The sequence below is a fragment of the Apus apus genome, chromosome 4 (genome assembly GCF_020740795.1).
Source record: "Apus apus isolate bApuApu2 chromosome 4, bApuApu2.pri.cur, whole genome shotgun sequence".
In the NCBI taxonomy this organism is placed as follows: domain Eukaryota; kingdom Metazoa; phylum Chordata; class Aves; order Apodiformes; family Apodidae; genus Apus; species Apus apus.
Window position 1 is genome coordinate 102,951,255 of NC_067285.1, and position 1,129,888 is coordinate 104,081,142.

Sequence of the window (1,129,888 nt, forward strand, 5' to 3'; positions counted from 1 at the left end):
GCTGATGCATCATGCTTTTGTTGCTGACAAATGGCAAGGAACACTGCTTCAGGCTTTAAATGTGGCTCTGTCTTCATTACAAATGGTAGTTCAGCTGTCCTGGACACCTGCCCAGTGCTGCTAAAATCTGATGTTAGTTCTATAAAGTTTTGTGGTTGACAGGTTCTTACCAAGTTTTTAATTTAACTGATTAGATAATCAGCATGTTCTGTTTGATTTATTATTTTTTTTTAACTTCTGTAGTTGCAATTTTTATCTTATCTAACTGAACATGTTTATGGAACAATTTTGTCTGGCCTAGTACCTTTGCATTTGAAACATCTGTCAAAGGAGTAAGACTAGGTAAGTTTAGAAAATGGAAGCAATGTTTTTACTTCCATTTCTCTGGCCAGGCAAGGTAAGTGATTCTAGGTTGGAGCCAAAATTCAGTACTGGAGAACATTAAGCAGCATACAGTTGCCTGTATTTGTAGGTATTGTTTTAAATAATCCAAGGCAAATAAGTTTCAACTGGCCCTTAACTTGATGTAAATGTAGATAATTTTGTCTAACCTATGCTTATAATCTTCCTGAAACAAGCTTAAGTTAATACACATGACACTGCTATTGCATTAATGCAACTGCACCCCTAGAGGTAACAGTGAGACACTTTGCATACACAGCACAGTGTCCTGGATTGATTGCTGCTGATCTTCGGGGACACTGGGGCCACCACGAATCCAGTCTTCAAACTCTGCCTTCCTCCATTTTTTCCACCAATGGAGCCATGCTAATTTTAAGGGAAAAGTATACTTTTCACAAGAGGGAAGAATTTAGGCAAGATTTCAGCAAGATGGCAAATGTATGATAAGGAAAGATAGGAGTAATACTTGACATCAGTGTAACCTACAATGATCTGGATGAGTGGATCAGGTGCCACATCAGTAAGTTTACAGACAACCCTATGTTGGGTGGGAGTGTTGATCTGCCTGAGGGTAGGGAGGCTCTACAGAGGGATCAGGCTCTACAGGCTGGATCAGTGAGCTGAGGCAAATTGCATGTGATTCAACAAGGCCAAGTGCCAGGTCCTGCACTTGGGTCACAACCATCCCATGCAACATTACAGGCTTCAGGAAGAGTAGCTGGAAAGATGGCCAGCAGAAAATGACCTGGGAGTGTTGGTCAAAAGCCAACAGAATATGAGCCAGCAGTTTGCACAGATGGCCAAGAAGGCCAACAGCATCCTGGCCTTCATCAGGAATAGTGTGGCCAACAGGACAAGGGGAGAGATTGTCTCCCTGTACTCTGCACTGGTGAGGCCACATCTTGAGTACAGTGTTCAGTTTTGGGACCCTCACTACAAGAACCTTGAGGTGCTGGAGTGTGTTCAGAGAAGAGCAGCGAAGCTGGAGAAGGTTCTGGAGAACAAGGCTTAAGAAGACATCTGAAGCAACTGGGGTTGTTTAGTCTGGAGGAAAGAAGGTTGAGGGGAGACCTTATCACGCTCTACAGCTACCTGAAAGGAGGTTGTAGCAAGGTGGGTGTTGGTTCTCTCAAGTAGCAAGCAATAGGAGAAGAGGAAATGGCCTCAAATTGTGCCAGGGGAGGTTTAGATTGGATATTAGGAAAAATTTCAGTAGGGCGAATGGTTGGACTTGATCTTGAAGGTCTTTTCTAACCTTGATGATTCTATGAATCTATGATCAGGCTGGCTGGAAGAGGCTGCTGACCAGTGTGTACACAGTAGCTAAATAAATATTATCTTCATAAAGTGCCTTTTTGTCCTCTGAAAGGATTGCAGAAGTGCAATGGCAAATGTTCACATGAGAGCACTGTAAGTATGGAGAAGTAGTTCTTTATGTGATATCAGAAGAGAGGTCAAACTAGTGTTGAAAGGTAGCCAGTTAGGACACAATTTAAAATTTAAAAAAACAAAACAAAACAAAAAACAACATGCTCTGATTTCAAAACAGGATAGTTGGGTCTTAAAACAGATACTTCTATGACAGCAATTTCAAAGAGTGTAGGGAAAATCTGGGTTGCATTTTCGTTTCTGTTTTCCTCCCCACATGGGGGAAGAGGAAGTTAAGCTATGAATCTGAAATGCTTTCATTTGTTGTTTTGCTGATCTTTGACAAAGACACTCTGATGCAAGTACTAATAATCCTGCGTGATGTTTTTAATTTCACTGAAATTTCTTTTAACAATGTCTTTTGGCTCCTTAGGTAAGTGCTGTCTGTTTTCTTTTTGTTTATAGTTAGTCATCTGTCATTCTTGAGCTGGATTGAAAAAAACTTCAAGTCAAATAGACTTGTGTGTAAGACAAGGAGAATCTTAGCTATGTTTTCATAATGCTGACATCAAAATGCGTTGGTAATCAAAAAGCATTTTCACAAAGAGATTGTTGTAGAAAAAGTGTAGAGGAACAAACCACACACTTCAACACGCAAAATTAAGTTAGGTTAATGCAAGCACCATTTTTGCTACATCTTCAGACTTGAATATTTCTTGTGACAAACACTGGATGTAGAATTTTAAGGTGGTTTTGCTCTATATCACGTAGGTACTAAAATACAAAGCTGATAACATTCCATGTTTCTTATTCAATGCAAATGACATTGGGTAATACTGAAGGTGTTCACTGTAAATTAAAAACTAGAGTGAAAGGGAGAGATTAAGAGATCAGGTAAGGGCAAAAGGATTTTTTTAGTGATATTTTTCAGAAAGACAGTAACAATACAAAATGGAAACAGCACAGGAGATAACACAAGTATATCTTAAAAAAACCAAACCAAATTAACAGAAAACCGGAAATTATCAAATAGTTCTTTGATGCTTGAACAGCTTCTAAATTGTCATTTACAGACTAAATAAATTATTTCCCTTATTTTTTCTGCTGTTTATATTACCCCTATGCTGTCCAGATTGTTCTCTGCAAGTTGTTGAGTGCTGCATTGTGGAAAAAAACAGAGTTGCCTAACTCCTTTACATATGTGGATTTTTCTAAGGGCAAAGGAAAAAATGTTATTTGCTTAATTGTGATAAAACTTATCAAATACCACTTTAAGACCAGACAGGGGAAAAATCATCCTATAATTTGTATGTTGGTGTGAAATGTGCCTGAGTTAGAGGATAACATTTGGAGGAAAGTAATGCATTTTACCTTCATAATGAGTAGTTCTTCACTTTAAATAGTATAAATGATGGAAAAAAGTGAAATTATAATTCTTGACACAGCATATAAAACAACTAGTCTCAGTAGTCATGGCAACAGATTTGTGGGGAGCATCATCAGAATTAAAAAAAAAAATAGAATTAAAAACCCAGTGGTTTCACTTCAGAAGCAAATATTTTATTAGTATTGCACAATATCTCATGCTGATCACTTTTCATGTAAAGAGAGAGTAAAAAAGAGGTTCAAAAAAGGAAAGAGTAAAAAGTTTGTTTTCTCTGGTACTATCCAAGTCAGGCTTAACTAAAAGCCAGGCAACAGACCTGATGAGCCAGCTGTGGTCTGCATGGCATGTTGTATACTTATTAAAATAAAGATGTGAATTTGATGCTGTAGACTACTTGTCAGCAAAAACTTAATGCAAGAAGTTTAAGCATTTATTTAAAGAATTTAAAGAACCCACCTCAAAAATGCTGTACATTCACTAATTAGAAACAGTGCAGGACAAGAACTCCTACACGGTGACAAAAATTGTAGTGGATTTTTCTTTTCACTTCAAGAGTCTTGCACTATTCACTGCTAAATCATTCTGAATTACTCATTTTGGTCATTCTTTACCTGGCAGATAAAGTGTTTCACGTGCTTCAGACTCAACCTCTATTACAGAAGCTTTTTGTTAAAAAAAAAAATAATATCAGCAAGTACACAAAATCTTCCTTTATTGCACACAAGCAATGATGGAGGGCTTTAATACACCAGATGAAGATTCCAAGTTACTGCCATTGTTCAAGGGAGATGTGGGTAGTAACTAATCTTAAAAAATCTTATAATGATTTTACAATATTTACATTATTTTAAACACTGTGATTATAGACATTACCACTTTAATGCCATCTCTTTGTTGCTTTAACTTTTAAATGTATGTGTATTTCTCCACTAGCTGAAGGTGCCAATAATTTAACAGTCATCCAAATGCCAACGAAAATACATCTATCAATTGGAGACTACACTGAAATCACCTGTATTTGGGAAAAATCTGTTATGAGGTATAGAGTAAGCTGGTATCTTGTTAATAAAGAGAACATCACCAAAACTGTATCATCAAAACTTTCCTATGTATCCAACGTTGCTTGTGAAAGGAAGGATGTGCTAGTGATAGAATCTGCCAACAAAAATGACACTGGATTTTACTACTGTGAAATAATTATTGAAATACCTTTCTGTAAGAAAATACGTGGAAATGGGACAACAGTGATTGTTGAAGAGAAAGGTAAGCTAGCAAGACCATGTGCATGCCATTTCACTTGTCATCATGAAGATTCTTCAGTTTGAGCTATTTTGTACACTTTCTCCGTCTCCCACATCCCTCCCTCAATGCTGTGAATCTCAAGATGAATGAGGCAAACAGAGAGGACCTTGAATGGCTCTTGGCAAAAATTGACTAAAGCTCTCTGCCATAATACCCCCACTGTAGTGTTTGTTTTCTTCTACAAGGGTTTGCTAATAGGAAATATTAGTTAATGTTTACAAAAAAGCTGTGCATCAGCTGTGTATTTCCCAAGTTCCTTCTCAGAAGGGATTTGGCAGGCTAAATGTGAGACAATGAATGACTCTGCCTTGTGGTAAGGAGCGGCTGAAACACTCACATGGTTCCTCTGTTCAGTACTATGTACCCTTCTTTTTATGACATTCTTAATAAAATGTGGGAGATTAATCAATAGGGGAAATCGAACAGTATAGGCTCAGTATTTATAAGGATTTGCATCCAATAAGTTTTTGTGACAAAATGTTTTATGTAGGCTGTGTCTCCTTATTTTATTATAGTCATATTCTAACCTTTGCAGGGGAGCAAATTAAGGTCCCAGTTCTGAATTAAGCTTTGAAAAACATGAATACAATGAGTATTCAAATGCAATTAAGTTTTTCAGCAATGAAAGTGAGGTATGTTTCACCCTGAACTATGAAAAAATGTGACATAGCTAGAAAACAATTTACCTCACTTCTTTTACGCAACTGTTGCGAGACACTGCATCATTTATTGAAGATGCTGATCTCTACCTGCCTCTTTCTACCTCTCTGACTAGACCTTTAATATTATCAAACATCACTCATGCATTGACCGGTCAAGTCACAGGAAGTAAGCTTTCCATTCATCCAGCACAGTCCAGTTTTTGAACCTGTTTTATACTATTGGCCAACTAGTAGTCCAAAGGGAGGCACAAAAAATATCAAAGATTTAGAAAACATAGGTGGCAGAGAATAAATGACGTTGCCTTCAAAATGGTGGGAAATTAATGTAAAAGTCTGATAAAGATCCTAATGAGAATGAGGTGATCTGGTTTCTTCCTTGATCGAGTAGTAACAGCTTTCGTGTACAAGCAGAAAAGACTAACAATGGGAAGGGGGCAATTGTCAAACTGCAGGAGCTATAGGAGGGCTTGGTGTTACTTTTCATCAGGCATGCATCCCTCAGCTATGGTGAAGTATAGATGAGCATGCACTTGGCTGGGGGGATGGACTGGTTCCCTCCTGAAGACACTTTTAATATTTTTTTTTTAGTATATTTTTTTTTTGTTACACTTATGTTCTTCTGTTGTATCTTTGAATAGTACATAAATTTATTTAATGTATAATTGCAGAAGTTCACTCATTGAAAAAGAGAGATTTGGAAATATTGGCCATCGTTCCTGTCTTAGTAGCAGTGGGAAGTTTGTGTCTTTGCTACAAAAAGAAACAGCGTTCAAAACTTTCTGGTGAGTGGCAGTATTTCCATGAACACAAAGTTAAATGCTTGTTTTGAGATGCTGGGCAGGTGCACTTAAGAGACATCATGAAGAGGAATTTCAGTGTATAACTTCTGCTCACCTTGTCCTGTTCTGCCAGGGACACCCCAAGCTGAGAGGAGGTATCGGAGGCACAGCTTGTAGTTCAAGTGAGTGTTCTTGCAGGCACTTCCCTCTGTTACCTTTCCAGGAAGAGTGATCACTTAGATTGAAGATCTTGACCTGGCTAGGGTATTGAAAGATATAAATTCTAATAATTTCTTAGCAGACTGAAAAAGTGAGAAGCCAGAACATAGCTCTGTGACATAGTTTTACTTTTGGTAGTAACACCTGGAAGTGACTCCTGGAAAGAAGCAGCCTTGGTGACTTTGTTCTGAGCTATGCTTTTTAAGCTGTGATTTTTTTTTCATTAATTATTATTTTTTGGTGGTTTTTTTGTGCAAAATCCTGAAGTGAAGGATGGCAGAAGTCACAAGAAAAAACAGCGAATGGCAAGGGTACAGGACAAGTATAAATGTAGGGCATCTGCAGGCAGTGGGTACAGGTCAGTGACATATACCCTAAGGCAGCTTCTTAAGTAACTGTAGCGTAAGTATTATGGCTTTCTCACCTTGTGGGCTGTCAGGGAAGTACATGGGTACCTGTGACTTGAGATGCAATTCACCTTGCAGATTAAAAAGCAGGGGGAGGGGATTTAAACAAGTGCAGTCCCTAAGCTGCTGTTTCGAGCCCTGGAGTTGACACAGGCAACTCTTTGAACTGACCTGCTATAGTTGTCTACTTAAGGATGAGCTGATCAGTTCCCTGGATCAGTTCTCATGGCACAAATTCTATTGACTAGCTCTCCCTCGCAAAAAGGCTGTTCAGAAATCTGAAGGTAGCTGGTTTCACCTGCCAGGTGAATACTGCCATAGCACTTGCCATCAAGATTTGTCATACAAGGGCTCTGCACTCTGCATTTCAGAACTTTATAGAATTCTGGTAGAGTACTGGTGTTACTCTGGAAATTGACAGTAAGCAAGTAATGACTGTAATTTGGTTTTTGCTAAGGTTCTGCACAGTGGAGGAGGCATCAGGAGGAGCAGATGCTTGAAGCTGCAGAAATTCATGGGCCAAATGAATCCACTAGCGAAGTAGCTGAGGAAAATTCATCATGTAATTCTGTTAAATGGGTAAGTGGTTTATAAAAAGACTCTTGCTATGAAAGGACTTTCGAAATGAGGCATTGGGTGTGCACTAAACAGAAAGCACACAACAAGCTGCTGTTTCTAGGACAGCATCTTACTACACATAAAAAAAGATTTAAAGCAAAAAAAAAAAGTTTTCTTGCAAGAGACAACACTCAGAAATAAGAAAGCTATATTTCATACAATGGTTTGGGTTGGAAGGAACCTTAAAGATCATCTAGATCCAAGTCCCCTGCATGGGCAGGGACACCTCCCACTAGACCAGGTTGCTCAAAGCCCCATCCAGCCTGGCCTTGAACACTTCCAGGGGTGGGGCTTCCACAACTTCCCTGGGCAACCTGTTCCAGTGTCTCGCCACCCTCACACTGAAGAATTTCCTCCTAATGCCTAACCTAAATCTCCCCTCTTCCAGTATTGATCGATTCCCCCTGGTCCTCTCACTACAAGCCCCTGTAAAAAGCCCCTCCCCAACTTTTCTGGGGAAAAGCCCCTTCAGGTACTGGGAGGCTGCTTTGTGGTGCCCCCGGAGCCTTCTCTTCTCCAGGCTGAACAGCCCAAACTCTCTCAGCCTGTCCTCATATGAGAGGTGTTTCAGTCCCTGGATCATCTTCATGGCCTTCCTCTGGACTTGCTCCAACTGCTCCATGTCCTCCTTATGTTACTGTCTCATGAGAGCAGACAGTGAGAATCACCCCCATTGACCTGCTGGCCATGCTTCTTTTGATGCAGCCTAGGGTATGGTTGGCTTTCTGAGCTGCAAGCACATATTGCTGGCTCATGTTCAAATTATTCAAGAGATCCAGTATATTAGTAAAGCCAGTACATTCAGTGTGTATGGACACTGTATTTCAAACAAATTACACCAGTAGTGTTGAGCAAATATTATGGTATCTCTGGTGCTGCACTTACTGTCTTTCAGAACATTATCAGTTTAATTTTTTTTTTCCTCTTTCTGGTAAAGAAATCTCTAAAAAGCTCACATTAGTTCTTTACATTGCTTACACTTTTTGAAGCTTGGAAATTTGCTGTATATTCTGGGTGGGTTTGCACACCATTTCTAGAGCAGCGAATGAGAAGGTTCTGTACGCCTCTGCAAGGCTATTTACAGTCTCCAATTTATGGCATGGGTTTTTTTCCAATTCCTGGGATTGTGAAGGCAGTCCTGTGTCACAGAACTTGAATCGAGATATGGATTTTATTTTTACCTGTATCATATGACATAGCAACGCTGAGCAGTTAGGTCAGATGACAACACATAGCTCCAAGTATCTAAGTTAGTTTAACCTGAGAGTGAACATCCCCATGGCAAAGCTGTCTGCTATAGTCGTGCTTGAGATGCTCAGGGAGTGTTTCCCAGTCAGTTCTGCCAGCTGCAGAGGACTTTAGCCCTTGAGGTAATTCTTGGAGCAGCTGATGTTTTTTTCATAATTAACTAAGAATTTAATCCAAACGTAGGAAGATTTTGCCATGTTAGTACTGAGACACTTTCCCTCTGAAGTAAAAACTCTGTGGCCAGTGTTTCTCTCTGTTCCTTGGAGTGTGCTAGATACAGTCCTGACTAAAAATTCATTTCAAATAAACTTTATGAGTAAAGATTATTTTGACTGGAGTTTTCTTGTCTTTTTAAGGCTGTATCTACACTTTATGAATCACTTGATTTTTTTGCTAATGAATCAAGAGGAAAAGGTGACAAACCCACTGCGACTATTGGATGCAATGCAGCAGATGAACAAACCAGGGAAGCTGAAAAAAATCTAGAACAAGACTGAGACAAGGATGTACCATCCACTTTGACATTCAGAACTAAAAGGACAATGTCACAGACAAAATATGACTAAATAACTATGAAACTGAAAACGACGATAATTTGCTGCTGAAGGATGGATTGCATATGTTTCCTGTCAGAAGCACATCAACAGGACAATATACGAGAAAAAAGCTTGGTTCCCAGCAGTCTCTGAGTGTTTTGGCACTAGCAAAACACTGTAAGGAGTGTGGATTTGGAGGGTATGTCATTTTAGAGGACTGTCTTCAGCACTTCCCCCCATGTCCAGATAATAAAGGATGTATTATCTTACTTTGAAAAGTCTTCTGGACTGAACACCATTCTCCAACAAAAGCATTACTTCAGGCAGCCCATGCATAAATAACGGAAGATACAGAAAAAAATGCACATGGTGGTAATCACTGGACCACAAAGACAGTAGTACACATAGGATGGAGTCTGATCTTTGCAATTACCATCAGTGCTGACCATACCATAGCGAGTGTAGTATGTCAGAAAGGATAGTATTCATGTGGAATGGGACTCTGTGTAAATTCACTCAGACACTATGAAAAGTCTTCCAAAGTAGTCACCTACACACAATTAAATACTAGGTTTAAATTAAGCTATATATAATATTATTATGTATAATTATTGTCTAGTTGGGAGTGCTGGGGGGAGATGGGAGTGTTAACACTTGTCCTATTTTTGCCAGCACTAAAACTTTAAATACATCACTGAAGAAATAAGTCAAAACTGAAAATGTAAGTAAACCCTGGTTTCCAAGTTCTGAACAGCAAAGCTAAAGGCAGTTGTCCAAGGACTGCTGGATACTAAAAGCAGATATCTGAAATGTGAATGTATTTATGTATCAGTGTTATTTAACTTCTTGATACAAATGGTGGACAAACCAACTAGGAGAGGAGAGCGGGGGAGAAACTTGATGAAATTCAACAAGGGCAAGTGTAGAGTCTTGCAGCTGGGGAAGAACAACCCCATGTACCAGTACAGGTTGGGGGCTGACCTGCTGGAGAGCAGTGTAGGAGAAAGGGACCTGGGGGTGCTGGTGGACAGGAGGATGACCATGAGCCAGCAGTGTGCCCTTGTGGCTAAGAAGGCCAATGGCATCCTGGGGTGTATCAGAAAGGGTGTGGTTAGTAGGTCAAGAGAGATTCTCCTCCCCCTCTATTCTGCCTTGGTGAGGCCACATCTGGAATATTGTGTCCAGTTCTGGGCCCCTCAATTCAAGAAGGACAGGGAACTGCTTGAAAGAGTCTCGTGCAGAGCCACAAAGATCATTAAGGGAGTGGAACATCTCCCTTATGGGGAAAGGCTGAGGGAGCTGGGTCTCTAGCTTGGAGAAGAGGAGACTGAGGGGTGACCTCACCAATATTTACAAATATGTTAAAGGCGAGTGGCAGAAGGACAGAGCCAGGCTTTTTTCAGTGATGTCTAGTGATGGGACAAGGGGCAATGGGTGCAAACTGGAACATAGGAGATTCCATGTAAGCATCAGGAAAAACTTCTTTATTGTGAGAGTGACAGAGCACTGGAACAGGCTGCCCAGAGAGGTTGTGGAGTCTCCTTCGCTGGAGACATTCAAAACCTTCCTGGACATGTTCCTGTGTGATGTGCTCTAGGTGACCCTGCTCTGGCAGGGGGGGTTGGACTAGATGATCTTTCAAGGTCCCTTCCAACCCCTAGGATTCTGTGATTCTGTAATTTCTGTTGAAGTTTTTTCAGAGCTTAGCTGCAGAGTAATTTTGCCAGCTAGACAGGGAGAAATGACTTCATTGGTCAGGAAGTGTGTTACAGCTTGTGCCTGGGCAAAGCAGTAGACACAGACTAGCATTCCCAGAGCTCTTAAGAATAATAAGAACAGTTTGCATAGTCTAAATGTGTGACTGCCTTGCTACTCAAAATTCTGTAATGAAATCTTTGTGACAATACAGCATGGCTCATGCCCTGGCTCTGTCTGTGCTACAGTGACTGCAGTTCACAAAGTTACCTCTCAAATTACTGTAGCTCAGCAGTGGTCACTGTTTGGTGTGGTTCCTCTTTCCTAGGCTGTTTTGTTACCTGCCCTGAATGTCATTCTGCAGTGACTGTCCTGCTGTCCAAAATGTGCTGTAATCACTGCACTATGAACACACACTGTATGAGAGACAGTGTTATATTACATCTCATGATATCTATATTGAACAAAACAAGAGGGTTCTCTCTTCTTTCTTTTCAAGTTCAGTTTCTTTAGAATTATGGTGTTTTCCATCCTGAAACTCATTGTTATAACTTTGTTTCTCTTACTGCATGGTGGAACACTGTTATGTGCCATATTCATTTGAGGCTCACAAATGGGACTATAGATTTCCACAAACCCTGTAGGCTTGTCAATCAGTAAAAAGAGTAGTGACCTTCAGGCCATGTCCCTGATCAAGGAAGCACAGTAAGTGGATGTGATGCAGTGAAATTTGGTTTTTCCATATATTACTGGTCAAATCTCTATTTTAGCACAATGAAGAGACATAGAGTATTCAGAGAACTGATAAAGGAAAACCACTAAATGAAGAGATTGCCACCAAACCACAGTTTAATAATCTCCAGATCATATTTTCATTAGAAAAGTATTAATAAATTGTTGATTAAATGTAGTTCCTACCAGCAAAGGATGCTACCATATTAACAGCTGCTCATGTTTTTTATGTTAAAAATGGTAATTTCCAATATCTGGAAGCTGAAGACTACACCAAATTTATCATGAACTACTTTTATCTATGGCTAGCAGTGGCTATCAGCCAGCAGAGTATTTTCAACCTGCTGGTTATCTTACTGAGTCATCAAGTTTGATACCTGTACATCATGTATATCATCTCTGTTTCTGTACCACTTGGAAAGCAACAAACCCTGATGAAGATTTTCCAGGGTAGCCAGACTTCTACTTTTTTTTTTCTTCATGGTTATTTTGATATATTTTTTAAAAAAACAACAGCTCTGTAATTAACCTCAGGACATATTCTAACATCCACTGTGATCTCTATATTAACTGTCACTTTAACTGTTCAGTATATAATTAAGCCCATCTGCCTAATAACAGAACTTGAAAAGAATTCTGGGCCTTTGCTTTTAATCAGTTTTGGTGGTTATTCCCTCTTCAACAGGCTGCTGCAAAATTACTGTTCCAGTCTGGTTTAATTTGAGGTTCAAAGTCCTTTGTTAAGCACAGGCTAAGACATGCTAATTTACAAGCAAGACTGGCACAATTTATTCTAAAGCCTTGTATGTGTTCTGCTGTGCTTTAATGTCTTGTCAATGTACTTGGCTGAGTCATAGTCCTATAAATGAGGCTCCCTCTCTGTTTTTGTCACATTCATGACCCTGGTTTGGAGAGCTAGTGTAGTCACCTTGAGACTAGAATCCTGAACTCTCTCCCTTCCTTGCTCCATTGCACAATCATCCAAGTAGTAACAGCTTAATTAATCTACCTAACACTTAGGCAGCAAGTTTTAGCAACTGTGTATGGATTATTTCACTCTGACTTGAACCACATTTTTTTTCCAAGCCCTGGGTTGGGATTCTTTCCTCTCAGAGTACCTGTGGAAGAAGAGTATGGTAGTCCTGGCTGCACGACACCAACCAGGCAGGATGAGGAGGCACCCCAACAAAGGGACTGGCAAAACAGTCATGTTTGTGATGCTATGAGTAATGTCCTTGTGGCTGATAGCAGTCCTGTCAGAACAGCAATGACGTTAACTTGGTTGGCTAAAATTTGTTTGAAACCTGATTTTATCTAAAGTGGCTTCTTTGTACTGCTGACATCAAGAACCACTGCAAAACTGCCACTTTTCTCAAAAACAAAACAGCTACTGCCCATGCTTAAATTGACTTCAGGATGTCTTCATTCAGCTGGTTAAGAACACTCCATTTAAAAACACTCCTCCATTAGCCAGGTGCAGTTCTGGATAGAGGCTAAATCTATAGAGAAAGTCTGATCTATGCCAACAGCGCGGGTTTTGTTTGACTTGTAGTTCTTGCCTGGTCCTAGCACTGCTTGAGAAATAGAAGTTGAAATCAGTGTTTTGTCTGAGCTAAAACGTTTTTACTTCCTTCTGTATTAAAGGCTACTTTCTTCAAATAGAACCTAAAATACCACCCAAGGGGAGATGGAAGTGTGCCATGGGGTCCATGATGTCCATGCTTCCAGTAACCTAAAGAGGTTGCTGTGCTGGTTTTATTCTGCCATGATGGACTTAAATGCAATTTTGTGAGCTGCATCTATTTCACTATCAGACTCCAAATCAAGATATAATGCCACATTCTCTGTAAATAACAGCAGAAACAGACTAGAGAGTAAATTTATAAGATTATCAGAATGTATTTTTTGCCATCAGATTTGTCTTGGGTAGTTATAATCAGGGCAGCTGTAAAGGGGTAATTATTATTATTACTAATGCTACTACTACTTTTAGTAAGTGGTCTTGTCTCAGTATTTTGTAAACAGGAAAATGGAAATACAAGCAACGGATGCGCAGATTAAAAGAGCATTAACCACTTTCTCTAAGAGAAAGGGCAGATGATAATCTATAAGTGCTTCTCATTTTCTATACAATATGACACAGCTAGTGAGATGGTGGGAAGGATTTTGATGGGTGACAGGATGTGATAGCAATTAATTCCTTGTCCCTTTTTTGAGAGCAGAGCCAGTTGGCAGGACTCAGCAACATCTTTTACAGCCAGAACTGCTCTTACCAAAGTTACATCTTTGTCTCAGGAAGTATTCAACTCCACACAGGTAGAAGAGCATAAAAAAGGACAAGGCAGACAGGGAGTCAGCACAGCACCTGTGTTAAGTATTGTTAGGAGACTAAAGACAGAAATTAGAGATATAACTAAACAGCCTAAGAGATGGGGGAAATTCCAACAAGGAATTGGTCTATCAGGTACATCTGCTCCTAAATGCTCGGAGTTCTGTCATCTGCTGGTGTGCTTAACTTGGCTTAAACTGGAATGACTGGCTCCATGAGCCAGGACTGCTGGCTCTGTACAGTGCCTGGCCCGAGGCAACTGCAGTCCGTGGTTAGGGCTCCTGATGCTGCTGTAGAAATAAAGCATGAAAGCAAGTAATAGGTATTGCTTCCTTTTTTACTTTATAGCTTTTAATTCTGGAGGGGGGAAGACACCCCATGAGCATTTTAATGAAGAGAGAAGAAAAAGGTCAGGTAGTAAGGTGACAGGCAATCCAAAAATACCACTGGGCTGACTGGGTTTGCTCAGGTAGAATAACTCTCCTCTCTCAGTTAAGCAGCTGTAAAATGTTATGACTTGTCCTTTTAAGTTTCTTTTTAAATACAGACAAACATAATTTGAACAGCAATTGCAATAGAACAAAACTGAAATGGAAAGAGTAGCTACCATTTCGTTCAAGCTCTGTGTGTGGAAAAATGAGGTGAAGGCTTCTTGGTAGAAGGAATAACCACTGGTTTCTCATCTCGCCTTCAGATCTGCCTTGTGGTTCCAGAGTTATATGAAGTGTGGGCCTGGACACTGAGCTTGAAGACCTCAGAAAGATGCAGGCTGTGTTCAAGACACCATAGCAAATAATTGTCACACCAATGCCTACACCCAGTAGGTAGTCCCTATAGATAGATTTGAACATATGTTAAAGCTAAATTTCAGCCAAAATAATGCAATCTTTTATTTATATCCATATCTTCAACACACTCAAGCATTGTCTGGCTTAGGTGGGAGTCTCTGTTCATGGCTGGGTCCCCCCCCCCTCAAGTCCAGGACTCTGCCAGTTCCATGCAGGTCATTTTTTTTATTTCCATGTTTTGTTGATGGCCACCTTTTTTTCTGATATGTGAAACCTGACATCAAACTTTCTGTTGCAAAAGCATGCTCCCACCCCACCCTGCAGTATTTCACAGCCCAGTGTTCTCATTTGCTTCCCAGTTAACAATGATGGAACGATGTCAGTGTTTGCCTTCTGAAAAAGCCCCGTTTGTTCATATCAGTTGTGCCACACCCTGTGGTTGCTTTCTGGAAACCCAGAGCAACCAGCTCTGTGAAATATGTGTGTCTGGGGAACTTCCACTCAATCAAATTGCCTTGTAAATCTTCCTGACAGTGTATCAGGTTATAACCTCACTTCATACACGGTTCTGTGATAGCAGGTGGGCCCTTCTCATTTCTTCAACATATGCAGAAATTAATGCTTTAAAATGAAGGGGGGAAAAATAAAAATTGGGGATGCAAAGTTTTTTCTTGATGTGTTGTCTGCACAGACACTCAATACAAAGCAACTTTCTCTTAGGGATTCCCTCCCCTCTGAGAAGATAAAGGAAAATAAAGGAAAAACAGTATTGCTTAGTTCACAAGAGCTTAACACAGCCAAAAGATTCCTCTTTTCATACAAAAGACTTGAAAGCTTCTTGGAATTGGCTCAGACATTCTTGCATGTTTTTACCTCTCTCTAGCAAATAGGAACTTTCTTTAAAATGTTCACTCAATATGTTTTAAAGTTTACAAAACAGCCATTCTCTCTCACAGCTCTTTTCCTTTTGTTTTCTCTCTTCTCCTCTGTTCTCTCTTCTGTCTTCTTCTTTCTCATCTCCTCTCTTCTCTCTTCTTGTTTTCTCTCTCTTCGCTCTTCTTCTGTTTTCTCTCTTCTCTCTTCTCCTCTCTTCTCTCTTCTCCTCTCTTCTCTCTTTTTTTTTTCCTACTCTTTCAGACCATGCCATAGGACAACTTTTTGCAATGCTCACAACAGCTCAGCATGATGGGCCTATATCTGAGTAGGATTTAATGTGTTATGGCAGAGCAAATGACACGCAGACTTCTGGTGTGAGACTGGCTGAGGAATCATGGTACTTAGAAATCATGACTACAGCACCATATTCAGTCACCTCAGGGTGTGACCTCTCTTTCTGTCATTACAGTTAAAAAAAAAAAGCTAGTCTTGGAAGCCTTAATATAATGAATCTTAAAATTGAAGTTTAAAAACCCTGTAAAGAATGGCATCCAGGAAATTATTCAATCAAGGACTGAAAACTAGACAGAAGTATTTACACAGCAAATATTTATTTGCAGTAATGTATTCATTGATTTTACAGTGTAATGTGGCTATGTCTGGTGCACTAATAAATATGTTTGAGTAGAGTCAATACACAATGATGAAAGTCTGTTTCCCATGGTATAGATTTGCCAGACAACCATGTTATTACCCCAATTCTCAACTCACACAGCTAGTTACCTGACCTTGATCATCTCCATTTTACCTGCCTTTAAACTTCGTTTAAACACTATGTGAAGTTATTAATTGCATTTGTGAAATTGATTTTAAGGATATTTGGATAAGTAAATGATAATAAAATAATCAAAACCTGTATGCATATAATTAACAGACCCGACACAGTGTGACCATCACTATGCTTGTATGAACTCCTCTTCTGCCTAGGCCTCCTCTGTGTCTGTTTACTCTAATCTTCCTAACTATGTTTTGGAAAACAATGTAGTAATTGCATCATTTAATCACTAGATGTAAATAAATTGACGATGTATTGCCAAAATGAACTGACCTTTAAAAAGTGTTACCCAGGCTTACAGCAAGTTTTCATAAGTGCAAAGGAAAACCTTGCTCTTTAGTAAATGAAATGTATTCATTCTCTATGTTCAGCAAACAATCCAGAACACTGAAAAATTTGAAAGCTTTGATAATTTTCTCTCAGTGTGGAACATGCAATGTTTATTTATGGTTCTGGTGTTATCCACTTGCTAAGAGAAAAATAAAGTGCTTTTCATGCTGCTGCTAAGATACAACTTAAGAAAATCAGTGAATTCTTCATTTCAGATTGTGTTTTCTTCCTCCTCTTCTTCCATTCAGATACAGAACAGATTTGTGGAAATTGTTAAAAAGTCCTTGTCACGTAACTTCCTGCACCTTTTGGAATAAATTTTAAGGGATTATAAACTCTAATAAAGTTTAATATTTCAGCTATTCAGCTGGCTGTGACAACACAAATGGCTCTATAAAGTAAAGCTGATAAATGTATTTATTCAGACTTTTCCAAAACAGACACTGCTGCGAAGAGCATAGGATAAAATTCATTCTCTAAGAGGAAATCAGCACAAGGTCACACAAATCTCATGTAAGCCTGGACATCTGGGCAAAAGCCATAAAATTTGAGTATATCTGAATAGCTTTTGAAAATTACGTGTGTGACAGCCCACACTGGTATCCCATAAATAATTTAAACTTTTTGGACCCAATTCTGTTTAAACCCTCAGAAAATACTAATCTAAGCTGTTGCCTATCCCATTCTTCAAAGAAAGAAACCTGAAAGAAGAAAATTATGGATATTGTTTACATAAAAATAATTATATAAAATGGAAACAAGCCTACAGAAAGTGGCTTATCTCACTGGGGAGCTGGACAGATGGGTTGGCATCAAGGCACTGCTTGCTCTCCTGTGTGTGCCTCCTATTTTTACTCTGCTTTGGTTTTGCAAACAGTGGTAATAGCTTGTGTCTCTTGCACAGAATTGCTATTTTTAATGAAAAACAAATACAAAAGGTGTGATTTGGCAAGTCTGAGCAGTACTGATGTGTGTGCACATGCACGAATACAAATATGACACATTAAAAAAAAAGGAAAAAAAAAAAGCCAACCCAGCAGGGCTACCATGGTAACCTCTCAGTTCAGAGAAATTCAAGCCCTGTGGTTTGTGTTTTAGCACTTTCAGAGCCATCTTGACAAAAATTATGTGTGACCCTTGTTCACAGAGGAAAATGGGTGAAGAATGAGGAGGTACTTTCTGCCAGGTTATGTGGCAAAGGTGTGGATGCACTGACACATCCTGTTGACTGAAACTGCTGATCTCTCCCTCCACTTTTCTGGTGCAATTTTTCCTTATTCTATATAACTAACACTGATGTTCATGATTCAAAGTAATGAGATGTGTGAATTAGATTATTTATTTTGTTAGGGTACCTTTTAGAGAGAGAAATTTCTTTTTCTTGAACAGCCATGTTTGATAATAATGTTACAGATACATGTCAGAAAAGGACAAATTAGAATTCCTGACACTTGACACACCAGCGAGTGCCAGTGTGTGTGCAGGCAAACACCAGATGATGTTCATAGCCAGCAAGGGCCACTGGTTTGTTCTCCTCTTGTTCCTTCTTCTGAAGGAACCCCACAGGTTTTCACATGTACTTTAATGAAAAACTTCCAACTCTACTTAAAACCCTTGCCCACTTAATGCAAATGAGTTGCAACTATGTCATGAGGTTGAACTGCCAGGAACAAAGAGTTCTATTGAAGTGTTTGAACAAAGCATACACGCCGAGATGTTGCTGTGATTTTCTGGGAAATGCAACATCCCTTCTTACAGAATGTAAGACAAAAAATCATGGGGGGGTTGTTACAGAAATGTACTTGTGATGTGTAGTCTTGCTCTGATATGTTGTAGATGTTACAGGACAGGTTTTGTCTGGGGAACAGGAGACTATATATGTCTGGGAGAAATGAGTTTATTTTTTAAAATTTTTCTCAAGTAAAACCCATTTTTTGCTAACTTGTCTGTAGCACGACATAGGTGGAAAGTTCATGCATGCCGAGGTATGTCCAAAGACAACTAAACTTGGGTTTAATGTTTGGAATCCATAGTGCCTGGAGCACTCAGCTGTTGCAGACCTCCCCTTCAAATCCAGTGAATCCAGTGAATCCCACCCTTGGTATGTGTTAGTGAACCATCTGGTCTGCAGCAAGGTCCTCTGCATGGCAGAGAGGACAGTCTCTGTCTGCTCTTGGCTCAGCACATGCAGCACCTGGCAGAGCCCCTAACTGTGGTAGTGTAGAAGAAGTTAGATGCTCCACTTCCTCTTGAGCAGGCCAGCACAGACCCTGCTGAAGCCGAGCTATTAGCCCTCTGCTCAGATGCGGATATCTAAAGGTACAATCTCCTTCTTGAGCAAACAGCCAGAGTCAAAATCTGATTTTCATTTCTTAGTCACACTGTGTATCTTGAAGGAGAGGCTGGTTTCTAGTGGTGAGCAACTGGTTGTACTAGCCACACTGGGGTGATAAAGCTCGAGTTTTGAATAGCTGTCAACACAGAGGTGTGTACTCCAAGCAGTGATTAGATATGAATGTTTGCTAAGGGGTAACTGTCCCTCTGGCACGCCAGCAATGATTGGATGGAACAGTTGCATAAAACACCTCAGGATAAGACCAGTCTCCATCCTCTGAGAGATCCTTGAGGCTGTTCCTGTTCAGAAGAAAGCCAGACTCCAGCAGCAACATGTCTCAGCTGGAAACTGCGATGGGAATGCTCATTGCTGTCTTTGACAAATACGCGAGGTCTGACGGCAACAGGCAGACCCTCAGCAAAGCAGAGCTAAAGACCCTCCTGGAAAAAGAGTTCCCAAACTTCATCTCGGTAAGAGAACAGTGTGGTGTCAGTTCTGTGCACTGGGTGCAAGGGCTGCCTACACACATCGGGTTTTGCTCATTAGAGGGGAAATTACATTTGGAAATATGCAACGGTTTGTAGAAAAAAAATTAAATAAAGTCTTTGCGTATTCTGTGCAAAACTGATTCCAGTATTGAGGGCCATTCCCTGTTTACTAAATTCATCACTTGAGTTATAATCACAGAATCATAGAATGGTTAAGATTGGAAGGGACCTTAAAGATCATCAGGTTGCAACCTCCCTGCTATGAGCAGGGACACCTCACACTAGACCAGGCTGCACAAGCCTCATCCAGCCTGGCCTTGAACACCTCCAGGGAGGGGCTTCCACAACCTCCCTGGGCAACCTGTTCCAGCGCCTTACTACCCTCAGGGTGAAGAATTTCTTCCTGATGTCTGACCTAAATTTCCCCTCTTTCAGTTTAAAATCATTATCCCTTGTCCCATCACTACCTTCTCTGGTGAAAAGCCCCTCCTCAGCTTTCCTGTAGCCCCTTTCAAGTACTGGAAGGCCACTCTGAGGCCTCCCTGGAGCCTTTTCTTCTCCAGGCTGAACAGCCCCAACTCCTTCAGCCTGTCTTTATAGCAGAGGTGCTCTGCTATGGACAATGGCTTTGAAATAGATTTGGTTTCATCTTCAGAATTCACCTTCTTCTTCTGTTTATCCCTGGATTTATAAGCTCATGTCATGTCACAACTGCTTTGAAAGTACTTAATGTTATCTGTAACTGAAGATCTTGATTGCAGATGGGGAATCTCTCTAGTTATACATTGACATATATGTATATATTATACATTTCTCTAGGTATTCATACTACATACTCAGTGTGCACCTCAAAACAATGTATAAACAACAGATTAACCCAGAGCAAACTGTTTTCCATTTGTCTTTAACAGTAAAAGAAGGACCTGAAAAAGTATTTTGTAACATAGATTTGTATGTAATCATCATGTGCATTTAAGCAGATTTTATATATAGACATATATATAAAATTATAGCAGAAGCTTTAAGTGCCTGGGAGACAAAATGCTTTTAATTTTCTACTTTTTTTAAATTTGCTTCCCTTCATTCAAAATCCCGAAAACACTTAAATATCTTGTTCTTTCTACACAGGAGTAATGTATCTGTACAGTTACTGTTCTTAATCACAAAAAACTAGAACCAAATGTTGCAAATGTGGCAACCACTTTTTGTATCCTCCATAATTCCATTTTTTTACAGCTCCATCAGGTCACTGCAGCCAGGATATTTGATATAATGTAGTATCTTTCTATGCAAGCTACATTAAATCACCATATGAAATCCATGCCTGCTGGATTTATGGCTCACAAATTAAACGCAGATGCAATATTCAGAATAAGAATCTGGATGACTCTTTGGGGATAGATGAAAATGTCTCTTAAAAATACTATGGAAAACAGATTACTGGTTGTGACTCAACAGTGTTGTATGAAGTGTCCTGCTCCTGGCCATGGAGCTGTATGTTTCCTATAGCACTTCCACATAAAGAAAAACAAAACCAACAAAAAAACAGAATTCTCAGGGGCCATCGAAATCCCCCAGAAACTTGACATTCGGTCTAAAATTAGCTGGGGAGCCACTGCACTAGAAAACTAACAAATGAGATGATGCTCAAAGGTCAGTCCTGACTACAGTTACTGGCCCGGCACCACCTTCTCCAGTTCCCTACAGCTGCTCTCACCAGCTCTACTGACAGACATCCTGAAACTGATGGAAAAATGAATTTTCCAGGGAGATAGTTAGATGAATGTCTTCTTATGTTCTAGTTTCCATTTTACCTATTCTAGAAACAAGAAAACCAACAAAATCCCACAAAATTACATTTTATGCCAATACTCAAAATAAATTTAAACAAAGTCTTGCAGACTAATAACTGCAAGAAAACAAAACAAGAAAAACAGTTGTACTTGCATTTTACTGGCATTTATATAAACACTTTACTATTTGCAAGAATGTTCTGGGAAACAGTCTTTTCAATATTCATATATATTTCTGATCTTAGAATTGCTTGTATCTGGTCTTAGAATTGTTTCTACCTGACACAGCTCACAACTACCTGGAAAGGTCCTTAATCAGTCAGAGGCAGAAATAAATCCATACCAGAACACTGAAGGACTGGAAGAGTATGCAAAAATTTAATTCCCACATGTGCACTTCAGAAGTAATTCAGAGGCTAAGACTAGTTCATATACTTCACTAAATAAACATTTGCTTATGAAATTAAAATTGATTGTAATTTGTAAAGTGAAAAGGAATAAAATCTTCCACGTTCATCAGTCAAATCTAGGGAACTGGTTAAATTTTTAGTAATTTTAAAAGTACATATATTTAAAGTGAAGCATGAAATTACAGAATGATGAATTTAGTTCATTAGACCATGATCAAGAAGAGCCATCAGATTTCAATTAAGGCAGTCATTAGTTTAAAGTTCTGGAAATTTTCCTAAAATTTATATAATGTCTTTCTAGTATAGTATCAGATTTGTTTTTTGTTTAGCTTGAGCAAAATCTGCATGGTTGTTTCCTGCATTAAACAGGTCTCTACTGCCATCCCTTGTTTATTTTTTAAAAATGCGTTTTCTAAAATCACTGGTGTTAATCAGTGCCAGAATTCAAGCCAAAAAGATCTCCTGCAAGCTACCTGAGGAAAAAACCCTTTTAAAAATGTATTTTGGCAAAATTAAAAAAAAAAAGAAAAAAGAAAAAAGAAAAACATCTCTTCTTACTTGGATGATGCTTTGTTTAACATCAGCCTTGTGCCAGACTGGTTCAGCCAGCCCACCGGAGTTATGGCAACTTCGAAAGAAAAAGGTTTTATGATACTTTTCCCTGCCCTAACTCAAGCTCAACATCACACTCACTTCAGGAGGTGCCTTCCCAGACCCCAGCTCCTGTGAGCAGGTTGGCCCAGGCACCAAGGCCAGAGGGAGCACTTATCAGAGACACACAGACTCATAGAATGGATTGGGTTGGAAGGGATCTAAAAGATCATTTAGTTCCAATCCCCCTGCATGTGCAGGGACACTTCTCACTAGACCACGTTGCTCAGAGCCATATCCAACCTGGCCTTGGAGGAACTGCTGAACTGCTTGGAGGCTGTTGGCCTCTTTGCTGGCGTGGCAGTGCTTAATGATGCTGAACTCTGACTTCTGCCCCAGGAATGTGTCCTAGTGCAGAACTGCCAGCTGCCCCAGCTCCAGCCAAGCCTTTCTGTGGGAGTGGATGGGGAATGGAATGGCATTTGGTTCTGCTGGGTGATATCCTCAGAGCTTTGCATTACACAGCTTGTCCATGATAAATGTTTGTGTAAAAGTAGAAAACATTTTTTCCATGCAAGCCCATGACCACAGGTGTAATAAACCCAGGAGTGTCCACTTTCGGGAGGGGGTGGGGATGTGGGTGATGTGCTCATTGCTGATGTTCAGAGGGTGGGAAGATGTAGGTCTGTGCCCACGCCATGAGGATGCTGGGACCCACAGTTGCCTCCACCATTGCCCAGAGCTCCCCTGACCTCTGCCTGTTCCCTACATGTCTGGGCCTGACCCAAATATTTCCCATTGGAAAGATGTGCTTTTCAGGCAGCTGGAGGAGATGTATGGCTCCTGCCAAGATGGGCAGGCAGAGGTACAGCTCCCTGGGGATGTGGCCCATGTCCCATGCTGGGCGCTGAGCAGTTGTCTCAGCCAAAGGAACTCCTGGCTTTATACTCAGAGAAACAAAGCACAAAAACGAACAAAGAGAATTTATTCAAAAAATAAAAAGAAAAAAGAAAAAGAAAAAAAAAAAAAAGAAGAAAGAAGAAGAAAATAAAAGAGGTCTCAGTAGCAGAAAATGTGACCACCTGGCAGGGCAGGTGGGCCTACAGGAAGGCTGCAGGCAGGAGCTGTTACACTTCCATCCCACACCCACAGAAAGGCACAATATGCCCAAGCTGGCATAAGCCTCATGCTCCCTGGATGCCCCCTGCACACCTCAGTGAGGGCCTGGAGCCCCACCAGGGCCCTTGTTTGGGGTACAGATAGTTATCATGCTGTGTTATAGTTTGTGCCACGTCTTGCCTCAACCTACTCCTTTTCTTTTGCAGTCTGGGAAGGATAAGGATGCCATTGATAAAGTCTTCAAGAGCCTGGATGAAAATGGCGATTCCCAAGTGGACTTCAAAGAGTTTATCATCTTTGTGGCAGCTCTGACTTGCTGCTGTCACAAATATTTTGAGCAGAAAGCACCCTAATAACTGTCAAACTGCTCACAAGAAGCCATCTTTGCCTGTGCTCCATATGCTAAGTGACACGGATCCCTTCACTTTTTCCATGTTCCTCCATGCATTTATAAGCATGCTGGGCTGTAAAAATAAATCTTACTTTGCTTAATTCCCTGTCTTGAATGTTAATTTCTGCTCCTTTGTACAAGAGCCTGAGTTTAATGGCTCCTACTGACTCTGACTGAGTAATTTCTCTGTTTCTCTGCTCTCTCCAATTTCGTTCTTAGCCAAAAGGCTCAATATTCATCCCAGTACAGAGGCCGCACAAGGGTAAATGCTGCTGGAGCCATGAGTCAGCTGGAGGCTGCTTTTGTGCAGCAGCAGCTCTGGGGTGCTCAGGCTTCAGCTGGTGGGGACTGCAGCCCAAACCTGTGCATGTGCCACTGTGGCTGCATGGGACAGGTCTCACTGTGACTGCCTTTCAACCTATTTGGTACCCTCAGCTCTGTGGGTGTTGCAGGGGTGCCATGCAGGCTCCTTCTTGGTTAAAAACAAAAGCAAAACAAGCCCAAACACTTGTTTTTCACAGCATGGAGGATTCTGTGCAATTTTCTGTGCTGGTGACCCATCTCACCCAGCTCAGATGGGTTTACTTCCTATAATATGATAAGGCTTTTGTACCAATATTACCATACCACTGTCAATGTAAGTAGGGTTGCACACTATAGCCATTTTATTTTAAATAAATTTAAATAGCATGTCATAACATTTCGCATGACTTGTGATTAATGACAGCAGTTCTTGCTTCTTTACCTGAAAAACATCTGTGGAGAAGTGGAAGAGCTGTTTTCAGTGGAGCAGGCAACAGACATCAGTTGTGACTCTGCAGCTGGAGCAAGACTGAACCAAGTGGTATTTTGGAGCACTTCTCAGGCAGGCACCCCTGTGCAAACGGCAAAAAAAAAAAAAAGAACAGGTTTAGCTCCTTTACCTTCAGAACAGTCCTGTTTGGTGCTATTCCCATCTTATGCTAAAAGTCATAAGATGCTGCATGTGCAAACATACTCTACAGGGAGACACTGCAACTCCCTGTGCAGCTGCACAATGTTTTTGTGCAGTGTCCCAGCTCCAGCTGGAGATTATGCTGCACAGCAAATGTAGGAAGAAGAGCTCTGTTGCTGCAGAGAGCTGCTTTATCTGCAGAAACATTTTCTTCTTCATCCTGAAGCCTAGTGCAATGAACTAGCTGCTCAAGTCACATACCTGTGAGCTGGCCCAAGAACTCAGTTGTGTTTCCTAAGTCTGAAGTTAGCCACAGACTCAACCCATTGATAACCATGTAAAAGCATACACACGTTTAACTGTATTCATATTTTTCAAGGTGAATTTTCATCTTTAGGGGCCTATTTAATTAATTCAGCCTGTTTTAAGCATTACAGCTATCTTTTCATCTAGCTGCATTTTGTTTGGTTGCACTGACTTAAAGAACTAAACACCAGTTAAAACTTTATTCCTAATACCAGGGGTGCAGTGTCCCAAACTCTTTTAATGGATATGACTGCCAGCTGTTTTGGGAAAGGCTCTGCTCTTCTCTGCCCCACCACTTCTGGTGCAGCTGCAAATGGTGCTGCAACGGGTACTGTTAACCTGTTGTCATGGTTAAATCAGACTGAGACCATACTTAATATGCAACCAAAAATTAGTGAGAGTTGCCCACATTCAGGCCTTGTCCCTGGCACCTTGCTGACAGCAGATTCCCAGGTTAGTGTAGACACAGATCTATAAGCTTCATAATACCCATCCTCGCTGAAATTATTTTTTTTTACCACTGGGTGGCACCAAAGGCAGCTTTTTTATTACCCACTCAGCTCAAAATTCGATGTATCATTATTGAGACAGAATGGAAATAATTTGTGTTAAGATTTTAAACAATCAGAAGTGGCAATTGTAGGTCTAAGCAAACACTGTCTTCCCCACTGAGAGCATTTCACTGACCGCAGTGGAAGCAGCAGGGGCTGAGAGCCTCTCGCAGAGGCTCCATCTCTGGGACTGGCAGTAAGGCTGAGCTGCAGCATCCCAGTTTCACCCCTGTTAAAAGTTGCTTCCCTTGGTTTGTAAACTGCAAATCGCTTGTGCGATTTATCGTAGTATCTTTCTACACCCTCGTGAGATCGCTTTTAAACCACATCTTTTAAAGAGCAAATTAGTGAAAAGCTCCTGTCTTGTCAGCCGAGATTCACCTTATTACTTCATTTTATCTATTGGATTTTTAGACAATGCTGTTCAGTGGTGAGAGCAGGATGTGAGCACGAGCAATACTGTCATTTACCCCATATTTCAGTCTTATTTCCTAAACTTTCTTCTCCCGGTGTCCGATAGCCACACAATTTCACTCCCTCTCCAATGTCATTTTCCCCGTTCTCCCAGTTCTGTGCAAGTTTTATCTGTGTTTGTAGGGCATTTCTAGACTGGGTTTACTCTGCTTATCTGCAGTTCTGCTCCCAGCAGCACAAAGCTGATTAGTAACTGCACCTCCCAAAATGGGTACCAACCAACTGTGGTGAGCTCCAGCACCCTCACCTCTGGGACGGAGCAACCGAGCTATGAAACAAGTGGGATATTATTTTTCTCACTGTTCCTGCAGACCCTGATCTTGCAAAGTCTTACATTTGTGTCTAGCTCTCATTAGATTCCCTGGTCCCACTGGTCCCTGTGGGGACACCTGGAGAGCCCAAAGATGATGCCCAGGGGCACAGGGATGCTGTGTGCTGCTTTGCTAACCAGGGGGAACCGTGCATGTTCAGAGATGAAGAAAGAGGAGGAAGAAAAGGGGTTTGTTTTTTTTTATTATTTATTTTTTTTCCCTGCAGATCTTTTGAAAGCTGTAACTTAGTGATGAATATTCATTTCAATGTAGTTCTGAAAATTCAACTGATGACACCTCAGAGAGAAAACGATCCAGGAATAAAAGAAATTAACATATAGCTCCCACCTTATCATAGAACAAAAGTGACTTTTCAGAATATATTATTTAACCTAAAAGCATTTCAGCAGTGTCACTTCACTATCTTTCAATCCACTAATTTTCTTCCCCACTATTATTAATTTTTGCTATGAACCCACAGCTTTCCCAGAACTTACTGTGCATTTCCTTCCCCAGGTAAAGTTTTGTCATTCAAGGTTCAAGTTGCAGAGATGTTAGACCTGTTTATATACTGTGGCTGTATATGGCTCATGACATTTACCTAACATTTAATCCCAGCTCTTAGGCTTATAAGTATTGCATAGAATGGGATCATTTGAGAACTAGGATAAGGCAGAGAGAGGTAAGAGAAAGGAAAACAGACCATAATGAGCAGCTCAGCAAGTATGCGCTAACAGTTGTGGGCAGGACACATTTGACTTCTGTTAACAGAAAATAAGATATGGGGGAAAAAATGACTTGCACATGACAGTAAGGGAAATCATTATCTCTTGATGAGTTCAAATTAGGCAAGGCTTAAAGGCAGAGGTCAGAAAGTCAACAAAGCAGCAAACCAGCCAAAAGGTACTTTTGTTACAGAAAATATATAAACTTGTATTAACAGTAGATGCCTTCTATAGATACTCCAGTACCTGTATTTGCCATTTTGAAATCTGGAGGGGTACTGTCAAGGCTCTTCACTTTTTAAAATTACAGATATATAGATGATCTTTAAGGTCCCTTCCAACCCAAACAATTCTATGATTCTATGATATTGAAATCTTTTTTCTGAGTGTATATACAAGAAAAAACAGGCATAGTATTACCTAACCCTGAAGTCATTTGTTACTTATGTTGTGGTTTTACCTGGGGAAATTCCTCATTATTTTATCTTCAAGTTCACTGGGGCTCATGGAAAAAAAATAATTTGCCCAGTCAAGCATAGTGTTTATCTTCCCAGTAAACCCAGTCTGGGACTGGAAAGAGGAGGACATGTCTCTTCCCCAGGCCCTCCAAGCATCCCACAGTAGCAACATGTACCTTCCACACTTGACCTACACTGCCAAGATCAAGCTCATTACAAAATAAATTTTAGCTGCTGGCTTCCTTACAAAAGGTGGGTGGTAGAGGGGGAGATGCTACCTATCTTATGCAACAGTCTTGCAGTGAAATGCTCCTGTAGGAGCTGGAAAATTGCATTCAAACTTTCCTCAGCTGAAACCCACCCACGCCAGCTGAGCGCACTGAAGAGCAGGAGCCAGGGTGGCATAAGCCACAGGCTCCCTCCACTGCACCAGAGACTGGTGAGGCTGAGGAGGCCTGAAAAAGAGCAGACGAGAAGTAGCACATCTCTGTAACCTGGTAGATGATGTATATAGTTGGCAGTGCAGGTGTCTGTGTCCCAGATAAGGTATAAGGGCAAATTCTGTGTTTTAATCACTACCTACTTCATGCAAAATACACAGCCAGCATAACTGAAAAGCTCCACTTTGCCAGGTAAGTTCCCAAACTTTTGAATGGTAGAGCTATGGTCACTGCTCCCATACCCTCTTTTGGATCCTGTTCTCTCCACAACAGCCTGAAAAGGTCACAGCAGAGGATGGTCAGGAGCATCTCCTCCTCCTTAGCCTCATCCTCCTCCTGCTCCGAGCAGCCAGTCAACACTGTAAAACAGTATAAACCAGTGGGTGATGCTCAGCCCACCACCAGCCAAGTCCTGCCAGCAGGTCCATCCCACCCTAACCACTCTGCAATGTTCTGAGCTCTTAAATGAAAGAAAAAAACAAAACAAACAAACAAACAAAAAAAACCCAAAAAAACCCTGACTCCTGCTCAGACACATGGAAAGAAGGATTTAGACATCTGTTTTGCTAAAGAGAGTTCATAGCTGCAACATTTAGAGACAAAGATTGGAGGTGAGGTTTGGAGTTTTCCCCACATCCTCTGGGACATTCCCTGCTGCAGCTCCCTAAAGGATGTACTCACACACTAGGATCCCCTTCTGAGATCCCTCTCCCATGTGCTGGGAGCAGAGCCTCAGGACTTAACACAGGTTTCTGATAGTCTGCTCAGATCCACCCACCTGGAAATTAGTCATTCCAGCAGCTAACTGACTATGCTTTTGTACAACTTTTTCAGGCCATATTCTTCCCCAGACTAATTCTTTTTTTTTCTCCCTTCTTAATAATTTTTAACTTCTGAACCAACCTGAAAACCTCTGGGTCACAGCTCCAATATGAAAGCTGCTCATTGTCTGAAGGAAGAGAAAAACCTTGATTTTTTTAAGGGCACAGCTCTGCCACTCTCCCACAGGTGATCAATAGGTGCACACACCATATTATGCTGCAGGACATGGTACCAGAATAGTCTATAAATATGTTTGATTTTGCCTAGTAAACCTTCCCATCGTATCCAAACAAATGCAATGATCTTTTTTTCCTTGTGATTGTATAGCTTCCTATTTAGATGTAATGGCCAATAACATTTTATTTTGTGTTATTACAGGCAGAAGTAGGTCTCTTAAGTATTGGGTGGCTATTGACTGTTGCATTCAGGAAGAACAAAAGGTTCCTGAAAATACATGGATAAGAAAGCTGAGCTGTGCTGCACTAGCCAGGAACTTCCTCTCCAGGATGTAAGTACAAGCACAGAGAGACTGAACCAATCTGCAGGTCACTGCCACAGCTTTAGCCTTGCTACCTGAAAGAGTTTCAGTCTAAAGTGCCAGACTCTGGATTTGCTTTGGAAGCATTTTAATGTTCAAATATTTAATTCCCCTTAGTGCCTCTAAATCCCTGTTTTATTGATTATAGCTCCCTTCTTCCTCCTCATTTCCAAACCTTGCTCTGTAATTTATGTCTGCAACACTCTGTCCAAGTAGTTTTGGATCAAGATATTCTGGAAGCCATTGATGCACCACAAAAGTCAATTTTGTGTTTCTGACTTAACTTTCTCACCTGTGCTGACCTCAGCTAGTTCAGTCTCCCCAAACTCTCCAAGAGATTTCACAGAATCACAGAATCACAGAATCACAGAATGTCTTTGTTTGGAAGAGACCTCCAAGATCATCGAGTCCAACCTTAGACCTAACACCACAAGCTCACCACTAAACCATGTCCATAAGCACCAGGTCCGCATTTCAGTTCCATCAGCATTAAATTAATAGGTTTAAAAGGCTGAACAGTAAAACCTGCAGAACAGGTAAAAAGCCCAAGGCCCTGTGCCCTCTTTTCTTTCTGCAGGTACTAAGAGGGCTGTCTGAAATTAATATTCAATCTCCCATGACAAAAAATATTTCATCTTCCCTATCATTGGCTTCCCAAATGAAACAGCTTGGAGAAAGCCCAGAGCTGCAGCTGAAGGGGACCTGGAAATAGAAAATCTCAAGTAAATCAGAGATGATGCTAGGTTTGTTCTCTGAGGTCTCCGTAGTTGGAGGCAAAGACACGTGCCTTGCCTGGGGCTCAGCCTGGGGCTAGGGCTGAAAAAAAGGGAAAGCACAGACCTGCAGCTTTAGGGTGCTGGAAAGTATCTTCCAGAGCTGACTCAGGGCTGCTGCTGGATTTCACTACTGCAGAATACATGGTGTGAAAACGGAGCTGAATGCCCGGCCCCGTCCCACCTCACTAAAGCCACACACCTTAGACTGGTGTCATTCCCAGCCATCATCTCAGAGGCAGAAGGATTTTAGTCCGGTTTTGGCAGGGACATGTGCAATCCTTCTGTGCTGGTTTGGTTTGGAGGGTTTTTCTGTAGTGGGGTAGGGGCCCCACGGGTGGTCCCTGTAAGAAGCTGAAGCGCTTTCCCCAGCTCAAAAAAAAAATCTGGCCAAGGAGCCATCAGAGAGACAATAGATGCGCCCCTGCGATTAACATACGAAAGAACTGATAGGAGACCTGAGCAGAGCGAGCAGTAAAGGAGGAAGAGCTGAGCTGGAGAGGCAGAGCGGTGCCGGTGGTTGGTGAGGAAGAAGGGGACGAAGGTGCCCAAGCAGAAGTTTCCCATAGCGAGAGCGCAGGCTGTCCCCCTGCACTCATGGAGGAACGTGGTGGAACATTCCCTGCAGGCGCCAGAAGGGGTGAACGTGCTGCCTGTGGACTCTGCGCAGCTTTGGAAGACCCCGGCGCCAGGGGAGTTTGTTCCCGAAGCAGCCCGTGACTCTGTGGGAAGCCCAGGCTGGAGCAGCTCCGGACCTCGTGGGAAGGACTCATGCAGGAGAGGTTCGGGGAGGACTCTCTCCCATGGGAGGGACCCTCTGGGGAAGCAGGGAAGGACTGTAAGGAATCCTTCTTCCTGAGGAGGAAGGAGCAGCAGGAACCCCCAGCCTGTGAACTTGACTCTAAACCCCATCCCCTGTCCCCCTGTGCCACTGGGGTAAGGAGGGAGAGAAACCGGGAACAAAGGGATTTGGGCCCGGCAAGAAGGGAGGGGTGGGGTAACATAAGCAAGCCCTGCTCTGTGTGTGTCCTGTGGGCATTTGATTAATGTGAAATTAAATTAGTATTTTTCCCCAAGTTGCCCGTGACCTTAATCGGTGAAGAACCCTCCTTGTCCTTGCTCTCGACCCACGAGCTTCCAGTTGGCCTTTGTCTTCCCCATCCCACAGTGTGTGAGGGGGAAGCTGAGTGAGCGGCCACCGGGCTGGTTCTTTGTTCATGTGTTGGGCCCAAGCCACGACACCTCCAAACCCAACGACTGCTCCACCGGTCTTTCGATGGGAAGACTGTTGGCTTCCTCATGTCAGGAGGCGGCAGCAGACCCGTGCTGAGAACCTGCCCTTGCTCACACGCTCTGCAGGCACATCACCTCAGCTCTGAAAGCTTGGGCGGCAGGGAAGGGAACAAAGGGCGGGACACAGCCAAGGCAGCACAGGGGGGTGAGGCAGACCTGCGGGAAGGGCACGTTCCCCTACCTGACATGCAGCCGAATCCTTGCTTTTCACTCCTCTCTACGTCTGTCTGCTTTTCCTTCCTGTTTTCTTCCTGCCCAAATATGAAGGAGTCTTTCAGCAGAAAGCCGCTTTGTGGTTTATTTTGTAACTAACAAACTGAAGCATTTCTCTCCTGCTCAGTCCCCAAAAATGAAGGAAAATAAGTGTCCTCTTGACAGAGGAGGCTGCTATTTTGGCTGACAGTTCAGCAGGCACAACGTAGCCCTTTCTAGCACTGCTCCATGGCAGCTCCTTCTTTCAGGCCTCAGAGAATGAGCACGTTAGGAGCTGAATATAAGCAATGTTTGCTTCCAATTTGCTCAGGCTATGCCCAATTACTTTATTAATGGACTGGTTTGCAGCAGGCTTCAGATAAAACAAAGCTGTGCTTTAGGTTTGATTTTGCAGAGCTCCCAATTCTAGAGCAGTAAAAACGAAGCAATGTTAACTTTCTGTGGGATATTGTCTACAGAAGCGTGAGCTAAAGATCTCTATGGGCAGCCTGTCCTCTGCAGAGCTTAGTGCTAGTGAAAGCAGGACAAAGAATTTTATTTTCCTGGTACCTTTGATTAGGACAGGATGGCTCTTCAAGAGACAGTTCAACAGCTTCAAATATCCATTTAATAATTATTTTGGCATAATGAGTGTGGTGCTTTCCTCCACCATGCAAGTCCAGGCTCCTCCTGCAATCCCATTTTAGGTTCTCATCCATAGGAGTGTTTTGTGCACTCAGGAAAGCTGGGGGAAGGCTTTTTAGAGAGCTCCAGGAGACCTTTGGATCCTCTTTCTGGGGTATAAGGAATGTGGTTGCTGACAGCAGCATGCTAATTCTGTGCTTCAGAAAACAGTGAGCAAAGCTGCTGACCCCTTAACAGGAAGGGGAGACAAATATCACTCCCATCATCCCCCTCACAGATGGGGCTTTGAGAACCTGGACAAGAGAATAGAGAGATAGTAGCTTTATATAGGTTTCTAATATTGCAAAGCATAATTTTGATTACTTCAATACTTTGCCTCTCTGAGATGAAAGCATCCAACATGTGTGCTTGGAAATGCTCTCTGCAGAAGGTATCTGTGCAGGTAGAGTCCTCTCCTGCAGGGCAGTACAAAACATGCTGGAAGGCTGCTGTCTTGTGAACTGATGTCCAGAGCCTGCTGTGCACTGGCACCATGCCTGGATGGAGATTCAGCAGTGCTGCATGCTGTCCCATCCACAGACTTCTCTGTAACTCGAGGAGGTCATCTTTAAACCAAAAAGGTTTAGCAGTGGCTACTTGCTGCTGGGCTTTTAACTGGTGGTGTGGCCTCTGCCACTTTTAAATCTCCCTGTTCTTTGAAAGAATCATCTTCAAATAAATGTAGATCAATTATTAGCATACTTACTGTTCAGTGGTGCCTATTGTATTTGTTTTACTTTTTTTTTAAACTTGCTTCATTGGCATTGTAAAAATAAACCAGAAAATTGTCTTTTGTACTGCCTTGGGAGGGCAAGATGTTTTGCAATAAATACCCACCTCCTCTTGAAATTTTTATTTTAATCTTTGAAAATGAACTTAGTACTGAAGCACAGCTGGAAAAAAATAGGAGAAAAGGAGAACCTATAGACCTGCTAGGTGTCACACTTTATAACTACACAATCTCTTCAAACAGCATCAAATGTCAGCTATATTTGGGGGCCAGAAGAAGTGGCTCTCCTTCTGCCAGGCTGCAAGAATGCTGATATATTGTCATCAAGTAAGACTTGGACCTTGACAAAAAGATGTGGGGATTAAGATTGTTGTTGGAAAATCCCCCAGTGTGCTGGGTCCCCAATTCCAGTCGATAGCAAGGAGTACGAAGTTTCACAACTGGTCACTGAGTTGGGGTGGTAGAAGAGGATTCATGGTAACACACAAAAGAGCCTTAGATGCTTTGTTATAGGATATCATTTGTTCTCTCTTTACATAGTGCCTTTGTTTCAAAGTACAAGTGAGGGATAACAGTACAAGTGAGGGATAATACTTGACAATGAAAGCAAACAAGCCATTGGCTCTGGGTCTCCAGTGAACAATAGATTGAGTTTACAGAGGAAAAGAAAAGATCAAGACAGTGGGAGAAGCATAATAAATGAAAGAAAATAGATTCCTATGGCTATATTTAGAGATGAAATTGTGAATGATAAGGAAGTATTTTTTGCTGCATAGCCTTGAAGTAAGATGCAGACACCACATTCAGCTTTTCTGATGTCCTTCTTAGCTGGTAATGGTGTCTCAGTCTATCATACCCCATTGCAATGAGTGCTGCAAGTTTTACAGCCTTTAGAGAGTATGTCTACATTCCACTGATGTGGCTGGCCTTCTTAGAAGCACTGTAGTATTTAGCAAATTGATTTCAGCTTTGGTTCTTTCCCTCATATATTTGAATCACCCTTCCCCTTTGCCCACATCCTTCTCCAAGAGATTCTGCCTCACCCTTGTCATCATCCACCCTCCACCAGAACTGGTATCCTTTTAATCTCCTACACACTCCTATATGTTGCTTAGGGTTTGTCTGCGTGTATCCCAGGAACAGTCTGCAGCTGGGTTAGGAATCACTGCAGCATCCAGGAGGACAGCAGAAGATGATGGGGGAAAAAAAAAAAGCAGCACTCTTCTAGAGGGCACGCCAGTGAGACAAGGATGGGAAAGATCACCTTTCAGGGCATTAAACCAAGACAGCAGTTGTACTTTCTGTGCAGGAAAGATCAAACCCATTTGTTGTTGGCCAAATAAACACAAATATGTTCTATTCCATAGGCCACAGGCAAAGAAATGCTGTGCACATCCAGTAACTGAAGGACTGAAGGTGATGGCCTTGTTCTGCAATCAGATCTAGCCTGACATTCCCAACAGGGATGGCCTCTGTCTTCCCAGTCCCCTGGAAAGTCCTGAAAGCAAATGCTTCAGGACATATAGAGAAGGGATGGGACCTTCAGATAAGTGATAGATTCTGCAAAAGACAAGCAATGTGAACAGACATATCTCTGACTTAGGCCTTTTAAAGGCCCAGGAATTAAAATTATAATTAATAGCTGTGTCAATAGGTTCTGGCTCCACTTAACAAGATCCCTCCAACAAAGTCTTAAATCTTCATACTTTTTCCAGACCAGCTTCTGCAAGATCATGGACTATTTCCTGCAACAGGCTGGCCATTGACCTACATAGAGCAGCAAAGCTCAATGCAATAAAAGGCAAAGCCAAACTTCCTTTTTAAAAATAATCTAAATTTAGAAACAATTTAGATGCTGGTGTAGCTGTGTGACTCCAGAAGCTGTGGACCCTAAAGCCAGTGGTTTAATCTGTACCTGGTTCTTGGCAGACCTTGTGCTGCTGATGATTTTGCATCTAAAAATCTCTTTTTGAGGTGGGTTTAGTTCGGAGTGGCAGAGGCACAGATGAGCACACAAAGAAACCGTATTTTTTTTTAATATGTAACAGTCTCTAAACACAGTATTTTGTATTCATTTAAAGAGGTCTGCTCTAATTCACACATACTGCCCAGACCAAAGGAGTTTCAAACTCCTGACCTAGACCTCCAGGCAGTATGGTAAGATAAGTACAAAATGTTAATAATATATCTCATTATATGTCTCTAGTTGTGTAAACATCTTTTAACAGTTTTCAGGGCTGGGATTTTCCAGACTGCTCGGTGCTGGTCTAACCCTGACCTTGTTGCTTCCAGTGATTGAGGCATTCATTCAAAACAGATCCCAATAAGAATATATAATTTGGGACATGGGTAATTTGTTTTTCTGCTCTTTTGAAGTAATATTTTGCTTGTTAAATCATGTTAACTCAGTCTTATGACAGCCCTAAAATAATTTATCCCAGTAGATGCTATCTTTATCTTACTGTTATTCAAAGTGGTTGATGTTTGATGACCCAAGCGCATAGTAAATCTTACCATTTCTTAATATCTATCAAGAGATTTTAAAAGTACAACTCATGTCACATCTGAGCAAAAACCCTTTACATGTGAGAAATTACTGGCCATCCATTTTGTGATCGAAGGCATGCAGCAATATTAGTGATCATCTGTAGCTCAGCTGTTATTTTTACTGGGTTATCAAAGCTCTGGGGAGGATTTTGTAAAGCTATTTAGCTTGAAGGAAGGGATTAAAAAGGTTTCCCCCATGAAACATCTGTTGTAAATGTACTTTCTTATATTCAGAGCAGAATGTTAATCAGAAAGGGGAAGAGTCTCTTCCCTGTTTAGCAGTCGTAGCCTCTGCTCAGTCATCCCAAAGTTCAACCCACTGTTTCTTTCCCACCTCAAACCAGAAGCTGCTGCCACCACTACAGAACAGAGGACTTCTTGGCTGCTCTGCCCCTTAAGGGGGTACTTCAACTTCTTTCTCAAGCTCTTCTCCCTTTTGTCAATTAGGGAGAAACTAGAACTTAAAGAAAGTGACTTACGGTCAGAAAGGCCAACCATCCATGATGTCCTTCTCTTCTTGCCCTAATTCCCAGACTCTAGACTCATGGTTTTGTGGTAATTGCACTTGAACACACACTTTTTTTTTTCTTTTTTCTTTTTTTTTTTTTCCCCAGACACCTGTTTGAAATAGTGCACAATCATGCCTACTTGGAGCAATAGCAGTTTTCCTAAACTGAGTCCATTATCTACAATCCTTCTATTTATGTGAATTTAAAAATATCTGTGTTCACTTAAAAATAAATAATAATATTAAATAAACTGGGGTGTCAGCTGTTCTGATACTGATACGACCCAAGAGCTGTTTTCTGTACCTTTCTTCTCTCACAGGGCTCTCTCAAACCTACTTATCCCAGTCCAGAATAAAGCTTGTACTCTAGGAGAAAGGATAACTTTTTTCTCCAGCAGCTGATAGGACTAGGTTGTGCTATATTTTTACTGCTTACAATGTTGCTTTCTATACTATCTGGGGAGAAAGGAGATATCCAGTAATAAGCAAGCACATTCAGTATGGAGCAGTATATATGCTGTGCAATCTTAAGTGCTAAAATAAGTTGGATAAAAAATTCTCAGTTTATTCTCCTGCTTCATGCATAAGAGATTTTCAGAGAAACTAAGGAGACTAAGACTTCATGTTCCTCATTCTTAGTGCTTTTTTATTATTGAGTTTAAGAAAACAGTCCGATTTCTCTTCTGCAAAGCAAAAGGAGAAGGAATTAAATTATTCTATATGTGAGGAGGAAGAATTATATACTCATGCTCATATATGCTGGTGTTAGTAAACTGAAGCTTCAGGGAGAGTGGGGGAAAGGCTGACTGGTAACATAACAGTAATATCCTAATAAGAGCCATAAGTGACACTAATTACACTGCATTTCTGTCCTCAGTTCAGCTATGGACAAGAGACAGACCCCTTAAAAACACATAATTCTTGCTGATGATATTCTGATTATGATATCACATCAAACACAAGAGGAGGAGCAGCACAATTACGGTGGCTGCTGGGTGCTTAGAAGGACTTACCTGTCTTTGTTACTCCATGCTCCCAGCTCAGAGGAAAGAGACTGAAACGTCTCATTCCTCTGGGCCAAGTTCACCAGCTCAAGGTGAGCTGCTGCCAGCAGACCCAGGAGTGCAGAAGCAATGGTGAAGCAACGATGCATCTACTGTGCACATGTTAAGAAATAACAAAGCAAGGCTACTAAGGTGAAAATCTAAAGGTGGATACCTGGGGAGCTCCCAGGAAGGCCTAGGACTTAAACCCTATTGTCATCCAGGACTGGAAAAGGTTTCCTCTTGCAGAGCCATGTTGTGGTAACAGAAAGTAGCACAGAAGCACAGAATTTTTAAAAGACTGTTTCAAGCTGATATATAGAAGAGTTAGAGATACGATTCCTATGAAGACAAGGTCATAAATAAGAAAGCAGACAGTAAAACAACAGCAAATGCCTGTGCCTACTGCTGTATATTGCATCTCAAAAGATTAAGTGGTAGAGGTGTACCAGGCAAGCTTTTCCTCTATGCCAGGGGCTTTTAAAAGTCCTTAAGTACTTCAGTTGGTTAAAATTGCATGGGAAATCCTGGCGAATACATACTGAAACCTGACAGTGGATACAGTGGCCAAATGACCAGGACTTCTCTACAAGGCAGTGAGGAAAGAGCGACCTGACTTATCCCATCATTGGTACTCACAGGCTATGCCATGGTAATCTGGGAGTCCACACTCAGTGCCTTTTCAGACCTTTTGGTTGAGAACAACAAAATAGTGAAACGTGAGCTCTTGTCTACTAAAAAATTGAGTAAATCCCTCGTCCCTGCCCAAGGGATGTCCATGGGCTATGCTGAAGATACTGTAAGGAGCAAGACATTATATGGCTTGCAGACTCAGCTGTCTAATGCAGCAGGGATGTTTGCCAAAGCCCTCCCTACCCTGGGAAAAGGACTGTCACTCAATCATGTCCAAAATTCCCTGCATGGACATAGTGCATGGGCTCCTACTCCAACACCCTTCTGAGCACAGCCCAAGGCAGGTGAGAGCATTTACTCACTCTAAAAGACCCCTACAGAATCTGTACAGACTATTGTGACCTGTTCTTCAAGCCATTTAGACTCAAGCTCTTCAGATAATCTTTTCTTTTGAGGGGTGGTTATATGAGAAAGAAGCTCAAAACAATTTCCAGGTACAACCTGCCTTAGGGGGCTGCTGCATGGCTTTAGAGGATGTGGAACTGTTCCCTGAAAGGAGTAACTGGAGCTGCAGCCTTAAATGACATCTGCAGCTAAGTCTCAAACACAGATGACAAATATCTGGCCTTGAATATAATCTTGGCTATTCTATTTAATGAAGGCATCTATTAATGAATTACCAGCTGGTGGTTACACAGCACGCCCAAGTACACCAGAATGAGGATTTATGGTGTGAATGGTAGCTGCATCTTTTTCCTACTTTTTTTTTTGCAAAATAACTCTAGGGAGGCATACAAAGAAGCAAAGCCTCTGAAACATATTTAATTAGATAAACTGAATCTGCAATGTAGAATCTGGAAACTGTCCAGGTTCGGATAGATAATTCAGTAATATGGCTGGGTGATAGCAGACTCTGCTGATTTCTGTAGGAATTGGCTGCTGCTCTTCTGGGTTTCCTTTTCCCCTCCACTCCAGTAACTCACTTGCCCACATCTTCTCCCAGGTAAAGCTTCTGGGGTTTTTCACATTGTTGTCTCTCTGCCCTGAAACACACAAATATGCTCACTTTTCCAGGACCAGTTTTGCAGGAGAAACAGAGGTGCACAGATTAGCAAAACCCTTGCAGATGATGGGTAATTCATGACTTCCCAGGTCCCCATCCCTATGAGATCACTGTATTATCTTCTTAACCAAGAAGCTCCCTTTGCAAGGGGAGGGAAGAAGGATATACATATATCTCCTACTGTGGCTCTCACTGATATTTTTTTTCCCTGGATGCAGCCTGTAGAAATAAAGAAATCAAGGGACAAGACCACAACTTACAAAAGGCGGCTCTGGAGCCAGTCACAGTCATTGAGATACTCTGAATTAGCAGCACTGTGTGTGTGTCAATTAAAGAACCCAGATTATCCTTCATATTGGCAAAGTAATATCTAGGACAAGCTTGCACAATGTTATAATCTAGAACTGAAGGTGTCTGTGGGCCTTACCCAGCTAGCTGCACCTGAACAGTTGAGTCCCTACAGGTTAAGGTTAATTCACCAGAGTTCTCATTACCGTCTTTTAATGTCATCTGAAAAGTGTGTGACATCCCCTGCAGGCTCATGTCTGGGAGCCACAGACAAAACCCAAGCTTTTCCATCTAGCTGAGGGCAGCAGGGAAGGGGCAGAGTGATGGCTTCTGCTGCTGGAGGGAAGAGGAAGATGGAAAGCTGTGGAGGAAACCCTTCAGTGGAGCACAGAAACCACAGTGTCTTCAATTCCTGATTAAAAAGAGGAGTTGCTGCCTGGCATTTTCACTCTCAACAGCAAACTGCTGGCCAGCCGCTGTGAAGGGAAACTCATCGGTCTGGTTAGAGTGTCGTCTGGTGCTCTGAAATTATTTTTCTGTAGCTAGAAAATATTTGGGCTTAACTGACACTGCAGCAACCCCAGGGAAAAATATGAGGGATGGGGAGGCAGGGCTGAAAAAGCAGGAGACGTGCCCTGTTTGCACAGCAGGCTGCCAGTCCCCAGGCAGCCTGTAATCACTCATGCCTGCCTCGCAGAGCAGGTACTCCATGTGTGTGCAGGCTGGGGCTGGGTGACACATCTGTGCTCCAGAGGACACTTCAGCTTCACCAGCCTGTGTGCAAAAATCAAGGCATGTCTTACAAGTAAATACTTTTTGAATGACAGGACCTGTGAAAGCTGATTTCAGAGACCTTTGTGTGCTGGGTTGGGTTATTACATGTGCAGGCAGCAACTGAAGCATTTGCTGCAGATCTCTCCTCCCTCATGTGAGTTCCCTGGTACTCAATCACACGTTTGCTTTCACAGTGCAATCTGGCTTTCTGCAAGGAGTGCTCATTTCTGTCTGTCCTTCTGCCTAAGTTTTGCAAAGCTGTGAAAGTAGACTGTCTTTGAGACATCTAACACTCAATTCATTTTGGTTGAAAATTTTTAGTTTTCATTTTGGAAAAACAGTTTTGGTGTAGTTCCATTTCTGCAGGACTTTCTAAAAGCCTGATGTCTGGTGTCCCTTAAATTAGTCATGTTTTCAAAAAAAAGTTTATTTACTATTTCAGAGCTAAACAAAAGTGCAAATATATCATGCACATGTAATACTAATTACCTGTTCGGCTCTAATAGTATTCAAACCTCATGAAATTCCTCTGCTGTTACCTGGAACTATAAGCTGAGAACATTATGCATAAATCTAGTCTCTGAATCAGAACTGAACACAATTTTTTTGGTGACAGGGCAGGGAAGAGAGCCTGTCCTTTACTGTTACAAATAATAACAGGATGAGAAGTAACAGAAGTTTGTTTTTCCAGGATTCTCCAGTGAGTATTTTTTACAACCAATATATTTTTTTTCTTTCAAAGTAAATACATTGCTCTTTGGCTGGTTGAAATAGGAAGCCAAAGAATCTTTATTACTCTCATCAGTTTAAGCTGAAAAAAACACTTGTACTCTAAGAGGCTAACAAGGATAGATAGCTGACCAAAATCAAGGTTTCCACTGTGCTGCGTGCCTGCTGTCCAGTCAATTCTTTGACTACAAAGGCCAGAGTGAAGGTGCTGCCTTTACACTATGTACATGCCCTTCAGCTCAAGCGAGTTTAGCTGTGGACATCTAATGACTCCATTTCTTCTAACAAACATCTCACCATTTGTTTCACCAACACATACCAGCGTATTTTCTGCATGCAATGTGCACAGGTATGCAACCCAAAGCAAGAAACTGATGAAGCAGTAAGCCAAACTAAATTTTTAGCATAAAAACCAGGTGCTGTAGGATTACAGTGAGATTGGAATAATCTAATTTACAATTAACAAACACATTCTAATTTCACTCAAATCTGAGAAACAGCTCCAGAAGTCACTGGTGGGACTGAAAGAGAGGTGAACAAGCAGACAGACGGATCCTTGCAAAACTAGAACAAAAATAAATTCAACCAGGGACTGTTTTGTCCTTTTAGGACTCAACTTGGCAAACATAGACCCATTACTATGCCAGTGTGGAAAAGGGCAGGCAAAACTTCCCTATCAGGTAGCAAGTCAGGCTGATATATTGCCCTACTTCCTATTGCATGCCCCAATGTTCTCTGAAACACACCCTCTACCTGTGCTCCCATTTCTAGGTGGGATAGAAGCGTAGTCAAAGCAATACCTGTTGCACAGAAGTCCTGTTTTCTCCCCACTGACCTTACCAAGGCTTAGAGTTTCCAAAATGTGTAGGGATATAGGCTGCCTAAAACTCTGCTATGGCCAATTTGCTCCTATGGGACTCCTTTGAAAACGGCCAACTATAGACAGGATGGTTAGAAATAGCAACTGCCTGGGATGTGCTACAGATATTTTTTACCATTTACTCAAAGAGTGTGAATTATAAAGCAAACATTTTTATGGGTCATAAAAGGTGAGCATTAAAGAAAAATGAAATATTATTGAATAGTTTTTAACATCTCTTTAATCCTTCCTGCAGTCTCTTGTGCACCTGCACTAGACCAGTCTAGCAGTGTAAGGTCCAAAATATATTTCCCATGAAGTCTAGAGGAAAATCCTTACATCACATCTAGTGCAAATACGTGAATCAGGGCAACACATCGTCCTAGATATTTTCAAGCACAAATGTCTCATTTGCACTAAGATACTGCTCAGTGTCTCAAGGCTGCAGCTCTACTTGCAGTGGTATATTCGCTGTATTTGAATTGTTTAGCATGATTGTAGAGAAACCACAAAGCTTTTCAGGAATATCCACAAATCCATACAATGGTAAAGGTTGTGTGGTACAAAGAAATAACAGTGGAATTCAGCCATCAGAAGATCACCCTGGTTATGGATGCAATCCATATTTAAAGGACAGCCTAGAAGAGACCCAAGACTCATCACAGTGAAGTTCAAAGAGAGGTGTACTTCAGAGGAGTGAAAATCTTAGTTAATATCAAAAAATAATGCAAATTCTGTCCCAATATCATGATTAAAAGGATATTAAGAAGTTCAAAACTTCTCTATCAAGAAGTATAGAGTTGCCTTAGTCTGAAGAGCCCCAAACTAATATATGTTAATAGTAGTTGGATGGTTACTATGTGCTTCCACAACAGGATAAAATTATGTTGAAAAATTTCCAACACTGTTCGCTGATGTATTAGGAGGTGGTTTAGAAGGAATAGTTCATTTTTAAAAGCAAGCAATGGAGAGGCAGAGCTGCAAGGCAAGGTGACAGTGAGCCTTCAACTGTATGACACTTTCCTTGAGTACCCCACCAGGATAGCCATAAGATTACAGCCTTTCCTCCCAGATTAAAGATAGACTGATGCACTGTCAGATTAGCTCTACCCCTGAGCAGATTTGCCTTTCCTTTTTATCTCCCAGCTTTCACTGGCTTCTGCCTTTCTCCATCTGATTAGATGAATTATCAAAGCATATTTTTGTGCTGAGCAGAAAACCCCATCCCAGTGCAGCACGGATGGATTTTCAAAAGATTGTAAACTGGCTGTTGATGAGGCTGTTGATGAACAGAGAAGATGAAGCCTGCTAGTCCCTGCAATTAGTCCACCAGGTACTCCTGGAGGTTAACCAATGGGTGTTGGTTGGCCTGAAAGACCTCCAAGCTTTTACTTTTCAACTCAGCTTCCATTGCTATCACCTCTGTCTTCACTCCCTCTCCTGCACCTTCGTGCTGCCTCCTTGCCCTGACCCTCTTCTCGACATCTGCCACCACTGCCTCACCCCACATCTCTCCTGCTCCTGGCTTCATCTCCTGCAGTCAGGGCTGGAACCAAGCCAAGCAGCCTTGCTGGAGTTTATCAGCCAGCTCAGGATCTGCCAGCAATAGGTCTTGTCTCTATCAGGACCAGTGTACCTGGCCACCAAGGTACACTTCTGCTGTTTGAGGCAATGTGGGCACTGAGGAGCCTCATTTCACCCAAAGCCAACTGTGACTCGTGACGCTGTTCCCTCCAGCCATGCCACACCACGATAGGAGCCTCTGCACAAATTGCTATGTCCACATATCACAGTGATCTGCCTGTCAAAAATAGCTGCTTCAGTCTTGAAGTCGGTATGAGGATGATGCTGCACCCAGATTAATGAGTATGCTCACTCTCAGCAGGGCCAATTAGCCAGGGTACGTTGGTGGGTTAATTCCATTCCAGAGCTGTCTTGTTTTCTAGTTGTGACCTTGTTTGCCTCTAATTTGGGTATCTTTGCATGCCACCACACTGCTTCTGGAGACCTGGCAGCATCTATGCCACTTCTGAAACACCCCTTAGTAATTTAGTCCATATAGACCCTGTCATGCTCAGCAGAGCTATACATAAATGTTTTAAATATCTAGGCACCAGCACACTTCTCAGGTGGTTCCAGGAATCCAGCCCACACAGCCATTTAATGCCAACCTGAGAGCAGCTGATTGCTGCTTCATGCAAAACTGGGACTGACGCATTGTTTAATATATCTATTACAAAAGTAAATCAAATTGCAGCATAAAAATACAAGAATCAAATTGGTGATCACTGTATTAGTTCACATGAAGAGGGGAACAGCTAGAAGGGGAACTTTGAAGACTGAAAATCCACTGGGAAATACAGGTTCAGTGACAAGCCCTGAGAACTGCTTACATTTATTTGAAGAATTAAATCCTGCCTCCCTCCCTCATTTGCTCACGAGGGAGGAACTAACACTTACAAGATGTACAGAAAGTCTTCAAGAAAACAGTTTAAGTGAGTTGACTGTCTTCAGATTCACTTCCAAAATAAATTTCTTACACTGGGCTCATAGTCACAAGACTCAAGGCAGTAGGAACAAACAATTTAGTGGGCCTTTACTGTAAAGACACCACCTTAGCAAAAAGGAGTTAAAATTTTAAGAAGTCAAGAGAAAACGGCTCATTATACCTACAATAATCAGAACTGCTGTACCGTATCTGTGTTTTAGTATTACCTAGTCATCAAGTTGAAATAGCTTGTTATTGCCAAAGTTCTCCAAGGAGCAATTGTATTACTAAAGATATTATGAAAAAATCAGAATTTTCCTGATTAGTAGGAACAATGTTTCAGGATTAAAAAAAATAAATAAATATAGTTTTATTGATTATCTTGGAGGGATAGACCAAATTTCTGAAAAATTGCCTCCTTCATCTCACAGAAAATTGAGCCTGTAATTATATTATACATCTTGGTAGAGACTCAGTTTTTATATCATTGCTTTGCACTTGTTCTTTAGATGTGTGTTAACGTGCCTTTTAAAAGTTTTCTTAATTTTTATGTATGGATGACTCATTTTGAGCAGCAGTAAAAGAATCTTAAAAATGTTCATCTTTTTTCCACACATTTTTGCAAATCCGGTCACAGCTTCCCATAGATGTGAGTTTGTAGCTGAGTGTTTTCTGTCTACACCTTTGACAGAAACAGTTCTGAGTTCATATGAAGCAACCATATGCAACAACCTTCGTCCCGGAGCAAAACTGTAAGGAGTTACTGAAAACGAGCTGCTGTTTAAGAATAACTCGGTTAAATTGCAAATACAGATGTCACGGTCGCACAGGGCGGGGTTTGCAGGAGGCTTTGGGAAGGCGGGAGGAGGCGGGCAGGGTGGGGAGGTGCGATTAGCCAGGGGGCCTGCCAGGGCCAGGGTTATCGCCTGCTGGGACTCCTGCCAGGTCACGGGGCAATATTTCTCTGAAGCGGACAATCTGCAGGAGTTTAGTCATAATAAAACAGGATAAAGTGTGTTTTGGTAAACAGAGCAAAAGGACGCAGGCTCACGCTGGGAAAACAGCTGCAAAAACTGTCGGTGTTTCAGAGTCTGACTTTCTCAGCTTCAACTTTTAATTCTTCATAGAATATTTAAGAAGGAAACAGTGACTATGAGTAGAATTTTAAGGTCTGTGAAAGGTGGGGAGAAAAGAGTGTTTCCAAGGGAATACAGTGTTCCGAGTTTTGCTTTTACAAGATCTGGTAAAAAACGAGGAAATTATGGGGGAAAAAAGGAAGTAAGCTCTTTAATCAGAGATCGTTTCTCACAGAATGACCAGTGAAGCAGAGAAGCTCATTTCAGTTTGTGGAGATACAGTTTAAGGTAGTACGTGAATATCACAGGGAAGTTCCAGAGTTAAATGCCTGGATCTCTCAGACCCAGATTCTGCAGAGAGAAACCAAAAGAAAAACCTCAGGCACTGCTGGCACTTCCAGCTTTACATCAATAACTGAGTTGCTTCACTCACCTTATACCCTTTCTTGGTTGGCTATTTTTGTCTGCAGTCACTCACTGTGAAAGGGCATGGGGCTTCTGGTGTCATTTCATCTGTGCTTGGCCTGATTGTGGAGCCTGAGCCCCACCAGCTGCCTTGGCAGGCCTCTGGGTACCAATGCGGCACATTCGCCTTCTGAGTTCTATTATTCATACTGTGTTGGGGCCTTCTTTTTGTTTATCAAAGGGTTCCCATTTTTAATGCCATAATTCCTGCTCAAATTTTAGAGATTTGTCAACAGATTAAAAAAATTGCACATGGGCACCTAATGCTTAATCCAGCTCCGTGTCTACAACTCGATGACTTAGATATTACTCATATGCTCTTGCAGGGATCAGAAATGTTGTGCTTGCAGATCCCTTGCAGGACTAGGACCATACTTCATGAGTTAAGAACAGCTCTCCATGCTCAGCCATGTTTGGCTTTGGCATGTTGCATATGACAAGGCCAGCTGTACTAGTAGGGGTCTGGATGTCTAATCAACCAGAAAGAGCAAGCAGCTATCTCTTGCGTCCTCCCCCGTCCCCCAGCAGAACACATTTTTCCAGAGCCACTGATATTCTTGCAGCACAGACTTGATTTATGACTAGTGCCTTCAGGAGCTACTGCAATGCACATACTCCATTTGATAGTAATAGTTACAGTAGCACAAACTGGTAACATTAACAGAGGATCTTTCTGTAAATGACTTGTATTTACAGACATAAATTCCGTTTGCGTTTCCTATTTTCAAACATCAAAATCTGTGAATATGAATGCTCCTTCATTTGTATGAAAATATCCTCAAGATGGTCATACTAAAACATTATTGAAAAATATATACATATAGATACATGAGAGACATACAGAATGAGAATTAAAAGAAATACACTAAATGTACTCTATCGGATAAATACTTTAAATAAATAACCTGTTTTAAAATCAGCCCATATAACAGTCCCACAACTATGTTGCTCAGGCAGATGGTCCCCTCTGCTACTTTCAGTTGAGGTACATAAAGCTGAACAAAAATTTGAGCTACTTTCTAATTGCTGCACTTTCAAGTACAGAAAGCAATTAGCAGAAACATTTTGTAGATCAGCTTTTGCAGGCCCTGCTAGCGAGACCTCCTGTCCCTGGTCGTGCTGGAACTGCTGGCTGATGAGCTAACACAGAGGTTCAGCCTGCACAGCCCTGAGCCATTTGCTGCACAGCACTTGGCAGGTGGCAGTAGGTTCTCTTCTATTAACTCCGAATGCTTTTAACATCTGTAAGTTATTTGTTTGATAGAGGGCAATAAAGAAAGGTGAAAAGGGCTGTCTCTTTGACCCATAGTGTAGTGCTCTGCAGCAGCACACAGCAACCTCGAGTGGTTTTTATGCCCAGGATTAAGAGGGATTGGGAACCATGCAGAAGCAGCATGCTGAATCAAGAGTTGGAAATTGCTTTGTGAGGCAATTTCTCCGGTAAGATTCAAAAAGGATGATGATTTTTGAGTACAAACAAACACCCTGATGTCCTATATTCAGAATTTGTTTATTTAATCTCCATTTTTGTACAGTAAATGGTGCAGCTCAGAGCTTGTTTGGATGAGCTGACAGTGCTGCATTTTGTGGCATAAATGTTTGGCTGCAAGTGACAAAGCTATCAGAAAATTTGGGAGAAGTGAATGCAACTAAGTTTGTTAAACTTTGACAGCAAAACAGAAAAAAGAGAACTTGTTTTCAGTCAGAGGCATGGTGTCATGCCCTTTTTCCCTTACTGGGGAAGGCAATGATGCATTTCTGTTTATGCTGAACTTACTCCTGGTAGTTGTAGATACAATTAGTTTCAAGTATGTATTCTTTCTTAAAACCTGTATTTTCCAAGTACATGTTGAACTTTGATGCAAAAAAAGATTCTCTTGGTTCCCTTCTCAGTTGGATGGATTTCTACCTTTGGGTTTGTTTTTTGCCTCCTTGGCGTTACCAAGTGTTAACAAGATTCAGTGTTAACATTTTTTTTCCTGCACAGTTCTCTCCTCAGAAAAGCAGCTTGCCTCTGTTTTACCTCATCCTTGATTCTCTGTCCCTTTGGTCCATTTCTTCTCTGCAGTGTTCAAGCATCATAAAAGTCACAACTCTCTTTTCCCTAGTTTTCTAATAATTCTCTCTTACTTGTTTTCTACACTTTCTCTTCTATTTCCTTTAAGAAAATTGAAAACACTCTATAAACTGCATAATGAATAATAATGAAGTCTTTTATTGCACACTTAACTGTGTGTACACTCATGAATTATCGAAGTTTGATGGTGAATGGATATTTATACTTAACCTTGCCTGAGATATATAGGTGCATTAAGAATATCAGTAATATATCTGACAGGCAGAAATGTCTACAAGTTTTCTGTAACAAGCCAGAAAATCCTGTTTTGATTTGCCCTTCAGCAGTCTCAAGAATATGTCTGTGGAATAAAAGTGTTTTTTTCCTCTTAGCTGAAGGACAGAGCTGCATAGTTCATCATGCCAAGCTAATGTATTTATGGTCCAGAGAGCCCTCCTCACCCCCAGACTTCAAGCTTACAGTGGAATCCAAGGTATGTAATGATGATATGAACATGATATACTTTACTGTAACCTGTGCTTTAGGCAGCTGTTAATGCCAGTCTGGCTTTCTGTAGTCTGTAGCCAAAGGAAAGTTGTCTGCAGCATATGTATAACTTCAGTCCTCAGCATACTTACTGTGAAGTCAATGGCATGCTGAAGTAGATGCCACAGGACCAAAGGGCCATTTGTTAAAATTCAAGTCTCAGATGTTAATGTATTTTTTGGGTAATTTATCTGCCTAAGAACAAAATTAATTTCCCCCCTGCTAAATTACTATTGCAGTGGTGTCTAAAGCCTTGCACAAAGATCCAGAGACTTGTTGCACTAAACTTTACTCAGACACTGGGAATGATGGTGCAGCTCCAAGAGACAAAAGTCAGAGGTAGAAAAAGGTCAAAACACATAAGGGAGAAACCAAGAAGTACAGTGGGAAGGGAAACAGAGAGAAAATGACCTTCCCACAAGTGCTGAGAAGATAAAAACAGAAGGATTTGAACTCAGTTTGTTGGCTTCTAGTCTAATCTTCAATTCTATGTTGCTGCTTCTGACAATCTTGGTCAGAAGGGAGATGCCTCAGTATGTCAGTATTGCCTCAGATAATCTCTTTTTAAGTTGCTCTTGTTATGCAGACCCTTAAATTTTCAGCCCTACTGTATGCAAGTCATACGCTGATTTGTCAGCTGGGAGACCATTACATTTTTTACTGAGTGTAAATGTTTTCAGTGGCATTCAGGTCAATAGTATCCTAATCCTTGCTTCATTTATGAACACGCAAGGCTTATACACATGATGTAGATCCAAAAATGTGCTCAGTGAGTTTTTCTGCAGTCTCTCAGTGGTTCTGGTCCTGAACAGTCAAGTAAAGGAACCAATCTTATTGCTTTGCCTTGGACTCCTGCTCTCACTGAGCTGCAAAAAAGAACATGAATAATTTTTAAGTTCAGACCTTTGTAAAGCCAAGTAGTGTGGAAGGATTATGGCTTGGTTTTATTTACATGCAAAACTCTTCCTAATACATCCTCATAGGATGTTTACTTTCATGCAGCAGTATGACATTGTTGATTCATGTGCTTTTTTTTTCTTCTATAATCTTCACATTTTGTTTACTGAACTGCTGCTAGTAAGCAGTTCCCATTTGAAAATTATTGCTGTTAATTTATTACATTAAATTACATTTATTGGTACCTAAATGTGTCTTAACTATGAGAATATCAAGTGAAGTATTCTCAAAGGCTTCATTAACCTCATCACGTACACTTACAGCTTCTCCCTATACTTTATTTATGTGCATACATTAGGGAAAGCAATAGCAACATGTATTGATTGGACTGTGGAGTAAATTTTAATTATTGCACATTGTAGAACAAAGACACAATTAAGTTCATGCCACATACAACTGCTGTTGGATAACTTTACCTTCTTGGCAACATTTTCTAGAAACCCAGTTCTCTACAAAGTGACTGTTTTTAATCACACTGCCAAAATACAGAATTGCATTCATTATTCAGGTGCTGTACACTAAGTACTTCTTCAGCATGGAGGTCTCAAGACCTTTTTGGAGTGCAGGGGCATCACCCATGCTTACAAAGAGGTGGAGCTCAGGTATGGATGCAGCTATCACCTACATCTGAATTTCTCATCTGCAAAGCCAGCTATCGGGTGCCAGACTGAATTTGCAAGTGCACAGTGGACGAGTGAAGATAAGAAGTAGATGCAAAATGTGCAGCAGATCAATGTGGACAGCACAGACATGCCATTTATCTTCGTGGAGCTCCTTGAAAGGGGCTCAAGACACCTTCAAGGGCATTTCCTCTTACACGAGAGAAAGTGAGCCCCTCCCTGGCTAAACTGCTTAAAGATCCATAAAGGATTAAGTGCTAAAGGGAAACAAGAAGAGACAAATTTTTATAATTGATTTTTGGCACAGTGGAGCACTCAAAAAACCTCACTGATTTAGTAGTAGCAGGTAAAACTGATTTATTTGATCTAGTGCTACACTGAAGTATGAAAAGGGTGCAGACAGGAAAAGATGACAGCAAGACTACAGGGCAAGCACAGAGAATAGGATCTGCCTGCAAAATAAGAGAAGGAGAGGGAAAAGAAAGTGAAAAATATATTAACGTCAAATTTATCTCCATAAAAGCTCTATTTTCTAGTCATTTTTTTCCCATTTTACCTTAGTCTTTGACATCAGTGAACGGTGTCTGTTCATTCTAGCAAGAAATCCGACCCACATTTTCTAGATCCCACTATTTAAGAAGATTCTAAAACTTTGTCATTTGCTTATTTGTACATTTCTGATTATTTGCACATTTCTACTGAAGTATTTGTCTGTGTGACATTCTCACCACTACATCAATCACAAAATACACCTTGGAGTAAGTTAACAGTGTGTTTTGCTTGCCTGAGCTTTTTAAAAAATGAAATGCAATTCCAAAAGAGAAGCTAACCTGCATGTGTAGAACCATGAGACTACTTTAGCATCCTGCGAACACATTTGGAGAGAGCAAAATCAAACAGTTCAGCATGCTGATTAATGCATTGATTCTGCAAATACTACCAGGCATAATCCCTTTGAAATCAGGGGGACTATTCACGGTCAGGAAAGCTGTGCCTGTGAGTAAACATTTGCCTCCCTCAGCCCTTGAAAGCAATTGCAGACAATATTTTTCTTCTAGATAGACAGTGCTAACTCGTTGGCAGTCCGCAGCTAGGAAATTACATATATTTTAATTGTGAAAATTATATAGGACTGCCCCTAATAACAGCCTGTAGTCAGTAATTGGCTCGGTGGTGAGACGAGAAGCACTTAGTCATTCCATGAGAGGCACACAGGAAATGCCGGGATGAACTGTCGTAATTAGACATATATTATTAGTATTTATTAACACACAACTAGTTACACTGGTTGTGCATATTCCATAGGCAGGCCTTTTGAAAAACTGAGTGATCTTGTTTTAGCTGTGCAATATAGGCCTTGTTTACAATAGAAAGTTGTGCTGACCTAACTATATTGCTGCAGTTAAAGCTGTACATCTCCTATTTAGGAGGAGTTGTATCAGAATTTTTCCTTAGCAGAAAGAAACCACCTGAGCAGTATAAACCACCTTCATGCCAGTAAAATCATGCATCAATTTAAATAGTGCAATTAAACCTACTGTAAAAATTCACAAAACTCAGATAATATAGTTAAATTGGTGCATGATGTATTTAGAGACCAGACCCTCTAGTTCACAGATTAATGGGAATCATTGAATCTTGCCCCTCTTGCATGCGAGAAAGAAGAGAGACGTGAAAATGCTCAGTGTTTAGGATAAAGCCTTTTATGCCTGAGCATCTTGTGACCTAACCAACATTTGCAACTCAGTGAAATGCAATGTATTCATTTGGCGCCTGCCTGTAAAAGTACTTGAATCAGTCTGAACTGATTCTTTGAATAGGAATGAAGAGGGAATCACTACAGCTGGAGGGAGAGAAGCTGCTCATTTAAGAAAACAGTAAAAGGTCACAGAGGGATAAATGTTTCTGCCAGAGCTAATTTTACTATAATGTTCCAGTTTCACATCCTGAAAATGGAAGAGACTTTTCCTTGTTCTTTCAGTCAGAGAAAGTAAGGGAAGATGCATATATATGGATAAGAAACATGCTGCATTATGGTGGAAATTGGTTAATACTGTCTGAAAAGACTTTTCTTTTCCAGTGATCCCTAATAGCATCACAGCGCTGGTGGACAGACAGCAGGACCTTCTGCATGGGGCTTTGCCTCTGGCTTGCTGTAAAATCCCTGGGAATTCACCTTCTCTCTCTGTGTTTCAATTTCTTCCTTTACAAAATGAGAGGTCGATTTGCAAAGCACTTTGAGAAATAAGAAACAAGCGCTGTATATTAGTTGGGTGGAATTAATTCTTTTTCTCTTGTATCATTAAAGGCAGAAATTGCAGGTTGGAATGCTTATTAGATAATTTACTAATTTCAGACTCAAATCTGAATTCAGATTTCAAATGAAGGTCAAAGCTTCAAACTGTTGAATGTGATTTTTCAGTTTGCGGTATTAATATCTTTAAAATCCATGTTGCAGAAAATGCCAGTTTTCATACAGAGTACTTCAATAAAACACATTTTGTTCCTATTTATTATCTCAAATACCCAAGTGGACACAATTGATCTGCTCAGCAATGTTACCTCTTTTTGAAGATTCCCCTCATTATGTATTTATAGAGAAATTGCTACCAGTAATTCTATTAGGCTGAATCATGGAGTAAACTTGTTTCTGACACTATAAGCAGATATCACATGAAGAAGTGAACTGAATGCATCATGCACTGGGAGGCTGCTGAGAAGGATATAATGAAAGTTATTAAATGAGCAAATAGTACACAGGTGTGGGATCTAACAAGCTAAGGCACAATTTGGAGCCCATTATTCATCGCTGTTCCTTACTAGTAAATTTACTACAATTAAACTGTAAGTAACAAGAATAAAAGCTTTTATTTGCATAACTACTTGACATGTGGCATATCTTTTATGCAAGGTCTCAAATACAGAAATAAAATTATTCCCATGTGAAAATACTTTTAGGTTCACAACTGATATTGTCAGATGCTCCCAAAAGTAATTTCCAGGCAGAGTTGTGTTACTGCAAGATCATATTTGGTCTCAGTTTTATTGTTTTAGTTCTGTAGAGGATCAAGTAATGTAAGTAGAATTAAACTGGAATAAAGGCAACAGAAGCTAGTCCCAGCTGGTTGTATACAAGGTGTGGGAGAGTAGCTATGCTTGCTTATTTTAAATTGTCTCTATTTCTGTTTTACAGTTGTCTCTATTTTGCATATGCTAGCTAAATGTGTGCATATCAATTACACGTTATATATGTGAAATGTTTATATTATGCTGTTTTTGTTGATACAGCACAGAAAATAATCTAAAGCATACATTTAAATAATATTATTTGTCAAATTATTTAATCTATTTCATAATGGACTACTACTTTACTTTTTAAAATGTCCTGTATTCTTGGGATACATAAGAAGTTCTCTTTATATGGCACTGAGTCTTTAAATTATAATAATACATTATTTTTTTTAAGATAGAAACTTCCTAGATATGAAAATGGCTCATTCTCAAGTCCTGGTAAATCTTTCCAACATTTAAAGGTGTGGTCTTGAATACCAGTGAGCCAGACCCTGCTGGCTTTATCAAGATCAAATTTACTGAGCTGTTTGCCAAGATGCATGTCATTAAATACATGAATAGCTTTTGTTTTATTAATTGTATTTTGGATATCATCCCAGCATCTTCTGGCCATTCCAAATTATTTTTGCTGTCAAGATGGGTTTGAATTAATTCTTACAATTCAATGACTTTTCAGTTCAAGGAAGTTCAGGTCAGCCTCTGATGTACTCCCTTCTCTTACAAATCTCCCACCTGTGTCCCTTAGTCTTGTCCTGTGCTGTTATCTGAAAATCCTATGCAAATTCTGAATGCTTTTTTAAAAGCTCTAATTTTGCTCAGACTTATTTGAAAATGATATTGTAAACATGCATAAATGAATTATGAGAGCAGACTAGGATCTTAACAGGCTGGGTTCTTCCTGTTCAATCAGTTGTAAATTGTGTATCTTTCTGGCCCTAACTTAGGAAATCACTTTAACCTGTGATTAAATCCTAATGAAATCGAGGAGTTTTAAGCACACATTTTGGCCTGCATTTCAGTGTTTGAAACAGCAGCTTAACAACATGCACTCCTGAAGGAATATTTCTCATGGTAAACCCGTATTTTCCTGTTACTGGGACACAGTCTCCAGGCAATCCCCCAAAAGAGGTGATCATGAGATGCTGAAAAACATATTAAACAACAATGAAACAACTTGAATATTCAACTTTTGAGAAGTCTGACGTAGTAAGTTTGGTGACTCCACCCATTTCATATCCTGCAGGTGACTCTTGGCATTATCTCAGTGCTCCACAACCCACAGTCCCTTATCATTCCTCTTCAAGAATTCAGTCAATCTCTGGAAACATACATGGAAATAATGTGCACTTATACTGAGAAATGCAGCGACATCTCATTCAGCACTCCCATCTGAAAAAAACAGTATAATTTATAGACAGGAATATTTATTAGCATATACATGTACACTTACGGATTGCTGCTTTTACTTTTATGGACCTGTGCAACAAATTTTGCAACCCCAGTATTTTATTTTTCCCAGGTAAGTAAAGGATTTGTTTATATTAACGAGTTAAACACATATTCATCCCTGTACAGGGTATTCTCTTATATTTTGCTAAACTGAAAAACCAGCTGCATTGTTGTTATTCTGTGCTTTCTAGAATTCCACAACAAAAATATTGGTATGCTGAAGCTGGAAAATTATTAGATTATATATATATGTATGTGTGTATGTATATATATATATATATATATATATGCTATATACTGTTAAAGTGTGGCAGAGTTCATATGATCCTTCACCAGAACCCTTCCAGGCATTGGGGCTTACAGGATTTGTTCCCTTTTGGAAAATGAAATAAGGTCCATATTTTTTGCCTAATTCTTTATCTTCAGAAGAAGGTTTTCCCATACAAATATAAATATTATGCTGTGACTTCTTGTGTACTTCCTTATATTGTAGTGTACAAAGGGCTTTTCTGACTATCTGATATCACATGGAAAAGGGACTAAAAGTGAAAGAAACAACCCTTACGCAAGATGACAGGAGTATTCATAGTTCTAAGTGGTAAAACTTTCCCCAAGAGATAAATTATGGAGCTTATTTCTTTCATTGGCATGACATTAATCTCTTACCAAGACATTTAGCCACTGCAAACAGGATCTGATACTGTCTGCAAATATGATATACTACTGTGGGTGTTGTGTGAGCCAAATACAGACAGTTCTTCTCATATTAGCATTACCCTCTTGTACGATCTTTGAGTGGAGATGAAGGGAAAGGACTCATTCAGTCTCAGCAGAAATTGCTGCTTTCACATGAAGAAGTGGTTTTCCATCACTTGGCAAGCAAAGACTGGCATAGTTGTTCAGCAGCCACTCAAGGGTTAAAAAAGTGGAGAATGCAGGTGCATGAACCTCTGATAAACCTACTCAGCTCCTTCTGAGTATGGGTTGCTGCTGTAATAATATTATCACAAGAGCCTGTTTGTAGAGAGTTCTGCCACTGTTGCATGAATGCAGAAATGTCTTGGTAGAACCTCTCTATTCCCTGGGAAGGCCGAGTGAGACCGGTGAAAAGACTGAGCTTCCACTCAATGGAGCAGCACCATACTGTCCACTATGCCTATGATAATGTGCTCTTGACAGGTGATTAATCATGTCAGCCTCCCTAGATGTTATAATATTTCCATTGCAATTATATCTATGTATCTATTTATTGTGATGTTTTATCTTGCAGGTTTAAAATATGATGTATTAAAACACGGTGCAGTGTAATCCAAATGCAATGAGGCAAATAACTCTAAAAGCCAAAATTAGGATACAGAGGACGATATATTTCAAATTAAGTGGGAAGATTACTTGTTAGCTGAAAATAATGAGCACCTTCTGTGTGTTATGTGAATGCAAATGATAGGTGTGCCAAAGGAATATAAAATCAGCTGGCATTACAAAACCTGCCACCATGGAAAATAAGAGAAGTGCACTGTAGAATCTAATGATTACAGAATTAAAAGAAAATTCCCCCCTGAATCAACACCACAACCAAAGATATATGCTGATTTAACCTGGCACTGTTTAAACTCAAAACCTGGCTGCCCTTGATGAGACATGCCTTAGATGAACCCATGAAATGGGATGATGAGCCAGAAAAAAAGTATGCAGTTCAAATGTTCTCTGCATCTATGGGGAAAAAAAAATTAAAAAAATCACAAATCATTGAAGCTTGTTATCATCTCTTGCAACAATAGAAAGCAGAATAGTTGATTAAAAAAATCACACACTCAAAATTTGAGGCCAGTCTCAGAAAAATCTTAAGTGCTTGTCACCAACTTTGGATGAGACCACTAACTGCAGTGAAACCAGGCAGTTATTAAATTTCAGCTGAGTTATTGCTGAGGTTTTCTTTGTAAAATAAATGGGGTAGTACTTTTAATGTACATTGGAAGTACTTCTTTTTACCACAAGCTCTTGTAACAGTTTTCAAAACTCCCATGTCACAAATAATGATGAGTAGTGACTGTCTAGAAAAGTCAGTTAATGAGTTTGCTGAAAAGAAACTGCAGCTGAATGCCTCACTTTCACTGCACGATTCATTACCACAGTTGGTGAGAAAACTCTGAAACAAGGAACATGAAGACTAGTATCATGTACACAGTTAACCTCATTCACAGAAGAAATACTGCACAGACACACAGAAAATGTATTAAATATCTTCAGGAGCTGAGCTCAAACTATGAGAATTTACCCCCTCATTCAAAAGCTGGGAGCCTGTAACCAGGGAAGCTGCCTTCTTTACTTTTCCAAATGTGCATATCTTGAAGATGAGAGAGCAAAATAACACATTTCAGTTATAAGAGCCCATCTCTGCTCATGGGTCTTCCTACCAGTTTTGTAATAGCTCCAGTCTGCATGGTGCCTAAAATCCTAGAGAGCTATTCAGGTCACATATTATTCATGGAAGAGCTTAAAATATACTAAGGTTTCCATGTCAGACTGCAACATTTTCTACAAAGACCCCCAAACATACTTTAAATTACCCCGAACTGAACTCTTCAAGCTGTAATTGAGAAAGAAGTGCCTAAACTCATCCCCAAAGAGCCCATTCCCACACCTAGAATCCATGAATAGCAGTGAATTGAGCTCAAAATCCATTCAGTACTCCCCGCTGACATTAGCGCTCTTATCCTGCCTGTAGAGAGAGCCCTTCCAGAAGACTACTCTAAACAGCACTCTAGAGAATACCCTAGGATAAGGTCCATATCTTCCTTCATCTTAACTTTTAGTAACTCACTCATGAGGTAGAGATAGCATTTACATTTTGCATTACATAGTTGGGTAAACTGCATGCATACAAGTGGATACAAAATTTGAACTCCAAGACTTAGAGACTTTTCATTTTACAGGAGTATCTTCAGCAACAAGATACAGGGTGTGTGGGTTGGGTTTTATATTCTTCTTAGTTTTGACTTTCTGAATAATAATCTAATTGAAAGAAGAGGGATGGAGAGTGGTCTACATCCTAGGGAATTCTACTATTTGCTCATTCCTTTGGAAAATAAGAATCAGTGGGTTCAGCTTACTCAAGACTGAAAATATCCTAGAAGAAATATTTCCATCTTCCAAGACAAACGCACAAACCAACAGATTACTATGCACAGTGCTGCCACTGCTGCATCCTCCACTCATACCTGCCTGCTCTGAAGACACAAAACAGTTATTTTGAACTGAAGTTATGTTACAGCATATAAGTTAAGTCCAGGGTGGACTTAACACACTGGACTTGAACACAGGACTACACAGTACCTAACTCTTAGCCCAGCAGGCCAATAACAACTGCCTAGCGTCATTTGGAGACAGCACATGCCAAGAATCATCCCCAACAGGAAACCTGGATGCAGCCACACTGGTTTTGGGGAGCAAGGAGAGAAGAAATTGCACTCATGTGGACGTGAACTGCAGGCTCCTCTCAGCCCCTGTGTCACGATCCGGTATTCGGATACGTGGCAATTTTTTATGATCTTGCCGGGACAAAACAAAGATAACACAACATCAGGTGCACAAAGAGGCACTGGGGCTGACGTGCGTTCTTACGAGAGATGGGGCAGAACCCCCTTGCTTTCTAACACTCCTCACCGCAGTGGGAGGCTGGTGTGGCTGGATTCTGCCTTCCCTCTCCTGGGATGAGCTGCACGGCAGCTGCACCCTTTGTTGCCCGACAGGACCTGAGAAGACATTTGAAGGTGATCCCAAATGGTGAAATTAAGACGTAAGCAAGGTCAGATGTCACGCGCACAACAACCTTTTATTAGAGTAACACAGCAAAGACCCTAGAGCGGATAGGACCGGGAGGAAAACAGAGACAGAAAAGAAAGGAGAAAGCAGAGATACAGAGGACAGCAAAGCAAGAGCATAGTTAGAACCACGGTCCAGCGATGTCGTCAGTGGGGAAGTGGTTCCTGGTGGGGAAGTGCTTCTCTGCACACATAGTGTTCCAGATTTTTATACAGTTCTTGCTCACTGCACCCCCACTTTTCTCCCTGAATAAGGGAGAAAATCCTTCTATCTTCTCCATGCTTGTCAGAGATAGCAGGGGGCAGGTATGATGCCAGGGGCTATGTAGTCTTTGTTTGGCTAATTGATGAGATCAGCCACTACAAAAGAGGAGGTTGAGACAACTGGCACCACAGGATTAGTTTGTTGCAGTGGAGTTTTGGTCCTAGGAAGTAGCTTGAGACCGGCACTCTGTCTTGTCCTGCTAAGTTGGTGGTTTTCATGAGGTATCAGGGCCTGGTTATCACTAGATATTCTGCTCCCAGTGCCAGCTTTAGAACTCCTTTGTCTCCGATCTCAGCATGTCCCACACTGAACTCCCCAGTTCTCAGGTACTTATCGCAGGAGAGGAAGCAAAATGGTTGGGTGGCTTGCTGAGACGTCTCTTTAGTCCATCAACAAATGTTGTTTAACTCTCAGATGCCACAAGACAACAGATATCCTGAGTGCCACAGTCCATTACTTATCTCTTGGATTGTTTGAGACAAGCACTATACATCCTGAATGCCACACCCTTCTTAATGTTAAAATGTCTTGGTGTCCAGAGTTATTTCTGGCAAAGCCAAACCCAATGCCTCTTCAGATGGTTTTCAATAGTGGTTTTGGCTGATGAGCTCTAAGTACTTCTGCATTTCAGCACACAGCAGTCCTGGATCAGCTGGCAGTCCTAGGCAGTGAGGGTAGAGAAGCCAGTGCCTCGTCCTCGTGTCCCAAATCCCTTTTCACAGGGACTTACAGTTTTTCACTCCCTGTGGAAGAAATATCGCCATAATATTTTTTGGCACAAAAATGCTTTAATTACAGATATGGAAATCAATTTCATGCTCAACAGTGAAGAACGGAGTTTTCAGCTCTTTTCCTAAGGATTTCATTACCTATATGAAAAACTTGGCAATGAAGTACTGCTCAATGTACAGAATCACACGTGTATATGAAAGAATGCTCCCAGTAATAAAAATCTAAAATCAAAATACTGCAATGAGCCAGGAAGCAATGCCCTTGTCTGCTAATTCTTTTTAGCTGCTGTGAATACTGACATTAGGTCCCTTCTAAGCTGGCATTCTATGATTCTATGATTTAGGAAGAAAACATTTGTTCTGAGAAATGAACTATTCTCTTATTTAATGAGACTGCATTCACTTTACTGCTCTAACAAATAAAGTCCAAGAGACCCATCTCACAGGACTATACTCTCATGTGTAGTTGTGGCCAAACCCGGCATCTAATACTCTCCTCTCACACTCCACTGCTGTTTTAGGTTGGTCTTCATTGCTTCCTCTTTGTGTTATCTGATCACGGTAGGTTCATGACTGAGCTCTGTCTGGGCCTACAATCAGCCTCAGAGAAAAAAATATAAAATGCTGCTTTCTTAGGGAAAATGACCTTCATCTTCCATACACCTGGAAAAGCTGGCTGAATCTAGGCACTTAACTTTTATTTCATGACCTCTTTGGCTGCTGAAATATGTGAGGTTTTTAACATCAAGACAGAGATTTTCATTCAGCCAGTAAATCTATGCCTGCCTTTTTGTCTCTTGGGAGTTTTAATGGTATCAAACTCAAAAGACATTACAATTTCAACACAAAATCCTGATGAAACTAGAAAACAAGTAGTTTTCATCTCAACAGAGATAGATTTCTTGATAGGAAGCACCTTTACAATTTATATACATAAACTGGCCTTGGAAAGTCAGATACTTTTGTTCCAGTGAGTAACTCTTCAAATGAGCATCTAAATATCATTCAGTTAGAATTACAAGCCAAAATACCGTGAGATATTTCAGATAGAGTATCAGTTTAGCTGCAAAGTATTGAAATATTAACTGCTTCTTGACAGAAAAATATCCTTTCCTTCTCTCATATTGCTCTTTTTTTTTTTTTTTCTCCTTCAGGCTGAAAGCCCTGTAGTAAATCATACAAGCTAGAAATCTCTCCTCTGTGTAGTTGAAGGTTTGGAAATGCAGGTACTAGATCTCAGCATGTATTTCAAAACAATTATTTTCAAAGATTAAAATGGTGGTATTTTTGTTGGGATTCAATACCCTTTTTCAAACGCTGCTTTTGTCAAACCTGAACTCTTTGCAATGGCTGTTGGTATTCAACTGCTTTGCAGTTTTTACCATGGGATCAGATAAGAAAGCTTTTTTGATCAGTCAAAACATAATGTCAAAGTGCCAGGACAGTAAGCCATTAATACACAGAGGATCTTTTCTTTTACTAGAATCTGCAACAGAATATCATGTTAAGAAAATGTTGATACATTGGATAAAAAGAATAATAACTTTGATGCAATTACTTTAAGAACTACATATATTTTCCTGTGTTTCTTTCAGTTTTCATCTCATGTACATAATTATTAAAAAGATGGAAGTACTTTTTCGGTATATTCATTCCAAAATCCATGGCTTGTGAGCGAGTATAATGCAATCTACTCACTCTCTTCTCAGCATTTTCACTGGCTGAGAATATGACCAATATATGAAAAAAATGTTTGCTGGAATTAGTGTGGAACAATAATTGTATTTCTGACAAGTAAGGCTATGATTGGATGCTGATGCTGCAGGCTACTCAAGGATGGTTAATTGTATTTGTGAACTATTTGTACGACAGCAAGCTGCCAAAACCTCAGACATTTCCAACATGGTAATTCTGGAATGCTGTAGTAAATAGGAAAAAAACCAGATGTCATAATGTGTTTCATCTAGTTTAAAACTTGACATGTGATTAACTTAATGGCTTGACAATAGCTGATGTAGCAACAAATATAATGCAATTAAATTAGTACCTCATTATTACATCAAATTATTCCACATTTGCATTACCAAAAAAAGGATCAGATTTTTATAAACTGGTATATTTTACAGTGACTAACTGTCCATAAAATGCAATCACATGTAATACTTGCTTTGTATTTCATCACTTGTGGTAATTATTTCATTTCTATAACACTGTATTTTCTCTAGTCTTTTCATTACACCACCAGTGAAAGCTGATGGTTCCAGATGCTAAATCTAGGAACTTGGGACTTTTGCATTTGTTACGTAGCATAAAGCTTTCATTTCCTTTATCTTTTGTACTGCTTGGCTGTTTGTCCCAAGTGGCATAGGCCAATTACCGTGGTTCTTCTACATCTTCTCTGAGTATTTCTTAAGTAGACTTCAGGTGGTCGGTTCCATGCACACAGCAGCACCTTGAGGCAGAGTCCTGTTCATGTATTATCATCATGTTTCTCAAGGTATTATTAGGGTTTCCCAATTGTTAGTCCTGCAGAACAAAAAGGGCAAGAGTATACTGAAGCAGAATTAATTAAAAAACAACAACAACAAAAAGTGGAGTTCCAAAGAAATACCAATACTAAGCCCAAAAATTCTTGTTTCAGACCAGCACTGCCTGACCTGCAGTTCCTGTGAGTTTCCTTTGTGCAAAGAAAGCAAAAATATATATTGAGGTTATAGTGATATAATTGTATTAAGCAGAAAATAATTATACTTCGAATTATGCAATTGATTTTTCAAGTGACTTAGATCTTCCAAACTCACCATGCTAGCACATTCCTATTAAAGATATTGAAACCAGTTAGAGAGAAGTCTGAAAGTAAAAAGGTTGAACAGGGGCTTAATGCAGATCCTACTAAAATTTAATATTACTTCCCATTTACCACGATGGATGAGGTCCTTGATGCTGACAACAAAGTGGCCCTCTGATGGTGGGGGCATCTACAGCTTGTTTTTTCACTGTGCAGGGATATTATTAGGAAAGAGGGATCAGTAAAAGGAATCTGAAACCTGATCTATTGCTGAAGAATGCCTCCTGAATGTGTCATTTGAACCTAGTTATTACTTCTGGGAGGTGTGAATGTTTTGCAGAAGTTTTTTGCTCAAAACCCGAAATGGACTGTGAAAACTAGTAAAGAGTTGGGCAAGCTTTATGCAATTAAGCAAAGTAGTTTCAAAGAGGTAACGATATGCTTCTGAAGCTGTTCATCAAGATACCAAATAAAACACATAATGTATCTGCTGGATGTTCCTTGCTTCATCTTACACTGAGGTTCATCCATTTACTGGATTTTAAAAATATCTATGAATGCATGTGTACATTTAGATTCCACACACTAAGATGATCTTTTTTGTTCTTAAATTACATTTATTCCCTCATGAATGTTGCTCTATCTCCACCTCTAAAATGCTGAATGGGTAGATTGCTTCTATCAAGTGAACAGTTTATGAAGTGTGAACAAGAGAGATCTCTCTAATGACAGGTTATCATGACTTTCAGAGTTAACTGATACAGAACCCCTGCTCAGGAAAAATCAGGGTTTTTTTTATCACACCTAGCGGTAAATTTTAGGGAATATTATAAACTGACAATTTGAAGGAAGTAAGATGTATGGCTGACAGTAAAAAGCTTACAAGCTGTGGCTATGTACCACTGAACTCTATGCAATTCCTCCTTCAGTATGTTCCTTAATAGGAATATATGTTGAAATCGATACATTTTTTAGAAATTTATTGGACACCCTTTCCAGCAGGGGTCAGAATGAAAAAGGGAAACACTGATACTTGCTGAGGCTGACAGCTAAAAATTACAAACCCATCAGTTACTCAGATGTGGTTTAGCATTCTTTTCAACACAAATAATTTAGCCTTTATTTTCCAAACAAGTACTGTCACCTACGATGCACACCCACGTAGCTGTTCTCACTGTGTGTAGGTTGTCACACAGGCAACAAACAGAGTTCCCATAAAGAACTTCCAACTTTGATAGCAGTCCGGAAAGGAACAACCTCTGATGGGAGTTAGCATGCTATATCCCGAGGGCTTTTTGGAGGAAAAGTTCATTAGCTGCTTCACATGCCAAGGGACCAGCTGTCCTTCAGCACATGGAGCAGCTCTGATTGACCAGGAGGACAAGTGGGAAATAAGCTCACAGCAGTGCCAGCACAGCATATGTTCAGGCACCAGCTGTTTCTGAAATGCTTGCCAAAAGGAGACCAGAATTGGGTTGGCTGTTAGTAAAATAAAGCCCAACAAAAACCAACAAGCCAACAAAAAAATTGCACTGTTGGGATTCTTGAGATCTGACCACAAAACCAGAACTGTCAATTTGAAATGTCACACAGCAACTACGTGAATATTCAGAATAATCTGTTATTGGCTTGCATGCTCTGACTTGCTCCATTAGAAAAACACACATGTTCTGAGCATCTGTCCCTTCTACAGAGCTTTTGGTGTAAAACAAATAATATATAGAAAGGGTGAAATAAGGTAACTGGGTTTTTATTAAGTGATATACGTTACTAATACATTGAGAATATGTTCAGGAGACTGTATAGAGATTGATTTAAATTGGTACCAATTGTTATTACAGACAAATCCCAGGTGTCCCACATTTTACTACACTCTATTTCTGCCTTGAAAAGGGCAATTCAGATTCTAAGCTCATGAACAAAAGGTGATTTGATTGCGATTGGCACGCGTCGCATTTCAGTGTTGGCGAAATGCTTCTGATAAACCGGTGGAATGACTCGGCAGAAAAGAGTCAGCAGGATTATTTTCCCCAACAGCTTTTCAGTTTCAGCTTTTCACAACAAGAAAATAACTTAAACAGTAATTAAATAGTTCCGATAATGATGCTGTCCTAACTCGGGTTTTAAAGCACCACGTTCTCTTTAGACCTTTCCCACAAAACTGCTTCAAGGTTTGATGCTCCACATGCTCAGTGATATGGTATTAGTGCCTCAGCAGCGTTTAACAGAGCATCGGTAGCTCATGTAGCTACATGAATATTTAATTTCAAAAACGTAGGCTTTTTGGCCAGTCTAAATCAAATTTATGACTGAATTAGGTGCTAAGGGTGCTCAAAAAGGGTAAACCCTAGCTAGAACAAAAGATTAATGCTTTGCCTGTATCAGGGAATGAGTGCAGAGGCTAGGAGGCAGCAGTTACTGTCTGGGCTTGTGTTCATCTATCTTATGAGGCCTATTTTTATATACAGGCTTAACTAGCCAAAAGGCCTGAATGGGACTACATCCGGGGCGGGGGATCATCTTTCCATAGATAAGCTTGGTTTCAATGACTGAAGATGCTGTTTGCACAAAAGAAACAGCATTAGCCAACTTAGATGACATACCACGTTTTGGAATTCCAGAAGCCACACATCTAGCTGTGAATAAAGGAAGAAAACCCTGAGGATGACACACGGACTTCGACATCTTACATAATACTTTCTTTAGGCCCGTAAGTGTTCATGTATTTGAGAAATGTGAGGTACACCTGAAAAAGGCATGATTATTTTCCCAGTTAAGAAGTTTAATTAGTACTTCGGTGCATCTTATTTTCAGTCTCACAGTGACCCATTTTCACCCGTCTACTATGCTAAAAATGTTGCTCTTTCATTACTTTACGGTTGTGTAAACAGTTCTGATTAAGCTCGCATCTGGAATAAAATTTTCCCAGCTCCTGAGGAGCTCACCTACTAGAACCAACTTCCAGTGGCATCAATCTTCTGAAAACAAACAAACAAACAAACACGATTTTCCTCCCAGACGGGCTTTCATTAAGCAGCAAACTAAACTTTTATTTTCTCACTTCGCCCTCAAGAGAGTCGCGAGGGATTTCAGAACGACCTCAGCGTGACCGACGCCGCCGCGCTCCATCATTATCCCCCATTTCCTTCTTCGCATTCCTGCCCCGGGTGTTTCCTTCCCCGTCGCTCCCAGGCAGGCAGGCAGGCAGGCAGGCAGACGGGCGGGCAGCCCGCCCCCCGCCCGGCTGACAGCTCCCCGAGACAAGAGGAACGGCGCGGCCGCCTGCCCCGCCAGCCCCGGTGACTTTCAAACGCCTCACCCGCCCCGCTCCTCGCGCGGCGCCCGGCGGGCAGCGCGGCGCTCCCCCGGCGGGCGGGGCCGGGCCGAGCCCTGTGCAACCAGGGCGCAGGGGCACTTCCCCTCCTCCCCGCCCTTCCTGCGCGGCAGCCCGCCATGAAGCCGGTGCGGTGGAGCCCAGACGCTACGGGACGGGCACCGCGCGGCCCCCCTCGGCCCGCCCCCCCCGGCCCGGCGCAAAGCTCAGGCTGCCCCGGGCCGCCCCGCCGCGCCCGGGCAGCCCGACCTGCCCCGCAGCCCGGCCCGCGCTGCCGGGCGGCGGGCTCCGGGGACGCCCTCTGGGCGGAAGGATACGGGGAGGAGCCTGCGGCGCGGTCCGCCGGGGCGCTGAGTCCTGTTGCCGGGTGACGGAGCGGCCGCCCCCTCCCCCCCCCCCCCCCCCCCCCCCGTGGCGCTGGGAGCCGCCGCTGCCGCCGCCGGTTTACGTAACGCCTCCCGGGGCAGGGCCCGGCTCCGTCCCGCCCGCCTCACTCGGGCACGGCAGCAGGGGGACGGAGTCCGCTGCCTCCTCCGGCTGCCAGAGGCCCCAGGGCCCCGCTCTGCGCCGCCACGGCAGGTAAATACCCGCCGCGGGCGCGGGGAGCAGGAGGAGGGGCAGGGCTGAAGGGAGGGCGGCAGCCCTCCCCGTGGCAACGGGAGGACGGAGCCGGGAGGCGGCGGGCTTCTCCCCCTCCCTTCGCACCGCTACGCTGGGGGACAGGCGGGCTCGGCCCCCGGGGAGCGGCAGGCCGGTGGCTCGGGGCCCGGCCGAGGAGGCCCGCGCCAGCCCGCTCTCCCTTCCCCTCTCCGCTAACAGCCCGGGAAGAGGAGGAGTTGGGCCGGGCCTGGCGCGGCGCTGGGAGGACGGTTTCCCGGGACGGCGTGTCCCGCTGTTCGGCGGCGGCTGCCGCAGCGCGGGAGGAGCGTGCCGGGGGACGAGGGGAGGAAGCGCGGCGACGGGAGGAGAGGGGCCGGGGAGGGGGTGACAGGGAGTGCGAGAGGCCGGGCGGGGAGGCTGGCTGCAGGCCGGCGGCGAGGCAGGGCTCGGGGGCGGGGCCGGGGGCCCGGCCGGGGTGCACCGGTCCGAGCGCCTGCCTGGGAGCTGAGCCCTCCCCGGCTCCCCCCGCCCCGCGCTCCTCCGCTCCGGCCTCCCTCCCTGCGCTCCTCCGTTCCGCCCGGCCCCTGAGGTCCCAGCGTCAGGTGAGCGGCTTGCGGAGGGTGGGAGGCGCCGGCCTGGAGCGGGAGCCGGGGCTGCCGTGCCCTCGGGCCGGGTCACGCCTGGGAGGAGAGAAGGAGGGAGACGAAAGCGGCCCCCAACACCCGCTCGTCCCGGGTGCCGGCCTGCGCCGGTGTCACCCAGCAGAGCGGACGGGGAAAGCGGCAGATGCGGCGCTTCGAGTCAGGGTAGCGAGAGCCTGAGCCGGGCAGCCCCTTCCCTGCCCTGTCTGACCGTGAGGTGGGAGTGACAGGGCTTCTCCCACCCCCGCGCCCCGCTGCTGCCAGGCCTGGCCGGTGTGCAGGCACGGCTCACGCTGTGACCTTTCATCCTGTGCGTAACTGTACAAAGCGCAGCCGGCGGCCGCTGACCGGCAATGAGGAGCTGGGAGACGGGTCTCAATGCCCCGGGTCTGGGGAGATGGAAACCAGCACTGCCTTAGCTGCGGCGGTACAGGGTTACCCCGGCGTCCACCTGATGAGACTCGCTCCCCTCCTTTTTTTGGTTTTTGGTTTTTTAATCCCCTCTCCTTTAGAACAGCATTGTCCTTTAGGGCCTATTGAAGGCAAAAGGCGGATAGAAAGGCTCGGGCTGCTGCTGCTTCAGGAGGAGGAGCTGGGCTGATAGGAGAGTGATGGGCGCCGCAGCCTATGGCCGCCCGCAGCTGGGCGGGCCCGGCGGGGCCGCAGCCGCTCGCAGGCAGTGGGCGGAGGGGGGGGGGGGGGAAGACGACAACGACAAGGTTTGGCGAAGGTTACAGCTGAATGCAGAAGTGACACAAACTGACACTTCATTCCAGCAAACTCGTTTCCATCTTCGCGTCGTGTCGTCTCGATTAAAAGTATACTTTTGTTGAGTCGTGTCGTGAAACTTTGAGAAAAGCAAAAGTGCGGTGCTTCTGTTCCGTCTTTTGTTTTAATTACTCATTACAGTAACTGATATTGATTTGAAGGGTAAATATAGTACGACTTGCTTGTCCTTTCAAAGAAGAGATGTTCCTGTATTCCAGTGTTTTCTGTATGTAAGCTGTTCGGGTTGTAATTTATAGTCTTAGGATCAGAGGGCACTGGTATGGATAGTTGATTTTCCTCATGCACACCCTGTTAAACGTTTAGATTTGTACTGTTCTGTTGCACATGATATATTACTTCTGTGTTCCTGGGATGAGGTGAAAATTGCAGATTAGATTTGGTTTCTTAGCTGTCAAAAGTGAGCTCGTGATGATTCAGTAGATAATTGTGTAAACCAAACTACTTCACTGCAGTACTTAAAACCCAAGTATTGTGGGCTTCTCATAATCCATGGGAATCTGCAATTGACATTTTTACTTATTATTTGAGACAAAAATATGCCTTATCACATAGAACTTGATTGTTATTTGACATCTAACTGTACAGATTTTATTTTGTACTAATCCTCCATCTGCTGTTTCTTGTCAGTATGGATATGCTAAAATGGTAGTGTACAACATCTCCCTTCCAATCAAGAAAGCATGTTCTATAGTTGTCAAAGTTTTCTATTTTGGCATTTGAGGTATGAGAGGGGAGGTAGGTAACTTAAGCGAAACAAGTGGCACACTATATATTTGTAATGTTCCTTGTTTTCAAAGACTAAGAATTACAGAGGAAATCCTGATTTGTACATGACATTGAAAGCTTCAGCAGTTTACATCCCTGCCATATTCTGCTTAGCAGATATTCCCACACATACATTCACATAACTTTATTAGTTCATTTGTTTTGTGCACTGTGAGGGTACTGATTCTTTGGCACCACAGATTCTGCAATCTGGATTGGATACATGACTCCAGATTTTCTGCTCATCAGCAGGTGAATGAGAAGGAAAGGAACAGGCAAACATACATATGTGACCTGCGTGGAAAAATTGGAGGCCTAGAACTTCTCATGTTATCTTAATATGCTGATTCCATAGTCTGCATTCACCACTGCTTTTGCTGTCGTTGTTTCTCTTCATTACTCTTCCAAGTAAGAGAAATTCCATAAGGGTAAAATGATGTCAGCATTTTCCTTTGCTTGTGTGCTGTGTATTCTAGTAGAAACAGGGACAGAGGAAGATCTAGATACTGCTCATAACTTGATTATTTGTCCTTTTTGAGCACTTTGTTTCTAGGTGAATGTGGAATGAAGCAAGCAATGAGACTGGTTTAATACTTAGTATGGTCAATTTTCTGTCGAATTTTACTGATTTTTAGGCATAATGCTTTAGAGTCAGACTAGACTATCTACTTAGCTAGAGTACTAGCAAAATCATCTGTCGGTTTGCTGCTTCTTCAAGCTTTGCATAAAGAAACATGCAGAATTCATAATGATGGGTGTTGAAAGTAGTATGTGTTAAAATACTTCCTTTAAAGCTGTCTAGATGTTAATGTGTTCAAAATACAAAATTTGAGCTTTTTTTGTAGTTTGTGAGAGTGAAATACCCTTATTCCTTGTTGCCATTGCAGCTTATTTTACTTATTTCTTAAGACATGCATTTATAGCATGGGTTTCATACCTGTCTGATGGACTGATAATGTGAAGCCCCTAAAGTTGTATAATGGTAAAAACAACTGATAGCTAATGCCAAAAAAATAATAACTTATTACTATAATAAGATGAGTAGCAATGTCTGGTAAAGCAGAATGCGTTGAAGACAGCAAGAGTTAGAATTTGTATCGGCCATGAGAGGTATCAGGAACTATTCCAGTTATCTGCAATGCTAGTTGAGCTTGGAATACAAAAGATCTTCTAGAAGCTATTTAATAGACTCGGTTTATTGGGATAGTTTATTCTGTGTTGTGGAACGGAGATGGGAATCCTTCATTTTAGTCCAAGAACAGTGACAGACTAGTAGGTAATTAATTTTAGAAACATGTTGTTACATTGTGTCTGTGCCTCCCATCCCAGCCAGAATACTTTTCTCTGAGTAAAGTCAATTTCATACTACAACATAAAAATGTTCAAATGAGTATTTGAATGCTCAGTTGCATTTCAGTTTACAGACAAAAAAAAAGAAAATTGGCTGATTGGAGGGAAATGCATGCTTTTCATAATTTGGAAACAATTTATCAGCTAGTTTTAGGCAGAAGTACCAGGTAACTGCAAGACTATCAAGAGTGTTTTAGTAGAAAAAGATCTAGATGAGCTAGTTATGGTATTTTTACTTTAGAAGTATTCTGCTTTCCTGAAAGTGGGCTGGGTGCATTTATAATGGATGCTGAGAGATGAATGTGTGCTTTATTGGGCCATGGTAGTGGCTGGAGTTAGGCTGAAAGGGTAAGTAGTTTGAACTTTCAGTACAAAGATTATTCTTTCACAGACCTCTTGCTACAAGTTATTTCTCTAGCTTTGTTGCAAGCTACTGTATATTTTAAATTTTTAATCTGCTCCTTCCTTTATGATTTCATATGCAAGTGTTTGGATTTACCTACATAAAATTATTAATTTATTATTTCTGCATCATCTAGATTCTGTTCATAATTTAGCTTCTGTATGTCCACTTTCGTGTCTGTATTTCCAAGAGGTTTATTTCTAAGGCAGTAGTGTGGAAATTTCAATGTTAATTAATTTTTCACTGTTGTGATATTCTGTGTAATAGATGAATTATATCCTGCTAAGTCTGTGTTCGGGCTTCCTATAACAATTTTTGCTTTTAATATAATTTGGAGAATATATAATTTGAACTTTCTTATTAAATTGTGGAGGAAGTTTCAAATATGTGGTCCATGCTAGTTTTACTTTTGCCTGTAACTTTTTAGGCCCAGTTCTAAAAAGGATTGCGTGTGAGAACTTACACTCTGTGCAAAAAAATTGTTATTAAATACAAGTAAATTGTAACTGGAAATCTGGATGGTTTTGTGATCTTGGAGCTTTCAAGAATCTTCCTGTACATACTATTAAATTTATAAGGAACAAGTACTGCTGGATAGAGCTCTGGACTAGGGTTGAAGAGACACACACTTCCCTCTCAGCTCTGCCACTGTGTGAATTAAAGCAAAGCATTTATCTTAAGATGCTGTATGGAAAGAAGGAGCTGGTATGCCCTTTGTATGTTATTAAATTGTATTAGGCTTGTGTTCTTGTGTTTATGATCTGATTAGATGAAATAGCTTGGTTATAGAATTCTGAAAGGAGCCACGGTTGCATTGCAGAAGAGGTTTTGCATATATAGACTGTGGATAAAATACAGAGGGACATAAAGGAATAACAGAGTCAGGGTAGCTAAAGGCCAGAAAAAAAATTAAGCCAGTTCCCATAAGATTGTATAGTTTTAACATCAGAACAGCAGAGCTGAGTTGCAAGATACACGCTGCAAGGTTATTCCAGGTAGTGTTAGATTACTCAGGACTAACATTGAAATAAACTTTGACAGTAAAGTAGGAAAACATACTAAAATGTACACAGAGTAGTTACGGATACTATTTTGGTCATTTGGCATGTGTCATGTGTGCTTTTTAAGAAAACAAAGGTTTGTATTAGCCTGGAGAAAAAGGTTGTTTTGAAGCATCACTAATGAAATTATTATGTGTATTGCTACCCTTGGATGAGTAATGAATTCTTACTAAATCCTTGTGACACTGTAGTCTGTTATTACAAACTTGAAACAAATTTGAAGACTGTGGCTAAGTGGGAGTGCAACATTAAAACACTGCATGTTTAGGACACTGGGTTATCTTGAAAGAAACAGAGCCAGCTTCCAGTGATTTGTCTGATTGATAACTTTACTTATGAAACTTCAGGAAAAACCTTTACTGATTCATGATATTTTAATTCTGCTGGCTGAAGATTTTGAACTAATGACACTTACTAATTAGCTAAAGGTTGCTGTTGAGTGACTCCCTATTCTCCTGGTTCAGTCTTCTGTGATAGAAGTTCACTCTGCTGCTTATTTAATATTGCACTTAACGGTGAAACTGAATTATCTACGGCAACTTTTGCTTATTGAGGTTTTTTCCATGTTGCTTTGCTGAAAGTCACATTGAATTATGTGGGGTGACATGAGAGCTTTCATTTTTTTTTTTTCCTGTAAGTCCAGATTAGTTTAATTTTCATATTTATATAGATAATTTTTATTGGATTCTTTTAACAGGATATCTTATCAGCTTGAGAGAAACCTCTAAGTTCCAGTTTTTAGTAGCTTAATTCTTGAGTTGTGAAAGAAATGCCTTGGCTAACAGTACAGTAACTTCTTTGAAGAGAAGTAATATAATGCTGACCTGCTGCTTTTATAAGAGGTTTTCTGGTGATGGTAGTTAAATATTTTGTATTTTAGTAAAATAAGATATCTAGCTGTAATTTGAAGTAGCAAACTGAAAATTTATCATTTTAAGAGCAATATGAATTGGTCTTACCTGTTCAGTTTGTAAACCTTTTTTAAAAATAAAGAGTACCATTTTAAATCAACATAATTCATCATGAAAGTGGAGATACGACATGGCAACAAAGATCACCACTGTTTTTATGGAACAACAAGAAGAAGTTGATTTCCTGTCAGTCTTAAAACATAGACTGAACAATGTCTATGCAAATGGACTTAAATGCTAATATATGTATTTGTTCATGTGAATTCTTACTCTGTTCAAAATCGCAGATTCTCCTACTTTTGATCTCAATTTTATAAATACATGGAATTTAGTTTACTAACATTTTGGATTAAAAGTTAGAGGTAGGAGAAGAATTTCCTTTGTAGGTCTGCTGTATTTTCTTTGCTGCAAAGTCAGTATCTTCCCTGCCAGTTAAGTCATAAAGCTTGCTAATTCAACTTTGCAATTACTGAGCCTCTTCTGGATGACACATATTGTACATTTTTTCACAGTTATTAATGAAAACATTGTCTGTGGGACTTCCAGCTGAATTTATGATAACATTTTCTAATGAAAGGAGCTCTTGTAAAGACTATATAGTTAAGCAATATTTATATTTGTTTTTTTAAACCCTTCATGAGGCTATTTTGAGCCTTTCAGAAAGGTAGTAATTAACTCCTTGAATTGCAGACCAAGGATAAAAAACTTCAATAGTGAGCATTCAGAGAAGGCCTTGATACAAATTAAAGAGGTTAATAAAATGAAGTAAAATGTATAGTGTGGTCATTAACTAGTTAGATGTTTATATATAGCTGAATTATTAACTTTGGAAGTATAAATAGCTGGAGAAATACCATACGCTTTAAAATGGGCAGTGGTTATTGGATCTTTGGAATTCAGAATTAATTCTTCTTTTCCCTTCCCAACTGAAAGATCCAACATATGCCTAAGAATACATTGTATATTAATAGAACTAAATCGTATATGGATGCACGAAAAGAGTGGCCACTGAGCTACTTCATGCTGCAGTAGTATTCCAGTTGATGCCAAGAGCACTGAACACTATACCAGAGTGGCCCCATGGTGGCCTGGAGGTGATTCCTTCTGGCGGCTGCCTGTGCCTCAGAGGAGGCTGGCAACACCTGATGGGGCACACTGTGACTGTGTCTATGCACTGAGGCTTTATGAAACTGGAAGCAAGTGTGTTTTAATGTACACACACCTAAGTTGCTGATCAGGCCTCCGAGCCATTACTGTCCTGCTTGACAAGTTGAAAAAGGCAAATAACTGTTAGTGATGGGTAGTCTGAATTGCTCAAAAAGTTGGTTAAATTGAAGACGTCAGGAAGGCAGGAGGAAGAGTAATTAGGATAGTCGAGAGTGTGTATTTAATCTTACTGGTACTGGACTGCATCCTTTGTTGTGTTAAGCCCTGCATATGTTCTAGGTAATAGAAAGGCCAGTAAATGTAGTGAGATACAAGTAGTAGAAAGCTTACAGATTTTACGTTTCCAAAGTCCTGAAGATAAATGCCTCAGTGAGCTGAAAATGTGTGTGTCCTTTGTGATCCTAGTTACATTTGGGTTTGGTTACTATCAATCTCCATTTATGTTTTCTTAAACCTGAGAGTTATCAAAGTATAACGATGGCAATCAACGATGTGCAGTCTGTTGCTTGTGTACATAGTAAAAGATACAGATTTTGATAAATAGTGTCCCTGTGGAGATTCTCACGGGACTGAACAAAAAAGACTGTCTCTTCTTGAAGTTACCAGCTAGATGGATATATCTCCCCAGGACCTCTCAGGCCCTGTAGCAGTCCATCCAGGCAGTTGCTCTGTATAACAGACTTGAGATAAACAGGAGAGAACAAGGTGGTTGTCACTGGCTTTGATTGGTAAGCATATCTGATAAGATCTGCAATTTTAAATTGAAAAACTTAAATCCTACCAGTATCTACAATGGTAAAAATAAATAGAACAGTCTGAAACCTGGTGTTAGTGATACTGAAAATACACTGATGGGGAATACTGTATAAGTAAACTGAGGCAACATCTGCATTTTTGAGATGTAGGTATGCTGTCTTCTGCTTTAGCACTCACTGTCTCTCTTACACTTTGGTAATCCACGATATTCTAGGCTAGTTACAATGCAAAACTTGCCTCTCTTTTACCAAGCTTGAAGCAACCAGTAATTTCTTTGGCATGTCCAGGCTGCTGTTGTGGTGGGATTCTGTTTGTTTTGAGGCTGAATCTGCTGAATGATAGAAGTACAAGGTACAGTTGCATGGGTCAGTTGGGAGTCTCTGTAAAAAACTTGTAAATACATGTCATATCTGTTGAAGTACCTGGATTGGCTCCCACACTTTATGTTCCAAAGAGTAATGGTGGTCTGCAAGACTTGCATCTGAATGATGTAAAATGTAATTCCTGAACTCTGCCTTTCTAATGTTTTCTTGTTATACGTAAGTGGATCTAACAGTGGGCTGCTGCTGAAAGGCAACCCCACTTCCTCTCTTATGCCAGATGTAGAAATTTGGTGGCAATAGAACGAGTTGATCACCTGTTTAAATTTTTGAAGACTAGCCCACCAAAAATTACTTCTTTCCATTTGGAACAAACTGATCCTGTTCATCCCTGCAATCACAGAGTGCATGGGTTGAGTACAAGGACATAAGGCTGAGAATGCCAGGAAGGGATCATGGGAGAAACAGTAGAACATCCTCTCTTGGTGACAGTGTCTAGTTGTGGTGCAGTTTGTGTTAGTCTAACTAGCCTCTGAGTCATCAGCCACACAAGTTTCTCTGTCAAGATGCTGCTGGTCATGTCATTTTCTTGGAAGTTAGTTACTGCTGGTATAAAACCATCACTTCTGTTTTTTACAAGCTGGTGCTTGTGCTGGCAGTAGTTATAATTAGTCAGTTACATGCATAATTGTTTAAAGTTCATTTTTAATGTGAAAAATATTTACTTAAAATCCTTGCTGGTTTGTATTTTAAACTTGTAAAAATTATCCTAAGTTACCTGATAGGTATGATCTTTTTTTTTTTTTCAGATAGAATTTTAAAACAATGTAGTCTCATTTGAAGAAAGGAGTAAAACTGAGTTAAAACACCAGTTTTAAGCAAGCTTGAAATTTGGTAAAGTTCCAGTCCAGGCAGTAAAAGAATAAACTGGAAAAATATTTTCTTATGGCTGTTTACATTCATAATTTTTTAAGAACAGAATGGAATTATTAGGACTCTACTGGTAGCTGGATAACCTTGTTTGGACAAGTTCTTACTAAAATAATATAAAAGTTGCCATAGTTAATGGCAGCTGGGCATTTGAAATTAGGGAAGCAGTATTTAATTCCTCTATATTCAGAAAGTCTGGAAATATCTTACAAGTTACTACATTTTATCGACATTTGAAGGCGTTTTTAACAATTATAAGCCTTTCTTAAAATTAATACTGAAATTTTTTGAGACACAATGCTTTTGGTTTGGGGAGGTGCAGGTTACAAGTATGCTGTACTTACATTTATCTGATACAACTGCACAACAGCCTGTGGTACCAGAAGTTGTTTCATTTGTCAGGTTTTATGTTGTCAGAATTTTTCTGTGGTTCCTCATGTTTATTGAGATGGAAGCAGTAGTTACATGCTGTGTAATTAAAGCAAAAATTGCTTTTGTGTTTTTTTTTAATGCATCTTTAACATTGAATCTTGACCTCCTGAAAGTTTCCTGAGTGATGCTAAGAAATAACAACACTTCTTCTGTCTTAAAGGTAAAATAGGTGTCCAAAATTATCAAGATGCCTATTGAACAGTGTTCTGCGAAACTTATCAACTATTTGGGCCTATTAATTAATTTTTAAATCCTATTACATGTTGTGAATAACTGCTTTCTTAGGTCTCCACTATACAGAGTTGCCTCTTTCAAGTCTGCTCTGTGTAATAGGAGCCCTTTCACAAGCATCTGCTTGTAGAAGCCACTTTCAAATCTTCTTCCAGTTCTGTAAAGCAATGAAGTTATGGTATGTGGTGGACATAGTAGGCTGTAGCATGCTGTGACTGTTGGTCGCAGTGTTAGTGGGTTTTGCTGCTAGGTCATGCTTTTTCCTCTTCCATCTTGCCTTTTTTTCCCTCCCCCCCCATAACTTACAAACAATAAATTTTCCAGTTTATGTGACATATTTCTTTTGAGAAAGTGGAGAATATCCAGATTACTGAATTTGGAGTCTTGGATATGTAGCTGAACCCCTACCACCTGCTAATTCTGCAGTCCATTAACAGATGTTTCCCATAGCTCATTTTTTTGCTCTCTGAGAGGACTGGTGTTCTAACATCTTAAAGTTCCTATGTGTTAGTCAGGTGCAGATAATGTGCAGCCCTGTGAGTGGATCAGCTAACAGCTCCTCCAGCTACTTTTTTTTTTTTTTTAAGCATTCTTGTATTATGGTGAACATGGAAGTTTTATAAGAACAGCTGTACTGGTTCATACAAAGGCTTTGTCAAATCCTGTACTTGTCTGCAACAGCATCTGTAGGTGGGCTGTTAGAGACAAAAAAGAACAGGGAAAGTATATGTGATACCTCTCCTGAATAGTCCCTCAGTCTCACACTATTTTCAGCCTAGGGGATTTCCTGAGGCTGATGTAGTTGGAAACTCTCAAGGGATCTCTTGTTCAATTTCCTTTGAAGCCCATCTAATTTATTTTTTTTTGAGTCCTCAGTACCTTTTGGGAAGGAATTCCTAATACCTGTTGTGTGAAGTTTTGTAGGTAGCTGTTATTAACTCATTGATACTTTCAATTAAAAAAAATAAATTGAACCACCAGTCTCCCTCTATGGTGAGGCATGTCTTTGGTATTACAGGACCAGGGTTGCATGTTATGTACCGTGTGTGCAAAACATTGAATCAGTGACACAAAGATGACTTCCGTTTTGTTCTGTGATTTGCTATTTTGACTGCTGCTGAGTTTGAGCTTATAGTTTCATGAAATATCTAACATACTACTTAGATACTAATTAGTAGCTCATGAATTGTACTCTTTATTAATAGCATGAGGTTATTATTCCTCCTCTGTCTCATTTCAAGTTTATCTATGCTGAATTTTGTTTGCCTTTTTAATGTCTGGTTCAGTTTCATAAGGTCCTTCTGCATTTTTTCAGTTATTTTGTATTTAATATCCCAAGCTTGCTGTTGCTTGGTAGCTTCTTAATTGCGTTGTCCATCCCGTCTTCCAGGTTACTTACAAATTTGTTAAGCAATGCAGGTCCCAGTGCAGAATCCTTCAGAACTGTGCTGGTGACTCCCCTAGTGTCATCTTGTTTCTACCTCAGTTCTTTTACTTTGCCGTTCAAAGTAAGTGAGGCTTATATAGTAGCTCTTGAATCCTTTGAGTAATTCCATTAAGCTTTTATACAGGATTAGCAGCTTCAGATTTTCATTTGGATAAGTGTTATGAAAATAAGCTTGCAGATTTACAAAAAAAAAAGAATCCTGCAATAACACTCACAGACTGGTTTCTGTCCCCTCACTGGGTTCTTGACTGAGTTACACTAGAACCATCTCATAAGCCCAGCCTTGTTACACATCCCTAAAACATATCCATTACAATTGAGATTATGTCACCCTCACATTTTCCAGTAACACTTCTTAAAAAGGGAATTTATGTGTGTTTCTAAAAGTTAAATCACAGAGCTCCTTTTATTCTTCCAATCACTTTCAGTGTTCCTTGCTTTAATTCCAGCCAGGTGTTTTTATCTGTGTTTGTCATGGCATGGCGATCCTTCTGAAGCTTTGTGGCAGAAATTGTCTGAACTGCGATGGAGGGAGGGTTTTGTTTATAGCATAGGCATTAGCAGTTTTTTTGTTTAGTATAGTATTTTAGTGCCTTGGTCATGAATCAACTCCCTATTCTGCTGTTTATTTTACAATAACATCGAACATCACCCATGCATAAAAAAAGGTGTCCTTGCTGTGAAGACTATACAGCGAAATTTCTTAGATTATTTTGAAATGTAATTAAAAAAAATAACAACAACTTCTGAATTCACATGTCTTTTAAATGCCATGTGAAATTTTTTAAGGACACAGATTCCATTGTTTGCTAGATTTTAAATAGGCTTTGTTTCTGGGCTTTTACAGTGCCTGCCCCAGTGTGTGGCTGTTTGGTTTGTATTTTAAGGATTTGTTTAGATTTTTTTACTGAAAGAAACAAAAGAAAATTATGGTAAAATTGCTGATTCCTCCATAAGATACAGGAACAATTTTGGACTTCTTTTACCATCATATGATGCAAACATGCTTATGATTATCAGTCTTCTAGAAGGGACTGAAATTTACTGAAATGAATGTGATTTTGGTATGTTATTAACCAAACTTGATAGAATTTTCATTATTATGTACACTAATTAGGATTTGCATATTTTTGCTACATGGAATTGTTAGGGAGAGGAAGGATTGTTTGCTTTTAATATTCTGGGGAAAAAAATACTACTTTTAAAAAACTTTGTCCTGGTAAAAAAAAAAAAGAAAAAGTAAGAATTCTATAGGTTTTTTTTTTTCTTCTGTGCATTGAAAAATTGTCATACATTGTCAAAGCAGGGAAAAGATTTTTGAAAATGAGAGCTGCTAATTGTAGACTGTGCACTGGCATATTGCACAGAATAATAAGAGGAAAATTTGTACAAAACAGCAGTTATGACTTACCTGTTAGGTGAGAAAGTGTTTGGCCTAATTGTTGACATATAGTAGTAGGCAGAAGGAAGCACTAGAAACAGATGTTATACCTCTTGGGAATGGAAGGAAGGAAAAAGGTAGCATCTGTAGCTTTATTTAAGAGATCGACTTCTCTGAGGTAGATGTATCAAAATCTGTAGGGAGTAATTTTGAGGCTTGAGAGAATTTATTTGCAGATTATACAAATAAATAATGTATTAGTTTTCAACTTCCTGCAAAATGTAGATCCTCTAATTTTTTTTTCCGCTGAGAGTGTAGACCCCAGTGTAGTGAATTTCAGCATGCAGACAATTTAGTTCCTTTTCAAGTCACCTTTCCATGATCTCCAAGAGTATTATGTTTACCTTAGTTTACCTGAAAGGGCAATAATAAAGGGTAAGGTTTTTACTCTCCTATTCCAATGTTTTCTGTTACTTTAAGAGTTGATAGTAGGTGTATCTGTAAGAAAGCTTGAAAGCTTCTTAAAGCATGAAATCTACTTGTTTTTTTCGTTGACAAAAAATGTTTGTTTGAAGCCTTGCTGTGTGGATACATAATTTTTAGATGCGTCTTGGTGCTGATAAAATACAGATGAGGTTACCTTAGATTAATTCAGTGGGTTTTGTGGTTTGACTTTGGTCACTGTTTCCAAGATTAGAAACAATTTTGAAAGAAAAGGCCTGCCTGTTAAGATCCTTAAAATAACTTGTTTTGTTATTGTATGAAAGGTAGTAATGGAGTAAAAAAAGCTATTGAAGACATGGAAATGTTTGCCTGGCTTGAGCTTTTAGCCAGTATACTCTCTGATAAGAAACAATATGTATGTTAGCACTTTCTTGGTGGGCTTATATCAAGCTTTACTGAAGAGTGATTTAATTACTTTTTTTTTTTTTACTGTAGTCTTTGGTAATCTAGTGTAATTTGACACTAGTTCCGTTTGACACAACTGTCAAGAAGGTGTTCAAGGATTACTCAGTGTCCTCATCAGTGATCTGGGTGAGGAGAATGAGTGCACCCTCAGCAAGTTTGCAGGCAACACCAAATTGGAGTCTGGACAGGCTGGATTGATGGGCCGAGGCCGATTGTATTAACATTCAATAAGAGTCAGGTCCTGCATTTTAGTCATGACAAACCCATGTAATGCTACAGGCTTGGAAAGAGTGGCTGGAAAGCTGCGCAGCAGAAAAGGATCTGGTGTTGGTGGCTGACAGTGGGCTGAACGTGAGCCAGCAGTGTGCCCAGGTGGTCAAGAAGGCCAACACCATCGTGGCCTGCATCAGGAATAGTGTGACCAGCAGGAGTAGGTAGATGATCGTGCCTCTGTACTCAGCACTGGTGAGGCTGCACCTCGCGTACTGTGTTCAGTTCTGGGCCCCTCACTACAGGAAGGACATAGGGGTGCTGGAGTGTGTCCAGGGCAGAGCAACCAAGATGGTGAAGGGTCTAGAGAACAAGTCATACAAGGAGCAGCTGAAGGAACTACGGATGTTTAGTCCAAAGAAAAGGAGGTTGAGGGGAGACCTCATTGCACTCTACAACTACTTGAAAGGAGGTTGTAGGGAGATGGGTGTTGGCCTCTTCTCCCATGTGAATAATGGCAAGACCAGAGGAAGTGGCCTGAAGTTGTGGGAGGGGAGGTTTAAATTGGGTATGAGGAAGAATTTCTATACTGAAAGAGTGGTGCCCAGGGAGGTGGTTGAGTCACTATCCTTAGTTATTCAAGAAACTTATAGGTGTGACACTTCAGGGCATCCTCTAGTGGCTGAGGTTGGGGTTTTTTGTGTGTGTTTTTTGGTGGAGTTTGTGTGTTTGTTTCTTGTTGTTTTGTTGTTTTTTGTTTTTTGTTTTAATTTTTTTGTGCTTTTATGGTTAGACTAGGTGATCTTGGAGGTCCTTTCCAACCACAATAATTGTGTTATTTGGTCTCTCATTATTGTAGTATGAAGACAGTCTTAAATGTATTTATTTTTTTGGTTACGTATTTGTTACGACAATACCTGTATTCCATCTAACTTAAGGGGAAGATGAGGATTACTTAGTATTAAAAAAAAATCATTTACTGTGCAGGAGCTGGAAATGGAGAATTCTTTCCAATGTGGTAGTTAAAAAAACTAGCCTTGCACTAATCACTTGGGCTGTATTGTAGCCTCCCTGTACAGATAAGCTGTGATCATTGTGAGGATGGAGAAGGTTATATTTTACAAGATAGTGTGAAAAAGATTAAAAAGAGATTAGAACTTATTTGTCAGAAAATGTGATCTCTAAAATTGAGCTTTACATCTATTAGTGGAAATGTTTGCTCCTTGCTTCTATTGATTTGATATGGAAAGCCTCTCTCTAGTACTGGGATGAAAAAATACTCTGCGTGAAATTTTATTAATTCTAAAACATAATGGAAATATGTTTTAGACTTTCTGTAAGACAAAGTACTTGAGACAGTTGTAAAATAAGAACTCACAAATATTATTTCAAATTTTTGTTCAGATTTCTGTTTTTTATATAATTTATATATTTTGAAACTTAAAGTAATGTTAAAATAGGTAATTGGATATGGTATTCAAAAAAAATAAGCTAAAATATTGGATCAATTTCTTAATTTCTCTGATAATCTGTTTCTTCCTGTCTCTCCTCTCCTTCCCATATTAAAAAGCAAGACACACTTTAACTGGTCACCTATAGTAAATCAGATTTTGTCAGATCTCAAGAACTGCATTTTTCAAATGCCTTGTGAAAATACGTTTTAAGATAGAAAAGAGACGTGACATTATCACCTTGCTCAGGGTAAAGCTGGGGAATAAACTCAGACCTTACTAGGTGCTAAGTATCTAAACCACATGTCTGAGTAAGTCTTAATTGAAGTGACTCAGTATCCAGAAGCCCTTTGTATTCCTAAATCATAGAATGGTTTGGAAGGAGCCTTTAAAGGTCATCTAGTCAAACTTCCCTGCACTGTGGGCAGAGACGTATTTCTTTATATCAGGTTGTTTAAAGCCCTGTCCAGCCTGACTCTGAACACTTCAAATAGGTCATCCACAACTTACTTCGCTGGACAAGCTGTTCCAGTGTCTTACCACCCTAATTTTAAAATTGCTTCCTTAGGTCCAATCTAAATCTACCCTCTTTCAGTTTAGAACCATTGCCCCTTCACCTGTTACTGCAGGCCCTCATAAAAAGCCTGTCCCAATCTTTCTTACGTGTTGAAAGGCAGCATTATACTGTCCTCAAAGCCTTCTCTTTTCCAGACTGAACAAGCCCAGTTCTCTTAACCTTTTCTCATAGGAGAGGTATTCTATCCTGATGATTTTTTCATGGCCATTCTCTGAATCTGCTCTAAAACGTCCATGTCTGTCTTGTACTGGGAACCCCAGAGCTGGATGTAGTACTCCTGGTAAGATCTCATGAGAGCAGAGGGACAGAATCTCCTCCCTTGACCTTCTGGCTATGCTTCTTTTTATGCAGCCCAGGATATGATGTGCTTTCTGGGCTGCAAGCTCTGGCTCATGTCCAATTTTTTATCCATCAGTACCCCCAAATCCTTCTCTGTCAGGCTGCTGTCAATCCCTTCATCCCCCAATCTGAACTGTTACTGGGCACCCAACCCAGGCACACGACCTTGTACTTGGCCTTATTGAATTTAATGAAGTTTTCATGGGGCCCACTACTCAGGCCTGTCAGAGTTGCTCTGAATGGCATCCCTTCCTTCAAGCAAATCAATTGCATCAGTCAGCTTGCTGTCATCTGCAAACCTGCTGAGGGTGCACTCGATCCCGCTATGTATGTCACTGATGAAGATATGAAATAGTGTTTGTCCCAGTATGAACTTTAGAGGGACAGCACTCATTACTGGTTTCCACTTGGACATTGAGCCATTGACTATAACTCTTTGGACACAGCCATCCAGCCAATTCCTTATCCATCTAATAGTCCATCCATTGAATCCAACTCTCTCCAATTCAGCAAAAAGGATATTGTGTGGAACCTTGTCAAAGGCCTTACAGAAGTCTAGATAGGTGACTTCTATGGTTCTTCTGTTATCCATTGATGAAGTTGCTTTTTTTTTTTGAAGTAACTCCATTTTCAGAAGCCCATTGCTTTGCCTGTATTGGATACTCAAAACCTTAAATTAAAAATATGATCACTTTAAGCAAGCCCTCTCCATCAAGCCTCTCTTGATTGTCTTTGGTGGTATCTTTGAAAACCAAAGACTACTTGGACCGTGTGTTTGCTGTCCCTTTCCGTCATCTGTACACTTTGTAAAATACAAGATTATGGATAGATAGGAGACTTGCTGAATTAGAATAAATGAAATTTTCATTTGGTCGCTTTCTCACTTTTCCTGATTTTCCTCCCCATCCACCCTTTCAGAATTCCCCTTTCCCCAGCTCTTTCAAAAAGTTGATTTCCTGAACATTTAGGTAGTTCTGCTCCATGTCTCAAAACAAGACAAGTGTAAGTTTTCCCAGATCTTTGAAACATGGGGTTTGGGAGGCTGACTGGGATCGGGACTGACATTGATTTAGGAAGAGTGTTCATTACATGCTGTGATGTGGAGTACCAACAGGGGAAGGATGAAATAGATGTTTGAGTGGAATGTTGTTCTTCAGCAATTAAGAGAACATGGACTGCTTAAGAGATTGGACTTATGGGTCCTGATTTGGAGTATCTTGGTGACAGTATTTTCTCATACTTTCGGTTCTCCAATTACATAATGAAGCAGTAACTTTTAGGCCCTTTGCAGGATGTTTCCACCAAAGTAATTTTTGCTTACTTAGAGATTCTAATATAAACATGTTACTGACAAAGACTGAATACTCTTGCATTACGTGCTTCTCAAAATAAGAATTGTCATCAGGTAAGGTGGCTTTAAGGTAGTGTAGTCTTTTGTCAGCTTTAGCAACTGATGAGAATGGATTTCTTTTTGATGATGTCACAGTTGACTCAGTAAAGATCTGGAATATACAGTTGTATTTGGTTGGTGATGCAAAGAAAGCTCCTAAAAACTATGGTCTTTTATTGTGTGGACATAAGGTGTCAACTGTAAGGTCAACTTTCAATTTTGTTTGGCCACGAAACACATGCTGCCCACATGAAATGCTGCACACAGTATATAGTTTAGATAGTTATACTAGGTGATACAACTATTTCCAGTGCCATACTAGGTGATATCTCTCTTTCCAATGTGTTGGTCATCTTGCTGGGGGTTTGAGATTAAACAGATTTTGCTTAGATCCTTTAGTCTTTGTTTCCTTTCAGTGAATGAGTATTTCCTCCTAGGATTTGAGCTTTGTTTTGTGTTGCTGAGAAGCTGGAGAGGAGAGAGAAGGCCTGTATAAATGACAGATTGGCATGTAGTGGATTGGCAGACAAATGCAAAAATTGTTTTTTGGACTGACTGAAAGGGCAGAATGCCTACATGTGTGGTGCTTGCACTTTCTGCCTCTTACTTAGTGAGATTGAATTGGGATTGTGGCTGATACAAGTCTTAGGATGGTTTATCTATTTTAGGATATGGTTTAGTGTGTAAGCTCTCAGGTAAGACTGATGTATGCTTTCTGTAAAAAGAGGGTTAAATGTTAATTCTGTCACTGATAAATTGTGTTCTGCTCAAATTTTTAAAGTTATTCTAGAGATTTATGTTTTTATGTGGACTGATTTTGGATAATAAAACGCTTTGCTGTCCTGAGGCAAGGTAAATATTGAAAGAAAAACAAACAAACAAAAAAGCCAACCCTGAAAATAGCAACTATTAGTGGTAGTATTTACAAAACTAGCCAGCTTAATTTCATAAATTCAGTGTTTTATAAATGAGACACTTTTTTCAATTCCAGAAATGGAAATCACTGCAAAACTGTAGGATTATATTTTCTTCCAGTGATGCAAGATAAATATATATATAGTTCTTATGCAAGCTAATGTAGATATTTTTTTTTTAAATCAAAGTAGTTTTGTTTTCAGCTGATAGTGAAATAAAATTTCAACTTTCCCATAAAGCTAGGTCAAACTTGTATTTCAATGAATGGATTAGTTTTGAAGTCTTTAATGAGTCTTTTCCTGCATTAAAAAATACATTTTCTAAAAGTCACCTTTAAAGTAAAGGAATAATTCCTGTTACAGATCAAAATGACACTGAATGGATGTATTATATATGTGGATTAAGCAGTATGTAAATTACTGCTTTCTGCATTGGGTGTCTTTTTCACTGTTTAATATTATTCATGTATGGATACATATTATCACAACTTATCATTTTTTCCTCTTTATAGGTCCTGCTGGGGACTTGCATCTGGCCTCAATGTGAAATTAAGGTAGAAAAACACATCTACATATGTGTTTGCTATTAGGATTAGTTTATTCATTGGTCATGCCTGAAGAGTGATGTTCATCTCTAGACGGCTAACTGCCAGGAAATATAAATGATTGTCCTAGAAGTCAAGCCTCTCTCCTATTTACTGGAGTGAAAATCACCTCCAGATATCGACGGAATATCAACTACAGAAAATGCTTCACGTTAGAAGGATGCCAACCACCTAGATTCATGCGCCCTATCTGTACAGTTGTTGTGGATGGTTTGCCATCTGAAAGCTCCTCAAGCTCTTATCCAGGCCCTGTATCTGTTTCTGAAATGTCTCTGCTACATGCTTTGGGTCCAGTGCAGACCTGGCTGGGACAAGAGCTAGAGAAGTGTGGCATTGATGCCATGATTTATACTCGGTATGTCCTCAGTCTTCTGCTGCATGATAGCTATGACTACGACCTGCAGGAACAGGTATTTACATATTTTAGATGTTGTCCAGTGAAAGTGAGTTTTTGTATCAGTTATGTTTTGTGTATTATACGTGGGTATGGCTCAGATGGGGGGTTGGTTGTCTTTCAGTGTGTGGGTGGAAGGAGGGTATAAGCCACATGGGGATCAAGTTTGATGGATGAAGTGAGATTAACATAGTTAATTTGCTGTACAAGCAATTACATTAAACAAAAATTTCACATTGCTACAATAGATATCAGAATTATTAACAGTGAAATATTCTGCATCATAAACGGAGGCCTTCAGTACTTGTGAATATAAGGTTAATTTAATGTTGGAACATTGGTAAACAAATGTAATTCTTGTAAACTGTGTCAAATTGGACTGCTTCACACTAGTTTGTAGACTCAGCACTTCTCAAGGATTTAATCTTGTGCTATTTTCAGTAAGAATAAAAAAAGAACAATATTTTTTTTAGTATTCAAGTATTTAAAATAAATTATTGCACATACATTATTCATCTCATCTGAAAGAATGTTAATGCTGAATCTTGATAAAAAATAAAATGCAGAAGAGTTGTGGAACAGTGAGCTGCTATGCTGTAATCAGGCAGGGCAGGGGAAGAAAAGTCAAGCTGTGGATCAGATAGGCACAACTCTATAACTGTTTCCATTTTGCAATATAAAGTCCATTGCTGTGGAATTTATATGTCCCTAGAATATACTTCTCAGTCTTAATTTCACCTCTTTTTTTGTTTTCTGTTTTTTTTTTTTCTTTTTTCCTTTTTTTTAATTTTAATTTTGAACATAATCAACCTATATAAAAGTGCTTTTAATAGCAGAATTTTTCTGAATAAATGATTCAGGGAAGTTCTGGTGTTTTCAAGAAGGAGAATGCTGTTGATCATAGACTTTTTTATAAGGTGGCTGTGATTACAAGGGGAAGGAAAGAAAGCAAGTACTTATTTGGTGGCTTAATTTGTCTTTTTTGTTGCTGTTGTTTTGGTTGTACTTCACACATTGTTACCTAGGTGCTTCAGAACTTTGTTTTCTAGTTTACCTTTTTAAAAATCCAGCAAGAGCAGAACAAGGTATTATAGAACAGATGTAAATGTACCTGATGCAGAAAAAAAATCATGTCAGATGCTTCCAGTTTCTGAACTGTTAGCGACCACTGCTGTGCATAAAAGTCTTTGTGCTTGCGTTGTGCAAAACAGAAAAGTTTATGTGCAAAAGTGATTTTTATTCAGAAGATAATTGTAAGTGACTAAAGTACCAAAATTAGTTTTTGTTTTATCAGCCTTTGCAAGAAGCAGGGTAACTATAATATGAAAACTTAATTCAGTTTATTTCTCATTTTGATACCTTAACTGGATGGTTTATAGGTTAATAGCAGAGCTTTAAGGAATGTGTCTGTTCTTTTTCCAAGTTGATTATCTGAATCTAATCAGCCAAAAATGGAGGAATACATGTGCTGGCAGGGTTGCCAAAAACTGTGTTGCTGAGCGGGTGTTGTAGTACAAACATACAGGATATCTTTTGAATGACGTTGAGATTTAGAGAAGCTGGAAATTTCTATCCCACCTCTTCCAAGTTCACCCTGCTTTAAAGTATTTTTATTGCATTTGTTCCCTCTACTACAAATAACAGGTTTTAAGTTTTCAGACCTAATATCAATTTAGTTTTGGGATGATACTCTGTAATAATGATTGCATGCCTATGTTGTGAAACCTACCTAACCCCTTTCTCAAATAGCTTAGTCTTTAAAGGCTACAAATACAGATTTCTTATAAAGAGAGTTGAGGAAACATGTTTGTTCTCTATTTTGTTATTTATTTTGAAATTTACTTGTATTTTACTTGTTGCCTACTGGTTATTTCCATGACCTGACATTTAAAAAATAATTTTCTTTTAGTTAAGTAATTCAGAAACAAGAACTTCTGTACTCTAAAGCAGATGCTTGCATATAAACAGTTTCAGTCCAGTTTTGGTGATGGGTACAACATCGAAGACAAAGTACAGGCAGGCGTCATGGGAGAGTGCAGCTATCAAACATCTGTATGAGAAATAATTTAGGAGTAAAATACTGAGAGTTGCTGAGCTCCTTTAATTTGTTAGATTAATTCCCATGCTAGAGTTGGTTCTTTGCATCTGGGGAATTTTTTCTTCTATACGATTCCTTTGGTTCTTGAGACAGATGATGGAATTTTCAGGGAAAGAACTGTTCTCAACAGTAGATTTATTGCAGTGATTTATCTCCCAACTCAGAGCTACAAAGAGGATAGGTAGAGGCGCTCTTTAGAAGGAGCCACACAAAGAAATCAAGAGACGTACCAGTTGCGCTGGGTGAAGTTTCATTTTGATATGAGAAAGAATTTTATTTTTTTTTAAATTTCTTTTTCCAGTAGTGTGAACAATTCATTCACTGGAACAGCCTCCTCAGGAATGTGATAGAGTCCCCATGGTTGGAGGTTTTGAAGATGTAGTAGGACAGGGTGCTAGACAATCTTACCTAAGCTTCCTTTCCCTGTAAAGGGAGGCCCAGATGATCTTTCCAGGGTGCTTCCAACCTGCACTGTTCTGTGATTCTGTGATTCTTTTCTTCTACAGCTCTGTTTCTGTGGGGAGTGATTAGCCATCACTTCTTCTGAAAAATCTGGCAATTACTTCTGTTTTTAACAGGTTGAAAGGATTGTGTGGACTCTGAACACCTTTGATGAGGTTACATATTTATGAACAACCTCTGCAATGTGCTTATTTTTTGGGGTGCTTAAGAGGACAAATGCAGGAAGTCTTCATCTAATGGATACTGTGTAAATCATCTTCCTGCTGCAAACTGAAGGTCATTTAAGATATTTCCACCTCAGAATGCTGATGACATCATTAGCACTGTTTTAGTTGCCTCAGGGAGCCTTCTTTCATGCTTGCTTTATAGTGTTTTGGCGTCACCAACGGTAGCAGGGAAGTGGAACTCTGAAATATTAGCCCAGGACTTCATCAGCACAGAAATAATTTAAAATAAAAAATGAATGAAAAAAACATCCCTACCCGTACTAGGCATACTGAGCTATTTAAGACATCAGTTTTACTGTATTATCAGTCAGGTTTACATTTAAAATAAGTATTAAAAAAGAATATGGGAGTCTTAATTGACTATGCTTAGAATAAGCAGAATAGCTCTTCTGGTTTGTTAGTAATATATAACATGTAGTTTCTGGTCTTGATTTTGCTGCACATTTCTGTGGGTTTGATCACTTGACTTCCTTCAGTATTGTCTGTCTCTCTATGGTGAGGCAGGTTGATATGTGGATAGAAGTTAAAGTGTGTTTAAGGGTTTTCTGTGTGCAGTTAAGCATTTTTTGTTTTGTTTGCTTTGGGTATTTTTGTGTGTGAGTCTGTTTTCTAGTTGTCTTTATGGTTTTTTTTGTGGTTTGTTTGTTTGTTTTTATTATTACTACTGTTAATTCCATACCTTAACCACTTAGAGTGGTCTCTGTTGGGAATGGTTATATGGACACAGGCTCAATATTGCAATATGATAGATCAATAAGTGCTGAGTTTTCAGAGAGTTGATAGGGGGTTTTTACAAGTACTTGTATGTGGGGCTGTGGTGGGAGGCAGAAGACAGAGGTGAAAGTAAAACCCTAATACACCGCAACCAGATTTTACTGGAATGTTCGTAGTTTTTATTCTGACTCATTGACTTGAACTGAAATATCTATTAAAATATTAGGAAAATTGATCAGCAGGTATGTTTTGCCCAGCTGTGTTTCAAAGTACTAGAGATCATTCAAGAAAGGAATCTTTTTTTATGGTAAATTAAACCATGGCACCAAGATCTTCCAGAGCTGCTATTGTTACACATACATTAAACATACCTATCAAAATTACTGTCATGCCTCCTAAATATACACACTTTAAATGTTTGGTGTTTTTTTTTTTTTGTCTTTTTTTTTTAATACTCAAGTACTGAAGTTAACACAGCAAGATGTTCATAGAAATGGTTTGGGTTTTTTGTGGCTAGTTAGTCTATGTCTGTCATGTCAGAAGATAAGTAAGGACTTCAGTAATAGATATGCCTTTTTTTTTTTTTTCCTCTAGAAATGAAGATGTTTCTTGCTTATGAACTTTCTAGAGAATATGAGTCACAAATTAATTTGCATATAAATTAGTTGTCTACATGGTCAAAATTACTGAAGGAATCTGTTTAACCATGTTATATTAATTATTTAGGTATGTTAGGGTTTTTTGTTTTGTGTTTTTAAGATTTGAGCCCTATCAATGGTCTCTGCTCAGGATGTTTGGAAACCACTGGTATTTTGTTCTGAGGTAGATGACCTTTTAGCTGCTTTTGATCTATTAAGGAAAAGCTCATAAAATTGGTATGGATTTAAAGACTGTGTGACGGTAACTAAAGTGTGGAATGTTTCTCTTCTATATGCTGTCATAATTTGCATTTTATTACTGATTTTTCATCTTTTGGATTAAAGGATAAATTAAGGAGAAAAACCCATGAAATTACTGCCAAATCTTTCACTTTTGGGGACCTAAAGAATTGCTTTCAGGGGAGATCTGAACATTGTGGGAGAGCCTTTTGAGTTCAGCCTGAAGTGATTTCTAATCAGAATGCCTTGCTCTTAGTTTCCTAATGTTAAACCAGCTAGGTGCTTTTAAGATTACTGATTGTCATTCAATTATAATTAAAAGTATATTTATAGATACACATATTCTCAATCCAGTTTTTGATACAGTAAATACTTCATTAAGACAGCGTATCTGTGTGAAGTGCAAGGCATTGCCTTAAAATATGTTTCATGTGAAACATGATTTCATTGATCTTTATTTGTACAGTATTAAAACCAGTGTTCTGTGTTGTATCTTTTATTTTATGCTTACTTTTTGTAAGCATAGCTGTCTCTGAATATAACAAGTTAATATTTGTATTGCCTGTAGACTGTTCTCCCTTCTGAAGGGATGCAGCCTTTATGTAAAAAAAACCCAACCAAACAAAAAACAAACCCAACAGCTAGACACTGTGAGAGAGAGGCTTTGTTTGTAAGCCTTTGGTCATGTAGCATGAAGGTCTAAATGCGTTTGTTATCCATACTTTCCATATCAAGGGTCTTCTTTTGCTTTTGATCTACTTTCAACTCATTTTTAGAAGCTGACATTGTTTTCTGACCTTAAGTAAGAATCCTAAAAAAATATAAAAAAATACTTTCCTGACTCTCAGAATTAAGTAGCTGTTGCACTGTAAACTGTGTTCTTCTTTGACCAGCATGAGATTTTTCCTTTTGATTTTTCAGTGTTGAAGAGGGAGGGTTTCACTCTGGAATACTCAATATTTGTAAGCGGATTTAAAGTAGTTCTGTTCAGTTAATCTATTACACAGAGCAACAGGAAAAGTCTTCAGAGTGATAGCTACACTTCTTCTGACTCTCTTATCATAGTTTTTATTCTTGCTTTTTCATCATTAGCACATACTTTTAAAGTCCAAAATGTAGATTAGTTTTTCATATTAAGAGAATAACAGTGGTGGGAAAAAGACCTCAGCCCACTCATGGTAGATTTTAGGTCTTTACTCAGTGTTTTTATCTCTGTAAATGCTTCTGGCCTAGCACTCTGAACTGGGATGGGTATATTACTGCCAGCTCTTCTGTGTTTGGCTGGTGTGTGCTAGTGACAAGGGACACTTCCTGCTGACAGCACTTGCGATGCATCTCTGAAATGCAATTGATCGAAAGGTGGTTGTTCTCCTGCCATCCCATGTTAACCCAGTAGAGGGACTGGATGTCTAGATTCATATTCTAGTAACGGATACTTAGTTTTTCACATGTTTCTTTCAGGGAGAAGATAATGTTTTTTTGTTGCTTGAAGTGAAAACCTCATCCATAACCTAAAGATAGGTGGGGAATGAAAATCTGGTCTTTTGTACTACAATAAACCTGAATTAAATGTTAATCTGGCTGGTCTGCCCATGTAATAAAAGATGACAGTGCAGGTTCTAGTATAATTGCAACTGCTCTTTTATCGTCCCTAAGAAATAACTGTGTCATTCAAATCCAGTTTTTTTTTTTTAGTGCATTGAAATTTGCAGAGTATAGTTCAGTTAAGAGTAATGCCGTGTAACTGCTGCACGTGTCATTGTTTCAAAGTCCAAGAGCAACATGTCCAAGTAAATTTCCTGAAGTTTAGTTTGTGTTACTGCTTATTAAGCTGTGCAATATTCCTGTAGGAACAATTTTAAAATGTCTTGACCTTAGTTTTTTAATCATTACCCAAATTAAGTATATAAAATTCAAGTTGTGAAAATTTGTGTATGTAGAAGAGAATAGGTAGGCAAGGGAACTATGAGGTCACGACTTTTGCTTGTACTCTTAATGTAATTTCAAGTCCTTAGAGTATTCAAATGTGTACAAGTTTGCAAGGTTGGCAATAAACCCCTCTTTTTCTCATACATAAACATGGAAACTGAGGAAAGAGCAGATTTATCATATTTAGGAAACGATACCATATCCTCAAGTTAATATGCCCATAAAGTTTATTTATTAATAAAAATAGTTTAAATTGTGTAAAAGTTCAGACAACTAATTTGAAAAGTTCATAGAAGAAAACTTGGCTGTTCCTCCCCTCCTTTCAGGAGTGACTAGCTGGGGACTGTATAACTCTGTCATATTTAAACTCTGGAAAATAAGTCTTTTGTTTACACTATTAAGTTGGTGAAACAAGTTGGGGGGATGTGGGTTCCTCTTCAGTTAAGCAGTGGAAGATGACTGAAATGGCTTTACTGTAGCAGCATGGGCCTCAGAAAACTCAGCTATCCTCTCTGAACTGCTGTGTGTGCAGCCGGGTAGGGACTCTTGCTTGGATCTCGGAGCAGACTTGTGATTGCCCCATCAAAGCATGATGGACTTTGTCCTTTGAAAACACCTGTAGTTGCATTTGTGAGGAACAGCTGCTCCTATAGTTGTTTTGCAGGTGCTGAAGTTGTTTCAGTTGGGTTCCTTTGCAAGTACTGTCTGTACAAGAGCTTCTAGGCAAAACTCATGTAACAGTTTTGACCAGTGCAACTCAAGTTCAAACTGGTGTAGCGTCTCTGTGGGACTTAATTACTTTTTTTTACATTTACTAGTTTGTAATTGGCATGTGATTTGCTAATTATGAGATAATCTTCTGTCCTGTCTTCCTGCCCTGGTGACTGTTAGATGTGGGTAAATTAGAGTATAATATTTTTTTATTCCATTTTAGGAATAGGAATTGTGAAGACCAGGATTGGAGTTCTATGGTAGGCTTTTGGGGCCGTTGTATCTGTGCAAACCGTACAGGCTTCAGGGTAGTCAGCTTCAGCTGCTGTGTTCATGCAAAAGAAAAGTATTTGTTCTCAAGGCCTGTGGTTATCTGAGAATTTTTTCTTTCAGACTGTCTTCTGCCTTTGTATCAGCGTGAGTGATCATGTTGAAATGCTGGTTCCTTTGCAAACATGACTCTTCCAATGTGTGAAGTGTCCGTTTCAGGAAATTGGACTTAGGTTTGTGGTGCCTATCTTACGTACTATCCTATTGAAGTGGGCACATTGGTGTAATAAAGTTAAAATGTTTTCATTAGCTTCTGCTTTGAGTAATCAGAACTATCTTTAAAAACAGTACTCTGTTACTTTTTTATTGCTTTCTAAATATCATTTAATGCTTAGTTATGATGTATCTCTCACAGTCATGTAAACAGAACAACAGAATCACTTCTGTATTGTTAAATTTTGACTAGTAATGTATTCTCACAAAGTCTTACATAATGCAAAGCAGAGATATAAGCTCAAGAACTAGTCTAGTTAGTCCTCCTAAGAGTGAGGATTTATTTGCAGCCATCTTTGTGTTGATTATACTGTTTCAGATTCTGGGGCTAGCTGAGATACTTCCTTAGTACGCTTTGTAGAGTAGAATCATAGAATCATTAAGGTTGGAAGGATTCTTAAAGATCATCAAGTTCCAACCCCCCTGCCCTGAGCAGGGAACCCTACCACTAGATCAGGTTGCACAAAACCTCCTCCAACCTGGCCTTAAAAACCTCCAGGGATGGGGCATCAGCAACCTCCCTGGGCAACCCATTCCAGTTCCTCACCACCCTTATAGTGAAGAATTTTTTCCTAATATCTAACCTAAATCTCCCCTCTCTCAGTTTAAAACCATTATTCCTTTTCCTATCACTATCTTCACTGATGGAAAGCCCTTCCCTAGCTTTCCTGTAGGGCCCTTTCAAGTACTGGAAGGTGCTATAAGGTCTCCCTGGAGCCTTCTCTTCTTTAGGCTGAACAGCCCCAGCTCTCTCAGGCTGTCTTCATAGCAGAGGTGCTCCAGCCCTTTGATCATCTTGGTGGCCCTTCTCTGAACCCTCTGCAACATCTCCATATCTTTCCTGTGTTGAGGGCACCAGAGCTGTACAGAGTACTCCACGTGGGGTCTCAACAGAGCAGAGCAGAGGGGCAGAATCATCTCCCTGGCCCTGCTGACCACACTTCTTTTGATGCAGCCCAGGATGCAGTTGTTCTCTGGGCTCCAGCACACACTGACAGCTCTTGTCAAGCATCTCACTTACTACCTGCCCGAAGTCCTTCTCCTCAGGACTGCTCTCCAGCCGTTCTTCCCCCAGCCTGTATTTGTGCCTGGGGTTGTGCCGATACACTCAATCTCACTGTCTGTCTCCAACAAAGATGTTAAATAGCACTGGTCCCAATACTGACCCCTCAGGGACACCACTTGTCACCTGTCTCCATTTGGACATTGAGCTATTGACCACAACTCTCTGGGTGTGGCCATCCAGCCAATCTCTTATCCACCGAGTGGTCCATCTGTCAAATCCATGCCTTGTCAGTTTGGAGACCAGGATGACGTGTGGGACAGTGTCAAATGACTTGCACAAATCCAGGTAGGTGACATCAGTTGCTCTGCCACCATCCACCATCTCTGTAGCCTTGTTGTAGAAGTCCACCAGATTGGTCAGGCATGACTTGCCCTTAGTGAAGCCATGTTGGCTGTCACCAATCACCTCGTTATTTTCCATGTGCCTTATCAGATTTTCCAGGATGATCTGTTCCATGATCTTGCTGGGCACAGAGAGACTGAACAGCCTGTAGTTCCCTGGGTCTTCCTTTCCACCCTTTTTAAAAATAGGGGCCGTGTTCCCTTATTTCCAGTCACTGGGAACCTCACCAGAGTGCCATGACCTTTCAAATCTGATGGACAGAGGCTTAGCAGTTGCATCTGCCAGCTCCTTCAGGACCTGTGGGTAAATCCCATCAGGTCCCATAGACTTATGCACCTTTAGGTTCTTTAGATAGTCACAAACCTGCTCTACTCCTACAGTGGGGGGTAATTAACTCTCCCAGTCCCTGCTTTCACCTGTTGTGGCCATTGTGTTGAGGCTGGAGCACTTACCAGAGAAGACTAAAGCAAAGAAGTCATTGAGGATCTCAGCCTTCTCAAAATCCTGTGTTGCTGCCTCGCCTGTTCCCTTCAGGAGAGGGCCTACACTCTCCTTGGTTGTCCTTTTCTCCCCACCATACCTAAAGGAGCTTTTCTTATTGTTCTTAACATCCCTGGCAAGATTTAATTCTAGCAGGGATTTGTCTCTCCTAACCTGATCCCTAGCTGCTCGGACAACCTCTCTGTAATCCTCCCAGGATACCTGCCCTAGCTTCCACCCCCTGTGTGCTTCCTTCTTCAGTTTAAGCTTTTCTAGGAGCTGCTTACTCATCCATGCCAGCCTCTTGGAGTTTCTACTTGTCTTCCTCTTAGTTGGGATGCAACTCTCTTGGATCTGGAGAAGGTGATCCTTAAATTTCAGCCAGCTTTCATGGGCCTCTCCGCCCTCCAGAATGTTATCCCAAGGCACTGTCTTGAGCAGATCCCTGAAGAGGCTGAAATCTGCCCTTCCGAAGTCTAGGATAGCAAGCTTGCTGTGAGCCTTCCTTGCTGCCCTAAGGATTTTGAACTCCACCATTTCATGGTCACTACAACCTAGGCTGCCCTTGAGCTTAACATCCCTCACCAGCCCTTCCTTGTTGGTGAGGGCAAGATCCAGCACAGCACCTCTCCTTGTTGGTTCCTTGATTACTTGGAAAAGGAAGTTATCATCCTTGCACTCTAGGAACCTCCTGGATTGTGTTTAGCAGGTTTTTTTGAGTTCTTAGCTTTTTTTATCTGCCATGTAGGTAAGACATGCAAGTAAAAGTATGTCTATAGCTATAGTTTTGCTAATTTTTCTTCTTTTCTGCTTTTACTTTAATGGGAAAAGTCTAAAGGCAGCCTGCTCAACCAACACAGGATTTCAACAGATGCAGCATTTACATGTTCTCTCACTCTTGGGAGTGGGTGTGATCATGTTTCTTCTGGCTGGTTTCAGCCTAGAGTGACTTCTAATTACTGAACAGCACATAGACTGCCCTTTCAAGTGGGTAGGATTATAAGCAAGATTTATAATAGACAGTAACTTCATTTACAGGATTTTATACTCAGATTGATTGGTTTTGATAGGTAAAGTTCTTCTCTGCCCACAAATAGCAGAGTTATCCATCCTTGAGGACCTTGAAGTTGTAGCAGTGCCTTGTGTGGTCTGATAAATTATCTGTTCTGTTACAGCCCAACTGCTTAGGATTGTAATGTTCCAGTTACAGCAGTTGAAAGAGACGACTGCAGTGGCTAGATGGTTCTCCGGCTTTTCAGAATAAATCTAAGAGTAACTTTTTGTCCAATATTACCTGGTTTTGTAGTAATTATTTAATGTTAAATAATGTTTTCTAGTCTTTATTCTGTGGTAGCATAATCTTTTGACAGAAAAAAGACTAGTGTAGCTCTCTTACACGCTGTTTGTCTGCCAAACCTCTTGTTGCATGTCTTCTGGAGAATATGAGCTGAGCTTGTGCCACTGTTCTCATGTTTTCTTCTGAATTGTATGGCATATGTATTATCTTAATATCTTTGCCTCTCAGGCAGCTTGTGGGAAATGTCTGAGTTTATACTGGCCCATTAGACCTTTCTTATTAATTATAATGGGGAATAAGTGTTTTGAAAAGCTTTTTTGCAGTATGCAATGGTTCATATCTGTCTACACAAACATTTGATTTAGTTAAACATCAGTGCTGTAAAAACTCTTGTCTCAAGAGATGAGGACTGTGGAGCCACCTGGGTTTCTATTATGTCAGATTATATAGTCTTTGTTTTTGTTTATTCACTACAAGCCTTGATAGCCATCACTAGCTTAAGATACCGAATCATCCTGGTTGGAAGTGACCTTGTAGACTTCAGCAGGGAAATTTGTGGACTCTACTGATAATCAGTAATTATGAGTGCCTTTGGAGAATGCTGCTGGTTTGAGTTAAGACTGTTCTGGCTCACAGGCAGAATAAAGATCTGCAAATTCTGTCAAGATATTTTGGGGTTTCTGATGGCTTGTACAACCCATGACCTTGGTATGACAGTTGTTTTAGGTGATCTTTCTTTTCCTGTTTTTAGCTTCTTTCTAAGGAACAGCAGTGTATGCATTTAACATTCACTCTGTCCATATGAGCATTCATTCTGTTTGTCCTTTTTGCCCGCCCAGTAATTTTGTTATCTATTTTAATTGTACTTGCACATCTTTAAATAAATTTTGTAAAAAAGGTTTCTCCTACAGCTTGGTAGAGGAGGCTGCAGGCTAATGCCCCAGTTTGGAACAAGCAGATGAAACTTAATCTTTGTGTACTGTGTTTGACAGGATCTGGCCAGCCATTCATTACACATACAAGTCCAAACTCTTCATGGCAAGATACTCATCAGCTGTTCTACTGAGTCTTTAGCAAATGTTTGCCCCTTTAAAAAATCTGTTAGTAATTTTTTCCCCTTCATTGGAGATACCTCTTAATCTATTAATTGAGAATTAGAAGAAGGAAAAATAGTTATATTATTCCACCTTGCAGGACTGCTTGCCATATGTTAAAAATTTTGGGAATTATTTTCACATTAGGTGATCTTGTCTGGATGTTCTGGTTACTTGTTTTGATGATATCCTTTGAGTTGGATTCTTAAAAGTGAGAGAATCTGTGTGTGTGATAATTTTATTTCTTAGAAATTAGGACATTGAATGCTTCTTGTTTTTTTTGTATGAACTTGTTACTATAACTTTCTTGCACATTTTGGCTGGCTGGCAATAACTCATATGAGATCAATTATTGCCAGGCTGGTAATACATGTGAATAGTAGCTGGTCTTTGCTGAAATTAAAATGCTCAAAGAAGAGGAGTTCTTCAAAATTCTGTGATTCTGAATTTTTCTAAACTCAGTATTTTCTTCTTTCCTCTAAGAGAACTGAATTACTTGTCCTAAAATCTCTCATATATAGTTCGAAATAGAAATGTTGACCATGTAAATAATTAGGGCTTTTCAATACATTATCTGAAAACTTGATATGCCTTATATATTTGTTCATCAACTTGGTGTGTCAAATTCAATCTGTAGTGCATTAATGCAAGGGGAAGCTTAGGGAATCAGTTTCCCTGAACTTACTTCAAGAAAAAAAAAAAAAATTAAAGCATGTTTTTCTGTTTATTTGATGTCCTGGTTTGGGGAGTTTGTGGATCAGGATATTAAATCCAATTACTTCCCAGTGTGTTCTGCTGATAAGGCAAAATTTAAGCCTGTTTACTTACCTAGATAGAAACTGGGACTTTGAGTCATCTAGTATTTCTGCATCAGTGAACTTGACTCCAGCTTTTATGAAATATGGGTAGTTCCTGCCAGATTGAATTATGTTTTAACACTGATTTTCTGTTTATGGAGACTGTGAACTTCAAAATATTTTTCAGTCTTATCACACCATGCTACATTTGTTCTCTTACTGGTAGCAACTGTTTTTCTAGTATCTTTCTATAACTAATGAAAATAAGAAGAATCACTTCCAAAGTTGCTTTTCTTTTGCTTCTCCAGTTTCTTGGTTGTGTGGAGGAAAATGGTGTAATTGCTGCTTTTGTGTAGTTGAGCAGGAGAAATAATTTAGAAATCCCTTCTTATAATTTGCACCTGTATGTTAATTTAGGATTGAATTAAGCACTCCAAATACTGGATTTTTTGAGGCAACATTAGCATAAAGAATAGAGATACTTCATCAGTATTTCTTTTTGCCACATTTATGGTTCATAAGTTATTCTCTTTATGAAACTTTGCACTTTCAGTGTCTTTGCATTTAAAAATCTCCATTATGAAATTAAGTATTTATATAGTAGGTAGGTACGATAGGACTCTGAAGAACAGTTGTTTAAATAGCAGTTTAGGTATCCAAATTTGAATTTTTCCAATATCCAGATGGCTTCAGCTTCCTGTTGATATTTATTTAATATTGGGTGGTTGTAACTTAAAAAATGTGTAGTGGTAGTCTGTTTTAAGTATTAGAATTTTATAAGCCAAATTTGTTTTTCTCCTGTATGTATGTAGACTTAAAATCTGTAAGTTTGGAGAGGCATTGCCATTATGAAACGTTCAGTGACTGCTGAGCAGAATTGTGAACATTCAAAGTTAGAGTAGAGCACTGGCATTAAAACAAGCATGTTATATGATCTCTATTTCTGTTAGGAAACAGGTAAATGAGGGCATCTCGTAGCTGAAGAGGACAGAAGCTCTTAGTGATTCTTTCCGTGTGAAGTAAATAGTTTACTTGCCCTCATGCATACAGAATGTTTTGTTGGACTGCTTTCTTTCCTGTTTGTCATGGACTTAATATTTTCCAGTCTAAGGAGTAAACCTGCTAACAGACTCCTGACCACTGGAGACAAAGAGACAGAAAAAGCAGGAAACGAGCAAGAAATTAATTAAAACCATTTGATACTACTGGACTGTTGTTAAGTAAATGTACTTATTCTGAAAGCAGGATTTCGCTCAGTTTGTGTGTCACACCTAGAGTTTTACAAACTCACTGTCTAGGGAATATGATATTTTCTTGTTTCTCAGCCACTCTAATGCTGTTTTCTTCTTTTTTTTTCTTTTTGGCCATTGTTTCAGATATAATCTATCAGAGCCATATTCTAACACAAGAATTATATTTAAGGATTTTTTTTTCCTCATTGTTTTTAGTGGTTTATGGTGGTGATGTTTGTGTTCAGAAGGTGCAAGGTCCTCAATAAATTTAGGCTGTATCAAATACATATATAGTGCTGATTAAGTATTGTAGTTTACAGGAGGATTTTAAACTTTTTTTTTTTAATGTGGAATAGCTGTAATCCATGGTGTTTGCTAATCCTGTAATATCTGAATTTAAAAAATTAGTGAGTTTGTCCATGAAAAAATAGACACAATCTTGAAGTTTTCAACAGTGTTTGTTTGTTTTTTTTTTTTTTCCCCTATAAAATTTAAAACTTGAGTTGAAGAACTGGCAGGCAGGTATGACTGAAAACTGGATGTTCAGAAACAATTTTTTTGTGTATTTTCTAAAAAGAGGTAGAAAGGAGGAAAGGATTCTACCAGAGTTCTGTCCTCAATTGCTGGAGCTTACTTGGCTCTCATGAGACCCCAGCTGGACAACTGTGTCCAGTTCTGGAGCCTCAACATAAGGAGAACATGGAGCTCCTGGAGAAAGTCCAGAGGAGGGCCACAAAGATGATCAGAGGACTGGAGCACCTCTCCTATGAGGACAGGCTGAGAGAGTTAGGGCTGTTCAGCCCAGAGAAGAGAAGGCTCTAGGGAGACCTTGTAGTGGCTTTCCAGTGCCTTGAAGGGGCTACAGGAAAGCTGGGGAGGGACTTTTTACAAGGGCTTGTAGTGAGAGGACAAGGGAGAATGGATCAAAACTGGAAGAGGTGAGATTAAGATTAAACATTAGGAGGAAATTCTTTAGTGAGCATGGTGAGACACTGGAACAAGTTGCCCAGGGAAGTTGTGGAAGCCCCGTCCCTGGAAGTGTTCAAGGCCAGGTTGAATGTAGCAGGAGGTGTCCCTGCCCATGCAGACGAGTTGGAACTAGATGGTCTTCCAACCCAAACGGTTCTATGATTCTGTGATGAGTTGTGTTGTTCCCAGAGTGCACCAACAATGTGCTTACTCAGGAAGGAGGGATGACACTATGATGCAGAGAGCTGTGTGGTGGGTGCCTGAGAGAGAATTCTGTTCAGCTTCCCTTACTCCATTTAAAATACTGGGTATTTGTTGCAAGGAATAAATTTTTTAAAATTGAAGTGTCAAAGTTTGCAGACAAAAGTGAGGTGTCTTTCGAATTATTTATATGGAGAACTGAATGAAGTGCTTTATCAGTTTCTGTAATTTCTGTAAGTTCTTACTGCTCTGATGACAGAATGCTAGTGTACATGGCTAGTAAAACTACTCTTGCAGAGGTTTGCTTTAACGTACGAGTACCAAGCAAAGCTTGGTTGGCATAGATAAAACAAGGTACTTTATTATATTGTGGTTTGGTAACTTTTCCTAGTGTAGATGTTGCCTTAGTGAACCTCCCACCTAAAAGCAGAATAAATGAAGTTAAGCCAGTGCACATTTGCTGGTGTGCTGGATTTTCATTTTGAGTAATCCATGGCAAGTAGGAATATACTTTTTTTTTAATTCATAATTGTGCTATGTGGGTGAGCAGGACAGACTTAAGAACCTGGTGAGGGGTAGGTAGATTTCATCAGTTTGTATATTTTCATGTGAATACTGGGAAGACTTAGAGTGCTCTACAGCCTCATTTTTTATACAGAAAAACACAAACCACTATTTTGGGAAATACTTACAACTTTATTTTTAAAAATAAGGTGTAGTTATGCACTGTCTATTGAACTTATTTTCTGAAAGTTATTTGTTCTATTATGTCTTTCTGTTAGTCCTTCGAAGAATAGTAGCCTGTTAAAATTTCTTGTTTTAAATGAACTACTGGCATCTTGCATAAGTATAGGGAAAACCAAGTAGTTTTTGGTCTCTCAGAACCTAGTCAATTTCTCCAGTTTTGCTGATCAAATAAGACTTAAATAAGAAATACATTCAGCAAATCTCTCCACTCTTTACTGAAACGCTCAATTAATGTAAAATCAAGCACGGCAGCCATTTCTGTGGCTGCTTCTGAAGGTGATTTCTTTTTTTCCCCATCTTATTTAGTTGTACAGAGAAAAACAGTTTCACGGCCAGCTTGTTTTTTACTTCATTTTGGAGTTGTGGGTAATTGGGGGAGTTGTTTTAAATTAAGATAGGCCTTAGCCTGGATTTCATTAGAAGCAGTGACAGAATTGTTGACAAGGTTGAAACATCTATGTTGAAAAGTATCACATTTGTGGATCTCTCTGATTAAGTTGATTTAGACCAGCATACATTCAAAATATTAAAGATTATTTTCCTGGTAGGCAAAATTTTCTTTGAGATGAATGTGAACATCATGTGTGTATATGTGAACAGACAGCAAAGAGTAAGCAAGTCTGATAATAAATTTTGTAAGTCCTGAAGAGGATTATAAAACAGATACATATCTTCAGATGATTATTAATAATACAATGGAATTCTTCTCTGATTTTATTACTCTTAATTAAATGTTCTTACATGTATGGGAACCCAACCCCTCCTACCCCCTCCAGTGTCTAATTTTCTTCTGAAATTAGTTCAGCTTCATTTCAGATAGGCACTGCTATCTCTAGTCATAATCATGTTCATGTGAGACTGAGTTGAAGGCTTTGGGATCTAACGATGCATTTTCTTCTTTTGGCTTATTTAAGTTTGATCCTAACTCTGAACTACTTGCTTTTTGCTCTCACTATTTCAGACATCAGTGAAACTCTCTAACATGTTTTGTGTAAATTATAGTTGTATGTTCAAGCATAAGTTGGCCATAAAATTATCTTCATGGATATGCTTTGCAATTGGAAAATACTTCAGTGACATGTGAGTAGCTTCCATGTCCTATGAAAAATATACGTACTTTTCTGAATAGCAAGTGCAAATTTTCTGTAATCAAATGAATCTTTAATTTCACAAAAAGTAGTTTTTAGTAGATAGAATTAGGTTGCTTTTATTTTGAACAGTGTATTATTTGTAGTCCTGTTCTGCTATAGTATTGAGATTTTAATGTGTTTTAAATAATGTAATTTATTTATTGTGATTTTAGGAGAATGACATCTTCCTGGGCTGGGAAAAGGGAGCTTACAAGAAATGGGGAAAGAGTAAGAAAAAGTGCTCTGATCTAACACTAGAGGAAATGAAAAAACAGGCTGCTGTCCAGTGTCTTCGCTCTGCTTCTGATGAAGTAAGTTTGGACTATTTAATAGATTCGTAAGACTTTATGCCCTTCTTTACGTTAGATATATTTAGCCTGTGATACTTCTCTTTTAATTTGTGGCTAAAAAAATAAAAATAAAAAAAATCAAGTTCCCCAAGAGTTCTCTCAGAGTTCTTTACTTTTCTTTAGGAAATTATGAAATCTGAGTGTGGCAGCAGGATTTCACAAAGTATTCTATACTATATGCAGTGTCATGCTTTCTGTAAGCCCTCACTTATTCTTGTAAGTTGCAATGCACCAGTTTGTGTTGAAATTACAGAAAAGTATTTCTTAAAATGGTACATTTACTTTGTGTTGTGTGTGAGCTGCAAGGAGTGGAATACTTGGGCAGAAAGCCATCTTGCTTTGTGTATGCTGTATGTGGAATGTGGAATTGTTAAATAAAATGCAATATGTTGTAGCAAATGTTCACTTTCCAGATTGTATCACTGAGTGGAAGTGAAGTGCACTGGCTGGTGAAGGTGAGGAGAGATGAAGGCAACAGGTTGAAGGGAGATACCAGAGGTAGCAGATATCATGTAGCTCAATGGAAAAGTGAAGAAAGGGAAAAACCACTGAAGGAAATGTTTAAAAAGAAAAAATAATTTGTAGCACAAGTCATGAAAGCTCTCCAGGGAGATTTTTCAGACAAAAGTGAATCTTCTAGTTTACAGAACTATAAATACTCTGGTCTGTAAATCTCTCCTGCCTATGCAGCCTGGTTGCATTATTGCTCCATACAGGGTCTTATTCACAGTTCATACTTGTGCAAGCATTTGTGTGGTTGTGTGGAGAACTGAATTGGGAAAGGGCATTAATTTATTCGTATTAACCTGGTTGGAGTGGAGAAAATGTAAACCCAGAGAGTTTTCCTGGTCAAATTTGCAGCACAGACATTTGTGCCCACAAGAGTGAGGAAGGTTATGTGGCTGAGAACAATGAAGTAGGCTTGATTTGTGTGATTGTTCCCACCACCACTTTCAGCAGTATTGCCACCATATACTAGCTTACTGTTTTTGAAGCTACTAGAGCATTTGTTCAGTTACTAAAGTGCTAATTGTCTAATCGGGAGCCTTCTGAGCTCTCATTTTCCCATTACTTAATATCCTAACAAAGTGATGCAAAATAAAATTTTATTGGTGATTTGCTCTCATAGTTGCAGAATATTGAGGTCAGCACTCTGACTACTGTGAAAGTTAATTTAAATATGAAGAAATAATTGCAAGAAGTCCTTCTTGAGGATATAGCTATCTCTGTATACTTATTTTATGAACAGCAAAAAGTACTAGTCTCATATCACAGGAATACTGATGATTGATGTTTAGCTTTAGAATTTGCTCTTGATGCATCTCACAGAGCTGAACATCAAGGAGAATCACTTAGAACTAAACCTGTATTAGATAGAGAAATCTACTTGAAAAGGAAGGAGGTAAATTTATTAATAAGCTCCAGTCTGCCTCCACTTGAAAGTTTGTATAATTTAAAACAGAAGAAGGATGGAAGAAACCATGCAACTAAAGTTTTGAAAGAATAAAAATGTATGATCTGAAAGGCTGAACAAGTAGCTTCCTCCTTTGAGGAATCCTTGTCAGATTTTTATTATTCGACATTAACCTATAATCTACAACCTGTAGACTTGTATTATTTCATGGCTATTTTGGTTTCTATTGCATACTCAAACAATTAAGCTTGCACACACACATTTGTTGTCTTTACAAAATTGTAGGTAATAATTTTTTAATGTGTTTTCACACAGGGTGGAACCTTTAAGCCTTTTTTAAAAAAGTTGTTACTTAAAGCTGTTCTGTAGGTATTTTAACGTGTATTGCACAAGAGAAATACAGATTTTTAAAAATTTATTATTTTTTTTACCCTGGAGTTGGGAGAAAAGGTGATCTTGCTTTGATGCTAGTGATATTTGTAAGGGATCTTTTCGTTCTACTTTTCTAATATATTTCCTGTGTAGGCTCATTTCTGTACTTCTGTTTGTGTGCTAATCTGTTGGGAATAATCAGTAGTTTTTGGACTGTGAAACATAATGTTAAGACACTATTTCTGCTGAGGCATTCAAGCTGCTCTGTGAAATGTTCATGTATATTTCATCTCTACAATATTTCATCTCTACAAAAAGATAAAAATACTCTGTTAACTGTAACCAAAATTGAGTGGTGTGTGAGCTGCATTGGTACAAACCATTGAATTATAAATACTTTTTTTTCCAGTGCCGCTTGAATTTTTTTTGCTTGTTGTCTGAAAAATCTGGAAATGTTTACCTGTAGAGAGATATTTTTTATTTTTGTCAAATAGGTAGAAGTTGGATGTGTTCATTAGGATCCTCATAAATATGTTCACTAGCAGCTTTGTTTTCAGAGGTTTTTCTTGCAAGGGGTCTGGCAGTAATCCACATGGGCAATTCTAGAGCTTGCTTATAGTGTTGCTGCTCCTCTGTGATCCTTCTTTCAAAGTAGGTGGGTATGGAAAATACCAATATCCTCATACGGAACGCTTGCTCCAGCCTCACCTCTTCTTGCAACCTTAGCACTGGAGTTAAACAAGCAAGGTTTCATGGTAGCTTGATTATTTAGAGTAATCAAAAAAAGTTGTAGTGTCTTTAAACCTAACTGTACTTTTAAAAAATGTATTTAAGTGAAATGGTTAGAATGTCTACCCTGTTTGTGTCTGTAAAGAGTAAATATACACACGTGTGTGTGCACGTGCACACAAAACCCACAAAAAACTCCCACCAAAATAGGGAGACAATTAAGTGAAGATTTTTGGGATTCTACAGCCTGATCTCTTTTAGGGGAAAAATATGCAGAGGATAAAAGGATATTGGAGGTTAATAATAACTTTTCTAACTCTGGTAGGATATGACAGAGATCCAGGTATCATAATTTTGATGTTTATTTTTAATTACTTAAACCAGTAACGTGCCGAGAGATTGCCATCTGCCTCCTCCCACCTACCAGTAATCAAAGACCCTAAAAACTTAAAAATATGCTTGATGGGGAGAGGAAGTCATGGAATAGATTAGATGAAAATTACCTTGATAACAGTAAACCCTGTTTTGTCAGTCTTCCATTTAATGGTTGAAATAAGAACTTTGAAATCTTGTCTCTTACGGATTTACATAGTATTAATTCTTAGGGAGTACTTTATTTGGTAACTTAGTTTGAATTCTGTTTTTTTTCTCTTCCTAAAAAGAGTAATGCTGTGAAACACCAGTCTGAGACAGAAATAAAATATTCTAGTTTTGATTTTATGGTGCAGAAAACAAACATTTGACCTGAAAAAGCCTAGTTTGGTGTTTATTTCGAAAACATTTCCCAAGTTAGGGAGTCTGCAAATCAGGGAAGCTGCAGTCTTTTTTGACCTCTCTGCATCACTGTGTCTTGCAGTGGCAAAGCATGTTGTGGGCTGAGTGTTTCTGTGAGCGGCCTGTTTCTGACAGATGCTACCTGATATATGTAACAATGCAAACTGTTTAAGTATGTATGTTCTGAGAACAATTTTTTTTGTGTGACAAGCATTTTGATGTCTCAAGTTGCCTATATTCGTATTAATATTTGGCTGCCGATGCTCTTGATAGTCAGAAGCAGGGAAAATGTAAGTATATTGCAGCTTACATGAAAATGAAGACAGAATTATGGGGAGAAGCTCTTTTAAGACAAGTACTTTAAATTGCTCTCCTTACTGTTGTTCTAAAGTGTATTTTTTCTAAAATACTTGAATGAAGGAGTGTAAATAGCAGTTCATAGATGTGAAGAATTGGTCAATTTTTAAAAAGCTCGTTAATATTGACAGCTTGAGTAGAGATTTTATCATAATTCTTACACTGCTGAATTGTAGAATAAATTTTTAAATGTTTGTGTGCAATTAATTAGCAAAGTAAGGGTATCCATGCTAGTGAAATGTTGGGGAAAAAACCCAGCTGTTTAGAACTGGGGAATATTTATGTAAAAGTCCATTGAGGAAAATAAAGGCATTTTATCCTGAAATTACTGCCTCAAATTTTAAGTAAATCCAGCTGTATCTGTCACCATTAAATGACTTTTTTTGGTTAATATGTTTATGGTGGTTTTTCTTGTTGCTTTTTCAGTTCCTGTCTGGTTAACACCTAAAACCTAAGTTCTGTTTGTTTGTGTATAGTTTGAGATTTTTTTAAAAAAATAATTTTAAGCATCCTAATTGTTAAAGTTTGTGAATTATTTTGGATCTGAATAATGAAGCTTGGCAGAAAGCAGTATCTTTGAGACTCGAAGTTTAATTAAAAAAAACAAAAACAAAGAGTTTAGAAAGTCACCAGTGTTGAATTTTTGCAAGGTGGATACTGTCTGGGCAAGATTGGACTTAGTGGTTGCTTGTGGAGACTTAATACATGTTAGACTTTTCAGTAGGTTTATTTCCTACTAATAATGTTGAAATTACTGATGTTGCCTGTCCATTGGTAATAAAGCCAAGATTAATTACCTTTTAATTGACTAGTTTTCTGTTAAAGGTTGCATTACTCAACAGAGCAAGCAGGTTTTCAGCTTTTGTTATTGCAGTTCCTATATAATATACTTAATTCAGTGAACACTTGTAGTATTGCATGTGAAATTCCACCCCGAGATGGTGCTAGAGTTTCAGTTAAAGCAATCGGTGTATCTTTATTCTGCTGAACTGTATGAGGATATTTTAAGAATGAGCAAAGGAATCTACTTCATACGGATCTTTCTTTCTGCACTGATGAAACCAGATCTCCCAGGTTCTTTCATTCTCTGCCTGTAGGTGGCCACCTCACCTAACCTGTTCCACAGCACATTCTGAGACATAGCTAGTGTCAGATGCTTCTGGTATCTCCAGGCATGTTGTCAAGGGATTCAGGCAATGTGGTGGATTTATGAACTAACCAGATTCTCGGAGTCTGCTAACTGCCACATGAAACAGCATACGACCTGTTAAAATAAGAATTGATCTTGGTTGGTATATTCCAATCAATTTTGAAATTGCAATCAATTTTGAAAGAGCACTGCTGTAATGTATTTGACTAAAGGAAGCAGTGCCTTCCATCTCACTGTTCTGAGAGATTGTTGCTTGGAGGTAACATTGCAACATAATTAGTGACACTTCATAACAGTAATTTCTTTGAGTTTTCGTCAGATGTGGGCATGCTGTTTCTTGGAGCATTGACTTTGCTTGTTTTGCATTATGAGAGGGGACTATGACCCTTCTGATATCTATGAGAGCACTTGCAGGAACAAATTTGGCTCTAGTGAAGCGTGTTGTTAAAAATTTGAAGTGGTAATCTTATTCTCAAATGCTCCTTGCTTCCAGCACAAATTTGAGCTGTGTCTAAAATAAGACAGTTGGCAATTCTCTTGCAAGCAGCCTCTCTGGTAAGTGTAGGAGAGAAAGAAAGTTTGCATAGGCACATCTGAGAGGGAGAAGGCACAACCTTTCAGATACATTGCCATGGCCATGAAAATGCCAGAGAAGTCAGTTACAGAGCTCTCCTTAACAGTGGCCTACATTTTGTCACAGAACAATGACATTAGATTATAATTTTCCTTAAGGTACAAAAACAGTTGTCATCAAAAAATTAAATTGAATTCTTACATCATCATCATGAATTGTTACAAAATGCACAAGCAGACTTCAATGACTATGGCACAGTACCTTCTGAAGACATTTCAGGTGACCCTCTCCATTTCACTTGACGCAGAAAAGAATTCTGCATAATTGGTGGGAGCAGACTGTGAGAAGTTTCTCCCATTTCATTGATGTTACAGATAACATCTCAGCATCCACAAGCTGAAGTACTGTGATTAAATGTAATCTCAGAGCAGCACTGCTTACAAGGATAGTAAGTCTTTTCTGGCTTTGAAGTCAGCATGTTTGTTTATAAGTGATAAATAATAATCAAGAAGTATAGTTTCCAGGGAGGAATTGTCCTTTCTTAGGGAGATAAGTTTTATCTCAATGTAGCCCACTATGGGAGAGAGCTATAAGAATTAAGTTTGAAATAACTGAAGTCAGATTAACTGCTCTAGTAACCTACATCTAGGGATAGTGTGTTTATTTTAAGTTAGTTTGTGCTGGTAGTTGACCTCTTTTGTTTAGTATAGTAAATAATGTGCTATTCTCTCTCAGAGAAGGTGTGAAGGGGTGAATTACAGCTCTGAAATCTGACCCTGATCCTAGATATGTGATTTATATTTCCTAATGCTGTTTTAGTACAGAGGACAGGACTAAGAGAGTTGCAAGAAAGTATTTTTATCTCCTTGTTGGAGAGCTGTTGCTCTTGCATTGCTTGAGATTTGATTGTCATGATATTGAATCAGTCTGTCTGCTTGGAAATTGTTATTTTAAGGTCATACATCTGTTGAAGATGACTTGGATCAACTATTGATGAGCACCAAAAGAGAAATTAATAAACAGAATTTGTTTTTCTGCCCCCACAGGCTACTGTTTTGCTGGATCTAGTTATTTATTAATTCATTCATTTATTTAATGATGATCCTGGGGTTAAGTTTTTGTTTGTTTTTAGGATTTTTTGGTCTTTTGATCTCTTGATCTCCTTTTGAGAGTACTTGTATACCAGATGAATTACACTGTATCTGGAAGTTAGAAAATGAAAATCTAGACTTTTATCTAGCTCTTATAATCCTATAAAATACAGAAATAGATGTGTGGTTGCAGTGAATCACATTTTGTGCCTTATTCAGTTCACATGGCATAACAGCTGATTGATATAGAACAGCTACCTAATCCAGCTTTGGTGACAGGCTACATGCCAAGAAAACAGTCCTGGTGCACCAGAGAGTATCATCTCTGTCTGCAGAGTTCTATGACCTGTTGAAAGAATGACTTGAAACTATGAATATATTTATTTAGTTTAATTTCTAAATTGTTTGAACTTGTGTTATGTGAAAGGGGAGTGTCTATACTCTGCTCTAGCTGATCCTGCTTCAGCAGAGGGGTTTGGACTAGATATTCTCCAGAGGTTCTTTCCAACCTAAACAATTCTGTTCATTTTGGAAAAGGAAAATTAGGGTTTTTTTAAAAGTGTAAGCTAGAGAGGTCTCAAAAACTTAGGAGCACACTACTGACTGTTTTAATTGTTAAAGCAGAATGAAGTGTAGTATTTCTGTCTTTTCAAAAAGCTTAAAGAGGAGCAAGGAATTTCTGTTGTGCTTTACGGGCCTGAAGCAACAAGCCATATTTAGTAAATATTTACACAATTCAAAACTTCAGGAGGAAAGCTATGAATTTGTTAGGATAGAAGCAAAAAAACTCCCACAACCCCCCAAGACCCAAAGCAAAACACCCAAAAGACAGCACTTCCCTTTGAGTTTTATAATCTGATGGAATTTTTCTGTTTCTGTGTATATATGTATGGTATGTCAGTTGTAGAAAGCTCATTCTAAATACTGGCTATCAGACTTTGTTTTCCTGTTTTTTTTCCTGAATTATTTGCTATTGCAGATGTGTAGATCTGTACAACAAAGTGTACATTTGCATGGCATTTTTTTTGGGTAGAAGTAAAAGAGCCGTAACTAGACATCATGAGTGGGTAACAGGAAGAAGTGAAAGCTCAGTGAAAATGAAAAATTTTGCTGACCAGTGCTCACTCAGTTTTGTAGAATAACTTTGTGAAACAATAGTGGTGTGTGAACATTTGTGATCAAATTCAGGAAAAAGTTACTAAATCTCCTGGATGGCAACTGAGCAGAGATGAATTTCAGCAAGAATTAAAGTTACTCATAATGAATCTGAGAGGAGGTAATGTTTCACAGCTTCTTACTAAAAACTCAGAATGTAGAAGCCAGTGTTCAGTGTTAGCATGGGCAACAGCTTTTAGTGGATAAAAAATTGTTGTCTATAATATTGCTTCATTCACAATTTATTATTTATTATTTTAAATTTATAAAAGTATTTCAGGAGTAACTAATTTTCTAGATTTAATTTCTCTGAGAACATTTTCTGCAGCTTATACAGGGGTGTTAATATATGTACAAGAACAACTGGATTGCTTTAAGCTAGTGAGTTACCCCTTGTCATCTCTGATTGCTCTACTTCCAAAGTAGACTATGTTAAAAAGATCTTTAATTTAGGATATGATATTACATCATATGATACGTGTGTGTGTGTAAAAGAAAGCAAAACAAAACCAACCAAAACCCTCCCATACAAGAACAAAACAAAACACTGAGAAATCCCAACAACATTTTTTGCAAGTATGAAAAATGTGTGTGAACTGGGTTTTTTTTTTTTTAGTTGCTCTCATGCCTTATTACACAGAATTACGGTCAGTAAGGAAGAAACTGGCTATTAGAGTCCTGTAACTCCAGCAGGCAGATTGACTGTTCTTGTTCATGCTGGGTGAGTTCAGAAGCTGAATTTATCTGCTAGCATGGTCACTCCAATGCCAGTAACATAACACCTATCCTTTATGTAATCCTTCCCTTGCTTCAGCCAGCTGATGAAAAGCCAAGAAGAGCAACTTTTGGTGAAACTGGATGTTAAGTTAAAGCAGGGGAAGAAAACAGAACAAATGAAATGTGTTTGGTATGGAGGAAGTTTTGTTGTGAAAAAGCAAACGTGTGAATTAAAAAAATGACATGCTGTCCTTTGTTGTTTGAATGAGAGAAAAGTGTTGGTAGAAATCTAGGTCGGTAGTTTAAATAACCTGGATAATCATGAGATTTGAGCCTTTTGTGTTGGAATTACGGAAGTGATCATAATTAGGCACTAAGACTTCCATGTTGAAAAATGTTTTTAAAGCTCTCCAATATTTGTACTATTTGGAGACTGTCTTTAAATTTTAATATAAACAAAGCATTTCAGGTAGATCACCTTATTTTGTTAACTGATCTTGTCCTATTGAACCAAACCAGCTCGTGGAATATCTTACTTTCTGGCAGCAGAGTTGCTGCAACTACAGTGCATTAATGTAAACAGTGAAAAAATGCAGTAACTAAATATCATATTCAGAGAACAACATTTGTCACATACGAAAGAATTGCAGAGGCACTTGTTACATTAAATCTGCAGGGTTTTTTTTAATATATATACTGCAGTAAGAGATTGAGCAAGTGGTCCCTAGAGACTTGGCATTCTGCACAGTGGCTTCCCCTCCTCTTTTTTTTTTTTTTTTTTAAAAAAAAAAAAGCTAGTGTTAGCTCCACCAGCGTGCTATGCAGGACAGCATGCAGCCTGTCAGCTGACTCAAGTATTAGTTTCATGCTACAGGAAGAAATGAAGTGTTCGATTCAAAAAGTTTTGACTTCTTCGCTGTAATGGTGAGCATATTGTTGCTAGTTCGGGGTATTTTTTTGATTGATATTCTAGTTAAGGAAATTAATCTATATTCCTTAAATTTTGGAGATTTGCTACGGATGTCCATTCAATTAAGCAAAAACAAGGCCAGCTCCTCCTCTGTTGCCCTTTTGGGGGGAGGAGGAGGGAGTCAGGAGTGATATAGGCATAAAGTGACAATTATTACAACTACATAGGTTTGTCCATATTACTGTGCTGATTGTTTCTTTCTAAACAATTTAATTTATGTTGATAAATTTACTAACATAGAAGATGCCTTCTGAAGTTTAACATTGCCAAGTCATCTGCTGTTAAGTATGTGGCATAAAGGTTTATATTTAGCACTTCAGTGCAGCAATGCAGTTAGGAATAGAAAATGGCTTTCTCACTTGACTGCAAGTAATGAAAATTTAGAATTTAGCATATACTTCATTACTTTAGTATGTAATTTTGCCAGTGTTTCTGACAGAGAATTAAACAAGCTAGTTTAACTGTATAAATTAGTGTTCTCTTTTCCATAATATTTTATTGTAGTTGAACAACGTATATTCACATTTCTCGGCAATTTCTAGCCAGTAATCAGGAAAGAAGAGAAACTCAGGTCTTGGAAAAAGGAAATCTTTATACCACCATGATGACACAGCAAATCAAACTCTTTTTTTAATGCATTTCTGTAACTTGATATTTGATCTGCGTTACTTTTGGAGAGAATGTATATTCCATTACTATATGCACACAAGATCATGTCAAATTCAGAAGGTGATAAAATTGTTTAGGAGGTTTATCTCCCAAGTTTGACAGGGATAAGAATCTGGAGTTGTTACTGAGCAAACTCTGCATAGGATATAAGAAGCTGTGCAGTTCTCCCTCGTTACCATTCCCAGTTGTAGGGTAAAATGCAGGGGTCTTCCTGCATCTTCCTCACTTGTTTTGGATTGCTTCATTTAGCTGTGGTGCCAGCCTTCTGTTTGCAGTGATGGAAAGTGCAAAGTGTGATCTCCAAGCGTGGTCTCTGAGCTTTGAAATAATAAGAACATGAGTATCTGTGCAGTATCCACCTCACCTAGTTTTCATTCAACAAGATTGGTCATTTAGGCTGTAGGTTGGTATTACTATTTCACTGACTGGAAATCAACTTTTATTCTATTAGAATAGATGGAATGGGATTTTCTCCTATGAGACACTAGGTAGTGTATTGTACTGTTTTGTGTGAGTGTTTATTTTTCAATACTTTGCTGCTCTGGTGCTGTTGCTTAATCTAGAACTGCTTGCAAGTCTAGTAGGACAGTAAAAGCAGAAGCATGCGAGAATAACACTGAAATAGGGTTCAAAAGGAAGCCTGAGTGTAGGGAAGTTTTATGTGGAGGAAAAAAAGAAGGAAAATAGAGGCTTATAGGGAAGATGAATAAGGTATTTAGTTTTCCCTCAGCTTTCCTGTGCAAATAGTGTTTAAAAAGAAAAAAACTGGGCACTGTAAACTAGCAGAACTGTGGGATAAGTTTTGTCTGAAGATACTGCCACCTCTGTGTTTGTCTTCATACTGTTTTCCTTTTCACTTGCGCTCTTTATTTTCTGTATCCTTTTAACAGACCCCTTCTTACAGGTATCAACTGTGCAACCAGAAGGGTCAGGGATAGCTTTCTAAGACTCATCTCAGTGATCAGTTGATTCTTGAACTTTTGCCCTGAGACTCTTGGCTAAAACCTAAGTGATACAGTGCAGTAAATGTGACAGTGCAGAGACTGCAAAACCTTGGATATAGAATAATGCAACAATGTGAATTGTAGTTTGAAACCTCTGTGAATGGATCTACGTGTTTCGTGAAATCATTTTGGCTTTTAAATAATATATTTCTAGGAATGGGTTTATACCTGGTAATAATTTTTTTTGCTTTTTAATGCATAGTTGCCATGCAAAAAGAAAAATGCATGTCTGTTAAGATGTGTCTACTGTATTGATGCATTTCTAGAAAATTAAATATTTTTTTTTTACTAAGTTAAGTTGATTTTTTTTTTCTTTTTTTTTCTTTTTTTTTCCTTGTGGTTTTGTTGTTGTGCAGAGCTCTGGGATTGAAACATTAGTGGAGGAGCTTTGCTCCAAACTGAAAGACCTTCAGAGTAAGCAAGGTGAGGAATCAATCTTTAAACTTCTGAGGTCATATACTGTGTTTATCAACTGTGCAGCATTCTGAGATATTGGGATGGGGATCAGGCTGTTAATTCAGAAGCTTTTAATGCAATTTTAAAATACATTTGAATCATTTCATTCAAATAGTGTAAGCAATTCTGTACTAGTATGCTTTGTTTACCTAAGAAATAGCCATTCAAAAATTGAGTTTTCCTCATGAAAAGCTATAGCTGTTCATACCCACCTGTACCTGCTTTATTAGTAAATATTGTATATTTGGCATCCCACTTCCCCATCAAAAGAAATTAAAATAAATTAAGTTTGTTTCTGTTCTGTGTATTCATACTTGCAAAGAGTAGATTTGTGTCAAAATTGTTACATACTGGCTGTTCCTGTGAAAAGCATCCAAGCAATCATCAGAGAGAGGTGTGATTAACATTTCTGGGCTTTAGGAGAATGATAATGGGAACTTCATGTTGTCAAGCTTAGAGCAGGGAGCATGATACAAAATCATGGTGTCTGCAGTGAAGGGTCATCACACATAAATGTTTGTTCAGATGCATAGAAGCAGCCTCTGACACATAGAGAAAAATTACTATGTTTATCGTGTAGTATAAATTGCAATGAATAAGGGATGAATATTTACCTGCTTAAAGCTTGATTTTAGCTGTTTTTTAAACAGTTAAGTACTAGACAGCTCTTAGTATTTCCTAGTGCAATGCTGTGATGCTTTCTTACTGACCCAAGGAGATGTTGCCCATTTATTTTGGGGAAAAAAAAAAAAAGTTAAATTATTGTGCATCTCACAGCATTTTTTGTTTTATTTTACAGATTTTAAAATAAAGAATTAAAAATCTTTAGAGTCACCTCTCACGCAGGAGATATGTGTTTACATCCGCCCAAAGCACAGCAACTACCGCAGCGGTGCTTTTAGTGAAATACATGAGAAGTTAGGTGCAATCATTCATAAAAAAAAAATTGGTTAAATAGTTGATTAAAAAAATGTTGTTATACGTAGCAATGCAAGAAGATGATTAGGATTTGGATATGAAATAAAAATATCCTGTAGGAAGTCTCCTAGTGGGAGCTCTGCTAACCATGAAGTTGCATGCAGCTGTTAGCCAGTCATGTGTGGTGAAACTTGCAGGGTTTAACAAGACAACTGTAGAATACTTGAGTTATGGGTGGTAACTTGTAATTTCTTTATGTATAACAAGCAGACTATCGGTTGTTCAGTTATTCACTGTTTTATGGAAATTTGCTACTGTTACAGATAATACATCCTGGGTTTTGTTGAATACTGTTATAAAATACACTGCCTCTTTGCATTTTTCTGTTAAGCATGTGGAATTTTTTTCCAAAACAGAGGAGAAGATTCACAAAAAGTTAGAAGGCTCTTTGTCTCCTGAGACTGATTTATCTCCCACAGCAAAGGATCAAGTAGAAATGTATGCCTTTATTATTATTACTATCTAAGATGCTTTTATCTTTTCTCCTTTTACATCCAACATTGTAACACAGTGAAGTTAACTTGGTGGGGAATCTGGACTTTTGTGGTTATTAAGAAATAATTTTTTTTTCTTCTATCTTCTTTTGTTTATATTTATTTATTTATTTAAATATAAGTATTTGGTAACATGGGCTAGTTTAATTTCTGGCCAAGTCCTGACTGCTTTCTTTTGACTATATGCAGAACTCAAACCAAACTGTATTTTGGTTTCCTTAAGACCAAGGCAACTAGACAAATTAAAAGCCTATAATACGGCATTAATTGACACATTAGACTTGCAGGTAGAGAATCAGTTTCCTCGGTTCATAGAATCATAGGATAGTTTGGGTTGGAATGGGCTTTCAAAGGTGATCTCGTCCAACCCCCCTGCAGTGAACAGGGACATCTTCAACTAGATTAGGTTGCTCAGAACTCTGTCCAGCCTGACCTAGAATGTTTCTTGGGATGGGGCATCTACCACCTCTGAACAACCTGTTCCAATGTTCTGCCACCCTCATTGTAAAAAATGTATTCCCTATATCTGATGTAAATCTACTTTATCTTAAAGTCGTAACCCCTTGTCCCTATTTTATTCAGAACTCTTTGTCATCTTTTGAAGAAATGGGAAACTGAAACTCTTACAACCTTTAAGCTCTTCTATCAAGTACCTGAGTCTAGCATTACTGAAGCACCCAGGAGTTTTATCATTGACTTGTCTTCGAAAGATGACTGCTCCTGTATCTCTTAATAATAACCACTGGTAGCAACAGTCTAGTAGAAGTGTTGCTACCTGCGTCATATGTCTTCAGGGAACGTAAATAAATCTGGAGTCAGGCTTCAGTGTTTTAAGCATCCACAATTTCTGTCTACAGTGAAGTTCAATACTCCCTAAAAATGGGATTGTTTTACTTGGCATGTATTTTCAAACATATATTAATAGAAGCACTTTTAAAGCTTATCGTAATCTCCCCTTTGTTATCATTCAAATAAACAGTGTGCAGTGAGTGGCATGTGCACCTGTAGAACAAGCTAGATTTTTTTTGGCCATTAGATTGGTAGTGTTTTGATGTGTTTTTAGTAATACTTTCTAATCCTAATGCCTGTCTGAAGTTCTACAATCTAAATGTCATCTTTTTGGATTTTTTTGTTTTGCTTTCAGGTACTATGAAGCATTTCCTCCTCTTTCTGAAAAGCCAGTTTGCCTGCAGGAAATTATGACTGTATGGAATAAATCCAAAGTATGCTCTTACCCTAGCTCCTCATCTTCATCCACTGCTCCACCAACTAGCACAGATACATCCTCTCCAAAGGACTGCAATAGTGAAAGTGAAGTAAATAAAGACAGAAGTAATAAAGTATCTGCCACTGTACAGGAAAGAACCCAGCAGAAGAAAAGTAAAAATGAGAAAGAAAACAAGTTTAGTAACAACACTGTTGAAGAGAAGCCTGTTCTGTACAAGAAGCAAGTCCGTCATAAGTCTGAGGGAAAGATGCGTCCTCGCTCCTGGTCATCTGGATCCAGTGAGGCTGGCTCAAGTTCTAGTGGTAATCAAGGTGAATACAAGGCATCAGTGAAATGTATCAAAGTAAGACACAAAACAAGAGAGATTCGAAATAAAAAAGGGCGTAACGGGCAAAGCAGGCTCCCGGTGAAAACTGGGGAGAAGGCTGATAGGCAAGTCCACAGCGGAAGCAGTAGCAGCAGCAGCAGCGGGTCCATCAAACAGCTGTGCAAAAGAGGTAAAAGGCCATTAAAAGAAATTGGAAGAAAAGAAGCTGGCGGTAGTGATGGAAAAGATTTGTATTTAGACAGCAGGAATGAAAAGGAATATAAAGAAGAACCCTTGTGGTATACTGAGCCGATCACAGAGTACTTTGTTCCTCTTAGCAGAAAAAGCAAGCTGGAGACTACGTACCGCAACAGAGAAGATATATGTGGTGTAACATCAGAGGCTGTAGAAGAGTTGTCTGAATCAGTGCATGGTCTTTGTATTAGCAACAATAATATTCATAAAACATACCTCGCAGCAGGTACTTTCATCGATGGTCACTTTGTAGAAATGCCTGCAGTTCTAAATGAGGATATTGACCTCGCTGGGACCTCAATATGTTCTCAACCAGAGGACGACAAATATTTAGATGATGTTCATCTGTCAGAACTAACACACTTCTATGAAGTGGATATTGATCAATCCATGTTGGATCCTGGTGCCTCAGATACGATGCAAGGGGAGAGTCGGATTTTAAATATGATTCGACAAAAGAGTAAAGAAAAAACTGATTTTGAGGCAGAATGTTGCATAGTGTTAGATGGAATGGAGTTGCAAGGGGAAAGTGCAATATGGACAGATTCGACCAGCTCTGTTGGTGCTGAAGGGTGGTTCTTGCAAGACCTTAGTAATTTAGCTCAATTTTGGGAGTGCTGTTCATCTTCTAGTTCTGGTGATGCAGATGGGGAAAGTTTTGGAGGAGATTCTCCGATCAGATTCTCCCCCATCTTAGACAGCACAATGCTTAATTCACACATGCTTGCTGGCAATCAAGAGCTCTTTTCAGATATTAATGAAGGGTCTGGTATAAACTCTTGTTTTTCAGTGTTTGAAGTGCAATGCAGTAACTCTGTTTTACCATTTTCTTTTGAAACACTCAACTTGGGAAATGAAAATGCAGATTCTAGTAGCACTGCTAATATTCTTGGGAAAACACAGTCTAGATTGCTAATATGGACCAAAAATAGTGCCTTTGATGAAAATGAACACTGTTCCAATCTTTCAACAAGAACCTGTAGTCCATGGTCACACTCAGAAGAAACACGTTCAGACAATGAGACTTTAAATATTCCGTATGAAGAATCCACACAATTTAATGCAGAAGATATTAATTATGTAGTTCCTAGAGTGTCTTCGAGTTATGTAGATGAAGAAATTCTAGATTTTTTGCCAGAAGAAACCTGCCAGCAACAAGCTAGAAGTTTAGGAGAAATGCCCACTTTGATTTTCAAAAAAAAATCTAAGCTAGAATCTGTCTGTGGTATTCAGCTAGAACAAAAAGCAGAAAGTAAAGACTATGAAACTACACAAGGGTGTAGTGAAAGCAGTCCACATGGAGATGGCTACAGCTCAGGGGTTATTAAAGATATTTGGACAAATATGACAGACAGAAATTCTGCAGCGATGGTAGAAATAGAAGGAATAGAAGATGAATTGTTTTCAACTGATGTAAATAACTATTGCTGCTGTTTGGATACAGAAGCAAAAGTTGAAACCCTCCAGGAGCCCAATAAAGCAGTGCAGAGATCAGAGTATCATCTTTGGGAAGGTCAAAAGGAGAATTTAGAGAAGAGAGCCTTTGTCTCAAATGATTTATCAAAAGTAGATGGTGGTGACTACACTACACCATCAAAACCTTGGGATGTTAACCAGGATAAAGAAAACTCATTTATACTTGGTGGTGTGTATGGGGAGCTCAAAACATTTAACAGTGATGGAGAATGGGCAGTTGTGCCACCTAGTCACTCAAAAGGGAGCTTATTACAATGTGCAGCTTCTGATGTAGTGACAATAGCTGGTACAGATGTTTTTATGACTCCAGGTAATAGCTTTGCCCCTGGTCATAGGCAATTATGGAGGCCATTTGTATCATTTGAACAGAATGAGCAGTCAAAGAGTGGAGATAACGGATTAAATAAGGGGTTTTCTTTTATCTTCCATGAAGACTTACTGGGAGCTTGTGGTAACTTTCAAGTTGAAGAACCAGGGCTTGAGTACTCATTCTCTTCCTTTGACCTGAACAACCCATTTTCACAAGTTCTTCATGTAGAGTGTTCGTTTGAGCCAGAAGGAATTGCATCTTTCAGCCCTAGTTTTAAACCTAAGTCAATTCTGTGCTCTGATTCAGACAGTGAGGTTTTACACCCCAGGATATGTGGTGTTGATCGAACGCAGTACAGGGCTATACGGATTTCTCCAAGGACTCACTTTCGCCCAATTTCTGCATCTGAACTTTCTCCAGGTGGTGGAAGTGAGTCAGAATTTGAGTCAGAAAAAGATGAGGGAGGTATTGCTGTCCCTTCTCAAGTAGATGTATTTGAGGATCCACAAGCAGATCTCAAACCTCTGGAAGAAGATGCAGAAACAGAAGGGCATTATTATGGAAAATCAGAGCTTGAATCTGGAAAATTCCTTCCCAGATTAAAAAAGTCTGGAATGGAGAAGAGTGCACAGACATCATTGGATTCCCAAGAAGAGTCGGCTGGGATGTTGGCAGTGGGAAACCAAGATCCCTGTTTAGAATGCAGTATGAAAGAATCTCTAGATGGGAGGGCGATGGAGAGCTCTAAAGTAAACTGCAGAATAGTGGAGCCACGTGAGGAGACTGGCAGGTTTTGCAGTTGTAAAGCAGGGTGCCATTTCCCCACGTACGAGGATAATCCTGTTTCTTCAGGAGAGCTTGAAGAGGTATGTGGATATATAAAATTATGGAATTTGCAACTGGCAGCTGATAACCAGCAATTTGTCATGTGACAGTTGAATTTAAATATTGGTTCATGTATAGTTCCTTAGAAAAATAGTTTTGTAGAAACACTGGAGGTTCCGCCTGAACATAAGGAAAAACTTTTTTACTGTAAGGGTGACCTAGAGCTGGCATAGATTGCCCAGGAGGGTTGTAGAGTCTTCACCCTTGGAGATATTCAAAAGACACCTGTATTTGGTCCTGGGCAATCTACCTGAGCAGGGGGAGTTGGACACGATGACCTCCAGAGTTCCCTTTGAACCTCAGTCATTCTGTGATCCTGTGAAAAATTAAACATCTTCAGGCATTATGGTGTCATCTTGCATACCTTTAGAAATATATGCATGCATGCACTCACGTGATTAAAATCTGTTTACCGTAGGCTTTTAGTGTATCTGATTTACATATAATACGTTAAAATGTGCGTAAAGTTTGAGTAATAAGATACTACTGATTTTCATTCAAACCTATTTTAAAATTTTGAAGGGGAAGATATGAAGTCAGTCTCTCAATTACGAATTATAGTTACTTCCAAGTAAGAGAATTCTGGGTTGAATTATTGGATGTAAACTTGAGGAAAAGAAGGGTTTGTAGAAAAGCTTAATTGTCTGGAAATTAAAATGTTCTCTTGTCAGCATAGACACAAAAATAAACAAGTCCTGGATGCAAAAGATCAGTCACTACCACAGTACTGTGGTAAGGAGGCCTAATTATAACTATGGGTTAAGCTCAGGGTTTTCTTTAAGGTAAATTAATGATCAAGAGCAAAAATTGCTTCCAGCCAAAAATATCCAAGTTCTTCTTGCTGTGAGCTCATTCTGCTCTTGAAAAGAAGTATTTTATGAGGAAAATGAACGCACTTGAATGCATCCAAGAGGGCAACAAAGCTGGTGAAAGGGCTGGAAGGAGTGTCCTGTGGAGGAGCAGCTGAGGACTTCAGGCAGGCTTGTCTAGTTTGGAGAAAAGGAGGCTGAGGGGTGACCTCATTGTGTTCTAGAGCTTCCTGAGAAAGGGAAGCTGAGAGGGAGTTGCTGATCTCTTCTCCCTGGGATCCATGACTGGATACATTTAAAGCTGTGCCAGGGGAGGTCTTGAGGGGACATTGGGAAGTATTTTAATAACACACTTCAAGTTTTGGTCAGCACTGAATTTGTCAGGCAGTTGCACTAGATTATTGTTGTAGATCCCTTACGATTGAAATAGTCTGTTCTGTTATATTAAAAAATAATATAGTTTTGTGGCCAGCCCAGAAGTACTGTCTGGATAGTCGTAAGTTGGATCTTACATTTTCTTTTCCTCTTCAGCCTCCTCTTCCACATCTGCAGCAGTTACAGCATCTACATCAGGAGGGAAATTTTTTTCACTTTCAACTGAAGAGTTGCAACCTTCTTGTACTGTGTGATTGAATACTACTCAATTACAAGTTTGGAATAGTAATTAATGTATGGGAAGGCTAAACTTTTTCTTGCTAAAACTAAAGCTAACCTTAAGAGTTCCTTATTTTCTTTCCTTATTTTCTTTCTTCCCCTTGTTTCCTCTCATCCTCCTTGAATTTAAATTTAAAACTTCTCTTCCTAGTGTCAATAAGTTGATGTGTGCTGCTTGCACAAGAGAAGCAAATGTGTGACTTTCGCAGGCCCTTTCTAAATGTCTTGGTTCCTGCTGCTCTGTTGACAACAATGAAGTGGGTCAAAATCTTTTCTCAAGTCTGGGAAGTTTCTGGGTTTGTGCCAGGCCTTGCAAAAACAGTTACCAAAAAAATTAATAAACTTTTGACTGTAAGTCAGAATAGATTGTGGAATTACCTTTACCAGGAGTAAGCAGAATCTGAATCATGCAGTAGGACATAATGAAGGAGTAAATTGTTTAATACAGTTATTTGTGACAGCAAGAATCTGAAGTTCCTTCCAGCCCTTTTCAGATCTCCTTTCTGGATGCTTAGTGCTCCATGAGGATGCTTATTCTCATCTTCACTTCAACCATTTACCCATTCAAGAAACTAGGAAGTGTCTGGTATAAGTTTACAGTGGTTCCATACAGTGGCTTATGGTAGCTTTGAGGCTTGAAAAAAACCTTTGGTACTAAATACTGCTCAAAAAGCTCCAGTGTTGTATTTTCTTAAAGTTCCTTAGTGCAAGAGGAAAACAAACTGCTTCCCATGCTCAGATTGTGTGATTTTGTAGGAATTTACATAGCTTCAAAAGATAAACCACTGGGAAGTACAAAGGACCAACAACCATCTCAGTGGTCTAGACTCCAATTTGGTTTGCAATTAACCTCTTCCTAGGGGGCTTGAGGAGCCTGATTACAACATAACTCAGTCAGAAAGACTGGGTTAACCAGCCCTCCTATATTAGCATGTCTCAAGAGGATGTGTGCACACTCTGGACTTTTCTAAGAGCCACTAGTGTGCATTTGAAGATAACAGGCTTTCTGGCTTGGGAACATTTATCTGAATTACTTATTATGGTTAAGTCTATTTGTAAAAGAGGAGGTCTTTGAAGTATTGTAACAATTTTAATATGTTGGTTAAGAAGTAAACTTCAATGAGCAAAGATGATGACTATATCTGGTGTGCAGGAAGAGTGCACGTCATGCAAGTGTGTCTTCTGTGTGCAAATTTTTTCTTCAAGAGTGGTATTACTTATTTTCATGAGCATTAAACAATATTGATATGAAATACCTAGAATTAGAATGGTTTAGGAGAAGCATTCTTCCTGGACACACTACACATACATGCATGGGAAAAAGAGCTTTACCTTGAGCAGAGGATATGGCATTGGCTGATTAGCGTAGTCCAATATTTGTAAAGATGTTTTTTTTAAATTAAACTTCTGTGCATCCTTTTACTGTCTTGCAATAAAAAGTAAAGTTATTGTTTAACTCACTGACACCTAACATCAAGTTTGAGTTGTGTTCTGAGGTACTTCCCATATTTTTGCAAAAATAATGGGTATGAAAATACTAATGTAGACCACAGTGTAATAGTAAAACATTCTGGTTTGCATCACAGAAACCTGAATTATATACATTCTGTGCAAACACATCTTTGAATACATCCTATTAGAAGACTGTGGGAGATTCTTGTTCTACTTTATATTAGAGCACTATTGCAATCCAGCCATTAGAAAAACTTAAAAAAAAAAAAAAAATCCTCTTCACAAACACAGTGTGAGGAATGACAAGCAAGAAAATGATGTGAAACATAGAAGTCTTCAAGTAGATCATAAACTGAATATAAATCAGCAGTGACACAGTGCAAAAGACAGGATGGCTATATATAAATAAGAAAGCCCTTCTCTAAGAGGGGAAATAATTGCTCCTCTGGAGCTGGAAAGCCTTCTGCTCCAACACCAGGCTGAGCTCCCTTTACCTTGTATCAAGAAAGATGTCCTGAGGAGAGCAACAAAAACACTCCTTTTGGAAACAGAGTGAAGGAAATGGGGTTGTTTTATCTCAAGAGGAACAAAAAAAAAAAAAAAAAGAAAAACTTGAAGAAGAACCAGCAGTTTTGCAGAAGCCACATTCATAGGAGAAAGCTGTGCTTGTTGTTTAGGCTCTGGTAAACACAAAGGAGGTGAATGTGATGACCTTAATCACAGCAAGAGAAAATGAAGAAAAAGAATTCTAACCAGAAAACAGGCTTACTGTAAAGCTCAGTTGTTTTTAGGGCAGCAGTGGAAATCGTGTCTTGAAGAGATTTAGGATGTAGGAGTAGTGCGCATATATATATATATATATATATATATAAACCAAAATATTTTTATTAATATTTTGGGGTTTGGGGTTTGTTAGGTTTTTTGGTTTTATTTGATTTTTTTAATGTATCAATATGAACTTCCCTTCTAATACATCTGTATACATAAGGAGAAGGAACCCTACCCCCCGCCCCTTCCAGATTTATTCTACCTTTTGTTCCTTGGCTTTCGTACTTCTAGGCCTGATCTTTCCCAACTTTGTTAGTCACTGTTTCCTCACCTTCCTAAGTGCCCCTGTCAATGATATTCCTAAAAGTTGGCATGGTATCCTGTCACACTGAAACTATAGTTAAATTTTTTCTCATGTCAGCAAACCAACAGTACTACTCAAATGTGCTGTTTATCAGGCTACCTGCTGATCACAGATGGAAACAGGTATTGGATACACCCCTTGCTGTAGTTAGTATGGAACAGTTTACAAAAGCAAAACAATTCCTCCTGGGTGTTCATTCTGGTAGGCCTAGCTCCACATTCTGAAGTGTGTTTACCTAAGCAGCTGGTCCTTTTCTCCAGATCAATATAATCTGGTATTCTGCTGCATTCTTGCAATACATCTTCATCGGCTAAAGAACTGCTGCTGTCCACAGCAGCCTTGTGAAGAAAGCAGCACTGCAATAAAACTTGTGTAGAACAGTAATCTTCCTTGGCTGCTTTACTTTAAATATGTGTGTGTGTGGAAGAGGTAAGGAAAAAAATCTCATGAGCTGTAGGAAATAGCATTCATGGTGCAGGAAATAATCTTTCACTTATCTGCTTGTTTTCCCTTTTTTTCAATTGTCTTTAACGAAACACTGAATAGCTATTCCAGAGTGATGCTGGAGATCAGATGCACTGTTTGAAATGGTCATTATCCACTTAATGCTCACAAAATCTTCCCTTCATGTTAGCTGCTTTACTCCAGCTAGATTACAGAGTCATTTCACCATAATTTGATCTTTAAAGCAGCACTAGACTTCCTAGTCAAAAAAACACTTGCTTTTATTAATAAAGTGTTCTACTCATGTTTGCAAAGAATGGTTGGGTTTTTGTATACTAGAGTTTTCAGTTGATATTTTTGGATAAAAGACCTGAGGGGACAGTCCTGCTCTTTTATGTAGTTCTTTCATAATATAAAATTATGTTAGAAAGAACATGTGAGTTTGATGTTAATGAAGAACATATAAATGCTATTTGAAGTTTTGAAACTATCTTACTATTTCAAATTCTTATACAAACAATAGCGAGCATTAAACCAATTTTTTTTTTTTCTGTTGGACAGGTCAGAGGGGGGCAGAAGCAGAATTTATGTTTTAGTTTTTGCATGTAACTGCACAATTCTGACTCTTACCTACTGAAAATTTGTAAGATAATTGTGACTGAAATCTGCCCAGATTCGGAGGGAGGAGAATCCTTCACAACTCTAACATTACTGTAGTGTTTATGCTAGTGAATGCTGAAGTCCTCAAGTGATTTTAAATATCCTCAACTGACATCTCTAAGAGATGCCTCAGTTACCCTATATATAGCTGTAAAACAAGAAGGGAAACCCATCAGTCTTTTCTCAGACCTGCAGCAAGACTGGGATTGAACAGCATTGCAATTGCAAAAGACAACAATTTGCCTTCTTGTTTTTGAGCTGTACTTTAGAGTAAAGTAAAATAAATATTAATGGTTTCAGAGGAAAAGATTTCTACTTAAAATTTCTAATACTGGTACAATTGAGAATAATAGCTACTTAGATGAAAAGGTAGAAAATATATTAAAACTTACCATAAACATGTGAGTATATGTGACAGGAGGAGGTGGCAAAAACTAAAAATGCAGTTTTACAAGGGGAAAAAAGGAAGGTAGATTCATGGGACTGTTCTGGAGTTGGAAATTCTTACTTGCTAATTAAGAGTATTTCTTTATAATATTTTTTTGTTATGACAAACCATACCATTGTAGTAGACATCTAAGCAACTGTAGGAGAGAATGGTTTGCTTCAGTGAATGTATGAAAAGCACATCAGCTCATGTCTCCCATCACCTCCCCTAAGACAGAACCCCTAAGTTTAGTCTTGACATCGGACCTTTTGCTCTACACATCAGGCTTTAATGTTGGTTTAGAAATAACACACGTCATTGCATGTAGATCAGTGTGGGGGGAGGAGGGCCAGATCTGATCTCAGGTCCTGCTGGGCTGCTTCTGCATGCAGCCCAAAGTCGTATCTGGCTTTCTCTATCTCTCCTACTATCAAGGCAGTGGTGGAAGGACACAGGAGCAGAGGCAGCCTGCAGCCAGCATCAGATCAGTCACTGAGTCACTGAAAGAGCTGGTAGATGGTATTGCTAGGCTACTTGGCATTGTTTTTGAGAGGTCATGAAGTACTAGAGAGGTGCCTGAGAGCTGGAGGAGGGCTAATGTCACTCCAGCCTTCAAAATGGGGCAAGAAGGAGGACCCAGGGAACTACAGGCTGGTTAGTCTCACCTCTGTCCCCTGTTAGGGGTTGGAAAAAATCATTCTGGATGTCATCACAAAGCAAGTGAAAGCAAAGATTCAGAGGGCTGTGCTGCCATCCAGCGTGACCTGGACAGGCTGGAGAGCTGGGCAGAGAGGAACTACTGAAGTTCAACAAGGGCATGTGTAGGGTCCCGCACCTGGGGAGGAAGAATGCCAGGCACCAGTTAGGGGTGGGCCTGCTGGAAAGCAGTTCTGAGGAGAAGAATCTGGGAGTCCTGGTAGATAGTACATTATCCATGAGCCAGCAATGTGCCCTTGCTGCCAAGAAGGCCAGTGGAATCCTGGGGTGCATAAGGAAGAATGTGGCCAGTAGGTTAAGAGAGGTCATCTTCCCCCTCTGCCCTGATGAGGCCACATCTGGAACACTGCATCCAGTTCTGGGCTCCCCAGTTTCAGAGAGACAGGGAACTACTAGAGAGAGTCCAGTGGAGGGCAACGAAGATGATTGAGGGATTGGAGCATCTCCCTTATGAGGAAAGGCTGGGAGATCTGGGACTCTAGCCTGGAGAAGAGAAGGCTGAGGGGAGACCTTACTAATGCCTACAAGTATCTAAAGGGTGGGTGCAAGAAGGATGGAACCAGACTCTGTTCTGTAGTTCCCAGTGACAGGATGAGGGGCAACGGGCACAAGTTGGAACATACGAAGTTCCATTTAAATATGAGGAAAAACTTTCTTACAGTGAGGGTGACAGAGCCCTGGAACAGGCTCCACAGGTTGTGGAGTCTCCTTCTCTGATTCAAGACCTGCCTGGATGCACTCCTGAGCAGGGGAGTTGGACTAGACGATCTCTAGAGGTCCCTTCCAACTCTGACAGTTCTGTGATTCGTGAGCCATCCTGAAGCACATACGTAGGCTCTGATGGTTACATGCTGCCAGAAGCCAGCTGGCTTTGCTTGTAGCCTGCTGTGATTGCTCAGGCTTGTCCCATGTGCTGATATGAGTGCAGGTGGGACACCAGCAACCTGGGAAACTTTGAAGTTGATAAAGCATTATGTCTGTGGAGTTCAGATGCCTCTGTCTGTAGTCAGCAGAAGAGTGAGACTTCAATGATTTATTTGTAAATGCACATATTTCTTATGAAGTCTTGAGCTTGCCCCCCCCCCTTTTTTTTAAAACAAAAACAAAAACAAACCTATTATTTTACTTTGTAAGAACTCCCTTTTCTGGAGCTGGGATTTGAGCTTTTGGAGGGTGTTTCCACAAGGGTTATTCCTTGGTGTTATACGAGGAAACCATACTCGTTACAGCAGAATTTCATGCAGAAAAAAGTTTAATCTGGCAGATGTTTGTGACTGAATACAGGGCTCTTGAGCTGCTTATTTGGTTTGAGAGGGACTTCTCTTGATTTAGTAACAAGCATTTCTAAGTTTAGGTTCTATAGGTTTGTAGCTCTACAAAAGAGGAACAAAAGGAGGCTTGTTAATTTTCCATGCTTAAATGTTCTCTGGGTTACAGAGAAGGAAGCTTGATAGAAACTTAGTGTTGAACCTGATCTGTTAATGTTTTTTTTAGTAGCTAGTTGAACTATAGTTTGGTTTTGAATTGTTCTGTCTCGTTTCTATAGGATATCTTACAAGCTGACATCCTCTTTTGAAGGTTAATGGTGTTGCCACAGATACAGTCGTAAAACAGGGACAGGTCTGCTGTGACAGGTCTTGGTTATTTTAGCCATGTCCATACATTTTACAAGGATAGAGCTCTTGTAAATTTAAATTAGCATAAAAATAAGGGAAGAGTTATTTAAATACTTTTAGTCAGTAGATTGAGATTATTTTTAGCATAAAGACAAATTATTAATCATTCTTACAACCAAATTTTCCTCATGCATATACATGAATTCTCTAGTTTAATTTTATGCTGTCCCATTGATGGTAATGGCACTGCTCATTCACCTTTCCAGACTGCATATATTCCATTTTCACACTTTTTGTTTGCTTTCTTTTCTGTTTTGTTCTACACAAACTACTCACCATGTTGACCTGATGCTGTTTTGTTGTATTTTCATCTCTTTCATCATCTTTCTGTCTGTTCTCTCTTACTGTGTACTTAGGTTATCCAGTGTAGGGTTGGAGTTCATCTTTTTGTTCTGGATTGGCAAAGTATGAGCCCCTGTGTGGCATTGATACCGAGTATCAGAGCTCAGATAATGGATGTTGTATTGTAGTTTGATGGTGCTTTCCCTTTAGTATTAGAAATGGAACAGTGTGACCTATAAGACCTAGCAAATTGGTTGTAATACCAGAGTTTCTTCCTTTACATGTAAGTATATTATTTATGGCATAATGAAGCGTGATTATTGTCTAAACACTTTCCTATATTGAATACTAATCTGCAGAGAATGAGTGGCAGCCAGGAAAAGCAATGCTGGTGGGAAAAGGCGCTCTATTCTCCCCTTTTTCCTGCATCACAGTGTGAAGGTAAGAAGCTCTGCCTGTTTGAACTCACTTGCTCTTGCACCTGTGTTAGAACAAAGTGCTCTTTCTTATAGATTTGAATTGTTGCAGGTGAATTGGAACTACCATCTGTATTTTACAAAAAAAACAGTAAACTTCCATAATAAAGCCTCTTATCTGATAGAGAACTGGGATGTTTCAGTTACATTTGTAATATATCTTTAGTTTGCTGCTAGTTTATAAATTAAAGTGCTTTTAAAAATGTCTAACATTTCTGGAAATTAATTTAATTACAGAGACTGGAATTCAGTGAATAGAATATTAATCTCTGACTCTGAAAATACTTTGTTATGTTTTTGAGTATGTTTCAATCTGCATAATACTTACTAGGTAGCTAGTTTTATAGGAATGTGAAAACATGAGAACTGCCTTTTATAGGTTTGCATAAACAACATGCCAGCTATTCAGTGAATGTGTGGAATTTCTGAGGTAGGAGAGGGATTTGCCTGTTGGCCACTCCTTTCTCAGTGACAATCCAGGAATTTTTCTGTCCCACACAGAGATTAAGTCCAGCCTTGGTAGGCAGGCTGCTCACAAGCGGAAGCAGCTGTGTTTCCAGCACTCTGTTGCCTCCCAGGAATGTGTAGCATTTGACAGCTGGCCCAAGCCTAGATTTTCAGTGGACAGGCAAGAATCCAGGCAGCTTTTTCTGCCTGCATATGAATTTACCTTTTCTGGGGAGAAGGCAAGAATCTAAACAAGAACATTCTGTATACTGAATTGACAGGCTGTTTGATTCTGTCTGTTGGTAGAGGATCAGTGCAAGAATCTTTTGATCAAGAGACCTGGTTCCTTCATAATCTGGAAGTAGATTAGCCAGTAATTATTACTGCAATATTTCTGGAGCGCATCTTAAAATGCAACCAACTAAATGGTGTTTTTAGTGCCTAAATGCCCTTAACTTCACTCCTCACTGTAGAAATGTGTTTGTACAGTGAAAGAGAATAGATTAATGCCTCCAGGAGTTTGATTTGCCTCCTGGACTGGTCACAAAAACTCCCACAGTAGAAAAAAAATACCAGTATTTAGTAAGCAGAGATAGTTAGTGTCTTCTTGAATAGTTTTTTTTCCCCTACAGTGATAAATGGAGAGGTATTATTGATGTACTAACACATGTAGTTGCTCACACTTTGAGGATATATTTTACACGGAGTAGTCCTTGGATTCCTGTGAGTGAGTTGCGGCATCTTTCTGCTGACATCTGCTGGGGAACCTGCATAACTGTCTCTGTGTCATCACTGTTTCATCAGAGGAAGACAGTATATACAATATAAAATACTGTGGGGCCCAGAACCTACTTGATACAGTGGCAGAACTTCTATGAAGTAGAACAGTTCCAGAATTTGCTCTTTTGGACTAAGATTAACAAAACTAGAGCTTTACCCTCAGAGCTAATGTTCTTATTGCACGAATCTTCAGCTGTATCCAGTTTTTTGAACGAGCATTTTTTATATATGGATATAGATGCATGTGATCCATATACATCTATATTATAATATTATTTGGACTTTTGCTGTGGTAAATAGAAATCACAGCCATTCACTTCAACTTTTTTTTCTTTTTGAGCTTCAGGCAGGATCAGGCTGCTGATTTATGTTTTGTGTGGGTATAGAAATAGAAATTATCTAAAACACCGTGCAGTATCAGAACTGAAAAATGTACTGATCCATTTATAGTAAAAATGTAATTCTTGCTCTCTGTACCTTACAATTTTAGATGTTTTCATTAGCTAAGTCATTTTGGTTTTTTTTTTATTAATTGGTTATCCAGGAATACCTTAAGATATTACGCTTCTCTCTTTAAAAATGTCAAACTATAAAATCCTCCACAGGCAAAGTTTACATGGCTTAGAGTGTGAATTTCAAGAATACTTCTCTAGATGCTTTCATTTTGGCTAAATGTAAATAACAGTGTTCCTCAATTCTGTTTTGTTTTTTTTTCCTTTTTCCTCTGAAACACCCCCACAAACACAATGTAAGAATGTTATACAAATGCCAAGGGCGAGAATGGTGTAGGAGAATTTGCAGATGTAAAGGAAATATCCAATGATGATGAACATCTTTTAGATTTTAATATGGTAAGTGTGTCATTGGTCTGGGGGAGGAGATTTTTTTTTTATTTTGTAAAGGTGTGCCACCACTTCTTCCCTTTAATCATAGTTTTCAGTCTGGCCTCAAATTCATTTCCTATGAAAATCTTCAAAAGCTTTTCTTTCTTTGTGTTTTAAACTCTCCTGTATCTTCAGCATTCTTACGAAAACTCCTCAGTGTTGTACTCTAGGGAGTACAGCCCTTTGTTCAACGAGTTGTACTTCTAGTAGTTAAGCAAACTCAGTTTCCTTTGGGAACACTTGGCTTTTGCTTGTCATGTGTGTTAAACATAAGTCTTTTTCCCTCAGCTTCTCATTTCAGTAAGGATAGAGTGGGCTGATGTGCACTGGGAAGCAGGAGGGTCCAGTAACTAAAGGCATAAACATGTGCTGAGTTCTCTCCTGCTTATGAACAAAGCCCTGCTTTTTTACTCTAAGGAAAAGCTTCGTGTACACATGCACTTACTGATACACTTTAAACTTTACAGTGATAACAGTACTTACACTGTGACATGCTTGCTACAGCTTTACTGATTCAGCCGAAAATGCGTTGGTTTTGCTTGAAGTTTAGTCAGATCTGTGCTATGTGTTCTTGATATTTATACTGTCAATTTTTTGACAGAACTTATACAATACTTTTCTAACATGACCTGTGATAATGATGCATTCTGAGTTCACTTTTGATTCTCTTGCTGTTTTGTGCAAATCCTAAAATGAAGGAATAGGAAAAAATAATAAAGGCCCCACCTTTGTTCCCTGCTGTTCTGCAGTCCTTTCTACATAGTGGACCAATTCAGGAAAACTGAGGACTTGTCCTGTAATCGTGACATCTCTCTTGAACAACTACAAAACCATATAATGTCCCAGCTCAGAAAAAAAGCAAGCATGTTTTTTATTGTTCCCCATCAACACTGTCAGTTTAAATCCTTAGGTTTCTTCTGTTTATGAAGCAAGATGTGCAGATGATATAAATGCTGAGGCAAAACCAAATGGCTTCAGGAAGAAGATCTACTCCAGTGATAACTCCAGCTCTGAAGACACAGCTTCAGAAGGTGGAAGTGAATGGGCTGATCCGTGTGAGGAGGAGCTTTTTTCTCGAACTCAACTATAAAAACTGCAGAGTAGAACAGATTATTTAATAGTAACATGAGATGGAAAACTATCCTTCCTGAGGGTCTGTAGCTCTAAAACAACAACTTGAGTTTCCTCTTCAGTTAATGGATTCAGATGTGTATTTATCTTTCTCTTCTTGCTTATTTTATAGATGAGGACACAGCCGTCCTGTTGAAGATTTTTTTTTTTTTTTAAAAAAAACCCTGTTAAATTCTTGGCTATTTGAACTAGACTAGATTGTGTTGTCAAATCAAGAATGGATGTGCATGTGCTTGTCTTAGTAGTACCACTGCTTTTTTGCATCTTAATTGCAGTTATTTTCATTCGTAACTGTAGCCCTACCACTATTACTATCTTCTTAGCATTGCAGTGTCTACAACTGCTTCTGCTATTCAGAGACTTCAGCTTTCTGCACATTAGGCTTTGTTCTGTAAGAACTGGGAGATAAATACTTAACACTGTAATCTTATCAGTGCCTTTCTGAACGCAGGAGAAAAGCATGAATGACTTGTCCAGTCTTCATTCAGTAAATCTCATAACTTTGAAGTAGGAACAACAGGGTTGTGCTTTAGAGACTTACAGAAACTGTGTTTTCTATCCTGTGATTCCCCCCTCCCGCAAACCAACACTGAGGATACCATGGTTTGTATTTTTGCTAACTGGAGAAGCCAAGGATTTTTTGTAGGTATGGAGGCAATGTGGTTTGTGTTTTGTTTTGGGGTTTTTTTGTCCTTTTTTTCTTTTTTTTTTTTTTTTTTGTCCTTTTTAGCAACTTGCCAATGTGAGGCAGAAGTTTAAAAAGTAACACCAAAAATAATAAACCACTGGGGTGATGTGTGGATTGTTGTGAATTTTGTAATGAGAATGTTGTCTTGTTGCAGATGATGGCATTTGTGTAACCTGCAAAAGCATTTGATACTGAAGTTGAGCCTGAATGACTGAAACTATCTAAAATGCTCAGAGTGTTCAATGTTTTAAATGCAAAGGGTCAGTGCTTCACTTGAAAGAAATCCTGTGGCTGCTGCAGTTAGCTGCTGTTGTGGCTGTAATTTAGTAAATCTTGTAGTTCATTTTGTGTTTCTGAGAGAATGTGTGGGGCAAGTTATGTGTGTGGTGGGTGGGGGTAGGGAAAGTGATGACTTTCAACATACATGTGTGATTGCAGTAGTGATTGTTGCTTTATGTGACTTGCTTTTGAGTTTTATTTTGTTAACTTAGAAAGTCAATACATTGTCAAGTTGCATCTGTGCAAGACTATCAACTCCTTGTGCTTTTAACACATTATGCAAAACATATAAGCCAGGAGGAGCAATATTTGCAAAACTAATCATTCTAAGTTTTTACCAACTCATAGTTTAAAAAGCTACAACAACTAACTAGTTGATACAATAGCAGCATGTCTGTAACATCAGGAAGTGCAGTAAGTCCAATGCTGACTTGAAAAGCTTAACCATTAATTTTGTCAGGCAATAAACCTCATGAGAACTTTATCTGTTTGAAATGTGAGCTGAACTGCTTTTGAAATATGTTCTGAGATAGAAGGGTTTTCTGAGTAACTAGTTTTGTTGCCTTTATTCAATTGATAGTGTAAGGATTGAAATACATGGTTGGAAAACCATGCCATTCTTTGTGCAATGCTTTTGTTGAGATCCTTGCTTAAAATGGGCTTGGTTTGTTCTCATCCAGGGACTTTCTTTTGATCCTCCTCATAGGCTATGTTTTAGGGTTTGCATTCATACAACAAATCTTTTGACACTTTACTGTTTCTTTTCTTAATTTATTTGCAGACTTTGGATAGATTTTTATATATTTTACTTTATTCTGGAGCTTCCTTGAGAGGTTGTTTAGCACCTGCACTGAGAACTAGTTAACTGTAACATGAAAGTAAAAAAAAAGAACTTTACACACAAATTCTTCAAATCACTACAGTGATGGAATAGAACTTCATTTGAGAACAAGAAATGACCAAATGGACATATTTCAAACACAAACTTCAGCTCAGTTAATTTTGGCTAGAGCTGCTTCTTTGGTAAGAAAGGGCTCGAAAAATAACAAAGGTGTTGCTTATAGTTACATTGTGGCATGGAATAATTCCAGCACCTTTGGGGAAAAGAAAATTGTATATTGAGCTTGGGCAATAACAAATTGTCTTTCCTTGTTTTCATAGTTTAATGGCTAAAGCTCTAAAGCTTTCAGTGAGAGTTGAAGTGTGGTTTTTAGTTTTTCTGTATGGATAGAAACACACACAACAACAACAACAACAACGAAGGCATCAAAGGTTGGCATACGCTGAACCGCACTGTGGTATGAAGCGCATTGCATATCCATAGCACTGAAGTATCAGTTTTCCATTCCTGGGCTGAAATTTGTTTCTACTTTTTGCTTCAAGTGGTTGTATTGTTCTGATTTCACGTACACCAGAGTAACTGATTTTGTTTTCTTGTGGAGTTACTTAACACCGAATAAAAATATAAAAGGACAGTTGGATGGTGTGTGTCTGTGTTCATTTTCTTTGCCCAACATAAATAACTTAGATACAACATGGCAGTTAAGCATTAAACATTCTAGAGAGAGAGCATGAGGTACCTAATTTGGGAGTTATTTTCATTGCTATAATTTTTTAATCTATATTTTCAATACGTAGAATAATTAAACACAAGGCATATTTTCTTAAAAAAAAAAAAAAGAGATAAGCAAACAAAGTAAGCGTAGTCCCCAGTTGAATTATTTCTGTAGAAAATGTCTCATTCCAAAAACACATTTGCAATGATAACTTCATGTTTAGAGAACATGAGATCTCTTTCAAAAAAAACCAAACCCAAGGAAACCCAGACACCCTCTGGGGTCAATTTTTATATAGTATGGGATCTGAACCAGCAGACTGTTTCTGCTTTCAACTTGTGCTCTGCCATCAAATGGTCAGTATCTCTGTGACAAAGAAATGCACACTCCTAACTCCATGGCCAGGCATCTTTTTTATGAAAAAGAGAAAAGACAGACTCAGTTTTTAACAGCTCACATTCAGCTTGGTGGAGGCATGTGCATTATGTTGCTGTAAGTTTACAGCCATAGTGACTTGGGTTTCTGTTTAGAATGACTGCAAATCCCCTGAATTAGGAATGCAAGGAAATCAACACATAATTACATGTCAATAGCAACCTGAATTTATTCTTTGTTCCCTTTTCCTGTGCCATAAAAGATGAATTAGTTCACCATGCATAGAAGTAAATCTGTAAAGCAAAGAGGAAAAAAGATTTATGTCTCATCTCTGTTCTAACACCTTCAGGAGTGAATTTTTCTGTCTCTTAGTGTGATGGACTATAACAGATTATCCATCACTTTGCTACCCTCAGTACACTTGCACTCTTGCTTGCATGAGCTAAAAATACCATAAATGAGAGTGATGGGGAATGGAGACAGAAGCTGTTGATCAGATAGTATTCAAGAGTGTACAATTGCATCTTGACAGTATGCAAGACTTTTGTTAACTAGAGAAATAAATAGTATATTAAAATGTCTTCTAGTTTATGGCAGAGTTACTGACCTCAAGGTGGACAGGGAGCTGTACAGCCAAATCAAATAAAGCTCGGCTTGCTTGTCTCTGAAACCTCCTTGCTTGGCTTCTGATGAATGAAAATTCAGTGTAGATGTTCCCATCTAGGCTTTAAACAAAAATAAATTAAAAGTTGTTGTAACTGCAAAATTGCTGAAGCTTCAAAACATAACTAAAAGTGTAAGCAGAGAATTATTTCCCACATCTACAGACATAAGAAGACATAGGAAGCTCCTGAACTGTACCTCATTCTAAAGGAACACAGGAAGGACTATTTCCGTACTTTTTTCATTTATAGTATATTTTGGAGAAAGCGGTGCAGATCAGAGCACAAACCCTTCAAGCTTTTTTTCTGAGCTTCGAACAAAACTTCGGGATTTTGTCCCAATAATTTTTACACGAAGTATTTTACAGGTTTGCCTGACTCTGAATCAGTGGCAGAGCGGTGATGATAATGAAGATGAGTAAGTGCCACAACGAACTTCTAAAGCTTTTGAGGATTTGCTTAGAACCCATCTGTTAAAACAGGAAGACTTGATTTCTTGGCATGCCCTTCTGAATGAGCTTTAATTGTTCACAGCTGAAAACCAAAGGTGCTGAAAGTCCCCTTTGCACTTACTTAAGCATTTGTACTTTTTCATACCTGGGAATACCTGTTCTGTTTCCTTTTAATAGTTAGAACATGTCACACTTTCCTGAGGGCTAATGATGTGATACTGCATTTAGTCACACAATATCAGCCCTTCAGCTTTTACCAATACAGAGGCATGATAATATACTATACTTCTGGGCAAAAACTATCTTATCTAGGATGGAGACTTCTTTTAACAGAACTGATGCAAATGCTAATTCGCTAATGCAAAAAGTAAACTTTTGCTAATGGCTCACAACGCCCAGAAAAGCTGTTTACCCTTTCCCTGGATTTATAGCTATTCACATGCACTAAGTATTTTTTTTTTTTTTAAATATTGACTAGTCTATGATTTTCTGTAAACATTTTGAGGCTGACCCTGGTATTTTTTCACTGCCTAGCACATTAGGATCCGTGTTTCAGTGTTTCTTTAGTGCAAAGAACAGTAAGAGCTTTGGTGTGAGTTGGTATAAAAAAATGTACCAACTAAATAGAGTCATCTGTGGGCTGGAAATGGAAAATATCCACTAAAATAAATCACTCAGAATGGGATCTCAAAAGGTATAATGATTCTCAGACAAAATTCTATCCTTAAGTAAGTGGGAGCTCAAAAAGTGCTAAACCACCTTAACTGCTTGTGTGATTTGAAACTTAGCTGTACTCTACGCTCTGCTACTGCTGAAAGATTTTCAGCAGCAGATTTTTCTAATACTTTCTTTCACCTAAATAATATTAAGAACATGGGAGTATAATTAATCCTTTGGAGACACTCTGCAGACTTAAAGAGTATTCACGACTCTGTATTTCCATTCTGTTATTTACCCTAGGAACCTAATGACTTTGACCCAAGCCTGATGATACCATGATGATAATACACTCTTCTGGTTACTCCAACAGAAGAATTCTTTCCACTCTAAAACTAGAAGGAAAATGTCGATACTGAAAAAGGAGTTAGTGACAGCACACACCAAAATAGTATGTCTCTTGCAGGTAAACAAAGTTTTTAGTGCTTCTAAACTGTTTTATTTACCTTCTTTTAATAGTAATATGCAAGCTGTCTTTTAGAGGTAGCAGTGATTTTCAAAGTATGTGGAGAATTCAGTGCCAATCTTGATTATGTTGTACCTGTCTTAGAAATCGAGTGGAGTAAGTGCTGAAATTTGTCTGACTGACTCAGTCGCACGAAGTGTCTGCAGAGGTGTAATTTTTTATGTGTTTTCAGTGCCTACTTCTCACCTTGACAGCATGAAACTGGTGTCAGTGGGGTCACAGAGTAGCAAGTACTTCCATACAAGCCATTTGCAGTTCATTCACCTGAAACTTGAACAATCATGGCTTTGCTCTTCTTGATACTGAACTAATTACATTAACTCAAGTTCAGATGTTTTTGCATTTGCTGCACTCACAATTCCAGCTTCAGGGTAGGCATAAGAGGGGTGAGGTGGCAAGAGTCAGGTTACATTCTCAGTTACAACTGGGGACAGCTTTATCTTACTACCATACTACATATGACCTTTGCAAAAAAAGCAAAACCAAGTTGATAAGGAAACATGACAACTCTGCTCCCGTAAGGTAGTGATTGGTGGCAACTCCTTTAATTGAAGTGTGGGGGTGGAAAGAAGGTGGTGTGTGCAGGATAGGTTAACTACGCAAACGCTGAAAGGGAGGACTTTGAGATGGAAGATAAGAGAATTGAAAGATAAACTAAACATGCTAAACCAGCAATTGTCATCCTAGAGCCTCCACTTTTGGCATTACAGGTCAGTTCCACACAGCTGTGGATGCACCTTCACTTGATATCCGACCTTCCACAGTCCAAACTCGAAAAAAACCCCACTGTGTTTCGTCTTCCTTGTAGATGCAATCAAGAACCCAAGAGCACTCCCGCCACGCAACTGCTTCCCCCAGAGGCCACCAGCGGGCAGGTCCGGGCGGCCCGCACCGCCCGGCTCCCGCGCTGCCACTGCCGGCAGGCGCCCGGTAACGCGGGAGAGGCTCCTTTCCAGCGCAGGGCCCGCAGTCAGCGCCCTGAAACCCTCTCTCCTTCTCGGGGCTACCCCGCAGTCCCCGCTGTGCCCGAGTCGGGCGCTGACAGCCCGTCCCCTGGGCCGCGCTGAGGCGATTCAAAATGGCGGCCGCCGGCTCCTCCCCCCCCCCCCCCCGCCGCGCAGGCGCCGCCTCCCCCGGCGGGCGGTGCTTCCCGCGGTGCGGGCAGGGGGAGCGGCGGGGGGTGAGGAGGCCGAGCCGCGGGTACCGGCGCGTCCCGGCAGCAGCCCCCCCGCTGTGCCCGCAGCCAGGTGTGCGCTGCGCCGCGCCGTGCCCGCCGCGGGGGCGGGCGCCATGGGAGGCTCGGCAGCGCGGGGAGCGGGCGCTCTGCGTGCGGGGGCTGCGCCGCCTCACCTCCCCTGAACCCGCCGCTCTTCCGCGGGGACCGGAGAGCGAGATGGACCGCCCGCCGCAGCCGCCAGCCGCCTCCTAACCCCGCAGCCGCAGCTGTGGGGCGGGTTGGGCATGGCCCAGCATGAGGAGAGCGACGGAGGGCAGCGCTACCCCGGTGAGACATCAAAGTTTCTCCGCGTCTCTTCCTCCTCCGGCAGACGCAGCCGGGGGGCGGCTGGAAGTCCTGCCGGGGCTGGTGCTGCGCCCGTGGCCGGGGGGGTGTTCGGTGGCACCTGTTGGGGCGAGGGGCAGAGCCCCGAGGGGCCGGGCGGGCGGGAGCGGCCCCCGCGGTGAGGGGCTCGCTGGGCCGGCCGGGCTGCGGCGGGGGGGCTGCCGGCCTGCCCTGCCCTGCCCTGCCCTGCCCGGCCCGGCCCGGCCCGGCCCGGCCGCCTGAGGAAGCGAGGGGAGCAGCTCGGCTTCGTTTCCAAGTTCAAAGTCTTCGTTTTAAAGTCCACAGAGGAGGGTGAGCGCTGCTTCCTCAAGCCTTTGGGGAAACCATTGGTTGGTTGTTTTTTTGTTGTTGTTGTGTTTGTTGTCGTTTGGTATTTTTTATTATTTTTTTTTTCCCCTTGGCTTGGGGTGTTTGTTTTGTCTTTCGTTCCTCTCGGCCTCTCTTTCCAATCAAATTTCCTAGGCGATTCCCAAAGACCGAACAAAACTCCAGCCAACATCAGCTGAAGTTCTTACGAGGCTGCTGTTCGTTTAACGTGGCCTCAGATTGTTCGGTAGTATTGGTGCGGGGGAGGGAGAGTCCTGTAAACTGCTTCTGGAGCACAGGCTTTACAACGCTGTGACTCATTTATATTGCCTGCCTGACGTAGCAAAAAAGTGGAGGAGCGGTGAAGGGGTTTACCTAGGAACTCTCTCCAAGCTCTCCTCTCGTGTAAAGCTCACACTCTGTGAAGGGTGCCAGCTGGGAGTTAGATAAAGACTTCTAAATAAATAAATTAAAAAAAAACCCAAAACACAAAACCAAACAAAAAATCCCGGCCAACTTCGAACTGTTTCTTTCTGCCATCAAAGTTTTGGTAGTGCTTACCTATGTATCCTCAGTCACTGGGTCTCATTCTCGTGCTTTGTGAAAAGTGGCTGTTAGAACATGAACGTTGTCAGTCCCAGCCAAGAAATGTTTAATAAGCAGAACTGGTTTTGATGCTCTTGTGCACTGAGGTCACCTGCAGTTGCACTCGGTAGCAGCTGCATGTTTCTTGGTACATTGAATAAAAACGCTGTGAAATGCATGGAGAGTTTAAACCCTTCACTTTCTAAAAAATGTTTTTCCTTTAAGAAGGAAAAAAACAAAAACAACAGAGTTGCAACTTTGTAATTGAGGCAATTCCTTACTCTTAAAACCTGTTTTTTAAAAATAAGCTGGCAGAGATAAATGTTGAAGAGACAAGGTGGTAAAAAAGTTGAGATGTTAACTCTTTTGAGAACTGAGTAAACCATTCTTTTCATTGCTATGAGGCAAGAAGATGTAAAGCCTTTCTGATCTTTGTTTTACTCTTAGCAGTTTGGCATTTCTATTAACTTTCTTTAAATTTTACATTAAAATGGGTTAGAAAGCTAAATTTATTCTAGATTTTAGAAATAATAAACAAGTATGACTTGTTCTGTCTGTGTGGTTGAGTGATACATAAAGTCTGAAACTGTTTTAAAGCATTTGGTTATTGTCAGAACCTTCTTGCACATCGTGGTCACAATCTAGGGACTGTGAGGCTGCGTGGACAGCCCTATTGGGACTGACCAAAACTCCACCTGCCAGACAGAAGAATTTACCTGGGAAAGGGCTTAAAAGCATGACTAGTGTACGTTGATCTTTCCCTGAAATTCTGACACTTTCAGTTCAGAGACTTAGAGAGTTTCTTTCTGTTTAGGAATCTTCAGTGATTTTTTTCTTCCCTGAGTTTACACTTAAACTTCTGGCATTCACAGTGTTACTTGGCAAGGAGTTACACAGTTCAACTACCTTTTGCTTGAATATCTAACCTCCTGATGTTAATTTTGAACATGGCTACAAAACTAGCTTTATTTGGTGGTGCTTAGCATTTATGTTAGAAGAGTTAATGAGTAAATATTAACTTCCTTCCTTTCCTCCCTCTCTTTGCCACTTGTGACCTTCTATCTCCCTTTCCCTTGTTACTTCTCTTCTGGGATATTCACACTTATGAGGTCATTATTCCTGCAAGACGTAGGATATTTACAAATATCAGTTTAATTTAAGTATGTTATCACTTAAGTAAATAATGGGGATTGCGAATGTTGTGCAGACAAAATTCCTTAGTCTTTTTCAATATTTTATTATACTGCTGTTACTTTAATAATGCTATGTTTTTACTGTTGATGTTACAATAATGATATGTTATGAAATGTTTTTATGGAAAGAAGTTCATATTTGATCACGTAACACTTAGTCTGTTTGACATAGTAGGATTTTGCATTTACCAGCGAGGCAGCTAAAATCACTTTAATTATCACTTTACTACATCCTTAAAAACAATCCTACAACAACCTAATGCAAAACGAATCAAGGAGTTCTCGTGTATGTTTCTGACAGCTAATTGTGTCTCAGGTTTTCATTTAAAGCCATTGATGTGTGTACTTCAAAGCTTCCCACTGTTTCGCTGAACTATATAAAACCTTGGTAGCTGCTTGTTGCATAATTTGCTCCAGCAGGCTTTAGCTGTTACATACTTCTGCATTTGCTGGTCACCCATTTAAAGGATCTCTTCCTGTTACAATTTTTTGCTTAAAAAAAATACAAAGCCAAGTTAAACTAGCTTCATTACCTCATGCAGAAATTTCTTTTCACTTCTCTTTGAACTCTCTTGTTTATAGAATTGTTTGGCCTCTTGAGCTGCCGTGTTTACTGCCTCTTCCAAGGCCGCCTGAGTGTTTACCACTTGCAGTCTTGGTTGAGAGAGTCATACAATTAAACTGAGGACTGGCTGCTACTTGAGAAAATCATTGGGCCGAAGTGAAGGCAATCACTGGAGGAATTCATTATAGGAACATGCTTGTGCTGTTTACCCAACCGTCATCAAAGTTGTTCCTAGCTATTTACATTCTGTACTTTGTTTTCTGGACTGCAGTTTCTGGATGTGTTACTAAGTATCAGATGTGATAAAGGAAACACCTACACCCTTGCTTATGCTGTTCCAGAATGTGTATCTGTATATGCCCTTGAGAACGTGGGACTGGGTGAGCTGTTGATTTGAAGAACAATATAACATATATAAAAGTGGGTGAGCATGGGGAAGAGAAAAGAGTCAGATTTATGTTAGAAAAATAGGTAGATCCAAGAAAGAGGGTCCAGGTGCAGGTGATCCAAGTATGCAGCAATAATTATATCTGATACTCAATGTTATGTCATATTTATACACTTCAATTATTACAATTGACTTAAAGTAGAATAGGTTGTTGTCTGTTTTCTAAGATTGTTGTTTAGGAGGTTTTGTTTGGAATTTTTACTGACCATTGCAATTTTAATTTAGCATATATAGTTGGTACACTAAGCTATCTAAAGACATTACTCTTTAAATTGTAGAGGATGTAAACTTTTCAAACCATGGTCATGTGAAAAAATAAAAGTTGCTATAGCAACTCTATTAGAAAAGTGTACATCTTCACAAGCTTTTTAGTCAAAACAATCAATTTGAAACCTTGCTTATCCAAAGGATTAGACAAGTGATGCATTGATTTATTTGGATGGGTAGTGCAAAGCTGGCTGTTAAAAACTTCTGAAAAGGTCTAAAAGATTGACTTTTCTGTACACTTAGGAGTGGGTTGAACTGGCATGTTCGATCAGCTAGTGAGTAGCATTTGTGTAGTAAACTAAAGAGTTGGTATAGCATATAAAGTAGGTTTGGATTAATTAACTTCTCATATGACTGAAAGCTTGTGGAAAAATTGTTAGGGTTTGGACCAGTGCAATATGTTTGAATTGTGCTTTCTGTCACTTCCTGCCTCTTGGCATCACAAGGCCAAAGTGTATGGATGGGCTCACATCTAAGAACAGACAGCGTGTCAAGCCTGGTGTTTGGCAGGTCTTAGCTGCCTCTAGACTTTATTTGGAACTGCTAGGAGGCACAAGTTTTCCCAAATGAGATTGTAGGTTTTTGTTTGAGGTGGGTTTTGTTTTGTTGTGGGTTTGTTTTTTTTTTTTTTGTTCATGGGTTTGTTTGGGGTTTTTTTTGTTTTGTTTGTTTGTTTTTTTGGGGGTGGGCATTGTTAGTGTTTTAAAAGTGGAATGCAGGGGAGACCTCGAAGAGGACAACAGGCACCTTTACTTAAGTGCTACACTTGAGGGAGGAGAACAAAAGCAGGAGACCAGCCTTCAGGAACTGGAGAGAAATTGGTCTAGAAAGCAAGCTGTTTTCAAGATGGGAGGTGTGTTCTGCACTCCTTCACCCTTAGCCCGGAGTGTTTCAGGGTGAAGAAACCGAAGCAATATGTGCATATTTGTTCTGCCAGGTGCTGCAGACTAATTGCATTGCAAACTTAAGCAGAGCTATAGATAATTCAACTATGCATATAGAAAAAGATGTGTGTAATGTCACAATACTAATCACGTAGAGTTTTAAAGGGTCCTGGTGGCGTTCCAGGATTATGAAAGGCTGCAATTGCCAGTGAGGACAGTGCATCTAACCTGCAGCTCATACTTGACTGCCCCTTCAAGAGGCGGTTGCTCAGATTTAGCCTGGAAGTAGGGCACTGGCTGGATTAACTGCCCTGCTGGCAGCCCATGGGGAGACAGTGTGACTATATTGCAGAAATCGAGGCTAGTGATCCCTGAATATAGTACATTTATTTTCAGGTGTCAATTTTACTGAATGTGCACTGATAAAATGCATTGTGTGTATTGGCAAGACACTGACTACATGAATAGCTTTATAGCTATCCAGATTTTGCATCTCTTCCTTAATGCAAGACTGATATATTGTGCATTCTATTTCAATGACAAATTTACTATCCATTTTATGGTTTCCTGAATAATGTGAAGAAATTGCATTTAAATGAACACTTCAGAATTTTGATCTAAGTGTATGGAAACAAGTTTTGTAGCCCTCCACAACACCATAAATTACATTTATGATGGCATAAAAATAAATTCCAAAAATTTGTCTTAATATTGACGTGGAACACTAAGTACTGCTGGTTTTATCGCATGTAATTTCACTCTCAGGAGGTGTATATGAAGCAGACGTTGGCACACAAAGTGCCTGTGAGAAGCTTGTCATGCTTGATGTTTGCTAGAAGCCTAATTTAAGTTGCCATTGTCCTGCTTATTCAAGCAGGGGGAAGGTACGGTACTAATGTCTAAGAGAAGATGAATAATTTTTAATTTAAAGCCTAGGTTATGACAGGACTTTTATTTAAAACAACCCAACTAACAGCCAAGAACAAAGCACAGCTTTCCTGCAAATGCATAACCTTGTCTCTTCTTTCTTTTTAACCAGTTACCGGTTGGGCCAAGACAACTGATGTAAATTTAGCCAGCTCCTTAAATGGTTTGAGCTTCATGGGAATTCTGGACACAAGAGTGAGCAGTGGTATCCAGAGCCTTCAAAACTTGAACTCCGGGACCCCGAGATCTCTGTCATTGCCTGAGTATGGGCCTGGCCAGCTGTCCAGTGTTTTAGAAGATTGTCATAGCCTTAAATCAGTGGATTCTGGTATTCCAACTCTAGAAATAGGAAATCCAGAGCCTGTTCACTGCAGTGTGTTAACTGTGAAGAGAAAGCAGTCAGAACCTGAAATTGTGCCTGACAGGGCTTTCCAGAGTGCATGCACACTGCCGCCTTACGTGCCTCCCCACTCTCTGACTGCTGAACATGACCACGCTGTGCGGAAATCCTCCACTTTCCCACGAACGGGGTATGACACTGTCAAACTTTATAGTCCAACCTCAAAAACTCTAAATCGAAGTGATGATATCTCTGTGTGTAGTGTTTCTAGTCTTAGCACGGACCTGTCAACAACTTTATCAGTTAGCAATGAAGACATTTTAGACTTTGTGGTCACAAGCAGTTCAAGTGCAATTGTGAATCTTGAGACTGATGAGGCACACTTCTCGGATGTTACCTTGAATTCCCCTAAAGAGACCAAGGATCAGAGCCAGCAGGAATCTTGTCAAGAGGCAGATGTGGACAGTAGACGGAGAAGATTGGGACCTTTTACTAACTTCTTTGCCAGGTAATGTTTCCATAAAATACATTTGTATTTTGACAGTGAGATTAAGTAAGATAATAGGAGAAAAGTCTTGTGTGATATTTTACTTTGAAAGACATAATAACTTGCTATTTTAATTTAAATTTGTATAAAGTGGGGTTTTTTCTGTTCTGAGTACATCAGCATACTAGTAGGGACTAAGGCTCTGAATCCCAGGCTGTATTATCTTTATGATATATGGAAGTACCTTAAATCTTCTTAAAAGAGCCCTCCTACGTTATAGTAAAAGGAGTTCTGAACAAGATTTTTTTCTCTGAACAAGAGCTTTCTTCCTGACTTCTCCAGTGAAGGCTTTTGTGATTTTGGCCAATGTCACTCATCTCATGTCCTATAAATAGGTAAATGTGGGTAGGATCCGCTCCTGTTTTGAAAAGCTTTGACATCTGAGGATTCAAAAGTAGCCTAGTAGTAATGGAGTATTTTATTTATCAAATTAAGTGAATGAAGTTTAAAATATGCATACTTGCCAAACACTTCTGTATTTTTTCCAAATCTCACTTACAGTTTTGTTAATACCTTTTTTTTCATTTTTGTATGGAGTAAGAACATCTGATGTTTCATCACTGAGTTCTTGAAATGAAAAGTAATGGCCACTCAAAGCAGTTATGTGACCTCATTGAAATAATAGTCCTTCTGTTAACAATTAAAGTACTCTAAATGCAGATATCCAGTCAAAGTGGTGAATGAGGAAAAGGACTACTTTTAGGTGTTTGGATTGTTTGTTGGAGGGTTTTTTTGTTTTTATTTATTTAAGGACTTAATAATATCTCTTATTTTTAGGCTATAATGTCTGAAGAATGATAAGAAGTGTGAAAAAATGGTTCTAGAAATAAACTTTGGCCATTTATAGGAGTTGGCTGTATCTAACTTGTTTCAAACATGCAATTGCTTCGGATAATCTCTTTTTCTTCTTGCAATTTTTTTTTTTGCAGGAAGTGAATAGGCTGATATGAGTAGGCTGATAAAATACTTGCAGAATTGGCAAACATCATTCTTTCAAAGGCTGCCTTATTTGCAAAGCTTAAGAGAATTTTTTTTTTTATCTACTGAACTGGCTGAAGTCTTTATTGATTTTTATTCTTAGGTTAAAGTAAAGTACTGTGCAGCAGAGCTCCAGTTATCAGTCATGTTTGAGGTGCTAAAGCTTTTGTGGACCTCTGTTTCCATGGAACCAGATGTAACTCTGAAGCAGGAGGTTTCTCAGCACTTCAAAGCATGAACTTTTGTTACTCATTCTGGTAGCACAGTTGCTAACTCAAACAAATGCCGTACTTCACCCTGGAGGGAGCACAGTGGAACAGGCACGTTTATATCCTGCTCAAAGTAGGATGCTTAACCACTTCTCAACTTTTCTTATCCAACAAAATGAAGCCATCTGTCAATTTATGTTCTAGTGTAGTCTCTAGTGGTTTTGCCAGTGTTACAGAAACAATGATACTCTGTAGACTGAGCTTTTTAATGTGAATCTTTTCAGGCAAATTGAATTCCAGAGAACAAAGGCTGTCCTTAGTGCTTTTAAATGGGGAACAGATAACCTTGGTCACCATGTGATGTCGTCGTGAGAACATGAGGATTAAGTCCGAACTAGGTGATTGGCTTTGACGTTTCAGGTGCTCTGTCTGTGACCTGGCCTTTATTATCCTTCCCTTTAACATCCACTCTCTGCTTTGTTTTGAAAACAAGAGTTGCTCACTTTTCGTCTGTACTTGTGCACCACTCCCCCATATTTTATCTATCCATTCTCTTAGATCGTGCAAGCTGGTTGTGACTTTGACAGGTATTGAACAAGCAGGGAGCTTCTGAGGGTCCTTCTGTGCCACAGGGAATACTGTCTATGCTGTTGACATTGTTAAGGATCAAAACATGCTGTTGTTAGTTTTTGTTGTTATTTGCAAACTGCTGTTCATGGGGTTGTAATCTCTTCCTGTAATGATCTTATACAGTCCCTGCTCCCTGGAGTTTCTGTGGGCTCCTTGGATTCCCAGTGCTTAAATGAGTAGTACTTCAGTGAATGGACTTGGGTCCTGCAGTGTTCTGTTTGGAAGTAACTGACCTCTAGGGGACTTCCTACCTAGATCACCCTGCACTGTGTGCCTGGGTTTGTATAGCGTGTTAGACAAGGAGAGGCATTTGGAATAGTGTCTTTGTAGACTAGCCAGCTGAGAAGGGAGCTTCTTAAAGGAGTTTGTAAAAAGTGCGGTGGTGGTGGGTACAGCAGTCCCAGAGAGAAGCATGTTCCTAGCACTTCATAGAATCATAGGGGTTGGAAGGGACCTCGAAAGATCATCTAGTCCAACCCCCCCGCCAGAGCAGGGTCACCTAGAGTACATCACACAGGAAGGCGTCCAGGCGGGTTTTGAATGTCTCCAGAGAAGGAGACTCCACAACCTCTCTGGGCAGCCTGTTCCAGTGCTCTGTCACTCTCACAGTAAAAAAATTTTTTCTGATATTCACCTTAAACCTCCTATGCTCCAATTTGTATCCATTCCTCCTTGTCCTATCACTGGTCATCACTGAAAAAAGCTTAACTCCATCTTCTTGACACTCACCCTTTACGTATTTGTAAACATTGATGAGGTCACCCCTCAGTCTCCTTTTCTCCAAACTAAAGAGACCCAGCTCCCTCAGCCTTTCCTCAGAAGGGAGATGTTCCACTCCCTTAATCATCTTTGTGGCTCTGCGCTGGACTCTTTCAAGCACTTCCCTGTCCTTCTTGAACTGAGGGGCCCAGAACTGGACACAATACTCCAGATGCAGCCTCACCAATGCAGAATAGAGGGGGAGGAGAACCTCTCTTGACCTACTAACCACAGCCTTTCTAATATACCCCAGGATGCCGTTGGCCTTCTTAGCCACAAGGGCACATTGCTGGCTCATGGTCATCCTCCTGTCTACCAGGACCCCCAGATCCCTTTCACCTACACTGCTCTCCAGCAGGTCAGCCCTCAACCTGTACTGGTGCATGACATTTTTCTTCCCCAAATGCAAGACTCTACGCTTGCCCTTGTTAAACTTCATCAGGTTTTTCCCCGCCCAAGTCTCCAGCCTGTCTAAGTCTCTCTGAATGGCAGCACAGCCTTCTGGTGTGTCAGCCACTCCTCCCAGCTTGGTGTCATCAGCAAACTTGCTGAGGGTACATTCTGTACCCTCATCCAGGTCGTTGATGAAGATGTTGAACAACACCGGTCCCAGTACCGACCCCTGAGGGACTCCACTAGTCACAGGCCTCCAACTAGATTTTGCCCCATTGACTACAACTCTCTGACTTCTTCCTTTCAACCAGTTCTTGATCCACCTCACTGCCTGATCATCAAACCCATACTTGATCAACTTATCTACAAGGATGCTGTGGGAGATGGTGTCAAATGCTTTACTGAAATCAAGATAGACCACATCAACCGCTCTACCATCATCTATCCACCTAGTAATTTCCTCATAGAAGGCTATGAGGTTAGTCAAACATGACTTACCCTTGGTAAAACCATGATGACTGCTCTTGATGACCCCCATCTCCTTGATATATCTAGAGATAGTGCCAAGGACAAGTTGTTCCATCACCTTTCCAGGGATGGAGGTGAGGCTGACCGGTCAATAGTTACCCGGGTCCTCCTTCTTGCCCTTCTTGTAGACTGGAGTGACATTTGCTATCCTCCAGTCCTCAGGCACCTCTCCTGTTACCCTGTCACTTGGTGCTGAAGGGAGTTTCACCTGAGATTCAGTCTTGCAGGTTGTGTGAGCCTTCCCTTTTGAAAACAAAGGGTAAACTACAGCAAGAGAAAGTCAAATTGCTTTGGTTGGTGGCTGGCACGCTTGTGTACAGTATGGGAGAACAAGGACCTGAGTGGTTCATATACAGCCTTTCTACTTTTCAGCAGCCTGATGGTCGTGGAGTGAGGCTGCAGTGTTCTCGGCCTCCATCTGCAGGCTTGGCTCTTTGAGGGCTCATCTGGGTGATGGAGAAAAAGTTTAAACTGCTGAGGGCAAAGATGAGTCAGCTTAGTTTTTGCTCAAGTTGTTGACATTTGGTAAAAGGTTATCCTTTTTCAGGAAGCCTTTTAGCAAGGTTTCTACCTTGCTTCTTGAAGTGGCAGTTGTGCTTGTTTTGAACCTCACCTGTCATGCCAGAACGTGTTAGTTTCTCTGAAGTTGTCAAGACTGAGTTTGTTCTGAATATGTCAGTTAAGATTAGTGGTTGCCTGTAGATGTAATACTGACAAATCGCATACACCTAATCTACTTATGTATCAGTTAAGGGTGAATGTTCTATAGTATCAAGAAGATGCTTATAGAACCACTTGATTTGGAATGTAAAATTAATTCTTAGCACTGTGTACATTTATTTTTCCTTGTGAGATGGTGTGCATGTGCACTACAGATAAGGTGGTGTGTTCCAAATCAGTTGTAGCAATATCTGTGAGGTGTACCAAGTGTTGGTGTTGGCTGAAGAAAGGAGAACCTTGTTGGCTGTCAATCCCAGCATCTTCAAGGGCACTTGGGAATTGAGTATTCCTGCCCTGTCGTCTTGAACATTATGCTGAAGAAAGTTTCCTGGACTGCTTCTCTGGCTCCATTGCAATCTCTTCAGCAGTTTTAAGACTCCAAAGCTCTGGTTGTTTCCTCAGGCTGTTACATGCTTATTTGGGTGTGACAGAAAGATTCGAAGTTAGAAAAAGACTGCTCTCCTGCTTATTTACACATAGCTTTCCTCTTGAAAGAGCTTAAGGCATCACAGGTGCAGTGCTGGGTGGACTACTAGTGCTGTCCTTAGGCTCTAGGTTAGCACATGAAAATGGGTTATTGCTTTTGAAAGCAGCTGTAATGCTGACTGCTGACAAAGAAGCCTAATAGGTTTGTTTGTTTTCAACTGTCAGCTCTGAAAGACAGGAGGTCTTTCACATAAAGTATGAGTTTGAATTAATTTCCTTAATTTGAATATATGCAGGAACTTGGCTTGAGAAATCATTAGAACAAATCACTGGCTGGGAGACTAAAGAGTCAGTGGCTTATTTGTCCTTTTGCCCTGGTGACCCAGAGTAGCTAGCACAGGTTAATGAGTTTTACCTTTGGACTTTGCTCCCATACAGTACTGCTAAAACACAGGCTACTTAAATGCTCAGAGTTTTAAACAGCTCTGCTGAATCAGGACTGTTGTGATCTTACTATAGAAGTTGTACTTTTCATTTATTATTTTCATTTATCTTTTGGAAAGTGAGGATGATGCTTTTTATGGTTATGTGCAGAGTTTATTTAAATAAGTTTCTGCAGTTCCCTTCCTTTTGAATGGGCTACAAGAATTCTAAACCTTCACTTAGTCCACTGCTGTGGATATTGTCTTTTTTTTTTTCAGGAATCTGGATCCTCTTTCTTTTCAGTGTGCTCCTAGAAGTTTTTGATATGATCTCAAGAAACCTCTACAGAGAACAGAGACTAAAAATAAATAAAAATAAAGGGCTTTAAGAAGAATATTATCTGTTACTGTTTGTTTCAAAAGAGTCTCTGTATTTCTGAGACAATGCTTCTGAAGCAGGATTGGCATCCTGTGCCTTATACAGCACAAACCTTGTCCAAACTGTGATCTTACTTGTAGTCTGAGAGGAAAAAGGGCTTAAGTTTCACAATAATAACTGCTGCTTTCAGCATTAAGTCAGAAATAACATAACTCATACATTTTTATCATGTGCACACGCATACATGGTTTGAGGTGCCTGGTCACACTTAATTGCGAGTTTTGAACTTAAGGAATTAAGTCCATTGATACCACAAATAAGTTATTGTATAACCTGTGTTAATGAATAGGATTCATTCATAATATCATTGTTGCTTTTAATGAGAGGACAGATTATTGTACTTTTGTAGTGTTGGTGTTGAAAGAAAGGTAGAATAACAAGAACATTATACTGCTTGTTTCCCACTTTGATCTCTACAGAAGGGGGATTCACTGACCACAGAAGGGAATAAGAAGGATGAAAATTATGGTTGCGTAATCTGAGATACTAAACTTTATATGTGATGGTGTCTCCACTTACATGCATATCTTATGTTAAATGAAGCTTTTTAGATAGAGTAGAGGCTGTTCAGGAAGAGATGGGCTGAGAACAGGAGTGAAGCGTGCAGAAGTAGGGACAGAAGGAGCTGATGCGCTCTGGGGAAGGGTGTGAGTACACTGCTTTTAACCATAAATGGACAAAAACTAGCTGAGCTGCAGGTAGAGTGGTTCAGAAGCTGCTGGGAAGGATTCCAGAAGCCCAGCCTCTGACGGAGGGAACCCACATGGACACCCCACACCGGCTGCTTCTATGCCCTGTGGGTGAGCTGTGGCTGGCTCCCCAATGCAGCAGGTGCCCGACCCCTGGGATTCACCCTCCTGTGGGAGGAAAGAGAGGAATGTGGTGGCAGTTTCACTGCTCACTACTATGTTATCTGTGTCCTTTTTGAGCTAATTGTTGTCAATAAAGGGCATTTAAAAGGGTTGGGGAGAGAGGAAGGGAAATAAGCTTATGTTTCAGTTATGAAGGAAGCAGCACGGACACTCAGGTTCTCTGCTAGCAGATGGTGCTGGAAGCTATTTCATCAGCCTGTGAGGCATTCGGGTATGCTCGTCTGATGGGTACCTTCATCTTCATAATATAGTTTTGCATATTACTTATTTGAAAGCCATTTTCTGCCTACTTGAAATGAAAGACCTAGTGGGCCTTGCCTTATCTGTTATTTACATGCCTCTGCATAGAACAAAATAAACGTTGCAGATTTTTTTCTGAAATAAACATTCTGTCAAAACAAATCTTCTCTAGGTGCAAAGTTGGAGTTCTACAAAAATAACAGCCTTTTCTTTGGATACAATTGTTGAAAAATGTATGATGCAGTTTTAAGAATTCCTAACCCCTGGTTCACTGTATGAAGTTTTGAACTTTATCGTGTGGTCTTTTCTCCACTAGGTGTTGAACTGAAACTGTCCACATTAATTTTAGTCCCTATTTTTCTCATTATGTGTGGAATAATATACCTTTTCTTCAGAGTTACTGTTCTGTTAGTTGAATTTTGCACAATGTCTTTATTTGAGACACAACTCTTCAGAATAATGGGAAATTGCTTTTGGAGATAAAAATCTGCTTTATTTAAACTACTGTTTGTGCTAAACTTTTTGAGTTACTCTGCGACAAAACTTAAGAGGCTTGTTGATGTTTCTTGTACATTACGGAAGTTGAACGTAAATGTGCTCAGCAGTACTTTGAGTTTTGGGATTTTTTTTCAATAATGGTACAAAGCTATGCAATAGCTAAGGACTTAATGTGATCCAGTTATTCTTTAAAATTAAGTCAAATGTGTATGTTTGTTTTTTAGTGGCTGGTGGGAGGCATTACAAAAGTCTCACACTGGCTAGTAAATGCGATTTGTAGGTGGGTGTTGTATGTTGCTTGCAGTGTTCAGCTATAATGTTTTTCCTCCTTGTTTCTTCTCTTTCTAGGGTGTGAGGCTGCCTTTTGGAAAGCTTGTAGTTGTTCAGTTATATGCATTCTACATGCTTAGTTTGGAATAGAAGGAGTATTAACCTCTGTTTTAAAATACTTTTACAAGACTTCAGCAACTAATCCAGATGAGTGAAATTAATGTCTGTGTTCATTCTAATTCATTGTCTATATGAAGGTTTAGTGAATGAGTGGGTTAGGTGGTCTTTGTATCTCTAGTTAATTCATGCAAGAACCTTCCTGATGTTTCCCGGTGTTAAAAGGAACCTTGAGAAAAAAGTGGGTGGGCACTGGGGAGGAGGGAGAATGTGGATGCAATTGCTGCCATCTAGCTAAACAAAATACCATTTAATCTTCAACTGACTTTTTGTTGCCTTATGAGCCATATCAACTGTTTTTAAGTTATTGCAAGTACAGAAATGATAAAAAAATTACAGACTGTAAATAATACTTACTTCAGCCTTGACACTGTGAAAAAATGCCTTTTTTTTTAATACGGTCTATTCTGGTGTTATGTAATCTGTGGGGAAGTTGTAGTCAACATTAACTTTTTAAAGATCTTTATAAAGGCCTAAAGAAGAAATGGTCTATTAATAAAATTCTAAGTATGAAAGAATACTTGTTTAACAGAGATAATATATGGAGGGCATGAGTTTCCTGGAGCAGGATTATAGGCTTTTATGCCTTGCTCAGGATAGTCAGAGTTCTGTTAAGTACATGTTGAATTGCTGGCAGGAAAAAAAATCCATGAATTCTGCTTTATGAACTATTCATCCCAATTTGGGCATTAGGGACATTGCTGTTGTAAGGAGCTATCCATATTAAGCCTTTCTTTGTAATAAAAATTATTTGTGGTAGTTACCTCTTTCATAGGTAGGACAACTTCTAGGCTGCTTGGTTCTACTTGTGTTGGATTTGTTTATCCAAAAACCAAGCATTGTTCTTCATTTACCTTGACCTTTGGCAATCTCTCAGAGATAAAATTCTGCAAGCCCTGCTTTTGTATGTCATTTTGGAGTCTTATTAAGGGCATAACTTTGTTGGTGAAGGTTCTTCGCCATAGTCAAAATACTTTGACTTTTTAATGTTTTGTACTGGGTTTTTTTGGGGATGTGGTTTGGTTTGGTTTTGTTGGTTCCCCTTCCCCCACTAAAAACTGTATGTTGACTGAGAGGTGACCCTGGGTTGGGAGTGAGGAATGCAAGAATTGACAATCACTGCATCTGGTGAATTATTTCTAGAAGCCAGTATTATCTGGTCGTGGGTACCAGCTGTTGACTTTCACCTGTGGCAAATGTAGATTTAAGGCTTTTCAGGAGCTTTTTGGGAGATCTTCTGACAACCGTTTTTTCTCAAGCCCGTCAGCTCCCTAGTCATTATGATTTATGTGCCAGAGTCTTGTTTTTCCACTAATCAGGTAACCAAACCAAAATTGCTGTGATAGAAGACATTGCTGATTTTTGAGGGCTTATTTTCTGTGCTTCTGGAAGTTAAGTGATCAGAGTGCAAATCTGGAACATCTAGAAGTGAGAATGTTTCTTCTTTTTATTGAGGATAAGTTGTAAAGATTATGGTTGGTGGAGAATACAAAAGGTCGTTGAAGAATGAGGAGAAAAAAAATATTTACTTTTTGCCTAAATTCCGTAATAGTGTGAGAATGCTTCCTAGATAACATCAATTGAATTTGTACCATGCCAGCTAAAGTAGCTGGTCACTTTACTCACAGTGCGACAAATATTTAATAACATTTCTCTTAATACATTATTTTGCCTAATAGGTGCCTTATGTTACTTACAATGTCCTGTTTCAATGCAGATTTCTGGATGCCTTGTGAAATAATGTCTGTGGAGATATCTTTTATACTGTGCTTATATGCATGACATGGCTTTACTTAGATCTTATGATTTATATTTGCTTACATTGAAACTCTTTAGATAAAGTCCATAATACACTCCAGCATGACTGCCTTTGCATAGGCTGAGGGGCTCAAGACCCGAGTTCTCTTTCCACATATACTTTAGAGCTACCAGGAAATTTTTTTTTTAAGTTATCAGGAACTTTTTCCAGAAGCAGCTGAAATCAGCTCTTACTTGCCTCAATTTCTTTCCTGCTTAATAATGCATGCAATTCTGATACTAATTAGAAATTGTTTTTCAAGATAATTTTGTTTTACAAAATCTGATTCTTATGAACTTTCTCCACTGTCCATATTTTTCATCTGCTCTACTCATGACAATGGTAAGTCCTAGTTAATTTACATGACTATTCAAATTGTTTTGTCTTCAGAAAATAATTTTAATTGAAAGAATAATTAAAATTTGAATGTGAGCATGCCATCTTGAGAGCAGGAAATGTATGTGTTTTTAATACTAGTAACAAAAATATACTTACAATTGGAAATTAGTTTTGGGTAAATGCAGATAAAAAGTGGCATCAGGCTGTGCATGAGTTGGGTCAGTTTCTAGTTAATTGTCATGCATGTTTCTTTAGACCAACTGTCTTTTTAAGAGTAAGGAGCCCATTTATTTGCAAATAAAATCTCTATGTTAGGTCAATGTTAAAGTAGTCTTACAGAGCAGCCTATGCCATCTCACTTGCTCACAACTATCATTCCATGCTGCATGTCAGTAGTTTGTGTGTGGTGGTCTTTGGAACTTTGTCTAAGGAAATATGTCAAAATAGTAACATCAGAACAATTAAGAAGAATCCAGATTTTCTGCAGAATTTTCTGGACATGCTTGAAAGCTTGTGGAGCAGCGCTGTGAACTCACCATGGAGCAGTAGTTGCTGACAGTTGTGTTACAGACTCCCTGTCTTTTTAGAAAGAGACTTGGACTGAAACTACAAACTTTCTGCTTCAGTGGTGATATGGATCTTTGTTTAAAAGCATAAGCTGGAAAAAGCTGTCATAGATGCTATATGGGTGGGTTTGGCTTGGTTACTTGTTGATGTGGGTCTAATATTTTAATTTAGTTGGGTTATTTTTATTATTTGAGTGAGGTTTCAGCCTGACCATGACAGCACACCAGGCTACATAACTACTGGCAATATATGAAGGTGCAGTTATGTATATATTTGTATTCAGTAATTTTACCTTAGCAGTCCTTATAGAATCAAAATGAAGTGGATCTTAAATTTTACTTAAAGGTTTTTGTGACACTTTTGAACTTAAAATCATAGAATGGTTTGGGTTAGAAGGGACTTCAAAGATCACCTAGTTCCAACCTCCCTGCATGGGCAGGGACACCTTCCACTAGACCAGGTTGCTCAGAGCCTGGCCTTGAACACTTCAAGGATTGGGGCATCCACAGCTTCCCTGGGGAGCCTGTTCCAGTGTCTGCCTCCCCCACACCAAAGAATTTCTTTCTAATCTCTAACCTAATCTCCCCTCTTCTAGCTTTAAACTATTCCCCCTCATCCTCTCACTACAAGCCTTTGTAAAAAGTCCCTCCCCAGCTTTCCTGTAGGCCCCCTTTCAGGTACTGGAAGGCTGCTATAAGGTTTCCCTGGAGCCTTCTCTTCTCCAGGCTGAACACCCTCTACTTTCTCAGCCTGTCTCTATAGGATAAGTGCTCCAGTCCTCTGATCGTCAAGCTCCAGGTCCTCCTCTGGAGTCACTCTAACAGCTTCATGTCCTCCTTATGTTAGGGACTCCAGAACTGGATACAGTACTCTAGCTGGGGTCTCAACTTATCCATTGAGTATGAACTCCCTCCTTTCCCCACAAAGAAAGGCAGCTGGGCAGATGAGTACACAATAATGGTGCAGTACATTTGTGTTCAAGCAAAAGATTGTTCAGTCTCTTTTCTGTGTCGCTGGATGCTATTTGTATGTGAACATAAATTTATCTTCAGGCAGGTAATTCCTCTCCACAGTTCAATTAAAATAATGAGGTTAAACAGCTGTGTGGTGCCAAGTACTGTTTAGGGAACTTTGCAAAAATAATTTGATCTTTAAAATGTGATCTCAATTGAACTTCTGTGCTTGGTTTTCCTAAAATAAGCAGCTGCAGACACTGTGTAAAAAAAGTTAACATGTTCAATAGGAATGCAAATATAACCCATGGCACTTTAATGGCTCCACGCTAATGATAGTGCAGACATGATATATCATGTGAGATATTCTTTTTAATATCCCTGTTGTAAATCAGCATGATGTGCTCTAATGGATGTGAAGAGGACAATGAGATCAACATGTGATTTTTTTTTTTCCAGGCACATTGGTCCTTTTTACATTCAAAATCTCAAATTATTTATTTTATCTTAAGGCACTTGTAATTAAACTTTGAGATCTTTTACCCTACAATTTTTAAGATCATCTTTAGAGTGATAATCTGTTGTTTTATTGTTTTTTTTTCTAAAAGAAAACTTTTGCGCCTTGTCAAACTGTGTTTTCCATTAGGTAAGATCTCCTGAAGTTACCTTTAGAGTGGGATTTTTTGGGTGAATTATATTTGCTCAGGAGTGAAGCTGCTGAATACGTTTCTTGAAAATCCTAGGAAGCTTTGTAAGCATGGGAGGAAGGGAATTCCTTTTTGTGCTGTGGCAGCAGAAAAATGAAATATTTTGCTATGAATTATTTGCTCTGATATATATATGGCTGAATTTATAACTTCCTTCTAAGGAAGTTGCATATTTTAAGGCTCTGCTTTCAGTCCAGAAGTCTCAAGTAGTGGCTTTATCAGAACCCTGTGTTGTTGTCCTAATTTATTCCAAAGCTTTCAAAAATTGGACCAGAGACTGTTCCATGGTGGTTTGTTTTTTTTTCCTTAAGTTTTCTAAAGTTAGGTGCAAAGGGAGCAGCATCTCTTCTGCTCCTCCCATGCTGCCTGGCTGTCACATCATTTACCTGTGGCAGATCAGGGTTTAACAAAGTTGTGTCCTCAGTTGAAGAAAGAACAGATTGTAGTTTGTGGTTCTACGTTTGATTGTGTCAATTTGTGGCTTCTGATAACATTATGCCACTTGGGAGTTCTGAGACTTTTTGGAGTGCATGAAGCGCGTGGGCACCAGCAAAACACCAGGACTTAAGCACAGACAGTGAGCAGGAAAAATGAAAATATGAGTAACTTGCTCTGTACAAAATGGGAGTTATGTTAACCATTCCTGGTGCTTTCAGTTCAGTACATATAAAAAAAAAAGTGAACTGGACATCCGTGACATAATGCAAAGAGAGAAAGAGATGCCTGGTGCCCTATAGTGTACAGTGGAAGTCATACAGTCAGAGTTTGCTGAACAAGTGCTGTGCCATCTGCTTGATAAACTGTGGAACAGATTACTTACTATGCTGCTTTCTCTAAAGAGAAAACAATTAGGATTGCAGAGTTGAATTTAAAGCAAATATGTGAGCTTGACTTTTCAGGTTTAGTTCATCTTACACAGAAACTTGCAGAAGAGAGTTATTATACTTTATAATTCCAATCAATCTTTATATTGCTCTGAGGATATAGACCTATTGCTGCTCTTAAAATCCTTCAGAGGAGACTGTGGGGAGTGTTGCTTCTCTATACCTGTGCTAGCAATCTCTAATGTGGATAGATAGGGAGAGAAAATTGCCTGCCAGTCCTTTAATTCTCATGTTATTGTAACATTAATGAGCTGTGGTGAAAGCCTTTTATTTGTGAAGGAGGTTCTGAATGTGCACAGACCTGTCACACAGATGTGCCAACTTTTGGGGCTCTTTCAGGTGTCCCTGATGCCAGAAGTTCTTGTTTTCTTTAAAGACAGTATGTAGTCTGAAACTGAGTTTGCTTGCTTCTGAAATAAAAGCATTTGCAAGAACAGCCAGCTTGTCTTGCATTGTGTATCCTGCTTACCTGCAGTGGTTTTGATGGTGTTAATCCTGTCATGTTTTCCTTTTTATTCTTAGATATATTTTAGAACTTGCTTGATATTTCTCCATTTTAAATTAACTAAGCATAGATACATATATAAGTAATCTCATACCTGCCTCTGTTTACATTTTCTTTCCCTGGTAGCTTTCTCAAATGATCCTGTAAATCCATCATCTTAGGCTGTCTTACACGCATACCATGAACTTGGTCAGGGTTAAGAAGATAATACAATGGAGAAGCTTTTCAGGGTACTGAATGCTCAAATGGAATGGATTCTTTATATTGCCAAGGTGGAGGAATTGATAGTGAAAAGAAAGCAAATTCAACTGAGTTCTTTATTGGAAGGTGTTTTTCTGATGGTCTCTTTTTCCCAACACTGACAATTGTAGTGGTACTAGTGTGGTCAAACTTGTTAATGCTCTAGTTAGTTTATAAATCTCCGAGAAGCGTTACAGCTGTCGTTTTGGGCTACAGCAGAGCTTTCTAACACTGAAATGGACTATGTCAGTTTTTGAGACAAACTACATCTTTTGATCCAGTAGTTTACCTGTAGAATTATAATTTCATGCTTCAAAAAAAGTAGGAAGAGCAAAAACATGGCAGCATGTTTCTGCATTTTCTGTGCTGCTGTTCTCTGGTGTTTTCCCTCCAATTGTTTCCCCTTCATCTTTATACTGTATTTTATTTTGTATGAGGTGATGTAGGGGAAAGCTGAAAAGGTTTTGTAGAAGTATAGTTACTGCTTAACTTGGACATCAGTTGTTGTTGACTTGTGTGATTTCTGTACCAAAACACTTTGTTCTTGTATTTTAATATGATAATCGGTTCCTGGTTTGGGTTTCAAGGTGAGTGTACCCTTGTGATATAGAAGCATGTGATCTTTTGTGTAAATATGCATATTCAAGGATGGCAGTGCACCCTATTAATCTTGTAATACATTCTAGTACACTCTGATGTTTGTGCCTCAGTTATTTTCATTGTATTAAACATTTCTCCTGTATTCCAAGCAATATTATCTCTGTTGGTGTATTTATGATGTTGTTCAAGTTAGCTGGTCCAAAGTGGCCAGGAAAAACAACTTTTTTGTGTTGAGGTTGTTTTATTGCAGATACATATTTAACCCTTTTAGAACAGGAAGCTCCATATATTTTTATTTCCCACACTGCCACGCTTAATGAATAAGAAACAATCTATTCTTGCTGGATCAGCCCACTTAGTCATGAAGGTAGTAACTGTGAGAAAAAGCAGTAGGTCCCAAACTGGAAGCATCTGTGAAGGTGCTATAGCTGCTTGCTCATTGAAGAAGCAAAAAAATATTTTGTCTTAGTGGAATTGTTTGTTGGTATTGAGTATTTCTTTTTTTTTCTTTAAATGAGAGAGTGAGAGGCTGTAGTCAAGTTCCCAGAAAAACCTATCAAAAGGTATGTTTTGCCCAAGGGAGTGGTGGAGGCACTGTCTCTGGAGATGTTCAAAAAAGGGGTAGACATGGTGTTTCATAAGATGGTTTAGTGGATATGGCTTGTAGGGTGGATGGTTGGACTTGATGATCTTGAAGGTCTTTTCCAACCTTGATGATTCTATGAAATAATTGAGCTAACCTGGGCATATTTGTGTATTTGCTGAACTAGACAGTAGGACAAAAGGAAACCTATTATTTTAATAATCAGACGTGTGGGTGTAGAATTTCTGTTGTGCTCTTGGAGGAGCTTAGAGCTACCGAAAGCATGAAGACTAGTCTGTACTGTAAGTCCAGTTTTGGAAAAACATAGGTGAGAAGATTCAAGTCTAGCACATGGCTTTATGATCAAAAACTAGCAGTGTTAATCAGTTAACTTTGGCTTGATGTCTAGCTGTGTGACTGTTAAACACTACAGTGTTTAAGCTGGTTAATTTGAGACATTTTAGAGAGACTTCAGACTTAATGTGTTTTGGTAGCTGCTTTTAAGGTTAGTCAGAAAAAAGCTTATATGAAAGCAGATCAATTTCAGTAAAAGGCACCTTTTTTGTGATTTTGTAGTGTGTTGTAGCAGGTGGGTGGATAATGTTTAGAGTCTTAGTCTTACTTTAAAAGAGGGAGGCTGAATAATCTAGAGGGAAGGCTAAAAACAAAGGCTACTTTTAGAAAGTTACAAACGAACTTGTTTTAACTACACAAAAGTTTTGTTTAATCCAAGTACATTGCTTAGTATGGTGTTAATACTGCATAATAGATATATTGAGGATGGGAAACAGTGCCTGAAAGCGCAACCACAAGAGGAGCTGGAATATGTGGCTGGAATACTTAGGGTTAACAAATTGTCTGTCCTTCTGTTTATTATAATTAATCAACCTTAATAAAACTTTTTTTTTTGTAGGAATTTGTTTACCAGAAAGCAAAATGCAAGATTTGAGAAACAGAATGATGTGGGATGGAAGTTGTTTGGAAAAGTACCTCTCAGAGAAAACTCACAGAAAGATTCAAAGAAAATAGAAAAGGTATTTGTTTCATTTTTGTTAAGAGTAGTGGTGAATGTAGAAGCCAGTGAAGTTTATGATCTGTGTATATGACTGTAAAGTCTGATGAATTGTATACAATTTCTTCATCAGTGTGAAAAGTTAATTCAAATCTTACTTCATTATAACAGTGCTGTTCAAAAGAGTGTTTTCTATGTGGCCATTACATTGAGTACTCCATGAAAACACATACCACTTGGGTATAAAGCATTTCATATGAAGATTCAAAATATATGAATGTGGTTTTGGTTTGGTTTGGTTTTTAGTATCAAGCTTAGTAGATGTTCTGAAAATCTTTGAATCTTCTGTAGCTTGCTCAGGCTTTCACTGGTTTGTGGCTTTTGTGGCTTTTGTGACATAGACCCATCTATAATAGGCTGTTTGATCTGCTGGGCCTTAACTCATTTTTGCTTAAATGGTATTTTAAGCATACATGAAGTCAAGATAGAGTGAATGTTAAGAGTGTCAGAAACATGTGTTGGAATACTGTTTTCACCCATTCCTTGTTTTCTGAAGTACTAGCTGGGTGGAGATTTTCCATGTGTGAGCCTCAATGAAAATTTGTTTAATGACTTGAAATGTTGCAGCAATGTAACATAGTTCAGGATAAGTATACGGAATACTTTTTTTCTGCTTTCTTTTTTGTTCTTGTACAATACAGTTCAAAAGGGAGTGTGTTTTGAAATTGTTCCATGAATAGAGAGAAACTTCAAAAGCATCAGAAACACCAAATAATTTAGTTTTATCCTGGTCTTCACTGCTACTTAACTAGTTTGGACATTGGGTTTTAGGTGTGTGTCTGTTGCTTATATTTGCCAGTAGTTAGATCTGTGATTTGTCAAATTGTAGCAGCTGTTTTTGGGGGCAGGAAAGGACAGTGAAGAGGTTATACAAAAATCTCGGCCTTCCTTAGTGTGTCAGAATAAAAAACACTGAAAACCCATTTTCTCCTTCTTTGCCTATCACTTCTGAAGCTGTAGCATTATAACATTGTTGAAAACATTTTTGAGGGCTGGTTCCAATGCAGATAAACCCAAGCATGTTGTTAGTGAATCAAATAATCTGCCTTCCCAAGGGGGAAAAAAATCTTGTTAAACTCAACTCTGTAATCAGTGGTTTATGAGCTCCTCTTTCAGTAAGAAGAAAAAATCCTGTTTCAATCTGTCTGTCTTGATCTGGGATTTTTGGATTGCACATAAGCATTTTATGTGTTTGGGACTTTGGCTAAATGGCATTTGGTTCTTACTTTCTTGTTCAAACCACTGTGGGAAGAGGAAGGTTTGTACAGAGGGAGACATGCAGTTAGAGCTTCAAAACCAGCTTCTCTGTGTCAAATGGGAGTGCTACTTGAAAGATTGTGCCCCTTAATTTAGGGATCAAGTGCTGTGGAAATCCAGGTGCTTCATGTGACTCCTCTTAGCTGTAGCTATGCTGTTAATCTAAGTGAAGTTCAAGCAGCTGTTTGAAATGTGTCACTGTGATCAACCATTTGGACTTTATCTACAGTTTGTCTTGATACAGTTAACAGTTCCAAAGTGTTCACCAAAGGCTTTTGATGACACAATTGCAGAGGCTTAATAATAGCAGCACTCTGGCTCTTAGCAGTGTATTTTGTTGTAGTAAGCTTGATAAATGGGTAAATAATTTATTAACTTTTTGGTTGCTGCTGGTACTGTGACTATTTTTTCCTTTAGATCCAAGCTGTCTTGTATCGTGAGTATTCAGTGTTCTTAGAACATTACAACCTTGAATGATTGTATTAAAGCTGTTAGAAAAAAGTAACTATTAAAGAATTATGTGGTATGGCATCCACATATTAGTGGGTTTCTGGCAAGATTACAAGTCTGAAACAATTGTCTGCAATGCCTCTGGAAAAACAGTAATCCTTCTGAATTTACTTGATGCTTTCCTGGAGTTTTTTTTAATACATGTAGAATTTCTGAGGTGTAGGTAATGCTGTAATTAACTAATCCAGCCTTGCCAGCATCTAAAAGCACATCCCAATTTAGGTTATCCCTCACAGGTTGCTTTGACAATGACAAAGTAGCACTTGCCTTGCAGAGGATATGTCTATTTAGAGGCAGGCTGTTAGCCCTTTGATTTGTGCCTAGAGAACTTATATACGTGTAAGTGGAGGAGGTGGCAGCATATGGCTGTTGGAATGGTGCCTGTTGACCAACACCAGTACCTTCTTTCTGGAAAAAAGGGTACTAGGTCAGAAGGACAAATGCTGTGGGTCTGTTTCTACCTTGAGGTACGGCTTTGATTTTCAAGGCCAGAACAATAGATGCTTGAAAGGTCGTTATCTCTTGTATTGAAAATTTGGAGGTATGCAATGAAATGTGGGCATTGGGGAAGAAAATGGCTGTGATCAAAGTAAATGGTTGGTATCCTAGTAAATTATTTCAGTGTCTGCACTTTTTCCTTTGGGGCATGAAACAAGGTGCCTGACCTATTTATTCTATAGGTGGCTGTTAACTGTCTGCAGTTTATGTATGCTTTACTTGAAATTGGGTCAGATTTTTAAATTTATTTTTCTTTTCAGAAATGCTAGGGCCTTCCTTTAAAGTTCAGTGCAATGGGAGTTACACTTGCATGATGTGCAATCCACTACAGACACTTGGTGCCTGAGAAGCCAATCTTGTGGGGATGCACAGTTTTAGAGCTTGAGACTCTGTATCCTGATCCACACAGAGATGTGAAAAGCTTTGTGGAATACTCTGATGTGAACTTGTCAGTATGGGAGCTGGGTCTTGAGAGCTGTGCAGGGAGCTGTGAGGCCCTGAGCAATGATGGTTACATTGCAGTGGTTAATTGAATGATGTCAGCTCTATGTATTGAGAGGAGTGTGTAGAGCACACAGTCTGAATGGAAACTGCCACCTAGACAGAAGGGACTAATTAAAAATATAAGTATTCTTTCAACATAATGTTGTGTGTAACTTCCTGTACACTTCAAGAAACTAAAAACTGGAGGGAGAAAAGGGAGACTCAGTTTTTCGTACATCATGAGAAGTCAGCAGGGTTTTGAACCCTGCTGTCTGTTGATCTCTTGAGCTAACTTAGATTTGTAGCAGCAGTCACCTGTCACTGCATGCCATGCATTTCTGATTTTATTACACAACTGGGCTTGTGCAGACTTGATGAGAAATAGCTAGACATGGCTCTTGTGCTGCTGGCTACGGTTATCATGGGAATTGCTTCATTCCTGTAGTAGTCTTTATTATTTAAAGTATAGACTTTATTCCTTCCATCTTCAGTATGTACAGGAGTATCTAACTTCAATCAATAGGATTCAGTACTCTGACAGACTTCTGATGTTTTTGGCTTCTGACATAATGAACAAAAGAATTGTGTTAGAGTGTCCTTTTAACTTTTCGTCACTGTGTCTCTTGGGTATTTGAATTTGTACTGAAGAGACTCAGTTAAGGATTTTATGCCTATTTGCTGGTAACAGCTTCTGAGAGTGTTACTTGTGAAAGGGTGGAGATGTAGACTGTGCCTTCCTCTTGAGCCTGACCCTGTCCCTCCTGTTCCAGTTCCTGCCTTTTGATGCTGGTACTTGAAACAGGGGCTGTTTATTGAGCAAGAGCCTTTCCATTATCTGGGTGCTCCAGCTTAACTTACTGATTCTTTTCAAGGAAAAAAAATCCGAAATGTTTTCACACCATGGAGTCCAGGTCTTCCTGCAAATTCTGTTCACAGTGATGTTATTGTCTGTGTTTGTCATGGTTTAACTCAGGATTGACAACAATGCTTGTGATCTATTCCCCCTCTCACCCAGGTAGGAGAGGAGAGCGAGAATGAGGAGGGAGACTCTCTAGATAGAAAACTAAATTGGACAGCTTTAATTAAACGCTAATGATAAAATATATAGCCAGGCTTCATCCTGGCTCAAACCAGGACAATGTTGTAAAATACTTATATATAGCCCATAGATGGTAGGAGATTGTGGCTGATTGCAGAGGCACTTGAGTGGTGTTTCTATTAGCAGAATTGTGGTCTAAGTTAATTCTGAAAGTCAGCTTAGAAGAAAGGTGATGAATTCTTAATTGTGATTTTTACTTGATTATGATTTCCCATCTTGGGGAAAAAAAAAATCAAGTTGCATGTAACTTGTTTAGACTATCAAAAGTCATTTGGACTGTCTAAGATGCCACAAAATAGCCAGTCTAGTAGTAGCCACGGCTATCAATTTCTGTTTGCATCTGTCCTCAAGTTTCACATACCTAGGGAAATCTGTATGGTTGTATCTGCTTGGTATGAAGCTCTTTATGGTCAGGAGCTAAAATGACTGACCCACCAAGTAATCTTTTCTGAAGTCAGCTTCTTTGGCTTCTGGACAGACATCTAAGAAGTCCTTTTTTTCAGGTCACTAATTAGAGCCCTGTGACTATCACATTAATTTGGCTGCAGACTCCTGTAGTGAGTTCATTGGTGTGTTCATGATTCCATCTTTTGATACTTTTATATTTTTTCCAGAAAATTTCCAGGGATGAATGAAGTTAACCACAAACTTAAGACTTCTAAAATATAAGAATCTTTATGTATACATTTAAAAAACTTTTATGAAGAAAATAATCTTTAAATACAGTCATATTTTACATTGTTCTGACACCTTCCCCATAATAGTCTTGTCTGAGATTGAAATAAATTTGCAAGAAAGAATACAATTGTCATTTGTGTGTTTACGTAAAGTGTGAAAGTGGGGAAGGGTGGAGTAATTGAACCATGAATTGGCTAAGGATTATTCTTAGGAATAGCAGTTCTTTTTTTCCTTTTAACGTGCTACTTAATAAACAAGGAAAACTCCAGACCCTCAAGCTGCATTTGTCATTCAAGTTAAATATTATACATACCACGGCTAAAGATGGCTGTACATACACAAATGAGGCCAGACTCAATTTCTAAGGAGCAGTCGCATTTTTTGGTTTGACCTATGACCAAAAGAATGGTCAGACAGGTTTTTGAGCACATACACTTTTTCCTCAGGCCCTGTAAGAACTTCTAAAAGCACTAGTATATGCAAGACACAGCATCATAGTCTTGTTTTAACAATGTGGGAATTAAAGCAGCTTCAGCTAAGCTGATACTTTGCCTACTTCTACTGCTGACAGTATACATGAATATTTCTCTTTTGCTAAAGAATTGGCATTGGCACAGGCTAAAGTTAGATTGCTTTGCATTGTCACCAACAGGTTTTATACATTTTTGATATAGTTAAATGTTTTAAAGCTTTAAAAGCCGACAGAACAAGTAATCTTGTCTGGGAGGCTGGAAGTACATTTACAATGGAGGTTTGCTTGATTAATTTTTTGTATCCATTATCTTCAGGAATCCTGCTTAAGTGGAACTGGTTATGCCAGTTCCTTTTGTAATTGTTGTGTGAAAATGCACTGAGTCAGATGCCAGTACTTGACAGAGAGTAATAACTGACGATGAATTCTCTTCCCTTCCAAAGGGCTGTAAAGCTGAGCTAGGCCTTGTGGCCACTGTTTCTTTCAGGGACTGTTCAGGATTGGTGAGAACAGCAGATGTAAATACTATGTTTGCAACCACTTCTTTTCACTCAGTTGTCTTGTTATGGAATGCTCTAGAAAAAGAAATCACTTTTAAAATTCAAGAATAAGTAACATTGTTATATCATCTGGTTTTCTCCTCTCATGTAATTGATATTCACAGAGCTTGTTTGCAACTGGCTGGTCAAGATCTTGTATGTTGAGAGATTAATGTGTATAAAGGATAGCCAGATTTTAGTTCTATCCTAGAAACATGTTACAGCTGTCTTCCCAAAGGAGCAGCTTAAATGAAATTACTTTTTTCTATATTCTCTTATTTTTCTGTAATATGGAAATCCATTTTTAGTTGGGGCCTATTTTTTGTATGTTCCAAATGTGCTGTGACCCTGTGGAGACTGTTCTAACTGTATGAATTCCAGAAGGAGTTCAATGGAATGTCTTAATTTTCTTTGAGTTTCAATCCCAGTAGAGTTCAGCACGTATAACACTACAGGCCTTTCAATAACAATCTTTACTCATAAATCCAGGTCTAAATATTTTATGATCTCATTTACTGGCATTCCATACCAGAATTTTTTGAATTTCTAATGGCAGTTCCTTAACAATAAAAAGTACCTAGGGATTGTCATCTTCCCAGATTTACAAGGGTTTCTCTTCTGAAAGTCACAGTGTGCTCTCGGTGTGGAGGGTGGGGGAGACTTCCTGCCCACCCCAAAGGACAAGTGTTAAAATAAATGACTTACTAGGAAGTTGGATTCCAGCCATGAACCCAGTAGTGATGAAAACAGTCTGCACACCTCAGATGCCATGGAAAACTACAGGGGTTTATGTGCAGGTGTGGACAACAAATTTGTCTGTGTGAGGCCCTGGGAGCAGGTTGCTGGTCTTCAGTCGGTGGAGTGACAGCATCAGAGCTCATAGCCAGGCTTTGCAGTACACCTTGCTTGTTCTGCACCTACCACTACAGCAAAGTCAGATTGTTCACACTTAATAATCACATCAATAAAATATTGCCTCTATCATACAAGCTGTCAGCAGTGTTCCCACCCTCTCCTACCAAACGGTTTTGATTTTTTTGTCTCAGTCATTCCTGTATTTGTTTCTTTTAAGGAGAGGGGGAGATGGAAAAGTGTCATTCCTTTTTGGTACCAATGATAAAATTTCTCAACTGCTCTGTCTTCAGCTGGAAACACAACATACTTGCTTGTAGGAGTGATACACTAACAGGAAATAAATCAACATGATTTACCAGTTATGTTTTTCTGTAATAATTAGACTATGACTGTATGTGTCATCAACATTGCAGTCAATTAAAATCAATTGTACTTCAGAGACTAACTCTAAAACATGATAAAGTGAAAATGAGCTCTTGAAACAGGCAAATATATTGCTTGGCTCCTTGATGGTGCTTTATCTGATGGGATGAATAGTTAAGCTGATCACAATACTCAGGAAAAACCTTTTTAAGTTGATTTAGGTTAGTCACTTGACCTTTTTTTTTTCTGTAATCCTAGTTGATAAATAAAATAATTTAGAGCCTGTTTTATTTGTTTGGTGTTTTTTTGTTGGGTGTTTGGGTTTTTTTTGGTTTTTTTTTGTTGGTTGGTTTGTTTGGACCTTTTAGGTGGAAAAGAATTGCAAAGCAACAATGTCGAGCAAGGAATCACAGAATCACAGAATCCTAGGGGTTGGAAGGGACCTCGAAAGATCATCTGGTCCAACCCCCCTGCCAGAGCAGGATCACCTAGAGCACATCACACAAGAACGCATCCAGGCGGGTTTTGAATGTCTCCAGAGAAGGAGACTCCACAACCTCTCTGGGCAGCCTGTTCCAGTCCTCTGTCACTCTCACAGTAAAGAAGTTCTTCCTGATATTCACATGGAATCTCCTGTGCTCCAGTTTGCATCCATTGCCCCTTGTCCTATCACTGGTCATCACTGAAAAAAAACTTGGCTCCATTGTCCTGACACTCACCCTTTACGTATTTGTAAATATGGATGAGGACACCCTTCAGTCTCCTTTTCTTCAAGCTAAAGAGACCCAGCTCCCTCAGCCTTTCCTCATAAGGGAGATGTTCCACTCCCTTAATCATCTTTGTGGCTCTGAAATGAAATACTGAATGAAATTGCTACAACCCATGCTGTAGGCAGACAGTGGTAAGAGCTCCTGTTAGGAGCAGTGTGTGTTATCCAGGGTAAAAAAAAAAAAAAGCATAACCTAGAGACAAGTCCCCTGACTGGTGATGTGTGGACGTTCTCATGCAGCTCCACGTGCAAGAGCACTCCAGGTGGAAGCTGTACAGTGTGGCTAGCTGCTGCCATGAGTTCTACTTCCCCTTGCCCTCTGCTGATGGGTGGCAGTTGTTTAAAAATACTGTGCTTTTCTAAGCGTTTGTCTTAACAATGCCTTACACTGTATTCAGATGGACGATTCAGGGCCTTTGAAGAGGAAGTGGTTTGTTCAAGCTGGCTGCTGACTGGCGGGAGCTAGAACTACAGTTCTGGATTAAGCCTTGTCTTTTGCTCATAGTGAGTTTGTCTTTGGCTAGGTCACTGGAGAAATAATTTTGACTAGTGGCTATAGCTGTTAACAGGGTGAGTGTTGGCATGTAAACTTAATTCACACATGAAAGCTTTCTAAGGTGATAAATTGCCTAGTGCATTTTTTCTGTTCCACAGTAGAAGTCTGAGGGTGTAAATGAGTCACTTCCTGTGTTCTGCCCCTCTGGGTTAATTTCTGCTTGTCAGCCTTCAAAAAAGCAGGATTTAGAGCTGTCATGGTGTGTCTGAGTTCCTTTTTTTAAGAACAAAGAAGCAAAAGTGGAGTTGCAGTACATGAAGGCATAGTTACTGTGGTTAGTCTAAAACTAACCAATGCTTATTCTTGTTGCAGTCTCTAGAAATGAAGGTGTAAGTCTAATTTTGCCACTTTAGAATTATCACCCAAAACTTGCAAGTTGCCTTCATGTCCTGGTGTTTCATGTCTTTCCTTCTGATCCAATTAAAAACTTTTTTCTTTTATTGTAATTGTATGGAAAAGAAATGTAATTTCTGTGAAAGTAAATTTAAAAAAGGAAACCTGTTTTGTCACTGATCAAGTCCTAAAATATATAACTTTAAGTCTCAACAAGAAGTGTACTGAATAGATTATTCAGCAATTCTGAGAGGCTACACTACTCTTCGAAGTGTGTTGAAACTTGTCCCAAGTTGAAAACTACCTGCCTCAAACAAATCTACTATCATATTTAAACAGATAAAAGCAAGAGTAATAGCTTCCATCCACAATAAATGAGAGAGTAATTCAATACTAGGACAGAAAGATTGTTCCTGAGTATTTTAATAATAAAATAATGTAACATGACTCACCTAGGTATCATAATCTAGCAAAGAGTCTACATGTGAGAAGACAGATTATATTACAAACTTTTGGATAATAGAAAGTAATAGGCTTTGAGTATCAGTTTAACAGTTATGACAAACTACAAAGTATTTTTTTGAAAGGCAGTGAGAGTGGTTTAAAAAGAAAAAGCTTTCATTTCATATTTATCACTCTCTAAATCTCCTAATAAATTACCTTGGTCAAAGGCCTTGGAAGCATGTAACATGTGGTATTTAAGGATAGATTATAAAATTTCTGGGAAAAAAAGATACTAAATAGATAGAGGTGTAAGCAGTGTTAGTTGTTATTGCAGTTAAAATGTCTAGTTTCTAATCCCTAGTCTCTAAAACTACTAGTCTCTACTGAAAGGTCTGTTTCAACACCAGTGGTGTGTTTTAGGGGAAATGCCCTATGTTTATGATGTCCAGTGATATAATGATATTTGTCTGAGTTGAAACAGTTACTTTGTAGCCCAGGTTGATGCCTCATGGCACAAGATCATTTTTAAGTGCAGGAAGCTGCTTATTAGTGGAAAAATGCTTGACTTTTGAGTATGAACTACACAGCTGCTCTTACCCCCAAAATTTCAAAGCTGGGGAAGTCAGCTTTTCAGAAGACCTGAGAAATCTGGTGGAAATTCCTTCTCTCTTACTGTTGAATGAGAGTCTAAGATGAAATGCCGTATTGCTCTAACTCCTTTCCTGTACTCCAGGGGTTAACCCAGTGCTTTGGCCATTTCAGAATGGTGTCAACATGAGGCTGATGTGGCACCAAGAGTCCTTTGATTTCTGGGTTTTGCACAGGATGAGGGGGACGGTTCTGAGACGCTCTTCAGCCAGACTGAAGAGCATGTTATTTGAGATCAGGTAGGAAAGAAGTTTTCTTCTGCAACATCAGCACTAATGTGGAATGTCTGAAGAAGAACTTGCTGAGAGGCTATTTGTAAGGATATGGTGCTGAGGGTATACAGAAAGTTGAGGTGGCTCAGTGGAGTGACAAAAATAATGTATGTAAAATTATGTTTTTACATTAAGTCCATATCTACTGTAATTCCAGCCCCTGGGAGAGACATTTAAGGGATATGCTGAAAGCAGGTTTTGGTTGTATTTTACTCTGGCATATATTAATTTTAATAAAGTAAAATAGCCATTTAGCTTGTACTTTCTTGCTTAAGCACTTACCAGGTGCTTGCCTTGCTGGAAGCCTTTCTGGTAGATGTTTCCAGTTGTTTGATTCTGTAGTGTATCAGATAGTATCAGTATATAGGGAACCTGTGCACATTTGTATGTACAGATTGAATTACATCCTTTTCAGTGTTCTTAGTAGGGTTGGTTTTTTTTGTTGTTGTTATTGTGACTCATATTGGAGTCACCTGTGAGAGTATGCTGCACCATTTGATGACAGATCCTGTATTTGTCAATAGAGAGCTATTCTTAAACCACACAGCTCATGGAGATGCTTTGTCTCTCAGAATACTTAAAATACAGGGAACTGCTCTGGTTTCCTTTTTTTTTTTTTAAATAAAGTGTGTCACTTTATATGAACCAAAAAGCACTTAAATTATTTACATACAGCACAAATGAAATGTGAACCCTGAGGGAGAGAACCATCTGATACTTAGCATGTTGCATGACTAGAGGTAACAGACTCTAAAACAGCAAACTGTTATTCTTTCTTGGAAGACATAACTTGGCCTTATCTAGGCTTAGGTTTTAAACGTTCCTTCATTTGATGCCTCTGCTGCTCAAAATATGTTATAAGAATATGTATATATAAAAATTGCTAAAATAGTCCAGTGACTGGAGCACAAGGCTGTAAAGCGGAGTATTTGGCTTCCAGTTCTCTTTTTACTTTTAACCTTTTGGAAGACGTGTTATTTTATTAATTAAGTGTGAATGTGTGAGACCACTGTTGCAAGCCTAAGTTCTGTTATCACCTGTAGTCTGAAGAGGGAAATAGATGCTCCTTAGGCAAAAGAAGGACATTTCAGAGCAATTGAAGTGATCCCTAAAAATAGGCAGTGTGAGGTTTTCCTTATGTGAACTGGCCATAGTCTTTTACCCTTTCATTGCTTAAGCATTCCTAATTCATTAAGTATGGAACAGGAGCATGCTGTTGTACTAAAGATGAGAAGGGTGTCCTGGTAGAAGATAAAGCTTCACTCAATGTTATTTCAGTCAAATTCTGTCATCACACTGTGATCTTCTGCTCTGGTATCCTTGCTATAATGGAAGAGGATTAAAATACATATAGATAAATGTATATAGAGATGGGTAAAGCAAGTAGGTGTGATGGTTCTTGAATAATTAATTGTAGAACTTGTCAGATCACTTTGGCAAAGTCACAGAATCCCAGGATGTTAGGGGTTGGAAGGGACCTCTGAAGATCATGAAGTCCAAACCCCCCTGCCAGAGCAGGACCAAAACCACACAAAGTGTGCGGGTTGAGTGTGCAACTTGGATTTCTAAGGTGGTTAGATCAGTAACTAACAAACTAATTGCATTTCAGAATACCTCTGTACTGGTTTTGGAGTTATATAAAAAGCCATCTTATATATCCCTTATGGAGTTTTTTGGAAGTCTAATATCTGAGCTCAGCAGTTTGTATTCTCTTTCTGTTAAGTTCTGAAGGATATTCTCATAATCTCATTTTTGCTGGAGATGTCAGCCTCTTTAAGTTGTCACTGATTACTGTAGGTGTACTGTATATATAAGAGCCTCTATTAAAATTGATTTTTTTTTTATTGCTTGGTGCTGTGTCAAGAATCGGATCTTAGTTCCCCAACCTGAAGATCATCACAAGTTTCAGGATCTGCTGGTTTCATTGAAGCATCTGAAACAGTCCTCCTGCTTGCTCCTTTCTTTTCCTTTTCCTTCCACATTTATATTGCCCTATAGCAAAAGTTACCAGAGTAACCAAACTAATCCAGCAAAACAAAAGGTATAATTTCCCCAATCTGTTGTACAGTCACACAGCTACTCATGGCGGCACAAAAAAAATCTTGTGAGGGGCTGGGAGGGCAGTGAAGTGCTGGGTGTGTACCAGCTTAACTGTATCTGGTAAACCACTTTATAAATAAAAGGCAAGAGATGGACATGCAGTAGGAAGCTCTGAAGGAGCAGAAGGGAACATTGAAGCAGTATTTAGGTAGCAGTCAGACTTAAAAGCCAGGAAAAAAGTATTTGTTTGCTTGTACAATTCTGGTCAGGTTCCTGTCTCATATGCTGAATGATGCAGGAATTCCAGTGGAAAAAGTACCATGTAATTAAAACTTGTGCATGACTTGCTTGAGTAGTCTCAGGTACTCATATAATTGTGGCAGCCTAAAAATAGTGACTGCTACCAAGTATCTGTGTAGTGTGTGTCTAGCTCTGGTTTGAGTTACAGGGTGTGCTTAGCTTTTCACCCTCAGAAGTACCCTTCCATGTCATCAGGCATGACTCTCCCCATGTGTTTTGCAGAACACATGGTTGATGGAGCTCTTCTTCCTGTGTTCACAAGAGCTGCAGTTTAATTATATTGTCAGCATGTGAAACCACAGATTAACTGCAGGAATGCTGTTGTCCACCTAAGGTTGCTCTTCCTCATAATGTGAAGTTTGTGGGGGTTTTTTTGGTTTTGTTTTTTTTTTTTGTGTTAATAGCTATAATTTTACATAAATGTCTTTTGATACGTGTAATAATTACTACCATAGATAGCTTATGAGAAAAAGCAGTAACACTGGAAGCTTTTCATGAGCTATGTTGACTTGCCATTGAGGTAATTACTAGTGCTTTGACACTAGATGCTTGTATGGCAGATGTCTGTAATTAATTGGTAGTGGGAATGAAGCTGAGAGCTGTTCCTCATTTGATATAACACCACTGCATCCATGAATTAGATGAGAAGTTGTAGGTTGAAAACATTAGCTGAAATAAGTTGGCAATTTGGAGAAAATAACTTCTCTCAGCTTTTGCAAAGACACTTCTTTGAAAGCAGAAGGCTTGTAAGTGTCAAGTCCGTCTTTGCTGCTCATTCTGTGGTTCGGGATCAGGCTTTGAGCAGTGCAACCTGGCAGCTGCAACAGGTAGTCAGTGAGATTAAGGAGCATGAAATCCTCAGTAGTGCTGAGCAAAGGACAGCGAACGGTTGCAGATGAATAGGTAGTAGGGTCTGCCAAAGATGGTGCCACAGCAGCTTGGCTGTTGCCCCCGAGGTAGAAAACAGAGCTTTTGGATAAGAGAAAAAAGGCAAACTGAATTAATCTGGACCGAGACAAAGTATTTAACAAGATGGGATGTGGAAGGTGTCTGAACGGGGGATGACATCAGTCTGTATCTTTTAGAGCTGTCTGAAGAGAAGAGAGATGGGTTGTACTGAAAAGATGCTTATGCTGTATTAGTGATTTCAGCATAATGCTGCTGGTGCTTCTTCGGGGCTGGTGAGTGTTGGCTTTTTGGCGCTCAGCGCCGTCCCAGAGGCACGAACACGCGCGTCGGGAGCCGGGACGGGGAGCGCCAGCGTGGGAAACCGATGGAGAGAGATGCCGGTGTAGCAGAATCGCGGCGGCCTCCTCAACCAGCCCTGAGCATTCTGGGCTGATCCAGCGACTGTAGCTAATGCTGATGAAATGGTGCGAGGTGTCTGGGACCTACATCTGAAGAAGGCTGGGAAGAGGCGCTGGGGCGGCACAAGAGGCGGGAAGCTTGTGCCCGGCGATCGCGGCCCCGGGCAGGGCGGGCCCCGGGCAGGGCGGGCCCTTGCTTCCCGGGGGCCGGGGGGCTGGGTCCCCCCTCGGGCGCGCCGTGCGTGCTCAGGCAGCGCTGGCTGAGACGGAGAGAACCGATCGGGTGCGCCGTCTCCGCGGGTGATTAGCGGGGCTGGAGGGGCGGGCGGAGGCGCTGCGCCCGGGGAGGGCGGCCCGGGCAGGGCTGGGTCGGGGCGGGCGGCCCGCCAGGCCGTGCGGGCCCGGGCGGCGGGAGCCAGGCCCGCGGTGCGGGGCGGGCATGGGGCTCCGGCGCCGCTGCCTGTGAGGGACCGCAGCTTTCATGGTGAGCGAGGCGGCGGTGGGCGGGGGGGTGCGGGCAGCCGTGCGGCGGGCGGGCAGGGCTGGGCAGGGCTGGGTGGGTGCTGCTGCTGGGCGCTGGGGTCGGGGGCAAGCGGGATGGGTGGGCGCGGACTTGAGCGCGTGTCGGTAAAACCAGCCTTGACCACCTTTTAAATCGCCTTGCTGGCCCGGTAGGGAGCCAGGTTCCCGGGAAGGAGATCTCCTTTGTGCGAGGTGGGGTGGGGCGGCGAGACCCCGCCGGGGGGAAGGCGGCGGCCGGGCCCAGCCGGGGGGCTGGGGAGTGCGGGGCTGGGGTGTGCGGGGCTGGGGTGTGCGTGCGGCCAGGCAGCCACCCCCCTGCCCTGGCAGCTGCTGCCTGTGGGGCCGGCGTCGGGCAGTCGGGGTCTGCCGCTCTGTCACCCAGCAGGAGTATATTTCGTACTCCACTTCCTCGGAGAGTGGTTACCTTTCAACAAGCAGGGCCAAAACAAGATGACCTTGATAGAGCAGGTTGTGTGGTGTAGGTTCAGTTCTGCCGTGCTGCCGGTCCCCGGGGAGGTTGGGTGCCAGTGGGGATTCAGGCAGCCCTCCCGGTTAGCGCGGTTGGATCTTTTCGCACTTGCCCTCTGTCCGGGTGGGTTATTTGTGTTTCTCCGTAGAGAGATGGGTTAGGATCCCTGTGCGCCTTAGCTTCTCTTTCTTCAAGAATCGCGGAGGATCACCACAGCTGGAGCTTCTTGCATCTCACTTGCAAAGCTGCCAGGTCCCACCCAGAATTAATCTTGGTTTCGGGGTGTGTGTGTTCCTGTGGGGGTTTTTTGTTTGGTTGGTTTGGGTTTTTTAAATCAGTGCTTTAATCTACAGCACACTCTCATAGAACATCTTCAAACCCTAGTTCAGCTATCGGGGCTGACTGCTGACTAGGTTAAGACAAAACCTGGAAGAAAGCCTAAGTGATCTCGGTGATAATATTCTCAATTGTGATGATCAGCTCATCCTAAATTGATCCTGAAATTAACTTGCAACCATATCAGGTTTGTAACCCCTAATTACAGCGTCGGATTTAAGTAGATGGTGTAGTATTTGTACCTGTGAGACATCTGAGTCTGTTGTGTGTGGGTTTTTTTTTAAAAAAGAAAAAGCTTAAAATGAGCTATTGTGTGGTTCAGCCTATTGCAGTATGCCTGTATGTGCAAATATTTCTGCTTGCTCAGTCAGCAGATACTCTTAGAATGAGTTTGTGGAGGCTTCAATCTGCTTCATTGCTATATGATACATTGTTCTCCGTTCAAAATTACATTCTCTTCTTACTGGAATAAAAGATAATTTTAATGAACTTTTGCCTTCTGTGAATTTCATTTGGTTTTGTTGGGGTTTTTTGGGGATGGAGTGGATTTTTGTTTTTTAATTAGGGAAAATGAAAAAAACAGTATTGTAGATAATGACTGTCACAACACACCTTTTTATTCTTTTTTGGGTTAGCACTGAAAAGGATGACATTACTACAAAGGAGTCTTACTTGTCGTCTGGTAAAATGTGCCACTCCCGTTTTTGTGCTGGTCTGGCTCCTTTGCTGTAGGGAAGTGCTGAGTAGAACACGTCAGTGAATACTTGCTGAAGTGCAAGGTGGGATTTTGCTCTTTAAGAGGTTCGAATAACTGTACTAATGTGCCAGTACTGCAGCTAACCACACATACTCCAAAATAAAACATGCCTTAACAAAGAAATTTTTGGAGGAGTGATATGCATAGTGCTGCTGTGGAAAACTTTGTGCTTAGCTGAGTGAGATTTCCAAATTAATTCTACTGTATGGAATAAAATCCTCATTGCAGCCCAGTGTGTACAGTTTTTCTCACCTTCCAAAAGCAATTTTGCTTTGCAGTTTGGCTTCTGATGAAAGAAGAACCTGAACATAATTTTCCTAAGCCAAAATTAAGCAGCTTTTCTGGAACTTCTACTATAATAAGCATTGAGTGCATGTGTTTTATTGTCAAGTTATGCGATGCTCTAGGGAGATCAATATATGGTGATTTCTGCATATCAGTTTATTGTGGATGCTGAAGAGTTTTTCTTTCACTAGGGGTGTATCAAAGGAGTAAAAATGCTAGATTTAGGAACAAGGTTCACTTTGGCCGTAAAAGCAGTAATAGAGGTTAATATTTGACTAGTTAATTTGTGAAAAATAGCTGATAAAGAAATCGGGTTATTTTAACAGAAACTGTGAAAAATAATAGCCATTTCCTTCTTGCCTGTCAGCACAGTTGATGTTTGAAGCATGTTATGATGCTGTACTCATACACTTGTCACTATCAGCTGCTTGCAAGGAGTTATTAATGGAAGAATCATGTCTTAGCTTTCTGAATATGCTGTTTTTCGCAATACCTTTTTACTATAGTTCTTTGCTTATTTTCTCACTCAAGGAGTATTCTTTTTAGTGAACAGCTTTGTCAGCATAAGTACTCTCCCTTTACTAAGCAAAGCTAGGTACTATTCAGCAGTCAAAATACATTTTTCTTGGTTCTTTTCCTTGTTTTCAAACTGATGTCATGCATAGCAGTATTAACTGGAATTAATGAGCCAGACATTCCAAATTCATGACAGTGTTTCCCGTCATAGCAATGCAGGGTTCACAGGATTGACTATTGAGACAGTGCTCAGTTAAAAAACAAGGACAAAAATAGAGTTTTTCTATGTCTTGAGAGCTTCACAGGCCTGTACCCATGAGTCTGATAGAACTAGCTTAAAGCAGAATTAAATTTTATGACACAGACTAGAAAAGCACAGCCATGTTTCTCTGCGTTCCATGTGAGGTTTTCATCCATCTTTTCATCCATCTTTTCTTTTAAGGTGGCATTGGAGGAGAAGTAGCAGGGATCTTGTTTTAGGTTCTGAATGATCCAGGCTGTTCTCGTTGTGTTGGAAAGGTTTGGTCTATTGTCCAAGGAAGTTTTGACATAATTGACAGATGAAGTTGAGAAAAATAAATTGGTACCATTTGAGGAGCTGTTTGTGCTAACAGGAAAAAAAATCCATGGCTGAAACACTGTTCATTTGTAATGATTATTTTTCACAGTATGATTTCTGGTCTTTTTTATTAGAAGGTATAAACAAGGTATACATGATAGCAGGTGCTTTTTGGAAGTGTAAAAACTAACTACAAAATTGAATGTAAAAGTATTTATAATATGGATTTTTTTTTTTCCTCTAGGACTCTTTGAACGTGTTTGTTGTTTGTATATCACTGATACTTTGAATACTTAATGTTTGCTGTAGTACTTCAAGCTTTGGAGTAGCTGGAAGATGTGAAAATGTTGGTTTACCCTGTTAGGTCATGTTTTTGGTACATTTTCTTCCAAAACAGTGTTAGTAGGAAAATTAAAATTGCATGTAATGCCAGGTCCTGTAATGTAGATCATGATGATTCAATAATTAAGCATGGAAGGACCTCAGAGGAGCTAATTCCCAACTCAGAACAGTCTACTTAGACCAAGTTTCTAGGACTAATCCACCTGAATTTTGAATGCCTTCAAGGTCAGAAGTTTTCACTGTATCTCAGGAAACTTGCCCCAGTGTTTGATTACCTTCCTAGTGAACTTTTTTTTCCACTTAGACCAGAATTCTCCTTGTAGCAGTTTGTGCCTGTTGTCTTCATGTTGTTGATACAAGTGCTTCAAAGACTTACACTCTGCCTTAACCATCCTGTTTGTCCTATTGCTGCCTACCAAAGACCCTTATGAAGACTTCTCCTCTAAAGGCTGAACAAGCCATTTCTCTCAGCCCCTCTTCTTGTGTCACTTGCTCCAGACCCCAGTCATTTTGGTGCCTGTTCTCTAGTCTTGCTCTGGTGTGTCCGTGCTTGTATTACAAGCAAGTTAATACATGATGCTGTGTTAGGATTTAGGATTGCTTTATGTCAAGGCATCATAACAAGTACGGGGTCTGTCTGACAATGATTTTAACCTGTTTTGTTTTATTTTTTTTGGTCATTATTGAATTATTGCATCTGAAAATAGCTTGGGTATGAGAAATCTTATGATGAGATTTTAAGACAAAGAGCCTGTGGTTGGTTTTGGCTTCAGTTTCAAAACCATGTATCAAATCAAACAAAAAATATTTTAAATGGGTCTTCTTTTATACTTCAGATAATATCTGCTGTTTGTAAGCTCATTCTTACCAGTACTTTGTAAAAGCAGGCTGCCAGTCAGAGGAACTTAAGATGTTTATACAAGTAGAAGGAATGGAAAAAAACACATCAAAACTCACTCCTGTACAGAAATTTTAACATTGTTTTCACTTCTGAGGTTGCTCTAGTTGGGAAACTTTAAAGGGACTGCAGTTGGGCAGACATTTCAAAGCATTATTGTGAAGACTTTTGTAGACCTTGTTAAAATTCTCATGTACATCATTTTGGTATTCTCCACTCTTTAAATTTGCCCTGTCTCTTGCTTCTCCAGGAATATGAAGAAAAAACTGGACGAGCTCACAGACCACTCTCTCCTAAACAGAATGTGAGGAAGAATCTTGATTTTGAGCCACTTTCCACTACAGCACTTATTTTAGAGGACAGACCAGCGTAAGTTTTGGGAAGTACCACAGTGAGAGGCTCTTTAAAATTAGCCTATCAAAGCTTTTCTTACTTTGTGTAATTGATTGCTCTAACTTTTAACAAATGATTTAAAACTGAAAGTAGATTTTTTTTTCCAAGGTAGTGAATGTGAAAGTAGTATGATTATAAGAAAAATTATTCAAACAAAAATAGTTATAATGAAATCAATGAGATTGTATGAAAGAAGATAAGTAGGAGAGCAGAGCTCTAGTTTTCTGCCTTATAAACATAAGAGGTTTTTATTTTCTTAGAGAACATAAGCATAAAAATGAAGCTGATACATGCTAAAGCAGTGGAGAACCAAGGATACAGTGTCCTGTTTACTCAGAGAAAGACCACACCTCCATAAATAATGAAACAATATAATGATTGTTCTGCAGTGGGTTCAGCATCACATTTTAAAGGTTGTCAAGTATTTGGTCAGTTATTTCATGCTTCTGTTACTGCAAGGAGATTCTTGCACATGCAGACCCAGTTCCATTATGATTTACTGGCAGCTGCTTTACCATGGTTTGCTCCTGAATTACGCAAATTCAGTCATGTTTAATCAATTTATGAATGGTACCCAGCTTAATAGGCATGACATCTGCATTTTTAATACAGCTGTGCATTTATGTAAAGAACTAGCATAACACAGGTCTGTGTTTGCATCAAGAAATCTGTATGAAAAGTGCTCATATCAGAGTTGTTATTTAAGACACTTTAGCTTGACTGGTAGGCTATGTGACAAGACTTCTTGGGACATTAGAACAATGTGGGAGTGATTTATTTCTAATAGTTGGTTTTATTATGTCCAGCTGGAAACTACATACTAGCTTATTTATAGCATTTTAAACCTGTATTAAAAATCATTCTTTATCTGAGATAATCTGAGAAGTACAGTGTTGGGATAGATTGAATTAGTGATACATTACAGGATAACATTCACATTTTGCTTTCTTTCCTACTGTTGATAGACTGAAAAACTAAGATTCTAAACAATTGAATTATCACTTCTTTTGTCTAGTAGGGAAGACTTCTCTAGACAGAACTGCTGTCCTCACAGTCTTTTTAAATAATATTTTTAAGTAGTCTTTTTTGTTTACTTACAGTTCACATACTATATTTTTTTACCTATAAGTAATTTACTTTTGATTTCCTATGACATGAAGATTTAAGACTTCTGGAAGAAAAATACAGTGAGATTTTTTCCAAAAAATAGGCATTTGTCACATGGCTATGTTTATTATACAGGTAATATGGTTATGTAAGTAGTAAAGCATACTACTGTTAAGGGTGACTTTTGATGGCCAGCAGCTGCCTTATGTGTGACACCATACGGGAATATGAGAATGAATTTTTGCATATCTTTTTTATGAACCCAGGATCTAAACTGTCCTAGAAATACAATACAGTGTTCTACTGTACAGAAAAACAAAATAATTTGTCATTTCCTGTTCTTGTGTTTTGGTGATCCTGTAGTTGTTTGAGATACATAGTGGTTATGTTACTTACACATATGATTCGCTTAAAGTTCATGTGGTCTGACATATGAGCATGTGTATTTGTATGGCAGAGATGCTACCAGTCCAGGCTTTAGTCACAAATCAAAGTGACTGTGTTGGTATTGATAACTGGAGAATACAAAGGATGCCTCTAGTGCCCCTTTTTGCTGTAGAAGTGAGGGAGAGGAGTTAAGCCTTTAAAGAATTAATGGAGTTACAGAGAGCAGAGGAGAAAAGGAAGCTGGTGTAGGGAGTCATGACTGCAAGGGTCAAGACAGTGGTGGATTTAATTCCTAAATGAGGTGCATGGCAAGAGACAGTATGGTCTTGTATCTTAATTGTATAGATCAGTTTAAATCAAAACTACCAACTTGGTATATACCACTATATTCCCTTTATTTATGAAGATCAGCCTGTGGGTTCAGTTGGTTTAATAGTAAAAATGCTGAAATTACCAAACATAAGGAAATTACTCAGCATATTTTGTGTATAAAAGTAGTCATAGCTGGTCAGTGTTCTTTCCTTCTCTTCTGCTGACTCTGGCAAAAAAAAAAAATCTTTCCAAGGATCTGTGCTTTGATCAAATGTTTTGACAAGAAGCAGTGTATGTTTTTCTTTTAGAAGTGTCTAGAATTTTCTTCAGAGAGGCTTGCCAACTTTGAATACTGATTATTATTATTTTTCAAATTTAAGGAACCTCCCTGCAAAACCAGCAGAAGAAGCTCAGAAACACAGGCAACAGTACGAAGAAATGGTGGTTCAAGCGAAAAAAAGAGGTGATGGAATTTCTTGTCTTCAGAGAAGTTAAGGGTATTTTTAAACCTGAAATGCATTCATGTCAGTCTGTTTTTCTGAAATGTGAGGGATCTGTACTTCCTCAGAAAGAAGAATCAATCCAGAGAAGAGAGAGGAATTAAGGTAGCTTCATTAAAAGGCCTCACCCTAAGCTGAAAAGTAAACCAGTCCTAGAATACAGCAGGAAAAAAAATAATAATTTGTAACTCTTAAATAATTGTGGCGTCTGTTTGTGCGTTTAAAAACATACTAATATATTGAATAGATTCAAATTAATGAAGGCTAGACTTACTTAGATAACTACAGGATATTTGATAGTTTCGTGTTAGGAACAATGTGTTGAGACTATAGTACATAAATGCATAATTTTCCACTTTGGAAAATGTGTGTGGTTATGTTTGTTTGTTAATTTGTCTCCCACTTAAAATTGACAGCTTTCCCAAGGTTTTGCTCAGAAGTTATTGTTGGCTGTTTTTTATAGAAGTGTCTCAGGAATACATTACAGTGCACATCAGGTAGAGCTAACAATTGTGGTTTCCTTCTGCTGATATTTTTGACCATCTGGGTTTTCTAATAAAAACAAGCATTGCAATAATAGGAAATCTGGATTCATAGAAATTGTGTCCAGTGACAGCTACTGGAAATATTTTTTTGTTCAGCTGGCCAGATCCCTGAGCCATATGAAACAGTGAAAAGGTGATAGGAACACAGAACTTGCTTGCTTTCTGCAGCTGGCATATTAATAAAACCTCATGTGGTTTTGAACATTGTGCACCTACCAGTAAACTTCTAACTGCATGACTCCCATGGTAGTATGTCCTCTTAATGTGTAGTAGTCCAAAGAAATTTCTCCATTCTTTCTTTGCACATAAGGTAGATAGTTTGAGAGAAATGAGATGATGCTCAGGTTAGACAATGGGCCAGGTCCTTGTGCTGTCTTCACTGGCCTGGAGTATGTCATTTTGTCCAGATAAATACCCTGACAAATCCATTTTCCCAAAAGCCACTCCAGATGAACAACTTTGTGAAGCAATGTATTGTGTAGAGGTCAGGAAATCAAAGAGTGTAAACACTATGTTTAGAGAAAAATTAAAAGCTTACATTTAGGCAGGCTTCCAGAGAGCTCATATCAAGGCTGAAAATATTAGGAGGCAGTTGGTGTGGTTCTGCTCAGGCACGTCTTGGACTTTAAAGTGGACCCATCAGGTTGTGTGTGTTCATTCCAAAGACCTTGATCATGGTCCTGTGTTTCTTCAGTTAGTTTTCCTTGCCAGGTCAGTACCTTCCTGTATTGTAGACAGTGTTCTGTGCATGCCAAGTCCTGTATTTCCACTGTGCTGCTATAAAGAGTGTTTGCCTGCATTTGTTAAATTGCATCTCTAACAAATTTGCCTGTGGAAAAGCTAGTAATTTATGATGCAAGAAGAAATACTGAATGATAATGCAAAACATGTAAAGTCTGTTTAACACAAAAAGTTGTTTTTTTTTTCGGTACATACATATTTGTGATGTATGACATTTAGATTAACTATCTGCTGAGTAGCATCCAACATGTGGCTTTTGGGATTTCCTGACAGTATATGTAAAGCATAATTTACAAAGACAAACACATAATAGTGAAAACAAAATACATAATTTGTATTATTTTAGCTTGTATTTTTTGAGTCTATAATAAAAAAGGGGTGGGGCTTTATTCAGAAATACTCTGATCTGTCCTACTAAGTGGTGCTGTTGGCTGTCAGAGATGCTAATTCAAAGTTAGTAATGTGGTTAGATTTCAAGGGTCAGAGTAGCCATGTATCTTTGTCCCATCCATCGAAAATGAGCCTTATGCATAGTTGCACTTTTTTTTTTTCACGTTTGCAGTTGCTGCTTAGCTTGCTCTATGTCTGGGAAATTTTTGGAATTGGAACAGCCCACTGTACATTTAGGTGAACATAGTGTGCTTTTTACATGACTATATAGCCATGAGTAGCTAACTCTGAATATTTGATTCCTGGTTTTATTAACTTAAAAAGGAAATTGCTTTTCTGCAGAGCTTAAAGAAGCCCAGAAGAGAAAGAAACAACTGGAAGAGCGCTGTAAACTGGAAGACAGCATCGGCAATGCTGTTTTAACTTGGAACAATGAAATCTTGCCCAACTGGGAAACGATGTAAGACAGTATGTTGTACTGAGTTTTAATTAAAATTGCTGAGTCTCCATCCTGAAGGGAAGTCATAAATTTAGCACATCTCATTTTAAATGGTCTTGGAAGCTTTTGTTTGAAAGTAGCTTTTGGAAAGCTACAACGAAGATCAGCAACGTGTTTTCGTTCTTCCTACAAGGTGGCTAGAAGTGAGGCCGTTCTTATTATTTGTCTTTAATGGAGGTTCTTAATACTCAGAAACTCTAAACCACTGAGAAGTTACCTGTGGTAGAGGATGTAAAAGCAGAAAGCATAATGGTTGAACACCATGCATTTATCAGAAGTAAGCTTTCCTTGACTGCTTGAGCTGTTGATGTTAAGAGTATCAGATGTAGATTGAACTACGTATATGGTATTATGAAACCTTGTTAATTACAGGGTGGTGTACCTGCTGGGATAATCAAGTGATGGAAAAGAGAAGTAGGGACAGAGTTATTTTAAAAAAATACTAAGTGCTAACTGATTTCCTGCAAAGGCACAGCACAGCAAAGCTCACTGGGAAACTGCATGTCTCAATTGCACAGCAGGGTGATGACAGAGGGGAGAGCGTAAACTTCCATAATATGTTTCTGTATTTATTTTTACATGGAGATTTAAGTCTGTCCAGTCTTTAGCACAGGCAGCAGCATAGATCTGGATTTCATTTTCATGCGTTGATTTCTGTCCCCTGTGACTCTTACTGGTCAAGTGCGTTTGCAGATTAAAGTTACTGTGGTTGCAGTGCTTCTGTCAAAATAAGCCATTAACTTGGAAGGAATTAAGCAAAATAGTACTAAAGAATGGGTATGTGCAAACCACATTTGACTTGGTGGTCTGTTGATATTAATTTTGGTTTGGATCCCTTCAGCAGTGGTAGGACACGTGATCAGTTCTTCTGGCAATGAAATACTTCTTAGAATAATCCATTTTATTTTAAACAGGTGTTGTTCCCGAAAAGTTCGAGAGCTGTGGTGGCAGGGAATCCCACCTAGTGTGAGAGGCAAAGTCTGGAGCTTGGCAATTGGCAATGAGTTGAACATCACCCATGGTGAGGCTGTTATTTTGTTTCGACATTGTCTTACAAAAAGAGATAGTAAAGGAACAGTCTTATATTTATTATGGTCTGTCAGAGCCTGAGGTGTGGGTGTGAGCCGTTACCTAGTTAAGCTGTTTTTGTGGTACTTTGATGTGTTTTGTTCGAAGGTACTGTGTCTTTTAATCTTGTAACTGCTCTAGGACTGCTACTGTGATTATTTCTGATTATTGCTGTCACTGTGTCTGGCTTTGATGTTAGATGGAGATGGTCAGAATTAATGACTCAAGCTTTTTTTTTTTTTTAAACTTAGAATTATTAATTTCGTAGTACCTGTGAGTGGGCATATTGCATGCTTCCTTTGATTTGGAGCAAGACATTTGGTTTGTGAGAGACTAAAAGACCTTGGGAAAATTTGTACTTCTGTTTATGTGTTTGTGAGAACAGAAATAGTGTGCTGCTTCAGGGTACAGAAAAACACAGGTCTGAAAGACTTAACATATATAATTAATTCTAACATGGGAACGTGATAGACTGCACTCCTGCTGTATTGTGCTGCTTTTCTGTGCTGGACTTAGATACCTTGGCTGTCATTCTTACATGGAATTTTCTAGACTTATCCCAATTGTTCATCAGACTATAATTTTGAACACCAGTGCTCTGGAAGAAAAGTAAATACTTGAATGTAAAGTGCAACTTGTGCCTAGATTGTCTTTTGTTTTTACTTAAGTTATAGGTCAGTGGAACAAGTCTTTCAGAACCATAACCTACCTAGAAATTCAACACCTGTGTTAGAGAAACTGTTGCTTGTAATGACCATGGCAGCACTGCTCATATGGTAGGTAGGTGGTACCTGGTAGTGGACGCATAAACAAATAATGAACTTGGTTTTATCTGTTTTTCTTTTTCCAGAACTGTATGATATTTGCTTGGCACGTGCCAAAGAGAAATGGCGATCACTTAGCACAGGAGGGGCGGAAGCAGAATGTGAAGGTGGGCTTTACCTGGAGGGTTTATGCTGTGTTACAAAATAAGCAATTTTGTAAAATTGTTCCTTGAAGTGAAATCACAGATTTTAGGAAAAAAAACAAAACAACGCAAACAAACTATAAAGATACCTCTGGTAAAAACAAAGCTGCTTTTTGTGTAAGAAAGAAATTTCTGAGTTCTTTATTTCTTCTTGATGAAACATAGTCTTTTATAAAACACACATGCTCTTTTTTCTTTATAAACCGTGTCTAGTACAGTTTTTCTTTGATGCTAATTTGTAGGAAACCTAGGAAAGTTTAGGGATTACAGTTTTAATTGCAAGACTAAAATAGTTCTCTGCATCTGTAGTTCTAGAATTGAAACTCTAATTATAGCACAAAGTGGCATTTTAGTCCCTTATGGCAGCTTTGAGCCCATCTCTTGGGTGTATTTCAGAGAGCAGCAATTTATTTTTGCAGATGAAGTATTTTGAGATTTACTAATTGATTGGAGGAATTGTCTAGTTTTGAGATGGTGTAAAACTACATGCAGATACTAGAAATTGCCTTTGGTAAATAATTATGAAAGGGGAACATACATACTAGTATTTATCAACAGAAAAATATTTATTGGAAATTCCCTTATTTGTTCCCTTAAGACTGTCTACATCTTAAGTAAAATGGCATGTAGTACATTTCCAGCTTCCTCTTGCAGTTTATTTTCTGGGGTATAAATGCTCATGTGATTGGTGCAAACACTGGCTAGCGACAACTGTTCTTTTTTGATTGCTCAATAAGTACCAGTAGGTAATTCCCAGCTGTACTTCCCAGAGTAGAAAATGCAAATAAAACTTTTTGATGAGAAAGAAAACTAGTATTTTAAAGATCTGTTTCAGTTACGGGGGGCATATTACAATGTCCATGATCTTTAACAACACATACAAAGAGCAAATAATCATGATTTTGCAAGGAGAACTGACGGTAGTAGCGATAGGTGGCATCCGTCGAAAGTGTCTGCTTTAGGACTTCTCCCTTCCACCAGAACCTTCAAAAAAGGCAGCTATTTTAGGAGCCACTGGGAAGCTTTGCTGAGGGCTTACAGGGTAACAGCCTTCTGCCTGTTGAATGTCTTGTCAGCAGACACCAGTAGAGTACCTGGCCTGCCTTGCCCTGCATCTTTCCCTCTACCACTTCAAAACGTGCTGAGGGTCAATATCCACTGTAGGGTTGCTTTGAGTCAGGGCATATCTACTTCTTACCCTTTGTGCTGTGTTCAGGGAATTGTCCTATCTATACCTTTATTCCCTAGCATTCACACTGAAGTAAGTGAGCTTTGCAAAAGCTAATCCTTGCCTGGGAGGGAAGAGCATACACTGATCCTTTTAACAAATGCAGTAACTTTGACTTTTGTAGATGCTGGATTTTCTGCAGCTGACAGAGAAGCAAGCTTGGAGTTAATAAAACTGGATATCTCAAGAACGTTTCCTAATCTATGTATATTCCAGCAGGTAAGCAATGTTAACTTTTGTCTTGACATCTCAGAGAAATTAAATTTACATAATCTTGCCGGTCCCATGGTGAAATAACCTGTGGAGTTAAAATCTGAAGGAGTAGATATCTCGAGAGGAAAAAGTTCCTAAAGTTTTTTGAAAACTAAATAATTCAGAAAAGAGTAACCTCAAGGTACTATCCATTTGAAAGAGGCAATAAACCCATTTGTTGGCTAATCTGTTGGTTTCTGTCTGATGCAGTGATAAAGGTGAGTGTCTCCAAGTCAGTGAACCAACACTGCTGGGTTGCAAATACATGCTAAGTGACAGAGAGCTCTGCTCAAACAAGCAGGATTTGGTGGCTATTCTTTGGTTCCGTGCAAGATGAGTTTACCTTGTATATTTTTGGTGTACTTTAACAACTCATTTTAATCAGGTATTTTGTCCTTCTATATGCAAATTTCAGCAGCCCTGTGTAAAGTTTAGATTGTGGTAAGTCAGCATTTTTGGATGAAAAACTTTTCCCTTCAGAAATTCTCAGCCAGTGACAGTATTTCATGTAAGATATGGCAGCTGTTAATAGTCACCAGTATGCTCTGTGTGTATTATGGCATATTGTTCTGGTTTTAACTCTTTTCCTCATAGCTGAATTCTGCATCTCGTCTAATAGGTGATTAAGCAGTTCTCGTTAGTGTTCTGCTTTCTTGGCACTATTATCAAAGTGCTGCGAAGCTATAAGGAATCTCTTGGACTTCCCTTCCTTTTATGTGAGGGTTTAATATGTAATTGATGTATTGAAAGAACTGTATGCATTTGTAATAAATGTGGTATAGAGGGCTGTTTGATGCTTTTACAGTCAAAATTATTTTGAAAAACCTGGGGCTGTTCAAAGATTCATAGGGAAATAATATCCTTCATCAGGAATAATGGAATACTGTCTGTAGAGCTGAAGGGTTTTTAATATGTTTGTTACATACTCAGATATATTGTCTTGTTTTTGTTTAATTATAGGGTGGTCCTTACCATGACACATTGCACAGTATTTTAGGAGCCTATACTTGTTACAGACCTGATGTAGGCTATGTAAGTGAAGAAAACTTTTTTCAGGGGTGGGGAGGGAGAGAGGATTGTGTTAATCAGTCCTTTGCAGACCAATACTGGCTGATTTTTATGAATACTTGTGGGGTTTCTGTGTGCTTACCTCTGTTCTAGTACATGTTTGAGAAGTGTTTATAATGGTTCTGTTGTTACATTTAAGCTTTTTAACAGGTTGAGTAATTGGCAAATTCAAAATTAAGTATTAGTAGTGCTTGAAAATTTGAAACAGAAGATGCAGTTAAAATGATCCTTTGGAGTACATACTGTTCTTATTAGCAGTCTTACTGACACTCTTCTCTTGAGTTGGTTATCTGAATCCTCTTCATACACATTTCTGTGCCATAGCACTGTAGGCTTCTGGAACAAGTCTTTAAAGCAGTGCCCATTGAGGCTATCTGAGCTCCCTCAAAGTATTTGAAGTAGTGATTATTAGAAGACTGAGTGGATTTCAGATACTTAATTTAGTCTTTTTTTTTTTCCCCCCAGAGCAGAGAGAGATACATACATACATATATATAAGCAAGCTTATTCTTTATTCAGGAGCAGTTGTTTTGTAGAAAGATAATGTTCCTATTCTGTGTGTAGCATGCAGTGTTTGGCCAAAACTGCTGAACATGACTGCCTGGAAACTAGAAAAAGGGCAAATCAGTTGGTGTGCTTCTTTTGGCATGGAACCTGTTACTGTGTTGGGAAGAAGCTTGTTCCTCAGGTTTTCAGGAAGGACTGTCACACCTTGGTCCATGTGACTGCAGTGGCAGCATTACACTCCCCGAGTGACGAAGCTTTGCCTAGATTTGGCACTGATTCCGTAGCATACTTCGTAGAATGATGCAGCCACATCACAAGCTTCTGGTAAATGAAACAAGAGCTTAATATTAAAATGTGACTTCCTGCTTGTCAAATGAGCCATTGCAGTTGTCTGTAGCTGCTGGTAATCTATTGAAAAAAGAAAAGAACAAGCTTTGTCTGTAGTGTCCTAACCTAGCTTTCCACAAATAAGCATGATATATGACTCATTCCTAGAAACAACTTATTCTTCAGAAAAATCTTTATTCTGCATATCAGAAAATGCTGTTGTCCTAGCCTGTCTTGGTAGTTTCACTTAGAGTCTTTGGAAGGAGGTGACATGGGGATCAGTAGCTTCCATTCTCTGAATATGCAATACCAGAGTGTCACACAGGTTAAAAACCCCTGCCTTTCCGAATGTTTAGCAAATTTCAGCTGCTCCGCATTTAAGTGCATTAAACACTAGTGATTACAAGGACAAAATGAGGCAATATTCTTGGCAGAATAGTTATTGCTGAATGGTAACACTTCTCATTTCTTCAGGTACAGGGCATGTCATTCATAGCAGCAGTGTTGATCTTGAACTTGGATACTGCAGATGCCTTCATTGCTTTTTCTAACCTTTTAAATAAACCCTGTCAGATGGCGTTTTTCCGTGTGGACCATGGCCTTGTAAGTATAAAGAAAACTGTCAACTACGTGTTGCAGATTTGTGGAGGGAAAAGTTTTGGTTTTTTTTTTAAATAATAGTTTTTTAAAAATAATACTAATTAAAAAGTAGTAGCTGGGAAAATGAGTCAGAATTTATTTTAAAGCAATAGGCTTGATAAAAGCAATCCAACACACACATACCCCCCTCAAAAAAACCAAACCAAAGCACCCCCCACTAACCTTTTGAACAGGTAGGTGAATAAAATTGTTCAGCTACTATTTTTATTCAGCTCAGAGAATAGTTACAAGAATATTATTTTAGGTGTTTTTCAAATTGAACACTGTGGTTGAAAGCTGAAAACACCTTTATATTAGAAGTGTCTTGAAGGTGCTTTTTATCCCAAACTAATAGATTGCTAAAAATAAACTGTTGCAGGGACAACCAGATTTCCCATCTCTTATTGTAGCTGTGTTTGAAAAGTAGCCTGAGGGACTCAGATGGGCAGACACCCCTCCAGTTTTCAGTGGGAGCTCATTGCATGATTTCTCTCTGTAGTCTCTAAAGTTCCTTGTTAGCCTTGTACACTGTGTTGTCTGTGTACCATTGCAGAATAAGACACATCTCTTAAAATGTGGTTTGAATTTACTTTAAATGTTGGGACTTTCTAAGAGGTAGCATTCTGTATTTCTTTCTCACTTATTTACCTTTTAACACTAGGAAAATAGGATCTGCTTCTTGAAAGTTCAAATAGGAGAAGTTAAGCAAGGAAATAGATGACATCAACAATGACTTTGATTGCTTGAACAGTAGGACAGTAGGGAACCTATCAGTATTTCCTGCTGGAAAAAAAATACGGAATTCCCTGTTGCATCTTCTGAATCTCATCAGTTGTAAATGCCCATGGGGAGATGTACCACAGCACAGAAAGCATTGGTCCATCATGTATTCAGTGTGTAAATGTGGTTCTTGTGAAGATTATTTTGAAATGAAATTTGCTAGAGTAAGAGACTTTTTTTAGCTAAGATAGTGTTTTTTGATACGCTCTGGTTTTGGTAGCCTGGCTAAATAGAGACTATGTGATCAATAAATGCTTACAGAAGAGTAGAGATGGTGATACCTGAAAGAGTATTAACATACCATTAAATTACAAAGCCATGATTCACACCACAAAGAAAGCTTTACACCTAGTATTTCAAACAGATTAGTGAGACATACAGTAGGACAGTTTGATTTCCTATGGTTAATATACTGATCTGCTGTCTACCCTCCTCTTTTTCTGTCAGTTTTACTATTTAATAACCAAATACTGATTTATCTTAACATACAATAAATTAAAAAAATAAAACCAGCATATGTCAGTTGTGGAAATTATAGTAATTTATACCAATTTATCTTTAATTTTTTTTGTTGGTTACAGTTTCATTAAACTTGAATTTACTTCTAAGTAAATGTCTTGTTGACTGTTGATCAAGATAAATACCTGAACAGCTACTGCGTTTCTAATAGAACTACTTGCACTGTTATCAATAAATGTGATTGTAGTGGTTGTGTGTTGCTTCTCTAATGTACTTATGAAGCATTTTGGCAGAACTCTCTTACTGTGGTGCCAACATGTAAACAGGTAATTTTGGAAGCAGAACTGTAGCTGATGGTTCAGAGATTTTACATAACTTTTCTGTAGAATACACCTGTCTCTGCCTGGTTTTTAAGCCTTATACTCTTACTGACTTCCAGGCTCAGTTTTTTGTTTGCTGCTGTTAATGAAGGTTATCCACCATCTGTCACTTCCTTCAGATGAAACAGGAAAAATTTCTGTAAGGACATTTTAAAAAGTAGGAAAGAAATCTGTCATTCTTTAAAAGAATTTCAGCCAAAAGGCTCCTCTTTTTCCTTTACTGCCATGCTGTTTTGGGGAGAAGCATGCTGATAGAACTCATACTTTGAAGAAATCACAGCCATTCTTGATTGCTTTTATTAGGATAATAAAATTAATAACATTTTAATTAGGATAAATAAAATTCCTGAACCATTCAAGAACTTTGCTTAACTTTTTTCCCCGTAGTATTAAGAGGAGAGGGGGGAGTGAAAAAGGCTTTTGTTTTTAACTCTTAGTTGCCTTGGAAGATTTTCAATGTCCTCCATTATGAAATTTGACCCAAATATTCAAATTTTGAAATAACAGGAAAGTACTTTTGTTAAGAGGAGCACAATTGAGAGGTTTTGGTATCAGATGGGAGTTGCAGTCTGTTCCTCTTGCATATGTGTTTTGTCTTGATCTTTGGCTTTTCTGTATGAACTTTGTGTCTCCCTTTTTGCAATAGAAATGCTATTCTCTCATTTAAAAATGCACGGTAGAAAAGAAGGTTTGATGTTACAATATAATTTACAATTGAAGCCAACTGGATATTTCACTCATGCTGTGGACTGTTAAATTATTTTAATTCCCTATTTCATTTTATAATTCATCGGGACTTGGATTTTATTCAGTGTAATATCGAATTACTGCCACAAGCATAAAGCACCATTCTGTTATCATAATTATTTTGAGAAATCAGCAAATAACTTCTCTCCCGCTGGTATTTTTTCTTTCTGAAGGAAGCTGGCCAGGACCCAAAACAATAATTAAATTTTTTAGTATGAGAACAGCATATAGGGTGGATCTGCTTGCAGATGCTATAGTTTATGTAAATGTTAAACTCTTTGTTGTATCATGTAATTCATAAAATCCTGTTCTTGAAGAGCATTAATCCAACAACAGATAATACATTTAAGCCTATTAATACAGCTAACTGCTTTTTTGTTCCCATTGTATTTTCCCAGATGTTGACTTACTTTGCTGCATTTGAGGTATTCTTTGAAGAAAATCTGCCAAAGTTATTTGCTCACTTCAAAAAAAACAACTTAACTCCAGACATCTATCTCATAGATTGGTAAGACGTTGAAAGTATAATTAATGTGCATACTGGTGGATAGATCCATGTCAGTATTCATGACAGAAGCTGGAATGCTCTTACCTGGTTTAGTGCTCTTGTAAGATTAAGACTTTATCTTTTGTTCAGTACTTGAGTTTTTCAATCCATGTAATTCCCACACACTTATGTGATGTTTAACTTTTGCCTAACCTTTATTATTCTGCTTCTTTTGAGTGTGAAGCTTACTTTGAAATGCTGCTCTTTTGCATTGTTTATCCATATTTTGTGCCTATTTGTGTTGATACTCTGAGAAAATCTGTTGGCTTTTCTACTTGATGTGCAGGAGTGTACCAGGAGTGTGTACCCAGACAGTATTGCTAGTCTTGCATTTGAAAGTTATAGTTTGTCCTAGAAGCTACAGAAAAGCAAACAATTAGGCTTTTGGCAGGATGAACTACAGCTCCTGGGCAGTATCTCACTCATATGTCCCAGATCCTGCTTAGAGGATCCCAGTGCAGGTTGTTTAAAAACTGATCTTGACATAGTCCAGTTGAATAGCTAAAGGGCATTAGCATGTTTTTAATTACTGCACCTATTCATTCCACTTAGGCAATTACAATATTTTTATTTGGTAAAACTGCCTTAGTTCTAGCATAATTAAAACCTTTTCTGTAGAGAGGGAAAAAAGACAAGGAAGTTATTTGCTCTCCTGTCAGTTGTCAGTGCACTATAAGGCACTCCAAATGGAATAGTTGCATTTGTGTCTACCAGGCATTGGTTTGGGGCAGCGAAAATGTCTCTTCTCAGCAAGACTTAGTTGTCACTTTCAGGATGATACTAAATCTTTTTGTGAATAATTGATTTGCCCTTAAATTGTTGACAATTTCTCCTGTTCTCAGGAGAATACCTTCAGTAAAAGGAGAATATCTGAATACCTTCAGTAAAAGATGGAATTCCAAGTAGTAACAGCGTTTTTTTCTGAGTTGAATAAGTTTTTATTTTTGAAAACATTTGTACTGTTAATGCAATTCTACCTGAACCAAACTCTTGATACCCTGGTGATCTTCAGGACGTAGTTGTCAGCACTGAATGTGTTCCTGATCCATTAGATAGAAATCCATTTAAAGTAATTCACTCCAGTCCAACAGCTAGAAGTTTGAATACATGAGTTTTCGTAAGATCATAGAGTTGCTGGTGCATTGGAAGGGACCTCTGGAGATCATCTGGTCTAAACCCACTGCTCAGAGCAGGATCAGCTAGAGCAGGTTGCTTGGGTGCTTGTCTGGTCAGGTTTTTAGTATCTCCAAGGATGAAGGAGACTCCACCACCTCTTCAGGCAACCTGTTCCAGTGGTCAACCACCCTCACAGTGAACAAGTTTTTGCTTTTCCTATGCTTAAAGCGAATTTTCTGTATTTCAATTTGTGCCCATTGGCTCTTGTCCTTTCACTGGATACAGCTGAGAAGAGTCTGGCTCTGACTGCTTTATGCCCTCCTATCAACTATTTTTACATATTTAGGTGCAAATCTATTCCACCGTCTATTCTCCTGCTTAAATAAAACAAGTTTTCCCAGCCTCTCTCTCTGTATATCAGATGCTCCAAGCCTTTAATTGTATTTATGACAAGCTGGGCTTGCTCCAGTATATCCGTGTCTCTAGTACTGGGAAGCTCAGAGCTGGCTCACCAGTGGTGAGTAGATGGATGACCTCTGCCTTAGTCTGCTGGCGGTGATGTTCCTAATGCAGCGCAGGAGTTTGTGGGTGTTCTTTGTGGCAAAGGGAAGTTGCTGACTTACATTCAACTTGTCCACCAGGACCAACGTGTCCTTTTCTTCAAAGCTGCTTTGCAGCCTGTTGGCTTCCTGTGTGTATTGGTGCCTGGGCTAATTTCCCTCCAGAGGTGCAGGACTTGGCATTTCGTTTTGTTGAACTTCATGAGACTCATGTTGGCTCATTTCTCCCGTATCCCCACCCTGTGGGGTGGTGTATCAAGCAGTCCTCCCTGTTTTGTATCACCTGCAAACTTGTTGAGGGTACAGTCTCACTCGTCACCTACATCCTTAATGAAGACATTTAAAAATACTGAGGAATACTGGATATTACTGAAGAAATTTACCAGTGTATTGGCTTGAAGCTTTATTTCATACCACTAATGACAACCTTCTGTTCTTGGCGGTTAGAGTCCTCCTCACTGTCTGTTTATCTAGTCCATACTTCATTGGCTCATTAACAAGGATTTTATGAGATACAGTGCTGAAAAACGTGCTAACATAAAGATGAACAACATCCATTGCTCTCCCCTCAACCACCAAGTTTGTCATCTCATTGTAGAAGACTATCAGGTTGGGTCAGGCAGGATTTCGCTTTCGTAATTCCATACTGACTTCTCACAATCACCTTTTTTGCCATCCTGTGTTTTGAAGTTATATTCAGGATCCTTTCTTCCGTGACTTTCCCAAGGATGATGGTGAGGCTAACAAGGCTGTCTGTAGTTCCCTGGATTGTACTTCTTCAACATAGGAGTGACATTTATTTTCTTCTAGTCCTCAAGAACCTCACCTGATCACTGGGACTTTGCAAAGATAGTTGAGAGTGGCCTCACAGTGACAACAGACAGTTTCCTCAACACTCACAAGTGTGTCTGACCAGGTCCCATGCACTTTTATATGCCTAATTTGTTTAAAAGTTCCCTAATGTGGTCCTCCTTGCACAAGGCGTTCCCACTGGTCTGGAGGACCTGGGATTCCTGAAGGCAAGGTTCCTCAGTGAAGGCTGAGATGAAGAATGCAGTGAGTACAGCAGTCTGCTGCATGTACTTTGTGACTGGGTTCCCTGCCTCACTCATCAATGGGTTCATGTTCTCCTAAGTCTTTTTTTCTGCTGATGTACCTGTGGAAAGCCCTTCTCATTGTCTTTAACATCCACTGTCAGATTCAATTCCAGATGGCCTTTGGCTTTCCTAGTCCCTTCCCTGCATACTCAGGCAATGTCTCTATTTCTCCAGGGTCATCTCCCTCTCCTTCAGTCCCTTTTGTGCTTCCTCTTTATATCTGAGTTGTGTCAGGAGGTTTTTGTTCATTCCCACAGACCTCCTGCTGCCTTTTCTTGAGTTCCTTGATTTTCATGTACCTCTTGCACAGAAGATAGTGTAACTTGGGCTTTGTTTGACTTGGCTTTTACACTGGGACTAAATTTTAATGCAACATGAGTAGGAGAGTGGAAGGATATGTAATGGATAGGCTAATTTCTCCCAGCATTTGATGGGAGAAATACCATTGGAAAGATTTTATAACTAAAGGCTGAGAGTATTAAACTGAACTAGATCTATGTACCGAACAGGGAGATGCCAGAAAGAGCAGTGGCTGGGATAGAAGGGAAGAGGGCAGAGGCTGCTCTGTTCAATGATAAGAGGAATGACGTTAAAATAATACTGCCTTAGACAATGCTGTGAAAAGCCTGTGTGTGGAGGAAGCAATAAAAGGGATATCAGAATAGGAAGACTATCAACACACTGGAGAATAGCTGTACTGACAACATTAAAATCACCAGGTTATCATCTTTTTAATGGATTAATATTTTAATATTGTTCTCTTGTAAATAAGGTGGGTTTTTTTAATGTAGGAGAGACTAAAAATGGGTGTCTTCATGGTGCAGGCATGTTAATAGCAGTCCTGTCTAGCTTTGAGCTTTACCTTCTAAAGAAGAAATCCTGAGGAACAACACTAGAAACTGGAGATTTAGAAAAAGTCTGTTTTGATGGATGGTTTCCATTCCCCTCAGTAGTTTTGCTTTGATAGACTACTCTTTATTGCATTTTCTTAAGTGATTTTCTTTTCATTTATGTGACTAGTTGTTCTCTCTGAGAATATATATAGGTTGAAAAAAGAAAAAAACAACAAAAAACCCACAATTGACTTACGAGTAAAGAACTGAAGTGTTGAAGTCTGAGTATGTGGGGCATATCAGACCCCTTTTGTACTTTCTGTGGATATTGTTGAAAGCACTTGGAAGCTACTTTTGTCAGGAGTGCTTGTGGATGGTGCTTCTCAAGATCTTTATACGAATGGACTGGCAACCTGTTGTATTTCTTGCTGACTACCTGCATCCAGATTGAAGTTGTTTAGTTTAATCCCAGGAACAATTTACTGTGTTCCTCCCTGTGCCTAGAGAGGCACAACACTGTGATCTTGCACACAGATGTAGACTACTTGATGCAGTCCTGCCCGATCCTATCTTAAACTTTTTTTCATACTTGTCTTAAGTTAGCTTGTCCCACTCTATCTAATTTTGTTAGACAATGGAGTTGGTATTTAACTGTGCAAGATTTAGGTGTAATACACATATACGTGTGTGTATGCAGAAGTATATTTATACATGTATGTGTGTGCTTACATAAATATACTTTCTATTTCAAAATACTTTGATCCTGTAGGAAGAAGATGTAGATTTTTTTCTTTAATGGCCACTAGAAACTTAGTAAATTACATTTTTTGTGTGCTGTCATTCTGTTACTTCCTTGAAGTAATATAGAAAAGATATAAGGACACATCGGGTGGGTCTGTGTTCTCACAAGTGAGTAACTATTCAAGCTCCAGACTTTGGAAGATGTTGTTTATACAGATGCTTGAGGCTCATGGCTGACAGTGAGTTTGCTGCAGAACAGATGCCTCTCCATTAAAAACAGAACTGTTTCCGGAAAGATAAGAATGTGGTTTCAGTGTGTTCGAAGTCAGGAAAGAATATGTTACAGTGTTGTTCTGAATAGACAGACCGTTGGGTTGTAGGCAAAAATCTGTATGAATCGCTTTGCTCTAACAGAGTGACTTTTATTTAAAAGCACATTTGTTCTGAGCTCCAAAGGGCTGCCTGCTGCTGTTCCGGTGGCTGGCATGGTTACTGTGCAGGCATGTGTGCAGTAAATCTCAGTGGGTGCCAGCTTTGGGAGGGCTCCAGAGGCCACTGCCACACAGGCCAGTTGCTGGGAAACCCTCCTGCTCCTGCCACAATTACAGTGGAATCAACTAGTCTCCTTTGTGCTGCTTCCTGTAACCAGTGCTGCAGGGAACGGCAGGAAAATTAGTATGCTTAAATAATTTGCTGAAGGGCTGTGTTCCAAGAAAAAGAAATGCTGTGCAGATAGATGGGCCCAGCTATGCAGGTGATGCAATGCTGCTTTGGGTTTCTTGGGGCTGGAAGAGGATTTAGGGAGAGGGGCCCCCCTGCCAGTTCAGTTCCACCACTGCCTTCTGCATGGGAAAATGCCAAGGACTTAAGAGTTTAATTAAAAAGTACGGCAGCATGATTATCAGGGGGTACCTGCCAGCAGTAGGGCGTCTCCTTTAAAAATGACCCATGTGCTTCAAGGTCAGACTCCAACTGATAACTCTCATGAGAAGAATTCAAGAGCTAGAGAGGCTTTTACTTTTTTTTTGAAGAATACAAAGGGAGTCAAGTATGACAGAGGTGTAAAGAGCCAACACACCGTCATGTTCACAGAGAACGGGAAATGGTGCATCTGAATAGCCCAGTTTTTGCCTCTCGGCCCTGACAGCTGATGTACCGCAGGCTCTTGTGAGCAGAATGTGGGTTTGCAAAGGACACGGAATCATAGAATTGTCGTGGTTGGAAATTACCTTAAAGAAGACTGAGTCCAACCATCAATGCAAAAAAAACCCCAAGCAAACAAAAACAACCACACACACTCCACCAGAAGATACAAACTAAAAGACCCCAAACCCCACCATCTTGGCCACTAGAGCATGCCCTGAAGTGCCACATCTTCACATTTATGGAATACCTCCAAGGATGACAACTCAACCACTTCCCTGGGCAGGCTGTTCCAGTGCCTGACCACTCTTTTAGTTCAGAAATTCTTCCTAATGTCCAATTTAAACCTCCCTTGCTAGAACTTCAGGCCATTTCTTCTGGTCCTATCATTATTTACCTCAGATAAGAGGCCAACACCCACCTCCTTACAACCTCCTTTCAGGTAGTTACAGGGGGTGATGAGGTCTCCCCTCAGCCTCCTTTCCTTCAGACTAAACATCCCCAGTTCCCTCAGCTGCTCCTCATATGACTTGTTCTCTAGACCCTTCACCAGCTGGGTAGCTCTCCTCTGGACACGCTCCAGCACCTCAAAGTCCTTCCGGTAATGAGGGGCCCAGAACTGAAGACAGTACTTGAGGTGCAGACACAGTACAGACACATGCTGTCTGTTTGTGGCCTGCTGCTGCCATACACACATCTCTTTACCCCTACTCAGAAAAATAATTTTGGCAATAATTAGAGTCGAGGGCTTTGTTTGTACTGATGGATTGATCAGTGGTTCTTTGGTATTGTATTGACTGTGATTGTGCTCTGTGAACACTAACTTTCTTCTGGCACCACTTGCTTGTTAAGATAAAGGTCCAAGGTACTTGATGTTTGTAGTGGTCACTTCCAGTGAAATATTTAGAAGTTTGCTCTCTGTTACATTAAGATAAACATAGTTGATGTCATCCCTGTAATTCTCCACCTCCCCAAAAAATGAAACGTAAGATGATGTTTAAAATGGATGCCTCCATTTCAAAGAAAAAGTGGACTGTAATTCTGCCCAAATATTTCTGGTGACATCCTGAGATTCTGAATGTAAGTTTTTACCAAACTCCTAAACATCACCATCTTCAACCCAGTGTACAGCATGCTCATCCTTAAGTCACTGAAGTTCGGGTGGAATCAAGTGAAATACTGTGTTTCCTTGTTGTACTTCCCAGGTGAGAGAACAGGGCTTTTTGGGTGCTTCTGACTGGTTGGAAATTGCTCAGGAAATTACACAATATTTGTATTATGTTGTGCATTTTAGAATGCAGTCAGATACTGAGTGCTAAGAAGTTGCTCTGTTGCAGTCAGTATTGTATAATACATAGTGCTTTTTATTTCCCTGATAAGGAAAAAAGTAAACACTTCTACTTTTTTTTTTTTAAACTGTAATGATTTTTAAGATTTTACTAAATAAACTTGTTACCAACAAGCTTATTGCAAGAACTTAGAAGGTGAAAATGAGAACAGTGATGTCAGTATAAAACAAAGTAATGCATAAACACTTACGTGCATTCTTTGTCTCAAAGCAGATGTAGTTGAAATTGATACAAAAATGTAACAACTAAATATTAGTACTGGGGTGAAGGAGGGAGGATCCAAGAACAAGTGTAGAAGCTGAATTTTCTTCAGTTTCCACTGCTGAACTCAGAAGTTGCAGGAATATTTTTGTGCTGTTACAGACATTGGAAAAGAATGTGTAGTGCAAGAATGTAGAAGCTATATATTTGCATCAGTATTGAAGTGCATCCAAAATGTAGCATATCTGTCTTGAGTGCTGTTGATAACATATTTATGAAGAGTTTCAAATTATTATTTAAAAAAACCACCAGCACCACCACAAAACCCACAAAAAACCACAAAGCCTGTGATTGATTATCATGGTAACGCTGCTTTGCTTCCTTGATAATATTATGGCCATATGCTTTCTCTGTGAGTAGCAAACCAGCCAGGATTTCATGTACCTGCCTCAAAGTACATTTTCATCATAAGCTGGGAGGAGCAGGAGCAGCTGGTATTTTGTCTCTTCTCTCTTCCAAACAGACAGCAGCCGGTAGCCTGTGTTCGTGTTCCTTTGACACAGACCATGTCTGTGCTAGTCAGCTGCCTTGTCTGTGCCTGGGACTTGCAGTGAGTTGAAAGAGAGCTGCAGATGGAAGATCATCCTGTTGTACAGCAAGAGCAGATCACGTGCAAGCAGTGTGCTAGTGCTGCTGAGAGCTGCTGCTGTAACTGTTCTAGTCAAGCAGCTGCTTTATTGTTGTAATAAATTTCAGCTGGGTTTCAGACCAATCAGATGTCTAATAGAAAATGTCTTTCAGTAGGAAGTGTTTGAAGGGAGCAAATGCTCTATCCATTCTTAGCAGTAATGATTCCTACTGTTGTTTCATTGCTTTTTCTCTGTTCTTGGGGCTTGATGTATTTAGTTCCATGCTAGTATTAATGAAAGCTAATTGCCTTGTGAATTTCCTGCAAATTGCATTTCCTTCCCAATTATGAACAGATCAATGTAAAATACTTTATTTGATGTGACAGCTTTTTTGATGCAAGTAAGTATTTTCCTACAAAAAACAGAGTTCTAATAAATAGTCCTGACTATTTCTTCTGACAGTTAATTTTCTGCATAGTTGCAGATTTAATACACATGGTTTATTCAGGTTAGGTCTGAGTCATGACAGGATAATAGCTTTTCTGAATAAAGGCAGATTTAAAAAAAAGCCAAAAGGCATTGTTACTTATCTTTAACCAAGACTAGTTTCTGGCTGAGTGTTTGCCTGCTACTTGGTGACCAGGAAAGGATGCAGTTGAATTGCTTCCTATTAGACTGTTCTTTTTAAATGGAAAAGCGGTTGCTGTTTCCTGTGCATGTGCATGTAGACAGAAAGTCTTAATTTGGCTGTGTAGGTATTCTGTAGCAAGATGTTTTTATGTGGCATGGGACTGGACAAGAATGTCAGTGTACAAAGTCTGCAACGTGTGATTAGCCAGTAACCCGAAGAGGGGGCTTCTGTTGTTCTATTCTTACACATTTGTGTATGCAAAATACCTATATGAACAGCAGTGGATTTTTTTCATACCAAACTCTTATCTCTTATTTGCTTATTTTTATATTTCTAATTTAGCCTTCTGGAGAACAGAATGTAAATGATTTCCACTTGTTATAAAAACATCGCAATGAGATGTAAAGATAGAAAAAAGTAAAATCCCAAGGATCTTAGACCTGCAATTTACTTGTCTCCTGACGTTATGCAAATAGTTTAGTGTTGTCTTGCTGCTTGTAAAATGAGTATGTTTTCCCATTTCCTTAAATTTTACTGATTCACAGAGAAGCCAATACATGATGACACATCTTTCAAATAATCCTATAAAGTAAAATGCAGATACTGCAGAAAACCTTCGATTATTAGAATTTTCTGTGAAAATAGATTAATTCATATTTATACCTGTATATGTGTGTGTATATCTGTCCTGTTGTATTTTTTTAATGTGAACCCGAATTTCCTAAATAAAAAATTGGAGAGGATAAGGGAGAGCCTTAAACACAAGAGAGCTACTGTTTGATTCAGCATACTTGAAAATAATTTGTTGAAACATATGTGAAGGTTTTATTTAAATTTGAGGCTTTGCTGACCTCTGCTGGAGAAAGAATTATTTACGGCTTTATGGAGATATTTTATGCAGCACATCTGCAGAGAAATGTTCTCTCTCTAAGTTTTGATGGGGAGAAAAAAAACAAAACACTTTAACTTTCCCTTATATGCTGTAACATGGTTCCAGGAAGCTCAGTTCTCTTTGCCTGCTGTTATGACATTGTTAGTGGCAATGGGAACTGCTTTGCCTTGTATCTTAAGTGTTGGATAGAAGAGGGAACATCTTCATGTCTCCGGCTGCAAGGCTCTCAGCATTTTGATATAGAAGGCAGCATGCTCTTGGCAGTTAATGAAAATGCAGTTTTAGCAACTGGGAGGAGGTTCTTGCTTCTGCTGTCACCTTTACTCTTTGGGGATCACATCTGCTCAAGTGTGCTGAGCCACCATCTTATCACAGCTATTTATGCATTCTCTCTGTACATCTTGCCTGTTTCTCTCAGCTCACTAGAGTTTTAATCTGATTTTTCCTCCAAAACTTGTGCTACTACTACTACTGTGCCAGTCGATCAAGCCTGGAACACTGTTAATTTTGCACATCTTCACCTGATCCATAAAATGCCCTTTGCAGTAGGTCCCAAGGTTCAGCTTTTTGTGTTCCCACAGCGAAAAGTGCATCAGTCCTCAGCTCTGAAGTGATTATTGAATTTGCCTTTGATTATATCTGTGGCCAGTGCATGTCCATCATAAAACCGTGTATATTGTTTCTTCTGGTGTCATCTGAGAAACTTGAACTTGGAGACCCAGACTGATACAAGATGCCTTAACGGGTGTACAGTTTTATGTGGTTTCATGTACTGCTATGCAGCAGTAAAAAAAAGTATTCAGATACAAGTATTTCAGAAGCTTCAAACTTAACTAGCAACGAGTGTGTGTACTTCTGTGAGTATCTAAGACCTTTTTCTTGCCCAGTAATTCTGAAAATTTTGCTCTGTTTTTCAGGATATTCACTTTATACAGCAAATCTTTGCCGCTGGACTTGGCATGTCGTGTCTGGGATGTGTTCTGCCGTGATGGAGAAGAGTTCTTATTCCGTACAGCCCTGGGAATATTAAAACTTTTTGAAGATATTTTGACCAAAATGGACTTCATTCATATAGCCCAGTTTTTAACAAAGCTACCAGAGGACTTGCCTTCAGAAGAATTCTTCACATCTATTGCTACCATTCAGATGCAAAGTAGAAACAAAAAGTGGGCTCAGGTAAAGAGGATGTTGATCTTTGATAATATGATCGTACTGTACTCATGAAAACAGGGTTTGGCAATATCTAGAATAATGTTCTAGTAGTGGCTTATATACACAGGGTAGGTAGCTCACTCCATGTTTTTAGTATATATTCAGGTGAGTGGATTCCCTGAGCTTCATCTCCTCTGGAGAGGGCGAGCTCAGTCGACATTTAAAATTGAAATGTTGGGGGGAGTTGATGAAGTGAAGTATTTTATTATATTTAATAGTTAAAATAGTATTGCTCAGAGATAATTAAATTGGAAACTTTTCAGACAATGATGTATTAAGTCACTTTTTAAATCTGAACTTTTTTCTTTCTCATTCCTTGAAACATCTAGATATTGGCAGCTCTGCAGAAGGATAATCGGGAGATGGAAAAAGGAAGTCCTTCGCTGAAACGTTAGCCCTCTGCCTCCAGTGACTCATGGGAAAAGAGCTAAAGTGGCAGAACTATCAAGTACTGTTTGACATGTATGAGCCTGCAAATCAAAGTGTTATTTCAGAGTTTTGTTTAGTAGTAGGATAACCTTAAAGGGGAGAGAGGAAGAAAGAGGTGGGGAGGAAAGGAAGAAAGGATGTAAGGAAATTGGGGAGTAAAACCCTTAAAAGTGAAGCCTAGGCTTAGTCTTAAACTTCTAGTGGAATGAGCATTTGTTGTGGACAGCGTTACACATTCTGTGCTTCTGATGAGGGCAGTGAGACTAAACAATACTAAGGGTAATTTTTCAAGTGGTTTTTTTTTTTTCTTTTATGATTCAAGAGACTGGGCATTCAACAGTGTTGGTTGCTTTGAAAGGTATTCCCCAGTTTTGTTCTTAGGCAAGATATATTCCCCATACCTGTAACAGTAGCTGGATCTGGATTTTAAATAACTGGTGCTGGAATTTATATAATGTAAGGACCATTTATTTAGCAATGCTTTGTGTTTTCTTGGCTGTGGGTCCCATTTACCAAAGAAATCATGTAGACATAGAACTACATTCCATTCTATAGTAAGAAAGTTAAGTAGAAGTAAACTTGGAAGAGAAGCCACACTGGCAGTTCAAAACCCGCTATTCTTTATGATGCCTTGGAAATCTGTGTTTCCAATCTGGATTCATTTGGAAGAAGTTCTCTTAATGAGACTAGATTCCAAACTTACCCCAGAGGTTTCTGGTGTTGAGCTGGCATCATTTCCCAATTGTATCATGTTCCCTCTGTTTAAAGCCAGGGTCACATACTGCTAAATGTATGTTTCCATGTCTTCCTCTTCTGAGCGGTGCTGTTTTGGGGTATTCTTGCATGCCAGCTACTTACTGCTGTGCTGTCTCTCCTGTCATGCTGATGAACCTGTGGGCTGAGCAGAGAAACTGGGAAAGGGTTAAAAGCAATTTTTATCATTGCTTGAAACCCAGCTCTGCTCACTGGCAAAACTAGAGGGTGTAGGGAAGAGGTGACACAAGCCAACATTGCTGCTGAAACAAAAAGGTTGTGTGAGATCTCCTGAAACTGCTGCTGCCGCAGAGGGTGTTAACGTGGAGCTGATCTGTTTGTAGTGTCATGTGAAGGAAGTTTATTGGGGAATGTGCCAGACCAGTACTCTCGGAGTAAGTACAAGTTGTCATTTCCTGTCAGTTTATCCAGCCTCTAATACATGGGAGCAAGTTACAGAGAGGGCAAACTGTGGCTGCGTGATTCTGCTATACAGCTTAGATCCCCTCTGCATTCAGATGAATGTTGAATTGTAAATCACGAGTGCCTCTGATTTACAAGAATGTTTATTGTGTAGTGCATAGTATAAGATCTATTTTATAAATAATGACGATCATTGAAAAGGGAAACTAACTGAAGCAATATCTGCATTAACTGTAAGCAGGCGTTACTAAATCCTCTAGCTATATGGTAAGCAGTTTCCCAGTGCTCTTCTATTTTAGGCTGATTATTTTGATACTGTCTGAATGAAAAAATGAGAATAGTAGATGCACGCTGCTCACCTCAACATGTAAAATAAAGGACTGTGGGTTGTAATCAAAATACTGTCCTTTAGTACAAATGTTATTTCTGTGAGGGGTAGTTTGACTGTAATATTAAAGAGTGAGAGCAGGATTCCCTGGTAAGTGAGGACTCATAAGCATTTTGGAAGATGTGAAGTGCAAATGCAGCTCTCAAGTCGGATACCTCATTGGCCTCTTTTCCTGTCCATTTTGTGTACCTGGCATAATGGATGTGTTTTTCTGTTGGCCATCTTAATTCCTCCATAAGACTTCTAGGTCATCACTTACTGAAAAGAGACATCAAGATGTTGATAGAAAATACATGCTAGTTCTCCCAGAATTTGGATAGCTTTGGTCCTTCACTGATGGGTACTTGTATGCTACATTGCTTTGAAGTGCAATAGAAAGCTGGAAGGTCAGTAAGTGTTTTTTAATATTACTTTTTCTATTACTACAACAAATATGCCTTTCCATGAAGGATACGAGAGGCCTACCTAACATCGGCAACATTTGCACTATGCTTTTAAGTGGTTTATTAAACACATAGACAACTTTTTCCTCAATACACATTTTTAGGTGGTACTGTAGCCGGCTTTGTGATTTAAGTCTTCACTGCGACTAGATTTTTATTTCCTTTTAAACCAAGTCTACAAGTGTGGCTCATTTGTCTGGTTAAAACATATCCTTTAGCCACTAGGTATTTTTGTAGCCATTGGCAGCCTGTTCTCCTTTTCTCAGTGTGATGTTGAATGTAACAGTGAAAATGGACATAGCTGTGGGAAAAAGGCCTGCTGCAACACTTGTGCACTGTTTGTTACTTGCAAATGTCATTATTTTGTTCTGTGATTTGATCTTTCTGTTCTTAGAAGATGTATATATTTTCTAAATGATTTCATTGTGTATATAAGGTATGTTCTTTAATGAAGAAAAGCAATGCAATAAGGAGCTTTGCACAGTTTGTTTTCAAACAAAATGCATTTGGAAAAAAAAATAATCTGCCTAAAGATGCAATTGTTTCAACTTCTCAGTAACTTGATTTGAAGATAATGCTTGAACTTGGATAAAAACAGAGATGAGCAGTAAGGGCATAGAGTTACTTGCCACTGAGCTTTTTAAGTTCTTGCAGCATACCAGATCTCTTAATTAGCAATTAAGGAAGATTTATGTAATAAATTCAGGGATTGCATAAAAAATGTTGACAATTTTACTGTTCAGGTGCTTGAGAGTATCTGTAACAAAATGCATGAGATTTTCTTTTATTGAGCAAGTGTCCCCATCAAGCAAACTTTTATTTTCTTCATGGGCTTAAGGAAAAATAAAAACACTGCAATGCATAAAAAATCTGCTACTACCACTGTTCATGCAGCAGATTAGAGAAACCAGAAAAAAATTCAACCAGGTCTGGAATTCTGTACAACCTGCACTTTATAATAAAGCCTTTTTGCAACTTAAATCAGCAATCAATCATGAACGTTATTTCATCTAGTAAAGAATTCCATTTGGGAAAAAACAAAAAAGGTACCTTATTTTTGAATGTTTTAAAAACTAGAATGACATATAGAGAACTGTTGATAGATCCCCTGTACATCATGTTTAAATGGATTTTATGTAGTTATTAAGTTTGTTTTGTTTAGATATGTGTATCAAACTGGAATTTTTTCAACTGTAAATACATGGTTTTGTTAAATAAAGTAATGCAAAGTTATCTTAATCATCTATTGTGAGTCTAATTAAGAAATTAAAAATTCAAATACCTGTCTGTTTCTTCACAGGCTTCTCTAGCGGATTTTTTCTTGGCCTGGGGGTGAACACTTGATTATTGCAGAAGGAGGATTTTTTAGTGATGCTTTCCAAGTTCTTATGTTAAAATACCTATTATATTACATGTGACATTCTAGAAGAAGTGATACTTATGCTACCCATGGTTTAATCCATTTCATACGCCTTTCTCTGGACTAGGTTTGACAACTGGTAAATTTATTATGAAAACCAGATGTTAATGCATCTATGTGAGATGCGCGGAACTCAAAAATGCTTGAATGCCTTATCCTATCTTTGGTGTAAAAAAAGAATAGTTTTAATTCTTACATAGGTATAACTGCAGAGATTAAAGTGGAGAAGCTTCCTGTTCCTTACTTAACTGAAAAGAGGCTAAAGCACCAAGATAGAAGCAGGGGTCATAAAGTGGTACCTGTGCACCATAGGGAATGCAGTTGAAGACATTTGTCTGCCACGGTTCTAGTTTCTCTGGTAAAAACCTGTCTCACTTCCTTGTACTGAAATATGTTACTGTTTGATTTGCTGGATTGGAATGTAAAATCAAACTTGCTTTATATAAGCATATAACAGCTGGATTCAATATAGCTTTATATTACATACATTACGGGAGTTGCATAGAATTGTTCAAAACTAGGTTTCCTTTTCCTTGGCTGTTTTCCCAGTACTAATTCCCATATGAATCAGTGAGCCTGGATGCCGTCCACCCAAGGGTGCTGAGAGATCTGCTGATGTTGTTGCAAAGCTGCTCTCCATAATCTTTGAGAAGTTGTGGAGACTGGAAGACATCCCAAGAAGGGTTCAAAGGAGGCCCTAGGTAATTACAGACCCATTAGTCTTATTTCAGTCTGGGAAGTCTCATTTCAGCCCTGGGAAAAGTCATGGAGCAAATCCTCCCAGGGACTGTCACAAGTTGATTGAAGCATGTGATTGGGAAAAGCCAACATGGATTTACCAGGCAAATTGTGCTTGACAAACCTGATCACCTTCTATGACAAAGTGACCCAGCTGGTTGATGCAAGGCGAGCAGTGGACATTGTCTGCCTGGACTTCTCCAAGGCTTTTGATATGATCCCCCACAGCCTCCTTCTGGAGAAACTGACTTCATTACAGCCTTGACAAGCGGTCTGTGCAGTGGGTGGGGAACTGGCTGACAGACCATACCCAGAGTGTGATAGTAAATAGTTCATCCTCAAACTGGCAACCAGTCACTAGTGGGGTCCCCCAGGGATCGATCCTGGGCCTAGTGCTGTTTAACATCTTCATAAGTGACCTGGACATTGGGATCAAGAGCACCTTGATGAAGTTTGCTGATGACACCAAGAAGAATGGAGAGACTGACACTCCAGTAAGGAGTGCTAACCTCCAGGATGACCAGGGCAGACTGGGAGAGTGAGCTAGCAGGAACCTCATGAAGTTCAATGGGGAGAAGTATCTTGCACATGGGAGCATGTAACCCTGGAGTGCAGTTCAGACTGGGATCCAGCTGGCTGGAGAGCAGCCCTGTGGAAAGGGACCTGGGAGTCTGGGTGGATAACAGGCTCAACATGAGTAAACAGTGTGCTGCAGCAGCAAAGAAAGCCAACAGGATGCTGGGCTGCAAAAACAAGGACATCACCAGCAGAGACAAGAAGTCATCATCCTGCTCTACTCTGCGCTTGTCAGACCACACCTGGAGTATGGCATTCAGTTTTGATCCCCGCTCTACACAAAGGATGTGGACAGGCTGGAGAGGGTCCAGAGAAGGGACACAAAGATGATCAGAGGACTGGAGGACCTGCCATGTGAGGAGAGGCTGAGAAAACTGGGTTTGTTCAGCCTGGAGAAGAGAAGGCTTCAGGGAGACCTCATTACCATGTTCCAGTACTTAAAGGGTGGCTACCAAGAAGATGGAGACTCCCTATTTACAAGGAGTCACATGGAAAAGACAAGGGGTAATGAGCACAAGTTGATCCTGGGGAGATTCCGATTGGACACAAGCGGTAAATTTTTCACCATGAGGACATTGGTGATGTCAAGCATTGGAATAATCTCCCAAGGGAAGTGGTGGATTCCCCCACATTGAACAGTTTTAAGTCTCAGCTTGACAGGGTGCTGAGCCATCTCCTATAAGCTATAGTAGTACCTAGAAAGGTTGGACCAGGTGATCCTTGAGATCACTTCCAACTTGGTATTCTATGATTGTATGAATATAACCAAATTTCTACTGCATTATTGCAGTATGAGTAAGAAGTTCCTGATCTTTTCTCTCACTATGATGAACAAGTTTTAAACCTTTAGTAGTAATTATGTTTTGTATTCAGGCAATTCAGAAAGCCTAGTTCAGAGGTGGTATAAAAGGAAGGTGTGAGCTGTTCTTTATAAATGTCCTTATGTCAGTTTATCTACTTTTTATCCCCATATAAAATCACTCGGCAACTTGAGTACTTCAGTTAACTGCAGGTACCACTCATTTTGGAACTGAACCAGCAGCTCAAATACAGCTCAGCAATATGGACCCACAGGATGCAGTTCTGACTGTGGTGGAAAACTAAAAGATTCCACTCCTACTCTTTACCTCTGGGACATGGCTTCTTTCCTGCAAAATTATAGTTGCTGAGCACTTAAGTCTGGTTGTTTAATACACAGCTTTGGCTACTAAAAACAGGACTAAAGATTGCTGGTCTGTCTAAGCAAAGTAGTGGTATCAGACATTAGAAGTAACAACTGGGTAAGATTAATGCAGTAACTGGGCACATCAACTAGTGATCGCCTATAAGGAGCCTACAAAAGTTGCAGTTCCTTCAATAATGAGAACATAAGATATCAGAGCTCCAGCATTTTACTGGCATTAAGTTGTTTTTACATTCTTCGCATGCATTGTGTGCCTTAAGTAAAAAAAATAATGCTACAATGGCAGCAGCAAGAGCTGCAAGGATATAGATCAGTCTCATAGCCACTGTTTGCCATGGGGGAACTGGAATTTAAAGAACGTACTATTTTGAAAGGGGAAGCTGCTTCCTTTTAACTAAAGCTCTGTGAGCAGTGCAGTTGTAATGTGTAAACACTTGTAGCTGCCTCCTTTTTTTCCTTTGGTCTTTTGTGGAATAATGATACACTATAGTTGAGCAGTACAGAGAGGACTGAAACAGTGATGGGCTTACACTGCTCTCTACTTCTGCACACACTGTGAACAAGGACAAGGCTGAGGACCTCCTAAAACAAAGATGAACCACCAAAACCATTAAAAATTCTGGTTTTGAATGGTAAGATTTATGACACTATGCAAATAGTTCTAAAAGTAATAAACTTTTCTTCTTGTGCACCAGCAAGGCAAACTTGGCAGACACATATATTTACAGAATGGGCAAGTATATTGGCTGTAGTGTATTGGCTATGTGGAAGTCCTGTTAGGTATTGACAATAAGCTTCTCTCCAGTTCTCAGCCACATCTATGAAAATGACCCCTTATGTTGTGCCCAGAGAGCAGGTGTATTTATTGTACAGGTTAAGTCAATACCAAATTATGAAATGCATACAGAGGGTGGCAGGAACAGGCCTGGAGGTGGGGTATGGTGAGTGCTCTGATTAACAGTATGGCCATGGCCTTCAAGGACTGAAATGTTAGGATAGTTTTCTAGAAGTGTGGGCTTTGTTTGTTTTTGTAAGACAGACATGCATATGTTGTTTCATTCAAACTGAGTAACTACTGTAATCACTGAACACAACACTGACATCACTTAAAAAAGGCTTTTTCAGGAGTACGTGTCTAATGTATTCCCCAGGGCTTAAAAAAAAAAAAAAGGGCATGTTAAAAATCAGAATTGCAGAAAATGGCTGTGTTTATTTCTTTTCTGTGCCTTCTTTAGTTATCTTCATCAAGTAAAGAGGAATTGGCTTCCCTTATTTTCTGCTGAATTCCCTTGCATGTAAGGATCAGACCAGCATGGTGATGTTTCAGTGTTTCCAACTGCTGACTTAGCAGCTCTGCAGTATCCATCGTTTCCTCAAAGTCCCGAAGCAGTATCTTATTGCCAAGCAACCCAGATTTCTGCTGCAATTTTAAATTGTTTCTCCACAATCGGTCTCTGGCCTGTTTGGTTTTGGCCAGAACGTCTCTCTTCTGTGACAAGACGGTCTCCATCTCCATGAGTTCAGCCTTTCTGCCTTGATTTTCAGCTTCCACAAACTGTAGTTTTTCCCTGAGCTGGCTGAGGATATGTACTGTGTTCGATACCTTCTTTTGGAGCTTCAGGATTTCATCGCTGAGGTCGCCGATCTTTTCACTGTATTTCTGATTCTCTTTCTTCGCGCGCTCCAAGTCCATAGCGTGTTGGCTCTCTACCTGTTCTTCCTGAGCTTTCCGGATGGTTTCAAGATTCTGGATTTCATTCTTCAGTTTGATGTTTTCCACACGGACCTAGAGGAGAAGAAATAAAAGAAACACTTTTTTTTTTTTTTTTTAATTCTTGCCTTGCCAGGGAAGAAGTGCTTCTGTCTGTGTCATGACCAAGTCTCAAGAGGAGAAGAGCACTGCACGTCTTCTCTTCTTTCATTCCAAGCAGTAGCTGTTAAGAGGAGGAAAGTACCCTACCTGTGAGGAGGGAGGAATGGTGGTCTGCTCAGAAAGCTCGCAAGAGGTCAGACTGAGGCCTGACCCTCACCTTGCGCACTCGCTGTTCCTTCTCCTCCTCCCTGGCCTGGACGCAATCCACCGCCAGCGCTGCCGCCGCCCCGCTGCCCAGCCGCCGGCCCAGGCTGTGCACGGTCACCGCCTTCTTGCGGGCCTGGAAGGCCACCCACTCGGCCCGGGCCCGGGCTTGCCGCTCGTCGGCTTTCCGCCGCCAGACCGCTTCCCGCTCCCGGCAGGCGGCGGCCTCCCGCGCCAGCTGCTCCCGCAGCTCCCACAGCCGCTGCAGGCTCTGGTTGTACAGCTGCTTCCCGTCCGCGCTGGCTGCCGCCCGCCGCGACCCCTCGCCCTTCCGCTGCCGCAGCAGCCCGCCCAGCCGCAGCTGCAGGCGGGTGCTGGCCTGCTGCAGCCGCTCCCGCTCGTCCTCCAGCTCATCGAGCTGCTTCAGCAGCGTCTCCCGCTCCCGCTGCTCCTCCTCGCTCTCCTCGGGCGCCTCGTCCGCCGCCTCGCTGCCCCTCGTCTCGGCTCCGCCTGGGTCGGCCTGCGCGGCAGCAGCCGAGCCCCGTTCAGCCCAGGCGGCGGGAGGCGCCGCGCCCGCCGCTCCGTCCCAGCCACTCGCCTCCTCCGCCCCGGCACCGGCGGCCGCGGTCTCCGGCTCTGACAGCTCCTCGGTCCCCTGCGGCCCCGGCAGCTCCAGCCCCGGCTCCTCGGGCCCCGGCTCCTCCATCTCGGGCCCCGGCTCCTCCATCTCGGGCCCCGGCTCCTCCATCTCCGCCGCCGCCGGCTCCTCCATCTCCTCGGGCCCCGGCGGCTTCCGAATCTCCTCGGGCCTCGGCTGCTCGGGCTCGCAGGGCTCCGGCCCCGGCGCCGCTTGAAGTCTCGGCCCCCCTTCCACCGCCGGCCCTGGTTCCACGGGCTCCTGGGACCCCGGCCCCCCCGGGCCGCCCGCCGCCTCCATGGCCGAGCCGCTCGCGCTTCCCCCGCTGCCGGGGCAACGGGACTCGGCGGCCCCAGCAGGGGTGGCCCCGCCCCCTCTCGCTGACGTCAGCTCGGCCACGCCCCCTGGCCTCGCGCTGCTACTCAGCGACGGGGTCGCTCCGAGTCGCTTCTCCTATTGGCCGCGGGACAGGAAGACGGATCCCGGCCAGCCAACCCTGGGCGTCCATTCCTTTTAAGAACCCCCGCGTCCAGGCGCATCGCTCCCATTGGCCAGCGGCCCGAGCGGGGGGCCAAGCCCTCGGCGGCCATTGGCTGTCCGGCGCCGGGCTCCGCCCCGCGGGCTCGCGGCCATTGGCGGTGCCCGGGGGAGGGCGTGCCGGCGCGTGCGCGCGGCCCGGCGGCGGGCGGGGTAAGATGGCGGAACTGGGGAAGAAGTACTGCGTGTACTGCCTGGCCGAGGTGAGCTCCCTGCGCTTCCGCTGCACCGAGTGCGCCGACATCGAGCTCTGCCCCGACTGCTTCTCGGCGGGCGCCGAGATCGGCCCGCACCGCCGATGGCACGGCTACCAGCTTGTCGACGGCGGCCGCTTTACCCTCTGGGGCGCCGAGGCCGAGGGCGGCTGGAGCAGCCGGGAGGAGCAGCTGCTGCTGGACGCCATCGAGCAGTTCGGCTTCGGCAACTGGGTAAGGGCGGCGGGGGCTGCGGGGGCCGCCTGGCAGCGGGGGAGCAGCCGCCGGCGGGGCCCTCCCCCGAGCTGAGGAGGGTCCGTCTCCCCGCCCGGGGCAGCGGATGCCGGGGGTAGCGGCCCGGCCGCAGGGGCAGCCCGCGGGCCTGGCACAGCCCTGGCACAGCCCCAGGGGAGGGGGCGTCGTGCCCGCTCTGCAGAGCCCCCGGCGAGCGGCGGGGGAGGCGGCTCCGCGCCGGCACCGGGCTGACCTTCCCTGGGCTGCCTGCGGGAGCTGCTGGCCCAAGGAGCGCTGCAGGCGGCTGGGACCTGCCGCTGCCTGAAGTTCCACCACACGCCTTCCCCCCAGCCTGTGTTGCAGATCCCACCTCACACCCTCTCCTACTCCCTGCTAGCTCTTTTCCTTTAGTATGTCAGACTTCCTTCTTGCTGAGCCAGGCACCATCAGGCTTGGGTTTTTTTCTATAAAGCAGTAAAAAGCATGACTAATTGTTGCTGGATTCTCTGTGCTTTGTTTCAGGTGGGTTTTTTTTTTCATTAAGCATAAAGATTTTTCCCTTTCAAAATCTTATAAGTTTACGATCACTGTAGCTTTAGTTCTTAAATAACTGGGAATGAGTAAATTCTGTCTTTCTTACTGTAAATACTGTCTTTCTTTATCTCTGTGTTGCTCTGAAAGACCTTCAGCAATGTAATACAAATTAGCAAAGTCCAAAAGACATAGTGATCTCAGTGCTAGCTTGGGACATGCAGACCTTTCTGGTGATGGTGAGCTGGCTTTCTGAGAAAGTGGTGGATGCTCAGGAATCTCCATGTGGATCCTGTGTCTTGATGGTATTCCTGTACCTAGTGGATGTGTTGCAGCTTGTCTTAGGGATGTTCCTGGTACTCTTTTCATGGCTTATGTGCCCCATTGCACTTAAAAATGCTTATATGGACTTAAAAATGCAGATCTGATGGAAACATGGCTCATTTCAGTGTTGCTAGAAAAGGTCAGATGTTGTGACTTGGCTTGTGAGGAGCAGGGGAGAAGGAGCCATGCTCTGACCTGAGTGCCTGGTGTGCAGGGATGTAATGGGAATCACATTATCGCTACTCCTTATTTTCTGTTTAGGAGGACATGGCTGCTCACGTGGGAGCATCCCGGACACCTCAGGAGGTGATGGAACACTATGTAAGCATGTACATCCATGGCAACCTGGGAAAAGCCTGCATACCTGACACTATTCCCAACAGAGTAACGGATCACACGTGTCCCAGCGGCGGCCCGCTCTCTCCAAGCTTGACCACGCCGCTCCCGCCGTTGGATATCTCGGTGGCTGAACAGCAGCAGCTGGGATACATGCCTCTGCGGGATGACTACGAGATTGAGTACGATCAAGACGCAGAGACTCTGATCAGTGGCCTTTCGGTGAACTATGACGACGACGATGTGGAAATAGAGTTAAAAAGAGCTCACGTCGACATGTACGTGAGGAAACTCAAAGAGAGGCAGCGGCGGAAGAACATCGCGCGAGACTACAACTTGGTACCGGCCTTTCTGGGGAAGGATAAAAAGGACAAGGAGAAGGCTCCTAAACGGAAGATCACAAAAGAAGAAAAGGAGTTGAGGCTGAAACTGAGACCTCTGTACCAGTTCATGTCTTGTAAGGAGTTTGAAGACTTCTTTGAGAACATGCACAAGGAAAGGATACTCCGAGCGAAGATTCGGGAGTTGCAGCGGTATCGTCGGAATGGGATCACCAAAATGGAGGAGTCAGCAGAATACGAGGCAGCCAGGCATAAGCGGGAAAAGAGGAAGGAGAACAAAAACATAGCTAGTTCCAAGAGAGGAAAGGAAGATGGTAAAGAAGGTGAATTTGCTGCCATTGAAAACCTGCCTGGCTTCGAACTGTTATCGGACAGGGAAAAGGTGCTCTGCAGCTCCCTAAATTTGAGTCCTGCACGTTATGTGACTGTAAAAACTATCATCATTAAAGACCATCTCCAAAAGAGACAAGGAATTCCTTCAAAGAGTCGCCTTCCCAGTTACTTAGATAAGGTACTGAAGAAAAGGATTTTAAACTTTCTAACAGAAAGTGGTTGGATATCCAGGGATGCTTCATGAAACTGCGCTGATCTGAATAAACACAGCAGAGGCCTATTACAGCCTCAAGGACTCCGTTATTTTTCCTTCCCTCCCCAAAGATACAGAAACAATGTCACTTAAACAACAAAAAAAGAGGAAATCTGTAAACCCCCCCAATATTCGTGATCCATGGTTCAAATAAGACTTTTGCTTTGGATCATGGAAAATAATTAATTGAGAAACTTCTCCTTTGGATTTCACTGCTTTTGGTACATTATTACAACGGATTTCTTTCATGTGAACTTACTCAAGTCCAGTAGTCCCAGAGTAGTTCCTTTACTCTTTACTACTGGACAAATGAGTATCAGCATAGTCCTTGCTTTTCTTTGAAGGTGGGAGATAGTTTCATTTGCTGGAAACTTTCTTCTCCCTTTGCTTTGTTTTTTGGTGTAATGCTGGCAGCAAAGTGAAGCTTACAGAAATCCTGAGCTCAGGAGACGGTGAGCAGGGATTTTTGTGACCCTTGTTAAGCTTTCAGAACATTTTCCTTAGTAACTACAGCCAAAGTGCTGGGACAGCGAGGCGAGTTCTGTCGAGAATACAGCAGGGATGAGCCATGGCAGGGAGCAGAAGGAAAGAAATGTGGTACATGAGATGCCTTCAGGTACTTGTGCTGTGGAAAGGGTTCTAGAAGAGCTGCCTTCACACCCAGCTGATCCAGACACAGCTTTGAGCTTTTGCTGAAACTGACCCACTGAAGCTTCAAGTGTTTAAGTAATTAGTATCAAAGTTGCAGGAGTCCACAACAGCTGTGATGCTCTGCTGCAGTGGAGGGGTCAGCACTACTGTGAAGTGGCTGATTTGGGCCAGAAATGGGGTTTGGGAAAACAGGCAGTGAGATACTTTGTAGAATCACCACTTCCTCTTGTGCAGGAAGCCTACTCCTCCTTTGGTACCTAACTTCTGAGCTTGTAGGGGCTGAAGAGCTGCCTCCTTCTGAATTTGATTGGGAGGGGCAGGGAAAGGGAGTGAGAGTTTCAAACTGAGAGTGATCACTGAGATTGGTTTTTAAAAACCATGAAAAACGATACAGATTAGGTTAAAAATGCACAGCTTGTACAGCTGTGCATCAAGCCTTTACCTGGTTCTAACTGCAGACACCTTGAAACGTACCAGACTAAACACACTGAAATTACTGACATGGTAGGACAACTGAGTGCAGCCAATACCATGAGAACAAGGTCCCTTGAGAGGTAACTTGTCACAGCTCATAACCACAGTCTGAACTGGGTGCTTGTGACAGGCACCAGCTTGTGCTGCAACACGGCAGGTATCAGAAACGCCTGACCCACAGCACTGTTTCAGCAGGATCTACCAGTTAAGGGAAAGATGTTGAAGAACTAGAAAAGATTTTTATACTAATGTTATCCTTAAATTCCTGTGCTGGTATTTAACCAAATTAGTAAAAAGTGGTGGTTGCATGTTGAAGATGGCACAGTGTTACTTGTGCCTAAGCAGCTTTACTAGTTTTGTCCAGAGCAGGAAGCTGTGACTGGAGGCCACTTGGGCAGGTTCTCTGGAGTGCAGGTGTTGCCAAAGTGTGGAACTGGACTGGCTTCAGAACAAGTGTAAGCTCTGGAAATGCCATCTTGGTTTGAAGCTTTGGGCTGTAGTCAGTGAGGATACCACTAAAATCTTAAAACAGTATTAATTCTGCAACTTGGCAGAAGTATACTGATCAGAACTGGGTTCTAGTTGATCTATCCAGCATTACCAAAATAGTGTTACCAGTGAGTCTAGAATAAGAGGTACCATTACAAAGCCAGCATTTCTAAGGAAGAAAGAACCAAAACTCTAGTGCCTTTTTCTTTCGAGCTTGTGATGTTATGTATGTCCCTTCAAAAAAGGTAAGGGCTATGTCCTCTTGGATGTAATACTTTGTTTGGCTTACCTTTAAGTGGCTTGTTGTGGAATACTTGAGACTAAACTGTCTCTCCTTGGCACCAGTGGAATTAACTGCACTTCCACCTTATATACATGTACAAACACCACACAAGTTCATAAGGTATAAAACCTTCGTTATTTTCTGTCCTACTCCTGAGGAAAGCAAGCTCAGCCTTTCTTTCTGGTATTGTAGTTATGCAATTTGATTCTTCCTGTAATTTGTTTCCTAACTGCCATAACATACCATTACTGATTCTGTTTTGGAGCCTCAACTCTGCATGTAGCTGGGAGTTTAAAATAATTGTTTGGGGTTTTTTTACCCCCCTCAAATCTGTGTTTTTTATATTTCTACAGTGTACTGGCAAATCTAACTGAAGCAATAGTCTTGAGCCCATCTGAACAATAACGTAAAAAAACTAGGCACCAATGAGTCACTTAAATGTTGAAGTGAATTCTGCATTTACACTTCGTAGTTCCTTAATTCCTCAGCCCCTCCAAAATGTTTCTTTGGTGCTAGATGTAACTTATTGAACATCAAAATGAATGTAAAATAAAGTATTTTTAATGTATGAAATATGGATATCAATATTTATTTTATACTTGCAAGCAAATTCAAGGTGGTAAATGTTTGCTTTAGCAAATACTAGTCCCTTGGAAAGGGCTTCCCTAGAAGCAATGTCTCATTGTCAGCTATGCTTTTAATTTTAAAGGTGACTTGCACTAGAGGATGCTGTTGTTCCTTATTTCACATGGAACTTGTTTAGTCTAAGCATTCCTTTGTTATGAGCTGCTGGTTTTTTTTGTTTGTTCTTAAGTTGAGATGCAGTTATCTTAATTAGCAACTTACTAGAACTGTGCTGCTTCTCTTCTGTGGTGAAAGGCTGAGAAAAAATATGGGAAATAGCTCTTCCAACTTGTATCTTGTGTTGATCTGGAAGTGTTTCCTTTACTGTACAAATAACCTAACCTTCATGTTGCTAATGAAAAGGTGTTTTATATGCTTAATGCTCTTGACTTTTCTCATTAAAGCTATTACTAATGATAGTATCTGTCCTAACAGCATTGATGTAAGCCTATGAAAAAGTGACACTCCATAAGCTGTCCAAAATACTGATCTTCTGCTACTCATACAGGCAGCAATGTCTATTTTAATGCTCTATGTTTACTTTGATCAGTCCAGTCCCAGTGATGTTTTACAGTAATGTTTGCTCACTAGATAACAAGGGAGCATTAATCTCCATTCTGTGTGTACTACCTGGTGCAGAAGGGTTTGTGACAGAATGTTCTGGATACAGATCCTCCTGCCCTAAGTTCAGTCACAGTCCCAGCCAAGCATTAAGAACAGCTTTAGAAGGTTTGCACGAGTCTTTTACCATCGACTGCCTTGTAAATGACACAAACTAAGCACTCTGCCATTATTCTCTTGTATGGTGGCTACAGCAAATTTCTTTGCGACTGTAACAGATTTCATTAGCCTTTTGATTTATCTCTTCTTGCAAAATGTTTTTGCATGTGGCCCAGTTGCTCTTAAGTGATGACACATTAAATACTGTGAAGGAAGGTACCTGGTGAGCATGTTCTGCTCATCAGCTTCTTCCTTAAAGGGAATGTTGCACTCATTTGAATAGTGTACTGGTGTAGCTGTGCCAGACACACAAATGCCTGTGCTGAAATAATGTAAAACCTAACTGATGTTGTGCACACTCAGCATTTTACTAGGTTTTTGCATTGTATATTGGTAAATAAACTTGTATTAAAAGTTTTCTTCCATTATTGATTTAATGGTAATGCAGTTTGTGCAATGGGAACAATGTCTGAAGTCTTTGCAGTAACAAATGGAGATGCGGTTTAGCTAAATGATGGGTAGAAATACTTTATGAAACAGCCAAACCATAAGTACTAATGGTAGCTTTGTTGACTGCTCTTATGCTTAAATTTCAGAAACACCTCCTTCTGTTCTTTGCTTGCTTCAGTGCTGCTTACTGTTGTATGGTAGAGTGCAGAGGTGGTTTGAGCTCTCAGTAAACTGAAGCTCTATGCTGAAAGCCTTGCTGAGCAAAAGAAACCACTTAAATGAGATAGTTATTCACTCAGTTTTAAAGAAGGGTACTAGTTTGAGTCTTGTGCTGAACACTTAATACCATGTGTTTAAGAACAACCTAAATGAAGTAATATAGTCCAAAAAAGACGGTTGGTGTGAGGCACAGGGACACTCATTAACAAAGTGCTAAGGATGAAGCTGTCCATTTGTTTAAATTGCCCTACTGGAAAAAATTCCTATACTAATGAAAGTATTATTTGATTTAGTTTAGATCCAGTGGGGCTGGGGTGGCAGGCAGGCCAGAACACATGACAGTTCTTCAAAGGTATATAAATTGACCCATGTCCCTTTATGTAAGTTGAGTGTGGGTTCAAATCAAAGTGCAACAGTTTCTGCAGTCCTGCTTTATGCAGCTACAGTGTGCCCTAACCCAGATGGGAGGAAGTTACTTCCAAATGCAATTTGAATATATGGAATCCCCCTTTTTTTTTTTTTAACCTGTAGTTTTACACTCAATCTTTGCACTTTGATCCCTGTATTTGATTAGTTTAAAAAAAAAACAACAACCCTGTAGTTGTCTTCTCACACATAGCAAAAATCATTCTCCCTCCCTGCCTAGTCAAAGCATTGATTTTCTTTCTTAGACTTGAGAAAGAATAAATGAATCCTTAAACATGACTGACCCCAAGCAGTGTGCATTTAGGTTGCTCCCGATTCCCATGAGGCAAATCAGCACTGGAAAAAGTCTTAACAAGGAATCAGGTCTCACCATTAGTAGGTCTAGTGCTCAATAAGCTGTTGGCAACTCTGCATCTGAACCAAGAAAAAAATTATCAATACTTGACCTTAAGGTAAGAAGCTTCTTAATCCAAGACAACCAAAAACAAGGGTGAAAAATTCAGAGTACTTACTGTTTACCAGGTCCTAATAACATGCATAAGTTTGAGCTTTCTGTCCTGTGTGTTAAATGTATGGGCTTTGAGAATGGAGGAGGACAGAGGCTCTGTCAGTTGTGTAATTTGCCAAGTTCTGTCAGCTATCCAGGTGACCAGACAAATGCAGGACAAAGCATTAAGTTAATCATGTATTGTATTTTAGAGCCTGATCTGCAGGACTGGGAGCAGCAGGTGTAGTTAAGACATGACAAGAGCTGCATATGGGAAAAGTTCGGTTGCAACTTAAGATCCAAGCTGAGTAAATGCAAGAAAACAGAGATTAAACTAAGTTTATGATTTTGTTTGAGCCACTTACATGCGGTTATTTATGTAATTCTAAAAGACAGTATATACTAAACTCTCAGCTACTCACTTCTTTGGGTATTCTGGCTTTCAGCAGGGCTGTAACTACAGTTTGCATAACAAACTGATTTTGTAAAGCTTGGAAGTTACAAGACTATCAAAATTGTTTAAACCAATTTATACAATATTAAATTAAAAATCCAGAGATAGGATAAATTCTATTGGTTCTTCAATGCCATACAAATATTGGATGGTTTTCTTGCATCAACATTACTATAGAACAAAAAGGGTTGAACAATTAAAAAATGTCTACTCTCCATTGCCTTTTATTTACAGATTGGAATTCACAAAGGTTTCAATTTCAGTTGAGAGAGACTGTTTCTGAATAGTGAAAAAAGGGCATTTATCACATCAGTGTGTAAAAGATGATGGACACTTGCAGAAATCAGGTTATTTGTACTACTTCACCCACTTCTAAAATGTTGCGATTCCACAAAAGAAAAGGAAGTGTTTGAACCACTATTTGGATTTTCAATCTACACATAGTGACAAACATTAAGATTGCAAAATTTTTGTGACCATTCCATTGCTTACAATTTAATGCACCTTTGGTAGCAATAGTTGTAAAAAAATGCTATCCAATCTAAAGCATTAGAGGGCTTAATGGCTCTTGAATGTCACAATTAAGAAGAGGGCTTATGGAACCGTGATGTTAAGGCCTCTAAGCAGGAGAATTTCATTGGTTGCTTCATGTTCAGTGGGAGACCTCAACGAGTTCCTTTAAACCTCTCAGGGGGCAGAGGAATGAGGAAAGCATGGTGTAAGAGACAAACCATCCAGCTGTTTAATAATTGTATGGCATTTTAAATTCTGGGCTCAAGCAGCTAAGCGTCTTTCACAACACCCACCAGGGCAGGCCGCAGTGTACGCCCGTGCAGCTTGTAGCCAATCTTGGATACTAACGCAATGGTGCCAGGCTCCTTCCCCTCCATGGGAGCGTGGAACAATGCCTCGTGTTCATAGGGATCGAACTTGGCTCCGACAGGATTCAGTCTGAGCAGGCCATGCTTTTTAAACACTTTTTGAATTTGTACTTCTGTCATAACAAGACCTTCATATAAGCTCTTCAGGTGAGGATTTTCATCCTTAATTTCTTCTTTTGGAACACTTTCTGTTGCTTTCTCCAAGATGTCTGCAACTTCTAGTAAGTCCTTACAGAAGCTCTGAATCCCTAAAAAGAAATAAAAGAGGGAGTAGGATGAGTCCACTGAGGGAAACAGATGCTGAAAAAACCCCGCAACCCATAACACCAAAACCTTTAGCAATGATCTGTACTCTTTCAAATTTTTAACTACATAAGTAATACTGTAAAAACCTTTTGGGGTATTAGGTCCTTCCCAATTTTACTTGATGATACAGAACTATTACAGATACCTTAAAATCCACACCACCTCCTCTAGTTCTATGGAAATAATAAAACTAAAGAACTAAAACTATGCTGATGACCTGGCAGGAACAGATACAATTCTAAGCAAAGTTACCAAACCCTTCAGATGGCTTATTGTAATTTCTTCATGTCTCTCATCCTGGGATTCACTCAAGTTCAAAGCCTTATGTTGCACTATGCCTGCCCTTAGATCTGATGTGCTAAAAACATTTGCAGTAGAAAGAGCACAAGTTCTTCATTAGTCCAACTAGAAATGAACAGGGATTCTTCCTTCCAAGGAAAAGAACTCACATCTACCTCTCCCTCCCATTGCAAACCACTTTCACAGGGTCAGAAGCTGTGCCTTGGGAAGACCAAGCAATACCCAATTACAATCTGTGTCCTGAAGCTGCCTCACTCTACAATAATTGGGACTAATCTCACTTTAGGCAAACTGCCTCTAGAAATCATGAAAAGCACAATGATGCAGTAGAATAACACATTTCTACATAGAGGTAGAGCCAATGACAAATTGCACTACATTCTGGTAGCCTTGCCCTTTTTTCTTTGTGGCTTTTTTTAGCTGTAGACAGCCATTCTAATTCTAGTTCACATTTTAGTAATTTAGCTTTTTCCTTACCAAGAAGTGATATGAGTGTTACCAGAGACAAGTCTTCGATGTAAACAAAAAGAACTACGGAGCACCTTGCAAGGTCTATAGGGATCAGCTAGTTATCAGGAATGAGTCACTTTAACAGCTCCAGGACCCTGTAGACTCAAACTCTTTATCAACAGGAAGTATCATAACCAAAGTAGCTCCAAAAATATGAGCAAAATATTGAAAGTTTTAAATTAAAACTAAAACCATTGTTATAGCTGAAGTGTCCCAAACAGAGATTAACAAGTTGTCTAGTGATCTGGGTCAAACCAAATAACCAAACTCTTCAGAAGGTGGTTTGATTTTGGGTTTTTTCACATAAATTATTTTTGCAGGTATCTGTGACTGCATCTCTCAATTTGTGCATGGCTCAGAAATTAATTTCTCTTCCTTCAACAGGAAAAGCAGTTATATCCAAATGACAAAACTTACAAAAATGCACATTATCTGTAACTTAGTTTTCACAAGAAATTCTACTTGAGTATTTATTCCTAGTGTAGCATCTGAGCTCAGACATGACCCCAAATCCTTTTGCAGTAAGTAGCACAAGTAATAAAACAATGCTTATTGAAAACAAACTTCAGGATGAAGCTTCCAGTATCCATGACAATGGTACCAGAATACTATGTAACTAAGAAATGCTTTTTCTTACAGTACACATCAACTGAAGACTGTATTTAGAAATTAAACCATTTGTATTCAGAATTAAAACTATACAGCTGTGTATAGTATGTGACCAAAAAAAAGGCTAACTCATTTTTCAAGCCAGAGGGAGAGTCAAACAGTAAGATGATGCAACATGCTTCTGCTGCAGTATCTACACACAATTCCTAGTTTACAGACTTCTGTTTGAACAGTTAAAAAGCTAAACTGGGGGTCAGTAGCCTGGCTCATTAAGAAAAATGTGTTTCTCGCACTCCTCATAGCCAGTGACTGTACATTCCTACCACTGAAAATAATCCACCCATCTAAATGTATTACTTCTGTTTGAAAGCCATGGCCTTCCACTGAACACTAAAGTTACCCAAATATAAAGGCTAAAACGCCCAACAACAAAACAACCACCCCGAGAAACCCAAACCAAACAACAAGTACAAAAACTCCTAAACCAGAAAGAAAGCTGGTATTCCATGCTCTTGGTTCAGTTCTTTGCATTCAGTTTTGAGACCAAAGTGTGTGAAAAAGGCAAACTTCAGGCTGCAAACCTTATTTAAATCTACTACTGCAGTACAAACTGTAGGAAAGGATACCAAGTTTAAATAAAATTTCAAGCTGTTGACTTTAGCAGTTTAAGTCTTGCCCTTATCTAGAGAGATTATTTCAGTTCTGATGCAAAATGAGGAACAGTTCAAACCTCTCTGCCTTAAATGCTTTTTTTTAACCAAGCAGTCAGAATCACTGGGAGGTACAACTACTCAAAACTGTGAGCCTGTGTGTCAGCTGAATTTCCAAGCTTTGCCCTTCATGCTCCTATTTCTGGGTCTTACAAGTATACACAGAATGAACCTCCACTGACCATATAACTTTGCCTCTTCTACCAGTTTCTGGCTCCTTTGCCTCACATTTTCTGCATCTGCCAAGGCACGCTTGTACTTGTCCTGAGGAAGAAAAACAACAGAAGAGACTTAATGCCCAGCAGCTGGGTAATTGACAATAATTCAAAACATCACATAAAGTATAAACCAGCATTTTTAAACACTTCCATAGCCTAGACCCACCATCTAAAGAGTAATCTGAAGACAACGTGCCAATTATCACAGCATCCTTCCTACCAAGGCAGATATTTGCTTGATTTCATGCAGAGAGAAGTGAGGGAAAGGAAATAAGATGCGTTTCCAGACTCTCAGTATTGTCAAGAGAGTAGCTGGAAGAAAACTTTACAGATAAATCAAGTTTTATGAATCAAAGATTTCTCTTTTTCTGACGTGTCTTCACATAAAGCCTTCATCAATCGTAAGGTATTCTGACACTATGGCAAACAAGATTCAACTCAGCCATGACTTTCTAATCACCTCTTCCCTCTCCATACATACCACAGAGTGTCCTTCAGTTTTTTAAAACTTTACAAACTATTAATCTAGCTGCTCTGTTGATTGGGTTAAGTTTTGGTCTATTCCTAGCAAGATGGCCATCTAGCAGAAGATGTACTAAGAATGAAATGCAATAGTCTGGCTTTTCAGGCTGAATGCTTTAACATCCAACCCAGAACTCCATGTTGGACTGGAATTCCACTCTTGGTATGCTTGACCATCACAGGCTAGTGAAGAATCTCAAAAGAGAATAAAAATAGTCAACAAGGTGACTGAAGAGCCACATAAGGTAGTCAACAGCAAATGCTGTCAACAGAGATGTTAAATGACATCTCAAGTTTTGTCTTTAAACGCTTTGGGAAGGGCAACAGAAACCAAACTCAATCCACTTATGATTCAAATATGCTGTTTCTATAGAAGGTTCTGGACTACCTCTCAAAAGCTCTAGAAAGACATTTCCACATAAAGGACTCATCCAGAAATGCAACACTTCCCACCTCTCAGGTCACTTTCTGCTGAAGTCAAGCACAGGGGACATTAGGTCAGACAGAGGGAACGTGACGCTTCAGCCTCATCTTTGAAGGACACTCCAACAGAGAAGGTTTGAAACTCCTACTTCCTAAGCATGTAATAAGTACACTATTACAGAAAAGCTAAGCATCATTAACCTCGACCTTTGGAAAAGTCAACAGCTGTTTTCAGAAAACCTTCTCTTTAGCACACAGAAATACACACATCAAACACATACACACCATTGAAAAAGCTTCCAATAATTTCTCCACTGAGCAAAACTTAAGTGAACTGAAGCCAGCAAAACTTAAGTAACACATTTTCAGACCAGAAGAGGTCCAATTGTATCCAGAAATAGGAATTAAAACCATCCAGAATCTTAATTTTCAACCAGGGATGCATCTCAGGTTTTGCAGTACATCTACTCTTAAGTTTAAATAAATTCTTGAAATACAGGTTTTTATTCAACAACAGGAACCACAAAAAACCCTGTCCAGATTGTGCAGTCCAGAAGCTGTAATGAACGCCCTTAGGTATGAAGATCACCAAAAGACACTTACAGTTACTTCTTTTAGTTGTTCTTCCAGTTTGGCCTTTTCTTCAGTTAACATTTTTTCAGGAGAGCTCAGTTCAACCTTCTGTTCATTTTGGCTCTGACTCTGGTCCTCTTCCAGGTTCTGGCCAGTATTTTTCTGTTGTGTTGCTACACAAAGCAGTCTTGGAGAAGTCCTAGGGCAAAAGCACATGGATGGTATTACTCAGTTGCTCACTTTGTAAGATACTGGCATCTTCAGGACATGCTGGACAGTTTATTTGACACATCAAGGTCTACAAAATTCTCACATTAAAGCACAGATTAATACAATTCTAGATCTGTGAAAACTGTTTGCAGAACCTTTCATCAGAAGTTAGCCTGTCTAAGCTGTTGCAAAAAACAACTTTGCTGCAAGATAACCACTGGGTTAAGCCAGTGGGTATAACCACTTGTATGCAACAGCTTACAAGTGTCCTTTACATTTAGTTTATAAAGTCACAGCACTTTTAAAGGGGATATGAACTCCGCTTTTAATAAAGACAGTTTACATGATGTAATCACCTGCAATAGTCTCCCAAAAAACACATCAACGAGAAGAATGTTTTGCCACTCTCTGCTACAGAGCAACGAAACAGCAACCTGACTCAGTGCTGCATTTCATTGCTGTATCACGATTACCACATAAAAAAGGGGCCAGTCTCCAGGAAGATGACTGTTTATCCCTTCCTAAAGCTTCTTCGGCTGAAATAGCTGAGCTACGTGAGCAAACCGGCTCACGGACGAGGCGGGTGTATCGGTGCCGCCACGACAAAGGGCCTCAAATCCTGCACATCACACCAAGGCTTCAGGTCGGGAGGTCTCCGAATTGGAGGCCGGGCCAGCAGGGCCCCGCCATGCCTGGGCCTGGCCGCTCTCTCGGGCGCGGGTAAGAGGCAGACTAGCCACGGGCGGCACGGGATAGGGGGCCGAAACCGGAGCGTCCCGGCTGCAGGAAGGGGCTCCCCGCTGCAGGGCCGGGGCTCGCAGCACCCAAGTGCGGCGGGCCCGGGCCCCGCTGTCCTCCTGGCCCGGCCTGGCCCGGCCGGACGATGGCGAGGCGGGGAGCGCAGCCCCGGCCGCGGACCCGTCCCGACGCGCCCGATCCAGGCCCAGCGGCCTCACACGACCCTCACCTCAGGGAGAAGCTCAGCAGCGGGTACCGCGGGCGCAGCGCGCCCCGCACGCACTGGGCCACGGCCGCCATGGCGCCTTCCTGCCCGCCCACCGCCTCGGCCCGCCCCTCCGCGCCCCCGCCAGCCCGTCGCCAATCAGCGAGCGGGATTGCTGGGAGTGACGGCACAGGTAGCCAATCAGCTGGGCGGGTGCCCGCCTGGGGGCCCGCCTGCAGCCCTTCCGGGGCGTGGGGCGGAAGGGACGCGCGATGGGCGCGGCCGCAGGCCGGGCGGGGGCGGGGCGCGCGCGGCCGCCATTTTGTCGTGTGAGGGCGGTTGGGGCTGTGTCTGTGTCTGTGTCTGCGCTGGGCGGGGCGGGGAGCGGCCCCGCCGCGTTCCCCTTCCGCGGGCTGGGGAGTTAGAGTGTCGGCACCGAGACCCTGTGGGAGTTAGCAGGGTACCGGCTGAGGTCGGGCGTCAGTGTTTTCCTTGTCAGAGCTGGTCAGCACGACCTGGAGGCGATTCGGTGGCTGCTGGTGGTTCAGTGTAATGGTCTGCGTCTTGCTTGTGCCAGTTGTGACTGAAAAAGTTTGAAATTGAAGATTGCAGCTCATTTTTATATATATATATATATATATATATATATATATATATAAACTACTGAATAACCCTGTTGACAGTAACGCCTGGTAGCATCTGCCAACAGTTTGTCTGCAAATCTCCACGTAGAGGTTTTCATCACGTCCACCTATAGACACTATCACGGCTATATACACTCTTGCTGGGTAATTGTCGTCTAAAATCTTGATCTTTCATCAAAAGGAACAACACTTCTAATCCACCGCTTCCAAATCTGGGCATCTGCTTGTGCAGCCTGTTTGTGCAAGTGTCCTGTTTAACTGGAGGCTACAGAAGCACTGCTTGTTGATACTTGGATGACATCTTAACTTCGACAGTGTTGCCAATTGATTTGTCATTATCCTGTTAAAAGGGGGAAAAAAAAAAATCAAGGTCGTGCATTTATCATACTGTCCCAAGGTGAATGCTTGATTATTCACAGATGCCTGCACATTAGCTGTTAACCTGATTTTTGCATGCATTTGTGCACTGTCCAAATGAAGCCTGAAGGACTGAGGAGATGTGGATTCTATAATGCAAATTCAGTAAATGTTACATTCAAATGTATAATTAAAGTATTACTAAACAGCTGCAGAAGAATTTTCTGGCTTGCCTCATGAGAATCCTGAAGAAGTTAGGACCTTGGTGAGTTCAACCAAACTTTGGCACCAGAGTGCACTAAGTATTCAGCATGGCCTTTGTGTAGCAGGTTTGCTTGCCTGTGATGTGTTGCTTCACGGCCAGAAAGCAGGGTAATGAGGACAGTGGCATGCTGTGACAGCTTTTAAATCCCAAGGCGTCTCACTGTCTCATACAGTTTGTTTGGATGTAGACTTCGCCCCCAGTGCAAAGATCTGAAAAAGCAAGAAGCATACCAATAACCACTCTTGGGTGACAACAGAAAACACCTCTAAGATAAGAACCAAGTGGTTTTGCAGTCCATGTTTTTATTTACGTTGATGATTGCTGTTTTGTGATGGTGGCACTATAGCACAGTCCAACAGCTTGCTGGTTCAGAACATAGCAAAGAAAAAGGGCCATGTACACCATGTGCTGTCCATGCACAGAGTGGCTGGAGTGCTGTCAGGATCTGCTTTCTGGAAAGTGGATAAGCCACAAATTCCAAGCTTTATTCTCAGAAGTACTGAAAAAGTATTTGAGGAAATCTGAGATAAATAGGAATAGCCATAAAGAGTGATACCCACAGAAAGCCATGAAGAAGTGAGACAGAGAATGTAAGTGGATGTATAGGTCTGATTTTTAAAAATGTTTTCTGGAAAGAATAATGGTTCTTTAAAAAATAGACAAGGAGTTTGCATGTCCTATCTTTCTTGTCTGTTGTTTTTCCATTATACCTTTAGCATGTAGCTTCCTATTTCAGCCTCTCTTCATTCTCTGCTGCCTACCATCTCTGGAAGTTGTGCTTGATTAATGATTTATTTCAAAATTACAGAATTGATTACAAGAGCCTGAGAAAAGCCCATTGTCAGCATGTCTCACTAATAACTGAGTAAAATTTATTGGTCTCAAGATTTCTGAAACAAGTGCCTCCTTGGATTAGGACCCACTTAACCAAAATGACAGTTCATAGGCCTTTTACAAGAAATTTTGCAAGATACTCCACAGTGAAAAAGGATTTTGTTGTGATTTTCTCAACTTGAACAGCTGTCAAGAAAAACTTAGCTAGCACAGATACTGATCAGTTAGGACTAAACTAAACTGCAGAGGGTAGATTTAGGTTAGGTTTTAGGAAGAAATTCTTTAATGTGAGGGTGATCAGACCCTGGCACAGGTTGCCCAGGGAAGTTGTGGCTGTCCCATCCCTGGAAATGTTCAAGGGCAGGTTGGATGGGGCTTTGAGCAACCTGGTCTACTGGGAGGTGTCCCTACCCTTTCAGGGGTGTTGGGACTAGAGGATCTTTGATGTTCCTTCCAACCCAAGACACTCTGTAATTCAATGGGTCCGAACAGCCTATGCAGCACAAAAGAAGAGCATGCAGGTTTACATGGAGCTTGTTTGCATCACGGCTAATGTTGGCTGTAAGTACTGTCCTGCTCTGACAAAAAACCCGTATTTTTCATGCTTTGTTCTGACTGACTTTCCTGTGGTCTGTTCTGGTGTAGCTGTAGTGCCATCTAGTGGGTTGGGTTGGTTGTTTTTTGAAACTCAACTAGGAAGTATTCAGCATCTGTTTCTTGAGCTGGTTGGCAGTCACAGATGCTCAGTAACAAGCACAATTTTGTTCTTGAGCAGTATTCTACGTATCAAGTAGTCTTTTGCTCTTCACATCAATACTGGGTTTGAATAGGGTTCGATGATAAGTAATTCTTATCCTGAATTCTAACACTTTAACTTGCTGCTACTTTTCAACTTGATGTTGTTAAAAGTTACTGTAATTTCTATGGACTAATGATACAATCAAGATAGTCTGGATATAATTCTCGGTTCCTCTAGTGATTCACTTTGTGGTCTTGTGCAGTTATTTAACCTCATTTCCACTTTTCTACAGCTATAAATTAAAGGTAGTAAACTTTCAGTACCTTACAAGAAAGTTGTTTAGAGAGCACGAGGGAATGTCTTTGATATTGTGAAAATTCAAAATGTCAACTGAACTATTAGTTTATTTTTTATTATTAACATTGAACTTGTAGTGAAGGGACTTCTAATCCTTTGAGATTAAAATGCCATAAATACAAGATTTGTGCTTGAAACATTAAGTGAAAAATTAAGGCATTTCTGTTTCTCTAAAGAAAAAAAGCTAGTTCTGTCTTGTAATGCTAACATGTAGCCTATTGATATTCAACAAGTGAACAGAATGCCATTACATTTCTGTTTCAAATATGAACTATATTATTCATGTTTTGAGGGTAAAAGCAAAAAAGATATCATATCTTCTCTGCTCAGATATGTTATATATCACCCTAATCAAAACCAGATATTGAGCTACGGTGGGAGCAAGTGGAAAAAAACCACCAAAAAACCAATCAAAAATATCAGTCTAAATATTCTAGCAGTGACCTTTCAGGCCAGTTACCAAGAAGTGCCTAAATCAAATTTAAACATGTTAATTTAGCTGTAAGGCTGTTGCAGCAGTGAAGACAAACTTGTTATTCGTATCTGTGCCCTTTAGAAAAAATTGCAGATAAGACCACTTAGCCATAGTATTCCACAGTCCATTGTGGGAAGATATTTAGTGTAAAATTAAGGAACTGATCCTTGTCTATAAAATATTAAAAAAAGTTTTCTCTTTAAGGATTATTGAGACTCGGGATCAGCTCCACCCTGGATCTATTTCAGACAGAGGACAATAAATGTTAAGTCATTACTTGAATCCAGAAACTTTAATACACTGAAAGGCCAGTAGGGGTGTGTGTGGGAGATAACTTTACTTGCTTTTATTTAGAGCAGTGCTAAGATGGTTAATTTGTATGTTTAGAATTTATAATTTTTAATGCAAACATTTTAAGAAATCTCTCCCAAGAGAGAATGTGTTATATCTACTTTCTGCCTCGTTTCTCCTTGGGCTGAAAATACAAAATCACACATCTTGCTCTGATTATAAAAAGTACTCTATGTGTTCCCATAGATTTTTGCTACCTGGTTTGAAAGGTACGTTTTGTAACTATCTTGTTGCCTGAATAATGTTGTCGCTGTGTTGGAAATCTAATAGCTATAGCCACAGGGCTCTGAAGATAGCTAATTAGGGCAATTTAGAATAACAAAAGTTCTGTTCCTGGGAGGACACCAAAGAGTTCCTTCCCCAGAGCAGCCTGCTACAATTTCAGAGACAATTTATTCTAATATTCCTGCATAAATCATTTGGTATCCCAAGGATTTACAAATCTGGCCATCTATTACCATTTGTTCTCTTAGCCTTCATGTTATCAGGGGCACTCATGTATGTCTTGTAACATTCCTGGAGATATAAAAATGGAAAAATTCTGTTAGTCAAGCATTGTCTATCTCACTTTAGCCTAGTTATCAGACAGAACCAAGCTGTTCAAATGCACAGGAACAATCTTCTGTCATGCTGAGGTGGCTTTTCACCTTGAAACAAATTCATTGAACTTCGAGAGAAGAGTTTTCCAATCAATTGTGATTTTCTAAGTGTGGTGTCATGGATTTTCTTAGTTTTTTTTCTTAAATGGTTGCCTTTCAACTTAGTAGAACAAGCTGATAGAGAAGGATGTCAGCTCTCTCTTGTCACATTCAGATTTGCCAAGGAGACAGCAGTTGTTGGTATCTGTTTCTGTACAAAGGCTAACAATCAAAGTGCTGTTATTGGAATGGTATTTTGGCATTCAGATCTAAATCTTTCTTTCTTTCTTTCTTTCTTTCTTTCTTTCTTTCTTTCTTTCTTTCTTTCTTTCTTTCTTTCTTTCTTTCTTTCTTTCTTTCTTTCTTTCTTTCTTTCTTTCTTTCTTTCTTTCTTTCTTTCTTTCTTTCTTTCTTTCTTTCTTTCTTTCTTTCTTTCTTTCTTTCTTTCTTTCTTTCTTTCTTTCTTTCTTTCTTTCTTTCTTTCTTAATTTTTCTGTAAGATTTAATAAATTAGTTGCTGTGGGCCTGTTTCTGCTTTCTGCAGCCCTTGTGTACAAGTGATTTGTGTTTATCAAAGGAATGTTGTATGGGGAAGGACTGCCAAGCCAGGTGCTCGGCATATAAACTGCCAGCAGCACTGTAAAACCCTGAGGCCTGGCTATTTATTGCCTAAGTGTGATTTATGCAAATGTTTCTGCCTTGCTTTTTACATATTTTTCTGATGACTGACAGGAAGTTGAATGACATAGTTGGTCAGGCCAGTGCATGGAGCTCTGTTAAGGCATGATGTTTTAGTGCTCAGATTCACAGCTCGGTCTTGTTGGCTGGCTGTTCTTCATGCACCCAGCTGGCTAACAGAGGAGGAATGCTCATTCTGATGATGTTGTGCAAGGGTATTGAAAACCTATGAATGCAAGAAACATAAAGCAAAATTCAAAAGGGTTATCTTCCACTTTTATTCAACTCCTCGAAAAAGCAGCAAGAGCTTTTAGTGGTGTTTCTATACATAATTAGTGAGTGGGTGAACACTTCTGTGGGATCATTGGTGCTCTCCATTCAATCCTAATCTGGCTAGGTGAGTCTGGCCAGAATGGAGACAAAGAGTTCAGCTAAAATAGCTGGAGTGGGAGCAAATAGAAAGCTTTCAAAAATCCAATAGCCACATAAATAACATTTACCTAACAACATTTTAGTGCTTTATTTGGAGGTCACAGTCTCTGGACCTAGATTTAAACCTGCCTTTAAAATGAGCAAGTTGCTCTATCTTGCACTCAGTATGCAGCTTTACATCACTGGGGTTTGTCTGCCTGTGCATCCCCTGTGTTTCTGTGTCTGCCTGGCTCTTGGCAAAATTACTGATGCCCTTTCTAGTCTGCCTTTGTTTGGATCAGTCTTCTGGCCTTCAGTCTTCTTTCCCTAGTTCTGCTCTTGTCTGCTTCACTCAGTACTTCTTAGGACCATGATTCTTGTCCGTGGTTTACCCAGCTATTTTAGTAGGTATCGTGTCTTTAGACTCTTGAATTTTGTGCTCTGTCTTCTGAGCTGGCCAGAAATGCAAGTGCATCCCTATGCCTTGTGTTGAATTCCTAACTATTTATTAGCATGTTCTTCTTGCTTTCAAACCTAAGACAGCCTTAAGACACAGGCTTTTAAACCAAACCATTGGCATAAGAAGGCTTGGGGTACTCCTTAAGGGCATCCTATGTAGCTTTAGATAACTAGTTCTTTCTAAGTGAATAGGAAGAAAGGTCAAATGTTTGGGATGAGTGAAAAAGTAGCTTAAACTCAGGAAGGGCTTAATAAACCTTAGCAAAAATTGAGTTTGCTCTTTCCATATTATATAATCGTTCTTCAGCAAGATTTGTGATGAGCCAAATGCTCATTGCTTATCCTTGATGTTTCATGGGCTCTCTAACATACATTGGTGTCAGAGAGGAAGTATGTATATAGTATTTATAGAAATATTTATAATGGTCAGTGTAACTTAGTATCAGGATACTACACTGTTTGTTTGATGAGCGTATTGATGTGTATCACAGGCTGAACTGAACAGTTAACTTTTATTTCCTTGTTAGGAAAGCAGATAGTCTTAGTAATGGCATTATAAAGATCTCTTCAGTCCTGTCAAAGTTGGTGCACTTGTTCCTACTTCTTAGAAAAGATAATGTTGATTTATATGATTTAGCCATCAATACTTGATGCTTGGACCATATTTAAAATTAAAGCCCATTGCATATAACAGGAAATGCTGCCCCTATGCCACACAGAAGTGGCATCCACCATACAGCAGATTGGAAAGATCTACTATTTTTCTGAAGTTCTGAAGTGAAAAGAACATGCCTGTGAAAATATTTAAGTAATACATTCTTTTTATACTGTATCTTGTGTTCTGTAAATGCCTCTGAAAATCAATAAAAATAAATTTTATCTAATGTATTCTGTGTTTTGCAGTAATGGCAATCCTGATTTATTAATATTTGGGAAAAAGTCATTGCACATAAAAATTCTGTATTAAAAATAGTAATTCATGATGTTTTAATATCTTTTCCCCCTACTTAAAGAAGAGTAGGAAGTCTAGAAATGATTGTTTTTTACTGCTATGAAAATATTTCTATTTTTTGACAGTAACTGGTGTCAAGAACAACAATAAAAAAATACAAGCCACATCGAGTATTCCTCCTCTGCTGTTTTGTGTCTTGTCAGAGGAGATAGGGTACAGACAATTGTTCAGCTGCAGTAACATTCTCATTTTTACTGCACAAAGCTAAATTTATCCTTGCTGTAATTTTTCTGAAATAAGCAGTTACTTCTGCTAGGCATGAGAGTGACCTGCTCTGATTGTATTGCTGTTCTAGGAAAGACTACACTAGAGCAGAGTTTTTTCCCTTCAGTTGAATCCGTGCATACATGTGAATTGTGTTTACCTCTGCAATGCTTTGTATGATTATAGTCAGCAGAGATAGAAGAGCCCAGTAACTTGTATCTGTGGCTTTCAGGTGGATGAGATAAGCTTTTGTTGTTTCAGAGGAAGGATGTTGTTCCATATCATGCACTTCACCTGAAATGTTTCACCATGTATCTGATTAGGCAAAAGCCTTCTTTAGAAGCAAATTTGGGTTAGTATTTGTGAGGTGTTCAGGCTTAGTATTTTCTACAGAGTATACAGATATCAAGGGGGAGGGAGGGGAGGAGCTTTGATTTTCTTATTATTTTTTAAAAATAAATGTTTCTAGTGCTGTATCAGAATATTCTGTGGTTATATAAAAAACAGAAACAAGCCAAAACAAACAAACAAACAAACAAAAACAACCAAAAAACCCTAACCAAACAGGTGGTGCAAAGAAAAATAGACTGCTGGGAGTGTTCCCAAAGCTTCTATTTTAATGAAATAAATATGTCAGAAAGGAATAGAGGCATATAAGATTTACACAGAAGTAGGACCAGACTGAGATTTGACATCCAGTTTCTATATTGGGATTATTAATTTTCTCCCTATTAGCCTGTACAGACTGAAGTTGAGCTGAGCAAATTCTCTGTAAACTGAAGATTCATAATTCACTCCCAACATTTCATGTTCCAGTCTCCCTTGTGCTGATGTGAAAATCTGGATTTTTAAAATAGCTGGTTATTTTTTTTTTCTTCCCTTGGAAGTATCATGTGTCCAGAAATGCATTTGGTTCATTTCTGTGCCTGCATATTTTTATTATTTTTAATTGATTCTCTCACTATCAGCGGTAACATATGTATGATACAGGTTGCCATAGTAAATATGAATTTTTTATTAACATTGTAAATATCAGTTTCTAATATGAGAAGCTGTTAACTGAGATGTTAACAGTGCTTTGCAGATTTTGCTGCTTCTGAGGTGATGGAAATTATGTGAGGGATTAAAATGTGAAAAGCAGTGTATCTTGGGAAGAAGGTCCTGTAGTGATAGTATAGCAGCCTGAGGGCACAGAAATGTAGACTACTTGGACTGTGAAGCAGAAGCAATAGAAGATCAGACATAAGTTGCTGGAAGTTAATGGATGGTGACATGGAACCAAGGTGCAAACTTCTTCCTTAATTTCTGGACCATTTGTAGTCACTCTTTGCATCAGAGTATGACCAACTGGCTCAGCTGAATCCAATATAAGAAAAAGGGTGTGAAGGGACATGTTCAACTTCGAGGCAGGGAGGAGCACAGGGCCTGCATCCTGAAATTTCGTTTATGACTTTACATCTAACTTGCTGAGCTAAACAATTAACTTAAGACAGATTTTTGAAAACTCCCAGTTACCCAAATTTAATTGAGCTCAATGGAAGTTACCTGTCAGGAAGTACTTGATAATTCACCTTTCTAGACATATCATATCTCTTAAAAACACGCCCTGAGGTTTTTGTTATATTGGTTGTTAAATGAGCCTGGTGCTGCTTTCTTTCTTGGGAGACGAAGAAACAAGTCTTTTTGGATGGGTGTTAGTTTTATCTGATGGATTATTTTTTTTTTTCTGCATAACCTGTGACTCCTCATGAATTTCGGTTCATCCATGAAGTCCCTGGTCTTAGCACAGTGTTAATTTTTCACTGTGGATTCAATTTTGGAGCAAAAAGTTATGAGGTTGTTTGTTGTCTTGGGACTTTGACTCGTATTTGATGTTGTCACCAAAGAGTGATTTTAGAAGAAGCTACTATGATGAGATGTACTATCAGCTGATATGTTAAATTGAGGTCACTTCTGTCAACGACCCTCTTAAAAATCACCTCTATGTCTTGTCAGACATTCCATTTCCCGGTGAAATTAATTCTAAAAATCAAGGACTGTGTCTAAGATATTACAAAACCCATAATAGTGGTTCTGTTTTCCCTGTCTTCATTGCACTCCTGCTATTTCACTTTCTATTTTTGTCAGGACTTACATTATAAAACGCAATTTTACTCCGTTCTGTGTCACAAAGCAGCATATGTCACGCTAACTTCACTGAGCAGAGTAAGATTACTACATGAAATCTTATATCATTTTTTGATATATGTACACACAAGATTACTCAGAAAATAACTTGTCACCACTGTAGACACTTCATGGTTTCTGTAAAAAACACTCCATACTGAAGGTCACATGTATATATACACTGATTTAACAGCTCTATTCAGCCTTTGCTTGAACAGTGCTGCTGGCAGAAAGACAAGGAGACTAGTGAGGCTTGATACTTTGAAGGAAAACTTTCTGATCCCTTCTGTTTAAAGGTCTGAAATTCTGTATATTAAAAGAAAACAGAACTTTTTAAACTTTATTATTTTTTAGAACAAAAGCATTCTCAACTCCACCTTGGACACTATCAAGGCTCCAAATGTGTCACAAATGTTGCCTTACAGCGCACCTTAGTGATTGCAGCATTAAATTTGACACTTTCAGATTGTTAATTCCTTGGTTTGAATCATATTGGGGATTTTTTTTTTTAATAAACAGTTCACATAGTTCAGTGTCTCTCGTTCTTTCAGCTGAGGTGTTAAAAAGCATAGTCCTCTCAGATTCTTTGTAGACTGAAATCTTATAACCCATTCACAAGAACAGGAGTTCGGAAAGCTGATATTGTGTGCATGTCTCTCCTCTTTACTCTGTTCACTCTACTGTATGCTTTTCTCCTTGATGCATTTCAGTAGTGATTTCAAAGAAAAGAAAGCTTCCTTTCTGCTACTATCATGAAAAGCTGCTTAGATTTTGCTGATTTGTAACTCATTGGAATATAACCTTTACTATTAGTGTCCTGTGCCTTTGAGGTGGCTCCCAAAAGCCCAGGTCTTAGTGTTGGTTCTGTGCATTCCCAACTGAGAGGGTTAGTTTTGTAGCCTCACCTTTCTGACTTACTCTGTATCTAGAACTAAAGTTTGCTTTGGCTATGTGAGGCTGGTTGATTTATTGTCCTAAAACATTTCACAAAACCGGTAGGTTTCTTTGGTTTCTGTGGGATGGATTTGATAAGAAGCAACGACATTGCACATTCTTGTTTCACCAGTACACAAAAGTTATGCCCTAAGTGACTTGACTTCTAGCAGACCCACATTCAGTTTTCCACAAAGTTCATATCTGGCTTTGTATTAATTGGTTTCTTTCATAGTTCTAGTGATATTTTATGACAGAAGAATGTTATATGTGACCCAGTAGTGATGTGTTCTTTGTAGCCCACAATCAATAAATGCACTTAAAAACTAAACTCAAAAAACATTAATTATAGATATAGGCAAAGGTCGCTCTCTCTATCAATTTCCTCTGCCAATCCTATTTCTAAATAAATAAATTATAAAGCAGCATGCAATTTTTGAGGTGTAGTGACAATGTTTATTTTTATATATAAATTAGACTGTAAGGGTTCAGTTTTGGAAATGGAACAGAAAACTTTCAGTGAGCAGAATTCCCTACCCACTTGATAAAAATAGAGGGCTCTCTTAGCATATTATGTAACATTAACAGCAAATCCAAAAACATTATGGCACTCACTGTCAGTTATCTCCATGGGGAATTACTTCTTGATGGTAAAATGGCAGTGGAGTCTCTCAGCACTTCTACAGTAACCAAGCTGGGACTTAAATTGGTATTCTACCACTTTCATTTAAATTCTAGCAATTATATAAAATAAATAGATAGACACCTTTTCATATTTTTTTCAAGACCTGAATATTGAATTCAAATGTGGAACTTCCTAATTATGTCAAATGCTGTCATGAAGAGTTCACTTGAAAGCAATCCAGACATTACAGAGAAGGGTACAGCTTACTCAGCTTATTATTTCTTTCACTTAACTTTAGTTCTAATGTGAAATTGCTTTCATAGCTTTGTTGCTGTTTAAAATGTTTTACAGGCTCTCCTCCACAGAAATTTTAATCACTACATTTAATTTAGGAATCTTTCTGTAATGAAATTAGTATTTATAAAAGTTGGCAACCTTGTAGGCAAAATGCTGTGTTTATTCTCAGGGGAGATGTACCATAGACAAGAAGAATGTAGTGCTATTGCTTCATAGGCATGGTCATCTGCATTAAGCTGCATCAATTGAAGCCCCTGGAAATGGCAGTGCTGTGCTGTGTCCTGTGCCCTTCATCATGCAGGTGCTCTCAAACTGTGTCATAGGAAAGACAGCTGAGACAGCCAGCTTTGCACTGAAGGAAAGGAGAAGCATTTACTTGTTTCTTCTGCTAGCAAAGTTTTGGGGGCAGCAGTCTATGGCAAGGGATAGTAACAGGCCACTGTAAATTATTGGTACCTGTCCTAGCATCTTTCCTTACAATATGAATGTGAATCATGACCTGAAATTCCATTTCACTTGTTAAATGATACTTCAGTCTTATTTTGGAACAGAACAACCTCTAGCATTACAAATATGCTTTTTTTTTTTTTTTTTTTTTTTTTTCTGTAAGGTTGCAGCATGAATCGTGATGCAGGTTGTCTATACCAGTGTAATGTGAATGCTAACCACTTTTATTGTGAGTTAATAACACAGAACACCTCAGTGTTATTTTGAATTGCTGAAAATTGCACCAAGCAATAGTCTTCCATGTTAGGTAAAGGGATTTGAGCTAACTATGTGATAACTAACATGTAAAAACCCTAATTGGTTATATGGTATGTACACAGCCTGTTCTTTTGTAGCAGACATAATTTTGTTTGTTTTCAAGGTAGCATTTACAAGTAATTATCATTGTGCTTTTTGAAGTGTTAGCTTCTGCACAAGAACTGGTCTACCCACACTGTCCATTTTGGTTTGACTTAAAAGGGCATTACTGAGCCATTGAAATCAGTCTTGTCTATAGATGTGTAGACATGTCATCCAGAATGTAGGTAAAGGGACAGATAGACTCTTTAGCTAGAGGTTAGCTGCAGAGCATCAGATTGGTAAGTGTGTCATGTGCTGCAAAATGAGCCAGTGTAGCTCCAGCCACAACAGGCATGGTTTAAGGTCAGCTTTTACCTTGTCCTGAAGAAATGATGAGAACTTACACATTCTAGCCTGTTGTCACTGATACAAGGGGAAAAACTTCCTGCCAAGAGATGGCAACATGCAGCTTTAGGGCAGTGAGTCTGCTTAAGGAAGCATTAGGGCATTAACTGCTGCAGACTGATGCTAAAAATCTAGTTAATATCTGCTAGTTTTGTACCATAAAAATGTAGATATAAACTCTTATAAACTCCAAGAAGCAGATGCAAACTACAAGGGTGTAAACCAGATTAGATCTAAAGCAAGGGTGTCATAATATTGATACATGGTATCATTCTGTAAGACCCTGCAAGTTACAGAGAGATTTTTTGGGGAAAAAGGGTACTACATTACAAAAATTACTAAGTCCCACTGTCTAAACCAACTCAGGCATTGGAAAGAATAAATGTCATGGAAAGTCAATAAGACTTGGCTCCTGGGTAACTCGTGTTATTTTAAATGTCATGCTCTATACTAAATAATGACTCATTTTGTACATGTTACTGAATCTTCTTAGGAAATTATTTAGATTAAACTAATGCCTGTGAAAACAGCAGTCATTCCCTGTCTACCATTTCTGTTTTTTTGATTCTTTAAAAAATTTAAATTTAAAATTGATCATAAACTAAAGGTGACTTGAATGCCTGGTAAAGATCTATGGTAAAGAAACCAAAGGTGTCAAATGCTATGTGAATTCAGAGACAGAAATGTTACAGAGGCAGACACACTTGCAGCACTTAAGTGCAGTCTTATTAGGTCTGAAAGAAGGTTTCATATGTACCTAAGTTTTTTCAGGAAATATTTCATTGAAGCTGTATTTATGATGAAATAAACATCTTTAATTTATTGAGCTGAATACGATAGTGTTTTCCACTTTTTTCCTCTCACTATACTTTGCTTCAGAGTCTCTGAAGAAACACAGATGGTTTTGATTGTCAAATACTTAGGTGTTAATTTTGAATTCCAGGTTGTTTTCTAGAGGAAAGCCATTTTCCTGGTTCTGTCAGAATAAACAACATCAGGTTGTAATGTTAATCTTATATGTGCTGGTCTGTATTCTTCCTTCATGTTACTCACGCACTCCGTGCAATCAATGGCTCAGTCTAAAACGTACTTAAAGCAGTAGGAGGTATTCCTTTGATTAGTAGGAGCTGGACTTCTCAAAGATAAAGAAAACCATCCTCTATGATTAGAATCAGGCATCCAGTTTCCTTTCTACAATTTTAAGTATCTTTCCTGACTTTTTAAATGGATTTGTGAGAGATTTTAGAGAACCATCTTTAAGTCTACAACAGGAGTTAAAGGACCAGAAACATTTTGGGTTGTTTCTAACCAAATACATACTTGATTGTAGCATTCTCCTGTATGACACCATAGAAAAGATCTAGCAGTTAATAACTCTGTTTTGAAAGCTGTGTATTTCGGCTGTAAATAGCATTTCATATGGAAAATTGGCACAGCAGGTGTCAGCTCAGGATACTCAGAATTCTTCCTCCCTGTGCTACTAGATGAAGCACAGGAAACATTGTGAGGATTTTGTTTCATGTTCCACTGTGCTGTTTTTCATTCTTGTTACTCCTATTTTACTTCCTGTTGAGCCTTCAACAAGTTTCTTAAATTAATGAGGTTCTACAAAAATACAGGAAGGGAGGACTGTGTGAATTGCAGGTTTGGTTGCATCATCTCAGTCCCAAAGAGGTGATGGAGCAAGTCATGTTGGAAGCCACTTCCCAGACATTTGAAGAGCAAGAAGATAATTGAGAACAGCACTGATTTTCTAGGACAAATTAAGCCTGACCAATTCATTACCTTCAGGAATGAAATGAGTGCTCTGTGGTTGAAGAAATAGCAGTGGATGTTGTTTACCTTGACAAGGCTTCTGACATGGACTCCCATGCCATCTTTGTAGCTAAATGAGTGAGACATGGATTGGTTACTGGATGAAAAATCAGACTGTTGGCTCAAAGAGGAGTGATCAATGATTTGGAATAAAACAGGCCAGCAGCTACAAGTGATCTTTCTCAGTGATCAGTAGTGGGGCTGATACTGTGGAAGGACTTAATCAGCATGAGGTCCAACATCCACCCTCAGTGAGTTAAAGAATTATGCCAAATCGTGTGTGTGTGAGGGGAGCAGCTGATAAGCTTGACTGGAGCAGAGCTTCCATACAGAGGGACCTCAACAAGTGGGAGGACTGGGCTGGTAGGAGCCTCATGATGTTCACAACGCGAACACACTGTTCTGCCAAGACATCTTAGAACAGGCTGGGGGCCGACTGGCTAGAAGGCAGCTTTGCAGAAAGACCTGGGAAGCCCTGGTGGTCAATGAAGTGATCATGAGTCAGCAGGAACACTGTCAGAGCAATGAAAGCCAGTTGCATACTGGGCTGCCTTATCAAGATTGTAGCCAGCAAGTCAAGTGGTTATTCATTACTTACAAGACCCTACATAGAGAAGTGTGTTCAGTTTTCACTTTCTGTGCAAGAGAGAGATGAATAAACTGGAGCAGATTCAGCACGGAGTGAACAGCACAGATTGTTAGGGAGCTGCAGCATAGGAAAACTACAGAAAGTTAAGGCACTGCAAATAAAAGTTGAGACCACTATGCTTGTTTACCTTGGACAAGTAAAGGCTAAGTGAGGATCTAACTGCCATCTTCCACTAGCTGAAGGAAGGATATAGAGATGGAACTGGAATTGCACAGCAAAAGAACAAAATGCAATAGATACAAGTTGCTACCTTGAAAATTCAAAAGCATTAGGAAAATATCCTAGATATAAGGGAGTTTTATTTCATGGGGAGGGTGCTTAAGTACTGGAACAGGTTGCCTAGAGATGTTGTGGAGTCTTCATCCTTGCAGATATTGTGACTTGTTAAGTCCCTGAGCAACTTGATTTCACTTTGGAACACACCATGTTTTGAGGAGGAGATCAGCGTTGATGATCTTCAGAGGTCTTTTCCAACCTAAACTATTCTGTAATTATGATCCCATTCTTATAATAAGTCTTTACTTTTGGATGTGACATTCTTCTGAAATGCATGGGATGTAGCAAGGAGATGGGAAGAAGTGTAAGGTTTGGAAATTATTCTTTGGGCTTTTGCAGATTTTGTACATCTTAGGTCAGTTCTTGAGTCAGCTCTCCTGATTTTCATATTGATCCTTAGAAGTATCACAGAGCTCACATTAATGACTGAACTGCAGCATGGTGTGGAACACGAGACTGAGCTGGCATCCAGGCTTGACCATGCTGCTGCCTAGATAATGCACAAGTCACTAGTTTGTTTTCCTCATCTATTCCTTCCCTATCAAGACTGCAAACTTTTTTGATCAGAAAGTAAATTTTTATTACTTGTTTAGCATATAGCATACCAGGACCTAATTGTGTAGGCCTGTAAGTGCTATTTTTATAAAACACCATCTGAGGTGAACAATGCTGTAAAAATGCAAAGTGTTATAGCTGGGATTTCTCTCAGCCTGTTTGTCCGGTAACACTGAGAGAAAATTAAAGTCCTCATTGCTGAACTGCTGTTAAGTGAGAAACTTAAATATACTCATCTTATAAATGGAAATTTTAGCAATGATGACTGGAGACATAGATTGAATTAGAGTAATCTGGGAGGAGAGAGGCTGGAGAGTCTTCTTACAGTTACTGGGGCAAGACAGGGGAGTAGGATCTGTATTTTCTCATAAGAATCTGCTTGTCCCTTGTCTCCCTTCTCTTCCCTCTTCTCAAAAGAAAAGAGAAACCATAGGACTTAATTTGGGGCTGAAATCCTTATGTGACTTGGTGGAAGACTTTCTCTTGATTCTGTAGTGTTAATTCCTGGAAGGCACTGTGAACCTTTGACTTCCAATTAATGTTGATATAAAGCACTCACAGGATTTAGGAGCTAGAATTACGAAACATAACTGATGTGGACTGCTGCTATAGGCTCTTGAGATTCTCTTGTAGCCGACTTTGCTGCCACTAGAATTGTTTCTGGCAAAGCTTCCTTTCTTTCCTTTTCCAAAATGGAAGGAAATGTCTCATCACGCCACATGCACATGTTCGCTGCAGCTTCTTACAAAGGCAGCTGGAACAACTGTTGAGATTAAGAGCTCAGAGACCCAGCAAATAGTTCTTGTTGTGTTGCCACCTGTGAGGGAAGAGGATAAAACCCGCTCCATGGCCAGGGGCACATTAACTCACTTGTGGAAGAATGCTATGTCATTACTTTCTCCTGGATCATGGAGCTGTGAGTACAACTGGAACATGATATGGCTGCTTCAGCAGTCTGAAATGCCTGAATAGCCCATCTGCCTCCCTGCCCGCCCTACTTTGCTCCCACACCCAACATCTGCTGAGCAAAGTTCTGGCCACTGGATAAGGGAACTGGGAACCATGCTACTGATTTCCTTACCTTTCCCAAACTATACTAAGCTTACACCTGAGGCAGCTGAGGACAAGGCTGAAACTTAAAACTCTTTTTTTCCTAGCAGTTATTTGTCACTCTTCTCTGTGGAGGGGGAAAAATAAAAAATAATAATAATTTTAAAAATGCCTATCTACTGAGAGTATAAAACTCTGATTTAAATTACTCAGGAGATGGTATTTCTAAAATAAATACTAGTCTTAGATGTATATTGACTTGTCCTTTGTTCACTTTTGCTCTGATATGGCTACTATCAACATATGGCAGGTGACTCAAAAGGCTTTGAATTCTATTTTGTTACTTCCCCAGCTTGTCTCATTATTCCTCATGAAGTTCTAGGATGTGATCTATGAGTAATTTGTAATTCTTCGCAACTAGAAATATAATACTGCAGAGAAATCACAGGACTTGATGGCAAGAGATGTATGTTCTTTCAGCTTCATTACCTTTGTGGCCTCCAGCAAGTCACTGGCTTTTGGCATCTCAGTACCTATCTGCTGAAGTGGGCTCAGAAGCCCTGTGAAGTACAGCAGAGACTCAATATTTACACAGATTTGGTGAACTTTTAATGAACTGTTGCGTGAAAGTTAATGATATATTTTATTCGAAGTCTCAAACCAAAGTTTAGAGCTCACCCAGGTAACATTTCTGGTGAAAACATCACTGCTTTCAGTTCTGTTGTTTGGAATGTGGATTATAGTACATGTAAGGGGGGAAAATAGCAACAATGCCTGAAGTCTATGAAGAGATACCGCATAGTGCAGGTTCTGCCTTTAAGCTCTAGCAACATTGCTCTTTAGTAACAATAACTGTTTTTATCATAGTCAGTATTACATTGTATCTTCAGAAGAGGAACTTAGATCCTTCTGAAATTAATAGGCTATAATTTCGGTACCTTGACTAAATACACAGTTGAGATCTCTTTCAACAGCAATTTTTCTGACAGAAAAGTTTTGACCTATGATAATCCTGGGAAGACAGATCAGCAAGTTAATCCTTCGTACAAAACAGATTAATAGATAGCCAGGAACAACCTGACATCTTTATCAAAGACAACATTTCTATTGATTAAGGATTGTTTTGGTTGGTTCATTCTGTTGTGGACTATGATAACTGCTGTGCATGGTGACACCAGCTAAGAGAGAAAAAGCATAATCTATAATTGGTTGTTGTTGTTGAAACACGTTTGTGATAATGTATGTAATTGTTATCTTGGCTGAAAAAGAAGTATCTGTGCACACACTTCTGTAAAATTTAGTTTGACTTTTATGAATAGTGTATTTTTATGTGATAAGAAGAGGAACATAAAGTGATAAAGACAGACAGAAAGATCGGTTTAACTATACTGATCTCAAACAGTATGCTGGAATCATAGGTCTATATAACTGCAGTACAGAGAATTCTTATTCCAGAATACATTTTCTTTGGCATGATGGGTTTTAAATAAGCCTTTAAAGTTTCTGTATTTTTAAGGATTTTGTAGGTTTCTTAAAAGTATATAGGGCTAATGGATTAGCTTGTAGCATAGGAAAGGTTGAGTAAAAATTTTTCCTTAAACCTGTGATTCTGGTACCTTTACATGCCCATCCTTCTAGTTAATTGAAATTTGTATTGATAAAAGTTGGATTTGAGAAAAGGTACTAACCTTAGTGTCCTTGACATACTAGCACTCTAAAAGGATAACTCTTTACTCCTTTTTTTTACAAGTGGTCTAATTAATTTCAGTAGAACTTGTCACAAGACTTAAGATTTTTGGTGGGTTTAGGGGCTTTTAGATTGATTCTAAAATAGTGCAATGCACTTAATTTCCCTGTAGTTTGACATTAATAGTGTTCTAAGCTTTGACATAGAATAGCATATTTGTGAGTTGTTATTCAGCTCCTGTGTCCCACTTCAAATGTTTGCTTTTGATTACTGCATTTCTATTTAATTGTTCAATTGACTAATGGGAGGTGGTGTTGGTGTTTGTCCAGTCCGTTGAAATCCAAGTATGAATGGTGTCATAAAAGTGAAAAGCTTTGGCAATGTCAGGAAAAACAAGCATTGCTTTGAATGTGGCTCATGAAGTTATCCTAGGTCACTCCCTTATCATTACTTGGCTTTATGAAAAACTACATAAGACAATGGGCTGTGACTAGACTCATTAAAACCATATTTTGTTATTATGCATCCTGTAAAGAACATACTGTTATATCAATTACTGCCTTCAGCAGTTGTGGGAAACGGGAGTGTCAAAGTACATGAAAGCAAATATGTACCAGTGGCATAGCCTTTGGTTTGCATAGGACTATGGGAGTAAAAAATGGAAACTGATATGCAGTGATGTCCCAGGTAATTGACCATTTAAGTGATTTGGCAGTAGTTCTGTAGGTAAGAGAGGAGGTGCCCTTCTTTGGTGCCTGTTCCATATTAATGAGTTTCGTACTTAGTCTTTTATGCTTATTTCATTTAGAGTAGAGCTCTAAGTACCTGATCTTGTCTGGAGAGTACTTAACATTTTGAAGGATCAGGAATTGTGCCTGCCGAAGCTTGCTGCATTTAATTTAATTGTATTATTTTATTCACTGTTACTCACTCCATCTATCCCAAGAGGAACATAGTGAAAGGAAAAGAGAAAGGAGAAAGTGCCAGTAAACTATAATAGCAGAAAGAAGGAACTAATTTTAAGCTGCTTTGAAACATGCTTTCTGTAAGCAATGCTGTTTTCCCGAGTGGCAAAGAGCTTAACTGTTGAGAAGAACTGCAATAAACTTAGGTTTTCTTCCAATGGCATAACATAGTGTATTGATAACATCTGCTTACAAGCACTGTCTAAAATGAATGTTCTAAGCTAGGGAAATTGTCAAGCAGATAGGACCCAGAAAACTAGAAATCCTTATTATGATCATAATTTGTAGTGAGGGTCATATATAGGGTTAATAAAAGCCTGAATAGATATTTGAATTAAAGACAAATCAGCAATTACAGTCTGATTACATGCTTACAATAATTGCCTTTAACTGTCCATTAAACCTCCTAATTATATTGTCAGCTGTAATATGTAAATCTTCTAACTCTGTCATCTTTATAACATGCTATAGTCATTTAACCTTTATAAAATATTTATAAATGGAACCTTATTATAAGTGTAGCAGGTATTTTGTGTCTGGTTTGCACTCTGCATCATGCTGCTTATTGTGCAGATCAATATTGGCTTATTGCTACCTTGTATTCCCCCATCCTACCTTGTATTCTACCATCCTGGTAGACAGGAGGATGACCATGAGCCAGCAATGTGCCCTTGTGGCTAAGAAGGCCAATGGCATCCTGGGGTGTATTAGAAAGGGTGTGGTTAGTAGGTCAAGAGAGGTTCTCCCCCTCCTCTATTCTGCATTGGTGAGGCCGCATCTGGAGTATTGTGTCCAGTTCTGGGCCCCTCAGTTCAAGAAGGACAGGGAACTGCTTGAAAGAGTCCAGCGCAGAGCCACAAAGATGATTAACGGAGTGGAACATCTCCCTTATGAGGAAAGGCTGAGGGAGCTGGGTCTCTTTAGTTTGGAGAAAAGGAGACTGAGGGGTGACCTCATCAATGTTTACAAATATGTAAAGGGTGAGTGTCAAGAAGATGGAGTTAAGCTTTTTTCAGTGATGACCAGTGATAGGACAAGGAGTAATGGATACAAATTGGAGCATAGGAGGTTTAAGGTGAATATCAGAAAAAATTTTTTTACTGTGAGAGTGACAGAGCACTGGAACAGGCTGCCCAGAGAGGTTGTGGAGTCTCCTTCTCTGGAGACATTCAAAACCCGCCTGGACGCCTTCCTGTGTGATGTACTCTAGGTGACCCTGCTCTGGCAGGGGGGTTGGACTAGATGATCTTTCGAGGTCCCTTCCAACCCCTATGATTCTATGATTCTATGATTCTATCTGCCTATATGTAAAAAAGAGGATTTTCTTTAGATTAGCATCCTCATGCTACTGTGCAATTGTGCAAACGTGCGTATTACACACAAATATTATTGAATGGCTTCCAAAAGATCAGTTCAAGAAATGCCAGAATGAATGTTACCTGTCCCAAAAGAGGCACATGCACCCCTGAGGTGAAGGGCTCCCATCTCACAATATATTAAATAGGGAGTGAAGCCTCTGTGTGATGTTGTACATGAAGCATTGTTCCTCCTCTTCATCCTGTGCCATGACATTCTACAATATGGCACGACCAGCATGGTGGTGTGGGTGGATGGAAGATGTAGGCTCAGTGACTTGTCATTTGGTGGATTCACTGTTAGCCTACTTCAAAGCAGGAGAGTATTTTTGAAGCAGATCTCCCAGTTGTTAACACTTGCTGTGCATTTATTTGTATCATGGAGCAGATGCAGTTTGGATGAGCTAGATTGGTTTCATAGGAAACTAAACCAGAAGATCTGCTGTGGATATGTACCACGTATGCCCCAATCCCTAAATATGAGGACTGAAACCATGAATCACCCTCAGCACCATGAAGTTCTCCAGCATGAATCAAATGCACACCAGGCCCAGTCAGCAGGGGTTTATGAAAGGCAGGTCCTGCTTAGCTAACCTGATTTCCTTCTACAACAAGGTGACCCACTGAGTAGATGAAGAAAAGGCTGCAGCTGTTTTCTACCTAGACTTTAGTAAAGCCTTTGAAACAGTTTCTCACAGCATTCTTTTAGAGACATGGCTGCTCATGGCTTGGACAGGTGTACATATTGGTGGCTAAAAATCTGGCTGGCTGGGCAGGCCCAAAGAGTTGTGATGAATGGAGTTTAAATCCAGTTGGTGGCTGGTCACAAGTTGTGTTGCCCACGACACAGTATTTGGTCCCATTCTGTTTAATCTCTTTATCAATGATCTGGATGAGGGGATTGAGTGCACCCTCAGTAAGTTTGCAGATGACCTCCAGTTGGGTGAGAGTGTTGATCTGCCTGAGGGTAGGAAGGATATACAGAGGAATATGGACAAGCTGAATCCATGGGCAGAGGCCAATCGCATGAGATTCAACAAGGCCAAGTGTCAGGTCCTGCCCTTGTGTCACGACAACCCCAAGGAATGCTACAGGCTTGGGAAAGAGTGGCTGGAAAGCTGCCTGGCAGAAAATGACCCGGGAGTGTTGGTCAACAGCTGGCTGAATATGAGCCAGCAGTGTGCCCGGGTGGCCAAGAAGGCCAACAGCATCCTGGCTTGGATCAGAAATAGTTTGGCCAGCAGGACTAGGGAAGTGATTGTGCCCCTGTACTCAGCACTGGTGAGGCCACATCTTGAGTACAGTGTTCAGTTTTGGGCCCCTCACTACAAGGACCTTGAGATGCTGGAGTGTGTTCAGAGAAGGGCAACAAAGCTTGAGAAGGGTCTGGAGAGCAAGGCTTAAGAGGAGCATCTGAGGGAACTGGGGTTGTTTAGTCTGGAGAAAAGGTTGAGGGGAGACCTTATCACTCTCTACAGCTATCTGAAAGGAGGTTGTAGCAAAGTGGGTGTTAGTTCTCTCAAGTAACAAGCAATAGGACAAAAGGAAATGACCTCAAGTTGTGCAAAGGGAGGTTTAGATTGGATACCAGGAAAAACTGTTTTGCCAAAAGGGTTGTCAGGCACTGGAACTGGCTGCTCAGGGAAGCAGTTGAGTCACCATCCCTGAAGGTATTCAAAAGAAGTCTAGATGTGGTGCTTAGGGACATGCTTTAGTGGTGGATTTGGCAGTGGTAGGTTAATGGTTGGACTCAATGATCTTAGTGGTCTTTTCCAACAAAAACAATTCTGTGATTCTAAGAAAAAGCTCTTGGACAGTGGTGTACAAAGCTCTGGAAGATGCAAATTCTCTTGATAACAATAACTACGCTTTTGGGGAAACACAGTGGATGTACCCCTGCTAAGGAGATCTGAACAGCTTTTCAGGTGGGACCACACCTTTGAGGCAGCTGTCCACTTTGATACTTGTGCCTTGGGTGCTGGTATCATCATGTGGGGGTCCTGGAGTTGAATTCAGCCTTTAATGCCACTCTAGGGAAAGCTGAATACCACAAACAGTTCCTGTGAAAAACTGACAACACTGAGGGCTTTTTCTTTTACCTGCTGCCTGCTGTTGCCACTATCAACAATCTCCTGTGTCAGACTTAGTGTTTGCATTGTAGGTAAATATATGTCTGCACAGCAATGCTAAGGATACCACCTCCTCTCTGCAAAACCAAGGACAAGTGTAGTCTGGGTTTGTTTCAGAAACCCAACCAAGGGTTTATCTTCATCTGCAGTTATATTAGAAAAGTACAAAGATTTCTCTCTCTGTTAATACTTTATCTTCAATTTCAACTTCATTCCAAGGAAGGCAAACCATGAGAGCAGTACCAGCCTTCATGTTAGCACATAAATGATGTGTGTTTTAGGTGACTAGCCATAATTAAGACTTGCCTTGTTTTCTTTCTTTTTCTTGACCTGAATGATAATGAGCAAACAATTCTGATTAGTCAAACTTACTTGTAATGATAAAATAGAATAAAAAATAGGTGATTTTAAATTATTTTAAAACTTGAAATTAAACATCCTTTCTTTTGCAAACACGTTTTAAAAATACATTGAAAACATGCGTATGTACTAAGCCCTGCTTTCAGTAAAAAACCCCCACAACTTTTAGTTGTTTTTCTGCATTAAAAGTTTATTATATTGTTGTCATATTCCAATAGTCCAAACCACTGCAGTCACTAAGTGTTTGAAACCATAGGTTACTGAGGCTACAAACCAGAATTAGATTTTTCTGCAGACGCAATAAAAATTATTCCTTATTTTAGTGTTTTCAAATACTTCAGCTCAATAATTATTTAACTCCAACCTGAGAAATTGATGTGTACTGAAAAAGCAGAAACACTTGTTTTTCTTTTCCAAACTCTTGGTAGTATAGGAGGATCAGATCTACTGATTAAACACTTGGAGACAACAGCTGTAAGAGACAGATTAGTTTGCTAATTTTAGATTAGTAAAGCCTTCTTTATCAATTAGAAAATTTTGAAAAGGAAATGCGAGTTGACAAACATTTTTCTTCAGGTATACAGCAGATTGGAGAGTTTTAGCTTACAAAATAGCTTCAGGTGCTGTGTTATGCATTTGGGGTGAATTAGAATTTTTATCCTAATTCAGTTTGACAGAAGTTGCACAAAAAGCAGACAGCTAATAAACAAGACAGATGCTGCTCACAAGAGTCCAAGTCAAAGACCCTGAAGAGTCAAAATAATTGTGTATTACTCAAATAAACCTGTAAACTAATTTATTTTTGTAAGCAAAGAGAAAGTAACAATGCGCGCAACCAGTGACAATTAACTAAGTAAAGAATACAATTGCAAAACAAAAAAAAATGATGATTTAAGGTTTTCTACTTACTAATTGAAATTATCATGGAAGTCTGTGGCTAGCAGCATAGCTACAAAGTGTCAGTAATTCAAAGGCAGCAGCAGAACTTTACCCTTCAGACAGCCTCAGTATTCAGTGATAGAAATTTCTGTGGCAAGATGGGAAAAAGAAGAAAGATTCTGTGGAAGGAGACTGGCGATTATGTTTTCAATACTTGCTCAGTGGTAAAATGCTTATTCAGCGGTTATAGCTGAATTGAAATGTTCTCACATGTATTGAAATGCTAACTTACTCTACAGGAAATCACTTTCATTTCAGCGTCTTGTTCAGTAATGTGGTGGTTAGTCAGTCTGGGACTACGGATGGTCTTTTGCTTTTTTAGTTTCGTCTTTCTTACTCCTGGTAATACTTTCTCTGTATTTTTAACTGTAAGTAGATAAAAATACACTGACCACCATAAGGTAACTGAGCCAACAAAAGCAGTTTACCTTTGGGTATGAAGTTAATGGAGAGACAACACCAAAAGCCCTCAGAAGATCATGAATTTGGACTGAAAAGGCTGAACTGTATTTTTAATTATGACACTTCTAAATTCTATGCTGTTAGTTGAGGTTGTTTCTCAATGGATTTAAATAGTATGTGATGAATAAAATATTGATTGGTGGTTTTGGATGACAGATGATTCTAAATCTGAACAAACATAACTAATATGAAGTTCAAATTCTGATCAAAGAAAAAAAATAATATGAATTTCATATGTTCTTGTTTTTACTAAGCACAGATGTCTTGCCAGGGGCTTATGCTCTGTCAAACATCTGCATCACTTTTTGTGGGCTCAGACATAAAGGTATAGAGTTCTTTCTATGTCTTCGCCTGGCATGCAGAATCAAACTGGTTGATATTCAGGCATAATTCATGTTGATTTTCTTGAATGACAGTCATGGTCCTAATGTAATAATACTGAAACTCCGCTTTTTCAGTGCAATATGCATTTAGTAGTTTAGGACCAGAAGGGTCCTTGCTCATCAGTCAATGTTCTCTGGTCTTGCAGACAATTTGATCATACAGTCCCTTTAATGGACAGATGCAGCTCCGTGTTTCTTACTGTTTGGCAGTGGGTAAAAAAGAGAAAATTGCTGATACTTCTTTTATCTTCTGCCAAGTTACTGAAGATAAATAAAGTCCTAGCCTAAATGAAATATCAGCCTAGTGAACAATTAAGTAGATGAGCACAAGAATTGCCTTGTAGGTCAAAATATAGTGTCTAGTCCAGTATCGTAGGTTTGATGATGTCGTATTTCAGAGTGAGTTTTAAGAAACTCTATCCTGAATCATCACACAGTGATCTTCTGGGAGAGGCATCATTATACTGGATGTCAGAGAGAAATCCACCTAAACATGAGGATAATTTTTTTTTTTTTTTACTCCTGCTACATAACTTACATGATCATCCTGTTTACGTTAATATTTAAGTTTTCCTTTAATGCCTTATATTTATGAGTTTCAGAGGTTAACCTGATAATTTTTATATTTTAAATATTTCTGCCTTTTACCTTCACTACAGTGAGTGAAAGTATACCAAACTGCCTGTGGCTATACCACTGATTATTTTATATATCTCCATCATGTCTTTTTGTTGGCATCTTGTTGAATCATTTAGTTTCCTCCATTATCTTTGAAAACAGGAGTCCAGAACAAAATGCACTATTTCAGCTGAAGGCATACTAATGACTAGAATAAAATGGCATGCTAACATTATTTTAATTCTTTTTTGTATCATTCCATTCAGAAAATAAGGCTGAGAATAGCAAGAAATAATTTTTCCTCCTCTTTCTCTCATAATCCTAGCACATTGTTTGCCTCTGTATTGACAATTGTGTGTCAATCAGAAGCTTTTTTATTCAATCTGTTTACGGTAGTGCTCCTGTCTCTTTCCTGAAAGGTTCTAATTAATTTAAAATTTATCAGTGTCAAAGTAATTTAGACAGGATCACCACTTAGTGAACTGTGTCTGGATTAAAATCCTCATGTGTTGGATTGCTGAGCACACTGGTGAAAGTATGTAATGCCTTTCAGTTCTAAGGCAGTCTGATATGGTACTGACCAAAATTTTCAACAATGTGAATGGAGTTTGTGGTATTATCATCTTGGAAATTTTTTAATAATTGGTATATTTTTAGGAAATCTTCACTAAGAGGCCAAGACTGGCATCAAGTAGAGCTGGTGCAGGTGTCTCTGAGAGGTGGGCCAGAGTGAAAAACCTGGTACTGCTGCTGGCTCTGCATTATTAGTTCTAAAAAGGCACTGGGAAAGGGCAGGGAAGCATATTTTTTTTTGGTCAGTCAGAGACTTAAATTATATTTCTGTCCTACCCAATGTGATGTCCTTGAGTGTATTTTGTTCCTTGGGTCAATGAGTCAGACAACTATGTTATATCAGTATTTTAATAACCTAACCAAACTCAACCTAAAGACGTTCTGGTGATTGTGACCATGGCCAAAGTATCCAGCAGTAATAATACATCCTGATTAGGAGGCTCCTATGCCTGAGGATGGTAGTTCCATTAGCTGCAATTAGTATGAATATGCAACAAGATAAAATATACTCAAGAGTGCAGGATGAGAAAAATCTGAAGAAAATTACCATTTACATCCCATTGCCTCAAAACACTTAAAATGGACAATAAATATGTCTGTACAGAAGCAACATTGTGTACAGCCTGAGGTTATCAGTGTCATTCCCTTGTCCCAATCTTATCTGGGTTTGAATCCAGAGAGGGAGCTGGCTATATTGGCAGTCCTCATAGAAATGGAGATTTGTTCTTTCATTGCTCTTGACTTCATATATTCTGTTCATCTTAATTATGCAAAGCATAGGTGCCTGAACTGGTCATTTTTCATGGAGCCGAAAGATGGATTTATCATACCAAATAAGCAAAATGCAGTTCTCTTTTTCCCTTTCTGCTGCTCCTTGCATTGTTTCTGTGGCTGGTGTAGCATCAGCCAGCTAGTACTGTTTTGTCTTGATTATTATGAGTTCATCTTTAGATTGGCTCACTCTGCAGTGAATGCTGTAGCTACAGTTTCTAGTGATATATTTAACAATTCTAATTCAGTCTGGCTACTGCTCAATATGTCTGCAAAGCGTCAAATTGATCATAGCATTCTTATCCCTCAGTGGTCTTCTGCATAAGGCCAATGTGCTGCAGCACTTGAGCCACTTTTAACTTTTCAAACTACTTGTTTCTGCTTGTATAATCCTTTATGAAACTTGGAGTACATCAGTGTTTTTATAAGAAAGAAATAAAATCTCAGGACAAATTTCTTTTTATTTCTGTTTTGTTTATTATGTCTTCTGTTGTGTTTATAAAATACACAATTTACTATTCCTTACATCAATGAACAGGAATTTTGAAATAATGTTCATCTGAAATTTAAAGCAAAAGTTTGTAATTTTTTTAGGTGGTTTGTTTTTTTTTTTAATTTTAAAATGCATTTTCAGTTTTTCTGTGTGATATGAGTTATTTATTACATTACTCTTTTCCTTACCATGGAGTGTAAGGTTCTCAAGGTGTTATGGAGCTGCTTTTCCACTTTGTTCCTACATGGACCTAGAGTACCCCCAATAAAGTTGCTTTTTATTTCAGTAGGTACCATTGTGATGAGAAGTGTCTCTCTGATTTTGAAATTGCTGAAAAAAAAATTGCTTTTATTCAGAGATTTGAAAGGACAACAGAATGCTCTAAATAGACCTTAGAAGAAAGCCAGTAGCAGGTGCAGCCATAATGTAAAAGAAAGGATGTTTCTGGAGGACTGTTTCTGTATCATCTGACTAATATCATGTGCTTCCCTTGGTCCTTTGCTTTCCTCATACCCACAGGAGTGTATCTACCTTTGGGAAATGTAGGGAGAGATAAAAGACAAGCCATGCCCTCACTTTCCTCCACAACCAGTCTCACCACAACAAGAATCTCCTTGCTTTAGGGTTAGATGAATTATTAGGAATATTCCCGCCCCAACCTCACACCCCCCCCCCCCTTTTTTTTTTTTTTTCTTCTTTTTTTCCCTGCATCTATGTCTCTTATATTTTTCTAGACAATTATGTGTACTTGTGGTTTAAGCTTCCTTTGTCCTCAGAACAGCATCAAGAAATTTCTGAGTCATTTAGTGACAATAAATAATAGCAGCCTGCTTTCCTAGGGAAATGGCACAGCCAAGTCTGGTTTCACCAACAGTAGTGTTTAGATCACCTGAATTTGAAAGGTATAAAGCTATCAGAATTATTACATTCCTGCGTGTTTTTGGTTGGTGAATGTGTAACCTGTTACTGTTGCATTACCTTTCATTCAAATGTGTTCAGGCAGCAATGTCAACCCATCTTGAGTATTAGGTTTTCTTAATTCTAGCAATTGTAGAAATAGATGTTTTAAAGCAGGGACGACTCACTAAATGGTGGTTTATTTTGATTGTAATGTATCATTGGAAGGCTGTGTCTAGGGATAACTTTTTTCTTTATTACTTCTTTCTAAACTGGATAACCTTTTGAAAACAGCTTCTAAATGTAGCACAAGAAATACTTGGTGAAATTGGAAAAGATCTTAATGGCCTTGAAACTATTAAAAATTATAATTCTAATTTGTTTATTTGTAAAGAAGTGTTTCTATTGCAGGAGCTCAAGGCAGGTATCTCAGGCTCCTTAGGAATCCTGTGCTTATCACCTCTTATGCACTGTAAGAGCAGATATAACACAGAGATCCTTATGTTTGATCCATTTTTCAAACTGATAGAAATCAGGTACATCATGATACTTTCAGAATGTAAATATTTAATACAGACTTCTTCCAGGAGATGGAACCATATTGATCTTGTGTTCTTAATCTTTACAACTTTATCATTTGTCTGACTGGAATTTGGAAGTTATCCTTTGTGGGGTTTTTTTGTTTGTTTGTTTGGTTGGTTTTTTTTTTAATTCTCTTTCCATTTATACTGCAAGACCTAACTCAACTCCATATCACTAGGACTGTAACTCAGCTTCCCAGCCTCTTTCTATCTACTCGTTGAAACACTGTGGGGTTTGTTTCATTATTGAAATTGACTGCAGTCCAGAAGTTACTCTTCAGTCTTTCAATAGGCAAGCTAAGGAAGGGTCTAAGTGTGAATGAAAGGAGAAAATCTGAATTCACACATAGAAGCTGTAATTCAAAAAACAAAGCAGATATTTTTCACAACATTTAATAAGGAGTAGTCATTAAATAGAATAAAAACAAAGCTTCCAACATGTTTTCTGTGTTGAAATAATAAGTTAGGATGATAAAAACTTCAGGATCAATGTCATATGCAGACTACAAGTAAGAGAACATTCACCAGCAATGTAATGAGAGGGCACTTGATTTTAGTAGAATGTGCTTTATTTCTATGAAATTAATTGTATGTGTTTTTCATGTTGTAAATCTAGGATTTTTTAAAAGTGTTAATTATATGGTAGAGACCATAATTTCTGGTATTATCAGTTGGTGACAAGACTTTGCCCAAATAGCTTTATTATAAAGCAAAGGAGCAAGTAGGGGCCATGTGATGTTTTAGAACAGTAGGCAATATAGAGAAGACTGATGTGTAGCAAAAACTCTAGAACTTAATTTGTCACCCTGCATGGTGCTAGAACTGGTTTTTCAGAACGTTAATAGTTTGCAAGTCCTTTTCTCTGGTGATTATTACTAGAAATTTATGATCATTATGAACTAGGAAGAGTTTGATATATTTTAACCAAATTCTTGAAAGTGTCCAGTAACTGATAGTAATATATCCAACAGTTATAGACTTTCTTTCTACAGTTCTGTTTCTGCTGTTGTCTTTAATCCTCTTTATCCAGAACACATATTCCAATCCACCCTCTCAATTTCTGAGGCACTGAATAATTTCATTTCCCTAAATCCCTCTGTGACTAGCTGATGATTTCTTGCAATTCAGTAATCTTGCACTATTTCCCCTAGTGATTTAACATATTTGATAAGAGGGAGACTTTAACTAAACTTGATGCTTTTGCACCAAGATTTCTGTGACCCAGATGTCACGTGGCTGACTTGCTTAATTGCAAAGTGAATTCTGTTTCATGAAATTAACGAGAATGGGACATAATTATGGTAGCTGCTTGGCTAGTTTGATAATGCTGTCTGAAAGCAGTGGAAAAACGACAAGTAAATAATTGAATTTCACATGCCTGTGTTGTTATTTTGTTGTTGTTGCTCCCTATCATAGAGATCAGAAAGATGTGCTTGCTGCTGCTCTCTCCTTTTATAGTTAAGTTACTTTGCATTTATAAAGTTAAAATGGTGATAAAAACAGAACAAAGAGATATAAATAGAGCACTGTCTCTCAATATCCAGTCACAGACGTTTGGGAAAAAGAAGAAACAGGGTGAATACTGAATGATCTTTCCCTGGTGCCATCCAGCCTTTCCATAAATGGCAACTTGGGGACTTTCAGGTCAGGATGTTTCATCTGTATCATGATGCTCAAAATCCTTGATGCCCCATTACCTGTAATGTCTCTTTATACTCTGGCTGCCACAATATCTCATGTAGAATTGTATGTTTTAGACCTGCTGCATGCTGAATTCTTGACCTACTTTCTCCCCACTGATGATCTCATACAGGTGTTGCTCATACTTCCAGTCACCATTGCTGCACGTTTTCTTCTGGTTATTACAGCCTTTCTGAGATAGGAAGATCAGCACTTCAAATGCTATTCAAAGTGTAGGCACACCATATGTATGTATCATAGAATCATCATAGGGGTTGGAAGGGACCTCGAAAGATCATCTAGTCCAACCCCCCTGCCAGAGCAGGGTCACCTAGAGTACATCACACAGGAAGCCGTCCAGGCGGGTTTTGAATGTCTCCAGCGAAGGAGACTCCACAACCTTTCTGGGCAGCCTGTTCCAGTGCTCTGTCACTCTTACAGTAAAAAAATTTTTCCTGATATTCATCTTAAACCTCCTATGCTCCAACTTGTATCCATTACTCCTTGTCCTATCACTCGTCTTCACTGAAAAAAGCTTAACTCCATCGTCTTGACACTCACCCTTTACATATTTGTAAACATTGATGAGGTCCCCCCTCAGTCTCCTTTTCTCCAAACTAAAGAGACCAAGCTCCCTCAGCCTTTCCTCATAAGGGAGATGTTCCACTCCCTTAATCATCCTTGTGGCTCTGCGCTGGACTCTTTCAAGCACTTCCCTGTCCTTCTTGAACTGAGGGGCCCAGAACTGGACACAATATTCCAGATGTGGCCTCACCAAGGCAGAATAGAGGGGGAGGAGAACCTCTCTTGACCTACTAACCACACCCTTTCTAATACACCCCAGGATGCCATTGGCCTTCTTAGCCACAAGGGCACACTGCTGACTCATGGTCATCCTCCTGTCTACCATGACCCCCAGGTCCCTTTCACCTACACTGCTCTCCAGCAGGTCAGCCCCCAACCTGTACTGGTGCATGGCATTTTTCTTCCCCAAATGCAAAACTCTACACTTGCTCTTGTTAAACTTCATCAGGTTTTTCCCCGCCCAAGTCTCCAGCCTGTCTAAGTCTCTCTGAATGGCAGCACAGCCTTCTGGTGTGTCAGCCACTCCTCCCAGCTTGGTGTCATCAGCAAACTTGCTGAGGGTACATTCTGTGCCCTCATCCAGGTCGTTGATGAAGATGTTGAACAACACCGGTCCCAGTACCGACCCCTGAGGGACTCCACTAGTCACAGGCCTCCAACTAGATTCTGCCCCATTGACTACAACTCTCTGACTTCTTCCTTTCAACCAGTTCTTGATCCACCTCACTGCCTGATCATCAAACCCATACTTGATCAACTTATCTACAAGGATGCTGTGGGAGACGGTGTCAAATGCTTTACTGAAATCAAGATAGACCACATCTACCGCTCTACCATCATCTATCCACCTAGTAATTTCCTCATAGAAGGCTATGAGGTTAGTCAAACATGACTTACCCTTGGTAAAACCATGTTGACTGCTCTTGATGACCCCCATCTCCTTGATATGCCTAGAGATAGTGCCAAGGACAAGTTGTTCCATCACCTTTCCAGGGATGGAGGTGAGGCTGACCGGTCTATAGTTACCCGGGTCCTCCTTCTTGCCCTTCTTGTAGACTGGAGTGACATTTGCTATCCTCCAGTCCTCAGGCACCTCTCCAGTTACCCATGACTTACCGAAGATGATGGAGAGTGGACTAGCAATGACCTCCGCCAGCTCCCTCAGCACCCTTGGATGCATTTCATCCGGACCCATCAATTTATGGATGTCCAGATTATGCAACTGATCCCTAACCCAATCCTCATCTACTATGTCCTCACCTATCTTGACTGCTTCTGGGGTTATATGAATCTGGGGCTTATGGGAAAAGCCTGCAGGAGTAAAGACAGAGGCAAAGAAGGCATTCAGCACCTCTGCCTTCTTCATATCCTCTGTCACCAGGGCACCTGGTGATATCATATGTATGATAATGAAAACTGTCTTTGCATCTGTTCTTAATTTCTTTTTTAAAAATGTAGCTATCCTAGTGGAAAAAAATGTTTGAGTACCTTGTCATACCATTTTCAAGCTCTTTAGAGGGCATTAACATTACAATCAGCTGTGCAGTTCTTCCAGGAAGAGACCTTACACCTTCAATCTCTTCTAATGCACTTGGTTTTAAAGAGTGTCAGAGCTCTCGAGTGGCCAGATTCACTTCACTGGATATGACTGGCTCTGCCACTTCTTTAACCAATGCTTCCTTCAGCCTTTCACTTTTGAGCCTCACAAACAGCTATTGCTGGCTGCTTGACTGGGGTAACTGCTACTTCCCATGTTAAGAGTGAAAAAGTGCTTCCCAGTTGATACATGCCAGTAGTCTCTCCTTCTGCTTGCTTTGTTTATATGGCTCCTCCTACTGTTTTGACATGCATGGAGTGCCATGTTCGTCTTTTACTACTTGCTCCTCTTTCAGGGTCTTCCACTTCTGTGTCACTTCACTTGTATTATTTTCCCCCTTCTCATCTTTTTTTTAGAAAACAATAGTGAATCATATAGGATGATGGGAGATTGGAGGTCTGTGGCCCATTCTGTCACACAGCATACAAACTTGATAGAAAGGTAATCTTAGTTCATAAGAGCTTACTATATAAGTCAAAGGAGTGACAAGGGAAATGGAGCAGAGCAGTGAACTGTAAAACTAGAGGTGGTCGCAATGGCACTAAAAGCAGACATAGGTCCGAGTATAACCTGGAGACCTATAGTACTGAAATGTGTGGAAGGAATAGTCCTTGTTTTTATAGTAGGCAGAATCAGATGTGTGATTCAGATACCACTAAGCACTAAGGTAAAGACAGTGTTAAAATTGAGACAATATTTTCTTATGCCTCAGACCCATGTTCAAGTGAAGCCTTAAAAAAAAGTCTCTGCAGCTACAGTAATAAAAATACTAAATAAAAACACTAATATACTGTAAGGTTAATAACAAGCACTCCCTATCACAGTGTTTTATTCATGGTTTTATGAACAGGAAATAATTTATTCCCATGACATGCTAAAAAGTTATTATTGATAGATGAATCATCTGCTTTAAAAAAGCTACAAAATATCCCACTACTAACAAACTTCTACCTAAGATAAAGTTTTCCCCTCATAATTTTTTATAGTGTCTTAACATTAGATGCTATCTTAGGCCTGTAGCTACAGTATGTAAGGGTTTTTGAGAATAATAAATGAAAGTTGCTATAGAAATAATACAAGAGTGCTTAAGAATGACTTTTAAATGGTTCGGTGAAGTAGATACTGGTACAGCAATCTAAATTCTATCAGACAAGGTAATGGAGGGTAAAGAAGCTGGCAAGCAGAGTGACTGGAAAACTAAATGATAATATAAGCCTAAAGCATGGAAGAGCTTTGAAAACTCTATGCAAATGGCCCAGGAAACTAATGTGTACATTAAGGACTGTAGCTTGAGAGGAGTAAAGGGAGTATCTGGTTGAAAAGAGGTCAAGGAAAAGCTGAGCCAAAGGTGTTAAGGTGTTACTGAATGCTTTTGCTCTGGATGCATGGCGTCATGCACCTCAGGGCTAAATTCCTATTTGTGGTGTTTTCATTTAGAATAAGGCCTGTAGATATACAAAATGTGGCTGGTAATGGTCATCTGGTGAACTTCTTGGCTCCAAACCAGGATCATCTGTACCTCAGCCATTCTTGAGGATTTGGAAGGAAGGATGTCCAGACAACAAGGCAGATGAATGCCTTTTCTGTACTCAGCAGTGCTTCAGCTGTACTTGGTCTATATAAAAAAGCCTAAACTTCTCCACACACGTGGTGTTTGGAACAATTAACTCTGTTGACTTCAAAAAGGATAAGAGTTTGATGTAATTTGCTCTGTTTTTAGCCAATCGGATAGTGCCACACATTATTTTTTTTTTTATTAGCTTAGTCAATGCACAGTGCTAGTAAATGTTAAACATTAATCATACAGCAGTACCACTTACAGGCTCTCAGCTTTCTGATCTTTAGCCAGAAGTGCAGGTGTGCAAATGAGGAATGTTTTGGCATTAAAAGCTGAACTTTTCTGCCTCTCACACCTGCATGTGTTTGGAAAATAAATATAGCCATCAAAAGCTCTTATAAAATGTTATTGTCCAGGGATTCCCTACTAAACACTCGTGAGATGTGCACACGTATATAAAAGAAGTAGATTCTATTCTGAGAAGTGTTAAGCATTCGTCTTGCACAGTTGATGTGATCAACTCATACTCATCAGAACAGCAGCTTGTAGGAGGTATTTGATTACCTGCAGAGTCTGGCCCTGCCTCAGTAGACTGGTATATGATTATCTAAAAAGTCTCATCTTGTTCACTCTGAAGTCAATGACAGTCCTGTCATCTTGTTGTTATTGGTGGGTCATCTCTTGGCAATATTTTATTAGTTTGTAGTTCACATACAAGAGCTTCCAATTAAAATATTTGCAAGTATCTCCTGTCTTATTTAAGGGAGACACTTGAGCATTTCCACCTGCCTTCTGCATTTTTTTGTTATCTTATTGTAGCTTCATCTTTTTTAAAACAGTCAAAATTACAAGGTCAAAATAACTAAAGGAGTAAGTGGTATGCTGCTCTTCTGATTTGCATGCATAAATTACAATTGGCATGGGAAAGTGCATACACTGGTATTATTTAAGTTTTTATAAGAAAGCCTCCTTTGAACACTGCTTGTTGCACTATATTTTTTAGGATGTTAGTTGAGAATGAAATAGGAAGTTGGTAAAGTGTATTTCTGAAAGGAATCAATCACACAGGGAATATATTCGCTGAACATTGCACAGACCTTCATGAAAGTTCTGCTGCTGAAGAGCAAGGTGCTCTTGTAGCAGAGGATATGAAGATGCCTACTGTGTATGTTCCAGAGGTCAAGAAGGAGATAAGAAGATCAAAAGTGGTATGGAACATTCATAATCAAGAAACCTTTTATGAAGAGATGTCAGATCCTGACTTGCCCTAATTTGGTGAGCTCCCAAAAGAAAAGCAAGCATGTGTGTGAATTTCTTCCTGGTGTTCAGTGAGACAAGTGATCCAGGAAGGAGTAAGTGCAGTTGCTGTTAGAGTTTCAGCTGTGTGAGTTAGTGTATGCACAGTGATCATGGTAACATAGCTTGGGAAGGCATGACTGACCTTGTTCAGAGATAGTTTGGTTATTTCTCTGAAAAGTAGATGTGAATCTGGCCTAATGTGTAAAACTTGGGGAAACCACCATTACAAGATGATGGTGGGGAATATTGGCAGAACTATTTGAAATGAATAATCATTCTGAAGGGAAAGAATTAAACTTTTCAGTGAGATTGAAAGGATATCTAACCAACTGGAAATAATGGAACTGAATCAAAGCAAAACTGATAGGAAACTTACTTCATTTGCATTATGGCTCTAATGGAGTTGCACTTTCTTACACTTGAGCTCATTTAAGGCATACATCCAACTAAAAGATCCCTGTAGGCTTGGTTTGCATGACAGTAAGTCTATCTAAGATTAAAACCCAATATTTATAGTAGGAGAAGAAATAAGTGAATGGCAGTGGCTATTAAGCTGTGATTAAATGTGATGTATATATCAGAGGTGGCTGACTTCTGAATGACTAGAGGCTACTTTTATTCTCTGGTAGGTGTTTGGTGACCAGCACTAGCAGCCATATTCTGTGGCATTGTGACCTGTCCTAGATTGGCATCCTCTGTATAGCTGTCATGTCCCACCTGTGATGGGGCAGGGAGTGACTCAGGTTCACAAATCCCATTGGTGTGAACTAAAGAGAGATAATACTTGTGGTCCCAACACAAACATCAGCTTTCAAAGGAATATATTGCATAAACATCAACACAGTGGGAAAATGGATGTCCTATGTTTGTTACCTAAGATTTCTATAGAAGACTCACTCTATAAATGTTGACACATTCACAATTCTACACACCTAAGCTATATGGCTTTATAGGAAATTAAAGTGGGCCCTGTGTTACTTAATAACTTTGAGGGGAAGGAGAGAGAAGTAAAGAGGAAATAGAGGGAGGGGGAGAGGGAAGGATGGAAAGATCACCAATCCTGGATCCAAAGTTGGACCTGCTGACAGGGGATGTTCGGTGCAGAGAGTCACCACCTGAGACTTGTACATGCCCCTATTTATAGGCTCCAGCTGCTGGGATTCTTGGAGTGGTTGGAATAACATAGTGCCAGGAGAAGTGCCACCAGGCCCCATCTCATATCAGTCATTGAAGCTTGTGTCTTACAATACCCCCTCCCCCAGAAATGTCCTTTAATTTGGCTGTTGGCCTGATGGCATTCCTGAAATTCAGGTATCTTTAAGGTTTCAGCTCTAAAAGACCTACCAACCTCAAATTACTAAGTGGCTAGTCTTTTCAGCTGTGCTGCAAATAGGTTTTCAAGGTAGGTTAGGGGTCACAGTATGAATAAGACTTTAGGGTAAGCTGGAAATAAAAAGTCCAGATGACAAATATGACAGCTTACATTTGGGCATCATTAGCATGGGAAATACTACTATGAAGTCAGTCCTTCTCCTTTGAAATGCTAATGCTTAGTGAATGCAATGCATGTGAATTTGGGATTTTCTTCATATTTAACACTTTTTTAAAATGCACAATTTGTTTTTAATTCAAGGGGTGCAAAGGAAGATTCATAGTGAAATCAGTGGGTCCACTTGTATGGCTTAAATGTGTGCTCAAGGTCTCTGCTGATTTGAGAGCCTTGGCATAGGACCTTCCTTTATTGCTCTTTTTTTGTCATTGCAAAGTCAATAATGTATTCAACATATTTTCCATAATTTAAAATCCAACAGTGACAAGCACTGTATCAAATACTGCTGTAGTGACTGCTTGAACTAATGAAGTCCATGGGCCATGAGCAATTTTCCAAAGCTTGACATAATTAGACTGTTTTTGAAGATGTGGGGAGACTCAGCCAATATAAAAAAAGATCAAGTATGCACTCGATTCATGGTAATACATGTAGGTATATGAATAACCACTAATGCAGCTAAGGTGGAAAACCTAGAAAATTAAAGTGCCTTGAAAGTAAAGTGGTACAAATAAACTGAGGATGAGAAAAATTCTGCATCAAGCCAGCTACAACAGAACTAGTATTTTTTTTTCTGCTGACAACAGAGTCCCCATGAAAAGCCCCCTTTTATTTTATTTTATTTTATTATTATTTTTTTTTCCTCTTCCCAAACCAGAAGATTTGTGTCATCTAATGCAGTTCTGTGCTGGCTAAGGCTACAAGAGCACTGCTGGAACAATGATTTATTCCTGGGTTGAAAGTTGAACAAGGAAAAAATACATAAATGCTGCACTACAGGCACAAAGGGTGATTATTTTTGCCACATGAAACAGTTTTAAAATTCATAGGAAAAAGGAATTTTTTACAATACAGTGTAGTGGTTTAGGTCTTATAAAAATAGCTATGGACAGTATGTTTGCTTTTCAGACTGCTGTCTTTACCATTCAGGTATTTTTAATGGATTTTCTTGAATGAGACTTAGAGTACTTATATTTATTGATGGATTAATTTATATGATTACAGCAGACTAAACTTGAAGAATCTTTACAGTAGCAGAAACAAATCTGCAGCCTTATTTTTCTTGAGCAAGTTGTCTTGGAAGAAAAGATCCGATAATTCTGTTTGATTTATTTTTTTTCCCAGTTGTATTTATCTTAAGCATTTTGGTGGATAAATGTACTACTTTTCTAGGTGCTACACTCTGAATCATACATGAAAGTAAAGTGAAGTATGGGAATTTAGCATTAGCTTTGTCTCTAACATAGATATAAAAGACATTCTTTGTTCATTTGTCAGTTTTAACAGTTTAGGTGTTGGAAATTTAGTTTTCATATGCTCTTTCATGGGCCTAAGAAGATTTGTTTTGTTAGGTGTTTCTAACATCCATCTTTCCCAGATTTCTGATTCCACCTTCTATAGATCAGGGATACAGAATTACTAATAGCAGATGGGGGAAAAAAAACCAACCTATTTAAGTTGCTTGTTTCTTAAAAATTATCTTCCATTTCAAAACCAGAAGAAATCAGTTCAAGTCCTGTAATGTGATAACCACTAAAAAGCTTTTGCAAGTTTAGTCAGGCAGAAGAAGATGGTGAGACAATCATTCTAGACCTTTCTGCCACAGCACTGCAAAAGGAAAACTAAAATGTGGGGTAATAATGAGAATGTGAGTTTAAAATATAATTCATGACTCCACTTTGTCTTCCAGTATCCTGAGTCTAGAGGTTTAGTTTATTCTGTGTTTTCAGTCTTTGAAAACATGAGGACTATCACACTTCCTAAATGTCAGCATTGAGATTTTTAAGGTCTCCTGATACCATGGAAAAGCTGGAGCTCTAAGAAAAATATTGTAAATCTATAAGCTGCTTTATAAGTTTTATAGATTGTTTCCTATGGATACACATTTGCTCTCATTTACCTCTCACAAAGTACTTATTCCTAGTTTCCAATTGAATAATGTAGTAGGTTTATGGAAAAACATACAAGTTTCAGAGACTTCCCTGCATTTTGATAATTCCAAAGAAAACTGAAACAGCTACTTATACTGGATGTCTAAAGGCAAATTCATTTTCTAAAGCATTTGGGCTTTTAGCTCCCATTGATCTTTGCAAATGATGCCAGAAGTAGATTGGCTAAAAGCACTGAAAATGCCTACCTGGATCTTTACTGATTTAGGCTCCTTCAAGACTCTGGATCAAAAGGAACTTGTTTGGGATTGAACAGAAAATATTACATAGGAAAGGAAAAAAGATAGATAAATGTGTTTCTTACAATTATTTTTTCATCCTGTGTGTTTATAAGAGAAACTGAGAATGGAATTTATAGAGGGCTGTTCAAAACGGTTTGATATTTATGCACAAGTTTGTTTGTTTTTCAGGTTAATTAGGGCATCCTACTAAATAATGCAAAAGGTACCTTTTGTTTGGGAAAAGGAGCATATTATCTTGATAAAAGCAACCTGACTTGGTGCAGAAAACAAAGCTTTAAGATGTTACAAATTATGGGAATGGTGGTTATTGTTTTACTAGCTCAACTGCAGAGCAAGAATGATTTAAAATAAATTAATGTTTAAATGTAGAAATAGAATTGATAAGAGAAGCCTTGGAAAGTATGAAGGCCTTCGAAGATCTCCTGCTTGTGATTCCAACTCCCTCCTGCATTTTACTTAAACAAAACATCTGCCTTCAGCTGTTCCATTTTTCAGGACCAATAGCTTGTAGGAGAGGATTTGGTGCCAGTTGTATTTTACGTTTCTATTACTTTAGTTTTCACTGTTACCCATCTTTTTTTTTATAAAATGGTCTTTTCCAAAATGCGTGCTAGTCAAGTTCCCTGGCATTTGATAGTAAGTCCTTGATAATAAGTCCTGTGCTACATTATTTTCTGTAACTTGCTTTTTTGGAGGAATGGGGAGGAAGACTTCTCTTTATCCTCTCATCTAGACCATGAAAATCTGTATTGCAAATAAACATGGGGTAAAAATAAAATAAAATAAAAAATTAAAATAATAAGTGAGCTCAGGAAAAAGCGCTACCTAAAGCAAATTCATGTACCATTCTGTTAATTATTTAAATAATCTGTTCCAGAAGGGTGTTACTTTAAGTAAATTTATTTCACAGATTGAAAATAGTGTGGTCTTCTATAATGTTTTAGTTGAATGTGTCTTCCGCACAAAACTCTCTCATCTTCATTGGTTTGGCTTTGAACTATCCATTGCTCTATCTGCAGACCTCAGCCATGAGACAAAATTTAGCAAACTCCCTGGAAATCTTTGAGCAAAATCCTTCCTCACCCCTTCAAATAGGCAGGTGAGACCACACAGTTAGTACCCAGTCCCACACCAACTTAAGGTTGTATGCTTGCAATAGAAAGGATTTGCTCTGTTGATCAAAACCTATTAACCCTAAATGGGAGCCTACCCATGCATTTGCGTTCCTCGCTAAGCTCTTTCCATGAAGACTTTGAGAGGATGGAGGTACCTGTAAACATGTCATACTGACTTCCCACTAAATGTTTACCAGATGGGAAGGTCTTCCACTAGAAAAATGGTGCCTTCAAGGATCCTTTGCAAAAGACTGATTTAGAATGGATTTGTTTTTTGTTGGGCTTAATATTTATTTTTCTGATACCATTTTCTCAGAAATGCAACCATATCAACAAACTGATTAATAAAATGACACTGGTAAAATACTGGTAAGATTAGATCAGAATGTAAGTGGTTGGTAAGATATTAACAGTGTTTTTAAAATAAAAGGAACTGCATATCCATACCTATATATAGGATGCTGAATGTAAAACTGAGAATTACATCCTTCACACCACATTTTACCAACCTAAATACCCAAATCTTTCCCAGCTTTCCATATTTTCTCAAATAAGCTTCATGAAGTTTTAGGACAGAAAAAAGCACAAGAGCAAAGCTATTCTGTGAAAAACAAACTCCCACAGTCTAGCTAGCCAGTTCTAGTTCTTGTTCTGTTGTGAGGTCTTAAGGTGTAGGTTATTAATCCAACTCTGTCATGTTTTCAGAACTCTCATCATTAATTGTTGGTAAGAAATTATGAAGGCTGAAGACAGATAGTCTTACAATAGCCACCACGAGCTGATGCTTCACCAGCCCCTGTTTCAGGTTCTGTGGCATAACAAATGTATACGTTAGCTGTATTTTTGTTTTTTTCTGATTGATGTAAGATAAAACTTTAGGGGCTTAAGGCATTTGTGTTCATTGTCATCCTGTTTTGTGACAGCAATTTTACAACTTTTTTTCTCTTTAATTTATTATCTAGAACTAGACAAAATTAAAATTTATGATTACCTACTTACTAGTAAGAAGAGCACAAGGTGCTGAGCTGTTCAGTTACTTGCACTGAATAAAATGAGAGCCAAAGATGCTCAAAGGGTGATGCCTCTAGATAACCTTGGTGACTTCTTGTTGATGAGTTACTGGCCAGTATAAAGGCAGGTGGTTGTGTCAGTTTTTTCTGCATACATGATGTTTGCTAGGTTGAGACTGATAAAAATAGAAGCTATTTAGCTTTCCCTCAAATCAGTTACAGCTTTTCCAAACTTTTTCTCACAGGTGTATGTCAGTTAGGACACTCAAGCCTGAATACAGCTCTTGGTAATAATCAGAGATAATACATGATACTGAAATCCTCTCTTTTTTATATTGTTCAAATTTGGCTAGGATAATTGAACATGTATTTTGTAGGTTAGTCAGTCCTTCATAGAAAAAGGCCACTTGCTCACTTTTTTGACTTTAGAACTGCCCACGGAAGAGTTTTGTTTTTCTAGGGACAAGTATTGCTCCCTGTTAATTAGGCTTTCTTCTGTGGGCATCTGGGCTAGCTGCTGCCAGCAACCTAACAATGAATTAATCCAAACAAAACAATCTGACATCTGCTTGTTTTCAGTCTCTCAAATGGAACAACTATTGACAAAAGTGTTAAGACACCTAGATTTGTTGGCTATAAAAAGATTTTATTTTTTTTTACATAATTGCAGGAATACAAATAGAAATTATTTTGGATCCCAAGAGACCTTGCTAAATAAAAACTGCTGTTTGGCATAAGGGAAATCAGGCTATGGCATTATGTATAATAATTTGCATTTAACACAGAAGAATGCATTTGTTTTGTGTTAATTGGGTAACACAGCAATAAAGCTTTGCTGTTTGTTAATTTGTTAGCTTAGAATGTGGTCAGAGTGAGTAATAAGGCTATTTTGGAGTCAGGCATTTTGAAAAGATGTGTGAGATTAAGTTGCTTTCATGCATGAGTGTTTTGTCTAAAACCCTGCAGGTCACTGTGCTCTTAATGATGTTGTTAACAAACACAATGTAAATGGAAATTGGTTTGTATCTAATGAACAGAATAAGGTGTCCTAAATGCATCTCGATACATTAATTTAAATAAAACTTTAAGAGATGTAAGCAATCTATAAGGATAATGCATCCGTGGTTAATTCTTTTGTGATTTTCTACCCTGTTCTGCATCTGTGGTCATCTTGCACTACTGAATGTCGTGAACTGACAACGTCACTATTTACTCTTATGTGGGGAGAAGACAGGCCCTTCTTCACACCAAACAAAGAAGGCTGTGAGAAAGAAACATATAACAAGCCGTTATCCATATTTTTATTTGCAAAAGTACTTAATATATCCAGTGGCAAAAGGAATATTAGTATTGCATCTTGGTTTCTGCTCAAGCAGAACTTGCAGCTTTCTGTAATAATTTCAGTGTTTGATCAGAAATTAACCTGGTAAAAATGAAGTGGGTTAATGGAAGCCTTTTTAATCTTAATCTAATCTGACAGTCCATAAAATTGTGAGTAGACATTATTACTATGGCACTAATAATTTTGCTGCTAACAGGAAGAAGCCTGCCTTGGATTTACAACAAACTAATTCTTTTAAAGCTTTTTTCTATTTCTATTCTGGGACTACAGGAGCTCAGAGGTGTCTGATACCAGGTTATTTGTCTTTTTGTTTGCCTGTGTGTATTTGCTGAGCCAGATTTTATAGGAGACATAAAAGGTGGCAGAAATTTAGGGAGGCCTTTTTGTTTTAGGAATCATTAAACTCACTCTAAACTAGCTTTTTGGCAACCCTTAGGAAGTTCCAGTTAAACAAGCTTTAAAACTGGGAAAGCACTTTGCCTCTCAGAATTGGTCTGTTACGTTGCTTAGCTTGGGCTTTCTAGAAAAAAATGATACTCACTGGTCTGTAAATTAGCTTTATTCCTTTATTAAAATACTTAATGTTAAAAAACCTAGAAAAACAAGTTACTATTCAGCTTGAATAGTAACAACAGAGTAAGAAGTAGTTAAATATTCTGGTCATGCTTTGGACTTTGAGTATGTTATTGTGATTGTCCTTTGCATAACCAAACATTTCTATGAACCTGGATCAACCTTTGTTTTCCATTTTAGTACAGTACCTACCTAACAGACCTAGATGTGTGATGTGTTCCCCTTACTTTAGACAAAACAAGTACATTATTTTACCTCTTAAGTGATTTAACTACAGGACTTTGAATTACATTAATGGGAATTACATTAATGGAAATTATGTAATTAAACTTAATTCCAGTTTTGCAAACTTGAGCCTTCTCATCCAATCTGCTCAATATTCATATTTTGAAACTATACTGTCATTAAGTGTACACAGTAGTGATATAATGCAATACAGGTATTGTTGCTACCATATTTAGGGTTGGACTCGATCTTCGGAGGTCCCTTCCACCCCCTAATATTCTGTGATTCTGTGATATCCCTAGTCTACAGTTACAACATGTTATTATTGTGAATACTTGATATATTAAATGTGCATTATTTATCAGATTGGAAGATTCAGTCAGTGTGTATTAGTCTGGTTGATGTAAAATCAACTTCCAACAGCCATTGAAAAAATGGCCAGGTAAAAGCCTTTCACTTAGTGGCAGAAGTTCTCAGTATCGATACTGAGAATGTCTATTGCAGAGACAAGAGATAGTGCAAATACTTTCATAGCTTTGCTCACACGTCTGTCTTTGTTATGATCATCTCTAAAGGAGGAAAACAAAGGGCTTATCTTTGTTTCCATTTAGTCCTTTACCTCTTCAGAGCCTGCTAGTAAGGACTTCAATGAGTGAGAAGGGCAGTGGTAGCTTGATTGATTCATCCCAATGTACTAAAATCTCACAGTTCATCAATTTCTCTCTGGTTTAGCATACATCAGGTGAGATTTTTAATTGCCTTGCCTAAGAATAAAAGACCTGTGCGATTGTTGTCGGTGAGTCATCAGTTGGGTGTGTTTGTCCATCCACCTTGGTGAATCTGAAAGGCAATTTCAACTAAATTGGCAAACAGAGGGAGGTGACAAAAATAAATGGCAAGGTTTGTGATTGGGCACACAAGGAGGAGTTTATTAGTGAATTTTTTAGGTTCCTGTGAAGACAAATGGGAAAGATATTCTGACAGTGGAAAAAGACTCAAGCAGACCTTGCAGTTTACTTCTAAGATGCAAGGCTGGAGGAAACCAGGCTTTATTAGTTCTAGAACTACTGCTTGTTTTTCAGCCTCATTGTGTGAAATGTCAGTTACTGACAGATATAAAGGACTTGACTTTTAGGGGTGTGGATGTTATAATCTCTTATCTGCTGCTCACTGGGAGCCCTACCTGTCAAATACAGTGGAGAATGTAAAAAGGGATAAGCATGGCAAAGTCCAACTGTATTAATTCAGATGAAGTGTTAATGTTTGTATGCCAGTTTTGATCTGTTAGGGACTCAGGCCCTTGCATCTACTCTAGGTATTTTCAGACTATTCTACAAACACTGAATAATCTCCACAATTTCACAGAGATAGGCCATGATGTCAGAATCAAAATTATTCACTTCCCAATAATGGACAAATCACCCTTAATGTTGGTCAGTGTAATTGTGGTTGATCAGTGTTTCCTTAAGAATTCAGCATTGCATTTTTTTGCTTCTTCCTTTTTGTGCAGAGGTGCAAAATATGGAAGGGGTTATGCTCAACATTCATGTGTTACCAGAGCAGGAATGACTTTCCACTCATGTGTTTTCTGTGAGTGGTTGAACCACTGCCTAATTTCTGTGTCCCTAAAGGACATGTCCCAACCTCAATGATTCAAACATGCATTTAACCACCACCTGTCACTGACACCAGTTTGCAAGACTGAGGGGTTTTGGTGAAGGGGGGTTTGTCTGCAAAACTAACTTTCTGCCCACTGAAAACCAGGTGTTTTTCCCTTTACAAGGGTTGTTTTTCAGAGGAATAAGCCTCTTTGAGGAAACTAACTGCATGCAAAGATCATTCTCATCTCATGCTCGTGTTTCATTTCCTTGAGACAGCTCCCTATAAGTTTTCCTAGGCCTTCTGAGGTTTCAGTATGGTCTCCAGTAATCAAGATTTGAAAAAAAAAAAAAAAAAATTAACTTGCTTTTTGCACGAGATGTAAAGTGCTTCAGGACTGAATGTGATACACAGCCATTGCAGGAGGCCCTGGGGCAGCTTCTGGTGACCTGAGCTGGGTGCTGGGTGACTGGGCTTCTGTTCACAGAGTGTTTGGGGCAGAATCCCCAAAACTGGCAGCTGGAGATTCTCAAGAGGAGAGGCAAATTCTTCTGTTGATTCAGACACCACACTGGAGGAACGAGGGGGGAAGGCCGTGCAGAGGCTCTTTTGAGGCTGTGGGGCTGTGCTTGGGACTCTGAAAGAGGACTTTATTTGGGGCTGTGAAAAAAAGCACATGGGATTATTTTTTTTTAATTATTTTTATTTTTAATCTTTATTAATTTTGAAAAGTGAGAGCCATCCTGAATTTGAAGTTGCCTTATAATTACAGCCATTGTGGTAAGTTACCATAGATCTCCTAGTACTGCAGGTGTACAGCTAATATGTAATCAGATAGCTTGCTGAAAGTCATTTTTACATGAACTTGGGATGACCAGGTTACTTTAGGTCTTTATGGTAGTCATCTCAGGCCTGTAAACAGTATAGTTAAACCAGTGGATGCTTTTTTTTCCTATTAATCTTCCTAGAAAAGCCTTTGTAATCCTAATTTTCTAGGCCATTAGGATATAGGCAGATTACAACTAAAGTGTTGATCTGCTCGAGGGTAGGGAGGCTCTGCAGAGAGAGCTGGACAGATTAGATTGATGGGTTGAGGTCAGTGGGATGAGGTTTAACAAGACCAAGTGCTAGGTCCTGCACTTTGGTCACAATAACCCCAAGCAACACTACAGGCTTGGGGAAGAGTAGCTGGAAAGCAGCCTGGTGAAAAAGGATCTGGGACTCCTGGTGGATGGCTGGCTGAACATGAGCCAGCAGTGTGCCCGGGTGGCCAAGAAGGCCAATGACATCCTGGCCTGTATCAAAAACAGTGAGTCCAGCAGGAGTAGGGAAGAGATCATGCCCCTGTGCTCAGCCCTGGTGAGGCCACAGCTTGAGCACTGTGTTCAGTTCTGGGCTCCACAGTATAAGAAAGACATTGAGGTCCTGCAGTGTGTGCAGAGAAGAGCAACAAGGCTGGTGAGGGGTTTGGAGGGCATGTCATACAAGGAGAGGCTGAGGGAACTGGGGTTGTTTAGTCTGAAGAAGAGAAGGCTCAGGGGATATGTTACTGCTCTCTACAACCTGAATGGAGGTTGTAGAGAGGCTGGTGTTGGTCTCTTCTCCCAATTAACTAGTGATAGGACAAGAGGAAATGGGTTTAAGTTGTGCCAGGGGAGGTTTAGGTTGGATATTAGGAAGAATGTCTTTGCTGAAGGAGTGGTGAGGCATTGGAACGGGCTGCCCAGGGAGGTGGTGGAGTTGCCATCCCTGGAGGTGTTCAAGAAGCGTTTAGATGTGGCACTTCAGGATATAGTGTAGTGGTTGTGGTAGCTGGATTACGGTTGGACTAGATGATTTTGAAGGTCTTTTCCAACCTTTATGATTCTGTGATTCTATAAAGCTGGTTTACTAACTACTCACCTTGGTTTTGCTGAGGATAGATTTCTTCTATTAGGTGTCATCTAGCATGTTTGCCTGTAGTTGGAGTCATTACTTCTCTTCGTGGTCTTTCAAGCATGTTTTCTGACATTTAAGCCTGAGAAATCTTATTTTACTGTGAAATTAGATTCAGCTTTAGAGTTGCTGCTGGATGGTGCAGCAGATTGGACCAGGAATCCTCCTGAGGTCCCAGTCAACCCCAGTTAACCTGGGATTCTAACCTGCTTTCTCTCATGGATTAAACCACTTCACAAGTGCTAATTTATTCACAGTTGCACAGCATGCTGCAGTGGAGCAGGAAGATCATCCCATCTGTGATGCTCAAATCTTCCACAGCTTCACTTGTCTCTTCTGAGTTATGCCACAGTGCACAGACCCAGTCATTGCTCCTCCTGGCCGTGACCACGCTGCCCTGAGCATTTCCTGGTGCTACCCTGGATCAGTCACAAGTCCCACGTCCCCAGGGTGGGCGATGTTGGATTAGAGATCGGCTGTGGGCAGTGCAGGTGACAGCCTGGTGTGTCCTAGGAGCTGAGAGGTAGAAGGAAGGACGAGCTCCTGTTCTCCACGGAAGCACTTCTCGTCTAATCACCAGAATGGTGTTGTCGCACCTGCTACATTTGCTCCTCAGCTTCCCGCAGCTGACAGACACTTCACTGCAGCTTCCTGAGACTCACGGCCAAACCAGGGCCATCCCCCTTGCCAGCAGTGACAGGGGCTGAGTGCTCGCCCGCAGCGACCCTCAGCCGGCCGGTAGCGCACCCGCCCCGAGGGGCTGCGTGAATTTTGCTCAGCGCGCTCTCGAAAAGCTTCTCCCAGGAGCTCTGCGGAAAACTTCAGAAGCAGCGGGCTCTGCTGATGCCGGGCTGCCCCCGCCTCTCCGGGAGAGCCTTGTCCCCGCCGCTGCCCACCCGTGACCCCGCGTGTGTCCGTGTATGCCAGAGCCCCCCCATCCCCTCCCGCCGCGCGGCGTTTCGGCGCGGGCCAGCAGATGGCGGCGCCGCCCCGGCTGGGCGCGCAGCCCCACGCACGCCGCTGCCGCCCGAGCCCCGCTCCGGTTACAACCCTCCCCCGCCCCCGCCCTCCTCGGCGGTGTCTCCCTCCTCGCCACCTCCCCGCCTGTCACTACCACGCCGGAGAGCCACCATGGCGCACGGCGGGCCACGCGTGTCCGCCGCTGCCGCTCCGCGCGGGGCCGCCCGCCTGCCGCTGCTGCTGCTGCTGCTGCCGCCGCTGCTGCTGCTGCTGGGCGCCGCTGCCGCGCTGCGCTGCGCGGAGCCCTGCGGCCGTCCGAGCCCCGGAGCCCTGACCCGCGGGGCGCGCAGCCCGCCGGAGCCCCGACGCGGCAGCGGGTCGGCTGCGGAGGGCAGCCGCTCCAGGAGAGCATCCTCGGCCGCGGGCCGGGAGCAGGTCTCCCTCATCAGCACCTCCTTCGTTCTCAAAGGGGACGCGTCTCACAACCAGGCGATGGTGCACTGGACGGGCGAGAACAGCAGCGTGAGTGCGAGGGGCATCGCGGGCGTGGAAGAGGGGTCCCTGCCCTTACCCCTGCCCTTATCATTCATTGCTTTGCTCCCCCGACTTACGGGGCGCAGCTTGCCGCTGCCGCCTGCGCTTCGCCGGGTTTGGTCCGGCCGGAGAGCGCTGCTCTCTCCCTCGCTGCCCGGCCGGGGATGCGGGGGGTCCCCGCGGGCTGCGCTCGGGGCAAGCAGCACCCGGTGAGGTGCCGCCGGGAGGCGAAGAGCCGCCGGGGTCCGACTGGCCCCGCGCACCCTCTGCCTCAGAAGTTTGGAAAGTTTGTGAGCGCGCATCTTGCAAAGGGCCCGGGGGCGCGGTGTGCGCCGCGCTGCCAAGAGGAGGAGGAGGGCTTGGCCCCGGAGCGCCGAGGAGGTGTGAGTGTGTGATCGGCGTGTCCTCGGGGCTGTGCGGCGGTCTCCGGGTAAAGGAGAGGCAGGTGGCGAGCTGCGGTGCGGGGCTGACCTCCTCCAGCCCCGCATAAAGTTCCAGGTTAAATTGTCGAGACTTAGTCGATTCATCCTGATTCACTCATCCCCCTGCAGTTGTATTCGCGTCACTCTCTGCCTCCTCAAGCGCCGGGGAAATAAAATCCGGGAACAACACAAAAATAAAATAGAAGCGCAGCCCCGGGCTTGAGGTGGATGTGAGCGGAAGGAGCGCTGAGCGGGGCGGCCTCGCGGCGGATCCGCCCGGCGGGCGCGGAGCCTCCGCCACGGCGCGGCCGGTGCGCGGGGAGGGCTGCGGCCGGTGGGCTTCCCCCTGGCACGGCCCGGGGCTTCACCCCGCCGCGGGTTTGAGGGGGCCATTCTCTTAAAAGTCCGGGAATAGCAGCTCTCCGAGGATTTTTACAACCTCATGGATGGATAAAAATCGCGCTCTGGGGCAAGTGTTACTGCACTGAGCATTAGTGTTCACAACTTTTCGCAGTTATAGCAATGCGCCTTGCCTTTATTATTTAATTATCTATTTTAGACAGCTGCTCTCATGGTGAACACACATCATCTATTTTTGACTCATTTTCAATTTCAGCTATTCTTCATTTCTTTAGGTATCGACCCATTAATGGCTGTGTATTTATTTGCACGAGTGGTTTCAGGGATTTGCTGCTTGTAATTTATCTTTCACTGAAACATTATATCATAACAGTGAGCGTCATAGGTAAATATTACCTAGCACCTTGCACTGTCTGTGTAACTTCATAGTCAGGAAAATATCATTATGAAGGCTCAAGATCAGCTTTCTCCTGGAGGATTTTAGTGTTTCTGGAAAGCTTTTTTGAGTGTTTTTATTACAGTTCAGCTAAGCTCCGACTCTGCTTGAACTTTGTGAATTTAGCATAAAGTTTACTTAAACTTGACTGAGTTCAGGGAGCTTGTGTTGTACTTCTTGTAAGTATGTGAATTATCACCCTTCCTCTAGGACCTCAGGTCCTGATTTTTGCCTGTTTTGCTAGGGAGTCACCCAGGATGTGGAGCTGCTAAAGCTCCAAGGGTACGGATGCAGTGATTCCCTTGAGCACACCGAGTGCTTGTGTTACTGCTCTTGTATAATCAGGTGTCAGAGTCGGAGTCAGTCAGCATCAAGAAGCTTGACGCTTTCAAAGGCAGTTTTTTATTTGCTGAGGAAGGAGCTGTAAGGTTGATGGCCATTTTCTGTGAAAAGAGAATGTTGCAAATCAGCAGCATCAGCTGTTCTGATTCTGACCTTCCTCCATTTCTCTGCATTTAGACTGCTGCTGTTTTTTGTGGACAGTGCTTGCAGGCTGTTAGGACTATTTCTTCAAAGAATTCAGTGTTGAAAAGTTGGCATAAATTCATTTTTTTACATAAAAGGCAAGTAACAGCTTTCATGCAAAGAACTCTGCACTCTAAACTGAATATAGTAGAACCTTGCCAATCTACATTTACGACTAGTGGTCTCTCCTTGCCTCTTTGCAAAGATTAAATAACAGATGCTGCAGTGAGGGCTTGTATTGCTAAAATGTTATTATTTTTTCACAGTTTGTTACAGTTCACTTCCTAGTATACTACCGAGTAGTCTCGTCAGAAGCAAAGAGAAGTAGCAACTGACCAAATAAATGAAAGTGGTTACAGTTTTTGCTACAACTTAGTTCTTTTTTTGTTTGCGTAGTTACTATTTACTAATTCAGTCTTGCAGGATGATACTCTCATCGTGAATGCCTGCAGACATTTTCTACAGCACTTAGGCATTCAATAAAAATATTTTTGCAGAGTTACTTAAAATTATGTTGCTTACTCTGCCTGCCATCAGGTGATTAGCAAGACAGTATTTGAAAAGTGAGCCTGTAATGAAAGACTCTTTGCTGTCTTAACCCAAATGAGAGCAGCCAGTCTTTTTGAACTGGATACTTTACATATGACCATCAGCATTTTTTTGCACCTTCTTTTCTTGTTAGTTTTGTTTTATTGCATGCTTCCAGTAGAAGAGCTGATTTTAACAAAGGCTTCCAGAGAAAAATGATTTGTGGAGACAGTTTATAGATTTATTTATTTTTTTATTTTTAAAAATTTTTTTAAAGAAATGGAAGAAATACATGAAGCCCAATGGAAGTGGAATGGACTTAAAGGATTTTGAGATAATTTTGCTCCCCGTATGTGTGCAAGATTAAAACAATTGAAAATATGTACCTAATCCAAACCATATTTAAGGTGGTCTTGAATGTTTATTTATATAGAAACATGTTTATTTATTTAATTCTGAGTTAAGTGATTGGAGGTAGGAACAAATCTAACAAATCTTCTCAAATCTAGCACCTTACCCTATGTTCTTAAAGCTATGGCAGATCTTGCCTTGCTTCAGAAGCACAGGCTTGAGCTGTTTTGTCCCAAGTGCACTGCAGTCAAGGGAAGGACTGTATCAGTGGGGTTTTGGATTAGACCCTTGGAACCTCCGGATGCACTAAGCAATCTTCAAGTGTCACCACACACATTTGGCACCTCATTGGAGGTACTCAGCACTTTGTAAACCAAGGAGCTAAACTAGTCCCTTTACCCTTTACAGCTGCGTGGCTGAAAATTTGACAGTGATGAGCTCCAGATGACCATATATATTCTCTTAAACACCTCACCTAGTAAAATAAATGAAGAAGAAATATGCAGCAGGATTATTCCTTTGAGGTCTGTGATGCAAAGACAAATAACCATAAAAGCAGAGGGGGCAGATGTTTCTCTGAGAAGTGTTTACCTGCATGAGTAGTTCACTGAGGATGCCACCAAAAGGTACTTTTACATGTAACAAGGACAAATAAATAAATACATTTTAAAGGGGCAAGGATTAGGTTGATGTGCACATGGAGCTTTAAAAAACTTATTTGCATCTTGTTAATCCTTGTGAGGAGTTTTGGTGGCATGAGATGCCTTGAAAGAAACTAAGGAAGCTATGCATTAAATTGGTCCTCTCTCTTCCCCCTCCTATTCTGTACTGTAGAAGTCTGACCTATACTTCATTATCCTCTTGTAACACTGTTATAGTTTTCGGAGTTAGAGAAATGGATGATTTGATAGCCCAGCAGAGTATGCATTTGCACTGATTGTGAAGTGCAGTTCAATAACTTGGAAGATCACGATACATTTCCTCATTTTTCCAAGAGGGAGAGATGTGCAGGGAGGTTTGTATATTATTTCCTGTTTTGTGTCCTCATTACTTTTGTTTTGTATTCTAATAATTATTTATAAAGTCCCTAAAAACTAATCCTGTCTGTGACCTTTCTTGACAGTGTGATGCATAGTTAAAACCATCACTAGTCAGTGATGCAAGTCTTGCAAAGCTAGTCCTTGTCACATTACTTGTGTATCTAGTTAGTGAATTCCTACAATTAGTATTTCCGCTCTCTGTCTCCTATGCCCAGAGAAATCTGTTGTGCACTATTACTTTCAAACAAAGGTTCATGCAAGTGGAACTAATTTCCTTTCCAGTCTTAAAATATCATAAACGGAAGGCATGACAGGTGGGTGGTGCAGCACACTGTTTACTCTGGTAAGGGCTAGTGATTGACATTTCCATAACTGATAAATAACATGGAGTTGTGTGCTGGAAAATGTATGTGTAGTGTGCTTATAGAAGTAGCCTCTTACTGTGTTAAGCTGAATGTGTATGTTCCCAGATTTACTAAAAATACACTACACTTCCTGATCTGGGGAAGAATAGTCAATTGATGACAGCTTTTAAAAACTCTACTCTTCCTTAGAAGAGACCTTATAGTCATCCCGGAAGTCTTTTTGTGCTAGATAAAAAGCTTTCTTTGCAAAACTATATGCTTTTTGACCCTCCTGGAGAATTCCAGTTGTGTATTAATACTAGCTGATTAAAAAAAAAAAAATCAAATCCAATGCAGAAATATGGGGACAATAAGACTTATATTCACAACTGGTTTTGTCAAATGTTGTGAGCAGGATGTGGGTCAACGAATTCTAAATGTGCAATTTTGTGCTGCTAATATTTCCTTTTTTCATTTTTTGAAAAAATTAGGTCCATGCAGGTACTGATTTGTTCAGTAAGTTGATGTCATGATACCTCACAAATATGTAGCTCTTTGTTATGGAAAATAAACATACATTTACACACAGTTTTTTCTAGACTTAATATTTAGAAGCACCTTAAGGGAAAGGAAGGTTTATTTCACATCTACAGAAATTGCTACACAAAGAAGTTTTAGCTGATCCAGACTTTTCTGTATTTGATATGCAGATACTTAATTTAATTTAAAAAATATTTCTCTTTTGTGATACAGTTTCACCATATATGATTTATAGAGCCCAATGATCACTAAATGTATTCTTCTGGCAGTTATTTTATTTAATTGGTTTTCTGTTTTGTTCAGTTGGCAATAAATTTTGCTGAGGGAATCTATAAAAAGCATTGACTTCAGTATTACTGTAGCAGTCTGTGTAAATGTCCAAATATCCAAACTGGGCAAAAGTCCATTTGTGGTAACATTTTGGTGCTGTTTCTCCAGAGTAGCCATACTACTTTTTGTGAAATTAAGGGAGCATGAGGTTAAAAATCCGGGTGGTTCAGACCTTTGATAAATGGCAGATATATTGCAAGGTGAAAGGCAGATTTCCCCTAGGGAGGTTTTTTTTTGTTTTGTTTTGTTTTTTTAAATTCCTTGAAATTATACTGTGATAAAAAAAAAAAAAAACAGAAACCAAACCCAGTAATGATACTTGAATGGAACAGCAGAATCCCATACAGAAAGCAGAATTACTTTAAGCCGATTCAAGTAACTCTAGAAGATAACTTCCCTTCCCCTCCATATGAAATTAATGGCTTACTTAATTTGTTTGCTTCTACCAGCCTTTGTTTTTCCTCTCTTCCAGCCCTACAGCTTTCTAGTTGTGTCTTCTGCTGAGCTCTTGCCACATTTTGCCAAATTTCAACTGCTTAAGATAAGACAGCTCCTCTTCTCATCCCCAACATAGACACTTAAAATTGATACGTACTTTAATTAGTACATGTGTGTTCCAAACACACTTGAAAGTCCTCCTCCATGCGCAGCCCTCCTGCAGTCATACCTGTTTTTACCTGGTTTGCTGGTTTAACTGGTGTTACCTGCTTTGCTTAGGAGCAAGCTAGTAGCAGCCTTAGTGTGAGTAGGCACTACTGGGCCAACATTGGGATGTGCTCATAGGATTTAAATCCAAGAAGGAAATTTAGCAATGAACACTAAAGACAGACACTGGATTGAAATAATATCTCTGATACTGCTCATATAACATGTGCAAGATAAACCAGATCTGGCTTAATAATAATAATTAGATATGTGTTTAGGCTGTTGATAGCAAGTTTACATATCACAGTGGGAACATAATGCTTTCTTCCCAAGCTTGACAGTGTTAGGAATCTACTGATACAGATCTTTGGAGAAATAAATGAGGGCATCCCTTTTGATTTTATTAAAATTAAATATACCAGCAGGTTCTTTTTGAAAGAGAAAAAGGGGGAAAATGATGAGACTTTCAGAAAAACAGTAGTTCTGCTAAAATGGGAAGTTCTGTGAGGTGTGTACTGATTTATGAATTTAAAACATGAAACTGCCCAGATTATGCAAGTTTTTATGCCAGGCTCTTTGCATATCCAAATGAAATATTTTATGCTTCTGTCAATTAAGACTAAAGGGTGTAAGCATAAGGAGAGAGAATCTGCAGTAGAGTGCAAGTGAGATTCTTTAGTTCCCGAAAGCACAAATTCATTTAAGCAAAAGCTGAAAGTGTAGGTTGAAAGTAGTCTGCAGTATACGACTGCTCACCGTAGCTCAGGGTGAAACCTGATGACCTGCAACATTCCTTCAGCTTTTTTATTCTCATAGTCTCACATTCTTTATGAAACGTTCCCATCCCCAGCCCCCTGCCCCAGTAATAATAATTTAAACCCTAACAAATCACCAATGGCAAAACCACTTTTGAAAGAAATAATGGATGGGATCCTTTGTTGTGTCTTAACTTCAGCCTCCAAGTTTTAGCTTGGACTTCTGCAGCTGGAAGGAAGTGGAGATGGTTCCTGGATTGATCCCTCCCCTGACAGGGTTAACATCTGCACTTGGTTGAGTTGACTTCTGAAAACTTCTATCTCTCTACACTTACTGTAGAGGGACCTCAATAACAAACTTCGATGAAACATGCAGTTTATTTAAAGCTGCAGTTATTTCCTTCCATACTGTAGTGTGGCTGTTGGACTTCCAGTTAGGGATTAAACTGAAGCTGAAGAGTACCACCAAAGAACTTTGCCAGTTACCTCACCACTATCCTCTGAGATAGCACATGCATTACATAGGGAATTTTGTGCCTCAGTTTCCTACTTGCAGTGTGGCTCTAGCGGTATTTCCCTATATCCTAGGATGGCTGTTGCTCTAAATAAGCTGTGCACTTCAATGTTAAAGTAATGACACCTAAAAAAGGCAGGACCATAGGAAAATCACATCTATCATTCCTTTGCCTTTTTCACAGTACAGTCTAGGAATTAGAGAAGAAAAGGCTCTCACAGGTCATACAAGCTCTTTGCTTGTTCTAATGTTTGTTTTGATCAGGCTTCCTTTTAATGTGTAGTCCAATTTAATTTAAATGCCTAGACTCTGGCACTTCAAGGTCATTGAATACAGTATTATGTGACTGAAAACACTTTCAGTGAAATTTAACCTGTATTTAACATTATTTTTTCTGTCCTTGTTTACCAGTATACTGAAATAACTGTGCTTCTTAGTATTTGTATCTTTTCCTCATCTTGTAGAATAATAATTATTTCTCTGGATAACACATATTTTGGCCTTTAAAATTATCTTTTATAACTCACTTTTGCTAGCTCTTTAACTGCGCCACCTGGTTGGGACAGCACCTACATATAATAGTACCTACCTACTGTGTATTTGACTGGCACATTTTTAGAAATGTATATAACCACAGAGATTATTGTTCATTTCTGGCTGCCCTCCAATCTCTAATGTCCTCGTGATTATCTGTGTTTTCTGAAAAGAAGACTACAGAATAGTAAATAGTTGGTGGTTATTTTTAAAAGGTAAATCATAAAAACACTGAAATAATTTGGTCATTAGCAAAAAAGCTAATTTTTGTGGTTTCCGTGCAGTAACACTGTTAAAAGTTGGCTCTTGTAGATGAAGTAGATGTATTTAGTGGTTCTTTTTACCCCACTCACTTTATGATATTTCTTTCTTTTATGGTCCTTGGAAGCTCACTGGAGGTGTGGTAAAACTGCATGAAGTGTTGTAGAAAGCGTATCTGCAAGCACCAACTACTGTGATGTGCCCTTATTCCTGCTGAGCAGTACGCCCATGTTTACTGGCCAGCATCTTTAATTTTAGCACATAGCAAGCTACACTCTGTCAAAACACATTTTTTATCACTGTTACTGACTCTTCTCTGCTCTCCAGACTGAAGTACTACAGGGAAAGAGCAGTCTTCCCCCGTCACGTGTATGAACAAGATGTGGTGTACTGGGGTCTTTAGGTGCTTCTCTAATATCACTGCATAATAATGATGATGAGTGAGGATTGAGCTGTTCTGCCTGTAAATTCTAGCAGTGTGTCACCTGGCCTTCCTAACTGAGCTACAGTAGAAAAAAGTTGCTTTTCTCAGGTATTGATCAACAACCTGTTTATGGTTAGTGCATTCCCATGCTTGCCTCTACCAGCAATTGTCACTGAGGTGCCCAATGGGATAGAGCTGGAGGATGAGAAGAATATGTTGGAATAACTCTTTGAGCTTTGGGCAGTGTTTCACAGTGTTAAATGTGACTGAGTCTAAATAAATAGTTGTTTCTTCATTGAAAACACAATTCTATCAGAGTATGGTAGGTTGCCATAAAATTCTCCTAGGTCTAAGGAGAAAAATACCTTGTAACTTGCTTTTTTCAGCATATTGGAACTACCTATGTGTCTGAGGCATCTTAAGCTTCTGCAGTACTCATTAAATCCTGCCCTTTATGGAAAACAGAATATTCTTTTCTTGGTTCTTCTTTTATATTCCTAGGTACTGTGTTGGTTGTTCAGCATCATTATACCCTGTAGGCATTAATGGATAGATACATAGATAAAGAGTATAACCTTGAGGGAATTTCATGAACCCTTTTGTATGGGCAGCTCTTTTTTATGCATAGTTTTTGAGAGGCTCCATAGATGAAGCATAAAACCAGAAAAAAAGCAACAAGTGCTAATGAGAGCTGGATTACTTTCTGGGTCCGTAAGAGATCCCTGCCAATCAGTTACTGCCACAAGGCAATGGGGACCTGTTGGGATGTAGTGCACATAAATAGTGCTCCATCATTCAGCCTGTTACAGAGCTCATGAGGGAAGCTCTGGGGAGACCTATAGCACCAAATGCCTGGGGATGCACAGAGACCTTGGCTGGTGATGCTGGAGATGGGTGACCACATGCAGCTGGATGGCACAAAACCACTCATGCTGTTTTGCTCAGCTCCTCTCAACCTGCAGTGATGTCCCCATTTTGAAAGGAAGTAAAAATCAAATGACAGGGGTATGCTGTGTGTTTGTGTGTTTGTACTTACAGGCTCTAATCTCCATGATTCTTAACTAAATAATTGCAGAATCCTATTCCACAACAGGTTGATATTAACATATTCTGTCTTTTAAGTTCCCAGGTCGTTTTTTGAGTGATCCCACTATGCTCTTTCTGAGCACTTTGCAGCTCCATTGAGACAAGTAAAGGTTCATGTTAGATTTGGCTGGTTTGTGGATACGCTATGTGAACATAATTCCTCCTGGTCTCTCTCATTTTAGTCCCATAAACCACAGAATTGTAACTGGTACGTATCAGACTTTGGAATCTTCAGTCTTCTCTCTTAGGGGAGAACTTTGTAGAGTAGGGATGATGGCTGGACTCGGTGATCCCAGGGGTCTTTTCCAACCTGAATAGTTCTATGATTCTATGATTCTGTGATTGTAGTATTTTATGTGGTTAGAGCACAGAAGCAAGCAGGCTTACGAACTAGAAAGATTTCCTCTCCCAGGCTCAGATGTCCCCACACAGGCACTAAGACTTAATCAGAATTGCAGCTTTTGATTTACAGGGCAATTTCTCAGTTTGCTAATTTGTTTGACTTTTAATCAGTGGTTTCCCATGTTTCCTGGCCTGTTACCTGATCACATAATGTCAAGCATGTCAAAAGGTCTCAGCTGCCTTGAGAGCAGTTTTGGAACATATTCTTTACCTTGAGTGAGAAGTACAAACTGAACAGGAACTATGCAAAACATCTGTGTTGGGAGTGTGGTGGCTTTGGAGTGGAAGCTGTGTCCTGACCACCAGTGACAGACTACACAGGACTGACAGTGAAACTTCCTGGTTGCCCTTGGTTGTGCTGGTGCTGTGGGTAAAGAATTGGGAAGCTGGTGATGTTGGTGCTTCTGAGCTTTTCTTGCCCCCTGAATGAGGGAGGCCAATACTGGTGGAGTCAGCTGAGATCTGTTCCTGTCACTTTTGAGGTTTTCCAGCCTGATAGGAGAAAAAAATACAAAAGAATCCAGAGTTATTTTCCCTCTCTTGTATGTGACACACTAAAGTGTTGCTGAGCACGTGTAGGAGGGAGGAGGATGTGTGTGGATGGAGAAAAAGTGCCAATATTTTTTTAGTAAGCAGTCTACTAGCAATGTTTTAAATTTCTCTTGGGTCACAGATATTATTCTTAAACTCTGACTAAAACCACTGTAAGCATGAGAAGCTAAAAAGTATGTTGCACATCAGCTGAACAGCATTTTTATAGCTCTGTGAAACTCACTTGGTGATTCCCTGATTAAGCTGTTGGTTCTCACCAGCTTCTGTGAAGGCAGATGCGGAATGAATACATTCCCCTGCATACAGACTGAGTCAGGCACTGCTTAAAAACTGTACGATGTATTTCAGTGAACAAGTTTTCAGTGCATAATGAAATACACATGTTCATCTTTGTGCAGCATCTCTCAAGGGCTACTGTGTGGAGCACTGAGGGCCACTAATAAGATCTCCTTTTCCTTCCTTCTTCCTCTTCCAACTGCTTTAAAACAGATGCTTCTTTATAAAGCGGGCTACATTTAGAAGGCTTTGAACCTTGGTATTCCTTTTCATAATTTCATTGCTTCTGGAGAACAGCATTTTAGAAACTCATTGTATAAGCATCATGTGCCCTGTTTTTAATTTCTTTATTTAAAAAACTCTTCGAGGAAGAGAGAGAGATGATTGGTATCAGGCTGCTTTATGTAAGGTGTGAGAGCTAGGTTGTTAGCTGGGAAATTATCAATACACTTTTTTTTTTTTTTTTTTTTTTTTAATTTAGCTAAAACTGCAGAAAAGCCACTTTTTAAACTGGCACAAACTGGCACAACTTAAGAACTGAATGAAAGGCAAGCTTCTTTGTCAGTGGGTGGACTTGGTTCGGCATGATCAGTCGGCAAGCACACAGGAATGTTTGAGCTGCTTTTGTGTGTGCTACTGAGGCAAGAGATGTTTTATGAACACTGGAGCTGCAGGAAAGAAGGACCCTCGACTTTCTGTTTCAATCAATGTCCGTATTATTGTGAGGGATTACATCTTGGCTCTCATGTTTGTGACTGCAAAGAGACTGTTCCTGAAGATGGGAATGTAAAGTTAGACAAGGCTGTAATCTTTATCTTGTTTGCAGAAACGGCCAGCAAGTCTGGTTATTGCGTTGCTACATTTTGTGAAGTGTATCAAGGCTCCCTGAGGGAGCAGGATTCAGTCCAGTGTGATGTTTCGCAGAGGTCGGTAGCTCAGAAGTCAAGCCCATTGAGATGAGAGCACTGAAATTCACATTTAAGCTTAGACTGTCTGCCAGGAAATAATATAAAGAATTCAAAGTCTTTGATCCACAGTCTGTTGTATGTAGATGGTTTGCACAAAATATGCAAGCTTTTTATTTTTTGAAACAACTAAATAGACTTGTATTTATTAACCTGATGTCACAGTTACAATCACTCAGTGAGAAACTCTGCTCCCCTTTAGGCAACTTCTGTGTCTGTCCTTTGTTTTATTACTTTTCTGTCTGCTTTTTTGTATGTCTCTCATTCCTCCTCCCTCCTTTCTTTTCTCTGTCTCTGTGTGTCTCCTTTGTTATGCTCCCTTCATTTCATTCTCTGTATTAAATCACCTTTCTCACCCCTGAGGGCTTAAATAGCATCACCTTCCCTGTTCCATCTGGAAAAAAAGTGATCTTCAAAGACATGGTTAATAATGACACAGACATGTCATCAGTTTGGGAGTTGCCATTCCAGTGAATATAGATGTTCACACTTGGTCACATGTTGCCTGCAGGTTTGGAGAGACAGCACAGCATTGCTTAAGGAAATCTTGAGTTCATGGCTGTATCTGTAGCTCTAGAGGGTAGCAACAGCAGATGTTTAAAAAAAACCATTGCCCCAAAAATACATCATCAATTGGAACTGGCCCAGAAGCAGTGCATTTCACCTCCTTCCCCCAGCATAAACTGTGATCTCTAAAACTCACCTAGGGGAAGTTTTGCACTGGGGACATTAAGTAAAATACACTGCTTCTGTGTCGAACTTCTGGGTGAGTTTAAATTCACATAATTAGAAACTAAGGATTCAAAATCCCATTTCCAGTTATCCAGTTCTGTAATCTGCACATGCCATCTAATAAGAATATGCATACTATCCATCACTGGAATTATGCTGCTGCTCATCCAGGTTCAATTGAAAAATAATCATAATTATTCAGTGTTAGATTTCATGCAAAAATGAGGTATTGTGAGAAAAACACAACTTCTGAATTAGACTGAAATGTCTATTACCATGGATTTTGTTGTCTGGATTATGTTCAGATATCAGTGCATGTCATTCTGATATTAGGATGATGTCATTCTGATAAGTGACTTTGCCAAGTATGCCTCACTGTTGCTTTTTGCAACCTATAGGTAATAAATTTTTTTCCTTTAAATTAAATGAAATATTTACAAGCTGTTGCTTATTGCAGGAATTTAAATGAATGAAGTTTTTTTTTGAAAACAAATGCAAACTGAGGGAAGTCAAGGCAGCAAATTACAGAATCATAGGATGGTTTGTGTTGGAACGGATATTAAAGATCCTCTAGTTGCAACCCCCTGCCATAGACCAGGTGAAGCTGTCATGGGGAAAACTGCAGAACTCTGCAAGCTCTCTGGCTTTAGCTGAGCCTTGAAAATATGGGAGTCAAAAGCAGAGAAGTGCTAAGGTCTTGATTTCTGGCATGGCTTTTTTCTCTGATACAAATGTACTTGCTGTGCAGTCATTACAGTTCATGGACTGAGAGAAGATGACCAGATTTACAGTGCTTTAATCTAACATGAAATTGATACTGTCTTATGGGAACGGCTTCTAAGAAGAACATAATGAAGTCGGTACTGGGCTACACCCATGGATATCTAGGGAAGAGCATCAGACTCAGATGAATATTTGTGCTCCTTCACCAGACAGCTTTTCTGGCCAGCAACAATTTGTGGCTCAGGAGTAACTGTAAAAGCTTTTCAGGTGCAAGAAACATTCCTTGTTTATAAACATGAAAATGGAAGGGAAGATGAGCGTGTGTACTTAAACGCAGCAGTTAGCCAAAATTGCTAGTATTGAGTTTCTATTGATTACATCATCCTTTCCTCAAACCTAAATGAGTTCAGATTGTTCAAATCAGTTCAAAATGTTCTCTGAGTGATTCAAATTTTGTGGGTCTGTAGCTAAATTTTAGAATCTCAACGCCATTTCCTACTATATTGATGTAAATTGTATTTACATTCCAACAAATTATATAAAACAACAAGTAGACCTCTCACCACATAAATGACAAAGTCCTTCTTTTCTCACCACTTTGGGAAGCTTAAAGGGTAATATTTCTCTTGGGTGAATGTTGTTTCTAGAAAGGAAGATGCACTGCAAAAGTAGTTTTCAGATGTCTTTTTGGATTTATGGGATTTATTAAAGCACCTTCTTAGAACTGCTGGATGATGATACTATCATACAGAAACAGTACTAAGTATCTTGAATGTTTCACTTTGTTATTTAAAATTGAACAAATGTATGTTAAACGAATAACCACATCTGGGCCAGGACTAATTTAAAATTGAAGCCATTATTCTCTCGGTACATAACCAATACAGTATATGCACTTATCAACAAGTGAGTCTTATTTTTAATTTATGAAAATTTACCTGAGAATATTCAAATGTTTCACCCTTTCCAAGTATTAAAAAATGCCTTTGATGTCCCAGCATTTGATTTTAAAACAGCTGATCTTCTGGTGTGCTGTATAATAAAGTTGTTTTGATACATACAAGAAATGCTGCTTGTTTATTCCAGGTTTGCATGGCATAAATAAGCTAGGTTTTTGTTCAGTAAAAATTGATGATTTTGTTAAAATGAAAATAAATCCTTTTCTCTTAAGTTACTTTAAGGCCAATTATTAAACAGGCATGATCAAGTTTCCTAGATTTCAATAAGTGCTGAAGGTGAATTTTGACCATCTTGCTCGTTTGTATTTACAAATAGTTCAAGATTTTAGAATAAAGTGCTCCATTTTAATTTTTAATATTGGATTGAAGGATATCAATAAAACATTCAATTACAGTGGACTGTTTGTATGCTCCATGGGAACCCAAGCTGTGATTAGATTTTCCAGCTAGAGTAGAGCAGCATAATTTCCTTGACTTAAATTTCACCCATTATGGAAGGATTCTTAGCTTTGATTTGCCTCACAGCTAGTGGAATGTTCACAATAATGAAGAGATGCAGGAGTCTATGAAATGGGGAAAAGTTAACAGAAAAGGTAATAGCACAAAAATTATATTTTAAATATTGGATTTCATGCTGTTCTTTCTTACTGTTTTTCCTCTTCATTTTTTTCCCCTCAACTTTTATGTATTACTGAGCTTATCTAGAAAAGCAAGCTTGTTAGTTTGAGCAGACGTTTGTTGGTTTTTGCCTCTCTTTGTCTTCTCACTGTTTTAGTCCTCTACCTTCCTTTCTATGGATTGCTTAATTTAATCTTTCTAGCTGCTGTATTGGTTTGTTCAGCATCACTCGGGTCAGCATGTTATATATGAAAGGCATAGCAGCTGAAGAAAACTAATATTCTGATCAACTTACCATCACTGCAGATAGAGGGAAATCAGCTGGCATGAGTGAATTGATTTCTGCATCAATCTCCTTGCTCGGGCAATCAGTTCAACCAAGAGTAACGAGATGTGAGTCCTCATCACTTTCCTGTTGTAGAAGGCTCCTTATATCTGAGTGAAATTTCTGAATTCAGGGATGCATTCTGCTAACACTTTGCCATGAGAGCAGTGGTGCTCCATACAATATTAGTGAACCCAAAGCCTGTAAAAGGCAACATCAGGCTTCAGTATGTTTTGGATCAGATTGTTGAGTTAGTGCTGCAACCATAGAGGTATTTAAGAGGTATTTAAGCCCCAAAAGTGTTAGGAGCATGAGGCTCATCCTGATAACAAAACAGGACCAATTTTAGTTGTAATTCTTTAGTGTACCCAGCTGCTTTTAGTTTCTGAACTACATGCATGGCCATAATTCTGAGGAATGACGCACAGTTTTAGTAGGCAGGATTATTACATCCACCTGCAGAAGAAGACATGGTACTTTCACGCTTCTCCATCACTCTTTCAGTGAAGGAACAGTAGTGCAGCAAAGCAGGTCTGTTCTATAATCAAAATTTTCAGGGCACTGTAATGTATAACTTAGATAATGGCTTATATAGTCAAGTTAAAGAGAAAATAATTAAAAGACTAATTTGGATTCGCCCTTCCCTATTACTGCATAAAGATGTTGACTGTAGAGTTCTGTTACTGCTTCATTCAGTTTGACTATTGCAATGGCCATACTCCTTGTGCATCAGACTGTTCTCATTCAGCTATGATGTAGGGCTTTTGTGTCACTGGATCAGAGCATGTATCACTTGTGGCTTTTCTGATATCACAGAATTAGGAGCAAATCAGCAGATACTGCCTTATACAAGGGAACAGACTTGCTCTGCTTTGGTCGCAGAGGTATCATTGATTCTATGGGCATTACACAGTCAAATATTTGTATATGGTATCACTGAGGCTAACAAAAGGTTGTCATAGGGCAGTATTTTTGTCACAAATTGTGACATTTTCTTGTTGATGGGATAGTATAATGTCAGCATGTCATGGTGCAAATGTCATCATTTTATGATGTGACAAATTTTCCCTGAGGATAGACTTTTAAAGACACCTTAATGGAAGTTGGAAAAATGAACTAGTTTAGACTTAATTTATTTGCATCATATTTAGGAACATTCAGATGTTTAGAAAGCAAAGCTTGCAGCAATTTGTATCACTTCTTAATCTTGGAGGGTCTTTGCTAATGTCACAAACTTTAGTCATTGTATACATGATTCTTCCTTAGCAGGCAAATTTGTTGGCTCATCATGCTTCAAGGCAGCTCCCAAAATGACAATTTTTCAGTAGCTAACATGTTTAATTGGACCATTCTCCTTTTGTAGCAGACTGGATTTTCCTATTTTAAACACAAAATAGTAGGAGCATTCGGAAGGTTTCCAGTCTGTCAAAACTTATGTGGAATAGGAAACAAGATAATTTTGTTTGTATTTGTTTTGTCCTTCATTCAAACCTTGTTAGAGGCAATTGTACAGCATACTAAGCAGTGCTGCTTATACCTTATCTACAAGGCAAATTCAGCTGGGATGGGTGTGCTGTGTTAACACAACTGAGCTGAACCAGAAGTATATTTGAGGTGGCAGTCTATTCCTGGGCAGCTCCCCATATATGCCTGAGACATACTGTAAGAACTTGAGGAAGAGAATTTTTAGAAGTTTCTAGAGTTTTAATTAAAATTAAGACATTGAACTTGCACTGAAATCAGAGCCTTTGAGAATGTTGATATGGTTTCTTGAATATGAAAGGTATGTTCTGTCAAGAACTGAAGCTGCAGCTTTTTCTGTGAAAATAGTAGATTTCTGCTTCTGTAGAAATATACTCCATAGAAAATTTGTCTAAGCACAGAATAATTAAACCATAAGTTTGCTCTTTCTGTGAGATATTTCTGGATTTAATGATGAAACTTGATCTTAGATAGGCCTAGTTATACTCCGGGGTGGTGGCAGCATGCAGGCTTATTCTGTCAAATGTAGATCAGAAAAGCAAAATGTAATAGCAGTATCCCGCCCTCTCTTCCTGAAGAGCTATGTGCTCATTCTAAACTGGACTTCAGATGAGTGGTTTTGTATGAAACTACTTTCTCCTGATTTGGAAAACTTCCGATGAAATTGCTGCTTTCCAAGTCCTTATGCTCTCATTGTTATTTTCACACAGAAGCTTGTTTTTTTGTATGTGCTGTATGTGAAACTAAATAAGCAGGTGGTTTCAGGTACTTACTCTGCCTGTAGAATTTTTATATTTAATGCAGGAGTCTGAGCTGCTGTTCTTTGAAAACACAGATAAATATAAATAAAATGTAGTGCATTCTCTTGTAAAATTTTCTAAGTGCAGCTCAGATGAACAGTCCCTGGATTACTTCTCTCCAAGAGCCGGGGGAGACTTGTCCACTTACGTCTGCTTAAACCATGCCACTGCTGTCAGAAAGCCTTGCTCATGCAGACTCTTCTTGCTCTACTTGGCCAATATTGAGCTAATTCTCCATGATTATACCAGGCTGTAACTTGCTGCTAAGGAAGGGAAGTTGAATAAAGAAAAAACATAGTGTTTTTTATGGAAATGAACAGTGTTGAACAAACTTTGAACAGCTTTCTAATCAAGATATTTTGACATTGGATACCTTTTACAAACCATGTAGTCTGGAACTGATCCAAAGCCAGCGTTTCTCCTGAACAAATGCCTAAAGGGACATTTTTACTCAGATTACCAACAGCATAAGCCTCTGTTTCTGCAGTTTCTATGTCAGTTCAAAGACAGACTCCAGGTGAGTTGTTATTTCGCTACAGAGGACTGTCAGTGGTTGCAACATGATGCAGTTTCTGCAGAAATGGCAAATGAGGAAGGTCCAGTTGTTTTTGCATCTCTTGGGCTTTAGGAGACCTGCTTCTGGATTGCAGAGCTGCCAGAAGCTTTTCATTCAACCTTGAGGAGGTAACTTGAATCTTCTGTATCTAAATGTCACATATGGAAGTCTTGTTCTGCCTCTTCAGTTATAAGGGCAACATCAAAGATCATGAAGTGTTTGGATACTTTAGAAATCTGTGTGATCATGTTACCATAGGTAAACAGAAGCCAAGGGAGAGGTGAGCTACACAGGAGAGTTATTTTTCTGATGTTAGTCTGATATAAAGGAATCTCATTTTACAGTCCCTTATCTAGAGCTTTCATGTGGCTTTATGTCCTACATGATACTGCTTTTTAAATGCTGTCCTGTAAAAACAGTGGAACCTTATGAATGATTTTTCATTTACATATATTTTTAATGCCAATACTTGCATTAATGAAATATGCATCTTGCTGAGCCACTTTTTATTTTGATACATATTTTCTTTCAGAATAACATCTACTTAAAAAGTCATTGGGAAATGTTACCTTCCTTAAAGAATGTGTGAGATCTCTTAAATTGTTTTTCTCAATGATATGTTTTTTAAATTTTAATTTAGTAAGAGTTATAAATTTCTTGGAATCATTGCATACATAATAATTTGAAATGTGTCTGGCAGTAGTTCTACAAAAACAATCTGGATGTTCTCTGATCTGGATCTACAGAGCCATAAAATATATATGGCACTGTATTAAGTTTTATAACTCTCATTACTTCAATGTTGTACCTGTTGGGTAGAAAATCACTGAAGCAGGTGAAGAGTATTGCTCTTTGAGCAGCAGAAATATTAGAAGTGCTTTTACATGGCCCCTTGTAGATACGAGTTTCACTGCAGAGTTCAGCAAAGAAATAATTAGTATTTAAACCTTTTGCGAAGGAGTATGACTATTCCTCCAGAGCTGAGGAATTACAAATCAGTGGAGCACTGCAGAATTGTTCTTTGGGCTAAAATAATTGCCATATGAAGTCTTCAAGATATAATGAGGGATATCTGTAGTCTAGCAATGTGTGCTTAAAACTCCGTATAGTAGGACCCTGTTTTAGTTCCTGAATCTTTCACATGACTGTCATTGTAACTAGGGCCAATGCTCTTTGTTCATGTTCCAGTTGTTAGACCTGTATTAGCAATGTAATCTGTGTGTCTTTAAAATTAACTATGCCTTCATATTTAGTTAATTTCAGGGTCAACTGTTAAGCTACTTAGACAACAGATTTAATCTACCAGCTTCATAATAACTGTAATCGGTACTCTGGAAGGCCTGGGATCCACATATGAGTTGCACAACATTGATCATTTTACTCTAGCAATGAATTCCAAAAGGCTAAATATTTGGATAGTCTTAGCTAACCTCCTGCTGACCTCAGTGTTTGTCTTGATATCTTTCTGGTTTTGAAAGGGATTTTTATTTATGTTCTGCAGAAAATGCATTTATTTAATGGGCTTTGCATTAGCATTTCTAATAGTCATACTGTGTTTAGTTTCAAAAGATACCTGCTTTGGAATTTACTGCGGAATAGTGGAAGTGCCACCATTCCCTTGTGAGTGTCTAGGACAAAGTTATGTTAATGTTTTAATTTTAGAAAATGTTATTGTAGTGTTCCACATCTATTACAGTAGTTTGGTCTCAGTGGAGATGTACAGAACATGAACAAGTCCTGTATGATACAAAGCCGTAAGAAAACATGGAAGTTTGTAGTGGGTGTGTAATCCCCAGCTCAGTTTTGCATGATGAGAGGTTGTTATCTAGAATTTGGATGTAAGCAACTTCTGAGTGTAACATGTGGTGTGCATGGCCCATTTATGTGAGCAGCCCACGTTCACCTCCTATTGTATGGATTTAGATGCTTTGCAATAAGCTAATTTTGCATTGTCCCAGATTATAGGTCTCTTAGAACACTCACTCCCAAACCTAGGGTTGTTCTTAAGTTGGCTCGTTTCACTGTACTTGGTGCATGGTGCAGCTTTGCAACCTTTGCTCTGACACAAATGAAAGGGCGTCAGGCACAGGCAGGGGCTGACAAGTGGCCAGAGCAGTAGGGAAATGGGAACTCTGGGAAGCAGCTTCACTGCTGAATCAGTGTGTGGTGAAACAGATTCCTTAACATGTAGTTTGCTACCTGTTTTTATCTGGGTAGTGGTGCTGTCTTAGGCAGGCACAGAGTTATTTCCAGGCCTTTACAAAACCTCTCAGCTGGTGTCAGTGTAGTTGTTTGTGGAGAACTGAACTGGAGAATTGATCATGATAAGAAGAACCTAGACAACTGGGTTAGTCTATTTTCTTTAATGTCTGATTTAAATCTACCTTGATTCAGTTTCCTTCTTTCCCTACCCACTAAGGATATGGAGAAAAGTTTATTCCCTGTCTCTTTTCATCAAGCTTTAATATATCTGAAAGCCTTTGTTATGCTTCAACTATGTCTTGTGTTCTTTAGATTTAATAACAGCTTCATCATACTTTCCTTGTTGCTCACTGGGTGCTGCTTTTCTAGACTTCTCATCATTTTTATTGCATTCTTCCAGGCTCTCTCCGATTAATCCACATTAGTCCTGTCACATGTGGAGAAGTCTGTATCCAGAAGCAACTAGCAGGAAATTTTGGGAGAGAGAGTGTCCTGCTGCATCCCTTTTCAATAATAAGTGTGGGTAGCTTTCTTCCCTTTGTTGGTAACCTCCATGAGATGAACTGTTTTTCTTGCTGATTAACGTAATTTACAAAGACAGGAATATTTTAGAAAAATATGAATTTCTATATTTCTTTTACTTCACATGGCAAACTCTACTTTGAATTAGTGCATCTACTTCAAGGCCTGGATAATGTCATTGGGTTTTCCATGCCATTGCCTGGTTGTTCTTCCATACTGGCATTTGGGCACACATCATATGTCCTCCCACCTCTGCTTCACTGCAGTTTTTCTGCTGGGCAGTCTCCTGGTCTTCCACAATTTGTTTTTTTCTTTATTTCTCCTGTATTCTCCTGACACTACTGGCACTTTGTTTCTCTCTCACTCTGCATCATTATTTCTTCAACCTGCATGAGCTTCAAAGTACATTTCTGGATTATAGACACTTACAGGTAAATTCTGTATGAGCAAAATACATAGCTGGTAAAAATAAATTATATTAAAATCAGGAAAGGATCAGAAGCTCTCTGAGCATGTATATATGCCTGTTTATGTTTCACTTGAAATACTTTGTAGGTTAACCTCTCATTTGTTTTCTTCCCAGAAAATAATGGAAATGCTAACAAATAATGATCTCTGTTGCCTTGGTTATATGTTTACTTTTCCTCTCATTTTGCCCATGTGGCCGGTGTGAAATCTGTCCTTCTGGAACGGTACCTTATATGTCCCTTATCATAATTTTGATTTTGATCATGGAGTAGGGCATATAGGTACTAAGGTAAAGCAGGCAATAACATTCAGCAGATGTTGATGCATTAAAGAATGGAGTTCAGAGGCAGGCTTCTCACTTTTATTATTATTACCACTCAGATTTTAAGTGTCCCTGTGTCTTTAGGCACATATCTGGAATTTATTGAGTGGAGTAAATTCCTTCTGGGTGTTTACAGGAAGAAGTGACAAATGTGATTTGATAACATTGGCAATTATATTATTCCCTTCCTGCTGGTGAATCCAAAAGAACTTCTGAGAGCAATATAAAACTAAGTTGTGACCAAGGACAGCCACTGACAGTTACAGTAAAACCAAGCGTTAAGTTAAACACTCAGAACTACAGAATTTCTTACAGAGACATTCAGAAAAGAGGAGAAAAATATCAGAATGTTAATGAGCTTCATGTCTACTGGGATTACAGGAATTTTCAGAGAAACAGAAGTTCAAAGCTTGTTGAACAGAACAAAGAAGAAACATCGGTGTTCATACCAAGCTGTAGCTACAGACAGCGTGATGAAGCTGTTGAGGACAGTCTTTAGAAGATTAACCAGTGGTACAGAGGACACCAGTGAGCAAAGTGTGTCTGCTGTGCAGACAGGAATGCTGTGGTAATTACACACAACATTAGATGACTGGTTTTGGTGCAGTTCACATGTAGCAAAATGCTTCCTTGTCTGACATGCTCTACATTATAAATTGAGTAGGTTTCATAGACTACTAATGGCATCTCTGTAGGTAGAAGGTGGCTGAAAATGGGCAGGGCTTGCCCCTAAGCATGAGGAAACTAAAATGCTGAAGGTTCAGAACTGTTTATTTCCTCCATATTTCTACAGAGGTCAGTGAAGCTTTATCAGCAGTTGTGTACGCTGTCCTGGGGGACCTGTGTTGCAAAGAAGCACTGAGAGCTGTAATATCAGAATTACTACTGGTAGGATTCAGAGACTTCACTAGCTGAGGGCTGTGCAAAGCCAGCACTCTTTAGGAGAGTATTGAAGGAAGACTTAGCATGCCAGAAAAGATGGGGCTTGGATATTCAAAAGACATCCTGAAATACTTGGTGTTAGGTGGTTCCACTGAATTTTATTAACAAAAGCTCTGAATATGACATTGTTACTGCTCGGACTATTTTTTAATAGGCTCAAGGAGTTTTTGGAGCTCATGGTGTTCTTGCTGTAGGAAGAAACAAAGGTGAAGTTTGTAACTAGGTAGCAAAGTGTCTGAAAATAATTGTGAGAACTTTGGAAACAAAGAACAGAAGAGACTGCCAGTGGGAGCTGCCATTGTGATTTTAAGTCTGCCACCTCTTTGAGAGCTCTAAGATAGTGCAGGGTCATGTTGAAGTTGTCAGTATATTTAGAGATGTGGGAGTTCTGTGACTGGGAAAAGCTATACTGTGTTATGGCCATCAGGCTCAGTATTTCACTATGGCTTTACTAGAGCCAGATTTGATTTTTGAACAAGACCTGTAATCAATCTCTTTCATGACCTTGATAAATCTGTCTTGTATTTTCTTTTTTATCCTTTTTTTTCTATTCAGATAAAACTCCAGGGAAAAGGCTGTTTATTTCCATACATTTCTGCAGCACAAAGTGAAGAGGAATCCCAAATTTAAGCAGAGTTTTGAAGTTCTACAATGTGGAGAGAGAAGCAAAGTTGATGCAAATTATTTTGCCTGCTGGGCTGTAGCAGATCTAGAAAAAGTTTACAGCAGGAACACTGGCTCCACTTGTCTAATAATCTGTGCATCAGTAGTTTGTGATCCCACATATGTTCTGCTTCAGGGTAGATAATTAGAGTTGCCAGTGGTTATCACTTGCTGGGTAATAATTCATATCTATCCTGGACTGGAGGGTGATAAGCTTTTGTTCCATCTAATGTTTGCTGTACATCCTCATGCCACTGTATATATACTATTTAAACAGTAATAATCTCTCTCTGGACTTTCTTGCTCTTGTTTTTCCATGCTAGTATCTTTCAGGGTTAGAAGGAGAGAGTGAGTGGGTGATATACTTCACTGGGGAATGAGGACTGTCAAGAGGAGGTCATGCCATATCATGCTACAGTATTTCTTTATCTTTAACTTGGAAAGACAAGACTTCCTGTCACCTAAGGAGCACATTTTAAACTTCTAGGGTGTGAAAAAATGCCCGTGCCTTTGCTTTCTGAATCCTAGACATGTCATACAGGGCAATACAGCATACAAGCTTATCAGGAGTATTTAGCCATTGGCTCATAGCAGTGCACAGCAGATCAGCCTGTAGAGTTTCTGGTAACTTGATGTTGGCTTGCAGAGAGCTTGTTTGAAGGTGGTATTCTGTGCGTCTGGACAGCACCAATGGCTTGGAGTGGGCACAGGTTTGGCTCCATTTCTTGGGATAAATGTTTACTGTCACGGCATCGAGTTGTGACTAACAAGTAGAGGGATCAAGTGGGGAGGAGGAGGCTGTTACAATAATTGAAAATACTTCAGTTTGTCTTTACCCTGTTTTGAATCAGAGTCAATAAGGAATAAGCAATGACAAATAGGCAGAAGTTCTGAGCAAGACATTCAGTGTAACTGAGCCCCAAAATGTTTACAAGATCACACTTTGATTTTTAAACAATTGCTTAAACAAATATTTTGTTGATGGACATTTCTTGAGTTTGAAAATGATTTATGATTTATACAGTAATTGAAGTGGCAGTTGCTTCATCACACTTAAGTTTATTGATTCCATTAGTGCATTAACCTTCTTTCTGCTGAACCACCAGTTTGAATGTCTGTGCTGTGGGATAAATTAAAAGGAAAAGTTTCCATTTTCCTAACTGTGCAGGATGCAGTTTTCTGTAACAAAGAAATGAAAGCAAATAAACTAGTGGAAAAAGAACAAATGCAGGATATATGATGCTTTGAATCTCTTTAGGTTTGACTGATTTCTCAAAACAACTTTATGTTTATCAGAAGATGCCTTTTCTGCAGGTCAGTGATGGATGCTGAGTTTGCTTGCTCTGTTAAGTGGCCAGCATCCATCTTCCAGCAGTTTGAATAAGCAGAAATCCAGAAGAATAAGAAAACTATCATACGAATTGGAGAACAAGGCCAGCTGGAAAGTGATTTCTGTATGATTCCACTTTTCACATTCCACATGTTAAAGAATAGTTTCCGCACTTTTATTTCCCCCCAGAAAGATTGCTCATAGTTGGGCGATACTCAAAGCTGCAAAATAAAAATATGGAGCATTGGCATGTGAACTCGATGGGAGCTGAAAGACAGAAATCACAGAAAAACAGAAATCTCTCTTTGCTTATGTTCTGCTAGGGAAGCAGCTCCCTCCTCCTCTGGCCTCTTTAGAGCAAGCTGCCTTCTGCTGCAGTCTGGCTCAGTCTTACCTCACCTTTGGGAAGATCGTGGATCTCTGCACCAAACAGTGCCTGTAAGTAGAGAAGCTGCTGCCTTGCCAGGAGCAAGACAACTTGCATCTCTGCCCTCCCTCAGTTCCTGGTGTCACTCAGGTTGCAGCAGTTCTCCTGGACAGTGTGGTATGAAAGCTGGTAGTCTGCCATGCTTTTCTAGTCCGAGCCTGGCACTAAGGAATGCACATTTTGGCTTTTGCTCTGTGTCCCTTATATTTGATAGGTTTTCTGCTTTCTCCCCTTAATCACTGATGAAAGTCAGCCAGACTGAAAGGCCATGTTTTGCTCTTCGTAGCTGGGAGACAGAACAAAACAAAGTAAAGATCTGGCCCTTGGGTAGTCGAAATGGGAATAACCCATCATTCTGTGTCTGGTGGAAGGATAGTTAATAATTTTACCATTGATAGTATATGCTGGGCTAATGGACATTAAAGCTTCAAAAGCACCTGTAGGATATTCTGACCATTTAATAATGCAATTCTGAAAAATAAAGGACTTTGATTACAACCAAGTGTCCAAATAATGGTATCAATATAACAGCCAAGGTCTCTTAGCAGTACTTAGATACTGGTAGAAGAGCTATTTAGCAAAGTCATTTTAGGAGCACCATATTTTTAACAGCATGAATTGTGCCTGGATTACCACAAAGTGAGTTTTGGCACCATTCCAGGAGCACCTTTTAATGGGATTCAGCCCAGGCATGCTGTGCTTTCACTGAAGTGAGCCTGGACAAGCTGAATAGGAGAAATAGAAACTGGGAAACATCACGCTCTTTCCAAAAGGTTTTTTAAACAGATTTGTTTTCATCCTATTGCAAGATGGGAACTTTTGGATGCAGAGCCTGATTCAGAAACCAAAGGGATCACGTAGTCTCACATTTATTAAATTGTGATGTGAGTTGGCCCATATGGCACAGAAACCAAACAGGGGGATTGTGAAAGGTTTTCTCCAGGGACCCAACTCTCTTTCTGTGACTACGGTGGAGTTATTACCATTTAATGGTGCAGACATGCTCAGATGCTGTACTGGGAAATGCAGTAGAGTAATCTGAACTGGACTGAATTAATTTATTCTGTATGACAACAAAGTCGCTGTCCATATTATGAAACTGACCTCTTGTCATCGTTTTTTTGATTGTGCTACTCTAAATCAGGACCATCTGTGTGGAGTTATATCAGTGTTGTTGCTCAGAAGTTTACAAGCTTTCTAGCAGCCAAGTGGAAAGGGCATTTCTCATTATTGTGCCTATGGCTGAGACATTAAATGCTTCTTGTTATGTTCACAAATGAGTGTACAGGTTTTTGGCAAAACCAAGGAGTCAGATTCATTCATGCAGATTAAGATCTTATTACAGTATGTCCAAGGGACTGTACATACCCAGGTTGAACCACTGGGTCTTTCATGTGAAATGAGGAATAGGTTTTAGATAAATGATGGAATTGGCATAATTTTTTAAATTTTTTTTTCCCCATCAGTTTGATCAAAGAAGAAAACAGGATCTAATTTGATTTCCCTTACTCCTCTCTGTAAAAATCTGTTTTACTGGCAAATTAGAGTGATGAGAATTTCTGAAAATTTTATCAAGCAAATACTTTCCATCTGACAAGGCTGAAACTCCAAAGTTGCCAGGAAGCCAGAAAGCTAGTATGATGTTAATTAGAGGAGATGGTCTGGCTCTTGCTCTTGCCATCTAGCTCCATTTTCCTATCCTTGCATCATTTCACAGAGAAAGCCCAATAATTATTCTAGGGTCAGTAGCCAGCTGATTGTCTTGTCTTTTATATTGCATAGCATGAATAAAAAAGTGTTTATTTGCAGAGTAATAGAAAGAAATATCTGTCTGTGCTACCTATGAAAATATAGTAAACTTTTTAGATTTTATGTGGCCTGAATTTAATTGGGAAAAGGGGGAATGGTGACAAAAAGAGTATCTGAGTAGATACGAAGTGCAAGAAATACCTTCCACAAGCTCACTGTTGTTATTTTATTAGAATGAAGATTAGGAACCAGTATGAATACTTTGAATGCAGAAAAGGTTATGCTTCCCACCTCCTGATTTAAGGAGATGCATAAGGATTAAATTAAAGTAAATATGCCTGTAATTTACTGTATTGAGTGCATTCAGCATACTTGCTCTTTGACAAGTATCCAGCTCCGTTCAGTGCCAGCTACTTCCTAATCAAGTAATAGATGAGGCTGGAAGGAGGCTGCTCAGCACCCTCTGGTTGAACTTTTGCTGCTGGGTAAAGAGTTTTAAGGGAGCCAGATGCAGAATAAGCAAGAGGAGGCAAGATGCTATAGGAGCATGGATGCTGGGAGACTGGAGGGTGGTTCAGCTGCTTATTGTGTTTCTTATTTGTATCTTTTTTACATTGGTTAAAGTGCATATATGGGGATTAAAGCTCTGGATTTAATGTCTACATTTGTGGTGTTGATATTTGTCTCAAATGAAGTGATCCACTATCTCTTTGGCTAAGGACTGTAGAACAGAATTTTTAGAGGTGGTGGTTTTGAATGCATCCATGTTGTCCTTGTTAATAGCCTGAATACTAATTACTTTTTTTTTTTTTTTTTGTTTAGCTGTTATTGCAGTGGCCTCCAATCTTGTGAGGTTTATAAGCACTTGCTGCCAAAAAAACCCCAAAGCAACAATTAAGAAATAAGTAGGAATTTAAGATGAAGCTTCTTTAGTCCTGGGATTAGAGGAGTGACTATATTCATTGATCCACAGTGTGGATATACTAGGACTGCATCTTCTACAAGGAGAATATTAGGGATGAGTTTAATGATCCTGTAAAACAACCACAGAATATTCTGAGTTTAGACTGTACCATAAAGTGCATTCATTTTTTCCTGAAGTATTTATATGGAATTTCTTGAGAATTTTGGTTAGAGGCAGAACCCCTTAAGCCACAGTAACAGTGGTTCTTTGTGTTTGATGATGGATATCATAGTTCTAGATCAACAGAAACCACATCAAAGTGGCCAGTCTCTGGGATCTTAAACTTCTGCTTTGAGTCCATAAAATTGGAAGAATGATGGTTCCTTATGTTTGTGTAGTTATCCTGAGAATGAGGTAATTAATATCCAGTTGCTGGTGATGGGTGGCCTACAAGTATGTGGTGGGAGTGTTGGTATCAGGTACGGTTACAAACATACTGTATACAATTAGATTCCATGGAATGCATAGTGATATTTTTTAGGATTTCTAAAGTCTGATACTGTAAACTCCAGTTTACAAAAGTTGAATCTGAAATTCTTGTTTTTCTTCAAGACTACCAGTTTATGTCTCTCTTCATTTGTAGCCTGAGACTTTGTTCTTTCCACCCACTGTCCAAATCAAAAGAAAAGTGAATAATGATTTCCATTGTCCGCGGTAGGCACTGGACATGCATTGGATGTGTGCCTGTGCCTTGATTGCCTTACAAAATGCATGTAATGGCAATAACTCTGGTTTGTGTTAGAGAGCTCACACCTGCAGTGTGCTGGATGCTCCTGCCAGCCTCAGTACCCTTGCTGTGGCTTGGAGTGTTCAACGTCACCCACAGCACTATATAACCAAACTGAAACACATTCTAGTGCTCAATATTGATATTTTCTTTATACTATTTTTTTTTTCCTTTCTCTCTTCTTTGTTAACTGTTGTTGTTGTCTGGCTTTGAGCTCTGAATATTCTCAGGTCCATAACTGATTGGTTGTTAATTAAGTTTTCCACTACCTGCCTACTTTGTATTCCCTAATGGGAAGTGTTCTATGTAGGAGTAGAAACTTTAAATCTGTGAAGATCTGGTGGGCCAAGAACACCTTCTGAAGCCAAATTAATTTTTAATGGTACATTGTTTCAGTGTTGAGCAGCTTACGTGTCAGAGTACACGAGAGTTACCTTTTGCCCCATCTCTAATGTATTTCGCTTTAGCATTCACTGTGCATATTTTTTAATTTTTTAAACTTAATATCTTGAAATGCACTGGTGCTGCTTCATTAAGCTTTATTTAGTAAGAGTGGATTGCATTGGTCATCAGTTAAGGTGGTGAATGCTGATGGCTCAGTGAAAATACACACATCCCTGGTGTGCCATCTTGTGCACAGTGGTGCTGTTCTGTCTGCTGACTTACTCCAAAGCAGAGGCAGTGCCATACCTAACTTTCACATTTAATGTGAAATAATGTAAAGCTCTCTGTCAGTTGGAACATGGAGCCAGAGCTGGCACTCTTGGGTTCCAGGCAGATTTGTAAGATGCTGGGAGGGCAGACTTTGGGATGCTGGTGCTGGCTATCCTGCTGATTTGTTGTTGCTGTTTCTTATTTCTGTTACCACAGCATCCAAACATCCCAGGCAGGGAGTTGAGCATCTTTGTTCTATGTACTTTGTACACCCAACACAAAATGTGGTTTGGGGAACAATTTACAATGTAATTTTCTAAGACTTATGCTTAAGTATTTAAATGAACTTGGGTGTTTTTTTCCCCAGAAGTGATACACTGCTTTTTCACCCTTACAAAGAAAAAGAGTCTAACTCTTACGGAAATAAATTAAGATAGCAAACCAAAGAGTTTTAAAAGTGATTAATTCTATTAATATATTTATGACTATTTAATAATTTCAAATATTTAAGATTTTTTGATACTTATTTTGAGGTTTTATTTTATAAAAGGATCGTTTGAAAGGACTGAAAACACCATACTTCCTGAAAATTAGTTCTAGTTAAAGTTGCCTGAAAGGGAGATGAGTGTGAGTCTGCTCACCAGTCACTTTTGAAAATCTATGACTATCTAATATTGGAGAGCCTAATTTGAGGTCTCCGTATGGAAACACTGATGCCATTTCTTTTTTTCTAACAACATTTAATCCCTCTGTACAGGGGTCTGAAAGAGATACTCCTCATCATGTTGCTGTCAGAGTTAATACTTTTGAAAGATTCCTGATACTTTACAAATAACACCTCTAAGGTATGCATTTATTATTGTGTCTGCTGGTGGAGACATACTTTGCCTTTCTTTATCTATATCTCTCTGAAATGAGCACAATGGACAATGGTATTATTTGGTAGTAATTTACATTTTTCCTGTGTGTAATGGAAACCAGTCAATGGAGGCAGGAAGTTTTGATGAGCTCCTCCTTTGTAGGTTTTGTGGCTTAAGAGTTTCCTCTATCACACTGCTGTCCCCTTAAGCTGGAATTTTAAACTGTTGCCCCTCTTCTCATTTTAATGCCTGCTTTGTAAAATATTCCCATTAACATCACATTTGTGTCCTGCATTATATCTGGTGCTGCTGTGCAGCTGAGAGGTGCAGGCATTTCAACCCAGTTCGAGTTTGTGGTTTGTATTCATATTCAAATTTTGGTATCATCTATCTATGAAATTATTCATCAGATTTCTGTGTGAATGCTTTTAATGGTTTAATGTGTTCAGATGGTAACAAACTGAATGCTGAAATGTAATGTTGCTCTTTTTAGACTTGATTAGACTCTATCCTTGATTGTGAGTTAATGGCTGTTCACAAGCTTGTTCGCTCTTGCTGTTGCATATTAAGTACCAAAGTATCCAGCCAGGTCTGCCAAAGTCTTTCAAGGGACCATGGTTTCTCAAGGGAGATGAAAAGGCCTAAGTAGGCTAGTGTTTTGATTCAGGACTTGGGGATTGTATTTGATTGTTCTTGATCACCAAAGATTTTGTCTGTAAATCCCTCTGGAAATGTTTAAGTGCTCAAAGACCTGTCTCAGTGCTGGATTTTACTCTCCTAAAATGCTATCTAAACAATCAAACAAAAACCTTTTTAAAGCAATTAGCACAAGCAATAGCAGTCAAAACAATTCCAAATATATGTTTTATTCACCTTGTCTTTTTCATTTCCCCAATGCCTATCTGAGCTATTGCACCAGAAAGCGCAGTATATGATTAGAAGTCAGCTGTTTCTCATATGCTTTGTGCATCACCTCTAACATTTCATATTTGTGTATTGTGGGTACTTGCATAGCCCCTGTTACTATAATCTCTGCTTTTTTTAGCATATGATATGTTTCCACTGTGCCCTTACAGAACTCACAAAGAACACCCAGCTCACAAAGAGGAAGATGCAGGGTTTTCCACAAGAAATCTGCAGAGCAAGGGCCTAAGCAGATGACATTACCAAAGACTCACTTTTCCCATAAGTATCTGGTCTTCAAACTAGGAGACGATTAATAAAATTGTGATAGTGATACACCAGTTGGGAGATTGCTTAAGCCAGGCTTGAACTTATACCATATGCTTGAACAATACAGGGAAAGATGAAAAGTCCTCAGTATTTTTCTGGACAAAGGGTCAGAGGGGGGAAGATGCCCACTGGGCAGTAAGAATGTGGGACCACGGAAGTATGATGATGTCTTCTGATGTCTTCTAGTGATGTGCTCCTCACCCATGGTTAATGTGTCTTTTTAAGGCCCTAATGAGCTCATGTTCTCTGAGGAAGTATCTGTAAGAATCCATTATCTTTTAAAGTGTAGGTTGATGACACCTGACCCTCAGGTGATGTTGAGAGTAGCTTGTCAGCAATGGCATGTTTTAAACCAGAGCTGATTTCCACAGCCTGCATTAACTGTTGCTTACCTAAAGACAGAAATACTCCTAAGGATATGCCAGTGCTTTTCTATACCAGCGAGCCTGTATTGACTTTGGTGGAATTATTTCTGGTTTACTCCTAGTTGAGAGTTTTGTTGCCAGTGCCTCTTCTTTCCTTTCTTAATGTATCTGCCAAAAGACAACTGCAAGATGATGGTTTCATTTTAGCTGAAATACGAACATGAATGGAGCACTTTTCAACTGCATTTTATTCATTTTATTAATCAAAATATGTTGATTTTTCAAAAAGGATAAAAAGAGCAAAAGAGACTTATCACCTAGAATAGACTAGAATAAAGACACTATTTCCGTTGAGAGAGGCCTACAACAAACCTCTAGTCCAACTGTCTGACCACTTCAGGGCTGACCAAAAGTTAAAGCAGGTTGTTAAGGGCATTACCCAAACGTCTCTTCAACACTGACAGGCTTGGGGCATTGATCACCTCCCCAGGAAGCCTCCTCCAGTGTTTGACCACTCTCTTGGTAAAGAAATGCTTCCTAATATCCAGTCTAAAACTACCCAGGTGCAGCTTTGAACCATTATCATGTGTCCTATTGCTGGATATCAGGGAGGTGGAGTCCAGCATGAGGATGGAGACAAAGTAACGTGGTGTCTAAAAAGTGGGGAGAAATTCAGGTATTCAACATACAGACCTAGTGCCACTTTGGCTGTCTGAACGTCCAATATCTTGTGATTATACATGAAACTGGCAGAATACTGGACTTCGGAAAAATACATGCCTTTTTAGATCAGTCAGGTGGGGTCCACTAAGGCATCTGAAATGGCACTAAATGTTTTTTAATTCCAGTCGTAATGCCTGGAACTCCACTGGCTCCATCTATGGGCAGTTAGTTCACATCTGGCCCCACACCTGTGCTTGGGAAAGATACCAAGCTCACTAGCTTTTTATTAAGCACATTTAGAAATTAAATGCAGAAAGTTATACATGAAGGAATGATTTTGCTGTAACACTTAATGTGGTAAATACCAGTTATCAAGGAAAAGCTATAGGAAATATGCGATTTCAACCCCCGGTAAGGAGGTGCAATTGGCTTGTTTTGCAAGTAATCTTAGAAGGAGGCAGGTTCTTGTACTCTGCTATAAAACACTTGTAATGATTAAAACCTTCAACATGCCTGTTCCCATCCAAGTGGGTCCTTTGTGCTTGTATTCAACCCAATGGCTTCATCACTGCCTGCTAAAAGTCCTTCATTTTTCCATGGGGAAATAATCACCAGCTGAAGTGGATCAAGAATTACTTTTATGTGGATCATACTCAGCAACAAGTTTAATTACAACTGAAGTGGCAGACATTCCCCTTGTGACGCATCCTCCCTTTATTGGCACCAAAAGAAACATTTTGCAGTGGAGGAACTCAAAACTTCTAGGACAATATCCTGCTTTTCTGCTGCTGTGACCAGGTGACTCTTATTTTAGCCCAGGCACCCCTTTTGTCTTCCTTTTCAGGAAAAAAAAAAAAAAAAAAAAATATATATATATATGTGTTGTGATTTAATGCATACCCAGCACAAGGACTGGGTATGGGATTTTAGAATCAGAAAAATATTCTCCAAGCTTGAATTGCATGATAGTATTTTATTAAGGCAACAACTCTGTATTTTGTTAAGATGTAAGGTAGACATTTTTAGTACTTATTAATCAAATCTCAGATATGTCAGGAAATTGATTTAATGCCTACTTAATAATCCTCTAAATGCAAATATTGGAACTCCTTAAAACAAGGTGAATATTTTTTCACTTGAGCTTGATGAAGCTGATTAAGAATTACCTGCAATAAGTTGTTTAGTTCCAGTGTACACTATCTGTTTAATAAAATAAATTAACAGCTCAGGGGAGTGTAAAGAGACACAATGGAACATACTAAGGGTGAGATTTTCGGAAGCACTTTGCAGTGACTGAACTTTGCTCTGTGAATTTTACCCTTTACTTCAAATAGTGGAAGGTGAGGGAAACACCCAGTGTCCATCTTGGATAAAGGGAGCACACAGAATGCAGAAACATTTTTTTTTTTCTCAGTGTTCTCTATAAAATGTTTGTTCAGCATTGCTGTGAAATCCTAGTTGTCCTGCTAAAATCAAAACTCCTCTGCCAAAGGCAAGGACAGTTTAAACTAAGTGAGCTAGAAACCAGCTGTTATACGCATTGGCAGTACTTTATTGTCTGCGTCTTGTTAGCTTTCTGTTGGATTTGGCTCAGTTCCTTGAGAAACAATCTCATCTCTCGAAGAAATAAACCTCATGTTACCACCTTAAAATAATATGAAAAGTACTTGATTCTTCTTAATACATTCCTCTCATCTTCTCTTTTTAAGCTGTGTTGTTTGGCTGTTCTTCTGTCAGTGCTTTTCTGTTCTGAACCTGATACCTGCAATATTTTTTATTGACTTACCCTCTGAAAACTCAAGCTTATCACAGTGCTTGCCACAAGCCATTCAAGCAAAACATTACCAGTTTATGAAATATCTTTAATTTATATGCATATACTTATGAGAAATAGGCAACGTTAAAGACTATTCAGCCAAACCAAGCATCCTGCTGTCATTTTTAATCCACAGATCTCTTCTCCTTCGTTTGCCTGAATTTCTGTTGAATCATAACATTAAGCTGTGGGTCCTTCAGAGGGTGGGGGATTTGGGTAGTTTGCCAGGGGGCTGGGCCCCACCCTACCTTCTGGAGCCTGGGAAATACAGACTGCGCTAGTGAAACAATGTGGATCTAATTTGAAGTCTGAGAAGTGAGGACATTCTCTGGCATATCAGAGATGCACGGTTTTTCACCCACTTTCTCATGCCAGGTTCTCCCTGATGTTCTTGAGAGCACAGAGATCAAATAGGACACGCAACACAGACTACCTCATCCAAGCCCGATGATGCTGGGGTGGGCAGAGTCATAGCCTTAAATTTGCACTTGCCGTGGTGTTGTGATAGAGAGTAACTCTGTGTTGGTGCTGATTTACAAGAGCATATTATGTGTGCTGAGAGGGAAGGCACCAGGGCTTCCCCAATGCTCCGTGTGGCTCCAGCTGCCTGCCAAGCAGGGCAGGATTCGCAAGCAGCCACACTTTGCAAGCTTATGTGCTAGCAGCTATTCATGACCACCTCTTCTGCAGAGCTCTCAGGTCACAGATTTATTAGTTGTTATTAAGTGTCTTTCTGGATGTTGATAAACTACAGGGTGAAAAATATGCTGAACAGTAACTGTGGTTTCTCTACTTATGGGTGCTGGAGTTGGGTGCATCTCCTAAAGTAAGTTGCACGTTGTGGGAACTTAAAGTGAATAAAGCATCCTCTGGAAGTTTATTGCTAGAGAAACTGAATGCAATTGCCTTTGAAAAGTGGATATACTAATTTCAGGACCCTGCTTATTAAGCATCCATACAGAAGAAAAGAGTTTTCCATGCATGATTATTTTAATGCAGATAGAAAACCTCTCTCCACAGCTGTCTGTCTTTTCTTGATTCTGTGCTAGAAGCTTACAGATAACTTTGCATTTACACATTGGGAAGGCTTTGGTTAGGCACCAAAAGTGAGGTCATCTGGTTTCATGTCCAGTCCTTAACCCTGACTGTCTTTGCAGCCTTAAGTAAATAACTTAGGCCAAGATTTTTTCAGTGTCGATGTCTGAAGACATCCACAATTGCAGTTAAGCATGTAAGTAGGACTGCTCTGATTTTTATAGACACTGACTCCCACGGTGTCTTCATGTGTTATATTGTGTGAGGGTTTGCAGCACTACTGAAAACTAAACGTTGATTTAGAAGCATAATGTAAGTCAGCCAAGTTTGAGAATGTCAGGCTTGATCTATAGCAGCTTATTTTTGTGCCCCATCTGTTAAGCGAACCTCATAAGGCTTACCTGGCTGAAGAGGATGCCGGAAGGACTGATGGACAGTGAATTTCTGATTATGAACGTGTTTTGATAACTAGTAGCTGATATTTTCTGGTTTATGAATAAATACTGTTTTTGTTACAATATAAGGAGGGAAGATTTCCCAAATATAGTGCAGTTGTCCTGTGCAAATGTAGCAATCTAATACATTGCTTATTACCAAGGCTGTGCTGTTAAAGACAGCCTAGTTTGATCCACCCTACACCAAAACACATGAATTGCAGTTTCTCAATGAGCAGTTAGATTGTGTCTTAGAGACATGCAGTATCATACTGATGAGATAAGGGCTCCTTTGTGGTACTCTGGATTCATAAGCATGCTGGCTCTATTGGCTGGAGCAGAATGTTTGAGCATTTTATTAAAAAAAAAAAAAAAAAGTAAAAAAAATTCCACTACTCTGGTAAAGTTTTAGGGCCATATTCTAGTCTCATTTTCACCACATATCTCTGGCATAGAGAACAGAAGACCTTACAGCTACACTGCAGGCTAACTTCCTTTTCATCATGACTGGACCAAAGCACAGAGCTCGCCTTTCAAATTCCTCTGCTCTAGGTTTACAGTGGCAAGGATATATTAATCTTGCTTTGGAATAAAAAAGGAGTTCTGTGACATACTTCAAAGCACTAGATTTGATGGTAGCAAATGCAATTGCAGCTTTCAGCCTGTGACAGAGTTAAATTCCAGAGCATGTGTGTTAAAAAAGAAGTTGCCAGTGAATGCAGTACTGTTTGCCAGCAGAAGCGTCCTCAAGTCTAGTATCCCTTCCGTTTCATGAGTGCTGTGACAACTCTGCCCCTTTTGGGGACAGACCAAAGTCTGCTGCAGCTTGTACGTGGAACGTGTATCAAAGCCTACTTTTGTCTTGCTGTATTCAATGGGAATTTTGTCTTTAAATATAGTGGCAGCCCTGCTGGATTCCTTCTGTTATAATTTATTCTTTAAGAAGTTTATGTCCAGAAGCACTGAGTGCCTCTTGCTTCCAGTGTCTTAAACATGAGCTGAATGCTTATCAACCTTGGAAGATGAGGTTGTTCACTGCAGAAGATTCCAGTTTAAGCAGACAGACATAATTGCTCAGAAACAATTTTTCCCTTGGCTCCTGATGAGACTGTCTTAAGTCAGGCTTGGTTTGGTTTGTTACACTTTATACAGAGGTGTGACCATGCTTTTCACGTAATTGGGTTAACACTGAAAGTGTTGTCTGTTTTCATTAACATGGTGCAGCTTTTCTTCAACAGGTAAAGAAGCAGTACAGGCACAGAATCATTTTGACCAGCAGAAAAATGTTCTTCAAGCAAATGAGATTATCAGATACTTGATCAATCTTCAAATTCCAGTTTTTTAACAGAATCAGCACAGGCAATTGTGTCTTCTGCGGTTTTAAATAATATATGCGAAAGGATCTTGACTTTTAAGAAATGCACCACCTGTGTTTTTTTCACTCTGGAGCCATGAGGTCGCTTTGAAGCTTCTTGTGCAGCACAGGGCTGTGTGCGGTACACAGCTGGTGGAATTGTTTCTTTTTTTAACTAAGAGATTGGCAGCCACTTGGATGAGTCACAATAATGAGCCTAATTTTAGCTGGTAGGTATGTATTGGGAGAATCTACCAGAGACAGTTGCATCTCAAGCGGTGAGAGAGAAGTGAATTTAGTTTCAGGGCTTCTTAGAAATCAGCTTTTGTGTCTGAATTCTGTTTCTTCTCTTGTGGTTTTGTAGTAATATTATTTGACCTTTCTGTTGGAATTCACCTAATTCCTTCACCTTCAAAGAGCTTATCAGAAGGAGACAATCTAGAGTGACAACATCAATACTTTGATTGATGCTTGTTTGGTATGTGTTTGACTTGTGTTTCTGTTTTGAACATAATCAAGTCCAGAGTTCAAGCTGTCTGTATTGTCCCAGCTAATTTGTTAATCTACCCATACGCAGCCTCTGCTAGTTTCCTGTACCTGCCATGGGAAATAGTATCCAGATAGGTGTGGTAGTTTGTAGTTTGAGAGGAGTTAAGTATATGCACTCAGAGCCTTCCAGTCATTCAGGCTGCTGTTTAGTGGCTGCTGCTGTTACTTTAAGGCAGTGAAGGTATTCTGTTGAATACTACATTTTGCTCTGTTGGTCCACCGGTATCAAAGTAACACAACCTCTGGCAGGAGCTGGTTCCTACTTCTGGCGGCCTGTTAGGAAAGCAATGTGAGCAGTGGTGCCTGCCTTTAAATGCTGTGTATGTGAGAAAGGCAAGTGCTTTTTATGGCATCTTGCTGTTCCCTAATGCATTGTTCTTGTTTCCTTTGAGGCAAAGGTGTCAGACTGGATTGTTCAAGGAGATGGAGGCCAAGTTGTCATTTAGTGCCCATGTTCAGAATGCAGTCATTAGTAGTACCCAAGTCCCTCTTTTGGCTTGTGTTCTGCTTAGCCTCTGTGCGCATCTAGGTAGTAAACTACCATATGTTGTTTGTAGAGAATGCAAAGGCAGTGTATCATTTTCCACTTAATCAGGATGTTCCTAATCGGAAAATTGCCCAGAGAACTAATTAAAGCCAAATGTACTCAATAACTACTGTTAAAGTGACACAGTAATTCTGCTTAGCAGGAGCATCCTCGGGTGATTTACAGGTACCTGGGCCATGTCCCATTTTTAAACAGAATGTGGCTCTCCTAGGAGAGCTCTTATTTTTGTCTGAGTTGTGATGCAGGGAATGTCTGTGCAAACAACTTCTCTCCCTGTCTTACCCTTACTGAAGCTCTTACCTTTTCCAGACCAGCTAGGCAGACTGCCCTGCTCCTGCTATGGGCAGAGCCACTGCTTCCATTACTCTGAGGAGTCTCAGGCTGTGGGCTGGTGGTGGTGATGCTGATGGTCCCACTTAAGCTTTGCTTATGCTGAGTATAAACACTTACTGGCCCTGGACCCATGTTCATGATTTGTGTTAGTTCTTGTGTTGTCCTGGCAAACTGTTTGTTCAGCTGTACAGCAGCTAAAGCTGGATACTGATCTGGCTGAAAAATAATCCAGAGAAAGGCTTGGGGGAAAGAAAAGAGGAGAGGTGTCTCATCCAAATTGGTTTTCTAGCCTGGTTCACTATGTGGCTACACAAACAGCTGTACAAGCACAAAGAAGGGAGTGGTGGGAGTAAGTGGGTGAGGTCAGAGAAGAGGGAGGCTATTTAAGCCAGCATTGCTGCCAAAACGTTACTTGCCAAATGACTTCTCAGCTCCTTTGTTTTCTTGAACATTTCCTCACATCTGCTCTGTCACAGTAAAATCTTATGGATGTTACCACTTCTGCATAATAATGTAACAGCTGTACTGGTTCAGACAAAGACATCATCTAGCCCAATATCCTGTCTCCAACAGTGGCCATAATAAGCAGACCCAGGGGGAAAGAAGGGGACAAGCATGTTTGATACTTCCATAAATGTTCTCTCAGCTTTATACAATATTTTTAGCTCAGGGGATTTCTTAAACTTGTTATGGTTTATTTACACAGTAACTCTCAATGGATCTTTTAAGTACTTGTCCAAGTCAAGTCCTCCCCTGAAGGCCGTGTAAAATCTTGGTGTTCCTAACATCTTTTGGCAAGGAGTCTGGCAGTTTTCCTATTTGGGATAATCAAGAAGTCCATAGGCAGGACAGACCTATAGTATCAACATGAACAGACTGGGAACCACAGTACCCTGGAGGGGACAGTTGTGGGAGCAGCCTGCACTTAGTGAGTGTGCCCTCCAAACCAGGGTAGCTCTAAGTACTCCTCCTGTTGGCTCTGGTCCCTGGTTCACCATGGCTCTCAAGCTGTGTCTAGGGATTGCTGGTCGTGCTGACAGGAGCCAAGTAAGTTTGAGGCCCCTCAATGGCTCCCAGAATGGGCAGGTGAGTTCCCATGTTCAGGAGTGTATCCGGGTGCTCTGTACTTTGCAGAAGAAGGTGCAGCCAAGATGTCTTCAGTGAAACTGCTGTGGACTAATACCATTAGAATAGTCCTAGATCAGAATTTTAATCTCTCTGGGTTCAGGAAGATGATAATTTCCTAGAAGAGATGACAGTGCTTATTTAATGTGCATAAATGGGTAACTGCATCGAGTCAGGTTTAATGCCTAGTCCAGTTGCCTTTGGCTGTTATTTTTTTTATTAGTATATTTTTTTAGAAGTATTGGAAGTATCATGAAGTTGGTGACACCTGCTAGCTGTTGGTCAGGGAAGATTAAATGTTTTGATTGTCTCAGTCCAATACGTAAAATAAAGATGTGAAAGGACCCTTTCCATAAGCCAGTGAAGGGTAATTAAGTTCTCAGTTGGTGTGCTCAGACGAAATTACCAGGAAGGAGAATCAAGGTGCACATCATGTGTTCTCTGAGGTGAATGGGTTGAGTTCACATCTGAAAGCACACCAGCAACTGGAAAAGCTTGCAGCCTGCATCAGTATTGTGGGCAATTAAAGTTTAAACACTCTAACACTTGTCTAATTCCACGGGGATTCATGCTAGATTATAAACTGGAGAACTCTGGATACCATAATTTTCTGTGCACATCTGTGTTTTGTGACCAAGTCAGCAAATTGCAGTGCTGCTCAAGATGAGTGAATCCTCTGAGACAAGGCCATGTTGACAAACTAGGGCATGTTTTAAATGTTTGTTTAGCGGTGTATTTGATGGAGATTATAATTGTTGCTGGAATGTGCATACTCTCCGTATCCTTTCACCTGATCTTAATCGTGTTTCTCACGGTAATCCATGCTTAGACTTCTGAAGCAGTCCTACGCACAGCGATGCTGCCTGAGCCACCCAAGTTGCTTAGTCAATGAGGAACACAAAGGCAGAGAATAAAATGACCTAGTATTTATTTGCACATTAAATCTTTTTATGAATAGGCTGTACATTCCTTTCTCCTGCCCCCTTTGGATGTGATTCCTTGTTTGTAAGATATTCACAATTTATGTAAATTATTTTGATTGCCAAACTAATCAAACCAAGGACAAAAGCAATCACAGATGTTCATCTAGCATCCAGCTTCCTGACTGTAGCCCCCACATTAGCTTCTACTTCATTAAAATATATATGACCCAATTCAAGAGCTAATTTGGACGAAACCATTAGGCTCCCATCCTCATCACTGGTTCTGAGGTTCATTTTCACACATGAGTGAGCAGTTGCAGCTTTAAGATGCATGAAGGTTATTGCTGTGTATGTGCATATGAGAGGGAAGGTGGCAGACAATGGATATACTCTTATTATTTCTGTAACAGCATAGTTTTATAAGGTCTTATTTGTGCTCCATGTATGGAATGCTAGGCAGGATATAAAAATATATGGATGAGTTAAACATAGGTGAGGAAAATTGAACCTCTGAGAAGGGAGAGTGGCAGGATGCTCATGTTGCATCGTAACTTTTGGGTGGCTAATAAAAAATTGGTGGTGGTTTCAGTGGAGTCCCTGGTGGAGGATGTCTGGTTGGATCTCCAGAAGTGTTTGGACCAAGCCCAGAGAATCTCTACACACTCTGCAAATTTTTTTTGTTTAGTTGTGTTTTTTTTGTTTTTTTGTTTGTTTGTTTGTTTTTCATATTGGATAGCTGGTTTAAAATGCCATTACTTCAAAAGACACCCTTAGCAGACAGAGTTTGCAAAGACAGAGGTCAGAAGACCTACAGGTTCAGAATCTCAAGATATTTTTAAATCTGGCAAATCCAAGCAGTTTATACCGTTAATTTCCCAGTCTTGGGAAGGATGCCATGACTAGATTGTGTGGCATGTGTGGCTGGCAGGGGTTTCTTCCTTGGAGCCATGATCTGGGGTATCAAGTTACTCTCTGGACTGATGGATGAGTCACTAGAATCTCTGTTTTGTTTGTGCATTTTATCAGAGATCATCAGGCAGCCGTCAGTGTGATTGACTAACTCCTCGCCAAGTGTCAAGCAAAAGTAGCTGAAGTGAAGTAACACAAGTGACAGCTAAAGAATAAGCAACAGTCTGTCTTTTCAAATGAGTTGTTCTGTTGGCGAGTTGACAAATTGTACGGTGTAACTGAAAGTTCTAGTTAATGTGTTACATTACCTTATTTCAAAATGTTCTGTTATGAATTGCTTACATTTAAATTCTGCCAGTTAGAATGCTTAATGATATTTGTATAAATACAAGAAAATTGACACAAAAATGCTGAAATGGTGCAAATCTTCTGAAATTTATTCCTAAATATACTTGCAAAGTCCTGTTTCAGCATTTTAAAAAATAATTTTACATTTTTATTCTCTACAAAACAGAATGTAATAGGAGGGTATTTGGTGTAAGTGGAAAAGAAGGAGAAAGGGTGGACTTGGAAACTATTTGTTTACTTGTAGAAAACCTCCTGCAAACTTTTGCTTAGCAGATTTATTTGGGTGCCATACCAAATGATTGATCTCATTTGTCTGCCTTGCACAGCTAATTAATCTTTTTTTTTTTTCCCATCTGAGAAAAACTGACTTCTTTTTTCTTTCAGTTTGGTAAAAATTATTCTGGTTCCATGATATAAAGATGATATTTTAATGGAACATGTAAATAAAGAGTATCCCCATGAACTCCAGTTTTTTTGCACAAATACATTCCAGGAACGTTGGAAGAATTTTCTTCTAAACTTTTGTTTTTCCTGGCTGGTTAATGTCTTGGGAGAGCTCACAGTTCTTGCCATCAGCAGTGTTTTCCCTCTTTTTAAAAAAATTACTCTAATTCTACAAGAAAATATGAATCAGAGTCAACTGAGCAGTGGCTGCATTAATTTATTATGACCATATTTTGAAGTCTTATACTAAGTTTCTCACAGTCTAGGCAGAGTCTTGTACATGACTAGATAATGATATAGCTTGTAAAAACCTTTACTGGAGAAATTAAAGGATTATTTTAAACAACTGCAGTTTTACTGGTATGTGTCCCTGTGGGGATATCCTTACTCTACAGTGATCTTTGTTTTTCAGTTTTTTTCCCCTGAAAAATAAAATTTGACAAATTTGAAGTATTGTCTCCTCTGATTCCAGAGAAAGTATCCCCACATAAAGAGGTATTTGCAAACAGTCAAGTGGCCATATTTTAAAAACTTGCTGTGAAGATGCTTTAAATGTCCTTGTTTTATTCTGCATTGCCCAGGACTAGGAGTGTGTATTGTCAGCTACCATGCTCAACTGAGGGTGCTAAGTTAACCACATGTGATCATAAAAAATGTTGACTGACCATGAAATCACTGATACTCTGTCTTGGGCTAAGATTGTTCAGATGCTTGCAGCAGTTTATAATATCTAGGTGCTTGAGTTTTCATGTCATGCTTGTTAGTCTGATACCGTGTGAAGACATACTGTTTCTATTGGCAGGTACAGATGGTAGATTAAGCACCAGTTATACAGCAGTATGTCTCCTGTTTGTCTTTGTCACTGCTACCTGCTCATGCTGTGGTGAAGATTTGTCCAGGAGTCTCTGTGAGAACCAGAGCAGACAGCAGGAACAGATTTTCTTAATTACCACTTCTTTTAGGAGACCTTGCAAACAGCAAAGGTATTTTTTTTTCACATGGCATTCCTCAAGTTTTAATCTCATCCCTCCTGATGATTAACTGTATGGTTGTTTGGAAGAAGTGCAGACTGCAGTTTCCATCATTATGTTGCATGTTGGGGCTAACAAAGAAGATGGGGAAAGATACTTGCTACTTGTTCTGACAAAAGCAAGGCAGCATCTTTAGTCACTCTGATGAAGCTGGCACTCTTACTGCTGATACAAAGGCTCTGCCTCATATTTTGGTCTCATTTAAGCACCGTTGGCATCAAGACGTGAGGCTGTCTTCTAGCGTAGCTGATGTGACCAAGTTTCTCCCTCAAAATGGGTTGATGGTGGAGTTTAGAGAGGGTCTAGGTGGTTATGGCCTAACATTGATGAGAAGGAGCAGAGACCATTTAAGTAGAAGATTACCAGCAAGTTACTGCAGAGAATGTAACCACTGCGTGCCCTGTAGATATTTATCTGTTCTCTAACAGCTGATTTTGCAGTGACATCTTAGTGCCTGTGGCAACTAGCACCATAACTTTTCTTTCAGATACAGGCTTTGTAGCTAAACCTTTAAAAGGCTGTGGTGTCCACAGGAGGTAGCAACTGCATGCTGGAACCAATGAGCCTGTGCTGACGGCAGCCTCGCTGCAGCTGCAGTAGGGCTGGTCAGTGCCTGTATGGCCCGTGGCCCCTCTCTGCATCGTCTGTCTCGGGACTACCTGCTCTGCAGCTGGGGAGGCAATGTTGGAGAGGAGAGGAAGGGAAGGGAGGGCTCTAAAACTCTTCCCTCTCCCATAGCCTCCAGCCAGCCCATTTGTGCAGGGCTCTCCCCCAAAGAGAAGGTGTTTGTTTTTTTGCAGGACACCTACCTGCTGGCAAAATTCCAGAAGGCGTTAGATATGCCAGTGCTTTTGAGATCTGTCATAGAGAGTTGTAGGTGGAATATCTTGGCAAGAGTGTAAAACAGAAAAAAAGACAATTGCACTAACCTTGCTTCTCCTCCACAATTTAAAACTACTTGGATTTGGCATTTTCTCCCCCATTGTCAGAGACATGAACACTAATCCAGACGTGGTGATTATAATGGTTGGTTTAATTTTATTATGTAGTAAGTGTTGTATTATCCTTTTGTTCTGTGATTTATAGTTAAAAATAAAACTGCAGACAGTTCTGAGAATGCAGGGAAGGCTTGGCTAATATACATATTGAAATAAAAAAATAAATAGGTGAAAAAAATTCTATTCTTTATTAGTGAGTTTGTTTCTTTCAGGCAGATAATAAAATGATTATATCTAATTTCAAACAACTATATTTAAAATATTTTATTACTTTGCTAGCTACTCCCTTTTTTACTATATGTTCCTGAACTTTAGAAACATGGAGGTCATCTTCTTAAAGAATCCCATCACTGTCTTTGTCTGGAAATCAGCTCTGTGAAATACCAGCTGTACATATTTTGCATTTAATAAATTAATTTATTAAGGAAGCAAGAAATTGATTATTTCTTTACTATGGATCAGGCACCAATCATCTTAGTGTGTTAGATGAAGCGTGAAGCTGATCAATAAAAATCTATTTCATCAGCATTTCTTAGCAGTGAACTAGCTGCTTGAGAAAAAATGAAAGCACACACATGCAGACTCCTCTCTCCTCTAAATGTTTTCAGATGATGTGACTGAAACACAAATGTCCTGTGCAGTAGACCTGTGTATAATTGGGGAATTTGTTATGTATGAAAGGCAGTTTGCATTTCATTCCCGGAAAAAAGTTATAAATATGTTTGTTTGTGTCATATGTGGCTGAGTGAGATACATGGATCCCATAAGTAAGAAACACATTATAAAATCTACATGCAGAAAAATGTGTGTCTTAATACTAGAGCTGTTCTGAATGCTAGCAACAGTCCACAAACAAAAGCTGTCATGGTTTGTATATGCCTGCCTGTTTCCTTCTTCCTTTAAATCTTTGCTTGGGAGCAGGCTTTTCCAGATAGTTTGTAAAGGGTGCTGCCAAGGTCTTCTAACAGATGTATTAGAGACCATGCAAAACAAAGCAAGTCTTTTCCTGGGGAATTTATGACTAGAGTCATTGCTGAACACTTTGACTACTTTTTTTGGGTGTGGACTGTCAAAGATATTCCTGTTGCAGTTGATGGAATGGATCATGCCTTACTATGTACTGCATAAGCATGACAACATGTATCTATGTTGGGGTTTGGGCAACAGAATATAATGACTCTGTCACCTTAACATCAACTTTCTTAATGTTGCTTCATTTGCATTCTAAATACGCAAACATCAGGCCATCACTTGCCATTGCAACTGTCCACAAAATAATGATTGTGCTGGGCAATAGAGTAATTACTGTACTTTTGTTTGCATATTTGTTTAATAATCCTTTTGGATAATATAATTTGGATTCTCCAGGCCAAGCTCTGCACTATTCTGTTTAAGTCTCTGATCAGGAGATAAGAATACTGTTATTCTAGTAGCCTCAGTGTAGTTCCTTTCCATTTACACCTGAATAAATAAGATCAGTCAGGTCATTGGTGTTTAGAGCCCTGTTTTTTAATTTTTCTTTACTGGAATTCATCTAATGATATTCAGCTGCTTGAAAAATTTTGAGAGAGCCAAAGTAAGTATTGCTTGATGGTTTGGCAGTATTTCCTATCTTTGAACAGTGTAATTTTGAAAATAAAATTGTATAAGCTAATTTTAATGCATTTTGCAAAACTCTGATTATGATCTATGGTTTGTGTCACTGGTGCACTCCATTCCAGTTGGTCCTGGAAGATGTTATAGCACTAGAAGAACCTTTATCCTTCTGCCTGTGAATCTGTAAAATCTACTACCACCACAAATCTACACAGATGAAGGAAGCAAAGCAATTTAAACTCAAGGCAGATTTATGTTCTTCTTCAGCCAAAAACTTCAACATGAATTTGACTACAGACATGAGTTCAGTCCATTTTTAGTCAACAAGTCACTTGAGCGTGTGACTAAGTCCCACTGCATTATAGTGAGAAGTAAACGTGGGCGTACGTGCTTTGCTGACTTGGAGTCTATTCCCCACAAAACTGTAGGAGTCTGATAGTGTTGTATGTGTGACGTTTGTGCCAATGGTAGCTAGGCATAAAGTCACAGACTAAGAGTGAATCATCAACATCACCACAGCAACAAATTTCTTAGTACTCTAAACCTTTGTCAGTTGTGAGACAGAATGTCTTGTTACACGACGACCATCTTGGTAGAGTGATAAGGAGTTTTTAATTGGAATGAACTGAGCAGGGAGGCTTGCATGTGTCGAAGTTCAACCAGCCACCCTGCTTTGCTTTGCACAGATAATCTCACTGTGGACTTCAAGTCCTTTAGTTGCCCCTGGACGCTGCCTTAGCACTCTTGTGCACCTGCTGAAAGCTGCGGCTGTACCCGCACTGATGGACATGTGAGGAGGGGCACTGGGTACCCTGCTGCTCCCTGGCACCTGCCTGCAATCCAGAAAGGAGCGGACTTTGTTAAACCCACAAACATTTGTGTATCAGGAGCAGCCACATCAAACTGGGCCATGTAGGGTAATCCATGAAATTAAATTATTCAATATACCAGATTCTCAACTGGTGAGATGCAGTACCTGAATTAATTACAAGGATGTAAACCAGCCAAGGGGAGGACCCATCTTCCTGTGTGTGTTTTCCACTCGGAGAGTTTGCTCACTGAAGCAGACATCTGAAATGCTTCCTTTCCCTTCCCTTCCCTTCCCTTCCCTTCCCTTCCCTTCCCTTCCCTTCCCTTCCCTTCCCTTCCCTTCCCTTCCCTTCCCTTCCCTTCCCTTCCCTTCCCTTCCCTTCCCTTCCCTTCCCTTCCCTTCCCTTCCTTTTCTTTCCTCTCCCTCCCTCTCCCTCTCTCTCCCTCCCTCTCCTCCCCTTTCCCTTCCCCTTTCCCTTCCCCTTTCCTTCTCTTCCCCTTCCCCTTCCCCTTCCCCTTCCCCTTCCCCTTCCCCTTTCCTTTTTAAATAGGGACATAAATTAATTATTTCAAGAGAATGCAAATGTACAGAATGAACGATTTTTTACCTATTTTGAGATTTTAATGATTGTACCAGAAACAGGCCTGTATCCCTTCTGTTCTCCAGTGGGGGAGTCAATTCTGTCCAGTTGTCCTCACTAGCATGTGTACAATTATTTCTATGAGGACTCTAAAAAGAAAAGATACTTTTTGTTCATTTACATAGTACTCTGTAGTTAGTCTCAGACTCCTTACTGGATATAGTTTGTCAAACACCTGTCAGTCATGTGATACTCTCTGCTTTGTTAAATTCTCAATAAAGGCATAGGATTCTGTTTTCAATTCGGTGCTTTAACGTCATTTAATAACCACTATGGGTAAAATGTTTTATGAGGCTTTTTGCCTTGTGTATGCTTTTCTTGATATGGATGAAGGCACTTGAAGGTGAACCGAGAGCAAGGGTCAGAAGAGGGGTTACAATGAGATGACCATCATGGGAGTCCTTTTTTCCCCCCTATAGTATTTATTTTGATAACAGAGCTCTTGATTGTGGCAAAGAAAAAATTTATGGCTGCTTGCAAGCACGAAGGCCTTGCAGGCATAGCAAGGTTGAGTGTCCATGTGAAGAATTGACTAATATTTTTTCGTTTGTTGTGATAATTATGGTTTGAGGTTTTTTCTGTTTCTGAAAAAAAGCAGGAGGAAGAGACGATTAAAAGCCATGAGAAGATACTGCAATGATGATATCTCAATTGCTGGCTCTTGGAATGGTATACTTTCTGTTGTTCTCTACCTCAAGAAATTTATTTGGAGGTAGCAGAGATACTTCTAAATTAAAACAAATGAAGAAACAAAAACCAAAACCCAACAAAACCCAAACAACCAAACAAACCAAAACCCAAAGAATTGGTTGTTGTATAGGAGAGAGAGAATACATATGTCTGGCCAGCTTATCTCTGTCTTTGTTTAATGACACTCTTTTTCCTGGCAGTTATCTTGTGGATCTGACTAGGCTCATTTCCCAAAATTTATATCCATCTATAATCGGAAGTTAATGTGGTAGAGTGATTCCAGTTCTGATTCTGTGCTCTCTTAATTAAATTACATGAGACAGTTTGAGGCAAATAGAGCCAGTGTTATACAGAAGTTGTGACCTTTGGTCCTTCTTACAGGAAGTAAGTGCTATTCCGTGGGTGTCCCCATCAAGAATAAGAAAAATGGATGAAAATTGTTCCGTTCAATGCTTTATGTTTACATCAGTCTCTGTTAATGTTACACCAAGTTTCATGCCAGAAGAGTACCACCTAGTGCTAAGAAGCCTTTCCAAATGCTCTGCCCCGCTCTTTTAAACATTCTCTGTTTTAAATACAATACACTCTTTGGGGTTTACTGACTTAACAGGCTTCAGCTGGCTTTGGCCTGACAGTACTTCTACAGTGTAAGTGTTAAGAACATGTCAGCTCTGAATTTAGTTCTGGGGACAGGATTTTATCCAACTTGCAAATTCTTAGGGTTTGCTTACTGACTGTATTCATAGTTGTTATTTTTCATTTTTAAGTGCTGGATGTGTTACACAATGTGATTGCCCTCCAGGACTAAATATTTGTGAAATCTGCTATCTATCATATCTATTTTTTCAACTGGTAAGAAAATGAACACTTTCATTCCTGAGAACACCCTCCTCTGTGTTAATGGATGTGAAATAAAGGGTGGAAAAATCTGTATGGTACAAATCTGCTAATACAAGAATGCACAGGAGGATTAGAGAGCATATAAAAGGACATTTTCCCTGGGTAATATAGCCTGTAGCTTGTTACTCTGCAAAGCAGATGATGTATTAACTCTACAGCTCAAGAGAAACACTTCTGTTGTAGTTTTTGATCATTTGAAGCAGTCAAGACCCTTATGACTTCTGGGTCTTGAAGAAATAGATGACTTTTTTGTCTAGCATTAGCCATTACGTTTGTAGTTCAGCAACATTTAAATACTGTATAAACTCTCAGCATTTTCATTCATCTTTTGATGTACACATTATAGTCATTTTTTGAAGCAGAGTAGTCCTTTCCAGTTACAAAGTTGCTGAATAGTTCCTGTTTAATTTCTGAAACTTACATTTCTAGGAATATTCCTGGAGATGAAGCAAATGTAATACAACATTATGGTTTTCTTTTCAGTCCACATGATTAATTTTTTCTCATGATATGGATACAACTCAAGATTTATCAGTTTCAATTTATCAGGTCAATAATGGCTTTCTCTCAGGATGTTATATATTGAGCTCAACCGACAGCAGCCTTTTAACATTTCTGTCTTCTTAATTGCAATTTATGTGAAGACAAGTCAGTAGAATCAGCTGGATTCAGTTTCCCAGGTCTTCAGAATGGGAAACACTAGAGGGAAATAAACTTCTGAGTTCCTTCTGGGTCTAATCGGTGGAGGTGGGTTATTCTCTGCATACACTAATATATCATAAGATATTCTTTGCTGTCCACAAGCTAATAAATTGTATCGTGTGCTATCAGGGGAGTGTAAAATATGACCTCAAGAATTTGATATCCTTTTATATTGAGGGCTAGATAAGACATGGATTCTTTATTTACCAGGAGGATTCAGAAATCGTTTCATATTTAATGGCAGCTATTGATTTACTAGGCTTTTTATTCTATCCCAAGGGTTGGAAAGAGGACTGCTATTGCCCATGCATAAAGTAACAGCAAACAAAATTTTCAAATCTCAGGCACATCTAAAGGTTCATCCCTAAATCAGTATAATCTGATTGGTAGTCCTCAGACTACTTCTACTGCTTTATTACTGTTTCCCTGAGAGGAATTGGAGACAATGGGAATTAGCCCCTCCTGTACATGGAAAGGCACTCAGATGTGTCACTCCATGCATCAGCCTGGCCTATAAGAAGACCCCCATATCTGCAATGTGTAGTCCCTGATATATGGCTTTGTCACTCCAATAAACCAAGTAGCCTGGTCTGTGTCAGTCCTAAGCACCCGTAGCCTCTGGTAACTTTTCTAAGATTCATATGTTCATTATTTGGAAACAATGTACTTAGATAAATGTTTTCTAGTTTAAGATGAAGATTTCAGTATTTTAGCCTTTATTTCAATGATTTGATCATAGTCTTCAGTGCAATTTTTTTTAAATACTCTTCTAGATGTGTCCTCTCTTTGGTCGCCCTTACCTTTGCTCCCTCCTCTCCTGTCCCTCTCATCTACAGTCTGCTGAGCAGTTACAGCTGCTGTTCCTCCACTCTTCTGAATCAGCTGTAGAGAATTAATACTGCCGAATGAATAGAGACCCATGCTCCCTTTCTGCCCTGATATTTAACTCTGTTATCCAGGGAAGCCTTGAAGAGAAGGGATGATCTGAGCATGCATATGTAAATGCAGTTAGCAGTGGGTATTGCTGTCTTTCAGAATTCCCACAGGTCCCCAGTTTTGTGCTTCTGCCTGTGTTTAGAGGTTGAGGCTGTTTTTTTGAAGTAATGTTCATTTTTAAGGTTCAGAATACAGTGATGTCTTTGTTGGATGTTTTTGGTCCTTACCCTGTGGATGGCTTGTAGGACTAACTGCTTTTCATATTCTGGGGATTTCTGGTTGCAAGGAGACCTTTCCACAAACAACCTAGCTAGTTCTGTCTTTTACAGTGGAGAGCATATGTTTTTTTATATGTAAATTTGCTAGCACAGCATTTTTGTTGTGCAAGTATTAGTGGAGGCCTGGCCTAATTCATTGAAGTAGCAGGTTTCTCGTGTCCTTTGTTTGTGCTAATGCAAAATATTGTCAGCTTCCTTATCTTTTTGTATGTTGATATGCAAGATGTCAAGGTAAGTTGAAAAAATTGCATTGATATAAAATGTTAATTGAACAAATAATTTAGATGATTAACTCTTTAATGCTTATTACAAAAAATAAAATGAAAAAAATATTAATCAAATTATGTGTGAACTTTGCAAAACAAGTTGAATTTCATTTGCTGAGTGTTGATGGTTTTCTGTAGCTTCACTTAATTCCTTGAAAAGATCTGCTTTGTGATGTACCTGAACTCCATAAGCCTCGCCAGAAATGTGGTCCATTCATGGAAAACTCTTTTAATTTATGAGGCAGCTTGGTGGATGCTTAGAAAGCAAGCTTCAAGTTGTCTGTGAAAGATTTGGTACATATTGAATAAGTACATGATTTGTGCACTGCAGAAAGAGAGGAAATTATTTATCTTGTGATCTCTTGCCTGTGCAAAAAACTTGCAACAAGGTTGGGATATTGCTGCTAGCACATACTGGGGGAAAGCCAAGCTCTGCTCATATTTGGCTTAAATTCTAATAAGTAATTTTTTATTATTTCAAGTAATGTATATTCGGCTTATATAATTCCATAATGCCTTGATAATGCAGAGGCGTGTGCTGCACACCTGCAATGTCAGCTTCACTTAATAGGTACTATTTGGGAGGAACATAATATAAAACAGTAGAATAAAAAAAAAGTAGAATGTAAACTCTGGTTTCACCTGGTGGTTACACCAGTTTTACAGTGTGCTTGTTCTCTAATAAATTCCTGTCTTATGCATTTTGCCGATATCCTCAAATAAACCCAATAACATTTTTGAAGAATAAATTATCAATTTCTACCAAAATACTTATTTGGGGCATCTCATATTGCATGGTCTCAGGGAGGGAGTGACTGTACTTGAGGCAAGCCTACAGCTGTTCCCCACACCATTTCAGGTCTCTGGTTTCTGACATTTCATATCTGGTACCAGCCAAATGCAAAGGGTGAAGCAGTTTTTAAAATCCCAGTTTTAGAGCTTGAGCATGAGTTCTCTTTTCAGTAACACTGAGGTCTTTCAGTGGTGCAAGTTTATTCAAAGGAACTGTTTTCTTCTTTAAGGAATGGAATTATGCAATTGCCATTATGCTGCTTCTGGGTTTGCTGATGGGGCATTGGTGTATTTGTAAGGGTTGTGATTGGAAATGCAGCTTCTGTTTTGGGTGGAGAAGAAAGAATCACAGTATCATGTTGTACTTCTTAGTGTAGATACTGCACAGCTGTCCGGAATGGAAATTCTTAAAGGGGGGGAATTTTCTAGTGAGTCATAGATATTAATGTAGATACTGCTTTTTTTTCTGGCTGCCTCTGCTAAGTATCTGATACGGAGCTACCCAACCAGAAGGCCAGGATTCTGCTTTCTAAGCTTGAGATGCTTTCATTGTTGGAATCTAAAGATAAAGCTGCAATCAATAGGATGATCAGTCTTCTGCAAGCAAAGGGAGCGTAGTGTATGTAATAATCACTTTCTGTATATGTAGCTTGTAGAAGTGATTAGAAAAATGATGGCATCAGCCTTTTTATTACAGCAGTTGGATTAGTTATTATCTGAGACAGAAGATAAAGCAGCTATTAGGGAAGCTTTTCTTGTTCCCCTTTTACACCTGTATTTGTATATTTTCCAGTGTATGGGGAAAAGGTTGAGAGTGCGTGATGGGCTGATGCTGGCTGGAAGCCAGCTGTCCACCAAAGCCACTCTACCATTCTCCTCCACATCTGGACAGGGGAAAGAAAAGACAAGCTTGTGGGTTGAGATAAGGGAGAGGTCACTCAGCAAGTACGATCACGTGCAAAACAGACTTGACTTGGGGAAATCAGTTTAATTTATTATCAATCCAATTGGAGTAGGATAATGAGAAATAAACCCAAATCTTAAAAACACCTTTCCTCCATCCTTCCCTTCTTTCTGGGCTTAACTTTATTCCTGGTTTTCACTATCTTCTCCTCAGTGGCACAGGGGGATGGGAAATGAGGGTTGTGATCAGTTCATGACACATAACTCTGCCACTCCTTCCTCCTCAAGGGAAGAACTTACTCTCTTCACTTGCTCCAGTGTGGGGCTCCTGCCATGGGATAAAGTCCTCCATGGACTTCTCTTCTCTCTCCTTCACTGACCTTGATGTCTGCAGAGTTGTTTCTCTTGCATATTCTCACTCTCTGGCTGCAGTTCCTGTTGCACAGCATCTTTTACCCCTTAAATATATTGTCACAGAGGCACTGCCACCATCACTGATGGGCTTGGCCTTGGCCAGCAGCAAGTCTGTCTTGGAGCTGCCTGGCATTGGCTGTATTGGACATGAGGGAAGCTTCCAGCAGTTTCTCACAAAAGCCACTCCTGTAGGTCCCCCCTCCCTACCAAAGCTTTGCCATGCAAATCCAATACTGAGCGTGAAGTCACTAAATGGCCAGAAATTATACCAGTCCATTACAGTTTTCAAGGTGTTTTTTTTTTTTTTTTCAGTGCTTTAAGTAGTCAATCCAAGCCACCCATGGAGATGCACATAAACCAGATGCCTCCTGTGCTATAGCAGATGCTACGGTTTGCCTTCATCTTTTCTAAGCGATATATTATTCCTGATCCCATAGCCTTCTCCTGTGCTGAACAGTCCTTCCTTGCACATAATCTTGATTCAGCAGGACATTATCTTGGAAGTACAACTTATTGTGGGGGAGAAACTGAAGAGTCCAGTTATGATTACTGTTTTAACTTCCCAGGTGCATGGATTTCTGGTGCTTATTGATTAATGGCAGTAGAAATAAATATACACGTGCGAGTGTTAAGACATAGAGACACTGTGCAACTCTTTCTTTCTTTGGGCACATATGCTTTGAAGGGTAGATTTTCAAGTTTGTTTGGATTTTGGGGTAAGTGTATTTTTTTTTTAACTACTTAAATTCCCTCTTGCCTTTGAAATACACAAAATTTCATTTTCAAAGGCACTGAATAGCGGATCTCCTGACATCAGGCAGTGAGTACTTCCAAATATTTGTAGGTGGAGATTTGGAAATCCCATTTAGCTTCCAACAAAGTTTGAAGATCAATATATTTATTAAGTTTTACTTTTTAAAAAAGTAAAACTTAACTTTTTTAAAAAAGTAAAAGCATCAGTATGTATTCCCATCAAGATCATTACTTCTTTTTATTCACATGAATGCAAAGTATATGAATGGAACATTCCTTTTTCTGCTTGTAGTGATGATTTTTATCGATGCTTCACCTAGAAGAAGTTTTAGCCCAAAATGTAGTTTGTGTTTGGAGTTAAACAGCAGGCTTTTGACAAAGACTTCAATATTTGGCATCCAGCCATTAAAAATACTCAATCCTTTCTGCTTACCTCAAAGCTCCATTGTTCCTTGAGAGTGCAGCTATCATGCAAGATCATGGAAAATGAGGGAATTGTAGAGGCACCTTAGTTAAAGGCTTTGCTAATTTAGGGCTTTAAAGTATTTCTGAAATTAAAAAGAAGCATTCATGTACTGGTGAGATATGTTTGTATAGACTTCTCTTTGCCATGTTCATCTTCGTAGTCATATACCTTGCAGTAAATGTAGACAGATAGGGTTGGATCAGATCTGTATGGGAATATTAGTCTGCTGTCAAATTTGCTTCAATAAAAAAGTTCCTTCTGTTTGCATTATTAATTAAAACTAGAAGGCTTCCCTTCACAATTACGGCACCCAGCAGAAGGGTGATCCTAAAAATAGCTTAGACCTAACCCATGTAAAGACTTGTATAGTTCAGCATCAACATTTGGAAGCATATTAGGGTTAAAAGGGGAGTCTTGTGGTCTGAAAATTTGTTGTGTTCCTTGTGGAGAGCTGCTTTCTCCATTGCTTCCAACATTTAAGTGATCCACTGCTGCTCTATGTAAAAATCAATACAGTAATCCAGTCCAGAGGTGCTAAGGTGTAGCAGCAGTGGCAATTATGCTTTGGCAATAGGTTTCTAAAGTGTGTGCTCTGGCTTCATTACTGGGAATAACTATACTGCCAGCTTTCTGAGGCTCCTCTGATCAGGGCTGAGCTGGAGTGGAGATCTTAAATCAGGACGGCTGCTCTACCTGAGTAGTCCAAGCAAATGGGTCTCACTGGTGGCAGCTAGTGTGGTAAGAAAAATCTGCTACACCTATTGCTTGTGTATCAGAGCTTTGATACCACAAAAAGTTGTCTCCAGGTGAGATAGGGGATTAGGACTAATTTAGAGTGGACAGAGCAGATGGGTAAAGAAAATTCGCCACTCTTTCAGGGGAACAGCAAAGATTTCAGATTATTTTGCACTGCCTTTGTTGCTTTTTTAATTGCAGACATTTGCAAAGATTACTTTGGACACCATGAAGGCAACTTGTAGTTTATGCAAACAAGGAATCTAGCTTGTGCGTTTATCTGAGGTGAAGAAGATATCTAAGCTGTTAAGGAAATTAAAACATAAGCATAGAAATAAGCCTGTATAGATATGGCATTATTGTATTTGGTCTTCTACCAAATACAGCCCTTGCATTTGCACTGCTTTGTTGTCTTTAAGATAGAGATATGATCACTGAGACAGTTGGTCAGAGTTGGTAAGTTAAATCAGGATGCATTACTGCCTGTTGAGGCTTGCAGTTGTAGGGGACTCTGCTTTCATTGATCAGATCAAGATGGATGGCTGTGAAATTGGGTCTCCAGCCTCCCTGAGCCACACTGGAGTGAGAAGGATGCAGGCAGAGGAAACTTGCTCTGGTTTGGCCATACGGCTCCAGCTGTAGCCCCAGGGCTGCTGCCACGATCCCAGCCATCTCTCTTTTGGCAGAATCCTAACTGCCTCACCCTTGAAGAATCTAAGATAAAGGAATGTGTGTTCTAGTCTGAAGAAAAATATGTGTTTCTGGCTGTCAGTGCAGCATGTGTAGCAGGTCTTTTCTGCTCTAAGTTAGCTTCGTTTCATATGGGAATTGAAAAGCTCAGTCTCTGGCAAAGTAACCGACAAGATGACGATAAGTTGCTCCAACAGAGATCCCTCTGTTTTCTGAAGCATAATTTATCAATCGTTTCTCAGCCTCCTTCTTTGCTGTCATGAGATGATAGCAAATTAACTGAAGGTCCATACATCAAACTTTTATATACGTGTGTGTGCTTCTCTGCAAAAATAGGTTTCAAATGGTTTGGAAACTAATTCTAGTGAGCACCCTTCTTCACCCATAACACTTTGTGTCTTTATAAAGTAATGAATAAAATTAAATTTAAAAAAATGTAATTGATAATAAAAATTTTTAATAAAAATGTTTTTAAAAAATGAATAAATGTTTTAAAAAATTAATGATTGTTAACAGAGAAGGATGATTCTCATGCAGACTTCTTTACAAAAAAAAGTGTTACCACCCCCCTAACATCCCAAATCCCTTTGTTGCTCGGGTTTCTTGGGCAAGCCGTCCTTGTCAATGTGAAGAAAATTTCTATGGAATTTATTTGCTTGACAGTGTAGCAAGTGACCAAAATGGGGCAAAATGCAGTATTGCTCACCATTTTCTGAAGGGCAACAGGCTCCTGTGAGTTTGTGTGTTTTACTGCAGCAAACTACAACCTAGACTGCCTGTGTACTTGCTTTAGGATTGACCTGCAGAGACACAAAAGTGCATGGTTGTAGTTTCACGGCAAAGTGAGCCTTAAAAATCCCACTATATTGCTTAAACTAATGAGAAAACCAGCACCTTTTGCAGAGCCTTTTGTAGATACATTTCTGTAATGGTATCTAGGTCAGAAGCTAGGAGTGCCATCATCTGTTTTTCAAAGCTACAGTATGTTTGGAAACTTTTTAATAAAGTTGGATTGCTATAAGGTTTCTAAAACACTCATTGAACTTAACCTGTAAAACTTGACTTGAAGCAGGTTAACTGAGGATTGTCAGCTGGTGTCTTCATCTCAACTTAGGCTGACATGAACACTTTCAGAAAAAGCAAAAAATTCTGTGTTCTCTGTATCCTGTTCACATGCCTTTTAAACTCGTTTACTTCACTTCCTTCATTACACTGCAAAATTGAGCTTAACTGTCTGTCATTTAGCAGAGCAGAGCACCTGGCTGTGTGGCCTCATTTTGCTGCTAATGAGGGTGTTGACCACCGTGCTGATGAGACTGTGGCTGCTGGTGCATTGCCTGCTGTGGGTGTGTCCAGCAGAACAGGAGCTGCCGGTAGCGAGGGAGAGACTGAAGTGGCAAAGCCAGAAGTTATCTTAATTCCATGGAGCTGAGCCGTGGATACAGGGCTTTGCATGGGTTGTGCAGAAACAAGACGCCAAATGCATGCTACTTAGGACAGAAAAACTGTCGCATATTTGCACAGAAGGACTCTGTGGGAGTATATATACTTTGCTGGAGATGGTACCTTTTTTGCTGGCTTAAAGTTTTGCGTGTTGCTCTGAAGTCAGTTAAATTAATCATCTGTCTGTAGGGCTCTTCAGAAGTACATCTTGCTGATATCAAAACATGAATTCTATATCTTGTTTAGATTATTTTTTTTCTCTGACTTGAAGAAAAGGTTTTTAAAGGGTGTGTAAATACTTAAATATTTAGGCAGAGACCATGTGAAATTTTAAAAAGCAAGCTTTTCGTTGCCTGCAGTTACTACAGGTGCTTAAGTGCCTTTAAAATCTGCCCTGTTGGTTCTCTAACTCTAGATATTCCTCCAGTAATGAAAAGATCTTCAGAACTAATTCACTAATGGAAAATGTGTGGTAGTTGGCCAGTGTGCTGAGGACAAAAAGTAACTTCCAAGAATCCTGGAAATCTTAAGACACGTGAAATTCTCCTAATGCTTTTATAGAACCAAAATGAAATACATAAGTCTGAGGTAGGAGGTAGTAATGAAGAAGAGGTTGTTCCACACATCCTCCAAAGAGCAACATCCCCTTAATGGCAGAACCGTGAGGTCTTTCTTTGCAGAAAGCAGACTGACAGCATTTGTAGGTTAAATGAAATGAATTAGCAAACAAGTAATTATATTTGCATGTAACCTTGTTAAGAAAATATCCTGTCCATCTTAAACCTGTCACATTAGACATATTTAATCTTTGTGACGCATGGAGGAGTATATTATGTTTGACAGCTTCTAAAGGAAGAAGGACGAGAGACTGTAATTGGAATGCTGCCATTGGATAATAGTGATGAGCACTTATCTTCAAAGGGTTTTCAGTCTCTCCAGCTAATACATACATCCGCTGAGTGAGGAAGGGAAGCTTTACAACTGCTTTACAAATGGGGAAACTGGGATGGAAGAAGAATCACCAGATTAGAACTTGAAAGTGCCTAGATGCTAGTAATGCTGTGCAAAAACAAAATCAGTTTAATTTGTGCACTCAAGATGAAGTAAATATATTGTCTAGATTACATACATTACATCAATCATCCTGATATTTGACCCTTCAAATATAAAGTCAGTCTCATGCACAACCAATATAACAAGTGTTCTCTAGTAATCATGTTACTATTGAGTTTAATAATCTTAACAAGTAAAACGTGCAGAGATTCTGAACGTTTGCACTTGGAACCAAAGATCTGATCCCAAAAGCCTTCCAGGTATAGAATCTGTTTTGCAATTAGTCAAACTTAAGACTCAGAAAACAGGCACTGGCAAAACTCTGACTGGAGTGTGCAGCTTCCTGAACAGTTTTACTTGCTGGATTGGCACATTAAGGCAATTTGAATTTACTGGTTAATAAAATGGTTAAACTAATTCAGTTGCTGAAGTGGACATCTTTCTCTCCTTATCCTCCCATTTTGTTAGAAGTGATTGCTTTTGGGGTTTAAACATATGCAAGGTAGTTTAATTAACATTTTATTTCAGTTTTAAGTCTGTAACTTATATGATTAAACTGGAAAATGTTTAAATTTTTTTAAAGAAATCTTTAATTAAAAATTAAGGACTAAAGTATGTTCTCTTCATTTTAAATTTAGTAATGCTTCCTCAATGTCACCAAATTTTAATGTACACATGAGCCATAAACTAAACCATACTATAGTGCCCCATTGGGTTCCAATGGATTAACTTCATGTAGCTGGTGAACAGACATGAAAATATTATCACTGCTGTCATTTCTAATTACTGTCAGGAGAATGCTTCATATATACTAAAAATGAAAGCAGAAATTTGAAACATTTAAAAACCTTATTAATTTTTTTTTTTAAATACTCCCTTAGTCTGCCCAATAATTTTGTGAGTACACACCTCTTTTGTTTTCTTTCCCGTTTGTATTTTCTGGGGAAATTCCTACATGCATTTTTTAGTTCCCCAATAAGAGACAACATTTTCACTTAGTCTTTACCTGGATTCTATTGGCCGAAATGACAACGTTGTTAAAAATCAATGTGCAGAAAGCCAGATCATTACTGAGGTTTTCCCTTGAACAGATCATAGAGACAGCAAGCTCAGGAAAACAGCCGGAATAAACTGCATCGTGATTGATTTCAAGTACATCTGATGAAGTATAATTGTCTACCCATTCATTTATTTTCATTTTACTCTCTGCACGCTTCATCTTTTTGGATCAAATAATCAGTAGTAATAATCACAAGAAGCAAGCTTAAAAAAATGAAAATACATAGAAATGATCCCCTGTCAGTTTTGGTTGTGAAACCATATAGCAGTAACTTCATATTTAATTTAGGAATTCCCATATCCCACTTACAATATCAGCAGAATCTTTGGGAAAGCCCTGACTCCACTTTATATTACCTTAACAAAAATCATAGAATCATAGAATCCTAGGGGTTGGAAGGGACCTCGAAAGATCATCTAGTCCAACCCCTCCTGCCAGAGCAGGGTCACCTAGAGTACATCACATAGGAACGCATCCAGGTGGGTTTTGAATGTCTCCAGAGAAGGAGACTCCACAACCTCCCTGGGCAGCCTGTTCCAGTGCTCTGTCACTCTTACAGTAAAAATTTTTTTTCGGATATTCACCTTGAACCTCCTATGCTCCAATTTACACCCATTACCCCTTGTCCTATCACTGGTCATCACTGAGAAGAGCCTAACTCCATCTCCCTGACACTCACCCCTTACATATTTGTAAACATTGATGAGGTCACCCCTCAGCCTCCTCTTCTCCAAGCTAAAGAGACCCAGCTCCCTCAACCTTTCCTCATAAGGGAGATGTTCCACTCCCTTAATCATCTTAGTAGCTCTGTGCTGGACTCTTTCCAGCAGTTGCCTGTCCTTCTTGAACTGAGGGGCCAATGCACACTTTGGTTTATATTGATGGTTTTGCTGTTAGTGACATTGAGACGAGATTTTCCAAGTGTGTCGACATCATCATCAATATCTTCTCTCTCTTAATTTCTTCTAAAATGTGGCAAGAGAATCAGTACTGTGCAGGGATACCATTTTGGGTGGTTGGTTCAGTTTGTTTGACTGGGATTTTTTTTTTTTTGTTTTTAAATTGACATTTATGAAACTTAAAATGGGGACTCTCCAATTGGAAACTGGACTCCTAACTGGGCTTTTTGAACAGAGCATTAGTAGTGGAATGTGGTCTGCTACCTACTTGATACAATTCCAGACTATTAAATTGATATTAATAAACTTCCTTCAGTAGGAATCCCATTTAAAATAAATTTAGGTTTTACTCATATATATAACCTTTTAAAAGTACATCAGCACAAACTCTGCTGCAGACTCTTAATATGAGAATCATCCAGGTTGGAAAAGACCTTTAAGATCATCAAGGCCAACCTTTAACCCTACTCTACAATGTTCACCCCTAAATCATATCCCCAGGTACCACATCTAGATGACTTTTTAAACATCCAAGGATGGTGACTCAACCACCTCTCTGGGCAGCATGTTCCAATGCCTGACAACCCTTTCAGTAAACTTTTTTTTCTAATGTTCAGTCTAAACCTCCCCTGGTGAAGCTTTACGCCGTTCCCTCTTGTCCTATCACTATTTACTTGTGAGAAGAGACCAGCACCTACCTCCATACAACGTCCTTTCAGGTAGTTGGAGGGAGCAATAAGGTCTCCTCTCAGCCTCCTTTTCTTTAGTCTAAGAAGCCCCAGTTCCTTCAGCCACTCTTCATGAGACTTGTTCTCTAGGCCTTTCACCAGCCTAGTTGTTTTTCTCTGCACCCACTCCATCACCTCAATGTCTTTCTTGTATTGAGGTGCCCAAAACTGGACACAGTACTTGAGATGTTGCCTCACCAGTGCCAAGTACAGGGGAAAGATCACTTCCTTAGTCCTCCTGGCCACACTATTTCTGATGCAGGCCATGATGCTGTTGGCATTCTTGGCCACCTGGGCACACTGCTGGCTCATATTCAGCTGCTTGTCAATCAGTGCCCCCCGGTCACTTTCTGCCAGGCAGCTTTCCAGTCACTCTTGCCCCAGGATGTAGTGCTGCATGGGGTTGATGTGGCCCTAGTGCAGGACCTGGCACTTGGCCTTGTTGAAGCTCATACAGTTTGTCTCAGCATTGATGTATTCAGTCTGTCAATGTTTCTCTGTAGAGCCTCCCTACCCTCAAGCAGATCAACAGTGCCCCCCAACTTGGCATCATCTACAAAATTACTGAGGGTGCCTTATATCTGCTCATCAAGGTCATTGTTAGAAATGTTAAACAGAAGTGGTCCCAGCACTGAGCCCTGAGAAACTCCACTTGTGACAAGCCGCCAGCTGGATTTAGCTGCATTCACCACCACTCTCTTGGCCTGGCCATCTAGCCTGTGTTTTATCCAACAGAGAGCATGCCCATCCCAGCTGTGAGCAGCCAGTTTTTTTCATGAGAATGTGGTGGGAGACATTGTAAAAGGCTTTATGAAAGTCCAGGTAGACAACATCCACAGCCTTTCCCTCATCCACCTGGCAAGTCATCTTGTCATAGAAGATCAGGTTTGTCAAGCAGGACATTTCTTTCATAAACCCATGCTGACTAGGCTTGATCATTTGGTTGTTCTGCATGTGGTGCGTGATGGCACTCCAGATGATCTGCTCCATGACCTTCCTTGGCACTGAGGTCAAACTGACGGGTCTATAGTTTCCTGGATCCTCCTTCCAGCCTTTCTTGTAGATGGGTGTCACATTTGCTACCCCCCAGTCCACTGGAGTTCCCCAGTTTGCCAAGATTTCTGGTAGATGATGGAAAGAGGCTTGATGAGCACATCTGCCAGCTCCTTCAGTACTCTTGGGTGCAACCCATCCGGCCCCATAGAACTGTGTATGTTTAAGTGTTGCAACAGGTCCCTGACCATTTCCTCTTTGATTGAGAAGACATCATTCTGTCCCCTCTCCCTGTCCTCTAGCTCAGGGGGCTGCGTGTCCTGGGAACAACCAGTTCTACTGGTAAAGACTGAGGCAAAGAAGGCATTAAGCACCTCAACCTTTTCCTCATCCTTTGTCACTAAGTTTTCTCCTGCATCCAATAAAGGATGAAGATTTTCCCTGGTCCTCCTTTTGTTGTTGATGTATTTATATAAACATTTTTGTCATCTTTAATAGCTGTAGCTAGCTTGAGTTCTAGTTGGGCTTTGGCTTTCCTAATTTTCTCCCTGCATAGCCTCAGTACATCTTGGTGGTCCTCATGAGAGGCCTGCCCCTGAAATAATTGTTCTTCTGTGATTACCTGCCACAGGCCATAAATCTGTTTTATTAAATTGCACTCTGTTTAAAATATTATTCTAAAAATGATTTAATACATTGGGTTGGTTTTTTTTTGTTTGTTTCAGGTACAAACAAGTATCCTAAGGCTACCTAAGCAAATGGGTTTAGAATGGTTTTTAAAAGGTTTATTTTATAATATTATCATCTATATATAGTTATAGCATGCCTGTGAATTGCTGTTAGCGTGCTGAAAGGAGCTGTTGTCACGGTTTATTATATGCTCCTTGTTGTAACTGCTTTCATACCACTGAGGGTATCATTTGAGCACTGTGATTTCTTGTGACTGTTCTAACATGGTATGTTTCTTTGAGGTTTGTCTAGTCCTATCAATTAATGCTTTTGTCAGTAGTTCCTGAGAGTCTACACTTGCAACTTCTCAGTGCTTTAAGTATCAAATTTACCAGTGAAAAGCTCTGGGGTTATTTTCTGCCAGACACATAAACTCAATTTGAAATGTGAGAATTAAGTTGTGTTCCTCCTTTTTCTCTGTGTGTATGTGCATAAATCTATTTCCAGTAAGAGATAAGCTTCTTCAGGCAGAGGGTTCCTTGACTGTCATCAGAAAAAAAAACAACTTTTTTCATCTGAAGCCTTTAGTGACCTCACGTGTTGAAGGTAGTGGGACTGTGCAGTCAGAACAAGCAAGGCTACGAGGAACAAAAGCAGTAATGTTCATTTTGTTCAGGTATATCTCTGCAAGGAGCAGACACCATGGAAAAGAAGGGGCCATTTTATTATGGAACTCTTCAGAACAGAACAATCCTTTGGGTATCTAAAAGGTCATGTCCACTGTCATTTGTAGAGTCATTACACACTTTCTAGCTATTCAGACAATTTCTGCTTTGGCACTCAATTTTAAGTGAACTAAATCCTTCCCTTCTTTCCTTTTTACTTCTCATGTAGTTAATCATCAACTACATTCATGTTGCCTTTTCTTTCCTTCAGCTCAACCCTCATAGGTTTAGCTTGCTTTTTGTTGTAAGAAAGTAACTGCAGCTCTGATCATGTTTTGTAGGCCTCTTTGAGGGCTCTCCAGTTTATCTACATCTTTCAAATAATTCTATGCATAGAAGTGCTGGTTAAACAAATAGGTCTGTGTTAATATTGCCCGTTGGTAAGTGATAGAAATGTTTTTAGTTTTGATACTATTTTAATACAGGAAAATTTTGCCAGTAGTATATTGGCAACTACATTTCTGTACTACACAAATGTTTGTATATTCTCTTCCTATTTCAGCTGTGACTTTAAGGACTATTTACCTCTGCCATTCTGGATGAATTCTTGTATCAGTTTCAAAGAAATGTAAAACTTTATGATCAAGAAGGCCCTGTCTACACTGAAAACTTCATAGATAGTGAAGTTTTATAGGAAACAGCAATGAACAGGTTTTTAAAGAGAATCATAATTGCATTAATTAATTACTTAGTTGTATTGATTTTTGAATACAAAGTGATATTTTGGGTCTTTTCATTATCTCAAAATGTGTTTTTATTAATTAAGCAAAATAGCATAAGACATAACTTATCCTGGTTTAAACTAATCACTTGAGTCTGATGTGTGGACCTGAGATTGATACATACATTCTTCTTGTATTCCCTCTCTTCTTATGTTTTGGGGAAGTTGAGATATTTTGGTGTAGTCCATGAAACTGTACAGCAAGGAAGAACTATGGAATTTGACACTGAATCAACAACAAAATTCCACACACAATTCTATCACTATACTTAGTGAGCCTGCCACCTATTTTTTCTTATATTTTATTCATTATTACTAAAGTATTTCTACAAGTAAGTCTTCTGGGATTGACTTTTATCTTTTTCTTTTTCTTTCTTTTTTTAAAGCTGTCAATATGTTGTTAAATAAACCTTCTGGCGTTGAAGAAGAGGAGACTTTGAGGTGTGGTTCTCAAAGTCAAGATAGGGCCATGATAAACCCCTTTTGTTTATATATCCAGAATCAAATAGCCAGTTAAGTTCCTGGGAGAAAAACTGGATAAGTGTAACAGCTGATACTGCACTGAGTGTGACTAGCTCACACGTCTGTTCCAATGGTACATTAAAGCACAGGGACACACTTCCGACTTCAACAGCTTCCAAGCACAAAATTACACATTGTTCCTCGTTAATAATATTATTTAAAAAATAGTACCAGGCTGCAAAGCCTGGTTTAGAGATACTACAGGCACTTTGGGTGAAAATAGTAAGCAAATGGAAACTGTCTGTGTATCAAGAAGGCAGTGAGGTCTTATGAAAACTCTCATGCACATTTTCTCTTTGCTTTGGTAGATTTGGGCTAAGCCAATGTGTTTTAATTCTTGTCAAACATAATACATTAGTTTCTGATTACACAGCTCTTTGAACCAATGTAGGTCTCCAGGCTATTTTTGGAGGTGATGGCTTAATGTATTAACACAGAATATCAATCACAACAGTTGTTTATTCTTGAAAATACAAAAGCAGAGGGCAGACTTTGGCCTGTTTAGGAGCCTGGTTGACAGAGTCCTGTGGGAGACAGTCCTAAAGGGTAAAGGGGTCCAGGAAAGGCTGGACGTTCTTCAAGAAGATCTTAAATGAGTAGGTGCAGGCTGTCCCTATGTGCTGAAAGAGGAGTCAGTGGGGAAGAAGCCCATCCTGTCTGAACATAGAGCTGTTACTGGAACTCAGGGAAAAAAGAGTTTATGAGTTTTGGAAGAAGGAGCAGGCAATTCAGGATGACTACAACGATGTAATGAGCTGATATGGAAAAATTTATTCACTGAAAGGGTTGTCAAGCACTGAACAAGCTGCTCAGGGAAGTGGTTGCGTCACCATCCCTGAAGGTATTTAAAAGACATGTAGGTGTGGTGCTTAGGGACATGGTGAAGACATGTAGGTGTGGTGCTTAGGGATGTGGTGTAGCAGTGGATGTGGAAGTGTTAGGTTAGTGGTTGGACTTGATGATGCTAAGGGTCTTTTCCAATCTCAGTGACTCTATGTTTCTAACCTGTACTGTTCTTAGAAAGGAAAGAGACCCTTGTGCCTATGAAACTTGAGTGACAGAATTTCTTTCTCTTCCACAGCTGTTCTTTGTAACTTTAGGCAAGTCTTTTAGGCCCATTAAAGGACTTGGGTCCTAGTACTTGGCTCTTGTGCCATTTATTTCCCTCTCCCATTTAATTTTTTTCTTTTTTTTCCCCCGAATTGTGAAATACCTTACATGGGCAGTGGAAGTGTTGGAGAATACCTCTGCTCCAGTCTTATTAATGACCTGGTGGTTAGAGGACCTTCTACCAAAGCAAGAAATGCAGGTTTGCCTGTAGGTTGAGTATCTACTGGGTAAATGCTTTCTCTCTTTTATCAATACACAGAATTGTGAATAATAAAAAACTGAGAATAATGAATATAAGTTCATAACTGAATGAAGAATTAACTCTTCTGCCAGGAAGCTTTGCATTTTCCTTGTTGCTTTCAGGGATTTAGATTTACCAAATAGAACTTGGTCTGTACAGCTTCTAGTGAAAAGAGGGAGAAACTGGTTTGAATGGGAGTCTTTACCGTTGGGATAGAGTGTGGTCCTTGGAGTCCTTAGGAAAACGCTTTTGGGAAATCTGCCTGTTGATAGAACCAAAAAGAAACCATGGAGAAACCATAATGGCAGCAGTCGGGAGCAAACAGAAAGACCTTTTTGGAAGGTAATGCAGGAAGTCTGAAGTGCAGGATACTGAGGCAACTTGTCAGAATTATTCTCTTGCTGCCATGGTGATCATGCATACTAGACAGACTGACGAAAGACTAAAACTGAGTCACCTGTGAAGAAGACAAAAAGGCACAAAACTGGCAGAGTTGTCATAGTTGGTATTTCTAAATTTAGATGCTAAGGCAATATTGTAGCATATGGCAATGGAGTTTCATTGCTTTGTAGTGGCAGAGTAGGGATGTGTCTGGGTGGCTTGGAAACACTCCTTTTACTCCTTCCACCCAGACTGTTGCTTGAGCCAGTCAAAAAAAGAGGCATTGCTACTACAAAGCCGCTATGCTTGTTGCAACCTTTAAAGACTCTTCTTTGTTTTTTCCCCTTCTATGCCAAGGTTGTTTACATTTCATTGCTGTGAATTGCTTGTAGGCTATTTAGTCTCTATAAAGGACCTGTAGCAGAAGAAGGTCTAATAATGTGAGATGCTCAGTTCTTGTTAGTTCAGCTGCCATTTATGAGAAGGGAATTCTGCATGCGTGGCTGTAGGTATGAATAGAAAAAATGGGGAGATGGTGAAGAAATCAAAGATGTTGTGAATGTGAATGGAGAAATTGGATTGTTGAACATTCCTTGTCATGCAGCATAAAATAATTATTGATGAAAGTTTTACTCTGCAGAAAATCTGTTTTGAGCTTGGTACACACAAGCTTTTCCATTTGAAAAGATGTAAAGAATGTGGAGCAATGCAGTCTCTGTTAGACAGCAGCCATTGATGATAATGGCACTACCCTGGAATTTATTTCTATTTCCCACGAGTTTGGCAGAACAGGCTAGAAAATTACTGAGCATCCTTTATTTTCATGATGAAGAGGACTGCTCTTTTGCACTGCACTTTGGGATCCTCCAACTCCACAGAATAGATTATCTGTTGCTTTTTCAGGAAGAAGTTACAATAATTGTATTGATTGTCTTTCATTTGACTCTTGACTGAGAGGAACAAAAAGCTTTAGGATTATTGATTTAGTTTTGCACTCAAGTATTTTACTTTTGTTTTCACTTCCCATAGGACCTAATCCCAAGGCCACTTAGGCTGTTGTGTACAGCCTTAATGCTGTAGAGATCAGGCAGTTTTGCTCTGCAGAAGCCTGAATCAGCAGACAACCCATGCATCTAGTTCCTTGCTCAGGCATTTATAATGATAGCATCTGATAATAATCCTAAAATTAATTGAGAGAAGTTTAAGCAAATGGATTTCTTTATCCTGCCTTTTTAAGAGCTATTTTTTTCTCTTATTCATCTGAATGACTTCTAGGTAGATCCTTGCTGTATCTACCCCTGTCAATGACCAGCACCATAGGTACAGGAATTTAGGGCTTGAGATGTTCAAATGTGCCAAGCATGGTCTGATCATCTTGCTAGTGAAATGCTGTATCTGTTGTAGTAGAAATGGTCAGTGCATTGTGCTTTGGAACATCCATGAGTAGGAGGCAGAAAGTGTTGTCATAGTCAGCACTTGAATTTCAGTATTTAATATTTTTTATACCTTATTCTGCATCTCCAAATAAAGTGGTGCTTACGTAATACCAGTCCCAGGAATTCTGTAGGAAAGACTGTTCAACTACAATATTGATGCCCAGCTCAGAGGTTGAAACTCCTTTTTTTAGTAGTCTCCCATTGGTTCAGTGTTTATAGAAAAAAATCGCCTGTATATGTGTTGGATTTTATGTTTAATACCGAGTTTTCCAAATCGGTATTAAAAACTCACAAAATTCAATTGGAGCTGAAATATTTAGGTATAAAGCACAGGAGAACAAACGTTATACAGGATAAGCAGAGAAGCATCCCATTAAATGCGAGTAAAACTTATTTCATGGATTTGGGTCTGTGGAGCTTAAAGGCCTTGTGGTTCAAAGACCTTACATAGAATCACCACAACTTCTATATCTGGCAGCTTATGTACTCTGTCTATATGTGGTGCTAGTGTTTGTAGGAGGAATGAAATTAGTCACAGGAATTGATTGTTTACATAACACAGTTCCCATGTTTGCTGAACCATTATTAAAATCACACAATACTGTAATAATGAAAGTTTGTCTTAGACTTCTTGGCCACATTTTTTCCATCACTTTTAAACATTTTCACAGGAGTTACACTGGTGCTATATCCCTCTGTCACCTCATTTTCTTGAAGCTGCAGGTAAGGCTTATTAAAAGCTAGGAAATGCTTTGAGACAAAAAGATGGTTTATTTAACATTATTTTGCTATATTAAATTCAGCTTCCACTCAACTCTGAAGTAGTGCTTTATGAACATCAGAATTTGAGGAAGGCAATTAAATATATTTAGCTCCAGGTTAAGGTTTGTTCTCTTGGACAAAGTTGTTTCCCTTAGGATGGCTGGTAGCTAATAACAGAGTCTTGTTCTCTAGTTTTAGTTTTGGCTTACTGGGTGACCTTGGCAAATATTTTGTGTGTCTTGTCCTCATTTGGAAGATAAAGATAAGGAGGAAGAGATCCATTGCACAGTGCTTTGACATCTCTTGATGAAAAATGCTTTGCTGTTTCCAAGTATTTGCTATCATCCAAGTGTGGTCATTAATACACTCTTTTCTTGAGAAGATTAAGCCCTTCTCCAACCTGTTTTCCTTTTTTTTTTCCTCCAAGAAAATTATATGTATACCTTTTGTCCAGGAACCTTCTAGCACTTTATAAAGATTGGGGGATAACATTATCTCTCTTTTACAGATGTAGCACTGGAGAATCTGTAAAGACTAAGATTCTTCTTGGAGATTATGCATCCTGCTCAGTGATTCAGGTTTCTGTCTCCCAGAAGCTTTAATCACTAGACAACTTTGCTACCCTTTGTAAGAGAGGGAGTGATGTAAAAGCCATCTGCTGCCAGTGGTTGCTAGGGTCTCACATGCTGCCCTCAGGTTAGGCTGATCCTCTTTCTCTCTCATTTATCCTTGTTTGGACCACTGTTATGTACCACGCTAAAGCTGATTTAGCTTCTGCTTTATTCCTCGCCATCTCAGTAGTATGGCAACTGGGCAATCCTAGCTGGGCTGCATGAATATAAATTGTATAACCATACAGACATGCAGAAAGGGAGCTTAAATGTAGATTTTGTAAAGTGTTGCACTTCTGCTTGCTTGTTGTCCAAGGCTTGCAGCACGGATGAGGAAGAATACTGCTTTTAGTGAAGAATATTAACACCCGAGACACTGGCAGAATACTGAGGTTTGTATAAAACTGTTCATTATGGCTCCATGGGGAATCTCCAAATGTATTAGCATTTTTTGGTCCTCTTATCAGCACTTCAAAGATAAAGTGGTGTGAGACAAACGCTTCATCCCCAGTGCTTTGGGTTTTACATACACTGTGCACCCAAAATAGGTAGGAAAGTCTAAAAGGGGATTTGTAAGCAGATATTAAAAAATGCGGTGAATGATTTTTTGTATGGTTTTTAATTATGGTTTGTCAGATTGCTTCTCATAGGAGCACAATCACAAAGCAGATAATCACTATTGGTTTATTCAAAGAAAAAAGGAAAGAACAGGCAGACTGGGTAGTGTTTTCATGAGGTACTGCTGATGGGGGCTCTGTGTGTCTCCATCATGTTTATCTCCCTGCTCGCTGTCGTCATGGAAGCTCAGAGCCAACTGGGAGATCCTGCTCTGCACGGGACTGGATTACTGACCCTAATGCATGGAAAATTGAATGTATTAAGTGGCAGCCACATTTTCAACCCTAAGGACTTCACAAGGAATTTGAAACAAAAGGCCAGAGCCCTCTGAGGAGATTTTCATCCCAGGGGGGAGTCTCATTTTAAAAAAACAAATTAACATCACCATAGAGAAACAGCTTCCAGTGACCAAAAATTTGAATACAAAATGAAAGATTTTTTTCCTTCTCCCTGGTGCTGCTTTCCATCTTTTTTTGCCAGTTGAAGAACTGCTCTTGTATCAGATGTAGCTGAGGTGAGCTAAGCTCTGACCTCAATGCAGTCGTTTGCACTCACATTGGAAATGGGAAAACCAGCGACATCAAAACATCTTGACAATCCATGGGTGAAAGATAAAAGAGGCTCATTCTTTTATAAGAGGGTTAACAACAGTGGTCTCTTGATTTATATGTATATAAATTTACTAAAGGTCCATGAAAGGAGAAATTTACAGGAGTCTAACCAGGACAGATAGCTTTGTGTGTGGGTTGTTTTTTTGTGTTTTGTTTTGTTTTGTTTTGTTTTGTTTTTCTCTTCTTTTCCTCCTGGTGGCAAATAAAGTATTTCACAGACTTCTAATAAAAGTCAGTCAGAATTCTGAAAAGACCTTGATTTTCATGTACTTAAATGTGGAACATGTGGATGTCATATCCCTCGGAAGACATCCAGGAGTTGTAGGGAGTGGGCTAAAAGGCTTGCATTTGGAAATGCAAAGGATGGATTTGCCAGAGATAAGGCATGGACTGCCTCTATGTGTTTCCATAACTCCAGTTTGTTTCCCTGTCCTACAGATGTGAGTTGCAGCAACTAGGCGTTGAGTTGCATGGTGAAGTTAATGACAGATGTGTGTCTGTGCATGAGAGATGGAGGGCACCGAGCAAGCCTGAGAGGTTTGTTTTGCCATTATGCCCCCAGGGACAACAGCAGAATCACTGCTGCCAGGGAAGTCTGAGGGGACTGTGTGCTGAAATACCATGAAATGTGTTTCACCTACCTTTTCCTATGGTAGATGCTGTCCTCTGAGTTCAGCTTACATCTTTTGAACTCCTCTAAGGAGCTGTTGTAGCCTTGTTGCAAACAGTAGCATATTTATAAACTAACAAACAAGCTTATACTGATGAGTGTTTTCTCCTTATGCCTGGTTATCCAAACATAATAATATTCTGCAGATTTTTCCCTGAAGGGTGCCTGTGTAGCCTGTCACTTCAGAGGATATGCTCTAAGACTGAATATAAATAATAAGCAGATTTTAGTGATAGCAGTTGTCATATGAGATTTTGCAAGTGAAGCATGCCATTTTGGTGCAACCAAACCAGGAGCAGACCCAGCAGTATTGTCACTGCTTTTTGACGTTTTGCTTTAGAAAAATACAAAAAATATCTGCAGTTAGTGTTTTTAAATGCAAAATGCTTTATAAATAATAAATATTTAGTTCTCACAAAAGGTATACTCAAAGCCAGACTTGTCCCAGGGCCTCTCCTCATCTCTCGGATTGTTTCCTAGATTCTGTCATCTCAAAGTAATTAATGCAGTGCTCTGTGTTGGTTTGGTTTTGATTGTATAGTACCTCATAAAATTGTAGTATGGGAGTGAATTCGGTAACTATCTAATTGATTTTAAGGAATTATATGCTTCAGCATCCTTCAGTATATTTGCGTATAAGACTACATGTGGGCTGGGTATGTGTCTCTTTGTCCAATTAACAATGCTGACACAGCAGTGTCACCACCAAAAGCTCTAGTTTTGGATACTCCGTAGAACATGATAGGAATCTTTTACTGTAAATGTGATGGCAATGCTTTTTGTGCTCTGTACACCAAAGAGTTGAAGGTCATACTTGTTGAGAACTGCAGCTTTATTTTTGCAGCACAAGTGAAGTGTTTTGTCCTGCTTTATGCATTTTACTCTGAGGAGTGAGTTGTGGCACTTGTGATGTGGCTGCACTCTTTCAATTTTATAAGGGTTGGGTGACATACACTTAGAGCCAGCAGGGGCTCAGGCAGAGAGGTGCAAAACACCCTGGCGTAATTTTGGTCAAGAAAGATGCTGAATCACTGTCTGCCCTGGAGAGATCTCCAGCAACTCGGTGAGATTAAATAACAGTAACTTCTCAACAGTTCCTTTTTTTTTTAGTGTCTAATAGTATAAACATTCAGTAATGGTGGAAAATATTATAGCCAAAACACTGCACAGGGTAAGGTAATAGTGGTAAATCATGATAGGAGAGAAAATGAAACAGAGATCTTTTCTCCAGTGCCAAAGCCAAAAGAGAACATGGGGGGAAAAAAGCAAAACCAAAAAAGGAAACAAAAATCCACACTGTGATTAACATGGCAGAAAAACAGAGATTCTGGCATTCCTGTATTCAAATCAGGAGCAGATAGTGGTGACAAATGGACACGCGACAGCCCCCCAGACATTTGCAACTGATTAGAAGCACCACAGACGAGCAGCTGCCATGCCAATGAAATATTATGGAATTGAAATGAACTTACAGCTGGTTGGGGTGCCACCCCTCGTATGTCACTTTTATCGCTGCTGCTCCAGGCTCCTAGTCTTTACCTAGTCAAAGAGCCTTTCTATCTCCCTGCATGCATCCCATTTAATTAGGTTCACTTGAAATCAAAATGGGGCTGTTTCTGGAAGCCTGTACTTTATAAGGTGTTCAAGTATGAAGCAGACTGAAACTGTTCTCCTTAAACACAACTGAGATTGGGTAGGCTATCACTGGTACCAGTGAAATGCTGATCAGCTAATGGTTACATAAGTCTGGAGGCCACTAGATTTCAAACAATTCTGGTATCCCTCTTTTGCTTTCTGCTCTTAATTTGTCTTGCCCTTCTTTTCCATGCTCTTTCTCCTTTAGTCCTGAACAGAAAGCTAGTTAATATTTTGTTCAGCTACCAGCTAACAGAATGAGGTTGCAAATAAGGGAAATACTTCTTCTGAAGTAGCTGTATCCTTAAAAATATATACCTATATACTTAAAATGCTGAGCCTTGGTATAATGTGTAAAATATATTTGCAGATCATTTAGCTCAAGCCATGGTGTGAAAGGTAATTCTAGTTGACTGCTGGGAAATAGGAAGTGTAGCCTCTCATTCTGCTTTCAGTGTTGAGTTATTCATGGAATCTGCAACTGTTTTATTTTTTTTACTTTTGTTTTCTTCTTTTTCTTTTTGGTCTCTATTATTTTCCATTATTCTCTAGATTCAGCTGCTTCTAAATCCAAGGCAATACTCTGGATTTAAAATATTGCCTCCAGGAGCAGAAAGACTGTTTTCCTGTAGGATGGATGTTTTGCTCTTGTGTCTATTAATTATGGCCTTTTCTTTCAACAGGAATAATTGTGTTATTAATAGTCTTTTCATGAACAGAAGAAAGGCCTCTTTGGAAGGAGAATGCTCTTGCTTCACAAAAGGTTTCTGATAGCCTTAAGGTGGATTTATCTGGTGGAGCCCTGGCTAACCTTCATATTAAACAGACAGAAGCAGTTTGGGGAATTTGGGGATCTGAAGCAAATTAGAAAATAAATTAAAAGCATTATAGCTCAATAGTATAAATTAATGCAGCTGCCATAAGCTTCGTCCTGAGAGAGTTGTCAATATCTGCAAAGCTCCTGCTATGGGGAAGAAAATCAATGTGTATTTTAACATTTATGTTTTGCCCCACCAGAAGCAATTTGAAAGAGTCCCCTGTAGTTTTAATGGCTTTCCTTATCTTACCTCCTTCCACACCAGTGCCCTGGATGTTCTCTGGGGACTGCAGCATGAAGGGGCTAACAGCCTATGCCAGGCAAAGCATGTTGTGACTAAAAGCTGTGCAAAACAGATGCTGATGACAAGACTGATGTCCAAGCTTCCCTCTGTAGCTGCTTCTGCAGGCTCCTGGCTGTGCAGGTTGTGACAGGCTTGGTCCAGAAATTTCTGTCTTGCAGAGGAATAGTTTAGGGATAGAGGTATCAGCTGAGTCTGTGTCTACAGAACAAAAGTCTTTTCTGTTTTGCTATGGTTTTGTTAGTGATGGTGTGAGAGGAGCACTAGCCTCCCTCCCCCTCCTGTATCCCAGCCCTCTGTGGTGCCATTCCCTCTGAAGCAGCTCTTTGCATCTGCTCTTGTCAACAGAGATTTTAGTATTGTGTCTTTCCTCCCTGACATCTCGGTGGAGGCTCTATCAAGAGATCAAAGAGGGCACTGGTGGATCTCCTTTTACTTATGGAACTGAGAGTGGAGTGCTGCTCATCCTAAAAAAAACGTGAGACAAACCTTCCAAAGCAGAGAAGAGTAAGATAGCAGGAATTCTGTCTTCAGCATGGACAGAGTAATTCAGAGTGGTTGCATGATAATTGAGGACAATAGAAAAAGCATGTTTATTTGCTGATTAACAAGAAGACTCTGTATGGCATTTTTGTTCTCTGGTATTCAAAACTGAATTGAAAACTGTTGTTGCTGTTTTTGTATTTATATTATAGATGCACTGAGCATTCTTAGTCAGATCTGGTCAATGGCATTCTAAGAACTGTGCAAAAACATAGCAAATGAGAAATTATGTTCCAGGAAATTTGTGATCTGGATCAAAATTAGATGTTTCAAAGCATATGAAGGGGTGGAAAGTGATGGCAATCATGATATGGCCTGTTGCTGGCTAAGTAAAAATCAGTCCCTACAAGAGTAAGCAGGAGGTAGTGTCTGGGCACCGTTAGCTGTTAACTTCTGAGATAATTAGCTTTTAGAGAGGAACCTTTTTGGCTGGTCCTGAGACAGCATTTCTAGGGCTAAGTGTGTCAGAGAGATTCTGAGGCGCCAGAGGACAAATGAATTTTTGAGGTTGCCATTATTGGTATGTCAGAACATACTGGAGTGAGACAAGTGTGGAAGCACAGGCTGTGCAAATGCTTACTGCAGGAGACAAGAAAGATGTCCTTGAACGAGATCCAATAGAGAGACTTCAATGATAAGAAGGATGTGTCAGGGCTTTATAATAGTCCTCATGGAGATGAGCTGTGTGTTATGAAAATTGCAACTGTGCATGCTGGGTGCACACTCCCCCATGAGGAGGAGGATGCAATCTGTGGCAGAATATGGCAGCAGAAGATCTAGAGAAAATTTATCAAGTTTAAATCCTTTGCTGAAATCTGTGAGGAGTTGTCCTAGAGACCTCGTTCCATGGTTATTGGTAAGATGGGAGATATCTCTAAATTTTAGGAGTTTCTGTGTCTTTTAATTTTTAATAAAAATAACTGCTCGCTGCCTTTAATACATGCCTCTACTCTTTAAACATGAATTCTAATAGATTAAGACATACTTCTGGCAGAACATGACTCTGTGACTCCAGAACAAACAAGGAAACTTATAATTTTGAAAATCTGACCTTTGCTTAATTTCATCTTACTTGTTCTCAGTATGTCTTTCTCCCAGAGTCATCTTTTTATTTGAAGCATGACAGAGTAAGAATGTTAGCTTTGTCTTTCTGCCTTCTTTAAGATACTCAGTGAACTTTGGATGCCTTGTAATTGTCTGCTGGAGAAGGGTTTGAGCAAGGAAGAGGAGGAATTGCAAGTATGCAGAGAGCGATGGAACAAAGTATCTGGAACAAAGTTGGATCGAACAATTCTTATAAAAAGAAACTGCACTTAGGTATAACTCTGCATCTGATATGTAGCCCAAACCTCTTGCAGCTTCTGCTACAGGACTGTAGAAGAATACTCTCTGGGCTCCAAACATTACAAATGGCGTAAGGAGGCCTAACATGTGACAGCAGGTGCTAATGTCTTTATTCTGCTGCACCTGAGACCCTTACATTCCCCTTCTACTGCTGCTGAAAATGCGGGTCAATTAATAGGACCAGAGTTTTCATTTTTGATCCTGTATTTAATTCCCTGAAGCTATTATTGCCTTGAGGGAATAGGGAGAAAGTGGAGAAGATAATTAGACTTGACCTTGTGCTATGGACTTCTGCAAACTGTTGGATTAGCAATGAACACTGTCAAAGCTTGGTTAGAAAGTGGAGGAGGGAACAGGACATGTCATAAAGCATGTTGCTGAATATGCAAGAGAGTAAAGACTGAAATGGAGGGAAGAGGGAAGCTGAAAACAAATACTGATGCCAACTTGTTAAGTGTGATGCTGTCAGGAGTTAATGTCTTTTTTGTTGTCAGAATATCAGTGATAATCCAAGAAAATGCTGCTTACTGCAGGGAAATAATTAAGTTGGGCCATCATAGCCTAAATGATTAAAAAAAATAAAGGAAAAAAAATAGGAATTTCACTAAGGGAATATGTGATAACAGAACTTGTGGCAGCTAAGTAGCGGCTGTACATCAAATAGATAAAGCAGAGCAACCGATTCTGATCAGCTTTGCTTTTTCTTTCCCTGCATTTTTCTCACTGCACATTCTCTCACATTATCCTACTATTAGCATTACCAACTTCCATTTTGGTGTGGATTACAATGGCTTGAATAAGTATTTTCTGGAAACCATCTGGCCTTAGACATCAAAGAACAGCTGTAGATAGAGATGGCTTTTAGTGTAGCTGCAGTTCACATCTCTGTGTAAAATATAATGGAGCAGTGCCCACATTGATGCTGACATGGTGACACTGAGCCTTGGGGAATTCAATTTGTCATTTTCAGTTTCTTTGCCTTCAGCCACTCCCCCCATTAGTAATTCTGGGCCAAATCTTATTCACCTTGATCATGTGAAAATAGTTTTTTATATCAATAGGATTCTTCACTGTCATCTTTATACCACGCAGCCTCTGTCCTTAAATGTAGGTATTGTTCAGCAAGGAGGGATGAAAGGAAAAGAAGGTGATATGTAACCCAAGGTAATGACACATTTCGCTAAATGCATTTTTTATTTGTTTGTCTGAAGCCTTTGTGGCACTGGAAATGCAAAGTTAAAAGCAGTTCAACAAAATGAAACATGCCAGAAAATGCTTACAAGGGTGAAACGGTGAGACTGGATTCTGCTCCCATTTCTAGTGGTGTAAATCTAGAGTGATGTAGACATCCAGGTTTATGTAGCTGGCACAAACAACCATGCCCAGCATAGGAAATGGAACTGATGTTTTCAAGACCAGGCTAAGTGCAGGAGGGAGAATTTGAAAACCTGACATGATTTTTGAAAATGTATTAATTTTCTGAATTCCTAGGACTTAGCAGTAGCATTACAGCTCAGCTGGAGCTGTAATGTGAAGTTAGAAAATTTCAAAGGCAGCATTAACAGGCAGACTGCTTCCAAGAGCAGGCCATGTGGTTGTTGCATTCCCTGTGAGAAGGTCCACAGAAAGGAGAGCAGTGCCATGACCCTTTCCTTTCCTTCCTGCCCCTGGGGCTTTGGCACAGTGGGCGATGCTGATCCAGCTCAGCCCCACTGTGCAGAGGAAGAAAGCAGTGCAGAAAAAGATTCATCATCTTTATACTCTCTTCTGGCTTTTAAGGATCCAAATAGAATCTGGGAATGACCTTACTGATCATCCCTTTCTATGTCAGTTTCTGTAAGTAAAAGTATCTGTGGCCCGTGTGTACTGTGAAACAAACAGAAAGTGTTTGTGTTGCTGCTTTAGTAATGGGCTGTCTGTCAAAACAGAGCAAATGGGGAGTGAGCAATGAGAAGGAAAACTAATCCCCTGTTTATACCAAATCATCTTCCATTGCTCTCTCTGAGGAACAAAGAGAAAGTGAAGGCAAAGGGAGAGGGTGCTGCAAAAACATGTTTCAATTACTTTATGAAGAAGTAACTGTAAATGTTCCCCTTTAAAATTTGCTAAGCTTCCTTGATTTAACGTTGCAGTCACCATGGGAATTTTCCTCCTGAGCAGCAAAGTTACCTTACACCTGACCTCTTTCCTGCTCTTTCTTTCAGTTTTCAAGAATGACTATTTAATAATGATTTGCAAAACAAAATGAGACTTGCTTTTGTAAGTGCTCTCTCAACTTGACTGTATTCTTTGGCCATAGAAGTAATTGCTTGTAGGAGACAAATACGTTAATGTCACGAATAAAACACCCTATAAGTACAGTATATCCAAAACCTCATGTCCTTATTCTGAGCAAACTTATTTTTAAGATAAAGTCCCCCTTCATATAGTCTCACATTTAACAAAATGCTGTGACCTATAAATATTCCGGTAAACATTAAGTGAATTAGGTGTTGGGCTGGACAAGTTCTAATATTTCGTGCTTTCTTCATGGAGTCTCTTATAGTTAATCCAAACCCTGCTTCCCTTGGGCTGCCAGGGTAATGAGGAGCAGAAAAAAAAGGACAAAAAGAAGAAAAAAACCCAACCAACCCAGCAAACTGCAGGGTACTACAGGAGGGGATGAAATGCTAAAATGAGAGGTTAAATTCACTGCTGAGCTACACTGTAGGTTTATATTTGAATTATCTAGTGATAGCGCATGAGAGTAGTATATATGATGTAAGTGTGATGTAGATGTAAATTATGTGACTGTCATCCTACATCTAAGGGTAACAGTGCTTTAGATACATTAGTTAGAGATTATATGCAAGATATATTTTGGTATTGCAAATAGGTGTTGAAGCTTGTCCTTTCTCCAAAGCATCTGTAACCAACATGGCTACTACAGAAGAGTGTATTAAATAGCATAGGAAGGTGTAGTTAAAGACAAAGACAGGCCTGAAGCAGTTCAGACTAGATACTTTTTTATGAATGCATAGGTGAATTATCTGAATTGCAGGAAAGTTAAATGATGTGCCATGGCTACTGGGCCAGTTGTGGACCTGGGATTAACTTTTAGTATTCTCAGACTGAGGGACTGCAGTGTCTGGCTGTGACGATAGCAGAGCTAGGAATACAGGGTCCCTGCACGCAACATTCAGCAGGATAAACTTACAGATCACATACAATGTTCTGTTTAATTAAGGTTGAAAATAACCTTCTGATTGCTGTAGATTTTTTCACTCTTTTCTGTTCCAGTTGTACAGGCATGTATCTGGAGTGTGGGTTGCCTGAGGGGAGGACTTTCTCTGGCCTCTTGACTGGGGTTGACACTGGTGCTGTGATGTGTCCCTGCATGTCTATGGCCCTGTGGTCACATAGCAGTCAGTGCATGGTATTAAAGAGTTATTAATGAGCTAACGTGATCCTGGGGAGCCAGATTTCGTACTTGTCTACCTCTGTAAAAAAGAAACAGGTTGTGATTCTTTATGACCTTCTGGAAGCTTTGTTTCTTGTTTCTCTCCTGGAGACTTTACCATCCGTGGATGTGTTCAATGTTGACTTGTCTCCCCAGGCCATAAATTGCTTTGTGAATGTATCCCTGGGAGTCTTGCTTCAAGATGGGGGAAGGATAGGTATCTGCTGTAGCTACTCCAGGCTCTTTTGCTCATCTTTAACCAGTCACTCCTAGATTTGGGCTTTTTGGAAATGACATCTCATTTTTCTTTGCACTGTATTTCTTCAGAGGACTCAAGTTCACCATTGTTATTGTTTCTTAACTAGTTGCTGTAGATCAGCTAATCCATGGTGACTTCCTGTGAGTGCTTGATCATGAGCGTTCGCCCTGAGATCTCCAGAGAGATCTCAGTGATATAACTGACTGCACTAGCTTGCTATGTGTGCTCCTTGCTTTTCAATGATATATTAGTACTCCAAATTCAAAAATATGCTTAAATATTAAGATCAGTTGCTAGTCCTGGAGAAAGCTTGTTTTTTGTTCATGCTAAGATGCAGTTTCTTTCTCTTTCTTTCTTTCTTTCTTTCTTTCTTTCTTTCTTTCTTTCTTTCTTTCTTTCTTTCTTTCTTTCTTTCTTTCTTTCTTTCTTTCTTTCTTTCTTTCTTTCTTTCTTTCTTTCTTTCTTTCTTTCTTTCTTTCTTTCTTTCTTTCTTTCTTTCTTTCTTTCTTTCTTTCTTTCTTTCTTTCTCTCTTCCCTTCCTTCCTTCCTTCCTTCCTTCCTTCCTTCCTTCCTTCCTTCCTTCCTTCCTTCCTTCCTTCCTTCCTTCCTTCCTTCCTTCCTTCCTTCCTTCCTTCCTTCCTTCCTTCCTTCCTTCCTTCCTTCCTTCCTTCCTTCCTTCCTTCCTTCCTTCCTTCCTTCCTTCCTTCCTTCCTTCCTTCCTTCCTTCCTTCCTTCCTTCCTTCCTTCCTTCCTTCCTTCCTTCCTTCCTTCCTTCCTTCCTTCCTTCCTTCCTTCCCTTTCTCTCCTTTCTCCCCTTTCTCTCCTTTCTCTCCTTTCTCTCCTTTCTCTCCTTTCTCTCCTTTCTCTCCTTTCTTTCTTTTTCTTTCATCAGAATGTATGTTACTTGATAATTTGATTAACACTGCAGCAACAAAGGCCAGCCAGTGCCTCGTTGCCTGTTGTGCCCTCTGGTTTGAATCGTAACAGCACATTTTCATGCTGAGTTTAGATGAATTGGCCCCTGCCTGTGTGTGCTGGGTAATGTCTTTTCATATTCTTGGCATTGGTAATGAATAGGATTTTGAACACAGCTTGCAGATGTTAAGGCTTATTGTAGGAAAAACCCTCACAAAAACTTTAAGCTTCTAATATGTGCCTGAAAGCCAAAGAAGGTATCAGAATTACAGTGCTAATTCAGTTGCTGTTGGTTGCTTGCTAGATCTCTAATTGCCTGTACAAGCATTTCAATGCATTTGGTGATACGTGACTTTATAGTTTCCAGATTTTTTTCCTGTCCATTTGTCCATCTGTAAGAGAAGTTTGTTAAACTGCTTGCTTTTAGACCTGTGTTAAGCTTTTAAAGCCTGCGTATCTTCTTTGTCATTAGTGGAGTTCTTGCATCTTAATTCAGATCAAAGTTTGACCTGTTTTGTTTTTTTTTCCTGAAGTAATAGGTCCTTACTGATACCATGGTTTGCTATAGGAAATCCTAAGAAAAAAACACATCTCATCAACAAACCGAAAACTCCCCCCGAAAAACAAACAAAAAACCACACCCAAGACCCTATTAAAATTTCTGTTGCCTGAAGACAGAGTATTTGCCACCTAGTGATATACTGTTTGGTTGCAAAACCAGAAACATAAAAAACAGCAGTGTCAAAACTGTCAACTTCTTCTTTTGACAGAATGTGTTTCTGAATAGTAAAGCAAATCATAAACAACTAACAACTAACAAATATCCTTTTTTGAGGAATTATTGCAGTTTGCAGATCCTATTTGATTTTACAGCAGAGAGCAATGCTGTTGAAAAGCTGGACTTAACACAGACAGTTAAGAGGGATTCTGTGTGTTGGGGTTTTTGGTTTTGTTTTGGTTTGTTTTTTCCTCAAGAGAGATGTTTTTTTCATCTGTGGATTTAATCCTTCCTTTAAAGAGAACTGGAGGATAAACTGAATGCCAGAGCAGCACTGTGGATTTCTACTGTACTCCTGCCCTTTGTTGCTACAGTGCTAAACAAGTTTCTGTTAATGTGGTGGTGCAGGTGAAAATGCTAGGACTTCATTAACACTCCTGCTGATGAAGTGTGAACCAGAAAAAAATTCAGTTCTTGCTCTGTTCACTGAGTTAGATTTGCAGGACGAGCAGCAGCAGAAAGCAGCACACCCTGCTTGTGTGACTCCACTAAACAGATTCCATCCACTGAAGAGATTTCACTCAGATTCTACATGAGCAGTAGAGTAAAAGAAAACTTGCAATAAAAATGTGAAATCTTTATGCAGTCACATTTCTGAGTAAAACCAAACCTCTGAGACCTTCAAAGTGAAACTTCGCAGGCAAATGACAATGGGTCATTTGTGCTGTAGTCAAAATATACTGAGAAAAATAACTCGAGAATGACACATTAACAAGGAAAAGGTAAGGAAATGAGCACATGGTTTTACCTTGCAGCCTGTGTAATTTAGCACAGTGTCAGAGAACAGGGTCAGACTCTGGGACGGGTGTGTGTAGTTGTACTGGTGCCTGGTTTGTACCTCCTTAACTCCAGTAGGCTTAAGATAGATCGCCTTGTGACCAAAGACCTTGTCTATGTCTTACTAGTAAATCTCAATGAATAATAATTATTTTTGCAATCTCCTTGCTGAAATTAGTTTAAAAAATTGGCTAAGTAACAAAATATTTTAAACCAGGTTAAAGCCATTAATTTTTTTTTCCTGCCCCTTGGTCTCTTCTCTCATGTAAATTCAGTGATGTGTGGGTACTGTTGCAGTGGGATGGTATGAAGAGACAGGCAGTGACAAGGTAGTCCTATTGGATTAAAAAGCAAACAGTTCACAGAAGAACAGTAGATGCTAAAGTCAGATGAAGATGGTAATAACAGAAGTTCTTTAAAAACTGATGTTTCTTGTCTCTTGATAGTGCAATCAATATATTCTCAAAAAGCTTTAAGGCAGTAAGGATTTCTTTAAATAGTGGTGTAGCTTAAACTTCCCTTTGATGCCTGGGTATAGAATCATAGAATCATAGAACCATTCAGGTTGGAAAAGATCCTTGCAATCACCGAGTCCAACCATCATCCCTGCTCTACAAAGTTCTCACCTAAACTATATCCACTAACACCACATCCAAACGACCCTAAAGCACATCCAGGGATGGTGACCCAACCATCTCCCTGGGTATCCTGTTCCAGTGTCTAACCACTCTCTCTGTGAAGAAATTTTTCCTAATGTCCAGTCTAAACCTGCCCTGTTGCAGCTTGAAGCCATTCCCTCTTGTTCTGTTGCTAATTACCTGTGAGAAGAGACGAGCACCAACCTCTCTACAATGGCCTTTCAGGTAGTTGTAGAGCCTGATGAGGTCTCCCCTCAGCCTCCTCTTTCTCAAACTAAACAGTCCCAGCTCCTTCAAGTGTTCTTAATAAGATTTATTCTCTAGGCCCTTCACCAGCTTCATTACCCTCCTCTGTACTCGCTCCAGCACCTCGATATCTCTCTTGAATTGAGGTGCCAAAACTGGACGCAATACTCCAGGTGTGGCCTCACCAGTGCTGAGTACAGGGGGACAATCACCTCTCTACTTCTGCTGGTCACATAATTTCTAATACAGGCCAGGATGCCATTGGCTTTCTTGGCCACCTGGGCACACTGCTGGCTCATATTCAGCCACTTGGCAATTAGAACCCCCAGGTCCTTTTCTGCCACTTTCCAGCCACACTTCCCCAAGTCTGGAGCCTTGCCTGGCATTGTTGTGGCCCAAGTGCAGGACCTGGCACTTGGCCTTGTTGAAGCCTAGACCATTAAAGTGAACCCAACAATCCAATCTCTCCAAGTCTCTCTGTAGAGCCTCCCTGTCCTGATGCAGATCAACAGTCCTGCCTAGCTTGGTGTCATCTGCAAACTTACTGATAATACACTCTATGTCCTTATCAAGATCATCAATAAAGATGTCAAACAGAAACGGTCCCAACACTGAGCCCTGAGAAACACCACTTGTGACTGGCCCCAGCTGGATTTGACTCCATTGACCACCCCTCTTTGGGCCTGACTGTCCAGCCAGTGCTTGATCCAACAGATCATGTGCTCATCCAGGCCATGAGCAGCCAGGAATTTTATGAGAGTTCTATGGGGAACCACGTCAAATGCTTTTTGGAGGTCCAGATAGACAATATCCTCAGCCTTTCCCTTGTCCAGTAGTCAGATCGTCATGTCATAGATGGAGATCAGGTTCATCAGGCAGAACCTGCCTTTCATAAACCCATGCTGACTGGGCAATATGAAATCAAGAGACAGCATCATCAGACTTGCTTTCACTGATGAAAGAAAAGGGGTGTTTGTCTGAGCCCAGGCCTTTTGCTCTCCAAGATAGCTTGCTAGCTGCAAGTCATTTGAGACAAAAATGAGATTCTACATCTATATTAACTTCCTAGAGAGATTTTTGCTGATCTGATCAGCACTTTCCCTTTTTTCCTAGAAGCCACCAGAACCTTTACTGTTCTTTATCATATATATTGGAGGCTTTGCTTATTTCCCCAGTCAGACTTCAGATGATGCATAAAACTTAGGTTGTGAACACTAGTAGTAATTAAAGATCCGTGGTATGTATGTTCTAGGTAGTTAACTTGGGTAACTGGGCAAAATTCCAGCTTGGGTAATTATGTGCTGTCTCACTGACTTCTGTCAGCAGCTTCTGCTGGATAAGGTATTGTATTCAGGTCTTATATGAGTGTGCAGTTATTAGATGCTCAGTCTCCTGGGCCTCTGATTCTAGGAACAGATTGGTTGTTTACCCTTTGAAAAATAACTAATGATTTTATATGTCTAGCTTGTCACCCCATAAAAACATTCAGTTGTGAGAGAGCACATTTACCAAAAATCAAGTACTTTCAGTATTTCTAAAATTAAATTAAGCATATGAAATCACAATTTCTTATGGAAAATGTAAGCTTTCAACAGAAATTCAGCGGTTTCTGGGTAGGTTTTTGTTACATGGTAAATTTTAATGCATTTGCCAAAATAATAATTAAAAAAGTCTCCCTTTTTGACAAACAGCCCCCTCTCTCCCCCACAGTAATTTGGTTGAGAATACATGTATCTTCCTGCCAAAGAAGAATATTTTGGAGAGCTGCAGTTCATGCTAATTTTTTACTGGAAAGGAGTAAATTAGAAAGAGAGCATTCTCATTGCTATTATCTTAATGTAGTCATATATTTATAAATACTGAGATTGTTTTCCACTGTGTTGCCTGAGAGTTAGTTGAAATCTTTTGAATAGCTAAATCATTAATACAGTAACAGATTCTAGTTTGAGGAAAATGTTGCTACTTTTTAGCCCATTAAATGCTGTGTCAGAACTGTATTTTGTCACGTGCATGGTCTGCTGTGTGTTACTGTTAAGCACCAAATTCCTGAAGACACTGGAGACGTGATCCTAACAGCATCTTAAACTGCTCAGTTAGAATGGAGGACTAAATACAGTTCTGGTCATTTTTATTTAAAAAATGGAATTTTATAGTAAGAAAGCACTCTAGTAGTGTAACCCAAGGGACTACCATGATGAAGTTAATATAGCAGAGATTTTACAGCTTATCACCTGCAGCAAACTGTGTTGTCACCAAAAACATGCTGCCATTGTGGAAGTAACCTCCTCAGGCATACTTTCTGTGGTTTCTTGAACAACAGGAGTGGGACTTCAGAATTAACATTTCCCAAAGCACAGGATAGATAATAATGGGATTAGATACATATATCGTGACTCAGAGAAGAGGATGCCTAGGGACAGCTTCACCATCTGTAAATCTGATGCTGGTATTGTTAACTGCTTACACAGATTTTGCATTGTGGTGTCAGGAAGAATCACAGCAGTGAATATAAGGAATTCTGAGATGCCAAATAAGCATTTTTTCCCCCTCTTTCAGCTGCATGTTTTCCTGTTAAAGAAGGAAAAAAAAGAGGAAAGGATACAGTATGTCAAAAGGTCTGCTCAGGACACCTCTGTGCTATTGAGGTGGGACAAACAACAGTTCAGAGACATTCTTGATCCTTTGTTGCTAACAAGAACAAAAATTTCATTAGATATTAGCAAAAATTTTCTCACCATGAAAACCATGGTGGTTAAGCATTAAAACAAGTGCCCAGACAAGTTCTGGGATCCCAACCATTTGGCCAGGTACAACCCTCAGCACCTTGCTCTAATTTGGAAACTGACTCTACTTTCAGAGATTCTTTCCCTTTTATTCCATCATTCTAAATGCAAATCCTGATATTTGGAGATGAAGTTATCACTTTATGCTAACTTGACTAAGTTCTGTCTGAAAGACCTGTCTGCATGCTATTAGAGCAGGTGGAGGTATTAATTTTTACTTCAGTTGGAATTAGTGCAAGTTCTGAGTCTCTGTAGTCCTGTTACAGTGCCCATTAAATCAGACCTTCTATGACTCTACTTAATTTCTCTAATTTCTCTAATCCATTTGTAAATGTGACATGTATAGCAGTGTGTGGGAGACAGTTCCGCAGTATCACTGTATGAAAAAACCCCATTATTCTCTAGCCTAGAAGTTTATCTACTTTTTAATTTGCATTCCTTGCCATTGCTTTCCCTCTGGAGTTTGGTAGGAGTTTGTCAGGCCATTTATATGAAGCAGAAACAGTAAAAAAAGCAGCCTTGAATAAGAGCTTAGTGTGTGACACTGGATTGGGAACTGTCAACCATGACAGAAGATGAAAGTGTTGAAATTTAAATAAGCATCCTGGACAGTGTATTTCTACCTCATTCCAAATGCTAATATGCCTCAGCTGTGATAGGAAAACAGTCTGTGCAGAAGTTACAGCAACTTCTAAGAGCAGGACTGGTGTGCAAGGGATTATTTCTCAAAACTTGCTGACTAGCAGCAGGCCCTCCGCTGGTTTAAGAGCATCCTTCTACACCAGCTGAGGAGCTTGCCTGGCTGTCTCATGACTCAGGAGACAAGCCAGATTTGAGGCAGTGACCTGGAGGTGAAAAGCTCTGTATCCCATTAGCTATTCCCTGAGAGTTGTTCAGTCTTTCAAATTTTAACTGTTTAAGGATTTCTGCATTTTCTGTGATGGCTGCATTTGGCAGAAGTGAACCATTGTTAAGAAATGAGATTGGGCTGTTCCCCTGAGGTTTCCTCTCTCACCCTCTCCACTTGTAGCTCAACAGTTTAGATAGTGAAGAAATCAGTTACTTACTAATATTTTACAGTAGTAGAGCAGAAGAATGTCTCTCCTTTGTGGTTCTAACAGTTTTGCAATCAGTAGTTTTGTAATTACTGGCAGGTGCTGCTGAAGTTTGTTAGTGCAGATTTGAGTGGAACTAACTTCTCAACTGGCTGAAACATTTAGAAATCTGATCAATTAAAATAAGTTACTATCTTTATCTTACTGTATTCTGCTCTGAGTCAGTGGTTATGGTTCCAGTGTATTGTTAAAGGCATCCCAGAAGCTGCCTTTCAAACCAAAATTGTAGGCAGTACCAACAGCAAGCTGGCAGGTGGAAGCACCAGTCTCATCAGAGTACATCTTCTTGAACCTGCTGGGCACTGAAGCCTGCTCTAACTTGCCTGCAAGGCAGTTTGCAGGTGGGAATGGGGGACATTGTGTTTTTAGCTACTTCACACACTGCTGGTTGCAGGACCTATACAATGACATGACCTGCCTGGGAGATGGGAGAATGTGGCATCTTTGAGTCTATGCAAGAGATTATTTGTTTCAAGAAAATCATGTTGGATGTAATAAGCAAATAGTAGACTTTTCCATGAACCTAATGATTTTTCCCTGGTGGGTCTATAGTATAGGAGATGACCTTTATTCCATGCATTTCTGCCTTGAATAAGGGGTGAGAATGGGTGATTCTACTCGAAAGAGCAGAAGATAATAAATGAACAGTGATACTGATACATATATATATGTACAAACCAAAAAAACTGAATTAATTCTGTTGAGGTGCTCCTGAGTATGGTCATATCCAGCAGCCTGTTAGAAGGAAACCAAGCAAGACATCTTTTAATATGTATGTTGAATCAATTTTAGCTGATAGCCTGGAATGTGGGAGTCTGCCACTACAGCCGTGATGCCACCAGGGGAGCCGGATGGCATTCCTTGTGGAGCCTGACAGGATGCCTCAGTGCAGTGCAGCTCTGCCAGCTGTCTCTCTTCCATGGAGTGCAGCACAGTCCGTTTAGATTCAATTTTGGTTTTATTCTTTGATGAGTGTTTAATAACCATTTCCAAAGCCCTGCACAGTTGGAAAGTGACATTGTCAAGAACAGGTGCAGCCAGCTGAAATCATGTGGGTAATCCTTGTTGTAACAGCACTCCGTAGAAGCAAAGAAGAAAAGTTTTATTTCCTTCAGGGCAGAGTTGGCTAAATGGAGTTGAGATATGCTGGGATAAAATAATTACCCTCTTAGTTTTGGTTCACTTTCCATCATGAGAGAAATAGGATGGCATTTTTGGCTAGGAAGAAAAAGTCATATGTTCTTATCTCAGCCTTGACATCAGCTTGCTGCATGACATTTGAAAAGTCACACAGGCAAAATTTTGAGTCTACTTGTTCTACAACCAGGGGAGTATATAAGCCACCTAGTTTCTTAAGGTAAAGCCACAGCTCTGCTTTTCATTCTTGACACCCAGTGTTCCCAGCATTTGGCTAATTAACTGTATATTATTACAGACATTCAGGACTGAATGTTTCAGCTTAATTTTTGCTGTAGGACCTGTCTGTGTTGCAAGGAAAATTAGTGGAACCTAGAGGTGTGCAGCATCTTCTGAAAGAATATATTTTATTTAGTTGTTTCGGACTGGTTAAATTGGAGGCAATAATTCATATCTCATTGTTTTGAGGCTTTTAATCAATTAGAGTTTGGTACATGGTTGGCTCTGATGGATGGGAACAGATGAGCATGCAGAGCACCTGGTGTAAGCAGGGATCTTAATATTTGTGATTGCTTTGTGATCTCTGCTTTGAGATGCCATTCAAATGCTAAGGCTTACTAAACTCTGTCTTAATGCTAGCAATCCACTACCCTGTCACTGGAGACTAGCTGTTTGTGGCAATGCTCCTTTATTCATATGTTTTACTGATTTTTCTCTGGTCTTTTCCACTGACTGCTTCATATAAATGTTTTTATGAACTCTGCGTGCTCACAAGCCTCCTTTCTTGCAACTCTCCTCTATCCACCGTTTTCTTTTTCTGATTCTCCACGTTTTTGCTTTGCTTCTTCAGTGTGGCAAAACAGCAATCTCTGTCCTTCAGATCAAAAGGATTACAGGAGTTAGATGTTGTAGAAATATACATTGAACAAATAATACACATTAGGAAATGTTTGTTGACTAAGTGAAAGTAGCTCGGGATGGAAGGAAGAGAAATAAAAAGGCATGCTTTAAATCGTTGTTTACTGTTGAATCCTTGTTAGTCTGAACAGCCCCTGTCTGGAGACTCTCGAACCTCCTGCCATAAGTATGAGCCTCGTCTTTGCTAATAGAGGGGTTAACTCAGTAGATGGCAGTCTCTTTCCTCTGCACGGAGAGGCACTGACTGAGCTGCAGGGCAGTTCTGCTGATGCCCTCTTTTGGAGAAGATACAAAGCCCACATCCTGATCAACAGGTCAGTCAGGATTGCTGTGAGGATTTAATGAAAGTACATGTGTTCTGCCCCAGTAGGCCATAATTCTCATAAATAAATAAATAAATAAATAAAGCACCTTTTTCCAAGTTAACAGGTGCTAATTTTATTACACCGTAAAGTTTGGAAACAATACCAACATGAGAACCAGGCCTTGTTGCACTCAAGGTAGAGTTAAATGACTGTGGAGCAGTGGAGCTGTTCTTCATTCACATATGGAAGTAGAAGGGGAGTCAAGCCCAACATATTGTCTTTAGCAAGGTGTTTGTCCAAAAATATGAGAAAAGGACCACGAAGGTAAGTAATATGGGCAAAATTCTAAAGACAAATAACAAACGAGTAGGTGTGATGCTCCTGAATGCAGCTTTTAAACACAAATGGCTTTATGGAATTGAAGCTTATTTTTTGTCTAATTCAGATTTTGTGGCAGCGAAAACCAGCACTGTTTTTAGTATAACACCAACATAATTTTACTTTGTATTTTGTTACTAATTTTTAATGTAATGGCTAATATTTTATTAAAATAAGTTAGGAAGAAATGAAATTTGACATGTGATGCTAGATTTCTTCTTAAGATATTGAAAACTTTCAGTCATAAATTCATGAATTAAACTAAAGAAGTCATTAATGAAACTTAATCCAGAATGTATTTTGAAATTTTTTTTTGGTTGGTTTTTTTTTCACTTCTGAGTGAGGTTCTGCGTGGTTTGACTTACTCTGAGAGAAAGCAAGGGTGCTTTTAAACACTGCTTTGGGTTGTCTGCACATTAGCCTGAGAAGGCAAGTCAACTTCCAGCCCCAAAAACCATCACACAATGGCAGAAACTCAGTGCTAGAGTTTGCAGTTGAGGGTCAAATAGTAAACTAGATTTGAAGATCAAAACTTTTTTTTAATTTTTTTTTATTTTTTTAGACTTTATTGTTATCAGCTCATACAGGGACCAGAACATCAATGTGTCTGTGAGACAGTGAATCCATTACTAATTGTGCAGCTGCCTGTTACGCCAGCTGGAGTTTGTTTAGACCTCAAGCTTTCAGTCCCATGCTCTGTGCACTGCAGTAGTCAGGCTTGGAGGTCATATATGTGTGGACGATCCTTGTCTCTCTTTCATTAGTACTGAAGAACATACAGGCTTGAATTGATTGGTTATTGAGTTCACTCTATAATGTCCTCGCTTATTATAATTTTTGCCCTCTGAGCTTAAAAAAAAAAATAAATTAGCTATCAATGCCTCCAATTTTGGGCTCTCTGAATACATTTTGGTTGAAGTGTTTTGCACCCTGGATTTGACATACTGTATGCTGCCACAGTATTACTACAACACCTGCTTCAAGTTCTTCTCTCTCTTACCTGTCAGTGCATCATTTCATGCTCCACTAAGTGGTGCGAATAGCAAAACCATCTGTTCATTACTCATGTAGCCATTGTGTAAAGTATGAATGAAACATCTTATGTCTGAAAGAGTCATTGTCAACTGAGCCCAGCTGGTATGGCTGTACTCTGCCCAGAATCCAGAGTCCAGTTGCTTCCTTCAGTCGTTGTGCTTTGTCTCAGGACGGTACGTGTTCAAGCAAATGTCTAATCTGGGATTTGAAATCTTCTGTTTATTGACTTTCTCCCCCTAAAGCATACTTTAGGGTTGAGATCCTTGCTGGGACATCAACGGTGGCATGAGGGCATGAGGTCATTCTTTGAGTTTATCTTTGTAGGCCCAGGTGAGTAAATAATATATGCCTGTGTATCTACAAATGAGGGAGAGAGATGAATTTGTTATGTATTACAGGAAGTTAATGAATATTTTAAAGAACTTTTTTTTTCCCCAAAAAACTATCTTTACTGAAATAACTTCCATCAGAAATTTTCTCCACCAGGTCTAGAGTTCCACCTCTGTCAAAGCTATTTGTACTGTTCTGTTGGCAGCAAGAAATGTTCCTTGGGAAGTCATCATTGTCAGTACTGCACAGATCAGATGGCAATGGCTTCTAAAATAGCGGGTTAATATCCCTGTCTGACAGGATTAAATGCTTAACAGTGATTCTTGCTTTTACAGCTATCAGGGTAAGTGATGCCATATGCAATGATAAAGATGTGACATTGTTCAGCTTGCCTTTTGGAGAATGATTAAATGACATGCTTAAATCCTTTGTGGCCTCGCAAGTTTGATGGTACTGAGTGATGCAGTGGAACAGAACAGCTATGCCTTAAGTAAGGAACAATGGCAAAGCTACATATCTAAAATTTAATTAATGCTTGAAAGTTGCAGGCAGAAGGAACAGCACACACTATTTTTATTTGTAACTAACAAACTGATATATTGTAAAATCTGTCTCTGGAGTTAAGTCTTCTCACATTCCTCATGAAAGCATTCATTCCTTCAGGATAGAAAAGACCAGATGACAAACATTCAATAAAATCTGAACCTGCATCATCTCGTTAGACTTTAGGGTAAGATTCTGTATGTGAATTTAAATATCTGAATAGAGTTATCTACATGGGGAGCTGGAGTCTAAGCTTCCATTATAAAGCCAGTAAAGATCTCTTTGTAAGCATCTTAAACTATTCAGCTTCTAAGGCAACACAGTCTAGGGCTGTTCAGCAAATATAAGTGCCTATTTTAGGAGGATCTGAGCACCTGACATGGACTCCATTTTAATGAGTGCTCAGGTGACATCTTCACGTGTCAACACCTGTGTGTGGCACTACATTCAGGCATCAACCTGTGACCTGGTATCAAGCCTCTTTTGCCAGTTTACAGCCAGATGACTATGTCTTCTCATAATCTGTGGAATGAACTGGAACATTACAGCACAATAGATGAGGAAGGTTTGGCTTGTTGAGGTAGAGCTGTAAGGGTCAGGCAAGCCCAGGGTCCAAGGTGGATTGTTTTCTACCTTCAGACTTGTGCAGGCTTTAGTGTCTGTACACCTGAGGCATTGAAGGAACAGCTGAGCTGCAGGAATTTGAGGCTGAAACAGGCTGATGTCTAAATATCTTTGAGGATTTGGGCCTTGGCATTGTGAGCTGGTAGCTGACATAATATTTAAAAACAGTGTATAGAGTGGTACTTTGGTCCACTTCCATATTTTTTATTGCTAGCATAGAATTACATAGTTGTGTTGTACGACATTGATAATCCATATGAGGATAGTGCAGGAGACAGTGCTGGGAGAGATCTCAAGTGCTAAAGTAGTCATCATATCTCCAAAGTCAGGATCAGCTCTACCAGTATTTCAGGATAAGACATCATAAGGGTGGACCTTGGCTAGTAGGAGCTTGGGTACCTCACTCACCAATGTCATAATGATATTCTTGTTACAGGTGTTCTGATAGTTCTGTTACAGGTGTTTCAGGAGTTTCTGTTCATGTTTAGGTTTTCCTTCATTATGAAGGTGGGAAAAGAATGCTTACTCTAATTTTGATGTTTCCAGTCTTTTGCTGTTAATCTGTACTCCCTTAGTATTATTTTTTCTATTATCATGTATTATTTCACACATGGAAGTGACATAATTAACCAAAAATGTTAGGAACATGAGAATTCTTAAACTAGATTTTAATGTAAGATTATGTGTTTCTGGTAAAATGAGAAGTTGTAGCTGTCTGGTGTAAACCATCAAAAGCAAAAAATATGATTCTTTAGTCTCTCTAAAAGGAGACTGTGTAGTTTGAAGAGATCCTCTAACAGGAAATTAACTCTTAGATAATCAGGCATCTAACACTTTACAGTAGTATAAAATATAATCCATAGGTTTATATTATGTGCAGTTTCCAGGATTGCAGGATGTGAGCAGGTTTGGGTCAGCACTAATGTGACAAAATGACTAAAAGTTCAGAAATCTGGAAAGCTGCTGATGTTTGCTTTGTTTAATAAGGCAAACTGTAAGTCAAACATTTAATCACAGCATTCTGGTAACAGGGGGGCTCTTTTAATACAGCTCTTTTATTGGCCTCTTTGTAGTTCAAAAATAATAAAGGTGATCCTGGTGGATAAGGTGTTTTCAATTCAAGTCTCATGTGGAACTTTTACTTTCAGACACAGGCCTTGTATAACAGTATGAATTACCAACATGAGAGCTGTTCTGATCTATGGTCGTTTTTCCAGTAGGGAAATAACCTGCTGTGTTTATTAATGTTTGTCTAATTTACATCATTAACATTGGTTTTTAAATAGCCCTGTCTGTTTGCTTTATTGCCTGCATGAGTATTGGGAGGAGGGATGCCCCAGTGCAAGCACTGTTTGTTTCTGAGTGGGCTGGAAAGCCAAGTCATCCACCCTCCCAGGTGCTCCCTGAGCAGAGAAATTCTTCTGGCCTTCGAGCTCTGGAGGTCTTCATGCCACCGCAGGCATAAGTGTGTCAGCGGGGTTTTTCTAGTTTCTTGAAAGACCTTTGTGCCAGCAGCAGAAGAGCAGGGGAGGAAGGAAAATGGGGCTTGTGTGCTCAGCAGAGAGACAATGCAACACCCATTTCAAGGTTTTAAAGGGAGTCTCTGCCATCCCTCTTCTTCTAGGTGTCACACATCCAGTCAGCAAAGGGGGATTTTTCAGCTCTCTGTGTGCTGATGGTTTGGCTGTGCCTGCAGAATTCACTGAGGTCAGCCTTGCACTGTTCATGGTGGAGAGGAAGCTCAGCCATGGTGCTGGGAATGCTGTGGTGTTTCTGAAAGGCTTGTCCAGCTCCACTAAAGCATGCTTCTCTGAGAGATGGAAGATGTTTTTCTATGAAATTGAAGAAGACAGTGTAGACACAGTTGAGACTGATAAAGTTGCAAAGACTGATCTGCAGGTCAGGCTAAAATTCTGTTGTTATTTTTTTCTCCTCATTTATTCTCAAAGAAATGAAAGGAAAAGGTAATACTGCAATGGAAATCTAGCAGACTGAGTTTTAACCTTTGTCTTCCAGTGAAAATCTGGAATCTCTCTTTGATCTGCTAGTTACTGTGGGAATTTGATCAAGCTGGTGTGAGCTGTTTTTAATTGTACCTACATGCCTGCCTGTCTATGTACACATACATAGGCCCTGTGTGGACAGTTGCCTGGACTATACTTGACTAAAGTTGTGCTTCATTGTAGTAGTGGCAGAATTAAATCAGTTCTGCAGTTTCCTTGACTAATTCCTTTTTACCTGAGTGGGAAAACTGTATCACAATTGGATTTGTCCAGTCTGAGCCAAGGCACCTATTGAGTTTGCCAGTGAGAAGCAGTGAGGTGCTCTGTGCCATAGTACATCCAGCCAGGCAGGTAAAGCAGAGGCAGAGACTTGGAAAACTCCTGATGGTTGCGGTTTCTCAGTTTCTAACATTTCTACTTAATTCTCTCATTACTAGATCATTACACATATTCCTTGGAGAAGAGTGATTGAATGAGCAATTGCCCTTGTGAAAATATATTGCAGAAAGTAAGAGTTTGAGATTATTTGGATTTTGTATAAAAAGAAACTCTGAAAGAGCCACTTAATCTGGTACACTGACTATTAGGACTGTATTAGACTATATTAGACTATACAGACTGTATTAGTCCTTAAGGAAGAAGTTACATGCAACATATTTTATTATTTTTCCTGGGTAGGAATTTTTTTTCTTTGTGTGGACAGCTGTTCAGCTTCAGGTAAAAAGTGTTGCAGTTTATGGGACTGCCAGCTGGAGCCAATTAAAATCTAATGGACCAGAGTTGGCACTAAAATATCTTTTTTTGTCCCAGCAATGTGGAGTTTTTGTTCTTCTGCTTATACATTATTTAAAGTGTTTACATGATTGTTAAGAAACAAATTTACTTACCATTTTGCAAAGCAAGATGCGTTTGAATTTAAAATGTGACACAGAAATATTGCACTTTGGGTCCTTTAATGAAGTTGTGGTTCCACTGAGTGTGAAGGGTTGCAATGCAGGGGCATTCCCTGGCTGATGTTCGCCCCTAAATATCTGAGACAGAAACAGACAGCTAAATGACTTGGGTCACACCAAGGATCTGCATTTTCCCTAGGAAAAAAATGTGGGTCTTAAAGCAGATGATCCATTTTTTAGTTCTGACTGCCTTGAGCAAGAGAAACCTTGGACAAGACTAGTAGCTTGAGTTATAGTATTGGAGAGTTAAAGTCATTATTGAGAATAACTTGGGCAAAGGGAGATCTGGAAGAGGTGTGCTAGGGGGACAGAACAGAGAGTCAGAGCTCAGCAAAAATAATTTATTTTTTTGAAAAATAATTGAGTTCATTTGAACTGGAAGGAGCTGTTTGTTTTGGGGAGATATGATTCAAGAATAAAGGCTTAAACGGCATTTTTGGCCCTTCCCAAATGATGTCTTTTCAGAGGCTGAGTTGAGACCTTTTGACTTAGTTTTGAAGGTTGGGAGAATTTTTTTTCCCTCAAACATACTGTATGTTTTCCAGCTATGAAACGTGGCTGGTCTAGGCAATCTTTCTATCTAGGAAACCTTTCTTTACTTTGTGGTAGTTGAAGCCTAGGGCCATACCACCCTGCGAACACCAGATCTCCTCTATAAGTGCATTTCACTTCAGATTTTCAGTGAGCAGGTTTGATCAGTTAGCAACCAAAGTTCCTCTGATAAACAGGAACTCAATTGCTTGTGATTGTTTCCCCACATTCTTAAAGATTGCTCAGGGCACAAAAGATAACCTGATAACAGGTACAAAAGTAATCCTGTAGATGCATGATAAAGGAAAGAGTTATTTCTTAAGGCATAAACCTGGAGTATATTATGCTGTGGTTTCCACAAACAGGCAGACTGCATTTGAAAGACTGAAAAATGTGAATGAACAGTGGGCATTTGAATGGGACAGATTATACAAAACCTGAAAAACTTGTATTTGGATGCAGTGCTTCAGAGTGTCAGAGGAGGGTCATAAAATCTAGGGTTCATCTAGCATAATGGAACCACAAGCAATTGATGTTTGTCCTGCTTTGACTTGTCACAGTGTTTTGTTGATTTCTAGGTGAACAGTCTTTTTATGGATGAAGTTTGTGTTGAGGAGCATTTGCTGTTAGACTGCTCAGAGGTGAAGATGGAGAGCTAAGAGACAACAGTCCTCAGACAAGTGAGGCTGGGCCAAAGCCTAATTTGGTCTTAATATTAATTTTTCCCTAATTTTCCTTTTCTAAAGCCTTTATGAACCATTTCTATCTGGTTTTGTGACAATAAGTTAAAGAAATGACAAGTCATTTCTTAGAACTTTATACAGTCAAAACTATGTAGTCTGCTTCCTTATGAAATCATAGAATCACAGAATGTATTGGATTAGAAGGGACAGCTCCTCTCAATACTTAAACCAGGGATTCAAATGAAACTGAAGATCATACAGCTGTAGGGTGATCCTGAGGCATAGGACTAAGTTATGCTCTCAGGAAGTCATAGGAAACATTGCATAGGTGGTGTTATTAAGCCTGTATCACAGCCAGAGCACTTGCCTCCCTGAACTTGTCAATGTGTCACTTATAGTGGGCATTAAATTTAATATTTGGAGAGACACACAACTTCATAATATTAAGAATGGCATCATAATGTTAAAGAGAAAAATATAACCTAATTGGAGAACAAATGTAGACTTCTTTTTGGCTGCTCTTCAGGCAGGAGATTTATTAGAAGCACTGTGGTACTGTAATTCCTAAATCCATCTGCTCTCCCCCAGCTGACATGAAGTTACTCCATTTGCCTCTCTCTCTTAGGAGTACTCTTGAAATGGCCTCATTTTAGGTAACTGTTTTTCAGATAACATTGTGGAGGAAAAGGAAAAAGAAACCAATCCAAATCAGAACATGGATGATTCATAGTAAGAACTATTAAGGTTGTAAAAAACCCTAGTAGGGATTCTGACAATTTGGCATATCTCCTTCCACATTGATAAATTTGTCACTGGTGAAAATGTTTATTCCTTCTCAGTTGTATGATTTATGCTGGACCTTTTTTACTTCACATGTGGACCTATAGTTCATCCTCTAACAGTAGAAGATGAGCTCTGACTAGTACATCTCAGTGACGATCCAGTAATTTATGCAGGATTAATACTTTAAAGGGTAGCGTGCATGATTTAAGTGGGTTTTGAGTATGTAGCAATGGTTTGCCCTTTGCTGTCAGCAAAGGCATCCTAAGTTCATTTCTTTAAAGAAGCTCCAGGCCAAATGTCAGGGAAAATTAAATCAAGTAGTGATGTAGTCCCATAGGGAAAATCTATTTCAATTGTGAGGTATTCATGGGTATAATATGTCATCCTGTAGTCTGTGACTGTTGGGTGTACGTAGAGGCAACATGGCTTGGTAATTGCTTCTTGTTAAGAAATTTGGCCACAATAAAAAATAACCTGTCAGGGAGGGAGACAGTTTTGTTAATTTTATTTGTAAGGCTTTCATCAAAATTGGAAGGATGTGTCTATGTGGCAGCAAATTCTCTCTGATACAGTGTCTTTAATAAAGAAACAGTGTTTTTGTCTTCCAGCAAGAAGTTACCATAATCTTTTAGCTTTTGCTTCTGCAGTCTGAGAAACAAGTTGGACACAAGCCCCTTATTTTGCTCATCCACCCATGTTCTGCTACTCAATTTGCCCTTCCTGAGGGCAAATTTCCCATCTTTTCAACAGATGTGGGACAAAGCTAGGCTTGTTGGATCAGCTTGGATCCAAACCTGGAAAGAATTAACTCCACCCTCTGTAGTTTTGTTTACATAAAGAGTTTTTTTTTTTTCCTTGTCATATTCTAAATAAAACAAACCAGCAGTTACAGTTAAGCTTGTTCTTTAGTGTGGATACTTGACCCAGGAGCAAGATCGTGTAGCTCATAGTTAGAGGTCTGGCAAGCTGAGATGGAGCCACAAATTGCCTTTCCCTGAGACTACCTCTCTGCCCATGCTGTTGTATTAACTTATTCTTCAAGCTTTTCTGGGGCCATAGAGGTTAGAAGTGTTTTTTTTTGTTTGTTTGTTTGGTTTTTTTGTTTGGTTTGGTTTGGTTTGGGGTTTTTTGTGTGTTTTTTTTGTTTGTTTGTTTTGTTTTTTTTTCTCTTTAATTACAGATGGGTTAACTTTGTGGTATCAGTAGCCATAAGCACTGATGTGTACCATTTAGACATCCATATCATTCGTAGCTATGTTATTTGATTACTGTGAAGCATTACATAGACTTTAGGAAGAGTATCTTTTCAGATGCAAATGAAGGTTTAAATCAGAAGAAGCCAATGAACGTTTGATAACAGGAACATTCCAGAATGAAAAGATTTATCACCTGTTAAGTTGTTAGGGAACAAGAGACCTACTTCCTCAGCTGGCCAAAGTCATTGTATTGCTTTGGGCTTTAGCGACCCTCTGACATTAATGATCTAACCCAGTATTGTTCCTGTATCAGAGGAAGAGAGTAATGAAGCCATGTTTCATGGATTTATTTTGAGGACGTGAGAAACAGTAGGGGCTAGATTCTGCTTCAGCTTGTGCCACGCTGAGTCTTGAAGAAATGAGTGAAATCTGAAGTAATTTTAAGCAGGACACTTGTGTTATTCCACACTAAAACTTCCCAAGCCAGGAGCTTAAAGCTAGCAACAGAAACATTAAATAATAAGAATTTCTGAATACTTTCATTGTGTCCTAGCACAATGCATGAGATGTTCTGGGTAAGGAAATAGGTTGCACAGAGCTTTGAATAGGAAAAAAAACCCCTCATGTAGTTAACACTTTAGAGTCTGCAGACATGAGAGTGTCACACCAGCTTGCAGGCAGGAAGATTAAGAATGGGCTGTCACCAGACAGGTTCATCTGGCCCTTGCATGTCTGGGAAACAAATCCTTTTGGGAAACACTTTATTTTTCATGGTCTATCTCCAAAATAGTTTTTTTCATGTCAGATTCAGCTTTATCACTTCTTTGTGTGGATTTATTGAATTAGAACACCCATTTAAAGGAAGACAAAGTTTTTGTTACATCCTTTAGTATTAATTCTTCTTCTGTGTCTTAGAAGAATTATTAATTATTCAGGGTCTGTTGCAACTAAAGTACTTTGAGACACAATTAAGCAATGCCTTTTCACTAGAAAGGAGGTTCAATGACAGATCAAAGTGCATCTTTCCCATAATAGTAAACAACAGATTTTTAATCAAGCCACCCATATTATCATAAAGAGGTGATCTCTTTTCCTGGGGAGTCAGGGCTGATTTTGAATTAATTTAATCTTTCCAAAGTGTGTTTCCTTACAGTTGCTTTCCTTTGTTGTACTGCTGGAACACTTTGCTTTGCTTGGTTTTAGTAGTTCTCCCCAGGGTCCAACCTAAATGATACTGTGTCACCCACAGTCATCTGTTTTAACTATTTTGATGTTAGAAGGTGTTACATAAACCCAGTTACTAAGAGCATGGAAGCAATTCTGTTGATTAATTCTTTATATAAATACTTTGTATATTCTTATATAAGTGCTTTTCTAAGCATTGGTACTGTCTATTAAAACCAATACCTAGTGTTCACAGCTCTTGGGTGAGTAAGCGTTCATTCTCATCCTTTCTTCCCCAGGTTCTCCTTTATCTTGTTTTCTACCAGTTTTCTTGTCTTCTTTGATATTACTGCCTGCAATATTTTCTCCTTTGGTTTGTGACCTTTCCAGTTATTTCCCCCTTCCTTCACTGGAACAAGTAATTACTCCGTTTTTCCTAGATAGTTAATTTCCTTAGTCCCCTCATTATTTTACTTTTTTTTTTCATGCTGTCCCTCTGTTTGTTTATTGAGAGGTTCTTTCCTCCATCTTGGTTCTGTTTATTCCGGTGGCTCATTCTACCTTGATTGTACTGGAAATGAGATGGTGCTTGTAGTAGCTGTGACCTCTTGGACAGTTGTTCAGCAATACCTGCAGGTATTTCCTTCCTTTTTAGACACTCATTCATTGCCTGTTGGCCCTGGCTGAGGTTCTGAGAGATGGGAGCTCTCACTGAAGCTGTTAAAAAAGGTTTGCCAAGAGGCAAAGAAGAGTATTTTGGTAAATGAAGCAATCTTTACTGAAGAAATTGTTGGCAGTTATGATTCCTACCCACTCTTGTTTGGCCAAGCAGTTTGTGTATGTGTTACCAAATGGCATTCTAGGTACACTGACCTTCTTGGGGTGAGGGAAACCTCCCGTGCTGCTACTGAGCTGCATTTGTTTGTGGGAGGTTGAGAGAGCACAGCCTGGAGCCAACCTGTGCTGCAGATGACAGCAGGAGCTGAAGCAGCTCCTCTCTGATCAGTGAGGTTTGGCTGTTCAGGCCTGCAGCTTCCTAGTTTTTTGTTTTGTTTTGTTTTGTTTTATTTTTTATTTTTTTATTTTTTTTTATTATTCTTTGAAAAGAACAGTTAAAATTTTCAATTTCATTTGTGTAGTTCAGTGCATAATGGTAAATGCTTTTTTAGAGAAGCCATTTGTTGCACAATGGTTATGTTGCACTTTTACTTCTGAAGACTTCAGGGATTCTTTCCAGGCCATATGACTCACAACTTTGAAGTCACTGAGCAAAGGGTCAAGCCCTTCCTTAGTCAATAGATGCTTTCAGCTCCAAATGCTACTAGTACATTCAGGGCTAAAAATCTTGTCTATTGAAACAGCCGTAGCTTCAGAATGTCGTGAAGCTGCATTAACGCTTCATTTCCTGCAGTGAATAATTTTGCTTATGAAAGTATAAGAGCTAGGGACATTTGGGAAAGGAAAAAAAAAAGAGAGAAATAGAAAGACAGAAACCCTCTGTGCTCTCGAATGGGTCTTTCTCCCCACACCACACCCCCCCCCCCCCATTGGATAACTTTATCCCATCACAACAGCAAAATGCAAAAAAACAGAATACTTATGTGTTCCTAAGCCTTTGCAATTGATCTACTGTAGTGAAAATATACTCAGTAAATTCACCTGAGTGGCTTTGGAAAGCAAAACACACAGACATTATGAATAAAGGGAATACTTGTTTGCGTGATATAATGTAGTGCTTTGGCCACAGGTACATCATTGTCAACCTCTATTCTAGGTTAGAGTAGGTTTGTTGTCAGAAAAATGGGTACGTAGCTCAGAAGGACACTGCAAAAGTGTCTTTTAGGGCTTCACATTTGTTCCCTCCCTCTACTTTGTGGTCTTAACATTTAATTTTGGATTGGAAAATTAAGCTAATTTCTTCCTGTTGCTGTCATCAGGAAGGCTTTTTTTTTTTTTTTTTTTTTTTTTTTTACCCCTCAGAGAAACCAAATGGCAGATTTGCTGGGTGAGGAAACAGGAAAAAACAAAGCCTAACTATCTCCTCTTGATTAGCTTTCTGGTGCTACTCATACTTAAAATACAATTCAGTTTAAAAAATATTCAGAATTAAGGGAGCAGATATTGGAAAAAAAAGAATGTGCCATTATTAATTTTTTGCTTCTATCAGTAGCTGCATTTTGAAGCAGAACTGTCTTCCCTGGTCAGTATTAGCATTGTGAACAATGAAAACAGAAAAATGCAATGTCATAGATAAAAAGTATACTCATTAGTATTCCCCTATTTTCCTCCAAGTGTTCATCTGCATTTGTCAGCCATACTTTAAAATATGAGGTAAAAATTATTTAAATGTTTGTCAAATGTGAGTGTAGGAGCTAGGAAATGTTGCAATGGGAAGTTATTTCAATACATGAGATAATGAAATATATGCTATGAAATACACAGTTTAATATTATTAATACATTATTGCAGAATTAACAAATTTCAAAAAGACACTGTGTAACAGCCAATGAATATGATACATTGCAAATAAGGTCTTCTTGTTATACAGCTAGAAGTAATAAATTTATATGTCACACGGTTGTTTTTCTTTATACATTTATCCTTCAGTGGCATTTGCATTTTTTCCTTTGTGTCTTAAAACAACAAAAGAACTTACTGTAAAAGCTCAGAAACTATGAAAGAAGTAAAATTAAAGGTGAGGGGTGATGAAGAGGAGAGAGGAGGCAACTAGGAAACTAGAGAGGAGGGAAAGAACATTGCAGAGGATAGGCAGCAGGGCAGAATTCTCCTTAAAAAATACATTTTTATGTATTTTAATTTGAGGAATATAGTTCTAATGGGAGACTGTAACCTGCCAAGATACAGAGTTCCCTAAACAAAAATAAAAGGAAGCTGTGCTTTCAGTGTTCACACTATTTTAAGTTTGAAAATTTAAGTTTTAAATTTTCTGCATTTATAATTAACTATTTGAATTTTAAATTCAGTTTCCGTCTGGTTGCCTCCTTTTTTATTTCACTGTTAAAAAATGAGAGAATATGGAAGGATTTGGGAAAAGGAGGAAAAACCCCCAAAGAACAACTGTGGAGGGACAAAAAGGAGACCTACACATTTTGTCAAAGTACTTATTATCTCCAAACTTCTCTTCCAAAATGTTTGGGTTTTTTACCTTCCATATTTTTAATTATGGAGGAGTACATTTTTGTCTACAAACACCTACTTTGAAAAAAAGTTGACTCGTTCTACTTGTTAAATCATTATGGTAAAAGTGAGCATGGAGCATGTTTCTGAATGATGTCACAACTATGATTACCCACACAGGGAATAACTTTTGAGAACGGAGGGATTTTCAGTCCATGTGTCAAAGACATAGCGAGATTGAGTGGCTGGGAGCTGAAGCTAAACAAATTCAAGCAGTAGGTAAAGGCACAGGTTTTTACCAGGGCAGGGGGTGTGTGTGTGGTGGTATCCATAGGAACCATTAGGGAATGCTGCTCTATCTCCATCGCTGGAAGTCTCGTATTGTTAGGATGGCTTTATAAAAGATGTAACTGGAAGAAATTGAAAGATTTCCAGGGTTTATATGCTCCATTCTGTCAGAGGGTAAGTCAGGTGATGTATCACAGTGGTCCTTCTGGTCTTAAAGTCAGAATTTATGAAACATATTTTAAGGAAGCTTTGTGAGTCTCTCCTCCGTGGCCATTCATTTCATCCTACATGCTGAGCCAGAGGAACCAGAAGCATTGCAGAGAAAGGCTTATCTGATTGTTTCAAGGGGACTGTCCAAAAGACCCACATAATCCAGTACAGCGTGTGGTACAGTCAGGGCTGCCATGTCATTTTCTGTGAACTGTTTGAGAGCAGTGTGTGTTGGCTTGTAAATGCCTACAGCTGGGACACTGCCATCACTCCTCTGCGTGTGCTGCTCTTCTTTCTATTCTAATCTCTACCTCATCCCCAACCGGCCGGTGAACATGCAGCAGTGTCTTGATGTCCCCTCTGTCACCTGATGAATGTATTGCTCATATTCCTGCAGCCCACTTCTTGAAGAAACCTTTACTTAGGAAAAGGAATTTTTGAGCCCAGCAATATCTATTCTCTTCTGTAGCTTTTACCAAAGATGCTAATTGCAAAGCCAGGAAGGTTTTACTTTAATCATATGAAGATGACTGATGAGTTGAAAAAAGTTACTAAAGGATAGACAGGGCTAATGTTCATAATAGCTGAAGGAGTGCACTGTGAGAAGAATTTTGCTGATTTTGTCTTGGTTCTCCACCATTTTGAATGCAGTGACAAGACCAAGGATAGTATGACATATTTGTGGGCTAGGATGTGAAGTTCCTATTCTTTAAATAACATGGCTTCACAGTTGTCCAAGGGATGAAGAAAAGTAATTTTAGGTTCACTTTGTAAAGGGGGAAGATTGAGACAACTGAAATTTATTTAAGGTTTTCTCAGTACAAAAATTGACCAAGAGAGTAGCCTTTCTTATGCTAGGGTCAGCTCCAGGCTCTGGTGCCTGGTTCTCTCAGACTTGTGCCTGCGTGATGGAGCAATGAGGTTACCATGAGGGTAACCCTTGCAGAACCCAGGAACCAAGTCTTCCAAGGACAGGGGAAGGGGAGTTGTGTAGAGCTGAGGTGGTGACTTTGTGTTCCCAGGTGCAAGACCTTACACTTCTCCCCGCTGAACTTCATGAGATTCCTGCTAGCCCACTCCCTTCAGCCTGTCTAGGTCATAATGAAGGATGGCTCTGCCTTCCAGAGTGTCAACCTCTCTACTCCTCTTGGTGTTGCCAGCAAACTTCATCAAGGTGCTCTTGATCCCAACATCCAGGTCACTTATGAGGATGTTATACAGCACTGGGCCCAGTATCAGTCCCTGGGGACCCCACTTGTTACCGATTGCCAGTTTGAGGAGGAACTATTTCCTGTTACCCTCTGGTTATGGTCTGTCAGGCAGTTCCCCACCCACCGCACAGACCACTTGTCAAGGCCATAACAAGTCAGTTTGTCCAGGAGGAGGCTGTGGGGGGCTGTAGGAGGCTTGTGCAGGGTTAGTCAGCATTAATACTGGGTTATTAGGAGTTAATTCATTTTCCCAGAGCCTCAAAAAGGAATGGAATCAAAGCCAGGATTTGAAGCCAGCATTTGAAGCCAGGTCCTGTGGATGGACAATGAGGCTAGACACTCTTTTCATGGGGTACAGAGCAGCTGGGTAGAAACATCTATTATTTGCTATATACATATTCAGAATTTCTGCATAATTAAATTGTAGCATTGATCCTCCAGCAGCTGAAAATGAGACCTCTGTGGACTAGAGGATTCAGACCTTAGTAAATTTTATGTTCCCTAAATTGATTTTGTAATTATGTTTTCCCTATTTTAGATTTTCCCCTTGAAATACTGACATTTTATATACTTTCTCCATCTGTCTCTGTCTGGATTACAATGGTTTGTGAGGTAAATTTAATCTCTCTGTTGCATCATTAGATTCAACAGCTTGTCAGTATTTCCATCCTGAGCTGTGTTTTGGAGGTCTTTGTACCTCATCTGTGTACTAGGGAAATTCGGGCTTAAATTACTGAAATGTGAGTGGTTTTCCCCCCAGTTGTGTTGCTCATGGGTAATTAAAATAAATTGGTATGGAATGCACTTTTAAGGTCTTTGAGGACAACCTTGTCAGGGAATAGCTTAGGAGGTTGTTTTTTTGCTGCTTACGCTTAGATAAAGCCTGCCTCATTAGCGCAGTTTGCAGTTATTGTTAATTAGTCCATGCAAAACAAAGCAATGAGATTGTTTGCCTAATTTTCTTCTAAATCTCACCTTTTTAAAACATATGTTATTTCAGGGTCTCTAACAAAATTCCTGTAGATTTACACTTAATGACTACCATGACATGCTGAATAATGGTCTCCAAATGCAATATGTTCCTTGCTTGGTAAAATCTGAGCTCTACTATCTTCAGTTGCGCTGAGAAACATCTCAGGTTAAGCAAGGGTATAGCTCATTCCCCATGTGTACTTTGGGCATCTATATTTTATTCCAGGTATTTACTGCTATAAGCACTCTATGCCCAGAGGCTGCAGATTTACACAGCTGTGTGTCCTCACTTGCAATTCATTGAAGCTATTTGCTGCATCAACGCATAGCAAGCCCAAGTGTTGACCCAGGGCTTGTGGCAGCGTGAGGTCTGAACTTCGCATTTGCACCTAACTCAAAATATTCTCACTTGGAATGATTCCAGACTTTTGCTATAATCAGCCTTATTTGTGCCATCTCATTCCTCTCGTCAAATCTAGGTGTGCGCAGTTAAGGAAATGAAATTGGCTGTTGAAGTCACAGTTGAGCTTCCCTGCCTTGTGTGTGTAGTTCCTCACATGCCCAGAGAACTGGTTTTTCAGTGTGAGATTAATTCACCAGGAATGAGTAGGACACAGGCAAAGGTTCTGAAGACAAACAAACATGGTCACTTAACATGTTTTAAAATATATAGCTGTTTGCATTAATTAGGTCTCAGAGAGATGTGTGGTGTGCTGAGATGGGCAGAGCCTTGGCATGTTGATGGACATTGCATGATATCTTTTTCTCAGACTGGCGTACAAATGGCAATGCAGGACCATTGGAAAGTAAAAATTTAAGTAAAACTTCTAATATGCTTCCATTCACCAAAAAAGTAGGAACTAGAGACCTAAAGGAAAATCTACTTTTGTTTCCCAGAAGGCATTTAAATGAGAATAGCATTTATGAGGATTAAAAACCCAAACACTTGCTGTATAGGAAGCAGGAGCCAGCTGGGAGTACTTCTGTTCTGCTGCTGCCAGTGTCTCTGTTTCACCACTGCCTGTGCACCATGAAACTGCTTATACCACTGTAGCTACTGGAAGGAAAGAGTAACAAAATATTCTGAATCTGTTAACAGTCTTAACTCTGTTGGCTAATGATGCCCAGCTTAGAATCGCTTTTTTGGTAGCTCTAACTGTTGGGTTTATAGCAATGTCTACTCTCATTAGTACTTCTGGCAATTTGCTGGGATGTTTATCACTGAGAAGTGACCTGTGTTACACTAGTGCTGTGTGTAGGACAGTCTGAGGCCCCTCTAGTTACTAGGTGCTGGATGACCAAAGCTAGTTAAACACCTCTGGAGAGTCCTGCAGTCTGGGGAGGTTAATTGTCAGAAGTCACATTCTGAAGCTTCATTTGTCTACTTGCTTTGTGCTTCCGTATGTTTGCTTAAAAAATAAATCTCCCATATTCAGTGTGGGATGAAAAGTTGACTCATCTGAAATAATTTGGGTCAGTATTTGACTCCAGGTCATTCCAGTCATCATGCTTTCCTCTGCTCTGGAAAGGATTTGGGATAGTTACTAGCCTTTCTACAAGAGCTGAAGACGAGCTCTCCCTTTCCACTCCAATTCCATTAGATGCTTATTCAGGAATAATCCTGATTTTGTCAGAAATGTTTGTTGTATACACTTTTGGTCTTACTCAAGCATAAATAATGCTTTTTATTTTAAGTTGTCAGGGTCAGTAGCATGCATGGAGCGTAATCCAATATTCAGAGGAGTAACAAAACTCTCCAAAGTGCTTCTGGATTTTAAAGAATTTTAAGCTTTGAAAATTAACTTAAATTTTGGCAGAAGTCTAGTATGATGGATCAGAGTAGAAAATAACAATTGTGTATCTACTGTCATTGTTTTTGATTTTTTTCAGTGTTTGGCAGTAAGTAATGTGCAGAGATATTTTATATGTTTATTTTATTACATCTTGGTACACAAGATTATTGTAAAAGTACACTTTTTTGTTTTAAATTTCAGGAGAGAAGTTCTTGCTTTATTGGTAAGGTAAGATATTTGTCAAAATAGGAAAAAATGGGTATAGGCTGGGACCATGGACCCAAGCCTCATCTTGTTTACAGTGGTTCAGCCATTGCCTCCTGTGTCCATCTCTTAAGATCATATACATCTACTGGATCGATGACATTGAACTTCTGTACAACACTTGTGAAGAAAAAGGGGTTCTGACTTCAGTGGTGGTCTTCCAGATTTGCTGAGGTATCTGTTGGTTTGATTGCAACAGTCCTTTTATTGACCTCCCTGAATTTACAGATTCTGCACCCAGCAGAATACAGGGTGCTACATAGTAGCTTTGTGCTTGACTTGTTCTGTTCTGTGAATGAGCAAAAACTAGTGGCTGTATTAGAACAACCAAACTTCTGAAGAGGTCTTCAGTTACTTAAGTTAAAATTAGTACATTTGTAGTGTAGGCCTGCCTTACACTGTGCATTTTTTGGTGAAATGAATGTAAGTAAGACATTGTTCAGCATTCTTTAGGCATCTTCTTTCTAGATGTATGCTTTCAGTTTGTGACAAACTCTGGGAGTCTGAAGCCTAAAGGGAGAGTTAGCAGGAGGTGGGGGAGTTTGTTAAAGAAAAGACAAGAATTTGCCTTCAGTGTGGAGAAAAAGACTAATAATACCTTGGATGATCGCATTTTTGTAAATTATTTGACACAGATCATTGATGACTGGAGCATCCTAAAGCCTTGTGGTCAATTCACATTGAAGAATCATAAATGCAGGGCAGATATATATAGGTGACTTCTAGGAATTGATGGATGAAGATAATTTTTGTGGGGGCTTAAGCTACAATGATTTGTTCTCATAATTTTTCTGCAGTGAAGGTCCAGCAAGGTTAGCTGTACTAGCATGTACCAGCCTCACCAGGGCTCACTTCTAGCTCATCTGTGGTGGGAGATAGGAGCATAGACTGAATTCACCATTTTCAATTCTTTTTTACCCTCCCAGTCAGATTTATTTTGTGTTTAATGGTTTGCAAGTGCCCTCCTTGCCGTTTTTTGGTATGGATATGTGACGCTGAGAGATGAAAATGAACTGTTCCTCCTCCCCCCCTACTTTATTCTCTCTCTTTTATTTCTCATCTGTTTTATTAAATAATCTAACTTTTCTGGTTTTTGCTTGTATTACTTCTCCTTTTACTGCCATATAACATGAAAGGATGGCATTTACATTGAAGACTTTTGGGAATTTGGCTGAAGAGGTAGACAGTCTGACATAGTGAGTATGCAGACAGAAGATGTGTGTGTGGCAGACATTTCTGCTGCTGCTGGTGAGCCCAGCTCCTAAGCTTTTGTATATGTCAGGAATCCAAGCTTAGATCTGGCTTGGCAAAGAGCCCCTAACTCTGGAGTAGGCTGCCTTAAAACCACAGGACAGAAATCTTTCTGGTTTCCTATCAGCTACAGCTTTGAAATGTAAGTTTAGTATTGATTTTGTGTGTGTGTGTATGTGTGCATATCTACAGACTCCCTTCCCCCAACAACTAAGTATTTTGGAATTCTCTTTTCTATAATTTTTCTTTCATCCTATTTTGTCCAAGATCTTTCTTCTATTTCCAACACGTACAAGATGCTATGGAATAAAGCTCCATGAAGAGGTAAGCATGTTAAACAAGCAGTCTGTTCTGTGCCTGCCATGTTGGGCAGATGCACAGACCACTTAAAGGCACTCTAGTTTGAGGAGAAAGTCAGCTTCAGAGGAGAGACAGTGTTTGAGAAATAAAACTCCTGCTATCAAGGACTGGGGCAGAAGTTGGATGCCAGTGGGATTTTTATTCAGCTTATCCTTTCAAAAATTTCAAATATTAGGTAAAAAACATGTTTCTCCCAGAACTCCAGCTACTTCAAAGTAATTCTGCCTGCAAAAGTTTTGTAGCTTGGGCTGAAGTTACTGATAGAATGGAATCTGCTGTGGGCTTTGAGATCTCATGGGGTGGTCTAGCCCCCCTCAAAAGGCTCTTTTTTATTAAAAATTGAAGGGGAGAGTTAAAAGCAAACCATGGGAATGTTTTTAAAAGTTTAGGCATTTCATGCTTCCTAAATTTTTAAAATTAGTGCATTTTATTGTATTTTCCCAGTGATAAACAATGCCATGCAGCATTCAGAAGAACACATTTTACTATTTTTGTAATTAGTTATTTTTATGCTGGTGGCATCTACCTCTTCCACCATAAATTTCTTCCTTGCCTGATACAGAAAAGAGATGAGAAACCATTGGGATTGAATAGGTTTGCAGCCTAAATATACAAATGTTAGCATTAGGCAAAGGAAATATTAAATCTCCCTTTTGCAAATATGTGGTATAGGCACACGGAAATTCAAATATTTGGACTTAAATATTCTGCATCTGCTCAAGGCCTGGATCCTCAGGAACAGAGCCCACATTTTACAAAATCTCTGCCATCAAACAGGTCAGGACTATTTAAAAATCATGCAGAAGGCAGTCTCCCCAAATACCCACAAGGTAAGTTATGGTCAGTATCCTAACCTCCATTTTACTGAAAGGAGAAATGATAGGAGAAGTGGAGGTAGCTTTCTGTGGCATTCCCAAGTGAAACATCCCAAAGAGGGATTATAAAGCTAATTTAGGAATTCTTTTGCTTTCACAGGAATTCCCTGCTCTGTTTTCACCATGCAGATGTGATCAGAATCACAGTCTTCAGTATTTAATGCCAGTGCTTACTTAGAAGTCAGGTATTTGAAAAACTGCAAGCGACTGTGTGCTTGTATGTGATCAAAGCAGCTATAAAATTCCACCTTTATGCTAAATAAAAAATGAAGTTTTATGTGTTAGTGTTGATTTTGTCCAGGTTCAGACTGTGAAAACAGTTTAGGTCCTATTTAGCCTTCAAACTAAACTGCACAGTATTGTAGTCTGATAAATAATATTATATTTTTTTGTTCTAATTTCTCTATGTAGCTGTTTGTATTTATTCCTCTCTGTATGCAAAAAATCAATCATTAACATATCATTAGCATTCTTAATACTTTAATTGATCTCAAAGTCAGATTTTAATACAGCAGCTTTATCTTGCTAGTGTTTCTGTGAGTTAATTTTAAGGTGAATGAAATCTACCTTTCTGAGAGTACTTTTCCTTTTTAGTTAATCATCTTTGACTGTATACCAGGAATTGTCTGAATGCTGCTTCTTACACTAAACATTTAGATAATTTCCTTCCTTATTATAAAACCATTTTCTGTAACAGGATTGCCATTTATTCCAACAGTACAAAAATGTTCTGTATCATTATGAAAGTAACCACCTGGAGTGCTATAAGTAATGCATGGAAATAATATATGCAAATACATGGAAAAAATGCTACTCTTTATTACAGATTTTTAAATGCAAAGTAGCTGCATGTCAATTTATAGTAACTATTGACTTCAGTAGAGCTGCTCAAGATTTATACTTGTGTAATTGAGAGCGAACTGTAGCTTCGTGTATACATCTTCTAATAATGCAGCAATATTGTGTGCAAAGTAAATCTAAACTTTATTGCTGTCTAATAAATTATCTGGTAAGCACTATAATTAGACTACAAACTAGTTCATTAGATACAGGCACTATCACTAGATTGGTTCTAGTATAAGCAAGTGTTTGCAGAATGTGAGTGGCTGATTGTGAATATTATTGTTGTGACAGCAACAGTTAATTCAGATAATGGTGGAACTTTAATAGATGAGGTTGTGTGACAGAATTAACAAAAGCAGGTTTGCTGAATAATTGGTTCTTTCTTGGTACAGTAAGTCATTGATTTCTGTTCTCTTCCTTCTCCTCCTTCCTCTCACAGTTGTAATCAATCTGATCATATGTGCATAACACCCTGGGACTGTAACCACAGCTATAGCAGAAGTTCAGTGCCTGTTGGAACACAGCAAGCCTGGCAGACAAAATGCCAAACTAAATCCATCACCAAGCCAGCAGGCACATGGTCCAGGATATGCAGGTTGTGAAATAAAGTGAGGGGAGACACTCAGCTGGGAGTAACAACCAACCCCACTGTGCTGCAGCCAGAGCTGGGACAACAGCAGGGTTCTGCCACAAGCCTGCTGAGCTGTCCTACCTGCTTCTAATATTTTATTTATTTTATTTTATTTTATTTTATTTTATTTTATTTTATTTTATTTTATTTTATTTTATTTTATTTTATTTTTAAATGAAGTTGCAGCCTAATGTACTTTCCAAGATGTAGATACAGATTCCAGGTAGTTGTTATTTTCTTCATTCACTTTTCCTTGACTTGATCTGTTGCTAAAAAAAGCAGAGTCAAACTATTTTACTCATAGACCAAACTCTGCTTCATGCTGTCCTATTCTTTTACAGTGTGATTACTTGTGCATTTTTGTATACATGAGTCATTGCAAAGTGTGTGCATGCTGATGAGCTCATGAATGTAAATGTCTGAGAATGCACATGCTACAGTGCTATAATGCCATAGTTCCTCAGCAAATGCTTTCAGGGTGTTTAGTGTGATCTAGTACAGAATCTTATTTAATATATTTCTTTTAATAGCACCAGAGTGAGGGTTGTACTGCCAGATTCGAGTTGATAGTTGCTGTAATAGCCATTTTAAGAACTGAAAGACATGAACTAAAACACTGGAGTCAATTGGCTAAAATGTGGGTTGATAGGCAGGTGTCCAAAGATCAGATGTAGCTCTAGACTCTGTATTCAGATGAACCAATTTTCTTATATATTTCTCAGAAAGTTTAGAGCTGAAACTATATTTAGTACCTCAAGGGCCCTGCTTTGATTTTGGTTTTGTATGCTGAGGGCCTTGATTGGGCCTGTGTGATAACTTGCCATCACTTCCAGGAAGTGTTACATAGATTTATCAATACTCATTTTCCTGTGCCTTGACTACCTGACATGTTGTCCAGCAGGCAGGAGGGATAACAGCTCCCTGCTGCTGATGCCACTGCAGTGTCTACACCCCTCTCACACAGAGATTCTGGTTTTTAATGCCATATAACTGGATTTAGGAGTTCAGTAATTTGGGACATCTACTTTGCAAACTGACAGTGTTGACACAAAGCTCTTGTGTAATTCTTAAAAATAACATTTTTCATAGGTCTCCCTGTAGTGGAGTGACAGGTATAGACTGTGCAGGTGCAAAGAAAATTGTTCCTTTGCTACATGCTCTGTGCCATATCCTCACCATTATTATATCTTCTGGATTCAAGCCTGATTCCTCCTGGATTCTAGAATTCCTCTGATTTTGGCTTAACATTTTGGTTTCTGATTTCATAGAACAATGAAGTAGTGACCCAAACTGGGGACTTTTATGTCCATACAGCTTGAGAAGAGATAGAAATGATTTAGATAAAACACATATTTTGGTTCCTTTTTTAATAGCATGCAATTTTTTATTGGTTTCTGGAGAGCTGAGAAAGTCAGGCTTTTTAATTTACAGTCTGTAGGATTTTTGCAGATGCTTTGCAAATAATTTTGCACTCCAAGAATTCTGGACTGATCTTCTGCCAAAATCCAGGAGATACTCTCTTGCTTTTTCTGATAAAACAGGCAGTCTTTGCTCTGTATCCTGTTAACTGGATCTAGGCTAGCATAATAAAATACCTGCCTCTCTGTTATAATCTTTAGTGATTGAATAACATTTAAAGTAATTTCCAAATGGTAAGATGAGTTGCAGGTCATAATTATGGTCGTTATCTTACAGTGAGACAAGGTTAGGTACAACAGATTAACAGCTCAAGACCTTAAATTTTAAGAAAATCTGAAGACTTTCTAAATCTCTAATTTTATCCCTTGATTCTGAAAACAATTAGGCATATGTTAGTTATATTGTGTGCAGACTTATGTCATGCTTACTTTTCACCCAAGAAAGGTTTTATATGAATTTTGTTTAATAATAGTTTGTAATATATCTAAGACAATCTGACATACACCCTTTTGCAACATTTGAGTGCAAATTAGATAAATTGACCTTTGACTTTGGACATTTGTGCTGGTAAAGTATCAGTTGCTGTTTGCACAGGTGCTAAATAAATAAGAAACATTTCATTTTCCAGCATCTACCTTATAGGCCTTTTCTTACTAGTGCTGACTGCAACATCCGGTTGAGAAGTGCTGTTGGGTACCACCAGCATAGTATTTTGATAGTTTATACATAGAAACATTAGAGAGTCCTTGCTTCCAAATTCTCTCCATGTTTCCAGTTCTGCAGCTGATAAAAGCTGTTCTAGAAAAGAACAGATGTTCATGTTTGTTGTGAAAGTCATGGATTTGCCTACACTTTCTCTAGGTTTAGCCTTTTCCTTCTGGAATGATAACAAATGCAGATTTATGGACAAGTAGCTCTGGCACCAGTCACCTTTTACTGTGTCAGTACTTGTCAAGCAGAAATCTACAGACTCTTGTAAAAATACATAGCTTTCCTGGTTTATTTGCAGATGTACTGATTTAAAATTGTAGATTTGCTGTTTGTACTGTTGAAATTGTGGAATGGCGTGTTATATACAAACCTTCCAGCAAATCACTAATAGGCAGTTCCTGAGGAATTTTTAATTTAATTGAATGTTTCCAGGCTCAATTAGCTTTCATCTTCTGTGTTAGTATAATGAAAGTTCCCCTATAAAGTTGTATAGAAAATAATATGATTTGAAGAATAGCGAGAATAGTTGCTGTTTGACTCTGATAATTATTATGGTTGTTAATCCTTAAAGATCCAAGAAGCTATTTGAGACTAATTGGGTATTTCAGAGTTCCACTATGTTTATCTAAGGTTTAAGTACTTCTAAATTTAGTTTGAAATTTACTTCAGAATGGGTAAATATAAGTGCATATATTTAAATGGATGCATAGTCTTCCATGCACAACTTTATATTGTTCTAAAACTAGTTATGTTAACTTAATATGCATTAGAATGTTTACTTATGGAAATTAAACCTACCTGAGTCAGATTTATTTCTAAGGGCAGCCACAGGTGGTTCAATAATGTAGTTTGAAATTACATTGTTTATGATGTGGACCTGAGTGAGCGTGGAATGACTGTAACTGGAAGGCAAATTGATTAAAGCCACCAGTAGTGATGCTTAATGTAAGTACCCACACAGAACGGTTGGCAAATGATAACTTCTTAAGTGATTGTAATTCCGTGACTCTCAGTTCAGTGCCCATGTCTTCAGGAGAAACTTAGGGCTCAGACTTCTAATCAGTTGGTTACATCTTAATTAATTACTATGCATCATCTGAAGCACAGCAGTGAAAGCCCAGCAACATAATCTACCTTAAATCTCAGTGTAAGAGATTTGAGCAACATGGGATTATCTGGCTGTGGGCTAAGAGTGTGCGTAAGGATAACAGAGTGGTGGTAACGAGAACTTGAAACAATAATGAATGGTACCTAGGGGGGCTTCTGTGTTTTTCATAGTGCATTAAAAACCTCATTGGATTTCAGCCACCCATTTGTCAATGAAGAATCTGTAGTAGAATTCTTCCTGTGGTACTTTCCAAATCCCATAAATTATTACATAGGTATTTATTTGAATTCTAGAATCATAGAATGGTTAAGGTTGGAAGCGACCTTAAAGATTGTCAGGTTCTAAACTCCCTGCTATAAGCAGGGATATCTCACACTAGACCAGGTTGCACAAAGCCGTGTCCTACCTGTCCTTAAACACCTCCAGGGAGGGGCTTCCACAACCTCCCTAGGCAACCTATTCCAGCACCTTATGACCCTAATGGTGAAGAATTTCTTCCTGATGTCTGACCTAAATCTCCCCTCTTTCACATGAAAAGCATTCCCCCTTGTCCTATCACTGCCCTCTCTGGTGAAAAGCCTCTCCCCAGCTTCCTGTAGCCCCTTCAGGCACTGGAAGGCTGCTACAAGGTCTCTCCAGAGCCTTCTCTTCTCTCAGCCTCCAACTTCTCCAGTTGTTGAAAGACAACTCTCTCAGTCTGTGTTTCTAACAGCGGTAACTTGCATTTTTCCTTGCAATTTTCTTTGCAAATTCCATTAAGCCTGTGTTTAGAAGCTTAAATTTTATACTTTGATGTTTTTTAAAAATGTTAAACTTTCTAGGGCTCCATTCATTGTAATCAAATCATTGGAAGCGCCTACAGGTTGAGCACTTTTTAAAAACAAGCTATGTGTTTAAGCTCTTAATAAAATGTGTGAGCCTAGTTTTAGCACCCTCAGGATGTGGTCCAAAGTCTATTACATTACTAAGATAACTTCAATTTATCTTCAAGATATTAATTCAATCTGAAATTGATTCTGAGCTATTACTGCTTATTTAAAAATAACATTTGTAAAGAATGCCTCCTACTGCAAATGGAAAGGCTTCTGGAGAAGTATTCATGTACAATGATCACCTCTGTTTAGCTGTACAAAACAAACCAGTGACTTGGGTTAGAAAGAATTGTTCAGGGACTGAAGTCTGTACAATACAGGTCAGAAGGTGGAAATGCAGACTCTGTGTAATGGATAGTGTTTCTGTTATATACAGATGTAGCATCTCCTCTGAATTCTTCTGAAAAAGTAAAGATGTTAAAACACAACATTTTGACTTAGGCTCCTCTCTTCAAGGTGAAACAGTGCTCCCAACTCACCTTCTGTTTCCCAGCAGTGTCAAAAAGTAGTCTAAAGTATGCTTGTTCATACAGTGCTTAATCTGAAAAATAAGTCAGGACAGCAGGCATCCTCCCATTGACTTGAATCTGGTCATTTTTGTTACATAAAGCCCAAGCTGGTGTAGTGTATTATTTTCCCAGTTGGCAAGGTGGTATGAAGTAGGGATTAGGCCTTGTTATAATTCTCCCTGCACATGCATTTTTCTTGCCTTGCAAAGCCATGGCAATCTGATGGTGCCATACCAGCTGTGGGAGCCAAACCCAGCTCTCCTCCATTGCAGACCCTTCAGGTGAACTCAGAGGCTTGTGGATGGGCACTTTGGACCCTCTCTGTTGATAGCCCAAGAAAGCCAGGCTTTATACTGCCACTCTGTCATCTCTGCCTCTCTGGGTCTCTGGTGTCCTGTCTGTCAGAGTGTATGGGGAAGCAAGTGAGTAGAAATCTAGAGCACTCTTTTGAGACTTCAACAATTTAGGGCAATGCTCAGGTTTTAGTTTCTTTAATTAAAATTCTTTCCAAATACAAGTACTACATGTTTAAAATTAAGATACATAAACCAAAGATGAAGTAGTAAGCTGGAATGATATTTTAAGGAAATTAACCAAGATAGCATCTTTAATGTCGTGTAATAGAATATTTTTTATTAATGCATTTAAATAGTCAAACTCAGATATGATCAGACAATTAATAAGATTACATTTGATGTAAATTTCAATTCATTATTACTGTCACTGTGTTCATAGACTGCAGTAATGAATGTGTGCTGCACTAGTTCAAAAGGACAGCTCTGCCATGGAACACATTGAGTGAGCGCACAGAGTTGGGATATGTGTTGGAATGAGTCAAATTTGGCTATTTAATATTAATATTTCTGTGATACTATAGTAATCTGTAACTATTAAGACTGAAAGAGCAGCTAATTAAGGCAAGCCTCTCTGTTTTATGAACAACAGTTTGGGTATCAACCCCCGCCAGGGTAAAGGAGCGGGTTCTTGTTTGTTTGGGTTTTTTTTGCCTTTCCAGGTTTCACTTCCATTAATTATTGAGCAGAAATCTCATACTAACCAAGCTTCATTGTAACTCTTCCAGAGGTGAATAGAACTTCAGGAAAAGAATATCCACATAAACAATATAAGACATTTCTTTTTCTGAGGTTAACAAATAAGACTTGACAGTGGAGTATAAAGAACTAATAGTTTCTAATAAATAATTTATTCAGATTTATTCTCTTCTAATTGATAAAAATAATTTTACTTGAGTAGCGTCCATATGTATTTCACTACCAGCTCAGGTCCTCTCTGGCCTTACTTTAGAAGACAGAAATGGGACTGCATTTTCTTTTTTGGTGTAATCTGTTTTCCTCCTCTTCCAAGGGATACTTTTTATTAGCATTACAATCTACAGGAGAAAGAGTCCAAGATATGACCTGAAATCACAGGTTTAAGAATATGTGCTGCTAATATCATCATGTGATCCTGTTTGTTGTTAGTGTTCTTTGTCATTTTTCCAAAAAGCTGATGGGCTTATTTTGTTATTATTTGAAGTTAAATCAAAGGAGGAGAATGGTTATCAAAAACCATCTTAGTGTTGGAGTTGGAAGTGTAGAGAAGCCTTTCAGACCAGCACCTGTGAATTATGGTGTCAGCAAAGTAAAGAGAAGAACTGCACCTGACTTCCTTCCTTTCACTGTTACTTGTCCTAGTTTTTCAGCAGCAAACTAGAGGCTGGAAGCTGCTCAGTGGCACTGTACAGTGCTGCTTCCCTCCTGACAAGCCTGTTCCAATGTTATCCAGGTACAAAAAAGCCTTTGAACCCTTTTATAGATGTGGTGGAGTATGACTTTTTCTGGTAATCCTTTTCCATGTTTTCTTATTCAGAAAAGATGACAACTGCCTCTTTCCTAGAAGCCGAGATCTGAAATCAAGAAGCTTTAGTAGCTGTCTTTCATCATTCTGCTAGGAGGAAGAGGTCAGGCCACTTAAAGATGATGAAAACTGATGTATCACAGACAGGGTCAGAAGCAGAATTCTCCTCATTCTCAAAATTACATTAACTCTTGAAGAGCTGGATTTTGCTTCAGCTTGTATTCCGAAGACAGTATTTTCAACTGAGTTTTGTGGAGCGGTTCACAGGAGGTGTCTACTGTCAAGCTGGATACATCATCTTAATCATTGATTATGTATCTGTTTTTTCCCACCTAACATCACTTCATAAACAGCTGTCTTACTTTTCCCTTCTTCAGACTTCTAATTTTTGTTTCTCTTTAGTTGCTGAGTTGCATAAAAAGGCTTTCCTGTAGCCAAAGTAGGAATTATCGCAAAATTCCAGCACATAAGCTTTGCTACAGTGCATCACATGTCCACTGATACTAGCAAATTCAGTTTTGTGAAATACATGGCATGGAGTCTGTTCTAAAGCCTTTACTGACAGGAGGTTTGTCAATGGGCCCTTCTCACATCCCTAGTATAGAGAGCAATTGGCAAGGTCAGGGTCAGGTAGTGACTATGAACCAGTGCTTGGCCAGACCCAGATGATAACTCAACAGTGCCCCATATTATTGCTTATTCTTTGCATGCCATGTCTTTTGAAGCCAGAGACATGAAAACGTGTGTCCTGTAATGTCCCTATGCAAGGCCTAATGTCCAAATGCAAGACCAGGTTGAAACATATTGATGCTCTGATACAGAAGGCTGATTTTGCTACAGTTTTCTCTACCAGTTCCATGCCTGGTTGTTCTCTAGCATCTTTAATGTACCATGTGTAATAAAAGTAACTATATCTGTTCTAGTTTAATACCCTGTCCCAGATCTGACTATCACAGAATCATCTGTCACACAGGAGCGTGACATCTCCTCCTCTTGGCAGGTTGTGCACGTCTGTTCCAGAGGGAGTTGTTCTCTCCTCTGATGCAAATATACTGCCACTTCTTGGATAGTATCTCAATCCCCAAAAAGATGCATTAATTCCCTTTCCAGATTCGATTAGTGACTCTCTTAACCAATTTGTACTGGCACCATCTTTTCTTACTCAGTTTTGTCTAAAAAGGTTCATAAACTAAGTGTTGTTAACAGTGAATTACTGGGGAATGCATGGAAGGATGAATCAATGCAGGTCCAAAGGTTTCAGTAGTGGCACAGTGTTCTTTTTACAAAGGTTTAGTTGTTGTTGAAATCCAGAAAAAAAAAAATGGAGTTCTCAAACTGAATATGGCTACTATCTAGAACTGTTTGATCCTTTGCTTCCTCTAATATGGCAAAGTATTAAAAAGAGTATAGAAAGCTCTTTTGTCACGTTCATATTCAGTGGTTCATAGTGAAGCATAGCACAACATATTTTGGGATTCCATCTGAGATGGTAATTTTAATGACTTCTGCTCATACTCATATCAGAGATTCTCAGGGATAGGGAAATTGTTGATAATTCCTATATATGTAGGATGGAGTTTTCAAAACTGTCTAGTATAGTGTGCTCTCATAGGGGTAGTTTTACCTCTTATTTCAGTGAGAACAGAATTATGTGCCAATTCTCCTTGCTTTTAGCAACCCAGTTCCAAATTTATTTTACATTTGGATAGACTTATCCCTGGCAAAGCTATTTTGCTTAATGAAGTTCTTTCTGGAATCGGTTCTTGACTGTATCCCATGACCAGTATAAGCTTCCTAATAAGGAATTATAAACTTGTGATTTCATCTGACCTAACTTTCCATGACAGTGCCTTTATACTCTCATTTTTACTATGTTGTAATGTTTTTGCCTTACTTGAGCAAAGACTCTTTTAAAACATTTAAATTCTTACATGAAATTCAGTGTAATGAGATTTGAAAAAGGTTGCTTCTTGAACATCCCATTATCCAAATGCCTAGATGGAATAGTTGTGGTACCATGAGTCTTTGTATCATAGAATCATATAATGCCAGGTTGGCAGGGACCTCAAGGATCATCTGGTCCAACCTTTCTAGGTACTATTATAGTTTATAGGAGATAGCTCAGTACCCTGTCAAGCCGAGACTTAAAATTGTCTAATGTGGGGGAATTTACGAATTCCTTTGGGAGACTATTCCAATGTTTGACTGTCCTCATGGTGAAAAATGTACCTCTTGTGTCCAGTCAGAATCTCCCCAGGATCAACTTGTGCCCATTACCCCATGTCTTTTCCATGTGACTCCTTGTAAAAAAGGGAGTATCCATCTTCTTGGTAGCCACCCTTTAAGTACTGGAACATGTCAATTATGTCTCCTCAAAGCCATTTCTTCTCAAAGCTGAACAAACCCAGTTCTCTCAGCTTCTCTCACATGGCAGGTCCTCCAGTCCTCTGACTGTCCTTGTGTCCCTTCTCTGGACCCCGCAGCCTGTCCACATCCTTTGTGTAGAGTGGGGATCACAACTGAATGCAGTGCTCCAGGTGTGGTCTGACAAGTGCCATGTAGAGCAGGATGATGACTTATTTGTCTCTGCTGGTTGATGCAGCCCGGCATCCTGTTGGCTTTCTTTGCTGCTGCAGCACACTGTTTGCTCATGTTGAGTGAGTGAACTTGTTATCCAGCAAGACCTCAAGGTCCCATTTCACAGGGCTGCTCTCAAGCCAGGTGGGATCCCAGTCTGAGCTGTGCTCCTGCAGGTATTGAGGACCTTTTCCTTTTCAGCATTGTTGGTGACTAGTTCACCTCTCCTGTTTAATAGTGGGCAAATATTATTCCTCTGCTTCTGCTTGTTGCTAATGTATCTGAAGAATCCTTTCTTGAAGTTTTTGACATCTTTGGCCAATGTCAGCTCAAGCTAAGCTTTTGCTTTCCTAACTGCATCTCTGCATACCCTGGCAATGCCCTTGTCATTTCCATCCAGTAATGTTCCACTTTTCTACCTCCGGTACATTTCCCTTTCAATTCTGAGCAGACCCAGAAGCTCACAGTTAAGCCAAGGGAGTCTCCTGCTCAGCCTACTTCCCTTGGCTTTAGAGGGGATGAACTGATTTTGCTTATCTAGAAGAGTGTTCTTGAAAAACTCGCAGCATTCACTAGCTTCTTTACCCTCAATGAAAGCTTCCCACAGGATCCCTTCCATCTGAGCCCTGAGTGAGCTGAAGTTTGCTCTTCTAAAATATAAACCTTTGTCTTGGAATTCACTTTCATTGTTTTCCTGGTTTGAATCATAGGTGTGAACCACAAACCAGAGAGCAGAATTGCTCCCTATTACCCCCCCTCCATCTTCCCAAGGGAAGACAGAAGGGGAATAAGGAAGAGAGACTTAAAGGTTGGAAATTGAAACTGGAACAAATTTACTATAACACAGAAAAAGGGAATAACATGTGGGGGAAAGAACAGGTATATAAACTAATATGTATTAGTGAGTATTAAGTCCAGCTGTGCCCCATTCCTGGTTGTCACATCCAACATTTGTGTGAGGAAGCAGTCTTCTACACATTCTAGGAACTTGATAGATGCCAGGTGAACTGCAGTGTTGTTCCTCCAGCAAATGTCTGGGTAGTTCAAGTCTTCCATAAGGACCAGGTTTTGTTGACCCGAAGCTTGCCTGAGTGACTTGAGTATCGCTTCATCAGTCTTGTTACCTTGGTTTGAGGATGGGTAACAGGTACCTACTGTAAGGTCTCCCTTGGAAAAAATCCCTCTGGTTTTGATCCAGAGGCATTCAATAGGGCTACCACAATTATCATAGCTGACTTGTATACATTCAAAGTTTTCCTTAACATAGAGCATGACTCCTCCACCTCTTCTCCCCTGCCTATCTTTACAAAACAGCCTATAGGCATCTGTCATGGTCCTCCAGTTGTGTGAATCATCCCAGAATGTTTCAGTTATTCCTATGATATCGTAACTGTCTGACTGGGCACAGAGCTCCAGTTCCTCCTGTTTACTTCCCAGACTTCGTGCATTTGTATACATACACTTCAGGAGGCTGATCTTTTGGTTCTCGTGTAAGGAGACAGTTGAGGCACATTTTTCACTACTCTGGTTGGTCTGGTTTATTCCCCAAACAGTTGTAGTGGTGATGGTGGTGTGATCCCTACCATTTTGGATCCCTCCCCCTGGTACTGGTGTGCCATTCCCAGGTTCCTCTCTAGTAAGCCCAGTTTTACCCCTGCCCTTCCCCCTCCTGCTTTGAGTCTAGTTTAAAGACCTTTCTATGAGTGCTCCTAGCTCCTGACCCAGGATCCTTTTCCCCCTTTGAGACAGGTGTACCCCATCTTTTGCCAGCAGCCCCAGAGTCTTATAAAGCAGCTCATGGTCATAGAACCCAAGTCCTGCTGATGACACCAGTCATATAACTGTATGAGAGTAATTGAACGGAAGGTAGTATTTTAAAGGCAAGATTTATACTGTATAAAGCATAAATCAAGCAGACTTGACTGAGTATTGCCTTGCACTGAATAAAGCGGTAGGTGAGATCATCATTTAGGTAGTCACAGAAATGACTGGACATATCTGTCTCACTCCCTGTTATTCTCTCCTTCATTCTCTGCCATTTTTTTTTTCCTCTAGGTCTTCCTATTCAAATTCACCATGCAGAGCAGCTGCCCTGGGCCAGCTCCTGCTGAGCCAGGCTGGTGGGAGAGTGCAGATTTTTGTTATTTTTATGTGATAGGTTGTGGGTGGACGTTGGACATAATTAACACAGACAATAAAAAAACCCAAACCAAAAAATATACTAAAACCAAAACAGAGCCTGAACACTTTTGGTGAAGGTAGAGTGGTGTTCTGGGAAAATGCATTTGCCATGTATTACGTCTGTGCCAACATCTGAGAGGAATGGTTATTAGAGCAGGACCCAGAGCATCACACCTGCAGTCCAGTCTCTCTGGGATCAGTAATTACGTGTTAATTAACAGCTCTGGAATGAGTGAGAGTTTGCATGTCAGCAGATAATCTGTATAGTGACTAATAAGCTGCAGAATGTTTTCAATTAGCAGGCTTGAAAAGGAAATCCCAGTGAGTGTTTTGCTTGGTTGGGAAAGGGCTGAATGAATGTGCTCTGTTGTTAGGACCCTCAAAATAGGAGAGTGGCAAGTCTAAAAGCTACATTGTAAAGATTAGGAACTGTGAAACATACATGCTTCAGTTACTTGCTGCTGTTGTGCATTGATGAAATCATAAGCAGTAAACTTCAGTGAAATAAATTTTTTCACTTGATTAAATAAGAGCAAACACAGAAAAATTCCACTTTTGCATAGATTCAATAAGGCATTTTAGTTGTCTAAAATGTATTTTTATTGCAAGTTTTTTAACGGACTGAAGTAGGTATAATTCAAGAATCTGTTCACTTGGGAGGGAAGCAAATGTTGCATTCTTTCTTTGGCACAGATTCTGGGAAGCATTGACTGTACTCCACCTCTGCTAGGCTTTTCACTGTGATCTCCAGGTGTTAGATTTCCTCCATTATATGTTTACATAGTAACGTAAGGAGAAAAGTTCTTTCCCAGTGACCTGACCTGTCTGTTTTGGCTTTGGCTTGACTTTATTTCTGTTCTGTCCATATTTGCACTCAGGGGCAATATTTGGAGAGGTAATTTCCAGTGTTTGAGCATTTTCATCCCTTTCTTTCCTTCCCCCATGGTATTACAAGGGCGGGCAATCTGGGACCCTATTTTTTTATTAGCTGCAAGTAAGGAGAGCTTACACAAGGGAATAACGTTTAAAATTTGTTTGGGATGTTACAGCTTACAAAAGTGGACTATAAAACTTTCCCATTAGATTGGACAATTGAAGAGCTTCAAAATACATAGTGTATAATTTTGAACAACTTTCAGGCACTGTGGATGGATCAAAAATGGTCAAATTAATCTAAAGGCATGGTTCTGAAGTTAATTCTTGAGAAGTGAGCTGTGTTCAAAATAAAGTCAGACAGAAGACACAGACTCTGATGGCCTTGGTGCACTGAGAATTCCTGTTATGGAGACAATTCAAATAATGAGTGAATTTCAGACTTGTGAATATCCCAAACTACCTGGCTTTGGCTCCTTGATGTGTAGCTGCCTTTGATTTTTCTCTTAGTAAGGAGGTTTTTTGGGAAAGAATGGCTGATAAAGAACATACTTTGTCCATTCCCCACCTGCTGTAGCTCATCTTCAGCTCCTCCTGAGCAGGACTGGAGCCATGTGGAGCCCACCCTACCAGGACTAAGCTACAGGAGCAGGAGTCCAAACTCTGCTCCTGTTTGGAGTGGAGGTGCTATTGCCACATCCTGTACCTCTGGTAATGAACATTGTGCAGTAAGTGAGAGTTTTAACGACCTTGGAACAAGTACAGCTTGGTTATGAATAGTGCCAACAGTTGTAGCTTTTCTTCTTAAAAACTGTTGTTCTTTAGGTTGACAGTGAGCTGTTGGCGTGTCTAAAGTGCAGAATACAGAATCCTTCCTTTTCATCCTGGGTGGTACCTCTTTACCTGATGGAAACAACTGAACTTGTAATGTTCAATACTTGAGTGGATCTTTATGGACCTTCTGCTATTTTCCACCACCCTGATCCCTCAGGTTGCTGCTGCTGCTGCCACACTTAGGGAGGTAAGGCAAAGGCACATGGAAAGGTGCTAGGTCATTTCCAGGAACATGTACTAAGATTTAGTGGAGTTGGGCTGGCCACTTTAAAACTCCAGATGATGCAAGAAGTTTTTTTCCAATTTCTTTTCTGTATTTTCCTGAAGATCCCTTACTGGCTACTACACTGATACTGAATGTAATAGATTGTGATACCATCTAAGGCATAATTTCTTTCATGGAGCTAAAATTTTTATTAACTTGTAATTAATTTGCAAAGTTCTCTCTAGTATCTATTAGGAAATTGAGTCAGATACACAGATTTGACCAAGCTCCTTCTAAAGCAGGGAGTCAGGTATTCTGCCATGTCAGACAAATTGTGATCCTTGACTTTAATTCCTGGATTATTAGTGCTTACCTCCATCAACTGCATACTACCAGATTATTTTTAATTAAGTTAACCTAGTTCAAGGTCTTTCCCTCCTCCCACCAATTTCTGAAGGATACCTGAGCTGGTATCTCACTCAGATCAGCTTGCAGATTTTTTAGCCTTCTTTTGTCATCTTAAAACCAGGATTGGTTGAAGCCTAAGAAATGGCATATGTTTTTCACTCTGAAGACAGCGTGCATGTAGAATTATGTCCTCACAGGTAATTGGATTTGTGGCTGTTGTACTAGCGACATCGTTCCACACTGTCAGGGAGAAGGCATTGTGGAAGCCTGCTAGCATCCCAAATCAAGTTGGTGTTTCTAACACATGCAGGCCATTATGTATATAAATGTGAACCGTCAAAGTGACTATAAATTGGCTGACATCAGAGGTTTCTTTGAATAGAAAATGTCATTGTGGTCATCTTATGTTAATCCGTCTGGTTTTCCATCAGTATGACAGCTGTCCTTAGCTTATTGTTGAGAATGTTTGTGAAGTAATTTTATTCCTCCCTTACATGGCTTGTTCCATATTGAATTAATTTAATATAATTATTATTTTAAAAGTAGTTTTCTCTCCTACTTACGGGTACTTGGAGAAATGATGTAAGTATTTACAATTCTTCTTATAAAGTACTGGATACATTCTTGCCTCCCTTGCAATTTGCCAGGTTATGCTGTACAAATGCTAAAAGAAAAATGCCAGTGAAACAATAGCAGCAGTTACCAGCACATCACATTTGACACTGTTGTACCACCAAATGGACTGACAGAACTTCTAAAATCCTATGAAATAAAAACTCGTTGAAGTGAAGTGTAAAGGACTTGATTTAGATTTTCAAATGTTCAGCCAACCTCACGGAAGTCACTTAACTTCTCTGTACCTGTTGGTGTCTCTTTGCCATCACCCGTATGATTTACAGTTTCTAGAAATTCCTCTCTTGAGTGCCTCTAAAATGCTGTGAGACACCTGGATGCCAAAGAACTATAAATATTAGCAAATGCTCTTCTAATTCTTTGAGCGTTTATGCTGCTGTCTGAACTGGGGTCACCACTGTAGCTTTAACAACAGGCTTTCAGACTGTGCAGTCTCAAAGGAGAAGCAGTTTTACAAAGCTGATGCTTTTCCCAAGGACTATAAAATCAGCTAATCCCAAACAAAACCTGATGTCCTTAATTCATCTCACTGTGATTTCTGCAACGTTGATGCATCTTGTCCTGGCTGTCAGCATGACAATGAGTCTGCCTGTGTGCTGTTTGCAGGGGCTGGTTGAAGTGGTGTGGGATTCCTGAGCTGAGGTGGTTGGCCAAAACCCCATTGGGCTGTCTGCTGCGTGGGAGTGCATTACCCCAGCCAGGCTGGGGTGGCATGCTGAACCTGCTGGGTTTTTATCTAGGCATCATGAGTCAGACACTTTACCGTTAATGGTGCAGAGTTTGGGCTATTTAATTATTTGTTAGCTGTAAGAATCTGAGGATTCATGAACTGTCTCTTTTGAGGAATGTAATGATTTCATCGGATAAATGTTTAAAGTGAGGCTAAGATAGTAGCCAATCACAGCAGAAAAATATTTAAAGCCATTCTCTCATTCTAAGCACCCCTTCTGTCAGCACCAGACAGAAATAAAAAGAAAAAATCCTCAGTGAATGCCTTTATTTTTTTTGTGACATGTGTGAGATGATAAGCAAAATGTAACTGGGTATTTATTTTACTTTTCATGAGCCCAGCAAACTGTGGAAGGCAGCAAGAGATAGATAGAGCAGGAATAGCCTGATAAGCATGGGTTTCCCCTTTTTGCTGGCTTTCTGTTTATACTGCCTTTAAGTGAACACTGGGCTGGAGACCAAAAGTCTTTACTCATCTGAGAGATTTCAGAGCTGCTAGGAATAAGATGGTGCAAAAAGCAACTCCTTGATTACAAGGTCTGTAGGTAAATGTTACTCCCTCACTAATCGCTATTTCCCCTCCATCTCCTCCACGGAACATTCTATTCTAGCAGTGCCTAACAAAAAATAATAGCAAAAATAAGGTATATTTTTTACACTGGTTATTTTCTGTCTCCTTACTGAAAAGGACATATAATGGAATAAATCTGGCTTCCCATCTGTTGCTAGGTGCAATTCAAAGTGGCAGTTTTGACCTATAAAGATTTGGCTGGTTTGCGTCATGCTTACCCTAGAGACAGCCTCTCCCCTTTAATTTCTCTGTGTCTCCATTTTCCATCTGTGAAAAATCAGGATAACACTACTTTTGTACTTCACAGGGATTTTACAAGGACACATTCATTAACAGGCACAAAGCAGAGGCTCTGTATTGGACATCACACAAATGTCTTTGTCTAAAATCTTGCTGCCACCCTCAGTTCCACAAGACCCAAGTTGGTTGACCTTCATTACGTGATAGAAGGTGTTTTGTTGTTCTAGGCTGTCTTATGGCTTGCTAGATCTGAATCTTACCATTTTAAAACACATGCAGAACATCATACTTGCAAGTCATCCAGCTGAATTTGGGGTTTCCCATTGAATGGACTGGGATAGCCTAGGAGTATAAAGTTAGAAGACTGTTTACATGTTTCAGTTTTGTGTTCTGAATAAAATAAGGGACAATGGGGCCCACAAACTGTTGGGCTGGAGGAGGTGTATGCCAGATATTTATTTGAGAACTATTTCCTTAGAGCAGATATATCTTAAGTTGTGGTTGCCTGTGTATTAGAGGCAAAGTAGTTCTTCAGTTTGGTTCATAAATCAGTAGTTCTCAGGTGCATTTTTGCAGTCACATTCCAGTCAGGTTTAAGCGGTTCAGCACGCCTATTTGAGAGAAGACATCTCCAGGGCATGTTGGCGGGTCATTGCAATATTTTAGATCTGTACTAAATTATGAACTCAGTCCTGCAAGAGTTCAGGAGATGGGCAGGGGAACTTTAAGGAGCCTTGGCTTTACAGCAGCTTTACCCTTCAGTCTGGACTTACAGCATTTAATACCTGTCCTTTTTCTGATGTGACTGTTGGAATGATGGAATTGAAGTTTAGCAGTGGTTGTAGTTCTGCAGCTGAATGGCAAACAGGGCAGCAGCTTTTCTTGTGGATGATTGCAGGATATGGTCCATGAGCTGGATGGATTAATATTCGCATTGGTGTGGCTCTTAACTTTGAAAAAGTGAGGTCTGTTCCTACCAGGCCTTTATAACCCTTGGTAAAATCTATGAGTCTTATTTCCCCCCTGTGCTAAGCAGGGAGAGCGCATATATTACTGTGATACTAGCCCTTGGTGGGGATTTTAGTGGCTATTTCCAAGCTCACAAAGACAGACAAGATGCTGACTGTGCTGAAGTCACATGGGGAAACTGTTACAAGGTTTGTTAAAGATCACTGGCATATCGTATGTTTTCCAGCATCTCACATCAAAATATTGTGGTTTTTCCATAATCTTATGCTCATAACAGTAATGAAAATGGATGTTGTTTGGATGATACTGTTCCCTTAAAACACCTTTGTGTTATTAATGTATGCATACAATGCTTTGCAGAAGATACTGTGGAGAGCTCCACCACCAATAAAATAAATCAGAGCTGCCCCTCTACCTGACTGAGTAACTCCACCTAATTCAATTCTTTGTGTTTTTGATAAATCTAGGATTTAACCCCATTCAAGTCTAGCTATGCCTTAGGAATCTTATTGTGAAAATTTTAAAGTAATAAAATAAAATTAAACGGCAGCAGAGTTTTTCAACCTGTGTTTAAGAATATGTCAACAAACTGCCAATAAGTGGAAATTAATTTTTTGCTTAAAGTGTGTTCATTTTTGTTAACTAAATAAAGCCCACAAGCCCCTTCATTTAAATGTCAGTGATGTGGAAGCTGCAGTTTTCAGGTTTGGCAGTGACACAGCTTTTGAGAATTGGAAATAAGAATACCAGGGAAAGACAGAGACAGGGCCTCGTCCTGCAAGGCTTTACTCATTTGAATAGCTGCTCTTACTTCCTCAGGGCATGTTTGCTGCAGCACTGCTTTCCAGTGGAAGGACTCTTAATTTTGCTCAAAGAACGGGGTCAGGAGGAGGTGACTTCTCCCTGCCTAGGAGGGAGCAGGCAGGTTGAGCTACACTGAACCTCCTCTTGCTCCCCTGCTCAGCTGGAGGAGCAGTGCTTCGCCTTGACCATGTGAACTGTCTCATGGCACCTCGTTAGGATGGGATGATGGCTTTATTGGGGGAACAAGTCATAAAAAAGCTTCCTTTGGTTAAAAATGAGCAGTTTCATTTTAGTGCGATGACAGCCCGATACTGACGATTGAATTGTTGAGTTAAAGCCAGTTTTGTGTGGGTGTGCAAGCAAGGGAAGGGAACTATGGACACACATGCCTAGAAAGCAGCCACTGCAGGGGGGGAATCAAAAGAAGGAAAACCTACTGTGATATTTTTATTTTTTAGACTTCTGAGGTTTTTATTCTTCTGTCAGCTCAATGGACATTCCTCTCAGTAGCAAAACCCTGGTGTGGAAGTTTTGTCCTTGAATCTCACTTATAAGTGTTATAATTTGCATTTATGGATGAACAAAGTACCAAGGATGAAGGTATCAGGTGTGTATTTTACTGCTAGTCTGAAAGCAAACATTGAATTAATGTATTTCACTGTCCTGTATCCTGTCATCATGGAAACAGTCTCTGAAAAGTTTCTGCCTTACCTGTTCCAGTGGAAAAAACTCAATGTGGGAAAATGTGTCAAAAACCCCCAAACCCAGGTAATGTAATAACAGTGTTTAAAAGTCCATGTTCACCTTTCATGTGAACATCCCAAAGTGCTTTTCAGATGGGAAAACTGGAGCACAGATTAATGTTATGGTAATTCTGGCTACCTATTAGGATATATTTGTTTAATCTTTCTTTCGTATCTCATTACCTAGGAAGGCCAAGCTTTTTTTTTTTGCTACAGTTTATAGAACAGTAGTGCCCCCACTCTGCCCTGGTCCTCAGGTCTCCAGATGCTACTGTAATGTAAATAATGCATATCAGCAGATCACCTGGTGAGGCAGGGGCAGAAGGAACAGAATCCAGGCTCCAGGGCATGTTTTCCTGTCCCTGGGACTGGACTGCCTCCCTAGTGTTGGGTTTCGTTATTGACTTTGTATTGACTTCCAAGGAAAATGCCACAAAGAAGCAGTAATGCATTTGCTGAAAACAGGGGCAGCTTAATAGTTACTGGATTTGGAAGCACGGTGTGTGCATAACTCACCCAAAAAAGTGCATGATGATCTACAGTCAATCACAGGCTAATATGTCATTCATATCATGTCTATCATTAGATAGCCACAAATATGCACCATGAAGAGCAATACCTAAGTTCTTCAATACTGAAATGATAGACTTCTGCCTGACAAGTCAGCATAAATTAATATCTATGAGAAGAGTCTGACTCAACCTCTTATTAATTGCTGTTTATTTTTTGTGATTACAGCCAGTAGAGGGCACTGGTAGATGTCTATATATTAGCGAGCTGTGCGTTCCCGTTCCTTAAGAGCCCAGATAAACCCACAGAACTTGATGTGACTTGTTGCCAAGAGTATGTTTCTCTCTTCAGTGCTTTATCCACCAATAGTATGTCTATTTGTTCTTCAGCACATACTGTAGACCTCGTGCTTTAGGTCAGGAGGTCTTCATCTAACTCCATTGACAGCCAGAGCAATAGTTCTTGTGACAGACTATTTTCTGCTGAAACAGCAAATAATATTTGCAGATAATCCATTGGGATATCCATGCATCCATAACTGAATATCCATATTTAGAGATTAATCAGAGAAGGGGAACAGTGTTACATACTTTAAATAGTTTAGCCACCTTGATTAGAGATGGACCTAAATTGAGATACTATGCTACTGTCAAAATTTATTAAATTTTTAGGCTCAGCTATTCTCTGTGATGTCCCTGCTTGCCAACATGGCAAGTCATGTACATCTAACATACAGACACACTATGTGGAAGGGAGGGACTAATTTAAAAGGGGCATTTGGTATCATGGGCAGGTCAGTAAATGGATTGATTGACTGTATGATCCCAGATTTTCATATGAGACCTATGGCTCTGAAGCCCTGGCCCACTTGCTGCTATCGATATATTTAATATCTTTTTCTCTGATGACTCTGTTTATGTCCCGATCTTTTTAAAATGGTACAGTGGTGCCCAGATTGTGATCAGACTCCTTGGGCATGTCGTGAATAACAATAATGTAATTCCCACCTTTGAAGCCTATGATGACCTCATCATGTTCTCCTATGAAATATATGGAACAGGCTGCCCAGGGAGGTGGTGGAGTCACCATCCCTGGAAGTGTTTAAAAGAAGTATAGATATAGTGCTTAACAACATGATTTAAGCACTGAACAGGTAAATTAGGTTATGGTAGGGGGATTTAGGTTATGATTGAACTTCATCTTCAAGGTTCCTTCCAACCAGGATGATTCTATGATTCTATATCTTTTAAATGGTATTCATTTTTACTCCTCCCAAGGACTGCAGGATGCACATTTTCTTGCCACTCACAGTACTGAATCTTAGAGCAAACAGATTGGTTATGGCTGTTTTGGGGTGTTTTAGTGCCTTTGTATTCTTCAGGTTAAAATGCTATTTATTCTTAGTGCTGTTGACCCGATTTTAATCCTAGCTAATACCTTGCAGCCATTGAACGGAATATATTGAGTAGAAAAATAAATTCAGTCTTACAGAATGATATTATAAGAGCAGTTTAAAAAGGTCAAAGATGGAATTTATTTTCTCTGTGTTGCTGGAACTCCTGTGTTTGAGTGTTTAGAAACTTGATATGCCTTTATAGAAAGTGAATAAATCAGGGAAAAGCTCGAGCCTTATATTGGCAGTTCCTGAATACCTCACTGAGTAGTTTCTCCTTGGAGGTAAATCAGTGAGAGGTAGAAGGTGTTGAATGTCTTCAGCTATTTGTGGATGTAGAACAGATTGGAGCAGCATGGAGTAGAATCCATCCACAAATTAAGTCACCACAAATGGTTTTCTATCAGTGCACATCTTCTGCACATACTAGAATAATAAAGAAAAGGGGTGGCCATTTCAGAGATCATAAGAAAAAAACCTAAGTGTGTTAAATGTTCACATCTGTCAATCCTGCTCTTTTTGGAGTGGATGGAAAATAGCTGAAGAAATCATGATGTATGTCCCAAATGATACTAGGAACAATCTTGAAAGTTTCCAGGGTTTATATTTTATTCTGAACATGCATTATTTTTTCTCATCAGTCATCAAATTGGCGTTGCAGTCTATTATTAAGCTATTACCTAGTTTTTGTGAAACACATGGAGTCATCACAACAAGATAAAGCTCTAAGGGAAAATCTCAGTGGCTCATAACAAACACTTGTTGAACAAAGTGAAGGTCATACTACTGTTGTCTTCTGATGTTTCTAGGGGCATGTACATTTAATACACTAATATATCAGCAGCTGTAATCAAAACAGGAGTAATAGAGGGTCTAAGGATACAAAAGTATTTCAGAAAACCTGCTAATGAAAGTTTGGATTTTTCTTTCTGGGACAGCAAGATCTGTTGAGCTCTTAGATGTGATTCCTGTAACTTGATCAGGGAATGTGGGCCACTCTTACAGGAGAGGAAGAAGGCTTCCTAGTTGATACAAGACAATTGGTTAAAAGGATAATTGGTGATTATATTAATTTCTTGACAAATGCTTTCAACTGTACCAAAGTGTCAGTTCACTTGTGGATTTAAACTAAGTGTTGATGACTGATGATAAGTATTTTTATTGTTTTGGAGACTTCAAAGACTGTAGGTATAGTATCATCTGACTGTGACTTCCATTAACTTTGGTGGAATTAGCCCAGAAAATGGTTCCCTGTTCTAGGGGAAAAACACTGTGCCTTTTTCTCTAGTGCTTGTGATGTTTAAGTTACTAGAAATGCTTCTTCTTTCCACGTTTTAAACATATATTGTTGTATCTTGTGCTGGTTTTTACTCAGACTAAATGGTGTTTTAGTGTTATCTGCTCTCCTCTTGAAGAGAAAGAGGAACTTTATTTTAAATATGGTATTTTTAATGGAATCTTAAAAATATATTACAAATACCTAATTTACACATTATTCTAGGAATTATTTTTTCATTTCTTAAGTGCAATGGTAGCATTTCAGCTTTATAGTACCCTTCCCTTTTGAAAACAGGAAATATAGACAAGCAAGACAAGAAAATAATTCCAAGTATTCATTTAGTTTTTACACTGAAAGACCTTGACGCACCAAGCCTGCCTGAGTTCAAGAAGCGTTTGGATGGTGCTCTCAAGCACATTGTGTGATTCTTGGGGTGCCCTACAAAGGGACAGGAGTTGGACTTGATGATGAAGCTGGTGGGTCCCTTCCAACTCAGTATATTCTATGATTCTATGGTTCTAGAATTTTTTTGGTGTTCATTTTCTACAGATGATTTAGAGCATCTATTGATCTGTGGTGGGTGCATGTGTATGTAAGCCCTCAACATTTGGAAACAAAATCAACCTTCTTATAATCTGTGCAGAGTTTTAAAAAGACCAAATTCTCTTCCATGTTAGGTGACAGAAAAGGCTGTGTTTGCAACAGGACACCAGCAAATCTAGAAGAATTTTGTCAGATATGTATGTTTCACTTTGGGATGGTGGCTGTTTAAAACGTTTTTTCTAATACAAAATATTTTGAACATTCAGTAAATAATTTAAGAGTCTGGATTAGAATGAATTCCTTTAATAAATGAATTTAAATTAAATAAGATTGAAATATTAATATTGTTTTCTGCCTCACTCCAAGTTGCCTATCATGTCCTATTTTTTGTTAGCTCCAAATTCTTCCCTGTGTAAAGTCACAGAGGTCTGCAGAGTTAATCCACGCAAACCTTTTTGCCCAGTGTAATTTTTGGTAGCTTAATTTATGCATATTTGTTCAACATAATTACAAAGAGTATTTTAGTGATAGTTTATGACAAATAGTCTCAATGAACCATTGTTAACACCATGGCCCACAAATGAAACATTGCATCATAGTCTGCTTGTTCTGGCATAGGTTTTTCTTGGTTAAGTAAATAAAAGGTCACGTGAGTAGGTTTGGTGCTGAGCTCAGCCTGCAAAAATGATAATTTGCCCCCATTCCACATAAAGATTTCTTGCTCCTTGTATCATTTCCCTGCACTGGGTGTAATGGCATTCTGCTTAAGCCATCTCTGCAATAGAAAGAGTAGCTGTTCAAATAGGCTGGTGTGTTCCTGCTTGGTATCTTTGGAGTATGGATGGGCTATAATGATGACAAAGCACTGGGCACTGCTATTATAAATGTATTGGAGAGTCTGCTGCTTAAGGGTAGCATTTTTGTAGTGCGTGTGTTGCAGGGGGGATATATGATGTAACTTGGGCACCAGCATCTCTTGCAAAAATCTAGACTGGCTTAAAAAGCCAGGCTTTTTACAGTGATGTCTAGTGATAGGAGTAGGGGCAATGGGTACAAACTGGTACATAGGAGGTTTCATGCAAACATCAGAAAAAAATGAACAGGCTGCCCAGAGAGGTTGTGGAGTCTTGTTTGCTGGAGACATTCAAAACCCGCCTGGACACGTTTCTGTGTGGTGTGCTCTAGGTGACCCTGCTCTGGCAGGGGCGGTTGGACTAGATGATCTTTTGAGGTCCCTTCCAACCCCTAAGATTCTGTGATTCTGTGAAATTGATGGTGTCTTTCTCCTAGTGTTCTGAGTTGTGCTACCAGCAGACGTGGAGCTTCATAAAAAGTGACCTTCATGCTGTTGTTAAAAATAACAAAACAAAAGCTCAGCCCTGAATCCCAATGAATGAGAACTTTGTGTTAATTTAGATAATGTAATATGATTTCATAGACCTTTTCAGGTGCCTAGAGTAACTCTATACTGCAGCTGTGTAGTCCAGTTACTGGTATAATATTCTTTTTCTGAAGTGCCTCAGAATCATTCAGTTCTTTGTTCAAGGCCATTGTTGGTCCTTTGCTGCTCAGTGAAAAAGATACAAAAATATTTAAAAATATTAAAAATATTTATATTTAAATAATAGTATCTAATCATAGATATAACAGGAATAATTCATACCTGCTCTGTAGGTTATCTGGAAATACAACCGTCTGCTAGGATGTAAACTTGCAGTAAATTTGTTTTCTCTTGTCAGCTGGTAACAATATTTTCCTTTACTTCTCTGTGGCACACAGATTTCTGAGGTTCCTTTCAAGCCATTTAATTATTTGATCTAGTTAGTCTTACGCAAGTACTAGCAATATAGGGCAAGCTTCTGGTCTGTTTTCATTTCCCAAGGTCTGGAGTAACTGCGCTCAGCTGAATCATTTTAGACTTGTGTGGTACAGGTGATCAAGTTCTGATCCCTAGCAGTAAACGTGAACTGCAGCCTCTCATTTGATTCATGCATATTGGTTTCATTATCCTTAATAGATGTTGCACACATATATCAGGAGAAAAGACCCTGTTAGGAACTGTCTAAGAAGTGAAATGAAAATGATAACCATTTTGTCTTAGATGAAGTATTGTATTTATTCTGTGGGATTCAAAAGGATATTTTAGTGTTTAAATTATCTGGTGCATTAGACGATGGCTTAGATAAGCTTTGGTTGATTGACAGCGGTGAGTATATTTTATAAAATTATTATACCCATTCTGATGTTAATTTTGCTGTGAATGATATTATTTTTGGAGGTGTAAATTGCCATCTCTCCTAGGAGATAGAAACTGCTCTGCTTATTTGATTTTTAGCAATAATTAAAATGATGTGTTAGATTACGCTCAGGTAGTGTTATGGAAGAGAACCTACCTCATTTTGTGGACTTCAGTCTTTGACAAGGCCATGACATTTTGTAATAAAATGAAGTGGGTAGTCTGTGGTTTGTATCTTAGAAATCACTCTTCTCCATGTGCATCTTTATGTAAGAAGGCCAAGTAGTCTGGCAGAAAGACAAAACAGCAGTGCCATTCACTAAGAGAGAAGGTGGGTGCTCTCCAAATGAGGATTAAACAGAGGAGTGGACTCAAGCTCTTAATAAGTGGTCTCAAAAACCTGTATGATCTCAGTAAGATATGGCATGGTTAAAATGCCTTGCTTTACACTTAGCTGACACAGGAGACTGTAATTTTCAATGCTGTTGATCCTTTAATTTTCATCTGTTGCCATTTGGCTCAGACAAGGCTGTGAGTGAAGCTGGAAGCACCAACACAAGGGCTTCAAGGGAGAATTCACTGCCGGCTGAAGAGATCTGCAGGTTACATTTCACTTTTCAAATTGCCAGGCTTTGTGGCTGGGCTGTAGGGGGGAATAAAGTTAAAAGAAAGATCACTGGGTCTCCTTGTTGTTTGGACTTCATGGCTTCCTACTAGCAGCCCCTATTTAGTTGAGGTTGTTATTTTCTCCCCTAGAGAAGAGAAATCACAAGAAAAGTAAAGTGATGTTTGTTACAGCTGATGAGGAGCAAATTGAGTGCAGTGGAGTGAGTGATCTTTATTGAGGACTAGGTGGCAATGTCACATATCACCCTCTGTGCAGAACCTGGCAAGTGTGAAGATCTTCTTTCCTTCCTACCCAGAGCAGGGGACAGTTGTCACATTAGATGATGGAGTGAATGTAAGAGGGCTTGGGGAGTTCTTCTATGCCTGTAAATGAAGAGAATCTGAGATAACTTGTTAATCTCCAAGGGATGGAAAAGAAAGTTTTTATCAGTCAGTGAGCTGACAGCTTCGTTCAGGGCAAGAATAAGACTTAAATTTGGTTACTATCAGAGCAGAGTAAGTTGTTTGTAAATAAGGGTGGATGTGTTTGTGTGTGTGCATCCTTAAATGCTCTAAGCACCAAGTGTTTATCTGAAGCACAGGGCTGGGATTTGGATCAGCAGTCAAATAATTTCCTAAATCCTAGCAAAGACAAATATAAGCTTACTATACCAGGAATCTACAGAATTAGGATTTAAATTAGATTCTGTTGTGCTACATTGTCTGCAGATGCTCAATGTATAATGTTGAGAAAATGGAAATTATCTGCAATTTAACAATGCCACATCTTACTGAGGTTGTCCAGTTTTTTGAGAACACTTATTATCCAAACACTGGAAGAAGCATCAAGAATGGATTCCTTGCGTTGAATTTATTTCCATCTTTGTCATGGGTGTTAAAGGCTGCCCAGAGAGATTGCGAAGTGTCCTTCTCTGGAAACTCTCAAGACTTGTCTGGATGCGTTCCTGTGTGATCTGCCCTGGCTGTTCTGCTGCAGCAGAGGGGTTGGATGTTCTTCAGAGGTCCCTTCCAGCCCCTAACATTCTATGATTTAATGATTCTTTGATTCTATGATTCTATGATCTTACCTTAGAAGACTTGTATTTAACTTAAATTACAAATTGCTTACCCATTCTTCAGTCAATATGTAGTCAGTCATACCTTAGGATGCTACGGTTCTGATGTGGTAGGAACTACAGTCTCTGGAGCCTCAGATTATATGTGTTTGGGGATTGTAAACAAAAGTTAGCAATCTGGTGTTCATATTCAAATTGATGACTCAGGGCAAAACTCTGAACATGACTGTAAAGAAAACACAGACAGGGAGAATGCAAAACTTACAACCCTGCATCAGAACTGTGTGATTCCTATGGTCTCTATTGCCAGATAGTACTTCATTTTTCCAAAGGCAGGGATAGAAGATGGCCAGCAACAGGTAAATGCCAAAAACCCATAAATTTCAACATTACTGAGGCTTACCATATGCAAACTGAAAACAGTAGAATAGTATTCTCTCTAAAACATTATTTATAACATCAGCTGGTGTATTGATTTGATATCCTCTCAACAGTGTTTTTATTGACTTTATATTCTTAGCTGTTCATCATAGTACTTAGTCCTTTCCTCATTCCTTTTCTTTTTCAAACTTTGAGGGAAAAACGTCCTTTCATCTCAATAACAATTGCAGTTGATGATTTTCACATCCATAAAAAATAAAAAAGCTTGAAACCCTACGTGTTCCTGATTTTTATTTTTCTGTATCACTTTCCTCAGTCTTCTGTGCTTGCATCTTGATGACTACTTCCTTGGCAAATCAAAAAGTCTTCCTGCTGTCAGAGAAAGTCCTTATTTCTGGCTTCTGCTATTTGGAACCGTTTCTTCACACCTCTATACCTCAACAACTCACTTCGTTGACTGTCCGTTGTGCTTCCCATTTCGTCTACGAATGTATCTTTTCCTCCCTTGTCCTTATCTATATTTTCATTTCTTTTTCATTCACAGTCATTAATTGTATAATTGATTTATTCTGTTTATTCCTCAGGCTGCTTCTCCCTGCAAAAGTGAAGCTTGGTTTCTGGAAATGTTCCCTATCAGCTCTTAGTTCTGTCATGCAAAATTACATCTTGAGGTTGGCTTATCTGTGTTGATTATGGTTATATAGAAAAGGAGGGCAATCAGCCTTATTTTCTACTTCTTCTGTTAGACCAAATGACAGTCATTCCTTCTCAAAACTGTAAGCAAGTATTATGGAGCTATTTGCTGCATAGCACATGTAAGGAAAAGCTATCACAAGCAAATATCTTGGTCAGGAATTTTTTTCTAGAGCTGAAACTTTAATAGGCAGTGTTACTGATATCTCTTGCACCAAAACAGTGCTGTTGAATCCTGTTTTGCTTTAGTTTGATTTAAGTCTGGAAATATTTTCAGAATTGAACGTGAGCATTTCTTGTGATTATTCCCTGTTTGCAAAGTACAAAATAATGTGTGTGGGCTTGAGTATCATCGGGTGCATGGTAGGTTTACATCCCTGTTGGACAGCTGTCCGTGGCCATCGACAGCATGTCCGCAGGCAAGGTCTCTGAAAAAGTAGCTGTGCCAGTAACAATCTGGGTAAAGAGCATAAAGTTTTCTTGTCAAGAAAGCCAATACAGAGCTGAAGGGAAATTTGAGCTGGAATAACCCCTGTTGACAAAAACGTCAGGTTTGTGTCTTTGGATCACATCTTCACCATGAGAGCTTTTTATTCTGTAATACAGCAGTAGAGCTGTAGTAGTAGAACTTCCCCTATACGGATATGGTCAAAGAAGCCAGGGTCTGCCCCAACCCTACCTGAGCTTGCTGTGTCTCTTAGCATCCTCACCTGTCATAGCTGCTCTGTAAATTAGAGCATTACTTTTCTGTCACGTGAAATGGCTTCGGCTTAAGGAATTGTGTTGTCCTGTGAGCAAGCTGCATTTCAGACAGCATCTTGGCACAGAGTAGCTGTCTGATCTCAGGGAGTGACCCTTTCCTCTGCTTTTGAGTGTCTCATATGTTTTTCACAAATGAATTTTGTGGTCTGAATGTGATGCCGTCGTGCATGGATCAATACTGTTCCTCTGTGGCAAGGTGCGCAGAATGCCAAATGTATTCAACAGTGTTATTTTAAGTCAACTTAGCAGAGCCAAGGAGCCTGAAACCACCACTTTAATTAAGGGTAATTATCCTTGAGCAGCTGGGATAGGAGCAGGAGCATGAATGGTAATTAGCTGCAGTTGTTAGGAAACGTGTTTTCAGGTTCCTGTACCATTTTTCTCTCTGTTTAAAGAACAGACTGGGGAAATCGTGATAAATCCTGGGTCCTTGGCGTTGGAGAGAAGCTAGCTGCCTACTGATCAGCTCAAATTAGGATGTTCTTTGCATGTCCATGTGGTCTTGCTGCAGTGAGAAATCATCCTGCACTTGGATGGTTTGGGTCTTTGCGGCAGCATTAACATTTTCCTGTCTGTTTTCTCAGCAGATGTATTGCTTTATTGTTGAGCTTTATGTTGTAATAAATTAAAGTGACAACTACTGCAGATCTGTTTAAATTCGGTTTTGTTATACAGGTAGAGATATATGTATGCGTGTCACCAGAATTACCTGTCTGATAGAAGTAGACATTTACAACCTCAGTCACAGAAAAGATTTATGTGTTTCTATCCATCAACATTTTCAAAATGTACATTTTCAGTAGACTTTTGTTGTTAGATTTAAATGGAAGAGTAACTTTTTATTTTTAAAACATTTTTTCCCCCACAACCTTCTTTGGTGTTATGTTTTGGTGTCAGTAAATAGCATTAGAAAAGCTTGACAAGTAATATGTCCTTGCTGGAACATCTTTTCATGGAGTAAGAGAATGTGTAGAGACGAAAAAGAATTAGTAACGCTTTTACCATGCAGCACAAAACTGTTAGACACTTGATCACACCTGCTCTGTCCTTGAATAACAATTGTCCTTATGTACTACTTTTTATCTTCAAAACCTCTTTACGTATTAGTTAATGAACTCTTGGAGTACTATTTAACCATGAAAAAAAGATGCATTATTGAAAAGTGAAGTAAAGATGCTGGGTGGTACATACTTTTCTTGTGTTGTATTTCTGTGTAGGACACACTTCTTGTTAGTTTGGAAGAAAATATAAAAGACCTTCAGGAATTGTGTCAGTGAGAACCAAGGGCATTCAGCATGTCTCTACTAGGTGCTGTGCTCTGGTAGGATGTGTCTAGGATGTACACTTATCTTTTCAGGTTGCCAATTGTATTTTCCATGACTGGCATTTGTAGTGTACTATGTGGAATAATTATTGACTTCTTTTCACATTGTGTGAGAGAATAAATGATAACAATCTCTTGTCTGTAAAGCAGGCATAAGTTTCATAATATTAGAGATTTGACTGTATATTCTTAGAAATGGCTTTTTTTCCCTGCTACTTCAGGCTTTTTTCTGTAAGTTAAAGATTTTCTGCTTTCTGTTGGAAATATAAAACAGTGGTTTCATCCCCTCCTCCAGCTCTAGCAGAATTTCAACATACGCTATTTATGACAGTGTTGAGAATCACTGATGCATTGCAGGGGTGGGAGTGGAGTCTAGCAGAGACTGAAGTGTTTGAAGAGCCAGGCACAGGCCTGATTTTTGCTGGATGCCTTAAGGTGAGTTTTTCAACTTTCTGAAAGACTTTTTGGAAGTCTCCACCAATCTCTGAAGGGGATGCCGTGCTGATCTATCCGTTAATCAGTAGCAGAAGTTTTCATTACCAGTTACATTTCTTTCTTTGACACTTTTTCTCTGAAAACCACAAAGTCCAACAGTTTGTTTTCTGTTGTGTTTTCTTGGTGCTGGAACTGTTTCTTCAGCTGCTTCTTTGTGTAGAAAAGAACATGGTATGAAGGCTTGGTTATAGTGAAACCTAACAGAGAAGAGCTCTGAGATTGGAGTAGGAATGTCCTGAGCTTAAAATAATGATCCATTCATAACTAACAGAATGCCTTCCTTTGCAGCAGCTCTTCTCTCTGTCCTCTTCCTATTTTTTTTTTTTTTGGCTAATCTTCCTGTCCCGCAGCTATTTGCTTGTAGGTTGTGTGAAGTTACAAATTAATAACTGAAATGCCCCCATTTGTTGGCTACATATATGCCCCCTGGTGCCTTGTTAAGTGTTCTGTTACCAGTGAATGTTCTTAATTATGTTCTGGAAGTTGTTGTTCAAGTCACAAGCCATTTACTCAAGGTTTGGGCCCAGCAGGTAAACATTTTCAAATTAATTTAGGTTGCGAAACAGAAACCACTTAGATCTCTTGAATGCTGATGACTTGCACTTCCTACTGAATTCAATGGGAGAAGAGATTATTTATTGCAGTTTGAAATCAGGCTGATTGCTGGTGAAATATCAGAATAGGCTTTTACTAGTTTCCCAGTTTGGAATATGTTGAATATGATTTGGATGTAGAGAGACGTGTGTATAAAGTGTTTGACTTGCATATTTAGAAGGGACGTTGGGCATGTGCTAATGAAAACAGTCACCTATAAATTACTACTTACAATATCTGGTCATAAATGACTAAACATAAAGATTTATTGTTCTCTATCCTACCAGTTTTACATAAAGTAAAACCATAAAACTGTCTTAAGAGTATTACTTCTTTGTGCATGCAGATATGTAGTATAGCAAATGTTCTAAATATTATAGATATTGAATATATTTATAGGTGAATGATTTTTCTTTTATCCTTTTATATAAGGGCATAACTTTGGTTAAGGACTTAACTTCACTTAATGTAAATATTTTTTTCCTTTCATTGAAAGCCATGGATTCTCCCTAATTTCTTTGCTGTCACCATCATCAGCAGCTTTGTCCATATGCCCTTACTAATGAATGACAGCCATTAGAAACCCAGAGTCAGCAAAATTCATACAGGACTTTGTGCAGCACAAAGGGCAGGACTCCCGGGCACTGCTGATGGACCCAGACCTTTACAACAGCGCTTGTATCTTGACCAAAACCCTGGGACACAAAATCAGACACTGACAAACAAAAGAGGAAAGTCTTCCCCTGCCCTCTGTCTCTAGTAGTAAATCAATCATTGAATAAGGGTAGCAAACAAGCAAACTAAAAGCCGTCTGAACAGACTTGAATCTCCTTTAGCCTGGCTTAAATAATTCCAATATTTTTTAGTGAGAAGAGCATGTCCATGTCCTGCTGACCAATAAAGGAGTTGAAAGTTGTGAGTTTGACATGAGTACAGCCTCAATTTCTGGTGCAAATGTGCATAAATTATGATGATACCTGAATTTCCAGAATCTTAATTTCAACGGGGTCTGTTGTTGGCAGAAACATAGCTTGTCTTAAAAGTGGTCATGGCGGTCTATGCGTAAAACTTCAACATGGGCATGTTTTTTTTGCAGCTGGAACTGGGGACTCATGTTATTTTATCTTGAAGTACAAGCAGTTTTGTTTTTTATTCACTCCCACCGTTGATAACCTGTCTACTTTTGGGAAAACATGTTAGCTGCTTTTATCTAAGTTAACAGTGATGAATATCAATACTTTTTAGTTATATACTTTGATTTTTGACTGTGACTTTTTTAGTATAGAACTTCTGACTTCATCGTAGCAATCTTGATAATAGAAAACACTGAGCTTGCAGAAAACCTCTCAACAACAGAATTATTTTTTATTAATAGCTGTAATGCTATTCTTGTTAAGATTTCTTTGGGAAAGTGTGACTTCAATACACATCCACCCACATTAAATTGATTTTTTTTTTTTAGCTAAGTAATGCAAAAAAATTACTGTCAAATGTCACACAGCTTGTTCTGTCAGGGTTTATAAAGTAAAATGTATCTAATTATAAGTTGAATTTACAAAAAAAAATCAAGAGTTTAATCAGTGAATCTAGCTGAAAATATCGCAGGTGTATAGGAGGGACCAAGTTATCAGACGCTGTGGTGTTGTACAAGAAATACAAATACAATCTCTGACTCAGGGGTGCCTGAGGCATCTGACAGGAAAGCTGCATATCGAAGGAGTACTTAACAGTCACCAGGAGCTGGGTGGCACTGAACATGGGTCTGTGACAATGTCATCAAATTCTTGCTGGGCTCAGCAAGACTTCAGCTGTGGGTTAGAATTGGTCTGGGGTGAGGAGTGGTGGAAGACCTGTCTTTTGACAAGTGAGCAGCCCACTGTGTTTACTGAGGTACCTACATCACAACGACAGGGGTCCTGCTTAGCTACTAGCGAGCTGTTGGGTACATGAATAAAATGAAAAAGATACCTTAGTGGAGCTGGCAGGAAAGACAAAAGCTGCAGACATGGTGATGTAGTGGTTGAAACTTACCGAAGTGGAAACAGATTGCTCTATCTTTGTAACAGAGGTTTCAGAGTCTTCATTTTTAACATCTGGGATGCTCTTTTTAGTTCCTTTTCTACTGAGAATAAAGAGATGACATGTTTCAGTCAGATTCTTCTGCCCTGCAGTCCTCCCAGGTCAATACAGATACACATTTTTTTTTGCTTTTCCAGTGGCTGATGAAATCTCTTTTATAACTATTTCTCAAATTCTTCCTCTGCATCTGAAGTTCCATATGCTTCTGAACAGCCAGCCATGATGTAGCTACCTCCCTGTGTACCAGATGACTTCTTCAGTTCTTTTTCTCCTAAAGAATTCTCACACTTTCCTCTTACTTGCTGGGGATGTGAGGATGTGCCTTTTTATTTCCTAAGTGACCTAGATCAAAAGGGACAGAGTTGACAAGAGTTATGGTAGCTTCCTCTTCAGCCTGCTAATTCTACTGGCCTGCTTATCTCCACATGCTTTCCTCTTTTGCCAGTCTTTTTAGTAATTTCAATGGGACGTTTCCTGTAACGTTCATACATTGATATCAAAGGGTTTATTGGAATTCAAGAAACAGCAATTGCTGCTCTGTATCAACAGTAATTAACATTCTTTAAATCCTTGATCCTCATCCATAACGATAAAACTTCAAAGACCCTGAAGATCAAGGAAGCAGTAGCATCTAATGGTGTAGAGACTGTTTTCAACAAATCAAATATCTATGTTTGTTACTATAAGAGTTTGAAAGCAAAACTAGAAGTTCTATTATTTTTATTAGTTAGAGGAATCCGACTACTTTAGCCTACCGTGTATACAGAAGGTGTGTTTTGCCTGCCCACTGGTATGAGGAAGAGCGAAGAGGTTGTGGTTAAGCAGCAAAAAGGCTTTTTGAAAACTTTGGATAACTGAAACTCTGGATTTATTCTGTCAGTTCTTTAGAACTGATACCCCACTGCTGGGTAGTGAAGCATGCTGGGCTGTTTACCATATTTTCGTCCTGTGTCCCTGTGGGATGATTAATCTTCTCCTTCCTTTCAGAGATGGCTTTTGATGAACTCTGACATGTTTTTAATCACCAAGAATAATGTAACTAGTTTTTTTAATGACTAGATTAAAACTTTCTTCCAAAAAGATAAAAAGGAGAGTATATTCCATTCCCCTCCCTCCGGGTACCTTATTTTTTTAGTTGCAGGGCCACCTCTTCTCCCTGGTAAGACATGCATGCGTTTGTTTTCCCAGCACTTCTGGGTTTTCATATTCAGGAGTGCTGTCCTTAAGCCACAAGTCACTGTCATTTGCCTGCAAGCAGAAAGGACCTTCCCCAGCCTTGTTGCCTGAATCATTAAATCACAAAAAAACATACATTTAGAAAAGCAAAAAATAATTTATGAGGTAGGGGAGCAGCCTGTCCTGTGTTGGCTGGTGTCTGGAAGAGATGGCAAAAGTCCCTCTGTTAATGGAGAGACCTTTACCAGTCTCTCTGATGGTGTCATTCAGACTCAAAGCCTGGAATAAATTATTTATCATCTGCCACACCAAGCTCCTTGCACAAAGGGCAGTTCTATCCCTGGCTATGGTTACTGGACAGGGACACTTCCATGTAGTAGTAAAAATTCCTCTTAATTTATGGTATGAAAGTTAGTGGACCAGTCTGAAGTGTCACATGTTTCACTGCTGTATCTCTAATTGTTTTAGCCCATTTGTTCTGCTGCAGCTCTTACACTGCATACTTGTGGAAGACTGCAGGCCTTTCAAACCAGCTTACATGTACTGATAGGACTTCATAAAAGACATTTTTCTTGGAAAAACAAAACAAATACCCCCAAAATCTTAAAACAGTATCAAGAAAAGAAATAACCCTCTTGGTAGCCATATTTGAATAGCTGCAGATGCTGAGCTCTGCACTGAATATCTGCATGGTACTTTACCCAACAAAAATCCCCTGCTGTATTATGAAAACTTCCCCACAACATTTTGGGTGACCTTACTGAGAATGCAGCCTTATAAAACCTGTGAAAAGAAGCAAATTCATAACTAGATCAGTAATCTGAACTGCTATTGAACTACTCCATGTTCAGCAGCTGTAGTTGGTAGATGTATAGATGAGCCAACACAAATTCCTCAAGCTGTGTATACTTCATGTTGTCAGAAGACCAATCTAACACTTTTTCACTCCCTTCAGATAGCTGAGATAATACTTAACTGCATTTTTCTTCCCAAGTTATTATTACACTGAAAACCATGTATTTAGCTAGTTTCTGCTGCTACCTGGTGTTTCAGTGCCCCTCAGCTGTACCCACTGATCACTTGCTCTAGTTTCCCTTGCCCAGCCTTTATCTTTGTCCACCTGGCAACAATAATTGGTAGAAACAGCATGCTCAGCTGCAGTTTTTTAGCTTAAAAACACTCTTCCAGGTTCATTGCAAGAATATCTTGAAAGACATAATTTTATTACAGGACATGGAGCTTGTCTGAGCTGCCAAAGAAAGAAACTGGGCATTTAGTAAGCATGCTAAAAAGTCTGAGAATTAAAGAGAACTTCTTGAGAGGGGCATCTGGTGGGACTATTTTAAACATCGCCCAAAAGTAAGTTTGTTCTGTTAATATGCTAAGAGTTCTTATGATGCTTTCATTAAGGGGTGAACTTTTTTTTAGTAGAGCAGTATTAAAAATACTGTTTTTTAAATGTGCGTGTGTACGTATACAGTGAGCAGAGCCTTACCATTCAATGGAAGATACTGTAGAGGCTGGTGAGGAGTTACGACTGATTTTTGTCTTTTGGTAAAGAACAATAAACTCATTTAATTCCTAGTTAGGCAGTTTTACTTCATGCACAGACTTGCTTTAGGGTCTCATATCAGACCCCATTGTGGATTTGCAGCTGTCATCATCTCCTTATATCTCACAAGAAGTATTTGGGCAACTCCTCATGTAGGCTGATCTATAAATTGCCACTGGTAGCTCTTCTGCATCAGCCACTTCTTGGTTCCCTGGCAGGACTTGACTTGGCAGTTCAATCTCTGGTGTTATTTGACTTCACATTATCTCTAAATGTCAGCGGGGATGCCTTGTAAATGATCTTTCTCATCTGATCCTCAGGATACCAGTGACTAGCTTGCACATGGACCTTCTCCAATTTTTGTATGCACTTCCCTAATAGTAATTTCTTGAATTGTTATGTCTGGTGTGAAGTAGTTGCCCCGAGGCTCAGAATTCGAGCTGATGTCTTTAAGAAAACCTCAGCTTCAGAGCCTGCTTTATAAGTCTGCTTACAAGCCAGTCTGTAGGTTTGTGCAGTGTGTTTGAGTTGCTTGGCAGTGCATTGGGAAGCTCCCTTGCTAATTGCTTGTAAACTGACTTTTCACAGGTGGTCTCTTTTGTATTGCATCTGGACACAGAACTGGGATGGCCTTGCCAGGTCTGGCACAGCTGGCTTTGCTTCACTTGAGCTCTCTTAGGGCAGCTGGCACAAGGAAAACTGCATGAAAGTGTTTGCAGTGCATGCAAATAGACATACAGAATTACTTCTTCTGTCTGCCTTCTGACTTGCTATCCCTTTTGCTGTTTCAGAAAACTGGTCTTTACTACCTTCTCCTTGGGGTGCTGTATGCTTGCATAGCTATCTCTAAGACCCACTGAGAAACTGCAAGCAAGAGGTTTTGGTATCACTTTTAAAAATTCTGATAGATACAATGCATCTTCTGCTTTATTATTTTCATATATGGAAAGTGATAACTCCAAAATTCAAGTACAGGGATGCTTCATTTGATAAACATGATCAGTAAATTTAAACTTATGGGAATGCTTTTGCCATCTGAATCAGCTTATTAGTTATATCAGTTATTAGTTATATCAGTTATTAGTTATATCAGTTATTAGTTATATCAGTTATTAGTTATATCAGTTATTAGTTATATCAGTTATTAGTTATATCAGTTATTAGTTATATCAGTTATTAGTTATATCAGTTATTAGTTATATCAGTTATTATTTTGAAAGATCAGAATTTTTAAAGATGAAATATTACAATTTCAGCAGACAGAGGTAGGATGCAACTATTTGTTATGCACTGTAATAGATAACCACTGTTTTGTTATCCAGCTTTAGCACTAAGATGCAGGTCCACTGTCTTTTTTGGATGTGTAGATATGGTTTTTCTTGACAAATGTAGCTGGTTTGTTCTTCTAGTTCACCCAGAAGTGACACAACAGATTATACTCGTAATCATAGCCAATGTGATATGGAAAAAGTGAAAAATTACAGAAAGTAAAAGGAAAGAATAATCTTTATGAAAGGCCACTGTTGCTCTTAAATGTGATATCTCTGTGCTTTGTATTGCAAAGGTGAAAAGTCAAAGGGCCAAGACAGTTTAAGGCTCATGTTAGTATAATGCCGTGGAAGAATATGAATATTTTCCTGTTAGATGGAGAGATTGCGATCAAGTTGCATCCTCATTATACTAGAAAGTATAACCATATAACACTGGAAAACCTGCACTTTAGCAAACTAGATTTAACAGATAAGTGAAATAAATAAGCCAGGAAAGGAGAGAACAGAAATCTGAGTGTTGGCGGTAATTGCATCATTAGCGATAATCTCAACTGCCTAGCTATTAGGACAGACTTCTTGTGTCAGGCAGATGAGACATGTGGAGCATGTTTGTAACAAGAGAGCACCTTTTATGTTCTTAAAAACAAACTAGCCAAGGATGGAGCATAGTCTGGGAGAACTGCACCATATGCTCGTGGGTTGTACTGAACCCCACTGCAGAAAAGCTGAAAGCTGGCTGGGTGTCTGTGCCTTAGCAAAGGCAGCGTAGGTGTTTTGAGAACAGGCTGGTGGAGGTAAGAAAATCACCAAGATGTTCTGCCAGGCACCATGCTAAGGTGGCTCAGGGCCAAGCCTGGACAAGCTTCTTGGCCCAATACACATAGATGTGGTTCCTGCTGCTTAAGGACCCAGAATAGCTGCACAGCCTGCCAGCATCTCCTTGCTGCCACAGTGGGCAGAGGCTGGCGGATGGACACTTCCCACCACTCTGGAGAGGAGCACAGGGCTGGAGTCAGCACTGTCTGCCACCACCTTGGCGAGTCGCATACCCCGGGCTGGGATGGCAGGGTGGGCACAGAGGCACTGACTATGAGGGTGGAAGTTCCTCTGTTGGTATGGCCAAATGTAGTTAAGCCTACACCTCCCAGAAGCTGAAATATGACCCAGCTTTTCTAGAACAACTTAGCTTTGAAAAGCAGCAGATCCTGTCTGTTGTCCTTCAGCTTTAGACAGCACATCACCTTGGTTCAGGATGCTTTGGTAGCGTGTGTAGCCTTAGACTTAGCTTAGTTTTCCTGTTAGTGAAAGAAATGCTGTGTGGAGCTTATAATATATTGAGAAAAATGCCCAAATGTGACCATGGCTTCAACACTGCATCTTGGCGAAATTCCTCTTCTAAGCTCAGAAGCTAGCTCCTGCCCATGGGGTTATCACTAGGGGAGGGATGAACTGCAGGGATCAGCAGAAAACAAATTGCTGTGACTTGGATATAAGAAGCTCTCTCTGGACATAGTTTACTAGTGTCTTCACAAAGGGATTTGGCTCATACATTGAAAAACAACCCCTTTTTTCCATACCCCCTTACACACCATTCATTTGAAGTGTCATTTTTAAACTGGTACATTTTAGTGCATGCAAAGGCTGTGACTTTGATTTGATGCACAGTACGGGAGCATGGGACAGTGCTCTGAAGAGCCTCCTTGCTTACAGACCTGAAGGAACTGTTCTGTTTGTTTGTTTTACTCATCACATGCTATAAGTCCTAATTATATTTTTATTTATTTAAACAACACACATAAAGACATTTCTTAATATTGTATTGCCTGGAGCTGTTAAATACTTTCACAGAGAAATTTGGTAGTTGAGATACTGTTAGAGCATGTGTAGATTTTGAAAGGTGTTTTTTTTACTTGTAAGGCTTCATATGTATTTATGTATATACACACACACACTGCTGAAGGAGAATAAAAAACCAACAGTAAAAAAAAAAGGAAATTCCATTAAGGAACATAAACAAACACATATGTAATACTGAAGAGCCTGGCTTAAGCTCAAAAATTCAAGGAAATTCAGAGTTAAGGCTGAAAATCCATGCTGATAATCAGCCCTGATTTATTTTATTACTTTCTTCATTTTTGCAGTAATGAGAATGGAGGCTGGAGTTGCCAGGCCTTCAGCTTTAGCTCAGAATTTAAGTCAGACAATATTGAAGAGAAAAAAAAAAAAAAAAGAAAAAAAAAAAGAAAAAGAAAAAGAGATTCTTGTAAATCAGTTGTAAAGCAGTTTTTCTTTCAGTAACACAGTGTACTGTTTCTATAGAGAGAAGAATGTCTTAAAGAAAGCTATCCTTCCAGGTAACAATATCTCCAGCCTGGCATGCTAAGATGCAAGCCTGAATGCTGTCTCTCAACAGCAGCAAATGTTCCTAAGGAACACAACAGGGTTGCCCTGTAGGTAGAGAAGTAATGGAAAACCAGAGAGGTTGCAATGTTCTGCAAACTGCAGGTGATAAAGTATCAGGAGATTCAAGTCATTCAGAAATAAGCAGCTTATATATGTGCAAATATATGTTTATATATTCTCTCTATATGATCAGTATATATATATATAGCCAGTGTGAACAGAAACATATGATTGGTGTATATGATATTTCTATCTGTGTTTACTTCCTGACCTCTAAACACTAGAGTTTACTTGCTAAAGTCTCCCGAGCTTTTGAGTTTAAATACTATAACACAACCAGTTAGAAATTAGAAAATAAATCCTTTTCTGTAATAAGTGTTTAATGGCAATAAAATCTTGAAAGTTAAAAATAGTAGTTATCAACTATTGATGCTGAATTCCTCTCTGTTTTCAAGTTTACTTAAAACTTATGTCTGATTGACATTTTACTCATGTGGAGCTTAAATATTTAGAAGAACTTAGGTGAAATGGGAGACAGAGATGAGAAAACTCTTTTTTCTTTCTTTAAATCTAAAAATAACTTGTTCTTCTGAGTTGCTGCTTGGCTGAACAGTGTTTCCCACAGATGCAAGGGGACCTCCTCCTCCTGTTTCTTGTTATTTGCCCTTGATGTCTACACAGGGGATGAAAATCTCTAAGCCTTTGAATGAGAAGTACTTCAAATCATACAAAACAGTTAGTGCACGTTGATCATCTCATCCCAGTTGGCCATCATCAAATCCTTTTCCACAGGAGTGATGTCTTTTCCTGACAGGCTCCAGTGCTTCCCATTTCTGCTGTGAAGTAGGATGCTCTGATGGGAACAACTTTAATGTAGGTTCCTCTCAAGTCCTCATTGACTGGAATCAAGGTTATTGGCATCCACTGCCTTTGAGATGGAAAATAAATCTTATCGTTTGGAAATCAAAGAAAATGTTTGTTGGATTTCCCTTGAGAGCACTAATCCCTTGTTTACTTGGGAGGGAAAGCTTTAAAAAGTCGATTTTATTAGGCCTTATGTTCTATGAAGTACAAGAGCAATCTATGCAACAGCAGCTATTTGGTCCAGTGGTAGTGAAAGAAATGCTTGAACTGGGCATAAAGGTTGAACAGAAATGCATTTCAAGTGAATTAAGCATCTTTTAGGAAAATGTTGCGGGCATGCTGTGTTGTGGGGTTTTTTATATTAAAAAAAATGTACATAACCCTCTAAACAGGGGAATGTGCTGGATTTACAAAAAGAAATCTAGGTGTATCTTTATGAGGGCTGCAACCTGTTGCTGGCTTCACTTTTTTCTTTCAAGCTGAGGAGCTTTCATATTCTGAACGTATCTGCAGAGCTTGTCATGCAGTTCAGAGCCATTTCAGGATGTTTGGAATTTAAATTTGCTCAACGCTCCAGCTTTTTTTCCCTGTGGCTTTGGGGTTTTTTGTGTGTTTAGTTTTGTTTTTTGGTGGTTGTCGTTAACGTGTTTCATTGGGAGAGAAATGTCAGAAGCATCACTGTTTCTATTGAAGCCAGCATCCCAGCGTGATGCTATAATCAGAGGGATACTTGCAGTTCTCTTGCAGTACTAAGTTGTCTTGGGTAATGTGCTTCCCATTGCCCTTAGCCGCTGCTTTATAGTCCCTGTAGATGTGTGTGGCTGCTGTGAGCTGGATGCAGGCGGGCTGTGCTGTGACCACAGGCATGCTCTGGTATTTTTGTATAGAAGACACATGCCTCTTGAGGATTTTGTAGGCAAGGAAGTTCAACTGCTGGAAAGTAAAGGATAATCATTCCAAGGACAAACCAAAGTAGCTTTGTCATCTCATAACATGCAGCTTTTTATTTGCAGAGGAAAATGTTATATTGTGGGTTGGGTTAGTCTGGATTTGTGGGTTGGAAGGTTAACTTGAACTTCTCAGAGTCCCTGCTGTCAATAAGGATCCTGCTAAGGCTGGCCTTTTTTCCTAGTTTCCATCTTAAATGCAGTTGTAGTGGCTTCTTAATGTTGGAGCTTGCAGTCTTTCTGCCAGATTTGTTGCATAGGTGGTGAACCTTCTGCTGTGAAATTCTCAATTAAAGGTGTTGCAGAGGCACAAAAACCTGAGCTATTTTCACATTGTCCTTCCTCTGAAAAAAAAGGAGGAAAAGTTTTTCTCATAGCATTTTGAATGAGTTGTTTGGATTCTACATTCCTTTCTGCACCCCACAACACAGAGTAAGCAGTCAAGACTGATTATACCTTAATAGGAATTATTGGTGTTGCCAGGGGAAAGGAGAATCTGGAATTTACTTAAATTCCTTAGTAGCTCTAAGTAATTCAAGACTTGGCATATTCCGTGTAGATCTGATAGCTGAACTGTGTATCAGAGAAACACAATTAAATGTAAAAAAGTGTAGATTTGAATCACAGTTTGGCCTAAATGTAACCCTGAAGTAAGTGTCTTAAATTAATATTTACAATTGATATCAATCATTGCAATTAGTAATAACACTAATGAGACAGAAGCAATCTCATTTCAACAATGTAATGTGACTCAGGCATTTTAACTTCAAATGCCTGCATGTTGATTACATTTGAAAAAAAATATTTTTTAGGTCTCAAAAAAATTCCTTGTCACTAAGGTTTGCAGTTACCTGTAGTGGAAATGCAGAGCTCCATTAAAATAAATGGATGCTATAAGATCTCCTTGGAGCCTTCTCTTCTCCAGGCTGCACAGCCCCAACTCTCTCAGCCTGTCTTCATAGGAGAAGTGCTCCAGCCCTCAGGTCATCTTTGTGGCCCTTCTCTGGACTCACTCCAAGGCTCTGTACCCTTCCTGTGTTGAGGGATCCAGAGCTGGACACAGTACTCCAGGTGGGGTCACATGAGAGCAGAGTAGAGGGGGAAAATCACCTCCCTTGAGCTACTGGCCACACTTGTTTTGATGCAGCCCAAGACACAGTTGGTTTTCTGGGCTGCAAGAGCACATTGCTGGCTGATGTTGAGCTTTTCATCGACCAGCATCCCCAGGTCCTTTTCCTCAAGGCTGTTCTCAATCCATTCTTTGCCCAACCTGTATTTGTTCTTGGGATTACTCAACCCAGGTGCAGGATCTTGCACTTAGCTCTTTTGACCTTCATGAGGTTGGTATGGGCCCACCTCTCAAGCCTGTCAAGGTCCCTCTGGATGGCATCCCTTCCCTCTAGCATGTCGACCTCACCACACACTTTGGTGATGTCAGCAAACTTGCTGAGACCGCACTTGCTCCAACTGTCCATGTTGCCAACAAAGCTGGTAAACAGCTCCAGTCTCGGCACCAGCCTGTGAGGAACACCACTTGTCACTGGTCTCTGCCTGGACGTTGAGCCATTGATCTGTACTCTGAGTGCAACCATCCAGCCAATTCCTTATCCACTGAGTGGTCCATCCATTGAATCTGTATCCTTTCAGTTTTGAGACCAGGATGTCACATGGAACACTGTCAAACACTTTGCACCAGTGCAGGTAGAATATGTCAGTTGCTCTTCCCTTGTCCACTGATGGTGTGACCCTGCTGTCAGATGTAGCATTCACAGCATTGGAAGTGGTTAATATGTAGTAATCAATATAGTGAGTTTTCAGGTACTTCCTCTGCTTTTCTAATCAAAACAATGCTAGAAAATAGAACCAATTAATTTCACATTGCTGTTATGATCTTGCTGTTAACTCAGCCAGTATAAGACTACAAATACTTCTCACCATATCTTAGCCAAGAAATGCACATTAGAAATAAGTAAGAACCTACTTTTTACAGCATTCTGTATTTTGTTCCCAAGAATCCTCTGTTCTGATCCTGATTATTTCAACTGAAATAATATAAGCCGTAATGATAATGAAAAATATTTATATATATCTAAGAAGATATAAACGGGAGAGAAGAAAATTATGTCAATGCTGTCCTGGGCTTTGCAGGCTTAATGATGTGACTTGTCTCATGACTGAAATATTTGCAAAAACACATTGTCTCACAGATTCTTTCCCAGCATTTAATCTTAGCCTCAGTCTTTTTTTTTTTTCTCTCTGTTTCAGAATTTCTTAATTGCTACAAGACCTAGTGCACAGAAGTCTCATCTGAATGCATCATGCAGAATCTTCCTGACTGTAACAGAAATGTCTGTCTTCCTGGTTTTTTTGGTTTTCATTTAAAACCCCTACTAGAGTAATCAAAGGCTCCCTTCTGTTTATATCATAGGGGTTGCATACAAGGAACTTAATCAGCTTCTCTCTGTCAGTTGCAAACTTTTTTTTTTACTAAAAAAACTTTATCTAGCAACAAATTCTGTAGTTGCTTGAGCCTGTTGGCTGCCTACATTTTGTAAGTCTTTTTGGTCCTTTGCTATCAAGGGATCTCAGTTACTGCTTGGCTTTGGAGAGATTCCCCTGCAGCTCTGCATTCTGGTGTTTACAGTGCTCAGTCTTAAAGGATTTTCTCCCCTGTAATTATGCACTCTCTTTGGCTAGTCAAACTTCTGAGAAGGTCTGGTGACTTCTGCTTTTCCATCTGACCACTGGGCACAATATTTGATCTTGAGGTTACGCTTCTAGAAGAATGTTGTGTTTTGCTCAAGCCTTTAGTGTACTGATATAATTGCTTATGGAATGAAAAAGAAATCTGTACTCAGTCTTTGGGAGTTTCTGACTCATTTTTCCAGTTGGATCCACGCAGGTAGACCTGTTTTTCTTCTAGAAAATTAATTGTGTCCCTTAACCTCCACATCAGTGTATAGGCTTGGTGGTTTCCCTGAGCCCATGAAGATGGTTATGACAGCAGCTGTTGTGTGTCTGTTTCATGGCCATTGTGGAAAGGCTGGCTTGCAGTTTCAGCTGGAGAGGGTGCAATGTCTGATAAAGAACATTTTTTTGACCAGCAGAAACAGAGCAATCCAAAGTTATTTCCATACATGTAAAATGAATTTCCTCTTCCCTCCCCTTCATGCCACCTCAATTCATGGGTTAAGCATACTGGCTTCAAGGTCCCACTATACACTTTGTATGGGATTATGTAGACTTCTAAGTTCTTTAGGGCAGGCATCTTTTGGCCTTGGTATTTGTGCAGCATCTAGCACGGTGTGTTTAACTTTAGACCTAATGTGCAGTATCAACATGAAAAGTAATGGTCTTTCAGAATCGAGGGGACAGCTTAATTAAAAAAATGTTATATTCCCCTTTACCTGTCTTGTAGAAAACCTCAAGTTCACTGTCTTCTCAGAAAATATTTGCATTTAAATAGTAACAGATAAATCAAAAGCAATACAGAGCAATTATAGAGGAGACCCAGGGCTCCATACTACTCACCAGACTAACCATCCTGACTGACTTCCCTGTCTTTCCTATTTATTTTAACATGCTTTTAAATTGCTTTGATCCTTCCCCATCAATTAAAAAAATAAGCTATTTATTTATTCGTTCATTTATTTTGGTCACAACACTTCTGAACTCCCAACCCATGGTTAGAGGCCCATCATGGTTTTCTTGGTTTTAGAGCAATTTTCATTCCCTTAATTGGGCTTTCATTGCTAACCAGGAATTTGACTGGCAGGGGAAGTAGTAATAGTTTTCTTTTATCTCTTGCCATTGCTTTGGAAGAGAGACTTCCAACCTATTGTGCAAAGCTAATACCTGCATGTACCTCATACTGGGGTTCCATATAAATTGGTTCCTATTCATGAAAGCTTTTATTTCCTGATAGCTCCTGCAAGTAATTCCTTCACAGGAAATGTTTTAGCATCTTAAGCTTTATGTACATCTGGATATTGTGCCTGCAGACTTAACAAAGTAAGATGCTGGCTGATTAAAAGTCTTTTTGTATTCCAGTTGAGTTCATGATCTGTAGTTAGACTTCTCAGTAGTTTGATTAACAAAGCTGCATAGTGCTAAGTTTGAGGAAAAGATTGTTAGAAATACAATGTAATATATGGCTGATTTGTTTTGTTGCTTAACTGTAAATACAATATTCCTCTTGGTCCTGGACATCCGTAGTTTCCTAGCCATGTAGGTTAGAAAAGTTATTTTCAGTAATTCATGACACACCTTTTGTTGCTATAGCGATACCAATTTCCTGTCTCAAATTATTGTACTTCAGAGGTACATGAGGCCTTTTAAAGTTTGGTGTTTTTGGTTGTTGTATTTTTTTTTCCTTCCCATTTCAGTCTTTGATTTTACACATGCTCTTGCTCAAGGATTAGAATTTCTATGTTGTTGGTCTATTTTTTTCTACTTTCTGAGAGAAACCAGAATTAAATATATACCTTTCTCCTGTAGGACTAATGAAGATTCCTGCTGCTTTATTGGTACCTTTGCTGAACGTTGTGCTATATAAAAGCCTTACAAGACTTATATTTAGTTTTGGGATGGGTCACTGAGCTAAAGAAGCACATGCTGTTCACCTTGACCAAATCAAGAGCTGCTGCACCCAGCCAAGTGGAATTTACACACTTGTGAAAAGCAGCTTGTCAGTCATGATAGATGTGAGGTTGGGTGAGATACTACTAAAATCAAGTTTGAGAAATCCACTTGGGCTAAGCCTCTGTAATGTGATTTATTGGGCATTGAAGCCCAACTGAGACAGTTTCTTCTTTCTGTGATATATAATAGAAAGGAACCAATAAGCAGTATTAGCTGATAAATATTCTTCTTTTTTTTTTTTTTTTTTTTTTCCCTCAACATACTACCAAATTAATGCGAATTTTCTGCCAGCATCAAGCTCTTTCTGTAAGGCTGGGCATCTCTGTATTTGTTCCTGCTCTTTCTCTACATCCCTTGGAGGGCTGCTCCGATCAGACCTGTGTGTGTGTTGAGCTTGTTCAGAGCCTTTTGATGGAATATTCCTGTTGACTCTGTGGTCTTATTCCTTCTGCATTTTTCTCCTTGTTGCAATACAGTGTTGTCACTGTAACCTTGATCATGACCATTTGTGGATTTGGCATGGTTTGTGAGACGTGTAGCCCTAAGAAGCCTCAGCTTGAAGGTCTGTGTTGCTAAAGGCCTTTCTGCTCAGGAGTCACTCGTACAGGTGAATTACGCTGTTTCTGATATAGATCACATCCTGAAAACTCTGTGGATTCAGACAGAGTACTAGAGTTTCTAAGCAGCAGGAAAAAAAAGTCATTACTGAATAAGGTTAAAAGAAAAGATTCCAAGTCGGATTACTGGATTTCCAAATGGGCAATAAACTGTGTGTGGGAAGGTGCATATAGAAAACATTCAGGAAAGACAGGAAAAGGAAGGAAACTGTGTGGCTGGAAGCAAATGATGTGTTTGTATTTTAGTGGGTAATGCATGCAAAAACTGAAGGAGAAATGGGAACTGAAGAAGGATGTGTGTAGATCCCAGGTTGCATTTCAATCCCATGAAATTATTACATGAATTAAGCAGAATGGCAACAGTGTTTGTTTAACTGAGAAGGAATGCAGAATGTGCTCCTCTTTATTAATATCTTTCTCATCTATACATGATAATCGGCCCTGGGTTTTTTTTGTGTTTGGTTTTTTGTTTTGTTTTGTTTTTTCCCTAATGTCGGCTTTCTTCTTATTTCAGTCTCTTGGCTGTCTAGCTTGGTGGATTTATGCTGTGTATTCAGAAACATTCCTACTGTTCTGAATTGTGTCCCACATGTGTCTAGCATAATCTTCATTTGCACTACCATTTGCTGTCTCCTCCCTTAGCTTTTTATCCCAGGCCACTGTTTCAGTTCTGTTTTCTTGTGGGGGGGAAAAAAACCAATCTTGTGGTAGAAGTAATGAAGTCTCCTATGAAAAAATCATCTTATCCAGGATACTCCAGATTTACTGTACTGTTGTTCCCTTGAAATCTGTATGTCATGCTATGGATTGTTGATGGAAAAAACCCTAGCTTCTCATTCTCCTTTTCCAGACAATGGTAGTTTCTGTGGCTGAACTGGTTGGCAGCAGGTGGATCTCAAAGCAGTACCTGTACCACACCATTCACAGCTATCGCCTTTGGCAGCCAGAAACTTACCCTATGGTGTCTTTTGTTTTTCAAGCTACTACTACTGTTCTTGGGTAGCAGCTGCTTGCTTCGCTGTTTTTAGTTGCCTGTGTGTAGGCATAAAACCCATGTGAAGATCACTCTGCTGTGGCTGAAATAGCAGAAAATAGATGTATTTTCATCTGTCAAAAGATCTTTAGATCTTTTCAAAGAGAAGTGAACTATGATTGTGCAGGGTGAAAAAGGTCTTGTGCTTTTTAACTTCCATATGATGACACAAGAGACAACTGCTTTTTTTGCTTCTTTTCCTGTTCCTTTTATTGGTGGTGGGAATTCAGGGCTTGTCTGGATTGGAGAAATCCACAAGATTTATATTTTCCCTTTTTTTGTGTGCTTATTTGACTTCATACCAATGATTGGTTTAAAAGTATTTCTATTAACTTTTTAACATTAATTGAATTATGGTGCTGTTTCTCCACCTCTGCTGCCAGTGTATGGTATAACCAGCTCTCAGAACCCAGAAGAATACCAGAACAAGCCAGGAAGACCAGGTCAATCAGTTTCTGAATACTTTTAAACTTTTAATTTTGTCTTGCTCTTAACAATTTATGTGGGAATAGCAAACCTAGATTAAAAATGATGTAAAATGAGTATTTCCCTAGTTGCAGGCAAGGTGTAACATGTCAGCTCCAAGGTCAAGCCAGGTGATCCAAGCAACAATTTGGGATCATTAGGGAATGGTTGTGGGACTAGGCACAGCTATGACATAGCTCAGGCCAGGACCCTGTGCTGGAGCTGAAATGGAGATCCTGAAACTGTGGACCAGAGGGTGCATGGCTTGGGCTCTAAGGCGAGCTTGTCCATGGCAAGTAAGTCCCACTCTTGTTCTCAGGCCTGTTACAAATTTAAGTATCTTAAAGCTTTTACTAGGAGAATCATAGAATAGTCATGCTTGGAGTGGACGTCTGAGATCTCCGAATCTTATGGCCAAAGTGACTGTGACAAGTTAGAAGTATCTGTCTGAAAGTGTGATGCTGATTGTTGAGAATGAGAGTGAGGAGCTCATGATGAGTGAATGCTGGCTTTCAAATGGTGCAATTATGAGTAAAAATGGAGATGAGATAATATTGCAACAGTGGGCTGGGTGAAGCTCACACTGGCCTATGATTCAAGCTCATGCCCTCTCTTAAAATTCTTGTACCCTAGAAGACACTAGTAAGGGAAGAAGACAAGTATATTTCTTAGAACAGTAAAAAAAGATAATTATAACTAAATTACTCTGAAAATAACCAATGGACTTAAATCACACTGGCTTTTCAGAATCTCTTCGTGCTTTTGATTTGTGAAAAGAACTGTAGGTGATACCAGGTCATACTTGTAGCAAAATACACGATTTCAGACACAGTTCACACAGTTCAAGTACTTAAAATAATAATTTAAATTGCTGGTATTGTAATTTCCAGAAAAGATACATACGCAAAAGGAGGTGACAGTGAAGAACCAGGGTCAAAAATCAGATTCTTAATGCTATCTGACTAATAGTAAAAATATTTGGTTTCTTGAGTTGTGTGTCTTTCAAGTAGAAGACTCTTTTGGTAGGGGTAATTATTGTTTTTATTTATTTTTTTACACAATGCACTTGGCCTTCTGCCAACATATGAGTGCTCCAGTTTGATACTAATGAAAGAAATATTAATGCACTGTAGCATGTAAATTATCTTGAAAAGGTCTCCAGCAACCATTTATCACTTAAATTTCACATCTAATAGCTGGGGACCAAATTGTGTTACATGTTAGAATAGTTCTGCCAGATTTGATCCATCATTAACTTTCATTTGTTGATAATTTGAACATGAATTTTTAATTTATGTATCTTTGTCAACTTGATGGAAATGTCCTGAATGGCCATATTGTCATAGATGAGTGATGTTGTTTCCCAGTTGAGACTCTACTGTATTTTGGAATTCCTTTAAGGATATATCCCCCAGGAAAAATCTGGAGACCAAGGACATTGTTTGTTGCATTTGAGGAGGTGGGGGAGGGGAAGGTAAAAAAAGGGAAAAAAAGGCTTTTATGACTCAAAATGGATTCTCAATTGTTGAGTTGTGCACAGAAATTCAGTTTTATTGTTTTGGTTTTGTTTTTCTTTAACCTCATCAGTATGATGGCTTTCATTGCTAGGGTTAGCAAGCTTAAAGCAAAGCAGGATAGTGATAAAGGGGAAAGGTTAACACCAGAGTATGTATTTTTTTAATCTGCAAGGTGGATTTCAGTGGATTGGGTGGCATATCTCAGGTGGAAGAAGGCAAACAAAGGCAACCTTACAGTGGCCACTAGCTGGTTGTCACTGTCTCTGAGCTGTTCTGACCACACTGCAGCAGCTCTGGGGCGTATAGTTTCTTGCTGCAGTATGTGAAGTCCTGGTGTCTGTCAGAGGCTGTTGTGCTGGGTGCAGAGTGAAGACACTTGGATTTCTCAAGTAACATGCTGAAAGAAGACCTGACTGGGTGGTTTTATGGTGTAACTCTTCAGGGAACCATGATACTTCACAGGGGAGTTCTTTTCTGCTTCCCTTAGCTTTTCAAACAGAAGGGCATGATATTCTGGCAGGATGTGTTTGAGGGAGAGCAGTGCTGAGGTGTGGGCTCAGTTATGGTGCTGTCAGAAATGCATAGATGTCACGTTGCCTACAGTATCTGATGATAACATCCCCGGACACCTAATGCATCTGCTCCTAATTTTACATTGCTTTAAGAGTACCATGATTCATTAGTGGTACGTGAAGAAAGTCACCACCAGTAGTATCTCAGTTTTGCTTATTTTGCAGCAAGTAGTGCTCTGACAATGGACACACAAGCATCTCTTTTCATCTAACAGTAGTATAAAGATTTCTGATACATGCATCTTTCTCTGTAAACAGTAAGAAAACTTTTCAAAGTATCTTAATAGTTTGTTTTCTGGGTTATGTTTAAATTACTCTAGGAAGCTTATCTTAGTTTTTGTATTTTATACAATTTTTTGGGTCTCTTGGTATTTACATTAAGAAGCATAACATTAAGAAGCAATAAACTACCTCATCTACTACGAGCATCCAGAGTAGTGCTTCATGTGTAGATTTGTCATCAAAACAAATATATGGGTCACTAAAAAAACAGAAACCAATCCTGATAAAAATACTTTCTCCCCCTGATTTTCAAGAGTTAAAAAAATATGTAAGCATCAGACAGTGTGTGTGTGTATTGGAAGACTCTGTAATAGTGTATAGCCTGAGGCACTGTTTTGGTGTTGAGTTGAGGATGCAGATGCTTCTTTTGGTCATATGTGTCTGAAATGTAGAGGATTTGAGTCTGGCAGTCACTGTTAAATGCCAGGGATCTTTGTTACCAGCTTATAACACTGTTAAATTGGATACAGTAATGGGGTCCTAGACTGACAGTGTGTTTCGATGTTTTCCACTGAACCTGGATGGCATCTGTAGTACACAGCAGGATTTGTAACACCATGTGGTCCAGACTCTCTGGGCAGAGTTACAGCTCTACAGCTCTGCTCAGTTGTGGATGGCTGGGGAGTGTGTTCACCCACACCGGTGGCTCTGCAGCACACAAGTATAACGCTGGGAGGCTGTTGCTCGGTCTTCCCTCTGCCCACCTTAGGTGAGAGAAAATTGCTGGAGCTGTGTAGCAGTGAACAGGCTCTCACTGCCATCAGGTGCTTGTGACCAGGGTTGCCTCGGTGCGTAGTCCTGGGAAAGATTTTTGTGCAGACTCTGGGCACAGCCCTGTGTGCTCTCTTTCCCTTCATCCCTGGGAAGTGTGATTCCACAGGACAGTAGCATGTTGGTTGGCCAGCATGCTGTTGCTCTCTCCTTTCTGGAAGCCTCTTGCTTCTCCCAGGTCAGCGTGAATCAGAAATGAGAGTCTGGCTCTAGGATCATTAATTCTGGACCAGGCACTTCATCATCATCCAGCAGTCCAAGTGTGATCTGGAGCAATGCTGTCAAATTACCCGGGCAGCACAGTGTGAAATCTGTGCTGGCTCTGTGCCTGATGCTGGAAGATGTTACCTGATCCATAGGGGTGATTGCAACAGTGCAGGCGCGTAATACCTGAGCCAACATGAAGCTTGACAATAGAAAATTAATTTTTTCAGCGTTTGCTCATCGGACTCAAACTGTCAGGGTGAGCTAATACCCAAGCAGTGCTTTGGTGTTGGTGTAGAAACCAGAGGAGTAGCTCTGCTGTAGTGTCAGACTAAGGTGGACACAGATTCAGAAGCTGTTTATGTAAAGCTGGTGGTGAGACTGAAAGAAGTTGAGTGGTTAAATGTCCTCGAGTGCTTTTGAAACCTTATTATGAGAGAGTTTTGCATGCAGTGAGTACTGCAGCTCTTTCAAAATGGCAATCGGACTCAGCTCAAATTTTAGATTAGATGTGAGATTTAGATTAGACTTAATTTTAGATTTAAAGTCAGCAGTCTGAGCCTGGCTGCTGATATGCTGCCTGCATGCAGTGCCATTAAATGAACCCAATTGTAGATGCAACTTTAACTTTTTTTAGGAAATTTTACTATTATTCTGAGCCTGTTCCTGTTTCTTTTTTTTACAGTGGGAAAAGGGCATTACAGTAATATCACAAATACAGCAACACAATTTGCCATTTTAAGGGCAATTCTGGTAATCTAGCAATGTGTTCAGTAAGTTCACAAAAGAAAGGAATGCTTGGAAAGATGGCTTTCCACCAAAAGAAAAAATTAGAAGTCCTTAGTATACTGATTTTGTCAAGAAAATCTGGTTGTAAATGGGTGTGAATTATATGTATGATTCTAAGAGTTGTTTAATAGTTTTCAGCTAGGTACTACTGTCTCTTCCAAATCTTGGTCAGCCACAATGGTGCATTGTTTCAACAGATGATAACTTTACAGTCTGGAGAAGAAGTTGCTAGAAAGTAATCCTTGTGAGATAGATGTCCATAACAAGGTCTCAGTGCTGCATCTTGTATTTGTAAGTGTTAAGGCTTTATTCTTTACAAAACTGGTTCATCTTCTGGGCAAAAACTATGGCTACTGTGGGAATACTGCATTAAAGATATAAATTGTTCTGAAAGGATGAGTTGAGGAAGGACTCTTTCCTGGTGCAGTGTACTAGTGCACAGTTAAGGGGAGACTTCTAGCCCTAACATATCTGGGATTTTTCTCTTAGGGATAATCTATTGTTAGCGTTCACTAGTGTGACTTAAAGTGCATCACAGTAACCAGGTATTATAGCAGTGGAATATATAATATTGAGATTCTTTTAAAGTATGATTTATAGGTATGCTAAATTACTTGTGGACAGATGACTTCAAGTTTTTTTTTTCAAGCTACCCATGTTTTCTATTTAAAATTAAAGGATCTGTTTCAGAAAAGGAGATGCAGCTTTAACAAAATATAAGTTTATATATATATATATATATATATATATATAAATGTAGAATCTAACGGGACTTACTCTGATGAATCACAATGGGCTGTATAAATGATCACATTAATGTAACAGGAGATGTTCATATAACACTGACTGAGTCTAGAAAAGGGAAAAAAAAAAAATAAATAATCCCAGCCAGTGTTTATTGTTGTGGGAAAAATTTTATCCTAACTGTAACTGTCAGTCTTATTCTTTCACACTGAGACATTTTAAAATGCAGATATTTGTCATTGTAATGAACACATAGTCATCCTTGTAGGTGCAAGAGTTAGATGCTGAAATGAAGTATCTTATTTTTATTTTTTTTCCAATAAAATTGCCCACAACACCTTTTGATATTTACAGAAGTATGACTCCAACAACCTCACAGCATATCCAATTACACCTTAATGCTATAAGTAGATTTGAAATATTGGGTGCTTCCAAGGTGCTACAGGCATGTAGGAGATAATTTACAAAACTCTTGCATTAAGTATCAATTAAATGACATGAAGAGTGCTTCGTTATTACATTAAAATTCAGCCACATTTGAAGAACTGAATTCTATAGTAGGAATATCAGAATTAAAAAATAGACTAATAAAAAAAAAAAACCAACCAAACAAAAAACACCTTGTTGCGATGCATTTTTTCTTTAGTTCTATATTGCAGCTGATCAATGACATTAGCTAGCCCATGGTATGAATGGAATAAAAGCTGGTTTGGAATTAATTGCTGCTGTCTAGGTAAGCAACATACTTATCCTTTAGAAAATGAGCTATAGGACTTGAGGCCAAATTCAATGAATATTTGGTATGTGCCTGGGTGTTTTGCTGAATCATGTTTTCTGTGCTGAAAGCACAGGGTTGGCTTCTCCTAATAGACCCCCCTTTGGGCTGTCGCAGGTTGTTTGCTGGATGGGATTTGGATTGTGTGAATCCTGCCAACTTACACTGAGCTTTTTCTGTCAAGGGAATGTCTTGTGCAGTAGGGAGCTATGTGACCTTGCCTGTCCCTTCTGTGGCATAACTAATATATTAAACTCCTTTTGTTGCATGGAAGCCAGTGTTTCCGTGTTTCCTAAAGGTCATTATTTCTGTCCCCTTTGAGCGCCCTGCAGAGGGTGGTAGGGAAGGCAAGGGTCATTTGAAGTTTATGATGAGTGACAAAGTCACCATTCAGGCTCAGAAAATGTTGCTCACATAGGTGAACAAGTCCATGCTTGTTGCAGTGAGCTGTGGCTGCTTGCTGCCGCTCTATTGATTTTCTTTAGGTTTGTGGGTTTTGGTTTTTTTTCTTGATCTGTGGCTCCTTTTGCTCTGAAAGGTTCTGAGGTCTTCTCTGTGTGTTTGTGTGCAGTTCAACAATAAAATTTCTTTGTCAATGGCTTTTTAAATTATTATTAGCAATGTTGATTAAGACAGCAATTCATGTCATTTTTGGCCATTTGCCTCCATTGTACTTTCAACAATACACCATTATTTTCTTACTTCTTCATAGTAGACTACTAGTCCAGAATCCTTCCACTTCTGCTGCAGTAGCAAGATGAATTTAACAGAAATCTCTCTAGGCTCAAAAAAGAAAAGTCACTCATCTCCCCATGCTCATCCACTCATGTACGCTTAATAAAAAGTTTTTTTAAATCATTTTATTATGAATGTGGGTATAAATTCAGTCTTGTCTTTGCAGTCTCTTAAATTTTCACTTAAGCAGGTGTGTTCAAAATAGTTAACAGTATGTCAGATCCCAGTGGGGGCTCAGGGCAGATCCCATGCATTCATTCTGCTGTAGCAGCCTGGTCTGGCTGCTCCACCTCATTGCAGTAGGAGATGTGAAAGATGCTTTGCAGCTCTAGCCCTGGTCGCTCTGGGAAACCAGGCACCCTAGCTAAAAATAGTCTTCTCTAAGTTAGCAGCTTTGCTTGTGAATACACAGGCATGAGAAGCTGATTTGATTCCCATGGTAGACTGGGAACCAGGGCAATCTGGGCAGAGACAGGAGAAAGACAGAGATGACAAAGATGTAGTGGTTTTAATCCTAGCATTTCTGGTCTATGGAGTGCTGGATGTTGCATCCTTTAATTTTTCTAACCACTGTGTATTTCCTTAAGATCTCAGTCATGGTCAGAATTTCATCCCACTAAATGCTTTACATGTGTGAGAGAAAGTGTTTGCTTTCCATAAAGTTTTAGCAAACCAAGGAAAATAAAGAGTAATTGCCTCTTTACTCTGTTCATGGAGAGTTAAGGGGAAGGAGGCTTCATAAAGGGGCTGAAAATTTGCCATCAGGGGAGCTCCTTCTGAGTTTTCTGTGTTCAGCACGTGAGCCTCCAGACCAGTTTTCGTCTTCTCCTTATTCCCTTTAGCCTGGTTCTGTCCCCCTCCCTCTGCAAAGCTTTCTGTAACCCCACTACTCTTCCCTTGTGCAGCTGAGCTGAACTCATCCTCCTGCCAGGGGGAATCCGTCTGCTATGGGGTGAAGCTGTAATCATGTTGAATTTGCTGGTGGAACCTGCTCATTTTGTCAGCTAGATGATCTGTGGTATAAGGAGAAAAATAAAGATAAAGGTTGGGAAATGCAATAAATAAAGGCTTAACTGGTTAGAATTTAAATCTTAAGTTGCCAATTGCATGGCTGGCTAGAAAAAGGAAATGTAGGGGGGAAAAAAGGAGGCAGTAAACATGATGATTAAATGGATCTTACTCAGAGTAAATCATAGCATTTCTGAATGAAAGTCTTTTCTTTAACAGAGAAATCATTAAATGTTAAATTCACACTATTTGCCTTTCATGGGGTAGACTCCCATGTGCAGAAATATCCATTCTAATTAATGTTGAAAAGAAGTCTCATGTACAGAGCACTGGTTGGTAGGTATTTTTATGCTCCCTCTCAGTGAACTCATTTTATATGATGATGATTTCCTCTAATTTTTAATTAATGTGTCTCTGTTAGAGTTGGGGAAAATGATCAGTGTTTCATTAACTGCCTTGCTCTTGGAGATCTATGCAAACATAATTGATATGGTCACTACAGGGTATGTTGTCAAAATGAGCCATCCTGCCAGTGCCTTTCTGCTCTTGCTTTTTCAGTGATGTGAATGTGAGTGAAAGGCATACTGCAGAATGCTATGGCCTCTAAAATGCTGGCATATCTTGTGGTGGTGTATTTCAGTGCAATATTTCATTTGGAAGGTTTCAAAACACTTTATAGACTGTGTATTGGAGGATCATTTTTTTTTTAATCACTGGTATATAGTGCCACCCCTTTGCAAAGAATGTATTTAATTGTGCTTAGGAAGATAAGTGAGACTATTTCTCGCTCTTTCTCTGGTGAAAATTATTGGCTGAACTCCAAGCATAACAATTAAATATAGTTGCTAGCCTATAACAAATGCCCCTAAATTAATAAGGTTTAATATCACACAAATTATTAAAGCCTATTGTTGATATTTATTTATTTTATTTAACCTCCATATACAAATGATTTATAGTATCTCTCTGGGAAGAGTGATTGAGATGTGTGAAGGCAGGATGGTCTAGTGGTAAAGGTGATGTACAGAAGACTGACACAAACCTGCTTACTGACTGGGACCAAATCACTGAATACAACTATTGATCTACTCAAGTCAGTTTTGGAGAGGAAGAGACTGTTATTAGTCATACTCATTAATAAGTAATTAATACTAAAACTATTATTTCTTCACTGAAAGGTTTGTGAGGCCCTGGAACAGGCTGCCCAGGCAAGCAGTTGACTCAGCAACCCTGGAGGCATTTAAAAGAAGTATCAATGTGGCATTTGCAGAAATGGTTTAGTGGTGGAATTGGCAGTGTGCTAGGTTAATGGTTGGACTTGATGATCTTAAAGGTCTTTTCCAACCTAAATGATTCTATGATTCTAAATATTTTCCAAGGGGTTAAGCTGTAGTTACTGTAGCTGTAGGGTTCCTGTTGCCAAATTGTGATAATGAGAAAGGCTATGGAAACAGCAAAGGTGAAAAAGAGCTGAAACCTAGCAATATACTCAGTGCTCTTCCCTTGAATTATGTCATGAAATGGAGTAAGCATTTGTAAAGTCTGAGAATAAATGCTATCTCTGAACTTGCTTTGTCTCAGGAAAAACAAGACTTTTTACTGCCTGCTTATCATAGTGAGAAGAGCTAACTGCAATAGCAGTAGTAGAGATGATACGTTGTAAGTTATTTAAATTTGCTTTTATGAAGCCATTCTTAAAATGAGAATAAAAACTTTGTTTTCTTTACAAAGTGGTGGAAGTGGTTATGGTAATAAAATATACTTGGTTTCCTCCACAGTTTTGGACTTAGAAATTTTATCAAGAAATCTGTTGTCCTACAATATGGTATTCACGTGAGATATTAAGGCACATGAGATGAATTTAAAAGCGGTTCATGTCGCATGGAGTTGCAGAGTACTTCAGGTGGGAACGGACATTGCGCGATCATCTGGTCCAGCTTCCTGCTCAAAGTAGGGCTTATATCAAAAGTGAGATGAAGGTAAGGGCCTGGGTTAGGCACTATCGTGAACGGCATGCTTTGGGATCTCCAAGGATAGAAATTCCTCAGCTGTCCTAAATGACCTGTCCTAGTACTTAACTACTCTCATGGTGAAAATAGATTTCCATTTATATCCCACTGGAATTTACTCTACAGCTTGTGGTTGTTCTTCTCTTCCTCTTGGACTCTGGGAAGAATCTGTGTCTTTAGGAGGTGCTTCAGTCTTCTCCACTAGATGGGTGGAGCTTCCTTGCTTTTCCTTACCTGTCTTATGCTTCAGCTCTCTAACCATGAATCCTCTACCGGACTCACTCCAGTCTGTCAATCTTTGTTGCAGCAGAATCCCAAAAATGGACACTGTATTCTAGATATTGTATGTAGTGATTGATAGGGAGTTGCTGAATAATAAATATAAATGGTAGGTTCCCCACAGCTACCTTGGATGTAAGTGGACTTAGTTTATGTGCCAAACTTGCCATGAGAAGCTGAATGCAATGTGGAAGGATGAGTTACATGAAGCTTTGCCTTTGCAACTTGTATTCCAGTTCTGAGAAAAAAGGAATAGGAGAGAAACCCAGTTTGGAAGAAGGGTGGAGGGTAGAGAGTGCTTGGTTATAATGGTGATAAGTACAAATTCTAAAGCTGCCTTTCCTTGGAGTGGTGATGAGGAGGCAAGTTGTGAAGAGTGAGGGCATGTTAGCTGATGTGAGTAAGCACTTGGCAAGCCCTTAAGCCAGCTGAAACACTGGAGCCACTTAAGTACTTAGCATGATGTAACGCAGTGAAGAGTTTTCCTTTTTAACTGTTTCCACTTCTGCAATTAGCAATGTAACCCACTACATTACGAGAATAAAATTTCTTTCTCCTGGTAGGTTTTTTAGTGTTGGGTAAATATGACAGTCAGAACACATGGTGTTTCCTTTAAAGCTGTGAAATCACATGATGGCTTAGTGTTGAAAAAGGAATCTTGGGTGTTTACAACCCAAGGCAGCTCTGTCAGCTACAGAAGTCAGAACGTGTTTTCCGCCAACTAGAATATTCTGTTTGGGGCAAGTGCCAGAAGGAAACAAACAAATAACAACAACAAAACCAAAATAAACAAAAAAAACGCATACAACTTAATTTTAATGAACAGTTTTTTGAAAACTCATTACCTTAGTTTTTAGGCCTTGGTTCTGAATCCAATGTTAGTCAGTATTTCTGTATTTTCAATTGCTGCTATGGACACACATAAATTTTGCTGTTAAGTTTGTAGAGGGCATGAAAACTACTAAAATAGTGAAGGATGTTGCAAAGATAATCTGAAATGGTTGATTAGAGGATGGAGTTCGAGCAAAATTTATTTTAATCCAGCCAGATGGAGAGCAGTACATCAGGAAATAAAAAAATAGATAGAATACTGTTAAGACAGAAGGCTGCCTTGGGAAGTAGCAGCCCAGAACTCAATGTAAGGTTATTGGGGGTGACTTGCTTGACATGTACTTAAACTGAATTGGTATGACAAAGAGGGCTCATGAGGTTTGTTCTTGATGCTGAAATTCCTATCTGTATTTGTGAACTGAACTTGGAAGATTGTTCTTTCATCTTTTAATTTTTATTTTTTTAAAATTATTTTTTTTCCTCTTTGTCTCTAGCTGCCTACTTCTGCTTTACAAACTTGCATTTTTATTTTTTTTTTTCTGCAGAAAATCAGTTGGATTCTACTGTCAATTCGCCTGGGGAAGCAGAGACTAGTTAGAATAATTATTGCTGGAGGTGTAGGTGTAGGTCTTTAGCCTAAGGCAAAACAAGAAGAGACAGATTAAAAACAGCTCCTTGGAGTCTGAGAGATGAATAATGTCTGGGCTTGAAAAGTTCTTGGATTCCTAGGGAGAACCTGGTGATGCGGATGAAAAAATGCTGATAATTTATGTATTTGCGTTCATTTAATTCCTCCTCTGCGTGCCCTAATTTTATTAGGTGTGCTTGCCAAGTGCTTTTTCCCTTTTAGGGAAAGCAGAACTAAATGTTTAATGTAGCTCTCCAACAGCAGCACTATGCTTATTTATCCCAGAATCACTGTTCATGGAAACCTGTGGTGCATCTCCTGTAAACTGTGGGCTGTCATAAAGGGTGTGATGAATACAAGTCTTCCTCTGGTAGCTGCTGCTGTTCAGATCTGGTGTCCTCACCTCAGAAATGTCTTCACTTCTAGAGGACACACTCTGAAGATAAGGGGTAAGGGGTGGAGAGAAGAGCTACAAAAAATGATCCAGATGCTGGAAAATAAGGTTCATGAGGTGAGTTGTAGGGAAGCCCATCATTAATTGTATCAAAGAGAAAAGGTCAAGAGATAATATGATTGCTGTACTTACATATGGAGAATACATTTGTCATCAGGGGCCTTTTAATCTCCTGAATGAGGACATGACAAGATCCTATAGCTAAAGACTGAAGGTAGACAACTTTAATCTAGAAGTGAGTCATCAAACCTGGTTATCTGCATAAATAAATACTGAGACTCTTTAGTAGAAGATGTAGGCGGTGCATGTTTTTTTTGTTTGTTTGTTTGTTTTTTTAAATGTAGATAGCTGTGTGCTTTAAACATGTTTCCAAGTTATATGTATCTGGACCTGGAGAAGGAGGTTAGGAAACTGGAAATAAAGGACCAGGTGATCTCTTATAGCTTTGCACTTTGCAGCTGAGGTGCCTTCAACTTATTCTTTTCATTTGCGGGCTACTTGGGTGTTGTTGTTTGGGTGTTCATAAAGACCACAAGTCTCAAGCGAGGTGATATTTACCTGACACCTCAGAACATGGATCTGCAGGTGGTTGGAAGAGATCACTTTTCCTCCTGGACACATGCTTGGATGTAGTTGTGGTCCTGTCTACCCCAACAAATGTGTGCTCCCTCAGGGAGCTGAGGAAAGCCACAGCCTGGCATGGGGCAGTGTCTGAGTTAATGGTTGCAGTGAACCTAGATCTTTTCCTTACCACCCCTTTATAAAGAGAGCCCTTAGGAAGTATGATTGTGTGTTTTGCTTCATGAAGGCCATTTTTGCTGCCCAGAATTGTTCCTGTCTCATTGCTCCATCAAGAGACCAGGCAAACATTATGACTATGGGAATTTCATCCCTGTCCCCGCTTCCCAATGTAAGAGTAAAATATCAAATTAATTATTTAGAAGAAATAATATTTTTGTGACTGTTTTTGGTGCATAAACCTTCAGGATCACAGGATCTTGCACAAAATACAAGTAATGTTAGGTAATGAGGTAAGTTAGGCTAAGATATATCTTAGGAACAAGAACCTACCTACATTTCAGTGAATGCCATACAAAATGCCCTGCAAGCTGTCTGAAATGCCAATGTACAGAAATAATTTGCTTTGCAGTGAAAAGGAATGACTATCAGGAAGTAAAGTATTTTATTTCTGTAAAAACATGTATTAAAGATATTTCTTCTCTACCTAGCCTCTATCTGAATGGGTTCATTATGAATTTAGGCAGAAAACATTTAGCTTTTGTGATCATTATCTGCTATTACCCGCTATGAGGACTGTTATATTTTACTGTAATGAACATTACTGAAATAGATGTTGTAGTTGCAATTTCTTCAAGAAATACCTATTTCTATGGATTTACAGTTCAGTTCTCAGTGTTCTGGGTAGGAAGCATTTAGCTACAGGCAGTTATTTAATTTTTTATTTTTGACTTTTTCCTTTGGTGTTGAAAATTTTTAAACAGCATCATCTTCTGAAACTATAAAATAAACAGATTGTCTTGGAGGCTTAGTGATTATTCCCCCCCCCCCCCGCTTTTAACTTTTGACCACCCTCCTACTGTCTTCTAGCTGAAGTGGGATGGAACCTTTTCTCTAGTCTGTCAGTGTGAAATAACCATGACAGTCACTGCAAAGCTGAACAGTAATTAAAAATTAAAGTCAGAGCAATGTATCTGTAATGCATTGATGTGTTGGGGGAGGAGTATCTAAGTTGCCTTTTTAATTTCCTTTTTTTTTTTTTTTTCCCCCCCCAAAGAGACTCAGCAGCCTGTCTTGATTTTTAGACACAAATCCATTTTACAAACTTCAGTCAAAGCTTTTTATTAGTCATAACGCTGCTCCTGGGTATGGGTCCGTTAGGTATTCAGTTTCCAGATCTCTGTCTTTGTTTGTATTAGCCAGTCACGCACAGCCACAGGCTGTTAATATTCTTTGCTCTGAGAAAATAATAATAAAAAAGGGAGGACAACTTCAGGTACCATGACATTAAAACCAAAACGAAGACTCACCTAAGCTGTGATTGGAGACCCTGCACATTTCCCTAAGCTATTTCCCTTGAGGTACTGAGGAGTGAATATTTCTTAGGGACTGACAGTTCTCTGAACAGCTTAACCCACTGAGAAAACGGACACTGCTTGATTTGGATAGGAACCAACTAACTGAACTGACATGTTTGAGCATCTGTTTTCCCCTTCCTGGTTGATGCATTTCTCTGGCAGCGTCTTTACTGCCCTTTTATTTTATTTATGGGGAATTCACATTATTTCCAAGTATATGATGATTCCTGTTACTTTCACTGTAGCCCTCTGTCTTTTACATCCATACTTTGGACCTCTTCTTTCCTTTGTTGAAAAATTTTTGATCATCGTCCTGTTGTGCCTTAGTTAATTAGTGCAACTGATTAAGAGTGGTATGTGTTATGTCTCTTCCCTGAGCAGCGCGCTTCAGGCTGTTTCTGTTGTGGTATGGGGATGGGACAGGGAAGCCATGAAAAATATCACTTCAGGTAAATTGGTGTCTATTTGTTGTCACAGAGATTAAAGAAAGCTTTCACCTTCTCTGGACCAGGGAATATGGAGGGGACATGATTTTTTTCCCTGCTGGTAAGGAATCAACATTGTTGAAATTGTGTAGGCTTCTGTGAGTATAGGAGAGAAATCTCTGGAGTGAGTTAATGTCTCTTAGTGTTGAATTTCAGCATCTATAATTTCTTTCTTCATATAGCAGTAATAATGGTGCTGTATTAATTAATACTGTAATGTGTTCTGCTTGCCCATTTTAAGTCTCTGAAAGAAAACCTGAGCCATTTTGGCCTTTATTTTCCCGATATCCTGTGCAAGAGTTTTCATTGAGATACCATTTGCACATTTGACTGTTGAAAGTCAAATTTTAGCAGAATAAACTTTTGTTTCCTTTTTTTTTTTTTTTGACACTGCTCTCCCTGAAGAAATGTTACTGTTCTCCCACTGGGAGAAGGAGTTCATTGAAGAATTGGCAGGGAAAATACAAGATTCCCCCTCTCCCTCCCCACAGTCCTGATCAGCTTTTGACATCCTTCTGTCTTCACATGGTGGCTGAATAATCTGGAGTTGATGTTTAATTCATTTTGTTGTGTCTACAAAATGAACTTCTACAAGCTATTTCTGGTACTGGATTGAAAACATCTTTTATTTGATGTTGAAAAATACAGGCCTACTGCCCTATCTGAGAAGATAATGGGATTGGAAGAAGTTGGAATATTGTTTCTGTGCTTATGAAAATTGTTGTGTTTTTGTTTGTTTGTTTGTTTGTTTTCCAAAGTGGTGAAATTAAAGGAATTTAATGTTATTTTAGGTGTGTGTGATTTTGTATTTTTCCTGTGGCCTTTAATCTTGTAAAAATCTTGCAATATGCAGTACTTTTTGTAAAAACAAATATATGTAGGTGATTGTGAATTGACTTAATAGGTCTGAGATAAATTCCAGTAGTCTACCTCTGCTCACTTTCTCTTCTAAATTGTGAATGAACTTTTACTTTAAGAAAGTTCTCTGTCTATTTAGAGACATCTTCAGATGTGTGCCCACTAGAGGATAAGAAAGCCTGCATCATTAAAATGTAACTCTAGCTGTTCTCTTTGAGTAGTCTCATGTCCCTTATAACTTGATATTTTAAGTCATGAATTTGTACAGCTATGTGCATTTTGTGGAAAATATTTTTCCTGTGCACTGAATGTATAAGACTTTTGGAAATACTGGTTTAATCAAAATTGGATATTTCCTTTCATGAAAGAAATTTCAAGATCTGATTTACTTTTAATTTTTAGAATGGGCTTAATCCACGTTTTCATTGGTTTAAACGGACTTTGGATCAGACTCCAAATAAATGCATGGCTATGGAAGGATGAGGAGGGAGCAAGAAGACATCAATTTGCTAACAACATTGTGTTGAAAATTTGCCATTGGCTTTGGGCTGTATCCTCTGCACTCTGGTTGTTAGTGCCTTTCTGTTTTAGCATCAGTTAAATCCCAAGCTCAAGAGAACCAATTTGCAAGAGTTAGAAGGCTCAGATTTTTTCTTTGTTTTGGGATAATGTAATTTCCATAAGAAAAAGACTATTGACTTGTAAACAGAGAAAGCTATGCTGTAAATTTCAGAAATAGAATATAAACAGAGACAGGCATTTACAATACAAATATAGAACAAACTCATTAGAAAAAAATTGGAAAATAAATAGCAGTTCCAGAGAGATGCTCAATATAATGAAAGACAATAATAAATGTTACGTACACTGTACAGAAGCTTTATCTGTTAAATAGTATTAAGTTCTGTAATAAAGTACCTTGGTGCCAAACAGATCATAGTTATAGATGCCATTTTGAGGAAATGAAATGTGGTTTTTTTACTACTTGCAAAAACTAGTCTGCTGCATCTTCCAAGATTATATATAGCTGCACAAGTTTCTTCTAACTCTTTCGTCACATTTCCATTTATTTCTTGGTGGAAAGGCAGGTAATGGGAAACAATTATTTATTTTTTTCCCATATTGAAAATGTTGACTTTTTGGCCCAGTTTGTATTACGTGTCATGTAGGAGATCCCTGGTATAGAAGCACATAATTATGCTTCATAATTCCTAGCTCTGCAAAGTGCTGGTGCTTTGCTCTAAGTCATTGGTACCAGTGTTAGGGGAGGTGATCTTGAACAGGTGCAAGACTTTGGGTCTGGGAGCATCATGTGCTAGAAAATATGATCCTTAAGGTTAGTGGCACACAATTCATGTCTGTTGACTGTGCTTCTCATTTTGTCCTCTTTTTGTGTTTTTTTTTCCTGCTCTGCCTAGACTTCTGCAACTAATTTAAGTGTGGATTCATCCAGATTTTCTGAGAGGGTCAAGCTGGAAGCGTATCCTCAGTGTAATAAATCAATAGGGAGAAAAAATACCTCCAAAGGACTAGTCAGATCTAGACAGTTAAAACTGACCTCCAGAGGTATCTGTCTGGCTGGTACATCCTAAAGTTAGATGGGATAAATTAGTGATACATCGCCTCCATTTCCCAGCTGTAAAATAGACAGACTACTACCTTATGTTGAAAGAATATGAAAAGCATGAAATTACTGCATTTTTACAGAAAAGAGCTATGTGAAGGTGTGTTAGAGAACTATTCAGAAGTGTTCTAGGCATGAACAAAAAATGTTTTTCTTCCAAGTATTGTGCTGCTTAACTGGTGTGCCTGTCTTTATAGACAGGAAAGAGTAGTACTCTTAACATGAAGAAAGAAGTTCTTAACTTATTTCTAAGACAATCTGGGATCACAGAGGAGAGACCAAGCATGAAAAACGTCGGTCTCTAAGGGGGAGAATTTCACATTGAGAGTTTGTTACTGAAACTGCTCTGCAGCCCTAATTACAGCCTGCTAAATGCTGACATACAAAAACTGTCTCCAAAGAATCTGTTGAATACCTAAGTCTTTGCTGGAGTAAAATAAAGAAATACAGACCTAATTTATCAGGACCTATATATTTTCCTGCTTGTATCTATTTGATCTGAAGGTCATTTAAAATGTATTAGTGGTTTAAGACTGGAATGCGAGGCTAATTTGAAACTGGGCTCTGAGGTGACTGATTGCGTTAATATTCTTCATGCTGGGTAAACTAAAGCATAATGTCCATGTGACAGGACAGCATTAGCTAGGGATTAAAAAAGGTGTGGCATTGCCTGAAGAAATAGCTGTTTCTTTTCACAGATAATGCTTTATAATTCCATTTAGCTTTGATGGCCCCATGGCTTTTTAAAGAAATGAACACCTAGGGCAGAGCTGGGTGGGGAAATACAAAAGCTGGCGAAAACTCGGGGCTCACAGATTGGAAACCTCCTGGTTTGGCTTTGGACTGAATGTGGAGAAGTCTCCAGCACTCCCCTGGCCTTTTCCAGTGTTTCCTCTGACATATTTGGCCCCTGACCAATTTTCCCAACTGCTCCCAAGCCCTTTCTAATAGTCTCCTAACCCAGTTGGTTGTTCCCTCAGCTCCTTTATGCCCTTTCCATTGGCACGGATCTGAACTTCTGCTGCTTCAGGGATAATGCTGAAGATAAATGTGCGTTCATCCTTGTTCCTCTCAAAGGGGGTAATTTCAAGTATTTTTACAGTAGCTGAATTCTGTTAATGTCATTTGAGGCATTCCAAATTTATTCTGAATGGGGCCACAAGGAGCAGACGGGCTTGGCATTTGAGTGGGAACGGTCTCCTTACTTACCATACTGTGGGCAGCATGTTGGCACTTCTGTTGAAATTAATTATTTTCACAAGATAAGTAGGAATTAAACAGTTAAAATGAAAGGCAGGTGTAGAGGGACCAACTTCCACCCAGTAAAAGGATGATGAGGGGGTGGTATTGGGCCTAGTCTGTCCAGGTGCAAAGCTTCAGAGCAAATGGTCCTTGCTTGGAGAGGCAACTGGGCCGACGCCACTAATCATGCTGAGGCACTAGAAGCCTTTTTCTAGACAGCATGCCCAGTTTCTATTCTGTGTTATTCCTGTTTTACTAGGCAAGCCTGTGACTTTTTTTTTTTTCATTTTTAATTATTTTTTTTTCCCTTACGCTGTGTTTTTGTGTCATTGTGCAAGCCTAATTTTACCTTTGGAATAAGGGGTGTTAAAATACCCCTAAGCACATTAATGCCGTTCTACTCCACTCACAGGCTCCATATCACAAACGGTGTGAATCAAGCTTTGCACCTGCCTCTGCCATGTCTCTGGTTTTATAAGTAAAATATTAGTCAGCATCACTCTCTCACTATAATATAAGTTGATCTTTAGCATGTTTGCATTTCAGGTAGGAGTGTGCTGTTGTCCCTTTCTGTAAATCATGTGGCCATGTTTATCCTTCTCATTTATGAAGAGCAAATTCAGGTACCTACAATATTGAGGAAAAGTTCAGTCCTTATTAATGATAAGAATGGTAATGAACATTGTGACTCTTCTCATTGGAGAAAACAGGGCTCCAGGGAGACTTTATAGCAGCCTTCCAGTTTTTTACTGTTGGGCAGTAACACTGCAGAAAGACCAGGAATATTTCACAAACAGCATTTCAGATTTTATCTTTCTTTTCTGATAGTGAATAACCAGTGATGATCAAGGTGAATTGCCTGTCCATAATACTGGATTTCTGAAGTGTCCAGTAGAGAGCAAAGATGTTTTACATATGTTGTCTTCGGATGTCAGCTCCGCTTCCTCTTGAATTTTCATGGGAATGGAAAAGAATATTCAGACAATAGGTTTGCTTCTGCAGGAAGGATCACTAATTCAGCTCAGAGTACATTATTAGAGTAGGAAGGTAAAGCTAGTCTATATATCAGAAAAATTGACAATTAGGAGACAAGCTGGACTATAAAAAATATTCTTGCTTCATGCTTTAGAAATTTATTTTCTTGGCACATTTGCAGATGTGGTTTTAAGAGCTTATCAAATGCTATGTTAAATATGTAAACCTAAAAAATACTCTGGTTGTGTATAAAAAAAGCCATTTCAGAGAAGTGGAGACTGTAGTGTCAGAGGTGACACTGTTTCAGGCTCTTTGAAAAAGAAGAAAAAGTTTAATTGAACAAGTAATTAAAACTTTAGACACTGTTTCCCAGCCTGCAGATTTTATGGAGAATTATGGGCCCTGTAATTCTGTGGCCTTCAAATTAAGTTCCCATTTGCTTGAGCAAGTTCTGCATCTGCAGCGTATGCAGAAATCTCAGAGCTGCATCTAACAATTACAGAAATGAGTAGCAACATGAGTATGTCGGGTAGCAGCAGTTCAGACTGGCTGACCAATTTTCATATGCTTTTTTTTTTTGAAGATATTAAAACATTAAAAGTTACATATTCTGTGTTGTGCTGATGGGTCGGTACTACCTAGAAGCCTGTGCTTATCCAAGCAGCCAACTACTGAAAACTGAAGTAACAGGTCAATTGCCTGAGTTGCAAATTGCTGAAGGCCAGAAAATACATTTGGGAAGCATCTTTATTTATATGTTTCCCCCATTAGACTTCTGCATTTTTTGTTTTCCAACAGATTTGCCTTTTTTTTTTGTTTGCAACTTTTGCATTTTTTGTTTGAACCTTTGGTATGGACCTGACAGCCACTTCAGCCATATGGCCATCTATCTCACAGCCAAAACCTGATATATGCAGTGTACATACAGTGCCATCACATGAATATGATTTTCTCTAGGAGCTTGCACTGAAAATCTGACATCAGTTGATGTGAAGACTTTTTCTAAACTTGGACTGTAGGCTCCTGGAGACAGTAGGTTGTCTTCTTTTTTCAGTGTTTGTACAGTGCTAACAGAATACAATCCTGTTCTGTGCTGGGTAGTGGATTAAATATATTGGTTACCTTAAGGTTACTCTTCTGTATAAATGTTGGCAGGGTCAGTGTGTAAAGTACTGTATTTAAAATGGTTTTGAATCCAGAAGCAATGACAGCCACCATTTTCAAGACTATGCACTTACTGGGCTCTTGTGGATAGTAATACCTTTTAAAGAACAGGAATTGAGCCATTATTGTGTCTTGCCTTGAATCATGAATAAATTCACTGTACAGAATTATTACTAATGCTTAAGATAAATGCACTGGTCCAGTCAGTGACTTCATACACAGTAAGTTCTCTCTTCTCCCAATACAATTTAGTTGGAAGAATTATAAATCTAAGTCTTTAAGTCTTTCATGTCAAGTCATGGGTTGCTTTTATGAACTTTATTACCAGAGAGGAGTAGAAGCTTATCCAGTGAATTGTTAATAGCTTTAGTAATGGCCTAAATGTCTCCTTTTTCACCTTTCATCATAACACCACAACAGAGTAAATGGAAATGATCTTTTTCTGTTTACAGTTTTCCCAGTATAATAAAATTTTTATGAAGTTGTTCATAGGATTATGGCAGTTGATCCATATAACAGACTTGTGGTAATATGCCTTCATATTAATAATCTCTTGCTTTTTACTCTTTTCATAAGAATCTTTGTTTTAAAGAATGTAGAAACAAATGTCTACCTTAGCTGCTGCAAAAGTGGAAATGACTTGAGAGACTGGAGCAGGAGGTGGTTATGTATAATTTATTAGGGAGGGGTTTTTTTTATTATTAGTTGTCAAGAAAGTTTTGGAAGTAATGGGGGTAGTGGTGGGGAATTAATAGGCTGTTCTTAGCACATCTTAATCTCCCTGAAATAATTTAATAGTTGAAAAGGTGAGTTAGACTGTGTTCTTGAACAAAACAGCAGCTTATGTTTCAGTCATACAGAGTATTGAAGTGCCTGTTCAAGTGACTCTCATAAACACTTTTCTTGATTTCAGTGGGTTCATTCACATGAATTAAATTAAGCAGATGCTAAAAAGTTTGCAGGAACTTGAGTCTGTCTAAGCAGTGTATTTTCCTTGTAGCTCTGGCTGCCCAGAAGTAATTACAGTATGCTTTTACCTTCTAATAAACTTGGGAAAACACAAAAACTTGCAATCATACTTTCAATTATGCATTTGAAAGTATGAGTCTTTTACTATTAAACTTCTGAATAGATGCCAAAAAATAATAATTGCTTCAAACCACGAATGGCAGGGGTCAACTACAGCTTAATCTGTAAGAATCTCCATGTAGATAGAAAGAGAGATATCTGTTAAGAATGGTCCATGAAAGAAAAATCATGGATGGAGCATGGAATGTTTATCATAAAGAGATGGATCTTAGCAAATCCATTGCAGAAAAGGAAAAAAAAAACCAAACCAAACAAAAAAAAAAACACCAGGGAAAGTGATTGATCTAGAACTTGTTCCTTTTTCCTTTCTCGCCCCTCTTAGTTGACATGGTGATGAAAAGAGAGGATTAAACCAGGCTTCTTTAAAGCTAAAATTTTGTTAGGAAATTATTAAAAGCACATTGTATATCTTAAAGTGAAAATTTGCTCCTTTTGGTTCAGCCTTGCTGCAAAGCATTTTCAGGAGAGCAAGAGAAAGGGAGTGGGGAAAAATGTAGATAATTCTAAGTTGAATTATTTTTGGATAATAGTATCTGTGGAATTTGCCATTTGTTTTCCCTTTCTGTCATTCACTGAAAACCCAGGGCACTGAAGGCCGGTCTACATCCAGAAAGTTTTTTTGGGGTCAGAAATGGCTGGGGGATGACCTGTTGGAGGGCAGTGTAAGGGAAAGGGACCTGGGGGTCCTGGTGGACACGAAGATGACCATGAGCCAGCAGTGTGCCCTTGTGGACCAATGGCATCCTGGGATGTATTGGAAAGGGTGTGGATAGTAGGTTGAGAGAAGTACTCCCCTCCTTTATTCTGCCCTGATGAGGCCACATCTGGAATATTTTGTGCAGTTCTGGGCCCCTCAGTTCAAGAAGGACAGGGAACTGCTTGAGAGAGCCCAGCACAGAGCCACAAAGATGATTAAGGGAGTGGGACATCTCCCTTATGAGGAAAGGCTGAGGGAGCTGGGTCTCTTTAGCTTGGAGTAGAGGAGACTGAGGGACGACCTCATTAACATTTACAAATATGTAAAGGGAGAGTATCAGGAGGACAGAGCCAGGCTCTTCTCAGTGATATCCAATGACAGGACAAGGGGCAACAGGTTCAAACTGGAGCATAGGAGGTTCCACGTAAACATAATGAAAAACTTTTTCACTGTGAGAGTGACGGAACACTGGAACAGGCTGACACCTGGACAAGTTACTCTGTGAGCTACTTTAGGTGATCCTGCTCTGGCAGGGAGTTTGGACTAGGTGATCTTTTGAGGTCCTTTCCAACCAATCAGATTCTGTGTTTGGAGAACCATTTTGAGCTGTAACTATGGCAACAGTGAGAATCCACCCAGGCAGTAACTAAGTTATGGAAAGAGGGGAATGTCATGGGAGAATCAAAATTCTCTTTCTACACCTCTCCAACCCCACAAAAAAAAAAAAAAAAAAGGTAGGGGAAGGATGAAAAAGCAGAAGTAGAGAAGTTTCTGAACTTGAAGGTCTCCTAGCATAGAGAGATTGACCAGTATTAATTAGTATTTCCACTGAAATCTTCCAATGCACATTGCCTATGACTTTTGGAATCCCAAGGTATTTTTCTTCTATACCTTGGCCCGTATGGAGAAGTACTGGCCACCGTTTCATAAAACAGGAAACTGAATGGACTAGGAGATCTCTAGGTAACCTTAAATCCATCTTTAAATAAAGAATATAGTGAATCTTTATTCTCCTCCATCATCTATGTTTATTTTAGCTATACAATAACAACACAAAAAAGGTAAATTTATTTCAGCTGTCCATGACTGATGGTAGTATGAGCTGGTTAAGAATCATACACTTGATTGTTGCTCAGTTGGTTGTGCTTCAGACCTCTCTCCATCTAACAGGCTAGCCAAGTGCTTTCACCAGGACAGTCATGTATATGAACCATTGGCTTCCATCCAGCCTGTAAAATGCTTGTAATTATGGAGTTCCATTGAAATGAAATCAGTGAAACAGGGCTTAGGTCTTACAAATGACACACAGGATCCAGAGTACTTGAAGACCTTTACAGTTTTAATTATGAAATTATTCCTCCTGTGCTTTGGATGTGTTTATTACTTGAGAAAAAACACCAGTCTGGTTAGCAGGATCACTGTTTGGCCTGAAAAGATGCTCACAATCCAGAGGACAATGCTGCAAAATCTGTTAAATAGCTGACCTACATTTTCCAGATATTGGGATGAAATCTACTGGCATAGTTGAAATAGTGGTCAGCCCCCTGGCAGCCTCATACTTAGGTTGTGACAGGAATCTTCTAACAGTTTTAGTAATTAAAAGATGTCTCACTATGGCTTTTTATTTCCCACTAAGTCATCCTCCCTAATTTTGAAATGCAAAATAAGGTATTTGAATGCTTAAATAACTTTACCAGTCAGACTGGGAAATACTGATGTCTGTTTCTCAGAGCTGTGACTCAGATCAAGGCACCAGAACTGTAGAGTAAAATAAGACATCTTGCTGTATAAGGCTGCTCCCCAGTGCAGTTTGCAATTACCTGAAAGCCATTTCTTTGACATGTGAGGAACAACAGCAGCTTTCTGTTTTGGTGTGTGCATTCCCTAGATGAACTACAGCTACCAAGCAGTACAGTGAGCCCACCCCTTTGTTCCTAAAAGTTCTTGATGCTTAGGACAGGTGCTGAGTTACTGATATGACTTACCTTGGAGGTGCTTTGTTGATGGTTCTAGAGAGGTTAAGTTAACGCAGGTAGATTGAGGGTAACCAAACATGATCTTCTGTATATGATAATAAACACTTTAATTTAGGAGTGAAATGTTGGTCATACCCTATGGCAGAGTGACTCCAACAGGCACTGCTAAAAATAACCTGAATTTAAAAAGTTATGATTACAGGGTGTACAGGGATGAAAAAAGCTGGCTTACCAAGTTCAGGATTCAGTCTTTGGTTCTGCATGGATGTAAGGAAACAAAGTGTAATCTCTTTTATATTTTCTGTTTTATTTTCATATGCCAAATACACATTCTTGTATCTCTTAGAAAAAGGTCCTAGGTCAGTTTTTGTGGCCTAAAAGGAATTTCAGTTGTTCAGAAAAGCAGAGTCTGAAACTTTTTCCTTAATAATTGAAGCAAATAGATGCTCCTAGTAGTGAAGTTTTTTTCTTTTTCTCATTAATTGCAAGCACCAGCAGAAAGCTGAAGTTAAAACCCTGACGAGAATAAGTAGTTAACCTGATGGACTGTGCTTGGGTTGTATCCAGGAATCTCATCTATAGATAGTCTCTCCTTTGGGAAATGGTTCTTTCTCTTGGCTTTGTAAGTCTTGTAGCAACCTGTTTTGTTTTGGGTTGTTTGGTTGTTGGTGGGTTTTGTTGTTGTTTTTCTTTTTCCTTGCTTGCTTTATTTTAAAACAAGCCTGTATTTTTACAAATCATTAAATTCCAACAAAGTAGTAGATTGTGACTCTTTAGAGAACTCTTCAGAGAGGAGTGATTAATACTATTTGTGAATTATGGATTGGTTCTACTTTTACTCACATCAATATACATCCAGCAATATGTCTTGTGAATTTATTAGGTTTAGATAACCCTGAGTGAGACTGGTGTTATAGTTCAGTTCTGCAAAATGTTGTGTTATTTCCAAAATGCCATGTACCTAACCCCAGTGGTCTGGAGTTCTGTTCTCTCACAAGCTCCAGCATACAGAGACTGTGGCATAAATGTATCATCAGCATATTCATTATGTGACTAATCAAAGTGAATGCCTACAGTTGCTATTTGCTGGAGATTTCATCTGGTGATCAGGAGCAGAGGAAGTGCCAGCTAAATAACAGCATGCTGCAAACTGTTGGAGACTGATGTTGACCCTGCATTAAAGAAAGCCAACAGCTGTGCAAGGAACCAGAGGTTTTTCCCATTCTCCCTCTATGGGGTTGCTATGGGAACCACTAATACGGACTGGCAGCAAGTGAAGGAAATCTGGTTGGAATGATCTGAATATAAAATATAGCGTTCCACCAATCATGGACTAGTGCTTTATGTTGTTTGACCAGTGAATTTGTCAGATGTTGAGTGAATGAAAGTGTTCCTTGCTGACTCTTCATAACTTGAAGACGTTTAGTGGGTGAAATTTGTGCATTTTGTTGGCTGTTGGTAAGTAATTTACGGAGCACAGAGATGATTTTTGAAGGAGAAATAGTGATACTTTTAGGAATAAAAGATGGCAGACATGAAAAGTGCTTATCTGATATTGCAGAGAGGACCCGAGCTCATTTGCTGCTTGAATTTGTTATCTGGTTAATCAGAGTCAATCACCATTGTTTAACACTTTGAATAAAAAAAAATAGTGTCTGTAGACGTCCAAGAGAGTTGTGGAGTTAAACTAGCATCAAATTGGTTCTTCCTGCTGAGAAAGTTGAACAAACTGCTTGTGGGCTGTCATGTGGTAGGGGGATTTATGCAACTATTCCAACTCCACTGCTATGTAAAATGGGCAGTTTTTCACCAAGTCACAGGTTTGCAGAAAACTTCAAATGGTGACATCACTTTTCCCAGAAAGAGAAAGGAAAAAGCCAAACAAGCCAGTACAAAAGCCAATCTGGTAAAAGTACGTTCAAATTGTCTGGAGCCTTAGCTTTGCATTCACCAGGGTAATGCTGCCCATAATCTACTTCTGTTTCTCATATCAGTTTACATATAACAATGTATTTATTCTTGTTTTCTTTTTAGGTGATCCTGATCCTTACCAAGTATTATCATACAGACATGGGTAAAGTGCTGGAGAGCTCTTTGTGGAGGTAAGTTCTCTGCTTTTCCTGTAACTTTTCCTGCCTTTCTCAGAATGTATCTGTCTCTTTTCCATTTCTGAACTGCTGCTGAGTTGTATTGGTAACTGACTTGTTATCCAGAGTCTCTTCAGCTTTTACTCTTCTCTCTGAAATGAGCTGCTGTTCAATAAGACAAACCTTGAAATGAATTTTAACAGTAGAAATTATTATGACAGTATGAGGTGCCTTCCTGATGCTACTTAATAAGGTGCCATTTATTTTCCTTTTTGTAGAAATTTTGTATCAAAGTTACTTAAACTTTGAAATACATATTTTGTTGGCATATGTCTGTTTGGAGCCCTTGCTGCTTTTGGGTACTCTATTGAGGTGAGGTTAGTCAATAATGCTGATTTGGCAGGAGTCATGATTGTCTGGATGAAATATAACCAGTGCAAGTTGTATTGTGTCTTATGAAAATGGGAACATGTAGTAATTAAAACAAGATTTCTAAATTGATTCTCCTTTCTGTATTATTTGTCAGTTAGGATATCAATACACTTGTTTGTGTGAGCACAAATTACATACTCAGTTGTGTATTGCCACAAAACCAAGGCTAGAGCAAGCCTATATTCAGTAGTTCAATGTCATAGATCAAGATTAATATTTTCCCATCACATTCTCTTTCTTCACAAGTGTATATGTTATAAGCTCGCCTAGAGGAAATGTATTACTATAATTTTTCTGTGCTGTTGGTGTGTTGAGATGTCTTGTTTTTTCAAGGTAAATGGTTAACAGTACCTAGTTTGCAGAAGTGTATGCACCTGAAAGAGTGTAGAATAACACGTGAACCTATTTGAAGTTATCTCATTTAAGTGCTTCATTATTGAATGAGAGCTCCTATCCAGATGCCTAAAATCTGGTTATCTGCTGATGTGTTAATTTTTTTTTGCTAGATAGGCTTTGTGTGCGCTAATTTTCTGTGTATCTGTATAAATCTCCCACCACAAATACTTTGCTAGACCCGTTATGTATACTTAATAAATTAAAGTATTTCATTGTCTTCAACAAATATATGATACCAATGCTTGTTATGCTATTTTTGCTGGGTTATCTGTAGCAGTAGAAATATTCTTGAAATGTACTGCTAGGATATCTAAGTAGTTGCTATAAATGTCTGGAGACTAACATGAGGAGTCCACGGGAATTTCTTGTCCAACCCATAAGTTTCAGGTGTAGAAACAAACGTGTTACCTAATACCTTGTGGCTTAGGAATTTGTTAACTTTATACTCTCCCAAGAGCTTATAAGGGAACCCAGCCTTCATCTATGTGAGTAAGAAACTTTACAGAGACAATCGAAGAAAAGGAGAGGGCAAGGGAATAGGGATCAGGACATGCTGCACACCAGCCTTGTCCCTTGTTTCGAGCCTTGTGGGATTTCTCCTAGTGATGGCATATCTTTGCAATACCTTGTTGTCATAAAAGTGGCTGAGTAGTACTGTCTGGCCAGAGGCAGTACTGGCCATGTGGCACAAGGGTGATTTAAATGAAAAAGAATCTTCTAGCCTTAAAAAAGGGGGTGTACAGGAAAGAGAGTAGATTAAATAGAGACTGGATAATACTGGCTGAGGATTGGCCTTTTTAGGGCTATGATGATTCATTTGTAATTATCCTTTAAACTTACAAGATAGGAAATTAACTGAACATTTGTTTCTGTTTTAATTTTTGTACATCTTGTGCAAAGATGACTACCAAATGGTGATTTGGATGCTCCCGTAACTGCGTAAGCACACATTGTTGCTTTCTTGTTATGTGCCTCTGGCCTAGAAAAAATGTGTGATGTGTTTCAAATTTTGCTATCCATACTTCAGTTTTATCTACCATAGAAGTCTTTTAAACTTACTCAGTTGGACTTTTCAAAATAAGCTCTCTGCTCTTTCAAATTAAACATAAAACAGGCTTCAGCTAATGTTGCTTTCTTTTGAGAACATAAACACTTTAAACAAGGTCACTCAGACCTTGCTGACAGCTGGTGTAAAGGAGAACTTGTGTGAGCTGCATTCAAATAAAATTGATGTTAGTGTGCATCATAGGGAAATCAGGCCCTTTTACTTACACCTAATAGATGTACCAGATGCTTTGGTTGTTTATAAAACCAGGATGGAAAAACTGAAAGAAGGTAAGTGCTTAAGATTCGCACTTGGGCCAGGGGTGGTAGCTGATCCATCCATAGATATGTTCTGCTCTGGACTCGCCTCCTTCCTCTGCCCACTGCAGCTTAAAAGCGGCACATGCGGTTGTCAGACTGGGGGAGTTACAAAGTGCGGGGATCTTGAAAAGCACAGATGAGACCAACTGATGCAAAAATAGCAAATAGTGCCTCTCTCTGTTGAAATGTGGCTCATTATTTGTACTAAATAAAATACAAATAAATACTGAATGAAGCTGTCCATGAAGTCAGGCAACTTCTGTTTTCCTCTGTGTAAAATGGTGGGATGAAAATTGTAGAAGCTCCATGTTTGCTGATGGAGCTGGGGTGTTGCACTCCCACTGGCAGTCTGCCCAGAATGCACAATGTATGTATTTTTAAACTTTTTAGTTTGATTCTCTTTTGAATTCCTCTCATTTGCATCAGAACAAATATACAGTAAAAAGAGGTGTGAAAAATGTTACAGAGGGTTTTTTTTCAGCAGACAAAACCCATTAATTTTTGTGAGGTTTTTGTGCCCTACTGGGAATCGCTCCTGTCCCATTATTTTCTGAATTAGTCCAATGTTTTTCTTCTTCCTATCTTGCCCAGCTAGATCCTATCAGGCACTTGATATTCTCTAAGTCTCTAGGTGAAAATAAACTTGTTTTGTAACCTGATCAATTCCCACCAGGTTAGTTTTTAATCTTGTTAGTCTTCCGCTCTTATCTTGCCAATCAGTAAATATTGTCCTAGCTTGGTATTTATTGGTTCTTCTGTTTTTTGAAACATCTTTCTTTTCTTCCTCTAAAACCCTTGTCATCTCTTTCTTTTTCTCCTGTCACTCAAAAGAATTGTTCTTTTTTCCTTGCTTAGTAGAACAGGGAATGAGAAGGGGAGGGTGACTCGATGGTCCAGAGGTAGTTATTTGTTCTTAGTGACCTTAGAGTTGCAATCACTTTTAAGAGTAATGCAAATGGTGGGGAAAACACCAGTTGGAGCTACATGCCTGTGGGAAGGGGCTTTATGCAAAGATTTATCTATCTATCTATCTATCTATCTATTGGAAGTGGATCTGGGTGATGGATTTCTGTGTCTCTGCAGAGCATGAGCGTTGTTAATTTGTGTAGGTAATTTATGCTTGTCCGCACAGGTCAGGTTACAGGCCTGACTTTTAGGTACTTTAGAATCTTTTCATTGTTGAATAAACTGAGAAAATGGTGCTAAATAATGAAAATCTTAAGTTGTTACAAGTAGCAGCCATGTCTGGTTACACTGAGGTGTAGCTAGAAAACAGCAGGGCATGCCCCTCTAGTCAGCTATTTATGATATTTTGCTTGTGAAATAATTGAGGGTGGAGTAAATTGTATACTTATTTGACGCAAAATAAAGTAGGCAAATAAAGAGATTATATTGGTTGCCTATTGAATATCAACTAAAACAACTTATTGAGAAGTTACAGAGGGTTGTTTTCAGGTTTATTTTTAGCGTTTCTAAACGGCAGTACGTCTTGGGAATACAGACTGATTGTTGTGTTAGGCCTCATTAGCATAAAGAAGAAACTCATACTGTGACTAAAACTTAAAATTCAGGTGCTAAAATTATCTTCCCAAGTTGTGCATGCATTGAAGAGTCTTTGCATACTGTTACTGTCAGAGTCCACACATATCTCTATCCAACATGTTTACAGTAGAAAGAACTGAATCAAACAAACCGTTTAGGATGCTAGATACTTGAGTATGTATTTTTGTATGCTTTATGGACCACTTTGTGCTTAAATATATGTGCACATATTTTACACCCCCAGGTACCTGCTTTGTATATGTTGCATGCCTTCAACTTTAGATGCATGTACTTGAATCTTAAAATGAAATATTTGAACTTTGACTTGGTAGCCATAATGCTAATACTGGAGTTAATGAATCCTAACAATGTCTCTTGGAAATGTTGTTATTGTTCTTATTATTCAATTTTATGCAAGTCAACTGAGATGGTAACTGATTTCAGAAAGTTATGCAATGATTCAGCACTATATGGCCAGGAAATTGGCTTCCAACCCTGTCCTTAGACTGGCTCAGAGTCCTTTTTCTGGTATGCATGCATCCTTCCTCTTATTCGCTTGATCTAAGCAGTGAATAATAGATGCTGATGATGATTGCTAATAAAGTTTTGATTGCATGTTATCAAGCTGTAATGATATGGTAGTGCTAAAGTGACTTGCTGTGTAATTGCCATTGTTCCCAGTGGCATCACCATGTTGTTATTGCTTCAGTACAGCACAATAAATGGCATTATTTGATGTTAACTGCACTGTTAACTCATCTCAGCATTGCATACTGAACCCCAAATAGGCCCATTTTTAGACATGTTAGGATATTTTGCCCCATGTTGTCAGTAATGAACTGCTAAATGAAGAAACAGACTGCCTGCTTGAAAATGGTTGGATATCCCAGCTGAACATACTGGGACTCCTTGCACCAAATGCTGTGATTTTAGAGGACTTTTCCAACCATGACAATTCTGTGATTCTGTGAAATGCAGCCCAAAGTGGGGGATAAGTAGCAGTGCTGTGTGAGGAGGCTGTGAGTCCAGGTCAGTGGCTGGGTAGCTGGAGTTGAGGCCAACTGGGTGAGCCTCACAGACAGCGTGATACTTGGCAAATCTCAGGGAGTCAGGAAAATTCTCTCTCTGGTGGCACAGCTGTTCTGTCTGCACCCACGAAAAGCCTCCCTTGTATGCAGATTAAGGCCCAGTTGTACAAGTCCACTGGCTATCAGTAGTGATCAATGCACAGGGACTGTGTGGTGCTTTGGGAATGTACAAGAAGGTGCATGCCTACACTAAGGTTAAAATCCAGACTACAAAGAGCAGGAGATTCTTTTATGGTAGATGCAGTGAAAAACATGCCACTCAGAAAAGTAAAATTTCCAGACCCTGTGTGGCTTACAGAGTGCAAGAAAATAAGTATGGACATTTGTTTCCAAAGTCTTGGAATTGTTTCCTGAAATTAATTAAAAAAGCAAACAAAAAACCCCCAATATAGATTCTGGTGCCCCAGTGAAATTATTTCTTGGTGTGAACTGCTGCTTAATAACTAAGCAACTGTATTCTGCAGCAACTTGCGCTTCCAGATGGTCTTATGTTGTGGTTCTCCTTTGAAAAGTGACTTTGTAGAAATGGCCCCAAGGGATGGAATTATGGAGGCTGTGATTTCCATATCAAATTTTCTCTCTTTCTGAGTAAAAACAAAAAAATAAATGGCTTTCTAATTATTAGCACAGTAAACTCAGCTTGGGATCTAATGTCTAGTTGTGCTTTCTCTGGCTAATGCATTATCCTGGGTAATGCGGGTTTTGCAATCAAAATAGTCTGCCCTCAATTATACCTGTGTAGTTCTTCTGTTCTCCTATTATATCCTGATTTACACCTGTTCGACTGTGAAAAGGTTTTGGGCAGTACTGTGGAAAAGGCAGTCCTGAAATTAAAGTTTTATTTCTCTTATTGAACAACAGATTTTTATGTTCTGTTTGATCATATTTCTATATTCACCTAATAGCATTACAAAGATTTTCATTATCTTTGCCACAATTTCTGTCTTGCTAATTCTCTACAATGCATCATTATGAGTTGAATTGTGCAGGAAAGCCTCTGTTTTAAATTTATTCTAGGCATTTAAAATTAGCTGTAAATCCATACTTAGAAAGTGAATGTAGTGGATTTCAGCCTATCAGCAATGGTTTATTATGGGTGTCAGGTAAGATAAATATGTAAAAGACAAAGGAAATGAACATGCCTTGACAAATCTTTGAATGTGCAAGACACTGAAGAGATGGCTGTTGATGTATTTAACAGGCAGTGGTATTGACGTAAGGATCTAAAGGGTGCCAGTGTTGCAGTGTGGTTCTGTAGTGTGTGCTCCGATGGACACATGACCCACCATAGTCTTTCCTAAGACTAAGACCCATCACATTGGCAATAACCTTGCTGTTACCATGGTGCTGCACTCATCCCATCATGTGTTTTGGCAGTAGCTTTTTGGCCACTCAATAAAGGAATGAGCTTTGGTTGTGGGTGCTGGGAACCATACTCTGAGTTGTTACCTGTAGTTGCCTCTGAAGGCGATGTCTTTTAAATGGCTTCAGGGCACAGGACTTAGCTTAAGGAAGTTCTTGTATGTCTGAGTTACCATAATACCATTTAAAAATATGTCTAGTATGTGTGAAGGTCTGAACTGAGAAAAAAATTATCCCATAAGCAAGTAAAAGCTAACAAAGTAGTCTATCCAAAATTCTTTACTGGATATCTGTTGCTCACAGATGAGAGTGCTGTGTCATAACTACACTTTCAAGTCTTCAACAGCTCAGACCTGTGATGATGATTTCAAATGGTTACATGTTTCTAAACTAGTTTGTAAATACACAAAGAATATGACTTATGGATTAAGATCCCACTGGAAAGCTGTGATTTATATAATTAGGCAAAGGGACACTTGTGTTTATTTGACCTGGTTGCAGCATGTCTGCTGGGCATGTTAAATACCTCTTGGAATGTGGGGATTTTACTACTTCACAGGTTGATGATTTGAATCACAGAATAGACAGGGTTGGAAGGGACCACTAGAGATCACCCAGTCCAACTGCCCTGCTAAAGCAGGGTCTCCTAGAGCACATTACTCAGGGCTGCATCCAGGTAGGTCTTGAATATCTCCAGAGGAGGAGACTCCACAACCTCTCTGGGCAGCCTGTTCCAGTGCCCTGGCACCCTCACCCTAAAGAAGTTTTTCCTCATATTTAAATGAAACTTCCTCTGTTCCAGCTTGTGCCCATTGCCCCTTGTCCTGTCACTGGGATCTACTGAAAAGAGTCTGGTTCTTCAAGAGTCTCCTTGCACCCACCATTTAGATGCTGATACGTATATGGAGGTCTCCCCTCAGCCTTCTCTTTTTCAGGCTAAAGAGTCCCAGCTCTCTCACCCTTTCCTCATAAATATTTTTCTTTAATCCTCTTCCTGAAAATGTAGTTAAATAACATGATGATCTTGAAGGTTTCTTCCAATCTTGATGATTCTATAATTGTGATATATAACTCATAATTTGTCAGTCACTTTACTAAGAAGGAACAACCATTTCTTTAAAATGGTATAAAAATCCTGTTTCATCTTTTGAGTAACTTGAACCTAAGTCATAGAATTTCTGATTGCTTTAACTGGAACTCGTGTAATAAACATTTTTTTTTGTAGGCACAGATTTTGCGGGAACTGTACCACAGGTTTATGTTTTAAGTGGTTTCCTTTTGGCTAAGAATGACCATAATTGAATAAGAAGTCCTTGCTACCCAAAACCCATCTGGGTCGGTAGCAGTAGGAAGTTCAGAAAAGCCACTTTGCTGGCATTTCCTCAGATCTTTCATGGTATCTTACTGTCTAAGCCTCCCTACAAGAAATAATCATCTTTCTTGCTAGCCTCAGCAGACAAGCTGAAAAGGAGGAGTAAAGAAACAATGTCCTTCTGTGCATTAGTCATCTGCGGGTTTTGTAATTTTTTGTGTGTGCTGGTTTTGCCTCCCCTCTCCCAGCATAAAATAGGGAAGCTTGCATTGGCACTGCCCATGATCCACTTTCTGTATGGTCAAACTGAGAATTGCAATCTCAGAGCTTTTATTATGGCATGATTCCTCTGTACTAAATTTGTACAAAAACGGTTGAGCCATCAGTTTTTAGCTAATCAGAAATACTTTGCTGCACTGTCATCCATTACCTCCCACTGTCAGCAGGCCAGCACAGCAGGGAGTTGCAGGGCCTGTAACCTAGGGGCAGATGGAATGTCACTGTCTATATATTAAGCAGTGTTTCTTTTGCCACTCTGCAAAGTGGAGTAAATAAGAAACCACAATCAAAGCAGTTTCATTGGTCATTGTGTTCTTATGATGATGAATGAGGTATAAAAACCTGAATAGGTTTTTTTTAAATTATTATTTATAAAAACTGGAAAGGCCAAAGTCATGGCTTAGCAGAGCATCTGGTAAAGTAGATATGACATTACACTTGGGAACTGGTGATGCTGCTGGTTCCACCACACCTACTGTGTGACCTTGTTTGTAGAACCTGCTGTTCCTGTGCTTTCCTCTGCTTAGTCTTTGCCCAGTTTGTTTCTTTGGAATATAAATAATTTGGAGAACTGATTGTAAAGGTGCACTGGGATTGCATCAGTGCTAGGGGTCTAATGCTGCATTAATACAAATAATATGAAAGAGCTGTAACATTTAGAGATGTTTGATGTTTGTTTCCTAAAGTTTTTGGCTTGAGCCTGAGAAGGACAGGAGACCATCAGAGAACACTGACATGCTATGAGACCCATCTGAAAACACTTGTGGTTTCCCTGCAAGGTGGTTAATGACAAAGTCCCTTTCCCAGCTGCTATTTTGAAAATGCTGGTTTGCAACCCCTGTTGCTTCTTTTGTTATCAGGCACCTTGTGTCACTGATGTGGTATGTGGCATGCCAGCAGCTTCACTTGCTTCTGTAGTATGTGATCTGCTCTGTTGCATCCCCTGTGAGCTGATTGCAAATTAATTTGGTTGTTCGGGCTGAATGAATGAACAGCTGCATATTTAATTATGCAGAATGGTATAGAAAAATGTAGTGTTAATGTTTTATACTCTCATTATCTCTGAAGTATGGAAGATAGTTTTCAGTGTGAATTTAACAAAGGCAGTATTTCCCACATAACTTATTAATTATGAACTTTGTATTGCTAGGCAGCTTTTTCTGCTTTACTCTGGTAGGGATTTGGACAATTGAGAACTCCATATAGGCCAGTTTTTGAAATGTAAATACAGTATTATGTGTTGAAGAATTTGGGAGTGTGGGTAGTTTACAAAAATTAAACCCAGCTTACAGTAAGATTTAAATGTCTTGACACGCTTTCTGTTCTGTAATATGGAAGGTTAGTTGAGACTTTCTCCTCTCTGCAACCTCTCACTGAACAGATAACTAGTCAGTCAACTGAAACTCTGTTTCAGCTACTTTTTCAGGGTTTGTTTTGTTTTCGTATGGCATTTGGTTTTGTCCCTTCCTACTTCTGCTTCTCCTCTTTCCCTTTTGGCATGATTTCTCTCCTAGTGGCCTCCTATTAAAACTCCTGCCCCCAGACACACTTCTTTCATAGCACTGGATTTCTGTCTCTTCCAGGCCTGGCTTCTCTGTATCAGACTGGCAAATCACAGAATCACAGAACATTAGGGGTTGGAAGGGACCTCTGAAGGTCATAGAGTCCAACCCCCCTGCCAGAGCAGGACCAAAAAACTAGGGCAGATCACTCAGAAAGACATCCAGACAGGTCTTGAAAGAAGCTGCTATTTGGATGAGGTGAATTTTTGCCTGACATGTCAGTTCCAAGGCTGGCTTTTGAAGCTGTTCCAAAGCTGATGTCCTTCTGACAGCACAGATATTCTCCCATAGTTGCTTTAACAAAATGTAGGTATTTCTATGACCTGTGAGTGCATTTGACCCCAATTTTGTGTCACAGGATCTGAAATTGTAATTTCAGTCTGAGAGAGGAGGAAATATCTATTATTGCCTGTTTGTTGAAAAGCACCTGTCTCTATTCGTATGTTTGTTTTGTTTGTTTGTTTGTTTGTTTTCAAATCTGATATGTACTTTCTTTGCCAAATGAATATATAGTTTTTCTTGAAAAGGGTGCATACAGTTTGAGTTATGCCCCTTGATAAAAAGACACTGCAGTATCACTCAAATACAGCTGCCTCTGGGCAAAAGCCAGGCAAACAAGTAAAGCACACACACAGTTAAGTGTGATTTCTTGATATCAAAAAGACTAGCAGTTCAGCTCCAAAGCATCAACGTAATTCGACCTTTTGATAGCCAGCCTCTCAAGCTTTCCTTTCTGGCTGGAAGAGGATATAAAGTTTTGCTTTCTGTTCAATTCAGATAGTTTTCTGTAATGCTGATCCGTTCTTAGGATTGCTGTTGTGAAGGCTTCAACATAAAATGTTAACACATAGGACAGAAAATTATTTTAAATTTTACTCTCTTCGAAGAATCTGGGGACTTATCACTGGTTTATCTTAATTTTTACTGTATGCTGTCCACTCCTTAATTTTGTAATGTCTCTTTGGAATAGAGTGTATATGGAAAAATGTGATTCATAAAGAAATTCTGAAGTAAACTGACTAGAGTTTGGTATTTCTCTCTTTACCCTAGGCAGTGTTTCTGCTCATACCGGTCTCTCAGGTTTCAGAAGTTTTTAATTTGCTTTTTCTTCAGCCTGACATGTAAAATTAGAAATACAGCAATATTTTACTTTTTAGCCTCAGTTAAAATTAACTGGAAGCAAAATATACACATGATGGAGTTTTATATGTATGATGATTTCAGGTGCATGATACTTAAACTCTTGGTGCTATTTTGGTGCAATTCTTATCTTAGTTCAGACTGCTCTGTGCTAAGAGGAAGGATGCATTAGGATAATATTATTCTTCTGTGCTGTGAGAGGGCTGCACTTTCTGGAAAAGTGTAGAAGCTCAGAGTGAAAACTCTCATGCTTCAACTTTCCATATGGCCTCAGGTGAATATATGAATCTATCGGTTTTCCAGAGTGGAACATGTCCAAGAAGCACATTTAAATAAAATTAAAGCACGACAGAAAGTTAATTATTTAACGATCAGAAAAGTGTGTTACAAATATGCTGCATAAAGCACCCTAACCTTGTGCCTATCTCAGCACTATCTTGATAGGAGAGCTTGAGTCCTTGCTTAAATATACATCAGGTATGCCTTTTAATGTAAGAGAAATGCAGAATTGTTTTCCAAAAATTTCACACTTACAGTTGGGTGTAGCTCCTTAAAAGGGCACGTTAACATTTGTGAAGTACTTCAATAAGTACATATGATGAGTACTTGTTTTTCTTCTGATTTCCACTTTAACTAGAAGTCTTGGTCTTTGTATTTCCAAGTGGTTGAGTTTTTATAAAACTTTTTGAGATTTCATCTTGGGAATTTATATACATTGGTATTAATACAATAAACATTATTATTTCTGTTTTCTTTAGCAGGTGTTGTAAGGCTGGGGATAGGACATGAGTTTTCCAATTCCCACTTGTCCACTTAGATGTCTGCTTTTCTGGGCCGTTTTTTCTGTGTTCCATACACTTAGATAATAATTTTGGTTGCGAGGCAGCTCTGGTGGTCATGAAGTACAATCCCTGGTCCAAGCAGAACTCACTTCAGATGTTAATCAGGTCACTCGTGGCCTCATCCTGTCCAGTTCTGAAAATCTCCCGATGGAAATCCCACAGCTTCGCTGGGAAATCTCTGCCCATGCTTTTTTGCTGTCACTGTGAAGGTTTGTGTCAAAAGGCGTTTCCCATCTTGGCGCTTGTGATTGCTATCTATCTTCTTTTCACCGTGTGCCTTGGTCCTGTTTAATTTATTACCTTCTTTTAGGTACTGGAAGACTGATATCAGATTCCCCATTAGCTTCCCAAACTAACCAAACCCAGCTCCCTCAGTCATTCCTTGTCTGTCATGTGCTCTGTTTCCCTCTCAGTTTTAGTAACCCTCCACTGGACTCTCTCCAGATTGCTGATCTGTCTCTTCTGTAAAGTGACACAAAATTATTTTATCCCATTTGTAGAAGTGGGATAATCTGCCTTCTGGGAGTCCCTCTCTGCTGCTCTCCTCACATAAATCACCCTGTGCTTAGGTGAATAGTTTAGAATACTTACCTTATTTACCTGAATATGAAAAAAAGTGTGACAATTCCTAAATGCCAAAATCATTAGAAGTGGAAATTCAGTTTTCTAAAAATTACTTAAGCACCCAAGTCACTTCATCACTTCTTGAAAAAGGTAACATTGGTTTTGTCTGCTTTGAATTTCTCAGTGTAAGAAGAGTGGGGATGCCAGCATTAACTTTTGTCCTCACTTTTCTTATGCGGCATGAATTTTTGATGGGTTTTGATTTAGTTGCTGGTACATAATTTATGTCATCTCTTGGCTGCAGCTGCTGTAATCTGTGAACCAAAGCCAAGCCTATTGTTTCTAGTTAGAGAATCGCAGTTTGTTGTGGAGCAACTCCCAGGTAATTAGGCAGGATGTGCTATAAATGGTTGTAACATGGGCTCTTCTAAATAAAGCATTAATCTCACTGAATGACAGGTAAAAGTTGTGGGTTTTTTTTTTTCCTTTTGAAGATTTGTCTACCACAGGTAAACAACACTGTGGCCATAAACATTAAGAAGATTAATTTTGTCGAGAGAAGGAGACTTATGTTCCTTTTTAAAATGATCCTTCACTTCGAAGAGTCTTTTAAGTGAGAATATTGAAATGTGCAAAGCAGGTTTTTTTGAGGGCAAGAATTCACGTACCAATCCTGGGAAGTGGGTAATGCTAAAGTCTTATTCAAAGAGTGGACCTCATACAACAGTTTTGCTGCTATTGGATTCACACAGTTTTAGACAATTTAGTCATTTTAGCTATACTTCTGTGCGTGTTTGTCCTTGATTGATGGGATTTCAAGGGTAAAATGTAGGCAATTGGAGTAAAAACTGCTGATTGCTTTAAAAATGGATCATGAACTTAGAAGAAGTTCTAAGAGGCACGGTTTCTTGTCTCTTGGTGTCTTCCCACCACAGCTGGATTATTTTGTGGAGTATGTGATGGATACAGGTTAACTGGAAACAATACAAAGGACATGGAGTCAAATTCAGCATTAGCTCTGAAAATCAGAATATACTGTAGCCACCCCAAAAATCTATGAGGAGCTAATGGATTTGCCTCAATTCACAGTCTCTGCCATGAGAACGTTGAAGACCAGGGATGAGAAACAAAAGGGAGTCAAATTGTAATCTCTATTTTAATTCTGACTCGTTAACTGGAAGTGTTTTTTGTGAAGAGGCTCTAGTCTGCTCTCTCGCAGGTGGTGAAGCCAAGTGAATTACTGTGTGTTGCACATTACAAAGCAAGTGGTGAGATGACACTGAAGCAGAGCCTAGACCAGACAGGGACTCTCCCATTTTTCATTTTGCTCCATGGAGTGCTGCATATCCATTATTTAATTTTCCTTTGCACCCTCTCTGTAAAATTCCCATGAGATGTAGCAGCTGTTGTTGCTTCCATGCTCACTGTGAGCTGGATTTCCCTGTCAGCAGTTAGAGAGTGATTTCACTACCAGAAAACAGTCACTCCAGAAGAAGCGACCTGTGCACTGTCACCTTTGGGAATGTGCTAATCTGCATGGCCCTCCACCTTCTCTCCCTGAAAACAAACTGTACTTTAAGGCCAAAATACATGTGCCCTACTGTGGGACAGGGCAATAAATTGGCTTAATTAGTGTAAAGAGTGCTAGTGGTTTTGGAAGAAATGGGGCTGCAATGATTTGCACAGATTACAAGTCAAGTCCTACAGCTAACAGTAAATTCCAGCTGCAGTTTGTACCAATTGTGGATTTTTTTAGAGCAAATGTGCAATGTTATCTATTATAGAAATAGTAACAATCTGTTACCATTCTTTTTCTGTTTGCTTGGTAGCATCTGAGGAGGCCTTACTTTCATCACTGGAGTATCTGTTCCACAGATGAAGTCCTGCAGCAGAGAAGGGGTTAGGCTTTTAAGAGCTCAGCAACAGGAATTTTCTGATCTCAACAGTTTGCACAGCATTTTTCTTTTTTTTTCATCACAAACCATTTCCATCTAGGCAGAAATTAGATGATCTTATCTTGGGGTGGAAGGCTGGGAGGAAGGCAGTGTTGATCATATACAGGTTAGAGTACTCTGAGTAAAAACGAGGTTTGAAAGGCTTCATCCGTGCTTCTGATGATGATTGTGTTGGTTTGGACAATAATGTGAACTGATATGTTAGAATGAAGTCACTTCAGCCATTTGTTCTCAGCTTCCTGACCTATTCTTTGCTCTGTCACAAGCAAGGACCTTTGAGCTACATCCCTTATCACTCATTTTGTCACTTAGTGTGATGGTGGAAGATTTTGGGGAGGCACACTGGAAACCAAGTGGCTCTGGAGTAGATTCTTGGCTTCTTGTTTCCTTCTGTGTTTGATAGCAAATGGCAAGAGTCCCAGTGTTGAATGGAGTCCTTCTCCCCCATTAAATTTAACTCTATCCTGCCTGTGCAGCTGAATGGCACTGAGACAGCTGGTTGCACAAAGGCAATAGTTTCTGCCTGTTACAGTTTGCTTACAACACCTGGCTTATCTCCATATCGCAAACAAGCACATGGATCAGTCCCACTTCTGCTTAAAGATATGAACATAAAAATATAAGCATGAGAGACCTGATTATCTTCAGCTCTTTGGGGCCACTGCTCAGAATTTGGTCAGTAGTAGGGTGCACACTTGGCCAGGGCATCTGCCACTCTCATACACTTTCAGAATCAGTCACCCAGACTAAGAAATTGCTGAAATTCGACTGTGCCGTTAAGGAGTCTTGTAAGGCTCACCAAGACCATTATCAGGGCTCCATTCAGTGCAAATAGGCATTAACTTGAGCACTGTGTTTCTTCACATGCTAAATAAATTTACTCAGTATTTCCATAAATGATAAGTAATCCCAGATAACCAACCTATTTTTCAGAGGATGGATGTTCAAAACTTTCTACTTGCATGCTGCTCCTTAAAGTTTTACAGCTGAATACTCAGAACAGGAGTTATCCAAAATTATGATAAACTTCGAAATTAAATGGTGAGATGTCCTTGAAAAAACACAGTTGATAAACAAAGAAAATATACTATTCACCATGTTTTGTGTTTTAGTTACTGAGCACTCAGCTTTCTTGGCATCTGGTGAGGATGGCAGCTGTTTTGTTTATGCAATAGAACAAGAAGTATAATGAAAAAGAAATGTAGAAGTTGAATTGGTTTGGTTTATTTCAACTTCATTTTTCCACGTATTTACCAAAATTCTGCTTAAGCCTTTTTCTTTGGAAATTAGTGTGGGATTTTTTGAACTGATATACTCTGCTTCAGTGATTCTTTCCTGTATCATATTCTGGAAGTTTACAGTATTTTAAAATTGAAATTTCCTAATATTTATTTTCTATTTGAGGGGAAAAAAGTTCTATGTAGTATCAATAAGGCACACATTAAATATGTTAAGAACTACTTAATACACACACAGGTCCTTAATATTTAATGAATTAACGTTGTGTGAGTGATCATAACTGCCCGGAGTTTAGTAATGGTCAATACCAACTTGCTTCTAGTCAACATTTTAACCACTTATTTGGCAAGTAAGTACAGACATTGCTGAATGTAGTTACTGGTGACAAAAAAAGAACTAACAGAGTTACAAGGACCGAAATTACAGAAAAGTTTTAGTTGGCTCATTAAAATCAAGTTCAGCTTAATAGAATGTTATTAGATGAGAGTGGTGACCTCCATGGTTGTGCTTTGAGTAGTTACAGACTTCGTGTAAACCACACTTGTGAGTAGGGAGAAGAACAATGTCTTGTTTTCTGCACATGTTACCGTGTGGGTGATGCTGAAGTACATCAGACTCCTGTCCATAGGTTCAAATGCACAAAGAGAAGTTGAAGAGAGTCACAGGGAGCTTTTGAAAGGTGGTGAAGATGGCGTGCTGTGAGATGTGCAGAGTTAATTTTTTTTCAGTTTAACAAAAAGAAGTAAAGGGCTCTTAAATCTAATGGTTAAGTTTACAAGAGGGTGTGATGTTTGTTCTCCTTAACCCCAGGTGACCCTGGCTGCAGCCAGTACACTGCTGGGAAATGATAGTCATGTCTATTAATTTGTTTTCTCTTTGATATCCCCCATCTTACCTGTTTTGACCAAAAGTACCTTTCTGCCTCTTTTCTCCTTGGCCAAACAGATTTCACTGTAAACGATTTTCTAGTAGTTTTCCTTAAGAAAGGAAGGCCGTAGCTGCTCTGTTGGATGGGCATGTTCAGTCTCTGTTTTTGCAGGGGTGGCATAGAGAGAAGGAAGGCCAAGGAGCAATAAGAGACAAGTAAGAAAATAACTATGTGGAAGGAGACATCACTGTCCTTTACAAAAAACTTGTCAACATTTTGACATGCTAAAAGTGCTTTTTAAACAATTTAGTTTATATATTTCATCCCACTTAAAAATTTACAGCACTCATCACCAACTGTGCGTTGAAAGAGTTGGTATCTGGGTCTGATTGCTCACAGTAAAGTTGTTAAAATGGTCAGAAGCCCCACCAGAGTCAATGCTGATTAGTGTTCCCGTAGGCAGCTGCAGCAGAGGGACTAGGGAACTGATAAAAATGTAGCTGGGACATATGCTCTTCTCCTTGGGTGTGGATGATTCAGATCAGAGCTTCAGCCATATGCACAATTAGAGTTTTATTTTCTAGTCTCAATATTAGGTTTCATCAATACTAGGTTTTGAACTGTGACACTTTGTTAGTTTGACCCTTTTAAAGACCACATGAAGTATCATCACCTCAATGCTACAGAGAAATGGGAAGGAATCCAGACTCAAGCACTGGTGATGATCACTGGGATGTTGTGTAACTGAGTGGTCTTAGCGAAGTACAATGTGTACAGACCATTCCCGTGTGCCTTCAGGTGCCTATGTCCTCTCAGGCTTTGGGAATTTCCTTCTGGGAGCAGAGGTAAGTATATTATTTCTGTTTTGTTTGCCTGTTATCCACATATTCTGTCATTTGAAGTGGGAATGTTTTCCCAGGAAAGCATTAATTAAAAGGAAACAAGATATTGAAAAGTTATCAGCAGATGTAGCATGAATGAAAACATTAAATGAGTTAAATCTCCCACCTCTTCTTTGTCACTGCTGATTATAGAAATAATCCCAAGAGAGGAAACACCAATGGCTTAGACTGGTAGTATTTGATAATTTGAAACACTCTAATTACCCACATACTTGTTAGGAGAAGGAGTAAAGGTTGCTACTTTAATGACGAACAGGTGACTTCCATGTTTCAGAAACACTATAAATTAGTAAATGTTTAGGTTTAAATAGAGATGTTATGAAATGATATAAGCTTGGTTATGGGACATTTCTCTGAGTGGAGATTGCATGTTTTTGATAGATTTTAGTGGTCAATTTGAGTAGCATCCGTGCTGGGTAAGCAGTCTTCTCTAATTTGAAACATTATTCAAGCTTTGTTCTGAATTGCACTGTTACATTTAGATGGATTGAAAATTCTTATAATTTAAAATAAATGGGCAGCTAGGGGAAACATAAACCAAGATGAATTCTCTGTTGGAGAATATGGTTTTGAAAATCCCTGCTATAAATACCCTCTAAAACACCTTGTACATGCAGAGAAAGCTTTTTAGGAGATTATTGTTTTAGGAAAATCTTCTTGTAGATTTTTCCCTTCCTTGCCATTCATTTTTCTTTTTTTTTTTTCTATCAGATGAGGAGTGAGGGAAGGTGAGAATAAACTCCTTGAGTACGGTGAGAGTCAGTGATCTAGTGCAAAGCAATATTATAGTCCCTCTCAGCTCCTTATTAATAATTTTCAGCCCTGTATCCTTTGAATTGGGATAAGGAGCCATTGGGTCCTTATGAGTCATCTCTGAGCACCTTCTCCTTTAGGAGAAAAAATAGATTATTCAAATAACATAAGCTCCATTTAAATCCTGTGGAACTTATGCTAAAAGGAGACTCACTCCTCAGAAAGCTTTTGCAATATGAGAATTGAATTTAACAAGCTAAACTTTCCGTGATAATAACTGCACAGCTAAGGATGATGCAGATTTAATGGCTCTAATCAGATGAGGTGAAAGAAAGCAAACATTAGGTTTATGCATTAATTTGTGATTTGGTCTACTCTTCCGTGCAAGAAGAAAGGTGTGGTGGTGTGTGTGCTGTGTTTTTTTTCCCTTTTTTAACAAAAAATTAGAAAGCTTTGGAAAATATTAATCAAATTGGGTGCTCTTCATCAACTTAAACTGCTTCCAGCTTAAAATGATACATTTTACAACATTTAAATTAAAATAGTTTACTGAAAATTGTAATCTAGAAAAAGAGAATGGGCATAGGTCACAACAGAGTACTAAGCTTGACAGTCCTATGTCTCTGCTGGTAGTCATACCAAATACTTATGAAGTATAAGAAAAGGACACAAGTCTGTAGTGGAATTCCACAGAATCACATAATGATTGGGGTTGGAAGGCACCTTTCAAGATCATCCAGTCCAAGCACCCTGCTCAAAGCCTGGTGATAGCAGGTTGCCCAGGACCATGCTTAGCTGGGTTTTAAATATCTCCAAGGATGGAAAATCCAAAGCCTCTCTGGGCAGCCTGTGCCAGTGTTGGACTCTCTCCATGTTAAAAGGAGTTTAAATGGAATTTCCTATGTTTCAGTATTTACCCATTGTTTCCTGGACATGACAGAGAAGTGTCTGGCTCAGTTTTCTTTGCAAGACCCCCCCATGAGGTGTTTATGCACATTAATAAAGATCCCCCTGAGTCTCTTCTTCACCAGGATAAACACTCCCAACTCTCTGTCTCTCCTCGTGTGTCTACCTTTTACCCCTTTGAATGATGTTGTGTTATCAGCTGACTTTTGTCATTGTCTGCCCCTGTTTCTGTAATTACTAATATATGAAATAGGTCTGACTGAAGTACCTTGTGGGACTCCTTTGAGTTTTCCCAATAGGAAAAATGAATCAAACCCTGTGTTTCCCATCTTTAGAATAATTATTCCTCCAAATGAAGACTTCTTCTCTCATCCTATTATCTTCTAGCAATATAGTTTCTTCAGCATGCTTTGTGGAGGATCTTTCTGGAAGATTTTTGAAGTAATTACATGGTTGATTTTCCTTTTAGTGTCTTCAATGATTGTGTCAAAAATTGAGGACATTGCGTCATGCGTTACCTCTCCAAAGTCATGTGAACACTCACTCAGTTCTACTTATTTCTCCATGTGTCAAATTACAGAATTGAAATAGTTTTTACTATTTGCTTAGTGCTGACATCCAGCTTTACTGCCCTGAAGTACCTCTCTGAATTGCTCTTGTACACTTTTAAGAAACAGGAATCCGTATTTGTAATGTCCACTTCTATACTGCAAGCATTATTTTAAGTGAGAAGGCACTCTCTACAATTAATGGCTTAGTGATTTCATCCCTGAGTTCCTTTAGAACATTTGGATTAATACCTTCTGGTTTGGGCAGATGAGTAGTTTGATTTGTGTAAAATGTCTTTTGCTGACACTTTAATATGAGACATATCTTAATACAGCGACAGCGAAGGAGAGTTCTGATGAGGGAACCTTTCAGAGCAGCTCGAGGGTGAACAAAGATGCAAAGGATTAGCTTGGTTTCTCTGTTGATGCCTCATCTCCGGGTGCTCTTTTCTCACCTTACTCATGTGTTGGTTCTGCAGATTGCTGTGGCAGGCTTTACATCTTTTGGTAGACTGACAGAAGATTTATCATTATAGTGTGAACTTTTTCATGTTGTGTTTCAAAGGTTTTTATTTTGGCCTATTACATTATAGTATTATCCTTCTGAGGAATTTTTTTCTCTCTTATCTTCAGATGGACAAAAATTCAGCTTGTTAAAGTTGTCTGTCATTCTTCAAGTAATATTTCTTTTTAATCATGCCTTTTTTCCTTTGGTCCATTTTAGGTTTCATGCACTGGCACTGAAATTCAATCTAATGCCTTTCAAAGGACATTTCTGATATATTACCTATATCATCGCTTCTTTTAGCTTTCCTTTTTTCAACCAAGCTTGCTTCTTTCTGTGCAAGAATCCTGTTGAATCCCCTCCCATTGGGATATTTTGGCTTCCTTGCTTATGCACAGATGTCGAATCCACGTCTGTGCTGATGGTGGCTGCAGAGTGACTCACTGACAGCCCTGCTGAGACGTGTGAAGAGTTGCTTCCCCTCGGAGTTTCCTGGCTAGTTGCTCATGAAGCAGGGTCTGAAAGTTTGCTCTTGGCATTGTGCCCTGACGTAACATTTAAGCAATCTACATGGGGTCATTGAAATCTCCCATTATTGCCGTGTTTCCTGATCTTGCAGTTGTTGAGTTCATAAAGCAAATTGGAGTCACTGCTCCCAGCCAGGCCAGCCTGACAGTGGGGGGCTAAATACTGAGCACTGCACTTTCAGCCCTCTGTGGGACTGAGCTTCCAGTCCGCAGGGACTGAGTGTTACTTCATGCAGTTAACTTATTTATTGGATTTCGCTTTAAGCTTTTCCTGATGAGTGGTATCCTTACTAGCTCTTCTGTTTATTCTGTTACCCTCCTTCCTGTCCTCCACCCGCCCAGTATTTAACCAATCTACTAATTTCTTAGATACCTAAGATTTATATAGAGAAACATCTTGTCGCGGGCTGGTATTGGGGGGCTACCGGCTGTCAGAATGTTTCCGTGACTTCCCCACACAATGTGGAGAGGTTTATGAATGAGACTGAGGGTCACACGTGGTGTTCGCCTCTCACAGAGGAACAGCCACTGCGGGACCGTATCTCAGAGGGTAGATTGGAATACCCTCCCACCACGCTCACAAATTGTTACTGAGACCAATGTTTAGTTTACGAGTTAATCGGTTTATTAAGGGTCAACACAAATTAAGGGATCAAGGTTCAGGAGAGGTTGTCTATAGGTGTATATTGGAAAAGGGATTCAAAGGTACTATGGTCTTATTAAATACACACTCCGAGGATGAGTGTAAAATCAATGGAGTGAAAGGGTAGGAGTTGAGCCCAGCAGGAAAGTTAGAGGGAGAGGGAGAGAGGGTGTGGGTGTGGCTCCCGGTAACCGGGGCGACCCCTCCCAGCAGCAGCAGCTGCGGCAAGCACGGCTTTAGTCCCGAAGTAGGTGGCGAATGCAAGCTGGGCAAGCTCCTACTTTGGTCCGGTTTGGTTTAGGCTGGGCAGGCAGGGTCCCCGGGGAGCGGGCATAGGCGCGCCCCACCCCCCCCCCTTTTCCGCTTCTCCGGGCAGCGGTCGCGGGGCAGCCCCCCCTTCCCTCTCGGCCCCTCCGGACAGCGAGGCTGGCGTTCCAGGCAGGTCCAGGTACTGCAGCGGGGTCTCGTCCCAGTCAGGCAGAGAGCACCGGCCTGCGGATCTTGCCCTCTTTTATAGATTAGAAGTCACAGTTCGAGAAAGTACCGCTGTTTAAATTAGCCAATTAGCACTGGCCAGGTACGTGCTCTGTCAGAGGCAGTCTTTAGCCTAGTGTCCATTTTTCTGCCAGTTATCGTAACCCTTATGCTGTTTTTCTTGCTGTGGAGTTATCTGGTAGAGCAAGGGGCCTGTTCCAGTCTGTCCTTGGCTAAATCAGTAAAAAGACACCACTCTGGCTTTGCTGCCTTGAAAGGCATTTTGTTTAGTCTTATGTGGGGGGAGAGAAGATGGACCGTTCCCCACACATCTATTACTTTTTTGTGTGTGTGTGTGTGTTTGCTTAAATGGGACTTTCTTTTATCTGACTGCTTTTAATCATCTGCTATTTGAGATTTATCTCTTCTCCTCTTTACTGAAGAACACAGCGTTTGATTCCTGTCTCAAAAAGATGCATTGTTCAATGCTGCATGTCCTTCTGTGCCTTTCAGTAATCTTTTTCTACATGTTGTTTCTTAATTTGCTTTCTCATCATGTGGGTACCAACATTATTGACTTAAAATCCACTAGTAAGTACAAAGATGAGAGGAAAGATAATTTTTTTTATGTTAGAAAAAAAGCACGTGATGCTAAATATTACCACATACTTGTTTTATTTCTTCTTCTTTTTTTTAAAAAATATCAATATATACTTTTTAGGGTTCTTTTATTTTTTCCTTTTCTGTGACTGTGAGTTTACATATTAGAGATGACAAAAATGAGGCAACACTGTGTTTCTTTTTAGGGAAGAGTGTCCTTAACTCAGAAGCATTCCTGCCTTTCTCCCTCACTCCAGAGGCTTCCCTGGGAAAATCCTCCCTAAGAGTGAGGAAACCTTTGTAAAATCTTTGGCCATGTGTTTTGTGTACATTTGTCATCTGGCCTTTTCCTCCCCCCCTTTTCTCCTCCCCCCTTTTCTTTTTTCTTTTAGTTATACATAATTGGTATAAAAGCAAGTTGAAGCTAACCAGAATTCAGATCCTTTGACTTTTCTGCTGAATAAAAAAAAGATAGCACACATGAATAAAACAGACTTTGCGTGTCTGCAGCAGCTTCCCACACTCCTTCCATCTAGCAGCCAACACTTTCCATTGGCTTTTCAATTAAAGCTCTACCCATAGGGACAGATTTGCATCATTTAAAATAAAACTGCTGTTTAATGCCTCATAGACATTACCCCCAGAACATTATTATTCATTAATTGTCATGGCTAGAAACAGCTTAGTCACCTGGATTGCAGTTTATCTCACTACCACTTGTGCATTTGATAGATCCTGTCGGTCTGTGATTTGAGCAGCAATGTTTGGTGGTCCTTTTCTCACCATCTGTGCCTCTTGATTCTGCCTTCTTCTTTACAGGGAGACATCTCTTACGTTCTTTTACCTGAGAAGAGATCTCTCCCCATCTTACCCCCTCCCCCCCCCTCCCCGCTGCCATTTTTTCAGGGGGTTTTAAAATATAAGCAGAGATATTAATAGCAGGAGATGAGTATTTCTAAGAAAAAATACAATTCTTGATTGTTTTTAAGAGGATCACTGTGAATCAAATTTCCTGGAAATTTCATAAGGTTTCCATGCATTTCCAAACATAGTTTAATATATTTTTAATAAAAGGCCTTTTGTTTGTTTTTGCAGCAGTAAAACTCTGTTCATGACCTTTTTGTACAGTGGAAGGTCCTTTTCTTGCTAAGGAGCCTGTTAGAAGAACAAGTCTTTGTATCAGACCTGTCAGGAAAAGAAAAGGAGGAAGCCTTGTCCCCTCATCCTTGCATACCTTTTGCCAGATGTATCCTATTCCTGAGGAAGAGGAGAGGATAGTAGGAGGTGAACTTGGCAAGGGATGCAAAGAATAACAAAAAGGGCTTCTACAGGTGTATCAGTCAAAAAAGGAAGGTTAAAGAAAGCATCTCCCTGATGAACAAGGATGGCAAACTAATAACAACAGACAAGCAGAAGGCTGGCATTGTCAACAACATTTTGCCTTGGGTCTTCACTGGCAACCTCTCTCCCCACGCCTGCCAAATTGAAAGACCTCAAGATGGTGACAAGGGGGAAGTCCCTCCTGCTCTAAGTGAAGATAAGGTTTGTGATCACATGAGGAGCCTGACCATATGTAAGCCTATGGGATCTGATGAGGTACATCCCAGAGTCCTGAGGGAGTTGACTGATGTAGTCGTCAAGCCACTCTCCATGATATTTGGAAAGTCATGGCAGGCAGGAGAAGTTCCTGACTGGAAAAAGGGGAAAATTACACACATTTTTAAAAAGAGTAAGAAGGAGGACCCTGTGAACTACTGACCTGTCAAACCTGACTTCTGTGCCTGGGAAGATCATGGAAGGGGTCCTCCTAGAAGATATGCTGAGGCACATAGTTGGACAGGGAGGTGATCTGAGATAGCCAGGGGGTAGGATCCTGCCTGACCAACCTAGTGGCTCTCTACAATGAAGTGACTGCATCAGTGGACAAAGGAAGACCTCTGGATGTAATCTATCTGGACTTCTGCAAGTCTTTTGACATGGTTCCCCACAACATCCTTCTCTCTAAGTTGAAGAGGTATGGGTTTGATGGGTGGACTGTTCAGTGGATAAGGAGCTGGCTGGTGGTCTCAGTCAGAGGGTAGTGATCAGTGGCTCAATGTCCAGATGGAAAACAGTGACAAGTGGTGTCCCTCAGGGGTCTGTACTGAGGCCAGTATTGTTTAATATCTACATCAATGATACAGAAAGTAGAATTGAGGGCAGCCTCAGCAAGTTTGCAGATGACACCAAGCAGACCGGTGCAGCTGAGATGCCTAGAGGGACAGGGTGTTATTCAGAAGGATCTGAACAAGCTAGAGAAGTAGTCCCAGGTGAACCTGATAAGGTTCAACTAGGCCAAGTGCAAGGTCCTGCACCTGGGGAGAGGCAATCCTCATTGCCAGTAGAGGCTGGGGGATGATGTGATAGAGAGCAGCCCTGCAGAAAGGGACTTGGGGCCACTTGTGGATGAAAAGTTGGACATGAGCCAACAATGAGCACCTGCAGCCCAGAGGGCCAATCACATCCTTGACTGCATGAAAAGAAGTGTGGCCAGCAGATCAGGGAAGGTGATTTTGCCCCTCTACTCTGCTCATGTGACACCCCACCTGGGGTACTGTGACAAGCTCTGGAGCCCTGAATACAAGAGGAACATGAACTTGCTGGAGTGAGTCCAGAGAAGGGCCACAAAAATGATCCAAGCGCTGGAGCACCTCTCCTATGAAGATAGGCTGAGGGAGTTGGGGTTGTTCAGCCCGAAGAAGAGAAGACTCTGGGGGGACCTCATAGCAACCTTCCCATCCCTGTGAAAGGAGCCTATAAGAAAGCTGAGGAGAGACTGTTTACAAGAGTATGTAGCAATAGGGTGAGGGACAGTGGTCTTAAACTAGAGCAGGGTAGATTTAGATTGGATTTTGGGAAGAAGTTATTTACAATGAGGGTGGTGAAGCACTGGTACAGGTTAGACACAGAGTTGGTGGAGGCCCCATCCCTGGAGGCATTCAAGGTCAGGCTTGAAGAGGCTCTGAGCAACTTCATCTAGTCAAAAAGGTCCCTGTGCAGTGCAGGGGGACTTAGACTAGATGATCTTTAAAGGTCCCTTCCAACCCCACACATTCTATGATTCTGTAATTCTATGAAAAACAAACAAACAAAAACACACAAAAAAAAGGGGTGGGAGGAATTCCTAGGAGACTATTTAATGCTTTTTTTTTTCTCTACAGAAAATGCTAATATATAAAATATAAATAAATGCTGCATTCCAGCTAAACCATGCATTAAGACTTAAACATCATTAGTTTGTCAGCTTGTGTGTGTCAGCTGTGTTATTCAGGGGTATATCGTTGCATGAAGAGGCTGTTTGGAAATCTGAAGTGCTTTCTAAGCAAGGACAAATTGTCCTTCCTTGGGATTTTGCACTGTTCTTCCTCAACAGGACCTAAACAAGGTCTCAGCACCCAGGAGTGCTTGTTAATTGGCTTTTACTGCCAGTGTCAGTGGCTTAGGATGGAACTTCAGGATGTGCCAGATATATACAGAAAATGAGCACGTCTGCCATGAGGTGGAGATCTCTTCTGTCTTTCAGCAGTGGAGCTGTAATCACTTCAAGCTGGGATCTTATAGAATCCCATCACCAGCAAGCAGAGTTAGGCCAGGCTTCCCTATTGCTGTATCAAACTCAGAGTTATGTGCTAAGTGTAGTAGGGAGAAAAAGTGGCCACTGAGTAACTGATACTGCCCCTCTGAGTGATGAAAATTGATGCCAGTGCTGTCTTTTTGTTAAGGTGCTAAATAAAATAATTACCTTTTGTTATTAGCAAGCCAGTCTTTAAAAAAGGTGAGGAACTACCTTACACACTTCAGTTGCTACATGCACATTTTTCTGGCTTTTTAGAGGTGTTGATCACAGGCAATAGTGATGTGATACTCTGTGTGTTTGTATGTGTGTGTTTCTGTGTTTCTGGACTCAGACATGCATGCCATGTAGAAGAAATTCATTGCACTCTCAAACAGAAGAAATACGAAGTACTGAAGAGCTCTACCCCTTAATTAAAAAAGGCATGAATAGAAAGCAATGGCTGGGAATTAAAGCGAGACCATTTAAAATTTTAAATCAGGGACAGTTTTTTAATTGGAAGCATAATTATATGGTAAAACAAACAAATGAGAGTTAGTGATAGATTCCTCTAGTCGAGACTGGTGGATTCTAGAAAGACATGCAGTGGTCAGACAAGAGTTACCATCCTCTTGTGTAGCTGTACTAAGGCTCTGACCAGTTTTATGCAGCATGAGGCTAGAGACACTAATGCTTCTTCCCAGCTTAAAACCAAGTGTATCTAAATACTAACAGTGCTGCTGTGAGACATATGTATATAAAACTGGAAAACAGCAACGTTGTTAAAATGTATAGGGGCAAGTGTTGAAGGAAGGTTCATGTTAAATTCCTACTTTAATTTCCTAACTTCTAGCTCTGTAATATGATCTGTTTGTTTGTTTTCCTTTCTGTGATCTTTTTCTTTACCTATTTTCGCAAATTATTTGACTGTAGAACAGCTTTACACGTTGGAACTTAGCTCCAGTTCTTAATGTTCTTTTTTTATTGGTTGGATTGGGGGAAGTAGGATGCTTTGGTTTTCTGTTGAAGGTGAAGGAGCAGCATTTTACAATAGAATTTATTTTCCTTCCTGCTTTTGACACATTTGACCCTTTTCATGTGTAGACATAACAATAGTTTTCTCTGTTCTTGTTTTGTGGTTTTTTTTTTTTTTTCCCCTGTTGCATTGTTCAGGCTATGTCCTTCTTTTTGACACTAATTTGTAGCTTCTGTATAATCCAGAAGCTTGAAGTAGAAAATTGGACAGTGTGTATGAGAAATGTCTAGTGGTCTTACTCTGGAGGAGGCAGTTGATCGGCTTCCTACGCTGGCTGCTCCATCAGCCTTAGTGTCAGAGGGAGGAGCAGTTTGCCAGCTGAGTGGGGACAGGGAGCGCTGGAAGAACTGAACTGTGCCAGCCTCTGGGGAAATTGTAATGATCGTCCTTGTATTCTAGCAAACTCTGACTCTGTTTGTGTGTCTTGTGGGAATGAAGGGAAATAAGGTTTGAATAGGCATTTTTAACTGTTTTTCTGTTCCATCTTGTAACACTCACTGTTCTGCCTGACAGTATGTTGGCAGCAAGGGACTACTGGCATCCCCTGGAGGGGGAAGAGGTACCCTGCCTTGAGATTACATGGAAAAGATCAACTTTCAGCAGTTGTGGGATCTCAGCCACCCGAAGATGCTGTTGCCATCTATCTTCCTAGTTTCAAAAATCTGCTTTTGAATGCATTTCCTTAAAGCTGCAGGAAGATATAATGTAGCTCTTGGTACAATAGTATGTAAGATTGTATGTGTGTTGTACTCTGGGAGACTATGAAATGTATAGGGTCTCCTGGGGGTGTGTGCATGTGTTTCTGTCTCTTATTTTCTCTCTTTTTTTTTTTTTTTTCCTGTCGTATACAGATTACACAGGAAGTAAAAACAAAACAAACCCACCAAAAGCCAAAATAAAACACCTTCCAGCTGTTTTCCCAAATTTAAAATAGGTTTAGAAGCTTCCTATGAAGTAATCAGTCAGCTAGTTACTGCACATAAATGTGTTCCTAAATGTAACATGTTTCACTTTTCTGGCTGAATTCCTCTTTGCCTGTGTCAGAAAAGCCCCACAAACTACAGACAGCTGGAGCTAAACAGAAATTGTTCTCTGAAAATGCCTTTACTGTGTATGGCAAATGGACCACAGTTAGTTAACTGCTTTTTAAGGTTGTCTGTGTATTTTTGTGTAGACTGTACACAATATCAAGGAAGTTAAAAATTTAAATTGCCCTTTTTGCTACTTTTCTTACAGCCAAAGAGTATTTTGGAATTTTGGGAACTTGTTAGTAGTTCTACCCAGCAAAAACTGTCTAAAATATTTAGCGGTGCTATTAGAAACAAAGAAGAAAGCAAGGAAAATAAAGTTATTTAAGTTTTAATGAGTAGAGTTGTGACTAAATCCTTTTCCCTTTTCTCCTCTCTATGTAGGTCTTATTTTTTAAAGGAAGAGTGCTCCTCTGAAAGTGACTGTGAGCCCCAGACATTCCTATTAAATATCTGAATTAGGTAGGTAGTTGTCTGAGGTCATATGTATAGTTAATGGAGATGAGTAGAGGCCTCCAGAGGAATTTAGGAGTGATGACCTGACCATGGCAGCTGCCCTTCTCTGTCCATTGGTTTCTGCAAGGTGAATAGTAAGTGGGGTGGATCTGGATCATGAGAGTCCCATTGGAAAAGGAGGACTCAGTAGGTACCAGCTTTCCAATTCTCTTGTTTTGGAATCAGAGATGACAATCTAAGGTACATCTAGGGGAAAGGAAAAGATGAAAATACCACATAAATAATTCAGGAAAGTGGGATGGGTGAAGTTCAGGTTGGTGCCTTGCTGAGCAAGAAATAGTAAAGAAGATGGGAGGGATACAATAGGAGAATGACTCGGTCAGGGAGTGAAAAAACAGCAGCAGAGCAATTTCATCTTGAATACCCTTCAGGTGATCCTCATGTCTGGTTCACTTCCATCACCTAATCCATGCAGGACATTTCTGGAGTAAGGCAAGATTTGCTGACTATGTATTGTATACTCAGAGGTCTTGCTAGGTAGTTGATGATCACCACAGGTGTAGTCTTTTAGATGCAGCAGGGATTTTGCTGCCATCGCTTTCTTCCTTCTTCAGTCAGTTACTAGATTTTTCCTCCCAAGGAGAAGTAGCATCCAAAATAAATGACACTGCAGTCCTCCCCAACAAATTTCTGGCTATCTGGGTATGGAGAATTCCTTTTCTATGGAAAGAAACAGCTTAGTGTGCCATCTCCATCTGCTGGTTGAGCAAATTGGCAACAGAAGTATCTGAACTGATTTCAGAAGAAAGAGAATTAACATTGGAAAAATATGAGTAGGAGAGTAGAAAACATACTTTAACCCTTACTGAAAAATGGAATTTAATCAACAAGATATTAAAAATTACAGCTGTCCCTTGCATGATTTAAGTAATCTTTTATATGTTCATGGCAGGGATGTAATTACATGTAATTTGATTAATTGCATAAGATATGACTGTGGAGTATAACTTGACTGATACAGGCATGGTAAAATAGGCATCTTTACTTGGAGAAAATATCATGGTTTGTTTTAAAATTCAACCATGTGTAAAACAATTATATAATTTGTATATTTTACAAACTCTGTGTGTTTAATTTCTGACAATGTGTTTAATAATTTAATTGTTATGCTTAGGGTGTAAAATTACTTAATTGCTAATGAAAATGTTCAGCCCACCTGACAAAACATATTACCTAAGTACTTCTATTAAATATTTTTCTGTTCTGTACAGAGGAAGTTACCATTTTTAAACTGGTTGTCATTGAAGTATTCACTTACTGTTGCTATACTTCATCATTCAAAATGTGCTTAGAGGAGGAACTTAGGAAATGTATTTTCCTTTTAGACTTTAGTACATAAAATAGTCTGAGTGGCATGCTGATAACCTTCAGGGCAAAGGGATTTCCTCTGTGCTCGAATAATGGAGGTGCCCGTTCATGGCTTTTCTGGAGCAAATCTTAAACAGAGTAGAGGCGAGCTCTATCAGCTGGCAAGCTTTGTTGACAGGTTGGTTTCACTAGTACAGTGTATGAATGGAGTAATGAACTGTAACTTTGGTGTTTAATCATTACAAAGTGTATATGTGTAAATGTATATGTGTATATTGCAGGTACGTTCCTGAAGTTTTGCATATGGATCTTCAGCATAACATTATATGGATGTATTTTCCATGCTGTTGTTTTATTCAGTACAAGAACAGCTTAAACTTCTATAAGCACCATCCTTCTACCATCCTTCTCTTATTTCCAGGGAATTTGGTTACCTTGGTTTTGAGCTATTCCTTTATTAAAAAGTGTGGGGGACTTGTAACTGTGCACATGTAATTACCTAGAGAGGTGTGAATTTCTCAGCTGCACGTTTCAATAAAAAGGAAACCATAGTGATACAAGAGCAGTCACTGTCATCATCTTCTGACATCTCTGTTTAGGGTGATGCTTTTGCATCTGGATATCCTAGTGACTTGTGATGGAAAAGTGCTGTGGCTTCATCTTTACTGGATCCATTGATCTGAAAACAGCGAGAGTCCAGCAGGGCTTTAGTTGTAGGCAACATATATTAACTACACAATTTCAGTGCAGAATTTATCTAATTAATAAAAAGAAAAGTATTACTAGAGGACTTAATTAAAAAAAAAGAAAAGCAACAAATCAACAAAAAAACCCCACACCAAAACAAAACGGAACCAGTACAATTATTGTAGTATTTTGGAAAATGGTTGGGCTAGAAGCCAAATTGTTGCTAACTGTAAGTAAGGAGCAAATTTAAAAGTTATTTTGGTAGGCAGAAATAGAAAATAAACCTTGTGCTTTACTTTACCTTCCTCCTTTTCCAGAGTGGCAGACAATGTGGTTAGTACTGTGTAATTGCACCATTAGTAGTTCGGTATAACTAGAATACGAAAAAATCATGCAGTAAGGAATTGTTGGGTGTTTGGACTTGAAATCACTGATACTTAATTTTCAGTGTTAACTATGAATTGTTCTTCCAAAATCAGCAGAATACAGGAAGGAATTTGTGTTAACCTGATTGGCTGTTAATTCCTTAAGAGCTCGTTATCCTTAGGTAAATTCCTCGGTCTGATATTTGCCAGTTTGTAAACTGTGACTGGCAAGAATTTAATCTCTTGCAGGTTGTTCTCTGTTATACATTCTTTTACTTCATTTGAGTTTCTCTCCAGTGAGAGAATGATAGTTATGCCTTTATGACAAATGTTTTCTCTCAGTAAGCTCACTTTTGATTAAGAGACCATTTCTGTCTTAAAAAAAAACCTGAGCCTAAATAGAGTGTGAGTAACCAGCAGCAGCTGGTCAAGATTTCCATTTCTTCCTGTTAGAATATGCAGTATGTTCTCTGGCACTACAAGCAAGAGAGTAGAATACATAAATGCACATTTTCAAGAATGATAACAGCCAACCTTTTCATCTAGCAGTTGGTTGTATATTCCCGGATAAAATGTCACTGTTGAGAACTTTGAAACCTGTTATTTGTTGCTGACTGGATTGGTAGAAAATATCTTAGTAATGATAAAGCCTGTGAATGTTGAGTCAATGGGCCTGTTAGTGGGGCTTTGTGCTAGCTTCCACTTCAGAGGCACTCACTGATATTCCTTCAATCTTGCCTACAGGATACATAATTAAAAAAAGAGAGCTTGTTTTATTCCTCCAACATTTCAAATCCAAAAAGGAGAAAATATACTCAAAGGGATCTGATAGGGTGTGCTGGTATGTTTGCCACAGAAATGTCTGGTTTTGATGTCTTTCCTGGAAAGTAAAATTCATTCCTGCAATACCCCCTCAGGCTTCTGAACTCTTAAGCCATTCTTCAAGCTGTAGAGTATTTGAACGAATGACCCATATCTCTCAAGCAGGTGCTTTCTATAGGGGTGATAGAACTGAATATTTCATCTTGGGTTTATTTCAAGTGAGGCTATAGAGTTCTGTTGGTGTCTAAAAGTGGCTAACCTTATTTCATATACCAAAGAACCCCTATATTTCTTGTAGCAACCATATTTCATGTACCAGGTGCTTTTCATCTGAAGGTGAGGATTGACCCCAAATCAGGGTTGAAGCTGAAGTTGCCCACTTGCATGATTTTTGGTGATGTCTTAACTGAGTAGGCCAGAGGCAGGATTCCCACCTTTTGGAAACAGTGACTAGAATGAAGCCTCTGCTCTGAGACAACATGTTACATAGCTGAGTTGTGGAGCTGATGTAAACAGACAGGTGACAGGGAAGGAAACCTTTCCCAAGTGTTCTTTGTGTTGCTGAATTTATTCCTCCATTTGGTGCCAGAACTGTGTACAATGCTGGAGTTTCTCTTGTTCCTGTCTTTCCTTGGAAGATGCATGTTTGAAAGTGTTGTTATTATATCTTTAGCCTAGGGATCTTGGGGTCCTGGACTTCCTACCAGATGAAAGACATTTTTATGTCCAAATGCTCCAGAGTGCAATGGAGGCAGCAGGTGTCAGGATGAAGCTGGGTTAAGGCATCTCCAAGGACATCTCCCAACTGCCCCTGGCAAAATAATGGTGGTTTAAAGGAGAGACGACATGGCACAGAGGTAGTGCAAGAAGTCTCTTGCTGCCAGATGAACACATTCCCTTTTTAGGGAACAGAAATGGATTTGTTTGTGTGTGGTCTTGTCTCTGAGACTTCATTAACCACAATTTAAAGCTCACAGGAAGGGGTAACTGAGATGTAGAAGCAAAATCACAGAATTACAGACATGTTGGCTGGAAGCAACTTTTGGAGACTGTGTAGTGCGGCCTCCTGAGATCTTTGCATTTGGCAATTTCACCATCAGCAGCTGTGCAAACTGAGGTGAGGTGATTCTCCCCCCTTTACTCATCTCTCTTGAGACCTCACCTGCAGCACTGTATCCAATTCTTGGAGTCCCCAACATAAGAAGGACATGGAGCTCATGGAGAAAGTCCAGAGGAGGGCCACGAAGATGATCAGAGGGCTGGAGCACCTCTCCTATGAAGACAGGCTGAGAGAGCTGAGGCTGTTCAGCCTGGAGAATAGAAGGTTCTGGGGAGACCTTATAGCGGCCTTCCGGTATCTGAAAGGGCTACAGAAAAGCTGGGGAGGGGCTTTTTACAAGGCTTGTAGTGAGAGGATGAGAGGGGATGCTTTTAAACTGGAAGAGGGAGATTTAGGTTAGACATCAAGAAGAAATGCTTTAGTGTGAGGATGGTAGACACTGGAAGCTGTGGGTGCCCCATCCCTGGAAATGTTCAAGGCCAGACTAGATGGGGCTCTGAGCAACCTGATCTAGTGGGAGGTATCCCTGCCCATGCAGGGGGGTTGGAACTAAATGATCTTTAAGGTCTCCTCCAACTCAAACCATTCTGTGATTATGATTGTATGATGATTATTGCTGAGCTCTCTGTGGGGCTGGGTATTTAACTTAGGCATATGTGTTAAGTTTTAGCACTTTCTTATTTTAGTACTGTTTCTTTTCCTTATATAAAGGTTCCTTATGAAGGGCTTATGAGAGGCATCAAGCCACTGAAGTATACTCATATAATTAACAACCCATGGATGCTTGCATCCTTCCACTATTCTTTCTTACAACACTGCTCTAAACAAGAATTGCAAGACTTGGCTCCAGACATTTGACTTTGAATGAAACCGGATTTTGGGAGGAGGTTTTTTTGGAAGAAACAATGGCAATATTTGACCAACATATGTCAGGTGAAGACAGGCTGGGTTTAGTCTCTCAATATGAGCAATAGAAGTGCATATATGAAGTGAGACGGGGAAATCAGGCTTGCATACTCACAAGGCACTCATGAGAACTCTTCTTGACCTGTTTCTGAAATATCTTAGAGTATCTGAAGGAGAAATATTTAAGAAATAACTAGTGGTTTTGAAACATGAGAGAACCGTAGTGTTGGGAAGTAAAGGCCACCTTTTATCTGCAGAACTGGTTCCATGAAGGTGATGGTATGAACTGTTTCCCAGCTCAACACGATTTAGAAGAACTATCTCTAGCAGAGGGAGGGTGCAGCCTCTGTTGCTGTTGCCTGTAGAACCACTAACACCTAATGGGTGACTGCCAACAAGGCTGTCAATTAGTACTAATTGTGTTGGTAGTTTTTGTGAGTCTAATCAAATTTTTCAAGACATTCATGCTGCTTTCCTTGGCCTTGTTGAATTATTTATTGTTACTTAGAGTCTATGAGAAGACATTTATGCTTTTGTTGCATTGGTGCCAAGTTAGATGGTTTAATGGCTACACCTTGTTGAAAACTGATGCTTGTGGCTTAAGAGCCTCTGGAAGGAAATAAGCACTGACAACATCTACAAGTTATAATTTGGTTTCCTCATTTTTAGCTGTGGGTTTTTGCATTCAGACAACACTTGCAGGTATTAATTAGCCCATCTGCTCTGCCAGCATTTGCCTACCAACCCAAATAAGCCAATATTGCTATAAACAACTAGAGACAGGTGATGGGCTATGTCTTTGAAGATGTGAGTTTGCCTCTGTCAGCTCTGAGTTTTACTTTAATTTCCATTATCTAAGGATTTGTCTGAGAGTGGTGTAAGGAGGTGTTTGTGTTTCTATATGAACTGAGAATTTCCAGGATATAAAAGTAAGACCTTGGGGCAGGGGGGGGGCGTGCAAGTTAGTCTTCTGCTTCTTAATGTAGGTTTAGATTTCTCTTGGTTATTGGAGGGATCCCCGTGTTGACAGGAGTGCTCAGCTGAGCGTTCTGGCACATTGCCATTTACTAACTTTCATTTGAGTCTAATCGGCAAAGTAATACTAATTTTTCAAATGAGTGTTTTAAAGCTGCAGGATGTTCCCACACTGAGATAGACCCCAGGGGGTCATCTGTTTCCTCTTTCCTGCTACAGCAGGAGAGATTATTTCTACCTCTTTCTTTCAATGCTGTTTTTTCCAACAGTACCGGTGGTCTCAAGTGATGCAGTAACACAGGTACACAGACACAAACAACCCTGGAACTCAGCATTGCAAGTCATAAGCAGAATGACTTATTTCCCACCATTTATTTGGGTGATGGGTGAAAAGAAAACTGTTATTTTGCTTTAGGAAATAGCGAATCTTTATGCTTAATGAATTAACTTTCTCTGTATTCAAAACTTGATATGTTTTGGTTTTATGTCCTTTGTAGGACCAAGTGTAACTTGTTTCACAGAAAGTTGCTGCAGTAAGAGGAAAAAAAAGCCTGTTTAGTTGATCTTTGAGGAAAGATATCACAGAAATACAAATATTCACTGGTATTTTGCTTATGCACAATTTAAAAATGAATAAAGGAGCTAGAAAGTTCATAAAGTTTCTTCTTTCAACGTTTTTTTTAAATGAATTAAAACTTCCTGTTACACTTGCTCTTTCTAAGTAGTGATCTCTCCAAAATGAAAAATTTAACTGTGAATCCAAATGCAGTTTGTGAACACCCTTTCTTACTGCTACAAGCTTTGGACCTGATTTTGAATCCTTAAGGAGGTAGCTTTTAATTAAGGACAGTGGGCACGTTCAGTATGTGCACTTGAGCCCAGAGATCTGTTTGCATTGTTAAATTGGAGACCCTTTAAAAATTCTGGGGTTTTTCCTTGTTCTCAGCAGTTCTTCTATTCCTTAGGCTTATTTTTTTTAAAATTTTTTTTTTTTTCTTTGGATGTCAGGACACAAGAGAGTTTCTTTAAGGAAATTTATTGCTGAAATAAGGAAAGAAAATTAAATTCTGCTGGCTGCTGCTTAAGACTTATGGATAAAGAACATATGGACAATAATTACTTTTAAAGCCTCTCTGGAAAATACAAAATCTCTTGCTATTAACTAAATTAGCCTTAAAACTAAAGAAGGCATGTGCAAGGCCTGCACAAGCTTTTTGTGTGTGTCTGTGTGTAATTCTCTGTAGATTTTTCATTTCAGCTCTACATTTGCAATATTCTCCATCTCTCTTCTCTTACCTTTTTAAAGAACTTCTAATGCCTGTTTAGTCACAGAGAACACATATGGTAAACCAGAATTCCACTACCAAGTTTATTTATTTTTAATTTGATTATTACGTTTTATTATAGTGCATGGACAACTTGGTTAGTGAAATATAGGTGTGTTGATCTGATTCATTTACAGCTGGAGCATGTGTCTACATATACAGAGCTCTTCCTCCTCAGTGGCTTTTCTGGTAGCTTGCAGTCTATTTGTATTTTCCTTGCTAATACTTCCCAGAGGTGGGTTTAAAGAAGGAAATAGAGCAAATCCAGATTCAGGCTTTCCTTTTGGATCTTCTCTCTCTGGAGGATCAGAACAAATCCCTGAATTTAATGATGCACTTGAATGTAATGAAAATTTGGATATTAATAATCACTGGGAACCTGTGTTCTGTGCTCATTATATAGCAAATTTTGGTGAGTGCTCTCCATTCCCTTAGGAGACACTGGAGCAGCAGGTAGACATCAAGTGACATCAGGTCACAATGCAAATGTTCTTTGAGGTAAAGTAGTGCATATTGCATTAGTTTTCAAAAAACTCAGATTCCACTTCTACTGATGCAACTTTAACATCATAAATATGCAAAAAGGCTTTATCATATACAATACAGAATTCTCATCACTTAACACCTGGACTATTTAGAAAGATCAGCCTTTTGAGTCAACATGTGAATTAGATTGAGAAACATGTTTCAAGATTGAAGAATAATTCAAGTGGCATTAGAAATAAGTGACTGCTGAAATCTTTCCTGACTTACTAGTTAAGTATATGTCTTTTCATTCATTATGTTTATATACAAGGATGCAACATGACCTAAATCTTTGGGATTATACAGGGCTCACAGCAGTGTTGTCAATCCAGTGCATTCAGAAGTCAGAAATAAGCTTGAGTTAATCCTTTTTTTTTTTTTTTTTTTTTTTTGCTTGTCTTCTAGCATTTTTGCTTTAGGACCTGTATTTTGAAGGGTTGGTTTGTTTTTTTTTTTACTTTCACAAATAACAGATTTTTTTTATTTTTTTTATTTTTTTTGCAATGCTTTAGAACAATAAAAAAAAGAAGAAGAAAAAAGTTTGGTGATTGGGAGGTCATTTAAAGGGAAGGGGGGGGAATCTTAGGATGGTCCTCAGATTTATCATAAGATTTCAGAGTATGAAGGAGAAGATAATTCCCACCGCTGGATCTGTGTCTTGCCTGTTCGCAGGACAGAGTTCCCTTTACTCTCCATAATGCCTCACGCTTTGTGCAGCCTAAGTGTGTTGGGTTATGGTGTGGGTATTTCATATTCCAGCGGGTTCTTGCACAGCAGGACTGTAGGAAGACATTTGGAATCCAGCTACAACTCATGCTCCAGGTCGCTTCACCTGCCGCCATCTTCCCTTCTAATCCCAAATAGCTCTGGCCTCATAATGTGTCCTGGTCTGGGACTTTCACAGGCACAGAGACAGTAAACACTTGCAAATTTTACACAGCAAGGGCCATGTATGGATCATGTCACAGAGCATTTCTGCAGAAATACTCTGTTGCTGTGATGGCTCCTCCATGATGCAGAAATCCAGCTCTTTATGTTCTGTGTAGTTGCCCCAGAGTTATTGTTTGGTTCACGCTAAAGGAAGCAAATTACGGATTGAAAAATTATTCAGGATACATGTCTTGCATCAGAAGGGAAAGGAAACCAAACCAAACACTGCGGGGTTTTTTTTGGTAATTAATACAGGGTACTTAGGAGCTAAGAAAATACCTCAGTGAGTTTAAATTGTCTCTTCTCAAACTGCTTTGAAGTTGGAAAAGTAATATTGGTGCTAACCTATAAGAATGCAATTGGAGCTGTGTAACATCTGAAATAATTCACAAATGCATACATTTTTCAACTTTTAAAAAAACCTCTAGATTAGGAGCAAGAAATTGGATTCATGTTAGTGGATTCCCTGTAAACTTTGTTAAGTATCAGATGGGCAGGGTTTTGCTCAAGTGGATCTGGGGTGAAATCTTGCTTTCCTTCACTCAGCTGGTAGGGGTCATGTTCTGGGTTCAGAACACTGCAGTTCTCTGCAGTGGCTGATGAGTTGGATGTATATAAATTGTGCAGCCCCAAATCCAGAGCTCCACAAGGATGTAATGGACAGTATTTTTAGATGCATTCCCATATACAGTATAATATGCTACATATTTAAGTCTGTGTTTGTAAAGATAGATTATCCCAAATATTTAAAAAATGCAAATCAGATTAGAATATATCACTTGAATTCATATTGTTTACCAGCTAATGTTATTTTAAAACAGACTTTATATCTATACATTATATATATGTTCTTTTCATAGAACAAAAATGAAGTTTAGAATTAATTAGTTCTTAACTCCAAATTACCATGTTTGCACTCAATTGTGTGTTAGAACATTATGTATTAATACATTGTATTTTACTTCTTAAAAATGAAGCCTGTCCAGAAGATTTTAACTAATCATTGTTTGTTACTGATCTTATAGAGTGGTACTTCAGTATTCTTACTTCTAGACACTGAATGGGAAGGGGTGGAATGGAATAGTGTTAATTCACCAGCAGCACTTTCTAATTGTTTGCATATTTTGGCTCTTCTGATTCAAAGAAGTAATACTTGTTGCAGAAATATTAGTGATGTTTTTGTTTGTCATGGGTGCTAAGCAGGTCTCCTGAGACTGCTGTGAGCTTGCTAAACTATTTTATACTCATGAACTTAGTTTTTATACAATCTGCTTAAAAAAACCCCAAATGGCAGTAGAATGTTGAAGATACCCTTCTATCTTTTCTTGAGCAGTTTTATACTGGTCTATATCATTTATACTAAATGAGTATCTGTAATTACTTGCTTAGTTTGTATTGTTTCCTAAATGTGATCTTGTTCACTTGGAGAGGACATGGAGAAACAATGGCTTTATTTATTCTGTTATAATAATATATTTTAGTTTACTTTCTTACATCAGCATATGTATGTTCAGTGCCATAAAAGGAAAAACCGAAACCTCCTTTTCTAGTATTTAGCATGAATTGCTTTAGTTGCGTCTCAGTTTTAAAAACTAAAATCTTCTGCTCTATAAACCCATTTGTCTGTAATTTACTGGCTACAAAAGCCTCTTATTTGCTTGTCCTTCCTATCCTGTGCTGACTGAGAGTTTGAATTTCAGGAGTAAATGAATTTGTGAGCAATGGTTTGTTCCATTCTGGCTTTAAGGCTTAAGGAAGCTGTGATGTATCCAGGCTTAGGCTTTTGTTTGATCTCATAATAGTAGGAAATGGGCAAGTAGTTTGCACTGATCATTAGCAATTGCTAATACATTTGTTTCTATTCTGACAGAACGACTGTTTAATGCATGTGTTGGAGTCAGGCATAAGATAAATCCAGAAGGGTTATGTTATCTCATGTAATGTCACTGGCAAAAAAAATATATATAGCTGGTTATGGAGAAGGCTGGCTGTTTTTTTCACGTAGGAGATGAAGGTGGAAGGGTCAGTGCTATTTAGAATAGTAGGATGTTGTTGTTGGGAACCTCCTGCTCCTTTGAGCTGCTCTGCATGTGTGACAGAACTGATCCAAATACCAGTAGAGGAAGCAGGATGCTTTAAGTCATGTCCCACGGGAATTAATAGTCCAGACCATTGTATTGGAGCTGGTGGCACATTAGTCCTGTTAAAGTAAGAGTTCACCTTTAATGCAGTGACCCTGGTGCTCTCTGAATTCATTCCTGAAACTCAATCTTTTTGTTCTCTCAAAGGTGTTGGAATGAATTATCTGTCCTGCCTGAACAGTCTGAAATGAATATACTTCCTGTAGGAAAACTGAAAAACTAAATTAAACTTTAAAGAAACCACAGAATCCCTTCTGAATATTTAACTTACACCTTGACTTTTTTAGGTTTTTTTTCCCTCCTCTTTCACTTGGCCTGACATGGGACAGAATCAAAACTGAGGAATGGAAACCAAGGGTAGGAGGGCAGCCCTGAGGTAGAAGTTGGGTTTTTGTATGGTGGCCATCATGGGATAAAGCCCAACTGGAAAACTTGCAGAGGTGCTAAAGGCTCTGAGCCCACAGACCTGTGGCTCACTGATCTAAGCTAAAAAAATCTGAAAAGGTAATACAAAATGCATCATAAAACAGGATGATGAAATAATACATGCAGTGACATGGGAAACAATCTTGAACTTTTCAAAAACATCTGTCTTTTCTGGGATGTTTTTTGGTGTTGGTTTGTTTTTTGTTTGTTGTTTTTTAAGTCAGATAGGACTTAAACAATTTGCAGCAGATGGGAGCTGCCAATTCCCACCATGTGTTGCTGCTAAGTGTAAGGATGTATGGTTTGTGCAGCAACTTTTATTGTTTTTAAAGTGTCTGTGTGATTTAGCTGCTTGTTTTGCTTTCCCCCCTACCTCAGTGAGTAAAGGCTCTCAGCTTGTGGCAGGGGAGAGCATTAGAGCCATAGCAGACGATGTCATGGTTATCTGGAGATGTATGTAATTCCTGACAGAAACAGATCCTGGGAGCCCAAGAATTTCCCGTTTAACTTGACTGCCCAGCTTGCTTTCCACAAACCCTCTCACCAACACTTAGCTGTAGTGCTGTTAAGTACTACAGAGTGTCATGAGTGCTGTTTAGAGCCAAATCCTGATGGTGTTGCATTAGATTTGATCGTAGGGATATGCATTCTCTTAAAAACACTTCTGATATAAAAAAGAATCTTTTCTTGCACCAGCATTTGGCTGGCAGATGTAATAGACACTTCCCAGTCACAGCACAGAAAGCTTTATTTGCTTTTGGAAGATTTTGCTGCCCATGTTCATGCTCCTTCGCTGCCTTTCTCTACCCCATATTATTTTTTCTAAAATAGAACTAAATCAAGGCACAGTGGGTTTTGCAAGAAACCTTACGCTTTTTGGTGTCTTGGTGGCAAAACAGATGAGGAAACCAAGTGTCTTTTCCTGGCATACAAACATTTACTGACTGAATGAAACAGTGTGTGGGGAGTATCCAAACATTTGCAGTGAGAAGAATGTCTGTGAGAGCTGTGCCACATTTTATAACTGTGATAAAGATAAAAGAATTCTGGTGCTTTTTTGGACCTAAGGAAATGATTGAGCTGAAGAAAAAAAAAAAAAAAAAAAAAAGACCTTTTCTAGTGTATATGAAGAAACCCACATGCATGCTACACTTTAATTCTACTGCAACAATTTATGCAAGTTTAAGAGCTGGGAGTGTTTTCCTTGCACACAACATTCCATGAGGACACACAGAGTAGGGCCTTGCAGCCCAGACAGGGTATAGAAGATTCTCAGGGATCCTTATGCCTTGCAGTGGCTTATTTTAAAGGGAGCTCAGGATGAGGTGATCTGGTTTTCAGGAATCAGTACTTAGCAGTAGGCGAGCTCCTTTTTTTTTAAACTTTGTCAGTGTTTGAAAGATTGGGATACATGCACAGGTTGGAATGTGTTATGTGTGGTGGAAATATGAGAAGTTGCCAGATGGGTGATACGATATTACCAGCACGTCACAGGGACTATCACTAAGACTTGTGGAGGTCCAACCATACTGGAGACATTCAATAACAGATGCTGTTTAAGTTTCTAATGCAAATGCAATAAAGAATATCTCCATGTAACTCAGAGCATTAGCATCCTGTTGAGTAGGCAGATGGTTCTGGAAACCAGCAAGTGAAGACATTAACTACCTATTGTATATGCTAGTGTTTGTTAGTAGTTTTCTTCGTTGTTTCTCTTGAAAGATTTTTTTGTATGTGATGAGTAGTGTTTTCCTTGCTTGAAGTTTTCATTGAGGATTCTGTTTACTGCTTTTATAGACACGAAAGGTTACTAAACAGCAGGCAAAACCAGTCTGCTAATTAAGAGATGTATCACAGGATTTTGCCTAGCCCTGAAAAATAGACTACTCAGAACAAAATGCAGTTTATTTTTTGCCTTGTATTCTGGGAAATAGAATAGGTGGATAATCTTCTAGTTCAGGCATAAGTCCTGGGTTTGACTTCACTATGATGTTCATAAGTTTTGCTTTCAGAGGCTGTTCAAGGAGCTTTCTCTAGGCATCTATGGAGGATCTCAATTGAGCAGACAGAGGTTTTGCAGCCTGTTCAGCTTTATAGCCATTATATTCCTGAAAGTCAAAACATGTTTTTTTCGTCCAGTCCAACAAAGCATGTTTTCTGTGGAGAATTTCTTCAAGAATCTGCAGGTAAAAAAAAGAAAAAGAGGAGTAGAAATATATTCTAGAAGGATACCACATTTTTCTTTTAAAGACTTCAAGAAATGCAAAATCCCCTTGTAGAAGCATTTCAATTGATTTTCCTAGCTGTGAAGGTAATCAAAATGTTCTTTCAAGGTTTAACTTGCTAATGAGATCCAGTGATTGGAAGTTAGTTATGCCATTATTTGCATGATTAACTATTTCCATTCTGTTATCACAGAGCTTTTATGTGTGAAAATACCTGTTTGTGGTGGTGAAGTCAGCGTATAACATTCTCTTTGATGACCTGATGCTTCTTAAGTCTCACATCATAAATCATGTTTTCTAGTCTGGAGTAATTTTTTTGGCCCTCCTCTGAATGTTTTCCAGTATTTCCACATGTTTCTTAAATTGTGCACACCATGCTGGTGTTCTGTCAGAGCTCTCACAAATAATACAAAAAAAAGGTAGATTATTTATATTTACCTAACCATTATTTGATTTTTTTTTTCCCCAATAATGTTGTAGGTGCTTTTCATGAAGAATGGTTTTCAAAAGTTTATCCTGAAGTTCTCATCCTTCTCTTTTCTCCAGCTTGTCTTTTTTTTTGTCTCAGTTTCTCTGAAGGTCTTCTCCAGGTATCCAAAGTAGGCGGCTGCCATGGCAGTGACCAACTGGTAGTCTCCAGGCATCCAACTCTGGAAGGATCTTTTTTCCATGATTCTGTAAAACTAAATTCTAAGCTAAATTCCTTAAGTTGGCAAGTCAAGTACAATCCTGAAGTTTCCATCAGACACATAAAACCTCCATTCTTAATTCCTCTTGTGTTTCTGTGCATTTCCTTCTATCAAAATGAATTTTGTTAGATTCTCCTTGTAGGCACCAACTGCTTTTCAAACGCCACGTTTTCTTTCCTTACCTTTGAGATGCTGTCTTGCCTACTGCTGTTACCACAAGAGATCTTATATTTTTGATAATAATAAATTCAGATAGAGAGTGAATCCCTTATGGCTCCCCTAAATGAGGAGTTGTTGGTATCAAGAACATTTTGAGACCTGTGAGTATACTACAATTGAATCCTACTGAAGTACACTCTGTTAATTCCACATAATAATTTTTTAATTGAGATGTCATGTTGTACTAAGTCAAATGCCATGGAGAAATCAAGTGCTCTATAGCATTCAATTGCCTTTGTCAACCAGACCTGTTATCTCTTCACAAAAAGACAATAAGTTTGTTTTACAAGACCAACCTTCCTTTAAACTAACTGATTGACATTAATTAGATTTTTAGCCTCTAATTCTTTGTTGATGAAATTCCAAATTAATCACTTCTTTTACTGAATGCTAAATAACTATTCTAGAGGTCTGTGGCCCATCTCCTTTGGCAGTCCTTTATTTCTTTGGAATTTCCTCAGTTTTTAAAGGTTTGTTTCAAAAGTAATGTTAGCAATTCAGGGAGGCTCCTCAGCATGTCTTTTCAACACTCAGGGGTATATGTCATCCAGGTTGCTGGTTTGAACATTGTTTGATTTTAGCAGAGGTTGCCTGACATCCTTCTTTATTGCATATGGCAAACTTTGCATGAAATTAATGCATCCTCCTGCTTTGTTTTGAATACAGAGCAGAAAAAAAACCAAACATATTTTAGCATCTCTGGGTACTTTACATTACCCTTTATCGTCTCACCACTCCCCTCTTGCAGATCTCCTGTATCTTTTCTTCCCACTAGTGCCTTTTATGCATTGTCATTCACTTGCCTTTCTTTAGCCCTTATACATCCACACACTCTTTTTTTCCTATTGTTTTTTTTATGCTCTATTTTTTTTTCTGTTTTCATTGCTCATTCTTTGTCTCACTTGAAGCAAGATACCTCTTAACCTTTTTTCTGTGCATCTGGGTAATTATGACATTTTGGGAATTTAGAATATTTATAAAGACACCCTCATATTTTTTTAAAACTTGCAACTTAAATTTTTGTTTGTTTGTTTGCTTTTTATGTCCACTGATGCTTTTCATTGTAGAAAAATTATCCTCCAGACTTTTTTAATTTCCTGTAAATTACGTGCTTGTGCTTTTAGACAGAATTTCATTTTTTTGTATGGAAGTGTTTTGCACAAGGTAATTGCAGTGAAGTCACGATCATGAGTATCACTGTCTGATGTTGAGCATAATTTTTTAGCAGTGTTTCAGGTTCATATATCTGAAAAAGATTGTGCATGATGTACTTGGAGTTTTTGGGGTTCTGACATGTTGCTTTTGTCAATGGATGAAGGCAAATATTAGTCTCTGCTGGAATATCCTGTACTTGTCTTGACAGAGTTGAGCAATTCAGCTGGTTCAGAGCCGCTGGAGAACTGTGCCTCTGTGCCAGCATGGAGGCTCTGTGCCGTTATTGAATTCCAGCAGCTGGTATCTGCAAATCTGACATCTCTTTGAATGATACTCAGTGCTCTTTGCACAATATTGCAGTGAAAATACTACAGTGAAAATCTTTCATTCAGATCCTCTTGTGCATTAGCCCTTAATGCAACATGCTAGATCTCCTGCTTGCTGTCCCTTCTGTGTTACAACTGCAATGGCATTAATATTACTTCCTACTATCCCACTTTTTGAGGAGATGTGGTTTGGAGTCATATTAAACTGTATTGGCTCCTTCTGGCCTCTCCAATGTGTTGCTCAGATGCCCACTCCAGCCCTCCTCAGGGTTTAGTCTGGCAGCAAGAAGCAATCTATATTTACATTTAGGAAATGTTACAGGGGGAAAACAAATACCCTGAAGAGGTTGTTGCCCCATTTGAACCCAAGACAGATGGCACAGCCACCCTGTGGCTGGCTGTGTTCATGATGAGGCTGCTATCTTCTTTCCATCTCCTCCATTGTTCAATGAGCCCAGGTGGACTCAGGATGCTGCCACGGTGAGAAAGGGCAGTGTGCAGGGAGGTTGTGTGGGGCTGATAGGAAATCTGCTCCTTGGAGAAAGGATGTCTGTTGAGATTTTTTTTTTAAGAAGCAGAGAGGGGCAGAAGAAGAGGGACTGATAGTTGAGGGTAGAGAGCACATCTGAACCAGGGAAGCTGTTGTGCACTTAACTCTGTAACTCCAACTGGTTTGCTTTCAATATCTGAGTTATGGGTACATATTTTTAATACCTATAGCATGTAGAAGCAGCTTACATAGCTGTGTGTTGCTCTTAGGCCCAGGAGAGTTGTTGGTGATACAGTCGAGTTTGAAGTGTGCACCAATTGCAAATTAAGAGACTTAAGGCAGTGTAGACCTCATCTCCAAAGTGTAATTAACCCTTTCAAAATCTGACACATTTAAAGCAATACTTTCTATACATCTCATCCACCCCTTCAAATTTTGACTCCAAGACCTGTGATTTCTTCCCTTGCTCATTAGTACTACTGCAGAGAGAGCAGTCAAGGATGAATTGATGAGTGTTGTGGTAAAGATGACTATTAGGAATATAATTACAAGTGTTATTTATTATTTGTTTGACCCTTTTAAATTACTTTAATAACTTTCCTTCCCTGAATTGCTGAGTGCTGACAGACTAACTTTGTTTTCTAGCTTTCACTGAATGTGTGAAGACTAAATAACCTTGTACTTCAACCACATCTTCAGTGCTTGTGTCTCTAAGAGAAATTTGATTGATCAACTAATTTATAATATCTGGCTAAGAATTCACTAAAGTGTTTCTGGGCACTAAAGAGCTGAGGAAAAAATGGAAAACCTATTTATTCTAAGTAACTCAGTAAAAAACAATGCCTATCTCGGTATTGTGGAAACCTATATAAAGTAAAATAGTTCTATACAACGTTTCTCATTGTATTAAGAGAGAATTTCTGATTTGCCAGAGGGCCTTACTTTGCAGTTTTTTCTATACAAGTAAGTTAGGAGAAGAAAATTAAAACTAGAATTCTGGCAGTTTGAATGTAAAGTGTACCCACCAGTGGTCTTTGTTCTTGCAGCCCCAAGTGCAGAAAATCTGTGCTGTTTATTCCTTGCCTCAATGCCTGTATTTGAAGTAAGGCTGAGAGTCAAAGTCTGTGATAAAATTCAGTGTGTGAAGCATGGGAGTGAAATGGAAAAGAGCTGCAAGACATTACACATGGTTCTAAATCTCCTGGATTTTATCTCCTTCTTCGTATGTTGGGGTTCAGCAGCAGCTTTTGCCCTTGCCTGCTGCTTCCTCCTCAGGAATGACAAAAAGGTTGTTTTGGTCTGTAAATGCTTTGGAATTGGAGTGTATGTGCATGCATGGATAATTCAGTCACTTTCTACAACTCTTTGTGCAACACATAATATGCTGGAGTTGATTCCTTGGGTGAAGTCTGATCCTGTAGCTAAGCTTTTATTTTTAAAAATAACCACCACCAAACAAAAAACCCCAAAGTAACAATGAAAAAAAAAACAAAGTCAATAAAATACCTCTTCCCTCAATGATTTATTTCAGTTGTTAGAAGTACAAACCAACAATTCTTTGCTTCTCTGATTTTAAAGCCTGTCTGTAAGAATAGTCCTTAAAGGGTGTAAATATTTATTTCACTGTGATGCCAAACTTTGAAAAAATCAAAATGTACCAGTGTGAATAGTAGCTGTTTCAAGTTCAGTTAATTATTTCATTTCCTAGATTAGGCAGTAGAATAATTAACTAAATAATATGCTTGATTTCCAAACACAGACAGCTTCCTCAGGTATCTGAAGCTTTCAGTGTTTCCTCTCCATCTGTCAAATTTTTTGCTTTCCTTATAGCCTCTCCTGACACTTGTAACATCCTTCTGCATTTTCAGTGCAAAACTCTCTTTGTGTCACTGTTTGGATCTTCAAAGCCACATAAGTTAATCAGTTGTAATATAAAATTAATTTTGGGTTTAAATGCAGACCAAATAATTTAATATTTAGTTCACTTAATTTTTTTTCAAAGTGCTACGAGATTTTCCCCTACATTCCAGTAAATGTTAGACTCTTCTCTTGGAGTGGAGGCGTTTCCCCCAGAGCGTGTGGTGCCTACATGCTGTGAGGTTATTCCATGTGTAGGGCAGTGCTGGGCAACAATAGACACTCACTAACTTGAGCTGTGATTATTTCCTAGCCCTCAATAGGGTTATTGTCTCGCTTTGTTATCTTTTCCAGATGTACTGTATAGATCAGCTATAAAAGGTGTTTTTTTTTTCTTTGAAGAGGGAAGTTTTCTTCATATAAATCTTTGATTCCTCCTCTCATTTATGCACAGCACCGGGCTACTGCTGTTATGCAAGTGCTGCATTGACTGGAAAAGAAGCTGGTTCAGTGCAGCCGCTTCCCATCTGAAAATGCCTGCGTGGCCTTCCTGGCTCCTTCAGATATGCCTGGCTATTGTAAAACCAGAAGCAGTGTTGTGATGCTTTGACTAATCCTAACTTTAAAAAGAGAGACATCTTTTTGAAATGAAAGAAAGAACATATTTCTAACAAACTGTGTTGGATTTTCTAAAAGAAGCATTACTATATTTTATACCTATATTACAAGTATGAAATAGGATTAGATTTAATACAGAGAGACTGTGATCTCTTCAAAGAGTTTGTCTCATTATGCTTCTGTGTACCATGAGCTATATATTGTCAAGTGTCATGGAAGTTACAAGTTCAGGATGACTTAGCTCAAATTGCTGCAAACAGAATAGTTCTGGTTCAAGGCTCTTATAAGCTCCTCAAGTCTGAATGTGCTAGCTCAAGGTATTTATTATCTCCTGCCTGTGAAGGCCAGGGTAGTTTGTTTGTTTTGCAAGAAAAACAGCTTGAGACTTCTTTTATCCTTTCCTATATATGTGTTTGCTTGATTTTTTTTCTTTGTCTAGGTTTTTCTCATTTCTGCAAACTCATGATACTGTTAAATAAGCAAGTTGCACACTCCTGACTTCAGTAGGAATGAAAAAGAATATACGCAAACATGAAGAAGCTGAAACGACAACTTGAATATTCAACTCTAATTTGACCTAAGTGGTATCTGTAGAAAGATAATGTGTCACTTTGTAGCACTGACTTCTTAGTATATGATAACATTGATTGTGCTCTAAGAAGATTGTCAGATCTATCGTATATAATTGCAGGCATTGAGGGCAATGTAAAATTTCACTCATAGACAGGAGAAAACTATTCAGTCCCTGAAATTTTACTATTCTTTACATTATGCAGACCTAGAGCCTTTAATTAACATTCACTTATTGCTATTAAAAATGTAACTGACGTGAATCTATAATATTGGAAATTGTATTTAATATTTGGAATGCTTTAGTAAATACTGATTATTTTAACATGCAAATTTGAAGCTATGTTCAGGTTAACCTCGGAGAATTGGTATGATGTGAGTTAGGGAGTCAGGTGAAAGCCAGTACACCAGGGGATGCAAGAGCCTCTGGGAGGCTGCATAGCAGCAGGAGACTGCAGATGGGCTCTACAGGCATCACGTATCCCCGATGTTACCCTCAGCTGGGACCTGGTGCCAGGTTGTATCAGAAACCCTGCATCAAGACCACAAGTTCCCCATGCTGAGGCAGGGCAGTCACAATCCCAAATTAATTTCAGGCAAACTGTTGTAGCTGACACATCTTATTTCCTGTTAGTTTTCTGATACTGCTTTCCCTTCTCCCTCCTTATTCTATTAATAAAATAAATTCATTTTCTTGGAATTCAGACCTTAAAGGATGAAGACAATATCATACCCTTGCTGTATTATATATATATATATATATATATATATCCATATGTGGATATTGATTTTTATTATGCGTAAATCTTTCTGCTGTTCCAGAATTGTCACTTGGAGCTTTTGGTTTAAAAGGAAATAATATTAAAGATGAAAATAGAAAAAGAAAAGTTGGGGTTTGTTCTTTGATATCTTAGAAAGAGAAGGTGTGTTTTTTGTGGCAATGACTGCCTTCTGAGGTCTCCCTCTGATTCAAATAATATTTTAAAATTGGTGCTGCTCCAATCTGGGAATAAAACCTGTTCTAACAGTGAATTGTGATCTGCTTCTGTTTTTCTCTGCTCTTTGCTCTACCTCCTCCTCTTCACATAAAGCCTGCTTGCAATGGAAAAATAAGTGTGCTCTACACAGCTAGTTTTGAAAATATCTGAGTAAAATTAATTCACTTTGAGCAAACTTATCCAGTTCCTCTGTTAACACCATGCCAACAACTTACATGCAAGCCCGTTATCTGAGGTTCATCCACTAATTTTTTTGACGTTGGGTTTGTGGGTTGGAAAGATATGAAACATCTAGTGAATGCACATGTAATCTCTGTAATTAAATGTGACTTGCATACAGATTGAGCAGAAATCTGTGTTTCTGAATTCTGGGAAGAATTCTGAAGTACACACACTTGTGTGCAAACATGCCTCGAAGTGGTAGTTCTCATTTATTTTTATTTCTTTGAGGCCTGGTTATGTGGTTTTGGAATACTTTAGGAGACAAAATTATTTGGTGTTTAACTCAGTTGATGAAGAGATCATCATTATTCTTTCAGTAAGTGTCCTAGTTATGGTAAATGGGCTATACAAGGGCTAAAAATACCCTCCAGTGTATTCCAGAGCGTGCATGTGAGTGCTGGGGAATAATTCCCTTTGACTGGATTAAGTCTACCCATGCTTATGCTGAAATAAGCCAACATTTATTGGAAAACTTTGGGTTTTAATGTATAGCAAAGACACAAATGATGTTTTATATTTCACAGTGTTTAACACCACCTATTGTCCAAATGTTCTGCTCAGTTGACTCTTAGTATGTCATTCCTTTTCCTGTTAGAGCAGGGAGGACTGAAGGAGGCCCACATGTAGTGGGAACATGGTGACCCACAAAGTTTATGTATTGAAGCTTGCAGAGTTTCTTTCCTTTCCAGCACTTACAGTTATCAATGCAGTGGCTGCTCTAACAAAGCAGGCAGTGTATATGTTCTGGTAAGATAACTTGCTGTCTGTGAAATAGCTTTTATCAAGCCAGAGCAGAAATGCTGAGGTAGTTGGGTATCAGTGGCTGGTTGCATCCCTAGAAGTGGACAGTGAAACACTTCTGTGTAATACATGCACTGGCATGGGCTGATGCTCAGTGTAGCCTTACACACACACACACACACTCAAATAAAAAAATACTTGTATTTTGGATAGCTTAGAAGTAGCAGCCTTTGCTAGCAGCTGTTGAATGAAGCAGAGCATGAGGAAGATGCAAGGATGGTACCACTCTGTCCCCAAATTCCATGGTGATATTGCCCATGAGTGGAGCTGGACATGTGAGAGCACAGGATCATCTGGCATGTGAACAGATGCTGTTCCCCCTCATAGAATTGCACAAATGGCTTTGTTTCAGTGGTAACCATGGTTGGCTGTCAGCTCTGCTGTGCTGCATTACCATCTGATAGAAGATTCAGCCAGGTGTTAAGCTGAACAGGAGTTCGATGGTGATCTTCAACAGTTCTGTTTAGATGGAGGTTTTAGACTGTTATTTAGTGTCTTCATACAGACCCATAGCCCTGAGCAGCATAACATTTGCATGCCCAACAGTTAACACTTTTTATGTGTCTCAGTCTTGTTGCAGATAATTCTATCCATGGAGCAAATGCTTTCTGTGCTCCAGCAGTCACTGTTACATCTCAAGATAACCTGTTCCCAGGAAAAAAAAATTCATAATCAGATGTGTCTTTCTAAGGGTTGGTTAGCTATGTATCTGGTTGTACTCTTGCTGAAGATAATATTCAATAGCTGCAGGTGTGATTACAGCCCTGTCAATTTTGATATGAAAAGGTGTCTTAAGTTTGTCTCAGCAGGTTTTCTGGATCATACTCTTACTCCTTATAACAGAATTGTCATCCTTTTGGTACTGTCCCGAAATGGCCTTGATCCCTAAATGGGATTATACAGCAGAAACTGAGAAGCACTTTTGTGTGAAAGAGAATTGCGATCTTTGAATCATGCCCAATGTCACAGGAAATTTGTTGTTACCAAACTAAGGCAAAGCAGTTCTAAGTGAGTTAAGAAACCTAAATCCTTGTAAAAAATGGAAAATGCTTAGCATGTGAGTTCTTGAAGCCGTGTCCTCTCGCTAACAATGACTGAGAGCCGATGTATGAGAACAAAAATAGGTTTTATATTCAGAGACACCTCCTGCATCTGCCAACAATCAACATTTTAGAGTCACTGAACCAGTGGTTGCATCAGGATTGCTGCAGCCCCTGCAGCCATTCGTGACTCCTGCTTTGGTGATACAATACAAAGGAAGAAGACCTACAAAAGAGTCAGTATGGTCAAAGCCTGTCCTGTGCGCTTCCAGGATTATGCATAGGCATCTGCTGTCTCTTCTATGAGCACATCTTTTGGAAAGCTGTCCATCTTTTCCTATTACCTACTTTGTTATCATCCCTATTTTATGCATCCAAATGTTGCTATACTGCCTCTGTGAAACCTCGTCTTCCAAATCACATACTCCAGGGAGATTTATGTTTTATTTAAAGACAAAGGTTTGGCTTGTGCAGTGTGTGTTCCAAGTCCTTCATTGCCAACTCTGCCAATGATTCACTTTGATTTTGGACAAGACTGTTTATCCACTTTGTGAAAGCAGTGGTAATAGTCGGTTTCTAGAGAGATGACTTTCAAGTTTTTTAATGTTTAAAGATACTGCTCTATTAGGTCCACACTGTATTGTAGTATTTTTTAATGAACCTAATAAAGCTTATAGTACAATGAGATCATGAGATATTACTTCAGAGCCAGCTTAAATTACCTTGTGGTGAAAATGCAGTACACTGCTGAATAGCTGTGAATGGCATTTCAGACATACACGTCTGAAGTACATCGAGCTTTATCCTTAAACAGCACTTCATTTTATTTTCATTAGTAGAAGTAAGTAGAAGTTCTTTACATCATAGCTGTACTTGCAAAGAACTTGACTCTTAGGGAATTATTGTTAAAAACGCTTTAAATTTTCTTGCAGGGTGTAAGCCCCTTTTCTTTCAGGCTTTGCTCTCATTCTTAAAAAGTGAAAGCTCTTTGGTTCCACCAGCTTGCAGTGTCCTGCTTACCCAAGCTGGTATGCCAAACTCAGCTTGCTGATTCCAGCTCTTCTAGAAACTGTTCCAAGAGCCAAGCTATATTTTTCCTTGTTAACATGTCAGAGAAATAGTGATTTATTACATTTATTTTCATCTTGAAGTACGGTGCAAGAGGCTGGTTCTCATCGTGTTTTCTTCCAAAGCACACACTAAAATGGGTGTGCTTGCAGTGCACAGAGAAAATTATTCCCATTAACTGGCATGAGTAGCTGCTTGCATGTGGGAGATGCTGAGCAAATGCTTCTAAAATTAACTACTGAAATGTAATAAGAAGAAAAACCTCTGTTGTGCTGTGAAGTTCTTGTAGGCATCCATTCTCCCTGATATGAAATGTGGAAAGGATGTTATCTCCTTACGGCCACTGCTTCTTCTACCTCCTGCCTCACAGGAGGATTCTTTTTTATGACAGTAATGTTTTTTAGAAAACTGGGAAAACATAGAACATCACATCAGAAAGAAGGATCACTTGCTTGTCTGGCTGTTTATAAACAGATGTTTATGTTGTGTTGTGGTGTAAATTAAAGAAAAGACATCTATACTAAAAATAAATGTATTGTGGTAAATTAGTCAAATTTGTATTTTTTCTCCTTGCATTGGTCTAAATTATACATTCTAGCCAATCCTATCCTATTTGTTTTTATTTTAAAATGATACTACATTCTTTACATGATAACACTGAGAAAATGTAGAAAACAGTGTAGTCAGGAATGCTGCAAAGCTGCTGCTGTGCCAGTTTCTTTGTGTCAGCTCAGGACTGAACTACACTCAACTGAACAGTCGCTGTTTTCAAGTTCTACATGAACAAAACAGAAGTGTTTTAATCGTTGACCTTCAGAGTGAAAAAGCTGGTCCATTAACTTACATTGTCCTCTGCTATACTATGCTTATTGATTCATGGGGCCAGAAGTGTAGCTAATAATGAACTGATGTGCTTTAACAGCAATTTATAATAATGAGGCAAGATTGTTTGATGGCACCTCCTCTCCTCCTTTTCCTTCCCTTCTGCAATGCTGTCTCAGTGTCTGTTTTTTTTGCTTCATCTCCCTAAGTCTGTTGGTTCATCTCACCTCTTTATTGGTGTCTGTTTAATGCCAGGTGCATGGATTTTTAATCCCTCATTATGCACCAGGACAAACCACAGATTTTCATAATAACATATTTGCAGTTTTTCTCTGGGTCAAGTTTAATAGAAAAGAAAATATTCACTGGATATCTCATTTTAAAAGTCGTTAGTTTCTTCAAAGTAGTGCAAATACTGTTTTACTAAGAAATTAAGAGCTGATTTAGACTGACTTGTATATGTGCTAAATTGCATGGGGGGTTTCTTGCATCCTTATTCCTGATTTTGGGCTCGGCAGGTTGAGTGCTCTGCAGGGAAAACTTCATAAATGCTTTACAAATCTTTAGTAAATGAGGCTGTAAGCTACATCAAAGTAACATTAAATCTCATTATCTAGAAAAAGCATGGCTTGCTGCAGAATTTAATGGTGATGAATTAGATGATGTTTTTTATACTGGCTACTGTAATCTCTGGTGAGGTAGATTAATAATATTCAATATTTTCATCAGCAACCTGGATGAGGGAACAGAGTGTGCCCTCAACAAGTTTGCTGATGACACTAAACTGGGAGGAGTGGCTGACACACCAGAAGGCTGTGCTGCCATTCAGAGAGACCTGGACAGGCGGGAGAGTTGGGCAGGGAGAAACTTGATGAAATTCAACAAGGGCAAGTGTAGAGTCTTGCATCTGGGGAAGAACAACCCCATGTACCAGTACAGGTTGGGGGCTGGCCTGCTGGAGAGCAGTGTAGGAGAAAGGGACCTAGGGGTCCTGGTGGACAGGAGGATTACCATGAGCCAGCAATCTGCCCTTGTAGCCAAGAAGGCCAATGGCATCCTGGGGTGCATTAGAAAGGCTGTGGTTAGTAGGTCAAGGGAGGTTCTCCTCCCCCTCTATTCTGCCTTGGTGAGGCCACATCTGGAATATTGTGTCCAGTTCTGGGCCCCTCAGTTCAAGAAGGACAGGGAACTGCTTGAAAGAGTCCAGCGCAGAGCCACAAAGATGATGAAGGGAGTGGAACATCTCCCTTATGAGGAAAAGCTGAGGGAACTGGGTCTCTTTAGCTTGGAGTAGAGGAGACTGAGGGGTGACCTCATCAATGTTTACAAATATGTTAAGGGCAAGTGTCAGGAGGATGGAGCCAGGCTTTTTTCAGTGATGTCCAGTGATAGGACAAGGGGCAATGGGTGCAAACTGGAACATAGGAGGTTCCATGTAAACATCAGAAAAAGCTTCTTTACTGTGAGAGTGACAGAGCACTGGGACAGGCTGCCCAGAGAGGTTGTGGAGTCTCCTTCACTGGAGACATTCAAAACCTGCTTGGATGTGTTCCTGTGTGATGTGCTCTGGGTGATCCTGCCCTGGCAGGGGGATTGGACTAGATGATCTTTTGAGGTCCCTTCCAGCCCCTAAGATTCTGTGAGTCTGTGATAAGCTATTATTCAAGAGGACATGCAGCTTAGGGAGCTGTAGAGTAAATAGCTCAGACTTGGACAGAAAAATGTTGAATTTATTTGGGGAAAAAGAAAAAAGCTATTGATCAGTGAAACGTTTTTTTAAATGTATTTAATAGTTCCCATAATGCACATAGAATTAGATGGATCTGGCAGGGTTTTTTTTGTAGATATAATGTTTTTAAAGAGGAGAATGCCTAATTCATTTAAGTGTGTGTGGCCTGATCTCCTACCAACTGGATGTACAGGTGCTTGTGTCTGCTAAGAACTAAAACCTAGAAATACAAGCACTGTGATAGGGAGTGACTGCAGCTGCTGTAAGTGACAAAGCCACAGCAGGGAGCTATGATAATTGCTTGGTTTTGTCATTTCTTTTAATTCTTGAGTCTGTCCAACTCACGATCAGACTAAATTTTAAAGTGTGGACAAATGTTTCCTTGTCTGGATCTGAAGGGAAGGCAGTGGAGTGTCCTCCTTACCAATAATATGAAAAAATACAAATTATTCTCTTCATTCCTTGTCCTCTATGGGAAAAGATAAGGCAAAAAGCTTCTATAGAAGTGAGAGGTTAGAGCAGACTTGTAAAGTAATTTAAAAGGTTAATGAATTACATGTAGTTTCCAAGAAAACATGTCTTTCTGTATGCCTGGCTTTTCGGTAACGTTTGACAGGTGATTTTGATTACTGAACAGAGTGTAGTAACAGGTCAAAGGAGAATTTAATCCAGATGCTAAAGAACATGTTTGACTGTGAATTATCAAATTGCTCTGTGTCTTTATGCCTGCATTAGAGACTAGGTGCAGTGCAGAGAATTAAAACTGTGTGTCTTGTTCAGGTCTGACTATTTGTCACTTGTGGTGCATGCAGTTGAGGTCAGGATCTGGAACCTGTAACGGCCATTGTGTGTCAGAGAAGATGAGTAATAAAGGTCTACAGAGGTGAAATATGTCCCATCACCTGCAAGGGCTCTTGTGACTTCTCACTCATACCATATGGATTATGTTTCTGGTGCTGCATGTAGTACAATTATGAATTGATTTATCATGGGCCTGTATCACTTCTTGGGTTTCACTGTATCACTCCAGATACAAAGATAGCCTGATAAGGCTTCTGCATCAGTTACTTTGCAGTCATTTTATTGGCTTTTGACTTGTTGGTTAAAGCACGTTCAGAAGATATTTGTTTTACATATATTGCTGCCAGTGAAGTGCAACTGCTGTGCCTGGTAGTTCCTTGATGGACAATGTAATGTAGTTATGCAGACAGTAAAGAAGAAAGTTCTACTAATGGTTGCAAAGTATTTATATTCTAGTTAGTTCTTCCTATATCTTACTCTCCAAAGGCTTCAATTGTCTGTGCTTGATTTCTGCACAAGAGCAAGGATTTCATGGGTGTGTGTGGGTAAATTGTCTGCTTTTGTTTTTAAACTCAAGCCAAAACAGTTAAGTTATTATACAGAAACATGAGAAAACTAGATAGAACAATTGTCTCAGCTGTCATACATTAGAATTTAGCAATGAGAATTAGAAAAATTTGAAAAGCCTAAATAAAAACTGAGTGAAAGCTAAAATTTGGAGTTGAAAAATCCTTCCCTTGGGACAATAGTGGGGTGTTTTGATTAGGTTCAGCAATGGTAAAATGTTCATTTTTCTGTTGACTAATACAGCTTTTCCCACTCATATGTCAATGTTCCTACCAAAATCTGGCTCAGGTACACATGTTTGAGTATTGTTCTCCATGAGTCATGAACTTTGCCTGTTTTGTGATGTATTTCCAGCCATATTGTATGCTATGAGTCTAGAGGGAGGTTTTCTCAGACAAAGGGAAAAAAAATAAATTTAAGACCTTTGCTTGATTGTTTCCCCGAGTACAGTCAGTCTACTCACTGCGTGTCCAGTTCTCCGACCATGTCTTCTGCTCTGGACCTAGGCATATTTCTCCTTAAGACATGTTCTCCTGAGTGGTCCATAGCAGTGGGGCCCTTTCCATGTGAGGGGGGTCCTTAAGAACTGGGGAAGGTGGAATCTAAAATGTCTCAGTTCCTATGAACCCTTAAAGGGGCTGGCCAGGGAGGTTTGAATAACCTCTATAGAACAGGGAGACATTAGGTCTGAAGACTGTGACTCTAGGATGACAGGTTTCCTAGAATGCTTTTGTGAACTTTGTAAAATTTCCAAAATGCGATGGATTTTTACAGCTCACTAAGGGTCAAATGAAGATCCCCAGTGCCCAAAAGAAGATCAAAAACCCCCAGTACTTTGCATTGGCCCGGTACGTTTTTTCCTGATACAGAGCTTTGAGTTTGGTTGGTGTTGGTGGTAGGCTGGGACATTGTTTGTTATGATTCTGTGATTTGAGAGCAGTCAATTATTGACCAACTCTTTGAGACAATTTAGTCTTAAAGCAACCTAGGAAGCCAAGTTATCATAAACCATAGTTGCCTAGTTTCTTAAATAAAGCTTTAACAAAGTCCTTTTAAAGATGTAATTTAAATCTTCATGATATTATGCTTGTTAGTTCTCAAAGTAATAATAATTTCCATTTATAATATCATTGTGCAATTTTTATTCTATAACACTATGCTCTGGATAGTATTTATTAAATGTTTTTAATAGGAAGAGCTTAAAGCATTTCACAAAGCATTAATAATCCTTGCAATTACCCTCTTAAAGGACGTATTCACAGCCCCAATTCCCATATAAAAGAGAGACATTGAGTCATTTGCCCTTCATTACAGAACAAGCCAGTGGTAGAGTGTAAATACAACCTATGGATCCTGATCTCTGAGAAGTGAAATAAATCTTCTAACACAAATGTTTTTCACAACATGGGAATTCCTTTATATGAACAGAGGGAACAGGATAGACAAGTAGTTTATATGAGTGAGTGCTTACGGAATTATGTACTAATTTTATGGAGCTCTTTCTAATGCCTTTTTTTAAAGTTCTTTTTCAAAGAGTAGAAGTAAAATTTGCTAATGGGCTATATTAGAATGGTTATCTTCTGTATTGTTTTTTCACTATGGTATTACAAAAAAAAAAAAAAGATACATGCGGTGCTTTTGTGAGCATTTGAATTGTAGATTAGTATGTAACTGTTCAGCTGCAATGATATCAAGCACTACCAACCAGGGCTGATACAGTGATATGGAAATATAGAAAAATGCAATTTTTGTGTCTCTGAGGAGATTAACGTAATTTTATCTGTGTAGAATAAAGTATATTTGAACAGAGACCAGTCATATGAAAACAGACACTTTTAATTGAGTCAAGCTTAGTCCTTGAATATCAAAATGCTTTATATCCAAACAAAAAATATGCTACTGTTGCATTATTTTTTTTTTTTCTGCATATGAGGAGTTTTCTGTATTTAGAGCTATAAAAATGTGAAAGTTCAGATTAGAGTGGTGGTTTCAGTAATTAACGTTCTTCTACAAGTCATTTGTGTAGCTTAGTTTGATGATTTTATATCACTTTCTCACAAAGTAGAACAACTTAAAAATTAAGCTTCATATCACAAAAAAGCAATTCTATATTATAAAGGCAATAACTGTCATGAAAAGATTGTGTCTGAAATTTCCTTTCTTCATCTAGCACAGGGCATTTCATTCTTGACTTCTGTTTAGCAAAGAGAAATTATTCCAGTCCTTTTCATGGCCTGTACTATCTTGAAATAATATTGATGGCTTTTGCATTTTGGAAGAGGAGAAAGGTGCCACCCAACTGTACTGACACTCTTGTCCCTTTGCTGTTGAAGGAAACGGATCTGGTTCTGTATCAGTTTTGAATGTAAATCTTGCACAAGTTCATTGCTGTAGCAATTACATAGTTGCAGTAATACAGCAGGAAACAGAGTATTTTATAGCCCCTGTGGAGAAAATAGCCTCGAAAGATGCTCTGCTCCTCAGGTCCTTGGACCTGTGCTAACACTCATCTTTTTTTCTGCCATTAGTGGTTTTAGAACAAAGCTATTACTTTGCACTACTGAGATGCTTTGTAAAAGGAAAAATACTGAATATTAAAAATGAGTATAAACATATATTCCGTGATGGATTTTGTCTCTTTGTGTGGTTGCACACCCTAGTGAAAAGAAACCCTTGGAAAATACACTGTAATTGGTTCTATGCTGACTTTGGCTTACGAGAAGTGAGTTGTTGGTATCCAGATTTTCAAAGTCAGTATTCAGTCTGCAGTACTGCCTGGAACGTGTTATAAATTGTCAGATCTATTTCAGGAGAAGCAATTAATGCTAGTTGCAGGACATGCTGTCATTGTGACAAAATCCAAATGTTGACTATAGCTGATATAGGGACCACTGATCTTTGTAAGCATATTTGGAGACTTATATGTTTGTGGCTCATATCAGAATAGCAGCCGTTCTTCCATAGTCAAAAGAACAAAACATCAACAACAAAAAAATTACCCTTTTAGAGATGTATCATGGAAGAAAAGTCAAGTATTTAAGAACAACAGATACAAGATTGGGGATGGGCATAAAAAGAGAAAGCAAAAGGGAGAATTCTGCAACAGGGCAGTTACACTTTCAAGTAACTGAATTACTTGCTGGTGTAAGAAAATCTATATGTTAATCTTCAAACATCTCATAATTTCTAGGTGACCAGTGATCCAATTAGTCCAGTGCATAACACCTGAGTACCAAACATTTAAAAAGTGCAGGGTGTGTTAAGAGGTTTCTTTGGTATTTAAACTGGTTGAGACTTGAAGAACTAGGTTCAGTGAGATTTCCAAAATGTGCAGGAACTCTTGCCAGCAACTCTAGAAATTGTTATTTCTCTAAATATCATGCCATGTCCTAGGTATCACTCTTAGTCTTTCTCTGCTTGATTCCTTTACTGTGTGAAGGGGAAATCCATGGATTGGTTGCTTGAGAAAGATTGTTTTGGTTGATTTGGTTTGATTTGGTACATTCTTTGTTTTGTTCAGTATACTTTGGTCATGGTGCTGCTTTAAAAAAAGAGTCAGACCAGCCCTCCATAGCCTGTACTTTTGTTATGCAGCATGCTTATCATGCTTCCTCTAATTTTACCTTAATAAAATAATGTTTTTCAGTGTTCTAAATCACTCATTTTGAGGGAGTGCTGCTATCACTCTGTAATTAATCTTACCCACCTCTCCAACCACCTTCAGGTCTTTAATAAATGGATTTAGCAATTTGGATTTAGCGTAAAGCAGAGTAATTCTGCAGCTAGAAATGGATTTAAACTTGTACTTTAATGTCTTGCTGAACCTTGGCCTAAATGAATACATTGGTTGAATCAGAAGTGTTTCTTAATTAGTATGCAGACAATGGTGAATGAATATTATTAATTTCTTATTAGCTATTTTTTATTAGGTTAATAAAATTACTGAGCGTTTCATAAAGGACTTTAAAAAAAATATTTTACTTGTGTGTACTGCTAAGGCTATGAAGCTTTTTCAGAACTTAAGTTTTCTTTTGTTCCTTAATGCCTCAACATCACATTTCAGAAACAAACCTGTGTTTAGTATGTGACCCAAATCAAATGGTGCTAAATTTTGGCAACTAAAGAGTACGAGAAAAGAAATCCTCCACTTCTCAAAGGTTATTAAAGAAACCTTGACTGACCTTATCTATAATATCATAATCCTAACTATATAACGTAGAACACCATATAGAATTTCAGGTGAAATAATTTATGTTCAAACAGTTTAGGGCATTGGAACAAATCTGTTCCCTTTGGTCCCAACAAGCCATACAATGTAGCAGCTGTGCTGATCTTCCAGTATTTGTAAGGCACACCATAGTTTAAGTCTTTGTGAGGGTTAGGTGCACATACACAAACAATAAAATGACTGTATGAATTAGGTGAAAAAAGTTTTATAATGTGGATTTGTTAGGATTACCTTCTTTCAAGGCCTGAGCTGCCTGTGCAGTGGGAAATGTAATACAGTTTGGCTGGTGAGTCTAGTTCTCCCTCTGCTTCCTCCTCTTTTTTCCTTTGGTTCCCAGCCTGAAACCTGAAGCTTCCCCAAATCCACATTCAATCCACAGGGATAGGTTGCTGGGATTGGTTAGCCTTCTGGCTGGTCTGGGGCACAGACATCTGTGGCCATGACCTTCCTGTGAACCTTCTAACAAGTCTATTGCCGTTTTTCTGCATCTCATTCAATATACATGGCAAAGGTTCACTAAATGCATTTACTGGGCTATGCTACCTTTAAAACATTGCTTTTACAATCTCCTTTCCCCTTATCCACTGGGTTTTTTCCCCCTTTGCTCCAGTATCTGGAGAGTATCAAACTGATAGTTGCAAACTGAGTACGAGCTTTAGAAGTCCAGACATTTGGAATATTGCTCAGCTTTCATAGTGGGAGTAATTATATTATTGAGAGATATTAAGGATAACTGGAACCCTAATGATGTCAGGCCTGAAAAAAATTATTAATCTATCAGTAGAACATTTAATTTCAAAAAATTGAATTATGTACAATTTCCAGATTTGTAATAAAGTAATTAGTGCTTGCACTTTCTCATTATCAACTGGCTTGCTCCGATTTCTTTATAAGAAAGGGGCTATGTTGTTTAGTGAGGAGTCGTATTATAGTCAAGTTTTAAACATTTTATTGTTGACTTCAGCTCCAGGAATTACATGTCTACTTGGGAAATGAATTCACAGTACCACAGAGCCTGGCAAGCTTCCAGATTTTAGTTGCTTACCAGTGAGGTTCAAGGCCAAGGCCAACTGTTCTTCCTAGGGTGGGAAAACAAAAAAGAAACAAACCTCAGTTGTGCTAAAGAAAATGAAAATCACCTTCCTGAGAAGAGTATTCATTCGTCTGTGAAAAAAAGAACTGCATCATAGTTTTCATTGCACTGTGGGCTCTGTGGCTGAATTGATAGAATTGGAGAACTAAGCAAAGTTGAAGCTGTTGAGGTATTTAGCCAAGTCTTAAGGATTTTTGTGACTAATTTTATTTAGGCAGGCTGAGGTAACTGATGGGGAAAAAAAAAAAGAGACTTAAGATAAAAAGTGGGAGAAGTTGAGAGGTAGGATGGACTAAAAAGTTCTGTGGTAGCAAAGCAGAAAATTAGCCTCAGAAACCCCAGCTGTAATGTAAAGGTACTGAGCAAGAAGGCTGAATGGTGAGATCCTCTTACTGAAAGCCAAGAAAACTCAATTTCGACCTCTGGCTCTACAAGAGGCTCCCCTCAGAACCTGTTATGCCATATTTCTCGTGTGCTCTTTCTGCAAAGAGGGAATATTTATCCACCTTTGCCTAAAAATCTCTTCCTCTCTCTTTAAAATAAGTGTTTTTAATTGTGTAACTTCATATCGTTGCTTTCCTGTCTCTATCTTGTACTGTGCAACTGTCATGACACTGAAAAGTGGGAATAACTGAGTAAAGGACTGGTGAAGGGTAAAACTGAAGTGAAATAGTCACTGTAGGAAGTTCTTTGCAATTTATTGCCATCAAGCTGTCTAGAAAACATGTTATTTATTTGATACAACTTCAAAAGGGATCATTGGTGCTCTGAGGAGGAGGATGATGTTGCGTTGTACCTGCTGACGCTACTGCAGCAGCTACATAACACTGCACAGGGGAGAAAAAAGGAAGGAGGACAGTGCTGAACAGGCTCAAGTCTAGGATTTTATCAAAAGAGTGATTCCATAAAGCAAAGCAGTTAATAGGTGATAAGTGAGTTTTGTGTTTGTGACAAAAATGGGCAGACAACTAGTGGATCTCTGCTAGGAATGGTAGTTATTGCACTGTGCATGAAGAGATGAAAAATAACATGCTTGAATTTGGATACGAACAGCTTGGGAGATTGTGGAGGAGCCTCGGCAGTAATGCAGTAATCAGCAGCTGTAGGTGAGCTTGGCAGCTGGTAGGGTTGCTGGAATGGTGCAAAAAGGGTCTCTGCTCTAGGACTTGTTTACTTGGAGCATGGACAGTCTGATATCTGTTTGTCTTCTAATGAAACTCAGAGTCTCAACTTCATTGCCTCTCCTGAGCTTTCCTTTCATACTCATTAATTGGCTTATACTAACATTTGAGCAATCCCCATATTTTTCATTCTTCTTTTCATTTCCAGCCTGTTAAATGACAGGAAAGAGATCAGTAAAGTTTAGCTGTGGAAAAAGTATTTCTATGCATTGCAATATGGACTCTAATATATATTTACCAAAAAAAAGGAAACATGCTGCCTACATGACTTGAGATCTCTTTATCTGTCAACAATTACATGCTCCAACAGGTACTGTTTAATCTCAAATTACTATAACACACATGCTAAAAAGTGCTTTAGTTAGATTTGTAAAATCCAGAACTCTGTAAGTCTTGCTATTCGTTCACTAATGTTCACACTCACCAATGTTCATGGTTGTTAAATCTAACACTCATTAAAAATATATAATCCATATTCATCATTTTGGTTATCCATCACTGAATCAGATTAATAGATCAACATACAATTTTACGTTCTTTTTACAACTTAATGGAAATGATCCATTATTCAAATACTGAGCATTGCCCATCTGTACTCTTATTTTTTTCTCCAGTTGAGTCACCCATTGAGTGGCAAAAAGAGTAATGTTGACAAATTTATTTGGAGGTCTTCAGGATTTTGTTGCCAAGACCCCTTGCAGGGCTTGGTCAGACTTCAAGTCACTGCTCAGTGCATCTGGCTTCATGTGCATCCTCATGTGGGGTACTCCTGTTTTGGCAATGCCTCTGTGTCATGGTTTTAGCCAGTAACCAGATGACAGATGCTCTCTGCTATCTCCCCATTACCCCACCATGGGAAGATTGAAGTGGAATAAGGGAGAGAGATTCTAAAATTGAAAAAAATCAACCCACAAACCTAAAATAAGTTTAATGAAATAATAAGTAGTATTAATAACGATGATGGTGATTTACATACAAATATATACAGAAATGTAAAGATATTCGAAGATGTAAATGAATGTGCAAATACAGTACCTGCACTCCTCAGCTGGTAAATACTTCCTGACCAGAAAAGTCACAGAAGCATAGAGTGGTCAGAGTTGGAAGGAATCTCTGAAGATCATCTAGTCCAACTCCTCTTCTAGTGTAGGATCACCTACAGTGGATCACAAAGGAACACATTCAGACAGTTTTTGAATGTCTCCAGAGAAGGAGACTCCACAACCTCCCAGGACAGCCTATTCCAGTGCTCTGTTAATCTCACAGTAAATATTTTCTTCCTTTTGTTTAACTTGAACCTCCTGTGCTCCAGTTTGTGCCTATTGCCTCTTGTCCTGTCATTGGACACTGCTGAAAAAAGAGTGAACCCACCCTCCTGACACCCACCCCTTAGATATTTATAGAAGTTGATGAGATCCCCTCTCAGTCTCCTCCAGGCTAAACAGATGCTGCTCTCTCAGCTGTTCCTCATAGGGCAGATGCTCCTCTAATCATCTTTGTGGCCCTGTGCTGGACTCTTCCCAGTAGTTCCTTATTTTTCATGAACTGGGGAGCCCAGAACTGGATGCAGTGTTCCAGATGTGGCCTCACCATGGCAGAGTAGAGGTGGTAAAAGATCCAAACTGGACTCAGTGGCAGATGGCAGTGCCTGAGTCCAGGATCCCAGTGACAATCTGCAAAAAAAGCCTTGGAGCAGCCAAGCTGGTCCTACTCTGAGGAGAAGGGGAAGGCAACGTCCTGTCTCAATGAACAATGCTCTCCAGCAAGAGAACAGGGTTCAGGAATAGCAGCAGAGAGATGACAAACTAACATCTCCTAATGCAGCCAGCACACCAGCCAGAGGAGGCCTCTCCAAGAGCCATGTTATGCTGAGCGCAGGAGCGCTGTGATGGGCCCATGTGGGTCATCTGACCCATCCTCTCCTCCCCACACTGACTGGCACCGCTGGGGCTGCGGGGCAGGCTCAGGTCAGGGTGGCTGGAGGACGTTTTTATCCTGGTACTCCCAAACCAGGACACTCTGAAGGACAGAATATCTGTGATTGGATTATTTGATTTCATTATTATTTACATATTTCTCATTTTAATACATTTTTTAAGAGTGGGTTTGTGTCACCATAGCTTCTTTCCCTTGAGAGGAGGTCTGTTTTAATCAAAACACTTCATTAAAGGTTTTTTCTTTTTTGTAATTATCTCATTCTTTTTTTCCAATACTGCCATATGAATACCACATAACATTGTCATGCATTTTAAAATTGTGTATCTGGGATAGGCAGAACGTTGTATGTGTTTCTATTCCACTTTATGGTTACTGAGCACACTAGGTAGGTAAAAGACAACACAATATCAATCTTTACTTCAATATTAATCACAACAGTAACTAACTATAAGCATATCCCTCACTGATTTGTTTCATCTGGGTTTAGCTCAAGCAAAACCTCCACTTTAAGAGATTTCTCCCTCCAGATTTCCTTACCTGTCTCTGTTATTAATTGTGATTGGTTTTGCTTGCACATCTCTAAGGAGGTGGTTGTGGAAAACCAATGTGTAGCAGTCAGGCCTTAGAGGACAGACTCTGTGCTTCAGACATGTCACTATGAGGCTTGGGAATAGGGTCTGAAAGCTTCTGAAAGTGCTAGTGGTTTCTTAGTCACTGTCAATACTAAATGATGCAACTGTAAGGGAAACTCTTGGCAATCTATTCTCCTATTCCTAGTCTGCAATGCACTAGTGGATGCACAGGGTGCCTCAGTTCCTAAACGCTTCCTGCACTCTCTGTGCAGGGATGAGCAATACTAACCAGACTTCAAAGTTTTACAAGAAATGCTAAGAAGGAGAGGCAAAAAAGGGGTGGGGGAGGGATAACCCTGAGTCCAATTGTTGCAAACTAACTGCTTTCCAGCACCTGTGAAGACTTGTACAGCTCATGATGCAATTTCTCTGTCTGTAGTGTTTGTGTGTGTGTGTTAATTCCTTTGGCTGCCAGGTTGTACACATCACGATTGTTTTAAAAATACCATTTAGTAAATCCAGCATGTTGCCTTTTATTCTTTTGTCTTCCTTTACCCTTCATTTTGCCCCTGCACTTGATTCTGTTTATACTTACCAAAGAGCTATATGTCAAGGCTAACACTGGTATGGACACTTAGTAGGTGATGTGCTGGGGAACAGTGGGGACACCTTTTCCTTCTGGCGGTCTCTCACTCAGCCAGTGCCCAGGAGCATGCCTAGATGCAGTGCAGTGCTCTGCTGAACCTGCTGCCCACTGGGTTGACCATCTCAATTGATTGTGCATGGAGCCAGGTCTTCAGTTTTTCTCCCAGTTTTCCTTCTTCTTTCTACTTTGTTTCCCACGTCTGCCCTCTGTCTTTCCTCCCAAGCTGTCTCCTGAGAGCTACTGTTAAGAGGAGTGTGTGCAAGTTGGGCTTGGTGGCTGTGTAATGTTTTCACAGAATAACCTTGTAGACGGCTGAAAGGTGAGAATTGTTTTCTTTTTTTGTCAGTAAACACTTGAAAAAAAGCAGCTTTGACACTGAAATAGGCCTTCTGAAGTGATACTAGAAGTAAAAGTGAAAATTTTCCACAGTGTGGAAAACATACCAGGCAATCAATCTGTGTTTTAATTACAGTTAGAGGAAATCAAAGAAACCCATGAAGTCCACAGTTTTTTGGTTTGATCATAAAGCTTTGTGAATTGCTAAGAGAGGTGTTGCCACGCTGGGTGTGGGAAACTGTTCCTGGGAAATCATCAAATTCCCCCATGTTTGCCCTGTATCTCTAAGGCAAAACCAACCCCACTTTATACATTTATCTAAAGCTTACTCACTGCTGCTGTAAACTTCTTCAAAAAATGTTAGTAACAAAAAAATAAAGAAAGCAACAGTAGATCCTATATCAATATTTTAAACATTAAGCAAACATTTCATACACATCCTCTCCTGCTTGGGCATTTAGCAGCAGATTTTTTTTTCCTATGTCAGTCCAGTGATGCAGTGAGTTGGGTTTGTTCGTATGTTGTGCAACAGCATTTGATTTCACCTGCATGTTTTCTCCCCAGGAGAAAGTGATAGGGTAGCCTGTACAGATAGGATGTGAGCTTTGTCCTGTAGCTAAAACATGATGAGCCAATTTGTACTGACCTTTCAAAGTGTTTGGACAGGCTCTTACATTTCTGATGCGTAGCTGTTTGCTAAGATTACTATTTGCATTTCTCATCTCCCTGCCTGCTCAGCCTTCATATTTCCTCCCCAAATATATTTTTCTGTATGTTCTTGTGTCTTTTTCTATGTCTTTTTCCCCTGTCCTTTCTAATTTTAGTTTCTCTGTTCTCTTTCTGCATCAAATAACCTCCCCTGCATCCATATCCTGACTCTGTAAAGCCTTTCAAGAGCAATCCTTCTCTGAGATCCCCTAATGTCAGAAATGAAACAAAACAACAGAAGAGTGATAGTACAATGGGCAGTGGCCTTAAACTAGAGAAAGGTAGATTTAGATTGGATATTAAGAAGAAATTCTTTACTGTGAGGGTGGTGAAGCACGAACAGGTTGCCCAGAGAGGTGGTAGAGACCCCATCCCTGGAGACATTCAGGTCAGGCTTGATGAGGCTCTGAGCAACCTGATCTAGTTAAACAGGTCCTTGTGCACTGCAGGAGAGGCTGAACTAGGTGACCTTTCAAGGTCCCTTTGAACCCTGCACATTCTGTGATTCTAAGAGTGAGTCCAACCTGATGATAAATGCATCTTTCTGATTTTCAGTGTTGAGCCTTCATTGTTTTGCCAGGGCAATGTGCTTTGCTTGTATGGTAGAGGCACTTCCTTGGAGAACTCACAGGCTGAAAAGGACTGATGGAGAAAGCAATTGAGGAAACTGGTTACCATGTACAAGCACAATATGTTGGGCAAAAAAAAGCCCCTCCTAGAAAAGAAAGATTCTTTTAAAGTGTAAATGGTGGTAGTGGGTCTTCAGGAGAGATGTGAGCAATGAGAAATCTGCAGAGGAATAATTTGCTTAAGAGAGCTTCTCATGTGTAAGAGGCATAGGAAGGAGGGGAGGGAAGATGCATTGTCGGTGGAGAAGGGAGGCAGGGGAGCAATTTCATGAGAGATCAAGGTGGATTACTGGACTTCCTGCTCCAAGTTCAGTGGAGCTACAGACTGTAACAAAGAATTTCAGATGACAGTCTGGCCTTTTCAAAAGATTATGGGGTTTTTATCCCCCTTAAATATTTAAAGAACACAGGGAACACTGTGAAAAGACTAAAGCATTGAACTAGGCAATTAAAAGAAAGAAGATTCTGCTGAGACCTTGTATTTGAAGACATACTGGAAGTAAAAACGTAGGCTTGTCCAAACACTTAGAAGACAGCAGACAGTAATTGCTTAAGCAAATGTGTGTTGTAAAAAAAAAAAAAAAAAAAAAAAGAAAAAAGTGAACTATACAAAAAAGGTAAGTGGTCCCAATTTGCTGTTGAGAACCCAAGTGCAGTTGCATGTAGTTTGCATTAGGAATGCGTGTACTTTGTAGTACCCCTCAGTACTGCTGAAATTAGGGGGCTTCCAGCATTGTTCTGCTTGGGTAAAATTATTTCATTCAGCCTCTGCCCATCCTGTCATTGAGAACTGATGGGATATCCCAAGATTTATTGTGCTCTGTATATTTTTGAAAACTCACAGATTTTTCATGGCTCAACATCTCTCCAAAGGAATTAATTGCAAGATTTATCAATCATCAACTCTCCCACTGCTAATGCAAGGACTTTTATCCTGAATTAGAAGGTCTTTGAAATAGCTAGTGGTACCTGCAAAGTGCTTCAGAGATGCATAAATGGGAAAGGCATAGGTCATTCAGTAATGGGTATTCACAACTTAAAGAATCCTAGGAAAATAATTGGCTCCAGAAGACTTCTGATTTGTGATTAATTATTCACAGCACAATTTCTCTAGCCCATGTTGGTCCTGCACTTTAATCTCTCCAGTTTGTCTGGCCTTCATTGGTTTTATTTGTAAGTTCATTAAAATTAATCTTTCTGAAAAAGAAGTCTGAGTTTGAATATAATCTTGCTTGGGCAATAAATGTGGACATTTTGTTTTGTTATATGCATATATATTTGGGGGAGAGGCATTTGAAAGGGTAGTCATGTGGATTAGATGAATGTGTAATCTGTTATCTCCGAGTGTAATATGTTATACAGCTTCCCTGCTGCAAAACAGTGGAGCATCTGCATGGACACACAGCAGGATTGCTTTCACATAGCTGTGCATTTTTTGGAAAAGATAAAGCCCACTACTATGAATGGCTACAAATTATTTGCAAGTGGGCTGCAAGTGCAAAACTAGGGTACACTTTAGGTGCTGTACTTGGTTTCTTAGTCCTCACTACATCCCATATGCTTGCTGCTGGCATCTTAGGACTGGGGTCACACAGGCGTTTTAATGGTCACAAGTTCCTTCGACACAGAAAGGGCAGCTCATTTCTCTCTCCTTCCCCAGCTATTGGCCACTTGTACCCACATTGTCCCCAGCACAGACACTCATGCTGGTGCATCTGTGGGATTAGCAGCGTGAAGCACAGGGCTGGCTGACAGCTTTGGGAAGGAGAGCAGTTTGCAGCCAGATTTTTTTGCAGCAGATTCTTGGTGTAGCTGACTCTCTCACCACAGGGTTTAGTACAAAGGTGGGAGCAGTGACCTGTGGCAAGAAAACAGGGATGTGGGCAGCCTGCTTGTCTGCTTCTGAAAGAAAGCATCAGCAAGCTGTACTTTATTTAGAGAAGTAAGTTAGCATTGTGATTTGTCAAAGGCAGCTGAAAGGATGGATAACATAGGATTTTTAGGATGGTAGTAGTGCTAACAAATTTAAGTGCTAATCAAGATTGATGTATGGTTTCCGACTGTGGTATTTTAATATACTGGTTGACAGAAAAAAGTGAAATACTGCTTTGTCAATTTTGATATTCTTGTTCCTACATCTGCTCTGGTGTATTTTACTGGCAAATGGCATAGGATCCGCTCTGATTTGGAATGTTGTTTTATAGTTGTTTTCTTGAGTTTCATGCACCTTCTTTTGATCTCCTTAGAAGTATTTCTGTACACATCAACAGATACTTTCTTGATCAGGTAACAGTGTTTCATCTGAGCCTTTTTCAAAATCATAATGATACTCTGCTAGTTGATATTCCAGCAGGAGTAAGTATCAGCTGGTTTTAGTTGCTATGAAATTACTACTTTGTTTTCGTCCTCTGTCTAGTTTTCAAACATATTTTATGGCTCAGCTGAATAGAGTTGAATTTGCTTAGCTCTATTTTGTGAACAAAATCATCAGCCTGAATTAATATTTCTTAATTAGTAGTCTCTAGTCTTTGCTGACAAAAGTAACTTTGTAAATGAATCCAACAGGGTTGCTGTAGCACTAGAGATACTCATTAAGTGTCTGTAAGACTGTTTCAGATATTCTCCCAGGCTTTAGTCTGATACTAGTGGTTGGCTGGATCTGGATAGGAGACAAGTGAGGAATCACAAGGTGATACAGGTGGTGTGAGTGGTGTACTTGCAAGACCCAAGACAATGCTGTGCTTGCGTGGTCAGCTTGCTTGTTCCTCTGTTCTGGAATTTTAGTAGTGGTGTATGGAGGCAAAGTGGCCAAGCCTGAGGTGAATTGATGCTGGTAGCCTTCCTTTTGGGTAAAATTTAAGGGATCCTGGAGAGAAGCATCTAATATCTAATAGAGAGGTGCCACCAGTACCAAATGGCTGAACTGAAAGCGAACAGGGCAAAGCAATGTGGTTTATGGAGGGACAGCATAATTTAAAATGCATCAAAAAAAAAGAAGTGATTGTTTACATGTGGTCACATGTTTATCTGTCTGAGGCTTTAATGATTTTACATGGTCTCCTCTCATGAGATACAAACGTAAGAATTTGCAGTTCTTATTTTACCTGTCACTGATAAGTGCCGTTTAAATCTGAGCTGAAATTTGAGATCTCTTCCCAGAAGAGCTGTTAGTTAATTTTTGCTGATAAATAACACTTGGAGGATGTAGCACATACTTTTCTTCCTGATGTTAACAATAATGCCTGTAGCAGGTGAGGAGAACCCAAAACTTAAACCCTCTTGAATCAGCCCAGCATCTGTGTCAATATTCCTTTATTGGAAATTAAAGATACCACCAAAATCATAAGGGTCTGCAGATTAATCCTTACTTCTTTTTAATTGTGGATTTGGATTTTATAAGATGCAGTACCTGGTGATTGATTAAATACTGACTGCATCTGGAAAGCTGGCAGATTTTTCCTAGTATTCTGTGCTAACAGGAGTAGCATTTAGGAGTCGCCTTCTATGAGAAAGTCACCTGCTCAGTTGATGCAGGGCAAGCAGTGGACATTGTCTACCTGGATTTCTCCAAGGCTTTTGATACAGTCTCCCACAGCCTCCTCCTGGATAAACTGACTTGTTATGGCCTTGATAAATGGTCTGTGCAGTGGGTGGGGAACTGGCTGACAGACTGTAACCAAACCTTCTCAAACTGGTAACCAGTCACAAGTGGGGTCCCCCAGGGATCGGTACTGGGCACTTCATAAGTGACCTGGATGTTGGGATCAAGAGCACCCTGATGAAGTTTGCTGACGGCACCAAGATGAGTGGTGAATTTGACACTCCGGAAGTGAGAGCTACCCTCCAGGATGACCTAGACAGGCTGAAGGAGTGGGCTAGCAGGAACCTCATGAAGTTCAATGGGGAGAAGTGCAAGGTCTTGCACCTGGGAACATATAACCCTGGAGTACAGTTCAGACTGGGATCCACCTGGCTGGAGAACAGCCCTGCGGAAAGGGACCTGGGGGTCTTGGCAGATAACAGGCTCAACACGAGTGAACAGTGTGCTGCAGCAGTAATGAAAGCCACCAGAATGCTGGGCTGCATCAACAAGGGCATCACCAGCAGAGATAAAGAAGTCATTATCCCGCTTTACTCAGCGCTTGTCAGGCCACACCTGGAGTATTGTGTTCAGTTTTGGTTCCAGCTCTACAATAAGGATACAGGTTGGAGAGGGTCCAGAGAAGGGCCACAAGGTTTATCATGGATCGATATATGTCAGATTAGAGATTGCTTTACAAATCTGCAGTAGTCTGTGTCTAAGGAGTTAAACCTGCTTTGTGTGTGAATATATTAGCAACATTTTCTTATGATAGCGTATTTGAAAAATATGAATACTGGAAATCCTGGAGTAGGCCATACATTCCTTGCAGAAATTCTTCCACTTTGGCCTTTGGGTAGTGAGTGATAGAAGGAAGGTGGTTGTTACTCTTCTGATCAATGGTTTTGTCTTGGTTCACTGAGTTTCTCTCACCACAAACACATTGCATGTGAATTGCTACTCACTGTGTGTCCCAACTGATCTAACCAATATTGTCTTCTTTTTCCAAATGGGCTGAAATTGGGTAGTCAAATGGAAACTCCTATTCATAGTTTGCCATGAAAAAAACTAATGAAATGCTCCATTAATCATTTAGTTTGACCTTCTTTCTTACGGTAATGAAGTCTGAGAGATAACGTTAGCCCATCTGAAAGGTTTAAGTGTTTGGGATTGATCTTGAAGTGGATCAGGCCATCAGTGATGTGATACAGGATTACTAAAGGCTTAAATAAATAACTTATAGTTGTGTGAACATAGCAATCAGTCATACATAGTACTTCTAGGTTCTGTATTTAAATTTCACTCTTGAAATGCCTCTCACTGCTACCAGTTTTGTCTGTTTGCTGAGAAACTTGGGAAGGATGCTTATTTTGACTATCTGGTATTTTATTGCACTACTTATAATTGTGGGAATGTTAATAATGGTGAGGCAGGAATTATTTTTTTAATACCTGTAAAATAAAAAGACAGCTGTTTTGTGCAGAGTTTAATCAGTTGGTGTCAGCAGCATTCTCCTCATTGTGCCAAACTAGATGATCCCAGATCCAAATCTCTCTTAGAGATGTGGATGTAATTTGTCTCAACATCACAACACGGTTTCTGGAGTTTGTGCAAAGCATTGAACCATATCCATGCTTGAAGTGCAAAGACTGAATTTACTACCACCATATAGGAAAAATGTGAAGGAATTTCGGATACAGTGTCATTTATATTTTTCTTTTGTAATACTTCTTCACAACCTTTAGAGTTAGGACGGAGCCTCTATGGAAACAAGCATTGGTATTCAAAGGGCTTTCCATTATAAGTGTCTCCATTAAGTAAATAAATGTAGGAGTCATAGCAAAGTGATTTGTTGTTTAACTGTATAAAACAGCAGTGATTTGTGCTTATTGAATTTTAAACCAGTGCAAAAAAATTAAAGCAGAATTTAGGAGATCACTATGCAGTTCTTGTTCACTGTTACAAAAAGTTGAGTGATGCATACAAATAGCACTAATTAATTTTTCAGTAGGAAACCAACACTTCATGCATACAGATTCTTCCAACACTGGCATGAAATTGGTTACACTATTGCTATACTGGGAGCAAGAGGCATTGCTGCAGGGAATTATAATGTGTGTAGAAAGGTGGATATGCAATCAGCACTTCTTGGCTCTGCAGCCTCATTGACTGAAAGCTTTAAAAATAGGAAAATGTATCCTTCTGGGTTTACCTGTTACTTTGAAAATATATTAAATTGAAATGTAATTTTCTGATTTTTAACTTTGAAATGTAATTTTCTGATTTTTAACTTCAGGTAAATTAGGCTATGATCACTGTAACAAATGGAAGGATTACTGTGGTGCTCAGGTCAGTGTTGATGGCAAGCTCTAGGCAACGATAGTCTTTAAATGAGCTGAACTTGCTGCTTGTCAAATGTTATTTGTCAGTAGAGCAGGTTTAATGCGAGACTTTTAATAACAATAAGACTGTGGTTTTGTAGAATTCTATTTAAAGACCTGTGAAGTTCCTTTCTGCCTATTAATGAACAAAGATTCAGAGTACCTTTTTTTTTCTTTTATCAGGCTGCAATATTCAAGATAATAAACCTTTAAAAAACCCTAAGAGGTAGTTAAAGGCTGCAGCTGTTAAAGCTACTTCTTAGCATTTCACTTTTTTCAAATGCGGTGAAAAGCAGAAACATATGTGAAATTTCTGTACAGCAGGAAGCAGAATTGATCATTCTGACGATAGGGAGAGTAAATTTTCTGAAATGTTTGTACAGCAGAGAAATGTGTTAAAATAATAAATGAGTCATGATTGCTAAAACTTCAGGTGATTGAAGCAATGCCTCTGCACATCCCCTGTGGATTTGGCCTGTTAAAAATATTTTTCACCTGTCTTTTTGTCTTCCTTAGAAGGTTCCCATGTTGCTTAATCAGCTGATCAGAATGTTTTGGAATATTTCAGAAATTTTTTTTGTAATTCTCCCTGGCAACAGCAGTTCTTCCTGCCAGGCAAAGGGCTTAAAGAGTTTTAACCAAGCTGATGCATCAGGACCATTCTTAAGTACCACTGTACACTGTTGTGAAGTTCTGGGAGCAGCAGGGAATTTAATTTCACAGTTCCAGTGCTCTCATGCACAGCCAGGCTACCTTAACAGGGCAAAACCTTTCCGCAACTGGAACATTTGAGTAAAACTCAGAATTTGCTAAGTCTTTCTAATGACTTTTCAGCCCTACCTACTAAGTAACAAAAAACCCAACTGAACAGACTTACTGTATAATATTACATGTCTTGATCTGTTCTATCAAATTTGGGTGCATTAAATGATGAAATGTTCATTCTTTATACTACTCAAAATGCAAGCTGCTCTGAGGTGAAGGGATAGAGTTTCTCCTGATGTAAATAGAGCTCAGTGGGAAGAACAAGATTCAAGTTCCATTTTTTTGAAGAGACAACAGAACATTGTTGTTGCTTTAATTGGACTGTGTGAATATTAGAATGACACAAACTCAGACTAGCACAATTTCTAACTGAAAGGGGAAAAGGAAGGCACTCTGGCCAACCCAAATTAAAATTTACTGTCAGCAGGTAAAGACAGGTTAAGGTAACACTGTTGAATGTGATGTTTTATTCTTAATGTTAGACTACTAATAGAGTTATTGAACTTGTAATAAGAAGTCATCTGAAGAATTCAGATCTGCTTTTTAAATATAATTTTATTTGCAACCCAAAGCTTTTGATGAAGGCAGTTAACTATAGTCAAGTAATCGTAAACAGGAATACAGTTTGTGGCAGAGAGGAGGATATTGTTACCTTTCACTAGATCCTAGACCTATTGGGAAACTACATAGAACAAAAGATTTCTTACAGTGACTCTGTAGCTTGTTGGTTTGCTTCCCTCCCTGCCTGAGCTGTATTACAAGTTTTATGCCCCAGAATATTTTCTGATACTATATTTTGAACCCTTATATGAGATTCTGCCTGACAGCCTGTTCTATGTGTTGTACAGACAAGTCTTTGTGTAGAATGAATCCCTGTAATGCCTTTCTGGGCAGCCTTTCCCCTCCTTTCACAACATGTCTCCCTTTATTGAGTATGACACTGATTCAGACTGTTTGATCTGTTCCGCTTAGACTTTTGTCACTTAGATTCTTAACCCTTGCGTCCTGTGACAGATGATTACTAAGGTTCTTCTTCTACCATGTTTGGTTGAGTTTGGATTTTTTTGGTGTTTTTTGTTTGTTTGTTTTTAAATTTTATTTTATTTTAACCTAGGCTGTGTAGCTTGCATTTCTCTGTAGAATATTGTAGAATATCTGAAATGCTTATCTCCCCATGTCTCTGTCTTTTTAAGTCCTTAACAATTTATTACTACTTCTGTTTCTATTAACTGTAGGTTTATATTTTCAGTAGATTTTTAACTTCCTTCTGAGTCTTTCATCACCTCTAATATAGACCACTTTCATATTCAAGCTATTACTCCTCTTAGTTCTCTCTTCTACCTTTGTAAATAATCCCTCACCAGAACGGATTATTCTTAAAAGGTGTATTCTCACCTTTCCTGCCAGGTATAAAGGAGGCATTCTCATTCCCTCTCCTCTGGGCTTTATCTTTACAACCCTTTCATAGTTTTGCTTGCCTACTTTAGATTCTCTCTAATTTATTAATGTCCTCTTTCTAATAAGTGCCCAAAATGGCATGCAGTACTTTAAAGCACAGGTGATAAATTATTTATTTTCTATTAATAATTCAGTCCATACTGTGTTAATGAACTGATCCTGGCTCCATAGAAGCACCCATTGTTCATAAGTGTGCACCAAACAATTTGTGCAAACAAATTTCAGGTGATCTTGAATAATCCAGCTGTTTTGTTTTGGTGATGTATGACTATTAATGTAAGGTGTTGTTTTACCCCACTCTTCCTTAGTTAAATTGGTGCAAGGGGCTTATGTTTTAAAAGGACTTAAACATGCTCTTGAGTATTAATAGTGTTGCAAGTACAGCTCATTTGCATCAATTTCATCTATGCTCTTAGTCCATCACATGTATGAGATGAGATTTTTGCCTCCCTTTCAGATTAACAGGTTTAATCTAAGACCCTGAGTTCAGCTGTTACTGCTCACAAGTTTTCAGCACCTACATCTGTGTTCTTGGTGGCATTTCTAAATTTAATTTACCCTAAATGTGTTCCTAAGTAACTTCAGCTGAATTGAAATAAATACCTGGGGCAGATACAAACACCTTGCAAAAGTGCACTGCAGTTCTGCAATCCAGTCCTTATGTGTGCCAGGATTGCAAGAGATATATTTTTTTTAATGCAAAAAAGCAGGATTATAAGAAAGTAAGGCAGGTCTGCTAAAACAGGCAAATAGGGGAGTTATCACCAGAATCCTTTATTTGTCCCAGTAATCTTAACTTGAATTCTGTTCAAGAATTACAGCAGAAACAACATCTAACAACACAGGCATAATCTTTCACAGATTAAATGTCAAGAGTAAAATTTGGAGTTGTTTTATTAATCATTGCATGATTTTTAAAATACGAGATTTAAGAAAAACATGTATCTGTGACATCATTCATCAGTGAGTCAATGAAGGATAACAGTGCATTACGTTTTCTGTTATTAATCTGCTTGCCAGTCTGTGGAACTGGAGACATTGAATTTTGACAGGGACACTGAATCTTGTAACAAGCTGTTACAAGAGTATTTTAAGGAAAGTATCACTTAAAATTATTTAACAAGCAATTTGTTATTTTGACTTCATATTCAATGGCCTAATTGTCTAGACTGTAAGATGTGTCAAGACCGTCTTCCTCTTCTATGTTTTCTACCTCAGGTTGGCTTGATACAGATAATGTAGTGATACAGATACACAGTAGTACTGAAATTCTGTATTAGTTTAGATAATTTGCACTTCTTTGCCAGCCTCTCTAAATATAAAAATAAAAATATCAAACTAAAGATTTAAAACAGTCTTGCAGCATGTAATATATCTGGATTTAGAGATAAAAGTATCCCTGATACTGTATTCTGAAGGGAAAATTCAACAGACTTTGGTCCTGAACATTAGATATCATCTGGGAAAACCAGTTGAAATTTGCTTATCCACTAAGTGGAACATAATTCTGGGTTTGGTTACTACCTCTGAGTTTAGGATTTCTTAATTAAGGAGGCCATTTTATAATGTATTTCAAAAGAAACAGAAAAATTCTGTCCCATCCCTCAGAAACAGTTATAGGAGATAGTAATTTTTTGACTGATGGGCTGATTTTGACTTCTAGTAAAAAAATGAGTTGCAGCCATAACTATGAACTCTCTGTTTCCAGTTCCCATAAGTGCTCTTCTATTGTATATTAAGGACGTGATATCTGAAAGAAGGTTTAGTGAGGAGGATTATAGTTCAGAATTAGTAGAGTATCTGGAGTTACATCAAGGTATATGGCTCGTGTACAGCTTATTCTTCTTTAGGGTTTATTTAAAACACATTGCTTCAAAATAGTCATTTATCTATTACTTTTTTTTTTTTTATGAAAGCAATGAAATGAGTATGAGTAATTTCTGTGGCACAGATTGTCAACAAAAGTTAGATATCTCAAGAAGTACCTTGTATCTGAAATATTGTGCCTGAAAGAGGTGTGAATAGCTTAAAAACTTGAAAAATGTTGGCATGTACCCAAAGTCTGTTTTATGGCATAAAGATGAGAAACCATATCAAAAGGAAGGTGTGGGATGGAGTATAAAGAGGTATTCAGATTAGGGCCAAGAGGAATTAAATGACTGACAGCTGTTCTACAAATTTCCTGAGAAACTTTAGGTTGTTGTAATGAAAACCAAGCATGTCACACTGAATTGTAGTACAAAAGTGTAGCTTGGCTTTATTATGGTCTGACAAATAGACAAAAGCAAAGAACTTTGCAGGAGAAAAAGAGATTAAACTTATAAATATTCAGAAATAGAATAAATAAAACATAGAGCAACATTTTAATAGTTTTATAGTCATTTGAGATTTTGAAAGAAACTTAAACACTTCAGAGGTTTGCTTTAGCATATCTGTGGTGGCATTCATTTCCCAGCACACTGGAACTCAGCTTTTTTGGAATTCTTTGTGTTTGATGATAATAAAAATAAATACTGTTAATGCATAGATTTGTGAGCAAGATTATTTGGAAAACTGGTATAAGTAGGTGAAAAAAAATTGGCTAATGTACTTGTGGCAAAGTTGTTTCCCATTTTTTGCCCATTGGGCAAACACCCTGTGGAGTGTTATTAATTGTGTCATTTTGTTAATCTTTTAGTAGCAGTTAAACATGGACTTTCAATTGTGGAATGGCAATAATGCAAGACTTTCCCCCGATTAAAGATTGTATTTAGTTTATACCCCATTATCTTTTAAAGACCTGATGGTATGTGGGTTATTTTCACAGCAGTGTGAAAATTTTACTGGTTGTGTTGTTAAAAAAATAATTTGGAATAACAAATAGTAGCATATTCTGTAGGAAAACACATATATCCTTTTGTTATTTCTAAAATATATTCTAAAAGCAAAGCAAATTGACTCCTTCAGATTAGATGGATGTTAAAAAGTCAGTACGGGAGAGCATTGAGAAGAGCTTAAGCATGACCTCAGTTTCAGTGTTTTTAAAAACAAAATCAAAACAACAACAAAAAGTATTCAATCCTTCTGGTACTGTGTGTTCTGAAAGCACCAACAGGTCTTGGTGGCCCTGACCAACTTTTTCTGGGGTCTCTTTCATCTCTTGCTTAATGGCCCAGAAGCCCCATTTCAGCTCAACCTGAGATCATCAGCTCCTGCCTGAGCCATACCAAGGGTGTGCCTGTCTCCAGCTCTGCCACCAAGTGCACCTGCCTGGCCATGGGCCTTGATGATCTGGACCCCAACAACCAGGCTGATTTGATGGCTAGACCTCAGACCTGCCTCATTGCCATTACATTGTCTTATGATTTGGACTCATGGTTGGACATGACCACCACCTCCAGGCTGTCCGACTCACTTACCATGGTAGGATGGGGCCCTGGTCAGTGTGGTTCTTGTCTTGCTGACCCTGTCATTCAAGGACCAATCACCCCTTGTTGTTCCTTGACAAGTTAAGAATAGTTCCATGTGTCAGTAAGAATTACTTTTGCAGTCCAGTGTTTCCAGTGTTGCTTTAGATTCATTCTATTATAAATCCTGGTAAAGAGAAAAAATAAACTACACGCTCTGTTGCCTACTTGTGCAAAACAATTTGAAGGAAATATCCTATCTGAAAATGGAAGTCTGAAAAACCACTTTTCCTTATACTGGTTATTAACTTCCTGCTGAGAAAAGTGCTGTGTGTCCTGTTGGTTTCTGGAACACAAATCTGACAACAAAGAGAGATCAGCCTGTTCAGGGAAAGAGAATACACTAGACCAAAGAGTTTCTGAAGACCACAGTCAAAGACTTATTTTCCAATATCAAAGTATAAAATTGCATCTGTTACATAAATACAGTGCCAGGGATGGTTGAATCTTTACAGGACATTTTGGCTCTATCATTTTTCTGCTATTTTGTTGTATGACTGTAAGCCACCTTTGCCTTGATTCTCTTTCTGAAAAAAACAAACCACAAAATGCCCAAACAAATACCAAGATGTTTCTGTTATGAAAGAAAAGCAAATGATTAAGCCATTTTGCAGGGAGGGACTGTACATTGATCATGCCAATTTAGGCTAATTTATAGTAGAAGATACAGCAGGCTTTCTAATCCAGGTAAGTACTGATAAATTCTTCGCCTAATAATTGACAGGTGATTATGTAAAGACCAATATATCGAGATGCAGACATCTTCAGTTTGATACTTATTTTTACTCTTTATTCTTATATTCCTGCTAAAAAAAGAATGGGAAATTCTGCATCCAGGAAGCTGACATACAATGTGGTAGAGCTTTTCAGGGAGATACAGCAACTCTTCTTTGATGGATGTAGCTGCTGAACAATGTTGTGGTAGCAGCGTAACTTAATTGGATCCTTCTCTGGACTGTCTCCTTGATTCTCTCTGTGTGCTCGCGCTGCCCTGGCAATAACAATTACTGTTATTTTTCTAATGGAATTGTTTTATGGCTTGATCAGTTTCCCCATTCTACTCATCAGACAGGCACACAAAGACCTTCTTGAGCACAGCACTGTGTGCCATGCAAGGGCAGGAATAAGTGGCTGGGACTGGGGAGGGGATTACTTCAGCTGCTATAGGCAGCACTGCTGGTGAATGTGTAATTGCAGCCTAGCTCCCACTGACTTTCAGGCCCTGTCACTTGTGCTTATGGAAGGCTGAATCATTGTGTATGGCCCAGCAATAAATCCTGCTGTAGATTTCCGACATATTTGATCTGACTACTTGGTGTTTTCAGACTGAAATACCTGACCTCCTTTTGACTTATCTGCCTTGATGTGACCCCCTGGGTAGGCAATGTGATTACAGTGCTGCTGTAATTACTGGCTCACTCAAACATTTTAAAGGATCTGATCTGTTGTAAACAATTGCATCAGGTGAGCTCTTCCCCTGCTAGTGAAACCATGTGCAATCACTTGTCATAGCCTGCTCTTGTTTCTCTACTTTGGAATAATGGAGTTTTTGCAGATTACTGCTGCTTAAAAATTCTCAATCATCTCTCAGCAACTTTCCCGCCACTCCAGAGGGGCCATAATCTATAGTGTAAGAGTGTAGGACCGCATTTGTATTCATAAATTGAATGTGTGAAGTGTGTAACTTGAAAAGAGGAATATGAATTTTGAAGGATGGAAAAAAAGCCTTTCAGAATTGCCTAATCTCTTTTAGAGCTTCTTCATTATAAGACAATACCTAGTAGAATTTGTGTCTTTTATTAACCTGAAGACCACATTGCTTGCACTTCATAGTAATTTATCCTATTGCTTTAGCTGGAGCTATTTAAGAGAGTAATGAGACACAAATCAGTATAATGTTGTTCAAATTTTGCTGTTTGTAATGCTTGAAATATATTTTCAAAGTGTTTTCTTTTTCATCTGACTTTGGCTGCCCTATGAATACATTTTTTTAAAAATTAGAAATCACCATTTAATAAGGTTTTCTGAATCAGATATGGAAGCTTGCCATGTTTCTTTGAGCAACCCATAAGCAAGCTTAAGGCCACAATCTGAGAACCCATGAAAGTTTGAGAATGGCTTTCCACAGTTTGTTCTGAAACTCGAGGTGGATTGATAATAGTAAAGATAACAGCATTCTTTTTTCTGGGTTTGCTTTGTGATCTGGGAGGGTTAAGAAGCAATATCTCAGTTCTCTGAGCCAAAGACAAAATGCATTTGTAGTCATAGGATCATAGAATGGTTTGGGTTGGAAAGGACCATAAAGATCACCTAGTTTCAACCTCCCTGCATGGCACAGACACCTTCCACTAGCCCAGACTGCTCAAAGCCCCATCCAACCTGGCCTTTAACACTTCCAGGGAAGGGACATCCGCAATGTCCCTGAGCAACCTGTTCCAGTGTCTCACCACCCTTACACTGAAGAATTTTCTCCTGGTGTCTGACCTTAATCCCCCATCTCCCAGTTTAAAACCATTACCCTTTGTCCTATAGATGCATGGCCTTATAAAAAGTTCCTTCCCAGCTTTAAACTAGTTCAGAGTTTGTTTGTTAATATAGAGACAGTTTGCCACTCACTTGCTCTCTGCCCAAGGTGATTGGTAGCTCCTTATAAGCCACTAACATTTAACTCTTGGCTTCTGCTAGTTCAGTGTGTTTGTATTTCAAGGTGGATAATGCTCTGGTTGTTCTCTCCCCAGTTATTTTAACTGTAAAAATCATATGGAATAAATTTGTTCTAGCGATGTCTGGGCTTTGAGGGATCCTGCCAATTTTTCATTACTATGTGCTCTTACATTGCACTTTATGCCAACTAAATGTGTCATCTTTCAAGGCTTACCTTTCATCCTCTTTCATTTTACATATACGGTTACGCTTCAGAACATAACATGGAGAGATTCTTATGAGCCTGACTCAAGTGTGATGGCTCCCTGTAGGCTCGTGCAGGAGATGGTAATGGAAATCCTCACACTTTTGTGTTGGGCTTGAGCTGGGGTCTTTAGCTGTAGCAGCCACGGACTGGGCCAGCACATACTGCCTGATGGGTTAAACGAGCACCATAAAACAAGATAAGAATCTTTCTAAGACTTCAGTAAGGTCTGGACTCAATCCTAACTAAACATTACAAAGTTTGAAAGGGATGTAGTCCCAAGATGTGCTTTACAGTTATGAGTCACAGATTTTCACATGGGCCAGAAATAGGTTCTGATTCATGAAATGGTGGTAGTTCAGCTGGTGGTGCTAAGTAATACATTGGTTGCATGTGAGCAAATAGAGATTTGATTAATGCATGGTTTAGTGGTCACACAGGGTTCTTTTGCAGGCTTACATGTGTTATTGATAAGGAAATGTTTCATGTCTCCAATATATTTTACCCTTTGGAACTATTTGTGATCTCGTAATTAGCTCTGCTGAAGCTGGCACATGTATTTTGCCACTTTGAGGGGACATAATGTGTGTGCAAAGGAAACAACTTGTTACATCGTATTAAGGTAGATGAATTCTTTAACTTTCATTTCTAAAAGAAATATTTTATGGGTTTATAGCAGAAAGCCAGTCTCAACTGCTACTGTGGAGTCATAGTTGCTCTATAATAAACTTATGATGCTGTCATAGGATGAAATATATAGATGTAGGCACACAGTGGCATTATAAATATTTGATTCTGTGTTTTTTCAAAGGCTCACAGCTTGAAACATGGGCTTTTGTTGGTTTTCTTTACAAAATATGTGAGAATAAGTTGATTCCACATTGTACAAAAATATCTTTTGCAGGGAAAAGAGAAATATTCGATATCAGGCACAAAGGGGTTTATAACAAATAGTAAATGGAAGACAAGCAGGAAAAAGGAAAAATTAAGATACAGAGCTTGTAAGAGTCACTCCATCAGGCACTGAAATAGACTTGTTCTTCTCCAGTGTGCCTGCTCAGTCTATACTGTTTCAGGCTGCTGAATCCTGTACTCTGTCATATTTCCCGGGTCTTTGGCTTGTCTGCTCATTTTTTGTTGTTATTCACAGAGTTGTGTCTGAAAAGACCCAGCAGTGTTCCTTGGATCTCCTGTTTCAGTGCATACTTGAGTGCATATTTATTTATATGCAACCTGGCAACCTCCTGTAACTCTGGCACACATGCAACAGACATTCCAGCGGTACTTCTTAAATGGCCACCAAGTTTATAACATGGAATCACAGAATCATAGAGTGGCTAAGGTTGGAAGGGACCTTAAAGATTACCAGGTTGCAACCTCCCTGCTATGAGCAGGGACACCTCACACTAGATGAGGCTGCACAAAGCCTCATCCAGCCTGGCCTTAAACACCTCCAGTGAGGGGACTTCCACAACCTCTCTAGGCAACCCATTCCAGCACCTTACTACCCTAATGGTGAAGAATTTCACCCCTAATAACCAACAAATATAGGTCGATTCCTGTCAGTAGCAAGAGTTCAGGCTGTTCACAAAGAAAATGTGGAAAAATCATGCAAGCCTAAGTACAGGCATGGCCAGATCACCTCTAGCAGGACCAGAATCTTTGATGAAATAGGTACAACAATAATAAAGGAGGAACTGGTGTTGAGAGGCTCTGTGCCACATCCAAGCCTTGGTGTATAGAGGAAATACAAAAAGGTTCAAGCTATGTTATTGCTTCTTATTCCTCTTCTCTCAGTTTCTCATTTTCAGTATGTCTCCTGTGGATTTCCACATGCACATACACCATCTCTCTGCCTTTGTAGAGCCTCCGCACATGTATCATCCAATAGTTTTGCACTGTATTCTTTTGTGTAGCTTTCCTTACTGCTTTTATTATTTATATACTTCTGGCCAGATATATCAGTCCAGGTAAGGGAATTACTTCATGCCTCAAACTCTAAAACAGTAATAAAAAGGAGTACTGGAGATGGAAATCAATCTTTTCACTTAATTGTATCTGTTAAGTCTTCTCCAAACCATCTTTTGTTTGTAGGTGTAGGCCTACATTTGAGTTAGTGTCAGCAAAAAAAAATTAAAAATTCCCCTAAATAAATAAAAACAAACAAACAAAACCACCACCACCAAAACAGAACAAAAACCCAAACAACAATTTTTTGCTGGTAAAATTATCTCCAAATATATGGCATGTGTCTGCCTAAACAGTACAATATAAATAGTAGCACAAGAGTGAGATAGCAAAATGTTGCAGCAGCAGTATCATTCACTGAAGAAACCAGGAGTCCCAGCACCTTCCCTACGATCATTATGATAGCCCCAGGACTGGCTTGGTGAGTCTGGCGGCCGTCCCTAAGTGTGTGAAATGAGATATGGGGACAGAGAGGAAACTAGTCTGTGAAGAAAACGTGTTTCTTAATTGAGCTGGGACTGAAAGTGAAGGAGCGTTTACGAGAACACCTTTTATTATCTCTCTCTGCATCAGGAACAAGAAGTGACCTGGAGCACTTTGTGTTGGAAATATTTTCCACTGTTGACATAAGCATAGCAAACAACGTAGCACAGCACTCACAATGCTAATGTGTGTTGGCAGTATATGGAAATGCTCTAGACAGAAATTTCCATTTGTATATTTATATACAATGCTATCAGTGTGGTGGGAATTGAAAATACTAACATGTGAATTGCTTAGTTGCTTTCTGGATAAATGAAAAGTGTTAAATGTAGAAACATGATATTATATATATATATTAGGTTTTTAGATGGGATCATTTAAAAATATTTTTGTATAATATGTTCTTGAAGGTGTTTTGCAGCTGAAGAGACTTGCTCTGTTCTCTGAAGAATTGTGGTGCTAAATGAGGCTCTATTTATTGAGGTGTTATTTTTTCTACGAGAAAATGGGGCATTCGTTTACTAGGGGCTTGGAAGTTTATTCTCTAAGGAAGGATGTCCATTACTCAAGCTAGTTGTTGCAATTCCAGCACCGTTTTCTTAATCTGAGAACAAGTCTTGAATTTGCAGGACAGAAAAAAAAGGAGGAGGATTGATGTAGCTCAAGTGAGACAAGAAGAAATTAAAGCTTGACTCCATTGAAAGATGGATGCCTCCCAGCTGGAGCTCAGAGAAGAATTGCATGTAAGAATAGAAAGTGGGGACAGGTTGCTGGGAAACGGATTAATGAGCTGGAAGATAAATTGAGAAGAAAAATTAAGCAGCAGATAGACCCTGCCTTTAGTGTTACAAAGACTGATGTCCAGTTCCCTGTAAGTGAAGAAGATGTGAGTAAAACTTCCATCTTAAATCCTCATGCTCATAGTTTCCACACCAAAACATGTTCTGTGATTGCATCTGGCGGTGAGGCAGTTGGGGTACACGGTGCTGCATGTGTGTACTCCTGCCTGCTCATGGTGGTTTCAAGACCTGCCATAATACATGGGTAATGATGCTCTGATAGCATTAGGTTGGAGAGGCAGAATTGGGCCCTAAAATGAGAAGAGTTACCAATAGCATGCTCTTTAAAATCAGATTTAGTTGCACATACCTTACTTCTCTTGAGCAGATGGGAAGCTGTAATGTTTTCTGACATGTTTTCAATGGGAAAAAATGCTTTCTTAATTTCTTTCAGTTTATCTGTAAAAATGAACAGGATACCTAAGTGATTGCTTTTGAAAACAGACTATTAAGGTGCTACATATGATGTACATGCATTGGTTCAGGATCAATTTGTCATCATTTTACAATTACACATTTGGGACTAAGGTTAAATCAGCCTTGGATCCTTAGGAGAACCTTTGACTGTCACAAAAGTCCTTTTCTTTGCTGGAGTAATGGTACTGGTAAATCATTATGAGTGAGACAGTGTTGAAACCTGTAAGGAAGAATGTTTTGGATATTAATAGGAAATCTACTGCAGATTCTCAAACAAAAGGAGGACATGTCCTGTTTGGAGAAAAATAGTGGAAAAAGCAGATTATGGAAATGGGTCATGCTCGGCAACAATATGTAATGCCTGAGGGAATATCCAAGAAGCGTTTTAAGAGCTGGTTATGGATGTAGCAGCTCTGCTCATCCATTGGAGCAGAAAGCAGCAAATACATCACTTTTCAAGAGCAAGAGAAGACAGGTGCAACAAGAACTGAAGGGAATTAGGAGTTACATACTGTGTGAAGTTTTCCTGTGCTAAGGTCTTGGCATTTGAGTCCTTTTTTACACATTTTCCAAGATATAAATGTAGGCTTTTTTTTTTTTTTTTTTTAAATCTTATATGGCTCAATTATGCTTTCACAGAATCATAGAATCATAGAATGGTTTGGGTTAGAAAGGACCTTAAAAATCATCTAGTTCCAATCCTTCTGCATGAGCAGGGACACCTTCCACTGGACCAGGTTGCTCAGAGTCCCATTCAATCTGGCCTTGAACACTCCCAGGGAGGGGGTATCCACAGCTTCCCTGGGCAACCTGTTACAGCGACTCACCACTCTCACAGTAAATAATTTATTCCTACCATCTAATATAAATATTCCCATAATCTAACCTAAGTATTCCCCCTTGTCCTATCACTCTATGCCCTTGTAAAAAGTCCATCCCCAGCTTTTCTGTAGACCCCTTCAGGCACTGGAAGGCCACTATAAGGTCTTTCTGGAGCCTTCTCTTCTCCAGGCTGAATAGCCCCAATTCTCTCAGCTTGTCTCCACAGGAGAGGTGCTCCAGCCCTCAGATCATCTTTGTGGCCCTCCTCTAGACTCGTTCCAACAGCTCCATGTCCTTCTTGTGTGGGAGGCTCCAGAACTAGACACAGTACTCCAGGTGTGGTCTCACTAGGGCAGAGTAGAGGGGCAGAATCACCTGTCTTGATCTGCTGGCCACACTTCTTTTGATGCAGCCCAGGATGGGGTTGGTTTTCTGGGCTGCAAGCACACGTTGCCAGCTCATGTTGAGCTTTTCATCAACCAACACCACCAAGTCCTTCTCCTCAGGGCTGTTTTCAATCCATTCTCTGCCCAACCTCTAATTCTGCTTGGGATAGCCCTGATCCAGGTGCAGGACCTTGCACTTGGCCATGTTGAACTTCATGAGGTTGGCATGGGCCCAACTCTGAAGCCTGTCCTCGTCTGGCATCCTTCCTCTGCAGTGTGTCAACCACAACACAAAGCTTGTTATTGTCAGCAAACATGCTGAGTGTACACTCAATTCCACTGTCCATGTCTCTGACAAAGATTTCAAAGTGTCAGTCGCAATACCAATCCCTGAGGAACCCCGCTTGTCTCCGATTTCCACTTGAATGGTGAACCATTGACCACAACCCTCTGAGCCATTTAATCCAGCCAACTCTTTGATCCTTATTCACTGAGTGGTCCGTCCATCAAGTCCACATCTTTCCACTTTAGAGGCAAGGATGTTGTGCATGACAGCGTCAAATGCTTAGCACAAGTCTAGGGAGATGACAGCAGTGGCTTTCACTTATCACAGTGTAAATTTAGTGTCAGTGTGTTTAGTTCAGTAGAGTTATTTGCCATTTCTATTAAGGCGATGGAAGCAAAGGCTGGCCTCTGTGGATGTTCTAAATTGAAATGCAGAAGAGGGCTGTTGTGTGAAATTATGCTCTTGTCAGAGCATGAGAACAAGGATGTTCAAAGGAAATAGGTCATCCTTCTAAATTCTTAAAATAGTATTAAATGAAGTTTTCTAACATTCTGATCTTTAGCCCAGTCAAAGGCTACCATGGGTCTGAATTTTATAGGTTGGATAAATGAGACGATGAAGAAAACAGCCCAGCTGAAAATAGGCAGAGGTGACTGGGTAGAGAATGGTATTACTGAATTTTGGCCTAAATCTGATCCCACTGATCTCAGTGGTTCAATATCTAGGCTACAGGGGGCTAGAGATGGAAATATTATGGAAAGTTCGGGCAAAAGCTGGTGGCAGACTAGTTAGATTGGAAACTGCTTATGCCATATGAATCTAGTAGGCAAAGAAAAATGAAAGAAAGGGAAGCAACACCTGAAGTATAGTATTTTTAGGGAACAGAGAGTATTTTACTGCTCAATTTGCTATTCCAGGTGAGAGAAGGAGGGAAAACATGGGGAATTCATTTTGTTTAACCACACTACACATAAAGGTAACTTATTTAATTTTGTGCCATTTTGCCACTTGTCAGAGTACATAGATGTGCCCTTTTTCTTGTGATAGTTTATATACTGCATAAATTGCAGCCAGAGTTGGGCAATGCTAAAAAGTCTGGCTTTGAAAATACAAATAATTTCTTTGATTATTTTAGCTCCCCTGGCCTCTCTCTGTAGTTCAGCAAAAGGATGGAGACAGCATCAGCTTTTACAGAGTCCTCTCAGATTTCATCTTTCTTTTACTGTCTGCTCAGCTATGAACAATCATATGCCTGGTGAAGCATCTGGTTAATCTTTAATTCTGTAGTGAATAAATTCTCCTGCCTTTAGCACTGATGTGAAATAATGGGTCTGACCTTTAATTTCAGACCCAAGTCTTGTGGGATAAAATGAAGCATAATGCTTTTTTCACAGCTCTGAGAGGTTCCCTGTTTAATATTGGCAAATGTACAATAGGATCATGTCTCATTATTATTGGGCAATTTTAGGGATTTTATTAGAAGTATTTAGAACAATAACAAGTGATGCCCTTTGTAGAAACTTGTGTATAGCATCTTGATGAAGCTTTTCAACTAAGGCTCCTTATGAAGCATCTCAAGACCTATCATTAGGAAGACACCTGACTAAAGTCAGATAATTGTACCACTTTTTCCTCACTCTATCTTATGTAAAAGTCTTAAGAACCACTCCTATCCTTCAACTGTTTTTTTTTTTTTCCACTATAGTCCTATGATTAATAAGATATTAATCTTGGATCACGTGTGAAAAAGAAGTTAAGATTAATATAAATTTGCAGGTATCATTCAGAGTTCAGAATTCTGAGATCCCTCATTATGAAAATGAAATTCCCCTAATGCATACATTGAAAATGTGGTATTAGGAATAACTTTACTTGAAGAATATGAGAGAAATACTCAAAGGAAGTGCTACTGTATTAGGATATTATGAGGAAACACTACCACTGTATTAGAAACTTGCTATTGAACCCACAGTTATCCTAACAAGATTGAAAAAAGTGAGGTGTGTTTAGATTTTTTTTAAAAAATTGTCTTGAAATTGCAATTGCAAAATTTTTCATAGAATCATAGAATCCTAGGGGTTGGAAGGGAACTCAAAAGATCATCTAGTCCAACCCCCCTGCCAGAGCAGGGTCACCTAGTGTACATCACACAGGAACGTGTCCAGGCGGGTTTTGAATGTCTCCAGTGAAGGAGACTCCAAAACCTTAAAATATTAACTCATTGTGTTTCCATTGTACTGTTAGGGAGAACTTTCAAGTTATACTAATCTGGATAGACAGAGTTTTTTCTGGTTTTCTATTCACACTGAGTTGCTTATGCTTCACATTTCTACTAATGTCTAGTATATTGTCTGTTTAAAATACAGTCATTTTCATTAGTGCTGATACTGGTGTAATAAATCTCAACAGTGTAACGTGAAGATAACTTCATCTCTATGTCTCTGCTGTTAAGAAGTCATATTATAATTATGCCAGTACCTAATAATGTCTCTGAAGGTTTATTTTGTGAAATACACTCTTAGTCATCAAATTTTTAAAAATTACAACACCCAGCCCTCATGGCTGCACACACCTGCATTCCAAGTATGGTGGTTATGGGAAAAGACCACTTTCATTTGTATTTTTAAAGTATAACTCCACTTATGTTTATGTCATATGTTTCAACTAGTTTTAATTTTACTTTGTGTTGTTAATTTTTTTTTTAAGTATCTGTCAGGCTAAGATGTATATCTTCTTTGCTTTTCTGCTTGGAGCTTGCTGTAGAACACTATGGCAATTGAAAAAACCCCATTGCTTTCAGAGGCCAAACTTTTGTATGTTTGAGGAAGCTTATTGAAGCCAACAGATATAGCTGTCATAATATTTTTTTTCTTCAGATGTAAATGCTAGTTAAATAAAATTTTTGAGTTTCAACATTAAGAAAACATGGAGAAGTGGGAATTTAAGAAGAAAATAAACCAGTGCTGGCTTTCTTCCCTGCAAACCAATTCTACTATTTGTAATCCATCAGCATGGATAGAGGTGCATGGCCCTCATTCGTAATCCCCCAAATGGGCCATCGTGGGTGAAAGTTATAAGGACATGGCTATTGTAATTTAGTGGGAAACATTAATATTTCCCATTAATTTGGCTGGATTTTCAAAAGAGAGAGCAAGTTTCCATCAGCTGGTATATTCCTAAGGCATTGTTAATTGATTAATTTGTTTCTAATTAGAGTTGTTCTCATTTATGGATGTTTCCATTTGTTTGACTGCCAAAGCTGCAGTGAGATGCAATTTGTTCTTAAAATTCCTTGAAGTCTATAAGGTCTGTCATCTTTAGAAGCCAGTGGAGATTCCTAATTAATTTCAATAGGAATTGTTTGGATGCAAAAATCCTTTGCCTTTAGCGTTCATTTCTACTTTCCCTTTACCAGCGGATACTGTGGGTTGTGCATTTTTTTCCCATACTTCTGTCTCATTACAAAGCATATTATTGTCAGGAGAAGCCCTAAGCATTGTGTAGTTGTAAGACAAGAGCTCTACTTTCTAGCTATTAGTAAGAACATTTTGTTTCTATCTGAGGAGTGTAATTTGTCACCTATGAAGACATTTCAACTTTGCCACAATCAACAGCTGTAGCTGACAGTGTTCATTGTATTTAATTTTTATTTCTTTTTTAGAAAGGAAAGATAACCATGGGCCTCCGAAAATTCCAAGATAGAAAGCAAAGAATGGGGAAGATAGATGGAGAGTTTTAGGAGAGGGTCAGGTTAGGCATTTAGAATTTGAGGTCCTTTTAAAAATCTATAAACAGATTACTGACGTCTGTCTTGATTGCTTCTGAATGGAAAACCAATTGTGCTCTACAGGAGTCTGCTTGTTCTAATCTTAGGCTTAGAGTCACAGCACTCAAGTTTCAAATGAATCCATAAATTGGACTAAAATCATATCTATCTTTCAAACAATGAAAGTATAATTTACATTCGTTCTGTCTTGGAGAGGAGAAAAAAGTCCGTGAAATGTGTGTGGTCCAAAGTCTGTGCAACAGACGACAGCTCTAATTTATATACGGGGTCACGATTTTAGGGGATAAATGTTTATAAACCCAGATGGGAAAAAATCTTAGAAAATAATTTCACAGTCATGGGATTGCTTCTCAGAGAAGAATTAACTTCTTCTGGACATACCTTCAGTTATAATTCAGTTATTCAATATAGTCATTATATTGAATGCAACTGGACTCGTAACACCAAATTGGGTATCACTCAGAATCTAAGCCCAGCCACCCTCAGCCCCTCTGATATCTGAGGACAAGCTAGAACACAAGGGGGTTTATTTTCTGCCAAATTACTTTGTCCTGTAACGCAAAAGTATTCATACACTAGTAATAATTTAGCATCTTCTTTCTATTTTGTCTTACTATGATGGTGAAGGGCTTTAATTCTTCAGTGAATTCTCTGTCTCTCTGCTTTCCCACCCCTGGTGGTTGTTCCTGATGTCTGTAATAGATGGCATGAAACGATAAAAGGATTAAGCCATCTGGTGATGGAAGTCTTCCTAGCACTACAAATTCTAATTACGGATCTCAGCATACATACTTTTTCAAGACTACCTTTATTTCATTTTCAGTGCCTTCCTTTTCAGACATAGATTTACTTTTTTACCCATTTTAGAGATCAAACAAATATTCAGTACCTTGTTAGTTGTTTGTTCTCTCTTAGTATTTTCACTTAGTGAAATGTCCACACAAATACTGGAATATTTGTCATATCTTTTTGTTACAAAATTTTACTTGTGAAGTATATTCATTGGGTTTGTTACATATTCTTGGTTCATTAACAGCATTTAAATAATCTGCCTTTTACTAAAAGTTCTAAGGTTGAGATTTTTTCACTGCATCTTTTTAAAGATCTATGCATGATTCACTGCATGGTCTGTAGAGTTCACATGATACAGTTTGATAGAAATGAAATGAGAGGTAAGCTTCTTACACTGCACTTCATACAGTTGCTTTAATAAGCAAAATGCTCTCAGTGTAACCAAAGCAGGCAGCTCACAAATGGCTGAGAATTGTAATTGTAAAATTATCTTTCAGAGTGGATCTTCTTTGCAGGTGCTTCTGAGAATAAAGGATGTGTGGATTGACTCTGGAGAGCTTGTGAATGCATGCCACATTTCTAGTGCTCACTGTCAACATCCCAAAAACAGTTCCCACCTGATTTTCAGAATGTAAAATTATCCTGTGTTTCTAGTTGTGTAGGAGAGCATTGCAGGCACTGCAAGCTGCTAAATGTAAAATTATCAAAATTATTCAGGACCGTGTTTTGGTATTTTTACTCCATCTAAACCATTTAAATAAGTCAAATAAGCTGCCAATATAGGCCAAAAACTGCTTTTTGGTGTAAGGGTGGCCTCAGATACTTGGTGACCTCATTGAAATGTCAGTGGCATAGATGGCTGTGTTTGTTGTCAAGATTTGTATAATGTTTGTATAATGATTGTCTGTGTGCTATTAACTTTCTAAGATTCTAAAGCAGCTTTCCAAATCAGAGCCCCAGTATGCTTGTTTTGTCCTTTAAAGTGAGTCCAGATGACTGTCTCAGGTGGTGGCATTTACACCATAGAGGTATAATGCTTGGCAAGATGAGTCCCACCACTGGCATGGCAAAGTGTGAAACCCCCACACCTTGCTTGATCGCCGATCTGAATAAGCAAGGTCTCTTCTCAGCTGAGAAAGCTATATGAAGGCCACCTTGAACATAAATAGTGACGTAATGTATTTCAGTGTGCTTGTGCTGAAATGGGCTGCATCTCATAACATGTTTTATAGAAGAGTAACTTTGAGTTTCATCAGGTAAGGGCTCTAAACCAGTGGGAATCACGTCTGCGCAGGATGCGATGAAAGTGACTACGATGTGAAAGCCACTGGCTGCAGTGCTGTGCGAGTAAATGCTTCTTAGACCCATATCCACAAGAGCCACTACATACTGCAAATCAAGGGAAGTTGTAAAAATTCTAACAGGAAGACTTGAACAGTTAAAGTCTCCTTTCAGAAATGTTGGTCATACCTATTCATAACAGAAGTGGGATTTGACTGCATGATATTCAACTGCAGCTGGAATTTCTAAAAAGAACCCAGATACAGAGGAGGTTATAGCTAACCTTTATAAAATAAATTACTGATAGATTTTCCCTGCTTTACTACAACCAGTTAGTTATGTAATATTAGTTGCTGTGTTCTGTCCCTAGACTCCACCTTACTTTTTCTTAAAACTGACAAAGTCCTAACCTGAGGCATCTGAAGACAGTGAACAGTAACTTTTCATCCCCTTTAAAAATGCAAATAAAACCACTATTCTGTTGGATACATGAAATTCTTTCCATCTTTATTAATGAACTTCCGCCAGATTTTTGTTTTGGGAAGGATGACTTTTTCTAATCTGTGTTGGCTGTTCAATGTCTTTTCCTACCCTCAAGATTTTAATCAGAAGGCTGTAATTTCATTCTAGGTTTTAGGATACCATACATTCCAAAAGACACAGGGTATCTCTTTGCTGTAGTTAGGAAAACAGGGCCTTGAGCTGTAATTTGCAAGTAGGCCCTGTGTGACTGTCAAAACCAATCTATAGCTTTTGTAATCCCTTTCCTTTGGGATGGGAAAAATGTTTAGAGCACCCTTGCTCCATTCTTCTGTTAGTCACTTCAGTAGTTTCTCTAGGCTTAAAACTTACCAGTGATCCCCAAAGGGAAAGGATAGACCTGGATAGTGCATGTTACTAGTCTTAATTTGATACAGCACTGAAATAGCAGAAAATGTGCTTTAGAAAACTATATTGGATAAATGAATGACTTCTTAATTTGCAGATTTTTCCCAGTTTCTAGCTCAGATGATCCTGTGGCATATACTGTTTGTTTTCTTGAGCTCCCTTTTATAGCTGGAGAATTTGTGTGTGCTCATTAGCAGTGAACTTGGATAGAACTCGGTCTGTTTCTCTTGGCATCAGATTTGCTTTTCTTTGGAATACTTCTACTTTTAAAAGAGAGAGATATATATATATATCCTGACCCATTTCAATAAAACTGCAAGATCACTAGCTAAGGCATTGGCCAGTTCCTCTTTCCCTTTCTAGTAAATCTGAAGTTTAACAGCCTCTAAGCAGCCTTTGTTTCCAGAACAATCTTTATTTTTGCTCAGGATGTCCTAATTTTGCTCAGAAAAGAGCAAACTGCTGCTCTTGTCAGGGCAGGGATCCTGCCAGCCCAGTTTCCTTTCTTCAGTAACTTATGGAGAAACAGAAAAAATGAGGCATTGAAAAGAAGCTTTAAAATACATTAATTTGTTTAAGTTATTCTATCCCTTGATTGAAACAATATAATTCTTCCTTAGCAAATAGCACTCTCGTATATGAAAGTCTTTTTCATGGTTTTAGCAGCCTTACACCGTCATTAACTCTGTTTTATGCTAAAGTAGAATAGGCACTTACTAATTTTCTCTCTTGGTTCATATGAATTTCTGTTTGAAATATGCTTTTTTTTTAATAAAAATGCAAATATAGCACCTACACACTCCTCTGCTCATAGTAGAGAGTTTTTTAACTTATTAGGCCCATGTGCAATAAATCTTAATCTACTCTGTTTGCTACATACAGAAAATATTCTCCAGATGTTGAAAACAAGTATAAATAATGTTGGAAAAAGCAGAAGCTGACATAGATTAAGTGTGCTTTCTAATAAAAGGAACAATAATTGTAAATTAAAGTTTCAATTACCCAACATACCTATGGATCAATATCTACAGATGAGTCTCTTGTTGTGGCAATAAATGAATACTAAGGGAAAGGTTTTATATTCAAGAGAAGTTTCTTTTCCTTCAGCCTCTGGGATTTTTTTTTTTTTTTTTTTGCATTTTTTTGACTGTAATTTCCCATGTGGAATTGTGTTTTTCTCCCTAAAACTTGCAGTTCTTTTCCTTATCTTCATTTCTGTTGATGTGCCCTTGGCCTCTCTCTGTTCTTCATCCCTCTTGCTGCCCTCAACACTGCTCACTTTCATTTTTCCTGCATCTCTTTACTAGCAAAACTCATGTTATTCATTTATATTCTGCCCTGTTGCTGTTTTCATTTCTGATTTTCTCACTTTCTATTTCCACAGCATTCTCTTAATATTAAATAATTTCTCTTTGCTTTATTTCTCTACTCTGAACTTTGATTTGTTTACACCTGGAAGGTTTTCCCCATTCAGTGGGGAAATAAGCTTTCTTGAGATACATCCTTTCCGAGAACTATCTTCCACTTATGATTGATACTGATAAGGCATGCAGATGATTCTAGGTATTCTAAAAATTATTTATAGTTTGAGATAAAGTAATCTTCAGCTCTGTAATATCTTACATATGTTTGTCTTGTATGTGAATATAGTTGCCCTGAGGCAGGGATCCTGTCTTTGTTTCTGTTACAGGGGGCTCAGAGCCTGTTACCATCACTAAAAAAGTCAAGTTATTATTGACTAACAGATGGGGTATTTTACCTCTCTGTTTTCTTAATCTGAACCTGTGTGAAAGTTGATTCCCTTTTTTGATGACTGAAAAATTATCTTACAGCTACTTTTATTCTCAGCCCAATGGATATAAACAAGGTATTTTTGTCAGAAGAAGCGTTTTGGATAAAATGCACTGTCGGCACGATGCCTGAATCTTGATTTAGAAGATTTTAGAAGAGACATTTTGAATGATTTCTAAATGAAATGCAGGGAATGATATGCTGCGTTTGCATCAGAGAATGTCTGACACACAATCCAGAATTTCTTCACAGTTGTATAGTTATTGGTTTTGATTTTAATGTGAAATTCAAGCTACCACTATCAATTTGATTAATGGGGTAATACAACTGGTGACATGAAAAAAAGTTGAATGTTGATAAAGACAGCATTTGCCTGGGAAGCTGAAAATATATTCCAATTATTGCTGAAGAGTTATGAAGTCAAGTCTGCTCTCTTGAAAATGTTAGCATGATTCTTAATGTTACAACTTTAAATAATACTTGTCATCTGAATATTTGTGCAGTTCTCCATTCCATAAGACTTTACTCTGAAATCCTGATCTCTGTGGGGGCAAAGAACTTTGTTACATAAACTAATTGGTTGTGAAGAAAGGAAAAGGGCATAAAATCGACACACGAATAAGCAGAAATGCCATTCTTTTTGAAATCCACTGATTAGAATAGTTCTGAAAATGTTACATCTGCAACATAAGCATGGAAAAAACACGTTGGCCTTTTTAATTTTAACATTTCATTTTCTTTTTGTGTACACTAGGTAATATTTTTATTATGTTTACCTATTGTCGTAGAAAAAATATTCTCCATTTTTAAGCAAACACACCGTTTTATTTATGGGTAAAGTAAAAAGAAAGCAATTATGGAGGAATACAGCAGTATTCCATACAAAGTGTAGTTTGACACACACTGTGTTTCAAGAGGTGGTGTTCTTTCAACTGAAGAGGTGAAACAGGGAAGAAGAAAGAAAATTTAGAAGGAGACTAGTGTGTAAGGGTAGGGGAAAGTAAGGTATGTAACAGTAGGAATGGTAGAACTGAACTCTTCAATATCTGTCAGGCTTATAAATGCCTTTTTCTAGACAGAGTGGTAATAGCACCAAAAGAGAGACCTTCTCAAAGATGCCAGTCTCTACAGAGCCCTTGTTTTCTGTAATATCCCCTTAAGTATTCTAGCAGTGTTCTTCTAAAATACAGCTTCTCTTTTCTCCAAGGCAGATCAGCCTGGCCATCATTAGCTTGTAATCATCCAAAATAACATATGGAGAAAAGCAGCATTGGTTGGAAGGCAGAGAAGATCACCAAACTAGAAAGTCATTTCAAGAGGAAGAAATATGGCCACATGCAATTAATTCATGCAGTATTCTTTTGTTCTCGTAGTAGAGTAGAGCTCTACTCTGAGAAAAATAGTTTTGTCAGCTGTGAAAACCATGTCATTTGATGTCTGTTAGTCAGTATTTCTTAGTATAGGTTGGCATGAAGTACTTCTCCATGGACAGGGACTCTATGCCAGTGTGTAGGTGTGTGCAGGTATATACATATGGGTGTCTGTGTGCAACTCTGACTTTGTATTGTCATCAGGCAAAAGGATTTGTGATTGGGAGAATGCAAAATTTTACCCCCTTTTACAGCTGAAAAGCAGAGAAATTTAGGATTTTGAGGCCACAGAGCTAATCTCTGGAGACAGAACTAGGGCCTTCTGAGCCCAGAACTTCCTCCTACTCACCATTTAGACTATGAGTCCAATGGGATTCATGACCATGGTTGAATAATAAGATATTGCACTGAATGAATGAAATTGGCAAATACCAACCCTATGCTGTTACTAAAATCTTGACGCACCAGAGGCACATAAGGTTGTGGCTGGAAAAAAGGTTTCAAAAGGAAAAGAGAATATAAACATTTGTGAAGGAAGCTTTAAAAGAACAAAGTAGATGACCTGAAAGCAGAGCGGATTTTAATGTACACCTAGCAGAATGTAAATTGCATCCTTCCCCTCCTCCCCACTGATACTTTATTCACATGCTTTTAGAAAACAGCAGTGACAAGTTAACGCTTTACACCAATTAACATTTTCTCTACGTTAGACTTTAAATTTCTGCATTCTTGATGAAATCTAAATCGCATGCTAAAATATTAAAATTACATTCTTTAACTTCTGAGATCTTATGCTTGAGACAAATGAGAACCCATGTCCTTCTGTATTTTCACTCATTTCCCTCAGTAGTTGCTACAATATTGACTGCCAGTTGCCATGCCTGATAGTCTACAGGGCTTTCATATGATGTTTGTATATGTACTAGTAATATCAGGCCCTGAATTCAAAATTATTTTCCAGGGTTGAGGTACAGGTTTTGCATTTGTTTAACAGAATTTTTAATTTCCTTTTCAATTAAATTTCCTATGGGATGAGTTTCCATCTTCTTGGTCTTGTATAACAATTGCTTTTAGATTGTTGAATCTAGTAAATGTCTCCAGACAAAGTCCATTCTTCAAAGAAGCTGTTGACGTGCGGCTTTGAATTAACTGATGCCATCTGTATGTTAATTTCCACATGCTCTATGTGCTTATGCCCTAAAATATAAAAATTTTCTTTATTATATAGATAAAATCAGGTGCAGAGATATGTGGAATTATATTGCTTTTCTTGGTGTATAGTATTCAAGCATAATGAATGTTTATTGTTTGCTTTTTAATCACTAGCTACTGGTATGGTGAACTCAAAAATAAAGTTGAGCACCAATATATTTTAATGCAGCAGTGCATCAGGAATTGCTATTGTATCTTTATATCTAAAAGATTTCTTCTTCCTACTTCAGTCTCTGGTGTTCTGCATTTTTATATCCAGATGAAGCAGTTTTATGGTTGAGAAGGTTTTTTTTTCTAAAGCAAATGATGAATGTGGCTTTAGAGAAGAATTTTAATGCAACAGATGCCTTCACTTATAGTAGGACCTCACGGGTTCTTAGACAGCAAAATTAAAATATACTAGTTTGTCATTAAAGGAATTTTGAATTTCTTACTAACTTAGATAAATACAACAAGGTATATTTTTGACATCTCATTAGTTAAGTTGATTCCAATAGAGTTGTACACTGTTAAATACAATAAAACATAACATTAAACCTTTAACTCGAAAATACAGTACAAAGCAAACTGGAATTAAATTTTGTTTCTTTTCTGCACCCACATTTTACATATGATCAGCATGATTTTGGGTGGGTAAGCTTATAATCTTACATAGGTAGTACAAAAAAAATATTTTGCCCCACTTTTTCCTTTAAGTGTGAACACAACTATGAGATAAAACACTCATTAGCTGGTGGTTGTACTAAGCCTGCTACAGCTACTTCACCTAGTTCGCAGACAGACACAGGTAGTAAATAAGAATTTTTTAAAATGTTTTTTTTTTTTCCCCCTACATTGATATCTTGCACTCTGTTCTGCTTCCATGATCCTGCCTTCTTTTGGTTCATCAATGGTCCTTACTTTGTGGTAGCCATATCCAGTCAGTTCTCTGTATACAAAGCAGATTAATCAGAAGGATCCAAGAGGAATTAGGTTTTCTTAGGGACTTCTTGCAAAAAGTGTGCAGTGTTTATTTTGAAATTGATATGTTTCAACATTTAATGCCAGTTTTTGTTAGTAGATACAAAGAGGACTTGATATTGTTCTTTGTGAAGACGTGAACACACTGAAGATACCAGGCACTTAATATTTAGCCTTCTGGGAAACGCAAAACAAGAATAGGTCCAGTTCCAGACAATACTGCTTGTCCTGTTACAAATACTCTGTTGATCATCTGATGATTGGACATCCCTAGGCCCACTCTAGTTTTAAACCAGAAGACACTCACTATTTTCAATTAATTTATCATCACTAATTGGTGGTAATGTTGTCCTGAACATCCTTCTCCTCTATCATTAAATACAGTTAGCGAAGATGTGACCAGTGACCAGTGTATGGTAAGTGAAGTAATGAGCAGGGAATAAGGCAGCATAATCACAGAACAGTCATGATTGGAAAGGACCTCCGAGATCATAGAGTCCAACCATCAAACCAAACCAAAACACAACAAACAAACAAAAAAACGCATCCCCCCAAGCCCCACAACACACAACGTACATACTCGGCCACTAGAGCATGCTCTGAAATAATAAGGTGGACAAGAGTAGATGTGGAAAGAACAATGCAAAAAGAAGGTATGCTGCTTGGTGAGAGAGAGATTACATTGTGATCTATGAAATTAGAGAGGAAAAGAAGATATGATGAAGTGAAATTGGATTTAATGAGGTAGAAGAAAGGTGATTAGGGACAGAAGAAAAATAGAATTTAGTGATGAGAAAATCCTATTAAATTATTCCATAAATCTTCTTGCTACTCAGGGATTTCCCTTCTTTCTCCCTCTTCTCCCCAGCAAATTTCCAGGGTAGTTGTCTCCATATCTAACCATACAGGAATGCCATTTTCCTTATGAAGCACTACCCCATCTCTCCATAGGAAAATGATACAAGTGTACTCCTGCACATAGTCACAACCTTTAGGATTCTAGTCTACATAGTGTGTTAGGCCCTTCTTTAAAGCCTGTGTTGTTGGATTTTTTGGTTTTCATTTGTTTTTTTGGTTTCCGTTGGGGTTTTTTGAGGGGGATTATACCTGTTCATTATATCAGATATATATATTACAATTTTCCAGTAATCTCCATTGCATAAGTTAAATCTCTGGACTTCATACGATTTGCCTGCCTTTAACATAATTCAGTTCTGTATCATAGCTTTTTAAAATCCAAGCAAAGTAGATAGAAATAGTGATATAGTGTGCTTAGCAGGTGGCTTTCCATTAGGAAATAATCAGTTTATCTGAATTATGCTGAAAAGGTAAAGTGCACAGGATTCTTGCAGTCTCTTTGCTTTCTTTTCTTGATGGATAAACAGGAAAGTTCAACACTTCATCCCGTAACAAAACCACTCCTAAGACAATTGATCAAAACAACAATTACAATGCAGCCGCTATTGCATTCTCAGTGTGTGACCTTTCCACCTTGATGTCATGGCACTGAGACCTCATTTGGCAAGAATTTTCCTGTTGGTTAAAATGGGATATGTTTGGACAGCAGGATGGAAATGCCAGCAAAATTACACATTTTCTACAAAAAGGGGTTTAACATAACAAGCCTAAGAAGACTTCAAGGGTATTTCATGCTTTATTGGTCTGAAGCAAGGCTCACTCCAAGCCACTGAGCTAACAGAAGTGGAGGGGTGTGATGGAGGGGTATCCTGAAAATGCAGTACAACTAAACTGCAGAGTTTTATTGCAGTTTAATTTGCATATATAGAAAGATTTCTTGTGAAGTTACAGCAGGTTTGATGTATCCAGTAAAACACCAGTCTTAGCATGGTGCGTTTTACAAAGGGGAAGGCAACTAAAATGACCAGTGTTTCTGGAGATCTCCTGATCTTTTAGTGATGACCAGTCATAAGTTTTTAAGTTTTGATTTTTCCTTTGACAATATGTTATGTCTTTTAAATGTCTTCTAGAAGACTTTTCTGAATACTATTTTGTAGGAAAAAGAAAGCTATGAACTAAGTTAATGCAGTCACCATAAAAGAAATATCTTGATTTAGCCAAATAATAAAAATTATTGGAGTGCACTGTTATGCTTATCCTACAAACTGGGAATACTGAGCTAAAATAAATGTGTACCAACCATAACTTCCACTTCTGTGTCCTTCATGGGAAAACATTTTGAGTGTTGTAATTCCACAAGTCTTTGTTCAGCTTGAAGTACATTTCAAAACTGTTCAGGTCAATTAGATAAGTCTGATGTTGCTCAGCAAAGTTCTTAATTTGGAGTGCCAATAAGTTGCAAGGAGATTCCCTGAAGCAGTTAGTCCCCATGACAGAGAAGGTGCTGAAATCAAAACTGAGCAAGCTGTTTTCTTTACTAGAATCTCTGGCTGATAACCCTGTCTCCAGGAATTCATGTTACTCACCCATTGTCATGCTGAAGATGCAATTCGCAGTATTTTAGAGAAACAGAATTGATAACTTAACAAGAGAACCAATATCCAAATAAAGCCTGTTTTGGAAATGTGTGTGAGAGTGAAGTATGAGTATTCCTAATGATTGTGGAAAGAAAAATGCTGAAGTAATGACACAATTTAAAGAGAGAAATAGATGTTTACATAATGGTCTGGCACTGGAACAAGCTCCCTAGAGAAAGTGGTCACAGAACCAAGCCTATCTGAGTTCAAGAAGTGTTTGGATGATGCGCTCAGGCACATGGTGTGATTCTTGGGGTGCCCCACACAGGGACAGGAGTTGGACTCCATGATCCTGAAGGGTCCCTTCCAACTCAGCATAATCTTGTGATTCTATGATTCTATACTTTTAGCTCTGTGCTGTATCTGTTTCTTAAATACTTGTGTTATCAGTAAGGACTCTGCATATTAATGGTAAAACTTTTATTTACTGAGATGATGCGCACACAGGCTGCTCTGCCAGCTGTTATTCCAGCCGAGTGAGTACAGTTGCTGTTTTTAGTGATGGACTAAACACCCACTCTTTTATGGGTGATTCATGCATCAGGTTCTTGGAAGGTTGTTGCTGTGCATGTACCAAAGAGTCAAACTGCATGTGAAGTGAAATTTGAAAAGAAGACAGGAAGAAAGAATTTTTAAATGAAAATAGAATAAAACATGATGGCTGTTGAAAGCTAAAGGAAGCTTGAAGTGGCAAGAAGAGAGGAAGTATTCTAAATTTATAATGAAAATTAATTATGCATTCATTGCATTTGAAGAGGTCAGACATGATGAATTTAAATAGTACATGAGAATGAAGGCCATCTTTTATATTAAAGGCATTACAACAGGGTGATGTGAGGAGAGGCAGAGAAATAAAGGAAGCAAAGGGGGAAAATTGCAACACTGAAGCAGTAAGTAACAAGAACATTAAATCGAACAGATCTGCTTTGTGACTAAATTGATTAATGATTTTCAGGAAATTCAAAATAATGATAATTTATTAGCCATAAAATTATGCTGGAAAAATGTTTAAAGCTGCTGATAAAGTTAATAAAAGAAGGCATTTCAAAGTAGATACCAGCTTGCAGCAACCTTTACAACTTCCATACTCCACTTCCAGGGGAGCAGTGCTTTTAAAAATTGTGTTCCTTTCTTACATACGGTTGCTCTATATGCTTCCTGTTTTTACGGGGAAAATACTGGGGTTTTTTACTCTTGTTGTTGTCTCCTGTCACATCTGTCCTGTTTTCACTGCCCCATTTCATTAGTGAATATATGAGCAAAGAGGTTACACACAAGCCTGTGTAAATGACATATGGGATAACTAGCTCTAGGGTTAAAGCAGAGTATGTTGCTCCAATTTCTGGGTTACTGGAGCAGAGAGTTATTCTCAGCAGGGATAAACTATACTGAATAACACCAGTAATAATACAGTGTAACCTTTCTGTTTAACACTGTTTAAATATATGTGTTCTGGAGCATAGGAAGATCCTGCATTACTCAGTCACCTTTCTGTTTACAAAACCAGATCTTTGAGCTGGGGACCCTGTACCTTCCATGTGGAGTCAGACAATGCTTACACTGATATGTAAACACTGCTGTCAGACCCAATAGTTTATTTTGACTCAAGGTATTGCTATGGAGCTTGAGGAGACACAAATAATATGTGTATGGTAGTGTGACTAGGAAGTCAGGAACTTGCACTGACTTTCCTAGCAAAGGCATACCTTTAATTATGGAAATTCCAGGTCAAGCATCATCAATGTGAAATCAGAGTTGCTTGGGGATTAAGAAGGGGGGGAAACGTAGAACAGCAAATTGTGAATTGTCGTCGCAGGCTTTTTACAAAAAGCACATAAGAGAAACAAAGTGTATTTTTTCCTAGAGGGTGGTTTTGTGTCCATGAGGTACAAGGTTACCAGAAGACAATGCAGTCCCAGATAATTCCCTATGGCAGCTGCAATGATTCATTGGTTTTAATATTATCCCCAACTTCACTTAAGGGAATTCTCCAGGCAAGCTTCTAAAGCATAGCATGTAACCTAATAGCATAATTGGTTTTATTTTTTTATCACAGGCATGTTCTTCATTTACTTACAGTCAATCTCTATACTGAAAATGGTGCTATAACTCCTATAACCACAATTAGATAACCACACTTAGATTGAATCAATACCCATTCTTCTGAAGAACATAGTGAAATTGTGGAGAATGGCTCTCTTCTTCATCCTGACAAATGCATGTAGTAAGTTCTTTACCAGTTAAATAATATACTAATAACAGCATTTAACACATCTATGCTGTCTTTGTCTTTTAGAATCGTAAGTGCTCAGCATGGTTATCTATTGATGACTAGTTATTGCACTGTTTGGTGAAAATCCTAACAAGTTTAACAGCCAAGAAGGGAACTGTTGGGCATTTAGCACATGGCAGTTTTGATATATAATAGAGATTGGGACTTTTCATGTTGTATTTCCTTCTCCCTTTTATTTCCCTTATTCTTTAATCTAGAAATGAGGGCAATTATTATTCTGGAGTTAGAAAACTGCTGTAATTTATCTCCTTACCCCCAAAAGTGCTACTCAACATCGAGTTACCACTAGGAAGTTCTTCTTTGCAAAGCACTTCCTCACAACTATGTGTTAGCCTGCTACCACCTATGGGTGTTCTTAATCTACTGATGATTTTATGGAGTCCATATATATTACCACATATAGGTCTTGGCAGGTTCCTTTTGGGGAACTCTGACATCTTCACTGTGACTATGCACTATCTTTAAATTGTCTTCCTTTATACAGCAGCTAGTACAGTATATAAAATGAGATTAGATACAGGGCGGTGTACTGAAAATAGGCAAACAGGCAAGTCAAGCACAGGGCTACAAAACACACCATTGCTTTTTTTATTTGGTTATGTTAGTGCCTTTGCAATATCAGTCAGCTCTGTCAGCATTTCAATTGCCCCATGATCAAAGTTCTGGGCACTGGATAAACAAATGGAGTTCATACTCTCCCTTCTCCATGAAACTCATGGATAGGCATTAGGTAGTTCCAGGAGAAGCAGTAACAGATGTGCATGAGAAAGAAACATTAACAAGAATGTGGACGGAAATGAGCAGACCAGACCAAGCAGAAGTTTGTTTCCTGGAGAGGCATATATAAAATAGAGTAATAATTTCTTGCTTTCAACTTGCCATTTTAATGCTATCCAAGGGCATAATTCAGTTCCAATCATTATTTAAATTTACCTTAATTTTGGCTTAAAAATTAAAATCCTATCCTTTTTTAACGTCTTTGGGGTTTTAAGAAGTTTCTACCTGTTTTCTCTCGTTTCAATATTTCTGTCTTCAACCAGAAGTAGATTTTTTCTTTTAAATGAGGTGCATCCAGGAAAATTCCTTCCCTGCTCGGATTCACTCACATTTTCTCGTCTATTAAGCTGACAGCAAGTTTAGCACATTTATTAGTTATGACAGTGATCTGTTAGAACAAACAAGATTCCAACCTTTAGGAGGCCTGCTGTGATTATAAATAAATAAAAAAACCTTGAAGAATACTTCAAGGCAAGAGCTCAGCAAACAAAAAGGATGGACTGTACTGTGAGACTGTGACAGTAAACTGGAGAGTACCTTCCCCTTTTTGAAAAAATTGTGCTGGGTATATTAGAAGTACATTAATGGTCTACAAGAGTACATATACATTTTTGCTTGCCAGAGATTAATAAAAAAAAATAATATGTTATGAACTTGTATATGAATCTCCTCATAAACATCTTCCACCTTAGGACAGGCAGTAGTTCTGTCCTCTGTCTTGTGTGTCTGATTATATTTCCATCTTTGGGGCATCTCTCTGTGCTACTCGTCAGATAAAATTCTGCAACAGCAGTGAATACACTGGGAAGTTGGTTCTGTGTTGGCACATGCCCTTCTTTTCCAGGAGGATGGATGTTTTCCAGGCCCTTGGTCATCTAGCTATTTAAACTCCCTACACAAAAAATGCAACCACCTTCTTTAAAATAACCATCCATCATAATTACTCTAAAGGGGAAGGTTCATTTTTGGACATCCTCTTCCATATTGCATTTGTTAACTAACAGACTACTTATTGGCCAGAACTAAATTACTAATGCTGGGGACATCACTTGTCATAAGTTACTACAACACTGCTTTTTGTGTGCCAACAGATAGGAGAATTTTGGGTGCTAATCAGCTGCCATGGTCAACTATTGTATTTAGAGATTCATAACTGCTCTGTGTTAGAGGCAGGCAGTTTCGTGACTTAGCTGAATAGCACTGAGATTATTGATTTTGGATCTTGAGAGCCTTTTAAAATATATAATGAAGGCCAATATACAATTATTTATTTTTTAATGAACAGGCATCAAGACTGAAACAATGGAAGTGGAGTGTACAGTGGCAAAAATAATAAACTTCATTTTAAGATCTTCAGGAGTAGCAAATACCTGTTTGTCACAAGCACAGTCATCTTTTCTACCCTACCCTACTCACTTGTCTTACTGACTTGGGATTAGTATATGTGTGTTTCTTCTATGGCACGGAATTTGCAACCAACAGTTGCCATACGTATATCCCATAACTATACATTCTGCCATAAGAAGCTGAAAATACTGTAATCGAACCAAATAATCTGCTTACCACTGACCATAGAACTGCAGGAAAGGCAATATTTGTTTTCATAAATAAGCTGGATGCCTTTTTTCTCAAGGAAATGTAAGAGCACTTGGATCGTGAACAGGACTCACCTCTGTTGCACTGATGTTAAAAGGAGTTCTGTGGTTACATTTCTGGGGCAGTTCCAATGACATTTAGGGAGCTACTCCAACTACACAGCTTTGTAAAACAGCTGAATTTGACTTATTAACATGTTTTTCTTCAGATGTAAGATTGGATTTCACCACTGTGCTATTGTAGTGTGCTGCTTTTGTAACTGCATTTGTTTCTTTGAAGTTGCATGTATGACAATGATGTACTGTCAAGGTAGGTCAGACCCACAGAGGTGTATGAGATAGTCAAGAGAAGGATACTGTGGGCTGTGAGAGTGTCTGTGACCCAGAAAGTAGCACAGAAATGCGTTTACTGTGTGCTGATGACATACTCACTTTGTTTTTTCAAGAATTTGGTTACTCATTTTCCCATTCTATTATGTTTATTGGACAAGTTCCACATAGTCCATGATCAGCAGAAAACTGAGGTCATACCATTAACATTTTTTGGCATTCACAACTAGACACATTCTTTTTTTCCTTCTTTTAACAGAAGAGAGCTTTGAAGTAAATAGATTTTAAAAGCCTAAAGCCAGTTGTAGTACCTTGTAGATTGACTTGGTTTTCCAAAAAATGTTAGTGCCTGACAATAGATATCAGCAATTGCTCAGCCATTCTGAAAATCAAGGCATCTGCTTAGGTACATGTGTGGAAATGCCACCATCTCACTTAAGGTTTCCATATTAATTGTATTTTTTCCCCCATAATTTCTTTCTGGGTTGGAAGGTATTTTTCCTGACACAAAAGTTAACAACCAAAGAAAACAGACTCACATCTGAGTGTAGTCAGTGTAGAATTATAAACCACCAAAAAAGTGAATGAGTCTCAGAGTTTGGACATTTAATATCTGAGTTGTTCATCTTTGCCTGCCTGTGAAGTTGCTGCATTGGCCCAAAGGTCTGTAGGATTGCTTGAAAGCATGATATTTATGTTACAGTTTTAATAAAGCCCTGAATGCTTTGTGCACTGCACATTTTCACTAAGATTTATTCTCTTTCTGAATATTTATATTGAGATTCCTGAAGGACCAGATAACTGAGGATTCACTCAGTGACTGACTTTCAGGCTCTCCTGCACTTTATAATTTGTGATTTCAGTTTTGTTTCAGCTGTGACTGTTCATGACCATATTAATAAAGTCGGTTAGTTTAAGTATGTTATAGATTTGAAGTCCACATATTTCTTTAGAGTTTTAAGATGCAAAGTGGATATATAGTGTGCATAGTTACAAATATAATTGCTTGAAAACTTCTCCAAATTAGTTGAGGTGTTGTTTTTTTTAATATGATTTTTTAAATTTTCAGATGCTCTGAGAGATGTCCTACTAGCTGACTATTCTAGAGGTTACATTGGTTTATATTATATTATGTATATATATAAAATGCTATAATAAAGATAATAGTATTATTAAAATTACTAACATTTTAGTTTAGGAATTTTTAGATTAATTCAGTATTCAGAAGGTTGTTCTTCTATTGCAAAGCTTTGTGCTCTGCCTTGCCTTTGCCCTTTGGACCCTGGCTTTCTCCTGTGGTCTCTTCTTGCTTTCCCAATCATTTGTAAAGGCTTGAGTGGGGAAGAAGACTGTGATTGCAGCTTTCATTTTGGGTATGTAGACCAAATATGATGCTTCTCAGTTGCAGATAATTTTTGGCTTCTGTCACCCACCCCCCACACTGTCTGTGCTGCAGGGCAGCTGCTCGGTCCATACCAGCAGCTGCTCTCATTTGTTACCTTTGCTCTCATTATCCCTTGAAGCCAGAAAGGCATCACTTCAGTCACTGTCTGCTCCTGTGGTTCAGGGTGCAGAACCAGAAAGGTTTCAGGGGACTCATCTGTGGACAGCTGTGTTTAATAATGCTCTTCTGTGGATTTTGGAAGATCCTGTAGTTAAAATGATCATAATTCTGTCTTTACACATGTTTTCGTGAACATTTAATAGCCATGCCCAAACCATTCTCTATGTTTTGTTGCAGGCAAGGCGAGATGATTTCAAACGAAACATTCTGTGCCTTTCTGCATGACATCCTGCTGCTTCCCAACCATTTTTTGTTTGCCTTTTTTCCTTTCCCCTCCATCATATATTATTTCCATCTCTTTCCCCTTCACAGACAGATGGTGAGCTGGTGATACTAATGAGCTCCCTGCTGCCCAGGGAAGGCAGGCTGAAATGCTTTGTGTTCTGAGAACTAACAGGCTGAGCACCCTCACTAAGGATATAACACATGTGATGAAAGGTTTGATGCACAAATACTGTAGCAGACTTCCTTCACATGCACCTATGAACCGAGTTTCCCCAAGAGAACAACTTCCCAAAACAGCCTACCTAATAGTCCATTCCTTACTGTGTTTATCGCGGTATTGCTCTGAATGATACAATAATCCCTCTCTTTTATGGAGATGGAGAGAGCATTAGGTTGTGGACACATGGCAATTGAATGCCCTGCTTCTCTGGCATTAGCACACTGAGAAATAAAAACAAAGAGCACCTGCTGTTCCTCAGAATGAGTCTTTGAACATTATAAAAAGTTTCTTGGCAGAAAGCCATTCTTTTCTGGGCTGACTTTAAAAAGAATGCAATTAATTATGGGAGCTGCAGACCTCTAAGGTAACAAAATGCAATTATCCAGGGATTCATGATGGGTTCAGTTATGTCTTGCTTAAAATGTAACAGGATTGTCAAAACTGACTTGTACTAAGTACGCAATTAAAGGCAGATCCAGTTGGTCTGGAAGTGTCATGGCTGCAGTCATGTGGCCAGTTCAAGGCTTCCTGCAAAGTTCCCAAGTGGTGGTAGTTAGGTGGATTCAGCATGACTCTGAGGAGCTTTTCAAAACCTAGTGAATTGGTTAGGATTCTGAGAACTTTCGTAATGGATTCATTAAATGTTCCCTCTCCAGCAGAGATCACAGAGAGATTAATCCCTTTCTCCATACTCAGCAGAAAAACTGCAGTGACACAAGATTTATAATTGAGTAAATGTGAAACTTCACTTTTTGTGTTTAAAACCAAAATGTACTAGTCTCACACAATCTGTCTTTTAATGTGTGATCTCTTAAGAAGCAGCATTTTGCCACTAGAATGGAGAACATTAAAAAACCCAGACTTTGCTTTCAGTTACTACTTAAGAGATATGTCACATAAGTTTAGGGGATGGATGGTAAATCTCACTCTAGCCTGACTAGCTATTGTAGCTGATAGAGAGGTGTTGGTCTCTTATTGAAGCACGAGCTTTCATATCTGTTGATGCAAAATACTACTCAGTCCATATTTAAGTTAATTACTGTATACTAGCAAGTAACAGATGTGTGCAGATGGCTAGGGTGATTAAAATAAAAAGCTGACAAATAAAGTTTTTACAGGTTTGGAAGCTAACAATAAATAAATGAGCTAAAAAGCACTATATTGAAACTCAGAATTTCAGTAATTGAACTGAAACTGTATTTGTTTCCTTTTTAAGTCAGTTGCTGTGAATAGGTTCAAAACAAAATAATGAGTTACAGACTTAAACAGAGATGTTTTTCCCACTTGAATTTACTAGTAATGTGCCAACAGTTACTCTGGGAAAATGTGTGTGTACTCACTTCTTGGTTCAGTGCTTTCACTAGCTTTCAGTAAGAACATGAAATTCCACCCTGAAAAGAGGGAGCCATGCAAAGACAGGCAAACACCTATCTCCAAAAAAGCAAGGTGGTTCTGTAGGCAGTATATGATCAGGAAGTTGAATCAGAGGTTCCCACAGGATTAGTGAGTATCTTCACCGTAAGGCCTTTTTCTCTTCTGGGATATTGCTTTTGCTCTGTTTCCTGTTGTTTTGGGATTATTATTTTTTTTAATAAAAACTTTGCAAAGTCTTATTTCATCCTTATGTGAGCCATGGCAATTTATGGAGTCTCAAAACCTTCCTATGGCAAGGAAATGGTTTCCTGCCTAGCTGTGAGAGGCACCATTGTAAGATGAGAAAATTTATGAAATGTTACTAAAGGAAATTACACAGTCTCAGTAATTTAAATGTATATGGGTAAGTTGACCTAATTTCCAAATCAGTAATAAAAATGTAGACCACCTTGCAGTGAGATGTGATCAAGAAGAATCACTTAAATAGACATGCAACGTAACATTGAATTAGCCTAAAGGAGCTTCATATATTTAATGTACTACACTAAGTAATACATACAGAAGACCCATCATACTATGTTACTCAGGACATATATAAAGAAATTAATATTTTAGAAATTGTTCATTAGGGGTTTTTCTTATTTTTTTTTTTCTTGTGGAATTGCAAGTGCTACCTAATCAGCAAAATGACTTCATAAACACAGGTGAATTACTTAATTTGCTGTAGCTATTTTTGCAGCTACCTATTAAGGAGTTTGTCAACACTTGCCTGGACATGTTCCTATGTAATCTGCTCTAGGGGATCCTGCTGTAGCAGGGGGGATTGGACTAGATGATCTCCAGAGGTCTGTTCTAACCCCTACCATCCTGTGATTCTGTGAATAAAGAAGAAAATACTCAGCTTCTATTTGTGGTTATGGACTGCTGTGTATGAGTGAGACCAGATAAGCCAAATCACTGCACAGAAAGGGCCACAGAAGTTCCTCCTCATGTCTTAAGGTGTTTTTTTTTCTAGTAAACCTCTGATCTGTCTAGTCATTTACACCATATTCATACAAAAGTGGCTCTGGTAGTAGAATCACAGAACACCTTGCTTATGGGTTTTTCTTCTATCCACTGTAATAACAAACTTCCTCATCATAAGTTCCCTTATACTTTTTCTTTGACTCCTACAATACCCATAGTAATCTCCATGTATTTCTTGGAGTACATGGTGTAGCTGATGAGGAGCTGTGTGACTGCTCACGAGCCAGGTTGCTGCTGCCTGCCACACCCCCTGATGGCCTCTTCCATTTACCTTTCCCTCACTGGAGATGTTAGTTGGGTCTGTATCCTTTATCCACTTATTGCTATTCATAAAACCTGCAGGAGTTCAAGATTTATGAGGTCTCCCTTTCTCTGACACCTGTATCAAAAGCCATTTTGAATGGGGAAAGGAACTGGAATAGAAAACAAATTATTGTGGAAGTCTTGTTTCCTTAGGGAACCAGACTAAGGATGTGAAAAAGAACCTTGCCTTTTTCTGAATTTGTATCATGAAGCACCTTCTTAGAAATCCCTTTAAAATTTTCTTTATGGCACTTGAAAAAGTCCTTCCTTTCCCTGTAGTTGCCCACATGTACAGAAAGATGTAAACTGAAGAAGTATTTAGAATTACTTAAGCTTTCTACTTTGAGCATATTCTGGTGGCACTGTGGAAACCTGGGAAACTGTCTCCCAGTAAAGGTAAAGTGATAGAAGTTGCCTTATCAATACTGAATAAACTCCCTCTGCTTTAAATATGGACAAACTTTGGTATTTTGGATTTAATGAGGCCTAAATATGTCAACATTGGAGGCTGTTTGCTTTTGTAACATAGTTGGCACTCTATACTGACTGGCATTGTTCTGTTTGCCTTGTCAAAATTGTCTGCACGCATAGTTTCCCAACTATATGGATTCACCTCTTCAGTCTTGCCTTCACATTAGGTTGTTCTGTTTAGTTTTAGGATTAACTATTTGTGCTCTCTCTTTTTTTTCCCTGCTCTCGAATGTCTTGTTTCTTCTGTTGCACATAAAGACAAATTAATGTGAATAATATTTTGAATAAAGCCAGCACAAGATAAGCAATGCATTTGACATGTGAACTGTGGACATTTAGTTCAGGTAGTACTCTAATGCAACCTGATCCTGTTCAGAATTGGCTTCTGAATGTTCAAAGCTACAGTTATTTTGGCAAGAGGCACAAGGCTCTCATGCATATGGAGCTGAATTGCTCTGCAGTCCTAAATCACCTGAGCTTGCACTAGAAGGGATAATGCTTGTTACAAGTGAGAACTCTGTAATCCACTATCAGTTTTCTCCACCAAAAATAGTTCTCATCACAAGGCCTACTTGAGTTAGTGTCTAGAAAACATCTTTTCTCCACAGTTGCTGCAGTTCTTAATTTCTCTTTCTGCAGTTAGCATGCAAAGGACTATACTAAATCTTCTTTGCTGTTGTGTACCACTTATCTCTTGTAAGTACAATGCCAGAAGTATAATATGAATTGTTAATATTCCAATAGAAACTTGGCTTCAAGGATGATGGGATTATCAATATGAGTTCAGTAAAAGGCATGTACATTTTATTGTAATTTTGTAAATCAAATACTTTTTGTCCAAAGATTTCAAACGCCTCCTGAAAAGAAAAACTCAAGGACTAGGGGTTAATAATCAAATGAAGCTGGAGAGCTGGTCTGAAGACTTTCAAAGAAAGAGTCATTACTGCTTCACTGCAAAAACAGAAAATTGAAATGCTTGGATTTCTCTAGAGATCTGTGTGCTTGGGGTCAATCAATTTTGATTAGTGATGTGGTTGATAGCGTAGGCAGTATATATTTGTAGATGTAGAGTCTGAAGTGGTTGTAACCATGTTGGAAGACAAAATTGGAAGTCAAAATGATCTTGGAAAACTCAGGAAATTACCAGAAAGGAAAGGAGAGATCGATTAGTAAGTGTAAGTGCAAACTATTGCTCTTCAACAGAAGTCGACATCTTCACAGCTACTGATGAAGTGGAAATTTTACAGAAATAAAATTTTAAAATTAAAACAGACCACAAATTGAACTTCAGTACTGTCTTGGTGGTGCAGAAAAGCCAAACCTCACACTTGACTGTATTTATATCTGAGTTCCCATGCAAAAGATACAATTAGTCCTTCTGGCCAATTTAACTTTGCAGAGCTTCAGATGGGAGGAAGCCTAGAGAAGAGCATCAGGGATGAAAGAGGGTTTAAAATGTCATCTGTAGCACAGATCAGAAGAAAGTGGGTTATTTCTTTTAGGGAAGAGCAGTTGATAGGTGATGGGTGAATAGTCTTCAAATATATTTAAAAATGTCAACAGAGAGGACAGTCTCCAAATGCAGAGTGCTAGATGATGAGTACCAGGCTTACATGTTAGGAGAGAAAAGACAAGTTAGAAATTAGGGAAAACTTCATAAAATTATATGCCATTTGATGTATTTTTCTGAGGGGGTTATAAAATCTTCATTACTGGAGGTTAACAAACATCTGTAAGGGATAATAGAGGTATAATTCACTTGCTTTTGCTTTGCTGGAAATGAAACAGGCTTCTTTGAAGAAACTTGCTGCTCTATTTTCTGGATTTGTGTGTGGTTTGTTTGTTTATTGTCATTCTAATGGAAAATTGATATTATCAGAAAATAAAGTTTGGGTTTCAGAACCACTTTCTGCTTTAGGTACTTAGAGCCTGAAAAACTTCACACCTACGTGTAGTATTTGTTGTATTTAAGTAATAAGAGTTTCTTAAATTAGGCAGATCAATACCAGTATGCTTATTGATATTTACAATATCTGCGTGTTCCCTCTGCTTCCAAAACCCAGCCAAAGATCCATTAGAAGGACTATAGATGTGCCTCAGTGATTAACATACCAAAGAACAGCTATAACACCTGAGCAGAGAAGCACTTAGGGGGAGAAGAGCTGTGCTGGGGAAGGAGAGCGATGCTGGTGGTTGGTGAGGAAGAAGGGGAAGAAGGTGCCCAAGCAGAAGTTTCCCTGCAACCCATGGCGAGATGGCAGCTGTCCCCCTGCACTCATGGAGGAACATGGTGGAACATTCCCTGAAGGCGCCAGGAGGGGTGAACTTGGGCTTGGATTTTGTGGCCAGTGGATTTGCTGTAAGAGGACTCTGATTAGGCAGCTTTGGAAGACCTCGGCACCAGGGGAGTTTGTTCCCGAAGCAGCCCGTGACTCTGTGGGAAGCCCAGGCTGGAGCAGCTCCGGACCTCATGGGAAGGACTCATGAAGGAGAGGATCGTGGAGGACTGTCCCATGGAAGTGACCCTGTGGGGAAGCAGGGAAGGACTGTAAGGAATCCTTCTTCCTGAGGAGGATGGCACAGTTAGAACCACCAGCTTGTGAACTGACTCTAAACCCCATCCCCTGTCCCCCTGTGCCGCTGGGGGGAAGGAGGGAGAGAAACCAGGATCAAAGTGATTTGGGCCCGGGAAGAAGGGAGGGGTGGGGTAACATATGCAAGCCGTGCTCTTTGTGTTGTCTGTGTCCTGTGTGTGTTTGATTAGTGTGAAATTAAATTATTCTTTTTTCCCCAAGTTGAGTCTGTTTTGCTCAGGACCTTAATCAGTGAAGAACCCTCCTTGTCCTGTGTCTCAACCCATGAGGTTTATCCTCCTCATCCCAGAGTGTGTATGTCGGGGGGGGAATTGAGTGAGTGGCCATAGGGCTGTTCCTTTGTTGTCATGTTGGGCCCAAAACCACCACACTGTGATAGATTAGAATCAGATGTCGTTATCCTTTCAGTGTGTGGTAAACTGTGTCTTCCTTCTGGAGAACTTCCTTTTATGACCATGCCTAAAATGAACACTTTTATCTGCTCTATTTCTTGATGGTAAACAAAATGTATGGTTAACATTATGGCTCTTTTCTAAGTGTCAGATTTATTCTGATTACTATTGTGACCTCCTGAAAGTGGTAATTTGGAAAACACAGGAAGAGTGTTAATAGGCTCCACAGGCACATTAGTCTGTGTGGTATTAGCATTTGTTTCTAACATCAGTAGAAATTTGTACAATAAAGGAGAACTTGCCTCTGTGCCTTCGGTCTCACTCATAGTGATGTGCTGTTCTGTGTGCCATGATACCTCTATGCAAAGTAGTATAAACTCAGAGTGGAAAGTAATGGGTCATCTTTGTCACAGAGAGGAATAATCAGCAGGATCTGATGGGAATTTGGGAGAATCAAAGGACGTAATTTATTTTATTCCTGTAACTGCCTTACCAACCCCCCATCCCCACCCCGTGGAAGTGGGCTCAGCAGAGCAGACAGGGTGTTGTGGAATGTTTGAAATGGATGGGACACCTGAATTAATCCTCTGTAGAGGTGAGCAGTTCCCAGTAATCCAGTGGCTGGCAGCCGTTCTGCCTGTCATGAGGATCTTTCATTTTTCATAGACAAAGCAAGTTTTTGATCCTGTGAGGTGCTTCCTTCATTGTGGATTACAGGGGTGCTGGAAACGTGTGTTTAGATCCACAGTTCAGTAACAGAAGGATCAAGGGCTGAAACACTTTTGCTGAGAAGAAAGTTGTTTTTACAGTAGTTTTCTATCCAAGAGATAAATATTTTCAGGCACTGTGACAGGACATTGGAGTCCTGACGGCTGATTGTGATTTATGCTCAAATGAAGAAGCTTTTTAAAGATTTTTTCATGCTTTGTATATGTTCACATTTCTGCCCCATGCATTTGTAATTCCTTTTTTTTACCTTAAAAATGCTACATCTTTTAGATTTGGAAGAATGGCCAATTTCCACCATCCAAGTTGCAGCATCATCTCATGGTTTTATCCCATAAAATACAGTAAACAGTTTGCTCTCTTGATTCCCCATGCAAAGTTGTAAATGAATTTGATACTGTACACAGATGTCAGCTCCATTATAAAGGCAGGACACTGAAATTAGATTGTGTTATCACTGAGCTTAGCATTCACTATTATCTTTAAAAAGAAAAAGCTATAAATGTCTTTAGTATTAACATTAGCCCATGGAAATTATTGGAGTTCATGAGCATCATGCATGGCAATACTTGCAGGACCAGAGTCAGAGCTTGGTTTACATGACTGTTACATCATGCAACCATTACCACTTATTTTGGACAAATATGAACACCCTCCATATATCCATGAGAAGCAGGAGCCAAGAAGTGTTTGTGATTACATTTGTAATTTTCTGTAGTGAAATAAAATTTTTATGAAAGCTGGAGTGATCCAAAATACATTAGAACAATTAATTCTGAGGTTGAGATTGAATTTGGGATATTTCCAAGTGGCAGATCATTGCCAAAAAGTCACAAGTGTAGACCAGATGAAGAAGCTCTCGTTGCGTGTTCATGTTTGTTGGGACAGGTCTGGTGACTATTTTACATCTCCAAAAAATGCAGCACCCATCACTTCTGTGTTCTTACATTTCTCTTTAGTCATTTTATCTCTTATATTTCTGCTCAGTTACTCTTAGATTCAGAGAGAGGAGCAGTGTGTTTGGGGAGTAGTTAGGCAAAAGATCATGCATTATTTAGTGCATATGCAGTGCGTGAGGATTAATTGGGTTGACTTGTTAAAGGGTAGAAGGCTCTGTTGAAAGTGGTTCATCAGGTGAACTAAGAAGCCTTTTAAACTGCTCTCCCTGCACTGTCCTGTTGAGTTGTACTCAAGCTGTTGGGGAGAAGAAACAAATGTGCTTTTATTATGGAAATAACTTTTGCTTTGAATGGGAATATCTAGCTCCAATCCCCAAAAGTAGAGGCATTGTATCTGGATGATCTTTAAGGTTCCTTCCAACCCTAACCATTCTATGTTTCTATGATTCTATGAAATTATTCTTAACCACTTGCATGTTTTTAGGATTAAATTGTATATTTATACAGGTCTCTATATATTGAATGACAACTGGAAACTTTACATTTTGAAGCAATCTTTAGAAAATTAATTGTTAAACTAAAATGCTTTGTTGTTTGTATCAGCAGGGATAGTGGTAGTTGGTAGATAAAGGGAAGGATAAAGCTGGTATATTACCTTGGCTCTGGATGGGCAGGTGGCTTTCCTCTGGAGCACAAAGTGACCAGGAGCTCTGGCGCCTGTGATAAACCTCTGTGACTGAAAAGGACTGCTGTTAGTAGATCTTGTCTCCTGCAAGTTCTTCTAAGCTCCCGTGTGTACTTAGGATTCAGTGTGGCATTTAACAGATCAGCCCTGCTAGTGCTTGTTACTGTGTTCTTTATGGCATGTAGTGCCAATTCTGCTTTTTCATATCACTGTTTTTCTTAACTCTGTTTTCTAGAAGACCTGACGAAGTGCTGCTTCTCTCCTTTTGTCTGCAGCTGCTTATTCTGAGGCATAATTTTGTTCTGTGGATGGGGTGGTTTAATGGACAATATTCCCTGCAACACAGAGCCTGTTACCAAATCCAACTGCAAGAATGGTAGCATTCCTCTCCCACTGTGGATTAACTGACAAGCCAAATGATACTGTTGTGGATCCAGTAAGAGTGAAACTCAGAGGAGTGACTATGGCCAGTTATTTTCCCTTGGAAGTCTTTCCTATATTTAAGTGTGTTTGAGGTTGCAACCGAGTTTGGTTTCAGAGAGGAAGCATAAAGCAGTGGACTGGGAAGCTGTGATTTTGCTGGGACACAGAATACCCAAAAGAAGCTGTGTGAGTAATTGAAAGTCTTGTTCTGCTTGAGTCAAGCAACAGAATATTGCGATTTTTCTGTGAATATTAGTTCGTATTTGAGAATTGATTTATCTCAATCCTGTCTAGACCAGTCCTGTGGTCATTTTCTACAAATGGACTTCAGTAAATGGCAGGATTTGCCAAATCAATACATTTTAACAATACATTAAAGAATACTTAAGGTTGGCAATTGGAATTTATAATCATAAATGCTGAGGACAGATGTCTGATTCTACAAGTTGCATGTTGGTCAGGCAAAAATTAACTTAGCATGTTACTTTATGCCCTGTCAGAACTCAGGTAATTTATAGCTAACAAGCTACAGGTCAAGAATTACTTTGAAAATAGTCTGAGGCAGCTATTGTTGATCTTTCAGGTAATTTACAAATGGAAGAGTAATTTCTCTGAATAAGTAATGTAATACATGGTCCTGTGACATTCTTCTGTATTCAGATGAATGTAGCATTCATATACATAGAAAGCACAAAGCTTGATTCCAAGTTAATTACTTAGATGCCTTTTTACTGTAGACTTGGAAGATGGACTGTTCCCTACCTCTCAACATCTCTTCCTTTCCTGCATACATCTTTGCAGAATATTTACCATTTTCAGGTAATACAATTTGTCTCGCCATTCTCAGAGCTCCCCCTTTTCTCTGTTACAGTGGAAGCTGAGGTGGTGAGGGTGGCAAGAGAATTCAGAGAAGGTCAATGAAATCCAGAGTACACACATGGAGGTGATGCAGTTAAATAAATGGACTACTGAAGGCTTAGATGAACAATTTGCCAGCCATCTGTCCTGTTTTTCTCTCCAGAATTGATGGCAGGGTATCAGAACTGTTCAGTTGTTAGTGATTGCTGTTAAGAGATCTCTGGTAGCTGCCTATTGGGTATGGACCACTGGTGGTCTGTGTGGAATGATATTGCAGCTATGTTGTTTTCATTTGGAAGCTGGACTGCAGTGATATTTGAAATTTCTGACAGAGGTCCACTTATCTAAAATTTTTTGAACTAATTGCCTGCAGACAACTTACCTGATATTTAAGGCATTTGCTTTCTCTTGGAGATGGGACACTAACTTGACACCAAGCACTGATATGCTAAAAGAGAACGTAATAGAAAATTCCACAGCACACACAAATAGGCCTTCATGTCTGTGTGCCAAGGATGCCTGACCTTTCTATCCATCCTGTTAGTGATGCTCCACCTGCAATTTTAGATGAAAACTGTGCCTAGCATGTCCAGCTTTCAAAATAAGGAATAGTGCATTTCTCTCTCCTTGCTGATGATACACACAGACTTGTGTAATCACTGCCAAAAGATAAGAACGAAATTGAAAGAAAAGTAGCAAAACCCAATGTTTTTCAGATGGCAAAGGAAAAGATATGTATAAAAGAAAGATTGGATATGCAACGGGTGCTGTGATAATGATTTGAAATGCAATTACTAAAGGTCAGCCATCTCCAAAGGCAAGTTTTGCTCTGCTGCTCATGGACTTAAAAGTTGGTGGTGGGGGGAGAGGATTAGAGGAAGTAACCAGTAAAGAGGGGGTGGGCAGCAGAGGACAGCAGGATTGTCTTTTCCTCCTTGGAACCTTACATCCTCTAATGATGAAATCACATACATTTCTAGTTAACCTGTACCTGACAGTATTGCTTATTCACGACTGCTTCAAGGCATGCATGACCCTGCTCCATTCCTGTTTTGTTATACCACTGCCTTTGTGATTCTGCTGCTTGAAGGATGAGGGAACAGCAGAAGTAATTCTCACCCACATTCTTCTAAGCATTTACTTACAAAGACAACTTATTTTTTCCCCAAAACCTATAACTAAAGATTTGAAGAGGCAACTGCAAAGTATAAAGTATAAGCCTGAATAACTACCTACAGTATGCATAACTCAAACTGTATTTTCTCAAAGATACTCCATTGAAGATATGATATAAATGTTTTTCTTTTCTTTCCTCCTACACTTGACATTATGTCTGTAGAGATCTGAGTCTGAAGGTGATGTTATTTATTATTATTGTTTTTATTGTTATCTGGTAAAGCTGAAATTATAAAGAACAAAAACTTCATAATAATAAGTAGGCATGACTCATGGGTTGCTCATGAAGTATTTGTTCCATTAATCCAGTTCTGTTGTGTGGTTTGAAAGTAATTACATTTTGAATATCTGTGTGAATAACTTAAAAGTTTGGAATCACTTGAAACTTCTTATCAATCCATCAGCTAATATACCTTACTTATAATTTGCATTCTTAACAGAGTCAGTGACTCAAAGCTACTTCTTATTTTACTTCTTTTTATAATGATTTGCAGCTTCCTTTGATCATACGGTAACATTCTTCACTTCTGCATCCTTCAGTATCTTAGAGACAAGAGGTATCAATTTTGTTCTGTTTTTATGCTTTATTGAGGCAAACCCAGAAATTTCCCTGACTCCTTGTAATATGTGATGAAATTTGAGGAATCTGAAGGTCAGCTGTGTTGAACGTACATTTATTTATCTGTGTAATATATGCAAAATGTTAGAAAAATCTGAGATGGATCCAAAAGCTATAACAAAAAAAACAACAAAAAAAAAACAAATTAGAAGCCTTAAGTGCTAATCAAAATGCTGTCCACACAGAGCTGCCAAAGAGGCCATATGTGGCCAATGCAAATACAGGTGTGACGTGACTGTTCGTTGTTCTGCTAGATTAGTCAGTTCGTGAAGACACAGTGCTAATACTGGAGGACAATTTCTCTGGGATTTTATAGGTCATCTGATTATCATATTTTGTATTATTCTTACTAATCTCATGCTGTAGAGTAGATGAAACTGTAAGAAGGTAAATAAGGAGAATGCAACTGTATTGGAAAGAGCTGGAACAAAAGATCACTTTTCCTCTGGAGACAGTTGTGCAGCAAAGCAAAGGGTCTTTAGCAAACTCAAGAGAAAATTATTGCCGCATGTAATGTTTCCATGTAATATTGCTCATGAAGGGAGGAAGGTATTACCACTGGAAAAAATTTCCTTCCTCCATCCCTCTCCTTAAATCTAGATGTCTCATTTTCATGAAAGTGCAGGAATACAGGCTCCATGCTGGTGACAGAGGGACAAATAGTCTGTATTTATACACACTACATAAAAGTGAGAGTAAAACAGATTTGAGTCATGTTTCAAGGCTACTTCTCAAACTTGCCCAAAACTTGCTCAATAAGAGGTGGTTAAGCCTCTTAGGTTCTGTAGTGGAAAGGGTTTTGCATTTGTCAAATTAAGTTCTTTATTTGACAGAATAGCTTTTTTATTGTTCTCACATAATGTCAATGTTGTCCTCAAAAAATAAAGAATATTCTTTAATTAAAAAAAAAACACAACAAAACCAAAACCAAACACCAAAGAATAAAAGGCATTTAATGTTTATTTTACTTGTCCTTAATCATAAGGTGGAATACTGAAATTTGTCTCTATCTTAAAGTACATTACAGATGACCCTACTGTCCAAACTAATTTACTATTATTAGATCTTTTCAACCTGAGAAGTGCTGACATCCTGTCATTAATACTCTTGTAAATTCTGAAGTAAACGGATTTCAAAGACACTTGACTGTTAGTGTGAAGACAAGGTCAAAGAGTTGAATGACAAGTACTCCTGGTACAATAAGACTATCCATCAATCAGTTTTACTAGCAACTTCTTAATAAAATAAAGAGATCAGAACATGAAAATAAAAAGTGTATTGGAAAATACATGTGCATGACATCCATTTTGGTATCCTTGGACTACTAGCTAATGGCAAACTATTATATATTGCCTGGAAACATGGGAGTCTCCTGTAGGAGAACCTCTTTTGCAGTTTAACACTTCTGAAATTTAGAAATTGAAAAAATCTGTTATGCTAAAACTTGCTGAACAAGATATATTAGAATAACTAAAATAAGCAAGATGGTTAAATTTAATTTAAAAATTATCAGGCTTTAGTATTATTCACTCAAGAATGGTCATTTACAGCCATTAAAAACAATTTCATTTCCATTATTAATTACTCTCTTGCATGAGTTTTCAAGCTTCACTGTCAATGCATTTGACAAATACACATCTCAGAAGCTAGGTAATTTAACTTTCTGCTGAAAGTTTTTGGAACTTTTTACCCTGCCTTGTGGTGCCACTATGTTTCTTTTCCTTAAATCTGCTGTGGCATTTCTTCTACAGGGTTGTATGCTGCATACAGGTCAATCAGTGGTAATGTTAAATACAGCCAATCCACCAGTTTAATAGCAGGACACAGCCTAAAGTTAAACAGATAACTTTGGAAGAAGGAATTCCTTTGTCTACTAAGTACGTATATAGAACCAACAAACATAATTCAGATCTCTCATTTTTTTTAGCACAGCTTATTAAAAAATAGAGAAAATATAAAATGCCTACATGTCAAAGGACTTCAGATGCATTCAGGTCAAGATGTTATATGTGTCTTTAAGATATCTTGTGAGCCTTTTTCACTTGGTCATTGTATTATGATCATATAATCACAAAATGGTAGGGTTTGGAAGGGACCTCTGGAGATTGAGTCCACCCCCATGCCAGTGCAGGTCCACCACAGAATCTAGAGCAGGTCACACAGAAATGCATCCAGACATGTTTTGAAATTCTCAGGAGAAAGAGACTCCACAACCTCTCTGTGCAGCCTGTTCCAGTGCTCTGTAACCCTTACAGTAAAGAATTTCTTTCTCATGTTGAGGTGGAACTTCCTATGCTCCAGCTTGCATCCATTGCCCCTTGTCCTATCACAGGGCATGACTGAAAAGAGATTGGATTATAATAATGAGTTCTCACAGTAAAAAGAGAGAACAAAAGTCAGTTCTTATCTGGAGATCTAGTCTGAACACAGGCATTTACATGTAAATTTACTATATGAAGTTGAGAGGAGGGCAGATTGCAGTCTGCTGTGTTCCATGGGATCACCCACAAATGTGGGGCAATAGGCACTGTGTTTAGTGACTCCTCCTAACTACCCACCCTCCTTTTGCTTTCTCCAATGATAGCTGGAGTATTGATTTCTTTGAAAAAGATTGCCTTGGAGTGAAAGGCATTTGGAAGTAACAACAGTAAATATATCTATCTTAGTGTCTCCCCAAACACTGGCATGTTGGTTTTCATTTTATTGGAGTAAAATCAAGCTGGTTTCTGAGTAATATATAAAAGATACTTAAGAAAAGAAGCCTGATGGAACTAGTGGCTAGCATTTGGGATCTGTACATTTATTTGTATAGTAGCGGTGGTGTAATGAACTTTCAGTATGAACCTGAGGCTTGATCACATATATCAAAAGGCTTGCCAGAGCTTTCATAGGTTAAATTCCCCCAAGTGGTGGTTTTGAGCAGAAAAACAAAAGCAGAAAAAAAGAAAAAAAAGAAAAAAACCCAACTAACCAACCTTTCATCATGTAAAACCACTTTTTTTTTTTTTTTTTTTTTTTTTTGTTTTTTTTGTTTCTTATAAGCTTGACTACTTTGGGCATTTGAATAAGGTTTCCCCTGAGCCTTCCCTTCTCCAGGCTGAAAAGTCCGAGCTCTCTCAGCCTTGCTTGGTGTGGCAGATGCTCCAGGCTCTCATCATGTTTGTGGCTCTTTACTGGGCTTACTCCAGTATGTCCATGCCTCGTACTGATGGGCTACAGTTCTGCAAATACATCTCACCAGTGCTGAGTGGGCACGAATCACCTTTGGCCTGCTGGCAATGCTCTTGCTTATGCAGCCTCTGAGACTGTTAGCCTGCTTTGCTGCAAGGGCATGCTTTCCAGCCTGTGGGCTCCAGTATGTACTGGTTATTCCTCTGCAGGTGCAGGACTTTACACCTCCCTTTGTTGAGCTTCATGGGATTCCTGTTTGCCCATATCTTCACAAGATATATCACTGATATATCAGTCACTTCTCACAGTTTTGCATCATCTACAGACTTGCTGTCATCATCCCGTGGATCTCTTTCCTGTCATCTTGGAAGCTGCAGCCCTTCACTTGCTCACCCAGATCTTCCACCAACACAGGGCTCCTGCAAAGAAGGAGCCCATCTCCTGCTGACCCAGCCTCAGTGAGAGATCCCAAACACTCTGGCAGCCCCAGACCTGCAGAGCTGCATCCTGTGCTAGCAGCTCCATCTGAGCTTGAATGGTAGATGTCAGGGGATGTGGGAGAAGATGCTATAGCCTCCACTCCTACAAAAAGCTCCCTTTTAGATGCTGGGTCACTTTTTCCACTTCCTAGTCTCTTTTAATGCCAGACAGAAATGTGATTGAAGTTTTTGGCTCCTTGGGTGCTTTGTGTTGCTTCAAACAAATATATGAGCATGTCACCCTTGTATATGTAAGCCTCTCTCCTGTAAAGCACAGTGTCAGCTGTTAACACACTGTTAGTGTGACTTTGTTTTTACAAACTAGATCCAGTATGGCAAGTATTCAGAAGTCTTCTTCTGCCAAGGATCATCTCCTTGCTGTCTTATTTTCAGGACCTTCATTACCATGGTGTGGAAGCATCACAGATGCATGTGAAAGTGTTAATGGCCATAAAACCACCTGCTTCCTGTACTTGTTGCTATGAAGTGTGGTCTCAGTTTGGAAACTTCTGTGTAAATGCATGTTATTTGTCTGAGGAATTTGTTTCCCAGCAAACTGATGCAGAGCAAAATGTGCTGCATTTGCCATGGCTGGCCCTCCTCATCTCTTCATAATTTATGGGAACACTTCACAGCACCTTCTGCTTCTAATGGTTCTTTCAAACTCCTACAGAAAAGGCTGGTCCTGCCTTCTAATGTGAAGAGCCATGATAGTTGCACTGTGTGTCTCTTTTCTAGTTTGATTTTGGATTGAAGTCTGGCCTAGGGTTTGGAAGAGCTGCTATAAAAGCAGAAACACCTGCTGGGGCTTTATGTGCTGCCAGCTTGCCAAGTTCAACAAGCAGACCAGAACTACAGCTGATGGGCTTGGTTCTCCCCAGGTGTCACTGCAGTTACAGGAGAAGGGAAATTTGACTGCTGAAGGCTCTAAACAAAATAAATAAATAAATAGATCTAGAAAGCAAGCTTCAGCAGTTGTAGGAGGCTATTAGGAGATTAGGTCATTAGCAAGTAAAAGAAACAAATCCTGCTGAAGTGGTTGAGAGCATCTCAGTTTCTCCAGTTGAAGCACCCTTGGATGTGTGTCCTACCAGCATTAACCATAGGCTTTCCCCAGCAAACGGTCAGCTCTTGTGGCACAGACACACAGTGATTTTAAAGGCTATTAAGAAAAAGTGATCTGCCTGAGTTTTCATGATTTTGGGCACATCATGACAACCTCCTCAGTGGGCAAGCATGGGTGAGGCAGGCAGTTTTTTCGACACAGACACTGAGTTTCTGTTGCAGGAGAGGAATTCAAAATGATGCCTTGAAATTCCTTGTAAAGGTTTCGCTCCTAATGCAATTGTAATAACTTTGAGTAATCACTCCTTTGACTCTGGGACATGGGAGCTGATATAATGGATGAATTTGTGCTGCATCTGGGCACTGCCCAGCCTCCTTCTGTGATGTGTATTAGCAGTTTAGGAGAACCATGCTGGAAAACCCACAACAGACAACTGTGGGGCAGTTGATGGGTCTCTAATAAACTCAGCATAAGGCTTGATACCTTCCAGAGTCTACTGATCTTTATTTACTTACTGTTTAGGATATTGTCATTCTTTATAAAACTGTCCAGTTACTCCCTTAGTTCTGCCAAGCGTTTGGTTTCAGGTGCAGAGTACCACAGTCAAATCACTGACAAAACCTTGACTTCATTTACCTTTTCACAAAGTGCTGCAACCTGGCCATGTAAATCACTCCTCCTCACACCTCTCCCAGAGCAATCATAAAGCTGAGGCCAGGACTTCAGCAGCAAAAGCAAAAAACTTCTACAAAAGGAGTTAGAGTTCCACATGCAGAAGAGTAAGTAGCTGACTATTATAGTTGGCAGAGCCCATTGCTAGGGGAATACATAATTGCATGTGAATGTGCACATACAATTTATTAAATTATTATAAGTTCTTTTTTATTTTTTAAATGTTCTTGTTGCAGCCAGATCTATCCAGTGGTTACAACAGAACTTGCTGTTCTGGTCAGAAAGCACAAGGCCAAATTCTCTCTTCTTGTACATCCCAACATCCTTCTTGCCTTCCAAGGAGCTGCCTGACTGAGAATAAAGTTGTTTCAGAAATATTTCAGCTGTGTGTAGTGGTTTAAATAAAAGACTAGGCTGTGGGAAATACCTTGCGTTTTTCCATAGTGTGGAGAATTTTAATGTTCCTTGCAAGCCTCAAGAAAATATTCTTAAACCATCCCCTTTCCCCAAAGAACACAAGTATGTGGGATGAGACATTTTCTGTTGTAGCTACTCATTTCCAGTCATAGCCCTCATAAAAGAGGAATTGTACTGGAAGTCATATAAGGATGTTTCCACTTCTGGTAATATAGTTAGTAAATATAATTTTCAAAAATTATATTTTGGCACCAAAAGCCTTTCTTTCCCCCCACCCCCTGAATTTTCAACAAACACATCTCTTTTTTCAAGGGCTGTTTGTTCAAATTGGTAGTGGGAAGTTAACACTAGGTAGGCAGTGAAGTGTTCATTTCTTTTGTCAATAGCTATTAAATAGTTAATTGAAGCCACTGGGGTATTTTCCAACACAGTACTTTCAAAAATAATAAAATGAACTTTTGACAGAAAGCCTTTTTATTAAAAAATATACACTTAATGGTAAAATTCTTCCTGTACTCTAATCCAGCTAGCTTTTTTATGTTTTAAAAACCTCCAAATTAATATTAGAACATTTTTTAGCACTGTATGAGTTATCAGTTCTGTTATTTTGTTTATGTTTCTAATATACAAGAGCTATCTCAGTAGCAAACCCCTCAAACACCCCATGATAATACTCCACTCCTTGCTGCGAGCTACTAATGCAATGCTGGATTTGAGGCTCCTGAAACTAAATCTACACAGGACTGTTTCTTAAGATAAATGCTTGCACACTAATGGTTAGCTACATAGTAAGTTGAGTTCATTGAAGAAAGTCAGGAAAGAAATTGATCTATTCCTATGTCCTACAATTTCAGTCTCATACTCTACTCCCTTATTTAGGTCACTACAGCTGTTTGTGGGACTGAGTTAAAAATGGGATTACTGAAATGATCCAGGTTAATAGCAAGTCTTCAAAACCATTCATTTGAATGTGGATCATTTCAGGGTTTTTTTTGTTGTTTTGGTTTGGTTTGGTTTGGTTTTTTAACAGGAGCAAATGGCTAGGGTAGATTGATGGTTGGGAATTTTTAAGGTGCACCCAGCCCTGGCAGTGCCCTGCGACTGCACCTCAAGAGCTGTGTGCTCCACTACCTGTCCCAGCCCTGCCTGTGTTGCGGAGCTAAGAAGGAAGAAATAACATAGAGCTTTTACTTTTTACGAAACTAAGACATAACCCTGTCTTTCTGGCAGTGTCTTGTCTGCTTTGTCGCTGTGACACTGCTTGTTTCATGACTGAATGGGTTCCTCACAAATATCTGTGTACTGCAAGTGTGGCTGCAGGCTGTACCTTCCAAGATGTGCCATCAGCGAGTGCTGTGTGTTGGTGATGGAATTAATGCAACAAGGCAGGAGTTTCATAATTGGTGTCCTACCTAAACTAACAGCTTCTGGGAGAAAAGGTGATGGATGCAGCTAATAGAAGCTAATGCAACGTTTTGCAGTCCTGTAAAATAGAAAGTCTAGTTATTGGAGCTGCGCAGCAAAGTAATGAGGAGCTTGAAAATGTAACTGATAAGCAGCACAATTATAGGCTAATGAGCAGGATGTTTATGGTATACTGAAGGACTAAAGAAAGGATGCAAAAGATAACTGTGGGGCTGTACAGTGAGACTGTGCAGAGTAGGAGAGTTTAAATACAGCACTGAAAGATATGTATCTTATACTAAAGACAGTTCTACTAACTGTTGGAGTTTTAATGTGTGTATACTATACAGACCATTAACCAAAAACAATACAAGAGAAAAGCATGACAGAAGGTACCAGTAAGGGAAAACATGATATGGGACATAGGTGTGTAATATATTTAATGAATTTCTGTGTCAAGTAACACCCATCCATACACAGAGCCCAGTTTATCACCTTCTATGTTCCCTCATAAGAAAACATACACCGTTCCTGTACCATGCAAAGCTTTGTGACCACAGAGCTCTGCAATGATAATTACTGGAAGACAGAGGGTTTGAAACACTTTCTGCAAAGGTAATAGTAACATCAGGATAGAAATTTGTAGCCTGGCATGCCGCTATGGGGCACAGCTAGCCCAGGTACATGGAGTGCCAGGGGAACCAGTTGCATTGTCAGACTCTCAGGGGAGAAGTCAACGTGTAGCATCAAGCATTTGTCTTCTGTGATTTTTAAGTACATTGCAAAATAAGACCTGTCCTGTTTCTTACTGTGAAGTTAGTACCTTAGTTCCTGAGGAAGGATTTGGCTTGAGTTAATCTTCAAGGAAAGATAGTGGAAATCTCATGAATACGTGCATTAAGTGTTCCAGCCATTCTTTTCACAGTGCATCTCTTTAATTATTAAAAATAAAAGAAAGCAGGGAAGAAAGCATTTGCAGCTGACATTTGAGTATTAAATTTGAGTTGGGAATGCAATTTTCATTTATCTAAAAAATTGCATTAACGTCTTACTATACATTTAAATGTTTCATACATATATTAATTTATACTTGTAAATATAATCTGGAAAAACAACTAACAATGAGTGATACTGAATTGTGGATGTGAGTCATCAGTGGAGAGCTCTAAAATAATAGTGAGAAATAGACAGGAAACATTTAGTTCATTTCTCTTTTGTTATCTGTGTAATTTCTTCTTCTTTCTCAGTATTTCTGTTGGAAGATGTCCAGACTTAGTGTTTAGGTACAGTTCCAAATTATGTTTGGCATAGATTAATTTCAGCTCAAATATTAAAAAGTTACATTTTTAAGATGAGACCTGAATTTCCTCAGATTTTAGGGACTTCGGAAGTTTTGTTTCATCAGGGTAGGTTTCTATACCACTTGGAAGTTTTCCCAGCTGTTGTTTCAGCTTGAAGTATTAAAACAAGCTAAAAGGCCTTAATTATGTCTGTGCTGTAATGTCATTCTCTGATTTTTATTTGAACATGCAGTTGTTACAGTGACAAGTGAATTTTCCTTAAAGAAAAAAAAAAGAGCAGATATTCTAGCAGATGTACACATTTTCAGAGAAGCTATTACCCTGCCACAAGCCCTGACAGACACAGATTGTGTGATGTCTGCATCAGCACGAGAGTGATCATGTTGTTCCAGCATCCAATGGTCCTACTGCTCTTAATGGCTCATCAGGTTCTCATTCTGCTAAGGGGTTTCACCCACACTGACATCTATTAGAAAAGTAGCATGGCAAGCTGTAGGCAATCCAGGAGACTCCTGGAGTGTCTCAATGACAACTCAAGGGATCCCAACAAGGGATATCAAAGTTGAAGGCAGCCTGGGCTGCAGTGATCATGTGTAATGCAGTTCACTGTCCTAAGGGATATGAAACAGGTGAGAAGCGTAGTCAGGATTCTAAATTGTAGGAAAACAAAGTTACTGCTCTTCAAGAAATATGTGAGTAGGACCCTGTGGGAAGCAGCCCTCAAGGACAAGGGAGCAGAATCATGCTGGCAGATCTTTCAGGATGCTTTCCATATAGTGCAAGAGATCTCAATCCCCAGGTGTAGGAAATTAGGCAAGGAAGACAAGAGACCAACAGGGCATTCTGGGCTACATCAGAAGAAGTGTAGCCAGCAGACTGAGAGAGGTGATTCTGCCCCTCTACTCTGCCCTGAGACGTCACCTGGAGTACTGCATCTAGCTTTGTAGCCCCCAACACAAGAAGGATGTGGACCTGTTGGACCATGTCCAGAGGAGGGCAACAAAAATGATCAGAGGGCTGGAGCAGCTCTCTTTATGCTGACAGGCTGAGGGAACTGGGGTTGTTCAGCTTGAAGAAGAGAAGACTCCGGGGGGACCTTATAGTGACCTTCCAGTACCTGAAAGGAGCCTATAAGAAGGCTGGGGAAGACCTGTTCACTAGGGCATGTAACAATAAGACAAGGGGTAATGGTTTCAAGCTAGAAGAGGGCAGATTTAGGTTGGACATTAGGAAAAAGTTCTTTAATCTGAGGGTGGTGGATCACTGGAACAGGTTGCCTAGAGAGGTGGTGGAGGCCCCATCCCTGGAGACATTCAAAGTCAGGCTTGATGGGGCTCTGAGCAATCTGTTCTATTCTAGCGTGAAATGTCCCTGCTTATTGTAGGGTGGTTGGACTAGATGACCTTTAGAGGTCCCTTCCAACCCAAGACGTTCTATGATTCTATGATCATCTGAATACTGGAAGATGTGTTTCCTATGAGTCCTCCAGTGAGTTTTGCAGTACTCCAAAACATCCATTCAATCTGTAGCCTGTAATGCACAGGTAAATAAGCAGGAGCAGGAACAGTCTGTGGATGGCTTGCTATATCCCCTGGAATGTCTCATAGAAAGCCAAAATGCTCACTAACTGCATCCAGATTACTCAGAATTGTAGGTGAGGCCATCTTTAGGAAATCAGACTTTACATTTGGTTTATGAAGTTCTGCTGTTGTATTACCACTGCAAATAAATCAGGATATAGGTTGTTTTATTCTTCTTATAAGATACATGTCTATCCTCTTTCCATTATGCTTTGAAATATCTTTTCATTAATTTTTAGGGAGGAAAAAGGATTTATTTATCCTGATAAAACACAGGTAGTTCATTTGTTGTTCTGTATTTTTTTCTTAACATTTTGACACACCACAAGTTTGGTTTTAAACACACAAAACCCACCTCTGATTGGAAGGGCATAAAGGGCTACTCCTCTCCTAAATCTGGTACAAAACACACCTTTGTGCTTCTTAATATATTCATGAAATAGATATGCACTGAGATCCCAGAATTCCGCCTCCCTAACTCTGTCTGTAGCCCAGTAGCGCAATTCCAGGGAATTCTGTTCTAGCTGTGTGCTAAAAAGTGATAGTGTTTTTTTAATATATGCGGAGTTGGAAACTTGAAATCTGTATCTCAAATAAAAAAGTTGTGGTGACCTGTTTTCTCTGGATTATAGCAGATTTGGAAAGCCAATTATTTTGAGCAGTGCTTCCGTTGAATAATGCCCTTGAACTAAGTCCTCTGGTATGTAAATGTCTCAAAGAGTAGCTGCCATTCGTGAGCTCCCTGAAGGCTGGGTTATAGAAAAAAAAATATAAATAAATTGGAATCTGAACAAGTTTCTCTATAGATGCACAGATTTTTTGCCAATCTAGGTCTCCCTGCTTAGGTGTGGATGTGCACTAGCCTATTGTCTCAGGTTGAAATTGGATTTTATTTTCCCTTTGAGTTAGCTAATTTCTACCAGAAAACAAAAGATTTTTGACTGTAGAGTTTTTCTACCTCTTTCTGAAAATACTGTAGTTATCTTAATGTACTCTTTTTGTTACAACTTTACTTTTTTCTTGTAGTACTTTTTATAAATCATAAGAATTAGAATAGGAAGTTTTAGACTGGAACTTTTTAAGTTTGAAATGGCTTATCCTTTTTGGGTTTCTTGTGTGTACCCTTTTCATACCTTGACACAGTTCCCTCCACTGTCCCTCCTGCAGTGTCACTTTCCAGTGGTCCCATTGTATTCATCCTGAAGCTGCCACTTCAAAGTAAATTGGATCATCTTTAAGGTTCAGAGAATTATTTCAGGATATTATTACTGGACAGGCCACTGTCCTGATAGTCTTTCCTTAAAGGGAATAGACTAGGTTCTTTTTCCATCATACATACTTGTTCTGCATGATTTCAGTACATCTGGCTGCAGTCTGTAGTTTAGTCTTTGCTTTAATATCTTTTCTGACAAACGCATCCTGCAAATTACGTTTAGCACTGTCCATCCTAGTCCCCTTAGAATTTTAGTTAGCTTAAGGCTGAATACCCAGTGCAGTGCAAGTTTATGTATTTGATTTCTGCATAATTATTTGTCAAAACTGAATGGCTATGATTCTGTTAACTTTTGTAATGTGTTGCTGTATATATGCAGGTGAAGAAACCATATGGGGGTAAATAATGTGGATCAAATCCATTCAGATATCACTATAAAATAGATAAACTCCCAACTTTTGGCTGTGAGTATAGTCTGTGTGTCATAGACTTATGTCCAGGCATTTTTTGACTCAGAGAGAGGGAAGAAAAGCAAGGTAAATCTGAACCCTTCTGTACTTGGTGTCACTTAGGACCTGATCCAGGCATATCATCCTGTGCCCAGAATGCTCAGTGATGCCAAAGACACAAAGCTGCTCTACCACTACAGCTGAAATTTCTTGTATTGCATGGAAAGCTGGATGTGTGAAAGCAAAGTAGCTGTGTTTGACTTTGTACTACATGCCCTCTGATTTAAGTGACATCCTCAGCAGGTCTGATGCACGAGCCAGTGGAGGGTGGGTGCTCTTGGCAGCCTTCTGCAGGCACCAGCCCTTCAAGGACTAGTCTGCTGTGTGTGACTTGGAGGACACCTCAGGCTGTGGGCCACCTGTCAAGGTGGACATTTTATGGTCAAAACCAAACTAGACTTTGTTTTTATTCATTTGGAATTTAGTAATCCTCTGAAAAACAGCTGGAGGAGTCGATGGATCCCTGTATCAAGTATAAATTCTGGTAGGGGGTCAATTGCGAGTCTTCCAGATCTCGGGTCGAATTTTTCTGTCATAAAACACCAGGCTCGCAAGTCAGCCCTCCTTTTTCTACATAACTGAGAAGGTGCTGTTAGTACTTGCTGATGACCCTTTGCTCTGCTTAGCTCTTTTTTCCCACCTTGTGGGTGGTGATGGGAAGGTATTTGTGTTGGGTTTCTGCCACTGCACGGTGCCCTGTCAGGATGAAAACTAGCACTGCACAGAACTGCAAACTACAGACAGAATGAGCCCTGTGTTTTCAAACCTAGAATAATATTCTTAATAGTGGAAAATTTCTTTTAGTAGCTAATGAGCACTGAAAAGAACAAAAGAATGGCAGATAAGCATTGAAAATAGATAGTTAATGCTACAAAGTGGTTGTTCTTTGCACAGTTTCAATGCTGAAGCCTTTGGAAGAGAACACTTACAGATGTTTGATTTCTTTCAGGTCCTCAGATTTTGGGACGTTATACACAAAGTTGAATCTACAGCCTGGGATTGCCACTGTTATTGACAATTTCTACATTTGTCCCACCAACAAAAAGAAGGTATGTGGCAAAAAATGACGTTTTTAGTGCAACTGAGTCTCTGCAACTGTGTGAAGTTTGTTCTACAGGTTTTCAAAACGCAGGGAAGTGGTTTTCACAGTTGCAGGTCAACTTAGGTGCATTTGTGATTTATGGAAGTGGAATATGTATTCTTTCTGAATAAAGTAGAAAGGGAAAAAAATGCATTGATAGACTCTGAAAACTTCTGAGACCGTTGACTCCTGGTAGTTGAGCTTCCATAGAGTTTTCCATGGTAGGGTAAAAAGAACTCCTGTAGGTTTTCACACATCCACATAAATTCTGGGACTAACATTCATCCTCTTCATCCTTTATGCCCAATTTAAAAGTGCTTTGCACATTCCTTAGTATAAAGGGTAGGGACTGGGGACTGGACATACTGTAATTCAGAATGATTTTTATCCTGTGTAAAACCTTAATTAAAAAAATAAAAAAAATCCCTCTTCTCAGAACTCCTTCTTAAAAAATGTTCCTCCAAAAAGCTTTTCATGGAGCCTAGGAAGATTAAGTGGACTTTATAAGTGAAAGTGAAATTGCCCCATTGAGTTTATTTACAATGGATGTTATATTAGAAGCAACAGGAAGAGTGATTATAAGAAAAAAAAAACACACACAATTTTAGCAACCCTTCTATGTCTGTAAAATGCCCATGATTTAAACAGCCAGAATTGTGAAATTCATTGTGAATAACACAGGCACAGTAGGTCTTTCATGAAATAAGAATTTCCTCTTGATAAGGGCCTTTTCACTTTAGTTTAATGCAGAAGCATTGATTTCATGCAGAGGCCGCTGATTGGAAGGACAATGTTAGTTGTGTTTATCTGTCCATTCTGCTTAATCAAAAATCAGTGGAACTCGGCAAGGCTGCTAGATGATGAGGTACATATTTTATTTCTTTTGCAATTGTCACTGGAGTTTTTGTGCCTGAGCTTGGTAATATATTTTTAATCTACTGCAAAGTCAGAAATTATTTTTTTGTTTCTTGAAGTGAAACTACCACCAAGCATAACGTTTCAGCAGATTGTATGTCTCAGAGATAAGATCTACTTGTGATTTCAAGTCCAAAATAATAATAATAATAACAACAACAACAACAACAACAATAATAATAAAAATCTTAACCCACCTCATTTTCTGAAATAAAGACTAAAAGTGTGAGTTGGATGAGAGCTCTGTGAAGGATTTTTCCCATCTCACTCAGCTACAACATAAAAGCCTGGACAAACATGGAGGGGGAAGTGTCACTAACAATGTGGTCATGCCAGTTGTCTGGCAAAATAAACAGTGTTAAAATCAGATCACTGCTGGATTTCAAGCCTGAAGGACACACCAACGTTCACAAAAACCTTAGAAAAATCTATATTCTGCTCAAGACAAGTTGAAGTTCTTAGGGTTTCAGAACGTGCTTAGTAAACTAATATAACATTGGAATCAATTTGTTAGAGAAAGCCCATTTGGGTCGTCATTATATACAATATAATTATGTTGAATTTGACTTCTACAAAGATGTTCAGTAGTATACAAACAACAAAAAGAGCAGAGCAGGAAGGATTTATAGGGTCTGTCAGTGAAGCCAGAGAGAGAAATATTTATACATGCCAATATACAAACACACACTTACATGATACAAAAAAGGTGAAAGCATTGGAGTTAAATTCTCTAGCCAACAGCATCAGGTCTTGGAGGAGCTGCAGTCTCATGTGGCAGGCAAGGAGAAAGCCTCCATGCTATAATAACTTTCTCAAATAGTAATGGCAACTTTTCTGATGTTGGACATTTGATTATGACACTAACTGAGACTCCCATCTGATTTCACAGACATTATTTAGAAAGCTGGAAGAAAATGTCTCCCTAACCATCTATTTCAGCCCAATTGCAGTAAGGTGGGATAGAATGTTTAGAGCTCAGACTCCCTTTTCTGAGCTGAGCAAAAGTCTCAGTGCTGCACTTGTCCCTGATGCTACTAGACTTTGATCATTACTGTAGGGGTTTTCATCAGCCAGTTCACATATTTTGAAATGTGCAGAAAATGGAAACTGTGCTGAAGTGCTTACTGTGTATACCAGAACTTAAACTGGAATTTAAAGCATGCATTTTAAATTTAAAGTGTAAATAGTCCAGTGCTACCACTTAGCATTCAGAGACTGGTAATATGCATGAAAACAGAGATAAAAGACATTGATAGGCATTTTTAAAAATAATTTTCATATTAAGTATTATTCTGTGCTTTCATTCAATTTACCCATCGTAGACCTCACTTGTGGAAGAACTGATACTGCAAATGTAATGCTTATCGTTTCAACCACAGTATCACCAGAGCATTCACCTCACCTGGTTCCTCCTCTGTGGAATTTAGGTGTCTGGGGAGTCCTCTCCCTCTGCAGTCAATGCAGAGACGTAGGTACAGTTCATCCCATTAAAGTCATAGCTCTTTGTAATTGTGAGAATAAAACTTAATGTTCTTGTTGAGTTTCCTATACATGACTCTGATTCTCTTGAGTCAGAACAGTCTCACTGCAGCTTCCTACAAAGATATACAAAGAGATGGAAGACTGCTTTTGTTTTGGAATGCAATTAGATAAAATATTTGCTAGAGGGTTTCAGTCTAGTTCTTGAACTGACATTAGTTAGTTAGTTTATCTCTGCCAGTATACCAGCTCCTGGAGTGACTTACTGATACCTTAAACAACAGGCAACATTGCATTATCCCTTTTATTCCCTTTTATGCTCATGTTAATTGGCATTTACCTGAGCAGTCTCCAGGCATTTTGCAAGTAAATAGATAACAAATTCAAGGATCTAGCGGCCTTGCAATTGAAAATTGGCTGAGAACAGCTAGATCAAAGTACACCTCAGAACGATCCCCCCCCCAAGCCTCTGCCCCTACCCACCCCTCTCCCAAGACCACTGAAGAATCCCACCTGGGAGGCTTAAAGTGCATAGATAAGGTGAATGCAAATACTACAATGAGTTCCAGGAAATCTGATGCATATGTGTCTAGTAGGTCAGTGTAAGTCTTGCCTGTTGTCATTTATGGCATGCACGAATCTCGAATATCTCTCGAATATCTCTCGAATTTGAGAGCTATCTCTAGTGCCTCCAGCACTACAATAAAGAATGACTACCTTCTAAAACTTAAAGACAAGTGTTAGAGGGTTCCAAATGTTAGAGGGTTCTTTCAGTGACTGAATTTTACAGTAACACCTCCACGCTGTGAGTTGCAATTACACCATTCAGACCAATGGTCTTACAAGTGAGCTTTATAGAGCAAGTGTGAGACTGTACTGGAAGTTTTCAGTCCCTGTGGATTGCTCTAGTTTGTGTTTTCTTAAGATGGATTGAAAGGGGAAAAAAAAGAAGTTTATATGTTTTATCTTCTCTACCTCATTGTTTAAGAAGTTAAAATTCCACAGAATTATAATGCAGTTCATGAAGATGTGCAGAGGGTGAAATAGCATCTTTTTCACATGGTGCTCCATGGAAAAGAGATTGTATTAAAAAAAAACAAAACAAAATGACAAGGTAAACTACAGAAATGCTGGAGACTTTGAACTAACTGGTGGAAAGGATTTATAATCCCTACTAAATCCATGAAGAGAAGTAGCACATTCCTTTTCTCTCTTACTCTGCTATGAGCAAGCTGCAGTAAGTTCTGTTCATGGGTCTAAGAGACGAATCTGGAAGGAGTTGCACCAAGGTCACTTCTACACAATATTCTGAAGATTGAAGTAGGTTCACTCAAGCAAGGTCTTTTTCTGACTGAATGCAGCAGAACTCGGATGCAGAAATTACGTTGCTGCGGTTACTACTGGACTTAATGGCCTACATGGCACTAGGAATGCTGGAATCAAATGGGAGACACCTTTCTTAAAGGGGGAAGAGGGTCTTTGCCCAAGAGATTGCAGGGCTGATTGACAGGGTTTTAAACTGGATGCGAAGATGGAGAGCGGTAATCATATCAAGATGGTTTGTGGCAAGTGGCAGGAAGACACACCAGGGTTGGAAGGATGGGGTGATAGTAGGGGCCTTCAACCTGTTGCCCTGAAGCATGCTGTCGACACTGGCAAAGTCTTACAGAGATGAGGCTCCTGATAGGAGACAGCAGGGTAGCATCCATAAAACGCCTTGGGGGAGTAAAGGAGTGATCTAAGAAGGTGACATGGCCAGCAGCCCAGCTGAAGTGCCTCTACAGCAATGCACACAGCACGGGCAACAAACAGGAGGAGTTGGAAGCTACCGTGCTAGAGGAAATCTACAACATAGTGGCAATTACAGAAACTTGGTGGAATGAATCCTATGACTGGAGTATGGCTATCGATGGCTACACACTGTTCAGAAGGGACAAGAGAGGAAGAAGGGGTGGAGGTGTTGCCCTCTATGTAGAGAAGTGGATAGTTTGTCCCTAAAGAATAGCCATGAGCAGGTCGAAAGCATATGGGTAGGAATTAGGGATTGGGCAACAAAGGGAAACTTGTACTTGGAGTCCACTACAGGCTGCCTGATCAAGTGGAGCCTATCGATGAAGCCTTCTTACTCTAGCTCAAGGACACATCGTGATCACAGGCTCTCATTCTGCTGGGAGATTTCAGTCACCCTGACATCTGTTGAAAAAGTAGCATGGCAAGCTGTAGGCAATCCAGGTGACTCCTAAAGTGCCTCGAAGACAAATTCTTAAGAGAAGAAATTGACAGTCCTACTCGAGGGGATGTTGTTATTGGACCTGATGGTCACAAACGCAAGTGAACTCATCAGGGATGTCAAAGTTGAAGGCAGCCTGGGCTGCAGTGATCATGCATTAGTGTAGTTAATTGTCCTAATGGGTATGAGGCAGATGAGAAGCACAGTCAGGATTCTAAATTGTAGGAAAGCAAAGTTAGTGCTCTTCAAGAAATATGTAAGTAGGACCCCGTGGGAAGCAGCCCTCAGGGACAAGGGAGCAGAATAGTGCTGGAAAATCTTTAAGGATGCTTTCCATATAGTGCAAGAGATCTCAATCCCCAGGTGTAGGAAATTGGGCAAGGAAGACAAGAGACCAACATGGCTGAGCTGATACCTGTTGATCAAACTAAAAGGCAAGATGGAACTGCACAGGCAGTGCAAGTGGGGTCAGGTATCCTGGGACGAGCATAAGGACATTGGTCGGTTGTGTAGGGATGAGGTCAGGATGTCCAAGGCGCAGCTGGAGCTGAACTTGACAAGGGACTTAAAGAAAAACAAGAAAGGGTTCTACAGGAACATATACCAGAAAAGGAAGGTTACAGAAAGCATTGCCCCTCTGATGAGTAACAGTGGTGAACTAGTAACAACAGATGAGGATAAGGCTGAGATTCTCAACAACTTCATTTTTGCCTCAGTCTTCACTGGCAACCCCTTTCCTCACAGCTCTTAAGGGTCTTAAGTTGATGGCCCACAAGATGGAGAACTGTGTCTTTATTGTGATTCAGAGCTGAATTGCAGTCAGCCAGCAGCACAAGCAGAAGACATTTGCACCTACTTACAAAAGATCATGTAATCACCCTAAATACTGTGAAACAATAGAGTAATAGATGAGGTAAGACTGTAATTACTTTCAGACTTTGGGAGGATGCATTAGTATTTGTTTTGCTTTTCTGACTACTTTCAGTGTAGGCTAAGCCTGCAACCAAAGACACTGAAAACTTATCCTGACATAATTTTGGAAAGCTGTAGGGTAATAAAGGTGAGTTCTCCCAAATTAACTCTCTGATGCTAACTTCTCCATTTCAAGCACTTTCTCATTGATCTAGGACATAAAATAACCTTACTTTAAGCAGGTCTTGAAGTGCTGGGCATAGGTAAGGGGTGTTCCTGCACTTTAAACAACAGAATTTATGTAATTATCTCCTTTTCAGTAATTACTCTAATCAGTTGATAGCATCAAATAGTGCAGGCATCCCATAATGTACTGTGTGGGGAAAATAACTTGATCTATATCCTCTGTTTTCCAAAACAGTATTGTAATTGTGATTTAGAAGTGATGCCCATGATTAATGGAGTATGGGATTATGCTTTCCACAGTGTCAATCCGGAGTCAGCTGAACAAAGTAAATTCTTTCCACAGAAGACAAAAGCAAAATTCAGCTTCACTAAGCTAAATTGTCAACAAAATATTTAATGTTTTTATAGGGCGTGTATGTTCTCGGATGTAGCAATTATGTATTTGCTTTTATTCTGTTTGTATGATGTTGCTGAGGAGGAGTTGAATGAACACACTGATTTTTTTCTCACATTCAGTGCATGTTTTGATTTTCATTGGTGCTAATGCAACTAATGCATCAATCCTTCTGTTTATGTGCATCTGGAAAAGAGGCAGCTGATCAGTGTATTTCCAGGCTTTTTTTATTAAGAGAAAGTAAATGTTGATTGTGCATACACTGACTTATTAGTTAAGTGGGTTGAACACTTAGATTTCCCAGCTGTCACAATAACCAATAGCTGCATGTTTTTCCAAACTAAAAGGCAAAATGACAAATGTACATTCTTGCTTGACAAACCATGCAGAACACTAAGGATAGTAATAAGGAGATAGACTCTCCTGTGCAATATTTCAACATCTGATACTTTAAAATAGTATAAATTACACATGGTCATGAAGGGGTATTTGCCACAGCTACAGAAGCATTTACCAAGGTGCAACTGAGTTAAGTGATGTTTGTAAGTACTCCCAGATAAATGCAGTCCTACAGCATTTTGACATTTGTCTTTCAGAACAAAACAATTGGTAGTGAAAGTTGTCAAAACACAGTATGACTATATTTGCTTGCAAGGAGTAATTCTACTCAAATACTTAGAGAACATTCCAGAGCACCTGTAAACATACAAAGCAGAATTATCTTACACTTTTATTAGTAGAAGCTGTCAACTATGAAATATTCCTTTCAATAGCATGAGTAGTTACTTCAGGAAGGTTTCACAGTGATATTGCAGAATATGATTCTATACATTGTGATGCATCCTCTCCCTAACATGTGTTCTTTCCTTATAAGCAGTTTCACCAATCAGTTTTATTCTAGTGATGCATGAGCAAAATGCTGATGTACCCTGACTGCATCATTTTACTTAAGACTTCTGTCCAGCACTGTTCAGTTAATCTTCAGATTTTCTAGATGCTTCCAGAAGTATACTCAGTAATCAAAATTTTTTCCACCCATAGTTTTCCGTTAAGTGGATTGCTGTGAGAGGCAGTCCTGTACAAAAATCCCAGATTTTATTCACACACAGTTGATGAGCATTTGCCTAGTTGATGGTCAATCTAGGAAGCTATTAAATGCAAGCAGAACTTTAACCTTTAACAGGTTAAAACAGTGAGAGCTTTCCTTGAGCTGTTAGCTGGGAGTTAGAGGTTCACGCAGCACCACTGAAACCAAGCCATACACAGAGATCAATCGCTAGGAAGCTGGCTATTAGCAAAGTATTGAAACTATTAACTTCTAAATAGAGGCTAGGAAGTACAGCTTTTCCTGTCTGATTCGTGCTATGTTTGGGAAACCAGGCCTTTTTCACAATTTGTATGTAAACAGGGCTGCTTCAAAAATGTATCTCTTACATGATTTTCATATTCTGACTCATTGTAACACCTTCAAAAACTCAAAGGTAGTAGCAGTGTTTCTGTTATATTTAAGTATACCTGCTGTCTTAAACAGTAGACTAGGAATGCTTTTTTCTCTATAGTGTGAGAAAGAGGGGTTTGGTTTGGTCTATAAAAATTTTGCAGATGCTTTCTGTGCATTTCATTATCCTGGTCTTCTACATATGGAGCTAGAAAGGACTCTCCAGCTCTTGTTAATTACATGCATTGTTGTCTTAGAATACTGTTCTGGCTGTTAACCAACATACTACATCATGCAGTCTGAAGTTGCCACTAAACTTTTTTGTTTCAGTTCTGCTTCCTTTGACCTATAAATGTTTTATAGTCTATCACTCAGAGTAGGCTGTGGTCAAAGGTTACACCTCATTTAAAAAAAGAAAAAAAGAAACTCACAAAAAACCCCAAACCAACAAACCTGTCTAACAATACGAGTGAGTAGTAGACTGCCTAGTGTGTAGGTTTACCATAGCATGTAGGATAATTACTCATCAAAGTCGAGAGTGTGTGGGCTAAATGGGTGCACACCTAAACAGACATTCTGTGTTATTATTCTATCCTATAATTTATTTCATGCATGGTGTAGAAATCTCAATTTAAGTTTTTAAGCTTGACCTTCCACCCTGATTTTGTAGCCTAATGTACAACTTTCACATTCTTTTGTGCTCAGGCATACAATTATTCCAAGGAAAAATAGTCCTGTCTTTACTGCATGCTTATTATAGATTCTTTTGTTCTCTTTTTATGATTTTCCTGTATAAAACTCATTAATCAACAACTACCAAAAAAGCTGTAATATTGAATTAGGTTTACTGTACTGAAGCCAAAAATAAAAAGACTAGTTGGTAGGAGTACAACATAAAAAAGATTTATGTGAAAATGGAAAAGACCTGTGAGCAAGTGTTAAGAGGCCATTGTGCATATGATTCTGCACTTGAGAGACATCCATTTCCCTTCTGGTAATTCTGGGAAGAGAAGGAATCCAAGCATCATATTTTCAACAAGGTTTTATTTCTTATTATAAGAAGGGGTCATTGCTTGGTGGAATAGGAATAGTCAGTCAAGAGCATAAAGTAGAAAGCAGGTGTGAAGCTACCCTCAGCTGTTGCAGTGATGTGTGCTGGTGGCTGGTCAGAGAGGAGCTGTAAACAGGACAGCATAATGTTCCACACCAGAGAGGTTTTAAGATCTGGGGTTTTGAATTGGTGTATCTGAAAATAAGGGCAATTTTGCAAAATTTAGACCAGGCTGCCATTTCAAAGCTCTTTATTTTAAAATGTAGATTCCTATACTTAGGCTCAAATCTAAATCTGAGCCGTACACCAGAGGAGGTGGTGGCAGATTTGTTGTGCAGGACATGAATTAAGTTGTGTGTTTTCCTTGTCCAGTTTGCCCATGGGCTCATTGACCTGGAAGTACTTCTTAATTCCTCCTCTGCCTGAGATAACAACTAGGGGGAAGGACAAAATCAACTAATCAACTAAAATAATCTGCAGTAGGTCCTTAGACCTTAGCGAGACCTAGGCTTTTCTCCAGCATGGCAGAGACTTTCTTGTGTCCTACTTAGACCTACCACTGCCTTCTAATCAATAGCTGTGAGGACCACACACATCTTTTTTTTAAGGCTGTACATTCTCATAAGAATATAATCCTGGAAGATTTTCTGATGCAGTGTGGACTTGCAGAACTAAATATAACAAGGAGAAAAAATATAATATATGGAGTGGTGTCCAAAGGAGAAGGTGGCAGTATGAAGAGTGAATAGAGAGTTACCAATTCCCAGTTGCATTAAATCTGTGACTGATAAAACCAGAAAGGAAGATGTGGTTATATTAGTGGTGCTGAGCCTTTGCAAAAGGAGAGAGGAGAGAAGAGAGAGAAACTAATTGTAAAGACAAAATGGTAAAGGATTAGTAACAAGCATCTTACAGTACTTAATAAGTATTTAATTGCTTGCCTGGTGTGCTAGGATGAAATGGATACAGTTAAGTCTACAGAACAGAGACATGTTTCTGCTAAAACTGGCATGCACAAGATGAGTTTTTCTGTGATTAATTAAGATTATTTTTTATCTATTGCAATTATCCTGTCTGTTGAGATTACTTTGGTCTAATTATTTACTGAGCATCACGACATACTTAGAGGCTTGTATCAAGGTTCCTGTGTTACTGAAGGAACGAAACTGGAAACGCTTTCATCTTAACTCATAGTCTAGCTGCAGCAACAACTAACCATGAGGACAATGTTGAAGAAGTTACATGAAAACTTCTAAACAGTATTTGAAGAGAGATGGGTAATGCCATTCAGGAGGTCTGCAAGGAAAACCTACATTAGGGATATTCACCAGACAGCCCCAAAATAATGGTGTAGTGTGTTAGAAACATATTCATCATGCTTGCTAATGAATCTTCTGTATCTCCTGGAGACCTGTGCATTTCCTCCTCATTTCCCCAATGATGGAACAGCAGCACAAGTCCCACCTTCCACGCTTCACGCTCTGCTACTGTTTTCCAATCTACTGATGTTGTCAAATTCTGCTTTTCTTCACTGCAGCTGTTCGACTTCCCTCCGCTCATGCTGACCACACAACCTTCTCTGTCTGTCTCAGGATCAGAGATGCAGCAGGCATTTTTAAATTTTATATTATTTTATTTTATTTTTTCCTTGTGGTTGGCATAAAAGCACAGTGGAAATGAGCAGAGCTTCAGTAGCTGCCATGGCCATTTTGCAGGGCTGGCAGTGTGCTCACCCCACTATGAATCCCTGTGACTGCTGCCCCCCATACTGCCAGGAATAAAACTGCTGGTTAAACCTGACAGCTGCTGCAATCTTGCTGTCATGGCACAAATATTTGTACAGGACTCCTAAACTACTGTGAAAGTTAAGTATTCCAGTGCTTTTTGTTTATTCCACTATCTTTGTGGCATTTACTAAAAGGGAGGAATGTAACTGTTTGCTTACCTGTTTATACTCCTGAACTGAATCCTGATTCCCAGTAGCCCCAGCACCCTGCAGTAACAAACTTCTACTGAAAGGCAGGACCCATGTTGCAAATAAATTTTAATCATATCCTTCTCATGCAGCCTATACACATTTATTTGAATATAGTCATAAAACATTAATGCAAACATAAACCAGAATCTATCTATCTATCTATCTATCTATCTATCTATCTATCTATCTATCTATCTATTTATTTTCCTCTTTTCACACCGTGTGTTTCTGTCAGGCAGACAAAGATTCTTACTCCTGGAAACTGAAATCTCTTATGTTTAACTAAGGCACATCTGACACCTCCCAGACAGAGGCCTCTTTCAGGCTGGTGCTAGAGGCAGATTTTTTCCATCTGTGGAAGCAGCACACTAGGCTGCTGTCATCCCTTCATAGCAGAAGATTCTTATCAATTGAATGGAGGAATTCTTCATAATCCTTTATTTGGTTTTAAGGACAGATCTTCTGCAAGCTTGTTGTGTTTTGTGTCTAACTGGTATTTCTGTCTTCCTCAATTTTTTCCTAATTATTTTTTTGCAAGGCTTCATCACCTCTTTCTGTCCTTCTCTCTCTTAATTTCTTTTCAGTGCTTTCTGGAATTCATCAATTTCTTTCTTCCACTTCTGAGCATTACTCCTTTCTACACCTCACAAATAGATTCTGGACCAAACTAAACCTTTTTCTTTCATAGTTACAACTATAAAAGAAAAATATTATTTAGAAGAATGTAGCTAATGGTCTATGTTTCTATTGAAAAATCACAATTTTATTTGGATAATATTAAAACTGCTGACACATCCCTAACTAGAATTCATAAAATGAATCTCTTCAACAGTGGTGGGAGGATGATTTGATCAGGGAGCTGTTAGCCAGGGGATCTGACTTCAGTTTTTATGACCTTGAGCAAGCCTGTGCCTCCCCAAAGCCTGACTTCCCATTGCCTCCCAACTTGTAATATCATTTGCCTTGTGCAAAAACACTGCAACATGATATGATTTCACAGGGTTTTGCAAAAAGTACAGAATTAGTCTGGTTTAGTTTCCTTATTTATAAACTTAAGACAATAATACAGAAGTCTTCAGAGCACTTGTCATCCCTGAATAAACACTATTTTTATGTTCCCATTTCATAAGGAATGCATATTTATAAGGTATATTGTGTCACATCCCTGCAGTTCTGAACAGCGCTAAGATTTCCAGCATGCTGAAAATAATTGTTATAAATATGTTCCTACGTTTTTCAAGATTGTTTAGCATTTATCAGACATAGCTGATTCAGGACACAGGTAATAATTTGAATATGATGGTAGTGCTTCTACTCTCACATAAATCAGAAAATTAAGCTACATGTCCCAAATGGAACAGGATTAATTTCTGCTGCAATTGCTGGATCTACAAGATACAGATTTACAATCTTATTCTCCAAACAATAATACCAGTCTGCACATTGAAATGACTTCTATTTAAACAATTCAGATTTTATTTTAAAATGTTCTTGTTCTTTTCTAGAAGACACTAAGCCTACGCAAGGAGATCTGGTGGAAAGGTCTGGTGAGGGAAGTGCCTCAAGTAGCATTGAGGGACTGTGGAGTGTTTGTCTTGTAAAGCTTGGTGCCAAAAATGGACAACTGCTAGTTGCATAAAAAGCTGTGCTGTCAGTGTAACTATGACTACAGGAATCAGACTGGGATCCCTGGGAATAAGCAAACATCTCAAGTAATTTTAAGATATTTAATGCACTGAAGTTGTTGTACTTTAGTGCTAATATATAATATAATATAATATAATATAATATAATATAATATAATATAATATAATGTATGTTATGTATTATCCTAGAATAGAATCATAGAATGGTTTTAGTTGGAAGGGACCTTAAAGATCATCAAGTTCCAACTCCCCTGCATGGGCAGGGACACCTCATAGTAGATCGAGCTACTTAGAGCTTCATATCTGGCCTTGAACACTTCCAGGGTTTGAGCTCCCACAACTTCTCTGGGCAGCCTGTTCCAGTGTCTCACTACCCTCACACTAAAGAATTTCCTCTTGATCTCTAACCTAAATCTCTATTATATATTATATGTTATAGATAATATATATGTAATGTATGTTATATATAAGTATGATATGATATAATATACAATGTAATAAATATAATAAAGAAGGTTGAGTGCTTATGGGTGAGGATTAGGGGGAAGGCCAAGAAGGCAGACATCCAGTTGGGAGTGTGTTACAGATCACCCAACCAGGATGAGGAGGCTGATGAGACACTCTACAAGTGGTTGTCAGATATCTCCAAGTCACCAGCCCTTGTTCTCATGGAGGACTTCAGTTTAACAGACGTCTGCTGGAAATACAATGCAGCGGAGAAGAAACAATCTAAGAGGTCCCTGGAGTGTGTGGAAGAGAACTTCCTGACACAGCTGGTGAATGAGCCTATCAGGGGAGATGCCTCTCTGGAACTACTGTTTACAAACAAGGAAGGAGTGGTGCGTGATGTGGTGGTCAGAGGCTGTCCTGGGCTTAGTGACCATCAAATGATAGAATTCTCAAATCTTGGTGAAGTAAGGAGGGGGGGGGTGTCAGTAAAAATGCTACCGTGGACTTTCAGAGGGCAGATTTCAGACTGTTCAGGACACTGGGAGTGTCCTTTGGGAGACAATCCTGAAGGGACTGAAGTCCTGAAGCCCAGGAAAGCTTGATGTTCTTCAAGAGGAAAGTCTTACAGGTGCAGGGGCAGGCTGTCCCCAGGTGTCATAAAACAAGCTGTTGGGGAAGACGACGAGTCTGGCTGAACAGGGAGATCTTGCAGGGGCTCAGGAAAAAAGTGAAAGCTACCACCTTCGCAAAAAGGGGCAGGAAACTCAAGAAGAGTACAGGGATCTAGCTAGGTCATGCAGAGAGAACATCAGAAAGGCAAAAGCACAACTAGAACTCAACCTGACCACTGCTGTGAAGGATAACAAAAAAGGATTTTACAGCTACATTAACAACAAAAAAATAGCCAAGGCGAATGTCCACCACCCTTATTGGATGCAGGAGGAAAAATTGCTGTCAAAGATGAGGTACTGAGTGCCTTCTTTGCCTTAGTCTTCAATGGTCAGACCCATTATCCTTGGGGTTCAACCTCCTGATAGGGCTGGAGAGCAACAGCAGCTCCCTATAATCCAGGAGGAAGCAGTTAATGACCTGTTATGCCACCTGGGCACTCACATTTTTTTACACATTGTGTCACTTTTTAGGATTTTCTGTGTTTAGGTGCTTTTACAGTTTATGATGCAGTGCAGACAGGCATACCTTAGTGGGGGTGTGGCTAAAGGTTCCAGTCTGTCCGTTAGAATAATTGTGTCTCACACTTTGTTCTTTCTGTGGGCACCAGTGAAGTCAATGGCTCTTACTTGGTACACCTGAAGGTTAAAGGAATGCTTTTCTGCTCTGCAAGGTGCTGTAACACAGAAGCAGGAGATTTGGGCCTCCATTTTTTGCATCTTTACTATACAGAGCTCAGGGATGCAGGGCTTCTGCTGAACTTTGGGATTGTGAAGCCCAGGGGCTCCTCTGAAACTCTTCCACATTAAATTATTGTGAAGTCCAGCCATATTTTTTCACTTGATATAAGCAGACAATGTATATAAAGCTGTCCTTTCTGGAATAAAATGCCATTCAGGAGGTAGTAGTATTCCATTCTAATATTGCTTGGTATATTGTAAGACCATATTAAAACCACTTGTGAGTTGTACTCTGCCATAAGATCTCAAAATTTTCTATGTGTGTTAGGTGATTTGGTGTCTCCTGTTAGTAGTTTTGGGAATTTGGAAGAGGTTATAGGATTTCCCTTTTACAGATATGAAGAACAGAAAGATGGAAATTACTTGCCTGGGAAAGAAATGAGACAAATTTAAGATTATGCCACACATCTAAGCCAGCCTCTCAGCTTGAAGCACAAAACTACCCTTTTCATAAGATAAATATTATCAGCAGTCAAATATACAAGAGCTTATTTCTGAAAAATGTCAGAATGGTTAATATTTCCAGAATTAAGGAGTGAAATTTTGAAGTGTTTTCAATGGTAAGCTAATAATTAACTTCAGGCAAGGACTGAGTAGTTTTTTATACTTTTTTGTATTGCTGCTTTGAAACATTTAATATATTAATATGCGTAATTTGATAAAATATTCAGCAATACCTCTTCTAAGACTAAAGATGTGACATCTGAGCCAGATTTCCTAATAACTTTATAGAAAATAATAGTAACGAAAAACGTTTTAAAGCTTTTCTAAAATGTTAGAAGCAATTTGAAATACGTCTTTAAGAAGTTATACCCAGAAACAAAAATCGTAGCTGAATTTACATCTAGGACCTGAATGTTAGACAGCCAATTGGAAAACCTTGGCCCTGTGATTCTGCAAAGTTCATACAATTCACTTTTTTATTAACACTGAGCTACCATAAACCACTTACTGTGTAGAACATGGTTGGGTTAGAATAAGGTCAGACATGTTTGTCAATACACTGAAAATATCTGAAAAAAACTATATCCTGACTTACAGATGAAAGTAAAAAATTTGGAATAGAGTTGATGGAGCCAAGATAAAGAAAGGCAGATGAGATACTTTGTTTAAATTGTGAACCTCTTAAATGCAGTGTTTTAAAAGTATGTCAAGGTTTACTTATAAAAATATTAAATGCTCCTAATTAAGATTAATATTTGATTTGGGAAACTTGTCAAAATGTGCACTGGGACACATTGTCTTTGCCACTTCAGCATTTTCTGACCAAAATTTATTTGTATCTGAAGGTACCCTGGCATTTTAACAGCCAGTAAAGTGCCATAATTGTATATATTTTCTTCTGTGATAGCCAGTGATTTTTTTGACTTACGTAATACTTATAACTCTGAGTTTATCTCAAAGCTATGCTGTATTCTGCTTAATTTTTTTTTTTTTCTCTCCATGGTATTCTTTGATTCATTAATGAGGGGATTATTCTCTTCCCCCTTTTTTTTAAACTAAAATGTTAAGAGGCAAATTCGTTGGGCTGATGCTCACAGTCTGCAGGGGATATTGCTGTTTTTCTTTTTTCCTGTATTCACTGGTCCATGATTTAGGTAATTGCCAGTTAATTATCCTTTTTGAACATTTTGATAGCACACTGGGTTTTTTACACTCTCTCGTCTCCTCTCTTTGACTGGAGAAAAGTCTGCAGCTTGTAATGGCTGAGGCCAGACACTTCTCTGTTCCTTAACAGTACTGTGTTACCTACCACTGCTTTTAAGCCACATCCACAAACATAGACTAAATGTCACCCATGCATGCAAAAAACAGAGAAAGACTGAATCTATAAATGTTCATGCTAGCAAATAAGTTTATTTTAAAATCACTAAGTGATATGGTGGCAGAACCCAAGAGTCCTCCTTTCTGCCTTTTCTGTAAGTCAGTTGATAAGCTTCGGTTAATAAAATTATCTCCAGAGAACTCTGCAGTTGTAATCTGTCAGTGACATATACTGTGGCATGGGCTACAGGCTTGTACCAGTAATCTGAATAAAACAAAAAAAGGCTTTTCTCAAGGCTGTAGCCATTTTTAGTAGATCTTAGAAAACTGAAGAGTAACTTAAGAATGCACCATAAATGTTTGATCCACTTTTTAATCCAGTAAATATACGTTGATTGCTGCACAGTGAGATGTTTTTGTGCTTTTTCCCTGAAGGCTTTGAGTTTCCAGCTTATTTTGTTTTCTTAAGGAACCACAAAAATCAGGAGGAAACCTCCAATTTAGGCTCGCCCAGCTCTCTTGTAGTATATTATATGGTAATCAGGGGCACTCCAGCTTGAGGACCTTTCATCTAGGGCTGTTGTTGAACAGTGCACAGTGCTGCATTGTGCGCTGCATCTGGGCTTTCATGTGTTTTGAGTATTGATTTTCGGCCTAGAAAGAACTGCAATCATAACCTGGGGAGACCTGGCATCACTGTGACCTGGTTTGCTTTTATTCCTTACGACTCTAGGCAGAGCAGTCTGTTCCTGGGCGTGGTGGGCTGCTGGAAACAGTGTGTCTCTCTCCTCACTTAGCTTGTGTGAAAGCCCTGAACAAGTGTTTCCCTGATGTTAACTGGCTCTCCCTCCAGTTTTCCTTTCCAGCTTATTTCCATTCCACTTCTCTTTTTCTCCACCCATCCTTTGGATTGCAGATCAGCCTGGAGGGGACTTTCCCCAGCACCTTCACCCCAGCAGCAGCCCAGTTCAGCTCATCCTGTATTGCTGGCGCTGCAGGCACTGTGCATGGCCACAGCATTAGAAGCTGAGGGAGTTGCATATCAAATGCAATTTTTGGTCCAGAATAATCTCAAAATGGTGCTCTGCTTTCATAATATATTGTTTCTTTCTTTTGGACAAAGACATGTGCTAGCTTTATCTTGTTCAAATCTCTAAATTCAGTTCTTTCCTTTCAATAGCTCTAGGATAGGCATCCCAGTTCACATGGGGGTACCATGTTGATGAGTGGCTTCCAAAGACCAAAGACAAAAAGTGTGATAATGGTTGCTGTGGTGTTCTTAATCTCCTCATGATCCTCTTTATATGACACTAGTGCCATGTGAAGAACCTATGATCCAGATTACATGCTCTCCATGCCAAGTAATGACAATATGGGATGCAGTGGTGCCTTGTGGGGTTGAGTTGGTGACCAGTGTCAGTACTGCAGTTTCTAAAGCTATGTCACCAGATGACTTTGTAATCCTGAATAGGTTTACTTGATCTAAAAGATTATTTGTAAATGTGATTCTCTCACATGGATGAGGTTCCTTATCCACTGTTTCAGAATACAACATAATCTCAGTATTTGTTCATCACAAGTAGTGGTGGGTATGCAATATTTATAGTCTTTCCATAAGGCTTACTGTTGGGAATAATGGAGTCACAACGAATTGTCTCAGCTGCTACTAATAGAAGCCTGCTTAGTTACCTCACCTTGGTTGGAATAACCTACCCCTGTGTTAGAAGTATACTACCCAATAAACACAATCCAGTTGATAACTATTTGAAGAGACATCACTCATTTCAAAAGACTCAGGAGACAGAAGAAGTTATTTGTGTGGTTTAATTGCTAAACAATAGAGAAGCTGTTTGTTATCTGAAGAAACAGGACAGCATATGCTTCACTGCAGTGGGGCTGGCAGCCCAGAGCCTTGAAAAATATGTTTTTGTCTTCAGGGGAGCATAGACATCAACTTTGTGCATCTCAGGAGGTGTTAAAACAACATTTGATGAGTCAAGTTGCAATCAAATGAGCCTTGCTAGGGAAGAGCAAGCATGATATTAAAGATTTTGGCAACTGCCATTTTACCTTTGCCTTTTTTAATCAGAGAACGTCCGCTGTGATTTCTCTCAAGTTTTCTTGAGCTTTACAGTAAAAAGCTCTGAGCTATTCTGTCTTGCTCATCAAACCATCTTGAAATTTTAACTGTAGAAGTGAAAATAAAGCAAAAATTTAAAATACAGTTTGTATTTTAGGTTCTATTCTCTTACCTATTAAAAATTACCAAGTTCGTTACCTAAGAATTACTAGGTTAGTCACCAGAGGGGAGTTTATCTGGAAAAAACAAATTGTCATTTCTTTTTCATCATTTTGAAGAACACTTTGACTCAATTCTGCAAATGTAGGTAGTCCTAAATTTGTCGTGTGTGTGTTCAGATATGTTGTGCCATCTGTCCTCATAATTATAAGAAACCTGTTATGTGCAACCCTTTGGGTAGTTTCGAGTTTTTTATTTTGTGGTCAAGATATCAGTGATGCCCACATTTTTAGCACGCTCACACTAGTAAAGAAGAAAAGATGGTAATCATTAGCTTGAAAACTGTGGAAAATAGTCAGTCCTTGTGCAAGATAAAGATGTAAGGTGTGTAAAATGGTTTTCAAAGTCCCTACATTTTCTTGAAGGTTGAGCAATTTCATTACTAGCACTAGGCAAGGATGAGGGACTTAATTTGCTGATGCTGAAAACAACCCGGTCAAACAGGTAACTGGCAAGTGTGTGGAGAGATTACATCCTTTGTTTGGATGTTTAATTCCTTTATGCTGGCTGAGTAAAATGTGTGTGGTAAAGGAATTTCACAGTAGAGCCTGAAGCAATGATTCTTCTATGAAAGAAGAGTGAAAGAGAAACCATGTTCTTCCCAGTTTTGGCTGGCAGAGGTTGGTTCCACAACACTTAACCATGGATAATTCACTGGAAGAGCCTCAGCTGGGAGTATGACACATTAATTAATGGGAAAATCCATAGCCATGTGATTTCAAAGGTTCAGACTGTTCTGGTCTTCTCGAGTAATTAACAGCTTCATCACTTGAATATATCCACCTAGTACTATTGTGAACCAATCAGTTCTTACCATGGTGCCTTGCCCTACTCTTGCACAGCCACTTAGAAGCAAACACAGCACCAGATAAAGTGGTAGATAAGTTAGAGACCTCACCCTGTTTACATTTTGCTTGATCTCAATCAAAAGCGCTTACTTTCCTACTCCACCCTTTGCATTAATTTAGCAGTACTGGTGCTATTCTCTGAACAGGATGTAGGCAAGTGGGAGGAAATGCCTTAGGTGGGTATAATCTCATTTCTGATGATTTTTAAACTCAGAATTCCCTTTTCCTCACAGAATGGAAATTAAGAAGGATTTAATGAAATCCTTTCATTTTCTGTCTTCTTGCCAAGTGGAAGAATTATCACCAACAGTGGAAACACTGACCTTTTTCCTCAATCGGAAAATGAATTCAATCAGTACTGATTATTTCAATCCATGTTGGATGGCTAATAATTGCCTTGATGAATGTTCTCCTGTTTTGTTAGCACACTTCTTGCTGGTGCATGGTTTTTTTGCAATTGTCACGGTAACGGAGTGTTTGGTGCCTGTGACATGACATGCTGTTGACATCTTTGTATCGATACTCGGTCATGTTCTCAGGAGCCGTGTCTTGTTCATGGGTGGCAGTGATTAGTAAGTAAGGTGGCAGAGAAATCTTTTAAATATTTTTACTTTTTTCTTTTTTGGCTTTTCCCTGGCTGTGATCAACATGGAACAGTATCGCCAGCAGCGTGTTCTGCCCAGTGCTGCTTTGTGAGCTGACCTAAAGAGATAGATAACTAGCTTAATACTGTTTTAAAAAAAGTTGTAAATTAGGATGTAATTGAAGTGACATTTATCAAAATATTGTACAAAACTTCTGCTATGTTTGCCTGTGTCTCTTTATTCACACATCATCACCTTTTGTCTGCCACTAGAACATGAGTGTTGAGAATAGTTTCTTAATTATTCTATGCACTATGAGTATCTTTATTATCAGATTATGTCCTTATGACACAGAATATAGCTAGGGATGTATGAGGTGCAATATAAATATGATAAGAAGTGTCACTAGAACTCATCCTTGATTAAGAATTTATTTTACTCTCCTCTTAACAAGGATTGACTGGATCACAGGCCATTTCATTTAGGAGGCTGTATGTGAGAGCTTTGTTGATTTTTAATTTTCCTCCATCGATTTTCAGCATCCAGAGAGCACTTGTTCTCTAATGGCTCTCTGTGTTGGTGTTTGCTTGCAAATTGAAGTAAAAGATAAATGGCTTTCAGGGTAATACCTCTCCAAGGGCTTCCACTTGAGAGCTGGTGGCTGTTAGCAGAGCTGCAGTGTGTTTAAAAAAGTTCTGTGTTCAAACAAAGGCATTCCTGAGCCTCTAAGTGTGGTGAATTTCTAACTGATTTGTAAGTCTTTACAAGGAGTAGCCTGATTTGTCCACACTTTTCTAGGGAAGTGAAATTCCATGCACTTTTCTTATATAGAGATTCAGATGTTTTCCTTGCACTCATTTTTCTTCAGCAAACAATTGATTTTTCAGTAAAATAACAGAAGAGCTGCTAGTATGTGGATAGTTACGAGCAAATATTTGTATGAAAATGCAGTAATCTTTTGTTTGTACTAAGGTTGAAAATTTTGGCCTGTGTATTGAAAACAATATTTTTGATTGGCTATAAATATAATTTTCAAAGTCTTTGGTTGCTTAGGAATATTAAGCTCATCTATTGCGTAAACTTGCTTTATATTTGGATATTTCAAGCCTCCTTGTATACACTGTTGCTGTGATACATCATTGCATTGTGTAAGAATTCTGTTTTACAACCACTGCTAATGAAAGGGTCCCGCTTAACACCCCTTACCCATTGCCTTCTCAGACCAGGCTTTACTGTTTAGAAGAGACATATCCTTGCTCTAGGTTTGAGTTAGAAAGCCCTGGAAAAAAGCATGTGAGGCTCTTGGTGGTTCAGGGAGATGATGACATGGATCATGAGCCTCATGTCCCACAGGTGCCAGGCAGTGTCTTCCCATCAGCTCTTCTGGAAATTATTGGGTTTTGATGCCTCAGGAAGCTGTATTTTTGTGTCAGATAGCTTTACACAGCATGTGTGCACAGATTGTACTATGTATTTTCATACATTTAAACTGTCAAATTGGGCTAATAGGATTTTTTTAGAGGGTTTAGTTATTAAATGTGCTGCTTCTATGGCATCCATGTATGTCTTGTCTTAATTAGGTTTCAGGTTATTGAGAGTGTCCTGTAAAAGCAAAAAGAATTTGTCTCAAGGAATCTGCAATTAATTTTTGTTACTCTACTTCTCATACCACTGACATTGAGCTCAATTAAACAGTTTAAGCAAAGGTCTGAAGCAAGATATGCATTCAAGTGTCTGCCTTGGTACTGAAACAGTGTAACAAACTACCCCGTTAGGAAACAGGTCTGAGAAGTTAAACACTTGGTCTGAAATGAAGAGGACCTACAAATCCCAGGTTCCTTTCTCTGTTCTGCTTGGTATTAAGGACACTGTAACAGTCCTCTTAGCCTGCAGTGTCCAGCATCAATCGGAAGTTTCATCAAAACTGAAGAATGGAGAACTGAATTTCAGGTTGGTTTCTGTGTTCTGCTTTGGCAGAAATTTAAACTGTTCATGTTGAGCATTAAGCTCATGGATGATGCCATCGGCTTCAGTTCAGTGCATAAAGTTAAGCATTTTCACAATTACATTTGGGAACTGGGGAATAAGATGAAATGCACAAAAATTAGGCCTTACCAGAGGAACAGGACAGGAACCTCTCTGTACCTTAATTTATAAATAAGAGCAGCTATTTTCCAAGCAAATAAAGTCACTGTTTTACAGCAAAATACAGATTATCTCAAGCTTTCCCTTAGCTCTTTTTTTTAAAGCCTTAATTTGCTGATGGCTGCATGTGCCAGAGGGCACAAAAAGAATCTTTTGCTGGAGGCTTTTCCTTCTCAGTAGCTAGGCTTATTACATTGGATGTGCTTTTCTGTTTCTTCAGTGCAGCTTTTAGGGTAACCTCTGCTGAGATCAAAGGACTAAAACCACTGTGGATTTTCCTGAAGCAACATTTCACCAGTGGTGGACAATTCATTGCACCGAAAAAAACTGTACACTCCAGAAAGCTGCCCAAACCAGACCAGAGCCGACCTGGCAGAGCTCTTGTTTTCCTCTGTCCTTCCTGTATTGCTTGTGAATCAGGGCAATGTTAAATCTTCAAATATAGTAGTATATGTAGAATGACCATAGAAATTACTGAAAAAAGTGTTTTGTTTTTTTTTTTCTTGAGCAATTTAAGGACCATTTTTATCTGGTTACATTCCTGGTTGACTGTTCATGGGGGCTGCTTCTAGAAGAGATTGAATTTTGAGCTGTTTCTTCACTGTGTGGGTCAGTGTTGTTTCAGTTCAAGCAAATCTAATATGAAAGGGTTTTAAATGGCACCAGTTGTATGGGCTGGCTTTGAGCTACTGTTACAAGAAGCACTGATGAAATGGGGAAGAAGACTTGGTTTGGACCGTGCAGAGGTAACGCAGCAGCTCTGTAAATGTATATGTGTATACATATATAAATATATATGTATATATATGCTGGGGATGTGTACCAGTCAGTGAGTTTAAATATGGTTTTAGGCCAGCATAGAGCTCTAGAAAAGGTTCTTTATACTCTCTCTTACTCCAAATAACCTGCTTTCTACAGGCAGCTGAAAGCAGCCTCGCAACTACAGGCATTAATCCTCATGGAGGATTTTAACTACCCAGATATTTGCTGGCCGGCCTACACAGCCGGCCATTCACAGTCTAGGAAGTTCCTCCAGTGCATTGATGATAACTTCTTAATGCAAATGGTGGACAAACCAACTAGGAGAGGAGTGCTGATATTTCTCCTGAATGGTTTTAAAATAAATCCCGGTGCACCAGCCCCCCCCGTAAGAGGGGTGGTGGTTCTTCTTGCCTGGGGTGGTGAGTCTGCCTGCCCTGCTCATGCTGTGGGAACTTGGTAGGGATCCAGCAGTTTTGGGTTTGTGTTTAGCTTTGCACAGCTGTGAATAGCTAAACTGAAAATCAGGGAGTAAAGAAACCTCTATTTCTTGTGGAAGTGGCAAAGGGGTATCTTCGTTTACTTTCATTGGAATAGAAGGGTACAGAAGTGTAGCTGTTTTCTTGTGATCATTGTATTTGTTCAATAACTGAAATACGTTTCTTAAAAAGATATATACTGTCAGTTTTCTTTTTTTGGTTATGTAATTTATAAATGTCATTTATAAGTAGACTAGATTTCTTTGCCTCAAAAGCCTGGACACATCTACCTGCTCTATACTCATCTGCTATCTGCAAAACGAAGGTTTATGTTACTACCTTTGGGTAAATTACCAGTGTGAATCATTAAATACAAATGTAGTTCTGCACCACAGCATGCATTGTCTAATGCTGATGAATCAGACTCGAGTTTGTTTAAGTTCTTTGCATTATTTATATCTTCTGTGAACTACTAATTTATTTTACAATGTTTTTTTTCAATTATTTTTACAAAGCAATTCTTTCACTGTGAAACTTTTCTTATATTTACATTGTCTTTGTATGTAGGTTTGGGGAAGCAATTTGATTACTTACTGTTGTTTTGAAGTAATCTTTTTAACCCAGGTATTAATACTTAAATTTGACAGAATGCTACTTAGTTCTTATTTCCACCATAGAAATGGTGCGAGCCTTGGCTTAAGGAAGTTTTAGAAATTTATTCTGTTCTTAGTGTCAGGGTGCAGCACAGGACGACTGCTCCCTGTGGGGCAGGGAGCTGGGAGCCAAGGGGAATCCTGCAGCCAGTGGGGCAGGGATGCAGTTTGCAAGGCACATTCATGGTGATGAGGCCATGGTCAAGGGTGTCAGCCCTGGCTGTGGCCTCTCCACAGGGTGTCTGGGAGCCTCTTCCTCCCTCACACCCCAGAATTTTCACAAACATTTTCAATCCCATGTAGCTGTTCTGGTAATCACATCAGTCAGTCAGCCCCTAGGCTGGTCTGCTTGAGCAGGAGGCTGGAGTGGAGACCAACCTCCTGAGGTCGGCTGGGCTGCTTTGGTTACTGAGTGCCACATGTTAAGAATTCATTTTCATGGTTCTTCAGTCAGAGATTATGATTTACTTACTGTGTTTTTATTTTACATGTCCAGTTGTTTAACTTAAATTCAAAACTGCAGAAGACTTTTTTTGGAAAAGATGAGCAGTATGAATTGTGCCATTTACATATACAATCTTGTTATATAGGGTAGAGTTAGAGACATCATGAGAAAGGAGAATGCTGTGAAGCATGCAGTATAAAACCTTGAAATAGATCCTCTCAGTCTTGAAGTCACCAATTTCTCATGGCTCACTGTACAAAAATGTGCAGGCTCAATCCTCCAGTTGGCCACAGACTCCATTTTAAACATTTATTTATCATTTCATTGATAACCTTTCCCTTTTGTAAATATCTGAAATAGACTTCTCAAGATTGTAGTACTTCCTTTCTCCCCTTCCCCTGATGGGACAACAGATTGCTCCTGTCGTGGCCTCCCCCCAGCCTGAGCGAGACAAGAATCAGTGCCTAGTTGGCTGACAGCATCCCAAATTCTCTGGGGATGGAAAGCCTTGCTGTTGTTAGCAAGACGACCCAGGTTTTACTTGGTTTTGTTGCATTATGTATATTGTTAGTCATTATTCTGTTGCTTGGCTGACTTGTCACTTTACACCCTCCCTGTTTGAAAGTCTAAATGGGACTTTGGAGACCAGCTGAACCCAAGAGGCCCTGGTGGTCTGTTGTGTGGGAGTTAAGGGTGTCTGAAGCTGTGGTTTGCAATTCAGTGAATGCTGATCAGTTCCTGTGGCAGATGCCATTCACTATGGTTTCCCTTTAAGCAAAAGGTTTGCAAGTGCCTTTGTACCAAGTTCATTGGCAAAACAGAAAGCCACAGTTCTCCTATGGAATATTCACCCCATTCCAGAGCAGTCCATCCTTCTGCATTTTTTTTTTCGTTTCTGTACATTGTGTGCTTTGCTGTTTATTGAAGGGTTTTTTTCATGTCTTCCACCTAATTTTGTTTAGGATGTGGCTGTCTAGGTAAACTGGTTTTTACATTTCGTTTTAGGTTGTTCATACAACAACATTAAAGTGTGCTATGGATTTGTTTTAACCTGTGGCAAAACTGAAACTGAGGTGCTGGAATGCAATTTTTCATGGAAAAAGAGAGAGAAAGGTAGAGTCAGTTAAGGCAGGTCACACCCCATGTGTGACAGCAACAGGGAGAGCTTGCAGAGTGCTCATTGCATTCCAGTTAACAGACCATTTTGTCAACTTTTAGTTTCTTAGGCATATATCCTTATTGTCAGTGCATGAACTGCTGGGTCTTGGCTGTTCACATGAGGTGTTGAAGTTAGACTTGCATAGGACTTTTTTTTCCTCAAGTCTTTTTGAAGCAGGCAAGCTGCGAGAACCTGCAGCGTACAAGAAGGTCAGGTGCATTCTGTACAGGACATCAGGTGACCCCTTTCAGCTCTCCCAGTAAACACCAGAAGAGCTATTGATGGACTTTGTGTTGGCATTTTCATCAGGTTTCTGAAGAGGCAACATTGCTGGCTCGATCAATAAAACTCAGATTTACTGATTACACAATTCTCTTTTCCCGAGACAAACAGCAAGTTCATAATTGCTCAGCATACTATATTTTCTCTCAGCTATATCCAGCCACACCTGTCAGTTTGCATGTGTCACAGGACAGATTCAGATCACTTCAATCTCTTTCTTCTCCCATACTCTTACAGGCTGGTAGACCTTTTCCAGGGGAAAAGGAGAAACATGCTTTTAGTGATCTGAGCCTGTCACTGCAGTCTTCAGAGCAGTGAACATACTGTGAAACAAATGTTTCGAGATTTTCAAAGGGTTAATAGCAACAACTGAGGAAGCTATCTTAAAAAAGTGATGGACTTTCTCAATATGGCATACTATCCTACAGATTAATAACAAATGAAGTTGTTATAGTTTGTCCAGCTGACCTACACTATCACTGATTTTCATTTTATTTCTGAATACAAATATACTTTTTGTTGTTTCCCAGGCTGTGCTATGAACCCTGAGATGCATTACATGTCAGCTCTGCAGCTGTATACCTGCTCTGTTCTTGTAGACACACAACTTTGGGAGTCTTAAATCTCCAGTACACATAAAAACTCTGGGCTTAGTATAAGTGTTGGGCCTCTTGTGCAAACTAAATGCCAGTCAAGAAAAACTGATAGTTAAAGTCTTGGAGCTGTGGGTAATTAATTAATTTAATCAAGCCTATCTGGATATCTTCAAAACACTGTGCTACATGTTAATGGGCAAGCCCCTCAAATTGCCTTTTTCCCCATGGGATTGGCAAAACAGGTACTTCTTCTCTTTGAAAATGCAGGTCATGTATGTCTTGGAAAATATGTGCTAAATAACACAAAACAGATGAGAACTTCCATTCCCTTAATCACATTTTTCCCAGAGTTGCTGTTTAGTAGTGTGTTTACTGCTGTAAGACTGCTGCAATTACTGGAGTAAGGTGTATTACTGCATTACTGTATCAGTAGGTCTGTTAGAGGTATGTCCTTTAATTTGACTGCCTGCTAGGGAATTACAGCCATTCCCTCCCTGTTTCCTTTCTTCTGGATCACAGATTCTCTATTGACATGAATAGACAAAGCTTCATTGATAACAACACTTGATTTTGAGCCCCGTCTTTGCTACCTCCTCTCTTGCACTTTGGTGACTACTTTTGTTACTACTTCAAGACACTTTTCTCATCAGCTTTGCATAATTTGTTTTGTAAATGTAATAGCTTTACCCTTACTCCTTCTGGTTCTGCAAACCTGCTGTCCCTGAAAAATCCATCAGAAAAGAGGGGGATGATTTAAGGACACTTAATGTCTGGAATTGCCTCTCTTAGGGGTTATGTCTTCTTTTCTAAATAATTTTGATACTCTTTGGGCTTCATGCTCCACTGTTCTGAAACCTGTTCTTTTAAAACTGTGAGGAGAAGCTTCCAGCAGACAAGTACTCCCTCAACTCCATGACAATAAAAAACTGAAGCAGCAGAGAAGGAGGCTGATTTTACAAAGCAAACAGAAAGGATTTGAGGATCCTGATACAAAGGCTAATAAATATTCCGACGTGTAGAAGCCGTCTGAGTTTCCTAATGAGTATTTTATTGCATTTTAGGCAAGGGATTCACAAATACTATAATCTTTGCTTTTTTTTTTTGAAACAGGCTGACCTGTAGCTGAACTGTGCTAAGGCACGGTTTTAACAGAATTATACCAGCTGCTAATAGAGAATTAGAAAAAAAACCCCAACCATAGGTGAGATTCGCAGCTGGTATAAATCGATGCAATTACATTGTGTTCAGGGCAGCTCGGCTCATTATATGAACCTGAGGGTTTGGTGTTTAAGGCTTTTCTGAAGCTGATAGGCAGCATGTGGCTGCTGTTTGCCCCATGTGCTTTGCTGCTTTGCTTACTGTGAGGTGGTGCAAATAGCTGCTTTTAGTCTTAGAGATTCTGCTCTTGGATTTTGATGATTCTCCTGCATTTGACCTTTTGCCACCTTTAAAGGTTCCAAGCTCTCAACGAGTATGATATGCGAGTTGTTTGCCTACGTGGAAGTGCACTGGCTGGTTGCAGATCTTCAGCCTCCCTGAGGTAGGAATAAGTATGTGGGATATGTTTTTTCTTTTCATAGTGTAAAAGACCTTTAAAGAAGTCCCATTTTCAAGGAGAAGCTGCATTGTAATGTGTTGAAGGCATTACCTGTGAGCACTATCTGCATTGTGGTTTTAGCTGCTGGTTTTGCAAGTAGGTGGAAATAAGATACAGAAATCGGGGGGCTCATCTTTTCCAGGTTGCTTACTGCTTGGGAGAACTATACATGCAGCTTTCTACTTTAGACAGATTAATCTCCTCTAGAAATTAGTTGTTTGGGTTTTAATATCAGATAAAGTTTTTAATGAATACTTTAAGCACTTTAAGTAGTTTTCCTGTAGTGCTCCTAAATTATAAATTTCCAAGGAGATAAGTGCTATTTAAGTGCAAAGGGACCTGAAAAAAATGCTAAGCTGCTTCTGTCCAAACCTGCATTTTTTATCTGCCTACAATAGTGCAATGTCTGTGATAATTTGGGTTTTTTCCCTTGTTACTTTGGTACTGTGAAGTAATAGCTGTATGTTCTAGGTGCTGTTTAGCAGCCCTTGATGCTTCTATAGGTAGAAGGGTCTTGAAGTAAATAAATATACGCTAAAGACATGTTAAACATCTATACTTTGACATCGAATCATAGAATGGTTAAGGTTGGGAGGGACCTCAAAGGTCATCAGGATCTGACCTCCCTGCTCTGAGCAGGGACACCTCACACTAGACCAGGCTGCACAAAGCCTCATCCAACCTGCCCTTAAACACCTCCAGGGAGGGGCTTCCACAACCTCCCTAGGCAACCTATTCCAGTACCTTATGACCGTAATGGTGAAGAATTTCTTCCTGATTAAGAAACTGAGACACTTTTTCCAGATGACTACTGCTTGCTGTTTTCTAAAGGAGGGATTGTCTCCAAGTATATGTAGAATGAGGTATCAAATCCATTTTGTCTTTGCTTCTTAGGCAGCCTATTACAGCTAGAGGGAAGGGTAGTCAAATGTTAAATGATGTGTCTCTGGCCATAGGTACTAGTTTAAGAGACAGAAAAAAATATAATCTTGGCTTGGACTGATGGTTTTCAGTGAAAAGTTCTTTGTGTTTGAGTTTTTGTGTTGTGTTTAATTATTTATTTTTATTTTTTTCCTACCCCTCATTTGAAGTAGTTTTTTAGTTTTATTTATTTATGGTTCCCTAAATTACTTGTCTCTTCCAATATATAGCCTACCTCATGACCAAGGTATGCTGTTCCTGTTGTGTGAGGTAGACGTGTATGTATTTCTAGCCTATTTTACCATTGTTTAGCAGGTGGAACAGGGAGCTGAATTACCTTCAGGTGGCTAGGTACTTTGACGAGTAGTGGCAGCAGGTGAACTGCTGGCCTCTAGTGGTAAACGGGGAGTAGTCTGAGTATGTCTTGCTCAGAGATGATGTTTTCTGATGTTCCTTAGGGGAAGTTACACCAAAATTTGAAGTTTGGCTGAGACCATAGCTGTGATTTAGTTACTGGAGTTATTTTCAGAAAGATTCAGATAATCTTGAAATGAAATACTCTTCGTTTTTACTGGTGTAAATAAAGCTCAGGCTGTGTGTGATAACTGAAGAGTGAAATTCTTATAAGAATGAAGGATAGAGTTTTTTAAGACAACATGAAATCATTATTTTATAATTACTGCAAAGAGGAAAAACCACTGTTGGGCTGCTTGTGACAGAGAAATAGAAGTCATTCTTCTGATTAGTTTTTTCTTTTCCAAGTGAATCTAGAAAGAGGTATGGCTCTCCCTGGGCTATGTGGGCAGATTTGTCATTCTACAGTTAATGAGGAAAATAATATAAAGGCCACTTCAGTGGCCTGGAGGTAGGTGCTTTGTTAAAAGGCTGATCTGTGGCCTTCTGACATGGCAAAAACTGCAGAGGGGGATGAGCTGCAAGATTATTATTTTTTAACACATCACTGAACAGTTGTCCACTCCAGCAAGTGTTGCAGTGATGCTCACATGAGCTCTTCTGATGACATTTACTAGGTTATCCGATAGAAATGATAGCCAAAGCATGCTGGATCTGTCCAGCAGTCTGCAAGACAACTGTTCATTATAGGAGTACCTAAAAAAAAAAAAAAGAAGACTAAAGTGCAAACCTTTCACGAGACTTGAGAGGAGGAAGGGTTGTTCATTAACTCCAGAAGCGCTCAGCTTGAGAAGTGAGATACACTTACTAATTTGTGTATTATCAGATAATTTTACAACATTGCTTTAATTTTCTTTGATAAATGTCTGAGTTATAACTTGCCCATTGCCTGGCTTGTATTGATACCAAATATAGTTACTCTTGGCATAGTTCAGTCCTTTTATTAAAGGATAGAAATTATGACCCAGGTTCCTAATCACGGAAAACGCTGTAATTCAAAGATAGAACTAAAGGATCTGTGCCAAGGTAAAACTGGAATGGAATCCAATTCCCTTGCTTTGAATGGTGATTTAGACTGTGGCACTGGGGTTGGGCTAGCTTGTTCTGGTTAGCCCAGGCTAGCTGCCATTTATTCAAGGATATTCTGTTCTGTAAGACCTCCTTCATCCCCTTTTTTCTTTCTTTCCACAGTCACTGGAATGACAGAAAGAATCTGCTTATGCTTATATGCACCTCAGTATTTACCAAATGTTCTTTGGCAGAACGTTTTGTGGTGACTAGAAGTTTCTCTTCTTTGCATCCATTTACTCCCTTTTTTTGGTCTGTTTGGAGACAAGTAAGACATCTGCTGTGTTTCTGGATGTGTTCTATTCAGCAGAAAGCAGCATACCAGACAGAGAATTCCCAGGAATACAATTTAATTTTCTTAATGAAAAGTAACTTTCAGTGCAGGTGGTCAGCTGCAGAGCAAGGGTCGTACAGCTCAGCTTCTGCCTGCCTGCCCAGGTGTGGGCTGGCCAATGGCAGTGGGATTGTTGGGGCCTGAAGGAAGAAGGAGGCAAAAGCCATGAAAAAATAAAAAACTGCAAGAAGCTTGAACAGCACAGTGTTGTTTGCACAGTATAGTTTCTGTGGAGTTTCTATTACTGTAAAAGTTTTACTGTTTAAGTTTTGCCTATAAAAACTTCTGTATTTCAGCAGCTCCTGAGTGTTTTGGGGCTTTTTATGTGTGTCCCCACCTAGGAATAATGTGTGGCTTTACTGCAGCTGCTGGAGACTGGGCTTTGTTGTTTGGTTCTTAGTGCTGTTCCCCTCATTCAAAAGAAGTAGTGACTTGGAAGAAAAGACTGATGCCCCTCCTGGCATTCAAAACAGGATTTCCTTCTGTTTAGCAGCCCTTCACTTTCTCAGCTGTGCAGGGATTGATGCCAGTGAAGAGCTGGCTCAGTAATTTTTGAGTTATTTAACATGTTGAGAGTAAGCCCGAAGCTGTCAGATGAGTAAAATCTACACAGGCTTTTTCTAGCTGCAGCTATTCTTAATTTCTGTGCTATATTAAAGCTAAGCTAATATAATAGTTTGGCTGAAACTTTGATGTGAAGCTTTGTTAATGCATTTGTGAGGTGGGTTAATTCATTGCTAGAAATGTTAGAGTGGTGCCAGAACAGTGTTAAACTGGAGAGTGAATGAATAGATGAAGAAACTAGTTGCTTTGCTAAAGAAGAAAAAATTACCTGTGTGTATATCTTTGCAGCACATTAATTGGTGACTTGGCACAATAGTTGCAGCTGCTGCTTCTTTAAGAATGGATGCTTAGTGTTTCAGGTAGAAACTGTTTGTCACAAGTGAGACTAATTTTAAGAATATGGGTATGACTATTCAGTTCCTTGTTATGTGTTAGCAGTTGTTCCCATGCGGAATCGTTTTTTCAGAAGTAGCCTTGTGTTTTGCCCAAGTTAATTAGAAAGAAAGAGAGTGCTATACTGCTGTTGAGCTGTCAGCAGGTAATGTACAGCTGGCACCCATGTCCACACAGCCATGCAACAAAATAAAATAGGGCAGTCTGGCAGTCTCCAAGCTGACTTGGTGATTGAGAAGGTTAAGAGGAGTGTGGTGGCAATTGGAGTAGCATCCAAGCAGAGTGAATGAGAATGAGGAAGCTTGCTGGAGAGCTTGGTAAGTCTATTTTTGTACCAATTATATACATCTGTGTACATCTAGAGAGCCAGACCCCTTTTTTGGTTGCATTGAAGGAGTCAGTGGAGCTGTGGTGACTTGCCACATTTGTCTTGAGTGGGTCAGCTGCCTTTCTGAGCTTTCAGTGAGCTTAAAGGTGTGAAGTACCTTACATCCACCACTGAGTAATGAAAGAAACGTCATGGTTAGGAAAGTAAGATTAGGAAACCTAATAATAAATGCTACAGTCACTGCAGGACTGCAACCCTCTCAAAATAATTTATTTTGTATTAAAATTCAGTTAGATGTTAGCTGGACATAAAGCCAACTTAGAGATATCCTTTCTTAAAATGAATAGTTTCATATTTGTATCAATAAGCTGGTAATTAATATTTTATAGTATATGTTGACTTCTTTGGCTGTTTTTTGTGTGTGAGAGGAGTTGCACGATGAGATCTAGGTTATGCTGTCTAGGTTATTGTTTGCTTTCTTGCCTTTTCTTACCTTTTGGTGTCTTTCTGTGAAGTAATTGTACTGTCTTAGATAAATCCTATTCCTCTTATGAAATTGTATAGATAAGCTTGAAAACTATTTAAAAGAAAATACTAAGTTCTGTGGATTGTGTTTTATTTCCTTTGTTCAGAATGAGTAAGGCCATAGAGAATTTTATGTTATATGATATTGTTTAGTATCAGCAATAGTGACAGAAAAGAGCTTTTTATGTTTCAGTAGTATTTCCTTGGCTAAGTGTGTGAAAGCATCAAGGGCAGCACAGAGGAACAGGCCAGGGTTTGGTATAGGAGTCAAATGCTGAGAAAGATTATTAAAAAATTATAATGGGGCTTTCTTCTGCTTTCTCCTGCACAGCTCAGGGTGCCAGCCTTGCTGGGGGAGCCACAGCATCTTTGCCTTTGGGTTGCAGGTATTCTCTGATTGCAGATCATTGGTCTGTGTAGAGGCACAGAATATGTTCTGTAAGTTACCTTCACAGGGGTGTTGTGGAGACCACTGGTGCCTGTTACCCTGTAGGAGATCCTGTCTGGAATCTATATACAATATACGAAGGGAGCAGAGCCAGATCTCTGAGTAGCAGTGGCCATTTTTTGTCCAAATCAGATCCTGCTTTGCATGTGAGGAAGTGAGGTCAGTGACCCATAATCTCTCCATTCCCTTTTGTTCTAATTGTACAGTTTACTCATAGTACCCGTACATGGATAAACTCCTGTCTTGTGTTCTGTTTTTGGTTTCCTTGTGTGGATTTCTTTTTTTTTTTTTTCCCCCTCTTTGTAGATAGACTAAGTGATGAGCGTTGAAAGCAAATGTGTAAGAATAAGGAGACTGTCCACTGTATCCCTTACGGACAATAAAGACTTGGAAATGTTTTTTTCTTTCAGCTGGAAATGTCAAAATAGTCAGCCACTGGAAAGCTACTGCTTTGTATTAGGGGAAAATGTTGACACAATTTTCACTAGCATCAAGGCTCTTAATTAGCAACTGTTAAAGAAGAGAGGACCAACACAAGTAATTGTATTGCTCACTGGGATTACCCTGTAAACTAGAGTTCTCTTTTTCAGAGAAGCAGAATATTTTTATGATAATTAGAAATGTACTGAGGACTGAGACTCTCTTTTTAAACCTGCAATATCAAGCTTCCAGTCATCCTGAAAATTTGAATAACTGTGTGTTGAGAGCAGGCTTGCAGATGTGGTACCATTAATGAGTCGATGGTAGTTCTTTGTCCTAACCTTGCCTTGGCCTCTGTGTCATTCACAGTTAAAGTGTGAATATTTTCAGATGATGTAATGTAAAAGGATGCCTCTTCGTCAGATTTCTAAAACCTGAATAGTCACTTTTTTAGTATAGCTCTTTTTGCAGGGGTCATGGAACAGGGACCTTTTTAGCAGTTAAAGCAGTGGATGCTAAGGGAAATAGTCCCATTTATCTTTCTGGGATTAATGTATGCAAAGTCTGCTAATACCAATGGTGGTAATGCTTTTAAATTCTACTAGCACTCAAATGTAGGGAAAAAAAAAAAGGGCAAGTTGTTCTAAAATATGTATCTTTTTGGCCAGGATCGTCTGCAAACTGAAATGTTGCTGTTCTAGAATTTACTGAATTGGTTGTGTTTTTTTTAAGAAATAGTGCAATCACAAGCTTTACTAAAGGGATGTAATCACTCCCTGGTCTAGTCATTATGTAGCTGTGATGCTTTGTGCTTCCTCTGCTGATTCCACTGTTACTATCCCAAATATAAAGGCTGTTTATGAAGAATCTGTGCTCAGTGTGAAGTTTTTTTATACACAGACTTTTCAGATAGCTCTGCAAGAATTCGGTTAATACTAGGACAGAGTTAGAAGAGAATGCTGGAGTCCAAATTCTAGTTGTTTTAAGATTAAAACTCTAGTAGGTGAACTAGCTCAGTTGTCCTTGTTTCCCTGAGAAAAAGGTGTCCTATTTATTAGGAGTAATTTTGTTGTTGTGTTTTTGGGGGCAGGTGTGGAAGGGAGGGAGGAGGTTGCTCTTAATGTAGAAGCAAATTTTTGTTTTGGAACTACTGTTGGTAATATTTTAAGCAACACACAGAAAAAAATAATTTAACGTCTCAAGGGGCTGGATTAAAAAACTGAAACGTTACTTTCTGTCTTCTCTACTTTCATTAGTCTTCCTCTGCTTCCTAAATGATACTACTTAATTTCCTGATTATGTAATGATTTCTGTCATCTTATCAAAACTTGGAAATTGGATGTGCTTAATACACACCCGGAATGTTTAGATATTTTGTTTTAACTTTTGGATTTATTTTTATTTTGTGATTATATTTTTCCTAAGGGTCTAATTCTAACAGATACCATTTTTATTTGGTTTATATTTTTTTAGAGCCTCACCTGTAGATATTAGGTTAGATTTAAACCTCATAGCAGTAATAAGGACTGACTTGTTTGTTCCTGAATGCTTCAGTTGTATGTTCTCATCCCTCAGAAGGTCACATGTTCTGGCTCTCCCTCAGGTTTCAAGCAAAATGAGATTCTTGAGCTGCTTTTTGTGTTTCAGCCTAACAAATAATATTTTGTTATGTACTTAATGAAAAAGATTGCTGGTGGATGCTCTCGCTGTACTTTCAATTGTTATCTGTGCTCATTGACCCATGTGAGCAGTTTAATTACACTAAAAATGAATGTCGATGGATGTAGAAAGAAATAAATGTTTTAAATCTGTATAGCATTCTTCACTGAAATAATTGAGTTTACTGCCCTTCCTAAGACTACTTTTAAGAAGGGTTAAAATGGAGATAAAATGTGCTGTGTCTGCATCCTTCAGCACTTGCATTTAACATGTCACTACTTCTAGAATCAGCAGCTGAAATGAATTGATTTGTAGATGACAGCTTTGTAGACTTCAGGTGATCTGTCTTTATTTGATATTTGATGTTTATATTGTGTTGATTTGCTGTGGATTTTAGCCATACTTGAAATGGCAAGAATTAGCTACAAGGGTAGGAAGTGGGTTCAATTGTTAAGCAGATAACATATCAAAGACTTATTGACTGAGTTTATCCCTGTCTCTTAGCTCTTGGTATGGCAACACTCTGGTTAAGTGGAAAATGTAGAATTTATTCTGTTTTGCTGCAAGGAAGTGAATGCTGGAGGTTTTTCTTGAACATAATGTATTATTCAACTGTTAGAATCACCAGCTGTGTTTTCCAAATTGTGGGATTCAAGGCACTTATTTGCATGCATGTGAGGCAGAAGGGTAATTAATGTTTAGGTCAGTACCTTGAATGGTCTCTTAAAATACCATGTGGAAGGGTGATCTGACTGTTGCTAATCTCATTTCCTGGTCTAAAAAGTGTTTGAGATTTTTGGCTGTGTTTTCTGGCATTCGGCTGAATTGCTGGGTAAAAATGCAGTAATTTAGAACAACTCACATTTCTTTAACTCTATTTGTAAGTGAATTTCTCAAAGGGTTTGATAAAGCCTTTAATTATGGAGTAGCTGTGAAATAAGTATCTGTAGGACAATGCAGGTACCATTTAAAGCTCAGCTACATCACCTTCATGGCAATCACACTTAATGTCAACTAATGAGCATGGTGTTCATGAGAGAGTAGATATTGGCAGGATAACACAGCCGATGCTGCAGCTAAAAAAGGTCATTGGATTTTTAAGCTTTCAGTTAGTGAACAGCTACTTAAATGGACAGGAACTGGGACTGATGTTTCAGCTATTATCACAGTGAAGTCACTTAAATACATATGTACAACCAGTGAAAATCTAACTCTTGACAGCTTCCAGGCAATCGGGGGAAAGCAGACCTGACCTTGGTGGCTCTTACCTTCCCTGCACTAAGTGCAAGGCAAGCACTGCTCAAAGTGGTTCAAGTTTGTCCCCCTCCAATAAATTCATAGACTTCAGACATTGATTCACAGGTTCAACTCTCTCTACATTTAAAACAAAAACTGAGACCTTTCTGACAGTAATCAAGCCACTTTAGAAATATTTTTGTCCCACTCTTTAGATGTTACAGTGTTTATTTGAAGCTGACTGAAATGATCTCCCTGAAGTCAGACAGGAGCTGGGTTGCAGAGAGAAATTATAGCTTGTGTCTCCTGGCACTAGTCTGACACCTAGTCCATTGGGCTGTCCTGTCCACACCAGTAGGGTGAGCGTCCAGTGTTTTCAGCTTGCTCCTGCATTTGATTTTATAGTCGCATAACGAGTGTTGTTCACCTTGTTTTGTGCTAGACTATTAATTGTATTAAAATCTATGGACTGTGTTATCCTCAAGTTGAACTCAAGGGTTGGTATTTAACAGCCCAATATATTTATGGCTCACTGAACTTTGCAGTTTTTAAACATGGTTACTGATACTCCTCTCCTGTATTTGTAGTCACTGTAAGGACTCAGTGGTCCTGTCTGATCAAGTGTGTTGTACAGAGAAGCAGCTTGCAAAGATTAAACAGAAGAACAAAAAGTTGCTTGTATACTATGCCTCTAGTTCCTCATGATAAGGAAATGCAGAAATTCTCCAACTGATGTGATTTTTTCCCCTCCTCATAATTCTTTAATTCAATGATTTGTAGAAAGGAAAAAGTAAAATTACTACTGTAGTTCTGTAATCTTGAACATAGTAGACCAAATGCAGAAGTGATATAAATGTTGATATTAGTGAGAGACTCCCTTCATTAGTAGCAATCCAGAAAGTTAGGCTTTTAGTACTATTTAGTTGTCAAAATTAATGAAAACCCAACAGCATCTTAACATGTCATGGAATTGGAGTAAGCAGTTGAAATATAGCATTGAATATGGAGGTGATTAAATGTATCATTGAATTGTGGGGGTGACCATCTTTGTCTAGAGACTGAGGATATCTTAACTGAGAGGCAGATTTTTCGAAATAACCAGTAAGATTTAGAAACTTGTATTTCCTTGTCATTATTGACTACTTTTGTGTGTGTTTGCTGTTAAAACCTTAAGCATCTAATCCTGTGTTAAGCTGTAATTTGTAAATCCATGCTACCAAAGGAGAATTTTGCTTGTGGAGTTTATTCCATGTCTGACAAATGAAAGCTATTAATAAAGAGTTCTTGATTTCTACTGTGCATCATAAACTGTCTTGATAGATTTGTGCTATTGGTTGCTCAGTTGTTCATGTGTTCTAGTATGTATTGATATTATTATTACTTTTAAGAATATGTTAAGTGGGCATTTGAGTGTCTGTTGGTACTTCTTTAAACAAGAGGCACGTTGAAGACTTCTCAAAGGAATAAAATATGATTTCTGAACCTGAGGAATTGTGATACAGATTGCAAATTGATGTAATGAGGGTGTGGCAGCACAGAAAAGATTGTAAATCTAGATCAGCAAGATCACAGAATCATTCTGGTTGGAAAAGACCTTTAAGATCATAAAGTACAAATATAACCTAACTCTACCAACTGTTAACTCTATCAAATGTAGTGTTTAAACTATGTTCCTAAGCACCACATCTACATGTCTTTTAAACAGCTCCAAGAATAGTGATATTGCCACCTTCCTGGGCAGCATATTCAGTGTTTAATTACCCTTTCAGTGAAGAAATTTCTTCTAATATCTAATCTAAACTCCCCTGGTGCGACGTGACACCATTTCCTCTTGTCCTGAAATTGTAGCATAAGCTGAAAGGAGGTTGTAGCAATGTTAGTGTTGTGCTCTTCCCACAAGTAACAAGTGGCAGAACAAAAGGTAATGGCCTCAAGTTGTCCCAGGGGAGGTTTAGAATGGATATTAGAAAATATTTATTGACTGAAAGGATTACTAGGCACTGGAACAGGCTGCCCGGTGAAGTGGTCAAGTCACCATCTCTAGAGGTGACTTGATGATCTTGAAGGTCTTTTCCAACCAAAATGATTTAATGATTCTGTGCATGGAGATGAGTAAAGTGAATTGGGGGATATCTGTTCTAACTTTTCATTTGTTAATAATAGTTTATCTCTCTACAATCCAGTTATTTTGTCTTTGGAAAAGCTATGTTCTTTCTGAATTGTGTGTGCGCTGTTAACCTTCAGGAAGAAATTATCTGGGGAAAAAAAATCAATTATGCACACACATGGCAGATTAGACTTAAGCTCCATCGCTACCAAAGTGACTTTTCCTCCTATTAAAAATAATTTGGTTGCAGGGTTTGGTTTTTTTTGAAAACTTGATTAAAAAACCCCACAAACAACAAACAGCAGGATGATGTGACATCATTTTAATTAGTCTTCATTGTCCATGGCCTTTTTCTATTCATTACAATGGCATTAAAATGTTCCCTGCATGTTCTCCTCAAATGGGCTCCTTTGAAGTAAAATCTGTCACTTTTTCAAGACCACAATGCTATTAATATTAAGCAGGTTTTCCTGTAGACATGTCAAATAAAGGACAATAACAGTTTTGTGTCTAATGTTAATCAAATAAAGTTGTTAAAAAAAAATCAACAGACAGGATCTCTTGATAGATGTAGCTCTGTATTTGTAGATCCAGACTGCTTGCAGGCCATTTTGAGCAAAGTAAGACTTTGCAGTGGGCATTGTTTTAATAGAGCACAGCAGTATGTTGCCTGAGAAGGGCAGCAGTTCTAATAAGAAACTACGGTAAATAAGGTATGACTGGAGTAATTAACTTTCTTTAGAATTAACCTTTAATGAAAATCTCAATGTGATTAATGAAGGAGATTTTTCATCCATGTTATATCTGAATAGTAACACTTAAGATGTACTGAAAATACTGTGATATATTTGGAGAACTTGAGTGTCTTTCTCAGTTGCATACTGATGTGTACTTTCAGAAGTACAAGGATATTTAGATTCCATGACCCTTTTAGTAAAGATGGATTTTTTCCATCATTAAGATTGTAATCTGCTGAGGTCTGTAATTGTTGGGCACATTCTTTAGCTGTCAGCTGTGTCTCTGTTGCAAAAACTTGAAGCTTTTAATCGACACTCTATGTGACTTTGAAGTCTTATTGGAGTGAGCAGAACTGCTGTGTTAAAGTATTGCTACTAAAAATATACATACCAACAGCCAGGTTATCCAGGGAAATTCAGATCTGCAGAATGTGCATTTTTACACCATGAGCCTTTGTGAGGAGAAGAAGCAATCGAGATTTGGGTATTGAGATGAACCACATGGGCTTGTGGCTCTTGAAAGTGTCACAGATGGTAAGGAGGCAAATTAACAGTTCCTTGAGAAAACAGTTGTGTGTGCTACCAGGGTTTTGGCAGATGGGTTTCTGCAGTAAGGCCTGAAAGCTGTAGGATCTGCTTCTGCTGTTGACTTATGAATTCAGGGGACTTAGCACTGGATCAACAGGGATTTCATAAGGTTTCAAGGCTTAGAGCGGGAGGTGAGTGAGTGTTATCCTTGAGCATTCAACAGGTTACTTGGTAATAAATCAGGCAAAGATGTGAATTTCTACCACAAAAGTGAATGAATTTTGTAGGTTGAAATACATATTCTTTTTCTTTCTTCAACAAATGCACGTATTGCTGAGATGCAGTTAGATCAGTTTGGTAGATGGATCAGCAGTTTCCATGGTAAAGCCTGACTACTGGTAGTGCTGATGTCAAAAACACAGTTCTGTTACTCCTTCTGAGAGCCAAAAGGCTCCCTTTGTTGCTGTTTCCCATGAGGTGGCCAATGCCTGTTGGGATCTGTGGGAACAACACTTCATGGATCTGCCCTGTCTCTGTCTTGTGATTTGTTGAACCACCTGTGCTCCTGGAGAAAGGAAAGAGTAAAGACTTTAAGGAGAGAGAAGCAAGGTACTACAAACTGGTACTTCAGAAAGAAATTGGGAGGGATCAACATCTAAAGAATCAATAAAAACTAGAGAGAGGTACTGGAGAAGGGTGTTTGCTGTTTGCATGGATGCACATAAGCTCATATTATAGGAGACAGAGAAGACAGGTGTACACTGATAAGCTAATATTTTTATCTTAAGTTTCTTTTTCCAGATCTATTCAGGTATCAGATATAGGCAAAAGAAAAAAAAAAGTTGGATTAAACTGCCTTCAGATCTGATATACAATGTCATATCCAGTGTAGAGGGAAAGTACCACTTAAGAGAATTGAAAGTGTTTATCTGAATGGTTATAGAAATTCTTGTCATGTTTGATAAAAGCCAATGTGCAGAAATGAAGAATTAAGAAGCAAGGAAAATGCCTAATTTAAATGAGCACTAGAATTTATTGTTCTCAGAGAGGTCAGTAAAAGACTTGGGTTGTTTCAGGAAGCATGGAGAGGGTTGCATGGTGCGGTATTTGGTGTGCATTTCCTCTTGGATTAAAAATTGTATGCAGAATACAAGCCAATCAACTGAAGTTTCCTTGCCAAAAAAAAAAAAAAAAGTAAAAACCAAACCAGCCAACCAAAATAAAGCTGCCTGGAGGCAACAAGTGCAAATTGGGGTACAACAGACTGGGCAGTGTTCAGCCCTTGCTATAGCCTGTGGTCAGGGACAGGTAGCCCTCTGTATCTGTTTCCTAAACCACCTGTAAGTTCCTAGAACCTCTCACTCCTTATATAAGTAATGGAGCATCACCCTTCAGAAAATCTTAAGTCCCTCAGGACCACAAGTTGGGAAGGCAAACCTATTGGAAAGCAGTGATTTTTTCATATTAATGCATGACCATGCTGGAATTGGGGGTCCCCAAATTCAAATTTTGTTGGCAGAGGAGAACCCTTTTTGCATCTAGACCAATATACAAATTTCTGCCAATTAATTACTGCAGGCAATTTTTTGTATTCTAAAATTACTGAACTTGTAAGTAACTCAATTTCCAAACATTTGTAATTCTTCTTGTTGCACTGTATCAATCATCAGAATGCCTAATGCTCGGGAGGGAATGCTTCATGCTGGCAGGAAAAAGGAGAGAGGAGACACTTAAAATTCTTTCAGAGTAAGAAGGCAGACAATTCATTGCTGATGGTGCTTTAGGAAATGTTAGGAACAGCCTGTCAAGTGCATTGGTGAGAGCATCTTCTGGGCATACTGATAGACAAGGCTAATAAAGCCAAGGCTCAAGAACAAAAGAGCACTGAGGCTATTAGCACAGGAAGCGTAGGGCTGCATACTGCATGGGGACTGTCCATAGACTCATCCTTATTTCACAGTGTCTGAAACCAGAAAGGGGATAATGAAATCATGCAAAGTTCAGCTTGGCTGTTAAATTTTATTAAATCATGTTTTACTGAGTCCAGGAGATTTGCTCAAAGCAATTCTGCCCCAAAGCACTGCACGCTACAAGCAAACGGGAGACTCGGGCATGGCCAGTGTCTGAAGCCTCAGCAATGGCAGAAGATGGTGTTTGCTCCGGGTCTGTACTACACGTCTTGGCTGAACAGTTCTATGTCAGCTTGGTCTAGCTAAGATTCCTTCCCAATCCTAAATCTTTCGTGATCATGGAGGAGATGAAACCCTTAACTCATAAACTGGTTTATTTTCACTGCCACAACTTGATGTCTTTTTATTTCTGCTTTCAGCTATCATATCCTAACATACATAGACATAATTGAGACTGAGCATTTCTTTTCCATTACATTTTTTTCCCCCTAAGTACCAACAGTTTGCTCTTGCTGAACAAATTGAGCTCTGGAGGCTTTACATGGTAAAGCTGACTTTTCAACCCTTAGCGCACTTCTGTATTGCTTTTCCTTACACTTCTTGGGAATTATCGCCTTTTACATTTGAGCAAATGTGTTTGCTAACTACACCCTGGCCTATCTACCTAATATTCTGTATGTTAGGTTTTGGTCATCTATAAACTGTACCAATAAAGAATCCATGTAAGAATCTACATGATCAATGATAGTTATTGGAAGGCCAAGAACTCTGAATGCTGCCTACCTATATATGCTGCAACTGGGGTGGTTAAGTATTTCCTCAGTTCCTTACAGAACATGTAATTTTAATTTGAGGTTGACTTTTCAAGACTTTATTTCTGGTTTATTTCTGCTCCTCCTGGAGACAATAGTAAACTTCTCTTCCTAGCCAGTGGGAGCAAAGTTAGGCAGGCAGTGAGAGCTTTAGAAAAATTCAGTAGTTTCTCCGCAAAGAGTTAATATTCTTTTATTTGTTTAATGTCTGGGTTTTGCATTTATTTTGCTTTGAGTCTTCAGTACCACACATCAAGCCTGATTATATGAAGAGTTTGCAGTCAGATGCTACTTGGGGAGAAGAAAGGATGTAAACATTGCTGCTTGCTTCATAAAAAAGCATATTAATCTCACTCTGCCAGGCCTTTGTAAACCTTTACAGTGGATAAATGATATTACAGTTCTTCAAGCATGTAGAGAAGGGAAAGCCGGTTACTTTGCTTGTGCAGTCAGCTATCATTGGCAACATAAAGTCTGTATTCCTACAGCTGTTGACAGTTTGTAGAAGTAATGAATAAAAATCTGTGGTTTTAGTAAAATATTGCTGCCTAACCCCAGTATGCTGTTAGCATGATATCCTGTTTCTGGGTGGCATATAATAGGTTTGTTGAATAATTCTGTTTTGAGTTTAGCATTTCATCTTTCTGCCTGTATTTTCAGGGCTATAAATAAATTAATGTGATCATTTAGACATTATATTACAACAAAAATCTATAGCAGTTCCTGGATAAGAGATTATAATTTTTTTCTTTAATTTTGATGAAATTTTAAATCTATTCTTGTGTACTTATCATTAGGCAATATAATGTTTCTGTCACAATATTACAAAACCTTATAATTGCACTCTAAGACTAATTTCAGGAGATTATTTGTGATAGCGTTGACTGCTGCTATAGAAGGTAGATTACAAAAAGGATTCTATTCTTGCTTTCTGGACATCATAAATAGAATGATTAATGTACCACAGCAATATGAATTATAATTAGTATTTCTGTGTAATTATAGAAAACATAGGTGGCTATTTGTCCCCTATAAATTTCTAGCTATATTTCCTGTAAATGCCATCTGTACCATTTTTCTATATATTTTCATTTTCTTAGCTGAAGGGAAATGTCATTTCCCAGTAGACAGAGTCTTCTGTAAATAAAGCAAAAACAGAAGTGTAAAATGTCAGCAACTGTTTTCTTTTAAAGAAGGCCATTTTGCTTGTGTGTTTGCATGCAGTGAGTGCAGAAAAGAGTTGCATTTTTTTCCCTAGTATTGCCGATAAGGATGATATTTAAAGCAGCATTTTTAATTTCGTCTTCTCCAGGGGCTGACTGGTATAAAATGGTGATAATGAATTATTAACAGTTTTTAACAGAGATGCTGCCAGTTCACAGTGTGCGTGTAATCTGTGGTCGGGTCCTTGGAGGACTAGGACTTTGTTCTCTGAAATCAGTAGGATTTCAGCTTTGGTCAAGTAACCTTTGAGAATTGGCTGTAGTGATTTGAGGTGTTATTGCCCCAGAATCATTCATCCTTTGCATTGGGCTAGAAGATGGTTAAGGTGGCAGAATGAATCGTCTAAGTGCTGTTCAGCAGCTTGTGTGCAAAATCAACCATCTTTGTTTAATCAGGTCACACTAGTTATCCATGTCAAGCCCTCTGAGTCCATCCTGAGGAAAAGGAGAAATGTTTATATGATCAACTCTTCAACTAACAGTAGAAGGGGTGGTCTCTTACTGAAGAGTTAGCAAACAGTTTAACCAAGGGAGAAACACCTTGTAGAAACATGTAGCCGTTGGAAATGCCAACCTTCAGTTTTTCTTGGTTTATTTTTATCTTGGAGAAAAGAAGTTGGGGAGACTTATACATTGGAATCCAGATGCATTCCAAAAATGTGTAGCAAACTTTGATTTACCTTCCTAAACTGCCATCTTAATCTTCCTCATTAGAGAAGGACTGGCATCTTGAGAATGTATTTCCTTCCATTTGAGATGTAAATTGTCCTGTGTTTGGTCTTTTCACTCACAGTAGAGAACCACATACCATTTCATGCTCATAGATTAAGTATAACCCTTGGTTATCTACGAATAGGTGGGATGAATTATATGTTAACAGCTCAAACAATCAAGTTGTTATGCTAATAGATTGCCTCTGACAGAGTCAGGCAACTTATCTTTAAGCACCTCTCACTGTGTATTGAGTTGTAGTGCATTAATTTGCATTTATCAGGATCTAAGACTATGCACACTGATGATTGCCATGGGTCAGCTGGTATTTGGTAGCTGAATAAACTATAATAACAGGATTTGGAATCGAATCCTGAGCTGAATGTGTGCATGAAGAATATTGTTGTTACTGAACTTCTTTATTAGAGTATCTGTGTGCTAAGAAACCAAGAATGACATTAATATTATCTAAGGTAGATAGGTGTGATCTGCTTAGTTTAGTATCCTGTCTCCCAGATATATTTGTTTGGGAAAAACAAATTTCATAACAAGGAGGAAAGGGGAGAGAGTTCACATTTTAAAAACTTTTTTTTTTTAGTATGCTGCTAGTCAGTTTAGCTAAATGACCCTTACTCTTCTGTCATGAGATGGGGAACTAAAGCTCCCTCTCAATGTAACTCATTATTTTAGATGCGTTAATTATGCATCTTCTTGTTTATTTCCCTTCTGGGATAAACACTATCAATGTTTTAAAATCCTACTTCAAAGGAAGAAGCTCTGTTTAGAAAGAATTTCTAAAAAACATGGCTAATCTTAAAAGTGTGTTCTAGACACAAACTCTTTGATAAATGGAACGTCACTCTTACAACAAAGCATCATGGAAAAAGGAGTTGGAAAAGAATGCCCTTTGTGTTCATTGACCTGCTGCTGCTACCCATAGATTAGAGCTCTGAAGATAGCTAAAGTTAGTGTGAGAAAAGCTATCTTACTTTGTTTTGGAGAATGGGGAAAGAAGCAACAGATTTCCTATAAAATCTACAGTTTGTGTATTCAGGTTTTTGAATGAACATGCTGGACTGCCCAGTTTCTCAGCAGTGTGCTAAAATCAGATAACAAGGGGAAGCACAAATAGGCAATGCAGTCACTGGAGAAACAAAGATAATCTACATATTTATGAGAATAAATAAGGACAACATTTGGACTACTTTGCTGTCTCAGTTGCTTCTCCCAATTGTAGCATCCCTTTTTATCTGTCTTCATCTTCCTTTTAATTAATACTGGTGAAGTCATCCTCATCCATGTTGTCTAGACATCTTTTTTCATACTTAACATTTTAATTTTAAAAATATATTTTGCCTAATGATGGCAACATGCTCTGAGATGGTATGAATATCCCTAGTAATGTTTGCCTCAGGCTACTTTTTTGGTATATTAAGGACCTGTAAGGTAGGTATGAATCAGAGCACCAGATTAAAGCGGTGAGAGCTATGTGACCTTGAGGGTGAATGGGGAATATATCAGGAATTTGAACACAAAAGTGGCTCCTTTATAAAAACCTCAGACCTTTTTCACATTTCAAAACTTTAATATTTCAATTAGAAGCCTCCTATGCCCATGATGGTCTTCTAGATAATGTTGTTTTTTTTTTACTTGACCAGTGACAATTTATTATTGCAGAAGAGACAGAGCATTCAAGAGCATTAGAATGCATGTCAGGATGTTCTTCAAATCGCAAGACTTGTTTAGGTTGCTGTGTCACAGGCACAAGGATATTCTGAAAGGGCCAAGGAATTAGGGTAATTTTAAATTAGGTTTTATAGCTTACTATATTTCTTGCATAGTGATAGATGACTTGTTTTACAGTACAAGTAAAGTCTTTGTAATTAATTATGGGTATAAAATTAAACACAAATTTGCTGAATCCTTGAAGAATTGTGGCCTACCAATTATTACATCCTGGAAAATTATTAGATTTAAGTACATCTCAAAAGTTGGCTTTCATTTTGGGAGATAGATCTGAGCTGTCTGGCTACTTGATGAAACACACTTTATATGAAAGTTGAAAAAGCAAGTTTGATGTGAGTAGTTATTTCTACATATCGACATTAATTGAAATAAATTGCTTCTGTCTGTCAAATTTCATGTACTGAATTCTTAGTCAAAACCTGGTGACTATTACGAAAAGCTAGGTCAGAAAGAGGCAATTCATGGCCAGCCTGGGGACAGGTCAAAAATTGTTGGTACCTCTGTCTGTGTACTGCTTTGTGTTGTTTGTCGAGGAGTCAGAGGATGCTGCAAGGGGAATGAGTATCTGTTGTAACTAGTGTCTGTGCTGCCAGAATGGCTGCTTGCAGCAGGGACTGCACGTGCCTCGTTTGAGAAGTCTTTATATAGTAAAGAAGACAGCAACAAAGGACTTAGTCTTTACTGTATTTGAGTATACTTTCCCACCATTATCTGCTGCTGCTGTTGAATAACTGTAGAGGTTGCTTGAATTTTGTATACATAAGGTAAATTCTGGTAAAATGAGTGCAGATTAGAGCCTGTTCAAACTTGTGTTCTATAAATATAACTGAGCATTTATGCATTTTTGTAGACTTTTCATTCTGGTTATGTTGATTATTTGCTACAAGGAAGTAATTCTTGAAGGATAACTTAGGAGACTTTTTGCTTCTGTTAGTTAAAATAAAACTGATCAAAGTTAATTGATGAAAAATGCAAAATGCATGTCCTCCATTTTATTTATAGAGGCTGAATAACTGCTAATTTTGCATATTCTCAAGTTAGCTTAAATTCTGCAAAGATTCCTTGACTAACTGTTGCTGTTCCTTTCTCATGGGTGTTGTATTAGGTGAAATACCTGCTTTAATAGATACAGGCTGTTGTACAGATAAATGGATCCATAATCGTAATGCAACAGCCTTTTATTTGGGAAAGAAACCTTGGCAGTCTGGAGCAATGTTGGTTCACATATTTGGGCCAAAGATTTAGGATGATGTAGCTGATATCTGACTACCATTTAAATTAAAGGACCAGAGTTGAATTTCTGACATGGTAATGTATGAGCATTAATTGCTATAAAGATCTCAAGGATAACACAAGAGCTTCTCATGGGCGGCATCTCCGTTTAGTGTTGGAGAAATCATCGCAACTTCAAAATGTTTCCCAAGGTAGTTTGAGATTTTGAACAGTTGTTTTAGCAATTACTCAGTTACTTAATGATTTAAAAGATACTAAAGCTGTATGGAAATGCTAAAGACATTAAGTAACATTGGTAGTAGGACATTTTATAATAGTGTTTTTTTTGTGATGAAGTATAATGTATTTGATATACTTCAGTATAATAGTAGTTAAGATATCTAAGAATATAATTCTCAGGTTTGTGGGCCTTTTTTTGGTTGTTGGTTTGTTTGTTTTTCTTCGTTTTATTTTTCTTCTTTTTTAAGACTTCTTCTTTGCTGTTAACCAGCCACTGCAAGAATTGAAGCTTGGTAACTTTTTTGGGAATTCTTTTAGAGAAAGAAAATAGAGAACTATTTAAAAAAGAGAGCAGAAAGGCAGCAGCAATTATTTCAGCTTGAAGTGCTTTCCTCCATGGCTGGACAGTGTTAAAGTGACTGGATCACTTTCTTTTAGCAGAGACTTGATGAGGACAGATCAAATTACAGTTAGCACAATTTGAGTAGTAAAAGCCTGAACCCAGGTTGTAAAGTGGACAATGCTCTCTAACCCCACAACAGATTACTCGTGTGTCTTCAGTTTATATGAATTATTGTGTGTGTTTTTTTTTTTGTAATTGTGTGTTTTTGTTTTTTTTTGTAAGAATACCAAAGATACTTAAATCATGTTGAAAACCTTTGGCAAGTGGCCTTCCCCTCTTCTATGCTTTTTACCTTTCCTTTATATAGCTGATGGTCAGGCTGATGTACTTGCAGGCTCTCCTGCTGCTGAACTTGGTCAACAGGCTATTCATAATTGCATCAGTTACTGTATTTGAGTGAGTTTTACTGAGCACATTTTTTTTCTATTTGTTCTACACCAGAAGTAATTCCAGGCACGGTTCCTTGAAATCACCATTTGGCAGCAAGGGCTGGTGGCAGAACCAACCTCTTGGTGTCCAAACCAAGTCTTCTAACCATCCCCTTGCTGATGACTGATGCAGGCTTCTGCATTAGAAGAGAACTGTGTGTGTTGTGAGAAGGGTTTGACTGAAAGCTGCCTTTTAGAACCAGAAACTTGAAAGGGCAGTGTGCTGCCTGCTGCTTTCACGTATCTAAAGGTATTCTATCACAGATCATAAATCTGACCATTGATGTTACATCACAATTATGTCATGTAAGTGCAGCTGGAAGAACATTTGTCTGGCATTAAACTGAACAGCTCAACTCTTTCAGACAGCAAGCACTCATATAGCAGTTTCAAATGATACATCCATCTAGATTTTGATCTACTGTGAAAAGAAATGCCAGAATTTATGCACTTGGTCAAGTGGCTGACAGATTTCTCTAGGATGCTTTGAAGAAATCTGACAGCTCCAATTTAAGTTTACTAATGTGATAATGTGTTTTTTTTTAAGGGAATAAACATTTTATAAAGGGAGCTGCAGTCTTGCCAAATAAAGCATTTGGCTTTACAAAGGCATAAAGCAAACTTCCTCCCCTCCATAAAATGTCAGGGCTTTACAGTTAAATTTGCTGAAGAACTAAAGGATTCCATAGGCCGTTGGATTTTTGGGACAGAATCCTGAAAGTTCAGAAATATTCTAACAGAAGAAAGATTACATTTTGTTATTAAAAAAAAACAAACAGAACAAAACACATTTTGGTTTTCCTTTTTTTTCCTAAATTAAACATGAAATATTGACTTAAGTATCATTTGTTATGGAAACAAAGGTCAAATCCACTTTTTTGATGTTTTTAATAATACTCCTTAGCTGATACAACACTTTGTATTTAAGCCCTGAAAGCCACTGATGTGTCCAAAACAAGTTACTTGATTCAGGACTGTCTCGGGTTTTACATCTGAGTAACTGGTTTAATGTGGATTTTGTGAATGTCCCCTATCCTCCATGACAGCCAGGAGCAAGAAAACTGGTCTCTCCTGTCCCAGTTTTCTTAATGTTTTGAATGTAGTGTGGATGAAATAGATTTTAACCTGAGCTTGTGAAAGAACTTAAGTGCTGTTCAGGATAATTACTTGTTCTCTGCTGTACCATAACACATAATGTCCTTTTTGCAGTAAAAGAGTGTCTTGGAGTAAAAACACTTAACAATTACTCTGATTTTAAATTGTAAACATCAATGGAAAAGTAAGCATCATATTTTTCTCCATTTCACAGATGTACAAGTTTATAAATTGATTATGAATTGGTTTGTGTCTATTGTGTCAGGACATATAATCAAGAGTATGGAAAAAACCCATGTATTATCTGAAATGAATCAAGAGGTCTTCCCACCAGCACCAGGGTTTGCAGGGGACATCTGGAGTGCCAATAGAGGAAGTTTTAAAATACATTGCCAGAAACTGATGGTTTTAACCCAGGAGGGGAAAGGAACTTAAGGATGAAATAGCTCTGCTTTGTAACCTGTTGCTGAAACCTGGTGTGTCACCAGATGACTAGAAGGTGTTAAATATACCTCAGAATTGGAGCAGGAAGAAAAGAGGGGGATGTGTGATCTGTGGAACTACCCAATAAGCCCAATACTCATAACTAATTGTTAGAAACACGTAAACAATTACGGGGAAAAAAAAAACAAAACAAAAAAAACCCAAACAAAATCAACCAACCAAACAAAAAAATAAATAATAAAAAAACAAAAAACATCAAAGAGATTCTCTATGAATCTGAACAGCTCAAAAATATGTCAGGCTTTTTTGAGAAAGCAACCAATATTTGAAGAAGAGATTTAGTCAATAGTCTACTTGGACATTCTAATGATCCTACTTTGCTGCTTCTGCAGCTGCTTTGCCTATTTCAGTACTAGTACAGGAGTCTGCATATGCTAAAATTTTGCATTGGTTTAAAAAGGATTAAGAAATTCATGGAATTAAACATAAATCTAAACTGAACACAAAGCTGCCAGTCTTGTCTGGGAAACTACTGAATCATGAGTTGTGGGAAGATGGCGGTGTAGAAACAGTGTAGGACAAAAGGTGTTGGTCAAATATTTACTTTCTTGTACTAGTTTTTTCTTAGAAATCTGTTCCTCTCCAGGCCTGGAGAAAAGATGTACTGTCAGTACCAGTGTGGCTAATCTTAGGATATTTGAGGAGTAGAAAACTGCAAAAGCCCTGTGCAGCATCTGCCTTTTCCACTGGCCAGTGCTCCCTGTGGCTATATATATATATTTATTTTTAATGTGAAATGATAAATGCACCCAATATATTTTTTAAGTTTAATATTATAGTTGTTCTCTGAATAGCTTATTATTGAATGTTTACTCTCCTATAACTTAAAATAAGTACTTAGTTCAAAAATGTTCCAGTGGTATGCAAGATGTATCACACAGTGTATGAGTCTGTTCAGATGTACCCAAATACACCTGAGTGCTCCTAAAATGATGCAACATAGCCTTTCACAACATTCCGAATGAAATTCCCTTATAGCTATATCATGTGATGTTTTCTATGTATTGTCTTTGTTACATGGTGGATTCACTGGATGAACATGATATTGGGTCCTAAACTTTCTCATAGCTTTCTAAATCTTCCATTTCTTTCAGCAGATAGATATGGCTACGGTCTATGTGTATATGGCACATATCTTCCCAGCTAATAATTTCTTTGTTGCTTCTTGTAGCACACTCGTCATCTTTCTCTCAAGGCTAGCTCAAAATTTAGCATCTAAGTACAATTTTGATGGAATTAAAGCGCAGGAGAATAATCCTGAGCATGTCGTTGGGAGAGTAACCATTGGTGGTCCCTGGAAGTCCAGCTTTTTTCACTAGTGGAGTTACTGAAGTGCCTTTACTGCTGTGCAAGCCCAGAAGTGCCTCCATCTCAGCTGATCCAAATGCCTTGGCACCTGCCTGGTGCCCAGGGCAGCGTGTGGGTGACACAGCTGGCATCTCGTGGCTGCGTTCCCTGAGCAGACAATCACAGATAATTGAGAAGTTATATGCAGCATGTGTCTAAACTATATTGAAAGTGTTGCAAACTATGGATACTGTGATTGGTTATATCTGCATGCCTGTAGGTAATTGTTAAGGGCATCTGCTCTGGGAACAGAAAATCAGGATCCTAGGACTGCTCTAGCTAGAGGGAATCTGAACAAGAGCTTGCCCCTTCTAGAGGAGTCCCCTAAATCTCCATTCTTCTAGGAGAGTTTCTGTTTTATACTAAGCAATCAGTGACTATAAAATATGCTACTAAAAGGCAGGGCCAAATCCAGGAGTTTGCCTTCCCAGATGATTCCCCAAAGATGGGAACTAGAGACAGGATCCTGCTACTTCCTCCTCCTTGCCTCCCAAAATCTCTTCTTGCTGACAGAGTAGCCAGGCATTGATGTGTTCTCTTGTCCAGTTTAGCTGAAAGCTGGTGGGTGGCATGCTCCTTAACCTTGTGAGTAGCTTACCATATAGTACAGTAAATAATAACTATTACACCATTTCCTCTGACTTAAAAAGAAGAGCATGTGTCACTTCTGTCTATATACAGTGAAACATTTAACTTGGGGCAAGGCTGATAGTCCTAGTTTTCTGTAAGTATCAAAAGTGAAGCTTTTGCTCTGTGTACAATCTCTAGAAAGAGGTGATACTTTTCACCATTTGGTCTCACTTACTTTAGGTGCACCTTGATCCTCTGCTCTTGTCAGTATATTGACAATAGTTGAATTCCCCTCTAGATCCAGTCTGTTGGGGCACTTGTTTAGACAAACTTTCATACTCCTAAAAAAGTGGGGTTGTTAATTCTGCTTTGGCAAGTAGGTGTCTGGACTCCCCTTGCAGGCATAACCCAAGGACCGTCTTGATGTCTCTGCTGGAATTCAACACGTTTTCATCCTCTTCTGCATTTCTAATGTATTCCTAAGCCTTTTCCATAAGGAAAGTAACTTAAACTGTGGCAGTTTAGAAGTAATTATGTTGATAATGCAATATATTATGAAAAAGATGTGAAGAAGTGGTTCAATATTTTGTTTTAAATGGATTTATAATTACATATGGGGATTCTTAGATTCCACAGTCCTGAATTGTACAGAAGGTGAAGAATGACAGCATGTGTAGGAGTATTGATTCTATATAACTACACTATTAAATGATAGCAAAAAATGCATCACTCAGTAGATATCACTAAGGATTATATCACATTTATCTATCACTGTGGAATGAAAAGAAGTTTTAGACTGATACCTCAGCTTTTGATATAGATTTTATGGACTTTTTTTCCTTTTATAATTAGATTAGAGTTGTTGCACTTGTAACCTTTTTAGTAACTACTCATTCAAGTATTGACACATGTATGTGTTTTATTAGTGTTACTGTTGTTGCACAAGGGTCTGTGATACAAACAGGTATCTGCCTCCCTGGCAATGTCTCTCAATGACTGCAAATTCCAAGAAAACATATAATTTATAATAATATTGATTTTCATTTTTTCCCTTTAATTTAGCAACATCTCTTTAGGTTGACAGTGCTGGCTATTGAAACCCTCTGATGGGGTTCAGATGGAACTATAGTTCAAAGTCCCCCTGTATGATGCTTAAATCATGTTAGCCCCTCTGAAAGTTCTTTTATGGCTGTTTAGTAGAGTAGGGAGGTATTGCTTATGTTACCTTTAATAGTTGTATCCAGTGAAAAATGCAGAAATCTGCTTAGTGAAACTTTTAAGTTTGTGTGGAATCTATATTTATTGCATAAAAGGTAGAAAACAGTAGTTATAATATTGTTGGGTACTGGTTGCTTTTTTTAAATTTTCTTTTTTAAGTTGTCCCTTACTGGAAAAAAAAAAAGTATTAAGGTAGGTGATTATGCATAGTTTTAAATCCTTTTCTAATTTTAAATATTTGGAAGTAAATGTCTCGGAACCATTTTTTTTCATAGCACTTTCTAACTTTCTCTAGCTTAGAGATTTAGAAATTCATGATAGGAATTAAATAGCATAATGTAGATACAAAACACATTGGAACTGGAGGGCAGACACATTTCATCTGGAAATATGATAACAGGGAGGCAGTCTGAATTTTTGTGTAGATACAGATACAGTATGTATTTGAGTTGGTCAAGAGGCAATTTTCAAAAGGAAATGCAAACCTTTTATCCAAAATGCATAACTGATATGAGAATAATGTTGATCCAAATATGGCCTTTGTGATCTCAGAGTAATTTGCTTAGGAAGTATGCCATGTTTTGATTAGTTTTGGTGTGCAGAAAACCATGTAGCTGTCCTTTATTATCCTGAGGGATGAAGTTTAATGCATCTTAGTCCTGGTAACGCTGCTGGCAGTTTCATGTGAGAAGGTGATGTAACACCTTCCTAATGTAGAGAAATAAGTGGTTTTCAAACATAACACATTAAGGCCTAACCCTGTACTTGACTTGTGAGGTGTGTCTCAAGTTAGATTATTTGTATAGACAAGGGTAGTAATTTCCAGTTTGCTATTTCCACAGATATACACACATTAGGAGTTAGATTAGTGCAATGACAACATGGAAGTGCTTGCTTAAAGAACAATTTATATATATATATATATATTAAACATCCCAACCATAATTTTTCTGTATATTTTGCTGAAAATACCTGAGCTCAATGGGGGAAACCACATACATGTGAACAGTACCATTAACATCAAGGTTTGTGGCTAACTATGCTATACAATAACTGATCAGTGCTGCAGGCTCATGTTTTCAGGGAGTTTGTTAGGGGTAAGAATTTCTTCCTGGTTTTATTTTCTCCCCTTCCTCTCTGTCCTCTGCCTTTTCCAGTGGGCTTATTTTTGGGGGCATTTTGTTAGGTTTTGTTGCGGTTGTCAGTCTTTAAGCTCTGAACGTCTGTTCCCTTTAATATAAATAGTAACTTTACACAGATGAGTAATCTTTTTTATGCAGTGGGGACTACCTGTAAGTTTAAAACTGCCCATCACCCTCATTCCCTGGGACAGGAATTGCTTCTCATCCATGACAGTGCAGTGTATCATCAGCACTCTAAACAAAAATTCAGTAGCAACTACATATAAAATATCAGGCTTAAATTTATTGGTGTGCAGAAAAGTACAGCTTTTGGTGTTTTTTTTAAGACACGAATGCTTTCTCCCTTGTGCTTAAATCACTCAAAACCAGCAAGATGATCTTGTGTTAACCTTTCCAAAGTATTTTCTTTTGGAACCAAGACCAGGCAGGAGAAAGATGATCCCAGATATATGCTTTTTGAGGAGGTCTTTTGACAGAAGACCCAGTTAGAAGTGAAAAATGCTATTTCAACTTGACCTTTAACATCCATCCCCAGATGATGCTCTGTGAATGGCTCTAGTGGTTTTTGCTTTGGAAAATCTTGTTTTAACCTAACACCTGGCATGCCAAGGCTCTCTGCAGTCCAGATCCTCGTTATGACTGATGCATTTCTAATAAATAGGCTTTGGATAGAAATATTCTGGCAGAAGTTGTGTTGGTGATGGTAACAATCTGCATTTATGGTGGTGAGAGTCAGGTTGTGGTTGTTTAGTGGAGAGACCAGGGTTCATTCATCTTGGAAATATGGATGAGGTGTGAGGGTTTTTTGGTCTGTTTTCCTAATGCATTGCAAACGTCTTTCTATTACTAAGATATGCATGTCTCCCATGAGACTATCTCTGCTGCACACAAAACAGAAATGACCTTTCACTCAATCGAAGGCAAACTAATGCTCTCCAGAATAATCACAGTCTTTTTACCCTAAAAATGTGCTTTTTAAAAAAAAAACAAAAACAAGTCAGGTAGACAAGAAACAGATATTTTCTGGATCCTTAGATGCTGTCTTTCCTGTTCTCCCCTCCTTGATGCAGTGCATATAATTGCATACATGTTAGAGTGGTGTGAATGTAAAGCTTTTACTTGATGTTTTGGGATGTATCCTCCCTGGATATCCTCCCCCACATCTGGAATACTGCATCCAATTCTGGGCTCCCCAGTTGATGAAGGATAAGGAACTACTGAGAAGGGTCCAGTATAGGGCCACAAAGATGATTAGAGGAGCATCTGCCCTATGAGGAAAGGCTGTGAGAGCTGAGGCTGCTTAGGCTGGAGAAGAGGAGATGGGGCGGGGAGGGATCTCATAAGCACTTACAAATATCTAAAGGGCAGTTGTTAGGAGGGTGGATCCAGTCTCTTAATCAGTGTCCAGTGACAGGGCAAGGGGCAACAAGCACAAACTGGAGCATAGGAGGTTCTAGCCTGAACATAAGGAAACACTTATTTACTGTGAGAATAACAGAGCACTGGAACAGGCTGCCCAGAGAGGTCGTGGAGTCTCCTTCACTGGAGACGTTCAAAACCTGCCTGGACAGGTTCCTGTGTGATGTGCTCTGGGTGATCCTGCTCCAGCAGGGGGGTTGGACTAGATGATCTTCAGAGGTCCCTTCCAACCCCTAGGATTCTGTGATTGTGACCCTGTGACTTGCTGATATGAACTCAGTTTTGTTTTGTACAGCATGTGGTGACTGTGGGAATAAGCACCATTGTGATGACCCAACCTGTCCATTCCTTCCTGGTGACATTGCTAAATTACATAGAGCAGCAGACTTGGCAACATTGTTTGAAGCAGCTTAGGCTAATAATTTGTCATTCACATTTTGGTTTGTTTTATCTTTTGGTTAAATTTGTTCCCAATTTCGAGATTGTAGCAGATGTGGGAGGGGGCTGGAAGGGAGTTCGAGGACACTAAATGGGGATAAAGAGCAAAATAGGCTGCAAGTCCACTTTGAAAGCATTTGAAGCCATAATCCATCTCTGTCATAGGATTTTATCCTGTTTAGAAACTCATGTTAGGCAGCTTTTTCAGTTTCAGATACTGATGGTGGCATAAGGTTAAATTAAAAAAATATATATAAATGGTGTGAAGTTGTAGTAATTCTAGTAGAAGAAAAAACTTGAATCCACAGGGGTGAACAACAGTTGAAATATCAAAGTGCAAAGTACATTTTATCTTGGTTCTTAGTCCTTTTGTTAGATATTAATGGTGTATTTGAAATGCAAATGAGAAAGGACCAAATTCTATTTTCAAACCATATTCCACATCAACCTTTGATGTCTGATTATAAAGAACTTGGTTCTAAAATTTTTCTGTTGTTTTTAAAATCAGCTCAACATAGTAAAAAACCTTCATTTAAGTTAAAAGAGCCTGTAAGCAAAGAGCACTCACTGTTGTAAGAGCAGTTCCTATTTTCCAAGGCATCAAGCAGGAGAATCATTAAGTCTCCTTTGTTTAAGTCAAATGGAAGGAGAGGGCAGAAGGTGAGTAAAGACATTGTGGTTATTTTCACAGATGCTATTTTATACAGCCCTTTTGTACCACCTGACTGGGAATCAATAATACTTTATTGGAAAACAAGCAAAATGAAAACCTAAGAAAGCTCCTGAGCACAGCTGCCTGCATTGCCATTGGGAAATTACATCTTCCTTCAATTTTCAGCATTTGCACAGAAAGGTAGCAATGCTGGTGGTGTTTTACATTAAATTTGACTTTTCTTTGAGACCTTTCTAAATTTATTTATTTTTAAAGGAAGTATAGCCTATTTTTTTTTTTTTTTGCGTGGAATAAAAATCACATTTTCTTATATATGCTGTGCCAATACAGTAACTTCTACATGGATTGGTTTTACTCTCTTTCTGTCTCTCTTTTACTCCCCCTTGTTTTCTTCCTCTGCTCTCATCCGCCACTCCAGTTCTTTACAAAGGGATAAATGGCAAGTAAGTTGCAAGAAAGTGAAGTAGTATTCTTCAATTACATCATCTCAAAGAAACTCCAGATCTCTGTGGTTTGCACTTGGAGTCTCTTACCTGTGTGCTCTCCTGCACTCAAAGTGTTACTGACTCAATCTAGCAGAATTCCACTCTGTAACCCAAGCTGGAAATGATCAAACTGAATTGGAAGGATTTTACTAAATGAAGGAAAAAAATTGTTTAAATGTTTAATCAGAAAAAACCGTGACAAAACTATGGTAATTTGTGAATGGAGTAACACTGATTTTGAAATGTCATCAAAATAAACATTGTTGATCCATTCTACTAATCCTCTTTTTCTTTGGTTTGTTACTGACCACTTCATAAAACTCTGGCATCAAGCCTGGTAGGAAAGTCCTCTAAAATTATTATTATGCTTTTGTGTTTCACATGCATTTTAATTACTTCAGTCTTTTGATTTTAGAAACATGAATGGATAAACTTGTAAAAACTAAGGATGGTTAACTTTTTGGGTGGGATTCCTCAGGCCTGAAATGTAGATGCCAATGTCTCAACTGTAACTAGTGGAAGAAACTGCACTTTTAAGATGCAGTTCAGTTCATAGAATAAATGTGTACATTTGTACCTTACAGTGTTTATTTCTCTTACATGTCTAGAGAAACTTGGGTAACTAAATCAGGTCTAGGTATTTATGTCAATGTCTAAATTTAGAAATTAATTTTGTGCTGTAACTTGACAGCATCCAGTCAAAAATAGACCTTGGCATCAATATAGACAGCTGAATTCAGGCTTCTATGTACTGTGAAACAAATACTAAAAAATGAAAGGAAGGGAGAGAAAAAATGCTAAAAACACTATTGCTATGATGTATGTTTCTTCAAAAAAGAAAAGTCAATGCTGTGCCCTCACCTGGGATATTGCCTGTGGTTCCTGTTGCTGCATTAGAAAGACGCATGGGAGCAAGAGTAGCAGAGAGAGAAAATGAGAGTGATATAGAGAAAATGTTCCCATATGAAGAGAGATTGAAAAGAATGGGACTATTTAGGGAGAGATGAATAGGAAGGAAACAGTAAAACTAGCCAAAGTAATGATTACAGTAAAGAAAAGCAGGATGGGAGTTTGGATTTTATTTTTGAAGCATGAATAGAAGAACAAGGAAATGCTGATTGAAACTGGAAAGGGGAAATTGAAAACTGATGAAAAGAAAGACTTTATTCACACATTGTGCAATTAACCCATGGCAGTCATTTCCCTAAGATGGCATTGAGGCTGGTGTTTTTCCAGCCGTGGAAAAAGGGACTGGAAGTATATATGGGAACAAGCAAAGCTTCTACAGCAATGATAATATGCAACATCCCCCCTCAAAAAACAAGATAGCAGCTTTGAGTGTTTTCGAAGCAATTTCAGTGCTCCTAGAAGAGCATGACTTTGGGATGCTTTCAGATTTCACCACTTCTGAATCAGTAGAAAGTAAACAGTTTTGAGGAAATATTTTCAACAGTTAATTTGTTTATGCAAAATACGTGTGCTCTTTGAAACTATCCCATTGGATATTGCTTGGTTATTATCCGTGCTTATTTATTCCACTTTATGCAAAATCAGTTGTGTCCCTCTACCAGAATGAAGGCTTATTTTTGTTTGTGATATATTAAGGGCAAAAAAAGCAGCAATATTTCAAAAAGAGTGGGCTAAATCAGTTTCAGTACATTGTCTGGCTGGGAGATGAGCTCAAAGAAATCTCAAAGCAATTCAACCAGGTTGCAGCCTTTAAATGCTAATTGGGTTTGTCTGCAATGTTATTGATAGAGCCTCTAAGGAAGAGAATGAGAATTCATTATTCTTTATATGAATAACCGTAGGAAGAGGAAGTAAATTAAAGGGAAATCTACTTTTTCTTTCTAAAGTCTAGATTTATCAAACCAATTTAACTTATTTCAATCTTGCGTCTAGTGGTCAGTGTAATGTGCTAGATTTTGTTCTAAGGTCATTTAAATACCTGTTGCAAATATCAGTGGATATTGTTGTGGGTTTTTTGTGGGGATTTTTTGTGGTGTTGTTTTGTTTGGGGTTTTCTGTTGTTGTTTTGAGGTTTTGTGGTGTAGGTTTTTTTGGGTTTTTTTTTGTTTTTTTAAGCAGCCTGCACAAATGGGACCTCTTGTTGATTGCTCAGGTTATGGGATGAAATATAGCAGTGCAGTTCATTTCCATATCTGCTTTGGTCTATTCCACAAGGATTATATGTAGTCCTGTTTCTCTGCATTAGAAATGACTCAGTTTTCTGAATGCCTAAAGTGAGTTTTAACTAGGACCTGCCATCAAGGTGCTCCTTAAACCCTCTCTTAAATGCCTCCATGTTTTGTTTTGGTTTTTGTTTTGTTTGTTTGTTTTCCTTTTGCCAAGGAGATCTGGAATTTGTCCTTGATTCATCATCCTCTCCTCTTGGTGGCATTGCATTGTGCTGTACAATTCCCTGATTCTAACCTCAAGCTGGGCTGGAACTGGTCTGTATGGGGTTGACTTGAGAATGCAACACATCAACTTCCTGAAGTTATTTTGTGGTCCATGGAAAAAAGTATGGGGAGACGACTTCCAGAAGGGTATGACAGGTGGGGTTGAGGTAGCACACTGATTAGAGGTGATGTGAAGCATCCAAAAAGGGAGCTGCTTGGAACTAAACGACAGAAGTGTTTTTTTCTTTGCTGTCTAATTTGAAATCATACTATGGCTGTGTGCACAGAATTTTCAGAGTTGAAGGGACCTCTAGAGATCATCTAGTCCAACTGTCCTGCTCAGGAGTGCATCCAGGCAGGTCTTGAATCAGAGAAGGAGACTCCAAAACCTGTGGAGCCTGTTCCAGGACTCTGTCACCCTCACTGTAAGAAAGTTTTTCTTCATACTTAAGTGGAACTTCCCATGTTCCAGCTTGTGCCCATTGCCCCTCATTCTGTGACTGGGAACTACTGAAGTGAGTCTGGCTCCATCCTCCTTGCACTCACCCTTTAGATACTTGTAGGCATTAATAAGGTCTCCCCTCAGTCTTCTCTTCTCCAGGCCAGAGTCCCAGCTCTCTCAGCCTTTCCTCGTAAGAGAGGATTTCAGTCCTCTCCCTTTTCTCAATGTAGTTTGCTGTGGTCCAACCTTTAACATTGTTACTGAATAAAAATTTCCATTAAGCTGCTGCTGCTTTGAGTGTAGAATTGCATTAGGATCTGGCTTGAAATGAGCAAGAAGGAGTTCAAAACTCAGAGCCATAGGCTGTATTCATTTGTGCATATCCACTGCTCTGTTTTGATATGAAGGGTATGAAAACATCATCAAGCCAGGAGATTAAGCTAGGTTTATGGCTGCTTTCTTTTATTATCAAAGAAGCTGATGTACTGTACTGGTGAATCCCTGAAAATTTGAAACTGGTTTGAAAAAGGAAGGTCATTCATCTTGTAGATTTATTTTGTTAAACCTAGGGAAAATGGATGTCATCGAGAGTGCTGTTATTTTTCACAATAAAACTGGCAAAGATTTTGCTGGATACTGTCTGTGTGTACCATAGGAAGCCATGCACCAAACATCTTAGGAACTAGTAGCTGGAAAGTTATTTTTTTTAATTTCAGTTTCAGTGGTGATCTTTCTATTCACTTTTTCATAAAACGTATTTAAAATAAAGAGCTTGCATGCTATCAGGCACTCACTGATGAAGTGTGGGGGTTTTTTTTCAGCTTTTTTTTTTTTTTTTTTTGCTATGGCATTGGAATAGGTGATATAATTATGCTCTCTTATACTAACCCAAAAAGCATTTCCATGTGGCTGGGCAAAAGTAGTTCCCTTCTCCACAGCACTGTGGAACAGAGTTTTTATAGTCATCTCTTGGCTTTCTCTCTTAATCTGAAATTTAAAACAGAAGAGAAAAACGAAAGTTGCCGTGCTACTGAATTTTACCTCATTCTGGTTTCCTTCTGGTCACAGTCCCCTAAGCTGCTTATATAGGGTCTCTCAAGCCATTCTGGCTAGATTTCTTTCTCACTTATCGTCATACTTTTGATACAGGTATAATGACACCTGCCAGGGCAAAATGATCCAGCACAATAGCTCTTTGTACATTGTGAGCCTGCCCTGGGGACCTTGTGATAAATCTCTTAAATCCTGTCGGGAGTTGAGCCCATAGCAAATAATGACTGGATTTGCAAGGGTCCTGAAGAGGATTTGTTTCTTAGTTCTTCCATGGGATATAATGTTGGCTATCTCTCCTTATAATCACTCCTTGTGTTTCCAGGCCTTAACGCAAATGTATAAGACTTTGTGGAAGCTTCTGTTTGAAGTTTCTTAACCTTCTTGCTCCCAGATGCGTAATTTCTAATGTAATAACAATAATTTCCTCTGATCTATTTCATGCTCACAGGAAAATACATTTAATGTACTTTTGTCTATTATGCTCCATTATTAAGTACTATATCCATGTCAAAAATGCAAAATTTTTAAATATTCCAGCATTCGTATCCTAAGAGATGGAAATTTAAATATAGTCAATATATAAGATGTTGCATTTACTTGGTAGCTGCCAAATGAAAGAAGAGTGGATGCACATTTAAACTGACAGTTGAGTTAGAGCAAAAGAAAAAAATGTCTCTGTGTAATAACCTGTGCTGTGCTACAGGTAGGCTGAGAGAGAAGTATGCTGTGGCAAGTGTTAACTGCTAGCAGCAGATGATGAGTAGTATGGTTATCTTAAATACTTGGTTCTCCTCTCTGTTTCATAGGGCCTGGCAGGCCACAGCATGTCTGCAACATGTCTGTTGAGCCAGCAAAACATTTACCTGTCTTTTAAAAATTACACTTGTGAGCACAAAAAGTGATAACAGCCAGTGCAGAGAAATTCAGGAAAAACTGTCAGTGTGACCTGAGAAGTGAAAGAGAGAGCAATAAAAACATATAGTTGGAGCAGAATGAATTTTGATTTCCAGACAGTTGGAATTAATTCTCTTTACATTTGACACTATTGTAAAATACAAATGATTTGGATGTAAATTACATGAGCAAGCAAAATAATGCTTTGTAGCTTCTCAGTGCCTGGTGTGCTCAAACAATGCAAACTGAATGAAGTCTGGTTTACAGTAAGTTTAAATATAAATGAAACCTATTTCTTTGTCGTTGTTGTCACCAACAGAGCATCAATGACTGTATCAAAAAACTTGTATTAATTTCTTTTTAAAAAAGAAAGGAAGGAAATGTTATGAAAAAAAAATGCTTCCTTAAATAAGCAGTCTTGAGAATCAGCAGAATTAGTCATAGATGTGTTAATTTGTTTTTCTCTATGACCTTGGTGGCACTAATGAAAATTTTAAAAATTACTTGCTTACTTTGAAATGGTGACCAAAGCTTTTCTTTACCACCTTTGTCTTTGCCTGCAAGTGTGATGATTCTTTTTTCATTGCTTACCAAAGAGAGGAACCACAAACTGGCAACGTTAGGAGAGAGGCTCATTAAATGAGAATATGATGGTGTTTCGAGGCATTCAAAATTAGCTGTACATGCTTAAAGTGACTATCTACTCTCCATTATGAACCGTAGACTGCAATTAATTGGACGGCCTTTGACAATATTTCCAGCCATCTGGATATCTACAAAAAATTATGGAAGAGCTTTACCTCTTTGGGTTTACAAAAAAAGAAAAAAGGCAAACTTGAGTTTAATATCAATTAGAGCTTTAACATCTGTTACTAGAGCTAATAGTCCATAAACGTCTAAATTCTCAACATCAAATGTTAAAGGCTGGAATGTATCTGACTTAGCTTTATTAGTATAAACATTCTCCATCCAGCTAGAGATTATTTTCTAGTCTATTTGTCTAATCAGTGGACAGATGCACCTATGGAGGATGATTTGTTCTGTCCTAAAGTAGATGTCTAAGATGACTAGCAGGAGCCACTCTTGCAAGGTGCATACCTCTCTACCATGACATTGGAGAGGAACTAGGTGTTTGTCTTTTTAAATTGCTAGGGTGAAGTCAAACTAATTCCCATTGAAGTACCAAATTGCAAATTATTAAAAAAAAACAACAACAAAACTAGTGTGGAGTGATGATGGCTTTCTCATAGCAGGTGAGTCAAGTGGTATATTGGGAAACTTTTAAATCTCCCTAGCTAGGGAAGGGGCATGCAAAAAAAGCTTTTCAGAAGTAATTAAATAAGACATTGTTACAACGGGAATACTATAGATTTCGGTTTGTTTGCTTTCACTTTTCCCACTTAGTCTGAACCCTGAGGAAAGCTGTGTGCAGTAGGTATTGTCTTGGCCGTTAAAGTCCAGTCACTTTTTAGACTGATTTTTTTACAGCTGCTCAAGCGCAAATGCTGATCATTCTGTGCTGTAAGGGTAATTACCATTTTCTCACCTTAATAGAACTTTTTCTAGAGAAATTAGAGCACTCCTATCTCTGCGCTTCTTTCTCAGTGATGTAGCTTATCCCTGGTGTATTTGAATTGTTCATTAACCAGATGCTACCTAGATTAGAAGGGAAAGGGTAATTTACCATGCAACATGACCCAATACTTGCTTAAAAATGAACTAGATTTGTTCCAAACCATAGCAAATAACATGGGCTTGTCCCTTGGGCTTTCCACTGAAAATTTCATGCGGAGCTCATAAATATCATCTCCGAGTCCATATGCAGTTTGTACACATGCTGTTTTGTATAATAAGGTGTCTTGTCAGTCTTGGACAAAGTTGAGATTATGTAGGGCCAGATCACAGGCTTTTCCCTTTGCCTCTCCCCCCCTTTTCCCTTTGCCTCTCCCCCCCTTTTCCCTTTGCCTCTCCCCCCCTTTTCCCTTTGCCTCTCCCCCCCTTTTCCCTTTGCCTCTCCCCCCCTTTTCCCTTTGCCTCTCCCCCCCTTTTCCCTTTGCCTCTCCCCCCCTTTTCCCTTTGCCTCTCCCCCCCTTTTCCCTTTGCCTCTCCCCCCCTTTTCCCTTTGCCTCTCCCCCCCTTTTCCCTTTGCCTCTCCCCCCTTTTCCCTTTGCCTCTCCCCCCTTTTCCCTTTGCCTCTCCCCCCTTTTCCCTTTGCCTCTCCCCACTTTTTCTTTCTTTCATGCATTACACAAAGAAATAGTTCAATAGAGAGGTTCTGGAATTAAATCTGGCTCACTTCTGCATAGATCTGTTGATCTGTTTAGGAGTTTGTGAAGCTGCAAAGCCATGTGACTGGAACTGAGGACTCTGGTTAAAGTTACAGGCCAATGGCATCCTGGGGTGCATTAGAAAGGGTGTGGTTAGTCGGTCAAGAGAGGTTCTCCTCCCCCTCTATTGTGCATTGGTGAGGCTGCATCTGGAGTACTGTGTCCAGTTCTGGGCCCCTCAGTTCAAGAAGGACAGGCAACTGCTGGAAAGAGTCCAGCGCAGAGCTACAAAGATGATTAAAGGAGTGGAACATCTCCCTTATGAGGAAAGGTTGAGGGAGCTGGGTCTCTTTAGCTTGGAGAAAAGGAGACTGAGGGGTGACCTCATCAATGTTTACAAATATGTAAGGGGTGAGAGTCAGGGAGATGGAGTTAGGCTTTTCTCAGTGTTGACCAGTGATAGGACAAGGGGTAATGGGATCAAATTGGAGCATAGGAGGTTCAAGGTGAATATTCGGAAAAAATTTTTTACTGTGAGAGTGACAGAGCACTGGAACAGGCTGCCCAGGGAGGTTGTGGAATCTCCTTCTCTGGAGACATTCAAAACCCACCTGGACGCCTTCCTGTGTGATGTACTCTAGGTGACCCTGCTCTGGCAGGGGGGTTGGACTAGATGATCTTTTGAGGTCCCTTCCAACCCCTATGATTCTATGATTCTGTGATAAGTTTATAGAGATTAAGAAACTAAAGGAAGCAGGCAGACTTCATGCAGAATTTGCATAAATGTTTAAACAATTTGGTTTAGCTAAACCATTGTGGGTACTGCTGTAGATCATTCCAAGCACACATTTATATTTGAATATTTTTGATATCTTGGTAAATCAGACTACAGGAGCCAAGACTGTTCTCTCCATGTTCTCACTTGTATTAGAGTTTTATATTTTTCTGGTACCATTCATAGCCTTTAAACTTCATGTCACACAAGCCACAGGAAAAAACAATCCTTACTTGAGCAAACAGTGACACAGAATCTTCAACAACAATCTCTGATTTGGTTTTCCTCCACAAAATGAGCTGAGAATCACTTCATTTTCCAAGGGACAGAATACTTTATTCTCCTGACTCCTATTTCAGTCTAGCGAGTTTTGTGTGTCTGAAAAACAGAAAATAAGACAAAATGCAACTTTCAAGGTCCTTTTTGAAAGTGTGTGTTAAAAATTGAGGCAACAAGAAAATGAAACATTAAACAATGCAAGTTTAGTATAATTATCATAGGTTTTCTAGGATGACAATAGAAATAATAGCATAATAGAGACCTGGAATATCCTCTTGCTGTCTGCTTGCCATTAAAAAAATGACCATAGCTTCTGTGCCTGTTATGCTGTTAAACCTAGCTGGAAGAGTGGCACTGAACTTCATTTTTGTTCTTTTATATTATTGCCCGGTATTACTCCTGATCCCTTTCATCTCTCCTCCTCTCTCTTAGGGAGCAGGATGATGTTGCAATGTTCAGGGTCAAACCATAATTTCCTGGTCAAACCAGGAATTATTTCATTTTCAATTATGACATAGAATATACTGGTACTTATGACTTTTGAAACTGCTATATGTATGTATACATTGGAAATGCTGAATCATAGAATCATAGGGGTTGGAAGGGACCTCTGAAGATCAAGTTCAACCTCCCTGCTATAGCAGAAACACCTAGAGCAGACCACACAGGAACGTGTCCAGACAGGTCTTGAAAGCCTCCAGTGAAGGAGACTCCACAACCTCTCTGGTGCTCTGTCACCCTCACACTAAAAATACTTTTCCTCATGTTGATTACACTATGATCTCATGAATGTTAAATATTACAAAGCAGTGCTTTTGCCCCTGGTGAATCTCTAATGTCAAAATCCTGTGGCAATAATAGAAGCACATGTTTTTTTCTTAGAAAACCAAAGAGATGGGCATATTTTAAATGTTTTTATTCACAATGGTGTTCAATAATTTAAATAGTACTTTGTATCCTACTGTAAAACTGTTCAATGAGCAAATTAAAGCTTAAGGAGTCTGGTTTGTGGAACATAATTCTGTTCAGCATTTCAGTTTTTATCTCAAGCCTCTCTCCTTCTCCCATACTTTTTTGACCATCAGCTTCTGTTTTCTGCTATTCATCCTCTTTTCTGTAGACAAAATTCCCACTCCTGTAAAAAAATCCCAACCTCTCACAGCTTACTCATAGTTTTCACATTCTATTTGGAGTCATGAATGAACAGAAAAATGGTGAAATTACACCCACTACAACTGAAGGGAAGTAGAAATGTAAAATTCCTTTTCTCTGTTTTACATTTTGGCAGATATTCCCTCTTGACCCACCTACTGACTAGTTGGACATGCAGCCCTGTATTCTGTCTTTAGAAAGGGTGTTTTTTTTTGCTGCTTGTATCTTAAAGCAGGATTTCCTTACCCTGGTTGCTCAAATGTCCAGTATTATATACTTCCATTTGTGTAAAAAAAGTAAATAATGACAAGTATTTTTGTATTACTTACTTTTTATTCAGTAATTAGACATATTGACTCTCATGAGTTCACAGTGAAGAAATTAAGTGGCTTGGAAGGCTCTGCTGACCTCAGAATTAATGAAGTAAAGACCATTGATTCTACTGGGGATAGTGCCATGTCAATTAGCAAACAAATTACTTTGTTATATGCATGACTTGAGGATAGTGAGAAGATCTGAAAGGCATCTAGAAAAATTCAAGTTGGTAATTTCTTTTACAAATTTGGGTCTGTAGTGCTACCCACTGCATTCAGTGCATGAACTTCTCCCAGCTGCAGTACGTTGCAGGGAAAGTGAGGAAGTCATTCTGCTGCAGACAATATTTCATGGTGTTGAAACGTTAATAAGTGTGACTTAATTTTGGTTAAACTGTGAAAATCAGGAAGGTTCCATTTGTGGATAATTTAATACTAAAATATGAAAAACTGACTGCTCATGTCTTGAATGGGCATGCTCTCTGTTGGATAAAACACTGGCTGAACACCCAGGCCCAGAGAGTGGTGGTGAATGGAGCTAAATCCTCCTGGTGGCTAGTCACAAGTGGAGTTTCTCAGGGCTTAATGTTGTGACCACTTCTTTTAAAAAAATTGATCAATTTTCTCGGTGAGGGGATGGAATGCAATGCACCCTCAGTAAGTTTGCAGATGACACGAAGTTTGGTGGGAGTGTTAATCTGCCTGAGGCTCTACAGAGGAATTTAGACAGGCTGGATGGATGGGCTGAGGCAAATTGTATGAGTTCAAATAAAGCCAAGTGTTGGGTCTTGCACCAGGGCCACATCAACCCCATGCAATGCTACGGGCTGGGGGAAGAGTGACTGGAAAGCTGCCTGGTGGAAAGGGACCTTGGGATGCTGATTGACAAGCAGCTGAATATGAGCCAGCAGTGTGCCCAGGTGGCCAAGAAGGCCAACAGCATCATGGCCTGCATCAGAAATAGTGTTGCAAGCAGGACTAGGGAAGTGATCCTTCCCCTGTACTTGGCATTGGTGTGGCTCCACCTTGAGCATTGCCCGGTTTTGGGCACCTTGATACAAGAAGGACATTGAGGTGCTGGAGTGGGTGCAGAGAAGAGCAACTAGGCTGGTGAAAGGCCGAGATAACAAGTCTTATGAAGAGCAGCTGAGGGCGCTGGGGCTATTTAGTCTGAAGAAAAGGAGACTAAGAGGAGACCTTACTGCACTCTACAACTACTTGAAATGACATTGTAGAGAGTTAGGTGCTGGTCTCCTTTCACAAGTAAATAGTGATATGATGAGGGAACGGCCTAAAGCTACACTAGCGGAGGTTTAGGCTGGGCATTAGGAAAAAATTTTCTCTGAAGGGGATGTCAAGGCATTGGAACATGCTGCCCACGGAGGTGGTTGAGTCACCATCCCTGGATGTGTTTTAAAGTTGTATAGATGTGGTGCTTGGGGATCTGGTTTGGGGATGAGCATGGTAGAGCAGATGTAAAGGTTGGACTTGATGATCTTAAAAGTCTTTTCCCACCTGAATGATTCTGTGTACACACTCAGTAATGGTAATTTCCTTTTAAATGTGTTAAACACACATGAGACTCTCTGTCTCAGAGTGGTTAGAGATAATTGTGCCATTGATATTCTGTAGGGTTTTACTAGTAATCAATAGAAAAGGTTGGCAGCAGTGTCACTTATTAGAAAATTGTTTTGCTTTGTTTTTCTGCTTATTGATAAAACAGTTGAAATTTTGGTCTAAAAGATAAAAACCTCAAATTGTTGACAGCTCCTACTGATCTTATGACTGCTGTTAAATTAATCAAGAAAAGTCCAGTCAAACCAGTCCTACTGGTTACAATCTTTTCTAAGCATGACAGTTTAATTTTGTCCAAAGACATTTGCAAGGGAAGATCAGGTAATTGGAAATGGGAGCTCTATGAATGGTCAAAGTTAAGATAAAGGCAGTTAAGTCTTGAAAGCAAAGCCAGGAATGCTGTAGTTCCTGGGAATAGGAAAAAGGGAGCCAGACAGGGGAGCAAAGAGGAGGATAAGAAAGTTGTTTGGGTGAGGTATCGGTGGGAGAAGACTGCATTTGCAAAGGCCAAGAAAAAGGAATCTGCAGTAGTAGTTTTGCAATGTAATATATTGACGGAGACTGAGTAATACAAAAATAGTATTTAACACACAGTAGTTGCAGACTGTAGATGCATGATAATAAGATGCCTGAATGGAAGGTAAGGTCTGAACCATGGTAAAACAGTTCCATATCCTAACCCAGGAGCTCTCAAATTGTTGAACTTTGAGTTTTGTTTAGTAAAACAGTTATTTTACCAAATAAGCTTAACTGTTATTTAAGAGAGAGTTTAGTTGGTTTAAGCATGTACACAGTTAACACCAGTTCAATTTCTCATGAAGACTGAATTTCAGATGGGTCAACTGCTGGAACAAGAGGGCAAAGTTTTTCCACAAGGAGAATTTCCAGATTGTTGGCAGTTACAAAAATCTGACTTCAGACTGAGTGGCTTAATGAAATGTAGGAACTTAATTCTGTTCCCTTTTCTTCTCTTGGTCTTAGTGACTTGCCTGAGGTCACTCTGAATCAATGGCAGAGTTGGAACTAAAACTGAAGAATTACTACTCTCAGTCACAGGCACTAACCACAAGACCATCTTTCTCCTCATTTCCCTTTTAATGGACTGCACTTGTATTTAGCATTCCACACCAGTCAAGAGGGTAGAATTATTTGCTATAGCTAGACAAGTGTACTAAAGAGTACCATAGAGTTTATGGATGAAAACAGCTATAAAAATGCTCAGGTTTATTATTATTATTTATTGTTTGCAAACATGAAGATTCAATAAAAGTTTACAGATAAAGGAGGCCCAGCACAGGACTTAAGTTTCCAGTTACTTCTTTTCTGTTCCAAAACCAGTATCCATGACTTCAAATATTTAGCTGAAATAAGTTGTTGCCAACATTTTTCTGTATTCTTGGAAAAATATATTAAGGTATGGTAGAACTCCATTATGAACAATGGTCCTAAATTATTCTGTTCCTGTTCTTAGCTTCTCTTTGTCATTTAGCAATTGTTACATAGTTCTCTGTTGCAACTATAATCCAGGATGTATTAGTGGTATCAAGAGTGCCTATAGTCCTGAGTAATATGTGAAAGGTTTTCTTTTATTGCCAGATCATTTTCACTAGTCTGAATGCCAGCTCAGTTCTCCACACTGTAGTCAGTTCCCACATTTTTTAGTTGATTTGTCTTTCTGTCATTGCCAATCATTATGACTGAGTGGTAGGAATGAGTTACACTGTCAAGTATCATTCAACATGAACAACCCGTAAAAATGAATGGCTATATTTTTCTATTGGGGATTCCATTCATTTAAATGTGAACCATATTTGACAGAAAACATTTACACCATCAATTTAAATAATGGAGAATTGAGATGGAAAGAGAAGTTCAGCAGGTTATGAAACTTCAGACAGTGTGACTGCACAAGTTCAGCAAGTACATCACATCATGCGCAGCAGTGGATAAGGCGCAAGATGAAAACTGTCTTCATGCAGACCTCATAGTCCCAAACCACAGGAAACAGATCTGAGTATCTGTCAGTGATTGCAGGGCTGCAACAAAAGCTTTGGTCACCTAAACAAGGCTAGAAAGCAGTTTTTGTGTATCAACCGTGTCAGTCTTGTAAGCCAGCTGCAGAGATGTGCCATTCAGCTTACCATGGAGAGCAGAGAATAAGCTTCAGGGTGTGCAGTAGGGATTCTTGGGGGCAGCATTTCATCATGTTCAAGAATTGCAAATTACTTCCATGAGGAGAGGATCTACCCTTATGCATGATGCTAGAGGGATGCTACGTCTATCTAGTTGCAGAACAAAAAGGCGGTGGTGTAAAATACATATTGATGTTTCCAAGGGCCACAAGGAACTGCAGTAGATGGTTTATGTTTTTAAATTCAGAATCTCTAGTACCTTATGGGTATGGAATGTATATCTGTGACTGAGCCCAGAGTGGCAAAATGGGGAACTGGTGCTCGTAATAGATAAGATGCTGGAAAAAGGAGGAAATAAATCAGCATGAGCAAGTAGTCCAGTAGTGCCACTGCAGAAATGAGACAGGTACTTTCAGATGCTGTGCTTTGGGAAGTGGAGTTGTATGTAGAAGCATAAAATATGCACTGGCATGTCTGGTATTGGTACCTATGCTAAACTTGAAAAATGTGCCAAAAATTACAGTTTGTGAGGAGCTGCTGACAAGTACAAGTCTGTTGGTCTGCATGGAACTACATGGAGCTTCATATTGTTCATCGTGTCCACTCTGTGCTTTTTTGATTTAAAGGGCTTTCTGTCCTCTCTTTCTGTGTATTTATGTGTTATCAAAGGACTAAGAGTATAATCAGCCTCAGTTGGCCAGGGAACAGCAATTTTAAGGCCTCCAGCTCATTGCTCACTTGTGTGACTTATGCACCTAAGTTTTGCTTATTTTCTAATGCTTAATCTGAAAAGAGTGGGGGGAAAAAACGAAACAAGCAATCCTCAGAACCTAACACAAACCACAGTCAACCAGCAGCAGAATCCAAGAGGAAATTTCAGGCTTCACTTGGCTACAAAATATTCTGTATTGTAACTCTGCTTTCTGGTTCACTAACATTCCAGTTTCTTTTGTGTTTTCTGAGCACTGCATTTAACTCTAACACATACTAGTTTATTTCTGCATAACCTCATTCCACTGCGACATTCCGGTACCAGGCACCAGGCTCAGAGAAAGGCAGCTATTTTTTTTTTTTTTTTTAATCTTCCCTCCAACATATTTCTCATCAAATGAGTTTTGCCATCAGCTCCCATAAGGCAGTATTTCAACAAGTGTGCATGAGGATAAAGTGTGTGAGTACATCAGTAAAAACAACTTTTCTTGTTTTCCTTTTTTATCGTATCCCCCTTTCTTTTAGTAGTCATTATTATGTTACTCTCAAGTCTCAGAAGAGAGATTTAACCTATTAAATAGGCTCAAGAAGGGCAGGAACCCTGAAACAATACCAGGCTTGATGTACAAAATTCCTCTCCCCTTTTCCACCCTTAGAAAGGTATAACTTCTAACTAGTAATATGAAAATAACATGAATAATTGTTTTCAATGTAAAAATTAGTATAGTAAAATTTACTGAATGTGAAATAATCATATACTCTTTTTAATGTAAAGTACAAATGATGTAAACTGTGAAGCTTTGGGTTTGCAAGCAGATGGATTAATGTAACAGAAATCTTCTAATCTGCAGGTGCTTGAGGTTTTATACATTCCTCTGAAGCATTAGACCAGAGCTGCAAACAGATGAGGATGATCTGTGGCACTTAGTGTAACAGTTCCCAGAAAATAAGCATTTAGCATTTGCAGCCATGAAATGAGTACATTTGCTTAATGGACTTCTGCTTTTCCCTTGGACAAATGGTATTCCAAAAATTGAGTGTTTGGTAGACTACAGTACGAAGTGAGAGACAGATTGTTTTGTTATCCTCTAATAAAAGGTGAGGGATGCAATGTAATTCTTTCAATCTGTTCTGCTTCATGCACCTCAGACACAAATACTGAAATGTGGTGCCACTTGTGTCACCTTCGCAAGCTGCTCCACGGTTAAAAGACTGGGTACTCGGAGCTGATTTGAGAGCCCTGCTTCTGGGATTAATACTCTTCTTTTTCATATGGTGGCTGTGTAATGTACAATGTATAAACTATACAGTGAGTATAACCTAGTTTATTCCACTTCCCACCCAGTACCTTGAGTAGGCGGCCATAGAAGCAGCCTGCTCTGCTTGCAAATACCTTCATGACTGCACATAGAGGAGTGAAATGCAGCTTTGCCAGACTTTCCTCTAGTCTGGTGGACAGACACTCTGCCTTGCATTTCTCCCACTAATTTCTAGACACTTAATTGAAATGTTGAAAGGAGTTCATGGTCTTACCTCAATAATGAATGGAAAGGTACAGAATTACTGGCTAAAGGCAAAAAAAATAAAGACTATATTTGTTACTGCCTCTCTCTGTGAATTGGCTTATGTAGCAGGAACTTTCACAGTCCCAGACTTGGCTAGACTAGGCAGGTTTAAGACTCATCCCAGCCAGACTCCTTCAGGTCTTCACCTCCTCTGTTGAAGCTGTTCTCCCCCCTGCTCTGCATATAAGGGATAATACTAGCTTCGCTCCTCTTTCTCATTCTGGATGAAGTGAGCACAAGTGGGACTGATTGCACCCACTGGTTACTAATAACTTCTGGTGGCTTGGCATTAATATACAAATCACATCTTCAAATTGTGGTGCTGTGAAGAGGAATATGCATCATCTTAAAGCTCTTAGCCTGGAAGACACAATTCAGTAGTGAGTAGGGATATTTCTGCTAGAAATAGAATCTTCTTCCCCCATTTTACACTGAAGACAGTCACATAGCTGCTTTTACATAAAATTGTAAGTCTGTAGTAAACACTGTGACTTAAGCACTTGATATATTAATGCAATAGATAAATCATAATCAACTGAAAATGGGCCAGATCTTTGCATACACAAAAATATTAGGCAAGTGAACAGAAAGATCATATTTGCCTGAGACCTTTTTCTTCTTACTGTAACCATTGAAGACTAAGTGAAATGCCCATTGTCCATATGCAGTTTGTAAATTTTAATATTGTTAAAACTTTCTGGATTTGTGAACAATCTAATAGTACAAGCTCTCCAGATTTTTTTTTTTTTCCCCCTTCAGCTACAGAAGTGATGACATAATATCAGAAGATGTTATGGTAGCAGTTTGGCCAATGTAGTATTAAGTGCCTTGCTGTAAACTGAAGTAGAGCACATGTTAAGTGTTCTCTGTGAAGCATGCAGTTAGGTGCCTTGCTGAGTAAGGAGGTCCTAAAGTACAAAATGAAAAAATGTTCTTGTGATGTCCCCTGTTTAGTATCTTAAGCTTTTAAGGAACTGGGTACTTTGGGAGCTTTGGTGGTCTGCTTTGATTTTAAATAATGAGGAAGGAATGGATGAAGAACCACCCGTAGTAGGGGTAGATCACGTTTGAGACCATCTTAAAGGTGCACAAGTCCATGGGACCTGATGATATCTTTCTTGGTGACATGGGCAGTGGAATTGAGTGTAACCTCAGCAAGTTTGCTGATGATACTAAGTGTGTGGTGCCGTTGACATGCTGGAGAGAAGAGGGGCTATCCAGGGAGACCTTGACAGGCTTGAAAGGTGAGCCCATGCAAACAGCAGGAAGTTCATTGAGGCCAAGTCCTGCACATGGGTTGGGACAATTCCAAGCACAAAGACAGGCTGGGCAGAGAATGATTGAAAACAGCCCTGAGGAGAAGGACTTGGGGCTGTTGGTTGGTGAAAAGCTCAACATGAGCTGGCAATTTGTGCTTGCAGCCCAGAAAGCCAACCAAATCTTGGGCTGCAGCAAAAGAAGTATGGCCAGCAGGTCGAGGGGGGTGATTCTGCCCCTCTACTCCACTCTTGTGAGACCACACCTGGAATATTTTGTCTAGTTCTGGAGCCCCCCACACAAGAAAGACATGGAGCTTTTGGAGTGAGTCCAGAGCAGGGCCATGAAGATGATGTGAGGGCTGGAGCACCTCTCCTATAAAGACAGACTGAGAGAGTTAGGGTTGCTCAGCCTGGAGAAGAAAAGGTTCTGGGGAGACCTTGTAGTGGCCTTCCAGTTCCTGAATGGAGCCTACAGGAAAGCTGGGGAGAGACTTCTTATAAGGACTTGTCGTGGTAGGAAAAGGGGTAATGGATTTAAGCTGAAAGAGGATAGATTTAGGTTAGACGTTAGGAGGAAATTCTGTAGTGTGAGGGTGGTGAGACACTACTGGTGAGGTTGCCCAAGGAAGTTGTGTATGCCCAATCCCTGGAAGTGTTCAAGGCCAGGTTAGATGGGGCTTGGAGCAACCTGGTGTAGTGGCAAGTATCCCAGCCCATGACAGGGGTGTTGGAACTAGATGGTCTTTAAGGTCTCTTTGAACCCAAGCCATTCTGTGATTCTGTGGTTTTGTAGTAATACAACTCTGCTGATACTGTTTTATTACAGCTTTTTAAATGATCTTGTAAATAAAGCAAGGTGAGCATTGTATGTCTTATGAAAGACAAGGGGTTACAGCTGATGAAAAACATACCACCTGAGCTGCTGTTTGTGCTAATTACACCTCTGTTCAAAGCCATGGTGTGAAAACAGCTGTTTGGTCTGCTGGAGGGTAGAAAATACATGTGATGTCACCTGTCTTTAGTGCTAGGACTTTCAAAGACTGTCCTGTGTTTAGTAAATCATAATAATCTACAAGTCAACAAAATCAATCTCTTAACAAGTTGAAAAAATAATTGGCTGCAGCATGCTGAAACCAGTGTCACTGAAAATTGGATAATTTTTTTGAGTGTTAAGTTTTTTATTATGCTTAAATAAGTGAAATATTTGAATAAGATTATTTTCCCCAACTTTTAAAATGTTGGAACTGCATTTCTAAGAAGAAAATACTCAGGGATTAAGAAGCCTAGGTATTTTAGGTTGCATGGCAATTGAATCAACCAAGCATTTGAAAATGTTCTCCAATTCAAATTGATAGCAGATATATCTATTTTAGACAGGACCTCAGTGATTCAGTGAGTTTTATTACATACTTGAATTCAATTCCTGGAAAAATACTGGAAGAAGTCACTAAAAGTACCTGTAAGCACCTAGAAAAATAAAGATCTCAGGATGATAAACTTGTATTTGCCAAGAACAAAATGTGTCAAACCAATTTAATTTTCATCTCTTGGAGAATAACGGGTCTTGTGGGTAAAGGATAGGCAATAGATGTCACATATTTTTACTTCAGCAGAAGGTATTATTGTAGGTGGCTAGAAAACTGTTGAAAAAGCTATAATAGAAGAATGTTATTAATATTTTACTGTCAAAAAGAACCATGCATCAAGAATGTTCTTGTTAAATCTGTAGATGACGCTGGTCTGAACAGTACTTGGAAAACAGTGAAGCTGAAGATCAGGAAAAAATGTTAAAATTTAATTACTCAGGGAGAGGTACCTGGATAATGTGGCACTAAGTGGGAAATGCCTCAGTTTGCTAACATATAAAAAAAAATATGTCTGAGTGAAAATCATAGCAGATAATTAATTCTTTTATGATTACAATTAGAAAATTTTCTGCTTTTCAGTATTGATATTAACATGTAAAGCAGGATATTTCTATTTAACTATTTGAGTGAAAGAGTCTATGCAAATGAAAGGGACATAAAAGCTGTTTGAGAAAAGCACAAATCTTTTGGCATAAAATTTTAAAGCTATTCTGTGTCAAAACTGCCAAAAACTTCAGTCTCAGCGTTGCAACTCATACCTTCATTCTACACAGCCATAAGCTTTTCTTGCATTAATTTGTCATATAAGTGCACAAAACAGAATTAATTTGATCATTTGAAAATATCAGAATAGACATTCTGTAACGAGGCAGTTTTTGTCTTATTTTAATGAGAAAGCAAATATTCTTGGTAAAAGTTATCCACAACACCTTGGGTACTGTGTACAGATTTGGGCCTCTCACTTCAAGAAAGATATTGAGGTGCTGGAGTGGGAGAGCAGTGAGGCTGGTGAAGGAACTAGAGGGAAAGTCTTATGAGGAGAGGCTGAGGGAGCTGGTGTTGTTTAGCCTGGAAAAGAGGGGACTCATGGGGCACCTTATCACTCTCTATAACTGCCTGAAGGGAGGTTGTAGTCAGGTGGGGGCTGGGCTCTTCTTGCAGGCAACTAGTGAAAAGACAAGAGGGCATGGCCTGAGGCTGCACCAGGGGAGGTTTAGGTTGGATATCAGGAAGCACTTCCTCATGGAAAGGGTGATCAGACATTGGAATGAACTGTCCAGGGAAGTGGTGGAGTCACCATCCCTGGAGATGTTTAAGGAAAGATTGGATGTTGTACTTAGTGTCATGGTCTACCTGATGTGTGGTGGTGTTAGGTTGTAGGTTGGACTCGGTGATCACAGAGGTCTGTTTCAGCCTCAATAATTCTGTGATTTTGTGATTCATGTCCTATATTGCTTCTGATAGAAGTATATTAACATTTGTATATGCATCTTAATATGTTGACTATACATGTATCTCCATATGCATCTTAATTATAGCTGAGAGTGTTATATTTTGCAGAACTCTATTCTTATACCCCTTTTTAGCAAGCTACTATTATTATAAGAAAATTATTTGCTTACATTCACAAAAGAAATATGGAAGGACTGAAATTCAAACCCAAATTGTGTTCCCAAACACAATAACATTGTGTTAACCTTGTTAAGTAAGTTCTATTAAGTGTAGGAGCACTGTGGGGTTAGGTAAAAGATTGCTGAACAGTTTCTTTCCATCATTTAAAAATTATTCAGCTTAAGTAATCAAGTATCAGAAAATGAAATGTTTCCAGAATTTTTTAAACTTCAAAGTAACTGTGGAGATTGTTTGTTTGGTTGTGTTTTTTAATATAAAACTGCTGTTTGTTTACCATCTTAACAGTTCATTTGTTTTCTTTCTAGAAATGCATTTTTAATATTAATCCCATTGAATATGTTTTTCCATCTTTTTCTTAGCAAGATTGTTTTATCTTCAGTGAAATAATTATATTTTCTTTAATAAGATGAACACTTAATGTGCTCTTGGCATGAATTAATTTTTAATGCACCATAAATAAGTCAGATCTCTATGGATTTCTTTCCCTTAAAAATTAAGCCTCTTCCAGCAAGGACTTTTAGATAGATCCTGGCATTTGAATTTATTATAGCATTTTAAACATTATTCATAATAAGAAAAAAGGAAAAATTCTGGTTAGTCAGACTGCAGATGATTTTTTTTCCCTTTTGAAACATTTATGAGACAGTGTAAAATTTGTATTGCTAGAGAAGCTGATTTTTTTAAGCTGTGGTGAAACCGATGTTATTATACTGTATGCTTTAATTTTCTAGCAGAAATTAGCAAAATTGAAAATTTATCTGCCTGTCAGAATCTTTGTACTCAAGCAGATTCACTCTCCAGTTGGTCAACAAGCTACTGTGATAGTTTTTGCATTGATGCTTCAAAGGTCTGAATTGCAGAACTAACATGGTCTGCATATAGAAACGAATTCTACTAAGAACTTGAAAACCTGCCTTGATAAACTGCAGACTGTCACCGTTTGACTCAGGTCCGACAACAATGCTCTCGATCCCCTCCCCCCCCCACCCAGTCAGGGAAGGAGAGAGAGAAAAGGAGAGAGACTTGGCTGGATTGAAAACTAAACTACACAGCTTTAATTAAAACACTAATGAATCACACAAGAAAATATATACAATTATATACAGATATATTCAGATATGGGCAAAAGCCTCTCGCCTCCCCCCACCCCCAGCAACTCCCACAGCACTCCCCTGAACTGGCAAGAGTCCCGAGAAATCCCGGAGCCGCTGCTGGAGAAAGCGGAGAGTTATGAGGGTCAGAAGAGCTCGAGCCTAAGGGTCGGCGGTGATGGATGAGCAGAGTCCTCCCCAGACGCCGGCCATGGACGGAAGAGAGCGGCAAGAAGGAGGAAGCTGTCTTCTAAGATCTCTGTCCTTCCTCTGAGCTTACGTAAATATATGGAATGGAATATCTTTGGCCAATTTTGCTGTCTGTCTAACTCAGCCTCCCACGGGGGGGTCAGAGATCTCCCCATAGTGTCTGAGCCGGCAGAGTGAAGGTGTAACCTTGAAGCCTCAGTAGTTAGAAAAACATTCCACTGTCTTATCAGCCTAGCAGAACACACAGTTGCTAGTTACAAGAAAGCTTACTGAAGGAAAAAAAAATCAGTGAAAAGAAAAATTGGCTTAATCCTGGCTCAAACCAGGACACAGACATAGCCTTCTGTATGTTCTGTCCAAGACCTACAAAGGAGGTAGCTTTAATATATTGGTGGTTGATTTAATATTGTCAGTAGTCACTCTTTAGATGATAAATTAACCATACCCTGATTTTACATGCAAACTCCATGCTGTATGTTCCAGCTCTGATGAGGGAGTGTAAAGGAGCTTAACTGGATTATTGTTTTGTGGCGCTGGATGTATAGTTGGGAAAAGGTGGACAATGTTTTGGGGCTTCCAGTTCAAAACAGAAACACCAAACTTGACAGAGAGCAGTTTATTGGGGGTTTGTTATGCTGATACCAGCTAGACCATTTGGGGCAAGATAGTTTGGTAACTGAGGGGTGGAATAGAAAGGGCTGAGTTGTTCTCTCCAAGGAGAAAGAGATCAAACTGTAAAAATGTGAACTAACTTTTTTAAAAGAAAGGGAGTTCTGTGCTAATTGCACTGTGTGAATTTAGGAAATCTGACAGGGGGTTTTATCTGCCCACAAGTACTCAACGTTTAAACCAGAGACTTTTGTTGACCTCCAGTGGGTTCTTGTATTCATTTGAAGTCAGTGACTTTTCTCATTCAGTGAAAGTTGAGTTGGAGCTTGCAACCTCTTGCACATAGCCTGTTGTTTCATGGACAGTATTTCTGTGAGCAAAGAACATAAAAGCCCTGAGTTGAAGGCTGTTCTTGGATAATTTTGGGCAGCTGGAGTTCTGTTTCAGTATAAAGTTGATGCAAGTCTTGGAGGTGTTTGCTTAAAACTTTGAAGAAAATATCAGTTTGTGTTGAATTTTAGACTGTATTGTAGACCAGAAGAAGTGTCTATAAAACCACTTTGTTGGGAGCTACCCTGAGGGAAGAGCTACCCTTTATTCCATTTATACCTAATTGGTCTTAATGATATTTTGAGGGATTAAGGCGTCACTCCAGCATAACACCTAGTTATCGCTCAACTCCAGCTGTGCTACTGCTTCCAAGGACTTTCTCCCCACCCCCAAATAAATGTGTGTTATTAATTAAATGGTAATGACCTGAGTTAAATCCAGCATTTTAAAGGAACTACAACAAAGCAGAGAAACTAATGTGTATATATGCCAATACACACTTCTATTTTCTACAAAGCAAATGTGGTCATTTCGTCCTCCATTACATTATGGGGACCATGTTCTCCTCAGGTTTGGGCCTCTCTTGCTGTGCTCAGAAGTAATGCTGTTTGTGTGGAATTCAAAGATAATTTCTGTGTTTCTGTGCCATTTTGTGTTGAAGATGTTCTCGGTCATTAATTTAAGAGGAGACTTATTTTTGTTAAATTTCAGATAATGGGTTTTAGAATAGACTTCAAAGAGGATTGGATAAAACAGCCTGAAAAACTTATAATTGGCCTGGATTTATAAACCATGTAGCTATGTATACCTGATAGTTACTTCCAAAAAACTTGTCAACTTCTAATTTCAAAGGTGCTGACAGTTTCTCCTGTGGTAGTTTGAATAAGCCTGCAAACATGCAACTACAATCCAAGATAACTAACCTTTTACTAATGGTAACAGCCAATTGATCAGTTCAAGTGACAGAGGCAGATGTGCAGGGCTAAACCAAAGTCTGAAGAACATTCTTATTCCTTTATTTGTACTTGTTTTGATTGCTGCTAAATTACAGAGGAAGAAGTGGAACACCTGCATGTGATTCTGTGATAATCAGGGTTTTGCCTTTTGCAAGCACCTTTTCTAAGCATTTGTACCTTATAATATAGCCATTTTCATTATTTTCTAGCTTAGTTATAATGCACTTCAATGCTTATGTTACCTGCTGTCCTTACTTTGTCTGTTCTCTCTCCATCCTGAAGTAAGGAATCTTGAATAGTTTCTGCATACTTTGGTTTCCGTAGGTGAAATCTTCTGGTTGGGTTGGTTTGGGTTTTTTTGTGTTTAATCTAAAGCAATTGCGTATGGATGTCTGTATATGTACACATTAGAAAGTATTTCAGAATGGGCAGATACATCAAATGGGACTTTCAGAAGCCTGACTTCAACGCAATTTTTCTGTATTTCCATTAAATACTTTGGATAAAGACTGTTTTTATTGTCTTCAGGCAATAACAACATGGGAAAATGCAGAAGGATGTTTGGGAGGAAAGGTCTGAATTCTGTGAATATAAAATAATTCTTGTTCTGTTACTGCAATACTATAGGAAAAATTTAAAAAGCTTAGCTGGGTTGCTATGTAGAAAGAACAGATTTAAACATCTATATTTAGATAGGAATAATTAACTGTGCGAGCACAGGATGGGTAATGACTCCTTAGGCATCAGCAGTACAAGAAAAAATGTGGGTTAATAGTCAATCTTAACTTGAACTTAGGTAAACAATGTCTTGTCAATGATGTCAAACACCATCTGGAGTGTGTGACAGAAACATTGTGTTAAAAAGCAGAAGAAATTCTTTAGCCCTCCTTAACCTCAGGTCAAAAAGGATATGGACCAATTTTTAGGAGTTCAGAATAAAATGAGAGTCCTCAGAACTCTAATTTTTTACTTATTTTATTTTTCAAAGACTAATAAGAAATGGTTGAAGGAACTGAATTTTTTTTAATGCAGAGAAGGCGAAGCTGAAGTGTCATGATAAAGCTTTCAAGTATATAAAGGCTGTTGCAAAGAGATAGAGAACACATTCACAATCTTTCGCAGGGAGATCAGTGAGAAACAGACTTGAATTGCAACAGGGAAGATTTATACAGCAGCATAAAACCACTAACAATAAGGATGGTGAAGCTTTGAAGCAGGTAGCCTGAGAATGTGAAGATTCCATTATGTGAGGTTTCAAGAACAAGTATCTGTACTTGGTATTGGGAGAATGTAGCAGGCACACGGGAACCTATTTCACCTGGGGTGCATCAAGTCCCGCTAATTGGCTTTATGTTGGATTCTTGGAAACAATGTTTTTGTAATTACATGTTTGCTGTATGGTACAGGTATGTGAAAATACTAAGATGTAACCCAGTTGCATGGAAGCTGAGATGAAGAACATACTTTACACCTTTGCTCTCTCATTTTTCTGTGCAAAGGCATTTCTACCTGTTAGTCTTTCAAAGGCAAAGTAGAGAACAAATCTGAACTGCTTTTCTTACAGATTTTTTTTTTCCCCTCCTAAAATGCTGGTTCAGCAGTCGGCAGTTCACAGCACGGCTTTTCCACTGGAGAGCTGTAGGACCCACCCTAATGGTACCGCTGGGTCCAATGCTTCTTATCCAGTGCTTGTTATTGACTTTGATTTTGCAGAACCTGACAGCAAAGGTCCTGAAAATTCCAGCCTTGTTCAGTCTTGTTTCAATGTCTCTTAACTTCTTAAGTGAGCAGTGAGCTGCTTTTTTTCCCCATCTCGCTTGTCTGACTCTGGATGGGATCTTAACAAATAATTGTCTTAAACATTAGGTCCAAAGCCACCTCTCTGCTTGGTCCTGCCTTTGTTGTGAAAATGGATCTTTTCTGGTTTTGTTTTTAAGCACCAAAGGGCTTCACCTCAGGTCAGGCTGTTTATCTGAAAGGCACTGCAGAGATAAAAAAAATAAAAATAAAAATGCTGTATTTATCTGGCAGTAACAGCAACATCCAGCAAATAATGCAGCCATCTCCCTTGGCTCCTGTGCCTCAGACACAAACAAACCAGCTATAGAAAGCAGTTTGTGTTGCTATAGACTCTCAATTTAAGCACTGCCTATTAAAGAACATCTACGTGGCCTCCCTCAGGAGGTAAAAAGACCAAGCTGATTTTCAGTCACAAAGGTTCTCAGTACCAACAGGTGGAACAGCTGCCATCCTTTCTCCTTATGTAGAAAAAGGACATTTGTCAATTCTTAGAGTTGGGTGCAAAAATCAATAGCTCCTATGTTGTTGAAGCCATTTCAAGTGGTAGTTTCAGCATATTTGTAAAACAGCTTAATACACTGAATAAGCATAAAAAAAACCTAATTAAGCATTGCAATGGGTAAGCCTCACTTATTTCAGTGTTAGCCAGAATATTCACTAATAGGCTACTTAAATGTTAGTAGAGATCCAAAATATAAGTTTTTTGTTGTTTTTTTTCTAATCCAAAACCAGGCTTAATTTTAAGACCCAGGAGTGCCTTAAACTCGGTGTATTGGGTGGGCTGTCTTGATGAGGCTGTAACTTTGGGAAGATCTTGGGTAGTCAGACGTGTAAGGAAAATTTTCATGCTGAGCACTAGTTCATGGTCATAGCTACCCTTGGTAGTGAACATATATAAATATTTATTGAAAGGAGTTGGTTTGATGTATTAATAAAGTCAGAGTTGAGTACTATGAGTTTGGATAGATAAAATAATAATTTAATACCTAAAGCTGTATTTCTGGTGGTGACACATTTCTGAGCAATACAACTTGACATTTAGATGCAAGATTGAGTTGGAGTGGAGGAGCAGTTAAATAGTTGTGAAAATCTCCAAAATAGAATTTTTTCTGTTACAAAATTTTGCAGTCATATTTGTAATGCAAATTTCACTAAATGTGTGTACTTTAGGATAAGCAGGAATGTTCTTTTCTCGTTCAGACAGACTTATCCTATGCTACACGGAAATCCCTTTATCTTATCACAGGTTTTCTTCTGTGGCAACAAGGTATTATCATTCACATTACAGTGACATCAGATTTTGTTTTGTTCTGGAGAACAAATGCACTTGCAGTAGCAGATCTCATTCTGTTTTCAGAATGTGTGTTTTCAAGGTGAAGCCTTGAGATATCCTCTTAACAAGAAAGCTTGAATTCTTGGATCTCATTATTGCTTACATTTAGAGGAAGCTGTGTTAAAAATTCAGCTGAGTTAGTAAAAATGGTTGGTTACAGAAATCACTCTTGCATCTGTAACATCTCTAAAATCGCACCTGGTTTGGTTCTGACTTTAAAGATTAAAGGTGACTTATGGGGTTGTTAGAAGTGGATTTCAATGAAACCTTTGAAGAAAATCCTGGTCTACAGGTCAAAGATGACACAAAACTATAATTCTTTCTCTGATGAGCATTAAAACTGTGAGATTTGACACTTGAGTCCCCACTGTATTCTGTACACATGATAGTTTTCTGATAAAAAATATGTGCTGCTTTCTCATCTGGCTTTGTGTGTGTTTGTGTGGTTATTTTAGAGGCTATATGACATGTCTATCCATTCTAGCTGTCAGTGTTTTCAGGGTAAATGATAGAAAATCTTCTAAAATTTTATTGCATAAATTAAGTTGTAGATAAAGTGGAGCTTGGTGGCTCATTACTAGAGAAGAAATACAATTGCTTTTTAATTGGCAGTAGCATTGAGAAATATGTATGCACAGTCTTTGGAGAATTTTGTAAAGTTATTCTTAATTTAGTGTTTCCTCTCCCCTTTAATACTTTTAAGTAATGATGCAGAATTCAGTTTTGAGTACTTGATATGTGACAAACATAATAATTAACTAATTGTAGCTTTGTCAGATTCTTCACAGGAACATTAAGGATTTTTTTCTGGAAACGGGGTAAGAATTGATTAATGCTTTATCATGACTTTGCCCCTCAAGAGCAATGGTACTGGTGGGAAGATACAGTCTCTTCAAACTGAAGAATTTTTTTATTAGGACTTCTGTGTCTTGTTCCTTTTACAAAATGAGCAAGTAAAAAAGGCAGTTTCTGAGACCAGGGTATCTTAAATGATCCTTTTGTGTTGTGTACTCAACAAAAATGCCAGAGTGCATTCCTGTGCTTATGGCTTGTCCTTAAGTTCTGTCACATGTATTGGCAGGTATGCTATTATTTCTTCTCCTCTCTTAAGAGCTCTTTGCTACTGACCTAAAGAACAGCTTCAATTAAAAGGAGTAGTTTGGAGCAAAATCAAAGGATCTACAATTCCATATGGGCATGGGTTATCACCACTTGTGTGACATCACAAATGCAAAATATATGCAAGAATTTGGATACTGTGTGATTTTTTTTTTTTTTTAGGATCTGTGTGCATGACAGGTTATTAACCCTTAGATCTCCACCTGGGTTCAAGGCAATTAGTGCTAAACATTGACCATCTTTAGAGCTGGATTAGAAGAATGGAAAATACAAGTGGATGGATACTTTTTGCACTGTTGGGCTTTTGGTAAGGGAAGATCACAGAGGGGTAAAGGAGAATGCAGATGGGAATTGCAGGAGTTCTGCACAGGGTGGAACAGCTGTTGCTCTGAGGCTTAGGAGTTGTGGAGAGGATGAAAGATGCAAGAGACCTGCTGCCTGTGTGCTTTGAACACTCAGCACCGGCAGAACATGCTGTTGAGGATGCAGCAGTTCTTCAGTCCTGGCAGGTTAGCAATAAATCTTTCTGGTGTATTTTTCAAGTGGTTTTTGTGTGTTATCAGGATCTTTAAGTGTCCACCCTAATTCACAGTTTCTTTCTCAGCTGCAGTTATCCATCCTGATGATGGATTCTAGGGGTTTTAAGTAATACCAATGTACTAAAACACTGTCGACTTTTAATGTCAGCAATTAAAGAAGAAGCAGTACCCCAGTATTTCCTTCTTCTCTCAACTCATTCAGCTCCTTTTCTCTTTGGCATTAGGGAAAGATTTGCATATCTCTGTCTTCTCTGGATTGGAAAGCAGGATAAAGAGGACACCTAGACTGAATGCCTGCAAATTTTTAAACTGTACCAGTAATCCTCTCAAGTTAGTAAAAATCACTAGTAACCTCCATTACTATCCAATGGACTTGAGAATTAGATGGAAGATTTCAGTTAGCTGTGGTTCACCTTGCAGCTCTTGAGTTCATGCAGAGCCAGAAACTTTTGGACTGTAATAAAAAAGTCCAGATTGTCTCAAATTGGGTGTCTGTTTTGCTACTAGAAAGCTGCATATTTTGGGGACTTTGTTTGGTTTTTTTTTAAACAGTTTTCAAGTATGGCAGTCTCATTAGTTTATCAAAAGAAATACCAAGTTATGACTTGACCATGATTTATGAGTGTAGTAATGTCAGAGAGTTTTCAAGAAACACTAAACTAAACAATTTAAACTCCATAATGCATGCAAATCTTAATGGATTGTGACTTTCACCTCTTGAGGTTTCTGGCTCAAAACTAGTGCCTTATTCTAGAATATAAAAAATACTGTAGGAAAATATTAGTCGAACTTTATAAGAGTAAGTGCTATTGCACAGTCCTTACTGAACTGATTACAGCCCAGGTTCTGATCATGCCTTCCCTTGGAAACCTGTGAATCAATGATTCCCATGTAGAAAAAAGCTCTGGCAAAGCTAAGCTAACATTAGCTTAACTAAACATCTCAAATTCTTATTAAAAATAAATTGGCAACATTAGACCAAAGAATGAAACTCAGCTTCATTTGCAGAATGAAATGCTTTCTTCAGTAGATCTGGAAAAACAGGGGACTTGAAAATCATAAACTTTTCATGAAATCTTGGCAGTCACATCTGGCTTGTTCTATGCTCCTACATCCCAAACAGAATAAGTAGTTGGCACATCACTTTTGTTACACTAAGTGGAGCCGTCTGTGTCCACTGTTAGCATACATACTCTGTCCCAAACTTGGTGTCCAGTTCTTTAGAACTGATGGAACATTTTGTTTTCTGTTTTAAATTTTCCAAGTCTACTCAAAAGCTGCATCTTGTTTTCTATCAGACTTGACCAGCTGTGGCTTAGATAGATGGCTGCAAATTTGTCTAAATTATCTCTTTTAGAAATTGTGATCTTCCGAGTCTTTTCTGGGCTGATGATAATGTTAAGTCTTGCTCCTGTAATAGTATGGCTGTCACTCCCATCACTAGATATTGGACCTGATCTCTTCCTCAGGGTTTACCTTCCTTTTTTTTAAATTTTATTTTATTATTATTCATGCAGATGTAATCGGCTTCATGGGTGTAATACTGCTTGAGTTGCAGCTGCTAGAATAAGCTTGTCAAACCATCAAGTTTTTGCCACTTTCTTCCAGTCATTGGTGTTTTTTCATATTGATCACCCTAAACAAGGATATATCACCTGCACAATATTTTAATAATGGTGTGATTTATTAGTTGCCTGCTAATCTGTGAACGGTATTGAACACCAGTCTTTCCTGCCATTCCTGTCTAATACTCTTCACACCACTGGGAGGATTTTTTGGATTTATAAAAGAAATTTTGTAACAGGCATCAAGTAAATTTCATAAGAAAACGCTTGTCTACCATAAAACACTATCCAAGAAAAGCCATCAAGAAAAGGAGAGGAGGGTTCTCCACCATTCCTTATGCTGTGTATTAAAAAAACAGGTGTTTCAGAGCTTCCTCTTCTTATTTTGGAGGAAGATTGCTTTTGACCACTAGAATTCACCAAGTTACCAAGTCAAACTTGGATCTTTTTGGGATAGGAGAGTTATTTATGATCTGTGAAGAATGAGACCTGAAACAGTTTGTGAGGCTGCTGTAACTGCTGCTGCTCTTGTGTTTAAGGGAAATGCATAAAGTAATTAATTTCAGGCCTGAAGGTCCATTGTACTTTTTTCACTTAATATAGATCATAGAATGTCACCAGTGTGATGAGCTGACGAGCTTGTCTGGAGTCTTTAGGCAAACTGTTTACAAAATGTCTTGAGTATTATTAAAATGTCAGATTATTAAATCAGAAAAGTCTTACTAAGATATTCTGATTTATGATGCGTGTAATACCTAAAATGCTGAATTAAGTTCGGTAACATACATAAGGATTGTAAAATGTCTGCTGTAGCACAAGACAATAATAATAATAGCTGTTCTTCAGTAAGAGACATTTCCTGCTTGTTATAGGCATTTCTTTAAATTTTAAAATTTATTTTTGTGTTTGAATATAATTTTATTACAGAAGTTTCTGTAACTCAGAACATCTATAATTTCAACAGAAAAAAAATCAGTAACAACCAAACAAGGAAGTTCTCATTAGAGTGTTTTCCTGGTACTGCTAAGCTGTTATTTCTGGAAACTGTCTGTTTTGGGACAAAATCCAGCTCCAAGCTATACATCTGTACAAAGGCATTTTATTTATGTTTTGTTTATTTGCTTTTGAATTCATCCTGAATCAGTACTGTTTTCTCTCAATCCCTGGCAACTTTTTGGTTTTTTTCTGTTTTCCCCTGATCCTTTGCAGTGCACAGTATTGACTCCCATTTAGAGCAAAGGGATGCAGTCTGGGCTCTTTATCCATAAGCTTTCTTTCCAGCTGCTTGCCATCCACAGCAAAGCTGAGGAGTCTGTAGCTACCTCACTGCAGTTGTTTTTGGAAATGAGCCCCATCATTTTTACACAGCAGTAGAACCCAGAATTTCTTCATTATATGGATTTTCTTGGCAAATGAAAGCAAACAGATGACTCATGAAGGTGTGTTTCTGTCGTCGGTGAAGTATTCTAAAATTCAATTCAGAAATACTCCCTTTGCAACTCCATTGTTTTTCAAGGGGAAATACTTCTGCAGCAAGCACTGGGAATCTTTTTACTGAAGTATGTCATCCATGGTTCCTAAATTCCTGTCTCACCTGGGCACAGGGTTTTATTCATCCTTACTCACTTGGGAGGTTTAAAATAATCTGTCATCATCTCCCTTTCCTCCCCACCTGTCCTGTCTGACCCTCTTCTTCTGCTAATCAGTGACTGAGATGGTTTTATTTCCCTGAATTTTGTCATCTTGGTGACTCCTCTGGAGGTAGTGCTGAGTTCAGATAATTCGTTTCAACTCGGAGCTCCAGACAAGTGCAGAGGAAGACAGCAGGAAGTGATAGAAAATGGCATTTGGAGGAGTAGACAATAAGCAATAAATTTTTAAAACCCAAGTGATGAGGAAGTGAGGGCACGCAGGGGAAGAAATAACTGCAAAACATTTCCAGAAGTACGACATCTTTTCAAGTTCTGAATTGGAAACGACAGGTCATGTTATGATGTCCTAAATCCTTGCTGCACCTTTTAAAGTGACATTGCATGAATGGCTTCAAAAAAGGCCCTGCAGTGTTAACTGGGAAATAAATTCTTTATTAGATCAGTTTCTCATTGATACGCATCTACAACTTTGTATTTCACTGGTAAGCTCATTAATTTGTTATGTCAAACCTGTGAGCTAGAAGGATGGTTATGTGTACTCAGCTTTTTAGTAAACCATAGTTTGCACTAATTCTCACAGTGATTTTTAAGTTCAGAGTATACATTTAAAGAAATACATTGATTTAGCAAGCTGGCACTACTGACTTTTTAGGATTACACTTGTGTCTTCTTGCAGTTTACATCACACCTAATTTACAAAATTAAAATCCTAGGAATATGCTTGGCCCTACAGTAGGATTATAGAATCATAGAATGGTTTGAGTTGGAAGGGACCTTAAAGATCATCTAGTTCCAACCCCTCTGCATGGGCAGGGACACTTCCCACTAGATCAGGTTGCTCAGGGCCCCATCCAGCCTGGTCTCGAACACTTCCCTGACACCCTGTTCTAGTATCTCACCACACTCATACTAAGTACTAATGTCTGACCTAAATCTCCCCTCTTCCAGTTTCAACCCTTTGTCCTGTCACTACAGGACCTTCTAAAAAGCCCCTCCCCAGCTTTCTTGTAGGCCCGCCTCAGGCACTGGAAGACCACTATAAGGTGTCCTGAGAGTCATCTCTTCTCCAGGCTGAACAGTGCCAACTCTCTCAGCCTGTCCTTGTATGAGAGGTGCTTCAGCCCTTGGATCATCTTTGTGGCCCTCCTCTGAACCTTCTCCAGGAGCTCCATGTTCTCCTTATGTTGGGGGCTCCAGAATTGGATACAGTACTCCAGGTGGGGTGTCACAAGAGCCGAGTTAAGGGGCAGAATCACCTCCCTTGACCTGCTGGCCATGCTTGTTTTGATGCAGCTCAGGACACAGTTGGCTTTCTGGGCTGCAAGTGCACGTTGCCGGCTCATGTGAATGCTGTTGGAAGGTGAGCCCAGCTGATGTGTCACCTCCAATTTTCTGCAACACTTGAGATTTTATTACACAAATTTGGTTTGGGTTTGATTTTCTTTTTTTTTCTTCTCTCCCCACCCCAGATAAATTATGTGAATTGTAGGGAAAAGTTGTTAAGGTCACCCAGTAAAGTTCATGGTTCAGTGCCTGATTTTCCTCAGGCTTTTTGCCCTCTGATTTAAGTACCTGATTGCATGGTCTCATTAAAACTGAACCAGAAGTGAGAGTATACAGAAATCCTATCAAAAACAACTGGTGCAATTTGTAATGTTATACTAGCCAAACTGTAAGCTTAAATATTGGAGGTGCAGTGGCTTTCCAGCACTTTAATTTCAGGACATAACTGGTAATCAAAAAATTATCACTCAGTACTCAAAGTGATAAAAGCTATGGTATGACATAACTAAGTGCCTTTCAAGCAGTAACATAGTGGAGGGTAGGTGAAGCATGTTTACTCTGCCTCCTCTCTTGGATGATGGTTGCAGCAGTGCCTTGAAGAAAGCAAAAATGTAGTATCATGGTTTTCAATCTTGAACTGAAGTTTTTTTTCCTGGTAGAGTACATTAATTGTGCTTAATAATTAAACACAGTGGATATATCTATATACTTACAACTATGAAAAACTCTCCTTTGAGAGCCATCAGTTGCCTTGTAGTCAAGCCTTCAAGAAAACATGAAAATAATTAGATATAAAGGATATATTTTAGTATGAGAAGTGATAGGACTGCTTTGATACCTTCTCTGTAGTAACTGGTTTTAGGAATGAACAATGTCTGTGCTAGACGAGGCAAAAAACTCCACAAAGCTTTCAGTCAGAACCAGGCAGCTGTTGAGCAGAATGGACTTGAAAAAGCCTATAGAGAGTCTGATTCTTGCTGATTTGTTTCTCACGACCGGGAAAAGCCTGATCCTGCCACTGTTGAGGTCAAAAGCAAATGGCCTGCTCAAAGGAAGTGTTGTCACTACAGGTCTTCCTAGTCAACTCTGTGAATTTTTGACCAACCTCTTAAGAATGGGAGCAGGTTCCTAGCACAAAGAAGTAAAGAGGGCAGGAAAGCAATTTTCATTTTGACTTGAGTTTGGAATAAGGACCTTGAAGTCTTTAATTGCCTAAAGGAGACAGTGAGGCATGTTCACCTTCGTTCCCTCCAAGCATATTGTTTCACCCAGCAGGTCTGCAGATGACTTGGGAGAGAGCTTTGAACATTGCTGAACATCATCTCAGTTGTTTTTTGTTTATGCAGCTACAGGAGTGGACCCCACAAGCCCGTTTCCATCACCTCCTCTTTAGAAAGTTCAGGGAGAAGCTCAGGTGTCCAAGCCTGTGGACAGCATGGGAATGTCTAAGCCAGCTCAAAGCTGTAGCCAGTTCCCTGGGGCTGCAGGAGGTATTGCAGGCTGTCAGCTGTATCATGAAGAAGTGAGAGGAGAGAGAGAGATCCCAGAAGGGACATGGTCTGAGGCAAGAGAAATAAAAAGATCTGCACCTGTCTGCAGTTTGAATAACTGTGATCCCTCCAAATCATGCAGATCCCAGCACTCTTCCTGCATCCTGCTGTCAGTTTTTCCTGCATCTTGCTGTCATTCTTTCCCACACAAGCCCCACCAGCCCCTCTGCCCCTTGAAGTCCTGACAATTGCTTCTGTCCCTTCTGTGGGTCTTAAACCACTGTGTTGCCACTGCAAAATCGAATTTTCCTAACAATATTGAATTACCTGTGAGTCATTTGACAGGAAAAGGTTAACAGAGACAGCATGGAAAGGTGTCTGAGGTCTGCCTGGAGTGCTTCGGGGATGGGCAATTGTTGTTTCAAATTTCAGGAATTTAGTTTTGTTTATCACTGTAACCTGAATTTCTTGGCATGGAAAGAAAGGATTCTGGACTTCGTGCAGTGACCTCATGCCTGCACCCGCTTCCTGCAGGCAGGAAGCTAGGCTGAGCTGCAAAAGCTCAGCTGGCCAGCAGGAGAGAGGGCAGTGAAGAAACCAGGCTGCAGCTTCTTTCTGATGGTGGTTTATGCATTTTATATTTCTGCTATTGGATGAAAAATGAATTGGTAGGTTTTGGGCAAAGATCTAGAAGCCAGTTTTTGTGTTTCCCAGGCAGGGGCCCCAGCCCTGCACACTTTTAGGATAATGTAGGCACTGCTGCTGTCTTCTGCTCTTCATTTTCCTCCTTTTTGGGTTTGGTGCTGTTCATGCTTGTGGACACGTGCTGGGTACATCTCCCAGATTAGCAGATGTCCATGGGTGCCTGAATTTATGAACCTGAGCTGAAGCTGCCATGCATTTAGATACCCAGCTGAGGTAATGTAATTTTTCTGGGGAAAAGAGAAGTTTGCAGGGGTAAATAGGGAGCACTAACTAGGGAACACTAAGTTTTGCATTATTTGAATTTTTGATGCCTAAGTGAATGTTCGATGTCCCCCTCCCCCAGGATGGACAGCCAGGAATGTCTTGGGGAAACTTGAGGCACACATAAATAGCACATTTATATTTCTCTAGAATGTTTCAGTTTAGAAATTAGTTCTCAGACCTACAGATAGATAGTTTGTTTATTTAACCTTTTACATTAAAAGTGAATTAGAATTCAGCAGGAGCTAATGATCTAAAGATGTAATAGGCACTGCATTTTGCAAATTAGTGAATATACAAAATATTTTTTTCAACAAAAAAAAGATAATGCAACTAAAAATGTATTTTAGTTCTTTATTTGACAAATGTAGACTAATATTGAATAAAGGCTTTCTAGAATGCTAATAAATATTTGTTAAATTCCAGTAAGGCTTAAAATTTTTATGGTAATGTACAGTAAATTGCAAATCTCATTATGCTGGTCTTTAGAAATTCTTTCTCAGAAGAAAATAGTTATTATAATGTAAATGGTGGAGTTCAAACTAAATATTAGCTAGTATGGCTGCTTAGATTTTATTATTCTTATTTTCTCAGATAAACCTACTGCATTTGTTTTAAACACCATGACAGTATTTATTTTTCTGTGTCTACTGTGCACTAGGTTAAAGCACTAATTTCTTTTTTGTTATTATTATAATTTGTGGGTCTGTGTAATATTATATGTATGTGTGGAGATGAGTATTCTTCTTTTCTTTTTCCTGCTTCTCTGAAATTTTTATTTTCTGCAGTGACTGCTTACTCAGGAGAAGTGGAAGGAAAGGTTATTTGAAGTAGTGTGACATCTTGCTGGGTTCCCTGGCACTTCTTGTGGCCTTAATTTCTCTGGATTGGTCATGATTTTCCCACTGAGCTGTCATCCCATCTTACCCCAAAGTGATGGTGCTCACAACTGTTTTGACACCCTTTCATGATGATGTGGTTCTCAGAATCATAACTTCTTCTCAGCGCTTGCTGTGCATAATGAAGGCGTCTTTATGTCCAGGAGGGGTTTCCGTGGCAACAGCAATGTGTTTGCTGAAAGGTTAATTAGAGTCATGTTGGTAAATGAAGTGCTCCAGAGAGCTGGAGCTGCATGATGACTAATCCTGTGCCTGCCACTGAGTTGATGCTTGATTTAGGAAAGAGCATCATTCCCTACTTGTTTTGAATTTTTCAGTCCGTGAAGCTACACCTTTTAAAACCATCAGGGCAGAGCAAATTTGTTAGTATTATTTTGGTCAAATCTGGACTAAGGACACAATCCAGCATGCTGCCTTGCCAACAACTGGTCCTGTGGGGCTGGGGACAGCCAGTGTCTCTAAAACACCTTACAGAGTATTTCTCTTGACGAGCTTGGGAACCCAACAGCAAAAGTTTTTCACTTTGAATTGTATATTTTGTGAAGGTTTTTTCTGGTTTCAGTTATGAGAAATGTGATGTCAAAATTCATAACCATTCTTGCAAACAGATGAAAAAGGAGGTAGCAGCCCAGGGTTTATAAGCAACCAGTGCATTATCCCTTCCTCCTTCTTTGACCCTGACTACCAAGAGTCTGTAATGAGCTGGTACACAGTGAAAAGTTTCAGAGCAAATCCTTACAGATGTGGTACAATCTGTTTTATTGGTATCTGATAACAGATATGAGAAAGTGCAATCTCTACATTAGCCCTACAAAGGTATCAGTACCTGATAAATATATAGAGAGGAAACTCCTTCGAAACACCATGGAGGGAAATCTGCAGCTGTCATCTTTTAAGCTGTAACAAAAACTTTCAAGGACAAAAGGGATTGAATCTTCAAGTGAAGTTTAATAAATACGTCTTGTATTTCAGTCAGTTACCTTTTTTAGTTTCACTTTTTTAGTACCATAGATTCATAGAATATCTTGAGTTGAAAGAGACCCTTAATGTTCTAGTCCAATTCCTTGCTCTTTGTAGGTCCATATCCTCTGTACTTCCTGTATCCAGAGATACCTAGCATCTTTGTGACACTGTTCTCCATATTGAATTTCCACAATTTGAAAGCAAAGACTGATCCAGTGATTTATTTTTTTTTCAAAATGTAAAACGTAGGTAAAGTCATTAGTAATGTAATGAGCAAAACACAGGAGTTTTTGCACTAATAGGCAGCCTGAGTGTGTATTCAGGTGGGACATTAAGATGCTATTCTGCAATTTAGTCATAGCACAGATGATATTAGAAGAGTGTATATTGCAGGATTTGTACACAGGGCTGCCTACCTTTTGTTAGAAAATGACTTTATTTACAAAGAAATGTGGACAGATGGGGAAGGAAAAGCAAATATAGTTCAGCAAACAAAATGTGTACTGAGCTCAGTCATGCTTTTATCCATTCTCTTTTTATTTCTTTACCTAGTTTGATTTAATGCCCATCAGAACAGTGTCTGTTTCTCTATAGGATGTATATTACTGTTTATTTTTAACACTGCACAAATTATAAATACTAATGAAATTTCACTTGACCTGCAGTGAGAAGTCAGGGGCACTTGGTCAGAGAAATTTACGCAGCAAAGTAGAGAAAAAAAAAAAAGAGGATTGTAATGTTAAACTTTGGAAGACTTTAATCACAATTTGCAAATGCATTTGCAAATTTTCTTATGGGAAGTAATGGAGAAGAAGCTGAATGTTTAAATTGGATGGACAGAAATGTTTGAATTTGGGTTGTTGTTGTTTTGTTTGTTTGTTTTTTACAAGGAAATCTGCTATGTAGAGATTAGTATTTTAAATATATCTATCTACATTAAATGAGATGGCTTGGTGCTTATTTCTTAGTCCAAGCTTAGATCATTCCAATGATGGATGCAGAAGAAATAGATATCCTGTTTCTGGTGTCATTGAAGCTGTGCAAGATGTGATAGCTGCTCATCAGCAGGGATATCTCCCAATATGTTTGAAGGACGTGATGGAAGTAGCTTCTTAAAAAATCTGTCCAGGTACTATCAACATTTTTTGGTAGCTACTTAATTTATACTGGAGTATTTGAATTTGTTTAGTTTCGGGGGAAAATAAAAAAAAAAGGCAGAGAGTTAGTAATAGGTAAATTAGTTTTATTTTTCCTAGTACTTTTCACCTTTGCCAGAACATAGTAAGCCAAGTAGAGGACCACAGAAATATGCAGAATCGGAATGATAGTTGCTTCTCTCAGTAATTATTACTGAAACAATCTGCCATAGTCACACTGCAGTTAACCACCCTAGCAGGGTACTTTCATCTTGAGAATGGAGTCAGTCTGATCTTTGTGGTGACGAGGAGGTGAATAGTAATAAACCTGGCATCTGCGTGGAAAAAAACAGGTGAATGATGCTATTTCCCAGTTTTAGTTCGGTATCTGGAAAACAAATGTAAAAGCTGCGTTGAAACAGTGTGGAGAAGGCACGCCGAGTTTTATTGTGTTGTGTGGATAATGTAGATGCAGTATTGAAGTGACGTAGAAATCTGTGTATGGTCTGTCTAACAGGAATTTTCTTTACAAAAAATTTCAAAGTTCCTTGGGGGACAGGATATGTCCAGCAGGAAAAAAAGCGCTATAGCTGTATGCTGTTACGATGATAGGGAGTGACTTCAAAGGCAGGGGCTCTTGTCAGTGAGTTTTGACCCAAAGCTCCACTTGCCCTTGGTAAGGTTTACTGTCCAGACTTGAATGTAAAGGCTAGAAAAAGCACATATGTTTACACTAAAGACATGAACGTTGGCTGCTAAGTAAGTATCTGGACTGTTGCCATCTTCGAGTAATCTACTGCAATAGCGTATGTTGGCGAGTGAACATGTTTATGTAAATGACCAATTTGTAGACAAGGAATGCTGAGTGGGATTTGTCTCATCTGAGAATGCCTGATGTTAGAAGACTGGAAGATTAGCCTCGTCAATAGTAATTACTGTCTTTTCCTCTAGCCCTTGCAGGGGAAGAGTGATACCTCGAGCACTTCGCTGCTCACTACATGCTGCTGTGTGATAATTGCTTTGGCTCAATCAAATCTTAATTAAAATGTTATTGATAATTTGTCTGCAAAGAAACATTGGCTCACGTTTCTTAATGGGAGGTCAAATCGTGTCATCACTTACCTTAATCAGCTAAAATTTTAATAGAAAATAACAAAAATTTATGTTGGTTTTTTTGCTTTACAGTGGCAGGGTTGGGCAGTAAGTTTTTACCTTGTTGATTTCAACATGCAGAGCTAACTGGTGAATGCAGAGTAAAGGATGATATGCAAGAAAATCCAGGGGTGGCATGCAAAAACGTTGTATATGTAAAGAGAACATCTTACAAGTAAGACAACATGTTAATTGCTTAGCAATGATAGCTGAGCAAAGCTCAGTGATTTATTTTTTTTGTCTACATCTGTTAAAAGACTTTCTCTTAATTTTTGGATCTGTAGTGTAGTAATAAACAATTTTTGCTTTATATTCCAGTAGAAGAAAAATGTCTTTCTAGTAAAACTCAAAACTGTTCAACTTACCTGAGTTCACCTAGAAATGTGTTTTAAAGAACAAAAACACGGAAGCTGGCTCCACGTAGTTTAACTCAGAAACAAAATATTTCTAAATTTAGCATGTTTGTAAAACAACATCTTCTATTTGGAATTTAATATTTAGGGATAATTTAAGAATTTTTTTCAAGTTAATTTGATTTACTGAAAATGAAAGGTTAATTTGGTGTTTGCAAATCAGGTAAGTTTTATATAATGTTGAATATTTAGTTGCCAAGTTAAGCACTAATACAACCATTTGCATGTTTTTGTCTCAGTAATAGATACATGTAGATGATGTAATGTAAGTAGTCGTAGCAGATGTGTGAGTTACAAGCAAGTGCGTTTAAATCATGTAGATGTATGTAATGAGTCAGCTTCTATGCACCAGATATGAATTTACAATGCTGTTGTTTTCCTTAAGTTGTCTAGGTAGCACTGATGTTGGTAGCATAAATGTCTGTTAATACTATTGACATATGATGTGTGTGTGTATATATATGAATATGTATATATATCCATATATATACACACACAAATGAATCTCAACATTATATTGGGGTAATATAAGAGAAGAAATTTGTTAATTTCTCAGAGTGATCAGATGTTTGGCCAAGAAATCTTGGAGCTTTGATCCCTCGCAGCTTCAAGGCCCTTTTCAGAGAACTACGCTGTTATGTGTGTACCTGAAGGGAATGTACCTTGGCAGTAAGATTAGTGTGTGGAATGGTGCCAATGAAGAACAATGGGTTTATAGTAGCTATTATTTTTGCATATAACCATTTTGATTTCTGTTTGGGAAAATCCATTGGAGAAAACCTGTCATTTACTACACTAAGTCTGGCTCTGGCTTAATCTTTCAACAATGTGTGATCAACTGTCTTTAGATGTATTTTGGGAAACTGGCTAGTTTTTGTCCAGTATTTACTAGTCTGTGTTTGAATACACATTCCACAAGTGTATACAATGTTTTCTCCTCTTGTTTTTTCAGTGGTTTCTTAGCATTCCATTTTAACTACTTTGTGAATTTCTGTATTTTGGTATTTTTCTTCTGAGGCTATAAATCAATATATGCTTTAAACAACCAGGTAGGAGCAGTAGCTTGGTTACGAGACTACTGGACCTAGTGAGTTTGGTTCTGTAAAAAATGGTTAAGTAAAATCTGGCTAGGTCGAGCACTGATACTGCAAGAGAATCTTTTATAGTGTACTCTTAAATTTCTTCCAATACATGCCCATGAAGGAGTGTTTCAGTTAACTGCAGTTGTCAGCATGCAACCTTGTGTGTCTAATTTGAGAAAAAATGACAAACTGGTGTGTTAAATTCAAATGAAGTTTATTCACAGTGTATGAATACTTTCAGAAGCAAAACAGTTGTGCCCAGGAAAGATGTTGGCTAGCCTGTTGTCTGGGTCTTCCTTGCCAATAGTTTGTGCTGTGTTAATTATAGAAATTTTTTTAACTCTTCTTTTAGAAGGCACAGTTTTTAATCTGTAGAGTGATTTTCCTATTTGGCCTCTATCTTCACATAAAAGTCTAAACATTCTGAATGCTTCCATGATTGAGGCAAATCTCTGTGGGAGGAGATTTATTCCAGTATACATCTAGCAGATGGGGTAGGGATTTTCTTTGCTCTCAGAAGCAGATCATGTAAAAGCAGACATAAATTGAGTCTCATTAGTGCTGGCTATAGGAAGGCCAGTTTCTTTCTCTCTCCACCAATAATTAGCAGAAGATGTTGCTTCATGCTCCCTTATGCTTTTGTGATCTCTTTTTCATAGCTGACATAACTCAAATACACTTTACTCTTAGGTGGCGCTTCACATTATCTGTGTTGTTCAAATCATTAACAGTCCTTGTCATTCCCCTTTCATTTCTTTGATGAGAAAGGATTTATCCTCGTCATCTTTACAAAAAAGTCAGACAAGAACGTGAAGAGGCTTCTTCTTCATGATTCACTGGCAGAGAGTCAGCCCCAGATAATGACAATGCTGGAGTAGAGCAGGTGGTCACTAGGGTGAAGTTCTGACTACTGAACCATGCTGCCTTGCTGGCTTTAATAAGAACTGCTAGGTGGCTGGAGCTATGTTAGGAAATGAGGCAGTATTTATTACACGATGCATATAGCTGTTGTGTATCCTTGCCAGGGAAGTGAAAACATAAATATTCAGCCAGATTTCTAATTATTCCTATCCAGCTAAGGGGACTACACAATCTGTTTGGAGCTAAATCTCTGAAAAGAATGGCCATGTTTAGTTGCAAGACAGCTTCCCTTCTCACATACTGTTCTTTTATACAGGAGATGCATCAAGCATAGCCATCAGATTTCTTTAATTTCTCATCAGACTAGTCCTATTTTCCTGCTTTGAATCCACCCTGTACGTGACCAGTTTCCAGGTAAATATTTCAGACATTGTTGAATTTCAGTGGCAGTAGGAACAACTTTAAAAGTAAGAAATCTGGTTGCACACCAAACATGTATTTTGTGACTCCAGTGAAGTCCTGCTTGTGGAGATAATTTCCAATCCACACTAGACTTCAGTCTCTTGCTGTGTTAAGGTGAATATTTTTGTCACTGGTATGTGAAGAAATAAAGAACTGAAGCCTAATGATTAACAGAAATGAAGCACTAGAAGTTAGGTTAGAAAGTAAATGTTTGGGTTTTTTCTCTTCCTGTCTTCTGCATTTTGAGTGTGACACATTCTGTTTTTTCCTGTTAATTTGTGTGAGGGAAGGATATGTGAAAGCAAGTGTGACCTTAGGGATTGTATGGTTGTGGGTTTTGGACAATGAAAGTATGGAATTCCTTTAGTCAAGACATAGGAGAGCTGCAGATAGGGAAATTAGTCCATTTCATGACCTAATTTAAGTCTTTGCTAAGTTTCTTCTGAAGAATTTGTCTTACCCCCATCCCAGCTATAGAAACTGACAATTTTTATGGTGTCATTAATTTAAAACAATTACTTCTGAAAGGAGCACTATTCCATCTTCTCCTTCACTCTTCTGAGGACTGTCATAGCTTATGTATACTTTAGTAGTTCATGTTCACGTACTGTCTTGTCTCTTGTATTTATTTTGAATTAAGTCCACCTAAGCCCACCTATCCAGTTTATGAAAGTTTTTCCTCATTATTGTTATTTTCTAAATAATCTTCACATTTGAAATGGGAAGCACATGTACCACGCCTTTGGCTCATCTGGTATAATTTGTGTTTCTTTGTGATTTTGTATTTCCAGCTAAAATCAAATAAGGAGAAAAATGCAATGACATCATCAGAAGTAGCAGTCTAACATGAAAGCAAAAATGAAATCTAGAACTGATGTCCTCTTGGTAGTCTAAGAACAAATCAAGCTCAGGCTAAGAAGAACATTTACTAACCCCAAAGGATTTTTTTGCATTTTCAATTATTTTGACAGAGTTATCACAAATAGTAATAGTGTCAAAAACTAGTAATCTTTGAAATGTTTTGCCTTAGGAAATTTCCTAATTTTCATTAGGAAATGTTTTTCCCTTTTTTTTTTTTGCCATTAATATAGTATCATATTTTCTATCAACTACACTACTTATAAAGAAAAATGATATTAATATTATGATAGCTTACCATAAATGCTTCCCATTTAGTTCATTACTTTGAGAACCTGTTATTAGTGTCTCATCAGTTTGACCAACATGATATAGAAGTATTAGCAAATTACTTGAAGCTGCATAATGCACCTTTTTGTAGAAGATAAGCCTTTCAAGTGCATACCATATTAAAAGTGAAAAGCTGAAGGGGAATATAAATTTGTGCATGATATTTTGGATTCCTGCAGATGAAAAGTCTTAAGTACTTAATACAGTAATATTTCATAATAATTTTTTTAAAATTCTTCTTAATCTCCGTATATCGTCTGTCTGTACTTGTCAGATACACAGTCCTTGACAAGCTTGGGTGTGTGAAAAACAGAGTGATGAAATAGAATAGAACATAAAGCAGCCCTAGGAGGTTCCATAGTTCTGTAGCTTAAGGTCAAAACATAGTTGCCTAAAATAGTGTCTATGCATTTATCCCAGGATGGCATCTCATGCTGTAGGTCAAGGTCTTCCAATCCATTAGAGTCTAATGAGTAATTTTTGTTCATGACTGAGAAAATAAAATCTTAAACCAGGATCTGGTACAGAGCCACACAAATATGATTATTTGAATATTGGTCATACTGGTTTTACTGGCTGCTCAAGGTTGGAACTTGCCTTTATCTATGATTGTGATACAGTGTTTAACTTGCAGATGACATACAGAAGTTTTTCAATAACTCCTTTTTGTATTCAGCCTTGTGTTCTTGTTCTAATAGGTACATTCTTTCCCAATGAATCCAAAATACAAACCTTCCCACAGGAGGCTTTTTGCAGCAGTGTTTTCCTGCCTAATCCTTAAGTAATCATCACTGAAAAGAGGAGTGCAGAAGTGTTAGAATGATAGTGTAGTGGAAAGAGCATGATGAAGAAAATGAGCTTTTTTTTTTTCTTACCCTCTTGCAAGGGTGTTTTATTTTGCTCCACAAAGTGTTTGTTTCCTTTTTGAATCTGGCCTCTAGTTGAAAGTTTGGTTTATATAATTGATTTTTTGTCAGGGAAACCCAAGATGACATGTCTAATGTCTACTGCAGGCATCTGTTTTTCTCTAGTACCAAAGTCCTGCTAGAATAATTTAGAGCCTTTCACCTACCAAATGGCTGTATGAGTTTTCAAGAGAGCTTTTTCATTTTGAACCTGGTCTTAGGTTGTCTCAGTCCAGTCATTTTGATTCATGAATTCTGAACAGAGCAATGTACAGTGCTACTTAGTTTAATGATACTTACTCATCCAAAATTTTCCTTTTCAATGTACTGACATTGTACTGAGTCACAGTGGCCCATTTCATGATGTCCTGGTTTCCTTTGGACAACATTATTTTTAGAGTTTGTGGCAATTGTTTGGTCATTTGACGAATACATACTGATTTTTTTGTATGGATTCTGAAGAATTTTCCTGTATTGGGCACAAAGAGTATACTGAGCAGAATGAATGTGTTTCTTTGTGCATTCTAAGATAAGGTCATGATTTAACTGGGTTTTTAATGTAGTGATAGGCTTTTTAGTTTAAGGGTTCCTGAACTGCTTGTTTGAAGGAAGAAAAAAAACACAAAACCCAAACAACCAAAAAGATTCAAACAAAAAGACCAAAACAAACACAACAGAGTAATGATAAACAGCTCTTATTTTTTTATTCAATTACTTTAAATATTAGGTTCATTTTGAGTTTTGAAAACGTCATTAAATAATCACAGTAGATATAGCACTGAGTCACCCTGTTTGATTTTTCTATTGCTCATCTTAATTAACCATAACAAGAAGAACTTTTTAAAATTACAAAATTACTTACAAGAACATTTGCAGTGAAAATGGTGTGCTTAGAGACCTCTAAAAATATTATATCCTGCATTTAGTGTAGTCTGTGATAAGGATGGGCAAAACGTGCTACAATCAAATCAATCACTCTGATGCATTCAATAATGATTTTGATAAATCTTCATTTTCAGAGCATAAGCATTGCTTTAAAAACATGTACAATATTAAAAATTAGTTAATGAAACCACAAGGAGTCTTGAATGTTTTTTCCTCTCTAGGAGATTTGCTTTTACACTCTGAGTCACTTGTGTGCAGAACCAGAAGTAAGAAGAATGTTTGAAATAGCCAGAGGAGTTGGAACATCCATAAATAATTGAGAGAATAGAATTGACCTTGACTGAAGTTTGTGTTGTTACATGGTCTTAAGTTAAACAGAATCTTATGTTTTGCTTTACTTATCTGTTATGAGAGCCTGGTTCGAAGCTGAATCTTTCCATATTCTCCACTGGGTTTTGAATAGCTTTCAGAGAAATCTCCCAAGGTTATTATGAAGGTTAATAAGTTAATATTTGTGCAGCATATAGAAAATGTAAAGTAATCCCTACCTAGTGAACATGTTGAATTTAGAAGTGTCTGTCATCCAGGTATAGATAGAGAGAAGGGAGAGTGAAAGGTTGAGGCAAGCTACATACCTACACAACCACAACGATGTTATGTGATCCAGGAATGTATAGCACTGTGTCTAGTGATAATTGAGGAGCTATAGCCTCTTTAATCTCCCTTATCCAATAAATCTATTCTATTTGAAATAAGCATTCCAAAAAATGTAATGAACGGCAGCCTCTGAGAAGACAGCCATTTCACACTCCTTGTACCCCTTGGGTATGGTTTTACTATTCTTTAACAAGAATGAACAGTTTATTGGGGGGGGGAAGTTATGTTCTTTGAGCAAGTGTATAGAGATGATATTGTTGGATTATGTGAAGTATTAGGGACTCAAGGTCAATGAATGCTACTATTTTGTGGCTGTTATTTGCATCTAGGCTAACTAGTGATGCTAGCATGTGGATTTTGTCTTACTAAGCTGTTCTAGACAGGCAGAAGATTTGATCATTTGCAAACATGCTAAAAGACCACCTCTAGGAGTAAGAGGGTATCATGGAGTTAGATGCTTTCAGGATAGCTCTTGTAAAAGAAAATTTATTCTGTAAGCATTTGAGTTCCCAGTCATAATATACCACCTTTCAGTCTGAAAGATTTCCTTTGGAGGAGGAAACCAGAAAGGGAGAATGGTGAAGATTGGAGAGGGCTGGACTTCAAGATTATTCAGAGGAAATCTGTGTTTTCACATAGGTGGTGTCATCTTTGGAATAGTGAAACCAGTTAGCAGTACTCTGGGCTTATAAAGCAGACCCTATGGGCATGTCAAGAGAGAAAAAGATGAAACATAAATTTTCACTTACTAGTGAGTACCTTTAAAGATGCTTGGTTTCCTGCTCTCTCTGCCCATTCCATAGAGATTACCTTAAGAACTTGTAGTGTCAGAAAAATTCATTGTTTAAACAATATTTTATCATACTTTTGCTTGGAAGCAGAGATACTTTTAAACACTGTACTAAGCCATTAAATCCTCTTGGTTGTAATTCTTTTTTTTTTTTAACAGAAAATGGTTGCCAAAAGGTTGTTCCCTTGTTATATTACCTGACATATCTGTGCCTCACTTTTTCAGTTACGTACAGTTGAGATCGAGGAGGATAGTGAGCTTTTGAAGTAAAAATCAGGGACAGCTGCAAGATATGTTTTACTGCCAAAGAGGATCACTTATCATCTGTGCTGAGAAGAGCTATGGGGTATCTTCTGCCTCTATACACATCCTTGCAGTAAAATTTAAAGATAACCCAAAATGCTGAGAAACATTCTTTTAATCCTGCCTCTTACACCAGAGATGCCTGAGAATTGAACAGAAGAGCTTAGAGAACACACTGAAGTGCTGTAATAAATAAACATATTTGGCTGTGGATAAAGTCAGCTGGACACATCTCTCTCCGGAGATGAATAATGCAGCCCTGTGCAGCAGCCAGAGGGGCCAGTTAAGAGTCATCTGAGCTGCTTGTAGCCCCCAGGAGATAGTAACAATTTCATTTAATGCTTATGTAGCACTTTTCCAGTGTTTAGCTGGATTACTGGAGGCTTGTAACTTAAAGGCTTCTGGTGACTTAATACAGAAGAATAGCTGAAATCCATTAAAATGAAAAATGCCCATAGAAAAAAAGCATGATGTTCCCTGCCTAAACCTCTAGCTCTGGAACAAGAGCATGATAAAGAAAAAATCCAAGCAAAAAGCAGAAACATCCTCCTTCATACGGACATACCCTAGGGCAGGAGCACTCAAACTGGAACAAAAAAAGACATGAGTCCTCTGAAACTGGAACTTTGCCAAGTGTAGCTTATTATGGACAGAGTATGCACCAGGTCATATACACAGAGATAAAAACAAAACAAAAAAAAACCAATAACAACAAAAAACCAACCAGAGATCCATCATGTTGATGAAGGATTTTTTTAGCATGATAGCAACAAATTAAACTAAAGTTCTTGCTAGCAAAAATGTGATCTGTCCCTAACATGTCTGCAAAAGGGCCAGTAAGAAAAACATAAAATAAGACTGAATAATGTCAGTCCATGTGAAGGGAAAATATGTCAGTCAATAAGGACAGGAAGAACAGCTAAAAAGTTACTCTTTCCTTAAGTGGAAAGAGGAAGTTGGTAAATATTTTGGTGGTGCTAAGTAAGAATCCTCTCCCTGGGTTCCCTCCAAGCTGATGGAACAAAGAGTTGGTTCATGAAAAAACACTGAGCAAAATGGGATCCTAAACAAACCTCCTCTAGTATCAGGTACAGACTAGATAGTAAGGGTTTGAAGCAAAACTTACCACACATCTTTCAGAACCCATTAATAGCAGTGCATTATTACCATTAGATACTGTGGCATTAGAAAATAAAAGCACAGATACCAAACCCATGGGATCGTGTTGTCAAATGGATGATCCAAATATTTGTGGTTGTCATGAAAGCTCCCTAGTATTTCCTAATACCAAATGTACTTTTCAGTAGGCCTTTGAAGATAGGCATGCATCTTTTGGCAGTGAATGAAGGGAGGGATGCAAAACTACGCAGAAGAAAATATGATGTGCTCAAAGAACCATTTATAATATATACTCAAGAGGCTGAGACAAGGTTGTACAAGCAATGTCAGTGTAAGCTTTGGCAATTACAGCTCCAGCATTGCTGGTCTGTTTTCCTGGGATAGGAGTGCTGGAGTATTAATAGCTCTGAGTAAACACATTTGTGTGGTCCCATGTGAATTCAGCTCTGGCTTTGTCCTGTGGGAGCATTCAGTTATTTCTGTGCTTTTTCTCCCCAAACATATCAATCTTGAACGCCTGTATTGGCTCAAGTGCAACACTGTGCCTGAAATAACCAAGAGGCATTCCCTGTTTGTTGGAGTGCTGGAGAAGGCAGTGCCAAATCCTGTGGGTCTCTTCCTCATGTGCTGTATGTGTTTCAACCTCGCTTACACATGTGGAAATAGCAATGTTATTTGCTTTTTCTTCCCCCTCCCTTCCACTCACAAAATTGAACGCTGGTCTCAAGTGTTACTTTAGGGTACTTTCTAAAGAGTATGTTCCTTGCTGAACCATTTATCCTTTTGCCGCAAAAGGATAGTTATGCGGTAGACATCTTACCCTCTTGAGTATTTCCCATGAAGTATAAGTGAAAGCGAGTGTGGTTTTATTGTCACCAAATAATATGTTGGAGCCAAATTTTGGTGACTTTACCGATGTGCATTAGCATCTATCTCCAGAAGGAGGCCTGCTGCATTCATTTGGTCTACTTATAGATCAAGAGGTCTCTCATCATGAGTAAATGTAGAGAAATGGTTCTCTAGCACTAGCTCTAGAACAGAAGGATATGGCAAGAAAAAAAAAACAAACATCTTTGTTATTTCTTTTTAGTTTTGACTTTTAGCAAGTCCTGTTAAAACTATTTTTAGGAATGTGGAGAGGATGAGATAGCATATCAGGATTTGGCTTATATTGGTCGGGGAGACAGAGTCTGACGCTAGTAGCGCACTGCAAATATAGCAACACACAAGCCATGTGAGCAGTTATGTGGATGCTTGACCAAACAAATATAATTGTGCCTGGTCAACCTGATGCAATGGTAAGACATGACGTGTTCTTTTCCAGCAAGGCATGATTTGCAGTCCCATCATACCATGTTGCATGGATCAGTAATCAACCTAGAAATGATATATCAAATCAAGTGGTTCTGTTGTAAATATTGAGGAAAATATACTGAAGAAAATATACTGAAATATACTGTAGCTGTATTTTGGCTTGAGGTTTGTGCATCTGTTTTTCTGTCAGGTAAAACATGTTTCATTTTTTAAACCTTGAATCATTATCCAATCCATTATGAATTGTCATTTAATCTTAATCTCAGCATTTTCTGCTCTTTGGGTTTTTTGATGTTTTTGGTTTGGGTTTTGTTTTTTTTTGCTTGTTTGTTTGATTTGGTTTTCCTTCCAAACTTGTATGAAACCAGAAGAATATATTTGCTCTTCAATAACAGTCTTTGGTGACTTTATTCCTAGTTTTGGAAAAAGTATAAATAAAAGCATAGAGATCTCTATGAGCACAAGACTCTAACCTGTGTTATGATGAAAACCTGTGTATGATGAAAATCCAGTAGTTGCTCCTATAATGATACAGTTATATATCTGCATCTACTTGTGTGTGTAATTATGCATGCAGCTTTTAAAAAATTAGGTCATTCATAATATTTTACTCTGCCGCTGACAAAATGGTCGTTGATTTTAGTGTTTCAAGAGCATTCTTGACAGTATGTCCTTTTGTATAACAAAGTTAACAAGTTTATCATTGCAGAAAGACTTCTGTCCTCAGGTGGTTGGGACAGCTGATTGTTTTAGGTGGAGCAGGCAGTGATTTGGAAACCTGAACGCCTATGTCTTTCTGTGCTGAACTTGTGTTGAAAATTTATCTGTCCGTTGGGGCCTAGTTCTTTGGAGAACCATAATTTGCTTGCATTTGGATTTTTTTGCCTTTTTTTTTTTTGCGTAGAAATTGTGCAGGAAAGTAACATTTCCTTGCCACAGTCCAGAACCAAGCTGAAAGAGAAAGAAGGCTATAGTCCTCTTGTTTTCTTTCTAATTGGAGGGGTTTTGTTAAAAAAGGCTTAAAATAACCAGTGTTTCTTAGTGCAAAACATTTGTCTGCAACAAGTCAACAAACTCCAAGATTTGTGTTTTGCTTAATTCTCTAAGCAAAGCAATTTGGCCCAGACATCACACAAATAGAATTTCAAGAAACAAAGACAGGCTCATTATATTATTTTCAATGTTTGAATCATACTGTACCTTCAAGATACTAATATTCATCTTCTATTAAAAAGGTTTCTATTGCATATAGGGTACCAAGTTCAGTGTTAAGGGTTCCTATAATGAAAATATTCATAATAATGCTGTTGTGGTTATTTGAGTTGCATACAATCAGATATTTGAGTTGACTCTCTGTAGTGTGGCTGTGTATCGGGATAATAGATTCCAGATTTATTTTCCTTACAGTAGCTTTCCAGTCTCTTTATGAATAGGATGAGGCATTTTGCATGTTATGCAGTCTAATTCCTTACTTCTGAAATAATTATTTTACAAATCCAATGTGAAGTTCACTGTATGTGAGGGTTTTGAATTGGTGCTGTTTCTCAACTTGTTTGATGTCAGGTATTTTACCTAGATATTAATGACTGTGGTCTTTGTAGGAAATTGTTTTTACAACAGAATTAGAAATAAAAAGAGCAACAAAAATCATACTAATGCCTGGTAACTCAGTGGAGGATGTGCCAAAATTATACTTTTGATGAGGTTTTCCAACAAGTGTTTCTATTCAATGGCAGGTTCTCATAGTAGAGCTCGTTGGGAAAAGCTTGATGGTCTTAATTTTCAGTATTCGACCACACATCCTTCATATCCTGCTGTGAGTTTGAGGGGATGTCTTGCCCATTACCAATTTTTTTCCCATTGCTATTCTAAAATTGTGTAAAAAATACAGGTGTGCTCCCTAGATTGCTGGATGACTTCAGGCCCTGTCTGTAGCTTCTGTGTATCGAGTCATGATTTATTTTTTTCTGGATTTTTTTTTTAAATTAGGTTTAAGGCTTTAAATCTATTCCAAAACCACACTTCACTCTAACTTCACCCTTCTTTTCCATTCTCCTTTTATAAATAACTGTTGAGATAGAATCTTATTTTTTTTCTGTTGATTTTTTTTCCCACCACCTTGATTAAAAATGTGAAATGGCAGCAAATGCTTCTCTCAGACTATATCTGCACAATATTTGGTAGTAATCATGTAATATGTCTGATTACATGGGCTGATTACAAAAGCAGGTGATCAGATTAGTTGCATAAAACCAATTCCCTTCTGCAAATAACTGTCATTAAGAGGTGAATTGTGCTCTCACGGTAGTTTAATTCCAAAGTAACACCATTACAATTAATGGAAAATTTTGAATTTCAACCAAGAAAAGGTGTTTAGTGCACAGTTCAGGTGGCTAACTGACAGCCATATACATCTGGCATCTTATTGTATGAATATTTATTTTTTTTCCCTCCAAGTTTTCTCCTAAAGACAGAGAGAATGTTTTGGGGTAATTTTGCAGAGACTGTTATCTGACATACAAGATTAAAGACAGGAGCTATGTAAAGCGAATTTTTCTTTGTTTTAAAGAGTGGGAATTTCAGGTCTGGGTGTTATGAACAAAGTACTTCATTCTGTAGGTGTTATTGATGAAAATGAAAAGTTGCTTAGCGTAGGCCCCAGGCCAAAAAAGATTGAGTACCTCAGGAGCACAATTTATTTGCCATGGCTACCTCTACAATTCCTAATGTTGTAATGCTGTTCCGTGACACCTGTAGACCTTGAAATATGGTTCCATTAATGTAGAGATACATTGCAGTTACTTGGATACTAATGGTGTCCCAATATTTCCTGATAAGACAGGAAGTATTCCTGCAGTCCCCATAGGGGATTCATTTGCTATGATGTTGAGTAGGATGGTGTTAGTGTGACTCTTGTCAGCCACTCTTGACCTTTGGGTTCGTCTGCTTCATGAGATGGTCTACACTTTACAGTAAAAGCAAACACATGCGGTGAAACCTAATCTAGGAAATGGAGTTACACCATTTTGAAGTTTTACTGTCCAGTATAGTAGTAAAAGGAAAATTAGTTGAGATCTGAGGGAAAATCCAGCAAGTCAGCCAGCCAGCAAAACTACACCAGTGTAAAAGTTATGTTAGAAATCTTCAGTACTAATTGGAAACCACATGCAGTGTCAGCAGTGTTGCACTCAGAAGAGATTGTTTTAGTGGCCTCTTCTAGCATTAGAAGGTATGAATCTGTGAGGATTTTTTCTAGTTAGGGAAAATACAGCAATTGTTTTGTATTTTTATGGTAAATAAGTAAATAAATGTTTGGTGTCAGTAATTTAATGCATAACTGAATCAGCTGTTTATATGTGGGTTGCAGTCTGCCTCCTAGCAGATATATTTGAGCACTATCTGGGTCTCTGAGTTGATATCTTAGGGCACACAGCAAAACATTTCATGGTTTTCTTGCAGGGCTCCATTATCTTTATATATTGCAGAAGAAAATCTAAAGGGTTCTATCCTTCAGGTTTTTCAGTTCCTTCACTTTCTCAAGAATGCCCTGCCTTTGAAGAGGAGCACAGCTTCATGCAATGAGATTGTAATCCAAGCTCATTGCACTAAACCCAACACTGCCATGATTTGAGCACAGCTGAGTTGATTCTGTTGTCTAATGTGTAAATTCACAACCTGCTGTACAAGTGATAGCTTATCAAAACAAGATTAAGGGGTAGAAACTGGGGAGACAGAATAGGAATCTCAAATGTAATACCTTTGAACTATTCCTTGAAAATGCCAGCAGCAAACACCTGATAACAGTAGGTTGCTATTGTAAAGGCTTGAATAAGTCCAGTAAAGGGCGGTGGTGCACAAAGGGCAGTGGTGCACATCTGTGTCAGGTGTGTATCAGCAGTGATACCCACCTCTCATTTACACTAATCTCTGAAGTTTCATGGGTATATACCACCTTCATAAGACATACAGAGCAAGGATATTCCATTCATGGAGCTCAGTAAAAAGTAAGAAGCTGAGTTGGAAAGATACTGATTGAGGATCTTTAAGGAGGGTGAAGTTCAGAAGAGAAAAACACTTTAATAAATCCTAACTCTTGACTCTAATGAATGTTGATTGACTGTGTAACTTTTAGCTAGGTTTGAGTTGGAATAAATGTCAAATATAATTCAGTTCACACAGCAGTGTGAAAAGAACAGTTATTTCCCTCAGAGAAAACCTGACAGCCCAACTTTCTTAAAGGGCTCTTCTGTCTTGCTCAGTCATTCTCTCTTTTTAATGAAGCCTTTCACAATTGACACTTCCCTAACAAAAGGTAACACAGGTCATTCTATTAAACAGAGTATTCTTCCATCAGTGACATCACAACTTTAATCTGAGATCAGAAACAATTATTTCTCTTTCATCTGATGGAAAGGATGAGTTGTTACCCGTAAGAATACAGTGGTGCTCTGAAATGATGTATCCAGACTGTGAGTGCTTGGTATTAGTGGCACATGTTGAGTGTAGGTATTTAACTGCCAGGAGTATAAAATTGTATATATGAAACTAAGAAATTTATGGTATTAAGTTTTTGAGTGAAACAGAAAATGCACTGCATTAGTTCCCAGCTTTGTAAGAGACTTCACATTTACAGAGTCTTTTTGGGAGCAGATGTGGGAGATGGGAGAGGAGAGGAAGGATCAAAACTGCTTAGTACCTATGATTAGGATCAGGTTTTTAAGAGCCTGAGAGTAGTGAGTTCTGACATAATTGGAAAATGTAGTCATGGGGTTACAGTAGGAGTAGCTAAGATGCTCAGTGTTTTATAAAACCGAGTTGTTATTTACATGCTTCAATAGAAGCTGAGGTTTTTTGAAAGCTGGTCTTAGTTTTTCTCCAACAATTCACTCTGTGGAGAGCCATTGTAATATTTTTCCCTTGTAGTTTAATCTTTTTTTTTTTTTTAACATTACAAATGAAGGGCAGGATCTGTGTCCTCTGTCCTCATATTTCCCATCTGCTATGGTTGGTTCAGTGTCACACAGGTATTCAGAAGTCCTTCAGATCCATCTGTTGTATTTTAGCCTTCTGGGGCAGGATCACACTGATTTTAATTGTTGGGGACTTCTGAGAAGATGACCAATATGTGTGACAGTCAAAGTTAGAACAAGTGGGAGTGTTGGATTTGCTTCTAACAAGACAAGGACCAAGCCAGGGTGGATTGAAAAAGAAAGACTTTCCCTCCAAGGGCAATCACGGAAGGTTCAGGAGCAAGGAGAGAAGGGAGCAGGAAGTTGCAGGAGCAGAAGATTGCTTTTGACAAGTGGTTAGGAAAGCAGCTGTCATGTCAATAATTCAGCCATGTCAATAATTCAGAATCATGTACAGTGCCACTCCAAATGGAATGGCAGGACATGTGTTAGTTCAGCATTTGTCCCAAACAGGACAAGATAGCAGATGAAATGTATATGCACAAAACAGGATTTATCACAAACAGCATATGAATCTTAACTACTGAACTAAAAACTGGATTGTGTGGGAGTTAGGATATAAAACCGGAAAATCAGAGCAATAATGCAAAAAGATATCTGAACAATAAAATTCACAATTTATAGTCAGTCCATAAGGGTTAACCATTAAATACTACCAACTTACTTATTAATAGGTCTTATACTAGAAATAGAAGAATGGTTAAAATAATACCTGGCCAGGTGATAGTACAATAAGAGCACTTATCCAAAAGTTTAAAACTTAACAATAAAAGATTGCTCAATGTGAAGTTAACTAATAAAGACTATAGGAAGTTAGTATCTATCACCCTCTTACAGCCACAGCCAGGTGCTTCTTTTGTCTTGGTCCTCCTCTCCAGAGAAATAATCTTTCAAGCAGACTCCTAGAAAGTGTACAGGAGTCTCTCTAACCAAAGATAGGAGGAGGCCTTTATAGAGTAAAGTGGATTGACTACTGTCATTTTACGATTTAGCCATACCTCCAAAATCTCTCATTGGAGAACTAAAGGAAAACATGGGGGAAAGCCAAGAAAGCCCATTTCTCACTAAGTAAACTCTTTTGTTTATCTTTTCGTTCTCATTTTGTGTCCATTTTGGACCTAGCTGTGGCTAGACTGGGCTCAGTATTCTTCAACACTTGAGAGCAGCTGGTGTTATGAACATCAACTTGGCTTTCTGTTTGTACTTTCAAGGTTGTTACCAGTTCAGAGCTTGCTAGGCCCTTTCCTTTCTCATGGGAATCTTTCCACTCCAGGCCCAGGGCTGCAAAACTGAGACACAGAACAATTGAATCATAAAGAGAAACTGAGGCAGACACACTGAGAGATGGAGCTTCCTGCTACAGCATTGTAATAAAAACAACGAAATACATCTGAATAGCAGGGACCTGTGTCAGACTACTAAAAGCCAGTATTGAAATGTAGAAAAAAGATTTGTCCCTGTAAAATGTGGGAAGTTCTGCTCTGGATGTAATTAAATAAGCAAGACTGACAGATAGGAAAGAGATGATAAAGGAGGAAAAAAAGCACCTATATTGTTCTCAGGAAGACTGAGATTAATTTTGTACAGAAAAAAAAGGCAAACAGATATCCATTTTGATGAAAATGGAATTATTTATGTATATATTAGGAACTGAAGAAAAATCTGTTATGTTTCTGGAAATGTTTGGGGATTTTTTACTTCTCTTGAGGTGATTAAGAAAACCATTTTGGTAGTCCAGTATGAAGATGAATTTTGACACTTTACAATAATAATTCCTTATTTACAGTTGTTTATTACTTGGGAGAAGTTGGTATGTGGTGTGAGTTATGATGATATCCCCCTTGATTACTCTGAAGGCAGTAGGACTTGAAAAGTTTCCTGCAATTCTTGTCTACAGTAATTGTACAAAAGTCATTCTAGGATATAATATTTCTCAAGCTGTCAAATACTGTTCTTCAAAAGATTTTCTATGTAGAAAAAAACAAAATAACTTAAATCTTAGAATGATTTGCTCAGCTGTATTTCTTTGCTGTGTTTTGTTTGGTTTGTATTCTCACTTGCATTGTAACACGCTAGTACTGCTTTGAAGTAAGAATCATACTTGATTTTCCTTCAATTTAGCCATTTGTCTTTTTAGAAGATATCAAGGTGGCAGGCTGTGGTGCACACTTAATTCTTTCCAAATAGCTATGAGAATTGAAAGGATTGAATTAAGGATGGACACTGGGGGGAGTGAGTGAGACAAATGTTCTAATAATTCAGCGGTAATTGCAACTAGTTTATTTATGTATTTACTTGCAGTGGAACACCATGGGCCCTACTTTATTATATTAAATCCTAGCAAAGTGGGTGAAGCTTATCTTTGCAGAGGACAAAGCTTTATTGGCATTTGGTCTGAGGGAAGGCTAAAAACCACCAGCAACTTTTGTGTCTTCACTTCTGTCTGCAAAGGTCACTCTTGATCTTATATTCTCCAAAGTACAGAAGTGTGTGTACTTTAGTAAAAATCCAGATTGAGGCTGTTCAAAAGCGTGTCCTTGAGAAGTATTTTTAAGGAGCTCTCTGTGGTCAGTCTGTATCATTCCATTAATTCAAACTGATAGAGAGCTCAGCATCCAGAAACACTGATAACTCGCAATGCTGGTGGACTGACTTTTTTCTGAGGCACAGAATGGCTCATACGGACTTGTAGTCAGCATGATTTGACATGTTGTGATTTCTGATATCTTTTTACTGAGTAAATCAAGTACAGTCCATTCAGAATTTGTATAATAATGGTGAATGCTATGGTTCTGCTTTTTCTTGAGAGAGGTGAGACTGCTAGGCATAATTACTACATGTAAGAAGAGCTGTATTAGCTAACTTTCAGATCAGAAAAGGGAGGGAAACACAGAGTGCTAATGCAAGTGTTATCTTTTCACACTGAATTGAGCATTTTTTCAAAATATGAAAGTCATGGAATACTGCTGTGCTATAGAAGAGAAATCAGCTCCAAGGCCTGAATTCTTACACCTCTGAAAACCAAGACACTCATCACAAATTGTTTTACTTAAGCACATGCTCACTCTGCAACCTACTCTTACATAAGAAAGGATTACATATCTCACTGAAGCACTTCATGTATTAAACTGAAGAAGGACTGTATAGACCCATACCTTCAACTCTCTATTTTTGAAAGGCCAAATTGGATCTGCATTTCATAGCTTTAGCCACAGATTTTACACTGGCAAATGTGATTGAGCCAGATGTTACAGCTAGGAATTTTATTTCCCTGGGTAAAGATTCTTACCTGTTTGACTGAGCGTCAGCAGTTTTAATGGTCTTCATATTTAGCTCTGTCATTTCTAGAGGGAACTATGAAGTTGAATGGGTGGTGGTTACACTTTATGGAAAATTTGCTTTTGAGACTTCTTTTGACAGCACAGATAATGTGTGTCTTTTTCACTCTACTGTTTGTTTCCTTGTTTAGGGGCTACAATTTTGATTGCCTCAAAATTTTGAGTACCTTCCAGTACTTGAAAGGGGCTACAGGAAAGCTAGGGAGGAGCTTTTCATCAGAGAAGATAGTGAGAGGAAAAGGGGTAATGGTTTCAAACTGAGAGAGGGGAGATTTAGGTTAGATATTAGGAAGAAATTCTTCACAAGAAGGGTGGTGAGGAGCTGGAGTGGGTTGCCAAGGGAGGTTGTTGATGCCCCATCCCTGGAGGTTTTTAAGGCTAGGTCGGAGGAGGTTTTGTGCAACCTGGTCTAGTGGTAGGGTTCCCTGCTAATGGCAGGGGGGTTGGAACTTGATGATCTTTAAGGTCCCTCCCAATCTTAATGATTCTGTGAGTTGTGTGCATTACAACTACAGTTTTACATTAAATGTTCAATATGCCAGCATGGAAAACGAGAAGAAACCCTCACAAGTTGAAACCTGTGAGCTTTTTTTGTAGAAGTGCAAGTAGGGATATTCTGAAGCACTTACTGCAGAGGACTTCTGAATATGAAATCATATTTTAATTCCATTCTTGTAGTCCTACAATGTGTGTATTATCTCCATTATGTTGATGGGTATTATGAAGCACAGAGAGATTTGAGGTAAACGGTTCCCCAAGTCTTACAGTGAATTGCTGAGAAAATTTCAAGTGCAGCATGGGATCCTGTCTCGCTAATGCCTATTTGCTGCCACCTCCATCATCATGGCCACCTCCTTCTTGGCATCCAAGAGTCATCTTCTGGTAATTCTTGTTTAAATTATCATTGCAAGTGGTTTGTCGTTACATACATACATACAATATATATACTTGTCTATGAGCAGAATAGGCATTTTTACTGTTCCTTTTCTAAAATGTAACCTTCAGCAGAGAGGTTGCATACACCCATCTCAAAATGCAGCAGAGCTGGTGTAGCTTCAGGGTCTTGTGTCAGGGGTAAGGCTTTGTGAGCACATAATTTTATTACAACACTTCTGTTGAGAGAAGGCTGTGTGCTTTTTGCAGCTGTGATCTATGTTTGTGTTGTGTAATGTGCTTTGGGAAACAGTTACTATACCTTGTCAGGTTGAATTATGTTACAGGATTCGCAGCAAATTGTTTTGTTACCATCACTGTATTGCAAAAAGTACTCTTCAGTGCATTAAAAAGTTTGAATGTGATTTTTCTGCCTTATCTTTAACAAAGTGAATATAGATTCATAAAGATCACAGCTGATTGTTTTGTCTAAAAATACAATAGCTGGATTTGGAATAGATATAAAAAATGCAGTGCATTTATAAGTTCTGAAGGCAGGTGTAAAGAAATTAGTGACATAAAGCTAAGCCATTTTTCATTATATGAGAATTTAGTGTATCATAGGATCAGCCATTGCTGTTGTGCTACCTAATGGGAACTACAGACCATCAAATGCTTTCCTGGGGGACCCAGATCTGATAAAGATGCAGGGCAGCAGAGAAATCTCTTTAACTGCAACTTTTGAGGGAGATGCTTATATGGATGTTTAAATTGCCTATAACCTACACTGTTCATTCCTCTTCCCCTTCCCTTGATAGTTCATCAACTTGCAGTTTCACTTAGACTTGAAAAATTGAGAGAAGTCAGAAGAAGACATACCTGGGAGTTGAAGGAAAAAAACCCTGACATAAATCCCAGCCTGAGCATGGTAAATCTTGGACATTGGTGACAATACAAACTTGAAATGCATATTGTAACACAATCTGTATTCCTTGAATGTTTCAAAAGCCTTGCAGACATGTAAAGACTTTATCCATGTTCATTTTACTGGCAAAAAACAGAGATAACCTCTGGTTAATAGGTTATTATGTGAATAGGCTGTAAAATATAGCTGTTTTGTGTCTTTCTGAGAAATGTCTCAGTATGAGGCAGGCTTTTTTTCAGTGGGATTATTTTATTGTAGAAATGGTTTTAGTTGGAAACCAAATCTGCACTATATTGAGGCATCTAGTTCACTGTAGCAAACATAGGATCCATACTCCATACGAATTTAGTGTCCTAAATCTGAATTCACAAATTCTCCCCAAACCCAAAGATGATCCATATTCACTAATAGCAAGTGTGAATATGGATAAAAAAAAGATGTCAACAGTTGTTTTGCATTAGAAAAATACTGGCATTGTGCTGCAGCTGTGCCTCCCAGTTGGTTTTCTGTAAAAGCTTGTACTGATGACCTGTGCCCTGTTCAGCAGACAGACCTGAGAGTCCCCTGGTGTCACAGAGAGAGAGATGGGAACTAGACTAGCAAGCCTTACCTGCGGCGTGACAGGCTGAGGATGCTGTTGAGAGTCTGCAGGGATTTACCATTCCCCAGAATTTATGTGGGCCATTCCCAAAAAAATAGCTTCAACTTGTTTCATCCTGTCTCAGCTAGCTGTTGGCAATCTGACATGTCTTAGTCAGAGCTTGTTTTCCAGGTGAATAGTTCAGCTTCTCAGTGGGGCCTGCAGTGATTACAGTCAGTTAGCATGATGCCACGATGGGTTGTTCGGGCTGAAACCTGTTTTGTTTACTTTTACTTTCTTCCTCCTTGGCTACAGTGATTACAGCAGCCTGAATTGTATCTAACCTTTCATTAATACCCACTGCCTTGATTGTTTGCAATGTCACATTCATAGCTCTGGGACACTGAAAACTCTTCCTAGTGAGAAAACTTGGAAAAGATGCTTAGAATAGGAGACTAAGCAAACTTGGCCTTCTCTATAGGCATAGATTTAAGATCTCTGAAAATTGTGGAAAGCATGAAAGACAATGATACAACTGGGAATTTCTGATGCTAAGTAGTTTGCAAATCACACCACTAGTGTATCAGCAGTAGTACAATATATGAAATTAATGGAGCTGCTTTCTGTATATTATGGTGGTAATGAGGGCAGTGTGTAGCTCATTTGAATTAATTTGCCATAAATATTTGATGTCTCTTGAAAAATTGCCAAATTCTCCTTTAGGGGTTTAAAAATAGAATGGAGTTCAAAAACCACTCAGCAGCTCTCAGCATTTGGTGTGACCAGTCTGGTTTTTGCAGCTGTATTTATTTACTTTTATCATGGTAGCACCTAAAGGCAGAGGTTTGATTGAGCTCAGCACTGTCCAGATGTGAAGCAGAGAGTCAGTCTTGCCCTAGGCAATTTTTAATCAGGCTGACAGAGAAATGGATGTACTAAAGCCTTTCAAAAATTTAGCCAAGACTAGAGGCATGCTGTGTTATAGATGGTGGCACCCTATTGCTGCTTTGTGTATGAATCCTAACTTCAGTATTATTTCTGCATCCTCAATCACCACCTTGATTTATACAGCTAAAACTAGCAGAAATTTCGGTTATTACTTTCTGAAACATTTTTATTTGGAATCCTCTTGCTTTGTGTAAACATGCAATATTGGTTGGTTATCAAAGTAAGATTGTTTCACAGACCACAGAAGTCTGTTTGGAGGCAATTTGGGAAGACTACCCATCAGCCTGGGCAATCTTCCTTCTTGAAGGCTTTGTTTTGGTTTTGGGGGAGTTTGGTGGGTTTTGGGTTTGCTTGTTTTTTTGTGTGAAAATGTAGCATTTTTTATGTCTTTTAAGTCCCATGGTCCCTTTTGTTTTCAGGAGCAATAAATGAGTTATAGCCTATTCCTCTACAAACTTTTTCATGTCTCCTAATTAATTCCCTCAAAGAAATGCTTAGGAGCAAGCTGGTGAAATGAGGTAGATTTAACCATGAGATACTGTCAGGCAAGTGACTAAATTTTTTTCTTTTTCTTTTTTTTTATTCCTCCCTGTCACTGAACTGTTTAACTTGCAATAAATTATCAAGAACTGTTAGTAAATTAGTGTGCCACCTGGGATGGGCTGTTGATTATTGTGTGATTTCCATTTACTTTTTTTGAATGGGCTGCAATCTCAGATGAGTGCTTCTTTCAGGAAACTCACTTGTAGAAATGACAAAAGGCCTTTTTTTTTTATTTCTTTAATTTTATTTTTTTTATAGGTTATACTGAGAGTTTTTAATTAACTTTCAAGTATGTGAGAGAGGCACTTCATAACCCCTGATTTTTTTTATTATTTTTTTTTTTTGTCTCATCCTTTATGGCCAACTTGCCATCCAGCCTCCACCTATTTTTGTTCTGTTACAGTGAATTTGATGGTGTTTACAAGTTCTTAGGAGAATTACCTCAAATACAATTAATATAAAAGACCATAAATCTTCTTACACTTTTTATCTGTGGCTAGGGCTGTAGTGGATTAAAACGTAAGAGCTGTGAACTCGAGGTAGAGCAGATGACACCAGCTGGAACGTGTGAAACTATACCGGCTTACAAGGAGACAATTTTTTATCACCAAGGTGGTTGAACACTGAAGCAGGCCATCCAGATTGTGGAATCTCCATCCTTAGAGATATTCAGGACTGGAGGGGATGTAGTCCTGAACTATCTACTCTACTTGGCCTTGCCCAGAGGAGGAGGTGGAACTAGAAGATCTCTGGGAATCCCTTCCTGCCTATATTCGTATTGTTGCCTTCTCTTTGGCATTCTAGGAGTTATGGTGGACAGCTCCCAGTAGTCACATAGTCTGTCCCTAAGCACAACAGGTGATCTGAGGGGCAAAGGAGAAGGACAAACAGACGAGCTGAAGTTCTTACCTAGGAATAAAGAGCATGTTCATTTGAAAAGAAAAGAAAGGAAGGAAGGGATTGAGGAAGGAAGGCAGGCAGGCTGTAAAAAATGTGCAATTCCAAGTCAAAGATCTGTATTCTGATGCAACGCCTGGGCAGTGTCCATCTGGGTCTATCAAACATTGGAAGTCTGCCAGAACAATGCCTAATTGCCAACTGAGATTAATGGGTTTTATCCTTTCTGTCTAACCCAGGTTTTTTATGACTGCCTGTTCAGCTCTGAAGACATATAAATTTGTGTTCTGTTTACTGTGTACATGCATGCCAGCTGATCAGCAGATTTAATCAAAGACAGGCATATTTGCACAGCAGAAGTTAGAAAACATGTCTGGAGCAGCAAGTTGTTCTTCCCTCATGAAAGATAACTCTAAGGTACTGAGACCACTGGAAATACCACTATAGTGTGGTCTTAACATTCAGTAAAGGGATTAAATTTGTTATTAAATTATTGGAAGTAGACAGGGAGTTTAAACTGAAAGCTTGAAGTTATGCTGTAATAGGTGATTTTTTCATAAGAAAAACTAGTATTAATAGGAACATCTTTTCATGTTTAATACTTTATTGACAACACCGTGGGTGAGTTGCAAAGAGTTTCTTTTTTATTTACTCCTAAAATATCCAGTGATTTGTATGGTGTCTGGTACTTTCTGATAATTAAATAAAAATATGAACAATATGGATATTTTGGGGAGAGTGGCAAAGAGGTTTTTTTTCTTCCTTTCTTTGTTGAAAAGCAATTGCTCTTGCCAATGTGTTTTCTTCAGTATTTTGTTCCCATTCCCAAATTTATCTGGTTTTGTAGTTCCCCCAGTTCCTTTTTAAGGCCACATACATATTTTTATTCCCATTCCATTAGTATTGATATAAAGTGCAGAGGAACTGTGATATATGTAAAAACATAAGAAAATTGTGTTTCAGCTTCAAGAACTAATAGAAAACTTTGTAAGTACCAAGCTAGTGGTAAGACTAATGTTTTGTTTGGATTGTGATTTAGATGGACTCGGTCCCAGAGTCTGCAAAATGGTCAGTTTGCAGAGTTTCTACTGATTGAGAACAGAATTGGTACCCCAGGACTAACCTCAGTCTGATGTTTTTAGACATCTCTGTATCTCTCTGTCTTAGAAAGAAAAATAATGGTATCACCTGGATTTTCTTTTTCAGTATCAGCCATAATTCATAGCTGAATCTCCAACAGTATTCTTGCCAAGAGAGAAAGCTTCTGAAATCTTCCTAGCTGCTTTATGTGTCTGCAGACACACTGCAGGATATGAATTTTCCAACTCCTCATTGTCAGTAAAATATGTTAAAAAAAAAATAATAAATCCCCAGGATTAATTACAAACTTTTCATGAGGATTAAATGCTAGTAAAAGTGAGAGAAAAGGGATTAATAGAAATGCTTGTGCATTAAATTAATGAACTTTCCTATACAGTTTTCAACTTGTCATTAAAAAGTACTGAAAAAGATCCAGAATAGCACACTTGGGAATAAACATAAAAGCAGTAACCCTTACTCATAAATTTTACCAATCCAGCAAATGAGCAAAAGAACATTGTTTCTGTCTTGGTTTTGATGACATGCAGCCTTTTCTCTCTTGTATTGATGAGAATATGTACAGAATTGCCTAAGGTTTAGTAATCACTGCATTCAACTGGGAAGATACCAAGACTTGTTCCTGCAACAACCCATGTGAGGGTTCTAACAACTGAACCACGAAGTCAGTGTCACTGTCCCAGTATTTTCTATCTATGTGCATAAGGTGGAAGAGCCTCAGAGAATACTTTCTCCCCCTAGTTCCCTCAGGGGCCTTAGGAATCATACTGATTAATCTTCTGATAGAAGTTCTCAGCAATACATTTCAGTTACGGCAAAATGATGCTTTTGAATGGAAAAAAGAAAATGGTTTATAAATCATATTTTAGAAGGTCCAATCAACACCCCTCCCAAGTACACCTGGACAACTAACACAATAAGTACCAGGTATGTGCATTTACTAAAGCCCAACCTCAGTATAAAATGGGTACTTTACAACTGGCAAAATCTAAGCCCTGTTCCAGAAAGGTTTATTATCTGCAGTGCAGCTAGAATCAGACACAGCAGTACTGTGTGCTTCCCAATAGAAAAGCTCTATTCTTCACTGAAGTCCGTTTTCCATTAATGAGATTGGCCTTAATGGGACCAAGAATTACTTTAGAAGACATTTCTTTTCTGCTTTTCAAGGGCTTTTTTCCAGTCCATTTGGACTGGATATCAAAGATAAGGGGAAATGTTTCAATAGCAAGAGCTTTTATAATTAAGCTTTGTAGCCTCCATAATGGAGATATGGCCAAATTCAAGTGAAAAATAATTACTGTTTTTCCAGGGCTTGCTTCAGCTACTCTGTCTCCCTTTCTTCTCCACCTTCCATTTTCCCGTTCAAAACCACATCATCACTTGTGCCTCATGTATGGAAGACTTGCTCAATGCAGCTCTTTTTCCCAGGTTTATATTTTCTCCTGTGCTTTAGCAGAGAAGAGCTGTTCAGTCTTTAACTATACCCAGACTTCCATTAAGAAGAGCACCTACAGTTCTCAAAATGAAACCGATGCTTGCTTGAAGGGTAAGGACTTCAGTCACTCATTTCATAGTGCCAGCTACCACATGAGATATGGGAAGAGACAAATGCAAAATACAGTGTGAGACACATCTGAGAGACTTTGCAAATGATCCTAAGATGGCCATGATGTTTATTCGTTTCCAGTCTTCAGGAACCTCTCGCTTTCAAAACCTGAAATTATTTCAGCCATCTGCTTCAACAACATGGGATGTAGCCCATTTGGTTGCATGAACCTGCTCATATTTGCAGCTGTATGCACACACATGCACACATCTCCAAGTTTGGAAAGTGCTGCTTATTCTTTATGATTGCTACCGGAGTTGTTAAGTACATTGATCTCCATAAGAAGTGCTCTAAGGAATTGGGAGAGAGTGGAAAAGAGATTCTTGAAGTGGACACCTCAGCTGGCAGCAGGGGTTTCTTGAGAACACTATGGGATGGTCTTGGGCTGTGAGAACACCAGGAGCCTATTGAGTAATTGTGATTGAAGAGGACAGCTTGTGCAAAGTCAGTAATGCCAGAGTAATGTTTTGAGAGCTCCCTTTTCCAGAAAATTCTTATGCAACCTTATGTTAGAACTGAGTTTCATAATAAAAGACCAAAAGGCACATTTGTGTTATTTTTAAGGCAGACAAGTGTAATACCTATTACACAAGAAAATGGGGTCCTTGATCAATCCCATATGACTGATATTTCTAAGCACCACAAGTGCATTTCTTCTTATTTTCTCCCCATCCACTAATTACCATCCATGCAGTTTCTCTTTGATTTTTGTGCAGTTTTTGCTGCTGACAGATGAATGGCTGGCAACTTGGAATGGTTTGACCTGTTTCTTCATTAAATTAGCTCAGCGCACATACAGAGTCGTTTGTTGTGCATCCATTATCCTGTTTAGGAAACATTTTTTAATATTTTTCTCTGTAAGATTTTCAGGCAGAAAATATTAGCAGGTTTATTGGAGGTCTGCAAAATTACTTATTGAATTAGATTAGTCTGCAAATGGCCAGCCTAAAAAGATCATGTGTGTCTATTCTGTCTGGCAAATACTAAAGTTTGTGGAGATGTTGTTGAGAAGAGTGAAACTTGCTCATTTCTGCTATGCAATCCAACTGTCTTTTTCTTTTTCCCCTCAAAGTCACACAAAATGTCCTTACTTTATGGGCAATATAAAACCTGGTGAGGGAAACTTCCCCTGCTGTGACCAGAGTTGGCTCTATGCCTCCCTAAGTGCTGTTGCCCCCTCAAACTGCTGATGTCAAGCACACCAGGAAACACTATCTCATTTCATTCATTGTAGGCTGGAGTGCACAGTAAATATATCAATATGATGATCATGCCACAAAACATCTCATTATTAAGTTTTTCTCCTTTTGGATGTAGAAACTGGACAAAGGATACATTAAATGATCACTTTTGCTGAAGAATTAACATTAGCCAGGCTAACATTTGACCTTGCAGGAAGACCAAAGAACTCTTCTGTTTTCACATTAAACAAAGAGATTAAAAAGTAGTATCTATAATAAGTAATATTAGGTTCCTTCACATCAATCTTAGGTACCTAATAAAGCTTCTGTTCCTCTCAGTGTAAGTTCAGCCTGTGCTTAATATATCCACTGGATATACTACTTGCTCATAATAGTACCAATGTAATCTGCAGCAGGTATCCAAGTTTGCTGATGATACCAAACTGGGAGGAGTGGCTGACACTCCAGAGGGCTGTTCTGCCATCCAGCATGACCTGGACAGGCTGGAAAGCTGGGCAGAGAAGAACCTAATGAGTTTCAACAAGAGCAAGTGTAGGGTCTTGCACCTAGGGAGGAAGAACCCTATGCACCAATTAGATAGGGGTGGACCTGCTGGAAAGCAATTCAAAGGAGAAGGATCTGGGAGTCCTGATGGATATTAATTTATCCATGAGCCAGCAATGTGCCTTTCTTGCCAAGAAGGCCAATGGAATTCTGGGTTGCATAAGGAAGAGTGTGGCTAGTAGGTCAAGCGAGGTCATTCCCCCCCTCTACTCTGCCCTGGTGAGGCCACATCTGGAATACTGTGTCCAGTTCTGGGCTCCCCCATTCAAGAGAGACAGGGAACTACTAGAGAAGGTCCAGTGGAGGGCAACAAAGATGATTGAGGGATTGGAGCATCTCCCTTATGAGGAAAGGCTGAGAGAGCTGGCACTCTTTAACCTGGAGAAGGCTGAGGGGAGACCTTATGAATGCCTAAAAGTATCTAAAGGGTGAATGTAAGGAGGATGGAGCCAGACTCTTTTCTGTAGATCCCAGTCATAGGACAAGGGGCAATGGGCACAACTCAGAACATAGGAAATACCATTTAAATATGAGGAAATCTTCATAGTGATGGTGCCAGAGCACTGGAACAGGCTGCCCAGGGAGGTTGTGAAGTCCTCTTCTTTGGACATATTCAAGACCTGCCTGGATGCAGTCCTGAGTCGTGTGCTCTATGTGATCTTACTTTAGTAGGGAAGTTGGATTGGATAATCTCTAGAGGTCCCTTCCAACACTGACAATTCCATGTTTCTGTGATCTTAGCTCTCCTAGATAGGTGCCAATAACACCAGAAAAAATAGCTGTTGAAGAAAGGACTGTTCATGAAGACGTCAAGTGTTGTTTCTCCTTTTCCTCTGCTGTGACCTTTGACATATTTGTACTTCTTTCAGTACATTGTAGGAAGATCAAATTGCTTAATATGAACATTTTTTCAGAATTCCTAAGCTAGGGGCATGAATTACTGCTCTAGAATATTTTTGAGCAGAGCATTCCTCATGAAAATTTGGCCTGTGTTGACTAGCAAAGTGGCAACAATTTTTTTGTTTCAGCAGGAGGGTATAGATAAATGATATTTATTCCCATGGAGGAAGAAATAATTATCATCTTGCTTATCCTACCTGACACTTCTCTAAATAAGAAGTCTGAAGAATTGACCTGTAATTGGTATCCCCTAGAAAGCTCTCCTAGTCAGCATCTTTGAGGTGTTCAGTTACAGAGATTTGGCAGATTTAGATACATATTGCCAACCAACACAACAGGGCAGGATTTTCAGACTGATCATGGACATCAGTCACAATTTTTGTAGCACTTTCTCTGTGGACATTTGTTATTATGACATGTATCCGCCTTTAAACTCACTTCAACTGTAGTTAAAGTCCTAGAGGAAAGCCAACTATTTCAAAACCATTTCATTTGGCTCTCAGATTATCATTTTGGGCTTGCCTAGTTGCAGTGTAAGCTGGTTGTTCTCTCTGTCCAGTTGCTCCTAATGCATTTTTCTCTTAAGGTGTTGACTCTGATACTCATTCCCTCTTTAGCATGTTTTATGTGTTACCAACTACTCCAGCTGGCAACCAGCTCATTTTAACATCCTAATCGTTTAATGTTTGCTCCACATCCTAAAGAGCCTAATGTGTTGCTGGTGCTAGAGAAATAATATCACAGCTTCCATTGTGATATGCCAAATGATTAATGAGGTGAGCACAACACAGGGGAGGCAAAACCGTAATACGTGCTTTCATTTATCCCCACCAGCATGGCTTCATACTGCCTTTGATTGTGTCCCAAGATTGTGATCAATGCAGTGGGGTTTTTTTGGGAGCTATTCTTAACATTCAGAAAATCATAGAATCACTTGGGTTGGAAAAGATCATTGAGTCCACTCGTTAATCCTACTCTACCAAGTGCAGCACTGACCCATATCCACACACACCACATCTAGACAACTTTTTAACCATATCCAGGGATGATGACTCAGCCACCTCCCTGGGCAGCGTGTTCCAATGTCTGACAACTCTTTCAGTGAAAATGTTCTTCTTAATGTCTAGTCTAAATCTGCCCTGGGGCATATTGAGGCCATTTTGTCTTGTTCTATCACCCGTTACTTGTGAGAAGAGACCAGCACCTGCCTCTTTACAATGTCCTTTCAGGTAGTTGTAGAGGGCAATGAGGTGTTTCTCCCCTCAGCCTCCTTTTCGTCAGACTAAACAGCCCCAATGCCCTCAGCTGCTCCTCATAAGGCTTGTTCTCTATGTCCTTCACCAGCTTCATTGCCCTTCTCTGGGCACACTCCAGCACCTCAATGTCTTTCTTGTATTGAGGTGCCCCAAACTAGACACAGGATGAGTGTATGAGCAATGCTGAGTATAGAGGGACGATCACCGCCCTGGTCCTGCTTGCCATGCTATTTCTAATAAAGACCAGGATGCCATTGGCCTTCTTGACCACCTGAGCACACTGCTGGCACATATTCAGCCTCCTATCTATCAGAACCCCCAGGTTCCTTTCTGCTGGACAGCTTTCCAGCCACTCTTCCTCAAGCCTGTAGCGTTGCCTGGGGTTGTTGTGGCCTAAGTGCAGGACCTGCTACTTGGCCTTGTTGAAGCTCGTACAATTGACCTTGGCCCATTGATCTAGTCTGCACAAGCCTCTCTGTAGAGCCTCCCTACCCTCAGGCAGATCAACACTCTTTCCCAACTTGGTGTCATCTGCAAACTTACTGAGGGTACATTCTAAATCCTCATCAAGATCATTGCTAAAGATGTTAAAAAGAAGTGGTCCCAACACTGATCCCTGAGGAACTCCACTTGTGACCAGTTGCCAGCTGGATTTAACTCCATTCACCACCACTCTCCCACCTTCCTGTCTCTTATGACAAACTTCATAGAAGCTAGTTGTGAAATGTGTCTGTGAGACGGTTTGAAAGGGGCTTTTGAAGAGGAAGTAAATAAAAATTCCAGAGAAAGCTGTGAATGCCAACTATGGAAAGTAATATACTGTTCTGAGATATACATACATTTGTATATGTATTTATTCCATCAGTGTCTATTTACTCAGTTACAGACACAAGCTGATTTTCTAGGTCTTGTTAATTTTCAGTGATTCATTAGGGATTAGATTCACTAATAACTTATGTTTGTGAGGAGTGATTTTGGGTGCAACTTCAAGGGAAGAAGTACAATATTAAACTGCTTTCTTGAAATAATTTTATTTTACCTCTCTGCTTGGAATTATCTGGGTTGATCTTTTAGATATTGTTTTTACCACTATTGAGAGTAAAAGGTGTCTGTTCACTAGAGCTTTGCCACTCATGACTTATCAGGTCTTTCATGCCTTCCAAGGTAGAAATAATAACCTTTGGCAGTCCACTTCCTGTGATTTACAAATGCCATCAGAGAAGTAGCATCTCACTTATAATTTGGGCCAGGGGTTGAAATAATTTCTGTATCAGCCAAATGTACCTAATAACACAATGTAAATTGTAAAAACAAGAAAAATAGATGAGCTATTTGCTTCTTCTGAAAAATGTTGAGGGTGTGACTGAAGCGCCCTGAAGGTCTATGGAAACTCCCCTGGGATTGGTAGTATTGCCACAAAGATATTTATCTTCTAAACTCATGTAGGCATGTGGGCTTATGTGATGGTATCACTAGGAGTTTGGTGTTGCCCTGTGCCCAGTAGCCTTGTCTCCAGTTTAGCTAAGAACCTTCTTCTGGAAGTTAAAATTACATATTCTTAATAGAAATTAATTGACCTTAGTGAGGATGGACCATAACTTTAAAATGAGTTGCATCATTAAGGTTTTTGCTGGAGTGAGTCCAAGCATTCTTTAAGATTCAATCTCCATAGCCAAATCCTCTGTGTCCAGTGGGAATTCAGTCTACTGGAGATGACTGAAGAGGTGTAGGTGCCTCCTGAGCATGGCTTCTGTTTGCTTAAATTAAGAGTTACTGTGCTTTGATTACTTACTTGGCTCAAAGGAGGTTTTTTCCTTCAAGGTCAGTTTAGGGTGCTCAGGAATATGAGCTGTCTGGCTTTCTGGCCATGTGCAGAATTACAGAATTAAAAAAGGGTGTCTAATTTCTCTCACCACTTAACGGAGAAATCTCCCGTGGCAGAAGCTGTGAGTCTAGAAATTTCTTAATGATGGACATTTTTACTTTCTATTTTTTCCTATTTTAACACTAGAGAAATGGGAAGAGTAAGAAGAGTAAGAATTAAAATTAAGATCAGTTGCTAAAGCTGAAAGAGACAGCACAATTTAAATATGTTAGAAGATTGCCTTGTTTTAGAGAAAGTGCTGATTAAGATAAAATTTATCTTGAGTTTACATTTTGATTGGACCTAAACTGAGGGGAGGGGGGGTTATATTTCAGATACAGTGTAAATGATGCATGTTAATATCCTGTGTTTATTGCCACTTGAAATTACAGCATAGCTTTGAATTGCTGCCAAATCTACAGTTAAGACTCCCTAGTAATCACTATGATTATTCCAAGTCTTCATGGTAATAGTGGAAAAAAGAAGTATGATACGCAAACTACTCTAGCCTAAACTGTCAGAGTATTTTCATCTTTTGGGGCTCAGACTGTGATTTCACCCACTAGAGGGAATGGTTAGACATGCACATTGGACAATGAATCCTGAAAGAGAGATTAAATAAATGGATTTAATTATGCTATTTTCAGATTTATTTCGCTTTTATATTGCCTCCTGCCTCACTAACTTCTCCTGAAATGAGGAGAAGCTTAGCTTTTCTTTGTTTTTGGAGTGCTTTAATTCATATGTTGGTATGGTGTAGTATTTTTCATTTTTATTAGAAATCTTTTTTTTTTCCTCCCTGTTGATCTATAATATATCCCATTTTTACTAATTTTCTTATACAGTGCATTGATAGTTTATCTCCTTGAAATATTCCTTTACTTCTGCTTAACTATTGGAAGTTGTAGATTAACATCTGATTTGAATGTACACGTGTTATTTTGGTTTATTTAGCTGATGGGAGATTATGAAGTGAGGTCAGGGAAAGACAGCATAATCTGAAGTTACAATTTACTAAAAAAATATTAAGAGTCTCACACGAGGCAGAAATGCTTTGTAAAAGTTGTTTAAAAGAAGCTTAAGTGAAATTTAGATGTGATTAAAATGCGTTCTGGTTTTTGGATACACAATTATTCAAGCAAGTAGCTGTTTATTTTGAGTTAAAACCCTCAGCAATCATTGTTAGCTCTCCAGATAGTATGTCTCAGTTGCATCCCTTCATCATTTGCTAGCCTGAAGGTTTTACTATTTGTTCCACTTACAAAGTAAATAAAAATTGTTATTGAAAGCATTTAGTGTGGGTAAAATATTTACTCTGGAATATTTTCCTGAATAAGTAGTGTTAGCCAGCAGGCAAGTCTGAGCACTCAGTGTGTTAGCTGTGGGAAGCAAATTTGTATGCCCAGCATGTAATGATCAGTTTAAACTATTGAAATATAAATCAGAATATCGAGTGAAATTCAAAAATAATATAGTTATTTTTGAATAATAATAAATGAATTATGAAGTGTGTGTGAATAATAGTTTAGTTAGGGACTCTGCCATATATGCTTAGATGTCTACAATCTCTAGGCTATTTTTTATCTGATAGATTGAACTCTGAAGGATACATAATGTTTTTGAAGGGCGGCATTAGCAAATACTACAGCATGTTTGCTTTTCATTATATACAGCACTTTTTCTTATGACTGCAGTTTCTAGAACTATTGTCTCTTCAAACTGCTCTTGGATCCTCAGGTTGAAACTTAGACATGCCTATACTCAAGGCCCATTACCAGTGAAAACCACTCCCACATTTATAAACCTCATTTCTTTATTATTTTGAAGCCAGTATTTTGGTATTTTTGGAAACACAGGATTTATTGGGCCAGAAGAAGAAAGCAAGACAATGGCTCTGTAGTCCAGAGATTACTGTACAAGTGCAGTTTATGCCTTTTCTGGAATAAATGCCATAGTCATTTGTTGTCTTAGTTGTATTCATTTTTTTTTTTTTAAGTGAAATCTATTGCCTAACAGGAGAGAATGAAGATATTTACGGAAAGTGATATTTTAACTAGAAGACTGTATGCAAAAATACTAAACTTTCTATATGGAATTACTGCCTTACTGCTTCTAGTGATAGAGCATGGAAGGACTTGGACACACCACAAGCCAAGCACGGGTCTCAGGACCAGCCTTGTGCATGCATACAAGTGCAAGGACATGCCTGGACACGAGCTGCATCGGGAATTGTGGAGCTCACACTGCAGCCTGGCTTGTGGAGGTTACCTTAGCACAGGACTGGGTCCTTATTTTCTGTGATCTGGTCAGGAACCAGTGTGAATGAGCACTATTTCACTCATCCAGCATGCAGATGGTTTGAATTAATTTATTTTCAATAAAAACTGGATATTTTACACCTGAGTTGGAGGTGGTAGTGTGGCAAGGAAGTCCAGATCTCCCTTCTGGGCATAAATGCTGCTTCACTCCACCTTGCAGCACAAGCATGACAGGGCAGCACACAACATCACATTCCATTTTAGATTGGTGCCAAGACCTCTGCAGAAAACCTGCCAAATGAGTGTGTTACAAGAATCTTGGAATGCTATATTTAGGCCACCAGTAGTAGATTTAGAGTGTGTATAGTAATAAATTAATCACATACTGCTTGAAGAGTTTACCAAGAGATAGGAAGCCGTTTAAACCAGCTGGAATAAGGGGTGGCATTTGTGAAAGTGTCATTTATAGAGGCTTTCCAATAAAAATGACTTTTTCCTACTCTTGGGTAAAGCATGTAATAAAAAAAAATAAATCACAGCAAGGTTATGGGCTATTATCTTGCTCTACTGACTGACCTAGTCACACAGCTAATAGCAGTTTTGGCTTAATGTGTGCTTTGGTGTGGGGCTTCAGCAGCGGACCCTGAAGTATAAATGCAATTCTCTCTCTTGTTCAACATGGTATTCCAGTATGTGCCTCATTTTAGGTATATGAAAGCTTTGCAGAAATTAGTGCAACTGTGCAGTAAATTGCAGTAAAAGGTCAGTCCAGCTGTCATATCTTGTAATTAATTAGAAATTCCATATGTTTTTTTAACTTCAGCTTACTCTACAAAAGTACACTATATAAAAGTTGAACTGTTATGTCTATTATATTTCCTCTCTGGATTTGCTTTATTGTAATGCTGTTTGCTCTGTGCCATTTATCTCTGTAAGCAGTTTACTCTGTTACAGTGATCAGGATTCTATGGTGTCTTCTGCATCAATTCTTGAATATTTTAAATACGTTCTTCTTTAATTGCTTTTGAAGTATAAGCCTTTGAAAATCCGGGGTTTGTTTTTAGGATACCAGTTGATAAAGGCACCCTTTTCGAATGCAAACTGGGCCTGTTTGATCTGGAAACAAGAAAAATAGATTCTCTTATTGTCCTCTTTAGAAGCATATTACAACATGCTGGCCAACTGCAAAAGGTGAAGAAGTTGAAAAGAGTGCAATTCTGATTGAATTATCAAGGAAGAATTTCTTTGTTGCTGAAAGCCTGACATAAAGTTCATACAAGGAGACACCTCTACTATGTTTGTGTCAAGACATTATCTGGGCCTGAGCGAGAAGGAAATGCAAATAAGTGATTGGCATATTTTTCTACATGAAGGTGAATTGCCATTTTATCCAAAATGTGTCAGCAGGAGGAGTATGATGAAGCAACAGAGAGATGTTATGAAATAGTTGTTTCTCCTGAGTCAGTCTCCTGACGTGATAAAATTATTCATTACTAGTATTAATTATTTTTTGGTTAGTCTCAAGATTTTCTCATGTGGCCTCATGAACTTGGCACATGGACAAAAATCTAAGGCAGTAATTTTGAGTAAAGATGAAGAACATCATCAATTTGGTGTGATTTCCAAGAGAAGTTATAGAATTCAACATTCACAGATTTGGTCAGGGAAGATTAATAGCATCTTGCAGACCTTATCTCCCAGATGCTTTTGAGTCCACAGAGTTTTGATAGGTAAGCTATGTACATGATCGGACATTTACACAAGAAGAATAAGGCTGTGTTGTCTGTTATGGAGTAAACAGTCTTCTGAATATATGTTGTTGTTTTATCTTTTAGATAATTCTTGTAAGTTCTTCTCATAATGACCGAGACCAAAGTCTTTTCATAAGCACGGATGAAGGAGCCACTTTCCAGAAACAACCCATTGCTTTCTTTGTGGATACTCTCCTTTTTCACCCAAAAGAAGAAGATAAAGTACTTGCTTACACCAAGGAAGGCAAGGTAAAGCTTGAAGATACTGCATTTGTTTGAATTTGAGGAGCTGCTTTGTTAAGGAGATATACAACAGTTCTGATATGCTGATTAGTGCTGCATTTTACAAAATATCAGTTGCCCAGAAGGGAATAACATTCTGGTTTTGAGGTTTATTTAAATATTTATTGTCTTGTGTACAAATCTTTGTTTTTACAAAAATTCAAATTCTGGCATTTTTAGTTGATACAGATATTGGTAAAATTTATCCTCCTGCATAATAAAGTTAAATAGTACCTCTGAAATTTGCTCCTCCCTAGAAAGTGACCGTTAGCAATTGCTCAATAATTTATAGTGTAGTAGAAAGTTTATGAAGCTGAAATAGCGTTTCCAAGGCTGTTCATGGGATGTAAAATGAAGTAATATAAAATAAACAGCACAGTCATGCAGCAGAAGAGGATTTGAGGAATCAGCGGATCTGCAGAAATGTAAAATAATTCTCTCTCTTATGATGTATTTATATTGCTTTCTGATTCAGGACTTGTATCATGGGATTTGTAAATTTTGACCATCTTCCAGATTTCTTAGGGTTAAATTAAAAAGACATTTTTTCTGGATGGTTTGGGCTAAGCACTGACGAATGCACAGGCATTCTGGAAGTGTGTAGTTCATCTCTTTTTCACTGTGCCAAAACTGCAGCTTTAAGGTCACTGTGATTCTGGTCCTGGTAGTGGTCTTGACTCACCTCAGTTGTAACTCCTATTTTAAACTGAGATTAGTAAACTCCAGTCCACTTTAATCCTTTTCAGACTTTTCAGACTTTAGAGAAGGTCTACATTTAGGTGGTGAGATTAGTCAGAGAAAATTGCTCATGCTGCAGCCAGATACTGCGCTGATTTCAGTGATGTTATATCAGGTCATCCTTTGTAGTGTTTTCTGGGATATATAAGTTAATAGGTCATCCCAAGACAATTCATTTTTACAGTAATTTGCAAATAAATGTAGAACTAGAATAAAAAAAATAGCAAACTAAATTCAATCACAAATTACATGAGTATTTTACTTAGCAGCTTCAATTTGAATTCGTAACACAATTACAGATGTGTTGAATGCACGTTATGTAAACACAATACTTCAGGGAAAACTAAAGCTAGAAAAAGGCAATGTTAGGAAAAGCTCTTTTTCACTTTGACATTTGTTTCTGTGTAAGAGTCCAAAGATTTGTATTGAGAAGTTGACCAGCCCCAACTGGTAGAAGTACTTCCCATGAAGAGAAGGGGGCAGGAGCACCAAGTGAAGCATTTGCTTTGTGTTTTGATGAAATATGCATTATAAGGAGGTTTTCAGGAAATTTATTCTTGGATCACCTTCCAAATGGAGTGATACTGTTACTTGCCACATTTAAAGTGCAACTGTACAAAAAAAAAACAACTGCAAAAGAATAGCTCTGCATTAGTGTCAGGAAGGGTTAATCAATCTGATAGACTTTTCTCAGGCTTTCAATATGAGACCATAAAGTCTTACTGAACAAATTTTACATCTTTACCTAAGAAGTATAGGAACAAACGATGCCTTTAACTGTAACTGGGTCAGTAACCTGCTGAAATTTTGAGTAAGATCTGATACATTTGGCCTGGTGGGGAGAAGAAGATGAAGAGATATTGGCAGAGGAGCTAAAAATCAAAATTGCAACTCAACATAGAACGAGGTTATTGGACTAAAATCAAAGGTCTTGAAAAATGGTCTTGATCTGAATTTGGCCTATGGAGATTGTATACTCCAGGTTTTTGAGTTAGGTAACTCTATCTTCATTGAAAGAAAATAGTGTCAATCTAAAACTCAGAAGCCATTACCTTCTATTACTGAAATTATTTCTTACAAACGCAGTTTTGAGAATACAAGGAGTACAGGATCATGTCCTTCATAAAGAGCAGTCACACTTCTCTGTCTACTGGAACATTGTGGCCTTTCTCTCAATTTCTGATTTGATTTAGGACTTATTTTATATTGCAAAGTATCTGTTGGTCTTTCATTCAGAACCCTAGTTTATTTTCTAAATAATTCTCTAGCCTCTAGTTGACACTATAAATTAATGCAAATCCAGTCAATGAGGTTGGATTAATTCATGTACTGCCTCAAATCTATACTGTTTTGGTTTTGTTTTTTTCTGGGTACCTCAGTTATAATGAATAACAAACAGCTAGTCACAGGTTCTATAGTACTGCTTCTAGATTTTTTTAAAGCTCAGTAGGGATGCAGTAGATTTTAAATGTACATTGGAAACTGAAAGGTTTGCTGGATGGCAAAACTGAGAATTTTTTTTTTAAAAAAGTGATTCCACACATTTATTCATGGGTGGTAATAAAGAGAATTCTAAGATAGATTAGATGTGTTTGCTGAAGCCAAATATTTTAGCTGTCCACTAATATAACTGTTTTCATCTCATATCTGATTTAAATTAATAGTTTTATCATATGTACCTGTTTCAAAACTAAAAACATATTTTTAATTAAAGGAAATTGAATGTGTGTGTAAGTTAGTTTCAGGGTTTTTTTTTAACTTATTTCAAATACTGCATCAATTTACAATTCCTCTGTTTGAATACGCCTTAGCAGTCCTACCTCAATCTCCCTTGCCATAAGATTGCAAGAGCTTCCCCCTACACTAAACCAAAGTGTTTATTCATAAGCTTCCAGGCTTCAGTCTAAAATATGTGTGATGTGAGGTAGTTTGGGTTGGTGCATGTGGGGGTAGGGTTTACTTTGGTCTTTTTTGGCCCCTACTGCACAGCCACCACTGTTCTAATGGTGTGAATCTTCTCTCATTTTCTTCAAAATTTATCCATGACAAAAGTATATTCCTTTGTTCATGTGTCGCTGTTGTCCCTTATCCTAAATAGCTCTTATCCAGCTTGCCAGGAACCTCTGAATTCTTGGCTTTCTTTGCAGCTTGGACACGAGGGTTAGGGCAGCTCATTAAATGATCATATCTTCCAGACTTATAACAGCCTGCTGAGTCAGGTAGCTGGCTGATCAGGGTCCACACTACACTTTTAGGAAAATGGTCAGACCAATGGTCTTCTTTTCTATAATGCCTGTGGTGACAAGTGTTTGGAGAGGTAAGAAGTTCAGGTTCTCTGTCCTGCACCATTTAGCCCATACAAAGCCACAGCCAGCCCTCCCATAAGGTTGCTCTGAGCCCAATGCTGTAAAATACGCAAGTTGTAGCAAGCCCTAACACACATGATAAAAGCTCTATACTATAAAATTCACTGGTTGCAGTAAGCCCTTACCTGCAGAGTAAAGCTAAAACCAGAAAGTTAGCAGGCAAATCAGGAGCCTGGCTCTGTAGCCCCATAATTAACACCTTTAGCTCTGAGGGTGAAGACTTTTTGTTCTCTGATTACTTCTCTCTGTGCATCGAATGCTGAAGTAAGCAATCTGAGTCCTGACTGTATTTTCTTACCCAAACTGTGGTCTACCTGCTTTAATTGAGCATGCAGTGGAACAAAGCCCAGCCATTATGAAGTGCAGAGTAAATGGGATGTACTCTTTTATCTCTGATTCAAATGGTAATAAATTTAGCCATAGAACTTATGCTAAGAAAAGTTACCTTAGCCTTTATCTTTATATATTAACATTGCTGGTTTTCTTTAGTGAAACATACATAATCACAGGGTTTATTGCATTTGTCTTTGAACCTCTCGTTTTAAAACAAAAGCACTTCTTACTAGTCCCCATAAGACAGTTTCCGCCAGAACTGTTACTGACTGATCTGATGCCTTATTCCCACATCAGAGAACAGTTTTACTTGCCTTCCCCCCTCCCACACAGACACCCTTTAGAGATATTAAGAGAAAACCCATCATATGTAAATTGGATCAAGTAAGAAATGCATACAGACAGCAGGGGGCTTTAAATCTGTCGTCTTAGAAGTCTGACACATATTTCCTATTTTAACTGGAGGAAACACATTATGGAGGCAAATGCTGAAAGAGGAAAATTTTTTAATAGCTATTTTATATCCCACTTTATTCTAGAGGAAAGCAGCTTTCATCTGCACTCTTGATAGCCTTCTATACCATTAGCATTTGCTTTTTTACCAGGGGTGAACTGTTCAGAGAGTAGGTGGAACTAGAGACCTCCTCCTTCAGGCTGTCTTCTGTCTCTCTGCTGAATGACCATTTCTCATGGGTCACAAATTGCTATCCATCAAGCAAGTCCTTAAATGCGTCTTCCTCATAAACTCTCTTAAGCATTTCTCTAATATCTTTTGAACCTGTTTTAGCAGAGTAAAAAAGTCATTGACTTCCTGGCTTAAAAGTATTTTTGATGGAATTAAGGCTTGAAGTATGAAGGGAACATTTGGTATTGTCTGATCAATGAATGGGAAGAAGAAGAAGAAAAATGTCCTTTTTATAGTCCCTTGTGTGTAACCAGGCTGAGGTAAAAAAAAATCTGACCCAAAATGAACTGTGAATTGTTTTCATGGTAAACATATAGTCATTATCAGTGACTTTTGTTCTTTATAGATTATATTTTAAAATATTTTCTGAATGAAAGGTTATTACTCTAAAAAACATTGTAGATAGTCCCTGGTAATGATTCTTTTTTTTCTTGTTGTGCAGTGTAACTTTAATAGTGACCTAGGACCTGTCTTTGAAGATGTACATCATTAACAGTTTCCCATCATCTACTTTTTTTTTGTCTTTTGTAGGTTTACGTATCCATTGACTTGGGCAAAAAATGGATCCTTCTGCAGGAACGAGTTTCAAAAGATCATATTTTTTGGTAAGAAATCTGTTATTTTCCAAATTAAAAATGATCAGCAAAAGTATTTCATTAAAATCAGAAAGATGTCTCCAGAAGTACTGCTGGGGACAGTATGAGTCTTGGTGTCTTTTGCCAACACATACAAAGGTCTGTGTCTATGAAGCCCAAGATTTAAAGAAAGTTGTTTTGTCCAAATAAATTTTTCTTCATTTTACTGATGAACTTGATCTTTAGAAAGAAGAGGAATCTTTTTACAGAGAAAAATCTATAACATTTTTTTTAGGAGAAGTTGAATCAGACCAATTAAATTGAGTCATAGATAAACTTACACTCTCAATGTAAGTGGTAAAAAATATGACTATTGAGTTTACATATATAAAATGATTTATTTTTCAGCTGAAATATTTTGCAGTCTCTCAAAATGCTTAAGAAGTGATTTAAACAGGTTGTAAAATGGTTGAAGAATAAGTCCATGCCTGTTTTTTATACAAATGAAATTAGTTTGGAAAGTGTATAAGTTCTCTTACACCAAAATCAGCCTTTTGCTAGTGTTTTCAGTTTATTTTGCATTTAAATCAGGTCAGTTTGCGCTCTCAACATTTATCTAGCTTCTACTGGAAGAATGTCACATTTTAATGCTTAAGTATGGACTATGCATAAATGTATCATTACCAATAATTGGTATTTGTTATTACAGGGTTAGTCATAACATGCTAGGCACTTCTCTTCCTTAAATGACTTTGAATTTCACTTCTAGAATAACTCTGGTTTGTGTCAATTACGTCAAGTATAATTAACCTTATGTCTGTGGAGCCCTATCTGGGTTTCAGCAATATTTTGCAGAGTTGTCAGTATCAAAATGGATTTACCTGATCTTGTTTGCAAGATTTGTGATGTGTTTGGTATTCATGCTGTGATCCTCCTTTTTCTTTAGGTAGCTGCTTTTCTCTTGCTTTGAAAACAAAACTAACCAACCCTCAAGCTGCTTAAGCTGTTTATGTAGAGGTTCCAAAGCACAAGCTGTCTCAGTATCTACAGAGACATGGGCCACTGGCCAAAAATGTAACTTGGCCAAGTCCAAAGATGTGCTGGTGTGTGTGCTGCTGCTGAAGCTGGGCAGGGGGGGAGGTTGTGGCCCTGGGCAACCTGCTTACTGCCCATACTTTTAGAAAACCAGCCTGTGGTTGTTTTGTAGTGACACCCATCTGATTTGCTGCATTTTGTCTCAATCTTTTCTTGCTGAAATAATTAAATCAGCCTGATGCTTTTGCTTACTTGCTCCTTCGAAGTATAGCCTTATTGAAGAACTGACTTCTACACAGCAGCTGAAGCTTCACAGGCAATACACTTCATAGGTCTCTTTACCATTTGATAAGGTATAATAATTTAGAAGTAACACAGTGGGTCAGAAATGTCATGTCTGCCTTTTAACTGATTTTTCCTTAGCAAGATTATATAGGGTGTAAATCAGGAGGACATGTGGCTCTGTCTTAAATCAAAATTTCTTTTCACATGTATTAGATCTGAAAACTGTCCAAGTTACTAACAGATAAACGCCAGTTGAAGCCTGTTGGTGTTTTTCTTATCCAAGTCTAGGTATATTTAGCACTCTTAAATTATGAAAAATGTAGCATACCACTGAAATATGTGTCAGTTTTGCTCTTACTCAAACAGTATGAAAATGTTTTTTTGCACGTAAGATCTAAAGCCAGCAAGTGCATGTTTAATATTAAGTTTGTATTTTGCCATGTTTCACAATCCTTATGTTTCTTTATATTGTTCAGACACAAGCAGGGAAGCGTCCTGGAGCTTTAATAGGAATAATTCCTGTGTAGTATTTCAAAGTCATGGTTGTTCATAAATGTCACATTCCTCTCAGATAAGGATAATAAATTTGAAGAGTCTGTACATTTATAACCATTAGAAATATTCTCTCGGGTTCCCTTCCTCCTTTCTGTATAAAGACCATTCTGATTTCTCTCAAGAACTGTATGAGCCAGCAACAGCAAAAATGTGGTAGCAGAAGTTAAGTGCCTCACCAGTAACATAGAAATAAAGAGAAATAAATAGATTTTACTTCTAATATCATATGGTACATTGCAATATATAAATAATTTGCTGTGAGTGGAGGGCTGCATTTCAATTGTTCTGACCATCCCTTGAGTACCTCTGCAGATTTACTGTATGCAATTTGGTCTTTCATGACAGTGGAACTAATGGAAAGATTATTGGTATTGGTGGAAAGCGTGTACCACCATCTCTATTTCAGGAGCATAGAATACTTTTTTCCTGTCTGTGATACAGTGTGGCATTTCCTTACCCTTTCCCAGCTGTTTTCCCACTTTGTTTCATTTATTCTTTTGGAAAGGAAAGTCGACTAATTCTTTCTAGCAGTTTTTCATTTCTTAGCGTCTTTGGAGGCAAATGGGCTTCCTAGAGAGTGGGGCCCAGGCCTGTCAGTTATTTAAGAATAAATTTGTGCAATGCCCTTAACAACATGCTTTAACTTTGGGGCAGCCCTGAAGTGGTCATACAGTTGGACTAGATGATCACTGTGGTTCCTTCCAACTGAAAATAGACTAGAATAGTCTAGTCGAGTATATTAAAAAAACAAGAGCTGTAAGGCTTCAGTTAAATGTAAAGATTGTTGCAAAACAGTTGTATTCTAGAAGTTTCTTTATTTTATTGTTTCCTCATTCAAGTTGAAAATCAAAATAGAGGAAAAAACCTGTTCATAAAATATGGAAATACTGAAAATAAATGCCCTGACATTGTTAATTAGAAAGCTTTTTTAAAAAGTTTTTTTCAAAGGAAAATCATTAAATGTGTATTTGAAATAAACTTAATAAAATGTTATGCTAAATCACACTGTAATTAAAACCAAAAAAAAATAGTTTTCTGTCAATGTTTAGAAAATAATTTTTCAATTCTGCATAAACACTGGCTACAAAATTCTATTTATTTATTTATTTTTGGTATGTCAAAAGTTTTAATTTTGAGCAAATTCTTGTGCTTTAAAATTAAGGAATTTTGATTACCGTTGCCAGTTTTACTGCTGCATATAAACTGCAACTGGGCATATAGTATTGCCCCAATGCGATGATTTCTGTTTAAGGAATGTTATAATACTCAACCTTTTAAAGTAATTTTTCAGCTCTTGGGGTATTTGTAAGGAGGGAATGCAGAGAGTTGGACTTAGAAATAGAATTATGTAATCTATCCCAGCCAAGCATTAAACACCCACACATCACACAGTGTATCAAGCCCATTTTAGAAACTTAGTGATGTATTCTGTGGCAATCCTTGAGAAGAAGAAAGAGTAGTGCAGTTTGGGATTGCTCTGGCTCTGCTGCTGTTCTTCTCTATCCTGAAGGCTTATGCACTAGTGAAGTTATTTTTGATTTCTCAAAATAGAGCTTAGTAATACGTAAGTGAAGAACAGATTGTGAATCAGCTGTCTATACCAGCACAAATATACCCCAGGACAGTAAGTCATGAATTGGTAATTACCAGAGAATTAGGCCCAGCACATTTCCTTTATGACTCTGTCATGCTTTATCCTCTGCTCACTTGGATATGTGGATCCTCTGCTATGGGTATCTGTTTCTCTTATTTTTAGCTATAGCTTCTCCATTTTGATGAGAAGTGAGAACAGAAAAATAGAAAAGAAGATGAGTATATTTGGGTAGAGCAGTTTTTCTCAGGGGACCAAAGTTCTAATCTCATCATGAAATCCCATAGGACTAATCAATCAAAATCATACCCATTAATGCCAAGTGTTTGTTCCTGGCTATTCAAGTGTCAGGTGAAAGAGGGGATTTCTGCCATGTTATGCCCTGAAGGAGAAAGAAATACAAAGAGGATTTAGTTGAGCCTTTAACACTGAATTTTCTGTGAGAGGCTCTTGTGTGGGAAGCCAAGAATGTGTGTGGGCAGTCATTTTTACATTTGACTTAATCAGTTGGTCTGTGTGGCTTAAGAGGCAAGGTTTGGTAGCAGGGGTGAGAAGAGACCATGAACTGCCCCCAAGTCAGACAATGGCAGTTCCATCTAGCCCCAAGGCAGACTCACCACTGACCGAAGCTGAGCCCATGAGTGACACTGTGGTAATGTCTTTACGAAAGGGCAAAAAAAGCTGAGCAACAGCATCTGGGAGAGAGAAGTGAGAAAAATGTGAGAAACAGCCCTCCCTCCTTCAAGGTCAGTGAAGGGAGGAGGAGATGCTACAGATGCTAGAGCAGAGATTCCCCTGCAGCCTGTGGTGAAGACCATGGTGAGAGAGGTTGTCTCCCTGCAGCCCATGGAGGTCCACAGTGGAGCAGATAATGCACCTGCCGCCTGTGGAGGACCCCACCTCCACCCTGGCAAGCCCACACGGTAGAAAGCTCCTGATAGAACCTGTGGTCCCTGTGGACGGAGGAGCCCACACTGGAGCAGGTTTGCTGGAAGGACTTAGGACCCTGTGGGGGACTGGAAGGGACCCGCTCTGGAGTAGTTCATGAAGGACTTGTAGCCTGTGGAAAGTACTCACAATGGAGAAGTGTGTGGAGGGCTGTGTCTGGTGGGAGGGACCCCACAATGGAGCAGGGGAAGAGAGTAAGAAGTCCCCCAGAGGAGGAAGGAGAGGCAGAGACAACATATGATGAGCTGACTGCAACCCTCACTCCCCATTCCCCTGCTTGGCTGTGGGCGGGGGGAGGGGAAAAGAGAAAATTGGGAGGTAAGCTGTGCCTGGAAAGAAGAGACAGGTTCTGGGGAAGGTGTTTTTTTCAGGTTTGTGGGGTTTTTTTTGTTTGTTTCTCACTATCCTGCTCTGTTATTAATTGGCAATAAATTAAATTAATCTTCCCCAAGTCGAGTCCGTTTTGCCCACAAAGGTAATTGGTGTGCAGTCTCCCTGCCTTTATCTTGACCCACAAGCTTTTCATCTTATTTTTCTCTCTCTGTCCTGTCAAGAAGGGAGAGTGATAGAGTGGCTTGCTGGACACCTGGTGGCCAGCCAAGGTCAGCCCATGGCCAAGACACACCACTCCAGCTCTACTGTTTGGATAAAGTTGGCAAGAAATTTTTTTTTGTGAAAAACCATGTAAACATAAGGAATAAATAAATAGCAGCACCACTGGCCATGTAGGGCACTGCCTGACTCATTGAAAGTGAGTCTTTGAAAGCAGATGTGAAGGCGTCAAGGCCTGAAACACAAATCAGTCATGATCAAATGTATTTTTAGCTTGTATGAGTCAAATAATAGTTTTCTCTCCCAGAGTAATTATGTTACCAAGAGTCAATACCATTTTAAGCTACTCAGCAAAAACATTTCCATGCTTTTGACTTGCTCTCTAGGCAAGGCAGTGCCCTTTAACCAAGTGCTAGAATCGGTCAATATAAGCTGGGTTCTTGTTTCCTTTTGGATTAACTCAGAGATTGAAAGGGGCAGACTGAGGACACTGGCATGTTTTCAGATGGCCTTTGATTGGAGGCTCCTGCACGGCAATGAGCAGGTTTGTTTTGATTTGGTTTTGTTTTCAGATGTCCTATTTGAAGACGGCTCTTCATTAATATGCACCCAAGTTAACTGCATCAAATATTCAACAACAGGAGAGAGAAGATCTCTTTCCATAACAGGCTGACTGTTTGATGAATGTTTGCAGACAACTGCTCTCCTATGAAAGGAGCCTGGACTACTGGAAACAAATGTCTCCTGCCTGAAGTAAAATTCAAGTCATAATTATCATATAAAGGACTGATGCTTATGATTCACATTTTGAGATGCATAGTGCTAAATGTCAGTAATATTTTTTGTTCATGTATATTACATACATAACGAATTTTAGATGAGTATTGGTGTTTTCCTAATTCTGTGGGCATCTAGAGTTAGAAGATACTAGGGCAGTGCATGAAGAGAGGTAGCTGAATAACAGAAAAAATATAATTAAAATAATGCCAAGGGCTTAATAATTGGAATTCCTAGCAGAAAATTCTAAATTCAAAACCATGTTTATTTAAAAGTATACAATTCCTAATGGTTGTGTCATGGAGTACACATTTATACACAGACCAAGGCGGATGCAGAGGGCTTGTTAGTCCCCCCTGCTGCAGATTTTTGTGCTGATGTAATGCTGTTTAGGTGAGTGGAATTACCTGGTGGAGCACTAATGCAGAGATGTGAAAACTTAGGTCATGCAACAGCTAATCTTTCAGGAAAACTTGCCTAAAGTAAAATATATGCATGAGAAAGGGCACTAGTATCCCTCAGGAGACCAAATTCAGGCCTTAATGGAAACAAAGGTGCCCTTATTTCCCTCCGCTTCTCATCATGTTTTATTAGATGCAACTTTATGATATAAACAAAGTCAGACTCGCACAAAGGCTGCATCAAGGCTGAAGCAGCTTCACCTCTGCACCACCAAAGGAGAGTATCTTGCCACTTTTCTTCCACAGCATTGGTGCTCAACTGCTGGCATGATCCTGTGATTTAAGAAACAAAAAACTAATCCCTGCAAAAAGTTCTAAAATTCTGTTCTGTAGGACTGGTTTTCCCAAGAATCTCAACATGGTGTCAGATATTCACAGGGGAGATGATGGGAGCTTGTTCACAGAAAAGGAAAGAAGCACATTGAGGCTGCCTATGTTGATACCACCCTACAATCAAGTTGGGCTATTTTAGATCTGAAGTGTTGTAACCACACTGTCACGTGATCTGTAGTTCTGGTGTGTTGCACATACTTTATGCAGCATAGTATACTCAGTCAAGAGACATTTCTTTTCCTAGAGGAAGACCTGTTTGATCTAAAATTAAAGTTAGTCTGAATTGGAGTGGAAATTTTAATGGTCAAATGTAAACTACTAAAACAACCCAAACTAGGAAACCCTAAATTCGGTGGCAAGCCCTTCTTTACCCAAGTAAAACAAATAAAGAAATAGTCCCAGATTACTGAGACACGAACAGTTGCATTTGAAACTACTGTGAGAAGAAAGTGGGGGGACTCTAACTAAACCAGACCAAAAACCCTGCTGAATTTTAGAAGAATAGATAGATCCCATGAAAGTGTTTGTTCTATTTGGAGGACAAAAAGAATAATAATTATGCTGAAATCTTAACTAAAAAGGAAGAAGCTGTTGGACTATCAGAGTCCATAGTGTCTGTGCTTTATAAGAGGTCCTACCTTACAGCCAGCTGGGAAACAGCACACTGTGCTTATGAATGTAGGTGTGGACACAGTCCTTTTACTGGTACAGTGCATTTATGTTGTGGTAGAAGTAAACTGAGCCTTCCTTTTGTTCGTGATTTAAGCACAAGTGGAATAACAATATTGCTTCTTAAAATACTGTTGGCAGAGGAGTCCACTGAAATGAGTAGATTTGTTTAGCCTTCAAGTCTACAGTTTCACATTCTCTGCATGTCATGGTGTAACACTGGGCTGGCAAATAAGCTAATGACAGATTGCTCTCTGCTAATACCCCACCCCTTCCCTTTATAGAGAAAAGAGAGGGAATAAGGGAGAGAGGCTGTTGCCTTTCGGGGAAAGGCGTGACGACCTGGTTCAAGAACGGCACGGCGGCCAACCCCAGGCCGCTCGGTCCATCAGCTCACAGACACCAATGTGGTGGATGGCAAATGGCGTTTATTAGTGTTTACCACGGTATTTATATGAGTTAGGTCTGTGGTGTCACTTCCGTCTGCTTACATCGTGAACTAAGTGCTATTGGCTATTAGGAGAGGGGCCTTATCTTTCCATACAGCGCGAAATCTTCCGGCCGCCGGACCCTAACTACCCACAAGAGGCTCTTGTGGGTTGGAAATTAAACAGCTTTAATGAGACAGTAGTGGTGAAAAGGAAAAGTAATTAAATATGTACAAATATACACAAAAGTGCTATCTCCCACCCCCCAATAATGCCCACGTCATCTTTGAGGCTGCAGGGCAGACCCTGGAAAAGTCCCAGACTTGACTCCTGGAGTCAGTGACAGACAGGAGCTGGGATGCAGGAACGCTGGGGTACAGGAACGCAGGGATTGGGATCAAAGGCAAATAAAAGGATGGAGTCCTCCCAGGTTTCTGGTTATGGATGAAGAGAGCGAGGCCCTGATGAACCCTCAAATTTATATCCGGTATGATACGTATGGGATAGGATCCTTCACTTGGTTAATTTTAGTCACCTGTCTGGTCCACTCTTCCCCAAAGCAGGGTCTCGGGTGTGACCCCTTACTCCCTTCTGGTTCCGGAGCATAAGATGTTTTCTTCAGAACCAAGCAGTGGCCTTGGTTCCAAATACCATCTCTCGCTATAACTGTAAACATTAAACTTTATCAGTCCTAGAGAGAGGCACTGACTGGAAAACATCCTGTTAATTTCAGCAACTGTAGCTACTTAGAAGGGATTTAACTGAGAAGTAAAATCACAAAAAATAATTTAGTTCTATCCTGGTTCAAACCAGGACTCCGCATTAGTTGTACTCTGTTCTGAAAATTTCTTTAGCAGCCATAATGTATGGGGTCTTTTTCCAATAAAAGAAGAAAGGATTATTCCTAAGTGTTTGTAAAGCTGGGTAAAGGGACTGGGTAAACTTTCCATAGCTGTCATTCTAAACTAGACTTTGAGGGTTTAACATCTTTAGTGAGTACACAGCCTCTTTGCTGTTATAGCTTAACTGTACAATTAGAGTAATGAAAACCAGTATTTTTTAAATGTTACTTAAGTTGTGCCTTTGAGAATGGATTAGCTCTGCACTTAAAGGCTGCATCTCACCTGTCTAATGTATAATGTTCTAGATCTACAGGTATAGCTTAATAATCCTCTTTTTTTGGCAGCCTTGTGGATCTTTCTAGGATCACCTTTAAATTAGGCAGTTGCCAATGCTGGGCCCTGGCAAATTAAATGAGACTGCTGGGGCGGTGAAGGAGTGACAAAGCTGGAGACACAGAATGGTGTGGCTTAGTGTGGTAGGACAATAAAAAGAAATGCTTGTCAAACTGCAGCTCAGAGCTGTTGTCCTAAACCTTCTTTATAGTCAATGGACACCACGGGAGGTGATCCAGCTAGTTTAGAAATAGAGGGCTTACCATTTGGAAGACCTGATCTCCTGCTTAATAAATGTCAGTTTTAAAAGGAGGTATAGGGGAAATATCTGAACTTCATGGGTAAAGAGGTATTACTTCTTCCTGACTGGGTTAAAAAAACCTCCTTGTTATTTATTCCCATCTATTAAAAATAAAAAAGTCTAAATGAGAAAAGTAATCTGGGTGGGAAGCTTTCATCTTCTGTGTCCATGCAGTGTTAATTAAAAAAAAAAGTTGCAACTGCTTGCACTAAAAGATGACACTAGAAGCAAGGTTAGAGGCTGATTGTGCCAGCTGCCATTGTTAGGAGGAACATGGTAGACAAAAGATCATTGCCACTTCTGAGCTGTTGAAAGAAATATGAGAAGATAAAAATATTGACAAATATCTCAAACTGTGCTTATGAAATGGTGTGTAATAAATTATAGATACGAGAGGTTGTTTCACATGTACCTAAAAAAAACTATGTTTGCATTATTGATGATGACCAGCATGTCAGGCTGAGCCACAGAATATTTCAACCCTAAAGTTTCTGTTGTTGGTGGTTCAGCTGCATGGGGTCCAGCACAGAAGTAAAATATTCAGCAAACATAATTTTCTTCCTTCAGAAAACTGGCTGCAGAGATGATAGCAGGTTTGATTTGGTGTTCTGAGTATTTAGAAAAATAAATATAGCACACACAGCAAAAAAGTTCACAGATCCCTTCCCTCTGCTCATATATATTCTTATCAGGCCTCACTGACTATAACATTTTTCTGACTTGGTGCATTGCCTCCAAAATGCCAGAGTAGTTTCAGATACTAACTTCTTAGTAAATGCAAGATTTTTCCATGTGTTTACTAAAAAATTCTCACTGGAAGTTTCCTTCACATCTTATGGCTTGGCAGGGGCTCGTCCCTCCCCCTTCCCTTTCTTCTTTGGACTAATCATTTATCTTATTAGATAAAAACACCATATGTGATTATTTCTGGTTGTTATCCAGCAGTGGAAATCATCCAGTCTCCTCTCTGGCCTGCGTTCCCAAGGAGCCACCAATTATTGAGTCTGAGTTACAATCTCTCCTCATAAATCAATGCTATTAAAGTCATTAAACAATGATGTAATTTCAACCCAAAGTATAGTTTTATTGCACTTAATTATTAATAATTGTGTCAAAATGATCATTTTCTCTTGAGTATTTTAATGGGCTTTTTTTTAATATCTGCATCCAGCTGCACTTTATCACTCAGTGTATCTCCTTTGTGTGTCTTCAGCTCACATCTGCTGGCTCCATGGACTTATGTGCCAGGGAAGAGCAACGTAGCTATGGGACTGGGGCCGGATTCTGCTTCACTTAGTGACAGCACGACTGTCAGCTCAAAGCTTTCTCTGCAGAACCTTCCTGACTAATGACAATGAAAGAGCCAGAAAAAAGTGCAGCTGGGGCTGCCCTTCCCAGGTTGGGATGAAAGCCCTAAGGGTAGAAAACTCATCTTTTGGCTGAACATATTTGATGTGGGAGATATTAAGAGAAAATTAGCCTGTATTCCCATTACAGTTTTTCAAAGTTAAACTGCACTTTGATCAATTCTGACTGAATTTCCTTCTCAGGATGTTGTTCTCAAAATTATTATTCACTTTCTTCCTTTGTCAAAGCAGAATCTACTCTTCTCTTGAATGTACTAACCAAAGATGTATCAATTTGTTATGGAAGCCATGTGTCAAGTTTAAGATATTTCTAACGAGAATGGAATCTAAGTCTTTTCTCCCACTAAATCTGCCTTGTAGTCTCAAATGTCAAAGGTAATTGTTAAAAGATGCTGTGGTGCTTTCCAATGAATGTGAGCATATGCATCTCTGTGTGTATATATATCAATCTATGATTATGAAGTTTTGTTTCCAACTTCATACTTAGTTCTGTTCTTTTCTCCAGTAGATTCCATTTGTATGCATATTTTGTTAAAAGAGATTCTAAAGAAATTTATGAAAAAGATAATGCCAAGTACAGAAAAAATCGTTCATGATGTAAGTAACAGGACATTATAAGTGAGGTTTATTTTCATTTCTCAGCTAGAAAGTTAAAGCTGGTTAGTATGAAATCCTCTATTTTCTTCCATCCACATAATTATTATTCTGTAGATGGTTCTGCATAACTTGATTATATTATGTTCTCAGGGCCGTTGCTGGAGTTGACGGAGACCCTGATTTAGTTCATATGGAAATCCAGGACCCCAGTGGAGGTATGCAGATGAAAATGTTATCAGTTGATACCCTAGAGTATGGTAATTTATCTTGGTTTTAGAGAGTTCTTTTTGGATTGTTTTTAAAAGTAGTCAGAAGAGAAATTGTGCAAGTTGGATTCTTTGTGTTTATCTGTAGTCAGCGAAGATGTCCTTTTATATAAAAATATAGTATAATTTAAAATTTACTTGTTTTCCGCTCTAAGAGGAATTGACATCAAGATGCTATGCTCTGTTGAAACTCTCCATTACTAGTGCAATTTATTCTGGCAGTTAAACATTGAACATTTTTTCCTGATTTGCAAATAAAACTGACAATTCAGTGTTAGTGCTGGGTAAGTGTCTGTTAAAGTGAATTGTTGCATATGTCAGTCCTATAGCACTAACCACTGCCTCCCAGAATTTCCTCATGTTACAGTTTCCAGTATACTTTGATACTTCAAAAAGAAAATAAATGAAAAAGCAGATTAGCAGTCAGGATGTGCTGTACTAAAGTGTCACCGTGGTTCCAAAAGCTTGTGTAGTTTCTTGTTACCAATTGTACTCTTGAAAGAAAATTTAATTCCTTGAAGCAGATCATCTAAGTTCCTGTGCAGGCTTAAAAATATGTTGTAAGGAGTCTGGCTTTCTCTGATCCTGTAGCTTTTCTTTTTTTCAGCCCTATTAAAAAAAGTTATGCTAAAATCTGGATGACAGTTTCTAAATTTTTAGCAGTGAGATTTCTGAGACATGGTGACCCTTACACAGCCCCATCATCTACTGTGTTTGAAGGCAGTGTAAGAAGATTCTCCAGGAGCTAGATGGAAAGACTTTTAAAAATTATTATTTTATTTTTTTATGTAATGGAAACAGCAGGAAAAACCAAAAAACAAATCAAACCTTGCAAGAAATATCTCCTGGCTGGATTCTCAGAAAGCTGACTTTGTGCACTTACAGTCACTACAAACATTGACATTGATTTCAGTGGAAATAGCATCTTTGTACTACCTATTGATAAAGAACTGTAGTGGATGTCATGGGAACTATGAATAGCTACAAGAGTTTTTGATGGCCATGCTCACTTGCTCATTGCTGCACTTGCTCAAATAACCTTGCTGGGATTATTTGGACATAAGCAGGAGAACCTGAATGGCCTCTAACTGCCTGTTCAAAGACGTTCAGATTTTAAAACAATCTAGTATACTGGTCTGGCCTTTTCTAATTGAAAGTCATAAAGTATGGAATGCATTTCCTATTCCACTGCAAAAGTAATGAAGGGACTTGCTTGAAGGTGCATTAGTTGGTCTTTCATGCTGTATCTAACTGCATGGGGAGAATTAGTGATCTGGACACAGGATATAACTTTTTTTTCTCACTCCACTTGAGAAAGTCACTCGAGTATTTTGTGCTCAGAAGTATGTGAGGAAGGATGATCTGTACAAGGGCTTGAATCAAGATGGTCTTTGGGCCACGGCTGCTGTAGGGTAGGATTATTGACTGTGCTCTCTCTGATAAGAGCAGATTGCATCAAAGATGCAGTGATGCTGTTCTAACAGCCCAGGGAGAGAGGATATTCCTTGCCCATTGCTAACTGGAGAGAAAGGGAGAGGCCATAGCCTCCACTGATATAAATCAGTCCAGGCTTTTTCAGCAAGATGTTAACTCCAGATATAGAAGTCCTGCCCTAGCAGAGCAGTTCAAATAGTGTGTTAATAGTGTGTCTTAACTTTCCTACAGAGCTTTGAAAATAGTCTTTAAAATTCTGCATGCTGTCTATTAAATAGACTCTGATTCTCTTCTCAGTCATCACAATTTTGTAGTGGGGTTCAGTTATGTTGTGTCAGGCTGCCATTTTCCCAAGTGAATAATTTGGCTCTGTGCATAGGTTGAATCAGAAATGATGCTTCTTCTATTATCCCCACCCATGAATGTCTCATTCATCTAACCCCTAGTCTCTCTGGACCAGCAACATTTAGATAATAACAGGCTGCCCCCCAGGAATGATCTGAACTGTAAGCAGTTAATATATTCTCAGTACATTGAAGACTGGAAAACTCTTGCATGAAGGTTTAATAGAATAATTTTATAACTAAGTCCATTGGCAAAGGCAGCCTTTACCTACATGAATAGCATTTTATACTGCTTGCTTCTTTTCCCCTCGATAGCCTTGTCATATGTTTCTGTCTCTCTTCCCTCAGGTTATCGCTACATCACTTGCCAGATTCAAAATTGCTCTGATAAGATAATGACAATCCAGTTTGCTGGTGGCACTGATCGGGATTCCCTGACTGTGCAGGATGACTACATATTTCTTCAGGTACTGCTGTTTTCTGGAGATTCAAATAAAAAAAAAAATAAATTTTTCAACACTGCAGCAACAATGTAATATAGGAACATGGAGAAACCTGCTCCAGATCAGGAATGACTATTTATGAATTTGTACATGGGACAAAGCCCTCCTTTATCAGTTAAAAAAAACCTAAATGCATCTCTAACTTTTACATCCAATTGCCTATTAATAGAATCAATTTTAATTTATCATCAACCTGGCTTTAACTAGATGTAAATTTTCAAATGGATCATGTGGTTCAAAGTTACTTTTTCTAAATGCTGTCATGTGTTGGCCAAAATGCAACCCCTTTGGTTTTATGCTTGCAGCCTCTCTTGGGTATTTTCCAGTTCCTCCATAGCACAAAAAATTTCCCTGAGAAGAGCATCCAAGAAAAGCCACTGACAGAGTAGCAACTCAGCTTCTTCACATGGATTCTCCTGTGAGGAGGTTTTCCTGGGAAAGAGTTTATAGAGTTGCACTTAGGAAGCAAAAGGGTGAAATGGCTGTACCTGGGAAGCTTGTATCAACTTGTAATGATCCAAATTACATCACAGTTATTTAATTCCCAAACAACAAGACCTACTTGCAGAAACCTGGGCTGGAACTCCATCAGCCTTGTGGCACTGTGTACAGCTCAGGCACACTTGAAAATTTGCTTGAGACTGGCTGTGATTTGAATCTGTCAGAGCTACAAAATTCTGGAAGAAAGGCTATCTCCCACCTGTTTTTTTAGATTTTCCTGGGGAAGTTGCTTATACTTTCCTCAGTGGTTGGCCATCCTTTTCCCCTTTGATATGATTTGCTTCTTGCAAAGGCTTGTTTATTGGCTCTTGCAGGAAAGCAATATTGTGATGACAGATAGCTCTCCCCACTGCTGCCTTGGTGTACATCAGGTCGGCTTCTTCACAGCTTTCCGCCATTGTGGCTGTTTCTTCAAAAAGGATCTGTAAATTGGTCAAGAGACACAAGATCTGCCCTCTTCTTGTTTGACACAGTGTTTTCAAAGGTCCGCATGGCTTGGAACATTTAGCACTACAAAGAAACAGCAAAATGGATTAGGAAAAGTATTTTTGCTTTAAAGTAGGCATGTTTCAGCTCAAGTCTAGCACTCATGGCATCTTGCTCAAAGGTATTATTATCATCTGTGGCCCCCCCCAGGCTCGCTCTGAAATACATTTCACACCATACAGATGGTGAGAAGTGCTTTGAACCATGTAAACTTCCAGACTGCTGTGCTCAGCAGAACAAAGGCTGCTTGCTCCTCAAGCATTTTGTTTTGCCAGACCTATTGTATAATTGTATCTTGAACTGTTGTTTCTCTGTCTCATGGTAGAGATGGGCAGAGATGAAATGGAAGTGCAACCTGGAAATACACACCCAAAGTAATGCTCAGTTGCTACTACTAAAAATGATGTCATTGGTAACATAGTCTCTGTAGATTTGAGACACATCAGTGAAAATAGATGTGCATATTGCACACAAAGGGGAAACATCTCTAATATTTTCATTTCAGACATAACTGCAGTAAATGGCAGTATATAATATAAATTTCTCTTAATACTAAATTGTTTCACAGTTAGCTGTATATATATAACAGAAGAAGATAACTCTTGGGATCCTATAGTCACATCTGAAGCACAGGCACCCCTGAGGTGTCATGCAGAACACAACTGTGGCAGCGAAACCACACAGCAGCTGCATGTCTGAGGAACAGTGCACTTCCAAATTCTGTTATTACTAAACTAAAATATTGCTATATTATCAGACCAGGGACTCCTTCATATCACATAAATATCTGTCAGAAAGAAGATGGAACAGAACCAAAAAGAGGAGAGTTTGAGACTGTCTTATTGCCGTTGTCATTGTTCCCATCCCCTCAGCTGTGCAGCTGGGAATCAGAGCTTGGAGCTCTCCCTTGCCGATCCCAGCCCAAATCTCAGACTTTTACCATCTCAGAGGAAGATCTCAACCCTGTTTCTTCAGTTTGTATCCACAAAGATCAGGAAGTTTCTCATACTAATTTATTTTCCAGTTTGCACTGGGAGTAAGACAGGTTCAGAGGTGATTTAGTGGGAGGATTAAAGTTTCAACACTGTTTTTAGGTACAGACCAGCCTTCACTGTCAGTGAGGCTTGACACAAGTAGCTGCTTCAACTCCAATTCTCGCTTGCCTTCCATCATCTTCAGTCATTTAACATGAGTGACATAAAATAAATGTGTAGTGATCAAGAAGACTATGAAAAGATGGATAAGACTGCTATTTAACACTAATTAAGTAAATTGTGAGAATTTTGGTTTAATCTGTAATTTAACAAATTACATTCCAAAAAGGCATCACACTCACTCTACCACAAAAAAGGAAATTGGTTTAAAAAATGAGTGAAAATAATAATGATGTGAAATACTTTGATATCTTTAAAATATTTGGACAGGAGGATGTGCTGTCATGTATCAAGTCTATTTTTACCAAGCCAACACAATTTTGCATGCTTCAGGATAGGCTGTTTTCCAAATCAGGTTTCCTTTTTAAACACAAAACTTGAGGAGAAAAACAGTGAGATTAGGGTAGGATTTTAAATGGATTTTCTAAGTCAAAGAAAGAAGACACATCTGTTTGTGCTTCTGTTCCACAATCTGGTTTGTCATGGGCAACCAGAGAAAAATTTTGCACATTTCATTTCACTTATTCCATTTTGTTTTTTGACCAGTCCATTCCTGCAAAGCAGCCACCCTTTATAAACATAGTGAAAATGACTGAATAGCCATTACCTAGCTGATCTTCTGGGGGGAAAAAAGGAAAAAGAGGTGAAATATTCTTAACCTAAGGCTAAATCCTTGGCTAACACAATCTGATGGGGCTCAAGAGGCCTATATAACGGCACAGATTTTGGTGTTTGATTTCTGACTAGAAATACCTGGGGCAGGTGTTAGTTAAGTATTGTCATCAGTGGTTATTGGGAATCTTCCTCTTGGTTCTTAGGAAAATTGTTTTTTTTATTATTTTATTTGTTTTTGTTTCTTTTTTTTTGTGACTAGGGTAAATCTTGAAATGACCAATGTACCTGCTATTATAAAGAGGAGAGGATCTAACGGGTAATAGTCATTCAGTGGTGTTTCTTTAAATGTGCATTTCTGCTTGCTTTCTTTGGTGAAAATCTTCATAAACCCTGAAGTATTTTATATAAAACCTAATCTACCTTCACTTCCACAATCAAGCTGTTGAAATACATGTTTAGCTTCTTTATGTAGGCTTATAATTGTGTTTTCAGGACATATTGTTGACTTGAAAACTGACCATCCAGTTGATTAAGAATTACATCATTATCCTCCATGCAGCATCTTGCACAGGGAAACATTTTATCCTGTATAGAAATTATCAGTTAAATGCAGATAATGCTTTACATAATATTAGCATGATTTATTTAGCTTTTATTGCTCTGCACTGAGTAATGCTGTGCGAGTGCTGCTTGCCCTTGAGGTGCCTGGTGTTCATGACCAGTGTGCCTCTTACCTGGAGGGTTCTGTGGCCTGAATTTCTACAAAAGGGTAGAAATGTGGGAGACCAATGGCAACAGAGATCTCAATAAGGACTGGGGATAGCAGATGCTGAAGTCTTAGGTACTACCTGTAACAGATGGAAGTAAATAACTTTTTTTATTCCTAAAGCTGGGGGAGAATGTAAGAATTTAAGTCTATTTGGAGTCTGTTTTCTAGCTATTTTTCATTTATTCCCCTAGGAGTACATTGTGCTAACGAATCACATGTAATAGAAGAAATAGCTATGCATTTCAGGTGCAGGTTAAAGAAGTAGCTTTCCATCACAAACTCTTTATATTTAACATAAATTATCACAGGGTTCTGTTTTTGCTCTATAGACAACGTCAGCCAATCGGACCAAGTACTACGTGTCGTACCGTCGCACTGGCTTCGTACAGATGAAGCTGCCGAAATACGCGTTGCCGAAAGTAAGTGTACACGCTTTCTTTCTGTTTACACACTTCTCTTCTTTTTTTTACCTAAACTAGCTTAGTTCTTTTATTTTTTAACCTCGTTATTCCAAGATCGTAATTCTCCTTGCGAAGATATCTGGGCCCCATTTGTGGTATGTTCACCCGACTGTTTTCTAGGTATGTAGCAGCTGATAAGCCATAGAGGGCAAGAACATACAGTAGCTTATTTGTCATCAGTTACCTCAGCAGTCTGAGCTTTTCTTCTGTGAAACAGTGCTGCACACCCAATAGCAATGTAATGATACTGAGTGGTCTTTCAAGAATCATTTACAGCTTAATTCCACATGGTGCTTTCTGGTATAAGCATGAATAGTGATATAGGAGAATTTTACCAGCTTATGGTGCTCTGTTTCATGAAAGAATCCCGATATGAACTTCAATTACTTAACAAAATCACAAAGTTTGTTGACAGGTTCCTTCAATCTAGCATTTTTTTATAGCAACAGGGTTTCCATCATTGCATAGTAAATTAGCAGTAAAGCACAGACAGATATTTTCATATGGTTTAACTGATGCAATTGAGGTTTTGTGCTGCACTTAATGTGTTTCATAGCTTTATGAATAGTTAGAAGGCTTCTACAATCCTCAAGAAAAATGGCTTGGAGGTTTTAAAGACCCAGCTGGATAAAGCCCCAGGTAACCTCATCTGGCCTCATAGCTCACCCTGCTCCCAGCAGGAGGTTGGTCAAGAGACCTTCTGAGGTTCCTGCCTTTTAATGTGATTCTAGGTGGTTCTGTCACTTATTTGGTAGAGAACTAACTAAGAAATGTTATTTTTCCATGTCTTGAAATGCACAAATTTAATTCATTACTCATCTAATGAAAGACAGTGGAGTACAACATATTTCCCCCTTTAGTTGTTATTTTTCTATACTAAAGAGTTTGTTCAATGTTCTATCAATTTTGGGGTTTTTTTTAATGTAATTTTTTTTTAATATAAGTGGTGGTCTGTAGTCTCCTGGTTTTAAATATGCAACATATTAACAAAACCCTCAAATCAAATCCTCAGATATTATTTGGGATATGCTTCCAATAGTACTATGGAAATAGCTATTTATTTATCTAGACAAGAAATGTATATAGCCAAGGGCAAGTAAATATATCAAGACTTCAAAAAATTATTTCAGTGTTTTTGAGGCCTTCAATGTAGCCTTTATGCTCTCATGGGGAAATATCTAGTTAGGAAAACAACAGGAGACCATTCAGTTCTGAATGTTAAAACATGCCATATATGCAAACCCTGAGGGACTGCAGCCATTCAGCCCTTCCCGCAGGGGCAGGGACACCTCAAGGGACTGAAGCCTATGGGTGACCTCATCTGGGACAGAAAAAAGCAAGTAAGGAGCAATGAAGGAAAGCAAAGAATAAGCAAGGGGTGGCAGAAAGAAACCCTTCCCTCTATGACCCCCCTAACCTCCTGCTCAGCCTTACTGGGAGGAACCAAATTAAAACAAGATGGAAACCACAGGTAGGACACCTTCCACTAGATCACATTGCTCCAAGCCCCATTCAACCTAGCCTTGAACACTTCCAAGGATAGGGCGTCAACAACTTTTCTGGGCAACCTGTTCCAGTGTCTTATCACCCTCATAGTGAAGAATTTCTTCCTAATGTCTAACCTAAATCTCCCCTCTTTCATTTTAAAGTGCTACCTGCTCTTGTAAAAAGTCCCTCCCCAGCTTTCCTATAGGCCCCCTTCAATACTGGAAGGCTGCTATGAGTTCTACCCAGGGTCTTTTCCCCAGGCTGAACAATTCCAGGTGTCTCAGCCTGTCTTCACCAGAGAGGTCCTCCCAGCCCTCTTATCATCTTCATGGCCCTCTTCTGGATTTACTTCAGCAGTTTCATGTCCCTCTTGTTTTGGGGGTCCACAGCAAGTTTCCTAAAGAAGTGGCAGCACGTTAGTGCAAGCATTGACTATAACTCGTGATGAAAATGTTGTCCATTGGGACATATAAGGGTAGAAATCTTCTGAGAGAGACAGAAGTGCAGTTCAGACTGGGATCAACCTGGCTGGAAAACAGCCCTGTGGAAAGGGACCGGGGTGTCTTGGCCGATAACAGGCTCAACACGAGTGAACAGTGTGCTGCAGCAGCAAAGAAAGCCAACAGGATGCCGGGCTGCAACGACAAGGGCATCACCAGCAGAGATAAAGAAGTCATCATCCCGCTCTACTTGGTGCTTGTCAGACCACACCTGGAGTATTGCACTCAGTTTTGGTCCCTGCTCTACAAAAGAGACACAAACAGGCTGGAGAGGGTCCAAAGAAGGGGCACAAGGATGATTAGAGGACTGGAGGACCTGCCATATGAGGAGAGGCTGAGAAATCTGGGTTTGTTCAGCCTGGAGAAAAGAAGGTTTCCAGGAGACCTTAATACTATGTTCCAGTATTATAGGGTGGCTACCAAGAAGATGGGGATTCCCTATTTATAAGGAGTCACACGGAAAAGACAAGGGGTAATGGGCACAAGTTGTTCCTGAGGAGAGTCCAATCAGACACAAGAGGTGAATTTTTCACCATGAGTACACTGGTGGTGTCAAACATTGGAATAGTGTCCCAAGGGAAGTGGTCGATTCCCCCACATTGGACAAGATTAAGTCTCAGCTTGACAGAGTGCTGAGCTACCTGATAGAAATAGTAGTACTACCTAGAAAAGTTGGGTCAGATGATCCTTGAGGTCCCTTTCAACCTGGCATTCTATGATTCTATGAGTTTCCCTGGAGGTTTTTAAGGCCAGGTTGGATGAGGTTTTGTGCAACCTGATCTACTGGTAGGGTTCCCTGCTCATGGCAGGGGGGTTGGAACTTGATGATCTTTAAGGCCCCTTCCAACTTTAATGATTCTATAATTCTATACCTCCTTAATGACCCATGCCTCTGATTTAAATATAAAAATGGCAGCACAAGGCGTGTTAATCTGGGTTCAGATTTAGCTGTCTGACACATCTCAATAAATGGGTGAAGGTTGTGAGACTATTGTCTTGCAGGCATCCACGCTGGTCGTAGGTGAGCTTGCATCAGCTGTGAAAAGCAGCAAATGTTATGGGAGGGCTGAAGACATGACATGCAGCATGTGACCTAAATCTCTATGCCGTGGAGCTTTCCTTGGCAGAAAAAACAGTTTTAAAAGTCCTCCCCAGTCATTCATTTCTACTGTTCTTCTGCAGTTCACTATGAACTGTGTTGTGTTTGCAAGACAGCACTATAAACAAGATCAGTGTAGCAATATAATTGAAAAAATTACTCTGCAAAAAAAATTTCATATTTTCTTTTTCAAAAAGTCAGATAAGAGACAACTTGACTGTTGTTGAAGAAGCCTCCTCATGGGGAGAAAATATGGAGTCTTAAAAGCACTTTAGTAGAGAAGACTCACCATAGCTAGGAGCTGAATCCAGATGCATTCAAATTAAAAACTGAGCTTAACTTCTTAATGGTGTTGATGATTATGTATTTGAAAAAATGCCAAGGAAAGTGACAGATATTTTATGTTTTTAATTTTTCCTGTCTCCCTTTCTGGGAGATTTGCTCTAACCTTATATAAGTTATTAGCTCCTTCTGCATCTTATAAAATATACAGAAATAATTGTTGGAAATTCTCTGGTTGGAAAGGTAGCAGAGAGTGAACTAAGTGATCCAGTAATCACTTTCAGCCTTGAAATCCATTACATTGCAAAGGATGCTTAGTTTACTGGGCATATGCTCTTACTGAGTGCATTTCTGACATACTCGAAAAATTTCAGTTTCAACTCAGTAGTATTTCTGCCATACATAGTTTGGGATTGTTTGTAATAATGTGGCGTGCTGAATTCTTTGTCTTGGGAAAGATGTTTTTTGTTTATTTGTCTTTTTTTTTTTTTTTTTTTAACTTGCTAAGCAGATTAGCTCCAGGCTTGACTGACTAAGTAAATTAGAAGTTAATAGTTTCATTTTGGATAGTGTCAATAGCAAGCTAAGAATAGGATGGCTGTGTCATTTGGAAAAGGATGTTCTTGTGTTTTTCCTAGTTCAGGCAGTATCCAATGAGTGGAACTAAATAAACTGTATCTCCTTAGCATTTTCATGATGCCTCCAAGAGAATTTTCTTGGATATCTGCACCAAACAGAGCTGAAGCCAGACATTCATTAGAGCAGTCATGAATGCAAGACATTTTAACCTCTTCTGGCAAGGATACTTTTCCTTAATTGATTTGGTACCTTCACATAACAGCAGAAATTTTAAATACTGGAGTAAATAAGAACAGAGCTCTGAATTTTTTTGCCACACCATATTTCAGTAAGAATCATCAAACTGGCTTCCAAGCCAGTTTGTACAGAATGGAAAATATTCATATGAACAAATTACTGATTAAATTTTGCAAAGAAGCGAGGGTGTCAGCAAAGACATTGTCACATTAAGAGTGTATCTAGAACACATGACTGTGGAGTTGCTGCTTTTATGGTAGTAGGAGATTAACAGAATGAAAGAATTTGCAAAGAATTTGGCTATTATGTTTGTTTAAAAACAATAGCCATTGAAAGAATTGAGTGTCGGGTTTTTTTAAGTATTAGGTTCTGCCTAACCAGGAGATGAAGTGGATCTGAAATATGCTATATTTATTTTTTTCTCAAAAGAATTGAATTAGGCTTCAAAAAATCACTTTCCAAGTGCTTTCTGTAAAGTGCTTCATGTCACTGGCCAGAGTTTTTAAGCAGTGATAGTGTATGAGGAAGGAAAACTTGCAGCTGAGTCAGAAGATACTACTGGATGGTCAATTATATGTCTAACATTAGGAGAGCTGAGCTGGAAAACCTGGCTCCAGCCTCAGGAAATAATGCTGGGCTCTTCAGATGTTATTCCTTTGCAGCACGGGTGTGTTTTGTGGTGTTTTTTTTTTAATGGAGATAGAATGAACGTGTCCAGAATGAGTAATTTAAAATGTTTTTTACTTTTTTTTTTCCCTTCTGATATGAAGAGGTTGAAAATCTGAAAAAAAAACTTTTTTCAATTGTTTTATATTGTTTTGTGTCAGTATTTGTCCAAATGTACCCCCACAGAGAAACCTAGAAAAGAGTAAATGTTTGTCATTGGACATATCTCAAGGCCTCCATACTTGTGAATTAAGGGCTGCTAAAAGCAGTTTCCAGCCAAGCTTTACCTGTGCTGTTACTGGGCTCCAACTCCACAGTGCCACTTAGATCCCCTGTTTGTAACATGTCATAGCTCTGTATGTGTACAGAGAGCAGAGCCATTATGGGCCATCTACTGAACAGAATTCAGAAAACTTTTCTAGCTTTTTTTGCCCAATGTTGAGATATTTTTTATAATTTTTTTTTTTAGTAGCATGTTTGCTACTGACACTACATTGAGTCATGCAGCTGTGTCACGATCCGGTATTCGGATACGTGGCACTTTTTTATTAAAGGTGATCCCAAATGGTAAAATTAAGACGCAAACGAGGTCAGATGTCACACGCACAACAAACTTTTATTAGAGTAACACAGCAAAGTCCCTAGAGCGGATAGGACAGGGAGGAAAACAGAGACAGAAAAGAAAGGAGAAAGCAGAGATACAGAGGACAGCAAGCGAGAGCATAGTTACCACCACGGTCCAGCGATGTCGTCGGTGGGGAAGTGGTTCCTGGTGGGGAAGTGCTTCAAATGCACCCATAGTGTCCCAGATTTTTATACAGTTCTTGCCCACTGCACCCTAGTGCCTAGTGCCCTTCTGAGGCACTTCAAACAGGTCCACCTCTTCCTTGCCTCCAATAATAGATATAACACTATCAAGGGTAAAATATTTTGAGCAGCTTTACTCTTTCTCCCTAAACAGGCATCAATCTCTTGAAGAATGTATTCCCTTCTCTGTCAAGTTCCCTCTTATGATAACTTTTTTCAAGGGTTCCTGAAATGGGTTCATTCATTAACAGCAGAAATAGCAGGAAAGACTCATGCTGTCCTTTTGCCAGTAGTTACCTTGAGGCTCTGGCTGTGTGCTGGTTGGATTATGAAGTAGTGAGTCTGTAAGAGCTCACTTAACAAGACTTGTATGTGGGCTAGGGTGGCCCCTTTGCCAAATCAGCCATTCATCACCTGGGGAGGCTTAGGCTGAGGTTGTTTCTCTTCTGAAAGCCCATTGGAGTGGCTGTTGAACAAAGAGTAAAGGGAAACAGTAGAAATACAGATAGTGGCTTCTGATGCAGTGGAAATACCCCTTTGCTGGGCAGTGTCACAGCACTAGCCAGGGAATCTCAGGTGTTGCAGCTCTCTGACTCCCTGGTCCTACAAATCCATCCCAGGTGGATTCAAGGAACTGTTCTTTTCTTTGCAGTGTAACTTACTATTGATTTCTCTCCTTGCACCATTTTACTCAGCCAGGAGAGGAAGATTAGGGAGATTATCTCTGGGATATGTGCCATCCAGTTACCTTGATTGTACTTAAGAGATTACAGAGGTATAAATGTAGTGCAACTGGAGGTCAAGGCTGAAACTCCTCAGTCTTGTGTGCTTACATCTGTTGCACTTCTGATACGTTTACTCCTTGTGATTCTCTGTTTATTGTAGTGATGGAACAAACAAGGGGTAATGGTTTTAAGCTGGAAGAGGGTAGATTTAGGTTAGATATTGGGAAGAAATTATTCCCTGTGAAGGTGGTGAGACACTGGCACAGGTTGCCCAGGGAGGTTGTGGATGCCTCCTCTCTGGTGGTGTTCAAGGCCAGGTTGGACAGGGCTTTGAGCAACCTGGTCTAGTAGGAGGTGTCCCTGCCCTTCCAGGGGGATTGGAACTAGATGATCTTTAAGGTCCCTTCCAATCCAAACCGTTGTGTGATTCTTTGATTTTATGTTTCCTATGTCATCAACGCATGTTACTGCACAAAGCAGCACTGGCTTGCCGTATGATTCTTATCATCTTTGATATTCTCTGTCTTCAGTGTGTAATTGTATTTATTTGGGTCATAAGGTTTCTTATCACACTTAGAATCACAGAATCACAGAACTATTCAGGTTGGAAAAGACCCTTGGGATCACCGAGTCCAACCATTGTCCCTACTCTACAAAGTTCTCCCCTAAACCATGTCCACCAACACCACATCCAAACAACCCTTAAACACATCCAGGGATGGTGACCCAACCACCTCCCTGGGCAGCCTATTCCAGTGTCTAACCACTCTTTCTGTGAAAAAAAAATTTCCTAATGTCCAGTCTAAACCTGCCCTGTTGCAGCTAGAGCCATTCCCTCTTCTTCTGTCACTAATTACCTTTGAGAAGAGACAAGCACCAACCTCTCTACAATGGCCTTTCACGTAATGGTAGAGACTGATGCGGTCTCCACTCAGCCTCCTCTTTCTCAAACTAAACATTGCCAGCTCCTTCAAGTGTTCTTAATAAGACTTTTTTCTCTAGGCCCTTCACCAGCTTCATTGTCCTCCTGTGTACTCTTAATAATACAATAAATCATATTGAGCAGATCTTGAATATAAAATTCTGTGAAGTATTAGCAGACCTATTGGCTGGTGAGTTACTAAGTATGGATGGTATCGGACAGTGAAAACTATTTATTTATCTTTCCTTCTTTCTCTAAGCCTCTGTCATTCCTCCCTCCTATCCTCAGCTCCCATAAAATCCAACTCTTTTAATTGTTTTGGGCTTTTGGGCTTCTTGACAGATTTTTTTTATGTTTTGTGTTCATTCAGCTTTCAGTGACAACAGACTCAACTGCATTAAAAGCAGATACATTTTGAAAAATATTGAATTGATCATGTTGGTATCTGTGTGTTAAAAGTAAAAAAATAATTCTTAAAACCAGTGTGGATGTTTTAAGAAGTAATATTTGATCCTTACACTGTACTTGCCGAAGGAGTTCTTGGGGGCTTGCTCTCCATTGCATGGCTGATCATGCACAGATCTTTCAATGAAAGACTCATGTATTTTGCTTAATAGACCAGGTCTGTCCATGTGATATGATGTTTCTTAGAAGTAGTGCTCACATTTTAGCACAATTTGGTCTTCTGTGCGTATCTAATTATATCTAGCATCACTTTGAAACTATATTTGTGGTTTGTTTTTTTAAATAATTGTGTTCTCTGCTACTGATATGAGGTACAAACATAGCAGCTTGCAAGTCCCTGAGAGAGCAGGTGTGTTATGACCTGTCACTGGATGCCTTGTTTAATCATACCAGTTTTTACTACGTAGTCTTTGATCACTTTCAGGATTAATTTAGCATTTTTGTAGGAAAGTAATTGTGATCAACAGATTTCCAGCTGCCTTTAATTCTAATTATATGATCCTGTTGAAATTCATATTTAACTGAAAATGGTTTACTTTTTTTTAGCATAGTTTAGAAATTATAGCTCTTGAATTAAAAACAAAACAGGCAGTTGTGCCTAGTATTTAATTCCAGGTAGACTTAGAAGTTTATTCCATTTTCAATGGGGTGGCTTTTTATATTATTTGAAGGCTGTTTTCTGTATACTCTTGCCCACCCATAAAAAAGTAACCCCATGGAATTGATTGTATAATGCATTTTAGAGAGCTTTGCAGACTTCTTTGGTTACACTCGTAGGTAGACCTGGCCCTAGGTTGATTGGCCACTGTCTTGAACCTGTGAGTGGTTCCACATATTTTTACTGATGAATGCAAAGACATCTGTGCTTAGTGTGATGTAACGTTACTCAGTAAAGACACAAGAATGAAGGAAACACTGTGACAAAGGAATCTGCAGCATATACTGCATGGGAAGCACCGTGGCAAACAGAGAAATCTCATGGGGTTTTAGAGGTTAAGAAAAAAGGACTTACGGACAATACAGCTCATAGCATTTCAGAACTGTACAGGAGTTGACAACATAAGAAGATGAGATAAAGTTAATGGAAAATACTGGTATTTGGGAATCACAGTCTATTCCTGATATGAGTTACCATTGGCAAGCTTTGCAAAAACAAGAGGGAATTGAGAATAGCGAAAGCGTGGATGCTTGGGTCAGCAAGACATTGAAGAGAGCAGCCATGGCAGAGCACAAATAGCAGAGATGAGAGAAAGGATGCCCATGGAGGAATGGGAGCATCACAGAGGAAACAACATGGTTGCTGCAACACATCTGGAAAGAGATTCAGCCTTGAGACACCTGAAAGTGCATGGATTCTTTCATTTGAGTGTGAAAATGAAAGAAAAGCACAAGAGCTCAAATACTCAATGTATACAAAAAAGCAGCCTGGGGATAAACTTACTCTGACTAGTGACAGTAAGAAATGTTCCAAATCCTGAAGATCTCTAACAGCAGAAAAGAAGATCTTTATAAAGTAATTTGAATAAGTCATGTGTGAACAGCATAATTACAGAAAAAAATGAAATTATCAGCCAGACTTGGAGTAGCCTGTAGAATGTGGAGAGAGAAAGCAAGAGGTCCAGCAAGAAGGCAATTGCAGTCATCCAAGCATGAAATCAAGAAAGATTAAATGCTTTCCTTATAGGATATGCTGAGATTACAGTCTAAAGTAGTATCTGTGGCCATGAATTAGATGAAGCTATAAACACTTGCATTCCCTCAGTCAAGATACTTCTTGTTTCTCAGATGTCCTTACTAGTTAACTCTTTAGTGACAGTAAGTTCTGTCTAGCAGTACTTGCTGACATCCCATCCTTGTGCTTGCCATCTGTTGAGCATTGGGGAGCAGGGCTGAACTTGGCACACTGAAGACCCAGCCTCTGTATTTGACAATTTCTCTTCCTTTTTTAAAATTCAGCTTTTCAGGATAGGAATAGTACAAGAATGACATTACAAGTTAGTAGATTTTCAGCAGTCTCTGTAATCCACGATTTTAAAAGAGAAATTTGAGATTCAGACAGGAAATTTGCAGTTTTCCTTACTTTGTCAATTAGTTTTCCCAGAGGATTTTTGGGCAGAAAGTGTTGTGCAGAATTATTTCAAAGTTGTGTAACTGAAGGATGGATTTTCTTCTTGAGAGAAATCACTGTGGAAGGAAAATAGCAGTAAGGCTGAACTGGAAATCTGAAAGTGTGAATTCTGAATGGAAGGAACAAAGTTTAAGGTAACAGAAGGGCACTTTCACTTGCTAAAACCAAGATCTGTTACGTTCTTACCTCCAAAACAACTGGCATCCAGCAGTCTGAGTGTGCAAAGCTCTTTCTTGGTAAGAGTCGCTGCTAAGAGAATAGTAAACTCTCATTTGTTGCAGTAAATGTCTACAGTCTTTCTTTCACCACATCCCTCCAGTCTGCCCAAAATTAACCTTTCTGTTCTTCTGCACCACGTGCTTTGGCTCTTTGTGCACTGCTTCTGCTGACTCAGCAGCTCCTACCACACCTTGAAACAGGAGAACCACAAACTGTGCCCGTCACCCAGCTTTTGTCTCTGCCACCGTGGGCAACCCATACAGCCACTGCTGCCCCACCAGCACGTGGGGCAAGGAACCTGCATTCCTTGGAGTTTTGTGTTTGTTTGTGGCACTGTATAATTTTTTTATTGCAATAATGTAGATTATTAATTTGCTGAAAGCTCCCAGCATCACAGAAGCGTAAGGGTTTTCTAGAGGTTTTCAGGTGAAAAAAAAAAAACCCCTCTTCTTGTTTCATTCTATTTCACTTCCATCCTTACCTAATGGATAATTATGGAAGCTTTCCTCACACTACAAAAGAAAAGGTTAATACAGTATTAAATGTGGTGTCATGTGGGCTACCCAGCCATATATTTAAGACAGGAGATGAAGCCTTCTGTACATGTAAGAGACTTTCTAAAAACCTGTTGGGATCAGTTACTGTGTTTCCCTGGCATTTCTGTGTCAGAACAGTTACTATTTTGTACTCAGATGGAAAGAATTAAAGTTCTGATGGACTCTCTGTTCCTGAGTAATATCTGACTACAAGAGAAAAGAGATCTATTAATGGGAGTGCAAAACAAAAATCAATTTGAATACACAGTTCAACAAGAAAGTCTTAAAAAATAGCATCGAGCTGTCATTGATAGGAAGCTTTCCTTGGGTTCTTTTGTGTTGAGATGTGTCAGATATGTAAAAATACTTTAACTCAATAATTAGTTAATTAATCACCATCTTTAGTTCGTATTAGAAATCCTTACAGTGTATTTATTTTTGTTAATGTCTTTTTTAAAATCTAAATGTCTCAATTGCATCATGCATGTTACCTAAAGCATGACTGCCATGTCTTGCCAAGTATTCACTGTTTCTCTGTGTTACTCACATTTTCTTCTGTCTTAACTGGATTTTTAATTTGTTTTATTTCTCTCTTAGAGAAAACAAAGTCATTTTCTTGATATATATTTTTAAGCCTATTTTTCCCGAACTCATATTCTCTTGACATTTTGGTAGCTTTATTTCATACAAACTCCATCATCTTAGTTATTTTTCAAGTAATAAAGTGACCAGAACTGTATACAGTTTGTCAGTTAAGTATCAAGGTTATAAAGAGTTTACAGACTTTCAATCTCCATAACTAGATGTCATTTCATATGAAGCCCAAGCACCTGCCTTTATGCTGCTGTATCCTATTGCAAGCTCATGTCCTTTTTTTCTCTGTTTGCTAAGATTAGTTCAGTGTTACTTGTTCCAGATTTATTTATTCTGTTTAAGATTAGTGTTAATTTTTTTTTTTTTCCTCAGCTGTGCATTTTTTGTCTGAAAAGTTTGGAGAGAAAGAAGCTGGGTAAAGTGAAAATAAAGCTATTACAATATTCACATCTGAAATTCTTGATAAATGAATGCAGGATGTTAACTTTCATATTATTACTGTTGAATATTTAAATGGCTCTGTGTACACAGATAAATTAGTGTTTTGTATTACGATATACATGAGCAGTGTGCATGATATGTACTACTTCTATGTTTAAGTGCTGTAAATGTTACCTGATCTTCTTTGTGCTATGTTATGCTTTACCCTGGACAAAATGGTTACTAATTCTGTAGGTGCCTGAGGATTACTTCTTAGATTAGCTTTCTGTGTGTTGTTTCAGTCTTTCATTGACTCTCATCCAGATCTCAGAAAATAATTTATTGTTTCTTCCTTTTTTTTCCTTCTTTTTTCAATAAGTCGTTTTCCATAAAAGTGAAAGCAGATCACAGCTTTTGCACATTCATGATTTTTGGTCTTCGTTAAGCTGGCTTGTGCTCTGCAGCCAGAAGGCAGTGACTGACCACCTTGGAGTGGTGGGATGCAGCCTATCGATTACAGTTATGTTGAGATGTTGCTGTCACTGAAACTTTAAATGCTTCTCCCCACCCCTGTGTTCAGCTCTCCTGGATGACTTACTGTTTGTAAAATAGAAAGGATGTGAAAGTGACTGATTTTATGTCTTATTTTTCTATAGGATTTACAGATTATCAGTACAGATGAAAACCAGGTGTTTGTGGCTGTTCAGGAGTGGTACCAGACAGACACATACAACCTGTACCAGTCAGACCCCCAGGGCATTTACTACTCTCTCCTGCTGGAGAATGTCCGGAGCACAAAGCAGCCGGAAGAGAATGTCCTGATAGATATTCTGGAGGTAGGTCTATACCTCTTCCAATGTGTATAGTCTGGTTGGATGTTGTGGGTTTTTTTCAATTGAGTATAAATAACCCTGCATTAATATATTTTCACAGTTACCTTTAATATAAAAATGCCAGGATTCTTCTCTTCTTGTTGCTACTTTCATGTTTCCCTCTTGTCTTGCTAATGTATTGTGTGCTCTAAGAGCTAGGTTCTTGGTATGGGGTCCTACGGATTGGCAAAACCAGAACTGGCTGGGTTTTTTTTTTAAAGATATTGAGTGTGAAGCCGGCAGCACAATTTGTTATTAAGTAAGACATCATACAGCTGCCTACATAGAACTTTTTTCTTCTAGGTGACGCAGTGATATGCTTCCTGGCTTAGAGCAGGACACCTTTCAGCCAGTAAGGTCTTATATAGTAATCCTGAGGGCATTGTGCAAGGTTGTGTTAGCTCTGACAAGAGAAGAGCCAACAAAATTAGGTATTGGACAGAAAATTCACTTGCTTTCAGTAGATGTTTTTTTGCCAACAGCATTTGCTGTGAGACAAACTGTCCTGAAAACAAATCTATCCTGTTTTTTGACATGAGTGCATTTTTGGCAAAATAAAAATGAAGAATATAGCATTTTGGAAGCGTAGCACAAACCGTTATTAATTCTGTTCCTATTGATGATGACATTTAAATGTAATAAAGTGTAAATTTGCTATGGTGCTGTTCTTTCTTGTATTGTGTAGGACTGGCCATGATTAGAATATTAAACTAATGGACCTTTGGTCTGACACAGTTTGGCCACTTGTAGGGAACAGTCCATCTTTTCGCCGTGGCATTGGCTCGTGACACCACTGTTATTCTCTAATCTCCCTGACGTTAAAAAAAAAAAAAAAAATCTTTATAAAGGCAGCAAACTTCTCTGGAAAAGGTTTGTAGTAATTCAGGGTACAAGCCGTACACTTACAGAGCTGTTAAATGGCTGTAATTAAACTCTTCTTTGTGGGGGAACATGAGAGTAGTTTTTTCCCCCTTATCTCCTCCATCTTTATTTAGCTTTTTCTTTCTAAGTGGCTGCATTAAAACAAAAAGGTGTATCATTACCAATGATTGTTTACTAGACTCTACCTTTTTAGAAATTAGGCTTCTTAATGAGTGAAGCTACACAGTGTTTAGCCACATTCCCATAGGGTGATTTGAGAACAGTAGTTTCCAGCTCTTTGTTCCGAGTCACTCCTGCAGGATGCAAAGCTGAAAGGGAGTTGGGTGCAACTGTTCTCCCTGCTTCAACATGTAATTTCAGATAAGTTGTACGGAGATGCCCCCCCTGGCTATCCTTCTGTCTGCAAGAGTTATTTACTTAATTCAGTTTCACTGATGATTCCAGAATGTTACTGAGGGCATATTTGATAATGTGCATGCAAGAGAGATCCTAGATTATTGTGTCTTGGATCAAATTGTAGCGTTACACATGATAAAGAGTAATGGAAAGACAATACATATGGAGCCATACAATTAAATTATTTAGAGTTATTTTTGGAATAGAGTTGAATTGCAGGAGAACAAACAATTTTATTTGCTTACAGTAAGAAAACCTACAACTTGTGGTTAGCTTGTATGATAATTAGTGTTCATCTTCTTTACTAGAATGTGATTGGGTACTCCTACCTACAGGTAATGTGTGTATTATTCACACCATACAAAATAACTACTAAATATAACATATTGCAGTCCTTGAAGATGGGATTTTTTTCGTCTTGTCTGGTTTTTCTCTCAGGGCATTTTAATGCAAGTATCCCATCTTCGGAAGAGGAATACTCAGTGCAACACAATCAGTTCTCAGTGGTTGGCAATTTCTCTTTCTACCAGTGCATAATTCTCCTTAAAATTTGCACTGTTCATCTTTATTATCTTCTGCTTCCCTCACTTCATCTTTTACTTGTTCATCTGCTATAAAATCTTCTACAGAATTCTACCTATCTGCATTCATTTTCTATTATATGCTTTATCTGGTTTTTGCACTGTGATTTTTTTCATGTTGTCTCTATGAAAGGGGAAGAATTCCACAATGCTTTTTCAAAGAAGGAAAGAGAAAGAAAGGTATTGGCTGTCCAAAAGAAGTATGCCCTTGAAGTTTATGACTGTACAAGAGGAGTGTGTCCTTGACATCATATGGAGTGCTGCCAGTGTGAACCTATCATAAACTTGACACAGATGTATTTGCAAAATGGACATGTAATGTAACACTTCTAGATTGGCTCTTTTTAGGACTGCTTCTATAGATGAGAGCTACACAAGTTGCAGTTCACTTTCTTCCCCAAAGAACAAATTATATACACTTAAATTTTAACCAGAATCTTCTATTATATAGCTGTATTTCTTGTATTTCAGTAACTGCTGTTAAAAAACACTGTGCTTTTTGCTACCAACTAATACAGAATATTGTCTGGTTGTAAAATCGGTAATGTAACAATGCAGCAATTAATGTGTCACAGAATATATAGTCACAGTAGAAAGCCCTCTTAGAAAATAGGTTTTTAAGGTACAAAGTGCTTTTCTAAGAGTACAGGGCAACCACTAACCCCTGAACTGTTGTGGAAAATAGGTGCTTCGAGAACTAATCCAAAAAGCCAAGGAAAATCAAAGGAAAGATACTTATCAATTTCTCTGTGTTCATCTGTCTTGTGTAGCTACTGGGCTGCTCATCAGAGTCACTACAATGTTTAAATGTCTTCTTCTCCATAGCACCTTATTATTAATGTGAATTTCCCTTCTTGCAAGAAAGACACTGATTTCCCGATTTTAGTTTAGGGAACTCAGTCAAGGAGTAGGAATTACAGAAGAATTTGGGTGTCTTGGCATCACAGTAGAATCCAGAAGGTAGATTTGGAATGCAGCATTTAAAGTATTACAGAAGGAGTCGGGCATGTATTTGCATGGGTCATAGGACAAATAAGATAGAAAATGCTACTGGGGGGCAGAGGTGTTTTAAAGTTGTCATTTTTTACACACTGTAATTTTGTATCAGTTGTTATTTTTAAGCTAATGCACTGTTCAAAACATCATGCTTCTAAACTTGCTCTGAAGATAGATGCATGAAACTTATTTGTTATTTCAAGCAGGGTTTATGCCTTTTATTCAAAATAGAACTGCTGAAGTTTGGTCTGCTTTTATCTTTTACAGCAGCAGTGGCAGAGGTTAACAGACACTGGAAGATATTTTTTTTTCACAACCTTTCTTTGTCTGATACACTCAAATATGTCCCATATTCTAGAGAGGAGAAGTTACCCTAACACTTGGTTAGGTTAAAGTTGGGAGTGGGAATGGAGAAAAATTTTAGTCTTGAGTCCAATTCAGTTATTATATGGAATTATTAGATGTTCATTAAACAAAAAGGAGAGAAAAACAGAGAGAAAGGAAGCAAAAATATTAATGATGCAGCATTTTTGCCATCCACAAATGAAGAGGGAGTCATTAGTTGCAGTCCTTAATGTAATTATTGTGTAAATATTTAATAATGTGTTTGCTGGAAGAAAGGCGTGTACAGAAATTGTACTCGAAGTCTACCTTCCCACGTAAATGTTTGAACTGCCAAGCTTTTCAGTTGTATTCATGGCTGTGCCATCTCTAGAAGGCAGAATATGTAATAAAGCCCCAGCAAGATGGAAATGCTTTGAAAGTAAAGAAAGCAGGTTTCTCATTTCTCCCCTCCCCTTCCTTTTCTCACCTGCACTGCAAAGTGGCTGACTTTTATAGAATGTTTCACTTGGAGCTGAATCTGAGCTTTCAGTATCCTGAACAAGTAAGCCAACCACACATGCCTGGGTTTAAGGAAGAAGGAGCTCATGAGAGAGCAAGGTATTAAAATGTCTGTATGTCTAAATGTAAGTATATTTCCAAGTTCTAGGCTGTTACCATAATCGGTGGAATGTTCTTATGCTCTGTAGATTTGGGTCAGCTCCTACAAAAGACAGTTATGCGTCCTAATTCAGTGTCATTTCAAAGGATACTATATGTGTTTTGTAATTGTAACCAAGTTGTGTACAATTTCTAGGATGTGGATCACATGACTTCAGTGTGGCAATCAGTTTGCTGTTGTAAATTGCTTTACATCTTTTGTGGAATAACATTTTAGCGGTGTCCATATTTTCAAAAATTGCAGACCTGTAATTTTAACAGTGTACAGGAAAGCCATGCTGTAATAATTTTTGTATTTTGCAGTATAAATTGCATGAAATTTGATTAGCCTTCTGCCATTGTGAGAACTGTACATCCTTTTATAAATATTTAGGAATAGAAATCAGTTAGTAATTATTCTTTCCTTCCACCTTTCTTCCCTTTCCTCTTATCCTTTTGCCTTCTGTATTTTTTTTAAGGTATCGTTCATTTTCCTAGTGGAGAAGCTACATGAGGCACACAGTTCAGAGCCACAAAAGAGCAGCTAGTCAGGGATAATCCTTGTTGAAAAACATGTGTATGTGCTGATCATTATTCTTGTCTCCTGTATGCTCCAGGTCAGAGGTGTAAAAGGAGTCTTTTTGGCCAACCAGAAAATTGATGGGAAAGTTACAACTCTAATAACCTACAACAAAGGCCGTGATTGGGATTTTCTAAACCCTCCAGACATTGATATGAATGGTAAACCTACAAACTGCAAACCTGTAAGTGGTTCTTTTTAGCCTATCCTTTCTCTGAAGTGCACAATTCTTATTTGTGCGGTAGGATGTGCAGCAATTCCAGCAGACCAAGAGCTTTGTGCTAAGTTTAGCAGCCAAACTAGTAGGCATGTGTACTTGCATAGCAGTGATTTCACAAGCTCTTAGTCCAGTCATCATGTAGAGTGTGTAGTCATGGCCCTGTCTGTAATGCTGCATTTCTTGCTGTAGAGCTTTGACACAAAGAGGACATTCTTCTATATCAACCATATGACCCAATTAAGAGATCTGATCACTCTCTATGTAACAGAAATGGGGAGCTGGAGCTGCTTCCCCCCTTTGTAAAGTTCAAGATTGTGCTATGTGAAATACTGGCAGACTACACAGACATCACCAGAGGAGCTAATATTAATTGGATATTTCGAACTGGACTTTGGCTCAATGGGAAACACTCATTTTCTTTCTCTACAAAGACATGCATTGCTGAAGCTGCTCCCTGTGCTTTCATTGTTGTAGTAGCTTAACTGTTGCCAGTTTGGGTTTTTTATACCTGTTGTCTTCTTTCCCACAAGCCTGAATGCTACCTTCACCTCCATCTCCGCTGGGCAGACAATCCCTATGTATCAGGAACAGTCCATACGAAGGACACTGCACCAGGACTCATAATGGGAGCAGGTGAATGCATGACATAAATTTTTAAGACCTGAAATGTGGCAGCAGTTCTTTATCGAGTCTTTCAGTTTACAATAATACCGTCCTAGAAACATTGTCAATATAAGGCTTTCCCTGCAGAATAACCCTTGATCAAACAATTTAATGGAAGTTAATTGAAGTCCCAGAGCTGTGTCTTCTAGGACAGATATATAACAGGATACATTATGATTCTCTGTGCCATGTAGTATCTCCTTCCTCATTAGTGTGGTATGGAGCAGTGATGGTGGCTGAAGGATTTCTTCTGCATTGTTTTTCCCTAGAAGTGGGGTGTAGGGCCTCCAGCATCATGAATAGCCCAGCAAATCCAATAAATGGATGTAAATAGTGGCCAAGCCTTCGTTCTTCATGGTTAGATATAGATAATTAATCTTGGAATTTTTATTCATTCCTTTTTTGCCTAAAGAAAGATGAAATGAAAGAGGCAAATGTCTCTGTGATGAGAACAATGCTGGTTGTGGCTTCTTCATTATAACATACATATAGAGCCACGGCACTGTGAAGTGGCATTTAATAAAAGAAATTCCATTGCAGTCTTGACTACTCATAACAAAAAAATATTCCCATAACTGTTTTACTTTGTGTCCTTGTGATTAATCTATTTCAATTAATTTTCTGTGCCTTGTTTCAAAATTATTTAAGTGGTAGGTGAGGCAGACCTACCTGATGAAATGCTGGTATGTTTTTACTGACAAGAATGAGACTAAGAATGTACCCAGTGTCCTTGTAGGTAGCTTTCTATCAGGTTTTTAACTCATACTTTATGAATTCAAATATTTCAAAATGTAAGTTCCATCTTGGGGATCTTTTTACATAAAGGGACTCTAATTCTAATGTAGGTTCTAAATTTTAGCCTTACTAAACTGTACCTGAATGACTTCTAGTAGCAATTTATTAGTCCATTACTTCTATTTATTTTTTTATCTGTTTTTGTATTGTAACCTTATGTGGTGAACTGACATCCTTTAAGATACTGGGTTGTTTTCTTTTGATTGGGTTTTGAGGAGTTTAAGTGCACAATTCTCCAAGATGAAATTAGGGATGGCAGGTTGGAGAAGAGTGTTTTCTCCTCAATTTCTTCCTAGAATGGGGCAAGATTTTGTTACTGTGACATTGTTTTACCATAGTAGTAGGTAAACTTGTCAGCAGCCTTCCTGAAGGTGAATATGAGGGAGCCTTTTTGATGACATCCAGGTATTGTTACGAACTGGACTGGTGTTAAAATTGACTTGATTATGGAGCAACCTGTAGTGTAATAGAAATGGTAGAAAGCCTCTGTAATTCATAGCAGCTGGCTAGAACGCTAGGAGGGATGGTGTGAGAGTGAACAAAATTTGTCCAAGAATAGTGCAGTACGTCCTTTCTCTGGTAGAAGGTCATGCAGTTGCAGACAGAGCCAAGGGACTTATTTTGGAGTCTTAAAAATCGTGAAGAGCAACTACATCCCCTTGCCAAAGGACAACCTGAATCAACTCTCATTTTGACTTGCCTTTACATTATGTGGCTGCTCAAGTCATCTGGAGTCAGTGCACGTGTTCAGTCTTATCTGGTAATCCTGATATCCTTGTAAACTTGCATTTGCTATCAGAAAAACTTTACATACGATGAACTTGAATTTCTTCTGGCCCGATCTTTGAAATTTATAATCCTATGTAAATCAACAGAAGTGCTAGGATTTTAGCACATATGGAGATTAGAATATTTGGGGCACATTACACTGTTGGAATTTCACTGTTAAATATAGGGAAAGCACATCTTCTGGAAATGACTGAAGGTGATAAAGATCTGTGAATGTCACTTGATCACAGCATGTCTGGGAACCATCAGTGCTTTGTGCAGTGAAAAAGAGAAATATGTTCTGAGAGTGAAGTAGGAACTAACTGCCAATGGAGAGAGCGAAATATTAAAGCTCTGGCAAAATACGGTACAGCAACCCTGTAAATAGGAAGATGTACAATTCTGATCATCAGTTTTCTGGACCAATGAGCAAGTGCTAAGAAGGAATACGTGGCAGTTGATGGAAATAGAGAATATTTACAAGAGGAGACTCTTTAGCTGAGAAAAATAAAGGACAGTAAATAATATATATATATATTTATATTTTTTTTTCCTTAAAGTGTAACCTTGGGGTAGAAACAAGTGATACAAACAAGTGGATAAGAACTAGAAATTAGGAAAGTTTCTAACTATAAAAGCCAAAAAAATCATCTTCTCAGTAAGAGCCGTGTGGATATTAATAAAAAGGGAAAAAAAAAAAATCCTTTTAACATGGAATTTGGATACATCAAAGAAAGCTTATACAACACGTGCTTGTCAGAATGGAAAACCTAACCTCTAACTTAAGGATGATTTGAATACTGTGTTTGAACATCAGAGCACAGAGGCCACTGAATATTGTTTTAAATTAAAAAAAATAATTAAATGGTGAACAGCATGATTGCCTAGAGCATTTTGGAAAAAAATACATTAATAAGATGTTAAAATTGCATCTTTTAAAACTCATATTTTCAAATTAAAATTCCACTCTATTAAAGTTGCATAAATAGTTCTGGGGAATGTATATTTTTAGCTTATGTATATATATAAATTGTGCAGACAGATTGTTAAATTTTATAGCTACATATTAAAGTGTTATTTTAAATAACTGCTTTGCTCACTTTAAGAAATGTAATAGGATTTTGCATTTACATTTAATTTTTGTGCATTTTAATCTAGGCAACAGCTTCTATTTCTCACAACATTGGCTATGAAATGTGTGCCAATTGATGTGTAAATTTTTGCTATAAACTTGCAAAGGACTTTTCTATGAAAAATGTTTAGAGAAGTGTAGATTTTTCAGGTGCTAGTTTACAACAGTTGTCTGCTTAGCTTCCAATCCAGATGGCAAATCAAGCAAGCAGTAAGTCCTGCACATTCACATGAACTGAGAAAGTGCTGAAAAATTCTGATTACTTTTTGTTGTATGAGGCCCAAATACACCACATACATTGTGATAAATTTATATAATTTTTCACTAAAGTAGGATATCAGGATGCCACCATAAAAAGAATGAGGGAACAGGGAAACGAGTGAAGATGCTCTCGTGTCACCATGTTCCCCCATTCCGATGGTGTGAATTGCTCCCTCAGCTAAATATATCTTCAGCTTGCCAGGTAAAAACTGTCTGTCTGGGACATTTAAGCACAAATTGCTTTTATGTTTGTTCTACTACCAAGTTTACAAACCATGAAATTTTAGCTCATTGTGCGTGGACTGAACGGATGTTACAACTGTATTAATTCCCAGTAATCTAGGAAAGGACTGTCTCTCATTTTGGAGTAGGTATCTGCCTGTAAGCTAAATTTAAGTGGCTGTGAAAGATTTTCCATATTAGAAGGATTATCGAAGTGTTATGTATGGGGATTATTTCTTCTCACAGTAAGCATGTCTAAAGTCACACATAAAAATAGGGGTAAATGCAGTGGTAAGTAGCATTTCAAACTTGTAAATGAATAGTAAATTGTAAACTACACTAATCTCCTGTATTTGTGTGACCTGGTAGAAACCTACCAAAATGCCTGAGCAAATACAAACTTCTAATTACTCTCCTGAGGTCTCTAGGTGTTTTTCCCCAGCTAAACCACCTTTGCAGAGACCTTGGCTGGCCACCGGTCATCACTAAAATACATTGCTATCTTTCACATTCCTGTGCCACCAAATGCTAAAATGGCATGTAAAAAGTTACAAATAGCTCAGAGAGATATGTTGAAGGGTAGTTATACCTTTGTGTTCTAGTTTTTGGGACTGCCACTTCTGCCAAGATGGAATGTGTCATTTTACCTGGTTACTTTAAACCAGATGGTCTCAGGGCTGCAGGACAGTCTCTGCCCTTCCATTATTTAATTTATGCGTGGTGTTTGCAATAATGTCAGCCCTTTATTAGGGAGAAAGCTTGAACCTCTAAAAATGCCTTTAAAAACAGTGTGTTTATAACTGGATAAGAAATGTGGGAAGCAAAGCTGAAGTAAACATTCACAATATTTTGAAGTTTTCTTTCCCGTTCCTGTTAGCTACAAAAAGAGTATAACGTAAGACAGATTTGAGAAACTTCTGTGTTACAGACAAAATTTCTTGAAGCTAGATGGCAAAAGGTTCTGTGTCATGTGTCAGAGGAGTTTTCAGGCCATTTAGATAAAAAAATTAATGTTAAAATTACACCGTTTATAGCTTGCAGTTGATTGCATTTACAGCCTGCAGTTGATTACCCATTCCAGATGCAGTAACTTTATCAGTATGAACTTGAATTGCTTCAGTGTATTATATTACCTTTAATAGTTACCACAGATGGATTTTGAGATCTAACAGAGACCTACTAAAATGACAGAAAATTATAGCAAAGTTTTGGTGTTGTAGTGGTACACCTGAGGAGTTACTGGAGACATTCACAGGTGTAATAAGGAACACAGATTTTGCTGTGATTCGCCAGACAAAGAGGACACCAGTGGTGTGGTACAATCTGAATGCTTCAGGACATGGTGGAAATGGTACTTAGTAACTCTTAACTGTTGGCTTCTAGTCTTGGGGCTGAGCTTAATTTGGCTGTTTTGCACCTTCTGTATCACTTCATTGTGATGTCAGTTGTGCACACGTTACTGGCTGCCACACCACAAGTAAGGTTCATAATTCCACTCATGGAAACTTTCAGGATGTTTCATCTGTACTTTGAGTGCTTCTGTGACTTTGTAGTTGTATGTAATGTTGTTAATGTTAGGATTTTTTTGCATTTCATTTGATGTGAATTAGAGCTGGTATGGTATTGTCTAGTTAGCTGGCTTAATCCGATAGCATGGCACACTGCAAGGTAGAGCCTTTAAATAAAATTGTGCTCTGTATTTTATATCTTCAAAAGAGCAACGTCCCGAATCTTTGAAGCTATTGTTTTATTAGAACATAAAAAAAAAGTTAAAACAATAACTTTAAATAGAGAAAATTATAACTCTTGTGTGACACGTTAGATAGAAAGGTTGGCAAATGACACTATGGTGAGTCTGATACGTACTTTGAAGGACTTAGTTTTATTCCGGTTCTCCTTTTTCAAGCTAACAGCTTTAAAATATATCCTTAGCTTAATAAACTCAACACACCCCCCTTTGTGTTCCTACGGAAGTTTCCTTCTGCCTGTCACCTCTGAGATTTGGCTGTGTGGCAGCTTCCCATTGCAAAGAACCCTCTGGCTTTGTAGGAGCCTCCCTGGCTCCACTGGTGATGCAGGTGTCCTGCTTGCTGCCTCACCTGCTTTTTCTATTGGAATCCATTGACACTGTTTCTCAGCAAGACATTGTCTGCAGTACCTGCTTCATAAAGTTGCAGCAAAATTCAACTACATTGAAAAGTTCTATATTCTCTTACAGGAAGGATTTTCTTATGTGCTTGATAAATTTATAAGCTTAGCAAAATTATGTGATATAATTGTGTCTCCTAAGAAATCTGGAAGCAGTGGAAATTGCAGCCTTTATAAATGCACATTATGTCAGCGATCAGAAGTCCCTGCATGCACCAACTTTGGGCTTTCACCCTTGGCCTGGGGATGGACTACTTTTGGGAGTCAAAAAACAGTGAAGTCCTTTTTCTCAAAGCAAGACACCAGCCTCTGTGCTAAGCTTGTCATCAGCAGTGTTTTTTGACAGAATGGCATTTCTCTGTAATTATCAAGTGAGTCCACCAACTCCTTTTGCTCATTTACCAAGAAGAGGCAATAACAGTAAAACCAAAACTAGAAGCCATGTCTGACTTGTTACAGAGCTGCAATAACAAAGCTGTTACTAATATCTTTCAGTCAATACAATATCAACTGAATATAAAAAGCTTTCTAATGAAGCACAAGTTGCTGCTATTTAGTTTAGAGACTAATTCTCCATTAGCTGAGGCAATTTGCCACTGTTTAAAGGGTAGATCTGTAGCAATTCTCAAAATAAAGACCTACTCATGTAAGTAGGTTTCAGCATGTGGTAAAAAGAGGTAAAATAAACAGCATTTACCCAGGAGCAAAACTAACAATGCATTCATTAAAGTTATCTGTGCAAAGAAGAGTGTAGACTGAGAGTAACACTATTCTAGGAAGGAAATAAGAATTCCTATCCCCAGCCATCCCAAAGAAAAAGCTCTGTTAGTAATTACAGAAGCACAAGAATATATCCATTCACAGAAACATCTACCAATGAAAACTATACAAGGAAAAGTAAAAATAGCAACATAAAAATGTTTTGTATAAACAGCAAATCAAATCTCCCTCCCTTTCTTTCAGTCCTGAGACAGTGATTTTGCATTCATACATCCTTCTTGTAGCCACATGAATCTTTGCTACACAAAGCTGGTGAGGTCTGGTCATACTTCCTGATGAGATCTGTGAAACATGGGAAAATCAGATCATGTTTCTCAATTTTTGGATTGATGGGTTTTTAGGACTCAAAGTGATAATACCTTGAAAATTGCCATAAACCAAATAGATTTAAATAAATTTGTATTTGGGATGAAAATACAACTTAATTCAGGTGTGGAGCTTTCATTTTGGAAATACCTCGTTTGGTAATGTTCACAATTTAATCATGCTTAATTGTTGGGTGTTTTTTTTTCTTAGCCTGGAAGATCTGCCTACTTCATCCAAATGGTTCTTAACTACGTGTTCATTCCACATCATCTTCATCCACACTGTACTGACCTTATCAAATCTCCTCATTGTCTACAGGAATATGGTGTTATTTTCAGAATGACACAGCCAATTAAATCAGTGCTGGATTACTTGATAAATGAGAGAACATGGAGTGGTTTGGAAAGATGAAAACCCAAGAAGGGGCAGTGGCATTTTCTAAAACGTTAGGTGCATTTAAAAGGCATTAATTAAATCCTGTACACTCCTTGATTAAACGTAAAGAATATCCTAATCCAGACTAGGTTGTATCTAGGGTTGAATGACATGGACTGATACCATTGAACAGTGGAACACATACAACATCAGTGGTCCAAATACAGTGTGTATTTTGGGCAGTAGACGCTTGTTCCTCTCAGGAACCATTCAGCACTAATGTGCACACTCTGCATAAACAGATCTGGTTTGGTGGTAAGAAACAGCTACTTCTGTAACACTCAAGTGAAATTTTGTACCGCAAACCTAATCTCACATATTTTTTTTTCTCACCTCTCCTGCTTAAGAGGATGTGATAACTTTGTTTTTAATGTAGAAAGATGAAAACCATAAATTTACGTCAAAGTCCACTGGAGGATATAATTTAGAAGGAATGTTGTGCTAAGATTGCTTCTCCCCTAGAATACTGTGTACTCCCTGGTGATTTAAAAGTTTGCTATTTATTCTAAATACCACATGTTAAAAGATGGAGATGTCAGTATTTGGGATTGTATCTGATAAATTCTTCTTCCACGAGCTTTTTTTCCACAGTTCTGTTTGCTTTGCAGTGATCTGAATGCTAGCTGCTGCTCCTCAGGGCTTTTTGTCAAAATATTCAGTAGCTTCCTGGTCAATATTTAGGTAAATAAAATAATTCTGCTTTAGATTCTTTTCTATTTACATGTTTTTTCAAATCCTCTGCCCCTTCTTTCCAGTGTTGTGTGTTTCTCCGGGTTCTAGATTTTGCTACCACTTCATAAAGTCTTATCAAGAAAACATTTTTTATTTCAACAATTAAGGTTCAATAGGAAAAACTTTATGGAATAGGATTAAGGTTAAGGTATGGCTTCTGAGTTTGTGTGTTTCAGACTTTCATCTTAAATACGTGTACTTTTCTAATAATTTTTAAGCACACAGCAACAAAACTAAAATGTTGGTTTTGGCCTCATTGGTCCCACGTATAGACATCTTGCAATGTAGAGAAAGAAGTTTAAAAATGTACATATATGTAAGGGGATTTATCTGGTGCTACCAGAAATGAAGCCAGCCTGCTGATCATCTGAGCTTAGTTCTTGCTTTGACCAGCTTCTCAGTGTCTGGCATCAGAACTAGATCCAATCTCTCTTACTCCTGTTCTGTGACAGGTAACCTGGGGTCTCAGCTGGTGGAGTATAAAGAAGAGATGTACATAACATCTGACTGTGGGAACACGTGGCGTCAGGTAGGAAACAGAAATTATAAAAGACACTTGGCAATAATGTTCATGTGCTAAATGTGATGTATTTTTTAATGCTTAAGTAATCTTTATATACCCACGCTTTTGACAGAGGTGGCTATTATCCCCAATTTTCTTGGAAACTGGGGAGGTTAGGAAGGTGTTTTCAAAGACACAAATTGGTCAGGCTGTCAGGTTCTGCTGAAACTCAAATATTATTGTCTCTTGAAAGACCTTTTAAGTATCTTGCATAAAAAACATAGTCTGTTTTTTAGTAATGTGTCTTCCTATGCTAATGATAAAGTGGACTTGGGCTAGATCTTCCAGTACAAGTATTCCAAGCTAAAAGACATGATTTAGGTAGAAAGGCAGAAATTCTTTTGCTTCGTAGTTTGCAAAGTTTTATTTAAGCTTAAACTTTGTTCTTCGTTTAAACTGAGAAAGCATAAAGAGATATTAAAAAAACCCACAGTAAACCTTTGAATTACTTCTAGTATGGTTTAATAAATTCTGGGACTACAAACACCAAAGCACTGAACAGGCCATCCAGGGAAGTTACCATCCCTGGATGTGTTTAAAAGTTATGCAGATACGGTGTGTAGGGGCATGGTTTAGCAGTGAACTTGGTAGAGTTAGGCTAATGGTTGGACTTGATCATCTTAAAGGTCTTTTTAAACCTAAATGATTCTGTGATTCTATTAAAAAAAAGAATGTTAATGTAGTAGCTGAAATTACATCTGATTTCTTGATGTCTACTGCTTCCAACGCATAATGTCAGTTTAAGGATTGACCTTGATTATATAATTTTTCCTAAATTGCTGTGTCTCAGCAGTGCTTAATCACAGGGATTTTTCTTTCTATTTGTATATAGCAACAACACACAAAATTATCTGGAATCTACATATAATGTATATGCAAGAGAAAAACAAAAACGTCTTCAAAGGACCAATGTGTGTCAAAAAACCATGTAGTTTCAGTTAAAATAGTGTTTAAGTGTTCAACTGAAATAATTTTTTTATTATTTTCTGAGAACGAGTGTGCAAATATTCTCAGTAGTGCTACTGAGCTAGAGGAGTTTGATATTAAAGAGGAATATAGAGACAGTTTCTTATATTTCTATTATAGGGTGCCATTAATACTTGCCAAAACAAGTTTTTAAAAGAAATACATTCTTTCCGTCATTATAATGCCCTTTGAATTTTAAAAAACTTTTATTTCCTTCTTGAAATCCAGCATATGATAAATAGGTGTTTAAATGCAAAAGCCTTTTAGGATTTACTGTGGGTGTAGCGTTGTCTAATACTTCACAGAGGCCTCTCTAATAATTTGTCACCATATGCCAAAGTTCTGTAGTTTTTCTGGGGTGAAAAGTAAAAAGAATTAAAGGGACCAAGTTCATATTTTTGCTGCTTTTTATTTGAGACACCTAGGCAAATTAAATGTGATGAAATATGACCTTAAGATGATGATTCATGCTGTAAAACCAACAATGAACTGATCAGTCATTATGACAGTCAAAATGAAAAATACCATTGCTAGCTTTATTTTCATTAAATCTGCTACGAAGCCTTTGAAAGAGATTACTCAGTCTTAATATATGTGATCAAAATGAAAATGTGGATTATTGTATGTGTTTTATGGCCTCACTGCTCATGATCAAACAGTTGTTCCAGAGGCAAGCAGTGCATTTCCTTTCTCTATTGGAGTTCATACAACAAAAGATAAGGCTTCAGTCAGATGATGTGGGAATTACTTAGTAAATTACAGGTTTCCTGAGCTGGCATAAAGAGAGCAAAGCTCATGTTTTGGCACAACTCTTCAAGTGAGTTTAAGCCATTTACTTGGAAACTTTATGGTTGTCAATATTGAGTGCCTGTCTCCTTTCTTACACAACACACATCATCTTATAGAACTATCTACAGACCAGAAAAGCAGCAATCTGTGCTTGTGTAGAGTGGCATAACAATGGAGAAAAGTAAATATAAGACTTAGAAGAAAAGGCAGTTAAAGGAATTAATTAAAAATTTCCTGAAATAATAACAGTATTGCTTCATAGGGATATAGGACTGAGAGGAAGAACAAAGATCGTGTAATTCAACCATGTACTCTGAGATAACATCAAACAAACTAGGAACAATTCTAACAGAGGTTTGCCAGACCTATTTGTTAATCCACTGTAATAGATGCTGCAGTTTGGCTCTATGGGGCTTCACCATTCTTCATAGATTTTTCTGAATATTTAACATAACATAATATTTAACACAACATAATATTTAACATTGGGTGCATTAGAAAGGGTGTGGTTAGTAGGTCAAGAGAGGTTCTCCTCCCCCTCTATTCTGCATTGGTGAGGCCGCATCTGGAGTATTGTGTCCAGTTCTGGGCCCCTCAGTTCAAGAAGGACAGGCAACTGCTGGAAAGAGTCCAGCGCAAGAGCCACAAAGGTGATTAAGGGAGTGGAACATCTCCCTTATGAGGAAAGGCTGAGAGAGCTGGGTCTCTTTAGCTTGGAGAAAAGGAGACAGGGGCGACCTCATCAATGTTTACAAATACGTAAAGGGTGAGTATCAAGAAGATGGAGTTAAGCTTTTTTCAGTGATGACCAGTGATAGGACAAGGAGGAATGGATACAAATTGGAGCATAGGAGGTTTAAGGTGAATATCAGAATATTTTTTTTTTTACTGTGAGAGTGACAGAGCACTGGAACAGGCTGCCCAGAGAGGTTGTGGAGTCTCCTTCTCTGGAGACATTCAAAACCCGCCTGGACGCCTTCCTGTGTGATGTACTCTAGGTGACCCTGCTCTGGCAGGGGGGTTGGACTAGATGATCTTTCGAGGTCCCTTCCAACCCCTAGGATTCTATGATTCTATGAACATAAGCTGGCCATGTTTTTTGCTACTGTTCTTATAATTTCATAAATTCTGCAAGGTAAGTTGATTTCTTCTTGTCTTTGGAGAGGAGTGGTTTCCTATCACCTTTGAATAACGTTTCAGGTGGTAAAAGATTTTTAACATGTCTACCCAGAATTTAGGGATTTCTCCTTTGGAAAAAATCAAACTCAAATCCACTGATTTTCTTACTGGATTGAATTTCTAAAGTGCTTTTTCTTTTTGTTGCTCATTGATTGGACTATCTAATATGACAACCCTCTCCTGAATCATGGTAAAATGGAATGAAAAGTTACAATATTTATCAATAATACATAGATTTAAATTCTTGCCCTTAATGTCTTGACATTACTGGTACTTCATTTCAGAAGATTTCTCATTTTTGCCCTAGTATCACATTGCTGTTTCAGATTCGGTTTGTTTTACAACACTGTGCTTGAAATAGGACAGACTAAGAGAAAGCTATGGCTTTGAAAGGAAATGGCTTAAATAAAAAGGAAAAATCAGGAACAAAAGCACTTTAATATTTGATCTGCTACCAAAGTATCTGGTGTAGCAACAAAATGCTCAATTAGGCTAATGAGGTTACACAGAAGGTCTGTTGTATATGTAGGAACTGATCTAGATCTGTGAAGCTTTAGTTCAGTGCTTTGTTGGAGTTTTCTTCCTTTATGTCAAATCCTTTTGTTACAAAACAATTTGGAAGACCTTTGTTTAAGCAAGACTACTATTTTCTGCAGACATCTTAAGAGATGGATGAAAGCACCTTTAAGCACAACAGTAAAGGCTGCAGTCCCACCCTCCCACTCCTGGGAAGGTCCAACTGCCTTGTTCTATGTAGCAAAACTTCTGTTTCCAAATTTGAATCTAGAAATATGGAGAGGCATTTTCAGTTACTTTTCAAATTTGAATATCTCAGAGTAAAATTGCATGGCATGTGTTTCTCTGGGACCTTATGAAGATGTTTTCATTGATTTCATGAAGCTCTTCTAATTTCTCCTAACAGATATCTTGGTCTTAAATAGCTGCTGAGGTTGTTGGGATAGATACAGGAACAAACATGGAGAGCAGAGGAAGGAGAGAGAGAAGTTGACATTTCAGTTATAAAGCACATAACATTCTCCAAAATTACAGAAAAAGGAAAAAAAAAAAATAGGAATAGGTTATAGAAAATCTAGTTGTGTAGTGGCTGGCTACTAGTAAGGATCATAATACATTATTACCTGACTTAAGTTAGTGGACAGACATGTCAGCATTCATGGCTGAACATACATATGCCTTGTTCCTGGGTTCAAACTTCAGCTCTGAGACTGGGACCACCTTTGTCTAAACCCTTTGCAAACTGTTTGTCTTGGTTTTGTTTCTAGAAAGTAGAGACAAATATTTACTTTTGTGCAGAACTCCACAGGCATGAAGTCCTAATTCTTTTCAATATGCTAAGGATGAAGAGTTGCTTCCATAGGGAATTTCATACATTTTGGTTATGTAAAGTTTGAAATGTGTACAAGAGAAGATAAAGATGGCATTAATATGCCTGTAATGTGTCTGCTGTGCCTTATAATGTGCTAAAGCTGAGGCACTAAAAAGATGCATGAGGAAGCTCTGTGGTACTTCTCTGGGAAAACCTAATTTGGATCAAGTGATGCAGATACTAGTTTCCTTTATCTTCAGTATGATGCTGAAGCTTTTGGAGACCTTGTGTCCCAGCATATGCTGTTTCATTTTGATTTGAGCAAAAGTTCAAACAAAGTTTAGAGGAAGATCAAAACTCTGCTTGCTTGTCTGACTCCAGCTGATCTCATCCTTTTGAAGTGCATCTAAAATTAATGTCTGTCCTTTAGCAAATTCTGTTCTGAAACATGCAGCTGTGTGGAACAAGTAGATAGGACTGTAAATGCCTCATATCAAGGTTTTGCCTGTAAATTGGCAACTCTGAAAAACTGATCAGCCACTTGAAGCCCAAGGATTCCCATAAAATATGCTCTTACTAGATGAGAGAAATGCTGAATTCTTAACCCAAATTAAATGCTTACTATTTTTGAAGTAATTGTGAACATGCTGTAAGATCTTTTCCCCCCACTCTGAGTTAATCTTGCTAATAAATCCTCTAAATGAAGCATTAGTATTACAAAAAAAACCACATTTAGTATTTGAAGTATTTTTTCATTCACAAGGCAAAGTGAAGCTACCCTATTTGTTTTTCCCCCTTGCTGCATCTGTGTGCAGTAACTCTCATTTTACCACCTGTTTTTATAAAAATAGCTCTCACAGGCTAAAATCATGAGTAAAACCTGACTTAAAACAGATTTCAGATGTAAAAAAAGGCAAGATCTCTACCTGTTCAGTTATTTTAGTACTCCTGATGACTTCTAGAAAATGCATGAAAATAATTTAGGAAATGAATCCTTTACACCATTAAATCAATATTGCATCTATTTTGGTGCAGAACTCAGAGCATGCCATGAATTTAAATTGATCACTGACACTGGAAATGCAGAAAACATGCTTTCACCGATTATTTCAAGTTCTGTAAAGTCTGGAGAACATTTGAGAAAGTGAAGAACCAGGAGTACTTTTCCTATTTTTTTTATTTGTTTATACTACAAAGCATTTTATTCTGCAAGATACACAGAATGTGGGAAATATTGAAGCAAGGTGGTTAGGTCACTTAGTGATATACAATAGGAAGGAATGCAGAACGCATAGTGTGAGAAATATAAGCTTGGCTAAAATCATTTTAAATGGTTTAATCTGACTGTGATTTGAACCTGAACATTTTCTGATTCACCTGCTTAGCTTTCTTTTATTTTACACCATGGATAAATACAAGAGTTAAACTGACTTTTATGTCTTTTTCAATTTGAACTGTGGACATAGTAAAACATGTAAGTCTTTTAATCCTCCTTTGCTTGTACATTTTATTTCTGCTGTTTTGTACATTTGCTTAGCTGGTCTTTTTTTGTCTGACTTGTAGGTCTTTGAAGAAGAGCATCACATCTTGTACCTGGACCATGGTGGAGTTATTGTGGCCATCAAAGACACGTCTATCCCTCTGAAAATACTCAAGTAATCTAACAGTCAATTTGAGTAGAGCTATTGTGTATTTGAGACCTCAGGCAAAGTTCTGATTTTAAGATGAGCATTTTGATGTGATCATGTATGAAATGCAGGTGGAATCAGCTTAATTTAACTTTCATTAAGTCAACAAAGTGCAACTGGATGTTTTTTCAAAGATTATGTCATGGTGCTGAAGGTACCATGACATAATGCATTAATCATAATAACATTTTCTTGCATCAGTGGAGATATTTTTGCATACAAGGCTGTCCTGGAACTCTACAAACCCTTTTCATCATGTTATCTGCTACTGGTTTGCACCAGCAGGATGTGGCAATGATGCTCAACCTATGAGAAATTAGAAAGAATTAACTTGTGCTTGAACCTACAAGGTAGCAAAATAGTTTATTGACAAACCTTGATGTTTATCTGCCTGAGAACTTCCATTTTTCTGGCAAATTTATTATACACCTTCAAATAGAGAAGTGAGCCCCTCGATGTGCTGATGAGAAAAAAAAATCACATTTATATGATATGATGACCAGGCATATTGGATTTTGGTTACCATAAATCCTGCACTTAACTAGTGAAGGGATTTTATTATTTTTAGTTTTAATTAATTATTTCTGTTATGTATAATAATAGTTGTAAATGAAAACTGTTTCTGCTTTTTCACAGGTTCAGCATAGATGAGGGCCAGACTTGGAGTACACATAATTTTACCAGTACTTCAGTCTTTGTAGATGGATTACTCAGTGAACCTGGAGATGAGACACTCGTCATGACGTAAGTTTCTAGGTTCATCTCTTTTTTTATTGGGGCTCTCTCTGCTTATGCACTTGAGCATATTTTTAGTTGTGTATATGTGGGGTAGTCCTGGAGTCAGTGACTTTAGCCTCTTGCAGTCACACAGGCTCTTAACACTGGTGTCAAAACAGCCCTAATATGCAGCCTGCCGTTGAAGTTATGTGGGTGCTGTATTTCAGACTATAAGGATGAATTGTTGTTTATATGAAATTTTGCAAAGTTGCTTTGAGGCAGAGTGGAATAATAGCACTGCAAATACAAATCTGCGAAATGCAGGAAAAAATAACTTATTTCCTGCTTTTTTCCTGTTTTCTATGAATTCTTAGGCAGACTTCAACAATGTTGAATATCTATCCTGTCTTCTTGTGAAAATTGTCTTTGTGGTGTAAACAACTATGTTGTTGTCCTAGTAACTACCACTGCAGTACTTTTTGCAACCAAACACTGTGCTAACAAATACACATTTTAAATCTTTGCAGTGATTGAGACAGATGCTCTGAATAGAGTTAAAAATAACCAAATTCTGCAACTCAGACCTCTCTTTATCTGTCTTTTTCCAAAGGACCAGGTACATCTGAATCTGAGCTGCACCTTTTGCTCCATCTCTGGGAGAAATGCTAATATTTTATAAGTGTCTGAGAGTAAAAAACACTGGTCTAATTAGGAGGAAAGGCACATGCTGGCTGCAGCAGGAAAGGGAATTAAATTCAGATGTGGATGTTGTTAACGTGTTCTCCTATTTGAACAGCTTGTGTGAGCCTTTATATTTGAGTTCAGTGTGTTCATGACAAGCTTTTTCTCCTAGGAGTTACACATAGAGCTGTCTTTGATATGTACCCATCGAATTTTCCCCAGGAAAAAAATAAATAGGCCAGCGTAGAATTGTGTAACAGATCCTCAGCAAAACAGAAATCCCCCCCCAATGTACTTAAAAGCATTGCACCAAGTTCATAAAGCTGTTCTGTGCAGGAGTTAATTTAGCCTGTTAGTTCTTTCTTGCTCCACTGTCCCATTTCTCCTCTGTTATCCATGTATGACCTGAGAAGAAGTGTGTTACGTCACCTCCTTCCCCTTTTCTCAAGCATAGGAGTTTTTTATGGTATGTGCCAAATGGAGATATTTGTGCCTCTGAATGAAGGATTTCCATTGATTTAGTGGAAGTAGAGGGATCAAATGCTTATCCTAAACTGTACTTGCTGGCAGATAAAAACATATGTGATGACTATATGTTCTGTTTAGTTTTTTTATTATCATTAAAAAGTGTGATTTTGTGAAGATGTACTTAAATAGCTGAATAGGATAAAGACGTCAAATAAAACAATAACTTTCTGAAATAATCTATCTGAAATATATAAAATTGTAAGTAGATTTTGTACCTGAGCCCAGATTGACAAAAAAGCATAATATTATTTTTATGTTTCTAAGGGCAAAAGAAGAGTCTGACTCCAGCATCTCAGTGCCAGGCTTGTAGGATCTTACCTTTCAGTTATATCTACTGAAGACTGAGGGCGTCAAACACTGTCACTGACTGACCATGAAAAGACTTGTAGCCTTCCTACCATGCTCTAGAGATAATGGGAAGAATAAATTTACAATATGTTTACTTCTTGTGTGAGATCAGCTTCCTTGTATCTCCTACTGCTTCTTACCAGGTTTTACCGTCAGGGTGGTGTTTTTTGCCCAGAGGTGCTTTCTCTGAGTAACATCAAGATGTTTTATCATTATGTCTGGCTTAGGTCATTTTCTCTCAACTTCACACTTGTGGAGTTACTGGTCATGACTTAATCTGCAGTGGGTTGTTGCTTTTGAGAAATGTCATCCACTGATACACACTCCTTGGAAAAAGATTAAAATATCAACTATGCCATCTTTCCCATTTTGTTAGATAAAACCTGTTTTTTCTTCTGGGTAGATTATTGTAACTTGTGTCTGGTAATGGGAGTAAATTAACTATGTCTTTAACCCTAAAGAATTGCAAAATCCATTACTAACGACCTAGTCTGACATTTTTTACTTGTACAGGAACTTAATTTTGTCCCTTTGAAAGGGAGTTTGTTTGTGTAAGGACTTTGAGTAAAAAGTCCAATGTCAAAATCTGCATAAATTAGAAGAGATAACATAATTCTGAAGTGGAAAGGTAATAACTGGAAAAGTGTACAGCAAAATTGTGGAACAGACTGTTTTATTTAAAGCTTCTAGAATACACTCACAAAAGAGTTGAAGAATATTTAACTTGTATGGAAAGCAACTGTTACTGTGGGGTAAAATCCTCATTGCACTGAATCAAGCTTAGGGATTTCCTTCAAAGTTCTTAATTTTTATTAAAAAAAAATAAATCCACAAAATACTCTCTGGAAAAGACATTAAGGGACATGGTAATACTGTGTCTAAGAGAGATTTCTCATTCTCCACCATGGTTACTGGAACATTGACCTAATTCTTGAGGGACTTCCATTTAAATTCCTGTTCCAACCTAACTTATCCAAAATGAAGTGGTCTGGAAAACGTTACTGAAGAAACAGGGGAATGTGAACCTGGTTGCCTCAAGTCTTCATTTCAAAAAGTTTTGTGTTTTTTCCAAGAGAGAAAAAACAAATGTTGACTTGTCAAAAGTTTTCATAAACTGAGTTGTCATCTGCCAGTCAACATTAATCTAAATCATTCATTCAAATCCTCTACAGTATTCAAAATATGTGCACTCAAATGCCAAAGAAAACATGTTGTATTCCATTGTGCTCTGCAATAGACCTAGTTAAGGTTTTTAAGAGTTTTAAACAGCAAAGTGTTCAGAAATTTTAGGAAACTCATTTTGTAAAGAAGTCAATTTCTAAAAAGACCTAGTTAAGAGTTTTAGGAGAGATAAGCAATAAAGTATTCATAATATTTAGGAAACTCATTCTGTGTAAAAGTCAGTTCCTAAATGTGCTCAAATACATCATTTATTGCAAAATGAATAAGCACGGTTTGCTAAGAAATGTCCTCACCTAATCGATATGTATTCAACAAACCAGTCCATGGTCTAGTAGGCTTTATTTTGTTCTAAATCCTTTAAGAATGAAAGTTACTGCAACCCATTGTTAACAATGTATTATATTTGGGAAAAATTACTCAACGGAACTGGATTGAGTGATGGCCTAACTCAGTGGAAAAAGAAAGAGTTTTTTGTGTGTCTGAAATATTGATATTCCTCTTCAAAGGAAGTAGTTCATTTAATGAAAGTTTCATAACTTCTAAAAGAACATCTAAATCACAGTTCAGCTTCTGGGATTGTTTCCCAAACCAGGTTATTTAGATGGTGGTATAAACGCACAAAAACCACGGTACCGTGGGCCATGTCCCCTTTTAAAAGGCCAACTAGAGGTTATATAAAAGGACTGCTTTTCTTTACGTCAGGTAGAATCAAAATCTTCCTTAGGGATAACTGTATTTTTTCAAGAGGAATTTTTTTTCTAAGGTCTCATAGAGATGCTGCTGGGAACTTTATGACATCTCTGAACTGCAGAACTTCAGCATCTGTGTCTTGTTCTCTTGAAAGTCCATTGCTGCATTCCTGTTGGGTTCCCAGATGATAATGGAAGTAAGCAAATAGTCTAATTTAAGCTTAATCAAAACAAGGTGGATAAGATACTGACAGGTGTTAGATATTAGGGAGAACTATATGGTTTTTGCAACTGTCAGTTCTGCTAGGAATGTCAACCTCAGCTTTAACAACACAAATAACTCAACATTACATGTATTCTGTGAGGCTTATTGTGGTGCCACATATAGCAGCAGACTACCTGTCTTGTTTGAGTATCTTAGTAGTTGGAGGTACTTCTCTGTGTTGTTAATTCTTCACTACTGACTTTCTCATACTGCAGCTCTTAAAAAAGGCACATAAATGGTAAAGCCACAATATGTAAGAGAATGACTGCTTTCCAAAGGTAAATTTGAGGTTTTATTTGCAACTAGTTAGTCACTTCTTTGAGAAGCATTGCTCAGTTATTAAGCGGTTGTTCTGTTCTCTGTATAATGAGGAACTTATCTGTGAGTAGATGGGAGAAACATATAGAAAGACAGGAAGAGAATTATGACCTTGTTGAAAGAGGATTGAAAAAGCAAACTGGTTAATGTATTTCAATTTAATCTAGATGTCAGCTAATCCTGAGGTACAGATGCTTGTTTAGTGGCAAGTCTAATGCTTTTGCTGGCACCTCCACAGACACCAACGTTAGAAGAACCAGTCAATGCATTGTAATGGCACTGCCAACCTCTGGTCTTAGATCCAAGACCATGGGACTGCCCCATCTCCCCCTCTGCTCAGAAGAAATCCCATGTGTAAAGCTGTTTTTTCTTTTCTTTCCATAAAGATTTCATAACATATTCAGAAGCGTGAGAATTTCATGCCTTTGGTTTCTTGGTATAGCCCGTATTTAGTACATTTTAAGTGCTGACCTGGGAATGTATTTGAATAAGAGGAACTGAAAGGTTAGGAATCAATGTGTTGTAAGAATCTTTTATTATCTTGCCTCTATTTAAAGGAGGAGAGTAGGAGATAGAATGGGTGACGTGACTTTTTTTATTCTGGAAGTCTTTGTGTAATTTTGAGCCCCTATCACTGAGTGAGCGCCTGCGGCTGTGGGACTCTTGCTTCTCTTTCAGAGAGACAGGTCCCGTTTTAGTTTCTAGTTTTAAGAAATGGTGATGATGAGGTAGACATTGGAAACTTTGGACAATAATAAAATAATTCAAATATTTTACTTAAATTTTGGTGGTGCCTTGAAATCCATTTTGCTGTAGTTTGCTCTCAGAATGAAGGGAGCTGCAAGTTAGGTGACCACAGGCTATTTACTCTGGCTTTGTCAGGTGAAGTCTGAATGAAGAATTTCCTACCTGTGATCTGATTTTTTAACTGTGAGTAGGAAAAAAAAAGCAACAAAACTAATGAATTCACTAAAGCTTTTGTAAGTATTCAAAATTCATTTGATCTTTAAGTAAGATGGTAGCAGAGAGCTGAATGGTGCAAAGCTATCTTTTATGTCATATGTTTCTCTTTAAATTAATCAGTTTTGTTCACCGTCCCCCTTCTATTTGCTTCTACACAAAGCATCAGGCTAGGCATTAAATCTGCAATTTTATCCCAAACAGCTTACATGTTAAAAGATTGTTCTTGGACAGGAATTTACCAAATAGATGGAAAAAAATTTTGGAGGCATTTTACACACATCAGGAAACCACTGAACTTCTTGATAAAATGGGAGCACTCTTATTCTGCCCCTTCCCAGCACTTCTGTGATCCTAACCATTAATATCCATACTTTTTCTCAAAAAGAGCTGAAATCAAGATCTTTTGACATATGAGAATGATTGGCAATTATTATTTTGGGGGCAGAAAACAATGAAAAAACATGTTTTGGTTCAATTTCAACTGAATTGTTTCCTCCCCTCATTTTTCACTTTGGCAACCAAACCAAAAGAAAAGGAAAGGAAGAAAAAAAAAAGATGAAAACTACTCTTCTCTTTAAGGCATTAAGTATATGCATGTGTTGTAGTTTAAGACACTGAAACCATAAATGTTTCTGTATATTTGCACATGATCTGTTGTGTAAACAAGCACTGTTTATCTGCAGTTGCTTTGTGAAGTCTGGTGTCTGTTTTTGCGCATGGAAGCATTCATCATTTCTGTAGTTGCAATTTAGGAAGGCCAGTGAAAATGTGACCTCTGCTAAGTTCTTTTGGGAAATTAGAAAAATATGCAGAATTATAACCTTGATATATAACAGACTGCAGCTTGAATCTTACATTACTTTCATCAATTTTACTAGTATGAACCCTTTAACTTATCTAATTTTTGTTAATTTTACAGTGGTGTAAAGGAAGAAAGAGCACTGTTAGAAGAAAAGCATGTCTATAGCTATTCATCTGTCGTTTTATTTTTTAAAATAGTAGGCTTTAAATAGCACTGTAGACATAGTCATGGCTAATCTGCTCTTCTGAACCTTATCACCTTGAAAATCTTTCCTTAAAAATGTTACTGCTTCTGTGAGTCAAGGAGAACACTACCTGTTGGCAGTAGTTACACTAAAGATAAAGTGCGTCCTTCTGCTCCACAACTTTAACACTATTTCCTCAACTTTACAGATTTTGGCTTGGGGAGGTCATGTGTCTTGCTCTATGTTCAAAGGCACTGTAATAATATGAACAAAAATAGGCAAAACAAAAAGATTGTCACATTTCCTTTTTCACTTATAATGTCATTATTTGTAGTAAAGTTCTAAATAAAGAACAGAACTTGTTGATCTTACCATAAATTGACAGGAAACTAACTCCTAACACACTGTTCCTTTTAGGCAAAAGACAACTGAGAAAGTTGCTGCTGTTTTAATGTAAATGGCCTCTGATATCTAATGAACTGTAAAGTGGATTAAGTATTGAATCTGAAATTGCAATTGTGTTATAAAAAAATGAGGGAGGTGTACTTATTTTAACTGCATGGAAAGTTCACTGACAATTGTGATTGCTACTTGTATGATTTACTACAGGAAAGGAAGGCTTGTATGGGGAACAAGTTCTAAATACCACTTTTTAGTAGAGCTCTGTGACTGCTTCTATTTAAACGAATACTTGCCAAGAGACAGACTGAAAGTTGTTAAAATAATTAACTAGCATCTGGTTTCCTTTCCCAGCTTGATCACATGCTCACTGTCAGATTTTGGGGTTTAGATCCACAAAGAATTTCAGTAACCTATACCTTGGATATCTTTAGTTAGGTGCTGCCCAGAATAAATTAGACATGTTATCCAAGATAGAGCCACTGAGATTGCCCACATCAGCTGTATGTTTGGACCTCAGCTGACTTTGATTCAATCCTGGGGTTTATTGTTGGTAGTTTTCTTAGTTTGTAGACAACATGGCTGACAGCTGAAAGCTAGAACACCATTATGTTAGAGAAAGTTGCTTGAGCTGTGTCCTAATTTATATAGCATTAGACCCATGATATGGGACAATATAGCTAAAATCCATCTGCTCCTACAAAGAGTGTTTTGCTACTGTGAAACCCTATGAACAAACTCCTGAAGAACACAGCAGAAGAGCTAGAGAGGAAGGCAAAGCATAGTGGTTATAAAAAGATGTCTGTGACATGTGAGATGGGCAGTGTGCTGTCAAAATTGGGCATGTTTCTCCCAAATGAAGCCATGGAAGCTGAATGTTTACCTGGTAAGTCTTTGGGAGTCTTCAGCATCAGCACCACAGTAGCTTAAGTCAGGTGGTTTGCAAGTGACACAGCCAGCCCGTGAGACAGCTATTACTGTTCATCTGAAGTAAGAACATCTATTGAATAGATGCTCCTTTGTATTGAATAGGAATGTGAATTTACTGGAAGAGATTATAATTGCATATAATTTCTGTTAAATTAGCTCCCCCTGATTATGGGCCTTATCAGGAACAGAAATAACCAACAATCGTTCAGCAGATAGTTTAAATGAGTTAGCTTAAAAACTGCATTAAACTGTCTTAGCTATCAAATGATGTAATCAAATTAAGAAATGATGTGCTCATAAATGAACTAGGAACAAATGTACGAATTTGTTATGGCAACTGAAACACTGAAGTTAAAATTATGGATCCCAAATTCTAGCAAATAAAAGTAAATTAATTTCCAAGGTAATTGGAATTTCTCTCAAAAATTATTTGTCACAGCATCATCTTTCATAGTTTCAATAGAGTTGATTTGATGGCTTCCTAATGAAGTATAATTAATCACAAGGAAGGTTTTAGTACCTTATGAATTACTGTCATCTTGGTATTTAACTTCTAATCATCAGTTACACTTGCTGCACTGTTCCATTTTTTTCCATTCATATGATTTTATTGGACATATATATTTTCCACCTGAGCAATTAGATTGTGATTGCTGTTATGTATGGCTTTATAGTAGCTCATATTTTTGTCTAGTCCATTGAATCCTACTTAATACATGCCTTTCTTTAAAAAAAAAAAATATTTTTTTTTTTTAATATATTCTAGTGATATTTGGCAGTACATTTAAGTGAGCTCTTCTGATGTGTCTGTAAAACCCTGCCCTCAACAGGGCAACGTGTTACTGCAGCAACAGCATTAATAATTGTGAGGTCAGGTTTTCAAACTGTTTGCTAAGCTTGGGTGCATGTAAGGTCCTGGATTCCTTAGGAAGTTTGCCCCAGGAATTCCAAAGTCATATGGCTGCATTTTTCATGGGGTTTGTGGCTGTTCTAAAACACTTCTGTGGATTTCAGGACTTTTATTTACCCCAGAGATTGTGGTATCAGTGGTGCAGTTACTGTGCTCCGTCAGAACACGGCTATCAGTCTGTAGGATCAGAGCAGCCGTAATAGAAATAAGGTTATTTTGTTGGTTTGGCGCTTTTTTTTTTGCAAGAGGTTGGACCAACAGACAGGGAAGTTATTTCTGTCTTTTGCTAAGAATCCATGGGGGAGAGGCTTTTAGTTTGCTCATTGAAAACAGTGCCTTTGCTGTATAAATACATAGTTTACATGTAGCCTTTGTAAGCTTCCAGTAGAATTTGCATAATTACTACAAAAATGTATACAATTTGTATAAAATTATGTTGAACTGTGCAATTTCTCAGAAGTTTATCTTATCTAGCTCTAATCCTAATGTTTCACTAATTTCTCACTCCAGTGAGGGAGAATAAACAACCTCTATAGCTTGTACCATTAGCACTACAGAATCACCTAATGTTTGAAGTTGGAAGGGACCTCTGGAGGTCATCTGGTGCAACTCCCCTGCTCAAGTAGTGCTACCTAGAGACAGTAACCCAGGACTGTATCCAGATCACTTTTGAGTATTGCCAAGGATGGACACTCCACAACTTCCTTGAGCAACCTGTGCCAGTGCTTGATCATGTTCACAGTAAAAAAAAAAAATATTTCCTGATGTTCCGAGGGAGCCTTCTGTGTTCCAGTTTGTGCCCATTGCTTCTTGTCCTGTCTCTGGACATCACTGAAAAGCAGCCTGACTAGATCTTCCTTGTGCTCTTCCTTCAGGTATTTATAGACATTGATAAAATCCCCCTGAGCCTTCTCTTCTCCAAGATGAACAGCCCCAGCTCTCTCAGTCTTTCCTCATAGGGGAGATGCTCCAGCTCTTTCATCATCTTTGTGGTCCCTTTGTTGGACTCCCTCCAGTCTGTCCATGTCATTTGGGGGAGTCCAGGTGTGACCTCACTGGTGCTGAGGAGAAGGAATTAGAGAATTGTGCAGCTGTATCTTTTTAAGTGTATTGATCCTTTTCCTTCCTCTTTTTTGCTCTTCTTCCAGATCTTTTTGAAGACAACTCTTCAGTCTATAACAAGACTTTGAAAACATTTTTTGTACTTCTCAGCTTTATCTTTTCCAGAGAAAAACCCAATTCTCCCAGTCTTTCTTGACTGGTTATGTTTTCTAAGCAGCTTATGAGTCATCCTTGCCCTTCTTCAAATTAATTTTTCGTGGTGTGTAAATATGCATATAACATCCAAAATTAGACACTATTCTTCCAGAGGCTCAGTGCCAAGTTTATCAAAATAATTATATCCATGTTTTCTGTTTTCCAATTCTGAATACAACCTAGAATTAGTCTTTCTTCTTTTACAGTGATATTGCATACTTGTTTTAGTTCCCCAGAATTCCACAAGGCATTTTTTCAGTATTTGAAAGTTATTCTCCATTTTGGTTTTGCCCTTTGTTGTGGTTAGTTTCCCCGCCACATACCTTTTTTTCTCTTTTTTTCCTAGGAGCATGCTTTGTAATGGGTTTTGGAGTATTTCATCATGTTGATTTCTCACCATTGCTTGCATCAGTCAGTGTCCACCCCCTTCCTTCTGTGTTATCCTCAAAATTTTGTGTGTTTATTATTTGACCACCTGGGTGCTAATGAAAATAATGACTGTGGACCTATCATATCTTTGTAATACATCTCTCAAAATATTTCCCTGTTTGGTGACTACTTTTTGAAAATAGATTCTTCTAATTGGATATTCCTGTTCCTTGTTACAATGATTTTATCTGCACGGTGTTTTCTTTTTTACAGTGAGACAATGTCAGCTAGAACTGTATAACAATTTTAACAAAGGTCAAAATATGCTACGTTTCCTCCATTCCTTTATCCTCTAAGCCAGTTACCCTGCAAAAGAAGGAAATGACATTACTTTGACATGATTTTGTTTTGACAAATCCATGGTGGCTGCTGTTTTATCATTCTAATTATCTCCAAGGTGCATGTAAGTGGATAGTTTCATAGTTTGTTTGGTATCTTTGTGGATATAAAAAATAATTCTGTAACTCCCTGAGGCTCTGGTTTTTTGGTTTTTATATATGGTTATATACACATGTGTGTGTAGGCAAAATGTTTCCCTTTCCATAGTCATCTGGAATCACCTTCATCCTCTGTGAGGTCTCAAAGATGATTATTAATAGTTCAGAGATTTAGTTTTATACTTTCATGAGACTTTCACTAGTCTCTTCTGCATTGAACTCAAATAACCATCTCCTCTCTTCTCCTTTCCTGACTAATATGCCTGAGATGGCTAACGTGAATGAAGAAAATTTCACTTATTCTGTAGTGAAACTTTGACAGCACTTGGCTCCTTGCACTGGAACATATTTGTAGATAAATAAGTTAATAAAATAAATTTGTGAAGTATTGTGGTGTCTGAAGAAGCTTTTACAGAGATGGGTATTTGCATAAGCACACGGTGAATTCTGCCTTATGTTAGTACATTGTATGGAGAAACAAAGATTAAAAAAGAAAATATATATATATAGGTATTTAGCATACAAAAGAGACTTCATGCCTGTCAGCAAAGTCGGTCACATTGAAGCAGGCTTTGTGGAAAAAGCATGAGACCACCTAAGTAGTCACTTTATTGTGCATGTAACTACAAGTGAATAAGATTATAAGGTGACAGCAGCTCTCAGGATCAAGCTGAACCGGAAAAAGGGACCAAACTTGTAGGTCTTGATGCAAGACAGTCTTCCTGCTGAGAGCAGCAGGACCACACACCTATCTGCATATACAGCCAGTGGACTGAGCCACATTTTTTTTTGTTTTTTTTTGTGTATTGTAACTACCTCTGAGCCATGGGCAGATTGAAGAGGAAAGTAAGTTAGATGATCCAAGTCCCTTAATCCCAGAGCCTTACTAAGACATGGGTAAGATCTACAAACTAAATGCACATGTTTCTGTTTAATTGAGGGCACTTCTGATGGAGAAGTTTCCTGCAAGTATGGATTGTTTGGTCATTATAATGTGGGTAGTATGAACAGTAATCTATAGATGCCTAAATCTCTGTGCTGTGGCTGAGAAGCAAAGACACCAGAAAGGAAAGGTGGAAGTTACTGTGCATCTTTAGTTTCTGCAACTATTTTTCAGCCTCTTTAGCAGACTTCAGAGCTCTGCATCCATCAACCAAGGTGGAGGCTTAATGTGATGATGTTGCCTCTGTGCTGCAGAGAGTCCACCATTTCCTCACTTCTGGTCTACCCTAGTTCCACTTTGAACCTGGTGTTCAGGACAGCAGAATGTTTTTAGCAAAACTGTACCATTCCTGCTGTGTCTGGATTTGGAGAAAACTGAGAGCAAAACAAAAGGAATGAATTAGTTTGAAGAATGTTATTAAAGCTTGGAATATGAACTCTATGGAGTATGAACTGCACAGAAATTATTGGCTTCAGAATCAACCTTAAATTCTTTGGCAAGTAAGCCACATAAGTCTGATACAAACCACAAATACATTTGACTTTTACCCAAAAAAGTCTTTATCCTTTCTAATTTGTTGCTGGATGTCATACTTACCCATTTTGTTTTGGAAATAAATATTCTGACTTTAAAAATCCTGGCTGCTTTGAAAGTGCAGCTTGCTTTTGAAGCAGAGATGTTTTTGGGTTGTGTTTTTTTTTGTTGTTCTTGTGTGGTTTTTTGTGGGTTTTGTTTTGGTTTTGTTTCAGTTTGTGGCTGGTTTTTGTTAGACATTGGACTATCTGAAATTAAGAGATGACTGAGAGTTCTTCAGCACAATGTGTAGATCCAATGTATTCCTTAGAAATTAATTAAATTTCATGATACTGCTCAAAGTTTGAACAATAGCAAATTGCCATCTGAAACATGTAGAAGTTAAGAAGAAAACCCACACAAACAACTGAAGAAATAACACCATCACCATGAGGAATGAGTGACAGAGCTGGAAACTGAACCCACTGATTCTGGTTTATGCTCCCTGTCAAATAATATTTTATATAAACAGATACAAAAATGTTTGGTTCAAAATTAGAATAAGTAGTATATTTCCATTTAAATTTCTGGACAGTTTGCTGGGGAAAAAAATCTCTAATCTGTGAGCTATACTTTTTCTTTGTAGAGTTCCACAGGCAACTACAAGTGTTTTCTAACTAGAGACATTGTATATGAAGAGGAATAAAGGTGAAAGAAAAATTAACCAGGGACCTTTTAGTAGGGAGTCATGATCATGGAAAGGAAAAGCTAGAGCTTACACTTTGACTCTCAGATGTATGGTATTTCTTCCCACTAAGATTTTGCTTTCATCTTTTTGTTCAGAGTCTTTGGCCATATTAGCTACCGTTCAGACTGGGAACTGGTGAAGGTGGACTTCAGACCATCCTTCACCAGGGAGTGCACTGATGATGACTATGAATCTTGGGAGCTCACAAATCTACAGGTATTCAGGATCTTACATTCACTGTGACAACTTTTCCATAATTTTAATGTAGAACTGTGTGCTAGGAAAATGTTTTCAAAGAGACTCTGGATGCTTTATCCTCAGCTTTGTTCTGCTTACGTTGGTATTTGCTGATTTTACAATAGTTTAAAATGGAGGAAGATTTTCTGTTCCCTTTGGTTGTGTGATCTGTGTCCTGGGAAAGGCAGTATATCTGGTGGTCTGCCATAATAATAGGTGGTCCTCCTGGATGGGAAGCATACCCCATAAAGTGAAGTGTATAATATTGATTGAAGTAATTTCAACATGCAATATGTTCTGCCAACTTCCTGACCACATACTGTACTCATATATAAATTGCCATAAGTAAAGCCCATTCCAGAAGTAATTTAGGTTCTCAATGGACCGATCCTGTAATGAAGTCCAGTTGCTTGGGATAATACCATTTCTGCTGTAATGCATTAAGGCTGTACTAATCCTGGTTCTCTGGCCAAATCCAATTTTGGGAATCTACATTCTCTATACAACATATTGATTACAGAGACCAATATGAGGCAGTTTTTACATTAAATGCAGTGTGTCATATTTATTAATAATAATTCTGATTATTATGTTTGTGCTTCTTCCAGTACATTTTTACTCATGCTCTCTGCAGGATTGGGGTTTTTGTTTGGATAGTATTCTGTGTTATTCAAGCTCTTCAGTTCTCATTTGCTAGTTCTCATGCCTCATTTTATACATTTTGTTTGGGAATGCGGTGTGTTTACTAAGAATGTTATGCAGATCTGAGCCAAAGAGAAATTGGATCTTGGAATATTGTCATTGAAGTATCTCTCAGGCATTAGAAACTACTAAAACAACTTTGTGTTTGCAGCTGCCCAATTACCAGTGGACTGTGTTCAGGTACTCTTAGTTCTACCTGAATTCACATGGTTGGTGCTTTGTGTTGACTGCTGGCATGAGACATAGTGCATCTCCAGTGAATTTTCAAGTGGTCAGTTGTAGGGTTGTGCCTAGATTGTGCAAACATGAAGCATGGGTGAAGTTGCTCTTGAAATATTCATGTTAATGTTTGGATTGGTGCCCTGAACAGTGTGTATTACATCTCTGTAATGGCCTGTCAGTGAACAGCAGTAGCTGTGAGAGCTTAGCATACCTGGGCCTTTGAATATGAAAGAGTTGATACAAGTTTATAGTCTTTGCAGTAAGACCACCTTTTCTCATGGCAACACAAGGTTATGTCTGTGTGGTGTAGGTTATGGTGTGCACTAAGTCTGGTGCTTTGATGTTCAGGGGGATCGTTGCATTATGGGCCAGCAGAGGAGCTTTCGGAAGAGGAAGATTTCGTCGTGGTGCATTAAAGGGAGAAGTTTCACATCAGCTCTCACATCCAAAGTTTGTGAGTGTGTGAACTCTGATTTCTTATGGTGAGTCTGTCTGTGGAGCTTTTGATTTATTGCTAGTAAATACTTACTTAGACTTCAAGCTGGGTTTATTTTATGCCACTCACATAGGCACATGTAAATAAATAAGCAACGTATAATTTGAATAGTAAGTTGCCTTTTCTCTTTTCCATTGTTTGAAACATTGCCATGTTTTAAGTTTTTTTTTTCACCTGACTCAAGGCTTGAAAAATGACCTTTGGATTTATTTATAAGGCAAGCAAACCCTTTCTATTTGCAGCTGCAGCAAAAACACGGAAGAAATGTGTTGATCTGACTGGCAAAGGAAATATTTTAAAAATCTAAGCTACCAAGAGAGTTAATTTTGCAGAACTGACAAACTGATTTCAAGAAGCTTTTCCCCTAGGTGTACACAACTCCCCTTGAGATTAGACTTAGCACAAGACTGGCTTTATCAGCTTGTGTGTTCAATTGGTAGAATAATATATTAAAAAATCTTGCTACTCTTAAAAAAGTTTTCTCATTCACCTGAAATCAGACTGCCAAGTGAAGTGGGCATAGTAACATGTTGGATGTTAATGTTTTTCAGTGACTATGGGTTTGAACGCTCTGCACCTCTGAAGTCTGAGTCTAGCAAATGCTTTGCTGACTTCTGGTTTAACCCCGAAGCACCTCCTGAGGACTGCATGCTGGGGCAGGCATACACCAGCAGCACTGGGTAAGCTAAGTACCTGTGTTCAACTGACTGGCAGAGGTTTCCAGAGTGGGGGAGAACATTCCGACCAAGGGCCACATTAGTGGCTTTGAGGAAATGTAAATCAGCCAAACTGTAAAGAAATGGGAAATACAAAAGTTTTGAGTCTGACTTGGAGCATGAGCAAAAGCTTCTACAGACTAATGAAAGAGAAATGTTATATTCTGTGTTCACAGCAGTTGAAAAAATGACCTGTTTGAGAAGATGGGGAGCTGTCTTGTTCCCACTATTTTGATTTTTTGTTTTGTTACTGCATTTTGTAACCATTGCTACACTTCTATAGGAAAGCCCAAAGATGCTTTTTATTTTTTAACCTATTGCTTGAGTTCAGAGCATTTTTAAGTTTGAATCCAGTTAATTACTCTGAGGAGCTAGTAAAATCTCACAGAACTTCCCAGTCTCTCACTACCATAGGGGTAAGGAGTTCTGTGGAGAAGAGATTCTTTTCCTGACCATATGGGACACTGAGAATCAAAGGAAAGGTTTAGTAACTGTAAACAATGCCACATAGAATATACACTACAATGTAGTCTGACGTCTGTGCTGAGAATAACTTGCAGCTGGCATGTATTCTGGCTTATCATAACATCATCTCTGTCGATTGTGGAGAGGAGAAGCAAATTATGAAATGTCAAATCTGGCAATAGAATCCCAGTCTCTGTATATTTGCCTTACCAAGGAAAATTATGCATTTTGGGTTGCGCCTGACAGCTGTGATATACAGAATAGGAATTCAAAAGAGTGAAATCTGACTCCAATTCTAGGGGATGTTTGAAAATTACATACCTGAGTGAAACTGATCTGTAAATAATTACTGTACATATTCAAGTACTTTATTATTAGGCCTTTAAAACTGTTAGGCTTTTCACTCTCTTACACCGTTACGTTAAATAAATGCTTTAAGTGTTTCAAGAAATTCATGTATGTGAGAGCAGTAGACAAGCAACTGGTTAATGCAAAAGCTGCTTGATCTAATTTCTTCCTGATCTTTGGGGTTTGAACCAAGGTCACTAGAGCATTAAAGACTGTTGAATGCTAGGAAAGGGTATGGCAGAGAGGACAGCAGACTATCTAGCTCCTGGAGGGCTGGTCAAGCATGTTTCTGAATTTGAAAAGACAGACTTCTCCAGTGCATGCAAGTGAAATTCTTCTTGTATCTGTCACGATTTGACTCAGGATTAGCAATTAAGCCACTGACAACAATGCTCTCGATCTTCTGCCCCTAGCCCAAGGTAGGGAAAGGAGAGAGAGAATAAGGAGAGAGGCTTTCTGGACTGAAAATGAAATTAGACAGCTTTAATTAAATACTAATGTTAAAAGAAAATATGTACAAATATATACAAATATGTGCAGGAACATGCAAAACCCCAATCACCTCCCCCCACCCCCAGGAACTCCCACTGCATCTCCTTAGCTGTGAGCGTTCTTAGAAGTCCTTGAGCGCTGCCACAGTGCTGGCAGTGGCAGAGCAAAACAGGACCTGAGGGTAGAGTTATGAGGATCAGGAATACATCAGCCTAGGGAGCAGGGGCGATGGACAGAGTCCTCGGATGCCAGCCACGAATGGAAGGGAAGGGAAAGGAGAGAAAAAAGAAGGGCTTGTCTTCCATGGTCCTTGAATTTATATGGAGAGCTTAGAAGATATGGATGGAAAAAATTCTTTGGCCAGTTTTGCCATCTGTCTAGTCTGTTCCTCCCTACAGGAAGGTTATAGATACAACCCTCCTGCTCCTTTAGTTTCCAAAGCAGCAGATTCAACACACAGAGCAAAGTGGCCTTGGTCTCTCAGCAGTGACTCTAAACATTCAGGTGTTATCAGTCCACCAGCTGGAAAACTTCCTGCTACTTTCAGAAAGTGTGCTGCTTAAAAGAGAGTTCACTGAAAAAAAAAAATAAAAAAAAAATCAGTAAAAAGATAATTGGCTTCATCCTGGCTCAAACCAGGACAGTGCTCTACACCCTCTTTCTTCAACAGGTTTTACTCAGTGTTCATCACCAAAGTGTTTGCGTCATGAGTTGGTTTTGATCAGCTGCAGTCTTGTCTGTGAACCAAAGGAATATTCATTAACTACCATCACAGTTGCATTCAGTGTCTCTGGGGGCATTCTGCAGCTCACCTCTGATTCAATGTGCTCCCTGCTTACTGTTTCTGCAGGTACAGGAAAGTTGTTTCTAATGTTTGTGAAGGTGGTGTAGACCTGCAGCAGAACATAGCACAGCATATGTGTCCATTGATTGCTCCCAAGGGACTTCAGATCAACATCAGAGAAGAAAGCCTGGCTGTTAAGCCTGGGGAAGACATCACTTTCATTGTCAGACAAGAGCAGGTAGTAATGAACATTGGCTTTATGACAGCTTCTTCTCTGCTTTCATGGTTCCTTTCTCTTCTACCTGTTTTGTCGCTGAGTGAGGTTAAGTTGTGCTTGAGACAAAGGCAGATGACTCGCTAAACATTGAAACTTCTGTTTTCAAGTGAATCAGACAATCTAGTAAGCTCAGTGAAACCACGAAGTTCTATCCACAGAATGGCATTTGTTTCCCCAGTGGCATAGTCAGTCATGATTCCTTAAATCATCAGCATCTTTGAAAATCAAAGGAACTAAATTACCAAAGTCTCTTTGGAGTGAAAATTTCAACTGCTGTATCAGAGAAGAACAGAAATGCAGAGAAAATTTCATATTCTGGTTTAAGTGGTTTTGAGAATCTGTCTTTCAGAAAGGAATAACTCAAAGCTTCATGGAAATCAGAAAATAGCACAGCATAAGAACATTTATTATATATTAGTTGTGTTGTCAAATATATGTTTTTTTTCTGTTTATTGAGAGAGGCAATGCCTTAAGGCCCTGACCAATGTCAGCAATAAACTTTTGGTGGAATTGTTTGCACTGGGTGTCTTGCTTAATGCTTGCATCTTAGTATTAGGCTCTAACTGTTGTGCTCAGGTTAGTGGAGTATTGTACCTCCTGGCTAACCCCACGGATTTGCCAGAAATTGAAGAAAGTTCACACATTTTGGCAAATCTTTGTGATATAAATTGGGAACTTGAGATTTATTTCTGTAATGGAATCAAGAGGGTATGTGCAGAACATTGGGTTGCTTAACGCTTCGCAGGCTCTGCATCCCAATGCTTGCAGTGCCCCAACAGCTGTGGGGCTAGTTGTGCTGCCTTCGCTTTTTAGAATTTGTTTGGAAATGTTTGTTGTAAGAATAGAACATTTGGTAGCAATTTGGACTCTAATGGTTTTGATTGGCAATTTGCTATTTTTTTTTTCCTACTATGAAGTCTCTGAAGCTTTCATGAATCTCTCTGGCAGTAGGTAAAACATATAAAGCTGTTCAAAAATCTTCAGAAGGCATGACTCTTGAAGGGAATCCCGTTCTGTGTTTTCTGATGAAGTCTGCTTGGCACGTTGAACTGGAAGGCACTTTTAGAAGAAATCTAACAGTTTGCCGCCCCCTATGGCTAAGAATAATACTTATCCTCAAAGGTCCCAAGCGTTGCTTAGGATTTAATCTATACAACAAAGTCTAATGAGAATTCATAGCAATTACTGACTTTAAGAAACAGCTGTATTAGGATAAACCAAAACATAACAGTTTCTCTGCTGAACAAAATAATGTATTAGTTTATGTGAATGCATGTTACTAGGTAAAGGAATGCCAGACATCAGGGAGTAGGGAATGAAGGCTTTGAGTATGTTTGCACAATTTGCAAGTGACCTTTGAGTAACAATAATTTATAATTAGAATATTTTTTTCCCCAAATTCTTTTGACTGGATGGATGAATAAATAACATTATGACAATAATCAGTTTTGCATGGAAATGAAAGTCCCAATTCCTTTTAAATTTAGCTGTCTTTTCCCAGGGTTTTTTTTGTTTGTTTGTTTCTGTCCACTGCTTTCTGTCTTTCCTGGCCAGGGAAACAGAAGTGCCTTGGTGTTATGAAGACAACACTCTCATCTTTACACTAGGGAAGTTACTAGAATAAAACAGTAAGAGAAGCTTGCATCTACTGACTTTCAACACTGGTTTCTGTCTCACCTGGAAAAAATATACATATATACTTGTTAGCATAAGAAAGAATGAGCAAGAACTGGTTGAAAGCCAATGTTGTCTAAAGAGATCCTTCTTACTGGCATAATGCTGGCAAGATGACATCTCTTTTTCTTTAGACTTTAATAACATATTATCTCATCTGCAAAATTCTACCCATCTTCTGTCAAAAGAAAGGTGTTATTTGAGAAAAAATATTCACAGTAAAGAAGCTTTCAATGTCCCTTATGTGTGTTAAATAAGGTGTTTAGGTATTTGATAGCACTACAGGTTCCTTATTATGGGTATTCTTTTACATTATAAGTGATGCTGTTTCATCTAATAAAACACGGAAGAAAATCAACCAAACTGCAAAATAATGAAAGAAGGAAATAATGGTATGTTTTCCTTCCCTTTGTAGTGCCAAGGCATGTAAGTTTTAGGCTTTGTTGCCTCCTTTGATTTTACATAAGTGCGGCCTTTTGGGAGTAGATTTTGATAGAAACCTATTTCAGAGAGTGGCTTACTGGGGAAGTGGAGTAATTTTTGAGTACTTTGATGGTTGTCAATCCTTCTCTGCTCTGAGGGCCGTTCAGGTCACCTGACCAACATATGGATGTACATGTTCCTTTCCTAGAGGCAATGAAGATTTTTAAAACAACACTGTGTTTTCTCAAAATGGAGGGGTTTTTACCAAGCCTGGTCCAGCAGCCTGTTTTAATTTCATGGCTGTGATGGCCGTGTAGTGCGGCAAGTGAGCAGGAACATATTGGTGAAGACGGAGGAAGCAGGGCAGTTCACTAAGGCAGTGATGCACAGTATTGAGAAAATGTTGCTGCTCACAGCTCAAATGAATTTTCCTTTGACTCCATCCACATTGCCAGTCTGAATAGCACAGGCCTGACTCTTCTCCTGAGCAACCACACCATGACAACATGAGCGATGGGTGTATGTTTTTTTTCTTCTGACAGTTTTCTCAGTCTTGGAGAATTTAAGGCCTGAGTTTAAGAAGACAGTGTCATTTAAAGAACTTAGCAGAAGTGCAATGGATTATAAATTCTGTGAGATGTCTGACAAGAAAAAAATTATTTGGCTGGACTTTTAAACCCTTTCCCAACCTCAGCTCAATAATCTTCATTAAGCATGTATCTAATTTTTCTTTAGAGCTTCTTAGTTCTAGACATGCTGGTAGCTCTGTATAATGCAGAACAACTCCATGTGAAGATCCCAGCTTGGATCTTGAAGGTCATATGGTTGACACTCAGAGGGTGTGGTTAGAAGGTGTTATGAAGAAAGTCTAAACCAATTAGTTTTACTTTATAATTGCAAAGGGTATAAATTCACTGGATAATCACTAGAATAACAATATTTAGTTGCTTACAATCATATGAGCGCACTCCAGACTTTGAAGCTGCCCTGAACTGCTGTTGGTTGATGCCCAGCTGCATTAAGACAAGGGTGGTGGTTTCTGTTTCATACAACTTAGTTAGTTGTCTGGGGTATCTTATTTTAAGGTAGCACCTTATTGTGGAAATTTAGTTTTATCTCTATGAATGCACACAACGTCTGTTGCAGTAAAATCTTGGCCATGGGTGCAGTGGCTTTACTACAACTGTAGCAATTGAGTCAAAATATATGGCTGGGGCTGGAAGTCATAGAATCATCAAGGCTGGAAAAGACCTTCAAGATCATCAAGTCCAGCTGTCCGCCCTACAATCCCTTAACCACTAAACCATCTTCTTGAAGGACCATGTCTACCCATTTTCTTAACATCTCCAGGGACAGTCCCTCCACCACCTCCCTGGGCAGCCTGTACCAATGCCTCACCTCTCTTTCTGTGAAGAATTTTTTCTGAATATCCAGTCTGAACCTCTCCTGACACAACTTGACCCCATTTCGTCTTGTCCTATCACTGGTCACTAGGGAGAAGAGGCCAACACCCGTCTCACCACAACCACCTTTCATGTAGTCGTAGAGAGCAATGAGGTCTGCCCTCAGCCTTCTCTTCTCCAGGCTCGCATGCTACTGTGATTCAGGAAATTGTTATAGTTATGTGTCCTGTCTATTTTGGTTCTGGACATTTAAAATATTTTTTATATTTTTCCTTTTAGGGTGATTTATTGAATACCAAATACCAGGTTGATCTTGGAGATGGCTTTAAAGCGATATATGTGAACCTTACGATGACCGGAGAACCCATCCGTCACCGCTATGAGAATCCTGGGATTTACCGTGTCTCAGTGAAGGCTGAGAATGTGGCTGGGCATGATGAGGCAGTGGTGTTCGTCCAAGTCAACTGTAAATCACCTCTTTGTTTTTTTTTACTTTTGCTGCTGTGTAAAAACCTCATGACAGATATGAGGTAGTAAAGAAAATGACTAATCACAATTAGGGAAAATGCATATAATTGCGATAACCTCACGCAGACTGGCAGTGGGGTATATTGTTAATTCAGAGGCTTATGAACCTACTGTGTTAGGAGGCCAGGGTTAGTTTTGTTTGGATTTCAGAAAAGGTTGGTGTATTAATCTTTTAAATAGCAAGCATGCCTCAGTTCGAATTTCAGGTCAGATCCATCTTCCTGACTTAAGACCCCATTGGCAGTCTTAGCAGCTAAAATTTAATGCTGCAAGCTGTGTCTTTTTTGGAGCTTTAAGGTGCTGTGTGAAGTGAGAAAACAGACATATTGAGAATTGTATGAGTTCTTGCATGATTTTAAAAATGAATCAAAATCTCAATGTTTCTAGAAGTCTGGGTACTTATTAAAGTACTACGATCTAGGTTTTAGGTAGTCACTTCTCACAAAATTTTAAGTGGTACTTAGGTGTAACTTCATATTGACAGGAAGTATTAGTTGACTGAGAGTTGTCTCCCTCTCCTTAATTAAGACCCAACCCCCCCTGCACCTCCCAGATAGATTTAAAGAGAAGAATAGCGTGGCACAGGGAATATCATGCACCATTGGAAGCCTAATGTACCTCAGTCATCTCATAATTGAAATGAAGAAGGAAACTCATAACTAGAATGGAATTTTTTTCTTACTTCAAGATTCAAGACAGCTTTTGCTTTGCCTGTTTTCAGATGTGTCAAAAATTCAGAAACATGTAACAGCAAAAGAAAAGATACTCATCTTGCATTCTCCAGGTGTCTGTTTCCCTCTGTTGTGTGGTGTGTCTTCCATCCTAATCCCAAGGCAGTGGAAATCGCTGGAGCCGCATACAAGGCTGTGCACAGATCCGTGTGCTTTATGTCAGCTGGTCTGGTAGCTGCTGATATTGATGTGTTTTGCTAGTCAGAGTCCTTGAGTCCAGAATTTCCAGCTCTGCTTTGATTAGCAGATAAAGTCCAACCCTTTAATGGCTGATCTCCTATGAAAATCAAATGGAAAGGATCAGAATCAAATTTGCCACTTTGTTTTCATCCTGTTTCCTTTTTGTGATAGTTTTAAAAATAATTTTATAACTCTGGAGAGTGCAGATAAATTACTTAGGGCTTCCCTGTTGCTTTTAGGAGCTTCTAGGAGCTTAGAAATAGGTTAAGCACAGGAACATTAGATATGTACAAGCAGTGAACAGCAAAAACTGTGTAACATCCTGCTCTCTGGGGAGAACAAGTTCTACCAGAGAACAACAAGCAGTAGCAAATATTCACAGAGAGTGGAACAATTGCTCTCTCATAATGTGCTTCTGGCATGGCCGACATCAGGATAAACAGAAAAAATAAAAGTTGTCAATTGTGTTTTATGCAACGGATTTACAAATTGCCCAAGCCAGAGGTATTTTTCACAAGGAAAATGGCTGGTGCCTTAAGAGGACTTTGGTGCTGCAGTGCAGAGGCAGCAGAGCACTGAGGAAGACGTGGGCCATTCCCTCACCTGTCTGTGATATTTCATATGGTCTGGAAGACTCACAGAATAATGTTACCCGTGTCCAACTGAATAAATGCTTTCTATCTGATTTCCTCTGTTTAATTTTTTAGGTAAATTACAAGATTTCAGGAAATGAGCTGGCATTAATTAAACTGCAATTTCGGTGTTCAAGAGAAACTATTAGCCATTCAGGGACATTTTTCATTGTGGAATACCATGAAAGCAGAAATGTCTGTGGAGTCTTGCTTTCACTCTATCTTCTGCTTTTTGTATTCCTAGGGAATTTTTGGGGGGCACAAGTGGTAAAGGGAATATATTTTACTCCTTCCAAGTTCTGTTGCTATGGGATGTCCTGTAGTGCAGGACAATTATATTAACTTCAGGCTGACCTCCAGATTGTGCTTTCTGACCCAGATGACGCAATCTACAACTTGTTAACAAACTGCATTAGAAATTAGAGCATGTCTGATAGTACAAATGTGTGTAGGGAACCCAGAATAAAAAGAACTGGAAAAGAATTAGGGATACATTTTCTTTTTCATGAAACCATGATCTCTACAGTGTGTGAATAATCAAGGAACTTTAAAAACTAGTGAAATTGCAGCTTCATTAAACAGAAATTGGGTCAGTCAACTTAATTTGTAATTGTACACACTTAAGGATGCTGTAAGACTTGTTCAAATGCTTTGTGAAATTGTGTGACTGACACAAGCAGAAGGACTCACAGTAATTATTTTTAGCTCTTCAGTGTATAGGAATGGTGAACTTGAAATAACAGTCATCATTCAGGTAATGAACAATTTCCCCTCTAAAAATTTTGGAAAAGAAAACAATCTTCTTCAGGAGCAAAACCATATCTCAAAATGGTCAGTTTGCTCTGATGGTAAATTCATGGCAAAATTGAAACAGTGACACAGATTCTTCCAGACTTCTTGAATTTGCCTCATCATAAGGAAAAATAAAAAAGGTACTGAAGAAATCATTTATTTAAGCACTGAACATCTCTTGATTTCATGTTGGTGGTATAGAATCACCAGAGAAAATGCAGTATGAAAGCAGAGCCTTGCATGCAGATGAAGCAGCACACAGGCTGGTTGAAGTGAGGTGGAAAAGGAGTGGGTGTGCAGCTCTGACAACTTGCGCTCAGAGAAGCTCAACCAGTTTAGTCAAAGTGAATTAGAAGTGAACAGACAATAATTCAGTGCATGAAACAGAGTAAGAGAAATGCTTTGGACAGGTGTTATTTATCTTTAAATCTTTACTGAGATGGAAGACGTTTGAATGAGTTAAAAGTTATTTAGAATGGAACAAAAGTGGATGGGTTAGTATTAATTCTGTGTAATGACTGCATGTGGGACCATACAGTGCTTTGGAGTCCTGAATAGGTGATGCAGCTGAAGCTAAGAAGTTCCAGTTATCATATTACACTATTTTAAAGCTTTTACCTTCAGACATTCTAAAAAAGATATACTTGGAAATCTCCAAGGGAAAGATTTTCTTTCAAGGAAGTTACTGTGCTGTGAAGCAAAATACAACATTAAGAAGCAGATAAAATAATTGTAATGATGCATTTCTTTTGTACCAAATAATAAAATACAGCCTTCATAGACAGAAGTTCAGAAAGGAATGAACTTACTCTAAGGCACATTTTGGAGTACAGAGGTTATCTATTTTGATTTGCAGATAAATGCTCCCCTGATATACACATCTATTTTAAAGTATGCATTAATGAGTGTTTATGTGGTGTGAGCCTAACAGCTGATATTTTCTAATGAAAATGAGTAGTCAGCAACATTCTTTTTGCAGCTTTCTGCTTTTCCCGTAGCAGTTTGAGTTTTGTTAGATTTCTATTCTAGGTTTATTTCTTAAAAAGAAGAAAATAGCTGAGATTGCTTTTTCCACTTTTTAACTGGGATATTTGTTTATGTTTGCTAGAATTGGACATACACCAACAAGAAGTGAGGGTTTTTTTGGTGATCTGTCACGTTGCTATAGGATTTTTTTGAGGGGGTTGGAGCTGGTTGGGGTTTTTTTGTTTATTTAAATGAGGTCCTTTAAATTATACCTGCACCTTTCAACACAGTTGTAAAAAGAGGAGGAAGGGAAAAATAAATTCAGGACCTTTTGCTGTGTAGTAGGCCTTGGGGCAAAGAAGTATTAATAAATTGATGGATTTCTTGTTCAGTGATATTTTGGGAACTTTGTTCAGCTCCACTGCAGGCTTTAAATTTAGAAGTGGTTCCAGTTGTTGGGAGAAACCAGGAGGTGAATCTGACAGCCATCATACTGCCTAAGAACCCTAATTTGACAGTCTTCTACTGGTGGATAGGAAATAATCTTCAGGTATGTGAATGGCTTTGACTGAGGTTATTTTCATTCTCTTCCCAATAAAGGCTGAGTCACACCTTTTACTTCAGTAGAAACACCACCATGTTGCATGATTTCTTTTAGACCATCTTTCATTTGTTATATCTGGTGGCAAGCAGTATCTAACTTCCCTTGTTCTATCACATTAATTTAAGGTAATTATTTCTCTTTATTAGTACTTATGTGGAAATTCAGGTTTCTATTCTAGAATTCTAAATATTTAAAGAATTTCTAAATGTATTTTCTTTCTGGGAGAACAACAATTTTATTCTATTTCATTACCTGTGGAAAAAAAGTTGTGGAGGGGGATGCATTTGGGATCATAGTATTGGTGACATAGTATTTGTTGTCTCCCTGTTGATAATGTGAGTACTGTAAATTTAAGTGCTGCACAGAAATATGTATATTCATTGAATAGATAAATATTTTTTGGGAGTCTGAAATAAACCGATGTATCAAAAATAAATAGGATATCTAAAAGGATATTAAAAGAGTGAAAGCACTTAATCTAGTGATACTCATTTGGAGACAGAAAATCTAGATACAAATATTCTAGAGCAATAAACATCCAAGTATTTCTATTGGGAATATTTCTCGTCTAGCTGAGTTAATTTATTTAAAGGCAATTCTTTCAATAACAGATAAGTAAAATATTTTCTTAACAAGGAGACTTAAGTATGACAGAGGAACGCTTCAGATAAGTGCAATGAACTGTCTTCTTGTGCTATCTACCATAATCCCAGCCTGTTTCTTTTCATTATTATTGGCTTTGCCAGAGCTAGAACAGGCACTGCAGATTGATGTGGCCTTGTGAAGGGTTTGGTAACTCATATGGATGTGGTCAGCTAACAGAGTATCTCAGTTCTGCCTTGGAGGTTACTGTGGGTTGGTGCACTTCCATGGGGAATGCTCTAAGTTGACAGAATTAATCCTTCTGACCTTGACTATACCCCACATTTTTTAAGGCAGATGGCTTGCTATGTATCATCTTGGGGAGATTCATGAGCCTGACTCAAAATCTGTTTATTTTAGTGGGATCTGAATGAAAACCTAATACTCTACCTGTTATTCTAAAATAAATGTTTTCCCCATCTGGCAGCTACTCTGTTTATAAGCATACTGTTTAGGGAAAAAATAAAAGCATCCTGTATGGAAAACTGTACTTGAACAATTTGATAAAATGTTGTTTAACTGAATAATTGATGTGAAACATTTTTTGCTGATATTTGTAATGACAGTCTCTTCAGACACTGTTCTTGTGTTTCTTGAAATTCTTTTTTCAACTTTTCTTTGTTTTTTAAAGCCACTTCTTACATTGGACAACTTTCTGGTGACAAAGTTTACTGAGACAGGTCATGTCAGAGTTACAGTGCAGGCTTCCTGTGGGAGCTCCATGCTTCAGGACTCAAAAGTTGTCCACGTTTTTGGTGAGACATGACTCTTGCTATTTTTTTGTTGTTTTGTGTGTCCTTGTTTCTTACAACTCTTGAACCAGCCCTGACACAATGGAACCTGTTGTGAAATTATATCTAATGCCACATTTAATTGTTAAAATTACAGGGGTGAACTGTCCCTAGGTAACTCTGTGAAGTTGAACAGTGTGATTGCATGGAAGGGTTTCATCTGAAAGGTTTTAGTGCTGTGGTTCCCGAATGTTATATGTAGAAATAGTATTTTAGTAGTGTTTTGGCCTGTGACTAGAGAGTTTTTTAGAATTTCTAAATAAAGTAGTTTAAATACCTCTGGGGAAAAAAGAAAAAAAAGAAAGAAGAAAAAAAAAAAAGGGAAAATTAATTATGTACATGCTCTCAGCATTAAAAACTATGTAAAATAATTCCCTTTTATCACAGGATATCACTGTTCCTTTGGTGTTTATCTGAGATTTTTTGGACCAAGTATAGCTCCACTTAGTTATGGAATAACCCTCCAGCTTTTGTTTCACATTGTGCCCTGCTGTGTTTTGTTGCATCTTATAAGGTGATGACAAGGCATAATGTACTGTAGTACTGCCAATGAATCACTAACGTTTGTGTCTGTGCTGTCACAAGTAGGAGTTGTGGTAAGTGAAAAAACTGCTTTTTAATGCAGAGCTAAAAACCTTCAGATATCATGAAATACAAAGCATGATACATCTCTGTTGTCTGAAGAAGATTCAGGGTTTTTTGCTTTTAGTACATTTATTAATTTAAAATAGCAATGAAAACTACCACTTGTAAGTGCATCCACTTTCTTAGAAATAGAAATACTTGGTTTTAGAAATCTTTAAAAGTATAACCAGTCTTAGTGTGACTAGACCAATGACTTTGGCTTTCAGACACTGCTTGTGGTCATAGCGTTGCCTAATTCTGATAATCAAGAGCAAGAAGCTACTGGTCATGGGGAGAATAAATAAACCTCAGAAAATTAAAACCGCATTAAAATACAATTCTGTCAGAAGCACTGGGGAGGCCAGGTTTGACTCATGCATTCCAGAGGATCTCTTTCTCTGCTTTGCATTAAGTTCCCCAGGTGTTCGTCCAAGGAGCCTATATGGAGAAAGGGAAGGTTTTAGAGACTGTTTAATGAGGAGGAACAGCCTCTTCCTGTATATTTCAGATATATTGGACAATATCCAGAAAAATGTTGTGGGTGTACCTTATTTTTATGTTTTTGAAGAGGGCAGTGGTTAGCCCTTCATATATCATTTCTGTCCTTATTTTCATAGCTAGCTGATGGAATACATAAAGCATTCATTTTGCATGAAAAACAGGAACATGTACTGGGCAAAAAAACATGTTTATGATTCAGTGAGAATAAAATCCATTGGCACATTCCCATTACAAATAAAAGAAACCAACCACATCTGTGTGGTGCGTTGTCCTAAGGAAAAATGATTGGGAAGGTTATGACCCCAGAGCACATTTGTAAATAATCTTTGTTTTTATTTTCTCCCTACTTCTTTATCTTTAAGCACAAATTTGATGATGTTGATGAAAATACACAAAGAAATAGTGTCTGACAGGAGTGTTTTCTTGCTCCATTTAGGAGTACACAGCACTATAGCCTTCCAGAGCAGTAAGGTTTCTAGATGCTGCAGCTCTGCGCAGCAAACAACAGCAAATATATCTTTTCAGCTTTTATAGCTGCAGAACTGTTTTTGCAACATGGTTTGTTACTTTTTCCAAAATGTTTTTGCTTTTGTTGTGTTTGTTGGTGTTTTTTTTTCTAGATCATTTTCATGTTCTTCCTCTGAAGTTTACTAAGCACCTGGACATGTACAACCCTGACATACCGGAGTGGAGGGAAGACGTAGGGCGGGTAGTAACACGACTTCTCGCCAAGGTGCTCTTTCAGGTTGCTTGTAAAATGTCCCTTACCAGTCATAAAAAGCTTGAAGGTTAAGTTAATGCCTTCTCATTTAGAAAAAAAGGAGGCAGAGGAAAATAACAAAGTGAGTCTCATGAGCCACATTTCAAACAGGTTTGAGCCTAGTGTGGCTTTTACATGCAGGATGTAGACAATGATACTGTAATGTAGAAAATTTACATCTGATATGGCCTAATTGGCAATTAATGCTAAATATTGCTCTCTGGGATTAGGGACAGACATATTAGCAAATACTGCTGAACAGGAAGAGTACCATAAATGAGATATGTTTAGAAGTTCAGCAAAGGATGCTGTGTGATATAAAAGACACAGGCTTTGTGTAAAAACAAAGCAGACAGAAAATATTTACAATGTTAGTTGTGTAACTTTGAAAGTTAAATATAATATATGAGCAAACAGTTCATACAGCTGTGGTTTTTTAAATCCTATTCACAAAAGAAATGTGAATTGGAAGCAGTTGAATCCTGTAGGTTAAATGAAGTGGAAAGCTGTGCAACAGTTCTGTGAGATAAATAAACCACCCCATAAAACCTGTGGGCTCTGGAGCAGTGCTCTTCAGGTACACACACACTGACGTCCTGTGAGGACAATAGCACTGAGGTGAAAGCTGATAATGTTTTGAAAATGCTTGTGTTTGAAATCACTTGGCTTCTCCTAGATTTACAGTAGTGCAAATCAGGTTCTGGAACTTTTACTTTATACTTTTTCCTTTCTTTTTTTCAAGATTCACATCAAATTAAAAATTTAAGTGAATTCCCCCTTTTCTAACTTAAACCCATTCCATAATTGTTGTCAGTCAAACAGATGTTTGAATCCCTTATAAAATTGCCCTTGCGCTTTAATACTTAGTAAATCATTTGCAAAAGAATATGAACAATTTCTTGGAATTTCAAAATCTGTTTGAGAAAGGAAGGCTGCAGGAAGTGCCCAGGGGGTTGTCTTTGTGTGGCTGTATTATACAACACATGGAGGAATCTGGGACTAAATGCAAAATTTGCATAAACTATTTTGAAAAGGAAAGCACTTGGCTTTCAGTTGGAGCTTCAGGTATTCATTCATGTGCCTAGATGCCTTTAGTCTCACTATGGAAGACCTCTCTGTCCATTAAACACAGATGGAAAAGTAGCCTCTCTAAGCTAAAATTAACTGTAATGAATGTGTCATTCTAAGTCTACTAAGTGTCTTAATGGCCCACAAAGGCCCTAAATCACTTAGGAATTTTTTTTAATGCTACCCTAAAAATGCACAGCCATTGCAGAGTTTTGCTAAAACTGCATACCACTTCATTTTGCTTCTTTCCGTGATGCCACTAAATCTCTTTAATGCGATAACAATGCTTAGCTTTTCCAGTCTTCAAAGAGCAGCTCACATTTCAGTTAATTTATTTTTGGCTTTATTAATGTGTTAGCTTCTGGTGGAATCCCCTCTAAATATTAAGGATCTGAACACCAAAGACTGAAGGACAAATGTAAAAGACTTACGTATTTTCTATAAAATATAAAGCACACTGTCCGATAATTTGCCATATGCCTTTATCTTCACAGGAAACAAATATATCTGAAGAAACACTCATGACAGTTGTGAAACCTGGTCTGCCCACAACTGCTGACTTGCATGTGCTACTACCAGCAAACCAACCAAAACGGAAAAGAAGCTTATCTAGTGATAAGGTAACTAGAGCAATGTATGTCTGGTTAGAACACTCTTCATCCTGTTTTGCAGTCATTAGCTGTAGCCTCATTGTCTTAATGTGAAATGAAAAGGTGCTCCCTAACTGTAAAGATCTCAGCTTCACCTGATAAGAGACACATAAAAGCTAGCAACAGCAGTGACTGCTGTGTTTGACGCTGACCAACATAACCTAGAACTAACTGGTATTAATGTATTTCTATATAGCGACTAACATTTAAACAGAAACAGCAGTGATGATGTCAGTTTGTGAAGATCCAGTAGAGCAAGAATTACTTTTAGAACACTGATATTTCTAAAGAAGGATGAGCCATCTCTGCACTCTCTTCAGAATCAAATTAGATTTCAGGTCAAACAGAAACAGAACCTTAATAGTTGACCTATAATGTAAAGAGCAGCAAGAAGGTAGTTTCTTCCTTTATGAGCTAACGTTGCTTTCAATTGGCAAGAAACACGTATAAGTGAACACAGGAATTAAAATCAGGCGTTAGTTTCTCCCTACTTATTTCCAAACCATATTTCTTCCACAATACAAGACCTTATGCCAGTAGAATATTGGAATACTGTTTGGCCCTTGTAATTTCTGGTAATTGTCTTTTGCTGTAATAGAGAAAGAACAGATCCCAACTCTATGCCTGTATCTTGCAGTTCAAGTCCTGCCAGTTTACAAAGAATCCCAATATAAGGTATTGCTAATGTTGAAGGGCATCTTACAACTGTTTAAGACACTGTCACAGTATCCAAAGAGCTGGAGAAGTAGGTAAAACACTTCCTGTTATCACAAAGCCAGTAGATTGCATGTTAAATTGATGGGGTATGCCTTGGAAGGTCCCAAGGAATATGTTGACATTGTCCAAGTACTTGACCAAGTGTCTTTCTTTACTCACACAGAGTGCAGTGTGAATGCACAAAATTTTCTGCTTTGTGCAAGCCCAAACTCTTTCTGCTTTCCCTCTGTGCGAAGTCCTGGGACTGTGACATCCTGATTGTGTTGCAGGAAATGGTTAATTTAAAGAGGTTGGTTTTTTAGTAGAGAGCCATTTATGAACTAAGGCTTTCAGCCAGGTGGATATAACCACTTCAGAATTATTTGTATCTTCACACTACTTGGAGAAGAAACATGCAGCTTCTAAAGGAAATGCTTTCTCTTTATTCTGAGAATATATGTAATGAACACCTTTAATAATTTAAGGGAATTGATGGTGACAGATTCACAGGTTGTGCAAACACTTTTTTTCAGTGCAAAGCGTTAGGGATATTAGTTCCGTTTAAATCTCAACTAATACATTAGTGCTGTGCCTCAAGGCAACTTAAAGAACAACATCAATTGTATTCAGTGCTGTCTCAAGATTTTTTCCTGTTTGTGCACGAAATATCCTGTGAGTTACTCCAAAGCATAAAGAAGAACAAGCACATGTTGCAAATAATTTGGGAAAACTTCTGTTCAGTGGGGCTGTGGGGAAATTACAGTAGTTTAGCGTGGCACAGTTTCTGTAACATGTAGTCCTCTGGTAAGACCTTGCAAGGGTTTTCTGAAGGTAGAGGAGCACCCAAAGGTGAAATAATCACCTGGAGAATGGATATATTTTTTTTACATTGTTAAGAAGAACCAGGACAGACCAGTGGGGATTATGTGTATGGCAATACCAAAAATATGGTACAACCTACATTTGATTGGAGCAAAAGGAAACAAGAACAGTTACAGCAACCTATGCTATCCAATTATAAAAAAATCTGGTATGCTAGTGTCACATTTCAACACAGATAGTTTGATAGCATACAGTGCTGTAGGGCCAGTCTTGTAATGCCAGCTGCCTAAATATCTATTGCTATATTACTGCTAAGGGATGCTATTTAGCTATTGATATGTGTATATACGTTTGTCAGTTTATAATTGGATGGCACAAATGTTTATAAAATGTGTTGTATCAGAATCCAGTGTGACTTGAGAAATACCATGAAGATATACCCCATGTAAATAAACTTAGAAGCAGTAACTGGTTAAGTCAACAGGGAAATACTCATGTTGTCACTTAAAGGCTTAAAGGTTCTTTACATTCTCCTCTGCTACCAGAAGAGAATCTAGAAGGCCTTCATCCTGTTTCACTCTAAGGATTTTTTTTATCATGCTGCTGATGCCGTGTCTCAAAGTCAATCTTGTGACACTGTTGTGAGGAATGTTTTCTGCACATTTGGAGGACTCCCTGAAGTCCTTAACTTAGAAATAGTTATGAAATGTCTTCTCTTAAAGAGAACCTGTTTCTTCTTGGTTGAAAACCTTTTAGATTTGGGATAGTATGTGATTTCAGGATTGTTAAAAGCAATCATTTCTTGGTCAGGCAGAGAACACCTACTTGGTGGAGTTTTTATTGGTGTTTTACATGGAATGTTATGATTTGTTTCTACTTATTCAGTTAGTGGTCTAGAATACGAGTTATTACAAATAAAACCAGCCAGCAATAACAGAGATCATCAGTAGGTTGGCAGTGTAGTAGGAGGAGCTCTTTGCATAATTCTGAAGTTTGGTTCCATTCTGACAACAGCCCTTTATCTTTCAAATCTATGCATTTCGGAAAAAAGCCTGAGCTTGATTTAACCTAGTTTTAAGAACACGGCTATATCAAAAGTATTTAATTCTGATCATTGACTCTATAGGAAGACTCGATTGCTTAATTTATGCACATCTATTACATGTCTAATGTCAGGTGGGATAAGTCCAGTTGAAAGAGTCTCAGTACTTTTAAACTATAGCCTGTAAAGAAGTGGGTCTGAGGAAGAGGTCTAGGTTCCATCTAGACAATCATCAAATCATAGAATGGTTTGGTTTGGAAGGGACCTTATAGATCATCATGTGGGATGATGTGATAGAGAGCAGCCCTGCAGAAAGGGATGTGGGGGTACTTGGTGGACAAAAAGTTAGACACAAGCCAACAATGTGCACTTACAGCCCAGAGGGATGATCAGTCCTGGGCTGCATCAAAGGAAACATGACCAGCAGGTTAAGAGAGGTGATTCTGCCCCTCTACTCTGCTCTTGTTAGACCCCACTTGGAGTATTGTGTCCAGCTCTGGAGTCCTCAACACAAGATGGACATGGTCCTGTTTGGAACGAATCCAGAGAAGGGCCACAAAAATCCAAGGGCTGGAGCACCTCTCCTACAAAGACAGGCTGAGAGAATTGGGGTTGTTCAGTCTGGAGAGGAGACCTTATAGTGGTCTTCCAGTACCTGAAGGGGCCTCCAGGAAAGCTGGGGAGGGACTGTTTGCAAGGGTGTGGAGCGGTAGGATGAGGGGAGTGGTCTTAAACTAGAGCAGGGTAGATTTAGATTAGATGTTAGGAAGAAGTTCTTTAGAATGAGGGTGGTGAAGCACTGGAACATGTTGTCCAGAAAAGTGGTGGAGGCCCCATCCCTGGAAACATTCAAGGTCATGCTCAACCAGGCTCTGAGCAACCTGGTCTAGTCAAAAAGGTCCCTGCATAGTGTAGGGGGGGCTGGACTAGATGATCTTTAAAGGTGCCTTTCAACCCCATACGTTCTTTGATTCTATGATATGATTCTGTGATCATTTAGACAAACTACTACATGAAAATTTGCAGTGAGTTCCTGTGGCAAAAAGGGCAAGTCAGACCCCCAGCTGTAAAAGTAACTGGATAAGAATCTCAATAGTGTCATTATTTTTGCATCCTTATACCACAGAGCAGGAGCCATTGTGTTCAAATATTATCCTTGGAAGGGATGTAGAGAAAGACAGAAAATTCCAATGCTGGTATATAGAGTCTGGAGAGGAGGTCCAACACTGGAGTTGTTTTCTAAAAAAGTTGCACAGGTGAAAGCACTTGTGCTCGATAAAGACTCCATGGCTGAAAAAAACCCCCATGAGTGCTGACATTGGCATCAACCTAATATAAAATAAGTAAGTCAGAACCTTTGGCTGAATTCACCTGAGATTCAAACTTTTGCCCTTTGGAAGTTTGGTTTGTGCAGACTTGGGCAGGAACCCAGGGGTGGAGAGAGAAAAAATGGACAAGTGTTAGTCACTTAAACAAAAACCAAAGCAAACGCTGGATTCCTCAGACACCTGCCAGGAGAATATTATGTATCCAAAGTTGTGGGGCTCAGTAACTTAACTTACTGGCTGTAAATCAGATTAGCCTAAAGTGCTGGTCCCTCTAGCATTGTATACCATGAACATGTGAATGAACCTGGACTGAGACTAAGTGACTCTGTTTCAGCAGTGCCAGCATCACTTTAAAGGCTGCTAATCAATAAAGTTGTCATATCTATTATCTTTTCAGACTTTGGGCCAAAAAGATAAATACATAGGAGCTATCTGGACTAACTGGCTTGTAAAATAACTGAGGCCATGCTCACATCATCCTTCTGTTGAGTCATTCCCCCCCACAAAAAAAAAGAAAAAAGTAATAGAATGGCTTCAGAAATTAGATATTCCTCAATATGACTGAGGATATTTGAGATGAAATCTTTGTGTAGTCTCTGACTGTAGCATGAGAGAGACTATATGGATTTCTATCCATTTTACTGAAAAGGCATGTCAGAGATGAGCACTGTAATTGATAATATCATAAAAGGAGTTACTTGTGAAGGTTTCACGGATATAAAGCATATTTCTAATTTGGCATCCTGTGGGAAAGTCATATTCTGAATTATAAGGCATAGAGCATAAAACTAGCTTTGATCTTTTAGAAAATTACCCATGTTGAAGACACAAGCAAGTAGAAGGGAAAAATCAGACAATTTGTCATCTAGGGTTAGGATATGATGGTATATTTCATGGTTCTGATCCATAAATATGTGAGAGACCATATATTACTGTGCTTTATCCACTGGAGGAATCCTGATTTTTTCCCCCATGGATGCATATATATATATATATATTTTTATTTATTTTTTTATTTTTTTCTACAGAGTATTGTTAAAATTAGGTACAAATGGAATCCATCCCTTTACAGGTGAGGAGATGAGGTAAATTATGATGTGCATTTCAGAATCAAACAGCAGTTGCTTTTCATAGCAAGAAATCTGAAGTGACATCACAGATTTTCCTCTGATAGGTTAGAGGAATAGAAAGTTCTTAGTATGGGCTATGCATTGTGTGAGTTATGACCAAGGCAAATCCAACAGTGCATGCAAATGACATGCTGTCTGTCATATACTGGGTCAACGTAAAGGCTTTAGTGAGCAGAAGGAAAGATTTGGCTTTAAAGATTGGACATTTTAAGCTTTTATGGCTTGTGGAGTTTTGCATGATTTTTACATATGGAATTTCTTTAAGATTTCAGCTAATCATTGACAAATGCTTCCTGAGCTTCTCACTATTTGATAAACCAGATGTTTTCCTTATGTAGAGCATTGAGTCTCTCAAAGTGGATTGGAGTACAAGACATCTGACAATTCTCTCTGTTGTATTTGCAGAGAATAGCAACTATAAAACAAGCCTTGAATGCACACAACATCAGTTTCTTTCTGAGGGGAGGATACTGGGTCTTGGTGACTTTAGCTGACTCCAGTTCAGGTAAATATGTAAAGAAAACTCCCAACACACCAACCTTTGAATGCCTGTCCAAGTTCTGATAAGGAGGAAATATTTGCATCAGTTTGTATGTGTACATGTACACATATATGTATATACTTACTTGGTACTTGTAACATAAAGATACACACCTAGATATTTATGCATTTATGCAAAAAAAAATTCTAGACATACATGCACACATGTATATCTGGATATATTTTCATTTGGTATTTGTTAACAATCATCACCAAATAAATATTTCTTCACATTTTCGTTTTTTCATGCTGCATGATTTGCTTCAGAAGCTTCTTGCTTTTTTCTGTGTAAACATGACATTAACTAAATACCTACATTATAAAAAATGGTGCCTTGAAGTGTGAACCAACCAGGCTTAAGAAAAAATCATCTGTTGAAGTACTTTGGCTGCACTGGCAGGCCTGAGAATGCAGAGCTTCTTTACTTCAGCCATCAACTCTCTAGATATAATTCCAGGCTTGCATCTTTCATCTCCAAATCGACTAACATGAAGTTTGCTGTAGGGTCTCTACATTGCTAATGTAAGATAAATTATATGCTTTTTTGCTGTTTAAAACAAATGTAAACAAGTGTTTTGCATGCATGTCTTGAATCTCCGGATTCATTGTCTACCTGGAAACTGGTTAGAGAGAGTATGTGTGCAATGCCTTAGTATTTTGGACCGAGGTATCTTGAAATTATGTTTTAAACAGAAAGTTCAGCTTTGACTTGAACTTTGTGTTAGAATGGGCCATCATTCTTATTTGTGTATCACATCCCAAAATATAACCTTCTTTCTTATTTCAGCGTATTGTGAGAGAACAACTTAGCTGACCACAATGTTTTCCTGAAAATACTGGTGTGATAATTTTACCTGTCAGCTCTCTGCAGAAGATGAAGCTCTTTTATCTGGTCACTAGCATAGAAATGTGCTACAGTTTTGTTGTGGTACCTCGTCTGGTTCAAAGGGCTGACCTGCATTAGCCAGAGCAAAAGGCTGGGATTGGAAGAAGCCCGTGTTCACACCAGCCTTTCCCAACATAAGTCCTTGATGAGCTCATTTGTTATTCAGAGCCTTAGTTTCTCCTCTGTGAAATTAATACAGCCCTGCTTTTGCAACCCCTGTATACAGGGTATGTAGTAATTTCCTATGATAACTTTAGATTCCTGGAAAATAAACCACCACTGAGTATGCAACTAATTTAATCTTCAGGATGTTGTTTTCTGTTTCTTTTATTTTTCATTTGGTCCTCTGTCCTTCAGTCACAAGTCACCAATTAATTTTATGTGGTTGCCTTTTTGAAGAAGCTACAGAAGGAGTGAAAAAAAAAAAAAAAAAGGTCACATAAGTAAAAAGAAATGTTTTTGTTCTGGCAATTACATTAAACAAAAGGCACAAGAATGTGACTGATCTGAAAGAGGACATGCTAAGCTGTAATTTCATTGTGCATTTCAGACTCTCAGAGGATTGGAGGAGGCAGTGGCTACTGGGCTATTGTGGTTCTCTTTGTTATCTGTCTAGTTGCAGTTGGGGCTTTCATCCTCTACAAGTTCAAAAGGCAAGTAAACCTTAATCAACATCATATACATTTTAAGAGTTAGATTTATTCACAGATCAGCAAAACAGAGTTTGTTATTTGAAAAGGAGATTTCTTGAAGAACTGCAAAAAGCCCACCACTAGGAAAATTTTGTTTTTCTGACCTTTTCAGACATCAAGGTACTGTGCTGATGCTTGCTTTCATTTGCTGTGTTCCAAGATAAATAGCAGCAATATGGGAACTACAGAGAGTTTTTTCAGCTTGTCTAAATAATATCATCAAGAAACAGAGCTGAGTTAAAATATTATTCCTGATTAATTCCTACCTCATTAGTCCTAGCAGTTATGAATAAACTAAAGCTATCTGCAATGCTGATTTGCTTTAAAAAGTAGTTTTATCAAAACCCAGATCTCTCTGGAGTTTGTCTTCACACACATTACATTTTAATTGCTGGGGCAATGCCATGTGGAATGACTGATGAAAATAGATTAACATTCATTTGACTCTAGATTGTGTTGAGGGGAGAAATAATTCTGGAAGTGGCCCTTATGTGAGACATTCTCAAAATTGACAAGGGATGCCAGGCCAGCCTTTGAGAGTCCAATGTATCTTCAGTCTGCAATAGATTTTAATCAGCTCCTGGGGTGCTGTGCAGTTTAAACAATTGTATTCTTGTTCATGCATCTGTGTTATCAATGCGTATGGTCTTGGTCTTTTTGCATCTCTGGGCCATTTAGAAATTACTGGGTTTGAGAATTCTGAAAACAAGCCTTCATCATCATGAAATCCTGGTGTCCTTACTCTGTTGAGAATTCCTATTGATTTGTCTTCTTTTTTAAAGTTTGACTTTTATTTGAAATAAACGTTAAGTTCATAAAAATTGGTGTGGCACTAAGTTTGTGATAGCAATAAGTGTAGACAGCATTTTAGTATGAGTTTGTTTACAACTCAATAGAGAAAACCATTTTTTTCCAAGAATATCTTTGTTTTCTCACTGCAGCACTGAAGTCTCTTAGAGCTCATAGTGGTTGATTGCTCTAAAGGACAAAGCACAGAATGCTGTACCAGACTGTCTACAACTGAATAAAACCCCATTTTTCTATTTTACATGCCTGAAGCAAGGAAAATCATAAAAATTGTTGATGTGATGTAGTTATATTGTTTCAGTAGCAATACATGGTGGATTTGCAGTTTGTATTGTGGGATCATAAAACTTGCTTGTGCTGTCTTTCGAAAGCTGTATGATTTATATCTTTTATTAGCTCTTAAATGAGAGTAATTAAATAACAGACACAAGTACCGCATGGCAAAAGAAGTATAAAATATTCAAGAAAGGAAGAAAAAAAGCTATTTTCATTGAGTTATTTTTAAAATGTCCAGTGAACCATTGCTTTAAAAAAAGAGCTTTTATTAAGGAGGAAACTACAGTAGAATTTACGAATTGCAAGCCTTAATGTTGCTAACACTTCTATAATAATTTGTGAAAATAATTTGCATTTAAATTTTCTGGGAGTTTAATTTAGGTGTAAGTGAGGAGAACTGTGAGATAAATTCAGATGTTTCTGAATGCTGCTATGGCATTGATGAATGACCATGCAGTAGTATTCAGTTTTAGTCTGTATCATATCTGTTCCTGAGACATTTGAGAGAATTATTTTTAAATATTTCTGCTTAGCTTTTCTGAGATGACAAATTTTTTTGGTTGCATCCTTCATTTGCAATTTCCTGTTCAAAGAATGTTGAGTGCCTAATTGGTGCTACATTTGAAAACTCACTTTTTCCTCATGTGCTTCCTATGAGCTCCTCTCCCACCAACTTTTTAATCCCTTAAAAAAAGTCTTTCTTATGTATATAAAGATGGATGTTAAATTTCTGGATCTTCATGGAGTACTTACTTGCAAGTACACTCACTTCCAAGTCAGTACAGTGAATATATAAGTTTCCAAACTGGTCCGTAGCGACTGAGGCTATGAAACTGAGTGTCCTTCATAGATATAATGGTTGTAATGCACAAAGGCAGCTTGTCAGTATTATATGCCTCTATATTAAGATCTAATTTGCTGACATAATGCTGTAGGAAACAAAAAATGTTCCAGAGAATTACACTTTCTGGGCCCTGTGGTAACTCAGAGAACAAATGCAAATATAAATATGAATTATTTAGAGGTAGAAATTACCGACACGTATCAGGTGTTGAAGTGTTAATGCTGTCCATAATTTTTATTTATGATTCACAAAATTAAGGAGACAGAAGACATTTGGTGGTGTTTTTCTTTCATTTGTGGAAGCTAGTAGTCAGAAAATAGTTTTCCCTTCAGAAAAGTATTAAAACTCCTTTTTTTCCATAAGTCAGGGTAATGTTTATTGATCTTAGTTTTATCACTACACTAATTGTGTCTGTAAGACAGTTGGCACTGGGACACAGTCAAGGCAGGTGATCTGCAAAAATTTCATGGACATTCCTTGGACTATTCTTTATTTCTCTCTCTATTTCTCTCTCTTTGCTGTCCCAAGTGACAGTTCATTACTGAAGTTTAAGTTTGATACCTGGAAAGATGCAAAATGGAAAGACTGGCTTTCAGATAAGATGGTGACTGGGTTGGCAGGGAGATTACAGCTCAGGTTCTTAATTTAAACTAATTTTTGTCAGGTCAGAATTGCAAGATGAAAGATGGTGTTGAAGAGTCACCAGGGACTAATCTAATACCTTTTTCATTAATCTTTAAGGGCAATCAGGACAGCTATGATAAAATTTGCTGCTCCTATTTAATTTCTCATTTTTTGAAAGCTGCAATACCCAGTGCTAAAAATCCGTGTCCCTTGCAACAAGTAAATCTCACAGAATTAGTCTGGGGGAAAGCAGTAATCTAAAAATAACAGTTCTGCATAAAATTCTGTGTCAGATGCTCTGTATGCAGAAAACAAGGAGGGTGATTTATCTAATTAAGTAGGGGGATAGGGGAAAAACAGAGGCAGATCCACACAGAGGCAGTGGGATTTTGACTCATTAGTTATATGCATAGTGAAAACCAGTGCTGTCTCATCACTGCTGAAGGAATGGCCATTAAAAAGCAAAGGTTAAAATACTACAATTTCTCACTGCTCAAAACTAAATTTGTAGGGTCTGCTGGAAAATCAGAGCTGTCATGGCTGTCTAGGTTGCATCATTTCTGCTATGCTTAACTCCCAAATACTTAATACTTATGCATTGAAGGCATTTATAATTTGGTCTGACCACATACACTTTATCTAATGGCCTATTTCTGCACCTAGCCACTTCTTTCCAGGAATATGTGCTTGAAAAAGTGGTGCCAGTGTCCCTGGAGCTCATGGAGTGACTCCTGACAATCCCAAGAGTGGTTAGTTGCTTTGGACAAAAATAACAAAAAACAACTAAAAGCAAAAAAGTCTTGAGACACACAGGGTTTTGATCCTTTGTGATCAGAATAGACAAGCAAATCGTCCACTAAATGAAAAGTAAATTTTAGGTGATAAATCATAGAATCCTAGAACTATTCAGGTTGGAAAAGACCCTTGGGATCACCAAGTCCAACCATCATGCTGATGGTTTTAAGGAACTAATTCTAGCCATATCCCACAAATGAACAAAAGTTGGTTTAGATAGTTTGGGGGATGAGTTTTCTGCCTGGCAGCACTGAGTGAGAGGTGATAGCCCAGCTGCTGGCTGTGGCTGCAGCACAAGGGGCAGTGCAGGCAATGGACGCTGGTGGCAGGTGAGCCAGGAATCATTTACCTTTTCTTTGCTCTTACATTTTGAGGATGGGAATCACCAATCTGCTGCCTCGAGCAAACAGCATGATGCAATACTCAAGAGCATGCTTCAGTTGTTAAAGCATCCAGGTAAAATGGACTACAGCTGCTTCCTTTGACCAGAACAATATGAAGCAGCTGGAGGGTTTTTTTGAGTAATCAGGTCTTTTTTTAATACAGATCTGAGACCTGTATATATTTTTCTATATCATACCATCTTTACTAAATTTGGTTCAGTAACAACACAGTTTTTCCATCCCCTTTGAAACAATGTTTATATTTTTTGTGGGTTTCAAGTTGTGATCCAGAAAACATTTCTTCATCCTTTGAGGGCAAGTTTGTATGGTGTGGGGTCCTGGGCAACAGTACAGAGAAGGCAAATAACACTGTCTGCACTAGGCACAGTGGAGGAAAGGAAAATTATCTTAGCCACATCAAAGCTGCCATGTAATCATCATGTTACGTCTGTTAGATCTGAAATAATCCTTCTTTTTTACTTCTCTATAACAACAGGATATTGGAGTAGCCAAACCAGAGCAAAGATCTGGCTTTTCTGTTTAGGTATTTTACCTGGTTAATAGTAGCAAATTCAATTTCAAAAAGAGTGTGATTCTGTGAAAAACTTCATCTTTTAATTTCTATGCAGACTACTGCCTGTGTACTAAGTGGTGCATACTTTGTTTTCAAAAATAGCTGTGAATCTACTTCAGCCAAATTGACACTGTTTGTATTCCTTTTTTCCACACTACCTCCAAATGCCACTTCTGGCAAATGAGGCCCCTCCTGGGTCATTTCCACAAACTGGAGCAGAACTGTGTTATCTTTCTGCCTCATTGACTTACTGTCTCATTTTCAGTCTCTGAAGAAAACCTATCCGTTTTCCCCACCTTGCTTATACTACTTTTATGTTCCATGAGAGCAAGTTTAGTCCCAATCCACACCATTTAATTATAAAAAAAACAGGCCCTAATCTAATGTTCCATAATATTTCATAAAAACATCCTCAGAAATCAAAGTAATAGCATGTAGAAAAGATACCTGAAATGAAAGAGGCAAGTAAATCTGGAGTACTGTAAAGCACAGAGAAGTCAGTAATCTGAATATTAATCCATACATAATAAAGCCAACACCACAATGTAGTATTCTGTTTAATGGATTATTATTGTTAGTTTTATTTAAGTTCCAAGAAAATGCTGCATTATTCCATATTCTTTGCCATGTGAATAGGTTCCTAGTTTTTATACTAAGCAGAATCTTAAACAAGCCTCTGGAAAATTAATGATGTTGCATAAAGGCCAATGAATATTGGCTCCACAATGAAGGAACTGAAAGCCAAATAAACTGGAGAGTTTAAGAGAGTGGGAATCAATATCTCATTCCCCTCCTGCTGTTCCTTACTGCTGAATATTTTAAAGTGCAAACAGTTTGGGGTATGAACTGATTAGAATGTGTGAATATAGGGAGGAAAAAAAAACTTTCTGTAGTATCTTCTGAAAGGTGTGGGTCCTGGAGAGCTTGGTGAAAGCCATGTGCCATGAAAGCCATGTTGATTAGTACTTCTGTGCAGAATTAAGTCTCCAGTTCATATTTTTATGGTACTCAAAGCAGGCATGAATATTTCTTCTTGTTCATGTTTGAAATAAAATTAAAATAAATGAGTGAATAAAATGAATGACATAAAAATACTACAGAGAAAACAAAAGGAACTAAATATGTAAACCATGCAGTGCTGCTCAACGGAGGTAATTTTCTCCAGTGACTGATGTGAAGCACATGCATTCTGCAGCTGAACAGTAAACCCCCAAAAGAACCTATTGCACAATCTTTTTCTCTGTTCTTATAAATGTGCTTTCAATTTTTCTATTGCTGATATAAATCTCTTGGGTCAAATTTCATGTCTTGTCATGTTTTCACAGTAGTCTTTTATGTAGACCCAAGCATTGCAGCTCTGCTTACTTCAAACAGCTATATTGGACTCAATATAAATTGCTTCCTTAAGAAGAGCAAAGCACATCAGAGTACACAAGAGTTTCTCTCAGTAGTATTAGGGGTAGCAGATTCCTTCTGTTAGAGCAGCGTTAAAGCAGTGAAGAGCGACTGGAAAATTGCCAGAATCAGGCCCATCTCTAGCAAGGATTCAGTAATTCAGATCCTGTTTCATCCCACAATGCAGTTGTCCCTTATAAAGAGAACATCTGGCACATGTGTTAGAAATTACTCTAGAAGAGACTTGAAATATCATTTTCTTCAATCTTGTTGAGTGTCTTCCTTGCAAAACTGAACCAATATGAAGCACGTAGGGATATCTGTAATGTGTAAAATGTCAAATGCTTGCAGTGGATGCCTTCACAAGACTTGTTATATTCTCCTTCCTCCCACCCATACTCCATGTTTTAGTCCAAGTTGCTTTCCTCTGTATGTGTGAGGAGCAAAGGGATGTACAGAAGAGAGACTGAACACCTCAACTTAATACCTTCCATGAAGGATCTAGTAGTTAGCAATTTGGCTCACGAGGTTTAGGTGAGGGAGGAATAACAGCTTATGTGTTTTCTCCTTTTATCTGTACCCCATAAAGAAGTGCTCTTAACAACAATAGTTTGTGGTTATTTGTGAACTTGTTTAGAGATTTGTGAGGTTTCTTCATTCAGGAACCCTTAATATGTTTAATAGTATGTCTTGTGATTCTGGTGATCTCTGACTAGGAAGTCTTGCCAGAGATATGAGTTGAAGCCTCAGGATTTACACCAAAGGACACACACTTTGTTCACCTGTCCAGACAGGTCCTTCAGCCTGGGCAGAGAACACTTAGACTTGCAGCTTTGCTTCCTGTACTTAACTTCAAAGGTCAGATGTGCCATATGGGTTTGCAATGGGTAACATTTTTATTGTGTCAAAAATATTTTGGTAATGCCATTGATGCTTCTACAATCTGTCATAAATAGTTTTGAGAAGGTCCCCTAATTATTACAGAAACATATATGCTAATTCCTGTAGATGTAATGCAAATACAGTCTTGTGTTTTGTTTCCCTTAGGCATTTAGTGGTGGACTGAAAGTGAGCTATTTGACAGGTTTGATTCAGGTCTGATTGAGAGGGATGTTGTTTTTCCATATGACCAGTTTCATTAGCAGACATATTAAAAACAGTCTGGAGTTACTGGCCCTGGAGAAAAAAAAAAATCAAAATTAATTACCTAGTGTATTTGTTTTGGTAATGAAAAATGTCTTTGCCCCTTTCAATGGAGCTTCTTTCATCCAGTTAACAGGAGGAGAGTGATGCAGGGCTTGGTTTTATGTGGATGTTTGTGTTGGTGGAGCTGTCAGACCTGTTGAAGTGGTCATAGTAACACAGTGTTGTGCCATCATATCCTCTTTCCATCCTTGTCATTTGCATTTCATTAGTCCTGTGCTTTATTTACTCCATGCTCACAGAGATCCAGAAGAAAGCAAGAGCAATCAGATTTCTTTCTGTGTGCTGCTTATAAATAATGTGATAAAATACTTTATATATATATATATATGTAAAATTTTATGCGTATACATATACAGATGTGTGTATGAACATACATAGATATCTAGGATGCAGTTCATCTCTTGGATATCTCAAACTAAAGGAAGGAGATCTTTCTCAGTCGTCTTTCATTGTTTTGTATTTTCTATGTATTCTAATTATTTTATGGAATGGAAGGCGCTCTTCAAAATAGTTTGCTGCAGTAACTTTCATCTCAAACTAAGATGGTGACAGCTGCTAAAGAACCTTTCTTCTGAAATGACATTTAAAGACAGATCATCATCAAAAGCCTAAGGAAAACAGAGCAAAACTGTGTATTTATCCAGCTTTCAGACTGCTGCCAGAATATGGAGCAGAAGGTGGTTGTTTTTAGAGAGATGCCTAAATATTAGTGTCACTTTTTCTGCTTTCATGGTCTAAAGGAACTCAGCAGAAACTGAAGCTTAACTTCAGCAGTTCAACCCCCTTTTCTCTTTTCTTCTTGTTCTCTGCCCATTGCAATAATCTGTGTTTAAGCACGGACTTTGACAGCCATGATCTGCTGTTGTGCTGATCGAGCTGTCAAGCCACTCTTGAGGTACAGGAAACAAAGCTCACAAACTGCAGCTCCCTCATCAGAACTGTCTGCTTGATGCCTAGGAAAGAATGTCCTTATATGCCCACACAGTTTGCATGTGAATGCAGCTGCAGCAAAGAATATAGCTGTTAAGAAACGTTTAAACCACACATTCTGTTTCAATGTTAAAAGTCCCTGATTATTTCCTTTGATTTTATCAAATCTAATTTAACTCAATCTAGTTAAGAACTCTTTATCAATACTGTCTTAAGCTTCCTAGACTTAGCCATGGTGCTAATTGTTCACTAGAGATGATAGAGCCATGTCTTATTTACCGTTATTGATGCCTGTTTACCTTTTTACCCCTTGATCCTGGCCTCCTGGTTCTTCACTCTCTGCTCCCTTTCCATTCCTTGTCTCCTGGTTTTTCTCCTACTTCTTTTTCCTCCACCCTGATGGAATATGAGAGTGCCATTCAATGCTATCACCCCTCAGTGGCAGCCCACCTCACCAGGGAGATGTGATTTCTGGAACCAGGACTGAGTGCTTGTTGAGCCTTTTTATTGCTTCAGCTCTTAAAATAGTTTTTTTCTGTGTTTTTAGTACTTGTTCTTTTCAGTATTGTTAGTTGTCTGTCAATCCTAGTCAGAAGTTGATGCTTAATTATTACATTAGTATAACCATCGTGATAAAGTGGTTTTATAAAACTTGACTGAGAATAAGGAGTTGGTAAGTTTAGGTTGTGAACACAAACCTGGGGAAGGGTGGGATCGATGCTATTTTATGATTCTGGAATTACTTTGCTCTGCTGGAGCTCTGCTCCAGTGCCAATGTGTGTGTGGCACAAAGGAATTCTACCACAAGACTTTTTCTCCTTGTCCAATTTAGGAAACTGCCAGGCAGAAATGTGTATGCCCAGATGCACAACGAGAAAGAGCAGGAGATGACAAGCCCTGTAAATCATAGTGAGGACACCCAGAACATCATCCAGGGTGAGGAGTTTATTGATGATGATCTGGACTCTCAAACACTAGGTAACGCAAGAGGTAACTTCATTTTTGGTTTATAAATTTCCATAAGTAATTGATTTTTAATTGATTTTTCTTTTCATTTTAGCTTTTTTTTTTTTTCTTCTTCATTTTTTGCTCAGTTTCAGGAAGAAACAAATAGTACACCACTAACAAAGGATTATCTCAGTTATCTTTTTTTGACTTGTTTGTGATACAGACTAATGTATGGATGACTTGCTATATAGAGCATGAGTACAGAGGTAGTATAGTTTAATGTCAGGAGACTTACATGGACAATTTTAGAGAGAAATTATATCTGTTAGAACAGAATATAATAGGTATCCATTGAATTAACCCCAAATTAATGGAAAATGGAGTTCAGCCCAGAAGGATTTGTGTAGTCAATGTTTCCATGATTTTGGTTTGATTGTATCTAGATCCATTGCTATATCTGCCATCATATTCTAGTGGCATTTAAAGTTTTCATTATTAGGAACATTAAATTTACTCCTGTATAAAGCATATCATAAATCTGCCCTAACTTAGCTTGCAGCTTTCTAGTATCCATGGGGTGATAAGGAACTCATGTGGGAAACTTCTGTGACTGCTCCTCAGTGCAGATGATTTCAGTGTCAGGTGGTAGTGTATCTCCTGACTCCTTGTGGTTGTTCTTAATGTAACATGGAGTGCTGATCTATAAAGTTTATTTATTGTAAAATTTACCATTGTGTTCAGACTGCTTTCACATCAGTCTGAAAAGTGTAGAACAATAGAAAAAGCTCTCCAGTTCCATTTCTGTCTGTTTTGTGAAAATAAATCAGATAAGCCAAAGCTTTCGGGATTTGTAGCAGTAGATTCATGGTGTACCAGCCAACTATAATGTCTTCATGCACCCACGGAAGAAGATGTGTTTTAGCTGCACCAGAGGTAGCCTGGGGAAGGACAGAGCTTTGGCAGAGGAGAGAGTTCTTTATCTTGGGTTTCACCTTTATCATTTGATGTCTTTATTTTCATTTGCTGAACTGTGTGCTGCTTCTAGGTTTTTGGAGGTGTTAGCTTTGACCATAAGGGAAGAATCCAGCCTCCTGCTTTGCTTTGTGTGTTTCTGTCTTTCCTTTGACAACTTTTGTCTATGAGTATCACTGTGTTTTCATTTGTATTTTGCAAGATGTCCTTGTCTGTTCTCCTGACTTTACCAGAGTTATTCCAAAAACAATCCTGGAAAAACAAAGTTTCCATTAAAATTGTTTCATCAGCTCATCTCCAGAGTCTTTAGAGGAGAAGGCTGAGTGTTAACAAAGTCCTTCCAGATATGCCTGTTAAAGTGGAGCATTCGAACACCTGTAGTAATGTACAAAAGCATAACTTCTTTTAATGATAGAAAAATCCCTTTTGCCCTATAAAACACCTTGGGGTGCTGGAATAAAGAAATGCTATCCTGATTTGTAACTCATTCTAAAGTAATCCTTACTTGCTCTGCAGTCGTTATGCAGATAAAATCATTTTCTTCTCTGTGGGCAGAACATTATTAGCGTTAAAGAGTGCAAAATCATGATGTTTTGATGTGAAACCTAAGACAGTTAGCAAATGCAGATCTCCAGGTGATTTGTGCTTCTGCCAGCTTGTCAACACCAGCAGCATTTCCAGCAGAGTATAGAGTTCATTTTTCTGGATTGTAATAATCCACATTTGTCAGCTACTGTACAGCTTTTAGACACAAGTCTTCAAGACATAAAACTATACTTATGCTCACTGTACTGTTTTGTTACTTGCAATACTTTCCACTGGCTCCAGAATTGCTCAGTACTGCTGAGAAAATATTTCTGTTAATGACATTCCTCTATTTTATCTGTGGCTAGAGTATGAAACATGTTACAATCCCTGCCTTTTATTCTGTTTTACAACATTATTTGCAGAAGGTTCCTATGCTATGGAGATCCCTTCTAGTTCTGGTGAGCTTTCTCCCTCCCTGTTGGGACATGACAGTAGCAGTCTCTGCTCCATGCACAGCAGGGAGGTACAGGCCTGGGTTTCTGTTTGTTCTCTCTCTTCTCAATAACTTTTGAATTTCCACAGTACAGTATTTCCGGACTCACCCATCCACTTTTTTTGTTTTCTATATATTTTATGTTGCCTACTTTATCGCAACCCCCACCTTGGGACTCCTCAACACCATTACCTTGCAGTGACTCCTTCTGGGAGAAGTGGCAACTTGAACAGCTACAGAGTACCCTTATTGCTGATGCCGGTCAGTGTCCAGTCCCAGGTCAGTGGCATGTCGAATGGATGCCTCAGGTTCCATTCTCCTCCCTCACCTGCACCCCTCGAGACAACTACACTTTTTTTTAAGCCACAAAGAGAACCAACTTATGCTGTCACTGGGACAGAAACCCTAGGAATTTGCCACAAATCCACCACTATGAGCAAAAACTTTATGCAAAAGTACGCTGTAGGTAGATGGAGCTGTTGCACCAACCTTCACCTGACCTGTTGTTTGATAAAGCCACTCTCTTTATGTGTTTGACTTTTCCCTGCAATAAAAGGGGGATTATTTATGAAGTGCCTGAAATACACTAATGCTAGCCTTTTGTTTCTGTGTTTTTGTAGGCAATCACTCAGGCGTGGTTTTGAGCATCAACTCCAGAGAGATGCACAGTTACCTGGTTAGCTGATATTTACCGCTGAACACAAAAACCGAAAGACTCTTCTCTGTATCGTTTTATTTTTCCCTGGTGATGTTAAAAAAATGCAAATATGACTGTAAATGCTGGTGGAGAGGAGGTTTGTTATCAGTCCTGTGGAAAAAAGGGTCCATCATCAGTTACCAAGGGAGAAGGATAATACATCTTGCATTCACTCCATGGCCTGGGAACTCATTACGATTGAAACTCAAACTATGGTAGCAAATTTGTAGCCCTAGGCACCTTCAATGCCACCTTATTTCTTTTCTGTATATGCTCTAGTCCTTTATGTTTATTTTTAGAAAAATTGACTGTAACTTTTCAATTATATTTTTAATTGAGGTATTCAGCAGAAGGCTGGCACTTTTCAGCCTAAAAAGGTGATTTTTACACAAGCAACTAAACCAGAACAGATGATTGGTTGATCATGATGACTTTTTTTTTTTTAGGAGGCCAAGTGTTTCTGTACTGGGGGAGGACTGAGTGAGGAGTCAAATGCACTCCTACTCGTTAAACCAAGCTCTTAAACATGTGTGAGACAATCTAATTAATTTAGGCTTAGGCCCTTCTGTGCATTAAAGGAAGTACAGTGTTAATTAAAGATATCTCATAATATAGGATAATACTCTTCTAACTGTAGCAAGTCCTGACAAACCATCAGCACCCATATCTCCCCAATCCTACCCTGTGTAAAAGAAAAACACCAGCTTGATGCTGTTTCCAGACCAGGTGCCTTCACTTGCGGATGGTCATTTCCGTTGCCCTCTTCTTGTATCCTCAGCAAGCTCCTCTAGGACGACGGCAGCTGCCAGATGAGTTATCTTGTAAAACCCCATGCTGGTGGCCTGTCTCTTTTTAAATTTACAGAGAGTGTAAATACCTCTTTTAAGTCACTTTCTTTGTATGGTTATTTTTTTAAAAACTTCCTCTCAAGACAGAGGTTCCAGGTAGGTCAGAGCTCTCCTCAGGCATGGCTGGGTAGTGCTCTGTCATCCCCTTCCCACTCTCATCCTCCTTTGGGATTTTTGTTGGCTGTTTGCCCTTGCAGGCAGGGGTGGGCAAAATCTTACCTGACCTTTTCCACTCGGGTTGGTTTGACAATCCAGAGAGGCATGAGGAGGATGGGCAATGATTTAGGGGTTCATATTTCCTTGCTGTCACCACAGGGTGTCACTCAGTCCCTAGCACCGCTGGCCCCTATTTCTGTGGGGAGGGTGGTGGGCCTTCTGAAGGAGCTGCCTGGGGAAGGCTTGTGAGTCAGGTCAGAGTTTCCTAATCCCAGTTCAGTGAGTTGGGCCAGAATTTCCTCATCCTGACCTGTGCCTCCCTGGGGAATGAAGTGCAGTGAATCCACACCCTGCTGATCATTAACCTGTGGTTTACAGAGCTATGTAGGAGGTGGACTGCAGTGGGATGAGTTTAAACATCTGACATCCTATGTGTCACAGCTGCCTGGGATTAGGATGCTTCTCTCAGAAACCTGTATAATATCTTCACTTTTTGCCTTTGATAGAGAATAAATAGCTCTTTACTCACTGAATGTCATACCGATGTTAGTGGCAAACTTGCACACCACCTTGCTTAAGGAGGATACAGATAGTTAACTACATCTTTCTGAATAAACAAATGGAAAATAATGAATGCTGGTAAAACAGAAAAGAACTGTCTTAAAATTATCATATGCATTCCATGTAGCCATGGATATCCTAAAGCATATTGTCATGAAATGCAATGGGCTGGGATGTAATAATTCAGCGTAGTACTGTAGGCTCTCACAAATCCCACAAGATGTATATGTAAAGCACAAGAAAATCTAGATTATAAACCTACTGCAATGAACTAGGTGGAAAAGCTTAACTCAAGATTCTGAAAAGTGCTTGCTTTGCTCAGGAAAATATATTTTTTAATTGTTCTAAATTTTCTGCCTATATAGTTATAGTGCCATGCAAATCGAGTTACAGAGAAGCACTGCTCTAGCTGACTGTCGTATGCCAAACTGTGCAGAAATCCAAGGTGTCAGATGTATCTGAGCCTGGGTTTCTTGCAGAGAAATGCAAATTATAAACATGCGGTGCATTGGAAACTCTTGGGATAGTTACACCGGAGGCTTTCCCTTCTCACCAGCTCTTTATGCTTTTTCTAGTGGAAATGAGCTGGAACAGAGAATAAAATGGTACTACAAACAGCTTACTTATTCCTGTGAAATAAATCTGAAGTGGGTTATTTGTATAGGGCAGGTGAGTGGCAGATTAGCCTCATAGACAAGGGATGGGATGGAAGTTCTAGCTTGGGGTTGTTCTCCCATGGTTTATCTGCTTGGCAAAGGACACTGTCGGAACTAAGTCACACACCTACTTTATGCTTTAACAGCTACTTTTATACATTTAATACAGGTTGATTTGTGTCTCTGATCCCAGGAGTCTTTTGGAACACAGTAGAATATTTAACTGCTTGGTACTCTAATTAACACTTAGCACAATATAGTGCCTGTAATAATGTTTTTCAATGCTTACTAATTTGATTCACGCAACACTCCTGTGAGGTTGGTTTGTCATGTCTTAAAAACACTGTTTTCTAAAGATATGTCAGTATTGCCATAACTGTATCAATAATATCCAGCAGATAATAAAGGCAGCCTTTCACACCCTGGCAAGAATAACTTTAAAATCAATTATTTAAACCTGAGAAAAATACTATTTCCACTTTCCCATTCATAGTGTCTTGGTTTATCTTTAAATGAAGTACTAGCTTTTGAATCTCTTGAACTATGTCCATGATATCTTAGCATTTTATCTTTTTTTTATATCTAAAATCTTGATACATGCATATACAGAAGCACAGAGTTCTTTCTATGATCACACATGCATGCACACACATGCAGCATTTGTACATATTCCAGTTAAATTTGTCAGTGAGGAAGGGTGATTTGATGGCTAAGAAACAGAAGATGGCTGTCAGGCACTCAGAATTTGGGCAAGTTACTTAACCTCTATGTGCCTCAGTTTCCCCACCTGTAAAATGGGCTGATATTAATTACCTACCTCACAGGGGTATTGTGAGGCTTAACTAATTACTGTTTGTTCTGGGTCTTCAACATGGAAGAATGTTGTGGGCATAAAATATTAATAGTTTTGCTTTCTTTGTTTTACTTGTAATTCTTGCTGTTACTAAGAGTAGAATACTGAAACCAGCTGCAATTGGTATAAATGTAAAAAAAAAAGTGTAATCTGCAAAAGGTACATTACTGATTAAAAAAAAAAAAAGTAATTTGATTTAAAAACTGTTACTGGAACATACCTTGCATGGTGGCATTGCAACAATGACTGTGATTTTGCTAAGTTGCACATTAGTATCTTAAACATATTTTTCTGTGGTGTTATTTGGTCAAAAGCCTTAGAATAATGGGTAAAGTGATACTTACCAACACTGATACTGAACTATAATGAAACCAGTAATAACTGGTGGTGTACTGGCCTTATTTATGTCTTTTGGCCTTCCTAAACTCTTATGGTTTTGTGACTTTAAAAACACACTGTACTTTTCAGAGCACTCCAAGGAGTCCTGATTTGAAGCATTCTAGCAGACCCATCAAGATTTACAGCGGTTATCTTTGCTTTCACATTTGACACTGAATGTGTCAAATGGTCCATCTGTAAAGTGCTCAGAAATACTCAGAAAACATGTAGGGAAAATCCACACACAGTGTAAATTAGTTTCTCAAAAATAAAAGCAATATAAATCTATGAATTATTTTATATGTTGTAGAAGAGGGTGGTGGAAATGACTGTGAAGAAATAGAAAGTGCCAGCACGAGGCAAGATGCTGTTATCTGCAACTCACATCCAATTTCTCTGCACTGTGTTAGGATATCCTCATTGAATTACAGCTTTCTTGTTGAGTTTTCTGCTTTCAGTGACCAGTCTAAAGCAGAGCAAAGTGTTTACTCATATCAAGTAGCTGAATTGTTAAATTACTGTCCTCTGGACAGACAGAGACTAATCAGTGCTTTGCAGTTAGTATTTCCTAGGACAAAGCAGATTTCATCTGACATGATTATGATGGTTAGCTGTGTTTTAGGTCGCTGAGACATCCCTTTAGCAGGAGTACTCCCCTACTGCATTCTGTCTCTTTCATAGAGGTCAGGAGAATGGAACTGCAGTGGTTTCCATCCTCCTTACATGAATACATGCTCAAAGAAATGGGGGTGGGGAGGTGGGTTAATAGTTAATTGGGTTAATGAATTTGAAAATGGAGTAATTTTAAGTAATTGAATACATGCACTCGTTTGCAGTAACTTTTGATGATGAACTGGTGGTTCTGATATTCTTTGAATTTCTGGTGTTACTTCAAGTTGAATACAATGTTGTTAATAGAATCAATGACAATTTCAGTCCTAGATTTTTCCTATGTTTCCTAAAAATCAATGTTTTGTAATTTTTTATTAATGAGGCTTTGAGGGGCAAAGAGGGACTAGCATTTTTATTTCTTTGCACAATCCCTGACAGCTGGAGTTGTTATTGTGTATCGATTGATGCCACTGTATTGTTTCCACCTTCATTTTTGTTTCAGTTTTATATGAAAGGAAGTGGATATTTCTCTCAAAGTACTGACTTTCTGCTAGGAAGACATTTATAAGTATTGAGCTTTATAAATATTAAGATGCAAAATTTTGTTGTGTCTTCTAAGTCCATCAAAAATCTGCTTCCTGTCTCCTTTTCTTTGTTCTACTCCTAGTCGCACATTACCTCTACAGCTGTCTTTTTGAGACTGGCATACAGCCTCATCTTTAGTCTGAGACAGTCTTTCTAAAACTGCCATTAGAATAGCATTTAATTGCCTCAAAATAGTTACAGGATCTGCTCAGACCATTTTCCTAAGGTTAAGTCTATATTTTCATGTTCCTTATTTCCATTCAGAATTTCAGTATCAGCCCTCTTGGTGCCATTTAAATGCATGTATTTTTTTCCTGTAATGGATATATATGTAATGGGGTTTTTTTACTTATTTTCAGACTATGATCATCAAAGTGAAAAATTTTGAAATAACTTGGACCCCCAGTTAGCTTTTGCAATTAAAAGCCTGGCCCTGCAGTCTTTGTGAAGTGTCACGCTGTGCACTTTTAATTTGTTAATGTTTCATAATTCAGACCTTTTACCCAATTGATCATCTCAGTAGCTTTTCTTCCCATTTGTTTTGTAACTCAAGCTGGAAGGAGTGCAGAAGGGTTCCTCAGTGTTGAAATGGCCTAGAACAGCTCGCTTCCCAAACCTGAATGGGAATGTTGTGTGAATAAGGTTTTTATTTTTCTTTTCAAGTACATTGCATAGAGCAGAGAGCATTATATATCCCATCAGGCAATAAGGACCTGTTATGATATTTCAAGATGGTGTGAAGACTAGACAATGGATTCCTCTTAAAAATTTCTTTCTTCCCCTGAAATTGAAACATACAGCAAGTTAGTTTCATGATCTTTAATATGTGAGATCTCATATTTGTGGAGCCATATATGACTGAATGAAGGATTTTCATTCTTTTCATAGAATCATAGAATCCTAGGGGTTGGAAGGGACCTCGAAAGATCATCTAGTCCAACCCCCCCTGCCACATCTCTTTCTTTTCCGTATGTGAAACTTCTCTGAATTAGTATTTTCAGCTAGTTTATGTCTGGTAGCTGAGATGATCTTCCAGAAGACAGTATCTGAGATAGGAAATACTCGAAGGCTTAGAAATACATATTCTGAAGTGGAACAATATAGCTATGTGATCAGTGCTAGGCTTTGACTATGCTCGACAAAACAAAATCTTTACAAAAGAGCTGTTATGGTCTGTATTAAAATACTTCTTTAAATAGTATCTGTAAAAATACATGTTCTTAATTATGTACTCTCTGTCTCTCCTTCCAGATTGATTTTCTTTTAGGGGTGACATTTACTAGCCCTGAAAAAAAGTGGATTCTTTCCCTTACACAAGTAATTCTGTTGAAAATTACTTCCATGCAGCAACTTAAAGCATTACATAAACTTGAGCTTTATTGATCAGACTTGATTTCTGGGTTTCTATAGAATTTGCATCCTTACACTAATTTGTTGCAATACAGTGGATGTGAAGCCTTATTGGGCAGGGATAATACATGCAGCAGTACATGGTGCTACTTAAATAATATGCCTTTGTTGCACGTATGTCTAGTGGTATAATGAGTCTATTAATCACTAGGAAGGCCAGGCATTCCAAATATCTTTCTTAGCATGTCATAGATTTTATGTTATTTGTTGCTAATTTTAGCCAGCTTTTGATACTTGTATTTGGTTCCTACTAACAGTGCCTGCTCTTGGAGATCAGAGAGCAAGAACTGGCTTATTCTGTTTTCCAAAATATTCATTCACAGCATTTGCTTATTACTTAAAACCGTTTAAAAAGGAAATCTTGAAAGAGTGAAAGAGATGCTTTTTAATGGGAACAGCTCACGTAGGAAAACAGCAGACTTGAATCCACATGGTTTTGGAGACATTCTTTTTATGAATTATGAACAGGCAGGACTATGCAGAAGGGGAAGTGTACATCCCAAACATCAGTAACATGCACATAGGCAGTTTGCAAATGATAAAAGTAGTCTAAAGGAGAATATTTTAATGCACTACTTCTATGTCACAGATTCATAGACGGGCATTTAAGTGGTTAAGATTACAGAAATCCATCACAAACGTGGGAAGATGCCCAATTCACTAGCTCCATTAGCATGTAAATAAATTCCTCTTTTGGGGTTAATTTTTTGAGATGCTGAACTCTCCAGAGAAGTGACCTGCATTGTTTAATGTTTCTAGCTTTTTGCTAAGTGACTTGGTGACACTTTATTAAAAAAAAAAAAAAAGTCTGAATTTCCACTCCCTTCTGTTTCCCTTTCTTCACTTCTTTCCCCTTCCTCTTTTTATCCTTTTCTTTCTCAGTATTGCTGCTGTTTCTTGCTCTTTCTTTCCTGTCTCCTGCTCCTGATGACATCTCTCTACAGTCTGCCTTTTTCTTCCTTGATTTTTGTTTCGCTTTATGTTCTGTTTCTACATGTGTTTTTATGTGTCTATGCACCTACTGTGTCCTGAGTAGGAACAAGAATCATGGTCCCTTCCCCATCCCTATCTCTCCTCTGAGCCCTGCTTGTACTATCTGGGTTTGTGTTGTGTGCTTTGTCTTTCTGCAGTCCATCCTTCCCAGTTCTTTCCCACTTTAAGGTTTTTTAATTGTTTCACTGTTAATTTTGGCTCTTAGTTTCTTGGAATCTTTCTGGAACTCTTCCTTTTTGCCTTTCTAGGATGTGTCTCAGCTGCCTCTCCCAAAGAGCACATACTTCTTGTCTGAGATGTGGATGAGTGTTGTACTCCCTGGAAGAATAATAAGCGTTGGTCTCTCTAATCCACGTATATATTGGCCTTGTTGTCTCTCCATAGTGGAAGATCATATTGATTGACTGACAGCTATACCCGTTATCTCCCAAATTGCATCTCCTGCATCATTTTGGGTGTTGGGGATGAGACATGGTGTTTGCTTGAGTTTCCCGGGGCACAGCAAGGGCTCGTTTGCTTTGGCAGCCCTTCAAGCTGGCAGGTACAGAGTTGCAGCAAGGTTGGGCAGAGATGCTTTGCCCCAGACTGTTGGGCTGCCTTTGTGTTTCCATATGGGAAATACTGAGGACCAAGTTACTTTTAGATAAAATGTTACAACTGGCAGCTAAAGAATTGGCAAGGTAACAAGGGTCCACTACTAATAGAGCAGGAATCATTCCCCTTGGGATCAATTTGACTGGTCAGGTTTGTGGAATGGGTCTGTCTGTATGCAGCCTTTCCTACAGGCAGAAGAAAATGGCTTGTTTTCAACCCCTATAAAACACAAGTTTAAGCAGTTACCAGATAGGTTTGGCAGAATCTTGTTTTGTAGGAGCTTGGAGAAGTTGATGGGAGTAAGATGATTGAAAAGCTCAGCAGTGTCTTTGCAGGGCAGAGCCTGTATTAGTGAGGGAGTGCATGTGAGAGAGATGCAGGAAGGAGGGGAGGAGAAAGCTAAATAGGACAAGGAAAAGCAGGGAGAAAGTCAGTTTTACCAGCGTGTTTGATTTTGCCATGAGTTGCTGGTTTTGCTTAAGCCCTTGAGCTTACATTAATTCATAATGGCAACTATTTTTAGTGTTGTTGGTTGCATACAGAGACTTTAAACCTGGAGTCTAAATTGATGCAAGACCAGGAACACATGAAATTATTGGCATTTCTACCTATAATTTATGAGGGAAGTGATTCACAGCAACATCTCACTTGAGGTGCATGGAAAAGAGGTTGCTTCCCAGGAGCCAGGTTGTGTGCTGCAGAGGTAGCTACAATGTAGGTTTACTTCCAAGGTGATTGTAAGCCATTTGCTAATGGTTTTCCTCCTTAGCTCAGCATTAAGGAAGGAGGCAAGGGAGAATAATGATTTTATAGGATGTGTCTTGGAGTTATACTGCTTAAATGTAATTTGCTAGAATCTCTTTATGAGCTGTAATTCTATAGTGTTTAGAGAGGATGAATGGAGTTGGTATAGTATTTCTGAACATAAATACCAGCCACTGGTACTGAACACGACTAGAAATTCTAATTTTAGGAACAGAGTTTCTCCATTTGAGTACAGCTCCTTTTTTTTTTATGTGTCACTGTCAAGCTATGATTTATTTCCTATGGGTGTGTGTCATGGGGTTCCTTGCTACAGTGCAGAAAGCTCTGGAGGGAAAATGTGATCACATGGAGAAGTATACTTGAATTCTTCCCTTTTGATCCCAGTCTCTTCTGAGTTGCTTTTCTCAGATTGTGGTTCTGCCAGTGAGCTGAGTTGATGTCAAAAGGGGATTAACTCATTGTTATCCTCTTGTGTGTGGCTTAGAAAAGTACAAGAAAAAATTTGCAGAGGAGTAGTTTATTGGAAGAGGTGGGAAACTTAATCAGCTGGCAGGGCACTTTGGGAAGCTTCCACTTTTGTGCTTTGTTTACTACTTATTTTTACAAATATGTACAGCTACTGTGATTTACCTTTTCATTAACCATAGATATATTTTTTTTTGCAAAAGGGTAGGTGGTTCTAAAGAATATCACATCAGTGCATTGCAAGTACATTTTAGGAGACACTGACATCACCCTCCCTCATGCAAATTAAATTACTCTGTATTTATAAAGCTGTACTGAGAATATCAGTTCACCCTGGATTAAGGTACTGGAGAAAGATTTTGAGTTGGAATGGGAGAATTTTCCATTTTTGAGTAAAGGATGAATACTGGCATATTGGCAGTGCATCTGTGGCTGTTTCAGCACAGGTAGGTCCAAAAATCTCTCATTCCAGACTTGGACAGATAAATCATGTCAGTTTTGCTGGCATTACCCATGTGAACACAAGGGGGAAAAACTGACCATTAAACCAGGGCCAAACAATTTTTTTGCCTAATTAGAGCTACAGCTTTTGGTAAGACGATGAAAGCAAATAAAATAAAAATTAGACTTGACATACTTCTTGTGAATATTCACAAAGCATTTCTTGCTACCCTGTTGTTCACATGAAGCATTATTAATTTGACATTGCAGGGCCAAATTCAACCCTAATTTATGACAGGCAGTTCCACAGACTTTGTCGGTTCAGCTTTGTGTCATGGAAGAAGGGTGCTCACCCATGGTGAATTTGAAATGCAGCTGCAGGCTAAAATCAGTCATCATCTCCCTGCATCTGTGCTGATACAAGTGATGGGCTGATTTTCACTTGCAATTCTTATTTCCATGGTTAGCAGGACAGTACTTCAGATAGATGTCAGCTAATTACAACCAAGGTAGAACTTTGATGTTAACTACTGGCAACTGCTTTTCCAGAATATGATCAGCAAATGCTTAACACTGTGTTTCTAACTGAATATCTGACAAAGGGGACATTTAAATCTGTGTAAAGGTTCTTAGTGGTTATCAGTTTGCTGTAGTCTGTACCTTTAACATACATGACTACATAGTCCTCTCCTTTTGCCTTTGCACATTCTAGTACTTCTGAAAACAGCACATGCCTTTTCCTAATTTTGTTTCAGGAGACCTTGACTTTGGGCAGGTTTCTTTGTACTACAGTATCAGGGCTCAAGGGAAGAATGAAATTAATCCGTAACTGGTGCATTGTCATAAATGGGGAAAAGTGTTATTTGTATATTTTTGTAAATATGTAACATTTAATGGCAGTTTTGTAGTGACGTGCTGTTTTTGAGAAAAAAATAAATAATGTTTGAATATGCTTAATGTAACACTTAACTGTGATTCAATTGCACAATTAATAGCTTAATCAAAACTCTTGTGCAATATGTAGTGCACACACATAACCAAGTATCTGTTAGTGATCCACAACCAAGTTTTTGGCAACTTTTAACAATGGTGATGAACTGTGCAGTGCAGTTTATCAGTCTCAGCTTCCAAACATGTAGCAGGTGAACTACTGTATACATACCTGTGTACTCCACTGCATCCAAAGGTATGCATTTGTCCTGAGAACCTGCACTACAGGTTTTTCTTTAATAAAATTTGGTTCTGAACTATTTGTTGCTTTGTTTTTCTTGTGAAGTGTTTAATGGGATTTGTGGTGGGGAAATGGTTTACCCAGTCTGCAGTTTGTGTGTGTATTTTGATTTGTCTGTAATTAGTGGCAAACTTCAAAAACACTGCAGCAAAGCTTCATCCTCCTCCACTTTAGCCACTGCACTTCATCCTCCTATAGTGCAGCAACTTCACTCTTAGGGGAAAAAAGACTTTTCCCTTTTTCCTTGGGAGTGGAGTTAAGCTACAGTATACTTGGTGGAGGGTGACACTCTGTGGTGAGACTGAAGCCATGCAACTGCAGTTGAAAAATTAATGCCCTAGAACTCTGCTGAATCAAAGGCTGGATATTTCTGTCTAGCTAAAGGAGTAAAGAATTCAGCAGGTTTTAACCTTGATCTCCATGTAAGAAAGAGCCATAAACAGAACAAAGCTATTGTGTTCTTCTGCCCTTCCCGTGTCTTTATTCCAATTTTTCATACATTACTTGCTCCTTTATTATTTTTTCTTTATTAACTGTATTGTCTCTCCTTTATCCCACTCTCTTCCTGAAGAGTTGCATATGCTGTATAGAAGGTGCATCCTCCTTGCAATATTGAGGTGTCTGCATACCAAAATCTGTCCCTAAGCTATCTGCATGCATGGGTCGGGCCCTGGCTCTCAAAATGCTAACGCTGCTCCTGGCAAGTGCTATCTTTGCAAAGGTCAATGCGTTTCTGAAGTCCGAATGTGTTGAGCATCCTTGCAATCTGGACATCCTTCCCAGCTTCAAAGTTCTGAGGTAAGCTGCTGCTGGCTTAGCTGAGATTTAGGGCTGCAGTACAGTTGATGGTTTTCAAATAGGTGGTTCTGCTGCTCAGCCTGGTACAGCTCCTTGGCCTTCCCTGGAGAGCCCCACGCTGCTAAAAGGAACACTTGACAGTTCCTTTCACTGCCTAATGCTCACAACAGGGAAGAGCACAGATGTTGCTAAGCATCTTGGTTGTGGATGTGCAAGGTAAATTCTTACTAAACCTCATACTGGAATAACACAGCACCATAAACTATCTACTAATTTTTTAATTAGCCATAGAAATTTTACAGAATACAATGAAGTTTTAATGGCACAAAAGTTGGGTTATGTGTTCATGGAGTGGGTATATTTTGAGGATCAGAAGACGGGCAACTAGAAGGGAAATTTTCTAAAATATAAAGTTAATTTTCTCAGTTCGCTACTTTCTCAGTCCCTGCTCAGCAGCCAGAGAGAGGAATCCCATTGTGAGGGCTGTGTGATCCTATCCTGTGGCACACCATGCTAAATTTGAGGCTGGGTTCAGAAAGGATGCTTGAGATTTTCCCTATGTGTGTCACTCAGCTAGAAAACATTTTGATTGTTGTCATTTTAGGTTCTCTAATCCCATATTGTGGCTCGTTGAGACTTTGAACTGTATTTTAGCACTAAAAAAGCCACCTGTTGAATCTCAAGTGACTGTGTTTTATTTTCTATATTTAGTGCTCTGATATAAATAAAAGCAAAGCAAAAAAACCCTCTTATTTTTAATGATGTTCCAATAGCTCCTTCAGAAGAAGGCTCCTGAGTTGGAAGGGCAGGAGTGAGAACAGACATAGACAAGCTATTCCCATAAGTGAGACACCAAATTAAACTTGCTGATACTTAACCTGAAGGGCTACTTTACTTCAGAAACCAATTTTCATGGAAAAAAAGAATAAGATAATCACTTCTGTTTCTTTTGCTGTCTTCATCAAAGCCACATTAATTGCTATGCTATTTTGAAGCCTAACTGGTTTCAACATCATCATAAATTATGTCTCTGTAATAAAACTTCTGAGTCATAAAGACCAGCCAATATTTTTTCTTGCTTTCCATTAAGACACTGATTTATTTTCCAGGTGGATTTTTTTTTCTTTTTGTGATTTATGCCTTGAAAGATGATGTGCTTTCATATGAATCCAGCTTCTGTGGTGAAAATGTTATTGGACTCTGACCCTCATGGTTTTCAAAAGCTGAAGCAAAATGCTACAAATGCTGCTCAGTGTATTTTTGTGTATAATAAAAGGACCTGTTCTCACCATCACTCCACATTACACAATCACTCCAATCTCAAAAAAAAAATCAGAAGCAGCAGTACATGCTAAAAAAAAAATAGGTTAAAAAAGTAATAATTCCAAGGAATGATTCAGTTACAGCAATTGTCAGTCTATTTCAAAATCAATCATAAAATTAGAAATTAGTTTTTTTTGCTTAAGTTCAACTCAGGTCCATGTAGCTTTAATTCTACTGAGCTATAATTCTACAAAATCTAATAGGAGAATTATTTCCTTGTCATCAGGAGAGATTATTGAAGAGGAATGTCTTTGATATAAATTATTTCAGTTATCTAATATATTGTGGAGGAATTGTCTTGATCTTAAGATAGATGCTGGCTTTAAAAATAAAATTGAAAAGAAGTTGATATTTTATAGGAGGGAGTGCTTTTGTAACTGCTGATGGGAAAAATCAAAGAGTATCTTATGGAAGAAACCAGCTTCATTTATCAATAGTGATATGGGGAAGCACGTGAGGACACTTAGCCAGTACGTGCTTCCAGTCTCCACCCATCATAGAGCTGGTTTGTGTAGCCTTCAGCAGTTGTTTTCTGCCATGAATCTTCCTTATTGCTTGTGGACGTATGTAAGCTTTTAGCATTCATAAAATTCTGTGGCAACAAGGTCCACAGCTGAATTAGGCAGTGGGTGAAAGTAGTTGTTCTGAACCTGCCCCATTAATTTTGATACCCTCTGAGTCTGTACCATTAGTAACAAGGACTATTTAATTTCCAGTGTCACGTTCTGCTGCTGATTTTTATAACCTTTTAACATGTACTATTAATTATTTTTTCTTCCTTTTCACACTGTTTTCCCTTTGAATTTAATTTTAAAATCAGTGCTATTTTTCCTTGTATGTAGAGGTTTCTGTACTTTTGGATCTCTTTCTTGCTCTTGTACCTAAGTCCATGAGTCTCTTTATGACATTCAGTGCCCAGATTTTTTATAAATTATTCTTACTATGCAGTACAGAGATATATTCTTGGACCTAGCTATTAAAACTCCATTATGAGCTTTGGCTGTAGTCAGAGATGTTTTACTGCTCATATATTGTCTAGATTATTTTTTTGGATTTTTTTCTGTTCTTACCACAGACAGTTCTTTCTACACTTATCTACATGGAATTGCTTCAGACAATTTAATCTCTGGTGAAGCTGTGAAAGGCATTTCTGGAAATCCTTGTAGTTGGCTTACTATCCTGAATAACAGCAAATTTTTTTGTTTCTTTTCCCAATTATTTCAATTATTCAGATATGCACAAGGCTCAGACCAAGTGTGTTGACTCTACTCGACTACACTGAGTTCTCTGTCTGTTCACTAATTCTTCACTTTATTATACCATCTGCCAGCTTGCCCAGTAGAGCTGCAATCTGTGTTTTCTGATATTTTTCCCTCTTCATTCAAAAAAGGGTGTCACATCCTTTATTCTCTAGCCAGGAGCCCTTCCTTATAAAGCCCCAGGCTTCAGTTCTGTACCAAGGGGTCTGATGGTGCTCAGCTTCTGTGCATACATTAAAAAAACATTAAAGCACTGAAATGCTTACAATATAGGTGCCCACCTGCAAGAATAAACCACAGTGGAGTCAGGTGTTGGTGGGGTCTTTCATGCCTTTGGGGTGCCACTGGGTAGACCAAATATTAAATGTAGCTTATAGAAAACCACTAAGATGCTCTTTAAGGCTTTTTTTAGGCCACGAGCCTGAGTCACTTAAGGTATTTATTTTCTAATTTTTGCATATATAGTATTATACTATCATAACAGTATATAATATACAACTATTCTAAATATATATTTTTGTATGTAACCTTTCTTTATATAACTTATCCTATATATATATATATATATATTTTAACAAACATTCATTCTTTCTTTATAGAAATAGTAATAATTTGCTTTGCTTTTGAAGGCTTTTTAATTGACAAAAGATAGTGAAGGGTTCTAAGCTTTGATTAAGTGGGCAAAATGCTGTGTCTACTTGAGAGAGAATTCTTACTGGTTCCACCACCATGATACATACACTGACCATCTTTTTTTCCTGAGGTTAAGGAGCCTGAGTACAGAAAGAAAACCAATTAGACTACTTTATAATGTTGCTTCCCTGAGTTGGGTAAAATGAAATGTAATATTGTAATAATTTTTGTGTAATAGGAGCAAGAGCTAAATCTAGGGAAAGCAACACGGGAGTAACTATGGCTTTTCAGTTCTCAACCGAACCTGTCAGTCATCTGTAAAGAATTGCTATATTCCTTGTTAAATAGCCTGATAATTAGCTCCGATTGATTTTTATCCACTTTAATTTCTTAGAGGTAATTTTTAATGTTTTATAGTTTTACATTCTTTATTAATGGGGTTGGCATCTAAGCAAACAGGCTGTAACACACAATCAGTGGTAACTTGTGCTATGAGCTGAACTGCCATTTTCCATTGCTGGGCTATCCCGTAGACTGTGCTCAGGTTGCAGAACATCAACAAACAGTTAAATGGGGAGAGAACTGATAGCAAAAAATACTAATTCTGACCTGTCCAACTATTTTTCAAGTGACTCGCAAGAGAGATTGGTTCTTGGTTGACGAAGACCATTGCGGGTGTCCTGTGAAGGTGCCACCTATGCATTATCCTGACAAAAACCATTAGAAACAACAATGCAAATACTTCTTTTTTGACAGGTAACTTTATTAATAATGATTTTGCATCTGTCACACCTACCAGGTGCCAGTCTTTTTTCACACTCTGCAAGACTTTCTGAAGAATAAACTAGAAAGGCATAAAGGTAGTTGAAGCTACTAAGACACACATTTCTAAGTGGGTCTATTTTGGAGGATTTTTTTGTGTTTTTTGTTAGTTTTTAATTTTTTTATTTTTTTTTTTAACAGAAGTATCCATGAATGTGTGTCACAAAACTTAAATACATTGAGAAAACCAGTAGAAAGACTATATTTACAGTCAATTATAATGGGCACTGCCAACATATCCGATAACAAAAATAAAACAAAAACTTTTTTCATGTTTCTTTCATGTTTTTTTTTTTTTTTCCACAGAGATTTTTAAATATGATTTTGTTTTTTTAAAAAATACAATAAGGAAATAATTACATTCTTAATATGAGAACATTATCTTACAACATACAGCCTGGGCCAATTAATTTGAAAGTGTCTTTTAACAAAAATTGATACTAAATTAAGTATTCTCCACTTGAAAAATCAAATTACCACAATCATGTCATTAAAAAAACACCTTTGATCCCCAAAGTTATGATGTGTTGTTTGTTTTTTTTTTTTAAAGTATCACACATTTAAAAAAATAATTAAAAAAAAAAGCACCTGGAGTAACAGGAGGTTGTTGAGGAAGCACAAGTGTTACATTTTCTTAAAAGACATAGAAATGCAATGGTTTAAAATACAAGAGTTTTCCTTTAAAACAAAAGTCATGCTGCTCTATTGCTGACTTTGCCTGGCGATCCTGAAAGCTGAAAATGGTGAAAAGGAAGCTCTGTTGCTTTTTATAAAAAGTTGTACAGCAACAGTACTATTCGACAGAACAGAATGTATTTCCCAGCACTGAATGTTGTCTATGGAGAGGTTGTTTCCCAAAGCTTTTTGTTTGCCTCAGCTTTCAAAACCTTGGCCTTTATATAGACTAATGCAAAGTGCAATGGTACCAATGTACTTCTACAACTGCAGTTCGTGCTGGCTTGGAGGCAGTGGTGGCTTCGTGGAGCCTTTGCTGGAGGTGTGAAAGATGCTTCATGTTGCCAGAGGTGCTGAGGGCGACCGGCGGCTGCGGCACCGCGGTTGTGTGCACAGCCCCAGCACCATGTCATTTCCGGCTCCTTGGACAGAAATTTACACATTTCTGTCTCAGGCATGGATTAAAACCTCTCCTGGCCAAGGATTTTATTTTATTTTCCATGAGATATCGGGGGTGAAAGATACGATGCCAATATTGGGTAAACAAACCGAGTGATTTGGCTTTTGACTACTCTGCATTACTTCTTCATGGCAACTGTTATATCATTGCAAATGTTGACTAGAAGCCTAATTTGCATCATAAATATGTACAGATATAAATTAAATATTTATTGAAATATACAAATAAATAACTTAATTTGAAATAAAAGCCTAAATGAACTTACTTTTGCTTCAAATTTGTTTCTGCTAATATTTATGGGAACTTGATACTGTTTATTCCACGGTCTTACAGCATAGAACGTGCCCTCCATTTTTAGAGTTACTAAGTAAGCAGACGACCTAAAATAATAATAGAAAATCCTGTTTTCAGTGAAAACCATGCTGACACTTGCTTCTCTACTGCACCTGCATTCCTGCAGCACTTTGTACAAAGTGTAGTCCCAGGAAACAAAGATCCTTTGCTCATGTGGGGCCCCATTTCTATTCTGTGAATGTCAGTGGGATCTCTGGCACAAACTGCATTTGGAAACAGGACACAGCCCTGTGTCCTAGTAGCTACCAGGTCTTTATGATAGATCTGTACCTTCAAATCCCACCAGCTCCTGAGGGAAGTCCTCTGGCATCCAGCTCAGCTGGGAATCCCAGTGTATCCTTCAGGAGTTACACCTGTTCTTAAAGGTAAGAGACAAATTACAGGCTGGTCCTCAAACTATCAATGCTGACCCTTGGTAACTGCTGTCTTGCCAACTTCTGTGCTTTTAATTGCAAGTCTTAACTAATTATCAAGACTCCAGTCCTAACATCTGTGATTTTCTTGACATTTGAGTAGTATTTTAATTTTTTTAATTAAAGTAATTTTCTAGTCCTCACAGTTGAAGAGGAAAAAAATCTTGATAATGTGATTGAAGGCTCTCCAAAGGCTTAAAAAAAAAAAAAATTAGGGAAAAAAATGGAACAAACTCAACTCATATGTTTTTTTCCCTTCTCACTCTCTCCTGATTTTAAAGCCAATCTTGAGATTTTGAAGGACTTTAGTTGGCTATTTACTGCATGTAAGTTAGGAGGAGTGACATAGATGGAGACCAGAACAGATTTCTATAATTTTACACAATAAAATGCAAGACACTCTTTCCTAGTAAACAGAAATAGACTCATGTCTGACAAAATCCCCAATTATTTGTAAAACTGTTTATAAAAGATGCTGGAAATTATAATATTTTCAGTCCATCTTCCCCAAAAATAATAGCTGAGGTCTGAAAAGACAAAGGAAACCAAGTACAGCAGTGTTCTATAACTCAAGTTTAACAATACTATATTATAAAAAACAAAACAAGACTGACTGTGTAAGCTATTCTGAGTTGCCATTATCTGTTGAGGACTAATTTCAATTATGTTTTCTTTTTCAAAACGTATAGAAAAGAAGCAGTACCTAAAAATACCTGTTTCCCTTTTATAAAAAAATCAGGGACAAATCACACATTGACAACATGACCTTTGAAAATGACTGGAGCGTTGGAATAATAATAATAATAAAGAGAATGCACTAAAATGTGTTTAGTTGTTTTTTTTTTTCCCAAAGGATGTCAGCTTTTTATCCCCCGAATGATAAAACCATCTGTCTAAAACATTAAAAAAAAATGCTTCACAGCTGAGTCGTGTTATCCCGCAGTCTCGCACCAGTGTAGAGGACAGAGGCACTGAAGAGCTCCTGCCTTCCCAGCTGGAACAAGTTGTGCCATTTCTGTGAATACATTTCTTCAGTTTTCTTTTGCCATGTGAACAGCTATGAGCAAAGCAACAGCTAACGAGCACGACTTCACTCAGCCACCTCTGGGGCAGAGCTCACTCAGTCAGTTTTACCTGTACTTCTTATCCATAACGATTTCACATCAGTCTTACCACACCAGCCTTCAGTGGTATTCAGCCCATCTGTGCAATATAAATGACATTGCTGGGCCGTGCTGCTTCAGCAAAGTGAACTTTCAACCGCGACTTTATGCTCCTTTTTTACATCCTGGGGTTGGTTTGGTTTTTTTTGGTTTTCATTTTCTTTGCCATTGAAGTTGGAAATAAAGAGTTACAGCTAATAAAAAGGGGCACATGTAGTTACACAGCAATACAGTAGAGGGAGTACAGGCGAATTAGCGCCAAGCTAGCATTAACTTAACAGAATTACAAAACCTCTTATGTTGTACCGTTTGATACCACCTTTCAGATGAGTCTTTTGCAGCCCATGTCTTGGTCCATAATAGGTAAGGCCTTTATGGAAAGCAAGTGGATTATTTATGTTCCGTTTTTCATCTCCCATTCCTGGAAGGGGGTGGGAAAAGAAAAGATACAGAAAATCAGGATGTTTCACTGATGTCATCAGATCGGTTAACCCAAAGCCAGCTGAGGTCAGTAACAGTTTTTCCATTAACTTCGGGGGATCCAGCCTTTTGCCCACAAATTAGTTAGGGAATGCTAACAAGTATATCCTGATAGTGTTTCTGTGCAGCTTCCACCCCTCCACAACTACATACAGCGGCTTTTTCCCTAGTGCAGCGGGAATAAGCTGTGTTTGTTTTCTGCAAAGGATACTTATGGAGCAAATTCACACACTGCAGTTGTGCTAAAGCACTCAGCTGGAACTGAATAGGAGCAAGGCTGATTTATCTATAGGACTTTCTAACTTACTTGCATGAGGCAGCAGGAAGCATGCAGTATCTCTCCCAGCTGACACCAAGTGATTGCCATACTACTCTGCCATTTTTTATTATAAATCTCATGGTATGACACACATTCCTATGGCTAAAATGGGGAGCTTACTGAGGCAGAGAGACTTAGAAGCAGGGTAACAAAAAGCAAGTTAGTTTATATTGCACTTGTTTCCTGTATACAAAACCAAGCTAAGCTATTGCTCGGCAAGTTAAAGTAATCACTGCGCCTTTCTGTGCCTCAGTTTGTCCACCTGTTAGCTAAGGACATCACCTACCATACACAGCAGGCACCTAATCTATAATGCCTTCATCCATATGTCTCAGAGCAAGGTATTGCTATTTATTCTGCCACATTAGTGAAAATCATGAGCCTGCTGTAGCTGAGCACCCAGTTAAATCAAACGTGGCTACTGAGCAATACCTACAGCATCTCCTAACAGTACATAGCAGCAGAAGATGTGCTCAGCCTAAGACACTCACACTGTACCTACTCTCTGAATCCCACCTTTACAGCAATTGGGAAGCAATGAAGATGGCAAAGGAGTTGGTCTCTGGCTGAAGCAATCCCATGGAGCAACTTCCCAGCTGTTCCTAGCCAGGCACTGGGCTCTGCGGATTCCCCTCCCACCTAGTTACTCTGCAGAGTATCTCTGCAGGCAGCCTGCTGAACTGGCTCCCAACCTGAATTCCTGAATTTAACACTCATTCCATAGAGTTCAAGAGCTCTGACTGAGTTACTTATCCATGTAACTATCTATTTCTGCTGCTGAAAGCAGTAATGGCATTACTTTAGCTAAACAGCTGCATGATCATCACACTTCTTCAACTATTGTAAAGCAACAGTAAAAGTCACATTTGGTGGCTGCTTTAGCAAGATAGGAAAAAAAATCTTGGATTTAAAGCAGGTAGATAAAAGTTCATTTATTTTTTTTTAATCTTGTGAGTTTTTTTCTTCATTTATTAAAATACAATATATTTTAAATATTTAGTTTTATTCTTCAAAGGATAGTAAAACTAAACTTAAAACACGCTATTGGTTAAAAACTAAATTGCTTTAAAATGGATATTAAATGTATATTCTCTACATATACACTGCCAAAGCTCTAAAGGAACTCGTTGGCTAAGCAACTGGGAGGAGAATTTTTCTAAGTGTTAAATGAGCCTTGAAAACAGTAGCTTCGTTTGCAGGTGCAGAAGGAACTTGTTCTTTGTTTCCATTTCTCCAGTAGGATCATGCCAATGAAAAAATGTTTAAATCAACACTGACAGTCTGAAACTGAGAGAACTCCTTTTGTTCTCCAGCCCCTGAACATAAGTAAAATGTAAAACTGTTGTCATTCACCAGTCCACCAGTTTTGAAAACAGATCAGAAATACTCACTGCCATTTCCTTGCAACACATAACAATTTGGTTTTAGAAATTAAGTTGAACTGTAAAATATTCAAATAATTGTTTTTCTTGTACAGTGAGAATATTTGGCAGATTTTGCTTCTCTAGGAATGCTAATGCAGAATATTGCTTTCCATGTTTTAATACAGTCTTTACTTCCAACCAAGTGCAGATTAACAAAATAACAACTGAAATTCCTTCTGACTTCCTAAAAATACACATTAATAATTTCTAAAAAAAAATTAAAACATACATCATAAACAGAAAACAAAAAAAAAATCCAAATATGGATATGCATCTATGTGTGTATATGTACAATTTATGTTCTAAACAGCATCCTTCATGCACGGAAAAGAGCAAGAAGGCAGGCATTCAGTGCATTCAGATGCACTGGGGTGGGGGAGATCTGACATTTTGAATGCTTATATAATTCCCTCATAACACTGGGAGACTGGCCAGTTGCTGAAGATGCAAGCTCTAGCACAGACATGAAATCTGTTTCACTCCCACATACTGCACAGACATCCATGCATGGAGAGCCAAGGAAGTTCTGCTCTGGGATACTCACACATGACACCCTTTCTTTAGCCCCATCTGTAAGGCCTGGGCTCACGTTTAACTGCAAAAGGCCAAAAAGGGTTGAGAGCCAGATTCTACCCTTGTACACTTACAGATAACCACCCCCCCCCCCCCATAAGCAGGGCATGCTGCAGATGAGTACCTAATGGCAGACTTTGGCTGCAGCTCCTTGCAAACGGGCTGAGCACGGCTTGGGTTGCACTGTCTAATTCAGCAAAATTTCACTCTTAATGTTTAGAGCATGAGGTTTCAGGAAAAAGCTGCTGAAGCTGAATTGGATCCTTTGAGTTGTTTTTCCCACATCTGGGAAATATGCTTAGTAGCTTCATATCCTTTCTGATTAACCTAATCTTACATCCAAGATTCCTCTACGAAAGAGCTTGACCAACCGTCCAAAGCACAGCAATGTCAAACAACACAGCAGGATTTTTCCTGAATGGTTTCTGCTTACCATAATAAATGTACTACAGCTGGAAGGTATTCTTTACACCAAAAACGTTTAGGTTTTTTACAGTGCCTGGTGTCTCCAGCTCTAAAGACTAAACGTCTGGCTTTCATCTGCCTGTCCATTGTGCAGCACAGATCCACGCTCCCTTTCACAAGGACTGTGCTGTGCTAGACCACATTCCCCAAGTAACACCAGGCTAACCTGCAAACCTAAGAGACAATGTGTATAGCTAGAGATGCTGTCTTTATGAGACAAATTAGGGCATAATTGGAATACACAGATAAGCTTTAGAGTACATTAATCCTTTTTCAGGTTTGAAACACAAGCAGCAAACTTCAAAGTTAAGCAGAACAGAAACCTATTTATGCTGAGGTTAATTGTTAGTTGGATTTAAATGATATTTTTATGACCATTCATATTTTATTATCATTCCTTCGGGCTGGAACCTGATGATCTTTAACATCCCTTCCAACCTTAACCATTCTATGATTCTAAATGGCAGAAAAAGCAGTTTGTGTACATGAAAAGGATAGAGGAAATGGTGGTAGAAGGGTGAGAAAACTCCCATAATGTACAGTGGGAGAAGTAATTCATTGCCTGGGCAAGGCAGAGAGGTTAAAGGAGCTGTGGGGAAGAAACGCAGGGATTTCAGATGCCAGGCTCATGCTTGGTCACTGTAAATATATATAATCAATGAAGACAACATAACAAAAGGTACTAAAAAAAAAAAAAATCTCTATATGGAATACTTCATTGTTTTGTAAAAAGAACTGGACTGCATAAAAGTATATATTATGATATATAACATGAAAATAATCTATGTTTTATTATTGTCTATGACGACAATTAGCAGTGAACTACTTAATCAACAAAAGCTTGGGCCAGCGCTATGACTGTCACCCTCGGTTACATGCTGGCCTACGTGCTTATGTTGCAAGCAAACTTACCCACAAAGAATGGTCATAAAAATCTCATTTAAACTAAAGCAAAAAAATTAGAAAACCAACAAAACAAGAGGGCCACAAACTTCAGGCTGGTACTTGTGAGAGTAAATGAAATGAATTCTACTTTCTACTTTAAATGTAAGAGTAGATACTTGCACAACACATTGTCGATGATTATAATGCAGCACTGTTCTTTTCTTGCACCAGCTGGAAAAGATCAGACCTGATCTTGTGTCATTTCAGAACACTTACTGTAACAGTGCTCTTTTAATCACTTGTCTGCTACACAGATTAGCATAAATTTATGAATTTTAGATGGACTGTCTACACCACAGACCACTAACTTTGCAAATTAAATCTATGAAGGAACAGAAAAATACGGAATGAGAGGGAAGAGTCAAATCTGTCTTCGAAACTACTTACTGATTCTTCTGCAAAAGGCTCCCCCAAATCACCAGTATTTATGTAGTAATACAAATGATTTAGTTATGGAACATCCTCTTCTTAAAGCTAAACTTCACCCACTGAAGCAGCAGGAACCAACTTTTCCCTTCTCTGTCTCGCCACAAGAAAGTAAGATTTTTTTTTTAAGAAGTAAGAAAAAAGGACAAACTAGACATGTCTTCTCACCTTTGCTTTTCGAAGGACATGGCCTCGGCATGGAGAATTATTTGACGAGGGAGGTCTCTTCAGAGCTGCTGCACTGTTCACAGGTATCGAGCATTCAGTGTCACTGGTATCACAACTGGAGATTGGAGAGTTTTCCAAAGTTCGGTGCTTGAAAATTGGAGACTAATAATGAGGGAAAACCCTACATTGAGTTTCCTCCAAATAGTCACAGGAGCAGTATTTTCTAGCTAGACTCAGAACTGCAGATTATTAGGCCAGGATTACCATACCCCATCCTGAATGCGTGAGATGCAGCCCTTGTAAAAGGTGGCAGTTACTGCGAGGGGGCTAACACAGCAGGCTCAGTCCTTGCATGATAATTTTGGTGCATTTAATCTCCCTGGGATGGAGCAATGTCTCAGTTTTTGCACTTTCACAGTTACTGAATACAATGAGGTGTCAGCTTTTGCACATTATCCTAACATATACTGCCTATGATTTCCACATCTACCAGCTTCCCACTGCTGTAGGGATGTAGGTGAAGAATGCAAATAATGCAGAACAGCATTTAGGACTGCTCTGATTTCCTGGGTTTAACAGACCTTTTGAAAAGTCTCAGTTCCCACTCATTTTAGTAGAGCTGAGAAGGCAGAGCCTTCCCAGCCTGTGGCACACAGAGGTGCATGGTTAATGGCTTTGCGTACCTGTGGGCTTGACGTTCCTGACTTGGGCTCAATAGCCAAGCCCAGTGTGATGCCACCAGCCAAGGCTTTCTTTAGGCTCTCCTTCACTTCTGTTAGTTCTAGCTCCAGGTTTACACGCTCAGCTTCTTTCTGCTTACACTCCTCTTCCAACTTCTTTAATTTGTCTTCCAGAATCACTTGTGTCTTCCTGCCTGTCATCACACCAATGGTTTTATTTAAATTATAAACTTAAGTTGACACAGAAATTATGTTCTTCTTAAAAAAAGTAAGAAAAACAGTCTCTAAATATCAGTGGCATCAGAAAAAAGTTACCTATTTTGCAAAAAAAAAAAAAAAAAAAGGATGTAAAAAATTTATAACAGAAATCAAGTGCTCTCTCTCAGGTGCCTTCCTTAGGTTTCTAGTCTAGTTTCAAATCCATATTTATTTTTTATTTTTCCATGTAATGAAAATATAATTAAGAAGTCAAAATGCAATTATTCCCATGTTCTGCTTGTCTGAAGTGCCCATCAGTGTAATTTCATAGGTGTTTACAGGCATACACACTATCTAAAATAAGTATATACCCTATACCTATATATAAGATATATTTGTATTATATATTTTTTGTATTATATATTTTATATACATATAGAAAGCAAATATAGACATTATAGAGTATTGCTTAACATCAAAACCAAACTTCATATAGTGGCACATCTACAGCACAGAATACAAAGCTATTTGGATTAATAAGCCCAGCCTGGGTAGAACTCAGCACAAAGAAAGCACCTCCTACCAGCATTGACTTCAATGGCAGCACGAAGATCTTTTCTTTCTTTTCGGAGCTGCGCCAGCCTGTTCCTGAGAGCTTCCTTCCTCTTTAGCAGCTCCTCCTCTTTGCTTTGTAACTTTTTTGCATCTGCCTCCACACGATTCTTGCCATATTTGTACTGCTCTGCATCTGTACATGTTGGACTGTGGTTATTTACAGTTAAAGGAACACTAAAACTCTAAACTATTCCCTGACACTGAACATGACATGAAGCATTTAATGGTTTGAGAACCCGGTTTGCCATCCCTCTTCCAATAACCTTTTCTCAAGGTCCATGATTCCTGCTGAATTCTGAAGCACAGCTTTGGAAATTATATGGGATAGACAGTTTGGGCTCTACATTTAGACAGAGAAGATGAGAAATACCAGTCACCTTATAGCACACTGGTTTTGAAAAATGCTCTTTTATTCTATGTAATTCAGAAGGAAAGAGGCTACTCTTTATCTCTGAGTGCTTGATTTTTAATTGGAAGCGGTCAGAGGAAAAGCTACCTGTTTGCCCTTTTTGCCTGGTTTCCATTCCTCCTTCAGGCACTTAAAAGCACGTCTGACATAAGAGAACACAAAGATGTTCTTGCTTTTTTGACATTTGATTTATTTTTTTTTTCTTTTAAAATTTTTTATTTCCCATATAAACACTTCCTTTCAATGGCTCACATGGTCTAATTTATATCACAGCCCCTTCTATACCTCTGCTCCAGTTGTAGACTCAAGGATAACTGGTCAGCTAAAAGATCACGTTGTCTGCATATCTGAAGGCAAAGTCAACTAAACCATTCCTGACAGCAATTAAATTAGTTTTTGTCAGCTTTTAGTAACCAAGATGCCTTTACTCTCACAACTACCTATTCCAATACCAATTGACCTGCATGGCTAGAAAGATAAATACTTTTTTTACTGAAGTCTAACTAAAATTTCCCTTGTTGCCATTAAATCCATGACTTCTTAAAAAATTCATCATAGGATTAAAAAAACCTAACACATTCTTTCCTTCTCTAGCAGAAGCCGTATTTTTTAATCTGTATTTTAAGAAGATGAATTTTATTTCTTTTTTTGTCTCTTCTTTAAGCAAAAGCAATCCCTGTTAGGATCTTCTAGAGGCAATTCACCTGCCCAGAATTATTTTCTGAATGTCTCACTCACCAACTGTACTCTCCCCTCTCTGAGGAAGCTTCTGAGCTGTGTGGTTGTCTTAATAATTTTGTTCTAACTTTTTCATTAGTGACAAGAGTGCTTCCACTTTTGACCCATCCAGTGTTCTCACATCTTTATCAGCTCCTCATATGCCTCTTCTGACAGGAATACAGAATTATTCTCTGCCCCAAATGAAGAATCATCCTTTTTTTTCCCCAGCTGCACTCCTGACTTTGCAGCCACAGGTTCACATCTCATATTTACCGTTCTCCATATGACAACCCTTTATCTCATGGCACGTCTGGAGTACTGATGAGTCACCAGTGCACACAGTATCTCCTATTCAAAGTCTTGGTGGGCATCTCCCACTCAGCCTCTCAGCCACAGAAGAACCACAGTGGTTCTTTTATCTTGTTTGCCAAGACAACATCTATTTTGGGTATCCTCATGACTGCATTCGTGAGTGAGGCAGCAGTGAGGAGACATACTTACTGGACGCAGTGCGCTTCACACATGACACTGATTCCGTTTTCTTGGGCTGGCTATTTAAAGTTCTCCCTTTTCCAGTGAGCCCATTAGCAGTCGCAGGAGGCTTCTTGCCTTTAAACTGGTTGAAAACACAAGTACAAATGGGCTCCAGTTATTCCTGTGCTACTGCCATTACAGTCACCATTTCATCACGGGCAAAGCTTGACAAAAAGCTGCCTGCTCGGAGAGCCTTAGCAGAGCACACTGACTGAGCTGGAGACAGCGCTTCCTCCAGAGATGTTGTGTCTGAGCTGCCTTCTCAGTGGGAGCCACACCAGCCAGCATAAGATAACAAGGGGATGAACATCTCTGTGGGCATCTCAGTCTCCAAATTATTTAAAACTGTGGCGTTTACTATATTAAGAAAGCCATTGCGAGGCAGAGAAGTTGTACCATTGAGTAATGTTATACAGTAAAGATTCTTTAAACACCAATTTGTTGGAGTTACTTTCATACAGAAAAACCCAACTAGGTTTGCCACACAAATAATCAACACTGTTTCTTATTTACTATATGTCCTCGTTACCCTTGTACTGCATTAACTTTTTTTTCAAAACAATACTATTATTGCATGTGTTTAAATGTTAGGATTTAACGTATCAGTTTCCTCTTATACAACATTTAGCTATGAATTACAAGTTTTTCTTACTCAATAAAAACTCTCATAATGGCCAGCCAAGCTCAAAAGATTACCAGACACAGCACATTTTATGTCCAAGGGGCTTCCATTTTGAGGACTGTCCTGCACTGAACTGAACCCTGAGAAGAGGAACACTGTCCCTGCAGTGTTTCTCAGCAGGGGGGGGATGCCTTAGTTGAGCTCAGGGCATATGTGTGCCATTCTCTAGTCACCTGCTTCCAAAAGCTTTTGAGGACTGAACCAGGAGAACAACATGCTTGCTGCTGCAGCCTAGGATCAGGGCTATTCATTGCTTGAGTCCACCTCCAATTCTGCAACTTCACTGACTTCTAATATTCTAATATTCTAATATTTTTATAAGGGTTAAGTGAGCTAACATGCAATATGACAGGTACGTTATTCAAAGAAGCCAGTTACCTAACTGTTCAACTTCTTATTAGGTTGAAAACCCACACAACTTTGTGGTACATTCACAGGCTCATTTTGAAGGCTGGCTACAGGCTCTAAAGATCCCCAGGGTGGCTGTGAGTGCAGTTTGCTTTGCTGGGGTCTGCCTGCTATAGAGGCTGGGCATACAGGATTTAACTTCTCTATAGCTTCACTTTAATTTCAGCTGAGGTCCACAAGCCAGAGGCCATCCTCAGAAAGTAGCATAGACAAAGGCTTAGGCTTTTTCAGGGGAAGAAAATAACAGGTAGTAATTTAATTGAGGTATATACACAATAGATACAATATTATTCAGTATATATATATATATATGTTATTATAAATATATATATGTATATATTCACAATATATATATAATCACAGAATATACAGTATACAATCAGAAAAATCCTAGAGAGGAAAATTTGCTGTCACAGGCAGGCCACATTTCAGTTTTCTTTTTTGAAGTCATCACTGCCTAAGGAGACAGATGGTGGCTAGATATGCATTCAGTTTAAGTTTGGAAGGTGACATCAATTTTTTTTTATTACCCACAACCTGTAAATCAGTGAGAACTTGCAGGGAAAGCTTTTCCCAGGTGCCAATGCTTTCAAAACAGAATTTATAACTTAGCAAACCTGTTTCATTTGCAGTGGGCTCATGCCCAAACTCCAAGCACTTCGGTGCTAAGACTAAGGGACTGAAATAGCCCAAGGTCCTTAAGATAACCAGGTAAACAGAACAGTCAATAACATAAAGCTTTGTTAAGTATGAAACAGTACAGTACCTGTGAGCCAGATCCCCTCCCCACAGCAGAGGTATTAGTGACAGACTGAGCAGAAGACAGATTGGATGAGACAGGGTATTTGTAATGGTTAGAGGAGAGTTTGTCAGTAGAAGACCTATTGGGTTGTCTGTCAGCTGGCGGATAGCGCGCAAAGATTTTTGGAGACGGCAAGTTATCGTACAGGCCTGCGTTATCATAAAGCATTTCTTCTCCAGTGTTCCTGCTACGAGAAGAAGGAAAGCCATCTTCTGGTTCCCACTGCAACACATACACTTTGGCAGTTAGTAAACAATTCACCATGCAGAACCTCCTAAGAGAAATTAAAACGTTAGTCATCCTTTTGACCATAGCAAGCCCTCAGTGTTTAGCAAGCATATACTTATTGCTTAAGCTCAAGTCAAGGTATTTAGAAAGGGGAGGGGAGGACACAGAGTGAAAAGGAAGCACTGCATTACATGGCTCCTGGCCTCACCCCTGTGCATTCTCCACAGCATGAGCAAACCAGCACTACCCACTCACTTGTGTTGCTCACAGACTGCATCGTCACCTGAGGGGCACAAGCTCACTGTGTTAATGGGCATACTCAGGCTACACAGATGAATCTGTGGGATTACATCTGGTACAAGAGTTGTTAAATGTAATATGGCGTAACAGTTAGCAAAAGCCAAGAGGGTTGCTGTTTGGTTTTGTTTTGTTTTGTTCCATTTTTTTCTTCAGGCTATGTGTCTTCCCAGTGAATACCAGCTGCTGGTATACAGTATTACATTTTATTTGTTGGAGAATTATAATGCTGAGCTAACCAGCTAAAATAGCTACAGGTCATTCTTTTTTTTTTCTTTTTTGTTTTCCTTTTCAGAAAAATGAAAAGCTCAATAACAATACCTCAGTGATTCATTCAATTAATCTTAAAAGAAACCAACCTGGTTGCCAAATATCCTTCCTTAATCCATTCTGGCTGTGGCACTACACTCAGTACTCACACAAAGGCACAAGCATATCCAAGAACTACACATACAGACTACTCACCACACATGGTCATGTGTTGTTCCCAAACGGGGCTTTCTACCAACTTTCTGACATGACTAAGACATGATGGAGGACTGAACTTGCAGTCCACTTAACACTGTGAAACAAAATGTCTCGAGTTCAGCCTTAGTGGGAGCCTTTATGAAGCAGCCCAAATTAAGAGCTGACACGAGCTTTAACGCCCCTGTAAATCTTCTGGAGGACCACGTATATGTACGTCTTAAACCATATTACACATCTGCCTACAATCAGCTCTGCAAATTCTGAAGATGGAAGTGACCTCTGTGGCTCTCCTTTGGGATGAGCAGTATCAGCCATAGGGACTGAGAGGTGTTTCACTTTTGGTTTTTTTTGAAACACAAAAAGTGCCTGGTCTGAGTCCTTAATTTTCACCAGGTTTGCTGTGATCTAAAAAAAGACCCTCTCTCAAGTGAGTATTATATTCAAGGACTTGACAACAAATCATCAACAGGCAACTGCTTTCTAAATGCACACTGGCTCACGTGCAGGTTAACGTAATCAGTATGTCTCACACCCCAAATACTCTGTAGGTGTGAGAGAAGTTTGCAGTCTCCAATTAAAAAATAGGACTTCATTTGGAAACTCCCCAGTGGGACTTTTTAGATAATATAATTTTCAGATGTCCGTGCATTCAAAACATGCAAACCATTTGTTCTGTGCAAATTCAATTCTTACCGATCCATTGATGCAGGGAACATCATCGTAATGAAGTGCCATTCCACTCGGACAGGCGTAGCCATTGGCAGCGCTTCCCCGGTATGGACTGGTAGATATAACTCGTCTGTTCATAAAACTGAATAAAGCAAAATAAAAATAATAAAAGCCAGTGCTTGAACCTAAGTCTAAATTATAATTCAGTGGTATGCTCCCTGTATATGATTATGCAGCCTGGAAACACATCTCTTCACTTTCTGCCGGAAAGCTGAAGACAGTTTTCTTTCTTTTGCTACTCACACGTTGCTGCTAGCAGCCAATATTACAACATTTGTTCCTGTACACCATTCTTACAGTGGGGATAAGATGGTGTGAAAGCCAGGAGGGCAACAGCTGTAGCTGCTCAGTGGCATCTTTACATGGGAACCTGCTGATCTATGTTATAACCCAGCTTGCAGTGTCCCATAAAAGCTCCCTTGTTGTCTGCATCGCAGGGAAGCAGGTGTTGCTGGGTGCATGCCCAGGGGGATGCAAACTTAGGAAGTGGGAGAACCAAGAATTTAATCCAGCACAAATCTGTAAAAAAAGTAGAACTTTAATGAAATCAAAGTTCATGTATCTATGAAAATTTGCCATTTTCTTCCTCAAAATCTGGGAATTTTTCATTTCCATGACAGAAAATTTGGCTGGGTAGAGTGTGGACAATGGCACTATGCTTCCCAACTCCATCTGGGTAATTGTGCATTCAAATGGAATCACAGAATTGTTTTGATTGGAAAAGACCTTTAAGGTCACCAACAATTAACCTAGCAGACTGCCAAGTCCACTAAATCATGTCCCTGTGTACCACCTCTTGCTTTGTTTCACATGTGGATCTGAGCCCTCTGGACACTTCAAAATGGAGATATAGATATATAGATCTATGTATAGGTATATGTATTTACGTTTGCTTGTTTGTTTCCCTCTCTCTCCAAAATAAACATTGAAGCTTGTTTTACTGGAATTCTGCAGAAGACATGCAAGATATCACAGACTACAATGGGCTTTGCATTGGGAGAGAAGATCTCACAATGAAGAAAATGGAAGAATCAGGTCCAATAGCAATGATAATCCCTAAGATGAGTTTTACTTCGTAGCAACAGCTGAAATTGAATGAGGTATAGAGTGAGATCCCAAATAATGTCTATAGCTTCAGGTGTATGGGAAAACAAAGCTTCCCATCCTAAACAATGGAGCTACTCAGACTCTGTGCTGACATTCATAAAATATGATAAAGTCCTACTACAGCAGAGAGGGTCTTCTGTAGTGCTGGCTGGAGATCAAGAATGCTGTGGCTTCAACAGATGCTTTCATTTGGCTTTGGAATAACATGGAGTCCACTAAATTTCTCATTCACAAGGAGACAGACCTCATCCAACTGTGGCTCACCGGAGCCACTGGAGACTAGGGCTCACAGGAGGGATGAACCTGCCCAGTTTGGTGTGAACCTTTAGGGCAGGGCAGGGGTGAAGTAGTCATTAGAAAGAAGCTTTTCTTACTTCAAACAAATGAACAACAAAAGGCTCAAGATAAATTCCATGATAAAAAATGTTTTTAACTGTATCTTATCTCATACTTGATTACACATTATTAAAGGGCTGCATTTGTTTACTGTTCCTCTTAATGAAGAACATTATTCAAGTGGTTCTGGTTAGTCTGAAGGACTGCTCTTGGAATTCTTACTGTATTTCTATTTAGGTAGCTTCAATGAGAGTAACGTACAATAAACGTCTGAAAACTGGGATATTCTTTAATGATATCTGATGCACCTGTGGTAACTATTTACACCACCAAAGGAAGCTAATATTTATCTAAGTATCTGCAAGCACTTCATAAGCATTATTTCACTAAGCCTCATTAATCCTGTTTACAGATGCATTCATGTAAGTTAATTGTATTCTGAAACTGCTAGATGGGAAAGCACATGGAGTAAACCTGCTTGGAAGCATTTTTTCTTCAGCCTTTTCTAGATACCTAATGATTTAGATGATGAAAATTGATGGGACTGTTCGCTTCACAAAGCATCAGTTTCAGGAAACGAATAACCAATAATCCTGAAGTGACTGTGTTATAATCAAAGCTTTAATGCTAAGCGTAGTTACTTTGGAATACTGATATTCATTCCATAAAGGACAACAGTAGCAATAGTATTTTATTAACCTTTAAGTATCATTGTTATTTCTCCTCATTTTCTAGGCGTAGCTGAAAATCAGCAGACACCTACTCTAGCTGCTTATCAACAAGCTCTTACAAATTTTTAAAGACACCCAATGAATTTTAACTAATTCTTAATAGGGGAAATTCTGCTATTTTGCAAGTTGTTTGATATTCCTTTCTAACATGATCTAGTTGCATATGTTTTTTCACTTGGCTCCAATTAATATCACATTTGTTCAGAAAAAGAAAGCCAAGCAATATTCAGAGGAAAAGGTTTCCATTCTATTTCTTTCTAAAATATGATTATTGCTAGATGCTGACTGAAGCAAAAATACATGTAAACACAGGATAAACTTTCTGATGTCTATTAACTTCAAAACAAATATTAACATAAGTCTGTAAGTGAAGTGCATTTTGATTCTACCAAAATTATCTGTCTTTCACAAAACTGAGCTTGTGGTAACTCTGAGTCACTTTGATTTGTAATAGAAGTCATTCAAACTAGATGGCGAATGAAGCTGTGCATTTTCCCTCATTAACACCCTCTTAACACCTCACTAATGGCAGGAGAGTCTTCTTTTGGAAAACTCTGAAGCTTTTGCCTTTTTGTTTCGCATTTTCAGTCTGTTTAAAGTTATGATGGGCAGATGGGATGTGAATCTCTAATATATTAAAGTCACACCAATTCCTGACTTGTGAGGAGAGTCTCATTTTGCAGGGAGATGAGGGATGTTTGCCAGCCTTCTTCTCAGGCCACCTGTTTTCTGACCCCAGAAAACCACAGGGTACATCTGCACCAGAGCATCCTGCCTGTCCCAACCATTCTTGGGATTCTCAACCTTCACTCCTGTCTCCACACAGCTTCATCTAGACAAGGAAAAATGACTCTCTATTCCCAACAAAAACTGCTTCGAATATGTGAATAGATTGAAATATGTAGATCATTATATTAGCTAAGTATGCATTATTTTTCTTAGCATAGGATCAGTAATGGGGAATTCATTGTACTGATTTGCAATTTAAACAGAGTTTCTGTGCTGCACTCTAGACACCTTCCCAATTTCCACCTCCTAAATTAAACCTCACAAATTCATTGGACTGGTGTGGGCATGATGAAGTTGTTAATTAATCAAAAAAGAACTTGAGAAGGAAACTTTAAAGATGTAACTATCCAAGACTTAAATTCGCTGTACATTTTTAGTGTACAGCATATATTGGCTAATAATGCTATACACATTGGCTATAGGTAAAGCAAACATAGCCAACAGATAAAAGTGGACTACATAGCAGCATATTTATTCAATTTTCAGTGTAGTAATCTTTTTCCAGGGATAGTTCAAAATCTTCAGGCAAAATAAAATATTAAAATATAGCACTTGATAAGGAGACTTACTGAAAAAATAAGTAAAGATTTGAGAAAAGTTGGATGGTGCCTGCATCTTTTACAGAACTTAGTAGGACGCCAACACGATAATCATAAACACATCTAACAGGCTGTGATGCTGAAACACTTCAGGAGTTCAATATCTGGCAAAAGGGGCTGGCTTTTGATAAGTGCTCTTGGCACTGGCGTTAATGTAGGGATATAAATTCTCACAGTACTGGAAACACCTGGGTAGCTGAATGCCTCTCACCAGAAGGTCTGTTTGGCAGCCTGGATGACGCTTGCCGTCATTTCCACGTCGATGTAGTCATAGTGTAGAGCTCCAGGGTCTGTCGAAGACCCTGTTTCCGCCAGCAAAATTCCTATCCATCTGCCCATGTCTTCAGAGGAGGATGCCTGTGAGGAGAGGGCAAGGGTGTACATCAGGTCTTTGGTCTGCCACTGAGCATTATTTCAAAACAGCACATTCCTCTTGCCTGACAAATTGCTACCACATTGTATGAGAGGCTCTGGTTTCTCTCTGCTGAACTCCTAAACCCCCAGGATTTCTTTTTAAGTCCACTCTGCTGAAGGAGTGCACTTTAAGTAAGGTATGTGCTCTTCAGTTCTGATGTAATCCAAAGTGGGCAATCTCCAAAAAAAGAAGAAAAAATAATTGTTTAAGGCTAGTGGATTTAGATTCAAGTCATGCTTATTTTAGACTTCAGAAAATTTAAAGCTGTAAAAGAATTATTTTCCTATGCTAGCTGGGGATTTTAGTTAGGATGACTCCTAAGAAGAAAATCTAAGTCCTAAGTAGAAATGAGGGGAAAATGAAATAGTAGAAGAAATTTTAGTGTTGCTTTTTGAATAATTCCAATATAATTGTCTAGATGATGGCATTTGTTTTACTAAGAGCACAAGTACGAACATGAATATCATTCAAATAATTTTATGTTTCTCATATTTTGCTCTAAGTCACCAAATATAAACAATAGCAAAATTTTAAAAAAAAAAAAGAAAAAAAAGTGGAGGGGAAGAAACCATGGGCTATCTAAATTTCTCATTCTTTTCAAATATTTTATTGCCCTTCACAATTCCTTGAGCTACTTTCTAGTTGAGCTTCTGTGAATTGCTGGCATATAAGAGGTCTGGTTGCAAGGACAGGAGACTAATGTGACCTCCAGCTGGAACTCCAAAGTGGTCAAAGTGTCCATCCTGCCACTGAAACAAAAGCTTGCCTCTCCCTATATCTTTATCATAGTTGGCTTTAAATGTCTCCCCATTTCTGCATTCAAAATACCATGAATAAAGCTCTCCCAAAAAAAGTCCTGACCCACCCAACCCAGATGAAAGTATGATCTTCACAATGTAAAGATTGTGCCAGTATGAACATGTGCGGTGTGTCAGGAGACTCCCCAGGGTGCTGGCACATTGCGTTTTTTTTTATTGCAGAATTACCTTGATACAGAGACAGACTAAGTAAAAGTGGTTCACTTAAGTAGCAGACAAATGAGGGTCAAGAGCTCTAAAGTTCCCATCAACAGCAATCCGTTATTTAATTACTGCTATTTACCTGAAGTAATTGTATGCCTGATGGAAAAGTGTATAGAGATGGAAAAGAGATATTTTAGTAGCAAATCAAGGGAAGGCCACTGCAGAGAAAAGCATCTTACTGAGAAGATTTCTGAGCTGCATTAAATCTCTGTTCTCTCTTTCCCTACAACTCTTTTAATATTCATCTCTCATGCCATATTCATTATCCAGCTCTGCAATAATATTATTCCAAAGATGTTTTTGAATGACCAGATTGTATGTAAGTGCTTCTCTAGTTTAGCTTGTGGGTGTTCCTACAAGTCATAGGCATTAACAACTACTGCACCTCGAGCACAGCAACCTCCTGCCTGTTTCGGAGCAGGCGGAAGGTCAGAGGATGCTTCGAATCCAGTCCTGGGATAACTTCACAGCCACGGAGAGGGATAGAAACAATGTGTGTCTTGAGATCTGTCCTGTCCTTGTGGAAAATGAGTTTATTATCCTTCACTCTGCACCAGCGCTCACGCCAACGGTTATTTGAGAGCACATTTAGATACCCTGCAATAAAATGAATAATGAGAAATTTTATTCCTGACTTTCTTTTAAAAGAAAAGAAAAACAATACAAGACAAAACTAATTTTTCAATATAATTCTAGCAGTTAGACAACTTATAATAGAAAGTCCAGATGAATTTTAGGAAGACAAGCTAATGACACTACCCATTTCTTTGAATGAAAACTTTCACTGTGCCAATAATTTGGAAATAAGCATCAAGATGTGATGCTGCACACATGGAAATGGCTGCTCTGTGTTAGTCACTGCAGTGGCACACCAACCCCCAAGACTCTAGCAAGAATGGGAGAGGGGCAGTGATATAAAGAAATGTACCCAGCATATGTGCTCACACAGAAGACCCACCTTCTCCACATGTAATGGCTTTGATAAGTGTGGCTAATCAAAATTTTCTGGGAAAATCACAGCTCGTATTGTATAATTAGCTGGTAAGCCACCTTCTGTAAGATCCAAAATTACTGTTTTAAAGACCTACTAAGCATTGTTTGTTACACATTCTAATTTCATTTAGAAAGAAGAATGCATGTTTGGTTTGCAACTTTCAAAGCAGAACTTAAAAGATTACTACCAACACAAATAAAAATAAAATCCATATTGGCTTAAAATTCAACAAGTAAACGTATATGAAACTTAGCTACAATTCAAGACAGAAGTTTAAATAAAGATTTTTTTCCCCTGGGATAATACAGTATCCTTACCACAGATCAAAATCTCATTAACAAACTGCCTTTTAAAAAACCCTGCTTTTCATATCATGTTCTATACTGATTATAGTGTCTAGGCATATCATATCACTACATGGGAAGTGTTCAGTGTTTTTCCTTCTCTGTCTCATAGCAACAATTGTTCCAGACTCAAACCTTAAAATCAAGACAATGTCCAATTTTCCTGACTCATTTAGCTTGGGAATGAAAAAAAATAAATCAAAAAAAGACATCTTTTACTTTTTCTGCCTCATGAACTGCACATGAAGTTAGTATGTTGCTGCTTCCAAACAGGCTGTGAAGAAGGAAACAAATGATATCTTGCACAGGCCAGAATTAATGTAAAAAAACTGTCTTCTATCTCAGGTCTGATTTTCATTTAATCCTGTCGGATAGCTATATCTTTGGTTTTCATTAAAACTATGACTACCATTAATTTTTCTGGGTTTCCCTTCCAACATTGTGATTCCAATGTCAAAGCTTGATCCAACAGGATATAGCAGATCAGAATTGTGCACATCTTGGAAGGTGCCATAAAAAAAAAAAAAAAAAAGGTGGATGTTCACAACCTTCAGATTTTGGCTCCTTGTGATGATCACACTCTCCAGCTCTCCTCCCTTCTCCTGTAACAAAACCCTGTATATAGCTGTGCATTATAATATAATCCCTAGAAATGGAAAACCCTTCACGTGCCAGCTGGCTTGTTTTGGAGTGAGAGTCCTTTTTTTCAGGCAGTACTTCCCCCCCCCCCTTTGCTCCCAGTGCACCTCTCAGAAAAGCTCTTCCAAACCCTCCTATTTCCCTTGAACTAAGCAGGACCCCATGCTTTTCCTCCCACACATCCTTAAAAAGCCAACAGTTGACATGAGCAACATGCCTTGAGTGTGTTCCCAGTTGAGGTATTAGCAATTCAGCTTAGCCCAGGCAAAGACCAGTGATGCTGTAGGGAAGAGCTCTTCACATGACTCTGACTGCAGATGGGTTTGCACTTCCACACTAGCTGGGTGTCCCCTGCAGCCCCCCTGGGCTTCTCCCTATGTTCATGGGAGGTAGAGACTTTTAAAGTGTAAAAGTCTTAAACTATAGAGCGACCTCCCAGAGGGCATAGCACTGAGCCAAATAACTGGCAGTAAGAAACTCCTGCTGCAAAGACTTCCTGCAATGACCAAAGCCTAGACACTTAGGTATTTTCCTATAAAATCTGCAAGTGGTGTTGAGTAGAGCCAAATGCAGGCAATAGTAATGGCTATACTTACGTCCACATCTGAAATAATGACAGAATTACTAGGAATTAGATTGTACAGCTGTGGTTAACATCTCACATAATACAGAATAATCAATGGAGTATGAGACCCCGGAAGTTTGAGCTTTTATGGAAGCCAGATGCTTCAGACAATGCATCTGGCTGGCCACAGCTTTTCCCAGCTGTTCTTTAGGTTGATAAATCACATCTGTACTTAGCTGATGTATAGACTTATATACACACACTTATTTAATCAAAGATTGCTTATGTGAATGATTCCCAAACTGTAGCTTGAGAGCCACCTGTGATCTATGAAGTTCTCACTGGTGGTCCATGAATCTGCTCCTTTCCCATTGGGTGAGCATCTATCACATTTCATGCACCCATGAGTTCTGCCAGCTGCTGCCTAATCACACATTTCTGCATTTCCCCAAGTTTTACTAGTCAATTAAAGGGGAAAAGGGAAATTCAAATTCAGAACCTGGTGCAACTGCTTCACAGCTTTCTTTCTAGGGAGACATTTTTTTTTTAAGGGGTTTGGAGAAGGGCAGGTTCAGCCTTATTAACATATGGAACTGCTACTTAATACTGGAACACCAGAAGGCAAAAAATGGAGAATGTAAATTGCATTGGCTGAAAATACCAGAGCTGTGAGGACATCAGCTAAGTGTGTTGCACAAAGTCCTAAACTGTGAGCAAACACTAACAGCTAAGAAACAAAACATAAGCATTTTCTGAATGCCTTTTTATATACTTCCTTGGTGCTGCCAAGTACTACAACCATCATTTTGAGTGATCAACCTTAGGAGTTTAAATAGCTGACTTGAAATTTGTCACTTCATTCATTCAAGTTTTGCCCAGTAGGTACAACTTTAGGAACCAATAATTAAACTCAAAACTCTTTGGCTAAGGTCAGCTGACTGCCATCTTGACTGCTATCCTATAAAATCTCATCACAATCCATCATAAAAGACTTGTTCCTTACCCAAGAACCTTCTCATTTTTTGCCTAAATTTATTTCATAGTCCAGCCTATATGCATCATATATCCATTTGCCTGAAAACAGCTCGTGTTTCTTTATGCTTTTTGTCCACACTCCTCTTCCCCTTCACCTTTGCAAAGAGCAACAATATTCCTTCTGAGCCTGTGCTACCAGTTTTTTTTAAAGTCACACTCTTTTAGTCTCTTTTCAAATGATAAGCTCTTAATTAGTTTACTCCTCTTCCACTCTGAGTGCATCCTTCTGATATTGGGGGAAGAATCATAGCAGTAAAAGGAATTTTAGAGGAATTCCTAGTCTAGACTTTTGTAAAGTTTTAGTTGCAATGCACATTTAAGACTGAAAGAGAAAATTCACTTACCACATGTTGGAACATCTTCTTCAGCTGATGAGGTCTGTTCATCTGTTGATGGCTTTTTCTTTCCTAATCCAATGATCTTTGTTATTTTTTTCCCTGTTACTTTAGTCACAGTGCCCTTCGCTTCTGACTTTGAACTTTTTTTCCTCTTCACTATTAAGACAGTAAAAGTGTGTATTTTAGTGCATTTAAATCAGCAAATTAATAGAGACAACCTGAATAAAAATAGTAGTTCAGACAAACAAACCTAAGCAAGATGAACATTTGTACACAAGTTTCAGACTTCAATGAGATAATCATTATATGCCCTCTCTACTGCAGATGCCTTTAAGTAAATTCTGTGCCATAAAAATGGCATTCAGAAAGATAAAAAAAAGAAAAAAATCAAGCTTCTAATTTGATTTAATCTAATCAAGTTGAAAGTCTCTTTCCACAGCAGTAGTCAGACACTTGCATATAAATTTAGCTTGTATACAGAATAAAAATCCAGCCAGGTGATCCTTCATTGTTCCTAAGCCTTTCCCTCAAAATACAATTAAATACACAACAAAGACAGAATATTCTTGCTTAGGAAAAGCACTCCTGCCACGTACAAGTAGGTTAAGGTATCTTATCACAATGAATCTTATAGAAAGACAAGACATAAATTAACTACTAACAACTAAATTAGTGGGCTCAGTATAAGCATCCAATAGTCAGAAGCCAGCACTTTTTGTGATCACGAGGGCTTGGAAAGAAAAAGCTCTGCTGAAAAGAGGTATTTTGCTAATATCTAGTCTATGCTACCATTAATTTGATATAATACTAGTAATACTACGGCCCTGTGCACTGAGGCCTGTTGAGCTGCTGAACGTAGCATGGCAAGGGCTGTGGATATAATTTTAAAGGTGCCTACCTGATTAAAATCCCAAATTATAAACAAAAAAAATCTAAATATTAAACAGAATCAGAAATCAGTTTTGCAGAACAGAACAAATGAAATGCATGTTCAGAAATTGCATTCAGTGACCTAATTTGGATTCCATCGACAGAACAAAAGTCTTCCTGATAGCTGAAGGACAAGCAAAAATAGCCATCAACTTGCCCTGATAGATGGTTTGATGAAAAGTAGATTTAGGATGGTTACTGATTGAGTTGCTCTAATTTAATCCCTGACATATCAATTCCCTTTGCAACAGGCAACATTTAGTGGTTATGGACTTGCATAAACTGAGGAAAAAAAAGACAAAATGTTCACATGAGGAATTACTATATAAATTGATGAACTGGGAAGAAGAATGCACAGAAAACAGAGCAGCAGTTTGGGACTCACAATAGAATAATTTACCATACTTAGTTCAATTGTTTGGAATCATGGAACATTATTTAGAAATTGTGTCTATAGCCACAACTGTGCAGATCTGTCCCCTGCAGCCTATGGTGCTGTGGAGAAAGGCGGCTTTTCAGGTGCTAAGAGCTGTTCACCAGCAAACTCCAACAGTGATGCATGTGTGCAAGCAAAGGTCTAACTCTCTCTTCCCAAGGGAAGGGAGTTCACAACTGGTAATGTCCACTATAACCATGCAGTGAGCTCCTTTGTTTGAGGGAGGACTGCCATCCATCTCATCCACTCACATCAGCCCCTGCCTGAGGGAAAACCCGGAGGCAGCACCTGCCAGAGACAGCAGCAGCAGGCGAGACCAGCTGTGGCTGTTGAGTAGGGGCGAGATAGATGAAAAGCACTGAAAAAAGCCAGAGACTGAGAAAAACTCATGTCTCTGAGACAGAAGCCCAAAGAAACCATTCTCAAGAGCATGAACAGTGAAATAAACCTATTTCAGCGCCTTTTTTGTTTCTGTCCTATCTTCCCTTCACACGGTTCTTTTCTTTTCCTGCAGAACTGAGAGGCAGCAGGAATAAGGCCTTCATGATTGAAACTTCTTGAATCTAAAGAATATTCTGATTGCCTGACTGCCAGTGCTTTTTGTCACAAAAGCCTTTTCTTCTCTTTCCCTTCCCCACAGCAAATCAAGCAGCTGGTTAAGATTGGAGTAGAGGCTGGCCCCTGGGTGATGGCTGGAGATGACCGCTCTCTCCAGTGTCCCTTCCCACACATTCACTTAAGTGCTTCCTACCCATTGTTTAAAAAAAATAGTGTCACTTCATCCAGAACCATTTAAAATGATGCTAGGGATATTTTAATCTCCTTGCAGTCACTAATGACTATTATTTTTATTACTACATATTGAAGGTCACAGTTTTCAAAATCAACTGGTATTTTATAATTGCTCTCCTGGACACATACAAACTGGGCTGGTTTTCCAGCAGCACATACTCCACCAGCATGTCTCTGTGGGGCACCTAAGCCACCAGGCACTTTTGGACATCATGGACAACACAGCGTTTGGGTTACAGATGCTATAACAGCAGGTTTCAGAGGCTATAACATTACTGCACATTTTGAAAGCCTAGTAGAAGATCTTATAGGGTGAAGGTTAACCATGTACCACAATTTCTAGAAACCTCAAGATTGGACCTTGTTCCATACTGTTGGGTATGTCAGAGATCTGTATAGGCTGGAAATGCTGGAAAACGACCCAGGGAGAAGATAAAGGAAATGAATCAAAAGGTGAGACAGGGCTGGCACCAAGGCCAGTATTGACATTGTGCTCATTGCAGCTCACGTTACCCCTCAGCTTGACAGCTGCAGAGAAACATCTAATCTCAATGATACCCTTGCTCTACTCTACTGCAAGTTAACAAAGTCACAGAATTTCTTCTGCTTCAGGGAGCAGAAAGGGGTGTGGGGAAGAGAGCACAGGGTTTTTTTTCAGATATAGCTCAAACAGAATTCCCTTTGGGCTTGGGAAGTGCCTCAGTTAGATTATAAGGACTACAAAACATACATAGCTCCAAAGTATCGTATCTAAAATTATATATACATATACTCAAAACCCCACTGATATTACATTATTAGATAATTTTTGTATATTAATATAAATAATAATATATAACAGTTTACATATCTATGTATACACACACCTATAAACTATATCTATGTATATAAATACATTTATATATAAATATAAATATAAATTTTATATATAAATATTCATCCAAATATTTAATCCTTTTAGGATTCAATTACAGCTTTTTTGCTTAGAAGCTATACACTCACTGTTTATGTTACCACTGTGCAGTGACAATTAATAAAAGACTACCATGGTCACCCAAGCTCTAAAAAACTGTACTTTTGAACACAGAAAAGGCCAAGTCAATATTTCTACATTCTGTTTCCTTATACCAATTATATTGATTTTACTTGCACCATTGAAACATCAAATGCCTTTGATTACTGCAAAATTTTAAGGAATCACTCCTGACATAATTCCTAATAAAAATACTAAAAAACTTTACTGCCTACTTAAAAGACAAAATCTAGGTATTTCACTACCTATCACTCCCTATATGCACATATTATTTACACCAAGCATTTCTGGATTGAGACATACCTTGCTCTTTCCCATTGCACACAGTGGTGATGCCATTTTCCACAGTACCCTCCCCATCTGAGCTTGGCCTCTCAGATGACAACTTCTGCAGGGATAAAGAGATTAGCTGACATTACAGTGCTGGCACCTTTGCCAAAAGAAATGCCATGGAAGTATGCTTACTGAAAACAAAACAGATTTTCAAGCTCATACCCACTTGCAAGACAAACAGAAGACAGTAAAAAGTGAGTTTTAGATGGTTTTTTACCTTGCCATGCAGGTTTTAGAAAAGCACAGAAACCACAAAATAGGTTTATATTTGAAAGTACTGTCAAAACAGTGAAATATTAAAAATTCAATACCTCTTATTACAAAAATTTTAAAATTTATTTCTATGTTCTAAATGTTGCTGTTTATTAATCTGCTAAGCAATGAACAATTACATGGATCAGGTAAAAAAAAATAATATTATTTCTTTTAAAAAATGTTTCACATATGCATTTATAATTATAACTTGTCAAAAAATAGTGCGTTCCTACATGGTTTTCAGTACTTTCTGGCTTTTGAAATAAATTTTTAGTACTGATTATTCTGTAATGGCTGCATATGAGATAGAGGATGATGTGGTAAAGAGATTATTCTGGCATAGTTTCGGTAGCCACATGGCTCATGAGTGGTGAAGCCATGAAGAAAATGTACAGGTTAGGACAAAAAGAAACAAATAAGAAGCTCTGCTGCCCTTTTTTCATGGCATGCATTTCAGAACACAACTATTTTATGACACTTTGTTATCTCGTTAATACAAGCATGCAAACACAACAGCTTTTGCCTTGTAAAATCAGGGCTGAGCTGTCATGAAACATGCTTTGCTCTTAACTATCCAAGCTGCAATGCAATGATAACACTACTGGCTGTAGCATCCTTTCACCATCATTGTAGAACCTGCCATCAGGAATTTGGTGACAAAATCTTTGTCAGTGGGACTTTCAAGCAGTGTTTGCAGAGGGGATGCCTTTACAGAGCAGGGGTTTAAATCACTGCTGGTAATGCACTGATCATTCCCTGCAGGGTTGATCTCCTTGCTAACTCTTACTCTCACATCCCGCTGAGTCAAGGCAGCAGAGACAACCACATGTAAATGGCTATGTCTCTGTGTTGTGACATGAATGCTTCAAAAGGGTCTGCCAAAACAGTGGCCTCAGTAGGCCCAGATAGCTCTTCGAGAACAAAATTCTCAAAAATAAAAGCTTTTCCCTTCAAACTTTTGTATAATCTTCAGCTATTCTTCCCTGAGGGTCATATCCCTGGTTGCTCTTTGTAGTTGATGAAGAACATCTCTGCATTGCAGCACACCACCAGACTTGTATGGTCTGTACCCTAAATGGGTAAAGAGAAGCTGCCTTGATACAAGCAAGACTGCTGGTTGTTCATGACCAAATGAACAGGCATGGCAAAAGCCTTGATTCTGTAAGATGTGTACACGTATTCAAAGAAAGATGACATAAGGGCTAATGGTCTATAAACCCACAGCATGAGTCAGGAAATGGTTACTGAATATTGCCCCAGAAAATGGTCTAACATGAAAAAGCTAATACATGAAATTCAGAACGAAAACTCATTTTCAGCTTTGTGGTCTGAACATCCCCTAAATCACACAGTGTGTAGCAGTGCCTCTGCAGTAAGGAATCAAAAGGACTTTTGCATTCCTCATTTTGATAACTTTACCTTTTCCAGCTCTGTCTTATGCACTGGAGAACTTGACAAGGGCCCATCAGAATCTGCTGCTCCTGTAAAGTTGCTGCACACATCTTTTATAACCTTAGAATGCAAAGCAAAACTTATTAATTACTTATAAAATGCGAAGTAGAGAAACCATATATGAATGTGAATGGAGCTTAGGAAGGAGAATCCCACAGACATTTACTGGGATGGCAGGTGTCAGGCAGGCTGCCACTACATCAACTTCTCCACACTACCTCCCTAAATCATTTCATGTATGCCCTGGAGGAGACACAATGTCTAGAGGTGGAAGGTTTCAGTTTCTAGACAATCCATACTCCAAGACTCTCCTGAGTAAAGAAACCATCAGTGCTGCTGACTTCCGTGTGCTAGTTTGCAATATGAATGCAGCTGACACCACCAAATTAATTTAATTATGGTGACAAAAAAGTAGGATTAGATCCAAGGTCCTACATGTCAAAGGACAAGAGTTTTGCATAACACACTCCCTGGCTGCTCTTCTTTTGCCACTGGAGAACTAATGAAATGCTGATCGACTCACAGTTAATGCTGCATAGTGGTAGTTTGTGGCATTTTTGTATTATACTTGCACATTGACAAATAAATAGATGTAAAAGTAAGTGTAAATGTGTTATTGGAAATGGCAGTGGCATTATGACTGCTATTAAAAAGTTAAAGAAAAATCCAGAACTGAATTCACTGATATTTTTATAGAATTTGAACAACTTCAAAACCTGAAACCATATAAATGTAAAAATACATGGTGAATATACATTTGATGATTCCCTAAGAGCATAATTAAGTTTTTTTGTTTTGTTTTGTTTTTAATCTCTCATGAGGTTACCACAAGCCCATTATCAGTTTGAAATTGCTTGGCCTGATGGGAACAGGTCCCAGCTCTCCATCTAAGCTCATGCTGAGGAGGTGCTGAGCTCCACACTGCTGACTGCAGCCACGCAAGGCATGGACAGCAGAGTCAAGAGCGGTAGGAAACCAAAGCACCCTACTTTGCTGGAAGCATTACCACTAGACATGCAAGCTTTCTTCTTTCCATGAATATGTACATGTTTATATATCCAGCTCCTCCTGTCACACTGTTTAGACCAAGCCTGGCTTGCAGAGAGGATGATCTGGCCTGAGAACTCTCAGTTCCAGGGAAAACAGCAATTAGTGAACTGTCAAAATCCAGATTTCTTGAAAGGATGGGAAAATCACCTTTTCAGTTTTGAACAGAATAATTTTGAAGTGAAAACTATTCAAGAGCTAAAGATGGCACCTCACTTAAAAAGTCTAAGCAGAGCAGGGAAACGAACCTACACTTTTACTTCTGAGCTAGTATCTTAATACTTCAGCATCCTTACTTGATTGTCTGAATGTTGCTGTATCTTGTCTCAGAAACATAAGCACAGTATTTCATGGCCCTTGGCATGAAATACAGATACATCTGTTGCAGAGCCTTTGCACCTCTGAGTTAACTGTAGCTTTAAATTCCCCAAAATCCTAAGAAGTTTTTTGTGTGCATGTTTATTTTCAATTGCTGGTCCTCACTATGGTGTAAATATATTACTGTTTTCTTCCTAGGGAAATGTGACCTTACAGCTTCTGGAAACATTCATTTCTGTCTCCTGCATGTCCCTGATTCAATAGCTCATGTTTTCAGCATCTGCTCACACCACACAGTTAGTTAATTTTGGCAAAGGCAGATAGTAATGGGAGTTACAGACAGAACAGAGGGAAATGATTTGGCAGCACTAACTGAATAGTATGTGCAGAGTCATGCAGTCAAGTAAATCCACTTCTTATCATACCTCACATATTTTAGGAGAAACTAAAGTGTTTAATTGGTCTGTAATTAAATTTTGATTTTAAAAAAAATACACACTATCAAATGGAAGTTCACAGTAAGATCTGAAGTAAATGCATATTCAAGGATCCAACACTTGATTTGGGTTCAAGGCATCCACTGGCAAAGCCCTTCTCATCACCTTTTATACACAATATAATTGTGTTTGATGCACAGCTGAACTTCATGATTCTACAGCTCACCAGGATGAAATGGCTTTAATATAGAATAGTTGCCTGGATGCACTCTCTATAATTATGTTTGCAGACAGCTGCCATTATAAATGTGGTTTTCACATGCTTATAGCTTTAACTCAATATTTTAAGGATAAAACATTCCACCAGTGTTGCCAACTTGTATAATTTCAATCACAAAACCTGGCATTTTTGTCAGTTTTTTTCTGTGGAATCTCCTGGAGTCATATGAAAACAAAGGATCACTATTTTCATTAAAAAGTAGTTGTGAGTGAGAGTGGGGAAAGGAGTTCAGTAAACCTTTATCCATTGCAATGATGTGTGAAAGTATGAATAAATATATCTCAGTGGCTCCAAAACTAGAAATCAATTAAAAGGAATCCCCAAATGTGTTATTTTTAATAAGATGGCATAATCTTGAAGGCTATACTTAGAATATTTTGTAATGGCACATTCTTCATTAATAGTTTAAATTTTCCCACACACTAGAAAAGGGAAATAATTTTCTTTGTACATTACACACACACAGGGTAATCTGCCAGGAAAATCAAACTGAGATCATAAACAGACTATGTATTGAAATATTTAAAATATATAAGCAAACGTAATCAGAAAACTGAAGACTTCATTTCTTTGGATAGCCTCAAAACTAAATACATTAAAAATAATCTGTTATTTCCTTGCAAGAATTTTAAATACCACAATTACCATTACAATGTTGCCATCTGTAGACTTTAGAACTGCCTCTTTCAAACGCAGACCTGGAAAAAACTTGTGCAGCCTCAACTGTATTATTATTTCTTCTTTATGTTTTAGAAAGGTCTTGAAGCCCCAGCTGAATCAGGATATACACCAGTGTATCACATTGAATGCAGTTACACGAGGAATGGAGGGAAAACGTCTGCAGGTACAAAGTTGTAAAGATTCCCTGCCCCAAATCATTGACAGTGATGGGTGAAGACAAGAGAATCTGTGCCACACAGTGTGCCTGGAATATTTCTCTCTTTGAAGTTTTCTTACTACACAAGCACTAACATTTACTATAAAACCTTTATACTTGCTGTCACCTACACATTTCTTTAGTTATTATATCTTATTTTGAATGACACACCATGACTGGAAGCAAAATCCTTACCCTACATGCAAAGTGAGAAGAATTAAATTAATTTTTCCAGCTACCTTCAAAGATCCAGGCTTCAGAGAAAAAGCACAGGCTATGCTGTATAGGCAGAAAGCCAGCTGCTTGCCAGCCAGACCCTGCCATGCAGAAACCAAATTCTGACTTAAAGTTCTACATTTGATCCTGGTTCCTTCCATTTGATCTCTTTGGGATCCAATAAGGCTGATATCGAGGTTGTTCAGCCTGGAGAAGAGAAGGCTCCAGGAAGACTTTATAGTGGCCTTCCAGTACATGAAGGGGGCCGACAGGAAAGCTGGGGAAGGCTCTTTTTATAAGAGCATGGAGTGACAGGACAAGTGGGAATGGCTTTAAAGTGGAAGAGGGTATAATTAGGCTAGACATTAGGAAAAAAATTCTTCACTATGAAGGTGGTGCAATACTGGAACAGGTTGCCCAGGGAAGTTGTGGATGCCCCATCCCTGGAAGTGTTCAAGCCCAGACAGGGCAGGACTTAGAGCAACCTGATTTAGTGGGACATGTAGGGGGGTTAGAACTAGATAATCTCTAAGGACCCTTCCAACCCAAGCCATTCTATGATGATTCCATTATATAAGACAGTCTTCCTGCGCTTGAGAAGCTTTCAGACCTCTCTCCCAGTGGATACTGTGGAGGAGTTTAGGCAAAGGCCCCAGGGATGCGATTACAGCATCCTGCCTTGCCTTGTGTTTTCATGAAACTCACAGGAAAACCTCACACTTCTAATATGATTGAGTTCAGAAGTGATTAAGGATAAAGGTGATGGCCTGACTGCACATTTGCAGAAATCCATCCAGCCAACCCACCCCTCATCCCCATCTACCCAAGTTTCACAAACACAGGAATTACTAGAAATGGGATGGGCTGAATCCCTTGCCTCTCATCTCTACTGCTTAACTCTGAAGATAAAAATATAATAAAGCTGAAATCTCCTTGTGCAAAACACAGCAGAGGGAAAATGGTTTGGCTGCAGATGTAACTCAGTATTTCTCATTCCTGAAACACTCCTTTTTTAGTGCTGGAGGAGTACTGACTTTCTGGGGTTTTTTGTCATTTTGGCATGACTAAATTATCATTTTCTCTCTCTTTTGGACCCTTACACACTACATACATTAGCATCAATCTCCTCCTTAAGGGAGCACCAAAACTCTCTTAGCATTTAGCAGAGAAGAAATGCCCCAAGGAGTTTACCTAGATAAATTAGAGGAAAAGCAGAAATTATTGAAATCATAGTCTATGCTTTAAGCATCAAAAAAACCCACCTTTACCTACTGTACTCAAAAACATCACTCTCAAGCATCTCCCAGCTTGAAGAGATTAATCTTTCTGCCATTTGTCTGAGCAAAGTGGGGATGAAACTAGCAGACTAGCAGCCAGCAAGCCTATCTTTAGTGCTTGGATATTCCCTTAAAAATACTTTTCTGACATATGCAACCAAGACAACCCCTGTATCCTTTCTCCCGCATTATTACCATGAAGTCTTTTGCCTTATATGGCCACTGGATCGGGCAGAGACCAGGGAAGGAGGCGCTGGGTGGCTGGGAAGGGTGGCTGCAGGCATTGCTGCTGCAAGGGCAAGTGATACCCTGTGCAAGAGGAGCTGCATCCCCAGTCCAGGTGGTAAAGAGAGGCAGACCACGCTTCAGGCCATAAATCTGAGCTAGGTATGATTTGAATAATTTTCCATCCCAAACTGTGTGTAGGAGAGCAAAAGAACACTATCTCATGGTGAAAGCAAAGGAACGAGTCTCAGCCCCCCTAGATTCTCCTCTGAGATCTGCTACAGCTTGCAATTGTCTTTTTAGCTAGGAACTTAAAGAAACTTTGTCTCTGAGAGAACAAGCAAACAGGATGTTTGTGGTTCTGTATTCACTGGTTCGTTTGTTTTATTTATATATGTATCTGCTTTTTTTTTTTTTTTTTTTTTTTTTAAGTAATGTATTGTTTTTCATGGTGCCAGTCACACTCTGGTTCACAGCTACGATGAGGCTTTCTCTCTTTCAAAGCCCCCTGGCAGCAGTCCTGCAGGTTGCTTGAAGCTGTCACACACAGCTCAGCCTGTTGTGTCTCCAGATCATGCACTAAATAATTCTTACGCAAACATACTGACCTTGCTGTGGTTTGTACCAAAGCATCTGAACCCATCTGTGAGACAATGGGGGTGTAAGTCCTGGGAGGTTTAAATTAGTTTGCAAAGCCTTCACTACTGGTGATGATGTGCAGTGGAAAAATGACCCAGCCTGACTGCCTTGGGACTCAGTATGTTTCTGAAGTTACTTATAAACTAACGAACACTACATGAAAACCAGTTGTACCAAGTATGCATCCCCAAACACACTTTTTTCCAGTCGGTTTTCAGGCATGATCATTTAGCACTTGACTCTACTCAGCTACAAAATGGAGATAATAACCTCTTTGGGGAACATTACTTAAGCCAAGAAAGTAATGTTTGAAGTGTTTTGAGATCTCTAGCTGGAAATTCCCATAGAAAGTAAAACCAGTCACAGACTGTTTATAGTTACAAGCTTAGTTTCCTGCTGATATAAACTGGTAGAAGAAGAGCTCTGTCAGTAGTATATTCTTCAGTAAAACTCAGTCCACATTAAGACCAGAGCCCAAAAATTACTTGACTCCCCTCACTAAGCTCAGGGAAGTGAAAAAAAAAAAAAGAAAAAAGAAAAAAAAAAAAGATGTTTTCAAAGACTTTTATGAGAGAAAACATGCAGTTATCAGAGGTGGAAACTGGCTGGGACAATGAGATTAACAGCCCTGCAAAGGGTGTTGCAGAGTCTCTGGATGACTGGATAACAGTGTCAACCTTAATCTTCTCTGTTCAGGGCAAAAAATCTCTCTTACTAGAACAAGCTCATAACTGACTGAGCATTGTCAAAATTATATAGGCAGAAATGTCTCCTTATGCTTGAAAGATTCAATGCTCAATTATAGACCCTCAGCTGAAGAGATTGCTGCAAAATGGCTGCACACTGTAAAATTAATAAAAGTTAGCAATGGATGCTTAACATTAGGCAAAAACAGAAATCAAGGCCAGTATTCCAAAATTATAGATTACCTCTCATGCATGATAAATCAGAAACACATTTTTGCAAAAGGCAATTCTAAGACGAAGAGAAGGCTTTGGGATCAGACACCATGACCATTTACTACTTCTACAAAAAGCTACTTCAGAACTTAATTTCTTTGGCATCTATGCATTCTTAATATTAAGAGGAGCTTTCTGTGGCCTAGTCTGAAGGTCCTGCACACAGAACACATTCATCTGTATGAATGAAGCCACTAAACAAGCATCTTCTTGTAATGTAATGGTCTTAGTAGTCCTTTTATTTTTAATGTAGCATTTCTCAGGGATGCTGACAAATGCAGTTTCAACCAGTCTGCTGGATGTGCTGAGACAAACAGGCAGATTTAAGACCTTACTTGACCACAAAGGCACAAAAGTGCACACAGATGCGCATACACTCAAGTGCGCATGGAAACAGCTCATGTTTGGGTCTGAGTGTGTAACTGCATGCATTTTTTCATGTACATTTTTGTGGGAACATTTTAGGACTCAAGTCTGGAAAATTCCACCACTTCATGTTGCACACCGTCCTACTGCTATGATCTCAGCTCTAGCCTGAATTTATACTAGTTACGCTCCTTGCTCTGAAAGCTTGACAGGCTCTTTGGTGACATCAGCTGTCTCTTTTTCATCAAGCATTTCTTAGCTAGTAAACCTGAAACTCCCTTTGTGGTTTCCAGTCTAGACTTCAATTTGCACTAAGTTTATCAGCCGGATTCTTCTGGTGTCATCTTTACAAAAAAGGTCTAAAATATTCTGCATTTATTTCACACTTGTCTTCCAATAGACATTTTGATATTATTTGCTTAAGTAAATGTATTTTATACCGATTACATATGACTTAAAAAAAATAATCTGGTTTAGCTTTCATGGGAAAATCTGGCCTCCAAGGCCATTTTGAGCTTTTCAGGCTCAGGAGTAAAGCTTTAATTTGACACTTATATATGTGTTCATGAGAACCCATTGTTCCTGAGTGATAATCTGACTCCACTGGCATGTATTGTTACAGTATCTTTGACAGAGAAGCTATGTTATGATTTAAAAATGTGGTTGCAGAGATCTCGCTTATTGTCAGTCTGCCCATTTTCTTAACTACAGAAATCAGACATAGGTGACAAAGCTAGGGCCAGGGTGACAGACAAGGAAAGCTCAAACTGTGTCTCCCAAGACAAAACAGTGACCTCTTTCTCAGGATTGAAACCTTCTACACAAATCCACATATGACCTTCAGATGTTCATCTTAAGAAAGGCTTGAATGACAAAAAAATAATTATTTTCATTAAAAAAACACCAAAACATACATTTTAAAAAATACAAAACACAATGTTTTTTATCTCAAAAAGCTATACTTCCTCTTGAAAACACTGGAGCTGATGCAAGAACTGCACAGACCGTTTTTGGATAGCTGTTGCATAGGCAATTTGTCCTGTACAGAGCAGACAGTATTGCAGCAGTTCTGGGGACTTGGAAGTTGAGTGTACAGTAGCGTTGCCATGTACTTGAAAGAGTTTTATTAATAAAGAGCTTTGCAACATGAAGGAAATAAATAAAGTGCTGTCAGATTGCCTCCAAATGCTTTGCAGATAACACACTGTCCAGCCATTCACCCTTGGCACACACAACTGTGTTAACATGCAACTGTACAAAAAAAAAATATTATTTTTTTTTATTAAAGTAGCAGGAATGCATCTGTGATATGGAATATTCTAGCACTGCTCTGTCTGCCTGTGTGGGCAATGGTATGTAGAATTTAAAAAAAAAAAAAAAGAAAGAAAGAAAACATTTTTTATGAAAGAAAATCTGATAAATGCCAATGAATTCAGCATTAATAAACCCAAGTTTAGAACAACACAGGAAATCATGGTGCAGTTACTATGATCTAATTGCAGCGGAATTCCCTTGGACAAGAAAATGACTTATGAACTTCTTTTCATTCCAATCAGTGTTTTTGAAACTCTAGGTGAGTTAGTGTGCACTTGGATGGTGCTAGATTTTATAACTTTAACAAAATCCTGATGTTAGAAGAAGCCTAACAAATATGTAACTGTGATTAGTTTCTATTAAAAAGACAACTGAGAGTGCATTTTTTAAGCCAAGATACGAACTCGCTGTCAAAACCAAACACACACAATATCTGCAAACTCCCACAACGTATATTCAAATATTGCAAAATAGGAAATTACAGATTAATTTTCCATTTAGTAAATTAATCTACAGCAGAACTCATACCTCTTAAGCTGCATTTTATGTCTCCCTCTTCTGCAGAAAAAACTATCTGCCACCAGGAAATTCCTATGTGTTTAATTCAATTGTATTTGGGAAAATACAATTTATTCATAGAAAAAAAAGCACCATATAAGGTTAGATCAGAGCACAGCATGGAGAATGCCTGATGAGCCTTATGCATTCAGACTTTTACATGCATTTAAAAGGCCGGATTTCAAGCTCTTAAAACAAGCTACTGAAACGGCAATGATAGTTTCCCACACTACTTCACTGACCTCCACATTTGAGACTGGCAAACTCCAACATAAATACTAGTAATCTGGTTAGGATCTAAAACTTGCATTGGGATTTTCCACATTTCAGACACTGAACAGAAAGGAGTGGAAGATGACAACATCCCATTTCTCAGAAGTCTGCATTCCCAGAACAAACCCTAACACATGATATCCTGCTAAACCAGGATTAGCAAACTTGAATGGACTTCAGGAAGCTGCAGAATTTTTCTCCATCCAGAGCAATTCAAACAGGTATCTCTATTTGAAAATGTGACTGTGACATTGGCATGCCCAATTTTTGCAGGGTAGCATATGGCAGTTACACAAATATGCCACTCCAAAAAGAAACAGCTTCCTGTACCTTAGGGAATCTGAATCTTCAGCTCATGACCAGTGTGCCCTAACCACCAAACTTTCTGGAAAATGAGCTGGAGATGAAAATGGAAGGGCATTTGCCACCTCTCCTCCTGCTGCCAGATTATTGTGTGATTAGCCATGAAAACCATACACAGCAGCAAACCCAGCTGTGTAATACTGAACTACTGGTTGCCCAAAGAGTTACTTTGAGGCCTGAACATTAAGTCCCAATTGCACAGGTTTTAAGTTGTCTGAATTGGCCTGAATGTTACTGTCTGTATCTCAGTTTTCAACAATAACTCAGCAGGCAATGGAAGCACTCTGTGGGTGGAAAACTGGACAGAAATTCCCCCTTACCTTTAGCCACTGTTCTGCCTGCTCTTTGCTCTGTACCGCCAGAACCAGGGCATCTGCTCCTTGGTGAGAGATTTTCAGCTCATGCTTCTTCTTTTTGCTGTCTTTGGGAATGTATGTGATACTGCAGTCATTCAGGAGCAGCTCCATCTGGGGCTGCTGGTCCTTGGAACTTTTGTAGCACTAAATAAATGTAAGGAAAGTTCAAAAGTTAGATATCACATTTCCGAACCTTGAGGGAAAGCTATTACCATACAGAAATGCTATTTTTTAATTTTTTATATTTTCTGCCCTCCATCACATACCACAGAGTTCAGCCAATGCCAACTTTGCATTTTTCCTCCTTATCCCCCCTGTAAAGCAAAATTACTTCCAGACTGACATTAATAGCCATTTTTTATTGCAGAACAGGTACAACACATGGAGAGCATTAAGCTTCACATTATCCTTATGACTCAAGCTTGACCTTGATCAGGTGATTTAGAATATCTGTTCACTTATAGCAACAGAATAAACTTGTACAGTTAACAACTTTAAACTAGATGCTTCCCCGGCCTTGCAGCAACTGCCTAGCATATCAAGACAAACCTACCCCAGTACCTAGATGCTGCAGCTGCAAACACTCAGATGTTCTTTTTCTTAGGATAAATAAAAAAAATTGTCATGTGTGGAAATGGAGCAAAACTGCAGGTCGGTAACATTTTTTAGCTAATTCAATTTAATTTGTCACTGCACAAACCCACACAAATCTCTGTATTAATGTATTCTGAAATCTCCTGGATAAAACTATGTAACTTACCCAGTGTTTTTTCCCCTCAGTGGTGAGTGTTGTCAATGAACAGACATTTCATGTGGGATCACTAAATTAACTGCCCACATAGTTTAAATTGGTGATCTAAAGCTTAAGGGTTTCATGTTACATCTCTTGTCCTGTGACTAGACCTAATCCCTATTCCCATTTTCTAACACATTGGTATAAAAGAGGTTCATCAGGCTGTCACAGACTGCCAAACTACAGAACAATGTATATTTTGTATATGAATGTCCAGTTATTTTATAAATTTATGTAAATTGGGCTTTCAGTCACACAAATAAGGACAAAGGCTAAAATATGTGATAATAAAGAAGACTAATTACTATATGCTTACATAGATAGTTGAGCATAAATGTGAACAGGGAAAGCCCATGAACTTTTGCATATCTGCAGCAGCACTCATGTCATGATGCAACTGTCAGGAAGACAGTAGCTGTTAAAAGTATGTTAGAAACACTACAACTTAGGCCAAGCAAATATAGCCACTCTAAACCAACCTCTGTAAATCACTGATAATCCTTGTTCCCTCTCCAAAGCCCATTAACTCAAGGTTTCTCTGGGTTGGTAGGAGATTTTAAGTTTATAAATACGAAATCTTGAAAACATACAACATGAGCCACGTTAAGAAGCAAAACAGCATTTAATCCCCTTTATATTAATTTAAATAATTTACTTACAATTACCCATTACGAAAACTGAAGTATTTATATATTGAAGGATTTTAAGTGAAAAATTATTCCCTACTAACGTTATTTCTAATATCTAATTCTTACTAAAATATTTTGGTTTTATGATGACAGCTGCATTTCTAACACAAGCAATTACTAATCCCTAAGAACATGTATTTGTTTTACTTGAATATCTCATAAGTTAAATGTCTAAGTCCTCCTTCAAACAATAAACCAATCTTATGTAACTTGGTCATTAGACTCCTATAGCGATTTTTATTTTCTTAATTCCCATTACTGAAAGACAATCCCTATAACAAAACAAAAAAAAGCCTTTTCAGACCACACATGTGGCTAAAGGAAATGAAAATAGGAAAAAAAAATTCTATACAGAACAACAAATGTAAATGTAGAAGAAATATTCTGTGACTTCAGAGAAAAACTGTTGTTTTTTTTTCTCCTCTTTCTTTCTTTTCTTCAAGCTGTTACCAGACGGACCTGAAATTTGATATGATGCTGATATATGGTGATAAAAACATGTATTATGCATCCTGGTATTATAAGAATACAAATCATATCAGAACCAACATTCTTTTTGACACTTAAATAGAGGAGAATAGAAAAATTAAATCCTCAGTAACCACTGAAAACTGACAAATGAATTCCAAATATATTTTAAGGAACCTCTTACCCAGATGCCTCTATTTCATATCTTGTTATTTCCTATACTGCCAAAAGCATAAATCTACTTGGAAAATGAACACATCTAAGCTATGTTTTAAGAGAGCAGAAAAATCAGGTTCCATAGAAAACTTTCTAGCACCTGTTAATAAGCTTTTAACACTTGGAATATTGCCATAACTGTTAGTTACATAATTAGTTCCAATGGTTGGAAGCACCAGGCAGGAAGACAGGGAAATCCTAAGACCCCAACTTATTTATTACTGTAAGCATTAGTTTGCTCATAACAACACAGAAACGAGTGTTTCACTGAATTAGGCTCTCTTTTCAGAAAACAAACAAACAAAAAATCTATGAGCACATAATTTACTAACTTAGGCAATCTTTCATGGGTGCCTCCAATCTGAAAAAAACATAACAGATATGCTTGAGGAACAAATACATCCACTTGTTTCTTTCCCTTCTATAATGCAGCTGTGCATCATGTGAATGCTGCATCTGTACCGCAGAACAGATGGCAAAGGTTTAGTTTAACATGCACACATTACCACGACATATGCTGCCAAGTGAACTCTCAGTCTAACAAGGGACTTTTCTCTGCAGCAGACTGATCCAACAGTTCATACACAAAGCTCCCTATGAGATTTTTGGTCCTCAGGGAATGAAAGATTGGATTTACAGTTTCAGCAGGTTTTTTTCTCTTTTTTTTTATTTTTCTTTTTTTTTTTTTCCAAATGAAATATGTTAGAAACTAATGAGCCAGACTTCATTTCCAATATCAGGGAAGTGCCTGGGTTTAAATGCAATAAAAATCAAAGTTTTAAGTGGCTAAACGATACACTTATAATTTCAGTACTGCTTCTTGGGTAAATAATGACTGAACTCTTTGGTAAGGTTACAGTAGAATTGGCCACTGTTTGCAGAACACATTCCAAAAACCAGATTCATGTAAAAATACATACATCATCTAAAAGATGCACAAAGAAAATACAGCTAGAGATAAAATAAAAATTACCAGTAGCTTGTTTTCTTTGATAACACACAGTAGTTTGGTCCATTGCCCAAATCGTTTCTTTCTAAGGAGGAAGGCACAGATTTTGGCATCCTTCACCAGATCCATAGAGGCCTCCTCAGAAGGCCACTGATGCCTCATTTTCTTCCCCTTTCCATCCTCCTCCTCTTCATCGTAGGATTCGTAAGAGCTGCTCATAGCATCTGAGTCATAATCTTTAAGAAAAGCATTAAACTGTCAAGTTAAAACATTTAGCAATGAACTGTACCGAAATAACTGAAAATCTCAGCAGGGATCATTTTAAGTTAAGGCTTCTGAAAGTCATTAACAAATCACTGTTTCAATGCTTAGTAACATCAATACATTAACTTAATTGATTAAAAGATGCTGCTCCATTAAGAAATTTTACAGAAGACCCATACAGATATATTGGGAATTTAATTGAAAGAATGAGCTGGGAATAAATAGTTAGAATTTTAGGTGGCTTTTTATTAGCTTTAGAATATTACTGATACCTTCATCTTTTGTAATTCTTTTCCAAAGAAATGTTATCATCTCACCTTATTACATAAAGCAAAATGTAGGCACAGAATCATAAATATTAGTAAAGCATTTTAAGAAACAAATACTGACTATGACAAAAGTAGTAAGATTAAATTACGGGGCACTATCTACTTATTATAACATTTCATACAATTCTCAAATACAGCTCCTTCACTGATACGGTTCACTTTGAACAGACAACGCTGTTCCTTGAACTACAGTTTCTGTGAAAAAGGTCTTGTTATGTTAGCCTAAACTGTTAATCCTGCTCTAAGTTTGGCAGTGTAACAGCAAGATTCTCTTTTAATTAAACAATCTTAGAATCACGGAATCATTAAGGTTGGAAAAGACCTCTAAGGTCATCAAATCCAACACCACCACGCCAATGAAACCATGTCCTGAAGTGCTACATCTACACACTTTTTAAACACCTCCAGGTATGCTCACTCCACCGCTTCCCTGAGCAGCCTTTTCCAATGCTTGACCACTCTTTCAGTAAAGAAATCTTTCCTAATAGCCAATCTAAACTCCCCTGGGACAACTTGAGGCACTTTCTTCTTGTCCTTTCGTCTCCTCTTTCGAGGGGCCAATGCCTGCCTCACAATATCCTTTCAGGTCGTTGTAGAGAGAGAAAGTCTACCCTCAGTCTCCTCTTTTTCAGACTAAACAGTTCCAAATCCCTCAGCCTCTCCTCACAGGACTTGTTCTCCAGCCCCTTCACCAGCTTGGCTGGTCTTCTGTGGACATGCTCCAGCACCTTAAGGTCGTTGTATTGAGTGGCCCAGAACTGAACACAAGACTCGATGTGCAGACTCACCAGTGCTGAGTACAGGGGCACGATCACTTCCCTGCTCTTCCTGCCCACACTATTTCACATGTGAGGCCAGGATGCTGTTGGCCTTCTTGGCCACCTGAGCGCACTGATGGCTCATGTTCATCCAGCTGTCAACAAACACCTCCCCCAGGGCTTTTTCTGCTGGGCAGCTTTCAAGCCACTCTTCCCCATGCCTGCAGCATTGCATGGGGCTGTTATAACTTAAATGCAGGGCCTGGCACTTGCCCTTGTTAAACCTTATACAACTGACCTCAGAACATCGATCCAGCCTGTCCAGGTCTCTCTGCAGAGTCCTTCTACCCTGAGGCAGATCAACACTCCCTCCCAACTTAGTATCATCTGTAAAACTTTTTTCAGGCCTTTTTTTTTTCCAATAATGCAATCAGCTCTAGCAATCCCCTCCACTACAAAACTAATTTGCCATTATCACAGAACCCGCTCTTCCACCATCCATACTTACTTGTTTATGTGTGCATATAAGTAAAGCTCTTCAGGTAATAAAAACTGAAGGCATGCCTGTTATCCACTGGCACATGCCGTCAAGGAGTAGAACTGATTGGAATTTTGTCAATAGCTGAAATTTCATCCAAACATTTCAAGTAGAGTTTGATATATTTTTAGGCCACAACGTGGAAGAAAAATCTCCTTTGCGTTACCTAGGTATTTAGGACAAAGCTGGGATATAAGAAGGACCTGGGACAACTGGGAAAAGGACAATGGATTGCTGGAAAGCTCATTTTAAAGCAGTACATCTCTTCATGCAGAGTTAGAGTGGGATATAGAATGACAGAATTGTTTAGGCTGAGAAAGACCTTTAAGATCATCAAGTCGAACTACAAACCTAACATTGCCAAGTCCACCACTAAACCATGTCTCTAAACACCACATCTACATGCTTTTTAAATACATCTAGGGATGGTGACACCACCACTTCCCTGAGCAGCCTGTTCCAGTGCTTCACAACTCTTTCAGTAAAAAAAAAGTAATCCTAATATCTAATCTAAACATCCCCTGACACAAGCTGAGGCCATTTCCTCTTGTTCTACCACTTATTACTTGGGAGGAGAGACCAACACCCATCTCGCTACAACCTCCTTTCAGGTAGTTGTAGAGGGTGATATGGTCTCCCCTCAGCCTCCATTTCTCCAGACTAAATAACCCCAGTTCCTTCAGCTGCTCCTCATAAGACTTGTGCTCTAGACCCTTCACCAGCTTTGTTGCCCTTCTTTGGACATACAGATCTCACATTTCTGAATCAAGACTTATATTCTGATCCCATTTGTGTTTTCACAAAAGTGTACAAAATAGTTTATCTTCATTACAAATTTTTAAAATTAATTAATCTTCTGGTCAGTTCTGCTACAGAGTGTTTGGTTTGGGGCAGCTCCATGCAGGGAAACAGCAAAAGCCTCAGATGATTACTTAATTGTAGGAAATGCTGACTGAGACTTCAAAGTAGAGATTGGAATTCTGCACGTTACATATTTTACAGGTACTGCCTGTGTGGCTCCTAAGCAGTACAAGTGCAGATGTCATGTTAGCAGTAAGTTGTATGATCAGCAGAGACTCTGCTGGCACAGCAGTTGCACTTTGTTCATCCAAATCTCTGTTTATAGGAGGATGAAAACCAACACGAGCTTCTGAGGCTGACATTTCCTCACAGAGTCTAACAGGATCTCTGGGAACCTGTTGCCATATCCTGTCATTAGCTAATACCCATGTTTCTCTTCTCCTTGGCTGTAGCACTCTTGGCCAGAAGAAGAGTTTGCTCTGTGAGTCACACCAGGAAGGATGATCACCCTGGATTACTCCTATCATCTGGGCTGGAACCTTTGCTGCTCTTTACCACATCACACTTCTATTCTTTGTTTCTCCAAACTGCTGCACCATGACCAAAGGAAGGCTTTCAGGCTCTGGACACAAACCACCTTCTGTTCACCCTGTAAAATAACCATTTTAACATAACTAGCATAGGCAGTCTACTATGCATACACAGCAGCTTTAGCAGATATTCAGAAAGTTATGCAGAGAAGTCCAGCATTTATATATAATTTCAAAGGGTTCTGAAGCAGTATTACTTCCAACCAATATTCACTGTGAACTGAATTTGGGAAGTAGTAAACTTCCTATTTAAAATTGCTAAATTGTGGAAGCAGACTGTATAACACTAAGCTGTGGAAAGGCTGCTAGTGACTAAATCTTGTTGTCTCTTACTGTCTCCTGACAACAGGTAATGAAACTGGCTTGACAGCAAACTATGGGAAAGATCTGAAAACTTGTGTATATATTCAAGCCATAACACTCTTTGGGTATTGGAGTGGGGAAGAAGGTGAGAGAAAGGAGAAAAACACAACACGTAAAGAAAAAGTGAGATTTTTAACAAGTCTACTAAAGTCTCAGAGACTGCGATTCACTCCTACAACATGGTCCAGTGCTGCTGATCTACCTTTTTTTGCATCTTCTTCTTAATAAACAGAAAGAGATTTTACCTGACAAGGCATATGCTGCCTTGTTTTCTTCTATATGCAAGTGTTCATTTACAGGGATTTGGGGAAATTACAGATACTTAATTTTCATTATCTGTATTCTGCAATTTTCTGCTGCTGCTGTTTGCCTTTATAGGTAGGACACATGGCATATAAGCCTCTTCGCTACTAATGACATTACAAAAATATTCCATAGAAATATTTACTTAAGACAATTTAATCTATCCCAACAGTTTTTTAACAGTTTATTCTTGCACTTTTAGCACTTCTTTGTTGAGGAGTCTTGACCTCAGACAGTGTGAACAGCTAAGGTTAGATCTTCAGTTAATACACTACTTTGCTGGCTTACTTTAACTACCACACACTGGATTTAGTGCAAGTTTTGCCTGAGTGAAGATATATCACCAATGGTATACTGAATTTAAAGCTACTTAGCAATGAAAAGCAGAATTAACAGAGATTAAAAGAAATTGTAAGGAGTTCAGGAAGTAAGAAAATACAGCAAAATCACAGCAAGTGAAACGACAAGTTACATTAGCAGAGATGTGTCTGGATATACATATTTAAATTAAGGAATTATTAATGAACTTCTAAGGCTGATATCCTAAATGTTTTTATGGATTTGGATGGTTTAGTACAATAAGAAATCTGTTTCATATTTTGTCTTTTTATTCCCAAGGCAATCCTTTAGCAGTGATATTAATATTTGTTCTATTAATATTTTTTTGCCTGAGCATGGCTCTTGTTTAATGACAAAACACAAATCAGCAGTTCACTGGATTACAGGGTGTAGCAGGACCACCCTGCAGCATTTCAAGGGAGGAAATGAGAGGAGGAGTAATTCTGCTGCTCTGCTAAGATGGTATGTTCCTTCATTTGATTTACAGCATATGAAACTCTTTCTTACCTTGAATTTCATATGTACATTAAGATAACCTCAGTTTGTGCAGTGTACAAGTGAATAATTATTATTCTAAGGTGACTCCTATGCCTGTGTTTTAAGAACAGAGATATATTTTTATTCATTTGTTCTGGTTCAAATAATAAAAATGGCCACAAAGCAGGGGAAGATAGGCCTTCAATCTTTGGTCCATAGAAAATAATGATTAGCGATAAATCAGCCATACACAAGTAATAAAGCATTCCAGATCATTAAAAAAGCAGCAAAAAGGAGAATCTTTGCAATTCTCGTCCTTGATGTCCTGTTGACTGACCCTGTGCAAACACTCACAGCATTCACTTCACCGGTTCATCAATGTGCACTCAGAGTAGCTCCACTTAAGTGCACAGATCTTTGGATAAGTAGTTGGATGTGAGAAAGAACATTTGTGTGTTACAGAAGGACATTCTGGGGATCAGCTAGGAGGCAGCCCTCCACTAAATAAGTAGTCACAAAAATAGTCATGTGCATCACACAGGGCTTATACGATCCAGTATGAAAGACTTATCCCTATCCACAATGTGTCATCAGAAATGCTACAAATCACTTCTCTGTAATTCCTGTTTTATTTCATCTACTTAAGCACATAATTCCATGCAATAGAGGGCATGCCAATAGATTACAGATCAACACCAGTTTCTGAGACCTCTACGTTTACAATATTGACAGTTTAGAGGGATTTACTCTGGATGACACTTTAACTCTGGACTCCTGATCCAATGCTTGCATCATGCTTATGGTTCAAATCTGTCCAAAAGACTGGCTGCTGATTTGGACACTCCTGTCTCCAGTAGCAGCTGAAACATGCTAATGTGCACCTAACTTGAGCTCCATGTTTAGTTTCCTCTAAAAGGAGTCTGGTTTGTGCACACAAAACAGTTCTGCAAACCAAACCAATGCATGGGCAGTGAGGATAACCAGTACTAGCCCCAGATGGTCAAAGCCACGCCTATAATACATCATCACAGCACTAATAGAGGTGTAGTTGTCAGATACTAAAAAAGCTGAAAAACACTGGAATTACCCGTTCCTCAAAACTGGTCTGGATATATATTACTCACGGGAAGTGATGTACTCGGGAGCCTTTCCAGGACTAAGTGGCACTGCCTCTTCATAATAGCCTTCAGGAAGGGAAGATGTTGGTAAAGGTGGAGGCCCATTATCTGGTGGCTAAAAAGAAGAAAAAAAAAAAAAGAAAGAAAAAATGAGAACATCTAGAACTCATGATAAGGAGACAGAACCTTCTTGCATGTACACCGAGTCCTTTGGAGTTACAAACACAGTACGATGTTACTTGCCATTGTTAAGGATGGTAAACTATATTAAAATAAGTCCTTTCAGCAACAGCGTTAAGTGGTAAAAATGTCAAAAACATATAGTTCTCTTTTCAAGGTCTAGAAACTTAAAATATCTATGTAGGAAAGAGATTTCTGTGCATAGACCATATCACAGTGTTACAGCTTATTTATTAGTATTTTATATCTGAAATAGTTTCTATTACAGCAGCGAACAACAGTTTGTTGGATAGTTTAGAAAAGCTAAGCAGCTTGGGCTGGCAGAGATAAAGAACAGATAATTTAGACCATACTTTCATAATGTGTTTTGTTTTGAAATGGCAAATCAGCTCTTAATATAGACATTAATTTTTAAAATGCTCTTTCTACATAGTGAAAACTGTGCTAAAATGAAGGAAAAGTTTGGAACATCAAGAAACTATTATATGATAAAATAAATTCTTCAAATACCAGGTCAAATTCTAAACTGCTTCTTTTCTAAATATAAACCTGTTTTAAATTTAAAATGGGATGACTGTTGGTATGTTGATATAGTAACAAAGTAAATTTAGTACTCTGTGACTTCTTCCATATGACAATACTGTTCTGTTTCCTTAACAAGTATCAAAACAACTGTATTTTATAGAACTCATTCATGTTTACCACAAGTTTTTAGTTCCACATTTTCATACTGGAGAAAATACTGAAGTCTTTTTCCAACACGAGTGGTTTATTGTATGATACAAAAATACAACTTGCAAGCAGAGTTTCACTTCTGCAGTTAACATTTTTTGAAAACATCTTTCTCATTTTTTCTTGTAATGAAAGATGTATTTGTCTGCATTGGATTGATTAAGTCTAACCTCAGTGAATGAACAGAGATACTGAAGTAAGAAACCAGTCAGTCTGGGCTTTGCCTATGGTCAGACACAGACACTTCTGCAGTGCAATTCAATAGGCTGAACAGTCTAGTAGAGGCATAGAGACTTCTAAGCCACAGTGACTGGACTCCTCTTTTGCTACAGATCAAAAGTTACCAGGGAGGCAGCTAAGCTTTAATAACATATGGCATTATCTGTTATGGAACTACTTCTGTGGGCTTTTTCAGGGCTGGATTCATCTTTGCAGATTTCAGAGCTAGGCATCTCTACATCTGATTACTGAGTACACACCTACGCTGGACACCTAATTCTTAATAACGTCAGAAAGATGAGTCCCTCCCTTAGTGTGCTCTGTACTTAAATTTGTATCTAGTAGGTTAATCCACCTTTCAGGTAAGTGCTTGTGTAGTCCCAATGCGCAGGAAGGCAAGGAGCTAGCAAATAAACCTGCCCTTCAGCTCATCCAGCACTGAATTCCCTTTGTGCACTGAGTAAAACCAGAAACTTCCTCAAGAACAATGAACAGATTTGTGACTGAAATTCTTGGGCACGCTGAGATTTACGCTGTTATTACTTCTGTATCAAATGATACAGCCAACTTCTTATGTCACACTCAATTACAGGTAAGAGATGGGAATTACTGTTATCTACAGTGAGAACCAAGTGAGTTTTCCTCACAGATCAGTTTTCCTAGAGAAAGTATCTGTTAAAGACACAAAATAATGAAAAAATACAACTTATAGGATTGTTTCCCTGTCATTCTGCTGAAAAAAAACCCAATACAACTAAATGGAAATCTGCACATAATCACACAAATAAAACCTCCCCAGGTTAACTGCTACTGCATGACAGGCATAAGGGACATGAAAAAATACCACGTTTGTTAATATTGGAAATTTGACAGCATGCTATGAATTTTACCCTACACACCTGCTCACATCATCTCTGTGCGGCCTGAACTGCTAGACACAATAGGGGAAACTGCCTACAAGGAGTTTGTATTTTCTTCCTTTATGCAGTTGGGCAGTGTCTTGCTCAAGTGAGTCAGGGTCAAGGTTTGTTCCTGGGGCTGTGTAGATTCATACCCCTTTCATAAGAGAGAGATATCAATATCTTGGTTTAGCCTTAAACTATTTTTCCCATCATGTGTATATATGATACATGACATTCCTATCATTATTAAACCTAATTCACCCAGGAAATACCCATCCTGAGAGTTATTACAATTTTGACTTGACACAGCACCAAGGTTTCAAAGCTACCTTTTATCCAGCACCAAATATGTTCCAATAAAGATTAGTGGGAGGGGAAGAATCCTTGTTTTTAGACAAAATGTTATTCAGAAAGAAGTAAAAACGGAAATGAAACACAAATGGTGCTTGTCTGAATTCGACCTTGCTGGAGCACCAGTTACTTCATACAGCTGGGGTGGGCTGGGCTGTGCTGTGCAGCCAGTGTCAACACAGATGGAATCCATTGCTGAATTAATCAGGCCCTCCCTTCTGAAATGCATTTTGCAGTGCTTGCCTAACAAAGTTGAAAACAATTATAGAAAAGATAATATATATATATATATATAAAAAGGAAAAACAGAAACATCCAACTTTAAATACTTTCTGATTATAGCAAAGCTGCTTTAATATTGAAAGAATATCCAACTGATTAAATGCAAAATAAAAATGCCTCATTCAAATCTGTACCATAAACAGATACATCTTTTGGGAGCTACAGAATATGTGAGTGTTTGAGCACTGAGAAATGTAAAAAGCGTTCTGATACTACTTACTAATATTTACACTGCTTTAATTTTTTTTACTACTGTTAATCGTATTGTTTAGTTCTTTCAACTTTGCAATTTTTTAGTGGAAGAATTTTGGTGAAGTTATGAATAATAAAGTGAAATAATTCTTGATTCAATAACTTCTCATTACTTTACCTGAAGAATAAAAAGGCCATAAAACCCACAAAACTATTTATATATTCTGTAAAATAATTGAATCTTGAAAACCCTAGAACATCTGTAGTTTGAGTGGTATCACGAGGAAAGACCTGGTAACCTGCAGAGAAAGCATTAGCATGAACTTCTATATTTATTTATTTTTATGACAGGCCACAGGGAAGAAAACTAGAGAATGCTGCCTTTCAAGACAAATAACTTTGTTCAACCGCAGGAATAAAAACTGAGTTAGAAAAAAATTACCATTACTTTTATCTCACTGGAGTAAAAGGGACAAGGATGAGTGAGACATTGGTGCCCAGAATAATACCAGTAATACTGAAACAATACTGATAAAGGTGTTTGTCAGGTACCGGGTCTGAGACCAAAAGAGAGATGTTTTATTTGAAACCAGGAAGTGGATGGGGTGATAATTACACTACAGAGTTGAGATCTCTGAAGACATTGAAGACTAGATTATGCATGGGATGCCCAACTCCAGTTTACAGGATGGATTGTTGAGAAAAAGAAACAAACATCTCCAAATAGTATGCAATATTTACTTGGACAGTAAAACTCACTGTTCTACTAGACACTATGAAACAGTCTTAGTGGAAATTGGAAATACTAATTTTATGGTATACTATGGTCTCCCCTTCTACCTGCTTCTCTGTGTTCCACAGACCACAAATGAACTTTTTCTTCATTTACCGTAGGAAATAAAATACTTTATTTCTCCCTTCTGTCCAAGGGTACCTAGCAAGATGTGTAGGTACTTTTTTTTTGAGGGATAGTCTAGCTGATAGCTGCTGACAATATGTAAGTACCTAGTGTGGAAAGCAGCATGAAATACAGAGGAAAATAAATGTCATCATATATAGGGACCTGAGGATATAAAATCACTTTACACCCCAACAAAGCCTTACACTATGTAGGAAATAGAAAGAAACACCTCCCTTCATGCAATGAGTTAGCGTGTGGAGTTTTCCAGTGGAAAGCAGTGACTTGAACGGAGGCAACAACTGTCAGTACACCCGTGCTGCAGGCAGAGGCTGCCAGCAGAACAAGGGCCATGCTTGAAAGTTATTCCACCAACCATGAATTTGGAACCAGCCGAACTGCAGAGCCAGCTGCTACGTAACTCCTCAACACTGAAAAGCAGCAACATCAGGCTGGAAAAGTGGTCATACACTGGTGATCCATAATAAAGCTATTCAGCAGCCAGCAGGCAAATGTGAGCTGTTGAGAAGAAACCTTGACATATGCACATGCCATTTTGCTTTTGGAGCAAGCTTAGATTTGACCTCTGTACAACCTCTCAGCATCCTCAGCCTAGCAGAGGGAATACATTTATGATCCCTTTCCCTAGGTGTAAAAAAAATGGATGTCCAGAAAGCAAAACAAATCAACAAACTGAATACCACTGCAGAGGGCACCCAAGCAATGACAGCACATGACTCTGGGACACTGCTCCTACCAGGGAAAAACCAAAAGGAATTGCCCAAAAAATCAAGAGTCAGAGTCAGACATGATGGGAGGCCCAGCAAAGAGCTGAACTGGTAACCCAAAAGGTCCACTGCAGTGCTGAAGGGATGAGGGCAAGGAGGAAATGCGAGTGGAAGTGACTACCAGGTGAAGGATGAGTAAAAGCACAACTGAAGCTTTTGTTTAGTCTTTAAGACTGAGAATAAAAGAAGGGACATGCTTTGCACGCTGTCCTCCAAGCAGTGGATGTACATCTGACACTGCCTAAGTGTGTGGCTGCTGACTCACTGGTGAATACCTAATTAAAAGTATCTCTGGAAAAGTGCTTAGTATGTGGAGTATAGTGAATACAACCAGACTGCAGCCTCAGAAAGCACAGCCCTATGATGAGAAAGGGATCTGAACTGACTTGTTTGTATTTAAAGAACGAATCAGGGCATACTATGGCTCCACAGTCATATCTGAAGATTGTCTGGAAAGCATTTACACAGGAACCTCATCAGGAACTGAGTTGGCATTTCACAAAACACAGAACATCTGATTTCTGCACAGTTGACCAGATAACTCACTTTACCTAAGCAACAGAAAGGTAAAGATGGCAATGAAGAGGATCAAATGGAAGCAGTAAGAAACCAACACAGTATATGGACTAAGCAGGGAACCCAGTTGGTTCTTGCATTTCTCTGATGGCAACATCAGCCTGCAGCAGAAGCTGGGCATAAGCTCAGCTCTTGCCATTGTACTTAATTAACATTTGAGATATTAAAGAAAACTGAAAAAAATGGAGGACAGAATGCACCACTGAAAGGACAGGTTGCTGGAATGAGTTACACCCAAACTCAATGGAAGACAAAGAGTGGAACTAAACTCCAAAATCCATGGAAGTAAAAGAAGATCTAGGAAATAATTTAAAAGTGATAAAGAATGAGTCAGAAACAAAACCACAACGCTTCCATATAATTCAATTTTTAGAATAAAAGATTATTACACAGCCAGTTGGAAGCATCACTCAGACAATACAATAGAGTTGTCTCATATCAAACAAAGGGTCTGGATGTACCAAGAAGAGAAATGGGCTTTAATTAATGCTGGGAAACACTTTAATGCATATTACATGAGAAAGATTAATCTGAATTGTAAGCAGTATGGGGCCCCCAGTCAGAGGTGGTTATTGTAACTGTGGTCATAGAAGTGTCTTTACTCCTCAGTAAAGATGAAATCACCTTCCTATTCCAGGAGTTACTAAGCTCATCCAGGTGCCCTGACAGTGCTGACAAGACAAGAGAATATGGTGAGAAAAGTGTGGGCAACACCATTTCCACTAGAACAATCTTCTCTAAGGTCCTGAGCACTGCATCAGAATGAAACAAGAGAAGACTTCGGTATTTAATGTTCATGTTATGAAAGGTGGGGCAATATCCTATCAAATCTAAGGCATTAGTAATTTAATAGCTCTCTTCTATGGAGGTCAAGGATCACCAGCATCTAGTAAAGGCAGAAAAGAAGTCATACAGCTTCACAATGAAGCAGTTCAATCCTACACTAAACCTGACCTGAGCTCGTCCAGACTGGCTGTGAATTCTGTTAAAGGTAGTTGGGAACAGCTCATTCTGGCAGCTTGGACAGAAAACTGAAATATGGTGCATTGTTATAAAAGTATATTGTAAGTGAACAGAGAAGGGAATTACTCTAAAACTTTTCTGTGATACCACTTGCAAATGTGAAATAAATCTTCAACAATAATACACCAACCCCAGCTAGCAAAAATGGGAATGGCAACTACAATGTCCTCCAAGTCAAGATCAACAAAAAAGAAGCTGCAAACCTTTATTTGACCTAAAGTCTTATGCAATCATGTATGAAAACCAAAAGTATTCCATAATTGAATAATGCCCAGATGACCCTGCTGTTCTGGTCCCTCTTGATCAAACTAGAACATGAACCTACAGCAAGTTCATAAGAGAAATACTGATAAGGGAACTGGTTCAACAGAATTAAAGTACAGCTCAAAATGTAACTGATAGAGCCTTTCTTATACACAATGTAGTGACATGAAATGTGAGAGGAATCTGATTGTGAGTTCAAAGGATATCTGAGACAAAGGTACCAAGGTGAGGGAAAAAAGCTACCTTAACACAAGAACATTTAACAGCTGGCAATGAACACTGGGATGTGGGAACAGCTTTTCAAATTGAATCGTGGGTTAAAGAAATCCAAGTGCTACTAAATAGATTTTTATAAGTTTCTGAAAGGGTTAATATTTTTTAACTGCCTGCAGTATGATGGGATGACCAAAAAGGCTCATTTAGTTGTTCCCGCATTGCAGAACTTGAGATTTGTTCAAACTGAGGCTGTCAGCCAGCTCTGTGAATGAAACAACTGCATTTATTTTTCTGGCTTTTAAAAACTTCCTTCAAGGAGAAAAACTGCAAGGTTAATACTGTCTTAAGATTATCTTTTAAGAAGAGCAGAGAGTAACAACTGATTCTTACTGTTAGAAGAAAAAGCAAGATAAAATAAAGACTCATAAACACCCACCTGGCATATGAGCCCCTTGCTTTTGTTACGGCACTAGCCTGACTACATATTTTAGAATAATCTTTAAGACTGGCAATGTTTGGGTTGCTGTTCAAATAATAATGAATTTAATTGGTGATGTATCACCTCAAGAGTCCTTTTGATTTCAGGAGTATTTTTTTCTTCTCCAAGGACACTGCCTCTTTTCCATATTTTGTAATTAGTATCTGAGAGTATACCTGACAGGCAGCCAGAAAAAGAGAGGCTGTCAAACTGCTTCTCCACAATAGGAAACTCATTGATATGAAGCACCCCCACAGTGTGACTGTGTACGTTGCAGGAAAGGGTTGGAGGAAGATGACCTATCCTTTTGATTTATAGCTACAGGGGTTCTGGCATCTTGCTGGACACTTGTTGTGGTGAAATAATCATTAAGCTGCCACTATTCCAAGAAAAATAAAACATATACAAATTTTACTGTGAAAATCATGCAAAATAGAAAAGTGTCTTGTTTCTGTTTGATTTTGTTGGACTGCACAGTGCACTGAAATCACCAACTGTCAAGATGTAATACGATCACCAAATGCTTGGAGGCTACAAGTATTCTGTCACTGTCATGCTGTGGATAATTTATGCCAGTAATCCTCAGGCACATCCAAGCAGCAGGACACGCTGGATCTTATTCTATTGGCTCTGGACAGTGGAACAATGGGGTTGCAGGTGTTAAACCACCAGCAGCATTGTGAGGTATACATAGAGCATTGCCTCTCTTATTCCTCCAAACCCATCATCTAGCACTGCTTCTTGCCTGTCAAGCGCAGGAAATATCCTAAAAATAGGTGCAGATGCAGAGATGGAGAAAGCAGGCTAAAAGACACCAGCCCTCACAGTAAGCAGGTTCAAGAGGGGCGAGCCAATATGACTATTTCAAACATGATGATCTCTTGCTCTGCTGCTGACCCAGGCAAAGCCTTCCCAGCTGCTGGTGCTGTACTTTTAGCAAGGACATATTAGTGCACCCAGCTGAGTGGCATTTCTGTTCAGCTGGAGGACTCAAAGTTGTCCTTAAGCTCACGTGCTTTATCTGCAGCTTTTACTTTTGCTGGCCATCTGAAGGAGCTGAATGCACAGGCTAAAGCAAGCAAGAATTTGTGCATTTTAAGCCTGAAGGGAAGTCTGCTAGACCAGATGTAGCCATGGGCATGTACACAGAAAAAGAGAATTACTAACAGATCGTGTGCTTAGTGATCCGCTTTATTCACCTATACGCAAGGTCCAACGTTGTCCCTCGATTTTAAGACCTGTTTCAAAGCCCACTGAGCCTAGGAAAAATCTCTGGGCTCTAATGTGTTTTAATAACTGGAGACTTCATTTCAACTGTTAACAGCATGTCTTTAAATAAAATGAATTTTATACTCCTTGTTCATGGGCTGATGAATAACAAAACTGATACAAGATTTGGCCTGAGCAAATATGCAGGTCTATTTACAGATTTACAAAGGAAACCTTGCACAGCACCTGCCCACACATATTTCTGGCTCCTGGCACTACTTTAAGGAATACTGAATTCCTTCCCACCCACACATCTTTACATAAGTAAAAGCTTAAACATCAATTCAGACTAAACATTTTTGAATGCAGAATCCCTTGAGTGCCATAAAAAGAAACAGTGGTGTAAATGAACTTTAATTTCCATCACACTCAATAACTGATGTGCTAAAAACAGAGACTTTAATAAAGAGCATAGTTTATTTAAAGTTACTGATTCCCACTTTTTCTAAACTCCTGTGTCCCAGCAGCACACTGTGTTTCCACTGGAGGCCAAGACCACCACTGGATGTTATTCAGCGAATGGAAAAAGTTTCTGTCCTGACTGACTGACAAAAAGAGGTGCCATACAACATGACTTCCCACTTGCCATGTGAAGAAGTGCAACCTGCAGTACAATTTCCTAGTCCCTGATGGGCCAAGAGGACTTCTTCCATTCCACTGGACAAGCACAGTCTATGAAAAGTGCCTACAAAAGCCAGATCAATATTTGTGTCACTGAACAAAAAAATTATGTACAGGCTGGCATCATCAGCTACAAATTCATGGAAGCCCATTGATTAAAGGTGGCTGGAAAATCACCATGCAGGAGCACTGACGGAAGAGAAAAACAGATCTTAGCCACTGTCACTGATGTCCAGCCTCATGTAAAAAGAAAGATAATATGACAGTCTCTGATCATATCTGATCCTAATGAGGGGCTAACAAAGAGGAATCTAACAGAGAAAGGTTTCCAGAAAACAGCTAATGGTCAATTCCAATAGTTGACCATGATGTCAAGAGAAATTTTTAAGCAGCCAGACTGGGTTTGAGCTTGTTCTGATTTTCAAAGTTCAGGAAACTGATGATTTTGTCCTTCCCTTCTGACTCCACCTGGTCTTTTTCAGGATGACAGCAGTCTGTCATCTTTTTCATAAATTATGATGTGCTACTGTCTTAAAATAGTATCACTCATAACCTATATTTGGATAACACAAAACAAGGAGAGGCCTGAGACAGCTCCTGGCTGATCTCAAAGTGGCACCGATACCAGAAAGGGAGGTTTGAGCAACCCCTGTGTGACAGCAGCCACAGAACTGCAGAAAAACTGGCAAAAATCAGCTTCCTTCACTGTGGAAAAACCAACTCAGCTCAGACTCCACTGAGATCAAAGCACCTGCAGTGTCATGGATAGGTCAGAGGGGAGGGCCATATTCAAAGTCCACTTTGCCAGGCTCAACATGGGAAGACCACGCTCCAGACCAGCCAGCTCTAACTGTGTCAACTTCCATGGCAATTCCCACGGTATCTCAGAGAAATATTTTTGTTACCCCAAAATCCAAACTGAACTCCTGCAAAAACCAGCGTTGACCTCCTGGACCCAATTCATACTTCACACTATTTCACTCGCTGCACCTGTACCAACATTGAGGGAATTTACACATTAGTACAGGAGAAAGGGAAAGTAGGTCAGTTGTCTTTAGAAAAAGAATCTTCAGAGCCAATTTATTAAACTGAACCTACATAAATATGAAAGAATAAGGTTCTTAATTGGCTTCAGTTTATGAAGCTGGCACCTGAAGCCTACATTTTAAAGGCATGTGCGTTTTGCATAATTTTCCTGCCTTTCATCAATCCCTTGCCTTGTAAATTATGCTATATGCATCTTTAATTAAAGAAAAGTCATCATTTTTGGTCACTGTTAACTATGAAATGGATCCTCCAGATTTTACTGCATACTGATAAGATCACTTCAGCATCCATTCAAAACTTATATATTATTTTATAACATCTTTTTAGCTGAATTTGGCTACCGTATATATACCAACTCTGGATATCCATGTTTCTAGCATAAACACTCCCTTGCTATAATGATTCCAGAATATTTTACTACATTAGGTAGAATTAAAACAGAAGTTAAAAAAATAGTATTCCTCAGGTCACAAACCAAAAGCTGGAAGTGTTTAGGGAGAAACTATGATGAATGCAGTCTACATAATACGTTTGATGGGTTTGTCTACTTTGCTCTGCAGTACATACCATTGTTCACCATTAAATAAAAGTTATTACAAAAGGCTGGGCAGTAGTTTGATCTGATACATTAGTTCTTACGTTTATAAAATGCTACTGGCTTATATATCTCTTAGAACTGGAGTAAATGTAGAGTAATACATTGTAGAGTAATACATTACACAGTAATATACTAAAATGAAGCAGTACATCAGCCATCCAGTTGTTCTGCCCATAAACTGCATTGTTATTTCCTGCTTCACTCAATGAACACCAGTCTACATGGATTGTCCTTATCACCATGCACAAAATCTTTCTCAAATGAATAAAAAGATGAATAATTCATCAGTATTATGGCTAAGACTGTGTTCACCTTTCAACAGGCTAAGCCACTATTTGCTTACACTTATCTAAAGAAAAAAATGCTGGAAATGTTTTTTTTCAAATGTACTGTAAAGTCAGTAAAATAAGAGAATTAAAACTTGTTTATAGTAACAAGACAGCTGCTCCCAACTGGAGGAACTGAATTACACATCTCAAACAGTATCTCTGCTATAAACATCTCTGAGAACACATTTCTACTTGTTCTGCAGGGAATTTCCTACCCAGAGACAGAGCACAGAAGGGCAGTAAACTCTTTTTCTAAAAAAAGGAAGTATTTTTCCTTCATTTTAAAACTCTGCACTTTCATTTTTTAGTTTTCAAGAGGGAGTTATGAGTTCTCATAAGACTTGCTGCACGGAAAGCTGATCCTTAAAACTGTAAGAAACTGGCTGGGACCTGTGGGCTTGGCCAGTCCAATCTTCAACACAAGGCAGGTCAACCTTCAAAGTTAAGATTAAGTTGCTCAGGCTTTTGCCATTTGATTTTGAAAATCACCACAGACTATGATTCCAAAGCCCTTCTGGTGACATGTCCCATGGCTTATATCACCACAAGGAATTTTTTGCCTTTTCTTCTGCAAGTTGAACCTAATTCCCCCAACCAGTGCGCAGCTGAGTGGAACAATCAATCATTTCCCTGGACCTGTGGGCTCCTTTCCCTTGTAAACATTTCTGTTAGTGCTTATCACAGATATATTCTCTCATATATATATATATGTATTTAAATTAACTCACCAGCCACTGCTGAGGTATTTCTGGCAGAGGCATTTGAGGAGGTGCCGGCAAACTGTTGGCAACTTCTTGCTTCTGTACATGTTCTTTTATTTCAAAACCTGTGGAAGAGCAAGAGATATCACTTAACACTTTGGTGGATGCAAACAGCACATTTTTTTCCACACATGGACACCACATCTGACTGTCACACACCAGAATCCGGTGCACAGTGCTGCTCACAACCTCCTTCCCAAGTGCAGTAACTGAGGCAGGACTGGAAGAATGCTGGGAATTCAGGAATTTAATCAAGCAGAACAAACACATACTTACTCTATATGATAATGACATATATGCTATTTGGATCAACAAATACCAGACAGAGAAAAAAAAATACAGGAAATCATTCTAAATGGCTGGTCCATCTAGAACATAAAGACTTAGCTAAAATTCAAACACATTGCCAGGCATCTACCATACAGATAAAACCATTCATAGGAAGAAGATACCAGATGTGTGAACATTGCAATGGCACCATACAGTGAATAAAACAGAGTCAGCCTGTGGGCAGTATGTGGCTGGCTGCCTTTTACCAGCAGACAAGAAAACAGTTCTACCATGGCACGTTTTAGAGGGGCAAAGACATGATGCAGAACTGAGTCTCAAGTCACCCTTCATGCCAGAAGAGTGGAGAAGAGGGCAGAAGACCCTGCCTCCCTCCCCTGCAGCAGTGGTGAAAACGATTCAGCTAATCCACAACCCCCCTGTTCCTTCTGCCTCCACCACCTCTGCTCACGGAGCCATGGAGCAAGTCTGCACAAGCCCTGGAAGATGCAGGATGCTACAACACCCCAACCAGGAGCAGGCTGCTGCTGGGGGGGGGGACATTGACCTAACCAGTTCACCATCAACAGAACTGCACACTGAGCATGTTCCCTCATTACTTCCTTCCTCCTCTCATTTTTTTTTAATATAGTCCCATCATTTTCCAGGTGAATTTAAAAAGGGGAAAGGAGTTGAATGTAAAAGCTTTGAGGGTCCTTTGTATTACTACTGCATCTCCCTCTCAGGGAACAAGAGGAGTGACCCACTCATTCTGAGTTTTTGGCACGATAATTTAAATTCCAGTTGAACTCAGTTCATAGGAACATGATACCATTTATTTTAGTAAATATCAAAAGGGAGATTAGGGTGCATCTCCTCAATGTTCTGGGAAAAAAATTCAGTCAATGGATTGTACCCTGCTTCCTCCTAAACTGAATTTAGCTTCTAGTGTTTGGTTTAGTTTTTAAAATATATATTTACATATTCAAATTGATGTCTTTTGGTCAAGATCATATAATTCTTAAAAATGTAATCAATTATGAAATGTTTCTTGTCATAATAACCCAGTCCCACTGGCTGTGAGATCACGGATTGAAAAAAAAAAAAAACAAACAACACTGATAAAATAAACTCTAAGGGCCACAGATTCTTCTTCTTTTTTTTTTTTTCCCTACAAATTAAGGAGGGGGGGATTAGTCTTGGGAAACATTCCAGAATTATTTTTTTAATATAGCTTTAACTTCTTCCTCTCTATGCAGAATGAATCCATATTATGACTGCTATCCATATCCAAGTCTCCTATGCTTTCCATAACACCCAGACATTAAATATGAAGGGCTTTTTTTACTGCAAAAAATTAAAGTATTCCAAGTGCATTCTGTTGACTTTGTGAAACTAGTTTATCCCCAGTTTTAAGCTATGTATGTTTAAGCAAGAACCTACTCTACCATTTATTTTCTTCTACCAAATTACACAGCAAAGTCAGCATTACAAGTTTACAGCACAGGCCCCTTTCAGGAAAACAAGCAATGTTGACATATTAAATTACTAAATCCACCAGCAGTTCTTACTCCAAAATAAACTGTTTGTGTCTTTGTTTTTGAGAAGAAAGTCTGAGTTTCAGAAGGAAATGCCAAGTTTTTTGTTCAGCCCTACAATCCATTGGGCATGCCAAGGCTCAGGAAGAAAAACAAAGTTTTTAGATTTGCCAGCTCTTCAGAGAAAACACCAGTTTGGATGTGGAGCAGCTCAAGGCCAGGCAACTACAACCTGAAGAATACATCTGCCTGGCCTGGCCCAGTTCTCTCTGCTTGATAGATATTAAATAAGGAAAAAAGTGTGCATTTGGGAGATGTAACCAAACAAGGCAAAAGATTTCTAAATAATTCCCCAAGTATGAACTTTCTGAGTTTTAAGTGTTTAACTAAAAGCCAACTAGCCCACTATAGTAACTTCCACACCTTTACAAAGAAAAACATAATTGTCCATTTCCAGATGTTGTAGAGAACCCAGCCAGTTCCCAGTTGCACAGATCCTTCATTACCATTCCCTGTTGATCTTAAATGGTTTGCTCCAGCAATTGAAATATTCTGTTGGATTCACACAGTTGATTTTTGCAAATGCACACAAAGAGTTTGAACTCAGCATAGTCCTCAAGCCTTTCAATCTGTGCCAACCACCCAAGAGCTCTCGTGGAGTTACGTGGGTGGAGTAAAACAACATTTCAAAAAACAGACTCCAAATGACAGTTCAGCTTAGTTAGAAGTACTGTGGGTTTATGCATCTTTTATTGCTTTAAATTTTAATGAAGAGATGAATAGTTTCAAAGGGATGGGAGTACTGAATGTTACAACTGATAAAAAAAGCAGCAGGGTCAGCTCCAGTAAAGTACATGACTCCCTAGTTAGTTTCACACACACTTCAAGCCAGTACAGGATGGTGAAGCTCCCACGAAGGCAGCTCCTCTCCTTCCCTGCCTTGTTCTTGTCCCTGCACCAGCGTCTCCTTTGTGCCAATGTAAGCATGTGTGTGGCCTCAGGTTGAACCAGACCAGGGAAGGGACACTGGTTAGGACTAACCTGGCAAAAAAAAGCAAATAATCCTTGCACTAGCATAAAACAAAGATGCAAAACATGACAAGCAAAAATGAGTAGCCTGGGGAAAGAAACAGGATGCTTTTTTTAAAAGGTTATGCTGACTCCTATTCCATTTAAACTTCAGTTCCATAAAGTAGAGTTTACAGCCATATAAATCAGTCCTATGACCTCTTGCTTAACTGAACTATGGGATTTCCTTGAATTAATTCCTGTTTGAACCAGAGCATATCTTTTAGCAAAATATTCTATCTTGATAAAATGCCAGAGATGGCATGCAGACCTTACAAAGTTATTCCATTAGTTCATAGCTTCAATGCTCAAGACATGCTTTATCTCTACTTCGAAACAAACATTCTACCATTGCACACTGCTTTTTGTTGTTGTAAGTCTAAGTGCTAATTCTCAGTCATTCCTCTCCTACATCAAGCTTAATTATGATACCTCACTTTGGATAATTGGAATGTGTACTTTTGGATCCTTTGATCACTTTGACGACTTTTCTTTGAAATGTCTAAATTTTATCTCGAATGTAGGCACTAGAAATGGATATAATGGGATGTAATGGATCTTGGTATAGATCCTGTAACTCGCATTAAAACTTCAGTGGTAGGTGCTGAAAGGCAGAAAGCTATGGTCCTTGAGTCTTCGCATCCTTGGCCACATCTGCACTCATAAAGTAAACATGCTTGGAAAGATGCTCTGGTATTGAGAAATCCATATGGTTAAAAGTTCTCAACTGAGAAAACCAGAGTGGAAGGTGATGATTTTCCCCATGATAACTCCCAAATCATGTCTAGCAACGGAGGAGATGAGTCAGGTCAGGCCAAACCCATGCCAAGGACCACTCCGTAATTTAACAGCAAAAATAATTTAGTTCCAGGGCCCAGAAACATACCCAGCACGATTTCATTTACTAGTAGAGCTGTAGCTTTTGTGTCCTGAAACAACATTCACAATTCAGAAGGAAAGGTTATAACAGCCCTTCCCTGTGTTTGCAAAATTGGCAATAGAATATTGTCCAACTCCTTGAGGAAGTAAAATGTTTTTCTTAATAAATCTACTGGAAAAGATTACAAGAAGAACAGGCGGTGTCAGATCAGCATTGTTGAGGTTATTTTTTAATTCCTGTAAAATACAGCTGTTTCTAACCATATCAAATTGCAGGTTCTCACCTACATTTTGGTTTTGGAGAGCTTGGTGTATTTTGATTGGATTTTTAGAGCATGAAGTCTTCTGCCACAGTATGTGAAATTGGCACCTGCCTCTTTCTTTCAGTAGTCTAGTAAAAATAGTGCTGAGTCTTTAAGGATGTCAAAACATAAAGGAGGACAACCATCAAATGAGGACATTGCATCAAATAAAACCATCTGTTTTTAGCACTGGAAGAAGCAAATAATGAGAAATGCCACTGCTCACAATGTGGCATTTTTCTTCAACACACTCTGGTGTTTTTCAAAAATCTAAACACTGGGGGTTTATACTGACAGTATTTCTGTCAAATGTAGAAGAGAAAGGGGCCTTATAGCTCAGATGCCACTGCATACAGAAAGGTGCTCTAGGGTACTCTAAGAGTACTGTTAGAAAAAATAGTGAGGAATAATCTTTGTATAAGCTCTGTGGAAAGGTTGCTGTACACAAGAAAAAATTTATATTGCATTCAGTTTCATGCTCTTGATGGAGACAAAAACAACTGTGCAATCAAAATGGATTTAGACAGGAAGAAAAGGGGAAAGTGAATGTTAGTCCATGTGCAAAATGCAAACCAAAGATGCTGACAGCCATCTCGTAGCTCTGGCTTGGCACTCCTGTACCAGCCATGCACCAACTCATCAAGCCTTTTGATGGATTTGGGTCATTTGACAAAGATGCAGGATGCAGCACCCACATATTAATAAAATGCACTTGTGGCCATCACTCCCTGATGCAGTATTACTTTTCCATCAAAAATTGTAAATAGTGTTGCTGCCACAAATAAAAATGAAGTGACCACTATATCAGGAGAAGTGAAAACATTTCATCTAGCACATAATTTTGTGGCTGGATTCACCCATGTGCACCCAAGATAATTCCAGTATGCCTTTTGCTATATTTTATTGCTGAAAATGAAGGAAAGCATTCAGGAAAGTTACACTTTGGTTTCACCCTGTTTTTCTTTCTTTCTTCAATTTAGGGCTTGTCTTTAGTCCTTAAAGCTATTTCACTGAGCACAGATTTACTCTGTGCATTTTGCAAGTAAGAAAACCCACCCCTGACACTTACCTTTTGATGACTGTATCCTCAGAAGAATGTTAGTTATTACTGCCTTCTTCTCCCTGACAGTGGAAGTAAGATATTCATGGTCTAGAAGTTCAAGAAACAGGCGCAGCTCAACTATTAACTCTTCCATGGCTGAAAGACAAAAAAAAACACCAGAGAATTAATCTCTCTTAAAAGTCCATTTAGAACAAAAGGCAGAGTTAATTCTCATTTATTCACATTCTTAAGTTATTTTCTAGCATTTCTTAAAAACAGACAGTCCCCCCTGCAGGATGCTGACTGTATTTATTAGCAAAACCAACAGACTAGTCCATTAGTGGGGAGTACTGGAACTTGTAGCAGTTACCTACTAGAAGTTCTTTTCATATACCACATCATCAAACCATCACTAAACAAAACTAAGTGCAGGAGTGGTGGCCATCTGATTTTTCAGCAGTGCCACTCTGGTTCCTCTCCCTTTAATAAACTATTTATAGCTACAGAACAAGATTATAGTTTGATAAATCTTCTCAATAAATTTATATTTTCTTAAATCTTTAGGGTAAGTCTCTCTTTCCTTCATCTTAGTTCTTCTGTTTGCTGTAGGGAAAAGAGAGCAGGTATTCCTTTTTTACAGTGACGCATGTTTCTTATAAGTTCCAAAGACAAGCTCCCAGCCTGTTGCAAAATTTGTATTACTCCTCAGATTCCTCATGATGAACTTTGTATTTAATCCTATTTATACTATTCCAGACCTCAAGGCTTTTAAGCAAAATTTTCTTTTCTACAAAAAATGACACTCCTTCTCTCTATTTCCAATGCTTCTCAATTTTTTTACCAATAAACTTCATAAGCACATTTCTACTTTTTTCCTTTCAAATCACCTCTAAAGTCTGCATTGTCTCATTAACTGCAGTGGCTCAGACCATATATATAAACCTATTCAGCAGGTTTATGAGTATTGAACCTCATTTTCATGCTTTAATTTTCTCCTAACTCTGAGGTTCTTTGGTCCTTTCACTTAAGTGGACTTGCCCTTTTAATTTTGTTTCGTCTTGGATAGAATTTCCATAACATTTCCATACTTTCAGATTCTCATGACAGCCTTGTTAAAAGATGAGGAGAAACATCGTTTTCATTTCAGGGCCACACCTAGGATTAATGTTAGTGCTATCCTCATTCCAAAATGCCTCTACTTAAATTTTTCTCTACTTATTCACACTTGTTTATATAGTCTTTGCAAGGCCTAAGGGGATGACCACTGCTAAGCCTCTTCAGACCTCTAAAAGTACATTCTTTGCCACTTACTCTCTTACCAGCTTTTCACTACTCCTGAAACTTTTTCTGATATGGTTGTTTACTCAAGTGAACCTGGAATCCTCTTTCCCATTTCTGAGAATATGTTTGGATGTTTAAATGAGCCTGGGTCTAGATGCACTTGTTTTATCCAATACTTGAACATAGCACCATGAAGGGAAACCTGCAGATGTCAGCTACAGTCCTTCAAGGGGCTGTCGGCCTCTTCTTGTTTCCAGTGTAGGCAGATATTCCCATTTATTTGCAGACTGTAGCTGCCTGTATGGTCTGGCTGCTCTGGCAAGAAGCTGTCTAGAATTCCATCATAAACTCAAAGTATTCCCCAACAACCATATTATTTTCAGTGTTGCTCACATTATGGAACAACAGCATGCATGCACAAAGCTTTCTGAAACAAAAAAGGGTTGGATTTGCAAAGTGGTGAGTGATCCTAAGACTCCAAGAGGAAAAGAGAAAGAGGACATATGGCCTAAAAGAAACAATACTCAAATAATAAGCTCCTCGTTATTTTTTAAATTCTACACTTTAGAAATAAGATGTATATTCCATTAAGACTAGGGTGGTCTCTTGCTTTTAAGTATGGATTATAACATGTATTAGTATTGTTATTATGAGCTTTATTTTACTTAGGGGATATATGAATCTTACTATTTGCTTTTTTATTATAACACATGCATTTCAAAACCTATCACTAGCATATAATCTAGGCAGTCATTGTGAAATCAATCAGTACACAGTACAAGAAATACGTATTTCTCAAGTAGTTCTACAGTGATTGTGTGCATTACAGCACTAACATTTATTTGCAATGGCATGTCTTCTGGATTCTTTAAAACAAGGGAATGTGTATAAGCTGAAGGGGACCTCTCCCTTCTCCTGTTCACCAATACCCTGAGCCACAATAACCCCAATTCTTTGCCAAGAACCTTTACTTCTAGGAAGGAAGAGAGAAAAATGGATGAAAGCAGCAGATAACATTGATGTGCACAGCATGCCTAACTGTTTTCAGTTATAAAAAATAGTAGGATCCAGGTACTCATGAGCTTATAATCTAATATAAACAGACAGACTGCAAAATGAGAAATTAAATCAGACCAAGAAGGAGTTAAGAAGCAAAGAGACAGGGATGCAAGAGAAGAGCAGATGGGAAACCACTGATGGGAGAGACTCCTGGGAGCTGGCACCAGCTCAAATCTCTCCTGAAGCCTCATCACATCAAAGTGTGGCCTCCTCCTCCATGTCTTTCGAAGAAATCTGCATTGCAATAAGTGGTGACCACAGCCCACTGACCTACAATGAGCAAGCCACCAAAGTTACTGGAAGCAGTTTAACTGCACCAAGCAGAGGATTTTTTTTTTTTAAAGCCTTGTTTAGAACCAATAAAGGATGACAAGATGAAACTCATTCCTGTGAGACAATGCTTAAAAGATCTTGAAACCACTGCCTTAGTAAAACATTCACTGTAACTGCATTTACATTTGGCCTGGTGCTCAGCACTGTGGTTCAAATATCTAATAGTACATCATAAAGGGTTGCAGGGCGTGAGAAGACTTGCCACTCCTGTCTTTGTTAACTTATAGGTATATGACAGTGACTTCCAGAAAGCAGTCATAAAAACTAGTTTAAAATGTTAGTATGACAACTGAATAACATTGTTAGCAGCTGTTGTAAAATGCAAGGCATAAATACTTAGATGTTGCCACTCTTATTTTTCAACTACAATTGAATGGGCACTGTGTATTCTTTTGTGGGACTTAATAACAACACAAATATTAAAGTGTGAAGGAAGTCAGCCCTAAATTTCACTTTATATATATGCAATGGTGTCAAACATCCAAAAAGGAAGAAGGGAAACACTGTAAGAAACATGCTTTCCACTTATCTTAAAATGCACTTTTCTATTGTTTTGCTTTATTCTGTCATGGAATGCATTTAAAGTCTTTAAAATAAGGAACTGAAAGCTCTTTTTTCTAAGAAGGCAACAAATAAACTTATATGTACCCAGGAAAATAACAAGTGTGCCTGTTGTCAATCCTTGTCTTATTTTCTGAATTAAAGAATCTTCTTTTCTTCTTCCTAGACATGTAATGATGTGCTCACAAAAAGTAATGGGACTGAATAATAAAGAATCCACATACAACATATTTTCAGTAAGCAATCATTACTTCTGAAATGGAGACTCAAAATGAGAGGGTGACGCAAGTCCCAAAGAAAAACATACTCCTCCAGTGAGAGATTACCCTTGGAAATTTGACATCACCACAAAATAAGAATAATAATCAGAAAGCTCTCAAAAAGGGGCCAATTTATTTGGCAGTTTTGGCTGTATTCTCCTTGCCAAAGGAATTACTTGTAAGTGGCAGGTGGTGAAAGGCAGGGTGGAGCCTGGGGATGGTAATCACAACAGTAAGCAGATTTTAGCTCGACTGAGGAGCAAAATCACATTCCATATCAAATGATGAGAAGTCCATTCTATGCTCACTAGGACTTATAGTCCCCTAATGGGCTGCTGCAATTGCCATGCACAAATAAAAAACAATGATACATCCAGGAGGGTTTCCAGACTGCCTCTCAAGAGTTTTAAAGTTTTTAAAATGACAGCACATAAAACGATACACACAAGCCAGCAACAGAATACACCAAGGTAAAAATAATCAGAGGAAGGCAATTAAATCAAACTGTAGTTTTTGTTCCAAAGCAGAACTAAAACCAACTGGGATTGAAAAAACATGATGATGCAATTATCCCAAATGTACATTTATGGGTACTCGCCTATAACCATTTTTTAAAGAATATAATGTTTTCACTTCAAACTGATTTAAAAAATTCTTATCAGCAGTGCTGTGTTGCACAGATGATCTTCAAACTGGAAAGACAGGCAAGGATGAGCTCATTAAAAGAATGGTCAGCTTGTGTATTGGTCATTCATTGCAATTGCATTGTCTCTTAACCTTGCCACACTCCATGTGACCTAATGGTATTTTTCAGTTAACTAACATCAACTGAAAAACTATTAAAGAAATAAGAAAGACAAAACCAGGAAAGATGACAAGATGTATTTTTATTAATTATTGTCTGTTCAAGTAATACAAACCCAACACAAAGTAAATGTACTTCCATGCTTGCATGTCTATTATGAATGCATGTATAATGTCAATGTACAAATCTGTCACAGTAATGTGAACTAAAATTGAGCTTAACATTTTTAGAAGAGCATCATGTTCAGTTGCTTACATCTTGCTGAATCCAGTTTCCTTGGGATTAAAGCTCTTGTTCTCCATTTAGTTTGTCATTTACATGTTAAAGGCCAGAACAGACCATTTCAATGAAATCCACTAGAAGAAATCACCTAACCTGACCATCTGTAGAATACAGGCCAGAGACTTTCATCTAGCTACTGCTCATTTACCTTAAGCACATCTTCCAGGAATGCTAAAAATCTATGTCAGCATTTTGAATCCAACTTTCATGGGAGGATATCCCACTTGACTTCCACTAGACTTGATTTATGGATAATATTGATGCCAAACTTCAAGCTATATATGAAAATCAGGTGTGCTTGAGTCCTACTACAACCCCATAGAAGTGCACACATGTGCATGTTCACACACAAACACATAAAAGTACTATATCTGGTAACTACTAAGAGGTTTTCAAAGTGGATGGCTCTGCCTTAACCTTGCATTTATTGCAAGGCTATACTCAAGAAAATGCATGCCTAACCTGTAATAGTATTTATTCTCTGACAATCGTTCATGCTGCAGTTTTGTCCTACATAATAAAGATGTTCTCTAACTCATATACCACATGGGCCAACTTCAATGCATCCATGTTCTCAGCTGTTAAAAATCTAAGCCTTTATATCCTGTTAGCAATACAATACTTTGGGACCTCCTTCAACAAAAAGTTAAAGCTGGTGATGGCTGGCTGAATGATTAAAAATTATTCTGTTTCAAAATCTGATTAAAGCCTACTAAGATCGAATATGTGAAAACCTCTTGAAACATACAGACTCTTCCACACTGCCAAAAAAAACAACCTCACTGGCTTTTGGGTACACAAGTGGAGAAACCAGACATATGATCTGGTTTTCAGTCAAAAACAGAGTGTGAACTGCATGTTTATATGCATTTCTATTGATATAACATCATAATCCTAAATTTTGGATGTCATCATTTGAGTATTTTATTAAAACTCTCATCACAGAATACCACTGGGGAACTCATGTCTGTATTTCCTAAAGATATAACTATCAGAGACACTATGAAGAAAGTAGAGCCACCAGGAGACAAAAATCTTTAAATTAAGAAGTAATACAGAAAAACACTGACTTGCTTCTGCTCAATCCTATAATGCAGTTATGAAAATGCAGTGATTAATGAAAAAAATCCTTTCATTGCTACATTATCATTATCTAAGAACAGAATTTCTCAAAGAAATGCACAAAATCTGGAAGCAAGCAACAGTAATAAATTTAGCACCAGGAAAATTTACTTTCTTCATTTTACTCCCAGAAAATAGATGACATATTTGAAAACTCTACCCAAACTCTATCCACCAAGAAACATACATGCCTGCTGTTTCAAGAACAGAGAGTATAAAGACAAGACTTTTCACTAGAAAAGTTTCTCATGGCTGCACTGGCTCTTTTTTGCTGCCTTATTTATGATGGTGTATGAGGTGTGATGAATTCTACCTGTTCTGTTCCAGAAAGAAAAGCTGATCATCTTAGGGGTTCATGCTACTACAGGAAGGAATGGTAGAAGTGTATACAAAAAGGGTGAACCCTGAATTGCAGATGAAGCAAGTAAAACACACACAAGGGTAGCAATCAGCATGTTTTAACATAAAAATTATTATATTTGAACCTCTAAAAACTCACAACAATGATCTTCTGTTTAAAATCTGGAGCTCCCTAGACTGTCACAAACTCTCTTTCCAGACAGCTTGGGTCAAGAGAGGCAAAACAGCTACGGAAAACTCCTCCTGTCTTATGCATATTTATGATCAACCTCAATGAATGTCAAGGGATTATTTCAGCCACAACCCACATGTATCCCTCTTTTTGTTACTTCTGCTTTAGTTTTCAAGGAATTGGCTTTTACAAAACTAGCTTTCCAAAAAAGCTATCAGACCTCCAAATGCTGGTGTTGCAATGCTTGGGTGATAAAAGAAGAGGTGGGAAAGCACTAAGGAATGTTTGGACAAGAAACAAGCTGCCAAAAATTGTACTCAATCAGCTCCAGACATGCAATGAGTGACAGCAGTGCAGGAGTGTAATCCATTAGCATAAGGTAGATGGATAAAGAGTTTATTTTGTTAAAGTCCAGATCAGTGTTTAAGCACTGCCACAGACTTTGGAGAGGAATGCCATCTTTTAAGTAAGTTCACAGACTCATAGAAAAAAAAAAAAGGAAAAAAAAGAAAAAAAATAATAAAAAAGAAAAAAAGAAGGAAGAAGAAGAAAAAGAGAAAGAAATGAGAAAGAGGGAAAGAGAGAGAAAAAGAGAGAGAAAGAGAGATGGAGAGAAAGAAAAAAAATAATATTATAGACATTTAATTTTATTGAAGTATTAATTATCTACATGGAACTCAGAACTCATGTTAGCCCAAAAAAAAAATAATGCTGAGAAATAACTACAAAAACTTACACCTGACTTTGTCAAGTTGCTGAAGGCTTTCTCTGGATGTATATTTACCACATAAGATTCCTTTTGTAATAAATGTAACATAACTTGTAAAACAAAAGAACTTAAGTTTCTCTCCAACTGCATGCTCAGCTCCATAAGCAAGAGTCTCATCCTCCTATCTCTGTTCTCAGTGTGGGCATTCAGGTTGAGTTTTCTTTTCGGACTCCCATTACCCTACTAGGGCAGAAAATGGAAATTTCTTCTATTTAACCATCTCAAAATATATCAGCTGACATCATCTCACTGGGACATGGCATTCCAGGTCTTGCTCACTGGCTCCTGCATTAGCTCAATTCCTCCAATTACTCCAAACCACAAAAGATAAGCAGCCACTGCAGAATTAACAAATGGGCTCCGATTCCACCAAAGAAAAGCAGCGCTGTTATGATGCAAAAAGGAGACAGAAAATCTGTGGTAGGAGGGGAAAGGCTACCCCAGACTCTAGGTCCCAGGAGGAGATGGTACTGCAAAGCATTGCAGTACACCTTGTGAGCTCTTCACTTTGGTTCTCAGCTGTACAGAGATCTCTTTTTAGGTTAGAATTTCTTTCAAAGTTGTGAATAATTACATGTCCAGGAGAAATGTGAGACAGCAAGTTAATGAACTTAATGGAATGGAAAAACAGACTAGTAAATCATTGACAAAAAAGTACAAATATGGCAATGGTAGGCCCAAGAAGTGTTTACACTCTGAACATGGCCCTCTAGGTTTCAAGCTTGCATCTATTTTAAAGACAGAAATGCTATAGTAATGAGTCCTCATATTTGAATGTGAAGATAAAAGAAAAAAACCCCTTTTTTTTTGTCTCCTACAACACTTTTTTATACCACCGTTCTCATTGCTGGATCCATTATGCAATGAATAACTTTTGTCATACATTGCTTGTTGTCTGATGCTCTTCCCAAAAGGAGAAGCATGTAATGCTTTTCCTGACAGGCTTTTGAAAATATCTTTAAATAGATGTACACATTGATACATTATTTCTTAAGAAAATAAGAAACATGATTTACATTTATAGAGTAGAATGGTGAAAACTGAAATCTCTCTTCTAGCAGAAAATACATCATTTCCCATATCACATTACTACCTTAAGAAACTGTCTCCTATACTGCTACCCTTTATGCTTAGTTTGGAGAATTTCATTCTGTGAGAGGTAGCTTTGAAACTCAAGCCCCATAGGTGAAGAGTCATTAACAAATCCTTCATAGCAAAAAAATGCTTCAACACTGTGAATATCATGTATATATAGCAGTTATTTAATATACTGTGTGCTATGTTCCTTATCCAGAGGTGGCTCTGGGTCTTAGGGACTTTACTTTCTTTTACATGTTGCATGGAATGCAGAAATACTATTTTTACTATGAGCTTTTCAATGATGTTCACTCTTAAATTGTCCAAATTATTCACAAATTAAGTTTTCTACAAAGCACAATAGCACAGGCAGTATCACCTCACTTTAGATAAGGAAGAAAGATAAAGAATGGAAGGAGTTCCTGATTCTGGAGCGTGTTTGAAATAACCAAGTTTTCAATGTGCCCAGAACCATGCAGAACTTGACTTGTGCAAGCACAGCTCTCCTGAACATTAGCTGATTAGGAGTGTTCTGCACTTCTAGAGGGTGGCTCACAGGACCTTGGTTTCCACGCATAGGGAATGAGGAATACATGGTCACCATCAGCCTCCTGGGAAGACAAGTCCAACGTGCTTGTCTCCTCATGCAGCTCTGAAGGCACAAAGGATCCAGAGCTCTACGTCAATGTTAGACTGCCAGGAAAACAACAGTATCCTTTCTCTGCTGCAGTTCTTCACCTCATTCAAAAATGTGGAGGACACATAAACAGGTGCCTTAAAACCAACACTTTCTCTCACTAGCAAACTGATTCATTCCTAGACGTGTGTTCTGAACAAGGACAGAAATGCAACCAAAACTTCATAAAATCCCACCATAGTGATAAATATCACAATAAAACTTTCCAGCTCATTAGTCTGCATCCTTAGACAGATCTTCCAGGCCAGAAAGAAAATGAGCTTTGCTGCATCTCCAACATAGACTTTTAGAGACCAAAAGGAGCAGCAGTTGCAAATGTGTGGGACATTAAGGGAGAGCATCCTTGAGTATGGATCTTCATACAGAACACTGGCCCTACCTCACAAGCACCCACCTAAACCATAATTTTAACAGCTTTTCACAATCAGATTCTCAAGAAGGAACAATGTCTTAGACAAGTTGCCTCAGGATATTTTTCGGTTTATGGGCAAAAGAAAATCAACATGTTCAATGCAGTTCACAAACCAAAGCACAGCCAAGACAACAACAGTAAATGAAGTGTTCACAATATAATGTAATAATGATAATAATAATAATGATAATAATAATAACAACAACAACAACAACAATATAGTTCTCCTTCATAATTACTATATAAACAGGAAAATTAAATGAACTTTTATTTATCATTTTTTAGTTAAAAAAAAAAAAAAGTCAAGCTTAGATACCCAGAGGCAAATTATTCCTTCCAGTTCCTTCACTCAGTGCATCTCTGCAGCATGCAAAGAGTGACCAAAGGTTCACTACACAACTCTACTGTGTTGACTGGTACAGGGAGTGCTGGGAGCCTGGACATAGTCCAGGTGCCTCTGGGCTTGGACAAACTGCTCCAAAGGAGGGAGGGCAACAGCAAGCACAAGAACTAGAGGTTCAGCCAAGACTGGAATTCACACTTGCTACTGAAGCTCTACAAAGCAACCTTCAAGGCCATCTTTTTGTCTCCATAAATGTGTTTACAAGTGAAGGTTACACTATCTCCCTAAAAGCAGATAAAGTCAGCAAGTACCTTTTAGAAATCTATGAAAATTCAGGTCCCACATATTTTATTTCCAGAAGGTATATTTCCTTAGAACAGGAGAATTAGAACTCAAAAAAGTGCATTTTTACATATTTGTTAGAAAAGGTGATAAGCTGGTTCAGTAAGTAAAAAAAAATGTTATCAGTTTAGATAAGGACTGTGCTGGAATTTGAAATGCTATTTTGTCACAAAATCTCATACCTTAATTTAAAAATATGCAGAGATTTCCTCATTTAAATATTCTAGCACAATGCTGGAGGTGCCTGTATAAGGTTCACTGCCCTGGCAAAACACGGACAGTATTATTGTGAGAGGGTCTGAGACTGCACATGCTGTAGAGAAAGGATCACAAATGCTCTGGAACAATTTTCAGTAATGGATTTAGACCCCACAAATCTGATGTGAGAAGCTATCATGATGTCACCAACAGCTACCCAGTGAACCATATGAAATACACTAATTGTAAAGCAAGTATTTTCAATGACCAGTATAATGGAAGTGGTGGGTTTTGTCTCCAGCACTGATCAGACAAAAAAAAAATAATTAATCAGACCCATTACATTTCAAAAGACACAAGTACTTCATGGCATGAAATACAAACCATGAATTACTCCTTTAAAAATCAGTCAGTGATACATCAGTTTAATTACTGACTGTATAGTGTGTCATAAAATTGACAGAACCACTGATATTCATGAAGTTATTTCTTTGTGGTGTCATTCAAAATGTATACTCAGATACCCGAAACATTAAATACTGGATACTGCACAAGCTTTGGAAGAAACCTCCATCTTTCTCATTCTACCAACAGTTATTCTGAAGACTTCTTATGATCTAGATCTGCACAAAGATGAAGTGCAAGGCCGGACACTGACGTGTACTACAGCAATCTTAGTTCTGTTTCCTGGGATGCTTCTTTAGAGCACAAAATTTTAGCAGGAACCTGAAACTTGGCCTGAAAAAAATGCAGATTCTTACAAATTTATTTAACTACCATTTTGTGGGGGGTTTGTTGTTTTTGGTTGGTTGGTTTTTTTTTAATATATGTTCTGCCTGAATGCAAAACATGGACTTAAAATTTCATTTCTTTCATGAAAAAAAAAATAAACATTATTCTATATTTATATTCTAAGAGGATATAGAATAACAAAAATAAGCAAATCCCCCTCACAACAAAATAGAAAACCAAACTGATTAAAAAAATTGGGTCCTTATCTGGCATAGCTCTCATGGTTTCAGTGATGCTCAACTAATTCATTGCAATGTAGAATATACAGCTAATACTTGTATGTTACGGAGATTTAATTTTAATTCTAGATGTGCTCTGAATTTATCATGAAACCCAAAAACATATGTTTAAATAATACTAGCAAACTGCTGCCAACACCTTTCCCTCAGATTGCTCCAGCCACCTTTCCTCTTCTATCCAATTTCCCTCACACATCTTTGGAATACAGACTATGCTAGACAGTTACCTACAAGATCTTAGGGAAAAATTATGTCCAAGGTTTTCACTTCCCTTGGCTGCTGTTTTCTGCACATTATCCAGTTTTTCTACTTCTGGTTACGCTGCCCCATATGCTTGGAACAGCTTCCCTTCTCCCTGCCAAGACACTTCCCTTTCTCACATGAAATCCCTCTTTCTTTCAGCAGTCTTCAACAGTAATCCTCACATTCCCCTTTGCCTAGCAGTTGCACCAGGTCTCGTCATGCAGCTGTTTTTTTTATCTACCTTTAGACCAGACCTTACAAACATTTTCCCATGGTAAAAAAAAACAGGTCCCAATCCTTCTGATTGGATTCACAAACCACAACAACAGGATGAGTTCACACACACACACAAAAAAAAAAAAAAAAAAAAAAAAAACCGTGTTTTAGTTATTAAAATCCCAAAGACAGTAATTTCATTCCTGTGCAACAGGACCCAAGTAGACAGTGGGATGTGTGTCCATCCCGCCAGCAGTGGGAGGTTGGGAGAACAAGGCAGCTCCTGGGATTTGCCTGAGCCCCTGCATGGGCACTGCCCACCCAGCTGTGTCTGCCCCATCCTTCCCCATCACTGCTGGCCCTTCAGACAGGGAGGTGACCTTTGAAATAGTGTCCCCTACAAAAGTATTTTAACGTTCTGAGGACGTCTGTCCCAAACACTACCATTACCAGAGGCTCTCACTCACCTCAGTCTAGTCAGGTCAATGAGATAATTTACTGGTTGTAAAATGTGTTGCCCCAGCACTGGATAAATGACACCAGTTTCTCACTGTTATGGCATTGAAAAGCTTCATATGTGGCTATGGGAGAGAAAAAAAAAAGTGCACTCTTCATATATCCTCAGCATATTCTCCCCATGACTGTCCACTTGTGTCAGCTGATGGATACCACCAAGATAAAAACAGACCACTGGATCCAGAACAATATCCTCTATTCAAATCACACAGCTGCATCTGAGCATACTTAAGTAATATCACGTGGGAGAGGAAGCCTCATGTTATGACTGGGAGGATCACTGAGGCTCCATTTGTCCTCACCAGATTGCTGTCATAGCTGGGGAAGTATCGTTATCAACATGAACTTCACCAAAGGTTGGGCGTGCCACTGATCTCATGCCTTGTGTCATTGGATAAGGAAACGGGTGGCTTATTTAACAGGATTTGCCAAAAGGTGCTTCACAGTTCTTCCTGTATTCCTGAGAAACAAAGAGCATACACTGCCAAATGTCCCCCCACTGAGATCTCAAAGGCCCAGCACTCTGCCTCAAGAAAAAAAAAATAAAAACAGCAAGGATTTCAGTTTATAGCAACCTTGCATATTTTCCTGGATTCATGTGCTTTGTTTTTCACAGACTCATAACCTAACTAGGAAACCACAGACTAGCTGCATCTGTTGGCCTCAGTATTATCAAAAATGTGCTGACTCTATAGAAAAGTTATCCCATTGCATCACAGCACAAACAGGCCGTGTCAGGCGGATGAGGTCTGCGCCGCATCCCTGGGCGGCCAGGCTGGGGAAGGGCCAGCTGGTGGGGCTGGGCACCAACTGGCCCCAGCGGCTCGGCCCGCCCTCAGCCATGGCTCGTACAGCAAGGTAGCAGCAGCTATCGATGGCAAACATTTGCATCCTTGCCTCATCTCACCATCTGCTGCTGCTCGACTGACAATTAATACGGTGGTTGCTTGAATGAGAAGCTAATGCTACATCTGTCTTCCTCAGCAACTCAAAACAGGGTGAGAGCGGCCTCTAATCTGACAGGATCCTTCCTTCATCAAGGGAGACCAACATGCTTCATTTGCAATTGTAGACCTCGACACAAATCGAACTGAATCTTTCTCCTCCTAGTCTATGCTCCCTTTTCCTTTTTCCTTCCCCATACACTTTAATTGAGCTAAAAAGTAAATAAATAAAATAAGTATATTTCAAATAACATTAAAAGGTATTTCACAACGTACAGGAAGTTCAGGGATGATCTTGCTTGTATAAATTACATCTCCTAGCCCAATTTCTAGGGGTTGTTCACCAAATACATACATTAAGGAAACAACTAAGATCGCATTTATCATCTAGATCATTTATTCCTAATAGTTTCCTATGTGCATCTGATTTGCACTGCATGAAGTGGACATGTGAGAAGAATCAAATATACACTTTCATAAAGCCTTTGACATTGGCATATTCATATGAATTTTAATTCAGTGGCCTTTACTCCAGAGGATGTCTTAAAAAGGTTTTCCTATATCTAGCCTGCAACATACAGGTTTTAGAGAAGGACTAATTTCACAGGCTTCAAGGAAAAACTGAGATAGAAACCTGTTCTCTTAGTTCCCATGAAAAACACACTGGAAACTGCTTACAAGAATCAAATTGAATGTTTTTAAAAGCCTCCAAGCAAGAATTATTTTACCCCATGAGTACTTTTCAACATTTCAGTTAAAACTATTTACAGCAAGAAAGCAAGCAGTCAAATCCACTTTGAAAGTTTTTGGGGGAATTCTAGAGAAATGCATGTATTAAAAAAAACCAACAAAACAACCAAACCCCTCCTGTCTGACAATGCAGTGAATAAATTTCTAAGAATAAAGTTTGCAACCATTTTTTTCATTAGCTATAATTTAAGCATCATGATTACAGAATAAGCTGCTAAACCAAAACGAAACAAAAATAAATTAAAAAAACATAAAATGCTCCATCATATCCTGGTCCTTTCCAGTTCTGTCTCCCTCTTTACAGAGGCTCACAACACATACAGACATTAGCAATATAATAATGCAAGATCATCATCTTCACCTCCTAGGAACAAGACAAGGACAGACAATTGGCAAAAGGTAGAAAAGGCCATTAGAAAAATGGAAACTATTTAATTAAGCCTTTGTTTTGGAGCATTTGAGAATGGCAGAAAGGTACTTCAAAAAGGCCAGGCTATCCCATGAATAACAAGGAGCATGAGAAGAAAAATGAGAGAGATGGGTCACTCAGATTCCATGAACCTTAACAATATTCCTTGAAGAAAACTGAAAAGTTTTATAGTTAAATTAAAAGTTAAATAGTTTTTTTATAGGAGAGATGTAGACATGCATTTGCAGTAAAGAGGTATTTTTCTCTTCTTTGCTGCTTTAATCTGCTTTCCCATTATTACACTTTTTTTGCTCCCAATTTTTCTGAAGAGACATACAAAGAAAGGCAAGATCAGCTTACTCTTTCTTTTCATTCCACATGGCAAACTGATAAAAACTAATAGCCAAATCCAAAAAAATTAACTATGATGAAGGCATGGATTCTAAAAAAAAAACCTTTACAGTTTTTCAAGTGAGAGAAGCTGGAGAGCAAATATCATCACATAACTTTCAGAAAGTAATTTACATTCTCAAGGCACAGTAGATCCATTAACTATTTCATTTTCCTACCACCCTTTTGGGTTACAAAGTAGCACTCTCTCTGGTTTGCAGCTGGGAAACTGAGACAGGCCCAGTACCACAAAGACCTATTTGTACCTAAGTTAATGCTCCATGGGGCTGTAGTCCTAAACTCAGACTGCTAAGAAACTGCTTTTATCCTAGGTTCAGGCAATAGTGGGGGATCTCGGTATGACAAAATCAGGTGGTTCCCTGTGTCTGATTTCCTGACATATCACAAGGAGAGAGAGGACACATGGAGGGCTGGTGTCCCACCCACACTGCATGCATGAGCAGCTCTCTATGCATCCTTCAGCAAGAATACCTGATACTTCCCTCTCAAGGACACCAGCAAAAGATGGGGGAAACTGCACATTCTGCAGTTCTCTAAATCCGTAAATTTGGTGTCAACATCATTCCTGTGCTACAACATCAAATTAGCCTTACAGACCAAATATATCCACATTGGATGTGTAACACTGAATGCTTGAGACAAAATCTCAGATTCAAGCAGCATTCATCTAACTATTCCCATTAATGGCAAAGTTCTCCCAATGTCAACGGCTGCTGAGATAATCCAACCCTTAAGCACATCTGAAAATCCAAATCAAGCTGTGGCCCTCTCAATATAATTTGACTAATTTAATCCTTTTTTGACAGTGTTGTCTATTTTTGTCTTTGGCTTTTATAATTAAAAATGTTGATCTACATCATGTGACCTGGATGCAGTGGGAAGCCCTTAAGGAATTTTTGAAGAAGAGATAAGTTTTCCTTAAACCTTAAAAAAGCCCAAATCTTACATAGTAAATGATTAGGCATCTGTATTAGTGAATTAGAAAAAAAAATGTTCAAAGCATACAGAATTTACTGTTAAACTATTAATAACTGTATTAATGCATTTCTACACCACATGACAGGTTTTCCTGATGTTTCAGGGCTGTCCCAGGGCCACAGTCCTGTGCACAGGGGCAGACCCCGCTGGCAGGAGCTGGCTCTGTGCATGGTGCAGCATGCTTTGACCAGATGTGCAGATGCTAATAAATAATGATAATAGCAATGATGATGATGATGGCAGAACTATGTAAGTGTTCATGATCTTCTAGTTTCCAGCCTCTCCTCGATCTGCAACGCCAAAGTGCCTCAGCTGGCTGGCGAGAAGTCAGAGGCTGACAGCTATCCTGGCAGCGCTCTCAGCCCCCAGGGCCCCTCACCTCATTAGCCTGACACGGAGCAGAAGGATGCTGTGCTGCTGCCAAACAGGGAGGTGGGGGCTCAGAGGGACACCCAATATCAGGATATGATGCTCTGCTCTAAGCCCAAGGAGTCTGGCCTGGGAGGACAACCACAAGCCACACTGGGCCTCCAGATCTATATTCCTGGCTTGCACTAGCCTGCAGGCAAATGGTTTACCTAAATCCAGGAGTAGTGAGGAGGAGGACTGGATTTCAAGCCAAGCCAGAGATTATCTGCAGCATGGATTAATTAAAACTACTTGGATTTCACTTTTTACCCTCCCATACTGAGAAAGAATAAATGCTTCAGAATAAAAATGCTCAACCACGCCAATACATCTCCCTCACAATACCACCAGCTGATTGCTGCACGTGCTAGGGTGCAGCCCGGCCATATATGCCTGGTGTCATTCTCTGACACGATGACACTGACAAGAATTATGAAACTGTATGACATTGTATGAGCTTAGCCTCCAAGTCTGAAACAAGGGCATGGAGAAGTAAAACAAGAGCTGAAAATCATCATCACGTTCAAGCAAACCACATGCACAACCCTGAAATGTTCGTTATAAAATTTCAAACAATGGTCTTAGTTCTGTGGCACAGTGAGATTATACTTAGAAATAATGAAAGAGCAAGGATGGAAGAGGACTTGGAATAAAAGTCAGCAGGTGTGATTATTATTTGGAAATTTTTTATGCACTTATTCTTCAGAGCACTGCATGAATATTCATTAAGCCTCCCAGCTTAGGAGGTTTCAGATTGAAGTGTTGTTATCTTCCCCTTATGGGAGAAAAAACAAGGCATAAAAGCACAGCTTCAGAAACCTACGTGGAACTTGAGGATTGTAGTTTTTTCATACCCTCATTACCACCAATTACCTTTCTATAAGGTAAGAAGAGGAACAACTAAGTGACTGTGGAGAAAAGCAATTGACTAAGACCACTAAGAAAATTCAATGGCAAAGCCAGAGATGAATTCAGAGCTCTGAAACTCAGTCCAGTACTGTGGTCCTTTGGGAACACTACTCAAGTGTAACAAATCATGAGCTAATATCACTCTTTCGAGCTCTGGTTGCAGATCCCCAAAGCATGCTCTGTGAGGCCACAGTTCAATGATCCATGCAGCTGATCAATGGAGCAGTGCTGTCAGCAGAGCTTCAAATTAAAAGTTAAAAGAAAAGGGTTCACTGAGCTCTTTTTTTTTTTTTTTTTTTAGGTTCAGCAACAGTGCCTCAAAAACACTCTTCTTTGGAAATTATCACAGTCAGATGGCATTTTTCAGAAAATATCACAAGTTTGGATAATAACATTTTGTCAGGGAGTGTTGTGCAAGCCCCGTACAATCCACTTTGCAGTTGAGGACTAAAACAGCAAACATCTCCCCGAATGTAAGTTAGAGATAGGCACCTATTCAAGTGTAAGTTAGACAATCTGTGTCCTTCAGCCAAACACTACAGCAAACAGTTTTGCTTGAAGAAGTTTCAGTAACATCTTAAAAGCCTATTTAGAGAAGAAACAATCCTGGCTGCAAAGTCTGCATTGAAAGCCTAGTAGTCAAACAATATGCAGTGCCCCAACACCTTTACTCCCCAAAAAACAGAGGACTAAAAGGAAGATATGGGAGGACTCAGAACTTCTGGTTCTTCGTGGACTTGTGAGATGCACTGAAACAACTGGTATCTCCTTCTCTATTCTCCAGGTTCCCCATCACTGGAGATAAAAATAATAATTTTCATTGCTTTTGTTCTGAGCCTTAATGTCTGCTTAAGGAAGACACTACATTAGAGTTAGTAATCATTACATCATGTTTTTTAAAACACACAGCTGAAAACAACGAAAGAATTCTTGTGTTTGCTGCCTAACAGTTGCAACCATAAAAATGTGAAAGTATGACAAGAAGAAAAAGTGCTGCAAATGTAGGTAACCAAAGGTCTGCCAGCAAGCAACCAAACATATCTATCTTATTTATTCAGTCATTCCTAACTTTCCCTGCATTAGAAGAAAAGAAGTTGCTATTTATCCTCATCTACAGTATATTCCTTTGAGTAAAGGATACAGGAAGGGTCATTTTACCTTGGCAGGGTTTAATCTTCTAGGTGGTCTAAGTACTGGTGAAGTTTTTCCAAATAAATATATATCTTCAAATAAATGAACAAATAAATATATAACTTCAAGCCTTTCCCACATAAAAGTTAATAATACGAAGCTAAGTAACATAAGAACTTTAAGGAGAGTAAAAACAAATCAAGAAAAAGACTGAGGCAATACAGATGGTAGAAACCTGAAAAATGTGTAGTCTGAGAAGGGGAAAATTGGGAAGAAAGTTTAGGAAGGAGCTCTGAAAAGCTGCCCTCTACACTGTGTTTTCATACAGGGTGCCTTAACTGTGGGCACACCCAGTGCTGCTGGGAAAAGTTGCTGCCATCATTCACGCACCAGCTGAAGCAGAAACCAAGAAATGCCCATTGCCAGCAGCTCTGTTGGGCTACGGGCTCCTCCATCTTGCTCCCCCCTGCTCTTCCTTCCCCAGCATGGCCCACATGGTACTGAGTGCCATGTCACTTCTTAGTGACACCCCTGCACTCTGCAACTCCTGATGTGCCCTATGGCACCTCCCCCATCTCCAGTCTTTTTGTTCCCGTCATCTTGATTCCACACTCCATCCCATGCAACGAAAAGGAAAACTGAGTCAACACATCAGCTTTGTGAACCACCAGCAGCAACAGAACAGGGAATGTATAACCAGTGGGACAGAAACAACACTAATTTTTAAAATGCTTCATGCTGCTCACAGAGCCCATGTATAGATATAGTGAAACTGAAAGACAATAAAGAGATAAAGGAAATGAAACACAACTGTAACATGAAAGGTATGAATATAAAATACCAGCAAGGATGCAAAAAATATATTGTTTGCTAATAATTTGGGGTCACTGGGTAGGACAAAGACAAACAGGGTGATTTATTTTTCGGGAGTTAAGACAAAGCTTCCTGGAAGGGTGGGTTATGCCAAGATCACCAGATGGGGTGAGGCATCCTTTTGTGCATGCGCTAGATGAGGTGGATCTCAGACACGGGCAGATAGGAGGAAAGTGTTGCATTTGCTTTGGGAGCATTTTAGCAATATTTGATTCCATAATCACTAACTGTCCTTATTTCAGCCTCTACCCTTGGAGCATGCCCTGGCACCAATGAATCAGCAGAGAAGACAAGGGGGAAGCTGAGTGCAAGTAAGTGTCTACATCCACTGCCTCTGATTTCTTATAGACTGTGCACCTCTTAACATGCCTCTTTGCGGCCTTTTGGCTTTGGATAGGATTCAGCCTTATCTCTCTTTGCAAAACTTTATTTATTCTCTTTGTAAAACCTTATTTATTTATTATCACTGGTAGTGGGATCAGCCTCCTCAGAACACAAGTGTGGATACAGTCCAAAGCCCTGGCTTACAATCCAAACATTCGTTCATCAAAATCCTCGTTAGCTCTGTTTCATTCCTGTCTCCTACCTCCTATTTATTTTGGAATTGTAAAAGAATAGGCTGTGTTCCTGAAAACAGGAAGTCTCCTCTATGGCAGGATTTAGGTACCTTAAAGCAGGTAGACTGTAATTTGGATGAACATTTATGTAGTGGCCTGGTGGGAAAGACGTTTGTGCAGCTCTTCACAGAAAAAAAAAAAAAAAAAAAAAATGCTTAACTGCATGTGACAGCCACCAGCTTCACTGCTGCAGCAGTTGCAGTTGCAACACTGCTGCACCCCATCACAGAAATACGAAGTTTCTCAGTTTGTAAGGTATCATTCCTATTAATTGAGCAGTTGTGAGACCTTCCATTGAAATACAGTTGTATATAAACGTACATACTAGATCGCTGCCAATGGTCTTCAGAAGCTTCAGAAAAAATTGAATTAATCTCACTCAGATGGAGGTATGTCTTGGTGTAATAGAAGGAGGAGGCTGTCAAGGGTTACGTGGCCATTTTCTCAGCAGGAATTGCATGCCATGACAAGGAGCAGGTGATCTTCTGCATGCCCCAACTATCCTTCTATTTTCTCCTCGAGAACACGAGAAGTCACCACACCAAGAGGAGAAATGTGCAACACGCCAAGCATAAAAGTCAAAGATAACACAGGGTGGTAAAAGGTACCTCCAAGAACCAAAGACCTGCTCAGAAGTCTTCTATCAGGACAAAATATAAGGCCCTACCAACCTGAGGTACTGAGACAGAGAGTCAGAAGGTCCTCTCATTTATAGCCAGTGCTCCAGAGCTATTTCTTGAAGCCTTCAAGCCACAAGAACATCTATTTCACCTCACAGCAATACAGAATAAATAGTAAAAAAAGATCATCTGCAAATTTACCATGTAGGTTATCAGCAAATATCCACTTCTTGGCAGCCTTGTGTATTTGTAGAGGTCTTACATTTAGTTTAAATAATAATAATACTACTAAAATTTACTAAATAAATATACACATTATTACTCACATCCAGAAGGAAATGTGACTTTTCAGGAAAAATGAACTTTCTGCTCAGGCAGTTTCCAAAAGAGTCCAGAAGAATGAGTATGCTACAAGTCAGATTCATTATAAATAAATTAACATTGTCTATCATAAGAAACTTTCATTCTGAAGCAGAAATCAATCCAAATTGTACTCCAAAACAAAGTAAATAAAAGATTTTGTTACTTGCACTACCTCCCTAATTGTAGTGTATATAATGAACAGAAGTTATTTATTTTTTGAGGTTAAAAAATGAACATTCTGGTATTATTTTTGGCTGGTTTGTGCCTTTTTAACAGCAATGCATTTCATGCTTTTCAAATGCCTATTATTTTTGGCATTACAATACTTTTAGGTAATTTTGTAAACAAAAAGTTACTGAAGTCTGTGTCTTTATGTCCCTATTTTATATAACTTTTAAAAAATAAATCTCATTAATTCATTTTGAAATTCCCTCAAAGTTGAAAGTTTTCATCACTTTTAATAACTGTCCCCTAGTATCACTTAAAATATCATTATATATTAAGCTGTTTGGAAACCAGAGCCCCACCTTTTAATCATAAACACTACAGCTGAAGTCTGACCTAAGTAATCTGCCAAATTCATTGCAGGAGCTGGTGCCAGTGAGGAAGATAATCTAATTCTCTCTGTTCCCAGAGCTGGGCTTTATCCAGGGGACAGTTTTTTCTTTGGGTTGTATTTGGTTTTTTTAAGCTAATTTGGGGCATTTTGCCTTTGGCTTGGAACATTTTCTAAACAAAATAAAAACATTAATTTGGACATAGTATTAGTGCCAATACCATAATGCACTACATTTATATGGTATAATGTGGAAAAAAAAAAATTCCCCATTAGATCAAAGAGATAATTAGAATAGAAGATACAGCCTGGAATAGCCTTCTCTTTCTTTCAGGTATGTGGGAGATGTTGTGCTGAACACCTCTGCAGAACTTATAGCGAACCCAAAAGTTAATCTGAATCATCCTCCTATGGCACATCTAGCTAGAAATGCAATTTCTTGGTGCTCTCCTACTCCAGTGTGACTGTGGGTTGCTAGGAATGAACGGAGCTCCTCTGCCCTGTGCCTCTGCTGCACGTTTCTGGCTTTTCCCTGCATCAATAATTAGGCTGAGCAGTCACAGAGTGACTCGACCCAGGGGAAAAGGAAAGATTACTTCTCCTTGAGTAAGAGCCATCTACACCCTACAGCTGCACAACTATTGGATCTAGTGCATCCATCATAAATCCAACTAAGTCACTGGTAACACAATCCAGTTGGGTGCTGTGAGCCTCAAGGCTGCTGACTTCCATTTTACAATGACTCCGCAGCTACTTGGTTTTCAGCTGGTTTTTTTGTTCTGCTTGCTCAAGTTTTACTCATGTAAAGAATGCAAGATTTCAGTAGTCAGGATTAGTCAAAAAACCTATTTATATTTAATAAGTGCATCCCTCAAATACTTTTTCAATTGTACTGCCCTGAATTTCATTAGACAATTTATGATGGAGGGCAGTTAAATTGTGTGCTAGAAGCAGTTCAGAAGGTCATTTTTATTTTAAGATGGAATCATAGAATCATTGGGGTTGGAAAAGGCCTTCAAGATCATGAAGTCCAACCGTCAGTCCTACACCTCCATCAACACTAAACCATCTCCTGAAGCACTATGTCCACCCGTTTTTTAAACACCTTCAGGGATGGTGCCTCCACCACCTCCATGGACAGCATGTTCCAATGCCTCACCACTCTTTCAGTGAAGAAATTTTTCCTAATATCCAATCTGAACATCCTCTGGCACAGCTTGACCCCATTTCCTCTTGTCCTGTTGATGGTTACTAGCGGGAAAAGGCCAACACTCGCCTCACTACAACCTCCTTTCAGGTAGCTGTAGAGAGCAATGAGGTCTCTCCTCAGCCTCCTCCAGGCTGAACAGCCCCAGCTCCCTCAGCCCCTCCTATAAGACCTGTTCTATAGACCTCTGATCAGCCTAGTTGCCCTTTTCTGTACACTCTCCAGAACCTCAATGTCCTTCCTATTCTGAGGTGCCCAAAACTTGAGGTGCGAGTTGCATTTTGCGAACACAGAGATACAGAAAATTAGAAGCAGTCTTCATGGTACTGATCTCTAATCTTTTATTAAATATTTCCTATTAGAAGTTTTATATTAGGCCACTGTCTGTTGGAAACTACAGGCCTGATCTTGATACAGGTTGCACAAAAAATGCTGCTGGGTTCTGTTCCTCTGTCCCACAGAGCCCTCTGTGTGCTCTGTACACATTTGCTTATAGGCGTTTTTCCTACTGCTGAAGTAGTTAAGGAATGAACAAACAAACGAACAAACCAAAGAAAAAAACAAAACAAACCCCAAACAACCAAAACAACAACAAAACCACCACAAAACAAAACAAAAAACCCCCACAACTCCAAAGAACCAGTTTCAAATTATAAATAGAATTAGACTTGAGATGTTATGGGGGAGAAATGCTAGAGGATGGCATTTGGGGAACCTCCATCTTTATTCTTATGTTAAGGTTGGTTCCTTCAAGATACTAAGCAAAGTACACCACACACATGCATAATTATCTGAATTCACAGGAATAGTCACTTGTTTCAGCACAAGCTCCTTCTGGACTCAGTTACTCAGAAATCAGAGCGTTCTCTTCGGTCCTCAGAGGGTGGCAGGAAGACATCCTTCCATCAAAGTGAAGCAGGCCACATATGAACAGAGATTCATTCCCGGTCTTCTGTGCAATCACCCTGTCCCCCATCATCCGTCCCTCTGGACAGCTAATGCATCAAATATGTTAGCGTACTACTCACATCTCAAGCAAATCCATCACATCTACACTTCCCCTGGGAGTGGGAAGTGCTGACCTGGAGAGCCTGAGGCCATCAGATGCTGCCCAGAGTTGGAGTGGGGCCCAGGACTAAACTGCATTGGGCTACATGGACTCTCCCCTCACTCACATTCCAGGAAAAGGGTGAAGTTGGGGAGTTGAAACCTTTCTCCACTGTCCCAGCGCTGCTCCTGCTCAGTCAGGGAAGGAAGCAGGGCTTGATACTACAGGTTTTACCCATCTCCTCTGCTCTTGGTGATTCAAAACTGCTGCAAGATTCTTTTTCATGTGGTTCAGTCCTCCCACCCCATGGTGGATATATACAGACTATCTTCAGGCGTTAATATGCTCACTCTACATAGCTGCTACTAGACTATATCTGTATGTAAAAATTTATCTGCAAGTTGAATGAAAGACGCATCCAATATGTAAGTAAAAGATCCCACCCTGTTAATTGGGCTAAACTTCTAAAGATGCTTAATTCCACTTTTTTGCAACTACAGTGGCAAATGCATGGGTTTGTTTGGGTTTTTTTCAGTTTAATCTGTGTAAATTCATGTAATAGAATGCCAGTGATGGGCTGCAGAAGGCTCAGATCAACCCTTTTGATGAAGAATTGCAGGGCTCAGTAACATTGGCTGACAGCTACAGCATATTGACAATACCTTTATTATTTTCATAGAATTATAGAACTATTCAGGTTGGAAAAGACCCTTGAGATCACCAAGTCCAACCATCATCCCTGCTCTACAAAGTTCTCCCCTAAACCATATCCACCAACACCACATCCAAACAACCCTTAAACACATCCAGGAATGGTGACCCAACCACCTCCCTGGGCAGCCTATTCCAGTGTCTAACCACTCTTTCTGTGAAAAAAAAATTCTAAATGTCCAGTCTAAACCTGCCCTGTTGCAGCTTGAAGCCATTCCCTCTTGTTCTGTCGTTAATTAGCCATGAAAAGAGACCAGCACCAACCTCTCTACAATGACCTTTCAGGTAGTTGTAGAGACTGATGAGGTCTCCTCTCAGCCTCCTTTTCTCAAACTAAACATTCTCAGCTCCTTCAAGCGTTCTTCATAAGATTTTCTCTAGGCCCTTCACCAGCTTCATTGCCCTCCTCTGTACTCGTTCCAGCACCTCGATATCTCTCTTGAATTGAGGTGCCCAAAACTGGACACAATACTCCAGGTGTGGCCTCACCAGTGCTGAGGACAGGAGGACAATCACCTCTCTACTTCTGCTGGTCACACTATTTCTAATCCAAGCCAGGATGCAATTGGCTTTCTTGGCCACCTGGGCACACTACTGGCTTATATTCAGCCACTTGGCAATTAGAACCCCTACTATTATAAATTCTGCCACTTTCCAGCCACACTTCCCCAAGCCTGTAGCGTTGCATGGGGTTGTTGTGACCCAAGTGCAGGACCTGGCACTTGGCCTTTTTGAAGCCCAGACCATTAACATGAGCCCAATGATCTAATCTGTCCAAGTCTCTCTGTAGAGCCTCCCTGTCCTGATGCAGATCAACAGTCCCGCCTAGCTTGGTGTCATCTGCAAACTTACTGATGATACACTCTATGTCCTTATCAAGGTCATCAATAAAGATGTTAAACAGAAACGGTCTTAACGCTGAGCCCTGAGGAACACCACTTGTGACTGGCCCCAGCTGGATTTGACTCCATTGACCACCACTCTTTGGGCCTGACTGTCCAGCCAGTGCTTGATCCAAGAGATTGTGTGCTCATCCAGGCCATGTGCAGCCAGTTTTTTTATGAGAGTTCTATGGGGAACCATGTCAAATGCTTTTTGAAGGTCCAGATAGACAATATCCACAGACTTTCCCGCATCCAATTGTCAGGTCATCAGGTTATAAAAGGATATCAGGTTTGTCAGGCAGGACCTGCCTGGCATAAACCCATGATGACTGGGCCTGATCCCCTGGTTATCATCTATATCATCTATATGTCTCCTTTTAATACTGAAGATGATCTGCTCCATGACCTTCCCTGGTACCGAGGTCAGACTGACAGGTCTATAGTTTCCCAGATCCTCCTTTCTGCCTTTCTTATAGATGGGTGTTATATTTGCTACCCTCCAGTCCATTTTAATTATGTTAATAGCCAAAAGATTGCAAACTGATGTGAAATTAACATCGGTTTTATTATAGCTAAGAAAACAGTACCACTGCTTGCAGGATTGGATGCTTAGATTGGTTTTTTTTCCACATATAATCACATCTACCTCTAGGATTTATTTCAGTGTTAGGTGAAAGTCAGTTCTTGCATCCCTTTCATTCTGGTTCAAGATTACATTAATGTCAAGGCTTCATTCAGACATAGACACAGTAATTATAGTGAGGGTTATTCTGCTGTGTCTGAAATGTACCGCTGTCTTGAAAACTAGTCTCCTAAAAGCCCAGCAGGTATATATAGCATGATAATGTAATGGAAAACTCCAGAGGATGTTCCACTAACAGACCTCATACATGATAAAAAGATTTCTAGGTAAAAAAATTTCCCATCCTAGGAAGTTATATTATTTTATTATTTATGTATTTAATTAAATGTATTTTCTGCATCAGGTGCAGCAAAAGCATTTTACTATAGATGCCTACGAATAACTGATGAGACTTCCAGCTAATTTCACACTAGCTACAAATGGCCTCAGCCATGGTAATGACTTTGAGGTTGGCTGGATTTCAACTAATAACCAAAAGATGAACAATCCTATGAATCCAATTACTAACTGAGCCCCTTCAAATGGACACTAACTGGGTACTGATCTTTGTACTCAGAGAGAAAAAAGAAAACAAATTCTTAGCCAGGCTGGCAGAAACCAATTATTTGGCAACTGTTATAACTAAACAGTAGATTTATTGGTTTAAAGAACAGTCTAAAAATTAGAATTGCTACAAAGTCAGACATATATAAAATTGTAAGCTTATTCCAGATTTCAACTATAATCTTTCAAATGACATGCCTGACTCAATTTTCAAATCTTGAAAGTCCAGGAAAGGCTTGGTGGCCAACCAAAAAGATATTCAGCAAAAGCAAGCTGTAATACAGGATACTAATTCTAACAGTTTCCAGTGGTGGCTGCTTGGTCCAACTTTTCTTTCTCATTCTTGAGTATCTACTGAAAATGTACACAGACTATTTCACACTTTGTTTTGATATGATTAAATAATGTATGAGTAAACAGCTTTAACAGAAACAATCAAAAAACCCAACAAAAAACAAACAAACAAAAAAAACCCCTACAACAACAAAACCCACACAAAAACCCAACAGTATTTGGTAAATATGAATTGCAAGAATGAAAAACATGTAGAGATTATGATGTGAGTGCTAGTTAAAATAACTGCAGATGATATGGCACCAAAAAGAGAGTAATCAAAACTAAAAATACAACAAAGACAAAGAGAGAACTGCCTGCTGATCTACTATTATGTACTTTAAATGATAGGCTTTGAAGTAAATACAGCTTTCTTTAAACACTAAAGGTTAGTCTAAAACTTCTTGCTCTTCTGTTTTCCCTAACTTCTTTGCTTCAAATTTATGAAAGTCTGATGCTGTTTTTGGACCTATTCCCTTCCTAATGCTGCAGTGATAACATGCTTCTCTGCAAATAAACATGCTCTGTGTAAGGAGCAACTGATGGAGACACAGAGAAGTACAAAAAAGTGCTGAATTAATCACTTATGAGCATACCTAGGCTAAAGGAGTTAACAATTTATGGGAAAATATGAATATGCTGAACAAACACTGGCTTTCCCTGAAGTTCTATTAATTTTAAGAAACGCGAAGGGAATCGACTCCTCCTTTTTGCATAGTTGTGTTCATGTACATTTGTTGCTTATGAAACACGTCCCCTGCCCCCCACCTTTGCTGTCCCCTGCTCTGCACACCAGAATGCCACAAGTGCATTTTAATCGTGGTAGTACATGGGAAGGCATGTGAAACCCCAAAGACATCTTGCATGTGTTCCACGAGCAAAAATATATGACAGATACTAGATGGCAAGGAAATAACAATGTCAAGGTCTAACAGGGCCAAAAAAGGCTAGTAAGCTGCTGCTAGTAAGGAGTGACCCTTGGGGTGGGTACAAGACTCAGTGTAATTCCAACTCCACTTAAACTGAGGTAAAGAGGGAATATAAAGCTGCTGCATTCCTGAAGTTTTCAAGATTCATTCCTCTATAAATCAGGAACCAGTGGTTTCAGTGATCACATAGAGGAGGCTGGAAATTTAGATTGCAATATTTTAGTCTCAGGTTCTTCACAGTCTTTCAGTACAGCCTATGTTGACATTATTTAAGGTCTCTGAAAACACTAACACATTGCCACCTTCTTTTCACAAGTGTTGAACTACATTAAAGTCCTCTGATTAAAGCAAGAAGTGGTTAAACTGTCAACTTACCCCTTCGAACCATCACATCAAACATTTAATACAGTTTACTTCTCAGAAAGGACACCAGAGCCAACCTACTGATAATATGACTTCTACAGATACAGAACTATCCAGCAGCTCTTGTACAAACAGGCCCTCATGTGCCACATTAGCTGCTTTCATGGAGTAAATAAACCAACACTTTTAACATACTGATTTTGAACACAATATTGTGTTAACATTGATGCACTTGTTCCTTTCTTTATTCCCACCTACAAGACGATCAAGCTATATTCCTAAAATCCTTAGCACAATCCAGCGGCAGCAAAAAAACAGTTCCTTGTCCCTCTGCATTTGTGTGCTCTTTCATTCCTCAGCTCAGTGCTTCTGGAAAAACGCAGCATCAGTGGCAGATTCTGCTTATTGGGAATTGTTAATACTTACTGCCAAAAAAACACACATACCAAAAAAGGCTAGGGAGCTAATTTAATACAAAAAACATCATGTTATTTATGTGAAAATTACGTAGGCCATGATAAACGTTTGGTCATGGTGGTGCACATAGACATTTAAATATTTAAGGAAGATGGGTGAGATTTTTTAAATATTATTACACTCCCACAACTTCCAGGGAGCATTATGTACCTTCTTGACCCTTCCATTAAACATACCAACTCTATCCTGTCTCTCACCTACTTGCCTGAAAAACTAAGTTTGGGATTCAAACATCAGTACATACTTACCTTTATTTCTTTGAATTTTTTAAGGAAAGAGATCACAATTTTTTGCAGTAATTTCTAAACAAACTTTTCTAAATGAGGATATTAACAAAACAGTGCAGTCCATCCAGGCCAAACCAAATCAAACCAAATCTTCATGTAAATAGAAGAAAAAGTAAGAAGGCTCCCCATGGACTTTTCCAGCATTACCCTTACAAAGCATCTATCATTTGGGAGGGAATAATTACAGGAATCTCCTAGAGTGTGAATAGCCTATAAATATTCAAATACAAATTAGAAAGACTCCTACTTTTTGTAATGCAGAAATATTTATTACTCTTACCTCATTATTACTAAGACATTAGTGTGGCTTTTGCAAAACATTCCAGTGGCCTTCCAAACTGCAAAACCTGCCAAATCCTTTGACTCAGTTGCCATAAAACGTTTCTAAACTGCTGGAGCCAGATCCAAATTTTGTTTTATAAAAGTATAAAAAGGATATGAGTAAAACCGTGGGTTGATTCACTGTGAATGTAACATATGTTAAAGGGTTTCCGGGTCCTGTTATTCATTATGAGAAAATAGCGATCCAGATACGCAGATACATGATGGTGGCTCCACAGATTTAGTCTCATACTATTGGTTTTGGTAGTTTTCCCTTTCATCTAATCATCTGCATCTGGATTTTCCCTAAGTAAATCCACATCTTCCAAACCCAAGTAAACTAAAGCAGTGCCATCAATAAAAGTGTGCACTTTCTCTAGTAATATTAACCACACACTTTCCTCTTCATCAACAGAGCAAATTAGACCACAGAGAAAAAGACCCTTTGGAATTCTCAAAAAATCAGCTATATTACTACAAAATTTGGAGTATTATTAACCTTTGAGAAGACATTAATGTAACCTACAATTGAATTTATACCCAGGTTGTACAAACAGCTAGAAAGGATCCTCAGGGTTTGTTTTTTTTTTAATTCTTACTCAGAATGTTGCAGTAAAGTTCTTTTTGAGATTTTCAGTTTAAACAAATCATTAGAGGCTGTTTAGTAGTTAATACCTTCCATGTAATCAACCAACAAACCATCATGAAACTCATACTTAAATCTAAATCTAAAACACATCTTTTGCTTCAAGAACATCTGCTTTACTGCTCAACAGAGTAATCTGGTTCAGTTTTGGGAGGTCTACTGGTCAGTTTGGGAGGTATATCATAGAATGGTTTGAGTTGGAAGGGACCTTTAAGATCACCTAGTTCCAATGCCCCAAGGATGGGCAGGGACACCTCCCACTAGATCAGGTTGCTCAAAGCCCCATCCAACCTGCCCTTGAACACTTCCAGGGATGGGGCAGCCACAACTTCCCTGGGAAACCTGTTCCAGTGTCTCACCACCCTCACAGTAAAGGATTTCTTCCTAAGATCCAACCTAAATCTACTCTTACACTTTAAAATCATTTCCCTTTGTCCTGTCGCTATATGCCCTTGTAAAAAGTCCCTCCCTGGCTTTCCTGTAGCCCTTTTGGGTACTGAAAGGCTGTTATAAGGTCTCCCTGGTGCCTTCTCTTCTCCAGGCTGAACAACCCCAACTCTCTCAGCCTGTCTTCATAGGAGAGGTGCTCCAGCCCTAGCATCATCTTCATGGCTCTCCTCTGTCTATGTAAGATACACCTCGCCTTTCCAGACGGGTTTTGCAAGAGCTTCTGGGAGCATATCTCCATAGGTTCACAATTTCCTCTCAGGCACATATTGGAAATCCTGGGAATGCACAGCAAGAGTAACAACTCAGCTGTAGCTTGGCCTCATCCTTACTGGTACTGGCAAGAATATCAGCCCCACATCAACAACCCACTCAGCTATTAACACATCTGCTCACATCGACCTGTCTGCCTACACTGAGAGCAGCACCAAGCTCCTTTTGGAGGTTTTACAGTGTGTTTGGGAAGTGAACTAGACAACTTCACACCTAGACAAGCGTAGGAGTGGTCTGCAGAAGCAGCAAATTCATATCCATCAGTCCTTCCCGCAGTCTGAGCAGTCTCAGACCTGCATCTTAATGGGAGGTAACACAAAGCTTAATACTACTGCTTGGCACAGTTATTTTTTGTCTCAACTAAAAGCTGGAATTACAAAGACAGATATAAAGCAAGTTAAATCCTTATTACAGCTTGTAACATTCACATAATGTGCAACTGGGCTTTCTGAATTTCAGGAAGTGTCTTTTAGAGAGGTCAAGTTTGGGCAGTTCTGGGGGAGTGATGAGGCTGCTTTGACCTTATTTGTAAGGAAAAATATTTCCATGCTTTTAGTGTCAGTTTTCAAAAAAGCAGAGAGTTGTGAGTTTTTTTCTTTTGGGTAATTTTTTTAACTTTCAAACAAAGACTAAAGTGATCCATTGCTTTGGAGGGAGGTATTTTTAACAAACATCTGAAGATGCTTTTCAAAAATGAAACTTGAAATCTCTTCTGTCCCATCACTTACAGGTTATCTTTGCCTGCACACTGATTTTTTAATAATTATTTTTTAGTATCTTTTTTTTCTTATTTGACTGTACCATAGAACAAATATTTGCTCTCAAACATCAACATAAAGCAAATGTACTCTTTTAATTGTCTTGCTGAAAGCAGTATTTTGTTTTTAATGCTCACCAACTGTATCAAGTTGTCTTTAGGCAGCAGCACAAGGAACTTCAGGATTTCACTTAATATTCAGGATTCTCTCCCTAAGCAGTGGTGGTGTTGTATTTCAGTTTTTGCTTTATATTTCCCCTTGTCATTTGTCTCTGTGTGTTTTTTAAGACACTATTTAGGCAGAATCTATTTTGGAGGGGTTCAGAGTAAGGAAAATGCACTTTAAGGAAGGGCAAAGAGGATGACAATGGCACAAGATGCAAGAGCTAAAGATACAAAAGGGGAAAATACTATCAAGCAGGGTGTGATTGCCACTCCAATTCACCATTTTCAGCCTAAAAATGTTTATGAAAAGTGTAATCCTAATCTTAGCCATTATCTCTGTTTTTTGTTTTTGTAGCTAAGTGATCATATTTGACACAGCTTGAAGCCAGTTATGTTTATACAAGTGCGTGAGTCTAACATGGAGAACTGAAGCCTGCCAAAAGTAACTGAACCTTAAAAGTCACTGAAAGTTTTCATGTTACACCAGAAGGACAAAAACACAGATATCGGTGCTGCATTCTAACAAGATAGCTGAAAAAGAAAGTTGAACATTTGCTGGTCATGTTTTCTTAGAAATGGTATTTCCACAGCACTTCAAAGGAAACCTTTTTTGCATTAAAGCCACTTCTAAAGCAGCAGCACCAATCAGAGGAAGCCAGATGAGACACAAGACATGGAGGGGAGGAAGAAAAACCGCAGCACCAGATTGAGATGTCCCCTCAGTCAGAGCCTCTCCAACATTCATGCCTTTAAATGCTCAGTTGGATATTTTGCTCCTAAAAGGCTGGGCTTTGAAAATCACCTACGTTGCTTTGAACAGACTGTCTTTTGCCAGTCGTGTCCCTCAGGGGCTTCATCTCCTAAGGCTGAGTGATGGGCTGACTCAGTACAATGCGAGTGAAGTGCTAGCCACTAAAAAACTGTAAAAGAGGATGGTAAGTATGTCGCAACCTGACAGCAGCTTCATCTGATTATTTTCTCCAATTTCTGCCCATTTCAGAAGCAAATGAGAGGCAGAGAAAAGGAAAGTACTGCTGTCAAGAGGTGATAAAGCAACTAACCCTGCAGCTGCTATCAAAGGTGAAAAGTCTGTTTCAGTTTTGCTAAAACTTGCAGTATTCAATTTCAACACAATAGAAGAAAAGAAAAAAGAACAGAACAATTGAAAATATAAAGTCATATGGAAAAAGCTTGGGGTGAATATGAAACTGTCATCTGAGAAGACAGAACTAAGGATATGGAAGTGAAGCAATGGTATTTAGCAGTCAGAGTTTCCTTCAAGATGTCAAAACCATTTTGCATTAGTTAGGTACTGTATGACCATCATACTATATTTAAGATGGAGAAACAGAAGGTGTTAGGTCATTGTCTGAAGAGCACAGTCAAGAAATTCAAGCTACCCTCATGAAAAATATTCTTTACTAGATTTAAGTTTATTTTCTTAAGACATCATTAAACATGAGCCTGAGGAAAGTAATTACTAAAAAACTGAGGAAAATTTGATCTTTTGGGTGGGAGAGGGTTAGAAAAATATGCACACACCATAAACAGGTCTCATTCAAACAAAGAATGCAACTGAAAGAAATAGAGAGGAAGTGATGTTGCTCATTACTCTCTTCCAAGGTGAGATAAGCTATACCTATCTCATTCCTGATGGAAATCAGTCCAACCTTTGACCTCTGCTGGCAATCAAGTCCAACCTTCAACCATTGCTAACATAACAGAGAGTGTTTCTAATGTCTGCTATCATAGAATCATAGAATCCTAGAAAGTTTGGGTTGGAAGCGACCTTAAAAATCATCTAGTTCCAACACCCCTGCCACGGACACGGACACCATTTACTAGACCAGGTTGTTCAAAACCCCATCCAACTTGGCCTTGAGCACTACCAGGGAGGAGGCATCCATATAAGCCCATTTTTTCTGGTTCTGTGCACAGAAGACACAGGAAACACATTCCCCTTCTCTCTGTAGCAGCCTTAACATATTTGAAGACTACTATCATGCCTCTCCTCAGTTTTCTCCCAACTAAACAACTGAAACTTCATCACCAATCTTTCACGTTGCACTTTCCAGCCTTTTGATTACTCCTGTTGCTTTCTTCTGAAATCTCTCCAAAAGTTTGTATTATGCCTCATGTGCAGCACCCCACATGACACGCTGCTCCAGCCAAGACCTTCCCAAGCTTATATGGGCTCAGGAGATTATTCCACATCCCTTCCAGACAACACTCCCAGTAAAATGTTTCCCTGTTTTCCAGCCAACAGCATGACATCAGCCCTACAGACTTAGACAAGAGGTAGCTATCACATCTACTCATCTTGTAGAGCAGACACTTGGTTTATTTTTACTATAGGTAATGCAACAAAATGAAAGGTATGACTTACCTTAAATTGGTTTTATTAATTAAAACATGGAGGGGAGGGGAATGGATGGCTTTTTATAATGACACGGCCTTCAAGCTCTGCATAAGCAACAGCAAAAAAAAGTCTTCAGGTTTTCATCATCAAATTCACCATTACAAAGATGAAAAACTAGTGGAGAAAACTCACTGTAACTGCTTAGAACAATACATCTTTTTATCATCTGGACATTAGACATGACAACAGAAGAGCTGTAACATCCCAGTTGGTAGCTCTGTGAAGAAACTGTTCTGTCCCAGATTGAGAGAACCCTTCTGACATGCCAGGATTTTAGGGAAGACCTGCTAACACCTCTTCCATGTTACTAAAGTCAGTTTTATGAGGAGTAGAATGATGCAAAGAGGAAGGACTGCAAATGGAAGATATAAATGAGGTGCCCAGGAGTTCAAGAATAGCCTTCGGCCTGGACTTGCTATTTTTCTATTCAAGCAATGTTTGAGTAACCATGTAAGCACTGGGGGGAAAAAAATGATATAATCTATCACCTCCTGATACTCCTGTACATAATTCTAATCAGAGAAACTGCCTGCATCTACCTGAAGTATTAAGTGACACACAGCCCAGCTTACTTTGTCCTTTCATAGTAAAGGTTATGATTAGGAAACATTGCTTTGCTAATGACAAATCAGTAGGTTGCAGAGAAGTGGACAAACGACAAATCATAATCACTGATTGGAAACAATAGGTTAAAGGCTCCTTTCTGTCTGACCTGAATTGTTACACAAGTTCAGGAAGGAGGAAAAAGAGGCAGAATATTCACAGGATGAGATACTATATAGGTGTCTTCAAAATCAGCTCATGTCAAGGAGTAGCAGTTACTTAGATATTAGCTGTAACATACCACATGAGAAATACACCCAGAAAAAGGTAATCCTGACGTGGCTAAGAGTTTAAATTCAAAATGCATTAATCTACTTCTTCATAGATTAGCATCAGATAAATAATACACCCTGTGAGAGGCTGACATGTACAATGGAGCACAAATAAAAATCTCCTGTTGATGCTCTCTCCACTTTCCTCCTTCCCTTCCAAGATGTTCTCGAGACGATACAACTTCCTGATTAGAGAACTTGAAATCCTTAGGCCAGGTTGAATGTTCTCCTTAAAACGAGTTCCCAATGCTCTGAGAAAACAGTAACTGGAGAGTCACTTTCTGAGATACTGAGATGGCTTTCAGCACAGTCTGTACAATTGAAAGAAGCACGTACAAGTGTGCAAATATGACTGTATTTCAAATTACATGGTTACTTCTGCTTTTCTTCCTTGCCTGTCCTGCAAGCTGTAATTTTATAAAACCTTTAGGTTAACCTATGTCTGGGCTGCTGCTGAGGGGCTGATCTTGTCTTCTCCCTCATCTTTATGCCTTACTTTGGGCCAACATCAGCACTTCTGGGCCACAGGGTGAGCCAGAGGATTGCATAAAGTCAGCTCACTGCCTGCCAGGGCTTCTGCTGGTGCCCAGGCAGGGCAAGAACAGGGAAGGGAGGACGAGTTGGCTCATCTCTTTTGGTGGCAGCCTACACTTAGATTTCAAGCTGCTGTGGAACAAGTCTCTGGTGCAAATGTCTCACACTGGAAGTGAGTATGTGCATATATATGCGCATGTGTATTTATCACACACACAAGTATACATGTACATACGTGACTTTCCTCAAGTTGCTGTGGGTGGAAGCATGACAGCTTTTTGGAAGCTAGTGGTGGGAGAAAAAAATTCTGTCTCCTGGGTCAGGCACTAGGATTATAGAAGGAAAGCTGCAGCTCCCTCTGAACTCCTCAGAGAAGAGTCCCTGTTCCCGTGGGGTATAATTTGTTTATGTGTAGGACTCAGTAGCTATCTGGAAGCAAGAATAAGGATGACTGTATTATGCAGTATACTCAGCTTCTTGAAGAACACATGATTTAGACATAGAAATTTTGGGCTGCACATATTGTAGCAAACACTTGAAGGCAAAAAATGGTATTTATTAAACACATATGCAAAATACTTGTGTGTATTATATGTGAATACACTTGGGCACTTTAAACTGCTGAAATTACCAGAGGCAATGTCACCAATAGCCTAAATGTTATAATGATTTTCAAACGAAAGCAATAGCTGCAGTAGGCTCACACTGAGCTTTCTCCTGCCTGGGGCAGTGCATACCTAGCAAGAACGTTATCCTGCATCTCGGTGGAAAGCATTAGCTGCTCTGATAACAATACAGCTCTGTGCTTTTAAAGACTACAAAGCAACCATGCAAAGAGTAGCAAAGTTCATTCTGAATATTTCTGTGAGAATTAAATAGCCCAGTAGCATTTCATGTTTTGCATTAGGGAGATTGTTTATTTTCCCTTCTGAAACCTGTTTAAAGGTCAATAAACACAACATCAGTAGAGGCTTTTTTTTCTTTAAACAAAAATAATGAACCAGTGGGCACCACACCTACACTTCACTTTTTATCCTTTTTACTTTGTGATTCTACCTGATAATTAAACAGAAGAGACTGGAACTGGATAAGCAAATGTTACAATGGAGGAATGCACTGCTATTCACATCTTTCATTTCAAGGATACTTGATTTATTATGTATTTTAACTCTCTTGGATATTGTTCTCCAGATGAAATTGAGTATCATATAGCTCCTTCTAAATTAATTTTTTCTAGAAGTATGGTTCAAACATATTACTTATCCCTTAGAGAGGCAGTAATAATAATAGGCAAGACATGCATATTCTTACACTGTGAGATTAATTTAATAGAACAATTTATTGGGAAAAAAAGCTGACATGCATTTTGATTTGTGCTGACGTGTAACAAACAAGAGAGGTCAGCATTTCTAAAGTACCTCCTGGCAAGAGTTTGGAAGCAGCATGGAAAATTCATGTAGAAAATAAACCAAACAACGAACCACAAGGAACTCATACCCCTCCCTTAAGGATGGAATATGGAAAGGTGGAAAGCTTTGGTTCTTCCATTATGTAGGAAAATGGAAACGTATATGAAATGACAGGAAGAAAACTCTTCTGAAGGCAGTCAGAATTCCACTGCAACAGGTTATGGACAATATTGTATTTCTAGTAGCTCATCTAAGGATGTCTGCTACGCAGTACAGATGTGTGCACAAGTGTTAATGCAAAAGACTACACAAATATATTCAAATATAAGGCTACCTTTCATAACACAGTTTAAGTAACTGTCATTCCTATCCCATAGCTCAAGCTAAGAAAATTTATCAGCTGGAAGAACTATCTAATTTTACTCAATGTTTCTTCAGGAAAATCCAACAGCTCCATCACAAACTCCCAAAAGTGGGGAAGCTTGCCTAAATTAAGAGGAAAAGAATTAGCTGCACTGTAAAGACCCAGGGAATATGTACTCGGGAATCTCAGTGCCAGAGATAAGACAGTGCAGCACAAGGGTAGACACAAGATTCAAGAGTCATTTCACACTCTGGCTTCTCTCAGCCACCCTTCACTGACCCAGGAGGAGACCCTGGAGTCGGTCTCTACACACACACACACGTATCTGCATATTGTTTAGGACATTGACAGTGGAATAGCAACAGAAGGGGATGGAGCGATGAGCACCAGCTAATCATCTAATAAGAAGCTGGGGACAATTCTCCTCAAATATTTTTGTGGTCAGCAAATGAGACTGCTTGAAGAAAAAAAAATAAATATGAAGCCCCCTTTTTGAAACTGAGAGCTCTGGATGTAGGCTTCTTGAACACCACACGGTTTTATGAAAAAATTAAACCTGCAATGCTTTACTAGATTACTAGGTCAAGGTTACTTCCTTCCCAGGGAGGAAGACTAATTTCAAATTAGTTTTAAGTAAAGAAATTCTGTTTATTAATATCCTCATGAGGTGAAGAGATATAAGCACCTATATACTACATGCTTGCAGGTACAATCCAGTTTCTTCCAAATCAAGATGGGTAGTGAAAGGGAGGCATCTCCAGAAGGTTGCACTTCTTGCACTTAAATTCTTAATCCTTGCCCAGCCCTTTAAATTTTGTTGCATCTACGGTCTTTATCTGTAAGAGATACCAGCAGTTCTCTGGATAGTAAGGTAAGGAGGGTTGTGTAAGTATGCACTACTGGTATAGAATCATAGAATCATAGAATCCTAGGGGTTGGAAGGGACCTCGAAAGATCATCTAGTCCAACCCCTCTGCCAGAGCAGGGTCACCTAGAGTACATCACACAGGAATGCGTCCAGGCGGGTTTTGAATGTCTCCAGTGAAGGAGAATCCACAATCTCTCTGGGCAGCCTGTTCCAGTGCTCTGTCACTCTCATAGTAAAAAAAAAAATTCTGATATTCACCTTAGGTATCATCTTCTATCACCATTTGTAGCAATTGGTGGTGTTTTGCTAGGGATCTGGATACAGCTTCGGGGAAAGCAGTGAAACATCTACCAAGGTTTGATGCCCTCATTTAGCTCTATCTTGCCTTTGTGGTTAATACAGAATGTTAACATAAACTCCAGCTGCTCAGCATATCATAAGCCCTTGTAAAGAACATTTAAATGCACGCCTGCCTAAATTAAACAGCAACCATGTGGTGGTCTACACTTGAGTGAACGTGATGTGTTTATGAACAGCTCTTTCTAATAAATGCTCCACCTCTCCAGCTCTTAATAATATTTAACTTTTCCCTTTCTTTCAACAACAATTATTTAGGTAAAACAATACAGCAATAATCACATTTCAAACAAGAATGAATCTTTCTGGGAGGTCATCTACAATAGGTAATACGAGCAAGTTGTAGCCAGATCGCAGTTATTCAGCCTGATGAAGAACTACATTATTTATAAAAATCGTTTAAACTATTTTTAAGTCTTTGAACTATTTTTAAGACTTGAACAGTAACAAAAAGTCAGACAAAGGCTGACACTAGTAAACACATGTCAACAGGAAAAGAAATACAGAGCACGGGTTATGTACACTGCCTGCCTGGTGGCTGAAGTTAATGCCCAGATGAAGGAGCTTCAGAAGGTGCTCTACATATTCTAAGTCTGCAGTTTTATTTGACCTTGTGACATGTTAACAGATACATTTAAGTCTCTGAATTTTCCCATTGGCTTCAATGCAAACACACACATGTGTAAAGAACTTTACTTGATTTCGTCTCATGGGCAAACCCCTATTTTTATAGGTGTGCATTTCCTACTGGAGTCATTTGAGTATTGTTGCATGTTAACAGTTTCCAGCCATCTCTATGTAAATCTCCTTGCTAAATTCTGTGGAAATTATTGCTCTACTAAACTACCTGAGATTAACACATTTATATCAAATACATATACTTTATTCAATATGTAATACAATATAGTATATAATAAAAACCAAAGCAACTAAAAGTTTAGTTAAAAAACCAGTCCTTAAGGAGATCAACTTGCAATACAATACTTTATTTATGGATTTCTGCTTAAGAAAGCCATATATCTTCATTATTTATATCTGTACTTCCTGTACAAATCTGAGGTATTCTTACTAAAAAAAATCACATTTAGGTAAAAAATTCAAGCCACGGGCTCTCCCTGGACTTCCTTTCAAAATCCCAAATGCATGATGTTATTTAGATGTAGGATTCATGTTTAAATGGGTTAGTAAATTATTGGTTAAACCCAGATGCTTCCCCTTCCCAGAAGTTATGGCCTCTAATGTTCACCTTTTCTAAAGATACAAGCAAAAAAATTTTCCCAAATTCCAGCTATAGTTTGCCACTTACCTCTAAGTGATGATTCCCAAGCCACTTTTTCAATTTTTCTGTCTTGAGAAAATGCTTTTCTGTGATTAACAGTACATTTCTTTCTTTTTCAATTTTAAACAGTGGTAATAAAACTAATTATTTTGGTCTATGTAAGATTAAGAACCTCAGTCACCCAAACACAAGACTTCTTAATTAGTGAGGCGCTGAGCACAGCAGTCTAAGTAAAAATCTCACAGTTGAATGAACTGACATGTGGTATATCTTAAATGAGATAAATTTGGCAAATTTCTCAAAAAGGAGAGAATATTATACAGCAATTCTCAGAAACATACAGCTAACAATTTTACATCATAAAACTAATTTTTCCAGTAATCTGTCTTGGTCATAATTCCTGCATTTCCAGTCTCTTTTCAAGGGTGTTTTCACTGAGTCCCTTGAGTCTTCAAAGCATTGAAGTAGCCATGCAAAGATGTAATGGCAGACTCTTTTATAAGCACTGAGCAACCTTTAATTTAGAGAACAAATAATCCACCTATCTATGCAAATCCAAAGAAAGATCACCTTGTTTTAAACCTCCTGAATAAATTTCTTTACTTCAGAAGAATTACTCATTTCCTATGGTTGAAAGTAGGGAGGCAGGACCATTTGAGCTGCAGAGGTGACATTCCTCTCACTAAATGCAAATGCTTACAATGCAGTCATCTGTATCTGAGCTGCTTGCCCTAGGCTGAATGCACAGTCAATGGAGAAATTGAGGCTTCCTAAAATAGACATCTAGATCAGATTAATTACAATCCTAGAGGCAGATTTCTGTCCCCTGATTGTAAAGGAAGTCTATGGGGAACAAGCTCAGCTATAGATCTGTTCTCCTGTGTGTGGCTTGAGTCTGGCAGGATGTATCCCACTCTAAGTGCCTATCAGCTTTCATGGGCATTTAATTTGAAAATATGATCCTATGTTTACTAAATGAAAGTGAAAAAGAGCCTTCTTATTACACTAGGCCTATTTAAATGTAATCAAAAAGTTGTTTGAATACAGACGCTATTTTCACATGCATATTTCATAGTGCTAAATAATAGCACTTGGCATTTTTATGCCATCTTTTACCTATGCTCAACCAGTTCTACTGAGAATAGAGTTAAGAGAAATATCTCCACTTACATCTTCTGAAGTACACAGTAACTGGCACCACTGGGAGCCACTGCTGAGCTCACGGAGTGTCCCTGGTCTCAGACTCACTCAGCATGCACATGAGGCTGCTGTAACAAACACCAGGGACAGACAGGACTTGTGAACATATGATGACACTTAGCTTGATATTCCCATTTTTCCAATACAGATGGTCCAAGTGAGTGCCTTGGAAGTACCAATAGTTTAGTCCTAATTTAGAAGTGAATAGATTAAACGAAACTGTTTCTCCTAAATTGGAAAAAAAACATTTCCAAATGCTAATCTTCAAGATTAGCGAATGTAACGTTACTTCATAAAAATGCATTTTCATGTCACTCTAACTTTGGCTTACATCTCTCATCAGAGCCTCATTACAGGGCATTCTCTCCCAGACTCAAAAATCTGGTGTGAAAAGCATAACAGATCTGACATACAAATGAAAGATTTCATCCCACTGTCTGAAGACAAGGAAGGAGGGAAAGAAAGCAGTTCTGGCTCATAGCAGCCTCCCAAGTATCAAGAACACCCAATGTGACAGGCCACCACAAACATAACCAAAACCACTTCAATAAATGGCACAGCTATTTCCTCAATTCCCACGGATCAGCAGGGTAAGGGTTTGCACTGCACTCACTACCCTTGTTTTTCCTAGCCTACCAACACAAATTCAGCTGTGTTGATTTAACTTCAGCTCCTAAGTAATAGTTATTTATCCCATGAAAACTTTTCTGTATCCCATTACTACTCCAGTACACCTGGTGTAGATAAGCATAGACACATTTATTTCATAACTCTCGTTAGTATTTGAAATCATTCTCCTCTGCAAGCAATATCCAAGTTGGTTGCCCTCTGCTTCACTTTGCCTTTGGTTGCACACGTTGAACTGTGTTCTGCCATTGAAGGATAGTGATTTAAAAGAATCTGAAATTAAATCCCCTACAGAATTTCTACCCATGGTCTTCTGATAACAGACCCAAACAGATTTCCATTGGCAAGACTCTGTATGGTTGGGACTGAAAATTGGCATGCTTTAGCACCTTGGTCGCATTTCTTACAAAGGGAGACTTTCTCACCATTTTTCTCCTAAACCAATGTGTTAGGATATTGACTCTATCATAATCTCCTCTCACATGAAAGTTCACAACAGTTGCAGGTACTCCATCAAATACACAGTAAGGCAAGGAAAAAATAAAAAGGATGGCAGAAAATTATAGAGAGGACAGGGTCCCATTCAGTCATGAATGCATGCAGAGTGCAAAAAATCTCCAGAATGGGGAGGATTCTGCTTAAGAACAAGTATAAACATAAATAATAATTTATATGGTTATTTTGGGGTAGGATATTTGCAAGTGCAGTGATTTCACAATGGAGACAAATACATTTAATGTTGTCCAGCAGAAATATTGTCATCACTGGACAATGAAGTTAGCTTGAACTCAGCCTACACTGGAACGTGCCCTGCATGACTAGATGCTGATACATGACTGTTTGGAAATGTGTTTGGAAAAGCAGTTACCACTCATAAGCAATATACCATTTTAAGTTTTCCCTTCAGAAGTTAGTATTTTAATCTGGAAACTGACAGCAATCTGACCTAACAACTATGTTAGTGAAAATCCTACAACGATACAGCAAAAGAGTGGTGACGCATCATTTATCACTTACCTTACAGAATACACAGTTCTTCCCTTGAAGGGTTCTGAAAATGGGTGCATATATGAAGCAAGTAGAAAAAAAAACAACTTCTGGGAAGATCAAGAAGCTAGGACAATTAAAAACTATCCAAAACTATCCCTTTGCAAGTCTTAATATACACAGTTGTTTATCTAGCTTAATAATGCCATTTCTTAGCCCTGACACTTGCAACAGCTGTGATACAGCACCGATCCTTAAATTAAAGGACACACAACTTTATGCTGATGAAGCTTTTAATCATCCAGGACACACAGTCTACCAACATCAAAACTTTAATTCAGTGGCATAATTCCATGGTGCCATCAGATGAAGAAAGGAAAACAACAGTATCCTCAGAAGCCGAGATTCTAGTAATCTTCGCTACTAGTTGCAACTGAGCAGACAAACTGAATGGAAAACAAGCTAATGGCAGCAGATTGAAACTTCTCACTCAAAGGGCTCTCGGCTGGTGTTAAGTGATTTCCCAGCAGTCTTATTATTAGGGTCCCAAGACCTTGATCTTTCTCTTACTAGTCAATGACAAAAATTATCTTGCCTACAGGCAGAGTCACTGTACGCATGGATGCTATTTCTTAAGCACAGGAAGAAAGAGGCAGATCTCTAAATCCAAATTAAAAATTGAATAAAATTATTAAATGTTGTATTTGGTTTACTACAGTATAAATAATCACTTAAAATTCCACAGGAAAATGTACTGTACATGAGAAATCAGCAACCACTGAACAGTATTTTTCCAGGTGGCTTTTATCATTCTGTTCTTAACAGTCTGAAATGCTATTTTCCTCTTCTGCTTTGGACAACTTCCACTGGTGAATGTGGAGTATCTGTTTCCTCCTTACAAAATAGTCTCATTGGGAAGAAATTATCACTTTAATAAATGAAACCATGACAAAAGGAATTTAACATTTTCCTAGATAGGCTTACCTCAGGAAATGTCCAATAATTACATTTCAGAGAATTATGCCATTAATAACGATTTCTCCAATCCAAGGAAAAACCTTCTTGCCATGCCCTTTGTCTGCTTTCATGTCGTTACACCTTGACAGACTCCATTATCACATGGGTACAATTGCCAAATATTATTTTTTGCCTTTCTGAACTATGAAGAAATGCTCTTCATTACTGACTGTAGCAAAACAACCCTGAAGTGCTAAGGTGCACACAGAGCCTTGTTCTGTCCCACTCCTCCCAGAGCAAATTAAAACCTTCAAGAATTATGCATGTACATTTAGCTGCTTCATTCCACTGGGTACAGCTGACCTGAACAGGGGAAGGATTTATTTTGGCAGACTACTGCAATGAAGTGAACTGATCCAGGATGGTCATGACCTGCTACAGCTGACCCTAGTGAATACAATCAAAGAAAAGTGCACATATGTGTGGAGAGTCGCAGCATGTCTCATGTCGGTGAGGTAATTTGCACAGCTCTTCTCCTCTGGCTCACTGGGAAGAGAGCACAGTCTGTAATTTTAATAGCAAATAGGATAGCACTATGTGATACTGCTCACGTAAGGAGTACAGGGCTGTAAAACATCAGGTGAGATGTTTGCTCCATAGACCACTTAACAGAAGTGGAAGGTGAGCAAACCCCACAGAATCACACTTAGATTTAAGCCCCTGCATAATCACAGAATCACAGAATATTAGGGGTTGGAAGGGACCTCCAAAGATCATCAAGTCCAACCCCCTGCCAGAGCAGGACCAAAAAACACTAGGGCAGATCCCTCAGAAAGGCATCCACACAGGTCTTGAAAGTCTCCAGAGAAGAATACTCCACAGCCTCTCTGGGGAGCCTGTTCCAGTGCTCTGTAACCCTCACAGTGAAGAAGTTTGTCCTCATGTTGAGGTGGAACTTCCTGTGCTCGAGTTTGAATCCCCATTGCCCCTTGTCCTATCAGAGGGCACAAGTGAAAAGAGGTTGTCCCTGCCTTCTTGATGCCCAGCACTCATGTATTTATAAAGAATAATTAGATACTCCCTCCATCTTACCCTGTAAACTGCAGTTCAAAAGTGGTGCCACAAACGGTCTCATGGATACAACACCTAGCGTTTTTCCAAAAGTAAGTCTCCCAGGTAAAGTAGATAAATGCTTGTTTATCCCAGAGTTTAGGAGTGTTACAAAACATTTGAGTTGCAGGAGTTCAGACGAAAGCTTATAAAACAAGGGTGACTATAGCAAGAAAAGGGAAAAGATGCTATACATGCTTCTCTCACTTCTATGTACTTCATTGAAGTGTAGCTGGATTATGGTGTTGTACTGAAATCTCAGGAGTGCTGAGGCTGTAGAAGGGGTAATGAGAGACGACCAGTGAACAAAAATCCTTACAACTTATTACGCATTTGTTTCAAGTATTTAGGAAGCCAGAGTCAGTTCACTCCTTCCCTCTGCACCCTGAACATCTGCCATTTCCAGTTTCTACTCCCCATCCCATGAGGATATTAATATGAGTGATTAACATGTAAAGAGCTGCTCTAGGGTACCAAGTGCTCTGTAAGTCACTGATGACAACCTACTAGAAAGGTACACATTTCTTTGGCTACATATATAGCTTAAGCAAGGGAACATAACTGCTGTGTTTCTCTGGGCGACTTTGGTCCTGGCTCATCCAGGTGTCTGGACCATCCAGGTGATGCCTCCTGGCCAAGAACAGCTCCACAGTCACACCTAGAAAAGCTGTGTACCTCCATTTAATCAATCTTTACCTTCAGATATTTATATTTAGATCTTCCTCCAGGTTGTCCAGATCCTGACTCACAGAGGAAAGCGCTTAGACCTCAGTGGGAAGCAGCCCTTCCCTACAGTGATGTATAGGGAAAGAACTGGACTCTTTCATAAATAGTGCTTCCAAGTCACCTCCTGAAGGGAAAGAAGAACTTAACTAGTGTAAATGTAAAGACTGAGACTACTTAAAGCACACTCAAAGCAAGCTAAGGTTTGACCCCTATCTGGCAGAGTGTATTATTTATTTTCTTTTATTTGGGTGTTTTTCTTTAAAGCTGGCAGAATGACAATCCCAGAACAGCTGTTTTTTTGTAAGGGCTGGTATGTCAGGAAACCTAGCCCAAATGACCCCAAGTCTCAAAGACTGATTTCACCCTTTGCTCTCACAAAGTACAATAAACTTCAGGGCAATCTGAGTTTGCACTTAGATATTTGAGCCCATAGATGTGCTCAGCATAAACCAGAAAGGAATCCCCAAATGCAAGGACAGCAAGAGCTACGCCTATAATGTTTAAAAAGATATTACTGTGGTAGGAAAAAGAAGTTGAAGAAGTTGAAAAATCCTCAAATATCATACCTTTTCAAGACAGCTTTTGTTTTCCCTGTGATTTCATCAATATTTTAGTTGTTTCTTTGAGGAAGATAGTCATATGGGCTTTCTACTTTTGCCTGTAATTGTCCTTAGGTTGTACACAGAGCTACTGTTTACAGGGAAGCCTTCAGTATAGCTTGTTTTTAACAATGAAATTACTTTTAAAGTTACACAGTTGGACTATAAGCAAGAGGACAGAAAAAATGAGAGTTCTGAAAAGATGAGGTCAAAGGGGTGACAGCTCTCAGCAAGATCTTCCACATATGCAAAATGAAGACTTGGAAGTTTGCAAACAATAATAAAAAAAGAAAATCCAAAGGGACACAACAAAGGGATTTGGAGTCTTGAAAGGCTGTGAGGCTCAGTCACTGCAGAAAGACGGACAGACAGGAACAGCAGTCACCAAGAGCCTAATTGGGACTTCAGTCAGGTTAAAATTAAGTGTTGCAGCTTTTTGGCTTAGAGGATACAGTTTGACGCAGATCAGCTCAGGGAGCAGGCTCAGGACCTCACTGTCACAAGGTAGAAAGTGTTTTGGTGGCTCCAGGCAGTGGAGGTGGGTGGGAGGGCTCCTTTTGGGGTCAGACAGATTGATGTGGGTGGGCACACTTGCACACCTCCAGATCTGGCTCCTGGCTGCAGGGGCTCCTCTTCTGAAGAGCAGTGTAAACACACACACAACCCAAAGCACTAATCTCACCAATACCAAAGCAGATTATTCACTTATTTAAAGCTGAGTGCTTGCAGAAACACTTCTCTGAGCTCTAGGGAAAGAAGCGGAGAGATCAAGAAGCTGCAAAAAAAGTGAACCAAGGACAGCAGAGAGTCCCAGAGAAGACAGAAAGTTCACAAACCACAGGAACAGACAAACTTTCCCAGAGAGGGAACAGCTCTTACTTTCCCCAGAGGACACTTGTTTTGTTTATCTGAGGTTTTTCATGTATGTTTTCAGCTGCCTGCATGTTTGGGGCTTGTTTTCATTAATCTCTGAAGTGAGAGACTTTTAGGAGGTTTGTTTGTTTGTTTGGGGGGTTTTGGGTTGTTTTTTTTAAGGCCTCAAATTGTTTTTTTTCTTTTGAAATTAAACCTTAGTTGCTAAATATCCCTTTTTTCAGCAGAACTAACTAATTGTGGAAATAGTACTGCTTTTGTAACCAGGTGGGGTCCCACCCATCTGCACTCAGCATTATTCACGCTGGTCGTCATCAAGAATTTTCCCCAAGACTCTTCAGGGTGGATTTCATTCCTGTAAAGCTCAAAACAAAATGCTATGGCCTGACCTAGCCTCTATCTCCTTTCAGCTCTCCTTGTTCTTCTTGCGGGACCCACCATGCACCCATCATCCCCTGTCCAAGGAGACTCGTGGCTTTTCATGGTCCTAATGGCAAACACATGGTGCAGACGAAGGGATCAGACAAGAAGAGCACTGTGTCTTCAGAAGAAGTTCCTCAGATTGAATATTTCCCCCCTCAAGAAGCAGATCTTTTCATTTTCCAAAGGTTATATTTGATAATCCTGTATGTTAACAAAGCGGCAATCAGTTAGCTCCTAACATTTTCAGCTATTGCTTTGTCTCTATCTCCTATGGCCAGCAACAACACCCAGTAAGTATTTCACTCTATTCCCTGGCTTACAAGAATGAATCCCATTCTCCACAAGGGCAATTTCTTCCTGTTTGATCTAGGCTAAGTGCCAGCAGCAGCACAACAGCATCAAAGAGTGACCCTTCTGCAGCTCAGCTCCTGGCCACCACCGTGCTGGTGACACTCAGCAGCCCTACTTCTCCTTATCTAATGACTGTGCCTTTTACATTATCTATCTTATTTTCAATTCCTGCCACTTTATCATTTCCTCACTGTGGCCCACCCTGCTTGCAGGGCTGAAAGGATGTCTTTTTGTTCAGCCTACAACAGCAGCAGACAGGCAGCTGGTTTGATGTGTTGATGAAGCAGGAGCCCCCAAACGATGACACAAGACTCATCTCCCAGGGCCGATTCCTGCTGGCAGCTTCCTCTCTTCTCATCCTCCTGCTGAAACAAAATCACTTATTGCTTTGGCCTTTTAAAACCCCTCTACCAAGTGGTGATGCAACTGCAGTGCCTGGCTGCTGGAGCTCATGGTCCAGATTTCAAGCCTCAACTGGCCCCATCTCCCACTTGGACAGAGGTGCTGGGCTGGAACCCAGAGGCTGATGCTGGCTCAAGAGTGAGGATGGGCACTTCGGGCATGCAGCACTGACAGCACCATCTGAAACCACTGAGGGACATCTGTCCATCAGACATCCCCTCGGCTGCCAAAATCCTCAGGAATAGCCCCTGCACTTCAAGACAGATGACGTGCAGCATCATTTTCAGCAGGCTCACTTCCACTGGGGGTTGCAGGTCTCTGGGGCAGGGGCTGGGAGCTGAAGCACTGCTCTACATAGTGCCAGTTCAGCAGCTGGGGCCATAAAACCTGTCAAACTGATACAGCACACACAGAGGAAAACCACAGAAGTCATTCTTTCCATAGCCAGCTAGCCAATTCTTGTGAATTTTTTTCCTGACAAAGATAACCATTTCGCTAAACTTATTTCACATTTTATAAGCATTTTCCCTGCACCTGCTATTGCATGTTTAGAATCAGAATTGTTTGGGTTGGAAGGGCCCTTAAAGAGCGACATCTACATATATGGCCGTATATGTTATATATATACACAAACACATGCCCATGAAGGAAGTTTTAATTACACACCAGCAATTCTCCCTGTCCCCATTGCTTCTTGCCCTCTACCTGCTTGCTAGGACTTTGCCTGCAAAGGAGCAAGACATGAAGTGAGAACCTATCACTGTACTGAGCCCTGGAAAGGAAGACAAGTAAGTTGAACTTACTGCAGCTGGCAAGAAAAGGATAGCAAAGGAATTTGAAAAACAGTGAATTTGATGTAACTGGAAAAATAAATAAATAAATAAATAATCTAAGAGCACAAAATGTTTTAGATTGCAATAAAACTCCAAAACCAGGTCAAGCTCACTAGCAAAAATCCATCAATCAAACACAAAGTAAACACAACACTTACAGGGTGTTAAAAATGTTTTGCATGCTTAAAAGTGGGATATTGCAGCTGATGGGTTGACCTTGGCTGCTACATTATAAACTTGCCTCCAAAAGAGCCCTAGAACAGCCTGCGAAAGCACCCACGTTCCCACAAAACAGCAAGCTGCTGAGATAGCTGCGTTATCTCATATAAGAATCAGAAATCTGAAAACACTTCTTTATTCCTTATCATTTACGTGTGCAGAAGACACATTAATGTAACTGCATCAACTCAGTAAAAATAACACTGAGGTGTAGAATGAGACTGGAGAGCATTGACTGTGAAAGGCTGAAGCTCCAATAGCTTGTGAGTGAACTGCCAATGCCATTGAGATGTAGTGGAAGTCTCTTCCAACTGCTTTACAATCATCGTATTTTATTAGTCAGCCCAAGAGCACACAGTAAAAACTGAAATCTGGCTACAAAGCTGCCACATATGGGAAAAACTCTCTCCTGGTTGCTTCATTTTAAACAAAACCTACAGTAGCTCCCATTGTTTGTTTGTTTTTCCCCCCCAGACAAGACAGCATGTGGCTTATGAGCCACACTGATAGATGCGATAAAGCCCCTGCCAGGTCTGATTGATGACAGCACTAGGAAATGCTGTGAAGGTCACACTCTAATTCCCTCTTTGCAGCTGCTCCTTCTAAGAAATGGTACAGCGAAATAAAATCTGGATCCGCTAATTACTAATAACAGGGAAATTCCCTCCTTACCTTGCCTTTTCTCCTCTTCCAGTTTGGAACAACAGGAAAGCCATAAGCATGTGTAGACAATGAGAACCCAGGTAAGTTTTAAAGAGATACTTAAACGGGAAAGAAGAAAAATAAATAAATAAATAAATCCACCCACAGCAAATGGCCAAATATTGAACTTGTGCAGATCTGAAGACAGTCCATAGTAGTTTAGCATGAAAGCAGTATTTTAAAGAGCTTTTACTATTTACTTCTCTGCAAAACTGAGATAACTTGCCACTACATATTCTCTGTGAAGGAGCGTTACCTCTGATAATGTGAGTACATGAATTAATCTCCTTTCCCAAAGTCTATTCATTCTAAATAAACAAGCAAACAGGCTCATTAAAAGTGACTACCAGCTCAGGATAAATTCAGCAAGCCAGAACATGAGCCAGTCAAATAGGACACAAAAATTTTGTTTTCCATGAATGTTTAGATGTGATTAGGACAGTGATAAGAGACTTAGGGGAATTCACAAACATGATCTAATGACAGTTCCTTAATGAATAATATATATTTGGTGCAACTCACAGCAATTACCTCACAAAAGTGCTGTATATCTTGGGGGTAAAATGTTGTTATCTATGAGAAATCAGCTACATTACAGATTAAATTTGAAGCCACTTGTGTACTCTTTTCTGGTACTTATTACTAATGGATGTAATTTTTTTTATTCAGTATTTTGTACATATAACTATTTTGGCACAATAATTACAAACATCTGTCCTAGAGGAAGACAGCCTTTATCACTCGGCTCAAAAATACACGATGGCAGAGAGATGCTGGCTGCAGAAGTCCCCCAGATAGTCAAGAAATCCCACCACTATGTCACTATGAAAGGAATAATGTAGTGACTTTTAAAAAATGTTTACTTCTTTTTCAGTTTAGGAAAGAGATTTAAAGGACACAGCCCTATACAACTTTGCTTGTTTAACGGACAAACACACACCATATACTTTTAAGATACCACCATGTATAAGGAGCAGCATCTACACAAAATCAAACTTATTTAAAAAGTCCTCACAGGAGTTTCCTTCCTGGATTTCTTGATGGACACCGGTAAAATATACCATAGATACTGATTCATACTTTTCATGGCCTACTGCATTCTCCCAGGGCTATTCTAAAAGAGGTGATCACCATCAGCTCATTTGGTGTGTGAAGGTGCTCAGCACTTTGAGCTGCCAAACCTTACTATACACCATATGTATTGACTGACTTTCTGTTAAGGTGGCAGAGGGGTAAAAAACTCTATTTTTCTGCCATTTAGAATTTCATTTCTTACCATATATCTGGAAAATAGGGCATATGTCCCAAAAGTTTCATTTGTTATCTGCAATAGGATATCACCCTTTCCACAAACGCCAATTATGTTTCTGCAATACTATTCATTAGCATTACTGGCATCAGAAAGTTTTTCATGGCCTGGAGAGTAACGAGTTAACTTTTAATCAGAAAGTAAGAGCATTTTAATCTATACATAGTATTTTACAGTGTTGTTGCATATGCAATACAAACCCAAACCTCACCTGCACGTAGCTGGGGAGGTGCAGCCCGAGAGCCGCGCTGGTCTAACCCCTGCACACCACACCCAGCGTCACCCCCTGCCAATGGGGCTGCGTGTCTTCCTACCTGCTCAGCGTGTTGACAGACTATTCTTGGTATTGCTTCCTACAGACACTCCCCAAAAAGACACCTGGCATGCTACTAAAAACTTACATTTGCCCTACGGCCAGCTTAGGATGCTTCACAGTAGAAATGCTAACTCCTAAATTTTCATAGATAACCATAATAGATGTACAACAGGAGTACATTCAAGAGTTAGCTTTTTCAGTCCTGGTTCAGAGCTCACAGCAACCCTGTAGTACTTGGTTGACTTCCATTTTTCTATTATTTTTGCTGGGTTTGACTATTAACAGTTGAACTGGGAGTCTAAGAACATATTATATTAAATTATATTAACCTGGAATAGTATCTACTGAGTGTGTAACACACTAAACTGCCCAGCCCAGACAGACAGTTCCCATGCCAGATGAAACATTGTGTTTGTCAATAAACTGATGAATCAGAGGAAATTCAGGGTCATACCAGTAGCTGGAGTCATTCACATATAAAACAAGTTGAATTGCATAACTGAAAAGGATGCAGACATGTTTTCAAAAGTTGACACAGTAGGTTTTGCTGTGTCTTAAACCTGTAACAACATAGAATGAACTAAACTGTATGGGAGCTTGGAAGCGTAAATCCTTGTACCCCACCCTCCCACTTCAGCAGGAGATCTCTTGCAAATGAATATGAAGTGCATCCGTTGCTCCTCCTCACAAAACAAAGAGCACAGCTCTGAACAATGCAGTTAACCAGGCGGGCTCCTGGATACCACACTCCTATTGACTGACAAAGCAGATATGAAACTTTTCAAAATGGATGGAAATTCAATTGGTCGACTCCAGATTGCATGAACCAGCCCTGAGCCACTGGCTCTTTGTCCCGGAGCAATGTCTCAAGGACATCTGCTGTGAGCAGCAGGGCAAGACAATTCTTGATATGACCTTACAGCAGGTTCTTTTTGCACCACTGAAAGGAATAGCACAATTAGTCATATGTGTACGAAATACAGCCTGCTCTCTTTTCAATATTATTTTTTGTTTTATGTGTCTGACAGTATCCCTTTAATTTTGAGAGCTTCAGATGAAAATTAAAAACCTCTCCAATGAGCTTGTAAGCTTTTAAAATAGTGAGTGGCTGAACTATTGAAGTGTCTTTGCATTTTTACCCCTCCTTGTTTCCACTGCTTTAAGAAACACTGCAATTTCAACCCCAGAGATCTTCTAAATCCCTTCATCTAAAAATCTATCTGAGACCCAGAAACACCACCAAACACTGAATTTTGCTGACATATTTCCTGGGAAACACCAAACAGTGGCACATATCACCAAAGGCAGTGAATATCTGCTCATTGTTCTGTAAGCAGGCTTGTCACTGCAACCACTGGGTATCCAGACACACAAAGAAAACTGTAGATCCTTCTTTTCAGAAGCCGTTAAAAATTCTTCACAAACCCATCTGATGCCCTATAACCACAGAAAAACAGGACTGCCATCCCTCTGGCTCTAATGCAGGATTCGCTCCTCTTCCACTCTAGCACCAAAAGGAAAAAGGAATTGTTGGAAACAGAGAAAGTAATTATGCAGCTCTTCCCATAGAAGCTACCAGGAAGCATAAGGGATGAGTGAAGGGCACCAAGTGCCCATATAGGAGAGTGCTGATGGATTGATCCATCTGGCTGCCAAGCTGTTCCCTTGTCCCCCTGCACGGACACCTTCCCAGAAAAGAAGGGAAAAAGAACTTCATAATGCTGCTACTTTCATTAAAGAAAAAATGGCCATGTAACACCAGGAGCAAACAGCGACAGAACACCTGCAAGGGTGAGACACTAGTTATGGAAAATACCTCAGAGAGCCAAACCAAGCCATGCTGTGACATTCTTTTTCCCCATGGAATAAAACAAAGAACTGCACAAAAAAGAGCAGAATCCATTGGCTTAGGAAGCCCAGGACTGCAGTACAATATATAATTAGCTCTCTCTGGCTTTGAGATGTACTATTGTCTAGTCAAATCACAGCCAAAAAGATCAGTCATTGCAAAGGTATGATAAATAAAACAAGCAGAGACACACCAAGTGTTTGCATCAAACTGATCATATAGGATCCAGAGGGGAGATTAGCTAAATACTTCTCTATTCCTGACATCTGTCTTGTCTTGCCTCTCAGAAGTGTGCATTCATTCATCTGCGCTGCCTTTCTGGGCAGGTGAATGCCTCGGTTTCTGAGGGATGCCTGCCTCAATCCATTCTCCGCCTCCAACTCAAGAGCTTGTAGTTTATAAAGCACCGACTGCTTCTGGCTGTTTATCTGGCTCTTTCACAGCCTGTTATTTTCTTACCAGCTAAATCTTTGGCAAGTTTGCTCTATTCCCCCTCACAAGACACATAACGCGTGTAGAACCAACAAAGTTAAAACTGACTTTCCAAAAAAACCCTCAGTGGAAGAAATCAAAATACGTCGCTGTGAACTGAACCCTCGCCTACCAATCGCAGGCTGCTTTTTCGTGCTAACCCCTGTGTTCAACAGGAAATAAAAAGGAGGGAGTCGGACGGGGAAGCCAACGGGACAGATCTAGAAGGATGGCTCTTTTCGCTTTTGCCCTTACTGACTCCAGGACTGTAACATGATGCAATCCCTTCGCTATGATGAAACGAGTTCAAATGGCAAAGCCTGAAGCGAGACCACCTCCTCCCGCCCTAAAAGACAGCAAATAATGAAACTCTCAGCTGTGCAAAGCAGCAGCCCGAGCTCCCCCGGCTGCCGGGCCGGTGCCTTTCCCTGGGAAGGGACGCGAGTTTCGGGATCTAAGACGGTTTCATCTCGGAGGATCTCAGCCGGATTTCTGATCTTTCAAAGTGCGGGCACGGGCCGCACCGTCCAGCGCTGCCGGAGCCGCGGGGAGCCGAGCGAGGAGGGAGGGCAGCGGCCGGAGGTGCCGCCGCCTGATGCTCGGGCTTCCCCGCAGCTTCTCCCGGCCAGGAAAAGGAGTGCGACTTTTTGTTAGGCTTTTCTTTTTCCAGTAAACCCACAGCTTTGAACTGCTAGCACGGGGCTGCCCAGAGCAGCAGCTGAGCTTCAGCAGAAAAACCCCTTTTCCGAATCCAACCCTTCCCCTCCCTCTTTCTTCCTCCTCTTTTCCCTCCCCGCCCGCGGAGCTCAGGAGAGAGATGCTGCCTGGAGCAAGAGGGAAACGAGAGAGATCCGTCCTACCTTTCCGGCCGTCTTGCCGCGGCTGCCGGCACAAAGCTGACTCTGCGCACCAGCGCGGGCGGGCGCACCAGGGGCCGCGCAGCGCAGCCAGCTCCGCGCCGCGCCGCGGAGAGGCGGGGAGAGGCGGGACGGGGCGGGGGGCAGGCGGGGGCAGGCGCCGGCCCGGCCGCTCCCACCGCCCCCGAGAGGCGCAGCCCCCGCCCCACGGGGAGGGGACGGGGGCGAGGCGAGCGGAACAAAGGCGGGGGGGGGGGGCGCGGCCCCACGGCACCCCCGGGGGGGATCGGGGGTGCGGCAGCCCCCAGATATAAGGCAGGAAGGAGGGCAGGTGTGCGCGGCGTCCCCCGGGCAGGGGGCGTTCGGGGGGCGCAGCTTCCCCATGGAGAGAGGGTGAGCCCCAGGCCCCCCCCCGCGAGGCAGCTGCTGGCAGCTCGAACACGGGCTTCCTACCCCTGAGTAAAGCACCCACGGTGGATGGCGGCTTTTTCCCCGGGAAAATGCTGAAATATTGCGATGTCATAACTGGAGCTCTAGGGCAGTCCATCCCCTTCCCAGTGATGCCCAGGAGAGGCTGTCACTCTGGCATTCAGCTGTGGGGGAACAACACAAAGCGAGGAACTGGAGCATACTGAGCATGTTCGTATTCAGCTCAAGTCCCAATTTAAGCCCTTTGGTTAAAATGGTGTAAAATCACGCACAGACCCAACAATGATTTAAAATGGGGTTTTGTTGTCTTAGTTTGGCTCAATACACGCCAGATTTAAATCAAGAGTGTACAGCTGGAGTGTTCTTGTTGAATAAAGTTTGTACTGATTAGAAGTGCCCTCTGAGAGCTTAAAGCAGGCTTCAGTTTCTAGCAAAACTGCAGGCTGAACCAGTGCAAACTTGCATAAGGAAAAGGTGGGTAAAACATGTTCCAACTTTGACAAGTTAATGTATTTATTTTCTTCTGTGTCCATAAAGAAATTGGAAAACTGAGATCAGAGGAGTGTCAATAAAGGAAAAACATTGGTTACAGCAACAATATTTCTTCATCTTTAGTCGAGCTGCGTGTTAAATCATCTTTTTTTTTTTTTACTTCAACTATAACAGTTGGATGCACAAATGTGCTCTTGTGAAAATTATTTGTGTAGCATTCTACATGCAAATTCATCATTCTGTACAAGCTTGTACCTTAAGTTGTACATATTAGAGTATACAACTCATAAAGCATCTTCAATTTTGGTGAATAAGATTTAGTTGATCTGGCCAAGTTTAATGTGGTCTTCTGTCCTCTTTCATCATCCTCAGTTATTCCAATAGGGTGATTGATACTCAAAGTAACAGGTTAAACCAGGAAAAACTCTACCTGTTCTGCATTTACACTGTGTGGCCAGCTAGAGTATCCATGAGATCTCTGCAGACTAAACCACAAGTGCTGCATTCACAGCCCAACCATGTCAGGACAAATTTTTTAGCCTAAAATCTCACTTTCAGCTGTTCTCTTTCGTGTATGCCTTTGGGTATGGACAGGGAAGGACTTGTCTCCTAGATGAGCTCTTCTGACAGCAGTAGCCTGCTCCTACCTGCCTTTTTTCATTCTGCTTGCTTAGAACTGGCAGGAGTGGGGTTTGGAGAAGTTATAAATACTGATTTTTCTGGCAATACTAAAGGGCTTAGTCTGCCTTAAAAAATTAAACCATAGCTCCTTTTCTCCACAGTTTAATTGCTTTCAGCTACTGCTGTCTTTGAGCTACTTGATTTGTATCATGACCTGTAAAACATGATCACTACAGGGAATGATCCAAAAGTTTGCTGTAAAAGCACAGCTCTTGGCTGCTCCAGCACATGCAGTGTAATCTGGGCATAGCACCACTGATTTCTATGCTTGCAATGAGCACTTCAAGGATTTGGTGACTTTACTGCATCTGGTTTGATAAATTTTAATGCCCACATTACATTAAGTACCACTTCAGTGCATAGCCTATGTCTGCCCTGAAACATTGCACGGCTCCTCTGCAGTCTACAAACAGGGTGCTTGGTTCTGCAGCACTGCAGAGTATTTCTTCTACAGAAATGTTCTGAAGATGTCAGGAAGCTGATCAGCAAAGAAACAAAGATGAGAAAGTGATATCACAAGACAGGCAAGAAAATAAGCACTTTACGCCCTATGCCAGATGAGAAAGTGAGATAACAAGAGGTTTGTCCTTTCATAGAATCATAGAATCATAGAATCATAGAATCCTAGGGGTTGGAAGGGACCTCGAAAGATCATCTAGTCCAACCCCCCTGCCAGAGCAGGGTCACCTAGAGTACATCACACAGGAAGGCGTCCAGGCGGGTTTTGAATGTCTCCAGCGAAGGAGACTCCACAACCTCTCTGGGCAGCCTGTTCCAGTGCTCTGTCACTCTTACAGTAAAAAAATTTTTCCTGATATTCATCTTAAACCTCCTACATATTCATCTTAAACCTCCTACAACCTGTCCTTTGGCTGTTGGAATGATTGCTAAGGACTCTTTGTCTTCTGGTGGTAACTCCAAAGGGACCAAAGAACAGGCCACCCATCACAGAGACAAACATCAGACAGCTCAAAACAGTTCTCTCTGAAGACAGAGAAAAAGCTCTAAAACTCTCTAAAGCTGAAGGAGTCAAAGCAACTTTTCTTCAATTCAAATTCTTAGTTTTCACAAAGCTGCATTTTGAAATGGCATCCTCTCTCCCCCCAATTCTGAGTTTGGCTATATACGTTCTGTAAGCTACTGCAGTTGCAAACTAAACCTTAGTGATGCAGTGAATTTTTTTCTCGTGAGTCTTAATGACACTATTTAAATACAAAATATATTTTACAGAATTAAAAGGAACAGCTTATAACTCACCTCAAATGCAGTTTGATCAAAATAAATCAATTGATTACTAAGGAGTTTCTTGCATGGAAATTGAAGTCACATCATTAATAGCAGAGCTGTGGTTCACAGTAAGTGTACATCATACTTTGCACCCAATAAACTTCTTGAAACTGATCACCTTATAGCACAAAGTAGTAGAAGACAATTTTGTATAAATCTCCATATTTGAAACATATACTCCATGTCTGACAAAGTGTCTTCTTGCTTTAAGACCAAACATCCATGCAGTGTTTCAAATATTGTCTTCATTCTCAATAATTCACAATAAATCTCCGCTCTATCAAGGGTAACTTCACAAGCTTTAGGCATGACTCAATGAAACTTAGCGATACAGATGCCCTTATCTTCCTGTAATCTTCTTAGTACTGGTTATCACAAAAAAAGAAAATAATCAGAGAAAAAGAAGAAAAATAATCAAGCAGTCCCAGCAGTAGTGTATCCAAATATAGTTGTTTACAAGACTAGGACTTTAACCATCAGATAATCTCCAGAGTGTTGAAGGAGAAAAGTCATGACAATGACAGGCCATATTTATTATCTTTAGGATGTCCTTACAAGAGTTATTATGCATGCTTTAAGATTTTTTTTCCCCTTGGAAAATAACATTGAATGAAATCTGAGAAACACAGGCATGAGAAAAAAAATCTCCAACCATTTGTTGTGATTTATGTCTTGTAAAGAACTCCAAGCAATTTAGATTTGGCTCAGTTAAATAACATGAAAAGGCAGGAAAACAGTGCTTTAAGCATTTAAAAGTATGGGTCAGTTTTTAAAGATACTCTCAATTCCACTTCAAATCTGTCTTGGACTGAGCCCATTAGCAGACAAGTCATTAGTTTAAGAGGCCCCAAAACTTCAGCAACATGCTGGTGAGAAAACAAGTATAAGAAAAGCTATTGGATGATGTAAGAGATGTTTGGCATCCCCTGAAAGTCTGCTCAATAATTTTCAGTAGGACCTCTCAAGATGTTTCTACAAGAATGTGGGGTGGTGTTTTGTTTTTTTCAGTGAAATCATAGCTTTAGGAAAGAGTTGTTATGTTCTTGTCATTTGGTACCAAAAAGGCTATCAACACATCTCCCTCTTTGTTGTTCTTTTTTTTAAGGATTTTTGTGACTTGAGCAGACATAAAACCCCCTACCATTGTCAAAACATTAACTTAATGTAGAGACCAGATCTACACAATGCAAAAGACCCTGGTGTGTTGGGCAGGGGAGACCAGGGCTCTTTGGAGCCAGCTTTGCTGCAGCTGCCTCCTGCTGTGCCCATCTCCTGCCCTTGCATCATGTTGGCATGGGGGGAATGGATGGTCTTAGGGAAGAGTGAAAAGCAGGCAAAAACATGGCACAATCTGGGATTCTCAGGAGATGGAGTGATATTACAGTAATTGCCACTCTCTTCAGTAAAACAGAATGAAGGCAGGATTTCAAAAACAGAATGCAAGTTACAGCTTTTTAGAATGAAAATCTGTTGCTTTGAAACTGTGATTCTTCTGTAAGGAAGACGTATCAGTGTTGCTACAGCTGCCTCAGACACTTGAGGCATTTGCAAACTAAGAATAAATACCTTATACTCACAGCATTAAAGTTTGATAAAGGGTTGGTTTTTTTTATTCATTATCACATCACTGTGATCTTGTTATTACAGAATTCATTATTACTGTTGCAACACTTAGCATCTTTCAGGCTTTTTTGCTTTTGTTTGTTTGAAGAGTATTTTTTGAAGTATGTCTTCAATAATTAGTTTTGGTTTGGGTCCCACATGCTTCCCAGGTTCACTAGGGAAAAATAGTATTTTACATATACTTTTAAATCTTGTTTCAGGAATTTCACAGGAATTTATGTTTCCCAAAAGGACTTATAAATGTAAAGATTACTTTTCTAGAAATACCATTCACCTTTCTGCATAAAGCAAATTTGAAGAAGTGTGCATTATACAAACTTCAAGAAGAGGGATGATGCAGCTTTTATAGAATGCATGGTCTTCCTACTCTCTACACAGACAGGTCTTCCTCCTGTGTAGAAAACTATTTGCAAATATCTTCTTTTCACTGAGATGTACAGTATCTTAAGTTACGTTCTTCGTTTCACTGCTAACTGATTTTGAATCAGGCAGGAATACACACGAAAAGATGATATACACTCTATAGAATTTTCATGTGTAGCTAAAAATGGTTACTTCCCATTCACACTCTTCTGTTTGACCTAAAGATCAACAAACAATCCCTCCTTCTGATTTCAGTTTTAGTAGAATTTCTATATAACCTGACCTTTGCAGTCTTGTGCAGGTAAGACTGACAGTGAATTCAGCGGGCTTAGCATTTAGAGCCTGACATTTTCAAAATGCTAGGCTAACATCCTTTTATTAGGTGCATATTAACCCCCCAGCATCACTGAAAAGTAGCTCTACCTTTGAGTATTACAAATTTAAAAAAAATTATCCTAGTCTCATTATTTTTATATTAAGGTTGAACATATTGGGAGAAGACTTCTAGTAAATCTCACCTTCTTGCCCCTGGTTTCTTTGAATTCAAGCAATATTAGGCCAAAAGTGGGATCTCAGCCTTTCCCTGCCTCTTTTCCCCCCCCCCACATTGTTCAACAATGTAAGAAAAATCTGTACTTTCCTTCTCCTTTATCATCAAGATCAGGGAACAGCCAGTTCTTAGAATTATCATCTGTTAAAACAATGCCTGGGTAACGCTGCTGCAAATCTCAGCTATTCGGATAAACTCACTGCTGTTTCACTTGTGCAGTACTTCACACTTTTTCCTACAGAAACACATGTAAACACAGGAAAAGCCTCTTCAAGTTACTTCTTACTTACACCTTATTTGCTCTTGAGTTGACTCACTGTGATACAATGTCATTTTTTTACATGAGTAATTTTCTTACTCCTTCTGGAAAGCTTGGCCAGGTTTGCTTTTACTGATACTTTCACAAGTAACAAAGCCATACTTTTTCTGCTCCAAAAATCCTTTCCAATATTTCCACTTAAGCCAGTGAATTAGAAGGATTTTAAAAGAAAAATACCTTATTTATGGTTAGGCACGAGCTATTTCAATGCTTGCCTTCTGTACAGTGTCGGGAAACCAAGGTCTAGTGTTGTAGATATAATGTTTGTTTTGCAAGTATTAGGCCTCTTTATTTCTTGCTGAATTTGTTACATTAGATGTTTCACCATGTTTTAGTAGCCAAGATATGGTTGAAGAAAATTTACATAAATATTTTTAATTTCAGAGTAACAGCAGTGTTGCAAAACTGATATTAGTATAGAAATACTAATTTTATTCATGAGTGTAGAAGACCCAAAATATATTAACTTATATGAGTCTATTTCAGAGGTACAAAGAAAAAGTAAATGTGAAAGCACATAATCTGATATTTATATTTTTATAGAATATTTTAAAAAACATTTTAGACCCTGGAGGAAAGTTCATTGAAATTCAGCACCTCATAATAACCTGTGGCAGCAGAGTCCTGCCACTTAATGATAACAGAAGTACATTCTGTAAAACCATTTAATTTTAGCCCCTATTTAAAAATGAGATACATTTCAGCTTCTATTAGGCATTTATATTCTCTTCTGTGTAATTTAAAATTGAATACATTATTTCAGCAGCCTTTGATTATTTTCTTATTTGTATTGCACTATAAAAATAACCTGTTATTACACTGAAAAAAAAGATTAAGCTAAAAAATGCAATTTTAATGATCTGATGCTTATACACTGACTCATAAAGTCCTGCAGGCACTGCCATCTATCAAAAGCTAGCTGGGAGATTAAAAATGTCTGTTTTCCAGAGCCTTGAGATTTTTTTTTTTATTTTTTTATTTTTTTTAAGTCAAGTCTAACTTGCAAAATTGTCAGGTATCACTAAGAGTATTAACCTGGTTCCACAACTGAATTATTTCAGGCCAAAGAACTTGGAAAATTCAGGTGACCATTAGCAACTTCAATTGTTCATGTTACCTGTTTAATTATCAGTTAATAGAAAAAAGCATAGATTACTTATGTCAGAGTTCTGGAACATGTCCACTTGGGGGCAAAACCCCCACAAAACTAACAGATTGCAACAGTGAAAATAGTTCTAGAAGGGCTTCAGCATAAGTTATATTGGTATTTAAAAAGTCAGTCATTCTTACCTTTCTTCTTTTACTGTAAAAAAAAAAGATGTTATAATGTTTGACATAACACAGTGAACTATCAAGGGCAAAGACAAGTTTTAATCTCAATAGAAATTGAAAACATCACAGTTTTTAGGGGAGAAAGAAGTTAGAGGATGCAATACAGGAATGCATCATAGCAAGCAGAGAAAACAGGTCAATAGCAAATCATTCAGGACACAAATGTAACAAGATTCAGAAAAAGAAATCAAGAATATCCAGACTTCTAACAAGTAGAAAACACATTACAGCTGAGACAGTAAATCTCTTCCATAAAGCCTTGAATCATTATCCATTTAGGCATGTGGGACATACTGCTTTTGTCTCATTTTGGTCTCTTACAGATCACTCTGAGTACTACTGTTGGGCAGCTGGCATGGGTGGACAACTGGCTGGTCCAAACTGCCTGACTGCTGCAGAGATTTGTTCAACCACTTAAAAAAAACCCCATAGAACCTCTGTACTTACAAATGCCCACATGCATAGTAGTTAAGATGTGAAACACTCAGTGGTAGGTAGGAAGAAAACGTGTGAAATCACACAAGTAAGAGTGCTTAGAAGAACACAAAACAGCTTACTTCTCTCAGCTGTAACTCAGAGATATAGTGGTTGTGAGAAGAATAACCAGCTGCAACAACCTAACAAACTTTAACTTGCTGTGTGTGCTTCGTTACCAGAGAAGTAAACAATTGAGGTGTTTCTAAGGCATGCATTTTTACTGAGTATCACCTTTTCTAACACTGCTTTTCAGAGAATGGAAAAAGTGAGAAGGGATACAAACGCTCCAAAAGCCTAAGCCTCCCATGAGCCTGTGAGGATTTGGCCATACCTCAGAGCGGCCTGGATATGAAGAAGAAATGCAAGCCTCCAGTATAATTTTATAGGTACAAGAGGGTTGCAGCCTATCGTGGTATTAAAATATTTGTCTTTTTCTTTTCAGATGTTCAAGATACCTGAAAAATGGTAGCTATGGCTGTTAGCTATCAACTAATCACATTTATAAAGGGTCTAGAACTTAAGAAGCTTAAGCCTTTCTTCACATATGAGTTAAAGGGACAAGAGAGCATAAGGCCACCCTAGAGCCTGTGTGCCACACTGATGGCAGTGCCTGGGATCTCACCTCTGTGAATAGGCTAACAAAATTCATGGTCTGGCATGGTCACACTTGGGAAATGTTAAATAGATGGTTCCTCATAAAAATGAGAAATGTAAGAAAAGGCATCTCTCCTGGTCTAAAGTGTATCTTTTTTGTTCATGGAAAATTAACCTTGTCTCAGAGGGTTATTTGATTCCAGGTAGCTTCTCACAACTACGTATTTTTTTCTTTCTGTAATTCCAGTTTTTAGAGTTCTTCCCTGAACCACAAGGAGAAGAAATAGCAGAAGGTCGGACAAAAATGTCCAGCCTTCTCAGACAGTTATAATGGTTATCTGGCATGCCTGGTTTCCTATCTGGAATTGTTGGTCAGATATTCCTCAGCAGCCACAAAAATCCATGTGTTCCTTTGTCTCAAAGACTGTGATGATGAAATAAGTTGGCTCTTTCATTGCTGTGCTTGAGACATGCCTTCTTTAAAATACATGAGCTGAGAATTAGGTCATACATCAGGGTTGTCATGAACAGCTGAGACATACACTTCAGAACCAAGTAGGAAAATGAAATCTGACAGAATTCTCATTCTTCTTGTATCCATGTCAAAATAGGTTCCTTCAAGAGCTACACTGATCCTGCACAGCCATAACCATACTTCCCAAAATGGTGAAAGACAGCATTTCCTTGAAAACAGGACTATGGAACTGTATGCTAGTAACCCGATGGAGCATTATCTAAAAAACAGCTGATGATTTATCAAGCCTCTCAGTTACTGCCAATGCTGGACCACACTATCTGATGGAATATTTTGGCAAAGATGTATCTAATTACTCTGAAATGCATTTTCCATCTCATAATGCCATTAAAGATTAGCATATGGAACTCTAGAAATAAACCAGAACATTGATTATGCACGTTACTCTATCCACATTTAATAAGACACTCCTAAAGTTCCTGAAAGAAGACTACACGTGTAAAATTTCAATTTTCAGTGTTTAAATGAGCAAACCATAATAAATTTCAGAAACAGAAATGTCATATCCTCTGGTACGCCAGAGGACATGGCATGTTCTGGTATGTTCTGGTTTACAGAGTTTACGTGATGTACAGAAAACTAAGCAGTAAAATGAATTACAGCACTACTCACTTTATGACCATTTTACACTGGTGTATTTGGTTGGTGCCAAATCCAGCATACAATATCATACTGTAAATGAGAATTTAGCTATGTTAGAAAGCATAACTAAGAAGGTCCCTACACCATCTGACAGTAGATGCTTTAAATATAGAGTGATACATTGACATGTATCATCTGAAAACCAGAGCAGCTTACTGAGTTATGCCACCTTTGCACAGAACAGACATCTACAGACCATTTCAAACTTTCAGGAAAATGAAGTAAAAAGGGCACACAAGAGTACTCGTTCATCTAATGTCAGCAAGGGTTTTGTGCATGGAAGCCAAAATTCCTTTTTGGTTTTGGCTGGTAGTAGGAACGTAAGTTGATAAACTGACTGTCTTCTAGAACATTTTTGTGTGTTTGGCATCAAATACATGCCTGTTTGGTGCATAATATAACGAACACAAAGAATTCCAGTGTTGAGGCATTTTGTGAGCTCTGTGGAATTCAAAGTACCATCCTGATGGCTTGAAAGTGATTCAGTAACGTGGTCTAGGAACTGCCATGGGTGTATTTAAAACGAGAGTTGTATCTGATTTAGTTCAGCTAGGACAAGAATCTTCAGGAGACACTCTTAAGGCTGTTGATGTTATAACAAACTAACTGGCTCCAAAGAGCATAAATGGGTCAAGAAGAGCTCTCATGCTCTCAGCCGTCATCCACAATACATCTGCATAACAGCAGCATAAAGCTGTTGATCACAAGTTACTTAGTAATGAACATTTTCCTTGTAGCATAGGTTGAATCCTACACCTGTACAATAGCTGTTGTGGTTAAGAAATTTTCAAATTATTTATGAAGATCCATACTCAACCTGATCTGCACCAGTTTATTGGCTCTTCTCTTCACCAATGTCAAAATTACTTGTCATAATTCTCCAACTAATTGTTCTCCTGGATTTAGATGTTCATAGTACCAATAGACCTTACTGATCATGTTTTAAATTGGCCTCATAGAGTACACTGCCAGTTTTCACAAGTAGGCAAAATATAACAAACTATTTTGATATTGAAGAGCAGTATGGATGCAGTTTACAGGTGATCAGGAGCTCTCAATTAATACTGGGTAATGGTTCTGTTCACTGAACATCACCAGTGAAGCACCTTTTGCTTGATGAGATGTGCCACTTGCTAGATGGATTGTTTAAATCATAACCAACTGTACAGTAACCTGACATTCAGAGGTACCCCTCATGCTTTCCTCACTGAGTAAAACCAAGGCAAATCACATATTATTTACAATAATACCATGGGAAGACCCTACCCAGAGGAGCAGTGCAATCTAAAAATTATACACACATGAACAAAGTCATTCAGTTATGTGTTTGTTTTAATGATTTTTTTAAACATTTGTATAATCAGACAAAACATTTAGGTCATGAGAAAATATTTATTTCCAACAGCATGGATTTTGAAAGTTAGTTGGAAGAAGGCATGTTCAATGCTAAGGTTTTTCCAATACTGGATCAGTTGAAACAGTGTGTTTTAGTGCATATATTAACCAGTTACTTTAAGGAAATGCAAAAAGACATAGTGAAGTAGGAAGTGAGTTACAAACATTCAAGGCAGTAAAAATGCAGAATACTGACACATGGCTGAAAAATGTACTTGTTGTAATGCTCTTTTAGTATCGCACAAAACTAGCAACTCACTTTAAAACATTCTTTGTCAGCAACCATTCTTCTGACCATATGAAATTATTAAATTTAATACAGTCTTTCAGCTGGAAGAGATATTAAGGTCTAATGCTCATATCAAACAGATTTTGTTAGCTTTGCTTCTTGTTTAAGATAGATTCAAGGTACTGCACCAGTATCACACAGGTTGTTTTTTAAAATTTGATTTGTATAGAAACATGCAAATATTAATGCATGAGGGTTTTATGTATTTGATTATAATTGGATGTATTATTGATAGAGCACATCAAGCTTTTTTGTTACATTTCATGCTGAACTGTTCCTTTTCCACACCTACCAGTTGCCATCACAGTTCTCATGGCTTACTGTGTAAAGCCAGAAAGTGGAGGAAGTAAGAATGTGTTTACTTAGAACATATATTCATGAAAATAATTATTTTAGAGATAGAAATATCTATCTACACATAATTAAGATTACATGGTGCATTTTTATCAGCATGAAATGTAAAAAAAAAATTTCTCCAAACACCCCAAACCAGTAGGAAAACACAGTTAACTGGCACAAACACTCTTAAACCAGTTTTCTATAAGGCTTCAGTTTTCCTGATGAATGGGACTACAATTTTAAGTAGGTCTGTAGACATTTTCATCATTATAACTGCTTTATGTCACAATATATTCTTAATAAAATAAAAACTCTACTCTTGTAATTAAAGATAGCTAATTACCTTCTAGACAAATAGGATCTTTTAGAGAGTAGGCTGTGTCTTAAATATAAGAAGTAGAATTAAGGTGCTTCCATTTTATTTTTTTTTGCTTTCATTCTTAAAAAGTACCACACATAAACAACTGCAATAACTGCTTGTGGACATGCTTTTCTTTGGCTTTTACCATATTTTTAATAGCATGTGATCCTCCACTGGAGAGTTCTATATTCATTATTGACTTGATTTAGTAAAAATTGAGTTGTAAAACTTAATGGAACAAAATGTTGGATGCATTTCCTTTGTCACAGCTACACTTTTTCTCTTCCTTCCATTTGCATCAAGCAGTAACTGCAAGCAAAAATAGATTTAAAGCTAGATTTTTTGCATGTTGTAAACTGGTTAGGACCAGGAGTTACTGACAAAACCATCTGGTCAGGCAAGATTAGCAAATTCTCTGTATACCAACACATTGCCATCTAATCTGTCCTGTTTCCCGCAACACATACTAACACAATGAAGCTGGACAATGGTTCAACAGCAAGTGCATGTGATAGTTCTGGCGAGACTATTTTTGTTTTGATTAAGCACATATTTTATCTGGGAGGGGCTAGAAAAGCAGGGCCTTTTTCTTCAGGTCATTCCGCTTCCAAAGTGCCAGACGATCAAATTCCTCAATGCTCATTTTGAAGACTTCCTGGAACTCTTCAGGGGACAAATGCCTCTTGAAAATGAAAATACAAAAGGTATCATTAAGCTCTTCTGTGCACAAGAATATTTCTGCCCTTCCTAACTTTTAAAACACAGCACAAAATAATGTATTAGAATTTGCATTTAAATTAGTTCTGGAAAAGACTGCATCAAAACCAAATCAGCTCAGAGTAGCTGGGAAATGAAATGATTGATGGCAGTAGTGACTTTTGAAAAAAAAAAAAATATCTTTTCAACACAGTTCCAGCTGAGCAGAAGCTGTGGTCTTCCGGAAGAAGATATGTTTATACATGGTGCTTGATGACAGAGTGTGCTGAGACAAATTTAAGCTATTCCAGGACTTTAAAGGGATTGATAACAATGTAGTTTCAGAGTTGAATTTGCTTTGCCTTGTTCTTTAATGAGAGTGGTGAACACCACACTGGTCCACTAATAGCAGCCTTGTAACAAAGGAGAGAACACACTGCTAAATTCTTAAACCCCAAATGTGTTTATCCATGGGGATAGACTCATATCAGAAGTCCAAGTTGGATAAAGGTATTTTTTAAATGCCAAGACCTACACTTCTATTTGATGTTTTCATTATTTAAGAAAAAGAGAGAGAAAAATGGAGCTAGCCCTGCAATCTAGCTCTCTCCTCCACAACCAAACTTTTCACTTTAAGTTCCCAAGGCATAGCTCTCCTTCCAGGCACACCCCATCACCTCCATCCTAAGCCTCTCACTACCTGTGCCAAAGAACCATTTTCCACCAGAAATGAGGTCCCCCAAAGCTGCTAACCAGAGGAAACGCTTGGACATGACTCACACAGCAGAATCAGGCTCATCATACATTAGACAACTGTGTTATTTCATAGGAAGGACATCGGCCTTCTCCTTTCATCTCGCTGCTTCCCGGTTCCAGGACTTCCCAGGAGGTGAGAAGCCTGACTTCAATGTCCTGATCACTTGGAGGAGGTTCAAAAATGCCATTTATTCCACATCACCTACTCTTGAGTTCCATGCCCCACTGGCATACCTTAAATGCTACTTTTTGGACAAATTTTAAAGCAAAAATTTACTTTCCATTTATTAATAATGTGTTTATCTTTGCGATGTAAATTACTCAAGGACAATTAATGAAATGGTTTCTAATAAATTACTACATTTAATTACCTTGAATAGTCATTATGGGCCCTTGTGGTTTCTTAAAAAAGGACAGTCTTGGTTTTCTTTCCTTGAGATTCCACATATTCAGAACAACAGTGACTAAGAGTTTCAAACTGAGCCTTCATTTTTCATTTGACCAATGACAGCAACCCACCATAAGCACTATGCATAGCATGGAACAAACACGCCATGCATATTTGGCAAAGGAGATCCTGTTTCACATGGAAATGAGCAACATCTGACAATGTATTTTAGAAACAATCTCACTGACAGAATTTAATTCTGCTGGGTTTGGAAAGAAAAAGTAACTTGTCTTTGCACTGCTGTTTTTTTCTCCTTATTTTCCTGGTAATCCTGTGGACAAATGTGCTCAAGGTTGGCTTCAGCAATTTCTCACAGTGAGGAACATGTCTGTAAATTGTGGGATTGAAAAAGAAGTCTGGATAAGCAAAGTGTGTTATATTTTGCTTTATTTTGCTTTCTAGATTGTGAATAAAATTTGATATGTTCCTTCACTCTGGAGAGAGCAGTGAGAACTGCAGTTTGTTCTCAAGAAAATCAGAATCTTACACCCTGCAGGAAAACCTCCCTTGCCAAACACCCAAAATCATAGGAAACGTAAAAATTTTAAAGCAGTGTTCTCATAGGTGTTTTTTTCTTTGAGGTAAATTACACTGCTTCTTCCCAGAAATTGCTGTGGTCTCATCAGATCTGTTTCAATACTGAAGGTCAATGGAAGGAGAATCAGCCTCCCTGCCTCAGGCCTTTTCTGCAAGGGTGTCAAACACTTGTTATGCTTCAACTCCCGACAAAGCCTGCCACCTATCTCAGTGCAAGCTCTGCAATTCCCTCTTTCCTCTCCAAGGCTGTACTTTGCCATTTATCATTGTGCTTTGCCCTCAGGCTTAGCGAGCTCTCCGTCTGCACCCATCCATCCAAGGCAGTGTGACTTAAATGCTTGCTCTGCTCCTCTAATGCTATCCAGATGACATCATCTCCATTCCTCGCATGCACTCATTTTCTAATTATACTGAAGTTTTATTTTACACCAGCACTGTTTTTTTTTTTCCCTCACAGCAGTTCTCAGTTGGTGCTTCCTGGTTCAAAAGCAGTTGAGAGTTTCCAGCCCAGGCATGCAGTAGCAGAGGCTGAGATGGGAAAAGCACGAGCTCACTTATTTCCACCTCCCATTCCACTAAGGAGTTTCTTTGCTCTAATTTTTCCTCCACATACCGTCCCTCATCTCAAAGACTAACAACCAGACTGCAGTATTAGCTAAGTTTCTTACTCCATCAATGCATTACCCACATGCAAAATTAATTCTAGTAGAAGAGAACATATCCCCTTTGATCTGAACCCTCCCTGAGGACACCAGTATGTGCCCAATGCAGCATAATTCCCACTCTTTTTCAAGCACCTCAGAAACTTTTATCATCCCTTTCTTAGGCATCATGGACTCTAGCTTTGGGACTGACCCTAGAAGCAGCAACGATTACAGTTCTGTCTGCAAATTTTGGAGGAAATCTTGATCCCAGAAAGATGTCATCAAACTGGCAAAGCGTCAGATAAAACTAACAAAAATAATAATGGGTTGCACAGTGTGATTTACGAGGAAAGAGTAAAAGGCCTAAATATGTACAAACTTAGCCAAACGATGACTAAGGGAAAAGATGGTAAATGTCTACAAATATTTGAAGGGTCTAAACACCATGGGAATAGTGTGGGAAATTTATGTTCATACTTTTTCTTTGTGTGATATTAAATTTTGTCCGCTCTATTGTTGGGACTTTCCTAAACCTTATAGCTTTAAGACTTAGAGCTCTTCCCAAAGGCAGAGAAAATGCACCACTAAGAAATCTTGGATTGATTTATCTTTCTTCTCAGCTATTTGAATGTTAATTTGTCTTAATTGCAGTGTTACCTTGTCTCATTAATCAAACAAAAGAAAAGTAATTGAAAATTATGCATAAGGGACAGGGAGGATATCCACTTTGAGGTATGAGAGAAGATGTGTGTGTAAAGCTATGCTTTGCAAGGCCAAGAACACTATTTCTTCTTTTTCCTCTTTTCTTTAGGATTAGATCAGCTTAAAGTATCTAGCTATGTTAACAGTGCATCATTGGGCCATTAAATGAATGTCCCAATTTATTAGTAAAAGTAACAGTCACTGCTGTTTTTTACTAGCGTTGGCCTTGTTTACAGAGGAAGTCTGGGTGTTTTACAGCATGCTAGTAACCGATGCTTAACTCCCTTTGTGACAGTTTGGCCATATTCAGGCAGCTTAACTCAATCTATTTCTCTGCTCTGCATCAACGGCAAAGCTGGGCACACTGCAGACATTGAGGAGAGCACAGAGGACTAGATTAAGGTCCCCTTGTGCCCACACTCTGAACTGACTGCAATTCAGTGAGCTCAGTTTGGAAGCTGCATGCTGATGTTAACATGAGGCTGCGTGAAAGCCCTGCCAAAAGATAAGGTAAATATTTTAAAGATGGTTCTTCACTAAAAAGACTGCTCTGCTGGAGCTTGCAGCATCAGAACATCAGCATTTTCGGATATATTTAGGAAATCATCACACTAGAAAGGACAACCACATCATATTGATAAAACTGTATTAATCTTAGGCTTGTAGAGTCAACAGAGCTCAACCTTTTGTTCTGGACAGCATTTCATGTCAGCTTGAATGAGAATGGAGTGCTGGAATTCCTCACCTGGATGTTACCTATATGACACAGAGCTGTGTAAGAAGGGTCACCGCACCTTGCTGTAATTATGCACCTATCGCCCCAAAAACATACACATGCACAACGTAAGAATTAAAATGCAAATGTTTCTTATTAAGATGTATAGAACTAAGCAAAGGCCAAGCTAAACCTCCTTACTGCAATGCAATCACTTTAATGGAAAATTCTCACGCTCTACAGAACACAATCATTAAAATGAGCAGTGCAGATATGTGCTCATTTTTGAGTCTCTCAGAACAAAAGTAATTAATTGCAGGATCAAACACTTGCTCCACAGTGTTATCTCAGAAAGAAGTGATGCTTTTAGCTGTAAATTAATGAGGCTTCTCTCTATTTTTCTGTGGCCTGCTAAAAGGCCACTAATCATTCTAAATAGAGTTATAATGTTTATTTAATTCAATAAGTTTTCTTTTCCTCAAGAATAATTGTATTTCTAATGAAATTTGGAGATCTTCAAAACTAATACTTAAGAACATGACATTAGTGTGAATAAGTCACAGGAAGGGAAAATTGCAATTAACCTAGAGCAGTACTGGAGGAAGCTGTGAACAGGTCGTGCTGCACAAGCATATTTATCTTGTGTCAGTAATTGGATGGGAGTCCTCAAGTGAAAACCTGCTGACGTTGGAAATTCAGAAATCAAACTTCTCACAAGTCAATACTGAACCAATGAACCAACACAGTGGATGGCAAGACGTGGTGAGTTGAAGACAAGAAAAATCAAAGTCCTAATTCCTAGAGGTCAGTTAAAACTTCGGGTTTGTTTCTCTTTTGCTTTCTTTCTCTTGTGCTTTAGGAAATGACAGCTGAGCATTACATTGCCTCTGCTTGAATCCACAGGCAATCTTTCAGCTAGTCTCTCCGAATGTGCACTCTGTGCACTCTGTTTTACAAAGTGTAATTTTAAGTAGTTGTCTACTTCAATTAATTTTGTTCAGAGTCCTTGTAACACTTCCAACCTCTGATCCACAAAATTCAGTAGCAAAAACTACAGTATCATATTCCAGAGTCTTCAAAATGCAAAGCAGTCAAAGTAAACTGGGATTTACTGGGGAATATTTATCCACAGGCAAGAGAGAATTCATCTGTAACTTGATCTTAGCTTTGTGGGGTAGTTAGTGCAGAGGTTTTTCCTAGTGGGACATAGTCTTTCCCTGTATTCATGAGAATGTTAAAAGTATCTCAGCTGAATATATTTGGACCAAAAATAGTCTTCTCCATTCTCCAGTTTTTCTCCACCACCCCCTTCCCTTCTCCTGTGCCTCTCAAAGTTATCCCAAATATTATTTTTTGATGCCCAATTATAATTTTCAGGAAAATTTTCTCCCTACTGAATTTTGAATCGTCATTTTGCTTTTGCACAGTTTGCCCTCTTCACCCTTCTCTCTATTGCACTGCTGGGGCTCAGCAGGCTTTTCAGAGGTTTCTTCTAATACTATTGCATGGCTAATTACAGCTTTGCAATTAGCCATGTGCCACATTCCCAAGGGAGTATTGAATTTTATGCTCATCTATGGAGTAATTACGCTTCATGCTCAATAAATATTTCAAATTATTAAGTAATTACGTGATAGGGGAGGGAACATTAAACAGTGGCATGAGCTGCCAGGTAATGAACTTCAAAAGGTATAAAAAGATAACTAGAGCAACTCCATTGATCAGGGGATGAGGCAGTAGGCACTACAGTTGTGTTTATGGAAGATTAGGGCACTTAGTCACAACACTGAACAGCTGGAGCATTTATGCAACCCAGCCATGGCAGGAGGTGGGTTGCAGCCACATCTCTATGCTTCCACATAGCAATGTGGGTCCCCAAAAAGGCTCCCAGGATTAGCAGTGCAACAGAAGCAGTGAAGAAGGGAGTCTGAAACTCTCTCCCCTGTTAATGCAAACCCAAGCATCCATACAAGGCTCCTGGACTGGCGGATATCTCTCGTTTAGTATCTCAGGGTATCATGAAGCTTCGGAGAAGCTGCATTCCACTCAGCACTACTACTGTGGGGTACATAAATATCACAAGGCACATGAAAATACTCTGTAGTAGCACTGTACATCCAATAGTTTCCCTAGCTAACTAATTATTCAAGGAGCTGAAAAGGTAAGAGTATTTCACTCAGGGATACCAAAATGCTACCTACACAAAGGTAGTACCTTTGTACTACCTACACAGAAGAAGATCTCTGAGAATATCCTGTGCCATCGTTCTATCATTCAACCAAATGAGCCTTTTCATACTGAGAGTTACATAAGCAATTGCCTTCAACAGACTACTGGTTAAAATGTTATATAAGTAAGACAATAAATCATAATTAAAACAAAAAGTATGAACCCATAATGAAATATTAAAATATAGAGAATCTTGAGCTTCAAAAATGTACAGCATGCAAGTGCAGTTTTACCTTAAGAGGTAGATTACTATTACAGTGGAATTATTTATTTATTATTTATGAAGTTTTTTATTGTGTGTCTGTGGAGGTGAGCACTAGCACTTGTTTGGATATTTCTCCCAGACTCACAGCTGGGGCTCAGAGTTCTGCTTCCAGGTGGCATGTCTATGGTCTTTGGGCCTCATCCACAAACATACGCTGGAGACAACACAATTTTTTTTGTATTAATTTGCTTTAGGTACAAAATACCTTAAAGCAAATTTTCCTTAGTTTCCACTTCAGTGCATCCATAATATGAATGTTCCACATCTAATCCCTGTTCGCTCCCACAGTGCTTCCACTCTGATAGGAATTAGCCTTTGTACGTATTGTTTTCATTTTACAGTGACTCTTTTCGTAAGGGATTTGAAAACTGATATAGACATCCAACAGTGATCACAACACAAGCATATGCCTAGAAGAAGAAACACTACACAAGTGTTGTGCAAATTAAATAGCACAAAGTTCCCCTGAAGTCAGTAACCTGAGCTTTTTTACTCCAGGTTATAATCTTCATCAAGAAGTGAGCCCATAGCCTCAAATTCAGCCTCAAACTACAAACTGCACTTCTCTATGTTAAAACACACAGCATTCCAGTTTTGCTCCGATTTTCTCCATCTGAGCTCCCAAGGAGGTGGGACAGACAATATTCCTTGTATGAATGGCATCTAGGAGCTGAGGCTGTTATAAATTCAGGCTCAGTTACTGAAAACCAGTCCTAAAATGGTTGCAGCCCAAATGGCTAGAACCCAAGGTGACTGTTGAATAAAAACTAGTGGAAAAAATGTCATCCTTATAACAAATTCAGACAAGAAATTTGAGGAGGAAAAGCATGTTTGAATTAATGTGAGTGCTCTGTTCAAACAAGACTGCACCCATGTTTAAATCTCTCATTTCTGTTTACAAGAGAACAAGGTGGCAGATGAAGGTTTGCTACTTGACATAGCAGAGTCTTTTTTTCCTTAGCAATTGTTTCAGTGTGTCCTTGTTAAACAAATAATGAACAGGCTCAAACAAAAGTAGAATAATATACTTTCTACTGTATTTGTTAGGCATGAATGAATAATGCTTTTAACTCCCTGGCATTCAAAAGAAAAGGCTAAAGAAACTAAGATACATTAAGATAAGAAAATCAAATGAAAACACGAAGGTTTCCAAATTAAAGACTCTAACTATGTCGGCTTTCAGAACTACCACCCTCTGACCACAAAAGAAATCTTATCCTCTGTGATAGAAGCAAATTCAGGAGGAAAAAAAACCCAAAAATCTTTGAAGCTGGGCATGAATCATCAATTTGGATGTGCAAGTACTGAATCACATTGCTGTGACTGAACAACAGGGAAACAATATTTAATCTAAGAAAAAAGTATCAAGTGCATGCTTTCAGGAGCCCAAGGCCTAATCATAAAAGGTATTCAAGTACCTAAAAGAGGTAACAAGATTTTCAAAAGTGTCCATAAGCCCAAGTTTCTTTGGAAAAAAAACCAAACAACACAGAACTTGTGGAAAACCATAGGAAACCAGCAGATAAGGAATGTGCTAATGCGTACCATCCAAAGGCCTTAGGCCCTGGAAACTCAGTACTTAAGTTGTCCAACATAGGGAAGTTTGCTCCAGGACACTTACATTTAAGCCCCTGCATAACCACAGAACCACAGAACATTAGGGATTGGAAGGGACCTCCAAAGATCATCAAGTCCAACCCCCCTGCCAGAGGGGAATCAAAAAACACTAGGGCAGATCACTCAGAAAGGCATCCACACAGGTCTTGAAAGTCACCAGAGAAGGAGACTCCACAGCCTCTCTGGGGAGCCTGTTCCAGTGCTCTGTAACCCTCACAGTAAAGAAGTTTGTCCTCATGTTGAGGTGGAACTTCCTGTGCTCGAGTTTGAATCCCCATTGCCCCTTGTCCTGTCAGAGGGCACAAGTGAAAAGAGGTTGTCAATGATAAAATGATCCTTTTGATAAAATGTTGCAAGATAGACCAAAAAATAAGTTGTATTTTTTCAAATGCTATTGCAGCAAAAGCACCAAATAATCCTATTTTGTAATTATGCTATGTTAAGGCTTTGTCTTCACAAAATATATCCACCTAAGCAAAACAGGAACTTGTGGAGGCCTTCCATGCAGGTCCATCTTTCAAATTAGACCACGTTTCTCAAGACCTTATCCAGATGAGTTTTGCATGCCTCCAGGGTTGGAGATTCCACAAACTCTTGGACAACCTGTTCCAGTGCACTACTTTCTCAGTGAGGAACTTTCCCCTTTCATCTAAATGTGTTTTCCCCTCCTGCAACTTGTGACCATAGCCTCTTGGCCTTCTAGAACCTATTTCTGAGAAGGGTATGTTTTCCTCTGTAACCCCTTTATTGCAAAAGTGAGCTGCTTCCTCATGTTCAGCTTGTTTTCCACGAGGACCATCAGTACTCTTCTGCAGAGCTGTTCCCCTGCTCTTGTGCTGATGAATGGTGCTACTCTGTCACAAGTGCAGGAATCTGGATTTACCTTTGTTGAACATTAAGTCCCTGTTGACCCATTCCTTTAGCCTAGCCAGGTCCCTCTGATGAGAGACTTTACTGAGCAGAGCACCAACTTCTGTCCTCCCCAGTCTGTGTCACCTGCAGATGTGGTGAGGATGCAGTTCCTCTTCATCATCCAGAATGTACAATCCACTTCTGTCCTACTGCTTTGTAATTATCTGAATTAACTTGCTCTTCACCATTTCCCATTAGAACAGCTCAGAGACTGCTGCTTTGTTCATCTAACGCTAAAACAAACCACATTGTGGTAGAAACATCTAAAAAAAAATATGCCTGGGCGAAATCCTTATCTAGTGTAAATTCCTTGCATTTTTAATGTTTATACTAAACAAAGTTTCAGGGTATTCATTCAAAAGTCAGAGTGCCAATAATGTATTTTAAAATCAGCAGGTCCTTTGTTCCACTGGTTCTCAATGTTGCATGTATTAATTCACTGTTGGCATAAACATCTCTTGGAGGAGCACAAGGAAGTGGGCTACTTCTGCCTCACTGCTGGGTTAGAACACGCAAACAAAAATATGCCCAGTGTTTCTACACTTAGATATATGTGCTTTTGAAGAAAGAATTCCTGTTATTTGAATGCATTTATTACCAGTTGAGCCTTCCTAATCTCTAGATATCTCTGGGGCTTAGGAAAATATGCATTTTTACAAGAAAATATTTTGTATAATCCTTAAAATATATTTCTTACACAACAGTGTAATCTAAAAAATACTCACAATGGGAGCAGTTAGGAAAACACTTCCACCCATTAAAACTCCACCCTCATGTGGCCCTTGATCATTAGCTGAGGCCTTCATTACAGCCTCCCTTCATTTGACCCAAGAAGCTAATACCATTCACTTTTCAATACAGGAACAACCAATATAGGAGACTTCCCTTGGAAGAGGGAATCCAAGACAAACAACGGCACCTTTTCCATGACATCTTTGCTGGCTCATTCCAAGTTCACAACAAACTCAGCAGCCTGCTTCAAATCAACTTGCAAGAGGGCTGTTACATCTAGCTCATGTGGATTTAGTCACCCTATTGCTCCTACGTAGACCAGGAAATCGGAACCATTCACATGTGATACAATCTAACGATACAGGACACAGTTAGACTGCTTTCAGGTTTGGTAGTTGATATAGACCACAAGGATTCTAGGTATCCTTTCACTGGCACCACCAGTTGGCTGTCCACAGCCAGAAGCTTGCTGTGATTTGCAGCAGCAAGAGGAATGTGAGATTCCAGCCCACAGAACTGACATATGCCCTATAAGGAGTGTCTGAGGGAGCTGGGGTTTAGTCTGGAGAAGAGGAGGCTGAGGGGAGACCTCATTGCTCTTTACAACTACCTGAAAGGAGGTTGGAGTGATGAGGGGGGAACAGCCTCTTCTCCCTGGTGATGTGTAATAGGACCAGAGGGAATGGATGCAAGCTGTGCCAGGGGAGGTTTAGGTTAGACATTGGGAAGCATTTTTTCACCAAAAAGGTTGTCAGGCATTGGAATAGATTGCCCGGGGAAGTGGTGCAGTCACCATCTCTGGAGGCATGTGGACCTGGTGCTTAGAGACATAGTCTAGTGGCGATCTTGTGCTGTTAGGTCTACGGCTGGACTGGAAGATCTTGGAGGGCTCTTCCAGCCAGGGACATTTTGTGACTGTAACAAAACTGGAATGTTAGAACATGGATGTTTTCTTGACAGATTTTCCAAGACAAATCACTTTACAGTTTGGATAATACATGAGTGTTACCACCTTTCCCATTTCTGTAGGCACAATCCAGCCCTTTCAGGAGTGACACGGGCTGTGCAGGATGAAAACAGAAAATCAACCAGAAATCCACTCTGCTCGGAGAGAGTCCATGCTTCCTAGAGATCTATGAGCACTGAATCATATCCTCCAGCGAATGCGAAATGGCAATCAAGAAAAGGTGAATTCTAACCTGAATACCTACTTCCAGTATTCTGAATATTGCCCCCAAAACCTGAAGATATGAAGACAGGCTAAGTGGGTCCTCTACTACCAGACAGTGTAGGTGTCTAATCCTGGCCTGTTCCTATGCAAACCTATAAACTCACACAGTATTAGACCCCTTTGGGTCCTGCCCAGCTCTGAAATCTGATTAATGGATTCAGCAACCAAGTTACAATCTTCTTCTTCTTCTACCACAGGAGGAAATAATGATAAACTGCTTTTCTATTCAAAGCCACATATTTCCAGCAATTTTGCAAGGCAGAAGGAAGGCACAAAGAGGAGGGGGAGAGGATGGCAGGGAAGGCAACAGTTTGTGACTATCACTCAGCTCTGCACCTGGTTTCAATGTGTAGATGAGCTGCTGCCTCTATTTTTTCCAGTAGTTATAATCCTATTAAAACGCTGCCTATTTAATTGTTTAAAACACTACCAATCTCTAATAAATGTAAGATGGTCTCCAAAGGAATCCTTCCTGCAGACTCACATGTCTAACAAAGCGTGGCAATCAGCAGGATCAGCCCGCTCCCCTTATCGCTTTCCTGGTGCAGGTTTGAAGCAGATCTTGTTTGTTGTTCTTTTTGCAAACCTCTGGGAGATCTTTGAAGTGGTCGGGCTCCTTGAGCCATCAGGCACTGGGCTGCACCTGGTGTGAGGCAGCCCGAGCAACTCCCATGTTAAACAAACAGAGATCCCAGCTGAGGACAGCGTACAAGTTATGGATAATGGCAGCCAGGACAGGCACGATCCATCCAAAGCAAACTGTATGTTGTCTTGAAAAAGCAATGTGGAGCTGCATTTGCTATTCAGACTAGCCTGATGTCTTTAAACAAAGACTCTATTCTTTAATACACACACACATATACGTGTGTGTGTGTGTATATATATATATATATATAAAAATGACTCCTTTATAGGATGTGTCCAGATCAGCATCCCTCCAACTCCCTGCTCCTTCTTCTGGACCCATTATGCTTTTTATTATTGCTATCATGCCTTGCTATACTCCAGGCTTTTTTTCCTTTCAATCAAATCAATCCCACTTGCCAGGTAATCAAGTGACAAGCACATTGAAATATTTAAGAACATACATAATTTCCAAAACATGTAGAAGAATTTGGTAAGAGATTTCTTTTTTAAAAACTTTTTCTTTAATGAGGAACTTTCTGTTACTTCATAGTTATTCTTCATTTTTTTTTGCTTTAAGATTAAATTTTCTTTCTTATTCTCTCATCACATTATAAAGTTAAAAATACAATACTTTTATTTAAATATAGATCTTCCCAAAGGTCCAACATTTTTAATCACATATTTTTTATTGAACTATCTCTTCTTCTTAATAGCAATGCACACAAAGATACATTAGTTTAATAATTTAGGGGAGTCTTTATTCAGTACTGTCATTACTCAGTCCAAAAAATCAACCTCATTAATTTTTTCTGAACATCAACTTCAGGATTTGGTGTTTAGAAACAAAGCTTTCCCTTACGATAAATTATAACTGCATGTCTTAAGCTTATACTCCTACTCTTTAACAGAGGTGGATGCTGCAGCAAATCTACAACAAAGCAATGATGGATTACATAGCAAAATGGGAGGCTGAATAAGATAATGGACTAGAAACATTGGTCCATATATTTGCAGGATAAATGGAGCTTTTTTTAATACTCAGGTTATTGTAGGAGTGTTTTTTATAAGATTAAAAAAAAACAACCCAAACAAACAAAAAAACCCCCCAAGTTTCTATCCACCCCATTCTAATTTTCAATATCCTGTACAATCCTCTGAAACTGATGAGTTTGATCAGGTCTTTGTAAAACACCATTTTGGTCAGACATTTGACATGTTTTTGGCTCTTCTGTTTTAGTTAAACTGCCTGCATACTAGAGTTTTGAAATAAAATATAATATATAATGTTATTCCTCTCTTCTTTCATTGCTGTTACTTGGGCACAGGAACAGATGATAATGATGACAAGACGGATTTGCAAGGCCATCAAGCAAACATCATTCCTACCTCCAGCCTGGTCCTGTCCACATCCTTCGGCAATTTCACACGAACTCGGTTTGTTACAATAAGTGTTTCATAAGGATAAATCTGTTGAAAAAACAAGAGTAGATGAACTCCAGCCAAATCTGATTCTGATGTGTGGAAATGACAGTGTGGGGAACTTACTAATTTAAACGGTACACACTTGCATCCTGATTTAATGAGTATTTCACTGGGACAAAAAATTAACAACATAAAATAAAACAAAAAGGACACATGTAACCTTGCTAGGAAGTGCTGAATCTGAGTGTTCTTCCAGTGTTGGAAAAGCCCTTCTTACCTTGTATTCTGCAAGAGAATGAGAACAGGTTCACAGTTTAGAATTTATAGGCTTCTTTTGGCATCACAGCAATGAACATTGAGGTACCTCAGCAATGTGTTATGCTACTACACTTCTCTCATGGATAACTCATGCATAGTAAGCATTTGACCCCTGTGCTCTGAATGCCTATAGCACTGTCTTATTACTGAAGCAATAGTCCTTGAAATCAAAAGCTTATTATTGATAATCCATTCCCTGATGCCATTGGTTTACACAGTCAGAGTGTCTGGCAAAATTGAGAATGTCGTCTTACAGGAGGCTTTTGTGCAGAGTCTCTCATCCAAAAGTCATGCTCTTATTGCTCTTTATTGAAAATACTTAAAATATACAGATTATTACAGGGATGTCAGTTTGAGAAAACATGTAAAAATCACTGAGTTAATACAATGTTCCAAGATACCACTATCCTGCACTTGGACTGACTGCACTGGGAATATCAATAATGAAGAAAGGATGAACTGGGGGTATGGGGACCATGACTCCTGGATCTAAACTAGCAGATGTGTATTCCAGTTAGGTCAGTATAAGACTATATATAGTATGACTACCAAAAGGTCACCTATTCACATTGTTGATTAAATGCAACCAGGATAGTCAGTATGTTCTCACAGACCTTTTTATGGCCTGAAATTAAGTCAGTCGTAAGTCTTACTTTTTAAAATCTGTACTTCAAATTATTCAAACACAAGATTTGTATCAACACACAGGCATGAAGTGGAGCATCAGAGTAGGATTTTTTAAATGAGATTAAATGTCTTGGAAAGAAAATCCTGCTCTTCTCCAAGAGTTCCTACATTACTCAGCTCTTTTGAACTTTTCCAACCAAGTTTCATATTAAGTTCAGAGTTCACTTAAACTGTAACAAAAAGATGAATACAAATAAATTCTGCTAATTGAATTCTGTACATTTTAACTACACTGTAGGACAAATAAGAAGCACAACGGGCTTTTTAATTATTTTTTTTTATTAGATATGTCTTGAATTAGTGATTATTTTAAATTTCTTTCTCTCTTTGATATGAGACCACCAGCAGAGGCTGTTGCCACATATTGAGGATACCAGGATTGACTCAGCCTGGTTGCATCACTTTAAGATGCAGGACTTCAGTCAGATCTTTTGAGTTTGCTTAGATAAAAAGAAGATTCTCTATGATAAATATGACACTGGGCTGGGACTCTGTCTAGTCATTATTACATGAACTATGGGAAAACCTCAGAACAGTAACCCTTATGGCAATATGTTAACAAGCATCCTCAAAGGAAACAAACTTGGGAGTGGAAATGATATTGAAAGGTACCTTTCATCCCCCAGGTCGCCTCCTGGTCCGTTTCATACTGGCCCATATTTTCAGGCTGAAAGAAAAAGCAATGTAGCAGCAACATGCACCACAAAACCATTCTGCACATTATCAAGAAAAAAAAAGAAAACCACTGAATACCACACAATCAAAATATAGATCCCTATGAATGAGAAAAATAAAGTTCCATTGGAACTTGACCTAATTGCTCAAAGCTGGCATCTTGAGTACTCCCAGCACCCATCAATCTACAAGCACAGAGATGGAGCTCTACCTGTAGAAGAGGATGAAGTGAGACCCAAGTGAGAGCTTGGGTCCTTGTAGGCACTGCAGGTGTAGTTTGCTACCTATGCTGTGAACTCCTATAGACCAGCAAAAGCTGGTCACTCAAGAGAGGTAACTGCAGTGTCATATCAACTCCCCTCACCCTAGGGTTCTTGGGACTTTCTGAGCTCTTTTTCCTCACAGCTTTCAATGAGGTGAGTGGCAGAAAGCCACCATCCACACCCATTTGAAGACCTGGCAATAAGGTTAGACTGAAACTGCCTTTCTCTACCATGCAGACATCTTGCTGCAGTCACCACAGCAGACCAGATCAGTTATGCTGCACTGCAACTTGTCTCATTCTGCTGTCTGCTTCACACTGCTGATGCCAATAAGACCAGGGAGAACTGTGCTTACGTGCCACAGCTTTGTCTGAACTCTTTCTTTTTTCTTTGCTGGCAGATGCTATGATGACAAACATTACAGGAGATCAGAAAAGCACTATTATATGACTTCTCTTTTCCCTGAATCTCATTTTTGCCTGTTAGGGTATTGATGGTGTGCACAGCTGCACTCACAATAACCTGCAAGGCTCTTTATTATTTGTTTTTAGTTTATTTTGTTATGCAGCACTAGGATGGCTGATTAAAAATAGCAAACCACAAAAGCTGGTATGAACCTGCAATCCAAACAGAGGACATTCTGAGAAGAATTTTGGCCTCAAGGATTTGACCATGAGCAACCTTTTCAACTTTTCTAGTTCTCGGCTGTGAGATTGGACTCTTTACATGGGACAAATGCTGCCATCTCCTGCTTTCAGATTGCATTGCATGGTTTCAGCCTGCAAGTGCAGCCAGCTCCACTACTGATAGAGTTTACAGTGGCCTTATCTGTGTGGAGCCTTTTGAGTGCTTTGGTGCCTCATGAGAACAGTGGCTGGGTGCAAGGTGGTCTCTCACTCTCTTCAGGTTACTGGTAACAGTTATTCTGAAAAGTCAGAAAAAAGCTGTTGACTCCTAAATCTCATCTGATCAAGTTACAGTGCCACTAGATCCTTCAAAGTGGAATTCAAGCAGTCAGGTATTGAAACAACGCAGGCACAATTAGTCTTGTAATATTAATTCAAAGGGGTGGACATAGCAGAGGATATGGAAAAATTAGTTTAGCCACTCTCTGACAGTTGCTTTCTTTTAGCTCCTTGCAAGGACATACAGTTTGACTCTCACTACTGTGGAAGTTTAATCCTGCTCATGTACTTGAACAGCTCTTACATCTTCCTTTGGAGAAAAGAGGGAATTTGAATGAGGTCCTGTTCATGTAATTCAGAGACAAATCAATCTTCAAAATGCACGTGCAGGTGCATCTATGTGTTGCCACCTTATCACTATTAACCATTCAGGGTTTGTACCTAAAAATATAAGCCATGAACTGAGAACCCATAATGCTGGGTGCTGGAGAGAAAATGAGACCACAGTGTCAAATATGCCTTTTCCTTTATGATTTGCAAACATTGTAACAAAGGATGAGAAAAAGAACTCCTCATCTGATCTGATTATAATTATGTTATGCATTTTGCTTTCTAGGTTGCTGCCATTCTCTCTACATTCCCCATGTGTGTATACATGTGTGTGTATACACAAGCATACTGGAAAAAAACAGAACAGATGGTTCTAAAAATGCAGTGGATGCAGGCTGCTCCACCTTTCCTTTAAGATCATTGCTTGCTAACTATAGGCCTAACCCTCCCTATCATTAATTCAAGCTACACTGTGATCTATTAATGTGTGCTGCCTGTACATTTTGGACCTTCATTTGTTCTGGGAGGAGTATCAAGGCTCCTAATGCTCCTGACACACAAAATCCAAAGCTTCAGTCTGTCTTCCTCTTGCAGACAGACTAACTGTAACTCACACAGGGTATGAATTTGTCAGAGAGGGCTAGCAGTCAAAACACCTTTGAAGTGTTATTACTGTGTAGATTTTCAACCAGTAACTAAACTGCCTATTTGTGATGCACTATTGCCTGGAGAATGCATTGAAATGCACACTTACCTGATGTAAGCCATTCTTGCCATAGCCAGGTAGAGAAGCAGATTTAGAATATGGGAATCCTGTAAAAGACATAACATACAGCTATATTTTTGGTAAATCCTTTACATCTAGTAAAACATAGAATTCAAGAAAGCAATCAGAAGAAGCAATTACAAGATTAATATGTACATTCTATTAACTGAATGAAATAAAATAGAGCAATGCTCATGTTTTCTCTATATTTCATGTACATAAACATGTATAACAATGTCTATCAATAACAGCATGCCAGGAGGCACTCACCTTATCAGGCATGACATGAAAAGAATTGTGGGACTCATGTTACAGAAGCCTTATGCAGCTACAGAAGCAAGGCAGATTTGAGAGCTTGTGAAATCTGCCCTTCAACTTGGTGTTAAACCACTACTTGAAAGTGGGATTAAAGGTACCATCATTTTAGAGTTACTTGCTTCTGACTATGATGTATGTGATCTGGTTTTAGTTGTGTTTCTTAAAAAAAAAAAAAAAAAAAAAAAAAAGGGCTGGTATCATATAATTGAAAACAAAAAGTAAGCAAGAACGATTTTGCTTTCTTTAAATCTTCTGCTGCATCAAGTGGAAACAAAGACATAAATGACGATATGGCAATGGATAAAGTAAATCACTGACAGTATCAACACTCAAGAGAAAGGAAGCTTTAAGAGAAACAAAATTGGCAAAGTGGTGTTACCATAAACAAACTCCATGCAATCTTGTGATGAAACTGTGCAGTCTATATGAAACAACTGTAGAGCCTTACTTTAATACTGAGAGTCTAATAAGAAAGTCTGAAAGTTCCTTTTGCCAGTGAAAGGACAAAAAAGTGTTTCAGATTAGTTTTTGCTTAATGTAAGTAATGCCATATAGAAGTCACAAGCTGAATCAGTTTAAATTAAACAGAAGATGAGCAAGTACATCGGTAATAAACATTTTAATTCCAGTATAGGAAACTTGGATAAATTGATGCAGAGTTAGAGAAGTCAGCTCAAAGAACTGAATGTACAATGCTTCTTTCTGTAAAAAATGTTAGCAATTTGTGTCAAAATAGGAATGCAGGAAGGGTATCCAGACCCCACTGTATTAATAAATACCCTAAGGAGATGATTAGGAATAAGCATGAAGAAAGAAAAAACAAAAGATGGATCAGCAAAGAGCTCACGATGTGCTGAGATGAAGTGGGAACTGCCAGAAGTCAAGCTGAGTTAAACACTGAAAATTATATTAAAACAAATAGCAAAAGGTTCTCCAGCTATCCAAACAAAAAGAGAACAAGGAAAGAAGAAATGGGATCACTGGGAGTTACGCTATGTCAGTACACAGCAGAGGTGAAAGGTAACTTAGGTAGGGCTTTGACACTGAGGGAGTATTTCATCTGCATTTCTAGGAACAAAAGGTAGAGTACTGAGCAAGGAGGAAAAGCCAGCGGAGTAAGGGTGTGCCAAGGAATTGCAGTCATGATGGAAACATAATTCAGAGCACTTCATATACTTCAACAGGGAGTGATGAGTAAGTCCAATATCTCTTATCATTGGAGAACAGCAACTATAGTTTTTATACTGAAGAGGTAAAAAAAGATAATGAGGAGCTGTCAGTTTGCTTCCAACAGAAAACTGAAGGAAAAATTGAACAAAAACATCAAAGTAAACAGAAAATCAATTACAGTCACATAGATTTTAATTGGTTTGACGTAAGTTAAAGACTCAGTGCCAGACTTGCTTGGTAGTCTTCTTTGTTAAGAGAAATGACTTCTGCACAACATAAATTTTATTGGATTTAATCTAATGTGATATCATTAAAGTGTCTGGCATGTTGCCGCACATTGAATTAAATGCAAATCTGGAGAAGATGGAGTTTATCAGAGGAATTATAGGATAAGTAAGGAAATAATGAAATGTAAAAAATGAGTAGTGAGAACTGTGCAGTGCTGATAGAGAAAAGTGTCAGCGCGGACTGGTGCTAAGTTGAAACTGCCTCTTGTTTTTACTAATCATCTGGCAACCAAAATAGTAATGGGCTAATACACTTTGCTGTTGAAACAAGGTTATAAAGCATTGCCAATATAGAGGAGGATCAGGGTACCATAAAAACCTGGGATAACCTTGCACATTACAGTAATAGAAATGAGATAAAATTTAGTAGTATTTGGGAGAAGTCATGCATTTGGGGAGTAAGAAATACCCCAAACTTCTACTACTTACTCGGAGAGCTCATAATTTGGAAATGATAGAAAAGACAACAGGCTCAGATAAACAACTCAATCACAAGATGACCTTGGGTTGTTAATATAAGTACAAAAAAGGCAAAAGCTGGAAATGTCTGGCTTGATACATGTAAGACATAGAAATAACTGTAGTGTTTTCGGGCAGTGACACAAAATCCTGCAGGAATCCTTTGTGCTCTTCTTGTTCATCAGTGTCCAAATGGGTGGCGTGCAGGATAACTGGGGCAATGAAAGCTCACCACAGGAAAAAAGGCTTGATAAGCCTGACTTTTTTAAATTATCAAAACGAAGATGATCTATAAAAGCAAGAGATGCTTTAGAAACAAACCAACCACCACCTGAGGAGTGGTATAAACTACAAGCAGAACTTCTGATGTTGATCTTGCAGGTTTTTCCATGTCTGATAGAGGGACATGGTGAAGAATACTGAATTAGACAGATCACTTAGCTAGTCTGGTTTAGAAACTGGAAACTTAGAATTGCTTATTATCTGAATGGTAATGACAGCAGAGGGCAACGAGTATATAGCATCTTCGAGGCAGTGCAAATGGACCTTCAACACAACTGACACCTCTAGTTCTGCCTTCAGAATTATGCTGGTGTTGAGCACCAGCATAGAGTTCAATTCCTCGGCCTCTTGACACAAAGAAGACTGGTGGGATGGTTTGGTTCTATCGCCAAACAGTATTACGCAGTTACCAGGGGAAAATGCATTAAGGGAAAGACCACAGTTCGAAAATAAGCACAATTCCTGCCGGCGAGTGGGAGCGGAGGAGCTGCCCCCCCACCCCTCTGCCAGGACGGAGCCGCCAGGCGGGCACCGGCGACATCGCGTGGCCGCCTGGAAAAACCCGAGCGGAGAATCCAGCCGGCACAGCCCCAAACAAGCTGGCAAGAGAAAAACCATTGACTCCAGTGGGAACTGTATTTCACTTAGCTTCTGTTTCCCATGAACTTAGTTGCAAAATTAAAGACTTTATATATATATATATATTTTTTTATTATTATTATTATTATTATTTATTATAAAGAGAAAAATGTAACACCAAAAGCCAACCACCACACCCTGCTCATTCTCACATCCAACTGCAGTGTGGTCGGTACAGCAAATTTTCTGGAGTAACTGGCCAAGATAAGCAATCTTCCTCTCTAATTAGGGGCTATCGGAAGAACAGCTACTCTCTGCATGGATTTGGCTCCTGCTTTTTCCAGTATGACATTCACTCTAACCTGGATATCCTGAGGTTGCCTCTCAGCACATAAGGGGCACACGAAGCACAAGGGTTACGCACCTTGCCAGACATCTGCTTTCCTAAATATGTGACAGTTCAAATCAGGAATTCTGGTAAATTATTAGCTATTAAGCATGTACACATACATTCAACAAGTCACATTTACACAACTGGATGTAAGGAGATGCAAGCTCCAGCCTAAATGCCTGCTAATAACACAAGCCCCATACTGATGTCCTTTGCTGTTAGATGTACTGTTCTGGGCATATAGCTAATGTAATGTGGCTAAATGTCTTCTAGAGCAGCAAAACCCTTCTGTGGTCTGCAACAAGGTTGGACAGATGAACACAGGGCTGTTTGGACATATCACCAGAGATATGCAGTCTGATGCCTGCTGACCCTTCCACTCTCTATGTAATCACTTTGGCACCAAACCTATACCCAAAAAGTTTATTTTCTCTGATACTCACTGACTACACCACAGAGATGGGCCTGAATGTCTGATTTATAGATCTGACTACTCTCAAATAGGGAAACTGAGTAGAGCAGGAATTACTTAGGATGTCTATAGATAATGAAACAAGTCAGATGGCTGAATAAAATCAGAAAGAAAGGAAAAAATAATGGTGAGTGTCTGGAAAACAAAACTTCCTCATTGTCATTTCTGTGTAGCTGCTAATTGGCTAACAGGGCCAACTATCATGAGGAACAGATAAACACTGACAAAAAGCAATGGAAAATGAACTACACAACATATACTGCATTAACACAGAGGTGACGTTGACTCTGACAGAGGTGTGAATCATCTTTTACATTTCTAGTTTTAATAGCTCAACATTCTCAAGATGACAAAAAACCCCATAAAATAAATGCTGACATAGAAGTGACAGGTATACCAATACTCTCAAGAAAAAAAATGACACTGTATCTTGTTCCTGTATAGCAGTTCTTCGTGTGCCACGTACTTCTTCCTATTTAAAATTTGCATGCAAGGATTAGGCTCTCAATATATATATGTAGAAAAGTATTAGACCAACTCCAAAAAAGCTTCCCAATGTACCTGACGTGTGCATTACAATGAAAGGTTTAGCTGTTCATTTCTGGGCAATGAAATATAGATGTTAGGTGTGTGACACGGTTTCCCCTGCACAGGGAATCATATAATACACCTTGTGCATGTGTATGTGATGTTTGGTGAGGACTAGGTAAATAAATCCCTTCAGGTTAGACCAGTGAGACTGATGGTCCTTTATCTTGTTACAGTCTTGTGACAGACTTTGCAGCATCTGTTTTCCCTCTTCCTTGCATAGCTAAGCCATAATTTCCTTAATATAAGTTGATGGAGCCAGCTATCACATTACCAAAAATGCCCACAAGACTGACATCCTAGCCCTGGTGCCAGACATGTCTCACATTGGATACATTCTTTTGGAAAACTGCTTCCCCAGCTTGTTTACCCCAGATGACCTGCTATGGCTGTATGGTGTAAAGTGGAAGAGGCATGGAGAGGAATGGCCCAGTTATCTTAAAATTAATTTCACCTAGTTTTGTCATATATGTTATCTAAAAGTAAAAGTCAGACTCAATTCTGATGATAATTTCCGTCACCTCCTGACTTGATGAAAAGCAGAGTAAGAAACATGTGGAGCATGCCTTGGTACTGACAAAAAATGGACATATGCTCTTCAGACCAGTGTTTTGCAACAAAAATATCCCATCATTCCACCTGGTTACTCAATGGCTTAAATATATGAAAGGTTTCTGTGAATTTATTGGTATAACTTTGAGAAATAATTTTAAAATGCCTACTCTAAATCAAGCTATGGAGTAAAGTGTTCTTTATGCTTTATCACGATACAGAAGAAATGTACTAATAATCAAAATATAGAGTTGTATCAAGGAATAATTAGCACAAGTCAACCATCTGCCTGATACCACCACACCATCTACTGCCAGCAGGCAGCATTACTCACGGGAGTAGCCAGCAGTCGTGCCCTCCTGTGCCCTTGGGAAGTTTTCTCTGTCACTTCTGGCAGTAAGAGACAGGGACCGGGTGTCTGAATCTGGGGAATTAGTTCTGGTGTCCATATCCCCTTTCAGAATAAGCCAACTGGTCTTTAGCTGGAAACAGTAAAAGCCCATTATAGGATTCAGGATTTAACATCTGAATGCAGTTCTGATGGTGTATTCATGCTCATTCCATTTATCAAATGATAAAAGTTGGCTGTATCATGAGATTCCCTGTTAGATGCCATAGGTACTGAAAACTTTCAACTTTCATCTCGGCTGAGGACAGTTTCTCTGTTCATTAAGCTGCCCACCGTGCCCCACTTTCGAAGATGTACTATGTATTTTTCTTATAATTAATAACACAAAACATTTTTCTTGTATGCTAATATGCACCCAAAGTAAAAGTCTGCAGGCTTAGCTGAATCACCAACGCATATATTGAGACTGAGTGAAAATCCATTAACTTATTGCTCTTAATATCTCTATTTCTTTATTTCCTGTAGAATGTAGATGCTAAATGCTCTAGGTCAGAGATCAAGCTTTTCTATATCTTCTTGGAAAGACCTAAAAGCAGTAATGATTTCAATTATATGAAAGAATATTTCACATATGAACAAGTTTTTAAAAAAATTTCCTTCAAGAAATATCAATAAACTACTTCCTTTTGTTCTTTCTGATCATTACCTTCTTGTTGTCCTGATCCAAACTTCCATCCTCCCCTTCTGATCTTCTTGCTGCTGAAAGATTAAGTTATTTTTTTAAATTAGAACAGATTCCATCATTTTGTCTCCTATTTTGATTGTTGTTACGTTCCAAATATTTTTAAGAGGGTAAATAATAACAATTAAAATCACCGCTCAAGATGTTGTTCCAGGTTATGTTTATGGATCTTGCTCTCACTAAATCATCTGATTTAGAGCATCCGATGCCTTTTTGGAAAATGCTTTTGTTTCAAGGCATTGATGTTTTCAAAGGAAAAAAAAAATAACTTTAATCCAAAGCATTATTCAGAGATTTCAAATGTTCTAGGGATCTCGAGAGCACTTGAATTCAAACTACTTCTATGAGGGATACTCAGTTCTGCTGTGAACCCCAATGAACTGCATGTTTCACACGGATCAGAGCTGAAGAGCAAACCTCTTCATTCTGTTTTTAAACTTTGAACACACAGAAAAGAATGGCCACGCAGGCTCCTGCACACTTCACTTTCTGACCTCAGCTCTCAGCCTGATTTCTCAAATATCCCATGATTTTTTTTTCATTCTGAAGTTGGGTGTTTATAATAGAAACACAGAAGCTGTAGCTACAGCAAATCTGTTGGGCACTGTTGAAACTGAAGCCTTTTAAAGCTAATTAATTTGGAAGAGCTTCTTGTACTTCTTGTTTTAAAGAACATTTTTGTGCTTGTTTGTTCAAACTTGGTCTCTTCAACAAAGGAATGTTGTCTGGCTCCTTTTCAGCAACATATCAGTTCAGTGTCCCACTAGCTTGAGGAGCTCATTCATCAGTTGCTCATGTGTTCATATTAAATTTATATTACATTATTTATTTTATTTAAGAAGGAAAGTTAATTGGATTTTTGTTGTTGTTTTTGAGTTAAATTATGTTTTACCCTTCAGTAGAAAAACAGGCATGCATTTTCAACAAGACTTTCAGAACATCTATAATCTATAAAAGAAAGTTTACAACATATATCCTTGTTAACCTATAGAGATTGCTGACTTGATAATTTAATTCTCCACTCACTCCAGTGAATACAAGGAACAACTTCATAGAACAGTGCAAAATTGACATAATCCAGACTTCGACCACATTATCTGATAAGCAGAAAATTAGTATTAAAAATGCCTTGTCTGTAACAAAAAAGCTGCTGCTTAGAATTCACTCTGCAAACCAAAAGTATCTATAAAATCAAGTGACACAGCCATTATATGGGACACTGGAGACACATCATCAGCTTGTACAAACCAGTGAAGCTATGCTCACTTGCACCAGATGTACAGCTCTGGAGCCAGCAGCAAGAAAAGACATGGAGCTGTTGCAGAGCATCCAGAGAAGGGCCATGAATACGATCAAAGGGCTGGAGCATGTCTGCTATAAAGTCAGGCTGAAGGGGTTGGGGCTGTTCAGCCTGGAGAAGAGAAGGCTCTGGGGAGACCTTGTAGTGGCCTGAAGGGGCTACAGGAAAGCTGGGAGGGGCTTTTCACCAGAGAGCTGTGATAGGACAAGGGGAAATGATTTTAAACTGGAAGAGGGAAGAATTAGGTTAGACATAGGAAGAAATTCTTCACCATGAGGGCCTTAAGGTGCTGGAATAGCCTAGGGGAGGCTGTGGAAGCCCCTCCCTGAAGGTGTTTAAGGCCAGGCTGGATGAGGCTTGTGCAACCTGGTCTAGCGTGAGGTGTCCCTGTTCATGGCAGGGGGGTTGGAACCTGATGATCTTTAAGGTCCCTTCCAACCTTAACCATTCTATGATTCTATGACTGTAACTTCGCATTTGCTCATGATCTCCTCAACCACCATGGTAATATTCAACTTCCTCCTTCATTAGTAGCTTTTTTTGCACAGCCTGAGTAGTTGCCTTGAATTATTTGTACAGGAATTAGAGAGCTTGGCCAGACTATGAGGTTGGCAGATAACATTAAATCAAGGGCTAAACCAAACAGATACTATCTTTTTGCCTTCGAGGTAACATTAGTTTGTCCAGGCTTAGGACATACTGAGCAGAAAACACCTACCAAAGACGAACACCTAATGTGCACCGAAACATCAGAAAGTCTGGCTTTGCTCAAAACCATACCCAGCAAAACCACAGAGGTTATGCAAATCTGGATGCTTTGAATGTGCAGTTACTTCAGTACGAAGCCAGTGAATGTGCACTGGCTGACACGCAGCGGGAAGACATCAGTCAAGAATTTTCTTTCTCCTTTTACTGTGTCAGAACCAAACTAGAACTTCAACCAACACCAAAAGAAATGTCATTTTCCATGAAAGACAGTGTAACAGCAATAACTACATAAAGGCATTATTTTTTGGACTAAACATGAATTGAGTATTCCAAAATTACTTAAAGCCTGCTTTTACCACAACAGAAAAACATGAAAACAACAGAAAATGTATTTCCCTTGTTCTGACCATGAAGCCAGTGACATATCTGCCATTCCCTAACCTTTGACTCATGGAAAGTTATCAACTATCAGCTAAAACCAAAGTAAGGGAGGACAGACACATGGAGCTTTCTCACTCATACATACAACATGAGAAGTCACCACTGTGTGCACAGTGCTGCAGGAGGCAACAGGATGAGAAGAGTTGCTCCAACGGAGACACTGCTCACAGACACAGCCTGGACCTTCCACTGCCATGAGGAGTGGCACAGCTCTGTTCTCCCCTCTGTACCCCCAAACATACATGCTTTCTGCCTTAGATACTGCTCACAGTGTGATGAACACCTCTCATATTTACTTTTTGTCTCTCATTCACACACAAGAAGGGAAGCAATCATGATGAAAATACAATTTTTGGTTTGGGGCAGATTTATATTAGGCATTTGATTTTTATTTTTGTTCTTTGCTTCTGACCACAGGAGTACTCCAGTCATGGCTTTTAATCAGAAATGTGCTTTTGCACTTTCAAAGCATCTAATGCAGCAGAACCCATACGTACGTCTTTCTAAAAATTAATAATGGAATTCAGTTAAGAAAAATTAATTCAGTATTTCTAAGCCTGCATCATGAATGAAGATCACTGTCAAACATCACTGAGAACACAAAGGCATTGACATCAACACGGAAATGGCATTTGATAATTAGTTAAATATATAGGAAAAAAAAACCCAACAGATTTCATATTTCTATTTTTTATACTTACTAAAGTGTAAAGACAGAGTCTCAGTTGCATAAAACCACACATTTTTTTCTGTTTAGAAACTCAGACAGCAGTCTTGTTGCTGGGTCAACCAAAGGTTTTCCAGTCATATCTTGCTGATGTTATCAGCTACTGAATTTGATCTTAACTGCCATGGTGTGACTACATTTGCTCCTGATATTTTAAAGAAGTAAGAATTATTTACAAGAATGAGATAGCTCAAGGCATGGTTTGAAAACAGGAGAGCAACCTTCTACTTTTATATCTTTTGTATCATTCCATAAATAAGAGAACTGCTTTGAAGTTAGCATCAACTCTGAATTACTAAGACAATTCAAAATACCATTATTGCAGTTTTAGAGAACTTACTGAATCCTTGGACAGAATGTTATATAAAATGCTACTTCATTGTCTCATTACTTTTTTTCCTTTTCTGCTTGAGGTTAGAGGAATATAATGAGTTGCAAAGACTACAGCATAATAATCTGGAAATCAATATACACTTCTTTACACAGCCATGTAGAGAAAACTGCAACAGAGAAAAGCAGACTGTACCATGCTGTTTGTAGATAGGAGGTTTCCTATAGATGTTATCTTTTACGCCAGTGTCTGAGGAAGAGGAAAGAGAAAGGAAAGAATAAAAGAATAAGCAAGCAGTTCAGACCATGATGCTCTTGTCTCCTTCTCAACAACACTAAAATGCAAACACTTGAACAAAGGCTATGAATTCATTCAGTTTTTTGTCATTCACTGGTTATAACAAGAGAATGAAGCTTTAACCATCATCTTTATATATGTAAAACACTGGCTATATCTACCTATGCAGCATAATCTCCACCTAAGTCCCTCAATATGCTTTAAGACACATTGAATGGCAATGGTTTGCTGGTATGTACGTGGCTGTATCTGCACTCCCAATGTATACTTCATAGACAACTAAGAGAAACCGGCTACACTTGTCACTATTTAAAATAAAATGAATATATGGGTACAACAAACTAATACCCTTGAAAAGTGACTTTCTTCATTATTATGAAGAAAGTGTACATGTTCACATACAGATGTTTATACCAGAAATGCCCAATATTCTTACATGAAATTCTCTAGTTTGTCTGCATTTTGAATTGTATAGTTAATCTGCCCTGCTAGGATTTTTTTAAAGCCCTGAGAGCCACAGTCCAGGGTTCCCATATCATGTGGTATAGACATCAGATTTACTCTGACCTGAGCAGATATAATCCTAATTACAATGTGTTTAGAGAAACATTGACCCCAGAAGCTAAACATAAATAAACAAGCTATCCCACACAGCAGGTATGTGTGCTTAGCAGTGAAACAGCTAAAAGGACAAAAATCGTGTTTGTAAACTGAATGTGAACTGGAAAACAGTATAGTACGTACACAAAGACACAGCCACAGTGAGCTTCCTGGAGGTCTAAAGCCTTCCAGTTATTTTTAAAGTGTATGTTAATATCACTGTCTAATTCAGAGAGCAGATGATAAGGAAAAAAACACACCAAAAACCCCTTCAGTCTACCCTCCTGCACACAAACGCAACAGAACTTTGTACCCATGGCACTATAAATAATTGTATCTTTGTAGGCTTAATAACATTTGCCACTGCCTGCCTCCCCTAATGCATTTAAGCATAGATATGTATGCGCACAGAGATCTCAAGTCCTTTATTTCTGAGACTAGGTTTAACAGTTAACAGATTCTCACTTATCAGATATTTTCTTCTCCTGTAGTTAAAAGTTCACAAATCAATGCAAAAAAAGACTTACATTCAGAAGAGAATAAACAGGTGCCAGAAATTGAAGATCAAAAGCTAAGCAGCAAGTGCCTACCTGGAATATGGAAATGCCTAGGAGCCTGCTGATAGACAGAAGGTGAAGATTTGCTGTCTGAGTACATGGATAAGCTTGGAGTGCTTCGACCACTTTCACTGCCTCCAAGGGGAAGAGCAAAGAAAGCAGATAAAAGAAAAAAAATGGAAAGCAAAGTAGAGTATTTCAAGCGTAAAGGCTTGTTTAGAATGACTTGTTAATCCAACAGTTTTAAATATATGGTTTCCGTAAAGCCCATTATTTTTCAGCACAGTCTATTGGCTCAGTCTCCAAACAGCTCATCAATAATGAACATCTGACAGATAATATTAAACTGCCTCACTTGGAAAAAAAAAGCATCTCTTTTAGCAGCACTTTAATGAAGAAATTAAAAGGCTAAGGACATCCGCAATCTTGTAATGTGTTTTGCATAGCCTAAACTGAACAATCTATCAATCAAGTTTTTGAAAAACTTTAATGCTATGGCTCATGGCCTGCCCCTGAAACCAGTGAAACAATTCAGTAGTGTTTAAATTATCTCAAAGCAGGACTAGACCAACAAACAGATATTACAGTTAAATCAAATATTCCTGCATATATCGGTGACAAAAACAGATGCTAAAATTTGGTTCTTAATTGCCAACTTTTCCCACAGGTAACATGCCACAGCATTTTATATCTATGCAAACAAGGTTGGATTATCAAGTCATGGATCTATAATGCCATAGTCATGTCACAGAATCTCAAAGATATACATAGGATTAATCTGTATTCATTTTTCCATTGGTTCTGTCAAATGCTCATCAGGTGCCATCCGTTTCCTCTAGGCTGATTTCCCCAAAGCACACTCTATGGCATTATAGTGCTGCTTGGCAAACAAAAAAGTAAAGCTCTACTTTTTTGGGACTTGTAAAATCCAATTAATTTACAGCATTGTTAAGCAACTGGAAGCCAAACATGACATTTATTCTAACATAAAACGGTTGTTAATTCTCTGTTATTGTTTTAGTGTGGATGGAGCACAAATTTAATGGCTAGCAACAAGGAAATTACAGCAAGTTTTTTTAGGGTAAAGAAAGTGCAGCGGCTCAGAGCACTAGATCTGTAACTGAGTTCTGTTCTTCTGCCTTCAGGAAGGGGAAGTTTTATAACCCTAAAACTATGGGATTACCGTAACTGTCCAGGCCATGCCCATGGAGGTGGTCTCTGCAGACCCCTTGCCTCTGTTGACAAGCAGTGGATGTACGGTCATCAGTTTGACACCAAATCTAGTCTTGATGTGCAACACTGAAGCCAACTGGGTTCTGCCACTGAGCTCCATGACAGCAGAAGCAGACCAGCCCAGGTCAGAAGAGCTTGCTGTGTATCTCATGAAGATAAACTAATTCGTTCTACCTTTTGTGTCTGTTATTTTCACGGTTTCTGAAAAACTGAAACTCGAAAACTATTCAGCCATTACCACTGCATACTCAACAACAGTGATTTCTCATTAAAGAAAATGTAATCAGCGCAACTGAGAAAGTGAAATTAAACTGCACATGGTATGGTCCTTCCAAAAAGTAAGAGAAGAATTAGAGTATTATGAAAAATCTGGTGCTTCACCACCAGCTTGCAATCAAGTTGTCCTCAGACAAGGAACCAGATGGTTATTCAGTTTCTTGATTCCTGCTCTGTTCTTGGAAGGAAAGAAGTGGTGACAAGTTTTCACTGCACATTTATTATTTCCCTCTTTCTTTGCTGCTTGCTGCCCAGGTGCTTGGCCATCCCTGCTAAATGGAAGAAGCCTCAATGTCACTCCAACTTTGAATGCAAAGAGTGGTAGACACTTACTTAAGTAAGGTCCTTTACAACTTCAATAACCTAAAAAAAATCTTCATACCAAAGTGATATTACTATTGGATTTTTTTAATTTAAAAATAAAAGGAAAGTTTTCAAGTGATATTCACACTGTATTAATTCAGCATTTAATTAAAATTAGCATATTATTGAAATCAACATTCATATATGACTTGCATGAATAATTCATTGAGCAGTGACCCCAAGGTGCTGTCATTGTGCACACGGAGTCATTCCTCAGGGGCAGGGTTGGGTGTCAGCAGGAAATCAAGAGGAATCTTGATTAAGAGAAATAAACTTGTAAGAAAACAGGATGCAAGTACAAGCACCAGGGGACAGCAAAACAATTAACTACTCAATGCAAGGATCACCTGGGTGGAGCAGTTTCCAAAGCCATCAGCTCTAACTTGCTCAAAAGGGAAGAATAAAGGATGAAAAGAGGCAAAAGGTTCTTCTTGCAGCCCACTCAGACAAGCTGACACACATTTAAATAATATTTCTAACTCTGCCACCAATTTGGACAAACATGAAAGAGCAGCTGTATTTCATATTTTGCATATGAAAATAAGTAAGAATAAGGCAAACTGAAGGCCCATGTAGAAAGTTCATGAGTAGGAACACCAGACAGTCATTTAATCAAGCCTATAATTAAAATCTCCAAAATGAAATGTTACCAAGAATTTGTCTCTTTCAAGGTTTGCCTGGTATACACTGAAGAAGAACCTCAAATGAGGTCCCAGAGAAAATAAAACTACCAGAGACAGATTTTTCAAACTTTTGGGTTTGCCTTCTGCCACAGGCAGCTGCAGGCTGTGATCTGCTTTACTGGTCAGTGCAGAGCAAAAAACACAGAATCATGAACCCTTCCCTGGATTTTGTTTAACTTGGAAAGAATCTGGAAAAGTTTACTTTGAACTTGAGTGTCAACCACAGAAACTTGCTTGTGTCTTTTGGCTGCTGACAGGGTAGGGAGCTCTTTTAACCTTGTGTGTGTGGAGCCAACTGACCAGAGCTCAGACCATGCTCCCTTTTCAAGGGATTGTCTGGAAAAGTATAATATTGTTTATACCTCCTTCCTAGTCAGCTTTTATCTTATTTGGGAGGATTGGGAATTTGACAATAAGTTACAGTAAGAGCTGTTTAAGTTCAAGATTGAACAACAAATAGATACCACTGCCCTAATGAAGGAGATGTCCGAGCCTACTCCCATAACTGGATCCTTTAATATCTCTGCACATGGTGCATTAGCTAGACAGTTTTTTGAAGTTTGGTGACTAAGTCTTTTCAAGCTTTCAAAGCCAAATATATGGCATTTGGAAGCTTTGCTCCTGTACCAGGAAGGCAAGATACTTTCCATCACATTTTAAATAAGAACTTTTTAGTAGGGCTCAGCACAGCGTATGTGCTCACTGACTCCATCACCTCAAGAGGAAGAGCTACACCAAGTGCAGGTACTTGGAATATCACATCCTGCAATTCACAGGGGCATGAACTGCAAAGCTTTCTCAAAGTGAGGCTCTCACAGGATTTATTTTGAAGACAAAAATCCTTAAGAGCATAATCAAATAATTTGTCTGCGTGAGGACAGCTCATTCTATTGCATTTCACGGGAGCTTGACTACAGCATTCTGAAGAAAGAACAGGAACTCAGTGATCATATTCTTTGCTGGAAAACAATGAACCATGTAATTCTCAGGATGAATATGATGCAAACTCAATGAAGTCAAAAGGAGGATTCTGCCTGTTTTAATTTCCCTAGGGTAGTAACATTCCTGGGGCCTGGAAGCTTAAAGAAATATCTTTGATGATAATTGTGGAGCACTGGTTTTATAAATATTACTTCTAGTATTATATTCAAGTGTATTACTGGATTTAATAAAAATATGTAAATTAGCTTGATTTCACTTTTTAAAAACAGAAGTGGCAACATTAACCTTGGTTAACTGTTCCTACTCTTCCCACACTAACCACTGTGAAAAGGAAAAAACCTGCACACTGACACCCTCAAAAGACTTCTCAAGACAAGGAAAAAATACAGAAAAGGATTCAGAAAACTTGAACCGGATGGGGACAAATCTTCTGACTCCTTTTTGACTGAGAAATTAACTCAGGATAAAATAGTGGCTCATTTACATAACCTCTGCAGGGCTCAGGATTACCTACACAGTAAAATCATAAATAGGCTTGCCTGCCTCACAGGAGTGCAGTGAAACACTGTAAGGTACCACCTGCAAAATATTTTAGCTTCTTGACAAAACAACTGCTGCAGAATTGCAAAATATTATAATTTTGATCACACTCCTAATAATTGCTTGGGCACAAGGAGCTGCCACTTGAGGATTTCTTCCTCCAAATAGCAGCACAAAGTAATTGCTGCTGCTCTGAGGAACAGCAGGTAGCACTGAGCAGAAACCCATTTTAACAAGGGTGATGCTAAGCAACTGCAGGCAGGCTTTCAACTAGGAGCTCTTTGTACAGTGAAGTCATGCACTGCTGTACACTAAAGAGGTTTATCTTACTCGGTACATCAGGTTGGATGATATAATCCAAATCTAGAGGACAGATCAAAAACTTATTCTCACAGTGCCTCAGGGAATACCAGGGTGCCTGCCAGCCTTTAAAAAAAATGTTTGGGTGCAGGAAGGAGTTTTGCAGGCAGACTTTAAAATGGCTAAATTCAGCTTAATCTCATCAGTTTTTTCTTCCAACATTTTCTTTTGGGCATCATATTTGGGAGACTCCAGTCTGGTTCTGTTCCTACTTATACCACTTTGGACAGAACTGTTTTTTGGATGCATTAGGGCCCAATGAAGATGCATTAGTGTTTATTTCAAAGGTGATGAGTGCCTGCTATTTATTTGAGCTTGCAAGTCTGGTTCCTGCAGAGGGTGACTTCCTTTTCTGTAATGGTTATGAAGGCAAGAGAAACAGTTTTGCTTTATTAAATCAAGCAGTACGTGAGAGTCAAAGAACAGGCACTGAAAATGTTTGGCATTCATCATTCATGTCTTCTCCCTACTGCTACTAGGGCGGACAGTCAGGGGAAGAAGCATGTGGCAGCTGAATGTCTTCTCTTTCTGACATTTAACTAACTAGTTAAAAAACAAAAAGCCTTTGCCTCAAAAGTTCTTAGTATTTAGCATCACTGTCTCATATCTGCAACATGGATGCAATTTTAAGTTAGTATCTACTTTAAAAAGATTAATGGCAAGAAGACTAGACTCAGTTACTCTGTTTTATGACAGTGTTTGCTAACAGTGCAGGTATACTGATTTAGCCAGCTTATCTGGCATATTTTTTGGTAATACTACAAATAGTACGAAGAATCCCTAAGTGTAGGTTAGAAGGTTAGAATACTGATCTTCTAGTATTGGATCCAATGTTTAAACTTGTTATTGTATGTATTTGGCATCAAGAAAATAGAGTAAACATGTTTCAGAACAGACTGTTAAATTATTTCCCTCCCTCATCTTCATTATAAAACGTAATTTCTTCCCTCCTCCCTATTGAAAAACACTTAACACTCACTCATAAAAAGCAAAATATAACCCATACCCACTCAGTTCTTAAAACTTACACATTACATCAAGAAAGCACTTGCACAAAATTAAGACAAATTTTATCCAAGTGGAAGCCATGCTTGCACAGACATAAAAGTGAAACACATCTGAATCAGTCTACAGTATCACAGCACGGTTTTGCATTCCTGGACCTTACCTTTGAAGAAAGGGATGTAATGATGTCTGAATGTAGATGTAGGGCTTGTGTGTTGGGGCAGGGAGATGCAGCTACTGGTACCAAGACTCTGAGTACCAGCTGGGGGCAACAGAGAGTAAGTGAAAATAAACTATTTAGTTCACTTACTGAAAGCCACAAATTACAATGCCATACTTTTTTTTTCTGGAACATTTTCCTCCTGATGCTTAGAAAACGTATTGTTTATATTTAATGTTTCATCTTTCTTTGGTTATTACTAAAAACAGCAACAGTGGCCATACTATGGGGTTGGCCAAGGGACAGAAAGCATGTTATACGAAACACTGAATACATAACACATCAGAAAATATTCCAGAAAAGGCACCACAAAAAGTACAGCTGCACTCAGGGGAAAATCTGCATATTCAAAAGCTGCAAGAGGAAATGATATATGCTCATAATGGATCTAATGAAATGAAATGGGGAGAGCTTTTTCTCTGCTGAGAACTGTGCTACGAGTGGGTCCAGTTCTCACTACCATCAGCACACACTGGTAAGATTAAGTTCACAATGCCCCAGTACACTCGGTGGTGGCTGATTTAGGCATTTGAAGAAACATCTGGAAGTTATATGAGCTCTGAAAGTTATACATTTGATTAATTACTCTGAAAAACATTCTCAGAAGTCATCTTGGTTTGCTTTGTTGTAATCATGTGCGGTGACACATTTTGAAGGACTAATGGCAATTATTAAAAGTGGAAATTAGGATTACTATCTTCTAAATTTTCAATGAGGCTGTACAACATTGGAATTCATTTGGAATTTTGTCTTTCCTCCTTGCTTTAACAGTGTACAGCTAAGCTTAAGCTTGACACAGCTGCCAAACCTTCAGTGGGAATTAATCTTTCCTCTAGTGGATCTTTAATACTCAATCTCATTTCCCCTTAATCAAAGACTTTATGTAGTGCAAATATTCAAATCCTCTAAAAATTGTTTGTGTTACCCATAAAATTTTCATTCCCAGTGGGAAGATGAAGCACTCGCAACTTTACAAACTAGTTTATAATTACAAAGTAACCCAAATTAAATTAAAAGGCACCAAGAAATTAATACAAATGCTCTATTTTCCACCCAACTGGTGGAGTGAAGAAAAATTACAATGAATTTTGAACAATTTAGTTGATTATTTTTAAGGATAAAACTCTGCACAATGCCCAAATACAAAAGAGCCTTTGTATGGGGCTCCCATGTAAAGCTCAAAACAGGGTGATCACTCCTCTCTGTACAAGACCACCACCACAGCTGCCACTACAGTCTGAAGCTGCAATAAACATTGTTGTAAGCTTCTCAACTAAAGCAACTTGGCTTTCAAAATCCAGCCATGAGAACCACTACTTGCTCCTCCAGCTCCTGCACTGCAGAGAAGAGACACAGGCCATAAACTTGCCTTACAAGAAGGGATACAAAGTCACTCAATCACTCTCTTGGCTTTGCATTCACTGCTACAGTGCTGCACTGTGAAAGATCTCTGGATTGAATGTGCAGCTTCAGGCAGGATGGGACTAGGACTAAGGCCTTTTAACTGTTCTGTCTTCTGTTTAGAGATACATAAAATCAGTCTTTCTGGATGACTTCATTTTCTTAGATGCTCATTCCTGAAGCATTTTTTTCCTTTCTCCCCATGGGACTCTCCCTTCCCTGAAATAAATCACTTCAATGAACTACTCCACCCTAAGCCCCTGTCTACCAGAGTCTACCCTACTTAGGACATAAGACAAACTAGCGGTAAAAACTAGAGAAAAAAGTAAGGCTGCTTTTCAGTTACCTGGTCTGCTGTAATGCTGAGGAGAATGGGAAGTTGGAGTGTAACGACCATAGCCCAGTGAGCCAGCAGAGCTAGGACTTGATGTCCTGTACTGCTTGAAAGATCTGTCGTCTTGGTCACCCTGGGAGGAAAAGAGGAAATATATGTCACTAAGGAAGAAAAATCACTTCTGAAACAGGCAGAAGATGCCATTTTGCACATTTCTGTGCCACGTTGATGGATGTCGATGTTGTCATAATGCTCCATGCAGTCCCAATGAAATGAGGTGGCTTTCAGCTGTAAGCACCTCCATCAGAGTGTGACCGAAGGAGCTTTGGCAAGTGCCAGAGAATGGTCATGTTCCCAGGAAAGTCAGCACATACATGAATTTAAAATGACAATATAATTTGAAAAGTACATAACACTGTAGAAGTGTTGTTTCAGGACATTAAAATTCCCTGAAAATACATGGGTGGGTGGAAGATGAGATCAGGTTAGCGTGATAGTACTATGGTCACTTTGTACCCATATGAGTGGATGTGTTATGGTTACAGGCAACAAAAAATATCTGCATTTGTTGGCTTCATTATATCACAGAAACAACTTTGTCTGCTCTACAATTTGCCGAGCAGAGCACATTACATGAGTGTCATTACTAGATAGGTAATTGATATAATCTCTAATATATATCACTAATACTGCAGCATTGTGCAAAGCAAGTCATGCAACCCATTTCCCATTAAATCCTTGGCTTCAACCACTTATAACTGTGTACACCCATTCCAAAGCCCTCACTCTCTACAGCTAGTTAAATTACAATTTGCATGTAGTGTGTTCTTTACAGTAAAAGCATTACTAAGTGGATTAGATGTGGAAATAACTGTTTTGTAACCTTGCTATAAAAGCAAATTCAAATTTCTTGTTTCTTTTAAGACAAGCAAGAATTGGCCTAACTTAACATAAACTTAGAACAAATCAAGGAAACCTGCAGATGCTCCCTTATGGAAAGTCATACTCAAAAAAATGCTTCCTCTCTCCTTTTCCAGCAGGTGTTAATCACCTGTCATGAAACTTGGGACATCTTTAGGCACCTGTGTGAGTTGCACTGGATCATTCATCATTTAAACACACAGGAGATCCTACTTAGCCCCATCATCATCTCCCAGGTTCCTACCAGAACAACTTAATTACATGCATCTTTAGATGAATGTAGTTTCCCATTTGGCTTCTCTGGGACTATCCTTGGCTTTGTGGAGATGTGCAGTGTTCTCCTATCATCAGTTTTTGTCCCCAGTCTCAAATGTGCTCCATGCCTTTCACCTCAACCCACACTGCATTTTCAAAAATCAGTTTTGTATAGTGGCAAGGAGAATTGTTAAGTTAGTACCCATTTCAGAAGAAGTTACCAAAAAAACCCCAAAAAACTGGAGCCTTCCAAAGCATGGAGAGTTCTGTCGGCATTCTGCCACTGATCCCTCTATGCCCAGTTTAAGATGTTTCCCTCCTGAAGGAGCTACACAATTTCATACCCATTTTAGCTCTTGTGAAGAGAGTTACAAGTAATAAAGTGTTGCCATGATATGTAAAAACCATGCGATGTTAGCTAATGGTCAAGGATGCGTCCAGTTGTACGGCCCAGTTAAATCTTCCACTACTAAAAATCCCTGCAACAAAATGGGTGAAAAATTTGAAGATGATGATGCCTGAGCACCTGGACACAGACTCTTCAGAGAAAGACAGCAAGCATGGCACAGCTGGATAACCTGGAGAATTCACATAACACGAACGATGGCAGCACCAACCTCTGTATCATTGTCACTTCTGGAATGCAATAGCATGACTGTTTGCTAACTGTTAGCTAATTGAAAGGAAATGATGATAATCTTCCAAAACACCAAGTTTTCATATTTGATTATTTCAGACCTTACCTCTTGTGTACTTTGTGTCTCTGTAAGGAACAGTCAATCAAGTTCATGAAATTCAAGATTAAATAAAGTACTTTTTTATTTTAAAACTACCAGTTAAATTACATTTCTGTTGGTCAACTTCTCTGTTTAACCGATGCTCATAGGGACAGTTAGTTATTTACAATCCTTAAATGAAAATTCACAATTCTCCACTATTTTCAAAATTTTGAAATACATTTCTCTTAACATAAAACCAGGACAATAAGAAATTAGCCTGTGACACGTAACTGAGTTACTATCTGGGAAGCTGTGTGAAATGCTTTCATTGCTTCCAAGTGATGTATCTTGAAACAATTACTGGCTTTGATCATTAATGCACATCAAAATACACAGAACTAGAAGTTCAGGTATGTGCAAATGATTAAATAGTATGTGTACACAAACAGTATAAATAGTTTAACTATTTGTGGAATTAAAAAAGTAAAGGATAAAAAAAAAAAAAAATAGAAGCTATGCCAAGCATTATTTCAAGGCAATTCACACTGACAGCTTTAAATGTAATCATAAATAATATTTCCCAATGTAATTTATTTAGGAGAGCTTGAAGGAGTGACCACAATACAACCTTTATTTTGGAAAGCAGAAACATGGATGACAGTGAAGGCAGATGCATACAGATGACAATCCAGAAGCAGAGCACATATTCAACACAAGTAACACTGTGAAAAACATAAATTATAAAACCCCATGCACTGTAGAGGCAGGAGGCAAACCCCATATTTCAGGTGCTGCTGGTTATCAATATGACCTGGTTTATGCATCACAACATGGGTCAGAACAGGAGAAGGAAGGCATTGGGGATTACCTCAGTAGGTGTTGGAGAGAGCAACTGAGGTGACTGCAAACAGCAACACACAACAAATTAGTGAAACGAATTCATGCATGATGTTACTTGTGAGAAGAACTACTCTTAAAATAGCAATATCCATGTACAACAAATGATACAGTTAAGAAAAATACCTGTCAATTAAGCTAGGGAAATTTTTCATATTATTTGTTTTTAAATAAGTAAATAAGGAATAAAATAGAAATAATTTCATCTAAAGCTTTTGTTGATTTCTTTACAACAAAATCCTGCAGTCTGGTGAGGCAAGTCCTGTATTGCAAGGAGTGCTACAAATAGGGAAACTCCCATTTAAAGTAACTGCCTGAGACTAGACACAAGCCCTAGTTAAAGCTGCATTTAAGCACCTCCAAAATCTGGACTAGAACTCTGTTGCTCAGAGCTGGCTATTTTTGGGGAAAGAAAAATATCTGTACTATTTAATGTTTAATTAAACATCATGTAATTTGCCAGTTCACTATTCACTCATTGTCCTTTCAAAATTAAATGCTCAGTTTGCTTACTTGAGCAAATCTACTAGAACTATTGCAGCTGCAAATACTTGGAAGAAATTTGGAAGACAGGATTTTTCCCGGCCCCCGACAATATAAAAGACATATTTGGAGCACCACGAAAATGTGCATGTTGGATGTGAGCCATTGCAATTAGCCCTTCTGTTTTGCTTTTTTGTTGTTTTGTTGGGGTTTTTTTGTCTTTTTTAAGATAACACTGAGGTTTTGCTGTCATGAATGCCTGCACAGACCTACCTGAGACAGCATTAAGCTGGTGTTGCAAACTCTGGGGAAAGAGCAGATGTGGCATTAAACTCAGTGTGAGCTTTAAAAGACTCCCATCTTTGAAAGCAGAAAACTGGCTGGTCCACGTTAAGGCTGGTATCTTAACCATAATTGTTCAGAAATATATCCAGCTTAAAGCTTGCCTAAATACAACCAAACACTTGCTTAAATATATCCACATGCCAGCAACTGTGGTTGCAGATGGCCCTTCCTGGGCACACCTGAATTTTTGGAAGCAAGCAAGCAAACAGATGTTTTCCAGGCAGGTTCTGGGCTGCTTCTCAAACATGAACCAAGGTCTCTCCTCCAGCCCCAAGGGAGAAGGCCCTCTTTCATGATGTGGTCTCTTTTATCTTCTGTTAAGGTACATATTTTTTGAAAAGGGCAATGCCTCCAGTTGTCCCAATAAATTCCTCCTGTCATGGGTGAATCACTGAGCCACCCACTAAAAGGAGGTGACAGCAGCAATACCTTCTTCACTGTGGTGGTTTTTTTTTCCTTTGGTTAGTTGGCTTTTTTAGAGCTCAACTGCATCTACCTTCCAACCCCCTCCTGAGAAGTATGACACTGAGGTTCCCAGAGGTCACAGCCGCGGGGTTGCAGCAAAGGCCAGAGGGCTGCCACTAGGACAGGCAGCTTCCCTGCACCACCAGGCAGTTGTCCCACCTGCAGGATCTCCAGCCTTTGAGTGACAGCCCAGGGTCAGATCACACCAGGAGCCCAGAATAAACCTAAGCCCTGGCACAGCCACATGCTCTGGCAAAGGAGAGGAGAGCAGCAAGTGACCGAGGAGATGCTGAGGGCAGGCAGGGGGACATTCCTTCCAGCAGCAACACAGATTTATGCTGGGTGTGATGGTTTTACAACCATTTATTTGCCATTGAGTAAGTCCTCACTGTAGCAGGCAGAAGGCTGTTTAGTCTATGGACCTCTGCCACACCTGGCTGTCACCTCTGCCAATCCTACATGTAAACAGGCAGCTGAGGAGGGCCAGTAACATTATCAGCACCCACAAATTTTAACACAGAAAGGAAATATCTATACTCCATAAGTTCAGGGCTGGAAAGCAGCTTTATGTTTTCTGAATTCAGAAACCTAAATACCATTTTTAAAGCCCTTAGCAGGTACAATTTTAGTTCTTTTAGCATGTATTACAATAAAGCTACCCTGATTCAGCATTGTAGAGAGAAGGGCTGGAACTGATGCTGGAAGATCTAACACGTGTTGCAATTTACCTGGGTGTAATACTGAGACTTTAGTAGTAGATTAAGTGTAAAAGGTGTGACAGCAGGACTGGGGCTTTTAGAAACAGTATGACTGTTACAGTATTTACTTCTATCCATTCACTGACACCTATAGAGAACAATGCAGACTTCCACTCTAGACCATATATAACTCGATAATATATGTAGCACATGAAAGAGGTTTGATTTGTATAGAAGTACCTAAAATTACAAAAGAAATCAGAAATTCAAACAAAAGGTAGATATGGTTAGGAAAGAAAAGTTAACTTGCATGGCAGGAGTTATATACAAATATGCTTCACAAAAAAACAGGAATTAATATTAGTAAGATTGTTAAATTAGATTTCAATAGCAAAAACTGCATAATATTAGCTCTGCATATGAATAGGTAGAAATGCATGTGTGACATGAGGATGAACTTTTAGTAAAGGACAGTGGAAAGAAACTTGTACATAGGAAAGTGGTCTCGTTGTATTACCAAAATAACATGGTACACTTTAAAAAAAAAAAAATCATGAAAGACATTGGGCTTTGCTTCTGATTTTGGCATTATAATTAGCAATGGCTCCTGTTTCCTACAGCATGCATGTAGAATTCCTCTCACAGGAAAACAAATTTTAACCATGTCATCTGTTTAAAAATGATCACAGAAAACAATTATTTAACTTCCACAAACTAAAAAATGAAATTAACATCTTGCTTGTGTTTTGGAGGCTAAAATGCCTAGTGAATGAATGGATGACATGACTCAACTGAAGTTATAAAAGTTATTTTTCTTTTTAATTATGCCCATGTTTAAAAGTGTTCAGCAACATGTTTAATGATGCACATAAAATCTCAAATGCATAGTAAAAAACAATACCCATGTTTCAGTACCTCCCCGTAACTATGCCTGTCATCTGAAGAGTAACTGATATATGGAGAGTAGGAGATCATATCTGGGCGGTCAATGTTATAGATGGCTTTATTTTTAGGAAGAGCAGCCAAATCCCTGTAGTCAAGAATTTCATCTCCAAGCTTTGCCTAAGAAAAGGAGGAAAGAAAGCAGTGAGAATAAGAAAGAAAATGATCAGGATGCAATCAGATAAGGACAGATAAGTGTAGGTAGGAAAGTCATCATCATAATAATAAATGACTTTTTATGTTTGTGCGCATTGAAATTTCTTCTATTTACTACACAATGCTAAATATTACTACTGTTTCCTTTTTGCATAGTGGTGCTTTCTGCTTTTCTTTGTCACTCACATCTGGCTAATAGGAGTAGCAGGGCATCATTCCAGTTCCCTTGGTTATATCCCAGTAGTGCTAGCTGCACAGACATGGGGAAGGACACTGTCGCCATTCTCAGGCAAAACGTCCTTTATTTTGAAGTGGTTCTGGTGTGCAGGGTTCACCTCCCACAGGCAGTAGTGAATAACCAAATATGTCTTTCTAACATATACTCTCCAGATGCTGAGAAACATGCCAGGTCTTTAATTTTTTCCATTCAGCTCTGTCCCACAGCTTCACCTCCTTTCCTGACTATGTCTAAGTAGCCCTTAATTATGGGTCACAAACCAGGAGATGATGGATTTGCACCATGGCAGACTAGCTGGAAGAACACAGATGCCACTTAAATAAAGTTCAAATCCTTTGATGAGGCTCACATACTGAGGGAAAGGGCTGTGTTGCTCCCCACTCTCCTCTTACTATGCTTATTCCAAAAGTGTAATTATGAAAATGCCACTTTTGCAGAGAGATTATCCTAAGGATAATGGTAACCTGCACCAAAACTTTATCCCGTATATAATGTCTTGTAGATATGACAAGTTGGCCACATTGAGAGTGGAGAAATGGGCAAAGTAATTCTCTTATTCTCAGTGCAGGTTTTACAGAATGACAAGCTTTTTGTTGGCAATGAAACTTGCTATTCTCTAAAAATCTCAGTATGATAATCTGTAAAACTTGTAATAATGTTTTCCACATGTGAAAATATGAAAGTATCCAGGATTTGTGTATGCCATGATTATATTTTTTCTTATTATGAGTTGAGAAAAGCTCAACAGATTTCCAGGGAAGTTTTCTATAAGGTTAACCATACGGGAAAAATTTTGAGTGACAACTTTCAGTTAACCCTTTTTCTAAAATGATGTATGAATTTGTGCAAATGTAAGCAACATGGAAAGGAGGAAGATTCCTCTTAAATAACAAAGTGGAGCAAAGCTGTCATAACCATCACATATTCTCATCCTCAAAACTAATTAAAAATGTGTTTTAATCAGATATGTGATTTTCAATGATCTACAGATCTCGCCTTCCTTGCAGATACTTTAAGAAGGTCAAGAGCAATGAAATAGCACCTTAATGAGAATAAACCCCTCCCCCCCGAGAAGCCAGTGGCAAGCTGTGATGCAGAGACAGATCATGCAAAGATAAGAAGTTTATCCATCAGGTCTGTTCCAGAAAAACTTTGGACAGCATTGCACCTAAAAGGAAGGGCAAGGAGGCTGTGATAATTTATTTTTAAATGTGCCCAGGGATGTGGAGATTATTCTAGTGAACCCAAAGAATTTCAGAATTGGGAGTATTTAAATATGAATTATGATAATTTCAGCCCATATCTCTCTACCTAGAAAGCAACTTGAGATCCTCTCACTACACATCAGAACTGTCAGGACTAAAAGTAAGTTACACAATTCCTTTCAGTTTAAGTATCAAAATGTAGGCAACTTTGAATAAAAAAAACCTTAGAGATACAGTTGCTTTCTAAGAACTCAATTCTACAAACATTCAACCTACATTGCTTTTTATTTTATTTGTTTCACCTACTTTCAACTACATGAGTGGAATTCAAATATGCTAGGGAAGGCTCAAATTACTGCTAAGAGGCTTTAAAAGACATTTCCTCAATAATCTGGTATTCTAGATTCTGTTAAAACAATTTTCTAAGTTTAGAATATCTATTTCATTTGGAATATGTAATTTTACAATTGAATAATAGCAAATATGATCCTGTATAAAATTATACTGTGATTTCTATTCCTAGTATGAGAAAGTACAACACCGCTATGCATCCTAACCTAAACCTTCCAGATAGATATATATCTCTGCAGGGAGCTCCTAATTCTCTCTTCATAAATTTAGCTAAGTATAAAAAGGACTTTCATTTAAGCCCTATTTAATTGCATGATTTAGAAATGAACTGATTTTTAAGGGGAAGTTAGGGACTCTGAGGGGACATCTGTACCGGGACAATTTCAGTCTGAATATAATGAAGCCATCACTAAAGTTAATGAAAAGATGCCCACTAACTTCAAAGGACATTGGCCTATGTCCTCTCTCAGTGCAAGAAGACACCAAAGTCTGATATCAGCAGATGAAGAAAGAGTAGCACAGCTTTAGTAAAACATCTGCATCAACCCCATTCAGGTTTAGTCCAAACACGCTTTCTTCATCTTTCCATACCTAACCACTCAACCATGACCCAGGGACACATCTCCCATGCAATGGTGGGCTTTTCAGAATTAATCTATTGCTCTGACTTGGTGCCTTTGAGAGTATGAGGACCACGAATTCAGAGTTCCTAAGCTTTTTACTGTTTTCTCTTTTGTCCAACAGGATACTTCACAGAGCTCAATAGTTAAGATACAGTTTTACTCTTTGAATGATCTGAATCCATGCTACTGCTGGAAGAGGCTGTCCTGTGTTTGCCTTACCACTCTGCTCAGCCTTCTACATTAGTATCAGAGACATGTAGAGAGCTGGTGGGTTGGTTTATTTTGCCTCTTCGGTTGTCTGGAGGTTTTCCTGGGCTGTTTTTAGCTGAATCTGGTCTCAAATCTGACCAATCATACCTCTTTGTACTCTCTAGTACTAGCACCAAAGCGGAGATGGGAAGATGTGGTTGGAGAAGGACAGGGTCACATGTGGGTGGGACCTTCCTTTCAGTGCAGCATGAATTTAGGTTTGGTAAAACCAATCATGAAAGCACCCAAGACAAATACTGAGCATGTCTGTATGTCCTAACACTCCTGTAACAGAAAACAGATGCAAAAGATAGTAAAATAACTGCTTTGATAAAATAGAAATTCAATAACATGTTTTCAATTTTTTTTCCTTTCCTTTTTGTGAAAGCCAAAATAGAATTTAATCAATCTCACAGCTTTCTGACAATTAAGCAGTCAGAGATGAGACAGATACAGCAAGAACTTGCATGCCTCTGAAGAATCTTTTTTTCCTAATTGACTCATATTTGCTAGAGAACTTTATTCTTTCACAGTCCCAGCTGACTACAAAGTATATTACAGAAACAAATATTGGAGTTTTGTACAGATTTAATTATATCCTTTGGAAAAACAGAAAAAGAAAATGGAGCTTGTCCTTGTCTTTTAACAGCCTGTGCAGCATATTTAAAGCTGTAACCACAAACATTTTAAAAACAGCACCATCAAGAAGTCAGATAAACATCACTAAAACTGTACAGATCTTAGAAGAATGCTCATGCTTCTAGAAACAAAGAAGTGGTGCATGGCTGGAGAGATAGAGACCACCTGGCCAAAGAAAGTATCTACATGATAACAGGCTCCTAGCATAATTAATTGCTTCCCAGGAGTTGAGGCAATACCATTTTTTTACTAGGAATATACCACTGGTTTCCACCAGCATGCAGTTCTTCTGGATATTGTGTTCAAAATAATTTTTACTTGAAGAAAAAAGACCAGTTTAACTCTTTTGTTTGTCTCAATGTAGTAGTTAAAACCCCTTAAACTTTGCAGAATAACCTCTCTGGCAGTCAATCACATTTCCAGCAATGTCCTCTGCATATGGTCCTATCCAATGAGAAGGACCTGGCTACCTGAGGGATGCCTGGACAGGACGAAGAATAGCCCTGGGAATACTGAAGCATTTGAAGATAAGTTTGTGTGGAACATACCACACTTGCAGGTATTTTTTATCTATTGGTGGTAGCCTTGAGAATTTGGCCACAAACATTGGCTACAGTGTTTATGACAAGCAAAGTACCCTGGGTACTGAAAAAATACTCAGCCTAAGCTTTACCACACTTGTTATTTTGAAGTCTCTCTGTGAGTTTCCAGAGCTAGTGCTTCTTAGAACATAAACACATCAAAGGTGCTCTGAGGTTAGGGACTGGCATTTGTCATGGCTTGAGTCTTACAATCACATGTTTTCATAAGCAAACAGATGCAGGCTCTAGAGCTTGATTTAGACAAGTTGTGTTAAAATCTAAGCTTGTAATCTACCTGTTGGCTGTACTGTTTACTTAAGCTTTTCTTTTTAGAAAGCACACTGTGGTATTTTGCATGCTTTGGTAGAAGCCAGCTCTAGTGGTAATATAAGTCCTATAAATACACCACAAAAAGGTAACAGGAAACTGCCAGAATTCTGTTATGGTAAATGCAGTATTCAAACACTGACACGTGAGGCAGTCAGCTCTGTTTCAGAGGAATCACCAGCTGCAGGGGTTTGGAGACACCTGTGTCCCACACAATGTGCTAAACTGTAGGAGGACACACAGGGTTTTTCCCATCCTCCAGAACAAACTTCACCCTGAAATACTCACATAGATCACACGGCTTGGGGAACCTGATGTACTTGAAGCAGGTACAGAAATAATACTCTCAGATGAAGTTCTTGTTTCCTATGGCAAAATAAATGAAACAGATAAGAAGCGAAGGAAAGGGAGAGAAAATCTGTTACTTCAAAAAGAGTGTGCAAGACATTTCATTTTAGTTAATCTTCACCACTCAACAATGGCCTATTACAGTGAGCTCAAAACACACAGGCATACCAAAGAATTACAAATAAAAGAACACTTGCAATCAATCAAATTGACCTTTTGTAAATGTAGAAATTATTTCACAGATTACTTTCATTTCCCCTCTCTTCAGAACGATCACTGGATCACTTCTGGGCTGCCAGGACAGCCTTTGGGCACTTACCACAGGCAGGTCAAGTTATATTAGCTCCAAGTCTGGGGTCACAAGATGATACGGTGGCAGCATTTTTACTCAAACGTTATACCATCAAACCAATCTACACTGCTTCTGGAACATGTCACATTACCATGCCATTCCCTCATAGAAAACAGCACAACATCCTGCAGAGTATCCTGCATCAGACACCCAATGGGCAGCTTTCCCCTCTCTGACCATTAACACTACTAGATTGATTTTAATACTCAACTGGTTTTGCTCTGTTTTCCATCATTCTGGCATTCAGAGTGACAGACCTTTACTGTTCGTTTTGGTAGATTCCTTTATGATGAAAAATATAATTTATTTTAAATAACAAAGGGTTGTGAGGCACAATGATATTGAACATGAGTGAAGAGACCTGACATTCATAACTGAAGTTTAAACAAATCTTACTTTGAAATTAAAGGTTTCACACCCTCTTTTGTCCAGATAAGTTATTTCTTAATAAATTCTTTTGCATCTGTGGAAAAAACCTGTGCTTGATTGCAAAAAGTATGTATTTTTCCATGTGGTCAGAATGATCATAATTTACTCTCACCAAAAGCTGAAACGTCTGACCTGGAGGTTACAACTGTTCAAACCCTTAAAATAATTTTAGCAATATTAACCTGTCCGGTCAGGGTAGCAAGCTTCCCAATACTCCAGCCTTTAAGTACTTGCTACCTTTTAGAAGCAATATGTGAATATATCTGTACTGTACTGTGTTAGCAGAGCAAACAAACTCAATGATCACAACTTTGCTTCCACTGAGCTTCTTTAACTCAAATAGTCCTATATATTTCTCTGAGACTGTATATGGAGATACTTATCTATATGAACAAGATTAATTTAATTATTTTTTTTCGGCATGCCTGACTGGGATTTTGGAATTTTCTCCCTTTTATTTTCAGTAGTCTCACACAGGGGCTCTGAACAAGACCAAAAAAGGTATTAAGGGATAAGCCACACACAAGTATGGAAATAGAGAATACTCTCAGAAATACTTGTGACTGCCATTGAGATGATCATTCAACAAGGACAGTGTAAACGCACTGCTCTTCTGCACAGTTAAAGCACATTGCAATTTTCCAGAACTTGTGTAAATGGCACTGAAGTGCCATTAATGCACTGATGATATGTGCAAACCATACTTCTTTTTCACAATGTCACTCCGGAAGGTCCAACATGACAGAGATAAAAACGTGGAAGAAAACAACACTATTTTAAAGTTTTAAACCCTCTTGAAGTCAAATGACAGTTTACACTCAGGATTCCCTGGATAAAGCTTCAGAGCTTCTTTCTGTGCCATCTGCATCCATGGAGTGTGTTTTAAGATCACACAGTGTAGCATCACCTTAAAGCACATAATATACCTGGCTGAACGTGTTTAGTAACTCTTAATAAATTCCTGGAGTTCTTTCAGTGGCTTTCCTCAATCTAGAGGTGCCATCTTGTTTTTAGGAAGAACTACAAATCATTACCATTTCTATCTTCTGCAATTAAAGTGTAAAGCTTCATCTTTCTAAGGTACTTTTGCAGATTGCTTGCATGGTTCTTCATGCTATTCAGTTAGTCCCACAAATTGTCCCATTTCTCCTCCTGGTGATTAAATCTGCTCATTCCACTTCTCACAAATGCTCTTTAGTCTCCGCCTGACCCGATATCCCTTTTAGCATGCCCAGCCCATGCCTGCTGCATACATCTTCTTGCTGTTGCAATACAAACTCACACCTCAGTCGACTCTATTGCTTCTGTTCAGTTCTTTTCTCTGCAATATGCATTTTTATTCTCCCCTCCACCTACCTCTTTTTCCTTCATGCCTTTTGATAAGCCTTGTTCTTTTTCTTGCTGCTTTGATTCATTTGTCTTTTCCAGTTTCATCCCTTCTGCTTACAATCTCCCTCTCCCATAATTTTTCTTTTTCCTTTCACTCTTCAACAACTTTTTTCCCTTCCACTCCATCTCCAAAGTTTTGGAGTGTGCTGCCACTTACTCCTTTTGCCTTGTCACCTACTTTAATTACATGCTGTGCATATATCTACATAAATATATAGAAAAAAAACTTTTAAAAACAATAAACTGCGAAGGTTGACCAGGAAACTTCTCAAACAGTATAACTCATTCCCAACTTTACAAGTTATGTTGAGAAGTCCATTACTACCTTCTTTGAAACAGGATCCTTTCTTCTTGGTTTATTTTTTTCAATAATGAGTGTAAAGACTGAAAAAAACAGGAAAACCCAAAGAAAAGGAAAAATTACTAGTCTTGGAAAAACTACTTGGGCTCCAATCTGTGTTTTTTTTTCCCTACTCAGGGAGAACTCCCACTGACTTTCAGATACAGATGTCTTCCTCTCTGCTGGGGACAGGGCAGACTCCCAGCACTTGGAGAGATGTGCTATAAGTGAACCAGCCTTTACAGAGTATCTTACAAGTACATTTTCTTTGTCTTTGTGAGGAAAAGGCAGCCTGTAGAAACCCACTACAACTTTATCCACTTCCTTTCTTTGAAGGAGGAGGAAAAAAACCAAACCTACTACATTTTCATTACATTACATGGAGTTTCAGCCTTGCCATTTCCGATAATCAACCAGAATAAAATTCTTAAGAAGCCTGAAATACTGCTTAATAGTATTAAGCTGCATCAGCAGCACTTATTAAAGTATTTTGACAATTTAAAATAAATATGTATTAAACAATACATTTTATACTGAAATGCTAGTTATTTGATATTCAGAGTTTGCTACGAAGAACACCAGAGAAATCGCTTTCCAAACATATGGGTACAAAAAATTCAGCCAAGATTCTTTACAATAAAGCCCAAGCCAATTTTTTTATTTATTTATTTTTTCAAAACTGTTATTTTCTCAGAGTTGCACTTGCTAACACACTACATTTGAAAACACTCTTTTTATAGCTGCTGCCTGCTGCTCTGTCTCATCTCATGGTCCTTCCGTCCAAGCCTCACTGAATCAAAGCAGAGCATTTTTGAACAAGGACACCAAGGGTACCACTTGGAGCATCAGAGAACAGCAGAATTGGGAAACCCCCTAATTAGCCTCTGCATTAAATTAGGCAGTTGCGTCTCAGTCCCACCACTTCAGAGAGATCATTTCCCCAGCTACAGATTAATTCTTCATTTCCTGGGGGCAGTGTATTCATCTGTTAACAATGTAATTATTAAAGTTGCCAGAACTCCCCCTTTTTACCCTTGCACATAAAAGGATGCACAAATCACGCAATGTAAGGAGGTACTTAAAGCCAGAGATTAAGTTCAGCTGGGGCTAGCTTGCCAACATTGTACAAGCAAAAAAATAAAAAAGAAATCCCAAGGAGAAATTTTTTTGTAAAAACAAATAAAGTGAAAATCCTCTGCTCTTTTAAGTGCAGAGCCACATAAAATGAGGTCGTGCACTGATCACATCATAATTAGGCAGAAGTTAAAAATTAACTTTTTTTCCTTATTCAGCTTAGACATGTAACTCTTAGGTCAGCATTCTCCTGAAGTTGCAGCTTTTAATCACAGAACATTAAGATCACAATATTACATTACATTAACCTAACAGATTTCTGTCATTCCAAATTTAAAGTTGCAGTTGAGAAAAAAATCCAAATCCTCCCCTCCCTGTCTGCTGAAAAAAAAAAAAAAAAAGAGGGGAAAAAAAAAAGGGGGTCAGACAACAATATGACAATGAAAGAACACTAGGTAAAAATGAGGTATTCTTACCTTGTTTTTTTCTTCAGCCTTTGCAGCCTGTCTACAAACTGGATGCCAAATGGATGTACCTGAAAATTAAATTTAAAGTTCTGCAATAAGAACCTTCGAAGTTTTAAAATAAGAACATGAATAAACCTTCCCATAAAGTTTTATAAGACACAGAATACTGACCAATTCCACTGCATGCACTTGTTCATGGATATTTTAAAAGCTAAAACCAACAGCTTCTCAATGAAAGGGGGTAAATTCAGATTAGACATCAGGAAGAAATTCTGTAGTGAGGGTGGTGAGACACTGGCACAGATTGCCCAGGGAAGCTGTGGAAGGCCCCTCCCTGAAGTGTTCAAGGCCCAAGCTGGATGAGGCTCTGAGCAACCTGGTCTAGTGGGACCCCCCATGGCAGGGGGTTTGGAACTAGATCTTTAAGGTCCCTTCCAAACCAAACCATTCTAGGATTCTGTGAATATCTGTAAGCCTGATCACATGCATTTTAAAGACTAGGTGCACTTCAGAAAGCTACATTTACTTCAATATGTGAGATCAACATAATAACCTGAGTCCTAAGAAGTGTGATGAAGGATCTCTGGAGCTCTTCTAGCCCAATCTCCATCTCAGAGCATGTCCCACTACAGCATGAAGCTTAGGGATGTGCCCAGTTGGGTTCTATATACCTCCAAGATGAAGATTGCACAGCATCTTTGAGCAACCTGTTCCACTGTCATGGTAATTTTTTTCCTTTTATGTAGTTGGAACTTCCTGTACTCTTCCTAACATACTCTTGCAATAGTTTGGCCCAGTCCATACTAAGGAGCACACTGGGCTGGAATGAAATAGCATTGAGGTATTTAACACTAGCTGAAAATCCAGTTTTTGTGAATTATTCGTTATACTGACATTGCACTGCCTACCCATTTGTCTCTCACAAGTAAAGTACTAATTCAGGGGAATATCCACCCTGGAGGAAGCAGAAAATACAGAATTATCTAATTCTCTACTGCATGTAAGTAATGAAGAGAGGATTGTGAACTCCAGAGATACAAGTAACTGTGTGAGAAAGAAACCTAATAGCTTTGCATCAGCCAGAAAAAAAAAACCACAAAAAACCCTTATGAACAGTTGAACACAATGTTCAATACTCAGTGTTCAATGGAAGTTCAATGTGTAATTATACAAAATAAAATAATTACTTGTAAATTTTAATAGTAAAATGGAACCTTTATGTTTATGCCAGTCTGAGCTCTGAGAAGCCTAAAGCTGAAGCTCCACAGCTTTAAATAACATCAGTGCACTGCAACTTCTGCTTGACTAAATAAGAAGTTGAGAACTTTAGTGTTATAAATATTTCATGTTTATACTGGGTGGAGAGCACCAAGAATATTTATGAAAAAGTTTTGTTTTCACTGCAGTTTGATAGTTTCCTAACCAGTGGATTTTGGAAACAAGATAGAAACAGAAAGACTATATCCCAGAAGACAGATGGAGATCATTAGAATTTATTTCACAAAAATAACCCAGATTAATCCAGACTCAAGCAGTAAAGGACTATGTGTAAGTACAGACTAGATAATTTATATTTACTAACTTACGGAATTTTTGGGAGTTACCAAACCATTAAAACCCTGTCTTTATAGCACCTTTATATTTAATGATTATTTAAGTTCCAATTACGGGTGGGTGTGAGCTTGCCCACTGAATGAGTTTGTTCCAGCTGCTCCATAAACTGATGTAAATTGTCTCAGTGGTTTATAAGCAGTACACAGATCAACTTTTTTGAATTACTTACTCCTATCTCTGATCACACATAACTGCCTGGGAAACTCCTTCATACTGAAGAAAACAGCTCTTTCATCCAACAGCCATCTGCTGGATGACCACTAAAGACTCAATTTCTGCTAAGGAACATGCAACACCTAAAGGAACTTTACATTAATTAAGAAGATGAAGAACAAGTTACATAACCCTGGGGTGTGATTTATTCTTTTTTTATTAACACAATTTATTTATCTAACACATCAAGTCAAGCAGTCCAAAACCCTAATCACAGATCTTACAAGATGTTACCACCAGTTTTTAATGGGAACTGCTCTTCTCATGTAAAGATAAAAAGTGTACAATAATAAGCTGGTATGAATGTTTCATGCATAAGAAAATAAGTCCAAATTAACAGCACCTGAGAACACTATGTGATTATTTCAATTAAAAATCAGCACAAAAAATAACAAATATCCACCCTTACAACTAACTGAACTGAAAAAGATAATTCATTGCAACCCTGTTTCAGAGGGATTGAAATTTGGAAACAAATTGGTAGTTTGGTATCTTTTTTAAAAGAAGCATTGATTTCCATGGGGATTTTAGTACCACTATGCTACTTTGCAATTGGAAGAACCACAACATTTTCTGGCTTCTGAGGGAGAACCCATGAGCACAGACAAGAATCATTATGTCCTTTAATGAACTAGTTCTTGTTGTAGACCAAAGTGAGAATAAAATTGTCATTTTAAAGAACACATTAAATTATAATTAGATCTTACTGAGACCACTATTGTGTTTTAAATAAAGTCCAACTTCTACAGCTTAATGCATTATTTCAAAGTACTCTTCTAGAAAACTGTGGACAATTGCAAAGTTGTAATACACATCTGGGCAAGCATGTGATTTTAGGATAATACACCAGCCTTGCAGTTCCCACATCCTACTGAGTTTCTCTTTTCTGTTTTCCTTTGAAAAAATTCGTCAAAGACATAGGCCTTCATTTTCTCTGCTGCCTGACCCTGTATTTAACCATGTAAACATTGTTTCCTTTGATCAGTTAAGTACAACCAAAGTTGCTACAGATGATTTAGCTCCTATGTATGTTAAGTAACTTTTTTTTTTTTCTCTGTTGGATAAATTGTTGTGCAATTCCCTCTCTATTACCATTGAAATTCCCTGAGAAGAAACACTGAATTTCTCCTGTAGGAGCTTATGGCTGTGTAAGATGTAGGCATATAGTATGGTAAGGGCTTCAGCTCCGTGGCATCCTCTTCTCCACCCTTTGTGGGTATTTGGGCACAGAACTGGATTAGGATCGAAACAACAGCTTGAGGGAACTTGCTGTCCCACACGCATGTTAACTTTCACCTGGGCCACTTATCACTGCAGAAAAAACACATTTTTTCAATAAATGGAAAATTTTACAGACTTCACTGTCAAGTACTTTCATCTGCAGGAAACAACTACCACTCATCCTTCCTATGATTCACACTTGGTATTGGATTTTAACTGAGGGAGAAGTAATTGCCAGTAAGAAGTAACAAGCGTTTGTTTTTGCTTTTCTTGAGCCTACACACTGCATTCTTCACCTTCTCTTACAGTTATTATGTGAGAATATGTGCAAAACAGCTCAGAGATGCTAGCAGGTGTCAGTAAGGGGGCCATGCTGCCAAGCACAACTGGTTGATTTTGAGATTTGTTTTTACCTTGAAGATACATTTCTTCTCCTTCTGCAAACATCTGACTGCACCTGACACATCGTGCGCACGTTGGGTGGTAATGTTTTTCTCCTGCCTGTTTGGATAAAAACATATAGATGATTAAGTATACTGATCAATTTAGCAGCTTCACTATGAGGATTTTTTCTTTAATCCTCCAGAATATGACTAATTAAAATAAATTATTTAATGCTAATTAGCTCAACAATCTCCTACAACCACAATGCTTCTTTTTGATTACAGACAACTCATGATTTAAAATGTCACTATGGTCTTGCTTACAGAAAAAAAAAAAAAAAACCACAAACGTGCAAAAGTCTCTGAATTTACAGAATGAAAACATTTCTATACAGCAAACATGTTTTCCCTGTAGACAACCATACTGTGCATTCACTGTATGCTCTTCATGATCACACTGAACATATACTCTTAATGCACAGCAAGAACCATCTTGTTCTGAGATTAGCCCTCATAATTTAATACCACCATTTTCATAGATTGGAATAAGCATAGGACTGAGCCTTAAATGTGCTCAAAACTGACTAGTAACTAATCAGTTTTCATAAATCTGCATTTACAATATACCTTATAAGTTCATTAATTTAATCTCTATCACCACTGGCCTCAGAGTGTTTTTCAAGAGGAGACATGTACCTGCTAAAAGGAACAAGGGCTTGTCTGTGTCAGAACATTAATGCGTCATACAGACAAGGATGAATCTCACCTCAGATGACTGTCAGAAAAGAAAGCCAAGATTCCTGGATGAAGGGATTTATGCAAGACTCAATTTTGGAACACTGGCCAAAATTCAATTTTTTGCCTGACTGTGGGTAAACTTGTTTACTCTGGTCCCACAGGCAAGGACTGCAGCACCACAGGGCAATGGCTTGAGCCAGTGAGAAAAAGAGCATTCAGGGAGTTGTGCTCTTACATGTGAAAAACGTGGGCCACCCCCTCCAAACTTCACCCCTACCCCATATTTCAGATGACACTCACAGACCAGAGTTCAACAGCTCAAAGCTGACTCTTGTGCATGATCCCAGCACTCCTCACTCTTCAAAACTCCTACAGAACTGAAAGCCAAATCTTAGCATTTCCTTCCTCCTCTTTGACCCCACACACTTCTACGATAAACAGAATGGCCCATGGTTTAAGTGGCTTAAGGTCAATGTCATTTCCAACATGAACAAAAGCCAGGAGACAAAGTAACTCTAAAGCTAAGAGGCAAGTTAAACTAAGTTAACTTAGATTAACTCTAAGTCTGACTTCAGTAGAAGTTCTCCTGGAGTTAAAAATAAGTGAGATACAATTATAAAAGAAAAATCAGGGGAAAAAGGTGTAGTGATAATTTTGTTGAGGCTCATAACAGCATAATTCCAATGGATTTTGCATATTTACCTGTGAATTAAAATGGGACATATTCAAGCTCTTCATATAACTCTAAGCGCCGACAGTCATCTTTTTTCCCCTGTCCGTCTTCTAATCAAAGCACAGAAGACAAGGCAGGCTCACAGCCACACATAGAATGTTAGGGGTTGGAAGAGACCTCAAAAGATCATCTAGTCCAACCCCCCTGCCAGAGCAGGATCCCCTAGAGTAGCCCACACAGGAACATGTCCAGGTGGGATTTCAATGTCTCCAGCAAAGGAGACTCCTCAGCCTCTCTGGGCAGCCTGTTCCAGTGCTGTCACCCTCACAGTGAAAAAGGTTTTTCTCACTTTTACGTGAAACCTCCTATGCTCCAGCTTCCACCAGTTGCCCCTTCTCCTATCATTGGACATCGCTGAGAAGAGCCTGGCTCCTTCCTCCTGATACTCGCCCTTTACATATTTGTAAATGTTAATGAGGTTACTCCTCAGCCTCCTCTTCTCCAAGCTAAAGAGACCCAGCTCCTTCAGCCTTTCCTCATAAAGAGGTTCCACTCCCTTAATCACCTTTGTGGCCCTGCATTGGACTCTTTCAAGCAGTTCCCTGTCCCTCCTGAAGGACCCAGAACTGGACACAATATTCCAGATGCAGCCTCACCAGGGCAGAGTAGATGGGGAGGAAAACCTCTCTCGACCTACGAACCACATCCCTTCTAATACACCCCAGGATGCCATTGGCCTTCTTGGCTAGAAGGGTAGATTGCTGGCTCATGGTCATCTTCCTGTCCATCAGGACCCCCAGGTCTCTTTCCCCTATGCTGCTCTCCAACAGGTCAGCCCCCAGTCTGTACTGGTATACAGGGTTGTTCTTTCCCAGATGCAAGACTCCACACTTGCCTTAGTTGTATTTAATTGAATTTCTATCTGCCCAACTCTCCAGTCTGTGAAGGTCTCACTTCAGTCTTCTGGTGTGTCAGCCACTCCTCCCAGTTTAGTGTATTCAGCAACCTTGCTGATAGTGCACTCTGTTCTCTCACCCAGGTCACTGATTAATATATTGAATAGTACTGGTCCCAGTACCAACCCATGAGGAACTCCACTAGATACAGGCCTCCAACTAGACTCTGGCCCACTGACCACAACTGTCTAACTTCTTTCCTTCAACCAGTTCACAATCCACCTCACTACCCAATCATCCAGACCACACTTCCTCAGTTTAGCTGTTGAGGATTCTGTGGGAGACGGTGTCAAATTCTTTACTGACATCAAGATAAACTACATCCACTGCTCTACTATCATCTATCCAGCTGGTTATGTCCTCATAAAAGGCCATCAGGTTGGCTAAACATGACTTGGTAAAACCATGCTGACTGCTCCTAATGCCCTTGATATGCCTAGACACAGCACCAAAGATAAATTGTTCCATCACCTTTCCAGGGATGGAGATGAGGCTAACCACACCACCTTTCTAAATGAAAGGTGATAGCTAAATCTGAGGTTACAGACTTGATGCAGGAATTAACTAATAATATTCCCTGATATGTTTATACAGTCAGCCTGACTGGATACCACAAATTATATTCAAACCTAGGACCTGTGTGTGTTGGGTCTGTACCTCACCTGGGTATATGCCAAGGAGGCTTTCAGCAGTGCCCCTTTCTCCTTTCTCTTCAGACTTTCAGAGGCTTCTTTTCATAGATGAACAATCAGTTCCAGCAGAGCCCAGAAATTTTTTAAGCTTAGGGCAGCAATTATTGAATGTTTTCAGTTTAGTTGTAGTGACAGCCTTGTTATTTTTTCTTTTCTTGGTTATATTGATGTGAGAGAGTTTAATGCAGCAAACAAATTCCTAACCATATGGTTACTTCTTTGCACAGTTTGAAAGCTTAGTTTGACAGATTGTTGTCTTAGTGTTTAATAAAATATCAACACACATAGAGCACAGAAGTGACATTCATCTCTGAGCGATCTCTTACAGTTCAAATGGTAGTTTGTAAGAAACCTTCTCAGTAGCCTACGTTTGCTTCAAGACTGAAACCAGGTCCTCATGCCCAGGCATCTGTATGTATATATAGTATTATTATAAAGATCAATTTAAAAATTAAATCCTGAGATTTCCCCTCAACGAAACAGCAAAGTGTTTCCTTAGCTATGCAGTACACAACCAACAGTTCAATTTATCTTCAAGTGACTACACCAGCTTTCCACAACCACTGAGTAAAAGTCTTGATGTGTAATTTAAAGGTGGAGCCCAAACAGTCCTTAACACTCTGAGACAATTACGAACTACTCCATTCCCTTCAGGTATGAGGGATTGCTTTGAATGCTAAATCTCCTCTGTGAAGCAGGCAGAGTCTTCTAGGCTGGGTCAACATGAGGAACATTCTTCCAGCAAGGCCAAGGGCCTCCCCACACTCCCTGTCCTAAAGTATGGGAGGCCCCACAGTGTTGCTACCTGTCCCGCAGCACATCAACCAGTAAACCCATGTTTCACTTAAAACAGAACCAGGAAGCTCTGCAACAAGTACATACAACTGCCTTTTCTCATTTCTTGCAACTTCAGGGCTTGAACTAGATAAAAGAAGAATGAACCTGATGTGACAAATGTGAATAACATAATATAAAGCACAATTTGAAGACAGTAAGGGGTATATCATAGTCTACAGAGCAGTATGAAACACCAGGCCTGAGAAACATGCAATCCTAGCAAAGTAGAGTACTTCATACTGGAAGGAATAACCATTACTAGTGAAAGTTGAGTTTTAAATTAGCTGTCATCACTCAGGAAAAAGATACTACATTATAGCAGACAGCTCAGCAAAAACCTCTGCTCATTCTCTGGCTATGGCTGCTATAACTGATGAAGTGGTAGTGCATGTAAGAGCTGATATGTATAATAATTGGAACTCTATAAAACTGACATTGCTCATCTGGCCTCCCAAGCCACTGCTAGGAGTGTGATTGATGCAATTTTTTACTGCAGTTGATGAATGAAAACTGCTTGTGGATTGACAGTTGAGGGACTGAACCAGAGCAGCCTAGAGCTCAAAGCACAAGCTATGTCCTGGAAAGAAGACTCAAGATTTCTGATGACTCTCAGCAGTGAAGTCTAAGTGCATCCTATCTCACTGCCTTACTCACTTAGTAAAGTAGCTAGTAAAGGGAAGAAAGAAAGCAGACAAAATCATTTCATGTGTAAATAAACTCCTATCTGTTTGGTTCCTTTCCTGAGAATGTCATGCTTTCAGCAAAGTTTTTCCTGTAAAAAATAACAATAAAAAAGTAAGTCTAGCTTGTTACCAAAATGCACAACGGTAATGGACATCTTTTACTGCTAGGAGTAAAAAGCTTGTGGAAGTGATAAAATGCAATTACTCAGTCATACCAAAGCATGTTTTCCATTTTCAGCATATGATAGGTTGCTGTAATAGTGTATTATTACCACTGACTGTTATCTATTGAGGTCAGCCCAAATCCTACCACCCTCATACTCTAGAATCTCCAAATGAAATCCTAACTGTATCGTATCCTGAACAAAGGATACAAAACACAGAGCTTGCTGGTAATGCCAATGCACAGGGCAGTTGCATGACCCAGAAACAAAGCCCACACAAGAGCGGTATAAAGCATTCTTAGTTAAAAGCTTTTCACATGGAACAAATTTGCTGGAGCGCTGGGACATCACCAGACAACCACCTGTTTCAGCAAAGGGAAGCAGAATAAAGCACAAAACCACCACCAATCCATAAGCCTTTTCATCAGGAAGCTTCTCACCCTGAAAAGAAGGACAAAAGCTCTTATGAAAGACATATGACTTGGCTGCTGCTATCTGTTTTAAGTGGAAGGGAGTTATTATTTGGCATGGAAAGGGGAAAAACAGGTACTGTAGTGACAGGCAGAAGTTTGAAACTTCAATTAGACAATAAATTATAATATTTTTCTATACTTTGCCTCCATTTCATTAATGATTTTCATTCACATAGACTAAATTAAAGGGCACTGAGATTTTTAAAGGTGCACTTCATAGTACAACTCATCCTAGAAACATAATTTAAAGTCAGAAAGTGTGCAAGTGCACCCCAGAATGATAGAATAATTCAGGTTGAAAAGGACATCTAATCCAACCTCCTGCTCAAAGCAGGGTTGACAGTCAATTCAGACCAGTTTGCTCAGGTATTTGTCCAGTCAGATACTGAAAACTTCTAATGAAGGAGGCAGTGCTACCTCTGGGTCATCTGTTCCAATGCTTAGATATCCTCAGAGTGACTTTTTTTTCTTTTTAATCACTCAGAACTTCCTTTCTTTCAATTTACGACACTTGTCTTCTGCTCTCCCACCATGCACATCTGTAAGGAGTTTGCCTCCATACCCCTTAAGGTCTCCTTGTAGGTATGGGAATGCTGCTAAATGGGTCCAGCCTCCTGAGCACCTTCTACCCCTCAATTATCATGGTGGACCTTCACTGAACTATCTTCAGAGTCTTTTGGTCTGGAAGGGCAAAAAGCTGGATGCAGTATCCTACATGTGGTCTGGCAAATGCTCAATAAGAGAGGTTATCTTCAATATATTGGTTGTGTTCCTATTGAAACTGGCCTCTATGCTGGTGGCTTTCATGCCTCCCAGGGCACACAACTCTGCCAGATACTTATAACTGAACATAAGACATAAAAATAAATCAAGATGTGCTTTAAGTACAAACTTCATACTGAAACAGAACACAATAATCGAGACATAACTCCTTGATAAATTATTTCCCTCCTACTTCCAGCTCATGTCCATGGATTGCTATGAGTAGATCTAAGGAGAAAAATATCCTAACAGTGTCTAAGGAAGGTTCACTATCTATCATATTAAATTAAACACTAAGAAGTATGTATCTTCACTGGGAACTTTTTTTCAGAGTATGCGAATTAAAAAAAGTGGAAAACCACTGAACTCTTTTAGTTGATATTTAATTCATCCTGTTTATACTTCCTCATTCATTCCTCAAAAGACTGTTTTTATTGAGGTACTAAAATATTATGGGAATGAACTCTTCTTTTTTTCAGGTGGTGGAAAAATACAGGAAACCCATAATGAAATACAGGTATGAAAAGAAACTCTAGATATTTACCTTTATGATAGTTAATAAAGTTTTTGAATGAGATACAGCATTTCAATGTTAAATTGCCCAAATAGTCACTGCACTGATTTATGGAGGCAAATTCACAATTTCGGTAGGTAAATGCAGTTCCCTAACTTTGGCTGAGCTGAGATTCTAGTTCCTGCTCACAGAACTTGATTAGTTATTAACTTAAAAACTCTATGAACACAGATCATAAAATTGGCCAAGAAAATCTTTCTCTCAAGTTATTCTAACTCCTAGGCTGAAATCAGGGGTTGTTCTTGCTTATTTCCCACTCTCTTGTAATAAAACCCTCTTGTTCTTTGCCAGCTCTTCAATATGGGGTTGTGTGATGTGGGTTTTATCTTAAAGGATGTGTAAAATTCAGGGCCCAGCTGTTTGTCTTGTCTTTACCTCAAGAATACCCCGGAGAAGGTGCACAGCTCCACACCATCAAGTGCTCAATGGCCACATTTGTTGCATGGACTTAGTGGCCTATATTTCATGTGGACCACAGTGGCTCCATTAGCTGTATTCTATGGGGTATTTTCAAAATAGAGTGATGATATTCGGAAAACCAGACAACCTTTGCTGCTTGGAGTAGAAGACTATGCTCAGTTTCCAGCTTTAAGTGTAATCACATAAAATCTCCATTCACATTTATAGCAACACAAGTGTTTTGCATGTGCTACAGAACTTGAAGGATTATTCATTAATAGTTGTATACAATAATGGTTAAGTTAGTAAACAGCTGTCATGTCATCTACTGGGTATGAAGGGACAGGAAACACTATCTAGGCAGAGGTATTTGGCAAAATATTGCTTATGTCATACAGCAGTGGTGAGGAGAGAGAAGTGTGAGAGCCAGGAGACAATGAGTATTATGTGGAGGAAAACTCCTACTAATTCTCTTAGTCACAGTGGACCTGACTCACCACTGAGTCACTTCAGCAGAATGCCAGGGCAAACGAATAATTTTCAACTGTTTTCAGTGGGGTTTGCACCAGTGTAAATGTAGTGTAACATCCTAATCTTCTCCTTACTGGATCCATTTATCACCCCACCAGATGACAAGAAACAGTCATGTGAAACGCTGAACACCTGCAGCATTGCTCACAGCTTTAGCTGTTGCACGTGCATGGTTATTTCATATTGTCTTGATCCTGCCTCATCTGTACTCTGCTGTACTATGCAGAACCTTGAGACTTCCCACCCACATTTGAGTTATTTTTACTGCCTCCCACAGACACTTTATCTTTCCAGGTATAAAGTGCAGATCGAATATACCAACAGGGACATTTATCTCAGAATGATAGGAACTTACTATATAGTGGACTCGCAGAAGGAGACATTTCTAATGTTTGTGGTTGGACAAAGGCTGGAAAAGGCCAATAGTGCACTTTTTCTACAGAATTTGGTACATGATTTTGTAAACCAAAATGGTCTGCCATACCTAAAATCACTGATTTTGCACTGAGCTGCTTTGTTATGCAATGACCGACCTGCCCTTTTTGCCTTTTTCTTCTCAGCTTTGTAAATTTTTCTTGCCACCCACTGAGACTGGAAGAGGCTTCTGTTTTCCATTTGCTCAACAACCTCCTTAATTTCTTTTCCACTTTCCTCTCCCACTCCTTAAAACTCACTTACAGGCCAAAACAAGCTGCAGCTGGCTCTCACTTCTGCATCCTTTGATGGGGGAGAGGGAGCAAAGGAGAAAGATGACTTGCAGACATACTCCTCTTCCTTTTCAACTTTCCAGTTGTGGATTTAGCCCACCAATTTCAGATGGGAAGAATGAAGCTGTGACCAACACGGAACAGCCCTGGAGAGGCAGCATGATTTATCAGATGAAGCCAGCAAAGCTCTCTGCACATTGACCATGGTGATCTAGGCTGCAAACATTTGAGGACAGAAGCTGTCTCTCATTCTGTGCTTGCATAAGGGCTGATATTTTGGATCCCCAAAATCAGCTGGGACTGGAAATGCCACTGCCGTATCCAGAACTGACATTTATGGCAAGTAGAAAATTGCTACTTTCAGACTCTTCCATACATTTCCAGGTAAAGGTACCATTCAGAAATTCTTACTTTGGGGGGAAAAAAGAAATTTAAAAAAACACAAAAATGCTAAAGGTCAGCAGGATGAAAAATCTGAAAGATACAAGAAATGAGTCACACAGGCTGCTTTTCTGCTATAAGCAGACACACCAAACTGTTGTCACATGGGGCCAAACATCCTGGAGATACTTTTATCAACAAAGCCAATTGTTACTAAGTGCACTTACTGCTGCTCCACTGTCATGGTTACGGGAGAGAGCTGGAGGAAGGTGCTTGTGCCCTTGGCTGGAGCAGGGTTAGGTGTGGGGCACTGCAGAGCTGCAGTCTGGCTGACCACTGCATGCCCCAGACATGAGTCAGAAGACTATCAGGAATGAAGGAAATTATGCAAAATAATTGGATGAGGAACTGAAGACACCAAAAAAGTGCAACGTTTCATATTGTCAAAATGTTCAAATGCTAGTGAATATTACTAGATAATGAATCACCACAGCAACACAGCGCTTAGAGAGGCTTTGTAATGGGTGTACTGTGAGGTGTCTGCATTGGAGGTTCAGAAGATATCAAGGTGACTACTGTAATCTCTGCTTTGATGTTTAATTAATCAGTTAAAAGAGTTTAAGATAGCTAACTGGTACTACATTTTTGCAGTGGACACCATTCACCAGTCTGTCAGTCTCAAGAATGAAAATACAACTCAAACACATACAAACCCACACGGGGAAAAACGTATAGCAGTGCTACTGGGGACTTTTTCCATACATATGAGAGTAATCCTCAGTAGAAAAGCAAGGAAGCAACTAAAAAAAAAACCAACCCAAAAAAACCCCAGCAACAGTAATTCCTTCTTCTGTATAAATCAGTTTCCTTCAAATTATGAACTTCTCATCTGTATTATTCAGAAACAGTTTGCAGAATCCCTTTCTTCCTCAATAAACCTAAAAACTGCTTTACAGGGTAAAAACTATGCAAACAGCTCCTTTTAAATATGTAGTGGCTTTTCCTGACATGTAAACAGTTGTGAGTTGTTAACAGTTCAGGTAATAAATATAGATACGTGTAGCTCTGTATCCCTTTCTGGAGAGAAGGGGTGATTGATAAAGGGAAAAGATGAAGGTGGGAGAAAAGGTGAAGGTACCTAAAATAATACAATTGGGCTACAGAAAAGGCTAAAAACTAAGGTCAAAAACATTGTTGATAGTATTTTAAAAGATGCCTCTTTTAAAGCAGAAAGTCAAAGTCAACTGTCAATTAACACATACACAGCCAAGTTCAGACACTATACACTGATGATTAACCTGCCTTTGAAAACCAGCAGCCCCACATGAATGCAAGTGTCACCAAAACACAGACCCTTCTCAAGCTGCAAAATGCCTTGCATATCTGCAAACACTAAGCATTGAAAGTGCTGGTTAATGTTTCCTACCTGAGATGGTTTCCTTTTGCAAGAGCAAATGCTGATGTGTTTAGATGTATCTTTTCCCACAGTTTTCCTTCTTCTCTTGTGATGGGAGAAAACTGGCGCAGAGAGCAGTTTCTAACTGAAGATCAGTGCTGACACTTGGATCCTTCTGCTGTTCTGACAGCCTCTGCAAGGCTGCCCATGTCATGGGAAACCCTTTTCGTATAGACAGAGCTGCTTTTATTGCATGTTTCAGTATTTATGCCTATATTGTAAGCTGCTCAAGTACCTTTCACACATCACTAGGTTTTGTTGTTAGAGAAACAGCAGGGCAACAGAGATTTCAGAACGCACCATTCTTCCACACTGCAGGCAGAAATGTGTACACCCTGCTGTAAAGAATTAGACTGGTCTCTCTGCTGCACTGAGACTTTTGCAAAGGGAAAGACAATTGACTTACAAAGTAGATGTGGCTGCAAACAAAAACAGCTCAACCCTAGGGCAAACCAAAACCAAACTACAACATTTTTTGTTCATGTTTAAATTACTAAGTCACTGATCTATAAGTGGCATTTAATTGACATATAAGTAATTGACATATCTAGTTTCATTTCTGTCTAGGACCTACTGTTCTTGTTCCATTTTTTAAAGTAATGTACAGTTATGATTAATAGATTTTTTAAAAATATATATTTGTTAAGTTTTTTCTAGACATTTACACATACATGTAACCCACATGTAACCCAGAAAACTGTTAACCCTTTCTTCCTAAACATACTCAGAGTCCCATGCTGCCATGTTATGACATCAGATACAGCAGTCAGACCCACCTTTATGTTTTAGTAAGTGATTGAGGTGTTTTCACCAGCACTTGGACACATTTAGACCACAGCCATGTAGCTGTAAATCACTGGACAGTTGTAGACCTAAGGCTAGTCAAGTGCTGCAAATAACTCTCACACCTGATCCCCTCACAGCCTATATACAATGTTTGCCATCAAAAAATCCCCATCAGGTTATCTTTGGATATGACGGCTTCCTCCAGCAACCAAGTCTTCCTCTAACAATGTAATTAGCTGAAACAGAAGACACAGAGAAACCCCCTTGCCAAGCTGTATCTCACTACAGGCTGTCATTGTTAATGAAACCACAGAAAAAAACCCACACTTGGTGCGAGATCTACCAAGGAAAGTACTTTCTTTGGAAAGAGTGGAAGGGGTTACTATCATTACACAAGGCAGAGGTGAGGCATCATCTGGAATACAATGTCCATCCATGCTGAGAGAATGTGGTTCCAGTTTGGAATAGATGGTGAGAAGGTCCACCAGCATCACCAGAAGAGCCTGGACCCAACTTTATGAGCAAAGGAGAATTTGGTTAGTTGAGTTTTCCAAAACAGAAGTTGGAAGGAACTAAGACAGTTCTCCATAAATTCTCATTAGAGTCCAATTAAAGGGGAGAAGATTGAAAAAGCTAAAAATCAATCTGCATTAGAAGAATTCATTATATGGAAACCATATACAAAGAGAGAGTTTGCTGGCACTGAGTTTCTAAATAGCAGATTAAGGAAACCTAGGCATCTGCCCCAGGAGAGGACAAGGAGGAGTCACTGGCTGTCACACAGCACCCCTACAGCCTCTGCACGGCTTGTGTGGGAAGGACCAGGAGACAGACAATACTCCTCTGTCTCCTCTGAGCAAAAACAGATAGAAGTCTGATTAAAGATCACAAAAGAAATGGAAAGTGCTTTCTTGATTGAAAGGGGTTTGTATCAGGCTCTGAATTACCATGTGAAATATAGTGCATTTTTAGAAGAAAAGTCAATTACACCTGTTTTGTTTATTTTTTATATGCTCATTAGCACAGGTTGCAATTTTAATTAAGAAATACCTACTTGTGATAGAAAAAGAAAAATATTTTTTGCAACAAATGCAGAAAAATATATTGCGAAATGACAAAAGGGAAATGGCTGGTTATAAAAAATCAACAGCTTGTTATTTTAAAATGTGTTTATTTTCTGTGTTATTGCATGATTTTAGCTATTGCTTGATTGGGAACAGAGCTATAGTGTAAGAACTAAAATAAACTCTTTTTCTCCCTAAAGATTTCCAGTTGCACTGCATTACAGTCAAATTACAAAGTAAACTCCAGTCACCTCTTGCTCCCCATTTCAGATGGTAGGTTATTAATATATATGGTCAGGGAAAAAAAAAAAAAACACACCAATTCCTAGGAGAGGACTGACGTTGCATTAAACAGTGCTCTGTATGCTTCATGAGGAAACCAAACCTTGCCCATAAAAGCACTCATAAGCAGAGTTTTTGTAAGAAGAACTGCAAAACTGTTGCCTTTAAAAGCAACAGAATAATTTATGGTCTCTGTAAACAAGCTGCTCAGCCCCTTTTGTAGCTTTTCCAGTATAAGTTCCCTGGGACACCATGGGCAAGCCAAGGTGGAGTGGAGAGGAAGAAAGAAACAAGAAAGGAATTATAAACAGAGATGTCCTGTGTTTAAGCCCATTTACTACATGGAATGAACCTGGTCCTCAGAAAATGGGCTGAGGGAAGAATTTAAGTAACTAAATCATCACTGTGTTTGGCTGGCAACCTACAAAAACAGCCATATTTTTATAAGTTATCAGTAACTCACACTAGTTGACTCTCCCTTCCTCCTCTTCTGAATAAACACTTAAAACGAACAAGTGTTGGAAAGGGATATTATAAAATCTGGGCACAGAGTAATTGTGGAAGCAGCTGTTCTCCTGACATTAACACAGAAATCAGAGATGGAAAAAATCCTATTAGGTCATATAGTCCCTCCCTTCTCATTGCAGGACTGTTCCCTAACGTAGATTTTCCAGTGCCTTGTCCAATCTTGTTTTAATACGATCTAATTGATAGCTTCCAGCAGCTCCCTGGGGAGACTATTCCTCTGCCTAATAAGTATCACTGTCAAGACTTTCCCCCACTTTAATAACTATTTGCCCTATTATTTCTGTGTATCTCCAAATTATATTCAAGATGGTAACAAGAAATACCAGTGTTTTGAAAAATATTTTAAGATTCCAGGCAAATCCATAAAAAATACATCTCTGAACAAAAAGCAGCCACAGCGACTTTTTCTTTTCTCTGTTCTCCTGACCAGGAGATACACAAATGTACCAGCAAGCTGGCTGGTGACAAACAGACAGATGGAAGAATCAGACTCAATTCCAAGCCTTTCTAACAAATCCATCCCCTGCAGATTAACAACAAATGACTTAACCATGTTAGCTATGGATATGGTCTCTGTGTTCTTTCAAATCTCTTTGCTTAGGTCATGACTTTTAGCCTAGCTTCCTATTGAAACGAAGTGTGTGTTACCTCCTCATCTGACTGCTCTCCATGGTCAACACTGAAATGAAACAGTCATTTAAAGCAATCCTTTTCAGAGGTCTGAAGGTTCATGGAAACCATAGGAGGATCACCATGGAAGAAGCCTCACACTGTGTCACTTCTTGACCACGTAAACAGGAAGTGGAAATGTAAGGAAAGCTCTCAAGACATTTCATGAGGAATCAGAGGGGATGGGAGCACGTATTTTGAGACATGATGAAGAACAGGACCTATCATGACAGCAGAATGCAAGGACATTTGACATTCACCCATACTTAAGCATTATTAGTTTTGTTGCAAACAAAACCCAAGCTGTCTTATACAATCTTCTGGAAAGAGGGTTATTGGCCGTAAAGTTTCCAGGTTGTTGTAACAAGCCTCCAGACACTAAATATTATTGTACCTGTTCAAATCCATTGCCTGATTCACACTAACTTCATCCTAGCTTTCCTGCTCGTCAGTGGCACTATCTGTCACTGCTGTGCTTTTACAGATTGTCTAAGTCCTTTCTCTTTTATTTTTCAAAAGGTTTCAGAACTTTGTATTGGTATTTTTTCCACAGTGAAATGCCATAGACTTCAATCAAAGCCTCCAGTCAGTCTGCACCAGTACTAAAGTAAGAACAGAATCAGTAATACAGCAGTTATCATCAGAGCAACACTGGGGAGGGGGACACACATGCACTAACCAAAACCATCACCTAGAACTACAGTGACAGACATGATCAGTCATGGTAAAATTCCCACAACAGCTTTAAAGAACCAATTTTTCTTAAGCTCATTCTCGGTCCATCTATAGCAAAAAAAGAAACTCTCCTCCTGTTCAGCATGCTCTCACCAAGCTGTTAGAAGAAGCAATGACAGTCACCTATGCCTCCAGGTCCCATGAATCCAACTCAGCACTGTTACTATGTGTATCTCCACAGAGACAGTAAGGACCCAGTTCTTAATCACATCACACCACATGCTATTGTTTAAGCATAATGCAGGTAAAATATTACCAAACAAAAGGATTGTTTTTGTATAGATATTTCAAGGCAAGAACCAGGAGTGAAAAAGACAATACTGTGAAGCCAAGAATCTGTAGAGAAATTGGAGCTTCTGTTCTTCTCCCACCCTAGTATTAATCTCCCTGTAACCTGCTGTGGTTAAGTGCAAGCCCAAATCAGCTACAGCTTTTACCATGACACTCTTCTCTTTGCATTCACATCTCACTTCTTTTATCACATTAAATATAAACTAATTAACTTCACCTGCAAAGACCACCCCAACTTACTACCTTTCATTCAGTGTCACAGGCTGACACCTCTGAAAACATGCAGCAGCTTCTACTAGGCACTTCTTGCATTTTTGAAGGTTTTTTAATGTTTTCTTCGTTTTCTCTCTTCCGCTTGAGAAAGCCACGTGTAAATAGTGAGAAAGCTGTCTACACTCTTTCAAATCCCACATTGGAAGTCTGTTTCCTGAGATGTCTGTAATAACACTTGATAATGGAAAAGCAGTCCATTCCTAACCATAATGCCATACTGTGCCATCTAGTATGGACTCACTGTTTCCTTCAACTTGCTTCTCAGTCCCTTCCCACCGCTAAACTGTCAAAATGATGAACACATAAAAGTCTCTGTATGACTCAGATCCTTCTCTGGTGGAAGTCCTTTGGGACTTCTCCAGCTTTTCTTAACTGATGAAGACAAAGGAGCCAACTGAGCAATCTGTGGAATCTCTTCCTAACTTCAGTACTGCTAAGGTTTCAAAAGCTACAGTGAAAGGGGAGAAAGAAAAAGTGGATAAATGATAACTTTGATTGGATAACCATACACTTAGATCCAAGGATAAACTGTATTTAGATCAAAGGAATATATCAATTTCTGACTCTGGGTCAGTTATATGGAAAACTCTTTTGCATAAAGCATGAACACCTATACTAAAAAAATCCTTACTTTTAAAACAACAAATTCAAAAAAACCCTGCAATATAGCTAATTTCTCAGTGCTAAAATATATTTCAAATTATTAATTATAGTTTTTCAGCAGCTTCACCCTAATGCCAGGGAATGTAAAACAGAACTGAAGAGCAGAATTTATAAAGGATTTTAGTGTAAGCATTAAAATGTGCCTGATAAGCCATTCACTTACCGCTTCTTCTATCTGAATGTTCTCCAGTACCACAAACACCCCTCTAGGGAGTATGTGTATCATCAAACCATTAAGAAATGCAACAGAAAATAATTGTAGAAAAAGTTCCTAGTGTTTCACAAAAGTAACTAAACTGCAGCATTAATACTCATTTGTAAGCATGACTTGACCCAAAAGAGCAAGTCTCTTGGAGATGTGTTTGAATGACAGATTCTCCTTACCTCAAGCACTCTTCCTGTGATGTACTTTTCACAATTGTCACATCTGATACCAAACTTTGCATGATAGTCCGTTTCGCAGTATGGAATGCCATCCCTAGGGAAGAGCAACAGGCCATATAGAGATTGCTTTAGATAGGCTTACAGGTTTACTGGGAGAGTATACAGCTAAAATTTGTTAATGCTTCAACACTGAATGGGGTGTTTATGGACTTTTCCTCCTCCAAATTCTTACATTTCTTAATTTTGTAAAGAATGGAATAGTTAACAAACTATTCTGACCCTTCAGAGTCTACCACAATCCCACTTTTCTGTTTTGTCACGACACTCAGTCAGTGTCTCTCTCCCAGTCACAAAACTTAAGTCTGAGACTCACACCATTTGTTTTGATAGTGTTACTCATTAAACTCTTCCATGTATTTTGCACACTGGAAAAAATATTTTTCCTTCTGTTTTCCATTTAACTGCACTTAGTTTAGACTTCAGAGTAAATTCTCAACTGGTTATCTTGACTCTAAATTAAGTTTTGGTTAACATTTAAGTCTACTGACATTCTTGACTGGACTTGCTTAAAGATAGTAATGGATTAACCGACTCAGGAACCTGCTCCATGAAAGCCAGTAATGACTAAGAGACTTCAACCTCAGCAGCAGCAGACATCTTGCAGTGCATAAATACATAACTTGTGCGGTTATTTCACCACCACAAGTGATTTAAGATAATGTACAATTTTAAAATATGAAGGCATCTACCACCTCTCTGGGCAACCTCTTTCAGTGCTTCACCACCCTCATTGTAAAAAAGTCTTCCTTAAATCTAGGCTGAATCTACCCTCCTTTAGTTTAAAACCATTACCCCTTGTCCTATTGCAACAGGTGCTACTAACAATTTTGTCTGCATCTTTCTTACAGGCTCCCTTCAGGCATGGGAAGGCCACTCACTATAAGGTCTCCCTGGTCTCTTCTCCAGACTGAACAACTACAAATCTCTCAGTCTTTCCTCACAGGAGAGGTGTTCCAACCCCCTGAACGTTTTTGTGGTCCATATTTAACATAGTTACATATATTTAGTGTGCTATGCTAATACAGCCCATGATCAGACAGATCTGCTGGCAAGGTATAATTTTATTGGGCATTGTCCTGAAGAAACAAAAATTAATTCTATAGCATTGGATTGCTTAGAGACTAGCCTATAGGTTATCACAATAATTAATCAAATTAATTGAAGCAAGTATGTTTCTTCTCTTGAATTATTTTTTTTGGCATTTAGGTTTTTTTAAGACAGGGTTTCCCAATAACTATATCTTCAAAGTTGATATGAGTTTTATCATTAAATAACAAGCATGAAAAGCACTATACTAGAATATAGCCGAGTAGCATAACATTTGAGACTATGCAAAAACCTTATTTAAGAACACCCTTTTATTAAATATTGTTTTCTCAGCCTCAAATGCAAGCTGTGAAATTAAATATTATACCTGTATTAATTTAAATTCAAAGAATTGTTGAAAGTCAGTGGGACATTGGCTCTGAAACTATCATCTCTGGGCACTGGTGGCTGAGTTACTTAGCTGTTTCTGAAAATTTAATTGTATCAACACACTTCTCTGAAGCAGAAATTAATCCCAGGTGCCTTGGCTAGTCAAAGTCCTGTATCTCACCATACTGAGATGAGTGTTGACATGGGACTTGGTCTGCGTGTGTGCTTTGTGATGCCTCTCATTGCTGTCATCACATTCAGTCCAAATGTGACAGCGCCAAGGTCTGGAGCAGGGCAAAAGCATGATACATACTTCCTTAATGAACTTTTTCAGAACATATTTTCTTATGTGAAACACACGGAAAGAATAATATCAGCTTGTTCACATCACAGCATTGCCAAGAGCAAAGTCAGACATAGATAACTAAGGACATACTCCACCCATTGCCTTTCTATAGTTTTGAAAAGTCCCATTCCAGGTAAACAGATAAATTCTACTTTTCTTAATTTGAATTCTTCTGCATTTAATACAATTTAGATAATAATTTAGGTAATAATCTCCCATCTTTTATTTATCTCCAAACACTGATAAATACAGACTAAAAGATATGCTACACTTAATTATTTGATACTAAAAGAATAATGAAAATAAGTGAAAAAGCTCCTCTACTCAACTTACTTGCTGATGTACTCTGCGTTCAGCAGCTTGCCACAAGTATTGCACTTAAAACAGCCCAAATGCCAGTGTTTGTCCAAGGCAACCAGTGACTGCCCATTTTTTATTTCTGAACCACAGCCCCCACAATCTGCAAGAGAAAAATCCAGTATGAGTGAATTGCACGTTTGAGATAGTCACGCAACAACAGCGGTGACCACAGCATGAGGAGCCATTGGTGTCCTAGTAACAGCTCATGCAGCTTCAAAGCTCCCTGCTGGCTGCTCATGGATGGATGACAAGTGGTGTGGCCCTATTACTGTCCTAACACTGCTAGAAGACAGTAATCATTTAAAAAAAAACAAACCTAATTACTTAGGTTTCCTAGTGACTTAGGCTTTAATTAATTTATGCTGCCTTTAAAAGATACAAAGTTTTGCCGACAAAGTTTTCAAGCATCGTAAACCAGCCCAATAAAATTAATAAAAGACATACAAATAATGAGATTAAGACAAATAATTGAACCTTCACCTATGTATAATTTTCTTTGAAAATGTTACAATATTCAGAATATGTGGAAAAATAGGGATAAACGTCAGTAATGAACTTATTCTAGTATCCATATCTCAGTAACTCTCATAATCCCCCTCAGCATTATGTCTTCCATTTTAGGTGAAAAATATTTTTTTAGGAATTCTTCATTTACAGCAATAATTTGCTAGAGAAAATACAAACCCTAAAAGACATTTCGAATCATAGAATCATTAAGGTTGGAAAAGACCTTCAATATCATCAAGCCCAACCATCAGCCCTACACCCCCAAGTCCACTAAGCCATCTCCCAAAGCATCACATTTACACCTCCAGGGACCTCCACCAACTCCTTGAGCAGCCTGTTCCAATGCCTCACCACTCTTTCAGTGAAAAAGTTTTTTCCTAGTATCCAATCTGAACTTCCCCTGGTGCAACTTGACCCCATTTCCTCTTGTCCTATCACTAGTCACTAGGTAGAAGCGGTCAACACCTGCCTCACTATAACCTCCTTTCAAGGTAGCTGTAGAGAGCAATGAGGTCTCCTCTCAACCTCCTCTTCTCCATGTTGAACAGCACCAGCTCCCTCAGCTTCTCCTCACAGGACCTGTTCAACAGACCTCTAATCAGCCTAGCCGGCCTTTTTTGCACCTTCTACAGCACCTCCATGTCCTTCTTATACTGCAGTGCCCCAAACTGCACACAGTGCTTGAGATGCAGCCACAGCAAGGCTGAGTGGAGGGTCAGGATCGCCCCCTTGGTCCTGCTGGCCACACTATTCCTAATACAGGCCATGATGCTGTTGGCCTTCTTGGCCACCTGGGCACACTGCTGGCTCATGTTCAGCCAGCTGTCAATCAACACTCCCAGGTCCCTCTCTGCTGGGCAGCTCTCCAGCCACTGCTCCCCAAGCCTGTGGCGCTGCCGGGGGTTGTTGTGGCTAAAGTGCAGGACCTGACGTTTGGCCTTATTGAAACTCATGCCATTGGCCTTGGCCCATCGGTCAAGCCTATCTAAAGCCCTCTGCAGAGCCTCCCTACTGTCAAGCAGATGGACACTCCCATCCAATTTAGTGTCATCTAAAAACTTACTGAGGGTGCACTGTATCCTCTCATCCAAGTCATCAATAAAAATGTCAGGAGCAGCACCTGCACTGAGCCCTGGGGAGCACCACCCATGACCAGCCGTCAACTGGATGTAACTCCATTGAATACAACTCTTTGGCCCTGGACATCCAACCAGTTTTTTATGCAGCAAAGTGTATGTGTATCCAAGCCATGAGCAGCCAACTTCTCTAGGAGAATGTTGTGGGAAACTGTATTAAAGGTCTTGATAAAGTCAAGGTAGACAACAGACAACAATGTCTTGCATGGAAGAGAAAGATACAAAAAAGCATAAAAAAGATGCATCAAGCTATTAAGAACTTCAAACACAGGATCTCATTAAAAGATTTAAACAGTTGCCTTAAAAATATTCTGATTTAAGATTCTGTTAGTTGGTTACATGACCCTAATGAGACACTCAGTGCACTTGTAAATGTTTAATTTCTGAGTGCACAACAACAAAGGATAGTTCTTATTTTCCTTTAGTGGATTTGGAATGGATTAAGGGAGTCATAAAATATCTCTCTAATATCACCCTGTGGAGCACCAATATGTGGAAACAAGCCCAGCACAAAAGCACATGCACAACAGATCAGAACATTTGAGTTTTGCTAATAAAAAAGAACATTTGGGTGTGAGCCTTCATTTAGTCCCACAAGACAATAAACACCACAAAATCTATACTTTAATTGCAATTAACTTTTTTTCGGTGATTTCCCCTGCACTAGGGGTTCATCTGGTAATCTAGTTTAATCTCACTGCTTGAGGGTTTGTTTCATGAACTGAATACAACACTGTGATCAGATGTCATTCACCTTTTGTCTGCTTTAAGCTTGTGTGAGCAGAAATGCAGCTGTTTGTGAACTTTTTTAATCTTTAAATGCTGTTTTCTCTGTTAAGTTCCAAATAATTAAAAAAGAATATTGCGGTTGCTATGCCAACTGTGCCTATTGATGCAATGTCCTTGTCTTCCTGTCTTGGATGCAGCACCCTTTGGTGACTCACCTATTTTCAACCAATAACTCTGCAGAACACATCAATTTGCTGCTACATGTTGATATTTTTCCGTGAGTACTCTTTCAACATCAACATTGCCACAAGAATTTTCACAGCTAGTATTTTATAAAAAAAAAAACCAAAAACAAAAAAAAACCCAACCAAATCAGATAGCTAGGTATTTATATTATAATAAAAACCTCAATGACTCAGGCAAAAAACCCAAATACTTAATATTCTTCATTTCTTGTAAATGTAACACGTAAAGGAGGTCAAAACCAAACTGGGAGGATGAAAATAAAAGGTCTGATCAGAAGGGCCAGTGATGTTGGGAGCTCATTGAGTCCCAAGAGATCTCCTGAAAGCATTCCTGAGCTCAAGTCAGGGATAAAAGGCTGACAAATAACATACATAGCATGTATCAGGCTGTTCCGTGCCGAGAGTGAAATCAACATAACAGTGGGTCAACAGATCACTTGGTCCTTGACTCAGCTTGCTTGAAGTCCCATGTTTTTGTGCACTACTGTTCTTTTCTAAAAAGGATTGTTTGCTTAAAACATTAAAGTCATTTCCAAGAAGATGCTGAAACAAGGAAACATGCCATTTATTACTTCGTGTAACATGCAGCATCACTACAGCCATTCTGGACTTTCTATTTTCCAGTTCAACCAAGATGTCTCTGATCCTGCTAATCTTGAAACACTGGTTCTAGCCTAAGGATTGGTAAGTGCTTGGAAAACACCTGCTATTACACACTGCTCTTTCACATCACAGAATCATGGAATCATTAAGATTGGAAAAGACCTCTAAAATCATCAAGTTCAATCGTCAACGTAACACCACCATCCAAAAAAAAAAACGTCCTGAAGTGCTACATCCAGACATGTATCACACATTAATCTGAATGTTTCCCAAATTCTTTATTATCTTTTTAGATATTTGGTTAACTTTCTGTATATTTTCATTGGTCAGGCTCTGACATGTCCTGCACATCATATACACGCATGCACCTCTAGCTGCAGAGCTTTCCATTGACCCCCTCAAAGCTCTATTCCGCACACCAAGGAGGTATTATAGCATTGCTACCCAATTTCCCAAGTGTCCTGGTTTGAGCCAGGATGAAGCCAATTTTCCTTTTACTGATTTTTCTTTTTCCTTCAGTAAGCTTTCTTTTAACTAGCACCAGAGTGTTCCAGCTAGGAATGATAACAAACGGTGGAATGTTTTTCTAACTGCTGGGTCTTCCAGGCTGCACCTTCACTCTGCCGGCTCAGACACTACGGGGAGATCTATGACCCCCCCTGTAGGAGGCTGAATTAGACAGCAAAATTGGCCAGAGATATTCCATTCCAAATATCTACGTAAGCTCAGAGGAAGGTCAGAGATCACATGAGACAACTTCCTTCCTGCTTCTTCTTCCTTTCTCTTCCATCCATGCTGGCGTCCACGGAGGACTCCGTCCATCCAGCACTGTCAACCCCCAGGCTCAAGCTCTCCTGACCCTCATCACTCTGTTCTCTGTTCAGCAGCTCAGGGACTTTTTGGGACTGTTCGCAGCTCAGGAGATGCTGTGGGAGTTGCTGGGGGTGGGAGGAGGCGAGAGGCTTTTGCAGATATCTGAATACATTTGTATATAATTGTATATATTTTCTTTTATCATTAGTGTTTAATGAAAGCTGTGTAGTTTAGTTTTCAATCCAGCAAAGTCTCTCTCTTTTTCTCTCTCTCCTTCCCTACCTGGCTGAGAGGGGGAGGGGATTGAGAGCATTGTTGTCGAACCTGAGTCAAACAGTGACACCAAGGCCCATGAGTTCTGCAGCTGCTGGACCAGCCAGGTACTGCACGTCACCAAGAAATCAGATGTTGCCCTGTAGCAGCACCACAGGACACTAGGGAAATGGAGTAAGGAAGAGAGTAGAATGGACATAGTCTACACAGGTAAGAAGATACTTATCTGGGATCCTGGCAACATCATGGTACTATTTACTTGCTGACCATAGGAACCATGGTACCTATCAGCTTCATATTTACCATTACAACACCATTTGAGAGGCAAAGCTGGTAAGTCTAAGGTGAAGATCAAAGCAAATTATTTTATAAGTCCAGCCTACGGTGTGGCATATATCCAGGTTTGAACCAAGACTTACCTGAATCTGCCAAAACCTGTAGCAAGCAAGATTTTCTCCATTTCTAATTTCCATTTATTTAACATCTTTGTTGGCAACATGGACAGTGGAATCAAATGCATCCTCAGCAAGTTTGCTGATGACACCAAACTGTGTGGTGAAGTCAACACACTGGAGGGAAGGGATGCCATCCAGAGGGACCTTGACAGGCTCAAGAAGTGGGCTCATGTAAACTGCATGAAGTTCAACAAGGCCAAGTGAAAGGTTCTGCACCTGGGCTGAGGCAATCCCACGCACTAATGCAGACTGGGAGAAGTAAGGATTGAGGAAAGCCCACAGGAGAAGGATTTGGGGGTAATGGTGGACCAGAAGTTTAACATGAGCCATCAATGTGCACTTGCAGCCCAGAAAGCCAACTGTATCCTGGGCTGCATCAAAAGAAGCATGGCCAGCCAGCTGAGAGAGGTGATTCTCCCCCTCTGCTCTGGTGAGACCACACCTGGAGTACTATGTCCAATTCTGGAGTCCTCAACATAAAAAGGAGATAGAACTCCTCAAGCATGTCCAGAGGAAAGCCATGAAAATGATCAGAGGGCTGGAGCACCTCCCCTGTGAAGACAGACTGAGGAAGCTGGGGTTGTTCAGCCTAGAGGAGGTTCCGTGGTGACCTTATAGCAACTTTCCAATATCTGAAGGGGGCCTACAAGAAAACTGCAGTAGAGATTTTTACATGGGTGTATAGCAAGAGGACAAGGGACAATGGTTTGAAGCATAAAGAGGGGAGATTCGCGTTGGACATTAGGAAAAAGTTCTTTCCTGTGAGGGTGGTGAGATGCTGGAACAGATTGACCAGAGAGGTTGTGGATGCCCTCTCCCTGGTTGCATGGGGCCTTCAGCAACCTGATTTAGTGAGAAGTGTCCTGCCCATGCAGGGGGGCTGGAACTAGATGATCTTTAAGGTCCTTTCCAACCCTAGCCATTCTATGAAATTTAGGGCTCAAGATTCACTATTAATGAGTTTTACAGCAGATCAATATTTGAGGTTAAAATACTTGCATCTGTTTGAGATTTTTCTCAGGGAAACTTCTGTTTTCCAAGATCAGGTTTGCCACAAATATAGACTCCCAGTATCCTTTTTCTTTGAGGCAAGTGATTTGCTGAGGTTTGCAGGTACTTGTGCACTTTGGAGGCTCAGTGCAGCAACTTGTGAGAGGTGGGAAAATGCAACACAAGAGAAACTCTCCATGGTGTGGGGGTGTGTGCGTACGGAGAAAGGGAATGCAAGTGCATTAAAGGACTCTGTATCACAGATAATCAAATTAAGTTGTTCTGTTAGTAGTCAACGAGGCAAACAATTTCCATTAAAGTCAAAGCCGTTTTTCCCATATGACAAGGAGACAAATAGATGACAGACCGTTAAAGCATATATCTGCAAATGCAGGCAGCCAAGATGGCTGAGGATGATCCACCTCTGGAATATGTGAAAGAGAAAACACCGAAGAGAGAGGACCATTCCCTCCCCAAAACAACAGCATTAGCAAGAGACAAATCAACAGAGCATCTCTCACTGCATTCACAGAGCAGCTTTGCTGACAAATTGGAGAAAGAAGATGGTGAAAACCTATGCAAAGAGAGACATGGGGAAAAAGGACAAATTTCTCCCCGAAGTGAGCTGGATTTCTTTTATACAAAGATGAATATTCTATGGGGTCGATCCTCAGCCACACCAAATCCAATTGCTATTGATCTCTAATTACATACAGGCGGTGGATGAATGTTAAAGCATGGCAGCTCCTCATGAACAAATCAGCAGAGGAACAGAGTTCAGAGCAACAATGCCACTCTGTGATCTGCTGCAAAATACACATTATGAAAAAAACCCCACATTTCTTCTCTGCATTGTTTGTATCTTCTGACAGCACACAGTAGTACTGGGGTCCAGGTGAATGTCTCTCTGGTCACACTGCATACATTAACATTTCCTGTGTAATATTTAGCCATGCAGCTGTCTTTATGATATTTTCTGAAGCAACTATGGAACAGTTACAAACTATTAAATATCACTTCAGATTTTATTTTAACTGGATTTGGACTAAATTCTCAAAAATATTAACATCTATATAAGCCCTTCTCCTAATAATTTTATTTACTCCAGTTTTAATTAAATGTTCTGGGAAGTTCTGTGCATTGTTAACAATGGCACCATTTGTATCTCTCTTTAGTATCAGAGTTTCTCGGAAATGTGTCATAAACTTTTTCACATGACTACATTGTATTTCTTGACACCTTTTATGCAGCATAGTGGTAGAAGTTCCAGCTACACATAATGGTGTAGAATTCTGTTCTTTCAATCAGTGCAGACCAAGAAGTACCAACAGAAAAGAGCACAAACCCCTACTTACTCCGCAGGTTCTGTACAGGGAATGAGCCAGTGCTGCTGGAAGGGGGCAGGGAACATTTCTGGCAGATGCATTCCTTCCCGTTAAAAGTTACCCTGTCACCTGCAGGAAAAGGCAGCCTACAACAGAGGAAACAAAAGCAGACAGGTTACAGTCTCACACCTTTATCAAAATGAAGTGTCTTCCCATAAAGGATCCAATTATTACTCTGGTTTCCTTCTCTCTTCTTGCCCAACTCTCATCATTTTTCAGCCACTTAGAGGCTGAAGTATTGAAGGGAAGTATTAAACAGATAATTACAAAAGTAGGTGTTACAGCTACTTGGGAAAAATACAGTATGTAAAGATACAAAAACAACTGAGCACTCAAGTCCAAATCTTTGTGTATCTAAGAAATGTAGTATCAGCAAGGGTTGATCACTGACAGGATCAGTTGGAGAACTAAAATAAAATTGGCATCAGAGGAAGTAAGTACAGGCAAATGCAGCTGCTTTTATGTTATTAAAATGCTGCATGAGAGTGATGACTTTTATGCACCAAAAACCAGCACTTGTCCTCCCAACTTAGATCATATCAAAGTCTTTCTCTTAATCTATACGCTCAGAAAGCAAGTATCAGTGAACTCTCATAGGAGAAAAACTAATCCCAGTTACAAAACAAAAAGCACGTACATTACTTGTCTGCTCTACTCAACAACAGCTCTCCTTACACTTAATTAAATCTTTCCTTTTCATCAATGACCTTAAAATAAAATTCTTTCCACTGTGAGCTCTCTTGTCTGGGCACAAAAACTGCTGAGATTTTTTTCTCTCAGAGGACCAGATGGACAAATCACTTTATAATGCAGCAAAGGATGGTCAGGATTTAGAAACACATTTCACTCCACTCACAGCTCATGTCCAACTAAATCCCATACAAGCTATCAAAAAATGGCTTAAGTGGGGCACAAACATAATACAGGCCTTCTGCCTTGTGCTGAAGTCCATCTGATCAGAAAATTTCATTAACATTTCATTAAAACTCTGCATGACATTCCCCTCAAAATGCTATCAAATTCATACCAATTGACAGGTTGTCTTCACTACCAAAGCTGCACAGATATTTCTTGCTAAGCATAAACATTATTTTGTTCCCTAGAGCCCAACAGGGGCTTATTCAACATTTGTGTTGCATTTTAAAGAAAATGTTTATTACTCAAAGAGAGAACAAAAGCAATACTGTACTTTATTTCTAAATAGCGTTACTAAAATCTATTTTAAACCAGCTAAATAAGTGTTCAGCACTGTCATCCATTTTGGCCCATAGGCAATACCTCAAAAATTATGAGGACACAGAGTTTAAACATTGTCATATCTTTGGATATCTGACAATGAATTCTGCTTTTCACCTTTTTTTTTTTCTTTCACTAATGACTTAATACTGCAAACACTTACTACCTTACTATTTACATAAAGTTAAAATAAGGAAAAATATTTTGAGAAAGTAGCCTTTAAAATTGTCTTGCTCTTTTACACAACTAAATGCTCCATGTGTGATTCTGTGACAAACAGTCCCAACACCATGTTATTACAGATCTGGGAGTCCTAAATTTCTCCTGGTTCAAGAGAGGATTTTCTATCATGAATTTCAGAGGACTGGAGGACCTGCCATATGAGGAGAGGTTGAGAGAACGGGGTTTGTTCAGCCTTGAGAAGAGAAGGCTTTGGGAAGACATTATTACAGTGTTCCAGTACTTACAAGAAGATGAAGACTCCCTATTTACAAGGAGTCAAATGTAAAAGACTATGGGTCATGGGCACAAGTTGCTCCTGGGGAGATTCCAATTGGACACAAGAGGTAATTTTTTCACCCTAAGGTCAGGCAAACATTGGAATAGTCTCCCAAGGGAAGTGGTAGATTCTCTCAAATTTGACAGTTTTAAGTCTCGGCTTGACAGGGTGCTGAGCCACCTCATAGAAACTATAGTAGTGCCTAGAAAGGTTGGACCAGATGATCTGTGAGGTCCCTTCCAACCTGGCATTCTATGATTCTATGTCTCTAGTATAACAGACAGGATGTGATGGAGTTGCACTGCTCCAGTGAGCTGCAAGTCTGCCCTGTCTTCCAGCAATCTGGCAGCAGAAAGCTCCTGTGTTATGTATTAAAAATAAATAAATGTGAAAGACAGTATTTAATCCTGTTTCCATTTTATTAAAATGTTACAAAATCAAGTCTAGAACTAAACACTACTGATACCTAGAAAGGCACATGCCAAGGAATTTATATTGTTTCAGAATGGAGACAACTTGTAACTGACCTCCTATGCATGTTCAGGATGACATCTCATCTTCATTTACAGAAATTCATGTATTTATTACAACCACTGATAATCTATTTTGAATCAAACCCTCCACAAAAACAGTAACCTGCTCCACAGGTGCAATCACACAACCACCCCAGTATCTTTCATTGTTTGACTCGGTGATCTACCTCACAAAAATCCATCTCAACTTCTAGCTGGACTCAGAAGCTCATTGGAAACAGATGCACCAAATATCAAGTAGTTGGTACTGGTTGATGAGAAGCTCAACATGAGCCAATATTGTGTACTTGTATCCCAGAAAGCCAACCATATTCTGGGCTTCATCAAAAGACATGTGGCCAGCTGGTCAAGGCGATTCTCCCTTCTACTCTGCACTTGTGAGAGCCCACCTGGAGTACTTTGTCCAGTTCTGGAGCCCCCAGAACAGGAATGACATGAAGCTGTTGGATAAATTACAGATGAGAGCTACAAATATGATCAGAAGGCTAGAAAACTCTGATATGGAGACAGGCTGAGAGAGTTGGGGCTGTTCAGAAAAGAAGGGTCCAGGGAGACCTCATAGCAGCCTTCCAGTACCTGAAGGGGCTACAGGAAACTGGGGAGGGGCTTTTTACAAGGGCATGTAGTGATAGGACAAGCGGGCTTTAAACTGGAAGAAGGAAGATTCAGGTTAGACATTAGGAAGAAATTCTTTACTGTGAGGGTGCTGAGACACAGGCACAGGTTGACCAGGGAAGTTCCCTGGAATGGGAAGTCCCTTCCCTGGAACTGTTCAAGGCCAGGTTGGATGGGGCTTTGAGAAACCTGGTCTAGTGGGAAGGGTCGCTGCCCCCCTTGCAGGGGGGTTGGAACTAGATGATCTTCAAAGTCCCTTCCAACCCAAACCATTCCAGGATTCAATAAGGTAAAGTAGAAGTAGGGACCATTCATTTTTAATTGTTTCATCTATCTTAGGCAATTAGACAATATGAAAGAAAACACAGTTAAAACTCTATGTTTCCCTCTAAAAGGAATAGGATAATTGACCTCCTACATCATCAAGACAGAGTCAGGTAAATGACAGCTACAAATCATGCCAAAGCTTACAGGCTCCACTGCAGACCACACAGCCTACCTCAAGGTGAGCACGTGTAGAGGCTCTCCTGCACTTTTAGGTGTAAGATTTTTTTAGATCTTACATGGTTTATTTTCTGAAAGTTTAGTAACTACTTAATGTGCCCTTCTATTCAGAGGGGAGAGGGCAACAATTTCACTTCTCTAGTAAGTTTTTTAGGACTGTAAGATAGCTTGCTCTGTGAAAGCAGGAAAATCCTCCTTGGAAGTTGTCTACCCTAAGGTATCGGCAGGCAGTTCCTTCTCTCTCTGGTCTTCTAAACCCATTATTAAGTCTCGGCGTTTGCCTCACTACATCGTTCACTGGGAATCCAGAATTTGTACACAACACATTTGCCAGTATTTCTGTAACATCTGACATCTCCCTTTCACAAGCAGCTCTGCTCAAGGATTTCAGTGCCAGCATGAGAGAAGGCACAACCGAAGGTGGCAACAGTCAATTAACAAGGTTTCAGTTTCTGAGTTCTTAAACTTGTGAGCAGAGCTATATATAGGATTGTAGGTTAAGAGCAGCATATCTGTTTTTGATTATAATGACATCTCACAACCAGTCATTCAATGAACACTGTTAGTTATGGGGTTTAATTATCTACTTATCCTTTAAAAAATATTCAGTGTAATTTTCACAGTTGGATAATCTATTTTTAAAATGAAAATTTAGTGCATCTTTAAAACAGCTTTATGAAATTACTTTCTACAGGCAGCTGAAAGCAGCCTCACAACTGCAGTCCTTGGTCCTCATGGGAGATTTTAACTATCCCGATATCTGCTGGAAGACTTATACAGCCAGCCTTTCACAGTCTAGGAGGTTCCTCCAATGCATTGATGACAACTTCTTAATGCAAATGGTGGATGAGCCGACTAGAAGAGGAGCGCTGCTGGATCTTGTGCTCACCAACAAGGAGGGCCTTATTGAAGCAGTGGTGGTCAATGGCAACCTTGGCTGCAGCAACCATGAGATGGTGGAGTTCAGGATCCTGTGTGGGAGGAACAGAATTTCCAGCAGGACCAGAACCCTGGACTTCTACAGAGCAAACTTCGGCCTCCTCAACCAATTGTTAAGGGAAGTCCCATGGGACAGAGTGCTAGAAGGTAAAGGGGCTCAAGATAGCTGGACAATATTCAAGGACCACTTCTTGCAAGCACAGCATCAGTGTGTCCCAATGGGTAGAAAATCTAGTAAGGGAGCTAGGAGACCAGCGTGGTTAAAAAAGGAACTGCTGGGGAAACTCAAGTGGAAGAGGAAAATCTATAGATCATGGAAGGAGGGACTGGTCACTTGGGAGGAATATAGGAATGTTGTCAGGGAATGTAGGGAGGCAACTAGGAAAGCTAAGGCCTCCTTGGAACTTAACCTTGCAAGTCGGGTTAAGGACAGTAGAAAGGGCTTTTTCAAATACATAGCCAACAAAGCTAATACCAGAGGCAATATAGGCCCACTGCTGAATGAGGTGGGTGCCCTGGTGACAGAGGATATGAAGAAGGCAGAGGTGCTGAATGCCTTCTTTGCCTCTGTCTTTACTCCTGCAGGCTTTTCCCATGAGCCCCAGATTCATATAACCCCAGAAGTAGTCAAGATAGGTGAGGACATAGTAGATGAGGATTGGGTTAGGGATCAGTTGCATAATCTGGACATCCATAAATCGATGGGTCCGGATGAAATGCATCCAAGGGTGCTGAGGGAGCTGGCGGAGGTCATTGCTAGTCCACTCTCCATCATCTTCGGTAAGTCATGGGTAACTGGAGAGGTGCCTGAGGACTGGAGGATAGCAAACGTCACTCCAGTCTACAAGAAGGGCAAGAAGGAGGACCCGGGTAACTATAGACCGGTCAGCCTCACCTCCATCCCTGGAAAGGTAATGGAACAACTTGTCCTTGGCACTATCTCTAGACATATCAAGGAGATGGGGGTCATCAAGAGCAGTCAACATGGTTTTACCAAGGGTAAGTCATGTTTGACTAACCTCATAGCCTTCTATGAGGAAATTACTAGGTGGATAGATGATGGTAGAGCGGTAGATGTGGTCTATCTTGATTTCAGTAAAGCATTTGACACCGTCTCCCACAGCATCCTTGTAGATAAGTTGATCAAGTATGGGTTTGATGATCAGGCAGTGAGGTGGATCAAGAACTGGTTGAAAGGAAGAAGTCAGAGAGTTGTAGTCAATGGGGCAGAATCTAGTTGGAGGCCTGTGACTAGTGGAGTCCCTCAGGGGTCGGTACTGGGACCGGTGTTGTTCAATATCTTCATCAACGACCTGGATGAGGGCACAGAATGTACCCTCAGCAAGTTTGCTGATGACACCAAGCTGGGAGGAGTGGCTGGCACACCAGAAGGCTGTGCTGCCATTCAGAGAGACTTAGACAGGCTGGAGACTTGGGCAGGGAAAAACCTGATGAAGTTTAACAAGAGCAAGTGTAGAGTTTTGCATTTGGGGAAGAAAAACGCCATGCACCAATACAGGTTGGGGGCTGACCTGCTGGAGAGCAGTGTAGGTGAAAGGGACCTGGGGGTCATGGTAGACAGGAGGATGACCATGAGTCAGCAGTGTGCCCTTGTGGCTAAGAAGGCCAATGGCATCCTGGGGTGTATTAGAAAGGGTGTGGTTAGTAGGTCAAGAGAGGTTCTCCTCCCCCTCTATTCTGCATTGGTGAGGCCACATCTGGAATATTGTGTCCAGTTCTGGGCCCCTCAGTTCAAGAAGGACAGGGAAGTGCTTGAAAGAGTCCAGCGCAGAGCCACAAGGATGATTAAGGGAGTTGAGCATCTCCCTTATGAGGAAAGGCTGAGGGAGCTGGGTCTCTTTAGTTTGGAGAAAAGGAGACTGAGGGGGGACCTCATCAATGTTTACAAATATGTAAAGGGTGAGTGTCAAGACGATGGAGTTAAGCTTTTTTCAGTGAAGACCAGTGATAGGACAAGGGGTAATGGATACAAGTTGGAGCATAGGAGGTTTAAGATGAATATCAGGAAAAATTTTTTTACTGTAAGAGTGACAGAGCACTGGAACAGGCTGCCCAGAGAGGTTGTGGAGTCTCCTTCGCTGGAGACATTCAAAACCCGCCTGGACGCCTTCCTGTGTGATGTACTCTAGGTGACCCTGCTCTGGCAGGGGGGTTGGACTAGATGATCTTTCGAGGTCCCTTCCAACCCCTAGGATTCTATGATTCTATGATTCTATGATTCTATGATACTTGTAGGATTTTAATACAGCTTCTATGATTAGTTTTCCAATAAACTTTGTTTTATCCACCTGCCTACTTTATTTGTAAACCCAGAAGCAACTGGAGCTCACCGACAAAATTGCATTGTAAAACATTAAACCATCATATGCAGCTGTGGGCAAATCACTCAAGCTTTCTGGACCAAAAGAAAATACTAAATTTTTTTCAGAGCAGATGGATGGCCTTCTGTTCTTTAACTTGCTGATCTGGCTCTGTGGCTGAACAGTCATCTAAATTTGATATAAGAAAATAAACCTAAGTATACTGTCAGGGTTGTGGGGAGAGCAAAGCTATTCATTTCAGTAGCAGACTGCAGTTACACTGGCTCAGGTGTAATGTCAGACTGCAACTCGAGGACCTACAGGATCCAATTCTTCTCCAATTTGTAGCTGGTACAATCACATCTCTCAAGGTTGCTCCACAGGGCTAAATTTGACCTAGGATGTTAAATGTGCTGAGATAAAGTGGACATTACTTGCTATCTACTGCCTTCATGAATATCAACAAGGGCAAATGCTAAGTTCTGCACCAGGGAGGAATAACCCCATGCAACAGTACAACTGAGAAGTCAGTTAGTTGGAAAGCATAAAAGAACATGGGGTCCTGGTGGACAACAAGTTGAACTTGAGTCAGCAAGTGCCTGCAAGCAGGCCAGCCACACCCTGTGCTGCATTAGTGTAGTCAGCAGGTACAGGGAAGTGGCTTCTTCCCACTGCCCCAGCCAGCTGTGTGCACGTAAGATTCTCTCATTGATTTTGTCATCTCAAGTAACATACACTTCCCACTGGTTTCTATTTAAATCTTATCTTCTTTGAAAATGAGAAAAAAAATGAGTTGCTACTGTGACTGGTTTACTACTCAAAGCAGTAACAGTTTAAAAGCATTAATTCAGAGCTACAGAAATACAGGTTATAAAAGTGCTTATTTAAAGCACTTAATGATCCTGCAACACCCTGAAGACCCTTGTCACAAATGCAAAGTGCCTTCTGCTGCCAATGTTTTCCTGCTGAAGTTGTTAAGGGCCCTGCTCTTAGGCCGTCACCACCTGTTAAGTTCACACCCTTCTGGAAGTCAGATTTCTAATAGAGCACCCACATTAAAGTCTGGCTGTAAAAGGCAATGTCAGATGCAGTTTGCATGATCAGATGGTGTGCTTTGGACCATCATTTAAGGTTTCTGCCCATCTGTAAGAAACAAGGACACTAATGGTACTCCTGACTCTTCCCATCAGAGAAAATACCAAGGTAGAGAGATTTACAATCCTGTACCTTAAACCAAGTGGTTCTGATTTTTGCCTTTTATTATTATTGGTTTTTTAAACAAACAAACAAGTTCTTTTTCTACTTAAACCACATGTATTTAAAGTCTACCCACCCTATTTTTACTGAGGATGTAACTCAATAAAATAAACGCTGATGATGTTTAGACATGGCAACCTTTCCCATAAAAACATAAATCATGCCTCGGTTGCAATGACTGGGGTAATTAAAGCAAAGCTGATTTAAAGCAGTTGAGTGTTTGCACTATAAAAAGATGGCAGGATTCTTCTGCTGCTCTGCTCCACAAGTCAGTGTTACAACCTCCTTGGGAGACACTAATTGAATCCCTGCTAGTCAGCAGGGCATTAGCTGGCTTTCATGAAGACAACATGAATTTGTGTGACCTTCTAAGGAAAGCACAGAACCAAATCTGGGACTTTCTACTGGTGTTTTAGAAAGCAGCAGTTAGAAACAGTGACATAGCTTTTAATCCAACTATTTAGTTATAGAGGTTAGGGAACATCTCTGATTTTTTTTTTTTAGATATTAAATCTTATAGTATCAGGAACTTTATTTTTAAAAGCTTTAGCAAGTCTTCAATACACAAGATATTTGTAGCATGTTCTAGTGAGTATTTCCACTGTAATACAGTTCCAGATCCCCTGAATAAGTAGTTTAGTCATATGGAAAACTGTTCTGAATTTCCAGGAAAAGCAGACAAATTTTATCACCAACCCCCAAACTACCAGCTAAAGGACTGACTAAATACAGCAAGAACTTAGAATATCCAATGATCTGACTGAAAGCTAAGTTAGGTACCAAGCTGCTGAGTACAGTAACACACAGGTAAATTATTTTTGTTTCAATGCTAAATCCTAACGGTGTGGCTCAGGATCCAAGCACATTTAGCAGGAAAACAGAAGCAACCAGGCTTTTTTTTTAATCTTACATTAAGAAGTACCTCACTTTACAAAGGCACTAATGTTAAAAAGTACCAAGAATTAGTTGTCCTTATCTGAAGAAGAGCCATAATACTGACAGACTGCAGGCCAAGAGCATCTGCAGTCAGCAGTTGAGATCCTCATGAGATCTACAATTACTCAAATAACACAAAATAATGTCTCCTCAAATTTATTAAAAAAAAAAAAGGTTTTTTGTTTTCTAAAGAAAAATTATCCTGTTAAACATAGCAAAACATGAACAGCTAATATTAAATATAATACAGGCTTGTCAATCTCAGTTTTCCCTTTAACATGGCTATTTATTTCTGCAATGGATACACTAAATTGATATCCTACCAGGAATCACGGCTGTTCTGGAATTTGAAGTCCCACTTCTGCATCAGCACAGGAGAACATCTGAGCTCAGCAGCCCTATGAGCTGGGCAGATTCAGCAGGCAGATGGCACAGCGACATGGACACGCTGCTTTTGGACTGCAGAGTCACCTGAATGTGGCACCAGCACATAGAGCAGCTACAATGTGGTGCATCTGTGCCCTGTTGTGCCTTCCCTTTGAACATAGGGTTACTTCTCTTGTACTGCTAAAGGCTCAAGTTTAGCCAGAGAAATTATTACAGCCTTTCTATCTCATCCAAACTGCTGTATTGGTGCAATAAGGTCTGGCAGATTTGAAGTTTTCAACAGACCTATTTGTGCCATTTTCACAGAAGAAGATTAAGATGCAGGTCAAATGGACACCAGTCACTTGAACTGCAGAGCCTGCAAACATCCCCACCAGCACTGGGTTGCAACGTTGCATGGACCCATCTGGGAAATAATCCCATGTACTACAGCAGGCTGCTGGGGTGGGAGAAAACCCCATGTGCTGTGTCACTTGTCAGCTCCATGACTGCTGGAGACCCTTGGTGAAACTGAATACGTATTAAGTATTTGGAAGTTGCAGGTATTTTTGTCCTATTTTAAATTACTATCAGAGCTTCTGGGAAACAGTAGTGTGAAACCTCAGTTTAAAGCTGTTAATACAGTATCTCCTCTATTCACTGAAGACTCAGCACTGGCATTTGAATCCTTTGTAACTTTAGCCAATAAAAGACAAAATAGGAGGCACTAAAGAAATAAAGCAACGTTCGGGGAAAAAAGGTCAAACGATAGAGGCAGTGGCAGTTTCTTGAGTGCTTCAACAATCTCAAAAAGCTTACACATAAGATACCATAAAACAGGTAAAGCACTGGGGAAAAAAAAACACAGGCACTCAGAATTTGCCTTTTTTTTCTTTCAATCCTGCTGCTTCTTAACGAGTGCATAAAAGAAAATAGAACTTTTTTTTTCCATCTGTAGTCTATGATTTTGAATACCTAGCACTGGTCTTTCAAATCTAGCTTTTAAATGAAACACAACTTCATGTAGAAAACATACCTGCAGACAGCACACACAAAACAGTCTGGGTGATAGGTTTTGCCCAATGCCGAGACCACTTCTCCCTCAATGAATTCTTCACAACTAAAGCACCGTGTGCCATAGAGTCTCTGGTAGTCCAAAGTACAGATGTAGTCTCCCTGTCTTACAAAAAATCCTCCTTGTGCCAGGTCACATCCACAAGCTGTAGGAAGAGAAAAGGAAGACTCAGAAGGCTGGAAAAGGAAAACATCCTCTAAGACTATGCTGATTTTTCAGCTATGATCTCTGTGCTTCCTAGTGGAATATTTAAGCCCTTCAACATACGGGTTTATGATCAGGGATCAATTGTGCATCTGAAAAACATTACTTTTACAGTAAATTACATCAGTGATGTATTTTAAGCACTAATGTTTACCTGACAAACATCACGCACCAAGCATGAACTGCAGGGATCTCCAGAACCATCTGCTCCTGGCAAACGTAGTGTTTAATCCTGTCTGTCAATTTATATTTTTAAGCTAAATCTGTAGGAAAGGGTTAAAGATGATTAGCCAAAGGCTTGTGAGACTTCTCAGAGGCTTTCTCCATTGCACCAGGGATGAAGCTAGGCTGGCATTTTGAAAACGTGTAAAACAGGAAAGGAGAAATACAACAGTCTGGCTGAAGTCACACAGAAGAAAACAGAGATGCAGATGACCCTCATCCATACTGACCAGAATCTCTGAAAACAGACTTGAATTTATTTATAGGCAGATCTGGAATTCAAAATGGTGATTCTGCTGCTGTGCTATTAGCCTAAGCCACAGCATAACAATTGTTACTACATACTTCTGTTGCCAGAAATGTGCATGTAGAGAAGTGCTTCCAGCAGCAAGTGGTGTTTACAGTCAAATGAGGCTGAACAAACTGTGGCAGTGTCACTACTCACATGCAGTGCGTGGATGAAGAGTGGGAATGCTGTGTGTCAAATTCGGGTTGTGTGTACGAGACACTGCAGAGCTGCTCAGTGGTCCTGAAACAGCGGAGGCACCTAGAGTTCACAACTAAGATTTCTGCTTAGGTATCTGAGAGTCCACAGGCACTTTGGTTTTTAAATGTAAAGCCTCCCAACTCACAGCAAAGCCTGTTTGCAATGCCAGAATCAGTCATCTTGCATCTGAATTGCAAGAAATGAGTCTCCAGTAGGCATGCTCAAGGCACAGAATAACACACTCAGAGCACAGAAACCCCCAAAATGCAGAAAATCCTGTCACATTCATTCAAAAACACATCAAATCACCTTCCCTTTTTAATCATCTTTCTTAGTAGTTAAGAGGCCTGGGCTCAAGGTCCTCTTTAAACACTGAGTGGGCATTTAAATCCTGATCTTTTCTCTCCCTGGAGATGGCTTCAACAACTAAGTGACAGAAAACAACAATCACACTGGAACTGTATTAGTATATAACCACAACCTGGAGAATCATGGGTTAATTAACCTTTTGTCAGGGACAACAACTATAAATCAGATTATTTATCTTAAAATAGTTCATTGGTTTAACTCAGAGGCTTAACACATTCACTTCAGCATTTTTCTTTCTCAACTTGCTCTAGTTTTTACTAAAAAATTTCAAAAATCTGGCATGACTTGCTGAATATGTTGAGTTTTGTCTACATACTTCACTTAAGTATGTACTGATGTCACAGAAGAACAAATCAACTGTGGGTTTAAGATGATGCTGAACAGCATGGAGAGCTGATAGTAGGAATGCACTAGAGCGGCTCTAAATTGTATCATACAGTGTTTAAACCTGGAGAGTGGATCATAAGAGAAAAAAAGTTAAAAGACATAATTTGGTTTCTGAAGTGAGCAGGGAGGGTTACATCCCTACAGAATATTTCTTTATACCAGCAGTGACACATCTTCTACAGTACACCTCAACAAAGCCACCAAGAGTCACTTAGAGCTATGGGACAGGCAGTGAGCTACGTATTTTGGTCTGTGCCATACAAGAGGGACTTGGAGCTGGGCTTCCATTACAAAGGGATGATAAGGAGTTAATAACGTACTCATAAATTACCTGTCACTACACACAGAGCTGAGACAATTCAAAATGAATAGTCCCTACTTCTCCTTTGTTTCACAGAATCCTAAAATTATTTGGGTTGGAAGGGATCTGAAAGATCATCTAGTTACAGCCCCACTGCATGAGCAGGGACACCTTCCACCATGTTGCTCAAAGCCCCATTCAACCTAGCTTTGAACACTTCCCGGCAGCAAGCATGCACAATGTCCCTGGGCAACCTGTGCCAGTGTCTCATCACCCCTACACTAAAGAACTCCTTCCTCGTGCCTAACCTAAACCTTCCTTTAAACTGGAATGGCTTCCAGTTTAAAGCCATTAGCCCTTGTCCTGTCACCTGCTAAGAATGAACAGTAAAAATCTATTTTCTTGCTGCTGTGGGTCCTTAAGGGAGGTCATGCAGGTCCTGTCTCATTGCTACTAACAGGGCCCTGATGCTGAGGTTTGGGATAGAGAGGGTTGGCGACAGGCCTGTCACCAGTGTTTGATGACAACCTGCCCCACACCATAAACCCATAACCTTTCTCTCTGCCGTCACCAAGGTTACAATTACTGTGGCTTGTTGTCTGTTACTCCAAAGCAGCTTTCACTAAAGCACTTAATCCTGGCTTCTGTGGAAACCCTGCAGTGAAACAGAAAAACAAGATATTTAGACTTCAAAGTAAAAGCTGAGCTTGGCATCCTCTAACGAGGCCCCTTTCTGCATTGCCAACACTTCAGCCTCCCTGTGTGGAAAGAGCAGCCGACTTCAGTAAGGAAGAACAAAAATTACTCCACATTCATTTGAACAGCAGAACAAATATTAAGAATTGTTTCCGATATAAGTTGTTCTAGTATCTGTTACTGTACTTTCTAATTAATATTAACAGCCTGGAAGCCAGAACAGGTACACTGCAAGTGAACTGCCTGCCAAAGCAATGGGTTCTTGCAGTTGTTTTTGCTACACACCACACAAGGGTGACATACATACAAGAAATGGAAGAAATTAAGTGGGGCAGAGAAGGAAAAGGAACTTGCCAACATATTTGGTTCACAATGGAGAGTGAATGATTTTCTTCCTGCAAAGACCTATTTCAAGATACATGACTTTCTAGATAAAGAAAGGGCTGTACATCTCACCAACATGCAGCACTAGAGCAACAGATAGGAGAGAAAATATTCAGAGGGTAAGGCTGCAATTAGGAAATTGGCCAAGCAGGAGACAACAATGATTTGTGAAGAAAGGGGAAGCACAACCTCCAAGCAGGCCATTAGCATAGATAATTAATGGCCATGGGAAATGCCAACATGAATAATGTTCTTGCTACAACAAAGAAGACCTATGGCCATGAAGTGGGCTAATGATCCAAGGCCCATAGGCACTATCATTGCAAAGGAGATCCTGGACACTTTGTGAGTCCTGATCTAGCAAATAACTTGCTCAGTTATTTTCACAAAAGACTGATCCACATCAGAGCAGGGATATAGGGACAACCTAAGAATAAAATCCCATTTTAAGAGATATGCAGAATTTTGTTTGTTCAGTCTAATAATAACAAAAAAAACCCCAACCGAACTCAACACCCTAGGAAACAATCAACATGGCAACATACATCTGAGGTTTAAACAGAGGGAGTTAAAGAAAATATGAAGAGCTACTTTAACCCAATGAAAATGTTGTCACAAGAACAAGTGAGGAACCCCTGGCGATGAATAAATGGAGGCTTCAAATTAATAAAACAGTAAAGATGTTTTTGAAGAGCATCCCAGTAAAAACAAAAACAAAAAAAACAACCAACACAAATCACAAAATCCAAACCATGGAAAAAAGGGCCGCAGGTCTCTATAGTTTTGGAATGAAGTCTGAACAATATTTAAAGGGGATTATGAGATAATGGTTAAAATATTAGCTTAAAGAGGCCCTATTTTAAAGGATAATGAGAGAGGACACAACCATTAAAAGCAGGAAATGAGAGACAACTTTAAATTAAATTAGAAACAAAATTTGGTTTTAAGTTTCTTAGGGTTTGGGCAACTTAAAAGCAATACCACCATCCATAAAATATGAGTATTAATCTTCAAAAATATAGTTCTTCCATTTAATTCTTCTGCTTAACTAGGCAGATGCATCTGTCATCCCCCATAAAATCATCACATGGCAAACATTACTATATAACAAATACCTGAAAGTTTTATTCAACTGTTCTGGAATTTTATAATTACTAGCAGAAAATGCACAGTAAGTATGGGAAGACACTCCTTATTGACAGTACTACTTTCTGTGTAATGCAGTAGTAGAAATCAACTTATCTATAAATAGGTTATAGTATACATTTATTTTGAATCATTGGATCCATAACAAATTGAATTGAGACTAGTGGCAAAAATTCATATACTTATTCAGATTTGATAAACTCTTCAGCTCAGCAAAGCTATTAAAACTTCCTGATGTACATCAGTATGACTACTGACTCAGTTTAATGCAAGACAATTTCTACAGCAGATGATTATAATTTTCTTGAATATTTCTTTTATAAAGCCAGTTGCTTTTCTGTCACTAAAAACATAGCTTGTGAAGAGCTTAGCTGAAGCAGTCTTACATGTGCCATAATAAAGAATGTTTGGGTTTTTTTTTATTACAGCTTTTAAACAAAACCAGGCTTTTAAAAAAAATGTTAGGTACATTGTAAAATACTTCTTAAGAGAAGAAAAGCTGGGAAGGAAAGATTTCCATTAGGCTTAGCCATCACACAAGTTTTTATGCCTCAATGATACAGATTTTAATGTTTTAGCATTTTGTATTAGACTTTAATCCCACATTTGGCCCCTTGATCTCAATTCTTCTCAATGGTCCTTAGTTCTAGAGTTCCCTCCAAACTAATTAGTCAGAAGCAAAACTCCTAAGAAAGAGTCCACTAATGTACTTTTGGCATAGAAAATCACAGAAAAGGGTGGGAGTTTGGCTCTGTTTCCATTTTATTTTGGCATATGCCCATAACAGAGACCACATACGTGACAGTTCAAAGAGGAGCTATCCTCTGCAAAGGCCTTCTTTTTATTAGTGAATTAAGAAAGATCCAGCTCATGAGTGAATCTGGGGCGAGAGAGAGTGGAGAGAATCTCCACTGTCATACTCTCCCTCTTACCCATCAACTCTGCAGGCTGGGGAAAGTCACAGCTTTTCCAGAATATAAATCCTCCTCCCATGCTCTTCACACATCCACCACCACTCCACCACCAGCCATGCTCCTCCAGCCACGACACAAGTCACTGTAGAATTGTACAGGTTAATGTCTCAAACAGCTGCTGTGGCAGGAAACCTGCAGAGCAGGGGTGGGATGCTGCATCAGGTGATGCCCCTCTGTTTCTAGGGTCATGAGAAATGTATCTATTTCTTGCACATGTGCAGCTATAAAATCTGCCCAGCTCCTAAAAACCTTAACAACAAGTGAAGATAACCTGTTCTCTGTGCGTGCATGATTGCAAAGGTTACATCTGGGCAGCCATATATCTATGGGAGGTTATATTTGGTCAGCCGTGAGGTGGGGAGATGGTGAGACCCCCCCAGACCCCATGCCCACTGACTCAATTTGTTGCACGTGCTCCACCACTCATTTGGAGGGGCAATCAAGTATCAAAGGGATCAAGCACAGTCCCCTGCACTTTCCTCTTCTCCTCTGCCACCGAAGGATTATAACCAGGAAGACCAGAAGACAACTAGCAGGGGATTCTGAGGGTGGCAATATCTTTCCTTTCCTCCTTTTTTCTTAGTCACATCTCTCTATCCTTCCTTTCCCTGCTTGTGCCCTGGTTCCCCCTTTCTTTTTCCAACTTCACTCTGGGCTTTCACAGGTAATACATAACACCACAATTAGTTGTGCCAATCTATTCGTACATCATTTACAGTTAATCTGAGGGAAATAGAAGTTTCATTAACATCGTTGTTGTTCTGTGCCTTTTACCAAGTGTGTTCTTTGTATGTTGTCAGGATTCTGAGTAAAGTGTTGTTTTATTGAAAACTCCTGAGGGTGTTTTGTGGTCCCTCCTCGTACCGGACAGAGAATCAAAAACAACCTCCTCGAGCCCGTGGGTTGGGACAGGACAGTCACAAACTCTCTCATACTCCCAGATTTGTTGAACCATCTGATATCCTTGAGACTCAGCTGACCAGAAGAGAACACAGGGATTCCAGATAAATACAGGCTTGGATATTAGAATCGATCCAATTTAAAGCTGTGAAGAGTAACTCTGTAAACAGAACCACCAGCCATCCCTTGGGCAAAATGCTGGGCCCCTTGTCTGCTGCTTATGTGGACAGAGCAACACTGCCCAGCTGAGATGATCTGCAGAGACAGGAACTCAGGGAAGGGCACCCTAAGGGGCTCTAGGAAGCACATTCGCATGCAACTACCAGATCTTACTCTTCTAGGATAGGATATCAGAGTTATGTCACAGATGTACTCCTACCCAACACTTGTCATCCAAAATGAGTATCTGGAGGTAGGGTTATTTAAAACCTAGAAACAGTTTCCAACTATTACTGAAGTTCATCTTAGCGAATCCAGAAAAATACTGCAAACATAGGCACTTATGATAATTAAGACTTTAACACTGAGTAACAAGGCTGCTTGTCTTGGTATTACCTCACATACCCAGGCAATGCTCCATTCTGAAATGTTACAAGCTTTAGGAGTATTTTTAAGCAGTGAATAAATGTGTGTCTCCTCTTGTGGAACTGGGCAGCAAGCCAGTACTCAGACGTGCTGTGGGACTTGAGATGGAAGATACCCACACCATTTCTGAGGTATCTCAGGATGACTTCTCTGACAACTCAGTTATTCCACTCATTAAGATGACTTGCAGTTACCTCACACCAAAATAATTTACACATATCTGAGGGGGTTCCTCTACTTGCTTAGAAACAGGCTACTTTTTTCCCCAGCTCAGTGTCTGTAAGAACACCTGGGGAACTGTCATTTACGCTGTGTAGTTTAACAGTTCAATTGAGTCCATAATTCTTTATTGCCTACAGCCTATAAAAATAAATAGGAGGAACAGCAATTAATTAATACATACATTAACTTGAAGCATGTTGCTAGCCTGCTACTGTCTGTCAGTATTCTATTTGCACTATATAAAACTCATCCCTATTTTCCTTGCTGGCAAATGAGTCTGCTGAAAGATTATTTTTTTGGCTGCATGCTGGACCTGAAAATTCTGAGAGGCCTGGAGGATGCTGCACTGTCTGTGCTGCTGTATGCTACAGCAGGCAACAGCAGTAAAATGCACTGGTTTCCTTGACATCCTAGTAGTGCTGTTGGCTTTCAGCCTGCCAGACAAGCACTTTGGTTATCAACCTGCAACTGCATGTATGAAATCTATTGTTTTTCTCCCATTCGTTGCTTCATGTAAGCAACCAGGCATGAATCCAACACTGGAGAGGCAGAGTCCCTGAAAACAGAGGAAGAATCAAAGACCCATTAATAACATTGTTACTAAGAAAGCAAGAAAAAAAAAAACCCAATCTCTGCTTGCCCTAACCTAGGTAAGTTTTCCTCCTCAGCACTGTGGCATTATGTCCATTTCTAGGGTTTTCCTCCATGCCCGAGATGGATCCTGGTGGCTGACTGAGATCCCAAGAATGACTTGCAGTATGCTGCTGACAATTCCCTTTTGGCAGCTAAACTGCATGTCTCCATACATCACTGATGCAGTCTGGAGACCCCTCTCCAAAAGTCCATGATTATATCTGGAATATTTCTCCTGTCCACTATGTCTGTGAGAAGCAATAGAAGCCTCCTGGCAAACTTCCACCACTACAGCTTTGACTTAACCTCAAACAGACCTGCAATTAACTCGAAGCAGTCTAAGCCCATTTCCAGAAGATAATTGTGACTGTGATACTCCTTCTGTTGCATGCTTCAGTGCAGGTGAGTCCCGATAAGCTTTTCAAGAAGGTTCTGGGTGAGTCTTCCCCTGCTAGAAGTTTGCTTGCCATGCAAAGTCTGCATGGGAATACCATCTCAACCATGCTCTTGGTCAATTCACATCTGAAAATTCTGTCTACAGGTGAGGCAGCAACAAGTCAGAAGGAATCTTGCAATGTCATGTAATCCACATAATCCAGTTCCTCTTCCTAGGCAGGAGGCTCCTATCTAGGTCTTTCCAAGCAGATGTCCATGAAATCAAGAATACAGTCAAGAATATGATCAGTCACCAGTAGTGTTTTAGCTATAATATCTGAAAAAACAGCTATAATCTCAAGGGCTGGAATCTCAATTTTGCAACAGCCTGATGTGAACAACAACAGGAGCATTCAGCATCAGAAAAGCCTGGGGCAGCCCTGCTGGTCCCAGCTCCCAACTGGAACTACAGGAAGGCAGACACTTCTACTGAAGGAACACCAGAACAACTTTCTGGGGTGGGTAAAGTAGAAAGAACTGTGGGATATATATCCTATTAATCTTACAGCACTTCACCATGCATACGTAGCATTGACAAAGGTATAAAGGATACAGCATACAGCACATCTGCACAAGCTCTCAGTCTAGACCGGTTTGCGACACCATGATACCCATACATTAATTTGTGGGGTACACACTTCAGTGCATTAAAACCCTTAGAGATTCACAATGTTCTTATGAGACTTACAAAACATTAACAACTCCAGTTTACTAATTAAAATGAAGGAGAGTTCGGGGATTTTCCTGTATCCCTGTGTCCTGAAACTTGACTCCTATAATTTACAGGAACTACACATCTAGTAATTTTTGCATTAGAAAGTGGATTTCTATTTTCCAGTTCCCTTCTGGAAAGCAGAATTTCCCAGTAGCTTAAAGACAGCATTACTGCTCTATAAAAGCTCTCCTGCAGTGTTAAGGGTAAGAGATCCTCACAGCACTATGTATGTGGGTGTTCAAAGCTACCAAAATAACCTCCAGGAAAACTGGAAAAGTTGTTTGGTTGATATTAATTCATTATTTTAAGGAATCAATATGGTTATTTTTTATTTTCAATCAGGCTAAAGACATTTAAGAAATATAGTAATGTGCTTTAATCAATTTCCAACTTAATATAATCTTAAGTGTTTATAATAAAATACTGCTGTGATTCACCAGACAAATTAAAACAGTTTGGTTTTTGTGTTTGGTTGGTTTGGTTGTTGTTGTTGTTTTTTTTTTTTAAAGGTGTAAAGCAAAACCATTAAATATTTTCTGATTTTTCATAATGATGCTTTGGGTGCCAGTTACAGGTTTGCAAATGAAGTGCTTGCTCTGACTATGCACAGATATGGCAGATGGTCTCGTGTTAATGAGTCTCAGAAAGCGGGAGGTAAAGTAACACCACTGTGGCAGTGATGAACTTTATGCAACAACCCTCTGGGTCTCCATGCAGGCTTTACATCACCTTATTGCACCAAAACATCCAATAAATTCTCCAACATGCTGGCTTTATCCCTGCTGTACCCCCATATGAAAGAACATGATACAGACAGAAAAGTCGCCTTCTGTAAAGGCATCCTACACTGACATTTTTTGTGGGGGGAAAAACGTTACCCTAAGAGGAGAATTTGAGTAATTCAAAAGAACTGCAAGCTCTTCATGGGTGCGACATTATCTAATGTGGGCTGAAATTATGTATACTCCAAAGTGCTTTATTTGAAAAGTAACTTTACTGCCTGCAAAGCCTGTTACCACCCAAAACTTTATTTCATTAACATCAGACATAATTTTAAAATGCATTCAATCTTGTCCTGTTCTACTTTGATTTCAACCAGGATGAGTTTTATTCCTCTCCATTTATTCGGTGTCTTTGTCTAAATCTACCTCAGCATTCTCAGCATGGTTAAACACCTCTCCCAGGTAGCTCTCCCCAATGAGGAATCAGCCCACTGCAATGGAAACATCTTTGACACATGGCTGTATATGTAGTTTGGATTGCCCTCCAGAAGTTTAAGCAATTTTAATGAGCCCTTAACCTTCTAGTATAACTTCTAGGTCTTTGGATTAGAAGGATATAAATAAATAATAATAAAGACGACTTAGGAAGTAAGCAGCGTATTACATACTATGCTGGGTGTGAAGACTTGAGTATGCATATACAACTTTAGTATGCCCTAAAAACATAAACCCCCCTGAAGTTTTGTAGATAAATCAAGTTGAAACCAGAAATAACATAAGCTTGGCTCCCCATAATGAATAGTTAGATAACCTTTACTGAAATGTTAGTAAGATATTCCTTTATCAGTACTTGTAACCTTGAATCCTTTCCCGTCCCTTTCACCACACTTTACTGATATATAAATTCATGGAAGATACTTAAAAAATCCCATCAGACTCTGGATGAAATATATGCTTTTGCTAGACTATTGATGTGACTAGTAGATGACCAATACCTAAGGGGCTGCAGAGAGCTCTTTATGAATACAAAGAAAGGTTTCAACAAGAATGTGACTAAAACAAAAGTAAAATGAACAATTACTGTGTGGTTTTAAGAGTTCACTAACTGACCAAATATTTTTTTTACACTTTATCTGTTGACTGGCTTTTAGAAAGTTAGTGGCTAATTATTTTCAAATTTTATGTTTTAAAATCTCAAGCCCACAAGGTAGAACCAACAGCCACTGCATTAAATAACTTATGCACAAACAAGAGTGATTATTGTAATTATTATAATTATTACCAACATTATTAATATCAGATAAAGAAGTAAACTAATGCACCATTGGTACATCAGCCCTAAACCCACCATGCTGTCCAAGCCAGACTCAGTACTACTGGCACATAATGGGCACGTTGCTGTGAACACCTGATAAACAAGAGCCCCTGGGCTGCATCCCCAGTGCCTGAGATGCCACACATGCCATCCAACCCTTGCTGCTTTGCCAAAAGTTGGGACTCGGAAACCTTACAAGTGAGCTTCCCATAAATGACTCCCATTTTGCAATGTGAAACCCCATAGCTATGTCCAAACACCACCCCCTCAGATTACTCAGCATAGCTTTTAACATATTTATATCCTAGCAGATACACCTAACCAAGGTACTCAATGTTTTTAACCTTTTCACCAAACATTCTGTCTTAGGCCTTCCCATTAGCATGGCTTCAAGTTTAACAATATAACTCTGGCTTCTGTTGTATGTTCTAATGAAATAATGGTCTAAAAGTGATGTATTCAGCCCAGGGCTCTTGCCCAATTCCCAGGAAACTGTGGTGTCACAAGACTCAAACACTTACCCACAGGACCACACATCCTGCTCCACTATATGATATATCATATATTATATATTATATGATATTATATGTTCTAACAGGTTAATGAAATCAACCAATGGAAACTGATGGGGAAAACAAGTACACTTTAAACATCCACAGCAAGGCAGTAATCCAGGGAATTTTGATTAAGGGTGAAACAAGACAGACAACACATAGCACAGCTGTTATAGCACAATGGTCATGTTTTTACATCTCTGGCTGGGATTGCAAGCTTACTTCATTTCACCAAGACCAAATCAATAAAGAACAAATACATGTGTTCTGTTTCATCTCACATATGAGTAATCTTGTACAAAGAACATCTTTTTGCAGGATTCCATGGATTTTCCAATTTAAATAGGGTGGAGGCTACAGGACTTTTTCATGCAAATAAATTTGCAAACCCATTAGGGACTGTCCATTATTTGGTCTGCTAGAATGACTCTGTAAAATACTATAAAGTATGTTTTCTGATTTGATATAAAGCTACAGTAATCACATTATCCAGACCCCTTAGAGATACTGGGCTTTGATTCACATTTCCAGAATGTTCTAAATACTACATACGACATTGGGTCCTGCTACTTTGAAAATGCCAGGATGTTACCACATCCCAGAAGAAGAAATACTTGACAAACACTCCTAAAATAAGATCATTTCTATCTTCATGAAAGATCAGAGAGGCTACCCAGGATAATACAACCCCAGCACCTACATCTCTGCTGTCTACAACTCTATGTTAGTCTGTGACTTGACTGGCTCACTAAACTACACTTTTGTAATCAAGCTCCAAGTGAATATTCATCTAGTACTATACTCTGTATGAGAATTAGTCCTGACCTGACCCTTTGATACTGAGCAAAATTAGCAGATGTTCACAGTACTGTGAGAAGGAACAGAATTTCCTGCAGTTTTACAAGTATCTAAGGTTTTCCTGATGAAGGCTGTGGGATGGCTTAGTACAGAGGCAGTCAACCTAAGCAGGCAGGCAGCTTCAGGGGCCATGCAGGCAGCCCACATGTGGGACTGCCTGTCCTAGGACTGTCCTGCTGCTGGCTGGAAGCTGGACACACTGCCTCCTTCAAGGTGCTATCTTTAGCAGATGAGGTGAGAGGGGGAACATTGCATTGCTGAATACCATCAAAATAAATGCAACACAGGGAGGAGACAACTGTAAGGTAAAAATATTCCCAAGATCACCACCCTGCCCATGTGCAACCATCCAGTAACACGACAAGAAAAGGGGTATGACATGAACCTCTCCTCCAAGGCTGAAAGCAGGTAAGTGGTCAACCAACCAGGAGAACTGAGTTGCATTATATTGCTAAATCCTAACACATTAACTGTATTTTTTCATCCATTGATTTGAACACATGATTAAAAACCCAAATCACATATGCCTAACCTGACTTTCCCCCCACCTTCATGTTAGCTAGTGAAACGCATATTCAGTGCTCTGTTCAGTTCCTAAGCTCTCCTCACATAACAACGTGGCAAATTCACACTATAAAGCCACCTATGCTTCTGAAGTAACAAATAAAACCCAGAAACAAAACAAAAACAGATACCAGAAATATGCCAGCAAATTGATGGAAAACCTTGAAAAGTGTATTATCACTTACATAATGAGGAGAAAAAGAGCCCAACCATGTGTGCAAACTTAGCACTTGGCAATATGATTAGTAAGCAGGAATAATATTACTCCAACAGCCCTGACACTAAAAAGCAGTTTAACCACACATCTCAGACACTATCTCCTGTGCCAGATGAGAGTCTGATGGATGGCTGACAGGCACTACCCTGTTTCTTCCTTTTTCAAATTGTTTGTTTGTTTGTTTTTTCCTCATTTAATCCAACATGTCCCTGAAGTGAACAATCTCCTTCTTATCTCTTACAGACAGGTAGGGATAATACAACTTCCACAGTACACTCATCTTCTTCTGCATGGGGATGGGAAAAAAGACACTGCACTGCCTAAACTTGGGATCAGTGAAAAGTTTCAAAATCCACTTGCTGCATTTATGAGTGAATGGGCAATCACTAAAAGGAAATGCTCTATGAAATGAAAGCATGGATTTTATAATTGTGTCTCAGTGCTTCTATAGGACTTGTGAACGTTCAACACTCAAGATTCAAACAGTCCAACACTCAAGAGAGTCTAAACAGACCTGGCAATGGTCTACCCCATAGCACGCAGTAGAAAGCTGGGAAAGGGATAAACTCTGAGTTTCTTTGTAAATGTTATTTCTCTCATAACCTCACACCAAGTTTCACTGCCAGTTCTCCCAGACTGTTGTTCTTCAGGTCTTAGCTCTATAGTGAACTCCACAGGTTTATACCCATTCATAACATACTCCACTTCTAGGATTTAGGATGTTGACAGTCTTACAGTAAGCAGTTACAGAGTTTACAGTAAATTCTTTAAGGCGTGGATTGCACAGTAAAATATGCTTGTGAAGTTTCCAGGACCATGAAGTCACACACCCAGTGCTAATGCCCTACACCTAGGAACAGCTGTTACAAGCACTTACCTTTGCAAACAAAGCACTTAATATGGAAATACTTGTTCTGAACTCTCAAAACTTCTCCTTTGCATGGGTTTCCACAGGTATTGCAGAGAATTGCAGTACTTGATGGCTTCTCCAGCTGGCTGTGTACAGCCTGTGGTTGTGAAACTGCAAGGGAAAATGAAAGGTAGAGCATTTTAAAGGCCATCAGATTTATCGCTGCAATAAAACCATCTTCTGCAAGACCTACAAATAATGACCATTATTTCACAAAGCAAGTCAAGCAGATCAAACAGTTTTAACTTCTGGTATTGTCCAGCACAGGAGAAAAGATCTGCTAAAGAAGGTGAGCCAAGCTTCTTATTTCAAAACTTTCAAAGCTCACACCTGCAAACATTTCAAACATAAATCAGAACTGCTTACAGAGGAAGGAATCCACAGGATCAAGTCTTGAGAGCCTCCACTTGAATTTTTTAAAATGCTTTGTTGTATTTTCTCTTCAAGAAATCAAAGACTATAGATAAAAGCCATTGTTTTTATCCAAAATAGACTTAATGGGATTTAGTAACTATTATACTGTGGGCTGCTGATCCTTGAAGTTAAAGGTAATTGACTTTTAATTGATTTTAAGATAGAAATACACTTCTGTACATGTTTTGACTTCCTACATCTGAAACACTGACATCTCTGTAAATACCACATACATCTGATCATTAATCAAAAGTTGCTGTCATTATTTCAGGAGATTAGGTTCATCTAGGTTAGTGAAATATTAAGGGAATTAAAAATTTGCTGCCATCTTGTGATGTAAATTAGAAACTACATTTATTTGGTTGATAATACGAATTGGCATCCCAATGTGCTAAGTGAAATAGGTGAGATATAGAATCATAACATTTTTTTTGTTGGAAAAGACCTTTTTAGATCATTGAGTACAACCATTAACCTAAATCTACTGAGTCCGGTACTAAACCATGTCCCTAAGTACCACATCTACACAAAAGCTCTAAGCCCATTCCCTTTGCTAAGTCAGGTGTGCTGCCCTCCCCTACTTTTACAAAAACACCTGGTGATTGCTATAATCATGGCACTAATGCCTGAAACCAAATAAATTCTACATAAAATCTGTAGCTGCCCCATCGCAGGTTAAAAAAAAAAAATAATAAAAAAAAAATACAAGTTATTCCTTCCATATTTTTGATGGACACAGTTGAAGGAAAGGCTGAGAGACCTGGGGGTGTTTAGTCCTGAGAAGAGAAAGCTCAGAGGGGACCTTATTAATGTCCAGAAATATCTGAAGGGTGGATGTCAAGAATGGGCCAGTCTCTTTTCAGTGGTGCCCTATGATAGGATGAGGGGAAACGACACCAAGTTGCAACACAGGAAGTTCCACCTCAACATGAGGTGAAACTTCTTTACTGTAAGAGTGACCAAGCCATGGGACAGGCTGCCCAGAGAGGTTGTGGAGTCTCCTTCTCTGGAGACTTTCAAGACCTGTCCAGACACGTTCCTGTGTGATCTGCCCTAAGTGTTCCTGCTGCAGCAGGAGGGTTGGACTTGATGATCTTCAGAGGTCCCTTCTAACTCCTATGATTCTATGAAGCATCTAAATAAAGGATTTAAGACTCTGAATGCATCAGGTTAGGAACTAAGACTCCAAAGACAGGGAGAGTTACTGATGTGCAACCTACGGTGACCTTATTCCTGCAATTCTGCTGCAGAACTTGCATCAATTGTTTACTGCAGTGCACTGAGAAGACTGGGGAGCGAGTATCAAGGCAGTTAACTGTAAAGAGGTTGTACTATAGCTCAACAGACTTGGGTTTTTTTTCTATGTGAACAACCAATAACAGGAAAATATATCAAGCATGTAAAATGAATTACATACTTAATAAAATCCTTCTTCCATACTGAGGCATTCTTATTCTAAAGCTGGATTCAAAGTGATTGCATTTTTTTCTAATTTTAGCTTCAAAATAAACTTACCAACCAACCAGTCAAGATGGAGCAACCTCTCATAGGCCAATACACTAAGTATGAATGGGAATCAAATTTTTCCCTTCAGGATTTAGTTGAGGGATAATGCCACTGCTATGTAATCCCTGTCCTTCATCAAGATTAAAAAAATAAAATTGGAATGTAACTTTTTTCATGAGACTGCACGACACAATTAATAAATTTATAAGAAGCTGGGTTAGACTGAGATCGGCTAAGATCTTTAGTTTCTGTTCCTATTGAACAATCAGAGTGGATATGTCAGAAAAAAAATTAAAAAATAAAAAGGAGAAAAAACTCCATAAAATTGATTTTACGTAAAAAAACCACAGCCCAACAACCACAAGACAACAGTAATGTCTATACCTTTACCATAGGAGGGATGATAGAGAGAAACAGTGATGGTGCTGTCACGATGAACACATACAGCAACAGATGACACCAAAATCAGTAAATGAGCATCATCCAGTTTTTGCTCCAACCCTGCTGCTCTTCCTCCTCTATTCTCACCTTCATCTCCACCACCAGAACCCAGTGGTGATATCCAGAAGGCCTTTCTACATCCACTAAGTTTTAAAGAATCGGTATTTCCATGAGATACTGAGCCTCCCATCCAGTCTTCCAGGAGTTTGCAAGGTTTGTCCAAACTGGCACCTCCTACTCCAAGTGGCTTGAGTTGTTTTGTTTTTTTTCACAAGGAGATACAGAGGATTGAGTTGCCTGTAGTATTTACTCACCAGCCATTAGCATTCTGCCTTGTCTGCTGAAATTACACATTCTGGGATTATAAAAAAAGTCCTGCTCAAGGCAATGTGAACTCAAGCTATTACTGAAGCCCTGGCTATAATTAAGAACATCTCAAATAAAAACAGCACAGCATGACAGGCAATTAGAAGTTTATAAAAAGGCAGATGTTCAAATTTACACAGGACAAATGGTGCACACAGTTCAAGCTAATATGAATATCTGCCTTATTCCTCAAAAGAAAATGGAAAAAACTCTGAACTTTGCAATGTTTAACTTTCGACATGAGAAATTCTCTTTCCTGTAACTTGCCCAAAACAAACTGCCCACCCCGTAAAAGAATCAAATCTGTATAAAACCAAAACAGAGTATTTTTTGGAGTTACTTAGAGTACTACTAAGAGTTTGCAACTATGGGTTATAAAAGTTTGCTCTCACCAGAATTACTAACAAGCATCAAATTTGTAGCATTTCATTAATGGAAGACTTAAGAAGTCATAACATTTTGGCCTAAAACTTGAAAGATAAAATTCTGATTGGAATGAGCAAGGGCAGGGCAGTAACCTGGCCTAGAAGTCCCAGCTGCAGCACAGAGTATGTGATGGAGGGACCCAGATGCACAGCTGGACAGCCCTCAGGGCAACCTCCACACCAAACATATCCTTTCCCTAAAGTCAAACTATCATCACATTTCCAGAAAAAAAAAAGAAGTCATTTTTCTATTTGTATTCTTACACCTAGGAGCTCAAGGCTGCACTCATTGCAAAGGAGCAGAAAATAAAAAAATTGTTGCCAATTTGTTTTGTGAATAGTGCAACAATCATGCAAATAATTGCAAACTGAAAATCGTTTGCAAAGTGACAGAAAACAAAATTTTGTTTTTTACATTGCAATGTAGTGCTCAGTGTCCAGAGCTACAGGGCGGGACTACTTAGTGCATTTTCTTCTTTTCAGGTCTCTGGATCAACATTTAGAGTCTTAGAAGCCCAAATAACTCAGCTATAAAACAAATTTAAAAGATGTAGCGATCTGTTGGAATTCTTCCATTAATCTTGAAGTAAAATAAATCATATTTAAAATATGCATGGTAGGCAGATGAATAATTATTTTGCTTTCCTCTCAGTTCAGAATTAAGCTAATAAATGTTTCACACAAAATCCCAGTGGAAATACAGTGCCTTTGGGTTCATTATAAAACTGGGCTTCTGAAGACAGTTTTAAATACTTATTCATTAATCTAGCACAACAAAATGGTGTTATTAATGATATTAGTTTAAGTTTAAATATTTTAACATATATTGTGTTTTATGTTGCAATTGCAACTACTGACACAATTCTGGAAAACTATATTAGTCAACTTGAAATTATAACTTATGTTTCAAGTAATTTTAAGGAAATATATTTACATGGCAATTTTCAACATATTACTTTTATGCTTTTAGGTATCAAAATCAGACTTTGAAGCAGCAGAAGACTCAATCAAAATGAGTGAAGTAGTTAATTACTGATAGAACTGAATTATCTGAGACTACTCATAGGACCATAACTGACTAAAAAGCTCATTAAAAATTAAATGTCTGCATAAATTCAGAATTTAATGAAATGTTAAATTTCCTTAATTTTAAATTACTTTTTCTGAACAGAAATAGAAATTAATGCCTGATTCTCCAAACTTCCCTTTCTTCCAGACTGCATTTTGCTCTACCAAAGCTAATCTCCACCAATCCTTAAACCCTAAAAAGATCTGACTGCATATACTTTTTGACAAGGACAAAAACTGGCAAGAAAGGAGCTAGCAAACACTTTCTCCAGCACTTCCATCAGTGCACAAGACCTGTCTGCTGGAGACACCACTGCCAATAACCTTGCCAAATATCCAGTGCTCACATATTTCTGATGTTAAGATTCACCCTCTCTCCAGCAGGCTATGCAGTACACAAGTTCTGGATAAAGCAGGGCTTAATTGAATTAGGAATGGTTTGTTTAACAAATTTTCAAATAAGATACATTCCTCAGATTTACTTCTATACTGCCTGCTCGAGACATGCACTTGCTTTAGGTATCATGGGGAAGTGAGGACAGTGGTAGAGCTTCTATGAACCTTATGGCAGTGATAAAATTATATTTTCAGTGTGTTCATAACTTTGCCAAACTTCAACTGTTTATATTGACATTCTTCATGCTTGGTGCTCTTCAGCTCATTTGTTTAGGGAAAAATTCAGACAAACTGCTAAAGCTTTTTATACAGGTAGAAAGGACAGGACAAAAAAACCTTGGTTTTCAATGTTAAGAAGAATGCATAGCACCTTTTTTTGGAAGCACTTCAGAGAAACTAAACACTGACAGAGATGGACTTCATGAAAGGCATGCTGGATCCATGGAAATTCACAATATGTGGTTTTAAAAAATCTCCCTTTGAATAAATACAGGTCCTTTGGCATTGCTAGACTAAGTAGGATTTAACAGCAGTGAGGACCATTAGGAGGTGTCAAGGTTGAGGACAAGATTTGGCTGAGAGAAGAGTGTTTTGGAAGGAGAACAAGACAGAATGATGGTGGTGGCAGAAGGGAGAAGATTTATGAGTGCCTGGTCATGCTCAACTTTGGAGCCTGAGACAGAAAATGTCACCTCACTCTCATCATCTCTCCGCTGTGAGCAAACGACAAAAGATGGCAAAAGATCTCATCTAGGACTGGTCTACACAGAGGAAGACAAACTCCTTTGCTATGCGGCTTTGGGTAGCAAAATGAGAAAATCTGATGAAGACACATATGGCCAGAAGCTGCAGAATTGGACACTGTCCTAATGGTTTTTCCAGTTTGGTGCCTTTTGGTTTACTGTAACCCATCGAAGCAGTTATTGAACTTAGAAATCAAGCACTGAAAACTCTCATTCTTAAGAGTATACATTCAATGTTGATTCAAACCTCAAATATGAAGCTAAAAGACTTTCATCTGTGGTTTTTTTTTTCAATATATGGACACAAAAAAGGCCACATATTCAATTTATTCCACATCATGTAACCCTGTTCTGAAAAAAAACCCAGTTTATTAGACTTACTGCTCTTGGTGATTACATAAGCCTGAAATGACAAAAGGCCAAATCACACAATTTAATATTAGAATCATAGAATTCTAGAATGATTCAGCTTGGAAGTGACCTTAGAGATCATCTGGGTGCAACTTCCCTGGCATGGGCAGGGACACTTCCCACTAGACCAGGTTTCTCAAAGCCCCAGCCAACCTGGCTTTAAACATTTCCAGGGAGGGGACATTCACAACTTCCCTGGGCAGCCTTTGCCAGCATCTCACCACCCTCACATGAAAGAATCTTTTCCTTATATTTAATATAAATCTACCCTCTTCCAGTTTAAAACCATTACCCCTCATCCTGTCACTAGTTGTCCTGAAGAGTCCCTCCCCAGCTTTCCTGTAGCCCCTTCAGGTATTGGAAGGTGCTACAAGGTCTCCCTGGAGCCTTCACTTCTCTGGGCTGAACAGCCCCAACTCTCTCAGTCTGCCTTCATAAAAGAGCTGTTCCAGCCCTCTGACCATCTTTGTGACCCTTTTCAGGGAGGTCCATGAATGTCTTATTCTGGGGGCCCCAGAGCAGAACACTACATATGACACATGCTTTCTGTTCTGTGATAATACATATGGACATTAAAGAGTACTGTGAAGTAAACTAAGGTGTAATTTGAATGGGTAGATAACATTTACGTTAATAAATATTTTACTCCTAAATAACAAGTTTTTGTAATCCCCCAAACTACCTCACAATCCAGGTGAAGTGCTAAGTCCTCACCAAGTGTTCTGGATGGACAGTGCAGAACCAGATCCTAAAGACAACAATAAAAGGGAAACCAAATGGGTTAGGGGAGGTCCCCTCCTGTTTCTTTCAGTGTTTTGGTTGTGTTGCAGTTTTAGTTTTTATCCTGTTCTTGAGGTTGAATTTAAAAAGTGCAAGTCTTTCATTTCAGGCTCATACTAATATAATCTATGATTCTATGAATATCATTTGCCTTCAACAGCAACCCTACATCAGCAGAAAAGCTACATCAATTTTTTTTAGCAATTATCAGCACTACTGGGTCCTCTATAAATTCACCAGGAACATCCCACTTCACAACCCATTACATTCACTTCATGAGATGGAACCATTTTGCTTGCGCAAAAAGAAATTAATGTCTAAAATTACCAGTATCAGCTGTTTAGTTCATACTAATGTTCAGGTTTTTTCCAACAAAGACACAAGTCGCATTCCAACTCTGAACCAAAAATGCACAGCTCTGATATCGAATACTATTCTGCGTGAAGGAATTAGCAGAAAATGATATCTCTGTTGACACTGAAGCCTTTCATCTCTATAGCTAGAGGTGGTGACTGAAAATCAAAAGAAAAAAATGTAAGACCCAAATGACATTTACTCACCAAGCATTTGAGAACTAGAACAAAGTATTAATTGCTGAAATGCTGTATCAAGTGATTTGGGGAGGGTGTGGTTCACAGCAGCCCAGAGGGGAATTAAATTTGCAGTCTTCTCTGAGTACAATTAAAGGAGAAGCAGATGAGTACATCAGCATACAACCGGAATTAGAGACTGGAGAGTTAAAGGGTTTTTTGCCAAACTCTTCCTGTTTCTCCTCAATCAAAACATTCAGGATTGGACTTAAAAACACCGAGATGAAAGAAAAGGAAACAAGCATCTAAGTGCTTCTAAATATCCTTTGAAGAATTATGCTTTGTTTTCAGAGCCTGAAGTTGGCCCCCTGCTCCCTTCCCTGCCTTGTGTCAGTGTGTAAAAGACGGAACAGGAGCTCTTCCAGTGCTGGTGGGGGCAGGGCAAGGCTAATATAAGAGTAATAAGTAACACAGTAAAACATATGGTGTTCAGAGAACTACATAGGTGTGAGCTATACATTTACTTTACATAAGGGACTTTGGTATCTTTTCTTTTTCCTCAGAACTGCTGATTCTTTACAGGGACTTGTGGGGGCCTGAAACCTCGATGGCCCTTTCCACAGAAAGGATAAGGAGAGCAATGGTGAAGCAGTGACTCCAGAAGTTTTCCCCATCCATCCTCCCAACCACACTCGGCAGCGGGGAAGAGCAATTTCCTGGTGCCAGCCCTGCCCAGCCATGCACTCTGGTGGACCAGGAAAAAGGACAGGAGGGAGCACAGCATGTCCAAATGGACAGGTGTGAAACCTGCCCAAGGAACAGACTTTTTAGAAACAGATGTACTGCAACAGCAAGTTAAATAACTAGTGGTAACCAGGTTTGCCTTATTTCTCAATTCGCAGCTTTTGTTAAAAGCCAGTTCAAACATTTTTGTGTGTTTTAGGTTGCCCTTTACATTGTAACACAATGCCTCGTCATTCCAGACGTCTCACCAAAGTGAAGATCACAAGGATAATGGGAAACCTAAAGCAGATTTTGCCTTTCATGTTCCCATTGTGCAGTCCCTGAAGCCCTCCATCTGGCCATGCATGAGGCTGCACTGTCCCCATGTCAGTGCACACAAGCTAACTTGTTTCCCCAACAGGGCTTTTCTGCCTTAGTGGGTCCAGCCGCTTCCCCAGAAACGCTCACTGCTCCTCCAAATACCTGTGCTGTGGCTCCTGCTGCAAAGCACTCTTACTGCTTCTCACTTTAGTTCCTATACTGGCAATTCAGCCAATTCAATACATCTTTATGTTGATAGGTCTCTACTGAATTCATTCCTGTAGTCCAAAAATAAAAAATAACAGTTTAAGAATCATATTTCTTTTTTAACTCTCTACCTGCATCTACTGGTTATAAAGAGCATTGACAGTGACTTTCCTTTGGCACTAAGGAATGGATTGTATGCCTTTTTCCAGCACTTCCTATGGATCATAATGAAAACAGCAACCTATAGCTGATACAGGACAGCAGGCAGACAGCTCACCTCAAGCAACCTCTGCTTTTACTGTTAATTACAGTTTGCAGGATCAGCAACTCAGGAGAGGTGTTATCCAGCAAGACGTGAAGTAAAACAACCATGCATGGAGATGCAACACAGGACAACTAACCAACACAAGTAGCCAGCACACAAGCTTCAGATCTCACTGTATGCTCAGTGCAAAATTCATGTCACACAAACAAGCCTAGCATAAGCTAAACTCTTGCCCTCAGTATTATGTTAAAATATTTACCAAATCCAAAGGCAGTTAGTAAAACTCTCTGCTGAATTTTAGGAACCATTACTGCAACAACGTAAAGGCCATTTTTACAAGGGCTTAGCCAGATTACAAAGAAAAACGATATAGAAACACCAGTCCAACACATCTACATAAATCAATAGGTATTTTTTTCATTACAATCTAACAAAGTCTAAATTTAAATAAAATTAGTAAAGTTTTCAAATTGAGCTGCCAGCTAAGTGCCAGTATCATTACGATTTCCAAATCATCAGTAGTATAATTAAAATAATATGAAGCATTATTTAAAATAAATGTCTAACCAACTTCCTCCGCTCTGCTGCGCTTCCACATAAACACAGAACAGTTATTCTCACGCCAGTATCTGTGATTTAGTTACTGCCTTCCCGGATGAAAACCAAGTCATTTCAGATCTAGGCTTTCCAAAATGTGGAGTCATCCCGCTGTACCTGTATCTTCCGGCATTCCCGCACGAATTCCCTTCGAGCGGGGCAATGCCAGCAGGATCAGGGCTGCTGCGGGGCGGGCGTGGCGAGGGGCTCTGCCGGAGCAGCGGGAGCTGCTGTCACCCCGAAGCCGACGTGCCCGGGGCTCAGATGACTCCTGCAGCACCCACGCACAGGCGGGAGGCGAGCCAGCACCTCGCCGCCCTGTAAAAATAGTGTCCTGCAGCAGCCGAAATATTGTCACATTCACGGGGTCGGCCACCTGCTGGCAGGATCCCCGAGGGAGCGGACGCACAACGTGCCAGTGACCATCGTCTTTGCATCAGGTGATGCCACCTGGGGGGAAAAGCTTTCCCTGGGGGGAAAGGCTTAAAGAAGGAAAACCTGCAAACTGCCTGGCCACAATAATAAAACGACGGGCCGAGATAGCTTTGAAATCCCTCTGGCCATCCCCCAGCCCCGTCCAGGCAGTCCCTTCCCCCTTGTTTAGTAGGGCACTGCACCAATTTCTGAAGGAGATGCTGTGAGGATGTCTCTCCCCTGAAGGCGGTCAGCGAGGTTCCTGGCAGCCAAAAATCTCTCTCCTGATTGCTCATATGGAGTTGGACTGCATATCTCTGGAAGAACTGTGATGTGTTGAGCTATTTAAAGGAACACTTGCTTGCCCAGTTATCATGTGAATGCTCCACGAGGATTAAAATTTGTAGCTCTTACTTGCTTTTGACTAAATTGATATGAAGGTAGTAATGTGGCTTATGCAATGGAAAGCAGACTGGTAGCTTGGAGAACAAACGGGCTACACCTGGAGTAAAGCACTGGAAGAGGAACAGGATTGCATCCTCCTTTTCCACAATGCAGATTACTTTTTTCCCTGCAGGTTTCACAGAAGCTAAAACCTCTTCCACCCCGCCCCCGCAATTGCTCACCATCCTTTACCCAATCACTTCCTACTTGGTTACAAAGCAGCAAAGAAACAGCTTTTTCTCTCCTTCAGCAAACAGAAATTACTCAGGGGTGCAAATGTGAAAACAGGTCTCTGCAGCTTTTGATGCTGCCGAGGGAGAGCTGTGAAGAAAAAAAAAAAAAAAAAGCACAGCAACTTCACTCTGCTATGCAGGCTGGAGAAAATTTTACACTGAATCATATTAAAATCTATTGAACTGACCCAATCTGCATGTATGTTAAAGACCGAGTCTCCATCCACCTCAACAGCCGATGTCAAATTTAAAAATTCTTATTTATGCCCTGCCTTGCAGCAACTGACTTGGCACGTAAACCTTATGGCAGTATTCTATTTTGCTCCATACTGTTGTGCTGTCTGTGTAAGGCCAAATCTGTCCCTGCACTCTTTTGGATCACCATCAGCCACCCTGGCTGAGCCGTCCAGATATTTGCACAATTTGGCCTACTTAGTTTTTCCCAGCGGCTACTTGGGCTTGGCAGAAACACAGAAGGCACTTTGCTAAATAGCAACGCTCTGAAGGAACATAAATTAATAGGCAGGAAAAGTGAAAGCACTTCTATTCTAACACAGCCTTTCCCTCTGCTTGCCAGGCTCTCTCCTTTTCCAGGCTAAATGCTATATAACCCACATTTTGACATTACACAATCATAACGCAGTCACATAGTGTACTAATCCATATTTACAATTCTAGGTGTGATTCCTGAGCCTCTCCTGTGGTCTTACTGCATGGCTCCAGCAAAGGCAAAATCCCACTCAAAGAGCTCAGAGGGCCTTGAGGGTGTTCCTTTGAAACTCCACCACAACTCATGGGCTTCCTGGGCACACAGTACTAGACTATTGCACTTCATTAGCATGATGGACTGTCTCAGAGAGTGTGACAAGAGACAGCAGTGACAGCAGCACAGGTGAGACAGCTTAGAGGCTGCCTGCTGACACTCCTGCTGCAAATTATCCAGAAAGCAGAATTGTGTTAACCTGATTTCTCAAACCAACACAAGTCAAACACGTGCAAATTGCCTGTTTTAAAGGTAGTAACAGAACACTGCCCTTGCTATAGAAAAAGATGAGGTATCTGGGTCCTCTTATGACTTTAAGTGAAGTTCTATTAGCCACAGCAATGCCCTCACCCATCCTCTGTTTCAGGTTTCCTTTCATCAAGATTACATTACCGAGGTCAATGCCCTCACTGATGTCTTTGCAAACAGCCACCAGACATCTTAGCAATGAATTTAGGCCACACTGAAATGGATTAGCTATCTGTGAACTCATTATAGCCTATGGGACTACGGGCTGTAAATGGAATTTTTGAGATTTCAAATATGTTCCTAATTAACCCATATTTTTTTCCCTATACTCACTTCCTGCTTCCCAGTAAAAGTTACAGTGAATTTCAATAGTAACTGAAGCACATGTCAGCACAGAGTCAAACCCCAGTCCTGTTCTTTCATGCTCACAACACTTCGCTGCACCCATTTGGAGATTTTTCCATAGCCTGTCTTTGAAAATGTTCAAAAACTATTATTTAACTAAATATGACAGAATGTAGATATTTAGGGCTTATTTGGATTTTCTGTTGAAGATAATACGATCCCAAAGAAACAATCAAAAATGCAATAAAAGTAAGTATATCTCTGTATGTAACGATACATATTTTGACAATGCTTTATCACTAGGACAAAAATAAAATTAAGAAACATGTTCTCTTTTATATTCCTTGGTGGTCATGTCACAAGTTGGCATTATGCTGGATGGTTCTTGCCTTCAAACACTTCTGATCCACATAAAGCAGACAAACACATAATAGAAGAGAAAACAAATAGTAAAAGGGTAAAGGTTCAACAAAGATGGATAAATGGTGTCTCTACAACTAAATCCATGTCTTCCAACTTTCTTCCCACTCTCTCTTGTGTCAATCCCATCCCTGCTGGGAATGGACTTGCAGAGTCACCCAGCCATGCCCTCCATAACCAGCTGCACCCTACCAAAAACCTATCCTGCTCAGAAACAGCCAGAATTTAAACTTCTCAAACACCTCCATGCATGAGAAAACATTCATCATCACCTGCACAGCAATGAGCCGTGTACACGAGCATCTTTAATGGAAACACACACACAAGTAAGTCAGAGAAAAATTTCCATTTGTGAGTGTTGTAGTACAAGGCACTGAAGTATAAGAGAACAAAAATACTGCATATTTATGAAGCAGGAAAACTTAAAATGTGAGAACAGGCTGAGAATCCACTGAGCTCTGCATAACGGAGTGCAGGCAGCTGTGCTTGCTCCAGAGGTAACTGGGTCATGAGCCCCTCTCTGCTCCCTGCTACCTCTTGGGAATAAAGAGCTCCCTTCAGCCCTGAAATTCATTATGACAGGTCTTGTCTGCTGGCCAGCAAGTCAGACGAAGGAAACCAGAACTTCTCCCACTCCCAGTTCCCTTCTCCCAGGGAGAACCTTTCTACAGTAGACCTAGAACCAGACCAAAGGATGCATTATGCCCTTTTACTCTCCCAACTAGAATAAAAGAACCATCTGTATTCTTCAGAAAACTGTAGACTTTAAACAGGGAGCAGAAATCAAACATAAATCTTGCAAAGCCTCTAGCAGATTTTATAATGGGAAAAAGTGATATATCAAACCCATAAACGGAGTGCAAGAAAATCCTTAGAGGACTGAAAAATACCCACCCCTGCCTCAAAGCCAGGTGACAGAGTACCACGTGTCCAGGAAGTGGTTTGAAAAATGAGACAAGTCGAAGGGTAAAGGGATATGGTCTGGTTAGCAGTGGAATGACAATGAGAGCCACGGCTATAGCACCACAGGTCACAATGCCTTAAAAAACTAACCTGCCACACAGGGAATCTGCTGACCTTAGGAAAGTGATAGGGATGGCCAGTAACAAATTAAGTAGATGTCAGATAAGAAAATACCTGCTTAAGTAGAGGTCATAGACTGACATGTGCCATTTAGAGCAGAAAAACTGCCGTGTAATAAGGATGAGGCAAGCCATTAACAAAATGTATTGGTTTCCAAAAGGTCAGGAACTACAAGGGACTAATCAGAGAAAGGACTTGAGAGTGAGAGGGAAACTTAAACCATCTGCTGAGTACCTGGTGGTAAGCTGGGAAAGTGAACAGGATAATAGGATGTATTGTATTAAGGGAAGGCACCCTGGCTGCAACAGAAACAGTGCTGTAACAGGAACTGCAGAGATAAAACGCAGAATCCAGGCCCAGAATTTTATGGGAGGGGAAATTGAAGCAGCAGAATGAGACAACAAATGTCAGCTAGTGCGACTAAAAATTGCACGTAGTAGGCATGGAAGTTAGAAAAGCTCATTTATATCCTTTAATGCAAGAGAAATTAAACTACAATATGAATTTGACATTTAGGGGTTCGTGAATGGTGCAAGAAAGATGACAGGAATTGCAAAAATGCCAAGACCATTTTTGGGTATTTCTTCTGGGAGTAAATTAATGCACAGAGCAAGTTTTTAAGGATGGATTTTTCTCTGTGGGCCGATGCTACATGCACACAAAAAGAGAAACTCATCACTAAATGTTAATTTATCATTGTTTTACATACAAAATCACCATTGAAACTGTCTGGATTTTTATAAAATGGATTTTTGAGTGCTTAAAGTAAAAAGAAACCAAAGTATTAACCGACAGAATTAAAGGATCTTCATTGCTTTGCTCTCTCTATTCTGAAAAGTTACATAGCCATTGCCGTAATTCTGCAATCACCAGCTACTGATCATCTGATCATACAAAATTATCACGATAATGTGGGTTGGGTGTTATTTGGAAAAAAGATTCAACCTCTCACATTTTAATTATAATCCAGAAATTTAACTTTGGAAGTGTCTTATTAAGGAAAAGAAAAAGCAATGAATGCACACAAAAACCCTGGAAAAATGGAGGATTTTGAGAGTTAAGAGGCCTTGGACTAGGTCTAAGGACAGACTCGTGCCTGAAATGCCACATACATTAAGTCTGAAGCTGCAGGGTTGAAAACCCCCTTCTCATGCCAGCTGCTCAGAATGTCCAAGGGCAGCATGAGCTGATTTTTCACTTCCTAGCTGTCCGTGGAGGACTGCAAGAAAGTGTCTGTGGCTTCCTCCTCTCTTCCATATGCAGCCAATGGTAAAGCAGCTATATGTGCTTGTCCTTTGGGCAACTGTGGGGTACTAAGTGCTTTACTGTGTCACCCGCAGATCTGAGGATCTTCTGTTTGAAGAGTTACCTTCCTTGTTTTCCAAGAAAACATTACTATAAAGAGCATTACAGGTCCTTGGCACGTTTGTTGGAGGAAACCTGGAAAGGAGCTTCCTCACCTGAGCCCAGGTTGCCTTTGCAAGGCTGTGCAGCTCAGCCCATCCTGGATGTGGGGCACAACCAAGACAGGCACAGATGACCAAGCACATGCAGAAACATTGAAAAAAAAAGAAAATTAAAATATGCTATAATCTCCTGGTTGGGGCAAACTGAAAAAACTGACAAGGTGAGTTTAACCCCATTATATCCCACAGGGAACTGCAGCTGCAAATTCTGCTGACCCCGGGGCTCAAGCGGCTGCAAGTCTAACCCCAGCCTCTGCACCGACAGCTCTGCTCAGGTTTACAAAGGTGAGGAGAGAGACACTGAAATCAGGGTCAGGATCCAGACTGTGAATCCCAAGCGTAAAGCACTGAACGAGAAACCTGCTCCAGAGTTCAGAGGGGATTTCAGACACATCCCCATCTTCAGCTCTCCATGTCCCATGCACACGTGCCTGACTCCCAGCACTTTAATCCCTGCATTCAGCCACAGCGACCATGCCAGAAAACATTTTTCTGCCTGCTTTCCAAATCTCATTCTCTATAAAGGGATGTAGCTGCAAAGCAGAAGGTCAGATGCAAAGCCTACTGAAATACATTCATTTGGGTTGATGATCACAGAGGAATTTGTCAACAACACAGAGTGCTGTTTTGAAAGTAAAACAGAAGCCATCATTGGAAAATTGGTGCTGTTGCACTTCACCCAGTTTGTAGTGAAGCCCACCAGCTAAAACTGTTGTTGATCTGGGTGGAAGACATTCAACAGCATTAATTTCTGATCTCTTTTCAGCCAAGTTTTGACCTTAGCAATTTTCTCATCACTGTCAGAAAGCTCAGCCTTTCCCCTCTTTGCTGAAGGTTACAATTTCTCATGAGTAATATCTCAAATTAAATTATCTCTCTGAGCTCACTTTAATACCAAGAAACAAAGCAGAAACGTTTTTGTTGTGGTTTTTTTGTGTGGTTTTTTGTTTCTTTTGTGTTGTTTTGGTTTTTTTTCCTGGGAGTATGTCTACATCTATTGAAATTCTTTATTGCTCAGTTACAGCATAAGAAGCTCCAAAATTTTAAGAATAAATTAAAAAAAAAAATCACTGTCCATTATTGCTCTGCAGCTCCCTGGTTACTCAATAATCACTTCTAGCATCTCTAAGAGTTACTCAAACCCTATTTCTTCCAGTCCTCTCATCTTTAGGGTATTAAGCTACAGAGAGCCATAACCCTAGACCAGAAACTTGCTTTTCATGCTAGTTTTTTTCCCCTCCAGGCCTGCAGCAGCAACCGGGCTGCACCCCTGCTTGGCATCACTCCTCATGCTGGTTTTGCTCCATCTGTGTCACTGAATGGAGGAGGGGAACAAGCACATTCCCTGGCTTGGAAATGAGCAAATGTTTGGAACTGGGGAAAAACAGTTTAGAAGGAATTTCCATGGCTCGTTTCTCTTTCCATTCCCTGGTACAAACAGAATAATACCAACAACAATGCCTGCTTGTTATAGCAACACCAAAGCAAAAGGAAGATAAAATAATGTAGAACATAATAGTTCATTTTGCTAGCCAAGCCACAATGAAGCAACCTCAATCATTGATTAAATTATAATTTACCAACTATCCCCTAACACTATGTGAATTTGAGTTTCTTAAAAGATTAAAAATCATAATTTAAGGACCTTTCCAAAGTTTTTCTTTCTTATGTTGTATTCTACAGCATATTAAAATTTCTTAAATAATTACAGTATAACAATGAACTCCTGGTTTTATTTGCTCTGCTTAATTCAGCATTAACAGGTATTAGCTGCTGTTTTCTTGCAATCACAGTTACTTCAAATATATGTAGGTATCGACATTCCTGGACTGCTGGTGCTAAAGTCACACCCCCTTACACAGGTGCAAATTAGTTAACTTTGGTGAAGTTGTCACAGCATGAGAATTTCTTCTTGGATTCAATTACACACATACAAATCTAATTGTGCTTCGTGCCCATCAGATACATCAGCACGTTGCCTCCCTTTTCACATTCAGGCTGCACATTTTCTGCAATCTTTCAACACCGCATTCACAGGAGAAATGTGTTATATTGACAAAAACACAACCCCAGAGCCTTCAGCCTCTGTGCTACTTCTTGCACAGTTCTGCAACTAACAGCTCTACTGTCAACAGATACCTTTTTGAGCTATGTATGCAACATGCTTTTTGAGTTTTGGGTTGCTTAATCTGCAATCTGCCACCTTACTCAGGCAGGGAATTAGTTTTATATCAAATTAAGTATTTTGGTTTGATGCTTTATATTCACCTTTATGCAGCTAGAAGCAACATCACCTGATATAACTGTGTTGTATTTATAAAATTAAGATATTGTGCACCGTAACAAACAGAAATCCAATTCGGTGAAGGACAGATGAGAATGTGATGCCCAATCCCACATTAGCCTCACTCCCCTGATTCCAACAGGGTTGAAACACAAATGAATTATAGAATCATAGAAGGTCATCAAGTCCAACCATCAACCCAACACCACCACATCAACTAAACCTTGTCCTAAAGTGCCACATCTACACGTTTTTTTAATACTTCCAGGGATGGTGACTCCACTGCCTCCCCAGGCAGCCTGTCCCAATGCTTGACCACTCTTTCAGTAAAGAAGTTTTTTCTAATACCCAGTGTAAAATAACGTTCATTGTGCTGATGGCACACTAGTGAGATGTGTATGCTTTGGGGGCAGATGCTGGAGCCTGCTAGTCCCCATCCAGACTCTGCATTCAGGTTGCTTTTGCATGGAGACCTTAGAGGAGGTGAGGGAAACTGGTGATGTAGGTCTGGTCCCAGTGCTATGTCAGGGAATGGCTGCAGTGAGCACAAAATGAGCTGCCACAGTCTTCACATTGCCTGTATTTACTTAGTCCAACTCACTGGAAAAGAAGGACGAAGACCTTACCATAGTATCTCAGTATTTAAAGAGCAACTACAAAAAGGATGGAGGCTCTCTCTTCGTGAGAAGCCACCTGGAGTAGACAAGGGACAGCAAGTACAAGTTGCACCAGGACAGTTTTCATCTTCATAGAAAAAAGAAATTTCTCACCATGAGAACAATCATGCCTTGGAACAATGTCTCCAGGGATGTCGTGGAGGCCCCACTGCTGGAGGTTTTCAAGATGCAATTGGGAAGGGTGCTAGATAGTATCATCTAGGCTCCCTTTCCCACAAAGGATTGGGCCAGATGATCTTTCAAGGTCCCTCCCAACCTGGGTTGTTTTATGATTCTGTGAGTAAAAGCAGCCCTGCATGATGAAAAGGATGATTTGGAAATTTGTTTCCGTTAACCAAAGGGAGAAACAACAATATGGTTGGAGGAAAGCACCAAAGAATACTTTTCAAGTCAAAAAAAAAGAAAGCAAAATAAACCATTTTGTGTGGATTTCTTAATCTAAATTGGTTTTTAGTTTCCCTGGGACTGAACCTGGTAAGTCCTCACAATCCATGCAAAAATACAATCAATCCAAAATTGTAGCCAACACCTGGTGACCATCAGCTGCCTTTGCAAGAGTATTAGAAAAGCCTTAATCTTCCTCTTTCTCAAGAGAAACCCTTATCTCTGTTCCTAACACAGAAAAGACTAGCAAGCTGCTGCAACGCAGAGGTTGGCAGCCCCACTGGGCAGATGTAGGTCACTCCTCCTCCATGCAAGAGGAAGGAAACAGGGATTTTCATCTGGCTGCAAGCTGCTCCAATTACCAATAATCCTACTGATTCAAGTCATTAATAACAACCTACTAAAATGACAATTATGTAGGATGCCACTCCTTGACCTATATGCCGATGAAGTGAGACTCTGTCTGTTGGCCCATGACACAGCCATCCTGGTTCATGGACCCTGCTTGTAACACTTATCACATCCCTTCTTACTGCACACATAGCTCTGATGCTGTTTGTGTTCACAGTCATTCCTCCTCAACCACTTCAAGCTCCCTTCCACTTCTCCCATAAGGGGTTACCACTTATACATGGTTTTGGTCTATGCATGAATGACTGCTGTTGGCATCATGTAACAGCAGGATAAGTTACACATAGCCAATTCTGGAGGACCATAAGACACTCCCACACGTAGCCAGCATGGAGGCAGGGTGCCAGTCCCCAGTAAGCACACACACCACTCCCACCAAACTCACACACACTTTAAGAAGACAGGACAGACTGTGGCCATCAGGTGCTGGCCTTGGTCAGAGAAGGACATTGTCCAGCAGCCATCTTGCAACCAGCATAATTTATCCCTAATTTCTCTCCATTTTCCCACAAATGCCCCTCCCTTGCCCACCTTGATATCTTCTTTCCCTACTTTCAATCCTTCTCCTGGACATGTCCCTTCTCCTGGGCACACAGTTTCTCCACGCTTTCCTTCTACCAGCCCTGGGCTCCTCGCGGAGCAGGAGAAGGCGAATCTCCCTCACTGTCTTGCAGGGCTGTGTAACATGGGAGCTCTTTTTACCCCTCCCCACTGCAGACCATCTACCAAATGAGCACCAGGGCACAACCTGGCTCTGCTCTACTCCCAAAGTCCCCCCTCAAAAGTAACGGTTTCAATGAGAAGCCCGACTTCAGTTTAACGTGACACACAGAAAGAGCAAGTGATCTGTGCTACCACAGCACATTTCCAGTGTTTATTTCTAAAACAGATTATAAGCAAAGATAATTCTCTCCCCAGTCCAAACACTCATAAAGCAAATGATGACTCAGACAGTAAATATCCTCTCTATGGCATCCCATTTCTTTCTGTCATTAAGAGTGACAGCCCTGCTCTCAAAGAATTACAAAGGACAATTCTACTTTGTAATGAATGAAATCAACACTGGTGCTAGTACGACTCACTTTTCTGCACTGCTAAGAACTATCAGTACCTGTATTTCAAAACTTACTGGTTTTAATATTGTTTCTGTAGGAAAGGGCCTGAATTTCAAGAAGTTACTTTGTTTTTCTAGGTACCCTCTTGAAACATGGACATGAACTTAGCACTAAGTGAGCTACCTAAGGAAAACAGTTTAATGAGGTTAATCTGATCAAGCTGGAAGCAGAGAGTATCAATTTCATATTCAAAGCATGATACCCAACTCCATGAAAAGACTGACAAGCTCCTCAGGGTATGCAAAATGATAGGATGCAATTGAATTATCTCAGCAATACAGTTTCTTACATAAGAGCTAGAAAAAGGACATAGTAAGGGCTAACATTAAATAAGCAGAGAGCTAGGAGCAATTCCTCAATGCAATCAATCCTTACATTTCTAATAATTTTATCTACAACTATCACTGAGGCAAAATGAGATATCTTCTGGAAGCAATTCTTTCTGCTGATTAACCAACCTGAATACCCACGCCAGTTAGGTGTAAAAAGCTTAAATCTCTAGATTAGCCACCATAGAAACCCTTAATTTGACCAAGCTCCTAGACTCAATCTTTCTACCAATATTTTTCATACTGTCAATCACAAATCAGTTCCACTTCTTTAAGCTACTCTACTAGTAATACCCTCCTGTATCACTCAGCACTAGAAATTCCAGAGCTGTCTTGATTTTATTCCCTCGTCTAACACTGAACTGAAACAGAGCTGAAAGCCTGGTCTGAATTTCAGTTTAGAAGATGGGAATGACATGTACTTACACCCCAAGCCATACAGTTGATGATCCCCATCATGTCACAGTTTCACTGCCTGACACAGCACTGACAACCCAGGGCAGACAGGTTTTAAACACCACACATTGCATCACTGATTTCATAACAATGATGCTTTTAGACAGCTTTGTCTTTCCAAAGCACTATGAGGAAGACTAACATGGCATCTTTTCCAACAGCAACTGTAATCTTCAAAGAAACAAGTTTTCAGTTCTTCACTTTATGAAAACATTTTCCTTTTTTTGCTAGGACAGGAGTCATCTCACCTAACTCCAGAAAAAAGTTAGTAACTCTCAAACAAAATCACTTAGCCAGACCATTGTGAATGAAACTACACACAAATATATATTCAAAGCAAAGATATTTATAGGGGTTTAAGCATTGCTCTCAGGCAGGAATTAACAGTACATAGCACTGTATAACAAAAAAGAAACATCTTTAATCTCTAAGCCTTAAAATTCAGCAATGGAAGAAGAAAGTCTCTTTCTGAATAAGTATTCTCACAAAGTTACAAATTTTTATTTCCAGATTCTGATTATGCAAGAGCAGGATATAACCAAATATTAAATACATGTGCAAACTCTGTCTTTATTGTAGAACTCTTATCAAAACTTTACAGATTAAGTGAAGAAAAAAAGAAGAAAAAGAAAGTCACCTCTTTTAGGGGAAAGTCTGTGAAACAACTGAAAATCTCTGCATATAAGAACCTAGGAACTAGCAGCAAACATAGGTACCACCCTGAGGGCAGAGATGAAGAACCAGGAAAATTACAAACCCACAGATTACTAACCCCTACAGGAAAATAGGAGCAACAGGTTCTGTGGAGCAGAAAAACAGCTGAAAGGGGTGTTTCTTACTCAGGAGATCACCTCCTGTTCTTTGGCCCTGCTGTCCACAACAAAAATGGCCTTTCTTCATGTTCTTTTCTTAAGAAAATGTAATTTTTAAAGGAATACCTGCATTTTTTTTTTTCAATTATTCCTCCTAACCAAATTAAAAAACACCCAAAATGCTAGTTAGCCATTTGCCAAAAAAACCAAACCAACCAAACAAAAAAGGAACAACACTGTAATTCCATTATTACTATCTATTATCTAAAAAACGAAGATCTTTTTAACAGAATATTCTTTGGTCAAGATCGTGTCATGGAGTTTTTCTATATATATAGTAATAATATTACCTTTAATAATAAATATATCGCTAATAGAGTGCCATTCACTATCACACTTGAGAAAGCATTAGAATCTCTGCCCCTCTAGTTTAATAGCATTTTCTGTTGTGCTTTACATTTTGCTTGTTTGAAGCCTCTATTTAACTTCCTTTCCAATTGCAGGCCAAATCTATCACCTAATTCATGCCATCAGAGAAGTTACTGACAGTCTGCTAGCACAGTTATGCCTATACAGATGTAATCAACACTTATTTACCAATTGATTAGGCCAATTCCAGTTGCAAGTTCCACTCAGCAGCAGGAAAGGGTATAGGAAATTTGCTGGAAATAAGCTTTGTCCCCCAGACAAGCAGCCTATGTGGCTGACACTATAGCACTGTAACAGCAGTCCCTAAGCATTTTCCAGCAGACTGACAGATTTCCCACTTCCATATTCAGTCTCTTAATAATTATTATAAATTTACAAAAGACAGAAAATAAACTAATTATAATCAATCTGAAAGATACTGAGAGAGTTTTTCATTCATTTCAACCAGTGAGATTACATTTGTACAAAAGCAGAATTATAACAATCACTTTAAAGTGCATCATTCTTCTCACACAGTAAGATTTAATTATTTTACTTAAAGCACTGACCCAAAACCTTCCAAACACACTCAGACCTACTCAAAGGCTTTAATGCTTACATGCTAATCCTAAACTCTGTTATATACCAATCAATTTATTAGTTGTAAGAAGACGAACAGACATAATTTTAAGTTGTGATAAAATAAGTTTTGCTCATTTTAAAAAACTTGAAATTCTTCTGATCTTTAAAAAAAGATATTTTCTTCAATATCTTTTACAATCACTTTGCAGACAGTTTTATAATAATGAGATTATACCTCTCCTATCTAGGAATTCACTATATATTTGACACTCAGTCCATAAGGAAATAACTGTCTCAAGACTCAACTTTAAATGAAGGCACTATTTTAAAATTGGCCTAGTTGTAGTAATGACATTAAAATAAAAGTGAGAAGCTGGGTACTCCACTATGCGCAAAATCTACAGAATATTGGAAATGTATTGTCTTTACTCTCAGGCCAGCTGTACAAAGGATTAGATCTTTTAATTATCTGTCACAGAATGGGAAACAGAAGCCTTGAATTCATTCAGCTGCTCAGCTTATGACCTGGAGAATTCAATATGACCCCTTACAAAGCACATCTGAGCATCACACCCTCCCCCAGACACAGCTATGGTTTTAAAACAGTCACAAAACTCTCAGCTGGGAAATCATTCTGCTGCAGAATAACTGAGTTTTCCTTGAAAATGTATGTCTGTCTATGTTTTTTGGAAGTGCTGCCTGGGAGTCCCAGAAGTGTTGCCTTGCTGTTCTGCTCTAGCTTTAAATGTGATTTCAATCATGCTGAAGTCAAGTTTAGCACTCCCACATGTTATATTTAGAACCACAGAATAATTTAGGTCAGAAGGCACCCCTGGAGGTCATCTAGTCCAGCCTCCTGCTCAGTGCAGATCCCACTAGATCAGGTTCCTCAGTGCCTTGTCCCAGCCAGATATGAAAACCTTCCAGGATGAAAGGCCACCACTTTCCTAGACAACCTGCTCCAAAGCATTATCACCTTCCTTGGGAATTTTGTTTCCCCTTATATCTAATCAGAAATTGCTGTGTCACAAGCCATCATGGTGTTGACTTTTGTTCTTTTGCCACACATCTCTGAGAAGAGACTGGGTTCATCTTCTCTATAACCCACCAGTAGAGACATGAGGACTGTGATCAATTTTCTCCCTCAGCTTCCTAAAGGAGCCTGTCACTCCTAACTCCTCTTCTTACATCCAGCCTATGGCTTGTTCAGGCAGCCCATCCACAGACCTGCTCCACTTCATTCCAGGGGCAGGACCCTGGCATGAAAGCAAACAAGACCTCTGTCCAAAATCCCTCTCTAACATGAACATCATCACAAGTGAGCAAATACACACACTTTTAAGCTGGATGATCAAAATTAGCTGTCCAAACTCATGCCTAGCATCTGTCACCTGGCATTGAGTACTGCTGAACACCTTTAATTCACAGAACCTTTGCCCATACAAGTTTTTTTGCAAGGCCACCTTTTATCATAATATCATACTATATACCCTAAGTAATAAAGCAAAACTTTACTCTCTGGATTTGCCATAAGGAACTTGGGATGTCCTGGGGAGTCAACATTTCTCATCTGAACATGTAGCTTTAGACCATTGGATTCTAATAGAATAGAAGCTAAGTTTAGGCACGCTCATATATAAACTACTAAATTATTGACTTCTTTTTTTCCCCCAGATATAAACGTCAGAATAAATGTCTTGTCCCACAGTGCTATCAAGCACAATGAATATGCCTATCTGCCTTCAGATTTACAGCAGCTTGGCCCCAGGATTTACCCTGAGAACTGAGAAGGAATTCCATTACAATCCTACAAACCAAATATTAGACATACAATGACACTGGTAATCCCACCACCAAAAAGTCACAGGTCAAGCAAAGAAGCCAAGTTGTCTTTTTAAATACACATATACCAAACATACAAAGAAACCAACCTAGTTTACAAAGTTACACATTCAACACTGTAATTTGCCTTAGAAATAGGGATTTTGTTGTGACAATAAATACCAATCCCACCCAATGACTATGAGCCACCAATGGCTCACAGGCATAACTGCACAGGTATCCAGCTTCCAGCCTCTACACCCTGCACAGGTTCCTTGCAATTTAACAAAGAGGAAATGTAATTAACATTGCTAATCTGGCTGCAGTTTGAATTTTGGCTCATTCTTTGACATGGGAGCTCTGGAAGTTTTGACTGCAATATAAGAAGTATTGTTAAGTCCCTCAATTTTATCACAGCCTTGAAATACTTGACATTTCAAATTAAGTACCATCACTGGAAGATAAGTGATTATACAGCAATCTGGTCCTTATTTTTTTATTACTTTACTTTGGTTCTAGCTGTCATAGTTGTAGAAAAAAGTTAAAGTTTTTTTAACATTTTAAAAAGTCTCCTCATCTCTTTCCTGTATGAACAACATAAACAAAATCCAAACAGTGAAAAAAAGATGCTCCAACTTGTATTCTGGTTTATAAATACAGATCCTACTGCTTGTGATTTCTCCCTTCGTTTTCGTGTGTGCACATGGCCTGATTGATAGATCTCAGGGACACGCATAAGGCTTTCACTTCTGCTTTTACACTATCTGGTAAACTAATGCTACTGCTGTAATTGGGAGAGGAGGGGGAGAAACTTAGTATGGGATGGTTTAAAGTTCTGGAGATACAGAACCATCTCTGGCTTTGAAGCAAGGATGCCAATCACATGAGCTTTGTTGTGAAGTCACCTTTCCAGGGTGTTGGGAAGAGAAGACAAAGCAAGCAGAGTGACTGCACTCATCAGTGTAGCCCCAACATCAGGGAAAGACATTAGGAGGAAAAAAAACCTCTCCCACAGCAAGCAATATTCCTCTTGGAAATACCAGAAAAAGCCCCTTCATTCCACTCACTGATTTTACCACTGTAGTGGGGGAAATAAGACAGCAGTGACACAGCTCATAGCCGAGCATCTCCTACCAAACCAAGGCAGGGGCCAAAAGCATCTCACCAATGTGCTTGGTATCAAGGGACCCAAAACTGGCCCCTGGCCCTCACCACTTGGAGCAAATCCTGACCTGCTGGATCTGTCCATGTATCTTTTGCCATAACGCTTATTTTTCCAGCCTGTAGGCATCTGACAGAGCAGATGCCACTGAAATAACTTAACACATTAAGCTGCTATTTGTTTAATACTGATGTGGAAAATGTGTCAGACTCCAAATAGTTTAGTATGCTAATGTACCACTGCAGCAACCTACAGTGATCTTTTATAATTTTATTCTAGACTTATTTGTTTATGCTCTTATTTAAAATAATTAAAACCTGTTTTCTTGCTTCCTACCTATGTTTTTCTGAGTATACTCTTAACTTCACCTTTACTTTCCTCAAGTTGAATAACCAGAACTATTATCTAAAATAAACATGTAATGTCCTAGCATATTTTATTCACATTTTATTTGCATTAAATGACATAAAAGAGATGTGAACTTCCAGAACAACATAGTCTGTTAATAATTTGCAGCACGAGTTCATAGATGAGGGAGCTACAGGGGATCAACTTCAAGGAGTAATATTTTAGTATCTGTGTCTGCACAAGAAAGCTGACCAAAGCTGTATTTGGAATTGGTCTCTGAATAATATTATGAATACAAATGTATGAAATCTAAAATATTCTCATTTGAATACAACTAGTTAAACAAAAAATATTTTTCCAATTTTCAGTTCTAAGGTAAGGAGCAGCTTTAAATAACTGTAGCATGGAATTCTGTTTCTTACATTAGTAGGTAGTTCCTTATGCTTCAGTAGGACTCTGTATGACAAAGAGCATATATAGTCTTGCAACTGAAAATTATTGATCTTAAAAACATTTAAGGAATTAATTTTAGAATAGCTTTTAAAATGTTCTGATGAGCACAAGAAATGAGGAATTCCAAGCCGTAAAACAAATAACGTCAATTTCCAACTAAAGGTGCAATCTAATGCCTAATAAATTTCACTCCTTTGTGGATTTGCATCAGATGTTGCAGAGCCTTATTAGCTTGACAAACTAAAGCATGTATTAGTAAAACTAATCCTCTTGCATGTAGCTGCACTCCTTTGATAAGTCAGCATCCCCAGCATTAGCACTTCTGGTCTTTTGAGATTCTTTGGGCAGGCATAAGACAAAATTAACTTGCCAGTGCCTCAACCTGATGCTCTGTCATGGTGCATTTTCACAGGCATTCCCTATGGGGCTGCAGGCTTCAGAGCTGGCAGCTCTTTCATCAGTGGCTCCATGTGAACAGCTCAGAAAATAGCCTCGTGAATTTCTTAAATTTGAACAAATTTTTGAGTACATTTTTCAAAACGTGGCTTCGGAAACATACAGTTCTGTGATTTGAAAGCCAGTTAAAGCCCATCACTTGACAACACTGAGGATTTCCTATGAAGGCCAAACACCAGAAAATGCTTCAAACAATACAAAAGCTGGATTGAGTTTGTTCAGCAGTGCAGTCCTTCATAACCATCCAGTACTGTGCCAGGGCCCAGGGGACACCCCCTTATGTGACCTATCTGCTCCATGGCTCACTTGAACAGTTCTCATCATGCAGATGCTCTGTCCCCCAGTATTAAATTATACCAGTGGTTACACTCTTCTGGAACAATGCAATGATCAAAACCCAATGACAAATGCATGAATGCAGGAACTTGATGCTGCCATAGTTATTTAGAGAGCACTAGGGGACAATCCATGTGGTGAACTTCAGTCAGATATTTCATAAAATGAACTCAGTTATTTTGATGTATTCTGGACAGAAGTACTATGTGGCTTGGAGAAGATCCACTTTATCTGGACAAATGTACCCAGTGAGCAAGCTTGACTCAGTACAAGCCCTCAGGACTGAAATAGTCTTCACCCCAGTAACTAAGCTTTCAGGTCACCATGGGATACAAAAGCTGATACACATTACTGGTCTGATCTGCAATGGATGAAAAATATTTTTCAAATTACCTTTTCTATTCTTGTGATCTGATGAAAGCTGCAGTAATTGAAAAATTGGCAAGTTGCCTCCATCCCCAACTTCCCTACCCGGCTGGGAAATGGAGATGAGTGAGCATAGAGAAGAACAGGGACTCTTCCACTTTTTTGCACGTATCTCTAACACTGGCCTTTAGGAAAATATTAACTTAAGCCTGCCTCTAGAGAAAAGAGCTTCGTGTTATCTCTTTGCCACATTATGTCACTGGCAAGTGACAGTGGCAGCTGCTGGCAGTGGTCTGCTGGGACTGGCGTCACCGCGGGCTGTACAGATTCCTTGGTGGGGCTGCACGCTCGCAGCTCGGGTGCCAGTACATGCAGCCTTTTCCTAGCATGTAAAAATAAAATCATTTCCCAGGGTTAGGTTCTTGTGAGATTTTTTTTTTTCCTTCTGTTTAGTTTTTTACATGTGCAGTCTTACCTGATGGGTGACATTGGTTGCAATCTTTATTTGTTTTTGGAATGAAATATCCTCATGGATACAATCCAGATAGAAACAAAAAGCAAGAGGGGATATCTAGCTTACCTGGGGCATGGAGTTAACAGCAGGAAACTGGCTTTGCTGCAGTTTATTTCCCTCCCTTTTTCCCTCCTTGAGCTGTTAGACAAACTGAGGACCAGACTTTATTTTTTAAAGCTTAGTGGAAGATAGGAAACAAATTAAGCATTCCTTTTTCTTTCTTGGATAGACAAATGTCAGCTACTCATGCCAACAACCTAAAACTCTTATACATATGAATTCGGAGCAGCCTATCAGATACAACATGTAATTCAGACTTGGGCATTTCAAATTCCTCTTGACTAATTCTACCAAACAAATCTGTTCTCATTTCCCTTGTGTGTACAAGCAAATTCCTTCTTCTTGAGAGGGCTTTGCAGTCAATGGACCAAAAATATTACTAAAAAGTTACATATATTGATAAAAATATGCAGCACCAACAGTAGCATAATGAAATTCTAACAAAAGGAAAACCTGTCCTTTGGGAACAAATGTAAAGAGCTTTACAGCCTACCAAAACAAAACAGGGAGAATATCCTGCAAGATCTAGCAGAAGTTTCCTAAAGAGATGATGTTACCTTTGAGGCTGGGACTAAAAATCACAGCTGTTTACATAGAGCACAAAGCCAGAGACAGCATCTTCAGCCCAAAGTTTACACACTTCAAAACTACAAACTACAAAATCAACTGCAGTCAGACAAAATACAGGGAATATTAATTATCCTATTAATAATAATATTAGTATTTAAAAGTTTTTTCAACTTTTATTTAATCAATAACTTCTTTAGGGCTTAGCATTTCAGGATGCTTATGCAGAACTATACAACAAGAAGTCTAAATAAATGGATAAAAAGTTACTTTAACAGCAACAGCAAGATGCAACAGCCATCTCAGAAGCAGAAGAGATTGCAGCCTAGAGATGGAAAGGAGTGAAACATACAAGAGTGACTTGTATATGGGTTAGTGCAGCAGCTCTTACTGTCCATCCAAAGTCCTCCCTCCCTGCTGCTCCAGGGCTATAGATAACTGTCAGTGTGAAATGCCAAATAGCCTGTGACCAATATAGGTTCTTTGGTAACTGCTAATTCTTCACAGTCCAATAATATCAATGGAGTGGAAATACTTTCCATACTATAATTTTTTTCAATAGCATAATGATGGTAACATAGCATAATAATGGTACCAACAAATGAGAAGAAGGCTGAGATTCTCAAAAACTTTTTTTTGCCTCAGTCTTCACTGTCAGCCCCTCTCCTCACAACTCTCATGTTGATGGCCCACAAGATGCAGACCAGAGAGACAAAGTTCCCCTCACTGTAAGTGAAGATAAGGTTCGTGACCATCTGAGGAAGCTAAAGATCCACAAGTCCATGGGATCTGATGAGATACATCCCAGAGTCCTGAAGGAACTGGTGGATGTAGTTGCCAAACCACTGTCCACAATACTTGAAAAGTCATGGCAGTCAGGTGAAGTTCCTGGTGACTGGAAGAAAGGACATGTTATGCCCATATTTAAAAAGGGTAGAAAGAAGGACCCTTGGAATTACGAACCTATCAGCCTCACCTCTGTGCCTGGGAAGATCATGGAACAGATCTTCCTAGAAGACATGCTAAGGCACATGGAGGACAAGGAGGTGATCCAGGACAGCCAACACGGCTTTACCAGGGGCAGACTCTGCCTGACCAACCTAGTGGCTTTCTACAACAAAGTGACTACATCAGTTGACCAGGGAAAAGCAGTGGATATCATCTATATGGACTTCTGCAAGGCCTTTGACACAGTCCCCCACAACATCCTTCTCACTAAATTGGAGAGATATGGGTTTGATGGGTAGACTGTTCAGTGGATAAGGAACTGGCTAGATGGTTGCATCCAGAGGGTAGTGGTCAATGGCTGAGAAGTGGCTGAGGTTGTTTAGCCTGGAGAAAAGGAGGCTGAGGGGTGACCTTATTACTCCCTACAAGTACCTTGAAAGGAGACTGTAGCAAGGTGGGTGTTGGCCTCTTCTCCCCAGTAACAAGAAATAGAACAAGAGAAAATAGCCTCAAGTTGTACTGCAGAGGTTTAAACTGGATATTAGGAAAAATGTTGGCACTGAAAGGATTCTAAAGAATGGAACAGGCTGCCCAGAGAGCTGGTTGAGTCACCATCCCTGGAGGTATTTAAAAGGCATGAAGATGTGGTGCTTAGGGGCTACCTGTTAAACTTCAGTTCTTTCACTTCCAGCACCAGAGTCATCACCTACCTCCCAGATGCACAGCACAGAGCCACAGTGCAGGCTGAGAGCAGGAGCTTACTTTAACACACCAAGCTTTACTATTGACCCACTGCTAAGGTCTCTGTAAGCAACACTGGATGCACAACTCCTTAAAATACACTCACAGGTTGAATTCCAGAAAAGGGGTGCAATTAGAAAATAAATAAATAAATAAATAAATATATATAAACCAGTACAGCATTTTCTAAGCAAGCAGAGTAATTTGTACAGAAATGGACTATGAGAAGTGGTAAGTTTGTTACTTTTTGTTATCTTGAGGCAAGACAGCTCTACTTTTGCTAACTCAGTATTAGGATATGTGAGTGAAAACAACCAGTTAAACAAGACGGAGCAGATTAGATAGTTTAGCAACTGAATTTGACCTATAATATAGACAATGTCATAAAAATAGTTTAAACAAATAACAAGAATTAAATATTAATTTCAGAAATGAAATTGGTGAGCTTTTTGATGTCCACAGTGCATACAGCTATAATCTAACCATCCATCACTCAACTAAGTAAATGCACCATTACAGACCTTAGGAAACACATGTATGAGATCAAAATTACCAGGAATGAAGCTGGTACTGCCTCCTGTATATTTCCAAAAATATTGAGCACTTTTGTGTTAGAAAGGCTCCAAGAAAATGCCTTTTCATAACAGGACGGGTAAATCAAGCAAGTATCAAACCAACGTTGTGGCAGTTTCTGACAGCTTTAGCTTAGCAGCCAGGCTTCTTCTGCCAACTTATATTTGCAGCTCATGCTGTTTGCTGCTTTCTCCTATAGGCATGACTATGGCACGCCTCTAGATCTATGTAGACCTTATGTGCTTCAGAGACAAGATGCAGAAAGCCCAGCCGAGCATTCCTTCAGAGCTGACAGCATCACCCTAGTGTTAGTCACATATCCTTTACAGGACACAGACCATGGTGTTCCGATAGAGAATCATCCTTGACCTTGGAAAAAAGCTCAGACATATCACCAGTTAAAATGATAGATCTATGGAAAGAAATGAGTAATGGGTGCCTCTTGCTTCAGGAGTTTTCCTGAAAATGTAGATTATCAATTCAGGCCAGAAAGACTGTTTAATCCCAAAGTTTAGAAACAATGGGAGTTCAGGGTCCTCAGTATAACGTAGGTTTCAGTCTTAGGTCAAATCCAATTAATAATACAGACACAATCAAAGCTACTGAAGTTTAACTGGGTAGTTGCATTAAGTTCTATTAAGATATAAATAGAAGTTTATTGTTAGGCTAGCTTCCTGCAGACAATGAATTTCAGGCCATGCTGCCAAAAAAAGAGCTAAAATTAATGATGCATCACTTAGAACCATCTTGAAAAACATACGTGGTGAAGATGGACAGAATTAGCCACTGTTATTGTTAATTCCCAGGTCAGGATGATAGGCAGAGCTGGACACAGGCTACTGGGCCACATGCACATTTAATCTGAGCTGGTACAGATAGTGTTATGATCTTACATAATTAAAATAAATGTGTCATAAACTACTAAAGGTATTTGGTTTGAAAGGACAGAAGCCTTAAAGAAGATGCTAGAAAAGCTTTGTCTGTTCTCACATCCAACACCACATAAAGGCAGTCTCTGAGATGCTTGTTATCTTAGTTTCATACCATGAAAAGCTGTGGCTATTAGAATAAAGATGTTAAACTGTTTACATCTAATTCCGTACTAATGCACATAAATAAGTGTCCTAGTTTCAGAGTGACAAAACACTCTGTAGTTCACAGTGATTTCACCCATAGGTGAGGGATGCTTAGCACTTCTCAAAAGTCCCAGCAGTGATGGAGAAGCCAGATGTTCACACTAAACTGTATCAGTTGAGAAGGGGCTTCTGCAGCTGTACATACACAAAGTTGCGTCTTTATGCAACTGTTCAACAGATCTGTGGTACATAAACCCTATTTCTCCAGAGGGTCTGGTACAGCAGAGTTTACAGATGTTCATACATGAAGCTGACACTGGTTTTTCTCCAATTCTCCATGGCAGGAATGAGCTATCAAAACATTATCAGGAAGACTGCTTGGTAAGTGGCCAGGCAAAACACTCAAGATTCATTTGCCCGTAGATCTCTGTAGCAGCTCAGTGGGAGCTCTGCAGTAACACTTAAGGGTGGGTTCAGATACCCACAGAAAAATTTGGGCCAGATGCCCAGTGCTCCAGCTCAGAACAGGGCAATCTTCAAAGTTAGGCCAGTTTGCTCAGGCATTTGCCAATCAAATTTTGAAAATCTGAGACTGGAGATCTCACAGCTTCTCTGGACACCCTCCTCCAGGGTTCAGGTGCTGTCATTGTGATTTTTCTTTTCCTCCCAACTGGCAGCAATTTCCCTTGGTACACCTCCTGACTGTTGCGTCTCACCCTTTTCCCATGCACCCGTGAGAGGAGCTTGGCTCCATCTTCCCTCTACCCATCTATTAGGAGGTTGAGGACCGCAATTCAATTCCCCTTGACTTTCTCTTCTCCAGGTGGAACCAAAGCAGATCTCTCCACCTATCCTTGCACACCACACACTCGGGGATGCACACAGCAGCTCCTCTTATCACACTTGCTGCACAAACCCCAGTTGGATTTGGGGCTGGACTCTGCTGTACCTATATGTACATTATTAGTTACAGAGAGGTTCAGGATGGCCTGTAAACCAACACTAACTTATCACCAGTATTTACCTACCACCTGTGCTCAGGCACACTTCTGTCACTGCTCTGAAGCCAATGGCAAAGCACAGGGTTTCATTTAGTCTGAGCGGAGGAGAAGCTGCTGAGCACACTGAGGCTCAGGCCACAAGCAGAAACCCTGAAATTGGCACTCTTTGAGCCTGACTTCTATCCAGGTTAACAGACAGCAGAACAGAGAGCATATGTGCGAGTCACAGGGGTGAGGTGCTGGAGTCACTGCCAGACACTCGCTACAACTCGCAGTGCTGACATACGCAGCCCCAGCTGCTCCTGATGGCCTTGTATCCCAGTTATGGGATTTGGCTGCAAACCCTTTCCCATTCCTGTCTTTCTGTCATCAAAGGCAATAGTGGCAACACGGCCTATTTCTAAGGTTTCCTTTGGTCTCTGTGCCCTACACAACTACACATGCAATGTTAAAAATCAGATCATTGTTGCATCTAAAAGTGTAACCCAGTTATTGCTTCAGTGCTGCTGATACTGCAAAGCCAAAAGAAACACCGGAGCATGGCAAACCCTACAAGACTCTGTAAAGCCAAACTCGTCAGCTGAACTCCACCAAAAACCCTCACCAGTCTGCTACACGGTAAAGAACAGAACTACCTGTTGACCTGCAGATCCCAGCTAAGTTTGCAATACTGAGAATATCAACAAGAAAAGAGAGGTAAAGAATCTGTAACCAGAGCAAAGCAAATGAAAGTAACTGAGATTAAATTAAAAACCAAACTGTAAAAATGTTTTTCATGACTTCTAGAGCATTCACACCCTTTTGAGTAGCAATATTTGCAGCCATCAGAGATTCTTGAGTGTTCCTCAATAAACTCTCTTGACAGAGATTAAAAAAAGGCAAGCAAAAACTGAAGTGGTGTGTGATCAAGAACTCTCCGAAATAATCACTGTATATATAAGGCTGCCTATTCATTTAGTCCTACTTAGCATTGCTCAGCAGAGAAGATCTCAGTGTACATTTAAACATCAACTCGTAGATTGCCTTATGCATAACTTCTGAAACTCCCTGCTACCCGTGGATCCTCAAGTCACACACCTGTGAAGGGAAGGAGGTATATGACCTATTTTCTGAAGTGACAAAAGCTCTTGCATGACAGGTTCTGTGGCTGCTTCTTCATATGATAAGCATCAAACTTTAACTCCTTTTCCTTTACCAAGGATTCCAGTATGAACAGCATCACAGGGATTCAATTTTACTTTGTCATTCTCTGAAACAGACTTGAAGTGACACAACTACTGTATGCTTAATGCTCCACATTTATACTATATCCAGTTATTTCACTCCATAAACCAGTACAGGTGAGTTATTTATTTCTCCCCATAAAACTTAAATGAACTCGCCAAGAGGGAAGAGGAAGAACATGGGAAAAACACATTTCATCTTGTTCTGAAGTATTGGAGAGTGCCCCATGCTAGAAATGAAATGTCAGAAGAGCTGCTTGAAAACTTGCAAGGAACTGGACGCTCTACTGGTGAGCAGCTACTATACAGTAACAACTGAGATACCACACTTGTTCCTCATATCCACCATGAGGAGCAACTACAGTCTTCTATTATTTTACAATGACAGAATTACTTAATCCTAAAAATAACAGTTTCTAAACAGTAAAAAGATGCATACTACAAGAACACTTAAGGTTTTTAAAATACTGCTAGTCATCTTTTACAATTCAGGAATATTTACTTTTGATGGCCAATTGCATTTAGGCTTTGTTTTCTTTTGAGTACAGGTCAAACAACTTGTCCTATAAGATCAGAAGGATCTCCAAAATAGTTATTGATCAATTTGACTAATGCCAGTAAAAGAATAATTTGGTTTTCCAGAGAAAGGGAGAAAAACAGCTGCTAAAGCAGGCAGAAATAGTCACTGAATGGAGTTTATATTCCTCTCATACTCCTTTTCTGAAATGGAAAAATAAATAACTCTGCTTCATGCAAAACAATACTTCATCTAGATTTCAGAGCACAAACTAATAAGCTGTGAAAAAAAAACAACAAACAACATTCCAACATTCCAGATGTTCACTGTTAAGGACTTGGACACACTACTAATGGATCTTGACACGGCACATAATCTAAATTCAGAAGTATTTCCCTTAAGATTATATTTAAGGATGCAGACAACAACCCAGCAAATTGTCCAATGATCTCAGAGGCCCATCTGCTGCCCTGCATGTGCAGAGACTGAAACACAGCTCTGCTGGCTGTGCCCTCTCTCACCCGGGCATTTACAGAGCTCTGCTGCAAAAAATCCCCCAGCTGCACAGCCAGTTCCACATAAAAATTGTCTAATTCATTCTTGTGAGTGCTGGTCGGAAGGTGAATTAATGGCACCAGCTATCCCCTAGCAGGACTGGAAAATGCAGTGGTGAGTTTAAAGTTAGGAACAGTCCAGAGAGATACTTTGGCACCACTACAAGCCTGGATTTGGGGGTCTGTGGAGTGTAGAGGGGGAACGATTTGGCAAATTAGGCAAAACCAAAATTGGAGTTTTCTCACTTCTTGAATACTGGCCAGCTCATTGCATAGAAGAAGGTAGGAGAAAGAAAATGTTACTTTAATAGCCCTACTTTAATCTGTTTTTCAATTTTCTTTTCATTTCTTAGCCCTCTACGATTTTACAACAAAGTTGATTATTGCAGATTAAGTACATAAACCATTAATGTCCTGTAAAGCAAATCTGAAAGCATACTGACTTTAACACTGTACTGAAATGGCAGTCTGATGTGTGCAGAGACCAGTCAAGGAGGATGCTTGCTGCTGTACAGATGCTGCACTGCAAACAGGCAAATTGGCAAGAAACAGACCCTGCTCAGACAGCCCAATAGCTGGGTATTTTAAAGCAGAACTAGCCTCCTTTCCAGAGATCAGTGGCAGCTTTGGGTCAGCACATAAAGGTCTGTGGCAACCAGGATGTCCTGCAGTCAGGAGTTACCTGCTGATGTATCTCCCTCTGTTAATCTCTTCTGACCTATTTCATCCTCTCGTAACTGCACTGTACGTTCTTAAAATCCAAGAACATGATGCCATTTAACAGATGTCATACACTAAGCTGAAATCCTTTTCAAAGAGCTGTAAAGAACCTCCAACCCAGAACCTCAAAGAATCCTAAGATAGAGCTCCTATATGTTACAATCTAGGAAATTACGTACATTGTAACCAATTCAACTTCAAAAGAAGAAACTATCATAAGGAAATATGTGCCATTGCTTATTTTTCAGGGAAACACAGCTAAAACAGCAATGAAGCGAAACAGTTCTACTTCGGTTTAATTACAAAACTTGAAGGACTGCACATTATAATTGGCACACATTCATTAGCTGGAGAACTCCAAAGCAAGTCGACCTCTTGCTGTTCCTATCTAGTAATTCAATGCTCTCTTCTACTAGTACTCAAAATGAAGCTAAAAGTAAAACACTGTATCTAAATATAACATATGCTACAGTCTGAAACAGTCAGACTATTGTCTCCAGAGAGGATTCCTATCAGCATATTTGCATGCGAACTCTTCCAAGCAGAGCAGGACCCTTCACGACCAACCTGCATAACCTCTTTTGCAACCAGAATCACTGTTCCTGCTTCATTTGGGCTGTGACACTCCATTAGCTGCTCTCTGATCCACACAATCAATTTTTCCCTCCAATATAACAGTTTAAAGACTAAGTAGCCATGTGAATTTGTGTAATGACATTTAATCTAATCTATTTCACCTAGTATGCAATTAGTTCTGTGAATTTTTTTTTTTATTATTTTTTTTTTAAATAACAGATACGTTACCCTATTTCTGGGAACTGATGGGAACCTAATTTTGTCAATCTCAAATTCTTCACCTACTCTTTTCTTCTTGCTAAGATTTCAAGATGGCAAAGAACTGAAATATTAGACTGAAAATCATATTATAAACTTAGAAGTGTGTGTAAATCTTCCAGGTATTAAAAAAAAAAAAAAACACACCACAAAACAAAAACAAAACAAAAACAAAACAACAACAAACAGTGAATGAGCTGTTCATTAGAAATAGTTTCATCCAAGAAAAATGGTGAGTATATGGAGGAAAATCATGTGTAGAAAAACCTGATCAGAACATATGTAATAATGCACTTGAATTCTTCTTTTTTTTTTTTTTCTATGCCACATGATCATATGCTTTCCAGATTTAAAATTATACCATGAGTTTGCAGTCCATTAAACCAGAATGATACTTCAAAGATTATATTGTTGGTATCTATACACTACAAACTAAACCATGTTTGCCAAATATACACATTTCCATAAATAAAGCCAAATACGATGGTTAAACTGACAAGACAGGGTTGCAGGTTGCCTGAAACTCTCTTGACACAGATAGCTAAGGATGTGTTGCATCAGCAGATGAGGGAACACAGACTGAGAGAAGGTTTCTGGAGTAACAAGCACAGATGCACAACAGTTCACTCCATCTTGCGAGCAATGGGAAGAGCTGGGATTTCTCCAAACAGTGCAGCAATTCCTTGAACCTTTTGTGGGCCTGATTTTAATGCTACATTGCACCCTTATTTACTTTGCAGAACCAGAAACATCTTTGTGTTACAGTAAACACCAAATTTTGAATTACAGCCTTTCCATTGTAATTTTGGAAACAGTGATTTCAGTCAATTTGTGGCATGAAATTTGCTGTACAACGCTTGCCCCGTTGAGGTAAACGGAAAATTACCACTGATTATGCAGGGTAGGTGTAGGCTCCTCACATTTAATTTATCATCAAATTTGACTATAAATTGTTTACATAGTCCACACAGACATGTAAAATCAAAATTTGTAAGCATCAACGCTAAACCTTTACTTAAAACCAGGACTCCTAAAACTGCCAGTTATACTTTCAAATGCGAGCTAGAAAGTCTTGGGTTTTTTTCCACTGTTTTTTTCCTCAGGATGTTATTTTTATCTTGGCACCATTCATTTCTGCTATTTCATTTACACCATGTTCGGTGCAATTACTGAGATAGCATTATGTCAAGTCTCCTCTGCACTAGACTCCTAGGCACTTACTTTTCTACTGGGTTTCTAAGATTACAATCTATTTAATTGCCATTTGAAATATTATAGAGATAAAACTTTGGACTTCAGTATTTTCTCTACCAACCTCAGTTCTATGGGTACAGAATTTAAATGCTTCATAGTATTTCATACTCTTCTGTTTGAATTTAAAGACTGGTAACAGAAGTTAGGATTCTGTGCTGGAGTTTAACGATCTCCAATGCAGATGTCACCATCTGAGTTAACCACCTCAATTCCCTTTAGACACAGACTCAGGATTTCTAGCACACAATTCAATTCACCCTGCAACACACACTTATTCTGCTCTCACCTGCACCCCTGGACACCTGCCTTGGCCTGACTACTTCCCCGGAGAGAACTGGCACACTGGCAGCACTTGTTTCACCCACAGACCACACAGGGACATGGACAATCAGCATGCATAGAAACACCTGTATTTTCAACAGCCACAAGGAAAAGCCAAACTACATTTTAGCTGAAGTCTCTGGCAGGTGTGTGACCCCAGGTCTCTCACTGTTCTAACAGGGAGCTCATTTCCCTCTTTGTTTGCACTAGGCTCTCATTTGGCTGGCTGTGAGGATGTGATATGATAAAGCGTGTTGACATACAGAGGCACCACGTAATTGTAGCCATTCAATGTCTCCCCGTTGTTGTGGCAGAAGGTATATTTAGCAGCTGGTTACCCTCAGAAACAAAATATACAATAAACTCTCAAAGCCTTCCTCTTGTCCCTGTGCACAACCCTGTATTTGCTCTAAAGACTGCAATATTTAGCAATCAGCTGCTCTCTGAAGTAACCACCCCCCGTCGCCACACAACGCAGATGAACACTGAATCGCTGGAAAACACAATTCCAAGCCAGTTCTCAAATTCCGCACGTATCACAGGATGAATTACTTTTCTATTGCCCTGGGCAACTGGATCCCTCCGATGGCAATCCTAGCTAGGGCTCCATGAAACCTCCGTGATTTTCACCTTCCCCATCATCACGGTATCTCAGCCAGAAGAAAAGACTGAGCTTTTAACCCAAATATCCGCGTCTGAGGAGCCGACTGCTCGCAGCCCCCGGGATGCCGGCCAGGAAGGGGGGCAGCACCTTGCCAGCCACCCTCACCCACCAGCTCGTCTGCGGGGCCGGGGCAAGACACCCCCCGAGCCGGGTGCTGGCGGCGGGGGTGCACAGCCCGAGGCGCCTCCCGCTACGGCCGACCGAGCCCCTCCCGGGGGGCTCCGCACCGGGGGTGCGGGCGGGTGCGGGCCAGGGGCTGCACCGCCGGAGACCCCCGCAGGGTTCCGCCGCCCCGGCACCCACAGCTTCTCCCGCTACGGGCGCTCCCCTCCGAGAAGGACACCCATGCACAGATTTTCTGCCTTTTTTTTAAGATTAGCAATTTTCAGCCGCCCACCCCCCCCTCCGCACGCTTCCCGCACGCTCCCCGCAGAGCAGCCGCACCGTAACGTGACGGACCCCACCGAGGGAGCGGCGACGGCCCCTTCCAAAATACAAGGGGGGTCTAGAGGGGGGACTCGGCTGCCCCCCGTGCCCGCCTACCTGTGCCGGTGCTCATGGCGCACAGGAGGGGCCGCGCCCGCCGCGCTCCCGCCGCTGCCACCGCCTCCCGTCACGGCGCCCCCGCGGGCGGTACCGGCACCATCCCCCGCCCGCAGCGGGGCCGGCGGCGCCGCGCTCCGCCCCCGCGGCAGGTGCCGCGCACCCACTGCCCCGGCGCGGCGGCACCTTGGGAAGTGTAGGCAGCTCCGCGCCTCCCCGCGCAGCCGCCCGCGGACTACATCCCCCTCCGTGCCTTGCTGCGGCTTTGGGGAGGCTCCGGCCCCGCCGCAGCTGCGGGCAGAATTGCAGCAGCACGACCCCCCAAACCCTTGCCTCCCCCTCCCCCTCTTTCAGCAGCGCAAACTTCGCCGCCACCTGACAGAGAACCACACATCTGGTCCCACCTGCTTGCCCGCCCGCTCTCTATCCAGCCCACCTGTGCCCTGTGGGCGAGATCTGCATTTTCCCGCCCCTACTTGTGCTCGGTCTGTGTGATTCCCGGGCAAAGCAAGTCGATGCACAGGTGCTTTAGCATGTCCCCAGAACGCCCAGGGAATGACAGTGAGGATGTTTACATTGTGCTCAGGCTGGGCTCCAGGCAGCTCTGCACCGCACGGATGTTTGGCAGCAAGTCGAGCTCTCCGGGAGGGGAAGGCAAGGCAGTGTTTTCTGAAGCAGGTGAACTGTCACTGATCCTTCATATCCAAGAGCACAGGGACACACAATGTTTTAGTAAAGCCAGCTTATTCAGTGTTTCATTAATCCGGAAATCTGCTATAGTTCTGGAAGACGTAGTGTTTTAAAAAAGACAAAACATCTGTTTCAGCAAAGGCAGCAGGAGCCAGCTGTGGTTATGTAAGCGCGCTGCATGGCACAGCTCCTCTGACTCTCACTTCAGACGGGTCAGGGCAGCTTGGAGGCACAGCGCGAGGAAACGGGTGGGAACACTTGCTTTGCGTTTCTATCAGCATGCTTATCATGCTCTTTTCCACCAAGAGTTGTCTACTTGTTAAAACTTAATAGTTGTAACCCAAAAATCCTACACAACTTTCCCATCCTACACCAGTAACTAAAGTGGGATGAGCTCTGCAGCAGGGTTTACATGTCACGATTTGATAGCAAATCATGACCCTCGGCTCTGCGATACAGAATGGCTCCCATGTCATTCAACTGATGCTAACTGAGAGCCCCTGGAGGTAATAACAGCCACTGGGGAGACTGTGGAGCTGCACTCAGAGCAGCCTTAAAGGATCAGACAGAGTCCATTGCAGTTTCCCTTTTGTGACAGTCGCCAGCAGTAGACATCTGCTGAGGGGACTTCATGGGCCAGATATGTGTTCTTTGTACTGAAGAACCTCCCATCGATGTTCTTTCATTACCCAGTCCAGCTGTTTGAACCTATGCACACTTCAAGCAACTCGAGCATCCTCTGCAAGGGATACCACAGTTACGTGTGGTGTCAAGAACCACCTGCTTTTGTTTAGAACCCACGATCTGCAATCTCTAATTGGTGTCTGCTCATTCTTCGAGTAAAAGAAATTGCAGACATCTTATTCCCTATTCATCTCTTTGTCACTCATCAACTTACACTGCTCTATCAGATTCCACCTTTCACTCCTACTTTGTCATTCCTTAACACTGGTTTCCTTCATTTGTTTTGAAGTTGCACCATTGATTGCTTAACACCGTGTTTTGCTAAGTGCTTTTATTACCTGTTTTCCATCCTGCTACCACCTGTTTTCCATTGAAGGTTCTCCTGAGCTGCCCAGCTGTACTGAAGTAGTCCAGCTGAGCTGCAGTTAGCTTTGTAGTACTTTGTTAAGACACAGATGATGCATGAATATCTGTGTGGTGTGTGTGTTATGTATCACACTACTAGAAATGTGTAGAGTGTCTCAATTGTGCCTATGCAGCACCTTCCATCTGGTGGGTTCTGCCTTCCTGCCAATCAGATCTGGCTTCCAGCATCACTACAACTTGTGGTTTTAGTCATGACCGATCTGCATATAATAACCATTATGAGTTCAAGGCAGTCTTTGAGTGATACTAGTAAGCCTGTGGCTATGCAGAACTGTTGCTTTAAAAGCTAAATTAGACATAACCTTTTATATTGGAGGTAGTTGGCATGTGATCCACATTGGGTGCATTGAAGAGAAAGCTGCCTTGAGCTTTAAGGCTCCTAAAAAGAAGTTTGACCCTTCTGCTGGGCAGCAGTGCAGGAGGAGACTGCACATGAAAGCCTTTGCTTACTCCAGAGCTACAAGAGGGTTTTGGAAGTTCTCTCTACCAGTCATGGAAACAACTGAAAGGCCCAGGTTACTACACAAATGCTTAAGGTGCCTACACGGTACCAGACTTTGAGGAACTCTGTAAGAAATAGGTCATGGACTTTAACATTCTCCTTGTTTAGGACAATGCCACCTGCCAAAAGTTTAGTTAGGAGATCCTGTAGCCAATGGAAAGTCATATTCTGACACTGGTAAGACTCCATTACTCCAACCAATGAACCAGGGTGTAAACACCCCTTTTGAGGCCTACTGTCTAAAAGAAACCTTCCCCAAGCTTATCCAGAAGACAACACATAAGGAAAAGCCCATCCTGAGTGAATTTTGGAGATAGTTTAATATCATGGATGACATAGATAACATTAGCATTACTTGGGAAGACGTCACAATTCAGTGTATAAATGCTCTATGATAAAAATAGTTGCCAGAGTTTGTTCTGAACTCCACTGGATTTGAAGTTATCCTTGTTTTCCAGAAAGACATTGTACATTGTCTCTTCTGCTGACAAGTTGGCTTTTATGACATTAATGGGAAAAACGTGGTGGAGATGTTGGTTTCACAGTCAAAATTAAAACATCCAGAAATATTTACATTGAGCATTTATTTCCTAGACCAAAGAGCTGAGATCTTTCAGGACAATGATCCATCCTGAGAATGGGCAGACACACTCATTGAGTCACTGTGAGATTCAGTCTTGTGTCACCAAAACAAATCTCAGGCTAGTAGGCAGCCATCTCTTGATTTTTCTTTCTTAAAGCAATCAGCTTGTCCAGCCACTGCAAAGAAGCTGAGAAATCAGCCTCTGAACTCTCAGCACTTTGCACCACTTCTGGCACTGCTGGAAATTGAATTGGCACTTGGCAATCCTGATGATCCTGCTTCTTCCTCCATATGCTCAATGTCATATGAATACTTTTAAGAGCATCATTGTTTTTGGAAGAAGTTAGAAAACTCTATGCAAAGCAAAAATGTTTACTTTTTTGTATACAAGGGTTTACTAACATTTATTGACTTATTTTACTGTCCCTGTGTATTTAAACTCTGTGTTTCTTCAGTACATTCAGACATTAGGTCTATCGGAAAAACAAAACAAAGCAAAAAACAACTCTTCAGTATCTGTTGAATTTTCAAAGTCCAGCTGAAGCAAGCAAAAATTATTGTTTCTAAAAGTTCTGAACTTTTCAACACCAGGGATGCTTTGGGCTTCCAGCACAGTAAAATAATTACTTGTATTTGATTGTCTGCAAAGCATTTCAGGTCATTGCCAATGAAGTATGAAACGGGTCGTATTTTAAAAGTATCTCAGTGGTGGAGGGTCCAGCAAGAGGGAGAGGAACCAGAACTTCTACACTGGAAATTAAGCAAAAAAACCAAATAAACCAAAAACAAACAAAAAAACCCGGCAACAACAAAACAACAAAACCAACAAAAACAGTATTTGTGAATAAAACCATCATCTAGCCAGTTGCCAGAAGTGATTTACATGCTAATCCAGAACATAAAAGACAACAAACTCAAGTAGCTGTTAAACCTGGAAAAGATGTCGGCCCTGGGCTTCTGTTTCAAATGTGACATAGTATCATGAGATATTCAGGTCAAATGGCAACTTGGAGCAAAACTTAAAAAGGCAATTAGTCAATTTGTGCCAGCTATGCAACTTCTAAAATGTCCTTAATGGATATCACATGGAAAAAAATAAATCAGAAAAAACCCCACATAAACCAGATTTCCTATTGTAAGTCCTACTGTGGATTTCTGTATTTCATGCCTTTAAATTCTATCAGGTAATACTGAAAACTGAGCTTAAACTCCAAAGAAACTTTGGTATATCTTTACTTTTTAACCTGGAATCTAAGTATTAGGCACATATTCACTCCAAGCTGCTGTCTTTCGACAACTATTACATCTTCTGGAAGACAAAAGTTATTCTTACAATTTGTAGTAATTTATTTTGAAGTGCTTATTTTTTCAATGACAAATTATCCCTCAATGTGTTCCATAAATTTCCAGAAACATGTAATTTTCCTATTACTTCAAAAATAGTAATTCTTTTATATTACAGAAGACTAAGAACCTGGCAGGACTTGCTGTCATGAGCCCTCTTTTGGTTTTTACTAATTTTTTTGTGTGTGAAGAAACCTCCCTAAAAATCTGTATGTTAAAAACATTTCTACTTTTTCTTTTTGTAAAATCACATATCTCTCAGGAATTCAGGGCTGGACTGCTTTGCCTGAGTTGCAGCCCTGTAACTAGACCTAGACTAGTCTAATTTTACGTCTGATCCCAAATCTAAAAAAATACTAATTTTGTCATTAAAGCTCCTATATGAGGAAATTACTGGCTCTGGGATGGTTGCCAAAAGAAACCACGCTTGTGTTTTAACGTGTTTGTGCCTGTGATAGTAGTTGCCTCTCTACCACCTTACTGTGGTTATTGTAGTGATATGACATTGATGGTAAATAAAAGTAAAATCTGAAGATTCAGAGAGTAACAGGCTGGGATCTTAAAGTGAGATTCTGGATATGGAAATAAATTGCCAAGTATTCACTGAGCCAGAAGTACGTGTGTTTATAAATAATGAATTAGCGTGAAGCAGCTGTAATGAAATAATAACGTAGCACGATATCAAGTTGCCTGCATTGCAATATCAAGATGTCTGTAACAACTTTTATGCAAAGCTCCCCTCACACTGTAGGCAGAATATAAATGTTGCATCAGCAGTTACAACTTAGTTAGACACAAATTACCCATTCCAAACCGAAATGCATTATGATCAGTAGGTCAAATAAAACTCCCATGCAAAGATTGAAAACAGAAAGAATGAAGTAACATCAAAGGGAACAATGGCTGGGGATGAAAGAAATCTTTGTTACAGCGAGACAATCAAGGATTGTTCTCTCATGTCAGCAGTCAGCTTTTGGAAAGTTGGTCAGAACAAATAAATTTTAATATGACAGCCTGCTGCATGTGACAGGAAGTCTAGCAGGTAATTGTTAGCATCGATATAGGATTTATACACAAGCATGACAACCATCCAGGCTACAGCCATGAAATGTGCAGAAACACATGTGCAAAGGATGGTTTGGGGAAGAGCCAAGACAAAGCAAGAATAATATAAGAGTCACTGCACTTGCAGAAACATTGGAAAAAATGTATTTTTAGTTTGAGAATAGCAGATGAAGCTTGCAAGGATTTCAGTGCAATCTTACACAGTCTGTGTAGCCAGTGATAGTTGTAGTCCTGGCTGTAAACATGTAAATAATGTTGTGCTTTCTGTAGTAAACAAGTGAGAACTATAATACTGACCCTTTTGTGCATGTTGCGGAGAGGTTAATGCTTATCAAGCATGTTGTGATCTCTTGCAAATGTGACTCCTTGGAAAATTGCTCTTTATGTGAAGCTACATCTTCTCTCTTCAAGTAGTTGATATTAGAATCCACTGGCCCGGAGTCAATTTAACTGTGTTTTGCAGTACAGGCTGATGTATGCTGATTGCCTCATGCTTGCCCTACATTGCATTTCTTAAATTGTTCTTAGGTAGAAAAATATACAGTCTCATGCCAGCAGAATTTAATCTCTTCCTGGGTGTTGAAATTCTCGGACAGCACTACCTGTAAGTGAGGCTTTGCCTAGTAAGATGCACAAAGTTTACAGAAGCTTTTGGCATGTTCTGCCAGAGAACATGCCGGGGATTGAAGACACCAGTCCCTAGAAAAATGGAGTTGTGACTGAACGCTCCTGTCTGTGTCCCCAACTCCATCAAAGCTGCCTGGTTCTATCAATATCACTTTCCAGGCTTAATGGTACAAGGTGAATGTCCCAGTCTCTATATAATGGCCTGGTCCAAGTGTACCTAAAGGATAATTTAAAGGTTTTAGTTGACGTTTGTGGATAACATATGCACAGATGTCAACTAGAAAAAAAGGAGGAATGCCAAACATGGCAAAAAATAGAAAAAAATATTCCTGAATATAATCACAGAATCACAGAATTGTCATGGTTGGAAAGGAGCTCCAAGATCACAAAGTCCAACCATCAACACAAAAAATAACCTCAAACAACCACACACACCCCACCAGAAAACACTCACAGCCCCCCCACACCCCCCAGACACACACACACAACCTTGGCCACTAGAGCACACCTGAAGTGCCACATCTACATGTTTCTTGAATACCTCGAAGGATGTTGACTCCACCACCTCCCTGGGCTGGATGTTCCAGTGCCTGACCATTCTTTCAGTATAGAAATTATAGAAATTCCTAATATCCAATTTGAACTTCCCCTGTGACATCTTCAGGCCATTAAAGACTTTATTCTTCTTATATAGAAATACTGCATCAAGCATGCCGAGCTGGATACTTAAGAAGCAAGAAAGTGTTGTTAGAGTCTTTTTATACTATCTTTTTATATTCTTCGTTGTGGTCTCCGAGGCCAAGCAGTCTGATAAGAGAAATATAAAAGGAAATATGTTACTAGAACTTGTAACTTCGATCTACAGATAAAGCTGAAAAAAGGACACCTTTTTGACATGTGAGCCCTTCTGCAGGTCTCAACTAGAGGGCAGCAGTAGTTTGGAAAAATCCCAGGTACTTTGCTACTTTTACACAGATGCAGACTTTTATAGAATCATAGTTACTTGTTGAAGTCAAATTATCAATACAGGAATTCCTATACTGCAGGCATTTTGGTGGCTAGAGGTGTTTATCCCAAACAATAAAAAGGTAGTATTTTGGGCTACGTTGATCAAAGGGAAAACCCTCACATGGCTTGCCTTCCACCAACAGTCGTTCTGTTGTACACAGAAGCTGCTGACAGTAAATTGTGTTGTACCTCATGAGTGGCACAGAGACCATAGGATGATAGATCACAATTCTGCCATCGTGGCTACATATCATTTTGGGTCCTCCAGGTATCCCTTCAGGCATGTTCATCCACAGGGCAAAAGCAGAGGCAAAACTAAGCCTTCATTTCCACTGAATGCATATTGAAAAATCATTCCTCCCTTAAGTAAGTAAAAAATTACTTCCTCGGTACCAAAAGTAGCTTAGAAGATATCTGTATTTCATGTTCAAGCACCCATAAGTAAAGCTCCCTTGCCTGCATTTTCTAGCACTAAGCAGAATCACCAAGCAGATGGGTATAATTTCAGTACAGCAAATTAAGTGTTTCAATGCACAGCTAAGGATTGTCAGTGCTTTTCTGTTGAAAGTCTTTTTATCCATCTCAGAAGTGCTTTAGCACCCTAGGGGAAAAAAATAAATATGTGTGAATATGAATATAAAAATGTAAAAATATATTTCAAATAGTATACATGTATGCAAATCCTTAGAAGAGAGAAGGGATTGAAGCAGAGCTACATATTCATTGCTGGTGCTCCTCCTCCTTGTTTTTTAAAATCATGGAGCCATGGCTTTCTACTCCACTCCTCACAATAAACAGTATCAGATAGACTGACATAGTTTTCTCTGGTTTAAAGCTGGCAAGAATTCTGTGACAGAAATCTCACTCAAGAAAAAACCTTGATTAGTGCCCTATGCTGAATGCCTAACAAGGGAAACAAAAGATTTCTCAGAAGGAAAAGAGATACCAAATTAATTCAAACAACAAAATAAATAATCTCAAATGAATATGTCAGTATGCAAGTACTTCCTGGCTGTCTGTAAGAAGGTTACAAATCTTTCCTTAAGAATAAACTCTTATTTCTACCTGCAAATGTCAGCTGGAAAATGTTAGCTTTTGATGAAAAGTCAGTTCACCTGATCATAAAAGGAGATACCCATTCTCCCATAAATCACCTGCAATGCTATAAAAGGTGGGCTTTTAGCATGATGACAGTAAAAAACTCATTTCATTGTTTAAAATAGGTATTCTATGGGATTTTAAGTATATATTGAATTGCATGTACACATTTTTCCCTTTATGATAGTTGGAGGCTTTTTAAAAGAGCAGTACTGTTGCTTCCATATAAGTATGTGTTATCTAATTTTTTAAGGCTTTTTCAGATGTTTTAGAAACTTTATTTACCAAGTGGTTTGTTAGTCCAAGTAGATAAGATCTAATGATATATATTTCACTTTCAAAATTAAAAAGAAAGCTTGTTCTCTATATTGGAGTCTGTGACAAGCTCTCTCTGCATGTCTTTGGTTTGGGGTCATGGAGAAGTAAAAGCTTTTTGTGCCATGTGTGACTCAAAAGTTTGTACATTATTAGGGGAGGTTTCTTACCCTGTGATGCAGAAAACAAATCCTGGTGACCCTGACAGTAAAGGGAGGAAATTCTCTTCTAAGAGGTAAGTGCTAATTATAAATTTTTATTCTGACCTGTTGAAACTGTTTTGGAAGGTTGCTCTCTCTCTAATATATTGAGGTCTATGGTCCATGTCATGGCTGAGACAGTACAAGCAATCCTGTCACGACCTTCTTTTCTGCTGTGATTTGGTACGAGCCTAAAAAATTTCTTTGGTAGGAATGTGCTGGGTTTTTGGTCCATGGCCAAAAATTGTCTTCAAGTTAGTAGCAGTGGCTCTTAGGAGCTGCTAAACTTAGGAGGAAGCTTTGTCCAGTGTGCACCATGTGATGACTTGTTCTGAGGAATAACAAACTCAATAACATCTATTATTAACATTTGGCAATTGTAAGTAAATATAGCTCTTTTTTAGTGAGCTGGGTAAATAGCTAAGGAACAGTTTAAGCAGTGTAACAGCTGGATGTTTTGACTCAGCATTTTCCTGCAGACTACAAGGCGACAGCATTTCCGAACAGATGGATGTCAGCGTATTTTTCTTTTGGTGTTTTTCTGTTTTTCCTTTCTGAACCAGACTGTGGACTTAGGGAGATGATTTTATTCAAGACCTTGGGGAAGTAAAGCTATCTGGGTTCCAACCGGGCAGAAGGAAGGATGACAGGACTGCAGGAGAAAACACTTTAACTCTATAGCTAAGTCTGTATGCAGTTGCTGTGGAGAGATAACATGCTAATCAAAAGGAAACATATGGCTAAACCTATTTCTGTGGAAGTTTTATGTAGTCGTAGTGTGAATGTGTTAACACAACTAATATCCATCCATACTGCTAGTCCTGCTAAAGGTAGTATAATTATTTGGGTAAGTTTTAAAAGTAAAAGGTTCACAATTCAAGGCTGAATAGATTTCACATCTAAAGGCTTGACTGGTATTTCTCTGTGAACCATGCAGTTCAGGTTGCATCACATGACTCTTTTTTGAAGTGAAGTTACCTCAATTGTTGTATGAAATAGGAACAGAGAGAGACTAATGCAGCCAAGAAAGCTGCATTTTGTGTGATTTCAAGCTTGTCATGCCAGCTGTAAATAATGAAAAATGCTAATCTGAGCAAAACATTAAGCAGCAGAGCACCTTTTTTATAGTAAGGTTGGGCAAGTGGAAATAAACTTTGTAACATTTATTGGACTTTAGATGAAAGAGATGATACAGGAATTTACTAAAGTGGGTAGGAAGACCCCTTGTTGTGTAAAGCTGTTATTTACTAACAGTTATCAGTAAATACTTGAATGAGTTATGTTTCAATGTGATTCCATGTTAAAGTTAGTCCCTATTCTATTCCTTTACAGATATGCCCCCAACTGTGATGGAATAATAATTGTACTGGAAGGTATAACTTGGCCTTAATATTAAAATGTGTTTGTTTTCCTAAAACTAGCTGCTGTAGCAAAAAGTGGTCAGACAAACCTGCAGCTGCAGAAACGCAGACAAACAGGATGATGAAAAGCAATGCCAGAGAGAGACAATTAGAGGAAGTGTCTTGCTTCAACATGCAATGTCCTCCTTTGGCCTCCTGGCAGCTTCTTTTAATAATCCTGAAAAGATCAGGGACAACAGAACATAAACAAGACCATCAAGTCTTCATGTCATTTTAATAGTTAAAGAAGTGTTCTCAAGTCTATTTTCTAGCAAAAGTAAATATAAACATGTAGAACTATTTCTAGTGATTAAAATGTACTCTAAGGGATACAATCACTAATATGGAAGCCACTCTCTGCTGCCTTTGTGTTTTTTTTCCTGTTTGTTACAATATATTGGTCTCTAGAGTTATTTCATGAGTGCAGCTGTTCACACCTTCATTAGGTTTATTCATTTACATTTCTGCAATTCAGATTGGTGCTCTTTTAATAAGACAACAAGAAGTCCAGAGCCAACATTTGGTGTCTCTAAAGCTGAAAACTGTTCTCCTTTTTTCCACTAGGCACCAACAGATGCACTCAAGAATTTAAATACCATGGCTAGGGTAATGAAGTACACTTTGGAGTCAAATCATTGTGGATAGATGTGAGGTAGGGAAAAGGGAGCTGAGGAGCCTGGAGCTCAGTTGCTGCTGTTTTGTTACTTGTTTCCTTAAGTGAGTTGCATCTCTCCTAATTTCACTCTCTAAAATAAAAACTGGTTGTATTTTTTCAGATTTTAGAGACACTAATCAGTGGTAGACTCTACAGTTATTGGACCATAGAAATGGAAGGTTAGTATTCACTGGGAAAAATACAGGGTTAGATTTTTTGTTTGCAAAACTCCCTTGAGTGCACGTAAAAGAGGAGGTGATAAGAATACCACTGAAGAATTGGGGTTATAAAATGTGACCAAAGATTATACAAATAAAATAAATGTGATTAAAATATTTAGACATTCATGGAACCCACAGAAAACTTGTCAGTAAAATGGTGACAGAAATGTGGTATTTTGTGCTGTTGACATAGCTACAACATTAAATAAATCTGAAGTGGCATCCTTTGTGCACCACATTATAGTGCAATTTCAAATTCATTTCAGAGGGAGGAGAACCTGTGGGGTGAGTGGTTAGTTGTGATTTATACAATGACTTGAATACCTTCCAGCCTCATTTCTGGAAAGATGGAGAGTTCCCAAGCACACTGTAGCAGCAGACTGGCTGATCGGTGTGAAGCAACATTTACAATTCAAGTTAACATGGTGTGATGGGATGAAGTAAATTAAATGAGAGTATGATTTGTAATTAAAACCTAGCTTACAAGGTTTAAAACCAACCTTTAAGTGCATGTTCCTTGAGACAGATTATCAGGAGTCATAACTAAGGTCTTTAAGGCATCTAAAGGGGTAGCTTTTTCTGTGTCCACTGGCAATAGCTATGGAAGCACAGCAATGCAGTGTGGGACAACCCATCCTCTCAAACCACATTGTCCAGTTACTGCCCAATCCCACAGGCTATCTCTGACTGATGTGTCTTGAGGCAACATTCCCCTATCAACACACACACAAGTGGTCAATGGCTTGATATCTCAAATGTTGGGATATTGCCAACTAGAGAAGTCCAAGATAATAGATGTACAGGCTTTGGGGTGGACACTGTCTATTTTTCTGTTCCCTTGTGGTGCCTGCTACAACACAGCCCACACTGATGGCATGGGGGATACTCAGTGCTTACTTATAAGAAGACTAGCATAACTGACAAACTTCTTGTGCCTTTTTCAGTACATTAGGGATGAAGAGAATATATAAACATCTCCAAGTATGTAGAACAACAAGCAAGCAGATTTTAAATAGGATTTTCAGTTTCTCTTATCCTTGCATTTGTGGGTTGTTTAGCCTTTGTGGGTCATTTAGGATATGGCATCTGGATCAGTGATGAAGTTTTGGGAAGCAGAAGATGTGCTCTGCACATACTCCCCAGCAGAGTTGTTTAACTCCCAAAACTGATATTTAATGCTCTGTAGTGCATGACAGATCTGCAGAACTCTACACTTCTGCAATCTAGAACTAAGCATATTGAAGCAAATTTGCTGACAGACAATTCTTCATTAAGCTTCTCGTAGCTGGAATGATAGCAAGAAATCTAAGTCTGTGATCAAAAGTAAAGGGAAAAGGAAGCCTGGTACTTCATCTGAACTACTATTTGTTACTTTTTCTGAACAATGCTCACTTAGCACAACAGCCTGGATGTGTCCCATGGAGCTTTTTAGCCACTAATGCAAAATGCCAACATGAATTATTGTTTTGAAAAGCAGGACTGTGTGAATGAACCCTCCAGCACACTTGCTATGTTTCTGCTTTGCCTAATGACCTTTAGTAGCTCAACTCCATGCTTGTGAATGTGGTGTTATGTTTGGTTTTTTGTTTGTTTTTTTTTTTTCTTTTAAAAAATAAGGTTTTGAATTAACCATATGGGTTAATAGACAACTTTTTGTACTTGCCACATCCAAGTCAGGCTGTGCAATCAACAGGAAAGATAAGAAAGTCAAACAGGAAGAGCTGTGCTGGAGTCAGCCTGAGGAAGGCACAAATCTGTCTGCTCTTTACCAGCATATTCTAGCAAATCAGGCTTGAAAAAGGTAGGAGAATTTCTGTGCTCTCTATCTGTGTGTCCATCTTTTGTTATATCTTAGGTACTTGTAGTATTTGACTGCAGGTTTCTTGTCGGCATGTTAGAATTGCAGCCAAAGGCACGTAGTTTCAGTCGTGGTGGGTCAATAATGAACTGGCTGGAAAACATGTATAAATGTGATCTGTCATGGCTGGGAGTTCCTGTGCTGCTCTCTGCTCCCTTTTTGAGGTAGTGTTGAGTGAAAGGAGCTGCTGTTAGCAACAAAAGCATTCATTCTACTTTATTCCTCTGCATTAGCTGCCACAGGCCAAACTCTGTCAAATGCAGCACTCAAAAAGAAATACAGAGATTCACAGATACTTTCTATAGTTTTCTAACACTTATCTGATTTTTTTAAAGCACCCTTAAAGTTTATGCTTATTTCTAATCTGCTATGAAATTGTGGATTCTAGTCTACAATTTTCAGTATCTAAACTTGGAGGTTTTTTGATTTATGGTGCTTTCAGAGCTGGATTGAGAGTGAAAATTCTATTTCAGGGCTACTGAGGTATGAAGAAAAGTAATCATAAGAGAGGGTTAAAACTTCTACAGGAATCTACGGATCTTTGAAGCTTGCTAGGGCTTTTTCGTTTGTAGACTAACCATGAACAATAATGCTGCTTGCAACATTGTATACTAAGAATTGCTAGCTAAACTGAAGTTACTTCAGTGATAAAGGAGTCAATCTTCTATTTTTGGAGAGTACTCAGATTCCTAGGTCTATTTACCCTGATTAGATTTGCTTTGTTTTTCTGTGAAATATATGGCAGAAAAGGAAGAATAAGTGTTGCCTATACAGTACATAGTATGCATTTTTTAAATTCGTGCCTGTGACTGAATTTCAGAGAGATCAAGGCTATGATTTACTCTCTCTGAGGAAAAAGTTTATAATTATTTTGGCTATTTGTACAGAAGATGTGGAAAAAAAAAGAGTTGAAACTGGGGAGAAGGAATAATAAAATAACTACCCTAGCACCAGTTTGGAAAATGACCTAGATTAATTCACAGTAGTACTGTTGCAAGGCTAAGGTATAGTGTATGTGAGATGTACAGATGAAGCAGAGCAGAAGACCAAGGCTGTGCACACAGTCAAATGTCCTTTGGATGGAGGCAGTGCAGGTTTGACTAGCTGGTGCTTATTTTCTTTGGATGAGATAGGAATTAATGCACACAGGAGTGATGACATTAACATTGTACCATCCAGGAGGCTTCCAATACATATAACTAAACTTCTTGGGATAAACTAATTCAACTTTACATTCACCTCTGGACTCTATTCCTCTAGCAGTTCTAAAGTACTTCTGTATGACTGCAAATAATCTTCCACTTGATATTATATATATGTAGTATGTATAGGCTCCTTTCTCATACTTAGAAATACACCTTTAAAGAGACAGAATGTGTTCAGCTGATGTTGTCAGTTTTGTTCTTCAGTTTCATTTAATGGGAAGGAGTTGGGGGGGGGAAAACTGTTCCTGTATTTCACTGCTCCTTTTAAAACAACAACAAAAGGTGGGGGGAGGGGGAGCAGGGAAGCAAAATGCTTAACCTGCATAGTTAAGGAAATGGAAAATGTCAAGTTATATGTTTTTCCTCCTGGCTAGCTATGTTTTGAAAACAGGTACAAGCACTCAATGGAAAGAAAACACCAACGGAGAGAAAAGCATGATAACAGAATTGTTCTATCTAATTTCCAGTAGGAAAAGAATGTTTTATTTCCACCCTATGTTCACCAGCTGTTGAATACAGACCTGTCCAGCTTGCTGTGCCTTGTGAGAAGGCAAGGGGAAGGTGGAGTGACCACATGAGCCTCGTAAGCCTGGCCAGGTGTTATCAATGGCTCTGTGTGGGGAAGAATGTCCAGGGAACTCGGACCATAGGGAGAGATGACACCAGTGAACCTGGTAGCACTGCTGCAGGACTTGTCCAGCATCTGTCTCCCCTTCCTCTGCTGCCCTGATCAGTGGGGGGTGCCTGCACTTGCCTACATGGCTTTTGAATAGAGATTGGCTCCTGGTTTGGAAAAAATGGGTAGATCATTAAGGTTTATGGCAAACATCCAGCACCAAATAGAAATTTCTTGGTCAAGCCTCAAAGAGCATGAGATAAAATAACGTTGTCTAAATTATAAAAAATGCTTTGTTAGTGCACATAAATGTAGACTGTAAGAGCTAGTTATAGAAGACGAGCTTACTTTACAAGATTAATATTAGATCTTTAATCCATTTCTTCATGTTGTATTTGTTGCTATCAGCAAATGGCCAGCTGCCAGCAAGTATAATGGTAAATTGGCATTATAGGTTTATAAAAAGGTCTCTAATGATGTGAATGACTTGGACACTGAGGTTTAATATTCCCTAAAGCTGTTTCACAGAGGATACATGTTTTTCTTTTGTTTGATGCTTCTGAATATGTTTTAATTTGTACTGAAATGCTTAATACTTGACTTGAGAATCAGCATAATAGATACAGTGACTACACCAGAGCATTGCTTCTTACAGTTTTGGTCCTTGGGGTAGATATATGGCAGTCAAATGTGAATACTAGAAGGACATGTGCTGCAAAGTTCTATGAAGTCTTTGTCACTTGGGACCAAATTTGTATCACTTAGGATACATTGATATGCTACATAAACTTTTAAAAGGGCCTGGGTAGACGAGGTGCATAGCTAAAGAAAAGTTATTTACTGTCTTGTTCTCAGAGCTTATACAGAGCTGCATGAGTTGACAGTCAATAGTTAAGGCAAACATTAAAGATGGGAAGGAATTGGTAGAGGAGAGCATGACTGTTAAAAAGGTTTTTGAGACATTAATTTTAGTTCTCTGTAACTTGGAAGAGCTGAAGGAGCACATTTATAAGAACATACCATTTTTTGTTTTCTTTAATTCATTCTGATTTTGTCACTTGTCTTAGGCTCCAGGATACTATGACTGAATATTCTTAAACACATAGTATCTGTTTTGATTTGTGCAGATGTCCTACTTTGCAGCACCATGAGCGATAGGTTTGTTCACAACCCTTTTTATATATGTTCCCCTTACTAACAAGACATGAAAAGTTAATCCGTATCTCTTCTTCAACTCAACAGAATTCCAGTAATTCAAGTAATAGTATACTTGTTTTCCTAAATTTAACTGAGGGTGATACTTCTATAGAAAAGGGTCTGGAAGTACTGGTGGATGGATGGCTGAACATGAGTCAGCAGTGTGCTCAGGTGGCCAAGAAGGCCAATGGCATCCTGGCCTGTATCAAAAACAGCGAGTCCAGCAGGAGTAGGGAGGTGATCATGCCCCTGTACTCAGCCCTGGTGAGGCCACAGCTT

The 1,129,888-nt window shown here is 39.2% G+C and overlaps 10 protein-coding genes and 1 long non-coding RNA gene across 29 annotated transcripts; 6 read left to right on the forward strand and 5 right to left on the reverse strand.

The window, feature by feature from the left end:
- The first annotated feature begins 1,202 nt into the window (after positions 1-1,202).
- Positions 1,203-9,376, forward strand: LOC127384274 (uncharacterized). 2 transcript variants are annotated; one of them, XM_051618397.1, is made up of 5 exons: positions 1,203-1,515; positions 4,091-4,420; positions 5,790-5,903; positions 6,984-7,105; positions 8,749-9,376. In XM_051618397.1, the coding sequence occupies exons 2-5, from the start codon at positions 4,123-4,125 to the stop codon at positions 8,887-8,889; spliced, it is 675 nt and encodes a 224-aa protein (XP_051474357.1). In that variant the 5' UTR covers positions 1,203-1,515; positions 4,091-4,122; the 3' UTR covers positions 8,890-9,376. The 2 variants fall into 2 exon arrangements, with proteins under 2 accessions (XP_051474357.1, XP_051474356.1); XM_051618396.1 differs by lacking the exon at positions 1,203-1,515 and adding an exon at positions 2,122-2,203.
- Positions 9,377-19,180: 9,804 nt separating this feature from the next.
- On the forward strand, positions 19,181-23,602 carry S100P (S100 calcium binding protein P). Its single transcript, XM_051618306.1, has 2 exons — positions 19,181-19,318; positions 23,456-23,602. The coding sequence occupies exons 1-2, from the start codon at positions 19,181-19,183 to the stop codon at positions 23,600-23,602; spliced, it is 285 nt and encodes a 94-aa protein (XP_051474266.1).
- A 34,258-nt stretch (positions 23,603-57,860) lies between these two features.
- LOC127384020 (uncharacterized) lies at positions 57,861-61,385 on the reverse strand. Its single transcript, XR_007889350.1, has 2 exons — positions 61,242-61,385; positions 57,861-58,876 (listed from the first exon to the last, which is right to left on the reverse strand). It is a non-coding gene; the product is annotated as an uncharacterized LOC127384020 (long non-coding RNA).
- Positions 61,386-65,449: 4,064 nt separating this feature from the next.
- Positions 65,450-134,004, forward strand: KIAA0232 (KIAA0232 ortholog). 4 transcript variants are annotated; one of them, XM_051616784.1, is made up of 9 exons: positions 65,450-65,565; positions 84,473-84,975; positions 102,050-102,187; positions 113,559-113,625; positions 114,993-115,074; positions 116,275-119,572; positions 128,204-128,285; positions 130,301-130,398; positions 131,342-134,004. In XM_051616784.1, exons 2-9 carry the CDS (start codon positions 84,745-84,747, stop codon positions 131,519-131,521), a joined length of 4,176 nt encoding a protein of 1,391 aa, XP_051472744.1. In that variant the 5' UTR covers positions 65,450-65,565; positions 84,473-84,744; the 3' UTR covers positions 131,522-134,004. The 4 variants fall into 4 exon arrangements, with proteins under 4 accessions (XP_051472744.1, XP_051472748.1, XP_051472747.1 ...); XM_051616786.1 differs by lacking the exon at positions 65,450-65,565 and adding an exon at positions 66,131-66,188; XM_051616788.1 differs by lacking the exon at positions 130,301-130,398 and having other exon boundaries at positions 131,342-131,455.
- A 3,920-nt stretch (positions 134,005-137,924) lies between these two features.
- Positions 137,925-206,218, forward strand: TBC1D14 (TBC1 domain family member 14). 3 transcript variants are annotated; one of them, XM_051617392.1, is made up of 14 exons: positions 137,925-138,261; positions 143,606-144,341; positions 160,031-160,151; positions 178,547-178,665; positions 180,876-180,958; positions 183,014-183,131; positions 184,085-184,191; positions 185,089-185,169; positions 186,558-186,652; positions 187,646-187,717; positions 189,062-189,190; positions 191,991-192,100; positions 202,249-202,507; positions 202,873-206,218. In XM_051617392.1, the coding sequence occupies exons 1-14, from the start codon at positions 138,219-138,221 to the stop codon at positions 202,936-202,938; spliced, it is 2,139 nt and encodes a 712-aa protein (XP_051473352.1). In that variant the 5' UTR covers positions 137,925-138,218; the 3' UTR covers positions 202,939-206,218. The 3 variants fall into 3 exon arrangements, with proteins under 3 accessions (XP_051473352.1, XP_051473354.1, XP_051473355.1); XM_051617394.1 differs by lacking the exons at positions 137,925-138,261; positions 143,606-144,341; positions 160,031-160,151 and adding an exon at positions 173,998-174,096; XM_051617395.1 differs by lacking the exons at positions 137,925-138,261; positions 143,606-144,341; positions 160,031-160,151 and adding an exon at positions 175,609-175,718.
- Positions 206,219-209,562: 3,344 nt separating this feature from the next.
- Positions 209,563-211,850, reverse strand: CCDC96 (coiled-coil domain containing 96). Its single transcript, XM_051618307.1, has 2 exons — positions 210,927-211,850; positions 209,563-210,682 (listed from the first exon to the last, which is right to left on the reverse strand). Exons 1-2 carry the CDS (start codon positions 211,848-211,850, stop codon positions 210,128-210,130), a joined length of 1,479 nt encoding a protein of 492 aa, XP_051474267.1. The 3' UTR covers positions 209,563-210,127.
- Positions 211,851-212,240: 390 nt separating this feature from the next.
- On the forward strand, positions 212,241-217,103 carry TADA2B (transcriptional adaptor 2B). Its single transcript, XM_051617794.1, has 2 exons — positions 212,241-212,515; positions 213,632-217,103. Exons 1-2 carry the CDS (start codon positions 212,246-212,248, stop codon positions 214,622-214,624), a joined length of 1,263 nt encoding a protein of 420 aa, XP_051473754.1. The 5' UTR covers positions 212,241-212,245; the 3' UTR covers positions 214,625-217,103.
- A 3,013-nt stretch (positions 217,104-220,116) lies between these two features.
- Positions 220,117-226,235, reverse strand: GRPEL1 (GrpE like 1, mitochondrial). The gene is made up of 4 exons (XM_051617797.1): positions 226,140-226,235; positions 224,993-225,161; positions 223,409-223,490; positions 220,117-221,039 (listed from the first exon to the last, which is right to left on the reverse strand). The coding sequence occupies exons 1-4, from the start codon at positions 226,208-226,210 to the stop codon at positions 220,693-220,695; spliced, it is 669 nt and encodes a 222-aa protein (XP_051473757.1). The 5' UTR covers positions 226,211-226,235; the 3' UTR covers positions 220,117-220,692.
- A 48,718-nt stretch (positions 226,236-274,953) lies between these two features.
- On the forward strand, positions 274,954-834,353 carry SORCS2 (sortilin related VPS10 domain containing receptor 2). The gene is made up of 28 exons (XM_051619037.1): positions 274,954-275,049; positions 458,339-458,406; positions 590,992-591,091; positions 722,608-722,772; positions 727,459-727,532; positions 738,727-738,791; positions 740,969-741,087; positions 744,978-745,067; positions 757,433-757,612; positions 762,102-762,248; positions 762,815-762,917; positions 770,979-771,055; positions 776,913-777,004; positions 777,674-777,781; positions 790,376-790,496; positions 791,790-791,923; positions 792,489-792,617; positions 794,809-794,980; positions 798,799-798,985; positions 802,765-802,898; positions 804,226-804,349; positions 806,131-806,243; positions 807,833-807,958; positions 813,412-813,511; positions 814,983-815,085; positions 823,791-823,948; positions 826,099-826,178; positions 826,520-834,353. The coding sequence occupies exons 1-28, from the start codon at positions 275,020-275,022 to the stop codon at positions 826,541-826,543; spliced, it is 3,123 nt and encodes a 1,040-aa protein (XP_051474997.1). The 5' UTR covers positions 274,954-275,019; the 3' UTR covers positions 826,544-834,353.
- A 7,560-nt stretch (positions 834,354-841,913) lies between these two features.
- AFAP1 (actin filament associated protein 1) lies at positions 841,914-960,130 on the reverse strand. Of its 3 annotated transcripts, XM_051619083.1 has the most exons (18): positions 960,083-960,130; positions 906,109-906,237; positions 900,953-901,050; positions 889,266-889,374; positions 883,404-883,615; positions 880,229-880,408; positions 870,727-870,819; positions 869,023-869,107; positions 865,535-865,684; positions 861,999-862,210; positions 860,388-860,533; positions 856,579-856,696; positions 854,857-855,114; positions 852,968-853,082; positions 851,306-851,470; positions 850,528-850,718; positions 849,845-850,006; positions 841,914-845,465 (listed from the first exon to the last, which is right to left on the reverse strand). In XM_051619083.1, exons 2-18 carry the CDS (start codon positions 906,233-906,235, stop codon positions 845,439-845,441), a joined length of 2,448 nt encoding a protein of 815 aa, XP_051475043.1. In that variant the 5' UTR covers positions 906,236-906,237; positions 960,083-960,130; the 3' UTR covers positions 841,914-845,438. The 3 variants fall into 3 exon arrangements, with proteins under 3 accessions (XP_051475043.1, XP_051475044.1, XP_051475045.1); XM_051619084.1 differs by lacking the exon at positions 854,857-855,114; XM_051619085.1 differs by lacking the exons at positions 841,914-845,465; positions 850,528-850,718 and having other exon boundaries at positions 849,854-850,006.
- Positions 960,131-970,717: 10,587 nt separating this feature from the next.
- On the reverse strand, positions 970,718-1,114,008 carry ABLIM2 (actin binding LIM protein family member 2). 11 transcript variants are annotated; one of them, XM_051617660.1, is made up of 22 exons: positions 1,113,916-1,114,008; positions 1,074,763-1,074,906; positions 1,060,957-1,061,140; positions 1,050,685-1,050,800; positions 1,043,552-1,043,678; positions 1,041,397-1,041,490; positions 1,025,726-1,025,813; positions 1,022,274-1,022,332; positions 1,018,154-1,018,231; positions 1,013,470-1,013,616; positions 1,010,535-1,010,567; positions 1,007,784-1,007,904; positions 1,005,980-1,006,078; positions 1,000,448-1,000,549; positions 999,156-999,209; positions 995,418-995,470; positions 994,697-994,844; positions 989,253-989,311; positions 986,938-986,992; positions 985,541-985,605; positions 985,285-985,365; positions 970,718-972,469 (listed from the first exon to the last, which is right to left on the reverse strand). In XM_051617660.1, exons 1-22 carry the CDS (start codon positions 1,113,929-1,113,931, stop codon positions 972,356-972,358), a joined length of 2,037 nt encoding a protein of 678 aa, XP_051473620.1. In that variant the 5' UTR covers positions 1,113,932-1,114,008; the 3' UTR covers positions 970,718-972,355. The 11 variants fall into 11 exon arrangements, 10 of the variants coding, with proteins under 10 accessions (XP_051473620.1, XP_051473626.1, XP_051473619.1 ...); XM_051617666.1 differs by lacking the exon at positions 1,113,916-1,114,008 and adding an exon at positions 1,084,106-1,084,412; XM_051617659.1 differs by lacking the exon at positions 1,113,916-1,114,008 and adding an exon at positions 1,083,959-1,084,040 and having other exon boundaries at positions 995,418-995,467.
- Between the last annotated feature and the right edge of the window lie 15,880 nt (positions 1,114,009-1,129,888).

Bases quoted from the DNA above. Each gene is read 5' to 3' on its own strand.
- LOC127384274 (XM_051618396.1), top strand. From the start codon at position 2,152: ATGTTTTTAATTTCACTGAAATTTCTTTTAACAATGTCTTTTGGCTCC. The intron at 2,204-4,090 runs GTAAGTGCTGTC...TTTCTCCACTAG, and splicing joins AATGTCTTTTGGCTCCTTAG to CTGAAGGTGCCAATAATTTA. The intron at 5,904-6,983 runs GTGAGTGGCAGT...GTTTTTGCTAAG, and splicing joins ACAGCGTTCAAAACTTTCTG to GTTCTGCACAGTGGAGGAGG.
- S100P (XM_051618306.1), top strand. From the start codon at position 19,181: ATGTCTCAGCTGGAAACTGCGATGGGAATGCTCATTGCTGTCTTTGAC. The intron at 19,319-23,455 runs GTAAGAGAACAG...TTTCTTTTGCAG, and splicing joins AGTTCCCAAACTTCATCTCG to TCTGGGAAGGATAAGGATGC.
- KIAA0232 (XM_051616784.1), top strand. From the start codon at position 84,745: ATGCGCCCTATCTGTACAGTTGTTGTGGATGGTTTGCCATCTGAAAGC. The intron at 119,573-128,203 runs GTATGTGGATAT...ACTAATCTGCAG, and splicing joins CTTCAGGAGAGCTTGAAGAG to AGAATGAGTGGCAGCCAGGA. The intron at 130,399-131,341 runs GTAAGTGTGTCA...TTAAATCCTTAG, and splicing joins ATCTTTTAGATTTTAATATG to GTTTCTTCTGTTTATGAAGC.
- TBC1D14 (XM_051617392.1), top strand. From the start codon at position 138,219: ATGGCCCAGCATGAGGAGAGCGACGGAGGGCAGCGCTACCCCG. The intron at 138,262-143,605 runs GTGAGACATCAA...CTTTTTAACCAG, and splicing joins CGGAGGGCAGCGCTACCCCG to TTACCGGTTGGGCCAAGACA. The intron at 202,508-202,872 runs GTAAAGAGGATG...TGAAACATCTAG, and splicing joins GAAACAAAAAGTGGGCTCAG to ATATTGGCAGCTCTGCAGAA.
- CCDC96 (XM_051618307.1), bottom strand. From the start codon at position 211,850: ATGGAGGCGGCGGGCGGCCCGGGGGGGCCGGGGTCCCAGGAGCCCGTG. The intron at 210,683-210,926 runs GTGAGGGTCAGG...CTTCTCCTCTAG, and splicing joins AGGAACAGCGAGTGCGCAAG to GTCCGTGTGGAAAACATCAA.
- TADA2B (XM_051617794.1), top strand. From the start codon at position 212,246: ATGGCGGAACTGGGGAAGAAGTACTGCGTGTACTGCCTGGCCGAGGTG. The intron at 212,516-213,631 runs GTAAGGGCGGCG...TTTTCTGTTTAG, and splicing joins AGTTCGGCTTCGGCAACTGG to GAGGACATGGCTGCTCACGT.
- GRPEL1 (XM_051617797.1), bottom strand. From the start codon at position 226,210: ATGGCGGCCGTGGCCCAGTGCGTGCGGGGCGCGCTGCGCCCGCGGTAC. The intron at 225,162-226,139 runs GTGAGGGTCGTG...CTTTTGCCCTAG, and splicing joins CTGCTGAGCTTCTCCCTGAG to GACTTCTCCAAGACTGCTTT. The intron at 221,040-223,408 runs GTCAGTGGAGGT...ATTTCTTTTTAG, and splicing joins AGAAGAGGCAAAGTTATATG to GGATTCAGAGCTTCTGTAAG.
- SORCS2 (XM_051619037.1), top strand. From the start codon at position 275,020: ATGGTGCACTGGACGGGCGAGAACAGCAGC. The intron at 741,088-744,977 runs GTACTGCTGTTT...TTTGCTCTATAG, and splicing joins ATGACTACATATTTCTTCAG to ACAACGTCAGCCAATCGGAC. The intron at 826,179-826,519 runs GTCAGTGGCATG...GTGTTTTTGTAG, and splicing joins CGGTCAGTGTCCAGTCCCAG to GCAATCACTCAGGCGTGGTT.
- AFAP1 (XM_051619083.1), bottom strand. From the start codon at position 906,235: ATGGAAGAGTTAATAGTTGAGCTGCGCCTGTTTCTTGAACTTCTAGAC. The intron at 880,409-883,403 runs GTAATTTTTATT...ACATTTATTTAG, and splicing joins TCAAAGAAAACAAGCTACTG to TGCTACAAAAGTTCCAAGGA. The intron at 860,534-861,998 runs GTGCAGTAGTTG...CTCTCCTCACAG, and splicing joins AGGAGGTTGCTGTGCTCGAG to GCATCCTCCTCTGAAGACAT.
- ABLIM2 (XM_051617658.1), bottom strand. From the start codon at position 1,083,989: ATGTGGAAGCGCAGCAGAGCGGAGGAAGTTG. The intron at 989,312-994,696 runs GTGAGTAATGCT...TGTCTTTTACAG, and splicing joins CACGACTGCTGGCTACTCCC to GATTCCCATATTCTAAATCT. The intron at 985,606-986,937 runs GTACCTTTCAAT...ATTCTCTTGCAG, and splicing joins GGCGACCTGGGGGATGAAAG to AATACAAGGTAAGAAGGGCT.